This window comes from Cydia amplana, chromosome 7 (assembly GCF_948474715.1).
Source record: "Cydia amplana chromosome 7, ilCydAmpl1.1, whole genome shotgun sequence".
NCBI classification, from domain to species: domain Eukaryota; kingdom Metazoa; phylum Arthropoda; class Insecta; order Lepidoptera; family Tortricidae; genus Cydia; species Cydia amplana.
Genome location: NC_086075.1, coordinates 15157600 through 16087168, shown reverse-complemented (window position 1 = coordinate 16087168; position 929569 = coordinate 15157600). Strand labels below are relative to the sequence as shown.

Below are 929569 nucleotides of genomic sequence, written 5' to 3'. Positions count from 1 at the left end.
AACTTTTCACTTTGCGTGTGAGCATTTAAAAAGTTGAATTGTATTGGCATTTGCCAGACCCGCTCCTTTTAACGAGTTCAAAATAGAAGCGTCATGCAAGGGTGTCCTGTCGGCTTACCGCCATTGACAAAGCGTCACGCCAACACGTCGCACGCGTCGTGATAAGCGTGATTGATCGCATCACTATTAACACAGAAATTAGCAGTACGCAACGCTTGCATGCTATCCCTATCTACCGTTATCCCTATCAACGATCTTGAGAATTGGAAACTTAAACTTTACAAAATTATATTAAAACTATACTTGAACTTAGTAAAACTTTACGCCAATAAGCAGCTGCTTCTTCCTACAATTCACTCCCTTTCGCGTTGGCAAGTATGCCATCTTATGGCTTGGCAAATTGGAATCTTATACTTGACATTTGTACTTCTCGCTAATAATATCAATTAATCAGAATACGCCTCCTTATGCATATACTTCTGAACGACTTTCTGGTAATTTTGAAGACTTAAGTAGATTACTGAGCTAACTGTGGGATTCATATTCAGAATAGAAGAAAATAATTTCAAGTTTGTGGGCGTAGTACTAACTTTTTATGAGGATAGGTTTCTATATTTTCATGGTTACTTCCCTATATAAAAACACTCTAATTTAATAAAGCCATTCTTCATTAATTTACTTACACCTGTAAATAAAAGTATCGTAAGTATCGCATCTTGTAAATATGTTTGCCCGATGTTAAATTAACTAAATATTCATTTGACCAAACGCGTTTATTTTCGAAAATTGTTATATTTTCTAAACTTTAAAAAAACTTCTTGACTTTTCTAAAAATTCAACGTTTTTCTATAAACTCCGCTAATGAAACATCGGACAAGTAATGTTTCGAAGTTGCGATTGGTCCCTAGCCAAATAAAAGTCTTCAATGAGGGAATATTCATGCTGGATAAATTTGACTTTCTATGTACTGTGGCGGCCGCAGTAGGGGCCGGAATGCAGGCATTAGCCTACTTGTTGATCCCCGTTTACCTAATAGCGACAGCTTAAGGGCCTCTAAATCTACGAAATAGTGTTTATGACCTTTTTGGGCCAAGTAAGTAGGTCAGTGTATCTATTGCCCTGTGACGTGTTGCTTTCGACCTACATTGACATTTTAGTACCTTGTACTCGTAGCTTGATGTTATTTATAAAATATTTTGTGTCCGTTTTTATTTTCAAAGAAAACAAGCTGACACAATTTCACGCGAAGTGATAGACAAATGCGTTTTGTATGAAAACAGAACATTTTTCCCAAGCTGAAAAGGAAACGATTTGCTCGCTCCTTCGATCAACACGGAAGGGATGCGGCATTCGCACTATTTCCCCTCTGCCTAGGTACAAGATCAAATGATTTAGCGCGGGTAATAAAACTAGTTGCGCTCGGATTTTTAACTAGACCGAGTCCAGACGCGCGAGTGAACACAGCAGCAGAAAAAATGCCTAATTGCTCGGTTTTTTGTTGTAAAAAGAGGTCGGGGACATCAAATTTACAAAAAGAAGGTGTTACATTTCAGACGTAATATTTTTTTTACATGTCATATGTTTAATTATATTTAAACACAATTATTATATTTTAGTCTCAAGTCATAATTGATTTATTGCACAATAAGTGTTATAAAATGAATATAAAACTAGAATTAAGTACAACTAATACTAAAGCTAAAAAATTAAAAATACCTATCAAAATTTTGCGCTGCGGAACACTAAAAATGAGAAACTCAATATATTGTCGAACAACGTACTCATACCCCAAGTGGAACAGGTAAAATACCTTGGATTTTGTATTGACACAGGTCTCACGTGGTCGCCCCATATAGATGCCATCTGCGGCAAGCTAAGCTCAGCTTCTTATGCGCTGTCGAGGCTAGCTCCTACCTTATCCGCTGATAACATTAAAAAGGCGTACTACGGCTACTTCCACTCCATCCTGATATATGGCGTCGACCTGTGGGCAACAGCGGCTGATCGTGAAAAGGTGTTCAAAATCCAAAAGCGCGCCGTTCGAATAATTGCTAACAAACCGCACGATCATCCCGCTCGGGGCCTATTCAAAGAGCTCAAAATACTCACCCTACCTAGCGTATTCATTCTCGAAGCCTGCCTGCACGTCCGGTACAACCTCGGGTCGTACCCGACTCGCGCGCAGCACCATGCCCCCGGCAGGAGCACGCGCGGCCAGCACCTTCTAGTCGTGCCGTCGCGGAGGCTAGCTAAGGTTCGAGGAACACTCGGTGTACTGGGGCCTAAAATGTACAACTGTCTTCCAGCTGACATACTAAACGCGCCCAGCGATGCAGTTTTTAAAAACAAGGTTAAGAATCTGTTACTAGATAAGGCTTGTTACACAATTGACGAATACTTTGAAATGATATCACTGGCCCACTCATAAATATTGTAATACTTAGTCAATGTTAAACTCGCAATCACTGTGCAAATATCTTAAAATTAAACTTAAACTAATAACTAACTGTGTGTTAAAAAAGATATATGAATTAAAAATGTGACATATCTAGTTATAATATATTTTTATGCCTGACATGTAAAATTCTGTTATACTTTTACCAATAAAATTCTGATTCTGATTCTGATTCTGATTGCTATGGCCAATCTTTGCGCGAGAAAGCTGCCTGCGCGAGGGTCACCTGTGGCCTGCCTTAGGCGTTTGCTGAGCGCCTTGTGGAGCCCCCGAGCCCCCCTTCCCCACGGACCTAGTGTCTCGACGCCAAAGGCTACAAATTCGTAGTGTGCGCCGAGACAACTATATTTATTCGCCTTGAAGCGTTCTCGGGCGTCAGCCGCCGCCCCGGCCTGTTTGCTGGTGGCTGAAATGTAGGACGCCGCCAGCGTATCTGCGCAGGTGGCGTCCCACACCAGCGCGCGGCCCATCCGTTGTCCCAGGCCCTTTGCATCTCGGGTCTAGGTGGAACATCTGGCAGTTTAGTTAGCCAGGCATTCTTGGCCTCATCCAAGCACGCGATCTCGCAGTTTGTTGTTTTAAGGATTTTACCTGCGAGATCAGACGTGCTATGGATTGAGGACAAGAATGCCGGCAGAGCAACACTCGATATTGTACGTGTTCCTAAACCGCCAAACCTAATGGGCAAAGAAGCTTGGGTCCAGGCCGGTTCGTTAAAACGGACATTTAAAATCGATTCTAGTTGTGATTTAAGGAGACTATCGATAGGTTGGACTAAACTAGCGACTTTCCAGATAGGGCAGCAACGGAGCAAGTACGTGAATTTGGGAACCAACAAACAAAATTTTAAAATAAATAAGGCCGAATGACTACTAATTTTGATTAAGCGATCTGAATTAACACGAAATTTAGAAATAGATTTGGCCAAAACAGACGGAATAGCTTCATCGAAAATGGGGGAGCCGAGAAGGTGGAGATTATCCTTTGCTAAGATTTTAATGTTTGGGGCTAAACTCGAAAAACTTTGAAGTACCTGGGGTGCTAAAGAAGGTTCTAAGTTTTCGGAAATGTACAATTCACATTTGTCGAAGTTAAGTTTCAGGCCGATCTCGCTAAATTTCTGTATAACTAGGGATAAGTCTGCCAGGACCGTTTGCGAGTCTCCGCCGATGGTGCCGTCGTCCAGGTACCAAACGTTCAGTTTGGACGTGAGACTATGAATAGCTGAATTAATGGCCAGACTGAATATGGCGGGGCCCAGAGGATCGCCCTGCTGGCAACCCACGGCGGAGAGAATTTCGTTGTTACCCTTGTGAACTAATTTGGACGGACTATGATAACATTGGAGTAAGAAGTTATAAATTTCTGGCACATGAATTTTGATTACACTAAGTAGGGTATCTCTGTTTACAGAGTTGAAGGCGTTTTTGACGTCTATTTTTAAGAGAACCTCACATGAGTCTGTTTGGACAAAGGTGCGTACGGCATGGACTGCGGCCTCACAGCCCCCGCGAGTGCCGAAACCAACCTGCACTGGCTCGAAGAGTTTTTGTAGCTTAGCTCGAGTATGACGCACGCACACTTTGGCTGCTAACCGCCGGAATGTGGAACCAACAGCAATTGGGCGCACGCCACCGTCCTTCTTTGAAAGGGCTATGAGGTTGGCTCCATAAATAACGGCAGTCACGTCTTGGCAGACATCCCCTAGAAGCATAAGATTTATCAGTCTGGTAATACTATCAGTTAGCAACTCGCCAGCTACTCCAGTGCAGTGGCTAGTGAGGTCTAGTAGATGTTGGGCGGATATACCATCTAAGCCTGACGCCGACCCTTTTGTGAAGGATGCGAGAGCCGACGTTACATCTTCCAGTGAGGCGTGCAGACAAGCTGAAGGATCTGAGGGAGTGTCGGCAAAGATAGGGGTGGAAGGTCCTACAGGGTGCTTAGCTTGCAGCGCAGCTAACGATTCTGGGGTGTCTGGTGCGAGTGTGTCATTTGAGAAAAGGAGCCGCGCCGCTCCTTTAAGGTCGCCGTCATGAACTTTGTCCTCGACTTTTTTGCATATATCATAATTATTGTTAGTTCGATCACGGGATGACCGTGTGGTTGGAGGCAGGTTAGGCGCCAGAATATTATTTTTAATTTTCTGAGTGAGACTAATTTTGTTTTTATTGTCAGAAACATATAAAATTTTGAACGAAAAGGTTAAAAGGTCACGCCAGGAATCTAAGTTATTGTCTTTCAAACAGTTGTTTATTGTGGTGGTTAGTGCTTCAGCCACTGCGGCCCTAGCACCACGCGGAATGCGCTTTATTAAAGGCGTTGACAGTTTTAGTCTCATGTAATTGCTGGATTTATCGATTTTTCTCGCCCAGTACAAATTGCGGATCGGTCGAGCAACAAATCCGACTTCTCATCTCTTGACGAAAATGTGTTAGTGTGCGTGTTGTGACACTTGTGACTCGTCCGTACACAAAAACAGATCGAGGTGTGCAAGATTTGTCTGTGTAGGGTGTCATTTTCTATGTATTTGTGTCGTCATTACAGATTGGATTTAGTATGCAAGTGTGTGAGAAGTGCGACTGTGTGCACGTTCCCCCCCGCGAAAAATGGTAGAATGATTTGAATGTCAAGATATCGCTTGGGCCTATCCCTTCCGACCTGTCGGAAGCCCGTGTTGATCGAAGGCTCGCTCGGTTAATGAAAATATCATAATCATATTTTATATTGGTCGGTTTGTATCCCTTTGTGTCGTGTTAGTTTTATCGTCTGTAATACCTTCGTTTTTATCATGAAAGACATGACACTGAAGAATTTTTTATACATTACATCATTTCTGTAAATAGATCTCGGAATAAGCGGATTGCGGTGAACTACTAGAACTGTAAATCCTATTGCCACAGACCTGAAGTCAAAGTTTAATAAGTTTAAGAGCAATTAAGTATACCATCGGCACCTGGGAAATAACGGTACAGAGCTATACATTACCACACAAGTAGCCCCAGTTAGCCTCAAATGTAATACGAACTAAACGGCACGGTTGCAAGTTTTAATTGAGATCAGCTATTAAAGGTGTGCTCGGATGATCCTAGGCTAATTTGGTTTACTAATTTGAATAACAAACTTGTATTAAGTAGCTAACTAGGCACTGGCTCGTTACAAGTGTTACAACTGCTAAAAACTACCTTTGCGTATCTCGAAGTTACAGGTATTATGTTGGTCTTTTACAATGAGTTTGCATGGTATGGGTTTTCTTTATCTTTGTTAATTACGTTTCAGGTTAGATTACGTTAATTAGGTTTTTACTTTGCAACTACAAATGCGCTTAGGTACTCGTAGAATTTGTTTTTACACTGCTGGACTGTAATTAAGGTTTAAAGGAATATTTGACTAGCGACAAGTGGGAACGAAACATTAGACTTATTTATTTACGAAACCTGAAACACAATATTTTTATTAATTTAAGAGTGTTTATGTCGAATTTTATTTTTGTCACATACAAGTTTCCATTCGTGATAATTTTATTACATTTTCATTTTTTCCATAGACATCAATCTTCCAAAAACAAAGACAAGGATAGTCAGACGGGTTTCCATAGGTTAAAAAACGAGATTCATGGGCTCAGAGCACAATCAGTTATAAAAGAAAAATAGATTTCCCATTTTTGATTGACTTTCATATCAGTAAAGGCAACGGCCTTAGCGGTCGAGCACCTTTATAAAGGGCTAAATTGATTGAGTTGGGCCTTAAGGGACCTGACGAAACCTTTATGAAAACTGGACGTCATTAGTCACGTGAACGCCTGCGTGGTTAGTTCGGGCCCCCTGTGTATCGTGATCTCGAGATCCGTAGCACCTAAACATATTCAAAGAGCGATTTTAGACTCGCCCGCAAGAAACACCTCGCGCTTGCTCGGCATGCGAATGCAATGTTGGTCATCATAATTTGAGTCATCCATCAATGAGCCTTCAGCGTTTCTTATGTAGCTAAGATCGAAACCCTTATTTAAGTATAAACTCTATTCAAGACTTTATGAAAAATAATAATGATGCTATCTATTGTTGAATAAAACAGCATCATATGTGCTTATTAGCATATGATTAGCATATATAGCATATTATTACAATTACACTGTTGTTATACGAATAACGTACTGTAACGGAAATAGTAATGGAAATTATAATACCTATAGGTAAGTAGGTAAGTGATCGAGTCGAAGAGTATTCGATTTGGGTTATTAAATGCGTTTTGTCGACCCTTTAGCAATTAAAGCTGTGTGTTTCCAAATATTCATAGAAACCTATATTAAGCAGGTTGCACTTAGCCGTTACGAAAGTTCAGGTTCAGTAATTTTGTTTCACTAGCAATTTTGAACTATTACGTACAAAAATGATGTTAAGAGTGCATTCAAACTGATACTTTTTCCGTCTAAGTCACGAACTACTAAACGTTGAAGTAACTAATATAAGCGCTCGTATTCTCATACTAAATTAGTATGGAAGCGTCCATGTGGTCGTGTTGCGTTTCAGTAATAGGGAAGTAAGTTACCTCTGTATGTGTGACAAGACCATAAACAATATCACAAGTGGCAGGCTACCTTATAATATGGGAGAAGTTCTGAAGGACGTATTACCACCGATCAGGCGACAGCTAGATCACTAATGTTACAATAAATATTTATAGAGATGTTTTTGGTGAGATGTGTGAAAATAACTCAGGTCAATATTAAAATGTTATCATTATTTTGGTGTTCTTATTGATCTCAATTTGTCCATTTTTTTATTTTTGCGCTCGATCACCGAAGTAATCAATGTGTCATTCGTTTATCTTTAGTATGTGTTTGATAGCAAGTTAGATACATTAAATTTTCTAAACTGTTATATTAATTTAAAAGTAAAATTTACAAGCATTATACGATTAGAAAATCAAATGGATTAAAACCATCTGTCACCTGCAACTAGCTTTAAAATACCTATAAGATTTAATACCATTCTGTCAAGTAAGTTCGTTAAAAACAGGCTGTGGGTACCTACTTAAGCTTACATTAGTCCCGGCCCTAAACATACCTGTAAAACATTTTTGCTCTTATTTCACTGAAATTCTATTAGTAAAATCTTTGCCCCTGGCTGGATGGTAATAAATCCTATTGATTACGGAGGTGTCAAGTCGTTCCTAATTATTACAACCCAATAAACTTGCATACAAGATTGAACAATAAGCTGGTTATATATTCTCAAAGCTTACCGACCACAGGTGATTTTTTGCTTTAAGATACTCAGTATACATGTAATGTAACACGTCTTCGATTAACCAAAGCTGTTTTAATAGTGGAAGACAAAGTAAATTAAATAAAAACATAGCTAACAATATTGTTACAAATTCAATTTAAAATTTAGAGATGTAAAATTCTTAGCATATCTCACACTAATATGTACGAGTGATATTACACTAACGTACTTATAATAATAAAACAGGATCAAATTCTAAGTTAGATCGCCTCCTAGTTCTTGAGACCTGGCCAAATGTTCGCCGGTCGACAAGCGATGGAAGTGTTCATACTCCAACGAATATACCTGTGGAATCCATTTACTTTCAAAATTTTACGTTCCACGCCACTCGTAAATTACCACAGCCACAACGAAAAATTTTCGCCAGGAAATTTAACGTTCTTTTAAATATTTTTCCTTTTGAAAAATGAGCGCCATAAAATTCTAAGGCTTCGTCACACACGGCTAATTAAAATCCGAGTATGTTCATCTAGTAATCGGGCACTAATTAGGCAGTTCGCTACTAATGCAGGCTGGTTTTATGCAACTCCGAATTAGAAAATGAGAACCGAGATTATTAAATAAAAATATATACCTATATATTTAGTTTATGTTCATAATGTAAAAAAAATACTTAACTATAATAATTGTTTACTTAATTAAAATGGGGACTTTTCAACGGTCGTATTATTTTTGGCATTTTCATTTGTGTTTTTGATTTGATTAAATTATTATTTTATTAAAATCTGCTATGAAATAATAAAAAAACAACTAATTGCTTTCTAGAGATTTTGTAAAACCTTTATTTATGCTATCGTGTAATTAATCCATTTACATCGTCTGATCATTAATCAATTTAAGAAAAATACTGTATTGTTTTCCCATGTCAATAATGTTCAGCAACGATAAATTTAATATAGCTTTCACATTTTAACATTTCAATTTATTTTTGCTACCGCATGTCTCTCAGATTTTTTGAATTTTATATAAGTAGATACTTATTAAGTATCCACGTAAAGTAATAATTATAGATTTGATTGAAAATATTCAATGACACTCATTGAAGCGTAACCTTTCAAGTAGCGTTAGTATGAAAATATTAAATACGTAATGCATTTATTTGAAGAAAAAAACGTTATATTTTATCGTATTTTAAAAGGCACGTAATAATGACAGATACAAATGAAATGTCTTATATGAATAAAAAGGTATATTTCGATCTACATACCCAGACCTGTTTCCGTTTACGGTACCTATTAAAAAACGTATTCAGACGCTTGAACACCAACACAAGGAAAATACTAAAATCAAAATAAGGGCGCGTGTACACGGTGCCGCCTTCGCGCCCCCGCCGCGCCACCGCCGCACTTTCGCGCTATGTATACGAGACGCGTAAAGCCCGCCGCCGCGCCACCGCCGCGGGTTTTACGCGTCTCGTGTACATAGCGCGAAGGTGCGGCGGCGGCGGGCTTTACGCGTACACGCGCCCTAAATCAATTCAAAAATGAAGGTTATTAAATATTGATCATTCAAAATCATCATTTAAAAATCAATTTTACCAGTCAACAAAACAAAACAACTCAAAATTTGCATGTGATTACTTTGCCCCACACGTTGACAAAATGCAATTTTCTCATCAGTTTCTGAACAATCAAGAGAGTTTTTACCAGCTGGTGCGGTGAAAAATTATTTCCTAACCAGTGTGTGTAACATTGCCAGACGAAAGTGAATAAGCATTTACCAAGAATGTATTTTGAACACTTTAATTATGGCGACGCTTCCAAACCCCATTGTTTTAATGACAAAGCGACATGTATCGGTGCCTTAAACTTCTGTGTTAATAAATAGTATAAAATTTAATTAACTTAATTGTACTATCAAAATGATATTCATACCCATTTACAAGTTTGTTAAGTAGGTTAGATTATGAAATTATAATTCCAGGATTTAAAATTTGGAGTAATAACCCGCCGTACACTCCTTTTTCCCCTTGAGGATACGAGTATAATTATTATCCATTAAGAAATCATGTATTACAATTAAGTAATCATGTATCCATTAAGAAAACAAACATTGATTGCGTATACGAACAGTTATTCGTAATAATTAGTTAACATATTATCGTAGTCATCCCTCTCTATCACTCTTCCATACTAGTGCGACAATGACAGTTGCGTTTCGTTCGCTACGGAGCGTTAACGATTGCACGTTGGCTATACGCACCCAGAGCAGTGAAGATCATTAAGGATGACTCACGTTAGACCGGGCCGTGTCCGGGCTGGAGCTCCCAGCGCATACCTTTCTATGACAGATGACGGTGATCACGTGATGCTTTCCATAGAAAACGAAGCTCTAGAAGCTTGGCCCGGACGCGGCCCGGTCTAATATGAGTCATCCTTAAAGGACAGACAGACAGACGGTAGACAATCCACATAAATAAATAAATAAATAAATAAATATTATAGGACATTCTTACACAGATTGACTAAGTCCCACAGTAAGCTCAAGAAGGCTTGTGTTGTGGGTACTCAGACAACGATATATGTAATATACAAATACATAAATACATAGAAAACACCCAAGACTCAGGAACAAATATCTGTGTTAATCACACAAATAAATGCCCTTACTAGGATTCGAACCCAGGACCGCGGCTTAACAGGCAGGGTCACTACCCACTAGGCCAGACCAGTAGTCGTCAAAACGCGTAACATAATAAGCGTAAGCATATTGAAGCTCATTAGAGCAAGTCGTGCATTATAATTCCAGGCGCGTGGGCGACTCAGGTTCGCAGATAAACCGATGTAAAGTGACCTCGGGATGCGTGACAACTATGATGATGCTAAATGCCAATTATTAATGGTAATACTCCAAATAAAATCTGTCTTTTACGACTAATTACATTAAAACAATACAAAAATCTGAACTGAGAGTCACGCTGCCGTATTCGAACTTCAAGATATTCACAAGAGACGACACGTACTAGATCCATTCTAGATACGTTATAGTTTAGATTTCATCTAGTTCTCTTTTGCAGCGCAATTCGGGCAACCAATGTCACTTTTACGTTAGATAGACTTAGATATCTATTAGATGTGAATTGGATCTCTAAGCCATATCTTGCGGAAATCGTTCGAGAGTATCTCCAGAATCGCGCAAATGTCAAATTTAGATTAGATCTTAAAGCAAAGGTTAGATCTTAAACATATCGTTATCGTATCTTGGCGATGTCTAAAAGATATCTAACAGATGTCTATTTCAAAATCCGAATCGGGCCCACAGTCTCTCAACTGCAGTCGGACCTCAAAACGCTTCTTAATAGATGATACCTACGCGTGACGTCACGCGTTGGTAAAAGTTTGTGATATGTTACGTTTAGGTATACACCACAAATTTAGAAATATTTGATGATCCATTTGTTCATTTCTTTTTCAAGTAAAAAAACTTTAAACTTTGAGATCTTGTATTGCTTAACCATTCCTATATTTCTTTTTACTTTGGTACAATGTATTGAAACATTCATTTCCCCATACATAAATCGGATATATAATAAAAGTCAACATTGTCAACGTCCGTATTATTAAAGCGTACTTATACTGGTTTTCTAGCGCTCTGCTACTCGCTCGGCTACTCGTACTCTGTAACCAAAGCTAAGCCCCGGCTGCCTCAGGAGACTCTTTAGTATCTCCGTAAAGGAATCTCCGAGATTAGCATTTCGTGTAAGCTTAACCGGCTATGCCCCGATTGACCAAACCGTAGTCAGGATTTAAAAATCCTTTAATATTCCTTACCTTGGAATAAACTTTTAGATTTATATGTGGAAATTATACTTTAAAGTGAATCTGAGACTGTTACATACCTATGAGATACATGATCAAATAAGTTTATTGTAAATTAAATGATATAGCGTCAATTTTACCGTCAGCGAAAGCGATTAATTATCTATTTAGCAACTCCAAAATTCATACAAAGTTTTGCCATCTTAGATGGTAAAAAATCTGTGATACATTATTCTAACTAAATGACGTAAAAAAAAACTATTTATAATACGGCTGACCTACGACATGACCTTTTATGTAGCATCCTCCATATTCCGCCGGTTATTACCCTCCCTAAACAAACTTCTAAAGTTTACTTTCGGAAAACGTCTGAAGAAAAAGCTCTGCAAAGCTCTTTTAAGCTGTTCAAAATTTCTTTGTGTTTAAATAGCATAAAAAATGAATTTATTTTAGTAAATCAACGATAAACAAAGGCTGTTTTGGGAATATACTATATTTTCTACCAGAGAAAAAGTTAAAAATGTATCAGACAAGTACCTAAGTAGGTATATATAAAGTTATTGTCAATGAGGTTGAGGTGAGTTACCACCTCGCTGATGAAAATCAAGACTGTTGAAGATTTATTTGAGTTATGCTTATGGTTAAAATGTGTAAACTTACCCTTGTGACCCATTTTCTCGATCAGTATAGATTTTTAATGATTGTAGCAAAATCACGTAAGTGGAAACCTCATATTCGGAGTAAGCCAAGGTTTGTCCCATGTTATTGACATTTATTTGACGGCAGGCCGGTCGGGTTAATTCATTGCTAGTCTTTGATCCGTGGACCGTTAAATTGACACATGTTGCGCGGCAGTGTGCACTTACTTTATATTGTTATATTGTTACAATAACACGAGGCTAATTCGACGCGCTAACATCGTTTTATGGCTTTGCATATTGGTACTTTTAAATGTTATGTTAGATGGCCCTTGTAGAAATGCGTGTGATTTAGTTTGTTTTGAGTAAGTATTTGGCTTTATAAATTGTTAGTATTTTAGTAGATTGTTAACCTTCACTCTGTGTCGAGGTAGTTTAGCGCTCGAACGCAGTGAGAGCGCCAATAGTCCGAGACTGACATGGTGCCTTTCACAGTCAGTCTTGAAGTACGGAAAACAAGAAAATTACTATTTATTATAATTAATTATATAATTAAATTAGCAGTAAATTGCTCTAGAGGAGTCCCTCAAGAATCATATGCATATTCCGATTAAAGTAAGTCACCTTCAAAGCTGCTAGCACCTTGAGATGCTAAATGATCTTGATACCTGAGCGCCCTCGCTTGATTACTTACCTTACTTGGTTGCACATATAAAGGCGGTTAACAGGTGACTAGCCGTTAGGATCTAAGGTACCACATGTTAGATTGTGTCTGAATATTTAGTGGTATAGCGTATAGCTGAACTATACAACTTAATGGCAGTGAAAATGTTGCCTTTTTGTGCCGAATGAAAAATTAACATTAGTTAATAGCAAAAATATATTAGGTAGGTACCTACTCGGTTAAATATAATATCTAATGCCAATATTAATATTAAGCTATTTGCAAAGTTTTATTTTATATATTAATGAAAACGTGTCAGCATTAGGTATCTACAGTCAAAATCACTAAGCATAAAGTCATACACTTGAATGTCTATAATTAGCAATAATACATTATTAGGATACTCATACCCAATGCACAGATTTATGGAGGTGGAAATTGTTATATAGAACATTGCACACGAATTAATAAAGCATTAAGTGTCTCTAAACATATTTTGACTGGTTGAAATAATAATGTTAATATATGTATATGTGTGTGTTAATAGTAAGCAAAAATGTAACAGGTATATAAATTAGTTTTAGTGCATAAACTCAGCGACCTTATGCTAGAAAATCACCGCACAACTTCTATGCCTATCGCCTGAGATAACTGGTAGACCTATAACCTCGTGCCGCCCAATGTACATTAGAATGTACACTCAGTTTCGATTGAATGTCAACCAAAAGTAAAAACAAAATAGGTAGCATATAATTTGTCTCGTAAAATTTTCGAACAAATGAAGTTCAACCTAATTGAAAATACAACAAGATTCAAACTTCCTTGGCCATAATTTTGTAAGCTCGGCGACACGAGGCTAATTACCGATGGTTAATACTTCTTCAATGTTTGCCAACAATATTCTAAAATTAGATTTCATTTCAAGTTAACCTTTTATATGACTTTTCCAAGTTATTAAGAGTTGTGTTGTTTGATAAAGGGTTGATTAAAAAGCTTGCAAACACCTGGGTGGGTCGTTTGTCTTCCTTGACACCGGCCGGACAAACTTTCTGTTAGTTTACTTGGTAGCGATCACTTTTACGAGTAAGTATACACCCATCAACCATCGTGACACGTTGACCGGCAAAATAATTTGAAATTGGAATGTTGACTGGATGTAAAGAAATCACGCTGTTTCGTGCATTTTACGAATTGCGTCTGAATTTCGGTGCCCTAAGTTGAATGTGTAAACTGCAGATCGAGTTCTATGCAGGTTTCTCAGCTATGTTGTGGCTATGTAGACTGTAGAGTACACAAGTGGAATGCTTTGACTTATGTGCTTAACCCTCAACGTGCACTGTGTCAAGCGTCATGTGACGTTGCATCTTTGCGAGGCGACATGGTAGATGGCACGACTTAACTCATCCCTAATACCAAATTACACGCAATGTAACACTACCTTAGTTATACTGTGCTAAAATAGGTATAATTTGATTTCAAGCTAACATGGTACAACCCCGTATTCATTTGTTTTTATTACTTCTCGATATTTCGGCACAGTTGCACATGCCATCTTAATCTTAATGGAGTAGGTAACTGATGTGCAAATATAGGTAAGTACATGATACATAGGTATCCCGTTTTAAATAGTATTTATAAGGTATACTGTGACTTCGTAAGAACTATTAAGTAGGTACTGACCAAGTAAGTTAGCTTACTATATTTTGTGAGTCATTAATCTATTTTTAATTCTTGTGCATTCTCACAAATATGCCCGAGAGCGATCTCGTTTTGGTCAAACATTACCCTCTCGGTCGCAGCGCAGCCGACAACCAGCCCCAGCTTTGATAGAACAATAGGTTTTGCTACTGCACCCGACCGCAATCTTACTTCAATAGCATTTCGAGTTTGTAGGACGAATGTCGGGTACTTGTATTCGAATAAATCAATCTGCTAAGTTGAAATTTCAAATCTTTTGCAGTGAAGTAGGTAAAAGTTTTTTGATTTCGGAACTGTCTTATTTCTATTTAAATAACCTATTTCAGCGCAGAATTTGCGATGGACGCTGCAAAAAAATCGTTTTTCGTTGATTTCAGCTATATTTTAAAATTAAAGGTGTTTATTATTCAATCAATCTCGACAACCTTAAGTGTCGCTTTAGTGATTTTCCCTGTCAACCGTCCTCCATATGTGCTTTATCTTCTTCCGCCGGGAAATATCTACGTAAATTCACCTTATTCTCCATTGTATACTTACGTAAGCTTAACAAATAGGGTAAAGGCACCAGTAGTCAGCCTTATAACGACTTTTTTAAGTTTGAACGTTCGGCATTTCTACAGGATTAGTCGGATAATTAAACAAATGACATGGTTAGATCAATTGTTTATCATAGTTTTAAAACAAAATATTAAAAAAAATAACAATCCTCTTTATAATATCTCTAATTAAGTTTAAACAAAAAGTGGCACTTTTCTCCAGTAGTCAGCATCCAAAATCCAGTAAGCAGCCTCAGTGTACCCTGTACTCAGCCTATATAAACTATTCATAATAATTAGATCAAAATCACTAATATTTATATCAAAATCAACGATATTATAATATATATTTTTTATAATTTTTGTTATCGTTATTGTAGTTAGTTGTAGTTTTTAATTTTAGTTTAATATGATTTTTTTGCATATATGTATTACTTACCTACTTGTTTACTTATTTAATAAAAAAAAAATCTTATAGGTACATACAATTCTTATGACACGAAATTTGTTGGCCATAGGTACTTAATTAACTAACACTATTCATGCAAACTAAGAATCGCAATATTTATTTTCTAATAATTAATCCGTCAAAAATTAACGAGGTAAATCAGGTAGTATATAATTATGTTCCTAGTAGGTATTCGGTAAGAAATAATTAATCGATTCTATGCAGAACTAATTATCATTAATAAACAAAGTCATATACCGACCAGGAACAAGCAAAATGATAGTTATGTATAGTTAAAGTCAAAAATATGTATACACTTTTGAACCTTATTTCAATGAGATAGGGTTTAAAAATGTGGACATATTTTTGGCGGCGACGTACCAAGCAAGGTCAATGGCTGAGTACTGGATCCGCGAAACCCAGTGCTCAGCCGCATTAAAACGTTATTTCAAATGCGGCTGACTACTGGGTTTTACTTTAAATTGACTAGGGCATGCCTAACTAAATTTGAAAATGTAAATTTAACGGTCCTAACGGTCGCATTGGCTCGAAAATAATAAAATAAACGAATAACCCAAAGGTCAGCCGTGGGGGGCTGGGCACTGGATTCTTTGGAAAAAAGTGTTATCCAGTAGCCAGCCCCCTCAATTTATAAGTGAAATATTGATATTTTCATTCAAATATAATGCAATTTAATAGATAAACTAATAAATAAACCAATCATTAACAAAAACAATAACTTTTAACATTAAAACATAGTTTTTCTTGCCTGTTAAGAGAACACCACGTGCAGTAAAAAATATGGCGGTCATGACACTATTGCACTCGTCGACAAACAGCACCTGTATGAACGAGTATATTTCTTCCCCCCGTTCCCTCACCGCACATGTCGTGTGACGTATTAACCAATAAGGAATCAAAGCTCCTATTTGAGTACTCGCGATTCGTTTAAACGAATATACCAGATATTTATGACCAATAAACGACTCAAAAGGCTGACTACTGGTACCTGGCTGGCCACTGGTGCCGTTACCCTACTAGACAGGCTGTACTCATGTACTGAGTTCCCAGTAATATTATTGTATCACGCCTTAATTTTTGTAAAACAAATGTAGCAGTAGTAAGTAGGTACGTACCGCATAAAACTGAGTCTAATTTAGTTACCCTCCCAATGAAAACCTAAGGGCTCATTTAGGGCTGATTTAGACGGCGCGCGAATTCGCATGCGATTTTAGTTACATTGCGGACTGTTGGATACGTCCAGTTTAACTGACCGATCAAAACCCCCAATTTAATGAAACTCGCATCATGCGAGTCGCATGCGAGTTCTCGTATCGTCTAAATGAGTCCTAATACTACGTACAATAATACATACGTCTAGACAACTGTCGTTGTCGGACACCCCTTCTGTAACAAAACCTCAGACCACAACCTCATGCCGTCGGGGCTCTAGGCCGTTGTGAGGCGCACTGAGTTTAGTTTAATTACTCCTAAACTGCCTGATTTACATTTTACACCAATGGCAAGGTTTAGCATCCACCCAAGCGCATGCAAATAATCCACCTCGAGAAATATAGTAGGTAAAAACAAAAAACGAATGAAATCACATACTCGCTTGTAAATGTTAACTTGATTCAGATAATAAGTAGATCTTTTTTTTATTTGTTTTTTATGCATTTTAAAACACCCGGGGCCCGTTTCTCAAAAGCTTGTAACTTGTAATACAAGCGGATGTCACTTTTTAACAGTTTATGTTAGAAAGGGACTTCCACTTGTATTAACAAGTTACAAGCTTTTGAGAAACGGGCCCGTTATAAATATGCGTACGCCTTAAAATCTTCTTATACCTACTAATAACGACGTTAAACTACGTTCGTGAAATTAGTGGTATTTTACACAAAAAGTACCTACTCAAATCCTCAAATCCAGAGAATTACCCATACGAAAGCAGGTAAAACACAAATATGTTGACGGAAAACAGACGTAATGAACCTCTTTCACGAAGGAAGTGAAAACGTGAAAAAGTACGGCTCACCCATCGCCAACCGGCCGGGCCACAGTACAGGGACAGTGACCGTCCCCTATGTTTCACTGGTCGTTCATAAATAAGCCAAATCCATCTTCCGTATCATTTAGAACAGAAGACTATGTAACAATTAAAACCAATTGTTTTAAATCTCAAACTAACAATTTTACCAAACTAATTCTTACAGACCGCATACTAAAGTTTTAACACAAAATGACATATCACTATTATAACCTAGTAATAAGAGGCCTCTGTACGTGAAGGTGTATGTATACTAATATTTGCCACCTTTAGGCATAGTTATAGGTAATTTTTGCTAATTTATTAATCGCTTTATTTTTCTTGTCCTGCTCGTACATTTTCCTCGTAGTGTTTATCAACCTTTTTTTGCGCAGTCTGCGCATGTAGATACATTCTTAGATGTACTACTTTAATTAAGTCTACTCTGGCCGAGCGGTCACCGTGAAAAAAGGAATACGGATGGGTGACGCAAAACAGCGCACCGGCTTCACACTGAGTAAACATGTCCTTTCATGACATTTCAATTCAAAAGAGAATGTAATTGGTTTTGTTTAAAATATAGCGAAATCGCACACACTCAATCAATTTCCACCAAAAAAGGTATTTAAATCTTCCTGGGTCAGCCAAGTTTCCTGCAATGCCAGAAAATCTGCATCAGTTCGACACAACTCTCTAATGCACGTAACTGATCGTTTCACTGACTTGCACTTACGAGAATATTCATTGTCATTTAAATTTGTCCTCTCCATATTATAATATATCTTGTAATAGGATCTATATCTGAATCCCTAAAGTCTTTTCTCCTATCTTTGCATTCCCTAATATTGTTTGTCATAATGATCAGTTGTCCTAACACTAAAAACCCTAATTTTGGTTTCCCTAATTATTGATTACTTATCCTAATGTTATTAAGCATATTTTCTTTTTTGCGGGGGTTGCAGTTCTAACCTTAACCTAACCCACTTTTGTGGCAGCAAGTTCCAAAACCTAACCATTTTTCAGAACCTTACATTATGGAAAGTAATCGTTATGACAATTGATCGTTAGGGCATGTGCCCATTAGGATAAACCAGTTAGGGCAAGTGACATTAGGACAAACGTTAGGGATTCAGAATGTATTATGTAATACGAGGGGCGTTCAAAATATTCTCGGTATTGATATCTTACGACCTCTTCTAAAATTTCTTTCGTTACTGGCCGCTAAGGTTTATTCATTGACATTAAAAAAAAGTATAATTCGAACCGAGATAGTCTTTTGTTTTTCTGCAATTGCTGAACAAACATGAACATCCTGTGCGAATTGACAATGTTAACTAAATTAGAACATCGATGCGTGATAAAATTCTTGACAAAACAGGGTAAAAATCAAAAAACCATAAAAGAGGAAATGGATTGTGTTTACCGTGAGTCTGCTCCTTCTTTATCTACTACCATTCAAAAGTGGTCAAGCGAGTTTAAACGCGGAAGGGAGAGTATTGAAGATGACCCTAGACCTGGCCGGCCTGTAGTAGCTACTTCACAAGAAAATATTGATAAAGTGGAAAAACTTATATTGGAAGATGGTCGAGTGAAGGTAAAATCTATAGCACAAGTAACCAATCTCTCTATTGGTACCGTACATGATATTATACATGACCATCTTAATATGTCAAAAGTAAGTGCAAGATGGGTTCCGCGAATGCTGACTCGGCTTCAAAAAGACATGCGTGTAGCTTGTTGTTCCGATTTTATTGACCTGTGCGGTGAAAATCCTGATGAGGTGCTGCAAAGAATAGTTACTGGAGATGAAACCTGGGTTCATCATTATGACCCAGAGAGTAAACAAGAGTCCATGCAGTGGCACATTAAGGGTTCAGCTCATCCCAAGAAGTTGAAGGTCATCCCTTCAGCTGGCAAGGTCATGGCCACGATATTTTGGGATTGTGAAGGAGTATTACTAATCGATTATAAAGAAAAAGGTGTAAATATCACAGGACAGTACTACGCTAACATTCTACGTCAATTAAAGGATGTAATTAAAGAAAAGAGGCGAGGAAAGTTAACCAAAGGTATTCTGCTTCTGCATGACAACGCCCCCGTCCATACTGCTCATATTGCCAAGGCAGCTATTGTTGAACGTGGGTTTAAAACTGTTACTCACCCACCGTATAGTCCGGACTTAGCCCCCAGCGACTTCTTTTTGCTCCCCAATCTTAAAAAGGATCTGCGTGGAAATAAATTTTCTGACGATGAAGCATTGAAGGCGGCAGTGGAGGAGCATTTTTACACGAAAGATAAAAAATATTTTTACGAGGGATTAAAAAAAATAATTGATCGATCTTTTAAGTGTATGAACATAGGGGGGGAGTATATTGAAAAATAAAAATATCAAACTTTTCGTACTTGTTTGTTTTCATTCTCATACCGAGAATATTTTGAATACCCCTCGTATATTCAGAATTGTAATAGTATCGATAAAGGGTAAGTAAGGCTAAGGGTGCCTTAGATCGAAATTGTATCAAAGTAAGGAAAGCTCTTTCTTAGGTATTGGGCGATGAAGTATAATGTATTTAACTAGTATCAAGGTAGGTGCGCCCGACTATAACCATAGATTCCGATTTAGAGGTATTATACATATAGATATTATACACATCATAATAAACCAAGTGTCATACTTATACGATATGAATTTGTTATTCGTGTCTCAATTGTTTAATTTAGTTCCAAATCAAAAACGGAAAATCGGACCTGTGATAATATTACCTACTCGTAATATCATCTACAGTATAATTATTAATTATATACAATGTTTAATCTTTGATAAAGTTGTTATTCTTGGGTTGCTCATCACGTAAAAATAATATTAATATCATAGTCACATATATATATGTATACTGTTAATAAATTTGATTTCATTAGTTTTAATTCAAATATAAAGATAACTGGGCTTTATTCTTAGAAAATAAAAACAAAGGACGCATAAATCCCACACTAGCCCCTTGTTCAAAGATTATAAAAAAGCGACCAAATGCGAGTCGGACTCGCCCATGAAGGGTTCCGTAATTTATGATGTATTAAAAAAACTACTTACTAGATCTCGTTCAAACCAATTTTCGATGGAAGTTTGCATGGTAATGTACATCATATATTTTTTTTAGTTTTATCATTCTCTTATTTTAAAAGTTACAGGGGGGGGGACACATTTTACCAATTTGGAAGTGTCTCTCGCGCAAACTATTCACTTTACAAAAAAATTATATTAGAAACCTCAATATCATTTTTGAAGACCTATCCATAGATATCCCACACGTGGGTTTGATGAAAAAAAAATTCGAGTTTCAGTTCTAAGTATGCCGCCCCCAAATATTATTGTTTTTTTTCTATTTTTGTGTGAAAATCTTAATGCGGTTCACAGAATACAACTTACCAACTTTCAACAGTATAGTTCTTATAGTTTCGGAAAAAAGTGGCTGTGACATACGGACGGACAGACAGACAGACAGACATGACGAATCCATAAGGGTTCCGTTTTTTGCCATTTGGCTACGGAACCCTAAAAATGAGTTGGAAATAGCCCTGCTATCTAGTGATTTTACCGAGAAAAGCACAAAGGTTTCCATAATTCTTTTGACAGGTAAGCACTTTGCCGTGCATCCTACGCTGGTCTCTACCGGGAAATCAACTTTCAATCAAAATAAGTAGTTTTAAATTGGTGGCAATGCAAAAAGTACTCATAAAATAAAGGTTTCCTGATTAGAAGGAAGAAATAATTTATTTTATCCGGTTCGAGGAAATAATTATTTCTCGTATCGATAGCAATTTTTTTTACATGTTTATATCATTCCCACGGTAGAAAAATGGATGCTAGCTCGCGCTAAATTGGCTAGTCAAAGTTTGATAAAGCGGATCAGACTAAGCGTCAAAAGTATCTATTCGCGATAACATAAAAAAACATGTGCTCTCTATATGTAAGTAGAACAATTAGACTGTTACAGATACTTTTGAACGCATACTGTAGAGATATATCTCTTTTTGGAATAGTATTCCAGGGTGGTAGATACTTTTGGTGCGTTGTTTCATCTGCTACTACGTATTGATACTGACTGACAGAATTAAAATCGTTTTTATTTTCATATTTTTGTAATTAAGCAAGTAATATACTCGCAATTCCTTGTATTTAGATTTAATTTAATAACTTTAGAGCGACTCGACCTTATCTTGTTTCTAGATCCCGTAACCTCATACCAAACCAGATTGTTGTTTAATTGTTTCAGGCATGGCTCGAGTATTTGCTAAACTTCCAAATGAACGATAAATGAAGAAATATGTTAACTCCTTTATCTGATCATAAATTTTGCGAGACCTTCATCAATCAACGGTTAACTTAAACTTTTTCTTAAGTAACACGTTAATTAAGTTTTAACACTGAAACAGCAATCGCCCTTTATCAAATCACCGTTAGTCATATTTGTCGTTTCAACTCCGTGTATAATTTCGTAGCGTGTGAATTTATTACAAACCCTGAGGTTTAAATTAATGTACCTACTGATGAATGGCAACGCTGAGTCCGCCTAAGCTTTATTCGGAAGCTAAAATTCAATACTAACATAATACCAATTCAATATGCATACAGTGCGTCTTTCTCACTCAAATGTAGCTGCGTTTTAGAGCAAAAGAGCAAACGTAACCAATGCTTTATGTATTAAATATTAAATGCATATTCGAAAATAAAGTCGAGAAGAGTAAAATGTATCAAAATATTTCTCGCTACCAAATTGAAATATGATTTAATAGATTTATTCTGAGCAATTTTGTTATAAATTTCATGCTAATTTCTTCAGGCAGGGGCTTAATGTATGTGATATAGAGTGTACAGGCACGATCAAAACCGACTGCCGTATTCGAATTTCAAGATACAAGAGACGACACGTACTAGATCCATTCTAGATACGTTATAGTTTAGATTTCAACTAGTTCTCTTTTGCAGCGCAATTCGGGCAACCAATTTCACTTTTACGATAGATCGTGTTAGATATCTATTAGATGTGAATTAGATCTCTAAGTAATATCTTGTGGAAATCGTTCAAGAGTATCTCCAGAATCGCGCAAATGTCAAATTTGACAGGTTAGATCTTAAACATATCGTTATCGTATCTTGGCGATGTCTAAAAGATATCTAATAGATGTCTATTACAAAATCCGAATCGGGCCCCGAGAATATACTGCACTTTAATTTCGTCACCTATCTAAATTGGAACGTTTGATATTTTCCCAGTACCTTTTCTATGATGAAAAACTTTGAGGAATCTAATTTGATTCAAAGTGAACTTTTGTGACGGTCAGATGACGCTTGCTTGCGAATTATCATCGCGGAATAGTGCGTTTTCTCACCACATGCTAAAAATGTGTACAGGGTCGTACTGCCCTTCGATTTTTTCTTTCTTATTTTTGAAGTGAAAACTTCTTTAGCGGCGCTGGGCACTTTTTGAGGTGGGGAAAAAATTATAAACTCGAGACAGCGTAATGCGATCACGTGACCGTAAGGGGCGTAAGGTTTAGATGGCCACTCATAATTTAGATGGCATTTAAATCAATAAAGAAAAACTCAATGTTATTTGACATTTATGTTGCGGACTCCTTTTCAAGACTCTTTACCTATGTTCAAATAATTTGACGTTGTCATGGCAGTATGTAAATAAACATGTCAATGAAAAAGTGTGATCTTATTTGAGAATGATAATTATATATAATAAATAAATAGAATACTTCCGCTAAACGTATGTATCGTGTTACCGGGCGTCGGTAACATAGTGAGGTGAGTTTTCACTCCTATCGGCACTCCCGGAGTGCAACCGTTGTTGCTTGTTTTTTTCATATTCTGTGTCGTAGGTACAATACATTTATGAATATGGTTAAACTCTGCTACGTTGACTACCTAGTCTACTGGTGTCCCCTTACATGTTTGTTTATAACCGTAACTGTACGCCATGGCTCTGCATCCTTGTACCACAATTCTGCGGTGCGTGGATTAAATTTTCGTAACAAAATTAGAACAACACGCCCGTTTGTTGTGTGCATGTGAGAATAATGAGGACATACCCTATGTACATTAATAACGACGCCCTTCCCGCAGTTAGGCCGACATTTATTATTTAATTCAAACGTCGGGTGTTATCCGCGCCTAATTATACAATTCTTTGTATTTGTTTGCTGAAGTAATAATGAGTTGACAATAGCTCTTCTCCAATTTTACATTATTCAATAAACGCCTTTACTATTGTTTCACTTCTATAGTGCGTATGTGACTTGCTTCAATGCGACGTTGCAAGAAGTAAATTGCTCAAAAACCTTTCGTAATTTAAATTATTAGAACACCGGAATACGTAGACAATAAACTTACCCCTTATTCATAAACGTCTACTAAAGTTGACAAGCCGATAATAATCGTTTGTCCCTTTTCGACGTATTGGCATGATGGAAAGGGACAAACGATTATTATCGGCTCGTCAACTTTAGTAGACGTTTATGAATAAAGGGGATAGTGTTTGTTAAACGCCTCGCCTTACCTCGTGAGGTATGTATGTAGGTAACGACTTTAACTATAAGGTCAATCCCGAAATTGTAAGAGTAAAATAGAAAACTTGGAATGGTCCTCGCAAAATAGCAGTGCTTCTCCCAAATGGCGAAAAGGTGAAGTGTAATACTGAGCCCTTTTGATTTACTGCGACGACTCACAAATATTAGCTACCGTAAAACGGGGTGAGTAGGTTTCGCGGGGAGAGGTGGGTTATGAATGAGGAGAGAAGGTTTGAGAGGGGGGTGAGAAGGGATTTTAAGGCTACTGCTACAAAAATAATGTATTCCAATTTAAAATGGAGCTATAGTAATACGCATAATAAAAAAAAATCGATACAACAATCTTCAAAAATCACCTTTGTATGAAACACCCTCTCACCCCAAATACGAGGCACTACGGGGTGAGGTAGGTTTTTCTCTTTATCGTCAAAGTTATGAAATGGAACTACCCAAAATAAAATAAAACTAAAATACAAACGTCCGGAACACTTATTATAATATACACCATTCAGTTTTCATATGCAAAAATAAAATGTTATCGAGGTTTGAATTTCAGTTTTGATCCTACTCACCCCATTTTACGGTACTACAACAATCAGCCGGAATGAAACCGCCGCGGTTTCTTTACTTACAAATATTAGAGTAATTGGCAACTAGTCTTATCCAGTTAACACCGACGTTGGTGTCTTACATAGAACAGTTTCTAGAGGTGATTTAGGGCAGTGATTCAAACAGAATGAGGGTTGTGTTAATGTAATTTTCAGTCTCGTTCAGGACGAATTTATGTAATGACCGGAGGTCGAGAGTCAAGGCTTTGTGACTTGACGTAAGCGGATTCACGCAGTCACGAAAACGAGTAGTCGGATGGTATTATTGTTTATATATTTACTTCCTTTTGATATATTAATAACATAACTTTGCTCTTGTAGCTGTTGAGTAGAAGGATAATTTGTAACTCGACTAACAAATAGCAAAAGCTGCAGATGTTGAATGATTGAATAGGCAATTAAAGGTATTTGTGAGTAAGTACCAACCTGTTACTTGATAATTCATTAATACTCAAAGTAAGTACTTTTCTTCTGGGAAATGTTCTTAAGGTGGTTCGATTTTCATACAAAATTCAATCGACTTTCATTAAGTAGCTACACGCAACTTACTAGATAAATATTTCCGCATTTATCTTCTTTCGAATATTCATTTTCGCTAAATGAATAGGAAAACAATGTTTCATACAGAAATCATGCAAAAATCGTAGTTAACTTTTCATCAATTTTACGTATGTGTGCGTCACAAATGTCGTGTACGGATACATTTGCGACGTTGCCATACCATTTCCGACGTTGCCGGGCTGACCACGGCGTGAATTTGAAGTGCCGTCATGTTTAGTGCAATTTTGTTGACCTACCCGATTTTGTTGAATAAGTACCCGAAGTTCGTCCGCTTAGCTAAGAACTATCATGGCGCGTTTTGTAAACAGTCGCTTTTTTGCTTACAAACGGAAGGTTCCCGGTTCAATCCCCAGTCATTGTATGCTGGGACATAACTTTTTGTATTTTTTTTACACCTAAATTTCGTGTTGTTTTTTTTATTTTTATTTAATTTTTCTTATTTTCAAAAATCGATAGATTAAGTATGGGCTAAGCGTATTCGTTTAATTTTTACAAAAATAATTAGAAATTATACTCTACCTAATCTCTTTGATTTTTACAATCAGGACATCCTCACAGCAATAAAAAAGAAATGTATAAAATTTCCTGTGGTTGAAAATAATGGAATTTTGTCTATGAATGAAAAACACCATTATTACTAGTTACTACCAGGTATGTAAATTATAACTTTATTAGAATCCATATGGTTGCATCATCTTTCTTCCTATTACATTAGATATTTTTTTCTATCATGATTCATGATATTATATTTCTTTCAGGTATAGGGACTACTACGGATAACAAATATAAAAAAATGTACTGTATGTAGGTACTTGAATAAAAAAAAATCCTTTTATTTTATTTTACAATTACCTACTACTTTATTAGAGGCTGGGCAGTAAAGGATTGCTTTACTTGTAGAACAAACTATTAGCGCTTTAAAAAAACTGATACCTGACACTTACAAACTGGACTTCCTTGGGCTTATTCTACTAAGAATCGTCAGTAGGTATTCTTCATCCTAGCATAAAAAGATATCCTAAAATGTCGGTCATCACGTCAGGTTTTAGTAACAAAAATGTTTTCACCTCAGCAGCTCGAACAAGGGTACTTTGCTACTTAAAAACAGTGAGCAAAATCGCATTTTGCTCACTGAGTGAGACAAAATGAGCAAAATGCGATTTTGCTCACTCAGTGAGCAAAATGCGATTTTGCTCACTGTTTTTAAGTAGCAAAGTACCCTTGTTCGAGCTGCTGAGGTGAAAACTTAATTGTTGGTATATCTTAAGAAAACATGAGTGAATAGAGGTAAGTGATGAAGAAGGAATACATTTTTCGGGTTCTCTAATATGTTCTCACTGCTGAGGTGAAAAGTTTTGTGAACTACACGAGATCAAAGTTATTTACATCTCGTGCGCTTTTGAGTCCCTTACTACGCTCAAGATTCTAAATTAGATTCACTCGCTACGCTCGTGAATCTATTATAGAATCTTTCGCTTGCACGGGACTCAAAATAAGCACTCGAAGAAATATCAAACTTTGATCTCTTGTTGTACAAATAACTATTCCCAGCCTGCGTGAAGTAGCGGAAAGTAAAACTTCTATTCAAATATTTGGGACATAGTTTTTATACTAGCAAAAAGCAGAGCTTTGTAAGGGCTCGCGGAGTTACCTAAACGTACCGGACCGCGACTTTGATCCAATCCAAAGCTTGTTTCATGTTCGATCGAGTGGTTACCTACGTAATAAGTCCGTTAAGAACGCAGCTATAAGTGAGAACAAGAAAGAAATATACTAACCGGACCCCGGTTGCTGTCCGGTACGCCTGTCTGTTACAGCTTTTACTTTGTCCATTAAAAATGTGTCCAAACGACAAAATCATCCACACGTAATTATACAATTTCATAAGCGCTTATTACGTCCTACACGGTCGCCCAGTACTTAATTTTTGTAAAGAAGCCAACTGGCTTTCCTACATAATGTTGGGTCAGCCAGGCAATGTCCTTGAATTTATTTTTGCGTCCACACCCTCTCCACACCACACAATTGACCGAAAAACTATCCCGTCTGGACATCTACTGGCGGTAATCACGCTGCTCCGCACATAAACACACACACACAGTTCCACTAGGTACAGCCAGGGTTCAGCATCAGCTCTATCTTGGGTACTGCTCTTCTAAGTGTTCATTAAGACGTGTCAGATGACCAAAACAGCGTGTGCTATGTTGCACCAAACCTGAGTTCCACTAGGTACAGCCAGGGTTCAGCATCAGCTCTATCTTGGGTACTGCTAACCCAAGTACTCATCATGACGAGTCGGATGTCCAAAACAGCGTGTGTCTATGTTGCATCAAACCTGAGTTCCACTAGGTACAGCCAAGGTTCAGCATTAGCTCTATCTTCTGTACTGCTCTTCCAAGTGCTCACGTATCGATTGACTAAAACAGCGTGTGCCTGTGTTGCACCAAACCTGAGTTCCACTAGGTACAGCTAAGGTTCAGCATCAGCTCTATCTTGGGTACTATTTTCCTAAGAGTACTCATCAAAACGAGTTGCATGACCAAAACAGCGTGTGCCTATGTTGTATAAAATCCGAGCTCCACTAGGTACAGCCAAGGTTCAGCATCAGCTCTATCTTGGGTACTACTTTCCTAAGAGTACTCATCAAAACAAGTTGCATGACGAAAACAACGTGTGCCTATGTTGTATAAAACCCGAGCTCCACTAGGTACTGTCAGGGTTCAGCATCAGCTATCTTGGGTACTGGTATACCCAGTGATCACGCATGACGAGTCGGATATCCAAAACAGCGTGTGTCTATATATGTTGCACCAAACCCGAGCTCCCCTAGGTACTGTCAGGTTTCAGCATCAGCTCTATCTTGGGTACCTACTACTCTTCTAAGTGCTCATCAAGATGAGTCGGATGACTAAAACATAATGTGCCTTTGTTGCACCAAACCTGAGTTGTTCCACTAGGAACTGCCAGGGTTCTGGGTCATTTTGTTGAACTGCACGCCGACGTTGCAATTGGCGTGCAGTCGGCGTGCAGTTTCCATACAAGTTGCAGTCGTGTATCGGCCCTAAGTCACTGAACTATAACTATGTTCAGTGACTTAGGGCCGATACATGACTTAACGACTAACTTTGTATTAATATGCTTATCTTTATTTATAATTTTAGCAGTTCCAAGCAATAGTAACACTAAAGGCGCCATTCATTAATTACGTAAGACAATTTTTGCCAGTTTTTGACCCCCTCCCTTTCCTATGTAAGAAATAATAAGAATAGGCTGACCCCCTCCCCCTCCGACCCCCTATATTAATCTAAATGAAAAAATGAGTTCACGTTTAGTTTGTTTTAGTGTTTATTTTTCAAAAATATATTTTTATGAATGTTTATTTGTACCTATACAAAGTTACTTGAGCTCATTTACACTAACTCTGCACCGTGTTTGATAGCATAGAGTGTGGAAGTATTATTATTATTTTAAACGTTATAACTTCATAGAAATTAAAAAAATCGCATTTTTGTGATCTTACGTAAGAACTATAAAAACCCCCTCCCGCCCCCTTGTAAGAAAAAATAAGACATTGTTCGATCCCCCTCCACCCCAAAATCGTCTTACGTAATAAATGAATGGCGCCAAAACTGTTTCTCGAACTGAAAATACCTGATTTAAGTATGCTAACACAACATGACTGATCAGTTCATCAGCGTCACAAAACATACGAGTAAATTGACCTCCGCAGTGAATATACAGCAAGATTGATTGTTCTAGTAGGTATTCACAGAAACTTAATTGCTAAATTGGGAATCAAACCAAGCGAAGCGATTTTAACCCACTTTTGTATTTCATCGATGTTAATGGCGTAAGCGCCATCGACATTATTGAAATTGAAAACACCACATAGGTATCGTTGTCTGAGTACCCACAACACAAGCCTTCTTGAGCTTACTGTGGGGCTTAGTCAATTTGTATAAGAATGTTTAATATTTATTTATTTATTTACTACTAACGCCATCTGTTAGAGAAATAAATAATTAACATTAGCGCCAATGTTAATTCATTATTTTGCCAACAGATGGCGCTAGTTGTAATACAAAGTGTTATTACTTTAATTTATTTTTTTACGCTTATAAAATGATATTTTTATGTTTGATAACACATCTAGACATCAATTTAAATTACTATGTTAAATCTCAAACCTAACAGTGCAGTAGTTTTTCCGTAAAGTGTACCACAAGAATGCATAGTTTGTCGAATAGTGATAGGGCTCGCTTCGCTCGCCCTAATTAGCTTCAGGATTCAACAAGAATATGCTAGTGATTCTGAGTTGGAAGAACCCAAAAAGATCATAATCTGTGAAAATCAGGTAGTGAATATTTTTTTGAAAAGGTTGATAATGTAATGTATTGATAATAGCGACCCGCCCCGGCTTCGCACGGGTTAACAAATTATACATAAACCTTCCTCTTGAATCACTCTATCTATAAAAAAAACCGCATCAAAATCCGTTGCGTAGTTTTAAAGATCTAAGCATACAGACAGACAGACAGAAAAGCGACTTTGTTTTATACTATGTAGTGATAGTGAAGTGATGATGATGATACTGAATATCTGGGGGAAGCGCTGGTGGCGGAAAGAGCGTGCGACTTGCAATCCGGAGGTCGCGGGTTCTAACCCCGGCTCGTACCGTCGTACCAATGATTTTTCGGAACTTTTGTACGAAATATAATTTGATACCTATTTACCGGAACCTATTTATATACCAATACCTATTTTTCGGTGAAAGAAACCAATGTGAGGAAACCGGACTAATCCCAATAAGTTTACTCTCTGGGTTGGAAGGTCAGGGCAGTCGCTTTCGTAAAAACTAGTGCCCATGCCAATTCTGGGATTAGTTGCCAAGCGGACCCCACGCGAGGAAGAAGAGATTGAATATCTGGGAGACCGACCAAAGCTCAGAAAACATACAACATACAACCTAGCTAAGAGATCAAACCCCTTATAGCAAATTTCATCGAAATCGTTAGAGCCGTTTCTGATATCATCCAAATATATAAATAAATATATATATAATAATTGCTCTTTAAGATAACACAAAAAGGACAACAATAAACAAAAAGAAATTACCTACTCGCACCAGTCTTGAACCCCAATTCTCTTGCACGTATTTCCACGAACATACCGTAACGCTATTGCAGTATACTTACGTTGTGTGAAATTGTCTACTATAAGAATCACGGAAACACTGTTTGTATGTGTGAGTTATAGTAGGAAAAAGCATGACAGCAACACTCCGTCGACTTTAAAGGGTGGTTTTTGCACAATGAAGTATTCAATGTTTATTTTAATAGTTCAATATTTACTTAAAGAGTTCGCTAAACATACTTTTAAGTATACAAATACCAAGACCATTCCATAAAAAAATAAAACATGAAATTTTGCGAAAGTGGCGCCATCTAGCGAGGGTTAAGCTTTGAGTAACGTAGTCGAACCACCTTAAATAGAATCATAAAGAGGGTAAGATTTTTAAATAAGTAAGTATCTTTAATCTTTGTAATTAATCCTTTCTTTTGAGCCTTCCAAATAAAATTGCGTTTTATTTGCGCAAAAACAAGTTTTATATTTAATGGTAATTTGAGATCTCCATAGTAAACTTCGGAAAGTGCTTTGGAGTTATCATATACCAACAACTCATCTATGAATATAATAAAATTCAAATTTTTAAAAAGCTTTATCTATTTTTCTTTTTTCTGTAGGTCCATAATTTTCTTTTTTCTCATCCCGAACATTTCACTTAATAATTATGATCTCTTAATTTGAAATCTCGCCTTAGCAGTTTTTCTTCAAAATCAATTTCCTATAACTACACAAATAAATAAACTTTTGTAAGACCGATATCATGCTCATCCTCAATGACAATAAGACGCAACAGAAATATAATAACAACAAAAATCATTGAATTATACAAAATTCTAACGAAAACAATACATTTTCGTCCAAAATCTTTACATCACGTAGGTGGAACCTAATTATGTCACTCACATTTACGAGGAGAGTAAAAGAAACAATATGATCAAAAGTAATAAAGCGCACGTGGTCATAAAATCCGGAGGTGACGGCAATTTGCGTCGGCTAATCAAAGAGCTCTCAAGTCTCACGCAGAGACCGTGACGACACGGGCTAAATACTCAGGGCGTGTTTACAATACATCTAAGGCTTTCATCGGGCAACTCAGTAGCTAGGTTAAAATATTAACTTGAAGATATAAACTAACTACTGCATATACATTTTTACTGTTATAAAAGGAAAAGGAAACCGGAAGAACGGCTGAATCGGGAGCCATAGAGAACCAGGGGAGAGGCCTTTGACCAGCAGTGGGAGACATAAATAGGCTAAGAAAAAAAAAAGGAAAAGCGAGGGCTTGGATCCATCGTCAAAGTGTTCAGTGGCGGCAAGAGTGCGGCAAAAATTCGTGCGTATCTTCCAGTAAAGATTTTAGCCAAAAAAACTATTTAAAACATGCAGATCCACTACCACGCTTGCAACAACAATGATAGCCTCTGCCACTGGTCCGTTAAGGCTAACAAGGCCTGTTTTTTTTTTAAATCGGCAATCACCGGTGAAATGAAAGATTTTGCTGTAAAATGATAAAGTTATTAAAGGTGAGACAATAAAAAAAAAGAAATAGAATAGGTACCCAAGCTCGGTACTTGTGGACAACACCTAGAACATTTTCGAACAAGGCAGGTATGTTTTTTACTCTTTAACTTAAAAATGTCTAAGGCATATTTGGCGTATTAATACTTAGTCGCTGAACAAAGCTAGGTCCATTACAAAATAATTGAAAATTAAGAAGAGTGTTCAATTTGGGTATTTTCGTTTTTAACAAATCGATTAATCGGCAAATGTGAGACAATATATTTAGTTATAAGTACTTAAAGTGTCATTCAATAGAACTTGCTAACTATGTAAACAAAAGTTACTAGTCATTTGACATTCAGTGTCAATTTTAGTATGGCGGTTTGTTTACATAGCTAGCAAGTTCTATTGAATGACACTTTACAGAAAACCTATTACATAATAGGTAAATACAATATTTCAATATCCTATTATGCTTATCTCCAAGGTTTTAAAATGCCAATAAGAAGATGTATTAAGTCGGTGCATTATTTGGCCTGATTCCCAGGGCGCTTCAACAACATGCTAGGATTCGTAGAAATCGAATTTAAAGTGTTTGCTTGAAGAATTCGTGCATTTTGAAGCACATTATTTGGGTAGCTTTCGATTTCTGGTAGATACCTACTAGATAAATTTACAATCCTGTAAATGAAATTTCAATAAAAACAGAACAAGAAAGTTGTAAAATTGTACCTGCCCTACTATATTGCATGTACCGTCGTTGCGTTGTAAAAAAAAATTAAACAGTTTATTACATTTATAAAAAAAGTCTTATATGCAAGTATCTTTCACTTAATTTTAAGATTTGCGATCTTAAATATATCATTTGCTTTCTTAGTTTTCCCTACACAACACTTGGGTATTAAACAAAACAACTCGTGCAGTACGTAAAAAAAATACAGACTAAATAAGTAATCAAGTACGTATCAAGAGTTTTGGGATGCAATGCGTACGTGGAGCTTCCTTAGTTTTGGTTTTGTAAAAAAGTGTTGTTTTCGCAACAAGTATTTGTTTCACAAACACCTCTCAATCTCAACGCTTTAATCGTCCACGTGTGTTTCAATAACATTTCTTAAATACTTAATCATTCTGACTTGACAATTTGTATTCCAGAGTAGAGCTAAGTAAATAATCCCGAATAACGACAGCTCATGAATGACATTGAGTACTTGGGACACAATGGCGCAGAAAGAGTGAAGAGGAGTAAAGTACTCGCTATTAACGACTTGCTTGCTCAAGGTACCTACGTTACGGATTGTAAATGAATCCTACTTATGCGCTCATCTAAGAGCTTACACAAAAAGGTCGGTAAGTGTCTTACAATATGTTTAAGTAGTAGCTACTTAAACATATTGTGCTATATATGCTATTTAAATAATTTGGGTTAACACATATTTCCAATTTTATCGTAATTTTATGTGGCTTACATTACGGTTGGAACATGATATTTTGACGCAAAATGTATTGAAATGATAGGCGCTAAAAATATTATTAAGTGTAATTTAAGTTCTCATAATAAGTGCATGGTAATTTCTTGATAAGAAAGATGATGATATTTTTTAAATGATATTTGAACCCAAAATTTACTTCTAAACAGACAGCAACTATTTTTATATTAAGTTACTAACTATACTTTTGAGACAGTGAGAAAATATCTAGGCCATAAATCATTGCTATTTAACTTTAGGTAATTTATTTAATTTTCAACTTAAATTTTCATATCACAGCGCAGGCTTCGTCATCATTCAATTCAATTTCAAATTTATTCAAATTCATTTAATTTTCATATTATTAATCTCGTGACTACATTAAAAATGATGTAGTACACAAAGTGCCCCAACATAAGTATTTAGGTACCCACGCCGCGAGACTGCCTGTATAAAAAATGGATATTTAAAATTAGGGAACTGACTTGACTGTACAAGTGTACATATACATACACTGATACGGTCTGTTGTAATACATACATCACTTGACTTCACACACACACTACTTCACTTTCACTTTCTAACATAGAATAAAGAACTGGATACCCAATCAGCCGTAAAAAAATGGCCCCACAAAAGTGATGTTAAAACACATGACGCATTACTTTTTCGTTTAGTCTTGTTTGAAACGCTCAAATGTGAAGTTGTCAACAATTACGAAATGTGCCGTCGAAATATGTAAAAATAACAATGATAAAACAAGGAAAAAGGATGGAATGTATTTATTTCGGTTAGTTCTTGGGATAGCATTACATAATTTATGTAATCTGGTGGTAATTTTATGGTTTTGAATAAATTAATTTGTTAGTACCAAAGAAGACATCCAAGGAACAAACATCTAATGAGTCGATGTGAGGTCAATATTTTTTTATATTTTTATATGGAATTCATAAGGAATAATATTATGTTTAAATTCAAGATTTCCAAGAAAACCTATGCGACGTGCAAAGTGGACTGCTATTTAATTATAGCAAGAGATAGGGGTGATGCAGTTTTAAACAAGGCAAAACGGCACTTGTGTGTTCGGCCCATTTCCCTGTTTCCGACATATACACCACCAATAAGGGCTTATATCGACTAACTGTAAATGCTAAACCTGTCTGAACACAGTGACAACCACAGGATTTTTTTTATAAAGTATGGACTTTATAAAAAAATTCCAATCAGTACCTATAAATGTCCCCGTGCACCCGTGCGATGAGTAAATGTAAGTAGATCTAAAATACACAGTTATTTTATTTAATAAGTTGAATTTATTTCAAGGAATTTGGTATTTAAAGACGTATACTTATTAAAAATTAAATTTGTTTGAATTTGAACCACGATTTAATTTTATTTGAGCTCCCGATTAAATTAAATTTGTTTTATTTATTACTTCAATTGGTTTTTCTGTACAGTAATACCTAATAAAGTGTACCAAAGTGACTCCATTCGTTCATTATTCTCGTTTGACTTTGTTTGACGTAAATACGTTACGTTTAGTGCCATCGGACTAAATTTTTTAACAGTGTTAGCAGCTCTGTTTGCAAATTTGACACTTAATGCTTACGACATTAAGCTCTTTTATGTACGAAACATTTATCTTGACTCAAAATTTACGTAAGCGTTTTTATCATCAATGCAAATGGTGCGAAACGTCATTGGGATCCACATTTGTTGACGTTTTTGTTCTGCTTTGTGTGTCTATTTCTTTTATATTAAGTCAGTGCTTTCTAAGCTTAATAGCATCGGTCGCAGACGTGTCTGCTTGTTAAAAATTAAATACATCACTTAAGAAACAAAAATTTGTTTTATTTTAATTTCACGAAATCTTTACCGTTATATCCTAATATCCTTAGCCTCCTTTATATTTAAAACCCTTAGATAAGCAACTTTATTTAGGTATTTGGAGTGATGTCCAGAGAGCAAACGAACAGTAATTCGATCATACAGTTACCTACTTATCAATATTTATTATGATTTCCTACTTGTTGCTACTCAACAACCACAATACAATTCTCTTTATATCACGTACTTCTATTTGCCTGTTGAACTATTTACAAATGTATTTTTTTGGGAAAGGATCTCGCAATATTGTTTAGGGTTAACCAAACAATAAACATACTAGAATATTTTGTCCCCAGAGCATTGAATCGTTATTGACAGTAAACAACCATAATAAATGTCGGCGTTATTTTACGTATAGTTTACAAATTATAAAAGCAATACCTTTTTAAGCATGCAATCTTGATTTAGTTGATTTTTTTTTATTGAAAATACGTATGTGATATTCTTTACCTATCTATTATTTACTACCGGTTATAAACAAGCAACATGTTTAACATGCATGTTCCTAGAAAATGACAGTTTATTTATATTAAAACATGTCTGATTTAGGTTAGTTACTGGTGGACTGAGACAGCTTTCAGTGCTACCAATCTCAATGAAAATATATCGAATGTTGGCAAAAGAGAGGTTTCCATTTCCTTCGCTAAATCGAACTGGAGCATTTCGTATTTTTCATCTTTTATGCAGTTTTTAATAATATTATGTGCAGCAAACTCTGACGTCACTCAGCGTCGATCGAGCGGCATTGTCCTAAGATATACTTTTCACCTCAGCAGCTCGAACAAGGGTACTTTGCTACTTAAAAACAGTGAGCAAAATCGCATTTTGCTCACTGAGTGAGACAAAATGAGCAAAATGCGATTTTGCTCACTCACTGTTTTTAAGTAGCAAAGTACCCTTGTTCGAGCTGCTGAGGTGAAAACTTAATTGTTGGTATATCTTAAGAAAACATGAGTGAATAGAGGTAAGTGATGAAGAAGTAATACATTTTTCGGGTTCTCTAATATGTTCTCACTGCTGAAGTGAAAAGTTTTGTGAACTACACGAGATCAAAGTTATTTACATCTCGTGCGCTTTTGAGTCCTTAATAAGGGAGCGTAGTAACGCTCAAGATTCTAAATTAGATTCACTCACTAGTATAGAATCTTTCGCTTGCACGGGACTCAAAATAAGCACTCGAAGAAATATCAAACTATTGTACAAATAACTATTGTACAAATAACTATTGTAATTGTACAAATAACTATTGATTAATTATAAAAACTCTCTCTTTCTCTTTATATTTTTTTATACTTTTCTCATACAGTTGTACAGTTCTCATAGACTTACCTGACAGAGAAGGATGCGGGAGGAGATCTGAAATTAAACAAACACAATTTAGTAATTCAAATTCACTACATATTCACTTAGTACTCATTGTTTGATTTCACTAGTCACTATATGTAGGGAAAACATACATAGATAAGAAAGTATTTTGCTCTCTAATGGACACAAGGAACTGTATCTGTATACCTAACAAATATTACATGTCATTAGAAATATTGAAATATACAAAAGTATCTCAGTTTATGTAAAACATCTTAGATCGTACAAAACTTTCTACGCAAATTCAAACAATCACGCAAAAAATTCTTCAACCGCAAAATTTGACATTTCAATACAAATTTGTAAACTCTGCGTCAAACAGAAAGGCTCGATCTTGAGGTGAAAGTTTCGGGGAAGAATACGTTACCTTCCTTTTGTTGAGAATGAAATTATGGAATTCTATTATCAATTTTGATAATAAACCTAAAATCCTTGCAACTTGGATGAAGTTTGGAGCTGACCTTTGTAATGCCTACTCCACTTGCGATTGACAGGTTATTTTTGGATTCCATCCAATCAACGAATAATTTTGTAAATGTAAACAAATTTTGCTTGGCAACGAATCCCAATAATTACATTTTTACCGCCATGTAGTTGCAGTCTACAAAATTTAGAGCGAAAGTGAGACACTCTAGAGGCAGGATATGCAAATAACGAAAACATAGTTGTAATAGTAATTATACGTTATAAAAAAACTGCTTTGTAGAAGTGTGAAAGTAATAAAAATTACTTCATGTTTCTAACTTAGTATCGTAAATAGTTCACATTTCACCTAATTTGAATTATCTGAAGCCAAGACTTCATGAACGGTATACTGACTGACTGAAAGTTATATTATGAAAGCTAATTGATTGAATATGCAAAACGGAAAATAATCTCGGTGAAAGATGCGCAGCCTCGCCTGGCCTCTGGAACTTGGCGAATAAAGGCACAGACAGAAGTCTAGCTTAGACACATTACTTTAGAAAAAGATACGTCCTCGAATGAGTACTACTAAATTACGAACATGAACATTTTGGGAATCTTCTCATATTTTTATATGAGGATCAAAATTTTCTGTTTCCAAAATATAAGTGTATGTTTTCCTATACACTTTAGTGCCTTTTTTTTAATTTTCTGCTATTTTCCATATCTGTATAAAATATTTAAAGAGTGAAGGTCATCATCAAACATCGCATAATTAAAGTGTTCAAAACAATTTCTATAGAGATAATCTAATTAAGGTTATATTAAAGTTATTGACTCCAATTAATCATATCAGCTGGAATCGAGTATATTAGGTACTAGATTCCTTTAACGCAACATTGATGCAGTCCTATTTTTGTCGGTAAATATGTTTGCCAAACAAAACCTAGTTAAGTTTGGTTAAGTCGACCGCAATCATAACTATGTTTTAAGTTATGTAAATCTTATTGGTTACATTTAGTAACGATCTTTAATGTTTTTTATAAAAAAAATTGTTTGTATCAAACCAACAAACTAAACATTTAATTTTTAGGTCATATTTAATAATTTACAGAGTAAAGGGGCCCACTGATTACCAGTCCGCCGGACGATATCGGCCTGTCAGTTAGAACAAAAAGTTGACAGCTCCGAACAACTGACAGACAAGCATTAAAATCCTAAGTACATCGTTATTGGTTGTCTTTTCTAAAATACTTTAAAAAGTTACACAAAAAAGTAGAAGCTAGTTCATAAAGCTACATCAAAATGTACACACTTGTTCTTAAGTTCACCATCCATAATGTATGAGCCGTTCATACTTGCACTTGCACGCGCTACAAACCTCGTCGCAGCTGCTACGCCGTAGTATAAGGCTCCGTCAAAATGAGGACTTATTGCGAACAAAAAGTTTAATTTATACTCTAAATTGTCTAAAGAACATTGCACCATTTTATACATCATACAGTTTGAAGCCTCTATGTTAACCCTTTAACGGTCACGATGGAAGCCTCATCGCATTCTTAAAGTCTAAAAAATTCTGCATAAAAAATACTAAAAGATCATGTTATGGGGTGGTCAAATTTGCCATATAAAAACTAAATGTGGATTCATTGATGTTGTGAAGAAGTTAGTATATCTTTTTCACTTTTGTAATAATCGAATGATAGAAATAATAATTTTAAGAGGTACAGACAATTTATATAGACATTCTAAATAACACTAAAGTCATAATCAAAAGTTGAACATCGACGTATGGAAAAATTAGAATATTGCGACAGCACAAATCCATCTAGATGTAATTCAAGTGTTATTCCTGATGTTCGGTTTATAAATAGGTACGTATTATAATGTTCTAATAATAAATAATGTCTCAGTCTTTTTTATTATAAATATACATATATGGGCTCTGAGCTAACAATTCTAATGGGAAACGATTTAACGTAGGCTTACATAACACATTAAATTAAATACCGCAATTGAGCTATCAAAGTTGCTCAAACACGGGAACATGTCAGCGATTATGCGAGCTCACACTCGTAAACGAACACGTCCAAATTGGGATTAAGTTGGGATTCATGACGCTTCGCTACGGGAGTACATCTGTGGTCGGTAGCGTATGGTACAATTTGTGACAACACAATTGGTTTATATTGGACAGAGAGATATGTATAAATGATCTCCCGTGAGACACGGACATAATCACTATAAAGTATAAAACAAAGTCGCTTCCCGCTCTCTGTCCCTATGTATGCTAAGATCTTTAAAACTACGCAACGGATTTTGATGCGGTTTTTTTAATAGATGGAGTGACGGAGTGATTCAAGAGGAAGGTTTATGTATAATTTGTTAGCCCGTGCGAAGCCGGGGCGGTACGCTAGAAACATAAATAAATAAAAGCTTCTTAATTTTGCATTTTTACCAGGTTTAATTTAATTTTAAATTTTTAAATTTTTATCATATGTACAACCAGGTTACATTAATATATTTAGTGGGAGCACTGTGCACTGCCGTACATATAGATTATAATATTTATTAGTGACGAACTGACAGATGTTACGAATTATACATGTTTTCCCGAATCTAAGAAAACATTAATTGGTAAATATTCTAAGTACTTATATTATTATTTTCATATATATAAATTTTAACGACCGGTCTGGCCTAGTGGGTAGTGCCCTGCCTGTGAAGCCGATGATCCTGGGTTCGAATCCCGGTAAGGGCATTTATTTGTGTTATCAGCACAGATATTTGTTCCTGTATTTACCTGTTCCTGTATAAGCTTATACGGTGTCCCACTGCTGGGCAAAGGGTTAATATTTCAAAAATTAATACTGTAATAATACTGCTATCAGTCCTTTAATTAACACATTTGTAGTGCTGAAATGCTTTTTTTTTATTTTGTTAGTCGCCTAACATTTGTACAATTCGATTAAAACTCTCGTATACCTCCGGGGATAGGTATTTTTATAATTTTGAAACTGGATTATTACATTTCAATGTATTCCCACGGGAGACAGCCAGGTAATGAGGTGTCAAAACTAAGGCAATTTCAAGTCACCTTTAAGAAACCACTGCCTTTGGAAATTAGACTTGTCAATGGCACTTCAAGCTAGGTATATTAAACTTCTTCAACATTTGAAGTAAATACTCAGTGTTATTTTTCTAAGACTCCATCTTTTTCTCTGTATCAATATTTTTTTAATTAATTGAGAATAAATGGAGTGACTACTTGAACGAACTTGAAATAGTAATATAAACGACCTTGGATGCTTGGAGGCTAGTTCGCTTAAAGCTTTATTAGAAAAAACACTCTTCTACAACTGGAAGAAAAATTATAATAATCTAATAACTAGTATCTTGATCTTATAGACAACTAATATATTTATTGAAGTTTATGGAAATATGTAGAGTCAGTCAGTAGTTAAGTTGCTAAGCGGATCGCAAAATAACGGAGCACAGTTTTATTGTAATGAAAAACAATTGCTGGGTAGATCATTTTGACCCCCTTGCTCACTAACCCACTGTTTCTAATGAAATAATCTTTTTCGCGGTTTATTATACTTAATTAAAACTCGCTTCACTGCCAGACAGACCATGAATTGGTCATTTTTATGACCTGGCCTTACTTATAGATACACTCCCCACTGCACTAGATACAAACTAAGCTAAGCCTAAAGTTTTTGCGGCCAGTGACCACTAAAACCTTTGCTCAAACCCTAAAGCCCAAATCTACAGCTTGAATATTCATAAGTGTTAAACGAATTCGGTACCCGAAGGCTTACCCAGTAATTTGGGTACAAATCAGACGTGACTAATTTAATTTGGTCGCTCAATTAGTTAAATTTAATTTAATTGTTTGCGGATTGACAATATTAAAGTGACTGATTATTAAATTGTGTATGAATATACAAACATTTACGGTACATATGGTGCTAATTTACCGCCCTAGTGCGGTAACGTGCGTATGGGCCCGATTCGGATTTTGTAATAGACATCTATTAGATATCTTTTAGACATCGCCAAGATACGATAACGATATGTTTAAGATCTAACCTGTCAAATTTGACATTTCCGCGATTCTGGATCTCTTGAACGATTTCCACAAGATATTACTTAGAGATCTAAGTCACATCTAATAGATATCTAACACGATCTATCGTAAAAGTGACATTGGTTGCCCGAATTGCGCTGCAAAAGAGAACTAGTTGAAATCTAAACTATAACGTATCTAGAATGGATCTAGTACGTGTCGTCTCTTGTGAATATCATGAAGTTCGAATACGGCAGTATTTCGAAAATTTAAAGGGCCATATATGTACTCTAAAACTTTGTACTCCCTTCGGTCGTGTTTTCATTTATCGCCACTCATTGCGAATTTCCTACTTGTCGCACTTGTATCGTAATATACTATAACGCTAATGTAGGTATCGGGCATTGAGACTGTTAAAAGTTATTTCAGTTCAATTATTATTGTCAAAAAATGCAAGTTTGATATAATTATCGTCCATAACAATTTAATTTAGTTGTCTACATGGTTACAGTTCACTTAAATTGCATTATAAAATATTATTTATGAAACTGTTACAAGGGCAAACTAGTAATTGACTTGTTAACTGGGACCGGAAAATTTCATAAAAATCTAGCAGCAAACTTTTAACGAAGTCATAGTGTCGTGCTACGCGATGAATATTCTGCAAAGATTTTTTCGTAAGTGCCAATGCTTCAACTATTTTAATATTATAAACATACTGTACAGTAAATACGAAAAATAGTTTAAATTATAAAGTTGATGTACAAAATTCAGTGCATCGTAATTTTTATAAGGTACTTTTTGAAACTTTATTTTTGAAGTGAAGTCCTATTTTAAAGGGCGTAACTTTACTATAAAATACAAGAGGAGTGTAAAGGTACCTATACAGATTCTCTTATGGTATCCTTAGCAATTAGTGTAAGGAAATAGAATTACCTTTCACACATTTTATGCCATACTCACTTACCCATAATCTATTTGATAGTGCGTTGCACATTGTGATTTAGGTACTTCAGTGACAAATCTACGTGTGAGTATAAAATACGAGTGAGCATATATGCTCATCATAATTACTGTGGGATCCTGTCCGCTGGCGAAATGTTACATTTCCTTTTGTGTATTTGTAGCATTATTCATGAGAATAACAGGCCGGAAATCGAACCGGAAACCCGGTCCTGATCAGTCCGACTCCAAATAATACTTAGGTGTGAAATTTTATCCACGGAATATTTATTTAAGGCTCTCCTATACAGGTAATTTGGACGCGGTTCAAATTAATAATGCATTTGTTGTCCTCAAACAAAAAGGTCAAATTTGAGTAATTACGTATGTATCAGGAAAATCTACGTGATATGTGAACTGGGATTTAATGAAACCTTCTGTATTCGGGATAATCCTATAATTTACGTTTAATTTCGGGAACGTGTCCGGCATATATTTTTAGAGCATTTCAAAAATTGAGAGCTCTGAGCTGGTTACGTCATGCCAATCATCTGTTGGTTAGAGAGGAGTTTTGGGTTATCCGGTTATTGGAATATCTTCCGGCCATGGATTTGTAGTGCTGTTGCAAATACAATTATTTTTCACGGATTGGATGATACCTAGATGCTGTTATAAAATAATTCTATGAAATGCGAGCGCGCATAAGAAAGATAGACACTTATTTCATTAGTTGCAGTAAATAAACAAATTTATTTCTTGAGTCTCGCTTGACTGCTTCTTATTTATCCATTGTGAAATCGTGTAGTCTTCTTTTGTTCCCCACCTAAATCCGTGCAGGTGATATCGCGGGTAGCCGCTAATAAAATACTTAAAAAAAATAGCAGCAAAGACTTTTAAAAATTGTATGCATCAAGGAAACTACGTAATAAGTCGTAACGTGTATTCCCGTGGCGTCCATTATTCACGCCAACTAATGAGCGCCGTGCGCCATCTCGAGGACTCATCATTCTCGTTCTGTTGTGACTCTTTTCTTGTCTATTGACCTTTACTCTTGACAATAATCTTGACATTATATTTTTTAAAGCACCTGTATGTGGGAGAAGAATACAGATACCCAGGTGGCTGTTATACGTCTGATCTACCTACGTCTCTCATTTGTCTTGATCTCGAAAAATGCCCAAAAGCATACCTTAAAATACAATTAGGCTACTATTGGCTCTGTTAGCTGTGTCTCGCGAGTCTGTCTTTGCATAGACAAAATGCAAAATTGACTCTTGAAAAAACAGACTTACTAATATAATTATCGAACTTACTAATATTAGGTACCTACCTACATTTCACAAGAGTCGTATAAAAATGCGATCTGAAATCTCCAAGCTGAAACAGAATCTCTTTGCTGTCGTTTCGCACTCGCTCGCTTAATTATTGTCTACCATAGAATTCGTCCTGGCTAAATTGATAACAGGCATGACTGCGTGCACGGGCTACTACCTAAACATACTCATTCACGCTCACCGCATTCGGGCGAACAAAACGTGTACCTACCGTTCAAATGGATGGATCCAAACGACACGCACCCGTTATTTGATTATTCAACCGTTCTATTTAATATTTCTATAGTAAAGATAGTATTACAGTAATTGCTGGTTCATTTACATGGCAAAATTACAATATTAGTTACAAAACAATCAGGCATCTCAAATATTTGCTGTGACATGTTTGTTTCGTGAACTCGATCTCAGCATTCCTATTTATTAAATATTCCTAAAGGGGTCAAGGGGAGGTAAGATTTGTACAAAAGGTTTTAAGCAAATAACAAAAGACGCTATGCTCTTAAGGCCTGTAAATTATTGCGAGGGCACGTCGCTAAGGCTAGAGTTTCGAATAACTTAATTGATCTATATCATCAGTTTTGTGTCGGCTTTGAATGTTGACGATGTTTTAAAATAAATTAAATTGTGAGATTCATGAAGCAAGAAACTGCATCTGTGTCAGAATAGGTATATGTCAAATAAAATAATTTAAAGTGTTGACTTTTAAGTTGTGCATTATTAATAAGAACATGTCCGAACAACTACCAATTAGTTGACAGGGTTGTTATAAATAACAGGTTGTTGTTTTATCTAAAGATAATACGCATTTAGCGTCACCTCAGTCAATCTAGGAGGATCATTCGAACTTTTTCTCTCTGGTTCGATCTTTATTTTATTTTTTCTACTCGTCGACTGCAATGCTTGAATTAAGACTTCGTATACCAAAGTGAAATCGCATACTTTTTTCACTATGGGACCCCAACTCAACTATAATATTCATTTCGATACAGTTTAGTCAACTATAATATTCATTTTGATACGGTTTAGTCAACTATAATATTCATTTCGATACAGTTTAGTCAACTATAATGAAATTGACCAATCAAAAGCTGTCTAAAAATTGAATTTAGTGCGGAGCAAGTACCAGGGCCTCATGAGTTACGAGAAGGTGTCGTTGACCAACCGGCCGGGGGGCGCGGGGCGCGGGGGCAGGGTCTAGGGCTTGCAATATCCGCCCATTTTTCGTATCCGGATATTTCGAATATTTATTATTTTACTATCCGGATATCCGGATAAAACGGATAATTCGAATACTTACTTTTTATTTAATAAAACTCACACGAACTTAATAAAAAGTGTAATATAATACAATTTTACGTACACAAGGCTGCGTAGCAGCAAGTATTAAGTATTTTTTTGGCGTTCTACCATTTTATCGATGCTTTTTAACCTTTTCGATGCCGTGTCAAACACAAAAGCTGTCACGCTGACGCCACGTCACTGAAATGTCAAAATTGAAATTGAACTTTATGCATATGCACGTAGGTCTATGTTGCTCTGTGGTCTGTGACCGATTAATCGATCTTTGGCGTTGAACCTACTTACGGTGCGGATATATCGGTCATTAGCGTCCAAAAGGTTAAGTTGATGTGCAAGTGCAACTATATATAGCTGGTGTAACTGTGAGGTTACGTTAGTTCAGTTAATACCTACGCATGACTGTGTTGAGATGCCACGTGACGTGATAATGGCAAAATGAAATTATACTCACCAAAAACTAAAAAAATATAGTTTTGGCAAAGATTTCTTATACAACCTTTGAGTTTAATTACTTGATTAGATTAGATATGGTTTTTCGAACAGGTGACACAAACTATATCTATACATATGAAGAGGGTCGAAAGTCTGTACATGGAAGATATTCGAAAAAAAGTTGGTTGGGGATACTTAGAATCGATAACAGAACACGTTCCAACAGTTTTTAGAATTTTTGTCTGTTTGTCTGTTTGTCTGTTTATCTGTTTATCTGTTTATCTGTTTATTTGACCGCGCATCACGTGAAAACGGCTGAACGGATTTTGATGCAAACTTTACTAATCTGTCAAGAAACTCCCTGGCCCTATTTTAGGCTAGAAAAATTCAACCCCTAAAAGGGGGGTGGCCACTACACTCAATTAAGTTATGTTTGCACCTGAATCTTATGGCGCTAACTTAATAAAGTGGTGTAAACTTTTTTTTTGTGTAGGTATGTACTTTGTAAAAAAACAACATTTTTCTTAGTCAATGTCAAACGTCTTTGCAAATACATATTAAATCACATTTATAGACGGGTCTATCGCGGGTTTATTGACAATAATTAACATTATGTGAAGTGGGTGGTTTAAAATATGATGTCTACCCCAAACTTTTTCATACACTTTTCGTCGGGTAGTTGCACAAATCTCTGTTTTGACATTTTGTTGGGACATCAGTTAGCCGCGACCATGACCAGTGAAACCTGTGTCGAAACGTCGGTAAATAAAGGTAATAAAATAAATTTCGAGATAGGCCCGTCTATAAATGTGAGTTAATATGTGTTCGAAACGCGAAAGTTTTTAAATTTTAAATAGGTATTAAGTCTTTGTAAATGTCAAACAATTTGGGACTTGCATTTTAAACGCGTTACCATACCTTTCCGAAAAAAAACGAATTTTTCGCGAAATTCTCGCAACGTATTGAGGTTACAAGGTAGCACGGTCTCAGGAATCTGAGGAAGAATCGGAGACGTTCACGCAGTGCGAAGAGCGGTTGACCGCTCAGCGGATTCGCACGACAGACGCGCTCGACGGTAAGTACTGTGGTGCATCAGCGGATACTGGAGAGCCCAGCACACACATTAACCTACATTAATACTATTGTTCTGTGTTTAAGCACTGACAGCCTGGACGCTTCGGCCTTCCGCCCTACGCGGAGCTCGGCCTTCGGCCTTCGCACTTAGACACTTATACTATTGTTCTGTGATTAAGCACTGACATCCAGGACGCTTCGGGCCTTCGGCCCTACGAGGAGCTCGGCCTTCGGCTTTCGCATTAGATATCCACACCAAAATTCAACCATTGCGGCGGTGTCCCTGACATAGCCTCTCTCAATTTTTTCTATCAAAAAAATTCGCGCTCGCTACGCTCGCGTTTTTAACTTTTAAAGTTAAGCCTACTTTGATAAAGGTGGCATTCTGGGCACCCTACCGAGCGACTACTACTACGACGGACGCTTCGGGCCTTCGGCCCTAAGCGGAGCTCGGCCTTCGGCTTTCGCATTTAGACACTGATACCATTGTTCTGTGATTAAGCACTGACATCCTGGACGCTTCGGGCCTTCGGCCCTACATGGAGCTCGGCCTTCGGCTTTCGCATTAGATATCCACACCAAAATTTCACGTAAACCACTGCGGCTATGTCCATGACATAGCCTCTCTAATTTTTTTTTGTATAAAAAAAAAATTCGCGCTCGCTACGCTCGCGTTTTTAATACGATTTTAAGGGTTAAGCCCACTTTGATAAAGGTGGCATTCTGGGCACCCTACCGAGCGACTACTACTACGACTTAAGCATTGACATTCTGGACGCTTCGGGCCTTCGACCCTACATGAAGCTCGGCCTTCAGCTTTCGCATTAGATATCCACACCAAAATTTCACGTAAACCACTGCGGCTATGTCCCTGACATAGCATCTCTAATTTTTTTTCTATCAAAAAAAATTCGCGCTCGCTACGCTCGCGTTTTTAATACGATTTTAAAGGTTAAGTCTAATTTGATAAAGGTGGCATTCTGGGCACCCTACCGAGCGACTACTACTACGACTTAAGCACTGACATCCTGGACGCTTCGGGCCTTTGGCCCTACGCGGAGTTCGGCCTTCGGCCTTCGCATTTAGACACTGATACTATTGTTCTGTGCTTAAGCACTGACAGCCTGGAAGCTTCGGGCCTTCGGCCCTACATGGAGCTCGGCCTTCGGCTTTCGCGTTAGATATCCACACCAACGTTTCACGTAAACCATTGCGGCTGTGTCCCTGACAACATTTCTCTCATCTCTCAATTTTTTTTTTATCAAAAAAAAATTCGCGCTCACTACGCTCGCGTTTTTAACTTTTAAAGTTAAGCCTACTTTGATAAAGGTGGCATTCTGGGCACCCTACCAAGCGACTACAACTTAGGCCAATTTATAATTAAACATTTTTTTACACTCTTAAAAGTAATCCCCGGTACATACATATATGTAGATATTTAGTTATGCATACATAAACAACTGTAAATAAAGTGTAAATACTCGGCCTCAAGTTTTTGATATCTATAATATTCTCCTTTCCTCTAATCTTACTTCTAACTAATATAATATTAGACCTAAATTCGAAAGTTTGTTAGGAAGTATGGATTTCTATGTGTATAATTCTTAATTTTTCATGCTCAGAATGATTTGACTGGAGGACAGAATTGGATGATATTTGCCATGGACATGATTTGGATAGGTACAGTCAAGAACGTAAAAATACAAAAGTAGTACTGTATTGTCCGTTATACACCTACTATAACTCTGTGTCGTTTAAATCACGTCTAATATTGGAATAAGGGCGAAAAAAAACTATTGGTTTTGAAGTGTAGTTTTGTTTAGTGGTAAGTACCTACCTATTAATTGTAAAATATTTTATCTGGACTTCAGTCCCCTAATCGTATCCATCTGTCAACTTTACTTCAAGTTCCGCCTCCAGGGGAAAGAGAAATTAGGGATGAATTAGCTTACTGACACAGACCGAATTCCACGCGGGCGGAGCCGCGGGCACAGCTAGTATACAAATATGTACAACTAACTAAAATTAACGAATCTCCTATGGCCGAGCAGCGTCCAAGAAGTACAGCTGTCGTGCGCAAGGGGAACCGGGAAAACTCCTAACTAGACATGGGTAACTCCGGAGTGATAGATAAAAAAGATATATATCTTTCTCGTTTCATGAATCACTCTTCTTGTCTTTACGAATCCGAATGTATCAGTATATCCGTACGTCTCACTCCCTCTGCGACGATTTATGAAAGCGATAAGCGAAGTCTCGGTCGCGCATCGACCGATGTAACACGAACGAGCGACAGCGGTCGTTCGGACGGATTCGGACGCGTCATTATAATTAACTACTCTCTCATGACTCAAAGTCAGCAAGTGCCGATGTTGCGAGCGGGACGACTGTTACACACGGATATAAAGATATAAAAGAGTGATACATATCCAGAGATGTACAAAATGGTTTAAAAAAGCATTTAAATACAAAATGCAAAATACTTTTCAGATTTACTATTTCAAATGCAAAATACCAAATAGTTTTGCGTTTTGTATTTTAAATGCTAAATGAAAAATAGGTATTTTCAAAATACTTTTTTAAAATAAAATACCTTTTGACCAAATCTCAGTTATTTTTATTTATTTTAGGTATTTATCATGAGAATAGCCATAGAATAGATAATGTTCGTCATTTTCGTTTCACATCGACACTAGTCAGACATAATAGCCAGTTTAGACTCTCGTGGCTCGCAAGCTCGTCGAGCTAATATAATTTATACACTAACGGCACGGCATAAGGTTTATAACCGAATGACAAGCCGAATGCGAGTGTGTCGAGGCGAGCCACGAGACGCGCCGCGAGCCGAGCCGCGAGTCTAAACGGCTATAAGGCGCGCACTCTGACCAAAGAAAAAACCGGCCAAGTACGAAACGGACTCGCGCACGGAGGGTTCCGCACCATCAACAAAAAATAGAGCAAAACAAGCAAAAAAACGGTCACCCATCCAAGTACTGACCCCGCCCGACGTTGCTTAACTTCGGTCAAAAATCACGTTTGTTGTATGGGAGCCCCACTTAAATCTTGATTTTATTCTGTTTTTAGTATTTGTTGTTGTTATAGCGGCAACAGAAATACATCATCTGTGAAAATTTCAACTGTCTAGCTATCACGGTTCGTGAGATACAGCCTGGTGACAGACGGACGGACGGACGGACGGTCGGACGGACGGACGGACGGACAGCGGAGTCTTAGTAATAGGGTCCCGTTTTTACCCTTTGGGTACGGAACCCTAAAAAAAGGGCGCGCATGGCTAGCAGACGCCTCTATCGGTCAAATTCGGCAATACAAGCGTCATTCGTTCATTTCATTTTGTTTGACTGGTAATGTTGGCTAAACTTAATCACAAAGTATTTTGCATTTTGAAATGAATATTAAAAATGCAAAATACATCTCGAAAAGTATTTCAAATAAAATACAAAATGTTTTTTACTAAAAGGCATTTAAATACAAAATACAAAATAGGTATTTTGCATTTTGTATTTGCATTTTAAATAGAAGTATTTCAAATAAATCGCATCTCTGTACATATCCCAATGATAAAAAGATATATATCAATCTTTTCCCTCTACTGACACATTTCGCCCATGTCTACTCCTAACAATCGATTAGATAGTCCGTCAAGGTCCCAGGGGGTACACAGAACGTACAAATCTATCGCCTAGCTAATTCTCAACAATTACAAAATTAGGTGCATCGGGTCCTTATTCTAGGAAAAATCTTAACACCGCCATGTAGGATGGCTATGCGCACTGTACAGTGACATCTAGTGAGTGATTTGGCAACCAGTTAAGTTGTACAAACATGCGCATTGTTTTTATATGTTAAACTATTTGGATACATTCGCTATATTTTTAGGAACATGTTACATGATGTTCTGTTTTTTTACAGGTTTCAGAAACGAAATATCATAGGCCTACTAACACCATCTCTGTGTGTATAGGTGAACTATATATGTATGAGTTGCCAAGATTACATTAATCTGTATTTATTACAGTAATCTATACATTTGATACGTTTTAGTAAAAATACAAGAGTTACGAAATGCTTGAAGTCATAATTTTAAAACTCCAGGAACACTAGGATTAAGATCAAACATTGGGTATAAGTAACGCCATCTTTTGAAGACACAGTGAACTATGGTTTACATAGGAACTGAAGGCTAACTAATTTACAGTAATCTTAGTTTGCACATTCGTTATGTGTACTCAAAAAATCTAGGCAACACTTAACACAGGTTACGCAAGGTTTTGGATTTTTAAAACTACGGGAAAGATCAAATATCGCTAATGTTTAGGTCGAAATCGAGGACTACTAGCGCCATCTAGTAAGAGATCATACGAACTAAACATAGCGTATTAATGTATTTGGGAAAGTTCGCGTTACAGTTTTCTTTAAAATTTTAGTATTCGAATTATTCGTTTTATCCGGATATCTACTTCATCTAAATCCGGATAGTAAATAGGACGGACATCCGGATAAAACGGATATCCGGATATCCGGATTGCAAGCTCTAGCAGGGTCGCGTACGAGTATGAAGGTATCGCAGCTGCTCGCCCATCTTAGCTGTATACTTTTGTTTTTTTTACCTACATATATGATTCTTCTACTAGTTTTAAGTATGTTTTTTGTTGACTCGTAGAAAAAGTATTGTATACAATAGTGATATAATCAAGCTTTTCAATCTCGTACCTTACTTAGGCAACTCAGCAAGCTTCGTTGCCTAAACGCGGTACTCGACTGAAAAGCTCTCCATTATATCACGATTGTATAAAATACTATTATTTGACCTTACTTGGATCACATTATTTAGAGCGAGATACACTGCGAGTGATATTAAACTCAGAGCAATACCTAAGTATCTGATATTTTTATTTGTGCATGGCTGCCAACCGATCTTGGAAAGTAGTTTGTGAAGTGGGCTGAAGCTCTTTTATGGAAATGAGCTCCGAAAAACTCGGCCCAAGCCCTCCTATAACTATACATACAACACATCTTGACAGCTCTACTGTGTTTTGTGCTGCAGACTTTCAAAACCAAATTTGGATTTGCAAGTCACGCTCGCGCCCATGCGGGTAATTGTTTATAAACCCTTTAAAAATAATAATACTAATATAATAATAGTATTATACACCGTTGCATACAATACTTTTTCTACGACCAAGCACTTACTTTGAAATAAAATTGTAAATTTAACAAATATTTTTAATTCAAGAAGTAGCAAAAATGGAGTACGGGCGGGAAAAGAATGAATGAATGAATGAAATTAAAAAAAACATGTCTATGGTTTACTTATTTGTCAGAGATGACATTTAAAATAAGGTTGGCAACGCTGTATTTCATTCAATATTTTTTAAGTGGTCATTACACGAAGTATTTTAAAATCGCCAAAAAGATACTGCGTGTATGCACAATTCTTTTAAAGACTTGTCTTGACAACTATAAGGTAGGGATTTAAAGACGTGTGCACGACCCTTTAAATGACAAAAAAAAGTACGGGAGTAGAAAAAAGTAGTACGCTTGTCGGGATGGCGCCGTCGACGGATACGTCTGGGAGGACATCATCATCATCATTATTGAAATGAAGTCTTATCAGTTTACACACTTAATATTCTATTATCAGTTACATAAATAAGTTTGTGCGATCTGGCGCACCTCTCTGTGTATTTTTATCCGACAGCTGGCGCCCACGCACCTGCTGGAATTGACGTGTAAAATATTAGACGTTTACACTATTTTAACCCGTTCTATTTATTCGTCACGCAATATTCGTACGAAAACTAAGAAAAATCTATAAATAAAGGAGAAGATAGAAAGAGGAATGCATAAAAGAAAGGAAGGAAGTTCTATAAAAATTAAATTGATTACCTAATAGTCCTAATACATCATATTAGAATTGTTGCAGAACATTGTAAATCATAAAAGGTAAATTTGAGATACTAGTCATATTTAGGGGGCCCAGCGTTTAGTGTTGTTTATGCTGTCTACCTAGTACTTAATGTTATAATTAGGTATTCTGAAAATGTTATACGTTGGATATACCTTAGAAAAGATAAATTACTCGTAGCTGAATATCTTATTCACTTTTTCAGATAACATCGTAAGCAAAATTGCTATTTGTTATTATACTCCCCACTTATCGCAAATTGCGTTAAGGAACTTCTACATCGATTATCTACTTCCGATGTCGTCGACTCGTCGATCATTCCAGAAGAGTTGTTGACCAAAACCGAAACGCGAACTTGTGAAAAAGTTTCGCACGCCACCGTGACATAACTTGCGGTTTTAGTTTACTCTTGATATTTCAATGAATATTAATCCGACGTTGAAAAATAAAGATATATCATTATCAATAAGTTTTCAATATCTGAAATAATTGTTGTAGGGTTGTGAATAAACAGCTGATGTAGATGACGCTATACGGCTCCGTACATTATCCTGTAACTCTGTTTGTCAAAATTTGACAATTCAGTTCCCACACCACAACACCGCAGAATAAGTAATACAACACATGCACATGCACATGCACATGCACAGGCACATAGTGCCCGAATGGCAACGCCTTCAATTCAAATGTCAAACTCCGGGCACGATTTTATCGAAGACTACACTTCACCTTAGACATCAATTAAACAGCTCTTTGATATTTCGTCGGTTTAACGATGAAAATCCAAACAACTATTTTCTTAATTCTGTTCTTTTTTCTGTTTTGGCCATGTTAGTACATATTGTTCGTACCTAACTGCAAAATTTTGTGCAATGTATGATGATTATGGTAATATATAATTCTCGCATAATAATGAATCAAATATAAATAGATTTATACTAGCACGCCTTTATTGCATTTAAAAGTTTCCCACCAGAGCAATCAGACGTAGAGTGCATCAAACTTTGCTATGATTATGATTATGATTGATTGTGGTGACCCGCACCACATATATCGTCAAATTACCTTCACTCTCAAAGCATTGCTGCATCTTGTGAAACTATTTCGTCTAACTAAACACTCTCCGAGATCACGCGGACAACGCCGTCCGTCGGAGGTAAATATAAAACTTAATTTTACGCCATTAAGTCCCGTCGTTGTAAATAATAATTTAGTAAAAATAGTGAAAGTTAAAATCAGTGTTTAATTAAACACTATTAATGTGTCTACCAGAATTGGTCTGAAAGATAGTTCTTCATGGACACACCTAATAGGTACAGACATATCCAAAATTTCTTCATTTTTCTGATTCGCACAAAAAGGTACTTTTTTATTAATCAGTGTGATAAATCATCAGTAAGTTTGTTTTAAAATCTGTGTATGAGCCACATATTTATTTACCTACATTAATAGCTACGTAAGGATTTTAGATTTGGCTGTGTACAAACACTAATACGTTATACGCCTATGTCAGATCACGGGACAATCCGTTGAAGCCGCAAATCGATCTCCTCGGGCCACACAATGACCGATGGATAACACCACGATACACACAAGCTGGAATGGGCAAATCTTACTTAGCGGTATTTTACTGATTTTATAAAATTAAAAGTTGCGTGAAATGCGGCGACAGTGTGAGCTGACCAAGCAACAAGCACTTATTAAATCTTCATCTCAGATGTTATATATATATACATATTTGACCCTGTTTAGGTTAGATACGTTCAGAATGCGACTACAGCAGCATGGCTTTCTACCTACTGTTGCAGTGTTGCAGCAGAGAGAAACGGGAAATAAATTAGTATAAGAAGTGTTTGGTAATACCTGATAAAAAAAACTAATTTGTGAAATAATAATGCCAAATGCAAGTGTTATTACATCCTTCGTTTGTATCAACCGCTATTTTGAAATTCACTTGACGAGGATGTACACTTGAATAAAGTAACCTTTGACATAAAGTATTGGTTTCTAGTGGATTAGGAGAGGTAGAGACTGTGTGCATCGATTTTCCAGTCACTAACTGTCAAATTAAAACGATACAAATTTACTGTTCAGTTAAAATGTATATGTTTCTGTTGATACAGTTTAAACGACATTTAAAATGCAATGGGGTTATGTTTACTAATCGATTGTAATTCAAACAAAAAATGGTTATCAGTTTACATTATTTTCATTTTCTTGTTGTTTATGTGATCCTCTTTCCAGATTGGTCCTATTTTTTTGAATAAGTCCTGAATGCCTATTCATTTCCGGTGCTTAACACGTTTACGCTAGTGTACTTATACCTAAGTACATACTTGTACTACTACTACTATACTATGTACATACTGGGTTTCTGTATTTAGACTACATAGTATAAATACAGAAACCCACACTGAGCATAACCCGACCATGCTCTTGGTCGATTCGGTCAATTTCGGTCAGTCAATAAAGTATAAAATACAAAAAATTCGCAAATCATATAATAATAATATTATAATAATTCAGCCTATATACGTCTCACCTGCTGTGCACAGGCCTCCTCTCATAGCCCAAGCCCAAATCATAATACTAGTAAAATAGTCAATACTACTCAATACTGACAAAAAGGCGGTCACTTCCATCAGCTTTACGGAATGCTTGTTTAAACACAAACCATGTCTCGGTTAGGAGGCACACGTTCATTATCGTCCTGGCAATAGGTCACTCCCTAGATTAGAAGATAAGATTGGATTGAAACAATTGAATGATGTCGAATCTAAAGTAGTTAGTACTGGTGATGGGTTTATGACTTGTCTTTAAGTGGAATTCAGATTATGAAGAAATGTTATCGAATAAGTACATTCACTTTAAAATTACTTTTCTTCTTTTTATGTAGGGTTGATATGCTTTCAGTTTTCTAGGATAGTTAGTTAAGCGTGACCAAATAGGTTAATTAGAATATACGCCATCCACAATAAATGGCGCCCAACGTGGGGCTTAACTATGAAGGTGTACAAAAAAAAAGCGGCCAAGTGCGAGTCGGACTCGCCCATGAAGGGTTCCGTATTTAGGCGATTTATGACGTATTAAAAAAAACTACTTACTAGATCTCGTTCAAACCAATTTTCGGTGGAAGTTTACATGGTAATGTACATCATATATTTTTTTTAGTTTTATCATTCTGTTATTTTAGAAGTTACAGGAGGGGGGACACACATTTTACAACTTTGGAAGTGTCTCTCGCGCAAACTATTCAGTTTAGAAAAAAATGATATTAGAAACCTCAATATCATTTTTGAAGACCTATCCATAGATACCCCACACGTATGGGTTTGATGAAAAAAAAAATTTGAGTTTCAGTTCTAAGTATGGGGAACCCCAAAAATTTATTGTTTTTTTTCTATTTTTGTGTGAAAATCTTAATGCGGTTCACAGAATACATCTACTTACCAAGTTTCAACAGTATAGTTCTCATAGTATCGGAGAAAAGTGACTGTGACATACGGACGGACAGACGGACAGACAGACAGACAGACAGACAGACAGACATGACGAATCTATAAGGGTTCCGTTTTTTGCCATTTGGCTACGGAACCCTAAAAATTGTACCTATCTATAACACAAACCGAGCTAGAAATAAAACTGCACTGTAACAAGGTATTATCAACAATCTCCAATTAAAATATTTACGCAACAAACAGACAAGAAAATAAACAATTACCCCAAACGACACCTGATTAATTAAGGCACCAGTTTAATTATATCAACGTAACGGGGCAACTTTTAAAGGATAAATTAAAGAAACGAATTACAAACAAGGAATTAAACTTTGAGAAAAATGTACGCCAAAGTAATTTCGTTTAGGAACTTTTAAGAATTATGATCCAGACGCGCCTTTGGTATTTCTACTTTTACCGACCTGCGGTAGGTATCTCGTTCCGTCCATTTGAAATACCTATACAAATAAAACGTAAAATATTATCGGGCGCTTGTTCGCTTGTTCTTGAAGTATCAGTTAAGTACCATAAAATGGGGTGAGTAGGGATTACGAGGGCAGTTGGGTTATGAATGGGGAGAGAAGGGATGACAGAGGGGTGAGATGGTTTTTACATGCTACTGCTACGTAAATTATATATTCTAATAACAAATCAAGCTGTTATAATGTTCATAATCCCAAAGTGTTGATCCAACAAATTTCAAAACTTGCCTTAGTAGGAAATCCCTCCTCACCCCAACTACGGGTGAGCTGGGATTATTATGGGCCTACTATTTCGTGTTTATCTTTAAAGTTATGAAATGGAACTACACAAAATCATAAAAAAACTGAAATACAAACGACCGGAACTTTAATTATGTATAAAAATCAGTTTGCCACATGTAAAAATAAAGTTTTATCGAGGTTTGGATGTCAGTTTTGTCCCTACTCACCCCATTTTACGGTACATGTATTGTGTGCAATCGAAACACACTTTTGGCACCAGAATTTTTGTTTCCGAATAAGGCTGGGTGCTTACCGCGAGGCTTACACTGCTCGGTTTGCTGGGCAACAAGTGGCTTCCTACTCCCTTGGTAATTCTATTATCTTAAGAAAAAAATATTTCTAACACAGACAGTTAAGTGACACATTATTTACCCATTTTAGTGACTTATTTATATATATATTCATTTATATTTATATCTCGGAATAGTTTTTTCATCAGAAAAAGTGTTATTTGAGAAAAAGGTTTTGAAATGCAACGCATTTGTAGTGACCCTCGGGACGAAACAGTAAAACAAGTTATTGCTGCAGCGGCATAATTTCCTCGTAAAACCGCTTTTAGTATCAGTAAGAAGATACAACTCTTCACCGCTTAGCGAACTCTTAGATTACTACATATAAAAGGCAGCAATGTTTGTTAGAAAGACAATTTTTTCTATAGGACGCATTTCGAGTGGATACACACACGACGGATTGTGGTCATGATCGGAAAGCGTGAAAAGGGTTAAAGAGATTTGAAACATGTTACACGTCGAGTGAGCAAGACAAGTAAACATATCAGCTTTTACTCAACTTCTAACGATTATAAATTGAAATTTCATTAAAATGATTAACGTGGACTCTAAATAAAGCTATGGAAAAGAAAATAGAAGCATTTGAAATGTGGCTATATAGGCGTATGCTTAAAATCTCCTGGACCGATAGAGTTACGAATGTGGAAGTACTTGTGGAAGAAGAGATTTGAAACATGTTACACGTCGAGTGAGCAAGACAAGTAAACATATCAGCTTTTACTCAACTTCTAACGATTATAAATTGAAATTTCATTAAAATGATTAACGTGGACTCTAAATAAAGCTATGGAAAAGAAAATAGAAGCATTTGAAATGTGGCTATATAGGCGTATGCTTAAAATCTCCTGGACCGATAGAGTTACGAATGTGGAAGTACTTAAAATAATGAAGAAAAAGTTAGAGGTTTTGATCACGGTAAAAAGAAGAATAGTTATTTGTACAACAAGAGATCAAAGTTTGATATTTCTTCGAGTGCTTATTTTGAGTCCCGTGCAAGCGAAAGATTCTATAATAGATTCACGAGCGTAGCGAGTGAATCTAATTTAGAATCTTGAGCGTAGTAAGGGACTCAAAAGCGTACGAGATGTAAATAACTTTGATCTCGTGTAGTACACAACATTTTTCACCTCAGCAGTGAGAACATATTAGAGAACCCGAAAAATGTATTCCTTCTTCATCACTTACCTCTATTCACTCATGTTTTCTTAAGATATACCAACAATTAAATTTTCACCTCAGCAGCTCGAACAAGGGTACTTTGCTACTTAAAAACAGTGAGCAAAATCGCATTTTGCTCACTGAGTGAGCAAAATCGCATTTTGCTCATTTTGTCTCACTCAGTGAGCAAAATGCGATTTTGCTCACTGTTTTTAAGTAGCAAAGTACCCTTGTTCGAGCTGCTGAGGTGAAAAAATATTTATTATACTTTGGACACATATACAGAAATATAATATACTACAACTAATATTGGAAGGAAAAATTGATAGTAAAAGGGGAAGGGGAAGAAGGAGGGTCACCTGGCTTGACAACATTAAAAAATGGACGAACGTGGATAACGCAGCCATACTGGCAAGAATGGCTAAGAGCAGGAGAGAGATGGCAAAGGTGGTCGCCGACGTCCGTTAGGGCATGGCAAATAAAGAAGAAGAAAATGATTAACACCCACGAATAAACTCTCAAACGCAATGCTATATAGAACTTCAAACGTTACGTTACTCGGTATTAAACTAAATAAAATTGATACCCTTAAAGATTTCAGACAAAATGCTATCAAAGTTCAGTTATCTGATTCCCGGCATTCCTTAAGTGTATAAAAGAATGGTTGGTATTTTGAATTTCAATAAACGCAATCGTAAAATTAGAATAGTCTTATCAAATTCGCATCGGTGGGGAGATCGGGGCCAAATGACCCAATTACCTTCTAATTAAATTTGTTCACAGAAATTTCATTTCAAGCGTTACCTTCTCTGAAGTATTTCATAAGAATGCTATTAGATTGGATCTTGGGATAATTGACACCAATGATTTTCTAGTAAGAGGACGGATGATACCTATCATAAAGTTTTTGCAGGAATGAAAAGGTTCTATTGAGAGGAAAATTCACCCAAGAAATATTTCCGTTTTTAGCCACATAAGTATACAAGACCAATTCGAGAAATAAACTAAACATTATCTTGTTTCTTTGGTATCAAAACTACTTTCTAATATTTTTTGAACCATGTACCACGCCGTCGTGACCACGGTGCTATTGCCCTAGAGTAATAAAAGTTACAATTGCAAAAACTCCTAATATACTTATGATCTTTTTCTCCTGATTATATCTTCGCCGCGTAGCGGCGTAGACGTAGACGTCATTCGATGAGCAAACGGAGCTCAACTGTTTCGCAAACAAAAGATTCATTTTTTAAATGATAGCTCTGGGTAAAGAAAGAGCACCGAGTAGGCGAAGATGAAGCTATTCTTTTTTTTATTTAACTAGCAATGTTTGTACATATCTACAATTCTACATGTTATCTGTATTAATATTTATGTCAAATATAAGCACCTTCATTCTATTATTATATAAGGCGCCGTGAATATTCACTAATTAACTTAGTATATGTATGTGTGTTTTATTCCACTCGTAGAGCTAGGTTCCTCCGTAACTAGGTGAATTAATAATACCAAAACAATAGTAGAGCATGCAGGGACTGACATGTCTTACATCCGTGCATACTCAGTTAGAACTCGAAACTACCTGAATATCGCGTGTACCCTAAATTTTGTCCCTATAAATCAACATAAACCAGGCCACACATGTTCCGGGATCTATATTCCAATCGCGGATAGAGTGCGGGCGAGTCATACGCTCAGGTCAACCAGTATAAGTGCTCTAAATGATCACCCACAGTTGATAGGGATCTTGAGGCTACGCCATGCTGATTCCCCCATGAAATCAACTCACCACCGTAGATGCAACAAATAGGAATAGATCAGCACGGATTACTAATCAGCGCACTTGTAATCTGATTACGCGCCGACCACACGGCGCCTTCGCACGCCCTGACAGCTAGCCCAAATGAAGAGGATTGTTTCCGTCGAGGTACCGTTCGGGTACACCAGCACTACTGCTGCCGTATTGCAGCGCGATATTGCGGCGACTGCGGTACTGTCGCAAATGTCAAAAATCCCGATGTAGGGTACAAAACTTACCTTGGTTGTCAATATCCGAGCGATCTTATTAAGATATATTAACGTCTTTAATAATTACTTATCTTATAAAATTAATAAAAATTGTGATGGTCAGTAGCTGTTGATTTTTTTCTTTGCTCTCAATTTCTATTTGTCGTGGTCTTGGGAAAAGCATCTTTTCCTACATAATTATGTTAAATACCGTAATTTTCTAGTTTGTACATATTTTAGCACTGGAGGCGTTCGGAAGTTAATAGCGCTCGGACGTGCATTGTCTAAAAATAATGAATAAATGTACCTATTACCTAAGCTACAATTTAGGTACATAATGCGCGATAAGTCTGATATTATAACATTTGCTGCAACTACAACCGCATTTTGATTGAAACAGCATTGCCTTTAGGTAGCTACCCTCCACCTACACATTTTCACCGGTTTATTGAAAACCAGCAAAACCGATCAAATAATCAGCTCAAATCCTTCGAGCGTCGGCTTGCCTGTGCGCTGCGGTTTTCGTTGACCTAATTATAGAGTAATGAGCCATGCTCGTGTGATTATTGGGCACTCTAATACCCAGGTAGGCCAATAATCACACGAGGCCTAGAAGCGGGAACCTGTCTAAAATAGGCACTGGGTCAAAAACGTTGGAGAAAACGGGCGAATTATAGACCGTGATAGCTAGACAGTTGAAATTTTCACAGATGATGTATTTCTGTTGCCGCTATAACAACAAATACTAAAAACAGAATAAAATAAAGATTTAAGTGGGGCTCCCATACAACAAACGTGATTATTGACCGAAGTTAAGCAACGTCGGGCGGGGTCAGTACTTGGATGGGTGACCGTTTTTTTGCTTGTTTTTTTTTTGCTTGTATTGCTCTATTTTTTGTTGATGGTGCGGAACCCTCCGTGCGCGAGTCCGACTCGCACTTGGCCGGTTTTTATTTAATTTACGATGTACCAGTGTCTTTTAGAAATTGGTTGAATTTAATGTAACCCAAGAACTGCATTGTAATTTTAACGGAATTAATTACAAACAATATAGGTAGGTATGCCTAATTAAGACTCGTTTGGTTACTCGTAAGGTCAATTGAGGTAAATGCAACTATGGGATTATTGCGTCTCTCCGTTCTTTCTCGAATACGATTGGTCGAAACGTCCTCCCGTCGTCTAGTAATAAAGCCTGAGCTACTTGGAAATGAAACGTTGCATAGCAGAGGGCGTTTCGACCAATTGTATTCGAGAAAGAACGGAGAGACGCAATAACCCCATAGTTGCATTTACCTCACTTGAACTTACCCAATATGTAATTTCAGATTAAAATCAGATAAAATGTTACATGAAAGAAAATCATTCAACAATTTATTCATGCGGTCATAACAATTCCGAGTAGGCATATTGGTTTACCTATTCTTCGCGCCATGTAAACAAATTGAATGCAGACCCATCAAAGACTCTTGTTTTATTATTAATGCTTTATAATCAGCTATAGCAAATTTACATCCGCGAGCAAAAAACAATGCCGCGTGGGTTTATTTTCAACGGAATACGTTATTTGTTTAACAAGTATCATTCGGAATTATTCAACTGAAGTTAAAACCTGCAGCAATGTTGATTTTGTTTTGTTTTATTATTACTAGGAATTTTATTTATATTCAATCTTTCTACTTATAAAAATACAAGTCAATAAAATTGTCCGTTTTGCCTGTAATCTCGTCCCGCTGTCGACTTGATTTACTCCCGAACCTACCCTAGATTCCGGAGTAAATGGACACCCTTATTTAAATAACTTTAGTTCTACATAGTAATGCTTTGGATGCCGTGAATATTCTATGAATATTTTTGTAAGTAAACAAATCACTATCAACTCAAATTATTTGCAATAAAGTTTTGATACCAAGTAACTTAGTTGCCAATTTTTTTGTTGAAAATCAGTTACCTACCTATTAATTATGAAATTTGCATATCAATTATAGTCTATCGCACTTAGCATTACATGAAATAACTACATTTGTATTGAACACATAAATATATAACTGTGTCCCTTATTCTCAGTTCATTAGGTAAAAAATAGAATGGGCTTTAAAATAAAGCTCAGCAGCTAGCTCAGACTATCATAAACTAAAATGCCTCTGTGTCTGCTCGGGAGCTGCAATTCATTATCAAAGCAAACATTTATTAAGTGAATTCATTCGTATCCTCTAGTATGCAATGCGCTTTAAGTTTACAGAGAAGGAAAAAGTAAAGACCCGAAATTTATAGACTTGGACGGTGACACAATAATAAGCCCGAATTATGCGCATTTATAAAATTAAAATTAGCCGTAGACTATCTGAATTTAATCAACAGATCATTTGATTAAATCTAAGTATCTAAAAACGGTACATCTAATTATAGTCAATCACCTGGTTACTTAGCTTCTGTTGCTTTACATACAATTACGCTGATAATCATTCAAAACCATTTAAAGGACACTTTACTCAACATCTTGACTTTAACGACGAAATTGCTTAAACGCAAATGAGTATCTCAGTCAGTTTTCCAACATACACATAAGATATATCTTACTTGTAAAGCTTATGTCACCGTACTGGGCTATAAATTATTGTACCTATACTCTATAGCAGCGGTCGGCAACCCGCGGCCCGCGGGCCGCTTGCGGCCCGTGAACCTGTCACTTGCGGCCCGCGAGCCTCCCTGGCTATTTTGTATGTAATATTGACAAACGACAATGACTAGTCTAGTCATAAATATTAATAAAGTGCGGCTCGCGCCAACTTCGTTACCTACTATGTGGCCCTTGGCTGCTAAAAGGTTGCCGACCGCTGCTCTATAGACTTAGTGAAGTCTCGCAGTGGCGCTCTACACCTGTCCATCAACCCACACCTGTCAATTCGCGTTCTCGTTTCATTTCCACTGTCTCTCGACCGTTCAGTCGTCAGTTAGTCTCCGTGTTTACTCGTATAGGCACGACACACGGCCACTTTTGTGTTCAAAGTACTCTTATGGGACGGTATGGGCATCGAGCTTTGCTTGTCATCAAACTAAGTACCTATGCTTACTATTTATAATCGATACTATTGAGAATGGTTAATGTTTTAGATGACATTAAATATGCTTTTATATTTTAATTTGTACTTTTGTGCATATGACAGCAGCGGCCAGAAAAGTTAGATTTTACGTTTAGATGTCAATAAATTGGAAGGTGATAGATTTTATACGTATAAAGCTAAAATGGAAAAACAGTTAATAGGCACGTGAGAAATGCGATATTCTATGGATGTTGTTCGTCTGGAATATTTAATAGTCTCTGATTTTACACAAAATTTAAAAACTTTTTTGGTATTCTTTCTAAAATCAAGAAACTCGGATTTTCCAATAATAGAACGGAACTAATTAGTAATTATTTTTTGCCTTTCTAAGCTCCTTTTGTAGGTACTGTACCTACATACAGGAGTAATCTGCTTGTGGGAAGTAGGAACCTAATTAACTATTTTATTTTATGTATTTTCGGTTGTAATAATATTTACAACTTGTAATATCTTGATGTCATGGATCGAGCTAAAAGGAGTCTCCGCTTCAGTTTGGGCAGAAATGCTTTTGTATTTATAATGCGTTCTTCTCTACAGGTCCCATTTCTCAACCGTTTTTCGTAAAATTTTCTTTAAGAATAAGATGAGTTCATATTCTTATTCTTAAAGAAAATTTAAAAGAAAGTTTTATTTGCTATAAAAATAATGTCAATTTTATTGCCAATTCAGTTTCTGGATTTTATTCAAAATGGCGCAGCCATGGGTGTTCGCGAGGTCAACAGCTTACAGAGCCACTAGTAAGTAAAATAATGTGAATATCCACATCTAGACAAAGGCTGCCACAATATGATCTCGTTTTTAGGGTTCCGTACCCAAAGGGTAAAAAACGGGACCCTATTACTAAGACTTCGCTGTCCGTCCGCCCGTCTGTCACCAGGCTCTATCTCATGAGCCGCGATAGCTAGACAGTTAAAATTTTCACAAATTATGTATCTCTGTTGCCGCTATAACAAAAAATAGGTACTAAAAATAAAATAAAATAAATATTTAAGGGGGGCTCCCATACAACAAACACGATGTTTTGCTCTATTTTTTGTTGATGGTGCGGAACCCTCCGTGCGCGAGTCCGACTCGCACTTAGCCGGTTTTTTTTATGTCCGGCTGATAGCCACTCGGGCAGAAAGATTCTCGAGTTGTGGCTACGTATCGAAAGACGAGCAAGAAAAAACTACAAAGAAAGAAATGTTGCATAAACATTTTGTTACTACTTACATAGATACATCTCTGTTTGTTAATTTATTAGAAAAATAATAGATACAATTGACGCGTAGTCTGATACGCTACTTTGAATGGTGACTGATGTATAGTCAAAGAATTGAATTTCCGTACCATTTCGTTCCTTGTCACAGTGACAATCAATATGAAAGTCGCTAGGGACCTTATACTATTGTCACTGTGACAAGGTACTACGAAATAGTACTTACTGAAATTAAATTCCTTGACCGTACCTTTATTATACGGGCTCAGGTGCAGCTTACGTAACTTAAATCTGTGTCCATCTCATTATGCATGTCTATAAGAAGGGAGCAATAACTTTCGGGGTGAAATATGGCAGGTAATTGAATTACGTGATTTATTCGTATTCAAAAGCGCGTAACGCACCGAACGGAAACCTTTTTTAAGGTTTTGAAGAATGAAGAAAAGAGAGTTGGGTATAATAAATTGTAGAAATATACGGTTGTGTTACAAGGATATTTATTTCCGTTGGCAAAAACATTATTATGCATAAACTCGCTATATTTAATATCCATCCATCTCGCCATATTGGAAATATAGCATTTGTCGCTTTACACTCAATTTTATCATTTGATCTCAGGCATCGCTCAATTGTATCGAATACAAACTTTAAATCATATAAATCATTCAAACTTAACACATTTATCATACATTTCGTTGTAAATTAATAGTCAACGCATCCCAACTTAAGCTATAGTGCGTGTGGCTGATTCTAATTAACTATTACTTTACGATAATTGATTGTTTTGGCCTATCAACATTACGGACGTCCACATACGCGAATTGGTTCCATTTCATTATTCGAAAAGGTCACCCGCGCTTGTCGCTCGAGACTCGTCCAGTTCAGCTTTGTTAATGTTTAAATAACAATCGATGTTTTTTTTTTCAGATTTCCAATTAAAAAGCAATATGTAATTAATTACATCCGCATGTATTTGTACTCTTAACGTGCGAAATGTGCTAGCGGTCAATACTGCCGTAAAATTCGAAATTGTTTAACTTTTCAATCTTTTTCACGCTTACAGAAATGAAAAATAAATAAACATTGTCTGATTATTGTCCTTGAATAAACACACCCATCCCTTAAGTATTGTTATATTTGCGTTTTAAATGGGGACAAATTTCCATGGAAACCCTTCCCGATCTTGCAAAAATACCCACCCTCTCGTGGGTGTTGAGACAATTATTACTGTGAAGCAGGTAAACGCCTTACCCTGCAAAAAGACTGAATAATCCTCTTCATATTTCAAAGTCAGAAAAGCCACAGCAGCCAGTCAGCTGTCAGTGTATCTGTAGGCAGAAAAGTGGTGAGTCTACTGAAAAATGACCTTTAAAGCGTGTTATTAAGCAAGTGGTTTTGTCGTAAGAAACACTTCACTATAATCTATACATATAATAAAGCTGAAGAGGGTCGAAAGTCTGTACATGGAAGATATTCGAAAAAAAGTTGGTTGGGGATACTTAGAATCGATAACAGAACACGTTCCAACAGTTTTTAGAATTTTTGTCTGTTTGTCTGTTTATCTGTTTATCTGTTTGTCTGTTTATCTGTTTATTTGACCGCGCATCACGTGAAAACGGCTGAATGGATTTTGATGCAAACTTTACTAATCTGTCAAGAAAATCCCTGGCCCTATTTTAGGCTAGAAAAATTCAACCCCTAAAAGGGGGGGGTGGCCACTACACTCAATTAAGTTATGTTTGCACCTGAATCTTATGGCGCTAACTTAAGAAAGTGGTGCAAACTTTTTTTTTGTGTATGTACTTTGTAAAAAAAACAAAAATTTTCTTAGTTAATGTCAAACGTCTTTTCAAATACATATTAAATCACATTTATAGACGGGTCTATCGCAGGTCCATTGACAATAATTAACATTATGTGAAGTGGGTGGTTTGAAAATATGATGTCTACCCCAAACTTTTTCATACACTTTTCGTCGGGTAGTTGCACAAATCTCTGTTTTGACATTTTGTTGGGACATCAGTTAGCCGCGACCACGACCAGTGAAACCTGTGTCGAAACGTCGGTAAATAACGGTAATAAAATACATTTCGAGATAGGCCCGTCTATATATAAATGTGAGTTAATATGTGTTCAAAACGCGAAAGTTTTTAAATTTTAAATAGGTATTATGTCTTTGTAAGTGTCAAACAATTTGGGACTTGCATTTTAAACGCGTCACCATACCTTTCCGAAAAAAAACAATTTTCTCGCGAAATTCTCGCAACGTATTGAGGTTACAAGGTAGCACGGTCTCAGGAATCTGAGGAAGAATCGGAGACGTTCACGCAGTGCGAAGAACGGTTGACCGCTCAGCGGATTCGCACGACAGACGTGCTCGACGGTAAGTACTGTGGTGTATCAGCGGGTACTGGAGAGAGTCGTACGTCTATACTTACCTACACATGCGCGGATATTGGCAGAAATCAAAAGTGAACAGGCAGTATATACCTAAATCCATTAACACTGTCTTGGATGAAGGCAACGCCACAACAGACCCTCTGGAGTTCCTAAACTCATTGAGTGCTTCAGGACTCCCAGCACACACATTAACCTACATTAATACTATTGTTCTGTGTTTAAGCACTGACAACCTGGACGCTTCGGGCCTTCCGCCCTACGCGGAGCTCGGCCTTCGGCCTTCGCACTTAGACACTTATACTATTGTTCTGTAATTAAGCACTGACATCCAGGACGCTTCGGGCCTTCGGCCCTACGCGGAGCTCGGCCTTCGGCTTTCGCATTAGATATCCACACCAAAATTCAACCATTGCGGCTGTGTCCCTGACATAATAGCCTCTCTCAATTTTTTCTAACAAAAAAATTCGCGCTCGCTACGCTCGCGTTTTTAACTTTTAAGGTTAAGCCTACTTTGATAAAGGTGGCATTCTGGGCACCCTACCGAGTGACTACTACTACGACTTAAGCATTGACATTCTGGACGCTTCGGGCCTTCGACTCTACATGAAGCTCGGCCTTCGGCCTTCGAATTTAGACACATACTATTGTTCTGTGTTTAAGCACTGACATCCTGGACGCTTCGGGCCTACGGCTTTCGCATTTAGACACTGATGCCATTGTTCTGTGATTAAGCACTGACATCCTGGACGCTTCGGGCCTTCGGCCCTACATGGAACTCGGCCTTCCAGATATCCACACCAAAATTTCACGTAAACCACTGCGGCTATATCCCTGACATAGCCTCTCTTCTTTCAAATCCTATTCTATCAAAAAAAATTCGCGCTCGCTTCGCTCGCGTTTTTAATACGATTTTAAAGGTTAAGCCTCATTTGATAAAGGTGGCATTCTGATGGGCACCCTACTGAGCGACTACTACTACGACTTAAGCATTGACATCCTGGACGCTTCGAGCCTTCGGCCCTACGCGGAGCTCGGCCTTCGGCCTTCGCATTTAGACACTGATACCATTGTTCTGTGATTAAGCACTGACATCCTGGACGCTTCGGGCCTTCGACCCTACACGAAGCTCGGCCTTCGGCCTTCGTATTTAGACACTTATACTATTGTTCTGTGCTTAAGCACTGACAGCCTGGACGCTTCGGGCCTTCGGCCCTACATGGAGCTCGGCCTTCGGCTTTTGCATTATTTAGATATCCACACCAACGTTTCACGTAAACCATTGCGGCTGTGTCCCTGACATAGCATCTCTCAATTTTTTTTCTATCAAAAAAATTTCGCGCTCGCTACGCTCGCGTTTTTAATACGATTTTAAGGGTTACGCCGTACTTTAATAAAGATGGCATTCTGGGCACCCTACCAAGCGACTACGACTTAGGCCAATTTTTTTTAATTTAAGTGTTATTTAATAAATAACACTTAAATTAAAAAGTTATAATTCAACATTTTTTTACACTGTTAAAAGTAATCCCCGGTACATTCATATATGTAGATATTTGATATCTATAATATTCTCCTTTCCTCTAATCTTACTTCTAACTAATATAATATTAGACCTAAATTCGAAAGTTTGTTAGGAAGTATGGATTTCTATGTGTATAATTCTTAATTTATCATGCTCAGAATGATTTGACTGGAGGACAGAATTGGATGATATTTGCCATGGACATGATTTGGATAGGTACAGTCAAGGACGTAAAAATACAAAAGTAGTACTGTATTGTCCGTTATACACCTACTACTCTGTGTCATTTAAATCACGTCTAATATTGGAATAAGGGCGAAAAAAACTATTGGTTTTGGAGTGTAGTTTTGTTTAGTGGTACCTACCTAATTGTAAAATATTTTATCTGGACTTCAGTCCGCTAATCGTATCCATCTGTCAACTTTACTTCAAGTTCCGCCTCCAGGGGAGAGAAAGAGAAATTAGAGATCAATTAGCTTACTGACACAGACCGAATTCCACGCGGGCGGAGCCGCGGGCACAGCTAGTAAATATTAAAATTATACAAAATTAAAAGCCCGTTTTTATATTTTACGCTTAATAATATTTTAGCTGTACCTTCCGCCTTAAACAGTATTAAACCATTATTTTTCTGTCAGACTGTCTAGAAGTAGGTACTTAACTTTTCAAAGAATGTAGGATTTATGCAATTAATCAAATTAACTCTAGAATAACTACTACCTATGAAACTCTCATAAGAATTGGTAGTGAGTGTAAGCAAAATTCATCTCTTTATTTTTTTTATACTAGCATACGGCCCTGACGGTAAGCGGTCACCCTAGCCTATGGACGCCTGAAACTCCAGACATGTGCGTTGCCGACCTTAACACCCCGCATCCTCCTTGAGCTCTGGCAACTTTACTCACAGACAGTCTAGTGTTATTTTATTTGGCTGCGGTTTTCTGTAAGGTGGAGGTACTTTCCCAGTTGGGCTCTGCTCGAGATCTGGAATGACATCGGCTGTGATGTGCGAGTTTGTTAGTACCAATTTACCTTCATAAAAACCTCGATCCAATAACTCTTTTTTTGTGTAAGTAGTGTTTTTACTTGCAAAGTCTACGAAATATTTTACCCACCTTATTTAAGTTTAAAAAAAATTGAATTTTAGAAGTGTGCAAAACTGTTTTTTTTCTAATGCTGCAAATTCTCGCGGAATAAATGTAATTTAAATTTACGTATCGTTCGGAAAACCGTCCGTTTTTACTTATTGTAGGTACGAAGTGGAATGGTAAAACACTTGAAAAATATGATACCATATTTCTCCCGGCGTGGTACGGAATACGGAATGTATCATACGTTTTTAATTGATCTGAAAACAGAATGTAGTAGGTATACATAATACCTTCAACTTCATATTGATCTGTAAACGATGTGATGCTGTGTCTATTAATAAACACGTTTTATATAAAGTTGGGAAGTCCAATTGATCCTAGGAACATCCCAGTTACAAAAGTATAATTTCAAACAACTCTTACTTATGGTATGATGGAACAAGGTCTGAAAAAAAAACGATATTCATTAAGATCATGTGCTATAAAATAAATCACCCTAAAACATTTCATATAGAGTTATAGCTCTCGTACAGTCGAATGTTACTTTAATTATTTAATACAATTTTGTGAATATAATTAAAATCTTGGCAACTTACAATTAGTCGCATTTTGTAAAACTTGTTATGATTGCCCTCGTTATTGAAAGGGTTGACAACAGCGCCCGGCGACGTAACGTACGTTCTTGTTAGCTAACATTTTTCAAAGGAAAGTGTACAAGTGTTGCCACTTTATTTCAGACTAGGCTTAGGCCTCGCTCCCACAGGACGTTTTCCTTGAAACCTCGGGAATTTTATCCTTTTCTAAGCTTTACCGAAGCGACCAACAACGTCTATATAAATTTATTTTTACAATGTGATTACGAAATCCATTTTGTGGTAAACTAAAAGTGCTAAAAGTAACTTTTTCTTAGAGATTGTCAGGAAGAGAAAAGGCTATGTTTACAAAACTTTCGCGTATTAGTTATATTCAGATACTATTACTTTATTTCGGCATCGGTATAGAAATAATTGATTACAAATAAGTTTTTCCGAATTTAAACGTTCAGCCTTAGATGAAAATCCTTATAGTTGAATCAAATGAGACCGACCCAGATTTTCAAAAACAAAGTATACTATGGAAAGTAGGTACTTAGACTAAGCCTGGAGCGAAACGGAGGAATGTGATAACAATATGATAAAAGAGTTTAAAACTACATTAAACGCGTATTTCAATACCATCCCTTCGCCCCTGACACATTTTATCTGTTTCCACATGACATTGGCCTTCTCAAGGGACTCCTATCATCCCCGTGTTTTGATGTTTTATGGCATTTGCCTTTCACGAGAATACGGATACGGGATACGGATGCACTTTTTATTTATATACCGGTCAAGGTCGGATTCAGTTCGCTTTCAATTCAATTCGCTTAGTCTTTGATAAAAAGTAAAATAAATACCTAACTGGACACATTATAATAAAATGGCTAAAATAAGAATTTTGTTTATTTATTCACGATACGCAATAACCAAACCAAATACCTAAACTCTTATTTTGTCCCTTCACTGCGTACAGGTTTGATCAAAATTATTGAGAACAGATATTTTCTGGGATATCAGTACTAATATCAACAAAAAAAATACCGACTTTGAGTAGGTATCTTAAAAAAACGAGACATTTTATTCAGCGTCCGCTCGATATAGGTACTCCTTACATTTCATTAAATTGCGAAATTGGTTTTGGCTCCGCGCACGCCTCTCGAATGTCCGAAACACAATTTTTCCGTTTACTGAAAGATTCCCACAATCAAAATATATTAGTTAATAAATATGATCCGTCCCTTCGCTCCTTGGCTACTCTCCACTGCTCTGGACAGCAATATGATATCTAAGAAAATAACGACCCACTGTTTACTTACTTAGCCGACATTTTCGGCCGGACAAAGGCGGGTGATAATGGCATTTAATGACGACAATCCTAACAGGTAGGTAAATATACTGTATTCTACGACAAGTTAAAGACGTTTTAATAATAAAACTTTGAAATCCCTGGTATTTTCAAGTTATTTTATTTAAATTGAATAATGTAAAATTATAATTAAAGGTATTTAACAATCTAACCGTGAATACTTGAAGATCGTCTAAAGTAACTTCCTTTTTTTTATCTACTTATTTAAAAGAAGCCTTTATCAAAAAGACATGTCGGCTCCGTTGGGCCTCTATAAGAAAGAAAATATAAATTCCTTCTAAAGAGTTATAAATTATTTGCCGCATCGTCGCTAAGTGATAAAACTCTTGTCGGACAAAAAAATAATTGTAAGGATATATACCGAAATATTGATACCTCCAAAGATCAAAACACAAAGAAAACTGAAATGCCGTCAGCTGGCGGAAAAGACCTGGGACTGACACAGTAGCCTGCTGGCTTCCCGTGTCAATGTCTTAATCCCTAAATCTAATGTATGTTTATCCGTGTTAGCCTTGTATCTGACAGGTTTTGCACCTTGTTTACTGAAACAAGAACATACATAGAAACTTATTGTTGTAGTAATCCTTTTTAACGTGTAATTTTTATTACAGTTAACTGTTTATTAAAATAATTTTATAAAAATTCTATTGTTTATATAATCACCTGTTACGTTGCAAAATTTGATGCAAATGATATGAAAAATAGGTTAAAATCATATAATCGTCTTTTACATGATTTAAAATTCATGAATTTTTACTGAACTGTACAGAATAAATTTGTTGCCGTCACAAAAGCCTTAAGTTATTAGAAATCGAATAGGCAAGGCAATATTGGGGGATACAATGAAGCAGCGTCTCAAACACGTGGACGACAACGTATTCAAAAAGATGTGATACTTAAAATGATTATTAAATCGTCATGTGACAAGCAAAACTCACTAATTTCCTAAAAAATATTTAAACAAAAATCAACCTTCTTTTAGTACAAATATGGTTCACTATGGATATGAACTTGTCGTGGTAATGATTGAGTTTTGCTTTTCACCTGACGAAATACACACACATATTTATGAGTTTGATTTAACTTTGTTTAATATTGATATCTACGAGATCTGTACTTGAAATAAAATTTTGTGGAACAAATATTTATTGTACTAAATATTTTGATTTGATTTTTATAGTAGCAACACAAAATATGTAAATTATAAACTAAAATAAATTTACGAGAGAAAAGTGACCAATGCCTCCAGTTCCCAGGGCTGGGATCAAACAAGCGTTTTCTGCATTCGCGGCAGACTTATAATTACTGCTCTTTTGTATCTTCGAAAAGATATTATTTCCTAAACTGACATTAACATAGAAAAAAGGGTTTTATATTTATAAATTTTTATACCAAAAACGAGTAATTAGAGGCGGTAGGGTTCTTGGCAAAACATAGGAGCTCCAACGTACAAAGCTTACCACGTCGTTAGAGGCCAACCAGTTACTTAACTGGTTGGCCTCTGACTTCAGAGGACTGATTACGTTTTACAAATTTAGTGACGTCACTTCACCATTTATCATCGTCATAGGATGGTCTGTCTGGCCGCAAAAAATAGTAACAAATAGAAAGCATGGGCAATGTACCTATAATCTCGTGAGATCCAGAGCAATTTTTGTGTTTTTGAATTTTGAACTGTCTTTTATTTCTATAAGAATTCAAAACTCGATTTGAATTTATACTTCAACAAGTACGCGGGGAATTGTACTTTATTCTGGCGGTCTAGCATGAGTTGCGTTCTCGCGCGCGACTCCATACATCTTGCGCGACTTCAAGTATGGAGTCGCGCGCGAGAACGCAACTCATGCTAGACCGCCTGTTCGCGATAGATACTTTAGCTACCAATGACTTCATGTGTTTTTCATCAATATGTCTTTTGGCAACACTTATAAATGTGAACGGCTTAATCGTAACTTCGTAACGTAAGTTTGTGCCTATTTATTTATAAACTTATTTTCACGTGTCACTAGTTTGCACATTAAGTAAGTAGGTAGCTCTTTAAAAGTTATGGTAAACTCATTCAGTAGGTCTTTATGGCCTTCAACTTATTTTATAGATGGCGTGTATTAAAATTCTAAAGGCACCAGTCATGCGTGTCTGGACTATTTTGGTCAAATATGACAACTAAATTGAGTCATACTCCAAATTACCGAGACATTATTTTAAAAGATGAATAATTAGCACCGAAATTTAATTTACTAAACTAATTTTATTATCTTATGTTTCACAAAATTAGTAAGTATTAGACTAATAAACTTTTTTGGTTTGGTTTGTAATAAGTGGTTACGATTTTATTTTACTATAAATCACTCTTCTTATGCACATGTATTTTTCATCCCATTGATTAGTATTTCATGTTTATTACAGCAATCATCTCGAAACTGAAAGTAGGTTTCATTAATCAACGAATAGGTTGTGCGTCAATTATGTGGGTGAAATGCGAATGTGCTAGTTACGACCCCAGTATTAGGCTGCATCTGACTTGGGAATAGTACTAAACATGTTTTACTATGTAATCAAGTTTTAGTACTGTAGGGCCCTCAACCTCGAGGGACGACTGGTCTATATAGGCACTATAAAAGAACAAATTGAGAACGACTCACGCAACACTACCAACTTCACGAGTCATATAACTTGACTAGACGCAATTTTAGCACATAGGTGCACAACTTAATTTTTACATGTTTTTATAGATAACTTGCTTTGCAACTGCTCATAAGTAGGTGTTATTAGTGAATCCGAAAGAGATTGGATCGCTATAGTATGTCAACAGACCATAATTAAAACCCGTGGCACGTCTATGGAGTAGCCGACACTCCGTGATATAGAAGTTGCATCTGTACCAAATAATACGGAGAAGTCACAAAAACATATAATATTATAAATGGTAAAAACCTTATTATTAATTGATGTAATTGTGTAAATGAATGGTCATGGCCATGGTCCGGTTGAAATCAAAGAAATCTTAAATATCATCGCATCTGAGACATATTTACTAACATTAAAATATTTAATTTTACGGTTTACCTATGCTCTCCACACATGTCGCGCGAGTGACTAAGATACTAAACCTTTTTTTTAAGTAAAACTTCTTTAGCGACGCTAGGCACTTTTTGAGGTGGGGAAAAAATGATAAACTCGAGACAGCGTAAGGCGATCACGTGACCCTAAGGGGCGTAAGGCGATCACGTGACCGTAAGCCCCGTAAGGTGGCTCATAATTTAAATGGCATTTAAATCAATAAAGAAAAACTCAATGTTATTTGACATTTATGTTGCGGACTCCTTTTCAAGACTCTTTACCTATGTTTAAATAATTTGACGTTGTCATGGCAGTATGTAAATAAACATGTCAATGAAAAAGTGTGATCTTATTTGAGAATGATAATAATATATAATAAATAAATAGAATACCTCCGCTAAACGTATGTACCTATCGTGTGACCGGGCGTCGGTAACATAGTGAGGTGAGTTTTCACTTATATCGGCACTCCCGGAGTGCAACCGTTGTTGCTTGTATATCATAAATATATTATTTGTTTCATATTTATGGGCATCCTTTTTTATTATGATACTAGATTCAGTCACTAAACTTGCACTATTTGCAATTTTGCCGTGCAAAGATATAATAAATGTATTTCATGTATGACGGGTGTTTCAGGTTGTCCCTGGAAGTAATTTGTTATATTGAACAGGAAAGTAGCAGCGGAATGCTGTTACCTGCTACATACATTTGCAATTTCGTGTGACCCTTTCAAGCTCATGGAAATACCTACGAAATTTTAGTTTATTTGCATTTCAACTATGTCAATAAAAATACAGTTTGAGAATAAAATATCACATGATCAGAAAAAAGGATCCGAAAACTTCGGGGAGACAAATTTATTTTCAAAACTTCGTAGAGACAATTTAATTATTTTTGTTTATATTTGTATCATTCAGTTGGCTGAAAACTGAAAAAAGTTAAATTAAATAACTACCTATTAATACATTTATTTTTAGTTACACTTGTCAAAAACGACCGTAAAATGTGTAGAGTAAACAAGCAAATAAATTTAAAACACACTAAAAAACCGACATTACGTCGAAACAACTCTTATAATTCTTAATTTACGTTATCGTCCGTTCACTTGCTTTTTTTTCGTTCAGCTTAAAAACATTTCTACAAAAAATCTTATTATATGCATACTTTTTGCCTCTCTACGTGATTTCGCTTTTTTTTCTTGACATTTCCTGTACATTAAGATTTTCTGGGTAGGTATTTAACAGCTACATCGCTACTCTCGTAAACAACAAGATGACAATGCCATTGAGGTTAGCTAATTTAGAGGCAGCCGCGTAAAGGAGACGAATGAAAATTTATTGTTTATCGGCAAATAGAGAGCAATATTGAATATTGTGGCAAACAAGACGCCCGCTTTATTGTGTTGATTGTCTCGCTAAAATGAAAATAGCCGTTTTATTCGGTTTCAACTGCAGCTGGGCGTTTTCTAAAATAAATACCGAAAATCTGATTCTTTCAAATCTGGACATTCTTGGGCTCGAGAATCGACAGCATTCTCCACCCTTCCATTAAAAAAAGATGTCCCAAAATGTATATTCCATTACGTCACGTTTTATTATGAGAAAATTTTTCACTTGTATGGACGTGACGTAGTGGAATGTACAATTTTCGTACAATTTTTTGGGACTTTTTTTATCATCAGGATTGAATATGCTAGTGATTCTGAGTTGAAAGAACCCAAAAACACCAGGATCTGTGAGAATCGGGTTTTCAACATTTATTTTAGAAAACGCCCACCTATGAAAATATGAAGCAATAAAATTACTGAAAAATCATTTTAATTTTGTGGGAAATGTCAATCTGATCTAACAATGTTTAACGTAGTGTTTATAAAAGATATTTCTTTTAAAATGGACTCTTATTCACCAAACAAATTTATTTTAAAGTAACACTATACAATGTAACTAGCCACTTCACCTTTTCATACCTATAAGAATTAACTATTGTGTAGTTAGCTATTGTTTTAATGATTGATTGGTATTGGTATTAATAATAATTTTAATAACTTACTGTCCTCCAGCATATTGATGTATTTATAACGGAAATAAAAAGAGTTGATCAGGTTGGTTTTCTATTGGCACATCAAATGAAGTATACGAGGGGCGTTCAAAATATTCTCGGTATTGATATCTTACGACCTCTTCTAAAATTTCTTTCGTTACTGGCCGCTAAGGTTTATTCATTGACATTAAAAAAAAGTATAATTCGAACCGAGATAGTCTTTTGTTTTTCTGCAATTGCTGAACAAACATGAACATCATGTGCGAATTGACAATGTTAACTAAATTAGAACATCGATGCGTGATAAAATTCTTGACAAAACAGGGTAAAAATCAAAAAACCATAAAAGAGGAAATGGATTGTGTTTACCGTGAATCTGCTCCTTCTTTATCTACCATTCAAAAGTGGTCAAGCGAGTTTAAACGCGGAAGGGAGAGTATTGAAGATGACCCTAGACCTGGCCGGCCTGTAGTAGCTACTTCACAAGAAAATATTGATAGTGGAAAAACTTATATTGGAAGATGGTCGAGTGAAGGTAAAATCTATAGCACAAGTAACCAATCTCTCTATTGGTACCGTACATGATATTATACATGACCATCTTAATATGTCAAAAGTAAGTGCAAGATGGGTTCCGCGAATGCTGACTCGGCTTCAAAAAGACATGCGTGTAGCTTGTTGTTCCGATTTTATTGACCTGTGCGGTGAAAATCCTGATGAGGTGCTGCAAAGAATAGTTACTGGAGATGAAACCTGGGTTCATCATTATGACCCAGAGAGTAAACAAGAGTCCATGCAGTGGCACATTAAGGGTTCAGCTCATCCCAAGAAGTTCAAGGTCATCCCTTCAGCTGGCAAGGTCATGGCCACGATATTTTGGGATTGTGAAGGAGTATTACTAATCGATTATAAAGAAAAAGGTGTAAATATCACAGGACAGTACTACGCTAACATTCTACGTCAATTAAAGGATGTAATTAAAGAAAAGAGGCGAGGAAAGTTAACCAAAGGTATTCTGCTTCTGCATGACAACGCCCCCGTCCATACTGCTCATATTGCCAAGGCAGCTATTGTTGAATGTGGGTTTAAAACTGTTACTCACCCACCGTATAGTCCGGACTTAGCCCCCAGCGACTTCTTTTTGCTCCCCAATCTTAAAAAGGATCTGCGTGGAAATAAATTTTCTGACGATGAAGCATTGAAGGCGGCAGTGGAGGAGCATTTTTACACGAAAGATAAAAAATATTTTTACGAGGGATTAAAAAAAATAATTGATCGATCTTTTAAGTGTATGAACATAGGGGGGGAGTATATTGAAAAATAAAAATATCAAACTTTTCGTACTTGTTTGTTTTCATTCTCATACCGAGAATATTTTGAACACCCCTCGTAACTAGCAATATGCTTGAACAAAACTCTCTACAGCAATTAGAGGGTTTAGTCTGTTTTCAGAACTTTGGGACAATTTCTCCCAATAGGTTGAGATTGGGCGGAAAAATACGTGTCTATTATTTTAGATTACTCTCTAACATAACTATATCAAACTAAATCAAATGGGAGCCGGACAGTTGGGTACCTTTCCTTGCAAGTTAAAAGGTTTTCCTTCTTACAAATTACCTACATAGGTACTCGTTATACAACCATGTCCATTCAATATATTTTTTTTACTTTAGAATATTAACGCACTCTAGTTTCGAGGACGACTTATAAGCCAAATTTGCAGACTTTAATCCCTGTCCTGATTATCCTTACATTCATACATAAAACAATTAATACCACCATCACAATATAAAGTTAAAAATAAACGATACCACCCGTCAACTCGCACGTTTAATTTAACCCGTCACGTGACCGTGTCACACATTTCCATGAATATTTTTCCGGCCGAAGTTTTACGCTATCAAACTTACCTGATAGCCGAGAGGAGCGCGGGAAAACACTGAGCGGCTCCTGTCCCGATATGATCGCGCGCATCGGTTCTAATAACTTAGTTTTGAAGCATGCAAGCCTTATATAGGCGCGGAGTAAACCCGCCCACCACCGCCCCTGGGGGCGGCGCTCGCAGCATCCGTGTGAACTCTCCGGAACTTGAGAAACTTCATCCAACTGATTAGTTATGATCCAAGCACACGGACTGTACCTGTAATTGCCAAATATCTGTAAAATGTCGTGTCTTCATAAAAAAACTGGCGTCTTTTTTTAATACGTAGCGAAACTAATTTCTTGGTCTATTCGAAGAAGTAAATTAATGCTTCTTAACACAAGGCATTTGTAATATCTTATGATCTTGATCTTGGTCCTGGCAGAATACCAGTGCTTTTCTCGATTCCAATGGGTGAAGCGTAATACTGAGCCAGAACCCTTTTGTTTTGCTGCGATGCACACAGCATTTATTTGTATGAAAAGTGTTTTTATGTATGTTTTCTTTCTTTTTCTATTTTGTAAAAATCTGTGTGACTATCTGTCTTTGTAATTTTCCGTTTTTCTCTGGATTGTTTTTTGTATGTCGTTGTTGTAATTTTGAATATCTTGTGTGTATTGTGGCAAACAAATATATGGACTATCTATCTATCTATCTATCTATCTTATTACTAAAAAAATAAATGAATATTATTGGACAATCTTACATAAACCAACCTACTCCCACTAAAAGCTCAATAAGGATTGTGTTGTGTGTACCTACTAGATGACAACGTTATAAATAATATAATACAATACATGTACTTACAGATACGCAATATCAATTACTCGGGAACAAATATCCGAACTCTCCACATAAATGTACATCCTTACTAGGTTTCAAACCCAGGACCTCCAGCATCTTAGATATAATTACCACTGAATAGGCTGAGGAGGCCGTCAAAAACGTAGCATACTTAAACATATATGCATACGTATATGTAGACATCAGTCCAAAGTGATTCATTATGATTAGTGACTAATTGTAGTCAGTGGCATAGCTTTAAAAAAACTGCCGTACTATGCATTACAGCCGTTACAACCAATGAGACTCATTCAATTGTGTACCATATTGTCGCGCAACAAGTTGCAAACTCAAACTAGCTGTTACGGATGATATGCGTGGTGGGACAGAAAAGGGGACATGCAGTTAGAGAGAATACGAGTTGTCATTTTAAAAAGTCCAATATAGGTTTTTATAAGTACACATCCTACCGACTGCGCCATAGTAAGATACCTGAAATGCATTTTGCTGTTTTTTTTGATAGCCTTTTAGTGTGTCCCACTGCTTGGCAAAGGCCTCCGCTCTTACTGTCTTATATCTTCAAAAAATATTTGATTTCATTTCAACTTTAGTAGCTGTCAATAGAGTTGAGTATTATAACTACCGGCATCGTCTGCACTAAGCGTTTAAGTTTTTTTTTAATCAGAACTCCTCGTAGGAAATATGTATTGACAGCTTTGCACAGAAGAATCCAAGTCAAATCCCATAAGGCCTTGCTTTAATTTTCTTTCCTTTAATAAAGGTACTCGTTTAGTCAGATAATAATTTTTAGCTGTCATGCATTTTTTAATTTCGTGCAGATCATTTACTTCAGTTATACAAGCAGCATTATATTAGCAGATTGTCACTTACCTACAAAAAATCATCAGACATCCTAAAGGACACCTAGTTTTTTATTGGCGTCTTGGAGCGACTCATTCAAATACGATTTATTTGATATTTACATTCCATTAACGTGAACTTTCAACAATGATAAAATAACAAAACAAGTTTTTTTGGGTTCTGTGTTTTTAAAAGTAGGTATTTAGGTGATATACGTGCATTTTGCGAAGGGAAACTGTTTCGTATTATAAAATGCTAAGCCTATTCCACCTTATAAAAACAAACCAGATAAACTAGACATAATTAAAATGATTTAAATCATAATATTGCTAGCAGATTTTTTATACAGTGTAATATTTTTACCCAGATTCAAGTTTATTTACTAACCATTAAAACTTATTTTACTGCTTACTCTTCATCTATTTTTGAACTAAATTTCATTATATTTTTGTTTGCAATCAATTTATTCGAGATACCATAATATTTTTATCAAAACCATTTTAAGGTATCAGAAAAAAGGAGATATTGAGTTTCCTTTCCAATAAAACATCCTATTTCCCAACGGAGGTGTCGACTTACCTAATCGTAATTGTATTATTTACCTGTTTAGATACTATAATATGTATAACTATATTATGGCAGTAGTAAAAAAAGGAAAATAATAAATGTAACTCAAATTTCACGATCAGTTTCGTCGCTCCTTTCAGTTTGTTTGTATTAACATTTATTGCAATACATACTTATTTTACTAATCTAAGTACATATGTTTAGAACACTAATAATAAGAAACATAAGAATAAGTTTAATATCGTTCCAATAACCGATAAAAAAATACCAATGCTAAAAATTAAGCAATCTCGATTCTTCATTTGTATAATGTACATTCAAGGAATTTAATTTCAGTACCATTTGTACCCTGCCGCTTTTGCCGCTCCCGTATTGGCTTACATAGCCACGAAAAACGTTGTCGCCCTACCTGACACTGTTTCAATAGTCTGTAATAGACTTTAAGGCCAATGATGAATGACAGTGACAATAGTATGGGAGTCCCTAGCGACTTTCATATTGATTGTCACTTTATATGAAATGGAACTGAAATTAAATTATTTGATTGTATGTATATTGTTAGTGGGTAGGTACGTAATAATGATAATCGAACACAAATCAAGTCGAAAAAAAAACCGGCCAAGTGCGAGTCGGACTCGCGTTCCAAGGGATCCGTACATTAAGTCCGCCTCACGCTTTACTGCACATTTCTAATAGGTTTTCCTGTCATCTATAGGTAAAGAACTATTTTGTGTATTTTTTCAAAATTTTAGACCCAGTAGTTTCGGAGATAAGGGGGGAATGATCATTTTTTGCCTATTTTCTTCTTGATTTTAAACTATTAATCCTAAAATTATTTAAAAAAAAATATTTTAAATCCTTACAATGAGCTCTTTCATTAGTTAAGTATGTAACATGATATACATACGTAGTTAGAAAAACTTTATTTTTTAATTTTTTCATTTATCCTCCAAAAATGGCCTCCATATAAAAAAATCATTTATTTACGTTACACGTTCATCTTTAGGTGCCAAATTTCAACTTAATTTGGTCCAGTAGTTTCGGAGAAAATAGGCTGTGACAGACGGACGGACAGACAGACGCACCTGTGATCCTATTAGAGTTCCGTTTTTTCCATTTGAGGTACGGAACCCTAAAAAAGGATAAGCCACAGAATAAATAGTATTTGAATGAAGCCCTAGTTCCCTATAAACCTCATGAAATATACAGGGTGTTATAATTTGAGTGCGACGCCGACGTGTCCGAGCCACTGAACAACCCCGAGTGTTGGCACCCGGGGGACGAATTATCTGAACTGTCGGCCTTAAGGACACCCGTTAACCGTTGGCAAAACGAATAGTTATCTTACTTATAAGCTTCCTACTCAGATACATGTACGAAAGGCAAAAATGTTAAGCTTTCCACATTAATGCATTATTGTTTGTCATCATTCGTCTCCTTCACAAGTTTAATTCAATTTACTGATCAGTCAGCTAGGTTAGTCACCATTAGAAAATAAATAAAGTATCTATCTAATTTTCTGTTCTGTGGTCTGCTCAAAATAAAAAAAAACCACAAAACTTTTAAATTTAAATGAGACAGATGCTTACATTTTTTTCCGAACATGTCTCAATCTCAAGAGCCGTAATATAAAGTACCTTTACATGATCATGGTTTTTAGATACTTAAATACTTAGATTAAATGAGCAATTTCAAGAGATTTGTTGAAATTTATAATAGGAACAAATGGTAAATATTAAAGTGTTTATTTCAGTACTCTTCCATCCTAATGTAATTGAAACCTGATCGAATTACAGCGATAATCAATCACTTGTATCGGCGCACTTCAGACCGATTAGACAAATGTTTACGCAAAAAGTAATTAAAAGGCGATTTATACCCAGAGTTAATTTCCCGCGCGACATGGGACCTGTTTGCGGGGAATCAAATGAACCATTTTTATGCAACATTGTAAATTTCATTATTATGAAGTATGTTATGGCCAGCAGAAAAAAATCCAAAACGGACACATCACGTGCTTCATTTCAGATTTAACCACTTCTTCGCCTACGCTGATTGGTGCATGCTCCATTGAGTAAAATAAGTGCGTAAGTGCGTGGGATGCGCGTCAATCACCAAGACGATCGTCAAGGCTCTATCAATACTAATTCAAAACCAGTACATTCGGTTAAGTTGTGTTCTAATGTATGGGGAAGATAAACAAATTATAGCCAGCCTTTTATGAATGTAGTACCTTTGGGTATGGTGCTTTACGCACACTAGCGTCTCCGCTGTCCGTCCGTCCGTCCGTCCGTCCGTCCGTCTGTCACCAGACTGTATCTCACGAACCGTGATAGCTAGACAGTTGAAATTTTCACAGATGATGTATTTCTGTTGCCGCTATAACAACAAATACTAAAACAGAATAAAATAAAGATTTAAGTGGGGCTCCCATACAACAAACGTGATTTTTGACCGAAGTTAAGCAACGTCGGGCGGGGTCAGTACTTGGATGGGTGACCGTTTTTTTGCTTGTTTTTTGTTGATGGTGCGGAACCCTCCGTGCGCGAGTCCGACTCGCACTTGGCCGGTTTTTTATTTCTTAACTCTAATACTTTTCTCAAAAATTAAAAAAAAAACCGTCAGCCGGGACATATTTCATACTAAAAGGGGGGTTGCGGCAGGGGTAGGGGTTGGGAGGCTAGTGTGCTTAAAGCACCATACCCAAAGGTATCATACTACATTCATAAAAGGCTGGCTATAATTTGTTTTTCAAAAAACACAATTTAACCGTGAATCGTGATGGCCGTTTTCGTCTACGTGACAGCGTGATAAAACGGTGTCCGTCAGTTTCTATCCCGTGGAGTTAATACATTTCGTTTTCTATGGAAAGCACCACGTGATCACCTGTCATTGTCATAGAAAAGTAAGCGCCGGAAGCTCCGGCCCGTACACGGCCCGGTCTGTGAGTCATCCTGAAGACTCCCTTAGAAAAAAAGCAAAAATTCAGTGCGATGTAGGCTATTGGCTGGTTAATTAGTAATCCGAGCTCTACACGCACTTATTCTGGTAGTTTAGGCGCACATTTTACGCCTGGCTGGAGGCGGGAGGCGTTTTATCACACGTCGTTACAAGAGATAGGAACAACAAGTTTATGGATGTCACGGTCTACCACACAACCGGACAGGAACAACCAATAGTTATTTTCGATACAAGTGCGAAAAAGAGGAAATTCGAAACGAGTGGCGATAAATTAAAACACGACCGAAGGGAGTGTTTTAAATCGACACGAGTTGCGAATTACCTATTCGCACGTGTATCGAACAACGTTTTGCAGTACATATGGCACTTTAAAATTTCGACATACGCACGAAAAGTGCTATTTTACGCACTAGTGCGGAAAAGTAGCCCCATATGTACTGTAAAATTATATTTGTCTAATGTTTGTAAATATTAGTTTGTGTTTATAACCTCAAAAATAAAAAAAACCTTACAAGATTAATCTTTATTCGTCAGTTTGGGAGTTCGCGTTAAAATATAAATAATGAATATAAAATATGAAATTCTGTTGGCCTAGAAACATAAAATATTTCAAGAATTAATTCCTTAATTATAATACATATACCTATAGTTTTACGATTACATAACCAACTTACCTAATATTTTCAATGAATGGCAAAGTTAATTGCTACCTCAAACTAATTTATATTTTTATTTTCATAGTTTATACATATTACTCAGTTAAACCCTCGGTGCGCGAGTCCAACTCGCACTTGCTCATTTTTAAATGTCAACTACCCAACCCACCACTTTGAAAATCAATGACGAAAGATGGCGTAGCTATGTTACGACAAAGGTGTAGGTTTCGCCTTGTCAAGTTTAAGCCCCTATCTACCGCCCTAGTCTGTCTGTATAACCATAATGAATATTATAGTGTAAAATAAAAATGTATTATATGCTAGTTTTATTAATGTATTTATACCTACAACCTGATAGTTATTGTGTCTGTGTTTTATTTGTAATATAATTGTTCGAGTATGTTCATCACAGAACATTATTAAAGAGGTTAGAATGGCTATCGCGCGCAGTTAGTATCGGAACTGAAGTGGTGTCGCCGCTCGTTCCTCTCCACATTTACTAACACTCGCGCAACGGTAGTAAAAACTTGTGTGCCTGGTTAATAGATACGCCTCCTTTAGACAGATTTGATGTCTGGCTTCTTAATCTGAAGGTTATTGTGGCGCAAAAAGGCATGTTTACCTACTTCGTTATTGGTCAGCGCGGGCGAGTAGCATGCGAGCGTTTGCTCAAAACCGGCGGCGACCGTACCCTGCTCGCATCGCCATTCTAACTTGTTCTGTGATGTACATAATGCTACACAAATATGATACAATATTACTGAGACCGTATCATTTAATTCTTACGTAAACATACCCACAAATTATGATTGAAATGAAAGTCGCACCTGAACCTCTTGGCTCCAACGCGTCTTCATCTCTTCTCAAGTAATAAATGCGTAAACAAACTAAACGCGCCGCCGCACCACCTATAAACTACCTTCTGTTAAACATTTCTCTTTCACTATTGCAAATTTATTGAAATCTAGTCCGCTCTCTTGCGCTTTAGCGCAACGCGTGCAAAGTTCCAATGGAGATAAGTACAAAAATATGGACTGGTACAGTTGGGATTTTCTACCCGTTCGGTGACGTAGAATCCAGGTAAAACACCGCGTAAACGTTTTATTGTTACTTGACTTTCGTTATTCCTTCTCAGATTAATTTTTCTAGAAAAGAGAGTTCACTAAACGGCGACCTTAGTGCTTAGCCGAGACCAGTCGTTCAGATACAACAATTTCGAGAAATATCAAAAGCGATTGTCTCTGTTAGTTACGTGTCTTGGTTGTGAGCAACAATTCGCTGCATATATTTCTGCCCATATGAATGACCACATGAATGAGCGCCATGCAGAAAAGAGTATACTTATTATAAAAATCATGTCCATATCTGCAACAATGTGTTTTATACTTTTGTGATGCTTTTGTATATTGTACATAAAAGCCAAGACGCTATGATGACAGCTGTATAATTATACAAATTTGATACTTTTTAACCGTACAGTGCTTTCCAGTTGTTTTCTTTAAACAAATGTTTTGAGAAAATTCATAATCCGCAATAATCTAATTTTGAAGGCGAAACGACAAGCTTACTCTTTTAACCCTTTTTATCATTAAGTACGACAAAGGAAATTTAAATTATTACCCTAGCTAGCGGTATTTGTCTTCACAAGTACGGCTCGCTCTTTTAACTAGTCAAGTATTCTCAGTACAAAATAAATAGACCTCTCAGTTCTTGACTTTGTCGGCTATAATATAAATTAGATTAATATGTGTACATAGGTGTACGAGTACTTACAGGGGCCATTTCGACTGAGTTATTAACAAGAATTAATGGCTACCAACGAACCCCCTGCTAGTATTTGTTGACGTATTTCATGATTTTATGTCCGAACTAGCTTTTGCCTGCTACTTCGTCGCGTACCACAATTCCATTTAGATCAAACATCAAACATTTGTTCCGTGTTGTTACGAGATGGAATAACAAACGGAAAGCGTACAATTTATTAATTTGTTAGAGTTGTGTGCATTTATTTCTATATTTGTGGAGACTGGTCTATTTAAGCTAACACGAGCTATTATATTTAGTTACTCTATTTTTGAGGATAATTACATGGACACAGACACACATCATTCGGTTCTCGTATGCTATTTTATTTTTATTGTCATTTTCTTACTTAATGAATGTTTTAATTAGGTATACAGGATTTTGACTCTTGGAGACCCTATACATCTCTAAGGATAATTTGATTAACTACTATATATTTGTAATCTTTTAGTTATGATGACACTTAGAGACATTTACATCTCTAAATAATTTTAGATTATAGTTTTGTATCTTTGTGTTCTTTTTTTTCAATACTATTGTTATAGCGTTTTTTTTTGTAATTCGACATTTAGAGACTTTATACATCTCTATGTAATACTTTAGTTTGATTTTATATTTGCGGCTTAGAAAGTTGTATTTTATAATTGTAGATGTGTTTTTTTTTGCTGTATGTAAATTCCATGTTGACGTGTAAAAGTGCCCTTGTGGCCTATTTGCTGAATAAATGTTGATGTTTTATGTTTGATGTTTGGCATACGTGTTTACAAATAATTACATTTAATCATTTTATGAGGTACCTACCCATTAATCGATTATTATGGATTAGCTTACTGGTAAATGTATTGTATTTTAGACGTTATTACATGCACACATACTGTACATTAAACTGAGCCCCCTATCCCTGCTCAACTTACAGGTTATTTTATGGTGTTTATCTTCACGGCGTTTCTTTATTTTATTTCATATTCTATCATGGTGACCGCAGATTCCATGATTTCTTTGTCTGAATGCTCAACGTGTTTCGATCTACTTTAGTGTCGTGCGACACGACTACACTACACTACCAAGCCGGCCACATCATATCAATCACTTGTTGCGCCAACAGTTTTCCGCCTGTAATGTGACGCACACGCCACTCGCGCAAATATGGAATCTGAAGGGTAACAGTATATCCCACATAAACAACACCTTCAAACACAAAATAATAATGTCACCTTACGATTATCAACATTCCAACAGTATCAACTATCGCTTACGTAGTAGCGTACGTACTTTTAGCTTAAAAGCCTCTCTCCTCCTGAAACAAGCTTGACTAAGTAACAACAGTTCCTCGCAATGGAGTCCCCCGAAATCATCGCGATAACTGGCTGGCTGGGTAAATTTATAGGCGACCTAAATATTATACATCGACTGGCAAATCCCGTAACGACGTAACTTACGTAAGAATTTTCTACAATTACGACATTCAAAGGTACCATCATCGGGCCGAATCAACGTAAGTACGTTAGGAATTTGCCTGCCGGGTCGTAATCGAGTCACTGTCAGTCACTAGCTTTAATTTAAAATTCATACAACGAGAACAAAATACGATACGAGTACGCCATTTTTGTAGCTGATCTGTAATTCTTTTTTATCATCGCTGGCAGTTAGCAATCGCCCGACACGCTTGCCGCGCCAAGCTACTTAAGGTGATATTCGGATGTCAACTGCAGCTTAATTACGACTTTACTGCGGCGTCGTTGATTCTGCCACACTGTAGGTATTTGTCAGCTTTCTTGATAAAATGAGTTGTGATAATTACTGCCATGAGTGCCAAGTCTTTGCAAACTACGCGTGGTTGTTGTCAAACTTTTCAAATAAAACCAGCCTTGCCTTGAGTAATATTGCAACCTAGCAAAATTGCGCAAGAGTATAGTTCCGTGCCTGACATTTGACACGTACCCATTCTCATATTGCCCATAAACGACACGTAGGCGTACATCGAGCCAGATGTCACGGTAATTCCCAGCAGTTCCGAGATCTAATACCATGATAATACGCAACACTTTTCACTCATCCATCATTTCGTCCCTTCATATTCATAGAAGCTACAGAAACGCTGATTTAGCAAACAAGTCGGGTCCTTTTTTGGACGGTATACGCCTACGGTATTTTATATAATTTGTATTTTCACTTTGACCCATTAGGGAAGTTGGCGTCTTGTTTTATTTTGCGAGTTTTTATCGTATTTGATAACTTCGTTAAAAGGGTAAATGCAGAATTGAAAGGAAGTTGTTTTTTCGTTTCCCTTAAACACCTCCACCACCATTTTTGTTGATAAAATATTTCTTTGTTGTCGATGTTGATTTGATAACAACGACAGATAAAAAAATACGCATTTTTACTACTCCGTACAGTTAGCAAGAGCGCGGTTCTTTCCTCTCGAAGGAAGTTTGACTGTACGAAATTATGTTACTAGTATTATTTTTTATTTTTGCTACCACCATACAACGTGTGGTGAACTTCTCTGGAATCACTCTAGTTAAGTGCAAATGCCCAAGCCTGATAAAAGCCAAAGTTCACCTGATAATTATTAGCTTCTCTATAGGTACCCACACGATACACAGTACACATTAGTCTACATATTTTTAGTACCTAACTGCGTTGTGTTTCGTAGTAAAGGGACCACAATAGGTAATATTAGAGGAAATACTCATATTCATATTTGTATTTTGTTCAATGTAACTGAAATTGGCTAACCAATTCCATTAACTCCACTACTCTTCAATGAAAACCATATATGTACTAACAATGTCTGGTTATAAGTTACATTTACCCTGTTATGTAAAAACAGTTTTACTTTTAAGTAACCTAGTCTTTACAAATATTCTGAAGTAATTCATAAATATACCTTAGAATATTGATAAAATATACACGAACATTGCGGTAAAAAATATTATTTGAGGTAACCCAGTAATGAATAAGGAAATAATGAGGTAAACAAGGAAGATAATGAAAAACTCACGGCGTCGGTTATCAATAAGTTATCATAAGATTCATCAATGAAAGATATAGGTGTACATCATTTTGGGCAGACGGACGGGGCCCGGGGTCAATATGATTATGTCGCCTGCCTATTAATAGGCGGTGTGCAGCGGCGCGAGTCATCGATCCTCGACACACCTCCGGCCACGGTGTTTAAAACGTGCATCTGGTATCATAGGAACTCGTGTAGAAGGGCTTTATACATGCTCTGTCAGATTAGGAGACGAATTTCCTATTATACAGACACTTACAATTATACCTTATTCAAAGATGAGCGCATAAATGTATGACACGCAGATATGTCAGTACAAAAAGTTTGTAAGTCTCAAATATTTTTGCGCACTCGTCTGAAATGCAAGATTTTATTGAATAAATTTAGACGAACGGCCCAGATACGGAGGAGTCTGCTTAGCTATTCAATTTCAAGATGTGTCTTAGCTTATGTGGACCTATTTTTTATCTTTTTCGAACTCCCATAATGTTGGTTTGCACAGAAAACGAGCCACTGATAATGAAAATTGCTTTTAATTTAGAAAAATCATAAAATAAATATTTTTGCTCAAATATGTATTTCCTAAGGTCTGTACGGATATGATGGTCGTTCTTGTCTACGTGACAGCGTGATAAAACGGTGTCCGTCACTTTCTTTCCCACGGTGTTAAACAGTGACAGTTATTTTATCACGTGGATAAAAATGGATAAAGCTATCCATAATAGGCTGGCTGCTTCATATTGTAATAAATTGGCACCATGTTGCAATAAACTTATCATTCACATTTAAACATGTACGTGCCTACCACCTGTTGTTCCCCGAGCTCGTGGTCGATTCTCCAACGAATGGAGCTCGCGTCGCGCGCGATATTACATGACACGTCTAGGGCGGCGAGAGGGCATTGTATTTACAAATACCAATACAAATGCATTTATTTCATTACTTTTTACATCAGTTCTTAGGTATAATATAAGGGTTAGGTATTAGGTAATTAGTCCATCTTAGGTACATGAAGTAAGGAGGTAAGTATTTATCTAAACATTGTGCAACAAATTGTGTAAGTAATGAAAAAGGTGCGGGTACAGCTTGCTGAATTTAAACCCGCCCTTGGTCAGCTAATTGGAATGGTATTAAGATTAAATATTTTTTAAATTATGAAATTCACAATAAAAACCAAAACTTTAGTATGTAACAATAGTTTCCTTACGGGGTACTTAATACAGGAACAGTATAGCATATGTTTCGTGTGGTTAGTATTTACCTAAAAGTTAACTTTATGAACGCATCCCTCACGGGGCTGGTCACGTGTATATTCTCAAACTCTTTTTGATAATTCATGTACAACTTTTTAAGTCTAGATTTGAACTGTTGGATACTCTTTGCCTCACGCACAGGAGAGGGGATTAGTGTCCGACCGAAGGTTCGGTTTCGGTTTCGGTTTCGGCCAGTTTCGGCCAAAAAATCATGTTTCGGCCGTAGTTTCGGTTTCGGCCAAAAAACGGCCGAACCTTTCGGCCGGGCCGAAACATACGCAATGGTACTTCTTTCTATGAAACTAAACTATGTGACAAAGACCAAAAGTTGTGGAACAAGTAGGACAACAATATTAATACATGTACTAATTTATGTATACAGAAATTAATCGGTTTATTATTAAACACAATTCCACTAATGATGGGGCCACTGAACGGTCGACGCAGTCTTAAGAGGCTGTCAATACCTAAAACGCGCACACTGGCTAATTGTATCGTAGTAAATGAGATAGCACTGTCGCACGTTACTGGGCCTGGGCAAGGGAATAATAAGAAAACTCATCATCTTCCTCGCGTTATCCCAGCATTTTGGCCACGGCTCATGGGAGTATGGGGTCCACTTGACAACTAATCCCAAGAATTAGCGTCGCACTAGTTTTTACGAAAGCGACTGCCATGCCATCAGACTGACCTTCCAATCCAGAGGGTAAACTAGGCTTTATCGGGCTAGTCCGGCTTCCTCAATGGTAAATATCAAATGATATTTCGTACATAAGTTCCGAAAAACTCATTGGTACGAGCCGGGGTTTGTAGTGTTTGTACCTGCGACCTTTGGATTGAAAGTCGCACGCTCTTACTCACCGCTAGGCCACCAGCGCTCAAGAGAATAATAAGAAAACTATTGAAATAAAAATAATTGTGGATTATTTGTGTAATATTACTCGTTAGCGGTTTAGGTAAGTATAAGTAAATGTTTTGACAAATTGATTTTAATTTCAGACAATTAAGTCAAGAAATAAAGACATTAGAAACGTTTAATGGTGATTTTAAGACCAAAATTTGCAATTATTTTCTATCGAGCCGATGTCGTTCAATCATGTATCGAGTGCGGCCCCGGTCTTAAAATATATAAATATTAACATAGGTATTAAATATATTTTTTGCTTCACTAAATCAATTAGTTTTTCTTAAAAGGGACTACCTGCGGTTTTCATCGATTTTTGACAAGTTTTGAATCGTATCTCCTACTTTTGCACTACAGATAGATTTTTATAAGACAAACGGCTATCGGTTCTTCAATCTTTATCTCCATTATTGTCTACCGGATTTTGAAAGAAATTGATACTATTTTATGATTTTTTTAAACATTGTCTAAAAGAACACTTTTTTGTATCTAGATTGCTGTGAAGGATATTACTTATACGAAATCTACATATTTGGGTTCGTCTTTGACGTGTCGTAAAACGTGTCTAGGGTTTTAATTTTTAACGAATTAACACAAAAGTTATAGCCAGAAAACCAGTTTTTTGGCCTTAAATTGTTCAACTTTGATGCCAAATATCTCGAAGACAATGAACTTTGAAGTAAATATGGAATACTATATTGCTTAAAGCCGTTGCTGTTAATATGATAAGCTACAAAAAACATAAGAAAACTAAGGGTTTCAGATCGAAGGTCATTGGCGTGGCGGAGCCCCTTAAGTAACATCAATTTCAAGGGCATTGGGTGTTGACAGCCCCGTAATATGAGTTTAAAAGCGGTTTTATGACATTTTTTGAACGATTTTAACATGTCTTCAAAAGTTTCGGTTTCGGTTTCGGTTTCGGCCGAAACTAGAGCCAAAGCCGAACATTCGGTTTCGGTTTCGGTTTCGGCAAAAAAACATGTTTCGGTCGGACACTAGAGGGGATATCGTTCCAACGTTTGGTGGCAGCGTAGCGAAATGACCCCCTGAACGCGGCGGATTTAATGCATTATACACTTTTTTTTTTTTTTTATACCACATAGGTGGCAAACAAGCATACGGGCCGCCTGATGGTAAGCAGTCACCGTAGCCTATGGACGCCTGCAACTCCAGAGGTGTTACATGCGCGTTGCCGACCTTTTTTTAAAAACCTGTACACTCCTTTTTTGAAGAACCCCATATCGTAGACCCTCGGGAAAACCTCGGAAGGGAGCTCATTCCACAGCCGGAGCGTCCGCGGGAGGAAATTCCTCTTAAACCGCACAGTACGCGACCATTTAGGTTCTAGGGTGCACTATCGACTAACCGCATTATTCATAAACCTCTGCTTAGTTAATCAGCTAATGATCGTCGTTTGTCCCTATCTATGGCATAACGACAGATAGTGACAAACGACGACCATCAACTGATTAAGTAAGCAGCCGTTTATGAATAACGCCATAAGTATATTTAGGTACTCACACCATTCAGTGACATATTATCTCACCTAAGTGTTTGGTTATTCGCGATATAATTTTGTTATGCCCACAACGACGTCCACGGCGTTCGATGGGGACCCCAGGAATCCTGCCGCGAAAAACGAAATTTCTTTATCTGCCTCTCTGTCGCTCGAATATGCAAGAGCGTTAGAAAGGCAGACAAAGAAATTTCGATTTTGATTTCAAATCCGGGACAACGCTAGGCAGATGATCACGTAGCGCATAGAAACAAAAAAGAAACGAAAACTTTTCTACAGCTAAGCCTAATGAAGTACCTAGTAATTAAAAGTATCTACTGTAGTGGAATTTAAGTTAAGAAAATAACGTTTGTAAAATAAACTTTCATAATGGTTAAGATAACTGCTTTGATTAATTAATATTACTGAGTAACTCAACACTCAGAAAAAAGGTCTTATTTATATTTCAAAGTTAGGTACCTCTTCTGAAATACAAAGAGGCATCTTATTTATTGCTAAAATTAATGTTAGTTACGTGCTTGACTATTAAATGTTTTGGTCAAGATAAATCCATTAACATTTTCGTGACGTCGTAAACATAAATGGACTGATATTTATGACTTTAAGTGAGGATTTACGATGTAAGTACAATACGAGTAGAAACAAAAAGTAATAACTAACACTTTGCCATTCAATAATAACTTACCTAGATTAGTACTACATATATAGTACCTAGTAGGTAGAAGTTTGCCACGTGAATGCATCATTTTAAAAATCTTAATACCGGATTACAAAACTTTTACTACACAAACAAGCGTGCGGTTCGAAAATTAAAGGCCTGTGCACACCGGATGCGTGTGCGTTGACGTGCACATTGTAATATACAGATCCTTATGAGAGACGGCACACCGCTTGCGTGACATGTGTGTGCACGGCTCCAATATTTCAGCGCACGTGCACGTGCATATTTACGAACACGCAGTCGTTGGCTCTGGCCTTTAATAAATATTGACTGACAAAACAACACCCCTATTTACCTTAACTTAACTAGACAATCTATCAAAAATACGTAATTCTAAATGAACTGGTGTACCGCTAGCTGATTTGTAGTCCTAATTGAATGTAAATCTTACACGTGATTGATAAGATGGGCAAAGTCTTTTTTAAACTAGGTAGGTACAGTTATTCTCTTACAAAAATACTATGCAGAATTTTAAATTGCGACTGATATAAATACCCAACCTCGCCCATCTCTAGCCGCTGTAATATAAAGTGAACGCTGACATCTTGAAGAATTGATTCGCGTGAGCATTCTACTAAGCAGGCCCTTCTCGCCCAACTCGTAGCGATCCATCTTCACGTACTAACCCACTATTTGTAGCTTGAATTTTTAGATTAGGGTATTCATGATTCTTAACGATACGCAACAATATATTAAAATTTATGGACTTTTTTTATAGTAGTCGAATATTTAAAATATTTAGGTAAGTGTAGATATACCTAAACTTCGTGCTCGAAAATCATGGACTTGGGGTGTGAGAAAGCGCATTTATCCCTACCTGGATGTGTCGCTGCGGCCAACGCGGAGTCTCGCTTTCGTAGGCTGATTTCGCTTCCTCGAAATTCGTGCGTGAACAGTATATTACATTAAATTCCTACATGATGTGCCTACCTACCTCGTCTATAGGTTCTCAGACATGGTTTTCGAACGGGAACAGGTAGAATTAAGTATCGTTAAGACCCTTTGCGCGTGGCAGTCTGAAAGGGGTTTAATTTATATTGTGTAAGGAGGTACTTTTTAATATAACCCTGGAGAAGGGTCTTAGTAAAAAAACGCCCACCACTTTTGATAATTTCGAGTTAAAACGAAAGTATAACAATGAATATTAATAAGATTAAACAAACGAAGCTTAGTTTCAAAGATAAAATATCAACTCACCCGAAATTATTAAGATTACCTACTCATAATGAAATGTTTACCTGCTGATTTGCTTATCAATTATTTAAAATTCTTAACAAGGATTAATCCATCTCGAACAATTCTGTTGAGAATGCCCGCTATAAAATATGAATCCTTTAAAATATTTCCGATTCTTTAGGTAGATACTCAGGCCACTCAACGAGGTAAGAATTAATTACGCAATCGTTTTAATTAGATAAGTTAATTTCTTCGCAAACAGTGGGACTAACGAGAATCATCTTTATTGACTGAGGGCATACCGGTATACAGGGTGTCTCATTTAAATCGGTCAGTATGGGAAAGTCTGAAACTATAAGACATACGAAGATCTGTTCTTAGGAACCATGTCATCGATTTTAATAAGAAGAAAAACTGCATTCATACATTTAAAAAAAACCTGTATACTCAGCTCGGGAATCGAACCCGGTTGTTTTGAAAAAAATAAACTTACACTATTTCTATTTAGATATCGATTGTGTAGAATGTGTAGGTCTTAAGCAGTAAATGGCTCTATGAAACATGATGTCTAAAATGAATAAAATGCATTATTTTCATATTCTTTAATTTATTTTAGCAAGTGTTCGAAATTCCTTTTTATTATTTTGAGTACAGGTTTTTTTTTTAATGTGTGAATGCAGTTTTTTTTCTTATTAAAATCGATGACATGGTTCCTAAGAACAGATCTTCGTATGTCTTATAGTTTCAGACTTTCCCATACTGACCGATTTAAATGAGACACCCTGTATACCCGGTTATGCACGCCTGCACGGGGTTATCCTTACAAACTGAATCGAAAAAGAAACCTAGTGTACCTACTTTACTCGTGAATCCAATTAATGCGATGAATGGAATACATTTTTTTACAACTAAGAAAGTGGTAAAATACTTTAACTGTAAGAATATTGTACGATGTTATAAGATCTAGGGTTTGATTACACAAGTTTATAAAAACTTACCAACATTGGTCACACGTTATACCTAACCGTATATATATATATATACCTATACGTGTGGATTATTTACCACGAGTTTCATTTTAGGGCCGAACTTCGGTAATCATAATCAATGTCATTAGTGATCTGTTTAATGTTTGCATAATACCTACATACTTTCTTCAATGCTGTATGCAGAGTCATCTAATGAATACTATGAAAACCCACTATACACTCACGGAAGGTCACATACGTGGGTGTAATGAAGGTCACATACATTTCCGTAATGTCACACTTGACATTTCAGTGTCGCCTTTTACATAAGATCTCCAAAAAATATGTTTACGTCATGTAACGTTATAATCCACTTAGGAGGATTTGATTAGCTTTAGGTTTCAGGCAAAGGCATAAAAAGAAAACAGAATAGGTAGATGGATTATTAGGAATGTGTCCCTAAAACAAATCAGATAGTGTAATGTCCTGACGATTATAATTCGCTATTCTGACACTCACATGTGGGTGTGTGGGTACAGTTTTATCACTAAGTACCTACCTTTTATTTTACTATAGGTAATGACGTACCTACCTACTACTACCTACGCACATTGTTGCCATATGTTGCTATTAAGCGGCTTGTAGCGACACTGTCTCAGGTCCAAATAGAATCTTGTCAGGCTTACATTGTATTTTTAAGTGTACTTATAATTGATATAAAATTTAGGGCATTTGGAAATGACATTGTATTAGGAATTTTGAAGTTATTTCTGTAAACTCATAAGTTTAGGGATATCATCAACATCAAGACATCAAGCGTTGAAGCAAGACTATTCAGAATCCTAAATTAAACTTGCAAACCTACATTAACTTCTAGGCAGAGTAGATATATACAGAGTAATCCATCTGGAGATGGATTACGAATGTCATTCGCATGCCCTGCGTAAAAAACGTTTTGGACGCGTTAAAAAGACACCCCTAGCCTAGCCTATCGTCGTCAGTTGATGCGTTCAAGATATAAACGTCCAGCGTGATGCCACAAGAATTCGCGGCTGGAGATAGTTCACTGCCATTTCCCTTATACTGTGTTCTAGGAACCCTCCGTGTGTTCTGGACAGGCGGGTTTCTTAGGGCAAATTGTGGCGTCAGCGGCGTGTCGCTGCCACGCGCCAATTTACCTCACTTAACTGTCTTGGAATGGTCATTTCACTTTGCAGACTATTAATAGGGATTATCGAGGAAATCAGTTTCACAGCAAAACTAGGCGAACTGGGAATTACATGCCTATAGGTACTTAATTGTACACAGACATCTAACCGCTGTAAAGGGTTTGAATCATCAGAATGTATTGTAAATTCCAGATACACGGTAAAATTCGTAAAATGGTTTTATTTAATTACCTAGGTAATGAAATATTTAAAAAAAAACATCATTTTGGATTAATCTTTTTTGGTACCAGAGATGTGCTAAGTTGTGAAATCCATTAATTTCACTTAACTTTTTTAATTTTCATTGCTTTTTTGGGTTGACTGGCGGATGTAGCTTAAAATTGGCTTATCTTGAAATACAATAATAATTATCTTAATAATGGTGGTATTAACCTCAGTTAATCAATTTAATCCTATTATAAAAAAGTGTAGTTTTTAAAATCTAACTCAAATGAATATTACTCGCAGTGCATCTAAATAATTTCAAACCGAGATGAGATTTCGTCCGTTTCCTTAGAGATGAAAGTACGAATATCCTGTAGGGGTTATTAGGTATATCGTATATTATCCTTTCGCCGGATATGAGCAACAGGAAAACAAACAATACCTTTCTCTGTTCTTCTTAGCAGAAAATGGCCTGATAAAAAGAATAGATTAATATCGCCTTAAAACGAAGCTTTAAAGTGGTGAGGTTGCGTCAGCGCGAGCGAGGGACGCGACAACTACTTAGCCACGCGCCTCTTACCGCCACAACCAAGGTACAGGGCATCGGGCCTTTGTGTTAGCAGTCAGTGGTCTATGATATATTTTTCGCTCATGTATACTTATCTCAATTTCCCTTCAAAGTGTCGCTTTCCAGGTGGAAAGCGACAGCGGTGGAAAGGTTTCCACCGTCGATATGTAAGTAATTTAGACAAACTTTGGTTTTAACACAACTCTATTCAAACGAGAGAAACCATTACATTGTTTCCTTATTATAATGTGCGCGACATTGCTTATTTGTTGCGAGGCTTTCTACTCAATAAATTACTTTATGTCGGTATTTACACTGCCGATTGTCTACGAGTAGGTTGGTTCCCTAAACAAACTTACTAGAGAACTTAAAAGAATAAGTCATTTATTAATAGCTAATCACAATTAATAAATTGTCGCCATGCTGTCGATGGGTTTCCGCGCTATTGGGGAAAGTTGCTATAAAAATATCTTCATTTGTAAAAACTCTTCGACTCCATACCTACATATGAATAAGAATTTATTTCAACAACCTTATTTATGGTTATTCGTAAAGTTATTTTAACATTAACATAAGAACCGCAGTTGGTAAGTAGTTTCCGATATAGTACTCGGATTTAACAACAACGAGCAGCATTTGCAAATGGAAATGGTTAGCGCATTTCCTCGAAACATATTTCCATGACTTTACGAGTATGAAGTAGGTAAAGTGGTATTTTCTGTACGTAGGTAGCCACTCATATATTTTCTACAATCGGAAAACAATGTTTTATAAACACCTTTTTAGGGTCCTGTAGTCAAATAGGAACCCTTATAGTTTCGCCATATCCGTCTGTCCGTCCGCGGCTCCGTGATCGTTAGTGCTAGAAAATTTTAGGGTACCCCCCTACACATAATGGGGGGTTTAAAACACAATTTTTGATTTGAAAAGCCCTTTTTTTTACACCTTATTAAGTGCTTAAATAATTAAACCAATTAATTATTCGTCTAAAGGTGTAATAATTTGTTATAAATACCTACATTGTTTAACCCGCGCACCAATAAGCGAGAGCAAACGTGTCATACCATTATAAAGACCATTATAGATTAAACATTCCGAACACCGCTCGATCGCCACAACTACACCCCCATCGCCATCACATCCACCCTACATCATCGCCATCGCCATCGCCATCGCCATCACACCATCATCATCATAATCATCGTCATCATCGCGTTGTGACTTCGCCGCTTTTCACAATATGGCCGCAATGTTACAAGCCGTCGTTAAAATCGTCGAATGCTCCAGTTATAGTTGGGCGCCATTATACAGTAGCAGCTGGCGCGGAAACTGCCCACTCGTTACTGGCGCCGGCTTTTCATCGATTCACATTTAAAATTACCTACCAGTTACATATGGATATTTTGTTATGAAAATTATTTTATTTTATGAACTAGATTTTTTTTAGAGACTAGCCGAGGCGAAGACGTGGCCTACGATGGAGCGAGCTCGCCCAGAAGGTGCCCTGTTCACCCTTGATTTGAAGGTTGCCGGGTTATATGAGCTCACAAATATAGACGTCGAGATGGTACTAAATTCTTATTATTCTGCAATAAGTAGGTAAAATAGGTATAATATATATTAATTTATAAAATTTAGTCTGCGAGCATCGCGCGTTAATTTCGCATCGGGGATAATTTTATCTTAAGCATAATCCGTTCATGTAGGGCTAATTTCGGCGAGTCTAGGGGTTGCAGCTATGCGATGGAACATCGCAAAAACGCCCTCTAAAATATAATACTGCCCGCATTATTACACCTCTATGTAGATCAGGCTTTAGAATTCACCGTGAGCACCGTGTCAGGTTCGAAATACTAACCGAAAACTTTCTAACATGATATCAACGCTACACGCACGTTACAACCGCTTTATTATTAACAGCTTTGATTCAAACAGGAATATTAAAGTAAATGGGGCTTTCCTAAATTTTAACACCCCTAAAGCGGGGGATGTCATTACTCAGACGTGAGCCATCATTGAGAATATCCGTTTTATTGTTTGTAAGTGTTGTAAAACACTTTATAACTGCGCACGTAACATTTTAATGCGTACTTTCAATTTAGAGAGGATTTCAGACAGCGTGTGATTTATATGAATTTTTTTGTAATATTAAGGCTTTATAGATTACCTAAGTGGGTTTATTTTATAAGTATACGGTCATCAAAGACCTTAAATTCAAATGGATTTTCCGCCGGCCATTCCGCTGAGGCGCTGTAATTCCTCTCCGCATTTCATTCTGCAGGTAATTATACTAATTATCTTGAAAGTAATAAAATAAACTTTATTATTTCATAGATTTATTACAAAATAATCGTACACAAGCTTGACAAAATAAAGTAAAAATAACAAATTGTGCATTAAGTAGATAGCAAAACATACACAGGCAACATTAAAAAATACGCACGTAAATGCTTTAAAAAGTAAAAATCCTAAAAAGTAATAGGTAATTTAACTTCTGCCGAATCAAGGCTAACTTCGTTTTAAAAATCGTGGTGAAAAGGTGGTATATATTTAATCCAACAAGAAGACTGGATACCTAGCTACAGGTAGGTATATCATTTGTTACAAAAAAACAGAAGTGGAAATAGCATTGGTTCAAAATAACACAATTATTTAATGACTTCATAAATAGGTACTAGGACTAGCACCTAGTAGATAAACGCATTTTTTCTGAATAACGCTATTTTTAACAAAACGGTTTCCATCGACAATAATATCTCTAAACACTGATATTAAGGCACTGCTATTTGGAACGCCTTAGTAATCAACATTTAAAATATAATTATGTACACTGCTACAGTTTGATAACGTATTTAATTCATTGAAAACATCTCGTGTATTCGAGTTTAGTTAGTACTATTAGGCCTCGATAAAGAACATGTGTCATAATACCAAGTAAATACATTCGGTAACGGTTGTACAATTTAAACTTAATTATTTAATCTTTCAAACAACATAATATCAACAGATTCAAATCAAAAATATCACTGTATACAACTTTGATGGTTACTGCATTAATCGATGGAAATAACAACAATCCCATAAAATTTTATGTATTAACAAAACAATATTCACAGCTCAAACACAGTTCCTGACTTCTTCTACTTTACACAGCTTTTAAACAGCTAATATAATTTTGTTCATCTTAAATATTTCAGTTTGTCGGAAGACGGCACAATTTAAACATTGCTTAAATGCAAATATATTCTGTATGGTAAAATGTCCAAAATCAGCAGAGTAGTATATAATAAATGTTAGTGCAGTAAGCACATAATAATAAGCAAAATCATACAATTCAAAACTGAGTTAAGTAGACAAATGAGATTAAATACTTGAAGCGATAATATTATGTTGTGTAGCGATATTAACGATTTACTTCAGCTTCTAGCTGTTGGCTACACTTATTGGTAATAAGTTTTCAGGATTTCAATCACTTTCAATACACATCTTATACACGTCATCGTAAGAAAAATATATCAAAATACACAAATACACTCACAAGCTTCGCATAGTGGAGATGAAAATATACACGATACGAAATAAGAGTTCAGTTAAGCACAGCGATAGTTAGCGGAAGCCTCTCGGGGTAAGATGGTGCAGGTTAAAGTGGTAGGCGACTGCAAGCATCGCGGTGCGGAAATCAAAGACAAGTAGAAAGAACTCTCCCAGCCACTCGGTCGGGGTCATCCTTTCTACTACTTCATGTCAACGGGAGCTCATGAGCCTCTCACACTGTGCCAGCAAGTATTTCTTCTGTTGTTCGTCGACTAAAAATATCACTTTACCGGATCCGGAGCTCGGGAACATGCCCAACACCTTTTTCTTCGCAGTCGGTATGTACACCCCCTTCGCGACGGCGGTCGGTACTTCGGGTAGCTCCGACCAGAGGTAGGTCCACAGGATCTGTGAAGAGATAAAACTATGAGCAGCTTTCTAAAAATAACTCAGGGTGAGCTGCTTAGTAATGACCTTGAACTAGTCTAAAAAGGTTGTACGAGTAGGTTCGCGCGGAGCTTGAATCAGTTCGCTAGTTTCGAGCAATTTTGCGGGCCAACGGTCGATCGGACACCCTCCTATTTAACGATAACTCACTGGCTTTATTCAAAAATATTCTGTAGGTGGGATACATCCCATTCAGCGAGAATCGCTTTACTTGACGTTGTATATCGTAAAGTTGTACCTAGTAAAAATTTCCCACGTCCGTATCGTATTTCTCGTCTTTGGCAGGTAGAAAGGATCTGTTCATTACTACGAGGCTTTTGCTTTTTGAAACTACAAACTATTGTTTACTGTGAAGTTTGTATAATAAAACTTCTTTCTTCTTTACTGGTTTTTGATATAGTTCGTTTTTTTTAGCATTAGAAAGAACTTGAAAGAAGGTAAGCGATTTTGACATGTCTTTTAATTGAAAAACACTTTTTAAAAATCAATAACTATTACTTATGAAAGCAGAAGACTATAAAAGATCGTATTAGATTCATAATTGTTACATTATTTACCGTAACTTATTTTTAAAATGTGTTTTTCAATTAAAAGACACACCAAGATTGTTTACCTTATTTCTAATGCAAAAAAAAACGAAGTATAGTTATAAATAATGGAAATAAATGTAATTTTATTTTCAACAGCCAACAATATAGATATTCAATTTAATAACTCTCTGTATGATACACAAAAAGAAAATAAACCCTTCCGGGAACCCTCTTCGCCATCTTTCACCTTAGATGGCCGGTTAGTACAAAAGTTACAATAATAACAATGTCGATAAAGTAGGTCAGCTTGTGAAAGTTCACTGGTTATCGGAGGCGACATTGATGCAATGGATATATAATGCTTACGTAGGGTGGAAGAGATCTCTGCTAATAAATTTAGATGACGGAATTGTATTTTCCGGAAGTCTGAACCCATAATACTCTTCTAACTGATATTTTCTTCTTTCAGGCGGTTTTCCAAAAATGTTTCTATAGTGTAATTATTGCGTTATTTCGAGCCGATTTAATTTTATTAAATAGTCTTTAACTAGACTTAAAATGAAATAAAGAAAATTAATGTTGCTTAAAAATTAAAAATGCTTCATGTTGTGCCAAAAGAACATATGTATTCATAATAGGGGTTATTACTGCAATGTTCTGCCGCCAAAACACAAACACCCAACGTAAACCATAGAGTAACTTATATCATACCGTGCCTTTAAAAACTGTTTTTGACAAGTTTTCACAGACAATAAAATTATGACAACCAGTACAAAGTTTGCAAGTGAAGTACCTAAAAGCACGTGGCCGCCTACATCTTCTGACTGACGATGACCCAACCAATTAAGTTGCAAGAACTGATTAAGTATTTTTCTTTTTCAAGTTAGTTAAATAAGATCTTTTTCCTAGTAAAAATATACTGTTGAGCAATAGTTTAAAAAACATTGCTGCCTGCCTATAGGTAAACCAGAACTTTGGGAGTATTGTCAAGAGGGCGCTCGTTTTGAATTTTATATAGCAACAATTTGTATAGTGGGGACAATGGAAATTGGCAGATGATTTTTGTTTTATTCCGACAACTTTAATAAGTGCGAAGTTTGATGATTGGATATTTCTTCGGTTTTTACGCTTTAATGGCTGACTCGATTTAGATAAAATGAATAGCGTAAAGTCAATAAGTAACGCAAGAGTTATAAGTAAGAATTTATATAGATAATTTTACAAATAAAATTATTTAACGTACCAAATATGTTCTATTCAGCATAGTTGAAATCGGGATCTAAATATTCTTCAGTCATCAAGGAATTTGACTCGTTCTCAACATTATACTCAAAATCGGAATCTAAATATTCTTCAGTCATTAAGACATCAACCAAATCGTGACGACCTGACTATAGTGACATTTGTCTATAAGTTTGAAACTTACCCGTCAATTCAGATGCTAATTTCGTTATGTTTTTAATGGAAGTAATTTCTCTCCCGCACGTTTTTTTCCAATAAATAACTATACTTATACACTATTTACAACTTTTTTCTCTGTAAAATCTAAAACTTTCGGCATGATTATTGCAGTCTAATAATAATTCACACGAAACTAGACAAAGCAATGTTTACATTGTCAATATTGACAACTATCATAGAGGGTAGATGTTGTCTATTATTAAAATTGTTGCCATTGCTAGAAATTAGTACCAACAAATTTCCGTAATATGGCGCACCCTCAATAGATCCTGGTTCACCTATACACTTTTTGATTTCTGTTCAATCACTACATAGTATAAAACAAAGTCGCTCCCCGCTGTCTGTCTCTACGTATCTTTAAAACTACGCAACGGATTTTGATGCGGTTTTTTTAAATAGATAGAGTGATTCAAGAGGAAGGTTTATGTATAATTTGTTAACTCGTGCGAAGCCGGGGCGGGTCGCTAGTAGAGACAGATAACGCGATTCGCTCTCAACAGTTATAGTTGATTCCTATGTGTAATCTTATATCAACCTGCATGTACTATCTTACGCAAATAAATTATGAATTACGAACAACAATTTTGTTAGACAGTGAGAATTCTTTACGTAGTGCTATTTATACTGCTTACCATCAGGCGGCCCGTATGCTTGTTTGCCACCTATATGGTATAAAAAAGTATATATATATGTTCTGTGAGCCAACTTTCTGTACGTACCTGCCAGCCGCCGAAGACCACGTTCCTCTCAAGATACAGCAGCCGCTTGTCCGTGCACATCACCACCTCCTTGGCGGGGATCACCCACACGTGCGCCTCATACGAGTCCGTGCTCACGAACTTACCCTGATGAAATGAAAATCAATCAGTTCAGCTAATCAAGACGTTCATACCTGGAAATCATATATATATTTATTGGAGATAATATATCCGAAATAAATTAAAAGTGAAAAAAACTAACTGGCGTTTAAGTGTAATGGTCTTACGGTAGATGTAGCTAGGGTAAGGCCCATATGGTGGAAATATGCTGCTGGGTGAGGTCTTGGTAGCTCAGATGGCAGGGCACTGGGCTAGCGATCCAGTGGTCATGAGTTCAAAGACAGTAACTTTTTTCACTTTTAATTTAATTATAAGCTTAATAGCATTGTACGCAGACGTTTCTGTTTGATACAGTTAATATGATATATCTTTACAATTTGGATTTTCAGCACATAAAGTATATTTCACAACGTTTTGTCCTCCAGTGTAAAAATTCTACGTAAAACGAAAGTTTTACGTGAAGGATAGTCATTATAATATTGAAGACTTTCGCGTTTTGAACACATATTTAGACGGTTCTATCGCGAAATATATTGTATTACCTTTATTTACCGACGTTTCGACACAGGTTTCACTGGTCGTGCTCGCGGCTAACAAAAAAAACAACGGGTTGCACTCCGGGAGTGCCGGCAGAAGTGAAAACTCAATGACATTGTAACAGTTTTTCGATCAGGTCACGTGTCCGTCTTACGAATCTTACGGTCACGTGACCTGTCGCGAGTTTAACATTTTTTCCCCAGCACAAAAAGTGCACAGCGCCGCTAAAGAAGTTTTCACTTCAAAAAATCGCGATAGACCCGTCTATAAATGTGAGTTAATAAGTATAGTCATTGCCAAGATTGCCAAGTCGCTAGGAACTTAGCGTGGCTAGACTATACGGAGTAAAGATTTTCTCTTAGCGACCTCAGCCCGCCACACTCTACATGGTACCTTCTCCAGTTCGGACAGCATCTTATAGCCCTCGGCGTGGCTGCGCGAGTACGGCCTCACGCCGGTGTCGGCCGGCAAGTACCGCGCGGCGCGTCGTTTCGTCGTCTCTTCTGACAAGTCAGCCGCCCTAAAGACACATCACATTTAATACGTATTGCTGGGTATATTTTTAGAGTAGTGTATGAAACTGTAATTGTTTACCCGAGACTAGAGTCAGACCGAGAAAAGTCTGCAGCGATAGCCCAAGCAGTGCAAGTGTCATATTAAACGTCAAACTTATATGAATTTATGACGTGTAACACTTGCACTGCGTGGGCTAACAAAATCGCTGCAGACTTTTCTTGGTCTAACTCTAAGTTATTTATCATTTCATAGTAACATTAAGTTACACACTATATCTTGAAGCTATGACCCAAAAGGTTACAAAGGTAAGTTTTGGCCTACAAACTATGTATATCTAGTGTTTACAACTAAATCAACCGAAGCTAAAGCAATTTATGAATAAGTGGGCCATGCTACACAATTTTATTAGCTACACTACAAAAGGTAAATGTTGTTAAGTACGATAATTATTACGGTTCACTCAGTATTAAAAAATATTCTATTTTTATTAGGTACATACATAATAGTTATATTTTGATGAAAACTTCTTTTTAGAATCATGAAGACGTAATATTGTCGTAGGTATATTCTTTCGCTTGTTCACAGACCATCCATAAAATACGTACTTAATCAAAAGGGTAGGAGGAGGGTTGAGATGTGAATGACGTGTAGTAGAAAAACACATAATGTTAACTTACACACAGCTAATTCATTCTTTATTCACGGAGAATGAAATTTCAAAATAGAATTCGCCGAAACAAAACTGCGCAAAACGTCTTAAATATTTGCTAATAATTTGCGTATTTTAAGGATGGCCCTAACGCTACTCGAACAAAGCCATAATAAAAAATTCGCGCGCCGAAATAAGTGATCCGTAAAGACATTTGTAGCTACGTCTCGTTATTTCAAACTACCCAACTTCGAGTCCCCAATAACCTTACTATTAACTACCTAACCCTAGTGAGATAACTAAGTCGCAACGGAATCAAGATGTAAAGGACTGACACTTCGGCCACAAAACGCACTATCCGACCACCATACATTGGTTATGTATACCATACGTTGCTCAAAACAAATGTATGGCCATCGGCGTCGAGCGTGCATTCCGTGTCCCTCGGACTATATGACGCAGGCGGGCAGCCCTGTGATCAAAATGAACGAATGTCGCATGAACTAAATCGTAATACAGTATATTACTGGGACCATAGACTAGGAATCCTCTAGACGGAGTTTAGAGCTAAAATTATTTCATGAAACCGATGCTGCCAAAAATACTGGGGTGCGGGGGACGAGGTGAGCGAGTCCCGTGCCGTGATTGGTCCGTTCAAAGACACGGACGTCACACAAAGACACTGACTCGATAATGGAGTAAAAATACCGTATATTTGTGGCCAGGGCTCGGAACCGGTTTTTTTGTAAAACCCAAAATAGCCCAATATTTTTAATTATTTTATGCTTTTTACGTAGGACTGAATCATGTATTTATGTAACAACTTCGTATTATTAGATTGTCCCATTATAAATTTAATAATAAACCAAAGAACGAAAAAGAACGTAATAATACCGGTATTTTTTGTATGAAGAAAAAACCGGTTCCGAGCCTTGTTTGTGGCAGAGGTAGCGCTACTATGCTCAGTCTAGAGGATGTCGTCTGTGACTGGGACCTTCTGACAGTAGTGCAGAGTCCAGTAATGAAGTCGACGATACCGCCGACGGGGCGCGTCAGGAGCCCCGCGGTGCCGATCCCCACGCCCTTGAAGAAACCGCTTGCGCCTCCGCTCTGCGCGCCGCGCACCGGCATCACGATCACGCCGCACAACCCTTCCGCTATGCCCTATAACCACTAGGCCGTTCAACTACTAAAATCTCATCTTAGCGTTTCCCTGATAGGTGCCCTGGGTCCGCTTTGGCAATCTAATATGCGACTGTCATCTGACCTTACAATCCAGAGGAGTAACTAGGCCTCCGGTTATTTTTGACGTTTTCATTCACCGAAAAGCGATTAATTCCACAAATCTATTTCTCTCTAAATTTCCTCCTTCTAGCACGAGGCCCTAATAATGACGGGCAGCTCCCAGAAATCCCAGATTTCTCAGAATTCGTATAGGCATTTCGCACGGGGGGCCATCCATGAAATACGCTTACATGATAATCGAAAAGTATCCGAACATGGCTCAACGCGACGATAAGTAAATTACAATTTCATTATAACCTCGCCTTAATTAAACCGTCCTGTCCTGAATTATAGAAAAATATTAAAACAAAAAAAATATGCAATAAAAATCATAAAATGTTATAAAAAAAGACTAAAAGGGGAAAAGAAGTATTTTATGGATGCTCCCGTATGTACCTTAGCTAATCCTTGGGAGTCTACAGATTCAAATCCAGTTAGAATTGTACGGAAATGTTATTTGTATATAGAATAACTACATAAGACCACACATTTTGTAACAGAGCGCAAAGGGCCATAAAAAGGCTAGTGTAATGTATAAAACTGTTATTTCAAAATTATTAAAAGCTTGAAACACAATATTAACCCTATGAACGCCATATTTCATGTACAAAACCGTCAGTGACGTCACTCACATGCCAAAGTTATGGGCGCAAGCAAGCAAATATAAACCTTAATCGAAAGCGTGAAGGTTAAATTTACAGCGTACATTTATAAGCGGTCTTGGTGCTCTGGGAACGACTACTTTCGTCAACTTTTATAACGATTACTCGATAAGATAACGACTATATGGCAGCAAGTCATTACTTTATTGATTCGCTCTTTCAAATTTTAAGTACGTACGTACAGGCAGACAAAATGTTTAGTTTTTGACATTTATTCTAAAGGTTCCTGTGACATAAGAATACTAGTAAATTGTTAGAATATTGACTAGACATTTTCTCGTCCAAAGCATTTCATGCATCTTGCAACCACTTACCCACTTAATTCGAAAGAAATAACATGATAAACGTGTAGATTAAAATATGTGTGTTTTATTCTGGCACGACAGCCTAACAAGTCGCTATTAGAGTCTGGAATAGTGGTGATACAAAGAGAACGTTGAAATACTGGCCCTTTCCACTAAAAGGAATCAATATCATTTAGCAACGTAGCGGGGATCTCAAGGGAACTTGGTGGGCTATAAAATGTCAAAGTGCAAGTAAGTAATACATAATAGAAATAAAATGTTTCAAGCATTAAAATAATCCATGGACTCTGCGCAACAACGCTTAGAAACCCCTCCACTCCTTGAGAGCGCGTCCTTAATCATGAAACTTAGAATAGAATATAATAGTTTTTTATTCGTAAACACAAAGACAATAGACATACATAGAAATATCATAGTGAAAAATAAAGTGTCACGAAATGGCCCCATCACAGCATGTTGCTGGCGACTTCCAGCGCTGATCTTCCGATGAAACCATCAAGTGAGAAATAATCACGGAAACATAAAGGAAAGACACATAAAATAAGCCGAAAAATAAAATTACACACAGTAATACTTAGGGCTCTAATTCACTTCTTAACAGCGTCGAAGTCTCGTTACGTCGCGACCGAGGCCCTTAAAGGGCCCCTCGACTCCCTCAGGGCGCGCTTTCTCTATCGGCTTCGTGAATAACAGTGTACATGTACATGTGTAGTGGATAGGCCTAGAGTCATAATTCACCTCTTAACAGCGTCGAAGGATCCCGAGGCGAAGTCAACCACGCCTGCCGTAGGCCTCGCGACGAGACCAACGGCGCCGCGACCGAGGCCCTTGAAGAATCCCTCGACGCCCTCGGAGCGCGCGCCCTCTATCGGCTTCGTGAATAACAGTGTACATGTACATGTGTAGTGGACAGGCCTAGAGTCATAATTCACCTCTTAACAGCGTCGAAGGATCCCGAGGCGAAGTCAACCACGCCTGCCGTAGGCCTCGCGACGAGACCAACGGCGCCGCGACCGAGGCCCTTGAAGAATCCCTCGACGCCCTCGGAGCGCGCGCCCTCTATCGGCTTCGTGAATAACAGTGTACATGTACATGTGTAGTGGACAGGCCTAGAGTCATAATTCACCTCTTAACAGCGTCGAAGGATCCCGAGGCGAAGTCAACCACGCCTGCCGTAGGCCTCGCGACGAGACCAACGGCGCCGCGACCGAGGCCCTTGAAGAATCCCTCGACGCCCTCGGAGCGCGCGCCCTCTATCGGCTTCGTGAACACGCCCGTCACGCCGTCGAACACGCCCTGGGTGATGGTGTAAAGGTCAATACGTGGTAACCACACATAAACAAGAAAAAAAGAACAACGGGTTGCACTCCGGGAGTGCCGGCAGAAGTGAAAACTCAATGACTAGTGCAAAATGTCTGCAGCACTATGTATAATTGAGGTTAACGCCATCTAGCGTTATTTCGACGCATTACTTGAAACCCCTAAGCGCATCACTGTTAGTACTTGAGTTATATTAATACCAGTTAGAGGGAAACTCACTAGATGACATTTAAATCAATAAAGAAAAACTCAATGACATTGTAACAGTTTTTCGATCAGGTCACGTGTCCGTTTTACGGTCACGTGATCTGTCGCCAGATTAACATTTTTTTTCCCCACATCAAAAAGTGCACAGCGCCGCTAAAGCGCGTTTCACTTCAGCAAATTATGTAATAACCAAAGAAAGTGGATAAACACGTCACAAACGCGCAACTTAACTTATGGATATACCTTGCACTGGATTGAGCAATTTATTAGCGAAAATTGAACCAAATTGCTGTACAAGATAGGTACATTTTTTGCAACGGAGAATGGAGAAAGCGGTTAAAGCGAGAGTCACCAAGCCAAGGATAGCGTCTCACTCGCACAAGCTGCCATTGTTTAATGATCCCATAATTATAACGAAATTCTCTAATTTGGGTTTTCAATCTGTCATACTCATTTATTAATATACTCGACCCAGTTTTGGTAAATAGTTCATGAATCCTATATTTATTAAGTACAACTTATTATCGAGTGACACGGTTTAAAAACTGTAAGTTACCATGCATTGATCCTTGTGTAGTATGTGAGTAGTACTTAATGTAATAAAGAGGTAGTAATTTATGGTCATGTTATGTAATCATGTGGCTGTAAAGTATTGATATGTACAAAGTCTTACATAATTACCAAACTAAAATTATTTCTGCACATCCGCTTCATTTAAAACTCTGATTTAACAAGGCTTATTATTTATTGGGCATCTAAAACATGAAACAGTTACATTTATTAGGCATGTAATAATATAATTTGGCTGTCAATTCATATTTTAGCGCCAATTAATTTAAATAAGCACCAAACAGTAGCCATTATACTATTAATAAACTGAAGCTAAATTAAGCTTATAGTACGGCTCTTCTGAGGTGAACTTTTCGCTTCAAACCGTAATCTTTCAAACAAAGGCCATTGTCTCTATTATCGCAAAAGCGCTTGCTCCCGACTTGGCACGTGCCAGTAGAACATTCATATTGAAAAACAACCGGTATCGTCATAGTATTAAGGTTCAAATTTAATGTCACTGATATTCTAGATATTACGTTTTGGTAGTGTAGGACGATAAACCGCCCCGAAGCGATACGGCGCTCATATTATTTTGATACTTAGTGTGGTGTTAAAAATGAAACGCGGTTATTTATTATATTGTTTTATTTAAATTATTAGCTTGCGGTAGTAAATGTAATAATTTACAAAGGTGCAGCTGCAAGCATTGTTATTTTTTCTTATCTTTAAAATAACGATACTGTGAAATTAGCACCTCTGATGTGATGCCGACGCATAGTAACAATAAAAACAATGATAAGGCAAACATGGAGCTTTGAAGCGTACAGCTTTTCTAACAAAACGTCACGTGTCAACGGTCAGAAGAAAGGTCGGTTATGATATAAGAAAGAAATTGATTATATCTGATTTTTTATGACACGATTTTATCTAGTAGTACGTATAACTGTTTATATACCTACACGGAAAAATTTTGATTATACCTATGTTAAACTTATTAATCTTAAATTCAGATTTTGTTATATAACAAATATACAACGCTTTATCATAAATAACCGTGTTTCATTTTTAAGACCACACTAAGTATCAAAATAATATGAGTGCCGTATCGCTTCGGGGCGGTCTATCGTCCTACACTACCAAAACGTAATATATAGAATATCAGTAACATTAAATTTGAACCTTAATACTATGACGATACCGGTTGTTTTTCAATATGAATGTTGTACTGGCACGTGCCAAGTCAACGCTTTTGCGATAATAGAGACAATGGCCTTTGTTTGAAAGATTACGGTTTGAAGCGAAAAGTTCACCTCAGAAGTGCCGTACTATACCAAAAAATAAACGGTTACCAAAACGGGGCCATCTAATATTGTAAACAGAAGCGTTGGTGGCCTAGTCCTAGCGGTAACGAAACTTTCAAACCGCAAGTCACGGATTCAAACTCCGATTAGTGTCAAAATGTTTCTTGGATATTATGTACCAGACATCATTTGATATTCATGTACACATGTACCGATAGGATTATCGCAACTTCAAAAAATGTTTTAGGTACTTCTTTTGCCAAATTTTCATTTCACCGAACGCGTTTTATTAACCCCTTGGACGCCATGTCCATCGTGTGCGGCGTGTCATCGTGATCCATGTCGGAATGCACGGAGGTTGACGTGGGCTAAGGCCGCGCGAGTTAGCTGACGTTCTTGGCGGCCAAAGGGTTAAAAAAAACCGGTAATTATGGCTGGCATGTTGTAGAAGCCATAAGGTTAGGTTAGATTTGATACCCTTCTGAAAAACCGACAGTTATTAAAAAACGCGTTAAGTCTAATAAAACATCGGGCAAAAAATGATTCAAGGTTGCGATAAAGATAATAGTACATTATTGTCGAGGTTCGGAAGTAGCTACTTGCTGGCTGAGGATTCGTTTTAAACGGACGACCTTGGGAGTCCGTTTAATTGAATCCGAAGCCAGCAAGTAGCCTTCCAGCCGAGTCATATATAGTGCTCTTCTCAAAAATGGTGCAAGAAATAGAAATATTTTACGAAAGCAACGTGCTAATTTTCACATAAAAAAGTAAAACCATTAAAAAGATATGCTTGCCGCCTTAAAAAAAAAAAGAAGTATTTTTCTGCTGAAAATACACCAACCTATTTGAGACACCTAAATAGTCGCGGTACCAACATTAAGCCTGTAACAGACTATCGCACCGCACCGCGACCTTGGAGCGTCGCACCCATAAGTGAGAGCGAGAAAGAGATATCTGTTTCTCGCTCTCACTTAGGAGTGCGACGCTCCAAGGTCGCGGTGCGGTGCGATAGTCTGTTACACGCTTTATATAATAATAAATGCTGATCATCTGTTTGGCTGTTTAAGGGACCTATGCCTTCATTTGATATGGCCATTTAAAGTTTTACAAAGTTTGGAACTCGTTATATAATGGAATTTGTATGCAACATTGCAGTCCCGAAATCGAGACTGCAATGTTTTTAACTTTTTAATTTTTTGAATGACCATAAACTACGCACTTCGCGACCTACTTTTTAACCGGCAACGTCGACTTTGCCGTCCATTTTTGAGAAAAAGATAGTTTATTCAAGTAGGCATATTACAATGCGCTTATGAACGTCAAATAAAGCTACACCGGCTCCTACACCTCTGCCTCGAGAAGATTTAAATAAATAATTAAATAAATTCATTTATTTAAGGACCATCAGGGATCATTTTTTGTTAGTACTTACGACTATGCCTACTAAATAGGTATAGGTAGCCGGGCTCTGGGATGTAAGGTCAGATGGCGTCTGTTTTTGTAAAAACTGAGCCTATTTTTCGAATTCGGGTTCCAAGGCGGACCTCGGGCACATTTAAGATGAATCCGGGAAAACGCTAAGATGAGAAGAAGAATCCTATGTTGTAAATATGTTTGCTATCAAAATATTTTAAAGAGTTTAATTAAAAAATACAATGGCAAAGTGTTCACTACATCTGTAATGTAAGGGTCATATAAAAAGCGGCCAAGTGCGAGTCGGACTCGCCCATGAAGGGTTCCGTATTTAGGCGATTTATGACGTATAAAAAAAAAACTACTTACTACATATATCTCGTTCAAACCAATTTTCGGTGGAAGTTTACATGGTAATGTACATCATATATTTTTTTTAGTTTTATCATTCTCTTATTTTAGAAGTTACGGGGGGGGGGACACACATTTTACCACTTTGGAAGTGTCTCTCGCGCAAACTATTCAGTTTAGAAAAAAATGATATTAGAAACCTCCATATCATTTTTGAAGACCTATCCATAGATACCCCACACGTATGGGTTTGATGAAAAAAAAATTTTTGAGTTTCAGTTCGAAGTACGGGGAACCCCAAAAATTTATTGTTTTTCTTCTATTTTTGTGTGAAAATCTTAATGCGGTTCACAGAATACATCTACTTACCAAGTTTCAACAGTATAGTTCTTATAGTTTCGGAGAAAAGTGGCTGTGACATACGGACGGACAGACAGACGGACAGACGGACAGACAGACAGACAGACATGACGAATCTATAAGGGTTCCGTTTTTTGCCATTTGGCTACGGAACCCTAAAAATCGACGAAATCTAATTTGAAATGGAACAGGACACAAACTAGTAAATATGGGAAAGATTTCTTTAATTTATAGGTGTAAGTAGAGTAGGAAAAAAAATAACCTCTCAAGTCCTATACCTAACTGTTAACGGATGTTGATGTTGTGGTGTTAACTGGAAGAGATCCCATACAGGGATTAGTCCACCTTTGTTGTATTTAATTTACTCTGTAACTGTGTTTTTCATGTTTGTTTTCTATGTACTATGTAAGGAACGTACATACATATTATTTTGCGCCCGACTACGGTTATTTTTTAAATGACCTCCAATAAAGCTTTGGTTTCCTCCGAAAGCGGTGCCGTCATATAGCGGCCGTCTCCATACAAATACTACGACATCCATATTCCGTATTATTTAGTATAGAGAAGGCCGCTATATGACGGCACCGCTATCCTAGGAAAACCGATCTTAAGAAGGAAGTTATAGGCGGAAAATAAACCGTATTGGGGTTAACTTGTTTCTGCTTCGACTATTGTTAAGATTAGTTGCGGATTAATTAAAAACTGGATTAAAAGTAAAATGAACAACCGTGAAATTGATAAACTACATACCATGACTAGACCTTTTCCACTCCTCGCGAGTCCCTCCTGTAGATTCGCTGGAGGCTTGTTTATGTTGTCGCGTCGACGGCGTTGGTAGTCCTGGATATAACAACTAATATTAATAAAAGTTCAACAAAAAGGTCTGGCTTAGGTAAATAGACATTTCACAATAACATCCATCCGAAAGTTCGAAAACTTCTTGCTTTAGATTAAGGGCTCATTTAGACGGTGCGAGAACTCGCATGAGAGTTTCATTACATTGCGTCATTTGATCGGTCGGCTGAATTGATGTAACCTCAATGGTCCGCAATGTAACTAAATCGTATACGAGTTCGCGCGCCGTCTAAATGAGCCCTAAAGCAAAAAATAATTGCTCATATTCAGTAAATAGCAGGACTTAACTCGTTAGCAAACACTAATCGTTGATACTGAGTGGGGGCCGCACATAAATATGAAAGACATAGGCAAGCGTCGAAAGTTTCAGGGTAAATTTTAGTCAATGAGTGGCTTGGTGGAGCAGTACCAATACCATAAAAGACCTTGACTCACATAGCGAGTAGACTTATTATAATATAATACCTAAAGTGTCATTCAATAGAACTTGCTAACTATGTAAACAAAAGTTACTAGTAAATTGACATTCAGTGTCAATTATAGTATGGCTGTTTGTTTACATAGATAGCAAGTTCTATTGCATGACACTTTATGTATTAGTATTCTAGTTCTAACTATCTCTGGCTTACCAATGAGAGCCCAGGATCAGACTGCTTCTTTTTAGGGTTCCGTAGTCAACTAGGAACCCTTATAGTTTCGCCATGTCCGTCTGTCTGTCTGTCCGTCTGTCTGTCTGTCAGTCCGAGGCTTTTCTCCGCGATCGTTAGTGCTAGAAAGCTGCAATTTGGCATGGATATGTAAATCAATAAATCCGACAAAGTAGTTTTACGGTACTCCCCTACACGTAATTTTTGTCTATGATATAGGATGCAAACGAGCAGACGAATAGCCTGATGATAAGCGATGATCGTCGCCCATGGACGGCCACAATACCAGCGACTTGTTGGCACTGACCTTGTCGAGCGAGAGCGCAGCCAGCCCGTGGCCCATGGCGCCGGTGATGCGCGACATGGCGCCCGCCGCGCCGCCCACCGTGTGCCCCACCAGCGAGCGCACGCCCAGGAACAGGCCCTCGGCGAACTCGCCCGGCCCTTGTTGGCACTGACCTTGTCGAGCGAGAGCGCAGCCAGCCCGTGGCCCATGGCGCCGGTGATGCGCGACATGGCGCCCGCCGCGCCGCCCACCGTGTGCCCCACCAGCGAGCGCACGCCCAGGAACAGGCCCTCGGCGAACTCGCCCGGCCCTTGTTGGCACTGACCTTGTCGAGCGAGAGCGCAGCCAGCCCGTGGCCCATGGCGCCGGTGATGCGCGACATGGCGCCCGCCGCGCCGCCCACCGTGTGCCCCACCAGCGAGCGCACGCCCAGGAACAGGCCCTCGGCGAACTCGCCCGGCCCTTGTTGGCACTGACCTTGTCGAGCGAGAGCGCAGCCAGCCCGTGGCCCATGGCGCCGGTGATGCGCGACATGGCGCCCGCCGCGCCGCCCACCGTGTGCCCCACCAGCGAGCGCACGCCCAGGAACAGGCCCTCGGCGAACTCGCCCGGCCCTTGGATGGCGCCCTGCCAAAACAATTGGACCCTTGAATAGGTTGCATTCCAGAATATGTTTCTCCGACGTAGTTACTACTAAATTAAGTACGACATAGTTTCTACGACGTACTTTATAATGGTTAATTTATTAGCTTTGGGAATTTGATCTCTAACTAATCGACATAAGGTCGAGTTTTCAATGGCTTAAGTATATCTATATCGCTAGTCGAATGCCATGGCATAATTCAGCAGCTCTCTTAATGACTCGCTGGACCAGCGGTACGACGATGAGACTTTAGTGCAAGAGGTCGAGCGTTCGATCCCCGGCTCGTGTAGTATCTTTTTCTATTTATTTATTTTTAAGTTTGTATTCCATACTGCAGTTTAGATTCATGACTTTAAAATAACAACCGTCTCGGGTCGTAGGCCATTCCCGCTCATCTCTTAGATGTGTTCACACCGATGTAGAAACGGCGATGTTATGTGTTAAGTTTACCCTCCAAAATGGAGATGAAATTGCAATGGTATAAATGACATGCAAATTCGAGCATAATTGAAATGTAAAACCTGTGTTTTACCTGTGTAATTAATAGACATTTTTTGCAATTTGTTTGTGTTTTATACGGCGAAGGGGTAAGTGCTATTATTAAGCTAAAAACAGAATCTGTAATTAAGCACTATAGGCATTACAATAGAATTAAATGAGTGCAATTGTTTTAGCCTCTGGACATGCCCTTCAAGTTCCGGGTTACAATTTGATGTCATATAACGATTGGACCGAGGACTATTCAGAATTCATTTTACGTCGCTAGCCGGTGGCAACTGGATAGGCAGGGTTCCAGATGTTGCAGAAAATCCCTCCTGGCGCCTAACAAAACTTAGATTAAGATAATTAGACTTAAGGATCTCATCCGCTAATTTGTATCTTACTTAGTATAACACTAGTTTTTAATTAAATTTATATAAACGTGATAGTTGGTTGTGTTTCTTACCTCAAGAACCCGTAATAAATAGCGCCCAACGTAAAAACAAGATACGGGTTGAGGTTACGTTAGTGTTAGACATTGTGTTCGTATCATAGTGCTTAAAAGGTTAATTATTATTGTTTTTTTTTTGATATTTTGTTTTGGTTGCAAATAACATATATGAATAAGTTTAACATGAAAATAGCTTTGTAAGTAATTGAACGTTTATATACCATTATAATTAATGATATCATAGTGCGTAGTGTTGTAAAACTCGTAGTGCGTTACCGCTTATAATTTTATTTCTTTTCTTTCTTTCTCATGATTTTTTAACGGTTTTTTTTTCCCCTTATGTTCCTGATTAGGCAGTAAGGACGAGTTGTAGTTTGTGGAAATAAATAATTTTAAGATAATTAGTGAATATGGATCCGAACTTTTTACTAAAAGATGAGCTGGAATTTGAACTTGCGTGCCGTGGGGTTACCATTAAAAGTTCTGTACCGGTATTGAAGAAGCTTCTCAGAGAACTCATGTTAGGTGATACGTCGGGGGCCTCCGGGACAGGTAATAAGACGGTGTTAGGGGTCAGTGACAAAGTAACCGCCGAATTACAAACATGTGCATCGAAGTTAACAGTTTTGAGCAATTATATAACAGAAGTCGTAGGGAAGCCTGACCGAAATTTATTTAAAAGGTTGGTGTCCAGATTATATCATGTTATTAACAGGTTAAGTCTCGTATCGTCTGGTTCAGAAGCTGAAAATGAGTGGCAGGCAGAATTAACACAAAAAGCATACTCCCTCTTAGGTAAGTTGGAGGAACAAGATGATTTGACAGAAAATGAAGACTTAACAGAAGAGGACAAGAAAGTGCTGCAGGAGACATTAGGAGACGTAGGGCAGCAGATTATAGTAAAGTTAGACAGCGAAAGAGAAGGCACATCTAAGCCAAAGGAGGTAGGCCTAACCAAGCAGGTGGAAGAGGAGGCACGGGTTAATAAAGGTATAGACATTAGAGAAGGTCAGTTGGGGAAGGCGGGGAGTAGCAGAGATAAACTCATACGAACATCTACCCTCGATGAAGACTTTTCCACACGTAAGCTTGTGCCAATCGCAAAATGGGGAATAAAGTTTTCAGGGAGCAATACCTCGAGTGTAAACGCCTTTATTGAGCGGGTCAGTGAACTTAAGGAAGCAAGAAATGCGTCTGATGACGATCTATGGAGGTGTGCGATAGATTTCTTTGAGGGTGACGCGTTGATATGGTATAGGGCTAACAAGGAGTATGCCACTTGTTGGGAAGAGTTAGTGATCCTTCTCAAACGCACATTTCAGCCACCGTTTTATCAAGAGGAGTTGCTGACGGAAATTAAAGCGAGAACTCAGGGCAGAGATGAATCGGTGGTGATTTACATTTCAATTATGCAAAATATGTTTAACAGACTACCTACAAAGATCACGGAAAAAGAAAAAATCATGATAATACTACGTAACATTCAACCCTACTACCAGCGAGCAGTTTGTAGAGATGATTTTTCTTCACTTATGGATTTATTTAATGTATTGCGGGTGGTAGAGCGAACCAAGATACATTGCGACAATTTTAAGGAACCTCAGGTACCTAAAAACTTGCTTGAACCAGACTTAGCTTATAAACTACCACAGGTCGCTTCTGGGGTTACGGAGGTCAGTGAGCTGGTTCATATGTCAAAAACAAAGGTGGAACCGCCGGTGGCTCAAAGGAGGTGCTGGAACTGCCGTGAGGCTGGACATTTGTTCAGAGATTGCACTATACCAAGACAACGCTTGTTTTGTTATCGTTGCGGACGTTTTGGTATTTCTTCAAAGGATTGTAAATGCACAAAGGGAAACGCTCCGGGGGAAGTTTCAAAACCTGCCCAGTAAACTTACCCCATGATAAAAATACAGAGTGGCAGGAATGGTTGTTGGTAATAAGAAATTTTTTTTCGCAGGGAGATAGGGAAATGTGTCCGGTGTTAGTCAATAAGGAAAATGATAACAGGACATATGTATACGTAGATATTATGCAGGTGCAGTTGATTGGCATGCTAGATGGCGGGGCAAGTCGGACAGTAGTTAACGAGACATATGCAGAAATTTTAAGTTCCCTAGGATTGAGGCCTGTTAAAGTTAACAATGTGCAGGCATCCACAGCGGGAGGAGAAAATCACGATATCACTCAGATATTCCATGTTCCATGCAAGTTTGATAACCAGTACAAAGTCATCCCGATTTTAGTTATGCCAACTTTGAAACAAAATCTGATATTAGGTAGAGATTTTTTTATTCAATTTGGAATTGTAATAAAGTTTAGAAGCGAACTTATGTTAGATCAAACTGCAGTAGAGTCTTTGACACTAAGGGATAGTGCGGTGATTTCCAGAGAATGCTTAGAAACACATCAGCAAGCACAGTTGGCGGATATTATAGACGAGATGAAACGAACAATTGGGACAGGTAATCTTGGAAGAACGGATATGTTAGATCATACAATAGATACAGGGGAGGTAAAGCCAATCCACCAAAAGCAGTACAATTTTTCTCCGGTGATAAAAAAAGAAATCGAGAGGGAATTGGATGACATGCTTTCTAAAGATGTAGTTGAGCCCTCGGTTAGTGCATGGTGCTCGCCTGTACTCATAGTTAAAAAACCCAACGGGGAGAACAGGTTGTGCTTAGATAGCAGGCAATTAAATAAGGTAACAAAGAGGGACACATATCCACTGCCACGAGTGACTAATATCCTAGATAGCCTTCGAAATGCAAAATATCTAAGCACTATTGATTTGAAGTCAGCTTTCTGGCAAATACCCCTGTCAGAAGGAAGTAAAGAGAAAACTGCATTTGCGATAGCAGGCAGAGGCCTGTTTCAATTCAAAGTCATGCCATTTGGCCTGGTGAATGCTTCTCAAACCCAGCAACGACTAATGGATATTCTTTTTTGCTCTAATGAAGATAAGGTGTGGTCTTACTTGGACGACATAGTGATATGCTCAGCAGATTTTGAGGAACATTTGATCCTGTTGAGGAAGGTAATGAACACTTTGCAAAGGGCCAAGTTAACAATTAATGTTGAAAAATGTCAATTTGCTCGGTCTAGTTTACGATTTCTTGGCTATGTCATAGACAAGGATGGGTTAAGGACAGACCCTGAGAAGGTATCGGCAATATTGAACTTCCAAAGACCTAAGACCTTTAGAGAACTAAAGCGTTTTATTGGGCTAGCGAGTTGGTACAGGCGCTTTGTACAAGATTTTTCAACAATAGCAGCGCCACTTCACGACTTAACAAAAGGCAATAAGAAAAAGCTCCTAGACTGGAATAAAGAGGCCGAAGCAGCATTTATCAGGTTGAAAACCTTACTTACAACAACGCCAGTAATGACATGCCCAGACTATTCTAAGCCATTTATTATACAGTGTGACGCCTCAAACACGGGCGTAGGAGCTGTATTGTGTCAAAAGGAGGGCGATGTAGAGCAACCAGTGGCGTATTTGAGCAGGAAACTTACGGATCAAGAATGTCGGTATTCTACGTCTGAAAGGGAGTTGCTGAGTGTGGTGTATGCGGTCGACAAATTTAGGCCATATATCGACGGTACACATTTTACGGTCATAACAGATCATAGTGCATTGCAGTGGTTGCACAAAATGAAGGACCCTCACGGTAGACTGGCCAGATGGGCGATGAAGCTTCAACAGTTTAGTTTCGACATCATTCACAAACCAGGTAAAAGTCACACAGTCCCAGACGCGTTATCAAGATCCAAAGTAATTTCTGAAATAAATAATATAGAAATACTAGATCATCATAAAGATCAATGGTATAGAGATAAGGTGAAACAGGTTAGTGACAGTACGGAAGCATCAGATTGGAAGGTGTCTGGGGGGCAATTATTTAAGAAGATGAGTTTGAAGTTGTACCCAAAGTCAAGTGCTTGGAAATTAGTGGTACCAGAAGTCTTACGGAAAGAAGTATTTAACGAATGTCACGACAAGCCCACAGCAGGTCATCTGGGGGTTCGTAAAACATATTTTAAAATTAAACAGAAATATTTCTGGCCAAATATGTTACAAGAGGTTAAAACATATGTAAGTAACTGTGAGACTTGCGCAAAATATAAAGTGTCTCAACAGGCACCCTATGGTCTAATGGGCCAGCACAGAGACGCTACAGGACCTTGGCAAGTACTGTCATTAGATCTGATGGGACCATTTCCAAAAAGTAAGAAATGTAACACGATGCTACTGGTTATTACGTGCTGGTTCAGTAAATTTACACTACTCTTCCCATTGAGAACCGGAAAGGTTGAAAAAATATGTGAAATCCTGGAGGAACAGTTTCTGTTATTTGGAGCACCCCAAGCCATAATCTGTGATAATGGTAAGCAATTTGTTTCACATTTATTTAAGGATCTGGCGGTTAGATATAATTCGAAGATATGGTACACCCCGAATTACCATCCCCAAGCAAATCCCACAGAACGCGTGAATAGGGTCATAGGGACTATGATAGCATCATATACTACGGCAAAAAAACACAACGAGTGGGATGTACATTTGCAGGAATTTGGCAATGCCATTAGGACAGCTAGGCATGAAACTACGACATATACACCCTCTTACCTATTTTATGGCCGCGAAACGGCAGTTCCTAACCCACACACGGTCAACTTTGGAGATGAATCAGATGCACAAAATATGCCGCCACATCCAGATGTAACGAATTACATAAATGAACTAGAACACAGGCGCAAGGTATTCGCCGTGGTGCGGGAACGCTTAAAAAAGGCACACGAAAGCAGTACAGGGTATTACAACAAAACTAGAAGGCGTTGTGAGTTTCAGGTGGGAGATGTGGTATTACGTAGAACAAAATATTTGTCGAACGCTCAAAAAAAGTTCAAGGCGAAGTTAGCTCCTAAATTTGAAAAGGCCGTTATTACAGCAAAATTATCAGAGAACGTTTATCGTCTTAATAATGCATATGGCAAAGATATTGGAGTGTGGCATGCAAAAGATTTGAAGATGTAAAAAAAAAAAAAGAAGGATTTTTTTTTTCAAGAGGGAGAGGGCATATATAATGGTTAATTTATTAGCTTTGGGAATTTGATCTCTAACTAATCGACATAAGGTCGAGTTTTCAATGGCTTAAGTATATCTATATCGCTAGTCGAATGCCATGGCATAATTCAGCAGCTCTCTTAATGACTCGCTGGACCAGCGGTACGACGATGAGACTTTAGTGCAAGAGGTCGAGCGTTCGATCCCCGGCTCGTGTAGTATCTTTTTCTATTTATTTATTTTTAAGTTTGTATTCCATACTGCAGTTTAGATTCATGACTTTAAAATAACAACCGTCTCGGGTCGTAGGCCATTCCCGCTCATCTCTTAGATGTGTTCACACCGATGTAGAAACGGCGATGTTATGTGTTAAGTTTACCCTCCAAAATGGAGATGAAATTGCAATGGTATAAATGACATGCAAATTCGAGCATAATTGAAATGTAAAACCTGTGTTTTACCTGTGTAATTAATAGACATTTTTTGCAATTTGTTTGTGTTTTATACGGCGAAGGGGTAAGTGCTATTATTAAGCTAAAAACAGAATCTGTAATTAAGCACTATAGGCATTACAATAGAATTAAATGAGTGCAATTGTTTTAGCCTCTGGACATGCCCTTCAAGTTCCGGGTTACAATTTGATGTCATATAACGATTGGACCGAGGACTATTCAGAATTCATTTTACGTCGCTAGCCGGTGGCAACTGGATAGGCAGGGTTCCAGATGTTGTAGAAAATCCCTCCTGGCGCCTAACAAAACTTAGATTAAGATAATTAGACTTAAGGATCTCATCCGCTAATTTGTATCTTACTTAGTATAACACTAGTTTTTAATTAAATTTATATAAACGTGATAGTTGGTTGTGTTTCTTACCTCAAGAACCCGTAACTTTATTTTTCTGGATGATTTTTTTGCAAACCCTTTTTTCTAAACTGTTGATAAAAGCGTCGTGCCCAAGCCGTAATTAAGCTACCCTTCAAATATATGACGCGTTTTAAAAACAAAACGCTTTAGGGACAAATAAAATTTGGCTAATGAAACATCGGACAAATATACTTTGGAAATATTATGATTATTTATGATATATACGCAAAAAATACATACTTATTTATAGTTGGTCAAACCAAATTTGCCAGTAAATAAGAACAAAAAAACTGTACTCATCCTTTTCTATTGTGTGCTAGTACTAGTGTAAGACAAAAATAGTATGATTCTCTCTGTCTATGGTTGACAAACTTTGACAAACTATATTTAGTTAAATTTTTAGTTGCAAATCGTCGCCCCTATAAATTTTTATAAGTGCCTCCTCTTCGCAAGGTCGATATACATTGCATAATCCTGGCGGTAGTTAATACTCTATTAATTATACTGAACTTGTACAATAATTAATTGATAAATCAAAGCAAAATCATACCTGGAAAGGCTCATAGAACAAGTCCTCGACACCCTTCTTGAGACCAACGACCAGCCCGTACGGGTTTCCGATCACATCCAGACCCAGAACTAGCACGTACAGCTGTTTGATGGCCTGTCCTTGGTAGTGGCTCGACACTTGCGATATCAGCTCCTTTTGAATTGTTAAGAGAAAGGTATAAACCTACCTGGAAGGGTTCATAGAACAAGTCCTCGACACCCTTCTTGAGACCAACGACAAGCCCGTACGGGTTCCCGATCACATCCAGGCCCAGAACTAGCACGTACAGCTGTTTGATGGCCTGTCCTTGGTAGTGGCTCGACACTTGCGATATCAGCTCCTTTTGAATTGTTAAGAGAAAGGTATAAACGTACCTGGAAGGGTTCATAGAACAAGTCCTCGACACCCTTCTTGAGACCAACGACAAGCCCGTACGGGTTCCCGATCACATCCAGGCCCAGAACTAGCACGTACAGCTGTTTGATGGCCTGTCCTTGGTAGTGGCTCGACACTTGCGATATCAGCTCCTTTTGAATTGTTAAGAGAAAGGTATAAACGTACCTGGAAGGGTTCATAGAACAAGTCCTCGACACCCTTCTTGAGACCAACGACCAGCCCGTATGGGTTTCCGATCACATCCAGACCCAGAACTAGCACGTACAGCTGCTTGATCGCCTGTCCTTGGTAGTGGCTCGACACTTGCGATATCAACTCCTTTTGCGAGAGGAACTCGAAGTTGCGCTCGTAGTACGATAGCCTGGAAAATGGCATAGATAAGACAAATGTCACGCAAAAGAAAAGAATGTAGGACATTTTCTAGTTTTCTACGTTTAAATAGAGAAATTATACTCTCTAGTTTCTACAGCACCGAGCAAATAAAGTTCAAACAGAGACAGGAAGAGACGCGCACTTTAGCGGAGACAGATGCAGATTGTCACGGGGGTTCTAAAGGGTAACTGGCTTTTTCCAATGGTCTGTGCGAGTGACCAATTTTGAAAAATATTTGCCATTTGCGAGCAAGGAATCGATACATTTAAATCCAAGAATAGTTTAATGAAACGTCCGTATTCATAATACCCCATATTCCCTTTCGTCTAATCAGACATTGCCTAATATAGCTGGTCAACCAAATCTTGTCAGTAAAAAAAGGCGCGAAATTCAAATTTTCTATGGGACGATATCCCTTCGCGCCTACATTTTTCAAATTTGCCGCCGTTTTCTACTGTCAAGATCTAGTTGACCAAGTATAGTAGGTAGTGAGACCGGCTGTCTGGTATTTTACAACTCATTTTGTGTTTCATACTTACTTGAAGACAACATCGTTCATGTCAGTGAGCGTGACGCCTATACTCTGCAGCACCGTGCCGATAAAGGACGGCAGCTGCGTGGCGCCGCCGAGAGAGAAAGAGACGTGCACTTTCAGCGGAGACAGATGGAGATTGTCGTAGAAGTTCTTCATGTCGGATGCGGCGCCGATCGCCGCTAGCGCTTCTAGGGGCTGTCTAGCGTTTTCGAGGTCCGTTTGGAAAGCTTCCAGCTAGGGAAAGAGTAAAAATTATTAAGTGTTTATATTCATAAACATTTTTGATGAAAAGTATCTTAATTTTATTGTACTTCAATCATTCCAGAATCTAAAAGCATTGATAAAGAAAATTAAACATTATGGGTTATGTTTAAAGTTCCAATTTAAATACTAGCCATGCGTTGCTCTGAGAAAAATAGTGTGAGGGTGCTTGTATTTTACTCCAACCAATAGGGATTCCACATCGTTGATACTATGCAATAATTGCATTTATTGAGCTATACCACCAGACGAGTAAGCATGCACTAGGTGAGGGTGGGGAGGGTCGATCCCTAGGGGACACTACTTCATTTTTAATCAAACCAAACGAGATACAATTTTTTGCGCTGGTAACACTCATTCATTCGTTCCTAACTTCACGTTCTGTCATGGCACTGTATCGGAAAAGTCAGTGGTTCAAAAATGGCGGACGGTGAAAGATTTTCTGCGTACTATATTCAATTTTCAGTGAGCTTTAACTGGATTTATTTTATAATATGAGATGGAAATGATGTTAGTGAGTGTGCTTAATTTATTTGTTGTTTATTGAAGTGATGATTAACTTGGATTACATTGATATACGCGAACACATGTTTCGAGTACGGCACGTGTTATAATCTTACTATGTATGGGGAGACTTTGTCTTTTTCTTCAGGGGAGATATGATTCCGGGATCATGTCACCCCCAAAGCGATCAAGTATACATTGTAATAAATTTACTTACAAAATTATTCATAGAGCTATCATAAATATTTTCTTTTCTTTAGTAAATCATGCCGCGAAAGTACGACCAGAGAAACACTGATTTAAACTTTCAAGGTTTTTGACTCATTATTGTTTACTAAAACGGAATTTAATGGCGTATAATTCAGTTTTTAATTATACAACCGACTCCGAAAACGGAATTATCCCCGTGGCCTTTGAAAAAACTGACTAAAGTTGACATCAACATTTTACGAACTACCCGTACTTGGTCTTTTTTATCAAGTTAAACGTTTTACACACAGGGGATGTTACTCGGTCGACAAAAAACACTTATAATAACGATATTTGGTTTTCAACCGGCGATACTTGTTTTTATGGATGAAATGCTATTTCAATGGCTTTCCGACCTTATGTACTATAGAACCTACGGTCCATAGAAAGGATTTTAGGATTATGCAGCTCAAACACCGTCCTCGAAACGTGAGCAGTAAATTTCTAAACTTATTCATTATAGTAAACAATAACGACCAGTGATGGGTAAAAAAATTAAAATTGCTGTAGGTATCTGACGCTAAAAATACCTTCATTAAGAACTTTAAAAAAATTAGCTTGTTACAAGAAATTTTATGTTAATAACTTAGATTTTTGTTTTTTTTTTTTACTTTTTTTTTGGTACAAAAATTGATTCCCTATTTTATGTTGTTTTATGGATAATACGATTACATTGTTTTTTTAAAGTATAAGATTATGGATTAATATGTGTTTGATATCTTCATATATTAATTTTCTGTAGATAAAGTGAATAAATTAATGTAGATACTACCCTCGAAATATGACATTGCCACTTAAAATCTTTTTACCAAGTGTCCCCAAATCTGGAAGACTTGATCCCTTCGGCTTAGACATCTGATTACCGGAAATACAAATTCAAAGTATGGAAGATGCAATATATATATGTTTGCTGTGTATTTTACAAATTATAGATGCATTACTAATAGCGATCCGAGTTATATAATCAATGAGAATCTGGTATGGGGAGACATGGTAAAAATATGTTTACCATGTGTCCCAAGAACCAGGGTCACTTGATCCCCCTAGGATCAAGGCTCCCGACCAGGGGTAAACAAGTCTCCCTTACATAGGGGACACATGGTAAAAGTCAACAGTATGGGTTTTCATTAAATAATGATCTAATTTATTGCACAAATCTGTTCTAATTCAAACTATTAATGAAGAGATAAATTCTGAGTCGTATGGTCTATAAAGTTTTTCAATACTACAAATAGTTAAGAAAATGTATGCTAAAAACAAAAGGGGTGATCAACCCTCCCCAGTTTCCCCTACATATCATAGCATAGCATAGTGTAGCATGGTCTAGTATGCAAGATGACTATAAATACTAGTTGAGGGACACTGCTTACGGTTTTTTTTGTATTCTGTTATTCGTCAAGTATCACATGGTGTTGTTTACTTATATTCTAATCCCCATAACCAACACAAATATCAAAATCATCAATAGGGACAAACAACTTTAACATCTTGTTAAATTTGACAAAGGTTTAAGCTTGATTTAACAGACGTATAACTCCATATACCTCCAACAAAAGTAGCGTATTTGGGGCAGTAATCCAATGTGACTCACCCACTGACAATCCAACCTCTAGACTGAGCTTAGGCCAATTCTTTCATGAAACCGATGCTGCCAAAAATACGGGGGTGCGGGGGGACGAGGTGAGCGAATCCCGTGCCGCGATTGGTCCGTTCTAAGACACGGACCAATCACTGCACGGGATTGACTCGAAGATGGAGTAAAGCTTTGGATTCCTCCGAAAACGGTGCCGTCATATTACGGCCGCTATATAGCGTTGACTGACGTCACTAGAACGTTGTCTATGTAAACAAGATGGCGCGGTTTCCTAGACGGAGTTACGTTACGTTGATTGTCAACGTAACGTAAGATGACGGCCGTCATGACCTTGTCGATAGTTTCGTGAACGTTTTATTAGATAGCGGTGACGCCATTTTGAATAAATGACACGAGATTTGAATAAATGATTCCGTACTACGATTATTTTCCTCTTCTGATGATATTTCATCCTCCAAGTAAATTATAGATGATCAAGCAAATCTTGTCAGTAGGAAAAGGCGCGAAATTAAAATTTTCTATGGGACGTTATCCCATCGCGCCTACATTTTTCAAATTTGCCGCTTTGACCTTGGTGGATGACGGTGTGTTATGACGCCGTGGTACTTTCCACATGTCGCCACCGTAAAGACGGCCGTCTTTTGCTGCCGCTATATGACGGCCGTCATATGACGGCACCGTTTTCGGAGGAATCCAAAGCTTAACGCTACCGTATGTGTGGCAGAGGGGGTAGCGCGACTATGCTATGTCTAGAGGTTGGATTGTCTGTGGACTCACCGCCTCCTGTTCGGTGAGCAGCCGCTGCGGGAACATGCCGAGCAGCGCGTTGATCAAGCCCATGTCCACCTTCACGTGGAACTCCTGGATCAGCACCTTGTAGTACTTGTACTGCCGGACCTTGCTGTGCTCCATTATACGCTCCACTATCGACACTTCGATGAACGGCTTTATGCCTAACAGGAGACAGTAACAATAGTAGTTTTCACACCTATTCGGAAAAGAGCTTTTTCTTCCCTGCTAGGAGGGATCAAAGTGGCACTTTTCTTCCCTGCTACAAACTACTATTGTGTTACAAGGGATCAAAATGATATATTTCCGTCAAGGGCGTACATTGAATCCTGAATGAAGCGATGGAATTCTACAATAGAATCCCGAACGTAGTGAGGGATTCCAAAATAGAATCCTGAGCGTAATGAGGGATTCAAGTGTTAACGCCCAAGACGAAATAATTTTGATACCGTGTGACACATACTGCTTTTCACATCAACTATGAGGAAAATAAAAAAATCTTAGTGTTGACACAATCTGATGCTTAAACAGATTATTTAAGCTAAAAAAATAATGTGCAAAAAAATGTAAAAATAGTGTACTAGAACAGAAGTGTTACTTTGATCCCTCCTAGCAGGGAGGAAAAGTGGCACTTTGATCCCTCCTAGCAGGTAAGAAAAAGCTCTTTTCCGAATAGGTGGTGTGAAAACGGATTTTACTTTTTAACGTCCACGTCTTTCTACTATACACTTCACAAAGGCGTTGGCCGGTCGAAGTATTCAGCAGATGGCGCCATCATAGATTGCCCTTTCAATCTCCTCAAATTTTTGTTTTTTTAATGCCCTGGATACCAGCCATTTAAGCCGTCTCATAGAAAAAGGGGCAAGCTATGATGGCGCTATCCATGCAAACCTTTGACAGTTGCCAACCCCATTTACATGCGTCATTAAAATATAGGGACCGTGCGCGTTGGAGGGTCTGCCACCTTGTGGCCTGAATCGGAAACATATGTGCACATGTACATTGCCAAAGCAAGTGCTACCATCTACCGTTCTCGTCGGTATGTTTCCTTGTGCATAGTAGATTCTGCCATCTTGTGGGCTACATCGGAAGCATAAACGTCACATTTACGTCTCGCGCCAAAAATCTGACAGCTCCTGTGCTGCCGCCTATGCACGGGGCCTATATGCCTTTTGGGATAAATTATAGTGACACTTCAATGACAATTTGTGTTGTGAATAGTTTATGCGTAACTACGTTTATTGTTTGAGAACATGTAATTTTCAGACTCCGCAAAGTAGAAGGAACTGTGCATTAAATGTAGGGGAAACGCCTCCTTATTTGCTGTAAAGTTAAAGTTGTCAATGTAAAAGCTTGTAACTTGTAATACAAGTGGAAGTCCTTTTCTGACAAAAGCTGTCAAAAAGTGACATCCGCTTATATTGAGTTACAAGCTTTTGAGAAACGGGCCCCAGCCATCTCTTTTCACACGATCTGTTTTGAGTCCCAATTATACCCTTTGTCCCCATTTAGTCTACCAAGTTTTGGGCGTCTAAGGGCCACTTGCACCATCTCATTAACCCGGGGTTAATGGGTTAAACCTGGAGTTACCGTGGATACTAGTACAATTTGACACTGGGTTAACGGTTTAACCGGTTAACCCCGGGTTAGTGGGATGGTGCAAGTGGCGCTAAGGCAAGTACTTAGTAATAGAGTTATCCACTCACCCATGTGGTCCTGGGTAGCGACGGAGGGTGGAGGCGGCACAGGCGCTAGTGTCACGGGGAAAGTGGGCAGCGGCAGTTGCTGGTCGATCTGTAATTAAGGCATTCGTTGATGTGTTTCAACAATTTCTTAAGCTTTTGCCCAATACATATTTTTATAGACACATGTCCCGCCGCGGCGCGCCGCTAAAAGGTGCCAGCTAGATTCTTATGAATCTTAAGGCCAAATACCTAATGATAATACCTAATACATGATTCGGTCAAACGTTTCATAGAGCAAACGCTCTCTTTATATTTATGAAATGTGCATGTTTGTTCATAAGCACAAAGATATATTTAAAAAAGCCTGTGATAGCCATCCACGCTCTTGCCGCAATCCGGATAGACTACTTCCTGATGAACATCCGAGATTAGCTAAACATAAAAAAAGCTGCACGATAATGTGTCTTAATATGTATAATACATTACCTAATGATATGAAGACATTAAATATTATAGCATTCAAGCGAAAATTGCATCAATGGCTAAACAACTACAATTTCTATAGCACAAATGCATTCTTGGACATGAAATTTAATTAATTAGACTTGACTTGTATAATATTAATAATTAATATATTATAAATAGAGACATTATTTGTATATGTTTTGCATGATAGTTTATAAGTTTTGTACATATTTTGCATACCATTTATGGTTAAACATGAAACCTACCACCTATCGCATGAACACCGATGTACCTGGTAATGTTTATCGCAAATAAAAGATTCTTATTCTTATTCTTAAAGATAGTACAACATCGTTTGTCCAAACATGACAAGTGACAGGTGATATGATTACCTGTAAACGGTGAAGGCGCGCGTGCAGTCTCCTCGAGTGCGCCGTCATCCCTACGGAAGCCCACAGGCCAGGCTCCGCCGTGCGCCGCAGCAGACGCGGGGACGGCTTAACGACGCGCATCTCTTCGAAGTTCACCTGCATTACATTGATAATAGTTATTTGTACAACAAGAGATCAAAGTTTGATATTTCTTCGAGTGCTTATTTTGAGTCCCGTGCAAGCGAAAGATTCTATAATAGATTCTAATCTCTCTAATCTATCTAATTTAGAATCTTGAGCGTAGTAAGGGACTCAAAAGCGCACGAGATGTAAATAACTTTGATCTCGTGTAGTACACAACATTTTTCACCTCAGCAGTGAGAACATATTAGAGAACCCGAAAAATGTATTCCTTCTTCATCACTTACCTCTATTCACTCATGTTTTCTTAAGATATACTAACAATTAAATTTTCACCTCAGCAGCTCGAACAAGGGTACTTTGCTACTTAAAAACAGTGAGCAAAATCGCATTTTGCTCACTGAGTGAGCAAAATCGCATTTTGCTCATTTTGTCTCACTCAGTGAGCAAAATGCGATTTTGCTCACTGTTTTTAAGTAGCAAAGTACCCTTGTTCGAGCTGCTGAGGTGAAAAATGTATTGTAATGTCATCGGAAGTATATTTGGATTATTCAGTGTAGAAATCAAAATTATGTTACGTTATGTTTTAAGGTAATTTTAAGTATTTAGTTTTTAAGATTATCATGCTATACCCTATTCAGGGTCCATGCTGTTACAATTTAAATGATTATAACACCTATATGTACCATGGATTGCAGTAAATAAATGAAATGAAATGAAAATTAGAAAACAGATTTTATACAATATGAAAGGTCGAGACACAAACTTCATAGCTTCATAGCCCAAATGAGAATTCTTACAATTTTCTCAATTTAAAACATGGGTATAATTACACATCGGTAACTCGTGGCACTTAGGTAGCACTTGACAGTTTCTAACAGACTAGCGATGTGACAATGTTCTTCCCATACGAGTCGAGAAAAAGAAACCACAAAAAAAAGGAATTAATTAAACTAATATTTTAAGTGCTACCCAAATGCCACGAGTTACCGATGTGTAGGTACGAGTATAATATACTCAATTAGAAAAGAAATACACTTTTGAATAGATACACATTTGCCACAGCCTCGCGTTTGCATCGTGCCTTCAATCTTCTAGCACCGTCGTGCGCCCATTTTAAGCTCGATTTAACATTGCTAATTCTACTCGAACCGATTCAATGCTAAGTACCTCTATTTTGTCATCCACATAGCACACAGCTAACGTTGGTTCAGAGGCCGCCTTGTTGAGCAGATACTTCTGATACGCCTCCTCGTACTGTCTGAGTTTCGTGCCATTGAACTTCGACCGACGCGCCCACATATGAAGCTTGATTTTACTCTGCAAACTAAACGATTCACCAACACTAAAGTACCTCTATTTTGTCATCCACATAGCACACAGCTAACGTTGGTTCAGAGGCCGCCTTGTTGAGCAGATACTTCTGATACGCCTCCTCGTACTGTCTGAGTTTCGTGCCCTCGATTTTCTTGTACCGGCGCGCGCCCAGTTTGCATTGCTCCCATATAATTCCCGAGCTGTGGAAGTATGAAAAGTGAAAATAAAAAACGGCATAGTAAAAATAAACCAGTGATTAACGAGATTGAGTTACAATTATATACACAACTAGCGACCCGCCCCGGCTTCGCACGGGTTAACAAATTATACACAAACCTTCCTCTTGAATCACTGTATTTATTTAAAAAAAGCGCATCAAAATCCGTTGCGTAGTTTTAAAGATCTAAGCATACATACAGACAGACAGCGAGAAGCGACTTTGTTTTATACTATGTAGTGATTACAACAATTGAGTGATATAACATATTATGTTCGAGTGTGCTCGGCACCAGACTGCTCCGTGCTGAAATTAAGACACGATCTAGCAAGCAAGAAAAAAAAGTACCTACATTTAGGTTTTGTTACATTGAGATATACGTAGTACTATTATCTCAACTGTGATCTAAATCTTCGAATAATTAATGAACATCAGTCGTACTCCATGTATAGATATGCATGGCGTCGTCTGTGCCGAGAAGTATGCGCTGTAGACCATCGGGGAAGGATCTAGCACTAATGTCAACTGATAATTAAGACATACATAAAATCTTACTTGGAAATGGTCATGTAAATGAGCTCCAGATGCTCCGGGTCGTTAACAAGCGACAGGCCCACTCCGTGGATCGCGAAGATGATCTCCATGTCAACTATTTCGGCCTCGCCGACTGTGTGGGCGTCGCTCGCGAGCATCGCGTCCTCCGTGAAGAGAAGTATGCGTTTTAGGCCGTCCAGGAAGGATCTAGCACTAATGTCAACTGACAATTAAGACATACATAAAATCTTACTTGGAAATTGTCATGTAAATGAGCTCCAGATGCTCCGGGTCGTTAACAAGAGACAGGCCCACTCCGTGGATCGCGAAGATGATCTCCATGCCAACTATTTCGGCCTCGCCGACTGTGTGGGCGCCGCTCGCGAGCATCGCGTCCTCCGTGAAGAGAAGTATGCGTTTTAGGCCGTCCAGGAAGGATCTAGCACTAATGTCAACTGATAATTAAGACATACATAAAATCTTACTTGGAAATTGTCATGTAAATGAGCTCCAGATGCTCCGGGTCGTTAACAAGCGACAGGCCCACTCCGTGGATCGCGAAGATGATCTCCATGTCAACTATTTCGGCCTCGCCGACTGTGTGGGCGCCGCTCGCGAGCATCGCGTCCTCCGTGAAGAGAAGTATGCGTTGCAGGCCGTCTAGGAAGGAGACCCACCACACGCTGTGCTGGCTGTCGATCCTGTCAAGATAATTGTAAATATTAAGTGGGGATCGGAGTGGAAAAATAAATCAGTCAAATACGCTCTTCCAACTTCCAAACGTCAATACAATCCGTCAGTATGGCAACTCACTATGACGTGAATAAGATGTCCAGTGACTTTTTATGTACAAAATGTTAATGGACGAATCCTCCGTAACTTTTAAACGGCGGGATTTTGAACAAAATATAAGTCAAATATAAATGTAAATAAACTTAGTAATGGTGGAAAGGAGATCGGTCGTTAAATTTCTATAAAAAATGCCTTGCAATCAAGGCTCGGAACCGGTTTCTTCTTCATACAAAAAATACCGGTATTATTACGTTCTTTGGCTTATTATTTAATTTTTAATGGGACAATCTTATAATACGAAGTTATTACCTATGATAATACCTAATACATGATTCAGTCCTACGTAAAGAGCAGAAAATAATTAAAAATATTGGGCTATTTTGGGTTTTACAAAAAACCGGTTCCGAGCCCTGCTTGCAATAAGATTAAGTTTGGACACAAATCGTCTCGAACATAACTCTACTTAGGTTTTTTTAAATTCCAGTTACATAGGTACTAGTAAAAATAACACTCACTGCTTATTTTTAGCATTTCCCTATAGTGTTGTGCCGCTACTTACAGCCAAGTAGTAACAAAACGCTACGATAGAACACACGGCTCAAATATATTCACACAAGACATTATAAGCCTTCCCGTAGTCAAAATAGAGTTTAAAGTTAGTAACATACATAAACTCGCCAATGCCGTCCTGCCTCAGGTCGTTTTCAATCTCTTTCTTGTTGTGTCCCTCGAAGATCAGCACCCGAGGTCCCGCCGGGTTGTCCCACGTGTACAACATCTTCTGCATGGAAGCGATTTTCCTTGAAACAAACACAAATAACTTCGTCGTTCATTTTGTTCAAATCGGAGCTGACATTAGCGTTTCTACAAGATTCAAATATTAATGGCGGTATTCAAATAAACGTCCGTCAAAGTTAACCCTTTGACAGACGCAGAGGTCAAGTGACTCGCGCGGCTACTGCTACTGATAGACGCACCGCGCACGATAGGCGTGGAATTCAAAGGATTACTTTGATAATCCAGCCCGTGACGATCTTTATCCGTCAATTAGACATTCGTATTTGTAAGAAAAAGAAAAAAAATGCAGAGGTTTTCTAGGATTTATTAATAAGGGGTAAGTCAACGACTCGTCAGCACATGTACTTTGAACTGTAATACAATAAGGTTTAGAGTGTCTTTCCTAATAAATCATTTGCTGTTGACGTTTTCCTTCTCATACACAGTAACTAAGTAGGGGCAGTAGTAACTGGGCAACGCAGGTTCCACAAGACTGAACTCTAATACAATGAGGTTAGAGTCGTTTATAAGTCGGTTTTATAATAGGACACTCACCTGCTATCATAGAGAAAAAAATACATAGAGTGCTCACTCCATACATCAGTTTTAGTACCAAAAAGACTATAAGCATCTAGTATCGAGTAGCGGAACTATCAGTACTGCTAGTTCCGCTACTCGATGCTAGATGTAGACACTGAAATTAATAGTCTGAACTGATGTATGGAGTGAGCACTCTTGTCTTACTATATTTCTCTATGCTGCTATTGACGTTTTCCTTCTCATAAACAGTGACGGTGTAGGGGCAGTAGTTACTGGGCAACGCAGGAGCGTGCCCACGCTACTTTGAACTCTAATACAATAAGGTTAAGTCAGTTTGATACTAGAACACTCACTTGCTATTAACGTTTTCCTTCTCATACACAGTGACGGTGTAGGGGCAGTAGTTGATGAGTAAAGCGGGAGCGTGTCCGTCGCGGTACTGACGGACCGTGATGTACGTGCCGCCTTCGCTGAGCTGCACTTCCACGTGTAGTCCACCGTACTAGAAGATAATTAAACATTAGGTTCTACTATGAAATAGAGTCGTTATGAGCCTACATACTTTTGGCCACTGTAGTTGCCAGCTGTCACCCTTATTTTATTATATGTAAGGTCACTGAAAAATATCAATAAGCTTCCTCTCGTTTCACAAGAAGGTTTCTTGGAATCATCAGTAACCCCGTTTAGACGGTTCAAGAACTATGCATGCAATTTTCGTTACATTGCGGTATGTGGTCGATCGACTGAATGCATTGTAGTCTGTACCTAGCAAGTCCTTGAACCGTCTAAATGGGACTTAACAATAATGCGTTAATAATGAGAAATAAATTATTTTTAAACTATGCATCTCTCCACACATACTACGGCACCTACGCTCATATGTAATCTCACTCAACACACAGACACATCAAAAGTTACATTACAGCTAGAGAGAAAGGCGCAGTTTAAAAATAATTTATCAATCCTGTACTTAGTGCATTTTGTACTAAGCAAGTAAGCAGGTCTACATTTTGTAAAATCATTATCTTTGTTTAAATGAATGTATGACCATCAGACGTGATACTGATAATTAATAACGACTGTACGGATATGTATACAAAATATGTCGTTTACATACCTCATTATTAAGTTTCAGACAGGAGCCGTGTTGCTCGGTGTACAGGAATGGTGCGGTGATGTCCTTGGAGCCGGCGACGCGCAGTATAAGAAGCTTCTCATCTTTTTCAACAACGGGCCACAAGGGGGCGCTCGAGTTCTTCTCCACCTATAACAACATCAGGTATTATCATAGAGAAATATAGTAAGACAAAAGTGCTCACTCCATACATCAGTTTTGCTACCAAAAAGACTATTATTTTCATAGTCGACATCTAGCATCGAGTAGCGGAATTATCAGTACTGCTACTTGACAATAGATGTAGCACCGACCGGAAAGTCTTATGTTGTTGAGCATTAGATTTTCCGGTCGGTGCTACATCGATTGTAAAGTAGCAGTACTGATAATTCCGCTACTCGATGCTAGATGTCGACTATGAAAATAATAGTCTTTTTGGTAGCAAAACTGATGTATGGAGTGAGCAATCTATGTATTTTTTCTGTATGGTATTACCATTCTTAAATATTAAACTTATGAAAGCCTAAAGGTGGATGGCCATGTAGTGTACAACTCATGTTACAACAGGAAACATAAATTATTAAATAAAAATTATAATTGCACCTTTTCAGCCAATATATAAGGATTCGAATTCTCTCACCTCTCGTGAATTTGTGATCACCACAATCCACAACTTCACCTAATATTTAAATCGCATATTTTTTTTCCTGAATTAAAATACGAAAGGTAGGATTATAAAAACAATACAAGACGATTTGTTCTAGCGAAAGGCTAACTCGTTAGCTCATGTTGTGTTTTACCTTACCTACCTACCTTTACCTTTTGTATGTACCTTTTGGACGCCAATGACCGATATATCCGCACCGCAGGTTCAACGCCAAAGAGTGATTAATCGGTTACAGACCACAGAGCAACATAGACCTACGTGCACATGCATAAAGTTCAATTTCAGTTTTGACACTTCGGTGACGTGGCGTCCGGGTGACTGCTTTTGTGTTTGACACGGCGTCGAAAAGGTTAATGAACATGTGACACGTGAAATGGCTCTATTGTGTTTAAAATTTGTGGTTGTTAAATAGAGATAAAACCTTTTTAACCAATGGAGGGACGCAACTTTATAAATAGGAAGTATGGGTCGGTTGTACCAAACCGCCTGTCACTATAAAAAATTGGGTAAATTTTATTGTATGGGAAGTTCCATAATTTTCTTCTAATGTTGATAAGTCTGTTTATCGTGTTTGGTTATTTCTTAGTTTAGTGGTTTACCTCTTTCCACGGGTCAGCAGAGCGGTGCATCTCCTGATACTCGATGCCGAAAGCCGCCTCGTTGATGATAAGGAAGTATGGCGTGAAGATCACCATCTTGGTCAGACTATTGAACGACAACTGATTCGTCACGGCCACCTAAAAGGAAAGGTTAAATTAGATTTATTGTAACCAAAATTCCTTATGAATAAAAGTCATTACAAAACATCACCCTGATGGCCAGATCCAACATTACCCGTGACATTACAATAGTTTTAGTAGAATTGTATCCCTGGTAAGACCTCCCAGAGATAACTTCTTGGAACCCTCGCCGTAAAAAAAAATCTACGTGTTTGGGTGGCAACTGCTCCTCAACCAACGGAGCGACAGCTGACATTCACGAGGCGTCACGATACATCCCCAGGCCCACTTTACAAGTTATCGCTCGGAAGGAAATTACTGACGTAATTATATAAATAGACGCAGTCTTCTAACCTCTCACGGGCCGTCTAAGTATTTGGTAGTATTGTGTACCTGGTAAGACCTGCCCTCATAGCATAGCTTATATTTTACTATGCAATAGGCCCCTGATGGCGGCCTTCTTGACTAAAAATGTTTCTATTCTCTACTTGTAGATTTACTGCTCCTCAATCAAACAGAGCAGCAGCTGACGTCTACGAAGCTTCATGATACGTCTCCATGCGTACGTTACGAGTTATCGCACGGAAGGAAAATTTGTACTATTGATAGATTTGTACTAGTATTGTATATAGTTTGTAGCTTTCTAATAGACCCCGAAGGCTAATCCTATTGTCTATTGTTACTCGTGCCACGTGCCACAACCACCTGCATAAAAAATCGGTACTTCGGTTACTGAGTGCCGGCGAGTCGAACGCTACAGAACCAGTCTAAAATGTGTCATCGAGACGCGTAACAAAGGCGCGTTATCGGAGAGCGCACCTACACTGGTTTTTTCAGCGTTGGATTAGCCCGCGCTCAGGTGCCAAATAGAATAATAAGGACCCTTTTTTGCAGGTAAGTAGCACGTGCGGTTTTACTGAACAATAGACAATAGGATAAGCCTTCGGGCTCTACTAGAAAGCTACAAACTATACCTGGTAAGACCTGCCCTCAAGTCGGCAAGTAATAACTCCAGAGCTGCCGGGCACATCCAGAGAGAACTTCTCGGACCACTCGCCGAAGTCTATCCTGATGGCCGCCTTTTTCTTGCCGAAGAAGTTTTTAGCTCGGAACGAGAATAGAATCGGTTCCTTGTATTCCTTAGGGTGGAATATTACGTTGCCCGTCTCGTCGTGGTTCTGAAAATAATTGCTATGTTACTTGAGTTGTATTGAGATTTAAGTGAAGCGCCAAGGGTTTTCTAAAGCAAAGCTGATGCTCCGGAAACTGTGAAATAAATGGTTAAATAGACGAAATGCCGCGCAGGGAATATATCAATGGGGTTGGCCGGTTGAAGTATTTAGCAGATGGCGCCATCATAGCTTGCCTTGTCAATCCCTAGAATTGTGTCAAATATTAGTTTTTAAAGGCCCTGGATGCCAGCCATTTAAGCCAAATATCATAGAAAAGGGGGCAAGCTATGATGGCGCCATCTATGCAAATCTTTGACAGTTGCCAACCCCATTATGTTGTTGTATCTTTATATTTGGTAGCAGCACAAATTATTTTTATAATGAATCGCCACACTAATATTACACTGATTTTAAACAGATATTACAATACATGCATACATTTGAATACTTAAATATTTTGAGAAAGAAAGCCATCTCTGATATTCGAGGAATTATGTGTAATAATGTTATTTCCATTATTTTTTCTAGACTATCTAGTTGTTTTTTTTTTTGTTTTTATGATGAAGCTGATTATTGGTAGAATATGCCAATATATTTTCAGTTTCATATTTATGTCACCTTAAAACTCTAAACACTCGTCAAGTTACAAGTTCGCTAGCTAAAACTAAAGCTAGGAAGATAAGAAACTACTAAAGGTAAGAAACTAACCTAATCTACGTTAGATTGTACCTAAGCTAACGGGTGCACACTCTTACGGCGTCATGTAAAATAAGCAATACTTACTGTCTTACTAATACACTTTAAATACATTCATAAATCCATGCAAAACATGCAGTTAAAATATAAATTCTAACCATTTACCTTCAGTTAACAAGTGCATTATGTGATCAAATTAAATAAAATGTGCTACAGTAGGGTCATAATAAATTAATAATAATATCCAATAATCCAATAATTAAACAGTTAACGCCAAAACCCAACTAAACCCTAATAATGTTATCACAATCTTGTCTAACTTTAAGAAGTTACAAGAATTTACAATTTCTTACTCTTACGACGATAACCGATTCTGGAAAAGTCTGCAGAATTTCGACAATTTTAATATATCATAATCCGAGATGTTAATAGCACAATTAGTCAGTTTTTCACTAGCGTAATAAGGTTTTAAGGATTGAAGTAGAAATTCATATAAACAGTCGGTGGTCAAATTTACTAATCTTAGATAGCATGAGACTTTCCCCTTTGCTTCGTAGAACGACAAATACTACTATTAAACATTAATAAACCAAACTTGCAGTGATATGACGTCCGTAACGATAGCTCGATGAGTAAGTCTACATTAAACATGTCTATGAGAATACGATTTCTATGTAACTCCAAGAGCTATTGTAGAAAAGGGGTAAAAGGAAAATTCGTGCCTCCGTATTTGACTGTCGGGTTATAGAGATGGCATAGGCACTATTACCAGAGTCACCGCATAATTTGCGCGGTCGTAAAGCGACTCCTACTTTAGCTACCAAATTAGATGCATGATTTTTATAACTGTTTGATGCAAATTCAAGTTCTGTGACTTTTATAATTTATAACTAACACGGGACTTAATCGCGTAAAACTTACGTTTAAATGACGTTACGTTCGTGGTCACAGAGTGGTGGTGAGTTACCTGTGACCACGAACGTGACGCCACGTTCGAAACGTCAGGCCATAAATAAACGTAAGTTTTACACGATTAAGTCCCTTGTTAGTTATAAAAGTATGAATATAAATCGTGTTAGTTTAAATCAATATTTTGTAACTTACTTATAGACATGATCAATATGGGTATACTCGTAACGAAGCCCATTTTACCCACCCAAACCGACAAACACAAAACCCGATCCCATAAAAAGCCCAAAATAACCAAGTAAACAGTGCCGCGAGTGATTGGTATTTACATTCTGAAGCACCACTCACCGGCATGCAGCCGTGGCGGCTAAGAAACTTACTGCAACATGACAGTTTCATCTGTAATCAGATTATGTGGATTATCTATATATTATTAAAGAGTTCCCTTACTTAGATAATGATGGACAACTTATAGCGTATACCGTTGAAGATAGGGTCTTGTAATTTGAAATATATATCCTTAAAATGGTACGAAATACGTAGGAATTGCGACTTTTTAATACTATTATTTTTAAATCCTTAACTGAGGCTAGTAACGATACGAAATATTTAACATTGCCTCCCATTTCCCTTGTAATGAATCAAGATCTTTTAGACTCTTAACCTAGAGAAAAGTTCTTACATTACATTGTTTTTTGTTACACTTGAGAACTCTTTTTGCCTTCTATTGCTGTAGTCGATTCAATATAAAAATATGTAGGAACTACTAATACACAAACAAATTGACCTTGAATTATCTTATGACCCTACTGAGCATGAGCATGCTAACACAAATAACTATACCGAATACGACTTACAATACAAGATGCTTAAAAAACTAGATAGGTACATATAAAATAGTATTCATGCACAGCGTAACTTCACCAAAGATGATGACTGAAAAATGAATCAATCCTAATTTTATATAAAATCATCTAGAAACAAAACGAATTCTAGACTTTCTCAAATGTTAGTACAGAAATACCAAAATGCTACGCTGAATTTCAAATGCTAAGTGAAGCAAATAATAATAACACTGTTCAAGCTTGTTGTTAGGTTGGATACCTTATTGGGTGTGCTGGACTCTTTTTCTGCTTTCTTTGATTTCTGCAATGAATATGTGCCAATGGTTTTGGTGTCAATAGCAAACTATTCAATCGTACTTATCACTTTTCGAAGGTTAAATAGACACCGAAATACAATACAGTTGAAGGAGAATTCTATTTAAGTGCCAGGGACAAAATTACTATAGTGTTTATAACATGATACAGAGTGAAATTAAATATATTAAAAACGGGTCACTCACGTACTTTAATGAAAATGAAAATGAAAAATTGTTTATTTGCATAAATATTACAATGCTTACAACATACTTACAGGAATAACGTAAATAATAAAATCATTAATATCATTATGCTTGAAATGATTCATGGCATTAACGTATGTACATATTTGTTGTAAAAAAAAGTATGTTTTTTTTTTATTATTTTAAAACAAATATTATTTACTAATTTAATAGGTCTGAAATGGCCGTGTAGAAGAGTGATAGAAGTGCGCAGTGTTATTTTTGGGAAGTAATTAAATGATCAGCAGTAGTCGAAAACGCTCGACATGTTTCGATTTAAAATACTTGAGTGGCCCCTTTTTAATATATTAAATTATGTCTGTGTCTCAGGGTGAAATTGTAACCACCAGCCATACTCTGCGTAGTAATTTAAAAAATCATACTGAACAACTTTTATTATGAGAACAATGCCGAAATCGCGAAAAAAAATATTGCTGTCCCTGTCCCATAGAAATCAATCAAAACGCCATTTTTTTTTTCGCTATTTCGGCATTGGTCCCATTATAAAAGTTGTTCAGTATGACCTATAAATCACTACGGAGAGTATCGCTGGTGGTTAAAATTTTACCCTCTGTATTTCACCTCAATAAAAGAAATTGAAAAGGGTGATAAGTCAGTATTTAGCCTACAAAACACCCACGTTTAGCACTGAAAACCCAAACACTATGCTGCCCCTTAAATTTTAACACAACATATACAATAAGACGTACACAAAACCCAACCAAAATTTGTTAATTTCTGTAAAAATTTCTCAATGCCAACAATTTTCTTTGTTTCAACTATGTATGTGTCTTTAATGTTTGTTTTATATTTAAAAGCATTATTTTAAAAATTATTTAATAAAATAGGTTCCTTCTCATTTTTTAAACACCAATTTCAAAATAGTAAAAAGATATTAAATTCCTGTTAAAAAATAATTTATTGCAAAGTTGAAAGATTTCTAGCATGCTACATTGGATGTGAATAAAAGATCTTATTTAAAGACAAGAGCCAATACATAGCATAACAAATTCTCATGACCATAAATATAGTAATTCCATAGTCGACCATTGAACTAACACACGTGCGAAATCAAACAAGAATCAAGACTGCGCTCAAACACGCATGCGATTTTAGTTACATTGTTCAATAGGATTAAATACTGCAATGTAATGAAACTCGCATACGAGTTTTCGTACCGTCTAAATTAGCCCTTAGGGCTCATTTAGACGGCGCGCGAACTCGTATACGATTTTAGTTACATTGCATACCATTGAGGTTCAATCAATTCAGCCCAACGATTAAATATCGCAATGTAATGAAACTCGCGTGCGAGTTCTCGTACTGTCTAAATTAGCCCTTACACTCGATTTCGCACGTCTAGTATAGTAGTTTTTTAGCATTAGAAAGAAGGTAAACAATATTGACGTGTATTATTGAACACTTGAAAAATAAGTCACGGCAAATATGTAACAATTATGAATCATATTCGATTATTTACATTCTTTTGCTTTCATAAGTAATAGTTACTGATTTTTTAAAAGCGTTTTTCAATAGGTACTTTTACGCGAAAGTCTGCGTAGGGGACGCCACTCCCACAATAAGTCACAATCTAAGGGTCTACCGCAAACGATAGAGCCGAAATGTTGTTATCTAACCTCTCTATCACTCTTGCGTATTCGGGCGATAAAGAAACAGATAGCGGAGTTTCGATTTCGCGTGTCCATTTGTAAACAAACCGCCTTGATGTATCAATGTCATATTTTATTGTCTGTGAAAACTTGTCAAAAACAGTTTAAAGTACAGTGTGTATAAGTTACTCTATGCCATAGAGTCTATGGTATACTTAAGTCGCTACTGCTGCACTCTGGCGTAAAAACATTGCAGTAATACTCCCGTATCTAAGTTTAAGATTTACCTCCGACGTTTCGAGGACGGCGTTGTCCCCGTGGTCTCGGAGAAGACTGGCTTAAGTTGACATGAGCATCTTCTAACCGCGCGAGTTTTTCGAACTACCCGCACTTGGTCTTGTTTATCCGCTTGAACGTTTTGCGCACTAGGGATGTCACTCTGTCGACACACTACACTAACGATATTCCATTTATCGACTGTCGATATTCGTTTACGCTTACATTTACTAATGACTGGATTCCATGTGGATGAGATCTTGAAACCCTCGTCCCGATTGAAATTACTATGTTTTTTGATTTCAATAAAAGCGGATAAACAAGACCAAGTGCGGGTAGTTCGAAAAACTCGCGCGGTTAGAAGATGCTCATGTCAACTTAAGCCAGTCTTCTCCGAGACCACGGGGACAACGCCGTCCTCGAAACGTCGGAGGTAAATCTTAAACTTAGATACGCGATTAAGTCCCGTTGTACAATTTAATAATGTGTAAAAATCGTGAAAGTTTAAATCAGAGTAATACTCCCTATTAAAAGACATGTCAAGATCGCGTAGTCTTTTTCTAATGCTAATAATAAAACCCAGCTACACTTCCCAACACTCACCCTATAGCACAGCGTCAGCCCCGTCTTGTTGAGCATCCAGAACGGGCAGTAGAGCGACAGCACCTGCGTGCCGTCCGAGTCGACGCTGTGCATGCCGAGGTCGAGCGTCATCACCGCCGGGCTGTCGTGGGACTCGAACACTCACCCTATAGCACAGCGTCAGCCCCGTCTTGTTGAGCATCCAGAACGGGCAGTAGAGCGACAGCACCTGCGTGCCGTCCGAGTCGACGCTGTGCATGCCGAGGTCGAGCGTCATCACCGCCGGGCTGTCGTGGGACTCGAACACTCACCCTATAGCACAGCGTCAGCCCCGTCTTGTTGAGCATCCAGAACGGGCAGTAGAGCGACAGCACCTGCGTGCCGTCCGAGTCGACGCTGTGCATGCCGAGGTCGAGCGTCATCACCGCCGGGCTGTCGTGGGACTCGAACACTCACCCTATAGCACAGCGTCAGCCCCGTCTTGTTGAGCATCCAGAACGGGCAGTAGAGCGACAGCACCTGCGTGCCGTCCGAGTCGACGCTGTGCATGCCGAGGTCGAGCGTCATCACCGCCGGGCTGTCGTGGGACTCGAACACTCACCCTATAGCACAGCGTCAGCCCCGTCTTGTTGAGCATCCAGAACGGGCAGTAGAGCGACAGCACCTGCGTGCCGTCCGAGTCGACGCTGTGCATGCCGAGGTCGAGCGTCATCACCGCCGGGCTGTCGTGGGACTCGAACGACCACACGGACAGCTCGGTCTCGTTGTCGGGAAGGTTTTTGGTGCACACCCAGCATTTGTCTAGGTAGTTTTGTATCTGGAATTATTGGGGTAGTTAAGTAAATTTTTACCACGTTTTCATAACAAATGTTGCCTACTTTCCAGCTAATCTTATACATATTAACGCATACCCTTGTTAAAAATTTGCTACCGAATCAATAACCTTAAAATTGTAAATTACAGTCCAAATTGACCTACGTAAAGTCAGCAGCAGAAGTTGCTAAAGCTTTGGATTCCTCCGAAAACGGTGCCGTCATATTACGGCCGCTATATAGCGTTGACTGACGTCACTAGAACGTTGTCTATGTAAACAAGATGGCGCGGTTTCCTAGACGACGTTACGTTACGTTGATTGTCAACGTAACGTAAGATGACGGCCGTCATGACGGTGTCGATAGTTTCGTGAACGTTTTATTACGAGGGGTATTCAAAATATTCTCGGTATGAGAATGAAAACAAACAAGTACGAAAAGTTTGATATTTTTATTTTTCAATATACTCCCCCCCTATGTTCATACACTTAAAAGATCGATCAATTATTTTTTTTAATCCCTCGTAAAAATATTTTTTATCTTTCGTGTAAAAATGCTCCTCCACTGCCGCCTTCAATGCTTCATCGTCAGAAAATTTATTTCCACGCAGATCCTTTTTAAGATTGGGGAGCAAAAAGAAGTCGCTGGGGGCTAAGTCCGGACTATACGGTGGGTGAGTAACAGTTTTAAACCCACATTCAACAATAGCTGCCTTGGCAATATGAGCAGTATGGACGGGGGCGTTGTCATGCAGAAGCAGAATACCTTTGGTTAACTTTCCTCGCCTCTTTTCTTTAATTACATCCTTTAATTGACGTAGAATGTTAGCGTAGTACTGTCCTGTGATATTTACACCTTTTTCTTTATAATCGATTAGTAATACTCCTTCACAATCCCAAAATATCGTGGCCATGACCTTGCCAGCTGAAGGGATGACCTTGAACTTCTTGGGATGAGCTGAACCCTTAATGTGCCACTGCATGGACTCTTGTTTACTCTCTGGGTCATAATGATGAACCGAGGTTTCATCTCCAGTAACTATTCTTTGCAGCACCTCATCAGGATTTTCACCGCACAGGTCAATAAAATCGGAACAACAAGCTACACGCATGTCTTTTTGAAGCCGAGTCAGCATTCGCGGAACCCATCTTGCACTTACTTTTGACATATTAAGATGGTCATGTATAATATCATGTACGGTACCAATAGAGAGATTGGTTACTTGTGCTATAGATTTTACCTTCACTCGACCATCTTCCAATATAAGTTTTTCCACTTTATCAATGTTTTCTTGTGAAGTAGCTACTACAGGCCGGCCAGGTCTAGGGTCATCTTCAATACTCTCCCTTCCGCGTTTAAACTCGCTTGACCACTTTTGAATGGTAGATAAAAAAGGAGCAGACTCACGGTAAACACAATCCATTTCCTCTTTTATGGTTTTTTGATTTTTACCCTGTTTTGTCAAGAATTTTATCACGCATCGATGTTCTAATTTAGTTAACATTGTCAATTCGCACAGGATGTTCATGTTTGTTCAGCAATTGCAGAAAAACAAAAGACTATCTCGGTTCGAATTATACTTTTTTTTAATGTCAATGAATAAACCTTAGCGGCCAGTAACGAAATAAATTTTAGAAGAGGTCGTAAGATATCAATACCGAGAATATTTTGAACGCCCCTCGTAGATAGCGGTGACGCCATTTTGAATAAATGACACGAGATTTGAATAAATGATTCCGTACTACGATTATTTTCCTCTTCTGATGATATTTCATCCTCCAAGTAAATTATAGATGATCAAGCAAATCTTGTCAGTAGGAAAAGGCGCGAAATTCAAATTTTCTATGGGACGTTATCCTATCGCGCCTACATTTTTCAAATTTGCCGCTTTGACCTTGGTGGATGACGGTGTGTTATGACGCCGTGGTACTTTCCACATGTCGCCACCGTAAAGACGGCCGTCTTTTGCGGCCGCTATATGACGGCCGTCATATTACGGCACCGTTTTCGGAGGAATCCAAAGCTTAAGCGGGCCAGGTGTTCAAAATGATCTTGACGCGACTTTATTGTTAAGAGAATAAGATGGTGTCAAGGTAATTTTGAACACCTCGCCCGCTTATCAACTTCTGCTGCTGACTGTATACGGGACACGCATACAAAAGGTTAAAGGTAGTGACAGTAGCGGAAGAATATCACTGAATATCTTAAGCAATTCACAATTAAATCTTCAACAAAATGTCAAAATGTCCTACTGAACCGATTTAGAAGATGCAATTTTATTAGCCACGAGTAACGGCAGCGGTCACGTTTAGTTAGTCCCTGATCAAAGGTATGTACAATATGGATTTAGGTATACACCTAACATATGCATTACAAAAGGTAGCGTTTACGTAGGACGACCCCAAAAGACTTCATATAGTGATGCGTGATGTCAAGACACTTGCAAAAACATTGCCAAATTTTTATGACACACGACGACAATATCTATAACTGATGTTACCTTGTTTCATACAATAAAGTGTTGATTACTTACTTACTATGATATCTTACCATAACAACGATGGAAGCCTTGTTAGGCGATAGATGGGACAGATGGAACATCTCTCCCGGCTTGAACGTTTGCGTGCGATGCAGTCCTAACTGGGATACTACGATGTCCACTGGCAGGCAGTTTTGCATCTTGACGGCGGGCTTTAGGACTATGTCGTAGCAAGAGGACGCGAATGTGTGCCGGTTGGTGTTCTCGAAGAATACTTGTTCCATCGTGCCGATAGCCTGAAAATAATGAATGAATCAATGAATGAATGAATGAATGAATGAATGAATGAATGAATGAATGAATGAATGAATGAATGATAATTTATTCGAAACACACATACACAACAACACTAAAATAGGCTTAAATCTAGGTAAATTAGTAGGTAAGTAACAGTGCTGCGAGGGGTTCCAGAAAAGGATAACACTCAGCATGTGTCGTAGCACATGAGTTGTGTTACGACGCTGATTTTCAGTGTACCCATTGACACTTAAAACAAACACAAAACAACACAGAACATAAAAACAAAACCGAAGCAGAATACAACAGAATGTGCAGTTGACACTGTAATTTATTTATAAAACCGGGACATGTTTATTTATAAATATTTGGACAATACATAAATAGATACATAATAACGTTAGTGTGATCATTGTGACCCAAACATCTAATGGCAAATAAAGATTGGTTCACTAAGGGCTCATTTAGACGGCGCGTGAACTCGCATGCGATTTTAGTTACATTGCGGACCATTGAGGTTACAACAATTCAGCCAACCGATCAAATAACGCAATGTAATGAAACTTGCATGCGAATTCTCGCACCATCTAAAAGTGTTTAAACTAATGAGACCATTTAAACATGTAACACATCGAAATGATAATTTACGTTACGAAGTCTGCCTAAATATGTTCACGTTCGACATAATAATATCAAACAATTTGTGGACAATAACACCCGGACCGCAGGCTCCCATGAGACGTGGCAAAAAAAACGGGATAACGCGAGAGAGATGATGATGATGAAAACCCTTCTACATTAATCGCCTGATGTTATATGTACAGGTGCGTCCAGATATGGCGAACGCGTTTGCGAAACGCTCGTCAAGCCAACCAATCGCGTACATTACGATGTACAGCGTGTCTGTAGTGCGCGAGCGATTTGCGAATAGCGTACTACAGGTACATTCGACAGATCTATACTCCGAGTCGTAATTAGATTCCAAAAAAAGTAAGAGAATGTTGCCACTGCAATAATTTGATTGTAAAATAGTAAATTCCTTTTTATAAATAAACACGCTAAGATAATTTATTTATTGGTAATTTTACTCCTACGATTTAAAAAAGTACTTTTGTTTACTTATTTTTACATAAATACAAGACGCTCTAGTAAAAAGTGGCAACATTGTCTTACTTTTTTTGGAATCTAATTACGACTCGGAGTTTAGAAGACTAAGAAATAATAGGCGAGTAGTATCAGTGAATGTTAGAACAAGCCTGCGCTATATGCTGATAACACTCCAAATACGTCTTTACTAAATTTAAAAACATAGCAGATGTATTTAAGCGTATGGCGTAACATTGTAGGCAATATATGCTAACAGTATAACTTACTATAAGTCGACATCGAGGCTACGCAGCCAACCGATCGCGTCAGTTGTCAGATTGGTATAGACTATAGAGGTATCTTTGAGCATCGCTCAACGTGCTGGGTAGTTAGATAGCAGGTAAGTAACATAGCAGACTCACATTGAGATAGAACTTTTCACCGCTACTCTTGACCTTGGAGTCGCATTGCAGCAGTTTCGCTATTCTAACTTCCTGTTGCAGCTCTCGCCATATGAACGGCGAGATGGACACGGTGAAACCTGCAATCAAGTCACAACTATGAAGAATACACGTAAACAAGTACAGTCGCCATCAGATATATCGGAGCGGCCAAGGTGTTCACAATACCTGAACACGCGCTCTAACGCCCTGACAATAGAGGCGTGTTCAGATATTTGTGAGACCCTTAGCCGCTCCGATGTATCTGATGGCGACTCTACAACAATGACATTGAATAATTTTACGGTTTACACTCACTTGTTTATAGTCACTCGCGCGACAAGTGAGTCTTAAACTGTATCCGTAAAATTATTTAAAGTTAGTATGTCTCGCAACAGGTTAAATTCGATTACAAAAATGACGCAGTGAAAAGCGCAACATACAATGATGAGCGGCCTAACTAAAGGCACAGATAGACAGTGCAATACGTTACACAATACATAAATTGGCGATTTTTGAGGGACAATCAATTTAACAGATCGATCAGATAACGCAACGTATAAAAACTCGCATGCGAGTTCTCGCACCGTCTAAATGGAATGTAAATAAATATATTTTTTACACCTCCTATTCAGAAAAGAGCTTTTTCTTCCCTGCTAGGAGGGATCAAAGTGGTACTTTTCCTTCCTGCTAGGAGGGATCAAAGTAACACTTTTCTGTTCTAGCACACTATTTTTACATTTTTTTTGCACATTATTTTTTTAGCTAAAATAATCTGTTTAAGCATCAGATTGTGTCAACACTAATCATAATCATAATCATAAATTTTTATTTGCAAGAACACGGTTACAATAGGTCTTAAAAGTACAACAGTTCCACGCATTCAACCTGCGTGCAGGTGTGCAAATTAAACATGCAAAGCATCACTTATACCTACATAAAATCTAGAATTCTATAGCTATTTACAAATATCATTTTTATCCCTAATTATATTATTTCGGTCAAATACTCCTTAATACTATAAAAACATTTTTCTTGAAGCCATTGTGTCAACTTAATTTTAAATGCATTTTTGTTTTCTAATTTAATTTCATCAGGTAATTTATTATACAAAGTTATACACATATTGTAACAATTCTTTTTATAAATGTAGGAGTGGCAAGGAGGTTGGTCCAACAAATTTTTATATTGTGCCCTTGTGTGCCTTGTACTCGTCTCACTACGAGATTAATTACAAAATGTCATCGCTTTCGTCTTGTTTATATTAATTTGCAACTTATTTCTCTTGAACCAAGTAATAGCTTCTGATAAGGTGTTATTAACATTGGCCTCAAAAGTGTTTTTGTCGTCTCCTGTTATTACCAGGGTAGTGTCATCGGCAAATATAATACAGTCTTGGCTTATACAATTGGGGAAATCGTTAATAGCAATCAAAAACAGTAAGGGGCCAAGGATACTACCTTGAGGGACTCCAGTATCTTTAACCAAAAATGTAGACCTAAATGTTTCCTTGTATTGGCTCTTATTATCTCTTCTAATGATTTTATCAATCTCTGTACACTGCGTTCTGTTTTCTAGATAGCTTTTGATCCATTTGTTAGCATTCCCTCTTATACCGTACAGCTCTAATTTTTTCAAGAGAATGGAATGATCGATGTAATCGAAAGCTTTGCTTAAATCAATAAAAATAGTCATTATAGGACGCTTGTGGTTTAAGCTCTCTGAAACACTTTTCACTAGATTGAAGCAGGCAAGTGTGGTGGATTTTCCCTTGAGAAATCCAAATTGTTTGGGCGTCAGAATATTGTACTTGTTTAAAAATTCATTAACTCTCACGTGAAGTGCTTTCTCTAATACTTTGGATAAGACCGGTATTAAAGTTATCGGTCTGTAATTATTCGGGTCCGATTTATCACCCTTTTTAAATAGAGGTTTTACAATCGACAGTTTTAACTCCTCAGGAAAGATTCCTTCAGTAAAGGATTCCTTCCCTAAGATTTTTTTATTTTCCTCATAGTTGATGTGAAAAGCAGTATGTGTCACACGGTATAAAAACTATTTCGTCTTGGGCGTTAATACTTGAATCCCTCATTACGCTCAGGATTCTACTTTATTGTAGAATCCATCGCTTCATTCAGGATTCAATGTACGCCCTTGACGGAAATATATCATTTTGATCCCTTGTAACACAAACTACTATTTTTCGACTCAAAAGCTTGTTTAACGAATAGATGCAGAGCAACATAATGTTCTATTGGTTACGCATGCATTTCAAAAGCCCTCCAATGGGGCGCAATTAAACAAAAATATTTCCAAAACAGAAATTAAATTAGATAATCAGCATTATTTTATGTGAAAAAAAAAAATGGCCAAGTTATAGCTTCAGAGCTACTGAGGTATCATGAGTGGCTTAAAATAACCATAACATAGATATGTCTGCCCCATGATAGTTACCATGCATTTCACCATCAGGATTTACGCGGGCTACACAAAAATATTTTATTTCAGTTTTTAAAGTATCAAAATGCGTAATCCCGTCAAGCCCAATGTCATAAACTTAACTTTTGTCGGCGACATGAGCTTCAATTAACTTCAAAAGTCAAAAACTCCTGGGGTTTTGACTTTTAATACATTTTGTATGATATTCCTTGTAGCTTGATAGCCCTGACAGCCGCTAAGCTTAAATGGGACTGGGCCGGACACATCTGCCGTATGCCAAACGACTTGTGGGCCAAGAAAACTACTGAGTGGACACCAAACATAGTGCGGCGTAACGTCAGACCTCGAAGGAGATGGCGGCACGATCTTGACGTCTTTCGGGAAGATTAGCCTAATTTTGCCCTAGAACGAGACGCATGGAAGAAAGAGAGGGAGGCCTTTGCCCAGCAGTGGGACACAACAGGTTAACAAATAAAATAAATAAATAATAAATAAATTCCTCGTGCGACATCGCGTCCGTGTGACTCAAGATGTGTCGACGTGCAAACAGCAACACTCCTAAATGTACATCTATGGAGTGGACCTTATTACAAAAGGCATAAGGTCGACCAATGTACAGTTAACAACTTAACAGTGTGGACGATGGTCACAGACAAGACATCCTCCAGACTGAGCATAGTAGCGCTACCCCCTCTGCCACAAATATACGGTAGTTTTACTCCATTTTAGAGTCAAAGTGTCTTTGTGTGACGTCCTTGTCTTTGAACGGACCAATCACGGCACGGGACTCGCTCACCTCGTCCCCCGCACCCCAGTATTTTTGGCAGCATCGGTTTCATGAAATAATTGCTCTAAACTCCGTCTAGAGGATTCCTAGTCTATGGCGATGGTACAACAGACTGGAAAACAGGTTGTCCGTACCTTCGACAGAGAAGAATATCTCAGCACTGGGAGTGTGCACAGCTTGTAGGGGCAGCCGCAAGGTGGCGCCCGGATTCACTTCGCCCAGTAAGCGGACTTCGTTGCCACTCAGCGTCATGTAGTATACTGACACGTTGACTGATAGGTTGTTCGTCACCTGTGGAAGATTTTCAATGTGTCTAGTGAACACTGCTATACTAGTGGCTCTGTGAGCTGTAGACCTCGCGAGCATAGCTTATTGGGACCGTGCACGATGACAGCGCCACACAGCGGTTTGATCGATCAACAATACAAAGATTTTTATTTAAATACGAAGTTTAAGTGAAAAAAAAAATACAAAAAGTTATGTCTTACTGGGGATCGAACCGATTAAAAAGCAATTGTTTACAAAATACGCCATGATAGTTCTTAGCTAAGCTGACGCAATTCGGCTACTCATTCTCGAGTACAAACTAAATATCTAAATACCGTCTAAACCAGCAATACAATTTTTCTGCATTTTTTGCCATTTACTATGTAAATATGTCTCAAAATGAAAGTACTCTTATGATATCGATACGACTATTTGTTTAAGCGCGAGGTATCACAACTCCTCCATTTTTGAAAATTTCCAAAAACGGGATCGACAAAAAAAAATATTTACTCATAGAATCTGGTCACAAAATTTCACAAGAATCGGTTGAGAATTGTGACCTGTAGAGGAGAACATCCGGACATACAAAAGCAAAATGCCCGAGTCAAAACGTAGACCTTCGCTACGCTTCGGTCAATAAATACATACATGCCTATTTCCCGGAGGAGTAGGCAGAGATAGGGTTGCCAGATCGAAAGGCGCTAATATCGGGAAAAAATATATATTTTTCGAGATTTTGGGCCTTAAGTCGGGAAAATGAACCATTCAAATTAAATTAATTGTATTAAAAACAACGATATTTTACATTATTGGCATTACGTCAGCTGCTCTGCCCAATCTCGCCACGCGCGCCCGCGCTGACGGGATCGACGCGGATCGCTGGTTCACTTGACGACAGTTCAGAACTTGAAATTATTGTTTTATAACGTGATGCTGTTTTTCGGGACAATTTTCACTTTGTCGGGAATCGGGAACACATGCTAAAAATCGGGAGAATCCCGCCGAATCACGAATCCCGACCATCTGGCAACCCTAGGCAGAGACCACTTTCCACTTGCTACGATCCTGACATACCTCTATCGCTTCCTTTTCACTTTCATAACATTCCTCATACACGCTCGCCGGTTTAGGGTGCTCTTGACCTGAATTCTTCAGGATTTGCACGCTTTGATCAGAGAAATTCCGCCCAGGTCTACCCCTTATAAATTAATAATCTAAAATTGGTACTATAAAGGTATTTATCTACCCAAATATCATAAACCCTCCATGATGCGTCCAAGTCCACCATAAAAATGTACTGTTAGAACAAATTTCTTATCTGTAACAATGTTATTATTGCTAAATAATAACATCGATTTCGATAATATTATGCATTCAAATTTCGAACATCTTTGAAAAACAAAGAAATTTGATTTGACCTCTATTCTAATATCAGTCGAGATGACGTTTAGTTCGGAATGAACTGTTAATTTTCAAACAAATTTGACAAATGGCGCACGTAAGTAAGATATCGAACGATATGATAGTTGGGGCCGACTCTAGTTTGTCTCTGAATTAAAAAAAAACTATGACAGCTGCCAGAAAACTTTTCAATACTGCCATTACAGGTTAAAATTTGTTTTGTTGCATAAAATTGTTCAATTTGTTGAATTTAAACCATAAAATGAGCGATCAAGATGATATAAATATTTCGGCGACGCCTCCTGTACGGATATGATGGTCGTTCTTGTCTACGTGACAGCGTGATAAAACGGTGTCCGTCACTTTCTTTCCCACGGTGTTAAACAGTGACAGTTTTTTTATCACGTGGATAAAGATGGATAAAGCTATCCATAATAGGCTGGCTGATATCCGTGACAAAGCAACTAACGTTATAAATGACTTATTACCAGCTAACTCAAGGAAACAATACAAAGGAACATACTTCTGTCCGAGCTGGGCAAGTGAATTATAATAATTGCACCATCCAAACTGTAGGTAAGTAAATAATTATTATTGTTCTAAATCAATTTCTTCATTTTCGCATTTGTTTTCTGTTTTATTTTACTAATAATTATTGTTAGTGGCCCTGAACAACACCGCGATGCCGGTCATAATATGCGGCTCCTGAATGCATCATGAAGGCTTATGATATGTGGGTAGATAAAGTAGTGTATGTAACTGTACATAATTAGGCATTAAAACACTCGTGTGATCCTTTTAAGAAACTCACTTCGTTCGTTTCTTAAACTCACACTCGTGTTTAATGCCCTTCATTATGTACAGTCACATAAACTACTATAAACGTTTTCTTCGTAAACGAACATGTACGAACTTTACTTAAAATATTATTCCTAAATGTATACAGATGTTATTGAGCAATTTCTCTATTCAAAGCTAAGAAATAAAAAAATATACGCATTATGAACAGAATTCCTCATTTTCAAATTTAAATGGGGGGACGGCGCGTACGCAGTCCCCACTACCAAAAATTACGCATCCGAGTTATCCACATTAGGGATAATCGCAAGGGTCAACCCAACCGCAGTGCAATGGAAGAGTCTCGCCCTGGGGGAACCGCCTTCTTGATCACGGTATCCCCTATGCCAGGTAAGTATGAGTTCACTACAGTACGCGGCGAGGGTCATCATTCGTGGAAAAATCTTAACACCGCGATGTACGATTCCGACGCGGGGAGAACAGCGACATCTAGCGGCAAATGTTGGAACTAACTTCTTAGCGCCGCCCGTGACCGTCGCAAACAAATCGCCTCATTTGTCATTCTGTTATGCTTTGGATTCCTCCGAAAACGGTGCCGTCATATTACGGCCGCTATATAGCGTTGACTGACGTCACTAGAACGTTGTCTATGTAAACAAGATGGCGCGGTTTCCTAGACGGCGTTAAGCTTTGGATTCCTCCGAAAACGGTGCCGTCATATGACGGCCGTCATATAGCGGCAGCAAAAGACGGCCGTCTTTACGGTGGCGACATGTGGAAAGTACCACGGCGTCAAAACACACCGTCATCCACCAAGGTCAAAGCGGCAAATTTGAAAAATGTAGGGCGATGGGATAACGTCCCATAGAAAATTTGAATTTCGCGCCTTTTCCTACTGACAAGATTTGCTTGATCATCTATAATTTACTTGGAGGATGAAATATCATCAGAAGAGGAAAATAATCGTAGTACGGAATCATTTATTCAAATCTCGTGTCATTTATTCAAAATGGCGTCACCGCTATCTAATAAAACGTTCACGAAACTATCGACAAGGTCATGACGGCCGTCATCTTACGTTACGTTGACAATCAACGTAACGTAACGCCGTCTAGGAAACCGCGCCATCTTGTTTACATAGACAACGTTCTAGTGACGTCAGTCAACGCTATATAGCGGCCGTAATATGACGGCACCGTTTTCGGAGGAATCCAAAGCTTTACGTTACGTTGATTATCAACGTAACGTAAGATGACGGCCGTCATGACCTTGTCGATAGTTTCGTTAACGTTTTATTAGATAGCGGTGACGCCATTTTGAATAAATGACACGAGATTTGAATAAATGATTCCGTACTACGATTATTTTCCTCTTCTGATGATATTTCATCCTCCAAGTAAACTATAGATGATCAAGCAAATCTTGTCAGTAGGAAAAGGCGCGAAATTCAAATTTTCTATGGGACGTTATCCCATCGCGCCTACATTTTTCAAATTTGCCGCTTTGACCTTGGTGGATGACGGTGTGTTATGACGCCGTGGTACTTGCCACATGTCGCCACCGTAAAGACGGCCGTCTTTTGCTGCCGCTATATGACGGCCGTCATATGACGGCACCGTTTTCGGAGGAATCCAAAGCTTTACTTCGATCAACACGGGCTTCCGACACGTCGGAAGGGATAGGCCCAAGCGATATCTTGACATTCAAATCATTCTGCCATTTTTCGCGGGGGGGAACGTGCACACAGTCGCACTTCTCACACTTACATACAAAATCCAATCTGTAATGACGACACAAATACATAGAAAATGACACACGTCAAAGACAAATCTTGCAAACCTCGATCTCTTTTTGTGTACGGACGAGTCACAAGTGTGACAACACGCACACTAACACATTTACGTCGAAGAATTTTATTGTATTCTGAGAGATGAGAAGTCGGATTTGTCGCTCGACCGATCCGCAATTTGTACTGGGCGAGCAAAATCGATAAATCCAGCAATTACATGAGACTAAAATATAATAATTGTGTTTAAATGTAATTAAACGTATGACATGTAAAAAAAATATTACATGTGAAATGTAACACCTTTTTGTAAATTTGATGTCCCCGACCTCTTTTTATTACAACAAAAAACCGAGCAATTAGGCATTTTTTCTGCTGCTGTGTTCACTCGCGCGTCTGGACTCTGTCTAGTTAAAAATCCGAGCGCAACTAGTTTTATTACTCGCGCTAGATCAGTTGATCTTGTACCTAGGCAGAGGGGAAATAGTGCGAATGCCGCATCCCTTCCGTGTTGATCGAAGTTCTGTTATTACTTTGTTTATGAACCTATCAACATCACTACATGTAACAGACATATATCCGACCTGGAGGACGCTCCGCAGGTAGATGTGCAGCGCGGCCTCCTGCATGACGACGTCGGAGATGAGGCCGCGCGACTCGTGCAGGAACACGTGCGGCGCGCTGCGCTCCGCCGCGCCGGGCTGCTGCCGCCCGAGCGGGAAGTAGCGCTTGTCCGCTCGCTCCACCGGCACCTGCACCTGCTCTTCTAGCTCTACTATCTGAAATAAACGTTTTCTCAAAAATGGACTGCAAAGTCGACGTTGCCGGTTAAAAAATAGGTCGCGAAATGCGTAGTTTATGGTCATACAAAAAATTAAAAAGTTAAAAACATTGCAGTCTCGATTTCGGGACTGCAATGTCGCATACAAATTCCATTATTTAACGAGTTCCAAAAGTTTTTAAAACTTTAAATGGCCATATCAAATGAAGACATAGGTCCCTTAAACAGCCAAACAGATGATCAGCACTTATTATTATAAAGCCTGTAACAGACTATCGCACCGCACCGCGACCTTGGAGCGTCGCACTCATAAGTGAGAGCGAGAAACAGATATCTCTTTCTCGCTCTCACTTATGGGTGCGACACTCTAAGGTCGCGGTGCGGTGCGATAGTCTATTACAGGCTTCATGTTGGTACCGCGACTATTTAGGTGTCTCAAATAGGTTGGCGTATTTTCAGCAGAAAAATACACTTTTTTTTTTCAAAGGCGGCAAGCAAATCTTTTTAATGGTTTTACCTTTTTCTGTGAAAATTTGAACGTTGCTTCTGTAAAATATTTCTATTTCTTGCACCATTTTTGAGAAAAACACTATATATGACTCGGCTGGAAGGCTACTTGCTGGCTTCGGATTCAATTAAACGGACTCCCAAGGTCGTCCGTTTAAAACGAATCCTCAGCCTGCAAGTAGCTACTTCCGATCCTCGACAATAATGTACTATTGATCTTCATACGAACTATAGAAAACATTGTACTACATGCTATCGGATACAAATTGGGAGTTACAAATGGTTGAATAGATAATTTTTTGCTATTATTCTGTTGCTTGTTTTAAAGCCCTTCGTCTGTGTTGGTATAGGATCCTGTCTTTACCGCTGTCTGTGGCGCGAAGCGAAATTTAAAGACCGTCTGTGGTTGTTTAGGATCCTGTTTTTACCATCGTATGCGTATGATGAGGATCCGTATCATTACTACCTCTGCCTATTTTTTTGCGATTTAATACCTTATGTCTAAAATTGGAGGGTCTATTATACTATTGAACTAAAATTGGATTAAAGTACTTTTTTAACACATTTCCACTAAGGTGGTGTTCACATTGCAATTATTGCGGATGCGAATTAGAACGCCGCTCCGGTATGCAAGCGAGACATTGCTATATTTGCTACACGTACGGCCGAAAGTATTAATCTATGACCCATTTCATACCTTGTCACGGTGACAATCAATATGAAAGTCGCTAGAGACCTCATAACTATTGTCACTGTGACAAGGTACAAAATGGGTCATAAATTAAAACTTTCGACTGTACATAGAGCTGTCTCGCTCAGACACCCCAGCGGCATGCGCGTCCGCATCAGTTCGATAACCGCGTAACGTGATTATTAGATGGCCCGTTATAAATGGAGCCCAAAAGAAAAGCATTTTTGATTAAATTAAATGCCATAAGTTCTGGGTATGAAGAGTGACTCAGGATAACGTAACCAAATAGTAGTTTGTGTTACAAGGGATCAAAATGATATATTTCCGTCAATGGCGTACATTGAATCCTGAATGAAGCGATGGATTCTACAATAGAGATTCTATTGTAGAATCCTGAGGGTAATGAAGGATTTAAGTGTTAACGCCCAAGACGAAATAATTTTGATACCTTGTGACACATACTGCTTTTCACATCAACTATGAGGAAAATAAAAAATTATAGTGTTGACACAATCTGATATCATAAATAAACAGATTATTTAAGCTAAAAAACTTATGTGCAAAAAAATTTAAAAATAGTGTGCTAGAACAGAAAAGTGCCACTTTGATCCCTCCTAGCAGGGAGGAAAAGTGCCACTTTGATCCCTCCTAGCAGGGAAGAAAAAGCTCTTTTCTGAATAGGAGGGGTGAAAAATATATTTATCCATATAATAGACAGTTAACCCTGAGTTCTTACCCTAACGCTAAGCGAGAGCGGGGGCGGCGCCTCATTCAGCTTCATGATATTCAGTCCGCCTCGCTTCAGCTTCAACGGGACGCAAGCGCCCGTTTCAAACACCACCTCCCTGAAAACATGCATAAGTATTAAATAATTCAAATTATACAGGGTGCTTCCTGTAACAGGAGCAATAAATTAAACTAAAGGCTGTACTCCTCAAACTGACCAACATTTGCTCAGCAACTTTTAAAAATTATGAATCCTTGAGACTTCCTCTTTTTCATACTAAATAAATATTGCCGTCAATGTACGCTGACATCAGTGTATTTGACATTGCTTGTCACGCTTTAAACATAACTAAATTTGCAATAAATTGCGTCTTAGAATAAACTTTAAAGTGTAATAAAAATCAAAACGTGAGTTATTTTCAAAAGTTGCTGAACAAATGTTGGTCAGTTTGAGGAGTACAGCCTACAGTTTAATTATTGCTCCTGTTACAGGAAGCACCCTGTATAAGTATCGATGAAACGAATTAAACACGTGACGAGAGAACAGACAGATGTTATTACAATTTAACAATAAAGTGTTATACACATTTTACTAAATAGCAGTAAAAAGGGATGGAAATCACACTTCAGAATCGCACGCGCTGCAGTGAGGAGATTTAAAATAAAGTAACAGGTGAGATTTCAGAGTCCTAAAATTCAGCTTTAAAGTCCGACTTTCATAGAACGGGTTACGGAAAAACCAGCGTAATGTATGAGGGAGCACGGATGTATAATGAATTACCTAATACTGTTAAAGATGTGTGATGTGTGAGTCTCTTAGGGCATTTAAAGTCAAATTAAAAATACACATACATAATAATGTAATATAAACCTTGAATAATTTTACGGTTTAGACTCACTTGTTTCTAGTCACTCACGCGCTTCGATCAACACGGAAGGGATGCGGCATTCGCACTATTTCCCCTCTGCCTAGGTACGAGATCAACTGATCCAGCGCGGGTAATAAAACTAGTTGCGCTCGGATTTTTAACTAGACCGAGTCCAGACGCGCGAGTGAACACAGCAGCAGAAAAAATGCCTAATTGCTAGGTTTTTTGTTGTAAAAAGAGGTCGGGGACATCAAATTTACAAAAAGAAGGTGTTACATTTCACATGTAATATTTTTTTTACATGTCATACGTTTAATTACATTTAAACACAATGATTATATTTTAGTCTCATGTAATTGCTGGATTTATCGATTTTGCTCGCCCAGTACAAATTGCGGATCGGTCGAGCGACAAATCCGACTTCTCATCTCTCAGAAAACAATAAAATTCTTTGACGAAAATGTGTTAGTGTGCGTGTTGTGACACTTGTGATTCGTCCGTACACAAACACAGATCGAGGTGTGCAAGATTTGTCTGTGTAGGGTGTTATTTTCTATGTATTTGTGTCATCATTACAGATTGGATTTTGTATGTAAGTGTGTGAGAAGTGCGACTGTGTGAACGTTCCCCCCCCCCCCCCGCGAAAAATGGCAGAATGATTTGAATGTCAAGATATCGCTTGGGCCTATCCCTTCCGACGTGTCGGAAGCCCGTGTTGATCGAAGCTCACGCGACATGTTTCGGAGAGCCTAGGTCTCCTTTCTCAAACACTAACAGTGCGAGCAGCGTTCACGACGGCCGTGTATCGCGTACCCGATAAAACTATTCAATGTTAGTATGTCTCACAACAGTTTAAATTCGATTAATATAAACCTCTAGCGATTATGCTATTTATGTTAATTTTAAGAAAATCAAATATTTAACCTCCTAAGGCCCAAGGTCCTACCCATAGTACTTATTAACTTTCTTATTCAGACCCAGCTCCTACAACAATTGTGTAGTCATAGCGTACCACGGTCCTACCAGTAGGACTTAATAGAAAACCCATTTCAAATTTTGCGCTTATCGAAATTGGCGTGTACGAACTTCTAAAGGACTGTTTTGTTTTGTCTGTGAGCCCTTTAACAAGTTCGTAAAAAAAAAATCAAAGTGCTGTACAAGGTGCTGTATAAGTACAATAACATTAAAAAAAGTATTTTAAGTAATTGGGTCTGAATGAGTATAAAACAATAGTACTACTGGTAGGACTACGGGCCGTACTGACTACATACTCAATTTTTCGTTGGGCCTTAGGAGGTTAAGTTCATTTTTAGTGAACTGTATTGTTTTTATAAGTAATAAAGAATCTCTAAAACCTCATCTAATCAATATTGTAAGACTGAATTAATTGTATCCTACCTGTAGTCGGACTCTTTCTTGCCGTCAGCAAGGAACACAGTGAAGTCGTGGTTGTCTTCTAGAAGCAGTTTAGCCGTGAGCCCCGTGCAGTTGTGCAGCACGTACGGCGCGCCGTAATACTCCGATTTGGTAGTCTAGAATGATAGATAAATAAATGGACGCTCATTCATTCATTCATTCATTCATTGGATTCATTTCATTCATTTGACGACCGGTCTGGCCTAGTGGGTAGTGACCCTGCCTGTGAAGCCGCGGTCCTGGGTTCGAATCCCAGTAAGGGCATTTATTTGTGTGATGAGCACAGATATTTGTTCCTGAGTCATGGTTGTTTTCTATGTATTTAAGTATTTGTATATTATATCTATCGTTGTCTGAGTACCCACAACACAAGCCTTCTTGAGCTTACCGTGGGGCTTAGCCAATTTGTGTAAAAAATGTCCATTAATATTTATTTATTTATTTATTTATTTATTTATTTATTTATTCATTAAAATTAAATGGATGGTATAGCTTTAGCGGGGTTTCACATTAAATATTTTGCAAGAATATATGTTGAAAACATAGGGTAAACCGAAAAAATAGCTGTAATTCTATTTTGGAAGGCTAAACAATGATGCGATCATGCGATAAATCTAATACCTTTAAACGAGCAATTCTTGTTTATTTATTTATATATATATTTCGGGGATCTCGGAAACGGCTCTAACGATTTCGATGAAATTTGCTATATGGGGGTTTTCGGGGGCGAAAAATCGATCTAGCTAGGTCTTATCTCTGGGAAAACGCGCATTTTCGAGTTTTTGTATGTTTTCCGTGCGAAGCTCGGTCACCCAGATATTATATCATTATAACCAACATAATCTTTACATATAACAAGTGATTGAAGACATAAACAACTATTATACTGTATATGAGAAAAACTTGTGATAAAAAAAGAGTATGCCAATATTGTATGTAAAGCCTAGGCCTAAAGTAACAAAATATGATACTTTTTCTCCCAATTAGCTGCTAATGTTATTTATTCTACATATAATGCTTTAGTTTAGTATTTTTGTTGTCAAGTATGATCATAGATGGCGTTAGCTGTACGCGTGGACGTGGAATGGATTATGTAATAACAAGTTTTAAACTGACAAAGTCGCGAGAAAAAGTAAATATAGGAGTTGAAGAGCTACTTACCTTGTCTTCATTTAGTTTCGACAAAACGCTTCCACTTTGGTCGGCGGTGTCTGCGATAGCAGCCGAGAATGAGTTTCCAAGGAGAGTCAGCACCTGAAAATAAACATATTACAATAACCGTATAGCTCACCTGTATAAAGACAATTGTATGAATATGAATATGACCAAAAACTCATACACTCAGTATGCGAAGTCTAAAAAATCATGTTTCGAGTATGATAGATAAATAAAACGGCACTTTATGCATTTTAATTATTTGCAACTGACATTGTCGGTTAAATCTCAAATTTGTCTTTTAAAATCCTCGCGATTCTTATCGTGGTAACAAGGTGTAAAATCTAAAACAATGTTTTTTTTACTTCTTCTTCCTCGCGTTATCGCGGCATTTTTTGCCACGGCTCATGGGAGCCTGGACACACTACATATAATAAATTATATTAGTTCACAAAATCCCAACTAGATGGCGCTAGTAAAACCTGAACACAACAGGTTCTGCACCTAGTGATTGATGGTAATCGGAGAGACTCGAAAAGGTAACAATGTTGTGAATGTTGTTTGGCAATTGGATATTTAGACCCACTATACTAAATTATATTAGTTCACAAAATCCCAACTAGATGGCGCTAGTAATACGCTTACTTAAGCTTAAAATAGACGTTCGTTGTTCGTATCTTACCTCCATGCCGCTCCTAGTGACAGTGATTTCAAGCGTCTCTTGGCTAGAAATGGTGACAGTCTTGTTGGCTTGCCGGTGAGCTATGAGCGCCACGTTGGCTGCCTCGTCTGTGAGGTCGATGACACTTTGTTCCACTGCCGGACGCATCACTACCTATAAGCAGAGAATACATAATATTAGTACAAAATTATCACTGTCTAATAAAACCGATGTTTGATAGAAAATGACGGAAACTTATTTTCGCTCATTAGAGTGTGCCATAATGATAACTCGGAGCAGTTGTAAAACGATAAACATAAAAAAGCGGCCAAGTGCGAGTCGGACTCGCCCATGAAGGGTTCCGTATGTAGGCGATTTATGACGTACAAAAAAAAAACTACTTACTAGATCTCGTTCAAACCAATTTTCGGTGGAAGTTTACATGGTAATGTACATCATATATTTTTTTTAGTTTTATCATTCTCTTATTTTAGAAGTTACAGGGGGGGGGACACACATTTTACCACTTTGGAAGTGTCTCTCGCGCAAACTATTCAGTTTAGAAAAAAATGATATTAGAAACCTCAATATCATTTTTGAAGACCTATCCATAGATACCCCACACGTATGGGTTTGATGAAAAAAAAATTTTTGAGTTTCAGTTCGAAGTATGGGGAACCCCAAAAGTTTATTGTTTTTTTTCTATTTTTGTGTGAAAATCTTAATGCGGTTCACAGAATACATCTACTTACCAAGTTTCAACAGTATAGTTCTTATAGTTTCGGAGAAAAGTGGCTGTGACATACGGACGGACAGACAGACGGACAGACAGACAGACAGACATGACGAATCTATAAGGGTTCCGTTTTTTGCCATTTGGCTACGGAACCCTAAAAAATGCGTAAAATGATTTAATATAAGTTATAAAGTTCACTTATTCCTTAAATTCCCATAGCAAATTTGTAAATAAATTGATTTTATGGCGTGTAATGAATATAAAATAAATATGAAACTTACGAACCCTTAACCAGCACCCGTGACTGAGATGTAATTGTTGTATTTCATTTATCGGAAATGAAAAGAAACTTCACGCGAATTTTCGCAACGTCTATTGGGGCCTTAAAGCTAAAAACTATACTCGGTCAACCAGATCTTGACAGTAGAAAAAGGCGGCAAATTTGAAAAATGTAGGCGCGAAGGGATATCGTTCCATAGAAAATTTGAATTTCGCGCCTTTTTTTACTGACAAGATTTGGTTGACCAGCTATAACCCCCTTATTCATAAACGCGCTACAACCCTCAATTGGCTAATAATCGTTTGTCCTTATCTGTCATCTTTCTTATGTATTTGTAAGAAAGGGATAAAAAATAATTCAACTAAATCAGAACCGTAAAGTTTTATGAATAAGGTAGTGTCTCGCAAACGTACCTCCATCTTCAGTTCCCACGGAACATGTTTGTACGAGTAGTCCTTAAGTACTTCCACGGGTTCTATCAGCGGCTCCCATACGGCACGCCCAAGGTTGTAGTACGACACTTGCATCGCCCACGTCGACTCCAGGTAGAACTGCAATGTTCAATAATTCACAATCATTTTCTTACTTTCTGTATCAATAAGGGCCGCTTGCGCGTTCAAGGGTTAGCCAATTAACTCGGAGTTAACCGTTTATACATGGTTAAACGGTACTATGTAAACTGTTAATTCCGAGTTAGTTGGCTAACCCATTCTCATGAAACAAAATGAGAGACGCAAGTACACATTGGACCAAGAAATTGGACAGATGGAATACCTAAGCGCTACTTGCAGCATTCCACTAACTCGGAGTTATCCAGTTAAACCGTTAACCCAGTGTCAAATTGTACTGGTAAACATTAACAGCAGGTTTAACCGGTCAACCTCGGGTTAGTGATTGGTACAAGCGGCCCTAAGGATGATTTCAAAAGTTAATAACTATTGCAATCTATTTGGTATTCGACTCAATTTTTTTCATCACACTTGCTCGAAAATGATCTTATTTCATACAAGTGTACCGAAGGACAAAGGCCTATATTCTTCCCAAGGGAGTTATGGTTTGTGAAAAAATTGTAACTCCCTAGGGAGTTATATAGTTCTTTCTGCGGCTGTCGGGATTTAAAGACCTCGTCTACAAAATCTCGCTTAAGCTTCAGTTCCTCCGAAAGCGGTGCCGTCATATAGCAGCCGTCTCCATACAAATACTACGACATATTTAGCCGTATTATTTAGTATGGAGACGGCTGCTATATGACGGCACCGCTATCCTATGATTCTCATTTTAATAATGGTAATTGGCCCCCTATAAGGTAAAGGGGCCTATCAAAAATTGCGCTCGGACTCCCTGACGGCAGCCGGGCGCGGGTAAGTATGTGTGGGTGTCAGCATCAGTGCTCTCACTTTACGATCACTGCGCACTATGCTCCCCGAGACAAGGAAGTTGCAGAGCGGCGGCCGCGCCGGTGTCATGCAGCTGCGCCGACACAACGATAGCGCGAGCTAACTAACGCGCAGCGACATCTAGCGAGAGATCTTGGCAAGTGGTTAAATAAAAAACTTTTGAATATGTTTCTGCTCTTTTTTAGTCGTGGTGATTTTAAGAAAATGTAAACATTTATAAACAAAAATCTTAAATTATAAAAAGCCAAAGTGTACACTTATGAGCTATTTGAAGAGGGTGTTTGTAATGAATGTCTAAACACGTTTTTTTGATACCAACTCGGTGGCTAACAAGCATACGGGCCGCCTGACGGTAAGCTGCCACTGTAATATATGGACCCTGTAACTCCAAAGGTGTCGACTGTCGATACAATGTATATTGTATAATAATGTATGCATGTCATGCAAATGCGAAAATCTAGTTTTTAAGTATAAAGGGGGGACGGCGCGTACGCAGTCCCCACTACCAAAAATTACGCATCCGAGTTATCCACATTAGGGATAATCGCAAGGGTCAACCCAACCGCAGTGCAATGGGAGAGTCTCGCCCTGGGGGAACCGCCTTCTTGATCACGGTATCCCCTATGCCAGGTAAGTATGAGTTTACTACAGTACGCAGCGAGGGTCGTCATTCGTGGAAAAATCTTAACACCGCGATGTACGATTCCGACGCGGAGAGAGCAGCGACATCTACCATCAAATGTTGGAACTAATTTCCATTGCCTCTCTTTGCTGCCGCCATTACGTTAACCACCAGAGTTGCCAGTTAGTTATTTTTTTGGTAACACTTATTATTCTACTTACATCAGAACTCCAGTCCTTGACTTGCCCAGTAAGCGACGCCTGCATGACCAGCACCGGGATCGTCTCAGTGCCGATCTGCATTTCCAGCGAGAGCACGATGGACGGACTGGACAGCATGCATATCTCGTCGGTCGGGGGCTTTTCTTTTGCCACCAGTTCTTGCGGTTCCTCCTCTAGGTCCATCGCTTCTTCCGCCAGCTCTGTAAGATTAGACTTGATTTAAATAAAAACGAACGAAAATTATTGAATTATTTAGTGTCGATTGCGCAAATTTTGTGTAAAGCTTTGGATTCCTCCGAAAACGGTGCCGTCATATTACGGCCGCTATATAGCGTTGACTGACGTCACTAGAACGTTGTCTATGTAAACAAGATGGCGCGGTTTCCTAGACGGCGTTACGTTACGTTGATTGTCAACGTAACGTAAGATGACGGCCGTCATGACCTTGTCGATAGTTTCGTGAACGTTTTATTAGATAGCGGTGACGCCATTTTGGAATAAATGACACGAGATTTGAATAAATGATTCCGTACTACGATTATTTTCCTTGTCTGATGATATTTCATCCTCCAAGTGAATTATAGATGATCAAGCAAATCTTGTCAGTAGGAAAAGGCGCGAAATTCAAATTTTCTATGGGACGTTATCCCATCGCGCCTACATTTTTCAAATTTGCCGCTTTGATCTTGGTGGATGACGGTGTGTTATGACGCCGTGGTACTTTCCACATGTCGCCACCGTAAAGACGGCCGTCTTTTGCTGCCGCTATATGACGGCCGTCATATGACGGCACCGTTTTCGGAGGAATCCAAAGCTTAAACCGATTTGTGATTCGGTATAAAACCAAATATGACCCTACAAAATTTTCAAAATTAGCCTACTTTCGAAGTTACAACAATATGCCTTAGGGTGATATTAAACCTGTCCAATATTTGATCAAAATTTCTATTTGCGTCTTCATTAATGAGAGTGAGACGCAATGCACATTTGATCAAATATTGGACAGGTGGAATGCCACCCTTACGCAAAAATAAGAGGCCGCGTGAAAACACCACAACCGTATGCATTGTGCGAGCAATGGTATGGATTTAAATTGAAGGGATGTTTACAAAAACAACATAACTGCTTAGAGCGGTTACACTTTTTTAAGAACATTGTCGTTTCAGGTGTCAACCAGTGTAGTCAGTTATGTTGTTTTTGTAAACATCCCTTCAATTATATTTTTGGTAAAACATAAGTTGTTATTATTACGCACAGACAAGATATACTCCAGACTGAGCATAGTAGCGCTACCCCCTCTGCCACAAATATACGGTAGTTTTACTCCATTTTCGAGTCAGTGTCTTTGTGTGACGTCCGTGTCTTTGAACGGACCAATCACGGCACGGGACTTGCTCACCTCGTCCCCCGCAGCATCGGTTTCATGAAATAATTGCTCTAAACTCCGTCTAGAGGATTCCTAGTCTATGTTGTTACGTATGCTATGTAAACGTAGAATGTTAAATAAGCAATAACTTACCAGTTTTCAAGAACCAATATGTATTAGGTTTGAAGGGCGCAATGTCCCACAGCTGAGAGTACATAATGATCCGATCAGCTTGCTGCGTGGTGTCTTCCTCTGAGCTGGTCATGGTTGCCATCACGCGGTTTAATAGTGCTATGATATCTGTAAATATATATTAAAATTGCTGTGAAATACATAAGAGAGTGCGCTAATGACTAAATAATGTATTAAAATAAATTATTTTACACCATGCATGAAATAAAGCACCAGAAGATTAATAGAGAAACATAGACAGCAGTTATTATTAGACTCAATTTCAATTTTAAAATCCCTATAAAACTATAAAGAGTGGGTTATTTGATTGTGATGTCATATGCTAGTGTTTCATATAAATTCCATAGTTGCATAGTCGTGTTGACAGTTCGAAAAAAGAAACTGATTTGACTAGTGGTCAAATGCCCTATTTTAAATGAGTACATGAAGACAACAACAGTAAGATGTCTAACAAGTCTAAAGACAACATATTCACTTACCGGGCGACACGGTAATCTTAAAGGTGATCATCAACATGCATACTGCATTTCGGCAGCCGAGACAATAGGGATGTTGACAATTTTTTGGAACTGGTTTCATTTTGTAGATAGACACGTAATAATTACAGAAAAAAATATTAAAAAAATATATTCATTAATTTTGAATAAAAAAACATGTATAATAAGTTTCGTGTTTCAATTTCGCGCCTAAACGCTCCAAACTGTCACGTGACCTTGATGACGTAACGGCGTTTTAAACAAACTGCTGTCAGTCATTTTTTTAAATTCTTTATATGGCAATTGACAATTTTTTTTAAAGCCTTAACACACTACCGCATCGGACAGCGACCTTCTTTCTCGCTCTAACTTATAGCTGCGTCCTTAACGCACCACCTTACACACTATCGATTCGTGCGCCGCACCGCACCAAGATCGCGTTTCGGTACGATAATCTGTAGACACTTAGGCAGGTTTTATAACTTGTCTTTGGTGATTCCACTGTGATTACGTCACGCGCTCCGATTGGCGTTTGCAGTCACGTGATACTGGGCATTATTTTAAATACATTTCATTATTTTTAAATTAATTTATTACGCATATTTACACATGCAAAATATGATTTTCCGCGTTCTAATACTCCCTGCTATGGTAAAAACATAACATGTTATATATTCGCGATTCATGTCAACATCCCTATTACAACTATAAATATGCGATTTCGAAAAGGTAACGCTAATTCTTCTATACAACCCGAACAGAGCCTATTTTAAGTGTAACAAGTAGAGATGCAACGGATAGTTGTTTGGCCGGATACCGGATATCCGGCCTGGACACTGGCCGAATATCCGGTATCCGGCCGCCGGATATTCGGCCGGCGGAACTATACCTATATTTTGAGTTTTGCAGGTGCGCGTCGTGCAGGTTTCGACCTGTTTCGTAATGAACGTCCGCGCGGACACATTTCTAGGAGCGTAAAGCTTTGGATTCCTCCGAAAACGGTGCCGTCATAAGACGGCCGTCTTTACGGTGGCGACATGTGGAAAGTATCACGGCGTCATAACACACCGTCATCCACCAAGGTCAAAGCGGCAAATTTGAAAAATGTAGGCGCGATGGGATAACGTCCCATAGAAAATTTGAATTTCGCGCCTTTTCCTACTGACAAGATTTGCTTGATCATCTATAATTTACTTGGGGGATGAAATATCATCAGAAGAGGAAAATAATCGTAGTACGGAATCATTTATTCAAATCTCGTGTCATTTATTCAAAATGGCGTCACCGCTATCTAATAAAACGTTCACGAAACTATCGACAAGGTCATGATGGCCGTCATCTTACGTTACGTTGACAATCAACGTAACGTAACGCCGTCTAGGAAACCGCGCCATCTTGTTTACATAGACAACGTTCTAGTGACGTCAGTCAACGCTATATAGCGGCCGTAATATGACGGCACCGTTTTCGGAGGAATCCAAAGCTTTACGAGTTTTATCATGTCATTACGTAGTAACATAGTTACAAGTGCGCGCGCGTATTTTTGTGTAAACAAATAAGTGTATTGTGTGACATTGGTTACGTATACATTTCTATCTACTGTGTCGTTAGCATTATGACCGTGACTGTTTTTTAGATTCCATTTTTTACCCCAAAATGTGTTAATTTCACTATCCGGTATCCGGACGGATAGTAGGTCAATATCCGGTATCCGGCCGGATACTAAAATAACGGCCGGATAGGCCGGATACCGGATAGTAACCGGATATCCGGTGCATCTCTAGTAACAAGTATACATTCACTTACCGGGCGACACGGTGATCTTAATATTTGATATGGCGACGTCAACATGCATGCCGCAGCTCGGCGGCTGTGACAACGCAAAAGACATATTGGCCGGTTCGAGCAAATAACGGTGGCTTTTCTCTGCTTTGCCGAGAGTGCGGATGACCATTTGCAGGCCGGAGATGCCACCATCGGCGACCATACGCTCTTCGTTCTTGCGTAGCTTAAAACGAGCTTCCATCTGGAAATGTTGACATGCTCATTAAATATCTTGAATAAGTAGCGAACACTGTTGTGTGCGAATAGTTTTATTAATAAATACATATAATCACGCCTATTTCCCGGAGGGGTAGGCAGAGACCACGGATTTCCACTTGCTACGATCCTGACATACCTCCTTCGCTTCCGTTACTTTCATAACATTCCTCACACACATTTTATAAATTTATTAATACAGTGTGTAAATCCAATACGGGCGAATATTTAAACGGTGGTTAGCATAGGACCTAAAAAAAGTATATTGAGATAGATTTTACTTAGAAATGCATTGAAAATTTTAACCATACAAACGCTTCAACGCTTGTTGGCAGTTACTATGAAAAGCTCGTATCTCGTAATGTCATTATCATCTTCTGTATCTTAATGTTTACAGTACATTGCTGCTCGGTACATGTGGAAAAAATTAATCACGGGGTCATAATTAAGTGTAACTTAAAAAAACATCTTAATTAATGATAAGACGGGTAAATTCTATATCTGGTTTAATTTATTGCCCGTATTTGACTTACACACTGTATACTATATATATGTCACCGTAAAATTGTAAACACTCGTCATATTATAATCTCGCTGGTTACATTATAAACTGACGGTAGGGAGATTATAATCTAACCTAACCTAACCTACGTTAGATTATAAACTAACGGGTTCACAATCTTACGGTGTCATATATAGTTTTGACTGTATACACTTCGGTAAAATGATATGTATTCTCGGATTCCAATTTTAAAGGTTCCGTAGCAGAAATTACCAAAACGGAACCCTCAGTTTCATATCCGTCTGTCCATATGACACAGGCATTTCATTACAGAAACAAGAAAGTGCCACGAAATGGCGTGATCATGATGCTGGCGACTTCCAGCGTTGGTTTCCGATGAGATCTCCAGGTTAAAAATGTCACGGGAGGAAACAAAGAATATTAAAAGCAACATAACACAATAATGATTTTGTTACGTAGGTATGTACTAACAATAAGCATCAAGGCATCGTATGTTTTCTATTCGAGTGACTCCACAAGGATAATGTCTAGCTGCTCGATTTTTATGCTGACGGTCATAATGGACAGGCCTTTTTCTTTTACATTTATACTTAGCAGACTAATAGTAAACCTTATATCGTTGCAAGAAGGCTTACGAACGGTAAAGTAAGTGTTAAAGATACTCACATTAAGCACCAAGGCATCGCATGTTCTCTGCTCGAGCGACTCAACCAAGATGATATCGGGTTGCTCGATCTTTATGTTGACTGTCATCATGGACAACTTTTGCGGTTGCGGCTCCGCTGGTTGCGTCACGGTTGAGGTTCGCTTCTTTTTCACCGCTACTACCTGTAAGGACAAAAGACGAAGTGATGACATAGGAGTACGGCTGCATAATGACAAAAGGATCATCGTCACCTATTAAAAATAATTCTAATTGAACATAGATTGAGCATTACACATATTTACGAGTACGGTACGAGTAAAGCATTATGTGCGATTGCCAAGTCATTATATGTATTACAAATTAAAGATATCTTATTGATACGGTTTTAACACCCCCTGGCACTGATTAAAATAACCGACTCGGTTTCACATTACATCTCAAAACTTTTTTGTAGTAAAAGCGTTGCGAGACTTGCACCTTTTTACATGTAATGTTTTTGATGGGATCTCATCTCTTTTTGTAGGCAGTCCTTCTTTTCGGGTACTCATACCCATACTATGTATACACATATCATAACTAAACATATCTTCATTCATACTCACATCGTACATCGTAGTGTACCTTTACTTTACCTAATATTTGTGGGAACTGCAACTGTAACTTTGTAATATCATATATTTATATGGGATTACAAACTTACTTATGCAGTTCTTAGATCTTTAAAACGTGACTGATACTGCAATATTTTTAGGTTTTCCCTTTATGTGGCCATTAAACCCTAACTCTGTACCAAATTTCAGCTCTCTGAGTTTATGGGAAGTACTATTCTGATGATCATGAGTGAGTGAGTGTGTGTCATAAATGCGAAAGTTTGCTTTCGCTTAACTTCAGAACTAAATGACCTACAGACTTGAAATTTTGGATTTTAAGTATGTGAAAGCTAGATGACGAAAGATTTCTGCGTTCTGGTCTTATCCAGAGGTTCTCAAATAGGGGCCTGAAAATGCGGCGAAATGGTTCCAGTAAAGGATGGTACGGCAGTATTCGCTTCGCGCTCGACTTGGCGGGGGCACTGCCGTGTCCCCAGATTTTCTTTTTATGTTTACAGGGGGGGACGGCGCGTACGCAGTCCCCACTACCAAAAATTACGCATCCGAGTTATCCACATTAGGGATAATCGCAAGGGTCAACCCAACCGCAGTGCAATGGAAGAGTCTCGCCCTGGGGGAACCGCCTTCTTGATCACGGTATCCCCTATGCCAGGTAAGTATGAGTTCACTACAGTACGCAGCGAGGGTCCTCATTCGTGGAAAAATCTTAACACCGCGATGTACGATTCCGACGCGTTAACCACAGCGACATCTAGCGGCAAATGTGACCATTATAACTCCGTAATAAAAAAAAATGCAACCTTGTGTTTGACTTTGTTAGAATTGTCACGATAAGTATTCATTACTTGTTGAAAGAAAAGTATAGTTAGCGATAAAAGCTTATATGAATTTTTGAAAAAAAAAACTTATTTTAGGTGCTACTGTACTAACCTGAGGAACCTCTGATGGTTTTTCAAGCTTGTTCACAACGTGCGGGGACTTGTTTTCGGGGGCTTCCTCCAAGGGATCTTCAGAAGCCTCCTCCTCTAGTCCTGTTTTCATGAAATCCGCTATTTTGTTCAGGAAGTCCATGGCCAGGATGAGATTGAAACTAAACACCCTTATGTCGACTGAAAGAAGAAACAAATTATAGTCGAGTATGTCGATAAAAAAGCTCATAATATCAGTATTTGAAACGAAGGACCACTTTAAGATAAACAAAAAAACTTAAGTAAATCTTAAACATAGTTGTGTACAGTTTAAAAAAATTACTATTAAATGATTTTTTTTTTCAATACCTAATACATATCATTTTGGAAAACAGCTGATACTCTTTCAAACTGCAGGTTCGATTTTTAACAAACATAGCTTAGGACCACCACGAGATATCTTTTTACCACCACCAAATTTCTCCAAACCACATCGAAATCGGTCCATCTGTTTGAGAGCTACGATGCCACAGACAGACAGACATTCTCTCCCTCTTTTTGCGTCGGGGGTTAAAAACGCAATATATTACGTTTTTAGGACAACGACAATTATCTCTGTTTATTCTTTACGAAAATTAAATTGTAAGTCGACATATTTCTGAGTCTGCACCCCCTTACGTTATATAACAAATATAAAAAATATTTCCGAACACTTCAAAGCAAAAGCATAGTTTTCGCTTATATAAAAAATGTAACTTACTGTATGTGTCTTGATTCTTCATAGTGTATGTGATGTCGATCATACTTCGTATCTTGTCTGGGGCTGCCATCAAGGGTTCCTTGGCAACATCAGGCATCATATCTCCAGACTCTCGGCGACGCTCTAAGTACCTGAAGGCACGATAAATAGAAATGATTCTAAAAACCAAGAACATTTATACTAAATATATGTAGTTGGCATTTTATGCTTAAATACGGCATTGTTAGCTATCATATAAAAACCGGCCAAGTGCGAGTCGGACTCGCGCACGGAGGGTTCCGCACCATCAACTAAAAATAGAGCAAAACAAGCAAAAAAACGGTCACCCATCCAAGTACTGACCCCGCCCGACGTTGCTTAATTTCGGTCAAAAATCACGTTTGTTGTATGGGAGCCCCACTTAAATCTTTATTTCATTCTGTTTTTAGTATTTGTTGTTATAGCGGCAACAGAAATACATCATCTGTGAAAATTTCAACTGTCTAGCTATCACGGTTCATGAGATACAGCCTGGTGACAGACGGACGGACGGACGGACAGCGGAGTCTTAGTAATAGGGTCCCGTTTTTACCCTTTGGGTACGGAACCCTAAAAACGGACATTAACGAACTAGAGATGTATGTAAAATCATTGAGATAGACTTTTACGACCTCGTTGAGTTTCAATCAAATGTTGACATTATATACCTGGTTAACTTCGCGCCACGATCGGGCCTGGTATCGTCTAAAGTGCAGTCCACTAGAAGTAGCGACGTATTGATAGAGTTATCAGAGAACATGCGGCCTTTTACGGAGAAGAGTGCTAGGCAGAAGCGCGCCAGTTCGATGTCGCTTTCGGTTCCTGGTGCGAGATTCTGAAAGTTATACGACCAACGTATAAGCCATTCGTTTTAAAAGTGAGGTTATTAAGAAATTATAATTATTCACTATTGTACTAAAATCCGCTAAAGCTTTGGTTTCCTCCGAAAGCGGTGCCGTCATACAGCGGCCGTCTCCATACAAATACTACGACATCCATATTTAGCCGTATTATTTAGTATGGAGACGGCCGCTATATGACGGCACCGCTATCCTAGGAAAACCGATCTTAACTGATGCGCCATAACAAAATGAACGGAACGTGATGTGAACGTTATTCAAGTGGAACACACTACAATCTACATTCCTTCAGTTATTCAAATCGGTTAGATCTCTAAAGTCCAAACATCATTGTCTTCAACAAGCACTTTACTTCCATGATGTTAAATAGCGATGGGCGAGTCGAGTTATCTGATTCGAATCAGCCTACAGATGAGTTGATTCGAATCAAGACTATTGGCAATTCGAATCAACTCGACCACTAGCTAACTCGGCGAATGAATCGCCAATTCGCCAACTCGCCGAGCCGAGTCAACGCTATCACACTGCTACTAAGGCCATTCAAAAATAAACCTTAATACCGTAGCCTGAAGGCTCTTTTTACAACAACTGCCGCTCGATTCGCCGGCTCAACTCGAGTTGGTACTATGACCATTCAAAAATAAACCTTAATTCCGTAACCCGAAGGTTCTTTTTACAACAACTGCCGCTTGATTCGCCATCCCAAGTATCCCAACTCGAGTTCACTGCTAGTATGGCCATTCAAAAATAAACCTTAATTCCGTGCCCTGAAGGTACTTTTTACAACAACTGCCGCGTAACTGGCCGTCTCAACTCGCTCCGCGCCTGTGACCTTGTCTCGAACCACGCGAATCGTCGAGTCGAGTCAACTCGATTTTGAATTCGAATCAGCGGCCGAATCAATTCGAATGATTCGAATTGAAAAAAAGTGGACTCGTCACATCGCTAATGTTAAATTCAGAATTTTTAAGTAAATATGGGGGGGACGGCGCGTACGCAGTCCCCACTACCAAAAATTACGCATCCGAGTTATCCACATTAGGGATAATCGCAAGGGTCAACCCAACCGCAGTGCAATGGAAGAGTCTCGCCCTGGGGGAACCGCCTTCTTGATCACGGTATCCCCTATGCCAGGTAAGTATGAGTTCACTACAGTACGCAGCGAGGGTCCTCATTCGTGGAAAAATCTTAACACCGCGATGTACGATCCCGACGCGGAGCGCACAGCGACATCTAGCGGCAAATATTAGAACTAACTTTTGTACAACGCAGTGATATGTTATGATATGAGCAATGTACATTATATACTTACAGAGGTAGTGTTCACCAAGTCAATGACAAAACTATCCATGGTAAAAGCAAACTTGATGGTTGTCCTCGGTTTCCTGACATCCACATCTTTCACCGCTTCAATGGAAGCTGTCGTGGTTTTCCGCGCGTCTTGCTTGCTCGTACTTCTTACGGCCGCTTTAGACGTGGCCTTTGGGACGCTGGCATGAGATTTCACCTCCGTCTTCTGCCCCTCTTGAAGGTTCTGATTGAGAATTTTCATGATACTTCTGTAGTCGCTGTGGCCAACTCTGATCTGGAAAATTAATGTTCTGATTTACCATCAACTCATCAAGTATATTGAAAACTTGAAAAACTTAATTTCATGGTTGCCATCTCTATGATAACTTACACGTTTCACAAATTATCAGACACTAATGTGATTGGAGCGAATCACGGATTTGAATAGCTAATTACCTCAATTATTACGTAAGGACTGGTAAGGGTGGTATTCCATCTGTCCAATATGTTTGTCCAATTTAATGGCGTCTCACTCTCTCTCTCAAGCAAAATGTGAGACAAAACACACATTGGACAAAGAAATAGACAGGTGGAATACCACCCTAAGATATCCGTAATCCCAGAAATAATCTTATAAGGGAGTAGAAAGGGAAATGGAAAATGCATGATCCGTGATACCACAAGAGTAACACGGGGGTAAAAATCGGTTCTCTTTGGTTTAATAAACTTACCGAAATAGTCTTAAGTCTCCCTGATAAGTCCAAGTCTGGCAGAGGCTCGTACCAGGTCGAGAGGCTTCTCTTCACAAACAACTTCAAGCTCGTAGGTTTCAGAAGCTTCCTTTCGTCTTTCACCGCCGTCATATCGTCCACTAAACTCACGCAGGAAAGACGGATGTCTTCTAACTCGAGGGTTAGTTCGTCTACCGTCACTTTGTTGCTGACGTTCTGGAATCAAAAGAAATTCCAAAAGTTTGGGTCAGTCCCAATTTTATGTTATGACTTTTATGAGCCATGAATTTTCAGAATATTCAGGGCCAGCGCGAGCTACGCGCTACGAGCGTAGCCGATAACACGGGAAAAACCGTATGTAGCGAAAAGCGCCTACGAACAGTGAACTCCCCTAGCGAGTCGCTGGCAGTAAATGTGTTAAAACGCCATAAAATAATTAAGGAAACGTTTTTTTTTTAGCTAAAATCCTTATCCATATCTATGTACGATATATCATTTGATATTTACCAGTAGCTTTTCGGTGAAGAAAAACATCGCGAGGAAACCGGATTAATCCCAATAAGGTCTAGTTTCCACTCTGGGTTGGATGGCAGTCGCTTTCGTAAAATCTAGTGGCTAATTACTGGGATTAGTTGCCAAGCGGACCCCATGTTTACATAGCCGTGGCGAAAAGCCGGGACGTTTGTCGACGAAGATTATGAAGTATAAAGATCTACATGACCATCTTACCTGAACTTCCAAATCAACGAACTTATTTTGTAGCGTCATCCGGCCCAAATCAACCAGCAACGCCTTTTTACTCTTCGAGTTCTCAGGCACCACTATAATGGGTGCCGCCAGACGAACTTTCAACGCTAGTTTGGTGGAGTTCTGGTACGCATTTTGTACGTTGGCGCGGGCCGACTCGCATCGCGAGGAAACCGGATTAATCCCAATGCCAGATGGCAGTCGCTTTCGTAAAATCTAGTGGCTATGCCAATTCCTGGGATTAGTTGCCAAGCGGACCTCAAGCTTCCATAAGCCGTGGCGAAAAACCGGGACGTTTGTCGAGGATGATGAAGTATAAAGATCTACATGACCTATCTTACCTGAACTTCCAAATCAACGAACTTATTTTGTAGCGTCATCCGGCCCAAATCAACCAGCAACGCCTTTTTACTCTTCGAGTTCTCAGGCACCACTATAATGGGTGCCGCCAGACGAACTTTCAACGCTAGTTTGGTGGAGTTTTCGTACGCGTTTTGTACGTTGGCGCGGGCGGACTCGACCGCTTGTGAGGACGCCTCTATGATAGCTTGTTGGGCTGTTTGGAAATTATTTAGGAATTCCTGAAAAAAAGAAATTTGTTATTTACGATACAAGTGCGGAAAAGAGAAAATTCGAAACGAGTGGCGATAAATTAAAACACGACCGAAGGGAGTGTTTTAAATCGACACGAGTTGCGAATTACCTATTCGCACGTGTATCGAACAACGTTTTACAGTACATATGGCACTTTAAAGTTTCGACATACGCACGAAAAGTGCTATTTTACGCACTAGTGCGGAAAAGTAGCCCCATATGTACTGTAAAAATAATTTTCGTAATGTTCATTATGAATAAACGCTTAGTGTTAAATTGCTATTAGATTGACATGGCTGTTCGCAACTTGAATACAGATATGTATAGGAGAGGTACCTAATACCTATCAGGTGAACCTTAGGCTGGTGTAGTGATACTATTTGCTCGAAAAGTCGATTTTCTCTCTCTCTCTCTCTGATTTTTAAAGGGACATCAACGCTAACAAATAATTATACTCTAGAATTATATTTTGCTCCTTTTAAGATAAATAAAAAAATAAGTACTTGAGCAAGTAAGCACGACTACTACTAGCGCCATCTGTTTTAGTTTAGGTAAACTAAACTCTGAGCAAATCGCAATTTCATTATTTAATTACGTATTTACTAGAAATAAATACAGAAAGCTATTATAAATCGTTCTCTTCAGTATTTATTTATAACAGCATTGCCCATGTTAAACATGAATAAAAACATGAATATTATTCAAATAAGTAAGCATTTAAAAGAACTACTAGCGACATCTAGTAGCAGATGTGTAGACTAAATCGTGTGTTTAGTTTGAAAAAATCATTTTAACTCTTCAAAATGTTAATTTTAAGAGTTAGAATGTGACAGGTGAACAGGCGGAGGATATTGATATTATAACCAGCCTAAGATGCTACGGCCTAAGAATGACCATGAATAAATGATAATCTTTACAGTCAACCTACCAGCATAGAATTGACGAGCCAGTTGAGGAACACTATCCTGAGGCAGTTGATCTGCGCGTCATCGGATATTTTGACGTCACTGATGTTGTTTTTACTCATCCTATACAACAATAAATGCATATTTCCTGTCTACATGTATAATATTGATATTATAACCAGCCTAAGATGCTAAGAATGACCATGAATAAATGATAATCTTTACAATCAACCTACCGGCATAGAATTGACGAGCCAGTTGAGGAACACTATCCTGAGGCAGTTGATCTGCGCGTCATCGGATATTTTGACGTCACTGATGTTGTTTTTACTCATCCTATACAACAATAAATGCATATTTCCTGTCTACATGTATAATATTGATATTATAACCAGCCTAAGATGCTAAGAATGACCATGAATAAATGATAATCTTTACAATCAACCTACCGGCATAGAATTGACGAACCAGTTGAGGAACACTATCCTGAGGCAGTTGATCTGCGCGTCATCGGATATTTTGACGTCACTGATGTTGTTTTTACTCATCCTATGCAACAATAAATGCATCTTTCCTGTCTACATGTATGATATTGATATTATAACCATCCTAAGATGCTAAGAATGACCATGAATAAATGATGATCTTTACAGTCAACCTACCAGCATAGAACTGACGAACCAGTTGAGGAACACTATCCTGAGGCAGTTGATCTGCGCGTCCACGCTCATGTTGACGTCGCTGATGTTATTGCCCTGTTCAAGGTTGTACATCACCACTTGGACGTTCATCACGTCTCCGCCTAGGACTTTTAATATCTGCAAAATAAAATATTACACACTTTACAATATGAAACTTTATTTTATGATACATTGACATCTCAGTGACCATTCGCGTAAAAATCGCTAAACTGGTTATCTATTTACTCTTGTACCTAATTACAAAACCCCTTAACACCCACTTAACACTTTCAGCCAAGAAACCCATTTTCAATAAAAAATTAACCCACCTTGCGGATTTTTGGCAGCGAATGTGTTAAAGGATAAATTTCGTGGTTATTATAAAGATAGTTAAGTGTGCATCAAATGCATCAATATCAAAATCCGTTCAGCGTTTTTATGTGCAAAGGAATAAACATCCGAATATAACATCCGCTATAAAGTATACAGATCAGCTATTTAATTTGTATCTAAGTGTTCATGTTCAGCGTGTGCCAAATGAAACAGCAAAAATCATCCAAATTACAGTGGTCAAACCAAATTTGTCAGTAAATAAGAACAAAAAAAAACTATACTCATCCTTTTCTATTGGGTGCTAGTACTTGTGTAACACAAAGATTCTCTCTGTCTATGTTTGAAATGAGACAGTCCTTTGACAAACTATATATACCTTTTTATAGTTTTTTTCTGTTCTTTACGATACTTCCGGCGGCTAAACCCTTCTATTAGACAAAATAGCTTATAAACAAAAGAAAAACCCATACATACGTCTTTATGTATCGTAGCTGGATTCAAATCCTGCACATTGATATCAGCTATAGCGCAATCCACCTGCGTGTACGAGCTCTTCAATATCAGACCAGCAGCGGCCTTCTGCAGCTGAACCAAGCTCAGGCGACGTCGATCCGTCGCGAATTCTATCTCTACTGCGCCTATCTTAACGTTCACTTTCAGTTGTATCGTCTCCACCTGCTTTTTGCGTGTCTGCTTTGAGATACTGGCTGGAAAAGTTTAAGAGTTATTTATGAAAATATCATTTGGCATTTTCGGTTAAAAGTGTACCACTTACATTTTTTCGAAAAACCACCAGCATTTGGGTTAGTTATCACGAGGACTCACGAGGCCCGAAAAAAAATGTCATGTGTCTACAAATTTTGGGCGTCATTTTTGTGACGCTCCATACAAAGTGTGTGTGAAAATGCGTCACAAAAAGGACTCCCAAAATGTGTACGAAAAACTGGGGACACTTTTTTTCTTTGTTTCCACTAATCCTAGTAGTTCTGAGTAGAAATAACCCAAAAGTTGCTAGTTTTCCGAAAAAATAAAATTATAAACTTTTTTCTAAAAACCCCCTTATAAAGGTTCTTCCTAACTTTTTCTGTAAAGTATGTGCAGTTTAGACGGACTCTAATGAGAGCTAACCTTTCGATTTTACTGCAGACAGAAGTTCCTCGTCTTCGACAATAGTCTCCAATGGACCGGCGTTAGCGACCCGATCAACGGTGCTTTGAAGATTTTGCAACCGCGTCTACAAACAAATGTTAATTAAATATAAACTCATTTACCAACGGCATAGAGCACAAATTACAACAATTACCAACAGTTTTTCTAAGATGCCCGAATAGCGGGTGAGTTAGTATGTCTTGGATGGTCAATTCGAAAAAGACCTTCAGGTCTAAGCTTTTAGGTTCAATTAAAATTGTAACAACGTGCCATTAGAAGCGGCCGGACGGAGCTCACCCAGGTAAAGAATGCTAGCTACCGTTCCCATATCGCATACCAAATTGTTTACCTAGGTCATGTCACTATCTCTCGCACTCTTGTTATGTTACCACCACACCAGAGTAAATGAGAAGTTTTACGGCCCCAATCGTGAGCTTAGTTTGTGGATAGTGTAATGAAAAGTTATTACAACTTAACTTGTATAACTGTACTATACCTGATATTCGTTTACGATGATAAGTATCTCTTGTAGGCCTTCGAGATGAAGTAGGACTCTCAAAGTGGCGAAATCCAACTCGATTAGTTGCTCAACTGATCCGTAATGGCTTCTGAATTCTGGGCATTTTTTGTCGATCTGCAATATTTATTTGTATTCCGTGTATATTTTATAATATAATAAATAGTGAACCACTAGACTGTTGTGATGTCTTTACATTAGCCAAGCCACCCACTATCGCTAAATAAATAAACTGTTTAATTAAAATAAAGTAGTAATTGCTACGACGTATGGAAAATTACAATTTTTAGTTTCCCACCGATTTTCGAGTGACGAAATCGAGCGATCGAAATTCAAAAATCGCCCCCCCTGTATGCGGTAACTATGTATGCAACAAGTACAATAACCGTTAAACGCCATCGCCATCTAGATTAGGTATCTGCAGCCTAAATGTTTTTTACTATATTACAAGTCACAGTATATCTTCATCTATGTTTTAAACTATCGTAGATAACCGACTTATGTTGGCTTTGTAATTTCTTTTTACTTATAACAAATCAATTTTAGGCTATTTTTGTATTTTTATTCTAAAAGCATTTTTGAATTTGCGTTATTCTTTAATTTGCCAAGAAAAGCAAATTTAAAAAATGTGCAGGATCAATATTGCTCTAACAAAAAAAAAGAAGGGTGAAAATTACAAATATGTATCTTGTAATGTAAAATACAATGCCAAGAAAAGTTATAAATACTTACGTTGCTATACGTGACCGCGAACAAAGAATGGCCAGCCGTTCCTTCGCCAGTACTCTCCTCGTTTTTCTGAGTGACTTCAGGCGTGTCAATCATCTGTATCATGTTTCTCCCTTGCCTGTGATGTTGCATGCCGACCGCGCCTAGTCTCACAGTCGCCTCCAACATGAACGTTTTCTGGGTGGCGGTCAGTTCCAACATGTAGAGGGAGAACACTAAGAATTTGTCGTAGGATTGGCCGCTGATCGCTTTCTTGCGATTCACGCTTAGGACAAGTTCTGAGGAAGAAAGATAGAAAAATGTAATATTCCGTCCTTTTTATACCTTGTGCACTCGTATTTGCATTATTTGACACATGACGCTGACAACAGCAATAGAACGTAAAATATCTTGCACATCGAAATTACAAAGGAAGACAATTGCATTGCGAACGTTTACGTTCTACGTCTTTTTTTTTTAAATTTAGGGTTGGCCGGACAGTACCGTTATAAATCGGCAGTCGTCTAAATAAATCGATATAAATTTTTGATTTTAATCTCAAATAAAAATTCATTAAACGTCACAATTCGATACCTCAGTCTAGGTGCCATCCAATCGTAATCGCTTGCTGTGACAATCGATTTGGGTTAGTTACATCTCTAGTCATAATGTGTCAAATAATGCAAATAAGAATAATTCCACTATAGATAGTTTTGGTGTTATGTCCGTAACTCCTTATCATAAAAGTCAGGTAAATTCAGGTATATCAAACTAAGAATAAAATCTAACCGGTTCACTCATACCAGGCCGTCCCATAATGACCTGGCCTGACCCACTTCTGCGTAACATGTCATGAGTGCTACAAGTGACTACTTTTTATTCCCAAACCTGAAGCGAGACTTGCGAGGAAAAAAATTGTTCAATGACGAAGACCTGGAGGCGGCCGTTTTAGGCCATTTTGAAGACAAGATTTCAGGGTACTTTTATAAAGGAATATGCTTATTCAAAGATGTCAAAAGTGCGTTGACATTAAAGGCGACTATATTGAAAAGTAATAGTTTTATTTCGCTAGCATAATATTTGGTTCAGGCCAGGTCATTATGGGACCTACCACGTATGTTATAGTTTTATGGGGGGACGGCGCGTACGCAGTCCCCACTACCAAAAATTACGCATCCGAGTTATCCACATTAGGGATAATCGCAAGGGTCAACCCAACCGCAGTGCAATGGAAGAGTCTCGCCCTGGGGGAACCGCCTTCTTGATCACGGTATCCCCTATGCCAGGTAAGTATGAGTTCACTACAGTACGCAGCGAGGGTCATCAATCGTGGAAAAATCTTAACACCGCGATGTACGATTCCGACGCGGGGAGCACAGCGACATCTAGCGGCAAATGTTGGAACTAACTGCTGCACAAGTTCGCAACAACAAAAACATGTTTTGGTTAAGTTCTGGTTTCCTCCGAAAGCTAAAGCGGTGCCGTCATATAGCGGTCGCTATATAGCGGTGAATGACGTCACTACAACGTTGTCTATGTAAACAAGATGGCGCGGTTTCCTAGACGGCGTTGATTGTCAACGTAACCATAGAGAAAAAAATACATAGAGTGCTCACTCCATACATCAGTTTTAGTACCAAAAAGACTATTAGCATCTAGCATCGAGTAGCGGAACTATCAGTACTGCTACTTGACAATAGATGTCGCCACCGACCGGAAAGTCTTATGCTGTTGAGATAAGACTTTCCGGTCGGTGCTACATCTATTGTCAAGTAGCAATACTGATAGTTCCGCTACTCGATGCTAGATGTTGACACTGAAATTAATAGTCTGAAGTGATGTATGGAGTGAGCACTCTATGTATTTTTTTCTCTATGACGTAACGTAAAAAAGCGGTTGTATGACGGCCGTCATGACGGTGTCGATAGTTTCGTGAACGCTTTATTAGATAGCGGTGAAGCCATTTTGAATAAATTACACGAGATTTGAATAAATGATCTTCCGTACTACGATTATTTTCCTCTTCTGATGATGGTCAAGGAAATCTTGTCAGTAGAAAAAGGCGCAAAATTCAAATTTTCTATGCGGCCGCTATATGACGGCACCGCTTTCGGAGGAATCCGAAGCTTTAGTTCCGGCCCCACATTACAATCGGTCAAAATAATGATTAGATTTCGATATAATGACGTTACGAGTTAAGTAGATACTTGGTTTAGGAGCTTATGTAAAAATACGATTTCGAATCATTTTTTGATGAAATATGCATGTTGCTTTTGCATTGTGACTGTTAATCTAATTTTGCATGCATGAGTATGAGCACAATTTAGCCCAATAGCGAGCGCTCATAATACATGTAGATTAAAACTTACCATTCATTATAAATATGGCTTCAACTTCAGTTAACTGCACCGATTGCTCGTCAGATTTCCGTTTGGCTCGCGCTGTGTCACGTTTCTGTTTCTCTACCGGGTCAAGATATTTCGTCAATAGAGATAAACTGGAACCTTTCGATTCGGATGCCTGAAAACGAAAATAGAATTCAATGATTGGTTTTTATCCATTAATTTTAGTCAATCGCCGTACTAAATTAATCATGAAAATAAATACAATTGAAATATTACGAAGGTAATGGAAATAAATACCTCTAGTTACGCTAAGTTACTCTCTTACATATGTTAATACATACTTCTAATTGAACTAAGAAACACGTCAAACTAGAGTCCTTTTCATTTTGAAGTTTGAGTATCTAATAGCAGCCGAGCCTCGGAGCAACTTTTTTTTATCTCTAGTTGCCAAAAACTTCGTTACTGCTCGCTTTTTTTGTAAGGTTTTAAAACCACAATTGTATGGGATTTAAACTACCAAACATTTTATACACGAATAAAACTTTGAAAGTAGTATTTTGTGAGTCAAAGGACTGATTGAAGTTTGACATGCCTATCTAAGATTTCTAAGTGAATATTATCCACCACTAGAAAGATCATTGTCGATTTACCAACTCATTATAACCTAAATCTTTGAAAAGCACTGCAGCTTCGTAGGCGCGGCCCGAGATGATATATCTTAATCGCCAGAAAATCAGCTTAAGAATGAAAAAGAAAATAATTAAAATTAAATTTGATAAAACAATAAATGAAGTAAAGTAGGTGAACATACCTTAAGTTGTGTAGATTCCTCTGCCTTAGGCAGAGGCATGCCTATTAATATTTCACAAAGCGTTAATAACCTGAAAGAAATGATCATAATGATATGTATTATGACAATTTGTATTATATTTTCAATAGGCATCTAATTGACATTGTATTTATTAACTATATGGATAATAATAGTGATGGAAATCTATATTTTGTCATCTACAATTCTCATGAACTATGTACCTGATATTCATTAATTGTCATAGCTGTAAGTAGGATTAGATTATTACTCGTACTCGGTGAGCATGATAGTTTAGTTGCTAGTATTAAGTTCAATGTTTTTGTACGCCGTTTGGTAAAATAAAATATAGTGAAACTGTACGTATTATAAACTGACCACTGTAATTTTACCTATATTTACAAATAAAACGCTTACTTACTAATTAATAATTACCAAATTTTTCAGAGTAATAAAAGCGCGACACTTTCTTTTCATACAAGGGCAAAAGTTCATTTAATTTCATAAGACATTCGATGTCAGGACTATTGCGAAAACGTTAGTATTTTCAATGGTATCCCTGACATTAGCAGGACCTAAAGCCTTGGATTCCTCCAAAAGCGGTGCCGTCATATAGCGGCCGCAAAAGACGGCCGTCTTTACGGTGACGACATGTGGAAAGTACCACGGCGTCATAACACACCGTCAGCCACCAAGGTCAAAGCGGCAAATTTGAAAAATGTCGGCGCGAAGGGATATCGTCCCATAGAAAATTTGAATTTCGCGCCTTTTTCTACTGACAAGATTTGCTTGACCATCTATAATTTACTTGGAGGATGAAATATCATCAGAAGAGGAAAATAATCGTAGTACGGAAGATCATTTATTCAAATCTCGTGTCATTTATTCAAAATGGCTTCACCGCTATCTAATAAAACGTTCACGAAACTATCTAGCTTAAAGCTTTGGATTCCTCCGAAAGCGGTGCCGTCATATAGCGGCCGCTATATAGCGGTGAATGACGTCACTAGAACGTTGTCTATGTAAACAAGATGCCGCGGTTTCCTAGACGGCGTTGATTGTCAACGTAACGTAAAAAAGCGGTGCCGTCATTTGCATGACGGCCGTCATGACGGTGTCGATAGTTTCGTGAACGTAAAAGAAAAATTATAGGTAAAAGATACAAAAGTTGCGTTACGAAACTTAAGAATCATACCTATCCTCAGAAGCACTAATGGCTATTTTCTGCAATTCGCCCCTGATCCTAATCTTGGGCAGTCTCGGGTCGTCTGTGATCAGGCACTTGTGTATTTGTATGACTAGGTTGGTGGGTTGCAGGAGATGCAAGGGTGTAGCCTCGTGGCTGCCTATAGCTGACTGCCAGTCCTCGTTCCGTAACGCTATCACGATCTGCAATTAAATAACCTTTATGAAAGAACCGACTTCAGACAACAGTCTAAAATGCCATCACCACGTGGTCTTTGTCAGCAGTTCCACTTCACCAAAATTAAATGACAATTTCCAAGAAATAATACACAAATAATTTACAAAAAAAAAGACTGACTAAATATTTCAAGGGCAGCCTCGATTTCTCAACGATCCCATTATCAAATATTGGGCTGATCACCAAATATCAAAATAAAGGGACCGATTTTCAACCAAAAAATAAAAATCCAAATCGGGCCAGCCGTCTTTGAAAAATTCGTACATATACAGAATCTCAGCTGAAGCGAAAAACTACCTCTCCTGGCTAAATTCGTATGCTAAGGTGCTAAGCTAATAGTATTGCTGACTGTACATAAAAAGGTAGGCATAGTACGATTTATCGACCACTAAAGATCGGTTTTCCTAGGATAGCAGTGCCGTCATATAGCGGCCGTCTCCAAACAAATACTACGACATCCATATTTAGCCGTATTATTTAGTATGGAGACGGCCGCTATATGACGGCACCGCTATCCTAGGAAAACCGATCTTAAGCGCCAATGACATTTCAACTTTAGCATTACGTTTAAGGGTTCTATTTAGGATTCACTTCCTGGAAATATAACTTGACTGTCTTTAAATTAATTATCAAGGCTGGATTATCTGGAATATGTTTGGATTTTATGGGAAATTCTTGTAGATGCGGCCTGGAAAAGGATTAAAAACAATAGTTGGAATCACTACATAGTATAAAACAAAGTCGCTTTCCTGTCTCTCTGTCTGTTTGTATGCTTAGATCTTTAAAACTACGCAACGATTTTGATGCGGTTTTTTTAAATAGATAGAGTGATTCAAGAGGAAGGTTTATGTATAATTTGTTAACCCGTGCGAAGCCGGGGCGGGTCGCTAGTGTTCTTATAAATTTTAACATGCCTGCATTTCAGTGAGCTGAAGGTCCAATTTGTCATAGCTGTGGCGAGCAATTTCCTGTATAATCTGGTCGTCCGCCAAACCCTCCTTGTACAGTCTGTGCACGTCCAGCGTCTCATCCCGCGGCTCGGATTTTATGTGAATTGCACCAAGTTTCACTACTATGCAGGGTTCCTCACTGAAAAAAATCAATTTGTATAGTCTGTATGTGTATTTTTTTTTTTATTTACACATTACAAAAACGTAATACAAAGAACTTAGAACTAAGATGCGCCACAGAAACGTATGAAAGTTTATGCGTGGTGCAAATGCATCACTACGCTCAAACTGCATGTTGAGTGTTTATATGGTAAGTACTTATATACTAGACACAAAAGGAACAAATAAGGTAGGTAAACAGTTATCAGGTAACACCTGTCATCACACATTCCCATCCGTTATGTAATATTTCTTGAACGCGTTTTTACATTTATTATTATTTTCGAGGCTATTTTTATATATTTCTTCAGGTATATTATTTAGTATGCTAGGTAGCATATATTCCCACGTCCTCCTGCCATACACGTTTACGTACTTTGGTAGAATATGTGTTCCTGTGAGCTATTGTATAGTCTGTATGTGATATATGTGTTCCTGTGAGCTATTGTATAGTCTGTATGTGATATATGTGTTCCTGTTAGCTTTTTTATAGAAGTAAGGTGATACACACATTGACACACCGTTCACTTGTTGACACGTTCCGACTGTTCAGAATGTGATGAACTGCATTTTTTGTTAACGAATGATAGTATTGGTGGTATTTGCATACAATCAAACATGGTTTAACAGCGGCTTATCTGACAAAGGTCATGTCTACGACGCTAGTTATCCCGGATTATAATTTAATATCTGGGCGACCGAGCTTTGCTTGGTAAACATACAAAAACTCAAAAATGCGCGTTTTCCCAGAGATAAGACCTAGCTAGATCGATTTTTCGCCCCCCAAAACCCCCATATAGCAAATTTCATCAAAATCGTTAGAGCCGTTTCCGAGATCCCCGAAATATATATACATACAAATAAATAAATAAATAAACAAGAATTGCTCGTTTAAAGGTATAAGATTTGTGTGGTTTTACAAGGATAAGTCCCCATTTTCCACGCCACAATCGCATCTATTTGCCTAAAGAGAGGCCCCAGCAAATAGATGTATAATGTCTGTAAATAGATAATAAAGATATTTTTCATTTTTCATTTTCATTTTTTCATTTTCACAAGCCTAACTGTGAGGACTAAGCCGATTTTTGTAAGCGCACCCCCAAACATTGTTTAATTAACTTACGGTTTAAATTTCCCAGTCTGCGACACAACAATGTACGAAGCCGCGATATCGATATCGAGGTCGATGAAACTGTGTTGGTGCACGGCGTACTGCATACCCAGCGCAGATTTCTCCTTGAGGTCTGCCATTTTGTTTTCGGCGACCGCTTGTAAACTGAAACAGAGTTGTAGCATAATAAATAGTACTGATTAGTGAAAATAGTTACTATTTCGCATACCTCCTTGATGTATGGGATGACATTTGATTCTGTATAAAATGCAATTGATATACATACTTATTAATATTTAGCAGCACTTGTTGAACTAAAACTGCTTTATTCTGAAGATCTATCTGTAGTTTGTATTTCGTCTACGTGATGAAGATCTCTCGCGATGTAGCAATAAGAAAAAAGAAAGATGACTGATAAAAATTAACTGGTTGGGTTTCACTTAAATAAATGTATTTTCTTTCTTTTCTTTAAAAATAAACCCAGAAACTTACGTAGTCAAAGCCGAGGACTCTGTTTCTGGTTTGAAAACATTGACTATCTCGATGACAGTTTGCGCGTCGTAAATGATTTGCAGCGGCCGCGCTGACACTCGCACCCTCTGGTCGCATTTGCCATCTGAAACACATCATTCATATACTTGGTCAACCAGATCTTGACAGTAGAAAAATGCGGCAAATTGGAAAAATGTAGGCGCGAAGGGATATCGTTTCATAGAAAATTTGCATTTCGCGCCTTTTTTTACTGACAAGATTTGGTTGACCAGCTATATAACTCGTATCGGTTATCTTTTCTGAGCGTATGTATTATGTTTATATTTTATTCTAAATTGTAATTTTGAAAATGTACTTTTTTACTGTTTTTTTTTTACTTTTTACACGTTTGTATCTTTTTTTACATTTTATACTTATTTTTTTGTACATCACTTTGTTTGTTTTATATGGGTGCTTGCCTGAAATCAAATGAATTATATGTTCCCTTAGTGTAGCCTACAACTTACACAATATGGGATATAACGCGAAACTCTGCGTAGGGGGCGCCACTACCGCAATCCATCACAATCTAAGGGTCTACCGCGAAACAAACCTAACCTCTCTATCACTCTTGCATATTCGAGCGATAAAGAGGCAGATAACTAAACCATTTGCAAACAAACCCCCTTAATGCATCAATGTCATATTTCTTAAACTTGACAAAAACAGTTTAAGGCACAGTATGTATAAGTTACTCTATGGTTTACGATAGGCACTAGTGCTGACTCTGGCGTCAGAACATTGCAGTAATATCCCCTATTGGACGGTTTGCAATGTATGAGGTGTCATTAGGTGCGTGGCAGTTGTTGTAGTGATATTAGGGTATATTAAAAATGTCTGTGAGTCTGTCTGTCTTTTAGTTTCCTTAATTCCATCTATTATTTGTACCGAAGACTTTGTTTTTATGACTTTTTAGAGAAGCAATATACTATAGTCATGTGAAACTTCTGCCTTAATAGAGTTCACTTAACCGGTGGAAGTAGCGTTAAAATGTGAGTAGAAAAGTGTGTAGGTGCAGGGACCCGTTTCTCAAAAGCTTGTAACTTGTAATACAAGTGGAAGTCCCTTTCTAACAAAAGCTGTCAAAAAGTGAAAACCGCTTGTATTACAAGTTACATGCTTTTGAGAAACGGGCCACCAAATGTTAACGCGATACTGTCGTTAACTATATTCTTGTCTTTGTTGTAGAATTATTGAAACTAGTTTTATGATGATAAATTAGCAATATTTATTGTAGTTTTTACATTAAGATGTTGACATTAAGTCTTAGAACTTTGAAGAAAATTTTAAATATTTTAAATAATTTACTGGACTATCTATCTAAAGCGACTGGACTATTTGTATTTTAACGAAAATTGTTGTAAATCTGAATAAAATTGCATTTTGTAGACATTCACATAAAATGTTGTTGTCTTACCCAAGGGTTTGGTCTCAAATGTGACATTCAGCAGGTTGACGTCGCTGGTGACCTCCTTTGACGTAACGAGTTGTGGTGTGTACTCTCCTTGCTGCACGCCCGTCACCGTGAATGCTTGCATTTGCACGTCCACCCTAAAATGAAAGGGTTATCTTATAAGCTAAATCAACTTAACTTTATCAAATTCAGTTTGTCATTTTAAAATTGCAATTAAGTTACAGACAATTTATTCAAAAGTTATGAAGGGTTTCTAGATAATTGAAGCATGGAGTATGATGGAAAGTGAAAAAACACATTAATTATAATATTGTCCCCAAGATATAGTAATACTAGCGCCATCTAGCAAGAGGTAAGTAAACTAATTGGTGACGAAACGGCAATTGTGTCTTTTTAGGGTTCCGTACCCAAAGGGTAAAAACGGGACCCTATTACTAAGACTCCGCTGTCCGTCCTACCGTTCGTCCGTCCTACCGTCCGTCCGTCCTACCGTCCGTCCGTCCGTCCGTCCGTCCGTCTATCACCAGGCTGTATCTCACGACCCGTGATAGCTAGACAGTTGAAATTTTCACAGATGATGTATTTCTGTTGCCGCTATAACAACAAGTACTAAAAACAGAATAAAATAAAGATTTAAGTGGGGCTCCCATACAACAAACGTGATTTTTGACCGAAGTTAAGCAACGTCGGGCGGGGTCAGTACTTGGATGGGTGACCGTTTTTTTGCTTGTTTTGCTCTATTTGTTGTTGATGGTGCGGAACCCTCCGTGCGTGAGTCCGACTCGCACTTGGCCGTCTTTTTTATAATAATGGACATACTTCAGCCAAAACCATAGAAAAATAAGTAAGCATAGAGTGCTGAGTCCATACAAACATAAAAACCAATTTATGTTTTGCGAAAACTTATTTATAGATTTAAGCTTGATAAGTATTCAGCTTCAAACTTATTAGAAATACATTCTATTATATCTCCTACAGAATTTAATATTATTAATTTACTACGTAAAAAAATTCATGTATGGAGTGAGCACTCTATGCTTACTTATTTATCTAAAACCAATCCGATAAAATTCAATCTCTTGAAGTTTCAATTTATTATATAGATACCTATTGCATAGATTATTTATTTTTGTCTATAATTGAACAAAAGACAAGTAGATACTACTAGCGACATCTAGTGAAACATTATAAATAAAACTTACAATGTGATCCAGACGAAAGCGTATTTAGTACAAAACATACCTGATCGCATTGGCGCTCGGTCTCTGGCCCATTTCAACCACAACGTTGTCCACGCAAGCCTTCAGCACTTCCTTATCGTCGTCCACAGCCACCTGACATCTGTCGAGACGGAAGCACATCTCAACGGCCACGTATTCGGTGGGCAGGTGCAGTGGTGCGCTATTCTCTTGGTAGTCTATGGCACGGAATAGCTTCGCCTTCTCCTCGGGAGTCATTGCGTTTTGGAACTGTTTCACTGAAATTTGTAAAATGGTCTATTGTTATACAAGTGCGATTGCCGGCCTAAAATGACATTAAATGTACATTAGTACTCAAATTAGAAATACGAATTGTCATAGACTTTATTTTACATATCTAATTCGATCATTTAATTTTTGTTATTAGTTACATATCTATTTAGGAAGATAAACTCACTACATCTACTTAAAAACTCATTTCAATTTGTCAATAATAAAAGAATGAGATTAATAAAAAAACTGGGACTCCGTTTTACAAAGATCCGTTAGATGTCATGTCGCTAAGTAATGAAAAAATACTCATTTTATGTATATCACTAAAGTTATCATATCATCAAATAACAATATTTTAATTCCTAATTCAAAGACTACTAGCGCCATCTATGAACTCGTAAGAAAAAAGCCCAACTGCCCAACATCACGAATCTTTATAAACCTAAGCCTAATAAAAACCTTTATTGGAATTAAGCTTTTTTGAGGAATTGTTGGAAAAATAGTTAATTAGTTATGATATTAATATTTGGGTGAAGGGTAACTTCATTCGTTACAACGTTGACATGCCGTTTGAAAACATCCTTACTATGATTATTCCATTCGGAGTTGCTTTTCGGTTCTCTCTTAGTACCTACATCAAAACTGTGTTAAGTAATTTGATAAGCATAAACAAAATGAGAGATCTCAAGTACACAAACTATAAGCCAAGCCCTATAATGGTTTCTGGTTGACTACGGAACTGTAAAAAAATCAAGGTTCAAATTTTGTCTGATCCTGTCACTCAATGACCCAAACCCAAACTAAAGGTACTCGACTCGTATTCTTTATAAAAACCGGCCAAGTGCGAGTCAGACTCACGCACGGAGGGTTCCGTACTATCAACAAAAAATAGAGCAAAACAATCGTATTTGTTGTATGGGAGCCCCCCTTAAATATTTATTTTATTTTATTTTTAGTATTTGTTGTTATAGCGGCAACAGAGATACATCATTTGTAAAAATTTCAACTGTCTAGCTATCGCGGTTCATGAGATACAGCCTGGTGACAGACGGACGGACGGACGGACAGACAGCGAAGTCTTAGTAATAGGGTCCCGTTTTTTACCCTTTGGGTACGGAACCCTAAAAACTAATCGTAACTATCGTAAGGAATATTTGTGAAATTGTTACGAACAATATACTCATTTTAAGTAATTACGGGGGGACGGCGCGTACGCAGTCCCCACTACCAAAAATTACGCATCCGAGTTATCCACATTAGGGATAATCGCAAGGGTCAACCCAACCGCAGTGCAATGGAAGAGTCTCGCCCTGGGGGAACCGCCTTCTTGATCACGGTATCCCCTATGCCAGGTAAGTATGAGTTCACTACAGTACGCAGCGAGGGTCGTCATTCGTGGAAAAATCTTAACACCGCGATGTACGATCCCGACGCGGAGCGCACAGTGACATCTAGCGGCAAATGTTGGAACTAAATTATACAAGGGGAGATAGTCAAACAGCCTCATTTGCTTTTATGTATGGACATTATTTGTTGAATAATTATAGATCAAATCAATGTGATATTTCTGCCTATATTTTTATATAGGCTGTTTAGTTTATGTCTTTTTAGGGTTCCGTAGCCAAATGGCAAAAAACGGAACCCTTATAGATTCGTCATGTCTGTCTGTCTGTCCGTCTGTCCGTCTGTCTGTCCGTCCGTATGTCACAGCCACTTTTCTCCGAAACTATAAGAACTATACTGTTGAAACTTGGTAAGTAGATGTATTCTGTGAACCGAATTAAGATTTTCACACAAAAATAGAAAAAAAAACAATAAATTTTTGGGGTTCCCCATACTTCGAACTGAAACTGAAAAAATTTTTTTTCATCAAACCCATACGTGTGGGGTATCTATGGATAGGTCTTCAAAAATGATATTGAGGTTTCTAATATCATTTTTTTCTAAACTGAATAGTTTACGCGAGAGACACTTCCAAAGTGGTAAAATGTGTGTCCCCCCCCCCTGTAACTTCTAAAATAAGAGAATGTAAAACTAAAAAAAAAATATGATGTACATTACCATGTAAACTTCCACCGAAAATTGGTTTGAACGAGATCTAGTAAGTAGTTTTTTTTTATACGTCATAAATCGCCTAAATACGGAACCCTTCATGGGCGAGTCCGACTCGCACTTGGCCGCTTTTTTTTTAAGGCTCCGTTAACGATTTTAGAGCCAAAATGTAAAATTGATAGATTTAGTCATTGAAATTGTACTCCTTTTGTTACGTAATATCTAAATAACAAGTATTGGTTTCTATTCACTGACTTAATATAAAAGAAATAGACACACAAAGCAGAACAAAAACGTCAACAAATGTGGATCCCAATGACGTTTCGCACCATTTGCATTGATGATAAAAACGCTTACGTAAATTTTGAGTCTTGATAAATGTTTCGTACATAAAAGAGCTTAATGTCGTAAGCATTAAGTGTCAAATTTGCAAACAGAGGTACCAACACTGTTAAAAAATTGAGTCCGATGGCACTAAACGTAACGTATTTACGTCAAACAAAGTCAAACGAGAATAATGAACGAATGGAGTCACTTTGGTACACTTTATTAGGTATTACTGTACAGAAAAACCAATTGAAGTAATAAATAAAACAAATTTAATTTAATCGGGAGCTCAAATAAAATTAAATCGTGGTTCAAATTCAAACAAATTTAATTTTTAATAAGTAAGTATACGTCTTTAACCTTTTAACCGCCAGCAATTTTTGATCGAGCGTGCTCGTGTCGCCACCGACAGTAATTGTACCACGCAGAGTAAGGTTGGCATAGTTCCGGGAGTTATAAATGTGCTGTAAAAACCTAATCAGATAACTTATTAAGTATAAAAACAACTTATTAAATAAAATTACTGTGTATTTTAGATCTACATTTACTCATCGCACGGGTGCACGGGGACATTTATTGGTACTGATTGGATTTTTGAGAGGTGGGTAATTTTTGAAGTGGCCACTCATAATTTAGATGGCATTTAAATCAATAAAGAAAAAAGTGTTGCGGACTCCTTTTCAAGACTCTTTACCTATGTTCAAATAATTTGATGTTGTCATGGCAGTATGTAAATAAACATGTCAATGAAAAAGTGTGATCTTATTTGAGAATTATAATAATACATAATTAATAAATAGAATACCGCCGCTAAACGTATGTATCGTGTTACCGGGCGTCGGTAACATAGTGAGGTGAGTTTTCACTTCTATCGGCACTCCTGGAGTGCAACCGTTGTTGCTTGTTTTTATAAAGTCCATACTTTATAAAAAAAATCCTGTGGTTGTCACTGTGTTCAGACAGGTTTAGCATTTACAGTTAGTCGATATAAGCCCTTATTGGTGGTGTATATGTAGAAAACAGGGAAATGGGCCGAACACACAAGTGCCGTTTTGCCTTGTTTAAAACTGCATCACCCCTATCTCTTGCTATAATTAAATAGCAGTCCACTTTGCACGTGTCATAGGTTTTCTTGGAAATCTTGAATTTGAACATAATGTTATTCGTTAGGAATGCCATATAAAAATATAAAAAAAATATTGACCTCACATCGACTCATTAGATTTTTGTTCCTTGACATCCCTTCTTTGGTACTAACAAATTAATTTATTCAAAACCATAAAATTACCACCAGATTACATAAATTATGTAATGCTATCCCAAGAACTAACCGTAAGAAATACATTCCATCCTTTTTCTTTGTTTTATCATTGTTATTTTTACATATTTCGACGGCACATTTCGTAATTGTTGACAACTTCACATTTGAGCGTTTCAAACAAGACTAAATGAAAAAGTAATGCGTGATCTGTTTTAACATCACTTTTGTGGGGCCATTTTTTGCGGCTGATTGGGTATCCAGTTCTTTATTCTATATCAATGTTTCTATTAACACGTCTTCTCATCTTGCCTTTTAATAATAAGGTCCCGAGCGTGCGTCACCGGCAATATATGACGAGAAGGGGCAGTTTTTAAAAAATCATCAAAAAATTATAGTTATAAATTATAAAAAATGATGTATAAGAACAGTTTCAGGAAATGTTGTAAATTGTTTGAGTGTCAAAATTACGTTTGTTGTGTTAAATTTGAACCCTATGCATGCATTTTCAATTACATTCCTGCCTTCTCTTTCTATGTATATCTATCCTTTAGTCGCCTAATAAACCCGTACAAGATCACACGTCTTTCTGATTTATTTAAATCCAAAAATCCAAAATAGTTAAAAGTGAACCTTATTACAACCATCATATGGTCGCAATCGAACCGGATCAATTAGTGCATCGGACACCGGCCGCCCGGCGGCGAGAACAATAGCGAGCCGCATTCCAGAGATAAGGAGCCGGCAGATGCTAACGAATTGCACCTCAAACTAATGAGTTTATTTGATTATTAACAAGTTTTATTGCTAAAAGTTATAACGGCGTTTTAATAGACTTGTACGTGAAATTGCAGTGTTTTATCGTTAACAATGACTGAAAAACAAAAACAATTACTCGCTGTGCTTGAGGATAGTGCTACAGTGCTTCGGAAAACACAAGTTAACCTAAAGAAATGCCCTAAGGAGAGATTAACCAAGGGTTACATCGAGTCTCGGCTTAAAATGATTGACGAATACTGGGCTACGTTTAACCACAGTCACCAAGAGTTGGTCAAGGCTACACCTACGGAACAAAGGGGTGTTTTACCATACTTTTTAAACGAAGAATTCTTTGTTTACGAAGATTTGTACAACGTACTCAGAGGAGATTTGATGGACCGAATTGCAAGTTTAATGCATGAAACTTTGATGGAAACTTCTGTTGCTAACTCCAGCTATGCTATAGCAGGAACACAAAACAACTTCGTACGTTTGCCGCGGATCGAGTTACCTACTTTTAGTGGAAGCTACGAAGAGTGGCCCGCGTTCAAGGATTTATTCATATCACTCGTGCATAACAACAAGATGTTAAGTGACGTACAAAGGCTACATTATTTGAAGACAAGTGTTACTGCTGAAGCGTCGTCATTACTGAGGCACATTCAAATTACGTCTGATAATTATTCACAAGCATGGCTCATCCTGAAAACAAGGTATGGCAACAAACGATTAATTTTGAACAATAATTTGAAGAAATTGGTTAACCAGCGTAAAATGAACACACAATCAGCTGCTCAACTGAAAATACTCCTAGATACAACGTCAGAGTGCTTACACAACATTCAAAACCTGAATGTTTCTGTTGACTCTTGGGATCCACTTGTGATATTTTTGCTCGTTCAGAAATTGGACCCAGAGACGCATAAAGACTGGGAAGAGCATGCGTATAAGAGTGACTCTGAACCCTTACCGAAGTGGAACGATTTTAAGGAGTTTCTAGAGGCCAAGTTTCGTACACTGGAACTACTTACGAATAATACAAAAGAAGTGAAGTCAAACAAGGAGCGAAGTACATGCCATGTTGCCACACCTACCTTCGAGAACAGGAGTTGTGTAATGTGTAAAGAAAGTCATACATTATGTCACTGCAAGGAGTTTACCAAGATGGAACCTACGGAGAGAAGCGAATATGTCAAGAATAACAACTTATGTTACAACTGTCTAGTACCAGGGCATTCAGCATCAAAATGTCGAGTACCTGTGTCCTGTAGAATATGTCACCGACGTCATCACTCCCTTCTACATCAACTAAAGCAGACTGAGCCTGTGGCCCCTACGAGTCCCTCACAACCACTGGCTTCATCATTACATGTTGTAGAAGACATAGAAGAAGTGCAAGCAAACACAGTGATCGCGTTACATCTCAATACTAGACAGAATTCAGCACTACTAGCGACTGCTGTGGTGGAAGCAAGAAGCAATCAAGGTCACATCATTCCACTGCGCGCGCTAATAGACCAGGGTTCCGAAGAATCATTTATAAGCGAGAAAGCGGCTCAACTACTAAAGCTTGACCGACAACATGTAAGGGGAAGCATCACGGGCTTGGGTTCCATGAGAGCAGAAATCAACCACGTCTGTGAGCTACAAATAAAATCACAGTGGGATAAAACATTTGTCCTACCGGTTAAGGCTTATGTAATGTCGAAACAGCTGACCAGGAAGTTACCTAAGAAGCATATTGTTCAACAACCATGGCCTCATCTACAAGGATTACAGCTAGCGGATCCTAATTACAACAACTCGGGACCCATAGATCTCTTGCTAGGGGTCCGAGTATACGCTAGAATACTGCAAGCAGAAGTAGTCAAAGGTCCACCAGGTACACCATGCGCACAAAAGACTGACCTGGGCTGGATTCTTTTTGGAGAGAGTGATAGCACATCACAAGAAGATTCTTACCTCGTCATGCACCATCAGGTCGATATAGAAGACACACTGAAGTCTCTATGGGAAATAGAAACAGACACCAAGAGAAAATATACCAAGGAAGAACAGCTATGTGAAGAAATCTATGAAAAAACAGTCACTCGAAACCAAGAAGGAAGATACATTGTGAAACTGCCATTTAAGACTGAGAATCCAAAAGTACTTGATGGTAATACAAAAGAGATAGCTACAAAGAGGTTCATGCAACTAGAAAGAAGATTTAAGCGTTCGCCGGACCTGAAAACAGAATACATAAAGGGTATTAATGATTACCTTGAAGAAGGACATCTAGAAGAAGTACCTGAAAAGGAAAAAGAAGATAAATCGGTATACCTACCACACCACGCTGTAATTCGCGACGATAAAGAAACCACGCGCACACGTATTGTATTTGACGGCTCCTGCAAAGGATCAAACAACGTCTCATTAAATGATGAACTGATGATAGGCCCACAACTACAAGATGACTTAAGAAATCTTTTAATGAGATGGAGACTGAAACGAGTTTGCTTCGTGGCAGATGTCCAGAAGATGTACCGCCAAATATTGGTAACAAAAGAGGACGCAAATTACCAACGCATTCTTTGGCGACAAGACGAGTCTGAAGAGTTAAAAGAGTACCGTATGCTTCGAGTCACTTTCGGTACCGCTCCAGCTCCATACTTAGCGGTCAAAACACTTAAGAAGATTGCTACTGATGAAGAAGAGAAACAACTTGGTAAACAAACAAACAAGCACAGCGAAGTGGCAATCAAAACAATAAAAGAAGACTTTTATATGGACGACATGCTGTCAGGGGCAGCAACCGCTGAGGAAGCGATCGTAATAGCTAAAGAAGTAACACGCATCCTGAAACAAGGCGGATTTCAACTCATGAAATGGTCCTCTAATAACATTGAATTTATGAAATCTATCGATGAAGATAAAAGATCAGCGAATGCACAGATAGAACTGAACCTTGATGGAACTATAAAGGCACTTGGAATTGCATGGAACCTTGGTGCAGATCAGTTTCAATACAACTTGTCACTATCACCAATGCCAAAGACGATAACTAAACGTGGGATACTATCAGATGTACAAAAGCTATTTGATCCACTAGGCTGGATCGCACCAAGCACTGTTATGGCGAAGATGCTGATGCAAAGGTTATGGCTTGAAAAAGTGTCTTGGGACGAATGTGTCAGTCCTGAGCTCGAAGAAGAATGGAAACAGATAAGAGATGATTTTGAAAATGTCAAAGATATAAAGATGGATAGATGGCTTGGCACAACAGACTCGGAAGAAGAAAAGATACAGATACACGGATTTAGCGACGCATCTATGCGAGCATACGCTGCCGTCGTATATATAAGAGTTGAAAGCGAGAACAAAATAACAACCAAAATCATCGCTGCACGAACGAGAATAGCACCTTTGAAAACTATCTCCCTCCCGCGCTTAGAATTATGTGGCGCGTTACTCCTGTCTAAACTCATGAAACAAATTGGACAAGCGATGAGAATACCAACAACAAACATGTTCGCATGGACCGACTCTTCGATAGTAATCGCTTGGCTTTGTGGAGAACCCAATAGATGGAAACCGTTTGTAGCCAACCGCGTTGTAGAAATCGTTGAGAACCTAAACAACAAACACTGGTACCATGTGCAATCTAAAGATAATCCTGCAGATATCGCTTCAAGAGGGATGAAGCTGACCACACTTAAGAACTGTGATCTGTGGTGGCACGGCCCGAGCTGGTTATCTGAAAAAGAAATAAATATTAGTAAACAAGAAGATTTTACAACAGATGAAGAAATAAAGGTACAGAAAATTCAAACTTACCTGAATATTGAAGACCTGGAAAGACAAGAAAAGGCACTGAGTACACAATTTGGAGATTTTGATAACCTAACTGAACTACTTAAAGGTATTGTCTATTGCCTAAGATTCTTAAACTGCAAGAAAAATCCAGATGGCATTGATAAGGATATTACTACAATGGAATTACAAAACGCCATGAATATTTGCATAAAAAAGGTACAGCAAGAAGAGTATCAAGAAGAAATAGAAAGATTGACATCAGATAAACAAGTGAAAGGAAAGAGCTCCCTAAGATCCCTCGCCCCATACGTAGATGAAAACAAGGTCCTCAGGGTGGGCGGTCGCCTCAGATATGCAAATATAGACGAAGACAGAAAGCATCCTATCATTCTGGGAAACAGGAACGCTTTAGTGCCACTAATAATTGCTGATGCACATACAAGAACGCTTCATGGCACTTTGCCTGAAATGCTATGCTACTTACGTTCTAAGTACTGGATATTGCGAGCTAAGTCCTTAGTCAAGAAACATATTCAAAAATGCCTTACTTGTGCAAAACAAAATGCTACGTCGAAGCCGCAAATCATGGGAGATTTACCGGAGCCGAGGGTCACTCCTTCGAGACCATTCCTACACAGTGGAGTAGATTTTGCAGGGCCATACCAGATATTGACGTCTAAAGGCCGAGGAGGAAAAACTGTGAAGGCCTACATAGCTATTTTTATTTGCATGGCCGTCAAGGCAATTCATATTGAACTGGTTGGAGACCTTACCTCAGAAGCATTCATAGCAGCATTCAAACGTTTTGTCGCTAGAAGAGGAAAATGTACTCACCTGTGGAGCGACCAGGGTAGAAACTTCGTAGGTGCTAACAAAGAACTTGTTGAAGCCTGGAATGAAGCTAAATTGAAATTTACCGGACCAATAGCAGAGACACTTGCAATCGAAGGCACACAGTGGCACTTCATTCCAGCTTACAGCCCTAACTTCGGTGGCCTTTGGGAGGCCGGCGTCAAGTCCATAAAATACCATTTAAAGAGAGTTCTGACAACAAACCTGACGTTTGAAGAATTTACGACGGTACTTTACGAGACTGAAGCCTGTTTGAATTCCCGGCCCCTATGCCCACTCGATAACTCAGATCCTGAAAACGCTGAAATACTCACCCCAGGACATTTCTTAATAGGCGAAGCCCCTATCGTTGTTCCAGCAGCAGATTATAAAGAATGTAAAATACATACCTTGTCACGCTGGCAACTCACGCAGAAACTGTTGGCAGATTTTTGGCGTCGATGGCAAGATGAGTACCTATCCAGACTGCAACAAAGACCTAAATGGCTGAAAAAAGAGAAAGAGTTTAAAATAGGAGATATAGTGCTTATCAAAACTGATAACTTACCTCCAGGCAAATGGTCACTGGGCCGCATCATGGACAAACATCCTGCTGAAGACGGTTTTACTAGAGTGTACAGTGTCAAATCCGGTAGTGCTATAGTGAAACGATCTATATCTAAATTATGTGCGTTGCCCGTTGATACTGAAACTTTATAATGTCAATTTGATTCAATTTAAATTGTACTATTGTAAGGTTATGAAAAGGACGTAAGTGTCCTTTTGGTGGGCGGTATGTTGTGTTAAATTTGAACCCTATGCATGCATTTTCAATTACATTCCTGCCTTCTCTTTCTATGTATATCTATCCTTTAGTCGCCTAATAAACCCGTACAAGATCACACGTCTTTCTGATTTATTTAAATCCAAAAATCCAAAATAGTTAAAAGTGAACCTTATTACAACCATCACGTTAAAATTAAGTCGATTTTCACGAAAAATGATCACTTGTTTTGAAGTAATTTCTGGTGAAAATTGATTTCGTCTAACTTTCATTTACTCTTGTTCAATATCATATAACAAAAATGTAGTCTATGCAAGTTGGAGTACAGGATATGTGTAATACAAAATTACCATTTTTAGCAGTCCAAACTTTACGAAATTTACAAATAAGATCGACTACATCAGTGCTTTACGCGCGTTTACCCAAACGTCCATCAGAAAAAAATCATTACTAATTTAGTGAGTCAGTTTTCAAAAAAATGATCTGTACAAATGCAAGATAAGAAGACGTGCTAATAGATACCAGTACTTGTTATTTCTATTACGTAACAAAAGGTGCACAATTTCATCGACTAAATCTATCAATTTTACATTTTTGCGATTAAAATCGATACCGGCCTCTTAACAAGCTTTTATTAGCTCGTCCTGTATGTAACTATGTAATGGAATCTAAGGTAACTAATTTAACCATCTTCCAAGGATCGTAGCGTCATCAAAATTGACAGCTGTATGTAGTTTTGATGACAATACAATAATATGGTACCGTCGAACTGATCTGTTGATGGAGACAGGAGGTGGCCATAGGAACTATGTGATGAAACAATGCAACCTAATTGTGTTAGGGGTTTTTAGAATTGTCTCGATGAGTATTAGATTGTCTGTCGTAAAAAAAGTACAGACAGCGATAAAAGCTTGTACCAAAAATGAAATGTTTGCCAAAATCTTATTACATAATATATCAGGTTTCATTTGGGATTTTTGTGACTTGTGAGCGGCTGACGGCGACTGTACAAGTATACAGTGGTGCACTCACTGATGGCGGTGCCCTCGGCGAGCCCGTCGTCCCGCGCGGCGCCCCACCAGCCGCTGAACCAGCCGCGGCTCTTGCGCGCCTCCTCCTGCATCTTGTGAGCGGCTGACGGCGACTGTACAAGTATACAGTGGTGCACTCACTGATGGCGGTGCCCTCGGCGAGCCCGTCGTCCCGCGCGGCGCCCCACCAGCCGCTGAACCAGCCGCGGCTCTTGCGCGCCTCCTCCTGCATCTTGTGAGCGGCTGACGGCGACTGTACAAGTATACAGTGGTGCACTCACTGATGGCGGTGCCCTCGGCGAGCCCGTCGTCCCGCGCGGCGCCCCACCAGCCGCTGAACCAGCCGCGGCTCTTGCGCGCCTCCTCCTGCATCTTGTGAGCGGCTGACGGCGACTGTACAAGTATACAGTGGTGCACTCACTGATGGCGGTGCCCTCGGCGAGCCCGTCGTCCCGCGCGGCGCCCCACCAGCCGCTGAACCAGCCGCGGCTCTTGCGCGCCTCCTCCTGCATCTTGTGAGCGGCTGACGGCGACTGTACAAGTATACAGTGGTGCACTCACTGATGGCGGTGCCCTCGGCGAGCCCGTCGTCCCGCGCGGCGCCCCACCAGCCGCTGAACCAGCCGCGGCTCTTGCGCGCCTCCTCCTGCATCTTGTGAGCGGCTGACGGCGACTGTACAAGTATACAGTGGTGCACTCACTGATGGCGGTGCCCTCGGCGAGCCCGTCGTCCCGCGCGGCGCCCCACCAGCCGCTGAACCAGCCGCGGCTCTTGCGCGCCTCCTCCTGCATCTTGTGAGCGGCTGACGGCGACTGTACAAGTATACAGTGGTGCACTCACTGATGGCGGTGCCCTCGGCGAGCCCGTCGTCCCGCGCGGCGCCCCACCAGCCGCTGAACCAGCCGCGGCTCTTGCGCGCCTCCTCCTGCATCTTGTGAGCGGCTGACGGCGACTGTACAAGTATACAGTGGTGCACTCACTGATGGCGGTGCCCTCGGCGAGCCCGTCGTCCCGCGCGGCGCCCCACCAGCCGCTGAACCAGCCGCGGCTCTTGCGCGCCTCCTCCTGCATCTTGTGAGCGGCTGACGGCGACTGTACAAGTATACAGTGGTGCACTCACTGATGGCGGTGCCCTCGGCGAGCCCGTCGTCCCGCGCGGCGCCCCACCAGCCGCTGAACCAGCCGCGGCTCTTGCGCGCCTCCTCCTGCATCTTGTGAGCGGCTGACGGCGACTGTACAAGTATACAGTGGTGCACTCACTGATGGCGGTGCCCTCGGCGAGCCCGTCGTCCCGCGCGGCGCCCCACCAGCCGCTGAACCAGCCGCGGCTCTTGCGCGCCTCCTCCTGCATCTTGTGAGCGGCTGACGGCGACTGTACAAGTATACAGTGGTGCACTCACTGATGGCGGTGCCCTCGGCGAGCCCGTCGTCCCGCGCGGCGCCCCACCAGCCGCTGAACCAGCCGCGGCTCTTGCGCGCCTCCTCCTGCATCTTGTGAGCGGCTGACGGCGACTGTACAAGTATACAGTGGTGCACTCACTGATGGCGGTGCCCTCGGCGAGCCCGTCGTCCCGCGCGGCGCCCCACCAGCCGCTGAACCAGCCGCGGCTCTTGCGCGCCTCCTCCTGCATCTTGTGAGCGGCTGACGGCGACTGTACAAGTATACAGTGGTGCACTCACTGATGGCGGTGCCCTCGGCGAGCCCGTCGTCCCGCGCGGCGCCCCACCAGCCGCTGAACCAGCCGCGGCTCTTGCGCGCCTCCTCCTCCATCTTGCCGAGCCGCTCCACCTGCGACAACCATACGGATCTTTAAGTCTAAAGCTTTGGATTCCTCCGAAAACGGTGCCGTCATATGACGGCCGTCATATAGCGGCAGCAAAAGACGGCCGTCTTTACGGTGGCGACATGTGGAAAGTACCACGGCGTCATAACACACCGTCATCCACCAAGGTCAAAGCGGCAAATTTGAAAAATGTAGGCGCGATGGGATAACGTCCCATAGAAAATTTGAATTTCGCGCCTTTTCCTACTGACAAGATTTGCTTGATCATCTATAATTTACTTGGAGGATGAAATATCATCAGAAGAGGAAAATAATCGTAGTACGGAATCATTTATTCAAATCTCGTGTCATTTATTCAAAATGGCGTCACCGCTATCTAATAAAACGTTCACGAAACTATCGACAAGGTCATGACGGCCATCATCTTACGTTACGTTGACAATCAACGTAACGTAACGCCGTCTAGGAAACCGCGCCATCTTGTTTACATAGACAACGTTCTAGTGACGTCAGTCAACGCTATATAGCGGCCGTAATATGACGGCACCGTTTTCGGAGGAATCCAAAGCTTAAGGCCTGAGTGGACGCTCCGAGCGGAGCGTTCGGCGGGGCGTGCAGCGTAGCGTCGGGCTTCCAAGTGATTTGAGCAGCGTGCACTAAGGCCGCTCCTATACGCTTGCATTTGTTTAACATGCACGCCGCACGCCCCGCCCCGCTGCACGCCCAACTCGAGCGTCCACTCAGGCCTTACACTAAGACGGTCTTCACATTGAATACGGGTCCGTCCGTGTGAGTTTCTGCTTTAGGCCATCCACTGACTTCGTGAACTGCAGGGCACCGGCGTCGATGTCAAATTACTTTCGATATGTAGTATGTCAAAGGACTGTCTCATTTCAAACATAGTCACAAGTGTAACTGTGTCACTCTCTCATTAAGCAAACTGTGAGACGCAAATACCCATTCGAATAGAATAGAATATAATAGAATTTCTTTATTTGCCAGAATACGTATGGTACAAGATGACAACAGAAAAGGTTTTACATGAAAGTATCAGTATTCAGTCGAAGACACGACATGCAAATAATTGACAATTTAATAATTTTAAAATAAAATAAAAGCACAATATTGAAAAAACTTAGAAAGAAAAATAAAAACAGTGGGTAAATTCGACCAAGACATTGGACAGATGGAATACCATCCTAAGTTAGAATAGTGCGTTGGAGGGTTTGTCGAGGCTCCTCGATGTACAGTCGCCATCAGATATATCGGAGCGTCCAAGGCGCTCCCAAATATCTCAACACGCCTCTATTGTCAAGGCGATAGAGTGCGCGTTCAGATATTGTAAACCGCTATGGCCGCTCAGATATAGCTGATGGCGACTATAGTTCGTTTTTTTAGCATTAGAAATAAGGTAAACAATCTTGACGTATCTTTTTATTGAAAAACACGTTTTAAAAATAAATAATGGCAAATATGTAACAATTATGAATCTAATACGATCATTTATATTCTTCTGCTTTCATAAGTAATAGTTACTGATTTTTAAAAAGCGTTTTTCAATTAAAAGACATGTTAAGATCGCTTACCTTCTTTCTAATGCTAAAAAAACTAACTATATACTATTTAATAAGTACTAAAAACGTTTTACTAGAACCTACTTCCATCTCAATCCTTTGCCGGATAACGACCAAGTTGAGCAAGTCTAGTTTCTTCTCGGCCTCGTCTAGAAGACACTGTTGCTCTTGGGTCGCCTTGCCTGTAACAGACATAATGCTTTTCAATAAAACTAATACACATTGTGTATAGTTAGGTTTAAAGAACTTTATTTCTCAAAGAAATTTACATTTCGCTTAATGAGAAAAATTACATAAAATACAAGTATTTATCTTAAATTACAAGAGCATCAAAAGAGCAGTTTACATTAGTAGGTACTCACTATTTTATCTATAAAATAAAAACTAATATTAAATACATATTATAACTATGTATTAACTATTAACTAATAGTAACTAAGGTAATCATTCCTATAATGATGTTTAAGTGGGTATTTTGCAAAACGTAAAAGTTAACTTAAAATATTTAGATGACCACTGTTGCTAATCACGTTGGTGTAAATGTTATGGTGTGTTAATTTCAACCTTATAAACTAAGCGTTAAAATTTACAATCCTAAAAAAAATGCAGTTGACTGCATGAGCTTATCGCCCATTCCTTGTTGTCAAGTCGCAAACTCCCAGGGCCGGACTTAGATATTAGAAATTACGTGTTGATGCAATTTCCGTTTGTATAAACTAAAGCTTTTGCATTCTTTAATACATTTTGGCAGTTTGTTATAGAGTTGTGCCCCTTCGAAACTTATATTCTTTTTACCGCTTTTAGTTCGTGCTGATTTAATACAGAGATCGTTAGCATTACGTAACGGCCTGTTTCCTTGTTCAGATTTAGTTTTAAATGTTATTTCAGAGTGAATATTTTTATCTATTATTTTCCTTATTAGTATGCACGTATTATTATAGTAAAGCTGGTTTATATTCATTATCTTAGTTTCCGAATAGATTATGGAACTAGAAGTCAAACGATCATAGTTAAAGAGTGTTTTTATTAGTTTATTTTGTGTTATTTGCAATTGTTTAAGAGCCGTTTTGCTTGCACTTCCCCATATTTCTATCAGGTAGTTCAAATGAGATTTAACCAGCGAGTTATATATGTTAGGGCGAATTTGCTTAGGGAGGCATTTCATTATATTATATAGGCAACCGCGCAGTGATGAAAGTTTTGATTTTATCTTATTTATGTGTGGTGTCCATGTAAGACCACTATCTAAAACAAGTCCTAAGTATTTCTCTTCCGTTGATTTTTTTATTGGTGTATTATCGATAACGAGCTGTAAGTCCTCATTAATTTTTTTATTTTTTGCTTTAAAAAGTATGTAGCTTGTTTTTTGTATGTTTATCGTAAGTAGATTATCTTGAAACCAGGCATGGAGGGTATTAAGATCTTCTTGTGCCCTTTTTTCAATATCGTCGACCGATGATCCGAAATAAAATATACAAGTATCGTCCGCATACAAACTGATTTCTCCATGTAATTTCAACTCACAGATACTATTAATATATATTAAAAAAAGAAGTGGCCCGACAATCGATCCTTGTGGGACGCCACATTTGATTTGTTGAGGAGAACTAATATGGTTGTTAATTTTGACAACTTGGGTCCTGTTGTTTAAATATGACTCAAACATTTTGTATGCAGTATTAGTAACACCTACATTTGTAAGTTTCTCCAAAAGTATTGAATGGCTAACTGTATCGAACGCTTTCTTTAGGTCGATAAATATGCCTAGTGATATCTTTTTTGTATCAATATTTTCTTTTAATTTCGTTACGAGATCAATTGTTGCAGATAGCGTGCTGGACTTCGTCCGGAAACCATACTGTCTTTTGAATAAAAAATTTATTTGTGTTAAATGAGAGTTTAGACGGCTATAAATAATCTTTTCAAAAATTTTTGAGATAATAGGAAGCACGGAGACAGGTCGGTAGTTTCCAGGATCCATTTTATTTCCAGACTTGAAAATAGGCGTCACTCTAGCTACTTTTAAAGTATCGGGGAAAATGCCATTTTCTAGACAGAAATTAATGCATTGAGTTAATTTGGGAACAAGATATTGTTTTATGCATTTAACTGACTTTGTTGATATTTGATCTATTCCTGAACTGCAGCATTGATCAAGCGTGTCTATTATTTTCATGACTTCCTTTTCAGTGCACTTTTTTAAATCTGATAATACTACGGTATTGTAACGGCTATTAACATCTACAGCATTTTTTTGGTTGGTCTGATTTTTTTTAGTTATTTCATTAGCTAATTTTGGACCGATGGTTGCGAAGAAAATGTTGAAATATTCACATATATCTGTCCCTTCTGTAATTACTCCTGCATCATCTGTTGTAAGTTTTGAAGGAGCACAATCAGTTTTGTTTTTATTATTTGCAAATGAGTTAATCAAACTCCACATTTGTTTGGGGTCGTGCTTACATCTGTCGAAGGAATCATAGTAAAATTTATTTTTTGTTTTATTAATCAAAATAGTAGTCGCGTTCCTTTCTTTCTTGAACTGCAAAAGTAACTCTTCATTCTGAGGAGTTTTCTTGAGTTCTTGCCAGATCTCGTTTCTTATGTTAATTTGTTTTATTATGTCTCTATTAATCCAGTCTTTTTTTGGTGGGTTGTCGATTTTCCATTTTATATTAGTATTGTTTTTTACTAATGTCCTTGTGAACTCGTGTAGTATATTAAAGTCTTCAGCCCTGATATGATTAAAAGCATTCTGTTCTGCTGATATCCTTAGTTCTTCGTAGTTTATCGCCTCATATTGTATTTTATTGCGGGTCGGCACACTGTGTTGTTTTAATCTTACTATTATTTGCTTGTGGTCCGATAATGAAGAGTCTGCTATAGCGGTATGGATACATTTATCTTTCATGTTTGTAATTATGTGATCTAGAATACTTTTAGTAGTGGCTGTTGTTCGAGTTGAGTGCGGTTCGCTTATATGATTTATCACATTGTACCCATTTTCTTCAAGCATATTAATATATTTTTTAGATATACTATCGTTTACTAATAAGTTTATGTTGAAGTCTCCTAGTAGTAACGTTGACTTCCCTTGAGGTATTTGTTTTTCAAGATCTTCAAGAAATGTGTCCACGTGAGTGTCTCCTGGTTTATAGATAAGTCCAATGTTAAGGTTAAATTTGTGTATGTGTAGCCAAAGGTAATTATTGCCATTTATGTATTTTGAATTAATTAAGTTGTGTTTTATATTTTTGTGTATATATATAGACACACCTCCGCCGCGTTTGTCCGTTCTATAGTTGTAATAATGTCGATAGTTGGGGATTTCTAAGTATTTTGCTTCTTCTTCCGTTTTAATCCATGTTTCTGTGAGAAGTATGATGTGTATCTGGCTATTTATAAGTTTTAGAATACAGTTGAGCTCATCCAGTTTTCCATGCTTAACAATGCTTCTAATGTTTGTATAAAACAAGTTTAAAGAACCTTTGATGGGGTGTAGATCATCGAAAGTTTTGAGTATTTGGTACGATAATACATTTTCCTTTTCAGCACTTGTTGTTACAGGTTCGTTTGAATGTTGTCGTTTTTTGGAATTGATACAATTTTAGGCTGTCCCTTGATATATTTTATTGTTATTCCAGTTTCTCCGTTGTTTTGTCTGGAGGCGAGCTGCTCACGTAATTTTTTTATGTACGATTGTTGAGCCGGAGTCTGATCAGCGTAAAGTTTAATTGCATCATTTGGGACGTCCTGCCTTTTTTTCAAAATTTCTTTAGCAGTATTGACTGTGTTGAAGCAGATTTTAAGGGGGCGATTCACTCCTAGTCTAGGTTTTCCGACTCGCATTATCTTCCACGGCTGTGGTGGGGTGTCAGTATTTAGTACCGATTTGAGAATTTCAGTTATTTCAGTCTTGTCTCTGTTCTTACGATCTTCAAAGGTGCCTTCTTCAGTTTCTGGTATCCCAGTAACAACAATGTTTTTCTGTCTTTCTGTCCGTTCTGCTATTTCTTGAATTAGCTCTTCTGAAATTGATTGAGATTTGTCTTGTGTAGTATCTTTTTTCAGGGTATCCATGCTATTTTCTAAAAGTTTTATTTTTTCTTCAGTTGCGTTACTTTTATCCTTAAGATCGGATAACTCCATTACGACTTTAGTATGCTCTGACATTAAATAGTTGGTTGTTTTTTGAACCTCGTCAATCTTTGACTTTATTTGCGTCATGTCATCACGGATAGAAGAGTAATATTCCTTTTGAGATTTTGAAAATTCTTCAAACATTTTTCTCATAGATTTTTCTAAATTTAATATTTCGTTTTTACACACACAGTCCGTATCTGGTTGTTTACGCTTACGCATCTTCAACTGTTCGTCTAGTTGTGTCAAGTCCGGTTGCGAGCCGGTACCTGTCGGTGTCGTTACGCTCATGTTTAGCGATTGTAGGCAATATTACTCGGCAATAAGGATCACTTACGGGTAGTAGCTGGATCGTCTATTCCGTATGTGTGAGCGAGTTGTCGTTGTCCGCGTACTCACTGAGCTTATTTTAAAACGATGCAAGTGGATGGCGCGCGTTAATGGTAATTATGCTTTATGTCGATGCACTTAGTTATATTATTGAGTTTGATTTATTTTAAGAAAATAATTAATATTTTGTGACACGACTGCTCTCGACGCTCTCGCATCGGGTTCTAGTTGAGGTATTATCTAGTGAAGGTTTCGGCTTGGGGGCTTGTGACGTGAAAATTGCAGTGGCCACGGAAACTTAGCCCGAGAGGGGCCCCAATTAGACCAATGAGCTATGAACATTCGATGAATATGCCACGGGCATAGTAGCGACATGGAAAAAAATAATTTCTTAAAATCCTTTAATAGTAGGATAACTACAAAGTTTGTAGAATATACGTTTAAAATTTTTAAGTCCTATCTTCAAGTCTGACAGTATACCTACCTATATATGTATAGTGTGACGAGTCACAAAACATGACGAAACCGTAAGTTTCGTTTTTCCCTTCCATCTTGGCTACGGAATCCTAAAAACTATATTTAATTTTAAAAACTATATAAAATTATTTAAAGGCCATAATTTAAAAAAAAGTTACACCCGGCAATGAAATTACTACTTATAGAAATAAACGATACCCTAAAACTCATAGCTTACTTGATAGACAAAATTGTTGCCATATGGATATTTAAAAAAACCGGCCAAGTGCGAGTCGCACCATCAACAAAAAATAGAGCAAAACAAGCAAAAAAACGGTCACCCATCCAAGTACTGACCCCGCCCGACGTTGCTTAACTTCGGTCAAAAATCACGTTTGTTGTATGGGAGTCCCACTTAAATCTTTATTTTATTCTGTTTTTAGTATTTGTTGTTATAGCGGCAACAGAAATACATGATCTGTGAAAATTTCAACTGTCTAGCTATCACGGTTTGTGAGACACAGCCTGGTGACAGACGGACAGACGGACGGACGGACGGACGAACGGACGGACAGCGGAGTCTTAGTAATAGGGTCCCGTTTTTACCCTTTGGGTACGGAACCCTAAAAAGATGCCGGTGACAACCCGCTGGTCAAGCTTTAACCCTTTCAAAGCCACGTCTATCGTATGCGGCGTGTCATGATATGAACATGAACCTTTTTAAAATGCACGAAGGTTGAACGCTCGCTAGTTGACGACTTTGGCGTTTTAGCCTAGCGGTTAGCCTTTGGCATCCAAAGGGTTAATGGACTGTTTATTAAAAAAAAAAAACAAATGAAACCAACCTTTGTTACTCAGCTTACACTGGTAAGCCTTCGCATAGTCCTTGCACAGATTCCTATGTGTCAACATGTGCGTCCAGTCCCAGTTATTCCTTCTGCGGCGCACTTCGTCCTCCAAGATACACGTGTACGCGAAATGCCACCACTCTTTGTAGTGGCCGCGGTATGAGCGGAGGTTTGGACGGTATTTTCTGAAATTGTTTAATGTATTTTGTTATATCACGGAAATATTACTTGAACTGTTTAGACGACAACGGTTTCACGGTTTAAATAGTTTATAATATGTCTCAAGAAAGTTTAATCTCGAAAAATTACTTCGATGTCTTTAACCCTTAAATACATGATTTTTTCGTTTTGCCCGAAATTAATATATATATCACATAATTGTTTGCAGGAAAAATAGTAAAAAAAAATATATCATCGATTTTCACTGGGAAATCAGTGTTAAAAGTTGCATAGTCTAAATCATATTTTTGGAAATATATAGCTATTAGTAAGGGGTATAGGAAAAATCTTAACTGCCAACAGAAAGGTACACTATTTGTGATGTTCCTATGATAAAATTTGTAAATATAAAATAATTACAAACCCCGAAAAATCTGCCCAAAATCACATACTAAAAATCATCAACTTCCAGGTTTTTCCAAGTTTTCCGACATTTCGTCTATAAACAAATGTAACTTTTATAAATTAAAATACTGCGTAAATTTATGTAATAATTCGGAAAATTTATTAGTTTTACTATTGAAATAATATACAAGAACAAATAGAATTTGTTTAATAATGCATAACATTTGATGTTTATGTTGTGTGTATAAATGCATCACTATGCATTTAAGGGTTAATAAAGCCCTGTTTAGGTAACCGCCATCCGTAGGTTACGGTGGTCGCTTAACATCAGGCGGGATGCACGCTTGTCGCGCGTCGCCATCGTGGTATAAAAATGCATTAAAAATAGCAAACCACTGTTAAGATATTTTAGAAATTCTAATTTTCATTTACAAAAACAAAACAAGTTCATATAAGTACAGACGTTTTTGACCACGTAACTTTGTGTAACAACTTCTTTTGCTGTTGGTACATACATATTGACAAAACAATATCCATTGTTTGTTTGGTATCTAGTTACTTAGGCAGTTGTCCCACCAAGAGCGAGTAAGCGATTAGCTATCGGCGATTTTCTCGCCCAAGAAACGAACAAAAGATAGGGATCCTGTGTTAGTAAAAGAGATACATATATTCATAGTTCATCGCTGGCTGTTCACACTGCCGGCAAGAACACTCGCTCTACTAGTTTGTCGCCGAGATAAGAGCGATGAGATAAAACTACCTCAGCGGTACTCGCTCGGCGATGCTCGCTTGGTAGTTGAACTCAAGCTGCGAGACCAATAGCCCGTCGCACTCAAACACTCGCCTATAGCCGAGCGACAAAAATATTGAAGCTAACACTCGCTTCTCGCCGCTCGCCCACTCGTTTCTAGTTTATCGTTCTACTCGCTTATAGCTCATCGCGTGCAGTGGGACAACTGCCTTAACAAAGACGAGGAGTTACTTAAGATTTAAAACATGTATAAACTAATAATTACGCTAACATGCTAAAATGAACTTTACACCGTAGAAATGAAGTATATTTTAAAAGGCTAAACAATACATTAACGCATAATTCTTGACCTATGCAAAGCTGGCATCTTAAGTCAAATATTTTATATCCTAATGGCTAGTCAGTCAATATGTAGCAATGAGAATAAACTTGCGAAGAATTCTTAAGCGCTTAAGGAACTTGTTTTTCGAGTTTAAAAACTAACTAATAAAGTATGATGTTCAATCTTTTTATGCAAGCTATTTATGCTATTTTTAATTGGGCACGCACGATTTCCGCAAAGTTTTTTACAAGTTTTTTTTTTTAAGGATCCCACTAATGATCTGTCTGCCGGACGATATCGGCTTGTCCATTGTTCGGAACTGTCACCTTTTGCGTTTAACTGACAGGCCGATATCGTCCCGCGGACTGATCATCAGTGGGCCCCTTTAAAGTTTACTGACAGTAGCTGCAAGTGTATCGTTAATATAACTTTGGGTAAACTAAACTTGGGCGTGTCGGCCTCTGGCTTTGGATTTAGTTTTAGTTTTCCTGTAGCAATGTCCGAAACTTAAGCCTACCTGTACGGAGCTCCTTCATTCATCCTATCCATATAATCAGCTAGCAGCATCATTTATTGGTACCGCTTTCTGTTCAAGTTTACTGACAATTGTTCCATGTGTAGCGTTAATATGACTTTGGGTAAACTAAACCTGGACGTGTCGGCCTCTGGCTTTGGATTTAGTTTTAGTTTTACTGTAGCTGTATTCTAAACTAAAACCTACCTGTATGGAGCTCCTTTATTCACCCTATCCATAGAATCAGCCAGCAGCATCATCTCTTAGTACTGCTTTTTATTCAAGTTGACTGACAGTTGCTCCATGTGCAACGTTAATAACTTTTGGGTAAACTAAACTTGGGCGTGTCGGCCTCTGGCTTTGACTTTAGTTGTAAACTAAACTAAAACCTACCTGTATGGAGCTCCTTTATTCATCCAATCCATAGAATCAGTCAGCAGCATCATGTCTTGGTACTGCTTTTTGTTCAAGTTGACGGATAGTTGCTCCATATGCAGCGTTAATATAACTTTGGGTAAACTAAACTTGGGCGTGCCGGCCTCTGGCTTTGGATTTAGTTTTTATTTTACTGGTGTCGTATTCTAAACTAAAGCCTACCTGTACGTAGCTCCTTTATTCACCCTATCCATAGAATCAGTCAGCAGCATCATGTCTTGGTACTGCTTTTTGTTCAAGTTGACGGATAGTTGCTCCATATGCAGCGTTAATATAACTTTGGGTAAACTAAACCTGGACGTGTCGGCCTCTGGCTTTGGATTTAGTTTTAGTTTTACTGTAGCTGTATTCTAAACTAAAACCTACCTGTATGGAGCTCCTTTATTCATCCTATCCATAGAATCAGCTAGCAGCATCATGTCTTGGTACTGCTTTTTGTTCAAGTTTACTGACAATTGTTCCATGTGTAGCGTTAATATGACTTTTGGTAAACTAAACTTGGGCGTGTCGGCCTCTGGCTTTGGATTTAGTTTTAGTTTTGCTGTGGCATTGATTGGACCAAGCGCTGAAAAAAAACAGTGTGGATTCAAATAATAAATTGCGTACATTGGGTATATATCTGATAGCGACGGTTCAAAGGTAGAACCTAAATTTGGATACTGATATTGGCTTGTAGTATTTTCTTGTAATATTTTAAAATCAACTTCACTAAATTGTTTAAAATGTGATTAAAATAAACCATCAGGCACATGACAAATAGGGCTAGGATACAGTGTTAAATTAGCTCCAATATGGAGTTCCGTTAATAATTTTAGGTCTTCAGCAGTCACAATTAAATCATTTTCTAACCAGAGCTTTCCAAACGCAAATGCACGAATTGCTATTTAAAATCCCAAATATTTAAAAACCTGCTCCTTTCCAAAGTCGATTAAATATCAGAAACAATAATTATGAAGAATAGGGTATTTGACTGTATTTAAAATAAAATATTTTACACTGTGCATGAAATAAAGCACCAGAAGATAAATAGAGAAATGTAGACAGCCGTTATTTTTAGACACTATTTCTATTTTAAAACCCGTATAAAACTATGAAGAGTAGGTAATTTGATTGTGACGTCTCATGCTAGTGTTTCATATAAATTTCATAATAGCAAAACCGTTTTGACAGTTCGAAAAAAGAAACTGATTTGACTAGTAGTCAAATACCTTATTATAAATATTATAATCCTCTTACCATATCTATAATACGTAGGTTGTGAAGACTTGGTCGCGATCTCTTTCTGCAGCCTATCCCTGATGGATTCTTCTGCGTGTTTCGCGTACAGCTCTGTCGCCGGGTTCCAGTATATTGCCAGCCCATCTAAATTTAATATCTGTAAACAATAAGTTTATTAAATTCAACTGATATTAAGAGCGCAATTTTCTCACTGCCTCGGAGACTAAGTAATTGGGATAAGTGATGTATCTTTTGAGAAAAGGCCAAGGCGATAAGCCTTCTTTAGGTTGCATTATGTTATGTACTTACTCGAGAAATTCAGACCAGGGATGTTGCGGATGCCGATTTTTTGACATCCGCGGATGCGGATGCGGATGCGGATGTCAAGATAGTACCATAAAAAACGTCAAATATTACATTTTAGTAATTTTTATTTCTTAAAACCGGCCAAGTGCGAGTCGGACTCGCGTTCCAAGGGTTCAGTACATTAAGTCCCACTCACGCTTGACTGCTCATTTCTAATAAGTTTTTTTGGTTAATGACTAAATTACCTAGCAGTCTAGCACTTACGCCGATGCTAAGACGTTCCTGTACCGACCTGTTCCACATCCTCATCCGCATTAAATCCGCATCGATTTTATGCGGATGCGGATGCGGATGTTGAAAATAATGCGGAAGTTCCGCGGTTGCGGATGCGGATATTCGCAACATCCCTGATTCAGACAATGGCTCATGGGCCCCATGGCTCACGAGGCTGGGTGGAGTGTTCTAGCGTCAGCAGTGAAAATTAAAGACGATATTCAAATACAGACTCGGCCAGAGCTACCTTATAAGATCAGGATAGTTTTTAAACAAGAAGGTGGTCCAACAACTTTTTGATCGCACGCAAGTAACTGTTGATTAGAGCAGCTGCAGTACAGCACGACCGGTAATTACATCCAATGATGAAACTTAACCCTTAAATACATGATTTTTTCGTTTTGCCCGAAATTAATATATATATCACATAATTGTTTGCCGTTTCTAGGAAAAATAGTAAAAAAAATTATATCATCGATTTTCACTGGGAAATCAGTGTTAAAAGTTGCATAGTCTAAATCATATTTTTGTAAATATATAGCTATTAGTAAGGGGTATAGGAAAAATCTTAACTGCCAACAGAAAGCTGCTATTTGTGATGTTCCTATGATAAAATTTGTAAATATAAAATAATTACAAACCCCGAAAAATCTGCCCAAAATCACATACTAAAAATCATCAACTTCCAGGTTTTTCCAAGTTTTCCGACATTTCGTCTATAAACAAATGTAACTTTTATAAATTAAAATACTGCGTAAATTTATGTAATAATTCGGAAAATTTATTAGTTTTACTATTGAAATAATATACAAGAACAAATAGAATTTGTTTAATAATGCATAACATTTGATGTTTATGTTGTGTGTATAAATGCATCACTATGCATTTAAGGGTTAAGGTTTAAAATGACCCATACCTTAAAAATCTTAGTGACAGCGTCCTGTATAACCGTCTGTTTCCAGTTTTCATCAGTAGTATGTACTGAGAGGTTATGTAGTGTGATGCCGAAGGAAAAGGGAGCTTTAGGGTTCGTTATGCTGTCCTCGTAGCGGATGTGGATGTCCTTTATGTTCAGCTGGACGTTCTTTATGATCTGTGTTACTAGCTTCTCGACGAACGTCTCGTCAAGTTTGTTTTGATCTGAAATTGCATTTTGCTACAATTAGAATAAGTTTATTACACCATGATTCGTAAGGAGCGCGTGTTAACTACTATAGTAAACACAGGAGTCCCCTTTTAATTGGCGCGAAGTGCGAGACTACAAGATTGCAGAATGCAGACGATACAACGCGCAAGAGCGCGTGATGAACTGTAGACGGCAGCACTAGTTTATTGGCGTAAATTGTCAATTCTATCTATCTATGGGAACTGTAGGCGTTGGGGTGAAGTATATATGCAACCATCTACGACGAATATCCGTATAATCCTAATGATATGTAGGAACCTCCCAGTCGTGATTAACCCGTTTCTGAAATGAAATATCCATTGTATAAATATCAATTGTTACCTTTCTCAGCTTCTTTCTTCTTAGCCTCCGCAACCCTCACCAGCTCGGCCTGTTTCGCTGCGCTAGCTATCTCCTCTTTCTCAGGGTCATACACCACCTCAGCCGAAGGGACGGTCAGGACAAGACGCTCACCTGACATCTCTTTCTGACACCACACTTTAAGAGACGAACGACCTATATACAAACAAGCCATACCTTTCTCAGCTTCTTTCTTCTTAGCCTCCTCAACCCTCACCAGCTCGGCCTGTTTCGCCGCCAGCGCTAGCTTCTCCTCTTTCTCAGGGTCATACACCACCTCAGCCGAAGGGTTCACGATCAGGAAGAGCCGTTCGATGGACGCCTCCACCGACGCGCCGTATAGGTTCTTCCATGGTATTTTGAGGACGAGTTTTCCTGTAATGTAAATAATATTTACTTATCCTACAGTCCACACGGTCAATTTATCTTATACCTTTAAAAGAGCAATTCTTGTATAAGTATTTATTCATTTATATTATGTATATATATATATATTTCGGGGATCTTGGAAACGGCTAACGATTTCGATGAAATTTGTTATATGGGGGTTTTCGGGAGCGAAAAATCGATCTAGCTTCGTCTTATCTGTAGGAAAACGCACATTTTCGAGTTTTTATATGTTTTGCGAGCTTTGCTCGGTCTCCCAGATATTAGTATTAATTACTTCAATTAAATTTCAACTATTTTCAATTGCAGCCTCCAATTATTTTTTACTGGTTACCTAATAGGCCTTAAGAGATTATCACACCAATGTGTAAGCGTGACGGCGATATGCAAGTACCTATGACCCGCTTGCACATAGGAGCGTCGTGCGGGTCCGCATACAATGTGATAAGCCAAGGCTATTGGCTATGTGCATAGTGTGTGGAACGAAAAGCGATAATCGCGGAGGTATAAAACCCTAGCCGATTCTAAAGATTTCCTATATTAAACGGGTTTGTGATTATTAATTATCTTAATAACATTGGCAAAGTTTAATCTTTAACAAAATCTGATAAAGAAAGGTGTTTGTTTAGTAAACAGTAGGTAAGAAGTAAACATTTTTATCTGAGAGTGATAGTGAAATGAATCAGAATCAAAACAATGTATAGAAGGCTAATAGAAGCCATTACACTTTAGTATGCCTCAGACTGCTATAACGGTAATGTAGGTACATAATAGATTAATCCGTCAGGGCACATAAAGCAATACCTAACATTTATTTTTGAAATTGATATTTTAAGTATGGCAGCTCAGTAGGTATAAATTGCGGTTGCAGGTGCTCTAAGAACGTACAATACAAATACATACAATAGAATTAATAATATGGGACAAATATCTCTTGATAATTTGCGTTAAAACAAAGCGATTGTAAGTATTATAATAGGCATAGGAATGTCAAATATCAAAGTTACTAAGAAAAAATATAAAGGGCAATCTAAATCTCCGTAAATGATAAGTATTTTGCAAATTTTAAGTACATTACCTACATTATCTACTGTATATATATTTGTCAAATATCATATGAACTTCCGGCGTCAATTTGCTGTCCGCATTTATATTAAAAAAAATTATACCATTGAAATAAAAATTAAAAAACTTGTTTGACGATTCTCTTACAACATTCTCACAACCGGCTAAAATAAATGATAAGAACTAATTAATGGAATAAAAATTCCTGTTGTATTGGTTAACATGAATATTATCACCACCCAGTAATGTCAGTGATTGGCCTTGAGTTTTCATTAGTGTGAGTCACTCACACTAATAAATCGTCTGATTTGAGGGCGTGATGTCATAGTCTGCCACAGGAATGTTATTCTAACCGTGTATCGAGTCGAACGCTCAAAAAAACAAATATAACTGTACTCTACTACAGTCACCATCAGATATTTCAGAGAATAAATATCTGAACATGCGTTTTAACGACTTGATAATAAAGGCTTTGTTCAATGCAATGTTCAAAATGTTAGTGAACACCTTGGCCGCACCGATATATCTGATGGTAACTGTACCATTTCACGTAATTGTTCGGGCACGGGCCCACGACTGCACAAGCAAAGTGTAGCACCGTCTGCTGTTTCTAAAATTGCCGCCCGAATAAGACAACCTCAAGCAGTTTTAGCGTGAGCAGGAAGGCTTATATAAAATATCTCTGCTCCCTGTCACAGAATAAATAATAGTACTAAGTACAGAAGACTCACTCTCTAACAAAACGCATCTGTTACGATCAGCACAGATACGGCCGCTAGGTGGCGACAGCGCCACGCGCGGCTTATGGCTTTCCCCAAAATTGGGGCCGAACGGATGTACTTTTAGCTACCTGTAGCAAAGCTACGAAATCGCGGAGTGAGACACGCCTGTCCCTGTCTTTCTCACTGTCCGGGCCCCAGCGGGAAAGTGTTACCTAGATCAGAAATCAAATTCCTTGGCCATATTTCGATGTCAGGGAGCTCAATGTTACACTGGTGCACCTGAGTGTTTGACTCATACGCTCTGTGAGCAATGGGAACGCATCGCCAGTTCATGGTTCAAATATAGGTGAGTTTGTGTGGAGAGAATGCTAAGTGGCCTAACCTTATTAACATTGATGCTCTATTTGATGAACAGTGGCCGCTTGAACTTTTCATATTTGATAGTAATTTAATTTCAGGCCTCAATATTGTAAATCAATATGATAAATCGGTACTTTGTCGTTCGTACATTGTCAGTAGACATTAGACGATCAATACAAAAGCCGCTAGGAATCTCATTTGTCATTGTCGCGTGGTTACAAAGTGGCACAGATATCAGATTCATAGTCTCAGTGCCAGTTGCACCATCCGCACTTCACAGACTGATCAACATCACCCGGCGCGCCGCGGCGGTTTACTAGGAAACTTTCTATACAATAAAAATTAGCAAACTTTTTAATGATGATTGATGACAAACAGTTTGGTGCAACCGACCCTTAAGGGCCCCATAACCAGTCCGCCGGACGATATCGGCCTGTCAGTTGTTCGGAACTGTCCATTTTTTGTTCTAACTACAGGCCGATATCGTCCAGCGGACTGTTAATCAGTGGGCCCCTTTAAACCCACACTGGTAACTCCTAAGTATTTGTCTCTCGCGTCGTGTGTAGGTACTCTGTGAGCAATGGGAATGCCAACTAGTTTATAGTTCAAATATAGGTGTGTTCGTGCAAAGAGAATGCTAAGTGGCCTAACCTTATTAATACCTATTTAATGTATTTTAAATGCTTTTTTTTTCATTATTGTTGATCCTTGTTGTGTTGTTAGATTGGAAAGTGACAGGTTAAGTAACAGGATAAGTAAATATTAATTAGTACACTCTATTACAATTTACATTTATATCACAGTCATAGAGCGGTAAAGTTGTCGGGTTAGCTTAGATGTTAGAAAACACATTTTAAGTAGTTAAGTATCAAATTGTTTTAATATTTACCAGAATATTTCCAGTAGGTACTTGACCCAAATCTGAATATCTGATATATTGACCTTGTGAACTGTCCACAAAGTATTATTTTGATCTTATATAAAACTGTAGTAAATAGTGTACAAAAATCCACAAAAACTTTATTGCATAGATGCGATTGCCGTGACCAATGCATCAAAACAAATCATCACATCACTACATAGTATAAAACAAAGTCGCTTCCCGCTGTCTATCCGTCCCTATATGTATGCTAAGATCTTTAAAACTACACAAAGGATTTTGATGCGGTTTTTTTAAATAGATAGTGATTTAAGAGGAAGGTTTATGTATCATTTGTTAACCCACGCGAAGCCGGGGCGGGTCGCTAGTTTAAGATAAAGAGATAATGGAATAACAATACAAGTAGGTATGTAAACTATGTTGCAAGTACTCACCCAAATGTCCATAGACAGTCTGAACCGGGATGTTTAGCTCCTCCAAAGCATTCTGCTTCAACTTCAAATTTTCAAGCACCACATCGCCTAAAATAACATTTTATACCTTAATTAACCGCATATTATTGGTTAGGCATGACATCATACCAACATGCGTAAAATCACTTACCACCCCATATTCCCAGTTTCAACTGGGACCGATTCAAGTTTTCCACATAATCCCCAAGGAACCGGTTCAGGACGTCCACCACAATGGATTCGAACACCATCCTGAATCAGATTCAAAACAATAATATGATTTACGACTGATTATTTAAAACGCTCATGGCAATGTCTAGCGACCACACATCGCCGACCCAAAAGAAAGTCACTCCAATTTACTTTGTTTAATTATTTTTATTATCGAAAATGAACATGTTGTTGAAATAATTGTGAATAAATTCAGAATAGTTTCCTGAATTATCACACGCACAAAATAGCATTGACGATTGTTCAATGTTGCAAGGTATTGAAAAAATATTATCGAGAATATTATTATGCTGTCGATGAGGATTAACACTCAGATGGCGCTGCAATCGTTTAAAAAAATCTTTATGAGTTAAGAACTGCTCAATGGCAATAAAATAAAAATCCCTCAAAATCAAACATAGGCATAGGGAATCATACTGTATTTGTCTTGCGCTAGTAACAATAGAAAGGGATAAGTATTTTCTCACCACACCAAACACACCAGCTGGTAAAGGCTCTTTTGATTGTTAAAAAACTGATAAGAAAGTTGTATTTTATTCATACGTGAGGCAAAGTAAACAAATGCAAATTTTGGGTTGTATTCTTATGTTTACTGGTATAAATGACTTTGTCGAGGCCGTGAGTTCAAGGAAGTCTCACCCAAGACAGTAATTTTTCCACTTTTAACTTTATTCTAAGCTTAAATAACTATTTTTTGTTCGTATTTCCTGACAAATTTGGTTTGCCACACTACATACCTACTTGTTAAACTTTGTGTCAATGTTGCAAAAATGTATCTGTTTTGCGAATTCATCTTAAAATAAAAAATAAAAAACTAGCGCAACAAGTACAAATAAATCAATATGTTAAATAAGTGATATATGTGTGTATGTATACATATATGTAAGATAAGCGATAAATGGAAGCATTATTTCACTCTTTCTACTTGTTTTAACATGATTTAAATGCACGCTTAATTCTATCAGTTAAGCTTGCATTGTGTGTTATCATTAAGAAAAACTCATTTTTGTATATTTGGTACGCTACTCCGAAGTAGTTTTGCTTTTTAACATACAAGGGATATGCCTAGTGGCGCATAACAATAGACAGTATGTTATATTGCAAACCTGCTCTGAACGTGTATACCTATTACTTTGCACGAAAATAAGATATTATTTTACCGGATGTCCAGTTATTCTTCACTTAAGACTTAAGAGGTTAAATAAAATTATCAACAGAAAAGTACATTATATATTAATTTCCTGCATACATTTTGTAGAAATGTCTGAATATCATTGTTTGTTGGCAACATTTTTCATGTGTCAAATCTGACAGTAGATTTTGTAATCTAACCTTACTCTTTGATCTAACCTTTAACCTTCTAAGTCATTGAGGCGGTAAGGCAAAGGCAAAATAATACAGCCAGCTCATAAAAACGCAGTCAGCCCCAGAAATGCCCAGAAAGATTGCAGGGTGCTCTTATAGAGTCTGTGCGGAAAGAGAAGAGTCGTGAAATGTATGAGGCCCAATACATTCCACGACTCTTCTCTTTCCGCACAGACTATAGGGTGTTTAATTAAAAAAAAAAACCGGCCAAGTGCGAGTCGGACTCGCGCACGGAGGGTTCCGCAAAATCAACAAAAAATAGAGCAAAACAAGCAAAAAAACGGTCACCCATCCAAGTACTGACCCCGCCCGACGTTGCTTAACTTTGGTCATAAATCACGTTTGTTGTATGGGAGCCCCACTTAAATCTTTATTTTATTTTGTTTTTAGTATTTGTTGTTATAGCGGCAACAGAAATACATCATCTGTGAAAATTTCAACTGTCTAGCTATCACGGTTCGTGAGATACAGCCTGCTGACGGACGGACGGACGGACAGCGGAGTCTTAGTAATAGGGTCCCGTTTTTACCCTTTGGGTACGGAACCCTTATAAAATATGACATAGGAACGGAAAATATAAAACTATAAGATTTTTAGAAAAAATAAAAACTGTATTTCACGGTGTTTTAATCACTTATCAGGGTGCATAGGCGAAACAAAGATCAGTCGTTCCGAGATGAACGATACGGTAGCCTCTACGGAGCGTAAACGATTGGCATGTTGGCTACGCACCCTGGCCTACTGATATGCCTAAGGAAACTTTCCAAAATTGCGAAATGTTTCTGAAATTTAACGTAGGAAAAATTCGGAAAATTTCTTACATTTTTGTATGAGAATTGAAACTTTCCAATTTTAAATTTCAATTTCCTAGTGAAAATTTCCGAGAATTTATAGAATTTTATGGAAACTTTCCGCAACTTGCACATCTGTACCCTGGCCACATGTCACAAGAAACGGCCCCTTATTTTTCTTAGTCAGGGATTCCCAAACTGTGCGCCGCGGCGCCGTAGACACCAGAGAACCTAGAGGGGCACCGTGAGGCAATCCTCATCATGTTACCTATTCGCTAGGTGCACGACTGGTGCTGCCCTCATTTTGGCAGACTTTCTACGTTATATCTTATGGAGTAAAATTAGTTCAAGCGGCTGCCGCTAGTACTAATGGCGGCCATTCCATAAGATTACCTGTGTTTGTGACGATCAGCGCCACTTCCCCCTCCACCGACTTCGCACCTTGCCAATTTCGAATATCCTAACTAGGTTAGGGCATAGAGAAATATAGTAAGACAAGAGTGCTCACTCCATACATCAGTTAGACTAGACTATTAATTTCAGTAGCTACATCTAGCATCGAGTAGCGGAACTATCAGTACTGCTACTTGACAATAGATGTAGCACCTACCGGAAAGTCTTATCTCAACAGCATAAGACTTTCCGGTCGGTGCTACATCTATTGTCAAGTAGCAGTACTGATAGTTCCGCTACTCGATGCTAGATGCTAATAGTCTTTTTGATACTAAAACTGATGTATGGAGTGAGCAATCTATGTATTTTTTTCTCTATGGTTAGGGCGACGCCGCGGACTGAAAAAGATTGGGAACCGGTTCCACCCTAGTATATAGATATTAAAAATAATAGAACATACTTTGCACAGCAACATGTTATTTATTCGCATGAAACATTAAGTAATATTACATGTATTCGAATAGTAAACACTCATGGAATGCTCGTGTACCCATTCTCTTAGGAAGATTTTGTGATAATGTGTGTGCTTTACGTATAGTCCGACAAGAAATTGTAGAACATTATTGAGGGCGCCACTTCCTACGTACTGTCACATTTTTGACGTAGAATGCACATGGCAACCATTTTGTATGTTTTTTTTTTGCTTCAGTTTATTTAATTTCTACTATTTTATGTCGCACTATATGTTTACATAGTAAAGGAATTGGGGCTAATTTTGATTGAATCTTATACACTTTTTGTTTTTGAGACCATCAGGCTAACTTACTTAGCTATGTATGCTCAAATATTTGCCTGCATTACTTTGCTACAAAAAAAGATGCAGAACTTCATTTGCACAAATACAACCAAGTAATTCATTTTCAAAGCTGCAAAATACCAGTCAACCTAAACTGTATTTTTTTTGTACTGGATTCTATTTCACATTAAATCACTAACATTTATATTTATAACATTTTAATTAACATCAAGCACTGTCAATATTTAATAAATGATTTACATCATTTTGTTAATTGAAGGTTTATACTCGTATTATATAGCAACCTTCATTAAAAACCATATACAAAATATGTTTATTCTGTCACTAGAACATTCCAAACAGTGCTAAAATCTATATATTTTTAGAAATATATTTATATCCATCTTCAATTGCGCATTACAACAGCCATGTAATCACAAACATTTACAATTTTAACATTATAATCACAAATAACAATCACAACTTAGGGTGATATTCCCACCTGTCCAATTTCTTTGTCCAGTGTACATTGCGTCTCACTCTCTCATTAAGCAAAATGTGAGATGCAAATACACATTGGACCAAGGTATTGGACAGATGGAATACCACCCTTAAACAAAACTAATAGTCATTCAAATTTACATACACTCTACTTTTTAACTATAAGTTACTGATATATTTAAATTAATATTCAATAGGGATGATGACTGATGTTGAATTTTATAACAAAATCTAGTAAAATAGATAGCAAACGCGCAATTTATCAGAATAATGTGGATATTAAAATAAAATATTGAAAAATTACAAAATTACAGGACCTGAAAGTTCCAAAATTTAAGTTTTTTTTAACTTCCAAAAACGATAAAAGTAAGGGTACCATTCGATTCCTTACATTTCATCCAAAAAAATATTGTATAGCAACTATACAGGGTGGATTTTCTTTTTGGGTCAGTGAGGGCAGCTACCAGATCCCGTTCTGCTACGAGAAAACGGTCTAAGAAGACCTTCCCTCGATTTCAAATTAATGAAGATTGGCTTTTACAGATTTTGGAAAAAACATACAGGGTGCGAGAAAAAGGTCATTTTTGACAAACTTTTTTTTTTAATGCCAATCGATCCCATTCCTATTAAGGATCAAAAGCTTGTATGGAACCAAAAAAAAAATTCCGGCTAGAAAAGCCACTAATCGAGGAAAACTTTTCCCATACAATTTGTATGAAAATGAAAACTTTTATTTTTCACATGCTGTTTTTGTATGCCAATCGATTCCATTCCTATCCAGTATCAATAGTTTCCTAGGGGTCAACTTACGGTAATGTACTAAAAATGAATGGAAAAAGTTTTTATTAATTTGTGGCTTTTTAGTACATTACCGTAAGTTGACCCCTAGGAAACTAATATGATCCTTATGATTGATCCTTAATATGAATAGGATCGATTGGCATCAAAAAAAAAGTTTGTCAAAAATTACCTTTTTCTCGCACCCTGTATGTTTTTTCCAAAATCTGTAAAAGCCAATCTTCATTAATTTGAAATCGAGGGAAGGCCTTCTTAGACCGTTTTCTCGTAGCAGCACGGGATCTGGTAGCTGCCCTCACTGACCCAAAAAGAAAATCCACCCTGTATACATAAACGCAATATTTCACCGACAAAAACGCAATTTTCTTGTTTTGTCCATACTAAAAGAAGGGCGATGACGTCACGGCCTCTGGCCGTTTTGTATAGGGCGTTTCGCGAGTGAAGTGAGACTGTCGGACTTTGACTATAATTTCTGACTTTTGTGTTACTTTAATGCAATGGGTCCCATATAGACATTTGATCCTAATAAAAACAAACCCTATCGATTGATACCATAAAAAAAAATCAGTCATGTAGCCTATTCATACGGCTTTCAAGGAATATAATACATGAATACAAAATCGCATTGTTATAAATTGAAAGACAAATCTCCATCCAGTAATTTATGGTTAATAAAATAGAGTATAATAATAATAAGAAGCACTAACAAGGTTGATGACACGAGATGGCAGTTATTTTTAATCAATTAGGTACATATTTATGTATTTGGGTAAAAAAAACACATGACAATGATTCATATGTTAGTACCTATTTTGAAACACAAATGCCAAATGAACAACAAGTGTACATTGTTTGTGGTTTTCATTGCTTAATTCATTTAGATTAATCTGTCTATGAGTTAGATGTCAATATTTTCAATGTTATAAAAGTGTTGTGGAAAAGATTTGAAGGTGCGCCCAGATTTTGCGACGATTCCGCTTCGTTCGCTGTTCGCTACGGCTCGACCGCGACTTGCGGTGGCTATAGAAGGGTGGACTTTTGTTCCCACCTATGGCCGCCGTTCACCGATGTTGCCGCCGCGCGAAATCGTGGCGGGGCCGTAATAGGGTATTATACTGCATTTAAAATAAATTATTTCACACCATGTATGAAATAAAGCACCAGATAATTATTAGAAAAACATAGATAGCAGTTATTTTTAAACACAAGTTCTGTTTAATAAATCGGATGGAAATATAAAAAGTAGGTGAGTTGACCGTCACGTCACGAATGTCACGATGTTATGTTGCATAATATAAATTCCATTATACCTATTAGCAAATCGTTTTGACAGTTCTAAAAAGAAACTGATTTGACTAGTAGGTAAATACCCTATTAGTTAGCTCGTCTTTCGCAAAATCTGGATGCGCTATACCTATGCATGCTTTTATATCAACTGTTACAAACTTCAGCTCAATTCAGCTAGCGTATTATAAGGATAATGTAAAAATTAGTTTCTAAAAAAAATATTCTTAAGCTTAAATTATGGCTTACGTGCTACACGTATTCATGCATAATAGAAAATAAAGAAATCGAAATAAATGCTTGATGAACGGAAATTATTATGATATGCATAACATATTATTTCGAAAAGATTATTTATAGTTTAAGTTTAAGGGGCTACCCGAGGTTTTCACGGACTATTGACAAGTTTTGAATCTTATCTCCTACTTTTGCACTACTGATAGAATTATAAGACAAACGGCTATCGGTTCTTCAATCTTTTATCTCCATTTTTGTCTACCGGATTTTGACAGAAATAAACACTTATTTTTTAAACACTTTTTTCGTATCTCGATTGCTGACATATACGAAATTTACATATTTGGGTTCGTCTTTGACGGGTCGGAGGTTTTAATTTTAAACTAATTAACACAAAAGTTATGGACAGGAAAGCAGTTTTTTGGCCTCAACGTATTCAAATCTGATGCCAAATATCTCGAAGAACTTTGAAGTAAAAATGGGATACTATATTGCTTAAAGCCGTTGCTGTTAATATGATTAGCCACAAAAAACATAAAACGAAGGGATTCAGATCGACTGTCATTGGGACATGGGATCCCCTTAATTTTGGCGAATGTCAAATACTATACAACATAATATATAAAAATATATCGCTTCAGTACAAAACATTAGTAATAAGATATATTGTAGGTGCCTGTTTCAGCTTAAGTAGTGTTATAAACTAAAAATCCATATTATGCTGTATAATATCGACTAGAAAACTTGAACATAAATGTAACTGCTCCAAATTTAAGCTTATACTAAGTTCATGAGTCATGAACGGTTATAAAAGTGATTGATTATTTGTGAAACAAAAATAACTACTTAAACATAAGTAAATTAACTTATAAACTTATTTAGCTACTCCATTAACCTGTTTAGGTTTCCCGTTTTCAATAGTTGTTTTTTCTTCTGTTAGGCTAAGGGATGAGAGGGATATGTCATCTTCTTCATCTGTAAACATAAATAACACTTATAAGAAACATTTATTTATTGTTTAAATTTAAATATTCAGTGTTAAAAATATTGATAATTAAACTTAACCAACGGCAGTAGCGTGGTCGTGTTTTGATAGTATGTCACCATGCCTGTCACGTTCTAACAAGTAATTTAAGAGCGAAAGTGCCGCATGATACGAGAAACGATAAAAATCCGTCCATGCTACCACCGCAAAAATGTATAAAATATAATCCATAAACGAACATCATATACATTTGCACGTAAAGGTACTTGTAGGTAATTTAATACATTAAATACATAACATCATTTAATATGTAATAGTACTAGCACAGGTTTTAATATTTATCTACTCAAATTGGTCAACCACTCAGGCGGCATTAGGTAGTCTGTTATTGGTCTGGTTATTGGAATACTACTCACACTAAGTATGTGTTGAACTTTCAAGTTTGTACAGTTTTACTTTCCACATGTTTCTATAGTTTTACATACAACACTCACCAGAACTGACGTCAGACAGGTTTCTGGGACTCAGGCGGCATCCTTTAGACATGTAGTTCTTAAGTTTACCCAGCGACGCGAGTATTAGGCTGGAAAAATACAAATTCTTGAAGTTAAACGAAGAAATTTATCATGCAAAACTTAGTTTCACTAATAGTATGTTTGTAATTGTATATTCCTTTTTTAAAATCATGTATCTTCATTCTGAATTAAATGTAATTAGTAACTATAAATTAGAATTTTAGCCAGTAAATTAAAGTTAATTAGCTTAGTATAAGTTATGTCACCTAAAGGAAGAGCGGCGCCACCCAACACAGTTATTTTTGCTTACTGGGTGGCTCTATTACTTTATATTATAAACAAAGTTGTGTCTTACGTAATAAGGATTTTTTTATTGTTTTTTATTTTTGATATGCTTTAAGCCGCTCGATGTACTGGAGTCTAAGGTTCACTTCGTACCGGTACCTCGTCTGTATGTACGTGTGTGTGTACTCACCCAAGGAACGGTGGGCTAGGCGACAGCGGCCGCGACAGATACTCCGGATGAAACTGCACCGACACATAGTACGGGTGGTTCTCGACCATGGCGACCTCCATACGGGTCTTGGACTCGTCCTTGCCGACGAATCTGAGTCCGCCGGCCTCGAGCCGTTCTATGTACTCGGGGTTGACTTCGTACCGGTGCCTCGTGTGTATGTACGTGTGTGTGTACTCACCCAAGGAATGGTGGGCTAGGCGACAGCGGCCGCGACAGATACTCCGGATGAAACTGCACCGACACATAGTACGGGTGGTTCTCGACCATGGCGACCTCCATACGGGTCTTGGACTCGTCCTTGCCGACGAATCTGAGTCCGCCGGCCTCGAGCCGTTCTATGTACTCGGGGTTGACTTCGTACCGGTGCCTCGTGTGTATGTACGTGTGTGTGTACTCACCCAAGGAATGGTGGGCTAGGCGACAGCGGCCGCGACAGATACTCCGGATGAAACTGCACCGACACATAGTACGGGTGGTTCTCGACCATGGCGACCTCCATACGGGTCTTGGACTCGTCCTTGCCGACGAATCTGAGTCCGCCGGCCTCGAGCCGTTCTATGTACTCGGGGTTGACTTCGTACCGGTGCCTCGTGTGTATGTACGTGTGTGTGTACTCACCCAAGGAATGGTGGGCTAGGCGACAGCGGCCGCGACAGATACTCCGGATGAAACTGCACCGACACATAGTACGGGTGGTTCTCGACCATGGCGACCTCCATACGGGTCTTGGACTCGTCCTTGCCGACGAATCTGAGTCCGCCGGCCTCGAGCCGTTCTATGTACTCGGGGTTCACTTCGTACCGGTGCCGGTGGCGCTCCTCGATTACGTCACGTTTGTATAATTGAGCTAGAAATAAATGTTAAATAGGTTATTGGTTGTGTGAATTCATACACTAGCCCTTAGGAATTGGCTTAAGCCTATGATGCATGTTACCTCATAAGTTAGTGTTAAGTATATACTTAACACCCTACAGGCTGCTATACCCTTACAGGGTTCATGTGGAACTGTACTAAGTAGTTTTTAAGAAGTACTAATATGAATGCAATAACCAATTCTCATTCTGATTCTGAAGCAACTGTGAAAAATGTGTAAAATTTCGTAGGCTCTAAGTGCTGCTCTGCTGAGTGAGCAGTCTGTCGATTGTGGTTGGTGCAAGTGGCCCTAATTTAAATCAATTAATTTAAAGTTTAATATGGCGACGGCTAAGCCATAGCAGTGGGCGCCATTTTCGCACAGACAACCAGTAAGTCTCGAAATACACTGAATAAATAACTTACTTATTAGACTAGGCTCCAAATAAGTCTTCCTCTTCCCCAGCCTCATAGTGCCCCCCATATTCCCCGGATGGTGTTCCGGCATGTCTATAACTAGCTTATCTTCGCACTGTGGATTCACTTCTGTACTATTAGCCCCCTTCAGCCCGAGGACGTTTCTGGCGAACTCAATGACGGACGCTTGGAGACCGAGACATATGCCTAGGAAGGGTTTTTGTGTTTCGCGGCACCATTGGCAGGCCTCGATTTTGCCTTCCATGCCTCTTTGTCCGAATCCACCGGGGACTATGACGCCACTGTGAAGAAATATGTTAATTAGAAGGTAAAAAAAATAATGTTAAAGTAATTTTAACTTAAGTTTTAGATGACATTAGTACGGCTACCATCAGTTTGGCACCGACATAAACGCCGTCGAGAACGTAATTTACTTTCTATACATCTCGCTCGTACTCGCATATTTGTGCAAACGAGATGTATAGAAAGTAAATTACGTACTCGATAGCGTAAATGTCAGTTTTGACACTGTCAGTGACTCATGGTACGGGCTCTGGATCAGGCATGTTGCGGATGTAGATTTTTTGACATCCGCGGATGCGGATGCGGATATTTAAAGGCTCACATCCGCGGATGCGGATGTCAAGATTAGGTACTTAGAAAACGTCAAATATTAAATTTGTAGTATTTTTTTATTTAAAAAAAACGAAACGTTTAGTATTTGAGCAAGAATATAGGTGCGTTATATTTAATAAACAGTAACTTGGCCGACTTTTCTGGATCTAGACGATTTCGTTATAGGTAATGACGAAATTACCCAGCACTTACGCCGCCGCTAAGACGTTCCTGTACCAACTTGTTCGACATCCGCATCCGCATAAGCTCTGCATCGATTTTATGCGGATGCGGATGCAGATGCGGATGTCGAAAATAATGCGGAAGTTCCGCGGTTGCGGATGCGGATGTTCGCAACATCCCTGCTCTGGATATGAAGTTTTCTGTGTCACAGACGTAAATTAGGAACTTTCCAAATATATATGTTATTATGTTTTTGGTGTGACCAGCAGTTTTCATATGCACAAAACTAAAATAGTAATTAGCGCTATCTACAACAATGATGAGGCAAATGGCGTTATATGTATTATGTAGGTTCTTTGTTAGTCTTCTATATTTACTAGTCTCTGTTAACGCCCTTGATTTCTTTGGTACTTCCTAATTTCTGCTCTGCATAAAAGAAACTTGTAACATGTTTTACTTACTCGCTTTTGCAAAGATCCTGCCACGCCTTGTGATAGCTAACCGGGTCGTCAATTTTCGTCTGCCGCTCCAAAGACACCGCTTCAATATAAGTCAGATTTAGTTTGCTACTAGCAGCGATACAGGCATGTTGTAAAGCTTTAGTTACACTTGCGTAGCTGTCTTCTAGCTTAGTGTATTTGCCGACTAAAGCGATGTTGACTTCCTTCCGTAAGTTGTCTACGCGTTTCGCTAGATTGCGCCACTTTTGCATGAATCTGGAAAATAAAAGTAGTTTAGAAACTAGGTAACGTGAGAACCGTTAAGCTATTGTTAAAATGTAGGTTAATGATATGCATGAATTGGTTGCCTGCTTTTAAATCGTTAACGACAAGACGGATTAAAAATATTAATATTATGAATGCTAAACATACTCTGTCTGTCTTTATCTTTCATAACTATCCCGATTATGGTGTACCTATTTAGGCATGTGAAAATTTAAATAGATTGATGGGCATACATTTCTTTATACGTCGCAAACTACCACCTGGGGACCATAAATGAAAACTTTTAAAGTACTTTTAAACTTTGACTTGAAAGTTTTAAAAAAGTAGGAAAAAATCTCGGAAACTCCAGGAAAATTTCCTGGAATCTTTCTTTTTGAAAATGGAAAATGTTGATTGGAAATTTCGCAAATTTGGAAACTATCCGACGGCACATCAGTAGGTACTATTAAATTCACGCGAATGAAGCAAGTGAGCTAAATGTATGTAGCCCTAAATGTGATTTTCTTAAAAATTGCGAAAATTTTAATTCAATTACGGAAATATACTTAGGTTCTTCTTTTTTTATCTCCTTAACACATTAATTACCACCCAGCCAAACAAGACATCCGCGCCAGGCCACAAAAATTTCGTCATATGAAGGTGTAGTGTAGTACCACGATCCCGAGTATCGGGTCGTCCGGCCTGGGAACGAAATCCTAAAACACCCGATAGTCGGGTTTTCGGTACTGAATGTGTTAAATTAAATACTCGATCAATGCAATACTATAGCTGGTCAAGCAAATCTTGTCAGTAAATTTCTATAGGACGATATCCCTTCGCGCCTACATTTTTCTGCCGCCTTTTTCTACTGACAAGATCTGATTGACCAAGTATATGTTAACTAACCTGCCTGGCCTGGGCATGGAGATATTGAGCTGTAGCCGCTCGTTCAAGTACGTCACGACGCCTTGCGCTTCCATCAGCAGGGGCACGTGGTACACTGAAGTCAAGTCGTGGATGCAGATTACCTACACAATTTAAATACAACACTTTGAACTCTCGCGTTTTGTAGACGTAATTAATGTCATTAACGGGTCTAACGCGATTTAATTTGAAATAGATTTTAAATACTAGAATCCCGTGCTAGGGGTAATTAGATTAGGAGACATTATATTAACAAAAAAAAAATACTTCGCCATTAAAATAACGGACTAAAAAAATATATATTATCGAACCTGTTCACAAAATTTCACGAGATTTGGTTGAAAAATGCAAGCTGTATAAGGAAAAAGTCAGCGTACGAAAGAAACCTGAAGTGGAGACGCTTTGTTTACATTTTGAGCTCACTCCGTTTTTTTGATATTATAAGCATACTTGTATAATTTTACAACGTACTGAGATGAGATGTTGTTTAAAACAAAAAAAACGGACTTGGGACTCATTTAGAGTAATTTAGACGGTGCGAGAATTCGCATGCGAGTTTCATTACATTGCGTTATTTGATTGGTCGGCTGCATCCGCTGAATTGTTGTAACCTCTATAGTCCGCAATGTAACTAAAACGGTATACGAGTTCGCGCGCCGTCTAAATGAGCCCTAAAAGAACTAAAAGAAGGTATGTATTAATGTATCTCACCTGATCCGGGGCCACGTGGCAGAAATTAGATATCTTCTCCTTGACGGTGTGATTGATCGGCTTCTCGGAGCGACACAGTATCAGGTCTGGCGACAGTCCCAGACCGCGCAGCTCTCGCACTGAAGACTGTGTTGGCTTCGTCTTAGGCTCTCCTGTTGATTTTGGCTAGAAAAAAGAAATACTTACTATGCATCAAAGATCTATCAGATACTCTTTATGACTTATGACTCAAGAGGCATAATGATCATGAGCTTTTATTATTATTATTAAAGGATTAAATATGAGAACAAGATCATTTTGGACGTAAACTAAAGTTATTATTATTTATTTAATTAATAAAATACAGAGGTATTCTTAAAATATAGTCATAGCCCCACAAAACTCAACAATGTGATTGACTGTGAAATTGTTATGGATCAGCCTAATCGTATTTTGCGCTTACATAGTGTTATGGTCTTACATTTTGCTGCAACAAGCAACAAACTCTAAACTCTTTTAATTTAATCCTTTGTAAAAAGTAAGCATATGTTGCATGTCTTATGTACAAATAATCTAAACATATACTGTTCTTTTCTTCTCTATTCTCTTTATGAAATGAGACCTTTTTTTTTAATTAGTACACAGTGTGGAATTAGTACCCGTTTGGATGAAATGAGACCATAATCATATTCAACGTGACTGAGAGGAAAAGCAAAGGATTATTTATTTAAGGCAACTCACAAAACCAACAATGTCATATTTAAATAAGATGAATTGTTTAGCTAAGTGAAGTTTATGAGACATATGTATTGTTATTTTTTTTTACTATGACTACTTTTAGGCTCTGCTCTGACATTAAATAAAAAAAATAACATGTAGAAACATTTACCTACAGATAAAAAATAGAATTCTTGATTTTTTTATATTTATGTGCTCATGTTTATTGAAACTATTAATAAAAAGATTTAACGAATAATATAAGTATGTAATGTATACTATGTAGTCTATGTATAATATTAATATTTATGCCAAATAATACACACCACACCTATATATATAATACTCGTACTAATCAACACCAAACTACATGTACTTGGCACCAATTAGTAAATTCTAATATACTTATCTAACATGTGTGCAATATGCAAAATCCAAATACAGAATAAGTGCAAGAGCATGCCAATGCCAACATTAAACTTTACTTGATGTCCAAAAGCAGCAAATGGCCGTGTCTGGGAAAAATACAATTTAAACATAGACCATTAGCTGTGTAATGTGTTTTAAGGAATTAATTACAATGTAATATTCATTAAAACTATTCCTGTGTTGTTCAAGTGGAAAATGAACAATAAATTTTATTCAAGCTTGATGCAGTTGTTAGGAAGTGTCACTCTATGGCCCAATTTATTTGGGAATTATAAATACAATTTTTTCCAGAATTTCCATGGAATATACTCCATGGAGAATTATTTGCTATTGCTGGCTTTGAAAAATTAAATAAATATAATGTTGCTTGTCTAAATTAGTTTAATAAATAATTCGTTTACATTAGATTCAATGTTCCGACGACTGATAAAGGTGATATAAAGGCTTCGTCACACAGGCGCGCTTTCCGGGCGCGGCGTGAGCATTTTATATGTAAAAGCGGCGCGCCACGCTCACACCCCGCCCGAAAAACGCGCCTGTGTGACGAAGGCTTTAAAGTTATGTCAGAATTTGCATTTAATTTAAAAAAAAACATGTAAAAGCCACTAACGAGGTAATGATGACTTGAGAAGAATGGATAGTCCTTCAGTGCCTATCCTCCTAAGGCCCAAGGTCCTACCCATAGTACTTATTAACTTTCTTATTCAGACCCAGCTCCTACAACAATTGTGTAGTCATAGCGTACCACGGTCCTACCAGTAGGACTTAATAGAAAACCCATTTCAAATTTTGCGCTTATCGAAATTGGCGTGTACGAACTTCTAAAGGACTGTTTTGTTTTGTTTGTGAGCCCTTTAACAAGTTCGTAAAAAAAAATCTAAGTGCTGTACAAAGTGCTGTATAAGTACAATAACATTATAAAAAGTCTTTTAAGTACTTGGGTCTGAATGAGTATAAAACAATAGTACTACTGGTAGGACTACGGGCCGTACTGACTACATACTCAATTTTTCGTTGGGCCTTAGGAGGCTATTTAATGTGATTAGTGGAATTCTATGACAATTACAACAACAGTGTTAATCAGATTCTATTGTAATTGTTAGCAAACATATTTCATAGGAGTTGATTATGTTTCTAGTACCAGTAGCAAAAAAATAATTTAATTAATCTTTACAAATTACATGCAAGAATGTTTAGTCTGAGAAAAGAGATATCAGAAAACTTGCTGCAAGGTGGAAAACACCTTATTAATAGATGCACTGAGGTCTCTTTTCCAATAAACACCAAAAATATTTTATAACTTACCATTGGTATTAGAGATACATGAGCACAGCAGAAGTTTTCTTTCTTCACTCGGAATTGAAACTGTCTAAAGGCCTCCACAAATGACATGCCCTCGATGTCACCAATAGTTCCACCGAGTTCCACAATGCAAACTCGAGGAGGAGTGTTCTCTGCGGTGACGGGGATGTGGGCTACACGTTGCACCCATTCTTGTATGGCGTCAGTTATATGGGGAATAACTAAAAGGAACAATATAATAAATTGTTAAGATGTTTTAGAAAATTTCTTTTGAATATTTTTTTGTTAATGAAGCTTCTTGTTTTTTTTTCATAATTCATAATTTAATTTATAATTCATAATAATCATGTGGTACAAGACAGATATTACATTAGGGTAAGTTCACACATGAACTCTGTTAGGGCACAGCAAATGTTTCTTAAAACTAAACTATAACTAGGAGGTGCAGAGCAGGCACATCTGTAGGTACATCATTTAAAATAAACGCATTTTGATACTTATGTTTAAGGCATAAGATTAAAAGCTAATATTTATTATTTTATACTCATGTTATTACATTAATTTCTTATCTGGGTATGATTTTTGATAGGTACCATTGATTTATTATTATTAATTTGTTTTTAAATACACTCCCATAGTATCATTAATAAATTAGCATTAAGAATATTTAATTCAATTCATGGAATATAATAACAACAACTATTGTTGTTGCAACCATAATTCACCACCTTATGATGTAATTTTAAGCGGTTTTGTCTGTAGTTTCCTCTAAAGATGTGTTGATAATTAGACCTTCTAAAATGAATCATTTTATTTTAACCTATACTATCTAATCCAATAAGCATATTTTTAGTCTCAGAATGTATGATGCGTACCCTGAACTGTTTTGCCGAGATAGTCACCGCGGCGTTCGCGCTCGATCACCTGCTGATATATCTTCCCTGTTGTTATGTTATTGTCACGATGCAAGGTGATGTCCAAGAAGCGCTCGTAGTTGCCAAGATCAAGGTCCACTTCCCCACCGTCGTCCAATACGTAAACTTCACCTACAAAACAAAAATAGAATGCATCCGCTGCAACGCAGTATATTTCGGAAGCTTTCTGCGACGCTCCAATAGGTTAAAGGACCCACTTACCATGCTCGTAAGGAGAGAAAGTGCCTGCGTCGATGTTAATATACGGATCGATCTTAATAGAAGTCACGTCGATGCCGCAGCTTTTTAAAATAGTACCGAAAGAACTTGCGATGACACCTTTTCCTACACCACTTATCACTCCTCCGGTAACTAAAATGTATTTCATATCCGACATTGTGATGTTCACACTAAATCATTTGATAACGCGGAAAAGAGATTTACGACAACCGTGCTCCCGTTATATTAATTTCAATATTGCTAGAAAAAAACCAATCAAATCAATCGAGCACACCAGTCACACGTGCAGACAAACTTCATTTGCGGTGCCACATTTGAATTACTACTTATAGCGCTAATGAGCAGTCAGTGCAATTTCAATCAGACGGTTTTCCGTTTGACTTAAACAGCTCAAGATCCTAATTGTACTTATGAATAATATCACAAAGTGTTTTTTATACTTTAACAATATAACACTAAACACACAATAAAAACTATTACTTCTTCTTTTATTCATTCAAATCAGCTTACCTATGACTATATTAATTCTTCAAGAATACTAGTATAGGTGAACCAGGATCTATTGAGGGTGCGCCATGTTGCGGAATTTCACTGGAACTAATTTTTTCATACTACACGGAATTGTCACCCTATACATGAGAATAACAGCGCCCTCTTGACAATTATCATATATTACTGGTCAGGCTATAAATTAAATTAATTTTAATGACAGCGTTTTACACAAAAATAAAACGCTAATTAAATAACTTACCATATTCGGAACCTAAAGTAATATATTGAGAGTGGCAACACTGTAGTTAGTCGTATTGTCCTTTTCTAGCATATACGTCCATCTCTCTCCCACACCCCCACCACTTCAGGCAGTTGCGTTTGACAATTTTGACAGATAGAAACAAACGCAAATTACCTCATTGTCTCAAAATTATACATATTTACACCAGGCAGGATTAAAACTTTAGGTTCCGAATATGGTAATTTATTTAATTAGCGTTTTATTTTTGTGTAAAACGCTGTCATTAAACAACTGTACCGATATTCGGAACCTAAAGTAATATATTGAGACGTGTTTGTTATCGCCTGGTGGTGGGAAGACGCCAAGCCAATGTGATTATACATGTACTTACATATTATGTATATGTAATATTATTATATTAGGAGTGTTTAATTAATTAATTAATTATGTAGTACACCCTTTATTTTAATACATGTGAGGAGAGAGGTATTTAGTAAAGCATACAATTTTATATACCATTATATTATGATACTAACTTTCCATTTTATATACGTATTTAATGTAGGTACTTATAAATTTTCAACGAAAATAAGTGAGTCACCACAAGGGTGCTATAGTACTTAATTATATGTATGTGAGACTATGTAAAAGAAGATAAGTCAGTCTACTCTTCAGGGAGCATACAACATCTGTGATATGGAGTGATGTAATTAAAATATGAAAAGATAAAAATCATAAAGTACTCGAGTAGTTTTTATTTATAACTCCCAATTATTGACAAATTTGATAATAATTATCTAGTAAGGTAAGCAGTTGCAGGATATAACAAGGACAAGACCTTTCTTATTTCCAGAATCCCTCAGGATTAAGTAGACGAATATTTTAAATATTCGTTATATCACTATCACTACCCACAAAGTTAATATTGGGTAGGTACTTAATAAAATGTCATAGGGAATACTTTTAATGATTTTACTGAATTCTTTTAATGACTGTGAGCCAGTGTGAGCTATTTATTTGGTTATAGCTATAAAATGCATTTAATCGTTTGTACGCTTTACTAACGCGAACGCGAGCTAATGGACCTAAACAAACCTTACTTAAAATTGTGAAGGTTACTTTGAGAGCTTAAGCCATATCATAATACTCATGTGGGCACTAGTTACGACGCTTTTTGGTGCTCTTGGCGTTCAAATGGTAAATGTAGAATTGCCACAGAGCTTTATCAATGATATTTGTATAGGTGCAGCTCATTCTGCTTATGTTCATGTTTAGCTATCATCAAGTGACCTTAATTGTACTCATTATTGTCTATATATGCAGTATGAGTAGTTTACCTTATCTGGTGCCTACTAGTAGACATAAACTTGATTGTTTCTGAACGCTAAAGTGGCTTAATTTATGTAAACCATTCATAGACATAGCTTAATTCTGAATATTCAGTCTTCTCTTTCCAGATTAAGAATAAGGTACTTAATTCGAAACCTTAGCTCATCGCATATGTGTTTTTAACCAAAATGAAAATTTGTGTTTATTTTGTGATTTTACATTATTTGCAATAACTGTGCGGAACCATGGGGTCCCCGACCTTTTGCCGGGCACCCATGGGCCCAAAGCCAACAGCGCAGATGCCGTTTAAGAGGAACCTCTATTTTATCCAATGCTAGGGTCAACACTTTGTCGAATATATTTGATATTTATGTATATTTATCCTCCTTATGACCTAAGGGTAGGTAATTGTAACTTTTTGATATCAAATATACGCAGAATAGTCAATTATTTTGTATTCTGAAGTGCATATAATATTACTGGATTTGGGCCAGTGTGCTTTTGTATACTATATCTCTGGCCTACTATATAGGCTAGTCTATTAACATCCCGCCTCCTGGAAAGCAGTATACAGACTTCTTAGATATATTCACGGTAGTGCTAAGAGTGTGGACCTGGTTTTCCGACACTTGACTGCATGAGATTATTTTTTCAGGTCTCGAGCAAGAAGGGTGCCTAGATAGGTTGAGGTCCTCAACTTGTGGATTTGGTAGGAGCAAGACACAGACGGGGTGTAAATTAGTTAATCCACCATGTTTCAAGAGATTCATGTGCATTCATGCCTTCAGGTTACACTGTAGAGACAGACTAACACTTTGGCAGAGTTTTGCTAACATATAATAAATGATTGCATTTGTTTGGGTGTACAATTACATGTTCCACACCAAAAACATAATTATTTATATATTTCAATCTATTTTTGAAAGGTTTGCGTTTCAAAATAGCTTCGCCTTTTCGCAAGGCGTGCTCCTGTTCCCCTATTTTATTGTGCAAAGCGAACAGTATCACAATGCTATAATTTTGTATAAATTGAGAACTAGAGGGTCATGCCCTAGACGTGACCGCCCAGAAACTGTGCTAGAACCGTTCGTACAAACCATTCAGTCACTATTTTTAAAAACCTTTTGTAGTGGGTACATTCCACGGTCTTAAATTTATTAAACGTGTAGTATCAAACTATGACAAGTCATGATAAATGAAATAAGTGACAACAGTATCTGGTCCGTGCATAGAAGCACTTGCCCTTGAGGTTAGGGCATGGGTAGTTTATTATAAACTTAATCCGTGCATAGGAGCACTTACGATACAGGTGGTTTAAAACTTCCAGGGTCACAATACAGACACAAGGGTGTAAAATACATAATTCATAAACGCCCGTTAGGCCAGTTTTGTATATTTTATTTCAAACATGCTTGTGCAGCACCGCCAGCACATGATAATTTTCCTAATATACCATGGCAGTCAGGGATATAATAATTATGTAAAAAGGTAGGTAACCTTGGTCATGTCGTGTACATAGGTAGGTACTCGTAAACATGTTAACTGAAAGACAAGTGCTCTCCAGCCAAATATAATTTATGCAACTGTGAGCTGCTCTTACATTGGGATCATATGTATTTATTTCTAGTCTGTCATATTGTAGCAGGCCTAGACTTCAAAGGTTTGTAGATGTTTATAGGGCCGTTAAACGGACCCTTTGTACACCTTGAGCAGGCTGTTTGTTTCACACCATGGGTAATATATATTGTAAACATAGCTTATTTCAGAATGGAATCGTAAGCTCTGTCGTGTCGTGAGCTTACCGAGCCTGATTTAATTAGAGTCCACAGATTGTATGGACCTTGGAGGATTGACCACTCCTTATTCTAATTATCAATATTCTGCCTGGGCTTATAGTCGAAATTAGGTGACTAAATCTCTTAGTATTATCTATGCCACCCAAGTTATGAGGCTTAGCGTCTCCAGACCACAATTTTATATTAGGGTGCAAAGATTTTTTTCCATCTTTAAAATAAAAATGAGTCGAGATAGGCCTGGAATCTTAGGTTTTTATTTTACCTATTATAATTTTAGAAATGTTATGTAAATGGAAAGCAGTTTTCACTTTTACCACAGTTAATTAGCCCAATTTCGGGTTTAGCCAATAGGGTGTTCGGGACCCTTGAAATAGATTGGTAAACAAAAATGAAAACTCTAATAACGAAGCCTTGCCTATTTCGACTGATTTTTACCCAAAACATTATTTTAAACCATTTTTACATTCTCTAAAAAGAGATATTTACAACTTAATCTTTGTAATATTTTTGTGATTGTGGTCTACTCGCACGCCTGTGTTATGACCATATCATTTATATTTCTGTGAATATGTCTGACGTGCCTTGCGCAGGCTTACATAGGTTATAATATCATCATCAATAACTTGACGTCAGTTTGTGAACGAATCAAAGATTCTTTTGGCACACCTTACGCAGGTGTAAACATGGCAGCCTTGCGCAGGTTTAGATAGGTACATAATATATTGGTTTCATCACAAATAACTTGACGTTAGTTTGTGAACGAATCAAAGATTCTTTTGGCACACCTTACGCAGGTGTAAACATGGCAGCCTTGCGCAGGTTTAGATAGGTACATAATATATTGGTTTCATCACAAATAACTTGACGTTAGTTTGTGAACGAATAAAAGATTCTCTTAGGCGCACCTTAGCAGGTGGAACCATAACAAACGTAAGTTTAAGAATAAGTATCATTCAAATCAAATACCCTGAGTTTATGGGTAATATTCCCTAAGTTGCGGGTTCCTTGCTCGACAAGGTGAAAGGCTTTACGCCGGCTTTAACAGGCACTTTTAGAAAGTGTCATTCACGGTGACGCGCAGATTTGCCAAAACTAAACTTTAACTCTACAGTTAACTAATATAATTTGACAATATGAACCAAACCATGCGTCTTCGTCAATGAATCAATCTAAAGATTCCCGTATCGTTAATGCCCTTCCATGTCACAGGCTTCCGATTTTATTTGAAACGTTTAATTTAAGTGTACTATTTATGTAGGTAGGTAAGTAGGCTTAAGAATTGACCCTCTTGTATGTAGTTACGTATAGAATTAATAATCAAGTTATTCAAATTCAAAATAACACAAGCACATATAGCACCTACATGCAAGAGTTCTTTTCCTTAACCTTTAAAGCTGTAAGTACCTGCTAAGTTATATATTTCAGTAGGTACCTACCTACATAAATCAAAGATCTAGTTGGAGAGATATAAGTTGATAGATACAGAGTGAAATACTTCACGAATTCGCATGTCATTCTTGCGCAGAGCCATGCTAATCTCTCTCTATGTCTAGTCAGATTTAAGTTTATGTACTGCCGAAGTACTCACTTTCCACAAAAATAAATGCAATGTTTGCGATGTAGGTTTGTTCGTTACCTTGTGTCCCTTAGAGCGGAAATATCGTCGACTCCTATTCGGGTACACGTTATTTATCAGCAAGTTTATTACCAAAAAATTAATTTTGCAATATTATATTAACCCGGAACGGGATAAAAAGATAAATTGCTGATAGATACTTGGACAGATAAAAAACCTACACGTCTATAAGCTTCTACCTTAATACGTAGGTTCTACGTAACACGTATTAACTATCCGATCCATTCGTATTCGAAAACACAAATCACTTGAAAGGGTATACCTCCACACATCACCATTTAAGTATTATATAATTTCAACCGTTATTATACACACACAAAGATTTAAACTAACAAGACTCGGAAGAGACTTAATAAAATTAAATTATAATGGTGACACGTGCACGCTTTACCAGCTCGATGTGTTTTCTACCATGTGTTTTAGTATTTTCATTGGCATAGCCACGGTGCGCGCAGGCAGCCTTTGAAAACACTTGCACATCACTATTCCGGATCATTTTTATTTGCTAGATAGTTTAACGGACAACTAAATTTAAATATTTATTTCGAACGGCAAAAGCCGTTAGAAACTGTTTTTCAATATAGTCAGCTAAACTGGGGTACAAATTCAAAAACTCACCAGCAGTTTAGCTTCACGACCTTCCAGATGGAAAAACAGCAAGCCAATGAGGTAATTTGCGTTTGTTTCTATCTGTCAAAATTGTCAAACGCAACTGCCTGAAGTGGTGGGGGTGTGGGAGAGAGATGGACGTATATGCTAGAAAAGGACAATACGACTAACTACAGTGTTGCCACTCTCAATATATTACTTTAGGTTCCGAATATCGGTACAGTTGTTTAATTCTAATTTATTTTCGTCTAATTCGGACATTACGAAATGTAAAATAAACATGGCAACACCAAAATCGATCTGTCAATTCAACTGACATTTGATTCGTGTTTGCAATGCAAGCGTTCTTTCGTGGAGTGCGATTTTAGGTTGCATTTCGATTGATAACTACAGTGTACTTAGAAACTTCTAGTGTAATACAAGATGCCAAAGTATTACTGCGATTATTGTGACACATATTTAACTCACGATTCACCTAGTGTGAGGAAAACGCATTGTACCGGCCGAAAGCATAAGGATAACGTGAAATTTTACTACCAAAAATGGATGGAAGAGCAAGCTCAACATCTCATTGACGCTACAACCGCTGCATTTAAAGCTGGAAAGATTGCACAGAATCCGTTTGGCGGTAAAGGTGCTGCTATTCCCCCGCCATGGGATCCCTCAGTAATGGGCCCGGGAGGACCGCGACCGCCCGTGCCTACACCCGGAGGCCCGCCTGGCATGTTGCCGCCGCCTACTATGGGTCCCGGAGGACCGATGGCGCCACACATGATGATGGGACCGCACGGCCCAATGCCGCCTATGATGGGAATGCGACCGCCAATGATGATGGGTATGGGCCCTATGGGCCCAATGGGTCCCATGGGTCAGATGCGACCTCCGTTAATGAACGGTCCGCCTATGAACAAATAGCAGAAGTTTAAAGTGAGTGAAAGACGATAATTTAATACATACAACCATAACTCATTAGAAACATTGTCCTGGATTTACTGATAGTTTCTTTAACAAAGTTTTTATGTTTTACGTTCATAAATATTATGGTAGTATTTGTGAGCACCTTGCATTCTTCAATGTATCTGAAAATAACTGTAATTTTTATTGACAGCCCAGAAATTATTCAAAGTATTTTGTGACTAAATGATTTGATTTGTTCTTTTTCACCAATGTCTAGTAGATTTTACTAGAATTAAGGATAGGGGTTGACAATCTTTAAGGAAATGATGTAATTATATTTTGTAAGTCCCATGCAGCTCCCAAGCCATGGATTGCTGGCTATACAAGATCTAGGATATCATTGAATTATATTTGTAAAGTAAGTAAACTGTTTTTTTTTACAACTGTTCTATCATGTAAGTAAGGCCCTTGTCCCTTGTGGTTAAAATAATAAATAAATTGTATATACACATGTCAATCACAATGAAAAAATCAACAAAAAAGGAAAAATATTAACATTTAATGCAGTGTAACACAATCCCTATTAATATTATAAATGTGAAAGTACCAAACTCTGTCTTTTACCTATTCATGCTTAAACCGCTAAACTAATTTAGATGACATTTAGTATGGATATAGTTTAAAAACTGTGGACTGACATAGCATAGTTTTTATCAGTTATAATCATCCCACACAGATGAAGTTGCGGGCAGAAGCTAGTACAATAATAATAAGACTACATTTTCACTGCTAACAAAAGAAACTACGAGTATGTTGAAAAGTTCCATGATGGTAATATTAAATTTTACTTCGATCTTCTTCCTAGAAAAAAGTGATCAGAACCTCCAGTGCTCAAGACATTCAAAATGGCATGCTCATGCTCAATTTCTTGAATATATGCAATCTTGAAAAACTTGGTGCTTAGGGCACTGGAGACTTCAGGCACTTTTTCTTTATAGTTCGTTTTTTTTAGCATTAGAAATAAGGTAAACAATCTTGATGTGTCTTTTAATTGAAAAACACATTTTAAAAATAAGTTACGGCAAATATGTAACAATAATGAATCTAATACGATCATTTATTCTTCTGCTTTCATAAGTAATAGTTTTTGATTTTTAATAAAAAGCGTTTTCAATTAAAAGACATGTCAAGATCGCTTACCTTCTTGCAAGTTCTTTCTAATGCTAAAAAAAACGAACTACAGTGTGAGAACTTTCTGGATTGTGTGGATGTTTCAGAATGATGTGGTTCTTAGTTAGGACTCAAAGAACTGCATGATACTAATCTGCTAAGATTAAAATTTGAATTCTTTACTAGTTAGCAAGTATCAAGTATAGAGTGAAATACTTCACTATATATTACTTCAATAATTATTTATTGCTCAGCTCAATCAAATAAAGAAATATTAGTACAGATGCAGTGAATAATCAGATCTGTTCCCATCGTATTTTATTTTAATTAATTTAAATTATTATTTTTTTAATTTTAATTAATTTTATAAGTATTATGTAAATTATTTATTAAAAAAATACCAAGGGTACATACTAACAATGTTATATGAAATTTAGAATGTTCTGAAATAAAGATTATTTTTTGTCAGAAACAGAAGTACGGTAACCGAGGTCAACCTCAGAACTTTTTGTACTGCAAATACGGAAGTTTTCGACAAAATAAGATGGGAAGAGATCATTAAAGTTTCAACATAGATTCACATTAACTTAACCAGCACAATCTTGTAAAAGGTTTCTTAAAGTCCTACGGATAGTTTGTTTTCTAGGGCTACGTATGTCTGAATCCTGTTCGGAATTACGTGCCGCCCCAAACTCAGTATAGATGTCCATTACGATCATAATAAATTCAATAACAAAGAGCATAATCATTACAAATGGTATCAATATAGTTACGACTATTCGTGCACTTTGCGAATTTTCCGATCGTAATTTACCTATATTAGATGATTCCTTGGAGTATTCCTTTAAAATCATAACAGCAAGGGAAATTTGAAGACTTGTACAAACGATCACCACGTAGCACTGGAAAAACCTGGATGGCTTATGGTTAAATATTTCGCCGATGAGTGCCGTTCCCATAAAAACGTACACTGATGTAATAGCCACTGGGGTCAATAAAGAATGTTCTATACAATTCCGATTGCGGTTACCCATTTCAGTGAAAATATATATGGTGTTAAGAAATAATATAGCTAATTTGATCCACATGCTTTTAGTTGCAGAAGATCGTTTTTCCGGAAAAGGTTCTTTCGTGGTTCTTTCAGTAGGTACTTTGAAAGAGCCTATCATAATATATGTCCACTTGACAGATATATTATACTTTGATTATTTTTGGAAAAGTTTCTGCCAAAGAGTAGTATAACTTCTTTATAAGTAATATATAGCTTTCTGCCCAACGCCTGTATATTACACACGCAGTTGGGCTTCAGCTTCAGGCAAGGCCCAAAGGGCCCACCGCGATCATCAAAAATCCAAATTTCGTTGCCTCTCTATCGCTGTTGCGTAAGTATACCTATTCCATTCGAGTAATACGGAGAAAAATGGATGAACGAACTTGAAAGTCGTTCTCAGCATGTTCTTGGTAGGCCTTCATCGGGTCATCACTACATAGTATAAAACAAAGTCGCTTCCTGCTGTCTGTCTGTATGCTGAGATCTTTAAAACTACGCAACGGATTTTGATGCGGTTTTTTTTATAGATAGTGATTCAAGAGGAAGGTTTATGTATAATTTGTTAACCCGTGCGAAGCCGGGGTGGGTCGCTAGTTGAAAATAATCGAGAGATTCATATATAGCTGGTCAACCAAATCTTGTCAGTAAAAAAAGGCGCGAAATTCAAATTTTCTATGGGACGATATCCCTTCGCGCCTACATTTTTCAAATTTGCCGCCTTTTTCTACTGTCAAGATCTAGTTGACCAAGTATACTTACTCACAACGTATCCCTCGTAACCGCTGGTAACCCGACATGCGCCATGTGCAAGCACCAGGGATGTTGCGAATATTCGCATCCGCATCCGCGGAACATCCGCATTATTTTCAACATCCGCATCCGCATAAAAACGATGCGGAGCTCATGCGGATGCGGATGTCGACCAAGTCGGTAACAGGAACTTCTTAGCGGCGGCGTAAGGTTAGGTAATTTCATCATTATATAATAACGAAATCGTCTAGATCCCGAAAAGTCGACCAAGTTACTGTTTATTAAATAAAACGCACCTATATTCTTGCTCAAATACTAAACGTTTAGTTTTTTTAAATAAAAAATACTAAACATGAAATATTTCACGTTTTTTTAGTATTAAATCTTGACATCCGCATCCGCGGATGTGAGGCTTAAAATATCCGCATCCGCGGATGTCAAAAAATCTGCATCCGCAACATCCCTGGCAAGCACCATAAATTAACAAATTTAATACCACCTCCGTTGCGTATCGTATATAAATGATGACACTGATCAATCAGGCAAACAAATATCAGCCATCTATGAGTTAGGGAAAGAATGGATGTGATGTGATTGAATATTTTTTAATAAAAGCCTTGTGTCCATTTGCTGGGAAAAGGCCTCCCTTTCGATTTCATTCGTCTCGGTTTTAGGCGATCTTCGGCCAGTCGTTGAGGTCATCATCTCGCTATCTCCGCCTGGGCTGCTAGTCGACAAAGTGAGAGTGTATGGAAGCTAGTATAGTAAGTGCCTTATTGCTCCCATTAAAATTAACCCTTATTTATGATTATGACTTGGATAAAGATAAACGAGAGCGAGTAGGTACATTGCTGCTAACAGATTAGCATCTAAGCTTGAAAAGTCATGCACTTCAGTTTATTTCAATCAAACGTACCTATTAACATTGGAGTTTGAGTTTTCTTTAACAACTACCTATCTCTAGTCGAAAACGAAAGAGAAAAAATCGGCCAAGTGCGAGTCGGACTCGCGCACGGAGGGTTCCGCACCATCAACAAAAAATAGAGCAAAACAAGCAAAAAAACGGTCACCCATCAAGTACTGACCCCGCCCGACGTTGCTTAACTTCGGTCAAAAATCACGTTTGTTGTATGGGAGCCCCACTTAAATCTTTGTTTTATTCTGTTTTTAGTATTTGTTGTTATTGCGGCAACAGAAATACATCATCTGTGAAAATTTCAACTGTCACTAGCTATCACGGTTCGTGAGATACAGCCTGGTGACAGATGGACGGACGGACAGCGGAGTCTTAGTAATAGGGTCCCGTTTTTACCCTTTGGGTACGGAACCCTAAAAAATAAAGCATCAGTTATTTAACACGTTTTATTAAAATTGTATCCTAATAACTTCAAAAAGTTTAAACACTACTTGAACAGTACTGGTTAAGGTACTCAATAAATAGTTACAAACTAGTTTAAAACTAAGTAGTTGTAAAGTTGAACTATTTACAATACGGTTCATAAAACATTGGCCCCTCAAGACCATATTAACATATCTTTTGAGCTTAAATAACTTATCATTGATGATAAGTCACTGGTAGGCGATACAGTGGTGCCGGCACAAATGGCACTCTAAGCAAACAGACTAGAATAAAGCTTCTATCAATTTTATTGTTGTGTAGTAAAAAAACTAAGCACCGCTTAAGTTTACAATGCTTTAGTAGAAATATCATAATGCTGTTTCTAGGGTGGTGGGTGAAGTCTTTCCTCGTTCCGGAGATGATTTGCTACGAGTAGAGGTAGCCCCTGCTGTAGGACTCTTGAATGATGTAAATTTAGGTGGAGATGAATCGGGTGGGCTGCTGAAGAATTCTGCTCGCTTGGCTTGCAGCAATTCTGTTCGAGATAACCCATGTAATTTACCGAGATCAGAATCAATCGGGAACACTCCGTGGTCGGCTGGCTCGAGGAAATCGTTGTCGGCTTCTAAAGTATTCTCATTTATGGGGATCAGGTTTCGCCTTGCCCCGAAATGCTGATTAGTGACTATGGGCACTGTTTTACACGGTACGTTGGTTGGGGAACTATCGTGCTTTTCAGCAGAACTGTTTGAGTTGTCATCTTCGTTGTTCGCTTCTGGTATTGGCGTAGAGAGAACGTCAGATCTGGGGCTAGAAAATCGCCATTGTGACTTCGGAGAGAGCAGTATTTTGGGTGAATTCTTGTGTTCTTTGATTAAGGCATTCGTTCTACCAGGTGAGGCTGGCTGAGGTTGGGGTTTTATTATTTTTCTCTGCGTGTATGTCTTAGGAGATCCGCTTAGATCGAGAATATTAATTTTGCTTCTATTGGTGGGGGGAGGTTGCAGTTCAGTTTTTTCTTTGGAGAGCTTCAGCTGTTCCACTGCAGACAGTTTGTTAGATTTACTTTGAGGACTAAGAGTATTTAGTTTGACACTGTGCTGTAAGAGTAGCTTCTTGAAATCAAGTCTCGATGTTTGAGGTACGGGGCCGTATCTGTCTGCGCATGTGGTATCCTGTTTTTGCACCACATAGCCGCGACTGGGCGCCGCCATAACGTGTTGCCTCTCCGCCGGTGACCAACTGTTTCTGTTTCTCGGGTCTCCCAGATAGCCTGTCTCTGGATGACGCTGATTACCTTTAAGGTATAATGAGGTTTCGGAATTGACTGGCGATAAACTAGTAGTAGACAACGCAGGTGATTCTGATCTTTCAGCGCCATCTCTTATATTCAGTTTCTTTTTGCTTTTATGTATAACCGCATAGAGTTCTTCGTTCGTCATTGTAGATTTAACCGGGGAGAGTAGTTTAGAGGAGAGATCGACTACGTTCTCTTTGCTGGACGGGGTAGAAGATTTGAAGGAACCTGTTGTCCGTGGATCTATGGGTGAAATTCTAATCGACTCGTCATTGGGTTGGATGGGTTGAGAATTTCCTGGCTTTTCAGTTAAACGTGAAGAGGCAGTAGCAACGTTGGGAGGATAGTTGAAGATAGTGCGTGCGTCGGTGATGGGTCGTCGAGCGCTCGGCTCTAGGGTGCTTCTCTTGGGAAGTGTCCAGAACACTGGCTCTTCTCTCACTGGTTGGTTTGCTGGATTCTCGTAATTGACTACTCCGTGTTTGCCTCGCAAGTGGGCGGTTTGGTATTTGTACGTGGTGGGATTGATCGTGTTGAACTCTACTCTTTGACCCTTTTGGACTAGAGTTAGCGGCGGATTCGAGTAGGGCTTGTCAGCACTGGAATGTCGACAGTCTGGAATATAAAGAACAGGTAATGAGTTGGGAGATCGTTTTTATTTACTAATGTTTTAAGTACCAAAAATATTTGATTATTTATGCTAATATTTTTTAACAGGCATTAACGTAGGTACATTTTAGTCTATGCTTTTCTATATTTTTCTATGTATAATCATACGTATCATAACAGTGGATGCGATTGAAAACTTTAACGTAATATACTAATATATAAATCTACTACATATTTATGGCACCAATCCATACCATTCCCATAAGCCTAGAGCTAGGTAATTTCTATCATAATTATTAACAGTGAAAGGCTACAACAGTGAACAACCATTACTTATGATACAGATTATGTCTTGCGTTAAGATTAACGTATCTAGCATGTATCGGGTCTATATGTTCGTGAATACAATGATAAATTAGTAACGTGAATTTACAGAAGTGCATGGTATTTTATTCTTTCTTACAATTTCATATATGAGGTTATAATATGTATACATTATAATGTTAATGATATGGTTAATACAGATTACCGCATTTCTCCGTGTTAGGTTGTGAAAGGTGTATCTGCTAGTAGTGCTAGTCGATCTCTTCATGCAGTGTAAAAATCAAAAGTCATGCCAAAAAAGCAACACAAAACTTTACCTTTGAAGAACTTCGTGTTAAATGTCACAAAGTGGAAGCTATCGCCGTCTGTGCAAGCCATGTGGGATGAGTGCAATTAGAGAGGAACTGAGCATCGGTTCACAACCACCGAATCCGGAGACTAGGTGAATCCGGTTGCATACAGAACGCGACGAGTCGAACGCTAAAGGTAAACTAATATACTTTGACCTCGAGATACTACATGATTTTTATTAATCGCAGGTCGCAGGTATACTGGTTTGCCTCAGGCGCGCGACCGAAGTCGGTCGGTAAGTGTGCAATAACACCCTCAATTGGTGTTAAAATACAGCTTTTCGTGAGTTTTTACAGTTTTATAACGCACTTCGTTATGAAAACGGGAATTATACAAATTAGTTGTGTTACGTCTATTGCGACGGAGTCCAATCACGAATGACCTAGTTTGTTAATTAATTAGTTCCTTTTTTAATTGTTAAGTGTCCCATATACTTGATTAACAAAATCCAGTGACTCGTATTTACAAATCAGTGCGAAAATAATGAGGTATTGGAAGACGGTTAATTGCGAAAAATCCTGTTTTAATACTTTTTTTATTTATTATCGTAAATGTTGTCAAAACAGAACTTTTGTTTCTTAAATTTAGAGCTCAGTGCTGTGCTAGTGAGTGAGGTGAGGAGCGGAGGTGAAGACAAATGAAATCAAAGTGCGTTAATTCACAATGACTCTATAATAAAATTAATTACAAAACACAGAAGACACAGAATAACACACCATGCACTTACTAACGAAAAATCGTGAACTAATCGTAAGCGGGGCTGGTGCGAAAAACCACCATGCATTCTTTTTGTGTCAACATTTAATAAAATATAAATACAATGCTCCTTAAAAATATAAATATGATAAAAAGTATCTAAAAACGAATTTAGTCATCAAAAATAAAAATTCATATCACAGTATTAACAAGGCAAAAATTTTAGGAAGACGACATTTTCAAAGGACGGAATTAATTAGGAATATAATAATCATTGTTTTTCACTTAACTATCTACTCTATATGGATCTACAAATTGATCTAATTGGCCACAATGTCTAAGTCTTATCTAAAAGCGTTTTATTTCCACAAGTACCAACAAATCAGGTAACAAATTTATAAAATTCAATTATATATTGTTAAAAGTAAAACTACCTACATATCTACAACTACCAGATTTCAGTACCATAATCTGATTCAGAAAGTGATAAAATGCGAGCTCGATGCATTGAACTATCTACAGGTACGGTGACTTTAGTAGGAGAGAGCGGACATGATGGCGGTGAATGCAGAATACAGACATCATCCGGGTCCGAGTCCAAAATAGCAGTCAAAATATCTAAAGAATGATCTCTATTGTCAGGTACAAACGCGACAGAATGCCGTTTCGGCATTGGAGTTGTAAAAGGACTCAAAGCTAATGCTGATAACTGAGATTCAAAACTATCGTTAACATATGAACTGCTGTTATTAGAACATTCACAATTTTCCGAATCATTTGAGAAACTTCTATGGCTAAGTTTGGGGGATACGGAAGCTGGGTAGTTTATTTGTTCGCGTAGTAAGTCAGCATTGATTTCGGCTTGAATCATTTCTAAGGAATCAACTTTCTTTGAGTTACTGTTAAAAGTTTCAAGTTTCAGAAGCCTTTTAATGGGCATTAGAGGTGAATTGGCAAGTTTGTAACTATCACTACGTTTAACTTTATTAGTTATTGATTTATCACCGTTTGGAGTACTGACGTGATTATTTCCAGCTTCTCCATTGTTATTAATGTTATTTCTATGTGTAAACATTTTCAACACTTCTGCTACTTTACTACCAGATTTGCTAAGTTCGTGTCTACACTTGCTATTTTGTAAAATAATTGGCGTTTGGAAATTGGGCACAAATGGAATGATATCGTCATTAATTTCGGGCGACGTCCCTAATAATTGATCAGAATTATTATTAACAATAGAACTAATTGAATCTTTTTTCATTTTATTCTTACCTGCTAAATCATCTTTCGTCGGCGACAAGCTGACGCCCTCCGCATCGTGTATATTAACATACGCCCCGGGCCTAGGAATTACTTCTACTACTCGCGGTATATCTTGAGGGTTTTTAAAAATAGCCTTGGGTGGATGTTGTGTCGTCGGAGTCGTAGGTGTTTCAGTGACAGGTGTGGCGGTGATAATCGTGCTCGGTTTAGGAGCCGGTAAAGTTACAAATTCTGTTGTTACAGGTCCATCAGGAAGTGTTGGAGCTTTAATAATAACTTTTCCTAGTTGCGGTGACGTGGGTTTGCTCGCTGGTGGAGGAGGTTCATAAGGGAAGTCAGTCTCATCATTTATTTGAACAACATCTGCCATTTCTCTCTGAACAACAGCGGTGGTGGCGTTAACTTCCTGAACGAATGGTCCCGGTTCAAAAGTAGTATGCGCTCCTTTTCTGCGCTTAAGCGTGTCGGATGAGTAAATAACTTGACCTTGAGAGTCCAAAGTTACTTTAGCACCTTTCTTTTGCAATTCTTCTAAAGCAGGCGTTGGTATTTCGTGTAATCCATGTTCTAAGAAGTCTTTACTTTCACTTAAACAATTAGGCAATTCATTCAAAGAGACATACTCAGTGTCAGGTAGTTTTCCTGATAAAACTGTTTGTAAGTTCTTCCTGACCATATCAGTGCTTCCATAAATACCTTTGTTAAGGCAAACTTTTTGGTTGTTATTTTTAACATCAGCTATTGTCACATAGTCCCCAGAATCGTAGATATGATCCGAAAAATTACTTTCTTTTGGCACAGGTGACTTTTTGTTTGACAGTTTAGCAGGAAGCACTCCTTTGAGCTTACACATTAAATTATTGAAGGGCTTTAAATTAATTTGTGTATGAGGTTTGCTAGATTTATTCAGGTCGGTAATGTGTTTTGGTTCTTTCGGTTTTTCTTCTACAGGTAGATCTAGTTTAGGTCTACTGTTTGATTTATTAAATGTACCTTCTTTCTCTGCATCTTGCTTTTTACAAACATCAACCTCTTTGTTGCTTGTTTCGCTTTCGTCATCAGAATTAGTTGGAGTAATGACACAGAGTGAAGGAATCCTGGAACTATTGATTGTAGTTTTATATCTTATTCTTTCTATTCTGTCTGTTCCTTCTAAATCTGAGGATTCGGAATAATCTTGTTCAGAGAGACTATTCTTTCCATGAGCGCTAGATACAGAGTCTTCGATTGGCGAACTAGACGTATTATGACCGGAATCAGGAGAACTGGTGCCTGTGCTTTTCTTGGCACTTTCAAGTTCAGTTTCTGTATGAATTTCAGCTACGGCTGTCATTTCTCTATTATTTCCGATGTTTCTAGTTATAGTGATTGTAGAAGTTGGCACTTGGTTGATTTCAGGCGACGAATGATTATACATTGCTTTTTCCGTATAAGAACGGCTAGGATTGTATCTAAGGCTGCTATATGGAGATTTAGAGAATGAAGAGTTCATACTTCTGTCTAAACTAGCATTTGCGCTGTGAATGTTGTTGCTTCTGCTGCGGTTTAATTTTGTTAGTGAACTCTTTCTTTCTGGCACTTTGGGCCCAATTACAAGAGATCTATCACTTCCAGCAGCCATTAGCGTTGTGCAAACGGTTCCAGCGGAACTTGTAGTAGTGCTAGTCGACCCTTTACCAAATAATTCATATTCGTTCTCAGCAGTTTGACTGCCTGTCGAGTTGGAGAGGGCGTTGCTGGTATGCATTGGCGTGCTAGGCGATAATTCTTCTTCTTTTAATGTCTTTAGCCCGGAATCCATATGGAATGAGGTGTAGTACCCTTCTGTATCACAGGAAAATTCGGAGGATGTTTCTAAATCCTCGTGTAAATCATGTATAATATCAGGAGTGAGAGTTCCTTCGCTAGTAACGCTGCCTGATCCAGAAGTGTTAAGGAATCTTCTTCTACTAATTATAGAGCTTGGTGGACCGTGGTGGAAATTTAGTGAGTTATTAGATGTCGCAGCCGAAGTTGAACTTCGGGGTGGCACTGTGGTGGATGTTATTTCTGATCCTATACTGGTTCGACCTGACTCTGAGCTGGCCGACCAGTTACCGCTAGACGAATGCGGCTCATCTTTGCCTATTGCTGATCGCCTTTGTCTTCTTTGAGCTGACGTTCCCCGTAATTTGACCCCGACGTTAATGGTTGCGGTTGTTTGTGCCGCAGGCAATCCTATGCTCTTTTCAGAAGAGGAATATGAGGCACATCTTTGATGTCTGTCTTCATCTCCCTGGCGTTTTTTCCGCATAGTTACAGTTTCTTGTACTTCTTTATCTTCTTGTCTAGTGGGCGACTTTGTATCTTTCTTGTCAACTTTCATGGAGTCCCTAAAGCTATCTCTGCTCGCACTCGGAGATCTGCCGATCATTTTCAGTCGACTTCTACCCCATTCTTTGAGAGTATTGAAGTGTCCTTTCTTAGTTACGGGGTCAATAGGACTCTTCTTAAGAAGATCGCTAGAGCGCGACCTGATGACAGTGCTATCTTCAATCTCTTCAGAAGCCGCGGCATTTGATGTATCGCTACGATAAAACAAACCAAGCAAAGCATTAGTCACACGCATAAGGCAACCTATAGTTGTAATACACAAAGAACGCTTCTTAGTCTCGTAACATCGGCGCTCTTCAAAGATTTCATTAATCGTGAAGCTTATGAACAATTAGTGTTCAAGTGCACAATTAATTGGTTGTCCTCGTTTAGTTAGGAAACAATGACAACCAATGTTACAGTATACACAGAAGCACAAAATATTATCAAAGATTTGTTAAAAGTGCCGTAAATTTAACAAGAACGTCATTGAAGCCGACACAGTACTGTGCTCAGCGGTTGTTAATGGACGCTTTAATAGATTACATTATCGAGGATGTAAAGGGGTGATTATTACAATGGATTTATGTGATGGATAATGTAATTTATTAGTCGGTGTATGTGCAGTCTAGAAGCTTACCCAGCTATAGCCTCTCTAAGCTCTTTCTGATCAGTGCCGGATATGGTGTTGCGTCTTTTACCGCGGGGTTTCCTCGTGCGCGTGCGGCGCTTCACCGTGTCCGTCTCGCCGGGCGCCGACTCCAGGTGCAGCGACTTACGCGAGCTGCACATTCGGTCGAAGAACTTGCCCGACGTGTCGATCGCGACCATTTCCGGGGGGAATCTGTCAAAGTATAAGTCACTAATTATGTACACTCAACAAAACCGTAGCTTTTTACATATTGGTAACCTAATAACTGTGCTGACTGCACCCTACATTAAAAGCTGAATTTCAATAGGCTAAAGTGTTTTTAAACAAACAATTGGTATGTCTTTAAGGTCAGTAATTACCCTCATTTACATAGAACCAATCTTCTATAAATACTAGAATGGTGTGCAGTTACAAAGCCAATGAACCTTATTGGTGTTTTTATTCGTTAGTATTATCAGTAAACGATAATATTAACCTCAATAACGTCTAATAAAAATAGCGGAATTAAAACTTCTGAATGCCGCCATGATTGACATGAGATGAGATCTTTTGTCTGTCTTGCCTGGTTTTCTAATCTATGTAATACTCACTTGGAAGCGATGACCCTCAGCTGTTCCTCAGGGCTGGGCAACCTGTGGTCGATGGGCTCGTCGTCTCCCGAGCCGCATTCGGATAGCTCATCAGGAGTTAATGTCACGGAGCTCTGAATGCGCATGGAAGCGTCCGGCAGCGCTGTCACATCGCCGACAGCCTCTTTTGATGTCCATTTCCGAAGGTGCTCTACCACTGACGGCTGAAATGTTTTTGTTGAGGTGTTTAAGTGTTTGCGTATTTAATAATGCTGCTGATTTATTCACTTAAATTGCATTGTTAGTGAATACATGTTTTTTTCTGAAATAAGCCAAAAAATTAAACAGAATTTAAAAATTCAATCCGCTAGCGACGTTCCATGCAGACAGTAGTACATGTAGCATCAGTTCTTATCTGGCTTATCATATTTAATTAAGTACCTAGATGATAACGGGAAAGTGTCCAAAATGAGTTAGAGCTAATGGAAGCACTAAAACTGAAACCTATACTAAAGCTGAATTTACAGTTGTCGTCTAAAACTAGTTTCGACGTAATTTTCGCCGTACTGAAATCGTTAGCATTTATTTTACTAATGTTCACAAACTTTAAGGAACAGAAACGAAAAACTAGAACCTAAATCTGTAAATGATCCAAATGTGAAAAAATGTATAACTAAACTTTATTTCCCGCACTTTCACTTAGTTAATAATTTCTGAGAAATACTTACAACATGCGTCTCAATCTCCACATCGACTTTCTGATAAATCCTCCGTCTCTTCGAGCTAAGCACGGGCGTGCAGAGCAGGTAGGGGGAATGTTGGGAGTCCTTCCTCAGCTGGTCGAGGATGGAGGCTGACAGTCGGTCCGTTGTCGCCTTCTCGTACAGGTTACGCAAGCAGATGGGCCTGAAATGTGAGAGCGTGGAGGTTTGTACGGTTGACGGGTTACGATTGGGAAATGGATATGTGAATACAGTCAGCAAAACAATTGCTAGAGGTACCTATAAATAAGTGTAAAACATTAACAACCCTATTCATAATTACCTAAAGAAAGCTGAAATATTTAACCGTTCTAAAAATGCCTATAAGTCATGTTACTTTTAAAATAAAAGTTCTTTAATAACACAGTTATTATATTGGCCGTATATAAGATAGGTACTGTACTGTACATATATCTGCTCCTTACTGTCACGGTCATTTCACTCTCAAAATATGATACGCTCTGGTCATAATATAGTCATAAACTAGAATGGTACGGAAAAATTGCGATTCATCAAAAATGCAGTCAAACGAGACTCGCTGCGGTCTTGCCACATCCCTTGACGGATTTCCCAAAAATATGCGGTGCGGGTAAAAAATGGTATCTTTTCTCATACTTACTTAATAATGCAAATTTTACCTTGTATCAGGTGTGAACAATTCCTTTTTGAGGGGGTGGCTCGCCGTGTAGTGAACTTTGCGCAGCGCAAAGTTTGACAGGCTTCCCTCCGCTGTAACAACGAAAAAATATAAATAAGCAACTGACGAAACGATATTTCTTGCGAACTGAGTTTCTTTTGAACACAACGCTTGTAACCCAAATAAAGTTTGCTTTCAAATAAATAACATAAGTACAATATTGTTCCCAAGTTTTACTTAACCTACTTAAACGGGTTATCTTTTGAAAAATGTAGTCTAATCTAAAGGGCAGAATTATCTTCGTAAGAAATATGGTTTTAATATAAATCTTTAACTAAGATATAGTCGTTTATAATCAGACATTGTTCGAAGATAAAGGAAATAGGGATTATTAGTCACAAGTTTAAATGGCAGGGTGTAATAAAGGTGAAATTGACTAATCACCTACCATTATTTAGCCCACAGGTTATCGGGATTTATGTTTCCTACTGCGGTAGATGATTTCACATCCTCTGCCTCGGTAACTGTTAAATACTTTCTCCACTTGCATAAAATTCGTTTTTAATAAGTGGTTGGAACCAATTAATACGTCCAATGAAATTTATAAAATGATCTGTATGCTACTTTTAGACGATCACCAACGGAGTATTATCGCGAAGTATTTTATTAAGACTTTCTATATTTCTATACTTAAGAAATAAGGTACTATCATATCATATCACAATACGCTTCTAATTATTACGTTAAAATATATAAGTAATTAGCGCCATTTAACACAGACTGTTAACCAACAATGGGACTAGGGTTTGCAAGATCCGTCAATTTTTCGGATCCGGATATTTCGGATATTAAAATTTGACGGATCCGGATATCCGGATAATTCGGATAATACGGATCTGTATCAAGAAAGGTGACGAAATTTACAACTTACATACAACGAACAGCTAGTAAAATGTAAAATGTTCATATTTTAGTTAATTTTTACAATTATTAATAATAATTATTATTATCTCAAAACGATATAAATAAGTATAATAAGATATTTAGTGTAGTCTTAATTAGGTAGGCATTTTTTTTAGGAGGCCGTAGTCGATTTGTAACCGAAAACGCCAAAAATGAAGTATAATAAAGCAAATTTATTTGTATATATCTGCTCAGAAGAATTAATTCTAAAGGTGCCTAAAAACACCGCTTTAACTTCGGCGTTTTTTCTTAAATTTGCCATTATAAACTCACAAAATAGAAAATGGAGAAAAAGTTACATTTATGTACTTTTATTATTTTATACTGGTGTGGTGTGATATAATTTATACTATTAAAAAACGTACTTCCTTTACCTTGGTAAAATAGCTATACCTTCAGTCGTTAGATTGAGAAAAATGGCTTAGAAAAAGTTTCTAACTCATTTATTCAGTCCCCATTACAACAATCTTCCATTATAGGTATATATAAATCCAGTTAATTACTGCAAAATAATGTGAAATTACTACAAAAATTTAGGGAAATTAAGAAATTTGGGCTACAGCTTCTTAATAACGAGAAAAAAATATCAATATTAGTTACTCAGTTAGCAGCACATCAAGCACATGTTATTTATGTTAACAGAAGACTGGGAACGGACACGATAACACAAAAAAGTCACGGATAACAACACGCACAAGCACTAATGAAGTTCCAGGTAGACGACCCAAAGGCGACTGAGCGAAAACCTGATAACAATTACTTTAAAACATACAAATATTTACCCTTATTCCAGTCAGGAGGCATGCAGGTAGCTCGTTTTAAGACTTACTGTTACTACTGTTTAGTTTAAGCAATATTTGTACTTATTTTATGACGTTATCGCGTACCAATAACGCGACCAATGCAATATTTAACGGATCCGTGAGATCCGAAATATCCGGATCCTATGAGACGTTGGATCCGGATCTTAGATTTGACGGATATCCGGATATTTCGGATATCCGGATCTCAAACCCTAAATGGGACTCTATAACACTTCGTAAGGAACTGTGAGGTGATCAATCAAGTTTTCATTCAACTTCGAAATAGTTCCTACGTGCGTTGTATGTGTGATGCTGATGTGTGATGTAATAGCATATTACACTAATACGTTAATACAAATGGGAACAGGTTTAGATCTAAGTCACAGATATATTATGAAGTAAGAAATCACTACTACTACTGCTAGACTAGGAGACAACTTAAAATAAAAGTTACGAAATGGCTCTTACGCTTTAAACTATAACAGTTAAAATAAACAATAAAAATAAAGACTTTGGTATTACGACCCGTGGACGCTTGCAAATTATACTCTTGCATGGTATTAAAGCTTCTACTTAAATCTCAAAGAAAAAACACATTTTCAAGGCTGTGGGTTATAATCGGCTCAAGATATAATAATAATTAGTCGTAGTAATAATTTTTATGAAAACGTAAATGCAGGTAAAATTATCCATAACGTTAGTTAGGTTTTATAATCTAATTAACTGCACATTCATTTAATGAAGACCTTCATTTTACGACATGCTATTTAAGAAATTAAATATCACAAGGTTGAAACGTTGCATATATGTGATACACGGTAGAAATATAACATACACGGTAGGAATGTGACGAAGGCGGTGTAAGCCTGCTGATAAGCGAAGTAAAACGTGCTTAGAGTCATAGCAATAAAAGATTTTACAGCAGAGTTGTAAATCAAGCCCAGTGAGCTGTTATAGTCATTTAAGTGTAGGATTAGGAAGCTTCTGCAGCTTACTAGTATAAAAACACTCATAAGCCGTGTTGAAATGGATGCAATTTAATAACTATTGAAATTATTCATATGTTTTTACAACCCAGCAAGAAAGAGACTAATTAACCTCAATATTAAGTACGTAATAATCTAGTGACTTAGATCAATATAATATTGAACTTAATAGCTATGAGATGAGAAATACCTAAGTAAGTTCTTGTTAATGACTATTTGTTCGTTCCGTTCGAAAAACAATAAGGGCATACCTAACATGTTTTCTGTGGGCATAACGTGCCACCAAGGTGCGCCTATCTAAATGCAATCAACCCATGGAACGATCTTGATGATCTTTACAAATGAACTTATATAAATGTTAAGTGTTAAACATTAGGAAATCTTGCATATTCGCTTTCGCTTTATACAATTCATAACCAAATGCCAGTTGTGAAATAAATGTGTTTTGTATTCTAAATATATTCAATCAGCGTAATTGGAATCTCGAAATTCACCGATAAAATTTAGTCAATCCAAACGTTGGAATCCGAAATCCGAGCCTCTCGAGCCCTTTTGTTCTAATTGAATAGAAATCCCAGACATCGTCTATTTTCGACATATACAGCTGTATTGGTATACTGGCATCGCATACGGCCAGTGCAATAATGCGCATTCCGCACTTGGCATAAATTTCCGTTGGCGTTGATATAAGCTGGTCGTTGGACCGTAAATACCATAGCGGGATGCTGGATGCACTTAAAGCATAATTTAGGCACAGGGCAGCATACAAGTTTTTCAATACAGCACCACATCGTAAAATACCGGATAGCAAAATTCCTATTTTCAATAAGTTAGAAGGTCGGATAGCAGTAGCTTTCGTATACCTCCGGGAAGCATCAAGTTCTTATTCAAAATACTAACACATTCGAGAAGATGCGGTCTGTTTTAAGATACAGTATTCCTTTCTTTTCGAAGGAGATTTCCTTTTTTCCGAAGAACTTTTAATTTTAATTCCTGCGTGCATCACAGGCAAACAATGCAATGGATAAAGAGTACCTATAAAGACTTTTAAATCTTCACAGGTCCACAGTCAATTGAATTTCGCCCTATAATGGTTGCAAATGGAATTCCTCTGTGAATGGCGCGCTAAAGGGTACTGCCCTCAGGAAACTAGTTCCAAATAAAACAGATAGCAATACGAGTATTGAATAGAGCTCGGAGCCGCACAAGTGCAGCCATTGTGGGTCGGCCTTGGCTCCTGGGACCGCAGGAGCTACGTGGGTGGCGACGCTGACCCTTACCATGGATGATAGTAACCAGTAACTGACTTCGTAGCAAGTTTGCATAAGGTACTTCTTATACTATGTCGGTCACCAATGTAAATTAATATACCTAATCTTTGCAATCCAATTGTTGAGAGGTCAGATAGTTGTCGATCCTGTAAAAATATTCTGTATAGGTACTTACCAACTCTTTAGATTTATACACTTTGCTGAGAATCTTGGCCTTCTTAAAGGGTTGGTCTCGGACTGTCTAGAACACAAAATGACTAGTGTAATATTTTGCCTATATCCCTTTTAGTCTACATCGCAAATGGTCTAGAACACAAAATGACTACAATTATTTAGACCTTTATTTACCTACATTTCGTCGGTTTATCTTTACGTTAGCGATGTCGACGGAGCCCCGCTGCCGCGGGGCTCCTATTTCTGTGCGGTTTGGCCTTCGGCCATTTGAAGATACCTAACGAACCTAACCTACCTATATGTGGTCATTTTGTGTTCTAGACCGTTTGCGATGTAGACTAAAAGAGATATAGGCAAAATATTACACTAGTCATTTTGTGTTCTAGACAGTCCGAGATCAAAGCGAAGAATATATGTAATTAGTTGTAAGCAAGATTTCTGAATAAACGTTTTTTTTAATACGTACTGGCATGCATTGTAGGTTATATAATCTTGCAATTAATTATAACATTGAAAACTGACTGAAGATTCTTTATTTTGCCATCAGTTGGTATATTAACATAGCTCAAAATATAAATACGAGCAAGAACGTGAACATTATTAATGTTGTATTGGATTGCAATCAAAACACTCTAGGTGTGATACAAATGCATTCACGTTCTCACCCACGCATTGAACCTGACATAAAAGGCTAATCGCATAAATTCACCTCCATTAAATGAAATCACTCCATATTTTGAATTTTGAAATGTTATGAGTATTGTCGAGCTAGAAATTGTATTATTTCTGTGTTCAGAATTTGAACTCATAGTTGGTCGAGATTTTTGTTCCATAAGCGTTGTTCGGGTAATCCATTGCCTACGGGAGGCAGGCCTATGGGTCACGACTTTGAAAAGGCCTCGCAAGGCCGCTGCATGGTATGTACGCATGCAATTGTGTGCAATTTGTACTGGAACAAGTTCTTGCTTGGCTTATCCCTTTAGGATATACAAATTACGATTCTTCTTATTTCTCCAAGTAGTTATATGGAACAGAAAATTATTGCAGTTTTATGGTATTTGCGGGAACTTAAAACACAGTTAATTAAATAAGGTCTTCAGTTTGCAGAAAACCTAAAGTGAATAAAATACTTATTCTTCTTCAATAAGAGATAAAGAGTCGGCGAACTCTGAGAAGTAATTCGCACGCAATCGACCGTAACAATTTATGGCTTGGGAACTTGCGAAAAGATTCCTAGCCCACCAAACGAGGTTACTTGATCCACTGCTGCGTAGAAGGAAGGGATTTATAGATCGAACTCAGCGTTTGCTTTCTATTATGATTCATTGAGGATAAATCCGATGGTTTCTTTTTCTTATTTAGATTATGTTAGTCATGATAATATGGGACATAAGCAAGTAAATCGAAGATAAGGAAAATAGTATCTCATTAGTGGTGAATAAATCTTCATCCCAATCTTACTGGATTATGTGCTTGCCTAACTAAAGATCATCATCATCATCATCATCATCATAACTTAAGAGCTTTGCTCTTGTCGGTGGAGTAATCGCCAATCATTCCTTTCTTGTGCTAGTCTTTTAATTTCCTCATACGATGTATCATTTTTTATTTGGCTAAGATAAGTTATTCTAGGTTTCCCTTCTTCTCTTGTCTTTTCAATCCTGCCTTCCAAGATGTTCAGATGTAACTAAAGATGGCTTACCGTTATTTACATCGTTATCATTGATTAGTTAATTAGTGTAGCCTTTAGTATACCTACTTGGAAAATTCACATTTAAGATTCTTAAGAAAGTTAATGTAATTGATGAATTGTATGTGTATTTAGCAGTTACTGTTACTAAAATTTGTCTGCAGATTGATGACAGAGTTAGCATGTCAAATGTCGCTCATACAATTATTGTACCTAAAGACTAATATAGATGTTCGTTATTTTTTTAACATGAAATCAACTTGTGGGACTTTTTTTTAAAGTGACATATTTTATCCATTATGGTACACCTTAAGTAAATCTTGAACGACTTTCGCGACCGGGCCTTAATGCTTACTTTGAAGGCGAATTTAAGTGCTAACTTTTTAAAACCACAGTGGTGTATGCGATATCGGATTAAGTCTTAATCTGGCAGGCTTCTTGAGGGGCATTAAATTTTCATGGTTCTAAGGATAGCTTTTTCTTACATTACCATGAAGCCTGTCTGTACGGGATCCAATTACTTGGCTTAGTGAATTGAAGTATGTAGCCGAGCTGGGTATGTATTAGCATTTTGATGAACACTGTGGGAGCGGAGCGTTGGACTAAGTTTATATCACTATTGTTATTAGGATTTCCATAACACTAACAGAGCGTATTAAACTTTAGATAATATTGAATATTGCATGCGTGCTCTCTTTGACAGTCGTATCGAGACCGACGAAGCACGTTTATGTTAAGTAATGGAAATTTAGAAGTATTATGTAAATTGAATTAAATCCGCGACTATACAACACAACCTCAGTGCAATGTTATGAGAACGCCACCAGCTTGTGGGTATACTTAAAAGCACTAATCAAGGGGACATGATGGCAATAATATGTAATTATGTAGGTATGTATGAATATGTATAAGTATACATATGTATATGACTGCTGTGAACTGGCACTTAAATAGATACCTACCGACCCGGTGTGTTGAAGTGAAAAAGAAAAAGATGATTCTGATAAAAATAAGCAATCGCGAATTTATCGACTATTACAGAACCAAGTATTTTCATTTCAAGGTTTTTCTTGTAGACTTTATACTATTTACAACACCGAAGGACCGACTGATTTACCTTTACAACCTTTATACCCATTCATGGTATTAAATTCTGGCACCAGAAAATGTAATGAATGTGAATGTACACATGAGTCATTTAATGTAACTCCATCTATTTCGGGATCGTCTGGGAATCACAACAAATGCCGGCAGCCTCGGCTCATTTGTCGCTGCGTAAATCTTTGCCTTTCAATCAGTTACTGACGTCTCGAAGGTATTTGCTGAAAATGTCCTGCTGGGAATGCAGACAGCAGGTGCAGCCAGTTAAAAGCGATCCAACATGGCATTGTTACAAAGCCTTTCGAACAATGTAATTTGTTATGTTAAAGAATTTCGTTCGACCTTACTTTGGCGTGCTATATTGACCATTGATGCTGTTTTCACAAATTTTAAAAGCTTTTATTCCACTGCAACGTTTGTAGCTTTGGCGCCTCTGTGGGGATTATCCGTCACTATTTTCAAGGTACTTTTCAGACACTTGCAGGAGAGGAATGGGCGTTTTTTTTTAAGTTGTCCCCTACACTTTTTTTGTCAAATTTGGGATTTTTTATGTTATTTCTACTCAGAATCACGAGCTCTTTCTATCCTAATAGGAGAAAAAAAGTGTCCCAAAATATCCATACATTTTTCGATCTTTCCATTTCGCGACTGCCATAAAAAGTCTATGAAAAATGGTGACGGAATGGAAATAAAAACCTTAGGACACTTTTTTTCTCCTATTAGGATAGAAAGAGCTCGTGATTCTGAGTAGAAATAACATAAAAAATCCCAAATTTGAAAAAAATAGTGTAGAGGACAATTTAAAAAAAAACGCCCGAATGATATGACAATGACAATACAGTGTTATGATTAAATGAAGAGCTATCACCATGTTGGAATTGCAGCTCTGGGCTTAAATTTTCTGTTATTTTTGATAGACATTGTAATTGTGCTATTATTTAAACACAATCAGGCAATGAGCTACCCCGATGAGGTAACTGAAAAAAACCGACGACTTTATAAGTTCTTGAGTTCAGTCCCGCGCTAAGAAAAGCTGTATCGCTGACGTAAACAGATGCTTTGCATGATGCAGTAACAATCCCTCATAAATATTGTTTTCGCTCGTCGTCGATTCAGCGACAAATAATAAGGCACCCACTTGTTTTGCAAGGAAAGGCTTCATGAATTGCTGATATCGGCTCTATTCTAAGTACTTCCTTTGAAGTAAGGAGATTGTATACAGGTTCAGTAAGTACACAATTTGTGTAGGTACTTTCTTTACTGTCCCTTAATGGTTTGTCCAGAAGTTTGGGACAAGTGTCCGCTTTAGATCAATTTTGTTGTCTTACAATTAATACTGAATAGGTGTGTCTTTTGACCCAAGAGTTTGACTTAATTTTGGCCGTTGATCTATGTTAAGTATGTGTATTAGTTAACTACCGTGTTTTGAACATATCTGGGACTTCGGTATTCGTGTTAATTCAAAATCAACCACATAAATCTCTCATATCGTACTCGTAATATTCTGGATGAAAAACAGCATGCACGTGAGTAATTATGCTGCCAAAATTATTAAATTAAGCCAATTACACACCGGAGGGTACAATGATTTATTTCCGAAGTTGCCCGTAAATGGCGTATTAAATTGTTTACCATAAATGTTTATTTCGTGTACCTAATAGACCTATTTTGACAAAGACGTATCCTTGTTTGGCAAACAAAATGTAAATTAAGGCAAAAAATTATGCGAATGTCTCCGACTATGGTGGGGACGGCGATATTTCTTACAATGGACGTAAACCTAAAAGTTGAAGGCATGTAGCGGCCTATTATTATTATGACCGAAGGCGAAGGGTCGAGGGTTGAGTGGATGAATATGGCTGGTCACATGTGACTGTCATACGGCAAGCATCGGCCGACAATGTGGACCTTTTAGTTAAGTATCGCAGCTCCCATTTCGCTCAGTAGGGGCTCTGTTATTGGGAAAATGGCCGCTAAATTTTCAATAGAAACGTATTTATGTGACTAATTAAAACTTTTGTCATAACTTTTGAGGGCAGCAGTCGTTTGGAATAATTAATACATTATCGTTTCCAAAACTTGTAAATGACACCATGGTTTACAATAAGTGGAAGCTATTTATCTTCGGTGGTGCGCCTAATGTTTTATATCGTAGCATCTTCATCAGATAAAAATAATGCATTAAGTAGGTCAAATTTTCGGTCTACTAGAGACGCCAAAACAACAGCATTTTACAACTTGTAACCTGAGTTGTAGCAGCACAGCGTTACCATAACAAATGTCACGAAGTGTCGAAAATAAATAATCCCGGCAGTGTTTGTTAAATAAGTAGGAATTACTAGCAGGCAATAAAGCAGACACTTTTATTGTCGGGAAGATTTACATCAGGACACTATCGACACGTATGGGACGTTAAATCAGGACACAAGTGTTCTTTCAGAATGGCCTCTTACAAGCTAATGCGAATCGCGGAATGGGAGTTCTTAAGGTGACAAATCTTTGAGATATTTTCAGTAGAATATTTTAAATAAGTAGATAGATTATGATAATAATTATGATCTGGCTTCAAACGTTACAGATTTATATTATACAAACCCCTAGGTTTTACATAATTATATAGTTTTACAATTACGAAAACAATTTAAAATTTCAGGATATACTTCGATCAATTCTAACAAAACACTCAAAACTATGTCAGATGCAATACCTACGCCAAATACATACTAAAGGATAAACCGTGTCGTGCAGCGTGTAAACTATTCATTAAGTACTTGGTTAAAGTTAGCAAAAGACATTCAAGACTGTGGCCAGTCTGAACACGTACGGCTATAAGCGTTGTTCATGTAATTTATTATTTAACGTTAGGGGACCCACTTGAGTTCCAAAATAGTGAATACGTAGTAACTGTAACACATGAATGTTTATTTACAAAGCACGTAGTCTGGCGTGAGCCCAAGTCAGCCCGCAATTTAAAAAAAGTTTCAACAGCCTTAGAGTGTTGTCGGTTGATCGTGCTTTTTAGAATTGCACACCAGAAATGGATATTGGTGGAGTATAGGTACGCTCCCTCTATACTTTTCGTGATACCCGAGGGTAATGACTCTGAAAATTTTCGGATTACGTTTTTACTAGCTGTTGCCCGCGACTTCGTACGCGTGGATTTGTATATTGGTGGTTATATATTCTACATTAGCTTAGAACATTATGCAGCAAAAGATTGCAGTAGGACGGTTGCATGATCATTTGTTAATTATTAATATTATACAACGCATGAGACTTGTCTTTCACAACCTACGAAGTTTTAAGCCCCTAACTGAATAAAATTGTTCTCAATATAATCCCTCTCAACCCCCTTAGAAGATTTTCATGTCCTCTATTTAATAAAACCTACTACCTAACTACCTATTTACGAAGTTTGAAGTTCCTAGCTTTAATTCAAATTTCCCGCGCTCGAAAACATGTTTGATATTCATACAAACTTTCAACCCCTTTTTCACCACCTTAAGGGATGAATTTTCAAAAACGCTGAAATCAGTTTCCTTGTATTTTAATTTAAGATCTTTTTGCAAAGTTTCAAGTTCCTAGCTTAAAATACAATTTGCACCCCAAGACGAACTTTCATCCCCTTTTTAACCCCCTTAGGGATTGAATATCCAAAAACGTTGCACTTACTTTTTTTTGTAATTGGCTATTATGCCTTTCTAAGACGTTTCAAAGCATTTGTAATGGATTCAAATTTTCAACCCCTTTTTAACCCTGTTAGGGGATGAATTTTACAAAACGCTGAAATTACTTTTCCTGTCTATTAATAATATCTCCAAATAAAAAGATTCAAGTCCCGCGTACGAAAAAATGTTTGATATCCATACAAACTTTCAACCCCTTTTTCACCACAGTAGGGGATGAATTTTCAAAAACGCTGAAATTAGTTTTTTTGTATTTTAATAATATATCTTTTTACGAAGTTTCAAATTTCTAGCTTAAAATAAAACTTGAACCCCATACAAACTTTCATCCCCTTTTTAACCCCCTTAGGGGTTGAATTTCACTAAATCGCTTCTTATCTCTTGTACACTTTATAAATGTAACCTGGTGTGCAAATTTCAACTTTCTATCTTTTGTAGTTTCGGCTCTGCGTTGATGAATCAGTCAGTCAGTCAGTCAGTTAGGACACTTGCATTTATATATATAGATTAGACATGTTTGGTGGAGGTGTATGAGTTGTGGAACTTAACGATTGACCCGGGGCGACCTTTCATTTTATTTGGCAGTAAAAATGAGGGGACGGAATCAAATTCCATGGTAGACTAAATAAGTTTGGCTGTTCAAACTTAAATACAGTTTGAGGAAGATGCAGGGCTGCAGGCATGGATTTCCTTTATGGGCTTTTGGATGAAATTATTATTAATTATTCAAAAAGTAATTATGATAACATATTAAATGGTTATACATTTCATTTACTATCGACTTGTTTTTTGAACGTGAACCACTTATATATCGGTAAGATTTTATATTATACATTCTAGTTTAAGTTAATTACCGAGTACGAAGTGTGAGCTATAAACCTCGGGGGCTGCGCTTGCGGTGACGGCAAAGGGATTAATTATGCAAGGTTGTCATTTCAATCGCTAGCCGAGCACGAGAAAATCTAGAGTACTGGCGAACTAATCTAAATGTGCTTTTCGAATACGCGTACGTACATACTTGTTACACGGAGAGAATTTTTTTGTAGAATCAAGTAAAAAATATTAATCATTAGTAAAATTTTAGTGAATCCCATGACAAGTAGATTATACTAACGGTTATGAACCAGTTTTACTAATTGTATTTACTAACACCAAAAAAATTGTCCTTTTTGGAACAACAATACTGTTTACTAAAAACAAGTAAACTTTACTAGAAATTACAAAAAAAAGTAATGGAATTTATAAAGCTGAGAAGTTTTATCTAGTATTTTGTTTCTTGGTTGTACTAATCCCGTGACTAAAATTCACAATAGTTTGCTTGGAAACAATAAAGCAGCACTCTTATTTTCAGTAATATTTTTACTAGAAATTATAAATCTATAGAATAATTCATGGGATTCAGTAAGCTGCGATTTGATTTCAAGTAACCATAATTGCAATGTACAGATGCGCCCGCACCTGAGCCTGATCCAAGCGATCCAAACGCTATCGAAACGTACCAGACATATTTAGATTCCGTAAGGAACGATCACTTCTTACGTGATCTAAATTTGCGTGGCACGCTCCAATCGCGCTTGAATGGATTGGATCAGGATCAGGTACGGGTGCATCTGTAAATTGCAATTATGGTTACTTACAAGTCGCTGGCCCAATTTTACAGGTTTCTTTGTTATATGTTCAATGTAGTTAAAACTAGACTTAGTCATAGTTCCATTCAACGACACACCACATGCACCAAACATAATTTCTCCGATGAGCTCCTTTCGCCGATGAGGTTACAAGCAAAATGGACGAGTCAAAGATGGATACGGAGTACGCGTGCGGGGGGAGGGGTGGCTAGTGCGTTTAGGAATCTTGTTATTAGTACACTTTACTAATATCTATAAAGCTATTTACTATTTACGGAAATAAGAATAAAACTCATAAGAATAAGAAAGGGACTTGTTATTACAAGATTACCAAGTATAGAAATCAGAATTGACTTATAATTATTAATACTCATTTGTAGCCACCGATATTAATAAATCCCATTTGTATTATCTAGTAATCTTTACGTACTGTAACTAGTACACCATTTATAAACTCAAGGAAAGTTTTATAGAATTTATACAAATCTGTTATTCCGAGTAAAGAATATTAATTTCACGATTAAGTAAAACCGTTTTGTATTTCCTATACTATGAAATTAATAAAACTTACTTGAAATTATATTATTTTCTATGGCCTAGAAAAAAAATGTAAAAATTAATAAAGTTTGATAATCCCGTCTTTTAGAAATCAGGTTTTTAATTCGAACAATATTTTTTCTCTCCGTGTAAGAATGTCGGGGTCTCAATACACTGGTTATAAATGTCGTGTGCGCTTTATTACACAGACAATATGCAGAAGTATAAGCCTGGGAGCGGCCTTCAGGGCTGCGCTGTATACTGACCACATTTTATACTGATCTATTATGATTGGTTCATAGAACATCATGTGAGTTAAGCGACTTTGAACTAAATTAGACACTTGCTTTATATTTGCTATTCTGGTCTATAGATTTAGTTCGAGGGTGTTATATGTTATGTATATTGTTATGTAGTTTCAAAGAAAAAACTAAAAGTCACTTGTGTTAATGTGGTTTAGTCACAGACTTAAATATACATAGATGACGCAAATGCATCTACTTCGCGTGTCCGAACCCCGACGAATCGTCGAGGTTGACCGTCGCTACTGACAGTCCACGCGCGTCAGTTGTTGCAGCCGGTAGTTCGTAAAAAAATAAAAAATGCCTCGTTGCGTGATAAGTAACTGCAACAGCCCAAAAATTGCAAGCACCCAAGGGCAAGGACATATTTCCTACCACAGGCAAGTAATTTTAAAATGATATTATGCGTAAATTCATTTTTAAACAATTTTTTAAGTATTCCAAGTTGTGTTTCCAATAATATACCTAAGTAACTATAGATTAACGTTACAAAACTATATTTACATTACATTGCGCGTTTGATCTGACGTTGTGTGTTAAAGAGTCGATGAATATCGGAACTAGCGATACTGTAGCGACTAGTGTTGTTCGTTTTACAATATCAATAATCGATTCTAATCGATTACTCGATTTCGAACAGACGAATGATATTATCTAGTATTAAAAAAAACAATTTAATCGTTATTATTAAAAAACGAGGGTAATTTGAACATATACGAATATATGTTTATACGTTTAGTATGTTTATAAATTACTACCGTGTTTCAAAAAAACTTTCATTATTTTTGTTTTCCACATGATCCAGTCATAGATTTTGAAAATACCAGTTTCATTGAAGGCAAAAGTTGGGAAGAAGATCATTCGTCTGTCAGAAAATCGATGTCATTCATGACAATCGATTTGTGATTTTTGGCGTGGTTCGCGTGGGAGCGGGGAGTGAGCGAGCGAGACCGCAGATATAAAATCTATGAGTATGAGCAAGACAGTTGAATCGTAGCGGGGCAGAGAGGCATCGGCGTCTTTGAATCGGTTAGGGTTTCCCATCACTAAATTGCGGCTGTGACGTCACAGTAGGTGGTAAAAAGTCGGCATGCTTGGTTTCAATACAAATCGTGATATTTGCTTTATCTATGGTATATTTAAGTCTGTGGGTTTAGTCATTAAACAAGATCGTATTGTGTATTCAAAGTGCCTGCTCTTCCTTACCTGCCCTAATAAAACATACAAACAAACATACAATGTAACTTGGAGCGTAAGTTTACGCGTTTTCATAGAGGCTTTAGTGTCGTAAGACGTTACGTTACGCTGAAAGCGTCGTATGAAACTGAACATAAACCAGGCTTTTAACCTTACACACCTACAATTTACGGTACCTGGGAAAATATGAATATAAGTTAAATTCCAGGTAATGGTAATGGGAACTTTGCGACTTGTTTGTAGTTATTATGAAGTGTTTACAAGTTAAAAAAGCGGCCAAGTGCGAGTCGGACTCGCCCATGAAGGGTTCCGTATTTAGGCGATTTATGACGTATAAAAAAAAACTACTTACTAGATCTCGTTCAAACCAATTTTCGGTGGAAGTTTACATGGTAATGTACATCATATATTTTTTTTAGTATTATCATTCTCTTATTTTAGAAGTGGGGAGTCTCGTTTGACACGCCGTGGAAGACGGACGCATCTGTGCGGGTCGATTTATCCCTTAAAATTGTAAAACCCCGGGATGAAACAATAGATCCCTTGATCGCGCAGATGTGCAACTGACCGAGTTGACCGACTCCCGCCGACGCGACGGTCTATGTTCCTTGACGCGACCTAGCCGCTTTATAACTACTCATTTTCGCGATATTTATCAATCTTGACGAGTGTGTACTTGTGCAGTGTGTTTACATATATATAGGTATTTTTCCACGTGTGTGTGCAGTGTGTATCTATCATCAGTGCGTGCGACACAGGCTGACATTTACAACAACATGTGCCGTAACTTGGCGGGTGGCCCCGGTGAGATTGTTCCAATTTGCTTATAACCTACTATAATTATGCATGAATATTGCGTAAGGGTTAAGGCAGCAGTGCCCTTTACTTGAGTTTTACAGTAAAGATCGCCGCACTCGCGTTCTACATACTTCCCCACCGAATCACCCTTGGAGTCTGATGCGAGATGATTTGCGCATACGCACCGTGTTCCGTAAGGATTGCCTAATAATTGCGTCATTTGCGCCTAGTCACACATACATACTAGGTACATATTTAAGGGCCAATAACTTGGAATTTGTGACGATGCTGGCAGCAAATAACAGGGATCATTAGATTAGACAAATGTTTCAAACTACTGGCACCTATAATGTGAATATATGTATCGGCATTACCCGGGCAGCACCAAAAGTGGTCACGGGTGAACCCAAGTTTCTCCAGCGATGTATCAAATAGGCATCTCTTAAATGCAGTACGCACCGTACTAAGGTAAACGTACTTAATAGTTAATTTACTATACATTATGAGTGTTCAGAGTGTTATTTTCGTAAGTTTCTTTTTATCTACGATCCTGGGAATATCAAGTCAATAAAACCAGGAGAAAGCAGCCTATAGCTTTGGCCATCTGGTGCTCAGACATCGCTCGGGGGCTTTGAATTACGGGAAACAATTTAAAACTATGGTGCAATAGGTACTCAGTTTTAAAATAAAGGCCGAGTTTAGAAAAAAACAACTACGCTTCCCTTAAACGCATCTGCTGACCATATAACCATAAAAAGTAGGTACAGGCCGCTAAATTGCACAGATGAGATGAGCCAAAAGATTTTTTTGTTAGCATTCCCGGACAAAAGCAACCAAGCCTAATGTTTGTTTAAATCTGTACAATCTTTGAACCGATAATATCTCTTACACTTTTAAATTAGTGATTTGTTTATTAAAGTGACAGTGTCTTTGTGTTTTTATTTGTGCTAAAAGTGTCTGTGCCTAGTGTGGTCAAACATAAACAATCATCGAAGTGTTATTTCGGAATTGCCCAAATTATTTCTACTGCTACATGAAAAACTGGATTAGCACAAGAACAGAAATAAATGATCACTTTTCTAAGCGGGACCTGAGCCTGATGACACCTTACAAATCCCAGTCGTATCTAAGTACTAAGTTTTGGCGCACCCATAAGTCGGCTATTTATGAACAATACGGATATTTATGAACATGAACGGAACAAAAGAGGACATACCTACCATTGACAGTGTTTAGTGCATAATAAGTATGAATAATATTTGGTGGTGATTCCATTTTGTGTGATTGTATTTTGTGTTTAACCTAGAGTCAAGTGTTCGAGTGTTGCCTATTGTTTTGTCACTTTCTTGCAGTGTTGATTGATAAGCGTGATTATTTCTTAGTGTTGTAGTATGTAGTTGTAGACACTATAGGTACATCGGCATTGCGCCACTCCAAAAAATCTTAGCAACCCCTAGACGTCAAATAACAACGGCAAGACACGGGTATCTGAAGAAAAGAACCTTGAGACAATTATTTCAGGACAAGCGAGCCACTGAACGTCGTCCGTTAGGAACAACCCATAATACATGAAAGCGGAATTAAACACAACGATCGCGCCTGAAATGGCAAAAATGGCTGGGTATAGTTAAAATTTCGTAATTTCGCTATTTACAGCGCGCTATTACGGCGTATATCCAGTATATTAAGGAACAAGCATCGACACACTGAGATAAATGTTACTGATTGAAACCAAACCGGATGATCACAAGCTCACGAAACGCTAAGGGCAATCTCCGTGCAAACTCGAATATTTACATAGCGCGGCGTCGCCATTGCTGCCATCATCCCGCTGTCATACAAAACCCCTACTTTACAGAAGAAACATATTGTATGGAGACTAGCAAGGCCACGGTAGAAAATACCTTCTGCATCCTCAAAGTTTTGGTTCTCGCAAGTGGCAACGGACAGTGGCGGGTAAAAAAAAAACTAAGAAAATACGAAAGCCATATATGAGAAAAAGTCCTTGAAGAAAGTCAATCACGAACTCGCGAAAACTGTTAATACCGAAGTCCTAGCCTGACGAGAACGACGGACCAGTGATTGAACAACCCACGTGAAAATTACAATCGGCTTCACCAAAAACCTAAGAGCAATGAACGCAAATTAATCGCAGTCACCATCCCTTCTTACCTATATATTTACACTAGTATTTATCTATATCCCTTACACTGGGCACGATGCTGGTATTCGGTCTGGTTCTTCTACTCCCGTCAACTCCTATCCTCGACTGCACCAGCCCCACACTCCCCACCTGTATTATTGGCTCGCCGGTGTCTCGGGCAGGAAGGTCAGTTGAGCATGCCGGGGCGGCAGATGATGGGAGGAATACACGAGTAGGCCCGAATACACGCCCTGGCTCGGAACAGGTTTGTCTGGACGGTGGTTGTTAGCATACCGTAGCATACGCCTCTGACCGACGGCCTGGATCGTGCCAGCGCGTGCATTTGAGCAAGCTCGATGAGCCTCTCCGTCCCTCCCTCTCTTGTGTGACCAACGCTTCTGCGTCCTTGCAGCAGAACTGCTGGCTGGCGCAGTCACTTAACGGTAACGGTAACGGTAACGGTATCATTCTCTTATTTTAGAAGTTACAGGGGGGGGGGGACACACATTTTACCACTTTGGAAGTGTCTCTCGCGCAAACTATTCAGTTTAGAAAAAAATGATATTAGAAACCTCAATATCATTTTTGAAGACCTATCCATAGATACCCCACACGTATGGGTTTGATGAAAAAAAAATTTTGAGTTTCAGTTCGAAGTATGGGGAACCCCAAAATTTTTTTTTTTTTCTATTTTTGTGTGAAAATCTTAATGCGGTTTACAGAATACATCTACTTACCAAGTTTCAACAGTATAGTTCTTATAGTTTCGGAGAAAAGTGGCTGTGACATACGGACGGACAGACAGACAGACAGACAGACAGACAGACATGACGAATCTATAAGGGTTCCGTTTTTTGCCATTTGGCTACGGAACCCTAAAAAGCAAAGTTTGTCAATACTCGCCATATATTTCTGCTTAAGGAAAATGGATGTAGAATTAAAATATGATACCCTACTTTCTAACTTATAGATAATTCATCTGAAAAAATATGCGAGTGTGCAATAATATTTTCATTCCCATCAATACTTAGATGTATTAACTAGGTACCTATAGAAATACATGTAAGCAGAAATCAATATTCAATCGATCATCAATAAACATCTCACGCACCTACATTAACATCGTTAAATTTTATTTCTAAATCTATGAAAGGCTGTTACAAGTGTTAGTTACATATATCATAAACATTTAGAATGTTAGGTTAGGTTTCAGACCAAACACGACTTACGACGACGCAAGTTATGAATTTATAGATGACGTTAGAGTCACTAGACGGGCAATTCCCATAAATTTTAGGGAATAACTTTCTAAAGATAATATTTCAGTGGCATGAACCTCAATAAATCAATATCTTGATAGCCGCAGACACCTTGACCAAACATTAATACGAGTAGTTGTCACTATGTACTAAAATATCAGTTTTATGTCCAAAAAATGTAAAAAATCTATAATTGAATGATATACGAGTAATTTATATTTGTTTCGCAATATCGGGACGGGAGAATAAATAAAAAATAGAGACAAAGTTTAACAGGTTTATAAGAGGTTGTTTCGTTTTATGAAGGGTTAGTCTATCGTCGTCAGTCGCGTATAAAAGACAAAGCCCAACTATAAAATTCTTGAACAACGATACTCTGCAGCACTTGCATTGGATTGTTACGGAAAACTGATCAATAAAACTAGGGTATCAAATTGTCGCAAAGAAATATGAGACGAAGCCGTAAAGGGTAAAGGAAAAGTCCCAACCCAAACACGGTGCTTGTTTCCGTTCAAACAAATATTTATCCCAATGTTGAGATTGGGCTGATACAACAAAAATTGGAACTAAAGGATGTTTTTATAACGGAAACTTTCCTGTAAGAAGGAGATCACATCTACCAGTGGCATCGATTTCCATCTGTTTGCCCTTTTTAAATTAGCTCACCACATCTTTATTTAAGAAAAACAGAGTGGGCGACTGTGTGAAATTTTTATCAAGTGGGCCAATAAGTTAAAAAGTAATCTAAAAAATCCTTCGTTTGTGTTTTGATACTAAATATATTCAAATTGCAGGTCGAATGGGACTTTAATGTGAAATACTAGAAATAAAGAAAACATATTTTCAACAAATTATAAAACTAAAGTACAAATAACTAATAAGGTAACAAGTAAATAAAATGTATCTAGGCAGTATAAAGCACTAAGTAATAGGTACCTAATGTATATCACCGTAAGATCATTAAGCTGTTTGAACGCTTTAATAAAAATAAACGGTTATGGCAGTATAAGCCTCGTTTTCAATCGCGATCAATTCGGAGTCGGTGGGGCGTGAAACGCAGACAATTAAGAATGGTGTTAAATTCATCGGCCTGTGCGATAATCCGACCACTGATGAAATAATTAGTGAATGCAATGCGATGATACTAAGTAAGAAACAATTTGTTCCCTGAATTGATGTATAAGGCGAACCTTTGTAAAGCACCCCTAATTGGTTGAAATAATTCTTAGCTACATTTCATTTAACTGCGGATTAATACTTTTTTATAGAGAGGAAATTGAAAAAAGTTTATAACACGAATGAGAAGGCTCTCGGTTCCGCCTCCGCACCTGCCCTAATATAAACGTAGGGGTCTCTATTGGTTCACATACATTTTTTGTTCCGATTTTATCAGTCCATAACGTTTTCCATCATAATTTTTATTAGTCATATTGTAAATAGTCATAAAATTTAACAATAAAAATTGGAGTTCCGATTTTTGCAGGTCATCATTATTGTTAGTCATAAAATTTGTTACTCATAATATTCAAAGTCCAGATGGTATACCATTACATAATGTTGAAGGCAATAAACTTAATTATAATAATTGTTGTAAGGTCTTTTACCGCAGGTTATAATGATAAGTAGGAGGTCTCTGTTGCTATTCATAAATATTATGTTCCTATTTTTTTTAGTCCATAACGTTTTCCATCATAATTATTATTAGTCATATTATCATTAGTTATAGAATTAAACATTACAAATTGCATTTCCGATTTTTGTAGGTCATCTTTATTGTTAGCCATAAAATTTGTTACTCATTATATACAAAGTCTAGATGTTACCATACCATTACATAATGTTGAAGGCAAATAAACTTGCTTTATAATAATTGTTATAAGGACTTTTTTCGCAGGTTAAGGGCTTTTATCTTAGGTAGTCACGTGATTAGTTAGCTATAACATTATTATGCCTACTTGTTTACATACACGCGTTTGTTTGGCCTACTGATTTCCCCGCCAATTCTTATTTTTCATGTAGCTTATTAAGCCATTCCGTCCAGCCAACGAGTCGACGGAACCCCGCTACGCGGGGCTCCTATTTCTGCTCTAAGGGACACAAGGTAACTAATGAACCTACCTGAGAAAACAAGTTTTTTTGTTTGGCTTACTGATTTCCCCGCCAATTCTTATTTTTCATGTAGCTTATTAAGCCATTCCGTCCCGCCAACGAGTCGACGGAGCCCCGTTTCTGCTCTAAGGGACACAAGGTAACTAACGAACCTACCTGAGAAAACAAGTTTTTTTGTTTGGCTTACTGATTTCCCCGCCAATTCTTATTTTTCATGTAGCTTATTAAGCCATTTCGTCCCGCCAACGAGTCGACGGAGCCCCGCTGCGCGGGGCTCCTATTTCCGCTCTGAGGGACACAAGGCAACTAACGAACCTACCTGAGGAAACAGGTTTTTTTTTTGTTTGGGTTACTGATTTCCCCGCCAATTCTTATTTTTCATCTAGCTTATTAAGCCATTTCGTCCCGCCAACGAGTCGACGGAGCCCCGTTTCTGCTCTAAGGGACACAAGGTAACTAACGAACCTACCTGAGAAAACAAGTTTTTTTGTTTGGCTTACTGATTTCTCCGCCAATTCTTATTTTTCATGTACACTCGGGTGCAAAGAAATCGGACCACCCCAGCATTTTTATCATTTTTTCAATTTCTGTAAAAACTGTATGTGCTACTGTGACATATTATATACCTAATGAAAGGTTGGCTTTTCCTCTATAAATTGATGTGCTTTTCACAGGTTTACTTCCAATATTTTCAGGCTTTCAGGGCTAAGAACTTTGTCACCCTAAAAATGCATACTGGAGTGAAACTTATGCATAATGGGAAAACTGCGATTCTAAAGATATCAAGTAAAAATTAAAACAATTTTCAGCATTTTAATACCGTATATTGCCTCCTCTAGCCCTACGACATGCAGTCATTCAGTTTTTCATTGATCTTATGAATTTTTTTACAGTGTCTTGAGGGATGCCCGCCCATTCTTCTTCGATCGCAGTCTTTAGCTCCAGTAAGGATTCAGGGGCGGGATTTCTGGCCCGGATTCTTCTTTTCAGCTCGTCCCAAATGTGCTCGATCGGGTTTAGGTCAGGACTGCGGGCTGGCCACTCCATGACTCTGATGCCGACCTCCTCCAAGTACTCCTTAGTGATCCGGGCTGTATGCGGCCGAGCGTTATCTTGCATGAGGATGAACTCATCGCCGATATAACCCGCAAATGGGACCACATGATCAGCCAGGATTTCCTCCACGTACCGACGTGCAGTCAAACCGCCTGAATTCGGTCTGGTACCTGGCCCTGTGATGAACACAATGTCCGTCTTCGCTTCCAAAGAAATACCAGCCCAGACCATGATTGACCCCCCACCATAAGCAACACGTTCCTCGATGCAGCATTGAGAGAACCGCTCCCCAGGTCTTCGGTAGACTCGTACCCGTCCGTCATTGCCAGACAAAGTTATCCTGCACTCGTCGGAAAAAAGTACGGAACTCCATTGCTGAAGGGTCCATTCTTCATGTTCGCGAGCGAAGACGCGTCGTTGTCCACGATGTATTGGGGTGAGTTTTGGGCCATTTGCAGCTCTGTGAGCTGTCAATTCCTTCTCCTTCAGTCGTCTTCTAACTGTCCATCGGCTGATAGACACATTCCTGGTCTCTAGGAGCTTCTGCTGAAGCTGAACGGCATTCAGTCGACGATTTCGTAGCGAGGTAAGAACGATGAAACGGTCATCTCTCTCAGAAGTGATGCGAGTTCTGCCAGTTCCGGGTCTTCTGGATAACGTCTGATCTACGCGGAATCTCTGGAAGACACGTTGAACCGATGACTTCGATAGGTTGAGTTGTCGAGCCACTGCACGTTGACTAAGCCCTCCCTGCAATAGGGCAACTGCTTGGCCGGCTTCAGTCGAGGTAGTATCCGTTTTTCTCCAGTTTTTCCAGGTTCAGGCGATGAGAGTAGTGTTCAGGAAGACGTACCAATCACGAATGATGCATAAACAATGATAATGACTGTTTTTATACCTAATGATAAGTGGTCAATTAGTGCATGCGCTAATGAGGCAGTTGGAGGGGGGTGATTTCCAGGCCCATATTTTGCACAATATCCATCCCCACTCCTGAATATTGATGTCATTTGATAGGGCAGAAAATTATCTACCACGTGGTATTTAAATTATCATGATCGAGGTTACAGTTTTTACACAAATTGAAAAAATGTTGAAAATGCTGGGGTGGTCCGATTTCTTTGCACCCGAGTGTAGCTTATTAAGCCATGTCGTCCCGCCAACGAGTCGACGGAGCCCCGCTGCGCGGGGCTCCTATTTCCGCTCTGAGGGACACAAGGCAACTAACGAACCTACCTGAGGAAACAGGTTTTTTTTTTGTTTGGGTTACTGATTTCCCCGCCAATTCTTATTTTTCATGTAGCTTATTAAGCCATTTCGTCCCGCCAACGAGTCGACGGAGCCCCGCTACGCGGGGCTCCTATTTCCGCTCTGAGGGACACAAGGTAACTAACGAACCTACCTGAGGAAACAGGTTTTTTTTGTTTGGCTTACTGATTTCCCCGCCAATTCTTATTTTTCATGTAGCTTATTAAGCCATTTCGTCCCGCCAATGAGTCGACGGAGCCCCGCTACGCGGGGCTCCTATTTCCGCTCTGAGGGACACAAGGTAACTAACGAACCTACCTGAGGAAACAGGTTTTTTTTGTTTGGCTTACTGATTTTCCCGCCAATTCTTATTTTTCATGTAGCTTATTAAGCCATTTCGTCCTGCCAACGAGTCGACGGAGCCCCGCTACGCGGGGCTCCTATTTCCGCTCTGAGGGACACAAGGTAACTAACGAACCTACCTGAGGAAACAGGTTTTTTTTGTTTGGCTTACTGATTTCCCCGCCAATTCTTATTTTTCATGTAGCTTATTAAGCCATTTCGTCCCGCCAACGAGTCGACGGAGCCCCGCTGCGCGGGGCTCCTATTTCCGCTCTGAGGGACACAAGGCAACTAACGAACCTACCTGAGGAAACAGGTATTTTTTTGTTTGGATTACTGATTTCCCCGCCAATTCTTATTTTTCATGTAGCTTATTAAGCCATTTCGTCCCGCCAACGAGTCGACGGAGCCCTGCTACGCGGGGCTCCTATTTCCGCTCTGAGGGACACAAGGTAACTAACGAACCTACCTGAGGAAACAGATTTTTTTTGTTTGGCTTACTGATTTCCCCGCCAATTCTTATTTTTCATGTAGCTTATTAAGCCATTTCATCCCGCCAATGAGTCGACGGAGCCCCGCTACGCGGGGCTCCTATTTCCGCTCTGAGGGACACAAGGTAACTAACGAACCTACCTGAGGAAACAGGTTTTTTTTGTTTGGCTTACTGATTTCCCGCCATTTCTTATTTTTCATGTAGTTTATTAAGCCAATTCGTCTTGCCAACGAGTCGACGGAGCCCCGCGCACGCGGGGCTCCTATTTCTGCTCTGAGGGACACAAGGTAACTAACGAACCTACCTGGGGAAATAAGTTGCTGTTGTTCTAATTCGTTTCTATACTGATCGCTTAAGACGTAATTTACATTAGGTAAAATCGGGAGTCTTTTATCATTTCATAACGTTTTTCATCATAACTTTAATAAGACATATTATCGAAAATCATAATGAAATGAACTTTCAAATATCTAATAGTAGAGAGAGTAGAGTAATAATGACATATTTAATATGAAGGATGTTATTGATTTGGTTTCTTAGACGTAATTCACTTTAGTCACTAAAACAATAATGGTTAACGACCTATTAGTCCGTTAAAATATATGCCTGAAAGCATTTCTGAATAATTATTGATAGGTACACCTTTGAATGTTATAGGTACTCATCAATTTTATAATCTTTGTGATTATGAATATTGATGTTTATGTCCATAAATCATAAGGATATTATTTTCTGACAATCGAAATTCGAAACAGTAAGTTTATGGGAAACAAAGGGATGACATTAAAAAGATATGATTAACGACCATTAGTACGATGAAATATATGCCTTAAAATATTTCTGAATAATTATTGATAGATCTTTGAATGTTATACTCATTAGTTTTATAACTTTTGTGATTATAGTGTTTAATATTATAGATCATTAATATTCGAACTATGAAACGTTGTACCATGGACTAACCTATAGGACCCGCAATCGCCATTTTGAGTAGCGTGACTTTATATTTAGTTCCCAAAAGTATAGCAGATGTCTCTAGTAGTGTCAAATGTTGCAATAAGTGTGATTCTGTATCAATGCCATGTGACGGGTTGGAATGACAACTATCGTCATGCTCTCGTCTTGCCTCAATGTTGATAATATATTTCGTGAGATGGCGCTTCGACCATACCCCGTACTGAATTCGTTTCATTTGACGCATTTTTTTTGGATGTTTGATATTAAAAAAATATAAATATATTCATTCATATAAAATATAAATATAATAGCATTAGCGATGTCTTACTAATTTTAATAACTCGTAATACATTTTTCTGTCACATAATATTAATGTTACCGACGCGCGGTAACACGATACATTACATTTATAGTACATTATTGCAGAGGCCGGGAAAGAGCAATTCGTGGATGAGTTTCGATTTTGTCGGACGACGCGAAGCTGCTATTCCTGCCGAGAAAGATGCTATTCCTGCCGAGGCATATATAGTGCTTTTCTCCAAACATGCGAGGAAATAAGCTCAAATAATAATTATTTAAGCATCAAGCATCACTCAAATCGAACCTTCACATCAAGAATGTCAAAAACAATTCCCCTCTAATTAATTTTTAAAAGTTAAAGGCACAAACTTATTCGGCCATTCAGTACCATTCAATATTCGTTCATTCAATATAGTTGGTCAAACCAATTTGTCAGTTAGTAAGAACCAGGAAAACTATACCCATCCTATTCTTTTGGGTGCTAGTACTAGAGTAAGACAAAGATAGTATGATTCTCTCTGTCTATGTTTGAAATGAGATAGTCCTTTGACAAACTATAAAAGCTTTAATATTAACACGGATTTAGATCCTTAAAAAATATATAAAAATAATCTTTGATTTTATTAAGCAGTATTCGCACGATCAGACACGAGCACAACGGTCTTGTAAGAACGAGACATGAAAGGCTTACTATCTCACTCTATCCTATAGCTTGAAATGATAGCTGATCGGGTCGTGTAGACGCGGCTCGCGGCTATAATAATTGGCTGTTTACGTTTTTTATTTTTAAAAAGTAAAAAACACTACAGTAATAAGTTATTACTGTAGTGTTTTTTTACTTCCCGTCCGCTAGAAAAGGACAGCGATAGTTTGATTTTTTTAAATTAGAGTTTGACAATAACGAAGATCTTCCCGTACTATTTTTGCTACAATAAGGTGAACATTTCCGAGCATATTGGAGAAAAGTATTTTTACCTATTTGTAATATATTTGATAAAGTTCTATTTTTTTATTGACATATTTATTTACACTGGGTACCATGACAACCTCAAATATTATACTCAACATATGTAACAAGTGCGAGTTGGACTCGCGCACGGAGGGTTCCGCACCATCAACGCGGCCAAGTGCGAGTCGGACTCGCCCATGAAGGGTTCCGTATTTAGGCGATTTATGACGTATTAAAAAAAAAACTACTTGCTAGATCTCGTTCAAACCAATTTTCGGTGGAAGTTTACATGGTAATGTACATCATATATTTTTTTTAGTTTTATCATTCTCTTATTTTAGAAGTTAGGGGGGGGGGGGGGACACACATTTTACCACTTTGGAAGTGTCTCTCGCGCAAACTATTCAGTTTAGAAAAAAATGATATTAGGAACCTCAATATCATTTTTGAAGACCTATCCATAGATACCCCATACGTATGGGTTTGATGAAAAAAAAATTTTTGAGTTTCAGTTCGAAGTATGGGGAACCCCAAAAATTAATTGTTTTTTTTTCTATTTTTGTGTGAAAATCTTAATGCGGTTCACAGAATACATCTACTTACCAAGTTTCAACAGTATAGTTCTTATAGTTTCGGAGAAAAGTGGCTGTGACATACGGACGGACAGACAGACGGACAGACAGACAGACATGACGAATCTATAAGGGTTCCGTTTTTTGCCATTTGGCTACGGAACCCTAAAAATAGAGCAAAACAAGCAAAAAACGGTCACCCATCCAAGTACTGACCCCGCCCGACGTTGCTTAACTTCGGTCAAAAATCACGTTTGTTGTATGGGAGCCCCACTTAAATCTTTATTTTATTCTGTTTTTAGTATTTGTTGTTATAGCGGCAACAGAAATACATCATCTGTGAAAATTTCAACTGTCTAGCTATCACGGTTCGTGAGATACAGCCTGGTGACAGACGGACGGACGGACAGCGGAGTCTTAGTAATAGGGTCCCGTTTTTACCCTTTGGGTACGGAACCCTAAAAAGGTAAGTAATGCATAAAGGCGTATCCAGACTAGTCAATTTTTCGCCACTCTGATAAAATTCTCCGATCGAATCAGGCCGAGCGGACGCAAATACCAATTTGATTCCCCGATCAAATAAGCAGGTGCGGACACAAAAATGCCAATTTTCATAGTAATTATCTATGGAATGCAAATTGGTGATTTAATTTGGGTACCTACGTGTGGATGCTAAATGAGATTGGCCAATTAGTGGGTATCCAGACGGGACTGATCAAATCAGTCGATTTGTTCAGGAAAATATTTGGCCAATCTTATCTTGCCTAGCGTCCACACGTACAGAAATTAAATCACCAATTTGCATTCTACTATGAAATTTGTCATTTTTGTGTCCGCACCTGCTGATGTGATCGGGGAATCAAATTGGTATTTGCGTCCGCACGGCCTGATTCGACACGAGAATTTGATCAGATTGTAAAAAGTACGTACAGATCCTAGCATTCCATAGATACTAGCTTCGAAAATTGGCATTTTTGTGTCCGCACCTCCTGATTTGATCGGGCAATCGAATCAGTGAGCCAAATTGCCGTTTGCGTCCGCACCTCCTGATTCGATTCCCTTCCCTTCCAGATTGGTGAAAAATTGACTAATCTGGATACGCCTTTACGTATTTGACGTATCAAAGATATCTTTGAAAAATCGAATATAGGTATAGATCAGTAAATAGGAACAAAAAAAACTATACTCATCCTTTTCTTTTGGGTGATAGTACTAGTGTAAGACAAAGATAGTATGACTCTCTGTCCTAGCGAGCGCAACTTTGAGATATTCTGTCAGAAAACTTTCAAACGTGAAGTAAGTAAACATCGTAATAATTTCAATGAAATCTAATGATATTACAGTATAATTATTCGACATATTTGGACGACGGCTGTATTGACAATTACATTAGCATTGTGGTTTTCAGTTAAAATGAACGTGCTTCTGACGGGAACAGGGTTTTTCGTGCCATAACCCATGAAATTTGGTCGTTACCGGCACGTACTGGAGGTGCAAGACATCTGGCAAGGCGACAGGAGCTACATAATCAAAGCCCGAGTGGTTCGTCAAGCCTCTGTGACGGCGACAGCGTATAAGACAGCCTTAATTCGTAATATCAATCGTCATGTTACTAGAGTAACATGCGATTGTTTATAACAAAAGTGGCAAATTCAAGCAGCATTGCAGCACTAATTTACTACATCAATCATGAAGAGAGTTCCACCTAAACCAGCCAGGAACAAAAATGGGGCAAGCCAAGTGTTCGACAATTTACGAACGAAAAGTATTCCAAAGGGAGATACTTCCACGAAATGTATCCTACATCAAAGAAACACAAGTGTGAACCTTTTCAGTTCGATGTCACAGATTTAAAGGAAGATTGTGCCTTGAAACGTGTACTGGAAGTTGCTGAAATAAATTGTACAGAAGATATTGAAATTTCCGTTAGCAAGGTTGTCGGAAAATTTAGTAGAACAGACTGATATTAATATTCAAAAAGAAGAATGTGTTACCTGTCTTGAAAACTTTAGTATTTTTAGAAAAGAGTTTGATGTGTACAAAAGTGAAGCTAGACTAAAAAGTCATAGAAAAATTTTTTTTAGTCATAGAAAAAACATTAGAAAAACTTTTATGAAGCAAATGTTGCGTTGGCAGATAAAGACATTTTTAAATTCTGTAGTGACACAATAGAACAATCAATGTCTGAAGAGTGGTACTCGGCGAGGAGACTAAGAATTTCTTGTGTCGGAGTGATTGTTAGCAAAGATCAGCCTTGGTTGTGCACTAGTGTAGATGGTGTTGTTATATGCGATGAATGTGTCAGTGTTAGTAGAAGTTAAATGTCCTGTATGTTGTAAAAACCACCTATTGCAGATTTTGATAAACAAAAATGTAATGTCATAATGTGCAATATTCGCAGTTTGTGAATGATCAACCAGAATTAAAAAGAAGCAAACCATATTAAATTATACCCAAATCCAAGTGCAAATGTATGTCACTGGTATGACTATGTATGATCTCTTTATATATTCACCAAAAGGTAGTTGTATAGTAAGAGTAGACAGAGACAAAGACTTTATTAAAGCAGCAATTTTAATAAGTGAATAATTTTACTTCGCTCATTATCTACGGCTCTTGTATTCTACAAGAACAAACCAAACTTTGAGTGAGAAAAACCAGCCAAAGCGTAGTTTTACAGAAAAAATATAATCAATACAATGTTAGGTAATTAACTTTTCAAATAGTAGTATGTAGTAGTAGTATTAAGTAAAATAATATGTTTAAATGTTGTTAACTCAAAATGTTTATTACTGTTTTTTTATATGTATAGTAAAGCTGAATATTGCAGTATCACGCTTTGTGAAAATTTGCAATACGCATACCTAGCTGGAAGGCCTGTAAGTAAGGAACTCAACATTTTTATATCTTAGAATCCTAGCATACCTAAATATTAACCTGACCTTATTTGATTGTTTTTGTTTTGTTTTAATAATCTTTAGCTTTAGACTATGTTTGATTCTGATGTATGTATTGTCCCTACCACATAAGCGTTTTGGCATCCTTAGCTGTAAGTTTATGCATGTGACTGAAATAAAGGAATATGACTAATGGTATGTACAGTAGAGTTCATAAATATGTATGCATTTCTTAACCTTAATCCATTGTACTTGACTTGACTGTACATTAGACTTATAAAAATGTTGATCAGTCCAGTGCTTGGACATATTAAACCCTAACCTGACTGACACATTTTCATAGGTCCACGGGCCCATGTTATAAATATGTGGTGGTCAATGCCTGTGGTTCCTTATGCTCCATGTGCATAAGGGTCCTTCAGGCATGAAAAGTCACATAATATTTACAGGTTTTATGTGTGAAATAAAAACAAATTTAAATAAAAATGCAATGTTTTAATAGCTTTTTAAATAATGTAAATATTGTAAAAATAACTGTTGTTTTATTTGTTTGAAAATATAGGTGGTTGCAGGTTTACTAGTACCCAACAATTAACCTTTTAACCGTCAGCAATTTTTGATCGAGCGTGCTCGTGTCACCACCGACAGTAATTGTACCACGCAGAGTAAGGTTGGCATAGTTACGGGAGTTATAAATGTGCTGTAAAAACCAAATCAGATCTTTATCTTATTCATCAGACTGTGGCGAGATGAGCTGGATATGTAATGTCTTATATATCAGACTCTGGCGGTTAAAGGGTTTAACATGTAATATATCATCAATATGATAAAATAACATACTAGAACAAATTAAATTATTTTTAGAAAATATTTTAATTTGTTATTATTTTGAGTAGTCACACTACTATATAAATTATAAACTGAAATAAATGTCATATACTCAGAAAAAGTGACCCTAGCCTCTAGTGCCCCAGGCTGGAATCGAACCAGCGTCCTCTGCTATCGCGGCAGGTGCCTGTTACCTCTCGATCTCGGTCGGTGGTCTCTGTTTTTTTCTGAGTATATGACATTTATTTCAGTTTATGATAAAATACATTTACAGGAATTTTATGTAGTATCTGATAAATTATTAAGTGCTGCATTATTCTTTCGACATGAATTCTGACTCGAGCTATTTTATAAGTTGCATCGGTCACTTCCCTTGTAAATTCACCTTTATTCTGGAGAAAAGGTGGCATAATAATAGTCTATAGGTAAATTAAACAAAAGTCGTCTCCTTCACGATTTTCGTCGACATCTCTTCTAAATACCTAAAACTGGTATGGATGTGTTCCTCGTGGTCTGTAGAATACGAATTGACCGGTTTTAGTTTATGGAGGGGGGGACGTGTCGAAAAAAAGGGGGGATAGTGGGCGGCCGACCAGCATTGATATGTTCACATCTTGAGTCCTAGGGAGCGTTCAAGTATTACGTAACGAATTTGGGGGTGGGGGGGTTCTTGTAAAACGTTACGATGCGTTACAAAGGCGGGAGGGGGGGTTTAAACTACGCGTTACGTAACATTGTTTTTTAACCCTTCAGAACTTTTCGCCACTTTACGGTACTTTACGCAACATAATTGTGGCCTTTAGGGGGGTTACAGAAAAACGTTACGGCGCGTTACATGGGGGGGAGGGGGGGTCAAAAATGTCCAAAAATTGCGTTACGTAATACTTGAACGCTCTCCTATGGGACCGATCGGTTCGTGTGAGATGTCGTTTGAAAGAGTATTAAACGTGGTATTATTGTTTCATAATAACCGTAGTCATAACTGTAGTCGTTTACAAAATATTGTAAAATATATGATTTTTTACCGTGCATGGATGGCATAAGTACTGACAAAACATGCGTCTAACTCAATAAATTATAACTTTACCGCAATTTTTTTTACATGTTTCGGTGGCTGCCATTCCTCAACCCACCAACGGAGCGGCAGCTGACGTCCACGAGGATTCATCATACGTAGCCGTTAATTGGTCATGGAAACCTGTTCGTGGCTCGCGGTCTATAAGTTTTAATGGTGTATGATATTATATAACCAAGTCATAACGTAGCGGCAGCTGACGTCCACGAGGGCTCATCATATATGGCCGTTAACCAGTATACGAGTTTTCACCCGGGAGGCGATGACTGACGAAATTTGCGCCTGGCTCGGGGTCTATTATGTTTTTGGTAAGCTAATGAAATGTCTCGTATATTTTGTAATAAAATAATTGCGGTATAGTTGTAATTTATTGAGTTAGACGCATAGTTAATCATTTCATTACTTATGCCATCCATGCACGGTAAAAACTCAAATATTTAAAATATTTTGTAATTGACTACAGTTATTATGAAACAATAATAGCACATTTAATACTCTTTCAAACGACACCTCACACGAACCGATCGGTCGCATAGGACTCAAGATGTGAACAAATGTGCTATTATCTATGAAAAGGGACTTTATTGCCGATGGCGCTTACGACACTGACATCGATAAGCAAAAAACGTAGTAGTTTAAAATTGGGGATTCTGGCACATGTTTAGTTGTTTTGATTCCCAATTTAGCAATTAAGTTTCTTTGAATACTGGAACATTCAATGTTGCTGTCTATCCAATGCGGAGGTAAATTTATGTTATGTGACGCTGATGAACTGATGAAGTCATGTTGTGTTAGAAAACTTAAATTGGATTTAAAGGTCCCTTTGTAGTTTTTTATAATTAACTCTTAAACGGTGGCCTGTAGCAAAAATGTTCTGATACATAAGTAATCTTCATAAAATTTTCTACATTAAATATTCTATACGCTTTTTCGCTAGGATCAATATTTAAAAAAATATTTAAGGGAGAAAGTTAATTATAATCAATTGTTAATATTTTTTGTAAATAACTCGTAAACGGTGGCCTGTAGCGAAAAATGTTCTGATACATAAGTAATCTACATAAAATTTTCTACATTAAATATTCTGTACACTTTTTCGCTGGGATCAATATTTAAAAAAATATAAAAGGGAGAAAGTTAATTATAATCAATTGTTAATATTTTTTGTTAATAACTCGTAAACGGTGGCCTGTAGTAAAAAATGTTTTGAAACATAAGTAATCTACATCCAATTTTCTACATTAAATATTCTATAAAAAATTCGGTAGGTTCAATATTTAAAAAAATATTTAAGGGAGAAAGTTAATGGGGAAGTTAGTGCACTGAGTTGTCCCTTTTGTCCCAGGCGATGCCGCTTGACACAATTGTTCCTTGGATCATACTTAATTGATCTGAAGTCTTAACCTGGATATTAACTTTTGGCTTCCCCCCAAAAAGGGAGAGGAGAAAAGTGGTTCCGGCTGTACACTGCGCTCTGTTTGATATAAAACCGCAATCCGATGATTGATTGACATAATTGTTCTCCCAGAAGCAGGTTCGTGGGGTATTTGTCTTTGGTACGGTCGTATAGAGGGCGGCTGGGTCACCTCCATAAAATTCCGACTTTTGGTCTACCGCTTCCGGTCAGAAAAATGTTTGACGGCCCGGCCAAACGGTCGGATTTAGGTGGGAGGTGCTCGACCAAATGTCATATTTTACCCTGGCAGATTTTGACGCCGCCATTTTTTTTTTCAAAATGGCCGACTTTATTTTTTTATTTTTTCAAGTTTGTCCTAGCGCGCCGAAATTTTGGTCACGAAAAGTCGGGGTCCCCTAGATTCCTATGAAAAATTTTTTTTTGTAAAATGTTTATTTGCGGAAAAACTGGGCACTTTTATTTTGTATGGTAACTTTTAAACGATGGATGATAGGTGGGGGGTGCTCGACCAAATGACATAGAGGGCCTCGAGGGAAATAAAACTGCATTGAAAAAAAAATCAAACTGGCCGACTTTTTTTTTTTTAAATTTCAAGTTGCTCCGAGCGCACCGAGATTTGGCATGGCAGGAGGCCTACGGCCTTCGGCCCGCCGTTTCGCTTGTCTAAGCCACTTTTACTATTGGGTCGTGTTTAAGCTCCAACTTCCCCCTCTCGTGTAACGCTTCGGGTCTTCGGCCCTACGCGGAGCTCGGCCTTCGGCCTTCGCGAACCTCGACGCTTCGCCAACGCTCGCTTATCAAGACAGTTGACTTGGTAGAACGCTTGGAAGCGCTGCATTCACGCAGCTCGGTTTTCGGCCTCGCTTTAAATTACTGGGGGTTGTACGCTTGGGAGTCGGTGTGAAGGCTCCGGGCCTTTGGCCCTCCGCCGGGGTCGGCCTTCGGCCTCCCAGCCTGAAGCTCGCCCTTCGGGCTCGCTTAACACAGTTTTTGTATAGGATTTTGCTTGGTTCGTCATTCCCGCAGCTTGGCCTTCGGCCTCGCCTAAAATTACTGGGGGTAGGCCATGCTTGGACACTCGGGGTGAAGCTCCAGGCCTAACGGCCCTCCGCGGGGTCGGCCTTCGGCCTCCCAGCCTGAAGCTCGCCCTACGGGCTCGCTTAACCTACTTGGAAATTTGACTTTTGCCCGTGTCCGCCGCCATGTTGGACTTTTCCAAATAAATTTTTCACATAGTATTCTTGGGCCCCCAGGCTTGTCGCATCCAAATCTCAGCGCGCTCGGACTAACTTAAAAAAAAAAGGCCATTTTGAAAAATTTTAAATGCAGTTCCATTTTTCTCGAGGCCCTCTATGACATTTGGTCGAGCACCCCCCACCCATCTCGCACCGTTTAAAAGCTGCCATACAAAATAAAAATTACCATTTTTTCCGTCATCTTGGGTTTTATAAAAAAAAAAAAAATTATAGGAATCTAGAGGCCTCTATCTCCTGCCATGCCAAATCTCGGAGCGCTCGGACCAACTTGAAAAAATTAAAAAAAAGTCGGCCATTTTGAATTTTTTTCAATGCAGTTTTATTTCCCTCGAGGCCCTCTATGACATTTGGTCGAGCACCCCCCACCTATCACGCACCGTTTAAAAGTTACCATACAAAATAAAAGTGCCCAGTTTTTCCGCAATTAAAACATTTTACAAATAATCTAGGGGACCCCAAGTTTCCGTGACCAAAATTTCAGCGCGCTAGGACAAACTTGAAAAAATAAAAAATAAAAGTCTGCCATTTTGACAAAAAAATGGCGGCGTCAAAAACTGCCAGGGTACCTCTATGACATTTGGTCGAGCACCCCCCCCCACCTAGGTCCGACCGTTTGGCCGGGCCGTCAAACATTTTTCTGACCGGAAGCGGTAGACCAAAAGTCGGAATTTTCTGGAGGTCACCCAGCCGCTCTCTATACGACCGTACCAAAGACAAATACCCCACGAACCTCCTGGGAGAACAATTATGTCAATCAATCATCGGATTGCGGCTTTATATCAAACAGAGCGCAGTGTACAGCCGGAACCACTTTTCTCCTCTCCCTTTTTGGGGGTAAGCCAAAAGTTAATATCCAGGTTAAGGCTTCACATCAATTAAGTATGATCAAAGGAACAATTGTGTCAAGCGGCATCGCCTGGGACAAAAGGGACAACTCAGTGCACTAACTTCCCCATTAACTTTCTCCCTTAAATATTTTTTTTAAACATTGAACCTACCGAATTTTTTTATAGAATATTTAATGTAGAAAATTGGATGTAGATTACTTATGTTTCGGAACATTTTTTGCTACAGGCCACCGTTTACGAGTTATTAACAAAAAATATTAACAATTGATTATAATTAACTTTCTCACTTAAATATTTTTTTAAATACTGATCCCACCGAAAAAGTGTACAGAATATTTAATGTAGAAAATTTTATGTAGATTACTTATGTATCAGAACAGTTTTTGCTACAGGCCACCGTTTACGAGTTATTTACAAAAAATATTAACAATTGATTATAATTAACTTTCTCCCTTAAATATTTTTTTAAATATTGATCCCAGCGAAAAAGTGTACAGAATATTTAATGTAGAAAATTTTATGTAGATTACTTATGTATCAGAACATTTTTTGCTACAGGCCATCGTTTACGAGTTATTTACAAAAAATATTAACAATTGATTATAATTAACTTTCTCCCATAAATATTTTTTTAAATATTGATCCCAGCGAAAAAGTGTACAGAATATTTAATGTAGAAAATTTTATGTAGATTACTTATGTATCAGAACATGTTTTGCTACAGGCCACCGTTTACGAGTTATTTACAAAATTATTAACAATTGATTATAATTGACTTTCTCCCATAAATATTTTTTTAAATATTGAACCTACCGAATTTTTTTATAGAATATTTAATGTAGAAAATTGGATGTAGATTACTTATGTTTCAAACCATTTTTTGCTACAGGCCACCGTTTACGAGTTATTAACAAAAAATTGATTGATTAATTGTTTGATTATAATTAAGTTTCTCCCTTTTATATTTTTTTAAATATTGATCCCAGCGAAAAAGTGTACAGAATATTTAATGTAGAAAATTTTATGTAGATTACTTATGTATCAGAACATTTTTTGCTACAGGCCACCGTTTACAAAAAATATTAACAATTGATTATAATTAACTTTTTCCCTTAAATATTTTTTTAAATATTGATCCTAGCGAAAAAGCGTATAGAATATTTAATGTAGAAAATTTTATGAAGATTACTTATGTATCAGATCATTTTTGCTACAGGTCACCGTTTAAGCGTGCAACTTCATGTGATGTTGAATAAAACTTTTCTATGTCTATGTCTAAGAGTTATTTATAAAAAACTACAAAGGGACCTTTAAATCCGATTTAAGTTTTCTAACACAACATGACTGATCAGTCCATCAGCGTCACATAACATAAATTGACCTCCGCATTGGATAGACAGCAACATTGAATGTTCCAGTATTCAAAGAAACTTAATTGCTAAATTGGGAATCAAAACAACTAAACATGTGCCAGAATCCCCAATTTTAAACTACTACGTTTTTTGCTTATCGATGTCAGTGTCGTAAGCGCCGTCGGCAATAAGCTCCCTTTTCATAGATAATAGCACAAATATCAATGATGGTCGGCCGACATCTTTGCCCCCCCCCTTTTTTCGACCCGTCCCCCCCTCCATAAACCAAAACCGGTCAATTCGTATTCTAGAGATCACGAGGAACACATCCATACCAGTTTTAGGTATTTAGAAGAGATGTCGACGACTTTTCTCAAAACAGGCCGGTTTCCTCCAGTCTAAAAAAACAATTTCTTTTCCACTTTCATCAATTACATTCTTTATTGCCGGAAATCCCTTATCAGCCAAGACAATATCCCAATTTTTTAAGTAGTCTACTAATCCTGACTCGTTATTTGGGAGACACTTTTTCTTCCACCACATTCTTTTGACTTGAACGATATGAAGCCTCCCTGGAGTAATACCAATAAGCACTTTTGAGGTAAAACCCTTTTTATAGTGTGAGTAGCAATACACACGATTAGCAAAACTTGATGGTACTTCTATACTTGCTCTGTAGGTACTATAGGCAACTCTGTACTCTAGTGTTACTATACTCCGGACGGAAGCATTCTAGCCAAAAAACCAAATTTGATGTAACAGCTGCTACTTCTTCAACATACGGGCAGAATATTCTTGACACTGTTGTTCTATGAATACCGAACAAAACACTGAGTGCTGAAAATGTGACACCAAGTTTTATTTTCATCAAGAAAAGTAGAAGTCTATCTTTTTCGCTCACCATATAATTTATTTGTGTAGTTTTTAATAAAAAGTTGAAGTTGTTAAGAGTAACACCTGCAAGATCTACAAGCTGCGGCCGATTGCATAACAAATTACAACTTGCTACAACTAATATTACAAGCGGAACTCCTTTTCTAATTTAACTTATTAAATAAGGAGTTCCGGTTGTATTATTAGTTGTAGTTTGTTATGCAATCGGCCCCTGTTCGTTGGTTTTAATAAATTAAAATCCAGCAAAATATTTACTGTCAGTTATGGTGGCTAGATCCAGAGAAATACTTTTAGCAGTATTACAGACTTCGAGTTTTGTTATTTTAAAATGCTTAATAATCTTCGTACACTGGTACTGATATCTACATATTTCTGTTTGAACTTCGGCATCACGTTTTTTTACCATAAAATATGTACCTGTTGCACGTAAACGTCTTTCCTGGATTTTGTACACCTGTATACAGGTCCACTTGACATTCACTATCAATATTTTGAAGTCACACTAACACTATTTTCCAGCAATTCAAAGTCACTTGTATTAGTTGTATTAATAGCACTAACAGCTTCTATTTTTTTCGCGTTTCTTCGTTCCATATAACGTTGGAACCTCGATATTGCCGCATTTTCGTCAATCCGTCTTGATTTGTCTCGATTCTTGGAACATAGCTGGGACTGGCTTGTTCATCACTTTCATCAGCCTTTCTACCAACAATAAAGTAAGCACTGCAAATTCTGTCGTCCGGTTTTGAGTGCCATCGGGACTATAACAAAATAATTCACCGTTAAAACTTGATACGTTTACAACATAAATCAAATTTTTGCGTATTTAAGGAAGGTATGATTTTAGAGGTTAGGTTAGGTGACTTACTTTTTTTCTCCTTACGGCAATTATCCATTTATTGCGCTGTTCTTGTTTCCACACTACTTTTGGAAATCTATAAAATTTGCAGTCACTATTTCTGCTAGTGTTTACACAATTAACGACAACACATCTTGCTGTGAAGACCATTTTTATCTAAAACATATACATTTGATTGCTATCTGTGACAAAAAACGAAAGTCAGCCCTAATTATAATAATAACAACTAACTCACACAATGACACGTGTACAGATGCGCTGTTCACACATAGAAACGCAAATGATGCGGTAGTATACTCGGTCAACCAGATCTTGACAGTAGAAAAAGGCGGCAAATTTGAAAAATGTAGTCCCATAGAAAATTTGAATTTCGCGCCTTTTTTTACTGACAAGATTTGGTTGACCAGCTACCTAATATTAAAATTATTGCGCCATCTATCCATTCGTTTAAGAAAAACTAAGAACTACACCTAACAACTACAACGTCTACAACTCTTCTAGTGGCAGCGCCCTCTTGCGGAATGGGCTACACAACCTACAGCCCGCTGAATGACCGACGCCATCTAAGTCTAATACAAAAAAAATGTTTTCTTCCGGGGTACGCTACTCAAAATGGCGATTGCGAGTCCTAATAGGTTAGTCCATGGTTGTACTTATCAAAAATTATGACTATTGATGATTATATCCATAAATCATATGGTGATCAATTTCTGAGTATCGAAATTCGAAGCAATAAATATGTGGGAAACAAAGGGATCCCATAAACGTAGGGCCCACTGAGTTCTCGCGAGCACTCTAAATTTTCAATTACGTCCCAATTACTGTGTAATGGCTGTAAGTATAGCAAAGAGTTTTTACGCGCCCCGAGAACGCTGGGAGTAGATTTCACGGACGCTTCGAGAATAAATCACAGGACCAGCTGACGCGCCTTCTGAATTCTGGATGAGCGGCCCAGGGTTGCTACCGTCAAACGACTCGATAATTCAACGTAACAACCTGCATTTTATCAATTTACTCTATGCTTTACCTTTTTGAATACTTAAAGGAGGAAAATGCTTTTATTCTGTAAAATAAAGCGTGGAAAACGGCAAGGTGTAATACCCGTCGGAACGTGAGAGACGGGTTTAATATATTTGCGTTGCAGGAAGGCAGAAAGCAAGATCAACCGTGCCCCTGTGCTCGAGATGTTTCATAAAAGTTGAGTCAGTGCCAAAATCTGAATCTTAAACAGGCTATGAGGGAAATCTACTATAAAATGCATATTTTTCAAGGTAGAAGGAAGAATTATGAGCCTGTTTGGAATTGTGAGTTGGTTACATTTTGATGACGTTTTTTTTTATTAAAATTGTTCTGTCTACGTAGATATTTCCATCAGACCATCTCGCTATACCGCACTTAACATTGTAAAACGTTTTATTGCAAAAACCTTATAGCAGGATATCAAGGATGAGAACCCTATGCAATAAACATTAGTTGTCCCGTTGAATGTGTTCGCGACAAAAAGTTGTATGGAGAAAATTACACGCATCAATTGATGTATGGGGCCATTTAAGGACAACACCAGGAAGCGCCAGTGACTGGTTCGACGGCGTGTCTCACAGGAAAAATGGACGGGAAAAAATAATCGCCTCCTTATTAACTTGACAGAATAGATGCGGTTGCCCATTAGGAAATATATGGAAGAGCACGTTTTTTATGAAGTTATGTGCCTCTGTACCGTTAGTTCTCTTGGTTTATACATGGCCCTCATGTCTGAGGTAACGCCGTGGAGTAGGCATGGAGCATTAGTAATAGCAATAAACCGAGTGGAAAGGTGCGGATGTGGGTATTACAATATTTGTAAAGTAGGAATCCACACGCTGCAAATCGTGTCATCAATTCATTCAACGACCTTGCAGTCTGGAGAAACACAATTTTGCAGGATTCCAAATGTTAATCCGGTCAACGAGAACGGTTTCGAACTTGGCAAATTTGCTCAAGCAATGAAATCGTCGGTCTGCTTTAACAAATGTTATCGTGGGCCTGTCCTCGTTGATACAGCGAATAAGATAAGCTTTACAATAGCAACTAGGAAAGCAATTTTTTTATATAAAGGGAAATGTCAGTGACCGCATGTAATGCGATTCGTTGCGGTATTCGCGGGCGTGGATAAAATTGATTTCTGTATGCGTGCTTTGCACGCACACATGTAGATATGCATGTTCGGGGTATGCACGACCCACCCAGGCCGTTTCGAATGACAGACGATCGCAGTTTGCGAGACTCCCGGTCTCGAGGCTTTACGTAGGATGTCGCCCGGCGACGCGTGTAATGTATTCGATTTACTTATGCACTTACTGTGTTATGCAGTACGAGGTTAATCGTGCGTAAGTTTCTTAACTCATTGGATTAATGAATCGGTAGGTATTTATTTAAATTACGGCAGTTCTCTACGATTCAACGCTAAGAAAGCTTGACGTGTGAGCTTTTTTGATGAAGCTTATAATTTTCAAATTAAAAATAAAAACCTTTGTTGGGAATATTCTCCAGTACGACGTCTTATCATAGTTTATAATACGAGACAATGCAGTACAGTAGAAGTTCCTTTATTAATATTAATATTCGATATAAAGCTCGTTGCAAAAAGGTACAATGAATTATAATTAAGGGCGGCTCGCCTCCCTCGCTTTAATGATTATGGCACAACATTAGCTGTTCCAACACAAATTACGAAGAAATGCGTAAACACGTATAATAAAGGATAGCCGAGTTTAACCTAAATTAGGGAAGAGTAATGCGCTTTTTCTTTTGTTACATTTTTATTCAGCAACCTGACTATTGTTGCTTTAAATTTCTGTGTAAAATCTAACGGCGTTATTCATAAACGTCTGCTAAGTTAATCATCTGATGATCGTCGTTTGTCCCTCTCTATGGCATAACCACAGATAGGGACAAACGACGATCATCAACTGATTAAGTTAGCAGCCGTTTATGAATAACGCCATAAATTATTAGGGTGTGAAAGGACCTTTTGTGCTCAAGTTAAATAGTACTTTAAGATTTAGAGCTTCACAAGAATCCTTTCTTTTCACAAAAATGAAACAATTTATATAATGTTTACTTGAAAATAAGCCCTTTGAGCGGCAAGAATGTCTGGAATCAGTTCGGTGTCTTGTTAAGAGAAAACTTAAGGGTTCGATTGCTATACACAGTTTTTAAACAATGTTTCAAAAGCCATAGCGAATCTTGTTATTAGTGTTTAAGTCGCTTAACGTGTCGAATATTATACGTGGCTTGTATTTAGCATCAATTAGGGGATCACTTTCAATGCCTATTATTAAGTGTCAAAATAAAACAGACTTTAACAGACGTAATGATTTTCCGAAAACGTCTAAAAAACCGGACAACTGGGAGTCGGACTCGCCCGCCGAGGGTTCCGTAATTTTTGGTATTTGTTGTTATAGCGGCAACAGAAATACATCATGTGAAAATTTCAACTGATAGCTAGCTATCACGGTTCATGAGATACAGCCTGGTTACAGGTACAGACGGACGGAGGAGTCTTAGTAATAGGGTCCCGTTTTTACCCTTTGGGTACGGAACCCTAAAAACGGTCTAGGAGATAAATCTTCGTATAATAGAATGAAGAATTGCAATAGAAGCCGTCGGTTCATTCAGAAAGCTATAGCGCGGTAGCAAGATAAAGATACAATCTGCGGCTCGTTAGCGCTCAACTTATAAATTTGAAACCTAACAAAGGCTCGAATAAACCACCGGCTGGGTGTGCCAAAAGCAATGCGAAACGGTGCAATGGTGTGAAATGCGAACATTTCAACAACTCCAATATAATGTAAATTGTACTCAATGGTTCGACTTCTATAATTGCCGAGAAATGTGAAACTTTGACGAAGGTAAAACAATGGTCACAGAAAACTCCAGTTTATACTTTATAGCATTGAATTTGTTAGAAAAAGATTTTGCGAATTTTCCGAGGTGCGAACAGTTAATTATCGCTGACAGACAGGTTCAATTAAAAATATTATATTTTAGCGAGTCAGCACAACTTGTGATCGAACAATATATTATGTATATGTATATTTTGGCTCTTTATATATACCTAGAGACTGCGTTTATTCATTCTAAAAGTACGCGAATTATAATGGTTGTTTAGTTTAAGGTGCATGGACAGAAATAAAATTTACAGTCTCATAGGACGAAAGACGTATATAAACAATAAGTAAAAAATTGTTCTTTGATCTTCCATTATTCGTTCTTACACATAAACAAAATTGTCACGAACCAAGCAACTATAGGAGAAACAAGATTACCCGTATGCAAAGAAACTTCAGAAACAGGAGCATCTTTGTGTAGAGCACAACTTCGTTCCGTCATTGCTAGGAAAAGTTTCCACAATACAATTCTCCGCCTACTCATGGGTATGACGTGTCCCTATTTTCAGGGCTGCTATGCACATAGCCTATCGAGCAAGGGTCTGAGAAGAACCAGTATAACTGTGACCTGAGAAGTGTAAGTAGTCAGAGTTTACGCTTATGCTAGTTAGACAGAGACGAGTGCTAAGTAAGCATCAAGAATAGACCTTAGTTGCATTCACGACGTAATGTATGTTACAATGGATCCTTGGTGTACGAAGATATGGATGACAGTAACGTGAATTGATTGGTAACTGGTAGCACTACGGTGAATGCATTTATGTATTGTAAAGCTGAGCTGTACATTTTAAGTATACTAGAAGTTTGACGAATGTTGGTACGATTTAGATATTAGAAGATCTTGGTGAATACACGAACCAAACGGAATTCTATACAGCGTAAGAAGTATGTCAGGATTAGCAAACAGAAATTTGTGCTCTCGATAGTGATACGTGATAGGACCGATGCAAGAAAATGTTTTCACGATACAAATCGAAGCCGGTGGCGATTATTATTATTTAATTCAGCAGTTAGTCGTAATGCACAGAAGCACGATTACATAATATTATACTTAGTGATATGATAATTTTCTTGCCCGGAATAGGTCTCCTTTTACTATGGTACCTATGGGATGGAATCTAAATATTTTCCGTTAAGTTTCTATTCCTTCAAAGTACCTATTCTAAACTGGATGATATGCCTCTTGCAAACGTATAAAAGAAGTAGATATACTCGTATTTATCCTACTAGGCCTACATTTCAGAATCTAGTACGTACGACACATCTGGGAAAAGTTTCATCCGTGCAACGTACAGGATTTTTTCAGGTAGGTTTACGGATATTCATGAATTGGATTGGCAACTGAAGGGTTGAGTGACACATGACTAGAGTTTTCAGTAATAGGTACGAGTAGTTACTTGCTAAAGCAACACTCACTCACATACTTAGTATTATTTAGAGGTACATATTTGGTTAGCGTTATATTTCCATACAGTTGTATGCACTAATTTATGTCTTCCGCCGTTTCACGAACCATTTGCCGTGTCGGTCTGCGAACGAAGGGTCGGCAGGGTCAATTTCCGCTATTATTTTTGTGCCAAAATAATGAAGATACCTACGGCTCATTTTTTCATGTGCAAAATGATAAAATCTAATATTAAAATAATATTCTGCAAGTTAGGCACCGGAGTGCTTTTAGATGTCAAGTTAGATTACATTAGTTACTTTTTGTGTTTATACCTACTCGTAAATAAAAGCTCTAGTATTATTAAATTAAATGTAAATATATAAACCGACACCGAGTAAGGCGCTTTACGTGTCACGCCTACATTACTCCGCCGTGTCCGAAGAGGTGGTGGAGTACGTCCGCCGGAAGATTGGCTACACGCTGAGGGTGCACCAGCTACAGTCGCGTCACTATGTGCACTTCAGTTCATTTGTGGTGCGCGTGCCGCGGCTGCTGCAGGACACCATCGCAAGCGCGGACTTCTGGCCGAAGGGTGTGGTGTTTCGAGGGTTCCGGGGCAACCTGCCGAACCCCATGCCGAGTCAGACGACGCTACGGAGCCACGCTGTTACGTCGTCGCCCAAATCTAATATTTAGTTAATTTAATTTTTATGTATATTGTTTTTCCTTGTATCTTTTCTTTTATACTTGTAGTTTCACAGTGCCTTGGTTTTATACTGTAATGCTGTGTTACTTATTTGATCAATAAATAAATAATAAATAAATAGGTCGAAAAGAAATCGAATCAGGCTTGGTTAATGTTTTAAACTATAATAAATGCATCGTACTTATGTAAGTACGAATAATATAACCCAAACGCTCGCGACACTTCTCATAAACATACTAACTTAATAGATACCTATGTAAGTTATACAACTTTAAGATTATACCAACTTTCTTTTCTTGCATTTACTGGAAAGTTTAGGTATTTCCTAGCTCGTTGGGCATCCGGGAACTATGGTAGGCTGGCATCCCACAAGGTGCGCCCGCGCCGGTCAATGACCGCGCGCTTAGGAAGCCTATACGTCAAATTAATAGCGATCGTCTAGCTGCAGATAAGTGGTCATTTACTTTATGGGGGTTTATTAGGAATTTATAGTTTTAGGTACACTTATACAGTAAGTAACTATACTGGCTGGATGTTAAATTTTGGCGAATTTTGTCGTGAGTGATAATAAATCGAGGAGTTTGGGTTGTGAAAAAGTCTAACTTTTTCTTTTGAGGCTCAGTTGAGCTCTAAAGCTATTATTACACTGATAGAGACAGAAGGATACTGAGCCAAATTCCGAGCAACAAGAGTTCTAGCTTCATGCGATACTAATACTATTTACCTAGGTTAATATAGTTAGGTTTATTAACTAATAACTACTAAATTAATGTTGGGTGTTATCAAAAACATGTACCAACCTACCTGTCAACTAACAACTTCAGCTAGATAACTAGATCCATAAATCAATTTGTAGAAGCTACGTTTATTCAAGTTTCTTCTAACTCACATGACATGATGGCAATTTAACGACATAAACAAATCAAAAAGTTATAACTTAAATAGCTACAGATTATTGAACGTTTCATAGCCGTCGTAAAACGTCCAATTGTGACACACGAGTCATATAACGGTATCAAACTCAAACACCCTCTATATCCTTAGGGCTTTGCCACGAACTTGTGAGGGCCAATAAAGTTGAGAAGTGCCTACATAAATCATGGACGTTGGTTAACTTTAATCGGAAATCTAAGTGGGCGAAAAGGGCTTAATGTTTAGGGCTAAATAAGATAATCATAGCCGAATACCAAATACGACTAGACGATATGAAATAAATAAATTCTCTTAAGTTTATGTGTCCTTTATTTTATACCGCCGATGGATAACAGAAAAGCCCAAGTAACACAAGGCAGCTGAATATTGTTTGAATAATAGAGCATGCCGTACTGTAAGCTGAATAAGGTAGCTGCATAATGTCTGCAACAGCGCTGTTACAGACGTTATACAGAAGATTTGGGCACAAATTAAACCGCTTACAACTGAATAACAGCAATGTAATAGCTGTATAATGTGTGCATAGTGGTGAATCAGCTGAATAACACTTGTATAGAGGCTGTAGAAAGCTTCTATTCCGCTTTTAAACCAAAGTTATCCAGCTTTGTACACAATGAATCAGTTATTCACACGTTATTCAACTTTTGGTTCAAAAGTGCATTTTTACAGAAAATATATTCAGATATAAGCACTAAAATACAGAAAATGTGTGTTTAATTAATGATTTGTCTTCCATTTTAATTTGTGAACTCGTGTCAAAGTGTAGTTTCTGAAGTGAATACAAAATAAAGAGGACATATTGATATTGATTTGATGTTTACATAACTTCAATTTCATTGCGCATGCGACTTTACTGTAAATATATATATACATTTTATTTAAAAATTTAAAGCGCCGCGTAAATGATGCACTGTTTAAAAAGTAAATATAGAAATTTTACTAGTCCACTTTTAAATTTGTAATTTTTTTGCGGTGTGTAGATGTTTTAGTGATAGAAAATGTACTTTAACAAGTTATGCTACGATAAAACTAGTTTTATAAATGAATATAAATGGGTTTTTCAGTTCATTTTGAATTCCTATTTAATTGTAGAGGTTAGAATATGAGCAACCGTAATGGCGTCCGACTGTGCTGAATATAAGCTGCTGCCACAGCTATTATTGTACTAAATTTCTGAATAAGCATTCACATTAGTCGCGTTACTAAGCTACATTTTAGATAATAATGGTTTTAGAACAACAAGTTTTGAATAACATCAGTATAATAGTAATTGTTTTCTCAATCTTAAAGCCTATTAGGGTTCTATACACAAATAGTAAAAACCACATCGATCCTCACTAGTTTGATGAGAAACATTGGTCAGTTAACAGTTTTTACTATGGTAGCTAGCAATTATTCTACGTCACTAAAACGATCTTGTATCTTGTGTAAAATTACTAATCGAAGAGAACTGTTAAGAAAATAAAACCTCGATTTTTTTAAATAATTATCGGATTAAAGAATAAATACGCAAGATGCGTTCAAAATTAAAAAAAAAACAAGCTCAAGCTCAAGGCAATCAGGCTCAAGTAGCACCGTGTATAAAGCTACGGAACCCTCTCCACCGCGCACTTGTTGATACTAAGCAGTAGTTTGAATAGCGCTTCTCATTGCATTCATTTTGCAGCTTTTAGCGAGAAAAGATAGTACATGTGTACTAAAATCGCTATAACTTAAGTATAAGTGTTGTTCTAGTATTTATTATTCAGACGTTATGTCTATAAGTGCCACATTTAAACCATATATGCAGCTACTGAATAACAAATAAGAAGTGGATTTCATTACAGCTTCCAGTAATAGCGTCAACCTTTATTCAAAAACTAGCTTTAAAACAGAAACTACAACCGCTTTTATACAGTTAAAAGTCTCCACCGACGCTTCTTTTCAGCATTTAGTAGCCACTATCACATTTTTCTTAATATTGTCTGCTTAATATATCACAACACAGAATATACACAGCTTATTGCTGCTAATGCTGCTATTATGCAGCTTTTAGTAACCACAAATGCTTTAAGCTGAATAATGTCTGACTAACCGTGTAAGAAATAAGTATTATTCAGCTTTAATACGCAAAACCGGTACTATACAAAATTTATTCAGCATAAATTGGTATATAGGCCCACATATTTTTTTATTCCGAATTTAGTAATTTCCACCGCTTATACACAAAATGTATGCAATCATAATTTGAATAAGATGATAATTTTACTCTATTATCCTGCTTGTGTGTTACTTGGGAGGGGTTTGTTTACCAAAGTAAACACATATTTTTACTCCGATATTGTCAAGCAGCAAGCCCTTGACTTGAGACGGAGTTCACTAAAACGAATCTTTTATAAACAACTTCACGTTCTCGTATTGAGAATATTCTCAACACACATTTTATCACACTCTTCTGCAATCTCCGTACCGCTAAAAGCTTTTAGGAATATTTCGTCCAAGGGTGTTATTTAATCGCTTGCCGGGCACGGATGACTCAAAGGGCTTGTTAGGTAGCCAGTATAAATACGCTACGCATTCAAGCACTGTCTCTCTGATATGGAGGTCTTGCTACGTTGGTTTGGTTGCGAATTTGACTCGCTCGCGTTCGTGCAATCTACGGGTGTACACGGCCAGATTTACAGAGCACCATTGATAGGCATGAAATGGGGGCATAGGTTGTGGTCGAAGCTAAGAGCAGATACGAACGCACGCGCATAAAAGGGAGTCGTGAAGATAACCGCAGCATCGGCAATAAAAATGGATGAGGGTTTCGCCAGCTGCAGAATATGTAACAGAACAGAACACATAAAAAACAAAACACATTTCTTAGAAACCAGGGAACGCGATATGTTCTAAATCCTCCTATTTGTAACTAAATATATATGGGTCATGAAATATATTTTATCGTTCATCGTGTTCTTCAAAAATACATAGAATTTCAAGATGAGTTTTTTGTACTCGGACTAAAATTTCATGTTAAGATTAGTCCTGATTTATAAAACAATTAAGCCAAAGGAAATATGACAAACTGACTTTGTCGGTTGGTTAAGACGCAGCGTCAATTAGTCCACTTAGCTACAAACAAACAAACAAACAAACAATAATTTATTTGCAAAAAAGGGTAACGTTTACAGGTCTTAATGTAAGTAAACAGTAGGTTAATTGTTTCACCTTTTCGGCTGTGTACAACAGCATGCAAATCCATGAAGGCATCTTAAAAATAATTACATTTGAAAACTTAATGACTATAAACAACTTTAACATTTTATTAAAATTATCATATATTATATAATTACAGCCATTTATATCGTGATAACCATAAACCAAAGCCATTATAGACATTTATATAGAAATTTATACAGACTATTACTCTACGTTATTAAAAAAATCTTGAGTACTATAGAAGCACCGATCAAGAAGCCAATTTCTTAAAGTTTGCTTAAATATATTGCCTTCTAGGGCTTTTATTTGAACAGGCAACTTATTATAAATCACAATACTCATATTAAAAGCATTTTTTTTATAAATGCTAGTCATACATCGTGGCTGATTGAGGAGATTTTTATATTGCGGTCTTGGATTAGCACAAAATAAGTCTGAACGCATTACGAAATAATTTGGAAATCGCTTAACAAAAGAACAAATTTTTAATATATATAAGCATGCTAAAGGCAAGATGTTGAACTGTTTGAACAAAGGTCGACAACTGGTACCTACAGGAGCATTTGCAATTACACGTATACATCTCTTTTGAATCTTGAATGCCCTTTCAACATCCACGGAGTTACCTCATAGGATGAGGCCATAGTTGAGAACGGAAGCTACATGTCCATGATAAGCTACAAGCACAGCTTCAGGAGATACAGAATCGCGTAACTTTCTTAAGGCATATACAAAACGATCGAGCCTTGAACTTATTGATGTTATATGTTCTTTCCAGTTTAGATAGAAGTCGATATATAAACCCAAAAATTTTATTGTCTCAGTTTTCTGAAGAGCTACACTGTCAATGTTGATATTAAGATGAGGAGGGGTTGCCCCATATGAATGGAATTGCATATATTGAGTTTTGGATAAATTTATGAGAAGGTTGTTATTGATTATCCAATTATTAATGTCCGTCAAGGCTTTGTTAACATCTGCCTCATAAGTACACGGATCTTGGCTCCTTACTATAATAGTTGTGTCGTCCGCAAAAAGTATTGATTTGGGCTGTGTGGCTTTAGGAAGATCGTTTATAAATATTAAAAATAACAGTGGACCTAAGTTAATACGTTTTAACAGCGGTCGATAAGAACTCTGTTTAAACTCCCGACTGTCACAAGCAATGCCGGCAGCTGCGCTGGTGACAAAAGGTAAATTAATAGAACAGTAACTCGGAAAACTATCAGTACAAATAGAAGTGAAATGTCTCGGGGAGTGGAGTTGCATCCTTGGTGGCAACAAAACATAGACAATAAGACATTGTACTTGTAAGTTGTGTAATCTTTCAGCTATTTATTTGCTAGAGAAACAAAGAAGAGAAAACAATAAAAGTACAGTGTCTAGAGAAGCGACGACTTGTTTTCAGAGACAAAGTTTTGCAAAAGCATCACGTGTTTGCAAATTTAATTTGCACCCACTGCAGCCAACTACGTCCGGAGTGACGGCGGTGCGATCCTGCATTAGCAGTGTCAGTTGTTAAAGTACAGAACAAACACGGCTTTGAAGAGCGGACGATGTTTGACTTCCTCGCCGCTCGTCCCTCAAACAATGCCTCGACACCTCCGCCTTTTCTCATCTCACAGTGTGTCCGTTCACAGCTTGGATTGGAATGCACGATGTACTTGTGAAGTTTATGAATAAGTTTTTAAACGTCTGTAGCCGCACTTGCTGCATAGCGGACATTAAGCGTACAATCATCTAAACTCGAGGTCTTTCATTCCAGTTTATGACCCAATATCATCGTTAAGAGTAACGATTCAAATGCCCAATAAAATCGTATCTAATTTATCTTTCAAACCCCAGTCGTAAATAAAGAAACCACGACCAAGAGAAGTCTACATCAAAACCGCGCACAGGAACTCTTAAAATAAACCACATGAAAAAATGTTTGTAATATCGACACCGATTGACCTAATCACGTCGGGTTGGTTTACGTTGTGTGATAATTAAAATGGCTCAAAATAGAGAATGCACTCGTGTATGTAACAGTAGACAGACTGCTAAATATATTGTAACAAAGCACGCCATGTTTGCTTATCAAATCATCAACGGTAGGTAACGCACGTAATTTGTAAATGGTGTTAGGAAAGCGTAAACAATTGTACTACTGTTTAAAACTTTGCAACAGGTTATGTCTGAGCCAGAAACGGCCAACCGTTATCTTATTTTAACATGTAGCCCTATTAAATGCTCCAAATGCAGCACAATGCTGATCAAGTATTTAACTAAACTTGTAGAGATATACAGGTTGTTAACCCATTTCCGTTACGGTCTGATACCGGCTGTTTAATTTTATGCCGGTACCCGTACCTACGGATAATATACAATCAATTTGTATAAAACGAAAAGCCTCTCAACCTTCTAATTCGATGTTACGAGTGTTTATATTAAAATGATTAAACTGAGTACGGATAGATTACTTCCGACTCATTTGTACCAGTCATAGACGGAGTTGCGTCCGTTAATCTTAAACCTGTACAGGTTCTGCCTTATAAAGCTGGGATCAGAGCACAGGCCTCCCGCATAGTAGATTGCAGTTTGAAATGCATTTTTAAAGGAGTCGATCGTATTGTTTTTGTTCAGCTCAGCATACGGCACGCTGCATTCCCGGTTTTGTGTTGGCAGAATATGCGGAGCCAAACGGTGCTTTTTATTCATATTCATATGACCCGTAGTTCCGAGTACAATGTTAAATAAATCAGCAAGTAACGAGACGGTTACGGAAGCCGTTTCGCCAAATCGGGCTCTGGAATGAGGAGCGATTTATTCTCTTGGAGCCGGGTATCGTTGTGAGTGGTTTGCGGAATTCGCGGCTCGAGTAAAACGATACGCAATGATTTTTGTTGAGCATCGCATATTTTGTTTGCGTGTAATTTAAATTTTAGCCCGTATACATAAATAAGGTATGAATTACATATTATACTTAACATTTACTTGCTACTTGCTTATATGCAGAATAACTCATAGACACATTTGTAATGTTTGTATATTGATTCGATTATTACAGCATTGCTCTTGTTATTAGCAGATGTGGATAGAGGTTAAGCAATTTATTTTGAAAAAATAGTAATAAATTGGTTAACTTTTTCTATACATTTTAGGCTATTGTAGAAAAATGAAGTTCAATAATTTATGCTCTAACTAGGAACTTTAGCAAATAGCAAAATATGTATTTTGATTTAATTTATTTTAAGTAGACAAACTAATACACAGTACATATATAATTAATTAATTACAAACCTAAATTACTGAACTGAGCACTGGAGGCCTTAAATAGTCACTTTTTCTTTCGTATATGGCATCCATTTTTAGCTTAAGTTCTAGTTTCTATAAACTTTCGCTTAGAGCGATTCTTAAGCACAATTCTCATTCTTCAATACTCATTCCGCACTGGAACACAGCTCTAGACATTGACGTATAATATCTAAGGACGGGCTAATGGGGCACTAAAAGTGGTACTAGTTCAGCGGTGTTACTCACGAATTCCAGCCAATCGTGCAGTCTAGTTGAGACCAATAGCGCGCGTAATGCGAACTCGTCAACCAATCGCGCGCGTGATGCGAACTCTTCAACCAATCGCGTTGTAGCGATTTCACACCGCTGTACTGGTCCCTGTCATGCCTCATTATTATTGCCCGTAAAGCCAGTCCCTAGATATCTATGTCAATGGCTCTAGACGAGGAAGCATGGAGGTGCAATAATCGCCAGTAATTTTAACAATTGCCAACCTGCAAGTGTGATGAGCGTTTCTGTTATTAGCCACTGCTACGGAACGAATCAATTATTATTCCATTCATTAATTTTAATCGCATTATGTTCTCATTAAGGCCGTGCATCGAAAAATAACAGGATCTTAGAAAGGTGGCAGTGGCTAGCCCCGGAAACAAACAGTAGTGATTTTCGGATATATGTTTCTTGACTATATCTATATAGACATTTCGTAGTAGTCGAAACACGAATGCTTAAAATTTTCTCGATAGAAAATAAATCCAAACTTACGTGTTCATTTTTCGGTTTTAGCTTCGTGCAACTAGAAAACACATCCATATCCAGCACAATCCACCTTACAGCAAAGGTTTTCATCTCGTCTTAACTTTCAAAGAACTAAATATTAACTTATTATCCTTTACCGATGGATTTATTATCGATTTTTGATTTTATGAATTCAACAGCAAACGCCCATTTTACGCAGTTCGGTTTCTCTTTCTGTCATGCGTCAAAGTCATAAATGCATTCTTTATGCCAGTAACGTTAGATGGCCGTCGTGCCTCAAAGAGGTAAGACCTATGTCACTTCGCGCAGCGCTCCGAATTACGTAAAATTTTAATATCCAATAAACGTTGAGTCGTAACTCCATTGAGTAGTAACGGAATCGGAGGTAAACCTATGATGGTGCCTTCTTACAGGCCTATACGTTACGCATGTGTGCGTGTTTGCTTAGCTACGTCATGCTACGTCGAAATCTATATTCTTTGTCAGTTACAACGGGTTAGGAAATTTCGACAGATATTGAAATGTATCGGTAGCTGTTTGGTATTTAGCCATCAGAATCTAACCGTAACTTTTTGCTTTATTTTTGTTTGAAAATAAAATATCTATAAGAATATATTTTTTGCTTTTTTTCTATTGTAATGATAAAAATAAATCAATAAGCTTCAATTGTATTTCCTAAACCAAATTAATTGCTAACAGACTTCATTGTTCAACAAGTTTCATTGTTCAACCAATGTTGAATTATATTTAAATGGCGATCCGTCATTGTACTAAAAATGAAAAGAGAAAGTATAACTTGGCTAACTCATTTATTTTAAGACAGAACATAATCTAGATAAGACAGGCAGAAAGTTAAAAAGTTTTAAACGTTAAAGATTTCTAGATACTTTCCATTAACAAGAAACAAGCTACATTTCAATTGACATTAAAATGTTATGAGCGTTAATAAGTTATCCTCTATTTTTCAGTAACTGTTCTTGTTAATTGTTATTATTTATTTATTTAAACTTTATTGCACAAAATATATACAACAATGTATAAATGGCGGACTTAATGCCAAATGGCATTTTCTACCAGTCAACCATAGGGCCAAACAGAGACCTTCAATTGGTGCAGAGAGAGAAAATATATTGAGTGAGTTAAAAAAAAGCAAACTGTACACTATTATATCCACGTTAACTACTTTCGGTCCGCTTAGCATAACTCTGCATTACGTTTAAAACAACCCAAGCCAGTTTGAATCTATTACCGGCTATAAAGGGCATGGCCGTGTTTCCCTCATTAAATTTTCACTACAACACCATGATCTAAGGTTTGCGTTAATTATTTGCGGCAAGTGTAATACGAGACTTGCCCAAGTATTTGCTTCTCAAATTACGATCCTTATGACGCCGCCTTGTTAAATAAATTGTATAATAATGACGTTTTAACAACAGCTCGCTACATTTTATGGACCGCGGTGCATAATTTTAAACGACAGGTATATGTCGGTTTAATTCAGTATGACAATAACGACCCGGTTGATTAAATTGTCTAGAATTGATTATGCTTGGTTCTAATTTAATTATCATAAAAAGGAGATGTTTTCTAGATCAAAAACTTTACTAAGAGCTAATATGGTAAAGTGATTAAGGACAAGATGCTTGCTTGCCACATGCCAATCAGTGTTTTCATAACGAGTTAAGTGGTATATGAAAAAGTAGATCGTTAATGAATGGGACGCCATATTCGGTTGCAATTGTGTCAATGTACCAGTCCTGGCCGGATGCCCAGCCTTTATTCTTGTAAAACTTGATAGTACAAGTGAATAATGTCAACATGCAACTCGTGATGAAATCGTATTTTTATAACTCGCCCAAATACGGACAAGTTAAAAAGCAATAAAAGGCAGACTGATTACATAAATATTATGGACTAATGTGTCTCTCAAGTCTTCGTCAAGCCAAGCGCCAGTTGCAACAACCACAATTGACAGACTAATCAACGGCAATCAGAAGTGTAGGTATAGGTACTTATGATTCGTTGCTATACTAGAAAATTTATCGAACGATTTTGCGGTGACAGAAGGTTTGGTCTAAGTTGGACATAAATCTGAAAAAACTTTGCATAAATAACGACTCTAATAAATTCAGCTGACCCCTCTCAACCCCCCAAATTTCCCCCTAAAATAAGAAATAAGTGGTTTGTAATATTATTGGTGGTAATTGCTACAACTGTTCCAAATTTTAAGTATCTAATATCTACGCTACGTCAAACGGTCTCTGACAAAAACGCATTCAACTGATTTGCAAGACCGAAGTGTTCCGTGAACAAAGTTTAGTACGGAACACTTAAAATTATACCACAAAGTTCTATCATTATTTTCAATAATCACAAACACTTGGAAAACTTAAACCTATGAACGCCTCAGTGTAACTACAGGTTGTTTAATTTTGACAGCATTTCAAAAAGTCGGGGTTGAGGACGCTTGACTCGCGGTATTTCACAGAGATGTGGCCTCTAGCGTGAGCTGTCAATCACGTGGGCACGACCGTCGACCACGCGCGACCGGCTTCCGGCATTCGCTGTACTTGCTACACTGTAAAATGTCCACACTGGACACAAGTCAGTAAGCTTGAATGTGCTTTTGTTTTGATATATTACTCACACAGTGTATTGAGATTTAGCGCCTACCATGTGAGATCGGGTGTCATTCTGAATCCCTAACAACGTTTGTCCTAAAGTCACTTGCCCTAACTGGTTTGTCCTAATGGGCACATGCCCTAACGATCAATTGTCATAACGATTATTTTCCATAATGTAAGGTTCTGAAAAATGGTTAGGTTTTAGAACTTGCTGCCACAAAGGTACCCTTACCTAACCCGTTAGGGTTAGAACTGCGACCCTCGCAAAAAAGAAAATATGCTTAATAACATTAGGATAAGCAATCAATAATTAGGGAAACCAAAATTAGGGTTTTTAGTGTTAGAACAACTAATCATTATGACAAACAATATTAGGGAATGCAAAGATAGGAGAAAAGACTTTAGGGATTCAGATATAGATCCGTGAGATCATCATTTATTGATTCAGATTGAATTACGGTCGAATACGGGAATCACGTAACTCACGTAAGTCTCAAACATTTTGGATGGAAGGTAAGATACGGATAATTCTTTGCTACATGTTATTTTTACTACCATTTATTTTATTTCGATACCTTACGTTTATTAAAATAAAATATCAACTAAACCGATCATTTCAATTTGATCATAGATTCAATTAACAAATTGTCAAAGTTAAATTTTTATTAACAACCTGTCATCATCAATATTTAAGAGCTATGCTCTTGTCGGTGGAGTAATCGCCACTCTTCTCTTTTCTGGGCCAGCCTTTTAACAACCTGTATCAATCTCAAAATTTAGCACCACTGCAATCGAACCATGCGAATTGAGCGACTTAGGTTCGGATATAAACAAAAGAAATGATTTTATAGCTTCATACCGCGATTGGTTCGTAGTGGGAAAGTCTTTATTATTGCCGGGCGGTCGGAGGACTTATGGCTCACGAGTGGCTTCAGGCAGCGGGCGTTGTGTGGTCCGCCACCATGGCTATTTCTACCAGATAATGGTTAATTGCGACCATGTTACTTTAAAATTAAGATGCAGGAAAATGAGTTACGAAACTAGTTAAGAGTCCGTCTAAGCTCTAAGCTAACTTTGCACCGATTTAAATAAAACAAAGTGAGGGAATGTCATTATAAACGTCTTAATATCATAGAAATTTCAGAAATTTGACATGAATAATGACATTGACACACGTTGTCACTGAAAATGCCATGCAGAGTTAGCTTGAACTGAAAACAGATTGTTTACAATCGACAGTAGAGTCGATTACTATAATACGACGAGTTATGAAGAAATGACGTCACAATATCACTGTGAAAAAACCAGCTCTTAAAAAAAAACTGAACACGTTTTTCAGTAGTCCAATATCACAAGTTGTAGAAGACAGCTCAATAGATATAAGGAGATAGCAAACTCGGCCGCAAGCGAATTTTCCAAGTGGTTGACGCATGACCGAGATCAACTCTTATTTTTCAATCTCGAACACGCGATCTGAACTTACGAAGTTTCCTTTCCGATATCGAGATTCGTGAAAATATGGGCCAAATATATTGTCCCAAACAACTCTATCGCATAGCTTCAAAACTATTTTATATAGATTGAATTTTCGCGCTTTTCCTCTTAGCCGGAGATTGCAATTTGTCAGCCGCCTGAAGGTTACAAAATATCGCGTAATTTTACAAGCGGAGGCTCCGTACGCCACCCGGGTCGCGAAATATCCTATAGGGGAAGATGTATTCATTTACTACAGAGACTTTAATAATCTTGTGTCGTAAGACCTTGCATGGAGGCATTTAATTTTAGATTGGTACATAACAGCTATCGTATATTTGTTCCTGGGTCGAGGGTGCTTTCTCAGGCATATTTAGCTACAGTATGTAAATCCTACATTCATTTGAGATTAGGTTGGATTATCACCCAGCATTTTTTTACATATTAATGTCTCTAGATAACTTTTAATTTTTAAGCTTAGTAATCGTTAGCGAGGATGTCTGTTGTGACTTAATATTTAAGAACAGAATGCTTCCATTTACTCAAAGTACATATTTAGAATCCAGATAACCTAGATGCTGCGTCAACAAAATTATTACTTTTCTGTAGATAGTTAATTTATCCTTCGATATCCATACGGAAGTGGCGTGACATGCATATTTATACAACAGCATTATCAATATATGCCCTGGGTATTGCTATTCTCTAGGGCTACTGTAATCGCAATGGATGGAATGCTTTTACGAACAAAGTGTTCATGCAGGGCACTACAGAGTAGGACAGATTTATGCAGCTATTCATTTGAAGCCTTTTTGAAAGGTGTTAAGATTGGAAATGGTTTGATTTTTAGCGCCAGGATGTCTTTTTCTAGTCCTGTATTGCCATCGCCTGACAAGCGCAGGCGGGCATTCAAGATAAAATACTCCAGTATAACTTCAACCTCAAAACGCGTAGCAAATAAAGCGTTATGGCGACCATTTATGGTACTTCGGTAGAGTCGGATACTCGCCTGTTCTCGATACACGATAGGAATGTAGAACTGTATTGTGAATGGCAAAAAAGCCTTTCCATGTCAAGGGCCGTCGATAGGCAAGTCTTTGTTCCTGATATGACGCCCCGTAGAATTGGCATAGGAGGACTTTACTTTGGTAAAGGCGCTTTGAGACTTTATTCAAAGATTTTAATTATATTTGCTTTTGAGCACCTTTATTATATTCGTATTATTTGCTAGAAAATGTAACGAAATATAAATTAACATAAATAGTTAATTTAATAAGTTAGAGGGGCGCATCAGAATAAGTAGAGCGAAATGGAAAAGGCGTGCATTTCTAAATGTGGTATGTAACTAATGGCCAATTTCCATAGCGGGTAGCGCCGCGTTACGTGGGATTTCTTCATTCATAGCATTAGACCCTTTCGAACAATCGTACCCTTTGCGTACTTTTGTCTCTTCCATTCCCTTTTACTAACTAAAATACTAAAAAACTATGACCATACACGGTTTTCCCAGATATGTTTTCTATTAATAATGATTGCTTGTACCTACCTACTTCAGTATCGTATTGACTCACATTACTTTCCAAAAAATAAGTCCCAAATTTCAGGTTAAATCACGACATCACAATCAATTCCCGTGCCCCGTTGATTTACGCTTGAACATGATCGATTTAATGATGTCGGTTCGGACTAAGAATGAGCTGGCATGATTTCAGCATTCCTTGCCTCCAAGCACCTGAGCCATTGTGTCCTAGAGCCGTCACTCCTCGTTAGACAGCATACTCAGCCGTCTGAAACTGCTTATATACCTTTTACAGCCAAAACAAACCAAATCCTACCTTAACAACTATGCACAAGAATTATAATTGTACAAAAGCTAACTTGCGAGCTTACTGGGTGCAGCTTGACGTATGCGTGATATTTTCAAATGGACAGGCGCAAGCGATGCCATAGTCCGACGGCCCTGCTGTGATATAAATCGCACACGAGATATTCAGGTTGATGTTTAAAATCTATTCAAGTGAGAATCATAACCGGTTTGCATTCTATGTTTTATTTACGACACAGGTTTTTATTCGTTGTAAAGCAGGCTTTTGTTTATGCAATGACGAGGAAGCGCTATCTACAATCGGGTTTCATACATCTCCCTAAAAGGCACTCAGGACTTCTGTCAAGTGTCGTTACGTCAAACCGGATTGAAACTCTCGATTCATTCCCATTCGCCATTCAGTTTGAAATTATTAATTCGGAGCCCGTTGTTTGCGATCCATTACCCGCTGCGGGATTGCTCTGATACAATGTCGTGACGACGTTAATCTGTAAGAGATAAGTATGCAACGCTCTCTAGATAAGCGAAATTAAATTATTGTTAACTTCCGTATAGAGGATAAAATATCTAAGAATGAACAAACGCTATGACTTTTGACGGCGCAAGATAATGAGTTCGGAATTCTAAGATCGGTATGGACTGTCCGGTGCTGGGACTACATGTACAGCTCTTGTTAGAAGGTTACGAGTAGGCGACACCTCTTGGAAGTGCTTACCATTAACCTACCTATGCGGTTGTTAGCCTTAGACGTGATGTAAAAATTATGTATGAAACATCCGACATATTTTCCCTTAGCGATGGGCGAGTCGAGTTATCTGATTCGAATAATTCGAATCAGCCTTCAGATGAGTTAATTCGAATCAAGACTATTGGCAATTCGAATCAACTCGACCACTAGCTAACTCGGCGAATGATTCGCCAATTCGCCAACTCGCCGAGCCGAGTCTACGCTATCACACTGCTACTAAGGCCATTCAAAAATAAACCTTAATACCGTAGCCCGAAGGCTCTTTTTACAACAACTGCCGCTCGATTCGCCGTCTCAACTCGAGTTGGTACTATGACCATTCAAAAATAAACCTTAATTCCGTGATCCGAAGGTTCTTTTTACAACAACTGCCGGCACTGCCGCTTGATTCGCCATCCCAAGTATCCCAACTCGAGTTCACTGCTAGTATGGCCATTCAAAAATAAACCTTAATTCCGTGCCCTGAAGGTTATTTTTACAACAACTGCCGCGTAACTCGCCGTCTCAACACGCTCCGCGCCTGTGCCTGTGACCTTGTCGCGAACCACGCGAATCGTCGAGTCGAGTCAACTCGATTTTGAATTCGAATCAGCGGCCGAATCAATTCGAATGATTCGAATTGAAAAAAAGTGGACTCGTCACATCGCTATTTTCCCTGAAGCACATTTTTTCCGTGATGTATCTGGCACGTCTGCCACAAGCATTCATTACCATGCCCGCCCGTCAGTATAAAGGCATCAGGCGATAGCATCTTACGGTCTTTGAAATGAGCTCTGCCAAGCGCAGCTTCGTTAATTCAATCACGACTACAAATTAACTGCCCCAACCTACGTTCAAGCTATTATACAATGCCTTGGAAGCCTTTGGTCGAATGTGCTATATATAAGTTTAACTAGTGATTACGGCTAACTCAATGCAATTTATAAAGTGGTTTAGTGAGGTAATTGATGTTTGAAATATTGGTTTATTTCAACTGAAGATTAATAGCCATTTTTTACGATTTAAAACTTAAGTGACTAAGATTATTTTGGACCAAAAATCATATCATACCAAATTCATTCAGGCCGAGTTTTAGTTATTCGATCTGTTTCCAATATGATACTGATCCGTCAGTGTCAAAAATGACATAAACGTCAATTTTGATACTTACAGATCAGTATTATATCGGAAACAGATTGAAAAACTAAAACTCGAATTGGTATAAGTTACTCTGGTCTATTTGAAACTAGCTGTTGCCCGCGACTTCGTACGCGTGGATTTGTATATTGGTGGTTATATATTCTACATTAGCTTAGAACATTATGCAGCAAAATATTGCAGTAGGACGGTTAATCATTTGTTAATTATTATACAACGCATGAGACTTGTCTTTCACAACCTACGAAGTTTCTAGCCCCTAACTAAATAAAATTGTTCTCGACATAATCCCTCTCAACCCCCTTAGAAGATTTTCATGTCCTCTATTTAGTAAAACCTACTACCGAACTACCTATTTACGAAGTTTGAAGTAAATAAAATTTGAACCCTATATAAACTTTCAACCCCTTTTTAACCATGATGACTTTTCTTGTATTCTAATAATATGCCTCTGTACAAAGATTCAAGCTCCGTTCTCACAAAAATGTTTGAACTTCATACAAACCACCACCTGAGATATACATTTTCAAAAACGCTGAAATTTTTTTTTCCGTTTTAAAATAATACCTTTTTATGAATTTTCAAGTTCCTAGCTTAAAATAAAATTTGAACCCCGTACAAACTTTCAACCCCTTTTTAAACCTGTTAGGGGATGAATTTTACAAAACGCTGAAATTACTTGTATTGTCTTCTAATAATATCCCCAAATACAAAGATTCATGTCCCGCGCTTGAAAAAATGTTTGATATCCATACAAACTTTCAACCCTTTTTTCACCACCTTAGGGGATGAATTTTCAAAAACGCTGAAATTAGTTTTCTTGTATTTAAATTTAATATCTATTTGCAAAGTTTCAAGTTCCTAGCTTAAAATGAACTTTGCACCCCAAGACGAACTTTCATGCCCTTTTTAACCCCCTTAGGGGTTGAATTACCAAAAAACGTCGCAATTACTTTATTTTGTGATCGGCTATTATGCCTTTCTAAGAAGTTTCAAAGCATTTGTAATGGATTCAAACTTTCAACCCCTTTTTAACCCTGTTAGGGGATGCATTTTACAAAACGCTGAAATTACTTTTCCTGTCTTTTAATAATATCCCCAAATACAAAGATTCAAGTCCCGCGCTCGAAAAAATGTTTGATATCCATACAAACTTTCAGGCCTTTTTTCACCACCTTACGGAATGAATTTTCAAAAACGCTGAAATTAGTTTTCTTGTGTTTTAATAATATATCTTCTTCCGAAGTTTCAAGTACCTAGCTTAAAATAAAATTTGAACCCCGTACAAACTTTCAACCCCGTTTTAAACCTGTTAGGGAATGAATTTTACAAAACGCTGAAATTACTTGTATTGTCTTCTAATAATATCCCCAAATACAAAGATTCAAGTCCCGCGCTCGAAAAAATGTTTGATATCCATACAAACTTTCAACCCTTTTTTGACCACCTTAGGGGATGAATTTTCAAAAACGCTGAAATTAGTTTTCTTGTATTTAAATTTAATATCTATTTGCAAAGTTTCAAGTTCCTAGCTTAAAATGAACTTTGCACCCCAAGACGAATTTTCATGGCCTTTTTAACCCCCTTAGGGGTTGAATTTCCAAAAAAACGTCGCAATTACTTTATTTTGTGATCGGCTATTATGCCTTTCTAAGAAGTTTCAAAGCATTTGTAATGGATTCAAACTTTCAACCCCTTTTTAACCCTGTTAGGGGATGCATTTTACAAAACGCTGAAATTACTTTTCCTGTCTTTTAATAATATCCCCAAATACAAAGATTCAAGTCCCGCGCTCGAAAAAATGTTTGATATCCATACAAACTTTCAACCCCTTTTTCACCACCTTACGGGATGAATTTTCAAAAACACTGAAATTAGTTTTCTTGTGTTTTAATAATATATCTTCTTCCGAAGTTTCAAGTACCTAGCTTAAAATAAAATTTGAACCACATACAAACTTTCAACCCCTTTTTAACCCTGTTAGGGGATGAATTTTACAAAACGCTGAAATTACTTTTCCTGTCTTTTAATAATATCCCCAAATACAAAGATTCAAGTCCCGCGCTCGAAAAAATGTTTGATATCCATACAAACTTTCAACCCTTTTTTCACCACCTTAGGGGATGAAATTTCAAAAACGCTGAAATTAGTTTTCTTGTATTTAAATTTAATATCTATTTGCAAAGTTTCAAGTTCCTAGCTTAAAATGAAATTTGCACCCCAAGACGAACTTTCATCCCCTTTTTAACCCCCTTAGGGATTGAATTTCCAAAAACGTCGCAATTACTTTATTTTGTAATCGGCTACTATGCCTTTCTAAGAAGTTTCAAAGCATTTGTAATGGATTCAAACTTTCAACCCCTTTTTAACCCTGTTAGGGGATGAATTTTCAAAAACGCTGAAATTACTTTTCCTGTCATATAATAATATCCCCATATACAAAGTTTCAAGTCCCACACTCACAAAAATATTTGATCTCCATACAATCTTTCAACCCCTTTTTCACCACCTTGGGGGATGAATTTTCAAAAACGCTGAAATTAGTTTTCTTGTTTTTTAATGTAATACATCTTTACAAAGTTTCAAATCCCTAGCTTAAAATAAAACTTGTATCCCATACAACCTTTCATCCCCTTTTTAACCCCCTTAGGGGTTGAATTTTTCAAAATCGCTTCTTATCTCTTGTACACTTTATAAATGCAACCTAGTGTGCAAATTTCAACTTTCTAGCTTTTGTAGTTTCGGCTCTGCGTTGATGAATCAGTCAGTCAGTCAGTCAGTCAGGACACTTGCATTTATATATATAGATTAATCTACATCAAATAAATTAATTTTTAGCCAAAGTCGAAATGTATTTAAGTTCAATTTATAAAGTGTTAAAGTCTACCGTTTAAACCGACTTGAGGAAGATTACTAATTAAAATTTGTTTATTTAGGTACGGTAATCCCAAACATTCATAAATCAGAACTTACGAAATCTTCGTAACATTTTACTTCACCCTGGAGATTCAAATTAAGGCGGGAATTACCGATAGCTAAGCCGATACCGAATTTATTTGCACAAAGAGATATATATTGTAAAGTTACTTAGTTCTATTGACTTTATAATGTATATGGGCGATAATCGTGACTTGAGAAAATTATAGTTCTCACAGGCAATTAAGGTTGTGGGTGATCATTAGTGTGTTCCGAATAAGTACAACTGCAAATATAATTTACAAAGGCGAAGAACATTGATTGGTTCTAGTTGAATACATTTTATCTCGCAATGTCTTTTAACTATGTGTTTAGTTTTGAGTTCTCTGCCATCTTAGTCGCATCACGGTTTTCAGATATTATATAGGTACCTAAGCAACACATTGAACGTAGATAACTTTTATTTTCTCCCAAAGCTTTAAAGAACTTATGTACATGCACCATGCACTGCCATAATCCTATTTTAGTAAGCTCATAAGAAGTATTGAAACCTCTACAGTACAGTTTAAGAAATTAAGTTATGGGAATAAAAGCCTTATTGCATTATTTTCACTGTCTCTAAGAATCCTCTAAAACGCCTCATACAAAAATTCGTCAACTATAGTCAGTTGTCAAATACATAAAAACATAATACCTAGTACACCTATCCTCCCCCTTTATTAGTAGAGTCAAAAATAAGGAAGTTGCATAACAATATACTGTGCATAAAGAAAGCGTTCAGATGTCACGAGGATAATTGCTATGGCAGGATATTAGAGGCATTTAGTAAGTGGGGCAATCCGCTGAGGCATCAGTTTAATCTCTCATCGCGAGGCGACTCATTGTCGAGGCTGCTGTGTTCAGAAACTGAGAATGTGGTACGAGCGGAGAAGATAAAGTAGACTATTATGAAATTGGTGGCTTTGTAAGACTGCGACGGTGAGGCGAGGCTGGGATAGCTTTTTAAAAGACTGCTATTTTACTTAGTATATGCTTGTTTATTTAAACCTCAGTGGAGAGTAGACAGTTTACCCACTTGTTTTAATGACAATGCAACTATCGAGTACATTCTACGAGAAGCTTTCATATACAATTAGTGACCTGTTTAACGAAATTCAAAATAAATGTTTGTGGACAATGGAAATATTTGTATGTACATAAACTGACCTACTTTAAGAAAAGCAATGCTGTAGTGTACACTATCAACACTGTAAGGTTTGTAGGTTCTTTTCACGGTGAAAAAATAGCCAAAATTATGGAAACTACTTATAGTTTTAAGAGGGCGGTACATCAACAAAATACTAGCGTTAAGGGACGTGCGGAGAGTGCAACAGCTTATATCGACTGGTTTAATTTGGCTCTAGTGAGGTAAACTATCAGGGCCGCTCCCGCGCACCCCGCCTTCCCCGTGCGTCCCCTAGCTTTGACAACGTAACGTAAAACTGGTATTTAAAAACTTAAATCTAATTGCGTCGCGCACAAACACAATACTACACCATTTGACATACATATAAGGGGCAAATAGCAAAAATACGTGCAATCGTACATCCTACACCAGTGGTTCCTAACCTTTTCAGTCCGGTCACTCCTATGACTAACTAGGGAACCTGATTTTCCCCTCCTCCCAATGGTAATAAAAAAATAAAAGCGGCCAAGTGCGAGTCGGACTCGCCCATGAAGGGTTCCGTATTTAGGCGATTTATGACGTATAAAAAAAAACTATTTTACAGTACATATGGGGCTACTTTTCCGCACTAGTGCGTAAAATAGCACTTTTCGTGCGTATGTCGAAACTTTAAAGTGCCATATGTACTGTAAAACGTTGTTCGATACACGTGCGAATAGGTAATTCGCAACTCGTGTCGATTTAAAACACTCCGGTCGTGTTTTAATTTATCGCCACTCGTTTCGAATTTCCTCTTTTTCGCACTTGTATCGAAAATAACTATACTAGATCTCGTTCAAACCAATTTTCGGTGGAAGTTTACATGGTAATGTACATCATATATTTTTTTTAGTTTTATCATTCTCTTATTTTAGAAGTTACAGGGGGGGGGGGGGGGGACACACATTTTACCACTTTGGAAGTGTCTCTCGCGCAAACTATTCAGTTTAGAAAAAAATGATATTAGAAACCTCAATATCATTTTTGAAGACCTATCCATAGATACCCCACACGTATGGGTTTGATGAAAAAAAATTTTTTGAGTTTCAGTTCGAAGTATGGGGAACCCCAAAAATTTATTGTTTTTTTTCTATTTTTGTGTGAAAATCTTAATACGGTTCACAGAATACATCTACTTACCAAGTTTCAACAGTATAGTTCTTATAGTTTCGAAGAAAAGTGGCTGTGACATACGGACGGACAGACAGACGGACAGACGGACAGACAGACAGACATGACGAATCTATAAGGGTTCCGTTTTTTGCCATTTGGCTACGGAACCCTAAAAACGTGTACGTTTGTTGCAGGGATGTTGCGGATGCCGATTTTTTGACATCCGCGGATGCGGATGCGGATATTTAAAGGCTCACATCCGCGGATGCGGATGCGGATGTCAAGATTAGGTACTTAGAAAACGTCAAATATCACATTTTTAGTATTTTTTCATTAAAAAAAACGAAACGTTTAGTATTTGAGCAAGAATATAGGTGCGTTATCTTATATTCTATCTATTATATATATAAATGCAAGTGTCCTGACTGACTGACTGATTCATCAACGCAGAGCCGAAACTACAAAAGCTAGAAAGTTGAAATTTGCACACTAGGTTGCATTTATAAAGTGTACAAGAGATAAGAAGCGAATTTGAAAAATTCAACCCCTAAGGGGGTTAAAAAGGGGATGAAAGGTTGTATGGGGAACACGTTTTATTTTAAGCTAGGAATTTGAAACTTCGTAAAAAGGTATATTATTAAAAAATAAGAAAAGTAATTTCCGCGTTTTTGAAAATTCATCCCCCAAGGTGGTGAAAAAGGGGTTGAAAGTTTGTATGCAGATCGAAAAAAAATTTGAGTGCGGGACTTTAAACTTTGTGTATGGGCATATTATTAAAATACAAGAAAAGTAATTTCAGCGTTCTTAAAAATTCATCCCCTAACAGGGTTAAAAAGGGGTTGAAAGATTGAATCCATTACAAATGCTTTGAAACTTCTTAGAAAGGCATAATAGACGATTACAAAAAAAAGTAATTGCGACGTTTTAGGCAATTCAACCCCTAAGGGGGTTAAAAAGGGGATGAAGTTTGTCTTGGGGTTCAAATTTTATTGTAAGCTAGGAACTTGAAACTTCGTAAAAAGGTATTATAATAAAAGAGAAGAAAACTGATTTCAGCGTTTTTGAAAATTCATCCCCCAAGGTGGTGAAAAAGGGGTTGAAAGTTTGTATGCACATCAAATATTTTTTTGAGTGCGGGGCTTGAATCTTTGTATATGGGCATATTATAAGATGACAAGAAAAGTAATTTCAGCGTTTTTGAAAATTCATCCCCCAAGGTGGTGAAAATGGGGTTGAAAGTTTGTATGCACATCAATTATTTTTTTGAGTGCGGGACTTGAATCTTTGTACAAGGGCATATTATAAGAATACAAGAAAAGTAATTTCAGTGTTTTTGAAAATTCATCCCCCAAGGTGGTGAAAAAGGGGTTGAAAGTTAGTATGCACATCAAATATTTTTTTGAGTGCGGGACTTGAATCTTTGTATAAAGGCATATTATTAGAATACAAGAAAAGTAATTTCAGCGTTTTTGAAAATTCATCCCCCAAGGTGGGAAATAGGGGTTGAAAATTTGTATTCACATCAAATATTTTTTTGAGTGCGGGGCTTGAATCTTTGTATAAGGGCATATTATAAGAAAAAAGTAAAAAATAAAATAAAATAAATAAAAAATAATAAAAAGCTTAAAAATAAACAAAAAGAAAACCAAAACAAAATAATTTAATATAAATTCTTTTTTTAAAAAAGGGAACCGCCTTCAAAAAACCAACCCACTGAAAAGCATAAAATAATTGTGATATGGCACCCCTATACATGTCCAGTCCCTATATCCCGTCGTAAAGCAAATTTCTGCCAAAAAGTAATTAATACCTAATAATAAGAAAATTAATAATCATCCGGGTAATTACTTCGTTTTTGAAGTCGGTGCCAAACCAAAATTTTAGAGAACCGATATTTTAGACAACGAAGAACGCTGCACGTACTTGCATTATAAATACATACTTAGTTTTTCTTGTAGATACTACATACTCGTATTTTTTTTTCTGATTGGTAGCAAAGAATGTTTTTGTTGGTTTGGCACCGCCTTCAAAAACGAAGTAATTACCCGGATGATTATTAATTTTCTTATTATTAGGTATTAATTACTTTTTGGCAGAAATTTGCTTTACGACGGGATATAGGGACTGGACATGTATAGGGGTGCCATATAACAATTATTTTATGTTTTTCAGTGGGTTGGTTTTTTGAAGGCGGTTCCCTTTTTTAAAAAAAGAATTTATATTAAATAATTTTGTTTTGGTTTTCTTTTTGTTTATTTTTAAGTTTTTTATTATTTTTTATTTATTTTATTTTATTTTTTACTTTTTAGTGATAGGTCAATCATTTATTTTAGGTTTTGGGCTAAAATACTAGTTTGTTAGGCTTAGTTTTAGTGTAATTTAGTATTAAGTTATTTTGTTTTGGTTTTCTTTTTGTTTATTTTTAATTTGTTTATTCTTTTTTATTTATTTAATTTTATTTTTAATTTTTAGTGATAGGTACTTCATTTATTTTAGGTTTTGGGCTAAAATACTTGTTTGTTAGGATCTCCATTTAGTTTTGGGCTAGTAAGTAACTACCTACCTACTAATGTTGCTGAACTGATGGCCTAACTCGATGATAATCGCGACAAAACATAAGATGACGTTTCGGTGCTAAACGATTTGTATTAATATTGCTCCACTCCCACTGCCACTCCCACTTCCAGTCCCAGTCCCAGTCCCACTCCCATTCACAGTCCCAGTCCAACTCCCACTGCCACTATTTTATCTAAATCGGATTCAGCAACTTAAATTTGATGGTAGGTATACCGATAGCATCGCCACCTACCGGATCCAATTGGTTTTTCTAACCATCCATGTACTGTACACTAAAACTTTCTCCAGAATGTAACAAACACTTTTCCGAAAATGGCATCAAAATCGGTTCAGTCAAACACGAGATAATCACGAAGAAACATACATACAAACATACGGGTCAAACGGAGAACTTCCTTTTTTTAAAGGCGGTTAGAAAATAGTTGATCGACCCACCTAGTGGAACTCTGCAACATAGGCACATGACGATAAGTCGGCTAACCAAAACAAAGTGTGCCTATGTTGCACCAAATCTGAGTTCCACTAGGTACAGCCAGGGTTCACCATCAGTTCTATCTAGGGTACTGCTCTCCCAAGTGCTCATCAAGATGTGACGGATGACCAAAATAGCGTGGGCCTATGTTGCACCAAACCTGAGTTCCACTAGGTACATCCAGGGTTCAGCATCAGCTCTATCTTGGGTACTGCTCTCCCAAGTGCTCATCAAGGCGTGTCGGATGACCAAAACAGCGTGGGACTATATTGCACCAAACCTGAGTTCCACTAGGTACAGCCAGGGTTCAGCATCAGCTCTATCTTGGGTACTGCTCTTCCAAGTGCTTATCAAGACGCGTCGGATGACCAAAACAGCGTGGGCCTATGTTGCACCAAACCTGAGTTCCACTAGGTACATCCAGGCTTTAGCATCAGCTCTATCTTGGGTACTGCTCTCCCAAGTGCTCATCAAGACGCGTCGGATGACCAAAACAGCGTGGGCCTATGTTGCACTAAACCTGAGTTCCACTAGGTACTTACATCCTGAGTTCCACTAGATACATCCAGAGTTCAGCATCAGCTCCATCTTGGGTACTACTCTCCCAAGTGCTCATCAAGATGTGACAGATGACCAAAATAGCGTGGGCCTATGTTGCACCAAACCTGAGTTCCACTAGGTACAGCCAGGGTTCAGCATCAACTCTATCTTGGGTACTGCTCTTCCAAGTGCTCATCAAGACGCGTCGGATGACCAAAACAGCGTGGGCCTATGTTGCACCAAACCTGAGTTCCACTAGGTACATCCAGGGTTCAGCATCAGCTCTATCTTGGGTACTGCTCTCCCAAGTGCTCATCAATGCGTGTCGGATGACCAAAACAGCGTGGGCCTATATTGCACCAAACCTGAGTTCCACTAGGTACAACCAGGGTTCAGCATCAGCTCTATCTTGGGTACTGCTCTTCCAAGTGCTCATCAAGACGCGTCGGATGACCAAAACAGCGTGGACCTATGTTGCACCAAACCTGAGTTCCACTAGGTACTTCCAGGGTTCAGCATCAGCTCTATCTTGGGTACTGCTCTCCCAATTGCTCATCAAGGCGTGTCGGATGACCAAAACAGCGTGGGCCTATGTTGCACCAAACCTGAGTTCCACTAGGTACAGCCAGGGTTCAGCATCAGCTCAGATCTATGTATACTAAAACATTCTCCAGAATGTAACAAACACTTTTCTGAAAACCGCATCAAAATCGGTTCAGCCAAACGCGAGATAATCGCGAACAAATATACATACATACATACATACATACATACATACATACATACGGGTCAAACTGAGAACCTCCTTTTTTTTTTGAAGGCAGTTAATAAAAGAAAAGTAATTTCAGCGTTTTTGAAAATTCATCCCCCAAGGTGGTGAAAAAGGGGTTGAAAGTTTGTATGCACATCAAATATTTTTTCGAGTGCGGGACTTGAATCTACGTATAAGGGCATATTATAAGAATACAAGAAAAGTAATTTCAGCGTTTTTGAAAATTGATCCCCCAAGGTGGTGAAAAGGGGGTTGAAAGTTTGTATGCACATCATATATTTTTTTGAGTGCGGGACTTGAATCTTTGTATAAGGGCATATTATATGAATACAAGAAAAGTAATTTCAGCGTTTTTGAAAATTCATCCCCCAAGGTGGGAAATAGGGGTTGAAAATTTGTATGGAAATCAAACATTCTTTTCAGTGCGGGACTTGAATCTTTGCATAAAGGCATATTATTAGAATACACGAAAAGTGATTTCAGCGTTTTTGAAAATTCATCCCCCAAGGTGGTGAAAAAGGGGTTGAAAGTTTGTATCCACATCAAATATTTTTTTGAGTGCGGGATTTGATTCTTTGTATAAGGCCATATTATAATAATAAACAAGAAAAGTGATTTCAGCGTTTTTAAAAATTCATTACTTAAAAGGATTAAATAGGGGTTGAAAGTTTGTATTGAGATCAAACATTTTTTTGTGTGCGGGACTTGAATCTTTGTATAAAGGCATATTATTAGAATACAAGAAAAGTAATTTCGGCATTTTTGAAAATTCATCCCTCAAGTTGGTAAAAAAGGGGTTGAAAATTTGTATGGAGGTCAAACATTTATTTGAGTGCGGGACTTGAATCGTTGTATAAAGGCATATTATTAGAATACATGAAAAGTAATTTCAGCTTCTTTAAAAATTCATCCCCTAAAAGGTTTAAGAAGGGGTTGAAAGTTGATAGAGAGTTCAAATTGTATTTAAAGCTAGGACCTTCAAACTTCGTAAATAGGTAGTTAGGTAGTAGGTTTTACTAAATAGTGGACTTGAAAATATGCTGGGGGTTGAGAGGGATTATATCGAGAACAATTTTATTCAGTTAGGGGCTTGAAACTTCGTAACCGTTGTGTATAATAATTAACAAATGATTAACAGTCCCTACTGCTATATTTTGCTGCATAATGTTCTAAGCTAATGTAGAATAAATATATAACCACCAATATACAAATCCACGCGTACGAAGTCGCGGGCAACAGCTAGTATTTAATAAACAGTAACTTGGCCGACTTTTCTGGATCTAGACGATTTCGTTATAGGTAATGACGTAATTTCCTAGCACTTACGCCGCCGCTAAGACATTCCTGTACCGACTTGTTCGACATCCGCATCCGCATTGAAAATAATGCGGAAGTTCCGCGGTTGCGGATGCGGATGCGGATGTTCGCAACATCCCTGGTTTGTTGTATTGTTATATTAGGTTAGCTTATTACCCCCGTGAAATACCAGTTTTACCCTCACGGGGGTAATTATCCACAGGTTAGGAACCACTGTCCTATACGGTAAGATTAAAATAAATATTCGTGCTCATAATACAAATATTAGCTCTTACCGGAATTTGAAAGCTAATATTTAGCTTCTCTAGGAATAATTACTATTAAAAACTCAAGAGCAAACGGGTCTGAAGAAAATTTATATCAGTTTGAGCCGAAAGACAAAATCTCAGACCTCAGACCAAGTAGTAAACAATATGGTTATATTTAAAAAAATTGTTTACAGCCTGTTGAGCACGAACGGTCAAACAAAAGTAAACAAATTCTAGCGTTTCGTCCCATTGCCAGCATCCACCTTAATTAAGCACCAAACGTAATTTAATTCCGGGGATGCTGGTACATAAACAACAAATGGTTTGAAATGCTCGTTCGCTGTATTGCTGAGTAGACAAAATTCAACTGGACTGTATGCAGTTCCAATTGGACTATATCGGAAATTCGTCGTTCGCTTGGTTGATTCTGCCAATCAGTACTAGTGACTGAGCGCTTCAAATGAACATAGACAAGTGAAAATAAAGACTCACCAGACTCAGAAGACTCACAGAAAATAATCACCATACAAAATAGCTTTCGCATACACAGGTTGATCAAAGATTACCTACTTTACCCGCGTGCTGTCTACTTAACACGGCAAATCTATGTATTTTGTTAAGCGCTGTGATATGTAGAAGATAATCAGATGGCCATATTTAGGTGGTGTCTAGCAAGAGTTTGGTCGCTCTCATATGTTGCCATGTACAACAATGATGAGGAACGCAAATTTGTATGGAGAAATCTGTATGTTTAATTATCCCGGTACAAAATATGTCATTAAAACTTTATGTGGAACTATTTGACAGCACTTAAAGGCAATTACCTACCAGCAATTCACCATGACGTAATCAGTGAAAACCACCATCATCGCGCGGAAGTAATAAGTGTAATAACCACAGGGAAGTGTTCATCGTATATTTATATGCTTGGTAAATAGCAACCGAACTGAACATTAGTCTTTGTGAAATATACTTAGCTCGTAAAGTCTAGAACGGGAGGGGAGGAACTTAAGCGAGGAAGTGGCAAATCACTAAAATAATATATATCTTTGTTGCAGACTACACTACACATAAAATTGAGGTAAATTATGTACGGAAATAGACATCAAAATCAGAGAAAATATTTTGCAAGTCAAGGACTCTTTCACAAGTCAATACAACAATTACTGTGACATGAAAAACATCAGCCAGTAAGTACCTGAGTAAACATTACATTTTAATAATTTAAAAATAAATAACTACCTACCTACTAAGGTATAATATTTATTTCACATAACATTATGTATAGCTTCGAAGATGTAAGGTAACACTCCAGTGCAGAGTCAGGCTTATTATTTGTCCCGGCCTCCATCTCCCGAATTTGTGTTATCATTGTAAACATGTAAACTGTTGTAAACCCATACGTTGGTACATTTACTTATACAGCAAGAAAGTAGTTCAGAACATGCTCTAACTGCAGCAACGCTGTGTTTGCTTTCAGAGCGTGCAATATATAAAAAAATATTAGGGGACATCTAATATTTTTTTATATATTGCACGCTCTGAAAGCAAACACAGCGTTGCTGCAGTTAGAGCATGTTCTGAATATCACTGTAAACAGCAGAGTATACATTTCCAATACATCAAAAACACATTCGAGATCTACAGAGCTTAATGTCGATCCCACGATTGTTGCGTACTTAGGAAATCATTAGTCGAGCGTTGTTTGTTTGCTTGTCTGTGCGCCGTCTGCGCGTGAGTCACGCGCGTGGGACGCAAATAGTAAGATCAGCCGCAACTAATCGTATGTCAAGTTCTGTGTAATTTGTATTAACAAAGTTCTAAATTTAATATGCATTATGCATCGTTTAGTCTTGTACTCTTGTATTGTGAGTAGCCTTGCTGCTGATGATAGTCCTGGGTTTGAATCCGGGACGTATTATATCGTATGTACGTCTCCTATATAGTTATTCGTAGTGGTATTACTTACTTTCGTCGATCTGTGTAATAAGTGTACCGCGTCACTAATGTCACTATAGTACCTAAGCCTAATCTCAAGTCTCAACTAGTAGTACTTAGTAACTATTGGAACTTGGCATAGGTACATAGGTATGCCAAGTTCCGCGTAATTTTTATTACATATTTCATAAAAAAAGGCTTTAAAGTTCAGTATACGATTTAACATTTAATGCGCTTACGTCGCGAAAGATCACACGTTATAGTTTAACGACCGTGCTTAAGGGCTTCGATGTAACCTAATTGGTTTTACTTTAGCAGCGGTTTATAGTTCTACTGAGGCGGTTGGTTGCTAAGAAGTTATTATGATTATAAGCTACGGACTGATCGAAGACTTAACTGCATGAAGCTTACATATGTGTATTCTAAGTAAAAATATAATAAACTGGATTTATTCCCAAAGCTCAAATACCTTCTATTAGAAAAATCCCACGTAATTTCTTTTCCAACCGCCTGATGAAATTAGTGGAAGACCCATGATACTCCTTAAATCATTGAAGAAAAAGCGTTTACACATAGATCTTATTCTCAGTAAACTTTTATGCCCGTTCAGTTAATGTCAGCTTAAAGCCGATAAAATATTTAAATAAGATTATGTCCGCAGTTTATAGTGAGAATGTTCTTATCTAACCCATTTTAACCCCGTAAGCACCCAGTTACAGATTATTATACGCTAGGGGAGTGGATAGCGGAGATTCGAGACAATGTTTGCATTTTGCGCTTTTATGGGCACTATCGTGCAAGAGTTTTCTAGAAAATCCCGAAAAAGAATTTTCTAAAATACAAGAAAATTGTCGTCCTAGAAAATATTGCTGGTGTGTACCTCTCGATATTTACCACCAGAATTTCGGCGAAGGAAAACTTAGTGAGGAAAACGGCTTAATCCTAGCAACATTTATAGTTATTACTTGGGATTAGGTAGCGGAGAAGATCCCGTTATCTTACAGGGTGAAACCGAGGAAATCACAATTATGATCAGGAGAGTTTTTGTCAAGTGCTTAGTGCCTGCATTCGGTAAGTGTATGTACAAAAGGAATCCGACTAAAACTTGCAGACGAACGCTTCTAAGTTCTAACTTTAGAAGAACTTAACATCGCTTAACGCTTGTTAATAAATCTAACACGCGTTCGAGCGTAATTAGTGAAACAAATGAATCCTAAAACGGACTCGTAGACGACTGAGACCATTAAACAACATAAAAAACAACTAATAGTGCCAATAACGGGCTTCCGTCTTGAAATGGTACATTCTCAAGACTGAAAACTGTAAAACAAATACACACGAAAGACGACTTTGATGTTGGTTAAGCAAGATGCATAATCGGATGAGGGGAAGTCGTGACAAGAGGCAGTATTGATTGCGGTCCCATAACTGCACTTCTGTGGAACAAGTTCGGTTATTATTTGCATAACACGTTAACTTGCCAAGTGCAATATATTACGGCAATTTCAATATGCGGGTGCGGGTAAAATGGATATTTAGTACCTAGACTGCAGACTGAGCTGGAACCGTGGTGGGCCACCATGGAACCACGTCAAATTGACCAACAAAAACCAAAAGTAACTATGTCCTTCCTTTCTTGGTAATTATTGGTCCATTCCAAAATTCATTTAATCCATTCAACTGTTTAATTAAGAAGAGGTAACAGACAGGACAAGGATATATACCGTGTATAGTGTAGAACTTTGGGGACGGCCATGGTATTATGGACGGGAGATCCAGTGGACATCCTTTGGCTTACCCATATAATGCTGATAACAAATTTTTTGAAATCGTTAAAATTGGACAATTACCTATTTCTAAACACTAACAACGTATGTGGAACACAATTTGGTCAAGGCCATAACTAATGACTCTGCTCAAGACTAATAACCTTAATGGCCTACTAGCCTGTACCAACATTTACTAACTACTTTGCCGTAATATTTTGACATAATTTTCTTTATTAATTCGTAATATAGTACATAATATATACAGTATAACGTAATATTGTACGTAATACTGACGATAAATAATGTAGCTATTACTAATAAAAAACATGAGAAATACCTTGGTCTCCGAATGGATAGCTGTCTTACGTGGAATACTCAAATTGAACATATAAGGTCAAAATTATCATCAATCACTGGTTCTTTACGACGCATATCACGCTGTATTCCACATAAGCTACGCTATACTATATATAATTCTCTAATCAAACCGCATTTACTCTACTTGATTGAGCTGTGGGGCAGCGCAGCCAAAACCAAACTAACTTCCCTACAAATACTCCAAAATAAGATAATCAAAATTCTTTTTAACTATCACCGTCTAACACCTACCACATGTATATATGCAGAAACTGGCCTAATGAATATTAAACAATTGTATATGTATAGTACCAACATTCTAGTCAGAAAAATATTAAACAGTGCACTCCATACTAACTTAGCCTTTATGACGAAGAAGCAAATATCCAAACGAACTACTCGTCGTGCGAGTTTCATTGTATTACCAAAGATAAGAACACAATTAGGTAAAAAAATGTTTACGTATGAAGGTGCACAGCTTTATAATAAATTACCGTCTGATCTGAGAGGGGCAGGCTCATTCAATGAGTTTAAAGCTAAATTATCGCACTACATTTTAAACCACTACCCACCTTAAAAAAAAAATAGTTGCGTGAGCGTGTACCTCTCGTCTCGAGCGACTTTGTATGCTACCGTAGATATAATTACTTTTACTTTATAACTCTGTTCTCGTGTAAGTGACTTGTATGTCTTTTATGAGAATAAATATCTTTAAACCTAAACCTAATATTATGTTCTGGCCAGTTTTATCCATGATGCGATTTACGCATTATGATTAACTAATGATGGTTCATGATTGAATCCTAGTCTTAAATTGTAAGAATGTCGCCGATACTAGATATATTTTGTCTAGATATGTTTTTAATTTAATGTGCCAATGTTTCAAAAATGCTCCGTCACGATTAGAGCAGTATGTATGAAGTTGCAAAGTCTACTAATGCAATATCTGTTTATAAATTATTTTAAACGTGTTACTGGCTTCGTTTCCTTTTTACTACAGCGTGTAAGTTAAGGCCAAATCCCATTCAACAGGCTAATAACCAACCAATGAGCTCAAAGAGCTACGTACGGATTAGAGCCCGTGCTCGTAATGTGAGTGGCGTGACTAAAATCATCGGTCAGAAACACAAGGCCGCATTTGCTACATTTGGCGGAACGTTTTGAAGGCCGGCCACATTGGTATCTACATCGCTACAAAGGACAGTGTACACTTGTAGAGTAGCTTACGTTTGGAGCGAACTAACGTCTGCGGGCCTTTATTAATTGGAGTTTCTGACCAGAGCTTAAGGACCGACAATGATTAGTAGTGTTTATCCTCCTGGGTCCCAGAGGCCTTATTCCAAAACTTAATGTTAACTTTGATTAAATATGTCAAGGTTCCAAATTCAAAAACAAAACTATCGACTCTGGGTCTTAGGAGGTTCAAGCAAGTTCAAAGATTTCTGGTCTGGATAGGATTTGCTGTAAATAAGATCACAAAAGCGTCACTATAACCATCGTTAAAAATGATGGTTAGAGAGGGCCTTACTAGCAAATGTATTTAGTAAGTTTTTCCACATAATTCATTTGTCAAGTTCGAAGAAACTTTAGCAAAGTAACCTAATTTTCTTTACTAAAGTTTGTTCTAGTATGTCAAACTAGAAAATTTACGGAACAAGTGAGCATGGTCCTTAAGAGCGGCTCGAGTATCTCTGATAGGCTTGATGCTTTTTTTAGTTCTACTGCTTTTTTAGTTCATTCGTTATTGTGATAGATATTATATAATTTCCTGTACCAGCAAAAAGTTTCGGTAAGAAGTATAAATACTCATAATGTACCTACTAACACATTTACGATATAATTTTAACAAATAGCAAATTACAAAATGAGGCCCCAGAGGAATCTTGTTTCCGACGTCCTTTATTCGCATGTCACTTGAGTTTTTATTAGATTTCAAAGCTCGGTCTTTATGGAGCTGTCTGCGAGGAATGGCCCAAAAGATTAATTTGCAAATTATCTAAAGAGGAAGTAATAAACTCGGCTTGTTTGTTAAATGAAGCGGTTAGCTCCGACTTTGTGCACTTGAATCGTAAATTGTAATGACAAGAAATAAAACTAGCTATACTACATCTAACTGAAAACCGTTAACACTTTTGAGTCGTACGGAGAAGGGAAACTATGCCTTTACCTATTTATTGTATCTTGTAAACCGGAATTATTATAAGATTTATAAATGCTCATCTGATGCTCAAATGAAATTATATCATTTCATTATAAGTATATTTATTATGTAATTAGTTTTAATTTCATATGGAAATATGTTCTGGAAGAAGTTATTTTCATTCATTCATCAATTCTGCGAAGTACTTTAATATGAAAGTCGACGATGTAGTATCAGATAGATATCAAGTTCCTGGAAGCGACTGTCGCTAAGCTAGGCCCATATTTTAGGACAAAGCTAGCTATAAATCAACATCATATAGGCATAACAGGTTGCATACCACTCTCTTTGGACGACGAATCTATATGACATCATATATATTGCAGAAATGTGGTTAGGATATATAGGGATATTCTTTGAAATGGTGATTCATTGAGTATTTTATGGGAGATATTTGTGACTTGTGCTATTCTTTATTGTAAGTACGTACTTACGCCAAATAGAATATATAGTCTTCGGTGATATTTACAAAGTTCCTACGCACCACATTGTATTATACAAATTCTTCAGACGTGACTCTCGTGGCGGTAAAATTATAGAAGATGAATTTCTAGTCACGTTTCTAGGCTAATTATTAAGTTTGTTTATAAACCTGCCGAAGTAGTGTTAGGAGTACAATTACCTATATTGTATAATAAGAGGTACAAAATGCAAGGATTTCGTCTATTGACAATGTGGTACTGATTGCCACATTGGCCACAAACAGGAGTCAATGCAAGCAAGTTCTGTCCTACTATCTAAAAAGAGATAACGATCCTCAGACATGAAGGAACGACTACCTATAGAGTTTTAAAAAGCCGTAAAAAACTTCTAAGTATCCGTGCTTGAATTGAAAAACTATTCCAAGAGGTATTTTTCACTTTAGCGCAGATAGAAGCGGGACGTAAATAACAACAGGACGTTACCCATGTCAACGCTAGCTTTTCGCTCAGCTAAGTTATGGACCCATTGTTTGAGCTGGCTGCAAGCTTTGGACGCCTTGTTCAAAACTGTTTCGCTAAGTTCGCGAATCACTGTCACCAGAATCGATAAATACTTGCGAAATTTCCGGTATCTTCGTCAAACAATAAACATTCCTCTGCAATATTCAAGACGATGTAAGATTTTCTAAAGATGCCATGGAACCGGAGCTACTTCCCCCTGTCCTATGAATATTGACAAAACAATAGAAGATTTATGGTTTGCTCGCTACAACTCTATTTGCGTCCGTGTCTCCGAAGGATACTTTAGTCCTCTAGCCGGGGCTAAATCGAATTCCTTAGAATCAAACGGCAGAGGATGGCTTATGTAATAAAACCGAGCGTTCGCAATTATTGTAGCAAATAAAGACGTCCTTTCACAATTTTACTGAGAAAATGACAGAATGAGATAAGAGCTAGAGCACAAAATTCATATTCGGGGGAAATATTTATCTTAATGACGGTTCTTATAACGTTGGAATGACGGAGGAGAGGTGTTTTATCAATGTTCAGGCCGCACATTAATTCAATGAGAATCCCTAATTGGAAAATCCTTTTCAATGAGTTCTGCTGGAGGCATAATTGCACCCTCGATGGAAGATAATCAGAAGTGGGATTAGGCAGTCGATTCAAGGGTCTGGCCGGTCGGTTAGCGCCGATAACACTCTCTACTGCTCGAATTACATACGAACAAAAGGAGACCCTTGTCTTTCCAAGTATAATCCATAAGGCAACCACCAATACTAATAACCCTTTCGCTGTAAAATCTGTGGGCATAACATAATTCAGTTGCTTCATGTCGCATCTCGTGGGATGATTTAACTCGCAGGCTGTGTGCAGACCCTTGCAAAGGTAATGTGGCAATAACAATAAAAATACGATTAAATGACAAGATCTCAATGACTACGCCAAATAAGCTTTGCGCGCTTCGTGTCGCAAAATATTGTTGCAGTTGCTTATGTTTTTCTAATATACCTACATTTATATCTACGGAGTGAAATAAACAAATGTTTTCACAGAGTCCCTAAATTAGCGAACGCTAGTAGTAGGCAATTCCCCGGTTTCTTGTCATAATTTGAAAGCGGAAGTTGCAAGTGTAGTCGGCGATTCAAGTTTTCCGGCGCGGCGTCCCGGGCAGAGGGCACTTCGCTACCCGGAAGTGTCGCCATGTTGTACAAAGACTGGAGGAAGTTAGATAATCGACGTTACGTCATCTTCTTGTTTGCCGGATATCAAGTAACAGACTCAATTTAATCACTTTTGAAATAGGTAAAATCGAAAAACGCTGTATCGTTTAAAATTCAATCCAGACAGACTTTTTGCCATACGATGAATCATAAAATGTGAAAGGAATATTCCTCTGGAATTTCCGTTGGATTTATTTTGATATTGTCGCCTCGTATGAGCGAGTTGTTTCTAATTTAAAAGTTATATTTGTCTTACATAATTACAAAGCGATGACTGAGCAAATGAGCGTTGGAAACCGACATCCATTAATTAAGTTCCGTCAAACACAATGTCCGCGCGGCAACGCGATTTTTAAATGACTGACATAATAATTATCCTAATTAACCTGACGTACGCAGTACAACAAAACGAAAATTAATAAAGGACGAAATGATTTAAATTAGGAGCCCAATTCAAATTTTAATTTCTTGTTATGAAACGGGGTGGGTGGGGGTGAACGTGAAATGCCTTTCCGATAAAAAAATAGGCACGAATATACTTTTTGCGGAAAGCGGGGCAAAAAAAGCTGAATACTCCATGTAAATAAAGTTAACGACACTAGTTAAACATAATAACCTACAAGTTGATAGCCGATAAAAATCACTAGCCTGATGCGAGCTAGGCGTTTTTAAAGTGTGTAGTAAAATTACAGAAATAAGTGGGCACGTTTTATAACCCATAAGCATAACACCAATAAGTCGACGAGCGATGTCCATTACAGAAGCGAATAAAGTGGGCCTGTAATGAGCTCATAAGATAAGTTCTGGCGAAGTTGCGTCTTCACTACTCACGTAGAAGTAACAACAAATCTCCAAATACTGTGTTTACAAAACTGAGCTTTGGACTAAGAGGGCTCTGTGGGGATTTATACTATATCTTGTTAATCTTTAGAAATGGCAGCCGAAGTGTTTGGTTCGTTCTTGTTAGATATCAACGCATTCGTTTTACACATCCTTTTCAACCTGTAAACTACAGCGCTTGATGCTTTTATCTGTACTGTTTGTTTTTCTACAGGTTTACATTTTGTTAAAATTAAGGAGCAAATTATGTACAAGCCGTGTGATTGAGCAAGGTGTAATTAATTTGAGATGTAACATTTTACTATTCAGCGCCGGTAGCCTGTTCGATAGGTCTTTAATTAAAGCCGACAAATTCGCCTATCAGGGCGCCCCGCGCGGGACGAATTTAAAAGAGAACACTCAAAGCAGGGGTCGAAATGAGCAAAGGCCGAAAAGGTTATTAAGTTCCGTTCTTCTCCCAAGCTGCTTATACATTATTTCTTGATAGAGAAAGATTATTTCTTGAAAGAGAAACATTAAATTATTTCTTCAGAGAATTTTAAGGAGTTTCGCAAATGTGTAAGCATTGTTGTCATTGTACAAGTCTCTGATGTTCATTCTCGCAAACAATTGTATGAAGTAGTGGAGTGCTCTTCAGGTTGTCAGACTGCGAGTGGCGATGTTTACTCTGCACTTTTGTCCACACAAACAGATAAACAGATCCGACGCTCGCCCTTTCATACCACCGCCATTCGTGACTAACACTGATGGAGTTTTAAGATAACCGTTTTATTTACTCGGGGAATCGTTATTCTACGCTCAAGTTTATGATAAAAATAAAAGCCAACTTGTCAGATTCTTCTTTCATGGTAAGTCGTGTTTTATACACGATTACGATTCTTGCGAGCATTATTATAAGCGGGCTTTATTTATCTACGGCCCGTAATATTAATTGCGTGACATACCGACAGATAAAAGACCTTTGAAATATGTAGAAGACGATCTCGGATAAAATTACCCGGCAATGTAAATGCGGAGGATAAGGATGGCCTCGGAGAAACATAGCTGCGTAAATAATCATTTCGGAAAGCTCTCTTGGTAAGTACTTAGCAAGCAAGGAGCGGCTGAGAGCAATTTGCTTCGCAATAAGGTCGTCGGGACCCATCTGTACAAATGAAGGGTCAGTGGATAGACAGACCTTAATTAAGCCGACATAAGAGAATGAATTGAGAAATTTGCTTCAAGAAACGTAAACGTGGATGAGGAAAACTGGAACCCGGCTTAGATATAAATCGTGAAACTTTCCGCGTCAAACGCAACCAATCTACTTATCTGTCCAGTGAAAACTTGATACGTCGGCGGTACTTACCTGAAATATAAAAAGATTCGATTAAAGTTTGATATAAGTTGAAATTACAAAAGTTAATTGGAACGAGCAGTTGAAATGGGATACAATGTACTTGTACACGTCATCAAAAAGGTACAGAAAAAGATTTTATGAGCGTTTTATTGTTTTAGCGGTTGCACAAGTTGCTTTAGAATGCAGGCGCGGCAACAATCGAATTATTCAAGTAGGTCGACCCCCTTACATCGAACAGGGCTGCGGGATCGATTTTGGTTAAAGAAATTAACATTATGAAGTACCGTACGTGTATTGTATAAGAGTCATTTTAGTGTACTTTGTTAATATGATCCCCGGGTACAAATTGTTTATGACAACGAAAAGACCAATAAGTTCGGCCATTGTGGTCAACGACGGATAATTGAAAAATGGTTACAAATTCGATTGTGTAGCCATGCGAGAATTTTGTATGATTTACGAGTGGTTGAGGTTAAAATACCGTGTTACTTACACCCGTAACAAAAGTTATATATTGCCCTTTGCGCTTATGGAATTAATTCGCTTCCATGGACGGGAAATAAATAAAGTACCTTCTCGACTTTCACGTTATTACTTATTACTATTACGTTTGGCCGTTGTTGCTACATAAAAGAAATATAACTCATCAAAAAAGGCCAATTACATTAGTGGTAAGCTTTGGTGGTAAAATAAAATAAATCTTCATTTACTGACCCTATCCTCTGACGAAAGAGCTATTCAAATGTGTTAAGTAAAAGTTCGACTGCACGTGCAGTGGAACAAAATTTAACTCTAATCGTCGATCAATGAAGCATTGTTACCACGAGCAGCGCGGGCGCAGGCGAGCGTGAAAATGTATACCGATCGAAATAGGAATGCGGCGATAAGTGAATAGGTCCTAATTAAACTTGAGGGCCGCTGATAGATAAATAATAGCCTCAATGGGTCACGAAGCTAAGGGCATCATTACACAACAGATGTTTGCTGGGGACAGATGCTGGCCAATTTGCAAGCCGTTGAATATTCTGTGTCTTCTGTGATTGAGGCGCAGTAAAAAAAGTTTTCGTCTTAATTATCAATAAATACTCATAACTATTATATTATAGCGATTGCTAGATTTGAAATAATCTGCATGAAGTGTCTTATTTAAATTAGGATACCTTTAAGCGAAGAAAATTATTGGAAACTAGGCGTCATACCAAAAATATACGTAAAGATAACTTAAAATCTCAATTTTCTTAAAGATAAGACTAAAGTGATTTCGCGTATAAAGGAAATGCAAATATATATATTTTTTATGTATAAGCGAATACGTTTTAAAAAATGTAAATAGAATCCTTTAAATGTACTAAATCCTTTAAATAATGGGAGTTTGTTTTTTAGGGTTCCGTACCCAAAGGGTAAAAACGGGAAAGGGTAATTACTAAGACTCCGCTGTCCGTCCGTCCGTCCGTCCGTCTGTCACCAGGCTGTATCTCAAGAACCGTGATTTCTGTTGCCGCTATAACAACAAATACTAATAAAAACAGAATAAAATAAAGATTTAAGTGGGGCTCCCATACAACAAACGTAATTTTTGACCGAAGTTAAGCAACGTCGGGCGGGGTCAGTACTTGGATGGGTGACCGTTTTTTTTGCTTGTTTTGCTCTATTTTTTGTTGATGGTGCGGAACCCTCCGTGCGCGAGTCCGACTCGCACTTGGCCGGTTTTATAAAATTCAGTGAAGGATCAAAAGGATGCGCCTCGGGCGATAAATATACTGAATTTTAATACGGCCATTACGGATATATATCCTGCGAAATTAAATTGTGAAAAGTGGATCAGAGTTAGGTAGGTTAGAACGCTTCAAGCGTGACGTTTTGGAGGGGAGACGAAATACCATCTGGCGAGTATCAAAAAGCTATTTCCAAGTGATAAGCGTGATAATAATGATGCGGCCCACTAATGCAGTGCATTAAATTACATTATTCTGTATAATAATACAGAAATCACAAAAGCCCTCCCATATTCCAAACGGAATTTGCACTGAATAACAATAAACGGACAAAACACGTGCTTTTAAGTCAAATAAAAAATATAATAACGAGTTTATAATTGCAATCGCGACCATAACATTTTCCCTGAGGATATTAACATTGATAACTTTCGCGAGGGCGACTTTTACGGGCAATAATGTGCCAAGAGAAGAAAAAGTGGCCGTTCGCTGACGATACGAAGCTCATTAACGAATTGTGGTGGCACTGGCCACGAACATCGTGAAGTCACTGATCATTTGGACCCCCAGTCTAGTAAACTAAAGACCGTGAACATGACAACAGTAGAATACATTAAGTTCCACTTAGAAGCACTTGAAGCGCATCCGTCCCTAAATTTAAACAACTACTTAATGACATTCGTAATAATATTAGTAAATTAAGTGGTTTAGTAATTATTAACTTCAAAGTTTACATGTTATGATTAAATTAATTTAGTTAGTTAATACGTTGATTATTATGCATACTTCTAATCGGGGCACGTGCTGGGGCAGATGTTGTGGGGTAAAAAAGCGGCGGCTTATAAAATGTTATTGTGTCGCTGATATGTGCATTATCCGTCATACAATAAAACTACTATCACCTATCATCTGTTTCTCTGTTGCAGCGAACACAATGACCTCACCGCGCCACATGGCCTTTTGTAAAGATGCAATGCAACTGTCACAATCAATAACCAGATTTCTCGTGGTAGTATAAAGTAACCGTTATACGAATAATGCTTTTTACTAGAGATGCCCCGAATAGTGGTTTTGGCTGAATACCGAATATTCGGCTACTCTTTCGGCCGAATACCGAATATTCGGCATGAGATGCGAACATTGTGAGTTACAATTATTATGAAAACTGTTCGCCAACAAAGCACAACGTTTGCTAAGATATATTTTTTGTAAAACATAACTAAAATAGTAAGTAAGTAAGTTATATTTATTAGCACAAGAAATTAACAAATTAGCATAAAAATTAACAAAATATAATAACAGAAATTCATTAGGACGAACAGAAATATAAAAGAACATTGTGCTAAAAGGACCCCACTCAGCTTGATGTCACGAAGTGCGTCCGACAAACAACGTGACGCTGATTTTCAGTGGGGCCTGATAAAACTAAAAACTAAAACTAGAACAAACTATATTGCTTAAATTGCTTTTTTATGGCATGAAATGAATGTAGTTATCTTCAGAGTCAATCAAATCAGACCCATGATAAAAATAAAATATTTCATAATCAACATATGCTTAAAAAGCGGCCAAGTGCGAGTCGGACTCGCCCATGAAGGGTTCCGTATTTAGGCGATTTATGACGTATAAAAAAAAACTACTTACTAGATCTCGTTCAAACCAATTTTCGGTGGAAGTTTACATGGTAATGTACATCATATATTTTTTTTAGTTTTATCATTCTCTTATTTTAGAAGTTACAGGGGGGGGGACACACATTTTACCACTTTGGAAGTGTCTCTCGCGCAAACTATTCAGTTTAGAAAAAAATGATATTAGAAACCTCAATATCATTTTTGAAGACCTATCCATAGATACCCCACACGTATGGGTATGATGAAAAAAAAATTTTTGAGTTTCAGTTCGAAGTATGGGGAACCCCAAAAATTTATTGTTTTTTTTCTATTTTTGTGTGAAAATCTTAATGCGGTTCACAGAATACATCTACTTACCAAGTTTCAACAGTATAGTTCTTATAGTTTCGGAGAAAAGTGGCTGTGACATACGGACGGACAGACGGACAGACGGACAGACAGACAGACATGACGAATCTATAAGGGTTCCGTTTTTTGCCATTTGGCTACGGAACCCTAAAAAGGGTCTTCCTATTTAACAACTTCCCAATAATACATTTTAATTATGAAATATACCTAATTTTTGGTATTTTTTTGTGTAATTTTTCTTTTTAGGTAGGGGCAACAGATATTCTATATTCGGCCGAATACCGAATATACGGCAAAGTGGCCGAATAGGCCGAATACCGAATAGTTGCCGAATATTCGTGGCATCTCTACTTTTTACGCTATGTTTTTATTCCATCGAATTTATATTCTATGTTTATTCATTGAAATCCTATTTTGTAATTATAAAGTAGGAACTCAGTGTGTGGCTCACATAAGGAACTATTCTAGTTTTATAATACGGTCAAGGAATTTCTATGATAAGTTATCAGCACTTATCCTTGCATCATAGTTATTTTTAGGGCAACTAGGTCTAATCAGAAGATATTAGTAGCCCGCTCTCTAACTTAATAATGATCCTTTGTGATAATTGCGGCTTTGAATAGACTATGGAATAGAAAGGTCAAAGTGCAGGAGGGTGGCCTAACCGTGTAATTACTAACCATATGTACAATAACAGTACTTTTAAAGCTTTGTTATAATTTGGCATTTGGTAAAGTGTTCTTTTTGGCGGTAATAAAAACTTTTTTATGACAACACCGCCCATCTGTTGTTGGTGTTATGTGGCGCACATATCAAACGGTGCAATGATATGGCAATATCATTGCATCAAAATGATAATTGTAGGGGATATTTGTTACATACGTGGCTTCGGATCTGACAAATCGCTTCTTTTTGTTTATTGAGAGATTATTTGTGGGACTGTGGGTATTTTATCGCAAAATAAATAAGGGCCAGACATTTTTAATTTTTTAGCAACTTGTGTAGTAAAATTTATATTTTCTACAATATTGATTGTATACATATCACTGCTTACAAGCAAGACCAAGTTAAATAACTTTATTATATATTAAATGAATTAGAAACTTAAACTTGTCCATCAATTATTAACGGATTTTAATATTTACCGCGTATTTATAGCAAGGGCCAGTGGCAAATTTTCTTAAAAGTACCTTACTGGCAGTTAATAAACCGTAAACAAGAATAGATGTTTGAAAGTTTTCCAATCATAACTTGGATTGAATATATACCTCGGGACATCCCAGCCTGGATCCCAGGCCTGTAGTTGGTACGCCTTTCGAATAGGAAGTCGTGTTTATTTTCCGGCTGGTTACTCTTGCCAGTCAACATATGTGTACAGCCGACATTGGTCACAAACGAAAAGTTTTTATTTTATTTTGAACTAGAGTAACAGTTCTAAGAAGCTAGCTTGTTATTATACTATTCAATCTTAGTCAATAATATTACTATGAAGTTTAGGTAAAGCAATTTTGACAACCAAATTGTATTTATAGCCTAAGCAAATTAGAAAAATCTGCGGAAATGGAAATAATTCGTGTAGTTTTGAAAATTGGAACAGATATACCTTGTGGTGTCCAGATAAACATACTAAAAGTCCTCGAGGGTAGGGGGTGTGCTGAGGGTGTAGGAGGGGGTTGAAGGTACCTTTTTTCATAGTTTTGCTCATATCTCGAATATCTGTACGAATAGCATTATAATTACTTCGGACAAAAGTTTTAACATAAAATTTCCTACAAATTTTTACTCTACGATCAATACTTTAGGAGCTACAGGCTGTTAAAATTAAATAAGAGATAAAAAATAGACGATTTAAGAAAATGACGATTTTTCGTAATTGTTCATAATAAATAAATAAAATATTTTAGAGTAAGCAAGCTAAGGGACCTGCTGATCAAATATAAAAAAACCGGCCAAGAGCATGTCGGGCCATGCTCAGTGTAGGGTTCCGTAGTTACCCGTCTGTCAAAATAGACTATTTGCAAAAACTCAAAAACAGCTATACAGATTAGGTTCGCTATATTTTTCCTTGAAAGTCATTTTCACGATTTTATTCATATTTTTTGGACCCATGGTTCAAAAGTTAGGGGAAATAAAGGGGAAAACTCAACTTTTTTTCTTTCAGATCGATTATTCCCAAAAATATTAAGTTGATCAAAAAATGGTTCTTGAAGACCCTTATTCGTTTTAAAAGACCTATCCAACGACACCCCACACTATAGGGTGGAAGCGAAAAAAAATTTCATCCCCACTTTAATGTCTCTATCTAAATAAATCTAATAGATCTTTTAAAATGAATAAGGGTCTTTAAACACCATTTTTTGATAAACTTAATATTTTAGGAAATAATCGATCTGAAAGAAAAAAAGTTGTGTTTTCCACTTTAGTTCCCCTAACATTTGAACCATGGGTCCAAAAAATATGAAAAAAAAACGTGAAAGTAAAACTTAGTAAATACTTTCAACGAAAAATATAGCGAACCTAATCGGTTTAGCAGTTTTTGAGTTTTAGCAAATAGTCTATTTTGACGGACGGGTAACTACGGAACCCTACACCGAGCATGGCCCGACATGCTCTTGGCCGGTTTTTTTATATTATATCAACAGGACGCTTAGGGTCTCCCCAAACTTATCGACGCGGAATCGGCAATGCCAATAGAAATGAAACATTATGTCCACGCAATAAGAGCGAAAAAGACGCCGACGCGTCGGCCGTCGACGGCCGAACGGAGCCGAACCGAACTTTACCTGTTTATGCTGTTTACTATCGGCTTTCGCCGAATCCGCGTCGATAAGTATGGGGAGACCCTTACTTTGCTTATTCTAAACTATTTTTTTTATTTATGATGAACAATTACGAAAAAACTACGTTTTCTTAAACCGTCTATTTTTATCTCTTATTAAAGTTTAACAGCCTGTAGCTCCTAAAGTATATTAATCGCAGAGTAAAAATAAATAAAACTAAATTAGTAGGAAATTTTATGTTAAAACTTTTGTCCGAAGTAATTACAATGCTATTCGTACAGATATTCGAGATATGAGCCAAAATATGAAAAAAAGTACCATCAACCCCCTCCTACACCCTCAGCACACCCCCTACCCCCGAGGACTTTTAGTATGTTTATCTGGACATCATAAGGTATACCTGTACCAATTTTTAAAACTACACGAATTATTTCCGCAGATTGGCCAAATTTGGCTTAATTTGACGTGGCTATTAATATTTATAGGTTATAGGAAGCAAGCCACTTCAGATACAAATTTCAATTTACATGTAGGTAGGTTTTGACATAAATATTTATACCTACCTGTCCGTCACGTATAAACACTATACAAACTTTGCAAAATCTCTAACGGTCAAAAGTAATTGTTTGTGATGTTAAAAAATAACAGTAAGTAAGATTAAGAATACATTATCGTCAGTGACATGTGATTTGTAAACTCTTATCCCACATGTCAAGGTGTCGCTTGCTTCAAATAGATTGCGATGCTTATCTAGAAATGCTAAGAAGCCATGCTCGTTTCAGATTTGATCCGTAGGAATGATAAATACCAGTACCTATTACGAGTATTATCCTCAAACATGCAACCTTGTAGCAAATGCTAGATTTAGAAGCTACGGACTGGTGAACACTAAATTCGTACCACGCCTTATTTTAAAATTATTTGGCATTGCTAATACCTAGTAGTTGAAGAATGATAAGAGGAATTAGATCTTAATGGGCTACGAAACACTTCGTTAAACTAGATGTAGGTAAGTAGCATGAATCAATAAAAAATATTAGGGAACTATTAAAGGACCGATTCTATCCTAAGTATCGTATCGAAAGGCTCATTGAGCCATTATACTCGCCAAACGAAGCATAAAACGCATCATTTTCCCAGGAAAAAACAAATAAATTAACTTAAACAGCCACTTCAAGTACAATGTATCCAAAGTTGCTCTCTTCATTCATTATGAGTCATAATTTATGACTAGCAAAGTTACCAAACAAAAGAAGTGTTAAATTATGAAGTTGAATATGTGTTTTGTTTCATAGAGATTTCCCAGCGCTTGTTATAACGGAGGGCTTAACTTTAGCCGCCTTATTATTTTAACCGTCTTTACCGTCCCCGGATAAGCGGAACTCATACTTTGTCTTTGTTGTTAAGTAATGTAGACTAATGTTTTCACTGTCACTCTGTAAGCCTGTAACTTGTATGAACGGGATTACGCGGCGGCAAACGCCCTTTATTTAATATCATAAATGCCTCAGGGCACGATTTAGACGCGCTGCACATTATTTGTAAGCTCGGGAAATGATCTGGTAGTCGTTTCACGCACCAAGCCATGCAGGATAGTTCATATTAATAAAGTAAATTGAGCGCTTTAAGCCACCCACAGTTATTACTCTTCTAAACGAACCCAATGGAAAATTTGTCAAAGGAAGTTTAATTAGAAGTCTTAGGAACTCTAAATAGAAACGAGAAGATATTTATGTCATCTCTTTCAAGAAACAATTAAACTGGTACCTACGTAATGCGGCAGCTACTAAACGCTTCGCCATAAAACCTTTAACGATTCTTTAGAGCGACATACTTTTATAATACGTTTGAAGATATATCCAATGACACGAGGTCCGTGAGAACATGTGTGTTAGACTATTAATAAGGCATAGAGATCGAAAGTGTCTATGTTTGATTGTCCGGCCGACAGGACACGGCATTAAGCAATTGCCGGCCTTATACGGTTAAGTGATCAATTGGGTTCAAGTTCGTTTAAACACGAGGCGGTGTTTGTTTTGTTGTGACGTGAGCGCCGCAGGCGCCGGCGGACGGGATCCTATAAAACAAACCATCGAACTAAACTGAACTAGGAATGCAACTTTACATTGTACTTTAGTTTCTGTATTGTTAAAGTGGTTGATGGTGTAGTCTGTTAGTGTAAAGATGCTGGGTTTTTTGTGATACATTCCGAAATACAAACGCCAACTCACAGAGCAATGTTCAAGTCAACCAGGCGTAAACATCAACATTTTAAATCGAATTGTTCCATGCAAGTCACGCCTACGCTGCCCTTCCAGCCGCTTTAGGTCGATGCTTCGGGAACCTCAATAGAGCGCCGCGGTATCTGGTTTCTATATCCGAAACATTCAAGAGGCACTGGAATAAAAATTCGACGGTTAACCCTGCACGAAGCTTGCCGGTACCGGTTTTCTTTAATGTAGGCGTACTCCAATAAATCGAAGTTTGAGTCGGCATTGTCTGGGCCTGATTGAATGTTTGAGATTGTTTGTAATCGAATTTGTGTTACCTCACTTGTTAGGTTTCTATATCCGAAACATTCAAGAGGCACTGGAATAAAAATTCGACGGTTAACCCTGCACGAAGCTTGCCGGTACCGGTTTTCTTTAATGTAGGCGTACTCCAATAAATCGAAGTTTGAGTCGGCATTGTCTGGGCCTGATTGAATGTTTGAGATTGTAATCGAATTTGTGTTACCTCACTTGTTATTACGAGGGTCTTGTTTAAAACATAATCGACTTTGTAGCTTTCGCAGCAGGCGGTGAAAATTGAGAAAATATCTGAACATCAAAAATACTCTTAAGGATTGCTATTAAAGGCTCAAGTTTAAGTAATGATCGTCTTAATTGGTAAAGAATAAATTATAGGCATAATCTTCAAAACAATAAAATATAAAGTATGTATTACTAAAAGGCATCCTTACATGTATTACCTTACAGAAATAGAAACCTTGTAGAGCAATTTACAAACAAAGTCCAGACACTTCAGTTCAACAATAATAACTTGGCGTCTGCTACAGACCCGTCATTACAAAAGCCGTATTTATTATGTTCACGGTTTAGGCTAAAAATAAAATAATGAAGGGCGGAATACGTGTTTTACTTCGGTTCACACCTTGCACGTGTAATGTCATGTAGTTTGATTACCTTTAGCCGCACGGAGCTATTTTGGACGGTGGGGTGACTTCCCACAAGCCTAACTTTTCCCTTACTTTCTTCGCAGAAATTAACTTTGAGCGCATGGGAAGTCATTGCTCGTAAAACTGGAATATGTGTCCCTTTGTTGGTTTTGGAAGTTATAAGTTATAAGTTAACGTGCTACATTTCTTATCGAATTTGTATTATGTTACTAATTAGCAATACGTTCATATGGTTTAGTCTAATAACGTAACGTAACGCAACGAAGCGGGAGTCATTTTGATGACGTCATTCCGCTGAAGTAGATGGCCGGCGCCGCTGTCTCCCGACAGTTTTGGAGACCCAATACCATGCCCAACAACATACTAAAAGTTGGTAGCGGTTTCCGGATTTGAACTATCTCTTCGAGCGTTTCCCATAAGGCATAGTACTACTTTATTATAAAACGTATTAAGGGACTAAACATCTCAACCAGATTGATTTAGAGCCAGAAAAACCAGATATTTGTTGTTGTGAATACACGGAAATATGCCCATATAAGCCTTCTTGAGCTTACTGTGGGGCTTAGTCAATTTGTGTAAAAATGTCCTATAATATTTATTTATTTTATATTTATTTTTATTTATATTGGGATCAAACACAGGACCGCTAACTAACTGCGTGGGAAGACAAAGGATCACTACCATTACCAGCCTGGATAGTTATTAAGTATTTCAAAAGATGGTCCATAATTATTCACAACTTGCAAGTAATACTTTGTAATGTGTTGTTTATAGGCATGTGAACTTTTATGTAAATAAGTTACATAATATTACTACATGAAGACATAAACTCGTTACAATATAGAATGCGTAGGAGTTTCTCAAGAGGTCTGTCGTCGAGTGCGCCTCGACCCCACAGGTCGCCTACGCGTCTAACTGTACGGCATACTATCGGAATAATAAGCCAAATGAATGTCCGGTCGATTTTTCCTCAATTTTACAGCTCTCGACCAGCTAGTTAATTACTTTATACCTAAAAGACGTTCGGGATGAGAAAATTGAATACAGTTTAATATCACCCTCCAGTTGACGTCTAATCCGAAAACTCATTATATGTCCAAGCGATTCAATCTTCTTAAACTTGTTAAGGTTATCTACACCATATTAAATTAAGTCATCGAAGCCAACGTTGTGCTTAAAGATAATACATTTAAAAAGAGAAGTTTAACGTAACGATCGACGCTTTCCGAGATGACTGAAGTAGCGATTAAATGCAGTTAGTCGTAATGACGAAAAGCATTTTTGAGATCTATAGCACCGCCACCGGTCTGGAACCAACTTGAAATGACGGCGCCTTATATGGCGCTGCGAGTCACGTAATTCGTGAAAGCATTTCCCTTATAAACATCGCATTTCCTATCGAAAGGCCGTATGATTGTATTAAATTTGCACATCATTGTAGCCTTTCTGTTGGTTGGACCAGCAGATGTTATATTTTTAACGCCATGTTTGTGTGTAATAGCATAGACTTTATAGATAACATTGCATTATCGAATGTATGTGTACTAACGCGCCACACTTTTACGATAAGATAAGATAGTCTTATAATCGTTTCACCTAAATGTAATGAATAAATATTGAATTAAACTTGTAGTACGTGCCTACAGTATGATTGCGTTTCTCACGAGAACCCGAACTTTATATGAAAAGGTCAATTTGTCAATCAGAGCGATCTGCATACATACAGTTAGCAGAAGAGGTTGCTGCGCAACATATCTTTCTCAATGGTCTGAAAAAGCCTTATTGTCTATACCATAGGGTCGTGTACAAATCATAATGAGTATTTTTGGATAACTTTTTCTGCTGCTGACTGTACGGGGTGGTTGAACTTGGCCGTGACATGAATTATGAACTCGATTATTATCGGTGCACCGCTGGACTCGTTCAAAATGGGAAAAATATATGACAGAGTAAATTGCAGCAATCTTCGTGTGTTGCCATTCGCTCGGGGGTCTCAGTTATTTCACCGAATGTAATTGGGATATCCAAAACAGCCTTGGTATTTTATTTTTTAAAGTTAATGTGTTATTTAATCAACAATTTCGGATGACCATAAATAACCTAGTTATGTACGTATGATGTCACCACATAGAGTGACCACTTAGAATTAGGAATAGGTGCCCTTTGCTTCCTAATATGCATAGACGCTAAAACTTTCATAGTCATAGGAGTCATCAAGAATAATTACAGGATAAATACAACCTGACATAATTCTAAATTGCTTATTTTATATGTTCTGATAAAAAAAAACTCCGCCCGTTTTCAAATTCATGCATATTAATTTGGTACGCATTTTTGAGGCCCTCGATTCCCTTTTGTGACAGGCGCAGACGGGTATGACGGGCTAGCCAGCTCAGTAATGAAGGGCAAGGTGTCAAGTATCACTCCCGAGATGCATTATGTGAACCGCTGACTGAATGTTTGCTTTCTCTGTCCATTTGAATGTCGGCAACCTTACACCCGTCAGCGAAACGTGAACTAGCCTAATTATCACGCAACGTTGACTAGTAATAATTCGAGAGCAACTGTTATCCCTCTGCACTTTAGTATGCAATCGTGCAACGATGTCGTACTTGGCATACATTCACGAGACAAAATGGCATTCGAATACACTCTTAATTAATGCATTCCTTAAGCACTTGGTGGGGCAAGAAATTCAAATTCTGAAATTTAAGTCTGTAAAGTAGGTCGCGCGGGGTCTTTAACAGGCTGATTTGAACGGCGCATCGAAAACAGATATTAAATGGGTTTGGCGGACTGTTTTAAAGCGCTTGATACCCCTGGCCGCACTTGGACAGAAAGTAATGCAACATTTTGGTACAATATTCCAACCCGCGTACTGGAAAACTTCTCCAGAACGCACCCAAAAAATACCAGTGTTACTTCTAGGAGCATCATGAGACACAAAATGTTGTTTTGGGAGCTCTCGTAAGCTACCGACGCATCATTGACTATACCAGAATCACGCGTGTGGTAATGGTAAGACAGGGTGGTACTACATGTATATACGAGGAAAGGGCCGTCCTGCCCACTCCCTTCCCACGCGCCATTGTACGTGATCAAACCTTATTTACATCACAATAACTCGGCTTTGGCTGGCGCCATGGCATGCACTATTCCTTTTCCATATTTTCCGGATTCCCTGTCAAAGTCAACAGCTTCGCATTCAGAATTGAATACGGACGTATTCAATCTCATTGTGGTCTCACAAACTTTGGTCAGATAGTAGTTTATGCAACAGTGATATAATAAGGGTTCTTAAAATTCAAGGGTCGAAGTTACAAAACGAGACGTAGTCGAGTTTTGTAAAAAAAGACCCGAGAATTTTAAGAACCAATTATGAGCTGTTGCATACATTACTTTTTCTATGACAGCTGCAGCAAAAAAAAAAAAAGAGTTATTATTAAAAAAAAAGTTATTATTTAAAAAAAATTGAGTTATTATTTAAAAAAAAAAGAGTTATTATTAAAAAAAAAGAGTTATTATTGTAAATGAAAACATACCTCTTTCAATCAAGATGATCGGAACTTGTATCTTTAAAAAAAATAAAGCAGTTGTATTATACTCATAAGATGACTGCTAGCAGTCATCTTATGAGCCTATAGACAAAGCATTCAAATGACATTGCTTTAGATATCACTGTCAGTCATTTAATTGACACATTTAAGTGCTGGAGTAGAAAAAATCTTTTTGAGTCTTTGCAATAAGCTTTCGATGGATTTAAGTTACACCAAATGAAATATAAGTTTACCATCTTGATCAAATAACTCGCTTATTACAATTTAACGGGTGTGTAATGCTTAATATAATTATAAAAAAAAAACTATCATACGTTTGTTATAACGCCATTTGATATATTATTATATGTTATAATGTAATTTTTATTATACATTTCCTTTGTTATATTGTGATTTCATCTAAACTGCAATTGATATAATGTCTATTGTAATATAATTTTTAAATAATATATACACATGTGCTATAATGACATTTGTTATATTATATTTTTGTATAACGTAATACTTTATACAATCTTATCAAGTATAAATAGATATATGTATAGTATAACATTTTTTGTCATATTTCATTTAATAATACCTAACATCAAAATTTACATATTCAGTTCAGTTTATTCAGTTTATTTATTGCATCCATGGTAGTTACATTTGGTGTTACATAGTAAAAGTAAGTTTCACATGGGCCCTGGTAGGGCACAGCAATAGTCTTAAATCTAAAATAATTATGCTAGGTACTAGACAGTGTTAATTAAATAGTTATATAATTTAGGTCCTATAACAATGGTTAGGAGATTGTCATTTAAAATTTAATAGCACAAATTTATTAATGTCTAGTAGATATTATTAATAATTGAAAATTGAAATTAACATTGAAATTGTAGGGTAGGTATATAATATTAATTTATTTAATAGTTATGTCAAGATTTAGAAATATTATGTCACACAATGTTTAATAATCATATGTAAAAGATAAATGAAATAAAAATAATAAAAATGAGTAATAATTAAAGCTAATAACATTCGTGATCATCTTTATCTTCCAAGAAATCATCCAATTTATAGTAGCACTTGTTAACTAATAAGTTCTTCAACAATTTATTGAATTGTTTATCTGATGTCTGAAGTTTAATGTCGTCGCTGAGTTTATTGTATATTTTAATGGCCATCATTTTTGGACTTGTTTTGTGTAGCTGTAGTTCTGAACGTTCGGGTGGCGCTAGGTTATGCTTGTACCTACTTTCATATCGTCGAGGACGGTCGGCAAATTTTGGAAAGAAATGAGGATATTTTCTGACGAACTTACAAATTTCAAATATGTAGATTGATGTTAATGTCAGGATTTTATATTTGATAAAATAGGGTCTACAACTGTCTGGTACTGTGATATTAGCTAGTGTGCGTATGCATTTTTTTTGCAATATGAATATTTCCTCTATATCTGTACTATTTCCCCAAAGGATTATCCCGTAATTAAGCCACGAAAAGGCGTATGCATAGTAAGCCGCTAGAGCGCATTCGAAGTTCGTTGATCGTTTTAATTCTCTTAGAGCATATAAAAATGTCGAAAGTTTACTGGCTAATTTCTGGATATGTGATTTCCAATTGATGTGTATATCAATATATGTGTATATTTCTCATATCTAGTAATAATAAAAGTCTTTTAATTATTGTTTTGTGCATGCTGTATTATTTTTTAATAAAATATTGAATTTCTAGTTACGTCTTTTATGCTATCCTACTTCTTTTGCTACATATTTTATTCTAGGGGGGGTCGCAGTTCTAACCTAACCTAACCAATTTTTTCATGTTTTTCGATTCTGCGGGGGCCGCAGTGCAAACCTAACCTAAACCACTTTTTTATTTTTTTTTTTTTTTTTTTTTTTTTATTTTTTTTTTTGCTAGGTATTTCACTCTACGGAGGGTCAAAGTTCTAACCTAACCCTCCTTTTGCTAGGTAGTTATTCGTTTGTGTGGAGTCGCAGTTCCAACCTAACCTAACCCATTTATGTCATGCAACTATTATGCCACACAAATAATTATGCGATATCACTTGTTATAACAAATAATATGCTTTAGAGTATGTAATTATTATGGCATTGTATATTAGACGAAGTGTAAATATACCTTATGACCATTATACCAATAATAACATTATGTGTACCGTTAATTAGGTATTACGGTACCGTAAAATGGGGTGAGTAGGTTTCGCGGGGAGAGGTGGGTTATGAATGGGGAGAGAAGGTTTGAGAGGGGGGTGAGAAGGGATTTTAAGGCTACTGCTACAAAAATAATGTATTCCAATTTAAAATGGAGCTATAGTAATACGCATAATAAAAAAAAATCGATCCAACATTTTTCCACAATCACCTTTGTATGAAAAGCCCTCTCACCCCAAATACGAGGCACTACGGGGTGAGGTGGGTTTTCCTCTTTATCGTCAAAGTTATGAAATGGAACTACCCAAAATAAGATAAAAACTAAAATACAAACGTCCGGAACACTTATTATATACACCATTCAGTTTGCATATGTAAAAATAAAATGTTATCGAGGTTTGAATGTCAGTTTTGCGCCTACTCACCCCATTTTACGGTAGTATGCCATTCATTACGTTATTCGAAATAACAATATATCAAACTATAATATAAAAAAAGTAATTATAAAAAATGTAATGCACCCCAATTTAACTACTTATATTTTGTCATAAGTATTTTCATCTCACAGCATCTTTTTCAAGAAAGTAGCGAATATTGCGTATGTCGCCTCGCATACGACATATATTTATGTTCACGAAGGAAACATAATAGACATCATTTCTTTTCGTCAAGTTTTACAATAATATTTTACGCGCCATGTAACATGTTCAAGCTTGAAGCTCGGTAACATTTTTACGTGAGTTTTTGGGGCCAAAAAACTAATTCTACAAATGCAAACGTACAATTTACATATTTTTCATGCCCCAAATGGCCCTTTCTCGTATGTCCCAACGCCAGATTTTTAATTTTCACACCAGCGTAACTGAGGGCCTACCGCGAACCACGTTCGACGTGTTACCTCCCTGTCACACTTACGTACGAATTTACAAGTGCGACAGAGAGGCAACACGTCGAACGTGGTTCGCGGTAAGCCCTCTGAGCCGACGCCACTGCTGTGACATTTCAATTCCCTCAAGCAGAGTCCTTGTGCACTTGTTTGTCCGCTTTTCCCAAGTGTACTAAGTTGAATATGAAACGTGGAGGGCATTATGCATTAATATTATTCGCGTTTGGAATCAAATTTAGATATAGCTGTCACCATTCTCGGGACTGGGTCGAATGCAATGAGAACCTGAGACTTACCTTCAAGGCTGCGTCCATACTATCGAACTGCATCGGACCGCATTATTGTAATAATTTACAGATGTGTTTACGTTCACTGATGTTGTTGGTTTACACCAAGAGAGCGCTTACAATTATTCATTATTATCAGTATTCAATAACTTAAAAATAAGCACCGTAATTGTGATGTTGACGTGTGAGACGTTGCGGCAAAAGTATGCTCGAACTCGAACTATTAGGTACGGTGTGCGATGTCCTCGGTGGCTATTGTCACAGTTTTGGTTTAGAGGTTGTCACAAAGTGAGCGCACTATTCTTTGGATTGCACCTACATAATATTAGATATGTCCGAATGTCACAAATGTGTACGCACCTCAAGAAATCACCAAGCAAACAGTCGTGGCCGGTGGCTAGTGTCACAGTGTTGGGTTTCTATGTCGTAATGCGATCGGTCCTCACGAATCGATATATGCTTATCTCGTTGTCGGTTCGACTGGCGATTAATGATTGCAGCGGTGCATCGCATTAATGTTTAATTATGGCTATAAAGGTTGCTTCATAACAGGTATAACACTTTTACGGCGTGCGATTACGTGTCGAAGTTGTCGAACTCTTGTCACTGCAGATGTATAACTTTATTGACCCATTGATCTTGTGTGAAGGACGAGAAATACGTAATTGAATTAATAATTAGCAACTGATAATTCAAAGGAAGTCGCTTCAGTAAGGAAAAAGGTATTATTTTTTGAAGTGAAAACTTCTTTAGCGGCGCTGGGCACTTTTTGAGGTGGGGAAAAAATGATAAACTCGAGACAGCGTAAGGCGATCACGTGACCGTAAGGGGCGTAAGGTTTAGATGGCCACTCATAATTTAGATGGCATTTAAATCAATAAAGAAAAACTCAATGTTATTTGACATTTATGTTGCGGACTCCTTTTCAAGACTCTTTACCTATGTTCAAATAATTTGACGTTGTCATGGCAGTATGTAAATAAACATGTCAATGAAAAAGTGTGATCTTATTTGAGAATGATAATAATATATAATAAATAAATAGAATACCTCCGCTCAACGTATGTATCGTGTTACCGGGGTCGGTATCGGTAACATAGTGAGGTGAGTTTTCACTTCCATCGGCACTCCCGGAGTGCAACCGTTGTTGCTTGTTTATCATAATATCATAATGGATGTTTTTAGGAGTCCGGAGCGTAATCTGGAAAATTGGCGCACGCACTACTTCGAACGCTATTTAGCCAGTGAACGCATATAAACCATGGAAGTATTCTATCCGCTCAATTATGACCCAACGTAAAGTATTCGATTGTAGGCGGTGCTTACAGACTGTTCGATTGGCAACTTCAGTGCGGCCGAGATGTCAGTCAGTGACGGATGGCTAAATTGGTTTATAAAAACTACGTTTTTTTGTAATTAAAAATGTCTTCATGTGTCGTGAAGTGGTGCAGAAGTTGTTTTAGTTCATATCAAGGACAGTGGAATCACTTTTCACTTGTAGTAAACAGATAACTTCAGTAAAATTTGGAATAAACATGACGACATTTTTTCAATACTGCCGTGCTAAGCTAAAACGTAACAACTGCATACGACTTTCATATCAACATACGACTTTTTAAATTGCGAGGATAATAGGGATGGTTTTATGCCAAATGAAATAGACTATTTTATTAACTTATGATTGGTTTAGGTTTTTCTATATACAGTAGAATCCGCTTATAATGACATTGAAGGGAAGTAACAAACATGTCATACTAAGCGGATGTCATATAAAGCATAGTTGATAAACTTTTTATTTTATTTTTTCCAAATTAATTTAAAACTATTTTGTGAGAGATGAGTTTTATTAACAGTTATGGTCCCATACAAAATTGTAATTATGCGCCTTTTTCTCTGACAAACTTGCTTGACCGGCTATATACATATAAAATATTTCCATTGGAACTGAAAGTGGGGATTTATTGTAACTCCGCCTGTTAAAATGTTTTTGACCCGATTCGTGTTCCTACCCATGTAAATTTTGCAGGCTGTATAGCCTGTCCGATCTCTAAGATCAAGTTCGCCATACATTTACTATGGCGTACTTGATCTTAGAAAAACGGACAGACTATACCAGTACGGCTACCATCAGTTTGGCACTGACAAACGCCGTCGAGAACGTAATTTACTTTCTATACATCTCGCTCGTACTCGCATATTAGTGCAAACGAGATGTATAGAAAGTAAATTACGTTCTCGATAGCGTAAATGTCAGTTTTGACACTGTCAGTGACTCATGGTACGGGCTCTGAACGTGACTTCGCACTGCCATACAGATTGATAATAAAATATACAAAATACTTATTATAGCGGAATACATTTATACCTACAACAATGAATATTTAATTATGTTGAGTTAGTCTGTCATTTAATTTTATAACAACATTTTAACTAGTTATCTTTTAATTTGCATTAAATTATTATACGTGACTTATTTGACTGGTTCTTCAATGTATGGCATAAACCTATCCCTGTCCAAGTCATATTCTAATCAAATATGAACCGCGAACTCTCAGCGGCCAGTACGTACAGCAAGAAGGTTATTAGCGGATTAATGTCGCTGATTGGTAGTTATTGACATTATATGCATTTCATCTACACTTAAGCTGTGTACGTTAGTGTAATAGAGACAGGCTCTGTAAACGTATCGTCTTATTTAAATGTAGGCGTAATTGTGTATGTGTGTGCTAATTTGGCCCGAGAATTTGAACGGTAATGTTCCCAAAGGCGGTTTCCAGTTATATGCTTTCACTGTATTTAGCTTTAACTTCATCTATGCCTAATACCAAAAAAACGGCCAAGTGCGAGTCGGACTCATCCATGAAGGGTTCCGTATTTAGGGGATTTATGACGTATTAAAAAAAACTACTTACTAGATCTCGTTCAAACCAATTTTCGGTGGAAGTTTGCATGGTAATGTACATCATATATTTTTTTTAGTTTTATCATCCTCTTATTTTAGAAGTTACAGGGGGGGGGACACATTTTACCACTTTGGAAGTGTCTCTCGCGCAAACTATTCAGTTTAGAGAAAAACGATATTAGATACCTCAATATCATTTTTGAAGACCTATCCATAGATACACCACACGTATGGGTTTGATGGAAAATTTTTTTTTGAGTTTCAGTTTTTTTTTCTATTTTTGTGTGAAAATCTTAATGCGGTTCACAGAATACATCTATTTACCAAGTTTCAATAGTATATATAGTTCTTATAGTTTCGGAAAAAGTGTCTGTGACATACGGACGGACAGACAGACGGACAGACAGACAGACATGACGAATCCATAAGGGTTCCGTTTTTTGCCATTTGGCTACGGAACCCTAAAAACCACTTCCGTATTTGTACTCTCTAACCCAATGGTTCGGAACGGATGATTCATAGGAGTTGGGAGTTCATCTACGTTCATCCGATTTGCTTGGGACCCTTTGTAAACACTACCATCACAACACATGATATAAGTACACGTGCCTGAACACACGTCGCTCGCGGTTCAGTGGGCAAGCGTCTGGCGTACTGGCGTGGTAGTAGTGCATTAAGTACGTAGAAGGTTAATATGAAGTTAGTGCCTTTTTCTATGGCACGTGAAGCAGGTGGGCAAGTAACGGTCGCGCTTTGCCCGGTTGCAGGACATGTACCTACATTCCCGAATGAATGTATACTAAGTTAGATGAACCAATGTAACCTTGACCTCGAGATCCATAACGGCTATGCCTAATGGGAGAGAATGCTTACACTGGATTGCCAAAGCGTTGGATTCACTCGGACTTGGTTTTTAGCGACTATAACCTATGTTCTATGTGACGCCGTTCAGTAAGTTCAGTTCTCGTCCGACAGGGTGGTTGGCGTGGCGCTATACCATAATTAATGCATATGTCTATACTGTTTACTTACGCAGTCTTACGTGAAAATGTGAAAGAGAATGTGTTAAGTAAGGTCCTGAGAATGTCGCAACGAATGTGTTTTAAAATAAAATATTTTTTGGGGACCTGTCAAGGTATATAAGCTGTCAAACTTGAAAGAATTTCCACGATTATGTATGCAACCGAATTGCAACGCAACGACTTAAGAATTTATAGCCGTTCAAATGCATGTCACAAATGATCAGTTGTCCCAATATTTACTGATCAAACAATGACCCAAGAAATTGTAAGTATTCACAATTTTTAATCTCTCGTTTATGCTCGCCTATAATCGTATATCAATCTTACAGTAATAAAACCGCATGAGGTAAAAATGCTAAGCCAAATGAAATTAAAAACTAATTAAGAAAGCAGCATTATGATATAAAAAGCGTTAACGACCTTAATTATGTTTGTTCGCTTTGCTTTGTGGAGAGAAAATTGCAGTGGTTTTGATAATTTCTACCTATGTTAAATAACGGTAATGTACAGGTGTATCGTAGCTTTAAATCGATAGGGAAGGGAAGGGACACTCCGAAATAATAAAACGCTCAAGCGATTTTTAGACACGTAAGTAGGGGTAGTCACCCTTCTATCAGGACTCGTTTTATGGCTTTTAATAATTTGGGTAAGCTGCACTGATTCGTGATGGCAGCTGCTCGCGCTAACGGGGATTATATAGTATTTTATTGTTTACTAACAGTTTGTATGGCAGTTTGGACGTGTTTATCACTTAAGGCGTATCACTAATCGCTTCCGGACGTATCCTGTCCTGTGGTATCGATGATTTGTTGATATCATGTTAGTTTGATTTTCATAGATTAGAAGAGATATTCCGGTTGTTTACTCATTAAATAAACTGATATAATGACTGAGAAGAAGTTTTAATATGATGATTAGTAACTAAAACTCAATATGCGTTTATATCATGTAAACTAAGTAGTTTTCTTAAAAATAGCGTCCAAAGTCTGCCGTGAGCGTGCATAGTGATTCATTTAATGCATACGAGGTACATTCTCGTAATAAATATAGCTGATTCTTACACGAAGCGCGAACATTCATGTAAAATCACGCCTGTTATCAAAGATACAATGCCGGGCCGTTATCTTTCTTGAAATCGTTACTTAAGTCTAGTCGCTTGATATCAAATATAATACATTTTAGTCACGATAGCAATGAAGCACAAATGAAAACGACAAAAAAAAATGAATGTATTCCACAATAAAAAGCCAATTGGATCAGTGGCCCCATTTTCTATCCCATTGAGTTGAGATGCATCCCGTGTGATCCCGAATAGACACTCTCTTGGGTGAGAGTTTTGTTTCTTATAATAGAAAATGAGGACCCAACTGGCAAATTTATATGAGGTATAGCAAACTAGTTGTTTTGTATAGTCTTAAACACGGCGCTTACTTATACTTGGCCTCCAATATAGCTCGCGTGTATCTCACTGCAGTAGATAAAAAGAAACGGATGTTATTCATTGTGTCTAGTAACGCCGGCAGCTGTTTCCTCGACGAGGTGCAGATTGGGGCAGGTGAGATAGGGTTATTATCTCAGTCATTCATTTCTCAGCGTTTCTTGTTATGCTAAGAAGCGCCACTATAACTATATTACGAGTAAGTAACATTCTCAGGCACGGCACGGTACCATTGTCATTTAACTTGTTTAGTAAGAACGCCTTATTGATCACCGATAACGAAACATTTGCCTGAAAATAAAGCATTATCACAACTTCCTTATTATTTGTTTGAGCCGTATTGTTGCAATTAGGTATTGCGGCGAAGCATTATGTTGTTTTCTAACCAAGGCACCTAAGTTGATACCACCTTCAACCAGTTATCATGATTATCAAGGCTGGGCTACATTTAGCGAGACTTTTATTAATTGTCAGGACCGAATTAGATATACAAAGTTTCAAAATGAAGATAGATAATTTAATAATTCAATTATTCAGGTGCTAAAATCCGTCTCTACCGTTAGTTAAAGGGAAACCTTGACGATGAATACGTTCCCAATTAAGACGCCCAAAAGGGCCCGTGAACGGTGCGTGTGACACCCTGACACCCGACCGCTTTCTAAACCGACTTCACCAAAACGATAAAGTTGAAATACCTTGATGAGGGACATAAGGGCCGCAAACATTAAAGGTACCTAACTTTCGTATTCATACTGCACAAGCGTTACTGCAGCAGCATTGAGTACAGCATTGCTACAGACTATATTGACAATTGTCGCGTTGCAATACCTTCAGTATTTCAAAAAGTAATGTCCAATTTATCGCTGGTGTAGCCTGAATTCAAACGTTACCGTGAAGGTAAACTTCTAAACTTTTGAACAGTCGTGATTGTAATTAACTACATCAAGAGAAGTAGGTACAAAGTAAACTATGTATTAGTTGGATTTAGTGAATGAAACTCGGTTGGTATACGGCATACTCTCGAAACCTCCGAAACCTGTAGCGCAACGTGACAGAGTTCGTTCACACTGACACCGCGCTACCTCCGCCTCCGTCTAGACAACACGTGGACCTCGATCTGTGTTCTATTGGGGTGTCTATTTAAACCAACAAATAGCCTGGAGGCCTTGACATTAACAGGAAAACTGTGAGGAATCTAATAATATTGTTTTCTTAAGGATTTTCTATGCAGAACTTAAAACGTAGGTATTTTGAATTATTGGTTATACATATGTACGTTATACACCAATCGAGCATGTGTGGATACTGTGGATGTAGGTTATCCAATCCGGTGAGAAATCGGGAGCACAACCGCTGGCATACTGGGTAAAATCCTACAGAAAACCGGTCAAAATGACATGTGCGGTAAACAAATCAAATCGAGTATGAGAAATTCGGTGTCTCTCACAACGTAAGTTTAAGTGAAACAACATATGCTTTTAATGTTGTTATTCTTTTCAAATCGTTGAAGATTTATCGGTGGCGTACAAAATATGTTTTAAGTAACACCCAAGTTAAGCGTAAAAAGTAGAAATGATGTTTGATGCCTACAGTTAACACAAACTGTGAATCTTTCGTTACGGAAGGCCTACAAAGTAATTTTATGAGACGTTTATTGCAATTACAGGCTACGGGGCCCCGAAGGGCTAATAAAATAGGAAACTTCATCAACGAACAAATTTACTGTCGGAAACTTGTGAAATTTTTCATCAGTTCTCTTATAGGCTAGTTTGATTCCAAACCATAAACAACCAAAATTAAAAAGGGTGTCGTTCCTGTATAAGACTATAGAAACTAGTTTTGTTTTTACAAAAGCTCCTCGTAAAATAGAAGCAACAAGAATGCCAGTAAATGGCTGCGAGACCACTAGAATTTCCGCGCGTACCGCGCCGGGATGGCGGGAATTTGCTGAGCTTGCAATTTACCCCGCCCGGGCAGGTGATAAAATGATGAATTTAGATATATGCATTAGTACCGAGCAATTTCTGAGAATCGTCGAGTTTCTCGAGTAGAAGAATAGTAGTAAAAAATAATTATTTTAAACAAGTTAAAGAAAGCACATTTGGATTCCGATTTCATGATTGTAGCATATTTTTAGTTTATAAAAGATATTTTAGTGACGCTAAATATAAAATCCTACCTAAATTATGCTTACAGAAATCAAATGTAAAGTTTATTTGTTGTGTAACAAGTGCTATTGGCAGTCGTAACATATACATATATGTGCAGTATTTTGCGATAGAGTCAATTCTCATAACAGCAATCAAAGAGATCTATCCTCGCTGTTATGAAAATATCCAGTTGGTGTCGCATATATCATCAGGCGGCATGTTTACTGCCATTATGGCGCGTTCGTGCATCCTTATCTAAACCATACGTTGTGCCATCAGCCATTTTACCTTCATTCTGTACTGTCACTCGTGAAACAATATCCATGATTCATATGGATGCAATGCGATAAAATACGATAGCGCAAATGTGTGTTGAATTTTTTATGGTGTCGTGCGAAGCGAAATTCCGCTTCCCCCTTTTTGAAATTACCAGCCTAATAGCTAAATACCAACAAATACCAATCTAAAACCACGTGGCCGTACTTAAATTTTACATTTGAATAACGATTGCAATCTGTCCAATTCAAAGTCGATAGCAAAGCTTTCGTGGACGTTTGTGGAATACTAACGAAGGCGCTTACGTTAAAATGTCCGCAGTGGATCAAAAAATACATGGCCGAGGCTCGTCCTAAACAGACAAATCATGCTGTATAATAAAGCAGCGCTTGGAATGAATAATTTGGTAATTCGAGGAGCGTCAATTTTGAATGACGTGGCTTCTTAGTATCAAATTGTATTCATCAGCTATTTTGTTGCACAACGCTAGGTGATAGTCCATGATATGCATGACCTGCACATTCAATGCACTAAGCTCGGCCACGAGCAGCTAAATACATAATCATAGGCAATTACTGGACTAGTGTTTGGTTATTTCTTATGGGCCAACCTATTGTAAATATTACATTATTTGAGAATGACGGAAAAAAATTTAACGCAAGGGAAGCATGTGAAGTATTTAAAGTTAATTCGCAGGAAGATTTAATTAAAAGATGATTATGAGACCATTATGAGACGTTTTCACGTACTCTTAGTTGGGTGAACGAAACTCGCAAATTTAAAGCATCGGCTTCGATCCGAAGTGGCCCGCGTCAACATCCGCCTGCAATATAAATGAACCGATCGGACGGGAGCCTGCAATATGGATGAAGGCGGTCTTGCCATACATGACCGGTCCCTTGCCTCGTGCGGGACGCGGACGTGTGAACATACGGCGCTAATGACTGCAACGGTGTACGCAAACTTGATTTATTTCGAAGAAGCTCTAGGCTAAGGCGAGCTACTTTACTCGTGCCTATAAGTACGTGCTTGATATACATACTGGACCTTACTTTCTCAAACAAGACAGACAAGTCCGGTTCATATTCGAACCAAAAAGTATCTATCCTACTTATAAATGGAACTACTGGGAAGTTGCAAGATATTATCAAACACAAGTCAAGTAGTAGGTAGGTACCGATGGGACGACGAAAGATATTACCAGGGACCGGAACCCAAGCCGTATTTTATTTAGCGAACCGAACAGCTGAAGTCGGCCAAAAAGCAACTATGCCTGACTACCGCAATCAAATAGGGCGACCTTGCCAATTAACGGCCGTGCATGTTCATTTTAAAATACACTTTAATTTATACGGTAAATCAACTTTACGCAGACAGAAATCCCTGCATAGAAATGGAATGGAATATCAGAGATGAGATAAGAAATGTTATTATACAGTAACCCAGTGATTTAATGCGAAAGCTTCTTTTAAAAGCCAGCCAAGATAAACCCGCGCTGGAATCGTGATCCTGTCATACGATAACTTATCAAACGAACATTTTTTACACTTCTCGCTCCAAAAAGTTTGAAAAACCAAGCCTTTACAGGGTGATCACTGATCATGTAATAAATTTCTCTCTTTAATGACGAGCAGGATCGCAGGATGTTATGTTATGATACAGGATATCGTAGCTATACCCGCTGGGATTTACGTCATGCGATCGTAATGGACCATTAACAGAAATAATTATAAGTTATATCAGATTGAATGCACATGCTAGAATTGTTATACACGTGTTATGTCATGTTGCTGGTATATTAAGTTCCTCCAACATGCGACTGTTATCTTGATGTCTTGTAGGCGGCGTTCATAACATTCATAACTGGTCGGGACGCTATTAGCGGTCGGTGCATTAATGCGTTATTTCAATCCTTCCTTATAACTTGGTGGTTGGAGCAATAAACGCTATTTGCAGAAGCCACAGAAGTCTCGGCTGAGAGCCGCCCCGCCACGTGGCTCGCCACAATCCGTGGCAGCTATTAAAGCAATTATTGTTTATGCACGTTACGTTGCACCGACCGGCCATGTTGTCCCTTGATTAAGCTAAACAAGCTTAATAAGTTTTATGCTTGTGACGTGTTCAAGAATAATTTATTTATGGGGAAGTGAGTTAGTAATTTGATCCTAAACAAAAACAAGATTTTTTATCTAATGTCAGGCCTATGGAACTCTCCGCGCGAGCTCGGTTTTATACCTACGAATCCGTTCCCGTTCACGGTAGCAAAGCAAGTCAGTTGGTTGCCACGCGCGCTCACGCACGCACGTCGCGTCGCCGCGCGCTCGAATATGCTAAAATGTATGCGAAAGAAATGTCTTGAACCAATGAACAAATAACACTACTTGTAGTGTGGATGAATGCAGAAAGAACAAAACTAATAAAAAATACCGTTTTTGCTCTTCCGATAGATAGGAAAAGTAGGTAGACATTCTCAATACAAGTACTTTTGGTTTTATTTTTACGATAGTTTCAATTGTGGTTGCAAGCTACAAGCTACTTAGGTGGTATTGAATTATTGATTCATTGCACGGTTTATAAAATGGCGTAAACACTGCGTTTACTGCAGGGAGATATGTCCTTTTAAAATGTCTCGCAGTCACTCGTTGGAATGAAACGCATAAACGGAATATTGTAATTACTTATTGCAACTTATCTTGCTCATGGTTATTTTACGCTATGCTTTTATATGACCAGTTCTAATGTTAGTTTGACAATTAAAACTTATATTTGTACCTACCTAAGTAGGTAGGTATCTTATATTAGTAAATCATTTCTAAGCGTCGGCAACCCTAGCGTTGCGCCGGTGCGCGGCGGCGCGTTGAAGGTCATTCCATTGTATTTTAGTGTAGGTATTAAAACGGTAGGTATTTGCGTTTTCTTTGAGAGATAAGTATCTGTTCGTAAGAACTATTATATAATCTGTGCTAATGTCAGATATAAATCTAGTTTTTGTATCCACTCCAGCTAACGTAATGTATTATAGGCAATTGTTATAATAGACAATATGTGGTAGAGACAAGATCAATAAATCGAATTGTTGCCGATCCATTCTTGAACTGGAATAAGTAGGTGGTGCAAGACGAAAACTATCGACCTAATATTCTATATATTAGGGACCCTCAGCAAGGAGCGGCAGGAAGTAGGCAATAAAGTTTGAAAGGCGGATCTCATAGGTGTAGTACTCTTTTATCTTTAAACTTTACGCGACAAAAGCCAAAATTTTGAATAACCACCTCTGCCGGCCTAGCCAAGCTGACAATCGCTATCGCTTCGACAACGAAACGCTTTGTGTCTCTCTATCACTCTTCCATATAAGTGCGACAGTGACAGTTGCGTTTCGATCGCTACGGAGCGTTAGCGATTGGCACGTTGGCTACGCGGCCTGGATCGCGAACAATCGATCTCGACGCGGATCACACGCTGCGCGCGCGCCATAGCCGCCATTGTCCAAAATATTCTGAATAATGGAACTTTCCAGCATTGTGCGGATAAAAAACGCGGATATTTCGTAAAGGGACAATGGTGCGTAGCATAAAAATCGTGATCGCGCTGAAAATAAAAATGCTGATATTCCGTTGCGAACCTAGAACGCGATGTTTGCTTGTAAAGTCAAAATACGAGTTGCGGAGTCTGATCAATATAGGTAAGATTCCCGCTTTCTTCCTTCCTCGACAATAATGCGGTGTAGAGGCGAACAAAGGGCAGGCAGGACTTCCGATCAGCTGCCGCGCTCCCCTGTTTTTTACGGGGCTTCATCAAATATGTTACCACAGATCATATAATACTAGTACAGATACCCAATCCCATAGTAAAAACGCGCACCGTCCTAAGTAGCAAATACTTGTAGGCAATTTTTTAGTTCACAGTAACAAACTAGATGGCGCACGGAGCCCCACGGAGCTAATAAAACTCTTACGACAAACATGCGTTGAAATGGCGTCAAAACACCTCTCGCGCGACATCTGTTGTAGCTTTCACGCACTAAACCTACACATCACATTCATTTTTAAGGTCAATCATTACTAGATGGCGTTTCAGCCATCGGCGACAAAATTGAAATTTATTTATTTAAATTTGACTTTTTAATTTTTTTGTTTATTTTTTTGTATTGTAAATAGAAGTTTGAATAGGTACCTACTTAGTATAGGCGAAGGTGTCAAAGTTTCGTTACAAATCACAGGTCGTATTCTTATCGCTTACCTTGCTTCGGCAAATGGGCACGACAAGCGTTCGGATAAACCAGCATAACTGTGACTTTGAGATACACAATAATAATGCATAATCAAAGAGGACTCTTATGCTGGTTTGAAGGTATCTAGTAGGTACCTATGCTTCACATTAGGGCAGAAAGAACACGGCATTGCGGTATGATCTGTTTTAATAAAATAATTCTTGGAGCTAAGCGATGCATTGCCGCGTGCCGTCCACATGGCCTTGAGAGGCCCAAAGCCCAAGGTCGCGCCGACGAAACAATCTATTTTTAACGTCCGTTAAATAAAATCGAAAGTAAAACGTTGAAAAAATATGCGCATATTAAAATCTAAATTTATATATTATCAGTACCTAGAGATATAGATATAATACTACGCGGTATTTTCTTAGATTTATTATGAAATAAAAAAGACCATGTATATAGGAAAGGAAGGAGTAGGTATTTTGTAAGGATCACAGATCATATGTGTATGTGACGTTATCTATGAAAAGGACCTTATTGTCGATGTCGCCTACACCGTTATCAACGATGCTCCAGTATAAATACAATGCCGCGCGACGCCGTGCGTCGTAAGCGCCATCGACAATAAGGTCCCTTTTCATAGATAATGCCCCATAAAATACTAGTACATACATAGTACATGCAGATACCTAATCCGCCAATCCCATACTAAAAAAGCGCACCGTCCTAAGTAGCATATGTGACGTTATCTATGAAAAGGGACCTTATTGTCGATGGCGCTTACGCCGTTATTAACGATGCTCTGATATAAATACAATGCCGCGCGACGCTGTGCGGCGTAAGCGCCATCGACAATAAGGTCCCTTTTCATAGATAATGCCCCATATACGTTGCTTTGCGTGTTTTACATTCTATTTCGTAATATTGCAATAAAAAATGTGTGTAACGTTTTTTTTGCCATGCTTTTAAATTAATAAATTAATTAATTGTATTTCCGATTTATTCATTTTTTTATTTAGCTACTAAAAGTTTTGTAGCTTATTTGCTACGGCTATCATGAGTTGGCATTTGACGTTTAGGTACGCTAGCGAGTGCATGAAGTCGATCGCAGTCTATCTCGCTCGTACTCGCATTGATGTATTGGTGCGATCGAGTTCACGCAGTCGGTGGCGTAAAAGTCAAATGTCAATTAATGGTAGCCGTACTTGTCCTATCATGTACAGTCAGCAGCAATAGTTGCTAAGCGGGCGAGGTGTTCAAAATAATCTTGACGCGACTTTATTGTTAAGAGAATAAGAGCGCGTCAAGGTAATTATGAACGCCTCGCCCGCTTAGCAACTTCTGCTGCTGACTGTACCTAAGAAAACATTTTTTGATGGATTTTTTAAATATGATATATACAAAACGGATTAGTTACTAGTGGCTCTGTGAGCTGTAGACCTCGCGAGCAGAGCTTAAAACTGAATAAATGTATGGCAAAAATATTTATTAAAATATAGGTATAGTACATGTAATATAAACAAAAAATTAAAAACTACATAAAGCTACAAACAAAAATTAAACGAATACGCTTAACCCGCGCTTGATAAATAAAAAATACGACATTTTTAATTTTTTCAAAATAAAAAAAATAAAATAAATAACAATTATACGAAATTTAAGTATAAAAAAAATACTAAAAGTTATGTAGTTGTATACGATTACTGGGAATGGAACCAGGGACCTGCCGATGCAAACAAAAAAAGCGAACGTTTGCAAAATACGCCATTATAGTTCTTACTAAAGCTGACGAAATTTAGCTACTCATTCTCAAGTAAAAACTAAATACATATCTAAATACCGCCAAAACCAGTGATACAAATTTTCTGAATTTTTGGCCATTTAATCTATAAACATATCTCAAAAAGAAAAAACTCTTATGATACCGATCCGACTATTCGTTTAGGCGGGAGCTATCACAACTCCGCCATTTTGAAAAATTTCCAAAAACCGGATCGACAAAAAAATTTTAGTTAGTCATAGAATTCGGTCACAAAATTTCACGAAAATCGGTTAAGAATTGCGACCTGTATAGGAGAACATCCGGACATACAAAAGCAAAATGTCCGAGTCAAAACGTAGACCTTCGCTACGCTTCGGTTAATTAAAAATGTTACTCGAGCGCGCCAGCTTGCAGCTATTGATAGTGTCAGTCGCGCACCAAGTCTCGGTAATAAATAAGAGGAGGGAAAATAATAAGGGTATGCCGGTTTCCATGGTCAGGGTGTTTAACCCGTAAGTAGCAGGGCCACAAAGTTACAAAAAAAGTGACCTTGAATTACCTACTCGATCGATATTTTTATATTGAAAATAAAGTGTAATTTATTTGTATAATGAGACAGATATTTGTTCCTGAGTCATGAATATTTTCTATGAATTTAAGTATTAATTCTATATTAGACATTTGTATCGTTAGTCAATTTGTGTAAGAATGTCCCTATAATATTTATTTATTTATTAAACATTTATTTCATGTTAAAAATTTACATTCTCGTACAAACGGCAGTAACACGATTTATTTTGTAGTATTTTAAAATACAAAAAGGAAATATTTGCACTAAAAACAAATATTTACAGCCGGGCTAGCCCATGATAGGCACGACAGTATCTGCCCGTCCCTCTTTTATTAACATGGTTAGAACTGTTAGAAGTTTCAAACCGTGCATGCTGTCCCTGTCGCTCCTATTAGAAAGAAGAAGAGGACGGCACGAATTACTGTGGCGTTCACGCCTATGTACCTAGTTGTATGGTAGTTTTCGTAAGCACACAGACGCACCTTACAATTAGTATTTAATCCGAGTGTGCGTGTGCACGTCGCTGTGCGGCCTTGAGACGCTGGAGCGATTGAGGACATAAGTATTTGTATTAAATTAAAAATAAATATGTACAAACCTATAGATATAACACACCGTATTGTCAATTCAAGTTTGCAAACGCGCACTGCGCGCAGTTTAGAAGCGAAACATCAACTTTTGACCAGTCATGGCGGTCATGACCTTGCATTGGAAATACGAACACCTAGTTGGCATTTTTTTCAAGGCTAACTCGCATGTCACTCCATGGCCAGTCCATGACCAAATCATGACCACCCCCATACTCCCCGTCGTAGTCATGAATGCAGTCATTGTCGGAGTCTGTCCGTCAACAAAAATTCGACTAGGCAAGCTCCGCGACCCGCGAACACCGAATATTGCAAATTTTGGGCTCTTTTACTCACATTAAGTTGTAATTCGAGTGACAGAGATAGTTGCATGAGTCATACGAAGCATATTTTTTTAGTGTTATTTTAAACATCAAACTTCTATTAGTTTATGTAATTAAAAAAACACTTGCATAGTCTGTGCTATCAAAATCGCTGTCAATTTAGTTTGTTCTACCTCATGAAGTTTACAAACTTCGATTTTCGCGGTTTAAGCTGATCGTCGTTTACAACAAGGAAATTAATAAACTGTAGACCTCGCGAGCATAGCTTAAAACTAGAGATGCCACGAATATTCGGCAACTATTCGGTATTCGGCCTATTCGGCCACTTTGCCGAATATTCGGTATTCGGCCGAATGTTGCCTACTATTCGGCCGAATACCGAGATATTCGTTGCACCTACTTAAAAAGAAAAATTGCATCATAAAAATAACCAAAAACTATGTCGGTAAGTATATTTAGAATGTGTTCTTGGAAAGTTGTTAAATACGAAGACCCTTTTTTGACCATTTATTGATTAAAAAACATATTATTTTTATCATGAGTCTGTTTTGTTTGACTCTACTCATTAATGCTGTTCAACAAAAATATAACTTATCATCATCATCTAACGTTGAGCTTTGTTAGCGATCAGTTTTCATAATAATTGTGGGTCAAAATGTTCGCATGTCATGTCGGTATTCGGCCGGGAGAGGGGCAGAATATTCGGTATTCGGCCAATACCACTATTCGGGGCATTTCTACTTAAAACTGAATAAAAAATATATGGGTACGCTGTTTAGAATTATTTAGAAAAACTAAATTAACAAAAAGTTAAATAAAAGATTGGAAAAATGAAACGAATACGTTTAACCCGTGCTTTGCACAAATAATAATACATAATACAATAATATAAGTGTAAAAATTTACAAAAAGTTAGCAGCGCACTTTACTGGGGTTCGAACTTCGAACCTCCATGCATCAAAGCAACTGTTTGCAAACTGCGCCATGATAGCACTTAGCCAATTTGACGAAATTTGGCTACTTATTCTCGAGTAAAAACCTTTACAACATTTCTACATTTTTGCCAAGCACTGTAAATATATCTCAATAAGAAAAGAAATGCTCTTATAATATTGATACGACTACATATTTGTTTCCGCAATTTTGAAATAATCGGATTGAAAAAAAAAACTATTTTATCCTAGAATCTGGTCACAAAATTTGATGAGAATCGGTTGAGAATTAAACCGAGGAGAACGTTCTCCTCAAACGAAATTTGGCCCGAGTTAAAACGGAGACCTTCGCAAACGCGTCGGTCAATAAAGGAGTAAAATGTGCGTTTGACTTGGACATCAAGCGAAATAAAAACTTGCATTGTGTTTAAAAACAAAGCATTCATTTCTTTTGAAAGACATCGCCCTACGAGTTTTTTTAATTTATATTTTAACGTCAGGCCTACTTTAATAAAAAATAGGTACTCATTTAGAGTAGGCATGTTTATTGACCGACCGATTTTAACATTTTGTACTAAATTTCGTAATTCATAACTCAAATGTAATTATTCTAAATCAAACTCCACATATTAGAACCGTGGTGGCTCCATCTAGTGACAATATTCAATATTACTTCGACAGCTCCACATAACTGTCCTGCGCTGTTGTTCATAACGTAGTCAGTCGCGATATAATTGTGATTTCAAATCTTGAAAATTAATGCATTGAATTCGTGTTGTTATTAATGTTTGTATTTCATTTATAATGTTTTTAATTTACGACACTTTAAATGTCTCTTAATACATCTTAATCTGTAAGATAAAAATTTCGTTATCGCCGATTGTGACATATAGCGCCATCTATGATATCGATTTAAAAAGAATTATACGGCCTTCGGGATGGGAGGGCATGATGTTACTAACGTGTCAGACGCTTTCTTATATTTATTACACTTCCAGCGACTCGGCTTTTAATGCCGGGTTTGATTCTTGGCCGAGCGCAAGATTATACAAATGTTAATATATATATACCTAAATGGAAAAGAATTCCCAATTGTAATGATTTGCGAATTTTTCAAATTACATTTAATTAAGGCGCGGCAGTGGCCTCCAATTTTACGGTTTGCCACGCGGGTAAAATGCTTTCACAAATTATAATATAATATGTAGGTACTCGTAATATTGCGTGATAAAAAATATGCTAAATAACCTGACCTTTACAAGCCCAAAGGAATACATCGATTATGTAGTACCTTCCCTCGTCAATAGTAAAGCTACGAAGGGGAAGCCTCACGCAAATTTGTTACTGTGGTTACAGGACAGGGGAAAGGAACTGAATGTGGAGCTCCCGTTAATTTATATTACTTGTCTCCCCAAGGCGCTGTGTCATTTTACTCCTACTGGTCAAAATCGGCCAGAGTTCCTCATAATATATTTTTATTGTTATTACGGATAAAACATTTTCAGGAACAAATACAAATGGAATCGCGACGATTCAACATGAAGTCGTTAAATCCTGACTCATAATTTGGGCTTAACTTTATGCCGTTCGGCAGGAAATTATATCCGATAAGTATATTAGCAACGCACCGTATGTCGGTAACAGGAGGGGTGAGCTGAATTTATTACCAGTCTTCCGAAGTACGTTATGAGCTTATGAGCATCGTCGATCTCTAATTCGATCATTTTGTTTACCGCTCTCGAAGAAAATTTTTGAGGGAAATATTCATGCGAATTTAATTTGCCACAAATCGGCTCTGATTCTCTCCTCATAGCTCAACCGTTGACAGGAGAGCCCTAAAGGGAGGTCGGCCTTTGTAATAAAATTAAACATTTTTTTAACAATTGTGTTGGGTTTGGACGTTCTCGGCCATATAGTGCGGCCAGATTGTTTATGTGAGGTCTGACTTGTGAGATTGGGAACTTGGGGCTATATGTCAAACATTGGTGTGCCTGCGACACAGGTGCTTAACTTATCCTGACGTACGATTTACGCAACAAAACGGGATACAAAGGGAACGCGCATAAGTCATGTCATAGCATATTCGCTGCGTCAAGTTCGGATATCCTTAAAAGTGTAAAACATTAAATCCCGCTAGATGTAGTACGTTCCGCTCTACATTCTATCCATAGCAAGTCGGGTACCTATCCCGTAGAACACGGTGTATAATTAGCGTGGGCTGTGAAAGGTCATTGTCGCAGCTGCAGCAGGAACTAGAATTAAAATAGGCCCATTGTTCTACGCATGTATTAAATTAACCGGATAATCATGCTTTAAATAAATTCGTCTGCGAAATGCAGACGGCGGTTCAATGCGTTCTCAGAATGCGCATTGTATACTAAATGCGATATGGCAATTGGATAATGCTGTCTGTTACATGCTAACTTGCAATTTGATGGGTGTGGGAATATTATTTTGTGTATGAAATAATATTCTGACCGCAAAAATAAAATATTCTTATTGTATTTCGTTAGAATATTTTGTAAATATACTCAGTCCCTATGTTTAAAAAGTTTGCTTACATCGAGAGTTATCAATACGAGTATAATACTGGTTCCTCCGTCAAAAAGAAATTTAGTAAGTATGGTTTTGTATTTTTCTACGACGTTTGAATCACTGATGTTTGTTTAAATACACGTGTCGCGTCGATTATTACCTAGACTACATGTATCATATCAATATTTTTATAGATTCGCCAGCTCTTTGGAATCGTGTTAATGTAAAGATGCCCAAATTAGTCCAAATCAAGCAAAAACCAGGAGAATATCCTATAGACCGAGACTTTTCATATTAATATTCGAATTAAACTTGTTCGTTGAGCGTATTTTATACATCATAACTGTAACTAATAGCCTGCGTAGGTATTAACACCTAGTTGGATCGTTAACTACAAATTACATTTCCTATTATAACTAAGAAACGGCGCGCGGCGCTTTGAAATGTATCTCAAAACAATCAATCAAAGCACTAATAACTCCAATAATTTATACACGTATTTGCATCGATAAAGCAACATCAAAACAGCAATTAATTAAAACAATTTGTTCGGTATCATTGCTTAATTTATGGCGCAAGTAATTGCATTTGTAAACAATGTAGCAGTTCAAAAACAAAGCTAATTATCATCGCAGAATTCTTCGGTCGAGCCCCGCCATTTGCATTTTTTATCATTATCTATACATATAATAAAGCTGAAGAGGGTCGAAAGTCTGTACATGGAAGATATTCGAAAAAAAGTTGGTTGGGGATACTTAGAATCGATAACAGAACACGTTCCAACAGTTTTTAGAATTTTTGTCTGTTTGTCTGTTTATCTGTTTGTCTGTTTATCTGTTTATTTGACCGCGCATCACGTGAAAACGGCTGAACGGATTTTGATGCAAACTTTACTAATCTGTCAAGAAAATCCCTGGCCCTATTTTAGGCTAGAAAAATTCAACCCCTAAAAGGGGGGGTGGCCACTACACTCAATTAAGTTATGTTTGCACCTGAATCTTATGGCGCTAACTTAAGAAAGTGGTGCAAACTTTTTTTTTGTGTATGTACTTTGTAAAAAAAACAAAAATTTTCTTAGTTAATGTCAAACGTCTTTTCAAATACATATTAAATCACATTTATAGACGGGTCTATCGCAGGTCCATTGACAATAATTAACATTATGTGAAGTGGGTGGTTTGAAAATATGATGTCTACCCCAAACTTTTTCATACACTTTTCGTCGGGTAGTTGCACAAATCTCTGTTTTGACATTTTGTTGGGACATCAGTTAGCCGCGACCACGACCAGTGAAACCTGTGTCGAAAGTGTCGAAACGTCGGTAAATAACGGTAATAAAATACATTTCGAGATACCCGTCTATATATAAATGTGAGTTAATATGTGTTCAAAACGCGAAAGTTTTTAAATTTTAAATAGGTATTATGTCTTTGTAAGTGTCAAACAATTTGGGACTTGCATTTTAAACGCGTCACCATACCTTTCCGAAAAAAAACAATTTTCTCGCGAAATTCTCGCAACGTATTGAGGTTACAAGGTAGCACGGTCTCAGGAATCTGAGGAAGAATCGGAGACGTTCACGCAGTGCGAAGAACGGTTGACCGCTCAGCGGATTCGCACGACAGACGTGCTCGACGGTAAGTACTGTGGTGTATCAGCGGGTACTGGAGAGGGTCGTACGTCTATACTTACCTACACATGCGCGGATATTGGCAGAAATCAAAAGTGAACAGGCAGTATATACCTAAATCCATTAACACTGTCTTGGATGAAGGCAACGCCACAACAGACCCTCTGGAGTTCCTAAACTCATTGAGTGCTTCAGGACTCCCAGCACACACATTAACCTACATTAATACTATTGTTCTGTGTTTAAGCACTGACAACCTGGACGCTTCGGGCCTTCCGCCCTACGCGGAGCTCGGCCTTCGGCCTTCGCACTTAGACACTTATACTATTGTTCTGTAATTAAGCACTGACATCCAGGACGCTTCGGGCCTTCGGCCCTACGCGGAGCTCGGCCTTCGGCTTTCGCATTAGATATCCACACCAAAATTCAACCATTGCGGCTGTGTCCCTGACATAATAGCCTCTCTCAATTTTTTCTATCAAAAAAATTCGCGCTCGCTACGCTCGCGTTTTTAACTTTTAAGGTTAAGCCTACTTTGATAAAGGTGGCATTCTGGGCACCCTACCGAGTGACTACTACTACGACTTAAGCATTGACATTCTGGACGCTTCGGGCCTTCGACTCTACATGAAGCTCGGCCTTCGAATTTAGACACATACTATTGTTCTGTGTTTAAGCACTGACATCCTGGACGCTTCGGGCCTACGGCTTTCGCATTTAGACACTGATGCCATTGTTCTGTGATTAAGCACTGACATCCTGGACGCTTCGGGCCTTCGGCCCTACATGGAACTCGGCCTTCCAGATATCCACACCAAAATTTCACGTAAACCACTGCGGCTATATCCCTGACATAGCCTCTCTTCTTTCAAATCCTATTCTATCAAAAAAAAAATTCGCGCTCGCTTCGCTCGCGTTTTTAATACGATTTTAAAGGTTAAGCCTCATTTGATAAAGGTGGCATTCTGATGGGCACCCTACTGAGCGACTACTACTACGACTTAAGCATTGACATCCTGGACGCTTCGAGCCTTCGGCCCTACGCGGAGCTCGGCCTTCGGCCTTCGCATTTAGACACTGATACCATTGTTCTGTGATTAAGCACTGACATCCTGGACGCTTCGGGCCTTCGACCCTACACGAAGCTCGGCCTTCGGCCTTCGTATTTAGACACTTATACTATTGTTCTGTGCTTAAGCACTGACAGCCTGGACGCTTCGGGCCTTCGGCCCTACATGGAGCTCGGCCTTCAGCTTTTGCATTATTTAGATATCCACACCAACGTTTCACGTAAACCATTGCGGCTGTGTCCCTGACATAGCATCTCTCAATTTTTTTTCTATCAAAAAAATTTCGCGCTCGCTACGCTCGCGTTTTTAATACGATTTTAAGGGTTAAGCCGTACTTTAATAAAGATGGCATTCTGGGCACCCTACCAAGCGACTACGACTTAGGCCAATTTTTTTTAATTTAAGTGTTATGTAATAAATAACACTTAAATTAAAAAGTTATAATTCAACATTTTTTTACACTGTTAAAAGTAATCCCCGGTACATTCATATATGTAGATATTTGATATCTATAATATTCTCCTTTCCTCTAATCTTACTTCTAACTAATATAATATTAGACCTAAATTCGAAAGTTTGTTAGGAAGTATGGATTTCTATGTGTATAATTCTTAATTTATCATGCTCAGAATGATTTGACTGGAGGACAGAATTGGATGATATTTGCCATGGACATGATTTGGATAGGTACAGTCAAGAACGTAAAAATACAAAAGTAGTACTGTATTGTCCGTTATACACCTACTACTCTGTGTCATTTAAATCACGTCTAATATTGGAATAAGGGCGAAAAAAACTATTGGTTTTGGAGTGTAGTTTTGTTTAGTGGTACCTACCTAATTGTAAAATATTTTATCTGGACTTCAGTCCGCTAATCGTATCCATCTGTCAACTTTACTTCAAGTTCCGCCTCCAGGGGAGAGAAAGAGAAATTAGAGATCAATTAGCTTACTGACACAGACCGAATTCCACGCGGGCGGAGCCGCGGGCACAGCTAGTCATACATAAAGGTTCGAATTAGTACCGACCTACCTGGATGTCTGTAAGTTTCTAAGAATAGGATAACAAAAAATGCTTCCCTGTTTGTTTAGAGTTCCCACAATGAGTGAGAGGGGTGAGCTTCTTAAGTGTGGTTTTTGTCGTCTCCTATTTGTGGAGTGAGATAATAAAACCCTAACGCAACTAGAGTCTAAGTGCTTAAGAGTACTTTGAATACGTTCATTATATTTAACCGCAAATCATAAAGTGGCTTCTTTCGCAATATTCCGGTCGCAATATTCGTCAGGTCGACTTACCGTATTGGCTTACATTTGTATTGGCTAAGGCTTTGTGAGGTATTATTTTTCGTAATTTATTCAGGCATAACGCATTAGGTTTGAAGCCGTTAGTTTTAAGCTGCCGATCAGATTACGGGCTAAGCCTTGCTTAAGTTTCCGTTATGCTACCCTTTTACCACCACTCACTGAAATATTATAACTTGAACTAAATTGCGTGAGCGCAATATGATTTAATATTTTTAATTTAGATTTTAGATGAAAAGCATCGTCTTTGATGTCAGAGAAAAGGGGTCTACCGGATTCTTAACACGTACTGAGAACATTGAATAGTCTACGCGAGGACCGCTATACAAGGAAATGCTGATCGGGGACGAAAGGCGACACCGATGCCTGTGGCATTAGACTTGTAGGTGACTAGGTACGGTTTAGAAACACTATTATTTTGCAAGCGCGCGCTTATACCTTATGCGGAAAACGAGATGCATAACATATACTGGATGTAAGTAGAGGTAATTTACTCTTTTATCCTTCATGACAACCCTCTACTTTTCTTTTTCATTAAAACAGCTTCTCTTATTTATAGCTAGAACAGTATCTCCAAGTTCAGTAAAAATAACTTCCAATATGATAGCAACGGCAGCACGTGTGAAAATAGCAAGTCTTTTAATATCACAAGGGGCAAAAATAAATCAAATTCACGGTCTCGGCCGAGTCGGTCGGCGGTCTATAAGACAATTTGTCAACAAGGGTAACCAGCTAAGTGCAATTTCGAAAATCCACTTGAGACTACTTTAGCGATAAGTCCCATTTGGCGTGTCCGCCTATGAAACCTCGTTAAACACGCAAGACCCGTATGTCGAGATCCTTATTATGATAGACAGAACGTTGCCTGACGAGCGATAACGTTTTATCCGATGCGAAATTAATATTTATTGGACGACAGCTATTTCAAGACTGTAATGGACAGGAGTAATTGGAAACGTCTGATACATTTGATCTCATATCCTCAAGTTGAGTTGGTACGGGACTCGTTACACTGGTAGTATCTAAAGGATATCCTTTAGATACTACCAGTGTCTTTTCGGTTAGTCTTTCTTTAACTTTTTTTAATAACAACTAAAATACACAGTCTAAGTTTTAAACCTTTAATTAGTACGAGTAATTAAGTTCAAAACCATTGCTATTTTTTAATTATGTCTTGTCTTTGGACTTTCAGGGGAGGTTGGAACCTCCAAGACTCATATCTTAAACAAGAAAAAACTTTATTTAAATGGCTAGAGGCGCTAGAGTTTAACAAACTCAGTTCAGTGTTTTTTGTAAGGACATTCGTTGTGAATTTTTAGTTGCAACTTAGTTGAAGTTTACATATTTACAATTTCAAAGAGGGGAAGTGGCTTGTTGATCAGATTGTGATTAAGTATTAGTCTACGTTATCTCAGCGCCAGATTAACCACTTAGAATCTAGTGTATGAATCAAATGGTCCAGCTAATAACTCTCTTATCACAGAATGAATCTCGTCCGGTATAGAGAGCCATAAAAACACAAATGAATATTTTAGTTAATTGGGTTTATGTATGTTTTTATGGTCTTCTCTTTAATTGCTAGTTTAAAGTGTTACATGAATTTTAATTTTAGGAAATGAAAAATGAATACATTAAATTTGTATGTTCACGTTTTGCCGTTTGGCAATCTAAGAATTCTAAAGGGGCCCACTGATTAACAGTCCGCCGGTCGATATCGGCCTGTCAGTTAGAACAAAAAGTTGACAGTTCCGAACAACTGACAGGCCGATATCGTCCGGCGGACTGGTAATCAGTGGGCCCCTTAAGACAAGGCAAAACCTCTTTTCGGAGTATGTCCGTGTTCCAATACCGAGGTAAACATCCTAATGTAAACCTAATTCCAATAGTTGACAGCAAGGTGCCCAAGATGTTCCACTGCTTTACGTTTTCAGTTTTTCGAAAATGTAATCGAGATGTTGCACTCGTGGAAAAAAGTAACACATACCTCTTCAGGATATGGTAGGTAATTTAATAAAATTTGTCAAGAGTAAATAGTTGTTTATGAGAAATAATTGCGTTTTGTATCGCGAACGACTGTACGCCCAGTATTATCCAGTTTAATATAATTTCTCCTTATACCCGCGATGCGGGCACGGAAACACTCTCTATAATTTCCTCCCATATAATATTTAAGGAGCAGAGATTTATGGTGACACTATCGTACGTTCTATCGTTATTTGAGTGTTAAGGTCGAAAGAGACGCGGTTTTGTTCATAATTCGATTTTATGAAGCTCCTTAATATCAGATACTGGCCATAAACCACTTAAGTACAGGAATTAATGTCAGATTTGGAATTGGAACAGGGACCACCTCCGGAGAAGTCGTTATAGTGGGCACGGTATACTAAAGAATTTACGGTCCTTAGGCCCACTTGCACCATTTCACTAAACCGGGTTAACCGGTTAAACCTGGAGTTACCATAGTTACCAGTACAATTTGACACTGGGTTAATGGTTTAACAGCGTAACCCCGGGTTAGTGGGATGGTGCAAGTGGGCCTTAGTGTTTAATTTAGGCCTTCGTGTTTTGTATATTTTGATGAAAGTTAAGCATGCTGAGGTCCTGCGTTTCGAACAATGAGAATAATCATGTACTTAAAAGCTCATGTGACCTTGACCTATTGCGTGAGATAAATTGCGTCCAATGTGTTATAGACCGCGCGTGTTATAGAAAAGTCAGTGAAAGCTAAAAGAACAGTCGATTGAGCAAGTATTTCTTAAGGTTTGAAGTGCCTTTTAGATTCAGAGGGGGACTTCGTATAGTGACGGTGGTATACCGACGCTTCAGAGTTTTTCTCACGAGATAGGTATATCAGGCATGGGAAACCTGTCGCATATTGTTCTGTGTGCACGGCTGACATTTGATCGCTTGTACAGTCATTTATGCAAAGATCCACCTGGAGCCGAATAAATCACGAAACACAAGGCAAATGGAAGAAACGTTTTCTATTTTGAAATATACCGGTTACACTACTATACTATGGACGCCTACAACTCCAGGGATTTTTGAAGTAACGTCATATTGTGGTTTCTTGAGAAATACTGGCCAAGGAGTAGATGGATGTTCAATTTATTTTAACCTGTCTTATCTTGGCATGGGTTTTTTGTTCAAGCGTGTTTAATTAATTTATTCGTACTCGTTTGCTAGTCTCGAAGAAAGCTGATAAGGAGTTTATCGGCCAACGAACCAATAACATATTGCGCAAACGTGGCGAAGGCGATGTTGTGGCAACACGAGCGTACATTGTTTATCTAATTTTAATTGATTCGACCATGGTGCTGTGTCGTAATGTAGGGTGTTTTCCTTTTGTTTTATAGAACTGTGAAATACCAATGAATAGTCTATATTCGGAGAAAATATGTATTACGGCACTTGTAGTGATACTAGCATGTCTAGCACATCTAGACGCAACTCGTCCGACTTGACATTCATTACGAAGTTGCGGTAAGGCGTGCTAGTTTTGAAATTTATTATGTTTATGCATACAGTGTGCGCTCTGTTTAGATTGGACAAAAATATACTACACTAATTAAGTAAACAGGTGCCGAAAATTCGTAGTTAAGTCCCAATTCAAATTGGCAAAGAAAAAACACTGATTATTAGAAAAAAAGGGAGGGGGGGGGGGATCATTGTTAAAACACTGTTACATTTGGGCTTGCAAATACTATACCCGTAACGAGATACATATGTAGCGGCATAAGTAGCGGCCTTCGCACTTTAAATATCTCATAATATTCAAGTCTTATTTATAAGTTTTATAACCTACTCGTACTTGAATTGCAGTGCAGCGCATGTAACTCGTAGTTAACAATATAAAAGCGAAGGATGTCAAAATGAGATAAAATTGGCATTCATTTGTAACTTCGAATCGGGTTCGCGGTTAAAGGTTTTGAGTGATAAACAGGAAAGGTCAAGCGAAACGACAGTCGCTAAAACAAAGTTTAGCTGTTATCGCCAGGTGAAAGGTAGGTACTTTACTACTTTAGTCAGAATCGTGGTGTTTACGCTCGAACCGAAAAACGATGTCAGGTCATCTAGGCGAGTTTGTTTACTCGGAACGCTCGAATCGAACTGTACTTCGCACAGATCTCCTAGTAGACGGAGCATACATAAGATGCATATACCTATACAACTGCACATACATCAATTGGATTACAATCAATGCTATTTATTGGTTGATGTCCTCACGTCTCCTCTCATCTCCACCTCTCTGTATTAAGTGTGAAAGTGCGACGGCGATAGCGTATTTCGGTTACGCGGTTAAAAGTTTGAAACCCGTGCAGTTAATTTGAAATATTCACAAATAATGAGTTACAGACATAAATACAGGCTATTTTTATTTTGTAAAATAGTGACGACGCAACGTACAACGTATGCAACGAACAATGCGTTATTCAGCTTCTTTACAGGCAAAGTTATTAAATTGTAGAAAAGCCAAACTAGGTGTCTCAGCTGTCAATGTCAAGGCACGAACTTTTCCTAGACTTTATACCTATTCTGTGTATAAGTGTGTTCTTTAATGTGTAGTGACCGACTATTGAGCGTAATATAACTTCATTCCCTAATGTACTGTCTGTGGGAGGCAGTCAACGGTACTTTGTTATTCCTTTAGAAATGCATTTGGACTGACAAATAGTCGGCGACAAAAGCACCGTGAATGTTTATCTTGTTTAAGTTACCTTTCCGGGTGTGGAATGTAACTTTTTGAGTGCACTCACGTTACTCACGTATGTTTGTAAACCTCTAGCCATTGCATTTGTAAACCACTAACCATCACACTCGGCATGTAGCTAATGTCAAATTTACAAGTTGAGATCTCTTTGCGAGTTAGGCACTCAGTAAGAATGGTATTCATTGTTATGTTCCGTTGCCATTAGTGTAAGGCCTGAGTGGACGCTCGAAGCGGAGCGTTCGGCGGGGCGTGCAGCGTGGCGTCGGGCTCACAAGTAATTTGAGCAGCGTACACTAAGGCCGCTACTATACGTTTGCATTTGTTTAACATGCACGCCGCACGCCCCGCCCCGCTGCAAGCCCGACTCGAGCGTCCACTCAGGCCTTACACTTAGAGATATCGGAGCGGCCAAGCCTACTCAAAAATATCGCTTTGCTTACATATTTGTAAACACCTTGTCCGCTCCGATGTATCTGATGGCGACTGTTTATATCATATCATTAATGTTAATAAGGATTATATTTGCCTCACTACACCTACTTACCTATCCACAAGGAATTTTTATTTGAGTTGTATGCAAAGGTCGCAACGTGATCAAAAGGATTCTCATACAGGCGTATTTAAGTATAATACAAATCGCCCAAAGGCTAAATTTATATTTAAGTAACTCTATAATATTTAGCATCTTATAAAATGACGGAGCTCGTTGCAAATTACCTCATTCTTTTTCGTACATACATTATTTATAAGATAAATTGCCGTAACTGGTATCGTTGAAAATAACGAATCAAGTTATCAAAGTTTATTAGAACGTTGAAAGATTTAAGTCTCCCTTGGATTCCAATCACCGTATGTATCGATGGTGTCCAGATTTACGATTACTTTATGTAAATTGTGAAGAAACTTCTGAGACTTGTGATATTACGAAACTTTCAATTAAACTCTGTAGCTCGGCAGTTGGTGCTAAAAAAACCGGCCAAGTGCGAGTCGGACTCGCGCACGGAGGGTTCCGCACCATCAACAAAAAATAGAGCAAAACAAGCAAAAAAAAAAACAAGCAAAAAAACGGTCACCCATCCAAGTACTGACTGACCACGCCCGACGTTGCTTAACTTCGGTCAAAAATCACGTTTGTTTTATGGGAGCCCCACTTAAATCTTTATTTTATTCTGTTTTTAGTATTTGTTGTTATAGCGGCAACAGAACTACATCATCTGTGAAAATTTCAACTTTCTAGCTATCACGGTTCGTGAGATACAGCCTGGTGACAGACGGACGGACGGACGGACGGACGGACGGACGGACGGACAGCGGAGTCTTAGTAATAGGGTCCCGTTTTTACCCTTTGGGTACGGAACCCTAAAAAGGGTTGGAATTAATTGACTTGCATTATTGTCATTATAATAATATTACATATTAATATTAGCTGAAAGACATATTCTTCTCTGACAATTGAAGCCATTGGTGGTCCAGAAGTATGTACATATTAGGTTTAAGGCGTGATAATCCGTACGGCGCCATTAAGGGTTACAACACTTCTGGAGGTTCTTTAAATAAGCATAAAAAAGATCATCTTAATCTTTTGAGTAAGTACGTAGGTACTTACAGCCAATATTAATTTTAGGAGACAATACAATTGTAAAACGGGTCAAGCGAGAAAAGTGGTAATTTCTAGAAATAGTTAGGGGCGTATCACGTGTAAAGCAATGCAATTGGCACAATTTTGTTGAGTTTTATTTTTACGCCGATGCTTTAGTTTCTATTTATTTTTCGTTTCACAAGTGTCCAATATGTCCATGAAATGAATCAAACTAACTTTCAATCAACTCAAGTACTTTAACAACAGCCAGTGAAAAAAAATCAATTAAAACAACATCTCACCTGTCGTAGCTTGCTCGAGGCACAATTCGACACTGTTGTTTACATGTTCGGACATCGGTACTTTTGTGCAATAAGGGTGGTATCATGACATTCCTTACTAAGCTGTCACAACTTTTTCAGAAGTAGCCTTATAATCGTCATGTCACGAATAGTCATTAAGCAAGTTGAATAGCGTCTCTACTTGCTAAATACTCCAGCGGTCAAACGTAGCGCGCATCCTGTGGCATTGGAAGGGAAATTATCTTCAAGTTTTTGTGCTCCGCGTCGGAATCTGGGAGTTTTTTTTTCCACACAGCGGGCCCGAATGCCCAAACAGGTTTTTAGATAGCGTCCAGCAATGCATCATCCCGGTACAGTTGAGAACGTTTACTGTGAGTATTGGTCGATCGAATCGATCTTTCGCCGTTTAAAACAAGCGCGTCGAATCTGAGCTATGATAGGTATTCGTCCACGAACGCACCATTGGAATACGCTCGAGTCTCGACTCTCGAGTCTTGAGAATGGTACTGGGTTAAAAATACGTGAGAAATTGTTTGCTAGATAGGTACCAATTTTATTATCATATCAACAACAAATCTATTCAGGTAAGTACATATTTTAGCGCTACAATCATAACATTGAAGCTGAAACAATGTTACAGTAGTCTGATAAAACACTTTCTTTTTTGAAAAGTGGAATGCGATCGATTTTAAAAAACTCGTCCGAATATTTCAGACTTAGAGAATCTGCGCCAAAGAGAATTAAATCACTATCTGCGCTCTAAGTTTGTAAAGAAACACGATACTTACGAAACAGTAGGAAGGTAGATTTAACGTTCGTAAAGCTTAATTTTTTACGTTCATAAATATATATTACGTTTTTTTTGGTCGAAACGTGGTGGAAACGTGTCCTGATCTAGTATGATTCTAAAGTTAAACTCGTTTTAATTTTAATATAAATGTTTTAACTAAATGCACTTGACTGTACGACGTACTTACGTATTAGTGGCGGCGCCTTCAAGAGTACAAGATAATGAGTCTGTGGTCCTTTATTCGTCGGATTAATTTACAAATGGTCCCGCGGCCATGTTGTCTATGGCTGCGAGTTTTGATGGCTGTGGTGGTCTGAGGGTAATGGTGCATCATGTTAATAAAATATCTTGAAAGGGAACGTTTAGGGTCACTTTCCTTATCCTTAATATGATGTTCCTCCATTTTAAAAGATATTAAATTATTATTTAACGCTGCTAGCGTGATGGGGACCTTTGGACCCGGCATGGCTCAGAACGGGTTTTAGTTCTTAAGTTTTGTACGTATTTTTATTACTGAAATTTAGATATTATAAAAAACACTTTCAAACACGTAGAGATACTAAAATCAGGTACCTAGGTTGTAGGCACGAAATAAACCGATGATTAACTAGGCTGGGGTTTATCTCTTTTAATTTAAGTAGGTACCTAATATTGCATAAATTAAATTACTTATCTCTATGTATCAAGAAAACAGGTTTATTGACTGATTAATAAATTTTAGGTCATTCCATTCAGCCGTCTAGCTCATTATTATTTGATTAGACTTGGAAGGTTATCTGTAGGTTGACCACCCTGTCTTTAGGACCTAATTTTATCCAAAAGTACTTGACTTGACGGAGCTCTGGAATTTTCTATTGATTTAGTTTACTGATGACTTAAAAGTACAGGAGCAATACACAATAAATTATGAATTTTATGGTCAAATATATAAACGAAGAGTCAACATCTGCTGCAAACTAGTTATGAATATTATTTATAATAAATATCACGGAAAGGGAGCTGTACGGACTACTATGGACCGTTTGAACTAGGTAGGTACCTATCTATTGTCAAGGGCTATTATTAACTTTAAAAAAACTTCCTACTGCTCGAAGCGGTATAAAATAGGTACCTAGAATCCCAAACCTATCTTTGTTGTAGTCAAAGCACAGAAGCTTGTTGTCGAGGACTTAAGGATTATTTTTTTATCACATCGTCTATTTAGAGAATTTACGTTACCGTCATAGTAGGTATAAGAATAATGGTAACAAAATGGAATACTAAACTTTGGACACTTTATTCTCCCATAGGATCAAACGAGCGCATGATTCTGACAAGAAAAAAGGTAAATGGTACCTAGATGAAATAGGTACCTACACCAGTTGCCTACACTTGCCTACACGTAGTAAGTAGGGCCGTCCAAACATAATAAATACATATTACAAACTTTTTGGGAAAGCATACGTGAGTAGTAAAATAATCATAGGCTACAAGCTATAATTAATAAGTAGTAAATAAGTAAAATGTCACCTGTTAGGTTACTTACAGCGTGCTCAAGGACATACAACCTATTGAAAAGCAAAATAACACTTATAAATAGCTATTTATGAATACTTGAGCAATAAATGCTTTACAGTGGCGTAATGGGCGTACCTAGGTTCCCGCGCCTTTTTATAGTAATTTGTACGGAGGAATCTAGGAGGTCACGACTTTAGTAACGATGAGGTGAATGACCTAATCTGACGATTCAGAGAGGCAGGTAGGTAGCTACAGATATGTTTATTTTTAATATATCTCAGTATGTGACTACTATAAAGGTATACCCATATAGGTACCTATTTCGCTTTCTTTAAACAATAAGGTTTCCGTCGACGTTATTCGCGGCTAAACGATTATTATTATTTTATTAAAATTCGCGTTTTATACCTATACCATAAAATTATGCAGCTTTATTCAATTTAAGTGTATTAAAAGAGTTTAAGAGCCAAAGGTCTGCCAATTACGCATTTAAAAGGCACCTTGATGACTCGCTACTCTACTGCAAAAAAAGCGCGCAATGCTGGTGGCTTCTTTGATTACAAAATACTCAACTTATAAGAGAAATAATGATACGAATAAATTAAATAATACTCACGGACTGGTACTTTCTTGGGATCATATTTTTCGACGACCCCGTTTATGGTTTCAATCTTCACTTGCGCGACCTTCGACCGCTCGGTTATTCCCTGAAGCTGAGCCGTCAGCTCGCTGAAGATATCCTCAGCAAGGAGCACGAGGGACGCCAGTTGCCTCAACGCGTTGCTCAGGGTACAGTTAGTGACCGCCTGCAACTCTTCGTCGGTGACCCTAGGCCTCCCATCCTCGTCACGTAAACTAGTCCGCGACAGAAACTTCGGTTCTACCACACGCTGCACGAAAGGCATCGCGACAGTCTTAAAACACCTTGAACCACTTACTCACCCATCCCCGTGCAAAATAATCTTAATTCCGTCATCCATTCAACACACAGCACAAAAAACGTCAGGTAACCGCCACTTTGAATTAACCAACATCCTGACCGGTGAACTTTCACTGATATACCTTAATTTGATTAGTACTATGCAGTTGTTGCTTTATTGTAGTTAATAGTTTAACATTTAATGGAAGTTGTTTTAAGTTAAAAAGTTTAGGAAAACTTTTGTTTCACGAGATCCCGCCATAACGGTGTGCGACATGCCACAGCCTCTACGCGCCCCTGCTGCCGGCCGATTGAAATTGAAATGAATGAACGCGACTCCAGTGTTGCCATATACATGGCGAAAATTACCTTTTTACAATACATATTTAATTTTTATGGCTACTATACCTTTAAACGAGCAATTCTTGTTTATTTATTTATTTATTTATTTATTTATTTATTTATTTATATATATATATATATATATATATATATATATATATATATATATATATATATATATATTTTTTTTTCGGGGATCTCGGAAACGGCTCTAACGATTTCGATGAAATTTGCTATATGGGGGTTTTTGGGGGCGAAAAATCGATCTAGCTAGGTCTTATCTCTGGGAAAACGCGCATTTTCGAGTTTTTTTTATGTTTTCCGAGCGAAGCTCGGTCACCCAGATATTTTATGTTATTCTAGATAATGTAGAATCTATTCGGAAAGAGAAGAGCCGTGGAATGTATTGGGCCCTATACAATCCACGACTCTTCTCTTTCCGCACAGACTCTATGTGTTTTTTTTTTAATTTTGTTCATACAGTTTGTCAAAGGACTGTCTCATTTCAAACATAGACAGAGAGAATAATACTATCTTTGTCTTACACCAGTACTAGCACCCAAAAGAAAAGGATGAGTATATGTAGTTTTCTATGTTCTTATTTACTGACAATTTGGTTTGACCAACTATATTTGTTTTTAAACCAAACTGCTGGGAGCATTTATAATCTGTGGGTTTTAACCGCATTTGTACAAATAGGATGTATTTGTACGTACATTTGATGCAAAATAAAGATCTCTATCTCTAAATATGCGTTTTATTTGTTATTAATAAAAAATTAAATTGTAGGTTATTTTCGGATCTTTTAAATTTATAGTTTACTAGCGACCCGCCCCGGCTTCGCACGGGTAGTTCAATTAATTTACACAAAACCTTTACAAATTATACACCTAAACCTTCCTTAAGAATCACTCTATTGATAGATCAAAACCGCATGAAAATCCGTTCAGTAGTTTTTGAGTTTATCGCGAACATACAGACAGACAGACGCAGCAGAGGACTTTGTTTTATAATCTGTATTGATGATATTCTGATATGTATTGTACATACGCTGTACATAATAAATTCGCCATACCTATGGATAGGCTATAAATGGTTATTTTTTATTTAAATTAATAAAGGATAAAACAAACATTTTGCAACATAAAATCAATATTATCTTTAAAAAAATACATTTAGCGATAAATAATAAATAGTTAGATTAAATATAGTTTGTCAAAGGACTGTCTATTCCAAACATAGAAAGAGAGAATCATACTATCTTTGTCTTACACTTGTACTAGCACCCAAAAGAAAAGCATGAGTATAGTTTTTTTTTGTTCCTATTTACTGACAAAGGTTGACCAACTATACATTAATTTTTTTAAAGAAAATAACTCTATTACTAAAATTACCTTCCTTAGCCACGTATTTTTTTGTCCTGGTCACCCTAAAAATAAAATTTATTGTTTAGTGCCATCTTGTGACGCAAACATAAACTACGTGGTATAGCGTTTTACTTAGAGCGCCTCTGTCCGAAAAAGAGTGGGAACTGGACGCTAGAGTGCGGTGCGCTGTAACCACCAGAATGAAATGTTGTTAGTTCTTCAAAACTCCGACAGATGGCGTTGGTAGTCTCATTATAGTCATCATAGAAGTTTGCCGAAGGTGGCAAACTCCTAATCAAATGGGATGCTATCCACCCTAATTAAATTACAAACTCCTAATCAAATGGGATGCTATCCACCCTGATTAAATTATTATGCATCTATTCCAACGTTATTTTGGATGAGAACTAGTCTCTAGGTTCTAATATCTTGAATACAATCAGACTACCTACTGATGTGCCTAAGGAAACTTTCCAAAATTGCGAAATGTTTCGGAAATTTAACGTAGGAAAAATTCGGAAAATTTCTTACCTTTTTGTATGAGAATTGAAACTTTCCAATTTTACATTTAAATTTCCCATATTTCCTAGTGAAAGTTTCATGAAACTTCCGAGAATTTATAGAATTTTATGGAAACTTTCCGCAACTTGCACATCTGTAAATCAGACTACCTATTTCAACCCTCAACAGGAAAGTTTTTGGAGTTATCATTAATACGACGACATTTTTTGCACAAAAAATATTGTATTACATTTTATATAACAAAGCATTTAATTAGACGAGTATCCGCGACATCATGCCATATCGATATCTACACATGTAAAACATAATAAGTAGTTATAGGATATAATGAATGATTAGTACATAGGTACCTACATAAACAAGCATCCTCATCACTATTGTATATGGCGCTCTTATCGAGGTTTCAAACCCATATATTTAGTACAGTTGCCATCAGATATGTCTGAGCGGCCGACGTGCTCAAAAATATCTGAAAACGCTTTAAAGCCTTGACAAGTGACAACAGACGCGTGTCTAGATATTCGTGAGCGCCTTGCCGGTCCGATATCACAGAATAAGTAATAGTATTCCGATATATCTGATGGCAGCCTACCATAAAAATGAGGACCGTCAGATTTTTGTAGTTTATTAGTCATTATTATTCAGTTGTTTCTCATGATTGAATCATGATATCTATTTAATAGTATATACCTACTTATATTTGGAATTAGACTAGGTACAGAGTTGCTAAAACAACAGGGAAGCACACGTAAAGCGGCTATATTAGAATATTAGGTAGACGTGGACGATAATATTACTTAGTTATATAAATTATCTCATAAAATAATGAAATATTTATTGGTTCAAAAGTTATGGTTAGACCACAAGTCAGTTTTACTGACGAGCAAATTAGAAAAAAAAGTTTATTGTGCTAATTTTAGGCTTTTTGCCGTGGCTATTCCAATGGAAACCCAAATTAGGAAATTGAAAAGAAAAAGCTGACAAAAAAGTAGGTAACATGGAGATAAGATGAATGCCAACGTCAACTCAAGCCGCGGACCAAATCCATAATCCCAGGCCATAAGATATGTGTAATGTTCATATTTTAATACTTATCAGCTATAAATAAACAATGATTCTATAACTACACCATATCCGTACTAACTCAATGGCAGTATTCCATATTAATTTCTAAGTGGAATCTAATCTTAATTTTTTTTTTTATATTTACCATTTATGCGTTTTACGTTTATATGGAATCAAATTCAAATTATGTAACATCAACTTGTGTCAACATCGAAATTTCCTTACATTTATGCCTCGCTGTTGCATATTGAAGCGATAGAGAGGCAGATAATGAAATTTCGATTTTAGTTTTTCGCGGTAAGTATCTCTGATTTGTTACTTTTACTTCTACACATAGAGCTGTATTAGAGTATTCACTATTATCACGATATAGTTATATATTGTGGAATATTAAGATAATAGTGACTGTAATATGAGCCGTAGACCAGGGGCCCATTTCTCGAACGGTAATAGTCTAATATTATTAGTGTGTTGCCATGGTAACCCTTACGATTTGACAGTTCGAGGGTTAAAAATATTAGTTTAATAACGTTCGAGAAATAGGCCCCAGGGGCCCATTTCTCGAACGGTATTAGACTAATATTATTAGTCAACGAACTGTCAAATCGTATGGGTTGTCATGACAACACACTCATAATATTAGACTAATATCGTTCGAGAAATGGGCCCCAGTCCATGATCCTAATGGGACATTAAGAGGTAGTGGCAATGGTAGTTGGTGATCGCTCCTCTACAAACGAAGTGTCCATGATTTTAAATCAACGCCGTATTCAATTTTTTTTAAGAATAGACTCAACAGTTTCTCAATATAGCTAGCTACTATGTAATGCAGCTATCTACTATGTAAGACTATTAATAAGCATACCTTTGACCACCATCTTTCGAACAATATTCTAATTTGATAACAAGTAGTTGTTAGTTATTTACCTGAATATTTAACTGAAAACATACTTAATATGTGGAATATTTTCGAAAATGGAAGATACCTAATTGTTTCCGCACTTGGCAGTAGAAAGTGTTTGACGCGCAAGACGCACATATTAAAATGAAATAAGTCGATTTTATTATGCTCATCTAACTCCTTATCCATATAAATCTGTGATCTGTGAGAAAAAAATTGTTTAATTTTATGATAATTAGATAATTTCACGCCAGTGGATTTTCTTCTAGTTTATTCTTTGGTAAATCGATGGATTTAGCTTGCAGATCATATTGTTAGAGTACACTAGAGTTAATTTAACATTATCTATAGGTATTTATACGATCACGCGATGACGGCCAAAGGAGTAGTCAACTAATTGCGCTACTATTTGTATAACAAAAACATTATTAACAAATAAAAGTTTAGTTATTCCTACATAACAAGCATACCTACTAAGAAAAGCTGTAAATATTAGTATTGAAGACTATGTAATTGAAGACTATTCTATTTAATTTTAAGTATCTGTAACTAATTGTGACTGACCAAGAAGTTAAAATGCTACTATTTATTAAATATCTTGAACAGAACAGAAATTGTGGATGGTTTTTAAAAACGTACCATTTGAGTAACTTTACGCCATGCTATATGGTAGGGTAGTAAATATTTTTATTAGATATTCGGTTCGATTTGATAGGAGTCTCTTTTATTTAAGTAGGTACTATATGCAAGGTGAATCTGGTAAAATATGTTAAATATTTTACCGAGGAAAATTGTGTACCTACCTAGGTACAAAATTTTATGACAGATAATAAAATTTTGCTCCCCCTCTTATCGTAAACGCTAATCGACATGTGAAAAAAATATATCAGACAAATATCAGACTGACAAATAAGAACGTTAAGTCAGGTCATTGTTGTTTAATTTTATTTACTTAAACATTAACGATTATCAATCATTGGGTTTGGGTTGGAGCAGTGGTGTAGGGTTAGAGCCGGAGTAGCTGTATTTGACGTTCATAAGCGCATTGTAATATATTATAAAGATTAGTGAGTCGATATATTTTTTTGTTGATAACAGCAATTTTCCAAAGTAATTTGTTTTAACATAAATTCACCAGGTGGCTAGTTATCAGTAATGATTTAGGTACAACGTTTCGCATTATCTTATATCTACAGATTCGGCCTCACTATTCGCTTTCATGTTTAACATTTATTTTAATACCTACATTATAACGTTATACTGAGCTTAATGCCTTACACGAATTATATTAAGAGCAACATTATAATTTGGCAATTTATTACTTTAAATTATTAAGATAAAAGACAAAGACTAATTTCATTGTAGTTGCAATTTGGACGAAAATTGAAAAGAGAAGTAACATTAAACATTCAAAATCTTTCAATAAAGTCATCAGTAATACTTTCCGATGATTTCCTATAGAACAGATTATTTATTTCATCTCTTATCAATATTCGATTTTAGGACAACACACAAACAAACAGATCAAAGAAAATAGTCTTTGGTATATTCATGAACTTACGCAGTTCAAGCTATCTAATCAAAATTTAATCACAGTTTACAAATTATTAAAATCATTAACACTCCTAACGATAATCTTATTGATCTTAAATACGAAATATTCTCCAAATCCATAAACGCACTGCATTTTTAAACAATTCAATATAGCAGAATCGAGGTCTTCTACAGAAAAGACAAACTAGAAAGTATATTGTATCAATTTGTATCTGTAGAAATACTCGATTTGTCATTATTTTTATACTTACTAATTAAGTAACTAGGATACCGCAAGTAAATACATTTGTACCAAAATTATTCAAATTCAGCTTGCGTTCATTCATGACATGATTACTTCATACTACAGCCGTCTATTGAATGTTGAACTAAATGTTACAGTATGTCACATTAAAAGATACAAAACTAAATTAGTATTATTATCATTTGACGATAAGACAATACATTTGAAGGGTCCACGGAAAGAACATGTCTAGTCACATTTTTCGGAAAATGAGATTTTTATCTCAAAATGAAGAGCTCTTAATGAACTATTAGTTATATCTGTTGCCTACCACTGTATAATAAATGTAACACAACTTTATTTTTAGTTAAATAATACCTGGTCACGGAATTACCATACGTTTAGACATTGTTCCAAATTTTAAAACCGCGATTACTCAAAATGTCACTAGTGTGACTAGACATGTTCTTTCCGTGGACCCTTCATTTACTAACTGCCAAAGGGACATCAAGTACCAAATGAAACCAAACAGAATATATTTAAATACATTGGGTATTTTATATTTTATCTATTTTAATGATGAACACATACAATGGCATTTTATTCTTGCACGCACATACCACTATAATAGTTCTAATATTCCTTACAATTACAAGTAGTTGATAATTTGTGATTATGAAGATTTGATAAATAGTAAAGATTCTTAGAATGTAATAGATTGATTGAATATTTGTATAGAATATGATATGTCGAGTAAATATGCATATTGCGTAGGTAGTGATTATGTAGAGTTACATTTGGAAAGCTCGCAAAGGCTATTATACTCTGCATTAGGTATATAATAGCAATAAAATAGACAGACACGAATTATACCTACTCTACAAAGCCCCAATGCCCCCAATTAACATGTTTTCTATCTAATTGTGTTGACTCATGATCTTTTTTATATCAAAGTACGCAGTTACATTAGGATTAAGTAGCTATTTTGTCTACATCATCTCGAAGTATTTGCTTAACTAAAACATTGCTGATAAATGATAATACAAAAAAATATAAGTAGTTTATTTAAAATATCGCACTAACATACAATTCATAACTAATAATAATATTCCAAGTGTACAACTATTTGAAAACAGTTCAATTGCGTCTATTTGTAAAACAACAATATTACCTATTTTATATCTCTGTTAAAATCGTCAACTATCAACAAATGCAACTAGTAAGAGGAATATGAATAAGCAGATATATATATCGGAAGATCTACAATAGTCAGACATAGGTAATCAGAGTAGTAAATAACGGAACAGGAAAATCATTTACAAGATAATTTTGGAAAGAAGAAGAAACTTCACAGGCTCTTGAAGGACGAGTACACTAATCCGAATCTAAGCTTACACTAAACAAAGTCCAATAACAAATAATCGCAAATAAACGAGTACTCGCCGCACTACCCGCCGCTAGCATGTCACCAGTGTCACCACAGAGCACCGCCCGTCACGAAAATGTAACGACTTGTTGCCGATGCCCCTCCGACAACTTAGGGGGGATTTACCCCCATATTCCTCCTGATCTTGACCCTCGCCTGCTAGCGACGACTCGACCGCGCGCGGTCGGTGAAAGAGCGCCTCATTTATTTGCGAACCCCGCGCTATGGGTCGACCTCGTGGCACACCTCCATGTAGTCAGGGTCGTGCATGATGTCCTTTATCATGTCTTTGAGCATCGTGTACCGCGGGAACATCGGATACACTTTGGTGCTTACATACTCCGACTGGAAAAATAAATGGTAAATTAATTTAAATATAATTGGTCATCATTGCATCGTCTACGAATAATACTGCAGTATTTACAGACTAATATGATGAGATAATTATCATTATTAAGTTTATTTTTACTTGACTTTTTGTTGTACTAATAGACTCATTAAAGAATATAAAAAATACTCTGAAATGTGCTCAATCTAAACAACCTCCGACAAAAACTGGACCTTATCTGCCGAAAAAATGCTGTGCAAAATAGCGCGGTACAAGCGGGTGACACAGAAAAGGCAGGCAACGGGCGAACAAAGCTGCCGCACACAAAGGACGCTTATCGCGGGAAGACGCGATTTGTATCGACCGTCAATGAGACGTCTCTCAAGCTTAACTTGCATTGTTTTAACTGAAGCCACTGTGATGAAATATCGCTCAACTAAGCTGGTAGTGTTTGTTCAGTTTATTGGGAAAGTATTCTATTGATCGCTCGTACATAAATACTTTAATCTGTTGGTCATCCCCCATAAAATTATGTTGTTCTATATAACAAGCGAAAGTTTTAAATGTCACGCTAAATCTCGACAAATGTTTAGTGTTAAAGTCAAATATTTGCCTTCGGCCCGAAACTGGTTATCCGGAAATATTTATCAGCTTGTTGACTTGTCTTCACGAGACTAAAACTTTTCTCATTACGGTTTAAATACATACGATACGTTAGTCTTAAATTGGCTTACCTTTAATTCTCTTATAAGATTTCTTAACCCGGTGTACTTTTTCAGGAGGCGGTACAAGTCGTTTGTCATCTGCGTATTCTCGGCTTCTATTTGGGATGTTGTCATATCTGAAAATGGCGTCAGCAAAACATTATTATTCTATATGATATGACTATACATATACCTATTTTTATTGGATTCTACTAATTTTTCAGAGCTTTTTTAACAGGCAAAGGGACAAGCAGTTTTTTTGCAAAGGTACGTTTAAAGATAAGACTGTTTGCCATTTGAGGTAGCGGTCCTTTGCAAACAACTGTTTCGGGTTCGCCAATTTGATTGTTTACCTCCCCAAACTCATCCAATTTTAATTCAATTAGTTTTCCACTTTACTTGTAACTTTTTGCTCTTGCAATCAACAATCTAACGCGAGGCCCGGGTGTCGGAATGTAATTAGGCTTTGCTATTGGACCCGCGACGATCCCCTTTCTCGACAAATGTTAGAAAGCTAAATGTTGGCTGCGGGCCAGCCTTGTTATCAGAGGCGGTTTAGGCAAATTTAATGTCCATACGGCAACACTTTATTTTGCAAGAGTGCCGCTGCAGGCGCCGGCCAAATGTAAAGCTCGGGGCTCGGGAGTAGTGGCACTCGCATTTTTGAACCATTATTAGATGGGGGCTTAGTACCTTGAGAAAACATTTTAAACGCAAACATTTGTACATTGCCCAATTTATTCGTTCTATGAAATTGCGAAGACTTTTGGAGGCGAATGATGCTTTTTCGTAATTTTCGCAAAGAAAGGGTTACACGGCAGTTATACTAATTATCCTCTGATCCTTAGTAACTTAATATTCTCGGTTTCAAATAAAATACCTATGTGTAAAAATAAATAGCGTTAGTAAAGTCCCCCCGCAAATGAGATTTTAGGGAGGAAGGAAATTGGAATACAAGAAAATATTTGGAAATTTTATTGGTTGCTCCGTAGCGCAATTCATCCGATCTCCATTGCGGATTTTACTTTCTTAGTGGGAATTTAAATTTTACCAGTCGCTTTTCGGTGAAGGAAAACATCGTGAGGAAACCGGACTAATTCCAATAAGGGCCTAGTTTATCCTCTGGGTGGGAAGGTCAGATGGCAGTAGCTTTCGTAAAAAGCCCACGCCAATTCCTGGCATTAGTTACCAAGTGGACCCCAGGCTCCCATGAGCCGTGGCAAAATGCCGGGACCACGCGAGGACGATGATGAGTGGGAATTTATAACGTAAGTAAATATACTACTACATTTCACGATGTTATTTCATGATAAAAGTAAAGACAAAACTAATAGGAATTTGTTTAGGTGATATCGAGGGAATGAATGTTATTCCCTGAGGATTCAGAGAAGATCGCTCGACTTACTCTGAAGCCGGGATAAGCTCCCTGACAACTATTTCTCAGTGCGGTATGCCGCTGTATTTGACTTCATTTCAATTGTTGAATACTATTACGTGAATGTGGACTTAAAAGATTGCCGAACAAAATGAACTGTTCCATTTTAGCTGATGGGTGTGTAGAAAAATCTAGGACTTGGATTCTTAAGTTATGCAATATTTCATCCAAAATGTTGATTTAGTCGTATACCCAGCCTACATTACAAATAGGGTTTGCACGACGGATCCGAAATGTATGGGAATATCCGCGGATTCGGATCCAGATCCGGATAATTTCATACATTTCGGATGCGGATTGCAAACCCTAATTACAAACCAGAAGAGGATTTGATTTCAGATTTGTTGCCCTAGTGCTACCTATAAGCTGACCGAAGATGTTCTGAGAGACCTACAACAGCTTAATAAGCGTTTTTTTTTTCCAAATAGGTAAATTTTGAAATACCTACCGCTCAGCCTTTCTATCCTGTCCCTCCGATCAGCGGCCTCCTCGGCCAGCTTAGACGAGGTCTTGACTCCTTCTCCAGACTTCTGCGTCTTCTCCATGATGGCGCACGCGCGCAGCACGAAGGCCGGCACCGTCTCCGCCTTCTCCTGACGAGGGATCTCCACCAACGACCAGTACTGAGTCTCCAGACGGATGACGTCCTGGAAGGAAAAAGTACCGCTTAGAAAATTAATAAGGTAGTCTAGGTAAGGTAGTCTGCTGCTGACTGTATTAAGATACAGTCAGCAGCAGAAGATGTTAAATGGGTCAGGTGTTCAAAATAATCTTGACGCGAATTTATTGTTAAGAGAATGACGCGACTTTATTGTCAAGGTAATTTCTGCTGCTGTCTGTACATCGGTAAGAGTAATACCATATAGGGATTGCTCCCGGTACTGAGTTTGTATGGCGAGACCCGGGAATTCCCGGGAATTCCCGGTTCTCGCCATACAAACTCAGTACCGGGAGCAATCCCTAATACCATAGCAATAACATGTCAGCTTAGTTGATCAAATATATTGGTATAGTTAGGTTCAGTTGAATAATATAGTCCTTGTGAAGACCTTGATAAGATACTTACTATAAGTATAATTATAGTACCAACGAGTTTTGACTAAAATCCTAACTGGGGTGGCGCAATGCATCCAAATGGGCACTAATACAAGAGCAGGTCATTTTGCTCGGCCCTTCTCGGTCTATCGCCGATTTAGGTACTCAAGCTCCAAATTTGCTCAGATAAAGCAGATTAAGATCAAGATCACACAGAAGAGACATATTTTGTACAGTAAAATCTTTATTAGTAACACATTTAAAAATTCCTACAAGTAAGTTTATCAGTGTAATGGTACAAGTGTACCTACTATGTGCTTTGGAAGTGTTTGTAAAAATACAAAATTTCCCATCCAAGAATATATTGTTGCCTGCATAATTTTCGGTCATTGTCTTCATGGGTATGTAAGAAGCCTAATAATAATGCATAGCTTGCCAGCAATGAAAATAAGTAGAGTTTAATATTTATGACGGCAAAGTGACGGGAACAGATCTCGAGCATCAATCACTCGCGATGGCGTTAGATTGTATTGCTGTAAGGCTCGTTACATCAAGCTGTTGCAAACTACTTTAGTGGGAGTTTTCATATTATTATCATAAGGTAATTTGTCTTTGTATTGGCAGACTCTTAATTCCGGTCAAAAAATTATTACGATAAATCGACATTAAACTCCAATTTCTTAAACCCTTATGGGCATGTTCAATCTTTCCACATCTTGAGAGCTTTTTTGTCGGTCATTGTAGTCTGAAATTTTTACATGTTCATCCAACATGAAGTTATTACAGGAAATGATATAAATATTTGTTATATTTTCCGACCCATTTATTACTTCAAAAAGAATCAAAACTAATAAACTATTACATTCCCAGCATCATTAAATTTGAAAATGGAATGATTAAAACTAATTCAAAATGGAATTAAAACTAAGTAGGATTCAGCAATCGGCTTTAAACTTCTGTTGAATGGAGTGCTTGCCAACTAAAACGTTGTAACATGGAAAAAAGAAATTTCAGTTAGCGCTAGCAACTTGTGCCGTAACTGGCTTGCGGCTTGCGGCGGAACTGCAACTCCGTTGTTATTGGTTGTTTACCCGGGTCTGTATTGTAGGTATACATAGTAAATATTGGTATTTTCACCTGATTAAACTGGTATAGTAAATACCTATTGGTATTTCCACCTGATTAAACTGCCCAACAAGCAAAATACAGTTTTATAATTATCCCAAGACCATCCTTTTATCAGAACTATAAGGGAATTATAAGCGGTTACAAGTCCGGAAAAGGGCCCACTTTATAAGTCTATTCGCACTTATAAGATATTTGTAATGGCCCGTTGAAGTACCAATTACGCCAGTAGTACTCCTAAAATAGAATTACGTTAATCCAAATAGTCCTGTAAAATCTACTTTAAGTTTTTTATAGTAGAAAGTGAGATTAATACGTTCTCAACAATGCTTTTATAATTCCAAGTATATTTGGCACTTATAAGATATTTATAATGGCCCGTTGAAATTCCAATTACGCCAATAGTACTCCTATAATAGAACTACCTTAATCTAAATACTCCTGTAAAACCTACTCTAAGTATTTTATAGCAAAAAGTGAGATTAATACGCTCTCAACAATGTTTTTATAATTCCATATCTGAATAGTCGTGGAACGGAATCGCTTGTTGCCAAACACTTGTTTACATATTGTGTTTTTTTTTTGTAATTCAAGCAAATTGTAAGGTAAGTAATGAATGTGAATTCTATTAATGTCTTGGTAAATTACTATTTTTAGCGTACTACATACGTAGGGGAACATGGATTTTCTGTGAAATCTATCACGTTTATGGTTAAAATTTTAACGCGCCTCTTGTATTTGGAATATTTACACATTAATATTTATCAATTTGTTTAGAAAATTGTACAGGTAGCTGCCATTTTCGCAGTAGGCATTTTGAATTGCGTTATAGTACTACAATAGGTGCACATGGTTTTATAACGGCATGTGGCAAGACCAAAGAACTCGCCATGTTCTTACCAAAGTAGGGTTAAGCAATGTAAAATTAAAATAAAAAACCCTCGACACAAAAACCTAACTATAAAAAGTAATAAAACGTATAGCAGTAGCAGTTGTACGTCAGGGTTATCACTACTATGCATAAACTAAAGTACAAAAAATATTTTTTCTTTGTTTTCAAACACACCAATATTTTCAAGCAATGAAAATTCCATGTTAATATTTGAAATAAATGCGAAAAAAAAACCTGATTTTATAAACAAAATAACAGATACATTGAAACGCATCTAATATTGACATTGACCTGTTAATTTATTATTATATATTTGACAGTAAATTAAACCGGGTTATATCGGAAGAGGGTCAACAAGGTTCTCGATCAATTTTATTAATCTTACATACAATAAAGTTAAAGCAAAATGGTTCATCATAATCGCCAACCCTGACACAGAACTGTCATATGCTACGGTTTTGCTAGCTCCGTTGCGGGGTATGCTTATAAGCGCTTATAAGTCTAAGTAACCGGAGTGATTACTCCTCAGTATATATACTCTTGATATTGGCTCTTACAGGAGTCATAAGATTATAACAGCCTGCAGATGTTCTCTTATAAGCGCTTATAAGTCTGAGTAACCGGAGTGATTACTCCTCAGTATATATACTCTTGATATTGGCTCTTACAGGAGTCATAAGATTATAACAGCCCGCATATGTTCTCTTATAAGCGCTTATAAGTCTAAGTAACCGGAGTGATTACTCCTCAGTATATATACTCTTGATATTGGCTCTTACAGGAGTCATAAGATTATAACGGCCCGCAGTTGTTCTCTTATAAGCGCTTATAAGTCTAAGTAACCGGAGTGATTACTCCTCAGTACGTATACTCTTGATATTGGCTCTTACAGGAGTCATAAGATTATAACGGCCCGCAGATGTTCTCTTATAAGCGCTTATAAGTCTAAGTAACCGGAGTGATTACTCCTCAGTACGTATACTCTTGATATTGGCTCTTACAGGAGTCATAAGATTATAACGGCCCGCAGATGTTCTCTTATAAGCGCTTATAAGTCTAACTAACCGGAGTGATTACTCCTCAGTATATATACTCTTGATATTGGCTCTTACAAGAGTCATAAGATTATAACGGCCCGCAGATGTTCTCTTATAAGCGCTTATAAGTCTAAGTAACCGGAGTGATTACTCCTAAGTGTAATCACTCTTGGTGTATGCTTTTATAAGATAAATTATGCCTATAATGGCCAGGAAATCTGTTCTTGTAAACGGTTACAAGGTGAAGTTATAGTAGTAAATGTGCTCAAGTTAATACGGCATTTAATTATGCTCTAAAAAGCGCACTAGCCAATTTTGATGCTATAATTGGAGTTTTATAAATCCAAATAGCCTTATAAAGTATGCGTTCTGGGATAATTTTGCTTGTTGGGTGGAGCCCTGGGGGCCTTTCTTGCGATGTTTGTTGGATAGTATTAAATTCCGTTTCTAATTGTTATTAGTAATAAATAATAAAGTGCGTGTCTGACCAGAGGATTCCATACCTTTATATAAAACGGGAAAAGATATAAACAAAACACCGTACAAGTACCTAATAAGGAACCGTCACTTACGGCGCTACCACTTTTACTAAGAAGAAATGTAAAAACACTAAAATGGTTCGATCATGTGACATTTCCCGCGTCCATATAGGCTATGGTAACTGCCGCTGTACAGTCAGCAGCAATAGTTGCTAAGCGGGCGAGGTGTTCAAAATGATCTTGACGCGACTTTATTGTTAAGAGAATAAGAGCGCGTCAAGGTAATTTTGAACACCTCGCCCGCTTAGCAACTTCTGCTGCTGAGTGTACATATAGTGTATATAAAATATTATAGGTATTAGGTACAGTACAATAAATAATTTAATTGAAGTGTAAACAAGCTTTAAATTATACTCCAGTGCAGTTAGGGTTTGCACGACGGATCCGTAATGTATGGGAAGATCCGCGAATCCGGATCCAGATCCGGATAATTTCATACATTTCGGATCCGGATTGCAAACCCTAAGTGCAGTGTAAACGAAACGTCGTCGGAAAATTGGACACATTTGTTGCCAAATATAAATTAAGTCCCCTCGGAGCAGAAAAAGTTTAGTCGCAAATGTACTTTCACTGGCTCGTATCAAAACATGCATGATTTTCAAAATTCAACGATATGACATCATTGACACATGTAAAAGTGCTTCTAAAACCCTAGGGTTTATTATTAGGATGAGTTCTCAATTTAGAAATGTGAGAATAGCGGTAATATTGTACAACGCATACGTCCGTAGTAAACTCGAGTTCGGTGCGATAGCGTGGGATCCCTGCGAGTGCAAGTACATTGTCATGATCGAAAAGCTACAAAAAAAGTTCGCAAGATATCTGTACAGCAGGTCCTATGGCTATTACCCCTATCTATACCCCTCTCGTTTTGTCTCAGGGATGGTAGGTCTCCACTCTCTAGAACTGAGACGAAAACTACTTTTGTTGGTACATTACCATGGAGTTGTACACAACAGAGTGAACAATTCTTCCGTGCTGGCACGAATGGGCCTGCATGTGCCAGTACAGCGGACGGTGTCGGACGCCGTGAACGCGCTGCCGCCTCGGCGCCGCTACCGCCTGTTCGCGTGGCTGCGCGCGCGCACCCGCCAGGCTGATAACGTGCCTACGCCCCGGGCACTGGCCCTTTTTAATGTGATGGCTATTGAGGGTCATGATGTTGATGTTTTCGCTGATCATGTTGGTGAATTTTGCAGAAAATATCTCCAAAGCTTAAATAGTATTTTATCTGATTAATTTATTTTATTTTTTATTGTCTTATTGTAATTCGATTGGTCTAATTTAATTTAAGTGTCTCAAGTTTGATTATTTAATGGCAATGACCTGACATTTTTTTATTGTTGTAATTATTTTATTTTAATCTCTAATTTTAATCTATAATGATTATTCATTTTATCATTTAGCTGACATTGTTTCTTTATTTAATTTTCTTTCTTAGATATAGGTATAACTCATAATGTAACCTTATAGTCGTAAGTCTCATGTAAACGTTTTGGTGCTACACTGTAAGTTTATATTGAAATAAATAAATGAAATGAAATGACCTTGTAACTAAAACCGATTTTACATTAACGATTTATGAGACATCTGCCTATGTAAAAATTATTGTTTTTGTTGGTAAACTGCCTTGTTATGAACTCAATCGGAAAGTATTTCTCTTTGCCGCCGTTAACTACGGCAGCTGGTCGCCCATTGTGTAACTTCCACCGAGGACTTTTAAAAGTACGTGATTCTGTTTATAACTTCCATCAATATTACGGAGTTTAGATCTACTTACTTAAAGTCCTTTGACGAAGTTTTTTTAGGTATAAATGCGAGCGACTTCTGTAGGTAAATGACATTACTTTGAATAAAAGTAATTTCATTCGGTCCCTTTTCGTTTTACTGTTAAGTACGTGAAGAAGTTACGAGTACATTACATAGGTATCGTAGGTACATTTATTTATTTCTGTTGCAAAGGTGTCTTGTGCAATTACTTGTACATACTGTGAACGCGTCAAAATAAAAACAATTAACACTAATAAGTATCAGAATTTTATGTCATGTTTAAGTTTATTATCAGAATAAAATAGGTACTGAGGTTTTGTACGAGTTTGTTGTTGTAATTACGAGTATTTGTGTCTTAAAATATAACCTACTACATAACAGCAGCAACAAATGCCTGTTGGAAAACTATTTCAATGGGGAAAGCAACTGTCACTTTCCTTTAGGTAGGTATTATACGTTTACTTCCCGACTATTTACCGTATTTTCGATTTTCTATAAATGTTACGACTGGTGTCCGTCGTGGGGTATAATTAAGCTCTTACCACTCTTTCCAAATTTCTTATATCATAAGTTATAACATCCCAAAAAAAAAAACTTAATGCACAGTTAGCCCTAGTTGATATAAAATCTTCGCTTTGCTATATCTAAGAGCAGAAAGTCGAGTAGCAAAGTTTCTCAAACTGAAAAACCGCGAAAGCAATATTTTCCTAACCTAATCCAAGCTATACTCCGTGCAATCATGTCTCAAGTGGCTAAGTTTCCTGGCCCCATGCCAGTGGCGACAAAAACCAGGCTTGTCTTTAAATCTCCTTCGCAAACTGAGGGCATTACAACCTGATAGTCTTCCAGTGAGTTGGCTCAAATGGTCTTGTTACATTGTAAAAATGTTTTCACAGTGTCTGAACTTAATAAGTCTGACTATATAGGAACTTGAGTTAGATATTTAAGCACTGAACACTTATGATATGAGGTAGGTACTTACCTCTGTTTCTTACACGTCAATTTTTTTGGTTGTGGCGGAAAATTGCTATGCTCGTGCTCGTCAAGACGATTAAGATGATGAGATAGGATTTTAAACGCGTGCTTTGCTTTTCAAATGTTACTATGTACCTACTTATGTATTTGTATAAGAGTCAAATGTTTAACCCTATTTACTTATTCATTACTTACTGTAGTACCACTTTTTTTATATTTTGAAAATACTGTAACAACGATCAAAATCTCGTACCTATTACAAGTAGGTATACGTAGCTCCATATTTTGTGAAAGGTTGTTAATCTTCGGTTTCAGGTCCGGATGCTTCTAGTTTTATATAATAAAACAGGTTAAATAAATTAACAAATGAGCAACATATTGTAAAAAGTTTGCTCCATTTGTAGCCATGACCTTATCAGCGAGTTCATATAGTTCGTTAAAAAATCACTAGAAAATATACGAAACAATAATACCGGAACTAAAGTGTATTTTCCGAGAGAAAATCAATTGCCTGGCAAAGGAAATTAAAGTCTAGCGGCGGAAAATTTATTGCTCGTCGGTAATTTTTGTCGGCAGACAATCTCCCATGTGTTTTGAAAAGTTACTGTCCGGGAAATGAAGCGAGAATGGAAAGATCAATTGTGTCGATTCGTAAAAAAGAAACCCTACCGGTGCTCCTATACAAAATACGACACTTTGAGATGTTATTAGATTATTATTATTACGCTTCAATGAGCAGTTTTACTTCACCAACTACTTAGTGCTTTACGAGAGGAACTGTACGAGTTAAAAAAACCTATCCTCAATCCCCCACTTGATTACAATGGGACCAAATATAAAGTATCAAAAAAAAAAAAATTACAAAATTGCCGATGAATTGAGAATCCTGCTGTTTAAAATCGACTATTTAAATAATGTTGTCTTCGGTTTATAAAATAGTTATACATAAAAGTTTTATTTCGTCGGTTGTTGGTACCTAAATGTTATTTTTCATCATTTTTATCACAATACTGCACAGCTGGTAAAAAATAAGCAATCCCGAAATGAACATTTTCCCAGCCGCAATTCGTTTCTACACTTTATACCATTGTTGTTTTTCGCCTTGTAAAAAGGACTGTAATGAAGACCGTTAGACCCTAATAAGCTGGTATTTTAAGAGCAAAGGTTTAGTGCAATTTTATTACAGTAGTGTTGAGGGAATCTCGGCCGCTTGATGATCTAGATATATTATATGCTGTATTTACTCTTGCTTTTATAAATGAATCTTTAGCTCTTTCTTTTCTTGAATACATTTTATAAAAGCACACAGTTATGCGCACTTTATACCGTCGATCACGCTAGCTACGATTTATCTCGTAATAAGTCATTTGACACAATAAAATACTATTGAATATAAGGTAGGTATTTAGCGTGTGTATTTGTATTAAGTTCCCGATTTTTCAACACATCTGACGTGGTCTATATACTTAATTAGGGATTGTTTATTATGCACGGTTATGATAATACGATTACTTATTCTGTGGCACGGTGTCGCTGCTCTTATTAGCAAAATCAAAACAGGGCAAAGGTTGAAGTCTGTAATAAAATTTAATACCCCTTTCCCGCGTTTCAAACTATCTCCATACCAAAGGGTCTACTCGCAATCCTATAGTGAAATTGCCCCTGGCTGAAGTGTATACCTTTCTTAGGTGCGTTTATTTTTCTTATTATATCTTTTTACCAAATTTCAAGGCTAGAATCCCCTTGGTTTGGCTAAAAAAAATCTTTTTATTAAATCGTTTTTATTTTTTCGTAGCTAAACTAGTGGTTCGATTGTTTTTAAATTTGGATGTTAATTGCATCTAATATTAGTATATTTTCAAAAAAAAAAAAGGTTGTAACTCGTTTATAAAGGCTTAAAAAATATTTTTAATTTTTTAAACTTTTTTTTTAATACTTGTGAGATAGCGACAACCTCAATTTTTTGTTATTAATGCAGAATATACTATTGCATAAAATATATTTTTTGTAAAAAAATCCATTTGGAGCAGAAAGGTAAAAATGTCTTACTAATGCATACAGGCCGTCCTTCTTACGTACTTTAGGGTGGTTCACGTTTGTATGGGAATAATTCAAACTCTAGCTAGAAGAAGCGGCACCCCCTTATTTGGTTACCCTTATTATGCTGATAATGTACACCAAGTTTTGTAACTTTATCTCAACTACAAGGGGGTGCTTAACCACTTTGAAAATTTTCAATGTTGTATGAAATCCAAAAATAAATACATATTAATTTTTTTTTAAATTTATATATAAGTAGTTGTTTTTACATTATTTGTAAATGTGATTTATAAGTTATTAAATAAAAACGTCTAATTTTTTAAGAAAACTTGAAAAATTATGAAAAATATAAATATGTCGGCGAAGGATGATCCTAATGGCGGTGGGCGCGTGGGGGTAGTACCTAGATGTATTACTTCACAGCCAAAATAATGCCTACGTTCACTCAAGATACCCCTCTTGACGTTCCAAAGTAGAAGGCTTTGGAATCATGGCCTGTCATTTTAGTTCAACAATACGCCATTATTTCGTTACAAGCAAATAATACGTAGCCAAACATTGCTAATCGACTTTATACAGGCGTTTAAAGCTATGAACTGTAACACTGCAATACGTCCTTCTGGTGTCTCGCTCCGACAAATAAATATATTTTTTTATTTAATAACTTATATATCACATTTACAAATAATGTGAAAACAACTACTTATATAAAAATCTATAAAAATATAATTTATTTATTTTTGGATTTCATACAACGTTGAAAATTTTCAACGTGGTTGAGCACCCCCTTATAGTTGAGATAAAGTTACAAAACTTGGTGTACATTATCAGCATAATAAGTGTAACCAAATAAGGGGGTGCCGCTTTTTCTAGATAGAGTTTGAATTTTTCCCATACAAACGTGAACCACCCTAAAGTACGTAAGAAGGACGGCCTGTATGCATTAGTAAGACATTTTTACCTTGCTGCTCCAAAATTTTTTTTACAAAAAATGTATTTTATGCAATAGTATATTCTGCATTAAATAACAAAAAATTGAGGTTGTCGCTATCTAACAAGTATTAAAAAAAAAGTTAAAAAAATTAAAAATAATTTTTTAATCCTTTATAAACAAGTTACAACCTTAATTTTTTTTTGAAAATATACTACTATTAGATGCAATTAACATCCAAACTTAATAACAATCGAACCACTAGTTTAGCTACAAAAAAATAAAAACGATTTAAAAAGATTTTTTTTAGCCAAACCAAGGGGATTCTAGCCTTGAAATTTGGTAAAACGATATCTTAAGACAAATAAACGCACCTAAGAAAGGTATACACTTCAGCCAGGGGCAGTTTCACTATAGGATTGCGGCTAGACCCTTTATTCTAAGTAGGGATATTATCTAAATTAATTAAAATTTCCTATGAAAATGTTTTGTGTAGTTTGTCATGACCATGACTTTTAATTAAGTTTGTAACCTAGAATATCGTTAATAATATCACGGTTTGAATAAACTTAAAAGAGAAACTTAAACACAGAAAATATCGTCTTCCTAAGTATTCCTTTACTAATTGCTATTTTCAGAAACTAGCAGGAGTTATGTTGACACAATACAGCATCAGCAGTCCTGTCTCACACAATACACGTCTCAAGTTACTAGAAGCTTGGAACAATATAAGACAGAATATACCTACCTCCTAAGTACAGAAAAGGAAACAGTAAGTAAGTATTTATAAATTCTTACTACTTCTCGTACGTATAACAAGACCAATATTTGATAGGCAAGGGTCCTAGCGCCAAACAATATGTTGCGACATCCGCGCTCCTAAGCAAGTCGATAAGTATGTTTACTAAAATATATATAACAAGAATAGTGTAACTGCTGTCAAAAGCCGACGAATTGGCAGAATTAGCAGAATATTACCGTTGGATGCGCGAGTGATGGCCTAGGGCCCGTTTCTCAAAAGCTTGTAACTTGTAATACTAATACAAGCGGATGTCACTTTTTGACAGCTTTTGTTAGAAAGTCCACTTGTATTACAAGTTACAAGCTTTTGAGAAACAGGCCCCTAATGGTTAACTAAGTTCCGGGAAAACTACAAGCGGTGTTCTAATTTTTCCCCATTCCCGCCTATTGGTCCTATCCAATGCACGCTCTCGCCACTTTTCACAAAATGTAGGTATCTAATCTATCTAGATCGTCCCGCCATCTCTGTTTTAATTTCAGTGGTGTTGAAACTTAAAAAAAAACTTATAACTGTGGAAATACGATTGTGTGCTTCTTTAGCATAGGATAGGTTGAATTCTGTGAATTGACTCTAGTTTATGCAGGTTAAGTAAAGTCTAGTATGTAGACTTACACCCTACAACAACTTACACCCTTCGGTCGTTAGCCAAGGAATAACAAGGCTGAGCTCGCATATTAGGTTCTATTCATAGAGAATTTCATTACGTAATAAATAGTGGGCTTGAGGCAAAAATCCTTCTACGTAACATTGCAGAATGAGTTTGATATTGTACCTAACATATCAACCTCATACCTAAATTGAAGAAGCGTGATCTATGAATAATAACATTTTCACGTTCACGAATTATAATAAGTACTTATATCGTCTTTTTTATACAGATTTTGAGTGTGTGATGTGCCTACTTTCAGGTGGCGAGGTACGAACAACTACAATAATAAATAAAATTAACTTCCCTCTTAGACATTATTAATTTAATTATCCACCTCTTAACCATCCTTATAAAAATGCACAAGGAAATTTCTACTATACTACAGAAGCAGTGTCTAATTGATTTATTATTTTCATTGATATTTCGACAAGAAACTTATATTTTGTAAGTAAATAGTAACCCTTGCTACACGGTCGCCGACAAGCCCCTCAGACCGCGTGGCCTTGGTCTGGACGGATCGTGTAGACAGTTGTTTCCAACAAAATTTGACCAAAACTGACCAAGGTCAGACCAAGGACAGACGGTTAGAAGGCTTGTCGGCGACCGTGTAGCAAGGGCTTTATTTTTCACATCTGCTCTCAGGCACTTTGTCAATACCTACTTGTCTTTTAGGTGGGTTAACTTAGATTAATTCCTGCAAGAAGGGAGACAGTATATTATATTATATTATAGGGAGACATGGTATTTAGGTAAATAACTGTAATTTCATTTCGTTCTTGGACGCTGGATATTGCAGTGATATTACAGGCCTTCCGTTATGAAACATTTGCTGTAAGTATTCGCCACCTAGTGTACCTAGGTAGGCCAACACTACGTAGAGTGAACACCCAAAGGATCTCCTTTCGCTGTTTTACACCGCCATCGCCATATTTTAATCTCCCGGACATTAACGACTTTACTCCGGGAGCCACAAAAAGTAATTCTTCATGTGATCACATAACACGTATCATGAAAACAGTTCGAAAAGGTCGATCTCACGCGCTGATAAATTATTTATGAGGGAATTTCGTTCCGTGCCGCCATATTTACATGAGTCGGGAGATTGTTGGGCTTACACTGTTTATGCAAATGCATATTCCTTTATGAATGCACACGGTGTTTGTGGCCCGATTAAATTAAGCCCAGGGGAGTGCTTAGTAAGTGATTGCTGCAGTCTTAGTAATTAGGATATTGGAGAGCAAACAAACGGGCTAGAAGCGTATACTGTTGCAGTTACAAATTAAACAAGCAAGATGCATTGTTTTATTTAAATTGCAGTTGGTTTTTCGTCGTCTTCTAGCATCTTTTATAAAGAATGGTTGAATTATAATGATATTGATAACCCCTCGTGCGGCAAGATGCTTCGAAATGGACGCTCTCCGACACGCGCACGCGGCGGCGGCCGCCATTTTTAATATTGAAAATGTTACGGGTAATGTTAGAAGGTTAATTAAAGTCAAGTTTACCCTGGTATAAGTAACTAGTATTACCCAAGCCTTTTGGGTCATCATCTTCCTCGCGTTGTCCCGGCATTTTGCCACGGTTCATGGGAGCCTGGGGTCCGCTTGGCAACTAATCCCAGTAATTGGCGTGGGCACTAGTTTTACGAAAGCGACTGCCATCTGACCTTCCAACCCAGAGGGTAAACTAGGCCCGTATCGGGATTAGTCCGGTTTCCTCACGATGTTTTCCTTCACCGAAAAGCGACTGGTAAATATCAAATGATATTTCGTACATAAGTTCAGAAAAACTCATTGGTACGAGCCGGGGTTCGAACCCGCGACCTCCGGATTGCAAGTCGCACGCTCTTACCGCTCTTAGGCCACCAGCGCTTTTTTCAAGTTCCATAGAATAACACTTTAGATATATACGGGTAAGCGCCGAATACAAATGAAAGTTGATTTAATTTTCAGACTTTACCCAAAAGGTTTAACTTAACGCTTAACTTAAATTTTTACTACATACATATACCTAGTAAGGGAATGAACAAGAGAACATTGAATTACATCAGGAATGATTGTGTTAAATAATATTTTTTCGGAGCAACGTTTGTGCTAAATTATTCCAGGAAGAGTAACGAAATAACCACAACATAAAAACTCACAACAGTCTCTTATAAGCCTTTACACATGTTACGGCTTTTCGCAAAAGATTGTTATGTGGTTTTTCAGGGAAGAAAAACATTAAATTAATATCAGCACCCTGGCGCACGCCGGGCGGGTCACCTAGCCTTTTATTATTTCTTCTTCCCTTGATTTACGAGCCCTCTGTCACATGCTGAGATAATTTCATTGCATTGCCAATAAAAAGGTGTTCATTTTCATGGAGTAATCGTGTAGAAACTAGAATTATGGTCAGCCATGTCATCTAGAAATATTCCATCTTTGTTTTAAGCTATAGAAGTATTGTTTCCTCACAATGTCTTTTGAATTTATAAGTCACGAGAAAGTAAATATTCTCCATTGCGCCACAAATGAAAACAAATGAAAGAAGACATTTAAAATGCAAACAAAGGTAAAGGCCTAAATAAATGACTGGTGGAAGAAGCAATTCTATAATATAGACAAAGTGATACACTTTGTATGATTTGTATATTAATCTAGTATTGTATGTAATCAGTGTCCTAAAAAATAAAAATGCATAATTCCAAGTAGATTTATTAATTGTCTTAAAACCTAATCTTAAACAAAAATTACGACGACGATCGCCAAGTCAAACAGCCAAATAATGTAACAATAATAACCAGCGATACTGAGTTCAAAGAAAAGCATTCGATTAACTTTGGAAGATATCACCCAGTCAAACAGCCAAATAATGTAACAATAATAATCAGCGATACTGAGTTCAAAGAAAAGCATTCGATTAACTTAGGAAGATATAGCCAAGTCAAACAGCCAAATAATGTAACAATAATAACCAGCGATACTGAGTTCAAAGAAAAGCATTCGATTAACTTTGGAAGATATCGCCAAGTCAAACAGCCAAATAATGTAACAATAATAACCAGCGATACTGAGTTCAAAGAAAAGCATTCGATTAACTTTGGAAGATTAACAATTCATTTTTTAATGAATAGAAACAAAACGTTCTTCAAGCACTACAGTTTGGAATTACATTTAGCGCAAGGATGTAACACAATCTTGTGAAAATAGACTTTATCGATAATACACAGTTCGTCAACGTAGATAAGCGTCTACGTCCATCCACATCCATTTAATTTAACCGGCGGGAATAGATTGAAGCGTGTGATCTCTCGTTCGTGATTTTATCGCAACCTTTAAGTACCTATAGAGTCATAAGGCCATTACGAAAGAAGCTGGAATAGAAGAGGAATTTGCGCCTGACTGAATAAAGAAGTATACGAATTGGTTTCATGACAATCTATTTCATAATGATTACCAAAGTTACGATAAATTGGGACCTACATATTTTCTAGCCTTGTATCGTAAATGGATAATTCAAACACTTGATGTATTCTGGCTTCGAAAAACCTAGCGTTCCGGGAAAAATAGCAGAGAAAGTAATAATACTTAATATGTATAATATAATTAAGTGATTTTATTATCTGCATATTGTATTCAAGAGCTCAAGAAAGTAAAATTTATAATAAGTATGAAATGAAAAAGAAAACTATAAAAGTAAACGATTTTACCAAAACCCTTTTCAACACATGTGTGGGAAATAATCAGTTTCCCTACTACACAACCCTATGATGGAACGATTATTTATTTTGCTTCGGAAACAAATAATATTTGAATTCAGGAGGTAGATGTAAGTGGTAAAGGATCCTACGTGACCTGCGTGCTATAGCGGCCGCTTCACACTCCTATAGGACTATAGTCACTAGTTCTGTCTGTTTTTAACTGACTTAAAAAAGAAGGAGGAGGGGGGGGGGGGGGAGTGTCCGGTTGTTTTTGGTTGGGCAATAGTAAGTGATGACCGTAGCCTAGCCGGTAGGTCACTACCTACGAATCCCCTGGTCCTGGGTTCAAATTTCAGCAAGTGCATTGATTTGTGTGATCAGCACTAATATATTTTATTTCTGAGTCATGGATGTTTTCCATGCAAACAAGTATTAAATATTAAATATATCGATGCCTTATTTACTAAAACCAAAGAAATTGCTTTTAGCATTACCTAAGCGTATGAAACTCTCACTTAACTGCTATTTATAACTTCGAAACTTACTTTCCTGACCGCCGTGCCGTAACGGACTCAAACGTACAATGAAATAATAAATGCGCATAGACGGCGAAGTTAATAGACTAAAAATAAAATAAAATAAATTCAACCCTTTTATTGCAGAGTGTAAACGCGCCCCTACACCGCTTCTGAGCACGTCCCTGTTCCTCCGTAACTCACTTACATTTCTACCCAATTACAGATGTCCGAAAGAAGGCGGAAGAACGTATAAAGCGGCAATATCTAACTTTGGGGTGAAGTAAGTGAATTATATTAGTATTCTTGGATGTGTTTCATAATAACTGCAAGATTGCTTTGAGAACAAAATTGAAAGAATTTTTTTAACAATATTTTTATTTTGGAGATAATACTTATTGAATATCAATTTGATCAAGGGTATTTATTGTTGTAAGGTCACATAAGTCAGGTCAGTTTCTGAGCGATTATTTTATGAGCAGTGTGCTAACTCGAATAATGCTAAGCACGAATGTTATAGTGATATTTATTATTAAAAAAATATGAATCTATATTTATGCATTTGCCCGATGGAAATCGTCTATTAGGTACTGTAAACCAGGTTCAATATCATGACGTAAGGTTTAACTAAACAAGTTCAATTTCAGTTTTAAAAATCTGTCCGTTTTCACGTTTACTTAAATATTCATAAGAATACATTTCGTTTCGTCAAGGTAACAAAACTAAGTACTTATTCGCCCCAATATACAATAATACGAACAAGCGTAATTCAATTAACACTTAAGTAAAATAAATAGCCCGTATTGAAAATAAAATACTACGAGAACATCACAAAGGCAGTCAGTTGCGCTGGCTCGGGGCTTGCCTGTCTATGTCCGCGTTATTTAATTGTATCAAGGAATTAGCCGCTATGCACAGCAAATTAAATTCTGTATGCAACTACACATAAGACCTATTACAACGAAACCGTTTGTATGGAAATTTTGTACAAAGTGGCCTGAGGGTCGATTTTCTATGGCAGCGATGGTAATAATAATACTCTATGGCAGCTAGAGGTCTCCAAATTGTTGATCCGCAGGCAACGGAAAGGCATTTGGCTATTTGGCGAGATTAGCAGCTACGGGCTGTAGCTTGGAAACCTCTATGGTAGTTCTCTTACCTTGATCATGACTTTCAGCATCGCGTATCTAGTGAACAGGTTCCTCTGCGCCTTGGACTCGTTGTAGCGCGTCATGAGCGTCACCAGCGCCTTCTTAGCGGTGTCATAGTTCTCGTCCAACCGTATCCGCACCATGCGCAGCCGCTCGTTCGTCTCTATTACCTCCTCCTTTGTCTGCCCGCCTGGTACAAACAAAAGAATATTCATCATCATCATTAGCCTCATCATAATTAGACCAATACGGGTTTACGATTTCTTATTCTTATGAATTTCTTTGAAGATGTATGAATGAATGTTTCATGACAATGTTTCCATCACACACGAGCAAATGCTAAAAAAGTCTCATTACATTTTTAAGCTTTTTGAGAAGTTACGTAGGAAGGTTAGTAGTAGATATGAATATTTTTATGGTTAAAAATCTTAAACATAAAATGGAACGTAACACTAGTTTTGAACGTCCTCGTGAAATATATCCAAAAAATTAAGAATCTTCCCAGCATTCGTTTTTGAATTCAGAGCAGGTTAATTGATTAAAATCTGCGTATAAATTAGGTCGTTAAGTAATGAGCGAGCACCACTTAATCACGTTAGTAATTGTCTGTTCATGATCGTTCTTTATGCGGTAGGTCAGCCAAAATTATTTTATACTCGTAGTTTTATATAATTGTGGACCAAATTCAGGTCGCATTCCTCGCGGTTTACTAATAAATTTAATGTTACGTTAAAATAATGTCCTAATGTCTCACTCAGTGCTATTTAGAAGAATAAGTGCCTCTGCCTACCTAACTAATATTATAACAAAGTAGTAAATAGTCGTACCTATAATAAAATAAAATAGTAGTACTTTGGAAACCTGTAGCTTTTGTACCTATTGTTACGAGCCTTCTACGGCACAATAAGTAGATCTGTTTTAAACGCGTGAGATGGTCGTTAATCATAATTTGTCTACTGCAGCCATTCTCAAAGTGTGTTCCGCGGAACCCTAGGGTTCCGCGACACCCCTGCAGGGGTTCCGCAAGAATTTAGAATAATAAAATAAGCATAATTATTATGCTTATTAATAAAAAAATACACTTCTAAAAACTATTGTTTTATTGTAGGGTTCCATCAAGTATTTCGCTTTCCAAAAGGGTTCCGTCAAAAAAAAAGATTGAGAACCGCTGGTCTACTGAAACCATCACTAATTTAATTTTACAAGCAGAAACATCTGCGACCGATGCTATAAAGCTTAGTAGAATAAATTTAAAAGTGGAAAAATTACTGTCTTGGGTGAGACTTGTATCCAGAGGCCGTGAGTTCAAGTCTCACCTAAGACAGTAATTTTTCCACTTTTAAATTTATTGAAACCATCACTGTCTTTCAGGTTTTCTGCAGTCCAGCCGGTTACTTTTCACGAAGACCTTGCCTCTCGTCGTGTCCCTAAAAATCTCGGTTCCCGAATTTGAACAAAGTCATTGATCAAAACGTTTCACGTCACTCTGCTGAAACATTGGACATTAATCACTGATACGATCATTGAATAACGAACAAATAAATCCAATTCTGTTCGTAGTGCCGCGGGCTTTGCAGTTGCCCCTGTTGCCAGTTCCGTGCCACAATGCTTAATAAAATGTGTGTTGTACTGGTTGTACAATGGCTTATACTTTAAGGATTTGTATGGGAATATCCGCGGATCCAGATCCAGATAATTTCATACATTTCGGATCCGGATTGCAAATAGACATGGGTAGTTCGCGAATGAAAGATTCAATTGAAGTACTTCACTTGATGTCACTCGTTCATTCACTAGTTAGTTCAGTTCGGATTCATTTAGTTCTTTACTTCAGCAGTTCAGTTTAAAAACCTTTTCATTTACTTGCTCATTTGCTTAGAGAGTGACAAGGACGCCATGTTAAACCTAAGATTCATAAATTAATTTTTTTGAGTGATTCATATTGAAATAAATTATCTATCAAATTCTTCACTCAACTCAATATATCCGCAAATGAGAGAAATAAAACCAGTACTGTTGATATACTCGTATCTATATCTGTTGAGCTACTGCACTAAACTGAACTAGTGAACTAAAGGAGTGAAGTACCTACTTCAGAGCGTATGAAAGATGCATATCAATCTTTTCTTTTTAGTGGCACATTTTGCGCATTGTGATGCCCACGGACGCTTTCTGTCACAGCACCGCTGGCTGTCGGCATCGGCAGTGCGTTCACTCTCACACCCTGGAACCTAAATGTTCCCGAATTGTATCTAAATGACCCGGATAAAAATCTTTGCTGAGCAATAATGACTAAGATACCTACTTAGTCATTATTGCTCATCAAAAATAACTGAAGTACCTAGTTTTTAGGGTTCCGTAGCCAAATGGCAAAAAACGGAACCCTTATAGATTCGTCATGTCTGTCTGTCTGTCCGTCTGTCCGTCTGTCTGTCCGTCCGTATGTCACAGCCACTTTTCTCCGAAACTATAACAACTATACTGTTGAAACTTGGTAAGTAGATGTATTCTGTGAACCGCATTAAGATTTTCACACAAAAATAGAAAAAAAACAATAAATTTATGGGGTTCCCCATACTTCGAACTGAAACTCAAAATTTTTTTTTCATCAAACCCATACGTGTGGGGTATCTATTATGGATAGGTCTTCAAAAATGATATTGAGGTTTCTAATATCATTTTTTTCTAAACTGAATAGTTTGCGCGAGAGACACTTCCAAAGTGGTAAAATGTGTGTCCCCCCCCTGTAACTTCTAAAATAAGAGAATGATAAAACTAAAAAAAATATATGATGTACAATTACCATGTAAACTTCCACCGAAAATTGGTTTGAACAAGATCTAGTAAGTAGTTTTTTTTTATACGTCATAAATCGCCTAAATACGGAACCCTTCATGGGCGAGTCCGACTCGCACTTGGCCGCTTTTTTTAACACAAAGTCCTTAGAGGTTTTGTTGTTATAGCGGCAACAGAAATACATCTGTGAAAATTTCAACTGTCTAGCTATCACGGTTCATGAGCCTGGTGACGGACAGACAGACAGACGGACAGCGGAGTCTTAGTAATAGGGTGCGTTTTTACCCTTTGGGTACGGAACCCTAAAAAAAGTACGAATTTAAGTTGCTTAAAAATCTATATTTCCAATAACAGCCTATCAACTTAAATACCTTTTTATTCTCAGCAACATCTCCAACAGTGGCGTGCACTTCATAAAGGCAAAAAGGCACTGCCTACCCTACTATAATTCCGATATCTATCCTTTTAAACTACTTTAATTTATACTTGATCGTATCTGTAATCTATAAAACATTCTAAAAAATTAATAAGCGCTCCATCTACCGGTGTCCGTTGTCGTCATCTATAATTCTACGCAACGAAGTTTACACCACGCGGGCCACGCGGCACTAGCGCCGCTGCGCGCCTGCCGCCTTGCACGGCAAAGACAGAAAACATTTCGGCCTAAACCTTTCTATGTGTGCATGTCCGTGAGTCGTAGTTACGCGGTAACAGTGTAGTGGGCCTTCCTATAAATACGAGCACACAATGATACAAGTAATTCACACATTTAGGCGCTGATAGGCAGCGCCTATCGTTCGAATCCTTAACGATGAAGGCTGAAGGTTTCCGAATAGTTCCGATGCGATGCATGATTACGTGACTATTTTAAAAAGTAGCATTTGTTATGGTAACTTAGTATAAAGACGAGACTACTTTTTTATTCGTTTAGTTTACTTATTTATTTACATTTTTTTTATTTTGTTTTGGTGAGATAACGATAACAGTTATAGCCTGACCAGTAATATATGATAATTGTCAAGAGGGCGCTGTTATTCTCATGTATAGGGTGACAATTCAGTGTAGTATGAAAAAATTAGTTCCAGTGAAATTCCGCAACATGGCGCACCCTCAATAGATCCTGGTTCACCTATACCGGCAATTAGAATAATTGTGATTAGTGAAAATATAGATATTTTAAATTGTGAACGTTGTACGGTGTGTGTGTGTGTGTGTGTATACCGACTAGGGCTCGCGGTCGTGTCCGGGTTTCGTGTACACGTGTTCGGTACCCGTTTCCGTACTACACGTACACGGTTTTCTGACCCGTTCTACACGTGTATACGGGTACACGTGTAATTAAGATCCGTGTATCCGTGTACCCGTGTACCCGTGTACACGGCGAAACGGATCTTAAATACACGCGGGTCTAACCCGTTCTTGACGTGTAGCGGAGATTAAAGTTATGTATAGCTTTAAATACCAGTTTTATCGGATTTTCAAATTCGGACTTGCAAGTTATATTTGACCCACTTCCGATGAAGCTGAAAATTTCCATACGTGTGTAAGTCGGGTGACAATGCAATATTAATGGAGCTGAACTGATGAATACTGATGATGGAGACAGGAGGAGGCCATATGAACTCTGTGATATAACAACCGAATTGTATTTGGGGTTTTTAGAATATACTCGTGGAAAGAAAAGTTCAGTCAGCGATAAAATCTTGTACCAAAAATGAAAGTTTTGCCAAAAACTTATTTATTCTTTATTTAAATACTCCAGGACCCGCTTATTTTAATCGCTTAATATCGCTTTCAAATAATTGCTAAAAACGACACCGTTATTGGTAGAGTGAACAGAAATGAAAATATTTATTTTTGTGTACTAGTTAAAATATCAAATTGTATTATAAAAAGAAACATAAATGCTATTATTATTATTCGACACAGGCTGTGAAATGCTTTACAACGGTTCTCATTTTTAACACGCTTTTATTAGGTCGACCTGTATGTAACTAAATTGTAATGGAATCTTGCAAGTTAAATTTGATTCACTTCCCGGTTTCCGATTGAGCTGAAATTTTGCATACATATGTAAGTCGGGTGACAATGCAATATTATGGTACAATAGAGCTGATCTGATGATGAAGACAGGAGGTGGCCATAGGAACTCTGTGATGAAACAACGGAACCTAATTGTGTTAGGGGTTTTTAGAATTGACTCGATGAGTATTAGTTGTCTGTCGTAAGAAAAGTACAGTCAGCGATAAAAGCGTGTAACAAAAATGAAATTTTTGCCAAAAACTTATTTTAAATTAAACAGTAATTTTCAAAGATATAAAAAATTGTTTTTCTACAAATTGTCACAAATGGTAAAATGCTTGTTTCCATATAGAAAAGATTTATAATTATTTGTAATATGTAGTGACTGTTTATGGTGCATAATATTTTCTGAATTGATTACTTTAAACTTAAAGTATCTACAAGTAAAATGTGAAGATTTCATTAGTTGATTTATTGATTGATTGATAAAAACTTCATTATATATCATATACCACACAATAATAAGAACGGTAGTTTTAAATCCCATCCTCATTCCCATTCTGACCCTTAATGTTTCAATACCTTAATTACAAATATACTACAGAACTGTTTATTTAAATATACTATACATTCTAATAAATTATAACTGTTATAAATGTAAAAAAAATCGCATTCATTTTAACGCAGTTTTTGGTTTCACCATACGAAGTAGGAAGAAATGTAGTTACTCAGGGGTCGTCATGGTGGGTGGTTTTTGATGTATTGATAACAAATGTCTTTCTATGGCTCCTGTTGAACCACCATGGCACGAAAACTCGTTATTTGCCCGGTCATTGCACAAAGAGCAATAGGCTTTGTCACCGGATCTGGCAAAGTTCCACACCCAACTTCTTCTCATTTTTTTTTTAACAAAAATTAACAGTAAACAACAAAACAAAAACTATTAATAAAACAACAAAACGGTACGATTAACGTAGATAGACTTTAGTATCCAACTGACCAATAGGCGAACAGGAGTAGTTAGACTCTATGAGTTCTATGAGATACTTTTTAAATCTTAGGCATAGATATTATTCATTGTTTGCTGTCTCTGTCACTAGTAAAATGCTTTTAAGAGCCGCGCGGCAACAAAACAATAGAATAATCCTACCTGAAAGATTAGTTGTTGTATTTTTTTGCAGATGTGTCTAGCTTATCACAAAGAGATAAGACCAAAAGCACCAACGCACGTTGTAAAAACAACACGTTCTATTGAATGAAACTTCTGCACTTTGTTTATTATCTATGTCATGTATTTTGTTTTTCACACGATATGGCAATTTAAAATACTTAATCTCATTTTGTTAGTACCCCGTTCGTGGTAGTTTCAGTTATGCTTACTATCTACTTTTGTCTTAGTTAGATAATCATTTAGGTCGTTAAATATTAAATTATAAATATAGATTTCATTGCTATACGTATAAAATGCATGTACCTACCTAGACTTAACAAATATGGAGTGCCCTAACAGGGTGTCATATGTGTACCTACCATCCTCAAATTATAACAGCTGATGTATAATGAGCATGACTATAGATGACAATACAACAAAGAATAGGTTTACTTTCATTATCAAAAAACTACATCAATGAGAAAAATTATATAAATGAACTCAACGGTACCTAAGTTATTGTTAATTTTAATTTAATTAGAGTAAAACAAAACATATGAATTATTGAAACAAAGTCTACTTTATTATTGACATTACCAATCAATAACACGTTAAACTGCAAAGTAATCGAACTTTCCTAATCTCTCTTATATTCCACCGTATCTCTTCATAGCACGAATCTCTGCTACACGAAAATGAACGGTTGAACCCGCGGGTAAATAAGGTCCGTTCTTTCGTGTACCCGTGTACACGGGTACACGGGTACCCGTGTAAACGTTTCTGGATCCGGGCGGGTTCGTGTAGTTCGGGTTCTTAGTACCGCCGGGCTTAAGAACACGGGTACCCGTGTCAGCGTGTAACACGTGTATCGGGAGCTCTAATACCGACTATTAAAAATTATGCATACTCAAAGCTTTCTTTTAGCAAAAAAAAGTGATTGAAAAGGGCCGGTGAACATCGGAATTGCAGTTAACACAAACAAGTGGTCAAGTAAAATCAATCAGTTTTCGTATATTTGCCGTGGTTAATTACATACTTAATTACGTACGTCATTATTAACCGACTTGACAAGGATGTGAAACCATCACGGATTTTTGTTGGTAAGCTAGTAAGACTGTTGTCTGTTAGTAGCTCTTATTTTAAGAGTTCCGTACCCAAAGGGTAAAAACGGGACCCTATTACTAAGACTCCGCTGTCCGTCCGTCCATCTGTCTGTCACCAGGCTTTATCTCATTAACCGTGATAGCTAGGCAGTTGAAATTTTCACAGATGATGTATTTCTGTTGCCGCTATAACAACAAATACTAAAAACAGAATATAATAAATATTTAAGTGGTGTTCACATACAACAAACGTGATTTTTTTGCAGTTTTTTACGTAATGGTACGGAACGCTTCGTGCGCGAGTCCAACTCGCACTTGGCCGGTTTTTTTTGCCTACCCAGTCTCAAATCTCTGTGCACGCCACTGATCTCCAGTCCCTTGTCAGTAAACCTGTCAAGGTGTAAAAGGTCCGGAGACGGGGCTAATGAATCGGTGGACTCACGCAGGCCTCGTCTCTGGCTAGTAATCAATGGGCGCGGCGTTAGCATTCTGGTCAGGGCGGACCGCAACCGACTGAGGACAGACTTGGTATATATTTTTAGCGTATATAGTCTGCAGCTGCTAGTGTTGGTTAAAACTTGAGTCCTTTGAGTCCTCTGCTTTAAGACTGGACTGGACTCGAGTTCTTTTCAACTCAATAGAGACCCGAGTCTTTTGTAATAACTATATCTGTTGCACGTCGAACGTGTACTGTATAACATAACACCAGAAAATTATGTAAGTAGTAAGATTAGAACCTTATATACTCTTCGACTGGTTAAAAAAAGATGTACAAAATTAAGTTACAGTGATATAGATATATAAATTTCCTATTTCGTTTTTTTTAATTAGCCTATTAGTGTCCCACTGCTGGGCTAAGACCTCCCCTCTTTCCCGCCACTTGACTACCTGACTCTGTCCAATGCACACTCCCGCCACTCCGCACAGAATGTATTAACGTTGTCCCGCCATCTCCGTTTGGGTCTTCCTTTGCCCCGAGATCCATCCTGTGGGATCCAGTCCGTGGCTAATTTGGCCCAGCGTTCTGGGTGCATTCGGCAGATGTGCCCTGCCCAGTCCCATTTCAGCTTAGCGGCCTTCGTGCATGTGGGCATGCCAGTTTTGGAACGCAGTTCGGTATTTCTAATACGGTCGGTTCTACGAACACCCAGTATTTTTGTATTCCTATTTCGTTACCAAATGTTTTTAATTGAGATGAACGAGTACCTATGTTAATCATAATCATTTATAAATTGTAAGAAAATAGTAAAGTCGAATCTGTATTTTAATAACGACATTAATTTTCAACAAACTTTTTTAATTTTACACATGTCGGCCATACATGAGTAAAAATCGCTCATTTGTTCAGTGGTTTAGCTGTCTGCCCGGCTACGGTGTGGTCTAATCTCGCCCATACTGAATTCTTAATAACGGTTTACACGGCTGTTCTTCTAACTGAATTCGGTGTAAGCTGATGGAGCGCTTTGAGAGGATAAAACTAACACGGTTCTAGTCTAACAACTATTACTGGCTTCTGTCCGTGACTTTTAGTAATCTTTCGTAACTGGTTCGCGTACGATAATAATGCAGCAATATTGCCATGAGATGGTCATGAGAATTTTGCGGTTAGGTAAATTGTGGCCCAGCAGCCCAGCACCCAGCACGGTAGTTACTAATATACGAGGTCCTCATAGACGAACAAAGGGTTAATGGGTAATTAATTTTATTTGAATTTTTGGATCAGAAATACTATTAGCTAATCACTTTTGCATACAAGTGATACAGATGTCTATGCAGGGGTGGTGCCTTTTCTCTGCAGCTGACTGTATATAGGAAGGATATCTACTCGCAGTCGTATATTAAGTATAATGTCGGTAAATACAATGAAATAGTTAATAGAACTCACTGGAAGCCCCCTCGTCCTTGACGTCCTGTACTATGCGGCGGACGCTCTGCGTGAACTTTCCCACTAGGTTGGTGCTTGCTGCAACAAAGAAAACAACATATTAGATACATTTTGCAGCCGCTCGTTGTTGCTCCCTGTCTATTTCATTTTAAATTATTTCTCCCTAGAGTATATAGTATTAGCACACGGCGTTGATGTGCAGAGTGCGACTTGGCATTTAAAACCAAGTTCGACCTTGCAAGTAAACATGTCAATCAGAGAAAAGTAATCTTCAATATGGTCGATATTAAACTTTCGTGAGACATATTTTAAACTGTTTAGAAGACAACGGTTTCACTCACTTGAATTTTTAGTCGCTATTGGCGACATGTAATACAATAATAATGCAATAGCGACTAAAAATTCAAGTGAATGGTGTTTATTTTTCAGTACGGCGCAATCATCTATTTTTTTCTAACAGTCCTAATAACTTTCCATAACACATAAACGTATACTCAAATCACCTTTCTAAGATTTTATCAGATTACCAAGTCAAAGGAAGGAACGATATCAACGACATTTCTCCACTAGTGGCCGTAGGATAACCATATTATTCTGTCATATGTACGTGAGGGAGTAGGCAAAATGAATCGGAACTCAGATAAATGCACCTACAAAATGCTGTGAAGAGCAGATAAGTATTTACTTCATTGAGCCATAGCAAATTGTGGTACTGAGCAAAAGAACATACATTTATATGGGCGAACCACATCCCGAGTTTGTACACGATTGTGCACTCAAAGTAACTTGAGCTGGAAGAGAACCGATAGAAGCCGAAAGCTGGATTAATGAACCGAAAATAAAAGTCCCATAATGCGAAATGAGTGAAAAACTTTCGGAGGATATTTAAGTCAAATAAAAGATTGAATGCTACAGACATTGAACATTGCGCGTTAGATTTATCAACCTATTTATTACCAATTTTTTGGTACAAGTAGACTTTTTCTGTTATCGTTATTTATCTTCGATATTTATTTATTCTATTATGATAAAATTCGTTCGAGGCTCGTAATAAATTAACTCTCTGTTAGATACCTACAAAATATATTGAAGTTGGTTGTTTGTAATATAAAATTAACAAAAAACATTTTTCTTCGAGTAATTTTACACACTTTTAGATACCTACTTTTTTCACAGAATTGGTCCAGAAATGCGATTAAACTTCAATTTATGAAATGGTCGTTAAATTTAGGTCATAATTCATTTCATGATATTGGAATTTTTGTTAAATTTTTCCCCGACCGCAAGCGTTTCCATCAACATTATATAAATTTTTGGTCGAATAAACCTCAAAAATGAGTGCCCGGGTGAACCGAACGTATGACAGTAAATTTTGCGTGATGCCATTACATGATTTCTTGTTCCAATTGCCATCGCCATTTGCCCGTTTTGATTAACTTGAAAAATTACGACATTAATAACAGTAATGGACTGAAAAACTTCGACATATTCCTTTCCTTTTCCTTCCTTTCTACATTAAAAATACTTATTCCAAATACAATAAAGCTGTCAAAAAAACTTGCCAAAGTTTTGATAGCTTGCAAGGTAGTTATTCCAGTATTAAAATGTTCTCACGAAGACTTCAATTCAAAAGTAAACTAAAAATCACATAACTATAAAAATACCCCCAATATCTACGAAATAGACATCTAGTTCTCGCTCACGATCGTTATTAGAAGAAATAAGCAGTCAATATTTACGATATTGAACGATAAACCCTAGAGCGAGCAAAGCGATAATGGAGTTTATGGCGCGCTAAGTGTATCGGATGATATCGCAAGCGAGTTCTTTCCTATCTAGGCATAAACTTCCAGGCATTTTTATGTGCAAAGGTTGCCATTAGGTGTTTAGTATCAGGAGCACCTGGTTATCGAAAACTATTTTTGGTAATCGCGTAAGTAAAGTTGTACTTTTTATATTAGGTAAGATGGTTGCCAACAAATGGCCTGCCTGCAAGTAAGCAGATATCGTAAACGCTTAAAATATGATTTAGATTATTTATTTAAAAAAAAATTACAAAATACGCCGTCTCCCGCTTCAAAAATGGAAAAATAAAGGAAATTGAAAAATATTGCATTGACATTTCTGCTTTCTATACCTAATTAGAAACTTCAGGTCAAAGGCCTTGAGGTTGACATAACGGTGTCGGAAAATAAGGTTGTCGTTTACCGTCTTCATAAAGCACGTGAACTGTACGCAGTTTAACGGACGACATCACTACGACGAACTTTTAGCTTGTGTTATGTTATACAATTTATTACCTATTCATTAGCATTCTGCTTTCAACAGCGTGATAATTCGATATGACGCTCATTTGCGAGAAACGTCAAATAACTAAGAATTTCATCTTGTTAGATACAAGATGAAATTCTTTTAGTTACAAAAAATATCCTGGCATAATTTTATTCCTGCGTTCCACATATTGTTTAAGTAATTATTTAAAAGATCAAAAACGTTGTGTGTTACGATAAGCTAAATTGAATTGTACCTAATTATAGTTCTGTGATGTTGAAAATTGAGTCCTTTGTCATTTATTTTTCAAAAGAGATTTTAATTCACGGTTGAAGTGATTCATTTAGCTCATTAAGCTTACTATATTTTCCGAGCTCAGAAAATACTGCAAACTATTGACGTTTCACAGATAACGTGTATTTGAGAAAATAAGTCTAGATCGCCGGGGAATACGCTTTTATAAAACTTTAACGATTGTGCGTCGGGCAGCCATTTGCTATTCTGTTTCAGCTTGGTTCAACTAGCGCGAGCAAATTGGAAAAGTTTGACAGGCGATCTGACGCGCGCTTAATCTGTATCCTTGTCGCGCCGTGCCGATGCCGATAAAATATGTGCGTCAATACACTTTAATTATTAATTAGGCATCGATGTACGGCGTATGCAGACATTTTAAAAGGCGTAAATAAATGAGTAATTTGATTTTCGGCAGGGAGATTTGACTCACCAGTGTGCATTTTACCGTCCTAGGGAAGTTAAACATCCTAATCTGTTGTCTTTTTGCATTAGATCCGGACTTTATTCTACTATTTCATAACGTTTTATGAATCGAAAGCTTTTGAAAAGTAGAAGCATACCTAAAAAAACCAAAATGCCTAAGAAGTGCCCTAATCTGTTTCGCTGTGGCAATGTTGATTTGATATGGATTTTAAGCCTAAACTCAATTTATGAACACGCAACTTTTTTTCACGCAAAAGTATTTGAGCAGTTCCTATTAGAGCAAAAGGCTTAGAAAACAACTGTATTACCGTTGTTTGGAGTTCGTGCCTTTTTAATTCATTAACGTCGAGAATAATGGGCGAACTCTGCCCCGCCGGCACATGCACTCATCGCGGAACACACGACTCCTTGTAGCACCGCGCGATGCGGTAAGTACCGTCGCATCCATGGGCCAAAAGGTTACAATAGAATTGCGACTGACGCTGTCAATTATTAGGTATCTCATACTGAAAATCATCGCTACGGAATGCCGCGGCATTATGCTGAGTGGGTATCTTATTTTAGTGTATTTTATGTCTGCAATATCTGCATGTCTTCTTTTCCATTTTGTACTATGTTGTGGCATTAAATAAATAAATGTATTTTTTTTTCTAATTACTTGATAGATTGAATGCTCTAATCGCGATAACAAAGTGGCAACTACATAGGTAATACAGTGATTCCCATACCAGAACTGAAATAATGCAGTGTACCCGGCTGTGCCTAGTGTGATCACTGTATTATTCTACTTGTGTTATGTTCTTTTCGTGAAATAAATATATTTTGAATAATTATTTTGACAGTAACCAATTTTAATCAAAGAAATTGACAGTCAGATCGCCCTTTACATGCTGTCCTAAAGTTGTACGTTGTACCTTAGTGTAAGGCCTGAGTGGACGCTCGGAGCGGAGCGTTCGGCGGGGCGTGCAGCGTGGCGTCGGGCTCACAAGTGATTTGAGCAGCGTGCATTAAGGCCGCTCCTATACGTTTGCATTTGTTTAACATGCACGCCGCACGCCCCGCCCCGCTGCACGCCCAACTCGAGCGTCCACTCAGGCCTTAGTCTGAATCGGAACGTCACCTTCACGATGAACTTTGCGCATTTATCTTCATTATATACGTAGGCTCGGCGTCCTACCGTCCCGAGTGTTGCGACTAATGTGGGCAAATAATTTGTTTCAAGCTCCATGCTTCCGGGCGATTATCTCGCTAAGCCTGCACTTTGTAAATAATTCATGCAGTTAGAATAATTATTCAACGTGATTAGATACAAGAGCTAATGGAAAATTCTTGGATAATGAGGAAATGACGAGTTTGTCGTGCATACAAAAATGTGCAGGCGGACGAACGAGACATATTTTTGAAATATACATTAATGACCTTGTCCATAGGTACATTTAAACTTCGTTTTGTAACATTAGAAGAACCCCACACAATTAAGCACGAATACTCTTATTGTTCACTTTTGAAAGGAAAGGTCTTTTGAATGGAAAGGAATGAAAATTAATGTAAGCAAGACGAAAGTAATGGTATTTGAAAAGGAAGAAAATATGACTAACTGTGAGATTTTGATTGGTCAAGAAAGAGTGCAACAAGTGAAAGAGTTTGTGTATCTGGGAACCTTGTTCACTAGGGACGGTAAGCATGATAAAGACATTGAAAGGACAGTGAATGCTAAAAAACGCGTGAATGGGGCACTTAACGCTTTTATGAGCAGCCAAAAGGTGTCGCAAAAAGTACGGTTGGCTGTGCATAGAGGGGTGTTGGTGCCTACACTCATGTATGGTAGCGAAAGTTGGGTATGGCAGAAGAGGCATCAGAGCCAAGTGAATGCAGTGGAAATGAGAGCGTTGAGAAGTGTGTGTGTGGTGTGAGATTACAAGATAGAATTAGGAACAGTGTGATAAGGGAAAAGTGTGGACTGAACGAAGATGTAGTGACAAAAATTGAGAAAGGTATGTTGAGATGGTTTGGACATGTGGAAAGAATGAGTGAAAGAAGGCTGACAAGTAGAAGAGGGAGTTGGAAGGGGCAGACCTCGGCGGACTTTCTTCGATCAGATCGAGGGAATCCTGAAGAAAGGCCAGGTCAAGAGCACCCTAAACCGGCGAGCGTGTATGAGGAATGTTATGGAAGTAACGGAAGCGAAAGAGGTATGTCAGGATCGTAGCAAGTGGAAATCCGTGGTCTCTGCCTACCCCTCCGGGAAATAGGCGTGGTTATATGTATGTATGTATGTATTATAAAATGTTTATTCATTTATGTACATACGGTATATTAATGAAATTGAAGATTATATTACTCATTATTTACTTAATTTAAACATATCCTACCACAATTTCTTCCTGGATAAAACTGTATGCTCACTTCTGCAGATTTCTTTTAAAACTATAGCACACGCATAAATCTATATTTTAAAATGATACACCAAAATAGTCTTTATTTCGCAATTTTTTGAATGCTTTAACAAGACTTAATGCTTTCAAACACGAACGTTTCACGGCTGTTCATTTAATGCAGTAATTTCGAAAACGACTGGTCAGCGTGTGTTTGCACCCCATTAAGAGTTTTCAGAGTAGGTAAGTACGTGAGCCGAATGAGATCTGCTCTCCGAACTAAAATAATACCGTGCTGATTTTGCACTTAACTGTACTCTATCAGGATTTAATAGCTGTAGGTATGCGGAATCAAACATTTTTAATGATATTTTAATCATTCCCATTAAATGCGCTCGCCAAATGCATGAAATTTAAGTTTCAGGTCGTAAATATTCACATAATACCTATTTATAGGATCGCAAAATTGCTTCAATAAAAACAAACAAAAACATTAACATTAATTGCATGAAAATTTCGCGTATTAGCAAGGTATGGCTAATACGCGAAATTTGAGTAAGTACGTAAAAATAAAGTTTTTACGACAGTCCTTTCGGGATTGTATCTCCTTATTCTCCTTACAAATATATCTGGTTTTCCTTATGTATATATGTTGCCTGATACTTCTCCATAACAAACGAAGGCCTATTAACTTTGTTAACAACAGCTGGCGCGTGTCACTAGCTAAAGAAAACTATAAAGAAAATCAATTATAAATTGTATTTGTGTTCAAGAAACTTAAATGCTAAAGTTAGTAACAAGTGAACAATCTGTTGCATTGTGTAGCGAGTAAAGGAATATGCTCAGGAGAATGTCTCCGAGAACTTGAAATGCTGGAAAGTTAGTGCTTACTTACACTAAGTTGGTTTAAATGGGCACTGTTTGAGTTTTTGATGACGTTGCAGGTTGCTAGTCCCACCAGGGAACCAATTATGTAGTCTTAGTAAGACTAGACTAATAATACTAATATAGTATCTCCATATCACCTAGGTTAACGTATTGTTTTATGTCTTCTGTTGGGTATGGGTTACTATCGCTTTTGAACAATAATGACAGTAGTAATAAAATTTAAATAGTCCGTAAAATCGAGGCACGTGACTGAAATTGTAAGTACCTCTTTTAAGTATTTTATAAATAATTAGGTACGAGTATTAATGCTACTTTGATACAGTATTCAATCTGGTAACATCATAGCGGGTATCGTCGGACTTAACATCATAAAACATTCATTTTTAACGCATGATGTCCGAAAATAGTTTCATACATAGCCCAATGTGCTTCGATAGTCGAATGGAAAATTTTTGTTTTGTTTAAAAAAAATAGGAATTCTATGCGAGTAAATAACGATATTTTTTAGGTTAAATAAAGTGGATTGTTTCGTTCCAGGATTTTTACCTTCCGCAATTTTCGTTTATGCACACATAAAGTTTTATGCGTTTTTTATGCCAACGATTGTGGGCTCTTTTCCCAATCGGTTTTATTAAAGCCTTTGGCGGATTTTAGTAGATTACAAAAAATGTTCCCCTGGGAGAGAAATTAGACTGATATATCAAGGCATAGTACGAGTATGTCAGAATAGTTTTAACTGATGTTAAAAAGCAACAACCACATATTTGTTAGACGAGTATACCTTAGATACAAGTCAACCCCTAACTCCAGATGGAGACGCATGACGCAAGGCATAAAAATATGTACCTATACTCAATCCTTATATTATATACCTTTATTTAATTTATCGCCTGTTATTCAGGTACTTCTTAATAAACTAACTATTTTATAACTATTAACTTTACGCATTCCAAGGAATCCTGCATAAATATCTCAGGCCAGTAAATCTAATCAAAGTCAAATGTCCCCGCAGTGCTTTGCTTTAAATCCTCAAACAGCCTCTGTGCCAATGCCGGTCGATAGCGAGTCACCAGAACCCAGAACTATTTGCACAGACAACTGAGGAAATGGGATTTCTTACCGCGACTCCGAACTCAGCTATGGATAAGTATGTATTGGATGCAGGATCGTAAGGCGTATTGCATTCGTAGTTTGTTTAAAGTCAATAGGAGTTATAAATGTTAATAATAAGCAAATAAGATAGGTTTTAAGATTCGGTGCAATGGTTATAACTCTAACTAAACTTTGAGTTAGTGGTTATAAATGAAGTTTATGGCGACGGCATTAAAAGCTTTGCATATGGATTTCAGCTCTTACTTAAGTAATGTAGTAGTTTTTCAAACTATATTAATAAAAAAAAGTTACCTACAGGGTTTGTTTGCAGTCAATGCACAAACGTAGTCAAGCGGTGTATTGTATCAAGTAGAAAATGGGGGCCGAATATAAGTCGAAATTACCAACGGAATATTAATTTATTAAGCTTATCATAGCATTAAACTTATCATGATTAACAACAAATTAATCATGATTAAAACTGTTCAAAACTTAATTTTGTAACTATTTATTAACAAAATTTTATTCAAAGACGCCAGTTTAAACAAAGAAGTAACTATCTACTTCAAATACCACAGAGTTTGCACAACTATTCAGCGCAGACAAACTTCGTAAAATCCTTTCCGTAACTTTTTGACTTATAAGTAACCTACAACAAAATACAAACAATGTCTAAAAATTACTTGCTTCAAATTGCAAGAAGACGTGAACAATCAATCCAGTGTTTCAATGTTTTTGGTACCCGAATAGATACCTAAGGTTCTAAGTCTATTGTACCTGGGGCCATGACACCCAATGACCTATGATTGCTATGATTAAATATTTACAGAACTTCGTGATCTCGATAGTATTTGGAGAGCAATGTTTCGAACTTAGCCTCTCGTGTAACATTTCGTTCCACCAGGAGACGTATTCAGAACTTGGTTTATTCTTCGTCTCATAAGCTAATGCTTGAAAGATTTTAAAGTTAAAAGTAAACGTTATTGCAATTTCCAAGCAACTCTCACTCCTTACATTCATTTATCTAATTTATAGCTGAATGTTTTTTTAATTCATTTGTATTTCAAAATATATTGGGGTGTAGCGCTCGTTATAGGAAGTTTAGGTCGTGTCACGTTGATATTGATATCAATTTGGAATGATACTCAATGTTTCTAAATAACTTCCAGAATGTTTTCAGTTCTCATACCTATACAATAGTTATTTGTACAACAAGAAATCAAAGTTTGATATTTCTTCGAGTGCTTATTTTGAGTCCCGTGCAAGCGAAAGATTCTATACTATTTAGAATCTTGAGCGTAGTAAGGGACTCAAAAGCGCACGAGATGTAAATAACTTTGATCTCGTGTAGTTCACAAAACTCACCTCAGCAGTGAGAACATATTAGAGAACCCGAAAAATGTATTCCTTCTTCATCACTTACCTCTATTCACTCATGTTTTCTTAAGATATACCAACAATTAAGTTTTCACCTATACAGCTCGAACAAGGGTACCTTGCTACTTAAAAACTGAGCAAAATCGCATTTTGCTCATTTTGTCTCACTCAGTGAGTAAAATGCGATTTTGCTCACTGTTTTTAAGCAGCAAAGTACCCTTGTTCGAGCTGCTGAGGTGAAAAAGTTATTACGGTCTGCCTTTACATTTATTACAAATATTGTAACAAGCTCTTTAAATTCCAAATGTACCTACTATCTAATTTCTGCTTAGTAAATAATTGTAAAGGATTTATCATAAAAATGAAAATAGGTAAAATCGGCTTACTCATGGCCACAGACTAGCCGAGGCGAAGACGTGGCCTACGATGGAGCGAGTCTGCCCAGAAGGTGCCTGTTCACCCTTGATCCTTGTTCCTTTTAGCTAAAGAAATGCAATATCACAAGTAATTTACAATATAATTATGTATGATAAATGATTTACGAATCAAACACTACTCGATTCAGTTTGTTTTCGGCATTCATAAACCTAGAACAGAACATAAAACCGGTGGCTTCAAATCCGTAGTTATAATTACCGAGTCGTGTTGTGCTATTTCCATACTTATGTCGTGGTCAAATCATAGAATTTGATCATTTTCATGAAATGCCATTTTAGAATTGATCACTTCATTATATGGTTAGGTTAGGTTTGACTTTTTCATGATCGTTATTTCATGAAATGGTTGCCACATCATGCCATTATCAAAACGCAGATCTGGACACTTACATTATTTAGTTTTTTTACTGGAGTTAACGATTGTCATCTTGCCTTCACCCTAATATCAAGTCTCCAGAATCTGACCCTTTATTTAATGTAAGGCCCTACTTTATAAATTTAATCAAGTCACGTCCCACAAGACACCAACGCCATAAATTTTAGAATGTGCTAAAAAGTCCTTTTTCGGTGATTAAGTTCAATTTTCGTTTCGAATGCTTATTTTACCATAGTAAAAGAAACGTAAGGTGTATATGTATATTCAAAAACTAAATTTCAAACATTTGAAAGATAGAAAAGCACTTACTCGTAATTAATAAATACATAATCCAGTTATCACCCGTTGACCACGAACGCTGTAAAGGGTTCGAAACGTCGAGATGTATTATAAATTCAATATACGCGATATAATCCGTTTTAATAGTTTTATTTCATGAGTAACTATCGCGGTAACTGAAGACAATATTATACTTCTACTCTGACCAAACCGCGAGCGGAGGCTAGTTAAGTATATTAAAAACTTGCACTCGAAACAAGTGAAACTTCAATTTGTCCGGCGCCGCTGTAGGTCTGAGCTATAACCGCGAAAATCGAAGTTCGCAAATTGCGGGAATTTTTCTCTTTCACTCTAATTACGCCTTCATTGGAGTAAAAGAGAAAGATCCCCGCAATTTGCGAATTTCGGTTTTCGCGGTAGACCCTCTGATAGCGGCGCTTAGCGCACTATCGGCATGTTTATTAGCACCCCATACTCGCACGTTATTTGTACGTTAGTTTTTATTCTTCTTAACGATAATAATGCGGTAGAAGTGGTGAGCGGAGTCAAGTGAAGTATTAATACTCGTATATAAAACTTAGCGCACTCGAAAAGGGGTTACTAAAGTGGGACCTCAATTTGTTCGGCGCCGCTGTTGGTCTGATAGCGGCGCTCATTTCGCGCGCTAAGCGCACTATCGGCGGACCACGCCGTCTCGGCTATTTATCTACACCCCACACTCGCGCCGATGTCCTGTAGTAGTAGTACAGTCAGCACCAGAAGTTGCTAAGCGGGCCAGGTGTTCAAAATGATCTTGACGCGACTTTATTGTTGAGAGAATAAGAGTGTGTCAAGTTAATTTTGAACACCACGCCCGCTTAGCAACTTCTGCTGCTGACTGTACGTTAGATTTAATCTTTTTTTAAGAAATGGGACACACGCTACGCTACTGCATTCATTTTTGTTTGGTATTAATACTAGTAATTTTATTATATAATAGGCCTACCATTACTAAGGCTATTGGTATTATTTAGTTATTAACAGGGGTCGGACAAAAAGTGCGGATGACGTCAAACCACTTATAGGATGATTTCAAATAGTATTTTTGATTTTCATAAACAATTATCACTTATCATTTATCAACCTCTTTATTAAACGATATCGCCACTTGAAATGAGTAAGTACGTTTTTGACTGACACATTGTCAATCAGATGAACAATAAATTGACTTCGTTATTGTTTAGCTATTGTATCTTCACGATTATATTTAGCTAAAATGTATATTTACTAATGTATAAGAAAACGCTCTAAAATGTCATCTGTACTCGAATATTGTGGCAATTTTCCGTTTTTGGAGGTACGTGACAAACACGTATACTGCTCTTGCTGTAATCAAGATATACCAACGAAGAAATTTATTTTATTCACTACATCACCCTACCACCTGTATTATTAATTCCATGGATTTATTTACGATTATTTTGTTACTTCATTAATACTACTTTGTTACTACATGTCACACGGAAGTTTAAATACAAACTCAAACATCATCCTGTGTGCAAGATTACGTCATTTTTACGTCATCGGCACTTTTTGTCCGACCCCTGGTTATTAATTATTATAGTGAATTATACAGTTGTATGTGTACTTACAATAAAAGTATTCGCACTGTGTTATACTTAACATGATCAGGTCTTTAAAGTTAAAATGCCGCTCCTGGCTTCCAGATTCAAACTAAAATAACTTCGTTGACCATAGTTATCTTCGTTAAATTTGATTTGACGTGCAACACAGTTAGGTAATATTCAAATCGAACTATAACTGACGCAAACTTTAATTATAACTACTAATTAAAGTTGTTAATTTGAACCCACTAAGTCCTCGACCAATTCAGTTACGTAATTGGGTCGCCTGATCCCTGTTTATCCGACTGGTGTCGGAACGGAAAGAGGGTGATGTTTTATATTTTTCATTACTGGAGGGCGACGAAGGTTTACGAGCAAAGTTTAATGCCGCGATACGACCAAAGTAAATACAGAGACGTACGTCATCTATATATACAGGGTGTCCCAAGAAGTAGTGATATACTGAAGCTGGGAGGTAGAGGACCTAGAGGGCTATCTGAATCACCCCCATGTATGTTCCGCGATTTTTCGTATTTTCGGAGTTATGATTTTTTTTAATTTTTCACCTATCGCCGAGTACGATGAGATTTTTATTTATGGTGACGTGAATTATTGTGGTAGATGCTTGATTTTTTTTGTGTGCTAAGCTGATAGATAGGCCAATTCAGTATGGTAACATTTACTATCGTTAGATCTCTGAACGGAATTAAAAAAAAATTTAATGCCAAGAAAGATAAAATTACCCAGTATGTTTTATTTTTCTAAGCGCCCTTGAAGTTGTGAACATACTGGGTAATTTTATCTTTCTTGGCATTTTTTTTTTTTTAATTCCATTCAAAGATCTAACGATAGTAAATGTTACCATACTGAATTGGCCTATCTATCAGCGTAGCACACAAAAAAAATCAAGCATCTACCGCAATAATTCACGTCACCATAAATAAAAATCTCATCGTACTCGGCGATAAGTGAAAAATTAAAAAAAATCATAAGTCCGAAAATACGAAAAATCGCGGAACATACATGGGGGTAATTCAGATAGCCCTCTAGGTCCTCTACCTCCCAGCTTCAGTATATCACTACTTCTTGGGACACCCTGTATAAACGTGAAAGACCTGACTGATTGACTTAAATCAACGCACAGCCCAAACCGCTGGGCCAAATTTGGCAAGTAGGCTCCTTATAAGGTCTAGGGGTCCACTAAGAAAAGATTGTTCAAAATTCATAAAAAAAAAAACAAAATTAAAAAAACTCTCCTGCGCGTGCGAAGCTGCGGGCAAAAGCTACAGCTACTAAAGTATACTTATAAACGTAAGTATTTCGCGCTTTGTTAAATCTGTTCGACACATACATTTTTTTTAAAGCGCTGGTGGGTAGCGTTAAGAGCGTGCGAACTTTAATCCGGAGATCGCGGCTTCAAACCCCGGCTTGTACCTTGTACCAATGAGTTTTTCGGAACTTACGTGCGAAATATCATTTGATATTTAGCAGTTGATTTTCTGTGGAGGAAAACATCGTGAGGATACGGGACTAATCCCAATAAGGCCTAGTTTACCCTCTGGATTGGAAGGTCAGATGGCAGTCGCTTTCGTAAAAACTAGTGCCTACACCGATTCTTGGGATTAGTTGCCAAGCGGATCCCACAGGCTTCCATGAGCCGTGGCAAAATGACATACATTTTTTTAACAAATTACAAAAAAATGTGAATACATTTTACGAGTTGTATGAGTAAACATTTTTATTTAAAGGAGTGTAGAGCTTAGATTTATATAGTATCCTGTATAGAGTTTATAGCGTTCATAGCGCTCGTCGAAAGGCAACATGTTAAGCCATTGATCCCGGTTGATGCCTATTACGAGTACAGCTATCATAAACTAGAATTGGATGTTAAATGACTGAAAGACCTGCGTAGTTTACAGAGTTAGGTTAGGTCATATGTGTACCAAGTCTTCGAAAATTCTAACAAGTGAATATAATACCAGAAAAGAGTTTAAAAAATTTAGCATAAGGAAATGTCGATGAAGACCCGAGCTTTCATTACCAAGTACGAGTAGATGCCTACTTACCTACTTAAAACGTCGAGAGAGTTATATGGAGCCTGGGGTTGTGAGTGTTACTTAAAGTTTGAAACAGTTTATACAAAATTATAGTTTATCACGACATTTTAAATTAGGTACCTCTGTTTAAGCTTTTTGTAAACCTTGACATTGTATAGGTGACATCGCCCGCCACATTTCCCAAAACTACCATGGGATATTATAGTTCAGAAAGGGGGGATATTTTAGTTGTCATTATACAAATTTACTAAATCATAACCATATAGTTCCAGTAACTACAATGTAAGAACTTATCATTACTAGAAACGATGATAATCTCCTCAATTCGTACTTCGTACCCACGCCCAACTGATTCATGCAACATTTCGCACATCCATTGAAAACTCCTGACTAATGCCACGACTTCACTAGTCATGCAGGTCTAATGCATGTCAATGACTAATCAGGTTGAACATGTGTACCCCTGTCACTCTGCACAAATGGATTCTTTGAAGTATCAGCAGATCTTGAAGAGATAAAGAAACTCTATTAGCATACAATGATCAGAAGCTTGATGATGTCATGACATTGACAAAGCTTGATTGATTTTAAGTTCCATTAGCGACCAAACTCAAAATATATGTAATATTTTCTATATAGTATAAAAACCAATTTTATGAATAACAACATACATATTAAGTAAAAAACCGGCCAAGTGCGAGTCGGACCCGCGCACGGAGGGTTCCGCACCATCAACAAAAAATAGAGCAAAACAAGCAAAAAACCGGTCACCCATCCAAGTACTGTCCCCGCCCGATGTTGCTTTTAACTTCGGTCAAAAATCACGTTTGTTGTATGGGAGCCCCACTTAAATCTTTATTTTATTCTGTTTTTAGTATTTGTTGTTATAGCGGCAACAGAAATACATCATCTGTGAAAATTTTAACTGTCTAGCTATCACGGTTCGTGAGATACAGCCTGGTGACAGACGGACGGACGGACGGACGGACGGACGGACGGACGGACGGACGGACAGCGGAGTCTTAGTAATAGGGTCCCGTTTTTACCCTTTGGGTACGGAACCCTAAAAATGATGTATGTAATACCAACATTAAAGGTGACATTCGGATGACGACTCCAGCAGCATTCCTGTTGCAGCATTGACGTGGGAAAGGTCACTGTCAAAAATAAATGACGGTCTAAAAGTTCTAATCTCTGCAGTAATGCCAAAACTTCATTTTCCAGCAGTGACATCGCCCGCATCAATACTGCATCACATCAGTAACGTTGTAACAGTGATGCTGCAATAATCGTTATCCGAATATCATCTTAACATCAAACATTTAGCCATAATACGTATCGTCATATCGGAGACATTGGTCAGAAATTGGCTATGAATAGCAAGAAGGTTTTTATAAGGAGTATAATACTGTCTGCCAGAAAACTCTTCATCGCATTATTCTGAAAATATAAATTACACATTAATGAGGTCATGTGTATTTCCCGTTGATGCAAGATTTACAACCCCAGTGTCTACTGTAACCTCACCTGAGTTATCCAAATATGACCTAGGCACAATGAAATAGGGTCAGCAATTGAATGGACATTTTAAAATGCATTTAACAGATATCCTCGGAGAGTCGGAGAGGTCTCACGGTCTTGCGTGATCAAATGACACGAAGCGCTCTTATTAACTGAACCGTCTAGGAATTTACATGGCTGAGAAGATTCTTATTATTGGCTAGATTTAGAATTTGCAGTTACGAAATGTATTAAGTTCAACCAAGGCGCGTATTGCAAAAAATCAGTTTCATAGTTGTCATTTTTTAAAACCTAGAAATTCGAGAAACACATAAATTCTTAGGTTTGCCCTATATATGTAAACCTATTTAATACAAATAAAGATGGGTACTGAGTACCGAAGTATTAATAGACATAAGTGAAATAAGTATTAATAATAAAATGTGTATTAAAGTAAAATTTTGAAAACAGCAGACAGACAGTTTTCTAGTAGGCTAATTTGCCAAAAATTGGCATTGCATTTTGATATTTACCTAGTTATAAGTTTGTAAATTTCTGTACCTAAAAGTGTTTCAGAATAAATTTCTCTATTGCAAAATAAGTCTGACTGAAACTTGTAAATAAAAAAATATCTAACAAGAAAGATAATAAAAAAAAAAAATCAGCCATCAATCAAAAGAGCCACCGTGAAGCAATAGGTATTTAAAACTTGTCTGTTTTGCAAAGTGGGTGGCAAGAAAGTTTACAAGTGTCGCCAGCCGCTTAAATTATTATCCCAATTTGGCCGAAGCCGCTGTAGGAAACTGTATTAATCCAGTTGACAACTTCATAATGTTTTTACACACTTTTATTTAGCTTTACTGCGTATATTTGTATTTTTGTGTGTGTTTCAAAATTTGCCACAAAATTTTAAAAACGTCCTATAAAAACCTACCTATCTGATTCAGTTGAAGTTTGGATTAAGTACTTCTGATAATCTGATAACAATGAAATAATATGCAAACATGGAGCGGATCTGATGATGCAGTCGGAAGGTAACGAAAAGAACTCATCGAGGGAAAAACACAAACATGTCGAGTTTAGGCTCATTAGAAAGGTTCGAGAAGTAGATAGACTACTGAATAATATATGAAGTAGTCATACAGTCAACAATAAAAGTCTGTTACAAATTACTTTACTTGTGATGTGTACAATAAAGTGATTACTACTACTACCAACTACTTTCTAAACCTATTATAGGCCTTAAAAGCATCTATTTCATTTATTATATGAAAATACAGGGTTGAAATTAGCCAATAATTACACGGGGCGTCGGTAGCACAAGTTAATTTGATAACGCGCGTTCTGCCCTGCCACCCGCCAGCCTGAGCGCCTACCGCGAACCACGTTCGACGTGTTGCCTCTCTGTCGCATTTGTAAATTCGTACGTAAGTGTGACAGGGAGATAACACGTCGAACGTGGTTCGCGGTAGGCCCTCTGTTTGGCTGTTTGCTAGAAAACGGCTGCTACATTACAAATTTAACACAAATAGTGCACAGTCTAAACTATAATTTAGTGGTGTGCCGATTCCGAGAACATTTCTCGGGAAAAACTTTTCAAAATCGGAAAGCTTGTGTAAAATTGTATGGCGAACAGTTTTCCTGTGCCCAACGCTGCGAGTATTTTTATAAATTCAATTTACGCCAAATTGCAGCTTCAATTTGTGATATTGATAAATATTTTGACATGACTTCATAAAGTCGGCACGACAAAAAAATTCAAACAAATCGGTTTAAGTGTGGATTACTTACTTACTCAATGGCGCAGCGACCCAAAATGAATCTTGGCCTCCGACACGAGTACACGTCAGTTGTTTCGATCCTGTGCCATCTCCCGCCAGTTATCGGCATGGAGGTCGCGCAAGTCCGCTTCAACCGCATCGCCCCAGCCCAGCGATACCTGGGACATTCGATCGGCCTCCGCTCTACCGAGCGTCCCAGGTATAATGTCCTTTTAGCGCCACGATCCTCCTCCATTCTCAAAACGTGGATTAATGTGTCATATTTTTGGGACCAGGAAAATATTCCCAGTGCAGCACATCACTAATTGCACTACAGTCTAACCGGCCATTGGCCTGGAAAACTTGTTGCAGTGTGAATATTCCGACACTGCAAATGTTTTTTTTATAAATTGGACTGCACACCGATATCGCATCTAAACCGAGCAAGTCTAGCTCTCTACCTGTGACACACCACTTGCGCTGATTGGAGTACACAGAGCTGGTATCAGTTGGAGTTTTGACTTATACTTAATTTGACAAGTGCGCAATACAGATGTGAAAGTTATGAAAAGTCGTCCATAAGTCGGACCAGTTTTTGACAATTTCCGAAAAAAAAACACATGAAATAGAAAGCTTCCATTTTGGAAATGGAAAATATACATCCCCATACAAAAATATGAGAAACCTCCGATATTTTTCCATGTGGAAAATTTGCAAATTTATAAATTCTCCGACGGAAATGTATACCTAATCACTAAGTAACTAAATTGTTCTTTTCGCCTTTTTTGTAGATATACCAAACCAGCCAATTATGGAAGCAAAGAAAAATAAGACACGCTAAATTGATTAAACATAGACTTCAAAGTTTTGCTAATTTATGGGTTTTGCTTATAGATGGCTAAATTGTTTAGCTTAAAAGTTAAGTCCACGAGTAAATTACTTGGAAACAATTTCAGAACTTTTTCTATTTAATTAAAGCATTAGCAGTCTTGGAAGTCTCGATAAGAAGAAATGTAAACATAACTACTTATAGGTATAAAACAGCAAAACCAAATGCAAGGGCCTCATAAATTACTGTTAGGTACGACAAGTTGTTTATTAAGGGCTAGGTATTATAAGTATTGTATGGGTGCCTAAGAAAATCATTTGAATAAATAGCCTGCAAATTATAACAACTGGGCCGTCGGAGTGCACGTACATTACTAGAATAATATTTATTTCTCTAAGAATTTTGCTATAAGTAAGCAAGTAGATGCAACTGTACCTACAGGTATGCCATATAGCTATAGGATTCCCGTTCCGCGTTTCATTTTCATTTCAATGGCAATATTAATTGGTATACAGAGGAGTCTGTAGCATAGAAACAGAAGGCTTACCACTCATAAGCTTCGTCTAAACTCTAAATCAAACAAACAACAGGTTGTCCTTCATTTTTTTTCAAATCGTCTTCATTAGTATTCAAATAAAAGACAATAGACGCTAATCATTGAACAAATCAAACAGCCGTCTCGAACTTACCATGACCATGGCCTCCGGCTTCATTTACCAATTTCTACATTAAAATGAAGCAAATTCAATTCATTTGCGTTCAATTTTAAACCTAATGCACTCGGAATAAAGCAGAGAAGCTATTTTATTAAACAAATAGAGTCGGTCGTTTTCATTCGTTTAAAGCTTCTGTTTTTGTTTCGCGTTCATTGTCCCGACTTCCTACAAGCTATGATGTCACATAGTTGTGCCAAGTTATATGTTCCGGCCAACGAGTATTGAACTAATGTGACTGCGCTCTGCGCTTCACAAAAGCCATTTTAGAGGCTCTCGACGGTAAAAATAAGATTGCTGAACCGTATTTTATTGAGAAGATCATTGCTCAGTTGAGTATATTTCAAGTACTAGTATGTTCTCATGATCGGCAGCTGAGACATCGTAACACCAAAGCATAGAGAAAAAAATACACTTACTATATTTCTCTATGACCAAAGTTAGAGGGTACATAAAGAAATTTTCAACAAAAGGCATTCAAATATGTAATGACTTAAACTACTTATAGGAAGGAAAAAAGTATGTTGTCATGATCGACAGCTGAGACATCGTAACATCAAAGTTAGTATATATGACACCATAAAGAAAATTTCAACAAGTCAAAAGGCATTCAAATATGTAATGACTTAAACTACTTATAGGAAGGAAAAAAATACTTTATAATGTAACATTACTTTTGTTGTCTTTTTCTTTATTTTATCACATCATAAAATATCCTGTAAAGTGGGCTCGAAGTTGCATTTTGTTACTCAACTTATAATTAGGTACATAATACATAAAATTAGATAAAAATATACTTTCGTACATAAAAGGATGAAAAGCGATTCATTGCTCGTAAAACGTACTGCGGATGCTTGCTTACTCGTAGGTCTTAGATTCCCGGGCCATAAACCTTTATGGGTCACTTCTCTACTTTGTGGTCATGCTGCGCTTTTCAGAGCATTTTGATACTTGGCGCCATAAAAACGATGCAATGAGAATATACCTCAGAATATAATATTCATATATCTATGGAATACTCTTAGGTATACAGACACAGATTAACTTTTGTATTTTAATATTATTAAAAATGCTACTTGCTAACTAATGTTAGTTAGGTTAATAGGTAGGTACCTATTTACAGTATTAAGGATAGGTACTAACTAAATACTCGTACAAATGCTTATATGTGTGCCTTTATTATAAAAGAGTGCTTTGATGTCTCCTTAATTAAATGATTATATCCTGATTTGATTAAAATGGCAATTTTATTTCAAAATACAAAAGTAGTTTTCCAAATCTACGAGAATCTTGAGAACACACATATTAGAAATAGAAATAAAGATTCCAATGAATTGAGAACCTACTTTTTGAAGTGAGTTACAGATGAAGCATAACCATAACTATAACTCTCCTTTAAAACAACGCAACCTCATAGAAATTTTTTGTAGTCATCTCAAGAGCAGTTGTTTATTATGGAATAAGTCCACACGGCAATAGAATCTTGTACCTCTTTGGTATTCGGTTAAACCCCAATCATTGTAGGTATAAAAACTGGGTCTCTATTGTTTCCCAAATAGTTTTAAGTCATAATGCCCGCATTTTCGTTAGTCATAATTGATTTGGTTCAGAAACGCGTCACTTTTCAGGACTGCCATAAAACAAACCTAACCTAACCTAACCCATCTATAGGATAACCTGACGAAAATCCTGAAAAGTTAACAGTTTCAGTTTTATGACTAACAATCAGTGATCGGTTTTTTTGGATTCGACATGGGGTGAACGACCTCAATCATTATGTTAGTATGGATATGCCCCGGGAATCCGGGCTTTATGTTGTTAGAAAAGGCAAAAAAATACAATGTGTTTATTTTATTACACTTTAAAACATCTAAGTAGCTGATAGACGAGTTCTTTTGTCTAAATCGAACAAATGAGCACAAGTGTTTACACTGACAGCTCATTTGCTGCCTCCAAAGCGGCACATTTTGTACCGTTTGGATAAAAGTTCGGCGAGTAAGTACGCGTGTCTAAAATGTGAAAATCCTGAAAAGTTAACGGTTTCAGTTTTATGACTAACAATACATTATGAATTTATGACTTAAAACTTTATGGGAAACAAAGGGACCCCATAAAAACTATGCAGCCAACAGTATCTGCTCATAAACGAGCCATCCCTTTTCCCATCCTTTTATTTAATATTTTTCACGAGATTTTGAGAGAAATTCGGCACATGTTACGTCAACGATGAAATTTCATCCTTTATGTCGTAACTCGCGTTATATCCTCGTGGCGTGTGTACGTAGTTAAAAGTTTATGGTCTACGTGACCTGGGGATATTGACGTTTACATGAGTATAGTTGGCTCAGTTGACAATATCTATCAATTTTCAGCCCGACCGAAAAGGTAAGTACTTACCTATGCGTTTTTATGACTTTCCGTATAGGTATTACAGTGGTTTTTAAGTATAACAAACGTACAATGATATTGAAAAACGGGCAGCTGTTCACAGGAGCCTACGAGCCTAGTTCTCGTCAACTCAGCATCTTCTGGTTAATATTTAATTTATACTGGGTCAAGCAAATCTCGTCAGTAAATAGGAACAAAAAAACTATACTCATCCTTTTCTTTTGGGTGCTAGTACTAGTGTAAGACTATGTTTGAAATCAAACAGACCCTTGACACACTATATAGGTAATTTGTAAAAAAAATGGAGTTTTAATTTAGCACTATGTACTAAACTTGACGTCGTTAGGACTTAATCAGCCATTTAAGCCATAAGTCGAATACGATATACCTACATAAAAGTATTGATATAGTAATAACTAAGCATATAGATTTCTGCGAGGAATTATATCTAGGTACCTATACAGTTAGAAGTGAGCAACGAACGGTATCACTACATAGTATAAAACAAAGTCGCTTCCCGCTGTCTGTCTGTCTGTATGCTTAGATCTTTAAAACTACGCAACGGATTATGCTGCCGTTTTTTTTAATAGATAGAGTGATTCAAGAGGATTATGTATAATTTGTTAACCCGTGCGAAGTCGGGGCGGGTCCCTAGTAAGGAATAATTACGTTCCACTCCTTCGAAACAATTCAATCAGGAAACAAAAGAATGCTTTCTCAATTAAAAGGTATGTTCAAAAAGTAAGTATTAATAATAAATCAATCCCGGCGGTTTGCGGCTGACAGGGAACGTCAATAGCGCGCCAGTCGTCTCGGCGAAACCAATTACGAAACTCAACAGGGATGCCACGACGCCAAAACGTCATTTTTGTGGACGGCACAAATAAAAGGAGATTACTTTATTCCTTTTTAGGGTTCCGTAGCCAAATGGAAAAAAACGGAACCCTTATGGATTCGTCATGTCTGTCTGTCTGTCTGTCCGTCCGTATGTCACAGCCACTTTTTTCTGAAACTATAAGAATTATACTGTTGAAACTTCGTAAGTAGATGTATTCTGTGAACCGCATTAAGATTTTCACACAAAAATAGAAAACAAAAACAATAAATTTTGGGGGTTCCCAAAACTTAGAACTGAAACTCAAAATTTTTTTTTCATCAAACCCATACGTGTGGAGTACTATCATAATAATAGTTGCAAATATAGTGTTAAAATATATAGTAAAATAAATAAGTGAATCGGTTATATAGTGTAAGAAATTGCGCCAAAAAATATTATTGGCGACATTTGTATGGCGACATTTGTACGGCTATTTTGACCGTACAGATGTCGACCGTGGCATACAAATGTCGACATAGTGCCATACAAATGTCGAAAAGGCGTCATACAAATGTCGCCAGGGTCTTACAAATGCCACATAATTAATAAACAGTGTGGTGTGACAAAACAACAGTCACATAAAAATTTTGATACTGCCATACAATGTAGAAAAAATCGGCCAAGTGCGAGTCGGACTCGCGTTCCAAGGGTTCCGTACATTACACAATCTTTAACAATGTATTTTTTATGTGAAACGTGAGTTAAATGTCTATTAAAAACCAATAGGGGTCGGATCAAAAACTATTAAGTAATTAAGTCCGACTCACGCTTGACTGCACATTGCTAATAGGTTTTCCTGTCATCTATACGTTAATAACTATTTTGTGTATTTTTTTCTAAATTTTAGACCCTATAGTTTTGGACATAAAGGGGGGAATGGTCATATTTTGCCTAAATTCTGGAATAACTGCTAAACTATTTATCTTAAAATTATAAAAAAATATATCTGAGATTCTAACAATGAGCTCTTTCATTTGATATGTAACACGATATTAGTTAGAAAACCTTTATTTTTTAATTTGCTCATTTACCCCTCAAAAGTGGCCTTCATATTTAAATTAAATAATAAATTAAATTAAATTGTATTGTTTATGTGAAACGTGAGTTAAATGTCTATTTAAAACCCGTAGGGGTCGGATCAAATACTAAGTAATTAAGTCCGACTCACGCTTGACTGCACATTGATAATAGGTTTTCCTGTCAGCTATAGGTAAAGAACTATTTTGTGTATTTTTTTCTAAATTTTAGACCCTATAGTTTTGGAGATAAAAGGGGGGGGGGGAATGGTAATTTTTTGCCTATTTTCTTGAATAATTGCTAAACTATTTATCTTAAAATTAGTTACATTAACTTAAAAGCTATATTAGTTACCTACACTACGAGGGGCGTTCAAAATATTCTCGGTATTGATATCTTACGACCTCTTCTAAAATTTCTTTCGTTACTGGCCGCTAAGGTTTATTCATTGACATTAAAAAAAAGTATAATTCGAACCGAGATAGTCTTTTGTTTTTCTGCAATTGCTGAACAAACATGAACATCCTGTGCGAATTGACAATGTTAACTAAATTAGAACATCGATGCGTGATAAAATTCTTGACAAAACAGGGTAAAAATCAAAAAACCATAAAAGAGGAAATGGATTGTGTTTACCGTGAGTCTGCTCCTTCTTTATCTACCATTCAAAAGTGGTCAAGCGAGTTTAAACGCGGAAGGGAGAGTATTGAAGATGACCCTAGACCTGGCCGGCCTGTAGTAGCTACTTCACAAGAAAATATTGATAAAGTGGAAAAACTTATATTGGAAGATGGTCGAGTGAAGGTAAAATCTATAGCACAAGTAACCAATCTCTCTATTGGTACCGTACATGATATTATACATGACCATCTTAATATGTCAAAAGTAAGTGCAAGATGGGTTCCGCGAATGCTGACTCGGCTTCAAAAAGACATGCGTGTAGCTTGTTGTTCCGATTTTATTGACCTGTGCGGTGAAAATCCTGATGAGGTGCTGCAAAGAATAGTTACTGGAGATGAAACCTGGGTTCATCATTATGACCCAGAGAGTAAACAAGAGTCCATGCAGTGGCACATTAAGGGTTCAGCTCATCCCAAGAAGTTGAAGGTCATCCCTTCAGCTGGCAAGGTCATGGCCACGATATTTTGGGATTGTGAAGGAGTATTACTAATCGATTATAAAGAAAAAGGTGTAAATATCACAGGACAGTACTACGCTAACATTCTACGTCAATTAAAGGATGTAATTAAAGAAAAGAGGCGAGGAAAGTTAACCAAAGGTATTCTGCTTCTGCATGACAACGCCCCCGTCCATACTGCTCATATTGCCAAGGCAGCTATTGTTGAACGTGGGTTTAAAACTGTTACTCACCCACCGTATAGTCCGGACTTAGCCCCCAGCGACTTCTTTTTGCTCCCCAATCTTAAAAAGGATCTGCGTGGAAATTAATTTTCTGACGATGAAGCATTGAAGGCGGCAGTGGAGGAGCATTTTTACACGAAAGATAAAAATTTTTTTTACGAGGGATTAAAAAAAATAATTGATCGATCTTTTAAGTGTATGAACATAGGGGGGGAGTATATTGAAAAATAAAAATATCAAACTTTTCGTACTTGTTTGTTTTCATTCTCATACCGAGAATATTTTGAATACCCCTCGTATATTAAATAATTGTTTACAATACTAGGCCCAGTAGGTACTGGGCCTAGTATTGTAAAAAATTATTTAAATACTAGGCCCAGTAGGTACTGGGCCTAGTATTGTAAACAATTATTTAATATAGTGTAGGTAACTAATATAGCTTTTAAGTTCTTAGTTTTAAGCGGGTCCGGTCTACTTTGACCTATGCCAAGTAGGTACTTGGCATAGGTCAAAGTAGACCGGACCCGCTCCATCTAATGCCACATTATGGGGTAGCTAAATCTGTCCGCAATCACCTTCAGAATGCTGTTTCGACTTTCCCTTACGCGACCCATTAGCGATATGTAACACGGTATTAGTTAGAAAAACTTTATTTTTTAATTTACTCATTTACCCCCAAAAGGGGCCTCCATATTTAAATTAAATAAAAAATTAAATTAAATTGTATTTTTCATGTGAAACGTGAGTTAGATGTGCATTAAAAACCCGTAAGGGTCAGATCAAAAACTAAGTAATTAAGTCCGACTCACGCTTGACTGCATATTTCTAATAGGTTTTCCTGTCATCTATAGGTAAAGAACTATTTCGTGTATTTTTTTCAAAATTTTAGACCCAGTAGTTTCGGAGAAAATAGGCTGTGACAGACGGACAGACAGACGCACGAGTGATCCTATAAGGGTTCCGTTTTTTTCCTTTTGAGGTACCGAACCCTAAAAATGCCATATACATGTCAAAAGCGCCTTAAAAATTGGTAAGTAGTGCCATACAAATGTTGATCTTTAGACGTCCATATCTAACTATAAAAAGTAGAGTGGTGCCTCGTACTATTTTTTGTTGTTAATAATCCTTCCTAAATCGATGATTATAAATCTAATTTTACAAAAATAAAAAAATGCCATACAAATGTCGAAATAACACCGTCTTCAAAAGTTGACCCTTAAATTATTGGAATTGGAAACTGATGCTTACAGGTGTTTACGGTGCGAAATTCAACTAAATGCTATTAAAGCTGTGTGTCTAATGGAGTTTTGTAAAATTATTATAGATTTGCTAATCAAATCATAATTGATGCTTAAAATATTTACGAGTATAAGGTGTAAGAAAAATATAGTGGGGATCCGTTTAAGAGCATATTCGGTATCAATGAAAATGTTTTTGACGCGAAACACTTTATTAGGCCTTTGTATGAAGAGTTGGACTATTTGAGCGACCAGCCGGGCTAGCACATGATTGGCGCGACAATATATCGCGGCGAGATAGACTAACTGTAGCCGCCGTGCAGGTCAGGAGCTCGACGACTCAAATAAAAAGCTTCAATTCTTATAGTGAACTGATATAATTCTCCAAGGTACTGGTTTACAAGGGTTCTTGCCAAAACGGTTAAATGTAGAAGTGGTGTAGTTATTGTATGAAGGCTGATGAGAGAGTGATTTGCACAATTTCAATAGTACAAAAGGTGGTTTAAATTAAGGTGCCTCTAATTGGCCGCGATACAAAGTATGTGGAGCGCTCCTATTGGTGCTTAAGAAAAAGCTTCCGAATACTAGCCGAGCCCGGCGACGAGCGTTTAGCTACTGCATTAGGAATGTATTAAGAGTTTATACAAATAAAAGGTTGCGTTCGCAACACTAACCGTCCCTCTTTATTTACATAAGTAGTTAGAAAAAGACAGGTAGTCTATCACGCCGCGAGATACTGTCGCGCCAATCATGTGCTCGGCCAAATGCCCCATATAAAAAAAAAATTGCGTAAGAAAATATTCTTCTTTTATAAGAACCAGATACCGAATATGCTTTTAAACGGTTCCCCATATTTTTTTTACCCCTTGTATGAATCCGCCGAAATGCTTTGATGAAATCACGGAAATGAAAGGAATTCTCTCATTGGAAATTATGCGTAGGTACTCCACAAAAATATAACAAAATATAATGACCTGTAATATGATATTACCAATAAATATGATTATGATTAATATTAAGGAATATGTTTTGTTAGGCGATGACACTTGTCCGTTAAACACTAGTATTATAGATTAGTAGAAACCATTCAATCCCTAACCTGCCCTTTCTACGGTCACAAAACGATTTAACATTATTCGTAGGTCGACCCAGGCTTATCGGCTGTAAGCTAATAACAGATTACCCATTTTCTAGATGGAGTGGAGCACAATTAAGAGAAAATTCACGGTCATTCATGGCGAATTGACACTCATACTGCTATAGTACGGGTCATTTCAGTTGCGTCCATATTTATAACCTGTGCGAGCGTTTATTAAAAACATTAACAAGTTATTGAGCTCTTGAGGGCTAACCCCAGAGCTCAGGTCTAATACCGGGAGGGGACTTTTCCATTTTAAAATTAGGGTTCTGGTATTGATATGATAAGATATACTTATTGTTGCGCATCAGATGCGTTACGAGTTGAGTCAAGGTCGTATCATAACTATGTCAAAACTTTAATAAATTTAACCTTTTCGACGCCGTGTCAAACACAAAAGCTGTCACTCAGACGCCACGTCATTGAAATGTCAAAAATGAAATTGAACTTTATGCATATGCACGTAGGTCTATGTTGCTCTGTGGTCTGTGACCGATTAATCGGTCTTTGGCATTAAACCTACGGTGCGGATATATCGGTCATTGGCGTCCAAAAGGTTAAAAATCAGAATATCGCTCATGGGATGTTTTAGAGGTAGGTAGTAGTGCAGTGAAGTAGGTGAATGCGAGTCTTCTTTACAATGCGAAGTCTATGGAAGGTAGTCTATAAAGCCAATTCAATTAGGGTTCCGCAAAATTAAGGAAATCGAGTGATTTGTTCCAATCAACGCGACGGGCCTTTGCTCCCCTTTATTTGTATTTACCTTGTTCGTTGTTTGTCGTGTGCTTCAAAGTTTCAAGGAGTCGTGTGCCTGATGGCTTTATTTGGGAACTAGAACTAGGAGAAATGTTCTATTTTATGGGCCCGATTCGGATTATGAACTAGACATCTATTAGACATCTATTAGACATCAGTGACATCACCAAGATACGACAAAAATATGTTTAAGATCTTGCCTGTCAAATTTGACATTTGTGCGATTCTGGAGATACTCTTGAACGACTTCCACAAGATATTACGATATTTTAACGTAAAAATGACATTTATTGCCCGAATTGAGCTGCAAAAGAGAAATACATAGTTGAAATCTAAACTACAACGTATCTAGTAGGTACATATCGTATCGTTCTCTAGTCTAGAACGGATCATGTTTTCCGAATACCGCGGTATTTCTGCGTCAGTGATTAAGTATATTATATTACATATTGCTTGATAAATTTATTATTCAATACCTTGAATGATTCCTTAAATCGAACCGCCTTCTAGACGCCGAGGAATATACTTAAAAAAACAAAAAGGGAAGTAGGTAATTGAATGGTCTGCCAAAAAATATTTTGGTCAGCAGAAAAATCTGATGATCAGCGAGGGTTAGGTTAGGCTACTTTAGCTAACCAGTTAAATAACTAACTATTTTAACTAACTAGTCTTTACTAGTTCTACCGAGAACATAAAAGTTTGGAGGATGTTCTCAATTCTGCCCTCCTAAGGTAAAAGGCCGTATTTTCATATAGTGTTCTTTGAAAATACGGCCTTTTACCTTAGGAGGGCAGAATTTGTCCGGATTTTTGTTTGATTATGATTTAACATAAAGTCTTAAACAGAAAATACCCAATTAATACAGACATAAACAAAGCACCTGTCAATACGATATATCTTAATGTTTTTAACGTTAGTTAAATATCGGCTGTTGGACGAGACGAGACGTCGAATTCGTGACAAAGGGGATCCGGCTCGTCTAACCCAACACGTTTGTAAGCATGATTAACCTTAAACTTATCTCATATACCAATGATTATGAGGTACACTTGAAAGGGATTAAAAACATCACTTTTTTAATTTCATGCTCTGGACGAGAAACGTTGGCACTCTGTTTAAATCGCGGACATTAAGGGGCCATCAGTCCGCCGGACGATATCCAATCTGAGATACCACGACATCGATATCGGCCTGTCAGTTGTTCGGAGCCAGTGCCGGCCTAAGCCCTTGATCAGGGTAGAGCGAAATCGGGTTTTGGCGCCCTTCGTTGAAGTTTTCAAGCGTATTTACCACCCTCGCCACACTCGGGTCTTTTAAAACTTTTTTTTTCTCATTTGCCATTTTGGCGCCCCCCTTGCCATCCGGCGTCTAGAGCGGCCGCTCCACTCGCTCTACCCTAGATCCAGCCCTGTTCGGAGCTGTCACCTTTTGCGTTTAACTGACAGGCCGATATCGTCTGGCGGATGATAATCAGTGGGCCCCTTTATACTGATAGAGAAATCGTGTATGTGTGTAAGGTAAATGTAACTCAAATTGTATGAAAACCAAGGTAGCTCATCTCTCACCAGTAGTATTCAGTAGTACCTATAGTGCGTTTATTCCCTTACTCTGTAACCTAAATATTGTACTTCCGTAAAACACTGTACGCTTTTAGAAAAAATCTGCAAAAACAGACTCCACGCATAAGAACCGTATATTACATTAGATTTTGTTTAAATTGTATACTTTATGCGCGGATAAGAAAGTAAACGTTCGAACTAGTTTTATAGTGTAACATACGGTTGTTTTACCTGGATGTTCAGAAAAGTTGATAGTGGTATTAGCCAGGCGCGCTGTACCTGCGCTTTTGTACGCGATGTAAGGAAAATAAACAATTCCTTGAGTATTTTTAAAGATTATATTTTCACAGTCAAATGAAAGAAAAACAATCATGTGGCCAAGGTAAGTTTTTTTTTAAATAAATATATTTGAAAATAATTACAATACCAAATGCTTTCATGTGATCTTTCGAACATTACATCTGACGTTACAAAGATTTTATGGCTTTATAGAAGCAACTGGATATTTTAGACTTAAATAACTTTTATCCGATATCCGATATCCCAGATCGAGGCAGTCACAAATGTCACAATAAATTCTGGCTAACTCTGGACTTCTACTGCGTTTCGGGATTTAGAGAACAATATAGACAAATTAGAAAATATAATATAGGTACACATTTGAACCATCTGTGGTGGATTTAATTCCGAGCATGAGTGAAAACTTGCAATTTATGGATTCATTTCTTGTAATTATTAAAATAGGGAAGGTAAAACGCACTTGAAATAATGTCTGGGCTAATCTTAAGGATTACCTAGGATTAACCAAAAGTGGTCCCCGTATCTCTGTTTCTGCTCCTTTGGGATGCAACCAGGAAAGAGCTTAGATGAAAAAGAATACCTAAAAAGAAGTAAAAAGTAAGGAGTAGGAGTAGGTTGCAAACCTTTTTATAAAACACGCATTAGAATATAATATTTTTTATTACTCTACAATATTTTATTACTTATCTCAATTTATTTCGCATTAGCACCCAGTCTGAGCTTCGTCTGAATGATAATAAAAACTAAGCGAATAAATCGCCGAGAACCTCAATTACGAGGATAGCTTATTTAGATTTCTATCTAAATAACAGGCTAAGTTGAAAATTTATATTCCTTTGTTCTAAAGAGCTCAATTAATACGTCTGTCCGTCCATCACGATCCAATTCGTTCGTTTTGTAACCACGGATTGCAATCGATCTACCATTGTACTATTGTTTGATAATAGTATGCAACTAGAAAAAACTACTACTACAATAAATTATCAGTGGGCTAAGTTGTGATGAGAATTTGAACGCGGCTTTCTTAGGTTTACTTTCTTTGTTATTTCTTTTTCTGTATACTTCTGTGTCCATAGAAAATACGTTGTTAACAAAAATGGATGCTGTATCACAGAAGAATACTGTACAACTAGTCAAATTAAGAATCATCACTGACTGGGAACTATAATTTTCTTACATTTATTTATTTACTTGCACACATTGCATAACTTCCTTTGTATAATTATTAAATTCTATGGAATTTGAGAATTTACCACGTAAGAAACGACCATCTTGAATTTTTAATGCCTACATAATGTCATTTTAAATACTTTAATAAAATAATGTAATGGCACGAGAGAGTAGGTTGGAAATTGAACAGTGCTGCCCTACTGCGTTTATTTCTTTTGTGATTGTATTTTGATTTTCGCTATCTCTAATGTAAAGCGACCTTGCAAAAACGACGTATTTTTATATTTTAAGAATAGACTTGATTTCGATCTTCCAGGGCAAAAGGAAGTCTGATTTGTATCTTCTCTTCCGAACTGAAGTAATCAGCGGATACGCATCTTTAGTTTTTTTTTTATAACAAAAAACTTATGACCGCCATCGTTCCCAATTCACAACAGCTACATGACACGAAAGCAGTTTAAAATGTACCTATTTACCAATAAGGTTTACGAGTATTCTTTTTAAGTACATATTAAAAAGAAGCCTATATCAATGAGACATGTCGGCTCCGTTGGGCAACATTACAGAGTTACATAAGTGTTACTATTTAGATATCAAAAAAACTGTACACGAATTTCGTAGTTTTAGACAGTGCTTCCGCCAATATCGAGTGAAAAACCCCAATATAGGTTTACGAGTTATATAAAATAGACTAGGCCAAATGTCAGCAAGAATATTGGCGCGGGAGCACTAAATGGAGTGGCTTGTTGGCTAAAGGGCCCTCCATATAATATGATACGCCGCTCTCGAGTGCCCGATCACTAGTCCTGCTGTTGGTTCAAGGGCTTTACAAAATACATTTTTTAGTTTAATGGTTTTAGTTTAATTAAAAATGATTTATTTTCAAGCACAGATGCTAATACTGCATGCACGCATGCATACTTTAGAGATTAAAATACATATAAATGCAATGAACAAAACTCGTAGCTTAACTTCTTGGTCGGATGCCTAATGACAATGTGTGTAGTCTGAAAGAGCCTTTCCGTAAAGGTTTAAGTACCTATATTGTGAGTTAAGTATATAAAATATCATCTTGTGGTCAGGTCTAAATTAGTTGTGTATTAAGTAGAAAACGTCTGCTAACGAAACAACAATGCTTCTAAATAAAAGAAAAGTGGAAAACTCATTGTCTCGGGCAAGATTCGAACTTGCAACTTGGCACTAGCCTATCGCTCTTTTTTCCTCGCTTTTTCTTTTATTTCTATGCATTAATTAATAAGTACCTTTTCAAAGCTTTTGTTTTGTTCTATCTGTCTTGATGTCGAATGAATACTTACTAAAACCTTATATTATATGTAACAAAAATTATAATAAAGAAACAAATAATATCTTTTCATTTCCTAGTGCCAAATAAAAAATAATATTGTATCAAAGTCGATATTTTGTTTACTATTTGTACAACCTAGTTTCTCGTTTCGAACTCAGCAAACTGTAGAAATGAATACGATATTAATTCGCCGCTCCAGAAGTTAATTAAACCGATGCAATCACTTATAAACACTATCTAGGTTATTACACTGCCGAGTGAACTCTCCTGCAGCATAGGGAAATATAGTAAGACAAGAGTGCTCACTCCATACATCAGTTCAGACTATTAATTTCAATGTCTACATCTAGCATCGAGTAGCGGAACTATCAGTACTGCTACTTGACAATAGATGTAGCACCGACCGGAAAGTCTTATCTCAACAGTATAAGACTTTCCGGTCGGTGCTACATCTATTGTCAAGTAGCAGTACTGATAGTCGCTCCTAGTGAAGACGCAGCCCTATGGGCCAAGACATTGGATATAGTTCTTTAATTATTTATTACTTTCTAATACTTTAAGCGACTCGAATCTTGCCATACGATTAAATAAAAATACTGATAGTTCCGCTACTCGATGCTAGATGCTAATAGTCTTTTTGGTACTAAAACTGATGTATGGAGTGAGCACTCTATGTATTTTTTTCTCTATGCCTGCAGTCAATCCAATTATGAGTTTTCAATTAAATTTCGATATTTGATTTTCCGTATTCAGTTTATAAACTGATTATATGATGATAAATATGTCAATTGAAGACAAACTACATAAGCTCTCTCTGGGAAAAATCTTGGCAAAACATTCGAACTTCATTTGATTTTACTTTGCCACAACTCGCAACCCAACTCGCTTGCCTCAATGTGGTACCCACTATAATTAATTATTATTACGCTGCACAAACTTCTTCAATGATAATTTTAACTTGTAGTACGTGCTTTATCATGTAGCCTGTTCCATGAATGTTACAGAGAGGCAAAGCCAAAATTAAAAATATGTATCTGATTTATGAACATAACTCCTACGTTGAACGATTCCCGCGCTGTCAACTGTCAATGTCATTGTGTTTATTCATGTTAGCCTAGACCATTAGGGCTTAATAAAATATAACTTTTTTAACAGGAAATAATAGTAAATATATAATAAATATGTGAAAAAATAAAATATTAGTGTACGACAGTCCGACCAATTACAAAATTGGAAGAAAATACAAGAAGACTGAAGAAGAAAATGCTACTTTCGCGACCAAGGTCAAAGGCGGCGTCGTTTCGTGGATAGCATGACTATCCACCCGGACATGTTGCATATCAAAATAAGAATCTAGCAGGGCATGGACGTAGGTACCTACTTTTTATTTTAGGTCTGCATCATCATCTCCATCTCCGCCAGCGGCGTAGAGAAAAAAGCGATTTTCGCGTGGCGTATAAAAAGCAATCTGTGCCCTCCTCGCTCGCCAGCGACCGAATGTTTAATACGTATCTAAAATTCCGAAAGGGAAATAAACGCAAAGTAGGAAATACAGTGGACCCAGTATCAAGTGCTTATTTGTTCATGATTTTCGACGTTTGTGCTACTTGTGCATTCTGGATTTTTTGGAACACTATTCTAGCTAGGTGTATATCTGTCCGCTAACTGCACATGGTGACTGAGCTGTGCACTGCATTCTGGAGCACTATTCTAGGTGCGTCTGTCTGCTAACTGCACACGGTGGTTGTGCTGTGCACTGTGCATTCTGGAGCACTATTCTAGGTGCATCTGTCTGCTAACCGCACACGGTGGTTGCGCTGTGCACTGTGCATTCTGGAGCACTATTCTAGGTGCCTCTGTCTGCTAACTGCACACGGTGGTTGTGCTGTGCACTGTGCATTCTGGGCCACTATTATAGGTGTGTCTGTCTGCTAACTGCACATGGTGACTGAGCTATGCACTGCAATCTGGAGCACTATTCTAGGTGCATCTGTTTGTAAAATGGCTATACTAAGCTTTTTGGAGTACTAACCTAGGTATCTCTGATGATATTTGAACTTGGCAATCTTTCACATACTAATACTAGGTGTGTTCAATGCCAGTATATTTGGGACATTGTGGTGTTGTCACTTATTCCTTACTAACAGCACTGAGATATGGCTCATATCCTACCTGCCAATGGCAGTGGACTTAAGGCCACAAGTCTTGCTAGAACTGGGTTTTGTGGCCCCATGAGTTAATCAATGTGGTATGCCAAATTAGGCCGTCTCTTGATATGTACTCATCTTCAAGTAGGTGAATTAAAATATTTATTCTTATTTCAGCAAGCAAGGAATTAAGCGAGTAAATCTTGACATCGTGAGACGGAGGCACCAGAAATCTGGATATGGAAAAATCCTAATAAGACAACCTCGTTGTTTGTTTTTTCAGATGTATAATTAAGAACATTACAAAACCAGTATGACCCAAACAAGATTATGCAAAAATAATCTGCGCTGTAAAATTTTATTGGCAGCGACTTGAACTGCGGCTGGTGAGATGCTTGTCAGTAATGAATAAGGCTAAGTATTTGTTTGCTAACTGTGATGATTTAGCTCTCAATCAATTTTGTGCTGCAACCGGCTGTCGCTTTTAAGTGACTGACTTTCATTTGTGTGACTGTCATCGCTGAGAATCTTCGCTAAGGCAGCGGTCCTTTAAATACTATTAAAGCACAATAAATGGCATTAGAGATTTCTTTAAAACATGCTGTCGACAAGTGATATTATAAGAAAATCTAACAGAAAAACTAATAGCTTACGGCCCGGTACTTCAACTTCAAGGGCTCGATTATCAATCATATTTTCCAATGTATGTTTTGCTGTTACTATTTGTTTCATATAATAAAGTGTTCATTTAACATTACAACATACAAAAAACCCTGGTCAAAAGCAGCGATAAGGAAGCGGAGCAACACTTTCCTCTCTGCAGTCACAATGTGGTCGCACTCAAGTGACATTACAACAGCCTGTGTTCATTTAGAACAAATTCTCAAAAGCTGTGGTTTATTTAAATACACTTCTTTAATTGCAGTGACATCATATTTACAAGGATTCTGTCATACAAAATTAAATTTTGTCTGTGCTAATACCTAGAGGTATTCCGAAATATGATCAATTCTGTAAAATTGATAGTCAAATACTAGAAAACTATGTGACTGTGATATATACTGTGTGTATATGCCTATGATGTCCTTATAAAATAATGTACACTTTATACAGTTTAATATTGACTTCAATATTTTCTCTACCAAATCCTAAGAGAAATAAATACAGATACCTATAGAAGAAGTAAATTTATTGCAACTAAGCAGTTTAAGTCAACAGGGAATTGGAACTGTTATGAAACTAATGAAGTAATGACATAAGTCCTTTTATTAGACTATTAGACTAGGTGTCGATATGTGTCAGACCTTTCATGAAGTGTCTAAGATCTAGAGGTCACATAATGAGCAATTGTTTAGATTATATATCTATTGTTGAAGCTTATTATTATAAATGTTATTTATACCATGTAGGTGCATACATATACAAGATACACTTAATTAGTCTTGATACCATTACCTATATGGAGCTATAATCAAATGAAATTAGCTCCTTAGTACTTACCTCAGAAAGCTGGGTAATACTATAATTATTTCTTTAGCCGATAAGGATAAATACAAACTTAAACAACAGATAAAGTCCTTTATATATTGGTCACATTGTAATTAGTTTTAATGAACTTTGCTCATATAAATGGGTTGTTGTACCTATAACTACAAGTTATAGGTACCTATAACTACAAGTTATAGATATTTAAGTTTGGCTAATGAATATGGTTATGTGTGTATTTAAAGAGCTGAATAGATAAAAGTACCTATACTGAATTTCGTATATTTTAAAGAAATACAATGCCAATATATCACCTAGTGTGACATAATTTGGTGGCTAATTAAAATAAAGGGTTATAAATATATATTTTTTCCAGATATTTAATTACTTACGGTAATACTTACACCCGTGTGGAAATTATTAAATAAGCCTAATAGAATGAATTAGGTACATTAATTTTGTTCAGGTTATGGTGGTCTTGTTTATGTTTAAAGACCCTCTTTTCCGGTTTACCACACTGAGATACATCTGAGAGAAGACAACACAGCTATCGCAATTATTTATAAACCGGTGAAATGAAATACAGTATTTTTTATGTCTAGGAACATTAGCAGTGGTGTGAAAAGAGAAATTACAATATTCTACTTAAATGCTATATGTGCTTTAAGTGTCATAAGCTGATTGAGAGAAAATAATGTAAGATTTCAGATTTAACGCAAATTAAATTTGAAATTCTTACAACATTTTGGAAATCCATATACCTCACGAGTTATTGGTTATTATATAAATATCCTGGTGAAGTAACCCAGATGTTTTTTCTACATAAGTAGATGCTTTTGCAAAAAATATTTTATCTATGTTTTCCTTCCAACTGAAACGAAATCTAAGGTATTAAAATTTAGGAAAAGTAGAAGGCATCAAGGCACGGTCATTGTAACTACTCAGTTTACAAAATATTTACACGCATATGTACATATAATTGTATAAGATTTGCGCCCCAACTCTCATTTATAAAAACATATTTTATTAACTGGTTTCAAGTTTCAACAGCGGTTACCCCATTATCCATTATCCTGGTTACCCCAGTGTTATCCAGGAAGTGCCATCAGCCATCACTGAAGGAGAAGAGGAAGAGGAGAAAGGAGTACAGTACGGTGTAATCCCTTGCGCCCAACACCGTCAAGCACACACACACACACAGTACACACTTGAAATACTGGTGTATGTTATGTAAAAATAATTACATTAATTATTTTATGGCATCTGTTTCAGAAGTGCTTGCCGTTTTTAATAGCATTATGTAATGAGGGTATAGATGTGTAAATAATTGTAAATCTGCTCTTGTGCTTTTATTGGGGAATAGGCTCTCCTCAAATGATAGAATTGAACACTTTGTGAAGAACGTTTTTTCGATTGCACCAAACTCAACCTTAAAGTGTGACCTAGTACCCTTAATCGGTCTTAAATTATTTATTAACAATGTCACCAACTAATGAAAATCATTCATTACAGGATTAAGAAAAAGTAAAAAATTACTTTATCACTTTTATTAGCTGTTGTGATTGTACCTATACAACGTGCAAACCCTGTCCTTGAAAAAATATCAAACTTTACTGTTATTCTGATTGATAAATTTCAGCAACCCTTGCTATCCATAGCATTAATTTTTTCAGGGAAAACACTAATTTCAAATTGAATGAGGTGTAAAACATTGATTACCTGTATATATAAATAACGAACAATAATATTCGTGATGGTAGTTAACTTGTTAGTGATTATTTATTGCCCTCAGAATCATGAAAAAATCACTTCCCAAACGATTTGTAGAGGGATTACATAAGTCAACTCTTAAAGATTTGTATTGATATATTTTTATTTTCATCACCTATTTATCCTGTTATGTGTTGTGTCAACCGTAAATCGTTTAGGAGTTGGTGGAAGAAAAACATCAAGGTGGAGTGATTCTTGTAATGATTTTTCTCAATTTCATAATCATGGTTCCATCCAATAATTTTGGTAAATCCTTACTATGATAAATGAGAAAATAAGTGTTACTTAAAGGTGTAACCAACAATAACACACTGCCAAGAGTTGCTTATAGTTGTTGTATTCGCCAACAGATGCATCTCATGCTATCCTTTGATTTCTTTCCTATAATAATTAAGTTGTATGTGGTATTTGGTGGTATAAATGAAAATACTTACCTATTAATAAATAAGGATCAAATTATTTTTGTTTCAACTATCTATACTATACGATAGACAGTTTGATGAAATGATATCACTAGATCTCTAAATAATGTTGTAAACTAAATATACATACCTATATTTTGAAAATAGTTAATGATAACTAAAAAGGTACCTAATTTAAAATGAAATAATAAATCATTGTTAATCAATGATTTCATTGTTGTAATACAAAGCCAAAACAAACTTTGAATACTTATCTCTAAACATCTACAAGTTAAAATTATCATTGAAGAAGTTTGTGCAGCGTAATAATAATTGGAAATTAAACGAACTTACCTGTAAGTGAAGTTCATTTCAATTATATTAGCTGCACAAACTTCGAAATGATAACCCATCCCGCCCAGTACCCACGTTGTCCTGAGACAGCCAGGGATTCGTGTACCTATAATCCCTGTCAAAGTTATGGCAATATTGGCTTTGCTGAATTGGGGGCCAAGTTGTTCCATCTATTGGCGTATTCACTGCCAGCGTGAGCTGAAAGCATAGCGGATACCATATGTTTTTTCCGCTTTGTAGCGATAAGTACCTAAGAATAGAGAATCCTAGCGGGCTACTGGCAGTGAAAGTGTTATGTCTTGGCTTGTTACTCTAAACTAAATGACATTGACAGTTGACAGCGCGGGAATCGTTCAACGTAGGAGTTATGTTCATAAATCAGATACATATTTTTAATTTTGGCTTTGCCTCTCTGTAACATTCATGGAACAGGCTACATGATAAAGCACGTACTACAAGTTAAAATTATCATTTCGAAGTTTGTGCAGCTAATATAATTGAAATGAACTTCACTTACAGGTAAGTTCGTTTAATTTCCAATTATGTACGAGATTAATTGGGACTGGGATTGATATCAAGATGAGATTTAAATAGTTTCCCCGGTTGGTATTAATTTGAGGTTTCAGCTGATTTTATTTTAATTAAAGCAGGAATTTGTCACAAGACATTGCCGAACAGGACAGGCTGGACAGCAAACGTCCATTAAGCGATCTCGTTAGGCCAGCTAAGCCGAAATGTGCTATGTTCACACGTTCCCAGCTAGAACGGACACGGTGATGGTATATTTAAGAGGCTAAAGTGTAATTTTATGAAACTTGCTAACTATGTAAACAAACCGCCATATTGAAACTGTCAAAAAATGTGAATTTATTCGTGACTTTTGTTTACATAGTTAGCAAGTTCCATAGAATTACACTTTATGTAAGGCTGTAGACTAAAATCATTCTTAAAATGCTTGCGGTTTGAGTAAAATGCAACTCATCTCATTGCAGATTTTATTAGTAATGCTTCTCTGTTTCACACCATAGCATATTTCTTTAAAATTCACACCTATTAAACATTTGTCTAGAGAAAATAATCATAAATTGTTATTCTATCATTCATTTAGCCAAAATTTACCCACATAACTGCTAACATGCCGCCAGTCGTTGTGCTATTTCAAAAGGTAGTTAGCGGGGATGTAGGCAATCTCAATACAGTTCAGAACAGATATCTCACTTTCAAACAAAAACTGCCACGGGTATCGTTCTACTAAAAGTTTTAAGTAGCAAACTCCCGTCGTAAAACTCGGACATAATAATTAATAACATTTACAAACGGAGGGCCTCGCGAAACACATTCGAATTGTTGCCTCTCTGTCGCGCTTGTAAATTCGTACAGTGTGACATAGGCAACACGTCGAAAGTGGTTCTTGGTAGGCCCTCCGACTCTCACGAATTATAGTCGGATCTATATCTGAATCCCTAAAGTCTTTTCTCCTATCTTTGCTTTCCCTAATATTGTTTGTCATAATGATCAGTTGTCCCAACACTAAAAACCCTAATTTTGGTTTACCTAATTATTGATTACTTATCCTAATGTTATTAAGCATATTTTATTTTTTGCGAGGGTCTCAGTTCTAACCCTAACCTAACCCACTTTTGTGGCAGCAAGTTCTAAAACCTAACAATTTTTCAGTACCTTACATTATGGAAAATAATCGTTATGACAATTGTCATACCCCTAACGATCAATTGATCGTTAGGGCATGTGCCCATTAGGACAAACCAGTTAGGGCAAGTGACTTTAGGACAAACGTTGTTAGGAATTCAGAATGACACCCATTATAGTCGATACTTAACACGATATTAAAACTGCTGCTTCTCCTATTAGCTAAATTAATTTGTAGCCAAGTATGTGCAGTTGGTTGCGCCATCGACATTGTACGCGAGGTTAATGTCCATTGTTCCAGTCAACCCCATTCACCGGCCCATCCGAAACAAGGCTTTGTGAACAGATGTAGATATGCCTTTAATTAAGTGCCTCATTGTCTAAATTAGATGATGTGTATAGTGTAGTTTGAGAACGAATTGTGAGTTATTATTAATTGTTTCTTATTGTTTTTGATGTAGAGTCGAAACACGTTTCATTTATGGCTCCTCTACACGATGGGCCAACGCCGGCCACTCCAAGGGACGCATTTATGCGTTAGAGGGAGCAAGTGATATTGCTATCTCATTCTACCGCATGGCTGCGTCCCTTGGAGTGGCCGGCGTTGGCCCATCGTGTAGAGGAGCCATTAGATAGCTTGTGATATATCGCAACTCAAAAACATTAGTACGTTGTGTTAAGAGATGTTGGAGCAAAATGATTTGTGTTCGTAAATCACAAACATATATACATATCTTATAAAACAAGAGATACTGTAGCATAACATAAGAGAACATGCACGTTTTGTGTCTTTGATATCTTTGATGGAGTGTACAAAGCTTGCTTTTGTTCAGTAGGTACAAATTTGTAACCTTCTGTACGAGTTAGTGGAGAAAGTACCTAATTCTGTAGATTACATCGAGAGAATTGAATATTTTTTTTTAAATACTACGAAATAAAATCAATATTATAAAAAATGGGTTGGTTGTATTTACATTTCTGCTTCGACTACCTGCTTCGAAAACTAAAGATGTAAGTGAAAAAGTCCGCGACCTACCTTCCTAAGTAAATAAATAATAAGTACCTAAACATAAGGAATTATTTATCTTTGACATGTTACTTAATTATATTCCTTATATGCAATATTAAATACGAGTAAATAATCAAACTCTGATTAACATGGCACTCTGTATCAAAGCCCAAATGGGGCATTATCTATGAAAAGGGACCTATTGTCGATGGCGCTTACGCCGCACAGCGTCGCGCGGCATTGTATTTATATCGAAACATCGTTAATAATGGCGTAAGCGCCATCGACAATAAGGTCCCTTTTCATAGATAACGTCACAAATAATCGTGTTCAGATTCCCTCCACCGCGCACCGTCACCTCTCTCGTAAGCGGCATTCTTTATAGGACAATATTATGGAATTCCCGGTTCGTTCGAGGGAACTTTTTCCTCAAGGCGACATCCAATTTTTCTCCCGCGTCTACTTTCCAGCAATATTTTATTTATTGATTTACATAATCCTTTCGGGAATCATGAAATATTCTTCAATGAATGTCGTTGAGATTTTTGCTGGAGGTATTTTTGGTTTTGATGGGAACACGCAGGTTGTGTGTAATAAAAACTTTGTATGCGTGTCGTAATTGTGAAAATAAATTAAGATTGCATGGCATTTAAAACGAGGCAGAGAAATGTTTTCAATAGCAAAAACCACCGGCAAATAACTCTTTTTTCTCTTGATATTGTCCAACCCTTAAATCGACAGAAAACATGGAAGGTCGTGAGTTCAAACCTCCTCGACGCTCAATAGTAAGTAACTGGCCAGGAAAAAATGTAAAAAGAGGGTCAAAGGTATGTCCTGTACTTTGGACGGTACTTATTAAGGGTAAAAATGAACATGCATGCTTTAATTAATGGACATCTAATCTCCGTGCTGGCTAGTCATCCACCTAGGTGGCTAGGTAGTCACCTATCACGGACAAGAAAGATAATCACGACAGGGTCTGATCAGATCCTTCAAATGTTTTCGTCTTTTTCCTTGAAATTTCCAGTTTGGTTAATCAGCTAAACGATAATCAGCTATAGGCTGTTACAAAAAGGTTTACCCTAAAGTTATGCACAACACAACTACCGGTCAGTGCTACTCACGTCTTACATGGAGAGATGGTAACATAGGATTGCATCATAAATATTATTCGGCTTAAAGACATTGTTAAGTAATTTGAGACGGAACTAAAAACGACGGGAGAGTGATAAATTTAAACGAACGTATTCTGAGAACGAGAAAACCAAACGCTCGAAAGTAATAAATTAATAAAACAAAGAAACATAAAAACAATACAATTTATGTTTCTAGCTAGGGTCTAAGGAAGTAAAAGAAATGCAATATAGACAAGTGTGCGACAGGACAGTTCAAGGAAAAGAATAAAGAAATGTATTAACTCTTAAGGTTGAATGCAACCTAATATGAAGTCTATCGCTGACATATACGAGTGATTATACAATGCAGGCACTACTCTGGTTCTTTCAAATCCTTACAGAATAAGTCAACACGTGCAACCCTGCGGGCCGTCTCAATCGAGAGCGACAGCGGCGCTTCCCACGCGATTCTGGCGCCTTCAGAGGAGCGAGCGCGACAGCGCAAGGCCCAGTTCGAAGGAACGAGACGGAGCATTTGCTGGGAGGGGCTGCAAAGACGCTGGACCAGAGACGAGCGAAAATCATCCCTGTTACATTGTATTTAGGTTAAGATAATATGTAAATAATAAAGTTGTAGTAATTAAGTTTGGCTAAGTTAGTAGAGAGAAGTTGAGGACACTTATTTGAAAGACGCGGAAGAGATAGGTCGTCTGACTTAATTCACCAACTTCACGATCAACAAGTATCTCAATACTGTTCCAAATAGAGAGTTGTAGAGTCAGTGTAGAGTGGCAGACGGGCAGCTAATTCAAAGCTAAGTACTCGGTTAATGTGAGGTGACAAATCGGATATACATACTAATCAATTTATTTCATCATATTTTCATAGCGTTGTAGGGCAAGGCCGTAAGGCTTTGTCGATTTAGTGCCATAATAAAATTATCCGATTAGTCACTGAAAATTGACCCCATCGTGTGTATTTGATTGTGTTGAGCTGAGGTATTGGTTGAGAAGAAATAAAATATTAATTATATTTTTCTCCTTAAACCGCGGGTGATTTCGTTATCACTTCACATCATTCCCTTGTTATTTCCTGAAACTTATCAACCAATACTAGGCTATTATATTCTGATTGTGTATTTGTCTTGTAAATTTCGCTACTCTCGTTCAACCTTTAATAAAGATAGCGTAACTAGGCCAGTTTGGGAATATATAGATAATTTGTCTCCATGGTTATAATATTATAATAAAGGGTCTATATTTTAGTATGCGTAAGCTAGTGATTAGGTTAGTTATATTGGTAGTAGATCAGATTTGGTTTGTTGTAAGCAACATGTTAACTTTTATTTGAAAAGGGACCAAAAGAATAATCTGAAGGGGTTTCTTCAGCGATTCTTCCTCTTTGCAGTGTCCACCTTTCCGAATCGCGGGTAATAAACACCTATAAATTGATCTGCTTTTAATTTAGTGTTTCCTCTCATACTATTTCCATACTTGCTCTAGGCCCTAAGCCTTTATAGTTGCCTTACAGCTAGTTTGGACAGACAAGAGGGTATTTTGTTAGATACCGAGTTAATATCCACTTATACCTTACATACCTGGCTTTAATAAACGACTAGAACCGATTTCAGGTAAAGCTCTGATGTGTATTGGTAGTTTTGACGCGGCTAGAGGAATTACACGACGACGCCACCCGGCCTGACTGTGGACGGCCCTAGCACGCCTTTTGGGTTCATTGTAAATTACAGATATCTAATTTCAGCCACTTGTTTGATTAAGGGTTCATTGCTATTATATTACGGGGGGAATAAGCCGTTATCATTGCAACTGCGGGTCTAGGGACTAGATTAATTGCTAGTACACATCACGGTTATATGATTTGCGTAGAACAACCTGTGTCTACCTATACGAGGCGCCGAGGGTTAGCTTATAGTGGCCACTCACAAGTAATAATAAAGGTATACCAGTTAACATCAATTACTATTACAATCCAACATCATATAGTGCACTTGTGCACCTGCTAACCCTCCATACGATAACGCTAGCTAGCTTACACACTTATTAGACACAGGCTCTACGTGGGTAGCTGACGAAACAGTTCTAGAAGTTTTGGTACCTCAGAAGCTGCCTTGTTCAGTACAGTTCACTTACGCTTAGGAAAAACTGTTCCGCGCCTCTCCGGCGTTGGACGCAACACCGGTCGAGAATTAATTACTTTCGTCCCAGACGAACACGAATTATAGTGGTTCAGGCTCTTTCTGTGAGGAAGTGGTTCTGAGGTGTGTGGCCAAGGTTATTGTTTGTCCAAGCTTCAGTCTATAGGGCCAGAATACCACTACAATTTCCTTGCATTTTCGCAGAGAATATCTATAGATTTATATTTTGATTAAAACTCGATTCGATTACATGCAAAATGCATACTCTTGTTTGCCGATGTTGGTTTATCCGAGTTAATGATAGGATCTCGCGTTAATTGCCGAGGCACATGTAGGTACATTACAGCAGGTATGAATATGATGCTAGGATGTACGGAGGCAGGAATGCAATTCCGCAAGGTGTTCTAATTTGAGTTAGGAACGCGCGTTAGCTGCTAAGTAGGAAATCGTTGCCGGCTTCTAGATTTCAGATAATATTAGATTGCGAATTAAGCTAATCCAACTTAACAAGTGATACGAATATGAATCTGGCTTTCCAACCAGGCTAGGAAAATCTGGCTGAAATATCAGATCAATATTCTACCAGATTAAAAAAAAGAATTTCAAATTGCACACACTATAATAAGAGTAAACGGCATAGCAGGAATAGGTAAATTTCAACATTCCGATAAATATATTTCACATATTTCCTTGTGACGTAGAATACCTAAAGCTAACATATTGATTTATTGCAAGTAAAGAGTACCCAACACCGTTGCAACGGTGTTGGGTACTCTTTACTTGTTGGTGCTAGACCGAAACCGACCCTTACAAACGTACGTATCTAATTTTAACAGATTTTTTTCAATTCCAGAAAACACAATATCGATGAAACCAAAGCGGATGTAAAACAATCTTTGTGACGATAATATTTTATGTTGAAAGTTTTGGAATGTAATCATTGATTCTAAATGTTCTCCACATTGAGGTAAAAGTGACATAAACTACTACCAGAACAATGTTTGTGGTTATTAACGCCTAAACAAGTAGAGAGACGTAATTACCATGGATATTAATTCCACATTCCTTACCCAAGTCCCAGCGAGTTGATAGATCAGGCACCAATGTAATTCCCTTCCCCCATTTCATATAGTTGCTATGGGCCTTCAGGTCTCAATATACCGGTTTAGCTGAGCTTTTGTCTCATCTGAGCTCATTAATAGGAATATACAAGGGTACCTGCACATTAATAAAGGTGGAAGGGTTTCGGGGTGACATTTTATGCCCTTTATTTGCCGTTGGCTGACACTTAAATATCGTCCATGTTTTACTTTAATGGTCTTAGGTGGAGGGCCTACCTATCTCATTACTAACGGTATTCTAATCTACAAATATTATGGATTCGAAACTTAAAGATGATTTTACAGTACATTATGGTGCTACTTTACCGCCCTAGTGCGGTAACTACTACCACAATACGTGCCTATGTTAAAAATTTAAAGGGCCATATGTACTGCATGTAAAACGTTGTACAATACACGCGCGAAAAGGCAACTTGTGTCATTTAAAATACTCATTTAATATTCGGTCGTGTTTCAATTTATCACCACTCGTTGCGAATCTCCTACCTTTCGCACTTGTATCGTAATGTTCTATTTTATCATGGACGTGCATAATAGTAAGTACAAAATTCCCGAACGAAAAAGTATTTTCCAAAGAAATTTTAGGTTTTTTTACTACTTGACTTTTACTAGCCAGTTATAATCGGTTGACATCCATTGAAATTATTGTAAAACGTTTTTACAAACAAATACTTTACTGACGTCATAAGTAGGAAAACTTTCACTCGTTAAAAGTTCATGTACTTTTCCTTTTCAACACGAATCGTACATTGCCTCATAAAGGAGAATCCATAATCTATTCCGCCTTTTCCCAGCACAGTCGAATTAGACTCATGAATCTTTCATAGCAGGTTGACCATCATTTACATATTGTGAAGGCCTCGAATGCGGGGGAAACTTTTACCGAAAATTGTACAAAGAAAATAAAATTCGAGTTCGAAACAATATGTCAATAGGATATTGGCGTCACCATAAGCGTTCTGGCTCAAATTTGAGCCCTTGGGAGCTGACAGGTTAATAGGTTTTTTTTTAATAGGACATTATTACACAAGTGTATTACTTTGAGAGTGAAATTCTTTCATGCAACGTTCAGGTGGCAGTCAAGCATACAGCCAGGTGGTGAGCAGTTACGTAGCCTATAGATGCCTGCAAATACATTACTACTACTTAATTATACCTATGTGTAACAAATGAATTAAATTTCCTGCAGTTTATTAGGATTGACTATGAAACAAACATGCATATTCACGAAACCTCACGTTGTTGCGGACTCGTAGCACATGGAGCTGGGACCAATTAGTCCCACTCGTTATTAGTTAGTGCAGCTGTTTACGTAATGCAGGTAAGGCTGCGCCTTGCTACGTGCGTAGCGGGTATTTAAGGGTTGCTATAAACGCAATGCGATTTCTCATACCTGATTCAAACCCAGATACGGTGCATACTTAAAGTTATTTTAAAACTGAGAACACACTGAGGGCTTTATCCTCGTGTCGTCCAATGTGCATTACAATGTTCAATGAAATTTGAAACATTCCTAAAACATATCTATAGAGTAGCATTACTATAGACTTTTTTCGAACAAATTCAATTCAAACTAACAATATAGCTAAATTCAATGTTCCTACTTAGCAAAAAAATTGTATGATGATTGTTGTTCAAGATATTTATTTGGTTGGGGCTAGAAGCCCTGATCAATCAATCAATCAATAATCATTTATTTCAAATAACAAAGATTCATAATACATGGTTAGTAACATAATAAATATCTAACTTATTGTCTACGTTAGTATTCTTATATCTAAGGTATTTGTACATTAATAACTAAATACATACTCCATTGCAACAGTGCGCACATCACTCGACTACTTGAGCATAGTTAGTGATGTGCAAACTGCAGCAATGCCGTATAAAAGGACAATCAATCCTATCCGCTATCATGGCCAGGATGCTGTTGCGGCTATCCCGCACTCTCCGCACCAGGGACGCGCACTTCTTTCTAATTGTTGCATAAAAGCAGTCAACTCTCGCCTCCGCAAACATCCCTGATGCGCTGCAGAAGCGGGGCAGCCGCATCAGCACCCTGAACGCATTATTATATTGTACGCGTAGGGCTGAGTACGTTTTTCGAGTGTAGTTTACCCACAGGCTGCTCGTGTAAAAAGATGTGCAATAAGCTTTAAAAAGCGTTTTTTTAACTTCGTTGGAGCAACGAGCAAACCTGCGGGCTAACATATTGGCTCTCACTGACAGCGCCCTACGCTCCCTTTCTAGATCACTATCGTCTTTAAGACTCGGAGTAAGTATATGCCCCAAGTATTTAAATTGCTGCACTCTTTTTAGTGGAGAACCATATAATTTAACCTCCGGCACACTACTAGGCACTTGATTCCCCTTGCCAAAAACCATGTATTCGGATTTATTTGCATTATATATCAACCCATGATCTGAGGCATACTTTTCACAGGTACTCAGCAATTTCCTTAACCCACACACCGAGGCGCTCAGCAGGACCATGTCGTCCGCGTAACTTATATTGTTGACGGCTACGTCGTCCACATGGCAGCCAACATGTTGACCGCTAAGCTCCTCGATGAGTGAGTTAATATACACATTAAAAAGCGAGGGTGACGTCAGCCCCCCCTGCCTAACACCGCACTCCAGCCTATACCAGTCAGAGTATGTACCTGCCCATCTAACAGCGTTGACCTGATTTCCATACCAGTGTTTGAAAATTTGTATTAACTCCCACGGAACATTAATTTCCTTGAGTTTTTTCCACAAGATATCGTATGAAACCAGGTCAAACGCCTTCGACAGGTCAAGGAAACAGGCATAGATAGGAGTTTCTCGATCTGTGTAGTATCTGACGACATGCTTTAAACACAAGATGGCACTTTCGGTGGAAAGTCCGGGCCGAAACCCAAATTGGTTGTCATGCAGCTGCAGGTGTTGTTGCAATCGTGCGTTCAGCATGCCGTCAAAGACTTTAGCTATGATAGTGGCCAGGGATATCGGCCTGTAGTTACTAGTATTGGACAGATCTCCCGTCTTATTTTTCACAATAGGCACCACTACCGTGCGTATGAGCTCAGGCGGTAAATATGAGTGGCTTACACAGAGGGTATAGAGCATAGCAAGTGTTCTTGCGAGGTGGGGACCCGCGAACTGGAGGTGCTCGACGCTGAGACCATCATGACCCGGAGATTTTCCTTTTGATATAGATTTTATCACTTGTCTGACTTCAGACGCAGTAAAACTTAAAACTGATGATATTTCCAACCAACATCTATTTTTTTAAACATTTGTTGGGTAACAGGTAACGAAACCTTTTGAATGCCAAATTATCCTGTTCTTTATTAATGCAGCCTTACGAGCTTGTCATTCGCCGTTTGGTATTGTCGTCGAGTTTGTGTGCGAATATTATTTTGCGAATTCCCTTATCCAATCAAATCTGCGTTTTAACTTGGCTGGTGCAAAATAACGTTAACGTTTTTTATGAGTTTTATTAACAATAAACCTCATACTGACTCACAATCCAATAATTATAATATATGTAATTATTTTGTAGGAAAACATCCCTACTTTTTCTTATTTTCAATATTTCCATGGCTATGAAGTACCTCCTTCTAGAGACCTTTTTAGTAAATAAGCGACACGAAAATTGAAAGTTGTTGAAATTAAATAGTATACCTACAGTATTTGTAGCTGATCATACCATTCGGACATCTTAAAAAAATACTAACTATATATAAAATAATAACTATATAGCATAACGACTGTAGGCTAAGCTTCAAATTATTTTCACTCTTGAATTTGTGCACGGCTCCGCCCGCTTGGTAGATGAAATAATCCTACTTAAATTATTAAAAACATAATTTGATTACCTAGAACATAACAAACTTAAGTGGCCGTGATCTTTACTTTTTACATATATCGCTTACGAAATAAGAAACTACAAAACTTTTGTATACGTGTATAATTTAAATGTCAGCATCCATCATACTAAGATTAGTCGCGTCAATTACTGATACTTATTGGCTTTAATGCACTGGACAGTGGACACTTGAGGACACAAATATCATCCTAAAACCCGGCTGATATATAAAGGAACAGTTTCACGTGTAGACTTTATTTTTTTAACTGCATTAAGAGTCAAGTATCCTTATTTTTTGCGCTGGCAACAATCTTATCAAATCACTTGTCATTTTCAGCACTTGTTAAAGGTCACAAAGATTAGCCTTTATAAATCTAAATAGATTAACGCGATCGCCGACGCTTCTGCCCGACTGCACTTAGGTACATCACTCTTAATCTTTCCTGTTAGCAAAAGTCACGACATTCACCTTTTGGATAAGTAGATTAAAATAAATATTCTATCTATATATATTATTTATAACTGGGCCTGCGGCTGCACAGGCGTGGGATTTCGATTGTTCAGTATGATGAGTTTGTGCAACTAGGTATCTCTTATTGTCATCGTATCGTGTATCGACAAGGAGCCTGATTCAGATTTAACGAACAAACTAGGGAACAAATAAAAATTATCAAATATATTTTTTTATTTGTGTTTTGAAGTAGTCACACTACTTTAAATAAATTATAAAAGCTAAAGACGCACGCTGGAGACGCGGGTTCGATTCCCGCCTCGGCCACCGGTGGACTTGGTCACTTTTTCTTTAGTGTATGTTATCTATTTCAGTTTATAAATGTGTAACTAGATAATTCCTACGAAAATGGGAAACGACTGGTACAACACGCGTTAAACGTGAAACACTTCGATGCGCTTGCAGAGTATCCACTTACAGTTTAAGTGTTTACAAGTTTGCACGCGCCCCACTTCACTTTGTAAGAAAATTAGAATTAATAATAAAAGGATGTTGTTCATGGCAGCGCACCCATGACATGACATACTCGTATCTTGAAGAGAATAAAAATAAAGTTATATACTCGCATGTTATAAGTACGAGGGCCACACTGGAAGTTTTGCAGGTTGCTCTTAACCAATTGAGCTACGGAAGCCTTTTTTCCTTTAATATAAAAACAGTTTCTTTCTTGTGTAAAATATACAAACCGAAGACGAATTTTGTAAGAGATATTGATAAGAAATAAACGTTTTTAAAACATTGATGGTTTATTTAAGCTTGAAGCTTCTCTAACCGCCCACGAATCAAAACTTGCCAAGACAATAGTAGTTTGTGTTACAAGGGATCAAAATGATATATTTCCGTCAAGGGCGTACATTGAATCCTGAAAGAAGCGATGGATTCTACAATAGAATCCCGAACATAGTGAGGGATTCTAAAGTAGAATCCTGAGCGTAATGAGGGATTCAAGTGTTAACGCTCAAGACGAAGTAATTTTGATACCGTGTGACACATACTGCTTTTCACATCAACTATGAGGAAAATAAAAAAAAATCTTAATCTTGACACAATCTGATGCTTAAACAGATTATTTACTCAAGCTAAGAAAATAATGTGCAAAAAAATCCCTCCTAGCAGGGAGGAAAAGTGCCACTTTGATCCCTCCTAGCAGGGAAGAAATAGTTATTTGTACAACAAGAGATCAAAGTTTGATATTTCTTCGAGTGCTTATTTTGAGTCCCGTGCAAGCGAAAGATTCTATACTCGAGTGAATCTAATTTAGAATCTTGAGCGTAGTAAGGACTCAAAAGCGCACGAGATGTAAATAACTTTTATCTCGTGTAGTTCATAAAACTTTTCATCTCAGCAGTGAGAACATATTAGAGAACCCGAAAAATGTATTCCTTCTTCATCACTTGCCTATTCACTCATGTTTTCTTAAGATATACCAACAATTAAGTTTTCACCTCAGCAGCTCGAACAAGGGTACTTTGCTACTTAAAAACAGTGAGCAAAATCGCATTTTGCTCATTTTGTCTCACTCAGTGAGCAAAATGCGATTTTGCTCAATGTTTTTAAGTAGCAAAGTACCCTTGTTCGAGCTGCTGAGGTGAAAAAGCTCTTTTCCGAATAGGAGGTGTGAAAATGCAATTTTTCTTTTTCAAAATAGATTCTAAATACAATACAGTGGGGGGTCTTTTTTTAGGTCTCCAGGCGGCTAGAGGAGGGAAATTATTATATTTTGCTATATAAATTAATTTTTCTGCATCAAATAAATGATCTGCCTAAACGTTAATGCCGAAAAATTCTAACTAGCACAAAGTCTACTGTAATTCTGTTAGTAAAGTAGAAGCCTCTGAACTATTTGCTCGTACAAATAACTAAGCATGAGCTCGCGCGGTCTCGGTGGAAATTGTTTTCGCACAATCTCGTGTGTTGATCTTGCTGGAGTAGTTTACGATACAAATTGTAACTACACATTCTCTGTGTTAATTCATTTAATATACTCAAACTGACTAGCGATATTGTCTGCGTAGTAATATCGGCGACACAAACTATGCTATGCCCGGGACCCAAAAGCTATCTCAATATCTTATTTCATCTGTACTTAAGTTCAGCGGTTTAAGCGTGAAGAGGTAACAGACACGACCAGGCAAAGTTGTCTTTGCATTCATAATATAAGTAGAGATGAGATACCTTGAAATAAAAACTGATCACATCTTTGTGTTACAATTTCCATACGGAGTGAACCCACCCAGCCCTTGCTATGAATTATTGCTATTGCAAATGCTTGCTATGGCAAATCGCTGCCAACCGAAAAGTTTGATTAGCTATGTTTATTATTCACTTGAGTTTCATTTAAATCTGCCATTTTACATTATTTAATAATAGCAAGAATAGCAAGCTACAATCGTTTTCTATGTTTTTTATATATCTGCTTTAATTAAAAAACTAGACGGTGTTTCAACTAGTTTCGAAGTGGGTAAGTGAATATCGTAAGGAAGTCCCACATACCTAAATGAATATTCCGTTTCGAATCTCCATTAAGTATATGCAAAGCAGAGATACGATCCTGCACCGGCACGGAAATGTACGGATTCGTCTTGAGAATGGTCCCTGAAGTAATAAATCTGTAGTTCGTTTACTAGAGCCCGATTCAGATTAAGCAACTTGTTACGGTTTTGATCTAATTTTGAGCGTGAGCTTCAACGCTGAGAAGAGGTCGTATCAAAGCCACCCATGTTTAAACCCGTAACAAACTTTTACATTACAATCGATCTCAAAAGTTGCCAAACATTTATTGATTGTATAAAATGTGTGAAGTCAAAGAAAAATTGCGAATTTGACAGCTGAAGAAGATCGAAGAATCGGTCGTCAGATCTTGACCTGATGTATCAGTTCCATGTCATCATATCCTGAATTATACCTTTTCAATAATAATAAAAAAAACATGTTCCACATCAGCGCAGGCGTCTTTGAGAAATCGGAGTTACATTGGTTTGGTTTTCAATTCGTTAGAATTTTTAAAAGTAAAATAAAAAATAAAACCTCAAAAATTTTTAATCGGTAAAAATGCCAGTATTGCACTGTATACGGGTCCTTATTCAAACCCCGATGCCGCCAGTGAATCAAACAGAGCATGGCATGCAAATCGCGTCACAGTTGCATTTCTACACTCAATACCATTCATGATACCGACCGATGCGTCGGATATTGCACTATTTGTGCCAATATCGACTTAAAACGTCGAATTTGCCACATAAGTACCTAGTGAATTGCCGTGGGAATATTGCCATTTCCATCGAGCTTAGTCCCGGCATTTATTCCAGGCGTTTTTTTACAAACACGGAAAATTAAATAAGATATGAACGTAACATCAAATAATATTGTAAGTATTCTCAATTTTGATAAAACAACGTAACCTAATTTTATAATTATATCGACGAGTATTAGTTGCCTCAGTTGCCTGTGGAAAGAAAAGTACAGTCAGCGATAAAAGCTTGTATCGAAAATGAAATCTTTGCCAATAACTAATATCAGTTTAGGTATGTTTGAAGAATATTCCCGTGAACATGTAACACGTATTCCCAGGCACGCCAGAATAAAATATCTGGAATGGTTACATCACTAAGCCCCTCGGCTACATTAATGCTAATACGGGTTTAATGTCGGTGATAATGATGACTTAGTTGACCCATATCGCCCGGGCTCAATAATTTAGACCGCAGTAACGCTTTAATATTTTAGGTATTATCTTTATCGTCACAGAACATATTAAAGAAGTTAGAATGGCTATCGCGCACAGTTAGTATCGGAACCGGTGTCGCCGCTCGTTCCTCTCCACATTTACTAACACTCGCGCAATGGTAGTAAAAACTTGTGTGCGTGGTCTTAATTTGAACGTTATTGTGGTGCAAAAAGGCATGTTTACTTAATTTTCGGTCAGCGCGGGCGAGTAGCATGCGAGCGTTTGCTCAAAACTCCGCGGCGACACGTACCCTGCTCGCATCGCCATTCTAGTTGTTCTGTGATTATCGTTCATTGCACATAGTTATCGTAGCTCCATAATCGAAATGACTGTACGGAAGTAATTTAGCACACGCATCACGAATTACACATACATTTTCCCTTCAATCCTTTTTGATCATTGCTTTATGAAAATTATTTTGAACGAAAATTGTTATAGGAAGGTGGATATGGAGATTTAAAATTACTGTGTAAACTGTATGTAACATGTACCTACAGCAGATTCAGATTGTAAAATACTGTTAGATGCCTGCAAACATATAGTATAGTATCTATGTAGGTTTATTTGTATTAAGTATATGTGTAAGTTTATCAATATAGTTTATATTCATAATGATGTAGTCTTGTTTTTCAAATTAATTTACTCAGTTTTGACCCATTGGTTGACTGGTAGAGAATGCCTTAGGGCATTAAGTCCGCCATTTGTACCTTCATGTATTGTGCAATAAAGATTAAATAAATAAACAAAATGTACAAAACAAGCAAGTTGTGTTTTATAATAATTTACCTATATCAAATAGGTTACCGTAAAAAACAAGCAGTAAAACCGGAGTGCCTTGTGGAATTCCATAAAATACAACAAATGGATAAGAAAGAACGTCGCAGTGCCAGGAGCAATAAAAGTTAAAGTCTCGCACTCGTGAATATGGCTCCTTGATAATACATAATAGGTATGTGGAGCTTCTGCCACACTTCCGGCTCGCGAGGGCTGTTTGGTGTGAAATTTATTAAATAGTATGTAAGGTAATGTACCTTTTGCGTTCGCGAAACAAGCTCGGTATGGCTTCCTATTCCTACATCCGGAACCATATTAAGACTAAATTTGATATTTATTTTATATCTACATTGTACGTCCCACGTGCGCTTTTTGATTTGAGATAGTAGCATCTTTATAAAATCGGCGTGAAAGTGGGCCGGATAGTGCAGATTCAGATAGATGCCAACCATTTTGTAACTGAACCTCACAAAGGTACTTACAGTTTTCCGCTCAATTATCTCAATTATTTCAAAGATTAGATATTGTAACTTGCGTATTAGAAGTGGTTACATATAATGCATGCAGAAAAGGATATACTAATAACTCCAGATATTAATATGGTCCTATTCGGATGCCATGGACGTGATCCCATCATGTCACAAAGTATCCTTCCATAATTACTTGTACACATACATGAATTGGTTCGGTGTCCGTAATAGACTGAACTCTGGTTGGTAACTACTAAAACCATCTAAACGAAAAAGCGTATAAAATAAAGGAGTAAAAGGGAATTTCCTGAAGTGCAATTCTCTCTGCTGCAGAAAAAGCTGGGATGCGAGTGATGCCATGTTTGATTGCATTTCTGTGTTAGTTTGTTCTATTCTATTGGTCTTTTTAAGAAAAATGTACTAACGTTTTCTGTCTTCACGTCTCAGTTCTTTATGTAAGTTCCTCATTACAAAGAAAATATAACATCATAGAAAAAATATCAGTTTATTGGTTTAGCGTAGTTTTAAAGTCATAATCAACGCTCGGAAAAACGCCCGTCATTTTGAAAACATTACCCTTTTCCGTACAACAGTCAACACCAACGCCAACGATTAAATATGCCCCAATGACATCCGTAGACCGTAAACGAACATTTTCGACTCGTAAATGGATCCTAACTTATGATTTGTTTTCAAAATAACGGGCGTTTTTCCGCGCCTTAAAATGCATGTGAAATAGTGTTTATGTATTGAGTATTCACTATAATAGCTTCTGCCCGCGACTTCGTCTGATGACGATGAATGATGATGATGATTGATAAAAACTATCGTATGGGTAGCACCCAGGGGCTTAAAAAATATCCATACTAAATTTCATCTAAATTGGTTCAGCCGTTTAAGCGTGAAGAAGATAGATAGACAGAAATACAGAGTTACAATCGCAAAGGTAAGTAACATTAATAGGGATCGCCTATACAAAGAACGCTTACAGACTAGATACTAATAGTGATTCTCTGCATAAAACAAATTTTCATGTGCACGTGTCGTAATTTGTACTTAAGAGCTTCTATGTGCTTATATCTAAGCTTACCTTTTGGAAACAGCAAAGTTAATTAAAACTTTGTAAGACATGTCTTTACGCGAAAAGTTGTCAGCTTTAACTGATATATCATTGGTAGGGTGTGATCTCCTTGCGATATGACAGCATTAAGGATGCCTGAGTAATTAAATACGCACAGCACGCTTTTATTTCATGTGTTCCGCACGCGTCGATTCAGAATTTGCACTGTTGTTGATAATACACCTTGGACCTTATGTCATTGTAATAAGGCGGGTAATGTGGGGATCTGTATCATTGGATTAATTGCAGAAAATTAACATGTATGCCAGAGACATCCGCATTGTGCCTAAGAGCGCCTCCTTAATTATTTCCTAAAGTACAACATTTAGGTTTAACATAAGCATAATCACATGAGTTTTGTTTGCACAGGGTTTGCATTTCAAAACACGTTCCTATACAAAAGCCGCCGTTGATTGTGTGGTCTGTGTGTGATTACTATAGAGATGTTTTTTTTTTTTGTGTGTTGTTTTGTTGTGTGTTGGAGGTTCTTCAATGTTAACTCAGTATGTTGGCGACTGGCTGGCGTGCGACCTCTTTTATATCTTTAATTTTTATTGTGTTTTATTCTTGTTTCCATGTCAGTCGGTCTGCCTGTCACCACATTACTAATACCTATATCTTGTGCTGTATTTCAATAAATTAATTTACAATATCTACGTGTTTGCATCATCTCATTATACATTCCGCTTATTAGCTATCACAGTCGTCAATATTATATTTATCACAACGAAATAGATACGAGTCTATAGATATTCTGCTGAGAATTGAGTTAAAAAGATTGAATACGGACCAGACATTATCGGTAAGCAAGTCCCTGAGCTCTTAGAATGACATTCTGGTTGTAGAAATATACTTCTGATATCAACGTTACGACCCGTACGGAAACATACAAACTTTTTAACTTTCCGTAAAAAAGTAAGTAAAGAATAACAAACAATGTCAAATAAACCCTAACTTAAAGTATACTTATACAGTGTGTGGCCTGTAACACGGGCGAATAATTAAAACGTAGATTCTACTCCGTTTACTGCGTTTAGTGTTTGTTATGAATGCAGTAAATGTTACTAGTCAATTGAAAGCTAATGCGATTCCGACATTGGAGCCATAACCAGCCTAGTTTATTTGCTTTACATACTTACTTCAATCCGACTTTGTACGCGTAAAACTTATAATTGCACTATCATACGGGCTTCATTGATCTTAGCTTCGTGGGTGATGATTTCTAAGACAAATCAATAGGTAGGTATAAGGATTAAAAATGATTGTTACAAAAATATTAAGCTCTATTTACATACTAAACCTAAAATTATATATGGGTATATTAAGAGGTACTATTTAAAGACCTTATTATCAACTATTAATGGATTTTTGTCGGTTTAGGTACTACACGGTAGGAATGACATCTGAGGGGCATTTACATATGACTTTGTACTCTGCTCGTAATAGATTTATATATATATATACGTATATATATATATGTGCTTTTTAAGTGTCGATGCCTTGTCATAGGAATGAACAATAAGCTTGCATGTCACAATCGACTCAACGACCTCAACGAATCAAGCGATATGTCTTTGATCGCATGTTGAATGCAGCTCAGATGTCCTTTATAAATTTTAATAGGCATTTCAGTTATTCGATTTTAATGAGTATAGTGATATCACTTCTTAAAGAGTATTGCTGGCGTGATGTCATCGGGAACGTGCATTTGAGCCGCGAGTCGTGACCCTAAGGTTGTTGCGGTTCAGGTTCTAGTACTCAAGTGTTTTTAAAGTACAAGACAGTGACTCACATGTTTGACGTTGATATGAAATAAGGAACAATTCCAACCCGGATTCAATCAACGCAAATCTTATTAATTGTTTTACCTGCTGAATTCATGGTGCTTGGTGCGTTTAGCCTTTCGGTCCTATTCACGTAAGTACCTATTTTCTTTTATTTAGTTATAGATGTTTTTAGAAAATATACTTAATTTTGGCAGCCCGGGATGGTTTTTAGTAGTTTGTATTTATATTTAAGTTTCTACAATAAATATTTTTATTTTTATGCTTACGGTCTTGTGTATTTATATTTTAAGTTGAGTTGTTTAATGCCTAAATTAACTCAACATACCTCCTGAAGCCTAACAGATATAATACATAAAAGAGCTTGCTTGCTTTTTAGCGATAAGATTACCCATAGTCCTTCTCTACTTTTAATCTATGCATGTTTTTTTGAACTAAGGAGTACAATTAATACAATTTGTAATGGTATATGAAAAACAAAAAACAGAGAGCAATGAAATATACTCTGGTACATTACCTATTCTAATTAGTAATTAAGTAAGCAGTGCGCGACCTCGGCCGTATCTCAGTTATGCTATTTGAGCATTCCGGCACCTGCATCGAGAATTATACAATCAGGTATACCGTTATGCAGATTATGTGTAAATGGCGCAAATGCCCCAGTTGTACAGTTGTAGGCCATCAGCACTTATCTTATTAACCAGGAGACGCTGAATTCGGTATGAAGGGAGGAAGAACGGAACTGGTACAATAAGTAAGCAGTAATAATAATTCGCGATTTTGTTTTTCATGTTAGATATACTCTATTGTATAACAAACAATACACAAAATATGAGAACCTAATTTATTCTGTTATTAGTCCCATTATGAAGTAGCATATGTACCTATAACATTTAACATTCAAATCTTTCAATTACTGTAAATAATAAATAAAATGATATTTTAGTCCCTTTGTAATCGCTCAAACGTTATGTGTGTAATTGTAAAAAATATTTAACACTTTTCATGGAAATATATAATTAACACTTATCCAGCGCAATAGATATGCAGATAAAAGTAATGGGTACCGGCAGTAATAACAGTATAGCATAAAATAAAAGAAAATAAGACTCCAAGTGAATTAAAAGCAAAGAAATGTTGCTGTTTTGTTCCCCCGGCGAGATCACAGAGCATAACTTTTGTTTACTTTATTTTGCTTGTTGGAATGTGGCTTTCAGAAGCAAGCCGTCGCTTCTACGATTTATCAGCATTAAATGTACATATAATGCAGGTTTTTTTGTTTTGAACAAACTGACCCGAAACTTAGATCTGCCCTAGTAGCACGGTCGCATTTTTATCATTTATCACCATGCCTGTCACGTTCAAACAAGTATGTAAGTGTGAAAGTGACGGGCATAGTGATAGTGGATAAAAATGGAACCGTGCTGAGCCCGCTGGTGGGAATATGAGACATGTTTTACCTGATAAAAATCAATCCCGTCGGACGCCAATTTTCATTTTGGATCACAGCTCCATTAAGTTAGTAACATATTTGAAAAAAAAAATATATGTTAGATTGTATTACATGTATCTATAGGAGAGCCTAGAGCGTGTACCATGTGTAACAAACATAACGGTCTGGTGTGTACAAAGCTTTAATGCAAGTCGAATAATTTGGACATTCCAGGCGGTTACAAGGTCAGCTTCAAAGGAGGGATAGGTGGAATTCCCGGCAAATTGTTTAGTAATTTGACAATTACGCTCTAGACTCTAGAGGTCTGCTTACAAAGGCAGGACAGCTGATATGCTGACTCTATGTATTTGTTTATACAAATATGTAGCTCTTTAACTACACTAAAACTCCTAAACAGGGAATAATGATACACAGCGGGTGATTTACCTAATGTAGATTCTAAAACCGAATATATTTTTGTGATTTCTGTTGTAGTAACATATTGGTAAGTATGATTTATTAAGTACATTATAATTATGGTGAAACACTTGAAACAAATAATTAAGTAATAACAAACATCACCTACGTTATCAGAATATGATAGTTATTGTTATGCAGCAACCTTAATATTCTCGTGTTAAATAGAATTTTATTTTTGTTTACTGCGTAACTATAATAATTTATTTATTTGTTTAACTCGACATACTCGTACCTACTACGCTTATCAAATATGTACTTTTGATTTTCGTTTTATTGCGATTTCATAAAGTTTTATTTAAAAAAAATCACAAAATTCAATTAAGTATTAAAATTGTTATTAAAATTCAGTTCTATGTTCTATTTACACTATTTTTTACAAAAAAAAATATTAAGACTGAAAAATGCAACACATTTTTCTTTAAAAGCTATGCTATAGGTACCTACTTATGCAAGCCTACGAGTGTTAAGTTCCTACTGTGCAATTAAACAGTTAAATGGAAATCTCCTGCGAGACTATAAGTATGACTAACACTTGCCCTATCGTGTTGCTTATCACTTTTAATGCCAATAATGTTGTACCTATGTACACTGAGATGACTCATCTTTAGTGATAGGACCGCGAAATACCCGTCATCGCAGTGACAATGCCGTGGCCTGTATATCTGAATCACTGACAATCCAACCTCTAGACTGAGCTTAGGCCTATTCTTTCATGAAACCGATGCTGCCAAAAATACGAGGGTGCGGGGGGACGAGGTGAGCGAATCCCGTGCCGTGATTAGTCCGTTCAAAGACACGGACCAATCACGGCCCGGGATTGACTCGAAGATGGAGTAACGCTACCGTATGTGTGGCAGAGGAGGTAGCGCGACTATGCTATGTCTAGAGGTTGGATTGTCTGTGATCTGAATACACTCTGAATGGGTGATAAGGACTTCAGACTTTGTCCAATAATGCCTATTAGTACCTATCTAGAAATGTTTTGTAGCAAGTCGCAACTCATTTAAGTTACATTATATGTATAATCTATATACTTCTAACATACTATGCATGTCAAATAGTAAGTAAGCAAAATATTTACGTTTAGAAAAAAGTTAATTCATAAATGAAAAGTTGTAACAACTATAATGTGCGATATTTTCAGTCACCTACACGGTGAAACAGAAATACATTTTATACTTCAGTATTTGTTGTTATAGTTATCATGATAGCGAACGACTTGTTTTTTTTTCTCAGTATGAGATAACTAGCCTTTGGCTTCGTCCACGGAGGAGTCTTTAAACTGTCCCCATCTTTTGTACTCTCGTAGAGTTAGACCAACAAAAGTCTGCAACGATTTTTATAGCACACGCAGTGCAAGTGTTATTTTAAACGTCAAACTTCTATGAAATTATGACGTATAAAGTATAAATAACATTTGCACTGCGTGTGCTATCAAAATCGTTGCAGACTGATCTTGGTCTAACTCTACTACATTGTGTGGCCATTGCATCTCCCTAGAGGATGAATTTCGGAATAGAAAATATCACTGGTCTGTTACAAATACAAAAAATAACGAATTCACCTTTATACCTATTAATTCGCTGCTGCGTGAGATTAAATAGGTACATAGGCACCGCAAAACATTCCACTGAGCTGTAAACATGTTCTCCAACTTTACAAACGGCGGCATCTGGTATCCATCTATCCAACACTTCATGCTGAGGTTATGATTAGAGATGCCACGAATATTCGGCAACTATTCGTTATTCGGCCTATTCGGCCACTTTGCCGAATATTCGGTATTCGTCCTAATGTTGCCTATTTTTCGGCCTAATACCGAATATCGGTTGCACCTACTTAAAAAGAAGAATTACACAATAAATATAACTAAAAACTAATAGGTTACATTTAATATTTAAAATGTATTCTTGGGAAAAAAAACGAAGACCTTTTTTTGAGCATTAGCTGATTACAAAATATTTTATCTTATCATGGGTGGGTTTGATTTGATTGACTCTAACAATATTCATTAATTCTGTTCAACAGTACGAGTATATCTTAGCAAACGTTATGCTTTGTTGCCGAACAGTTTTATATGTAATTGTGACTCAAAATGTTCGCATGTCATGCCGAATATTCGGCGACCGAATATTCGGTATTCGGCCGAGAGAGGGGCTGAATATTCGGTATTCGGCCAAAACCACTATTCGGGACATCTCTAGTTATGATAATCCAGATAAACTTGGGCTATTTACGAGGGCCGGCGCGCGAGTTGCGTACCTACTTACCGAGCATCGTCAGTATTGAGTGCGGTTTAATTGTCATTTGACAGGGAGTTTGGGGAAAGGCGGTTTATTTTCCTTGCTGTACCCCGATGATAAAGCCTTATTTAATTACTAGCTTCTGCCAGCGACTTCGTCTGCATGGAATGATGATCATGATAAATAAAAACTATTTATTTTTCAAAAGTCAAAAGTGACACTGAGATAATTAAAATTTGAATTTGGTATGGAGATAGTTTCAAGCCCGGGAAAGGACATACAGGCAATGTCCTTTCCCGGGCTTGAAACTATCTCCATACCAAATTTCATCTAAATCGGTTCAGCGGTTTAAGTGTATAGAGATACTTTTGCAGAGGAAGTTACTTTTGCAATTATAATATTAAAAATCAAAATCAAAATATATTTATTTTTAAACATAGGTTGAATATATACAGATCTTATATAATGACTAATGTTTCACTATGTTTTGCCTTTTGGCATACAAATATAAAATTAAGTACAACAATGAGCCGCGCCATGTGATAGTGACTTCACGTTTCACAATTTGCACACTCTTTTCCCTGTCCTCGCCTCGAGCCATGGTACTTACTACAAACTACGATGATGGAATGGAGGAGGAGGTACTATGTGTTTTTCAACCTATGCACTTATAAATAAATAAATACCAGGGGACATCTTACACAGATCAACCTAGCCCCAAACTAAGCAAAGCTTGTACTATGGGTGCTAGGCGACGATATACATACTTATGTATACTTATGTACTTTTATTGCTTTCAAATAGCTGTCTACTGGTCTTCTAGGACTATAGTCAAGTCCAGTGGGTGAATGAACTTTTTCTTGATACGCTCTCGAAACCCTTGTTCTATAATATTTAAAATAACCAAACATACATTTTTATGACAGCAATAATCCCGTTCCATAATGGGTCATTTACATAGCATGATAATAATAACATTTCTTCTAAATAAACTATGCTACTCATGAAAACCAGCAACTTTTGATAAAACATCAAAGGCTTCCACGAAAGCTACTGTAAATTTAGTAAGAATCGGTTCACCTTTTTTATACGCACTATTCTACGGTATAAGAATGTTAAAATTTTAAGTACATTCAAGTGCAGTCTGGACTCTAGGTTATTTTCATGAAATTAAACTTCCAGTGTCCAAACCAAACCGAAGCTGATGTTTCTTGTTAATACCTTAAATATTATTTCACAACGACAATTGTAAATTTTTCGCTTTAAATCATATGCGCATGATAAATAAAGCAATGAACTGAACCATACTGAACAATAATTTCTCCTAACGAGTTTATGAGACGTAAACGTACTGAAGCCGCTTAATTGCCACGTCTGCGCCAATTTAACTAATGGCAACAAACTAAAATTAATAGTCGGTTATAAAACATGGTAAAGTGTCCTTGAGGAGGTTTTTGTGTAAGTTATTAGGAACATTCGTGTTTACTTAGTAATTGCTAGCTGTTATTTGCGCTCTGGATCATGTACTATGACTAGAGACATTTGACTAGACTATATTTATTTTGTTCTAATAGTTTAATCAAATACCTCTACTACATATTTTACCTAATAGACCTAGTAATGGGTGAACAATAAAGACTATAAAAAATATCGATAATTTTTTAAGGTTTTTACAAGAAAAATGAAAATGCTAAGCGCTCGGTCTAGCCGCTTCTCTGTCATTTACAAATTGAGTGATTGTACAGCCAAGTGTAAAAATATGTGTGCATACAACTTACTCAAAAATAAGTCCCATAGTTCTTAATTCGCTGACATAAGAGCTATGGGACATATTTTTGAGTATGATGAGTGCACCCATATTTTTACACTCGACTGTACTTGTACGCAACTCTCATTACGCGAACGAACTCCCACTTAAAATAATATTTACGTCACTAAAATCCCACTTCCTGGCCAAGGCAAGACGTAAAACTTTAAACAAACCACGGGCGGTAATTCGTTAAGCCCCAGATCGCATATTTACAAACACCTGCGATCTGGCGCGTTCACGAATTCACCTCCACTACACCTCCTAACAGGTATGTAATATACCATAGACTAGGAATCCTCTAGACTGAGTTTAGAGCAATTATTTCATGAAACCGATGCTGCCAAAAATACGGGGGTGCGGGGGGACGAGGTGAGCGAATTCCGTGCCGTGATTGACTCGAAGATGGAGTAAAACTACCGTATAAGTGGCAGAGGGGGTAGCGTTACTATGCTCAGTCTAGAGGATGTCTTGTCTGTGTAATATAATATACTATTGGATCCTGGCTTCTTATAAATTGGATTGTTTTGACAGCCCTCTTTACGATATGCCATGATGTCACCATTCATTTGTAATCATCGCACGCCAAACAATTTCACGCTACTTGGTCGCTTTAAACTGTAACGAGAATATTTTGACACTCAAAAATAACTCTTCACTCATTCCCATAATGTCTTTTTTATGACGCATGTAGTTTTAACGACCATAGCTGAATAAATGGAACAAATGGGACATAGTAAAGCATAATTGTCGTAAAGTATTAAACCGCATACAAGGAAAACGTTTAACTACCTGACACTGTTTATTTTCTAAAACATCGTGTGAAGAGCCATGGGGTATTAGTAGTACATAAATGGCGGTTCATTGTATTTTTAGGGTTTAGTAGGTACCGAGGGGTAAAAACGGGACCCTAAAGAGGGCCTGAAAGAAAACATTATGAGTAGATAATTTTATTATAAGTGTTGCTTATGTTATTATACCAATCTGATAAGTAATGACGGTTTGAACTTGACAAATTACTATACCTATCAAGCAAAAACACCTCGTGTAATCATTATCGATGTCCCCCATTACCCGAAATAATATAAAATTCTTCAAAGACTGTGAAAGTTACTGATCCAAAATAGGTTTCTCAGAATATCCCGCTGTGTGGTGTTAATATTATTAATTAGTGTGTGGTTACAATACAACTGTAATAATATATAAAAACAAGACCGAAGTGACCCCATAAGTGTTCCTTGAACAAAGTTTTGTACGGAACACTAAAAATAGACGAAAGGTTACTGAAAAGACACACACACGATTTACTGAAAAGATATCGTAAATATTATTTTAGGGTTATGAAGAATTGGTTTGGTTACGGTCAAACACGTTGTTAAAAAAAAAGATTTATAGAAGCATTAAATCTCATACCTTTAAACGATCAATTCTTGTATATTTATTTATATATATCGGAGAAGGATGGTCCTAATGGCGGTGGGCGCGTGGGGGTAGTACCTAGATGTATTACTTCACAGCCAAAATAGTAGGTATGCTACCAACGCATGAAATAAACATTCGGATTCGTTAACCATACTAGTGCTGTAATCAAAATAACTAAACGATCTTACGATGGAATCGGAATCAATTAAAATAAAAAGATCACATGAAATCGTTCAAGTCTTTATTTAAGTCAAACTACACCGGCTCCAATCCTACACCTCTGACCCGAGAAGATTTAACCCGGCAACAAACTCGGCGGGACATATCTTTTCAAAACAACACAGTTTCTTTATTTTTACAAAAGTAAGCTTCTAATGGCACATAAGAAATCAAAATAACACTTGGAATAAAACACTTAGCTACACTGTTAAAGAACGTGAGAATCTATAAGCTTTCAGAATAATCCTTCAGGTATAAGCCTTCAGGAACGTAGCGAATTAGGCACGAGCTTGGCTAACGTCCGATCTCTAGCGCGGTCCGATCAAGAAGCAGGAAGAAAGTTCCCGCGGCGGAGCCAACTGCTCCCGCCTCCAAATCAAGTTGGCAAACCTGCCTGACCAGTCTACCAACATAACGACAAAAATGCTAGTTCGTGCCTACGTTCACTCAAGATACAACTCTTGACGTTCCAAAGCCTTCTACCTGTCATCTTAGTTCAATAATACGCCAATAGATGGTGGCGTTACTCACTACGCAGCTTCATTATTTCGTTACAAGCAAATAATACGTAGCCAAACATTGCTAATCGACTTTATACGGGCGTCTAACTATGAACTGTAATGCTGCAATACGTCCTTCTGGTGTCTCGCTCCGACATATATATATTTCGGGGATCTCGGAAACGGCTCTAACGTTTTCGATGAAATTTGCTATATTTTGGGTATTGAGGGGCGAAAAATCGATCTAGCTAGGTATTATCACTGGGAAAACGTGTTCTTATATGTTTTCCGAGCGAAGCTCGGTCTCGTAGATATTGTAGTAGTATAAAATAAGAGTATTTAATTAATTTGCCAAAGGGGAAATAACGACTTTTTCGAATGTTAATTGTACCTACAATAGCAGTTCAGCGGGGGAATGCTGCAGGCATTATGGGGACCTTTGAGCCAGGTACGATGCAGGGGGGGTTATTTTAGGTTAAGTGTAGAATTTTTTTTAAGATGTGTTTTTTGTAATTAACTTTAAGTTGAAAAATAAGTCTAGATTTATGTTTTTTGTAACATGACCTACAATAGTAAATATTATTTTATCAGGTCAAGTATGCAATAAATTATATTGATAGGTACTACTTATGGCGATCAAATTGTAGTTTCGTAGCGTTATTAGTATTGTAATTAATTTGTTTCATTACCAATACATTCCTACGTTTATCATCCGAAACAAATTTATAATTCTACCTATATGGACATTAATTTAATTGAAAAAGAGTACCTACTGACTTATATCACAATTAGTATCGGCCGGCACAACGGTGCCCTCAGCATATTACTTCAAAGCGTCATTTATCTAAATACATTTTTATAAAATATATTTAGAGTAACATTTGCGAAAGCCTACCCGCGGTAAATAAGAGCTAATCGCGTAAATAAAAAATTTTATCTGCTTAACACGGGTTAAATTGAACCTTCAGAAGGAAATTATATTAGAACCACGAGGTAGAATTGTCTTGATGAGTTTTGTTAATTGTCTAGATTAGTTGCCTAGGGAAATAAGAGTACAGTCAGCGATAAAAGCTTGTACCAAAAATTATTGAACACCTCCATGCCAATCAATTTGATGTGCTGATGCTAAAAAATTCATAAGAAAGTTAGGTCAACGCCTACGAGAGAAAAGCGGCGACCCCAGGTCCGGCGCATTTTTAATCCAGCGTATTTCGCTAGCGGTGCAAAGAGGGAACGCCAGCAGCGTACTAGGTACATTTAGCCGGGTACCTATGGCCTAAATGCATACAATACCCTTAATTTTTATATTTACCTAAGTATATTAAGTTTGTAAAATTCTGTACCTAATAAATGAAGTTTATCAAGAACCATAATAAAAATGAAACCAGGAATGATGAGCGCTATGTTAATTAGGGTCAATTGGTATTTAGATAGTTTGGACTTCGGAGTACGATATGAAAACTGACGCAATTTTTAAATTCGAATTGATAATTTGTCAGACGTATTTTCCCAGTAAGTGTTGTGTCTTGCATTTTAGCTCTAAGTAGTCACTAACAGGAAACGGGTTGTGTGTCTGCATCACACCTGATGTTGTCACCTTCCCTTGTTTCTAATATACACTAGAACATTCTATAAGCCATTAGAGAAACTTCGAAAACGGGTGTAATTTTGAAAATGGCAATTAAATATCTACTAAACTAGACTCACTTTCTACTGTATATACAGGAAGCACTATGCCTTGATAAGCGTTGCAGAGCGTAACTTTTGCTAAAGTATGTAGTGCCTCTGGTAATATATATAATTCCCATTTTCAAAATTACCTCGCTTTCGAAGTTAACCAAATGCACCTTATTATTAGGTAAGTATCTTTGGTTTAGGAATAGTTAATGATGCTAACAGAGAAATTTATTATTTGTGTTTATCTACTTAAAGTTCATATTTAATAATTTAAATTCTCATCAGCTTCATCACATAATTAATTTTATAGATAATGCAGTGCATTTAATCTCTCTGTTGAGTCTCATACTCATGGTTGACTGGAGCGTTATTTAATTAATCCATCCATTTTCACTGACTGTATTGTGGGCAATAATACAGTTATTCCGAGTCCCGTCCATAAGTATATACATATATATTCCATCCCGTATTGTATGTATATTTTTAATTTATGATATGAATTTATAATTTGAAATATTTCAGGAAGTAGTATTTGAAATGTTCTTTAAAATATTGCAATTTGCAACTAACTGGGCAACGAATACCTAACTGGGTACCTAATATATCAATCAGCATTAACCGTTTTTTTTTCATCAAACCCATACGTGTGGGGTATCTATGGATAGGTCTTCAAAAATGATATTGAGGTTACTAATATAATTTTTTTCTAAACTGAATAGTTTGCGCGAGAGACACTTCCAAAGTGGTAAAATGTGTGTCCCCCCCCCCTGTAACTTCTAAAATAACAGAATGATAAAACTAAAAAAAATATATGATGTACATTACCATGTAAACTTCCACCGAAAATTGGTTTGAACGAGATCTAGTAAGTAGTTTTTTTTTAATACGTCATAAATCGCCTAAATACGGAACCCTTCATGGGCGAGTCAGACTCGCACTTGGCCGCTTTTTTGATCTGCATACAATACTATTTTTTTCTATTTTATTTTACTTTAAACAATTATTCGCATAAATTTTGTATACATATAGCCGGTCAAACAACTTCGTCAGTTGAGTAATAAAAGGCGCCAAATTGTAATTTTCTGTGGGATGATTACAATTTTTAAATTTTCCGTTTTTTTTACGAATATACTTAAATCCTAATTAAGATCGAAATGCAGTCTACCTACTCTTTGAGCTCTTGTTTATGCTCTAGGCATATATTACCTTACAGTCAATATTTATTTTTTAGTCAGGATAATAAATTAAATGCGTCCACCAAAGTCTAGGCTTTACAGAATGTAAACACTAGTAAATCCTTCGCAGGATTATCATACAACTTACGAGATTACTCATACAATATAAACTGACGTAAAACGATTTGTTTACCTATTGTTTGTTACGTCAAGTGAACTTTGCTTTGGCCGGGACACGGGTGAGATAAGTTCTTCGTAAGCTGATAGGTTTATTGTCGAACGTTATTTTGACATTAGAGGTGGTGCGGGGTGGCTCAAAAATGCCTAAAAATATTTTGCCGTATATTTTGGCCAACCTGTATTTACCTATTACATTGTCACCATCATAATCAGCCTATATACATCTCTCTAATGACGAGTCGGGAGACGAGATTAAATAGTCAGCTGCTCTGGCTTAATGCATATTTGTTTTCTGATGCATACAGGTTTCCTCAGAGATATGGTAAATATCAAAGGATGTCCGAATGTACTTACGACCTCCAGATCGAAAAATACCACGTCTTACGAGTATTGGGTCGAAGCTCTTCAAATATTTGTAGTAAATGCCAACGGTCTAGTGTACATAGCTGATGGTAGGCGGAGATGATCGACTTAATACAGCGTCTGATATTGATCTAGCTCTGTTACTACAGCCTACAGTATATCGCATAACATAGTTGGCTATATGTCCGGCACGAGAAGCTCTCCAAGTTAGCTGGCAGCTTTATTGAGGACCGCACTCATGTACTCGACACTCGTAGGAGATCTCTCGACTAGTCGCCAAATGTAATATTAAGCTTCACGCAGTGTTCTATATATAAATAGCTTTTGTCCGCAAATTCTTCCGCGTTTAACTAGAAATGGTTAATAAAAATTTCCACTCCCTGATTCGCCCTTAGAGGGGATGTTTAAACAATTTTTAAATTAAAAGAAAATGGAATAATTCACCGCTTCGGGCAACATTCTAATTGACTGGACCGGATTGAACCGGTTGTTCCAAAATGTCGCAAGTTCAATCAGACAAACCTAATACAAAAATAATTATTTTTTAAAATAATATTCATTTTCTCTTCGGTTACAGCGATAAATACTCGTGAAATTAAACTATTATGCGCGATTTTATTCGTTAAATTAGTTCTTTTTATTCTTATTAAAATCTCATTTATTAATTGAATTTAACGGCATTTAAAATTAACCTTTTATTTTATCCTAATCAAGAGCATGTCCAATAATTAATTATTGTATTAATGTGTCATCATAGGTAAACTAATCATGTAATTTAAAAGCTATAAAAGAAGTATATATATTAACGCCAATCACAAACTACCTACCTACTTAAAATATTTTATTATCGTTACTTTATACGTTTTAATTGATATTTCTGGCCTTGCCTAGTGAAGTTAAGTATTTATAAAAGTAGGAAATAAATCGTCAAGAAAAAATGACATTGATATTCGTTTATTTAATATTATTGTATTGAATGTGAGGCGTATTATGTTTTGTTTGCTCATTGGAAAGCTCATTCCATTACTTGCCGTATTATACGTGCTCTAAGTACAAATTCAAACTTGGTTTCCGATGTTATGGCCGTTACGTCCATTTGATTATGCTTGGTAGGGCAGTGTTAAGAAACTAATATCTATCAAATTTGCGCGCAACTGTACCTACAGCGCAATTAGGTAACTATGTGTGTATCCACCTAAGAATAAAATGATTCGGATTGTAATTTATACTGCTTCTGATCCTGATTCTGCGAGTACCTTTGAAATATATTGGTGTTTCCAATGTGCAATATTGATTGACAAAGACATATACTATCCCAAAATAAGAGGCGTGTATTTCGACCCCGGTTAAGAATGTACGAAATATGGTTCAATGTACGAAAGTATTTATAAAAAAAAATCATTGTGAAGAAACAGCGCTCAAAATAATCCCCTTCAACTTTTCTTTTGGGATAGAAGAAAGTTGACATGGATCATGAATGAATCGTGTTATGAATAATGACACGTATGTTCTCCAGATTAGCTTGCCAATGATGACCCCAGACTCCATCGGATGCATACAGGAAAAACCGTACACGAGGAGGAGACAATAATAATATGTCCTACGTCTGTTATAACACACGAACACAAAAAAAACCGGCCAAGTGCGAGTCGGACTCGCGCACGGAGGGTTCCGCACCATCATCAAAAAATAGAGCAAAACAAGCAAAAAAAACGGTCACCCATCCAAGTACTGACCCCGCCCGACGTTGCTTAACTTCGGTCAAAAATCACGATTGTTGTATGGGAGCCCCACTTAAATCTTTATTTTATTCTGTTTATAGTATTTGTTGTAATAGCGGCAACAGAAATACATCATCTGTGAAAATTTCAACTCTCTAGCTATCACGGTTCGTGAGATACAGCCTGGTGACAGACGGACGGACGGACGGACGGACGGACGGACAGCGGAGTCTTAGTAATAGGGTCCCGTTTTTACCCTTTGGGTACGATAACCTTTGGGTTGGGTGGGATAACTTATCGTAATTAGCGACGCATTTGTCAAAACCATGTAAATTTTTAACTTATTTTTCCGTCCACGTTATCTAATGAGGATTTGGCGAACCGTAGACGTTTGTGTAAAGAGGCCGAGTGTTTGGGCCGAAGGACGCATGGGTAATGAGGTAAACAATGACGAATTTAGGCGTTGCCCAAATGCGAGCAAACTAACTCAATATACAGACAAGCCAGAAAATATTTTGTGTTGAGTTATTTTCGAAAACATTCAATTTGAACTAGTAGTTTAAGAATTATTGTACGTCAAAGTTCCTTATTTTCGACACTGACACACTCACTCACTCACTCACCTACGATCATCACAATTATAAGGTACTTCTAGTATACCCACAAGCTTCAAATTTTGAACATAAGTAGTTTTCAGCTTATCAAGCCATAGAAAACCTAAAAATATTGCAATATCAGTCACGTTTTAAAGATCTAAGAACTGCATAAGTAAGTTTGTAATCCCATATAAATATATGCTATTACAAAGTTACTGTTGCAGTTCCTACAAATAGTAGGTAAAGTAAAGGTACACTACGATGTACGATGTGAGTATTAATGAAGATGTGTTTCTTTATGATATGTGTACACATAGTATGGGTATGAGTACCCGAAAAGAAGGACTGCCTACAAAAAGAGATGAGATCCCATCAAAAACATTACATGTAAAAAGGTGCAAGTCTCGCAACGCTTCTACTACAAAAATGTTTTGAGATGTAATGTGAAACCAAGTCGGTTATTTTAATCAGTGCCAGGGGTGTTAAAACTATATCAAATATATATATTTAATTTGTAATACATATAATGACTTGGCAATCGCACATAATGCTTTACTCGTACCGTACTCGTAAATATGTGTAATGCTCGAACTGCAATTAGCGCTAGCGTTATGTTCAATTAGAAATATTTTTAATAGGTGACGATGATCCTTATGTCATTATGCAGCCGTGCGATGGCCAAGTCATTATACATATTACAAATTAAAGATATATATTTGATACAGTTTTAACACCCCCTGGCACTGATTAAAATAACCGACTTGGTTTCACATTACATCTTAAAACTTTTTTGTAGTAGAAGCGTTGCGAGACTTGCACCTTTTTACATGTAATGTTTTTGATGGGATTGATATTTCTGGCCTTGCCTAGTGAAGTTAAGTATTTATAAAAATAGGAAATAAATCGCGAAGAAAAAATGACATTAATATTCGTTTATTTAACATTATTGTATTGAATGTGGGGCGTATTCTGTTTTGTTTTCTCATTGGAAAGCTATTCCATTAGGTACTTGCCGTATTATTCGCGCTGTAAGTTACAAATTGAAACTTGGTTTCAAATGTTATGGCCGTTACGTCCGTTTGATTATGCGTGGTAGGGCAGTGTTAAGAAACTAATATCGATCAAATTTGCGCGCAACTGGACCTACACCGCAATTATTAAACAAAGAATAAAATGATTTGGATTCTAATTTATACTCTTTATGATCCTGATTCTGCGAGTACCTTTGAAATAAATTGGTGTTTCCAATGTGCAATCTTGATTGACAAAGACATATATCCCAAAATCGGAGGCGTGTATTTCGACCCCGGTTAAGAATGTACGAAATATGGTTCAATGTACGAAAGTATTTATAAAAAAATCATTGTGAAGAAACAGCGCTCAAAATAATCCCTTTCAATTTTTCTCTGGGATAGAAGAAAGTTGACATGAATCATGAATGAATCATGTATGACGGGGTCCCGTTGTTTCCCATAAAGTTTTAAGTCATAATGTACTGTTTGTCATATTATCATTAGTCATAAAACTGAAACCGTTAATATTTCAGGATTTTCGTTAGGTTATCCTATAGATAGGTTAGGTTAGGTTAGGTTTGTTTTATGACAATCCTGAATAGTGACGCGTTTCTGAACCAAATGAATTATGACTAACGAAAATGCGGGCAAACAATACATTATGGCTTAAAACTATTTGTGAAACAATAGAGACCCATGTATGACACGTATGTTCTCTAGATTAGCTTGCCAAAAATGACCCCAGACTCCATCGGATGCATACAAAAAAACCCGTACACGAGGAGGAGACAATGATAATATGTCCTACGTCTGTTATAACAAACAATATTGGAACACATCAGAGATAAAACATACGGGGTCGGATTGTTATTAGACATGTCTAAAGCTTATGATAGAGTTTCACATCCCATACTACTTCAGAAATTATACAATATAGGAATCCGTGGCCCAGTTCATGCTTGGCTAAAATCATATTTACAGGACAGAAAACAATATGTACAAATAGATCATTACAATAACCAACTTCATCAGATGCAGACATTTAAATCTACTCTCCGAACCATAAACAATTCCATTCCCCAAGGTAGCGTACTCGGTTGCGTACTTTTTTTAATTTATATAAATGACCTACCAAAAATAACAGAACACACATGCATTATGTTCGCTGACGATGTATCCCTCCTGTTTAAATGCCCTACAAGCGAAGACGCTAATACTCTCATCACCGAAACATATAGAACAATAGGCGATTGGTTGCAAGACCACAATCTGGAAATTAATAATAAGAAAACGAAAGCCATCCAATTCAGACCCCATCAAAAACAGCCCATAGATATAAGTTCAACATCCGGAAAACTAAATGTAGAAGAAGTATCAGACTTTACATTATTAGGCTTCACAATTGATACTCATTTGGATTGGAAACGACATGTTGCGCGAATTAAGAACAGATTATCTTCCTTTGTGTTTGCCTTATATAATCTAAAAGTAAATACCGATGAGCAATGTGCTCTGTCAGCCTATTACGCGTATGCTCACTCATTATTAAGTTATGGCGTTCTACTTTGGGGACACAGCGTTGATGCACATGACGCATTTATTATGCAAAAAAAGTGTATACGCATCATAGTTAACATCAAAATACCCTCTAGCTGTAAACCACATTTCATTCGACTCCGTGTATTAACCTTCCCTTCATTATATATATTAGAAACAGCCAAATTTGTACGTAAAAATATTAACCTCTATGAATCCAATACAAATCCTCGCCGAAATCATGATTTAGCCTTACCGGAACCCAAAATAGAGATGTTTAAAAAAAGTCCATACTACAGGTCTATCCACATATATAATAGCATTCCCAGACAAATTAAATCAGAAGAAAATTATAATACATTTGTTAATAAATTAAAACAACTACTTATAAATAAAGCCTACTATTCAATAGCCGAATTTTTGGAGGAATAACAATCTTATGTCCATACTTTCACAATTTACATGGTCTATTTTTCATAATCTTGCAAATATATCTAAGACCTAATTAGAGTAATTGTTGGTTTATGTAATGCAATTTTTTTTTTTTTATATAAACTACGACCATTTATTGTAATAAGACTTTAGTATAAGATTAAAACTAATTGCTATACCCTGTCCGGGTTCATGTTCACATATGTGTACCTTGTATACTTATAATGTTGTACATGATTGCAATGATTAAATGATTAAATGTGATATTTTCCGCCCACGTTATCTAATGAGGATTTGGCGAACCGTAGACGTTTGTGTGAAGAGGCAGAGTGTTTGGGCCGAAGGACGCATGGGTAATGAGGTAAACAATGACGAATTTAGACGTTGCCCAAATAGCGAGCAAACTAACTCAATATACAGACAAGCCAGGAGATAGTACCTAGTATTAAGACTTGACATGTAAAAATGTTTTTTATCAATAAAATGATCGTATCGTATCGTAATATGTGTTGTGTTATTTTCGAAAAAAAATTTTTTTTAGAGGCTGTGCGGAAATTTATAGTATTTTTACAGTGAAATGTCTTTTGTAAACGACAATTAATTCAGCGAAAATCGTACCATGAGCCTTAACCACAACGCTTTGGACCAAATTATTCTGAGAGATACCAGGGTCGTTCTTTTCTTTTTAGCCGTAATGACCTGTCCCTCACCTTAATATTGCTCACTAGTGGCACATAGTTAATTAACCTTTTTTGCGTCTAATGTACATACATCTATACGTACTTTTGTTCATTGCTTTACCTACAATGCATGTAGGTCTTTGTAGCCTATTTTTATGCAACAAAATGAAACCGATACGTTGATAAGAAAATAACGCTGTCGCAGTGTTTTCTGAGAACCATTAAATCGGAAAAAATCGATTAATTGGTAGTAAGTTCATTTCTCAAAGTAACTTCCTAATAGCGGCACATAATTTTATTATCGCCTCATCTCGATCTCATTAAAACCCGATTCTGGTCTGCCGATTGGAACTTAACAATTGATGAGATTTAGATTTATTTTTGACATTATTCGCGCGCTGTGAGCATGTTAGTAAACCTAAATAATTATAAAAACTCATTGGGACTCCAGATGTAAGTCATCACTGGTGTTAGTAAAAAAAATGGACCGCTTAGTTCTAATATTTTCGTATAACTTGGTAGGTAACTATTAAAACCATGAAGCAAAATAAAATATGATCATAATTAAATTTAGCAAAATATGTACTTATGGTTTTGAACCATTACTTGTTCCTCTGAACTCTTACTCGAAGGTAAGCAATTTTTCACTTTGTTAGAATGTCGTAAGGTTCAAAAGGAAAAAGCTTTTTCTGCAAGCCGTCCTACCGGACAATAAGTAATCAAGCGGCGCTTACATAAATCATGACGTAACCTAACCAGTCACGGTCACGGTCGTTTTTTTCGAATCAAAAATATGTAGGCTTGTGCTTCAAAGATATAGTAAGGTACCTTATGTTTAACATGAACTTGCAATTTTTAGTCTATGGTACTAGCGAGCAAGAACACAAAATTTTAATCCATTCAACCTTAGGTAAGTACTTATATAAACGAATGAAATTTTGAAAGTAGGCAAGCTTAAGAACCGAGTCCCTTACCTTACCTTGTTAAAAATTAAAGGCACGTATTTAACCAGTCAACTAATTAATCGAATTTGGGTAGTTTAAAAAAATAGAAATGGCTACTAAAATTAATAGTTTGGCAACAAAAACAGTGCCTTAAAATATATCAATATGAGTTGTATTTTAATGCCGTTACAGCTTTTGATTATTTTTAGGCAGGTACCAAGTATTTATTTGGCGACTGAATTAATATATAGGAGACCATTTATGAAGCACATTTTAAAAAGGACACGGCTATCTATTAATTAAAAAATGAAGTTCTTTTAAAATATTTTGTTTGGTCATTACACGGTCAACCTAACACGCTCCTCCTCGCTTCGCTCGTCGTCGCACGTATCTGTTGACTCTAGCAGAACACAGTGGTAACTATTGAAATTAGTACTTAATTAAAATTTTAAAGATCTAATGGTATAATGGCCATTAGGCGTTTCATGATTAGAAATTTCGACTATAAGTATATTGACCATTGCGTATTGGTAAATTAATTTGAGGTGTTTTGTGTAAAAAGTGATCAATATTCATTAAATTTAACGGCTTTCGTGTTAAAATACTACCTAGCTGGAACGATATGCTCAGTTATGATTAGTTGATTACTTAGGTAAGAACAACTAGATGACAACTAAATTTTATGATCGCTTTACAATATTAGTTGCCAATTTATTATTTTAGACGCCAACCTATCACTTTAAGTTCCCTATAATTTTTTTAGGTGGCTTGATTTTGCTGCCTGTTTTTTTAATAATATGAGGCTTATATTTGAGGCTATAATTTTTTTTTTGGCGCTAAAATATTAACGCACAGCCAAATTATATTATTATATGCCCAATGAAAGTTCCTGTTTAATATTTTAGGTGCCCGGTTAATAATAAGCCAAAATTAAATACCTACAAGCTATGCATTAAACATTAAGTATGAGCACATATAATCATATACCTATCATATGGATGGTCCAATTGGTCTATATACGAGGGGTATTCAAAATATTCTCGGTATGAGAATGAAAACAAACAAGTACGAAAAGTTTGATATTTTTATTTTTCAATATACTCCCCCCCTATGTTCATACACTTAAAAGATCGATCAATTATTTTTTTTAATCCCTCGTAAAAATATTTTTTATATTTCGTGTAAAAATGCTCCTCCACTGCCGCCTTCAATGCTTCATCGTCAGAAAATTTATTTCCACGCAGATCCTTTTTAAGATTGGGGAGCAAAAAGAAGTCGCTGAGGGCTAAGTCCGGACTATACGGTGGGTGAGTAACAGTTTTAAACCCACATTCAACAATAGCTGCCTTGGCAATATGAGCAGTATGGACGGGGGCGTTGTCATGCAGAAGCAGAATACCTTTGGTTAACTTTCCTCGCCTCTTTTCTTTAATTACATCCTTTAATTGACGTAGAATGTTAGCGTAGTACTGTCCTGTGATATTTACACCTTTTTCTTTATAATCGATTAGTAATACTCCTTCACAATCCCAAAATATCGTGGCCATGACCTTGCCAGCTGAAGGGATGACCTTGAACTTCTTGGGATGAGCTGAACCCTTAATGTGCCACTGCATGGACTCTTGTTTACTCTCTGGGTCATAATGATGAACCCAGGTTTCATCTCCAGTAACTATTCTTTGCAGCACCTCATCAGGATTTTCACCGCACAGGTCAATAAAATCGGAACAACAAGCTACACGCATGTCTTTTTGAAGCCGAGTCAGCATTCGCGGAACCCATCTTGCACTTACTTTTGACATATTAAGATGGTCATGTCATGTACGGTACCAATAGAGAGATTGGTTACTTGTGCTATAGATTTTACCTTCACTCGACCATCTTCCAATATAAGTTTTTCCACTTTATCAATATTTTCTTGTGAAGTAGCTACTACAGGCCGGCCAGGTCTAGGGTCATCTTCAATACTCTCCCTTCCGCGTTTAAACTCGCTTGACCACTTTTGAATGGTAGATAAAGAAGGAGCAGACTCACGGTAAACACAATCCATTTCCTCTTTTATGGTTTTTTGATTTTTACCCTGTTTTGTCAAGAATTTTATCACGCATCGATGTTCTAATTTAGTTAACATTGTCAATTCGCACATGATGTTCATGTTTGTTCAGCAATTGCAGAAAAACAAAAGACCATCTCGGTTCGAATTATACTTTTTTTTAATGTCAATGAATAAACCTTAGCGGCCAGTAACGAAAGAAATTTTAGAAGAGGTCGTAAGATATCAATACCGAGAATATTTTGAACGCCCCTCGTATAATTATGTATGTACCTATACCGGGTGGTCCAAACATTGAAGCCCAAAATTTTTCTTTAGATTCCTCACATCGTGGGCTATCAGAATATACCCCCAAGTATGTTAGCCGATTTTTCGTAGTTTTCGAGTTATGAATTTTTGAACTTTTTACTATTCTTAAGAAATTCCGGGGCGTACCAATTAATTTATTTCAAAAAAACTATTGAACTTTTTTGAATGGTTCTTTTTGTAACATAATCCTTTACAAACGGCGCAGTTGCTAAAAAAAATCATCATCCTCACTTGTCTGCGAGTTGGAAAAAAAAAGACAAAAGTGAAAGTTTTACGTTCAAGCATGACAAATTATGACTATTAAAGTCACTTTTTTGACCTTTTAAAAAACTTAGGGTCTAGCAGGTTCTAAAATAACCAAAAATCCTTTGAATCGCTTGTTATATTTTTTTATTTAGGTAACAGCAAAATCTAAACTTGACATGCTTGAACATAAAAATTTTACTTTTGTTTTTTTTTTTCCAACTCGCAGTCAAGTGAGGATGCTGTTTTTTTTAACAACTGCGCCGTTTGTAAAGGATTATGTTACAAAATGAACCATTAAAAAAGTTCAATCGTTTTTTTTTTATAAATTAATTGGTTCATCCCGAAATATCTTAACAAATTTAAAAGTTCAAAAATTAATAACTCGAAAACTACGAAAAATCGGCTAATATACATGGGGTATATTCTGATAGCCCACGATGTGAGGAATCAAAAAAAAAATTTGTACGTCTATGTTTGGCCATTCTGTATGTAGGTACATGCCTTTACTTAACTGGGAGATCACTTTAAGAATTTGATGTTAAGATTTAAGTACCAGGTATATCAGGTATATCAGGTATACCAGGTATACCAGGAGGCAAAGAGTATCCAACAGTTCAAATCTAGACTTAAAAAGTTGTACATGAATTATCAAAAAGAGTTTGAGAATATACACGTGACCAGCCCCGTGAGGGATGCGTTCATAAAGTTAACTTTTAGGTAAATACTAACCACACGAAACATATGCTATACTGTTCCTGTATTAAGTACCCCGTAATAAGGAAACTATTGTTACATACTAAAGTTTTGGTTTTTATTGTGAATTTCATAATTTAAAAAATATTTAATCTTAATACCATTCCAATTACCTGACCAAGGGCGGGTTTAAATTCAGCAAGCTGTACCCGCACCTTTTTCATTACTTACACAATTTGTTGCACAATGTTTAGATAAATACTGTACTTACTTCATGTACCTAAGATGGACTAATTACCTACCTAACCCTTATATTATACCTAAGAACTGATGTAAAAAGTAATGAAATAAATGCATTTGTATTTGTATTTGTATTTGTATTTGTATTTGTAAGTACTATAAAAAAATTAACAACGCGCCTGTCAAAAAAAACATTATTTAACTTCCCTTTTACCGCCTTAAAATACATTAAATGCTTTGGGGTATACCACATTGAGTCACCATAAATGCGTAGGACTCGTATATGGAAACGTAGCTATAGTATGAAGTATATAAATACCGAGTGCGTCTGGGCCATTAATGGCACGGTCGCTTGCGCATGCATGAGCCAGTGTGTATCGGCGCGCCAGACAGAGCACACGCGGTGTAATTGATAACCAACATTTGGTCTACCTGTTCAGTGACGTCACGACCTTCGAATTCGTATATTTGTTTACGCCGGCTGAATTTTAAAAGGTTGGTACTATTTTAAACTACAACCGGGAATGAACGAAGCTTGTGAAAGTGAATTGGAACGCAACATTAAGCAGAGTTATTAACTAATGATGTTAATAATAAGGAAAATAACAAGCTGTCGTGCTATCAAGTTTTAGATGAAGTTGTTTTTCTATTAAGTGATGCTGTTTTTCCAGTTTCTAAAGAAACAACGCTAACGATAACATTTGTTTATTTTTTATAAACAACTCGACCTTTGAAAAACTCAATACTGTAACTGCAGAAAATATTTATTGTTAGGTAGGTCATGTCTGTGTTAGGAAATATTTGTATAAACAAATACCGCTTCTTTTCAGATGAAGACATTAACAGCACTATTTATCGTCGCACTGTACCTAGCGGTCATCGACCTCGGCTCCGCGGAGCAGAGCGAGCACGAACACCACAAACAGATCCGCCACAGACCAAAGAGACAGTACCTAGGCGACTATGGCTACCACCCGGCGTGGTACCGCCCGCACTACCCGGAAGACCGAAGAGACGACAGGAGTCAACAGGACTTGCTGCCGCATATCTATAGGTTACTAGAAGAAATTTCTGACTTAGTCCGCCGTCCTCCACCTCCTCCGCCACCGCCTCAACCGATCTACATACCCTACCCCGTCCAGTACCCGTGCCAACGATGCAATTGTCCTACGCTGCAAAAGCCGAACGTTACAAGCAGGTTCCCGGAGATGGAAGACTCGAACCAGAACTGGGGGTACGATGACAGCAATGAACCGGAGGACGACTTCAACAACAACAGGCCGATCAACTTTGACCCCATCGCGGCGCCCGGGGCCACCTCGCGCCCGCCGCCCGCCGTCGAGCATGGCAGCAGCCAGGCTTCGGTGAGTCTCACAATCTAATCTAAACAACCTTGTTAGAAGAGGTGTACCTAATTTTTTTAATCTACGCTGCTCCTGAAGACAGGACCCGACAGAACACTTAGTGAAATACCCTTTTTAACTACTAGTAAGTAGTTTCGTAACACACTAATAGTCAAGGGGCGAAGCAAATACGAGGACTACCTGACTTTGTCCCTTATACTAACAAAGAATATAACGAATCCTAAAACCTTAAATGGTTGTAAGAATTGTAAGCGTGGGTGTACCACTGATAATCATGGAATTGTTTAATAAGTTTTCCCTGACCGTCACCATCATTATCAGTCTGACAAATGTTTTCTAACATCATGGTTTAAAAATAAGTGTTCTCAGGAATGTGTGTCAGTTTTATACAATTTGCCAGATATGAAATAAGTAGTAGTTCACAGAGATCAACTAACTATAAATAGAAATATCAAGCAAATTAGAATGAATGCTATTAAATAATTCACATTCAACATTTTTATCAACCATGTGTTGATGAAAGTTAATTATTGTGAAGATCAAATGGCAAGATATCCAATTTTGCCACTTGACAAATATATTTTTAAATTCTTTCCGCTTTCTGATTTCTTCATGCCTTGGGTACGAGTAATCGTCAATCACTATCGACCATTTATCAAAAAATCATTCCACTAGAACACGTTACAGACACTAATGTTATAGGTAACATAATACTGTGCACCAATTTATCACATATCTAATAATTGGTATCAATTACGTAGAAACTTCTAGATAGTCGTTAGGAATTTTTCACGTATTGGAATATAATATAGGCAATCAATGTACCTATTTTATACTATTCAAATAAAGCGTTTTTGTTCTTTGATAATAAGAATGACAAATTTATTTTCAATAATCAGTACGATAGTCGTAGCTGGGCTTTTTCTAAAATAAATATCGAAAACCCGATTCTATAAAATCTGGACATTCTTTGGCTCATTCTACTCAGAATCGACAGCACTCTCCATCCTACCATTAAAAAAAGATGTCCCAAAATGTCCATTCCATTACGTCACGTTTTTAGTATGAGAAAATTTTTCACTTGTATGTAACGTGACGTAGTGGAATGTACAATTTTCATACAAAATTTTGGGACAATTTTTTTTATCACCACCACCAGGATCTGGGAGAATCGGGTTTTCAATATCTATTTTAGAAAACGCCCAGCTACGAGAATTTCCTTATATTTGTTTACAATACTTATCTCAGTCCAATCAAGAATATATCTAACTAGCTGTTGCCCGCGACTTCGTACGCGTGGATTTGTATATTGGTGGTTATATATTCTACATTAGCTTAGAACATTGTGCAGCAAGAGATTGCGGTAGGACGGTTAATCATTTGTTAATTATTAATATTATACAACGCATGAGACTTTGTCTTTCACAAACTACGAAGTTTCAAGCCCCTAACTGAATAAAATTGTCCTCGTTATAATCCCTCTAAACCCCCTTAGAAGATTTTCATGTCCTCTATTTAATAAAACCTACTACCTAACTACCTATTTACGAAGTTTGAAGTTCCTAGCTTTAAATAAAATTTGAACCCTATACAAACTTTCAACCCCTTTTTAATCATTTTAGGGGATAATTTTTTAAAAGCTGAAATTATTTTTCTTGTATTCTAATAATATGCCTTTATACAACGATTCAAGTCCCGCACTCAAAAAAATGTTTGGCCTCCAAACAAATTTTCAACCCCTTTTTCACCACCTCGGGGGATGAATTATCAAAATCTCTGAAATTAGTTTTCTTCTCTTTTGACAAAATACATTTTTACGAAGTTTCAAGTTTGTAGCTTTAAATAAAATTTGAACCCTATACAAACTTTCACCCTGTTTTAACCCTGTTAGGGGATGAATTTTCAAAAACGCTGAAATTACTTTTCCCGTCTTATAATAATATCCCCATAAACAAAGTTTCAAGTCCAACACTCACAAAAATATTTGATCTCCATACAAACTTTCAACCCCTTATTCACCACCTTGGGGGATGAATTTTCGAAAACTCAGAAATTAGTTTTCTTGTTTTTTAATTTAATACCTTTTTACGAAGTTTCAAGGTCCTAGCTTAAAAGAAAATTTGCACCCCAGGACAAAGTTTCATCCCCTTTTTACCCCCTTAGGGGTTTTATTACCTAAACGTCGCAATTCCTTTTTTTGTCATCGGCTATTATGTCTTTCTAAGAAGTTTCAAAGCATTTGTAATGGATTCAAACTTTCAACCCCTTTTTAACCCTGTTAGGGGATGAATTTTCAAAAACGCTGAAATTACTTTTCCCGTCTTATAATAATATCCCCATATACAAAGTTTCAAGTCCAACACTCACAAAAATATTTGATCTCCATACAAACTTATAACCCCTTTTTCACCACCTTGGGGGATAAATTTTCAAAAACGCTGAAATAACTTTTCCCGTCTTATAATAATATCCCCATATACAAAGTTTCAAGTCCAACACTCACAAAAATATTTGATCTCCATACAAACTTTCAACCCCTTTTTCACCACCTTGGGGGATGAATTTTCGGACACGCAGAAATTAGTTTTCTTGTTTTTTAATTTAATACCTTTTTACGAAGTTTCAAGGTCCTAGCTTAAAATAAAATTTGCACCCGAGGACAAAGTTTCATCCCCTTTTTTACCCCCTTAGGGGTTGAATTACCTAAAACGTCGCAATTCCTTTTTTTTGTCATCGGCTATTATGTCTTTCTAAGAAGTTTCAAAGCATTTGTAATGGATTCAAACTTTCAACCCCTTTTTAACCCTGTTAGGGATGAATTTTCAAAAACGCTGAAATTACTTTTCCCGTCTTATAATAATATCCCCATATACAAAGTTTCAAGTCCAACACTCACAAAAATATTTGATCTCCATACAAACTTTCAACCCCTTTTTCACCACCTTGGGGGATGAATTTTCAAAAACGCTGAAATTACTTTTCCCGTCTTATAATAATATCCCCATATACAAAGTTTCAAGTCCAACACTTACAAAAATATTTGATCTCCATACAAACTTTCAACCCCTTATTCACCACCTTGTGGGATGAATTTTCGAAAACGCAGAAATTAGTTTTCTTGTTTTTTAATTTAATACCTTTTTACGAAGTTTCAAGGTCCTAGCTTAAAATAAAATTTGCATCCCAGGACAAAGTTTCATCCCCTTTTTACCCCCTTAGGGGTTTTATTACCTAAACGTCGCAATTCCTTTTTTTGTCATCGGCTATTATGTCTTTCTAAGAAGTTTCAAATCATTTGTAATGGATTCAAACTTTCAACCCCTTTTTAACCCTGTTAGGGGATGAATTTTCAAAAACGCTGAAATTACTTTTCCCGTCTTATAATAATATCCCCATATACAAAGTTTCAAGTCCAACACTCACAAAAATATTTGATCTCCATACAAACTTTCAACCCCTTTTTCACCACCTTGGGGGATAAATTTTCAAAAACGCTGAAATAACTTTTCCCGTCTTATAATAATATCCCCATATACAAAGTTTCAAGTCCAACACTCACAAAAATATTTGATCTCCATACAAACTTTCAACCCCTTTTTCACCACCTTGGGGGATGAATTTTCGAACACGCAGAAATTAGTTTTCTTGTTTTTTAATTTAATACCTTTTTACGAAGTTTCAAGGTCCTAGCTCAAAATAAAATTTGCACCCGAGGACAAAGTTTCATCCCCTTTTTTACCCCCTTAGGGGTTGAATTACCTAAAACGTCGCAATTCCTTTTTTTTGTCATCGGCTATTATGTCTTTCTAAGAAGTTTCAAAGCATTTGTAATGGATTCAAACTTTCAACCCCTTTTTAACCCTGTTAGGGATGAATTTTCAAAAACGCTGAAATTACTTTTCCCGTCTTATAATAATATCCCCATATACAAAGTTTCAAGTCCAACACTCACAAAAATATTTGATCTCCATACAAACTTTCAACCCCTTTTTCACCACCTTGGGGGATGAATTTTCAAAAACGCTGAAATTACTTTTCCCGTCTTATAATAATATCCCCATATACAAAGTTTCAAGTCCAACACTTACAAAAATATTTGATCTCCATACAAACTTTCAACCCCTTATTCACCACCTTGTGGGATGAATTTTCGAAAACGCAGAAATTAGTTTTCTTGTTTTTTAATTTAATACCTTTTTACGAAGTTTCAAGGTCCTAGCTTAAAATAAAATTTGCATCCCAGGACAAAGTTTCATCCCCTTTTTACCCCCTTAGGGGTTTAATTACCTAAAACGTCGCAATTCCTTTTTTTTTGTCATCGGCTATTATGTCTTTCTAAGAAGTTTCAAAGCATTTGTAATGGATTCAAACTTTCAACCCCTTTTTAACCCTGTTAGGGGATGAATTTTCAAAAACGCTGAAATTACTTTTCCCGTCTTATAATAATATCCCCATATACAAAGTTTCAAGTCCAACACTCACAAAAATATTTGATCTCCATACAAACTTTCAACCCCTTTTTCACCACCTTGGGGGATGAATTTTCAAAAACGCTGAAATAACTTTTCCCGTCTTATAATAATATCCCCATATACAAAGTTTCAAGTCCAACACTCACAAAAATATTTGATCTCCATACAAACTTTCAACCCCTTTTTCACCACCTTGGGGGATGAATTTTCGAAAACGCAGAAATTAGTTTTCTTGTTTTTTAATTTAGTACCTTTTTACGAAGTTTCAAGGTCCTAGCTTAAAATAAAATTTTCACCCCAGGACAAAGTTTCATCCCCTTTTTTACCCCCTTAGGGGTTGAATTACCTAAAACGTCGCAATTCCTTTTTTTTGTCATCGGCTATTATGTCTTTCTAAGAAGTTTCAAAGCATTTGTAATGGATTCAAACTTTCAACCCCTTTTTAACCCTGTTAGGGGATGAATTTTCAAAAACGCTGAAATTACTTTTCCCGTCTTATAATAATATCCCCATATACAAAGTTTCAAGTCCAACACTCACAAAAATATTTGATCTCCATACAAACTTTCAACCCCTTTTTCACCACCTTGGGGGATGTATTTTCGAAAACGCAGAAATCAGTTTTCTTGTTTTTTAATATAGTACATTTTTACAAAGTTTCAAATTCCTATCTTAAAATAAAACTTGCACCCCATACAACCTTTCATCCCCTTTTTAACCCCCTTAGGGGTTGAATTTTTCAAAATCGCTTCTTATCTCTTGTACACTTTATAAATTCAACCTAGTGTGCAAATTTCAACTTTCTAGCTTTTGTAGTTTCGGCTCTGCGTTGATGAATCAGTCAGTCAGTCAGTCAGTCAGTCAGTCAGTCAGTCAGGACACTTGCATTTATATATATAGATTGCGGAAATGATGCACATGTACAATATCATTTTGTGATATACATTTTTTACGACGTCATTTTCTATTTATGGTATGTAAATAGTAAATACCTAAGTAACTCTCCTAAGCATACGAGCGCATTTAAGCTAACTGTGGACCGAGATTTAAATTGCAAATGTGTTCCTAATCGCGTTTAAGATGCGGGCGCTTCTGATAGCAGACTACATACAATTTCTACAATGGCTGTCTTTTCCAGGTAAACTCACAACAAGGCAAGGTAAGTTCCAATACCCGCCGCCCGAAGCGCTGCGACGCCATGGTGCTCTCCTGCTGTGACCCCTCCCAGGCCAGGCAGCAGCAACGCGCCTGCTTTGTCTCAGGCAACTGCGCGTCCTACTTCGACAAACGCGATGTGTGCTCCAAGCAGTTCGTTCAGGAAGTTCTAGACACGTTCGCGTCAGCGTATGCTCCGACGCAGTGAGGACTGTACATCGGGAAACGATTTAGTCGTGATCAGTATTTATTTGATGTTAAATGTTGTTGGTGCTGTACCGTATTCAAATTGATTGCTGCTCGTATGGTCTGGGTTATCGCTGTCATTGATTGGCAAGCTTTAGAACAAACTCTGTCACTTAAGTATAAGTGATACAAATTCGATTTACGTAGCAAATATATTTATTTCTTTCTATGATTACACGAAAAAGTGCTCGCATTTCAAACTTAGTTATCAATTGGATCGAATCGTGATAAAACGAACTTGAGTTATATTTGTTTCAATGCACGGCGAACGCGACATCTGTAAAAATAGAAATAGAGTCACTAGATGTTAATGTACTTGGTTATTGTTTCGAGTTTCTTTTTTGATGAAGCTTAAGTGTTTTTCGATGGTTTTAAGCATCATCCTTCTTGGCATAAAATCCTAATCTACAATCAATATATTCTGATGACATAATATGTAGTTATTTTCGATACAAGTGCGAAAAAGAGGAAATTCGAAACGAGTGGCGATAAATTAAAACACGACCGAAGGTAGTGTTTTAAATCGACACGAGTTGCGAATTACCTATTCGCACGTGTATCGAACAACGTTTTACAGTATATATGGCGCTATTTTACGCACTAGTGCGAAAAAGTAGCCCCATATGTACTGTAAAAATTGTTTTTAGTCTATTCTATAGTCTATACGCTTAAGTGACATGCGAGCTTTAATGAATAATTTATTATTCTGTGTATGCTTGTGAAGGTCGTGCTTAAAACGTTGAAGGTGTTCTTTAGGGTGTCCGGTTTTTGAGTTTCCTGACGGAAACCCGTCTTACCTTAAATGTACCCCTAATGGATACATCTTCAGTTTCGATGCCATAATTACACTAGTTCCTTGTAGTTAGTTATGTTAAAACAATGCATTTTTATGCTTTAAGTATATGACATTATAGTTAACTCGATTATTGTAAAATATTCGGAGTGCAGCCGCGATTCTTCTTTAACACATTTTAGACATCATTTAGCAAAAATATTTTGAAGGTGAATCTATAGTCTATACCTTTACCACGAGTCACTGATAGTGTCAACGCTAGCGTCTATGTAATTTTATTTCTACGCATCTCGCTGGCACTAATATGTCAGTACGAGCGAGATGCATAGAAAGTAAGTTACGTAGACGTTAGCGTATGTCATTGTTGATACTGTCAGTGACTCGTGGTAAGGATACTGTTGCTGCATTTCTTTGTTGTTAAGTTAATATGTGGTAAACAAAACTGCTAATAACTGGCCACTTAAGAAAATATCATACTGTAACTGTAAACATGTAATGTAATTTGCTTAAAACGAAATTCACATAGGTACATAGTTGCGTTAATTTAATGACAAAGATGTATTAGATGATAATATATTTTGTAGATATTTTGGTAAATTGGCCAGTTATTATGTTGGCTATAGTTAAATATTACTACCCCACATCTAAAATTGGCAACTATCTGTTATATAGATAATTATGACGAATGTATGTGAGTGTTTCGATGGTTTGTAAGTTGATGCTCTTGTAAAAACTGTTAACAATGCAACTGTTTATTAAGTTTAATATACGTATAAATAACTAATATGGATGTGTTTTATATTTTTTATCTATTTTATTTCTATAACTAAAAAAATACTAATTTATTTTGTGTAATCGATACGGATTGAAGATGTCTAAAGAATGTGACCCATAAAAATGTAATCATTAAATTGTAGACCAAATAATGATATGTAAGTAGGTACATAACATATATGTCGGCGGCCGATCGTAAGATCAGGCAGATCGTAATGTTCCTGTGTAATGTTTTGACGATAGTGACATTAAACCAATATATAGGTAGGATAGGTCCGTTAGGTTGCTTTAGATGCCCGAAGGGCAAACTGCCCAAAAAATAGGAGCCCCGCGAAGATTTTCACGTTTCACGATATGCCTAAGAATTTCACGATATGCCTGATCTTACGATCTGCCGCCGACATATATATATCTACCCTCGCCAGCGTTTTTACGGCGAAAATGCGGTATCTGAGGTCAAAACTCATCTAAACCATCACTGGCAATGACCAGCAACTCTCGATAACATTAAGAAGAGTGCAAAAAACCAATTGTACAGCGTATGGCGGTCACGGTCCCGCAATTTGAATTACCGGTCACCCCATCCTGGATAGTAGAAAAAAGACGCAACAGACACAGATATTCGCACTACGTAACCCCTTTTTACACTGAATTGATGACTATATGGAGCGGAAGTCGTTAAAAATGTATAAACATACCTCTATACATCTGTTCAGTCCCCAAATTTAACGGTTCCCTATGGCTGGAAGTGGAATCAGATAAACTACTAAATATGGAAGTACGTCACGCAAAATAGGCGCAGGACGTCGAGTTGCGGAAAATCGCCCGTACTACAATACAATACAATGGAAGTACGTAAGTCAACCTAGGACATTTTATTTCATTACTCAATTCAATGTACTACCTCCTCCTTAGACGCCTTCATTACTAACTGGCCGGAAATAGCACAACAACGGGAGTTGTGGAGATCAAGGGGAGGGCAAAGGCCCAGCAGTGGGACACTAAACCGGCCTATTAAAAAAAAATTAGTACCTACCTACCTATACTTAGTTCATTTGACATAGCTCAGAGAACTCTCTGGCAACTGCCAGGCATTAAGTGGCTGTGGGCGCGGCACATTGCTGGTAGAAATGATGGCCTAAGTGGCAGTGGGCGCTGCTCGCAGAAATGATGGCCACTGGGGCAGAAAATGTCTTGAGGGACGTCTGTAGACCCGAGGAAGCAAGAGAAGGCCAGGCAGCAGAGAGCCTTTGGACGAGGGCAGTGTACGACCGGTCGTTGTGGAGATTTAAGTGTAGCGGTCGTCCTCCGGCTGATATGATGATGATAATGTTGTTATATTGTTCTTTTATGGTTAACTGGTTATGCATAGTTCCTTCAATGTATCATTAACCAAAAAAAAATCAAATAAAACGTTTAAAACGACTATCACACGACAAGTATTATTCTCTTGGCAAAAAGCGTCGTTTCAAAATCATTTTAGGTAATTATCTTCTCACTTTCATTTAATAATTTTAACTGTTGCCTTCTTATAGACTTATATTATGATACACCGCTGCCCCGTGTCACCCCTGTGTCGCTAACATCCATAGGCTGTGCCGTCCGCTTACCCTCAAGCTGGCTGTATGCTACAATGTTAAAATGTAACCATCGTGTCGTAAAATATACGCGTTTCCTAGGAATCCTCCTCGCCTATGGCTGAATATAGTGTTTATGTTAGATTGTTAGAGGTACCTACTTATAAACTAAGTACTTAGTGTAAGACATAGTATGTAAACATCTGCAATAAACATGAATAAACTAGAACAACTAGCCCATTCTGTGACACCTTTATCACGTCAGGGAACTACGTGCTTCATTTGCTCTAAATAGATAACACTTTAGTACTGTACTTGGCTTTGTTGGCCGCAATGTCGAGTCAAGGTAACTGTTGGATATTGACTCACTGTTTGTTTAGGTGCGATAGATAAGTACCTTGCGTCTGGATAAATATTTTGCAAGAATGACAGTCTGTGAGAAAGGCCAGCAGGCGTGTTATGCTCGCTTATCACGTAACTTATGGTATGATATATTAGCATAATTATGTTATGTCATGCGCGATAAGAAAAGGTATACACGGCAACGATAATACGCGTCTGCAGTGCAAGGTCTGTGTAAATCTGCCGCAAGGCCGAAAAATTTGATCAGCATCTGAGACTCTCACAATCTCTTCAGAACTAATTTTAGTCGGTGCGAGAGGGGGAGGAGTTAGCAGATGCCCCCTCTGCCCTAGTAGCACGGTCGCATTTTTATCGTTTATCACCATGCCTGTCACGTTCTAACAAGTATGTAAGTGCAAAAGTGACGGGCATAGTGATAGTCGATAAAAATGGAACCATGCTGAGCCCGCTGGATAACAAATATATATATAACATATAATGTATCCCCTTCGGTTAGGCCTTCGGCGACATGAACTGTCCATAATTTTATAGACTGTCTTCAAAACATGTTTGCGATACGTTTATCATTATTTTGGAGATTGCACCACATAAGCAAGAACTTTCATATAAGTTCTTGTGAGGTCATCATGTAAATAGAAAACCTCATTTATTTTTATCCTCTGAAATACCTTGCCAGATTTAACTTAGTTCTGAACTCAGTCCTGAAGTTAATAATATAAATGCTCACCGTCTACGAATGTAATCTAATGTTACTGTCTCGCACTATTTGTATTATTATGACAAAGACAAATATTATGTGCCGGACTCTCTCTGAATTGGCTAAGTTTAAATTGGATAGGAAATGCAACCGGAGACATTGTGGGACAGTGCAACATTTTGCTAGCTTCTGTGAAAATGGCTACAAAGAACAAAATTTGTACAGTCAAGTGTAAAAATATGGGTGCACACATCATACTCTAAAATATGTCCCATAGCTCTTATGTCAGCGAATGAACTATGGGACATATTTTTGAGAAGTTATATGCACCCATATTTCTACAATTGACTGTACACGCACAGCGCCAAACTCGTTTTATGGCCGTACCATAAACTTCGCACATGATACCAACAAAAACCTCTTTAAAGGCTTCCATTTTGTTGTTAATCAGTTAGAAATAAGGCTATTGTTCATAGATGACTCATCCACTTAATGCCTTCCCAGCTTTATAAAATAAATTGAATACTGTACAAAAGGGCAGTTACGTTACAAAAAGTTCACGTCATTGCATCACGTACAAGTCATGGTGTACGCAATTAAAGCCCTTGCTACACGGTCGCCGACAAGCCTTCTAACCGTCTGACCTTGGTCAGTTTTGGTCAAATTTTGTTGGAAACAACTGTCTACACGGTCCGGGACGGACCAAGGCCACGCGGTCTGAAGGCTTGTCGGCGACCATGTAGCAAGGGCTTAAGACTTTTCCACGGTCTAATAACGACTAACGCAGAACACGTGTCCTACCACGCTTGATTGACCTAATATGGTAGGATTGGTAGGCCTTATGTCGTTACATGTGAGGTTTGCGAATGGGCATTAATTGTATCCACTAATATGGTATTACTGAAGCCCTCGCTACACGGTCGCCGACAAGCCTTCTAACCGTCTGACCTTGGTCAGTTTTGGTCAAATTTTGTTGGAAACAACTGTCTACATGGTCCGGGACGGACCAAGGCCACGCGGTCTGAAGGCTTGTCGGCGACCGTGTAGCAAGGGCTTTAGGGTTACGCTTGCGCCGTCGAGTTCTTACGACGAGTGTAACGTAAACTTGAGGTCCGTAATAATAATAATGAGTAACCCCCGAGCCCCGCGAGTGCAATTTTATTATATCTAGTAGGTATAGATAATTAGACAAGTCTTCAACTCCCTACTACTTAGTAAGCGAATGGAATTACAGCCCAAGCCGCGTCGAAGTATATGGTAATAACTTCGTTTGAAAAATTATTCAATTCCGTACCATATCGTATGATAGTAAGGCATACAATTGAATGTGTACTTACCATGTATATTTTCTAAACAGTAGACTGAGCGAACAGTAGGTAAATGGGGCTAATAATCATAATTATTGTTAGTAGCAGTAATATCGTTATTGATATAGGTGTTTTTCCGGTTAATCATCAGGAAATGACTAAAACTTAGACTATGAAATAATTCATTTATAAGTAAAAGCACGTATTTAAAAGTAAGTACTTAGGTACCTATACAGTTGTATCAATACATGATTCACTGAAGTTATTTTCAAAATAAAATGAAAGAAAAAAATAGTCAAACCGGCACAATTCGTGAAATACATATTGATTACAGTATCTATTTCCATGAAATTGGGTGTATAGTGTAGTCATATTCAAGTTATGAAGATAAAACTTGTCACCTTTATCAGCGAACAATTTTATTGAACGTTAAAAATGTGTCACATGTGTATTATCATTATCAAAGTCACCTGTTTCCGGCATTTCAAGAGGATTTGGGCTATGTTCGGTTATGAATCAGCTATGTCATTTTTTCTTGTTAAAAACAATAAAATACGAAATGTGGATTGTGGTCCGACCCATAATCTACAGCAAAATGTATAACTCATTAGAGACATTAGTGAATCACTTAGGTAATTAAAAAAAATATCAGGTAAACTATAAAGCGCAATATGTATTGGAATTGGTTTATTAAAGACAACATATTTACCATGAGCCCAAGTATTTTGACCTTCGTGGATTTTATTGCCGCCAGAGGCTATGTAACGAAATGAGTTTTGCAGTCTTAGATAAAATTTGGCAGACATCGATGTAAATGGCAAATATTTCTAAACAATATGTTTTTGAATTAATTAATTAATTACTGAAATATAAGTACAAAATAATCATCTTTATATTAAGTTAGTCCCTATTGTATTTTAAAGAACGTAGAAGACTAATTCAAACGTTAGGTAGTAAATTAAAATATGCTAAAATTCAATTATGTAGGTATACGAGAATATTATAGATGGCATATGAATATGATAATTATGTCATAATCATAACAGTTGACATAGTGTGTGAACTTAAATGGAAACAATGATAAAGATATGCCAGCTTCTTGTCACTACAACGTTGTCAATTTTATTGTTTAAGTTATAATGGCTACCGATTAAGTTGATTAAGTTAATCACATCGATCATCCGTTAATTAGTCCGTTGTCACTGTCTGACCACGCACGAGATTAAATTTTAGGGTTCCGTACTAGAAGGTAGGACAATCAGAACCCTATTACTAAGCTTATGTTGTCTGTCTTTGTGTCTGTTAACAGGCTTCATGACCCATAGTTTAAAAGACAGGTGAAATATACACTGTGTACCTATTCCTACTGCCGCTACAACAACAAATTATGAACGGAAAAATTAAGGGGATACAAGAAAAGGTTTTAGACGTGATAACGTCTTATAAATTGATGAACACCGGTAGCATGCAGCACGAAAAAGTGTCACGTTGTGGACATATCTCCATGGTAACGTTGTGGATAGATCTCTATGGTAACGTTTATACGTTACCATAGAGATCTGAGATGAAAAATTGCATACTTTTATAAGTATGCAATTTTTCATCAATGTTTTCTTATGACGTCATCACGCAAAATTATCGTCCGTAAACCGACTTTACTGACAACCATATTATTTGTTAGTCTATTTATAACGGATAAACATACAAACCTCCAACTCGCAACGATACCTAATAAAAACAAATATTACTTACAAGACATAATGAAAAGTGGCCAAGCGTGGGTCGGTCAGAAAACATGTGCGATTACACTGAACACTCTGGGCGCAAGTCAGACTCGCTCTTGGCTGGTTTTTTATTTAGAGAAACATACCAATTGAATAAATCATTATCTAGTCCAAAGGGACGTAACTGCACTTCGAGAATGAGTGGGAAAAAGAGCCTTATAAATCGACTTCAAGGTCGCTTGTTCGCATCTCGTGAAATTTTCCCCAGATAACTACAGATTAATTGGCATTGTGTGTTAATGGCGACCTCTATCAATAGTTGTTAAGATTTTTGGTTTGCGTTTCATTGAGTTAATCGCGGTCATTAAGATGAATAGGTACGTCATTCCTTTCGTAGGAAACTCTAAATGCGTCGCCAAACTGTCTATCTAACTACGTAATTTACTAGAAACCAATACGATCACAAAATAAATAGGTAATAGGTAGGTATTAAAAGACAATATAGAATATATTTAAAGCTGCACTATCCTATCATTATCGCGTGATAAATGCCGCCTTTAGTACATCTTGTACGAGCTTGAGCGTACAGTGTACGATAAATAGACAATTTGTCAATGTCACTTGTCCGTGCTCCAGTCTGCTGAATCAATACATTTACACTTTCACGAGCAGTTTCAACCAACATGCAAGTCATCTAACGGATTATATAAACAATTAAAAATCTCTGAACTTTCGTCACCTCTCAGTTGGAAATCCCGAACCAACTCATTCTTGGAGCTGCGGTCCCTCGCTTACGTTACTACTATCAAATACTACGTAACCATCACGCCCTCACGATCAATGGGAATAGTAAACAGTAGTTTCCTCGTGTCAATTAATAAAAACTCTGTTTTAAAAGGAATTTCCTTCCGACGTCTTTTCCTTATATGAATGATGCAGATTTTATAATGACGTTGGTACACATGTGTGTTCATTATTAAAATAGAAAAGAAGCACATTATATTAGTGATGCCACACACTTAAGTATATTTTCCCTATCATATTTGTTTTATGTATAGTGTACCTCATCATCATCATTGGCCTTCGAGTCGATTACAGACTATACAAGCAGTGTCAGGCAGGGCGACAACGTTTTTCGTGGCTGTGTAAGCCAATACGGGAGCAGCAAACACGACCACAGGCCTGGCAGGTGTGCCCATTACATTATACTAAGTATTAAACTCAATAATTGCTACTCTCATTAACACTAATGCACATTAGAGGCAAAATCTAAATAAGCAAAGGCTTGACGTTTAATATAAACTTGCGACTACTCACTTCTACTACTATTCTTTGCTGCGTCGTCAAAATACAAAATTCCTATGTTTTTGATTTAGGTTACACAGGCCAGGGTGCGTAGCCAACGTGCCGAACGTTAACTCTTCGTTGCGTTTCGTACCTAGTCACCTCTCTATCACACGTCCATATTAGTGCGACATTGACAGTTGCGTTTCGTTTGCTACGTAGCGTTAACGATTGGCACTTTAGCTTAAGCTTAAGACGGCATTATTATGACAGCGAAAACTTTAATAAAACAATAATACCTACAATTTTGGTAAAAAATATCAGAATTATAAAGTTACTAATGGCATCTATCCATTACCTGTACCGCATCTTCTACCACCGACATGTCCGACATATAGCGGTACTTACCTGAAAGAAAACAACAATTAATTCGTGATTTGCAAAGATGCAGCGTGACTTTGTCATTGAAGGATAACACTAACACATTATTAATTGAGTAAATGAGAATGACAAAGCTACGAGATTTTCGCAACGGGAGAGGCCAACCGCAACGCGTTCTTTATTCTAAATCCATTTATAGTTAAATACTATGTTGCTTTGTTTGGGTGACCAGACATCAAAAATTTGGCTAGGCTGAAACGAAATACTTTAAAGTTCGTGGAAGTTATTAAGTACTAATGAATTATTCGGACAATTTCATAAATGGTACTTACATAATAATTTATGTTATTTTTCTCAAACAAATGCGTGTATATATAACTTAAAAATAAGAACCGGGTCCACTAAACTCGTGACGTTACGACGTAAAAAACCCCTCGTTTCAAGTTGTATAGATCCTAATGATCATGACTAGGCGACGTTTAAAATGTTCTTGCTTTTTATGTGAATGCCAAAATTGCTTAAGATCTACATTGTGTGTTGTAACACTCTCCCACCTCTCTACTCAACTAACCCTACTTTACCCTACCTAGATAGATCTAGACTTGCCTAAAATACTAAAAATTCCAATAAGAAAATCTAAAATTCTAAAACCCTTTTAAAATTCCGCAATCCGTAAATACCTTTATTAATAAATATAAAAGTAATGTAAATAACCTAAAAAACTAATTAAATAAGTTAATATCTTGAATTGGATCAGTAAATTGGCCAAATGATCGTCTAGTGTTTATGTAAAACCCTTCGTCGTAACCGCTAATAGTAACCGAAATCCTTTTCGCATATAAGGAAAGAGTTATGAGTCCTAAAAATGTCAAATAATTACTAAACCGTAAATTATGTCAGAATATATTATGTCCGAGTTGTAAGAAAGATTATTGCAAATTTAGTAATGTTAGACTTAGTTTAAGTCTGTAATATGATGTAACAAAAGTCAATAGTAAAATGTCATAATTAAGTATGTCCGAGAAATGTCATAATAAAATTGTCAGTAAAGTATGTCAAAGTAAGTAAAGTCTGTCAAATGTAATAGTCAGTTGGTCAATGTCAGAATGAATTCTAATAAATGTCACAATTACAAACATTTTTGTTTTTGGGGTATAGATGTCGCTCCGCCTCCGCGACACCCGTGATCATCATCCAGTTGCAGGTCAGAATCCCCGCCCCAGTTCGGAAGGAACTATTTTGTAGTCCAGAAGGGACATCTTTTATAATGACTGGCCTACTTCACCATTTGACCAAGTCATTATTTTGTGACATTTTTCGTCAACATTGAGAGGACATCAAAGGGACAATTTAACATAACAAAATACTGGTAGTAGAGCAGCTGTATTTGATCCACTCTAAATCCCCAGAATACTGTAATTTTGTAGTAAACATATTTTAGTATACAATGAAATGATATTATCCAGACCGTTGTTGTAGTCATTCTGAATCACACTTTCGGACCAAAATAAACTACGGTCTTGCATCTGCCTCGACCTAGCCCAGACAAACCACTCATTGATATATTTCAATAATAATATGACCTTGTATTTTTAAGGCCAAGTGTGAAAATTACAGATCTGTAGAAAACAGAATGAAATCGTCATACAGACTGCCAAGGGACAGGCAAAATAAATATTTCTTTCATAAGCAAAGTGACTCTACAATACTACAGTATATTGTGGTTATTAACTTTAGTTTTTCCCACAATATATTTCTACCAGTAGCGTTGCAAAGGACCAAAATATATTTAAAGTCATAAGTAGATATGTCAAGTTTGTCAATAAGTCATAAATAAGTATATGTAATAAAATCCTAATAATCCCTAACCCCACACTACATCCTAGCTATAGCTATTTTGAAATTAACCCATAAACCCATAGTTATAATCGTAATATACAATAAAAATAGCCATATCAAATGTATCGAAGGGGAACCTAGCTATCTACTGTGAATATCTAATGGCTTTGTTAAATTAAAATTATAAACCTAGATTAGTCCTACATTTCCTAAGCCAAACAAATATAAAACCTAGCCCTAACAGCTAAACTAACCAACTAATCTACCGATATATTTGCAAACTAGTATCCCGGGATACACATTTAATTTACTCGCGTAATTACTCGATGTGCAATGAGTAATCTCTAGTCTACAGCTAACTAAGACGAGTGAGGAAGCTCGATTTAGTCTAGATCCTATTCCTCGTGTGCTGGCCAATATATCCACACAGGGGGTTGGGACAGCGGACATATAGCCGGAAAAGGGTAATATAAAAGTGAATATATAAGTATATAGATACGGGATATTAGGACTAGAACCTGGCTTTTTTAAGAAGTCTAGTTGACAACCCAAATCGTCCAGATTCCAGGGGTAAAAACCTGTCTTAATAAACGCAGGAACTGCCAGGTCCCACCTGGTATTTATCAAAAATCCGCAATTAGTGAACTAGGGCTGTAGTTGACACCGTTTGGTTACCCGCCCTATCTCTCTAACCACCCAGCACTGTGCTGAATTGGAACTTGTTCTGTCTACCCCATAATTTATATAAGAAAGCTATGAAATATATCACAAAACTACTTTAAATTAATATATAAAGTCCTCCAACCAAGATCATTTCAGTGTTAAATATCACTAAAATAATCCAATTCAAAACACTGAATATATTAAACACAATTAAATCACAAATTAATAAATTACACTGAAAACTAAACATGACTTTAAAACCTTTAGTAATCTATTGATTTGTAACCTAAACTTCACCAATATTATTCACATACATTAGCGCTTGTCTGAGCACAAATCAATAAACAAATAATATAATTTAAATTCAATATGAATGGCACTATGAACAACACAAACTTTATAATCTTATTAAGTCTATTGATCAATAGTTTAGACTTCACTTAGTACAATTTTAAATACTAGCGCTTGTCTAATCTACAAACCAATAAACAATAAAACCCTCAAAATTAACACAAATTAAATGAACTTTTCTAAAACTATCAAATAAAACCCCACAACAAGTTACGTTATATTATGCTCCAACCCAAACTCTACCAGCATCATAAGATTCTAGCAAAGTTCAGGCCAGGTCACAACATAGGTAACCTAGATTAACCTAACCACCTACACTATTGAACCAGTTCCAACGGACTGCTGAAGGCCCAGAAAAAGCTTGTGCAATTCCTTATAAACATCCCTACCATGCCATGACGCTTCCCCGCTATTCCCAGTTCCTTTGCCCTCATTGGTATACCTCAAACCAATGCTGAACTTCATAATCGCATACAAATTTAACCCTATTTACTAATTAAAATAAGGTCCAACTTGACCTGCTTAATGGGTGTGGTTTAAAATAATATTTTGACGGCTGTGGGCTTGACATCTCAGTTTCTTTTAGGGTTCGCATCTCAAAAGGCAAAAACGGAAACCCCATAGGACCACCCGTGCGTCCCTCTATCCATCTGTCACAGTCTACTTTCTCCGAAACTACTGGATTATTTAAATTCAAATTTAGCACTTGTGACTCAAAGTCAAACATGTATTGTAAACAAATGAATTTTAAATATAGATGCAGTTCTTGAGGAATAAATGAGAAAATCTAAAAATAAAGTTCTTCAAACTATATCGCGTTGCATATCAAACAAAAGAGTTTATCGCAAGAATCTTAAATATATTCTTTTTTTTATAATTTTAGGATAAACAGTTCACTCACGTTTAACATAAAAATAGATTGCCAAAATCCGTGCAACTTACTGAACCCCCCGGAACGCGAACCCGACCCGCACATGGCCATTCTATTCTAATCGTCTTTGTTTTTCTATATGAGCCATTTATTGTAGAGCTCCGCCCTTTCTTAATTCTTTATAATATGGTTCAGTTTTGCATAGAATATTTTAACCAAAACAAACATATCTCATTCATTTTTATGATGACGTGCGAAGTGTTAGTCGAAATTTGAAACTAGTACTTGAGCTAAGAGAACCAATCTAATTTTTGGGCAATGTTTTATAATGCAAAAGCTTTATAACATTGAAATAAAGTTCAAATTATTTTATAAACAAGTATCTTAATAAATTGGTTTACTATAAATCACCAGGCCCTTCAAAACTTTATCTAGAATTTCAGTCACTTCGGCTTATTTAAGATGTGAGACGAAAAATAGCTGTTCCAATTACCGTGTGAAACAAGAATTAAATTTAGCCGATTTAAAAATAGAATAATACTATGTTTACATATAATGATAACATGGTAGATAGATTCTGGCATGTTACAATCGCCTCCCAAAATTTGCTGTAGCTTAAATATATTAATAATATATTTGCGAAAGTAAATTTTCGAATGAAAACAAAATAAGAAAATTAATCGTAACGAAAATAATGCAGTTAAACTCTAATAAGAAACCTTTTTAACATTCTTCCCTTCTGTGTGTGCCTTTTTTTTTTTTTTGTTGCGGCTGTGTGTAGTGTGTGTTTAAACCAAACAGAGGAATGAACACTTCTGAGAGTATAAGTTAACAAGTCCAGTCATGTTAAAAATAAACAATTAAAAGCGCAACCAGTTAATCCTGCCTCAACAAGAGAATAGAAGTTGTGCTTGCAGAACATTTGTCCTGACCTTCTATCGATCCGAATGATACATACGCACGTTTCCGACTTAAGTCTGCATTTTGACGACCAAGAAAGGAACTGAACGTATCCCTTCGTAAGACAAGATTGAACCTTCTGCCAAGCAGCATATAATGCCACTCGACGAGTCGCTTCCCTCTTCTGCCAAGCAACATATGGAGATGTCACTCGACGGGTTTTTCTTTTTTAAAAGATTTAATTCCAACACCGTAACTCATGACTTATATCCCCAAAAAGCCTTTCCTAGTCTGGAGCATGTACATCATTAACGGGACGTTAAAATAAAAGATTAAGCTCTGCTTAACCCTTAGCTTCTACAATGAAGTGCCAAAATGTATTAATTATAAACATTATTTTGTATATAATAAAACATTTAAATAGTACTAACCAATAAAAAAGCACAACTAATCATTAACCTGATTCGAAATGAGCTAAATAATACACTTCATCTTTAAACATTTTTTAAGCTCATCTCGCATTATGCTTTTCCATATGAAGAAAGCACTATGACGTCACATTAACGATGGGTATGTGGGTTTCTATTCTGATGTTGTGTGTAGTGTAGAAATAACACGGCGGCAGTTTATAAATCTGCAAATATGCTCTTTTTTTTTTTAGCGAGCCTAACCTAACACCAAACTACCGTGTTACCTCCCTTGTATAGTGTAATGTTCCAGTCAGAATGTCAAAAAAGCGTTTTGATTATAGTCTTGCTATCTTCCCAGGGTCCTGCATATATTTTTTTTTTGTTCATCAAACATTCGTCATAGTTATGCACCTCCTTGCTCACTTTCACACACCCCTGAAAATCTAATAAAACTTCCGCTAATAAAATAATTGAAATCAAAGAAGTTTTAATGATCTGTAATCGTTTTATGAAAATCTACTGTTAGCAAACATACGATCAATACATCTATTATAAAAAACTACTATTGTTTTTATGACTCTATTACCCATTTGAAAATACCAAAAATGCAATATACTACAAAGTCAAAATTCAAAATACTATACCAACTTGTGATAGAAAAAACTACAATACTAATTCTTTTACTTGACATAAAATATAACTATGGAGAGCCCAGCAAAATATAATAAACATGTTAAACTTTGAAAATATCTAAAAATTACCAAATAAAATTAAAACGTTTTTGACATAAAAAGAAGCAATTTAATGTGACGATCAATTATATTATCAACTATAAAATTAAATCTGTTAATTGAATTGGATATTACTAGAAATTCAAACGTAAATAAATTGTTTGTAATTTGAAATTTACTATTTTTTTTTTTAAACCTAACGTACTAATTATTTATTGAAATTATAAATACATATTTTATTTAAGCTCAACTCTTTTAAGTTCCCACGCAATTAGACTTAAACACCAACATAGGTTAGCTAAGCCAATCTTGTCTCTCACTGCAAAAACGCCCTTATTGTATATGACACAAGTTACAACAAATTACCTAATCATTTGAAAGTCATGGATCTGAAATTATTTAATTCAAACGCAAAAATGTGGCTTATAGAAAATGTTTTACTGTATTACTGATTATTTAAATAACTCATAAATATTCCTAGCATTTATGTAAATATGTAAATATAAATGTGACAAATGTATCTATAACTGAAAAAATAAAATCTGAAAGTAACTGAACGTGTAATTGTATAATTATTCATCCTACAATGTAACCTGATTCGTATATACCGTAAAACGTTAAACTTCAATATTGACATATTTTTAATTATTCAATACATATTTCAATTCTGGCTCGGAAATTGTAATATTCTTAACAACCATTGTTTACACATACGAACATTAAAACCAAAAACTATAAACCGCTTCAATAACCACTAAGTAAAATAAAACAATAGCTTAATTGCAACTTAGTAACTTACGCATTCCTATACCTACTCAAAGAATTCAAAAAAATAAAGATAGACCCTTTCATATGACACCGAGCTAACACGCGCACCAACGTAAATACCGATTGTATGAAATTATCCACAAGTCAACGTACCTACGGGCTTGTAAAAAAATTTTGTTGAATAACGCAGTGTTAAAAATATTGAGTATAAAAGACCTACAATATTTATGAAATAAGTAATTTGATGTTAATATTCAATCATGTAAATACCTAAATAATTACTAATATACCTTGATGAATTAAACAATTTTTTTTTCCTTACTATCTTTACTTACTATTTTTAATATTTTTAAATTTTAGTGATTCTAGTAAAATAATGTTATCCACAGCTGAGCACTAAGCATAACTTCAGCACAAAAACGTAAGTAATCTTAATATTTATTTGACTAAAACACATTCACACTTTAACCTCGAGCGTTAACGAAAACAACACACATATTGCAGTCAAGTGGTTGGCGCGACGGTTTTTTTTAAACTTCTACGAATGACTTTAACTCTAAACAATAATAGACTCAACTTCAGTTAAAGTGGCCGTCGCGACTTGTTTTTTGTAACTAGTCTAACTAATCTCGATAACTTTTAAGTATGCCACTAGTTTCTAATTTCCAAATTCTACAACGACTGGAATATTCATATCAGAATCTAATAACAACAAAACTGCATTTTTAGACTATTTTAAGAATTACTATGTACGCCTCCCCATGTATACAACTTTAATAATCTTAGCAATCAACTATCAAATTACATTTAGAAAATTACTATATAAGTATATACATGTACGCCTCCCCATATATACAACTTTAATTATTTTAGCCAACTAAGATTTTTTTTTTAAGTTCTAATATTTAATCGCGTAAAAGTATGTAAAAGCTACGACTATCTTGGCAATTAATACATACGCCTAAAATGTATTTTCAGAATGATCATAAAAAACGTTTTCTAATTAACATAAAAACTCAGTGCCATAATATGCTATCCGTTTTCACGACAACAATTGTGTTGCTATAATCGACCGTTTTCACAAATCAACTATAACAACAACTTTGATCCAAAACAAGACATGTAATTCAAAATCAAAATGAAACTAATAACGTTGAACAAATAATAGAATCAAATTAAATAAACTTAATCTCAATATAAATTATACAATACAAAACAGTCACGGTATAATTTTATAAATGAACGAATTATTATAAAATATAAGCTATAAAAAATATGTTTAAGTTATCCGCGGTCACGGAACCAATTATACAAATTAATAAAATCAAATGATATAAACTTTATCCTGGTCTCTGGCACCAATTGTAACACTCTCCCACCTCTCTACTCAACTAACCCTACTTTACCCTACCTAGATAGATCTAGACTTGCCTAAAATACTAAAAATTCCAATAAGAAAATCTAAAATTCTAAAACCCTTTTAAAATTCCGCAATCCGTAAATACCTTTATTAATAAATATAAAAGTAATGTAAATAACCTAAAAAACTAATTAAATAAGTTAATATCTTGAATTGGATCAGTAAATTGGCCAAATGATCGTCTAGTGTTTATGTAAAACCCTTCGTCGTAACCGCTAATAGTAACCGAAATCCTTTTCGCATATAAGGAAAGAGTTATGAGTCCTAAAAATGTCAAATAATTACTAAACCGTAAATTATGTCAGAATATATTATGTCCGAGTTGTAAGAAAGATTATTGCAAATTTAGTAATGTTAGACTTAGTTTAAGTCTGTAATATGATGTAACAAAAGTCAATAGTAAAATGTCATAATTAAGTATGTCCGAGAAATGTCATAATAAAATTGTCAGTAAAGTATGTCAAAGTAAGTAAAGTTTGTCAAATGTAATAGTCAGTTGGTCAATGTCAGAATGAATTCTAATAAATGTCACAATTACAAACATTTTTGTTTTTGGGGTATAGATGTCGCTCCGCCTCCGCGACACCCGTGATCATCATCCAGTTGCAGGTCAGAATCCCCGCCCCAGTTCGGAAGGAACTATTTTGTAGTCCAGAAGGGACATCTTTTATAATGACTGGCCTACTTCACCATTTGACCAAGTCATTATTTTGTGACATTTTTCGTCAACATTGAGAGGACATCAAAGGGACAATTTAACATAACAAAATACTGGTAGTAGAGCAGCTGTATTTGATCCACTCTAAATCCCCAGAATACTGTAATTTTGTAGTAAACATATTTTAGTATACAATGAAATGATATTATCCAGACCGTTGTTGTAGTCATTCTGAATCACACTTTCGGACCAAAATAAACTACGGTCTTGCATCTGCCTCGACCTAGCCCAGACAAACCACTCATTGATATATTTCAATAATAATATGACCTTGTATTTTTAAGGCCAAGTGTGAAAATTACAGATCTGTAGAAAACAGAATGAAATCGTCATACAGACTGCCAAGGGACAGGCAAAATAAATATTTCTTTCATAAGCAAAGTGACTCTACAATACTACAGTATATTGTGGTTATTAACTTTAGTTTTTCCCACAATATATTTCTACCAGTAGCGTTGCAAAGGACCAAAATATATTTAAAGTCATAAGTAGATATGTCAAGTTTGTCAATAAGTCATAAATAAGTATATGTAATAAAATCCTAATAATCCCTAACCCCACACTACATCCTAGCTATAGCTATTTTGAAATTAACCCATAAACCCATAGTTATAATCGTAATATACAATAAAAATAGCCATATCAAATGTATCGAAGGGGAACCTAGCTATCTACTGTGAATATCTAATGGCTTTGTTAAATTAAAATTATAAACCTAGATTAGTCCTACATTTCCTAAGCCAAACAAATATAAAACCTAGCCCTAACAGCTAAACTAACCAACTAATCTACCGATATATTTGCAAACTAGTATCCCGGGATACACATTTAATTTACTCGCGTAATTACTCGATGTGCAATGAGTAATCTCTAGTCTACAGCTAACTAAGACGAGTGAGGAAGCTCGATTTAGTCTAGATCCTATTCCTCGTGTGCTGGCCAATATATCCACACAGGGGGTTGGGACAGCGGACATATAGCCGGAAAAGGGTAATATAAAAGTGAATATATAAGTATATAGATACGGGATATTAGGACTAGAACCTGGCTTTTTTAAGAAGTCTAGTTGACAACCCAAATCGTCCAGATTCCAGGGGTAAAAACCTGTCTTAATAAACGCAGGAACTGCCAGGTCCCACCTGGTATTTATCAAAAATCCGCAATTAGTGAACTAGGGCTGTAGTTGACACCGTTTGGTTACCCGCCCTATCTCTCTAACCACCCAGCACTGTGCTGAATTGGAACTTGTTCTGTCTACCCCATAATTTATATAAGAAAGCTATGAAATATATCACAAAACTACTTTAAATTAATATATAAAGTCCTCCAACCAAGATCATTTCAGTGTTAAATATCACTAAAATAATCCAATTCAAAACACTGAATATATTAAACACAATTAAATCACAAATTAATAAATTACACTGAAAACTAAACATGACTTTAAAACCTTTAGTAATCTATTGATTTGTAACCTAAACTTCACCAATATTATTCACATACATTAGCGCTTGTCTGAGCACAAATCAATAAACAAATAATATAATTTAAATTCAATATGAATGGCACTATGAACAACACAAACTTTATAATCTTATTAAGTCTATTGATCAATAGTTTAGACTTCACTTAGTACAATTTTAAATACTAGCGCTTGTCTAATCTACAAACCAATAAACAATAAAACCCTCAAAATTAACACAAATTAAATGAACTTTTCTAAAACTATCAAATAAAACCCCACAACAAGTTACGTTATATTATGCTCCAACCCAAACTCTACCAGCATCATAAGATTCTAGCAAAGTTCAGGCCAGGTCACAACATAGGTAACCTAGATTAACCTAACCACCTACACTATTGAACCAGTTCCAACGGACTGCTGAAGGCCCAGAAAAAGCTTGTGCAATTCCTTATAAACATCCCTACCATGCCATGACGCTTCCCCGCTATTCCCAGTTCCTTTGCCCTCATTGGTATACCTCAAACCAATGCTGAACTTCATAATCGCATACAAATTTAACCCTATTTACTAATTAAAATAAGGTCCAACTTGACCTGCTTAATGGGTGTGGTTTAAAATAATATTTTGACGGCTGTGGGCTTGACATCTCAGTTTCTTTTAGGGTTCGCATCTCAAAAGGCAAAAACGGAAACCCCATAGGACCACCCGTGCGTCCCTCTATCCATCTGTCACAGTCTACTTTCTCCGAAACTACTGGATTATTTAAATTCAAATTTAGCACTTGTGACTCAAAGTCAAACATGTATTGTAAACAAATGAATTTTAAATATAGATGCAGTTCTTGAGGAATAAATGAGAAAATCTAAAAATAAAGTTCTTCAAACTATATCGCGTTGCATATCAAACAAAAGAGTTTATCGCAAGAATCTTAAATATATTCTTTTTTTTATAATTTTAGGATAAACAGTTCACTCACGTTTAACATAAAAATAGATTGCCAAAATCCGTGCAACTTACTGAACCCCCCGGAACGCGAACCCGACCCGCACATGGCCATTCTATTCTAATCGTCTTTGTTTTTCTATATGAGCCATTTATTGTAGAGCTCCGCCCTTTCTTAATTCTTTATAATATGGTTCAGTTTTGCATAGAATATTTTAACCAAAACAAACATATCTCATTCATTTTTATGATGACGTGCGAAGTGTTAGTCGAAATTTGAAACTAGTACTTGAGCTAAGAGAACCAATCTAATTTTTGGGCAATGTTTTATAATGCAAAAGCTTTATAACATTGAAATAAAGTTCAAATTATTTTATAAACAAGTATCTTAATAAATTGGTTTACTATAAATCACCAGGCCCTTCAAAACTTTATCTAGAATTTCAGTCACTTCGGCTTATTTAAGATGTGAGACGAAAAATAGCTGTTCCAATTACCGTGTGAAACAAGAATTAAATTTAGCCGATTTAAAAATAGAATAATACTATGTTTACATATAATGATAACATGGTAGATAGATTCTGGCATGTTACAGTGTGCATAATGCATTTATTATTATGGCGCTTGTAAATAGGAATATCATGAGCAATTACCGTTTGAGTTTGTAATTAGCAAAACAAAAGCACATGATTACAAGATGGAAAAAATAAAATAGTGAGTGAATTAAATATTTTTTTAAATACCTACGCTTCTAAGCTGCATCATCATCTTCTTCGCGTTGCCCCGGCATTTTGCCACGGCTCATGGGAGCCTGGGGTCCGCTTGGCAACTAATCCCAGTAATTGGCGTGGGCACTAGTTTTTACGAAAGCGACTGCCATCTGACCTTCCAACCCAGAGGGTAAACTAGGCCCGTATTGGGATTAGTCCGGTTTCCTCACGATGTTTTCCTTCACCGAAAAGCGACTGGTAATTATCAAATGATATTTCGTACATAAGTTCCGAAAAACTCATTGGTACGAGCCGGGGTTCGAACCCGCGACCTCCGGATTGCAATTTGCAAGTCGCACGCTGTTACCGCTAGGTCACCAGCGCTTTTTTTGCGCTTGTAAGCTGCAATATACATAAATAAATTCGCAAATATTCCCCTTTAACACATAATAAGAGCCGTCTATGTAAAGTGATGTAGATAATTCTAGTTTCGTTATTCTTTCAACATTTGATAATCTTAACGATGTATTGTTGTCTGTCTATACATATTCAGGTAGATTTCAAAATAACGTTCGAATACGCAAAATTGTAGTACAAAACTACTTATGTATTATTTGGTAAATTTTAAAATACAGGCCAAAAGAATAACTGGTGAGATTAGAGGTGTATAAAGAAGGCAATGTGAGCAATAGGGGCAAAGAGCAGGTATATACCTGCTATCCCAAAGATTTGGCCGCATTTAATGTTATCAGTATACCTACCTACTTTGCTTGTACTTACTTACGGAAACGTTGCCAGTTCTCTATGATCACCTCAACTTCACCTCAGCAGTATGCTTTCGTCGAGATCCATGGTGTTTGACAAGCATCCACGAAGTATGTTAATGAAAACTTTTACTTACCTACTTATTTGTGTTGTGTTTCGATCTCTCACAGTGAACTTGTCGTGGCAAAAAAGTCCTTTTGGAATTAGATGTCGCTTCAGTAGGTGTCTCGAGCTTAGACCGAAGTACATAGTCTGCGAAGTTTGTCAACCGCAGGCGAGGCGAGTTTCGCCGGCCTGTGATGGTCAACAATGAAACAAAGTGGTTGGAAACTTATTTATTTATCTGGCGACTTTGCCGCATTCATATTGCTGCAGAGTCAATTTTAATATTTACTTTGATACAATGTAGGATTTTTTATTGATGAAAGTAGTTATTACGCAAAATTATTATATTTCATAAATTCTATCTTAAAACAAGGAATCATAATTGTCAACTGTATATATTATGTGAATTTGTGGGAAATCAATAAACATTGACATGTATATTGTATAAGTATTGTATAATTTGTATACTAATAATTGTTCTCGTTAAAATGATCATGATCAGTGTTAACTAGTAACAGAATCCTGAACTACTTACCGGACTTCGTTACCTACATCATGCGGCTTTTAAATAAGTAATTATTAAGCCCTTGCTACACGGTCGCCGACAAGCCTTCTAACCGTCTGTCCTTGGTCTGACCTTGGTCAATTTTGGTCAAATTTTGTTGGAAACAACTGTCTACACGGTCCGTCCAGACCAAGGCCACGCGGTCTGAGGGGCTTGTCGGCGACCGTGTAGCAAGGGCTTTATTTTTCTACTCCCGGACTTTTATTTGTCATTTAAAGGGTCGTGCACACATCTTTAAAACCCTACCTTATAGTTGTCAAGACAAGTCTTTAGTCTATTTCCCAAAAAAAGCATTTGTGTATATACACGCAGTATCTTTTTGGCACTTTTTAGGGTTCCGTACCCAAAGGGTAAAAACGGGACCCTATTAGTAAGACTCCGCTGTCCGTCCGTCCGTCCGTCCGTCCGTCCGTCCGTCCGTCCGTCCGTCCGTCCGTCCGTCCGTCCGTCCGTCCGTCCGTCTGTCACCAGGCTGTATCTCACGAACCGTGATAGCTAGACAGTTGAAATTTTCACAGATGATGTATTTCTGTTGCCGCTATAACAAAAAATACTAAAAACAGAATAAAATAAAGATTTAAGTGGGGCTCCCATACAACAAACGTCATTTTTAGGGTTCCGTACCCAAAGGGTAAAAACGGGACCCTATTACTAAGACTACGCTGTCCGTCCGTCCGTCCGTCCGTCCGTCTGTCACCAGGCTGTATCTCACGAACCGTGATAGCTAGACAGTTGAAATTTTCACAGATGATGTATTTCTGTTGCCGCTATAACAACAAAAACTAAAAACAGAATAAAATAAAGATTTAAGAGGGGCTCCCATACAACAAACGTGATTTTTGACCGAAGTTAAGCAACGTCGGGCGGGGTCAGTACTTGGATGGGTGACCGTTTTTTTTGCTTGGTTTGCTCTATTTTTTGTTGATGGTGCGGAACCCTCCGTGCGCGAGTCCGACTCGCACTTGGCCGGTTTTTTCGATACTTCGTGTAATGACCACTTAAAAAATATTTTATGAAATACATTGTTGCCAAATAATTGAACCATAGACATTTTTTTTTAATTTCATTCATTCTATTAGATAGATACCGTAGGTCACTAGATGACATGAAAAATATTTGTTAAATTTACAATTTTATTTCAAAGTAAGTGCTTGGTCGTAGAAAAAGTATTGTATGCAACGTTGTTTATTAACTGAGTCAAAAAGTACTCGTCGCGTCTTTATTAACAATTTTCGGCTTCGCCTCGAATTGTTACTCACCCCACTCGCCTTTTTTGACCTCTCTTAAACAACGGTTGCATAAAATACTATTAATTATAGTTATCGGAACTCCATTCGCAGAATGTTTTATTTCACAGAATATTAAAATAATCGCTGGTGTGTAAAAGTTTAAAAAGAACTTGACAAATATCTGCGCCTTATAATAATTGCGGCAATATTTTCTTGTGTTTAAAGCCATATTATTCACACTCTAGGCGTTTTCACATATGGAACGTTTACAGAATATCCATTGTGTAAATGGATATTCTATAAACGATCTTTTCAACCACAATGCGCAAAACTATGTCACCACATGCCATAAGGAATGCGAATGCGTGAGGTCCACCACCGTTCCTTTCAAAAGTCGAACTACATCTTTCTCTAAAGAAAGTACTGCGTGAAAGCGAGACAAAACTGGCTTCAGACGCAAGGAGGCACCGTTGTACTCTTTCTTTTGTTACCAGACCCTTTGTTTGTACTAATGGACCAAGTTTCTTTGCCATTCAAAGATATTAGTAAAAGTATCCGTTATTCGTCATAGTACCTCGAATGTTAGATATCTCTACGTTAGCTAAGTACAGTTTTTTTTTTTTTTCAACTTTTCATCATTTTATCAGTTATCACGTTATACGTTTAATTTACACTTCAAAAATATAGGTAGTTAACTGATTAAACATACAAATTATAAACTAAAATAAACCTAAGAATGAGTAAAAGTAACTTAACAAATAAAATATCACCCCTCACTCTGATTGTCTCCCGGATCAAATGTGCCAAAAATACTGGCCGCATTACCCCGCTGAATGGCCAGTGATATATGTTGGACAAGGAAAGAACCAGAGCGAGGGTCACAGCCCCTATCCGTTAAACGTCGCCCTATATCCTTAATAAAGGCTTTGGCCTCGGCACACCAAGGCCCCGCCGTCTCGACGGCAACCGGGACGAAGTCGTACACTTGTTCAAGGTTCGCGTACTTGCTGTGCTTCAACCTAGCAGCACTTTCAGCCGCTGCACCTGCCTTGTTCACCGTGCGCGCGAGATGAGTGGGTGCAAAAGTACTCACACACGTGGCATCCCAAAGCAAGCTGCGGCCCTTCGCCCAAGGAACAAGTGTAAGACCATCCGGTCTCTTACCGTCCAAACGACTTAGGCCCTGGGGCTCCATGATACATGGGACGTTCGCCGACACCAAAGCTCGCCTTATTAACTCATTGATGGCACAGTGCCTAGGTATCCTACCCACACACCGTAAGCAGCTTAGCCCGTGGTGTCCATCCGTCTCCACCATTACCCCGCACTTACACTGATGTGGCTCGCACACCTTGCCCCCGATTCTCAGTGCTACCGCCATCCGTAACGTGTCATTATCAAGTAAGGTTCCCAAGTGTGGTGTCGGCAAGGCATGCAACCATGCCCCGGACTCAGGTTCCCTAACAGCCTTTAGCCTGGCAACGTCCTTCCCCACAGCACTCTCCAACAGGCCCTTATGCCACTCACGGCACAAAATATCATCCCAAAGTCTTTGTGAAGAGGGGTTTTCTGGTCGTTCAACTCCTGCAAAGCGGCACGACCACTCGGAAAGAGCCTCCTGAAGAAATGTAATACAGATATTGCCACCATTGAAGGAAAGAATTCTAGTGGCAAGACCTGATGCCGCATGAGATGATGCTAGGAAAGCCACCAAACCGACGTCACGCATGCAACGTACCCCCAGACCCCCATACCGAACAGGAAGTGATGCCTGGCGCCACTGTGGTTCATCGAAGCTGACATTCAAAACACCCTCTAAGCCCTGACGAAGTACACGATCAAACACCTGTACATCTTGATCAAACCTCCATATCGGTGCAGTTCTCAAGATATACGTCACACGAGGCATTGCAAAGCAGTTTCGTAGAAGAATGAGTGAAACATGCGCCGACAAGTGTTTGAAATGTACAAAAGCAGACTCCAGCGCCTGAGTCTTGGCCTGAACCGCCGAGCTCACCCCCTCTGGAAAAATGGGTGCTCCTAATAAGGAAAATGAAGTTTTGTTCAGCAGCCGGAGACCTGGAAAAACCGACTGGAAGTTAGGCACGGAATCTAATGCTGAGGTACCACATGGATACAGCTGACATTTTGTGGAATTTACCTCCAGCCCAATTGATTGCAAAGCCGGTAAGAGCCTACTCACATCATCCAGAACTACATTAGGGCTTCCTCCAATAGTGCCATCATCCAAGTACCACACATTCAATGGTGACTGCAAAGTCGTTATACAATTCTGTATCGCAAGACAAAATACCAGAGGACCCAACGGATCTCCTTGTTGAGCACCAACCTGTGAAGAGATCGTGCTGTCACCAAAGAACAGGTTACTCGGAGAGGAATAACATTGGAAAAGAAAGGGATACAAAGTTGGAACACATGTCTTTACCTGTTCCAAAATTATATCCCTTTCTACCGAATTAAATGCGTTCTTGACGTCAAGCTTCAATATAACGGTATCGCTGTTCTCACGGGACTCAGCAAAATGCCTAGTCGCATGGATTGCCGCCTCGCAACCTAAAGGAGTGCCAAAACCTATTTGACGTGGCTGAAAATATGCTGCCATCTCATCCTTTACTGAACGGCAACCCAATTTAGCAACGAGTCGCCGTAAGGTTGTACCTATTGCAATGGGCCTTACACCTCCATCTTTTTTCTCTAACGCGCATAAACTCGCACCATATAAATAAGGGCAGACTTGGGGGTTAAGCATGCCACGTAAAAGAAAATTACACAATTTAGTAAGCGATTCGAGAAGTTTGTATCCATTGTCACCCACATTTAGCGAGGTGAGTTCCTTCAAATGTTGTGGGCGAAGGCCATCTATGCCGGCAGCAGAGCCATTGTAAAAAGAACCAATTGCGTTAGTAACGTCGGATACTGATATGGTAAGAAAAGGACTCGTTAGGTCAGGCTCAGGCGGAAAATCAAGTGGTCTAGAAGGTGCAGGGTGCTTAGCCCTCAGAGCCTCCAGAGTGTCGGCACTAGACGGAGCAAGAGAAGAATCGGACAAAAGAAGACGAACCGCCCCTCTCAAATCTCCATCATGAACCTTGCCTTCTATTGCCCGGTACAAGGATGGCGGTTTGTGGCCGGCTGTATCAGGAAAATACAAACTTGAACTGTCAATATTTTCCTTAACCTTTGAGGTCAAAGATCTGGCCGTCCCGCCCTCAGGCACCCTCAGCGCGGTAAAGGGAAATGACAGAAAAGCGAACCAATCGTTAACCTCATTAGTCCGGAGACACGCATCGACCAATTTTGCCAATTTGCCTGCAGCAAGGTTCCTCGCACCTTTGGGAATGTGCTTCAACACCCGGACATTCCTTTTCAATGCAGGCAAACTATGAAGACCTGCATTAATCGTGGATTCTCCTTGCGCGGGTACTGTACTGGGGTCGGAGCTAGAGGGCCCGGCACTTTCTTTGTGAACCTTACCGATATGCACATTAAGGCCCCTTGATCCTGCATACAACTTAGAAGAACCAGGGCAGTGTGGGCACGCTACTTTAGTGGGACAGCTCATATTAAAAATAGACTAAAACTAACAGTATGCTTAAAAATGTAAAGGATACAAAATATATATATATATATAAGTTGATTGATGACGTCCTGTCGCAAGCCCTGGATGGAAGGATGCTGAAGGGCCTTGGCCCTGCGCCGTTTCCTGCAGCTGGCTTTCTTGTGGCAGAAGGTACGTCTTCTGGACTCCTATCGATCCCTTGGCGACGTGTGTAATTTCTTATGAGGTACACGAAAACAGCATCGCTTGCACAAAATACGCTTCAGTGGTAAGATTTACAAGTACAATTATATGTAAACACTATTTTTCAATGGATATGTTTTGTTATTTTGGCTTGATTTCGTTGATTGACGGCGACTGTCACGTCCGTGTAGGGCCCCAAGAAACGCGTTCGGGCTTCTGCTAAGTCTCGCTTGCTATTTTTTGTATTTTCAGTACAGTTTTAACCTAATAAGCTCTTTTAAAACGAGTACTTTGACTTGAATGGAAAGGAGACCTGCAATTTGGACATCCATAAACATAAAGCTGTCAGTGAACTGTAACGGAGCCTTCACTGTTTTACGATCGCTTTGTAAAAGCAAACAATAGAATATATTGACAGTTTAATGATTTGATGAGAAACGATTACATACAATGATCAGTCAATGACGTCACTGTTGGATCTAGGGCACTATGGCCAATTACGACTAAAATACTATAATTTTATGGCCTATAGAACCTAAGGGTCAATACAGCAAACGCACAGAATCGAGTACATGTTATGTTAGACTTACACGAGTTTAGCATTTGTATGCCGAGTATGGCTGACGAAATTTTATATAATTTGCACTGATATCTCGAACAAATTGTACCTATGTCCAATTGGTGCAAATTAAATTTCGTCAGCTATACTTCTATGCCATCGCAGAGCTTGTTTTACCACGCTCAGGGAAACTCAAAAACCAACGCGACCAGCCTGATGGTAAGCGTAGATTACAGCCTATGAACGTTTGCAACTGCAGTCGTATCTAATCGCGTTCTCGATTGTTTATAAGTATATAAGGGAAACACATTACAATACAATACAATGAAAGTGACTTTTACCAATCGTTAGTCACTAAGCTCGTGTAAACCCAGCATAACGTTCAAGTGCATAAAGGAACTGGTTGGCAAGGTAACGGTCCGCATGCTGGATGGCAGTGGTGGTGCAAAGCAGACGAGTCGCCTCTAAAAGCTGGTCAGAGGCGCGCGCGCCGCCAGTTGCCAACCTCGCCGTGCGCCGACCGTTGTGCTGCTTCCGTAAACAGCAACTCCATGTGGTGATGACAAATGTAAACATTTACGACACGTTTACAGTGTACCAGTGAAAGTGATACGTTCAAGTTTTATGGAATAGTCAAAAAAGTTAGAATGGTAAGTTGGATTGTGTACAGTGAGGGAGAACTCTGAGTTCGTGGTTAGGTCATATTTACACGAGAGGAGTCAATTAGCACTTACGTGATCAGGACAATCAATGTAGGTAAGATAAACACCTAACGGATGTCTAGATAAAAATGTGAAAAAAAGAGGCCCTATTCAAAAACAATTCGTGCCGATATTTCTACGATACTTATTGACAAAACTAGAAACATAACATAAAACAAGTTTTTGTGACTTATTAAACTGGTTTAACCGATAAAATTATTAGAAGAAACATAAGAATTTTAATAACTACGAGTGTACTTGTAAATATTTGGTAATATATTTTATACGTCTTAATAATAGTAAAACATACTCAGAGTATTCATGGATATAAAATCACAGTCACGCTCAAATCAGTTTATAATGAAATTGAAGTCGGTTAAAAAGCCATAACGTTACAAAAGATTTTGCATGTCCCAATAATTGCATGATAAACGCGATTATTCCTTTTGACCTATTGTATAAACATATTTATAAAAAATGCCAAGCTCACGAGTAACCGGCTAATTGTGTAACGAAACTGACAGATGATCACGGAGTTGTTTTGAAATAATATATGACAGATAGCCATACAAAAACGAACGTTTAACATTAAATTTTATCTTAAAGTGTAGTAAATGCTATGCGGAAGTTTTTAAACCTTTAATTGCAAGTACGTAAAGTACCTAGGGTAATTGTGTCAGATACCGTCCAATTATAGGAGATGTCTACTTTGAAATGCTAAAAAAAAATATTTAAGTAGTCTTACTTAAATGTGCTATATTTGTTTGTATTGCTCATATTGTCTATTTTAGGTTAATATTACGTGACCTTAAATAATATTTACGGTTTATTTCATAAAAAATATATTATGAAAAAGTAGGGTTATTTCAGTTTCCGTCCGCCTGTGAGCTACTTTTCGTCCACGTATGAGTCAGTTTTCGTCCACTGTATGAAAAAGTACTGTAGGGTGCATTATTGCATTGAAAATCAATTATACCTATCTTTATTTTTTGTTTTTATGTTATATAGATAATTCTTAGTTAGTTACTAGCTTCTGCCCGTGACTTCGACCGCGTAGAATGGTTATTTTCGTGATAAATATTTATATATATTTCCTTCCTCAGGACTCAGACCGACAAACAGTGTTACATTCGCATTTATAATATATAATATCAATATAATAAGGAATCATTTATTTTTAAGCTATGTACGTTACTAGTACCGACTTAGTTTTGTTGTATATAGGGTCGTTGCGTTAGTTTTCATCAACTTATCGGAGCTGCCAGAGTAGCGGACAGTAAAATTTATCATGAAATACCCACTTAAATATATGATAGTTATTTGTTTTCTTGTGTTAATTTATGTATAGGAAAAACGAACGGTCCGGCGCACGTTCGATCGTGTGTAAGGTGATCCGCCGTATGTACGTCCATTAAAGCCGTGTAACAGACAACCGCACCCATGAGTGAGAGCGAGAAAGAGATGGCTTTTAAGGACGCAGTTTTATAAAGCCCCACATTCACACTCCTACCGTGTAGGCCGCCTCGTAGTCCGCCTCGTTGGGTAGGATTGTGTATGGGGGTTGTGGACTACGAGCCGTCCTACAAACGGCTAAACGGTAGGACGGCTCGTAGTCTACAACCCCCATACACAATCCTACCCAACGAGGCGGACTACGAGGCGGCCTACAAGGTAGGAGTGTGAATGCGGGGCTTAAGTGAGAGCGAAAAACAGATACTTATTAAACCAGCATCCACACGGCCTGGTACAGCTATCAGTTCATGCTGTAGGATATAGAGCGAGATAGGGAGACAATTATATGTCTCATTCTTGCAGGACTATTTTGTAACATCGTGTAAATACTGCTTAATAATCATAGACATTTCAATTATTTTAAAGCCCGCTTCACACTCGTGCGCGAGATATTAAGGAGGGAAAATCGTAAGATTTGACATTTTTTATATTAAGATTCGAGTAATGCTTGATGCTTAAATAATTAATTGCCTATTTTAACTTATTTCCTCGCATATTTGGGGCAAACCACTATGCTCCGGTGGGAATAGCAATTCGTGGAATCGTCTCATTGTCGGACTCAGTTCAATTCTTTCATTTCGTCGAACAAAATCGAAACTCATCCACGAATTGCTATTTTCGCCCTCAGTAATCATGTAATAATAAATCTCGTCTACACCACTCATAGTACATGGACGGAAACTGAAACAATATTTAAAGCTATTTTTAGTTTTCGACCACGTATTTTAAACATGATTTTAATCAAGCAACACTGACAAAATCGTGGACGAAAACTAAAATGTATAATCTTATAAGCAAGAAACATCATTTTAAGAGAAAATATATAGTAGTTTATAAGTCTTTTGAAGTAAAACGATCATAACAAATACTCACCTAGCTGTTCCAGTTACCGTCCGTGTGGTCGGAAACTAAATATTTTTCAAAATTAGTATGTCAGTACTCGTCCACTAAATTTATCAAAGATTATTATGAAAAAACTATAAAAAACACTTAAAATTGCGTTTACTATACTTTTAAGTTGCAGTATGTGCCAATAACGTAACTTAAACTAGTTAAATTAATTAATAAACTTACCGTGAACATTTGCCGCCAACACTTTTTTTTTCTTGCAAAATGACGTTTTCAAGCTCTGGATGCAATGCCGCCACTTACATAATTTTTTTTAAAGCCGCTATTTGTCAAATAACACTTTTATTTTGGTAAAAATATTGCTTAGACATTATGGATTGCAACAAATCCAAACATGTGTGAGAAGGCTTGTTTATATTCAAATTTTCCGCAATTCTTTGTAGCAACTCCGCCAAGTGGACGGAAACAGGCACTGGACGGCAAACAGACACAATTACCCTACTTAATCTTCTAATGGTTTACGAAATATGCAAATTAATTTAGATTCGCTAATGTTTCCGCTATCTGAAGCAAGGCCAGCTACTAAATTCTCATTTATCCGTCTCATTTATCTCAACATCAGGTTCAAGGGTGCAACCCTGAAGCACAATCCGAACCCCAAATACTTGGGAGTTACACTAGACAGAAGCTTAACATACAAAGCTCACCTACAGAAAGCTGCAAGCAAACTCAAGACCAGGAACAACATTATCCAAAAACTCACGGGAACCACTTGGGGAGCCACTCACTGCACCCTGCCTTCGAACTACGGCTCTGGCTCTGGTTTACTCAACGGCTGAGTACTGCGCCCCAGTTTGGATGAACAGTGCACATACTTCAGCCGTCGACGCGCAACTAAACCAGACACTCCGACTAATTACTGGATGCTTAAAGCCTACGCCGTCCCACTGGCTCCCCATTCTGGGTAAAATAGCTCCCGCACACCTTCGTAGGAACAAAAGCCTTCACCGAGAAGCCACAAAAACGCACAGGTGCTCTAACCTTCCCATCCACCGAGACCTCAACGAGATGAGTAATAAAAGGTTAAAGTCCAGAAACCCCCCTGCTCTACAGATGCCCAATCAACAAACCACTTGGAGCCTGGTGGAGGCGTGGCAAGCAGAATGGTAGCACCAAGTGGACCAAATAAACCCCCTCATCCATCTCACACCTCGAACACCCCCCACTGGCTTCAAAGCGCCTCGTCGCGTATGGTCCGCCCTTAACCGCTTTAGAACTGGAATTGGTAACTGTGCACACCACTGGCACAAATGGGGTTGAAGTGCCTCTCCTGCATGCGAGTGTGGACACCCAGACCAGACCATTGAACACATAGTGCTGGAATGTCCTCTCACAAGATATACGGGCCACGTGAATGACTTCAATACCCTGGCTGGAGAAGCGGCTGCTTACCTGAGTAGGGCGAAATTTTAATTTTAAGTTAGTTAAGTTCTGTATCCAGTGACATGTAACCAAGCCATACGATAAATAAAATAAATTTATCCGTAATATCTCAGTATATAAGTACATTTAAATTAAGCCTTAGATAACGTAATAATGTACAATGAGGTCAATACACCAGGAATCTACTTAAAATATGTACCTAAGTAATCATTATTTGTTAATTTAGTTTGAAATTAGGTCCCGATAACGCCAGATGCGCTTTAGCAGATTCAGAAGGTACTCAAATACTTCAAGATAGCTCTAACTTTACTTAAAAAAACTTAAGTTTTGATTAAAAAACTGTGAAAAACTTGATTACTATAATCAAAAGTCGCGTTACCTAAAATTTAATGTAAAAACAATTTCTACTTATACGAACTAAATAGTTCCTCCTAGTGTTAAAAATGAAATAGAGTCCCGACCCGACGCATAGGAAGTATTCTAAAATGGAAACTTTGAACCTTACCACTCATGATGTCAACATTTTACTTTCTACATAAAATTACCCTCCTACAGTATGTGTACACAAGACTTCCTTGTATGCAGTAAAAACAGTAGGTAGATGATATCTTTCTCCAAATTCCTTAACCGATTCACTTTCACTTTCTTAACCATAAAGTCAGACAGGATTCGGATACAGGTTAATTAATATGTAGTTACAATGAACAAGTGAATGTTATTTATGGAAAATTTCAGAAAAGTATTTCAGTTTATTAAATTGTAAAACGGGGCTTAACGACGCCGTCGGAGGTAAATGTTAAAACTTAAAGTCCCGTTGTATAATTTAATAATGTGTAAAAGTTTTTGGAAAAAATTTCCTTTTTGGTGCAAGCTTTTATCGCTGACTGTATTTTTCTTACGACAGACAACTAATACTCATCGAGACAATTTTAAAAACCCCTAACACAATTAGGTTGCGTTGTTTCATCACAGAGTTCCTATGGCCACCTCCTGTCTCTATCATCAGATCAGCTCGATGGTACCATAATATTGCATTGTCACCAGACTTACATGTATGTGCAAAGTTTCAGCTCAATCGGAAACCGGGAAGTGGATCAAATTTAACTTGCAAGATTCCATTACATAGTTAAAAAGTGACCTAATAAAAGCGAGTTAAAAATCGTGAAAGTTTACTTAAATCAGTATTTTACTTCACTATTCTAAATAACACCTAGTTAGGACTACACTATTCCTAACTCAGAAATCACAAGTCCATTTAGAATCTACGTTCAAACACCGTTCGTGGACACTTCATTTCTTTTGTCAATCGAATTGTACAATTCAATAAACAATTAGCATATTGATAAGTGTGGTAACAGTTGCGCTTTTACATGTTGTGGCAAAATATGCGCATCCGATGTGGCAACATCAGTCTGGCCGGCTCCGCCAATAGCTGTGATAACTTACAGAATATAGGGTCAAGTACACGAAATATTCTAATCCAGCACCGTAATAAGCCCACTACTGTAATCCAAGATCGGCAAGCTTCGCAATTTTATCACTTATGAGTGCCGCTGAGTCCACTGTTAAGGTGGACTAGTATAAATATGACTTTGAAATTCATAATTAATGTGCATAGTTGGAGAGCGCACTTATACTGGTTACCCGAAGCATTTGGCTAAACTGCACTTGAAATAACCCCCATGTTTATAGTTGCCGCTGTCGATTTTAATTAGCATCAATTGTGCCAAAATATACATAGAAAAAGAAACCATAAGAAGAATGCCGTAAAGTTCAAAATCATGTATGACGCATAGCTTGATAGCAACTTTAACCATCCCACGAAATTCGTCCGAGGTTGCTTGAATCTTGACTAACGCCGAATAGTTAAGTACCTATAGCGTTTTGAAATTTCCCGCAGCTTAGGAAAACGGAGTTAGCGGTGGCTTACGTGAAGTTTAGGCTTAAGTTGTCTGAGTGAAATTTTAGAATTCAGCATACCTATATACGTCCCACTGCTGGTCACAGGCCTCCCTTCCTGCGCGAGAACTGAATAAATAACAACGACAAAGTTTTGAAACATTTTAGGGAAATGCCTAGAAATATGCACTTTAGCCAAATAATTAGCTTCATTTAGAAAATGATACTTGTCAACTTATGTTGTTACTTGTGTTGTTGTGTTTTTATGTAATCTGTATCCTGCTTGCCGGAAACCGTCACCATAAAAGTATTAAGGTAACCAGGAACATGCCTTTTCTGATTGTAACCTGTTTTTTATACAGGGTGCCATTTGAGTCGTGATCAGTAATATGTTTTTCTAACTCCATAAACAACGAGCAATTTAATGCCCCTACTCTTACTAAAATCAGACAATTTTTTTTGTTTTTTTGTTTATTTTTTGTCATTTATTTTACTTTTACAAGTGGCAGTGTGGTATTTAAACAGCTTTGTAAGATATTTCAAATGAAAAATTAAGTACATTTTATTTCTAACTGGGACAATTGACAAAATTGATGTCAATGACACTTCCGATTCAAAGAGGCGATTCAATTTACTAATTTAAATATCTTAATAAGCCATTGTAATATCCTAAATCCACTTATAAAAGTAAAATAATTGACAAAAAACAAAAAATAAAAAATAAATCTTGTCTGATTTTAGTAAGAGTAGGGGCATTAAATTGCTCGTTGTTTATGGAGTTAGAATAACATATTACGGATCACGACTCAAATGGCACCCTGTATATTCAGGATGCTTACTGCCTAATACATACATACATAGGTTAATAGACTTATCTACTAGATGCAAATGACAAGCTTAATTACAACTGGTATACAAAATATTAATTCTTGTAGCTTAGGTTCTAAAACTAATCGGCTGTCACGGATAACATATAAGCGAAAACGCTCGTTTAACACTTTATGTACAGCAATTTGCTAGGTGATAAAATATTATAATGATACGGTTTTTATTGCTATTGAATTCCTTGAAGCTCCTACTGCAATACAAGTAATATAAATTCTCATGTTTCCTGCGAGACAATATTGGTACCTACCAGAGGGCCTAATAAAAACGAAATTTCGTTACCTATTTGTCTCTCTTCTTATCTACTGAATTATTTCCTTTCGTTATCAATCTCTTCACTTTTGCATATTCGAGAGATAGAGAAACAGAAAACGACATTTCCATTTACTCGGTAAGCCTTCTGATTTTTCTTGAATGAGTGGTTAGAAATTCATGTTAATTATTTATTACAAATTTTGGCACGGCATGTTTAATGTATAGTTAACGTTCATCAACGTTCAGATTTTGTGGTTGTGGTGTGGGTAAATAACCTAGTTCATTCAAAAGTTCATAATTGTTAGCATTTATGTTGATGTCTAGTGCTTCCATTGTATAGGTCAAGATCGTCTAACTCACGATCTTTTTCGTGACTGCACCTTCAAATCCTAATACATAGTTACCTAAATTATGTCACGATATTATTGTAGGTTTAAAATTTGCATGCAAAACATAAATCAAAAAGTCAGTGGATTCCGAAATCTCAAGTGGCAACAGTTAAAAGGTAACTGCTGGTGTTCTACAGATAAAATAAAAATATAAAATAATAATATACATTTTTACTATTTAGTACCCTCACAAAGAATTGATGTAGGTACAGCGAGCTGCAAGAGTGCATAACCACTTTATGAATGAATTTCATTCAATAAGTGGGAATGCACTTTTGCAGCGGTGTGTAGGTACTTAACTACTTACCTAAGTTGATAAAAATCAAGCTCACTTATTAAAATACTAGCTTTTGCCCGCGACTTCGTCTGCGTGGAGTTAGTAATTTGGGTAGCTTATTTTTACCCAATCTGCTTTTTAACGATTTCCCATACAAACTTCCACCCCCCTTTTCACCCCCTTTAAGGGAGATCTTTGGGATAAAAAGTATAAAAACTACCCTATGCCCTTCCCCGGGACTCAAACTATCTCCACACCAAATTTCAACTAAATAGGTTCAGCGGTTATTGATTGCCCATACAAATTTCCACCCCCTTAAGGGGTGAGTTCTGAGATAAAAAGTATCCTATGTCCTTCCCCGGGACTCAAACTATCTTCATACCAAATTTCAAATAAATCGGTTCAGCGGTTTAAGCGTGAAGAGGTAACAGACAGACAGACAGACACACTTTCGCATTTATAATATTAGTATGGATATGGATTCTCCCCGTTTATACTTATATTTGAGGATCATTGATATAAAAAAGTTTTGAATTATGAATGATAAAACATAAAGAAATCGTAATTAGGTAAGTACATAATATTTATAAAAAAACGTATCATACCATATCTTTGTAGAATTAACTAACCACACAAAAACTGCAATCAAGTGTATTATATCCATTGTAGCCGTGTATTTATTTAGCAACAATTGACTCGCGTAATGCGAAACTGATAATAATTATCAGTATTATAATAGTAGTAGTATTATAGATTATTATCTTTATTCATTTTTCGTCTTAAGTTAGGTTTTATTACAATATGGATATAAAATTAAAATATAAAAACACTTACAAAAATATTATACACATATTATAAAAAGCGGCCAAGTGCGAGTCGGACTCGCCCATGAAGGGTTCCGTATTTAGGCGATTTATGACGTATTAAAAAAAAACTACTTACTAGATCTCGTTCAAACCAATTTTCGGTGGAAGTTTACATGGTAATGTACATCATACATTTTTTTTAGTTTTATCATTCTCTTATTTTAGAAGTTACAGGGGGGGGGGACACACATTTTACCACTTTGGAAGTGTCTCTCGCGCAAACTATTCAGTTTAGAAAAAAATGATATTAGAAACCTCAATATCATTTTTGAAGACCTATCCATAGATACCCCACACGTATGGGTTTGATGAAAAAAAAATTTTTGAGTTTCAGTTCGAAGTTCGAAGTATGGGGAACCCCAAAAATTTATTGTTTTTTTTTCTATTTTTGTGTGAGAATCTTAATGCGGTTCACAGAATACATCTACTTACCAAGTTTCAACAGTATAGTTCTTATAGTTTCGGAGAAAAGTGGCTGTGACATACGGACGGACAGACAGACGGACAGACGGACAGACGGACAGACGGACAGACGGACAGACAGACAGACATGACGAATCTATAAGGGTTCCGTTTTTTGCCATTTGGCTACGGAACCCTAAAAACCTAACCTAGGGTGCCGCCAGCAGCGGGGCAAGGCCCAAGCTGCCGGTGGTCAGGGCCGCAGAGAGAGGTACCGGCGGACTATCCGCGCCGTGTCCAAGATCACCGCCTTCTGCAGATTATAATTATTATAATCTTATTCTCGTATTGAGAAACGAGAAGATATACGCTGTTTCTGGCAGATTGGCTGTTGTAGATGAATGAACCACTTATTGGGTAACTGTTCTTAATTTTTTTACTCCCTAAGTCCCGATCCTTAATATAAGTAAAAATATTTACCATTTTAGATAATTTCAAATGCAAATCACTTTCAATGCGTTGGGTTAGTCTTATTATTTATTTTATAATTATTCAAAATTTCAAATCGATAGCAAAATAGTTTCCGAAAAAGTTAACAGTCGCTTTATAAGGGTTCTCTTTTACCTTCTAAGTACGGTACCCTAAAAACGAATATTAATAGTTATGTAATCCCTAATAATATTTAAAATGCTAAAGTAGCTCTGTGTGTGTCTGTTTCTCTTACTGTCACCTCTTCACGCTTAAACTGCTGAACCGTTTTAAATTAAATTTGGTATTGCGAATTTGAAAGGACTTATCAATCGTTTTTATCAATCATTATCATCTCACGTAGACGAAATCGCGGGCAGAATTTAGTACTAAAGTACATCATGCATTTTGTTAATGAGACATTAGTCCCACTTCCCACTGGCTCCCATCTCACCAAGCCCGTTAGCACTAGCGACAGCTAGCTGTAGTACCGGTTGCCGAGTTAATTAGATCTAGGTGTTAGTGGTACCTACTTATCTATATATATAAACGTGAAAGACCTGACTGACTGACTTAAATCAACGCACAGCCAAACCGCGGGGACTAGAAAGTCCAAATTTGGCAAGTAGGTTCCTTATAATGTCTAGGGGTCCACTAAGAAAGGATTTTTCAAAATTCATCCCCTATAGTTTGTATGGGGAAAATTATACTAATCCACGAGTACGAAGTCGCGGGCAACAGCTATCATGTTATATTATCCTATAGGGCTACCATCAGGCTACCATCAGTTTGGCATTGACATAAACGCTATCGAGAACGTAATTTACTTTCTATACATCTCGCTCGTACTCGCATATTAGTGCGAACGAGATGTATAGAAAGTAAATTACGTTCTCGATAGCGTATATGTCAGTTTTGACACTGTCAGTGACTCATGGTACGGGTTCAGGTCTATACAGCGTGCACTTCAAGCGTTTACCAGACGTAGCCGACGTAGGCTTAAGTTTTATTACCTGTTGTTAGTGCGTAATCAATTTCGTTTTTTATATTGGGCTGGGCAAGCTTTATTCATCACTTGTAATATTTAAAGTCTATTTTTTAATTCGGTAGACTGAAATGACAGTTCTTAGTATGAACATAAAATGTCATTTCATACAAAGAACTGTCATTTCAGTCTACCGAATTAAAAAATAGACTTTAGTTATGAGATAAGGTTATACGTCTTTCCTGTAAAAAGGCGCCAGTTTTGTCGCAATTTTAAGACCCCTTGGGTCAGTAATATACATGTTGAATATGAATCTTAGTCTTACTGAAACTTGGATATCTATAGTTTTGAAACAGCAAACGCAAGTAGACGCAAAAGTTGACCGGCCTTGATATTGATCTGTTTGCAACCACAATATGGTAATGATTTGTAAACACAAGTCACTGACACTACTTCAGACAGTGCAGTGGGCGTGATTTGATTAGTCACTTACTTACTAATTGACACTGTCTACATTCAGCGCAGAAAATAATGTACAATTAAATAGCTGGTCTATCTATATTAGCAAAACTTTTTTTTTAATACGTGATGCTCGCATAAGCAGCTTTCTTACGGAAATAATTGCTATTTTCATTAAACGCGCACGGGCACAGTATTATTGTAGGACACCACATTTAATTATTAAGTGTTGTAGTAACTATAGTTTATGTTTTTTTTTTCACTTATTAGTAACTTGATGATGATGATTGATAATCAAGACCCATGATAAATAGCCACCACTATGACTTTGCACTATAGCTTTTGACTACTTTTTACAATTTTGGTGATGTCATTGAAGGCACATGATAGCAAATGAAAAGGTTTTTTCTTTGATCTATGCAAGATGATGAAAAAAAAAATAGTATTCATGGAAGTCAGTTATCAATTATTTTACAGTCATTAGGATAAGTAATTGGCAGAGAAATAGTGACCCCGTTTAAAATCGCGTAAAGACAATACACACGACGTCTGTGGAGGTACACCTGCCTACTAGTAGGTACAGTAGGTATTATAATGTGGTTTTGAATTAACTACGTATATTCACTTAGAGCTTCAAGCCACGTAGTCGGCGGAAGACTGAGAGATAACTATTGATAACTTTCGAGATTGACTGGATGCAAATCTCGAAAGTTACCTATCATTAGTTGTCTTGTCTCTCAGACTACCCCTAGAATGTACAAGCAAATAGATATCTACAAATACATACATACATAAACACATACATACATACATATAGTTACGCTTAATTTCTGGAGGGGTAGGCAGAGACCACGGATTTTTACTAGCCACGATCCTGTGACATTCCTGACATACCTCTTTCGCTTCCTTCACTTTTATACATTCCTCATACACGCTCGCCGCTTTAGGGTGCTCTTGACCTGGCCTTTCTTTAGGATTTTCCCGCAGTCTACAAATATATATATTTTGGTTATGACATAATTAAAAGAGGCCACTTTAGGATTATATCTTAGTCATGTCAAAAATCCCTAATTAATATTTAAAATGCGAAACTAACACTGTCTGTAGGGACTGTAGCTTAAACCGCTGAGCTGATTTACATGGAATTTGGTATGGAGATACTTTGAAGTCTGAAGAAGGACATCTGATAGTTTTTATTGATTACCATCATCCCATGCAGACGATGTCGTGGACATATGCTAGTAAAATTATAAATATACACTTAAATATATGCCTATTTGAAAAATGAAGTTCGCGTAAATGACGCCAACACGGTACGGAGTCATACGTTTTGAGATATATAGATTGTCCAACGTTAGCGCTAAGTTAGTTTGCTACATACCCCTTAACTCCTCGATTCCCAGAACCTCTCAAATCCATATAATTCCGACTCATATTTGAGCCACTGGGATATGAGAGGTTTTAATTCTTAGTAGGTATTTCTTTAAATTTGGTACCTGTTAAGTATAATATATGTCCTCATGGTTATTGTCAAAGCATTGTCACAAAAATGTGGTCACGATTTTCCTAAACAATACGTTCCTACGTGCCGAATCACTGTAATGAGCATATAATGCTTTTTGTGTCCACGTTTGTACCGTGAAAAAATGACTCATTGAGTACCATAGGTACGTGGATACATCAGTCATATGTGTGTAGAACCTTATGCGTCATAATTTTGCTTCGCAAGGGTTTATTTAGTTTGAGACCAAATAACATTCTCAAATAACTGAAATATTTTCATTTAAATGAAAATTTAAATCATTGTTTGTTCATGTTTGTGGAAGTTTTTGTTGGCCAAGTGTTAATGAAAAGGCACACATTTATAAACTCTTTGGTACTCAGTCGTTAATCGTTTTTACATTAAGATGCACTTAATGTATGTAGGAAATATACCTACTATGAGCCAAGAGAATTGAATATCGTTGGGTAGAGTAAAAGTCTGATGCTAATGCTTAAAGGTTATTGTATCACTATGGATTTAATTTTAATAGGCAATCGGGTACACACACACAATCTGATGATGGATGAACCTATTCCGATTAATTCTTGATTCTTTTCTATTCTTACGCTGAATTACAATGCTTACAATAGAACTTAAAATAAAATCATACAAAAAGCATTGCATATTTATGCCATTGAAAAGCTATACAAAGTTTTGGTCTTACTGATATTTGAGTTTTACGCGACACTTTAGCTGTAATCTTCTAATCTTTGTAAAACCATAGAGAAAAAAATACATAGATTGCTCACTCCATACATCAGTTTTGTTACCAAAAAGACTATTAATTTCAGTGTCTACATCTAGCATCGAGTAGCGGAACTATCAGTACTGCTACATCTATTGTCAAGTAGGAGTACTGATAATTCCGCTACTCGATGCTAGATGTAGACACTGACATTAATAGTCTTTTTGTACCAAAACTGATGTATGGAGTGAGCACTCTTGTCTTACTATATTTCTCTATGGTAAAACTAAAATGATACAATAACAGACTGGCCGTGTTTTCAAAGGACCATCTTTAAGAAACGCGTCAACGCGCAATGGGCGCGGGAACGATGCTCAATTGTCTTGTAGACAATGAGAAGAAACTTCGACCCGACCGTTTTGTAATAACAGCAACGCTCTTAAATGACCTATGGTGGACCTTATGCCTTTGTAATAGGGTCTACGAATTTTCAGTTAACAATAAAGACGATGGTAGGAAGCATTATGCGAACGAGAACGGTTCGATGGTTGTTGTCGGAGTTTAACAGCAAATGGGTGAAGCGAATATAAAAGAAGTGTTCTTAAATAGTAGTTTATGCAACAGTGATATAATAAGGGTTCTTAAAATTCAAGGGTCGAAGTTACAAAACGAGACGTAGTCGAGTTTTGTAAAAAAAGACCCGAGAATTTTAAGAACCAATTATGAGCTGTTGCATACATTACTTTTTCTATGACAGCTTCAGCAAAAAAAAAAAAAAAAAAGAAAAAAAAAAAAAGTTATTATTAAAAAAGAGTTATTATTAAAAAAAAGAGTTATTATTAAAAAAAAAGAGTTATTATTTAAAAAAAATTGAGTTATTATTTAAAAAAAAAAGAGTTATTATTTAAAAAAAAAAGAGTTATTATTGTAAATGAAAACATACCTCTTTCAATCAAGATGATCGGAACTTGTATCTTTAAAAAAAATAAAGCAGTTGTATTATACTCATAAGATGACTGCTTGCAGTCATCTTATGAGCCTATAGACAAAGCATTCAAATGACATTGCTTTAGATATCACTGTCAGTCATTTAATTGACACATTTAAGTGCTGGAGTAGAAAAAAGTTTTAATGTACCAACAGTATATGCCTCAAATGGACTGTCACTTTGTCTGAATACTCTGAATGGCCATAATATAGTCTGTCAAGCCGGATATGTCAGTAGCAATGTAAAGCAAACTAAAGTATGGTATCCCTAGGAAACGAACAAAATGCAGCAATGTACATCGAACATCGATGAAATGTAAACAAAACAGTTCCACAGATAAGATATAAATGACACGCGATTTTCGAATAATTCAAACGTAGTGTTCCTAACCCGCGATTTTTCAAATCTGCCGCCTTTTTCTACTGACAAGATTTGCTTGAACGAGTATATATATTAAAATTAAAATAATGTTAAAAGATATGTAGGACGAAGTTATCCACAACATTTTATGAAAATAATAATATATAATAGCAGAATTTTCGGAAACCGAAAAGTTTTAGTATCAACGGCATTTAATTTATATCCTCCCTTAACTGCCTCACCAATTATCAAATAGGACAAGCGATCCCTTCTTTGTCATTTCTAAAGACAAATAATGAATACAGTTTGGCAGTTGGGTCCTTACAAAGTTGGGTTGTTAACGTGCATCGACGTCCACGTCACATTAGATAGGTCTCAGCTCTATATATTTTTGTAAGATGCTATGACATAAGGACACTGTCACACACACCATATTTACTCGGAAGCATTGTAAGCAGGCATTATAGGCAAGTGACAAAAAAAAAACGACTGTTGCCAGGTTCAGCGAATAGTAAACGCAAAAGTTGCAATCTCTTACAACTTTAAGAGCAATTCAAATTATTTTATTACATATTATATCCGGCCTACGCCACTGGAGGGCTTTTTCCCTTTCATCTATTTTAGTTTGCCATATCTTAGTAATCTTACTCATCTGTAATGATCATGATGATGATGCTAGACAAAAGTCCATGTCTTTAATTGCCTCTGTCATTCATTACGCCATGCGCGCCAGACCAAACACGTCTCTCGCATGCTATATTGCGTCTTCTGTATTTGCTACCCTTCACATGTCAGAATAAATTGCTTTGCCGAAAGGTTTTACGTAATGATGCATTAATATCGACGTGACTCTAAAATGAAGTAAAGCATCTCATTTAACAAATTCATATGATAATAACTCAATTAACTTACCAGACAGCTAGTTTTTTTTACAAATTTCCCAGTAATTCATGTTGCGTCTAAAATATTAAATAATTGTGTGCAGTGACCTAAAACGCGAATAAAATATAGCGATGAAAGATTTTAAGATTTCACTCATTTTATAAAGGAATGCCGAGAAAATAGGTCCTCTCTAATGCTTAATCGCAGAGAAATAAAACGTACCTAGTTTGAAGCTGCCAAGGGTAACCAGACTTTTCCTGAAAAGTCAGGAATTTTGTGTATTTTCCGGGAATGCGGTAGAAACACGACAAGATTTTCACTTAAGCGGAAGGTCGGACGGTCTAGATCGAGTGAGAAAGAACTGAAAACTTTAGCATATATTAAATAAAATATTGTTTGTAGTAATTTCTAAGATAAACATTCTGGGACTATTGAGTACTAGTAATAAATAAGTACTTAGCTATATGTTATTAAAAGTCACACGTAATGTTAGCAGAGATGTCAGCGTTTTAATATTAAAGTCGGATATTTTCACAGAAAGTACTTGGTAACCCTATGCCCGGCCCGGCTTTCTTTTTACAAGCCAGACGTTGGGTTAATAGAAATTTTTACATACAGTTTTCTCACATGGAAACTGTAATATTACTTTTTGCGATTCAATATGCAATAGCGAGTTTATATTGGGTTAAATTACAAATTGAGATATGAACTCATGATCACAAGAATTAAGCACCTGGATAAATATAAAAAGTTAGTAATTTCGATTAAATTTGCCTAGATTTGTCATGACATAGGGTAACGGCACCAGTGGCCAGCCGGGTACCAGTGGTCAGCCTTTTGAGCCGTTTATTGGTCATAAATATCTGGTATATTCGTTTAAACAAATCGCGAGTACTCAAATAGGAGCTTTGATTCCTTATTGGTTAATACGTCACACGACAGGTGCGGTGAGGGAACGGTGTGAAGAAATATACTCGTTCATACAGGTGCTGTTTGTCGACGAGTGCAATAGTGTCATGTCCGCCATATTTTTTACTGCACGTGGTGTTCTCTTAACAGGCAAGAAAAACTATGTTTTAATGTTAAAAGTTAATGTTTTTGTTAATGATTGGTTTATTTATTAGTTTATCTATTAAATTGCATTATATTTGAATGAAAATATCAATTTTTCACTTATAAATTGAGGGGGATGGCCACTGGATAACACTTTTTTCCAAAGAATCCAGTGCCCAGCCCCCCACGGCTGACCTTTGGGTTATTCGTTTATTTTATTATTTTCGAGCCAATGCGACCGTTAGGACCGTTAAATTTACATTTTCAAATTTAGTTAGGCATGCCCTAGTCAATTTAAAGTAAAACCCAGTAGTCAGCCGCATTTGAAATAACGTTTTAATGCGGCTGAGCACTGGGTTTCGCGGATCCAGTACTCAGCCATTGACCTTGCTTGGTACGTCGCCGCCAAAAATATGTCCACATTTTTAAACCCTATCTCATTGAAATAAGGTTCAAAAGTGTATACATATTATTGACGTTAACTATACATTACTATCATTTTGCTTTTTCCTGGTCGGTATATGACTGTTTATTAATGATAATTAGATCTGCATAGACTCGATTAATTATTTTTTACCTACTAGGAACATAATTATATTACCTGATTTACCTCATTAATTTTTGACGGATTAATTATTAGAAAATAAATATTGCAATTCTTAGTTTGCAAGAATAATTAAGTTCCTATGGCCAACAAATTTAGTGTCATAAGAATTGTATGTACCTATAAGATTTTTTATTTATTAAATAAGTAAACAAGTAGGTAAGTAATACATATGTATATGCAAAAAAATTATAAACTAAAATTAAAAACTACAACTAACTACAATAACAATAACTAAAATAGTAATAAAAAATAGATATTTGTATAACATCGTTGATTTTGATATATGCAAAAAATTATAAACTAAAATTAAAAACTACAACTAACTACAATAACGATAACAAAAATTATAAAGAAAAAATAAATATTATAATATCGTTGATTTTGATATAAATATTAGTGATTTTGATCTAATTATTATGAATAGTTTATATAGGCTGAGTACTGGGTACACAGAGGCTGCTTACTGGATTTTGGAGGCTGACTACTGGAGAAAAGTGCCACTTTTTGTTTAAACTTAATTAGAGATATTATAAAGAGGATTGTTATTTTTTAAAATATTTTGTTTTAAAACTATGATAAACAATTGATCTAACCATGTCATTTGTTTAATTATCCGACTAATCCTGTAGAAATGCCGAACGTTCAAACTTAAAAAAGTCGTTATAAGGCTGACTACTGGTGCCTTTACCCTAGACATAACTTAAATATACCTCAATTCTCTTTTGATATTAGTAAATTTATGAAACTAAAGGAGATTTTTTGGAATTACAGATGGCAAGAATACAACACGTGCTGCTCGCCGTGATAGCGATCCAAGTCTACGTCAACGCTGCACCGAGTGACGTCAGCAAGCTTGAAGACATAGCTGAAGTCGAGACAGCGAGTGTTGATGCCTCGCCAACCCCACTAGAAGAAAGCACCCTTGAAAACACAGATACCACAGGCCAGCGACAAAAGCGCTGGTACGATTTCGGAGGATTTGGCATTCCACCACTAGTCAACCCTGCATATCCTACTTTTGTGAAAAGAGACGAATCACAAAGCACCGGCGTTTACGGTTTAGTAGACGATCCGCTGTCACAAGTATACAGGCGGTTGCAAGACATCGCATCCGTAGCTAGACAACCAACCTTCCCGCCTTCTTTCCCACCATCATTCCCTATTTATCTACCAGTTCTTTATATACCTCAACCCTGCAACTGTAACCAGCAACCTCAGCCGACCAACAACCAAAACGGAAGCCAGCCAGATAGCATAACCAACCGCTTCCCTGAAATGGAGGATACGAGACAGAACTGGGGATATGTCGTCAACGACGACGAAGACAACGACGATGGACGGGATATTAGAAGGCCGATTAATTTTGACGTTATTCGACCGAACAACACTCTAACGAGGAGGCCTCCTCCAGTTGAGCACGGGACCGTTCAAGGAGACGGCACTTTGAATAGTATTCCTCCTGGAGCTCCGCCGACTACTTTTCGCCCGTCGATTATGAAAAGGCCGCCTCAGAACGCGCCAAAAGAGGTTTCAACAAACCAACTCCCGACTAACTGCGATGCCGCGGTCCTTAGTTGTTGCCACCGGCCTGAGATAACCTTCGAGTGCTTCACAACGCAAGGCTGCCCAGACGTCGGTTCCATCGGGAACCCCTGCGAACCTAACGATATTCTCCGAGTAATTGAAAGGTTCCAGAGGTTCTATGAGCAGAGGACTGGGTCCACGTGATCGGTAATAACTGGTGTTATTTATGTACAGTGCAATCTTTTAATGCAAATAGGTAATGATACGAAAAAAATATGAGAGAAAGTACAATAATATCACATTACATTTGCCTGCACATGCCTGCAATACATTTTTCAAATAAAATGGCTATGTAGAAATGATAACATCCGTTGTTTTTTGTTGGATGAGGAATAATGAGGATGTAAAGGAAGTATTTAATTTCTTCCGTAGGTACTTAAAGAAAAAAACGCTAGTGCGACAAAAGATGTTATTGGTGATAATTAAATATAAACGCGTTGGATTGAAACTTAATCGTTTTAGTCTCAATCCGACTACATCCTCTTTTTTTACACTATACAATTTTGCAATTAATGTCCTAACATGACGACTCAATCTCAATATTTATTAGTAGGTACTTAAGTTATTATATACTTCGCAACAATATTTAAAACATTAATTTGTGCATATATCATTGCATAGTTTCAAACGAATGATATCGAGTGTTTAAATAGTTTTCAGGTAAGTATATTTATTCTGCTTATGTGAGACTAGAGCGATAAACTAGCAATAATTATTATCTACGAGCCCCGATGCAAATTAGTTCGTCTAGTTCCACACAACAATTTTGTTATTGTAATAAATTTTACACATGAACATAAAATTACCCAGTAAAGCTTTGGTTTCCTCCGAAAGCGGTGCCGTCATATAGCGGCCGTCTCCATACAAATACTACGACATCCATATTTAGCCGTATAATTTAGTATGGAGACGGCCGCTATATGACGGCACCGCTATCCTAGGAAAACCGATCTTAATGGGAACCATAATAGTAATGTATAATCTAGTTTATTATGATCTTATAATAAACTTGCATGAGACTTTTATTGCTGAAAAAGTTTACTTTTCAAAAACATTGTCCAAATTATATTGTCCTCTCCTACAGTACTGCTGCATGCATGGGCTCGAAACAAAATTGTCAGTACATTGGCAGAGTCGTGTTGCTATCCCTAGTAATAACCCTTTTCACATCTGTTATATTCCTACCCTTTAAATAAAAAATAAAAAAATCGTTTTTTTTTTCCTTTCAGTACAAACGGTATTTCTTGTATTTGGATTAAGTTATTGTAGAATATTACCATATAAAATTAAACTACATTAGTATAACCATAAATACTAGTGATTTTTAAACTAAAACATTATTTTTGTACAAACGCGAAAACCTCAAAAAATGGTCTGACTAGATGAAAACATGTGCATCGGGGCTCGTATAGTCTGAGCGGCCAACCGTGGCAGTGGCAATGACGAGAAAAAAAATAGTTTATGACAGAATGCCTATCTTTGAAGCCTGGCAGTGCTAGCACGAATGGTTTATATTTTTATTTTCCCGTCTATTATTGGTTCGTTTTAAACTGTCACTGTTATCACGCGATACTAACATTTTCAATCTAAATCGCGTTAATATTAATGTGTATAAACCAACATATAAACAAGTTGTAAATTACGATAATCTTGTTTTGTATTCTTCTCTTTTGTATCTGTTTTATACAAAATAAATTCAGAACAATAAAATTGCACAGAAAATACACCACAAACCAAAACGAACTTCCAGCTAAAACAGTATAAATATAACTGGTAATATACATTTAGTACGAGTATAATACGGGACGTTTTCACCGATACAGCGAGCTAGCTTCGTAGGTTTAACCTACTTTATTTTTAATAACAGCCGTAGTTCCTAGAACTGCCTTTTTTCACAAATATGTCAAATTTGTACAATAAAAGAAAACAATTTTAGAATTATTTCAGTTGTTTTATTTTGGCGTAAAACCTCAACACCACTTAATACCTCGAGAGTAAAAAAACAGACAACTTACATAAGGCGTAATTTTTTGTGGGATAGGCCCGTGCTGTGTGTTTTGAAGTACTTTAACACGTGTAATTATATTTTACAATATTTAACAACTACTTTCAGTACTTTCATTAGAATTAGCATTTATTCGACCTGGCCATCTGGCAAGAACAGCTCCACAAACTTATTACATGACGACCTCGCTAAACCTCGGCCGTCTAAAAAAGCTCCGTCAAACTACTCTACACCGTGTTTTTATTGAATTCCGTTATCTTCGGGGTATGGTTAAGTACGTTTAAGAGAACTAAATGGCATAGATATTTTAAAAAAAAAAATTTTTTTTGCTTTTTTTACAAAAAAAAATGTTTAAAAACTAATTAAATGTAGCATATAGCGTTGTTGTAACACGGGCATTACATTTAAGTCAACCAAGCAATTGAAATCTGTGACATATCAATGTCATTTCGAACATCGATCGACCGAGATTGTACTTAAGTTTAATAGAAAATGTATGAACTCATTCTAAACACTAATCAATATGTAAACCGGCCCTAAGGCAAGTGTACACGCTTGTAGAGGCCTTATAGCAAAAAAATAAAGATAAGATAAGATAAAGATAAGATAAAATATAGTTTATTCAAGTAGGCATAATTACAATGCGCTTATGAACGTCAAATAAAGCTAGGTAGACCGGCTCCAACCCTACACCTCTGCCACGAGAAGATTTAAATCCCCCCTCAATTGGAGGAGGGTATCCCATTATGGGACCGGCAACAAACTCGGCGGGACACATCTTTTCAAAAATAATTATATCTTATAATTAACATGCATTACGAGAAAATAAGGAAAAAAAAATACAATTTAAATCACTATAGAATTCATGCAATTATACACATAAGGTGTAATAGAAATTTGATTTAGAAAATATACATATGTACATGGAATCATACAAATTCGTAGCTCTTTCAGAAAACATATCAAATTCTTACAAAAGGAAAAGAAAATAAAGTAATTAAAAGAAATGGGAAAACATATTATATAAATCTGATTGATTATTATGAATTACCAACATATAATATTTGATGTGTTTTCCTGCTTACCTGAGCTGTGTCACCTATAACTCTATACAAAATACAATGTTTTTAATTGCTACTACTTTTTATTAGTTTCTGGTTTGGACCATGCATGTTTGTCTGTCAAGTAGTCCTCGACTCTGTAATAAGCTTTTAACAAATTATTGATTAGCTCCGAAATGGAGTTAATTAGAATATCGGTGTCTTTGAGAAAGTTACTTGATTTAAGCTCAGGAATGCACCCTTGAAATTAACGGAAATAAAAAAAAAGCGGCCAAGTGCGAGTCGGACTCGCCCATGAAGGGTTCCGTATTTAGGCGATTTAAGACGTATAAAAAAAAAACTACTTACTAGATCTCGTTCAAACCAATTTTCGGTGGAAGTTTACATGGTAATGTACATCATATATTTTTTTTAGTTTTATCATTCTCTTATTTTAGAAGTTACAGGGGGGGGGGACACACATTTTACCACTTTGGAAGTGTCTCTCGCGCAAACTATTCAGTTTAGAAAAAAATGATATTAGAAACCTCAATACCATTTTTGAAGACCTATCCATAGATACCCCACACGTATGGGTTTGATGAAAAAAAATTTTTTGAGTTTCAGTTCGAAGTATGGGGAACCCCAAAAATTTATTGTTTTTTTTCTATTTTTGTGTGAAAATCTTAATGCGGTTCACAGAATACATCTACTTACCAAGTTTCAACAGTATAGTTCTTATAGTTTCGGAGAAAAGTGGCTGTGACATACGGACGGACAGACAGACGGACAGACGGACAGACGGACAGACGGACAGACAGACAGACAGACAGACATGACGAATCTATAAGGGTTCCGTTTTTTGCCATTTGGCTACCACCAACCAGGTGTATATGTCACGGTTTATGTTATAACAGTTTATTTTAATCGTAAATATGTATGAATTAATTAAAACATAAAAATTTAAACCATTAAAACTTTGAAAACTATGAACATTTTATAGGGGGATTTGGGGTGGTGGGGCGAACGGCGAACGGCACCACTTTTCAGCCCGGCAACATCAGGTTTCTTGAAGCCTGGGAGACCTACTACAAGGATCAGAAGTCAAACTGCGGTCTAACTTTTATGCATACGACACTCTTCTAGAGATCCTGGTCTACTAGGTATTTTTATTATTTTCTGTTAGTATTATTAACATCTTAACCATGTAAAAGAGGGTTACAGTATTTCCTATAGCCCGCACAGTGTCCACGTAATTTCTTGTCTTCTTGGGATTCCCACTATCATTTCGCAACACCTGGTTTGTGTGTATTCAGAATGCAGCTTGCACCAATGCATATATTGCACATGGTACAACAGAATTAAAATGTCCCAATAGAGGTATATTATTAGGCTATCGAGAACATAGGCAAGAGGTAAGGTGTACATTATTATATAATATATGTACAAGAGTGGCCAATAAAATCTCTAAAAAAAGTCCGCAAAAAGTAACCATAGCCATGATCTGATTCTCTATACATAAAAGCTACGGTCATCTTAAAATTGATCAAGAACAAAAAAGCTTATCAATTTTACGACGATATCCGTTCATCCCATATATCCCACAATTCGCAAAACTGTGCGCACGACGCCGCGAATCTAATCGTCATGGGGTTTAGAAAAATACCTAATTTCATTCACGGCGCAAGCGGAACTCCGTAGCAGAACGTATATAGCGATACGGGCAGAAGAGAGGGCACACGCCTGCCGGACGCATGCGCTGACAGTTCACTGCGCTGCGGAAAGGAAATTCTCGTCAAAAACAATAACAAGTAAGTGTTTTTATATTTGTTACTTTCTTAATACACTAGGAAATATATTTTATAGAAGTAATGACTTGTCAATTAAGTGTTGTCATTAGTATTGTGAACTAATAAATGAATTACGAGTATATATTTAGGTACTCAATGAACTGAGGTTATCAATGAAGTTGATGCAAGTATGAATGAGTGTAAAACGTGATATTTTATTACCCCTTTTATATCAATTTAACATATTTTACGTAAAGCTGTGTTTAATAATTAGCTAGAGTAGAGTAATTTGAGGTTCGAAGATAAGTATGAAATAAAACCAATTAACTAACTTACAGCTAATTTATATTATTAAAAAAAATTATGAAATGTTTTCTTTAAATAATAAGTCAATTTTATCATTTAGTCCTAAGTCACGTTATTTCAATGTACTGAGGTAAAATTGAAAATATTTAGGACATGGATTATACTCGTACCAAAATATGAAGTGACACAATTTTCGGTTACCTATTTATTTAGCCGTATGGCACAGGTACATAATAATTGAAGGGATGTTTACAAAAACAACATAACTGACCATACTGCTTGACACCTGAAACGATTAACAATGTTCTTAAAAAAGTGTCAACCGCTTTAAGCAGTTGTTTTTGTAAACATCCCTTCAATTATAACCACAACAAAATAACCTTGTGTATGCTGAAGTACTTTTATATACCTAGGCTTTATTGTACAAGCGAGTAAATTGGGTTCTTTACAAGTCGGCAAAACGTTATGCTCGGCAAAGCGTGTAATTATTTTGCACAATCATTTCTATTTAATGAAGTATATATTATTAAAAACCATTCAACATAATCTACATATAATTTTTAGTATATAATAGGCAAGTTACCGTAGATTGTGCCTACTTTGTTGCACAATTGCTACAAACCGGACGGATACGAAAGAAAAGAGCCCATCTTAAATGCCGTCAATGCACTTACCACCCCTCTAGTGCTGCAGGTGTCCATGGGCGGCGGTAATCGCTTTCCATCAGTCGATTCGTGTGCTCGTTTGCCTCCTATATCATAAAAAGATAATTCGAAATATAATTTAAATTTTAAAATTACTATACCTACCGTGGTAGGTATGTTTATATATACTGACGCCGATTTAAAGTAAACTATCACTACTATCATATTGTAACACTTAATAAAGTTTCTATATATAAATACTGTTGGGACACAATCACCCAGTGGGTAGCAAAGCAGGCATATTTTACGATAGGTACCTACTGAAACTGATTTTCAGGAATAATCTTAAATTACATAATTTTCTAACTAAGTACCATATTCCAGTATTCATTACCAAACATTTAAACAACAAGCTCCCGATTTCCAAAGGATTCCATGTAAACATAGACACAAACATAATAAATCATAGATGACAATGATCTACGAGTGTACGACTACATGCGTAAGCATGACATCAAGTACCGAACTATTCGAATATTCGAAGTAGGCGAATCAGTCGCGCCACGATGCAATTAATCTTGTATCAAATTGCGACCGGGTCAATGCCGGTTGGCGGCCTTGGAAGGATAAAGTTTAGATAATGATAATGATAAAGTTAGTCTGAGCTAAATAAGCAGCGAATTTGAATAAAGTGTGGCAGTGTCATAATTATTTACATAGAAATATAAGATTTATGAAAAGCATTCCGCACTTTGTCACTGCTGATGCCATGCAGAGTTAACTTGGTCCGAATCAAATATTTTTTATTACTTTAAAAACCTTAGATAATGACAATGGCAATAAACTAGAGATAATGCATGTATGTATGACAGGTCTTATTGTTAGATCTTCAAAGATAACTGCCAGTAGGTAAGTTAGATGCAATTATAGAAACATTGAAATTTAGTTGTCAAATTTAGAAACAGACAGATCTAGAAAAAGAAAGAGAGAATGTAAATGAACAATTTTATAAAGTCTCGTCTTTATCAAGGCAAAAATGGCAGATGTTCGCATAGCGGCCTAATTCAATTGAAAATGTTGAACCCGGAAATTCCGCATTTGTTTCTAAATCGAGACAACATAATTAGACGATTAAAAACACATTTAGTCGCGTGACATTTACACCTACAACTTTGTTTACTTTAAGATTAACGACGAGTAAATTGAATAAGTTCTTAAACAAATTGTCATTTTTAAACAAAGTTATTCCTAATGAAATTACTCTTCAGCGATCAATTAAAACACGCAGCAAAAGAACAAGGGCAATCGGTTAATGATAATGGTCGAGGCACAAAGTTCGTTATCCTTGATATGACTTGGGAAACCCAACCGCGAGCCGCGTAAGCAGTGCGTAATCGGCGACAATTTAATACCTGCTACAAACTTAAGAGCCCATCAACGTGCACACTAGCGCCACTGCTGAATAATCGTGATTATTTAATTATTTAAATTTAACGAAATATATTTAAAAAAGGTGGCGCTACGTACTGTATCTAATACCTTTAAACGAGCAATTCTTGTCTTATATTAAAGTACCTTTTAAACTGTTCTATATTTAAATTACATATACATTTAATTATCAACATTACAATCAAAAAACATTAAAGTAGGCACACACGATAAATAGACACAATCACCAAAAATACTTAAAACTAAGAAATATACTAGAAATAACCTTAACTATAAATACAACTAAACCTCAAACCTTTTAAATACATCAAACTATAGTTTTTATGTTGTATTCTGGATATAGTTTGTATGCTGGATTCGTCAATCTATGCGTCCAAAGTTAAAATGGCCGTTTTTGTTTTGAGTTTATAGATTGACGAATCCAATAACATAGAAACTAAATTGATGTATTCAAAAGGTAGTTTAATACAAGGTACAGCACGTAGCGGCCCTTTTTTAAAAATCTTTCATTAAATTGAAATAATCACGTTTATTTAGCAGTGGCGCTAGTGTGCACGTTGATGGGCTCTTAAGTGCTCAGATCCTTATTAACGAACAAAAAACTAACACCAATATAATACCAATTAAAAATAAATATCAGCATGTCTTGCTCGCATACATGTGAGTTCCGAGAAGAATGAGCCAGTGCACGACACTAACATAATGTCGATATCAATTTGATGCGTTAAATGCGAGTTTGAGAATAAAGCCTTGATTCAAGATACGCGCATGATTAAGCACATGTCGTATCACGTGCTTCTGCGCTGGGTATTGCTGTTAACGTATGACTGCTTAGGTTTTAATGTAGTTTCTTGTTGTGGTGTTTTGATTGATGAGTAGGTACCTAGGTATATTAAAATGCACTAGAATGTCGGAGGAATTCATGTATTTATCAACACTTATCCAGTTACAATTATCCTGGTTGATCTTAGATTTACTTTTGCATTAATAATATTCATACTACATACAATGTAGCAACTCTATCGGATCGTTGTAAAAATGTTGTATACGTATACAGGATCGTTTTGAATCCATCCCACGGAAATCATTATTAATTTAGTTATTAACTATATAGCCAGTTTCACGAAGTAAACGATATTGATTATATTAAGTAGGTATGCCTCTACAATTCTCAATCATATTCATTCACGACTTTTTAAACGGTGTTCACTAGTCGAAGTCAAATGACCACGCACTATTACGCCAATCATCGCACTATTACAACAAAGTTTACCTCAATACTAATGTTATACAATATTTCCAGCCATGAACACATCAACAGCGATGACCTCAATGCTAATCTCAATGATGTTGCTCCAAGCGCTCGGCGCCCCACAGAACAAATCAGTCAAGAAAGTAGACAGCAAAAACCCTGCAGACTTGTCCTACGAAGAACTTAAATTTATAGATCTCAAGAGAAGAGGAGGGTTTCCTACACCACCAAAAAGATTATCACCTTGCGCTAAAGCTATCTTAGGGTGTTGTGAGGAAAAGGTTATAGACCCTGAGTGTTCGGAGGCGTTGTACTGCGGTGCACATTTCTTTGATGACAACCCATGTGATGACAAGTTTATTATCGATGCTCTGAAAGCTGCTAGACAATACTACAATGACCAGTTTAACAAGATTAATACGTAATCTGATGATGTAATAACTAACTACTTTGGCTCGTGATCCAAAGTGAATCTTGGCCTCCGAAACGAGAGCGTGCCACCTGTCCCGATCCTGTGCAACTTCCTGCCAGATACTGACGCGAAGCTGAAGATGATGATATAATGATTGATGATATTTAAATACATATGACTGCCTAAGAGGCTGAAGCTGAAATAATTAGATATGAATTTCAATAAAATATTGTGTTCAATGGTTGAAGTAGATAGCTACAAATTCAGTCAGCAAAGTGTATTTAAATAGAGTATTTATTTAATAATTTAATTTGTTTTTCTGGACATTATCAGTAATATGGTCAATACTTTTAAGTAATGACATTAATATGGACAGTGTAGTAGTTAATTGAAATGAAATAATATGAGAATTGGAATGTAGTGAAGAAATAATATTTTGAATGAAATTCTTACTAAAACCCTAGTGGTATTTTTAAATCAATCGAAGAAGATAAAATCTCCCGATGGGTTATTTATTGCATAAAGTAATACATTTCTGTAAATATTTGACCTAAATTGGATAGTAAAAAAAAGATTTCACTTGCTCTGAAACTACTGTATTGTGTAAGAATTAATAAAACTGTGATAACATAGTTGTTAAACATAATTACAACATATTTTAAGCTCAATGCGTTAAGTGAACTTAAGTAAGTATTTACAGTATTAAGTTAAAATTTTAATATAATGTATATTTATTGTTAGTATTAACTAGTTTAAATTATTCAATGTTAATATGTCTCACAACAGTTTAAATTCGATTATTAACTAGTTATTTTAAGAATACCTAAATGTGTTTTGTACGTGAGTATATCTATGACATTTATTTTATAATAATAGATTTAAATTTTTATGTTTATATTCTCCGTATAATTGATATTTTGTTTAAAAACATACACTCTTTATACCTTATCCGCTTTAAATAAAATTGAGAAAATTATTATAGTTGGATTTTTGTCATCTTTAAACCTGTTGTTTGGCATCATCTAGGATCTGATTTTTTCTGTGACATCATTGTACCTATAGATCCGACTCGACGATATCACCGACATAGCAAAGTACAAAACTATTAATTATCTATGATAAGTCTCATAACATCACTTATTTAATTTTAAACTTAGATGCCCACTACATACAACTTTACTGGTTGCCTTTTATTACTAGGAGCTTTATTTACCTATTAAAAGTGTATTCTATTCTGTATCACTGATAATTTTATTAGCACATTATAATTATCTTTTTATACATAGATATAAAATATTATTTCACATTCTGTGATACTGAATAAGAAAAGATAAGAAGTTTTTTAAGGTTATGCTCACCTACTATAAAGTTTACGTTTATAACAGTATCCAACAAGGAAAATATATAATTTTTAACATATCAAAAGGTATGTAGATACAGGTACGTACGTGACCAAACTCACTTGAAAGCGTCCTACAAATATAATATATGCCCGGCTACATTACGATACACTCATAAAAACATCCCCCCTCCCCCCGCGCATTAAAAAAAAACTTTTTCTTACACACCAACACAGAAAATGATGTTGCTTCTTTTAAACAGTATCATCAACTAATAAAAAAAAGAAAGGTGGAAGAAAATGGTATTTTTGTAAGGAAAACCCCTAGTGCAGAAGGCAGTTTCTCGCGCAAGCAGTAAGTAAATATAAGCAGGTAATTACAACTTTCTCTGCGGCTGGTGCAACGGTGGTAATCCTCGATAATCGACCAATTGTACCGTCCAAGGGTAACATTCCATTTCTAACCGCAGCTGCACTACTGGTACTGAACGCGTCGCTGTTACTGTCAATTTCCATAGTAAAATGAACAGTAGTGCAGCTGCAGTTGGAAATGGACTGTCACCTTAAGATAGTTCACCAGCGCTATATTTATTTTCAAGTCTGGGCCATTTACTTCTTACTCTACATTTTGGCTACTTTAGGTATGAAGCTTGGAAAGATATTAAAGGTTGATTCTTAGATAAATCTACAGGTATTAATGCCGAATAATAAAAAACTCACAAATGATAAATATAGTTCACGTCTCAATTTTACTTTAGAAGTTACTTACTAAAAATATTTAAAAGAGGTTCACGTTTAGAAATGTAGCATTTGTTTAATGGTCGACACTTATGATGTTAACGAATCCGGAACAGTTAGGTAATCATATAAAATTATAAATTATATAATAGATTGATAATAATAATCAATCAATCAATAAGTGTCGTTGATACTACAATATAAGCGAACAGCAATGTCAATGACAGTAATCCCAAAACAGAATTACACAAATTTTCGAATCAATGTAATTCGTGATGGATGACACGTGTCTTGTTGTAAGCCACGCCATCGGTTGAACTGATTACACGGGTACATGGTTGTGGCCAAGTAATTATACATGGCGATATGTGGTGTCCGACGTCACATTAATTATCGAGTGGGATTTGTTTGTATAATTTGGATTTATTATGAGGCTGAACTCCAATCACAGAGATAACACTTACCTAAGTGAATTTTCCACAGGCTAATTTAGCAAAAAAGATATTTAAATCTTATACCTAATTCGTCTTTGGTATTAAAATGCTGAGGAAATTTGCGAACTAGATATTTTTCCTTCTACTACGTTCAATTGACCAGTTGAAATGATAAACATCAAGGAAAACTAAAATTAAGATTATATCGTAACAACAGTTGTTACAGACGCAAATAAAACGTTCTCAAGGGTCGTAAGAGAATTGCCGTAACTGCCCTTTTATTGTGCCACTCTCGAAAGCTACGTTACTGTACTCTCGACGGTACTCTTGTATTTTATGATGAAGCGCTCTTGGGTTCATTATTATGTTCTTCTAAATTAATAAATGTAGGTTATTGTTTACCATATTTGTCTAAGGGACTACTTCAGCCAAACAATTGTTGGATGTTTTAGGGAATTAATTATAAATAATAATATATATTATGTTTTGGCAAAAGTTTCATTTAAATATATTACAAGCTTTTATGTACACAGTCAACTAAAACTCATCGGGACAATTGTAAAACCCCGAAACACAATTATTTTGCGTCGTTTTATCACAGAGTTCCTATGGTCACCTCCTGTCTCCGTCTTCAGATCTGTTCGAAGGTACTATAATATTGCATTGTCACCCGACTTAAGTACATAATTATGTATGCAAATTTGTATACTTTGTTAACACCTTCACTGAGGTATGGGATCGAAAGGCCCCATACAAAGTATACTTAAATAAGAGTCGCCGCAGGGAAGGTGTTAAGAAGGTTGCATGGTCATAGAAGGAACAACATGTCAGAGTACGATAGGAGTTATGGTCGGACATAAGTATTTACGATTCATTGGAGTAGCAATGTTAAAACTGTACCGAATACATTACTTATGTAATAAAATAAGACCCAGGCCGAGGCTGGGGTTTTTATTAGGCCACAAATGACCTGGAGCAAATGAAATTGAGCGTGAGTGTCTGTCCACTAACGTTTAGTGAAGCTAGTTACAAGTTTATTAGGTCAAGGATGGTGAATACCGCAAGATTTATGAAGGCGTTTAAGTAAATAGGTGTATTTAAGCAGTAAAGCCAATATTACGCTGTCAGATCTCAACTGTGAAATATTATATATGTAAATCCTTCATGAATAATTCGATGAATCTATAGGTTTCTAAGTGTATGTACCTATTATATCAGCTGAAAGATGTCTACTGTTAGACAAAGGACTCCACAGCGACTGGTAATACGCCACACCCATTACAAGATTTTCTGCGATCTAGCACTAGTATCTAGGACCCTTTCGGTGCGTTAGTTAGACATGCCACCAATTAGTGTGTTAACAATAAATAAACTTTTAGCGCAATGAGCTTCACCGGAATGATTGCGATTAACCTTATCGTAATTTAGTCAAGCTATAAAGCTAGACAACGAACACCTGGAGGTTTACGGCTCTATAAAATATGTTTTGTTCGCCGCTCGTTACAACCCTTTTATTGGACGAAATAAAACTGAACATCCTGCGAGTACCTATATAAAGTTGTTTCACTTTAACATAGCACAACCCTGGGTGGAAATAAGGTCGCTGTATGTGTAAACTTGTACAGCGACCTTAGTTCCACCCAGGGTTGTGCTGTATGTATGTAGGGTAAAGGCACCAGTAGTCAGCCTTATAACGACTTTTTTAAGTTTGAACGTTCGGCATTTCTACAGGATTAGTCGGATAATTAAACAAATGACATGGTTAGATCAATTGTTTATCAGAGTTTTAAAACAAAATATTTAAAAAAATAACAATCCTCTTTATAATATCTCTAATTAAGTTTAAACAAAAAGTGGCACTTTTCTCCAGTAGTCAGCCTCTAAAACCCAGTAAGCAGCCTCTGTGTACCCAGTACTCAGCCTATATAAACTATTCATAATAATTAGATCAAAATCACTAATATTTATATCAAAATCAACGATATTATAATATTTATTTTTCTTTATAATTTTTGTTATCGTTATTGTAGTTAGTTGTAGTTTTTAATTTTAGTTTACAATTTTTTGCATATTATATCAAAATCAACGATGTTATACAAATATCTATTTTTATTACTATTTTAGTTATTGTTATTGTAGTTAGTTGTAGTTTTTAATTTTAGTTTATAATTTTTTTGCATATACATATGAACATATGTATTACTTACCTACTTCTTTACTTATTTAATAAATAAAAAATCTTATAGGTACATACAATTCTTATGACACGAAATTTGTTGGCCATAGGTACTTAATTAACTAAGATTATTCTTGCAAACTAAGAATCGCAATATTTATTTTCTAATAATTAATCCGTCAAAAATTAATGAGGTATTTCAGGTAATATATAATTATGTTCCTAGTAGGTATTCGGTAAAAAATAATTAATCGAGTCTATGCAGATCTAATTATCATTAATAAACAAAGTCATATACCGACCAGGAAAAAGCAAAATGATAGTTATGTATAGTTAACGTCAAAAATATGTATACACTTTTGAACCTTATTTCAATGAGATAGGGTTTAAAAATGTGGACATATTTTTGGCGGCGACGTATCAAGCAAGGTCAATGGCTGAGTACTGGATCCGCGAAACCCAGTGCTCAGCCGCATTAAAACGTTATTTCAAATGCGGCTGACTACTGGGTTTTACTTTAAATTGACTAGGGCATGCCTAACTAAATTTGAAAATGTAAATTTAACGGTCCTAACGGTCGCATTGGCTCGAAAATAATAAAATAAACGAATAACCCAAAGGTCAGCCGTGGGGGGCTGGGCACTGGATTCTTTGGAAAAAAGTGTTATCCAGTGGCCAGCCCCCTCAATTTATAAGTGAAATATTGATATTTTCATTCAAATATAATACAATTTAATAGATAAACTAATAAATAAACCAATCATTAACAAAAACAATTACTTTTAACATTAAAACATAGTTTTTCTTGCCTGTTAAGAGAACACCACGTGCAGTAAAAAATATGGCGGACATGACACTATTGCACTCGTCGACAAACAGCACCTGTATGAACGAGTATATTTCTTCCCCCCGTTCCCTCACCGCACCTGTCGTGTGACGTATTGACCAATAAGGAATCAAAGCTCCTATTTGACTACTCGCGATTTGTTTAAATGAATATACCAGATATTTATGACCAATAAACGGCTCAAAAGGCTGACCACTGGTACCCGGCTGGCCACTGGTGCCGTTACCCTATACAGCGACCTTATTTCCACCCAGGGTTTACGCATCGTGAGTTTTAACCTCTTGTGTGTGTTATGATCAGGATCCTGACCTTTTCAGCACAACCGAGGATTGACGACCACGATACACACGAAATACCATACCATCGCCCACACTGTTAAAAACTGTCCATCGCTAAACCTTATTACAAAAGGCATAAGGTCCACCGATGGATAGTTAAAGAGTGTTGCTGTTTATACACCATGGCGTGCGCGATATAATGTACCTAGGCAGGGTGGTGCAAAGTAAAATGCGCTTTCGCGTTGGATACTTAATCGACGCACGAAGCCACGAACACTTGGCAACGAAACGCAACAGTCTCGGATAGAAACATCACGTTTTATAGATATACTTCGTCCTTTACCAGGGTAAGAGGCTAAGTTATGTATTTAAAATAGACTGATGTAATATTAAACTCTTCTAAAGTTAGGTACGCCTTAATTTATTGGGTCAGAAAAATAATGAACGTATCTGTTGAAATTCTTTAAAGAATCACGATAAAGAGAAGCGTTTTTAGGGTTTCTTGTCAACAAATAAAAATATTGTATTTATTCGTATAATGTAATATCAATTTATCATACTCCTTTTTTAAGCTATCAATATTATTAAATATACACCTTACAACGTTAACCTGCCTTTCGTTCATCGACTGCAAAATATTTAAGTACCGTTCGAAAACAACTTTAAAATTTCTTATAAGCTTTACCTAGTATTCCATTTGATATAAGTAAGCGCACAAAGTTAGCTGTGCTAATAACCCCACGTTTTCGGTCATAGTGTATTTCCCTAGTTTAGAGAAGCTACATAAAGTAATAAAATGTGTAAAATGCTCATTTCACGTTTGACCGTACGGCGTGAAACATTGTTTGTTCTACAAAAATTCTATCTACTTACATAATAATAATGCTTTATAACCGAGAAGGACAAGTCCAGTAAGTACCTAGACTTGGCTCACGAGATAACCGCCATGTGGGATGTTGATTCGACGATCATTGTCCCGATAGTTGTTTCAGCGAACGGTCTAATAGCGAAGAGTCTCGACCAACATCTTGAGAGACTCTCGCTAGGTGGTTGGATCAAGGGCCAGATGCAGAAGGCGGTGATCTTGGACACGGCGCGGATAGTCCGCCGGTTCCTCTCTCTGCGGCCCTGACCACCGGCAGCTTGGGCCTTGCCCCGCTGCTGGCGGCACCCTAGGTTAGGTTTTTTATAATGTGTTTATATGTATTTTTTATTGTTTTGTAAGTGTTTTTATATTTTACTTTTATATTCATATTATAAATCACCTAGCCTAGAGAGTTCAAGTAAATAAAGAGAATAATAATGCTTTATAATATAAACCATACCTACCAACACTACAAACCATAACTAGGCCCTTGGTTTCAATTCTAATTCGAGGACGTATGTGATTTAAATGTTATATGTATGAACCAAAGTGTAGTTTTAAAAAAAAGTTAGCGTATGGATTCCAATTATAAATACGGATACATTTCTAAAATAAATATTGATTTCAGTGCGTTATGCCTGCAGACCAGAAATTACATCTAGTTTGCATTTGCCACCACGAAAAAATTTGGCATGTAATGGCGTTTTCATGAACGTAAGTCACATGTCGAATAAGCTGTTGGTAATCAGTTGAAACGATACCGCACTTGTGTTGATATGTATTCAACGGAATTAAAACAATAAAACGATGTTCAACACTTCACCATTATATTGACAATAAAGTATTCTTTACAATCAACCGTTAGGATTCCAAACCGTCATACGACTGAACTCGTTTCAATCCGATGCCCGTCAATTCTCCAATCCACCCTCAAAAACGAATAATCAACTGTCAACTTATTAGGTCCGTCTACCTACAACTAAAATGTTAGTGGGTGGTTACCTTCATTATAAATTAATGTTACAGTCGGCCATCCGATTTTAAAACGAGTCCCTTCGTTTTAGAGACAACTCATTGAAACAGAAATCACTCAATTATACATAATTTAGAAACTTCACATACAACTGTATATATTTTTTCATGAGATAATATTTGAGCAAATACAGATCATATTATTTTTTTATTTACGATATTACATTAAATCTAGGTACATGATTTTAATCTAAGTTAAATATCAAAAGGAAACATTTAACATTCATAATATAAATCAGCCTTAAAGCTAAGATGTCAAAGATCCGTCTTTAACATTCAGACATAACTCATTATGAGCCATGTTCAGTCATGATAACCTTAATCATGCTCCAAACGATTACGGGTATTGATTCAACATCTCATCCTAAAGGTAATAAACCTTAAATCTGTTTAACGTATGGAATCTACTCTTCCGAAGAACTATCATCAGTAGAAGATTTGCTAGTAGGATCATTATCATAACTCATCCACGGGAATATCTTATCAAGCGAGACTATACCTTCATAACGTCTACCTTTCTTCGTAAGGGGTGTGTCTTCAATTACAAAGCGGTCATGGGGCAAGACTTTTTTTATTCTATAGGGGCCTTGACACTTGGACTCAAGTTTCTTCGACTGACCTGTTCCTCCAACTATAGCTCTAACTACCCTAACTAGATCTCCTTCTTTATACTGTGTACCCTTCTTCCTACTCCTATCAAATCTTTCCTTATTCTTTTCTTGGTTTTTCTCTATTGAATCTCTTGCCTGTTCTCTAATTTCTTCTAAGTTTGGTTCTACTACATCTCTATCTATTTCCTCTATCACATCGTTTAAAATTCCCTGAGAAGCGTTGGTCGCTTTCATGCCAAAAAGTAACTCATTCGGTGCCTTTTTCGTTACCTCATGCACCGTAGAATTAATTCCAATTTGAACGTCTTGGACATATTCATCCCATTTATCAGGGCTTTGGCCGTGAGACATTGTGCTAAGGGCAGACAAGATGGTGCGATTATAGCGCTCCACCTGGCCATTTGCACGTGGCGTAGCTACTGCGTTTAATATATGCTTGATTCCTAACTTTTGGGTAAACGTTTTGAACTTTTTACTCGTAAAACTTGTACCCCGGTCAGTCACTAATCGCGTAGGGGGTTTGAAATAGCTAAAGTAATTTTTGAAGACCTTTATACTTTCCTTCGACTTAGTGCTACGGACAGCAGTTAGATTGACGTATTTGGTAAACGCGTCCACAATCACAAGTAGGTACGAATTTTTGCGCTTACTTCGTACGAACGGTCCTAAATGATCGGCATGCACCGTGTGAAATGGCACCTCGACTTTTGGAATCGGGTGAAGTTCTCCTTCCTTGGCCCCAGCCGGAATTTTGTGGTGGGCGCATTCTAAACAAGCCGACACATACTTTTTGGTAAACCGACGCATTTTGGGGAACCAATAGTGTGATTTTAGCCGCTGCAAGGTTTTTTCGAAGCCAAAATGACCCACGTCATCGTGGTTGGCTTTCAATATTTGCCAACGGACGCCTCTAGGAACCACCCAACGCATCGTGTTCTCGTCAATGATACGATATACTCGACCATTTTTCAATTTATATTCTTTATGTATATTTACAATTTTTGTAGTTAAAGGGTCTTGTAAAATATCTTTGATATGTTTTATTTCCGAATCACTAGATTGGACAGTCGTGATCCAGTCTTCAAGGTTCACTGAAAGGACATCGAGTACGTGTGGTGGTTCCTCATTTTCGTTGATGGGACTACGGCTAAGCGCATCAACGTGCGCCATTTTCTCTCCTGCTCGATATTCAACTTCACAATCGTACTCTAAAAACTGTATCCACCATCTTGAGATACGAGGAACAAGGTCCCTCTTTGTGAATGTTGACCGTAGGGCATTACAGTCGGTGACGATTGTGAACTTGACCCCGAGCAGGTATACCCTAAATTTCATAAGTGAGCTTACGACAGCTAATGTTTCAAGCTCAAAGGAATGTAGCTTTTGTTCGTCGATAGTCGTTTGTCGACTATAGTATGCTACGGGGCGCCAAGGGTCGGAACCTGAACGCTGCAGCAAGATGCCAGCTAAGCCCATTTTGCTTGCGTCTGTATGGAGCTGCGTTTCAGCAGTATGATCATACAAAGCAAGTACAGGCCTTTCGATGAGACGTTTTTGTAGGCTCTCAAATGCATTAGCCTCATCTGAAGTCCATCTCCAAGGGGTGTCCTTCTTCAAAAGACTCGTCAACGGCCTAGCTATTAATGCAAAATCCTTGACGAATCTTCTAAAGAAGCTTGCCAAACCCAGAAACCTTCGAACGTCATGCTGGTTTGTCGGGACAGAGAATTTTGAAACAGCTTGCACCTTTTGCAACCCAGGCTTGACACCCTCTTTACTTATTTCAAATCCCAAAAATTCAATACTCTGTTGGAAGAAGTTACATTTTTGCTTCTTAAGAGTAAGACCACTTTGTTGCAGTACACTAAGTACTTCTTCCAGCCGAGTCAACCCCTCCTCAAATGAGGCCGCTGGGATCAAAATATCGTCCATGTAGATAACGACGTATTTGATCTTGGCCAGGACCTTATGCATTACCCTCTGAAATACTGCTGGTGCGTTTGCTAGGCCGAATGGCATCCGGGTATACTCGTACTGCCCATCCGGCGTGACAAACGCAGTCTTCTCTATGGATTCTTCTGCAATGGGTATTTGGTGGTACCCTGACGCGAGATCGAGCGTTGTGAACACCGTCTGTCCGGACAACTGGTCCAGCAAATCTTCAATCCGAGGCAGGGGGTAGTGGTCGCGTTTAGTTTTATTGTTGAGTGCGCGATAGTCGACGCAGAGTCTCTTTTCACCAGATTTCTTGTGTACCAAAACAATTGGACTGGCATAGGGTGATTTAGACTCCCGAACTATCCCGCACTCAACCATGTCATCTACCATACCCTGTACAAGTCGCCGCTCTGAATGTGACATCCTATATGGTCTGTAAACAACAGGGTCTGAGTCTTTAAGCTGGATAACCATTTCAGCTTCGGTTGTGAACCCTAAATCACGTAAACCACTTGAGAAACAGGTTTCATATTTATCTAGTAATCCATTCAGTTTATGCTTTACATCGGAAGGCAAATTGTCCCCACATCTAATCGATTCATCTGAAATGTCCTTCTGTTCAGCTGTAACTGACACATTCTGTACATGCTTTACCGCATTCAAATATCTGGCGCGAGTAACGAGTGAACCCTTAAGAATGGTTAAAGGCTTTGCACCTAAATTCTGTACGAGTAGCAAACAAGTCCCTAAATTGATTTCATACTCACCCGGCAAAAGGTAGTATTCACTACCAACACCCCCTCTAACCGAGCCACTAACGTAGACAATTCCGCTGAATTGTTTATCCGCAATGACACGAACTGCACTCATTGAGCCTTCGGCGATTGTTATGTCTTTTTCCGCTTTAAGTAACAGTTTCGTGTCATTGTCTTCATCTACTCTCACAAATCTCAATTCCGATGATGTTTTTATAATGCAAACATTTGGTCTTTCTGTATAGGAGTGTCCTAAAAGCAATGAACAGTTAATAAGATGGTCGTCAACTATATAAATCTCTACTTCCTTTTCAGTGACGCCCTGAACATCAATGATGGCTTGGGTATGCCCCAAAGGAACGTATGGTATTAACCCTAGCCCCTTCAAAACAGTACCATTAACTGTTGTCCACTCTAGTCCTAACGTTTCCGCATCTGACTTACGGATAAGAGTAGTCTCAGAACCCAAATCTACAAGACTGGCTATCGGTTTGCCATTAATTTCAATTACCATCTTGTATTTACTACTGGTATTGTCATTTGATGAGTCATGCAGATTCTTGTCATCTTTGTTCACATGGATAACTCTCATAACGCTTTTATCCTTTACTTCCGGTTTATTCGCCTTTTTGGGACAGTCACTAATAGCATGACCTATAAAATGGCAATACGAGCACTTAACAATGGGTTTTGGGCATTTAGAACACGGGTGTCCCTTCTCTTTGCAATTAAAACACACCACACTATCTGAACTTTGTCGTTGTTTAAGAGGGGTTGTGTCGCTACTGCTAGTTCTGTAACTTGGTTTACTAAACGTGTTATTATTATTAGAAACTTTTCTATCTTTCTTCAAGTCTGTGCTATTATCTTTATTCTGAACTTTAATGGTTTTAAAGAATTGCAAAACTTGTTCTGTTTTCTCAAAATGTGCCGCTTGAGCGCCTACCCTAACCCCTCTGTCGTCTACACCATGGATAATGCAATCTATAGCTTCCCTACCGAAAATTTTGCAGCGATTTAATAAATTTATTTTCGAGAAATAGTACAATTCTAAGGATTCGCCGAAACGAACCCTCTTAGCTAGCATCTCTGTTAATAAATCTGCATAATTCTCGGTTGCGGGGAATGATTCCGCTAGAAGAACTTTCCATTCGGGCCAAGTTCGTTTCAGGGATGGTAACCCCTGGTACCATAACTTAGCATGACCAGTAAGCTTAGGCAAAGCATAGTGGATAGTTTGCCTGTCGTTCCATTTATACATTTCGGCACATTCATCCACTTTGCTTAGCCAAACAGTAATTGGTTGCTCCCTACTCAATGGGTCAAAGTCCGGAATAACATTGTTTAAGACCGGAAAACTGTTATTTTGCTCATTATTCTGTTTCTTCATAACCTTTAAAAACTCTTCAAAGAAACGAGATGTTGAATCATACCTGACCTCGTCGTCCCTTCCAGGGCTCAGTCTTCGATCACGAAGCTCCAAGTACCTCCCGGTAGTCTCATTGTCCCTTGCAGGGCTCCGTCTCCGATTTCGGAGCTCCATGGACCTCCCGGTCTCCACGCTGTCCCTGCCCGGAGTTCGTCTCCGAATAGCAAGCTCTGTGAACCTCCTGGTCCTCTCACCTTCTTCAGGGCTCCGTCTAGAACTGCGTAGCTCCGAATCTCTATGACGTGCGCGTTCCTGAAGTTCCTGTCGATCACGCTCGTTCCTCAATTGACTTTCTAAAACACGTAAGCGCTGTCTTTCGAGATCCAGCTCCTCCCGTAGCCTCTCGTTGCGCAGAGAACTACGACTACGAGTACGACTTCGAGTGCGATCATGTCTCCCATTGTGATCGTAATTTTGTTCGTCGTTAATCAAACGACTTCGACTCCGACTGTGCCTTCTAACGATTGAGCCAACACTAGGGTTTCTAGTACGACTGCGACTCCTAGCCGTTCGAACACTACCAGTACGGCTACGGTGACGACTCTGCCTAGGAGTGGATAAGATTCTCTCTTCACGGTGACCAGCAGTCTCGTTCGGCGGACGGTGTGCGGCAATAGTAGTCCTTGGTCTTTGTAGCACAGGGCTGCTTGGAGCTGGCTGGCCATTGTCATCATCATCCTCCATTATTTGCTTTTGTCTGAAACTTGCAATAACCACACTTGTATAATATGTTATCATAGCCCTATTAAAACTAACAAAACTAGAATAGTTTAGAAAAATAAGTAATAATTTAATGCCTCAATGTTCATAGATTCATAAAAGTACAATGCATAATCTTTACTATTACTGGACGGTCAAACATGTAAATGTTCGCTTAACCTGGGATTATTCAACATTATAACCAGCACAACTCGAACAACTTTTTTTTTTGTCAATCATTTTAATGCAATCATGTACGTGTCTCGTCAACTGAAGGGTCAATTGTAGCATATTTGCTAAAAGCGCTTGTGAACCATTTACTTACTAAAGCTTGAAGCCATGCATTTTTCGTGGTTAAAATGCCATAGATGTAAGATTGAAGCAGTGACCTAGAAACATGTAACTGAAAATTCTAAGTAATGACTGTGTTTAGTTTTAACACAGTATACCTATAGATAAAGATCAACCATTTAAAATTATTTCTTAGATCATGCCATGTCAATGCCTTCATCTTTGTTACAGTAAGAACAGAACGCTGGTGGCACCATGGAATATAACATTTTATTAAGAAACTATAAACTATTGTAATAAGTAGCATAATACTACTGCGTTTCAATGAGAATTAGGCAAAATAAAGTGTCAAATCTTATGTAGGTACTCCAACAATAATATATGAGTGTTTTTTTTTTATAATTTGGTATACTTCGGTTGCAATGCAAGTATACGTCTTCAAAAATAAGGTAGGAAGTGACATGTACCCTTACTGATAAACTACGATGGCATAATTCGGTATTTTTACGATTTGGCTGTGCATTAAGTTGACATTCTATTCTAGACACAACAGATAGACCATACTTTATAAGTCTCTACAACAATTCCTTACAAGCAACTCTAAGTTTAACGAATCCAACCTCCCAGTGAAGTTGTTTTTGTATAGTAGTTATAAATTACGAAATTCATTTCATTTGAACGAACAAAGGTACCTATCAATTATTGTCAAATCATCTTTATGGACTAATATTTTCATATTTATTGTCGTGAAACCAATAAATACCTTTGATTATGACCATTCGTTATCCAAGCGAAAAAGAAAAAAAAATCTAACCGAATTAACGGTAATTTACCTTTTCGTGGGCCTGCGTTTTTATCCCGTCTTCTGAAGTTGAAACGATACCGCACTTGTGTTGATATGTATTCAACGGAATTAAAACAATAAAACGATGTTCAACACTTCACCATTATATTGACAATAAAGTATTCTTTACAATCAACCGTTAGGATTCCAAACCGTCATACGACTGAACTCGTTTCAATCCGATGCCCGTCAATTCTCCAATCCACCCTCAAAAACGAATAATCAACTGTCAACTTATTAGGTCCGTCTACCTACAACTAAAATGTTAGTGGGTGGTTACCTTCATTATAAATTAATGTTACACATTTATCCCTGTCCGCCATTTTGACATTTGTGTTTGTTGGAAAAAGACAAAATTTACCTGCTAAGTTTATGAATATGGGGGTAAGTATACATATATCGTCGGGTGACAAGTAAAAGTCACTAAGTACTATCAAAAAATTAAAGTAACAATGCACTTTATTACACTTGTAACACGGTTTATTGTCCAATAATTTCAATGATGTTTGTTAGTGACTTACTTGTCACCCGACGATATATGTTACAGGCGTTACAGCAGTCCGTTCTAGAGGGTGCCTCTGCCTCGCCCAAGTTAGGCAAGCAATCCCAACAGGGCCTGTGTATTCGTTAACTGACTCAGTTAACTCCCTTACCAAGTAGCACGGTTGTCACAGGATTTACATCTAAATTAATGCGCAATATACTTATTTGGAGTCCCGAATTGTGTTACAGCTTCGACGTCAGCAAAGTAAACGAACTTACTTTGATTAAAGTCAAGTAGGGTATTTCGACTGTATATGTCATGTATGTGTAGGTATATGCTACATTGAAATTTCGAAATTTTAAGTGGGTACGTTTGATCATTTCATCAACTGCGGAACCCTATTGGTTTTACCATTATTTAATAAGTACGTATTGTTAAACATTTTATTCAGCAGATAACTTAAAATATATCTAAAATAAAACTACAAAGCTAAATAAAATTATTTAATACGTAAAATACAAATATGTTACACCAAGCTGCTCGGCAAACAAAAAATGCTCGTATAAAATAACAGGCGCTTAATGATATCTGAATAAAACCTGCAAATGCATATATTTTCCCGTGAATGAAACCTAGACGAATATTTATTTTCTTACATTTACTTATTTTCGATAAAAACCTGCACGAGCTTTCAAAGAACTAACATCTATTTGTTTTATACTAGAAAAATAAATAAAACTAAAAAAAAAAACCTAGCTGCGTAGCCTGAATGACATGTGTCGAGTTTATTACGCGAACGTAACTGGCATAATATTTCGTTGGTATTTTTTATCTTCTCGACAATAAAAGATCACAGTTGTACACGGGACTTTTCAGAGTAAGGCCCGAGATACACTTGTAAGTTTTACTTACGTAAGTAGGAACACAGCTATACTACAGAATGAGAGATGGATATCGTTATCTCATTCTAACAAATATTAGCTTTGTCCCTACTTACGTAAACTAAAATTACAAGTGTATCTTGGGCCTAAAGAATACCATTTACTTGTTTGCTCCTGGGTCTACCTAAAAAAAGTATCTCAACTGTAAGAGCGGTTTCGCACTACGTCCGATCCGAATCCGATCCGAATCCGTGAAAATATGGTTCGAAGTAGCCGTAGAACTATTTCTATGGTAATTTACACACTTAACACTTAAGTAACTTACAACAATTAGACGGATCTAGTGCGTAAATGACCACAGAAATAGTTCTACGGCTACTTCGAACCATATTTTCACGGATTCGGATCGGATTCGGATCGAATGTAGTGCGAAACCGTTCTAAGGGTCCAGTGCAAAAATTTGCTTTTGATTCTCGTAGCTTTGCGATGTCTACAGGATAAACGCAAAGTAAATTAAACAAAAAGCATACTATAAAATGTATATGACCCTTATACCTACTTGATATTAGCTTGTGTTATCGCATCGAATTAAAACATAGGAAAACACTAGGTATATAAATTTGTAGCATTAGTAGTAATACAGTTAACAAATAAATTTGTACGTTTTTAGCCACATAGGATGTAAGTACCACTAGACTTAAATCGATCGGATAAGAACCATAAAAAAGGTAATCACGGTTCATATCCCGGTCGACATAAGTCTAGTGAAACTAACCGTGAATAATTCAAAACTGTCACATAGGATGTATTAGAGTATAGTTACTCTAACATCATATAAAAAATTGGTAACATAGAATTCATAGTTATGAATCACCCCCGAACGTTAGGTAGGTAATCAGTGTAATCACGACCATCACATCTGAGGCAGTTTTTGGAATTAAGTAACTACCGGTACCTACTTGAAAGTAACTTAGCATTACCCGAATAGACGTTACCAATAAAATTTGATGTACCAATAAAATAAAATAAAAAACTTTTCATTTTTAAAGCCAGACCAATCACGAAAGAAAAGACAATGCGATTTAAGAAGTAATCAAGAGTTGACAAGACGTTTCCCCTCAATGGTCGCTATGAGAAAAATATTGGACGAACCAATACCAGCTGCGGTCGGGCCAATCAAAGACAATTGCCTCTAGTTGATTGCACGGAGTTCTATAACTCCTAGAATAACTGTGACTATAAGAATTGGCAGATTTAATTTGAAATGTACGAGCAGTCTGGCTAGAACCTTCTGTACGAGTTCAGTAACTCTAATAACGGGACAATTGGTCTGTATACTCTGTATTAATTCTAGTTGTCTCTTTTTCGCTGCTTTACCCAATTTTATAAAGAAAAATCTGTATTTTACGCATGACGCCATAGACTGTAAAGTTTTTTTACAGAAGTTAAGTAGTAGGTACAATCATTACAGAACTAGGACGTGGTTTAAAATTGAAATTCAAACCTTATCACTGGTAACTCAATACTTATTTAACTAATTATGTATTTTCCGCGCTAGAGTTTGAAAATTAGTCGCGAAACGCTTGAGAGCGAAGCTTAATAGATATTAGAGGGGTCTTCAGCTAGAAATTTGGGAGCTTTTTGAATTGTTACCTACTCGTATTATGTTTAATAGTGAGATATAATGAGTTCTCCAAACTTTTGGCATTTAACCGGTATACGTAGAAGTCATGACTACTCCCCGTGACTACGATTGCTGCTGGTAAAGGGTTTGAAACATCGGTATGTAATTAAAATTAATTATACATATACGGTATATTCGGTTTAAGACAATGTTAGTTGACCGGTAATTAAAGACAACATTAACTAAAATTATATTCCTAAGCTATTTCGCTAGTAACTAACATTTTGAGTTTCAATGAAAATCGCACTGCGCGGTAAAACTTCCTTAAAATCCATATTTTACAAAAAAGCACGGCACCAAATACCTAAAACCATTGTTCGGTGACTGCGCCATTTTATGCGCCAATTTATTTTATCCCGATAGCGAAAAAATATCTATCAATCAAGGAAGGATTAATCTGGCCGCCATTTTGAATTTTAACGGCATATAATTGGATCCTCGGGTTATTGGCGTTCACCAAGTTGCCTAAAGCTTATTTTTGTGATTAATTAAATAATTTTTTAGGCAGGCATTTGGTGTAAACTCGTGGCAAAAATTTAGGATCACGAATATGTTTTTTCATATCTTGATAATTCGCAATATGTTTCTCAAATACGCTTGGAGAAACAAGTAGGAAATGTATGTTCGGTATAATTTATTTACGATAATTGCTTGTGTAAAAGATTAAATGAAAACGAATTTTCTTTGGCCCCTAGAGACATTGTAATTTTCAAGTTTTATGCTTATATCGATAACTATAGGTACTATTTAAGAATTCAATTTCAACAGAAACAGCATTGGGGCTTTTAAAGTCTGATCCTTTTTTGATATTAACCGCAGCTTATCTCACTCGTTTATTATATTAGTGTGTCGATGCAATGCCAGAGCATTATCAAATCAAGATCACACTGTTCCAGTTCAAATACCGCTCCAGCCTAAAAACAGCAGCACCGGGACCGGGACCTGGCGCGGGACAAATTGCTTCGTTACGTCCCGAATAGTGGCTATCGTTCGTCCATCGGGAGAGTGAGCTAAAGCCTCAATATCTCTATTCTAACCACTAAGCGCGTGTATTACGAGGGGTTAGATGTCACATGGTCGGCTTTGAAGGCCAATGCTGCATTGAAAACTCATCCAGAAGCGGAAATAAAGCAGCTTGTAATTAAATCAGTAATCAATTATTTTATTAATGGTAAACTTAAAAAAAAGTATAAATAGGACAACTTGTGATCTTATAGATTTACGCGAGGAGAAAATCTCACTTCCTGGCCAAGGCAAGACGTAAAACTTTAGAAAAACCACGGACGGTAATTCGTAAAACCCCAGATCGCATATTTATACCTTCGGTTCGGGCCACAAACACTTCATTCCTTGAATGGAAAACAAGCATATTGGCTGACTGATGGTAAGCGGTCTTACAAGTAATATAACTATCCAGACATAAACAAGGACAGGGCTGTCACAAGCGTGTTGCTTCATTCCCAACACAGTGCATCTTTGGAACCATACTATCCATGACATATATTCTTCTTCTTAATCAATCATTAAATAAATTCATTGTTATTCAACTGCTGAGCAATGTAATAGTAGAATTTTCCTTATTGTCTAGACGAGATCGATTATGCGGGGTACCTGTTGAGCCGACCCTCTGAATTATTGAACCTCTGCCAAACGTCGCAAGAACACTTGTATGATGTTTCAAACTGAATCTGCCGAAATAACCCCTACTCTTACACGAAAAATCGTGAGAAATAACGATGTGAGAACGATAAACGATATTTGGCAAGAGGTTTTTATCGATTATTGCTTGACCAAAGATGAATAAGAGCGAGAAGTGAGTTACATTAATTGTTCATGCTTAACTTTGTTATGTTTGCTACCGGCATAGCACATGATTGGCGCGACAGTATCTCGCCCGCGAGATAGACTACCCGTATTTTTTTTACTGTATTAATTAAAGAGGGACTGAAAAAGACGGGTAGTCTATCTTGCGGGTGAGATACTGTCGCGCCAATCATGTACTAGGCCGCCTAGGCCTACTGTTCTACTAAATAATAACGTGAAATAGAAGTGCTGAAGAGTAATTTGGTGCAATTTTCGAGTTATTTCATGGAATATGAAGCGATGATCTAGAATGATAAATATTGGATACATATTTATAATCCTTCTTGCTTGTTCAGCTCTCAATATTATAGCACTGTTTTAACCCTCCGTAGTGTAATCTTATTTTTCACGTTTTTCGCCGAATATATATTCGTAGAGTGAACATCCTGTGTCACACAAACTCGCCTAGGCACGCTTTTAGTGTTGCAGGATTTGCGTACGAAAAGTAGATACACGCGGAGCAAAGTGCAGTCTTTCGGCTCCGATCTGTGTTGCTTTATGTTATGCGATATACCTCGCAAATTCGGTGCCTCAGCACGGTTGTCAACAAGGACGATTTTGAATTGAATCTTTTATATCTTCTGCTTGATAATGATCAATTACGGACTATAGATTCAACAGAATATTTATAAAATTAACCAACTCACCTGAAATTAGCTGACATTCAATATCAAATCAATGTTTGATAACTGCATACCTCGCAACCGAGCTAGCAAATCTGTAGCAGTTGTACAACTACGCATAAACTAAAGTACAAAAAATATTTTTTCTTTGTTTTCAAACACACCACCAATATTTTCAAGCAATGAAAATTCCATTTTAATATTTGAAATATATGCGAAAAAAAAACCTGATTTTATAAACAAAATAACAGATACATTGAAACGCATCTAATATTGACATTGACCTGTTAATTTATATTATTTGACAGTAAATTAAACCGGGTTATATCGGAAGAGGATCAACAAGGTTCTCGATCAATTTTATTAATCTTACATACAATAAAGTTAAAGCAAAATGGTTCATCATAATCGCCAACCCTGACACAAAACTGTCATATGCTACGGTTTTGCTAGCTCCGTTGCGGGGTATGTTGATAAGATAATGGATTTTCTAAACTATCTTCCATCTTCTAGTCTAACCCAGTAATAGGCTACAATTTCCGTTTTCCAAATTTAAATAAAATGATTTTATTTAGTAGCCTTAACCTTAACGGTTACTGTTAAGGTTACTCAAAAAAAACCCGACCCGAACTTAATCAAGATTGGTGTCTCTTAAAGACTTAAGGGCCAAGGTGAATGGAGTCGTTAATTTATATAGCCCAAGTCGATACTAAACTTTACAGTTCCGCTTCCAAATTAAGGCAAACTTCTAAATTGACAGGCTTGTACCGGGGCCTAGATTTCCAGGGAAGTCAATCCAATTGCTTAGCGGGCTTAAAACGTTCGAATGCGAATAAGGAATAATAATACTTTACATAAATATACGCAGCCGATGAATACATACATATAATTTGAATAATTATTAATTCATCGAATAATTTATTCGTGAATGGGTTTTCGTCGGCCACAGAATAAGCTGTCATGAATATTTTTTTATCGCTGTTTAAAATAGTTGATTGATATTTACCTATTTTTCAATTAATCGCAAATAATCGGGACGTTTTATTCCCGATACAGTCCCGTTGTAGTGAAATATGCCATCTGGGGTGGCTTAATGGGTAATTTCTCAATTTTACTGGAATTAACTATCAAAGAAGTCATTCGTCATTAAGTAATGCGCAGAAATAATTTAATTACTTATCGCTTAATTTTTTTTATCACGATTATCACGAAAGATAGTACAATAATTATTTTCATAATCATTCTTTGAAGCACGGCACAGTTTTATGAAAATTTGTGTGAAAATTATGAAAGTCTCACTCATGCACGCGTACCCAACGGGAATACCGGATCTAGACCGGACTAGATTCGGAGAGGCGTCCCAGTAATTTGACGGGCAATTGAAGGTTGACATTGAAATGAATCTATCATTGCAACCGTATGTACATTTGCCGTGCCTGCCAATTTCAATGAGTAAATCTGACACACTACGAGTGAGCCTGATTCAGATTTAACAAGTTGTTATCGGTTTGATCTTATTTTGATACGACCTTGAAGATGTCTCATGCTGATTGGTGCATGAGAAATGAAGTGAGAGTCGTGCATGAGATGCGCGCCAATCATCTAAAAGATCATCAAAGTAGTATCAAAACCAGTCCAAAACTAGATTAGCAGGTCATTTTATCAAATACTAGCGACCCGCCCCGGCTTCGCACGGGTTAACAAATTATACATAAACCTTCCTCTTGAATCACTCTATCTATTTAAAATACTCCGCATCAAAATCCATTGCGTAGTTTAAAAGATATAAGGATAAAAAAAAGACTAAAGCTGGTGAAAAGGAAAAGCAAAACGCGCAGGGCGCCTCGTAAGACTCTGTGTGGCACTGCGGAGCCGGTTAATTCTGGCCTACGAGTTGCAACACCGAGTAAGGCGCTTTATGTGTCACGCCTACATTACTCCGCCGTGTCCGAAGAGGTGGTGGAGTACGTCCGCCGGAAGACTGGCTACACGCTGAGGGTGCACCAGCTACAGTCGCGTCACTATGTGCACTTCAGTTCATTTGTGGTGCGCGTGCCGCGGCCGCTGCAGGACACCATCGCAAGCGCGGACTTCTGGCCGAAGGGTCTGGTATTTCGGCGGTTCCGGGGCAACCTGCCGAACCCTACGCCAAGTCAGACGACGCTACGGAGCCACTCTGTTACGTCGTCGCCCAAATGTAATATTTAGTTAATTTCATTTTTATGTATATTGTTTTTCTTTGTGTCTTTTCTTTTATATTTTGTAGTTTCACAGTGCCTTGGTTTTATACTGTAATGCTGTGTTACTTATTTGATCAATAAATAAATAACTAAATAAACATATAGGGACAAACAGACAGCGGGAAACGACTTTGTTTTATACTATGTAGTGATTTTAAACGCTGAAGACTCTTGGTTCGAATCTAGCTTTGGGCACTGGAGGTCCTCGTTTTTATTTTTTTAGGTTAAGTTATGACATCTATTATAAGAGGCAAGTAAAGGATCGTGACAGTAAAAAAATGGTATCTTTTAAAATCAAGAACAGGGAGCAAGAATTCCGTTTAACGAAAGAATATTTAGGGAACCATTGAAATTCATCACATGAATATGCAATCTGTTTAGGTGTTTGTTTTTAAATGAACCAACCCCTAAACGCCGCTGAAACAGCTCGAGCTATGGCTTTAATGAAAGCGAGGTCTACGTTTCCTTTGCTTAACAAGAACGCAGCTGTAGGTGACCTGTATAGTTGTATACGTATGGTCTTAAAATTCGTAATGGTTTATTGGCTATGCGCAAAAATCACCCTCAAGTCCGAACCACATTAGATTAGATGGGTATGCGGCACAGGTTCGATGCCCAGCGTAGACGTGCATAATTTTTTTTTATAGAACATAAGGGTACCGCGAAAACCGAAATTCGCAAATTACGGGGATCTTTCTCTTTAACTCCAATGAAGGCGTAATTAGAATGACAGAAAAAACCGGCCAAGTGCGAGTAGGACTCGCGTTCCAAGGGCTCCGTACATAAAGTCCGACTCACGCTTGACTGCACATTTCTAACAGGTTTTCCTGTCATCTATAGGTAAAGAACTATTTTGTTAATTTTTTTCAAAATTTTAGACCCATTCGTTTCGGAGATAAACAGGGGGGGGGGTCGAACAGACATACAGACGCACGAGTGGTCATATAAGGGTTCCGGTTTTTCCTTTTGAGGTACGGAACCCTAAAAATGTACACTACTCGATACATTAAATGGCGCAGCCGGTAGGATACAAACCTACATTTTCAAGTTACAGTGGTTCATCTAATCACCCTCGCTCGTACAACTGAGGAGAATACAAAGTAGAGGCCGGCTCATTAATGCGGGGGCAGCCCTGAGCCCTTTTGCTAGATATTTCTAATGTACGCAGAATTTTAAGCAGTTGCATGTAGATGTAGACCTTATTTGAAAATTTGAAAATTAGGATAAAGGCAAGGAGAGAAGAAGCATGTAGATGTAGACCTTACTCAGCACTTTGGGTTAAATCAGTACACTACGGATGATTAAAAAAATATAATTAAACTGCTTATTAAAAGCGTACCTACGCATTGTTGTGAGTCGAATAACATGTATTCTTAAGAGCAAGTTGTTTACTCGTATTGGAATCGTTGGAATTAAAATGGAACATCAAAAACGAACACTAATGCGTTATAGTTTCGTTATGTGAATTTTGTACAGTCGCCATCAGATATGTCGGAGCAGCCAAGGTGTTCACAATATCTGAACAAGCACTCTAATGCCTTGACAATAGAGGCGTGCTCAGATATTTGTGAGCACCTTGGCCGCTCCGATATATCTGATGGCGACTGTACTAACTGTACACCCAGTTGCAATAGAGCATAGCTAATTTATAAAAAAAAAATCGTTTATTCAGATGAAATAAACCCTAACATACATATTTTTTTCTTCTGCCAAACTGCAGGACAGTTTGTTGGCAGAGGGAACTCCCTTAAAACATAGATGGGTAAACTTAGCTAATTGCCTAATTAATTGTTAACAGTACGTACATCTTATTGCTTATGGTGGTAACTTTAATTTAATTTTGTCTAATAGAAACATTTTCATTTTAAATTTAAACATCCTAAATGATTTACATTCCCTTATATCATACGGTATTTCGTTATACAATTTTGGGATCAAGTACTACCTACATCTTTTTCCATAATAATATGAATTAATCCCATGCAGCTCGCTGGACATTTCTTGTAATAATATACAATTTTCATTATATGGCGAAAACAAAACATTCATGAGCAAAAGAAGGTAACGGACCGGTTAGAAAAAGTCTGAAATTCGTTTATATGTACGTGTATGTGCTGCGTGGTCAGGGGTCCGTGAAATTGACAAACAAGATTGAGTCGCTGGTGTGCCTGCGTTCTGTTGAATACATTTCGGGGAATGTGCACAGAAATTGCACAATTTCGTTTCACCCGTCAATCAAGGCTATTGAAAACACTTTCGAATTTCGAATCCAATGGGTACCTATTTCGTTTGGAGACAGCTCTGCTAAATACAAAATCACAAAAAGTAAAGTTAGTTAGATTAAGGTATGTACTAAATTTGAAAATTAGTGCCTAATTTCGCCGTTAAACATAAAGTTTGGCGAACTTAATATAATATAATAAGCTTCAAATGTACCACACTTTTTTGGAAATTAAATTCTGATTCTGATGAGTTCTTAAAAACCAAGCGGCTGCAGGCGACAGCTGCAATTTGTTATTTTGCTCTGTTTAACTTTGTCAAAGAAAATATGTGCAAAGTGATATAAAGAGTGGGCATTATTAACAAATATATCGACGGTGAAAATACTGAACTTAGAACGTCGCCTCGCAAAAAGTCACCGAAAACTTGATCAGGCTCCATTGATGACAGAAAAACGATCCTACACCGGTCCGTAATGAAGCCATTTATCTGTCTCGCATCGCCGGGATCCGGCGGCGAACTCAACACTTATCGCCATTTTTATGAGACTTGTCAAGGTACCTACAAGTTTTCAGACTGTTTTAGATTTTTATTTGATCTTGGAGAATTTTCTAACGTGTTTAGTGAGATGGGCGTGAAGTGGAACTTAGGCTACGCGGAGGTAGCGAGGCTTCACAAATAAGGAGTTGTGGCAATCAAGGAGACTCTAGAGTAAACCTTTACTCGGAAGTAGAACACTGTGTGTTGCTTTGCGCTAGTACAGTCGCCATCGGGCATATCAGAGCGGCCATAGTGCTCAAAAATATGATTGACAATAGAGCTAGAGGCGTGTTCAGATCTGTGAGCACCTTGGCCGCTCTGATATATCTGATAGTGACTGAACATATAAATGTACCTATGTGAGCAGGGACCCGTTTCTCAATAGCTTGTAACTTGTAATACAAGCTGTCAAAAAGTGACATCCGCTAGTATAACAAGTAACAATTTAAAATTCTAACAGTGCCCTGTTTATTCATTGTTGAGGTAGCGAAATATATGTATAAGCACAAGGGTGATTTTGTTATGCGGCAACCTGATCAAAGGCAAACTGATCGTGACATTAAATCTGTCTTTGTCAGGCTCGTAAAATCGTCCAACTCGTTGGGGGTAGTTGGTGTTAAAATTTATAACAGCGTGAGCCGTGACATAAAAGAGGCGTCTTCATACGAGCTATTTGTTAAAATGTTAAAGGATTTTTTGATTGATCAGGGGCCGATTGCATAACAACTTGTAACTAATAATATTAGCGGAAGTCTCTTTTCCATTCCTTTGATTAAAAAGAGACTTCCGCTAATATTATTAGTTACAAGTTGTTATGCAATCGGCGTTTTATACGGTGAAAGAATTTTATAGTTAATTTATTATAAAATGATTTCCTTTATATTCTAGACATTTGTATTTTTTTTATGGCTTTAATTGACATTTGTATATATTATAATTATATTACACTGACTTAATATAAAAGAAATAGACACACAAAGCAGAACAAAAACGTCAAGAAATGTGGATCCCAAATGACGTTTCGCACCATTTGCATTGATGATAAAAACGCTTACGTAAATTTTGAGTCGAGATAAATGTTTCGTACAGAAAAGAGCTTAATGTCGTAAGCATTAAGTGTCAAATTTGCAAACATAAGTACCAACACTGTTAAAAAATTTAGTCCGATGGCACTAAACGTAACGTATTTACGTCAAACAACGTCAAACGAGAATAATGAACGAATGGAGTCACTTTGGTACACTTTAATATGTATTACTGTACAGGAAAACCAATTGAAGTAATAAATAAAACAAATTTAATTTAATCGGGAGCTCAAATAAAATTAATTCGTGGTTCAAATTCAAACAAATTAAATTTTTAATTCGTAAGTATACGTCTTTAAATACTAATTTCCTTGAAATAAATTCTACTTATTAAATAACTGTGTATTTAAGATCTACATTTACTCATAGCGCAGGTGCACGGGGACATTTAGATACTGATTGGATTTTTTTTATAAAGTCTACCTATACTTTATAAAAAAAATCCTGTGGTTGTCACTGTGTTCCGACATGTTTAGCATTTACAGTTAGTCGATATAAGCCCTTATTGGTGGTGTATATGTCGGAAACAGGGAAATGGGCCGAACACACAAGTGCCGTTTTGCCTTGTTTAAAACTGCATCACCCCTATCTCTTGCTATAATTAAATAGCAGTCCACTTTGCACGTCGCATAGGTTTTCTTGGAAATCTTGAATTTAAACATAATAATATTTCTTATGAATTCCATATAAAAATATAAAAAAATATTGACCTCACATCGACTCATTAGATTTTTGTTCCTTAACATCCCTTCTTTGGTACTAACAAATTAATTTATTCAAAACCATAAAATTACCACCAGATTACATAAATTATGTAATGCTATCCAAAGAACTAACCGAAAGAAATACATTCCATCCTTTTTCCTTGTTTTATCATTGTTATTTTTACATATTTTAACGGCACATTTCGTAATTGTTGACAACTTCACATTTGAGCGTTTCAAACAAGACTAAACGAAAAAGTAATGCATGATCTGTTTTGACATCACTTTTGTGGGGCCATTTTTGGCGGCTGATTGGGTATCCAGTTCTTTATACTATATCAATGTTATATTAGGTACTGTTTTGACATTTTGTATATATTACTTTTTAAGTTAGTGTAAGTTATGTATTTTTTAATCTTATTTTTATTTTGTATTGTATATTCTGACATATATTTTTTACATTAAAGATATTGAATTTAATTTAATTGAACAAGCTTTTGAGAAACGAGCCCCAGGATGTACTAATCAATGCATCTATAATATTATAGACAAATAGTAGTAGTAGTAGTAGTAGTAAAATACTTTATTGTACAAAAAGAAACATAAAACATGAAAGAACACACATCATTAGTACAAAGGCGAACTTATCCCTTTCAGGGATCTCTTCCAGTTAACCCTTGAGCAATTGAGGGAGAATTGGAGAACGGTAGACATAAAAGCTGTACTTAATCGGCATAAAGATAAAAGATTTAATATCCTACAAGCTAGGTCAAACCTATATCCTACTATAAGTATATACAAAGTATGGGATTTGGAAATTGCTATAAAAATATCGTTGTTATTATTATACTATCCTTGTCATTAGACAAGCCTTTATCCGAAATATTCATCGTCATGTTATCATCTGAATACCCTTCCAAGCGAGTAATATACTATTACTGGTTTGCGCCCTAAAGTGCTTTAAACGATATTTGCATTAATTTTTTCTTTTATAGCGTAGTCAAAGACGATAATATTTGATTGTCTACAGACTATATGGCAATAACGCGATATTGTTAAAGCGAAAATCGATAGAACGTTACTCTAGCGGCAATAACAGTTTTACGAGGAATGAAAACAGATTATGCTGGAGATAGCATTTCTTTGTATTTTGATCGTAATGTTATTTGAAACGATAATTCAAGTAGAATTTGAAAATAAGCTGAATATGACTGTAATAACTAATAATCATTTAATATCTGGGAGACCGTGCTTTGCTCGGAAAACATAAAAACTTAAAAATGCGCGTTTTCCCAGAAATAAGAGTAGCTAGATCGATTTTTGCCCCCAAAAATCCACATAAAGCAAAATTCTTTGAAATCGTTAGAGCCGTTTCCGAGATCTTTGTAATATATAGGTATACATATATAAACAATTGCTTGTTTAAAGGAATAAGATGAATTAAATACTTTGATAATTTTGACGCATATTTTTTGTGGAAAAGGGACTTATCATACTCGTAAACGTTTTCCATTTGACAATCTCATTTAATAGCAACAGAGGTGACCATTAATTTCTAAAACGTCAACGTTAACGTTACGAGTATTTATTAACCATAAAGTAAACAAACTTGTGTAATCATACGTATTTATTTGTTAGCCCTATTGCAATGTAGAAAACTCACATGTTATTAAGGAATAGGAATGTAACGTGAAAACCAGGGCCCCTATTCGACATGTGCAACTGTCAGATTTCGCGTCATTTGAAATTCAACTGCTGAAGTTCATTTGAAGTTCATCAAGTGCTGAAGTTCATTTGGTACAAACAATAATTTAACAAAAAACAACTTTGTTTTATTATTACTTTAAGGTTTATAATGGTTTGGTTTGGTTGTCACCTAACTGTGGATTGCTAATGTCAAATTTTGACAAGTAATGATTCCAAAGGTAGACTTGGTTCTCTATGACCTTCGGCACCATCTTGGAGTTTTTGACGTGCGAAAGGGTAATTTATAGCAAAGAGTAAAACTTTTTTTTTTCAGTACGTAAGTTTACATGAATTAATGACATCTTGTGAGCGATAGACCAACGAATGCGCTGTAGGCGATGCGGCGGCGAGTAGTGGAACTTACGTGACAATTTCCATCAATCAAAAAGGGACTACATTGCTGATGGTCGATAAAGGCTATTAATAATTGAATTTTAACAGCAAGAATGCCTTATTGACAAGCGATCTTTTTGTTGACCCCACACCTACACGTCAAATAATGCTTGCTCCACACATTCTCCTATAAACGCTCAAAATTGTAAAAAAATGAAACAATTTACTCATCACCTCTCTCAACTCAAGCTGCCTATTTCTAAACCACGTTAATAAACCACAAGTTGTACCTTAAGAGCCTCCTGTTGGAGCTGAGATTTAAATATTTTAGGTAAATATACCCGTCTCGCTAACGGAAGCGGCACCTAAAACTAATGCGATAAGGACAAGGTGAAAAATCCTGCGTAAAAATCTCAAATATCGAGGTCGAGTACGAAACCTCCTGTTTCCTGTTTACTTTTAACTGTTTCCTCCTCCAAAACTTAACCAATCGTAACCAAATTTGGAAATCTAAATGATTATGAAATTATCTGTGTCGGACCGTTTTGCTTTTTTGGCTAATTGATATCAGTTTTGAATACCACGCCTCTCATTGCGGCATAGTCAATTAGGCCATTTTGGCCATTTTTGAAGGGCTCTAGCGCCTTAAAAAACAAAAATATCAAAAAAAGCAAAACGGTCCGACACCGTTATTGACAATATTAATCTGTGTTAAAAAAATCATTGCTCTAGCTTCAAAACCCACGGAGGAAACAGTCGAGTACGTTTGTATGGAGAAATGACCACTCCTGTTGGCTCTTAACACATTTCGTAAACCACATATTCAGAAAAGTCCGTATTTTATTACTAAGTGGAACATGAATAGCTTGTATTACTTTTTTGGCATAAAAGTAATCTAAATTAGTCAAAATATTTTGACTAAATATTGCGCTACTGCTACCTACTATATAGGTACCTACTACCTTAGTAACTTGGTAACTTTGTCAGTCACCAACTATTTTGATGCTACCTACAAAGAGCATCAAAATAGTTGGTGACTGACAGGTCAGGCTTCGGTCTTGGTAAGTAATATAGTCAAATACAGTAGGTCATAAGACCTAACATTACTACCAAGACCTAAAAGTACCTATTGTTTAATATGTATCTACTCAGAGATGATTTTTAATTAAAGGAGATTAAATACATATATGTTATTCAACTACAAATAAAAAAATTAGATCTATTTCAGTTTACACATTTTTTTTCGTTTTGTTTAATAAAACATTAAAGTTTTTAAGCATTTAACTTTATTTAATTTTCTTCACTTTATTATTTTCTGATATTTAAGTAGGTATGGTGTTTCAGGTTGGTAACAGGAAATAAGAAAACCACACCTCTCCAAAAACTCTGCTGGTGATTCACATCTGTAAGTTTAAATATGAAACATGATAAAAACACTTAAATTAAAAACTTAATGTCTGGGAGACCGAGTTTTGCTCGGGAAACATATAATAACCCAAAAATGCGTTTTCCCAGAGATAAAACCTAGCTAGATCGATTTTGCGCCCCCGTAAACCTCCATATAGCAAATTTCATCTAAATCCGTTTAGAGCCGTTCCCGAGATCCCCGAAATATATATACATATAAATAAATAAATAAATTTACAAGAATTGCTCGTTTAAAGGTATTAAAAACTTATAAATAAATTATTAGCCCTAAATCCTGGTAGTGAGTGTAGTGACCTACCAAGTGCGGTAGGGTGCCCTTCTGCAGGCTGCCCGCTTGCCCCGCTGGATAAGAATGCTGATCCGCATCATCAAAAGCATACAGATATAAAGCGCTTTGACAGCTCCTCTTAGAGGCAACGCGCGCTAGGCCGCACGCCATAAATCTAAGCTAAAGTCTTAAATTCGAGATCATGAACATGAAATATTGTTCGCTATAATATTAAAATCATAGGTATTAGACCTATGATTTTACTATTATAGCGAAAAGTTAGCAGGAGACGGCCGTGCCGTGGTCGTGATAGGTACAGCATGCGTGGACCAGACAAGCAAACCCTGAATTATGTCCCTACCTATTTGACTATACCTTTGTTCACCATTATGTTCACCTATGTATATTTACTCTTCTTTCCAAGATAATCATCTTTTTCAAGATGTAACCCGTATAATCGGGCTGTATAATTGCCTCAATTTTTTTTACACAAAGTTGTATGTAATCTTAATTCGATAATTAATGATGTTTTACATATTTATCATATACTATTTTGCAAATTTTTCTTGGATATTTGTACGTTGTTTATTTCGATTGACGATTACTATGACAGCGTTTTTTTTTTCTTTTTTGGCATTTACTACAGTAGCCAGTGTCATGTCGATATAAAAACACTTTAAAAATGGAAAGGTTGAGTCCTCAATACAGTGACATTATAACTCAAACAAGAACCATCCAAAGGGGGGTGGGGGGAAATTTCGTTATCTGCCTCTCTATCACTCTTGCATATACGAGCGAAATTTAATGGTGGCAGATAACGAAATTGGTATCGCGGCAGGCCCTCTTTAAACAAACCGCCTTGATTCATCAATGTTATATTTATTAGGAACAAACGTTGACTGCCGACTGTTCTATATATTATACTACTCTTTGCTGCCCACTTCTAGCGCTGGCGGTACACCGCGAAAATCAGTAAAATGCTGCAAATGGTGTTAAAGGTCTGAAAATCGGTACGATTGATCTTTAGGACATTTGAAACAATTTGACCCGAAGCGCCAACAAATAAAAAAAACGAGAGGAGTTATGACGTCATGTTTTTTTGTATGAAATAAAAAAAAATGTTTAGAAACCTATCGTGTATGGTATTAAACGAAAGGGCTTTCTGAGCCAATGCTAAAAATATATCACATAGTTACATTTCAGTCATTTTGTTTAAATTATAATAAAAATAGTTTTCAAAACATACCAAGTTTGGGCTTCTCCAGATACAATACCATAATTTTTTTTTGTAAAATATACCTCAAATTATCCCTAATATCCTCATATCTAACCCTAATAAAGCAATTTTGAAATTATTTACATTTAGGTTTTTTTTTTAATTTTTCAATTTTACAAAGTGTAATAATAGCCCTGCCGAATTACTCAATACGAGTAATAATGTCATTCGGGTAAAATAAGAGTATTGAAACTTGCTTTTTCTACTCCCGTACTTTTATTTGTCATTTAAAGGGTCGTGCACACACCTTTAAACCCCTAACTTATAGTTATCAACACAAGTCTTTAGTCTATTCCCCAAAAAAATATTTGTGCATACACGCAGTATCTTTTTGGCACTTTTACGATACTTCGTGTAATCACCATTTAAAAAATATTGTATGGAATACATTGTTTCCAACCTAATTTTAATTGTCATTTCTGACAGATGAGTAAACCATAGACATGTTTTGGTTAATGGTACGATTATTTTCATCTTTATAGGGCTGTATCTCCTAAACCGTGCGTCGTAGCACAAAAATAATCAAATTTTCGTTCCCCTTTGAAACTCCTAAGTAATATTTAGAAAACACGAAAAACAAAAAAAAAAAGAATTTTTTTTTATAGGGTTGTATCTCCTAAACCGTGCGTCGTAGCGCAAAAATATTAAAATTTTCATTCCTCTGTAAGAAACCCTAATTAATATTTAAAAAAAAAAACACAAAAAAGAGATTAAAAAAAAACAAAAAAAACTTTATAATGCTGTATCTCCTAAACCGTGCGTCGTAGCGCAAAAATAATCAAATTTTCGTTCCCCTTTAAGGAACCCCTAAGTAAGATTTAAAAAACACAAAAAAAGAAAAAAAAAAGAAAAAAAAAGAAAAAGAGGAAGAAAAATATTTATAGGGCTGTATCTCCTAAACCGTGCGTCGTAGCGCAAAAATAATAAAATTTTCGTTCCCCTTAAGAATCCCACGCACTGAACAACCTATCACATTAGGACATGAAACAATCATCATCATCCATTTTTATTATTATTTCATTGCATTTCAAAGTAAGTGCTTGGTCGTAGAAAAAGTATTGTATGCAACGTTGTTTAACTGAGTCAAAAAATACTAGTGGCGTCTTTATTAACAATTTTCGGTTGTTGTTTGTTGTTATTGTTACTCACGCCACTCGCCTTTTTTGACCTCTCTTAAACAACAGTTGCATAAAATACTATTACATGTTCCTTTGGTAATATCTAAGCTTTAAGTAAGAAAAAGTTCTGATGAGTGGGGGGCGGAGAACTCGGGAAAGGGGGGACGTTAAAGGTGAGTTTTTTCGGTTAATTCTTTCTTAATTATTACATAGACAATTTTTACTACGACTTATAGATTCCGAGATATAAGCGACTTTCTGAAAAAAACCGTTTTATATTAATTTTATGCTTTCTTTTTAAATATTTAATTGAGAGATTCATAGATCACACTATGTAAAATTGAAAAATAAAAAAAAAACCTAAATGTATATAATTTCAAAATTGCTTTATTAGGGTTAGATATGAGGATATTAGGTATAAGATTAGAGGTATATTTTACAAAAAAAAATTTGCCGTATTGTATCTGGAGAAACCCAAACTTAATTGGTATGTTTTGAAAATTATTTATATTATAATAAAAAAAAAATACTGAAATGTAATGATGTGATATATGTTTGGAATCGGCTCCTAAAGCCCTTTCGTTTAATACCAAACACGATAGGTTTTTAAACAATATTTTTTTATTCCTTACAAAAAAAGATGACGTCATAACTCCTCTCGTTTTCTTTTTATTTGTTGGTGCTTCGGGTCAAATTCTTTCAAATGTTCTACAGATCAATCGTACCGATTTTCATACCTTTAACATCATTTGCAGCATTTTACTGAATTTCTCGGTGTACCGCCAGCGCTATATAGGTATACTTGGTCAACCAGATCTTGACAGTAGACAAAGGCGGCAATTTTGAAAAATGTAGGCGCGAAGGGATATCGTCCCATGGAAGATTTGAATTTCGTGCCTTTTTTTACTGACAAGATTTGGTTGACCAGCTATATACATATTATACTACTCTTTGCCTACGCCTTTGTTTTAAACTTTTTTTTAACAAGTTTTCACAGACAATTAAAAATTTGACATAGACACATCAAGGCGGTTTGTTTACAAAGGGGCCTATCGGGAAGTGCGAAAATCGAAACTCAGCTATTTGCCTCTTTATCGCTCGAATATGCAAGAGTGATAGAGAGGTTAGATAACAAAATTTCTAATTTCTGACTGTATTTTTCTTTAAATATTTTCAAATATAATTAAGTTGCGTTGTTTTATCACAAAGTTAAAAAGACTTAAAAGACCACTGTTTGTATCATCACCATCAGATCAGCTCGATGGTAACCATAAAAATATTGTATTGTCACCCATATTACATATTATGTACTTATGTAAATTTTCAGCTTCATGAACACCCGAGAAGTGGGTCAAATCTAGACACGCGGTAGCGTGTCCAGCCAAGTTCAAAGAAAAAGGAACTGGCGACGCAGCAACCGTGTGTAATATTACACGAACCATTTCGAGCTACTTTTGACCCCTTCACAACTTGAAACCTACTTAACCTACACACATGAAATTTGGCACATGTATTCAAGTCCCTTAGCTAGTTCAAAATACACTATTTCATAAACATAGCTCAAACAGTTATTGATAAATTAACCTTTAAAAACCGGCATTTTTGTGACTGACTGACATATAGATCAAAAACCTAACCCACTTCCAGGTGACCTAGAAACTTGAAATTTGGCATCAAGGTAGACTATTAGGTGTATATAGAAGGAAAAATGTGAAAATTGGAAATGATTGATATTTTGATGGAAAAAAAAATAATTAATACTTATAGACCAAAAACCTAACCCACTTCTAGATCACTTAGAAACTTGATATTTGGCATCAAAGTCGACTATTAGGTGCATATAGAAGGAAAAATGTGAAAACTGGAAATTATTGATATTTCGATGGAAAAAAAATAATTAATACTTATAGACCAAAAACCTAACCCACTTCTAGATGACTTAGAAACTTGATATTTGGCATCAAGGTAGACTATTAGGTGCATATAGAGGGAAAAATCTGAAAACTGGAAATTATTGATATATCGATGGAAAAAAAAAATACTTATAGACCAAAAACCTAACCCACTTCTAAATTACTTAGAAACTTGATATTTGGAATGAAAGTAGACTATAAGGCGTATACAAAAGAAAAAATGTGAAACTGAAACTTTTTGACAATTAACCGCGCGTTAGCGAGGGTCTCCTTTTCAGCTTAGGCAAACTGCTTTCATGATGAATACTATAGTAATTTCTGTACAAAAAGTAATGATATCCCAACAAAAACATAAATGTGAAATGAGAGCCAAGTTCAATATTGAGAATATGTGTCGTTGTTAACTCGCCGACAAAAGAATTGATATCTATATGGGTGCCAAGTTCTGTGCTGTGTAGAAAATCCTGAGATTATAAAGGATTTGTCTTGGCTAGTTTTTACGTATAGGCATATAGTGTAACGATGCACGTTACTATAGGCATCTAAATCAAAAGTATTATTTAAAATAATGTGAAATTAAGAAATTAACATAACATTTCTGTGCGCGACTGTACTTTCCGCCGAACGGCGATGTCAGCAGTTTTACCCTTCTTATACCACCGGCCATCACTCCGCGCCCCACTCTTCGTTCGATCGTCTCTAAGGACGGACGCTGCCGGCCGCGTTCACGAGCCGTGAGCCGTGTCCTCTCACGCGCCGGCGCAAATTAAAATAATATTTTTTAAATCGGCAATGGCCAAGTGTAGCTAAATCTTTAAAATTTTCTATAAGCAAATGATTTTAAGTACTAGTTAGTTCTACCCGTCCTGCACCCCGTTTGGGTAAGTGTTGAACGTTACTTAGTTTTAAGAATCTAGTGTGCTAAATTCTATTGTGCTAAAACGCTTATAATTGTGCCTTGCCGGTATCATGTATTTTAAAATAATTCCTATCTAGTAAGTGTTGTTAGCCGCCGCGTCGCGGCGTAACGGTAAAAGTACCGTTATAACATGGCGTCTCATACATTTTGCCCAGCGTGTTATTTAACTTCAGATTATTAATAGCCTTAGCTCACAAGCTTAGTTTATTGCATTTTTATCATTTTAGTTGATCCCCATTATTGTAATTTAATTTCATAATCTTGCACTCTGCTTTTGGTACCTACTTGCCATATCACTTAACCGCTGTAACTCCGTTCTGGTTATGAACACCCACCATCTAATTTTTGCTACTCCCTTGCTTGCTTAGCGTCATCGTTGGGGTTCATACCGAGCGGCCAATTAATACGTGGACATAAAGCTGGACGATGTACATTCCAGGGTGCAATTAGACGGCTTAAAAACTACGGCGGCAGGGGGGACCTGCTGATCCGACCGCAGAGTAGGAGGCCCTCCAGAGGCTTCCCGGCTTCACGCACCAGCTGACCTCGGCGCTTCCCGAGACGTCCCGGCGTCCGAACACAGGGCTCGCACGACCACCTTGCCACGTCAGGGGAGTACCCACCTACGTCAGTGAAATCAGACAGGCTAATTTAAAATTTAACGGACCACTACCACGACCACCGCTTGGGTTATTTTTTTAATAAATTTATTTGTTATAAAGCGTTTGGGACTTTAATTTAAACCTCCCAACCTTAATAATATTTTCCACCGTAATATATATGTTTTTTTCAACCGTAATATATATTTTTCTGTTAGTTTTTCAAAAACTTGGTTTGTTGTTAAAAACTAGCCAAGACAAATCCTTTATAATTTCAGGATTTTCTACACAGCACAGAACTTGGCACCCATATAGATCTCAATTCTTTTGTCGGCGAGTCAACAACGACACGTATTCTCAATATTGAACTTGGCTCTCATTTCACATTTATGTTTTTGTTGGGATTTAATTTGCATGATTTGATTGGAACCACATTGGAACAGACAGACAACCAACGGGACAGATGAAACTAAGTAAAAGCTTGAAAAAATGTGGCTTTTTCAATTTCTATTGCAACTTCAGATGAAAACGGGGTTTCTATTGTTTCCCAGATAGTTTTAAGCCATAATGTATTGTTTGCTCGAATTTTCGTTAGTCATAATTCATTTGGTTCAGAAACGCGTCACTTTTCAGGATTGCCATAAAACAAATCTAACCTAACCTAACCTATCTATAGGATAACCTAACTAAAATCTTGAAATGTTAACGGTTTCAGTTTTATGAGTAATGATAATATGACAAACAATACATTATGACTTAAAACTTTATGGGAAACAACGGGACCCCATGAAAACGTCCTTATTGAAGCATAAGGACCCTTAATTTATGGAAAGCCACATATAACAACCAATTCGAGGCTACTAGGTGGCAAAATACGACTCAATACGAGTAGGTAGGTCAAATACACGAGAGTAAGGATTTATATTTGGCCAAATATTCTTGTGACAAAGTTATTCTTCCTCGCGTTATCTCGATTTTGCCACGGATCATTGTTCCTATGAGAACCTATTGTTCGCTTGACAATTAATCTCAAGGATTGGCGTAGGCACTAGTTTTTCCGAAAGCAACTGCCATCTGACCTTCCAACCCAGAGGGTAAACTAGGCCTTATTGGGATCTGTTAGGCTGTTAAAGTTTAAAGTTACCTACTCGTAAGTCTCGTAACACAACATATAAGTTTCACATAACAAAATTACTTACATATATATATATATATATATATATATATATATTATGTACCTAAACATATTACTTTTCTAAAAAAAGGACTGAAATCTAGTGCTGCGAAGAAACGGTATTTTTGTTCGGCTGTTAAAGTTTAAAGTTACCTACTCGTAAGTCTCGTAACACAACATATAAGTTTCACATAACAAAATTACTTACATATATATATATATATATATATATATATATTATGTACCTAAACATATTACTTTTCTAAAAAAAGGACTGAAATCTAGTGCTGCGAAGAAACGGTATTTTTGTTCGGCTTTTTTGTTGCTATTTTGGCATATGGATACATGGTAGAAGAAGTAAGTATGGAATCCTCCTCCGTTTTGCGTGGTCCGACGCACCTGGCCGGGTTTTCGCGATTTTCCGTCAATGTCTGTCAATACCTTATTTCTTACGAACACCTAAAATAATAAGTTTAAAATTAATCTCAATGTCTCCAGTTTGCTGTTCATTCAAACTGACAAAATCCAAATTTCTGAGGCAATATACGACCGCTGTCTTATATAAGCCATTAAAATTCATCATGAATAATCACGTTGCGTTGTTATAAATTTAATTAAATAAATAATTATTGTATTTAATTTATAACAACTAATTAGGCATAGCGTCCAATTTAGAATATGACACAGGCACTAGTTCTTACGAATTTTACCTTAATTTATTAATCAAAGGACCTGAGGTAAAAGTGAGAAGAGGTTAATAAGCAGATGCACCAGCTAGTCGCCGACGCTCCGCTTCCCCCGGGATTAGCCCTTAAGCCTGCACCTAACAGACTGGCTCATAGGGGGCTATGAGCTTGCTGTTGCGTCAATTTTCATTTTTAGAAAAAAAAACTAGTCTACTAACTACTAACAACACAATAAATGCTTATTTTGCCGCATTCTTCACTATCTCTCCCTATTTCACTGCCATCTAACCCAGAGGACAAAAATATAGCTTATTGTGGCTACTGGCTACTCCGTCTTCCTCATGACTCATGATATTTTACTTCACCATAAAGTAATTGGTGTAATATCAAATGATATTTTTCACACAAGTTACAAGAAGTTCATTGCTAAGAGCCGGGGTTAGGACCCACGACGATTGGTTTAAAATTTAAACTTTATATATAATTTGTTACCTAGTAATTATACTAAATCTGTTTTCTTTTTGACATTTAGTGGTATATGTATTGCTGTATGTTTATTGTCAAGTTTTTTTTAATTCTGGACAATTGTCATATATTCGTTTTCATGATAGATCTACACCAACGCAACTGCATGTCATGTTCTTGCGGTTTATTTTTATAACGCCAAGATCGAAATTTGACTGTTAACTCCATCTTGCGTCGAGTAGGGGAATCAAAAAACTATAGAAAATAGAAATGCAGTTTACTCTATGCCATAGAATCCCCTTTTAAATGTCATAAATCCAAACATGGCGGCCATACCAATAGACAACCAAGTCTAGCGATGAAATGATTTGTTTACATGAGATTCACTGACAGGTGACACACTTTACCTATTCGACAACCCATGATTGTTCAGATTCAAATGAACTTCAACATGCGACGTCAAAAGTGGCATGTCGAATAAGGCCCCAGGCGCAGTTGGATTTTAAAACTTCTTTTTTTCTGTTTTGCTCTGGAAACTTTTATCCTGACACGTACGTTAAACTCCGTTCTAAAATCACTGTTTTATTCAACCTCAGCAAATAGGTGGAAAGAATATCTGTATACACCGTGGGCCACGAAAAATTAATACAAACAATTTTCTGTATCAACGTATTAGCAATTTGGTCATAGTTTTTTTTTTGTAAATAGAATGTCTGTTGTGCTCCGCTAATAAAAGTATTTGCCATAAATTTAGCTATCTCTTAAAGTGTGCGTCTAAATAATGCATTCTTATAAAGATCATTTTGGATTGACTGACTTGGCATCTATTCTGACTATTCTAGTACTACGCACTGATATTAAAACCTCGCATGATTTAACCCATTTATAACATTTATGTTTATGGTGGACTAACGGTTTTATTTCAATTACGCTTTGGAATTTCTGTCCATCGGGTTTTTCAGACCCACTGTGTATAAAGCGTTATTTACGATAACACAGTTTGTATAATTAACTAAGTTTGTAACAGCTTTTTCACGCAGTGCCCGTTAAATTAAATTATATGTTAGGACAGACAAATAAATCACACTAAATTGTTATTTATACGTACGCATTTCACCGCACTGAGGGATTTTATTTTTTCGAATAGCGTAGCTCTCAGTTTGGGGTGTTGGGAATAAATAACAATTTGTCGAAAGATACTTTTACCCATATGAGCTATGTAAATCTGCTGAATAATTTAGTACATTTTAAATTAAGTAGAATACGCAAATTAACATACAAACATATTATTCTGTACTTATGGACAATTTATTACCTATATAAGTATTGTAAGCTTGTCAATGAAAAGTAAGCAAACTTTCAAACGTAACCTTTTTTAGAAGTTATTACTTGAAAAACAAAAAGCGTGGATACCATACGGCTTTTTGGTTGCGGATTTCAGAATCTAATAGGTACTTCGGAGGATTTCTAGGAGAAACTACAAAAAACCTTAATACTTTTATATTATTATTTTTTTATAATTTTTTATGGTCTCTTTTTATTTCTCGTTAAGTCGTTACGTACTATTTCATATTTTTTATATTTTTTAGTGACATTTATCACTCTCAACATCTGCATTTTAACTATTTTTTTCTACTCCCGTACTTTTATTTGTCATTTAAAGGGTCGTGCACACACCTTTAAAACCTTACCTTATAGTTGTCAAGACAAGTCTTTAGTCTATTCCCCAAAAAAGAATTTGTTCTTACACGCAATATCTTTTTGGCGATTTTACGATACTTCGTGTAATGACCACTTAAAAAATATTGAATGAAATACAGTGTTGCCAACCTTATTTTAAATGTCATCTCTGACAAATAAGTGAACCATAGACATGTTTTTTTTTAATTTCATTCATTCATTCATTCTTTTCCCGCCCGTACCCTCCATTTTTGCTACTTCTTGAATTAAAAATATTTGTTAAATTTACAATTTTATTTCAAAGTGCTAGGTCGTAGAAAAAGTATTGTATGCAACGTTGTTTAACTGAGTCAAAAAATACTCGTGGCGTCTTTATTAATTACTCACGCCACTCGCCTTTTTTGACCTCTCTTAAACAACGGTTGCATAAAATACTATAAACTATCACTTCATCCACACTTTTACATCACACTCACCACGTGATCTGGGTTCCGGCAGAATATCAGTGCCTTGCTCGAAAGAGTGAAGCGTATAGCTGAGTCGGCACCCTTTTGATGTTGCTGCAATGCACACAGCGTAACTGTCGTTGTTATATGTATATATGTCTCTAATATTTGTAAGATTTTGTATTTTGTCTTAATCGAATGTATTATATATTTTGTTAATTGTGTAATCTTCTGTCTGCCTATATATTTTCTTAATTGTGTGTGTTTGCAGCAATCAAATAAACGCTTTATCTATCTAACAATCTCCGGACTCTTTTTTATAGGACAAAGATCAGTCAATATTATTATGGTTTCACATCAATAACAAATCAATTTGCGCCTTAAAAATCTGAATGTCGTTCCAAGGCTCACTCTAAAGTAGGTCTGTTACGTCAGTAACGTAGGTATCATGTGTAGCTACGTGCCGCGTCGAGCGTGATCGATGGGCGGCTATGGGCGGCGATGGCGCCTGCCATAGCCGCCTGATCTAACACTTGACACCGAGGGTCATGCGGAAACTCTCACAAAAACTAACTCTCCTTAAATACAGCAGTTTTTGGGTTCTGTATAGAAAACGACAAAGAGTAAACTTAAAGTTTCGCTATGTTTGTGTGGCCTGTCTGTCTTACGGGCGTATGTAGTAGGCATTTTACTCAGAAATTATTAAGTTTGTAGGTATTAACTTCGAAATTATTCGGTATTAATTTGTTGGGTATCACGAAACTTGGTGGCATCTTTAAAAATCACATAACAACAGACATTACAATATGGCTGCGCAACGTTGATTTTTATTCCACCACCCATTAACGGTAGAAAACGTAAGTAAATTAATCAAAATAATCAAGCACTGCACGACTTAAGTTTCAATGATGCTGCAATGTGATAAAAACATAAAAGTAAAATATTATTCCGCCATTACCGCGAGTTAGGCCGTAATCTGCAGCCTTATCTACAGGACGCACCCTCTCGCCTAATTCGAGCGGCAAACTGGCGTTTTCCACACCGAGCAGAAAGTTACGACTTTACCCATTGTAAGCTGTTTGGAATTTCTATAATCCTATGTTTAAATCTGAATAGTGTGAAATCGGCTTTGCCTTTGGTATTAGTGTTAAATCGGCTTTTAAAAGGGTAAATATGCAAACATGTGTAGAAAATACGTTGGTTGGTTGAGGTTAAGCTAATGTAAAGTTATGAATTGTCTTAGGAAGCTGCATTATTTGGAAATGTAGGTTCTAGGAATATTATTCAGCGAGCACTGTAGTAAACTATATGAAAACAAGTTGAGAAATATTAAAATTTTTATCGCCTAAACATATCTAAAGATTAATAAAGAGCATACAACAACAAAGCAATAAAAAATACGATAAAAATCAATCGTTTAACTCTAGCAATAGCCTTATGTTAAAAAAAAAAACAATCTTTGATCATATTTAACTTTATCAATATAATTCCAAAATAAATGAAATGCATCAATCTCTGCGTCTGTTAGTTCCTCTAGCTCTGATAAACTATTTATAAGGTACCTAGCTTAAACTAGAGATCTCAGAGTGAAGCTTACTTAAGGCTGATCTAGTCCATTATTCTCAAACAGATTGTGACTTGACTGAATATTCTATGCGATCATTATTTTTGTTAGAATTCCTCTGCGATGTATTCTTTAGATTCTTTTTCACCTCGAAACTTCAATAATTGCAACTATTTATTTACTAAAGCGCGCAACTAGAAGATGTTCATGTCAACTTTTGCCAGACATACAGAGACCACGGTGTCAATGCCCTCCTCGAAATGTAAACTTTAAAAACTTAATCATACGCGATAATTCCAGATTTCGTAAATAATAAATGGTAGAAAATCTTTAAAAATATAATTCCAGATTTCGTAAAATGATAGAATGGTATAAAATCTAATATAAATAAAAGACCACAAACCCGAATGTGCATAGTTATACCCATTGTGTTTTGCTAGGGCCTTAACATTTTTTATTACAGTTACAATGGACAAAAAATGTTAACTCTCTCCACGAGAAAGAAAAACGATTGACCTTATCGGAATAATATCTATGACTGATTGTCTGTTTGTACGATCCACTCAATCATTTACTACTTGCCGGAGTACAGTGAGCTCTGAGCTCCTTATGTAGGTCGGACGGACGCTGAAGTATAGTGATAAATGGAGAAATCAAGTCTTATGTGAGACATCCGGGTTATATGGAGGTATTTTTGCTTACTATAGAAAGTGGTAATTCAATCTCATTTTAAAATGAGAAGGCAGCCAGTGGGTGACGTTTCGCGGGCCAGCTAGAATTAATAACCGACTATATGGCTCGCACGATTGCAACCCTGCGATCAGGGTTGGGCAGTATTTCAATTACATGTATTTGAAATACGTATTTGAAATACAAATTAGTATTTTGTATTTGTATTTCAAATACTACCTCAAAAGTATTTTGTATTTGGTATTTCAAATACTGCACTCACATGTATTTAGTATTTTGTATTTCAAATACTTCAAGCTTCAAAATACATTTCTATAAATACATTTTATTAAATTCTATAATCCTAAAATGTCTAATCTCTCGCACAAGCTGTGAGCCGACCGCGAACCTCCGATCCAGCCGAGATACAATTTTCATTGGCTGGATACTGGATCTATATTAGGTCAACTTCTGCGTGGAACTTTTCGTTTAAATCTAGGGGATAGGGTCATTGCAGTAGTTTCCGTCCATGCACTAGTTTTCGACGACTTGACGGATTATCAAATATATATTTCATTTTTAATTTACTACTTTTTGCGAAATCTTCATCTTCCTCGCGTTGTCCCGGCATTTTGCCACGGCTCATGGGAGCCTGGGGTCCGCTTGGAAACTAATCCCAGTAATTGGCGTTGGCACTAGTTTTTACGATAGCGACTGCCATCTGACCTTCCAACCCAGAGGGTAAACTAGGGCCGTAATTGGAATTAGTCCGGTTTCCTCACGATGTTTTCCTTCACCGAAAAGCGACTGGTAAATATCAAATGATATTTCGTACATAGTTCCGAAAAACTCATTGGTTCGAGCCGGGGTTCGAACTCGCGACCTTCGGATTGCAAGTCGCACGCTCTTACCGCTAGGCCACCAGCGCTTCCTTTTTGCGAAATATCATTGTTATATGTAGACAGATATATTGCTTAGACGCCTTAGACAGGATTGAAATCAGTCCAAATTTGTGCAGGAATGTAGGTATATATTCAAATTTCGTCAAGTGGACGTAAACTAGAGCTGGACGAAAACTAGCGCAATGACCCTATAAGTTTATATGAAAGGATATTCGTTAACGTTAAAACTAAATGCTAAACAAAAAAATAAATAAAGGTATATTTTGTAATTGAAATACATTATTTTAAACACTGTAATTTGTATTTTGTATTTCAAATACCCGTCACCAAAGTAGTTTGTATTTTGTATTTCAAATACTTTTAAAAATGTATTTTGTAATTTGTATTTCAAATACGTGGAAGCCAGTATTTTGCCCAACCCTGCCTGCGATCGATGTCGCAGATAGACATAGCACTGAATTGTCAGTGTCAGATGAGCATCGTGCGGCTTGCCCGCGTCGTCGTAGAATTTTCCCAAGCTGAGTTAGGTACCTATATATTTTTTCCGTGTTTCAAATTGTGTGTGTATGGTGTTCCTTTCTATTAGTGTAAGGCCTGAGTGGACGCTCGAGTTGGGCGGGGCGTGCGGCGTGCATGTTAAACAAATGCAAACGTATAGGAGCGGCCTTAGTGCACGCTGCTTAAATTACTCCTGATCCACCTGAATTAGGCCTGAGCGTCCACTCAGGCCTTACACTATTAAGGCCTGAGTAGACGCTCGAAGCGGAGTGTTCGGCGGGGCGTGCAGCGTGGCGTCCTATACGCTTGCATTTGCTTAACATGCACGCCGCACGCCCCGCCCCGCTGCACGCCCAACTCGAGCGTCCACTCAGGCCTTACACTTACAGTACAGTACTTACATTTCTGCGAGTCGGTCTTGCCCGGCGGCTTCTTGTCGCGCACCATGGCTGACGGCCGGTGGGAGACGCTGCGCGGGCGGCCGCCGTCGTACTATCGGCCGCGGCCGGCGCCGCCCCCCATCAGTACAGTACTTACATTTCTGCGAGTCGGTCTTGCCCGGCGGTTTCTTGTCGCGCACCATGGCTGACGGCCGGTGGGAGACGCTGCGCGGGCGGCCGCCGTCGTACTATCGGCCGCGGCCGGCGCCGCCCCCCATCAGTACAGTACTTACATTTCTGCGAGTCGGTCTTGCCCGGCGGTTTCTTGTCGCGCACCATGGCTGACGGCCGGTGGGAGACGCTGCGCGGGCGGCCGCCGTCGTACTATCGGCCGCGGCCGGCGCCGCCCCCCATCAGTACAGTACTTACATTTCTGTGAGTCGGTCTTGCCCGGCGGTTTCTTGTCGCGCACCATGGCTAACGGCCGGTGGGAGACGCTGCGCGGGCGGCCGCCGTCGTACTATCGGCCGCGGCCGGCGCCGCCCCCCATCAGTACAGTACTTACATTTCTGCGAGTCGGTCTTGCCCGGCGGCTTCTTGTCGCGCACCATGGCTGACGGCCGGTGGGAGACGCTGCGCGGGCGGCCGCCGTCGTACTATCGGCCGCGGCCGGCGCCGCCCCCCATCAGTACAGTACTTACATTTCTGCGAGTCGGTCTTGCCCGGCGGCTTCTTGTCGCGCACCATGGCTGACGGCCGGTAGGAGACGCTGCGCGGGCGGCCGCCGTCGTACTATCGGCCGCGGCCGGCGCCGCCCCCCATCAGTACAGTACTTACATTTCTGCGAGTCGGTCTTGCCCGGCGGCTTCTTGTCGCGCACCATGGCTGACGGCCGGTGGGAGACGCTGCGCGGGCGGCCGCCGTCGTACTATCGGCCGCGGCCGGCGCCGCCCCCCATCAGCGCCACCGTGTTCTCGTGGTTGTGCCAGATACCTGAAACAAACATAGGATACAATTTGGGGACCATCTTACCTTAAAATGTTAAATTTGTGTTAGAAATACTATTACTATTAACAACCCCTCGCAAAATTCTCCGTACGCGGCATTGTATGACTTGATGACAATAGTTGATAGAAAACGTTCATGGTACCTTAAATAATGTACGAGAGTAGTCACGTGACTTTTCGTTGCATCTGTCATTCCAACACAATTTCCAATAAGTGGACTCTCTCATAACAGTCTAAAGTGTTACAGTGTTGACGTTTGAAAATTGCTTAACAAAGTTACTTTAGATAGTAATGTTGGTGTCTTTCAACATTACCACTACTAGTTCTAATCCTAGACCTTAGTTACGTGAACGCACGGCACGACACTCCTGGTCTCGCCAAACAATGGGAATAGCCAAGAGTCTTAATGTTCCGTCCCTCATTTCCATTTGCATGCTTTTCAATAAATTTCCATCATACTGAGCTAGCTAGTCTTAAGGCTATTTTGGAATATAAATGTTTCATTTAGACACGCGCACGCGCTACTGGAAGCTTCTATTTTGATACAGAGCAACAATAGGGATGTTGACATGAATCGCGAATATATAACATGTTATGTTTTTACCATAGCAGGGAATATTAAAACGCGGAAAATCATATTTTGCAAGTGTAAATATGCGTAGTAAATTAATTAACAATAATCAAAAGTATTTAAAATAATGCCCAGTATCACGTGACTGCAAACGCCAATCGGAGCGCGTGACGTAATCACAGTGGAATCACCAAAGACAAGTTATAAAACCTGCCTAAGTGTCTACAGATTATCGTACCGAAACGCGATCTTGGTGCGGTGCGGCGCACGAATCGATAGTGTGTAAGGTGGTGCGTTAAGGACACAGCTATAAGATAGAGCGAGAAAGAAGGTCGCTGTCCGATGCGGTAGTGTGTTAAATCTTTAAAAAAAAATTGTCAGTTGCCATATAAAATTAAAAAAAATGACTGACAGCAGTTTGTTTAAAACGCCGTTACGTCATCAAGGTCACGTGATAGTTTGGAGCGTTTAGGCGCGAAATTTAAACACGAAACTTATTATACATGTTTTTTTATTCAAAATTAATGTATATATTTTTTTAATATTTTTTTCTGTAATTATTACGAGTCTATCTACAAAATGAAACCAGTTCCAAAAAATTGTCAACATCCCTATTATGTAATGTTTTTTCAGGACAACCAATTTAAACATACAAATATTTGAATATTTTTAATAAAATTTTCGTTTCGTTTTGTAACTTCGGCCCTTGGATTTTAAGAACCCTTATTATGTACATCTGTTGCGCAAAATACTAATTTAAGCCCATATATTATAACGGTGTGACTGAGCTACTAATTACTATTCGATACATAATTTAATAAAAAAATAAAAAATGATACATCGTATGAGGAAATTAAAAGACTGGCACCATCTGCCGTTCGTCTGGCGTTGCGAGACTTGCACCTTTTTACACGTAAGTAATGTTTTTGATGGTATTGGCGATTACTCCACCGACAAGAGCAAAGCTCTTAAGTTATGATGATGATGATGATACATAATTTAATCTATCAACTTAATGCTTGTGGCAAATAAAACATAGATAATGGGTTACCAAGCTGAATGACGTTCTTCTATCATCGCAACGCACGGTTCGCTGCGCTTCCACTCACTCCGCGTAATTTTACTTATGATTCAGTACGAATAGGGCTACATAGCAGGCAACTGTATGTCTTGGTCGTCACAAGGGCACGACTAGCCACCCGCGCCGTTCAATCCGCGTAATAGATTCTAAATTGCTTTGATCGTTCTTCCGGAAGGCTAATGAATCCTCTCGCTCCAATAAGCCCAGCTCGGCGAGCCACTGTAACTAATAAGACCTCAATTAAAATTGTGCCCATTTAATGTTTGGAGCTGTTCAGACTTAGGAATATTAAGGGTCGACCGCGCCGGGTTACCGCTGCGTACCTATACCTACTTAGAGGTCCTTTCCTGACTTGGCAGTACGAAACATGTAAAAGTCCTCATTATTTTTTCCTGAATAGCGCGTGCGTTCTTATATTTGTATGTTTTTAGTACATGTTAAAAATAGGTATTAGAAAATCTAAATTTTTACGATTCCATGCACTTGCATAGAACTTGAAAATCAAATGTCATCTTTGTGGGAGTTAGTTTTAGTCCTCCCCTGTATATGTCGATGTGGTGGAATATGTTCGCAAGAAGATCCGGTACGAGCTGAAAGTGTTCCAGCTGCGATCGCGCCATTACGTGCACTTAACCTCGTTCGTGGTGCGCGTGCCGCGGCCGCTGCTGGAAACCATCGCGAGCGCGGAATTCTGGCCGAAGGGTGTGGTGTTTCGGCGGTTCCCCGGGAATCTGCCAAATCCTACACCGCGGAACAGGCGACGCAACAGAAAACCATCGTGTCGCCGAAATAAAATATTTTTTAGCTTGTAAGATTTTTATTATTGTATGTATGTTAGTTTGTAAGGTATGTATCTATGGGCCTTAGTTGCCTGATAATAAATGATATCTGTTTTTTTTTATATACAGGGGCGCGTTCAGTGTGGATCAAACCATTCATTTTCGCATACAGAGGGGTCAAATCGGTAGATTTTAAGGTCCTCTATTATTGATCTTCGTTGGATCTGTCTACACTAAAAGCGATACGGCGGTGTAGATTCGTATTTCTACTGTACTATTTAGCTTTGCCGTTTGTTTATTTTTCACTGCCTTTTTAGAAAAATCTTCTCAACGGCTTCTCAAGCAGCTTCACTGAATCGGAATTAAAGTCTAAACCCCAAGTTAGTCCAATAATTTATCAATACTGGTAAAGTTTGCAGACATGACGAAGTTTGATTTCCTGCGTTTTACCCGATAGCCAACTTAATTGAATTCGACAAACTTCGGTTGAGCGGTTCAGCTCTTTGCCACTCAACATTTTGTAATGGCTTTTAATATTTGATCCTATTACCCTAATTTCGAGTGAGCTTTCTTTTGGAATGTAATAATACGATTTTTTTAGGTCCCAAAATCTGAACACAAATAAAGGTGACTGAGATTGACGGGTATTTTAATCACCAAGAACCGCTGAAAACGGTAGGCTTTTTAACGCAATGATTTATAACTCAAGATAGGTTATAGGCGTTCCAAAATTGAAGCGCTTACCTTGTGGCAAATTGGACAAGTTGCCTTTAGTCGCGGCTGGACAAGCGAGAAATGTGCACGTGCTAACGCGCTCCCGCACACCGAAAGGGAAAGAGACGACCTTATGTTTAACAACCAGTGTGACAAAGACGGATGGAATGAAAAAATTAATCAAAAATAACAGATTTCTTCGTAGGCACAGAAATAAATATGGAAGTATTTTTTGTGCTCCTCAAGTATGAGTATAACATATCTGTGGTTATATAATATCATTGTTTTAACGCGTGTTAACACATGTAGGTAGGTACCTACCTATCCAGCAGTGCATTACAAAAACGTATAGGTACTTACTATTGGCGATTGCGCTATATACTTATTAGAAAAGTAGGTACTTATTCAATGAACCAAATTCATTATTTTTAGTTGTTTTATTTTATTTTAAGATTTTGTAGACTATTTTTGACGTATTTTTGAGCAATTCTTAAATACTTACTTGACAGATCTGACAAGACTTTCCATAGATATAAAAATGAACAATAAAGGCCGTATATCATTTGACAAATGTTTTGTTATAAGGTTAGAAAGGGCAGACTATACCTATACTTTCCATACACTGACTTAATATAAAAGAAATAGACACACAAAGCAGAACAAAAACGTCAAGAAATGTGGATCCCAAATGACGTTTCGCACCATTTGCATTGATGATAAAAACGCTTACGTAAATTTTGAGTCGAGATAAATGTTTCGTACAGAAAAGAGCTTAATGTCGTAAGCATTAAGTGTCAAATTTGCAAACATAAGTACCAACACTGTTAAAAAATTTAGTCCGATGGCACTAAACGTAACGTATTTACGTCAAACAACGTCAAACGAGAATAATGAACGAATGGAGTCACTTTGGTACACTTTAATATGTATTACTGTACAGGAAAACCAATTGAAGTAATAAATAAAACAAATTTAATTTAATCGGGAGCTCAAATAAAATTAATTCGTGGTTCAAATTCAAACAAATTAAATTTTTAATTCGTAAGTATACGTCTTTAAATACTAATTTCCTTGAAATAAATTCTACTTATTAAATAACTGTGTATTTAAGATCTACATTTACTCATAGCGCAGGTGCACGGGGACATTTAGATACTGATTGGATTTTTTTTATAAAGTCTACCTATACTTTATAAAAAAAATCCTGTGGTTGTCACTGTGTTCCGACATGTTTAGCATTTACAGTTAGTCGATATAAGCCCTTATTGGTGGTGTATATGTCGGAAACAGGGAAATGGGCCGAACACACAAGTGCCGTTTTGCCTTGTTTAAAACTGCATCACCCCTATCTCTTGCTATAATTAAATAGCAGTCCACTTTGCACGTCGCATAGGTTTTCTTGGAAATCTTGAATTTAAACATAATATTATTTCTTATGAATTCCATATAAAAATATAAAAAAATATTGACCTCACATCGACTCATTAGATTTTTGTTCCTTAACATCCCTTCTTTGGTACTAACAAATTAATTTATTCAAAACCATAAAATTACCACCAGATTACATAAATTATGTAATGCTATCCAAAGAACTAACCGAAAGAAATACATTCCATCCTTTTTCCTTGTTTTATCATTGTTATTTTTACATATTTTAACGGCACATTTCGTAATTGTTGACAACTTCACATTTGAGCGTTTCAAACAAGACTAAACGAAAAAGTAATGCATGATCTGTTTTGACATCACTTTTGTGGGGCCATTTTTGGCGGCTGATTGGGTATCCAGTTCTTTATACTATATCAATGTTTCCATATAATTGTAAATTTACATACATTTAATATAACAAGGAGGTGTTGTTCATAATGTTCATGTTACACTCTATGATAATATCTACATACACCTACATTGTTCAATTAAAGGAAACCTCATTTAGCCTAACCTAACAGCGCGGGTTACATACACTAATATAATATAATCCACATTCAGGCATATATCCTCAGCAACCGGATCTCAGACCGAATCGACATGCATGATAAATCACTTCTGAGGCTTCGGACATCTTACACCCTACGACACGAACACGACACGAACACGATTGATGATCAAGATACAGTCTGCTGAAATGGAGTAGACTCTGACCACGGTAACTTAGCACAAACTTGGCAGTAAGAATGCATACGTGTCCGTATAAGCTCCATACTTGACGTAGGTAGGTACTTAAGTCGATCAGAGCAATGTTTAAGGATAGATATTAGTGATTTCATAACCATTTATGTATATGTATTTGAAAGCTCGAGCAACGCATCTCAGTTTAAGCTCGAGTTTTTTTTTTTTATATCCGGCTAGTCAGGTTATATTTCTGCCCACTTTTGATTATTATATTAGGTATGGATTTATTGTCGATTCAGTTTTTGAAACGGAGGTTCGGGAGGTCTACAACTCACAGATCCAGTAATAGAAGGAACTGATACACATCAAAATGTTTTTTTTTATTTTTTTATGTATTTATTTATTTAGTACGTGCCGTGGTTTTAATCCACAACCCCGATTTAAAAACGGATGCCATAATACTCGACTACTTTTTAAATTACCTACTCCTTTAAAGTATCAGTATCATGGAAAATCGTGTCGTGTAAATGTTTTTCCAAGAACACTCTATTTGACGCCAGAAGCAATATTGATTAACCAGCAAACCTGAACTTGGATGCAATTAATTTACCTTACTAGCAGGTTACATCTTAGGTACAGAGATGTACGTCATACATACATGTGTAAATAATATAGGACGTATTCTAATAAAAAGCGCTGGTGGCCTAGCGGTAAGAGCATGCGACTTGCAATCCGGAGGTCGCGGGTTCAAACCCCGGCTCGTACCAATGAGTTTTTCGGAACTTACGTACGAAATATCATTTGATATTTACCAGTCGCTTTTCGGTGAAGGAAAACATCGTGAGGAAACCGGACCAATAAGGCCTAGTTTACCCTCTGGGTTGAAAGGTCAGATGGCAGTCGCTTTCGAAAAAACTAGTGCCTATGCCAATTCCTGGGATTAGGTGCCAAGCGGACCCCAGGCTCCCATGAGCCGTCGCAAAAATGCCGGGACAACGCGAGGAAGATGATGATGATCACTGTATTCTACAATTTCCCCAAATAGAGATCACAAATGAGGCGAATTAATTCACCTTTTTTACTCGTAAACCTCTTAGCAGTAAAAGAGGTTTATAAATACGTATATATTATTGTTGTATATATATTTATTATAAAGTCCGTCAACCAAATCTTGTCAGTAGTAAAAGGCGGCAAATTTGAAAAATCGCGGGTTAGCAACACTGTGTTCGAATAATTCCAAAATGCGTGTCATCTGTGTTTTATCTGTGGAATGTGGATCGTGAACGACAGCCGTCACCTTATTTGTTTTCATTTGGTTTTCATTCTGAATCGTTTCTGTTTCAAGAGATATTTCTGCTGTCACCATTAAATATCAATACATTAATTAAGAATAAGCAAAGCTAAGGGGCCTACAATGTACAATCATGCTCGTTGATGGTAAACATTACTAAAAATTGAGGTTATGACAAGTACATACTGGAAGAACTCTTTCGAACTTTTAAGATTATGTTCAGTTTTTTTGTTTTAGGGTTAAAAGGCATAAATAAAATTAAAACGTATGCCTAAATCTATCCAACAAGACCATAAATTGTGTTCTGGAAACCGTCCATAGGCCCACATGTCTAATATTTTCAGCAATCAGTTGTGACTATTTACAAAGATGCAATAGAACTACAGAGTATTATGCTTGGTTGAAGTGACCCGGTAACATTGGTAACTTCATTATATTTTTTCAATTAATGACCTGAATTATAGTGTAAGCTAAAGTGACCCTTATCTTATTTACCTTTAAATTAAATAAACACCCAAATATCAGTTGTTTTATTTTTAATATGTAATCCTATTTTACAATATATACCAATCAAAAAAATTACACAGGTATGTCATATTCATCCAGAAGAGTACACTAATTTACATTAACAAGTGGCATATTATATTGTAAATAACAAATATATGCACTATCTAATTATCTGCATTTTGATATGATTTTATTTTAGTAAACTTAGAAGACATAGATAGGGAACAAAGAGAATAATTATAAGCACTACGATAGGGAGTTGTTTTTGATATCTTCAAATTTGTTCATCATTTTGATTAACATTGTTTTAACATCGCTTTTAAATTGTCCGTCCGTTTCAAATTTTTTCAATAAACCGCGAGTGACAATTTGATTTGACGTACGCAGGGCGCGCTCTGCGGAAAAAAAATCTTTTGGTTCGATGTACATTGCTGCTTTTCATAGCGCAATACTGCTCTTTGAGTGTTGCCCTACTTTAGTTTGCTTTACATTGCTACTGACAAGATTTGGTTGACGGACTATATCTTCACATTACATTTATATTTGTGCCTATTAATTTTAAGCATCAAGTTTTAGTGTTCTTTACATACCCCGCACCAACTATGTTTCTCTGTTTGGCCTAAAGGTTGACTGGTAGAGAATGCCGTGTAGCATTAAGTCCGCCTTTTGTCACTGTATATTTTTACTGTGCAATAAAGTTTAAATAATAAAAAAAAAACAACATACTAGACAATCGATGTCGACATATACCTAAATGTCATTAGGTATAAATTCCATAGATGTATTATTTTATTCAGTATTTATTTATTGTGTTTATTGTATATTTATGTATTTATTATATGGTAAAATTAAGTATTGTGTTCTTACGACAAAATATTTACCAACCAAAAGTAGCCTTTAAAATAATATTGTGTGATATAAAAACAGTGTATTAGGACTTAGGACGCGGAATGTATAAATATAGATGTGAGAAGTCCAGGCTTTCTTCAAGGGAAATGGATTCAGCGTTTGGAAGAGTAAGTTAAAAATTTCGATAATAGGGATTATACTTATGACTACTTAGTAGTTAGTCGCTGGTGCGAAAAGACTGACCTTTTCTTTGCTTCTTTCCTATCCATAATTTATGTATCTGAAGCAGTATTCCATATCCATACTTCCATACTAATATTATAAATGCGAAAGTATGGCTGTCTCTCTGTCTTTCTGTCTGTCTGTTACCTCTTCACGCTTATACCATAGAACGGATTTAGTAAAATTGGCATAGAGATAGTTTGAGTCCCGGGGAAGGACATACGATACCTAGTTTTTATGTTGGAAGTCATCCCTAAACAGGGTGAAAAGGGGGGTGGAAATGAGAAAATTAATGAATTACCTGTAAATTAATGTAAGCAATGCTCAAATTGAATGATTGCTTTTACATTTTATCCGGGCGCTATACTTACTCTAGCTAATATTACTGATTCTACGCTGACGAAGTCGCGATGCTACGAGTATAATTGTCTGAAATGCTAATGTATTTTTGACATTATAAATAAATTATATAAATAATCTCACAATGTATCAATGACTATATCTTGTTCGTGGCATTAAATTTAATATAAAACTAGTACTTACTATAAATACCTACAAATAATTATGTAAGTTATACAAATCAACCTAGTCCTAGTCAAAGTAACCTCAATAAAGCTTGTGTGGGTACTATTCGGGTTAAAGCTACATTTCACTATGGTTTATATAGTTCCGGCCTTAAAGTAGGCTTTATGGTTCAAGTGAAATGACCTTCAGTACTTTAAAACGAGCTTCGTAAAGTTATACTACAAATAAAGGCTGAACAGAAGCCTGCTCCCGGCCATTAGAGCCTGTCGGAGTTCCGCCCCATTACGACGGAATTAAACTTCTTGATTGCCGTTGTATATTGAACTGTCAACACAGTTACATCATTACTTTGTACAGTCAGCATCAATAGCGGAAAAACTACGCGTAAAAAGTATTTACACCCTCTAATAGTACGTACTAGAGTACCACAGATCAAGCCATGACTAATTTATTTACGTATTTGAATAAATACCGTCCCATAACCAACTAACGGAGCGGCAGCTGACGTTCACAGGGATTAATTATACAACTTAGCTTCCTTAACTACTTTGGTGATAAAATAAGAACCTGGTGCATTTCATTAAATGATACATGCTCCCTGCAGAGCGTTACGGCCTTCAGGGCATCAGCTGGTGGTACTTCCACGGTAAAATCGGCTAAAGCAGTACGAGTAGCATATAAGCGATCATATATTATGACAAAGTTTCAATCGGCATGCGATTACTAAAATTTTATTACGTGTTTGGATGGCTGCAGTTCACATACCCACCAACGGGGCGGCAGCTGACGTTCACGAAGTTTCATAATACCGGCGTATCCGTATAGAAACGAGATCCTTTAACTACCTACTTTACGAGTTATCGCCCGACATGCGAGGGCCGACGAAAGCACCTGGCCCCCGAAATAAGTAGGTACTTAGTACACATACTTACCCAGAGAAAATTTAAAAACCAGTACGTTTATGCTAGGGGCTCAGAATATGGACATTATAATTTACCTACTCATTGTCATGTACACCACCGCGAAAACCAGACTTTTCTCTCAAATTATATGGACACTTGTCATAATTATGCTACACCCCTTTTACCCACAATAAAAGTAAGATAACAATCTAGTACCTTAACTGACTCAAGTGCATACGACACGTTCAACAACGTTGAAGTGTAACACGACAAAGAAATGACAACTAGCCGTATAGATTCATTCGATAAAACATTAAAAGTTATGAATTTGATTAACTACATAATTATTATTCTTGTCTCTTTCCACCACTATGCAATTAGCGTTACGAATATATTTCTAGGTTTATAACTAAATTAAACACAAGTAGATCAAACCACCTTGAAATTACCTGACCTGAGTAAAAAAATACACAGTCAATGTACTGTGTTAATCCTACTGGAAGGTATCCCATGGACGCTGCTCACATTTTTCACCCTCATATGAAATAAGGTCTGTCCAATTAAATTGAAATGTACGACTGACCTATTTAGTACCTTACTTTGTGGTAACAAAGATTGTTTCAGCTTGACTTGTTGTACTGTACCCCGATTCCCTTGGTCAAACGAGTATTATTTAGCAGTATAAGCTGGACCGTATTTAATGCATACTTTGGGACTCCATTTTATAAAGGTTATAAGATAGAAGTTAAAGGCGTTCAAAATGGACTAGATATTTGTCTACCCATATTTGTCTCCGTTCTTTTCTGCCAAATGTAAATAAGTTGCATAAACCGTACTAGATATAATGATAAGGTCAAACACTTTTTTTAAATAACTTATAAGGTTATGCGACATTCCTGTGGACACCATAATATAAACGGACTTTAACGCCTAATTATCGTACTTTATCCTTTCGGTATGTTAAAACCTTTTACTTCTTTAAATTTGTACTTATGATGAGTCATAGAAAAATGTATCAAAATTGTTAACTTATTTACTTAATGTCCACATAAAAGATGCCGGTTGTCCCAAAATGTTTTTGACCCATATTATTTGGTAAAAAATTTTTTGATATCAAAACCTACAGATTACTTATCTCCCAGATACTCGTAAAGCATAATCAAGGCCAAAACACATTACCTAATACTAAAAGAAAAGTGCGCAGTGGTTATATTGGTGTTACTATTGTAGTATGAATCCTACTCGGAAACCGAAAGGCTTCTCACTGCCGAGGAAATACTGGTGCCGCCTCAACAGAATCCGTACAGGTCATGGCATGTGCAATTACATGCGACACAAATGGGGATGGAACGAGAGTCCTTTGCGTGACTGCGGCCTTGAAGAACAAACCACCCAGCACATTGTTGAACGATGCCCAAAGAGACGTTTCCAAGGCGACCCGGAGGACCTCTACACCAATCTGACACCTGACACGATCAGTTGGCTGCGTGGCCTGGATGTCGACTTATAATAAGTTATTTTAGTTGTAATTGCCTATAATATTACGCCATACGCTTAAATAAATATGAAAGCATAACCACAACAAGAAGATAAGCATCTTCTGTTTCCTCTTGAGTCCACGGCACTTGTACAAGTAGGACACATCAACGAAACTTGTTGCGTTCTTTTGCAAGTTATAAAACAGTGTATCCGAGACAGTGTATCACTCTTAGGCCCACTTGCCCCATTCCATTCACCCGGGGGTTAAACCGTTAACCCAGCGTCATATTGTACTGGTAACCGCGGTAACTCCAGGTTTAACGGTTAACCTCGGATTAGTGGAATGGTGCAAGTGGGCATTAGTATTTTAGGTTTTGTAAAAGCTTCAAATCGCAGAATCTGTGGGAAGGATAATCTGTACCCGTCTCACCGACGCGCGACGTCACAAAGTGGTGTTAATATCGCAATGTGCAAAAGCCGCTTACATGGATAGAATTTTAATCACATTGTAATTAAATTCAAGAAGTTTCTGCGGTATTCACATACCCGTCGCGGCTATAATTTGTATGATACTCTTAGGAGATTGGAACGTTACGAATGCTTACTTTGGTGGCTAGAATAGAATTTAAATGTAACACAGTGAAATAGGATTTTCGAAAATATTGTACAGTAAGGTAAACGTACTGGTGGTCGACGCGGTCCAGTACCTACATGTCATCTTGAAACTTAAGTCATTAATTGTCAATAGAGGTGACAGCAGGGTGTCATCTATTGGCCATTAGCATGTCGAGCACTACGTTTCCCTTATACAATAAGTGTAAAAAACAACTTTAGGAGTCAAATATATGAGGTATTAAAAATACGTACTTAGTTTGACAACATTCAAAGCGAAGATATATATGTCGGCGGCCGATCGTAAGATCAGGCAGATCGTAATGTTCCTGTGTAATGTTTTGACGATAGTGACATTAAACCAATATATAGGTAGGATAGGTTCGTTAGGTTGCTTTAGATGCCCGAAGGGCAAACCGCCCAGAAATAGGAGCCCCGCGAAGCGGGGCTCCGTCGACTCAGGGAATGGCTCAAAGATTTACACGTTTCACGATATGCTTAGGAATTTCACGATATGCCTGATCTTACGATCGGCCGCTGACATATACATCGTATAGGTACACTCGTGGACAAATTTAGAGGAACGCAAAAAAAAAAGTTTATTTAACAATTTTGAAATTAATTACTTTAAGTGTTGCTGTAATCCAATAATTAAACCTTTTATTTATTGCGTTCCTCTTTTGTCCATGAGTATTTATTATGTATAAATCAATCGATTCATCGACTGAAGTACTAATTTAAAAGTTATTTATTTCTTAGGACCCAAGATACGTTGCTAGTTTGGTCAACACAATATCAAATCAAAAGCGGATTTTTAAAATGAAAATGCGCCTGTGGGACCGTCACAGTTCGCTCTCGTATCTAGGCAGAGATTGTCCGGTTTAGTGCCAATAGTTTCTAGGTCTGACAGCCGGCACGTAAAAGACCTAAGGGATAAAACTGGAACTTTACGACTTCAGGGTTTTTGTTATTCCGCAGTAAAATTCTGTAGAATTTTGTGTTTGTATTTGTAGATGGAAAACTAAATTCTGTTTTGACTAAATAATATTTATCTCTAATGCATATTAGATAACCTAGGTACCTAGGTTACCTACATAATTTACCTATACGCACTTTTAGTATTTGGTAATTTAGATGTAATAAAAATATATTTGAAACTACCTTGAACGTTTCAGGGGTGACAATGCAACCGTGGTTCCTGACATCCCTGATAAAGAATGGCTAAAATAAGATTAAAGTTGAAATCGCCATTTACTAGCTGCATGAGTTTTGTCAAAGTACATGTAAGTAACTACTTATACTAAGTAATGTAACGTGTCATTCATTTGTGCAGGGAAAACATTCACAACGGTTTTCTAACCGGTAACATTCGTTGACGCTTACGGCTTACACGACACTTGACTAGTTAGGTAGTTACGTTGAAATTGTAATGCCTAATTCTAAACCTAGTCAAATCTATTCTGAAACGCGATTGAATGCCATTTTAGTGGAACATGATTTTGTGAAAATAACTAACCTAACCTAAACTCGAGTTTTTTTCGACTTGTTACAGACCCGAGTCTCTTGTAGAGACTCGAGTCCTTTTCAGACAACTCTTGTTTTTTTTTACAAGCAATTTCGAAATGGATTGTCTTTATGTAAAATTTGTGGATTAGGTACAAAAATCATACAATTACGACTAATTTCTTAACTGTTATTTAGGAAAAAACCTATAAAATTGATGACGCGGAGTCTTTATTCGGAGGCTCGAGTCCTTTTGAGTTGCTCTTAAAAAAGATGCAAAGGACTCGACTCGGGACTTAAAAGACTTACAAGACTGTAAAAAAATCAGACTCAAAGGCCCCGAATTCCTACCAACACTAGCTACGCACGATATTCCTATTAAATTCTGTTGTTCTTTCACTAACCAGAGTGCAAGCATATTGGAGGTGCCCAAATAAACAGTGTGCAAACCACAATACCTGCGCTCGGATTGCGGTAGCTTACCTGCATAGCAGGCGAGTCTGATATTGTGGCCAAGCAGCGTAAATAGTAGTTTTCACACCACCTATTCGGAAAAAAGCTTTTTCTTCCCTGCTAGGAGGGATCAAAGTGGCACTTTTACGGTGCTAGGAGGGATCAAAGTAACACTTTTCTGTTCTAGCACACTATTATTACATTTTTTTGCACATTATTTTGCAAACTAGTTTGTGTTACAAGGGATCAAAATGATATATTTCCGTCAAGGGCGTACATTGAATCCTGAGCGTAATGAGGGATTCAAGTGTTAACGCCCAAGACGAAATAATTTTGATACCGTGTGACACATACTGTTTTTAACATCAACTATGAGGAAAATAAAAAAATCTTAGTGTTGACACAATCTGATGCTTAAACAGATTATTTAAGCTAAAACATTGAACAGAAAAGTGTTACTTTGATCCCTCCTAGCAGGGAGGAAAAGTGCCACTTTGATCCCTCCTAGCAGGGAAGAAAAAGCTATTTTCCGAATAGGAGGTGTGAAAAAAGTATTTCCCTTAAATATATGTTTTTAATTTTATTTAGTTACCGTAAAATTCGCCATGATATATATCCGAACCGTGGCGCTGTTTTGCTTTTCAAGCACTTTTACGAATTCATACCTATCGGCTATCACTGCCTTACCTACTCACGACTGTCGAAACCGATCTTCCCGGTTGTAAATTGTATGGCTTCCTAGAGATCATTTATCGGGAGTATATACATATACAAGTATGAGACGTATGCAAATATTCACAGGAAATTCTCTGATACCTACCATTAATCTACACTCAACCTGCAGGATGCCAAATTGATTGCGCTGAAGTTTCTTTATCATTTGCTTTTGTTTGATCCGTAACATATTCATACTAAACGGAACACCATCATGTTTACTTGTTTTCGATGTTACGGGTTGTTTGTTACGGGTTGCTTTACCTAAGCGTTAAACTCGCCTGTACTAGGGAAGCGATTGAAACAACTGTGATGAATCAAAGTCCTTGGTACAATCATTTACTTTTCATTTACTCCGACTAGTTACTTCTACGTACACTCTTAAACAATCTTAAGTTCACAAGCAGTAACCTTCGTGCTAAATTTAGTGTTACTCGTTCCAGCGCCGAGCGAGAATGAGCCTTCCACCCCATGGTACATTATATTTATACTCTTTTATCATTACAATCTGCGGGTAGGAGAGAAGGGTCATTTTCGCGACGACCGACAGATTAATTAACAAATATTCGGGTATACACAGATCATATTTTTAATCACTACCTACTGAATACCATTATTTTAACCTAACTCACACTAAATAATTATAATTTATTCTCGAAATCTTATGAAATATCACACAACTCTTCTGTACGGATATGATGGTCGTTCTTGTCTACGTGACAGCGTGATAAAACGGTGTCCGTCACTTTCTTTCCCACGGTGTTAAACAGTGACAGTTATTTTATCACGTGGATAAAGATGGATAAAGCTATCCATAATAGGCTGGCTGGTCTGGCACGGTGTGATGCTACCTCGCTTTGTACGGAGTTCCTTCTGCTGCAACATGTATCGCTAGGGTTGCTAATATTATTATATCTGATGCGACAAAGGTTGGTTTTACTTTTAAATGATTACATTTATTTCTGTGCTTACACGTTTATTACTACAATGTATGTCTTGCCGAAAAGAATATTTTTCTGTTATTATACGAAAGATAATACAAAAAAAAAATACGGTCGAATTGATAACCTCCTCCTTTTTTGAAGTCGGTTAAAATTTTACTATTAGGTACCTATTTTGTTAGATTTTATGTTATTTTATGTTACTCTTGGATGAACTTAGTTTACTTTGCTTGGTCTTAGTGATAACATTAATAACCATTTTACTTGAGAAACAAAATATAGTTTTTGGACAAAATAGATAAAGATGCCCATAGGGACCGTTTGCTAGTCTGTTAGTCTAATTGTGGCATTCTGGTTTCAACTAACTAACATTGCTTTAGTTTATGAAATCGAACCCAGAGATCACGTTGAACCTTAAATTATGCGTTGGATGAATACCTTCTCCATTATAAAACAAGCGAATAGTATCAGTTTTAATATTTGAGGCGGAACATGTTCGCTTCGGATCCATATTAAATGGCATGAATAATTAAGGTATGTTAGGCAAAATGTTATACGCTTAATATTTAGTTTGAGAAAACCAACATTTTTTTAGCAAAATGCTACAGAGAATTTGTTTTTTTTTAAAGGCTTTAAAATAATTCTTTACCTATAACAGATGACAGGAAAACCTATTACAAATGTGCAGCCAAACGTGAGTCGGACTTAATGTACGGAACCCTTGGAACGCGAGTCCGACTCGCATTTGGCTGTTTTTTAATTCATAGGTAAAAAAAGTTTGGTTCTGATCTTTGAATCTGATAGATTCATTTGTTTCAAAAACATGCAGTTGGGTAAAATTTACCGTCATCTGTTAATATTTAGGTTTATTATATTTGGAAAGTCACAGGCAGCCCTGGCAGTAACGTGGCCACCCGTGTGCCGAGCATCTCTTTGAGAGAAGTTTGTATCACGCCCCACGACCAACTTGGTGGGGCCTGAAACGTTTATTTTTAGACGGGATGATTTTTATATCCTGTTAATATTATTTTTAAACGAGGTGTATGAGTATTTATACATAGTCCCTGGCGCACACGACAAAAAAGTGCGATTTACGGCAAATGATGATGATGGAATTTCCTTTTGCAGTGTTGCTCCTTTTGACTCACAGATTGATTTAGGAAGGGGAGCCAATCGAATTTTTGATGCAAAATTTTGACTTCAAGGGGGGTGCCCCCCGAAATTTGTAAAAAATAAAGTTTTGCTATTTGGTCAAGTTTGGTATCATTTTCGTGTGACTCAAAGATGCTAAATTCATTTGTGATATTTAATTTATATGGTTTCATATAAATAATTTGAAATAAAAATAAAAATTTGCTATTTTATTTTTTTCCGAGTAAATGCCAAAAATTTTCTTATTTTAATATATACACAAAAAAAAAATTCATGAAATAGCCCTACTATTCCTCGTTATAAAAACTATACACATAGCAAATTTTTTTTTAATGTGAAGAAAAAAAATATGTAGACCTACTTTCGACCACAAGCTCACCGAATAGTATACAACGATGTGTGTTACAGCTATTAGAATTACGGCGCTTGATGATGATGAGATAACTTTTAGCATAATGAGTCCTTAGAACCCTTAGATAATTTTATGAAGGAGAGCCACCTTGATTTTTGGTATGGTATGGATAAAAGGGTGGGGTGTGATTTGTCCCATACAATCATAAAGTTATGAAAGCACCTGTTTAAAGGTTTCTGCATTAAGTTTGGTGTCATTATCGAGAAAATGAAAAGAAAAAAAAGGGAAATGGACTAATAATTACATTATTTGGTATGCTAAAGATTTTACTACCTATATATTTTTATTTTATTTAAGGGACGTAGCTATACGGAGGAAAATAATGTAAATATTAGTGAATATTTACATTATTTTGTATTTTGAAGATTTAATCACCGAAATGATTTCTTTCTTTTGATTTACTCAGGAATGTCACCCAACTTATTGCAGAAGCCTAAACAGGTGCTTGCGTAAATTTATGATTGTATGGAACAAATCACCCAAACCTTTTCATTCCGACCGTACCAAAAATCAAGGTGGCTCTCCTTCCTAAAATGATCTAAGGCTTCTAAGGACTCATTATGCTAAAAGGTATCTCATCATCATCAAACGCCGTAATTATAATAGCTGTAACATACATCGTTGTATACTATTCGGTGAGCTTGTGGTCGAAAGTAGGTCTACATTTTATTTTTTTTCTTCACATTTTTTAGAAATAAATATTCCATGTGTATACTTTTATAACGAGAAATAGTAGGGCTATTTCATGAAATTTTTATTTTTTGTGTTTATATTTAGATAAGGAAAGTTTTGGCATTTATTCCGAAAAAAATAAAACAGAAAATTTTTATTTTTCATTTTTTTTTTTCAAATTATTTATATGAAACCATATCAATTAAATATCAGAAATGAATTGAGCATCCTTGAGTTACACGAAAATGATACCAAAACTTGACCAAATAGCAAAACTTTATTTTTTACAAATTTCGGGGGGCACCCCCCATGAAGTCAAAATTTTGCATCAAAAATTCGATTAGCTCCCCTTCCTAAATCAATCTGTGAGTCAAAAGGAGCAACTCTGCAAAAGGAAATTCGATCATCATCATTTGCCGTATAATTAAGTCTGCACCAGGGACTAACAGGTAAGTAATTAATGTTGTGAAGTCACCAGTACCTCATCCTATAAAAGTACCTACATGTTACAATTTTACAAGTGTTAACAGGCAACATTGACGAGATTGATTCTCGCTTGTCCAATGATGAAACTCCTAAAATTTACTTAAATTATTTTGAAAATAGATAAATGAAAGATGTCAGCAGATAAACTCTAAAAAATACAATTTTTGCATATTATGCATTGCATACGCTTGCCTATATTATAAGAACAACTCAACATCGGTGTTTATAATTTTAAATTTGAACTTAACGGCAGGGTCGATATCAAACAGTGTGAACTCGGCGCTCTTCTAAATACAAACACCATAACCTCTAGCCGCCCAGAGACCTATAAAAAGGTCTCCTGTTCCATTCTAATTTGAACTTTGTGTTGACAAAATAAAATTTCATTTTGCTTGGCAAGGTTTGACGTATGGGGCCCGGCTAGAGGTTAAAGAATGCTTAAAAAGATTGGAATCAAATAATTATCGTCGGTAGATAAATATAAATTTTTTAACAAGCAGATACGTGAGATACGTCTGCGAGCGATATTCCAAATTATATATTAAAGAAAAAAAAGGAAAAAAGTGACGTTAAAAGATGTAATCGTTTTTCGGTAGATGTCGCTATACGCCACCCCAAAGGCGTGTATGCATAAAGGAAGGAATGGAAATTAAGATTTGCGATGTCCTGGTAGGCTTCCGTAGCTCCATTGGTTAAGAGCAACACACGGATTGTGGAGGATGGGGGTCAAGTCCTGCCGGAAGCGCAACTTTTTCTATTTTTTCCTTTAATATAAAATGATATGTATTGACGCTGTACCTGCATGCTTCAGTAATAAACCAGTCATTGGTCCGAACGGTTGTTTTACTAGATACCTCACTGGCGACGACGCGAGAGTACCCACGTATTTAAAACAAAATGGCGCAGTCTTATCTCGGTTCTTTGCCTAATTTCGATTACAAATCCGGAGAGTGGTCTATTTTTAAGGGGAAATTAACTCAGTTTTTTAAAGTAAACGCTACTAGTATTACAGCCGATAAAAAATGTGCAGTGTTAATAACGCATCTTTCGGACGATTCGTATCGCTTGGCACGTAATCTCGTGTACCCTAGTGATTTAGAAGCGAAAACGTATGACGAACTTATTGCTGTTTTAGATAAACATTTTAAAATTAAAAAGTGTTCATTTGCTAATAAGGCGAAGTTCTACAGTGCGACGAAAAAGCCAGACGAGTCTTTAGGAGACTGGGCGGCGCGGCTACGCGGGTTAGCAAGTTTTTGCGACCTGGGCACCGCTCTGGAGACGGTGCTGACGGACCGTTTCGTTCTCGGTCTGGGTTCCGGTCCCGAGCGCGACAAGCTGTTTGAACAAGACGCGGCGACCCTTACGTTCTCCAAGGCGTTGGAGGTCGCAGAGCAAGCGGCTAGTGCTAGGCAAGCCCAGGCGATGGTAGGCGAAACTGGCAGTATCGGCAACGTGCCGATAAAGGAGGAGCCGGTGTTCCGTGCGGCGAGCGCGGCGAGCCCTGGGCGCGGCGGCGCCCGTGGCCGCGCCAGCCGCGGTGGCGGAGCTGGCGCCGGTCGTGCTACGGATGTCGCATCGGGTTCCAAATGGCATCAACGCGATGACTTCAATAGGTGTAATATTTGCGGCATGAAAAACCACAGTGCGGAAACGTGTCGTTACAAAGGTTATAAGTGCGGCAAGTGTGGTGTTAAGGGACACCTAAAGAAAGTATGCAAACTAAGATTTCACAATATCCAAGCACAGGGAGGAGAATCGGAAACTTCTTGCGAGGACTGTGAGGAGTGCGCGCTATACAATTTAAGGTATGAACATTACGATCCCATTATTTTAACTGTATTAATCAACGGTGACAAATTTTATATGGAACTAGACTCAGGGTCTGGAATAAGTGTGATTTCCGATAAATGTTATAAACAATATTTTTCTCATATTCAGTTACACGAGTGCAACATTAAATTATGTGTTTATAACGGGCATAAAATGACGCCAATGGGTGTATTGTTAGTAAATGCTGAGTACAATTCAATTAAAGACGTTCTTAAGATATATGTGATACCTAAAGGAGGTCCGCCCTTAATTGGCCGTGATTTTATGGCTAAATTCGGCATTAAATTTACTACTGAGGAATATTATAATAATAATAGTATAGCCATTGACCATTACGCCGGGGAGGTTCGACAGTTATTAAATTCTTATGCCGATTTGTTTAGCGAGGGGTTGGGGAAATTTAATAAATTTAAAATATCACTTCGCCTTAAGGAAAATGTTGTACCAGGTTTTTTTAAACCCCGACCAGTCCCTTTTGCCCTTAAGCATAAAGTTGATGAGGAACTCGAACGTCTTGTTGGTTTAGGTATACTGGTACCAGTGAACTTTTCGAAGTACGCGACTCCAATTGTTCCGGTTTTGAAGGAGAACGGGAAAATTAAAATTGCAGGCGATTATTCGGTAACACTAAACAGAGATTTGATTATTGACAAATATCCTATGCCGCGCATAGAAGAAGTATTTGCGAAATTGGGGGGCGGCGAACGTTATACAAAGCTGGATTTGAGCAATGCGTATAACCAATTCGTATTGAGTGACGAGTCCCGGGAGCTCACTACCATCAGCACCACGCGGGGGTTATTTCAATATACCAGGCTCGTATATGGTCTGGCCAATGCGCCGGCTATATTTCAGAGAACAATGGAGACCCTGCTGGTAGGAATAGACGGAGTGAGCATCTGGCTGGATGATGTGTGTATCACAGGGCCGGATAAGGCGACTCATTTGGAAAGGTTGCGGGAAGTTCTGTTTCGAATTAAGGATGCCGGTTTAAAATTACAAAAAGATAAGTGCGAGTTCTTTAAATCGAGCGTCACATATTTAGGTTACGTTATTGACAAAAACGGCCTTCGAACATGCCCGAGAAAGATTGATGCAATAGTTAATGCCCCGCGTCCGAATAATGTTTTAGATGTAAAGCGGTTTTTAGGGTTTATAAATTATTATCGGAAGTTTATACCGCGCGCCTCAAGTGTACTTAATCCCTTGCACGAATTACTTAAGGTCGATGCTGTATGGAGATGGGGCCCCGAGCAGGAGGAGGCATTCACCGCTATTAAACGGGAAATGGCTTCAGGGCGAGTCCTTATTCATTTTGACCCGGAAGCGCGACTCGTTTTGAGTGTTGACGCTGGACCCGCCGGTCTGGGTGCCGTGATATCGCTTGGGCCGGAAGGTCACGAGCGACCCCTGGCTTTCGCCTCCCGGGCACTTACGCCCAGCGAGAAAAATTACAGCCAGGTCCACAAAGAAGCCGCAGCCATCGTATACGGAGTGAAACATTTCCACCAGTACCTATACGGGCGAAGTGAACCATTTGTACTCAAAACTGACCATCGACCCCTACTTGCCATATTTGGCAAGAAAAATGGCATATCTGTTATGGCTGCCTCGCGTTTGCAACGGTACGCTATTTACCTATCAGCCTACAACTACGTCATTAGTTGGGTCGATCAACTTTTTTATGTCATATCGTGTCCCAACGAAATAAAAATTCAAATCTTACAAATCGTAATAGTTTTTAAATTTATCTGGTATATTATAGTAAATTAACCAAATAATCATTCAAACTAGAACTTAAAAACTGAAAGAATTCTTTTTAAATATAGTTTTTTTTTGGTGACCTAGGAGATAATTTTCGACTCCCATACAAAAAAAGTATGTCCCAATCGCATGTCGGCTTCGGTTTTTACTTAACAGTGTAAAAAAAGTACTCCACCATATACACTATTAACGCTTAATTAAAAAGGTATTAACATCTAATTTAAAATTTCGATGCTAAAATTTCGCTAGAATTCGTAGATTTATTTAAAAAAAAAAGTTCTTTTAACGTCCCGAAACAATGATTAATTTTTAAGTCCCCTAACTTACCAAACATTACAAACGCAACGAAGGCTCAAGGTTATGACACTGTATCGCCCAGCCAATAGGCAGCCGATCTAAGTATCACGTGACAAGGTCCACCATTACGGTTACTTTCTTATTCGCCGGCCATTTCGTCCGTGGTTCGAAGTGAGACAAGATGTGTTAATTGTCGGTCCGCTGACTTACTGTGATATTTCGTAAGTAATTTTGTCTTTTTATATTATTTTGAAGCTTAATAGATCCTACTTAGGTCTAAAATGGTCTAACAATATACTTTTTTGAAATATTTGTGTGAATAATAACTAAAATTATTGATTTGACTTTAATTGTCTTCTGGGTCACCGTTCCCCCGGGTCACTTTTCTGGTGACCCAAGAGACTGTGATGGTGACTCAGGAGACTTTATCAATACGTTTTGATAAATTTGCTTCTTTTCATGGATATATTAACTTTTTAATCGAAATTAGTAATAAATTATTACTATGTCTCTTTGCTTATGAGCGGAAGTGGATTAAAAACTTAATTTATTTTTTTCCGTCTTCCCGTTTTGCGATACTTCCTTGATATGCTGAAGTGCACTTCTAAAGTTAAATCGTAACATTTAAAAATGCTTTAAGGTTTTATCATCATGAGGTTTATTTTTAAAGTAAAGGACTCGGTTCAGAGAAAATAGTCAATAAAGAATTTTTGTTAAAATGTAAGACTTTTTATGAATACGACTTTTCGCTAATAATAAATACGTATAGTTTTAATTCCTTTCTCTGAACTGTTTCCAATTGTTTTACTTTATAATCAATATAAACCACGTAAATTACAAAATGTAAAATTTAACAGTTGTGGTTAAACTTATATTGTGGTGTGTTTTATTAGCGTTTAGTATGTAATAACTTTACTTGCATGTATATCAGCTTGCTTATTTTCTATTAACAGCTACAATGGCACCATTAACTGCGGCGGAAAAACAGACTATAGACAATTTAAAAGAATCTGAGATGGTTTTAGTCGCCGATTTCAGTGAAAATTATAATTGTAAGTTTCACCAAGAAATACAGGCGCACCATTTCGGTGGATCCCGACAACAAGTGTCCTTACATACGGTTGTTGTTTATATGTTTGATAACGAGCCAAAACATAAAGTTAAGTCCTACTGCACAATATCCTCTTCTCAATGTCACCAGCCTGCAGCGATCTGGACTCATCTCCACCCAATATTAAAGGACATTCGTCAGAAACATCCACAGATTGAAACAATCCACTTTTTCTCTGACGGACCATTTAGTCAATATAGACAGAAACAAAATTTTTACTTAAGTTCAACGAAAACTTTTGATTACGGTTTTACGAAAATGACGTGGTCCTTTTTTGAAGCTGGACATGGCAAAGGTCCCGCGGATGGTGTAGGAGGCTGCTTGAAACGGACTGCGGACAATATTGTTGCTGCCGGAAAAGATATTAGTGACGCAGAGCAATTATAATATGCATTGAAGGACAAAAGCAAAATTAAATTATATTTGATTTCACCGAATGATATTGATAATTTGACTCAACAGCTGTCGCCAAATATAACTACCCTCAAAGGCACATTGCACGTCCATCAAATTTTTACATCAGTCCGGGGTCAGCTACAATACCGTAATCTCAGTTGTTTCTGCAAAAGAGGCTTTTGTCAATGTTTCAGTCCTAAAACCTATTACCCAATCGCGAACAAGAATGCAAATGTTAGAGATTCTAACTGCTCTATTGATCATGTCAGAGAAGGGGATAGGCCTGAATCCGAATCTGATGATGATTTGCCATTAAGCCTGATAATAAACAGCACAGCATCAACATTAGAAGATATAAATATAACCGATTTATGCGGACCTCGTAGCTCTACGTTCTATGATGCCATTTATGACGATGAAGAGCAACCGTCAACTTCAACAAGGGGGCAACAAAATAAAGAAGACCGACCAGTACGCCGTGGAGATTTTTTACTTGTAAATGTGCATGCCACCAAAGGAAAATTTTACAGGTATGTCTGCAAGGTTGATGATTTGGGTGATGATGGGGACATCAGTGTTACATTTTTAAGAAATGTAAAAAAGTGCCAGATATTTCGATTGGATCCAAAAGATGTGTCTTGCATTGATTATACCGACATTTTGAAAATTCTTCCGGAACCGACTGTAAAAATAAAACCGCGCCAACAATATTTTGAATTTAATGCTCCTATTGATATTTTAGAAAAATGATGTAGTGATGATTATTACCAGGGGTCGGACAAAAAGTGCCGATGACGTAAAAATGACGTAATCTTGCACACAGGATGATGTTTGAGTTTGTATTTAAACTTCCGTGTGACATGTAGTAACAAAGTAGTATTAATGAAGTAACAAAATAATCGTAAATAAATCCATGGAATTAATAATACAGGTGGTAGGGTGATGTAGTGAATAAAATAAATTTCTTCGTTGGTATATCTTGATTACAGCAAGAGCAGTATACGTGTTTGTCACGTACCTCCAAAAACGGAAAATTGCCACAATATTCGAGTACAGATGACATTTTAGAGCGTTTTCTTATACATTAGTAAATATACATTTTAGCTAAATATAATCGTGAAGATACAATAGCTAAACAATAACGAAGTCAATTTATTGTTCATCTGATTGACAATGTGTCAGTCAAAAACGTACTTACTCATTTCAAGTGGCGATATCGTTTAATAAAGAGGTTGATAAATGATAAGTGATAATTGTTTATGAAAATCAAAAATACTATTTGAAATCATCCTATAAGTGGTTTGACGTCATCCGCACTTTTTGTCCGACCCCTGATTATTACCTACTTCTTGATCTCTTTCGATTGATTAAAGTATAATTAGTTATTTAAGACTGTTTGTATTAAGAGATTCAGACTGATTAGACTTAAAAATACATCTAACAAATGATACTGAATTTGTTGCTCGAAAAACGACACGTAGTTGAAATATTATACTTGTTGAGACAATTGAGTCTTTATGTTATTGTTTATTCCTTTTAAAAACTGTGTATTTGAAATAATTTGGATGAGGCGAGCTTTTCTTTAGCCACTTTGGCTGTCACTATATTTTTGATGTTGATTGTACCGATAGCTGAGAATCATTTACTTTGATTTTTGTTTAATTGTTTTGATTTCTGCGTGTTTTTAGACTGATTAGACTTACTGATAAGTTAAAATGTGAAAACAGAATGACAGAATGTCTCTTGAGTCACTGAATCTGTCTCTGGAGGAACCAAAAATGTCTCTTGGATAACTAAATTTGTCTCTGGGAAAACTACGATGTCCCAAAAAATTTTAGGCATGTTTTGCATTTTTCTGGAGGAGAGTGATTAATAGATGTTTTTAATTATAATTTTTTGATTATTTCGTAACATTAACATTATTATTCAGATAGGTAGAATATGCATGGTTGCGGTATTTGAGTAATATAAAAACTTTTCGTACATTTTACGACATAAGTGACTCAGGAGACACTATTAGTTGATTTTAAGGAAAACCAAAAAGGATCTCTTTATTTTTAAGTTAACAGAAGCAAAGAGTTTATGTTCTTTTATATAATAGACGAATAAATATTTCGATTAAATGAAGTTTTATTTAATAAATCCCGGGTAACCCAGGGGACACGTTTTGAGTCAGCACAACATATTTAACACCAAAAGTTGTCAAAATAATAAATTTTGTGCGCGGCCCGTAATCGCATACAAAACTTTTATTGTTCTTGTACGCGAAATGTTTAAAAAATAAAGATATTTAAAAGGATTATTTTTTTGAAAAAAATCTTTCTCCATGACATGAAAAAGTTGATCGACCCAGTTACATTACTAGTGAAAAAAATGTTGTGGCTGACTATTTCTCTAGGGCACCGCCGAAAGTAGTGAATCCGTCTGAGTTAAACATTGACGAGGGTAGTTCATACTTAAACTTTTTAGACGAGAATACCTTGCCAATATCGTTTGAAGATATTAGGGAGGCGACGGCCTTAGACAAGACAATGAAAATTGTTATGAAGTACATTAAAAACGGGTGGCCGCGTAAAATTAAATGCAAGAATATTCAACCATATTTCAGATGTAAAACCGATTTAGAAGTCGAAAAGGGTTGTATTTTACGCGGTCATCGAATAGTTGTCCCTCCGGCTCATAGGGCACGCATGTTAGAGGAATTGCATAGGGGGCACTTAGGAATCGTAAAAACTAAGAGTATTGCGCGCGGTAAGCTTTGGTGGCCAGGTTTGGACTCCGATATAGAACGCATTGTGCAGAATTGCACCGTATGCAGTAAACTGCGGACCGCCCCACCCCGCTCGCCCCTCCCGTGGCCTCGCGCGCGCGCATGCTGGGAACGTCTTCATATTGACTACGTGCAAGTTGGGCAAAGGATGTACTTGGTCGTGGTAGATGCATTCAGCAAATGGCTGGAGTGTTTACATATGAGTAAAGATGTCTCGTCAAGATCCCTAATTGTAAAATTAAAATACCTATTTTCAACATTCGGCTTGCCCAAAACCATAGTGTCAGATAATGACCCAAAAATAAATAGTGACTTATTTAGAAATTTTTGTGCAGTTAATGGGATAAAATATTTAAACTCACCGATTTACCACCCCTGCAGTAATGGCCAGGCCGAAATTTGTGCTAAGATTTCTAAGAAAATGATAAAATGTATTCAAAGTTGCGATAATAAAATGTCAACCGAGGCTATTAATGAGCGATTGTTGAGTTTTTTATTTGAATATCGCAACAGTGTCCATTGTAGCACTAACGAAACACCTGCAAAACTCATGTTCGGTAGGGATTTACGCAGTAAACTCGATTTAATTTTACCTAGCAAAGAACCCGATAGTAACAACGAGCAGGTTGGTTTAGCAGGTGCTCGTAAATTTGACGTAGGCCAAGTTGTTTTAGTTCGATGTTTTGTTGCCCAAAAGCCTGTATGGCGAGTGGGAACAATAATAAATAAAGTCGGAAATAGGATGTTTACTGTAGACGTTAGAGAGATCGGTAAATGTATACGTCACGTCGATCAGCTGTTGCGATATTCATGTGGGTTAGTTGCTGATAAGACAGATAGCGCTGTGCAAGCAAACCAGTCGCCGCCGCCGCCCGCGCCCGCTTCCGCGCCTTCCCCGCGCCCTTTGACCTTTTCGCCCGCTCCGGCTCCGGCGCCGACGGCACAGGCGTTGCGACCTTCATCCCCGTACTTACCTATGTCATTGTCGAGGCCGGACGCAATTGAAGATATTGATCAAGATATAAACGAGCCATTAGACATTGCATCCGACAACGACTTTTATGAGTGTGATGATAATAATGTAGAGGGAGAGGAAACGGATCGACCGGTACTAGAATCTGAAACGCTAAGCTCTGTGCCCCCGGGCCCCGCGCCCGCGTCGGCTCCCGCGAGCCCTGTACCGCCCGCGTCCCCCGCGGACTCGCATCGGCTGCGCCCGCGAGCGCAGCAGCAGCAGCTGGCTCAGAACGAGCAGACTGAAAACCAGTCGGATCCGGTTCCCCGCCGATGTAATTTAAGGCCTAGAACTAAAAGGGTTAACTATAAATGATTATTAGTATAATAAGTTTATTGTATTACTTATACCTAAAATATTGTCTGTTTTGTTGTCAGGTTCCCAGAATAATGTGGGAGGAGTGATATGTATTGACGCTGTACCTGCATGCTTCAGTAATAAACCAGTCATTGGTCCGAACGGTTGTTTTACTAGATACCTCATTTGGTAGATAAATATGTACGTATAATATACTCTGTTGTAGTCGTACTGCAACTTAACGTTTACCTTAACAATCTTACAGTTAGACCTGTTGTTCAAAGCCTTTGTCACTGAGTTTGCCAATTACGACTATCCTGAGGCCAGTAAGTGTGAATGACGCGCCTCGCCTGTGTTCTGCTTTACTAGTTGCAAGATTGGTATTGTTTGAACACAGTGCAGTAACTTGATTAGTTGATTATTGAGTAGTTATTACTTTGTTTTAGTATCGAAACAATGATGTCAGCGATAAGCTAACATGCAAAATGCGCTGGATACGTAAGCTATTTAAAAGCACATGAGAGAGTAAGTACAGCAGCGATGCTGTAATACTCCAAGAATATTTAATGTTCTTTACAAATCAGTCCACTATAAGCAGCCGCTGTGGCTGAAATCGGCCAGAATAATAATAAAATTAAAATTGAATCTGCTATTTGCTAGGTTGGAACCGTGATTAAGCCATACTATTCCTTGATGAGATGAGAGACGCTTCGGTATAATGGTTATGGGTCGAAATACATTTTTTAACTCTTTTCATCTAAAAAGGCTTTGTTGATTCTGCCAAGCCAAAATATCCCATTTCTTGTCTTATTTTTTAAAGTTTTTTCTTATTGTTTATTAGATATCACAAACTACTTCCAACTATAACTACAAGTTGTTACTACATTATCTGTATCAAAACGCACCGTGTCAGCAATAGTCATTATAGTGAAGCTCCTTTGTCCGACGCTGTGTAACGATTATCGTTACCGGATAACGCTATCGTGCGCACGTCCGTAGCGTATCGAGTTCATCGCTGGGGCAAAGTTAGTTTACGTGTAGTAGGTGTGTCGGCAGAGTGATAGAGTAAGATAGTTTTGAGTCCATTTAAAAATTTTTATATTACATCAAGAGTATACAAAATATCCTGGTCACGGCACCAATTTAAATGACAAAAAAATTGGTAATCTCCTGAAAGTAGGATATTAATACCAATCATATGTTATCCACATTAGAACTACCTATTCAGAAGGATCGGGAACTTTTTAAATATCTTATTGTTTAACTTTTACAAACGTGTACTTTTAGTAAGTTTCTATGCTTGTTTTCTGTTCAAATTTATTATGTATATAGTTGATGGTTTTGCAAAAAACACAAATTCAAAAAAATCTCGTCACAAATCTAAAATGTTTTCGGCCGTTTATAGAGCCAATGTTCCCCTTTGTAAATAAGTACGAGACCGTAATCTTGGGTTTTCGTAGGACAAATCCTTCATCTCTGTTAAAACGGTTCAAACGTAGTTCTAGATTCATTGTAGAATTCTACGACTTTATAAAATCTGTTTACGCCCAAGACTAGGGTTACCAGATGGTCGGGAATAATGACTATAAATAAAATAGAGAATAGAGCCTGATCAAATTTAAAAATCTTTCTGCGAAATATATCTTCAAATCATTTATTGTAAAGTCTAAACACACGGTTCATTTTGTTACTCCAAAGTCCAAAATGCTGTATCCAGATATTTCTTCGTTATAATTTACCAACCCTATTCAACACTGAAGGTTCCGTGCCAAATGAAATTTCTCGCCTCTCAGAATTAACACCTCGGCTGCCGGTATTAGCTATTCGGGTGAGAGGTATTGTGCAAAATTGGGTTATTGTAAGGAGCTTTGTAATAAATTTATTATGTCGGGGCTCGCGAAAAATTAAACGGTTATTGATTGAACGGTTTTATGTAACGTAATAGGCTGGTAAACAGATTGCGTGTATTTTAAACTTCTAATAGATTCTAAAGACGTCTTAAATATAATATATAGTATTCTTATAGATGTGACAAGACAAAAGAGTGAAAATGATAATACGAAAATTATAACTAGGAAACAAGGGAAGTTTTTATTGCTTAAAAACGATGTATTCAAAATAACCATTCGTGATAGCCTTATGTACTTAAACTTGGTTAAAGTGGTCAGGACAGGATAAAACAACAGAATTCACCACATCTCAACATTCTCAACAAAAGATCAAAGTCAAATTTTATCAATGTTATGTCATGAGTTACACTGTTTTATCTGGTCTAAAACGTGTGCCTTAGGAGTTCTGTTTACCCAAATTAAGCAATCGACAGGTGAATGTAGTCATCCCTACACCTACTTCTTTAAATGCTCAAGTTCACAGAAGGCAAATTGAAGCAGTATTTACCCGGTTAGCATGTAAAATAAATGGCTGCACCAACAGCACGCGAGTGCATTACACGGCTGGGTGGATTGGCCCATGAGGGTAGCTAATGTCGCTCGTGGACCGGCCGCGTGGTTTATCACCGGCGTGAAATAGAGACCTGGCTGGAGTATTGTGTCACTGATGTATACAATGCCGAGCTAAAAAAATAGAGAGTTAGTAAGCAGCAGGTTCTTGATTGTAATAAATATGATGAGTATCATAAGTTAATTAATTAAAAAGGTAATACATAACCTCTATGTTGTCACCGTAACCATTAAAATAAATTAATTGATACTCATGCATCAAAACTGGTTCAATGATATTTTATATATACGAGTAGGTATACGTATCCATTGGCCATCACAATTCTAGACGTCTTACTAGGCACGACTCTTTCATTTTTCATGAAATAGTAGGCCAAACTATCTTATACAATACACAAGAGGGCCCCATACTAGTCTAATGCGGATTTAGATTTTCACACCTTTTCACACTTCATAGTTTTGAATACCCGGACCCCAAAATCATAATCCTTCCTTTTTGCTTTGCCACGTATCTCGGAAAACTCGTAAGCAAAGTAAAGTTATATGTATAGTATACAGTATAATAACAAACAATTATAAAATGAATGGCTCCACCAACAAGGGTTCGCGTCGCGGGAATAACCCCCAAGGATAACAAATGTCACGCCGGTCGACTGCTCGTTTTACTGCCATAAAATGGGACCAGCAGGCTCAGCACGGTTCCATTTTTATCGAATGTCACTATGCCCGTCACTTTTGCACTTACATACTTGTTAGAACGTGACAGGCATGGTGATAAACGATAAAAATGCGACCGTGCTACTAGGGCTGGTGTTGCCAGTGCTATGCCGACGCCGTCAAAGTAGCAATCCCGTGCAAATTCTTACAAAAGACAATAGGTACCCCCATTCATAAACGCGCTACAAGCCTCGCTTAGCTAATGATGCTTTAATAATCTGTTAATTTGACTAATGTAGTATTAAACATAAATTAATTCATTAAGGTTTGTAGCGTTTATAAATATGGGCGTAATATTATTCACAGATTCAGTTATTAGCATTACAAAATAAGGAACCTTTTGATTAACGCCGTTTAATTATAACTCCAATACCACGTAATCGTTTAATTGGTGCAAAATAAAAATAACGCCAGTGAAACTTCTTGTCGGCATCTAACATTTTATTCATAATAATATAGACTCACAAACCAATGCTGCCCTTTAAAAAATATTAGTAGGAGGCAGATCTGAATGTTATAAAGCCATTGCTACTTTATTTTAAGTTCGAAGCTTATACATATAGGCAGACCAAAACACTTTACGAAAGTCCATTGGAATCGTTCTACCATGAACCCATATAGCTAGGAAAATGATAGCTCCTATTAGGTAGTCCCTATAGCAGCGCGCAAGACGCAGTAAACGCCTGTGATAAAATGACCCCCGAGGATAACTAATGTTCCAACCGACCAACCGTCTTATCACCGTCCACCGCATCGTGTGAAATAGGAGCCTGCTAGGGCATTGTGTTTAGTGATACATGCTACGCCATGAGAGTAGCAATCAATATTATTAATATTAAAAAAAGTAAAGCAATATTAGAAAAAGTGTACCTCTAACAAAAAACAGGACAGTAAACGTCTGTGTTAAAATGATCCCCGAGGATAACTAATGTTTTAGCCAACCAACCGTCTTATCAGTATCACCGTCCACCGCACCGCGTGAAATAGGAGCCTGCCGGGCATTATGTTCAGTGATGCACATTACGCCATCGAAGTAGCAATAAGCTATTATTAATATCAAATATAAGGAAGATCAGAAAAAATGTAGCTCCAATAATAACAGCGCAGTAAATACCCGTGATGAAATGACCCTCGAGAATAAGTAATGTCGCCCAAGCCGGCCACACATCTTATCATCGTGCACCGGCGTGATAAATTTAGGAGCCTGTGGGGCACTGTTCACTGATATACACTACGCCATCGGAATAATAAATAATAAACTTTTATACACTGAAATATGTAGATGTCATATCATATCACATACAAAAGAAAAAGTGAGCAAACCCTCCGGTGGCCGAGGCCGGAATCGAACCGGCGTCTTCAGCTTATGCGGGTAACGTCTTGACCACTAGACTACCCGGCCACACCAGTCGACAACATCAGCACTATCAATTTCAGTTTATAATTTATATATAGCAGTGTGACTACTCAAAACAAACACGGTTCCGATCCTTGTAGACCTTGAAAAATGTTTTGCCACTGCATACTTATTAGGAGCAGCACTCTAACTTTTGATTTTGAAAAGGAGATCAACCTTCAAACCGATGGTCGAATGCTAGCTTATTTGCAAGCATGGTGGAAAACCCCTTAAATGCTAACAAGGCTCTAGGTTGTACATTAATATTCAGATGGGATTTATGTACTTTGTTTCAAGCGATATTTATTGCCACGTCCTTATTTTCACATAAAATAGAAATAAGTTTGTTGTTTTTGCGCGCAACTTGAATTTTGACAGTGACATGTGTATTGTGTATTTCGGTTCTCCCCTAATACGACACGACCACTTCTTTAAAACTGTCCTATGGGATAGGACGCAAGCGGGGTAGAGGAAAACCCAGACGCAGCTTTTAAGAACAAGTAAAAGAAAAAGTAGGGATCATGTCGTATCAAAAAGTCAAAGAGCTGGCGCAAGATACGAAAAGCTGGAAAATACTCTGCCGACAAGAGAATAACTCTTAAGAGTTATTCTCTTGTTAACTTAAGTTAATGATGATGATGTAGCGATAAGCTTGATACCCCTTGCGCGTCGGCCTAGGCGTTATGTAACGCCCATCGTATCTGGCTGATGCACCGACTACCCGAAACGCCCGTATCGTGCACTCACCCACTGCGCCCATTATCCGGGTTACGGCGCCGTGCATGTAGCTCACTCCGTAACTGATGACTGATGATTACATCGAGATTTAACTGCGATTTAGTAGCGATAATCAGTCACGGAGTAGTTTCACATGTCTTTTTTTTTCGCCATGATGATACGATTTTATGGCTTGTTTACGCTGAGAGCGTCGCTGGTGCGCTCTCAAGTGACTGACATAGCCAATCTTTGCAGCAAATGTGCGGCCACACTCGCTGCAGGTCAGCACCCCTCCGACGTAATTATATGTGATGGCCACCACAGGTGGTCTAGCCTTTAGCTCGTCACGCTTAGTGTCGAGCTCTGAGCGTCGCCTTGCTTTTAACTCACGCATGTACGTTTGCACAGTAGGTATGCCTATTAATTAGTCGAATAAAAAGTTAATAGATTAATGCCCATTTCTGATAGCAAGTCATAGTAACAATGAAAATTCAATAAAGCAATTTAAATTCTCTACTACTTTGCCATTTCCATATGCAATAAAAGTAACAGGCTTACCCCACACAACTTACAAGGCAATCATAAAGGGAAGGGTATAGTAATCCAGGTTTCATTGGATACTCGTCCCTCGCAAGTTAGTGGCTTAAGATAAAGGGATAGGTTATCCCTGGAATCAAAGGATACGTTCTGAGCGCTCTTTTCGTGAACAACATCTGTAATGTTGTACCTTCGGTGTACATTTTATTATATAAGAAACAAGAAAATATTATCTGTCATTAGGGTTTCGTACCCAAAGGATGACAAATGGAAACCTTAAATTAATTTTGGCTGTCCATCGAAAAAATTGTAAGTAATAAAGAGACTGATGAAATTTAAACCTCGTGAGTCTATTGCCGCACAGCATCCAATACCTAATAAAAATAAATTAAATACAAAAATGATTAGCCAGTATAATTAATATTATTCTTGACACCTCTATGCGTCGCATATTTTTCTCAAAATCAGATTATGAGTTTGAAAGTAAGTCAATATCCTTTATCCACGCTTTCAGTACCTGATGGATGATAGGTTACCTACATGATGGGTATACGTCACGGAAATTGGGTTTTACGTGACCTCATTTGGATAGCTTTATTACACATTTAAAAAATATCGTTCAATTTATCGAATGTCAATAATCGTTACGATCAAGAACTTTCTTCAATAATTGAGAAAGAAAATGATTGTATATACATATTTTGTACAAAATCGGTAAAAAAAAGTAAACTACTCTCAAATGTCCCGAACACTATTCTATACTATTTCGTATACGGGAAATACATATTATAAATAATAGCAACGCACGATATACTTAGTTGAAACATGAGAATTAGAAATATATCACGAAGCATATCGCTGGAACTCCACCGCGGGCTGACGCTCACCGTTGGGATGTTTCGTCTCTAATCATAAAAATTCTCTTCAAAAGGACCGTAATGAGATTTTCTTGTCGGCGAAATATTCGGTGGCTTACCCGATATTGAATGTCAGAAGGCGGTGCCACACAGAGCTCTTTAGGCAGCGTACTACGTAGGCGAACAACACGCGAACGCGAAGCGAAGCGATGCGGCGCGGGGGGAATCAATCGTTTTATAAGTACCTATAGAAGTGTCCTACTTGGGTGATCTCGTTGCGAACGCGAACGTCGCGCGCCGTGGGCCTGCCGCGCCGCGCCGCGCCGCTTCGCTTCGCGTTCACAAGTTGTTCACTTACGTTCGTAAGCAAACAAGGTGAAGTCCCGTCTAGTGATGTGCCGTTCCCGGTAATAAGTACAATCCAAATGGGAATATTTTTGAAACATTCCAAGGAATATTCATGACAGAATATTAAGGAATTTTCATTTGCATTATTTAAATTTTCAAAAGTTTTATTTAAATATCAGAAACATAATAAATAAAATAACATTTAAAATAAAACCAAATAAGAAAATTGGCCTAAGTCGTAGTTGCTCGGTGGGGTACCCAGAAGGCTGGCCGCATTGCCCCGCTGGATGGCAATGCTGATCCGCTGGGTAAAATATTGGCCAGCCCTCTAGTCACCAGAAGCCTCTATAAGGCGCTTTGACAGCTCCTCATAGAGGCTACGCGCGCTAGGTCCCCACGGCCCCAGGGTTTACACCCCAAACGCCGCAAATATGTACCTACTACCTAGTGTCGCATATTTGCGACGTTTGAGGCTTTCGGCTGAGGACGCGGCCGCACCAGCCACTCTACTAATTGTAAATTTGTAATTACCTACGTCTAAACTAAAAATGTAAATACACATTTATACATATATATATATATCTCTTTATAAGTCGATTCATGTCGAGTTCAATTGTCCATTTACTTTTACACGGCACAGCCCTAGTCCCACTGCCTTTCATATCCTTGATATATTTATGGGTATTCCAATAAGAGGGCCATACGTATACAGTGCAATACTTTGTTTTAGATGTGTTACGCGGATGTAAAGTATGTTGTTTATTTCCTCGGTGTATTATATTTTTACTATGTTTTATTGATATTGAGAAGCGAACCTCATAGGTGTGCGTAGGTCTCGTAGGTCGTAGGTACTTCGACAAACGCCAAACGAAAATAACAAAATTATTTTGTTTTATTTCCATGAAATATTATTTTTAACAAGCTTTTATTAGGTCGACCTGTATGTAACTAACATGTAATGGAATCTTGCAAGTTAAATTTGATCCACTTCCCGGTTTCCTATTGAGCTGAAATTTTGCATACACATGTAAGTCGGGTGACAATGCAATATTATAGTACCTTCGAGCTGATCTGATGATGGAGACAGGAGGTGGCCATAGGAACTCTGTGATGAAACAACGCGACCTAATTGTTAGGGGTTTTTAGAATTGTCTCGATTAGTTGTATGTCGTAAGAAAAGTACAGTCAGCGATAAAAGCTTGTACCAAAAATGAAATTTTTGACAAAAACTTATTTGCTGATGGGTTAAATAAAATGTTAAGCCCATATAAGTTTAAACATTATACATGATTTATATTATCTTTTAGTTTACGGTGAAGAAAATAGATAGTGCTGTAAAAATGTTCTTTTAAACTCATAAAAAAGGGAATGAAGTCATAAAAAAGTAATAAAACCGTAAGGTTCGTCCTTCTTATATATAGATAGGTACCTAACGAGACCACCGCAAAGAATTGAAATAAAAATTTGACTTGTTTCTTTTGTCAACTTTATAGCTACGGAACAATTTCTTGATTGTTGAAAACCTTATTTCGAAGATGAAGCTTAGTCCGTTTTTAACCGACTTCCAAATCTAAAAGGAGGAGGTTATCAATTCGGTTGAATGTTTTTTATTTTTTATTTTTTTTTATGTTTGTTACTCCATATCTCCGTCATTACTGGACCGATTTTGAAAATTCTTTTTTTGATTGTACGTATATGCATACAGATTGGTTCCGTTTTTGTCAAAACCCAGTTCTGATGATGGGATCCATGAGGAATCGAGGGAACTCCTCAAATCTTAAAGGCATGCGTATAGAGATTTTTGTATTTTCATCAGAAAATCGAGCATTTTCATTCAAAACTGTCGCATTTGTTGAAGTGGAACTGCTGATGATGATCATAACGGAACTCTTCAACGACGCATAGTACACGTTTTGTGATTTTGAATTTCGAATTTGACTTGGACTGGGCCCCGGACTCCTGACTCGGACCCGTACTCGGACTCGGACCCGGGCTCGGATCCGGACCCGGACATTGACCCGGAAAACTACTATGATACCTGAACTAAATAAACCACTATGATTACCATAAAATGTATACATATTAGTCACTAGCTGTGCCCGCGGCTCCGCCCGCGTGGAATTCGGTCTGTGTCAGTAAGCTAATTGATCTCTAATTTCTCTTTCTCTCCCCTGGAGGCGGAACTTGAAGTAAAGTTGACAGATGGATACGATTAGCGGACTGAAGTCCAGATAAAATATTTTACAATTAGGTAGGTACCACTAAACAAAACTACACTCCAAAACCAATAGTTTTTTTCGCCCTTATTCCAATATTAGACGTGATTTAAATGACACAGAGTAGTAGGTGTATAACGGACAATACAGTACTACTTTTGTATTTTTACGTTCTTGACTGTACCTATCCAAATCATGTCCATGGCAAATATCATCCAATTCTGTCCTCCAGTCAAATCATTCTGAGCATGATAAATTAAGAATTATACACATAGAAATCCATACTTCCTAACAAACTTTCGAATTTAGGTCTAATATTATATTAGTTAGAAGTAAGATTAGAGGAAAGGAGAATATTATAGATATCAAATATCTACATATATGAATGTACCGGGGATTACTTTTAACAGTGTAAAAAAATGTTGAATTATAACTTTTTAATTTAAGTGTTATTTATTAAATAACACTTAAATTAAAAAAAATTGGCCTAAGTCGTAGTCGCTTGGTAGGGTGCCCAGAATGCCATCTTTATTAAAGTACGGCTTAACCCTTAAAATCGTATTAAAAACGCGAGCGTAGCGAGCGCGAAATTTTTTTGATAGAAAAAAAATTGAGAGATGCTATGTCAGGGACACAGCCGCAATGGTTTACGTGAAACGTTGGTGTAGATATCTAAATAATGCAAAAGCCGAAGGCCGAGCTCCATGTAGGGCCGAAGGCCCGAAGCGTCCAGGCTGTCAGTGCTTAAGCACAGAACAATAGTATAAGTGTCTAAATACGAAGGCCGAAGGCCGAGCTTCGTGTAGGGTCGAAGGCCCGAAGCGTCCAGGATGTCAGTGCTTAATCACAGAACAATGGTATCAGTGTCTAAATGCGAAGGCCGAAGGCCGAGCTCCGCGTAGGGCCGAAGGCTCGAAGCGTCCAGGATGTCAATGCTTAAGTCGTAGTAGTAGTCGCTCAGTAGGGTGCCCATCAGAATGCCACCTTTATCAAATGAGGCTTAACCTTTAAAATCGTATTAAAAACGCGAGCGAAGCGAGCGCGAATTTTTTTTTGATAGAATAGGATTTGAAAGAAGAGAGGCTATGACAGGGATATAGCCGCAGTGGTTTACGTGAAATTTTGGTGTGGATATCTGGAAGGCCGAGTTCCATGTAGGGCCGAAGGCCCGAAGCGTCCAGGATGTCAGTGCTTAATCACAGAACAATGGCATCAGTGTCTAAATGCGAAAGCTGTAGGCCCGAAGCGTCCAGGATGTCAGTGCTTAAACACAGAACAATAGTATAAGTGTCTAAATTCGAAGGCCGAAGGCCGAGCTTCATGTAGAGTCGAAGGCCCGAAGCGTCCAGAATGTCAATGCTTAAGTCGTAGTAGTAGTCACTCGGTAGGGTGCCCAGAATGCCACCTTTATCAAAGTAGGCTTAACCTTAAAAGTTAAAAACGCGAGCGTAGCGAGCGCGAATTTTTTTGATAGAAAAAATTGAGAGAGGCTATTATGTCAGGGACACAGCCGCAATGGTTGAATTTTGGTGTGGATATCTAATGCGAAAGCCGAAGGCCGAGCTCCGCGTAGGGCCGAAGGCCCGAAGCGTCCTGGATGTCAGTGCTTAATTACAGAACAATAGTATAAGTGTCTAAGTGCGAAGGCCGAAGGCCGAGCTCCGCGTAGGGCGGAAGGCCCGAAGCGTCCAGGTTGTCAGTGCTTAAACACAGAACAATAGTATTAATGTAGGTTAATGTGTGTGCTGGGAGTCCTGAAGCACTCAATGAGTTTAGGAACTCCAGAGGGTCTGTTGTGGCGTTGCCTTCATCCAAGACAGTGTTAATGGATTTAGGTATATACTGCCTGTTCACTTTTGATTTCTGCCAATATCCGCGCATGTGTAGGTAAGTATAGACGTACGACTCTCTCCAGTACCCGCTGATACACCACAGTACTTACCGTCGAGCACGTCTGTCGTGCGAATCCGCTGAGCGGTCAACCGTTCTTCGCACTGCGTGAACGTCTCCGATTCTTCCTCAGATTCCTGAGACCGTGCTACCTTGTAACCTCAATACGTTGCGAGAATTTCGCGAGAAAATTGTTTTTTTTCGGAAAGGTATGGTGACGCGTTTAAAATGCAAGTCCCAAATTGTTTGACACTTACAAAGACATAATACCTATTTAAAATTTAAAAACTTTCGCGTTTTGAACACATATTAACTCACATTTATATATAGACAGGCCTATCTCGAAATGTATTTTATTACCGTTATTTACCGACGTTTCGACACAGGTTTCACTGGTCGTGGTCGCGGCTAACTGATGTCCCAACAAAATGTCAAAACAGAGATTTGTGCAACTACCCGACGAAAAGTGTATGAAAAAGTTTGGGGTAGACATCATATTTTCAAACCACCCACTTCACATAATGTTAATTATTGTCAATGGACCTGCGATAGACCCGTCTATAAATGTGATTTAATATGTATTTGAAAAGACGTTTGACATTAACTAAGAAAATTTTTGTTTTTTTTACAAAGTACATACACAAAAAAAAAGTTTGCACCACTTTCTTAAGTTAGCGCCATAAGATTCAGGTGCAAACATAACTTAATTGAGTGTAGTGGCCACCCCCCCTTTTAGGGGTTGAATTTTTCTAGCCTAAAATAGGGTCAGGGATTTTCTTGACAGATTAGTAAAGTTTGCATCAAAATCCGTTCAGCCGTTTTCACGTGATGCGCGGTCAAATAAACAGACAAACAGATAAACAGACAAACAGACAAAAATTCTAAAAACTGTTGGAACGTGTTCTGTTATCGATTCTAAGTATCCCCAACCAACTTTTTTTCGAATATCTTCCATGTACAGACTTTCGACCCTCTTCAGCTTTATTATATGTATAGATATTACCAAATAAAGTATAAGCGCCGTTAAGTGGGTTAGGCTAGAAGTTAGAGAAGTCGGTCTTTTTTTCTATTAAAGATTATTAATATAAGCGCCACTTGCACCATCGCACTAACCCAGGGTTAACCGGTTGGCGTATTTTAACATCGCATATAATTTCTATTCCTGACAATGAATCTAATAAAGGCCCACCGATGTTTAAGACTGTTGAGAGCGTTCTACATGATACTTTGGCTTCATGAAGCTTTGAGTTATTCGAATGAGGGTGTATTCCCTGATGTAAATGATTTATATGGAAAACCCCTTTTCGTGTCTGTGCCCGGTGGGGACAAATGGGAATACGCCCGAATGAGTGATAAATTCAAACGCAAACAAAATCGCCATACCTTACCATCACTTACGTTGCTCACATTTGGTTACGGATAGAAAAACGTGGGGTACATTAACATTAAGTAACTAAGACTATCAGACCTAATAAAACCGACGCTTGATGAAGCATTTACAGGTAAGTACATTCACACCGTAGTTATCATTTGTGGAGAAAATGTGGAGCAACACTGTGCAACACGGTAACATTAGGTAAGTTACATAATGTTACCGTGTTTCACAGTGTTGCTCCGCAAAAGTTAACTGCGGTGTGGATGCACTTTAAAAGAACAAAGATACGTTGTCACACTATCACCTAGACATTAGTGCTATACACTATACAATGAGAAGACAACGTTCTGTCTTAGTCGTAAGATATTATTTGACGACCGGTCTGGCCTAGTGGGTAGTGACCCTGCCTATGAAGCCGATGGTCCCGGGTTCGAATCCTGGTAAGGGCATTTATTTGTATGATGATACAGATATTTGTTCCTGAGTCATGGTTGTTTTCTATGTATTTAAGTATTTATATATATTATATATATCGTTGTCTGAGTACCCACAACACAAGCCTTCTTGAGCTTACCGTGGGGCTTAGTCAATTTGTGTAAGAATGTCCCTATAATATTTATTTATTATTTATTATTTATTTATTTATCTATTTGTAACATTGTAGGTATTAGGTAACTCGTTAGCAAGTAAAACTACGAATGAATGTAATTTACCGGAAAAAAATCTCACCTTAGTCATATTATTTTCATTTGATCAATGAAATGTATAATTTTTAACCAATTTCAATCAGAAGGTTCGGTAAAACTTATTTATGAATACATCATTAATTACCCTTTGTTCAAAAACATTACATATAATAATAATAATTCTGTCTAATCTCATTGACTAACTAAGCGTTTCCTTACATTGGCGAAGCGCTTTGCTTCCTCGTTTCTTATGCGCACTGCCAAGGAATGGTATTCCTTGCCGGCGTCTAGTCTATATTTCCGAGCTCATATAACCCGGCAACCTTCAAATCTAGGGTGAACAGGCACCTTCTGGGCAGGCTCGCTCCATCGTAGGCCACGTCTTCGCCTCAGCTAGTCTGTGGCCATGAGTAAGCCCATTTATAATATAAAAAAACCACAATTTTCGCAATCTTATTCCAAATAGGTAGGTACTAGACTTACATATCTTCGTAACACCAAGCACCGTACTTCGCATCACATCAATTCATGAAACTTGAAAAAGATGGCCTGCAATATATAATGAGACTACCTAAATCACAAAATTCACGGATGTTTGGATGTCTCATAACTCGCAAAGACAAGCAACAGTTTGGTCTTGGATTATTTCTTTGTCCATGAAAGGAAAACATATCTTACATATTTTTATCAGTATCCCATAATACACTTTATATTACTTTGCCGAAAATAAATGCGCGTGTAAAACGCACCATATGTTTTACTTACCGATCATTCTATCTCGCGAACGACTTCAAAAATTCCCTCTGATTAATATGAAATAGTTTCAAAGTTTCTCTCACAACACAAGTAACAAAATCACCTTAAAAAATTCAACCAAACATAAAAGACATATTTATCTCGTATAATATTTATAAGAAAATGTGTCCTTTATAATTTCAAATAATACTGCTACATGGATTTTTTCCGGTTTAAATTGGAGGGTAGTTCGCGCTCCGAGTGTCTCGAACCGACTGAACCGTATCCGGGGTGGCTTTTCCCGATTTCTACAAACCTGCGAGAGGTTTAATAGACATACTATAGTGTTATGTGACGTAGGTCGGGGATATAGCACCATCTATTCGCGCGATGGGAAAACGTACTTGGCTCCGCATCTTCAGCGACATCTATTGACATTTTCCAGAACTACCTGGTTTGAAGCGTTGTAACATTGTTGCTAAAGTATGTAGGGTTAGAATATTTTAACAGAGGTCGCTAGTATGACAATTATTTCAAGTTCATAATGTTGTGCGACTGATTGGCTATCCAAGTGTGTTCCCACAATGTGTAACTATGTACATTGTACATTAGGTACAATCTGCGTGAGATTTGGTGTGTAATTTACAAGTGGTTTTTTTAAATATTTAAATGAAAAAAATAACTACATAAATATTAAAAACATGTATTAATTACTTAAATAAAAACTTACAAAACTAAATTCATGATTAAGTTAATTTCGAAAATTGTGTAGTTACTGAGTAAAGTGCGACGGATAAAACATATCATGACTTCCTCGTTTGCTATCTTGGCAATTAGTAAAATAATTCATAATATAGGTATATTTATGTATGACACGTAAGCTTTTGCCAAATACGAGCAGATGGCGTCATGTGCCTGTTGTATAGAACAAACTGTTCGTTTTATTCAAATGACTGATGTAGTATTCAAAATTTTAGTAAATTAATATTTTGATGTCCTGCAGAAGTTTGCCTTGTTGATTTGTTTATTTACAAATTACTTTCCGCCAGCGACTTCGTCTGCGACGTCTGCGTGGGATGATGATGATGATTGATAAAAACTATCCTATCTCCTCGGGCCTCAAACTTTCTCCATACCAAATTTCATCGAAATCAATTCAGCGGTTTAAGCGTGAAGGGGTAACAGATGGACATACAGACAGAGTTACTTACACTTATAACATGCATTTATAACATTAATATGTGACGTTCCACGGAAAAAGGTACCTTATGGCACTTGGCGCTTACGTCGCATAGCGCCGCAATAATAATAGCGCGCGGCGGCGGAGCAGCGTTAATAATAGCGTAAGCGCTAAAGGCCATAAGGTACCTTTACCCGTGGGACGTCACATATTATTATGTAACTGAGATTTTACATCATAAAGGACGTGCTACGACTTACGAGTCTTATTTCATCTTTAGGAAACTCCACGGGAAGTTTGAGTCTTATGACTCCTCTACACGATGGGCCAGCGCCGGCCACTCCAAGGGACGCAGCCGTGCGGTAGAATGAGTAAGCAATATCACTTGCTCCCTCTATCGCATGGCTGCGTCCCTTGGAGTGGCCGGCGCTGGCCCATCGTGTAGAGCAGCCATTAGAGGGAGCAAGTGATATTGCTATCTCATTCTACCGCATGGCTGCGTCCCTTGGAGTGGCCGGCGCTGGCCCATCGTGTAGAGGAGCCATTAACCCTTTCACTGTCATCCAACAGCTACTGGTGCTACGCCGTAGGCCGTAGTAGGAGTCTATTTCCCAACCCGAAGGTCGCATAATAATTGGGGCATTATCTATGAAAAGGGACCTTATTGTCGATGGCGCTTACGCCGCAAAGTGTCGCGCGGCATTGTATTTACATCGGAGCATCGTTCGTATTAGATGTGAATAATGGCGTAAGCATGTGTTTAATTTAATAACCTCTCTACTCCTCTCGTCACCTCACGACAATAAGGTCCCTTTTCATAGATAACGTCACAATTGATTGTCCTAATGTAATGATACGCATACAACTCATTTCGCATAATTCTTATTGCGCTGAAACTATTAACATTTCTGAAAAATTATAAAAGAAACCTAACCTAACCTACCCTGTTCTACACATCCTATGCAGAATATTATCGAAAATACTTTCTGTTTCAGCTGGTTTTTGCGTTTTATGCGTAACATTACATTAGGACAATCAATTATTATGCGACGAGATACGACCCCGCGTAGTAGCGTTTTAACTCTATGTCTGATTCGTAATACCAATTTTCTTTATTACAAAGGAACACACACACACACACACACACACACACACACACTGCCATATTCGAACTTCAAGATATTTACAAGAGACGACACGTACTAGATCCATTCTAGATACGTTATAGTTTAGATTTCAACTAGTTCTCTTTTGCAGCGCAATTCGGGCAACCAATGTCACTTTTACGATAGATCGTGTTAGATATCTATTAGATCTCTAAGTAATATCTTGTGGAAATCGTTCAAGAGTATCTCCCGAATCGCGGAAATGTTAAATTTGACAGGTTAGATCTTAAACATATCGTTATCGTATTTTGGCGATGTCTAAAAGGTATCTAATAGATGTCTATTACAAAACCCGAATCGGGCCCAAACTCACTCTTAATGGAGAGAAGTTCAAAAATATAATAGGGTCCTTTTTTTCCTTTTGAGCTACGGAACCCTAAAAAAAAGCGGCCAAGTGCGAGTCGGACTCGCCCATGAAGGGTTCCGTATTTAGGCGATTTATGACGTATAAAAAAAACTACTTACTAGATCTCGTTCAAACCAATTTTCGGTGGAAGTTTACATGGTAATGTACATCATATATTTTTTTTAGTTTTATCATTCTCTTATTTTAGAAGTTACAGGGGGGGGAGGCACACATTTTACCACTTTGGAAGTGTCTCTCGCGCAAACTATTCAGTTTAGAAAAAAATGATATTAGAAACCTCAATATCATTTTTGAAGACCTATCCATAGATACCCCACACGTATGGGTTTGATGAAAAAAAAAATTTTGAGTTTCAGTTCGAACCCCAAAAATTTATTGTTTTTTTCTATTTTTGTGTGAAAATCTTAATGCGGTTCATAGAATACATCTACTTACCAAGTTTCAACACTATAGTTCTTATAGTTTCGGAGAAAAGTGGCTGTGACATACGGACGGACAGACAGACGGACAGACGGACAGACGGACAGACAGACAGACAGACAGACATGACGAATCTATATCTATATCTAGTTTGTATTGTTTTTTGATTATCATTGTTGACATTTTATAATTATACGTTTGCATGCTACATTATTGACGACCATAATGTAAATTCATATAGATTAGCGTAAGAATAATTTATACTGTAATTTATCATTATGAAATAAATAAACTAAACTAAACTAAACTATAAGGGTTCCGTTTTTTGCCACTTGGCTACGGAACCCTAAAAAGTATGATATATTATGAATATGAGCTTAGGTCATCTCGCCCGCTTACCTACATCTGCAGCTAACTGTATACCACAACAAAGATAATCTAATACCTTTAAATGAGCAATTCTTGTTTATTTATTTATTTATATATATATATATATATATTTCGGGGATCTCGGGGTCACCCAGATATTAGATAGTAAAGAGGGTTACTGTCATATAACATATTTAATTTTGTAGTCACAGTAAATTTAGTGCCATCTATCGACACATAAATTCCCCTATAGAATAAAAGCACTCTTTCAGCAGCAGTGTTTTTAATTTATTTTTAAAGATAACAAGGCTATCGATGTTCCTCCACTCACTGGGAAGCTTGTTGTAGAGCTGCACACTGAAATTCTGCGCAATGAGTACTAGATTAGAGATTAGAGACTATATTAAGTTTAGGCTGCAGTTTACAGTGTAGGTATTTCCTTCTAGTACTTACACGTGTCTCCCTCTCTTCATTGGTCTCGTACTCCTTTAGACTTTTGACCAGGTCCAGATGTACAGACACGGGACAGTTAGTATTTTAAGATTTATGAAATATTCCTTGCAGGACTCAGTTTGTGGAATACGCACTATAGTCCTCATGACTCGCTTTTGGATAACAAAGGCTTTATTCATGTTATACTCATAGCTATTCCCCCAGCACTTGACACTATAACGAAGTTTTGATTCCACCAATTCATAGTATATCATCTTGAGGTATCTTTGCTCCACTATGTTCCGTAAGCTTCGCAAAATATAACAAGCCGAGCTAATGGAGTTTACTATGCTTACGAGTTCGTTTTTCCACGTGAGTAAATTGTCTATGTGAGTACCGAGAAACTTTACACTGCTTACGTTTTCTATTTTATCGCCACAGAACGACAGATTCAAATGGTCTCTTTGCCTGACTGTAGACCTCAAGAGCATGGCGCAAGTTTTACTTGGGTTCACCTTCAGGTAGTTACAGCTGAACCACCAGTCAAATAATTCTAGCACTCGATTAGCCTTTCTGTTCAGAGCCTCAAGTGAACTAGGGCTTACAATTGCATTGGTATCATCTAAAATCAGCCAAAAATCATGCTTCGAATGACCCCGTTTCCTCCTATGTCTTGCTACTATCATCCGATGTCTAGACCCCCCCCCTAATTTTATTTGAAATGACGTAATTTATGAATAGCCCCTATGGATAAATGTTATTTTTTTTTTAATTTTTATATGATTTTGACCATGTTCTTTCTGTCAACGCCATCTAGCCGAGCATAGGCCAAAGGTGTGACGCCATCTATTCGAGAATGACTTTTTCTTGATTTCCGAGGCACGTTTTGGTGGAGGTTCGGGCCGCGACAGAGACAAGCGACTGAGACAGAAGACCGCGACCGTCACTTGAGCAAAGGGAACATATAAGCGACAGTTCGCGGCGAGACAGAGACAGGAGACAGAAAGACGCGTTTCTGTCTCCTGTCTCTGTCTCCACCTTTAGACTTTATTCATCTTATACGGAGTTACATATGTTACATATGTCTTTGACCATAAGGACCCGCAGCTGCAGCCGGTAAATCTCCGCGGACGTCTGCGGAACCTATTTAATTACGTCCACTCCCCTGAACCCTTAAAGGTACAATTTATTTAGTCCACTATTTATTATCGTTGGTTTAGTTCGCGTTACCTAACAATTAAAGCGCTATGTTACGGGTTCCGTACCTCAAAAGGTAAAAACGGTAACTTATCGAATGAGTTGGAAGCATATGAGTTGGAATTTGGCACACATAATACAAAAAGGCAACCAAAAGGCGGATGTGTAGAGGAAATAAATGTTTACAACTTTACACTTTACTAGTCTTATGGGTAAATTTGAAAAATGTGACCAAGTGTGACAAGGAGGGGGAGGGGTAAAAAACCTAGAAATTCGTGTGACGTAATTAATGGATGATCCCTAATAGGTATGCTTAATGTGACAATTATTTGGACGCATTTTCTTATATCATATATACCCGTTGCAACTCTTTAAAAAGCGGCCAAGTGCGAGTCGGACTGATGAAGGGTTCCGTATTTAGGGGATCAATGACGTATAAAAAAAACTACTTACTAGATCTCGTTCAAACCAATTTTCGGTGGAAGTTTGCATGGTAATCATATATTTTTTTTAGTTTTATCATTCTCTTATTTTAGAAGTTACAGGGGGGGGGGACACACATTTTACCACTTTGGAAGTGTCTCTCGCGCAAACTATTCAGTTTAGAAAAAAATGATATTAGAAACCTCAATATCATTTTTGAAGACCTATCCATAGATACCCCACACGTATAGGTTTGATGAAAAAAAAATTTTTGAGTTTCAGTTCTAAGTATAGGGAACCCCAAAAATGTATTGTTTTTTTTCTATTTTTGTGTGAAAATCTTAATGCGGTTCACAGAATACATCTACTTACCAAGTTTCAACAGTATAGTTCTTATAGTTTCGGAGAAAAGTGACTGTGACATACACGGACAGACGGACAGACAGACAGACAGACAGACAGACAGACATGACGAATCTATAAGGGTTCCGTTTTTTGCCATTTGGCTACGGAACCCTAAAAAAGCCGCGACTGGGGGCTTATTCCCCAACCGGAGCATTTTCGGTTTATTATATACGTAGGTAGGTATGTACCACCAGTTGACAGTGTCATCTCATCTCAAGATATATTTTGGTTAATCTCCAATACAGCCCACTCTTAAAATAACTAGGTTTTTTTTTTCAAATGTGTAGCATTGAATTGCGCTGTAAATTTTCTAAGAGCTTCGATTCTAAAGACTGCTACGACTCGTAGCGTAGGCGTCTACGAAGTTTATGAATATTTTCAAATTAGAAAAAAATAGTGCTACTGCTAGCGAAGTAAAATTAGAGCCCTTATTTGGCATTTGCACCATTATTTAGTAGTTGATTAGATAATAATATTATTTAAGTTTTTGACTTACTGTTTTTTTTTTGTTAATAATTTATTATAGTTATGTATAATCCACTTTAATGCTTATATTCTTGTGTCATGTTTGGTGTATACTGTAAGTGACATTATAATAGATAAATAAAATAAATAAATAAATTTGTACAAAAGGCATCGACATGTTACATTGAATAAAAAGCATAATTTTTTATATGTTGAACAATTTATATTGCGTATTGTACCTGTGTACCTATAGATAAAGGTAGGTATAATACCTAAACAGAACACGAATAAGCAACCATTCATTACAATAATTATATACTTAAAGTTTCGTTACATTCAGTTTCATGCATGTGTTATGTATAACGTGGACTTCCTCAATCGGGCATAAAATTTACACGAATTGCATATGCCCTTAAAGCATGCCGTAACTTGATTGCGGAAATGCTGCCGACTTGCAACTCTCGTAATGTGATAGGTCGCACTTTAAAAAGTTTGTAAACAAAGTGTGACGTCGGTGCTCGCACGCCGCGCCGCCTGCACTGTACTCCGATAACTGTGGAAAGAATTCGGACTATAAATTAATGAGCGAAGGCGAGCCGAGTGGCGGCGAGCGCGGCCGAGCGCGATCATACGACGCCACTTCTAGATCCCCCGTCCCGCGTCGCGAGCGGAATTCGCACGAGCGCCGCGCCTCCGCGCCCGGCTCCGCCGAGACGAGCGCCGTCAGCCGTCAGACGGTTCAGTGTACGTGCGACCGCCCGCGGCCGAGGACGACCGTCGCGCTACGCGCTATACTCCGCTTATTACGCAGTAGCGACCATCGCCGACCGCGTGGACACTTCCGAACAACTTTTGGTGCAAGTTTATGAAAACCCACAACTGTGCAAAGTGCTAATCGAACACTCAGTGAACTCTTGACAGTGCGAAAAAGTTATAAAGTGCTCGAACTCGGAAGGACGCCTGAATTTGCGCAGCGGCCAAATATTGGGACCGGTGACGATCGTAGGCGACACGAAACGCGGTGTTACGGGCCACGTTACAAGGTTATCGCGCCTCTAGCCCGCCAGTGATGAATTGGAAAATCGGCGTATAGCTGCTCACGTGGTTTGCGCCCCGCCCCCGCCGCGCTCCGCGCTTATATTTAGCGAAAATCACCTCTCGGGAACGGCCCGACGGCCGACGCTCTGCGTACGGCGCTGTTTATGAACGTTACCGAGATACCACATGTTATTGGCTTCGAATAACGAGAGCCGATAACGAGAAGACAGATAACCTCCCGGTGGAGCTGGGGTCCGACGACGTTCTGGAAATAGAAAAAAATCAGAAACGAGAGCGCACTGTGATGCTAACGGCCAAAGTCGGCACGCACCGCTGAGCGTGCGGATCGTCACAGCTACCGAAAAATTCCACTGAGCCGCTGTGTAGAGAGGCGGAGATGTCTCTTCAGGCGGGCGGGAGCTACACCAACCTGTGGTCGTCCCAGACGGCGCTGCAGGAGCTGGAGGGAGGCATGGCGGAGTTGGAGCCGCTGGGGGAGCTGGCCGAGGTGGGCTTCGAGCCCCAGCCGCGCGCGCGCTCCAACACGTGGCCGCTGCCGCGCCCCGACAACTTTGTCGACCCCGAGGACGCCGGGTCCAAGAAGAACTCCAACACCAACCTTTCCGGTAAAATTCCCGCCCTAAAACCTCGCTATTTAGGTCCGCCACGCACGTTCGCATGGCTCCAATAACAAAACAAACATGCAAGGAGCCACTTATTATTAGCAGCTTATACAATGTAAGTGTAGCGTAACTGATAAAAGAAATAATAAAATGATCACAACACAACATGTTTACAAGTTAGCAGTCATGATAAAAATGGTCGCAAAAAGTTTATCGAAGACAACTACGTGGCACAGAGTCAGTTGCTGAGTTGACCATAACACTGTAGGCATAGGAATACCTACCTAATACAAGGATACAAAGCAAAAAGTAGTTGGTTACCTAATCAATGCAATTATGAGCAAAAAGCAAACTTACCTATTCAGAACCATCCCCTTAATCTCAAATAACTTCACTTTACTTTGAAGAGGTTTCTTGAATTCTGATCAATTAACTCCTAATTGGTCTAGAAAATTGCAAGGAATCCACGGGTAGCTGCGCGACGCGTAATAACGTTTTCTAATAAAGCGATCGAGAAGTCCGTAGGCCTCCTGTGGATTTCCTGATAAGGGACCTGGGGTTACGTTGGAGCCAATCAACGATACTTTCTCCGAACTAGTCAATTTACTTTTTCTAAACGTGGACGCACACAATCATGAAGCACATATTTTATTTATTTATCTAGTACATACCTATAGCTGATACAACTTTCCTGTCTTTAAAAATGTAACCCCAAATGTGCACCGTATGCTCATTCCTTTCCTATAGCATTGCAAATTTAAAAAAAAGCGGCCAAGTGCGAGTCGGACTCGCCCATGAAGGGTTCCGTATTTAGGCGATTTATGACGTATAAAAAAAAACTACTTACTAGATCTCGTTCAAACCAATTTTCGGTGGAAGTTTACATGGTAATGTACATCATATATTTTTTTTAGTTTTATCATTCTCTTATTTTAGAAGTTACAGGGGGGGGGACACACATTTTACCACTTTGGAAGTGTCTCTCGCGCAAACTATTCAGTTTAGAAAAAAATGATATTAGAAACCTCAATATCATTTTTGAAGACCTATCCATAGATACCCCACACGTATGGGGTTGATGAAAAAAAAATTTTGAGTTTCAGTTCGAAGTATGGGGAACCCCAAAAATTTCTTGTTTTTTTTCTATTTTTGTGTGAAAATCTTAATGCGGTTCACAGAATACATCTACTTACCAAGTTTCAACAGTATAGTTCTTATAGTTTCGGAGAAAAGTGGCTGTGACATACGGACGGACAGACGGACAGACAGACAGACATGACGAATCTATAAGGGTTCCGTTTTTTGCCATTTGGCTACGGAACCCTAAAAAAGACATGGTCCACGTTTTTGATTTTTCCCAAAAGAATCATCATCAATTTAAGCAGGTTTCTGTCTACTATTGGACAATTGCCTTTCCTATTCCATTCTTTTTGGATTCCATTTCTCTTTTTTTTTTCAAATATTGCTACAATATCATTGGAATCGGACTACCGAGCTTTAAGTCTATCAAATATATTTCCTTTCCTAAAAATTAAATAGATCCAACAAGACCAATATTTCGATTGGGATCTTGAAAGCTTGTGCAAAATTAACGTCTAGTTGAGTAACTGGGCGACAAAAAGTTTGAGAAGCCAGAAAAAAAAATTCGTGTATATATATATCAGTACCTACCTAGCAACAGACCTAGAAAACAACTACTCAGCAACAATTACAAACTCTGCATTGGCGCTCATATAAAAAGTTTTTATCGGCTAAGCAAACTATTCAGCAGGAAGGATTGATCATCAAAGTTCACTTATATTTAGTTGCAACATCCAGGCATCTCGCCCAGTATAGAATAAAACAAATATGTCGCCATTATTGTCATTCTTTGACGTAAATCTTTACAAGACCGCCCAGAATCTTTATAAAATCCACCTCATTCAAACAATCAGTACAAATTCAGTCAGTAGCCGTATTATCAAAATTGTATAGATGCCTACCTACTGTTTTATGATTGAGGCTCTTGTCCACGTGCATCATATCAATTCATCATCACTGTTACTGTTTATCTCTACTGATACGTCGAAAGCTTATCTAAGGGATACTTATAAAGAGCATAAGGTAATTGCTTTTTTCGAACTATTGATCTACCATAATTGGCTTGACGTCCCATGCTTTTACTTAAAACTGTACCACAAAGTAGCGGTGGATAAATCTTTGATTCCATGCCAACTTTCGCATCAAAGGTACGACCATCTGATATAGATCGTAGAAGGAAAGCAAATGTACTTTTTGTAAAAGAAGTCTATACATTATTTGATTTTTATTGGAATCTAATTGGAGTATTTTAAGGATTCGCAAATTCGCACCTAAAAGTATTCCTTAACTTTAGCATTTTTTTCGATTTAAATAATGTACTTAAATTTAACCATCCAACTGATCCAACCATCAACCAGTCAACCATCAACCAGTCCACCAACCAACCAATCAACCATCGATTACCAACTTGATAACTGTACAATATAGAATATAAAGAAATACAAATTAAATCCCATATTTTGTATAAATGGCAAAGATCTAATCTATAAATTCATCACGTGAGTTTTTCTATGGCGTAATCGATCTAAAAAGAAATCGAAAAAATGAAGGAGAAAAAATTATAAATGAATAAATGGGATAGATTTATACATCCTATTGTTTGAGGTATCGAATACGCCCACGCTGCATGTGAACGCATTTAGTCCACTGTTGCTATAAATAAAAAAGTATTTACTGTCGATAAATACTTACAGTAGTTAATAATTCTATCATAGAAAATACATAAGCGTTTATCCACAACATCATAATCAGATAAGAGAATATATGAGGCCGATTAGTCAAAACGTGGCTTACAGGGAAAAATACTGCAATCAATTTCGACTTACGAGTAGCTGCACTTACGAGAATATTAGAGGCAAATCGTTTTGTGCAGTACATCCTAGCATGACCAACGTTTTTCACATGTTGGGATAACTAGCAACAGTTTTATTTAAGTTTGTGGACACCTAATGTAACTAAGCTTATTAAGCTATTGCTAGCTCACTCGAGTATTAAATTGTCAGAATATACAAGATAGAAGCTTCTTATTGCAAAGCCTTCACAGATCAGATGGTCAAAATAATTCGCAACGACCTAATCAGAATTAAACAGCACATTTAATACTCTAGCTATCGTCTTCGCAAGTCCCTTTCTTCAAGTCCCTTTATTGAAGTAGTTCCTCCTTTTCCTTTACCTCCTTATGTTTTTTATGCTCGACTTAGTAGAATATTGCACTTAGAAGTTTGCTGTGGATGCTCTTGCAGTTGCGCTCTTTGGTCTAAAACTGACTTGTAAATTTACCTCATGGATTATTTCTGGAATCTTTTACTCTGCTGTATTCTAAATGTCGGTTGTTTCTCCATAGGTGCCCCTCCCCTCCCCACAGCGGTGGGGAAGAAGAACTCGTCCCGACGCAATGCCTGGGGCAACCTCTCTTACGCTGATCTCATCACCCAGGCCATCACCTCGGCGCAGGACAACCGACTCACGTTGTCGCAGATCTACGAGTGGATGGTCCAGAACGTGCCATATTTTAAGGATAAGGGCGATAGCAATTCCTCAGCTGGATGGAAGGTAAGGGATACATTTATACAGTTCAGGGGCCGTTGTCGATATGAAAATCGTTTATCGACGAAAAGAAAGGTTATAAAAATTTATCGGGAAACGAAAAGGTATGTTTAACTTCCATACATTATGTAAGTTTTGATCGATGTTTTCCATAAACGATTGCCTCTTCCTGGCTAGATCCCCGGGTTAGTTAATATGAATTAGCTGACGGTTCTTATTAGGGAGTAACGATCCTTAGCAATGACAATAAGGGAGCAATTAAGGAGCCGTTCTTGCAAAATACGTGCAAAGCAAACTACGGCCAATTATATTTTCTAACCATCAATCTAACCTGTACCAGAGCTTGTTGTTTCTTTAGAGTTTAGATAGTAGTTGAGAAGACTCGTATTTAGTCCTAAATATATTATATTAATTTGTTTCACACTAAACTAAATGCTAACACTACCTACTTAATTTATTTAACATTACCTAATTTTAGTTATGAATAATCTGAAAAGTTATAGAATGTATTTTTCGGTTGGTCATTTTGTTGATCAATTTATCTGGTCCGATACACGATCAAAAGTCTTGTTTTTTGCCAAATTATCACTTTTTCCTAATCTATTTCGAGTAGGCATTTATTTAACACTGAGCCCTCTACAAATTTTCCTAGCCATATGACTGCTGTATTGATAAGGCATTATCGTCATGTACTTATCACTGTTGCGTTTGACCTTTTAATAAGCCGATAAAGTTATAGCTCGGGACATATCCTTTTGATTTGCACTTATGACATTAATTTAAAATTAGTAATTTTATAATAGACAGTACTCTTTTTGTTGAGGTTGCGTGTTTGCGTGTACGATATAGGTATACCTATGCGGGGAATGGAGGGAAGGACGGCAAGGCATTGTGTAGGTGTTAGTACTTGCGACTATTTAAAACATCATAATATACCTATAAGTCGGACAGTGGTCGTCTTTTGCCTAGCTTTATATAAGTATGCAAAAGTATTTTTGTCTGTATGTCCATCTGTCTGCTCATTTGAGTCCCGGGGAGAACATAGGAGAACATAGATTTTATTACCTAAATCTTCATTCTACGTAGATGAAGTTAAAGTCTATTTTTTTATTCGGTAGAATGAAATGACAGTTCATAGTATGAACATAAAACGTCATTTCATACTATGAAATGTCATTTTAGTCTACCGAATAAAAAAGTAGACTTTAGGGGCAGTATATGATTAGCCAAAAATCATCATTGATGATGATTATGTATGATTATAACTTCAAAGTTGTACAAAAGTCACAAAACACAATTAAATTTAATCAAATGATCTATTTGCAGTGCTGTAGGATGTATAAAAAACCCCTAAAGCCGAAACACGTGTCTGCTACTGCGCCACAAAACAACTTGTCAAACATTCCACAACACAACGTAGATACTAAAAGCTACTGGGCATAAATATTACAAATATTACACCTAGCTATTCATTCTAAGAAGCGCCATGCGTCTGTGGTGTTATTACTACCACTAACATTAGTCAAATTCTCTCACATAACCAACATAAGCGCGCTCTCAGGCGCATACTTCTGCTATTGATCTCACAATAAAGTTACACTGGATCATCTAGGCGCCCGATTCGCCGTTAGTCAAGAATACGCAGTCTGGTCAAACTGCGCAGTGTCACCACGAGTTATCTATAAAACAACCGATATAAAAAGATAAAAAACGATGGTCTTCTCCAAAACGCCGTCCATTGCGTTTCGCAATGGCGTCGCTTCGGTCGAGTCCTATTAAAGCAGCGATGGAATGTGGATTAAGAGGATTGGTTGTTGATAAACAGTGATCACATAACACGACACGCCCTCGTTTCTGCCAGGTATTGTAGAATCAGACTGATGATTTGGAATTTAAAATAATCAGCTACTTTATAAATTGTCTTGTCTAGTGTATGTATAATCATTTAATTATGCATTATCAATGCATTGCTGAGACCGAAAATTAATGTCACGATGAGTTGTTAATGATATTTTATAGATTTTAATGAATAAATGGATTTATTAATTCATTGTGTTACGTTAATAAATTGTTTATCTAATCAGAAATAAAATTTGTTCAATTAGGAGCATAGAGCAATCATTTTCAGTTTTTTGGTCGTACTAGCTAGCTTGAAATTTATAAAACCCACTTTATAAGGTAACATTATGCTTAAAAACGTTGAGCGCCTTATTAATTCAATAAAGTAAGCGCAAGAAATAATATTCCCAATAAGTCCCAACGTTCATTGGAAGAAGTTTCTGTAATAGTTTTGTATTTTATGAAAAATACTGTCAAAAAAGTTGCATATCAGCATATACTGACATCCCTCAGTGCATGGTCCTGTGACAGTAAAAAATCTTAAATTATTATAGGTGTCTGAAGTAAATCTCATTAATTTCATACAAAACCTCTGATGAGGACCCAAAATCACCATACTAAAAGGGCTTTGGGAACATGAGCCATATGCGTTTCAGAATGATCCTATCCTAATTAAATTATTACGCGTCATCAGAAAGAGTTGAGCACGGATTTAAATAAAGAGTTACTGCCTATTTACTACAGTTTTCTTTTTTCTATATTCTAAAAGTTTTCAGTTTGCCCCACGTATTTAAGTAGGTAATTCACAAAATAAAATAGTTATTGATTAGATAATAACTATAATAAGTATCCATTGCGTCAATAGTAGCATGTTTTACAATCATAAAATGCATAAGTACCTAATAATAATTACCCGTCTAGACTAAGAACTAAAAAAATTACGTAATACCTTGAACTATTCGCGGAGTAGAAACGTGTAAATCTGAAAAGTAGGTACTGTACGGTAAGACATACTGCATGCTTCAAACCCTGAGGTCGTGGGTTCAAACCCTGACTCGTAGCAATGCCGACGACTTTCTTGGAACTTAGGTATGAAATGTAATTTAAGTAGCAGCTGCTGCTGAGAAGCTTCTCAGTGAAGAAAAAAATACACCATGAGGAATAATAAGGCACTTAATTCCTTTTGGGTTCTATGGTCAAATATAAGTTCTTTCATAAAAACTAGAGCGTGAGACGATTTTCAAATTAGGCTAAGAACGGCGACGGGCTTCTTTAGAATGCAGCCGGGAAACTGCTAGTGCTAAAATGATGATGATGAACGAAGAAGGCAAAAGAAGAAGGCATCGTACCTACGTGTTGCGCGAATTATAGATTACTTATAGTACCGCTTTCCTTAGGTCCAATACAGAATATATATTTTTTTTCATCGAATATTAACCTACTTTAGACGAACCCTAATTTTCAATTTTATTAGTCTAAACAAACGGGACTAGCCTACAGAAACCTATATCTACTGGCGAATAAAAAAAATCATCAAAATCTGCTAATTCTGTAAGAGCGTAATGCGTGGTACGTTTTCAGCGCGTGGCTAAGCCCTCATTGTATCTACTAATTCGTTTTCCAAAGATTTCCTTAACCCAAAATACAAAAAGTGCTTATCACAAGATTCGCGCAGGGTCAATATTCTAATCGCACACCCAACGTAGACAGATCAAACGCTCAGGCTATTCAGTATAAGTCAACGTTCCTATCATGTATCATTATTCATACGATCTACGGATGCAGTTACATTAGTAAGCTCGAGCGTTTGACGAATACAGCGATGGGAATACACAACCACCGTGACCTTCAAAGGCCTACCCGTGTCAGCGATTAATGTTTACGCATACAATGCCCCTTTAAACGGAGATTTCACGCTATTCTCAACCTTACTACTTCATAATACAGACTACGCTGAACTAGCTACAGTCATTGTGAGTTTACTTAATTAGCAACGTTGGAATCGTCTGTTTCTTTCGTCTGCTTAAACGCGGTACTAGTGCGAAGGAGATACAGAATCACGTGGGAGCTTGTACAAATGTACATCTTACTGAATTACGATATGCGGAAGTTAATTGAGTATTTAAATGCAGTTTAAGATTTTAAAAAGGAGTGGTTTCGAGTTTACAAGAACTTTACTAGTAGTAAGAAAGCAATAGAAGGATCTAGATCATCTAGATGATCTGATTAATGGTTGGAAATGGTTTTCGTTCATTAGTTTTTCCTTAAGTGACGAATGGTTTCCTATGGGTTTTTTTTCAGATTACATTTTAAGTGGATAGAAAGAATATAGTTGTATATGAAAACACCATTAAACGATACTTCTGAATTTAACAGCCACTGACTACCCAACCTAAGGTATAGTGATTGTATAAAATGAATCCTGAAATCATCCTACCTGGTTAGAAATAACATCAGAAGTAACAGAACCACCATAAATACAAGAAAATTCTAGGTGTCACTAGACTCACTAGAACGTCCGCTCTGCATATATCGTGGCTACTTCGCAACATCGCGATTTCAAAGTCGAATTTCTGGCCAGTGAAATCCTTACAGCCATATCGATGTCGCTTGAATGAATAGTAAATGCTACCGTTAGCAGACGGATTCCAAACGCCGAACACTCAGACCAGTGTTATTGTAACCTTAAGGTCTTTGCTTTTATATGAGTAGTCGATGAGTGTTATACTAGTTCACCTGAACGAATGTCTCGGTGAGTGGTTGTGATGACACCCTGGACCGTTAGTACGCTCTTCTCAGATCTTTGTATTCCTTATACATGTACACGTGTGAGAGTTTGAATCTTGTAAGCATAATGTGTTTTATGATACTTTGGTCAATATGACGGTTCATTAAATTTTGAAATTGAGATGTTTGAGCCTGATCGTTTCTTTTTTGTCTGTATATCTCGATCATATATCAACCCAAAAAGCTGGAGCACCGCATATAGCGCCTATATGCGGTGCTTCAGCTTTTACTTGTAAAATACTTAGCCACACCTTTCACCATTTCATACTGAATTAATTTAACTCGATCTCAACCTTTGTCAACATTTATAAATCATTTGGGTACCTATTGATCGTAAACGTGGACGCAGGTCTTCCCTAAGTAATACATAACGATCCAGCATGTTGGGGGTCTCCCAATACTGTCCCAGGTCCATCAGGTCTTGTGCCACGCCTCCTGCCACTTGATTCTGGCAACCATTGTGCCGAAATTAACAATGGAAACGAATGAATCGTCCCAGAACGAATGCCGTATGTAATGCTATCGCGAGCTGTGCAAATACATTTGTTATCGCAACAAGATGGCGCTCGTTAAATCAATGTAACCTCAATAATTACTTATTAAGAAAGGTCTCGGCTGGAATTTTCCAACGATTATAATACGGAGGGACCCTTTGTGATATTGTTTATTGGAATTTGAACTGAAACAACAATGCCCAATAAGAAATAAAGACTTACAGGTGTTTTAAGTGAGGCTATCTCAGAATTTTGAGAGCAACGATAAACAAGTTCAAGTTCATTCAGCGGCAAACGAATATGCTAGATTGTTACTAAATTGGCAATCATTAATTCAATCGTTAGTTTTATTTAAAATTCCAATCGTAATTAGTTTAAAATATACAATTGTAATAAAAAATTATAACAGATGTAGCAAGTTGTGACGTCACCACCTAGTCGCCATTGTAATCATCATCAAGTTTGGCGTATGATGGTCGCATTTTTCGCACATTGATAATATTAGACGATACATCGATACATCATGTAAGAAGAAGAAATCATTAACTTTCTGACACCGCATTAGTAAGAGACGAGCGCTAGATCATGTCTTGTCATCCGCGAACCAATGACAGCGCGACGATAATACGCCTGGGGGCAAAGAGTAAAGTAAGTATATTAGGAGCCTGGCCGCGTAGCCAACATGCCAATCGCTTACGCTTCGTAGCGATCGAAACGCGACTGTCACTATCGCACTAATATGGAAGAGTGACAGAGAGACACAAAGCGTTTCGTTGTCGTAGCGATAGCGATTGTCACGTTGGCTAGGCCGACTGGGGGCCTAGCCAATCGTTGATAGAAAACGCCAGTCGAAACTTAGATAATGTATGGAAATAGTCACTAGACTTTTCGTAGTATCTGTCATCCTGATACATTTTTTCTGTTCTTTTGGTGTTTATCGATGTACGATTGTCATCTTGGCTAGGCTTGTTATACGCTAGTTCGTTTAAAATACCAGACAATTAAACAATATGTACTTCTTAATGACTCGCTAGAAAGCATATTTTCAACTTGCAAAAGTACAGACCACCGCGTCTTAATTCCAGACTTAAATGTCACGTTGAATACGATTTATCGAGAAATAAATACTTGTAAAATACGTTTAATTGGAGCACTTAACTAACCAATCGTTAAAGCTGGCCATTAGTGCAGTAATCTGATGTAATCAGTTAGTCTTCGAGTAACGAGGCCCTTGAATGTAGGTGCAAGTGCATTCGTTGTTGTTGTGCATGTGCAAGTGGGATAAGGGAATAATAAAGACTGACAATGTTCCTAAAATTAGACTGACATTTTCAAAAGGACTTGGTTATTTAAATTAGAAAATTCGTACGTTATCCCTTGCGTTAACTGATAGTCTAATAATTGAACTAGTATATGTATAGAATATATTCATATAGAAAATATTATAATTATATAGGTATATTCATACCTATATAATTATAATATTTTCTATATTTGGCAATAGGAATATAATTAATATTTTTGCTTCAAATGTATAGAAAAAAGGCGAATTTGACACTCTATATTTTTATTTTAAAATATCGAGATATGCATTTGTTTCACTTCGGACTGTGACATCCTGTAGTGAATGTAGTGGTTTTTTGGATGCTATGCTTCATGGAGGTTGCAAAACATGGAAATGAAAATGAAACACCACAGTACGACGACTGCACCGTAGTAAGTACGACAACTATCAGTCTTTAAGAGTTACTTGTCTTTGAGGAGGGCAGGATGGTGTTTATTGGTGCATTTACGTTAGTTATGCATGCCTGCACCCACGTGCTGGCCGCCTTTCTGATAAGTGATAAGTGATAACCTGATAAGTAAGTGTAAGTTAAATCGGTTTTATAACTTATCGCTGAAATATGCTAGGTACTTATAAAAATGTTTTCAATTTAAGAAGGTACCTAGTTGGATTAAAATTGTTGCTTTCCATCAAAGGTTAAATGTCTACCTACCTTCTTTCATATAGAAAAATACTACAAACATTAAAGATAAACCACCATAACTTAGGTAGGTACTTTAAAAACGACGACTTTTATAAGCGGATAGAATCAACATCGCAAGATATCTGATAACGAATTTAATAAAGTGAAATTGGAAGCAAGTTTAAATACTTGAATTTATTCCACTGTTCTACCTATAGGTATCTTATCGTAAATGTGGGAGTGACTGACAACAGGCGAGTAATACCGTGATTTATCACTAGATTACCTCATTGTACAATATCCATTTCTGCATAAATACGAGTGGGTAACCTGATTCGTGTAACATAAGCAGCAATGTACGTCGCTGTAAAGGAAAACGACGGGAGTCGAATTTGAAGTGATGTTACTGGATTGATATGGCTGGCCTTGATATGGTGTATATTTAAATTTAAACGCTATCGGTATAATGTTTAGCCAAATAAGTCGGGACTCTGGTTATCTACTAAACTAAATGGTGTTAAATTGGTTAGAGCGCTCGATAATGTTATTCCTGTATTAGTTCCAGAACATGAACCTAATAATTTTCTAATTTACCGGTAGGTACCTTACTGTATACAAGTAATCAAAACTTTTTGGATCCGGGCAATTCCTGAAACTAATACGTCCAAAAGAGAGGTATGGGAACTGTGAATGTCATCTCGCTTTGTGTGGTAGGGCTAGGGGACAGTACAGCGGATGTCATTCCAGATCTAGAGTAGAGCCATACTGAGGAAGTACCTCCATCTTACAAAAAATAACAGCCAAATAACACTAGACCCTACGCATAGTGCTGTGTTCCTGCCGGTGACTAAGGCTGCCAGAGCTCAGCGAGGGTGCGGAGTGTTAGGGACGGCAAAGCGCATGTAACACCTCTGGAGTTGCAGGCGTCTATAGGCTACGGAGTCTGCAGCAGACTCCGTTCTGCTTACCATCAGGCGGGCCGTATGCTTGTTTGCCATCGACGTAGTATTAAAAACAACTGACAACGGAACGGAACTGTCTGGAATTTTCTGTACAAACTTTGAAAAGTGATCCCTTTTCGATCATGCACATATAGAGTAGGTCTCTCGTGTTTATAAAGATTTATCCACACAAATATTTTGCCTTCTTCTGATATCTCGGTTATCTGTTATGCTAGTTCCGGTTATCGTAGAAAATTCTACACACTTCAATCTAAACCTGGTTCATTGCACCTAATTAAGGAAGCAAAATATTACTAAGAATTTTATCTTCATCACTAAAACTTCGCAGCATACTCGTAAGTGATTTAAAATGTGTGTTGACAAATTAGCACCTTCTCTCTTTGCCATAAGGCGTATAATGTATACATATAATTGACGTAGACACACTTTGGATAGTTGGGATGTAGGTAAACATTTAATATAATTAAATGGAATGAAAGTTATCTAGTGCGGGCTTAGCAGTCATTTAATGGGCATTACTTACTGCGAAGTACTATCAGCACACTTGAGTCGTGATTCGGGGAATAGGCAATTAGGCATTTATTTATTTTATTTATTTGTTATTATTAATACATGAAATAAACTTATAATCTAATACAGTTCCCTGCAAAACTGTTTGCACAGTTTGACTGCAGGCGCGAGTCTCTGTTGTAAGTACTTACATAATCAACGTAACATATTAATAAAAAACCGGCCAAGTGCAAGTCGGACTCGCGCACGGAGGGTTCAGCACCATGAACAAAAAATAGAGAAAAACAAGCAAAAAAACGGTCACCCATCCAAGTACTGACCCCGTCCGACGTTGCTTAACTTAGGTCAATAATCACGTTTGTTGTATGGGAGCCCCACTTAAATCTTTATTTTATTCTGTTTTTAGTATTTGTTCTTATAGCGGCAACAGAAATACATCATCTGTGAAAATTTCAACTGTCTAGCTATCACGGTTCGTGAGATACAGCCTGGTGACAGACGGACGGACGGACGGACGGACAGCGGAGTCTTAGTAATAGGGTCCCGTTTTTACCCTTTGGGTACGGAACCCTAAAAATTAAAACTAACATCGTAGCTATAACTAACTTCATTTGAGTGACATTTGCAGGCACAGGCATACAATTGTCACCCAAGTGTTTTCAGTAAGTGCAGCATTAGTGCTTTTTTAGATTTAATTTTATTGGGCTCGAGCCTGATATTTTCAGGTAGACTATTTAAAAAATACGGCAGCCTTTTTCTTAATGTTCTGTCTCCATAATAGTTAATAACGCGGGGTATTTCATATTTTTGCACAGCCACTGATCTTGTATTATGTTTATGTTCTAATCGTGTCGAGATATGCACCCTATTGCTGTGGTTGTTAACTGCTAAGAGATATTTGTGTTTTAAACTGACCGGGAGTATTTTACAAATTTTAAATAGTTTATTATAATTACCTTTACAGCTGTTTCTAGTCTTTTTATTGACAAGTAACTTTAAGAATCTAATTTGTAGCGCTTCTACTTTATCCATGTACGATTAAAAGTGAGATAACAGCAAGGTATGCCTTCCACACTATTTTTTAGGATTATTGAAATCGCAATGGCTACATGGGCGCTGCTACTGGTATCATAAAATTCGTAATATAATATTTACAACTTATTATAGCGTAAATATTAAGTGATCTATTTCTCTATTTCAAAATACAAAAGCATTACAGTTTGCCAGTGAGAGCGCAATTTTTATTACAAATCGAATCTTATATTGACTCTTGTATTCTAGTCTAGAGGATAATGCTTCACTTTTAAGCGACATCACTCTTGGTTCTAGATAAAATTGATAATGAATACTGAATAGATAATAAAGGTTCTAAGATATAATTATCATTGTTCTGTCAATCATCAATTTTCACAAAGAAATAATGGATATTTAATTTCTTTATTCTCTCGGTATATAAAGCACATAATAGTTTGCATATACCTACATGTATATAAATGATGATTATTGAGAGTGGGTATATAAGTATAATAAAGAAAATCAAAAACATTCACTTAACGAAAACATACGAAGAGCCTCTGTTTCCTCCTTCTAAAATTAAAAGTCGTCGTTCGTGTTACCTACTCATTAAAATCTTTCAGTATTGTAGTAAATTCTACATTTATTTATTCGCTGTCGGAACGTCGAGGTTACTCACAAGTTTGAGTGAAAATTAAAACGCGGTACATCCAATTCTGAAAGGAAAAGTTGTACAGGTGGTATGGAAACCGCTATCAAAATGCCTACAAAAAAATGCCACAAATCAAAAACGCCACTTATAAATAAAGTTCCGCTTCAGCTGAAGGCATAACGAGTTTAGTTTAACCTTGGCTATAAATTTACCGATACACCGCTCCACTTTTGATATGAAACCGAATCCTAGGAGGGGTTGCAATAGAGGCTGCACGCCACCTTGCCTTGATTGATTTATACCTCTTGTTTGTCACGACTCGATTTATTTGAATTCCTGCCAGGCCCGGGGCAGCCAACGGATTAATATCGCCAGGCCTCCTCTATATATCCCCGACTTTCGGCAATAATTCAATATTTCATCCTTCGAGGCGGGACCTACGCTGTGAATTAACATACAAATGTCAATCGTTTCATGAATAAAAATGTATTGGATTTAGTGGAGTGACTCGCGCGAACGGCGAACGTTTAGAGGGTTGCGATCCTAACTGCTTATAGCGTAAATCGTAAACATCGGATCGTTTTGATTCCGTTTTGTAAAGTATTGAGGATTTACTGTACATCATCAACATCGGAATTGTTAGAGTTATCGTCGGAGGTCGCTAGCAAAAATCAAACATACACGACTGACGCTACACGAAAGTAACCCAAGTTGCATTTTAGCCCGGCACGGCAACTCATTTCAATGCTCATATAAATACCTATTGCATTTATTTCTACAGATCAGAAAATATAAAAAATGCTGAACCATATTTACATAATTACGACAAAGTGATAACACGCATAACGCAGGTATCCTCAAAAAATATGATGCACGATTTTCTTTACATTGCATCTCTCATTAAAAACTTATAGTCACTAGTTTGGTGGAAGGAAAGAGAGGACGCAGTCCAACGCGATGGTCCGACCAAGTCAGCAAATCGCTATCCTTCCAGGTGCTCGATGGCGTAGAAGTCGCAAGAGATCGAAAGACCTGGAAATCTGCCATCATGAATCACGTGATCCGTGGAGGAGATCACAACCCTCAGCTCTGAAAATAACGAACCAGGAATGGGACCTCTCATGAGTCTGCATACTATGTCTATGTCTAATAACAGTAATAACCATATTATTAAATTGTACAACGGGACTTAATCGCGTATCTAAGTTTTTAAGTTTACTAATTACTGGAAATGTAAGCGTAAACGAATATCGACAGTCGATAAATCGAATATCGTTAGTGTTGTGTGTCGACAGAGTGACATCCCTAGTGCGCAAAACGTTCAAGCGGATAAACAAGACCAAGTGCGGGTAGTTCGAAAAACTCGCGCGGTTAGAAGATGCTGATGTCAACTTAAGCCAGTCTTCTCCGAGACCACGGGGACAACGCCGTTCTCGAAACGTCGGAGGTAAATCTTAAAAACTTAGATACGCGATTAAGTCCCGTTGTACAATTTAATAATGTGTAAAAATCGTGAAAGTTTAAGTCAGTGTTAATAACCATATTATCTTAAAACCTAAAAACCTCAACAATCAAAGACCGTGACCGTACCAAGGCAACGCTACACTATTCATGTCATTTAGATAGTTATTAAGAGCCAACAGGAGCTGAGATTTAAATATTTTAGGTAAATATACCCGTCTCGCTAACGGAAGCGGCTCCTAAAACTAGTGCGATAAGGACAAGGCGAAAAATTCTGCGTAAAAATCTCAAATATCGAGGTTTCGTACTCGACTGTTTCCTCCTCCAAAACTTAACCAATCGTAACCAAATTTGGAAATCTAAATGATTATGAAATTATCTGTGTCGGACCGTTTTGCTTTTTTGGCTAATTGATATCCGTTTTGAATACCACGCCTCTCATTGCGGCATAGTCAATTAGGCCATTTTGGCCATTTTTGAAGGGCTCTAGCGCCTTAAAAAACAAAAATATAAAAAAAAAAACAAAACGGTCCGACACAGATATTGACAATATTAATCTGTGTTAAAAAAATCATTGCTCTAGCTTCAAAACCTACGGAGGAAACAGTCGAGTACGTTTGTATGGAGAAATGACCACTCCTGTTGGCTCTTAATAGATGTAGCAAAGGCGTGTAGGTGTGTGCTTTTTCAATTGACGTCTTTACTGCTACGCGGAAGTGTTCTTTAGGGTTCCATATTGAAAGAACCAATGGGACCCTAGTATACAAACGTCTTATCTTTTTCTGCAAATTTTGACATAATCTATGGAGCTGTATCTGTGCACATTGTTAAGAGCCCATTAACTTGCACACTAGCGCCACTGCTAAATAATCGTGATTATTTAAATTTTTATATATTTAAAAAAGGGAGCTGCTAAGTACTGTATCTTGTATTAAAGTTACTTTTTGAATACATCAAACTAGTTTCTATATTGCTGGATTCGTCAATCTATGCGTCCAAAGTTATAATGGCCGTTTTTGTTTTGAGTTCATCGTTGATGGGCTCTTAAGTAAATGTATGATAACTTGATAAGTAAAGTCCGATAAGTATCGGCGATAAAATGGAATAAAATAAATTGCAAAGACAAATATAAAAATATACAAAATAATTAATAAATTTTTATAAAATGATTTGTGAATTTGTTGTCCTGCTTCTTCAAAAAAAACTATGAAACTGCTTACACTATAAGCATGTCATGTTAAACCAAACATCATAAAAGTAGACTAATAGTAAAGTAATAGTTAATAAAAAAACCTATTTATTTTTGTCGTTTTTCGGATGTTTTGTGTAGGATAATAATTACAGTAAATCCTCAAATACAATAATGCGACTCGCACTTGTCTTGCTTTAAACGGTTCTAAGCCTGAATTCGTTCACCAGGCCTCTTAAAAATTCCACTACGTCTATGTCTTCCAGTATCTTAAACTAGTGGGACCGGTTTATTATTTCAAGCTTCATAGTTTAGGTATAATATTCTCGCATACTTATGTAATGACGCTCACTCACATTCCGAGGCGGATTTAAGTGAAATTCAGCGAATGAAATGGTATGTGTACATGTCCAGCGGGCGCAGCATGGTTCCATTTTTATCGCCTCTGTCACTATGCCCGTCACTTTCGCACTTACATACTTGTTAGAACATGACAGGCATGGTGACAAGCGATAAAAATGCGACCGTGCTGCCGCCGCAGGTCTTGTATGAATTATTATTCTATGGATTGTATTTATATTCCGGCCAGATTTTGACGGGTATACTTTTACCATTATGATCGCATTAAAAAAAATCTCAATGTTCATGAACCTACACATAATTAATTAGGAGCATGGTGTCGATTAACAATTTGTGTGTCACCCCGTATTCTTATAGAACCCACTTGGTTATCTGTGACACTACAATTTTTAGGAACAATTTCAAACCATTTTGAAACTTAAAAAGTCGGTCAGGATCTTGTCAGGATATCGGCAGCTAACGGTCATTCATTGACACAGTTACACTGTCTTTTGTACGTATAGTAAAAAAATATTTAAATAGTATTTCGTATGGAAGCCGCTACGGATCGCAAATTAATGTCACTGTGATCATTTCGTTCTTTGAAATGGTACAGAAATCAAATTCCTTGACCGTACAGCAGTCCATCAGGCGGCTCAGGCCACGACCTCAACTAATTAGTTAGGAACTGGACGAGACCATAATTGCGCTAATCACGAAATCGTAGAAGATGGCCGATTTCCGAGCGGACTGGCACTCGCCGACCTTTGCTGCTGACGTACGGACTGTCGCCGACACAACGTTACTTATTGTATTTTTTTTAATACATGATTTGTATTAGGGAATTCGCTATCACATAACACAGTTCCTAGAATAAAAGTACATATATAAAATATATAAGTATATATTATCTCGCAACTCGCAAAACGAGTGTAATATTTTCATGGTTCATTTAATATTTAGTTATTTTCTTTTTAAAGTAACCGACTTCATACATTTCAGTACAATATAAGATGATATTTTATTTTATGCTTTTTAAAGTCGGTTTCTTTATTTGTAAAAAGTTTATAAAATTTTTAACATTATTAATACACTCGTGTGCACGTAACTGTACAGCTTGCGATCTAAGATTATCATAACCGGTCGCTCGCAGCGATTATGCTAATAAGTTAATTACAATCCGGTATAAAGAGCGCATTGTAAGTAAAATTGCTAATTTATTGAGATATCTCGCTCGTTACACCTACGTCTTAGGTCTCGTCCATGAGGCTTCTCAAGACAAGAACAGTCACATTTCACGTTAGAATCTTAGACTCCTATATTGTAACAAACAATGTAAACATTCATGGTTTCTAACCTCCATCCCTTCAAATTGTACAAACTTTAATTTATGTAGGTAATATAAACATACCTGAACATACTTGTCATATTATATATGTCATCATTGGCAGAAGTCTCCGTAATAAAGCTGCAAAGAGTGGAAGCCATTTATTCCATTTAAAACAAGTAATATAATATTTTAAAAACTGTAACTCGACTACGGATTTTTTGTACACAGAAAACCTACTGAAAATCGTCTACCTATAGGTCGAAGATGTCCGGCTTCGTTTATCTTAACCTTCTGAGACCCAGAAGCATTAGTTTCGTTTTTGAATTTGGAACTCAATGAAAGTACAAAATATTTTTTGTACGCAGGGTCTTAGGAGGTTAACATTTAGTTTGTGTTTCGTTATAAAAGCGAGTCAGCATCTTGTCTCCTTCTGAAGGACTCGCACCGGTGGGCGGTAAACGTATCGAGAAACTTGTTGTGTGATGACACCCATGGCGGCCGGTTTGCGCCGTTAGTCCGCTTATTAGTACGACGCAGCCTGGCTTTATGATGATCGTACAACACTGTATAACTATGTCTTGGATGTATAATAAAACAGGAGACAATTTATGCCAATCAAAAGACAACCTTAACTTAATCGTTTTCTCATCTGTGGATCGGCGCACTAATTTTTTTCCTTTATCACTTTGGCTCACATATTTATTTGACATCACATGCACTTGACATCAATCCAAAGACAACCTTACTCTTCTTCTTGATCGTTTTCTCGCGGATCGCATCCTCTTGATTTTGTTGCTACATCGCACTTAATTTTTTACTTTTTAAGTATCACTTTAAAGCCAGATTTAGACAGTTCAAGAACTTGCTTGCATTTGCGAGCTACAGAGTACAATTAATTCAGTCGATCGACCAAATACCGCATTGTATCGAAAATCGCATGCAAGTTCTTGAACCAAACAACTATATTGTTCTCATGCATGATGTTCTGAAAGAAATAAAGTCATCCAACTAAATTTCCGCACATAATTTGCTAATGAATGCAGAGTTCCTTGTGAATCCAGTAGGTTCCTAATCTAATAATATATATCTTTAGCCTCAGATCTTTGAATACAAGTTTGAATAATCCGTCGATATTTTACTCAAATCAAAGTTTTAGTGTAAGATATAAAATTCCTCATATATAAAGTATAAGTACAATTATGTTATTCGCATCATTAGTAACTACAGACGCATACCCTTCTGTGTTCCCAAGCGGCAGGTTGCTGAAGGTACAGAAGTCGTAATAAGTTGTGATAGTGACACATTTGTCATTACAATAAACCACAAGGCCACCCGCTAATCTCCTTCGAGCGACGAGTTCAATCCGTATTTACATACCGTCACCTTCAGGGCAGGATGATGAATTTATACATTAATTATACTCAGGATCTGTATTTAAAGATTTCGAATCTCGGAATTTTGTCTAAACACCGGTAGCCGACCGGTATGTTTACGCGTGCATCTTTTAAACCGGCAGTTAATTTCGTAAGAATCTGAATTTTAGAGGAAAACGAGGCTTATCTAAAAGATTGACCTGATTGACACAAACAATCTTTTAATAAAATTGTTGGTGGTCTAAATGCCTGAAGCACACGTACCTACTATAAAATGTTAAATCGTTAAACATATTAGGTGTGTTATAATATAACTGTTATAAGGTAGTACGGGAAAGGAAAATTCCAGGTGATTTGCTGAACCCTTTTCAAAAGTTTGTGTAACTTATACAAAAAATTGACCCTGATACTGCTTTAAGTTTGGAGCTACTTGTTTCAATAGGAATTAGCCATACAAATTCCGAATTTCAAAGCTCTTGTTTCCTTGATTTGGAGTTTGGAAGTTCCAATCGAAGTTCCCTTTCGTCACGCACGTGTTTTGCCTCTTAAGGGCCTACAAACTAGACTTGAGGGTCATTTTGGAGGCCGTTCGTTCGAAAGTTCCGAATATTGTGAGTTTGTACCTTTCATTTTCAAAATTACCACTTGCGAGCCTTGCGACTTGCACCATCCAAATTCCAATACTTACTTAACTGTTATTTTATTTCAAACATTTTGAAAAACCATGCAGAAAACACGATCCTATTGTAGATGATTTTTAAGACCAAGTATGTGTCTCCAATCAAAAAGGATGCACTGTTGGCGTGGTTAATACCTTATTGCAATTTGCAAATAATTGAACATCAAGATGCCTAACTTTGGGTATCCAATCTGATATTAATATTATGGACAATTCATGCGTCTTAATAAAATAAATATAACTTTAAAATTGCGTGTGCCTAAAGAAGCTATTAAAATGTATCTCGACAAAAAACGTTTTTATAAAACAGCTAATACGAGTATGATTGGCTGAAGTTTTGAGGCCATACAATCCCAGAAGCCGGGTTGTTACCGAGTGAAAGTTGATTGATGCGATCACAGATCTGCGATCAAACTTGTTCCTAGCTGGGGTAATGTGAATTTATGAACACGTTTCCATTATGAAGTCATTTGTCTATAATAAATTCAACAGCTTCTTATGCCTTTTAAAGCTATAATAATCTTAATGTACTCAGTGTAACTGTCTTCATAAGGACTAAGAAGTGCATAAGTAACACAAGCTGGTACTACGTCCATGTCACTATGCCGCTAGTTAAATTTCGTTGAATATACTCGCCTTCGTAAAATTCAAGAACTATAAATAAATTCCAAATATGTAGGTATGACGTGTACGGGCCGCGGAACAGTGTTTATTCGTTTTTGTAGTTTTCCAACCTCCTGATACACAAACATATTAAAAGATGTTAATAACTTGACTGTGATCTTACAAAATCGGCAATTTTTATGCTCGTTAAAAAGTTATAGGTATGTCATAATGATTTTCGTATAGATATTCAGATAAATTCCCAGTTCCTACAGAACTTTCCAGAATATTTCATCCCACCAAAAACATTTTCATATAAAATGTTGCCAAGACGAAACCATAAGGCTCGCACTGACAAAAAGTTATCAGATCTCTTGTAGAGCCAAGCTTCTAACTCTACAAGCCCTAACTTCACATACTCTACACCTTAGTCAAAATATGTGGCTTGACCGTTTCGCTACTGTCACATGGACGTAAGGTGAAAAGTGTATTTTTTAATACAATAGTTCTTGGAGTAACGAAACGGCCAAGCCACATATTTTGACTAAGGTGTAGAGTATGTGAAGTTAGGGCTTGTAGAGTTAGAAGCTTGGCTCTACAAGAGATCTGATAACTTTTTGTCAGTGCGAGCCTTATGGTTTCGTCTTGGCAACATTTTACATGAAAATGTTTTTGGTGGGATTTCACGTCTTTTTGTAAGTTGCTTCCATCCCCTAATTTAAAGGGTTGCGCGTGTGATTTAAGGTACTATTTAAAATCCTGTAATACGTACCTCGGGGCATCTTTTATCTTTTATACAATCTGCTTTTTACTGATTCCCCATACAAACTTCAACCCTCTTTTTCCCCTAACGCCCTTATTCACCCCCTTTTCACCCTTACGGGGTGATTTTGGGGTTGAAAACTATTCTATGCCATTCCCCATTATAAAAACTATCTACATACCAAATTTCAACTAAATCGGTTCAGCGGTTATTGATTTCCCATACAAAATTCCACCCCCCCTTCCCCCCTCCCCCTTAGGGGCAAAAAATTTCAAGTTTTTGAATTATTTAGTTGTTTGTGTACTAATACTATCTTACATACCAAATTTCAGCTTCCTAGGACTTCAGGAAGTACCCTAGAGGTTTTGATGATCAACAGTGAGTGAGTGAGTCAGTGACGAAATTGGGGTTTTTTAGATATGAATAAAATCTTAAGTATAAGAGCTATGCAATTGAAATTTTTTATGTTTAATAAGTCCCCTATTGACATCATATCCCGAGAATTTTGTTTATCTGGTATAATCCAAACCCAAGTTATGAGGGTTCAAAAAAACGACGAAGCGCTTCGAGAAAAGGTAGGTAGTGCCCTTGCGCTTCGCTTTGCTCGTCTTGGCGGGGGCACTACCGTGCCCCCAGATGCCACGCCATGAACCAATAAAAAGACACCATTTTTCAAAAGCATTAAAATGTATGACCAGAACGGTAAGTACACGCAAAACACGTGACTGCGTATAGGCGGCGTCTAGTTTTATAACTTTTTACTACTCCAGTACTTTTATTTGTCATTTAAAGGGTCGTGCGCACACCTTTAAAACCCTACCTTATATGTAGTTGTCAAGACAAGTCTTTAGTCTATTCCCCAAAAAAGAATTTGTGCTTACACGCAGTATCTTTTTGGCGATTTTACGATACTTCGTGTAATGACCACTTAAAAAATATTGAATGAAATACAGTGTTGCCAACCTTATTTTAAATGTCATCTCTGACAAATAAGTGAACCACGGACATGATTTTTAGGGTTCCGTAGCCAAATGGCAAAAAACGGAACCCTTATAGATTCGTCATGTCTGTCTGTCCGTCTGTCCGTCTGTCCGTCTGTCTGTCCGTCCGTATGTCACAGCCACTTTTCTCCGAAACTATAAGAACTATACTGTTGAAACTTGGTAAGTAGATGTATTCTGTGAACCGCATTAAGATTTTCACACAAAAATAGAAAAAAAACAATAAATTTTTGGGGTTCCCCATACTTCGAACTGAAACTCAAAAAAATTTTTTTCATCAAACCCATACGTGTGGGGTATCTATGGATAGGTCTTCAAAAATGATATTGAGGTTTCTAATATCATTTTTTTCTAAACTGAATAGTTTGCGCGAGAGACACTTCCAAAGTGGTAAAATGTGTGTCCCCCCCCCCCCTGTAACTTCTAAAATAAGAGAATGATAAAACTAAAAAAAATTATGATGTACATTACCATGTAAACTTCCACCGAAAATTGGTTTGAACGAGATCTAGTAAGTAGTTTTTTTTTTTATACGTCATCGCCTAAATACGGAACCCTTCATGGGCGAGTCCGACTCGCACTTGGCCGCTTTTTTTTTTAATTTCATTCATTCATTCATTCTTTTCCCGCCAGTACCCTCCATTTTTGCTACTTCTTGAATTAAAAATATTTGTTAAATTTACAATTTTATTTCAAAGTAAGTGCTAGGTCGTAGAAAAAGTATTGTATGCAACGTTGTTTAACTGAGTCGAAAAATACTCGTGGCGTCTATATTAACAATTTTCGGCTTCGCCTCAAATTGTTACTCACGCCACTCGCCTTTTTTGACCTCTCTTAAACAACGGTTGCATAAAATACTATTACGATGGTTTATCCAATAAAATTATCAAACCCACAACGACTATCGCGAATCGGTCATCCGTTTCCGCGAACTCGTCTAAGCAGCGTGGTGTTTACGCACGTTCGTGTTTACTAACAGTAATATTGTTTACATGCCCGCCTGACATAGCTGGGTGCAGGCCCGCCATTTTCATCGCTAACATTGTCAGCCTATCCAGTTTAACTATGAACCAGAGATCCGAAAGAACATTTATGAGCGGAGGTTACGCTTACAATGGTTTTGAGTCGAACGCTTGGTATAATACCGCTCCTACCACCACGTCATACGCGTCGGTATTCGTCACCAACCTACCGCCCAATCCCGAGCAATTGCGCATTTCCACAACAGATCGTATCGCAATTGATAACCACAAACGTTTAATATAGCTCGCCTTCACATTTGCCTTCATTCGTGAACATTAGACCTTGAGAATCGTTAAGAAAACTAAGTTTAATGTTTTGCAAGTGACGTCACATATTTAGGTGCGTGTTGCGCTTCAATGCGAATGTTTTGAAGTAGACGTTAACGACTTGTTTGTCGTCATGCTGGGAGGCGTGTCAATAAGTCAATTTCTATATTGTTTTTCAAATTCCATTGCAGGGCGAAGTTCATGGCATTTGTGTTTTTCCGTTTATCTGTAGATGTTTGTGATTTTACTACAATAAATGAACATCGTTCGTGACGAAAAGATATTAATAAACGGCGAACCGAACGTCATTTGTTTAACCTATCATATTGACAAGGTGACCTATGATTTTATCTATAGGTACACTGGGTAAACTCTGACTCATGATATATAAATTTGCATTATTTCAAGAGAGCAATTAACCTACGTAGGATATGTGCGGCATGTTATTATTATTATTAACACGATTATTTAAGTAACATATATGCTTTTTATACCAGATGGTAGTCTTTAGTGTTAGATATATTACATACAGAGTGCTTCATGTAACAGGAGCAATAAATTAAACTGTAGGCTGTACTGCTCAAACTGACCAACATTTGTTCAGCAACTTTTGAAAATAACTAAGATTTTGATTTTTATTACACTTTAAAGTTTATTCTAAGACGCAATGTATTGCAAATTTTGTTATGTTTAAAGCGTGACAAGCAACGTCAAACACACTGATGTCAGCGTACATTGAAGGCAATATTTATTTTGTATGAAAAAGAGGAAGTCTAAAGGATTCATAATTTTTAAAAGTTGCTGAACAAATGTTGGTCAGTTTGAGGAGTACAGCCTACAGTTTAATTTATTGCTCCTGTTACAAGAAGCACCCTGTATATGTATGTTAAGCACATTTTAAGGCGCAGTAGGCTCAGAAAACGGAGTTTTTGAAAAGTCGTTGCGCTCTTTTTAGATCACAAATAACAATATGGTTGCCAAAAATGTAATTAGCAATTTTAAGGCCTTTCTGTAGGGACTAATTATGCTTCAGGGAACTTAGGCGGTCCCGAGCACGCAACATCCATCTCGCTCACGCTTACGCTCAGTGAGAGTGAGAGAAGAACACGAACCTACTGGGCTCGACCAAACAGTAGCAAGGATTAAATCTGAGATTTAAAGTCAGCTAATATGTAATACTTATTCCAGTTATTAGCGGTAGGTATATAGAATGAAGTCTTAAATTTTCATGTAAATGCCTAGCAATGTGTTGTGTTCCAGGCAATGTGTTGAAGTTAGTCATTATTGTTTACTCACCAAAAATATAACGATATTCGCACGAATAGATGTATGTGAATTTATTTAGCACAGTAGTGCTATTGCCGTAATAGAAGTTCTTTCGACTAATAAACATATTCTAGAGAACAACTTCTGATAAGTAGCTAATGCTTGTGAAATTAAACAATTAAAATTATTGCAATTTTCTACTTAGAATAAAAGTAAGTTTCAGAAAAACGTAACGATGGTCCAAATCCAGCAGTCCTCTAAATTGCTTATATCCAGACCTGTTACAATCATTTATAATGGCCATTATAAAAAATCATTCTAAATGTGAACTTTACTGTTCTCAGAATGGAATTCAATTTATGTTAAAAAGTCTTAACGACTAACAATCGACTCGCTCTTAGCTACTCTTGCTCTCTTTACTTTTCACCGTATAACCTCGATATAAAATAGGATACATACCATCGCCTTTATTACTTAACATGTCAAGGTGAGATGGGCTCAGGCCGATTTGAAATGAACTAGTAACATTGCTATTCATATAATGTACTTATATGAGTTATATGGTTACATGACAACGTAAACCACGCGCTAATTTATGAAAATCACTAACAAATTATAGAATCTCGAAAAGCGGAGCTAATGTTTTAACTCACTAGAGGAAAACGCCATCCGACAGATTCAAAAAGCCGCATATTTTATTAAAATATAACTATATTAACTACACTTACGCCCTTTTTAATTTGTGTGATTTAACGGTGACCGACTCGCATTCCGACCTCCAAGCTATATATATATGTAGGTATAGGTATATTGTTATATGTTATTATACCTAGCGAGTCGAAAGGCGGCCGGCCTTGGGACTTGAATATTCGCGAGGCAAGTGAAATATTGAGTGCGTAATTTATAAATTGATAGTAATTATAATATTTTAAAGATTCAATTTCCCGAGGCGTGATATAAACTGTTTAAAGCTTGTATTCATATACCAGTCGGAAAGTCGTCATATTATATAAGCCGAAAGACGTTCTATAACGATCTACGAGCTACGATCTTGATCAGTTCATAGCTTCACCTTCTTGGAAGTCTGTTTCCCTGGCTGGAACATGTCAAAATAGAATAGTTAATCCTTTCGATCGAAATGTACACAATAATCTTCCTTTAGGGAAATAAATGACAATAATCTACTTTTAGGGAAGTAGATCTAACGAACTTACGAAGAACGAATGAACAATTGAAGTTAAGTTGGTAATTACGTAAACTTAAAGGAGTTTTTTTTTTTTTTTACTTCATTTCTAATTGGGCAATCTTATAATACGAAGTCGTTGTCGTTACCTAAACACACAACTGAGTCCTACATTTCGAGTAAGTATAAAATAATTCGAAAAATATGGTTATTTCGAAGTTTTTGCAAAAAACCGGTTCCGATCCCTGCTCCAAAATACGGACCGAAAGTATTATAATAGGTTTTTATTATGTATATCTCTGAATACGATTGCTTGTATGGGTTCTGTCTTTTTTACTTTTACATAATTAATTTTAGACATGCTTGAGTTTTTTGGACAATGTTGGGAGGTTTCACGGAACTACTTATTATAGGCTCGGTGGAGCAATGTCCTTTACGTCACTACGCTACGCGAGGAGAACATCTCACTTCCTGGCCAAGGCAAGACGTAAAACTTTAGACAAACCACGGGCGGTAATTCGTAAAGCCCCAGATCGCATATTTATGGCCCTTACCTTCGGTTCGGGCCACAAACACCTGCGATCTGGAGCATTCACGAATTCACCTCCCTAGGTACGTAATGTACTTATTACACGTGTCTAGTGCGAGAAAGACATTGAGACATTGACCTCTCTGTCGCTCGACAGGTGTAATGTATAAGCATTTTTATATTCTGTGATACTTTTATATTATATAGTATTATTCCAAGCTTATCAACGTAACGGTTTAATAAAACAATATGGCCATACAGTGAACCAACATAAGGTGCTTGTAATATTAGTTCTAATGACAGTTATTGAAAGCCCGCCAAATCTATACTTTGAGCGATATATGTTATCTGTGACACTGAGCTTTTGCCTGTCAACTTGTAGAGAATTACCGCAAGATGAGAAACCAGCTTTGTACAACGAATATTAATTATAAACCTGTCAAGAAGAACATCGTCTTTACATTTTTAAGCAGTATACGAATCCCCAGAGCGAGGCCCACAGGGTGAGCTAACAATTCAGAAGCAGGGATAAGCTGCTGCAGCTTGCTTTAAAACCGACGCCCGCCAGTTGGAAAAGACGCTAAATCTATAAATTGGGAGCCAATGGTCAGAGAATTCCAGTGATTTTCATCTGTTTTAGCAGTCAGAAGAGTGATTGATTAGGTACTAACTCCCAGATTGAGTTGGAGAAAGTGATATCCGAATAAGGAAAACTAACCTATTTGAACAAACTTTACACTAAGATAACATTGCGAGATTTGTTTTGTGTCGTGAATTAACACCAATAGCTGTTATACTCAAGTGATTAATAATATGTTTTTGGCTTTTCGTGAGCATATTGATTGTTAATGGTATAATAATTTTCAAGGAAAATCTGGTTCATAATTGTTACCTATGAATTTCACACTGAATTACTATATGTGTAGGTACTTGATTTGTTTTTATATTGTCAATTTTAACAGTAAAAGTGAAGTATGGAAAGATTCCATGGTTGTAGTATGTACAAGGTGTGATAGAAGAAATAATAAAAGTGAATTGCTAGTACCTACTGGTACACCATAAAGACAAGTGAGTAAGTAGGTCTCTTGATAAGGCGCACACATAAAAATAAGTGGAGGGATTGTTGTAACATTCATCTCATTCACATAGATGGTACCAAGTACCAACGCCAGCCATCAGTTATTTTCACATGGCCGGAATGAAAAATAAATAAATGATTGCGGCAATGAATAAATGATTGCGACGAATAAATGATTATTATGATTATGAATATTATGGAGAACTTTTGACGAACATGTTGAAGCTGGGATAAGACAGCTCTTAGAATATTATTATTATGATAAAATGGCATTAGGTAATAAGTGTGAGATATCCAGTAATAAAGCTGTTTCAGGTAACAGGTAGGAAAAAAAATAGATACCTAACCATTTTGAGCCAGTTTATATCACCAGAGTACAATACTAGGCTTAGGCACAGGTTGATTTTGGTAGCCTGAGCATCTGAGCACAATAAGAGAAACTGATGTTTGAAATTTATACATGGAGCCGGTTAGGGTCCTATGGAAGTAAAGTATATGCTACAAATTATTAAAACACTGACCGTTGTCTAGTACTTTAGAATGATTTGAGAATATACATATAAACTTTGCTTGACAAAAACTTTGCTTTAAAGTAGTAACTGGTTGTATTATTACCATATGCAACATAGTTATCAAACATGACTTCATACCTAGAGATGTGCAGTGACATAAGCTTACATTCGGTACTAGCTAATGTAGAATTTAGAGAGGGTACTAAGATATTCCTATTACTCAACAAGTTGTTAAGACGTGCAAGAAAACTTGTGTGTGAGAGATGTATACTAGTATGCATACATAGTGATTCAGAGTGAAAGCAAAGGGTAAACATGATAATGATGATATATGTGAAAAGTAGGATTGAGTCAGTTATTTCCTAAAGGAACTAAAAGACCGAACTAGTTCTTTTGACCGATTGACAGAGTGGAGCACTCTCTGTAGTGAACGAGCAGGCACAAGCCTAGTGAAATGTTGTGATCAATTTGAGGTTTATTAATCATAATTATAAAATGGTATTCATACCTGTTGTAAAATTGAAATGCTAAGCAAGTTAATATTAGTGATAATAATTTGAAATACAAGAGAGTCAAGAGAATGAAAAACTTAAATATTGCATGTTACTGTTTAAGATGATAAAGATGTTGTTTTATCTTTCTGTTGAAATTGTGATGAGGTCACTACAAGAGTAACAGTATGAGTAATATGAATATATTGAAATTCTGAAAGATATATTCAATACAACTTGTTATAGAGGGAAACTAATATTATTAAAGAGATAATTACCTGACCTGTGTAAGATGTTCACTAATATTTATTTATTTTAATGATGGGTACTTATCCATAATCATTTTCTAAAAGTGAGTCAGAGAATTTTGTGATCTTAAAGAGAAAAGGTATTGTATAATAATTTGTAGCACAGGAGTAAATATAAGAGTGAATTTATAAAGAATAATAAATTTTGTGAGCTTAAAGAGAAAAAGGTATTGTATAATAATTTGTAGCACAGGAGTAATTATAACAGCGAATTTATAAAGAATAATAAATTTGGTGAGCTTAAAGAGGAAAAGGTATTGTATAATAATTTATAACACAAGAGTTATAAGAGCGAATTTACAAAGAATAATATAGCAATTTGGTAATATGTCAAACAATAAAGAGTGATTCAGTATAAAAGACATGCAATTATTAAAATTGAGTGAGCTATGGCTATGGTACATACATTAACAGTGAGGCATTGCAGATGAAGAGCTGCAATGATGTAATAAATAAATAACAGTGAGTCAATAATATGTAAATCCATGTATTTTTGTATTAAAAGTGAGCAACAGCGAGTCAATGACATGTTAGTCCATGTATTGATGTAACAAGTAATAGTGAGACAATGATATAAAACTTTCACAATTTAATTATGATATATGTGAAGCTATGTATTTTTGTATTAAGTGAGCAACAGTGAGTCAATGACATGTTAGTCCATGTATTGATGTAACAAGTAATAGTGAGTCAATGAAATATGTGAAGCCATGTATTTTTGTACTAAATGAGTAACAGTGAGTAACTGACATGAGTCCATGTATTGATATAGTAAATGAGTACCAGTGAACCAATGACATGTAAGTCCATGTATTGATGTATTGAGTCAATGACATGTAAGTCCATGTATTGATGTATTAAGTGAATAACAGTGGTCCATGTATTGATGTATTAAATGAGTAACAGTGAGTCGATGTAATGATGTATTAAGTGATTAACAGTGAGCCAATGGCATCTGAATCCATGTATTGATGTATTAAGTGAGTCAATGACGTGAATCCATGTATTGATGTATTAAGTGAGTATCAGTGAGTCAATGATGTAAATCCATGTATAAAATGAGTAACAGTGAGTCCATGTAATGATGTATTAAGTGATTAACAGTGAGTCAATGACATGTGAATCCATTTATTGATGAATTAAGATAGTATTAGTGAGTCAATGACATGTGAATCCATGTATTTATGTATTAAGAGAATATCAGTGAGTCAATAACATGTGAATGCGTTATTGATGTAACAGTGAGTCAATAACATGTGAAAGCGTGTATTGATGTAACAGTGAGTCAATAACATGTGAATGCGTTATTGATGTAACAGTGAGTCAATAACATGTGAAAGCGTTATTGATGTAACAGTGAGTCAATGACATGTAAATGCATGCATTGATGTAGTGTGTAAGAAACAGTGAGTCAATAACATGTGAAGGCATGTATTGATGTAGTTTATAAGAGTGAGTTGTTGCAGGCATTGGAGGAATGCCTGTAATGATGCAGTTCATAAGTTGAGTAATATTGATTCTTTTGTCTATTGTTCTGTGGTGCATTATGTGTAATGTGGATTATTTATGTTTAACTCTTTAAAACGCAGAGACGCGTTGTACCCAGGATTGGCCGAATATAAGCATTTTTATATTCTGTGATACTTTTATATTATATAGTATTATTCCAAGCTTATCAACGTAACGGTTTAATAAAACAATATGGCCATACAGTGAACCAACATAAGGTGCTTGTAATATTAGTTCTAATGACAGTTATTGAAAGCCCGCCAAATCTATACTTTGAGCGATATATGTTATCTGTGACACTGAGCTTTTGCCTGTCAACTTGTAGAGAATTACCGCAAGATGAGAAACCAGCTTTGTACAACGAATATTAATTATAAACCTGTCAAGAAGAACATCGTCTTTACATTTTTAAGCAGTATACGAATCCCCAGAGCGAGGCCCACAGGGTGAGCTAACAAATGTAATCAAGTAATTATCATTGCAGGCTAGTATACTGTCATATTGTTTTCTTTTTTTGCCAATATGCTAAGTGCTATGTCTTAACATTATCCTTCTTCCTCGGATAAAAAAGGCAGTCTTTTAACCGGACGGTAATAATAGTTATTGGTCTGTATAAAAAAACATAGCACTGTTAAGGTAACCCATGACACATGAATTAAAATTGCGCACGTACAGTGGGCCAAGAAAGTCTACCAGTCTACCAGTTTTGACAAAAGTTTCTGCGAGATCTAACGATCGCTAAGGTTGACAATTGTCACTGACATAATATTAAATCGACCTTGTTGTCTCATGCATGACGTTCAAACGAACCTCAACCGTAGGGTAGACCACAGTTTTGGCCGACTGTACCTAAGTAAGTCATAGTACATATTTAGCTTGTCTCCAAACCAAACACATAATATATAATAACTAAAAGCAAGTAGGTAAGTTTAAAACTAGGGCACAATGTATGTTTTAGGTAGTCGCACTACTATATAAATTATAAACTGAAATGGACATCACATATGAAAGAAAAAGTGACCATCAAAACCCAACCCAGGGCAGGGAATACTAGGTTTGACCCACACATATTTACCGTTATTTATTATTAATAATCACAATAATTATTTAACCGCTTGGCGAGACGGTCGCGATCGATTAGTCATTAGAGCGACCAAAATTTTCCGCCTAAATGGGAACTAGTAGAAAGCTGCGCCTGCTACGCTAAGCGTATCCACCGTATGTGCATTAGAAATCTCATTCAATTGTATACCTTGTCGTTAAGTAATAAAGCACACATTTGAACTAGTTTTTAAATGCACAGGCGAAATGTTAAGCCCTGCAGCGGGCTTTCGCTCATCCACACCGTTTGATGTCCGATGAAAAGGTCTTTGAAATGTATGATGTCCGTACGGTGTTTCGGCCTTTTATTTTCTGTGCGGTCAAATATATAGGTAGGATGGTATACAATTATGAATCTTATTTTACAGAACACACATCTTATTTTACAGAGCGACATTGTGGCAGTAGCGCATGGCGTTCAATCTTTGTTTAAAGAACGCATCTTTGATAATAACATCACTAGAGTAGTGAAGTGACGTAGATCCTTTTGCCTACGTCACTATAGTCACAACATACGCCATTGGGGTCAAGCTGGGTTAGAAAACTTTGATGATGAAGTCTTCAAGCCTCAGCTTGAGATACATATTTAAAAAGGCTTAAGATTAGAAGACTATAGTCAGTAAGTACAGTCCAAGTAAAGTCATACAATCGTTCGCGTGATTCCAAAATTGTACAATAAACTACAATGTAATGTACAATATGTATGGGTCACAACGTGCTTGGTGACAAAATGGAGCACTAGCGGTTCTATCTCTTTTCTGTGTGTTATAAACTCTGACTAGTGATACTAGTTACTACACTAATTCGACTCATAAAAAAGCGGCCAAGTGCGAGTCGGACTCGCCCATGAAGGGTTCCGTATTTAGGCGATTTATGACGTATTAAAAAAAAACTAGTTTTATCATTCTGTTATTTTAGAAGTTACGGGGGGGGGGGACACATTTTACCACTTTGGAAGTGTCTCTCGCGCAAACTATTCAGTTTAGAAAAAAATTATATTAGAAACCTCAATATCATTTTTGAAGACCTATCCATAGATACCCCACACGTACGGGTTTGATGAAAAAAAAAATTTTGAGTTTCAGTTCTAAGTATGGGGAACCCCAAAAATTTATTGTTTTTTTTGCTATTTTTGTGTGAAAATCTTAATGCGGTTCACAGAATACATCTACTTACCAAGTTTCAACAGTATAGTTCTTATAGTTTCGGAGAAAAGTGACTGTGACATACGGACGGACAGATGGACAGACAGACAGACAGACAGACAGACAGACATGACGAATCTATAAGGGTTCCGTTTTTTGCCATTTGGCTACGGAACCCTAAAAAGGTGATAGAGAAGAAGGGAGAGAAAACCGTGCTTATAATCGGGTCCGAAACGTTTGGAGCCCGTCAAAATTACATTGAAAAAAAAAATAGACTGAAGGAATTCAAAATCCATTGAAAGGACATTTTCCTAATTCAGATTTTTAATAATGAAATAACCAAAAAAACAAATTCTCTCAAAAAAGGGAAGACTGAAAACTGCGGTAAAAAAGCAGTCTCACCAGCGTTTTATGCTAGGTATCCCTATTAAAGATATAAATGGTACCTATATAAACTTAAAGAGCATAAAAAAATACATATTACCCTGCTTAGTTTAGCACAGATCACACGTACAGACAGACACTCAAAAGTATACTACGAGTACGACACCATGAATTAAAGACATAATATATGACAATCAAGTATTGATAACTGTCACGGTGTCTATATTAATACTAAAACGAGAACCATACCATCAACACTAGTGCGAAAAAGACAGATGTATAATTCGTAACTCCAGCTGTAACTGGCGACGTTGCCAATGCGACCGCAATTATTTGTTTGGAATTGAAACTTCCACGTGTCTTGGAGAAAAAGTCTCACACGAGGCTCGGCTTGGCTAATAATAATAAATATCTCGAAACAGGCTATTACATCATCATTTTAGACAGTTAACAAACTTTATGAGACATTATGTTCCATATTTTGTATCTTAATGTGGAAATACCACAATCTCCGCATTCATGGCAGTTGAAATATAATTACAAAATTAAGTTCGTCTGCACTAACAAAAATATTCCAGACTATAATACTATGTCAAAAACAGTGTAAGAAAAATCGTAAGAATGTTTTCCTTGCAAGTCAATGGGATAGTTTCATATTACATGGTTCCATAGTGGCCTCATTTGGTTGAGTGTGTAAAATATTTGCAACGCGCTCCCAACCAATGATGTGCGTTGTAGACGTTGTAGTATCCGTAGAATTTTATTGTAGAATGGTCCGACACAAGGTCAATGACGAACACGCAACATACAATATGTATGAGTTACATAATGAGTGCTCGGTCGCTATAAATACTATAATAAATACGCGACAGCTAACTTCTGAAGAGCGAAATCATCGAGACGAGATAATTTCCTCGTTTGCTTCCTGCTGGTTGATTCTGGCAATTTACGACACTTGTTCAATTGGCTTATATCGAAATGGTGTCATGAAGTTAATTAAACGTAACTCAAGGCTACATGACCCGCAAAAGGCAGGGGAAAAGGTTTCATACTTACCTATTCGTTCGACGCTGATGCTGGCAATGTCAACTGTACAAACCATCTATGTATGTATAGTATGATGAACGTGATGATGGACGATGATGATGATGGATGGACGTGGCACCATACAGTACCATAAATCCCGTAAAACAAGTATTTATCATCAGTTTTTAAACACTGATTTTACCATAAACGAGAGTCTAGGAGCTGCTGAAGTTTGACGTTTCATTAATATTTATTTTGTTTTAAAATAAATGGCGCCATACTGCCCATAACGGGAGAAGAAACATAGTTTTAATTTGTTAATTAATATATATTTCATTAAACACGGAGACATAAAGGAGGCATAGGACATTTAACTTTTAACGCGCACAGCGGTAGAAATTTTACAGATATCAGTGAAATATCAACAATACCTACTTCAAAATTTTTCTTAATTATCTCATGATTGGTGCTGTTACTATAGGTATATTCGTATGGTTGTCGATGTAGATGCTGCCAGCGAAAGCGTCCAGCAAATTAACTAGTTCAATTCAATGTTTTGATGGCCTTTGGGTAACGGCTTTCAAAGACATGAACCCCCCTTATTATCGGACCTAAGTGTTCATTGAGCTTATACCTAATTGGTAAAGTGGACAGATAAAAGTGATGCAATTGAACCTGGTTTTTGCATCATTTCGAAAGGTCTTTGGTATTCGAGTGAAATGCGACAATTTACGAGTTCAAGTTTAATAAAAGTCATAATTATTGTGATAATTTATTGTTATTATTTGGGTTGATGGCGCAAGAGATATTGTACCTATTGTAGGTATGTAAAGGGGCGTCATTTCAATCAGTTTACTTAGCACGGACGGGTTTAAAGCTCGCATGGACCGGTATAAGTGTGCTTTTAGATATCGCATATCTGTGTCGCATCTTGAGGTCACGCTATACTGGAAGACCAGAAAATTCGACATGTCGTCGCACGCGCATCCAATGGAAACACTGCAGTTTGCGCGCGCACTTACCTATATTATCTACGTGTTTCACGTCATCGCCTTAACGTCCTTTACGCTATTTAACTACGGGTTGTGTCAACGAATGTTCGACACGTTTTATTATGATTCCGCTTTCAGGTTTTGCAGGCATAAATATTCAAAGGAAATTTTATTACAAAGTACCACCTCTCCTATACCTGTTTTCCATATCGGTATTGCGCATTATAGAATTACTGTTGTATAAACTAGGCTTTAGAGCTAAGCTGTGTCCACAGTGCTGGATAAACATTGCATACATGGCGAAATGGTCTCATAAAAAGCAGTCGAGCCTCTTCTGCCTACTCGTTTTTACCATCTTCGTTATTTTATCTTGGGTTGAGTATCATAGTCTCTGTACAATGTCTGTACTAAATAGCTTACATTATTATACGTAAATACGTAATCCTGAATCATGCCATTTCATTATAATATAAAGAATTTTAGGTGTCGCATAATGTGCAGTTAGTCGTTGTAGCCAAAAAATCTGAAACATAATATTCTTAATACTTATCTTATATTTCTCACAGCGACATAAAACATTTAAACTTAAAACGAAGTCATAGAAATTAGTTGGATATTGTTAGATTAACTAAATTTTATTGGTTTTAAAATGTTGGTTACAATTAGCATGGTGGTAAAAGCACCATGCTAATTGTAACCAACATTTTAATAAAAAAATCTCACATATTAGGTATATTTGCATGCAATACGTACTCAACGGCCTCAATGTTATAGAGAAGAGTTTATAATTAGATTTCAATTACCTAATGGACAGACAAAACCATTAACTTATAACGCCAGAAATAAAGCAGACAGAAGACTAATCATAGATTGCCTCGCACTGTCCGTGAACCCCACGCAAGAGTAATCGTAAACTACAACAGTAATGACATTGCTCTATTGCGCGCGTCTGACATTTTGCTGCACCAACCTTGTGGATTGTGCCTTGTACAGCAACCTCGTAGACCTTATCTCATTGCAATACGGTTCACAAACAGTCAATTAACTCTGCCATTAAAGGTATTCATGCTGCGCGCATTGGAGTAAACCAGAACGGCTGATCTCTGGATACCCTCTAGGTTCTAATGGATGTCGAAGATACTCATAGTGGTTCAGCGAATGCTCGCTTGCACTTTTAATGATTAGAATAGCAGTCATGGCCTTACCGGGGTTACCTGCTCTATAAAGTTTTCGTTTTATTACCTCTAAACGCAATATTTAGATCTTGGGCCTTCATACGCGCATCGTTTGAATATCAAAAATCTTATTCGTTGACTCGATGTGCGAGCGCAAAGCACTAATTTTGCTATTATTGGTATTTAATTTTCGTTTTAAAATAGGTAGGTACCTCTTCGTTCGTTCTTTCCACGATGTTTCTTATCAAGGTTGTAGTGAACTTGCCTCGCTTTAATGAGATAGTCTCAGGCGTAACTAATCATATGTTTTACTATGTAATTAAAATGCAGTTTAAGTATACATCGAGAGAAAAGATGTTACCTAGGTTATTACTGAACAAATTGACATGACGAGTGACGTTAACATCTAAATAGTAGTACATAGTGATTGTGTGTGTGATTATAGGAAACCGTTGTTCAAGAGCCTTGCAGATCTTAGGGGTTGGCTTATTTAGGAAAGAGAATAATCCGTGTAATATAGGTTGGTACTTATTTATATTAAACTTACAACTATTTAGAGTAAGGATCGGTCGCACCAAATCGTCTGTCACCGTTAAAACTTTTGCTTAATATTATAAGGGTATTTTTAACAGTTACCTGCTGATTCAGTTCATCAACTGTGGTTGGTGCAACTGGCTCTTAATTTTTTATACCACGCCCTTAATTTCTTTAACAATTCCGCCACCCCGAAGAATGCACATGACTGCCATTACATTACGATTCGACCTTAGTAGTATTCGATGTATTTATAGTTCGTTCACCGGCTCTTGGAGACAGATGCGATTATCGCTGTGACGTCTGATAAATAAACTCGTTACTTTCTTATTGAGCGCATTCAGAGTATTTGATAGACCCAGCGAATGAACTCGTGTACTTCATATTACTTCTAATATAGGTACTTACCTAGAAGCGCTGATGGCCTAGCGGTAAGAGCGTGCGACTTGCAATCCGGAGGTCGCGGGTTCAAACCCCGGCTCGTACCAATGAGTTTTTCGGAACTTATGTACGAAATATCATTTGATATTTACCAGTTGCTTTTCGGTGAAGGAAAACATCGTGAGGAAACCGGACTAATCCCGATACGGGCCTAGTTTACCCTCTGGGTTGGAAGGTCAGATGGCAGTCGCTTTCGTAAAACTAGTGCCCACGCCAATTACTGGGATTAGTTGCCAAGCGGACCCCAGGCTCCCATGAGCCGTGGCAAAATGCCGGGACAACGCGAGGAAGAAGAGAGATAGGTACTTACCTATGAGCAGTTTTCCGTCGAAAACTTGATATTAGCTGTATTGTAGGTACATGCACCTGACTATTCGTAACAACAAATACAGATATTTTGAGGACTTCATGCTGAAGGTTTTACATGTTCTGCTACGTTCTTGAGAGGCTTTCATTCGGTTTTCTCTTCCGTTGTAACATAGTAGAACAGCAGGGTCAGATAAACCCATGAGATCATTAATTTAAACTAAATCAACGAACTGGCATTCTGCAACAAATGTTTTCCCCAGTAAAACTAAGTTTTAGTGATTTTCGAGACCTATATCCTAGCCTAGTTCAAATTCTAGGCCCTAATTCAGTTTTTCTTCACTATAGAAAATCAGTGAAACTACATCGAGTGATAATCTTTTAAAAGGCATATTGTGATCGGTTTAGACAGGTATTGCGATTTTCACTTTTCAGATATAAAGTGTGAATATCATCAATAAATTTTGGCGTTCTTAGAGACACGATACAGATAACACCAAACTCCTAGTGTCACATTCAACAGACCATGATCGTTTTATCGCGTTTATTTTCTCGCATTGCTCTTTACGGAGTGACGCAGTCGCACAGAGGGGTCGTTGACCCGGCGCGGGCGCACGGACGAATGCAACCTTGCGCGGCCGGTGATGCGAGACGACTTTTTCTAACCTATTCCTGAACTTGGAAATGACGTTTGCAAGTGCGTGCCCTAATTATAGCAGCCATTGAAACGCTTGAAGGTAATCGAATTAAAACTACCGTCAAAACGTGGGAATTTAGAGGACATTTTAGACAAAAAAAAATTAGTATGATATATTATATTTGTACACTTAGAAGAATAACTCTAAGACCTTGAATTCAAGAAGTAAATAATAACAAACGTAACGTATACGGTACACAGTACGGGAAACGGTGTTGTCAATAGTATTGCTTGAATTGTGCAGTAATCTACATTTTATGATCTCTACATATACTATGTTTTTTTTGTTACAGGTAATTACTGTTATAAATTCATACTGGTACATACAGTATCATTTGGCGTCAATGGTAAGATTTTTAGCTGTTTTATCACTAGCTTTACGATGAAAAAAACTGAAACCTCACCTAGTTATAATCAGATAATTTTCCTTTACTCCCTAGATGTAAAGATTGTTAGGTATAATCTGTAACAATAGTTGTTAAGCGACTGTCGCTTAACAACTATTATTACGACAAACCTAGCAATAGAGTTGAGCCGAGCATCAGTAATGAAACAGATGAAATATAGCTAACCGGTTGAACGAAGGTATTTAATCAATACAACCCTTTTGAGATAATACAACGTTGAACATTATTTCACTACGACACGATATTTAGACATACGCATCCGTAATAATGAATCCGCTCTTTTGACCAAAACAAACAAGAGTATCGTAGTCAGGTGATGGTCGTGGCCCGTTTCCCACAACGGGTGCCCTCACTTCTACCTTCATCATTAAAAAAGGGCATATCTATCACTGATTCCTTGGCAACTTAAGCTCTTGTAAAACAACGCCCTCTCTGTACAGTCCTCGTCAAAGATATGTAAACATGTTTCGCCTTATTACGATACAGTAAGGTTCAAAAGCGTGAAAATGTTTTTGACTTCGGTTTACCACCCTCCGAGCCACGTGGATGCAACAAGTGTAAGCCACGGCGCAAGCGCGAAGGCCCGAGCCCTTTCGTACTTTTCCACTAAGTGAAATTTTATGTTCGTCAATTGTCCGACGATCCGGGTTTTCAAAATCGAGGTAACCTTTGGAATCATTATTACTGGCCTTTACCTGATTGTAACTTTTATAAAATTAGGTTTAGGAGGACAAATTACTTCAACATACCTAGACATAAAAGTGCATTAATAACCAGTTACTATTTCACACCTCCTATTCAGAAAAGAGCTTTTTCTTCCCTGCTAGGAGGGATCAAAGTGGCACTTTTCCTCCCTGCTAGGAGGGATCAAAGTGGCACTTTTCTGTTAACGCACACTATTTTTTCATTTTTTTGCACATTATTTTTTTAGCTTAAATAATCTGTTTAAGCATCAGATTGTATCAACACTAAGATTTTTTTATTTTCCTCATAGTTGATGTGAAAAGCAGTATGTGTCACACGGTATCAAAATTATTTCGTCTTGGGCGTTGACACTTGAATCCCTCATTACGCTCAGGATTCTACTTTAGAATTCCTCACTACGTTCGGGATTCTATTGTAGAATCCATCGCTTCATTCAGGATTCAATGTACGCCCTTGACGGAAATATATCATTTTGATCCCTTGTAACACAAACTACTATTTACCTTACATCAATGTGTTTACTGCACTTTATTCAATATTTATTAACAAATCGTCTAACCTACGTCATTGGCCCTGAAAAGTCCAATGAAAAGTCTTTATCTCGTGAAACCCGCGTCACTACACAGCTGCGCTTAACACCTTTTACCTATAACAGTTGGATAGCAGTAGCACATAAACATACCTACAGCCACAGAATAAATAATAGTACTAAGTACAGAAGACTCACTCTCTAACAAAACGCGTCTGTTACGATCAGCACAGATATGGCCGCTAGGTGGCAACAGCGCCACGCGCGGCTTATGGCTTTCCCCAAAATTGGGGCCGAACGGACATCCGTTCGAGATACTTTTAGCTACCTGTAGCAAAGCGACGAAATCGCGGAGTGAGACACGCCTGCTACAGCCCGCCATGGGTTTCAAAATGCGCGTCGCCGATCTTTTTAACCTTTTCCACGCCGTGTCAAACACAAAAGCTGTCACTCAGACGCCAAATCATTGAAATGTCAAAACTGAAGTTGAACTTTATGTATATGCACGTAGGTCGATGTTGCTCTGTGGTCTGTGACCGATTAATCGGTATTTGGCGTTGAACCTACGGTGCGGATATATCGGTCATTGGCGTCCAAAAGGTTAAAACGCGTACACGCCTATTTTAGAGTCTACACAGTGCACAGTAGAGTACATTTCACGAGCCCAAAAGCTACATAGAACTATTCCTAATTTGAAAAGAGCACATATAGATTATTCCTTGTAAAGTGCTGGTGGTGAACATGGCGTAAAGAAAATTTAAACTTTCGTGAGCTAAACTCTTCGTAAATATTTTTTGAGGTATCCATTTTTAAATCTGACGTGGGACACGTGCGGCACCTTTATCGGGCCCGTGCCCGGCCAATACTGATTCGTCCGAGCCTAAGCCTACGCCACGCCTCACATCACATATTCTCGAGATGTGATTAAAATATCACCCATGACAGTGTGTTTGTCTTACATACTTATAGGTACCTATATAATCGTGGAAAAAAGATATATAACACGTCACCGTGCAAATACGGCCTCTATGTCAATACAATTAGAGCTCAACATGTATGCCTCATTAATGGCTTACTAAATAACATCACACAAAAACAGGATTAGCCGATGTTTTCAAATATTCCTCATATATAGGGCAACCTTGAAACCATTTGTTACGTAAAGATATTATACTTAATGTATTTTGATAATATTCGCGATTAGGTATCTTATTTTTGGCGTTAGATATCTTATTGACGTATTTTCCAACTGCGTAGTTTAAGTACCTATTGTTTTATGAATTGTTTTTGTATGGCAAAACTATAACCTCTGCTGACAAGTTGACGGAAGTTGAATGATCACTTGTAAAGGCAGTACAAAAACCGTTTTTCCCTCGTAGTAAAAAGTCACGAATAGATCGCTTTTTCTATTTTTTCAACCTGTGGGTCTTGCGACTCGTGCAGGCTTGCAAAGCCTTAGTAAACAAGAGAAACAAACAAAAGTCAAAAAATAGTCTGAACAAGGTTTATTTTAGAGTTACTTGACTCCTAGTCTCAATAGCACACTGAAAGTCTAAAAGAAAATGTTTAAGCTGCCAATGTATTTTACATTCTTACAATTAACACGTAAAATTAATATACAATACATACATAACTAGACTACGTATTAAACCACTGGTCGGCTTCAATCCAGACATCGCAACTATCATATGGTGAGATTTTCCAGACCGTAATCGTAGTTTTAATATCGCACATTCCAATAACTACTGCGTAATTACCAACGAATAATCAAAATAGGGTAAAAGCCTCGTAAAGGCTCGTTTTAATTGAGATCAAAGCGTCGAAAGCTGCGAATGTCGCGGACCGAGCCGCAATTACGCTACGATTACGCAACGGAGCGTAAACTCGGCGTAATTAAGATCCTGGCTTGCGTAAGAATTACCCCCCACGCGTAACATAAGGACTTCATTTGTTTTTCTTAACGCTTCATTTCGTGACGCGCTGAAAATCGAGTGGCTATTAGGCGGTGGTTGAGCGGTTTAGCTAAATAATTTATAGTTTAATTTAAATTTTGAGTGAAATCAGGTTATTCCGCAATGATCACAATTGTTTGTGTTACTCATTCTACAGGTTGTTATTTCTGTCTTATATTTATGGTACAGTTAAAATCATAAGAACCCTTTATTGTTATAATTTTCATATGTTTAACACCTTGTCTGTGTATGATTAAGGATCTTGACCAAATTCTTAGTCATCTTTTTGTATATCTTTCGAGAGCGATTTTATCTGCTCTATATACAGCACAACCGAGGATTGAAATTTTTGACCAACACATACATATGAAAGTTTAATCACAGTCAAATAAGAATAAAATAATGCAATGGTAACTTAAATTTTATTTTTATAGATACATTGTGAGTACCTAGTACCTACCTATACCCATACAGAAAGATTAAAATTCCCTTTACCTAATTGTTAAATACATTTAAGTTAGGTTACCTCCGACTACTAGATTGACAACTTCATATTTTATAACACGTTTTATTTAGGTATTCTAGTGCCATTAAACGGTCATTAGAGTACAGATTAGTTTCGCAGATAGTCTGTTTTATTAATTCAGTATTATTAATCGGCCACAGCTGCATGTTCATTTTAGCACCGGCGTAGTAGAATTATGTTGTTAATAAAACTACTATTCTGCTATAAGTTAGCTGCTATTTCTGATACGGACAGAGTGAGGATACTTTGCCGGTTTAAATATAAGTCTGTGTTGAATAATGTCTATCATGATGGTAACGCCTTAATAATTAAACCAAAAACAAGCTTAAATGTCCATATTAAAACGGGTCACTCACATATTTTTATGTTGAAGATTGCTTGATACGATTCGCTCCATAACGAGGAGCTTCAACGAGAGCACGTGTTGGCGGACGGATGCAGACTCACAACCAACGCGTGCTCTTGGTGAAATTCCGCGGAAGACCCGTCCGATGCGTCCGATTCGCACAAATGAGATCCGGAATATAGTTTAGGCATTCAATCGTTTTCTTTTAACCTTTTGGACGCCAATGACCGATATATCCGCAACGCCAAAGACCGATTAATCGGTCACATATCACAGAGCAACATACACCTACGTGCATATGCCTAAAGTTCAATTTCAGTTTTGACACTTCGGTGACGTGGCGTCAGCGTGACAGCTTTTGTGTTTGACACGGCGTCGAAAAGGTTAATTATATTATCTTTACTATAGTTACTTTATTAGGTACGTATGTATATCTTATCTGGTTGCCCATTCCGATCACATTCATGGCGAAATAAGGTAATGGGTAATGGACCGACTGAAAAAATTCCACTCCTTGCCTTGACCTAATTGAAGTGAATCGGCGCTGACCCTTCGTTTCATACCCAATTAGAATAAGAAGTGATATGTTAAACGACGATTTGACACTCATTCATAGATATATGTTAAAAAAACTTGCTAGTCCACATTTTGTATAACTACATAATTATATCTAGTGATACCTAAAGTATTAATATTTAAAATTTTCTAATCTGGTAAGGGGGTAAGGTTTGCAGATTAATTAATTCAGTAATTATATACTTTGTTCAGATGTTTGATTATTCCCTTCAAATGTAATACAGATGTAGTTTATAATTATTTTCCATCGTATTTTCACGGAAACGTACGGTCGTGTCTTGCTATTTCAGTCAGTCTCGGTATAAAAAGTACTGAGGTTGACCTAAGTAGCATAACAAATACGAACGTCTCCGAGAAAATACGATGTAAAACAATTATGCACTACATCTGTATTTATTTTTCACAAACAATACACAGGAATAGTTGTCACTGTCAAAGCAATTTATTTAATGCGTTTATATAAACTGTATAAAAGTACGTGCAAGAGGAGTTTTAGCTAAGTTCTTTACCTGCACGACTTTTTATTCTAATATTTTTATAGCGCGGCTACGTTTTAAACTACCTACAATTGTAAGTTTTCCCACATGATTTAACATGTTTTACATACTCATTTTATATTAACATATTGTCTGTGTTAGATAAGGATCCTGACTGTATTTTTATTGAGTCATATTGTTGCATTTTGTCGAGAACGATTTTTTCTGCTGTATACACAACCGAGGTTTGAGTTTGAAGCCGCGATCTTTGACCTACACATACATAAAGGTTTAAGTGTGAGGTCGTACAATCTCATCACCAAGAGTGACAAGTTACTGCCAACTTAGCGTGGTCGGAGTGTATGTAGACTAAGAAGTACTTTCTTGTTATACACAAGTTCCTAATTACTTATCTAATACCGCAGAAAATATAACATGAATTCTACAATACACGTGTCCCTAACCACACGCGTAAAAGTATGATAATATATCGTATTTTCCTCCTATTTATTACATATTAAAGATTTCATTTGAGATTTCTTTGGAGTTTTGATCTCTTTCAAGGCGTGGGCGTAAGTAAGTGCTTTCCGCGTTGCCATGGTAACGGAATACTTCCAAAATCACAGGGAGACGCTATGAGTGAGAAAAAAGGTAAAGAGGAGATCACGTGTTAGACTTGTTTGAGGGTTCCATACAATACAAATATTATACGTGTAAATACAGAAGTAGTGTCCGTGGGACGCCGTAATTTTGGGTATCCTAAGTGTTACTAGTCTAGTAACACTTGGTCTAAGACCAATATTTTAGTAATTATAATAATTGGCACCAATACATTTAAAGGGTAGCCACTGGAAAATATACAATTAAAGTAAGTTTGCTGCGGGGAAAAACTTGTAGTTTTACACAATAATTAACACCTAGTAATTGGTAACGTAATATCTAGTCTATGGTCAACATGAAGTCTATGGTCAAAATAGTAAATCATAAAGAATCATAATTGTAATTAAATTTAAATACTTATCCGCTTTATACGGGCGCGGCGTCTGTAACAATAGGTGACAAAAATTTCAAAGAAACAAGAGCCTTAGGTATTTATTGTACAAATCTCTAAACAATTACTTGTTCCACAAAGTCCTTAACAAATCGTATATTTCTATAAAATTATGTCGTTATTAATCAGATTTATTTCGATATAAACTAAGATACAAGCGATATAGAGTTCCAATTTAAAAATTTCGGTCACGTGAGATACGAGCTTGCGAGAGCGAGCCAGCGATATATTGTTGTATTATTTTGGTACGCGACCGTGAATATTTGGCGAACACCAGACGAACGTTGTTTACAAACAGTGACTATATTTGCCTAGTTAGGTTAGGGGTGAGTCTACAGATGTGCAAGTTGCGGAAAGTTTCCATAAAATTCTATAAATTCTCGGAAATTTCATAAAACTTTCACTAGGAAATATGGGAAATTTAAATTTAAAATTGGAAAGTTTCAATTCTCATACAAAAATGTAAGAAATTTTCCGAATTTTTCCTACGTTAAATTTCCGAAACGTTTCGCAATTTTGGAAAGTTTCCTTAGGCACATCAGTAGGTGAGTCAGACTGGATCGTTTTAACTGGGACTTTTTTAGTGTCAAATGTGTTGACGGAAATAAAAATGTTGCTATCATAAGTCACGTGTTGCTAGAAGACAATTAGTAGATTTTATTATCCTTTTTGTGATAATTAATGTTATAACGTAACGCTAATGGTGTTTCGTGAACCTTTAATGTTCATACGCAAATATCAAACATTAGAAAAAGTTGTAGATAAAAATAGGTGATACCGTTTTTTATTTTATTTTAAAACTAGTTAACATAGAAATAAAGTTAATAAATTATAATTATTGATCTTTTAACGTACCCATGCAGTACCTATTGACTTTATAGCTAAGTAAATTATTACAAAAACGCAAGTAACTCTGTTTGTCTGTTACCTCTTGACGCTTAAATCGCTGAACCGATTTAGATGTAATTTGGTAAGGAAATAGTTTGAAGTCCGGGGAAGGGCATAGGGTAGGTTTATCAATCATCATTTCACGCAGACGTCTTCGCCAACAGAAGCTAGAAACAAATACATAATTATATTACTTAGTCGTTAACATCCGCAAGTTTCTCTAAATTAAATTGACGTTTTTATTCGCTAAATGAAAAAGGAACTCTAAAAGGTTCTCATTTTTATTCAAACGTATAAAACAGTAATCGGCCATTACCAGAGTCCTGGCCCTCAATTAGCTTTCATCGAGTGATGTTGTGTTCGCGTGATCGAGAGCGATCAACACCAAATTATTGATACATATCGGTACCTTAAATTGTCCCATTGAATGCTAGTGATTGGAGGTTAATACTGACAACAATATTACTACGAATTATTCTGTTCTTAACCTTAATTGTCGACAATTTGTTTGCATTTATTATTCAGCAGTTGAAAGTGTTAAATTGTCGTTGAATGGTAGACTGGGCTTTGGGTAAACTTTCTTTTGATATTAAATGCAAATTAGATTTGAGTACTGACGGTTTGGATTCTTCGAAAGCTCCACGGTTGCGTTTTAATAGAGATATGTTTAAAGTACCTACTTTAGTCTTCCTAAAAATCATATTTGTGCTAGAAACTACGAGTAGTACTGAGAAACACAGACAGAGATTAGGTATAGGTTCCAAGCCTAAAGGCATTACCTAAAGGTAATGCGGCACAGAAATGTTAGTAATTATGAAAATCATAAATCTAAGCCGAATATGACATTCTTAACATAAGCTCAAAACAAAACATATACTTAAAGGTAATTGACTACCTTAATTCAAAATATTTCGAGGTTCTAAATTAGAACCTTCTAATAGATCCACGAAACATAATAGTAAGAAATAAGCCTAAAAGAACTGTGACTTTGTGTGTATATAATTCATTAATATAAGCTTTTTATGTGCTATTTTCTCACCCTTGAGCTTTTAAAACCTCAAAGCATCAGCCAAAAGGAAAACGTCAATTTAATTTCATTCCATCGATTAAATTCCTTTTTTTACCCATCAGAACGGCTCCTAACATCTAATCGTGTGTTCCGACTGCTTACGGAACCCGGGCGAGTGATATGCTCAGGACAGTCAGTATAAAATTACCTTAAGACCTGTAACAACAATAATTATTTCGTAAGACGAGTAGGGTTTGCATTGTCTGAAAAAATATCCTAATTTGGATCCGAATGCGTCAAATTTTCCGTACAACTAGGATCCTGTTTGAAAACTCTAAACTTCAGCCACCACTTTCTTAATCCGGATCCGTAATATTTGGATACAAAACCCTTAACCTAAGCCTACATGCGCTCGCTCGTGCTCGGCAAGCAACTCAAATGTCACCCTGAGCCTTCCCGCAAATTGTATCGGTATACACGCTGTCACCTGTCACTTCGCGGACGCAACGGGTGCTAATGGGTGACAATGACAACAACGCGATAGTTTCTGCGAGGAATGGGAGAAGGTAACGAGGCGTAAAAGCTATGGCGTAGCTACACGTGAATTTATTGAAGTGCCTCAATCATAGGTATTTCTACTTAGTTTTTCGTAGCTAGTTTTTTTTTTTATAAAAGACGCTGTTACCAGTCACTTCGCGAACGCAACGGATGACAACAAGACGATTGTTTCTGCGAGGCGTAAAAGCTATGGTGTAAACGTGAATTTATAGACTTACTTACCTCAGTCATAGGTATTAATACTTAATTCTTCCGTTCCAACCCTGGCTTGAGTCTCGATTTTAATCTGGCTGACTTTTGCGGCATCTATTTTCAGTACCTAGCCTATAATTTTCATATCGAACAAACGGGAAATCGTATATCCGCAATCACCTTTTGACTATCTTATTAGAAATTAAAACTGTATTCATTGGATAAACAAATACTATATCTTTCGTGAATAATTTCTAGGGGTTTTGATACCTAATCATTTTCAAATGTGGCATCAGGCAAATATATTGAAATCACAAATGTGGTGACATGGCCCTCTCAAATAGTAAAAACTTTATCAGATTATCGTTGGCAATTGGCATTATTGCATTTCGCAAAAGCTGGCCATTTGTGTCCATGTTGACAGTTCCCAAGTAACAAGTCGAATAGTACCCCTCACTGTTGACATTGAACTATACTTGTAGTCACGATATGTCCACGCCATGAATTGTTTACTAACATTCCCTTATCCACCTCTGTAATCTTAAAATTATGTGAAAAATAAACTACATTACGCCTGTTTTACACGACTGATCTAGAAAATAGCGTTTATTTATGTAATACAAGAGTTATGTTGTAGGTATGTAAGGTATGTACAGTCGAGTTCATAAATATGTACCTATACATTTTTACACCTTATTGCAATGTATAAGGGTGAAGAAATGTATACATATATACTTTATGTATTTTATATAATTTTCTTATATAAAAAGTTCGTCGATCGTCATCATTTGTTTGCCTATATGCCTCATTTACAAATTGTGTACTCATTTCCTTGTATAATTATTTATATTACCTACATATCAGTATGTATACCAGGACATTTTATAGGGTGTTTTAATGTAACTCACATTTGTAAAGCCACGTGTATGAGATTTCCTTCCGCACAATGAAAATTACGTTTTGATTGTTCTGTAAATGGTGCAATCAATGTAATAAAAACTTTACAGTAATCACCACAGACAAACAAAGAAATATTTATCTATCTGAACACGGTCATCTAGCCTAAGCTATAGGTAATAATAATGACACATGACATTATATACCTAATCTATATTTCAAGGTTTCGTCATCAAATAAATCGCATTCCATAATTTTCATTTCGAAACCGAGTGCCGATTGATAGAAGTAGAACTGAAGTCCAAATACATTCGGAACCTTGCACGGAGTGGCAACGGCGCGCCGAGAGGACCGATGCGCGCAGAGGGCAGGAGGAAGGAGGAACTAGAGGGGGGCAGATAGCAACAGGCGCCGCGGCCACGTGCTTCGCGGCCTTGCCGTGGAAGCTTCGCGCCTTTTTTTTTAGATAACAACTTCTAATGACTTACACTAAACCGCCCGCCACGTAACAATCAATAGATTGAATAACGCGTTATCGGTGCGCAGCTTTGATTGCTGTCTGCACGTGCCTGGCCGACTGATGGGAACGAAGTCTCGGGCATGATATTGGACAGGCCTATTCAACTGAGTATGCTTCAGTTTATCGTTGCCAGTCGACGTTGGCATATGCTAGAACAAATTACGCACTAAAAGAAGACACCAGAATCATCTGGTTCTAGGACAGTCTAGCGACGAAACTGTAGAAATGAGAATGACTTGAATAATAGGCAGGTAGATATTTATTTTGACATGGAAAAAATCCTACGGAGCTCCTACAAAAATCATGGAGTCGTTGTTGATTCTCATGTAATTATTGCTCACTGTGGCATTAAATTAGTCTAGAATAGTAATAAAAAAACACTTATAAGTAGGTACATATTATATGTCCTCATTATACTTAATACTGTATGGAATTGAAGTAGTAACTTACATATCTTATACCGTCTGCTGGCTATAAAAATAACAACATTGTTATATTGATGTCTGTAGTTAATAAACAGATAAATAATTACAGATCATCTACCTACCAATTATAATAAAACAAAATAGTTTCACTGATTCAAACGTATGAGTACTAGTACAGACAGTTATCTGTCTCACTACAATACGTTCAATAATTAGGGTAGAATATAAATAGGTAAGTAAGTAATAAAATTAACTGATGATTAGGGCCGTGACATCATCGGGGAAGTAGGTCGCCAGTCCTCCCACAGTGAAGGTCGGATATTATAAATGGTTTCCGTGTGTGAATCCGATACGATATTTAATAGGTCTGTGGTGTAGAAACTAGGGTTTTAGAAAAGGGTTATTGATGGTAGAAAAGGTGTGTAAGTCAATGATAAAATCATGCCTCTGTGTTTGACAACTGAGCTACATGGTATTAAATAATTAAAGTGCCATTCTATGGAACTTGCTAACTATGTAAACAAACCGCCATATTAAAACTGTCAAAAAATATGAATTGACTAGTGACTTTTGTTTACATAGTTAGCAAGTTCTATAGAATGACACTTTAGGGCCGATTTATATTTTGTTGTCGAGTTTTTTTTCCCTCAAATTTTGATAAAGTTTGATAAGTTTCTGGGCGGAATAAACACGATTTGGGACAAAAAAATGTATGTCATTTTCCGTTGAGCTACGAAAAATCCATACGTTTTCATTTAAATCCACCTAAAAGAGCTGGAAACAAAATTAAAACAATAAACAGTAGATCAGCTCAAATAATCGGTCCGGTATAACCCGATTGCAAACCAAAATTATCCGATAAATACCTGATAAACGATACGAATAGACCCGTACCGATATGAAAGTGATTGCATAGCCAGATAATGATAGCTTTCTCTAAAAACCTACTGAGCAATGTATCATAACACTTTCGTGAAGATTGAAGGAGAGGTTATATAATCGGATGAATAGATTTGAAATGTCTGGTAAAGATAATTCATTAATAAGTGTGATGGCAGATATTCATTCAAGCACACTGAGTTAAATATCAAGAATTATAGCCAGAACTATTATGCCATAACTAATCTAGGAACTTCATTTGTTTGGTGTTGTATTTATGGCACTTGTATTTAGTGGACCTATAGAGGAATAAATAGCTTTTGCCTGGGAATTAATTAACTAATTGAGGCTTATTGCGTTTATGAATAAGGGGGCGAGTAATTGTTTCCAATATTTGCAAACACCGTAACACTTAAGTACAAGCAAAGAACGTTATACGCGTTCAAGGGATTATGCGCACGACCACTCAACTTCTTGGCAGCCAAGGGGTTAAAAATGTTAAAATCTTTTTCTAAGGGGCGTTTTCTCATTTAGGTAGGTACTAAAGAACTCTAGGAAAAATGGTAAATTTCAGCAACAAGAATAATATAATCGTTACCAGGAAATAAACTCAAACTCATAATGAAACGTTTGCCTACTTAGCAGCATTCCTTATAAATTACACGTATATCATTCTCTGGAAAGTACATACACAAAACGCTTTTTCGCACATTGAATTTAAACTAAGTACCAAGTTAGCAGACGTTGGCGTGGTTTCAACTGGTCTCCACTTTGAATCTATAAAATACACATTGCACCAATAAATTTCAGACTCGAATAAAAAAGGTCCTGACGCCGTTTTATTCATCAAACGATGGTAAGTTTCATGCATAGATTACCACCCAATAGACCGCGCTATACGAAGCTTTAAGCTGGGCTACAAAACAGTAATGGCTGAGATACATACAGTCGAGTTCACAAACATCTTTACAAGCCAACGTTCCAAAAAAGGTATTTATACGCCTTTTTGACTGACAATAAGCTCGTGTAAATGTAAATACATTTTTGGAACGTCATCGTCAGCTTATGTCTGCTCCGGTCGCAGTGAAAACTAGGTCTACGTTTAGTCACATGTTATAGTACTACTATAGTTCCTTTTCTCTTTGAACTAAATTTTTGTTGATACATATTTGTAATTTATATTAGCAGTGGTAAATAAATATAGTAGACCCATCAAGAACGATACTCTTTACTTGAGAGAAGAAGCATCAATGCACCGTGACCGCCTATGAAAAATGGGGCATTATCTATGAAAAGGGACCTTATTGTCGATGGCGCTTACGCCTACTGATGTGCCTATGGAAACTTTCCAAAATTGCGAAATGTTTCGGAAATTGAACGTAGGAAAAATTCGGAAAAATTCTTACATTTTTGTATGAGAATTGAAACTTTCCAATTTTAAATTTAAATTTCCCATATTTCCTAGTGAAAGTTTCATGAAATTTCCGAGAATTTATAGAATTTTATGGACACTTTCCGCAACTTGCACATCTGTACTTACGCCGCACAGCGTCGCGCGGCAATGTATTTATATCGGAGCATCGTTAATAATGGCGTAAGCGCCATCGAAAATAAGGTCCCTTTTCATAGATAACGTCACAAATAGCATGTGCAACACTAATTGGCGCCGACACGTGCGACGGATTTTATCCGCGATGACCACCAGCGGCCGTGCGCAATACAGCGGAGGCACTAAGTCGTCATAATAATACATGCTCTATCTAGTAGTAGATGGTCTGTGGTTTCGTGTATAACTTGGGAACGTCTGCCTGTAACTTGGCCGGTGGCCAGAGGTATCCCTGATTGAAAGTTGACCATTGTGTGGATTTTGCATTTTTGGGTACAGGCTCCATTTTGTGACAAACGATACTTTCTCGATACTAAGGCGGTAAAAGGAGGCAAGCATTTTTTGTACCTACCTCCATATACCTATTATTCTTATTTTAATCCAATCAGGTGGCCTGATGTGCCGTTTTCAAGCAATAAAAGCTAGGTACCTTTCCTAGCTTATTTTCAGTTGTCAACAATAAGAATAAATAAATAATAATAAATAAATAAATAAATAAATACTATAGGACATTATTACACAAATTGACTAAGCCCCACGGTAAGCTCAAGAAAGCTTGTGTTGTGGGTACTCAGCAACGATATATATAATGTACAAATACGAGTACTTAAATACATAGAAAACAACCATGACTCGGGAACAAATATCTGTGCTCATCACACAAATAAATGCCCTTACTGGGATTCGAACCCAGGACCGCGGCTTCACAGACAGGGTCACTACCCACTAGGCCAGACCGGTCGTCAATAAGTACAACTAGAAATCATATTTATCGATCACTATCATTACCATTCGTTTTCGAGAAATATATTAACGTATCTAGTATATATTAAAAAATCTTTTATTTTTGTTGCAGGTACTTAATTATTATTTGCAATTTATGGTGGCTCTTTTATGGCTCCTCTACACGATGGGCCAGCGCCGGCCACTCCAAGGGACGCAGCCATGCGGTAGAATGAGATGGCAATATTACTTGCTCCCTCTAACGCATGGCTGCGTCCCTTGGAGTGGCCGGCGCTGGCCCATAGTGTAGAGGAGCCATTAAGTTCGGGATCGACGATTGGAACACACCAAACAGTTCACAGACAGACAGAGCGTACAAGGTAGGACCATGAAATTTAAAACATAATGTGACGTTATCAATGAAAAGGGACCTTATTGACGATGGCGCTTACGATATTATTAACGAAGCTCCGATATAAATACAACGCCGCGCGACGCTGTGCGGCGTAAGCGCCATCGACAATTAGGTCCCTTTTCATGGATAATGCCCCATATTCTCCTAACTCTTGAAGCTTCACAGTACTGCAATACTGCTGCAGTAATGCGGGTGTAGTCTCAACCCGAACGGTTCCTATAAGGATGACTCACGCTAGACCGGGCCGTGCCCGGGCCCCGGGCCGAGGCATCCGACATGTCATTTTCTATGAGGGCTGATCGGTGATCACGTGGTTCCATAGAAAATAAAGCGCTGGAAGCTCCGTCCCGGCTCGGTCTAGCGTGAGTGTGCTGTGTAAGGCCTGAGTGGACGCTCGGAGCGGAGCGTTCGGCGGGGCGTGCAGCGTGGCGTCGGGCTCCCAAGTGATTTGAGCAGCGTGCAAGGCCGCTCCTATACATTTGAATTTGTTCAACATGCACGCCGCACGCCCCGCCCCGCTGCACGCCCAACTCGAGCGTCCACTCAGGCCTTACACTGGTCATCCTTTATTCAGTTGGAAGCTACCGTGTGTCGTGAGAGCGAACAGCTGTCCACAGATGAAACAAATTGATAGAAAGTACAGTCCTTATCAGATAGTGTAGTTATTGCTCGGCTGCAATAACGTTCGCTTTATTACAGAAACAGAAGGGCAGGTAGTGATAAAATTTATTTATTTATTTATTTATGTTAAGGAGAACCAACAGCTACAAACTTTAAATAGATAGTAAGATTAAAAACAGGAAGCCAATTACAGGAACTCACAGGTAGTTACAAAGTATTAAATTTAAAACTAATGCTAGCACCTACGCACACACACATGCGTACAAAAAGAGAAGGAAAAAAAGAGAAAAAAAACATAATTGAAAATGGCAATAGAAGCCTTACAATAGATCCTAAGTTTAATAAGTTTAATACCTACTTAGTACATTAGCGCCTGGAATGTCAGAGGTCTCAAAATTCGAGCGATGAAAACAAAATAAAGTAAAATTATCATAACGGTATACAGTTAAATAATACATAATTATGTAATGTCGCTATCAAGGCGCCAATACACTTAGTTGAATAAATTAATTTTAATGCATTTTGCTCGCCTAATTAGAAAAAAAAACAAAAAGTATACAATTTCAATGTTGTTTATGACATAGGACGAAGTAATTTTTGTTAAACTGCGTATTGCGCGTATTAAATTTGTTAAACTGTGTATTGTAATAAAATTATTTCTATTCTGTTCTATTCTATTCTATTATATTCTATTCTATTGATTAACTTTACATAGTTATCGTACTACTAAGAAGGATTACGCAGTAACAAAATGATTATGGACAGATCAATTTTTAAGCAACGGCCCGATTCGAACTTTAAGATACGTAAAAAATGACGTCTAGATACGATATGGATTAGATATTATGTCAGTGTCAGAAGTGGCGTTCTAAGGGAGCGTTCAAGTATTACGTAACGCATTTGGGGGAAGGGTGGGGGGGGAGTCTTGTAAAACGTTACGATGCGTTACAGGGGCGGAAGGGGGGGGGGTTTGAACTACGCGTTACGTAACATTGATTTTAACCCTTCAGCCGGCCTAACCAAAGTGACAATCGCTATCGCTCCGTAGCGATCGAAACGCAACTGTGAGGGAGCGTTCAAGTATTACGTAACGCAATTTTTGGACATTTTTGACCCCCCCCTCCCCCCCATGTAACGCGCCGTAACGTTTTTCTATACCCCCCCTCCCCCTAGTAAAACGTTACGTAACCACCAAGTGACCATTTTTTTACCTAAAGGCCACAATTATGTGGCGTAAAGTACCTGCCGGCCTAGCCAAGGTGACAATCGCTTCGACAACTTGCGTTACGTAATACTTGAACGCTCCCTAATTGAAGAGACGTCACTTTTGACACAGACGTATCTAATCCATATCGTATCTAGAGTATCTAGACGCAATATTTGACGTATCTTAAAGTTCGAATCGGGCCGTAAGTCTGTCTGTGTACTTCAGGTTACCGTCACCTCTTCAAATTTAAACCGCTTAACTGATTTAGATGAAATTTTGAAGGACAAAAGTTTTTTCACGATGATCTTCATTCTAGAGAAGCTATAGGTACTTACATTAGGTACTCATGATCTTCATATTCCTCGCGTTATCCCGGCACTTTGCCACGGCTTAGGGGAGCCTGGAGCCCGCTTGGCGACAAAATAAATAAATTGTGGTCGCATTGTTCATGTAAAATCGTTATTAACCAATTTATCCACATATTTCAATACCCGCTCTTAAAGGGGCCCACTGATTAACAGTCCGCCGGATGATATCATTAATTTTAAATCACAGATTAGATTGTTTACTTATAATTTGAACACAAAAGTAAAATATAAAAACACAAAACAATACAAAATATATCCTCTAGCCGCCCAGAGACCTATAAAAAGGTCTCCTGTTCCATTCTAATTTGAATCTTTGTTTTGCCAAATCAAAATTGCATTTTTGACGTCTGAGGATATAATAAACACGAAAAACTACGAACCTAACCTAGGGTGCTGTAAGCCCAAGCTGCCGGTGGTCAGGGCCGCAAAGGGAGGAACCGGCGGACTATCCGCGCCGTGTCCAAAACCAACGCCTTCTGCATCTGACCCTTGATCCAGCCACATAGCGAGAGTCTCTCAAGGTGTTAGTCGAGACTCTTCGCTATCAAACCGTTTGCTGAAACGACTATCGAGAAAATGATCGTCAAATCAACATCCCACATGGCGGTTATCTCATGAGCCAAGTCTAGGTACTTACTATCAGTCCATATTATTAATAAATCTCTAATAGAACCTTGGTAAGTTTCCATCTAAAAGTGCCGGCATTGAGTTTATTGGACCAACAGGGCTATTCTAACGAAGATAAAATCGATAATTAAGCCGAGCTTGACCGCTATCTGAAATAGAAGAGACGCAAGGACACTCTTTCGTCTATTTTATGAGACAGTGACTGATCTGTCTAGAGTTGTTTCACTTTAGTCACGGGTAATAAGTAATAAAATTAATGAAAACGAAATGCCCTGCGTACGAAAATACCAACGGCAGGGTTGAGTGTAGAAAAGGGGAGAGCGGAGGCCTTAGCTTAACCCAACAGTGAGACACCAAGTTAGGCTGACAAAAAAAAAGAAAACGAAACGTGATTTGATTTTGTCCTACCAATTTGATGTTTCGCTTCGCCGAATTTTATTTCACCCAAAATTGTATATCGTATTGCTTGTTTCAAAAAACAAGAATTCAAAATCATAATTAAAAAACTGGAAAAACGGCCAAGCGCGAGTCGGACTCGCGCACTAAAGGTTCCGTACGTACATTACGCAAAAAGCGGCAAAAAATCACGTTTGTTGTATGCCTAATGTATGGGAGCCACTTCAATATTTATTTTATTTTGTTTTTAGTATTTGTTGTTATAACGGCAACAGAAATACATCATATGTGAAAATTTTAACTGTTTAGCTATCACGGTTCATGAGTACAGCCTGGTGACAGACAGACGGACACTGGACGGACAGACAGACTTAGTAATCGGGTCACGTTTTTAGGGTTCCGTAGCCAAATGGCAAAAAACGGAACCCTTATAGATTCGTCATGTCTGTCTGTCTGTCTGTCCGTCTGTCCGTCTGTCTGTCCGTCCGTATGTCACAGCCACTTTTCTCCGAAACTATAAGAACTATACTGTTGAAACTTGGTAAGTAGATGTATTCTGTGAACCGCATTAAGATTTTCACACAAAAATAGAAAACAAACAATACATTTTTGGGGTTCCCCATACTTCGAACTGAAACTCAAAAATTTTTTTTTTCATCAAACCCATACGTGTGGGGTATCTATGGATAGGTCTTCAAAAATGATATTGAGGTTTCTAATATCATTTTTTTCTAAACTGGATAGTTTGCGCGAGAGACACTTCCAAAGTGGTAAAATGTGTGTCGCCCCCCCTGTAACTTCTAAAATAAGAGAATGATAAAACTAAAAAAAATATATGATGTACATTACCATGTAAACTTCCACCGAAAATTGGTTTGAACGAGATCTAGTAAGTAGTTTTTTTTTATACGTCATAAATCGCCTAAATACGGAACCCTTCATGGGCGAGTCCGACTCGCACTTGGCCGCTTTTACCCCTTGGGTACGGAAACCTAAAAAGGAAAAAATATATAAAATATGGTTAAACCTAATTACTGCTGCTAATCTGATGATTGGAGCAACCGCTCCTTCGCCACTTACCCAAGATATTCACCCAGCGCTAATTTCCTTGAGATTTTTCGATGCTCCTCATCCGAACATGACTTATTAACGATTCACTTTAAAAGGAAGCATTTAATCCGATTTACTCACCCCCTATTATTCTCCGGACTGAATTCCCGGAAAAACGGATATAATTTTTACCGAGCAACTACCTTTTTTCTCCGTACAACGGCGAAGGCAAATTGAATTTTTTACTATGCCTCAGTGGACTAATTCGACTAATGCATTTAGTACAACGCATGGCCCACGTTAGGGATAACCGAAGTCCGGGGCTTCATTTCTGGACTATTTTTTTGTTAATCGTTTTATTTTTAAAAGACTTTTCTTTTCATTATGACAAAAAATTACCTTTGGCTAAATTTCCAAGAAGCGTATTTAATCAATTATTCGCGTCCGTATAGTAACTGTATACAAAAACGTTTGTAAAATCTCACGCTAGATGTCGCTGACCCGACAGTATAACTAGCTAACGATATTCTCATCGGGTTTGCATATTATTTTTGATTTCGAAAAATACGTTGGATTTATCTGTCTGTTAATTGTCGTTTCATTCTTTCTGAATTGAGCGCCCCGCCACAGATTATATAATAGTTCTGCCCCGCCCCGGTTTCGCACGGGTAGTTCAACGAATTTACACAAAACCTTTACAAATTATACACCAAAACCGTCCTCAAGAATCACTCTATTAATAGGTGAAAACCGTATGAAAATCCGGAGTAGTTTTTGAGTTTATCGCGAACATATAGACAGACAGACGCGGCAGGGGACTTTGTATTATATTCATAATTATGATGGAAACTTTGTGTACAATTATCACAACATTCATCTTAAAATGTACTACGAGTATAATTATATACTTAGGTTTATCATTTTTAAATTGATAATTCACAAATATTATTTTAACAATTGTAAACCCGCCTTCAATGTACCGGACAAATGAATGAAATAAATATGAAATAAAATTCATATTTAACCGAATTCAATTTCATAGTAGGCAGTTGGTGTTTTTTTTTTTTTTAACTTTTTTTTTCTAATTATAATGGAATAAAGGATACTGAGTTTAGTTGTAGCCCAGTCTATTATTTCTACCTACTAACTAACCCAGCGGTTCTCAATCTTTTTTTTTGACGGAACCCTTTTGGAAAGCGAAATACTTGATGGAACCCTACAATAAAATAATAGTTTTTAGAAGTGTATTTTTTTATTAATAAGCATAATAATTATGCTTATTTTATTATTCTAAATTCTTGCGGAACCCCTGCAGGGGTGTCGCGGAACCCTAGGGTTCCGCGGAACACACTTTGAGAATGGCTGAACTAACCAAACCTAAGTTAGGTTTATTACTTTATTACCTTGGACGAAATTTAAATAGAGAGACGAAATTTAAATATCTACATATTTAAAATTTGCATAGCGACTGCGACTCTGACGTAATTCCTTTTACCTAATCAATCAATTGAACGTCTGCGTTTAAAATTCTGGTTAAAAAGGTCAAGTAAAAATTGACCAAAATGTCGAACTATTCGTAATGCAATCATTTGCCATATATTTCAATATCCTCTTTTGGGATACATTCACTACGGGTTCGATTCGGATTTTAAACTAGATATCTATTAGATATCACAAAGATATGTCAGTGTCAAAGTGACAAAAGTGACGTTTTTGTTTGAAGAAACGCCACTTCGGACACTTGTTTGACACTGACATATCCAATTCATATCGTTTCGATATCTAATATTTGACGTATCTTAAAGTTCGAATACGGCTGTATGACTTTAGTTATGTTTATGTTAATTTATCGTTAAGAAAAATCCTGGTAATTAAGTTGTCAATTTTTAAATAACTTATTTAACCCTATGGATTTTATCGTGACAGCTATATTTGAATGAATAATTCATTGTATGTTTGCATACAATTCAACCTACCTATTAAATTTGCGTATTTGCGTATTGCAACATTTTCATTCAAATTAGTATTTTCAGTAGTTAGTTCTTCAGGTATGTCAAATTTTTTTTCACTAATATTTACGGGTTATTTATTATAATACTATATTTGATTATAATACTATGTATTATAATAGTATTAGGAATATTAGGATACGATTTATACTGTTCTAGGTATATCATATAAAATGTACAATGTTTTTTGGTAGCAGTATTACCTTCTCGTAACAACGAATTCTGGAAGCAGCACCAAGCGTTCAACGGAATAAAAAAGCCTTAATGCTGAATACAACTACCAAAAAGTAAGATACGGAAAGTGCGAAAAGTAGGAAATTCACAAAAATGAAATTCGAGTGGCGATAAAACTAAACACGACCTAAGGGAGTGTTTTAAATCGACACGAGTTGCGAATTACCTATTCGCACGTGTATCGAACAACGTTTTACAGTACATATGGCACTTTAAAGTTTCGACATACGCACGAAAAGTGCTATTTTACGCACTAGTGCGGAAAAGTAGCCCCATAATATGTACTGTAAAATATATTTAGGTTTATGACTAAAATTATACAAACCAGACATTATAACATAACCGGTAAATTGATCTTTTGGTACAAAACCATAGCCCATCAAATATGCACAAGGCCATGGCCATGGTCATGGTCTGATGTAATATAACATAATTAAAATCCACATATCAACTCAAACTACTAAAAAACTAAGTCTATAAACGAAACACGTATATAATATAGACTGTCAATCTGGCGTAGAACATCTCACTATTTCTATTGTTTTAGTTTAGTTAGATGATGCCACAAGAGCCCGTACCATGAGTCACTGACAGTGTCAAAACTGACATTTACGCTTTTGAGAACGTAATTTACTTTCTATACCTACATCTCGTTTGCACTAATATGCGAGTACGAGCGAGATGTACCTAATAGAAAGTAAATTACGTTTTCGACAGCGTTTATGTCAGTGCCAAACTGATGGTAGCCGTATAGGTGTATTTTTATTGTGGTTTTACACTCATGCATTTTATGGAGCGACATATAACAATGTCTAACTGGTAGTATTAAGAAAAGTTAAAAATAGATGGCGTTGTAGTTATACCTAATTACAACTGAAAAGTCTCTTACAAACATATTGAACCGAGGCCTGACTAATTTCCCAATAAAAAAGTGGAATGCAACGCAAACCTCAAATGTAATTGTGTGAATTATGTTTCAAGGTATAAAACATAACTATCACTGATTTTGTGGTGTCCATCTTCGGACATAGATCCAACGCCTTCCATGACTGTCTGTCCCATGACACTATCATCCACTTGAAGCTTCATTCTTTATAATTTATCTGTCCGGTCCACACGTATGCAAAGTACACACGGAAGGCAACAGTAAGAGCGGTTTCGCACTACGTCCGATCCGAATCGGATTCGAATCCGTGAAAATATGGGTCTAGAAAACTCGGACCGAATTCGGATATTCGCTTACGCATTAGTCCTATCCGAACCCGTGAAAATAAGGGTCTAACTCGGACCGAATTCGGATATTCGCTTACGCACTATTCCTATCCGAACCCGTGAAAATATGTCTAACTCGGACCGAATTCGTATATTGGCTTACGCACTAGTCCTATCCGAATACCCCGCCCGCCCCGCTGCCTCTCTGCTCGTACGCAGCTCAGCTTTAACTCGGACACAGTGCGCGAGCGTTCATACAAATAATACTAAGACTACTTCGGTCCGTCAAACATATTCTCCGGAATGGAGATTCTAGAATTACGGAAAGAAATCGGACGACGGAGATCGGATGTAGTGCGTAACTTACCATAGAAATAGTTCTACGGCTATAACGGACCATATTTTCACGGGTTCGGATCTTATTCGGATCGAACGTAGTGCGAAACCGCCCTAAGAGTAGGACAAAAAGCTTCCGAAGGCCGAGTCTGAATAAAGGGCCTTCCGCGCTCTTTGGACAGAATATATTAACAACTGGTTTTGACACATAACGCAAAATTATTAGGAATAAGGAAGACTATAGTTTTTGTTTCGCCTTGTAATTGATCGCTAAAGATCATCATTCTTCATTATAATGGCTCTTCCGCGTTACGGACGTTTTTTTTGGCATATTTTCAAATATAAATTAGCGGTTTCATATTAGACACATTTAGTTTCATCCTGCATGGACCTGTCATAATTTTTCCTATAGATTAAATCACCTCTAAGCGGCTAGTTTTACTACTAGTATAATTTCAACGAATTATTCTCAAAAGACCATGGATCCAAAAATAGTTTTCAACTAGACCTTTGAGGAATAAGCCCCTTTTGAAAATATATCGTATATTATTAAGCGTTTCAAACATAATAAACATTAGGTACTTCGTACTTCAGAGGTTATACCTAAGTACATAAATGAACTTGAAGTAAAACATATCGAGGCAAAATATTATGGTAATATTAACATAATTAAGAAGGTCAGTGGTTAAATTATACGTCCAGCGATAACATTATCAGAAGGACGGGATTTTCGCCATAACTCGACGCCATGCCTGCCTCGCTTAAGGGGCCCACAGATTAACAGTCCGCCGGACGATATCGGCCTGTCAGTTATAACAAAAAAAGTTGACAGTTCCGAACAACTGACAGGCCAATATTTCCGGCGGACTGTTAATCTGAGGGCCCCTTTAGTGTAGGTGGGCCCCTGTGCAGCAAATAAATATCTACCCATTTAATTTTATCCAGTTTTCCTTTACTTTAAGGTTCCATATTGAATATGTTTTTAAATGGACATTAATGCTTAACGTGGCAGATAATTTTGACCTTCGTACGAATCATAATCGACATTTGCGTAATTACGTACCTGCCTACATTTTGTATTATTTTGTAGGTATAGTCGTAGTAGTTAAGAGTTGAAGTTGAACACTGACATCGCTGAACAGAATAGGGTATTTTACTGTAAAATAAATTATTTCACACCATGTATGAAATAAAGCACCAGTAATTATTAGAAAAACATAGATAGCAGTTATTTTTAAGCACTAAGTCCTATTAAATAAATCGGATAGAAATATAAAAAGTAGGTGAGTTGACCGTGACGTCACTCTGTAATGTTTCAGATAAGTTCCATATTAGCAAATCGTTTTGACAGTTCTAAAAAAGAAACTGATTTGACTGTGTAGTAGGAAAATACCCTATTGACCAACTAAGCATACAATAACAATAAAAATATTTGAGGTTGGTCTTTAGGAAATTCGCTAATAGAGATATCTATAGGTACTTATTTTTACGATATTTGTATGTACCTATATCCTTCTGCCTACATTTGTCCTACCCATATAGGACATAAAGCAGATTGTAAAAAGTTCAACTTAAAAAAATACGTGTAGGTTGTAGGTAGGATAAATCATATACCTACTTGTTCGCATAACTACAGTTGAGATTTTTATACATGTTCAATCGCGAAAGCGGAAGTATTACCCTGACATTATGCGGTTGGAGCCATAAAAGCGAATCCTTCGCCGTCCTCAGGATTTAAACGTCGCGCTCTGATCTCCCAGCACGCTGTTTATCACTCAAATGCGTTTATGTCACGTTACACTATAACCCTTCAATTTATGCTGATTTTCCTTTATCTTCCCGCTTATCCGTTGTAATGTTTATGTCAGGTTATAACAAAAAGAGACGTAAAACGACTGTAAACGGCTTAATTCAATATCGTAAGAGAATTTACGGAAAAACGGAATCATTGATCAGCGCCATTTTATTAGTCTATTTGCACGTTTAATCTATCTAAACAACTAAAATGTTAAAACGAAGAGTATAACAAATCCTATATATGTAGGTTTTTCATCGTAAAACTCCAATTATCCCAAAGTATTGGAATAATATCTCACATAGCAAACCCCGCAAAAATATATAACTAAATGCTGGCTCTGTAATTAAGTGCATGCACGACACTCTTTTGGATTATTGTATGATTTGTATATATTGTATGTGTGTACTTTTATTTAAAAAAATGGTTTGGCATGGAGCTACCGTATTACTGTACTATATCATAGAGAAAAAAATACATAGAGTGCTCACTCCATACATCAGTTTTAGTACCAAAAAGACTATTAGCATCTACCATCGAGTAGCGGAACTATCAGTACTGCTACTTGACAATAGATGTAGCACCGACCGGAAAGTATGCTGTTGAGATAAGACTTTCCGGTCGGTGCTACATCTATTGTCAAGTAGCAGTACTGATAGTTCCGCTACTCGATGATAGATGTAGACACTGAAATTAATAGTCTGAACTGATGTATGGAGTGGGCACTCTTGTCTTACTTATTTCTCTATGACTATATTATTCTTGTATGTACTGGAGCAATACCTACTAGCGTTAAATTGCACCCACGGGCCACGTGCGTCGTTTATTGTGTGCTCGGAGCGTCGCGTCGCCTGCGCCTGCGCATCGCCGGTACAATGTCACCCCAACCTTGCGTTAGTATAATCTTTAGGTTATTGACCAATGTAATTGATGGATCAATAAAAATATCAAACACCTTAATTACGTTGGATTTCAATCGATTATTGCAGCGAATTGTTAATATTTTATTAGGATTAATGACAGGATGCCGGCGGTCAAGGTTTTGGAGCAGTTGAATCAAGTGCTGTAATATGTCAATTACCTACTTGTATCCGGCTCGAAGGACCACAGGTAGTTTTTCCCTAGGATATAAGACAAACTTAAGTAAAGCAATATTTATTTATAAGGGATTAATATTCCATCTTGACACAACACAGAAATAATGACATTCATGGGACATTGTGGTTTTTTTGAATTTGTGATTCCAAACAAATTATAAAATAAAAAGATTTTTTTATCAAACGATTATTTTTTTATTAATTTTAGAGTTTAAAACAGTTATAACAGTAGCTTGTTTAGCTATAGTACACTAATAGGTAATGGGAACCTCCTTACTTTTACTGATTTGAGATATTTATTTTAATATATGTCGCTCGTTCTGATTACATTACTTACCTAACATTAAGGTTGACTTAAAGGTTTCAATTTAGTGCCAGTGAATATACTGATGATGTAAATATTAAAATTATTGAGGTAAACGGAAAAATAAACTAAATGTTCTTAATATAAACATTTAATTGGAGCTGAAGTTGTCTACTTATTTGTGGTTTATTCAAAACTAGCGACCCGCCCCGGCTTCGCACGGGTAAAAAACTTAAAACTTAACAAATTATACACCTAAACCTTCCTCAAGAATAACTCAATTGACAGGTGAAAACCGGGTGAAAATCCGTTCAGTAGTTTTCCGCGAACATACAAACAGACAAACGCGGCGGAGGACTTTATTTTATAAGGTGTAAATTCACATATGGAATTTTTTATATATATTGAGTACGTAGTTACGTACACTGATTTACCTAATGTTCTATTCATTTCTTCTACGACACTTAAAGCGATTCAACTTTTTTAGACTCCCGTATATGAGCTGACCAACATATTATTTCTTATAGTTTTCCATTCAAGCGCTTTAAACACGTACGCTTAAGATTGAAAATAGATTGATTTCTTATTTTCGGGACGTACTTCATACGTTGGCGATGGGTTTAGGAATGTTGCGATGCTTTCCGCGCGCGCGCAGTCAAGGTCGTTTGTACGGTTCGCGTCGGCTAGTTCGGCTGTACTCGGCGCCATGCTATAGATAGATATAGATACTACTCGGCCATATTCGAACTTTAAGATACGTCAAATACTAGAGATTGAAACGATATGGAATGGATATGTCAGTGTCAAACAAGTGTCAAAAGTGACGTTTCTTCAAACAAACGCGTCACTTTTGACACTTGTTTGACACTGACATATCCATTCCATGTCGTTTAAATTCGTATTTGACGTATCTTAAAGTTCGAATATGGCTCTGTTTAATTTTTATCTGGTCATAGCGAATACCGGTTAAAGGCTCATTTCCATAATTTGCGTTTTAAAATTAACTGTTTGTTGTAGATGGCGTAAATTAAGGACGGATTAAAATTAAACCCCTTCCTACTATGTATGGCATTTCAATCTTTGTTTTATACATCTTTGTATATTATAGCGGCATGTGTTGAAACTCTGTTCGATAGCTTGTATAAAATATTGGACGAATGAATGAAACTTTCTGGGATAATTGTTAGGTTAAAAAAAAAGGAAAAAGGTTCAAAGGTGTGTCGAAAGCTCTAAATCCGTTTTGCGCCAGCGTGGGGTCTATTAACCCAATCTCTCACTTGCGTGAAAGGTGAGAACGACTGACTTATTGTTATTAATTATCAGTTTTACTATACACATAGGTTTACTGTCTTTATTACTTACTTGTCTCTGTCTATAATTATTACCTTTATCGAAAAGTAATGTTAAAAATGTTATCTGGTAGATTGGTACCTAGTTAACATTATATCGTTTATATACTTTAAATACATTTTCGTGATTCCCTTTTGATAATCAATCAGGATTACATTTATGATTGTCAATTTGAATGCAAGTTGTATCGTGACCAATTAATTAATTATGACAATATAATTTTATTTATTGCACACCGCATCTTCTACCAGACGTTTAAAAAAACTGGCCAAGTGCGAGTCGGATTCACATTCCAAGGGTTCCGACATTAAGTCCGACTCACGCTTGACTGCACGTTTCTAATAGGTTTTCCTGTCATCTATAGGTAAAGAACTATTTTGTGTATTTTTTTTCAAAATTTTAGACCCAGTAGTTTCGGAGATAAGGGGGTAATTTTTTGCCTATTTTCTGAATAACTGCTAAACTATTAATGTATATACAATGAGCTCTTTCATTTGATATGTAACACGATATAGTTTGGACAACTTTATTTTTTAATTTTCTCATTTACCCTCCAAAAATGGCCTCCATATTTAAAATTCATTTATTTACGCTACACGCCCATCTTTGGGTCACAAACTTACATATGTGTCCCAAATTTAAACTTAATTGGTTCAGTAGTTTCGGAGAAAATAGGCTGTGACAGACGGACGGACAGACAGACAGACGCACGAGTGATCCTATTAGGGTTCCGTTTTTTTCTTTTGAGGTACGGAACCCTAAAAACATAAAAATTCAAGCCTCTAATTCGTGTGCAGTTGCAGTCACATTTACCTAAGTATGTACTTTCTGTACAAGTGTACAACCACGAACGTCAAATTCTTTATGTTCTCGTTAAGTTTATATGTAATCATTAAGGCTGCGTTACTTAATTATAAATGGCCATGGCACCTAGCAACAGTCAATTCTCGTAGTTCATTGACCCCCATTGTTGCCAATCAGTACCAAACCTGATCTTTTCTTCGAGGTCTTTGGACTACGGAGGCTGCCTAGTACCTACTCCCATTGAATACGAAAACCTTGTTGCATCTCTTAATTTAATAACCAGATCCTCTTTATCACTTCAGTTTAGTCTCTAACAGCCTTATAGAAACAAGTGTCAAAAGTGACGTTTTTGTTTGAAGAATCTTCACTTTTGACACTTTTTTGACACTGACATATCCGATCGATATCGTTTCTATATGGTTGTTAGTTTAATTTATTTTAGTGACTTAAGGTATATCTAGGCCTATTAAAGTACAAAAGTTATATTATATCCAATTTAAGTTTCTTTATAGCCACAGACCAACCTACCACCAAGACGATTTTCATTGTATAGAGCGAACCAAATGGTGTAACATTTAGCAATCACTGCTTAAAGGTCCGAACGGAAAGTCCGCATAAAAGTAAACGTCTTAGTAACGCTTCTGGTACCCGTGGCCGTTAAGTTTTATTTTGCCATCTACTTTGAATACAAATACAGTTTTGTGTTAGCTTTTAACTAGGTGACAAGAATGACTTCCGTGCATTAGTGAATTGGGGATATGTGGTACGTGGTTTAACGTTGGGGCTATTCATAAATTACGTCATTTCAAATTAGGGGGGGGGGGTCTGGACATCGGATGATGGTAGCATGACGTAGGAGGAAAAGGGGTCATTCGAGGCATGATTTTTGGATGATTTTAGGGAGAGGGGGTCAAAAATCGTCAAAAATAGAGATGACGTAATTTATGAACAGCCCCTTTGTAAACTTAGAGCATTTAATAACCGGAGTCGCCTTTAAGAGCTTACCCCTCTGTAGTGATGGGTAGGACATCAATTTAAAATGAGTTTGTATGAGTACCTCATTTTCTAAAATGAGGTGTTACAATGTCTTACTTCAAATGAGGTGAGGTACTAGCATATTTTCAGTGTCGACTATTCCATTCATTCCAACGGCGACAAAAATATTCAATGTATATACATATTTATGTATTCATCACTTCCTTTATAAATAAATAAATACATAGTAACATATATTTAATTGGAGTGCAATTCTGGAGGTTAAGAATAGAACTTTTAGGAGAAAGATAATTTTAGAATCAAGTAAAATGAATAGAGGAGTGAAGTAAGACATTTTTGCGGTACGAAGTACTGCGACAAATTAACAAAATGAGTGGTACAAATGAGGTGCCTCACGAGTGAGCGACTCAACACTACCCCTCTGCCGAAAACCTTGCACAATTTGTGCAAACTTTTGTATGGATTGACGTTTATCTTACACGACTATTTGACGTGCCCCTCTCCCGCAAAAATCGGCAGACTATTTTGTACAGAAAATGACAGATAAGGCGTCTCCAGTTACTAAATGCTCTAAGTTTGTAAATCCTAAGTAACTCTACTAAAGTTAGTTAAGTTTTCTAGAAAACTGGTGTAAGAACTATTATAGCTACATAAAATATATAGCGTGGCCGAAAAAGACGTTGACAAAATGCTTTAAATAGTTTATATTTTTATTAACTACACTTAACACTGAAACCAAAAATCGTTGCGATATATAGAACAAAATGTGACCAATGTAGAACAAGCGTAAGTAATATAAAATAATAATAATATATAGGCATGAGTTTAATGGTATGTAGATTTAAAATATCACAGTCACAACCCATGACACAATCATGAAGACAAGAAAAAAAAACACAGAAGATTTATTAAACAGAATGTTTTGTGTCTTTTAATTAAAATAAGTTTTTGGCAAAAATTTAATTTTTGGTACAAGCTTTTATCGCTGACTGTACTTTTCTTACGACAGACAACGAATACTCATCAAGACAATTCTAAAAACCTCTAACACAATTAGGTTGCGTTGTTTCATCACAGAGTTCCTATGGCCACCTCCTGTCTCCATCATCAGATCAGTTCGACAGTACCATATTATTATATTGTCATCAGAACTACATACAGCTGCCAATTTTCATGACGCTACGATCCTTGGAAGATGGTTAAACTAGTTACTACCTTAGATTTCATTACATAGTTACATTACATACAGGTCGACCTAATAAAAGCTTGTTAAAAAAAACCGGCCAAGTGCGAGTCGGACTCGCGCACGGAGGGTTCCGCACCATCAACAAAAAATAGAGCAAAACAAGCAAAAAAACGGTCACCCATCCAAGTACTGACCTCGCCCGACGTTGCTTAACTTCGGTCAAAAATCACGTTTGTTGTATGGGAGCCCCACTTAATTCTTTATTTTATTCTGTTTTTAGTATTTGTTGTTATAGCGGCAACAGAAATACATCATCTGTGAAAATTTCAACTGTCTAGCTATCACGGTTCGTGAGATACAGCCTGGTGACAGACGGACGGACGGACGGACGGACGGACGGACAGCGGAGTCTTAGTAATAGGGTCCCGTTTTTACCCTTTGGGTACGGAACCCTAAAAAGATAAAACTAAAGCAATAGTGTGCGATATAGACGCCATCAAGCGGCTACAAATAAAATAATCACAACAATTTTATGTTTTATTTATTTAGTTTGCTAATTTTAGTGTAACCTTAAAGAATTGTGTAAATAACTTGGCTATTATTTATTCTGTGCTTGGGGGATAATATGTTAATTGGTAAAAATTCTTATTGACATTTTACTCACAAATAAAATATACGATTTGTTTAATCTGGTAGTCCGGCAGTTCTTCCAATATCATAGTCGTACTTAAAGACAATGATATCTTGTCCCGAGAGTCTAGATTCAATTTAATCTCATACAGGTAGATTAAAGGTAGGTTTTTATGAAACCTATCGGCTAATAAGTTGCGAACGAGTATAGGTATTAAACAAAGCATTAAAATCAATCATCATGTCATCAATCACTCTTAGATAATGACTTCCTAGTTATTTAGCCATGGTATTGGTTAGGTATAGGTATACCATGTACAAGACGGTGGCGCCGTTCGGCGCCTTTCGGGACCCATTAATTATTTGACAGTTGACATGGGACAAATCAGTCAATGTCGTAATGATAATCAATAATATAAAAAAATGTGTTTAGATAAAGATAAAAGATTCTTATTCGTGACGATCACAAAACATGTACGAACATGTACAGACAACAACAGCAAGAAAAGAAGAAATCAATAAGCGTGTTACATACTGACAAACGATCCCAACGTCCTGTATTAACCTTTTGGACGCCAACATAGACCTACGTGCTCGTGCATATGCATAAAGTTCAATTTCAGTTTTGACACTTCGGTGACGTGGCGTCAGCGTGACAGCTTTTGTGTTTGACACGGCGTCGAGAAGGTTAATATAACCATGGGTCCCTATTTTGGCAACTACACCAATCATGTAAATCTCACCGCAAATTTTCATCTTTTTGCCACTTTTTAACCGCCTTCAAAAAAAAGGAGGTTCTCAGTTTGACCCGTATGTATGTATGTATGTATGTATGTATATATGTATGTATGTATGTATGTATGTATATTTGTTCGCGATTATCTCGCGTTTGGCTGAACCGATTTTGATGCGGTTTTCAGAAAACTGTTTCTTACATTCTGGAGAAGGTTTTAGTATACATAGATCTGAGCTGATGCTGAACCCTGGTTGTACCTAGTGGAACTCAGGTATGGTGCAACATAGGCTCACGCTGTTTTGGTCATCCGACACGCCTTGATGAGCACTTGGGAGAGCAGTAACCAAGATAGAGCTGATGCTGAACCCTGGATGTACCTAGTGGAACTCGGGATGTACCTAATGGAACTCAGGTTTGGTGCAACATAGGCCCACGCTATTTTGGTCATCCATCACATCATGATCAGCACTTGGGAGAGCAGTACCCAAGATAGAGCTGATGCTGAACCCTTGCTGTACCTAGTGGAACTCAGGTTTGGTGCAACGTAGGCCAACGCTATTTTGGTCATCCGTCACATCTTGATGAGCACTTGGGAGAGCAGTACCCAAGATAGAGCTGATGCTGAACCCTTGCTGTACCTAGTGGAACTCAGGTTTGGTGCAACATAGGCCAACGCTATTTTCGTCATCCGTCACATCTTGATGAGCACTTGGGAGAGCAGTACCCAAGATAGAGCTGATGCTGAACCCTTGCTGTACCTAGTGGAACTCAGGTTTGGTGCAACATAGGCCAACGCTATTTTGGTCATCCGTCACATCTTGATGAGCACTTGGGAGAGCAGTACCCAAGATAGAGCTGATGCTGAACCCTTGCTGTACCTAGTGGAACTCAGGTTTGGTGCAACATCGGCACACTTTGTTTTGGTTAACCGACTTGTCGTCGTGTGCCTATGTTGCAGAGTTCCACTAGGTGGGTCGATGAACTTTTTTCTAACTGCCTTTAAAAAAAGGACGTTCTCAGTTTGACCCGTATGTATGTGTGTATGTTTGTTCGTGATTATCTCGCGTTTGGCTGAACCGATTTTGATTCGGTTTTCAGAAAAGTGTTTGTTACATTCTGGAGAAGGTTTTAGTATACAGTAGGTACATGGATGGTTTGAAAAACCAATTGGACCCGGTAGGTGGCCATGCTATAATTTATGTTGCTGAATCCGATTTAGATAAAATAGTGGAAATGGGAGTCGGACTCGGACTGGGACCGGGAATGGGAGTGGGAGTGGGAGCAATATACTTACAAATCGTTTAGCACCAAAACGTCATATTATGTTGTGTCGCGATTATCATCGAGTTAGGCCATCACCAACATTGGTAGGTAGTTACTAGCCCAAAACTAAATGGAGAGCCTAACAAACTAGTATTTTAGCCTAAAACCTAAAATAAATGAAGTACCTACCTATCACTAAAAAGTAAAAAATAAAATAAAATAAATAAAAAATAATTAAAAAATTAAAGATAAACAAAAATAAAACCAAAATAAAATAACTTAATATAATATCTTTTTTAAAAAAAGGGAACCGCCTTCAAAAAAGCAACCCACTGAAAAGTACAAAATAATTTTTATATGGCACCCCTTTTCGTGTCCAGTCCCTATCCCGTCGTAAAGCAAATTTTTGCCAAAAAGTAATTAATACCTAATAATAAGAAAATTAATAACCATTCGGGTAATTACTTAGTTTTTGAAGGCGGTGCCAAACCAACAAAAACAGTATTTACTACCAATCAGAAAAAAAATACGAGTACGTAGTACCTACAAGAACAAAATTAATGAGTAAACTAAGTATGTCTTTATAATGCAAGTAAGTGCAGCGTTCTTTGTTGTCTAAAATATCGGTTCTCAAAAATTTTGGTTTGGCACCGACTTCAAAAACTAAGTAATTACCCGAATGGTTATTAATTTTCTTATTATTAGGTATTAATTACTTTTTGGCAAAAATTTCCTTTACGACGGGATAGGGACTGGACACGAAAAGGGGTGCCATATAAAAATTATTTTGTACTTTTCAGTGGGTTGCTTTTTTGAAGGCGGTTCCCTTTTTTTAAAAAAGATATTATATTAAGTTATTTTATTTTGGTTTTATTTTTGTTTATCTTTAATTTTTTAATTATTTTTTATTTACCGACCATCATACCCTAATTTCTCCGATATTAGGAAACAGTTAGCGTCTTAAATAATTCATCAGGGTCTAAAGTTCTTTTTAAACCGGCATAATCTGAGTCCGAACACTTTACCAATGCATGCTCATTGCTCATACAAAATGCAGCGCCAGCTATTTGCATTTAGCTCGTTGTGATAATGCAGTACCGAATGGATAAGGTATTGGCTAGGCGGACTTAGGGTTAATATTAATATTGTACCTACTGTAGAAAATTGTAATAGCCTAATTTATTTATCATTTAGTGTAAAACCTGGGATTTTGGGAGTTCAATAAATTTAAATATGTAACGGACGGCGAGAAGCGACATACGAGTACATAATTATTATCTTTCGGGGGAGAGTTTGATAAAAAAGAGGACATTTCTCACGTACACCAAGCTGTGAATTCATTCATAATGTATCCATGTAAAGTGTCATTCTATGGAACTTGCTAACTATGTGAACAAACCGCCATACTGAATGATGAATTTACGAGTGACTTTTGTTTACATAGTTAGCAAGTTCCATATACCTAATGACACTTTATGCAATTCTGCAGCTCGCTGTACATCTTAAAAGTAGAAAAATTACGCGGGAAAATCCTAATGTCAACTTTAGTCGCTCTCACGCCGTATCAAGACTGTCAAATTAAATGTTTAGACATTTTGATCAAAGTAATGTTAAAATTAAGCACGATATGATTTATTTTACGATGGCCTTTGACGATTTATTTTATTAATCTACCTGAGAGTAAGATACCTTAACAAGCATACACCAAAGTTGCGTGTGTACGCAGTATTTTTATTGCTTTCTTTCTCGGAAATATGGAAATGTATGTAAGTGGGGCTCTCTTAATGAATTAACTTATTGATTTTTATCTACCGTGTAACATGTACTATTTAACACTATATAATTAAATGCTCATACTATATATTTGAAATGAAATGAAATGAAATTTGACAGTAATTTGGATTTGTAGTATGCAATGAGTGCGTTAGGCAAAAAAATTAAACACGGTGCGTATTTTTCCTGGATGTTAAAAGACATCCAGGCAAAAACCATGAAAAAGTATTTGCTAAGACATAAAGTCTGGGTGCATGTTTGAAGACGGACGAATTAATGCCTGAAATGAGAGCAAAAAAATTTAACACGATACGTATTTTGCCTGGATGTTAAAAGACATCCAAGCAAAAACTAGGAATAAGTAATTGCTAAGACATGAAGTCTGGCTGAATGTTTGAAGACGGACGAATTAATGCCTGAAATTATGGTGATAATAATTACCAGCCTGAGTGTTACGTCAAAATAATCCTCAAGATCTCGAAAGACCTGTACAGCCAAAACTTGAAATATTAGAAACGATGCCGCCTCCGTACATTCCACACGTTACGGTGAACTAAAGAACAACGAGTGATCGCGCGTTGTAATGTATGCAAATGCCTTGGTGACACGGAAATCTTTAAGTGCCCCCGTCATTAGTGAATCGGATTGGTGGTCTTAGGCTAATTTATATTGGGGCTCAATTATTAGTACGGTCAAGGAATTTAATTTCAGTACCAATTCGTACCTTGTCACAGGGACAATGAGTATGAGATCCCTAGCGACTTTCATATTGTATGTCACTGTGACAAGGTGGTACCTACTGCTGCTTCTGCTACACGACGAAATGCACTGAAATTAAATTATTAGACTGCACAGAATCTCGAATTGCTTTTGATTAGTGTAAAATGACATATGTATAACACTTGTAGCTACCATAAATACTGCACGTTAAGGGATGGTACTAAAATGGTATTAAGAATTAAAGTAGAATACCGCGTTTTATAAATACGACTTTTATATTATTTGTTATTCGTATTGTTTGGCAGAGATACCCTAATCACAAAATGTTTTCCAAATTAATGTCAACTTATGTAGTACTCTATGCAATATGAAGCCTAGTGGATATTTATTTATTTATTTTATTTATTATAATTAAATGTAAAACTTACAATTCAACAAAACTCCACAAAACTATATTTATTTTGACTTGTACAGTTTATTTTGTAATACCTACACTTAAAAGTTAAATCCAATTCGGAAAACTGAAAGGAATACGCACAAATTCGTATAACCAATGGTTTTCGTTTCCAATTTAAGGGTTAACGCCGTCCATGCCAAAATAAAATCCGCGTAAAATTCGCGTGTTTAAAGTTGTCTTGTGACAATCACAATTGAAAAATGTTGGAAAACTAACATAAAATTTTACACGGAGCGAGAATAAAGCGCACGCATTTATCGGGGACGCGCTACTGAAATAAAAAGAGATGCCATATTTCGCTAAGTTTCAAATTGTTATGATCAACATTCAGCAGGTAGAACGCGATCGGAACGAAAACTGTGATTGTGCAAACTTTGAAATCGGACTGCTGTAACGAGGAATTCGCGTCAATGGAGCCCTGACAAACATACAAGTTGCGAAAGCGTTTTAAAGCTCCAATCACACTTTTGGACGGAATTAGTATTTTGTATGGTATTTAGTATCTTTCTAATCGAAATTTGATTAGTTTACAAAGATTGGTTTGGCTTAATTTAACGGAGCTACGAGTAGGTATATCGTCAGTTCAATTTTTGTAAGCTTTGTAAGAGGCACCCACTCCTACTACGGTGTGCTCCTGATAGTCGCCGTTTGCGATGAGCGATGACTTGTACACATTTAATAATACGATATCGACAATTTAATATTTTTGATAGTAATCTTAAGAACTGATATCACTGGTATTAAATAGTTCTGCTGCTTCATATACCTACGCTAAAAACTTGACGTCACTTTGTTTGTACACATGCGTCAAATTCCAACGGTTTGCATTAGTTTACCTTTCAGACCCCCCAATCATCCAAATAACGATCATCGGTGTAATAAACTCCCAGGTCGAGTCCACTCGAATCTGTCCTAATCCCAGCTTTACGGAATCGTCGCTAAGTACGGTTCGCATTTAGCGTTCTCTTTTTAAACTTCACCGAGTTTGTTCATTCTTTTTGCAGTTTTTCGAAAGTTTCCTCCCCTGTAACATTTTACCGTGGAGCAGTTTCCACGGGGCGATCACATCGAGTTAATAAGTTCCAGTTTCGATGGCTTCTGCGTTTTAAACTTTTAGGACGTGAGATAAGCTAAGAAAGGGAGACACCCATTTGGCTAAGTCTACTTTAAAGGTTTTCCTTTGCGGAGAGGGGAAGTTTTAATACGGAAATGTCTAATTTTACAAGTTGTTTGATGAGTATCCGGTTCATCTATCGGTGCAGTGGACTAAGTTTTTATTTTCAGGCAAAATTTTTAATGAACTCAATTTTCTTACAACTTTCCATACCTTGTCCTACCTCCCTACCTAAAGGCTGTGTCTTTTTCAATACTTACGATAAGACTCAATTATTCAAAGTTGAAAATAGCCATGTCGGTGTGAATAATCAATTCTATTGACACCTCTTCTCTGCTATCTCTATAAATATCTTCAAATTATTCCATCGTATTGCATTATTTTTATTGATTAGCAATACACCCTGCCTATAAAATATTTCCTTGAATTATCCTGTATTAAAACTAGGTATTAACCTTTTAAAAAATCTAGTATCCTATCCGCTACTGGTTTATTGCGTTATACATTGAAATAAATGTTCCAAACCTTTAAAGTCTCAGCGATAAATCTCAGCCTCTTAAGCATTCAAGGAGACAGTCGCGGACACGATGTTCCCCGGAAAATTCCATGGAAATCCATTCAGCAGTCCGTCGTCGCCGGCGTCCACCGAGAAAATGAACTGGACATTGGACAACCTCAGAGAGAAATGGAACAAACATCTCCCATTATCACTTGACCTTCCCAACTCCATAAATAAACCTAACTCGGAGATCAAAGAAAACTAGACCCCGTATGAAGACCTCTAGTCTTTTAAGATCACGATGAATTGGTAGTGATTACGTAAAGAGCTAGGTGGTGCTGATATGCGACTTAAATCTGTCAGGTACCTGAGGTACCATTACATTGATAAAAGTGAAGTGTGATAAGATAATTAGATAACTTATCTCGCAAATCATAAAACGACAACGTTATCATGGCGTGGCGTTAGCTTAGTAATGTCATTACATTTCCAGGTTTAATTTAAGGTCAATCGATGTTTTTTTTTTCTGAACAAGGAAACCAGGTACCTATTTGTTATAAAGTTCGAGTACATATATATTGACCTTCTATACGCCGTAAGAACACTAAACAACTACTATTAAACCTTACACTAGACACTTTCCATGTCCAATTATTTAATTATAAATATAAATAAATGTATTTTTATAATAAATAACAAATATCAGAAATATGTAGAGTGAATACTAGTCGGTTATTTCACTAAAATGTAATTAATATCCCTTTGAGAAGCAGAATATTGCATGCGGAAATAAAGATTTCTTTTCGCGATAGTTGGTATCACCCTCTCGCTTTTCTATTATACTTCTGACAGCAACATTTTAAGGATTCATTTACATGGTAAAGTACTTACTTGCTTCAGTTGCTTCCAAAAATGAGAATAACCAAACGTGTACAATTTAGTGAACTAATTGAAAAAAACCGGCCAAGTGCGTACGGAACCCTTAAAACTAGATCGACACACCTTTAAATAAAAATATTGACAATTTCGATACCACAGGAAATTATCCAATTAGAAATACTAAATTTTTATACAGCAACAAGATTTACAATGAACTTTGTAAGTTATTTCCTTACTCTAAACTCGAGTACATTACATATTTCAGTATCACTTAAGCAAATGTTTAAAGAGGAAAATATATTAGGTATAGGTACTTAAAGTATATTTATCTCATTAATATTAACCACAAGTCCGTATAACCTTTGTTCAGGATAGGTACTAAGTTGAAGTTGAAACTAATTGGAAAATATAAGTTCCTTGTAAACGTAAAATATATCGTAAAATGTAGAGGAAGTTGTGCGTGCCATAATTAATTTAATAAATTGATATTGTTAATTTATTACAATTATTTATTACCTTAATCTTACTTCGTTTTTGTTAGTCGACGGTGTAACTTCGTTAGTCTTTTATTATTGCATATCGTTCGCATTTTGCTAAACGCAACAAATCTGCTACAAATCAATGTCATATCAAGATAATGTTATAATTTATTATTAGAATACGTCTGCAGGACACTAATGTGTCTGTAATTGGCGGTTCCTATTCCTAACCTAAAGGAGCCCACTGATTACCAGTCCGCCGGACGGTATCGGCCTGTCAGTTGTTCGGAACTGTCTACTTTTTGTTCTAACTGACAGGCCGATATCGTCCGGCGGACTGTTAATCAATGGGCCCCTTAAAACAATTGAACGTTGAAAAGACCTCGCCAAGGCTGGCACCGGCCGCTTCATATTTTTTCGGCCTATCCCCTAAATTACTCGGACCTAATAGTTTTCACCTATTACCGTGAGCGGGCCAAAATTTATTGCTTTCCACTGTTGATTTATCTGCGAACCAACCGGATTAACTACCGCTAACTTGCGATAGTTAAGACTGCTATCTCTGGTGTTTCAGGGCGAAAGCTCTTTCCTTTTATCTAAATTGGTCCGCTACCAATAAAGATTCCCCGACGACTGTCGTAAAGCATTCGCCCCATACGCTTCATTATGGGGCAAAGTTTTAGATATGATGGAACCACATTTTATTGTCCACCGATGTCGCGAGACTATCGGTAATGGGATCTGTGCGTATCGGACGCTGGGAAGATTTAAAATGGCTGAGCACTCGAGAGCCAGTCTGCAAGATTGTCCAAGAACAATTGGGATTGGACAAATCTTTAAAAGTTACAATTGACGTCTTCTTTTGGCATTGGCTGTCCTAATATCCTGCCATTTCGCAGGAAAAATTCAGAAGAACATCTCATATTGCTAAAATTTGTTTCATCTCTCAAATGGAAAGAACAAAAGATACATATTTTTTTAATTAGCTATTACTTAAAAAGTAATGTAAAGAAACGAACATTTTGATGAAGCGATATTCTGTGAATTAAACATTCTATAAATCAAATGGTCCAAAAAACCTTTCGTCCATTTTTAATTAGGTTACAGCTATATTTATTTAAAACACTTTAACCTAAAATATGCAAATGTAAATTTAATGGAAACATAAACTTGTCCCGCGAAAGTTTCCGTATAATGTTAATTTAATTGGAGCACCGACTGTCATCAGAAAAATCGTGGCAACGCAACCCGTAAATTAGTAGCTTTTACTGCCCAATAAAATATTCACAACCCCACTAACACTGGGCATTATAAATTACTGAGCACGGATGACGCTAATGTCACTTTAGTAAGTCGACAAATGCATTGATAAATCACTACCAAAACTTAGCTATCAAAGGCTTAGCTCGCGCTCCATTACTGTCTCCCTCGCTCCAAGGAGAGATACTTACATAGTTTACCGTGGGACAGGGACACATAAATCTCGCGTAATTGAATTAGTCATAAAAATTGAAAGTTTCCTCGCTACCAGGGGCGTAGTTTCCAAAGCATACCGAGCTCAAAGCTTAAGTGAGCCAAATTAAGTGCTCAGCTATTACCCGTGTTTGTTACTGATCTCGAAGTCACAGATTACACTGGTTTGAGTGAAATGTCGGTTCGCCTGCGCTCGGTAAGCTTCAGGAATACACGGCCAGGGCCGCACTTCTCCGACTAGTTTTAATCCATTCTCCTTTTGAAGGGAAGTTCTAATTTATCGAGAGTGCCAAGTTCGGGACTACGACTCCGCTACAGCGCAACTTTACCTTTGTAATCTTATTATCAGCCATTAAAGAGATTTTGTTTTTGAACTGCTGTAATTTTAGTACAGATTACTATTTCTTAGCCGAATTAAGAATGGATACTCAAACACTTTTAATTAAAATTATCTTCTGTAGAAACCAGGCACGGGACGTCTTTCTGTGCCAAGTTGAATACAAAGCAACTGAAGTAAATTCTCAATTCTCAGTAGGTAAGTAAAAACATTCTTAAATGTAAATCGATTAAAAAAACATACATCGGAACCTTCTCCGTTTGAAATCTTAAAGTCAGTTAAAACATTACAAGGTGCTTAAATGCGACTCTGAAGCCAACAGTGTGTTTCTCAATCTTATTGCCAGTTTGAGCACTATTAAAAAGCAACAAAATGAAATATTCTTCGTAATCTAACAGGTCATAATCCTATAAAGCCAAGCATTAATGGCCAGATAAAAATAAAAATCACTAATAAAGAGGACCTTCTAAAAATTCGGAATAAGGACAAACAGCCCTAAAATTTTACGGCCCTTGATTCAGTAATTTCAACATAGACTAGTCAACGACAGTTCGGAGTTGATAATAGAAATATTTCATCCTTCCTGGGGTTGTAAAAATAATAGATTGTTGGCATTTATTAGGTTGACAGCTCTGATGTGAATATACTTTACGCTGTTAAGGAAAATTGCACGAAGAATTTAGTGTAGATATTCTTACATTGTAAATAGGTATTCCTACATTTAAGTTATTGTACATTTAAGATAATTAGCGAAACTGGAACTTAATAACAATAATAAGAACAATAAGTACAAAGCCTATTTCGAAGGATATTTAGGAAATTATCCTCAATAAGAAATTATCAGTGCTCGTTTTAAGTTGAACAAATCCGAGGTATCGATTAAATAAGTTAATCGATACCTTAGATACCTACCTGGTTTTAAGATAATAATGAGAAAGTAATTAAAACACATAATGTAAGGTATGGCACATATGCAACTTTTTAATGAGTTTCGAACGTGCACGTACGAAAGTTGAAATTTTAAGGTTAGGTACTTTTGAAATCGTCAGTCCTAAATGATTATCGATGTTCATTGCGTAAAGCCCATTCAGTTTTGTGTCAAATAGGTCAAGAATTACTCCCTTCACAAATTCTCGAAAAAACTAAATTTAAAGTAAAAATCTTAAAGTAAAAGTGATTTACATTGTAGTCTGTAAAATATATTTTTACTGTTGAAAACTACGTACGTACAATCGTACATGACTAAATTACTTTTGAACTTTTGTAGGTAGCTAAAATACATAGATACAGTTAAACTAAAGGAATCATACCTATACTAAACTAACAATGTAACTTGTGAATGTAGCAAAACTTCAGTGGTCGGATTGACTTGAAATTTGATAAGGGCTACTTTTAAAAGTTAATGGCGAACTTTAATTAACTACAGTAAATTCTCAGACGAAAGTTTTTATTGATTTGGAGTTCCATTTGGATTACATTAGAAAGACTTTGTAGTTTAGACAAAACTTAGTTCTACACAATGCAGACTTCGAAATTATATTTAGAATGGATGAAATAACATTATAGGTATCGCTGTCGTGGAAAATTTAACTTACCTAATAACTGTCAAATTTTATCACTTTTGTGATAACGTCACGTGGAGCGTCACGTTTCAATTAAATATTATTGTGGTTTCTTTCTTTGGACCTCGGCTACTTATCTATCTCATTTCTTTACGTTATTAATCTTCTCGTTTAATACAGTCAAGGTTACAAATATTTATGAGATATTATCGTAAGTAACTACTTTAACTTTTCATAATATCTTAATATGTAGTTGTACATAATGTACCTATAATATTTAAGTATAAAACCATCTCGAGATACATCATCGGTATCACATGCCGCGTAAGACATTTTTAGATTTAATAATCTTATACATAATTATGTATTTTATAACTTCTTTTATTTGTAAATTGCAATAATATGACTGATTTAAAAGCATAAATAAGAACCTATTCACAATATAATTATTTTATATTTTAACACGGGTCTGTCATAACAAAAATAATACATGGGTCGAAAACTTTTTTAGTAGGTATGAGTTAAGGTTATGCGTCTTTCCTGTGGACATAATAAGAAACGGACTAAAAGCCTAATTTACTTAATTAAAAAAATTACCCAAATTATTAACTTTTGTAATGTCTACAGAAAATACTCCAGTTTTCACGAAACTAATGTTTATTTGGTTTGGATTGATTTTACAAAATATAAGAGGACTTAGCTCGTCCCTGCCCAGTATAAGTTAAACCCTAGCTCTATAACAATTGCGTAATCGGAGACCACTTTCATATTGGTTGCTCTGAGGGGGAGTAGTAAAAGTTAGTGAATAGTCTAATCCACGTGCAAGTATCTAGTTACCGTAGCGTAGGAGTAGTCAAGTCTGTTCATTAATAAGTTGACGCCGTGTTAATCCAACCGCTTACATTGGGCAGACAAGCTGAACGCGCAAATTATTCTTCGTGTTCTAGGAATAGAGAATATTACGCGAAACTCTGCGTAGGGGACGCCACTACTACAATCCGTCACAATCTAAGGGTCTACCTCAAACGAGAGACTCGAATTTTGTTATCTAACCTCTCTATCACTTGCAAATTCCAGCGATAAAAAGGCCGATAGCCGAGTTTCGATTTTCGCGTTTCCCGGTAGGCCCTTTGTAAACAAACCGCCTTGATGTATCAATGTCATATTTTATTGTCTTTGAAAACTTGTCAAACAGTTTAAGGCACAGTATGTATAAGATACTCTAAAGTGTCATTCAATTGAACTTCCTAAATCCTAACTATTATGTAAACAAACCGCCATATTAAAATTGTCTCTGAATGTCAATAATTTACTAGTGACTCTTGTTTACACTTTACATAGTTAGCAAGTTCTATAGAATGACACTTTATGGTTTACGATGGGTGTTAGTGTTGCACTCTGGCGGCAGAACATCGCAGTAATACGCTCTATTCGCGTAGTTGATATGGACTTCCGGACTGTAGTAATCCTTAACCGCCTTGCGGATAAGACGGCCCACGCGGCCGGAGGGGCAGTTTTGTCTGAATCGCTAATTAATTCGAGAATCTGCAATCGTACTTACTCGCAAACGCGCAAAATATCGTTGGTTATAGTTAAATTATGTCTCATAATGATTTTTAGTTTATATGTAGTGATAAAAATTGTCGAATGAGCGTTTTCCAAAAAAAAGTGTACATTTCATTCATGTCTTCAAAATATTGACTTCTTGGGCTCATTTTACTCAGAATCATTTGTACATTCACGCCTCATACATAAAAAAATGTGTCCAAAAAATTCCTTTCCAGATCGTCACATTCTTGTATGATTTTTTTATTTATTTGTATGAACGTGACGCACTGGAAAAAATACAAAATTTTGGGACACATTTTTTCATGTATGAGGCGTGAATGTACAAATGATTCTGAGTAAAATGAGCCCAAGAAGTCAATATTTTGAAGACATGAATGAAATGTACACTTTTTTTGGAAAACGCTCGAATACAGTCTCTGAAAATTCCTTTAAAGATCAAATTCAAGCGTAATAGTACAAGTAGGTACTCGAATTTTACAAAAAAATTGGTCACCCACAAATGAATTATGATAAAGCAGAAAAATGTTCAAACCGTACAAAATGGCCTTTGATTTGACTAATTTTGTATTCAGATTCAATTAAGTCTGAATTGAGAAACGTATCCATTTATTATCGTACAACTACTAAGCACTAACTATTACGAAACTCAAAGTAACAAATGCTCAAGGAAGATTCGTTCGTAAAATATTTAAGGTGGCTTAGCCATAAAAAGTTTCGCAATCCCACCGGTTTTACGTATTTTGTCCCAATTACTTCTTGAAAGAGTGCCAGGCCCAATAAATCAGGGGAGATATGTATAATAATATATACGTATATTCGTTCCTGACATTGTAACTTTGGTTCAGTTTTATACGACAGAACTATGTCAATGTAACTTTTAAGATTATCACTTCCACGTCTGCCTATTGGGTGCCTTACCTGCCCCGCTAGGGTTGCTAACTCGGGAAATTTATTTTTAACTTCCCAGGTTTTATTACGCAGACATAAAACTACACTAATTGAAGCATGTTTATGTCTGCGAAGAAATCTATCTAAAGAGATGTTTGTTTATACTTTTAGTTATGAATAATGTATATTCTGAACCGTTTTTTCGTCTTTGCTCTAGTTTGTTATCATTTGAAAATGATCGTCAAATGCTAGGATGAGCTAAACAGCTTCAGTCTAGCGGTCATGCATTTTTGCAACATTTACGACTCAATTGTGCTGTAGACTACTTAATCTTGTAAATGTTTCTTTAGTTCAATTAAAAGTTAGTCACAGAAAATTATTTATACATTTTTGGATTGTCGTCGAAGGTTTCACTGTCTTAGAGATTGTCAGTTAAACATATATGCACAAAAATAAATGCGACAAAATAAGTAGGAGGCAAACTTAATGTTACAGACGTACAGTCTTCAGCAACGCTTGCCGTACGTATTAGACAAATTGTGTTAGTACACTTTCACACTGTATGTCTCGACTCGACAGACGTTTACGATAATACCCCCGTTTCTCCCGAGCCACTGAGTCAGTGCACGCGGTAAGCGCCGACAGCCCTACAGTTGAGTGGCGTCACCGTGGCGGGTTCCCCCGCTGCCGAAAAAAGTTGCAAGTCGCTGGGCGGCGCCGGGGAACATTCAAATTTATCGATTGTCCCGCTCGCCTCATTACTACATCCCTCAAAACTTACCAACTTAGCCCTTCCCTCACTAGAAACATTACTTTTTATCTCATCTCCCGTATCTCTTTTTTCATCGCCAGTTATTATTGTCCGTTAAACTTTAAGTGCTCGGCTGGTAACTTTCGATGTCTCGGTGATTTACGAGGAGCCGTTTCGAAGTGTTTTATCGAGCATAAATGTTCGCGACTTGTTGAGATTGAAGGTCGGAGGTTATGAGTATTTCACTGGGTCAGCCTTATCGCTATTATCTTTAACCATGTGCCAATTTAGATAATGTGTCTTATTGTAAATATATAGCTCTGAAAATTGCGCTATTCAAACAGATAGCAAAATGAAACATCATGGAAACAACCAGATTGCCAATGTAAATTTTCTTGGCGGTTCGTTTTCCTAATAAGCCATTTACATCATTTTTCAAACTTTAAACGTCTAGTACACATTATACGCGTAACTATTTACAAAGTTTTATTTAAATTACTAGGTAGGTACTAATGAGGGAACTGAAGACACCAAAATGTAAATTCGACCTAGTAGAGAAAGGCAAACGGTGTTAAGTGGGAAAACGAAGGCCGTATATCTCTACGCGGAAGGAGCATGTCGTCGAACAGTAGTTCCACATCTGCGTTCCGTTGAACTAAAGAAGGTTTAGAGCACGTGAATTTGGGAGAGACTTACGCCTTTATAGTAGGGGTGGGAGGGGGGCAATGATCCATTAATCCGAAGCCCATTTGGCGCCGCGGACGTACCTGCGACGCGACAGGAGGACGCCTACCTAACGACACAGATACTAAATTTTCAACATGTGCAAGTACGATATCAAGTGCGGATCGATATTGTAGTTTAGAGGCGTTTAGAAGTCCATTATTATGTTTCATGAAAGAGTAATACACGCGCTCATGATTTAGAAAGGAAGTGGGCCGTAGTCATCGTAAATCAAATAATGATATTTATTTTTTCATGAGTATGATGCGAACCTAATTTAATCAAAATCATTGTTTCATATTACGCCGAAATTAAATTACAACGGATGTAAAGCTATAAAAGTAGGTAAACATTTAAGTAGGTGCCTTTATTGTTCATCTAATGTATTCTTACATCAAAATAAAGTGTATACAAATGTTGTATCACCCCTCACGTAACGGTGGACCCACTCCTCTGTCCCAAACAGAATACGGAAATAATTCTAGCAGAGGATTTCCGCGTATTTATCGACCATGTGTAATAGAGACCGCCTTTGAATACACCCATCGACCCCAATATCGGGTTAATGAAAGAAATTTTCTCCCCAAAAGAAATCACTACTTCTAGTATTCACCCATTGTACGATGTTCTAAATATCCGTACTTTATATTCTGATAGATATATTTGTATTCTATAGAAGGATTATTCTTATTCGGAATATCATTGAGATTTTCCCACGGAAAACTTACTCATGCAGCCTGTTAAATATTATTTCATTCCTAAGCCGTAAAATCTGTCTCCTGTCTTCCTTTAAAGCCACTTTTCCGTAATCCATCCGAAGCGGTGAAACGGTATGATAATTGTACCCATTCACGGGGAGCAATTCGCTAAGTGGAATACCTTACTTATCCTCTGGGCGTTCCGCAAGGCACGACTACCTATAAGCTTTTTATATCGAAATACATCATTCACATTGATTACTCTTGGAACACAGTTGATATTATTTATGGGCGCCAAATCGATTTGCCTTCATAATGACATTTGTGTTTCCCTGCATAAAAAATATTATGACAATGAATGTTTTGCATTTTTCGGTGTGTTGGGTTTTTAGTACAGTGCATACCTATGTGTTGAAATGGTTGCAAACGCGTTAGAAGTTGAGCTTGACTTTTCAGGAATGCAGTATACACACATAAATAATATCAGGATGTTTGGTAAAATGCATAATATGCAATACTGAAGACATGAATAATTTGTTTAATGGTAGGCTGGTAGCTTAGGATTGTTTAGGGTTAATAGAGGATCTAAACTTATAATTTTTAATACATGTCATACATGATCACTTTTATTTTTTGGAGTGTCTGGTGATGTTAAACAGTATCTAAGTGTGTATAGCCGCTTACAGTATTTAGTAGCAAAAATATCGGTACCTATTATATTAAAGAACCAGAATTAGCTTTTGTCGGACTTCAGATTTGTATCTGTTAACACACGCGGCGCCCCGCCGCTCCGCCAACGCACCGCGCGCCACGGAAGCGTCTCATCCGACATTGCAACTCCGATGCCATATTTCACTTCTAGAATTGACACATTGCGCAGGCGAGCCATAAACTTTCGTGCGAAAACTTTAACCTGGCATATTTACTTAAGATATTCTTCTCGAAACAGATAGCGAGCGCCTTGACGAGTGGAAAGTTTTATTGCTATAGATAGGTCATGCTCCTGAAGAAGTTTTCACATAAATTGGCGGTCATTCGACGCGAATATGCTGACTGAGGCAGTAACAAATATGCCAACTTGGGTTGTTATAACAGCGATATGTAAGTTCGGTGATAGGTACTTCGCCATTAAGTTTATGGAAACGAGCCGAGATTACATCACACTTTCTGAAAGCTTTGTGTAATTCTTCTTTCTTTCGTTATCTGCGAGGGTATTAGAGATTTTTCGGAATTTCCGGTCCGAACATCATTAATTTGACTAACGGATTTTATGGCAGATGTAAAAATTCGTCACGTAAAAATCTGCAAGTGAAAAATTAGATCGCGATCTGTCAAACGGTCCCCTAATTTTTATTTAATTAGCGAGAATTTTCACGCGTGGGAGAGAGCGCGCGCGCGACAATGACGCGTTAAAAATGATTAATTTTGTGGAAGCGCCGATACCGGCCGCGGGCGCGTCTCCCGGACGATTAATCTTGCTCTTTGCAAACACCACTCGCACCATTGTACCTTCCCGGTATTTTTTCTGTCTTATACAATTCCATTAAGAAACTGGCACCGCTAGTTGGTGCTCCAGGGTTCCCACCGTCTCATCGTCTGCCCATTCATGGATTACCCCCTTTAGCGCTGAAAAGGTGTTTTCGTTCTCTGCCGCAAAATATATCTCCCCTCGTTTTTTAACATTTTCGGGATCACTTAGGCTTCGATAGTTATTATCTGTCGAGAATAGAACGTTTTAATTTTCCATCGTCATTCGCGTACAATCGGGTATAAAATTTAAACAGTCATTCTTATTCTATTAACCAATGGATGCAAAAAATCCTTGCATTAGATAAATGGGTGCAGTAATCGTATCTTCTCAATTTACAGTCTGAATACATCACTGGATTTTATGAGTTTTATGACGAAGTATGTGAAGAAATTGCGGTTTCCATCCAACGTTTTCTTCGTTTATTTAGTCACTCTTACCACGGAACAACTTAGGTGTGGTCAAGAGCAATCATTGTCGAATTTAGATCTGGGCAAATGCCAACTTCAGGCCACACACCGGCGCGGAGTGCATAAAATTCACTTTTTATTATAATTATGACGATGCAACAAATCGCTTTTTTAAATGTTGCTCATCTTTGGCATGGTGAAGTATTTTTGACGGTTTAATGCGATTACGGTAGATCCAGAGATTTTTAATAGATATGCTAGTGCATAAGACATTTCTTTAAACTTTCTCTTTTTTATTGCTAAAATAGTAAATAATAATCGAATTACATTGTTCATGTACGCAGCTCGATGACACGAATGCTAATGTCGATGAAAAAATCTTGTAGAAATAAAAGAAATTTTGATGATATTCATTGATTTATAATGGATTTGTTTTTTTATATAAGATATCTTTCTGTATTTGTAGGGCATTGTTGTATCTAAATATAGTGCGATATCGACACGAGGTCGATGATAAGGGAGCCTTCGTCACTATCACGAGTAGGTATCGGCCCACGCGGCTCGTTCCCCAGAGTTTGTTTGGAAACAAATGTGTACATGTAAATTTTCCTGCTCTCGTGTAGCTCAGACTAAATACTAACAGACTGCCTGCCAAAATGGATATTGTTTTTACTTTTCCTGCCGACTGATTCACAGATGACTCATGACCATACACTTTTCATATGAATTTATAGTTAAGGAAAACGCTACGAATTTCAGCGATTTCTTGAATTTGAACATATTTTTTTCTACCAGCATAATTTATATCAAAAGCAATGAAGAATTTCTTTGCTCTAGAATTGTTGAACAGTTCCGGAATAAACCCTGGTTAGATCCTTGACGTAAGGTTATCTAAAATCACTAGTAGAACTATCGATTAGCGTAATTAGTTACACCACAAAGCTAATTGCTCCTATTAGTCCTACTAGATGATAGTCAGATTTCCTTACATTATGTTGTCTCTCTCTCTCCTCAGCATTATTATTCCCATCTGATTGTGGGGTCTGCTTTTCTGGTCTTTTCTCTCCACTTCGCGCGATCGGACGTGTCGTCTACTGAAACGTCGCAGCCCCTCATGTCTTTTGCTATGGTGTCTGCCCATCTCATCTTCGGTTTTCCTCTTCCTCTGGACCCAACAATGTTCAGATCCATAGCAACATTCCCGATGTAATCAGGAGGTCTTCTTTTTACGTGCCCAAACCATCTCAGTCGGCTCTCTTGTAGCTTATCGGCGATATCACGTACTCCGAGGCAACATTACGAGTATGTTGTATATAAAAGGTTATTGTTACCCGCCGCTTCGAAGTCAATTTTGAGATCTGTAATTAATTTCAATAAAGTTTGTGATTCAACGTTTTTGACATTAATTATATGACATATATATGACACATTACATTGAATTGAGGTTTTAAAAAATTCTAAACGACACAGCAATGACAAGTTTTTTACAAAAGATTACAGATACAAGATAAAAGATACAGTGTGTGGCCTAGAACACGGGCGAAAAATTAAAACGTAGATTCTACTCCTCAAACTAGACAATGTTTGTTCAGCGACTTTTAAAAATAACTTGTGGTTTGTATTTTAAAACACTTTAAAATTTATTCGAACACGCAATGTATTACGAAATTGATTATGCCTGTACGGTGACAAGACTGACGGGCAATGTCAATTAGACGGAATTTAAAGTACATTGAAAATATTATTTAGTTTGTTTGAAAAAGGGACAATTTTAAGACTACATAATTTCAAAAAGTTGTTGAACAAAAGTTTTATTGTTTGAGGAGTAGAATCTACGTTTTAATTATTCGCCCGTGTTGTAGGCCACACACTGTATAACCATAGGAACTTACTTCAACACCATATTTAGACCGTTCTCGAAAGTTAGAAAGCAATAAAACCATAGAGCTCTTACGGGTTCTTCTGTTTTGCCTACACCTATCTCAGCAGAACATTAGCCGGACCATTAACGTGATTTATATGGAACCCAGATATAAATCCACGGATCCGTAGTTTGGAGCACGCTTGCGTATTTATTTGCTGTTGCCTACGAGTAAGATCGGGAGGTTGCGATTTTTTTCTAAGGTTGAATATATAGGTATTTGAACTAGGGTTTCTTACATCAAGGCTTTGTGGTAAATGATTTTTTGTATAAAATATTACGTTCCATTTTTTATCTTGATTCAAATACACTTGACTCAAACACTGAATTTAAATATGAACCCTATGCTGTTGAGATTTTTAACGCTGTTAAATTTATTACTTGAGTTTTATTCAATTACATTGGTAATGCTTTTACCATTTATTAAATAAACTTACTAGTTTTTTAAATATATTTTTCTAAATCTAGCTACACCTGTAGCACAGAATAAGTAATAGTCCTGTAGTTAAGATGTAAAAAAAAATTAAGGCAGATATTTTTTGCATAGTAAAAAAGCCTGCAATAATTCTATAGGTACCTACGTAGGCAAATTGATTTATTAAATTACGCCTGTCAAACTGTTATAATTTTATTCTCAACCGTGTGCGTTGAGAATAAAATTATAACAGTTTGTTTGGAGTGAAAGTTGAACAAGTCACCTGAATTAGTACCTTGTCGTTCTAACTTCTGAGCCTCGAAACAATCGTAATAATTTCTTCAAGAGTCAAAACTCGATAAATTACTTATATTAAATTCCCTCTCATCTCATGGAATTGTGAGGTTAATTCACACAATTACCCGTTTATATGCCCGAGGAAAGTTGGCACGTAATATTAAGAGATTTATTTAACTGAATTTATCTTTAGGTACTTTTCTAGGAATCCATCCAGCTTTGGTGTAACAAGTCACTCACTTACCTACAACATTGTTAAGGTTTTAGTGGGATTAGGTAGATTAATTTGATTCCTTTAATTACTTAAGCTTTAGGGCCCCATTTCTATAATTTAACACATTTTTAGATAATTTTTGTGACATTTTAAGGCGTTCAAAGTCTACGGTACCACTTATCATCAAGGGGGCTGCAAGTTTCTTCCCTGTGATGTAGAGGACCAAAAAGGAGAGTTTTATAGATTAAACCTCTAACAATAGTTATTCGACTATTATCTGCAACTTCTGCAAGTTATTAAAAATAATAAATTTGAATGTTCCTGCTAAAATGCTTCTGAAATTTTCAATGCATTAATTCCAGATGAAATTCCTGACACAGAAAAATAATGTTCCCCGTGAAAATGTAATTATTACACGGCACTGGCATTACCTTGGTGGTTATGCGACTTCAAACGTGAAAATGATTCGAAATGACATTCAAATCAGGCCAACTCCGAAATCCAACCTCCGCACAATCGAATTACTAAAATTTCAATGTTTTATCAAGTTAAACTTTGCTTCGGCAGCTGTAAGTGAATTTATTTGTACTTAGTTATCGGCGCCGGGAAAAGTCATCTTGCTAACGTTTCGTTAAGTTGAATAATTAAATTTGTCACTGGCGGTTGACACGTCAGGATTTTCTTCCGAATTTCCCACTTCCCAGTGCCGTCACGTTTGCGGCCTCGGCCTCCCCCCTCCTGCCCTCCTATTGTGTAATCGTGATTTCCTAATTTGAATTATTTATTATTTGATTTAACACCTCGAGGATTTTCGGAATGGCTCCAATTTCTATTCCGATTTGGTTTTATTGATAGAATTGACACTTGATGGGAATTTGATAGACGGGGCGATTGAATATCTGTTAATTCGTTTTGGTCTAGAAAACTTTAAGATTTCAATGTTTTTTGGCTACTGGACTACTACTAGAATTACTACATACTAAATACTATGAAAAATTTACAAGACCCTAATACCTATTATCTAGAATTTACAAGAATGAGTTGTATGCTTTTTGTTCATGTAAAATTTTCCATAATACCTCAATTCAGTCTGAGAACGCACAGTTTACGCGACGCCATTTCATTCATGGCACATTGGCACCTATCAATCGTACTGACATGTATTGTGATGCATTTTCTGTTTAACACAGGACGGATCAAAAAACTAACGGTAGTTGTTATATTTTAGAGGTAGTAAACTTTGTAAGAAAATTAAAAGATTTGAGTAAGTATTTGTAATAAATAATCAACAATAATATTCACAGATGCTTTTAAAGCCATTTTTTACTAAACACATTTATTAATACCTCTAATTATATTGTTTGACCATTATCAGCAAACTTTAAACGTCTCACTCCTGGGCATATTCCATCTCTCATTATATATAAGAATTTAATATTTATTATCAGTAAAAACCACCTTTAAAGATATGTCCAAACAGAATCCCTACTACTAGGTATTTTTGTTTCATTGTATTTTATTATTCTTTGCGCTTAAATCGCCAAACTGATTTAGATGAAATTTGCTATGGAGATAGTTTGATGCCCGAGAAAGGACATACTCGTAGGATAGTTTTATCATCATCATTACCCCAGCACGCAGGCGAAGCTAGTTGTAATATATTAACCAACTTCACAGTTTCATAGAGAAAAAAATACATAAAGTGCTGCTCACTCCATACATCAGTTTTGGTACCAAAAAGACTACATTTCGTAGTCGACATCTAGCATCGAATAGCGGAATAATCAGTACCGCTACTTGATACTACCGCTACTTGTTTCGCGACTCACGAAAATTGCATTGAACTCCAATTTACAACTAATATTAAAGCAGAAACAGTTGAAAATAGAGTTCCGGCTAATCCGGTTATATTATTAGCTGAAAATTTTTGAGCATTAGACTTTTGGGTCAGTGTAACATCTATTGTCAAGTAGCAGTACTGATAATTCCGCTACTCGATGCTAGATGTCGACTATGAAAATAATAGTCATTTTGGTACCAAAACTTATGTATGGAATGAGCAGTTTCTAAATATCTTAGCTAAAATAAATAAGTAAAATTAAAGTAACTTAAGTGTATAACTCAATACTGACTGCGACACCCTGACTCACTCGTGAATAATTCAGAATCCTTCGGTTACGCGACCGCTCTGCGTTTCAGGCGCTCCCAAGGCGATTCATGTCTTAACTGTATTGAATTGTCTTTTGCTATATTTGGTATATTATGTTTTAAATTCAAATAACTTACCACGTACCTACACAAAAATAAAATAGCATACCTCCTAATTTATTTTCTGAAAGATATAATTACCTATGGTGTTTTGCTTTTCATACGCACGACATTATTAAATGTTTCAATGCGTTTACCTTTAGTATGTGACAGTTGTACTTATATTCATACGGCAGGTAAAATTAAATACACTGACAATATAATCATAAAGTAAAGATTACAAGCAACGTCGATTAGCCGCTTGGAATCGTCAATCGCGTTGCCTCTGAAGCCGTGAGGCCATAAAATGCCAAAAACATAATTTTAGTCGCTGAGTATGGCGTAACATGATATTGTAAAACAGTGCATGATGTATACAGTGCGTTGGCTTTGGAATAACGGTTTTTATTTTTATTTTTGAAATTGCTCTAATTTAAATTTAGTTACTGTAGCCAACCCGACAAGGAGCACAGCTATACATATTTTTATTTGCATACTTACGGTATGGTATCACTTTGGTACCCAAGAAGTGGTCTTAAAATAACGATTTTTAATACATATTTATCAAGACAAGTACTACGAGAAAATGCGTTCTTACTTATTGCTGAAGAGGAGTGTTGTAAGATAAAGTCACTGACACTTTGTTTTACTTGCATCTTACACATTGTACTAACAAAAGACGATCTGCAATCATGATAATTAATCCCTCGTTACACTCCGTCATCATAAGGTAATCTTATTTTATATTTTATTACTTACTGAATAGTAATCAAAGGTAGAGAACAAATGAAATATTATTAGCACCTAATTTTACTTTGTGCCTACCACTATACTAAATACATAATATTTTGCAAACTATTACTAGGTCTATACTTCTTTTACTACAGTAAGTAGGTAATATAGGTATAATAAACCACCATCTTTTAAAGCTCCTTCGTAGCGAAAATCTTAAAAACTGTACTTAACCAACTCCATAAAACACAGCAGCGACACTTCACACCAAAACTAGCCTACTACATCTCGCCCTACTTTGCAAAGAGTAGAAATTCGACAAAATTTAAGTCGACGGGGCATTTAAGGGGAGCCGAGGAGACGGTTAATTCACCCTGTAAGGGTCTGGCTGGCGCCGCGAATCCTGCCGTAGACAAAACGCGGGCGAACCGATATGATAGACGGTTAACCTTGTTAACATTCTTTGGCATAGTTTAGGATTCATTAGTAGGCACTGTTAATAGGAGTCGTGATTGCAAAGGATTGCTAGGATATTTCAACCGTAATTTGGATTCAATAGTGATGAAGACTTGTTGATTTCAACAGGTTTTAATTTATTCCTACAAATATTAATTTCATTATGACGTTCATGCCGATAAGTCAAAAGTATTCGTTTTTTTTTGTATGCGTGCAGTAAATTATTTTTAGGAGGATTTATTTTTTCTAAGGGTTGTCTTTCTTCATTATTATTTAATTATTCTTTGATTCTTTATTAAATAAAGTAAAAAATGCCTAAGCAAATATTTCCAATTGTATTGACCCTGTATTCTCCAACCGGCAGACATTGTCAGCTTCGTCACGTCTTAAGCCATGACATGAAACTCATGACTTCTTGATTCCTTCGCATAAAACACGGCATTCAGCCCGCTCAATCTCCACCAGACCATGCTGAAATACGGCCGAAACCGTAATGTATACCGCCCCGAAAAAAAAGAAAACAGGTAAATTACGAGCTTACGTATTACGTACGTGATGCCGCGGAGGCAGAAAAATCGATTAACGTTAGTGCGAGTCAGCAATATTGTGAGAATATATAGTAACTATGTACCTATCTTAATTGGGAAAATTCACATACTAACTATAAAGCCTCATAACCTACGCAAAAAAGAAAACAAATTATATGAAATAAAAAACAGAGACAACCAAAAATAAGACTTAAGACAAAACAAAAATAAGATTTTAGACTTTGTATAGGTACATAGTTGTTATTAAAAGTTTTTAGGGGAGTCAATGTTGCTGCAGAAATGTTATATAAGTAGCAGTTTAATATTAATTTGCCATTTGATTACAGCTGTAAACTTTATCTAATATTGTACAAATTGATTAGCTATTTGTACCTGTTTCATGTTTTTATAAAAATCAAAACGATTGACGTAATTGTGACGTCAAACCCCACGAGAGAGCTTCTTCAGTTTCCTGATTTTTATCCAGTTACAGTACTTAATGAGCGCTATTCTTAGCCTTTTGCTTATTTAATTAATTGCAACTAATCTAAGTCCATCAGAGATTGGGGTGTTAAAAAACTGGTGTGATGAAATCAACCAATTACTTTAGATACATACATTTTCGTAGTGCGTGGGCCGATAGCCATTTTTCCCGAACGCTACTACGAGTCTTCATAATCTATCGGAGACAATAAATAATTCGGATATTCGGTGTAACCCGGTGAATGCTGAAACTGCATTAAACAAAAGGTCCTAATAGAGATATTTATTGCTTTTTATCCCTTATTTTCAACAGATTTTCAACTAAGGAAAATTTTGTCCTTTTTAACTATATTTAAAATATTAGCTACGCTTAAGTTCGTCTAGCTAGTCCATTTGTGGTTGTGATAGTAGTTTGTATACATTGGAGATTATTTTATTGACAACAATACAACTTTTATCATTGGCAGATACGTACCTCAACATATTTTTTAGTATTGTTTGCTCAGTAAAATTGTAGTTATACTCAGACAGATACATTTCCCAGTGATAATTTAATAGGTACCGAGTAAGTCAAGTTGTCAAGCAACATGTCGGCGACATGACTTGCGGACGTATCGCGTTAAACGCCTGGTAGGGTCTCCTGGCGACATATCCATCAGCCCGTCGACAGGCCATTTGTTGCGTGTGTTTTCACACTTGATAAATCGCTGGACTTGTCTACATTTTGCTGGATTTATACACGTCCAATTGTTGCTCATACATTAACCCGCCAGATGATGTTTCATTTTGTAATTGTAATTCAGTTTTGAGCCCTTCGTATGCGATAAACTAACTGCGTAGGTTCATTTTAATATCACGCTGTAATGCCATGATGTTAAAATTATAATATGGTAACGCAGGACTCCTTATGTTACTCGGAACAAACGGTTTAAAAAGTCGATAACATTTGTTTTAATTATTTCTTGAGTGAGTTAAAAAACACCTACTTATAGCTAACTTGAAATAGTCTTAGTACTCGTAAATTGAGGCTACTTGTATTAAAATGGTATACCAGAACACCATCACATTTATGCGACATCGTTTGAAATTCCGATCGGTCGGGGATAAAAAATATTTAAAATGGGGACACCGTATAATCTACGACGTCATAGAACGGTAGCGACATGGGCACCACATTTTACGGAGTTAATGTCTTAAACACAAACTGGAAAAATTGTATTATAGCATCAGAAAATCTGAACATATACCCTTAAAGATATTAGATCCATAACAGTCTCTTACTGCGGTAAAAATGAATCGGCGCCCCGCGTATTTCATATTTTTGCATAACGCTCCTCAAACTGAACATTTCCATGGCACACTACGAGAAAATCAAAGTGATTTACATAAGCTATATAGTGGTAACCAGAATGTATGCATCGCGGATGCGGACTTGGGTATGTCGTCACTGCTAAATAACGCGTGAACGATGGAAGGAAAGATATTTACAAGATATCACATTGACTATTTTGTTATCTTTGTATAGCATTTAATTTCGCAATATGTTTATTACCTACGTAAAATTGATAAATCATAAAAATACTATAGTTAGGTGCAGAAAAAATGGTTATAGAAATTTAAATATTTATTACGAGACAGAAGGACTCGAATGTCCTATGATTTAGAAGAAAAACTTCACATATTTACATAAGACGAAACGATACCGGTAAGTGGCAGTTCTCACAGGGCACGCAGTAAATTATTTATGGACTCCTTTATTGCTAAACTTCATTCGTTGCTGCGGTCGCTTTTATTCCTTCGACGGGAAAAAGTTGTGAGATTTTATTGCCGGTGTGAGATAGGACACGTTATTGCACTAACTTTTAACGGTAGCGAGAATTAAAATAGAATTTTTGTGGTTGGCAAAAGTGGTCGCCCGGATATGTCCGACCTGCCGATTCGCTCGCTTTATGGCCGGCTATTTATAGCCTCCTTTACCTCAGCGAGCTATTTGACTACACTGGCACTACAACATAGTAATGCGCAGATACTTCGCCACATTAATATGCGTAGAGCTTCACGTTTTTTGTACCTACTAGTGTAGTAAGGATTCAATTCTTATTGTGTAACTGCGCATAAGACTTCTCGAATTTTTTTAGTCACGAACACTATTAATTTTAGAGTCTTCGTAGAGAAACTTGAAAAGATTATAAAGACTCCATCAACACTTTTAAAGTTTTATATACCTTAATATAAAAAGGTACCTAAGTGTTGTACAGAGGCAACGCGAGTCTATAACAAGAACGTAAGCTACCTATTAAATGACTAGAGTGTATAAAACAGAGTTGACTTAAATGTAAGACAGTTTTTCCCAACACTATTTATTGAATGCGCCTATAAAGTGATTCGAATATAAATGACCATTTTTACATAAACGCATGTCTATTGCAGAATTCGATCCGGCATAACCTGTCGCTGCACAACCGGTTCATGCGGGTGCAGAACGAGGGCACGGGCAAGTCGTCCTGGTGGATGATCAACCCTGACGCCAAGCCCGGCAAGTCTGTGCGGAGACGGGCGGCGTCCATGGAGACATCGAAGTTTGAGAAGCGAAGAGGGAGGGTGAAGAAGAAGGTACGTACTAGCAGCGACTGCCGACGCGCACACGAGATGTTCGTCGACCTTTAAGAACCTTTAGAACACCTGAAGGTATTTATTAGCTCTAATTCCGAGGTTGACTCCCATTTTTCGGCATTTTTCTAACAAAAATCTCTTCAATTCTAACAAGCTATTGATAATGATTTGTCCCTATCTCTCATTGACATTTGGGTTTGTTAGAAAAATACAAAATTTAACTGATGCTTGGCATGAATGGGTATGGTTTTGCAAAAAAAAATACGAATCGTCAGTTAACCGTGACGTGAGGTCGATGGTACAGTTGAAAAGCCGTACTCATCATTCCAAAACTGTTGCTTGTAACTTTATAACTACCCTACCGGTTTATGGAATTAAGATTAGAAATACCGAAGTCCTAAACACTAAAGAACTAATGATCCAATGTACAATAAGTCATACTATCATAGACAGTTTCCTTACTTTGTGGTTAACCAATGACGCTATAAGTATTTAATCCATGTTAACCTACTAATTTATCAGTTTTACATTACCTACGTCTTCTTTAACACTAGTAAGGACATGAAGCACGTATCGTACACTTAAAGCAATTAAATAATTAAGTATTTAAAATTAATTAGCACTACTGTTACATACCATACTTTAAAATTTTGCCACCTGACTTTTTCATGTAAAGCTCACGCGTTGTTACTGCCCGTGAGGGCCGTGAGGGCCGTGAGGGTTATTTTTAATGCTAGTGGATAAAAGATATTATAATAAAGGTTAATGTTTGTAATAAAACAATACATTCCTTTTTCAACAGTGGTGAAAAATGTAGGATATTTTAGTGTTTATTAATGAAATGTGTTCTTCTTACAGGCGGAGGCGTTAAGAAATGGCGCCACAGCCGACGCGACTCCCAGCCCCAGCAGTTCCATCTCCGAAAGTCTCGACATGTTCCCAGAATCACCCATGCACAGGTACGTACCTAAGCCTCAAACATATTTTCCCGCTTATTTAGAAGTATTATTATAGATGTTATCATTGGAACGTAGGTAGCAGCTATTAGACTTAGTTACGAGATTTCAAAATCAGATAACAGTCATAGATATGACGGGAACTGGAACAGTCGTGGCTTGGAGCCAATAAAAGAGCACGATGCATTCTAACAACATAGTTGTGATACTAATTTGACAGAAAAGCATAACAATTTACCTACACGGGCAAAGCTTTCCAAACCCTGCCAAAATCTCGACGCGACTCCATATTTTATTAAACGGCATCCAGTTCGAAATATTGAAATTTTATTACTGCTAGATACAAACTGTGAGGCACGCACGAAACATACACTTTATAATAAAACGATCGGCATAAAGCGTTGACCAAGCCAATAAAACTGAGTTATAGCAACTCCGCTGCTTTATGATAAAAGGTTTTAAATCATGCACAACCATTAGATGATGAGTTATGTGGACGTTGGATCTCGTCATTTCGCCAATATTTAACCTTTTTATTGCCGAATATCGGATAGTGAGGATAATCTAGAGTTATTTTGGTTGGTCTTCGTTCGTGGGCTTTCAGCTAGAGTTGGTAAAAACTCGAGTCTCACGAGTCTAAATTTAAATAATTTGACTCATTTTCACGAAACTGCGCGTAGGACGCTTTGCGACAATGGGTTTGGGTCCCAAATCGAGCCAAAGTCAACATTCTTTATAATTCGTTCTCCATTAAGTCTAAATAGGAGAAAGAAAATTGTCCACCACATTGTATGAATCTCACCTACGAATTGTTACGACACAACTCGTCTTAAAAATTGTATTAAAAAATTCTGAGGTAGAAACAAAAGACACAAGTTAATGATTTTTTTGGCTTGATTCCAAGTCGAGTCTAAAAGGACTTCAGAAACTCGACTGTTTACCAACACTGTGCTCAGCAACGGCCGAAGCACATTTCTTACAACGTTATATTGTCATCAGAGATAGCAATAATCATATCTCCGCGCTGACCATTGAATCCTTTTATAGTGATCGCTTCATTTACCGTTACGATTTTTATTTATATGTTAGAGGGCGATTTAGGCATTAGATTTGCATGTTTTCTCTTCCCCTAGATATTGTTTAGTTATACAGTTGACTTAGCGTTAAGGTTTTTTTCTGCTGAATATTTTGATTATTTGCACAAAATTTTGGATAATGACGCCAGTATAAAAAGACAAGCACCAAATAAAACTTCACTTCTGAAAAACCCAATTGATTACGAGAATATTAAAGTCCACATGATTAGATCCATCAAGCCGTTTTAGCCATTACCCAAACATAACGCAATACCCAAACATACTCGTAACATTTCATACAAAATATGGGTACAAATGGTACAATAGATACAAGAACTGACTTGTCTCCTCTAGTACTGGCAATGACACTATCCAAAGTTTTCCTTCAAACCATTTATTTGATGCTTGTTCGCTTGCGTAGCAGCAATTTCCAGCTGTCGCCAGCGAACGCGGAGACGTTCCGACAACGCGCGTCGTCCAACGCGTCGTCTGTCGGCCGCCTGTCGCCGATCCCGTCGCTCGTCGCCCAGGAGCCGGACTGGGTGGACTACGCGGCGAATACCGACTACGGGACGGACTACGCGAACACGGATTTCCAAGAGTACGCTCCGGCGGCCGAGCTGGCGGGGTCGCTGGCTGACTCGATGAAGTTGCAGGGAGCCGATCCATTCCTAAACACGTAAGCATAAGACGGAGCAATCTCAGGGAAATACACTGAACCTACAAAAAAAATACCCAAATTTTCATCATAGTGCAATTTCTGTAAAAATTGGTTCTGAATTATTTCAAATCAAACTACATATGGGGCATTATCTATGAAAAGGGACCTTATTGTCGATGGCGCTTACGCCGCACAGCGTCGCGCGGCATTGTATTTATATCGGAGCATCGTTAATAAAGGCGTAAGCGCCATCGACAATAAGGTCCCTTTTCATAGATAACGTCACATATATTTAACCGAATTCATTACGAATTACGATAATATCAAAAAAGGTCTTAAAATTTATAATATTTTTCAGTCAACGATATACCCTACTTTTAAAAAGGAACATTAAATTTTGAGATAGAAATAAAAATACTTAATTTCCATTGTTCTATTTAGGAATCTTAGCTTCGCGTGTTTGTTTGATGTCTGTGAACTCTATTCAAGTTTAATATGTAACAGGCTATTTGTGGCATCTATTACGTCTTGATTTTGACCTAAACAGTCCTATAGTAAGAACAAATAGTGCGTCACACTGATAAATAGTTCGGTTATAAAGTTGAGCTCATATCAGGTAAACTTTTTTGCGCCAACCCGTAAAGTGCACCTGATAAAGTCTACCTACTATTCAACGTAAACCAAGTTAATAATGATCTACCAAAAATAATATGTATGGTTAACATTAACATAATAAATGTGTGACGCACTATTTTTACATCTTCACAGGTTTCTGCAATTGAGTAAATCATTTCAACTCAGAATCGTAAACACTTGTATCTTTTTGTACCTGAGAATGTTTCGACTTTAAAATGCCCTAGGATTAAGATAGATTTAGTACGCTTCAGCGAGAACAGATTTTGTTTTGTAGTTTTTATGTTGCTTGCCTGTTAAAATGAGTTGAAATCTGTTCTTTGTAGAAGCGGTTCTTATAGTTTAAACTAAACTTAGAGGTCGTTATTAGCACCAAGTAGAATTTAGTTAGTGACAAGTTCGTGTTTTAGATTTTTTTCACAGGAGCGTTTCAACTTTTAGGTCAATCAGTTCTGAAAATAATCTAAAAATATTGTTAGTAAAAAATATTAGAAAGCTTTTCATATTAACAAGCGTGATATTTATAAAACCATACAGGCCCGGGTCTGCCAGAAAAAACAAAACATGAAAATCGTCTTCCACCATCTTTATCGATTTTAAATAATTGGAGTAACAGAAATTGAAATACACGAATTTCTATTTTCAAATTTCGCTATTAACAACCAGCTCTTGTAAATCAAACTAATACCAAGACTATTATAATCACGCTAATATCAGGTAAACTATTTTCCCTCCACCAGCCCAAGTCGAAAAGTTTACCTGATATTAGCTCCAAGACAACTGACCCTCAACCCCGCAGGTACGTGCCAACAACGTCATCGTCATCGACCGGCTACCGCTACTCGTACTCGTGCCCGCAGCACCTGCACGGCGGCTGCGCGTGCGCGTCGATGTTCAGCCACCCCGCACATCCCGCGCATCCCACGCATCCACACGCGCTGGACCACTTCGTCAGGCCGCCGCCACCGGCTGATCCCGCTGATATTATGCATACAGGTAGATTTTTAAGGAAGAGATCGGGAGACTTGGTTGTTCGGGGTTCTACCCCGAATCCGATCCGAATCTTCGCTAGATTATTCCATCGCATACCTAGAAAATCTAGATGATTTTCTAGGTATGCGATGGAATAATCTAGCGAAGATTCAACCTCATCCGGTTGCAGAGCCAGTGTGATATCCCAGAATCAAACAGGATTCATCCCGTTGGCGGATTCACTATAAAAATAAACTAAAGGACGAGTTTAAACGACCGCACCGCACAAGTGGTGGAAACTCGCACGTCTTCTAAAATCCAGATCTTGCTCGAAGTGATGTTTGTTCTGTTTTTTTATTTGTTCCGAACACGCTAAATCTTCCTAAATTGCCAATTCGGTGCAACTTAGCGTGGTCGAACTAATGTTGACTTTACAATGTTGTATTTAATTACGCTACTTGTTGACTCTAAGCTTATAAATCATGCATTTTTTCTCCACAGAAAACAGCCAATCGCAAATGGTAACAACGTCGGACGCGGCGTTAATGAACGGCGGTATGATGGTGCAGACGGCCATGCCTACCACCGTCATGGGGCAGATAATGGGCGCGCTCAACACGGGGCTGGTGGAGGACCTCAACCTCAACATTGAGTCGCTGGAGCACAGCTTTGACTGTGATGTTAATGAGGTATGTCTATGTCTCCTATCCAATGTCTCTACGGAAACTTTGATTCGTTCGATTTCAATCAAAACAAGTTTAAATCTCTTTTCTATTAGATACTTAACTTTCCTTTCCTAAATCTCGCTGCCTAATTGTGAAGTCAAAAAATAGTGATTTTAGACGAATATTACTCATACCTAGCCTCAGCTCGATAGTGTAATAAAACGGTAGCTGAATTCCTAGTAAAAAAGACCTCGGCTAAACAACCATATACCATACGATCGCCATACTTGACATTGCACTTGGCATGAGAAGTTATCGTAGTCGGATCACCATCAGTACCATCACCAATCACCATTTTCTCCCATAGGTGATAAAACACGAGCTCAGCATGGACGGCTCGTTGGACTTCAACTTCCCGCAGCAGCAGCAAGCCATGGCCGCGGAGGCCGACAGCCAGTTCGCGGCGCCCGCGCCGCCCGTGCCCACCACGCTCTCCGGCGGCGGCGCGCCCCGCACGCCCTACTCCGCGACCCCCTCCTGGGTCCACTGAAAACCCCAAAAACGACTACACGGACAGTTACCTACTTATTGACTACCAGAGGTTGTTATCTGAGTTAATTTTCCTATTAAGTTCAGTTTTTGTTACTTCGGCATTAAAGTCAAGATTTTTTGTTCTATTGTCATGTTAACTAATGTTAGAATTTTATTGTTTAGTGTAATAAGTGGACCGTTACCGCTCGTTGTTGAAGTGTCAATTGTATTAGTGGTAGTAGGCTTTAGTGTTAAGCTAGGTGGAAGCTTGTGATATAGATAGGATATTGTAATCCGGGTAGTCGCTTGGACCAGGAGGGGGCGCAGGTTCGATCCTGTATCGTGGACACCGAAACCAAACCGAGGTAACTAACTATTATTTTTGTTTAACACACAAAAATAGATCTTAAATAGTTGTACCCTATTAATATTTATCCAACTAGTGAGTACGAACAAGGAGTAGTAAGAACAAGGTATTTCTCATTGCATCGGAAAATGAGAACAAAGTATTTGGAACAAGAAAATATTACTAAGCATTTAACAATAGCTGGCAATAAATTTCCCGGAATATCAGCGATAATCTACAGAAGTTCTTCGGTTGAGAGTCCAATAACTTGCTCGTCGGTATCGCTTCTCGCAACTTGCTTTACAGTTAGCTCACGTTGCTACATTTAGAGATAATAATACGTAAAGAACATACACAGAAGTTTTTCGCTATAAACAGAGTTTACAGAAAGTAGTCGCGGAGAGCAACTGCGATAAAGATGAATTTAATACAAGAATGAGTGAATGCATAAGGATCCCCCTGTTAAACCTCTGCCCTGTCAATCCGTTATTAAAAGGACGTTTGCGCGTTTTTTAAATTTATTTAAAAGTACAAGCGATTCTATTACCGTTCAAACGCTTACATTAGCTCTACATATTGTATTGTTTCATCAAATCGGCATAAACTCGACCTCATTCCTCTATTTAGGGACGCCAAGGCTTACATTATTTTGAATTTTCTGCGAAATCATTAGCGCTAAACTAGTATTTTATACAATCGTGATATAATGGAGAGCTTTTCAGTCGAGTACCGTGTTTAGGCAACGAAGCTTGTGCTGAGTTGCCTAAGTAAGGTACGAGATTGAAAAGCTTGATTAATCACTATTGTATACAATACTTTTTCTACGAGTCAACAAAAAAATACTTAAAACTAGTAGAAGAATCATATATGTAGGTAAAAAAACCAAAAGTATACAGCTAAGATGCGCGAGTAGCCGCGATACCTTCATACTCGTACGCGACCCGGCCCCCGCGCCCCGCGCCCCCGTCCGGTTGGTCAACGACACCTTCTCGTAACTCATGAGGCCCTGGTACTTGCTCCGCGCTTTCGATTGGTCAATTTCATTATAGTTGACTAAACTGTATCGAAATGAATATTATAGTTGACTAAACTGTATCGAAATGAATATTATAGTTGAGTTGGGGTGCCATAATGAAAAAAGTATGCGATTTCACTTTGGTATACGAAGTCTTAATTCAAGCATTGCAGTCGACGAGTAGAAAAAAATATTTTTCTCAAAAATGGACGGCAAAGTCGACGTTGCCGGTTAAAAAATAGGTCGCGAAGTGCGTAGTTTATGGTCAGTCAAAAAATTAAAAAGTTAAAAACATTGCAGTCTCGATTTCAGGACTGCAATGTTGCATACAAATTCCATTATTTGTCGAGTTCCAAACTTTTTAAATTTTGAAATGGCCATATCAAATGAAGGCTTAGGTCCATCAGCCAAACAGATGATTAGTACTTATTATTATAATGTTGGTACCGCGACTATTTAGGTATCTCAAATAGGTTGGCGTATTTTCAGCAGAAAAATACACCTCTATTTTTTTTTAAAGGCGGCAAAGCAAATCTTTTTAATGGTTTTACTTTTTTCAGTGAATATTAGAACGTTGCTTCCGTAAAATATTTCGATTTCTTGCACCATTTTTGAGAAAAGTACTATATATGACTCGGCTGGAAGGCTACTTGCTGGCTTCGGATTCAATTAAACGGACTCCCAAGGTCGTCCGTTTAAAACGAATCCTCAGCCAGCAAGTAGCTACTTCCGAACCTCGACAATAATGTACTATTAAACATTAATTAGACAACAAGCGTTACGGAACAGGTACAATCAAAGAATTTAATTTCCGACCCATTTTGTACCTTGTCCCAGTGACAATAGTACATAGGAGGCTTACTTTACTCTTTGGTATGAGATCTCTAGCGACTTTCATATTGATTGTCACTGTGACAAGGTACGAAATGGGTTGGAAATTAAATTATTTAACTACACCATAGGCAAAGTAAATTCTTAATTTAATACACATAATTTCTATCACCTAATTCTCCTAGCGGTAATTCCTAATAGCATAAATATAAAACTCAAGTTAAAATGAATTTTGTTTACCGAGTATCAAATACCAGTTCCATTCGATTATACCAGTCTCATAAAATCAATAAAAATTTCAATGCGAATAATATGATTAATATGTCCCTGTACTTTTGGCAAAGTGACCTCCGTATTGTCATCAGCAGATGCTAAACTAAAATTCCCACTAAATGCCAGTTCCCAAATTAATTCCAAGCAGCACTTTGCATGCCATATCTGACAGATAAGGCTCTTAGAGAAGATCAAGGAAACGCGTAAAACCAAATATCTCCGCCACGACGAATATTTTATTTTCAGGAATTCTTTTGAAGCCAATGAGCCGAGAAAATTCGCTGCCAGAATTGGCAGGACCTTAAAATCTGATGGCGAGATCTCCTCATTCCGGTTTACGACTTTAGGTATTACAAAAGATAAGTACGTCACTCACATTCGCGTTTCTTTGTACGCGGATTATGAGACGTGATATGTGCTTTATTTATGAAAAGATATAGTGGGAAAAAATTTACGCACGGCGTCGCCGGTTACTGGCGTGTGATATTGTCTCGTGAATAATTTCGCAACCAGTCTCTTTAGTAAAGCAGTGGTAAAGCAAATGTAAATAGTGATGTAATTAGAATATTTTATTCTACCTATTACTTATGCTAATAAAGATGTGGAAAAGAAATCTAGAATTTAGGTTGGAATTTCAAGTTTTGTCTAGATATCTTTAAATAATCTTATTTCAATACAATACAAAAATATTTCTGAAATGTGATTCAATAGGTATGTACCTACGTAGTCATAATGAAAATGAATTATATATTTTTAGTGTTCTACATTTATTTTGGTAACAGAAATCAACAAATCTATTTTAGTTATCATATAAAAAACACGTATTCACTACCTATACAAAAACCATTCATTCAATAAACAAAAACAAAACGGTACAAAACTGGCGCGCAAAACTTTAAAATAAAATCCCCGTTCATTCTTCAATTCACATTATTTATAATTAGATTGTGATTGAACGTGGTCCGCGAGCTCGTGATTCAATTTCACCAATGAACGGACCTATTTGCGCGCTAATGAGGGGGCCCCGGTAATTAATCATATCATTCCCATTCACTCGTTCACTCATTCATTCATTTTTAGCTCGGGCGGTTCGAGACCGATCGAGAAATAATGGAATCTCACGAAAAAATGCGAAAGCACAACGCTAGATTACTCCCTCCAGTAATGACTTGTTTTTTTAGGGTTAAAAAGAATGTCTTTAGCAGACGGTGGGTGCGGTGCTATTTTCTTGTTAATTTTTACAAATTTTGGACAGCGCCGTGAAGTTAATGGTGGGGATAATTTGCTTGTTCTATTTAAACGAAACGTGATTTTTCCTTCTATTAACAGGCTATTTAACTTCAACATAAAAAAAAAAAACAAATAAAATAATATCTAGATCGATTCCAAATACTAGGATTTCAGTGGGTCTGTTCTCTTATGCACCGCACCTCCTATTGCCAACGCGCAACGCTCTCACTATGAAACACGAATTAACAAATTTTATAAAGCTTATATAATCTGTTGTCGCTTAAGTTCTTGCCGACAGCCAACATAATTTGTATAATTAAATAAAAACAAATGTTTTCAGTAAGGATTTTCGCCACTCGTCCTACAATTAAAGATACACCATTTTAAAATCAAGTCATCGGTCTCAGCAAGATTTTATTAGCAGCTTCATTTTCATAAAGCACCCCTCAAACTTCCATCGTTTACCAACTCATCCTCTATTCCGCCCTTCGTAATTACTGGTCGCACCTTAACACACGATTTCTCAGCACTTGTTAAAAGTTTTCAATTGCATTAAGGGCCTGCTTACGCGGAATTTATTCATTATTCTCCACTCCGCCTTTATTCTTTCATTTCTTTCCTAATAAAAAGCGCCTTTGCTCTCTTCTCAGCGCGCGAGGGGGCACCGAATAAGTATTTTAAATATTTGCCGCATGGCCTCTCTGATGAGTAATGAATTAAACATTTATTACTGAATTTTTATAGCGGTGTTGAGTTTTTTTTTCATGTCAAAGTTGATGGGCGTTTACTTGTTATCTTATTAAATTATGGTGTTCCCTTTCGGTTTTTTTGGACTAATCTTAAATCTTAAGCTATTTAATTAGGTTCGACAGATTTTACCTTTAAATAAATGAATTAGGTACCTACCTTCTTAGTTCCTCACATTGCCTTTTGTGTTTTTTGCCTTTCGAGCAAACAAGAAAATGGAATAACTTGGAATGCAGTAAGTTTTTGTTTGTCCGAGTTCTACCTACCTAATTTTTACATTATTAATTAAATTACACTTATTATTTGTCGTGTCCGAACCCAAGCCTTATTTTATATCGCTGTGCCATTAAGTAAGTAGGTAAGTATTATTTGTCTGTCTTTCCCGTACACGTGAAAGTAACAATGGTGCTCCGAACATTTGCGAGGCGCGCTCAAAGCCGAAGCCACCAAAATCACGCTTATTATTATTACAAATATTCAAAGCAATCCCAACTTCAGTTTAAGCACGAGGTCTTTGAATTACAAAAAAATCTCATTAAAACACATCGTGTGAAGCTCATTTTGCGAGGGAAAATGTAACGCTGTCAATTTAAAAAGTTGCTCGATTTTTGCCTCCAATATAAGGCGGCCGATGAGCGCGGCATAACCAATAAGTCTTTACTTTATTGTTTGAGGAGTTCGCGTCAGTTTGATCACTTATTTAAATGAGCCCCGACATGGTTATGGCTGTCGTGTCGCCTTTATATTATTTCGTATTACGTGCCTTGGTTGTTAGTTGTACAGATTTCTCAAGTGGATTGGAAATTGCTTGTTTCAATACTAGTCTTTAGGTTTTCTCGTATGTGTACTTAATTTAATTAAAATTAGATTAGTAACTTTCAGTACCCAATAGGTTTTTTGGCAAAAATTTAATTTTTGGTACAAGCTTTTATCGCTGACTGTACTTTTCTTACTACAGACAACTAATACTCATCGAGACAATTCTAAAAACCCCTAACACAATTAGGTTGCGTTGTTTCATCACAGAGTTCCTATGACCACCTCCTGTCTCCATCCTCAGATCAGTTCGACAGTACCATATTATTGTATTGTCATCAGAACTACATAGTACAGCTGCCAATTTTCATGACGCTACGATCCTTGGAAGATGGTTAAATTAGTTACCTTAGATTCCATTACATGTTAGTTACATACAGGTCGTGAGTTCCTATGGCCACCTCCTGTCTCCATCATCAGATCAGTTCGACAGTACCATAATATTGTATTGTCATCAGAACTACATACAGCTGCCAATTTTCATGACGCTACGATCCTTGGAAGATGGTTAAATTAGTTACCTTAGATTCCATTACATAGTTACATACAGGTCGACCTAATAAAAGCTTGTTAATTAGAAATACAAGCGGAGCTGCCATTTGAGTAAAGTTGCTTATTTACTACGAATTTCCTTGTAATTAACTAATTAGCAAGATCATGCCCGGTATCGCAAAATACAGGGTGTCCCAAGAATACGTATTTTAAATATTTGCCGCATGGCCTCTCTGATGAGTAATGAATTAAACATTTATTACTGAATTTTTATAGCGGTGTTGAGTTTTTTTTTCATGTCAAAGTTGATGGGCGTTTACTTGTTATCTTATTAAATTATGGTGTTCCCTTTCGGTTTTTTTGGACTAATCTTAAATCTTAAGCTATTTAATTAGGTTCGACAGATTTTACCTTTAAATAAATGAATTAGGTACCTACCTTCTTAGTTCCTCACATTGCCTTTTGTGTTTTTTGCCTTTCGAGCAAACAAGAAAATGGAATAACTTGGAATGCAGTAAGTTTTTGTTTGTCCGAGTTCTACCTACCTAATTTTTACATTATTAATTAAATTACACTTATTATTTGTCGTGTCCGAACCCAAGCCTTATTTTATATCGCTGTGCCATTAAGTAAGTAGGTAAGTATTATTTGTCTGTCTTTCCCGTACACGTGAAAGTAACAATGGTGCTCCGAACATTTGCGAGGCGCGCTCAAAGCCGAAGCCACCAAAATCACGCTTATTATTATTACAAATATTCAAAGCAATCCCAACTTCAGTTTAAGCACGAGGTCTTTGAATTACAAAAAAATCTCATTAAAACACATCGTGTGAAGCTCATTTTGCGAGGGAAAATGTAACGCTGTCAATTTAAAAAGTTGCTCGATTTTTGCCTCCAATATAAGGCGGCCGATGAGCGCGGCATAACCAATAAGTCTTTACTTTATTGTTTGAGGAGTTCGCGTCAGTTTGATCACTTATTTAAATGAGCCCCGACATGGTTATGGCTGTCGTGTCGCCTTTATATTATTTCGTATTACGTGCCTTGGTTGTTAGTTGTACAGATTTCTCAAGTGGATTGGAAATTGCTTGTTTCAATACTAGTCTTTAGGTTTTCTCGTATGTGTACTTAATTTAATTAAAATTAGATTAGTAACTTTCAGTACCCAATAGGTTTTTTGGCAAAAATTTAATTTTTGGTACAAGCTTTTATCGCTGACTGTACTTTTCTTACTACAGACAACTAATACTCATCGAGACAATTCTAAAAACCCCTAACACAATTAGGTTGCGTTGTTTCATCACAGAGTTCCTATGACCACCTCCTGTCTCCATCCTCAGATCAGTTCGACAGTACCATATTATTGTATTGTCATCAGAACTACATAGTACAGCTGCCAATTTTCATGACGCTACGATCCTTGGAAGATGGTTAAATTAGTTACCTTAGATTCCATTACATGTTAGTTACATACAGGTCGTGAGTTCCTATGGCCACCTCCTGTCTCCATCATCAGATCAGTTCGACAGTACCATAATATTGTATTGTCATCAGAACTACATACAGCTGCCAATTTTCATGACGCTACGATCCTTGGAAGATGGTTAAATTAGTTACCTTAGATTCCATTACATAGTTACATACAGGTCGACCTAATAAAAGCTTGTTAATTAGAAATACAAGCGGAGCTGCCATTTGAGTAAAGTTGCTTATTTACTACGAATTTCCTTGTAATTAACTAATTAGCAAGATCATGCCCGGTATCGCAAAATACAGGGTGTCCCAAGAAGTAGTGATATACTGAAGCTGGGAGGTAGAGGACCTAGAGGGCTATCTGAATCACCCCCATGTATGTTCCGCGATTTTTCGTATTTTCGGAGTTATGATTTTTTTTAATTTTTCACCTATCGCCGAGTACGATGAGATTTTTATTTATGGTGACGTGAATTATTGCGGTAGATGCTTGATTTTTTTTGTGTGCTAAGCTGATAGATAGGCCAATTCAGTATGGTAACATTTACTATCGTTAGATCTCTGAATGGAATTTAAAAAAAATTTAATGCCAAGAAAGATAAAATTACCCAGTATGTTTTATTTTTCTAAGCGCCCTTGAAGTTATGAACATACTGGGTAATTTTATCTTTCTTGGAATTAACCATTTTTAGACGCACTTCAATTTACGATAATTTTACAACTGACATTATCCGAAACAAAAGTTGTTACCGTCCCTATTTTAACGAAATGCGAATTTCCCATCTTCCCCCTAACCCTTAAACTATCAAAATTTATTCGACGTCTCATTCTTTCCGCAACATGAAACCGAAATTTCTCCCTTAAAAAATGTCCAACTTTTAAGGGGTGTATATAATTATGTAGTCGCTTAGCATTCTTGGGCCGCGATCCACAAATTGGATTATGTACGTGGCCGGGGTCTTTTTATGATTTTACTACGGGATTCAGAACACCCGCTTATAAAAGGCATTATGTTAGATTAGTTTGGAGTTTGGCGCTCAGTTTTAGGTGGTAAAAGTCACAAATTGGCACTAAGCTTAAACTACAGCGAAGTACTTGGATAGCAACAGTATGTATATCTATTTTTTATTTGTAAGTCCCTCCACAAACAAAAAGGGTTTCGTTTAGCGTATCGTAATCGATTTTTTTTATTTAAGTTTTTTTTTTGTTTTTGTAACATTGAGTGATCAAGAGTCCTATTTAGGTAGGTACTTACCATTTAATCAAAATCTTGATTTAATCACTTACACAGCTCTCATATTAGATGTAGAAGACTGTACATTTTTAGGGTTCCGTAGCCAAATGGCAAAAAACGGAACCCTTATAGATTCGTCATGTCTGTCTGTCTGTCTGTCCGTCTGTCCGTCTGTCTGTCCGTCCGTATGTCACAGCCACTTTTCTCCGAAACTATAAGAACTATACTGTTGAAACTTGGTAAGTAGTAAGGTAAGTAAGGTAAGTTCCCCATACTAAAACTCAATTTTTTTTTTTTCATCAAACCCATACGTGTGGGGTATCTATGGATAGGTCTTCAAAAATGATATTGAGGTTTCTAATATCATTTTTTTCTAAACTGAATAGTTTGCGCGAGAGACACTTCCAAAGTGGTAAAATGTGTGCCCCCCCCCCCCCCCCCCCTGTAACTTCTAAAATAAGAGAATGATAAAACTAAAAAAAATATACGATGTACATTACCATGTAAACTTCCACCGAAAATTGGTTTGAACGAGATCAAGTAAGAAGTTTTTTTTTAATACGTCATAAATCGCCTAAATACGGAACCCTTCATGGGCGAGTCCGACTCGCACTTGGCCGCTTTTTTTGGAACATGATTATAAATTGTTTCAAACATAAATAGGCGGATTATTGTAAGGGACTAATATGAAATGACAACAATTTTCTACAAAGTAATGTAACATATGATTGTATGGAAATTAGAATTACATCAGACATCCAGAAGGATCTTTTATACGAGTTGTCTTGTTAAAAAAACCAAAAGCCCCCTCAAAATTACGCAGGCTTACGTCCTAGTTTCATGAAAATTAGATCTCGCGAAAGTTCTAGTATACGCGGGGCGCGGGCGGCAGTTACATAATTAAGTAAATAGTACATTCACAATACATGTTAAGCTTAGTGATTATTCCTGAAAATTAGGTCGCTTGAAAGTTCCTAGGCCCCACGAGGCGGGGCGTTGGGCGTGCCCGCGCCCCGCCCCCGGCAACAGGTGGCATCTATGTACGAGACTCGAGACAAAGGCAAAGGTTTGTGGCCAAAGAGTTGTGTGGAAAATTTGGGCAGCCGAGTGAGATGTCGATTTGGTGTGTAAGTTACGGAAATCCATGTTACGGATAAGGTTTTTTTTTTATTCCCTAATTTTTGTAAATGTTTTTTTTTATTCATGAATTTTAGCTGTTTGCAATAGGTACGAACTGGATAGTTTAATGTTGGTATTATTACCTGATATACTTACATTAAAAACTTTTTAATAAGTAAATTGATAAATACTTTCAGTATTCCAAAATTCACAACTCTTGACCAGTGTTGAAATAAATTATTATTGAATACTTACTTAAATAATTTGGACAACGTTTAGAAATCCTATTTATTAGGGACCTACTTACGTTAACCGTGACACCTGATTTTGAAACTTAACCAGAAAAACCGTAAATAAAACCAAATAGGTATTCCTATAGCCATAGCCCATAATATTCCCATTAAAACCAAATGACACATTTGTTTAATTCAGTTTACAATCAATTTCCTAAAAATGTTTTGTAGATAAAATAAACGCTGAACTAAAATATATACCGACTAGAAACAAACAACAAAATATTTCTATTAGAAGTGTTAGAACCAATTAAATAATTTTCTTAGTATATGACATATTTATTTCAGTTTAAAATATTTCTAAGCTATTTTGTGCGGAACCAATTAAATAGTCTGCAACTTGAAGAAAAATGCGCAGCTGCCATTCGAATGGCATTTGATGAGGACACGTAGAGAAACTATGCGATAAATCTGACGGGGCATCTCGATCTTTCATCCCAGGAATGCAAATGGTTTTGTCACCCACAAATATGTTAGCGCCATGGAAATTTTGCCGTTATGAAAAGGTTAACGCAGATTTGTCCATTTATGTTTAGAAAATTTATATCATATATTTCTTTTGTTTCCTGTTAAATATAATTAAGTTTAAAAATGTAGCGGTCATTTCAATTTAAAAAGAACGTCTTACAAATCATACTTACTGTCTTCTATTCTGTTATATCAGATAATTGAGAATTAATAAAACTGCCTTCACCACTGGAGAACTTCGTCACTTTTTCTTTAATATATTCAGTTTATAATTATTAAAATTGTTCTGTAAAAAACTACTCTTAATGCGAACCTACCTACACAGAAGCGACACCTTTTTTTCTTAATATGCAAACGACATCTCAATTCGGAGACACCGAGTCGCGAATAGGCCCGATCACTCTGAAGGAAGTGTGCCCTAAATAACTCGTAGTTAGGAGGTCAGCCGTCCCCAGCCTGAATATATTCACGCTCTCACCGCCTACTCTCGATACTCAACGACGCCTATGTTTTATAACCCGTGACATCCGAAACTCGATTTATTATCGCGCCGCGAAAAAATCGGAAATGTTTTTGTGGAAATTTCGAGGACGTTTACAATTGCGGGGATGCTAATAGGCGGTCGTAAGTTAGCGGCTGTCGGTGGCTTAAAACTGTGCCAAGTCACTGGGATCCGCAGGGCGTATTTCAACGCCTGGACAGCTAAGTATAGGGACGCCGTTACACGAATGTAACGCTATGTGTTTGGGGCAAGGAATAAATAGAAAAAATACTTATTTAGGAGGAACTTACTTGTTGGGTACAAGTAAGTTCCTCCTAAATAAGTATTTTTCGATAATCGAAATCGATACAAACTAAAATCAATTTAAGGGCTGATACCTATAGACGGCGCGCGAATTCGTATGCGATTTTAGTTACATTGCGGATTGTTGGTTACGTCCAATTCAACCGGCCGATCAAAACCCGCAATGTAATAAAACTCGCATGCGAGTTCCCGCATCGTATAAATGAGCCCTAAATTTGACACTCGCAGTGCCTATTCTATCCGACAACACTCCCAATCATCTACGCCACACACTAAATAATAAAAATATAAGTCACAAGAAGCGTCACTGTTGTGTATCTTAGCTAAAATATAGTAACGGCCAAGGTGGTCAAAATAGAATATAGTTATACTATACCATATGATATTAAATGCATATCATATTATGATCGTGCATTTAATATCATGATAATCGAGGCTCTGTTCAGATATTTGTGAACACCTCTGCCGCTCTTATATATCTGATGGCGACTGGAGAATCGATAGTTATTTAATATTATAAAAGACAAGGACGCACTTGACACAATGACATAGACGTGCGTTCACTAGACAGCAATAAAGCTCGCAATTGGGTCGGGACTAGCACGATTAAGATAACCTCGCAATAAAGCAGATAAATATACAAACTGGTCGTTTCAGACAATAAAACACTCAATGAATAAAGGAAAGGAATCGAGTGAAATAGCTTTGGTTTTCGATTATTGTGCCAACAATAGTAGAGTAACTGTATTTTGGTAATCCTTTTAGAAGCCTACGAAGTGGAAACTGTTCAATGATAATAATGATATAGTATTCCTATTAACCGATTTTATATTTTGCTCTAAATTTTAATACGGCAGGCTGGTGCTCTCGTCAGAACAAGTGCCTGTGCCTATTCTTGAGGTACCTACAGCCGTATTCGAACAATAAGATACGTCAAATATTAGATATTGAAACGATATGGATGGAATATGTCAGTGTCAAACAAGTTTCAAAAGCGACGTTTCTGTTTGAAGAAACGTCACTTTTCAATATCTATTAATATTTGACGTGTTCAAATACGTCTGCTAGATATTTCTACCAATGCACCTGTGCATTTTGTTGGGTGCCAAATTACGGACACCTCTGTTAAAACTAACTTAATTCATACATCATCATTAAGCAACTTTGTTGCTTTATCAAGAATCCTGAACCGCGCAAAGTCTGTCTAGTTCCCCTTATTAATGCCAGCGTTATTTCTGGCCTCTCATGCCAATTATCTGCACCACATATAGGAATCGCCTCAAGAACGCTTATTCTGACCAATGACTCACCGAGAAAGTCAGTTACAATGAAACAAAGTTATTTATTCTAGCGAAAAAACCGGTGCGGGACAAACTTTGTACGCGACGAAGTTGGTTTCGGTGTTGGCCGGCGGAAAACGATAAGTTTGTGGCACTATACGTCGCTGAATATGCGACAGATTTATCGTGGATTCTTGTAGGGCTGCGGGAGGAGAGTGTGTCGATAGGGGTGGCGCGATTGCTGCAATTTCAGAGCGTGTAGCTAAATGTTAGAGAATGTTTAGTTGTTTGTGACAACCGGACCTAGTTTTTATTAAAAATAAGTTAGCTGACGTGCGGACCCGGACTCAAATCCCGAGAATAGTATGTAATTATGTAGGTAACGAAACGATCACAAGTTTTAATAACAAAACTCCCAGGAGATTCAGACATATTAAACGTGTTATAACAGGAGATTACATGAGTAGCCGATTTTAATACATTTAACGAATACAAGTGTTTTAAACCCCTGTTAAAATCATAAATACCTATAAGGATCCAAATAAATATGAATTCAATCAATAAATACATCAAAATTTGTCGACTGAGCCACTCCATTAATTAAAAAAAAAACTAGTTGCCGCCAAGCAAACCATTTCCTTAATTAAATTCTTTTATAGCATACAAATCTAATAAGTCATGCAAACGATAAGGATCCTGACAAAACCCTATAAATACCTGATTCCATTTTACAAAGTGCGGAAACTACTTTACGATCCACTAAAAACTTGCTCTAAGCAAATTCAATAATTCCCAAGTTCGGGAAATCTTGTGAAAATATCGAATAGGGCAGCACTGGCGGTCGTCACCTGCGGGCGCGGGGCGGGCGCGGCGGCGGCGGCGACGCCCAGGCGGGCAGGTTACGATTTACACTCCACAAACTCAGCAGAAACTCTGCCCGAACGAGAAATGCTGATAATCCCAAAATTCCATTCCAGAAAGACTTATCCGCAACTCTTTTCGTACAACTTACGCTTTTCATAGACGGATGTAGCCCGAGTGAGAATTACATCGAGATTACTACGATACTGGAGCGTGACGTTTTTATTGGCTATTCGGATTTAATTAGAATGTAAATTGCTGCTCGGAAAATACACTATGAATATCATAGGCGCTATATAGTGAAATTTTAGTTTCCCCTAAAACTTTAGTCAAATGTACGTTAGTCTAGCAAGATCCCTTGTCGATAGTTTTCATTTCAAAGTTTATTCTTTGTTTATTTATATGAGATTGTTCTTTGTTTCAGGTAGTTGCAACGCTTTTAGGATTGGAAAACTTCTGTAGCGGTCAATTAAAGTGACGAGCTTTGTGTCAGCATTTCCAAATTCAATGTTCATCACAAATTAACTGCGCATCAAGAGACCTACTCTAGAGACTGAAACCAGTGTTCTTAAACAAAACCTGTTAGTGACAAAAACAATCTGAAGGTGCGACATAATGTTAAATTTCGAGTGATATTTTGGACGAAGTTAGTTAAGTTTTTTCGACCTCGCGTAGCGTGTAGTGGACAATCAGGCCAATTCGAACATGCAGTGGCATCAAACCGATATTAGAATGATATTGGAAAATTGGAACCATGGGGCGATTTTTGAATTTCGATCGCTCGATTTCGACACTCGAAAATCGGTGGAAAACGGCGAAATGCTGATTTTTGAAATACGAGCGATAGAAATTTGGAATCTAGTGGTATTGACCACTCGATTTCAATTCTATTAGTAGAATTTAAATCCCTAGCAGTGGAGATATTATTGAACGAAATACACGAAATCCAACGGTCGAAATTCAAAAATCGGCCCCCATATCAGTTACCTGTCATTCGCGCGAGAGTCTCGCTCGCACTAATACTTATGCGGACAAGTTTGAATGAAATGAGCGAATGACGGCTAACCGATATGATTCCAATACAAATATAATTCTAATATCAGTTTGAAGTCAGTGCACGTTGGAATCAGCCTGTATATGCCGAGTTGATTTCTCATCGTTTTAGTAACGACGCCGCACTGTCCCCTCCGAACACCTAAATTATGGTCTATTGATATATTCAAGTACCTCTGAAGAACGGGTAAGTGTGTCTGAATTTATTTCGGATGTAGAAAATGTCTCGTTTTGCGACAATGCCGTTTACATAGTACTTATGTCGCGATGTCTGTCCGTAACCATAGCTGTAACTCAGTCTTATAAATAGGATTATTGGTTTAAAATTGTATGCCTGTAAATTTTGGTTGCATGTTGAATAAAATATTGCCTCAAAATTAAGATGCTGATACTTTAGCATCTGTGATGATTTATTTTGTGGGCCAAAATTTGTAGATGTAGGTATAGAACCAATATTTAAGATATATATTACTGATTGATTCCAAAGTGAAATCTGCATGATTATTTGTAATAAATTCTCCTTTACAATATTGTAACATAGGTACAACTAGTAAATTCTAGTGTAAAGCGTACCAATGTATATTGTGTATACATAAATGTTTTCTGCAAGAACTGGCACCAATTAGATTGTAATTATTTGTAATACGCCATATTATTTGTGTTATTTATTATTTACTAAGAACCTGTACCTCTGAGCCATAACGTACCTACCAAAAATATAAATTTACAAATATTGCTCAACCTACTTGACGCCAAATATAGACCGAAATCTATTATTACGATTACAATAAATTGTTTTTTCAGTGAGTTTCCGCAGGCATTATTAAATCACATAAGTACTTCGTACTTCTATTGCATTTTTATATAGACATGCACAAATTTTATTGGTACGGTGGTAAGAGATAATTTTTGCTCCGATAATTGTGCCTATTGACATAAAATGTTAAGGATTTAACAAAGTTTAAATAGCATCGCGTTTAAGAAAAAAAAAAACCATAAAACAAAGTGCTCGCAGAAAAGTTGACGCACAAACCAAACCCGTTTTAGTCAGATCTCTAGTCCCAGATATTAATTTCGTCATCTAAGTACAGGATTTACTCATTATTTTAGCTATATCGAGTGTTAGCTTATAATCTCTACGAAAACAAAAAAAGTTCATTCTGCGAATTACCTCAATGGACTATTTGTGATAGATGTAGCCAATAAGTGTTCAATTTAGTATGTGTATCGAGTAAGGTCAATTCTTGTACTTTTGGCGTCCATTTTTATGTATGTTTTAAAACACGTTCGTTTCGCTTCGCCCATTTATCAATTCGGTTACGCTGTTATTTTAATTTTACATTATGATTATATTCACTGCTTCTATACTTAACTACGTATATTTGCAGCTGATATTGGTGCTATAGATACCTTGTTCGTTTGTGACTAAAATAAAATTTCGTTATATTCGGGTTACGTTTAGAAATATAATGTACAAAATGAGCTCGCATTTGAATCACCAAGGTGAACAATTCTATATTATTTCTATCTTGTAGTTATGGATTAGTTATATTAATTGTGACTAAAAGTCAATCAGTTACTATGAGTGGTTTGCGGATGTTCGACATCGATTTTAACTTAGGTGTTGGGAATTAGTAATCTGCCAAATATAAAATACGTAATCTTGAGCCATTTAGAAAAATCCTAATGTGTATAGATGACGTACCTAAATTTTAGGCATTATTGATAATTCGCGATTACACTACTGCCGAGTGAATACGAGTTTTGATTACAAAAAAACTCGCTGACATTTTGCTCGGCTGGAGTGTACAGCAGTGTTAGACGAATGATGACTCTTCGGAGGTCTCTCATGATTTAGTTAAGGATGTTAGTTAATATATCTCCTGGTTGTTGAAGCATATGATGTATGAATTACAAACCGCAACGAGACGGGGTATGTCAATCCAGATGGTCAATTATTTAAGACCGAAATAAAAGTCTGTTCCGTTAAGGCATAGCGTTAATGTGAAATTATGAACTCCATTTAGGTTAAACTGATGTATTTTTAGTCAGAGTTTTGTATAAAATATAGTGCATTTGCATTATTTTTACAATTACTTGAGTGTGCATAAACTTTGACTAAAGACATTGATGTAATGTTAGTAAGATCATTTTTGTTCAGATTGTACCTATCAACTGTGCGTGCATGTTCTAAATACATACAAAAGAAGTTATCGAATCGAAATATACTTACTAAAAAGGCAAATTTACTAAATGTGGTGTTACATAGGTGTACATTTGATACAATATTCTGTAAATATAAAAATCAACAGATGAAAATTGTAATGCATCGAAAATATTTTGCTAAAGGTACTTGACTGTCGACTTGTGTAAAGGGTTTGACAACTTTAACTTAGATTAGTGAACTTGCTAGGATAATGCACATTTTTATATGAAACAGTGTTTTACTGTATAAGAAACGTATGTTTGTCTTGTTGGCTGTTGGAAAATCAAATAAATCGTAGTGGAAATGTCGACACCATGCAGAGACAGGGTCTACGGGTTTACGGAACTGTTCAAGAGAAAAAATATCGAAACTGCTTTCAACTTTTTTCGTGCCTATCGCAGAAAATATGTCTGTGACTAATTACCACCACATGCATGGAGTCTCTATAATAAAACTGCGGACATATTTTCTTTTAGCACGGCTTTTTATAGTAAATTTGCCATTACTGTGACGAATTTCTTAAAAGGCAGTAATAGCAGATTTATGGCTTCTTCAAAGATCAAACACATTCAGGTGACTTTGGCTGGTTGTTTCAAACATTAAAAAAAACACAGTTTACCAGCAAATCAATTGGTCGTTAGTAAAAATGTATTTTCGAATGGGAAACCATCGCCTTTAAGGCAAATACACACTAGGTGCGTACGCAGCGCGTGTCTGAATTTCTATTTACTGGCGTGCACACGTTGAATTATACGCATCTGGTGTGATTTGACATTTGGTGTATAATTTGAAAATTAATAGCATTCGGCGGCTCCCGCTTATTTAAAATGTCGTTAATTTTAACATATCCGTTTGCCATAATTAACATTTATTAACATAATTAATATTTCGTTAAAAGCATAGACAAAGAAATGCTAATAGACGCGTAAAGTAGTGCAAAATAAGGTAGCTGCAAACTGTTTGACCAAACGTGCGCCACGCAGCACCATCTACTTCAGCTACAATTTGCGGCCACAATATAATTCAATAGTTCCGTGCCTTAAGTTGCATACACACCCACACCGCAGTTAACTTTTGAGGAGCAACACTATGTAACACGGTAACATTAAAGTCTATTTTTTTATTCGGTAGACTAAAATGACATTTCATAGTATGAAATGACACATGATGTTCATACTATGAAATGACACATGATGTTCATACTATGAAATGTCATTTTAGTCTACCGAATAAAAAATAGACTTTAAGTAAGTAGAAAACACTTGGAAATCTTGGTGTACAAAATGTAACTACGGTGTGGATGCAACTTTAGTACATTTCCCTTGTTTGTGGTTAATGATTCGAACGGAGATTACTAACAGTATTTACTTTTAACTAAAATAGCTCACAACTAAGGACAAATGGTAATTATGGCAAACAGTAATATGATGGCATATTGTATGCAACACAATAGACAACCCGTCCGCTCGATATGCATCGAAATTTAATAATTTTAGAAATGAAAATGATTATGTAAGAGCGAGTAGTTAGTTGCAATAGCCCATTTGTCAACCACAAGGGGTACTTAGCAAGTAATAGATAATATATTTTAATATTAGACCACGGCAATGCATTGTTAGTGTAGGGACTGCTGGATACTATTATATTTTAGTACCAACATGCCCCAAAGTTATGTATAAATTATTTTGTACATGTTTAATTTTTTGTTCGCATAATTATGTTTATGTCGTAAAATCTACATTATTTTTGTTATACTTTTCAGTTGCTTATTATATTATTATTAATTTTACGACAGAAATGTGAAAAACGTAGTTTAATGATTAGGAAAATATGTGTTTCAGTGTAAATATGATAGATGAAAACATGTATGTAGAAGTACATAAATCCTATTTATGTATTAAATTTGATATTGTTTTCAAAATTGCATCCGATGTTTCATTTAGCGATACCTAAGACCATTAAATAACAACCACCACCTACCACCACAACGAACGCGTCACTTTTTGAGGTTGACTTCGGGCCCGATTCGGATTTTGTAATAGACATCTGTTAGATATCTTTTAGACATCGCCAAGATACGATAACGATATGTTTAAGATCTAAACTGTCAAATTTGTCATTTCCGCGATTCTGGATATACTCTTGAACGAGTTCCACAAGATATTACTTAGAGATCTAATTCACATCTAATAGATATCTAACACGATCTATCGTACAAGTGACATTGGTTGCCCGAATTGCGCTGCAAAAGAGAACTAGTTGAAATCTAAACTAATAACGTATCTAGAATGGATCTAGTACGTGTCGTCTCTTGTGAATATCCTGAAGTTCGAATACGGCAGTTTTACTTACTTAATATCATATTTTTTTATTGATTGGTGTCTTTCTCCAAATTTGACAGTTATATCAGATGGCCTTATACATATTGTGGTACATAGCTCTAGAGTCTAGTTGTCAAAAATTGGCGTTCGATTCAGCTGAAGTTACTGAATTAGTCTAGTAGTTACTGAATTAACTAGTTACCACGAAAGGCCATCTTCTTCAGCTGTCAAACTCGGGAACACGATTTTTCTTAGAGTACACATCTTGTAAGTAATATCAATGAATGTTCGACATAACTTTGAGACCTCTTTAATAATGAGACACTGCAGTATACATTGATAGTCTTTAATATTAATTAATCTCTGATATATGTATAGCCTAGACCAGTGGTTCCTAACCTGGGGGTAATTACCCCCGTGGGGGTAAAACGGGTATTTTACGGGGGTAATAAGCTAACCTAATATAACAATACATAACAAACGTACACGTTTTATTTTTTTATTACCATTGGGAGGGGTAAAATCAGTTTCCCTAGTTATTCATAGGGGTGACCGGACTGAAAAGGTTAGGAACCACTGGCCTAGACATTTGTCTAGTTTTAAGATACCTGCTAATGATACCTACGGATTGAGTAAGTAGGTATATGCCTATTTTATGACGATTGTGATATAGCAAACGATCTTTAGTTACTATATTATGAATTATTTATTATGTAAAGCTAAGGACAAGTTCTCCTTCTTGCATTAGGTTGCTCAAGCAAGACTCGGGAGTTTTTATCGTAAAAGTTTCCGAATATCAACGCTATGGTATGACAGAGATCTTATATCACAATTGCGTAAAGTTTTTATTGCAATGAACATTAACAAAACCTTTTTTTTATTCCGAAGATTTTATATCACTTTTCGTAACTCTGTTACGGGACTGAGATTTTTATATTTTCTATGAATAATAGATTAAGTACTTGAGCGTTTGTTCTATTATCGTATTCTAAATTTCTGACTGAATCGCGGGAACAATTAATATTTATTTTTCGTTTTGGTTTATATTATCAGAACGGCACCTAATGACTATAAGTTAGGTAAACTATGAAGACCGAAGACAATAAGACAATATAATTAAGTGTCTATAGTTCATTTTTTTTAGCATTAGAAAGAACTTGAAAGAAGGTAAGCGATTTTGACATGTCTTTTAATTGAAAAATAACTATTACTTATGAAAGCAGAAGACTATAAAAGATCGTATTAGATTCATAATTGATACATATTTACCGTAACTTATTTTAAAAATGTGTTTTTCAATTAAAAGACACATCAAGATTGTTTACTTTATTTCTAATGCTAAAAAAAATGAACTATAGTTGGCATATAGTTGTTGTATAATATATCATATAATATATGTTTAGTTGGTGTCTAGTCGGAAAAAAATCTAAAACATATTTTTTTAGGTACGGAGGTTTTACTTATCGACTATATATCGAATTTCAAGATAACTGGCACATAACAACAATTCCTCGTTTACGAGAGAATGACTGACACAATGTCATTGTTTTTTAAATCGTGTTGGAGCGTTGGTGCCTAGCGACGTGCGAATATGCTCAGATCGAGGATCTTGGGTCTTCGAAGGGTCGTAACTGCGGTTCCACAAGTTACTATTCCACGTTTGACTCCCGCTAGGACTTACAAAGTGCACCGTAAGTAGTTACTAAAGAATATTGCATTTAAAGTGCCTTATAAGTTATAACTTTACGTCGAAGAAATTACTGCTCAAACGGGTTAATTGGTTTGGTAAGGGGTGGTCCAAAAAATTACGGGATTATTTTGATTATGCTTATTTAATATGCGTAAAAACCATAATAAATATATAGTTGGTCAAACCAATTTGTCAGTAAATAGGAACAAACAAAACTATACTCATCCTTTTCTTTTGGGTGCCAGTACTAGTGTAAGACAAAGATAGTATGATTCTGTCTATGTTTGAAGAGAGACAGTCATTTGACACACTATAGCTTAAAATATGCTTATGCTTTCAAATATAAATTTAGAGGAATTTAGACTTCAGAGACACTAGTATAGTGCGACATAAAATAGTGGATAGAAATTAAATAAAATGGAATTAAATAACTGATTTGCAAGACCGAAGTGATCCCATAAGTGTTCCGTGAACAAAGTTTTGTACGGAACACTAAAAATTCCATAGGTACTAAATTGTTGCATTTATCGTCAAGTGTGGTAGTTACGTAGAAAGTGGCGCCCTCATTTATTTTCTACAATTTCTTGTCAAACTATATATACAACCGATTACCGTTGTTATTGAATCCAACCGCTCGTCCGCCCAACTTATTCGCAGCAGTGTCCGACCAAAGATTAGGTTGCGGCAGCACTCAGCAGGTTTCGTTCAGCAAAAATGTCATGATTCGGCTGACGGTTCGGTTTGGGCCACAAAACTGCCGAACCTTTCAGCCGCACCGAAACTGTATTTTCGAGTGTCCTACCGAAGTTTCGATCTCGGCATGAAGATCCGGTTTCGGTCGGACACTACTTGGCAGAGACTGGACTCGAATTAAAATGCATTATACAAAATCCGGTTACAAGTAATAATTGTGTAAGTATACCGTAAAACGTGCCTACTTTGCTCCTTGGTGAGTATAGAACTATGCTCCAATTAAAAAAAATGACTTATCGTTTATTATATCCAACCATATTTCTATATTATTATTTATATACTCAGACAAACGAAATTGTATATAATTTTTGAATTGCTACTTTAGTCATAAAATTAATCTATTTTCTTGGTGGGGTCTATTAATTTGATAATTTGGCGCACAATGGGGTGACTTTGCACCTCTAAGTGAACTATAGGTAGGAGCAAAAATACCCCCAACAATGAGTATGTTGTGCCCCGTATTCAGAGCCTCGTTTTATATAAAACAACATTTCTTAAAGTTGATTTACCGATGAAATATGTCACATTAGATGTTCTTCATATTCAATTTGTCTGAATATTTAAATGAGGAACAGTTTAAAAAATATTCAAGATTTCATTAAAGTGGTGCCAATTTTGGAGCAAAGTAGGCACGTTTTACGGTAGGTACCTATTTTGTCTCGCAGAGGTATGCGATGCGCACATGAACGAGCTGCCGATCCCGTGCGGGCCGTGGAAGCCCTGGTATGACGCCAAGCAAAACTTCTACAACAAAATCTTCGTAGGCGGAGTCCTGTGGTAAGTAATCTGCACCCAATTTAAGTTTGTATAATGGGGTTGGCAACTGTCAAAGGGTGGCATAGATGGCGCCATCATAGCTTGTCCCTTTTTCTATGAGAATTGGGTTAAAGGGCTGGCATCCAGGGCATTAAAGAATTGTTTCTTTACTCGTAACAGGGCTAGCTATGATGGCGCCATCTGCTAAATACTTCGACCGGCCAACCCCATTGGATTTTTGGTTATTCCTCAACTAGTTGTATGCGTTCAAGGAAATATTGTCGGGTGACAGAGGCGCAGGCCATCTACGTACTTCAATGGCATCTACTACTTAAAAAGCAGATCATAAATCGTCCAATAGATGGCAGTCGCAGTCGGTGGGAGAAGTGGCGCTGATTGTCACGGTCACAAACACGTCGTTATGGACTGTCAAACATTAATGCCAGCTGTTGCCGCTTTTTAGGGTTCCGTAGCCAAATGGCAAAAAACGGAACCCTTATAGATTCGTCATGTCTGTCTGTCTGTCCGTCTGTCCGTCTGTCCGTCTGTCCGTCTGTCCGTCTGTCTGTCCGTCCGTATGTCACAGCCACTTTTCTCCGAAACTATAAGAACTATACTGTTGAAACTTGGTAAGTAGATGTATTCTGTGAACCGCATTAAGATTTTCACACAAAAATAGAAAAAAAACAATAAATTTTTGGGGTTCCCCATACTTCGAACTGAAACTCAAAAAAATTTTTTTCATCAAACCCATACGTGTGGGGTATCTATGGATAGGTCTTCAAAAATGATATTGAGGTTTCTAATATCATTTTTTTCTAAACTCAATAGTTTGCGCGAGAGACACTTCCAAAGTGGTAAAATGTGTGTCCCCCCCCCTGTAACTTCTAAAATAAGAGAATGATAAAACTAAAAAAAATATATGATGTACATTACCATGCAAAAATCCACCGAAAATTGGTTTGAACGAGATCTATTAAGTAGTTTTTTTTTTATACGTCATAAATCGCCTAAATACGGAACCCTTCATGGGCGAGTCCGACTCGCACTTGGCCGCTTTTTTTACTCCGCAGAAAGGCCGACAAAATGAGGGCAGCACCAGTCGTGCACCTGGCGAATAGACGCTGTCTTTTTGTTTTAATTCGTTCATTCATGATATTACCCACAGAACATATTAAAGAGGTTAGAATGGCTATCGCGCACAGTTAGTATCGGAACCGGTGTCGCCGCTCGTTCCTCTCCACATTTACTAACACTCGCGCAACGGTAGCAAAAAATTGTGTGCCTGGTGAATGGATACGCCTCCTTTAGATAGATTTGATGGCTGGCTTCTTAATCTGAACGTTATTGTGGCGAAAAAGGCATGTTTACTTCATTTTCGGTCAGCGCGGGCGAGTAGCATGCGAGCGTTTGCTCAAAACCCCGCGGCGACACGTACCCTGCTCGCATCGCCATTCTACTTGTTCTGTGATATTACCCGACGGGACGAGCCCAACGGATTGACAACTCCTGCAATAAAGTTTCGAATATTTCCAGGTTTCTGTTCTCGTTCGCCGTGATGATTCTGACTGACAGCATTTGGTTGAACTTTTCCCCGCCCGCTTACCCCGGCCCGCCCAGCGACAAGGTCGAGGACTGCGAAGATGAAGTCTAAATTATACTTTGTGATTTTGACAATAAAGTTTAATTCTCTTTGGTGATGAAGGTTTTTCATTGCTTGTGCATTTTAGGTAAAATCTTAATAGCGATTCGTGAAATTCGTAAACTAATCAGTTATTGTATGTGCCCGGGGTCATTATAACTAATCAAATCTTAAACGCGTGATCCAGGATTTCCAGTACCTACACTGCATGGCGCCACCTAGCACGCCATCAATTTTTAAACAAAAAATTATAATGAGCCCTGGCCCTGGGGTCTTTATAGCGCGATTTAGGATTTTCAGGACCCGGTACAGTGTAATCTAGCGTGCGATTCGCAAACTAAACATATGTTATACTAGCTGTTGCCCGCGACTTCGTACGCGTGGTTTTGTATATTGGTGGTTATAAATTCTACATTAGCTTAGACCATTATGCAGCAAAAGATAGCAGTAGGGACGGTTAATCATTTGTTAATTATCATACAACGCATGAGATTTGTCTTTCACAACCTGGCTACGAAGTTTCAAGCCCCTAAGAGCCCTAACTGAATAAAATTGTTCTCGATAATCTCGATATAATCTCTCTCAACCCCCAGAAGATTTTCAAGTCCACTATTTAATAAAACCTACTACCTAACTACCTATTTACGAAGTTTGAAGTTCCTAGCTTTAAATAAAATTTTAACCCTCTACCAACTCTCAACCCCTGTTTAAACTTTTAGGGGATGAATTTTTAAAAACGCTGAAATTACTTTTCTTGTATTGTAATAATATGCCTTTATACAACGATTCAAGTCCCGCACTCCGATAAATATTTGGGTTCCATACAAATTTCGACCCCCTTCACCTCCTTGGGGGATGAATTATCAAAAACTCTGAAATTAGTTTTCTTTTCTCTTAATAATACCTTTTTACGAAGCTTCAAGTTCCTAGCTTTAAATAAAATTATAACCTATACAATCTTTCAACCCCTTTTTAACCCTGTTATGGGATGAATTTTCAAAAAACGCTGAAATAAGTTTTCTTGTGTTCTAATACTATGGCTTTATACAAAGATTTAAGTCTCGCACTCTCAAAACTATTTGATCTCCATACAAACTTTCAACCCCTTTTTCACCTCCTCGGGGGATGAATTTTTAAAAACGCTGAATAGGTTTTTTGTTTTTTAATAAAATACCTTTTTACGAAGTTTCAAGTTCCTAGCTTTAAATAAAATTTGAACCCTATACAAACTTTCAACCCCTTTTGGACCCTTATAGGGTATGAATTTTAAAAAACGCTGAAATTGCTTTTCTCGTATTCTAATAATATGTCATTATACAAAGATTCAAGTCCCGTACTTACAAAAAATATTGACCTCCATACAAATTTTCAACCCCTTTTTCACCACCTTAAATGTTGAATGTTGAAAAACGCTAACAATAGTTTTCTTCTCTTTTAATGAAATAACTTTTTAGGAAGTTACAAATTCGTAGGTTAAAATAAAATATAAACCCTATACAATCTTTCAACCCCTTTTTAACCCTTTTAAGGGATGAATTGTTGAAAACGCTGAAATTATTTTTCTTGAGAATTAATAATATGGCTTTATACAAAGATTCAAGTCCCGCAATCTAAAAAATATTTGATCTCCGTACAAACTTTCAACCCCTTTTTCACCAACTCGGGGGATGAATTTTTAAAAACACTGAAATTTGTTTTGTTGTTTTTTTTAATTTAATACCTTTTTGCGAAGTTTCAAGGTCTTAGCTTAAAATAAAATTTGCACCCCAAGACAAAGTTTCATCCCTTTTTTTACCTTCTTAGGGGTTGAATTTCCTAAAACGTCGCAATTCCTTTTTTTTTGCAATCGGCTATTATGCCTTTCTAAAAAGTTTCAAAGCATTTGTAATGGATTCAAACTTTCAACCCCTTTTTAACCCTGTTAGGGGATGAATTTTCAAAAAAGCTGAAATTACTTTTCCTGTCTTATAATAATATACCCATATACAAAGTTTAAAGTCACATACTCACAAAAATATTTGATCTCCATACAAACTTTCAACCCCTTTTTCACCACCTTGGGGGATGAATTTTCGAAAACGCTGAAATTAGTTTTCTTATTTTATTATATAATACATTTTTACAGAGTTTCAAATTCCTAGCTTATAATAAATCTTGAACCCCATACAACCTTTCGTCCCCTTTTTAACCCTTTTAAGGGAAGAATTTTTAAAAACGCTGAAATTACTTTTCTTGAGTTTTAATAATATGGCTTTATACAAAGACTCAAGTCCCGCACTCTCAATAATATTTGATCTCCGTACAAACTTTCAACCCCTTTTTCACCACCTCGGGGGATGAATTTTTAAAAACGCTGAAATTAGTTTTCTTGTTTTTTAATTTAATACCTTTTTGCAAAGTTTCAAGGTCCTAGCTAAAAATAAAATTTGCACCCGAAGACAAAGTTTCTTCCCCTTTTTTACCCCCTTAGGGGTTGAATTTCCTAAAACGTCGCAATTACTTTTTTTTGTAATCGGCTATTATGCCTTTCTAAGAAGTTTCAAAGCATTTGTAATGGATTCAAACTTTCAACCCCTTTTTAACCCTGTTAGGGGATGAATTTTCAAAAACGCTGAAATTACTTTTCTTGCCTAATAATAATATACCCATATATAAAGTTTAAAGTCACACACTCACAAAAATATTTGATCTCCATACAAACTTTCAACCCCTTTTTCACCACCTTGGGGGATGAATTTTCGAAAACGCTGAAATTAGTTTTCTTGTTTTTTAATATAATACATTTTCACAAAGTTTCAAATTTCTAGCTTAAACTAAAACTTAAACCCTATACAACCTTTCATCCCCTTTTTAACCCCCTTAGGGGTTGAATTTTTCAAAATCGCTTCTTATCTCTTGTACACTTTACAAATGCAACCTAGTGTGCAAATTTCAACCTTCTAGCTTTTGTAGTTTCGGCTCTGCGTTGATGAATCAATCAGTCAGTCAGTCAGTCAGTCAGTCAGGACACTTGCATTTATATATATAGATAAGCACGTACGGGGTCAATTTATCAAGAAAAATCTTGATAGCGCGATTCAGGATTTTCAGGACACGGTACAGTGGCATCTAGCGTGCGATTTGGAAACTAAACCTATATTGTACGAGCCAGGGGTCATTTTATCAAGAAAAATCTTGATAGCGCGATTCAGGATTTTCAGGACACGGTACAGTGGCATCTAGCGTGTGTCCGTGTGATTTGGAAACTAAACCTATATTGTACGAGCCAGGGGTCATATTATATAGAAAAATCTTGATAGCGCGATTTAGAATTTTCAGGACACGGTACAGTGGCATCTAGCGTGCAATTTGGAAACTAAACCTTATATCTACGAGCCCGGTGCCATTTTATCAAGAAAAATCTTGATAGCGTGATTCAGGATTTTCAGTACACGGTACAGTGGCATCTAGCGTGCGATTTGGAAACTAAACCTATATTGTACGAGCCAGGGGTCATTTTATCAAGAAAAATCTTGATAGCGCGATTCAGGATTTTCAGGACACGGTACAGTGGCATCTAGCGTGTGTCCGTGTGATTTGGAAACTAAAGCTATATTGTACGAGCCAGGGGTCATTTTATATAGAAAAATCTTAATAGCGCGATTCAGGATTTTCAGGACACGGTACAGTGGCATCTAGCGTGCAATTTGGAAACTAAACCTTATATCTACGAGCCCGGTACCATTTTATCAAGAAAAATCTTGATAGCGTGATTCAGGATTTTCAGTACACAGTACAGTGACATCTAGTGTGCGATTTGGAAACTAAACCTATTGTACGAGCCGAGCCCGGGGTCATTTTATCAAGAAAAATCTTGTTAGCGCGATTCGAGATTTTCAGGACACGGTACAGTGGCATCTAGCGTGTGTCCGTGTGATTTGGAAACTAAACCTATATCATGGTATAATAATATACTCCGCCTGGTACTCTCTTCCGAGATTCGCGAATGACCTAACTGTCACTTGCCTACGTCATCATGCTGTTTACAGGTTCTCAAACTTTAAAATGTGGGAGAATTTTAACCAACGGTGAAAATTATTTTAACGCCATTCATTTTAAGTTATTCATGTAGAAACAGTAAAATAAAACAAATCTATACTGCCCTTTTCATTCCTACTCTTACAGTTCCGAATAGAACAGCCAACCATTTTCGTAACAAAACATTAATTACCAAACTTACGACGTGAAAAGTTTGGAAGATACTGCGAGTGCTGACACTGAGCGAGAAGGAAATAACAATTAACACGCGTTCGACAAGGATGACGGTCAGGGACAAAATGGCGGATTGTCATATGTGACAGCGCTATCCTGTGTTGCCAGTAGTGTAAACAGAATTACCCGAACGTCTGAAATTTCTTTCGTGAATCGGAAGATATTGCTAACGAATAATTAAAAATGACGTGTTATTGTAAAATTTAAGATAAAATACATATAAATGAAAATTATAAAATTATAAAGCAATATTTTAACTTATTAACCATAGATATAATGTACCCATGTAACATGTTATGTTGAAATAAAGTGGCAATGTTATTGTGACGTAGGCAAGTGACACTCTGGGAAGAGAAGACCATGTTTTATTAGACCATGACCTATATTGTACGAGCCAGGGGTCATTTTATCTAGAAAAATCTTGATAGCGCGATTCAGGATTTTCAGGACACGGTACAGTGGCATCTAGCGTGCAATTTGGAAACTAAACCTTATATCTACGAGCCCGGTGCCATTTTATCAAGAAAAATCTTGATAGCGCGATTCAGGATTTTCAGGGCTGGGTACAGTGCCATCTAGCACGCGATTCGCAAACTAAACAAAACGTTGTATAAGGATAATTATTTCATGAAATGTCTTGATACGGATTCAAGATCTTTAAAAGTACCTACCTAGTCAAAACAACGCCTGGCCGACAGAAAAAGTTCTGAAAAATTACAATCTAGGAATAAAACGCATATTTCAATCAGAATGTATATACAGGAATTTGATACAGGAATTTGAACTACACTTCACGTAAACTGAAATGATCCCAAAGCGGGCAACTGTATATTCTTTACGTTTTGGTTAACAATAGTTAAGAGCCCTTTCACACTGCGTGTTTCTTAAAACATGGTGGCTATGACGCTCAAATGGCACCCATTGAGAAATAACATCGTAAATTAAAATTAGCAGTATTAGCACCACGGCAGGTTTCGGCCATGGCGGCTTCGGCTAAAACTAGAGCAAACCGAAACCGAAGTTTCGGTTCCGGAAAAAAATCCGGTAACCGTCGGACATTAATATACGATTTTAAGTACATATTCAAAAAAAAACGCAGTGTAAAACGGCTTTAATATAAACAGTGTTTACAGTAGGTACATACAATGTATTGCTTTGATTCAGAAGGCGATAGTGTCTTAGGTCTATTACTATTGTGGATATTTCAATGCTAGAAATATGTATAACATCTATAGATTGTTGTACTCTTAGTGTTGAACACATATTGAGCGGTTATAAAATGACTCAGTTATATATGGCAATTAATTCATATTTCCAATTAATTAGATGCAATACACAACATTTTAAGCAAAATGTACCTACAAGGACACATTGGGTCATTTTAAATGAGGAAGGTTCCTAATTGAAACTATGCCAGTAAGTCTTATTGAAGATTAAGATACCTTTTATCTGAGAACATCACATATCGATCACATAACACGTACTTGAACAACTGCACTGTAATATTATCGACATTTGCTTTATGTTATTCATTGTAATTTACTTTTCTTTATGTAAACAAATTGAAAGTAAATTTTTACTCACTTCTGTAAATTGGGGTAACTTCGAAATCGGGCTAATTTCGAAAGCCTCGAATATGTACTTGAAGCACCGCTTACTACAGCAACTCTTTGGTAAGCGTTGCACAGTAATTTGTAATTTTTGACATTGCCTTGTTTCCAAAATTTCCCCAATCGTCTGCTGCAGAGATAAGTGACCGGGGGGGGTCAGTTATCTGCATAGTAGTTTGTAATATAAGTACAAAAAAGTTGCTTTATTTCTCAATGTTAAAGGATGTTATATGATCACTACATAGTATAAAATAAAACAAAGTCGTTTCCCGCTGTCTGTCCCTATGTATGCTTAGACTTTTAAACTACGCAACGGATTTTGATGCGTTTTTTTAATAGAGTGATTCAAGAGGAAGGTTACGTATAATTTGTTAACCCGTGCGAGGCCGGGGCGGGTCGCTAGTAATTACTAAATGATCATTCAGATATTTCGCCATAGTTAACCTAAAGTTACGTTCAGAAACGTATTCAGCTGGAAGCCAAAAGTGTATTCGTGATACGTGTTTTGTAGCAAATTCACAAATGTATCGCCCTTTTACTTATTTGTTTCGACAACATAAACAAACCAAACAATATTAAGTTAAGCCTCTTTCGAATACACATATATTATTATGTTGGACTCATCATAATATAATGATTGTATTTTATTAGTTATTACTTATGGCATGTTTTGAATGCTCTGGTGTCTTTATTTCTAGTAAAATTACCTGCAAGACAAGATTATTACATTTGCATGTATATTGTAATGTATAATCAACAGGGGTCGGACAAAAAGTGCGGATGACGTCAAACCACTTATAGGATGATTTCAAATAGTATTTTTGATTTTCATAAACAATTATCACTTATCATTTATCAACCTCTTTACGATATCGCCACTTGAAATGAGTAAGTACGTTTTTGACTGACACATTGTCAATCAGATGAACAATAAATTGACTTCGTTATTGTTTAGCTATTGTATCTTCACGATTATATTTAGCTAAAATTTATATTTACTAATGTATAAGAAAACGCTCTAAAATGTCATCTTTACTCGAATATTGTAGCAAGTTTCGTGTAATTTATTTTATTCACTACATCACCCTACCACCTGTATTATTAATTCCATGGATTTATTTACGATTATTTTGTTACGTCATTAATACTACTTTGTTACTACATGTCACACGGAAGTTTAAATACAAACTCAAACATCATCCTATGTGCAAGATTACGTCATTTTTACGTCATCTGCACTATTTGTCCGACCCCTGATAATCAATAATAATACATGCCGCTGACTATTAACCCTTAAATGCATGGTGTACGATGCACACAACATAAACATCAAATTTTATGCATAATTAGACAAATTCTATTTGTTCCTGTATATTATTCCAATAGTTAATCTAATAAATTTTCTGAATTTTTACTTAAATTTACGCATATTTTAATTTATAAAAATTACATTTGTTTTAAGACGAAATGTGGGAAAACTTGGAAAACCGGAAGTTGATGATTTTTAGTGTGTGATTTAGGGCCGATTTTTCGGGGTTTGTAATTATTTTATATTTAAAAACTTTATCATAGGAATATCACAAATAGTGTACCTTTCTGATGGCAGTAAGATTTTTCCTATATATCTTACTAATAATTATATATTTACATAAATATGATTTAGCCTATGCAACTTCTAACACTGATTTCGCAACGAAAATCGATGTTATATTTTTTTTACTATTTTTCCTAGAACCAGCAAAGAATTATATGATACATATATTAATTTCGGGCAAAAAGATAAAATCATGCATTTAAGGGTTAAATGAGAAAGATCAATTTCTATTGCATTGTATCACTTTAATTAAATTCAAAAGTAGCTTTTGACATACTAAATTAAATCGACATTTTTACATTAACAATATGGTCGTGCAAAGCTTATATGATAGCTTATATGATAGCTTAGCTCATATGAGCTTAATAGTGGTGTCATATAATGTTGGCAGTGAAAATTTCCAAGGCCCGAATTCTTGGGGTAAGGTAGCCGAGCAGACACCATGTGCGTTTAGTTTACACCTGTGAAAAGTACTACGGTAAAGTAAGAAGAGAAGTTTGTAATTTTTTACAGTAAAATTTTAAACCTATTGGTTAAACTCTAGTTGCCTTTGAACCCATCTTACTTTTACATTTTAACCATAGTCGGATTTTTAATAATAACTACTTAATTCTTTACATTATAATATTTCTAATGTAAACGAATGTTGTTAATAGCGGCGTTCTGACAGCGCATATAGGTTGTAGGTTGAAAACCTCGAAATCTTGTAAGCGCTTCAAATAAACGTATGTATTTTCTTCTTCGTAATGTAAATTCAGGCTCAAAATACTCGAGTTTTGGGTCAAAAATCCTTTTTTTCTCATTTTCTTGTTTCTGACCCACGTTGTTTGAAACCCACGGCCAGACTTTAAATTTGAACCATTATTAAATGGAACAAAGTTGCATTGTTTTGTATCGTTCGATTTTATAACGAAACAAATTGAATACCATTGGTTCAAATTTGCCTGCCATTTTTTCTTGCATGGTGGGCCACTAGGCCACATGTTTTGGGGCAGACCACAAGACAACGAAAACATTCTTGACTCTCACCAGTGTGGCTACCACATGTTTGGCACTGACATAAACGCTATCGAGAACGTAACTTACTTGTTAGTGGACTCGCATATTAGTGCAAGCGAGATGTATATAATTACGTAGACGTTGGTGTGTATGTCAGTTGTGACACTGTCTCATATGGGTACAGACTAGAGATGCCACGAATATTCGGCAACTATTCGGTATTCGGCCTGTTCGGTCACTTTGCCGAATATTCGGTATTCGGCCGAATGTTGCCTACTATTCGGCCGAATACCTAATATCTGTTACACCTACTTAAAAAGCAAAATTGCACAATAAAAATAACCAAAAACTATGTAGGTATATTTAGAATGTGGTCTTGGAAAGTTATTAAATACGAAGATCCTTTCTTGAGCGTTTATTGATTAATAAACATTTTGTTTTTATCATGAGTCTGTTTTGTTTGACTCTATTCATTAATGCTGTTCAATAAAAATATATCTTAGCTAACGTCATCTAACGTTGAGCTTTGTTAGCGATCAGTTTTCATAATAATTGTGACTCAAAATATTCGCAGGTCATTCGGTATTCGGCCGAGAGAGGGGCCGAATATTCGGTATTCGGTATTCGGCCAAAACCACTATTCGGGGCATCTACAGACAGTACAGACCAGGGATGTTGCGGATGCAGATTTTTTGACATCCGCGGATGCGGATGCGGATATTTAAAGGCTCACATCCGCGGATGCGGATGCGGATGCGGATGTCAAGATTAGGTACTTAGAAAACGTCAAATATTACATTTTTAGTATTTTTTTATTAAAAAAAAACGTAACATTTAGTATTTGAACAAGAATATAGGTGCGTCATATTTAATAAACAGTAACTTGGCCGACTTTTCTGGATCTAGACGATTTCGTTATAGGTAATGACGAAATTACCTAGCACTTACGCCAGTTACGCCGCCGCTATGACGTTCCTGGGCCGACTTGTTCGACATCCGCATCCGCATAAGCTCCGCATCGATTTCATGCGGATGCGGATGTTGAAAATAATGCGGAAGTTCCGCGGTTGCGGATGCGGATGCGGATGTTCGCAACATCCCTGGTACAGACCTCCAATCAAACCTCGCACGACCACTACAACTAGAGTAAAACTAAGGCTTAGCACGCACTGCGGTTTTTAAAAAGCGGTTCCGCTACCGCAAAAAATGTAACGTACGGCATTCTTAAATCGCAAGTGCGTGCGCTTATAAAGAAATGCCGTACGTTACATTTTTTGCGGCAGCGGAACCGCTTTTTAAAAACCGCAGTGCGTGCTAAGCCTTACGTATTATAGGGCTGGAAGTTATCTGCTCTCCGGCTTGGGCTTGGGCGGCTTGAAGGTCATCATGTTTTTCTTTTTTTTTTTTTTTTCGCCGCCGCTGCCGGACTGGAAGGTCTTCCAGCTGTCCACGCGGTTTTGTCGAGATTCCTGCAACATGACACGAGTCAATATAGTCCACACACACAGAACGAGCCGCTGTACAAAAAAGCGGCCAAGTGCGAGTCGGACTCGCCCATGAAGGGTTCCGTATTTAGGCGATTTATGACGTATAAAAAAAAACTACTTACTAGATCTCGTTCAAACCAATTTTCGGTGGAAGTTTACATGGTAATGTACATCGTATATTTTTTTTAGTTTTATCATTCTCTTATTTTAGAAGTTACAGGGGGGGGGGACACACATTTTACCACTTTGGAAGTGTCTCTCGCGCAAACTATTCAGTTTAGAAAAAAATGATATTAGAAACCTCAATATCATTTTTGAAGACCTATCCATAGATACCCCACACGTATGGGTTTGATGAAAAAAAAAAATTTTGAGTTTCAGTTCGAAGTATGGGGAACCCCAAAAATTTATTGTTTTTTTTTTCTATTTTTGTGTGAAAATCTTGATGCGGTTTACAGAATACATCTACTTACCAAGTTTCAACAGTATAGTTCTTATAGTTTCGGAGAAAAGTGGCTGTGACATACGGACGGACAGACAGACAGACAGACATGACGAATCTATAAGGGTTCCGTTTTTTGCCATTTGGCTACGGAACCCTAAAAAGCGAAAGAACACACACCACAAATGACTTGTGTGTGTTATTATTTCACTTGACAGGCATGAAACTTATGTAAGTTATGTCTTATCGACAATAATTTATTGTATTAGTATTGTTTTTGAACTTGGGTTTATCAAAATCAAAATTGTTTGTTGCACTCATGTACATACATATAATCACGCGCCTAATTATTAGATAGGCAGAGACCACGGATTTCCACTTGCTACGATCCTGACATACCGTAAAACGGGGTGAGTAGGTTTCGCGGGGAGAGGTGGGTTATGAATGGGGAGAGAAGGTTTGAGAGGGGGGTGAGAAGGGATTTTAAGGCTACTGCTACAAAAATAATGTTTTCCAATTTTAAATGGAGCTATAGTAATACGCATAATAATAAAAAATCGATCCAACAATCTTCCAAAATCAACTTTGTATGAAAGCCCCTCTCACCCCAAATACGAGGCACTACGGGGTGAGGTGGGTTTTCCTCTTTATCGTCAAAGTTATGAAATGGAACTACCAAAAATAAAATAAAAACTAAAATACAAACGTCCGGAACACTTATTATATACACCATTCAGTTTTCATATGTAAAAATAAAATGTTATTGAGGTTTGAATTTCAGTTTTGATTCTACTCACCCCATTTTACGGTACCTCTTTCGTTTCCGTTACTTTCATAACATTCATTCTTAATACACGCTCGCCGGTTTAGGGTACTCATGTACAGTTTTTAAAAATTACTTATTACAGTTCCACGTGAACCTTGCAAGGGCGTAGCAATGATTATTATTAAGTTATGAGATAATATGCAACACGGCATAAGCCAATTCGAAAGAGCTAATTGTGATTTATACAGGACACTCCCTATAGGGCTTTAGTTTCTTTATCCGTTTTCGAGTAATTTCGAGAAGAGAGTAATAAATTTATAGAGATGCAACGGATAGTTGTTTGGCCGGATACCGGATACCGGATATCCGGCCTGGACACTGGCCGGATATCCGGTATCCGGCTGCCGGATATTCGGCCGGCGGAACTATACCTATATTTTGAGTTTTGCAGGTGCGCATCGTGCAGGTTTTGACGTTTCGTAGTGAACGTTCGCGCGGACACATTTCTAGGATCGTAACGAGTTTTATCATGTCATTACGTAGTAAGTTCGTTTATAGTTACAAGTGCGCGCGCGTATTTTTGTGTAAACAAATAAATGTATTGTGTGACATTGGTTACGTATTCATTTCTTTCTACTGTGTCGTTAGCATTATGACCATGACTGTTTTTTAGATTCCATTTTTTATCCCAAAATGTGTTAATTTTACTATCCGGTATCCGGCCGAATAGTAGGTCACTATCCGGTATCCGGCCGGATACTAAAATAACGGCCGGATAGGCCGGATACCGGATAGTAACCGGATATCCGGTGCATCTCTATAAATTTATGTGAATAATAAAATGAGGTACCTCAAAATTCTTAGCCCACTCCTTTTCCATGGTGAGTTGTTCCTCCTGTTCTATTTCCGCTTCCCGCTTCCGTTTCCGCTCCTCCTGGTCGCGGGTCTCTAGGTGCTGCCGCTTGCGCTCCATGTCCGCAAACAACTGGAAAATGGAATGTCCAAACTATACTTGGTCAACCAGATCTTGACAGTAGAAAAAGGCGGCAAATTTGAAAAATGTAGGCGCAAAGGGATATCGACCCATAGAAAATTTTAATTTCGAGCCTTTTTTAGGGTTCCGTAGCCAAATGGCAAAAAACGGAACCCTTATAGATTCGTCATGTCTGTCTGTCTGTCTGTCCGTCTGTCCGTCTGTCTGTCCGTCCGTATGTCACAGCCACTTTTCTCCGAAACTATAAGAACTATACTGTTGAAACTTGGTAAGTAGATGTATTCTGTGAACCGCATTAAGATTTTCACACAAAAATAGAAAAAAACAATAAATTTTTGGGGTTCCCCATACTTCGAACTGAAACTCAAAATTTTTTTTTCATCAAACCCATACGTGCGGGGTATCTATGGATAGGTCTTCAAAAATGATATTGAGGTTTCTAATATCATTTTTTTCTAAACTGAATAGTTTGCGCGAGAGACACTTCCAAAGTGGTAAAATGTGTGTCCCCCCCCCCCTGTAACTTCTAAAATAAGAGAATGATAAAACTAAAAAAAATATATGATGTACATTCATGTAAACTTCCACCGAAAATTGGTTTGAACGAGATCTAGTAAGTAGTTTTTTTTTTATACGTCATAAATCGCCTAAATACGGAACCCTTCATGGGCGAGTCCGACTCGCACTTGGCCGCTTTTTTTTTTTAACCGCCTTCAAAAAAAAAGGAGGTTCTCAGTTTGACCCGTATGTATGTATGTATGTATGTATGTATGTATGTATGTATATTTGTTCGCGATTATCTCGCGTTTGGCTGAACCGATTTTGATGCGGTTTTCAGAAAAGTGTTTCTTACATTCTGGAGAAGGTTTTAGTATACATAGATCTGAGCTGATGCTGAACCCTGGCTGTACCTAGTGGAACTCAGGTTTGGTGCAACATAGGCTCACGCTGTTTTGGTCATCCGACACGCCTTGATGAGCACTTGGGAGAGCAAGTACCCAAGATAGAGCTGATGCTGAACCCTGGCTGTACCTAGTGGAACTCGGGATGTACCTAGTGGAACTCAGGTTTGGTGCAACATAGGCCCACGCTGTTTTGGTCATCCGTCTCATCTTGATGAGCACTTGGGAGAGCAGTACCCAAGATAGAGCTGATGCTGAACCCTGGCTGTACCTAGTGGAACTCAGGTTTGGTGCAACATATGCCAACGCTATTTTCGCCATCTGTCACATCTTGATGAGCACTTGGGAGAGCAGTACCCAAGATAGAGCTGATGCACCAAACCACCCTGGCTGGCAGGGTTCACCCTGGCTGTACCTAGTGGAACTCAAGTTTGGTGCAACATAGGCCCACGCTATTCTGGTCATCCGTCACATCTTGAGGAGCACTTGGGAGAGCAGTATCCAAGACAGAGCTGATGCTGAACCCTGGCTGTACTTAGTGGAACTCAGGTTTGGTGCAACATAGGCCCACGCTGTTTTGGCCATCCGACACGCCTTGATGAGCACTTGGGAGAGCAGTACCCAAGATAGAGCTGATGCTGAACCCTGGCTGTACCTAGTGGAACTCGGGATGTACCTAGTGGAACTCAGGTTTGGTGCAACATAGGCCCACGCTGTTTTGGTCATCCGTCTCATCTTGATGAGCACTTGGGAGAGCAGTACCCAAGATAGAGCTGATGCTAAACCCTGGCTGTACCTAGTGGAACTCAGGTTTGGTGCAACATAGGCCAACGCTATTTTGGCCATCCGTCACATCTTGATGAGCACTTGGGAGAGCAGTACCCAAGATAGAGCTGATGCACCAAACCACCCTGGTTGGCAGGGTTCACCCTGGCTGTACCTAGTGGAACTTAAGTTTGGTGCAACATAGGCCCACGCTAGTTTGGTCATCCGTCACATCTTGATGAGCACTTGGGAGAGCAGTATCCAAGACAGAGCTGATGCTGAACCCTGGCTGTACTTAGTGGAACTCAGGTTTGGTGCAACATAGGCCCACGCTATTTTGGTCATCCATCAGATCATGATCAGCACTTGGGAGAGCAGTACCCAAGATTGAGCTGATGCTGAACCCTGGCTGTACCTAGTGGAACTCAGGTTTGGTGCAACATAGGCCAACGCTATTTTGGCCATCCGTCACATCTTGATGAGCACTTGGGAGAGCAGTACCCAAGATAGAGCTGATGCTGAACCCTGGCTGTACCTAGTGGAACTCAGGTTTGGTGCAACATAGGCCCACGCTATTTTGGTCATCCGTCACATCTTGATGAGCACTTGGGAGAGCAGTACCCAAAATAGAGCTGATGCTGAACCCTTGCTGTACCTAGTGGAACTCAGGTTTGGTGCAACATAGGCCCACGCTATTTTGGTAATCTGTCACATCTTGATGAGCACTTGGGAGAGCAGTACCCAAGATAGAGCTGATGCTGAACCCTTGCTGTACCTAGTGGAACTTAGGTTTGGTGCAACATAGGCACACTTTGTTTTGGTTAACCGACTTGTCGTCGTGTGCCTATGTTGCGGAGTTCCACTAGGTGGGTCGATGAACTTTTTTCTAACTGCCTTTAAAAAAAGGACGTTCTCAGTTTGACCCGTATGTATGTACGTATGTATGTGTGTATGTTTGTTCGTGATTATCTCGCGTTTGGCTGAACCGATTTTGATGCGGTTTTCAGAAAAGTGTTTGTTACATTCTGGAGAAGGTTTTAGTGTACAGTACATGGTAGGTGGCCATGCTATCGGTATACCTACCAACAAATTTATGTTGCTAAAACCGATTTAGATAAAATAGTGGGAGTGGGAGTCGGACTCGGACTGGGACTGGGAATGGGAGTGGGAGTGGGAGGAATATACATACAAATCGTTTAGCACCAAAACGTCATATTATGTTGTGTCGCGATTATCATCGAGTTAGGCCATCACCAACATTAGTAGACTAAATGTAGAGCCTAACAAACTAGTATTTTAGCCCAAAACCTAAAATAAATGAAGTATATATCTACCTATCACTAAAAAGTAAAAAATAAAATAAAATAAACAAAAAATAATTAAAAAATTAAAAATAAACAAAAATAAAACCAAAATAAAATAACTTAATATAATATCTTTTTTAAATAAAAAAAGGGAACCGCCTTCAAAAAACCAACCCACTGAAAAGTACAAAATAATTTTTATATGGCACCCCTTTACGTGTCCAGTCCCTATCCCACGGCGTACAGTAATTTTTTGCCAAAAAGTAATTAATACCTAATAATAAGAAAATTAATAATCATCCGGGTAATTACTTAGTTTTTGAAGGCGGTGCCAAACCAACAAAAACAGTCTTTACTATCAATCACAAAAACAATACGAGTACGTAGTACCTACAAGAACTAACTTAATGAGTAAACTAAGTATATCTTTATAATGCAAGTAAGTACAGCGTTCTTCGTTGTCTAAAATATCGGTTCTCAAAAATTTTGGTTTGGCACCGACTTCAAAAACTAAGTAATTACCCGGATGATTATTAATTTTCTTATTATTAGGTATTAATTACTTTTTGGCAAAAAATTACTTTACGCCGTGGGATAGGGACTGGACACGTAAAGGGGTGCCATATAAAAATTATTTTGTACTTTTCAGTGGGTTGGTTTTTTGAAGGCGGTTCCCTTTTTTTATTTAAAAAAGATATTATATTAAGTTATTTTATTTTGGTTTTATTTTTGTTTATTTTTAATTTTTTAATTATTTTTTTACTGACAAGATTTGGTTGACTAGCTATAGTTTGGTTATGCTGTATAGAGCGGTGTTGTTGCAGATCCCATATTGGGATACCCTCCTCCAATTGAGTGGGGATTTCAATCGTTTCGAGGCAGTGGTGTCAGGTGTGGCTCACTTAGGGCTTTCGTCGCGTCGCAACAAGTACCTAAAAGTACTGTCTCACACCAATTTTGGTGGCTAGCCATAAGCTGCGCGTGGCGCTTGCGCCACCTAGAGGTAATATCTGTCCTATATCGTGACAGACGCGTTTTGTTAGAGAGTGAATCTTCTGTACCTAGTACTATATTTATTCTGTGGTGGCGTAGGGTTGGAGCCGGTGCAGCTTTATTTGACGTTCATAAGCTCATTGTAATATGCCTACGTGAATAATAAAAAAAAAAAAAAACAAAAAATCGTTCTCAAGAAAAATGCAAAAAGATGACTAAAAATTCGGTTAGGATCCTTATCATACACAGGGAGGTTAATGTTTATGTTTACATTCAATTTTCATTGAGATATTTCTAATTGGTATAGCAGGGCAGCATAGTAATCATATATCTATATGTATACCTTCATAGTCATAACATAAACAGCATGTTTGAACTTGACAGGATCATCTTCGGGTATGCCCTCGGCTTGCCGAGACTCCTTTCGCTGTTTTTTCTTTTTCTGCTCTATCTGAAAATGTGGAAAGAACAATGGTTAATGTTTTATTAATTTAATTTTTAAACCATATTATAGCCTTCATTCTTTATTACTCTTAATAATAAAAAACATTGACGTTCAAATTCATGAATAGCCGGATAAATACGCGCGAGGCAATTTACTAGCGCACAAAGCGGCCAGTGTGGACGTGCCTCGCGCGCGCCGCCTCGGCCGAGACGCGTATACTCGCGCTGTGTGGACCCGGCTAATATAGCTGGTCAACCAAATCTTGTCAGTAAAAAAGGCGCGAAATTCAAATTTTCTATGGGACGATATCCCTTCGCGCCTACATTTTTCAAATTTGCCGCCTTTTTCTACTGTCAAGATCTGGTTGACCAAGTATAGTTTTGAAATCTTAACATAATATACTTGGTCAAGCAGATCTTGTCAGTAGAAAAAGCCGGCAGATTTGAAAAATGTAGGCGCGAAGGGATATCGTCCCATAGAAAATTTGAATTTCGCGCCTTATTTTACTGACTAGATTTGCTTAACCGGCTATATGTAGGTATTATACTAAATGGGCCACTTCACTCTCTAAGCCTTAGAGAGCCCTTAGAGTCTAAGGGCTCACTTAGACGGCGCGCGAACTCGTACACGATTTCAGTTACATTGCGGACCATTGAGGTTACATCAATTCAGCCGACCGATCAAACGACGCAATGTAATCAAACTCACATACGAATTCTCGCACCGTCTAAATGAGCCCTAAGTTTAGGTCGAATTGACTCGACAGGAGTATTTCCTGCAAATATTGACACATTATAAAGCGAAATTCAAATTTTCTATGGGACGATATCCCTTCGTGCCTACATTTTTCAAATTTGCCGCCTTTTTATACTGACAAGATCTACTTGACCAGCTATAATTATATTTTTTATCTCATGCGTCTGAGTCTCGTAAGCATTTACAGTTGAATTCTCACCATATGTTCAGTGCGTTCCTTAGCCTCCTGATAGATGTCCAAACACTTCTTCCTGGTGTCATCGTTCTCTAGGGTTTTCCACGCTCTGTTTACTATCTCAAATGCCTGTTGTGCCCGTTCCGAATCATCCTGCAATGAGACACAATACTCTAGATAATTCATATTCCATTTTATGCATATTTTGGTATGACTAGTAAATGACATGAGAAACTAGGCCTCATTGATGCCTACTTTCTCTCATGTTAATTATTTAGTCCAGTTTCCTTACGTAGGTAATACTAGTTTTTTTTTATCTATTTTGTTTTAAAGGATGGCGTTCATCGCATAGTGACAATGTCACCTATGACTATAATAGTAAATGTTAATGTAAATGTTCTGTACATAAGTTTGATTGAACATAAAACCCTTTTTAAAATAATTACCTAGTTTTGTTGACTAAAAAGGTTTCACAGTTAGGCTTATCCCTTCAAGAGGCATACCTATATCATTTGTTGTTGAAATGATAACTTTTTGGCAATTAATTACATATATTAAAATTTAATTGAATTAATCAACAGTCTGTTCCCGCCATCTTGCCACACCAAGGGTTATGTATCCTTAAAAACTCTGCAGAATTTTCCTAACACTTCACTCGCTCTGGCATCAGTCCCATTTTTTCAATCCTTACCTAAATTCTGGAGCTTCGGGTCGTCACCAATTGTTATCCAATCCATCTGTGGATAAAAACGAAATGTTGACGGCTGTAACCGCCTAAACTGAGCAAATCCAATCCCGTGCAATGAGTTTTACACTAAACACAGTACATTTACAAATCAGCCATTCACAAGATGATAAAAATAGAAAAAAAATCTAGTCCTCTACTTAATCCTGTTATTATGCTAATGTGTTTCATTGTAATTGCTTTTTCAACTTTGTTTATATCTATAAATAGTCTGCTGAAACCTATTGAAACAAATGACAACCTGGCTGCATAAATGGTCTTCTCAAACCTAGATTTAAAAGTAAAAACAGATAACTAACCATGTTTTTGTCCGGATGGACGAGGATGGACAGCCTGCGGTACTTCTTCTTGATCTCATCGAGCGATGTGTCGGGTTCGAGCTGCAACACTTCAAAAGGGTTCAGATTGAAATATGTGGAGCCAGGGCGAAGTAGCCTGTCGATCTGTTGTTTTGGTGTCAACACCGAGTCTCGCTTTTCTATCTCCTTCACCTGAAAGAAAAGGTAATTAATTATTTAAAAAATATAAAGATGTAGTCCCGGCTGACAATCTCAACCAGTTCCATAATAATTTAGACAAGCACATAAACATGCCTTCTACTAATCAAAATGACATAATCTTGAAGATTGCTGGATAATTACTGGCAACGTGAATAATTGTTATAACAGCCTGCCTGCTTAATAATAATAACAAAGGTATAAATAGTTAATAGGTATAAAAGTTGCCCGTTGTACAATCAGTCTAATAATACCTACCTACCTAGGTACCTACTGCATAAACTAACGATCAAAGCAAAATTAAGTTACGCGGTAGGCACTCACTGTAAATATATATCAAAGAATAACTGGATAATAAACTGATACGTAACGAAGTAACTGACTTCGATTTGTGATCCTAAAGTATAATAAAACAAATAGATAACAGAACTAACCTCGCAATAAAATTCATCAAACGACTCCACAGGGCCCGTGTGAGCTGACATCTTGACTTATTAGAATGCACTTATCACTACGAAAATAGCTAAACTTTGTCAACTGCGTATTTCATTCACACATTGTGTAACATTTAAATGAGAAATATGATTGTTAGATCACTGGCTTGATTATTACTTATTACAAGATTTTTGTCGCGTCAGTTTTTCACGCACGGACAATGAAAATGTTGTGCTTGTGACATGATAGAATTGATAGAGAACATATGCGTTGTATTCCTAATTATTAAGGCCCCTGTACACAATGTGCCAGCGTGGGCCATTCTGGGGGGACGCTTATGCGTTAGAGGGAACAAGTGATATTGCTATCTCATTCTACCGCATGTCTGCGTTCCTTGGACTGGCCGGCGATGGCCCATTGTGTACAGGGGCCTTTAGGATTCCTGATCAGGTAACCGCACGTCTGTGGCAAGCCTTACAGTCGCTGGACACACAAACTGCTTACAGACGGGCGTACCTAACCGCGACCTTGGTTCGCTCAAAATATATCTTTCTCGCACTCACCGAAGCGGTTATTACACCCACACTTACGAACGGATCCGACGTATCGACGTTACGACGAACTATTTTTTACATTTTAAATATTGTTAAAGATATCCTAAATATCCTAATATTTCGTAATTTTACAAATTTCGTAAAATGGAGAACTACCCTTGTCCAGGCCCGACTTCAGATCCGTAAAAATGGATGGATTTAATAAGCCCTTACCCCTCGTATGGCGCCTGTCAAATATGATCATTGAAAAAAAGACGACATTTAGAACAATATAATTATGTTATGTAAAAAACCGGCCAAGTGCGAGTCGGACTCGCGCACGGAGGGTTCCGCACCATCAACAAAAAATAGAGCAAAACAAGCAAAAAAACGGTCACCCATCCAAGTACACCCCGCCCGACGTTGCTTAACTTCGGTGTAAAATCACGTTTGTTGTATGGGAGCCTCACTTAAATCTTTATTTTATTCTGTTTTTAGTATTTGTTGTTATAGCGGCAACAGAAATACATCATCTGTGAAAATTTCAACTGTCTAGATATCACGGTTCGTGAGATACAGCCTGGTGACAGACGGACGGACATCGGAGTCTTAGTAATAGGGTCCCGTTTTTACCCTTTGGGTACGGAACCCTAAAAAGTCTCATTCTACGAGTATGGAACTTCAAAAGTCACTAGCAAATTCATATTTTATGACAGTTTCAATATGACGGTTTGTTTACATAGTTAGCAAGTTCTATGGCATCATTATAGAATGACAGTTTATTTGAAATTCGTACGCACGGATCCGTCTCTAAAGGCCCCAGTACACAATGGGCCATCGCCGGCCACTCCAAAGGACGCAGCCATGCGGTAGAATGAGATAGCAATATCACTCGCTCCCTCTAACGCATAAATGCGTCCCTTGGAGTGGCCGGCGATGGCCCATTGTGTAGTGGGGGCTTAAGTATACGAGGGGTTAAGGCGTGTCCAGACAAGGACGATTTTCCGCCAATCTGATGAAATTGATCGATCATATCAGGACGTGCGGACGCAAACGCCAATTTGGCTGGCTGATTTCAATCGCCGATTATGACCAATATTACCGATAAAATGGAGGTGCGGACGCCAGAATACCAATTTGTGCCTCCAGTCTTCGCCGATGGGGGCACTTTTTTAATTTATAACGCTCCAATATCGCCATAAAACTGAATTTGGTGATTAAATTGGAGATCGATGACAATTTCTTTTCTGATAAAATCGGTTGATTTGATCATCCCGTCTGGACTCCGCTTTATGCTGGAGGAAAATATGGATCATGAACAGTTATTACTCCTATAAAAAAACTTGTGCTTTGTTTATTTAAATTGTGGTATACTGTAGCAAAGAGTAAAGTAAGTATATCTTTTACTTGTCAAGTGTCAAGGTAATGTCAAATAAGTATATGTAAAGTATAAAATACTTCGAAAATAGTTTGAATTTCATAGGTACTCTTAAAATCTGATTGATCAGTGGATCACTGTTAGAATAATCCGATTTTACTGAACGTGAACATATTGATATAACTGCTGAAGCGGGTGAGTTACCATTATTTACATACAATGCGTTACTTCCTAACACAAATTCATAAAAACTTCTTACTCATACTCGTTTCTCACAACATAGAACATAGTCAATTACTCAACACAATGTTCTAGAAATTATTCATAGCAAGATAATCATTTCGTATTTATTTCTTACACACCCACATCTTGTTATTGGAAACTATATAAGTGTTAGTAGGTAGGTAGGCTTTTAGTTGTCTTGGTTTTATAGGTATGTGTACCTCATGTGTACCTACACAATTACAAGTAAATTATGTAAAATCTCAGACACAATTTTATTAAGGCACTGTTTACGTTCTTATTTTGTTAGCACACCTTTCAGTACAATTAAGTAAATTAAAATAAAAGTAGGTACCTAAGTACCTATGTAAATGGATCACAACATGGAATGAATTTAAATTACATCCCGAAAATTAATGATATAATATTACCTAATCAGTTTATAACCAATTAGAATAGAAATTATTATTTATTTTTGTAATAAACTAGGAAATTATTAAAAGTTTAAAGAATATTTTAAGTCTTTTACTTGTCAATAATTAAAAAATCTTTTTGTTAGCTTATACCAGTTGTATTATAATATGGTTCATAAAAGCTAATTACTACTTACAGCATTAAACAACCAATTTAGCTTGAACCCTAATTAGCTCAAAATTTAAGTCAGTGACGGTACATACATTGGCCTGGCCTGGACCCACCTTTAAGTACGTAGATCCGCCTGGCAATAGTCCACATGAATAAAAGATTTTCTACCTTTTACAAAGATGATTAAAAATTACCTGAACTACAATAATGATATTAAGTCCATAGATTAGACCTTAGTTAAAGTTTTTGGACTGTATTTTAAATAGTGTTTTTATGCTTTTCATCCCAAAAACTCGTAACCTGGCCAATAATCTTCCACTGCCGTTGCATACCATTCTTGAAATTTACATAAATTTGCAATATTAGCATTCTTTTACAACTGACGTAAATTCTAGATCTGTCTTATGAGTACCTAAATACGGATCCTTTTTTTTACTAGGCAAAATGTTCACCGATAAAGTTGTCCTTATCACTGGCGCCAGTTCTGGGATCGGCGCCGAAACTGCTTTGGAGTTTGCCAAATTAAATGCATCTCTAGTAATAACTGGAAGGAACCATGAGAATCTGTCTAAAATTGCCAAACAATGCGAAGCCAATTCACCAGTTAAACAACAACCTCTCATAGTTGTAGCTGACATGAACAACGAGAATGATATCAAAACAATTATAGACGAATCTATCAAAAAGTTCCAGAAACTAGATGTTCTTGTGAATAATGCTGGTATGTTAGAATCGGGGACAATAGAGACAACTTCGTTGGCACAATATGACAGAGTCATGAACACGAACGTCCGCTCACCTTATCATCTTACGACATTAGCCGTGCCATATCTTTTGCAAACTAAAGGGAACATCGTGAACGTATCGAGCGTGACGGGTTTACGATCTTTCCCTAACGTGCTAGCCTACTGCATGTCGAAATCTGCTTTGGACCAGTTCACAAGATGTGTAGCTCTCGAGCTAGCTCCAAAAGGAGTCAGAGTTAATGCTGTTAACCCTGGAGTGATAACAACTGGCTTGCATAAGAAAGGAGAGGGCAGCATGAATGATGAGCAATATGAAGCGTTTATAAAGAAGTGCGCTGAAACGCACGCTTTGGGACGACCTGGAGATGCAAAGGAAGTAGCGTCAGTTATAATATTCTTGGCTAGCGAGGGTGCTAGCAACATTACTGGAGCCACTCTACCCGTTGATGGAGGACGCCATGCTATGTGTCCTCGTTAATGATAACAGGTAAAGTTGTCATATCAACTTTCAAGTTCAATGTGATACGAGATTGATAGAGCTTATGGAAACATCATTAGTCAGTATTTTAAGTATCATACAAGCTATTTTAAATAGTATAATGTATTTTTTTCCGAACGTTGTTTAAGTTTAAGGTGTTGGTTTTCCAATAAATTATACTTTAGATATTTTTAAAGATTTTCAATAAAACACTGAAATGTGCAATCCCAATAGTAGGTATTTAATGTTAAATAACGCTTACATACACATTTTCTGATGCTTCCAATTAGGTACTTATAGGAGAAGATTAAAATAATTCAAAATTCAAAGTGAACTTCACCATTCAACAATTTTAGGTACCTATACTTAAATGGTTTAAACAAAAGATTTTTCTTTTTCACTCTTAACGCAGTTGACGATGTTTATTACTTCTTCTGTAATCGCCTCTGAGGCTTCAATGATCCCGTCTGCTGCACAATTCACGATGGTCTCCAAAGCGTCTTCTACTACGTCTCTGCTAACTGATCTCTGAAAATGAAACAACTACTGATTCATTACTGTTTTTACACTAGTGAAAAGAAATTCATGTTTCAATTGAAAAGCATTCAAATTCATATGAAATTCTCTGTGCTCTGGTCTCGAATCATTCTTTTCTCTAATTTTATTACTTACAATATTCATAATGTCAGTCTCTTTTTGTTCCATGTCATCATAAATTTCTCCTCTAGCTTTATTCAGGCATTCATCAGCATTGTCAACTTCTTGAACGCATTTATTCATTTTATCTTCAGCCTCTTTAATGAATTCAGTGTCATCAAGTATCAGTTTTGACTGATGGCTATCTAAAACTGATGCATTTTTAACACTGTCAGCAATACACGATCTCACACTTTGTGCTATTTGCTTTAGTAATTCTTGGATAACGTCCTTGTCGTCCTGTAATAAAAATAATCGTCGATTGAATAATTACTTACTTATTAACAGGTAGTTGAAAGACGTACTTCTTGTGTTACTTACTTGGATACATTGTTTAACTTCTCCTACTTTTTTCTCCAATGCCTGTATAAATTTGTTAAATCTGTCTTTTAGGACTTCTAGCTTGGCCTCAAAATCTTTGATCGCTTCTTCTGCTTGTTTCTTTATATTTTGAAGCCACACGATGATTTTCTCTCTGGTTTTATCAGCTATATCTTTAACGGCGTCCCATGCGTCAATAATACTATTTTTAATTTTATCCCATAAGTCACTAATACTCAGCAACCTGTTTACATCGATATTGGAGAGTTCTTTTGATTTTATCGCATAAATTGCATTGATTTGATTTTGAGTCAGATGTGCCAAGTAACTTTTTGAGAGAACAATTTCTTTTCCTTCTGCATTCTGTAATTGGAAAATTTAGAAGCGTGCTTGTGGAGTAAATATACTGTTTATAATTCATATTAAATTATAACTTACCTGTATCCTCAAAATACAATATATGAAGAACAAAATTAGTACTTTCATCTTTGCTGGCCAGTGCAGAAGTAAATTGGCGTTAACGCTTGTATTTATTTATAGTATCCACATTGTCTTTTAAGTGGCTGTCGGTAATAATTCCCGGTAATAACCCTTGCTGCAGCTTTAATTTGTTAGCTATTCACTTAAATATAGGTCCTACTCAGTAATTTGAAGTGTCTTATCGTGTTTTGTTGTTTATTCAGCCCAGAGAGCCTAAGATGGTTACCACTTTTAGCTTCAGTCATCGCCATCGTATCCGTCACCTAACAAAGCCCAACAAGTGTTTAAGTGCGAGATAGACGCATGCCACTATAAGTATACGATGAAAGGGCAACCGTCATATTCGTACTGAAGTTAATGAATTCGTAATTGTGAACCCTTTCAATGTGTTTAAAACTGTCAAATTCTTTTATATAGCCTGCAATGAAGTAGTAATGGCTTGGAGGCAGGCTTTGGGAGTTTTCATTAATAAATAGTATGAGTATATGACTTAAAGTTTAATGTTAACATCGAATCCATCATAGCTCTACGTTTTACCGTGCTATGAAAATTCCGAGACCTGTAATGTATGATTGAATTGAAATGTATTGAATACCTGAACAAGCGAAAGATTCCAAAATTTAATTACAAGCGTAGCGTGTGGGTCGAAAAGTGGAATCTCGAGTGTTGCTGGGATTTCATGGCAACTTTATAAAAGCCTTCTGTATGCCATAAGAGCCTTTTAGGTATATATACCAACTGATGTATAGCATATTCTTAATTAGTAATTATTTTGGTATAACAAATTACACTAGGAATTTTGGAAAGAAATCTTTTATTTCACAAAAAAAACATAATTCGCATTTGGTATGTACCTACATCAATTAAACCCTTAACCTGTCAGCTCCCAAGGGCTCAAATTTGAGCCAGAACGCTTATGGTGACGTCACACACGTGGGAACTCACGGGTTAATTAATCTTATTATCGATTTCGATCTGAGTATCAACATCATTAACAGGATCGTTTCCAAGTGAAATGCCAACAATTGCAGTTGGAGCATCAGGAAGGGTGGGGTTGGAGTTGGACCCTGTGAGGGCGGTGAATGTGTTGGCGACTTTGCACTTCTGCAGTTCCATGATGACCTTGGCTGTGCCCATGCCGGCTTCGAGGAGGCGTTGGCCGGCGCACAGTTCTAGGGCGACGGGCAACTTGGCTATGGCTATGTCGACGCGTGCGACCTGCGAATGTTAAAACTGATGTTAAGGTGTCATTCGAATGCAGCGCAGAGTTGCTGGTGCAGAGATACGGCTGCGTTAGAGACATCTCCCATTTCCCGTTGTCGCAACGTTGTAGCAGTACATATCTAACAGTGCTGTAGTTGCCATTTGATTGTAACCTTTACACGCGGCTTCGTTTATGTTCTGACTCTTCTGACATAACTAGGTAAGTCCCTATTGCTACACTAAAGAGCGAAAACATTTGAGAAACGGCAGCGAATTTGTATGCTCATATACGAAATTGCTTCCATCCCAGACGACACATAGAAAATCACGTTGCGTATTTGTGACCCTTGACAAATGAAAGGTAGGTAAGTATAGATAGATATAATATCCAGTTGTTTCAATTGAGACACGGAACACCAAGTAATATACAGTCCGGAATTAATTAAACTTTAAAAACTAATTGAATGACAGAATTTACATGAAGATTTGAAAGCGATAAATTTATCACCGAGTATACCAAAATAAATATATTTTCGGAAGTAATAAGCTCTCTTATCGTTCCTTATTCGTAATTGTAACATTCATAACTGCTTCACGTTTTAAACGTTCACTAAAATGGAATTACACTTTCATTATGTACTTACGTTTATTCCGCTTTGCGTCATGAAAACGGCTGCCTTCATTTCAGTTTTCAAGGCAAGCATACCAAGACACGCTCCTTTAATAAAAATGTGGTTGTCGTTGTCTGTACAATTCTGCATTCCCTCCGTCGCCCTGTTGGCGAATTCGAGCCCCCCCTGGGATATTTCGACCTGTCTTGCGATCAGATCGCTGATTTCTTGGACTTTTTCGTCGGCACACGTCATGGTTCTGTATACAGCGTCGTTGAGGAGTTGATCGGCTTGCTTCTTATGAGACTGAAACATTATATAACTCGTAAGGTACTTAACATAATTATGTATATTCGTTCATTTTACCTTTTGTTTAACATTTTGTAATCACTACCTGTACCTTTTTTCTGGTGAGTACTCAAATATTTTTACATCTTACATAGTTTCAATAATATATTTGTCTATTTTTGACTGAGAATATTGAGACACTTATTGTAGCAATTTACCATTGTAGCAATTTACCTAAACTAACTGTGACTTTTATTGTTCAGTATCATATCATGTAGGTAAGCTAAATCTGGATCTATTTCTGTTGTCTGATTCATGTAATTAATTAAGCTGTACCCATAGTTATTAAAATTTAAAACACACTCAGTTACTCTTAAAATCGTCATTTAACTCACCTCGACACACTCTTTGATCGCTCCACCGGCGTTAGAAATCCTATCCGCAACATTAGAGATAGCTTGCGATACTCTCGCCTTCAGCTTCTCGATTTCAGCTTGCAACTTCTCCGTCATTATTCCAACTTGGTCCTTCAAGCCGGACGCGAAGCCGTTCATAGCGTCTGCAGCTTGCTGTGCCGATTGGCAGAGGTTCGCTACCAGATCTTCGATTAGTTTCTTGGTGTTGGCGAAGATATCGGGGCTCTCGGGTGGTGCCAAGGTCTGGGACTGGATGGTCACAGCTTGGCCGAGGGCACAGACCTGGTTAATAAAAAAAATACATTAATATGACTGCCAATTTGTTTCACAGTTTCACCAGCGAAAAAGTAAAAAAAAATTCAAGATTTTTTTTTTAAATAATATATCCGTTTCTAGATCCCTTTTGAATTTGGCTAACTAAATAAAGCTTTTTCCTAAGATAAAAAATAGGTAGCCTTACCACGAGCAGAAACGCGCCAACTGCGATGAACCTCATGTTTGCGAGCTTCTACGATTCCCAGCTGAAATCTGATATTTTCACCGTAAACCCCATGGTTTATATACTGCTCTATGCAAATGCAGTTACCCAAAGTTCCCCGAAGACAAACAGATATATCTTATCTATGGTGTTTCATGGTAAATATTGAATTAATGCTTAGTGATAAAATCAGTTTCTAATGCGTTTGATAATAGCCTCTGGCCGCCCAGAGACCTATAAAAAGGTCTCCTGTTCCATTCTAATTTGAACTTTGTGTTGACAAAATAAAATTTCATTTTGCTTGGCAAGGTTTGACGTATGGGCGGCTAGAGGATAGGTGAAATAGGTTGAGATACATAGGTATTACGCTTGCAGAATAAGGTTTTTCCAGATATCCGTAGCCAAACGGGAAACACTTCACCTGTAGATAAAGCAACGAGTAAAGGATGACTCGGAAGAGGCGTCCGACATGTCATTTTCTATGGCTGATCGGTGATCACGTGCTGCTTTCCATAGATAACGAAGCGCCGAAAGCTCCGGACCGGCCCTGGCCCGGTCTAGCGTGGTCGAGTCATCCTCAACATGTTAATTTAGGTACTTAAAGAGTAAAACGGCGTTAGACACACGCTTGACCATTTGACGAAAATGGCGAGACCGTTTTGGTTAGTATTGCCGTCTTAGACTTTAGACTTGGAAAATTGTAACTTGTAGGTAGCTATAAAATGCATTCTTTCTATACGTCTCTCTGTCTGCAACTCTGTACTCTCTGTAGGTATTGTTTGGCTTATCTATTACCCCTGCTAATAGTATCTTATGTATTGGTTAGGGTTCCGTTGTGCCGTTGTCAACAAGAAATTTTTAGCTTGGTAATATTTTGCATGGTTATAAATAAGTATTAGGTAATATGACGCCAATAAAAGTCATCTGATCATCATATCTGCTAAAGATGTCCACTATTAAATTGTATAGGAATTTGGACCTCGTCATGGGATCTTCACAACGACCCGTCGTGGTTCTCTCATTCAACGGTTTTCTGAGATTTGCGGTATAATCATTACCTACATTATACATACAAAGCTTCCCGCTGTCTGTCCGTCCCTATGTATGCTTATAGATCTTTAAAACTATGCAACGGATTTTGATGCGGTTTTTTTTAAAGATAGAGTGATTCAAAAGGAAGGTATATAGGTATTGTATAATTTGTTAACGTGAAAATACGCTTGAAAACTTCAACGAAGGGCGCCAAAACCCGACTTCGCTCTACCCTGATCACGGGCTCGGGCCGGCACTGGCCATAGGTACTTACTTTATGCGCAGTTTAATATTTATTTTACCTATACATTCAACTGTAAGAAACCACCTACCTACATCAACATTAAATTCAAATAAGTTGGCGTCACCGCAAAAAATCTTTTCACTCGTAGTGTAGCAATAGTTTGCAGTATTTATTTATGTTCTAATTGTGAATTATTCACATCTTGCAACACTTTTAGGGTTTGTCTGGTAAACAAGAATTATTATACCATGTAAACAAGACTTCAAGGCCCTGCAACTAGAACAAATGCCAAAAGCAAATAACATTATCGCACATAATAAAAGATCGCAATACTTATCAAGTGGTCTACGTTGTTAGAAGAGGTCGTTGAACTAACTACTTACCTTGCAGGATTTGCAGGCCAATTTAGAACTTAACCCTACCACGAATAAAAATGGCATTGACAAATAGTTCATAGGTAGGTAAGTATTTTATAGCGTGAAAATATGGTAATGAGCTCTTATATCACTATATATGGCCTTCGTCGATTATGAGAAGGCATTTGACAGTGTCGAGCATTGGGCCGTGTTTGACGCTCTTCATCGCTGTTCCATAGATGCGCGCTATTTTGATTTGCTTCGGGAGCTGTACGCCTCGGCAACCATGCAGGTTCGTCTACACAAGACAAGTAACCCGATTTCCATCAAAAGGGGCGTTCGACAAGGAGATACCATTTCACCCAAGCTTTTTACGGCGGTACTAGAAGACGTCATAAAAACGCTTGCATGGGACAAGACCGGTATTAACATCCATAGTGTCTTCTTGTCGCACTTGAGATTCGCCGACGATATTGTTTTGTTTGCCGAGTCCCTGGATGATCTTCAAAGCATGATCCAAGGACTATACCATGCTTCTTTAAATGTAGGTCTTAAGATGAATAGAATATGTCCAAGACCAAAGTTATGACGAACATCACTGGCAATTCGAATCTCACCGTAAAGGTGGGAGCCGAAGAGCTGGAGGTGGTCGAGCAATACGTGTATCTTGGGCATATTCTATCTTTTGACAAAAAACATCAGGAAAAGGAGATCTCCAGGAGAATCCAGCTGGGTTGGGCAGCATTCAACAAACTTGCGGACATCCTTAAGTCTGAAAACTTTCCACAATGCCTGAAATGTCGCCTCTTTAATCAATGTGTCCTGCCCACCATGACTTACGGTGCCGAGACATGGACGCTCACTAAGCAGGCTGTGCATAAAATACGAGTAGCACAAAGAGCCATGGAGCGCACCATGCTCGGCATTAAACTGCAAGACCGAGTGAGGAATGGCGAGATCCGACGCCGCACCAAGGTGCGGGACGTAGGTGACGTCATTGCCAAGCTTAAGTGGAGTTGGGCGGGACATGTTGCTAGGCAGAGTGATGGCAGGTGGACCAAAATGTTGACGGATTGGTGGCCGCTTACGGATGAAAGAAGCGCCTGGCGTCCGTTGGCTCGTTGGGTGGATGACGTTCGAAGTATCGCGGGGCACTTTTGGATGAAACTAGCACAGGACCGGGACAAGTGGCGTACAAGAAGAGAGGCCTATGCTCAGCAGTGGGCGACCGAAGGCTAAAATGATGATGATGATGATATCACTACGGTTGTTATACGTGGTGGTATGGTATAATTAGGGTGGGAAAAATTGTTAAGTATTTACCTTTAATCAACCATGTAAGTCTGAAATTTTAAATGGGTATGTAATTGTTTCATATAATAAGTTCGATAGGAGCAGTCCAAGTCCCACATTCCCGATAAATGTGAAAAACTGTAGAATGTAGATTAGGGGCTGTTCATAAGTTCATTTTCCCCCCAAATCATCCAAAAATCATGCTGCGAATGACCCCGTTTCTTCCTACGTCATGCTACCATCATCCGATGTCCAAACCCCAAAAAAAAATGTGGTCAGGTCAAACCAGAGGATCATAACAAATATATAAGTTAATACTTACGTAGGTATAGTAAGAGTAAGGATGTCAATTTATGACATTACCGTACCTAATAGTGCCAGTATGACACTGTGGTCAAACTAGAGAGTTTGACCCTCTCTATCGGACCGTTATCTCTAGTCTCCTATGATATTTTACAATAAAGTGACCACATCCGTAGTAACCATGGATGATTTCCAAAACGAGACGCCTACTTATACACTGAGGGAGTGCAACATGGTGTTAATGGTTTTGCTTTCAACGTTTTGTCAGGCGCAAGTCCGGTTAAGTTACACCAGAGATACCTAGATATTATATACTTACATGTTTCCGTTGTTAAAAGATACACGTAATTGGCAAAGGTGTACATAAATATTGTACAAAAATTCTTGAGTGGAAATAAGACATTCGACAAGCAACATACATTGTCAGGGTCATGTTTTGTTACCTACATACATATGTAGAACATTCGAGGCTTGAGATATTTTCTAGCGTGGCTAAAATGGTTTTGTTCATTGAAATGACGGCAATTGTTTCTTAAAATTTTAAGTTCAGCCATAAGGAAGAGGAATTATAACAACGGTAAGTAGGTACGGGTAAATACTTGGATATTGTTGCAGAACGCAAACCAAAATCTGCGTAGAAGGTACATTTTGAAGACATGCTCTTGACAAAATTTCATATTACTCAATTATGATTACGGTATAATTTAAGTTATTTGGACAGATGTCTCAACGGCGAACTAACCATTCTACATTGACGCCTGAAAAACTGCGAGACGCTCAGTAGACGTAGGTACGTTTCACATAGGTAGGTAGGTATCTACTTCTTGTCTTTATGCATACAGACTTACAAATTATAAAGGAAGCCATTATAATCAGTAAGAACATAGGTACTTAGCTAATATTTTCGATTAAGTAAAAAAGATTGTCAAAATTCTGCATCGAATTAAATTATGACATTATGACTTAAGTATCTCTATCTCAAAATAACTAAGTAAGGGCAAAAGACAAATCCTTGTCTAGGTAACTGTGAGGTCTTGTTGTAGGTAACTGTGAGGTTGCTACATTTACAAGACTAACCCCTTATACCTATTGAACATCGAAATTGTATATACATACAAAGGCTCTACTTTTACTGGCTTTAATAAATCATTACCTTGTCTCACAGTCAATACCATGACCAATATTAGTAATAAATGTAAGAATATTAATTAGCAATTAGTATCGCTCGTGAAAATGTGGCATTGACCGACTTGACATATTTGTACGAATGCAGGTGTTAAGCACATTTGCGTCAGAGTTACGTATTAGGCACTTAACAGTTAACATTCTATTACAATGTAACTAGGTGAAAACTTCATATACCTTCTCACCGTACTGGTTTTATGACTAATTCTTTCGCCGTCCAGGCTAGCCGTCTTTGGAATTCACTCCCTCTAAATATTAGTCAAGCTACTAGTAAGTTTTCTTTTAAGCGGATGTTACGTAAGCATTTGCTAAAGCAAGAGTTCGAATAATATCCGTCATTATTATATTTATAGTATGTATTTTATAAATATGTGGTAGATTATATATATTTTATTTATTTATGTAATTTATAAGTATAGTTTGCTTTTTTTTAACTCAATATATTTTCTCTCTCTGCACCAATTGAAGGTATTTATCTCTGTTTGGCCCTATGGTTGACTGGTAGAGAATGACATTTGGCATTAACCGCCACCCACCATATCCGCCATTTTTACATTGTTGTATATATTTTATGCAATAAAGTTTAAAGAAATAAATATGTATATTAGGATATAATTGATGTTGAACCTCGTCGATTTTGAACCTCTTATACGAACCGAGTTTGCTAAATGTAAATAGGTACTTAGTTACAGTTATCCAACTCTGTTATATTTAGGAATGGAAAGACAGAAAATTTACGGAGCTAATAATTCACTGATGTTTAAATGGCATATTCGCGTCAATCGAGTTAATTTGAAGAAGAATACTTGCATTATAATTCTCAGACGTTTTTCTACCTGACATTCCGATCCTCGATCCGAACTTACGAGGGGCGTTCAAAATATTCTCGGTATTGATATCTTACAACCTCTTCTAAAATTTCTTTCGTTACTGGCCGCTAAGGTTTATTCATTGACATTAAAAAAAAGTATAATTCGAACCGAGATGTTCTTTTGTTTTTCTGCAATTGCTGAACAAACATGAACATCATGTGGGAATTGACAATGTTAACTAAATTAGAACATCGATGCGTGATAAAATTCTTGACAAAACAGGGTAAAAATCAAAAAACCATAAAAGAGGAAATGGATTGTGTTTACCGTGAGTCTGCTCCTTCTTTATCTACCATTCAAAAGTGGTCAAGCGAGTTTAAACGTGGAAGGGAGAGTGTTGAAGACGACCCTAGACCTGGCCGGCCTGTAGTAGCTACTTCACAAGAAAATATTGATAAAGTGGAAAAACTTATATTGGAAGATGGTCGAGTGAAGGTAAAATCTATAGCACAAGTAACCAATCTCTCTATTGGTACCGTACATGATATTATCCATGACCATCTTAATATGTCAAAAGTAAGTGCAAGATGGGTTCCGCGAATGCTGACTCGGCTTCAAAAAGACATGCGTGTAGCTTGTTGTTCCGATTTTATTGACCTGTGCGGTGAAAATCCTGATGAGGTGCTGCAAAGAATAGTTACTGGAGATGAAACCTGGGTTCATCATTATGACCCAGAGAGTAAACAAGAGTCCATGCAGTGGCACATTAAGGGTTCAGCTCATCCCAAGAAGTTCAAGGTCATCCCTTCAGCTGGCAAGGTCATGGCCACGATATTTTGGGATTGTGAAGGAGTATTACTGATCGATTATAAAGAAAAAGGTGTAAATATCACAGGACAGTACTACGCTAACATTCTACGTCAATTAAAGGATGCAATCAAAGAAAAGAGGCGAGGAAAGTTAACCAAAGGTGTTATGCTTCTGCATGACAACGCCCCCGTCCATACTGCTCATATTGCCAAGGCAGCTATTGTTGAATGTGGGTTTGAAACTGTTACTCACCCACCGTATAGTCCGGACTTAGCCCCCAGCGACTTCTTTTTGTTCCCCAATCTTAAAAAGGATCTGCGTGGAAATAAATTATCCGATGATGAAGCATTGAAGGCGGCAGTGGAGGAGCATTTTTACACCAAAGATAAAAAATATTTTTATGCAGTATTAAAAAAAAAAATTGATCGATCTTTTAAGTGTATGAACATAGGGGGGGAGTATATTGAAAAATAAAAATATCAAACTTTTCGTACTTGTTTGTTTTCATTCTCATACCGAGAATATTTTGAATACCCCTCGTATTAGAAAATGCCGATCGGAAACCTAACGCCTACTGCATTGATATCAAATCAATAACGTTGCAGAAAGTTGAAGCTGGGATAAAACGCCTAAAGGCCAATAGCTCCGTTGGACCTGATAACTTACCGGCGTATATTGTAAAGGGTTGTGTGGAGTTCCTAAAGATTCCGATACAATATATTTTTAACCTGGCGCTCTCTTCTGGGTCATACCCTCGAATCTGGAAGGTGTCTAGAGTGAGGCCGATCCCGAAGGCGAGTGACACTTCCGTCGTTGAGAATTACAGACCCATAGCCGTCCTTCCCACCCTTGGCAAGCTGTTTGAGTCCATCATTCACCGGATTCTATCCTCACAGGTTCGGCCCTTTTTGTGTGACGCGCAGCATGGCTTTCGGCCTAGTCGTTCGGTAAACACGAATCTGTTGATACTAACTGACAACCTTGCTCAGCATCTTGACGTGGGTACTCAAGTAGATGTCATCTATTTCGATTTCTCGAAGGCTTTCGATCGCGTGGATAACGATGTGCTGCTTAGGAAACTTGATGAAATTGGTTTCTCTCCCAAGTTACTAATCTTTTTTGCCAACTATCTGCGCGATCGGCAGCAATTCGTCCGACATGGTTGTTTTGTCTCGACTCCTTACCACACCCGGTCTGGCGTCAGTCAAGGCTCCATCTTGGGGCCCTTGCTTTTCGGCATTATGATTAACGATCTCAAATCGGTTCTTCGGGCGGCTCAATGTCTCTTGTATGCTGATGATCTGAAGCTGGTATACAGGATAGAGCAAAGAACTGACTGTGAGACGTTACAAGAGGACATCGACTTGGTGTTTCGGTGGAGTATTCAGAACAAACTTCATTTTAACCCAGTCAAATGTTGTGTGTGTACTTTTGGTCGCTCTCGTTCCCCTATATATGAGCATTATATACTGGGATCAGAGCCGATAAATCGTGTCTTTTCTGTCAAGGACCTTGGCGTAGTGTTCGATGCGCGGCTAACTATCCACGAACATATTTTTTCTCTTGCCAAGAGTTCCTTTCAAAGGCTGGGCTTTGTTATCCGAAACCTTCGCGATTTTCATGACCCGGGGGCCATAAAAATGGTTTACAATGGCTTAGTAAGGAGTAAGCTGGAAACTTCGTCGATTATATGGAACCCCTACGAATCGACGTACGCTTTACTACTTGAGAAGGTTCAGAAAGCGTTTTTAAGGTTCCTTTATAAAAAAATATTCGGATTCTATCCTTATCTGTACCCGACAAAGTATCTTCTCGGATCCCTCGGGTACAATTCCTTGGAGGTCAGGCGGAATTACCAACTCCTAGTCACGGCATGCCGAGCCTTGCGTGGTGAGTCGGACTGTCCCGAAGTTGTCTCTGGTCTCGTGCGTCTGTTTGTTCCGGATGTCCCGAGAATGACCCTCAGACCGCGACAACGCGACCTATTGCCCGTGCCGCCGGCGCGCACCGTATCGCGCAGAAACTCGCCGCTTCCCCGTGCCCTTTCACTGCTCAATGCGCTCCTGGCACTGACACCTGAGTGCGACCTATTTGCGTGGAGATGGACGGAAGTGTATACTGAATGCTTGAGATTCTGTGAGGCGATGGATGCTAGGTGCTCAACTGTTCCAATGTAATTTGTCTACACTAGTGTAATGAGCTATTATTGTTGTTATAATTGTTGTTATAAGTATTATTGCTGTTAGTCTAAGTTTCGTGACGCATTGGTTTAGCTGTAAAGTCATGTAAACATGTTTATCAATAAAATAAAATAAAAATAAATAAAAAATAATTGTAAGCGTGCCATTCTGCGTGATAATTATAAGTTAACAAAACGAACCCTAAGAGTTGCGTTATCCGGGTACATTTTTTATATCAAGACAAGGTAACCAATTGGATCATCCGCTGAACCATTAAATGTATATATGTATGTTCAGCGAACCGCATCCTTTGTAACTTAAATACGAACGGCTCCTGAGCCTTTTTTGATATCTCTTTTTTGTGGGGAATCTCCTAGAGTTTCAACATTTTCATTCAATACAATCCAATTTCAATATCCAATATCGTTGTTTATTCCAATAGCTCTCAACTGAAGCATGCACGAGAAACACACTAAGTATTTACCTACAATAATTTTCAAAAGTAACTTTCTGAAACATCCTAAAAACTCTAATTAAGTGCTTAGAACTGTTTATTCTATGTAGTTTCATTTAAATAATAAAATATCTCAAGAAAATGTTGGCGACATAATCCTTAACAAGATAAAGTCTTCATGACCCAGGGCTGCCATATACATAATTTTTTATTATACGATCCAGTGCCTGCAATTATACGAAATTCGATTGCATTATACGAAAACAATAAAAAAAAACGATTAATATTAAATCGATATTTTAAAAACTGGGGTCTTATTACCGCAAAGACCGAAATTCGCAAATTGCGGGGGTCTTTATCTTTTACTCATATGAAGGCGTAATAAGAGTGACAGAGAGGGACGCCCGCAATTTGCGATCATCGATTTTCGCCATTTTTTGCCCCGACGTTGACGTACAGTTCCATTAAATTGTATAACAGTATCATTGACACACTGTTTTTTGAAGTTATTGTCAGTAGTTTAACATCGGTGTTTTTTTTCGTATCCAATTATACCGATTGACCACCTATACCGATACGTAATGGATACGAAAAAAATTCCATTATACAAATTTCGTATCCAATTCTACGATCTGGCAGCCCTGTCATGACCAGGAATAGCAGGATCCAAGGGCGTTCGGGTCATAGATAACAACACAGCCGTTCTTACGCAACCGGGTTATACTTAGGTACACAAATAGCTCTGTCAAACCGGCCAGTCATGTGACTTGATAACGACTCGTGATCTGCATGACCTCACCCCTCCTCTTGTTAAAGGATGCGCGAATTGTTATACGATTAGACATCCTTGCTAGGTCGTTATAGCAAGTCATATTTAAGTGCCCGATTTTGATGTCTAGAGACATTGTCTCAGGTACGTCTCAACTGTTATTTCTTGTTTCAGAACTACCTACTTTATTTTCAATACTTGCACAAGTATGTCTCAATAGGTTTGCATACATGCAATGCCTGCAGTTATCTTCATATAAATAAGACTTGTTTTATGATTATAATCTAAGTTAAGAGCACCGAGGCCGCTCATTGTTGGATCACTCCGGCCTGTAGGTCAGGATTAAGCTAAGATAATTAATGTCACTTAGCTGGGATTACTGCCAGTTCGGTCACGCAAGCAGTCGTCATTAGCCAGCAAATTATAACAAAACACGAACGTTGTTTATGCCACGGTGCGAGAGATAGCTGGTGGTATGACGGTCTCATAAAGATGCGGAAGCTGTATATGCCGAGTTGATTTCTCATCGTTTTAGTAACGACGCCGCACTGTCCCCTCCGAACACCTAAATTATGGTCTATTGATATATTCAAGTACCTCTGAAGAACGGGTAAGTGTGTCTGAATTTATTTCGGATGTAGAAAATGTCTCGTTTTGCGACAATGCCGTTTACATAGTACTTATGTCGCGATGTCTGTCCGTAACCATAGCTGTAACTCAGTCTTATAAATAGGATTATTGGTTTAATTGTATGCCTGTAAATTTTGGTTGCATGTTGAATAAAATATTGCCTCAAAATTAAGATGCTGATACTTTAGCATCTGTGATGATTTATTTTGTGGGCCAAAATTTGTAGATGTAGGTATAGAACCAATATTTAAGATATATATTACTGATTGATTCCAAAGTGAAATCTGCATGATTATTTGTAATAAATTCTCCTTTACAATATTGTAACATAGGTACAACTAGTAAATTCTAGTGTAAAGCGTACCAATGTATATTGTGTATACATAAATGTTTTCTGCAAGAACTGGCACCAATTAGATTGTAATTATTTGTAATACGCCATATTATTTGTGTTATTTATTATTTACTAAGAACCTGTACCTCTGAGCCATAACGTACCTACCAAAAATATAAATTTACAAATATTGCTCAACCTACTTGACGCCAAATATAGACCGAAATCTATTATTACGATTACAATAAATTGTTTTTTCAGTGAGTTTCCGCAGGCATTATTAAATCACATAAGTACTTCGTACTTCTATTGCATTTTTATATAGACATGCACAAATTTTATTGGTACGGTGGTAAGAGATAATTATTGCTCCGATAATTGTGCCTATTGACATAAAATGTTAAGGATTTAACAAAGTTTAAATAGCATCGCGTTTAAGAAAAAAAAAAACCATAAAACAAAGTGCTCGCAGAAAAGTTGACGCACAAACCAAACCCGTTTTAGTCAGATCTCTAGTCCCAGATATTAATTTCGTCATCTAAGTACAGGATTTACTCATTATTTTAGCTATATCGAGTGTTAGCTTATAATCTCTACGAAAACAAAAAAAGTTCATTCTGCGAATTACCTCAATGGACTATTTGTGATAGATGTAGCCAATAAGTGTTCAATTTAGTATGTGTATCGAGTAAGGTCAATTCTTGTACTTTTGGCGTCCATTTTTATGTATGTTTTAAAACACGTTCGTTTCGCTTCGCCCATTTATCAATTCGGTTACGCTGTTATTTTAATTTTACATTATGATTATATTCACTGCTTCTATACTTAACTACGTATATTTGCAGCTGATATTGGTGCTATAGATACCTTGTTCGTTTGTGACTAAAATAAAATTTCGTTATATTCGGGTTACGTTTAGAAATATAATGTACAAAATGAGCTCGCATTTGAATCACCAATGTGAACAATTCTATATTATTTCTATCTTGTAGTTATGGATTAGTTATATTAATTGTGACTAAAAGTCAATCAGTTACTATGAGTGGTTTGCGGATGTTCGACATCGATTTTAACTTAGGTGTTGGGAATTAGTAATCTGCCAAATATAAAATACGTAATCTTGAGCCATTTAGAAAAATCCTAATGTGTATAGATGACGTACCTAAATTTTAGGCATTATTGATAATTCGCGATTACACTACTGCCGAGTGAATACGAGTTTTGATTACAAAAAAACTCGCTGACATTTTGCTCGGCTGGAGTGTACAGCAGTGTTAGACGAATGATGACTCTTCGGAGGTCTCTCATGATTTAGTTAAGGATGTTAGTTAATATATCTCCTGGTTGTTGAAGCATATGATGTATGAATTACACACCGCAACGAGACGGGGTATGTCAATCCAGATGGTCAATTATTTAAGACCGAAATAAAAGTCTGTTCCGTTAAGGCATAGCGTTAATGTGAAATTATGAACTCCATTTAGGTTAAACTGATGTATTTTTAGTCAGAGTTTTGTATAAAATATAGTGCATTTGCATTATTTTTACAATTACTTGAGTGTGCATAAACTTTGACTAAAGACATTGATGTAATGTTAGTAAGATCATTTTTGTTCAGATTGTACCTATCAACTGTGCGTGCATGTTCTAAATACATACAAAAGAAGTTATCGAATCGAAATATACTTACTAAAAAGGCAAATTTACTAAATGTGGTGTTACATAGGTGTACATTTGATACAATATTCTGTAAATATAAAAATCAACAGATGAAAATTGTAATGCATCGAAAATATTTTGCTAAAGGTACTTGACTGTCGACTTGTGTAAAGGGTTTGACAACTTTAACTTAGATTAGTGAACTTGCTAGGATAATGCACATTTTTATATGAAACAGTGTTTTACTGTATAAGAAACGTATGTTTGTCTTGTTGGCTGTTGGAAAATCAAATAAATCGTAGTGGAAATGTCGACACCATGCAGAGACAGGGTCTACGGGTTTACGGAACTGTTCAAGAGAAAAAATATCGAAACTGCTTTCAACTTTTTTCGTGCCTATCGCAGAAAATATGTCTGTGACTAATTACCACCACATGCATGGAGTCTCTATAATAAAACTGCGGACATATTTTCTTTTAGCACGGCTTTTTATAGTAAATTTGCCATTACTGTGACGAATTTCTTAAAAGGCAGTAATAGCAGATTTATGGCTTCTTCAAAGATCAAACACATTCAGGTGACTTTGGCTGGTTGTTTCAAACATTAAAAAAAACACAGTTTACCAGCAAATCAATTGGTCGTTAGTAAAAATGTATTTTCGAATGGGAAACCATCGCCTTTAAGGCAAATACACACTAGGTGCGTACGCAGCGCGTGTCTGAATTTCTATTTACTGGCGTGCACACGTTGAATTATACGCATCTGGTGTGATTTGACATTTGGTGTATAATTTGAAAATTAATAGCATTCGGCGGCTCCCGCTTATTTAAAATGTCGTTAATTTTAACATATCCGTTTGCCATAATTAACATTTATTAACATAATTAATATTTCGTTAAAAGCATAGACAAAGAAATGCTAATAGACGCGTAAAGTAGTGCAAAATAAGGTAGCTGCAAACTGTTTGACCAAACGTGCGCCACGCAGCACCATCTACTTCAGCTACAATTTGCGGCCACAATATAATTCAATAGTTCCGTGCCTTAAGTTGCATACACACCCACACCGCAGTTAACTTTTGAGGAGCAACACTATGTAACACGGTAACATTAAAGTCTATTTTTTTATTCGGTAGACTAAAATGACATTTCATAGTATGAAATGACACATGATGTTCATACTATGAAATGACACATGATGTTCATACTATGAAATGTCATTTTAGTCTACCGAATAAAAAATAGACTTTAAGTAAGTAGAAAACACTTGGAAATCTTGGTGTACAAAATGTAACTACGGTGTGGATGCAACTTTAGTACATTTCCCTTGTTTGTGGTTAATGATTCGAACGGAGATTACTAACAGTATTTACTTTTAACTAAAATAGCTCACAACTAAGGACAAATGGTAATTATGGCAAACAGTAATATGATGGCATATTGTATGCAACACAATAGACAACCCGTCCGCTCGATATGCATCGAAATTTAATAATTTTAGAAATGAAAATGATTATGTAAGAGCGAGTAGTTAGTTGCAATAGCCCATTTGTCAACCACAAGGGGTACTTAGCAAGTAATAGATAATATATTTTAATATTAGACCACGGCAATGCATTGTTAGTGTAGGGACTGCTGGATACTATTATATTTTAGTACCAACATGCCCCAAAGTTATGTATAAATTATTTTGTACATGTTTAATTTTTTGTTCGCATAATTATGTTTATGTCGTAAAATCTACATTATTTTTGTTATACTTTTCAGTTGCTTATTATATTATTATTAATTTTACGACAGAAATGTGAAAAACGTAGTTTAATGATTAGGAAAATATGTGTTTCAGTGTAAATATGATAGATGAAAACATGTATGTAGAAGTACATAAATCCTATTTATGTATTAAATTTGATATTGTTTTCAAAATTGCATCCGATGTTTCATTTAGCGATACCTAAGACCATTAAATAACAACCACCACCTACCACCACAACGAACGCGTCACTTTTTGAGGTTGACTTCGGGCCCGATTCGGATTTTGTAATAGACATCTGTTAGATATCTTTTAGACATCGCCAAGATACGATAACGATATGTTTAAGATCTAAACTGTCAAATTTGTCATTTCCGCGATTCTGGATATACTCTTGAACGAGTTCCACAAGATATTACTTAGAGATCTAATTCACATCTAATAGATATCTAACACGATCTATCGTACAAGTGACATTGGTTGCCCGAATTGCGCTGCAAAAGAGAACTAGTTGAAATCTAAACTAATAACGTATCTAGAATGGATCTAGTACGTGTCGTCTCTTGTGAATATCCTGAAGTTCGAATACGGCAGTTTTACTTACTTAATATCATATTTTTTTATTGATTGGTGTCTTTCTCCAAATTTGACAGTTATATCAGATGGCCTTATACATATTGTGGTACATAGCTCTAGAGTCTAGTTGTCAAAAATTGGCGTTCGATTCAGCTGAAGTTACTGAATTAGTCTAGTAGTTACTGAATTAACTAGTTACCACGAAAGGCCATCTTCTTCAGCTGTCAAACTCGGGAGCACGATTTTTCTTAGAGTACACATCTTGTTGAATGTTCGACATAACTTTGAGACCTCTTTAATAATGAGACACTGCAGTATACATTGATAGTCTTTAATATTAATTAATCTCTGATATATGTATAGCCTAGACCAGTGGTTCCTAACCTGGGGGTAATTACCCCCGTGGGGGTAAAACGGGTATTTTACGGGGGTAATAAGCTAACCTAATATAACAATACATAACAAACGTACACGTTTTATTTTTTTATTACCATTGGGAGGGGTAAAATCAGTTTCCCTAGTTATTCATAGGGGTGACCGGACTGAAAAGGTTAGGAACCACTGGCCTAGACATTTGTCTAGTTTTAAGATACCTGCTAATGATACCTACGGATTGAGTAAGTAGGTATATGCCTATTTTATGACGATTGTGATATAGCAAACGATCTTTAGTTACTATATTATGAATTATTTATTATGTAAAGCTAAGGACAAGTTCTCCTTCTTGCATTAGGTTGCTCAAGCAAGACTCGGGAGTTTTTATCGTAAAAGTTTCCGAATATCAACGCTATGGTATGACAGAGATCTTATATCACAATTGCGTAAAGTTTTTATTGCAATGAACATTAACAAAACCTTTTTTTTATTCCGAAGATTTTATATCACTTTTCGTAACTCTGTTACGGGACTGAGATTTTTATATTTTCTATGAATAATAGATTAAGTACTTGAGCGTTTGTTCTATTATCGTATTCTAAATTTCTGACTGAATCGCGGGAACAATTAATATTTATTTTTCGTTTTGGTTTATATTATCAGAACGGCACCTAATGACTATAAGTTAGGTAAACTATGAAGACCGAAGACAATAAGACAATATAATTAAGTGTCTATAGTTCATTTTTTTTAGCATTAGAAAGAACTTGAAAGAAGGTAAGCGATTTTGACATGTCTTTTAATTGAAAAATAACTATTACTTATGAAAGCAGAAGACTATAAAAGATCGTATTAGATTCATAATTGATACATATTTACCGTAACTTATTTTAAAAATGTGTTTTTCAATTAAAAGACACATCAAGATTGTTTACTTTATTTCTAATGCTAAAAAAAATGAACTATAGTTGGCATATAGTTGTTGTATAATATATCATATAATATATGTTTAGTTGGTGTCTAGTCGGAAAAAAATCTAAAACATATTTTTTTAGGTACGGAGGTTTTACTTATCGACTATATATCGAATTTCAAGATAACTGGCACATAACAACAATTCCTCGTTTACGAGAGAATGACTGACACAATGTCATTGTTTTTTAAATCGTGTTGGAGCGTTGGTGCCTAGCGACGTGCGAATATGCTCAGATCGAGGATCTTGGGTCTTCGAAGGGTCGTAACTGCGGTTCCACAAGTTACTATTCCACGTTTGACTCCCGCTAGGACTTACAAAGTGCACCGTAAGTAGTTACTAAAGAATATTGCATTTAAAGTGCCTTATAAGTTATAACTTTACGTCGAAGAAATTACTGCTCAAACGGGTTAATTGGTTTGGTAAGGGGTGGTCCAAAAAATTACGGGATTATTTTGATTATGCTTATTTAATATGCGTAAAAACCATAATAAATATATAGTTGGTCAAACCAATTTGTCAGTAAATAGGAACAAACAAAACTATACTCATCCTTTTCTTTTGGGTGCCAGTACTAGTGTAAGACAAAGATAGTATGATTCTGTCTATGTTTGAAGAGAGACAGTCATTTGACACACTATAGCTTAAAATATGCTTATGCTTTCAAATATAAATTTAGAGGAATTTAGACTTCAGAGACACTAGTATAGTGCGACATAAAATAGTGGATAGAAATTAAATAAAATGGAATTAAATAACTGATTTGCAAGACCGAAGTGATCCCATAAGTGTTCCGTGAACAAAGTTTTGTACGGAACACTAAAAATTCCATAGGTACTAAATTGTTGCATTTATCGTCAAGTGTGGTAGTTACGTAGAAAGTGGCGCCCTCATTTATTTTCTACAATTTCTTGTCAAACTATATATACAACCGATTACCGTTGTTATTGAATCCAACCGCTCGTCCGCCCAACTTATTCGCAGCAGTGTCCGACCAAAGATTAGGTTGCGGCAGCACTCAGCAGGTTTCGTTCAGCAAAAATGTCATGATTCGGCTGACGGTTCGGTTTGGGCCACAAAACTGCCGAACCTTTCAGCCGCACCGAAACTGTATTTTCGAGTGTCCTACCGAAGTTTCGATCTCGGCATGAAGATCCGGTTTCGGTCGGACACTACTTGGCAGAGACTGGACTCGAATTAAAATGCATTATACAAAATCCGGTTACAAGTAATAATTGTGTAAGTATACCGTAAAACGTGCCTACTTTGCTCCTTGGTGAGTATAGAACTATGCTCCAATTAAAAAAAATGACTTATCGTTTATTATATCCAACCATATTTCTATATTATTATTTATATACTCAGACAAACGAAATTGTATATAATTTTTGAATTGCTACTTTAGTCATAAAATTAATCTATTTTCTTGGTGGGGTCTATTAATTTGATAATTTGGCGCACAATGGGGTGACTTTGCACCTCTAAGTGAACTATAGGTAGGAGCAAAAATACCCCCAACAATGAGTATGTTGTGCCCCGTATTCAGAGCCTCGTTTTATATAAAACAACATTTCTTAAAGTTGATTTACCGATGAAATATGTCACATTAGATGTTCTTCATATTCAATTTGTCTGAATATTTAAATGAGGAACAGTTTAAAAAATATTCAAGATTTCATTAAAGTGGTGCCAATTTTGGAGCAAAGTAGGCACGTTTTACGGTAGGTACCTATTTTGTCTCGCAGAGGTATGCGATGCGCACATGAACGAGTTGCCGATCCCGTGCGGGCCGTGGAAGCCCTGGTATGACGCCAAGCAAAACTTCTACAACAAAATCTTCGTAGGCGGAGTCCTGTGGTAAGTAATCTGCACCCAATTTAAGTTTGTATAATGGGGTTGGCAACTGTCAAAGGGTGGCATAGATGGCGCCATCATAGCTTGTCCCTTTTTCTATGAGAATAGGGTTAAAGGGCTGGCATCCAGGGCATTAAAGAATTGTTTCTTTACTCGTAACAGGGCTAGCTATGATGGCGCCATCTGCTAAATACTTCGACCGGCCAACCCCATTGGATTTTTGGTTATTCCTCAACTAGTTGTATGCGTTCAAGGAAATATTGTCGGGTGACAGAGGCGCAGGCCATCTACGTACTTCAATGGCATCTACTACTTAAAAAGCAGATCATAAATCGTCCAATAGATGGCAGTCGCAGTCGGTGGGAGAAGTGGCGCTGATTGTCACGGTCACAAACACGTCGTTATGGACTGTCAAACATTAATGCCAGCTGTTGCCGCTTTTTAGGGTTCCGTAGCCAAATGGCAAAAAACGGAACCCTTATAGATTCGTCATGTCTGTCTGTCTGTCCGTCTGTCCGTCTGTCCGTCTGTCCGTCTGTCTGTCCGTCCGTATGTCACAGCCACTTTTCTCCGAAACTATAAGAACTATACTGTTGAAACTTGGTAAGTAGATGTATTCTGTGAACCGCATTAAGATTTTCACACAAAAATAGAAAAAAAACAATAAATTTTTGGGGTTCCCCATACTTCGAACTGAAACTCAAAAAAATTTTTTTCATCAAACCCATACGTGTGGGGTATCTATGGATAGGTCTTCAAAAATGATATTGAGGTTTCTAATATCATTTTTTTCTAAACTCAATAGTTTGCGCGAGAGACACTTCCAAAGTGGTAAAATGTGTGTCCCCCCCCCTGTAACTTCTAAAATAAGAGAATGATAAAACTAAAAAAAATATATGATGTACATTACCATGCAAAAATCCACCGAAAATTGGTTTGAACGAGATCTATTAAGTAGTTTTTTTTTTATACGTCATAAATCGCCTAAATACGGAACCCTTCATGGGCGAGTCCGACTCGCACTTGGCCGCTTTTTTTACTCCGCAGAAAGGCCGACAAAATGAGGGCAGCACCAGTCGTGCACCTGGCGAATAGACGCTGTCTTTTTGTTTTAATTCGTTCATTCATGATATTACCCACAGAACATATTAAAGAGGTTAGAATGGCTATCGCGCACAGTTAGTATCGGAACCGGTGTCGCCGCTCGTTCCTCTCCACATTTACTAACACTCGCGCAACGGTAGCAAAAAATTGTGTGCCTGGTGAATGGATACGCCTCCTTTAGATAGATTTGATGGCTGGCTTCTTAATCTGAACGTTATTGTGGCGCAAAAAGGCATGTTTACTTCATTTTCGGTCAGCGCGGGCGAGTAGCATGCGAGCGTTTGCTCAAAACCCCGCGGCGACACGTACCCTGCTCGCATCGCCATTCTACTTGTTCTGTGATATTACCCGACGGGACGAGCCCAACGGATTGACAACTCCTGCAATAAAGTTTCGAATATTTCCAGGTTTCTGTTCTCGTTCGCCGTGATGATTCTGACTGACAGCATTTGGTTGAACTTTTCCCCGCCCGCTTACCCCGGCCCGCCCAGCGACAAGGTCGAGGACTGCGAAGATGAAGTCTAAATTATACTTTGTGATTTTGACAATAAAGTTTCATTCTCTTTGGTGATGAAGGTTTTTCATTGCTTGTGCATTTTAGGTAAAATCAATAGCGATTCGTGAAAATCGTAAAGTGAACAATTATTGTATGTGCCCGGGGTCATTTTAACCATAGAGAAAAAAATACATAAAGTGCTCACTCCATACATCAGTTCAGACTATTAATTTCAGTGACTACATCTAGCATCGAGTAGCGGAACTATCAGTACTGCTACTTGACAATAGATGTAGCGCCGACCGGATTTATGTTAAGGAGAACCAACAGCTACAAACTTTAAATAGATAGTAAGATTAAAAACAGGAAGCCAATTACAGGAACTCACAGGTAGTTACAAAGTATTAAATTTAAAACTAATGCTAGCACCTACGCACACACACATGCGTACAAAAAGAGAAGGAAAAAAAGAGAAAAAAAACATAATTGAAAATGGCAATAGAAGCCTTACAATAGATCCTAAGTTTAATAAGTTTAATACCTACTTAGTACATTAGCGCCTGGAATGTCAGAGGTCTCAAAATTCGAGCGATGAAAACAAAATAAAGTAAAATTATCATAACGGTATACAGTTAAATAATACATAATTATGTAATGTCGCTATCAAGGCGCCAATACACTTAGTTGAATAAATTAATTTTAATGCATTTTGCTCGCCTAATTAGAAAAAAAAACAAAAAGTATACATGAATTAAATACATTGGTAGGAAGGTCGCTCACATAAAACACCGCTCAACCAAACTATGCCTTACATTGGGAACTTTACAATTGAATATATCGATATCAAGTTCCTTCGACAGCTCATTGAGCCTTCGACTCGCACGAACTAGGAAGCTATTCTGTCTATACTTGGAGGATGCAGTCTTAACAGATAATGGGGGATTATCTCAACACCATAAGACTTTCCGGTCGGTGGCGAGTTGGCGACATCTATTGTCAAGTAGCAGTACTGATAGTTCCGCTACTCGATGCTAATAGTCTTTTTGGTACTAAAACTGAGGTATGGAGTGAGCACTCTATGTTATAACAAATAAAATCTTGACCGCGCGATCCAGGATTTCCAGTACACTGCATGGCGCCACCTAGCATGCTATCAATTGTAAACAAAAAATAATAATGAGCCTGGGCCCTGGGGTCTTTATAGCGCGATTCAGGTTTTTCAGGACCCGGTAGTGTCATCTAGCGTGCGATTCGCAAACTAAACATATGTTATATAAGCACGTACGGGGTCAATTTATCAAGAAAAATCTTGATAGCGCGATTCAGGATTTTCAGGACACGGTACAGTGGCATCTAGCGTGCGATTTGGAAACTAAACCTATATTGTACGAGCCAGGGGTCATTTCATATAGAAAAATCTTGATAGCGCGATTCAGGATTTTCAGGACACGGTACAGTGGCATCTAGCGTGCAATTTGGAAACTAAACCTTATATCTTCGAGCCCGGTGCCATTTTATCAAGAAAAATCTTGATAGCGTGATTCAGGATTTTCAGTACACAGTACAGTGACATCTAGCGTGCGATTTGGAAACTAAACCTATTGTACGAGCCCGGGGTCATTTTATCAAGAAAAATCTTGTTAGCGCGATTCAGGATTTTCATGACACGGTACAGTGGCATCTAGCGTGTGTCCGTGTGATTTGGAAACTAAACCTATATTGTACGAGCCAGGGGTCATTTTATATAGAAAAATCTTGATAGCGCGATTCAGAATTTTCAGGACACGGTACAGTGGCATCTAGCGTGCAATTTGGAAACTAAACCTTATATCTACGAGCCCGGTGCCATTTTATCAAGGAAAATTTTGATAGCGCGATTCAGGATTTTCAGGACACGGTACAGTGGCATCTAGCGTGCGATTTGGAAACTAAACCTTATATTCTACGAGCCCGGTGCCATTTTACCAAGAATAATCTTGATAGCGCGATTCAGGATTTTCAGGGCTCGGTAAGTGACATCTAGCACGCGATTCGCAAACTAAACAAAACGTTGTATAAGGATAATTATTTCATGAAATATCTTGATAGCGCGATTAGTACCTACTTACCTAGTCGAAACAACGCCTGGCCGACAGAAAAACTAACTTCTAAACAATTACATTCTACGAATAAAACGCATATTTCAATCAGAATGTATATACAGGAATTTGAACTACACTTCACATAAACTGAAATGATCCCAAAGGGGGAACTGTATATTCTTTACGTTTTGGTTAACAATAATTAAGAGCCCTTTCACACTGCGTTTTTCTTAAAACAATGTGACTATGACGCTCAAATGGCACCCACTGAGAAATAACACCGTAAATTAAAATTAGCACCACGGCAGGTTTCGGCCATGGTTCGTCTTCGGTAAAAATAGAGCAAACCGGAAAAAAATCCGGTAACCGTCGGACATTAATAAACGATTTTAAGCATTCAAAAAAAAACGCAGTGTAAAATGGCTTTAATATAAACAGTGTTTACAGTAGGTACATACAATGTATTGCTTTGATTCAGAAGGCGATAGTGTCTTAGGTCTATTACTATTGTGGATATTTCAATGCTAAAAATATGTATAACATCTATAGATTGTTGTACTCTTAGTGTTCACATATTGAGCGGTTATAAAATGACTCAGTTATATATGGCAATTAATTCATATTTCCAATTAATTAGATGCAATACACAACATTTTAAGCAAAATGTACCTACAAGGACACATTGGGTCATTTTAAATGAGGAAGGTTCCTAATTGAAACTATGCCAGTAAGTCTTATTGAAGATTAAGATACCTTTTATCTGAGAACATCACATATCGATCACATAACTCGTACTTGAACAACTGCACTGTAATATTATCGACATTTGCTTTATGTTATTCATTGTAATTTACTTTTCTTTATGTAAACAAATTGAAAGTAAATTTTTACTCACTTCTGTAAATTGGGGTAACTTCGAAATCGGGCTAATTTCGAAAGCCTCAAATATGTATTTGAAGCACCGCTTACTACAGCAACTCTTTGGTAAGCGTTGCACAGTAATTTGTAATTTTTGACATTATCTTGTTTCCAAAATTTCCCCAATCGTCTGCTGCAGAGATAAGTGACCGGGGGGGTCAGTTATCTAGACCCCGGATTCTTGTCGCGATCACGTGACAAAAGGGTGATTTGGGGAGTAAATGGAACAGTACCTATTAATTAATACGGATTTATTAAGATAAGATAATACAAAAAAAAAAGATTAAAATGTCGACGTCGCTCTATTGTTAACGGACTCTCCGTAACAGATCAACAGTTGTTCTAAATGACTTGCGGTTAGGCTACGTCTTCTAGCAGAATATATCCACTTCAAAAAAGAAAAGCTTCTTTCCACTGGGACAGATGTTAACGGAGCATATTTGAAAAGTTTATTAGTTATCTTATAATTTAAGTATTATCTTGTTCTACCATTCCATTTACTCCCCAAATCACCCTTTTGTCACGTGATCGCGACAAGAATCCGGGGTCTAGGCCTTATCTGCATAGTAGTTTGTAATACAAGTACAAAGAAGTTGCTTTATTTCTCAATGTTAAAGGATATTATATGATCACTACATAGTATAAAACAGTCGTTTCCCGCTGTCTGTCCCTATGTATGCTTAGACTTTTAAACTACGCAACGGATTTTGATGCGTTTTTTTAATAGATAGAGTGATTCAAGAGGAAGGTTATATATAATTTGTTAACCCGTGCGAAGCCGGGGCGGGTCGCTAGTAATTACTTAATGATCATTCAGATATTTCCCCATAGTTAACCTAAAGTTACGTTCAGAAACGTATTCAGCTGGAAACCAAAAGTGTATTCGTGTTTTGTAGCAAATTCACAAATGTATCGCCCTTTTACTTATTTGTTTCGACAACATAAACAAACCAAACAATATTAAGTTAAGCCTCTTTCGAATACACATATATTATTATGTTGGACTCATCATAATATAATGATTGTATTTTATTAGTTATTACTTATGGCATGTTTTGAATGCTCTGGTGTCTTTATTTCTAGTAAAATTGCCTGCAAGACAAGATTATTACATTTGCATGTATATTGTAATGTATAATAATACATGCCGCTGACTATTAACCCTTAAATGCATGGTGTACGATACAACATAAACATCAAATTTTATGCATAATTAGACAAATTCTATTTGTTCCTGTATATTATTCCAATAGTTAATCTAATAAATTTTCTGAATTTTTACTTAAATTTACGCATATTTTAATTTATAAAAATTACATTTGTTTTAAGACGAAATGTGGGAAAACTTGGAAAAACCGGAAGTTGATGATTTTTAGTGTGTGATTTAGGGCCGATTTTTCGGGGTTTGTAATTATTATATATTTAAAAACTTTATCATAGGAATATCACAAATAGTGTACCTTTCTGATGGCAGTAAGATTTTTCCTATATATCTTACTAATAATTATATATTTACATAAATATGATTTAGCCTATGCAACTTCTAACACTGATTTCGCAACGAAAATCGATGTTATATTTTTTTTACTATTTTTCCTAGAACCAGCAAAGAATTATATGATACATATATTAATTTCGGGCAAAAAGAAAAAATCATGCATTTAAGGGTTAAATGAGAAAGATCAATTTCTATTGCATTGTATCACTTTAATTAAATTCAAAAGTAGCTTTTGACATACTAAATTAAATCGACATTTTTACATTAACAATATGGTCGTGCAAAGCTTATATGATAGCTTATATGATAGCTTAGCTTATATGAGCTTAATAGTGGTGTCATATAATGTTGGCAGTGAAAATTTCCAAGGCCCGAATTCTTGGGGTAAGGTAGCCGAGCAGACACCATGTGCGTTTAGTTTACACCTGTGAAAAGTACTACGGTAAAGTAAGAAGAGAAGTTTGTAATTTTTTACAGTAAAATTTTAAACCTATTGGTTAGACTCTAGTTACCTTTGAACCCATCTTACTTTTACATTTTAACCATAGTCGGATTTTTAATAATAACTACTTAATTCTTTACATTATAATATTTCTAATGTAAACGAATGTTGTTAATAGCGGCGTTCTGACAGCGCATATAGGTTGTAGGTTGAAAACCTCGAAATCTTGTAAGCGCTTCAAATAAACGTATGTATTTTCTTCTTCGTAATGTAAATTCAGGCTCAAAATACTCGAGTTTTGGGTCAAAAATCCTTTTTTTCTCATTTTCTTGTTTCTGACCCACGTTGTTTGAAACCCACGGCCAGACTTTAAATTTGAACCATTATTAAATGGAACAAAGTTGCATTGTTTTGTATCGTTCGATTTTATAACGAAACAAATTGAATACCATTGGTTCAAATTTGCCTGCCATTTTTTCTTGCATGGTGGGCCACTAGGCCACATGTTTTGGGGCAGACCACAAGACAACGAAAACATTCTTGACTCTCACCAGTGTGGCTACCACATGTTTGGCACTGACATAAACGCTATCGAGAACGTAACTTACTTGTTAGTGGACTCGCATATTAGTGCAAGCGAGATGTATATAATTACGTAGACGTTGGTGTGTATGTCAGTTGTGACACTGTCTCATATGGGTACAGACTAGAGATGCCACGAATATTCGGCAACTATTCGGTATTCGGCCTGTTCGGTCACTTTGCCGAATATTCGGTATTCGGCCGAATGAATACCTAATATCTGTTGCACCTACTTAAAAAGAAAAATTGCACAATAAAAATAACCAAAAACTATGTAGGTATATTTAGAATGTGTTCTTGGAAAGTTGTTAAATACAAAGATCCTTTCTTGAGCGTTTATTGATTAAAAAACATTTTGTTTTTATCATGAGTCTGTTTTGTTTGACTCTATTCATTAATGCTGTTCAATAAAAATATATCTTAGCTAACGTCATCTAACGTTGAGCTTTGTTAGCGATCAGTTTTCATAATAATTGTGACTCAAAATATTCGCAGGTCATTCGGTATTCGGCCGAGAGAGGGGCCGAATATTCGGTATTCGGTATTCGGCCAAAACCACTATTCGGGGCATCTACAGACAGTACAGACCAGGGATGTTGCGGATGCAGATTTTTTGACATCCGCGGATGCGGATGCGGATATTTAAAGGCTCATATCCGCGGATGCGGATGCGGATGCGGATGTCAAGATTAGGTACTTAGAAAACGTCAAATATTACATTTTTAGTATTTTTTTATTAAAAAAAACGTAACATTTAGTATTTGAACAAGAATATAGGTGCGTCATATTTAATAAACAGTAACTTGGCCGACTTTTCTGGATCTAGACGATTTCGTTATAGGTAATGACGAAATTACCTAGCACTTACGCCAGTTACGCCGCCGCTATGACGTTCCTGGGCCGACTTGTTCGACATCCGCATCCGCATAAGCTCCGCATCGATTTCATGCGGATGCGGATGTTGAAAATAATGCGGAAGTTCCGCGGTTGCGGATGCGGATGCGGATGTTCGCAACATCCCTGGTACAGACCTCCAATCAAACCTCGCACGACCACTACAACTAGAGTAAAACTAAGGCTTAGCACGCACTGCGGTTTTTAAAAAGCGGTTCCGCTACCGCAAAAAATGTAACGTACGGCATTCTTAAATCGCAAGTGCGTGCGCTTATAAAGAAATGCCGTACGTTACATTTTTTGCGGCAGCGGAACCGCTTTTTAAAAACCGCAGTGCGTGCTAAGCCTTACGTATTATAGGGCTGGAAGTTATCTGCTCTCCGGCTTGGGCTTGGGCGGCTTGAAGTTCATCATGTTTTTCTTTTTTTTTTTTTTTTCGCCGCCGCTGCCGGACTGGAAGGTCTTCCAGCTGTCCACGCGGTTTTGTCGAGATTCCTGCAACATGACACGAGTCAATATAGTCCACACACACAGGAGCCAGTGTACATACAGCAACACTAACTGTACATGGGTGGACCTTATAACAAAGGGGTCATCCATTAATTACATCACACGTTTAGGAGGGGAGGGGGTAAAGAAAATGTGACACGCTGTGACAAGGGGGAGGACAAAAAAATATTTAAATTATTTTATTTTTTATCATTGATAAATACGGTATAAAACAAGTTTTTGGAACGATAATTGTTTTTATTCGTTTAAATTTCTATCCCAATCAGTTTTGGGTTGTCAAATTACTAATATTTCTTTTGTGAAAAATATTTTGATAAAATATTACATAAATATTTGACGATTTCGTTGAAAAAATGTGACGTCACACCAGGGGGGAGGGGTCTGCCAAATGTGACCAAGTGTGACACGGAGGGGGAGAGGGGTCAACAAACCTAGAAATTCGTGTGATGTAATTAATGGATGACCCCAAAAGGCATAAGGTCCAGCATGTACAGTTAACAGTGTGGGCGATTGTACAAATAAGCGAAAGAACACACAACAACAGTCATGTGCCGTCACTATCAAGGCGCCAAAAGTATCTGCTTAAAAATTTGACACGATTTTTGAACAAAAGCTGTTAACATGAAAATTGCTTCTAAAAATGCGTACTTTTACTTCTAATCGAACTAATTGGGTATTTGACATTGACTACCAGTCAAATCAGTTTCTTTTTTCGAACTGTCAAAACGATTTTGCTAGGGACTATCAATGAAATTTATATGAAACACTAGCCTAGCATGTGACGTCACGATCAAATGATCTACTCTTTATAGTATAACACGGGGTTTAAAATAGAAATTGTGTCTAAAAATGACTGCTTTCTAGGTTTCTCTATTAATCTTCTGGTGCTTTATTTCATGCATGGCGTAAAGGAACTAATTTTAAATACAGTCAAATACCCTATTTATCACTTTTTTAGTAATAACTAAAAGTAACAATTCAAAAACAATGATATCCGCGATCCCGGGCACGCACGGCCGTCCGCTCAGTGCTCAGCGAGCTGCGTTCGGAGGATCTGAATTCACGGCGCCTTCATATAATCTTGTCGACGTACATATGTATGTCGGAGCGTGACTCCAGAAGGACGTATTGCAGCCTTACAGTTCATAGTTTTAGACGCCTGTATACAATCTATTAGCAATGTTTGGCTACGTTTTATTGAAGTTGTAACGAAATTCATAACGTAGATAGTAAGGCCGTCTATTGGCGTATTGTTGAACTATGATGACAGGTAGAAGGCTTTGGAATGTCAAGTTGTTTAACTTGGGTGAAGTTTGGTACAAGGTGGCAGTTTTGTCGTTATGTTGGTAGACCGGTCGAGCAGGTTTGCCAACTTGACTTCGAAGCGGGAGCGATGAGGCTCCGCCGGCAGACTTGATCGGACCGCGCTAGAGATCGGACGTTAGCTATACCTAGTGCCTACCACGTTCCTGAAGGCTTATACCTGAAGGATTATTCTGAAAGCTTATAGAATCCAACGTTCTTTATCCATTTAGCTAAGTGTTTTATTCCAAGTGTTATTTTGATTTCTTATGTGTCATTAGAAGCTTACTTTTGTGAAATAAAGAAAGAATGTGTTGTTTTGAAAAGATGTGTCCCGCTGAGTTTGTTGCCGGTCCCATATTGGGCTAAATCTTCTCAGGTCAGAGGTGTAGGGTTGGAGCTGGCCTAGCTTAACTTGAATAAAGATTTGAACGTTTCATGTGATCTTTGATTTTACAACAAATCTGTTTGCATTCGAATAGCAATTAGTTCTTTTTATCATTTAGTACTGAAATATAGTAGGCGCACATAGGGGTATTTCACTAGAAAAGCTGGCCAAAATAATTTATGTACATTTGTATCAGGAGTTCTATTGTGTGAATCGAAATATGCTATTTTAATTTATTTTATACAACTTTTATACATTTGCCGGTTGGTGTAGTGTTGTATCGTTTATATACCGGTCAATAATAGCAGAATAAAACATTCTTCAAATTTTAATTATTTGATAAACAGCTACTATCTGATCAATCAGACGACCCTTCATCACTTTCACCTGTTGAATCTGATGATAAGTCATCTGACATCGCGTTTGCGTCTGTTTGGGCCAAGCATCATGTCCCTAGCAGCAAGGCTAAATGGTTTCGCTGATTTTAGAGGCTTAGGCCTAATGCTGCTCAAAAACGGATCTGACGTAAGTAGCAGCCGATTTAAGACGTCCAAATTGCACTGCTCTCTCGAGAACTTCCTTGAAAAGCTCTTCCTAAATTCTCGGAAGTGCTTATTTCTGTGGGGCTTAGTTGAGACTTTAAAGTAGACTTGTCACTTTTTTTAATAGCCTCTTCATACTTTTGTGCTCTACTTGGTGGTGTCATTATATTTTTTACAACTTTTGCACCATCACAATTTCCAGACTCTCGAAGTCTCATTTGACTGGCATACAAAAGTTCTGCGGTGTCATGAGTTTGTCGCAGGTGCTCCGTTTTGCGACGCTTACTACGTTCCGACAAATTTTCAATTTTTTTTTCTGGACGACCAGCAACAGTGTTACGAGCGACCATTCTTTATTCTTCATTAAGAATCTATTTTCTTCCCTTTTAGACCTTTGCCACCTAGTCTTAAACTCCCACTTCACATTCGCAAACTTGAGGAGAAACTTATCTTTCTGGTCTTGTGGGAATGTGGCAGAACTAGTAATTTTATTCATGACTGCATCAAGTTTTTGTAGAAATTGGGGTTCGTTACAGTTTTTCATCATACGAAAAATGTATTCTCTGGTCACTACTCTCACGCCAGAAGGACCTGCCATGATAAATCAGAAAATTATTTTTCCCGACCGCAAAAAGAAACTTTGTTTGGTAATATCCCTCAGTGTAAAAATTCTCGTAATTCGTTAATGGGCACTTCTGGGCACCCTAATTTTAAATAAAATTGCTAGAGAATTAAATGTCCTGTCGAATAGAACTACAAATTTAGCCCAATATAGCCCAATAGAACAACTTTCGGCCTTTTGAGTTCAAGTCAAATTCGTAAATTCATAGTGCAAGAGAGTACTTACTGAAATTTGATATTAAATGTATATAACCCTTAGTAAGAAAATAATAATAAACAAATTAAATTAAGCATACCTGGTGAATCCATTTCCCTGAACAGACATTTTAAAATATCACCTTATTTGTTGTCTAAACAACGCATAACAATTGTAATATTCATTATCGAATTTCCGCTTTCGTAGATGTGTTTTAGTAAGAGCGGTTAAATGACACCGATTTGACAAATACCCACCACACGCAGCGAAAAATAAATATTGTTCTAGTATCTATGAATTATATGACTAAGGAGTTCGGCTACCCTTTTCCCGGGATTCTACGTTTTGATACATTCTACTAATGGCCAGCTTTTTTAGTGAAATACCCCTATGTGAGGCGCTAGTATGGTTAAAGAGTCCGAATGCTTATTTCATGTACTGGTAGCATACTAATTTAGCTGTGAAGTAATACATTGAGGTATTACGCCCATCGCCGTCGCCCGTGCCTCCGTCATGTATATGCTTTCAGCTACGATTTTTATTTATATGTATAATAAAATACCTCAAAGTTCTTGGCCCACTCCTTTTCCATGGTGAGTTGTTCCTCCTGTTCTATTTCCGCTTCCCGCTTCCGTTTCCGCTCCTCCTGGTCGCGGGTTTCTAGGTGCTGCCGCTTGCGCTCCATGTCCGCAAACAACTGGAAAATGGAATGTCCAATGGGATGTTGCGGATGCCGATTTTTTGACATCCGCGGATGCGGATGCGGATTTTTAAAGGCTAACATCCGCGGATGGGGATGTCAAGATAGTATGTACCATAAAAACGTCTAATATTACATTTTAGAAATTTTTATTTAAAAAAACCGGCCAAGTGCGAGTCGGACTCGCGTTCCAAGGGTTCCGTACATTAAGTCCCACTCACGCTGGACTGCTCATTTCTAATAGGTTTTTTTGGTTAATAACTAAATTACCTAGCAGTCTAGCACTAATACCGATGCTAAGACGTTCCTGTACCGACCTGTTCCACATCCGCATCCGCATTCATGGTATAATAATATACTCCGCCTGGTACTCTCTTCCGAGATTCGCGAATGACCTAACTGGCACTTGCCTACGTCATCATGCTGTTTACAGGTTCTCAAACTTTAAAATGTGGGAGAATTTTAACCAACAGTGAAAATTATTTTAACGGCATTAATTTTAAGTTATTCATGTAGAAACATTGTAAAATAAAACAAATCTATACTGCACTTTTCACTCCTACTCTTACAGTTCCGAATAGAGCAGCCAACCATTTTCGTAACAAAACATTAATTACGAAGCTTACGACGTGAAAAGTTTGGAAAACACTGCGACTGCTGACACAGAGCGAGAAGGAAATAACAATTAACACGCGTTCGACAAGGACGGTCGGTCAGGGACAAAATGGCGGATTGTCAAATGTGACAGCGCTATCCTGTGTTGCCAGTAGTGTAAACAGAATTACCCGAACGTCTGAAATTTCTTTCGTGAATCGGAAGATATTGCTAACGAATAATTAAAAATGACGTGTTATTGTAAAATTTAAGATAAAATACATATAAATGAAAATTATTAAATTATAAAGAAATAAATTAACTTATTAACCATAGATATAATGTACCCATGTAACATGTTATGTTGAAATAAAGTGGCAATGTTATTGTGACGTAGGCAAGTGACACTCTGGGAAGAGAAGACCATGTTTTATTAGACCATGTCCGCATTAAATCCGCATCGATTCCATGCGGAGGCGGATGTTGAAAATAATGCGGAAGTTCCGCGGTTGCGGATGCGGATGCGGATATTCGCAACATCCCTGGTCCAAACTATACTTGGTCAACCAGATCTTGACAGTAGAAAAAGGCGGCAAATTTGAAAAATGTAGGCGCAAAGGGATATCGTCCCATAGAAAATTTGAATTTCGCGCCTTTTTTTACTGACAAGATTTGGTTGACTAGCTATAGTTTGGTTATGCTGTATAGAGCGGTGTTGTTGCAGATCCCATATTGGGATACCCTCCTCCAATTGAGTGGGGATTTCAATCGTTTCGAGGCAGTGGTGTCAGGTGTGGCTCACTTAGGGCTTTCGTCGCGTCGCAACAAGTACCTAAAAGTACTGTCTCACACCAATTTTGGTGGCTAGCCATAAGCCGCGCGTGGCGCTTGCGCCACCTATCGCTAATATCTGTCCTAATCGTAACAGACACGTTTTGTTAGAGAGTGAATCTTCTGTACCTAGTTCTATTTATTCTGTGGTGGTGTAGGGTTGGCGTTTATTTAACGTTCATAAGCGCATCGTTATATGCCTACTTGAATAATAAACTAATAAAAAAACGGAAAAAATCGTTCTCGAGAAAAATGCAAAAAGATGACTAAAAATTCGGTCAGGATCCTTACTTATTATACACAGGCAGATTATTTTTTATGTTTACATTCAATTTTCATTGAGATATCTCTAAATGGTCTAGCAGCATCTTACATAGTAATCAATGATTACTGATTACTATTAATCATAATATCTATACCTTATCCTACTACCTACCTACCTACCCTACCTACTTATCCTACTACTACTATACCTACTTATCTATACCTTATATATCTAATATATCTATGTGTACCTTCATAGTCATAACATAAACAGCATGTTTGAACTTGACAGGATCATCTTCGGGTATGCCCTCAGCTTGCCGAGATTCCTTTCGCTGTTTTTTCTTTTTCTGCTCTATCTGAAAATGTAGAAAGAACAATGGTTAATGTTTTATTAATTTAATTTTTAAACCATATTATAGCCTTCATTCGTTATTACTGTTAATAATAAAAAAACACTGACGTTCAAATTCATGAATAGCCGGATAAATACGCGCGAGGCAATTTACTAACGCACAAAGCGGCCAGTGTGGACGTGCCTCGCGCGCGCCGCCTCGGCCGAGACGCGTATACTCGCGCTGTGTGGACCCGGCTAATATAGCTGGTCAACCAAATCTTGTCAGTAAAAAAGGCGCGAAATTCAAATTTTCTATGGGACGATATCCCTTCGCGCCTATATTTTTCAAATTTGCCGCCTTTTTCTACTGTCAAGATCTGGTTGACCAAGTATAGTTTTGAAATCTTAACATAATATACTTGGTCAAGCAGATCTTGTCAGTAGAAAAAGCCGGCAGATTTGAAAAATGTAGGCGCGAAGGGATATCGTCCCATAGAAAATTTGAATTTCGCGCCTTATTTTACTGACTAGATTTGCTTAACCGGCTATATGTAGGTATTATACTAAATGGGCCACTTCACTCTCTAAGCCTTAGAGAGCCCTTAGAGTCTAAGGGCTCACTTAGACGGCGCGCGAACTCGTACACGATTTCAGTTACATTGCGGACCATTGAGGTTACATCAATTCAGCCGACCGATCAAACGACGCAATGTAATCAAACTCACATACGAATTCTCGCACCGTCTAAATGAGCCCTAAGTTTAGGTCGAATTGACTCGACAGGAGTATTTCCTGCAAATATTGACACATTATAAAGCGAAATTCAAATTTTCTATGGGACGATATCCCTTCGTGCCTACATTTTTCAAATTTGCCGCCTTTTTATACTGACAAGATCTACTTGACCAGCTATAATTATATTTTTTATCTCATGCGTCTGAGTCTCGTAAGCATTTACAGTTGAATTCTCACCATATGTTCAGTGCGTTCCTTAGCCTCCTGATAGATGTCCAAACACTTCTTCCTGGTATCATCGTTCTCTAGGGTTTTCCACGCTCTGTTTACTATCTCAAATGCCTGTTGTGCCCGTTCCGAATCATCCTGCAATGAGACACAATACTCTAGATAATTTGTATTCCATTTTATGCATATTTTGGTATGACTAGTAACTGACATGAGAAACTAGGCCTCATTGATGCCTACTTTCTCTCATGTTAATTATTTAGTCCAGTTTCCTTACGTAGGTAATACTAGTTTTTTAGGGTTCCGTACCCAAAGGGTAAAAAACGGGACCCTATTACTAAGACTTCACTGTCCGTCCGTCCGTCTGTCACCAGGCTGTATCTCATGAACCGCGATAGCTAGACAGTTGAAATTTTCACAAATGATGTATCTCTGTTGCTATAACAACCCATACAACAAACACGATTTTTTTGCTCTATTTTTTGTTGATGGTGCGGAACCCTCCGTGCGCGAGTCCGACTCGCACTTAGCCGGTTTTTTTTATCTATTTTGTTTTAAAGGATGGCGTTCATCACATAATGACAATGTCACCCATGACTATATAATAATAGTAAATGTTAATGTAAATGTTACGTAACTAAGTTTGAAAATAAACCCCTTTTTAAAATAGTTACCAAGTTTTGTTGACGAAAAAGGTTAGGCTTATCAAGAGGCATACCTACATCATTTGTTGTTGAAATGATAACTTTTTGGCAATTAATTATATTTAAAATTTAATTGAATTAATCAACAGTCTCTTCCCGCCACACGAAGGGTTATGTATCCTTAAAAAACCCTGCAGAATTTTCCTAACACTTCACTCGCTCTGGCATCAGTCCCATTTTTTCAATCCTTACCTAAATTCTGGAGCTTCGGGTCGTCACCAATTGTTATCCAATCCATCTGTGGATAAAAACGAAATGTTGACGGCTGTAACCGCCTAAACTGAGCAAATCCAATCCCGTGCAATGAGTTTTACACTAAACACAGTACATTTACAAATCAGCCATTCACAAGATGATAAAAATAGAAAAAAAATCTAGTCCTCTACTTAATCCTGTTATTATGCTAATGTGTTTCACTGTAATTGCTTTTTCAACTTTGTTTATATCTATAAATAGTCTGCTGAAACCTATTGAAACAAATGACAACCTGACTGCATAAATGTTCTTCTCAAACCTAGATTTAAAAGTAAAAACAGATAACTAACCATGTTTTTGTCCGGATGGACGAGGATGGACAGCCTGCGGTACTTCTTCTTGATCTCATCGAGCGATGTGTCGGGTTCGAGCTGCAACACTTCAAAAGGGTTCAGATTGAAATATGTGGAGCCAGGGCGAAGTAGCCTGTCGATCTGTTGTTTTGGTGTCAACACCGAGTCTCGCTTTTCTATCTCCTTCACCTGAAAGAAAAGGTAATTATTTAAAAAATATAAAGATGTAGTCTCGGCTGACAATCTCAACCAGTTCCATAATAATTTAGACAAGCACATAAACATGCCTTCTACTAATCAAAATGACATAATCTTGAAGATTGCTGGATAATTACTGGCAACGTGAATAATTGTTATAACAGCCTGCCTGCTTAATAATAATAACAAAGGTATAAATAGTTAATAGGTATAAAAGTTGCCCGTTGTACAATGAGTCTAATAATACCTACCTACCTAGGTACCTACTGCATAAACTAACGATCAAAGCAAAATTAAGTTACGCGGTAGGCACTCACTGTAAATATATATCAAAGAATAACTGGATAATAAACTGATACGTAACGAAGTAACTGACTTCGATTTGTGATCCTAAAGTATAATAAAACAAATAGATAACAGAACTAACCTCGCAATAAAATTCATCAAACGACTCCACAGGGCCCGTGTGAGCTGACATCTTGACTTATTAGAATGCACTTATCACTACGAAAATAGCTAAACTTTGTCAACTGCGTATTTCATTCACACATTGTGTAACATTTAAATGAGAAATATGATTGTTAGATCACTGGCTTGATTATTACTTATTACAAGATTTTTGTCGCTTCAGTTTTTGAGTCCGGTTAATGCTCAACCCAGGAATGTACAGCCCAATAATTGGCGTCCACTTTTATGGACGCGAATTATTGGGTTGTACATTATTGCCCTGTCCAAACAGTGGCTTCATATTATTGGCACGGACCAAGCTTGTACACCCTGATAACGCTCAACCCAATAATACACGACCCAATAATACGAATCCATTTAGTGAACGCCGAATATTGGTCGCATATTATTGGCCCGTACCGATAATGCTCGACCTGGGATTGCTCAACCCAGGAATGTACAGCCCAATAATTGGCGTCCACTTTTCGCTGCAAACCACAGACTATAAATATTTGACACATAGAGTGATATTCTAGGGCTGGGACGACGATTTTTAAGTTTACGATTCAATAATGTTGTCATGCGCAAAAAATAAAGCAAATACTGTACTGGTATTATGATGTATTATAGCTTGTCAACCAAATCTTGTCAGTAAAAAAAGGCGCGAAATTCAAATTTTCTATGGGACGTTATCCCTTCGCGCCTACATTTTTCAAATTTGCCGCCTTTTTCTACTGTCAAGATCTGGTTGACCAAGTATATAAATTATAGTTTGTCAAAGGACTGTCTCATTTCAAACATAGAGAGAATCATACTGTCTTTGTCTTACACTAGTACTAGCACCCAAAAGAAAAGGATGAGTATAGTTTATAGGATGAGAATTTATTTGTGGTAACACACTATCGCACCGCCCCCGACCTTGGTGCGTGGCACCCATAAGTGAGAGCGAGAAAGAGATATCTGTCTCTCGCTCTTATTTATGGGTGCGACGCACCAACGTCGCGTTGCGGTGCGGTGCGATAGTGTGTTATCACTTTTATATACTTACAATTTGGTTTGACCAACTATATATGTATTTCTTTGTCATAAGCCCCCTCCACACTCATGCGCGAATCGAGGCGCGAAGCCGTGAACGCGAGTGCGGAGTCGATTTCGCAGTGTGTAGGGGGCCTAAGGTGGAAGTTGGTGGAAGGATATTATGGTCTTGTTACGGAGCTCCTGGATGTGGTGGTGCAATTTAGGAGGATGTCGTCGGCGTATTGCATGATTGTGGTTGCCATTTTGGTTGTTTTAAGCCCCCTCCAGACAATGTGCGTGAATCGCGGCGAGAAAACGCGAACGGGAGTGTGGAGGGGGCTTTAGAGGCGGTCCAGATTTTAAGGCCCCAGTACACAATGGGCCATCGCCGGCCACTCCAAGGGACGCAGCCATGCGGTAGAATGAGATAGCAATATCACTTGCTCCCTCTAACGCATAAATGCGTCCCTTGGAGTGGCCGGCGATGGCCCATTGTGTACTGGGGCCATAGCAGGTAGCATCCTAAAGAAGTGGTCTACGTGTGCCTCCGTGAGGGACAAAACATACGCAATGCGACGCTATGATTGGTCGAATTTATTCGTTGCTTACCATAATCCAAACTAAATTATGGTGGGGAATAAGAAAAATGTGAGACTGTGACAAGGACAAACAATAATAGCGCTTTCGCTGCTACTCCTACTGAAAGTTACATAAGACTATCCCGTTCTGTCAGTTATCCCTACCACTCTTGCCCAATCTTGTTTAATACTAGATTCATGACTGGGGCCTTTACATTATTGGTCCCAGCACTGAGCCCAAGTCGTAACACACTACCGCACCGCACCGATTTTTGCGCGCCCATAAGTGAGACCGAGAAACATATATCTCTTTCTCGCTCTCACATATTGTTGCGGCGCAACGTGGCCTTGGTGCGGTGCGGTAGTGTGTTATGGCTATTATGTTTTCCGGCAAAGATTTCAAGGATATGATAGCCTGGCCGCACAAGCACGGAATTTTCATTCGGTTTCCGTACGGAATATCAGGTGGGAACGGGACGTCCCTCTACAAATGCATAGCGCTGTCTCGCTTGCACATGTAAATTCCGTGGGTGTGCGGCCAATCTATAGCCCCCTCCAGACTCCAGAGTATGGAGGTGGCTTAGCAAAAGAAGTAAGCCCCTATTCGCACGGCAGCTTTTTCAACGCGCGTTAAAAAGCGTTTGAATGACACAAATGGATACATGTGTATTTATTGACATGACAGCGGTGGCGCTTTTTATTTTTTAGCGTTATTGGATTTTAAACTTTATGCCTTGGTTGTTAAATCGAATTTAGAGTGCGGACAGATTCAAGCGCTTTTTTAACGCGCGTTGAAAAAGCTGCCGTGCGAATGGGGGCTAAGGCCCCATACTCATGAGCGCTTTTGCAACGCGCGTTAAAAAAGCGTTTTAATGACACAAATGGATACATGTCTATGAAGGATATGGTCTTGTTTCGGAGCTCCTGGATGTGGTGGTGCAATTTAGGAGGATGTCGTCGGCGTATGCGTGAATGTGGTTCCCATTTTGGTTGTTTTAAGCCCCATCTAGACTATGTGCGTGAATCGCGATGCGAAGCCACGAACGCGAGTGTCGAGGGGGCTTTAGAGGCGTGCAGCTAGGGTTGCCAGATCGAAAGGCGCTATTATCGGGAAAAAATATAAATTTTTCGGGATTTTGAGACTTAAGCCGGGAAAAAGAAAACATTCAAATTAAAGTACCTAATTGTATTAAAAACAACGATATTTTACATTATTGGCACTACGTAAACTGCTCTGCCCATAGACGTTTTTATAACGCTGACGCGCTCGACGACAGTTCGGAACTTGAAATTATTGTTTTATAACGTGCAGCTATTTTTCGAGACATTAATTTCCACTTTGTCGGGAATCGGGAACACATGCTAAAAATCGGGAGAATCCCGCCAAATCCCGACCATCGGGCAACCCTAGTGTGAAGAAACCTGCATACATCTGCGAAGAAATTCAAAGGTGTACGAGGGGTATTCAAAATATTCTCGGTATGAGAATGAAAACAAACAAGTACGAAAAGTTTGATATTTTTATTTTTCAATATACTCCCCCGCTATATATGGACGGGGGCGTTGTCATGCAGAAGCATAACACCTTTGGTTAACTTTCCTCGCCTCTTTTCTTTGATTACATCCTTTAATTGACGTAGAATGTTAGCGTAGTACTGTCCTGTGATATTTACACCTTTTTCTTTATAATCGATCAGTAATACTCCTTCACAATCCCAAAATATCGTGGCCATGACCTTGCCAGCTGAAGGGATGACCTTGAACTTCTTGGGATGAGCTGAACCCTTAATGTGCCACTGCATGGACTCTTGTTTACTCTCTGGGTCATAATGATGAACCCAGGTTTCATCTCCAGTAACTATTCTTTGCAGCACCTCATCAGGATTTTCACCGCACAGGTCAATAAAATCGGAACAACAAGCTACACGCATGTCTTTTTGAAGCCGAGTCAGCATTCGCGGAACCCATCTTGCACTTACTTTTGACATATTAAGATGGTCATGGATAATATCATGTACGGTACCAATAGAGAGATTGGTTACTTGTGCTATAGATTTTACCTTCACTCGACCATCTTCCAATATAAGTTTTTCCACTTTATCAATATTTTCTTGTGAAGTAGCTACTACAGGCCGGCCAGGTCTAGGGTCGTCTTCAACACTCTCCCTTCCACGTTTAAACTCGCTTGACCACTTTTGAATGGTAGATAAAGAAGGAGCAGACTCACGGTAAACACAATCCATTTCCTCTTTTATGGTTTTTTGATTTTTACCCTGTTTTGTCAAGAATTTTATCACGCATCGATGTTCTAATTTAGTTAACATTGTCAATTCCCACATGATGTTCATGTTTGTTCAGCAATTGCAGAAAAACAAAAGAACATCTCGGTTCGAATTATACTTTTTTTTAATGTCAATGAATAAACCTTAGCGGCCAGTAACGAAAGAAATTTTAGAAGAGGTTGTAAGATATCAATACCGAGAATATTTTGAACGCCCCTCGTATGTGAAGTCCCCAATCCGCATGGGGCTAGCGTGGGGCCTACAGCCCATGCCCTCTCACGTATGAGAGGAGGCCTGTGCCCAGCAGTGGGACGTTTATAGGCTGAAATTATTATTATTATTATTTTAATATACACCGCCCGCTGATGTCTTATATGCTATTAAAAATTCAACATTAATAACAACTCAGTAGGCAGGCATAGCGGCCAATTTAGCGTATGGCACAGGCACTAGTTCTTACGATATTACCGTAATTTATTATTTGTGACGTTCCACGGCAAAAGGTACCTTATGGCACCTGGCGCTTACGTCGCATAGCGCCGCAATAATAATAGCGCGCGGCGGCGGAGCGGCGTTAATAATAGCGTAAGCGCCAACGGCCATAAGGTACCTTTACCCGTGGGACGTCACATTTTTATTAATCAAAGGACCTGAGCTGGTGAACAGAGTGCATGTGGCAGAAATGCTTGATAAAGTGCCTAATGTCTACATCTGCGGAAGCTATAAGATCAGGCCAATACAAGACAGTCACAGAATCGCGCCTGCGCTGGTACGGCATGTCATGAGAAGACCTATCGGGCCTCATATCGGGACCAAATCCACGTGGCAGACTCCTTACTAATACATGGATGTCATGCAGTTATTAAAAAGGATCTCTCCAATAACAATTTTGATCCAGTGACGACCCAGAAACGATATCTCTGGAGAAGGAGGATTAGGAGAGCCGACCCCAATTAGAAATGGGACAAGGCCGGAAGAAGAAGAGAATCAAAGGACCTGAGGTAAAAGTGAGAATAGGTTGAAAAGCAGATGCAACCTAGTCGCCTGCGCTCAGCTTCCCCCTGGATTAGCCCTTAAACCTGCACCTAACAGATTTGCTCATAGGGGGCTATGAGCTTGCTGTTAGTAGTCTATTAATAACTACTAACTATAAATGTTTATTTTGCCGCATTCTTCACTATCGCTCCCTGTTTCACTGGCATCTAACCCAGAGGAGAAAAAAATTGCTCTCCGTCTTCCTCATGGCTGATATTTTACTTCACCGAAAAGCAATTGGTAGTATCAAATTATAATTTTGCACACAAGTTACAAGAAGTAAGTACGACCATTGGTTTAAAAATCAAACTTTATATATATAATTTCTTTGTATAATATTATAATAATCTGTTTTCTTTTTGACGTTTTGTAGTATAGCTGGTCAAGCAAACCTTGACAGTAAAAAAAAAGCGCGAAATTCAAATTTTCTATGGGACGATATCCCTTCGCGCCTACATTTTTCAAATTGTCGCCTTTTTCTACTGACAAGATCTGCTTGACCAGCTATATATGTATTGCTGTATGTTTATTTTCAAGTTTTTTTTTATTCTGGACAATTGCCATATACACTCGTACTGACGGTAAACGGCCTGATGGCCTGACTTTGGTACCATGGGAAAGGGGGCGGTGTTTGGTATGGGACGCTACGTGCGTCAGTAGTGTCAGTACCTTCGCCGCCTCCCATGTCAGCCGTACCTCACGCGTGGCCGGAGCGGCAGCGGAAACACAAGCGCATGTGAAGCGTCGAAAATATGATCCTCTCTCCCCTGCCTACATAATCGTCCCTTTCGCAGTTGAAACGGCGGGTAGCTGGGGGAGCCGATGCGGAGCGCTTCACACGCGACTTCGGACATCGACTCAGACGGAAAGGGGAAGGCCCCGAGTCGTTCTCGTTCCTCGTGCAAAGGTCCGTGGTAGGGTTGCCAGATGGTCGGGATTTGGCGGGATTCTCCCGATTTTTAGCCTGTGTTCCCGATTCCCGACAAAGTGGAAATTAATGTCCCGAAAAACAGCTGCACGTTATAAAACAATAATTTCAAATTCCGAACTGTCGCCGAGCGAGCGAGCGACCCGTGTCGAGCGCATCAGCGTTATAAAAACGTCTATGGGCAGAGCAGTTTACGTAGTGCCAATAATGTAAAATATCGTTGTTTTTAATACAATTAGGTACTTTAATTTGAATGTTTTCTTTTTCCCGACTTTAGTCTCAAAATTCAGATTTTTTTTAATTTTTTCCCGATAATAGCGCCTTTCGATCTGGTAACCCTAGTCCGTGGTGATCCATCCAGCGTGGTAATGCTGCGAGCATCATGGGCACCTTTGCACCAGGAACGACTTGAAGCGTTTTGTCTTTTTTTTAATTTATAATTTTTATTTTTATTTGTAATTTTAGATCTTGTAACTAAAATTTGAACAACTTCCCAGTATCTGATTCAGTTGAAATTTGGAGTACTATTGTAATTCCGGTGCCAATGCAATAATATGCTAGCAGGGTGGTGATCTGATGATGCTGTCCGTAGCAGGGATGTTGCGAACATCCGCATCCGCATCCGCAACCGCGGAACTTCCGCATTATTTTCGACATCCGCATCTGCATCCGCATCCGCATAAAATCGATGCGGAGCTTATGCGGATGCGGATGTCGAACAAGTTGGTACAGGAACGTCTTAGCGGCGGCGTAAGTGCTGGGTAATTTCGTCATTACCTATAACGAAATCGTCTAGAGCCAGAAAAGTCGGCCAAGTTACTGTTTATTAAATATAACGCACCTATATTCTTGCTCAAATACTAAACGTTTCGTTTTTTTTTTAAATAAAAAAATAATAAAAATTTAATATTTGACGTTTTCTAAGTACCTAATCTTGACATTCGCATCCGCATCCGCGGATGTGAGCCTTTAAATATCCGCATCCGCATCCGCGGATGTCAAAAAATCTACATCCGCAACATGCCTGGCCCGTAGGCAGCCAAAGGAACTCCTCGATGGAAAAACACAAACACAACGAGTTAGGCTCATTAGAAAGGTCTCAAGCAAGAAGTACTCGCTAGATAGACATGCAAATAAGAATAAGTACAGTCAGAAATAAAAGTGTGTCACAATTTTTGAAGTGAAAACTTCTTTAGCGGCGCTGGGCACTTTTTGAGGTGTGGAAAAAATGATAAACTCGAGACAGCGTAAGGCGATCACGTGACCGTAAGATTTAGATGGCCACATTTAGATGGCATTTAAATCAATAAAGAAAAACTCAATGACATTACATGGAAAAGGTTCTAATCTTGTACGGGCTGAAATACGAGTATCTCACAGTTACATTCTAACTTTAGGTATATCACTCAAATATGTCGCAGAATGGCCTGGATCATCAGATTATTGTCTATTTGTGGACATCCTAATGACTAATTAGTCCTAGGGTTCCTCGAGATAGTAAAACAGTCTAGATTCAACTGAGACACACTATAAATTGCACGAAAGTCAATAAACAACATACAACATCCTTGTATTGCCAAATCTCTAATCAGAATCACTAATTAGGTAATCACAATTAATAATCGGAGATCAATGCGTCTACACGTGTCAAGGGTCGATAGGAACTGTCCCGTGGCACCGCCCGCGCGCCGGCGGTGGCGCAGCACTTGAGATTAGGTGACGTCATCAGGCTTGACCCGTGGTTTGTGCACTGGGTTCCCGACATCAATAAAGCTAGGTACATCTCGATGAAATCGCTAATAAAATGAACTCTAGTACTGGTGAATAAAACTCAAAATATCATGACCAAATATATTTAGATGCGAAGTCTGCAAGGTAACTTTACAATTTCTATTCGAATTTTAAACAATTAACGCTACAAATTTGTATTTCGAATTTTAAACAAGCTCACTGACCAGCAATTTCGGAACTAAAGTTTTTCAATAGAAAGGAGGATGCAGGATGGGTCAATTATACATAGTGCTGCAGACATTTTGGACTAGTCATTGAGTTTTCACTTCTGTCGGCACTCCCGGAGTGCAACCCGTTGTTGGTTTTTTTTTGGCATAATTGTGTTAAAATCCGAAATAATTTTTCGCCAGTATCTGATCCCATTTGATGATTCCTTCTACATCGAGCGGTTTGGAAATCCAAGGAAAAATTGAACTTCCAAGGTCCACAAAATTTATGCACACCTCCTGGAATTGAGCAAACTCTGATTACACGCATTTATTTTAGGACCAAATGAAGGTATTAAAACGATTTCCAGCTTGTTGAGAATTAATTCCTCAAAATGCTGTTTTAGGTAGGAACACAAATAAACCGTATACCTACTCAGGTATAAATCTATTTGTATTAAATATTATTTTAGTTTTTTTTTTCACTTGCGGAAGCGCCCCCCTGGGCAGCATGAACGCCCCCCAATCGCTTCCGCGGCCCTTACCGCCCCCCTGAAACTCTTCAGCGTCCACTGGGGGGCGGTATTGACCACTTTGGGAAACTATGGTCTAAGTCAATATTGAGGTAATCAATTTAACTTTCAGGCCTCCATTTTGATGATATATTATTTTGTGAACGAATACAATACAATTACCTACAAACAAACAAATCATCAAAAACATTACATGTAAAAAGGTGCAAGTCTCGCAACGCTTCTACTACAAAAAAGTTTAAGATGTAATGTGAAACCAAGTCGGTTATTTTAATCAGTGCCAGGGGGTGCTTTTTTTTTTTTTTTTTTTTTTTATTTATTTATTTCAAAAAAATACTTATGTCTAGGTATACAAAAGTTTCGCCAAACTGTAGACAGTTTGTTGGCGAATAGTGCGCTCTCGATTATGTTTATAAGTATGTACTTTATGCGTTATACCTACAGAGTACAGAGCAAACTGTATATATATTCTTAGGTTAAGTTAAATCTAAAGTTACCATGCATAATATATAATAATTGAACAAGACCGGTTTGTAACACTGTACGGTCAGCATGCGTAGGTACCTACTTCACCTCACGACAACATCACCCTGATCCTTATTATTATGATTTTATGTTTTATTATTGTACTAGGCTTCTCTCGTGAGGTGAAATATTCACCCAAGGTTAATGCAATATTGCAATAATACAAACGAACACTAGTAAAACTATACATTCATACTATGGATTTATATTATCTAGAAATAGTGATTTTAATCTTTTTTTAAACATCTGTTTACTTTTACATTGGCCTATTGAACTATTTAGTTGGTTAAGAATCTTAGGTATTAAGTATTTACGAGTTCTTTGGCCGTAATAATTATTAGTATTATATTGTACATATTTTCGTTTTGTGCTTACCCTAAAATTACGTAATGGTTTTCTACATGTTTTAAAGCTGTCAAGGCCATAGTTTTCTATACATAATAAGTATTTAACTTTTTCATGAACTGGTAAAATTTTTAACTTTTTATACAATAACGTGTAGTTTTGTTTGCAATTAAGTTTAGTGTTTTTATCAACTAATATATTTTTAATTATTCTAATTTGGATGTTACATATTTTATCTAGGTAAGTTTTAAAAGTTCGCCCATATGCATTTAAACCATAACAAATTATTGACTCGGCTAACGAATGATATAAAGTGTGCAATATTTTCCTGTTTACAATATTTTTTAAACTATATAATTTTGTCATAATTGCTCGAAGTTTATTGCATACTATATCTATGTGGATGCCCCAATTGAACTTGGTATCAATAGTCAAACCTAGGTACTTATACTTATCTACAAATTCAATACTGGAACATTTACAATTTATTTGGTTCTTATGTAAACATTCATAGGTATGCCCTATTATGTTAATAATAATATCGCTCGGGGCCTGCAAATAAGGTGACTTAATTAACATACATTTAGTTTTTTCTAAGTTTAGTATGATTCCATTGTCATGAGACCACTTTATTATGTTTATAAAATCATTCTGGATACATTTTTCAACATTTTTTATGTCCTTGTCTGCGTACATTATGCATGTGTCGTCTGCACCGTATCAATAAGATATCTTTAATTTGTAATCGTCGTTAAAACCGTATCAATAAGATATCTTTAATTTGTAATACGTATAATGACTTGGCCATCGCACGGCTGCATAATGACATAAGGATCATCGTCGCCTATTAAAAATAATTCTAATTGAACATAACGCTAGCGCTAATTGCAGTTTGAGCATTACACATATTTAGTGTACGGTACGGTGAGTATACGGTACGAGTAAAGCATTATGTGCGATTGCCAAGTCATTCTATGTATTACAAATTAAAGATATCTTATTGATACGGTTTTAACACCCCCTGGCACTGATTAAAATAACCGACTTGGTTTCACATTTTACATCTTAAACTTTTTTGTAGTATAGAAGCGTTGCGAGACTTGCACCTTTTTACATGTAATGTTTTTAATGAGATCTCATCTCTTTTTGTAGGCAGTCCTTATTTTCGGGTACTCATACCCATACTATGTATACACATATCATAACTAAACACATCTTCATTCATACTCACATCGTACATCGTAGTGTACCTTTACTTTACCTACTATTTGTAGGAACTGAAACAGTAATTTTGTAATAGCATATATTTATATGGGATTACAAACTTACTTATGCAGCTCTTAGATCTTTAAAACGTGACTGATATGGCAATATTTTTAGGTTTTCTATGGCTTGATAAGCTGAAAACTACTTATGTTTAAAATGTGAAGCTTGTGGGTATGCTAGAAGTACCTTAGAATTATGATGATCGTGAGTGAGTGAATCAGTGTCGAAATTAAGGGACACATACAATAATTCTTAAACTACAAATTCAAATTGAATGTTTTTGAGAATATATCTTAAGCATGTTAAGCCCTATAGATTACTGAAAATTCAGGGTTCTAGCTTCAGCCATTCAGCCAGCACAAAATTACAGGACGTCGAAAATGGCCTGAAATCCTGAATCGCTTCGAGAAGGATGGTACGGCCGTGCCTCTTTGTTTTGCTCGACTTGGCGGGGGCACTGCCGTGCCCGTGCCCCCAGATAACATTTAATTTGGAGAAAATTATTTTTTGTTAATATAAAATATTTTTTCACCTTTTCCAACTGTTAAACAGTATGCAATAGTTATAGTAGAAACTTTTTATCGCTGGAATCCAATCTTGGATCTATATCTAAATCCCTAAAGTCTTTTCTCCTATCGATGCATTCCCTAATATTGTTTGTCATAATGATCAGTTGTCCTAACACTATAAACCCTAATTTTGGTTATCCTAATATTGATTACTTATCTTAATGTTATTATGCATATTTTCTTTTTTGCGAGGGTCGCAGTTGAACCCTAACCTAACCCACTTTTGTGGCAGCAAGTTCTAAGACCTAAGCATTTTTCAGAACCTTACATTATAGAAAATAATCGTTATGACGATTGATCGTTATGGCATGTGCCCATTAGGACAAACCAGTTAGGGCAAGTGACTTTAGGACAAACGTTGTTAGGGATTCAGAATGACACCCCCAATCTTTACAGTATTTAAAAAAAGGGTTAAATTATTCGCAACGAATTCTCAAGAAAAGGTATAGAGGGAAATGCTTGGAACACTATTTTTGACTTCGTAACTTTGTTTGAACTAGTTAGGAGGTGAACATAATTATTATTATCAAAAGTCCCCGGCCGTAGCCCTTGAGCCGGGGGAAGAGGGAGGTTTGAAGGTCCTATTTTTCGGTTTTTCGCTTATAACTCGGAAACTATGCGTTCTAACGACTGATCATTGTACAAAATGAAAGCTGATTAAATTTGCTACAAGTTTTATTTAGTACAGTTTTTCGATATCTTGAGGGCCCTCCACAGTTGTGCGCGAATCGCGGCGCGAAGCCGCGAACGCGAGTGTGGCGTCGATTTCACAGATTGTTCACGCCTTCGCGCCTTGTTCCCCGTTTTTTGTCGGTTTTTCGGCCAGCGTCAAAGGAGGCGCGAAGCGCGAACTTGCAAGACTCCACAATACACACTATTTTGGCTCATCAGTTGCAAGATAAATATTAATTCTATTATATATAGCGGCTATATTTTACGGTTTTACAACAAAACAAAATGGAAAAATAGCTACAGCAAGTATGATGCCTTAGATAAATGACAGTTAAACTCGATCAGCTGATGCTTTTCAGCCATCTTGGCCCGAACTAAACTGCGAAATCACCGAGAAGTTTGCGAGTGTGCAGTCATACGTCAACGTTGCGATATGTTCGCTCGGCGAAGTCGCGCCGCGATTCACGCACAATAGTCTGGTCTGGAGGGGGGCTTGTATAGGGCCCTCCACACTCGTGCGCGAATCGCGGCGGGAAGCCGCGAACGCGAGTGTGGAGTCGATTTCGCAGATCTGCTACACTGTTAAAATCTTTCGGGTTCCTTTCCTCGTGAGCACCGTGAATATTATTGATGGAAATTTAATGCAAAATTATAGACATTCAAGAGCGGCTATCTCAAAAACTAAACAAGATACCTATCGAAAAACTCGACTGTATAAAACTTGTAGCAAATTTAATCAGCTTTCATTTTGTATAATGATCATGTCACAACGACGCATAGTATCTAAGATATTATAAGCGAAAAACCGAAAAATGGAACCTTCAAATCAAACCCCCCTACCCCCGCTCAAGGGCTACGGCCGGGGACTTTTGATATTTTCACCTCCTAACGAGAGTAACGAGTCCAAACAAAGTTACTAAGTTAAAAATGTGTCCCAAGCATTTCCCTCTGTACCTTTTCTTTGCCTGACCTAAATGTAGTCAATATGATGGGTGCTGATGCTGAAGGGGCGGCTACAGGGTCTGAGCCTAGGGCGGCAAAGACTGCAAATCCGCCACTGCGAGGGTAGATGTGAAAACATAAGTGGCAAGTTGGCTACAGGTATGTTTAAAGTCCAGTGACACCTCTCTAGTTCTCTACCCTCAGCCCTCGCACCGGTGTTGCGCTTGAGTCAACTTAGATGTAGCTTAATGTGGGGGCTCACCTTGTACGTGGGGGCAAGTCACCATCTGCCCGAAATAAAATTGTATTACCTATACCATTTTATTAGGCAGGCGTCTGGTTTACAATGCCATAGCATAGCGGTAGCCCAGTAGGCCCAGTAAGTCCATGGCTTTGACCCAATAGCCTAGCCTAGTCCATTTTAGATTCCATCAACTCTCAATAGTCTTTATTAGAGATGCCCCGAATAATGGTTTTGGCCGAATACCGAATATTCGGCCACTCGCTCGGCCGAATACCGAATATTCGGCGACCGAATATTCGGCATGAGATGCGAACATTGTGAGTCACAATATTATGAAAACTGTTCGCCAACAAAGCACAACGTTTCGTTCTAAGATATATTTTTTGTAAAACAGGACTAATGAATGTAGGGTTAGAGTCAATGAAATCAGACCCATGATAAAAATAAAATATTTCATAATCAACAAATACTTAAATAAAGGGTCTTCCTATTTAACAACTTTCCAATAATACTTTTTAAATATTAAATACTTATACCTAAATTTGGTATTTTTTTGTGTAATTTTTCTTTTTAGTTAGAGGCAAGAGATATTCGGTCGAATAGTAGACAACATTTGGCCGAATACCGAATATTCGGCAAAAAGGCCGAATAGGCCGTATACCGAATAGTTGCCGAATATTCGTGGCATCTCAGTCTTTATACACCTTGGCGGGTGCTGCTTCCACGTGCGTCCCATGACGGGCAAGGGCAGCATCCACTCGGTGTAGCCCCTACAGGCATTAAAATGTCAAAAGGCAATATATTGTCTTCGGCTCGGCAAACGCCTCCCACAGGTCCGGAACATCATTGTTTCGTGATAGGAAAGACATATTAATATTAATACTAGAGATGCCCTGAATAGTGGTTTTGGCCGAATACCGAATATTCGGCATGACACAAATATTTTTTAATCAACAAATGCTCAAAAAAGGGTCTTCGTATTTAACAACTTTCCAAGAACACATTCTAAATATACCTTACCTACATAGTTTTTGATTATTTTTATTGTGCAATTTTTCTTTTTAAGTAGGTGCAACAGATATTCGGTATTCGGGCGAATAGTAGGCAACATTCGGTCGAATACCGAATATTCGGCAAAGTGGCCGAATAGGCCGAATGCCGAATAGTTGCCGAATATTCGTGGCATCAAACTTGCCACTTACCCATTTAACAACACAATGCAGTAAATAACTAAGCTAACATAAGCTTTAAAGTTTAAAGAATAGTGGCATACGACCACGGCTATCCTCTGAATATCTATAATTTAAAGATAATAAATATAAAATATTTTCTAAATGCGATTTCGAGATGAATTTTTTTCTTGTTTCATACTTTTAAGAGCGGAATTTTTCAGTAGTCGGGTTTTAGTTTTTGAACTTATTTTTGAAGTGAAAACTTCTTTAGCGGCGCTGGGCACTTTTTGAGGTGGGGAAAAAAATGATAAACTCGAGACAGCGTAAGGCGATTACGTGACCGTAAGGGGCGTAAGGCGATCACGTGACCGTAAGCCCCGTAATTTATGGTGGCCACTCATAATTTAAATGGCTTTTAAATCAATAAAGAAAAACTCAATGTTATTTGACATTGTAAGTCGGGTGACAATGCAATATTATGGTACCATCGAGCTGATCTGATGATGGAGACAGGAGGTGGCCATAGGAACTCTGTGATGAAACAACGCAACCTAATTGTGTTAGGGGTTATTAGAATTGTCTCGATGAGTATTATATAGTTGTCTGTCGTAAGAAAAGTACAGTCAGCTATAAAAGCTTGTACCAAAAATGAAATTTTTGCCAAAAACTTATTTATTTTAGTATGAGGGCACCTTCGGTGCGCGGCATTGCAGTGCGACACGTACGTCGGGCTATGCCCGACGCATTTAGTATGAGGTGCCTGGTATTGTCGTTCGCCACCTACGTCGAACTATGCCCGACGCATTTAGTATGAAGGGCACAGGGCACCTTCGGTGCCCGGCATTGTTGTAGTGCGCCACGAACGTCGAGCTACGCCCGCAGCATTTATAGAATCCTGAGCGCTAGCGGATCCGAAATTCGTTTTACCATCGGGTAGGTAGCTCCGCTCTAGGCGCCGGATGGCAAGGGGGGCGCAAAAATGGCAAATGAGAAAAAAGTTTTAAAAGACGCGAGCGTGGCGAGGGGGGGGGGGTGGAAAATAAGCTTGAAAACTTCAACGAAGGGCTGCAAGCAAAACCGGGGGCAAAAGCTTATAATATGTACATATTTGAAATGTGCTAATTACGCTCTTTCAAATGATATATGACACGGCATCATAACCTTAAGGAATACTATCTTTCCCTACCTTAGTTTTTATTTTTATAATAATTGACACTGTTGTTTCTTTATTTAATAGGTATATATTGTAGTTTTTATGTATGTATGTATGTCTAGATGTATGTTTATGGTTGTATGTAGGTATTTAAGTATGTTTATCTTTATTAATGTTTTGTTTGTGTTGTTTGGTTATATTCAATTCGACTTTTCATATTTTTTATTTGCGCCACCTACCGTATATTCTAATTATTTTGTCTCCGATATCCAAAGGTTGTCTGGAAGAGATCGCTCTTAAGCGATAAGACCGCCTGTTGTTACCTCTATTGTCTTTGTTTATGTTATTGTACATTTATTGTAAACTACGTGTATGTGAGGTGTGCAATAAAGAGTATTGTATTGTACTTCATTTAATTTTTTTGTTCCTGACTTTATGACCTCTAGAGGGCGCCATGATCAATTTAATGTGACGTTATAAGCCTATAACCAGCGGACAATTCGAATGACACATCATTTGTCAAGTTATAATGCGTACTTTTGAAGTTATGAGGGAACAGATGAACATACATACATACATACCCACATACATAATGGTCAAAATCATAATCCTCCTTTTGCTTTGCCGTAGTCGGGTAATAACATCATGAAAAAAAAAACATGTATTCATAGCATAATTTTTATTTATAAGTGATAATAATAACTAATAATTCAGCCTTTATACGTCCCACTGTTGGGCACAGGCCTCCTCTCATGCGCGAGAGGGCTCGGGCTATAGTCCCCACGCTAGCCCAAAGCGGATTGGGGACTTCACATACACCTTTGAATTTCTTCGCAGATGTATTGCATGTTTTCCTTCACCGAAAAGCTAGTGGTAAATTGATATTTCGTACATAAGTTCCGAAAAACTCATTGGTGCCAGGATTTGAACCCGCGACCTCCGGATTGAAATTCGGGCGTCATATCCACTCGGCCACCACCGTTTATAAGTGAATAACAAGTAAATTAATAAGTGCATAACCTAATATGTAAAAAGTAAATTAATAAGTGCATAGCCTAAAAACAAATAAATTAATAAGTACATAGGCTAATAACAAGTAAATCCTAATAACAAGTATATTCTACAATATCGAGATACAATTCTATTGGCTATATTCTACAACATCATACGAATAAATTCTATTGGCTATAATATTCGATCTATGCCCATGTTTCCTGGGACAGCACATAGTTGAATATGGGGTAGCCATAGTGATAATTATAATACATTTCATTAATGCTAGTCTTACTAAAATCTACATACGTTTCTAAAAATGTATTACACTTATCGCCAATTGGCAAACACGACATTAAGTTTAGCTTATTAACTATCGGTGTATCCTTAATTTTTTCTAAATTTACTTCTAATCCTAATTTTGATTAGTTGTTAAGTGAGTAGTCGGTGATGTCAAGTCTGGTGAATAATCATGGACTATGGCTCTTAATTCTGATAACCACTGTTCTTTAGCATACTGTTCTAATAACTCACGATCATTGTCTTTGTTTTTCACTTCACTTTTTGTTATAATGTTTTTCAAGTGGTCTTCCCACATATCATGATTGTTGTCTTTAGTAATGCAGAATCTCTGTGTGTAATGTTTTCTCATTGCTAACTCCACCCTGGCCAATTCTGCGACGTCATCTGCTGGTGCTGGTTGGGTGATCTGCATGTAGTGTAAGCGTTCTTCTATTTGTGCCTTCAAATCCTGCAGGTCTGCGATGTACTTGGGCTCTAATTGTGTCTCTTCTAACTTGCATGTGATTGATGCGTCTTGAAGTTTTCTGAGTCTTTCTTCGTAGACACGGCGTATCAAGACTGCTCGGTCGTAGAAGTGATACTGCCGACACGACAACTTGAGCAACTTGTAATGTTCTTCACAATATTTGAATTTCATTGACACATATTTTTTACATGGTTTGTCCCAAGTATAGGCTGAACATAGCAGTCCCACAAAATTCCCAAAGTTACCATCTTTTCAAATGCCAAAAACTACCTGCAAGTCGTATCAGGTAACAGTCGTATCAGGTAACAAGTCACTGTGGGATTGATTGATGTTATCGAGGATGCCGACACGTGGCCTAAGGCCTAAGCAGGCCACACTTATGGATCAGAGACTCAGAACAGGGTTCTTGCATCTGTACTGATATGATTGAAGCTTGCCGTGGGTTATGTGATTCTTCCAGTCCAGACGCCATTGGTTATTCTGATTTCGCTCAGCAAGTAAATGGGCCACGTCTACACTTAGCCGTCTTCGTTCGAGTCACGTCCGTACTTCTGTATTCCTCGCAAAAATACATGAAACATAAAAATTGATACAGAAATTGTAAAGCAACTTAAGCAACAAGTGTCAATACTGTCAATGTCACTGATAGATGTCACTGGAAAAACCGATTATTTTTGAGCTGTCAAGAGCTCATGTCAGTACGTCACTACTAATTTTGACAGCTCCCTTAAAAAAAAGAATGTCTCTGGTTTTTGGCTTCCAATTATTGGGTCGTACATTATTGGGTCGGGCTTTCTCGACCTGTACCAATAATGTTCAGCCCAATAATTGAAAGCCAAGGGACTCAAATTAGTGGACGCGAATTATGGGGTCGTACATTATTGCCCTGTGAAAATAGTGGCTTCGTATTATCGCCCCGGACCAAACTTGCGCGGACCGAGAATGCTCAACCCAGGAATGTACAGCCCAATAATCCGCGTCCATCATGGACGCCAATTATTGGGCTGTACATTCTTGGGTTGAGCATTATTTGGTTGTGTATTAGTGGCTCCCCAGTTTTTCACGCACGGACAATGAAAATGTTGTGCTTGTGACATGATACAGGATACATATGCGTTCAGAAGCGAGACCTACATTAGATGTCTCTTTCGTTTGCAAATAACAAGAAAGAGATCAAAGATTGACAGACCCACGTTCATTTAAGTAGGGTATCTAGCTTTATTTGATCCATAGACAACTATTGGATGATACTTCATGCCACAGACTGACAAAATATTTTGTCAAATGAGCCTATTCACGATCCAAAATGTTTATTTGTCACAAGAACGCCAATGAAGGCGTAATTTTATTAGAGAGACAGAGAAAAAGGCCCGCAATTTGCGTAATTCGGTTTTTGCGGTAGCCCCTCTGGCCGCACACGCACGGAATTTTCCGTGCGGAATGACATGTGCAAGCGAAACAGTGCTATGCATTTGTAGAGCGACGTCCCGTTCCCGTTCCACATTCCTTAGGGAAACCCTCAAAGGGGAAACCGAATGAAAACTCCGTGCGTATGCGGCCACAGTGACTCGCCGCTGTTTCGCTTGCACCTGTTATTCGGTACGGAAATCGAACGAAAATTCCGTATGTTTGCGCTAAAGTGGTATCCAGACAAGACAATTTTTCGCCAATCTGATGAAATTCTCCGATCGAATCAGCAGGTGCGGACACATAAATGCCAATTTTCATAGTACGAGGGGCGTTCAATATATAATGAGAATGAGATGCAAACTCTTTAAATATTAGGAAAGTAAATACTGGCCGGTAAAGCTAATCTAAAGTCCGTCAACCAAATCTTGTCAGTAGTAAAAGGCGGCAAATTTGAAAAATCGCGGGTTAGCAACACTGTGTTCGAATAATTCCAAAATGCGTGTCATCTGTGTTTTATCTGTGGAATGTGGATCGTGAAATTCGTGAACGACAGCCGTCACCTTATTTGTTTTCATTTGGTTTTCATTCTGAATCGTTTCTGTTTCAAGAGATATTTCTGCTGTCACCATTAAATACCAATACATTAAATGAGAATAAGCAAAGCTAAGGGGCCTACAATGTACAATCATGCTCGTTGATGGTAAACATTACTAAAAATTGAGGTTATGATAAGTACATGGAAGAACTCTTTCGAACTTTTAAGATTATGTTCAGTTCTTTTGTTTTAGGGTTAAAAGGCATAAATAAAATTAAAACGTATGCCTAAATCTATCCAACAAGACCATAAATTGTGTCCTGGAAACCGTCCATAGGCCCACATGTCTAATATTTTCAGCAATCAGCTGTGACTATTTACAAAGATGCAATAGAATACTACAGAGTATTATGCTTGGTTGAAGTGACCCGGTAACATTGGTAACTTCATTATATTTTTTCAAATAATGACCTGAATTATAGTGTAAGCTAAAGTGACCCTTATCTTATTTACCTTTAAATTAAATAAACACCCAAATATCAGTTGTTTTATTTTCAATATGTAATCCTATTTTACAATATATACCAATCAAAAAAATTACACAGGTATGTCATATTCATCCAGAAGAGTACACTAATTTACATTAACAAGTGGCATATTATATTGTAAATAACAAATATATGCACTATCTAATTATCTGCATTTTGATATGATTTTATTTTAGTAAACTTAGAAGACATAGATAGGGAACAAAGAGAATATAAGCACTACGATAGGGAGTTGTTTTTGATATCTTCAAATTTGTTCATAATTTTGATTAACATTGTTTTAACATCGCTTTTAAATTGTCCGTCCGTTTCAAATTTTTTCAATAAACCGCGAGTGACAATTTGAATTGACGTACGCAGGGCGCGCTCAGCGGAAAAAAAAATTCTTTTGGTTCGACGTACATTGCTGCTTTTCTTAGCGCAATACTGCTCTTTCAGTGTTGCCCTACTTTAGTTTGCTTTACATTGCTACTGACAAGATTTGGTTGACGGACTTTACCTAGCTGATTGCCATGAAAAAAAAAACTAACTGTTTTTTGTTTAAAAATAAAATACGGCGATTTCTTTGCGATGCTATTGAGTACGTTAGCGAAAATGGAGAAAATTGAACTGCGCGCCGTTATCAAATACTTGTGTTTGAAAAATTTTTCTACGGACCAAGTCAATTTAGATTTACGGGACACTTTAAGGTCTAATGCTCCTCCGTATTCGACAGTCGCACGTTGGTGCGCCGAATTTAGACGTGGAAGAACATCGACCATGGATGACCCCCGCTCCGGACGCCATTCTACAGCAGTAACTGAAGAAATTGTGAAAAAAGTCGAAAACTTAGATTTGGCGGATCGTCGTGTCACGGTTCGTTTTATTGCTGAAAATGTAAAGATTTCAACGGGGAGCGTGCATAATATTTTACATGAACGCTTGGGTATGAAAAAGGTATCAGCGCGTTGGGTACCCAGAATGCTTACTGACACACAAAAACAAACTAGAGTCGAGATTTGTCAAGAAGCTTTGGACCTGATACAGCAAGACCGGGAACTTTTTTGGCGCGATTTATAACAATGGACGAAACATGGCTCCATCATTACGACCCTGAAACGAAACTGCAGTCTATGACATGGAAAAGGCCATCATCTCCAACTCCGAAGAAATTCAAGGTGGGCCCATCTGCCGGTAAGGTCATGGGCTCTGTTTTTTGGGATGGTAAAGGGGTCGTAATGATTGAGTATCTCGAGCATGGAGCCACTATTACGGGCTCTTTATATGCCAAACAAATAGCAACATTGCGCAATGAGATCCGTGAAAAACGGCGAGGTAAACTCTCGAAAATTATGTTGTTCCATCAGGACAATGCACCGGCACACAAGTCCGCCGTTGCAATGGCTGCAATACGTGATGCTGGGTTCGATATCCTTAAGCATCCTCCGTATTCACCAGACCTCGCCCCTAGTGATTTCTACCTATTTCCGAGATTGAAGGAATACCTAAGAGGCAAGAAATTTGAAGACGACGACGCGGTAGTCGCTGCAGTACAAGATTTTTTAAGTACTCAAGATGAAACCTTTTTTAGAAATGGAATTTTAAGTTTAGAAAAAAGATATACTAAGTGTATTATGCTAAAAGGTGACTATGTCGAAAAATAAAATTACATTTAATAAAAGTTGTATATAACATACTCATTCTCACTTTTTATTGAACGCCCCTCGTAATTATCTATGGAATGCAAATTTCCTGATCAAATCGACTGATTTATGAATTAATGTTAAAATCCTAACGCAATAGTCGAATGTGTGCGCTATGCGTACGGGATTTTCGAATCTGTATTCCTAATTATTAAGGCCCCTGTACACAATGGGCCAGCGTGGGCCATTCTGGGGGACGCTTATGCGTTAGAGGGAACAAGTGATATTGCTATCTCATTCTACCGCATGTCTGCGTTCCTTGGACTGGCCGGCGATGGCCCATTCTGTACAGGGGCCTTTAGGATACCTGATCAGGTAACCGCACGTCTGTGGCATGCCTTACAGTCGCTGGACACACAAACTGCTTACAGACGGGCGTACCTAACCGCGACCTTGGTTCGCTCAAAATATATCTTTCTCGCACTCACCGAAGCGGTTATTACACCCACACTTACGAACGGATCCGACGTATCGACGTTACGACGAACTATTTTTTACATTTTAAATATTGTTAAAGATATCCTAATATTTCATAATTTTACAAATTTCGTAAAATGGAGAACTACCCTTGTCCAGGCCCGACTTCAGATCGGTAAAAATGGATGGATTTAATAAGCCCTTACCCCTCGTATGGCGCCTGTCAAATATGATCATTGAAAAAAAGACGACATTTAGAACAATATAATTATGTTATGTAAAAAGTCTCATTCTACGAGTATGGAACTTCAAAAGTCACTAGCAAATTCATATTTTATGACAGTTTCAATATGACGGTTTGTTTACATATTTAGCAAGTTCTATGGAATCATTATAGAATGACAGTTTATTTGAAATTCGTACGCACAGATCCGTCTCTAAAGAATGAGATAGCAATATCACTCGCTCCCTCTAACGCATAAATGCGTCCCTTGGAGTGGCCGGCGATGGCCCATTGTGTACTGGGGCCTTAAGTATACGAGGGGTTAAGGCGTGTCCAAACGAGGACGATTTTCCGCCAATCTGATGAAATTGATCGATCATATCAGGACGTGCGGACGCAAACGCCAATTTGGCTGGCTGATTTCAATCGCCGATTATGACCAATATTACCGATAAAATGGAGGTGCGGACGCCAGAATACCAATTTGTGCCTCCAGTCTTCGCCGATGGGGGCACTTTTTTAATTTATAACGCTCCAATATCGCCATAAAACTGAAATTGGTGATTAAATTGGAGATCGACGACAATTTCTTTTCTGATAAAATCGGTCGATTTGATCATCCCGTCTGGACCCCGCTTTATGCTGGAGGAAAATATGGATCATGAACAGTTATTACTCCTAAAAAAAAACTTGTGCTTTGTTTATTTTAAATTGTGGTATACTGTAGCAAAGAGTAAAGTAAGTATATCTTTTATTTGTCAAGTGTCAAGGTAATGTCAAATTAAGTATATGTAAAGTATAAAATACTTCGAAAATAGTTTGAATTTCTTACTCTTAAAATCTGATTGATCAGTGGATCACTGTTAGAATAATCCGATTTTACTGAACGTGAACATATTGATATAACTGCTGAAGCGGGTGAGTTACCATTATTTACATACAATGCGTTACTTCCTAACACAAATTCATAAGAACTTCTTACTCATACTCGTTTCTCACAACATAGAACATATTCAATTACTCAACACAATGTTCTAGAAATTATTCATAGCAAGGTAATCATTTTGTATTTATTTCTTACACACCCACATCTTGTTATTGGAAACTATATAAGTGTTAGTAGGTAGGTAGGCTTTTAGTTGGCTTGGTTTTATAGGTATGTGTACCTCATGTGTACCTACACAATTACAAGTAAATAATCTAAAATCTCAGACACAATTTTATTAAGGCACTGTTTACGTTCTTATTTTGTTAGCAAACCTTTCAGTACAATTAAGTAAATTAAAATAAAAGTAGGTACCTAAGTACCTATGTAAATGGATCACAACATGGAATGAATTTAAATTACATCCCGAAAATTAATGATATAATATTACCTAATCAGTTTATAACCAATTAGAATAGAAATTATTATTTATTTTTGTAATAAACTAGGAAATTATTAAAAGTTTAAAGAATATTTTAAGTCTTTTACTTGTCAATAATTAAAAAATCTTTTTGTTAGCTTATACCAGTTGTATTATAATACGGTTCATAAAAGCTAATTACTACTTACGGCATTAAACAACCAATTTGGCTTGAACCCTAATTAGCTCAAAATTTAAGTCAGTGACGGTACATACATTGGCCTGGCCTGGACCCACCTTTAAGTACGTAGATGCGCCTGGGAATAGTCCACATGAATAACAGATTTTCTACCTTTTACAAAGATGATTAAAAATTACCTGAACTACAATAATGATATTAAGTCAATAGATTAGACCTTAGTTAAAGCTTTTGGACTGTATTTTAATTAGTGTTTTTATGCTTTTCATCCCAAAAACTGGTAACCTGGCCAAAACGTGACGTGCCGATAATCTACCACCGCCGTCGCATACCACTCTTGAAATTTACATAAATTAGCAATATTAGCATTAATTTACAACTGACGTAAATTCTAGATCTGTCTTATGAGTACCTAAATACGGATCCTTTTTTTTTACTAGGCAAAATGTTCACCGATAAAGTTGTCCTTATCACTGGCGCCAGTTCTGGGATCGGCGCCGAAACTGCTTTGGAGTTTGCCAAATTAAATGCATCTCTAGTAATAACTGGAAGGAACCATGAGAATCTGTCTAAAATTGCGAAACAATGCGAAGCCAATTCACCAGCTAAACAACAACCTCTCATAGTTGTAGCTGACATGAACAATGAGAATGATGTAAAGACAATTATAGACGAAACTATCAAAAAGTTTCAGAAACTAGATGTTCTTGTGAATAATGCTGGTGTGTTAGAATCGGGGACAATAGAGACAACTTCGTTGGCACAATATGACAGAGTCATGAACACGAACGTCCGCTCACCTTATCATCTTACGACGTTAGCCGTGCCATATCTTTTGCAAACTAAAGGGAACATCGTGAACGTATCGAGCGTGACGGGTTTACGATCTTTCCCTAACGTGCTAGCCTACTGCATGTCGAAATCTGCTTTGGACCAGTTCACAAGATGTGTAGCTCTCGAGCTAGCTCCAAAAGGAGTCAGAGTTAATGCAGTTAACCCTGGAGTGATAACAACTGGCTTGCATAAGAAAGGTGAGGGCAGCATGAATGATGAGCAATATGAAGCGTTTATAAAGAAGAGCGCTGAAACGCACGCTTTGGGACGACCTGGAGATGCGAAGGAAGTAGCGTCAGTTATAATATTCTTGGCTAGCGAGGGTGCTAGCAACATTACTGGAGCCACTCTACCCGTTGATGGAGGACGCCATGCTATGTGTCCTCGTTAATGATAACAGGTAAAGTTGTCATATCAACTTTCAAGTTCAATGTGATACGAGATTGATAGAGCTTATGGAAACATCATTAGTCAGTATTTTAAGTATCATACAAGCTATTTTAAATAGTATAATGTATTTTTTCCGAACGTTGTTTAAGTTTAAGGTGTTGGTTTTCCAATAAATTATAGTTTAGATATTTTTAAAGATTTTCAATAAAACACTGAAATGTGCAATCCCAATAGTATTTAATGTTAAACAACGCTTACATACACATTTTCTGATGCTTCCAATTAGGTATACGAGAAGATTAAAATAATTCAAAATTCTAAGTGAATTTCACCATTCAACAATTTTAGGTACCTATAAATGGTTTAAGTAAACAAAAGATTTTTCTTTTTCACTCTTAACGCAGTTGACGATATTTATTACTTCTTCTGTAATCGCCTCTGAGGCTTCAATGATCCCGTCTGCTGCACAATTTACGATGGTCTCCAAAGTGTCTTCTACTACGTCTCTGCTAACTGATCTCTGAAAATGCAACAACTACTGATTCATTATTGTTTATACACTAGTGAAAAGAAATTCATGTTTCAATTAAAAAGCATTCACTTTGATATGTAATTCTCTGTGTTTATTTCTTACAGTATTCATAATGTAAGTCTCTTTTTGTTCCATGTCATCATAAATCTCTCCTCTAGCTTTATTCAGGCATTCATCAGCATTGTCAACTTCTTGAACGCATTTATTCATTTTATCTTCAGCCTCTTTAATGAATTCAGTGTCATCAAGTATCAGTTTTGACTGATGGCTATCTAAAACTGATGCATTTTTAACACTGTCAGCAATACACGATCTCACACTTTGTGCTATTTGCTTTAGTAATTCTTGGATAACGTCCTTGTCGTCCTGTAATAAAAATAATCGTCGATTGAATAATTACTTACTTATTAACAGGTAGTTGAAAGACGTACTTCTTGTGTTACTTACTTGGATACATTGTTTAACTTCTCCTACTTTTTTCTCCAATGCCTGTATAAATTTGTTAAATCTGTCTTTTAGGACTTCTAGCTTGGCCTCAAAATCTTTGATCGCTTCTTCTGCTTGTTTCTTTATATTTTGAAGCCACACGATGATTTTCTCTCTGGTTTTATCAGCTATATCTTTAACGGCGTCCCATGCGTCAATAATACTATTTTTAATTTTATCCCATAAGTCACTAATACTCAGCAACCTGTTTACATCGATATTGGAGAGTTCTTTTGATTTTATCGCATAAATTGCATTGATTTGATTTTGAGTCAGATGTGCCAAGTAACTTTTTGAGAGAACAATTTCTTTTCCTTCTGCATTCTGTAATTGGAAAATTTAGAAGCGTGCTTGTGGAGTAAATATACTGTTTATAATTCATATTAAATTATAACTTACCTGTATCCTCAAAATACAATATATGAAGAACAAAATTAGTACTTTCATCTTTGCTGGCCAGTGCAGAAGTAAATTGGCGTTAACGCTTGTATTTATTTATAGTATCCACATTGTCTTTTAAGTGGCTGTCGGTAATAATTCCCGGTAATAACCCTTGCTGCAGCTTTAATTTGTTAGCTATTCACTTAAATATAGGTCCTACTCAGTAATTTGAAGTGTCTTATCGTGTTTTGTTGTTTATTCAGCCCAGAGAGCCTAAGATGGTTACCACTTTTAGCTTCAGTCATCGCCATCGTATCCGTCACCTAACAAAGCCCAACAAGTGTTTAAGTGCGAGATAGACGCATGCCACTATAAGTATACGATGAAAGGGCAACCGTCATATTCGTACTGAAGTTAATGAATTCGTAATTGTGAACCCTTTCAATGTGTTTAAAACTGTCAAATTCTTTTATATAGCCTGCAATGAAGTAGTAATGGCTTGGAGGCAGGCTTTGGGAGTTTTCATTAATAAATAGTATGAGTATATGACTTAAAGTTTAATGTTAACATCGAATCCATCATAGCTCTACGTTTTACCGTGCTATGAAAATTCCGAGACCTGTAATGTATGATTGAATTGAAATGTATTGAATACCTGAACAAGCGAAAGATTCCAAAATTTAATTACAAGCGTAGCGTGTGGGTCGAAAAGTGGAATCTCGAGTGTTGCTGGGATTTCATGGCAACTTTATAAAAGCCTTCTGTATGCCATAAGAGCCTTTTAGGTATATATACCAACTGATGTATAGCATATTCTTAATTAGTAATTATTTTGGTATAACAAATTACACTAGGAATTTTGGAAAGAAATCTTTTATTTCACAAAAAAAACATAATTCGCATTTGGTATGTACCTACATCAATTAAACCCTTAACCTGTCAGCTCCCAAGGGCTCAAATTTGAGCCAGAACGCTTATGGTGACGTCACACACGTGGGAACTCACGGGTTAATTAATCTTATTATCGATTTCGATCTGAGTATCAACATCATTAACAGGATCGTTTCCAAGTGAAATGCCAACAATTGCAGTTGGAGCATCAGGAAGGGTGGGGTTGGAGTTGGACCCTGTGAGGGCGGTGAATGTGTTGGCGACTTTGCACTTCTGCAGTTCCATGATGACCTTGGCTGTGCCCATGCCGGCTTCGAGGAGGCGTTGGCCGGCGCACAGTTCTAGGGCGACGGGCAACTTGGCTATGGCTATGTCGACGCGTGCGACCTGCGAATGTTAAAACTGATGTTAAGGTGTCATTCGAATGCAGCGCAGAGTTGCTGGTGCAGAGATACGGCTGCGTTAGAGACATCTCCCATTTCCCGTTGTCGCAACGTTGTAGCAGTACATTTCTAACAGTGCTGTAGTTGCCATTTGATTGTAACCTTTACACGCGGCTTCGTTTATGTTCTGACTCTTCTGACATAACTAGGTAAGTCCCTATTGCTACACTAAAGAGCGAAAACATTTGAGAAACGGCAGCGAATTTGTATGCTCATATACGAAATTGCTTCCATCCCAGACGACACATAGAAAATCACGTTGCGTATTTGTGACCCTTGACAAATGAAAGGTAGGTAAGTATAGATAGATATAATATCCAGTTGTTTCAATTGAGACATGGAACACCAAGTAATATACAGTCCGGAATTAATTAAACTTTAAAAACTAATTGAATGACAGAATTTACATGAAGATTTGAAAGCGATAAATTTATCACCGAGTATACCAAAATAAATATATTTTCGGAAGTAATAAGCTCTCTTATCGTTCCTTATTCGTAATTGTAACATTCATAACTGCTTCACGTTTTAAACGTTCACTAAAATGGAATTACACTTTCATTATGTACTTACGTTTATTCCGCTTTGCGTCATGAAAACGGCTGCCTTCATTTCAGTTTTCAAGGCAAGCATACCAAGACACGCTCCTTTAATAAAAATGTGGTTGTCGTTGTCTGTACAATTCTGCATTCCCTCCGTCGCCCTGTTGGCGAATTCGAGCCCCCCCTGGGATATTTCGACCTGTCTTGCGATCAGATCGCTGATTTCTTGGACTTTTTCGTCGGCACACGTCATGGTTCTGTATACAGCGTCGTTGAGGAGTTGATCGGCTTGCTTCTTATGAGACTGAAACATTATATAACTCGTAAGGTACTTAACATAATTATGTATATTCGTTCATTTTACCTTTTGTTTAACATTTTGTAATCACTACCTGTACCTTTTTTCTGGTGAGTACTCAAATATTTTTACATCTTACATAGTTTCAATAATATATTTGTCTATTTTTGACTGAGAATATTGAGACACTTATTGTAGCAATTTACCATTGTAGCAATTTACCTAAACTAACTGTGACTTTTATTGTTCAGTATCATATCATGTAGGTAAGCTAAATCTGGATCTATTTCTGTTGTCTGATTCATGTAATTAATTAAGCTGTACCCATAGTTATTAAAATTTAAAACACACTCAGTTACTCTTAAAATCGTCATTTAACTCACCTCGACACACTCTTTGATCGCTCCACCGGCGTTAGAAATCCTATCCGCAACATTAGAGATAGCTTGCGATACTCTCGCCTTCAGCTTCTCGATTTCAGCTTGCAACTTCTCCTTCATTATTCCAACTTGGTCCTTCAAGCCGGACGCGAAGCCGTTCATAGCGTCTGCAGCTTGCTGTGCCGATTGGCAGAGGTTCGCTACCAGATCTTCGATTAGTTTCTTGGTGTTGGCGAAGATATCGGGGCTCTCGGGTGGTGCCAAGGTCTGGGACTGGATGGTCACAGCTTGGCCGAGGGCACAGACCTGGTTAATAAAAAAAATACATTAATATGACTGCCAATTTGTTTCACAGTTTCACCAGCGAAAAAGTAAAAAAAAATTCAAGATTTTTTTTTTAAATAATATATCCGTTTCTAGATCCCTTTTGAATTTGGCTAACTAAATAAAGCTTTTTCCTAAGATAAAAAATAGGTAGCCTTACCACGAGCAGAAACGCGCCAACTGCGATGAACCTCATGTTTGCGAGCTTCTACGATTCCCAGCTGAAATCTGATATTTTCACCGTAAACCCCATGGTTTATATACTGCTCTATGCAAATGCAGTTACCCAAAGTTCCCCGAAGACAAACAGATATATCTTATCTATGGTGTTTCATGGTAAATATTGAATTAATGCTTAGTGATAAAATCAGTTTCTAATGCGTTTGATAATAGCCTCTGGCCGCCCAGAGACCTATAAAAAGGTCTCCTGTTCCATTCTAATTTGAACTTTGTGTTGACAAAATAAAATTTCATTTTGCTTGGCAAGGTTTGACGTATGGGCGGCTAGAGGATAGGTGAAATAGGTTGAGATACATAGGTATTACGCTTGCAGAATAAGGTTTTTCCAGATATCCGTAGCCAAACGGGAAACACTTCACCTGTAGATAAAGCAACGAGTAAAGGATGACTCGGAAGAGGCGTCCGACATGTCATTTTCTATGGCTGATCGGTGATCACGTGCTGCTTTCCATAGATAACGAAGCGCCGAAAGCTCCGGACCGGCCCTGGCCCGGTCTAGCGTGGTCGAGTCATCCTCAACATGTTAATTTAGGTACTTAAAGAGTAAAACGGCGTTAGACACACGCTTGACCATTTGACGAAAATGGCGAGACCGTTTTGGTTAGTATTGCCGTCTTAGACTTTAGACTTGGAAAATTGTAACTTGTAGGTAGCTATAAAATGCATTCTTTCTATACGTCTCTCTGTCTGCAACTCTGTACTCTCTGTAGGTATTGTTTGGCTTATCTATTACCCCTGCTAATAGTATCTTATGTATTGGTTAGGGTTCCGTTGTGCCGTTGTCAACAAGAAATTTTTAGCTTGGTAATATTTTGCATGGTTATAAATAAGTATTAGGTAATATGACGCCAATAAAAGTCATCTGATCATCATATCTGCTAAAGATGTCCACTATTAAATTGTATAGGAATTTGGACCTCGTCATGGGATCTTCACAACGACCCGTCGTGGTTCTCTCATTCAACGGTTTTCTGAGATTTGCGGTATAATCATTACCTACATTATACATACAAAGCTTCCCGCTGTCTGTCCGTCCCTATGTATGCTTATAGATCTTTAAAACTATGCAACGGATTTTGATGCGGTTTTTTTTAAAGATAGAGTGATTCAAGAGGAAGGTATATAGGTACTGTATAATTTGTCAACGTGAAAATACGCTTGAAAACTTCAACGAAGGGCGCCAAAACCCGACTTCGCTCTACCCTGATCACGGGCTCGGGCCGGCACTGGCCATAGGTACTTACTTTATGCGCAGTTTAATATTTATTTTACCTATACATTCAACTGTAAGAAACCACCTACCTACATCAACATTAAATTCAAATAAGTTGGCGTCACCGCAAAAAATCTTTTCACTCGTAGTGTAGCAATAGTTTGCAGTATTTATTTATGTTCTAATTGTGAATTATTCACATCTTGCAACACTTTTAGGGTTTGTCTGGTAAACAAGAATTATTATACCATGTAAACAAGACTTCAAGGCCCTGCAACTAGAACAAATGCCAAAAGCAAATAACATTATCGCACATAATAAAAGATCGCAATACTTATCAAGTGGTCTACGTTGTTAGAAGAGGTCGTTGAACTAACTACTTACCTTGCAGGATTTGCAGGCCAATTTAGAACTTAACCCTACCACGAATAAAAATGGCATTGACAAATAGTTCATAGGTAGGTAAGTATTTTATAGCGTGAAAATATGGTAATGAGCTCTTATATCACTATATATGGCCTTCGTCGATTATGAGAAGGCATTTGACAGTGTCGAGCATTGGGCCGTGTTTGACGCTCTTCATCGCTGTTCCATAGATGCGCGCTATTTTGATTTGCTTCGGGAGCTGTACGCCTCGGCAACCATGCAGGTTCGTCTACACAAGACAAGTAACCCGATTTCCATCAAAAGGGGCGTTCGACAAGGAGATACCATTTCACCCAAGCTTTTTACGGCGGTACTAGAAGACGTCATAAAAACGCTTGCATGGGACAAGACCGGTATTAACATCCATAGTGTCTTCTTGTCGCACTTGAGATTCGCCGACGATATTGTTTTGTTTGCCGAGTCCCTGGATGATCTTCAAAGCATGATCCAAGGACTATACCATGCTTCTTTAAATGTAGGTCTTAAGATGAATAGAATATGTCCAAGACCAAAGTTATGACGAACATCACTGGCAATTCGAATCTCACCGTAAAGGTGGGAGCCGAAGAGCTGGAGGTGGTCGAGCAATACGTGTATCTTGGGCATATTCTATCTTTTGACAAAAAACATCAGGAAAAGGAGATCTCCAGGAGAATCCAGCTGGGTTGGGCAGCATTCAACAAACTTGCGGACATCCTTAAGTCTGAAAACTTTCCACAATGCCTGAAATGTCGCCTCTTTAATCAATGTGTCCTGCCCACCATGACTTACGGTGCCGAGACATGGACGCTCACTAAGCAGGCTGTGCATAAAATACGAGTAGCACAAAGAGCCATGGAGCGCACCATGCTCGGCATTAAACTGCAAGACCGAGTGAGGAATGGCGAGATCCGACGCCGCACCAAGGTGCGGGACGTAGGTGACGTCATTGCCAAGCTTAAGTGGAGTTGGGCGGGACATGTTGCTAGGCAGAGTGATGGCAGGTGGACCAAAATGTTGACGGATTGGTGGCCGCTTACGGATGAAAGAAGCGCCTGGCGTCCGTTGGCTCGTTGGGTGGATGACGTTCGAAGTATCGCGGGGCACTTTTGGATGAAACTAGCACAGGACCGGGACAAGTGGCGTACAAGAAGAGAGGCCTATGCTCAGCAGTGGGCGACCGAAGGCTAAAATGATGATGATGATGATATCACTACGGTTGTTATACGTGGTGGTATGGTATAATTAGGGTGGGAAAAATTGTTAAGTATTTACCTTTAATCAACCATGTAAGTCTGAAATTTTAAATGGGTATGTAATTGTTTCATATAATAAGTTCGATAGGAGCAGTCCAAGTCCCACATTCCCGATAAATGTGAAAAACTGTAGAATGTAGATTAGGGGCTGTTCATAAGTTCATTTTCCCCCCAAATCATCCAAAAATCATGCTGCGAATGACCCCGTTTCTTCCTACGTCATGCTACCATCATCCGATGTCCAAACCCCAAAAAAAAATGTGGTCAGGTCAAACCAGAGGATCATAACAAATATATAAGTTAATACTTACGTAGGTATAGTAAGAGTAAGGATGTCAATTTATGACATTACCGTACCTAATAGTGCCAGTATGACACTGTGGTCAAACTAGAGAGTTTGACCCTCTCTATCGGACCGTTATCTCTAGTCTCCTATGATATTTTACAATAAAGTGACCACATCCGTAGTAACCATGGATGATTTCCAAAACGAGACGCCTACTTATACACTGAGGGAGTGCAACATGGTGTTAATGGTTTTGCTTTCAACGTTTTGTCAGGCGCAAGTCCGGTTAAGTTACACCAGAGATACCTAGATATTATATACTTACATGTTTCCGTTGTTAAAAGATACACGTAATTGGCAAAGGTGTACATAAATATTGTACAAAAATTCTTGAGTGGAAATAAGACATTCGACAAGCAACATACATTGTCAGGGTCATGTTTTGTTACCTACATACATATGTAGAACATTCGAGGCTTGAGATATTTTCTAGCGTGGCTAAAATGGTTTTGTTCATTGAAATGACGGCAATTGTTTCTTAAAATTTTAAGTTCAGCCATAAGGAAGAGGAATTATAACAACGGTAAGTAGGTACGGGTAAATACTTGGATATTGTTGCAGAACGCAAACCAAAATCTGCGTAGAAGGTACATTTTGAAGACATGCTCTTGACAAAATTTCATATTACTCAATTATGATTACGGTATAATTTAAGTTATTTGGACAGATGTCTCAACGGCGAACTAACCATTCTACATTGACGCCTGAAAAACTGCGAGACGCTCAGTAGACGTAGGTACGTTTCACATAGGTAGGTAGGTATCTACTTCTTGTCTTTATGCATACAGACTTACAAATTATAAAGGAAGCCATTATAATCAGTAAGAACATAGGTACTTAGCTAATATTTTCGATTAAGTAAAAAAGATTGTCAAAATTCTGCATCGAATTAAATTATGACATTATGACTTAAGTATCTCTATCTCAAAATAACTAAGTAAGGGCAAAAGACAAATCCTTGTCTAGGTAACTGTGAGGTCTTGTTGTAGGTAACTGTGAGGTTGCTACATTTACAAGACTAACCCCTTATACCTATTGAACATCGAAATTGTATATACATACAAAGGCTCTACTTTTACTGGCTTTAATAAATCATTACCTTGTCTCACAGTCAATACCATGACCAATATTAGTAATAAATGTAAGAATATTAATTAGCAATTAGTATCGCTCGTGAAAATGTGGCATTGACCGACTTGACATATTTGTACGAATGCAGGTGTTAAGCACATTTGCGTCAGAGTTACGTATTAGGCACTTAACAGTTAACATTCTATTACAATGTAACTAGGTGAAAACTTCATATACCTTCTCACCGTACTGGTTTTATGACTAATTCTTTCGCCGTCCAGGCTAGCCGTCTTTGGAATTCACTCCCTCTAAATATTAGTCAAGCTACTAGTAAGTTTTCTTTTAAGCGGATGTTACGTAAGCATTTGCTAAAGCAAGAGTTCGAATAATATCCGTCATTATTATATTTATAGTATGTATTTTATAAATATGTGGTAGATTATATATATTTTATTTATTTATGTAATTTATAAGTATAGTTTGCTTTTTTTTAACTCAATATATTTTCTCTCTCTGCACCAATTGAAGGTATTTATCTCTGTTTGGCCCTATGGTTGACTGGTAGAGAATGACATTTGGCATTAACCGCCACCCACCATATCCGCCATTTTTACATTGTTGTATATATTTTATGCAATAAAGTTTAAAGAAATAAATATGTATATTAGGATATAATTGATGTTGAACCTCGTCGATTTTGAACCTCTTATACGAACCGAGTTTGCTAAATGTAAATAGGTACTTAGTTACAGTTATCCAACTCTGTTATATTTAGGAATGGAAAGACAGAAAATTTACGGAGCTAATAATTCACTGATGTTTAAATGGCATATTCGCGTCAATCGAGTTAATTTGAAGAAGAATACTTGCATTATAATTCTCAGACGTTTTTCTACCTGACATTCCGATCCTCGATCCGAACTTACGAGGGGCGTTCAAAATATTCTCGGTATTGATATCTTACAACCTCTTCTAAAATTTCTTTCGTTACTGGCCGCTAAGGTTTATTCATTGACATTAAAAAAAAGTATAATTCGAACCGAGATGTTCTTTTGTTTTTCTGCAATTGCTGAACAAACATGAACATCATGTGGGAATTGACAATGTTAACTAAATTAGAACATCGATGCGTGATAAAATTCTTGACAAAACAGGGTAAAAATCAAAAAACCATAAAAGAGGAAATGGATTGTGTTTACCGTGAGTCTGCTCCTTCTTTATCTACCATTCAAAAGTGGTCAAGCGAGTTTAAACGTGGAAGGGAGAGTGTTGAAGACGACCCTAGACCTGGCCGGCCTGTAGTAGCTACTTCACAAGAAAATATTGATAAAGTGGAAAAACTTATATTGGAAGATGGTCGAGTGAAGGTAAAATCTATAGCACAAGTAACCAATCTCTCTATTGGTACCGTACATGATATTATCCATGACCATCTTAATATGTCAAAAGTAAGTGCAAGATGGGTTCCGCGAATGCTGACTCGGCTTCAAAAAGACATGCGTGTAGCTTGTTGTTCCGATTTTATTGACCTGTGCGGTGAAAATCCTGATGAGGTGCTGCAAAGAATAGTTACTGGAGATGAAACCTGGGTTCATCATTATGACCCAGAGAGTAAACAAGAGTCCATGCAGTGGCACATTAAGGGTTCAGCTCATCCCAAGAAGTTCAAGGTCATCCCTTCAGCTGGCAAGGTCATGGCCACGATATTTTGGGATTGTGAAGGAGTATTACTGATCGATTATAAAGAAAAAGGTGTAAATATCACAGGACAGTACTACGCTAACATTCTACGTCAATTAAAGGATGCAATCAAAGAAAAGAGGCGAGGAAAGTTAACCAAAGGTGTTATGCTTCTGCATGACAACGCCCCCGTCCATACTGCTCATATTGCCAAGGCAGCTATTGTTGAATGTGGGTTTGAAACTGTTACTCACCCACCGTATAGTCCGGACTTAGCCCCCAGCGACTTCTTTTTGTTCCCCAATCTTAAAAAGGATCTGCGTGGAAATAAATTATCCGATGATGAAGCATTGAAGGCGGCAGTGGAGGAGCATTTTTACACCAAAGATAAAAAATATTTTTATGCAGTATTAAAAAAAATAATTGATCGATCTTTTAAGTGTATGAACATAGGGGGGGAGTATATTGAAAAATAAAAATATCAAACTTTTCGTACTTGTTTGTTTTCATTCTCATACCGAGAATATTTTGAATACCCCTCGTATTAGAAAATGCCGATCGGAAACCTAACGCCTACTGCATTGATATCAAATCAATAACGTTGCAGAAAGTTGAAGCTGGGATAAAACGCCTAAAGGCCAATAGCTCCGTTGGACCTGATAACTTACCGGCGTATATTGTAAAGGGTTGTGTGGAGTTCCTAAAGATTCCGATACAATATATTTTTAACCTGGCGCTCTCTTCTGGGTCATACCCTCGAATCTGGAAGGTGTCTAGAGTGAGGCCGATCCCGAAGGCGAGTGACACTTCCGTCGTTGAGAATTACAGACCCATAGCCGTCCTTCCCACCCTTGGCAAGCTGTTTGAGTCCATCATTCACCGGATTCTATCCTCACAGGTTCGGCCCTTTTTGTGTGACGCGCAGCATGGCTTTCGGCCTAGTCGTTCGGTAAACACGAATCTGTTGATACTAACTGACAACCTTGCTCAGCATCTTGACGTGGGTACTCAAGTAGATGTCATCTATTTCGATTTCTCGAAGGCTTTCGATCGCGTGGATAACGATGTGCTGCTTAGGAAACTTGATGAAATTGGTTTCTCTCCCAAGTTACTAATCTTTTTTGCCAACTATCTGCGCGATCGGCAGCAATTCGTCCGACATGGTTGTTTTGTCTCGACTCCTTACCACACCCGGTCTGGCGTCAGTCAAGGCTCCATCTTGGGGCCCTTGCTTTTCGGCATTATGATTAACGATCTCAAATCGGTTCTTCGGGCGGCTCAATGTCTCTTGTATGCTGATGATCTGAAGCTGGTATACAGGATAGAGCAAAGAACTGACTGTGAGACGTTACAAGAGGACATCGACTTGGTGTTTCGGTGGAGTATTCAGAACAAACTTCATTTTAACCCAGTCAAATGTTGTGTGTGTACTTTTGGTCGCTCTCGTTCCCCTATATATGAGCATTATATACTGGGATCAGAGCCGATAAATCGTGTCTTTTCTGTCAAGGACCTTGGCGTAGTGTTCGATGCGCGGCTAACTATCCACGAACATATTTTTTCTCTTGCCAAGAGTTCCTTTCAAAGGCTGGGCTTTGTTATCCGAAACCTTCGCGATTTTCATGACCCGGGGGCCATAAAAATGGTTTACAATGGCTTAGTAAGGAGTAAGCTGGAAACTTCGTCGATTATATGGAACCCCTACGAATCGACGTACGCTTTACTACTTGAGAAGGTTCAGAAAGCGTTTTTAAGGTTCCTTTATAAAAAAATATTCGGATTCTATCCTTATCTGTACCCGACAAAGTATCTTCTCGGATCCCTCGGGTACAATTCCTTGGAGGTCAGGCGGAATTACCAACTCCTAGTCACGGCATGCCGAGCCTTGCGTGGTGAGTCGGACTGTCCCGAAGTTGTCTCTGGTCTCGTGCGTCTGTTTGTTCCGGATGTCCCGAGAATGACCCTCAGACCGCGACAACGCGACCTATTGCCCGTGCCGCCGGCGCGCACCGTATCGCGCAGAAACTCGCCGCTTCCCCGTGCCCTTTCACTGCTCAATGCGCTCCTGGCACTGACACCTGAGTGCGACCTATTTGCGTGGAGATGGACGGAAGTGTATACTGAATGCTTGAGATTCTGTGAGGCGATGGATGCTAGGTGCTCAACTGTTCCAATGTAATTTGTCTACACTAGTGTAATGAGCTATTATTGTTGTTATAATTGTTGTTATAAGTATTATTGCTGTTAGTCTAAGTTTCGTGACGCATTGGTTTAGCTGTAAAGTCATGTAAACATGTTTATCAATAAAATAAAATAAAAATAAATAAAAAATAATTGTAAGCGTGCCATTCTGCGTGATAATTATAAGTTAACAAAACGAACCCTAAGAGTTGCGTTATCCGGGTACATTTTTTATATCAAGACAAGGTAACCAATTGGATCATCCGCTGAACCATTAAATGTATATATGTATGTTCAGCGAACCGCATCCTTTGTAACTTAAATACGAACGGCTCCTGAGCCTTTTTTGATATCTCTTTTTTGTGGGGAATCTCCTAGAGTTTCAACATTTTCATTCAATACAATCCAATTTCAATATCCAATATCGTTGTTTATTCCAATAGCTCTCAACTGAAGCATGCACGAGAAACACACTAAGTATTTACCTACAATAATTTTCAAAAGTAACTTTCTGAAACATCCTAAAAACTCTAATTAAGTGCTTAGAACTGTTTATTCTATGTAGTTTCATTTAAATAATAAAATATCTCAAGAAAATGTTGGCGACATAATCCTTAACAAGATAAAGTCTTCATGACCCAGGGCTGCCATATACATAATTTTTTATTATACGATCCAGTGCCTGCAATTATACGAAATTCGATTGCATTATACGAAAACAATAAAAAAAAACGATTAATATTAAATCGATATTTTAAAAACTGGGGTCTTATTACCGCAAAGACCGAAATTCGCAAATTGCGGGGGTCTTTATCTTTTACTCATATGAAGGCGTAATAAGAGTGACAGAGAGGGACGCCCGCAATTTGCGATCATCGATTTTCGCCATTTTTTGCCCCGACGTTGACGTACAGTTCCATTAAATTGTATAACAGTATCATTGACACACTGTTTTTTGAAGTTATTGTCAGTAGTTTAACATCGGTGTTTTTTTTCGTATCCAATTATACCGATTGACCACCTATACCGATACGTAATGGATACGAAAAAAATTCCATTATACAAATTTCGTATCCAATTCTACGATCTGGCAGCCCTGTCATGACCAGGAATAGCAGGATCCAAGGGCGTTCGGGTCATAGATAACAACACAGCCGTTCTTACGCAACCGGGTTATACTTAGGTACACAAATAGCTCTGTCAAACCGGCCAGTCATGTGACTTGATAACGACTCGTGATCTGCATGACCTCACCCCTCCTCTTGTTAAAGGATGCGCGAATTGTTATACGATTAGACATCCTTGCTAGGTCGTTATAGCAAGTCATATTTAAGTGCCCGATTTTGATGTCTAGAGACATTGTCTCAGGTACGTCTCAACTGTTATTTCTTGTTTCAGAACTACCTACTTTATTTTCAATACTTGCACAAGTATGTCTCAATAGGTTTGCATACATGCAATGCCTGCAGTTATCTTCATATAAATAAGACTTGTTTTATGATTATAATCTAAGTTAAGAGCACCGAGGCCGCTCATTGTTGGATCACTCCGGCCTGTAGGTCAGGATTAAGCTAAGATAATTAATGTCACTTAGCTGGGATTACTGCCAGTTCGGTCACGCAAGCAGTCGTCATTAGCCAGCAAATTATAACAAAACACGAACGTTGTTTATGCCACGGTGCGAGAGATAGCTGGTGGTATGACGGTCTCATAAAGATGCGGAAGATTACAATCAAGGCCTTTGTTTAATTGGGCTGAATTAATGCAGCGATCGATAGCCCGCCTGTTTCCGGCCCGGCGTCCCTGCACTACATCTACATCTTTGTTTAATAGAACTTAAACTTACGCGCCGAAGTGGAACGTTCCAATGTAATTCTTACTCAGGAGCTATGCTCAGAAGGTACCTACCTAGTTAGTAAAACTGAAAAGTTGTGAAAATAAAAGTGTGGAATATTCAAAAAACCTCTCTGTTGTTGTCCAGTAGTCAATGATCAACAATTGAGTCGATCCCAATCATATGACGGGTCTTGTGACCACAATTTGCATCACAAGACATGATGGTTTCCTGAAATGTTTTTGGAATGGAAAGCTTCCATTAGCAATTTTGTAAGTAATCGCCTTTTCCATAGTTTTAGGAGTTAGGTACACCTAAAATTTCAAAAACTAGATGTCCGATGTTTGCTTTGTAGGTACCGATTTATGACTAACGTTTACAAAAATTGCTCGTAGGTATAAAAATTACAGGCGTTAAGTGTTATCAGTGAAAAACTCAAATAAAATCTTGCCATACATATGATTATTGCTATACTTAGATAAATGTAGATATCAAGTGTTTTCGATATCGACTGACAGTAAAACGAATTTCCCTATAGTAGTTTATATGGCCAGGTATTACATACTGAAACGGACGCAAGATTTATCTTACCTAATCTTTTAGAAATACTTATGCCTACTCATATCCGTGAGCATAAGTAAGTACCTATGTTTAATTACGTTATTGAACGTAAAGCCAATAACGTTCTACAAACAAGATCAAAGTAAAATACTTAAAAAAAACTAAATTACTTACTTACTTAACGAAAACAGAAATGATTTCAGACGCGAGAGGAAAATAATTAACATTCCCATACAAAAACTAAGCGCTTGAATTGAGTAGGTAAGTATAATCATTTGCCATCGTCAATCGTAAAGAAACTCTTACCTCTAAGCAATAAAGTCCAAATTTGAGTACACATTTGTTATAAATGAATTCCTATGGTTAGCTAATGTGATTTGTAGTCATAGCACGTAAAGTTCATTGGTTATGTCGTCTACAAACACGGTCATTGCTGAAATGATGCCACTGCCAGTAAGAATGATTGTATGGCCTTAAAGATAATGTTTCACGAGGATAGTATCAAATTTGGTTGATATGGGTACAAGGTTCTAAGACCCCACAGTATCGTGTTTTGAGCGTTAAGCATAGCGCGATAAGTATATCTAATCAGGATGGCTGTCGCATTATAATTATGTCAAGGGGTCATTCTCTCATTTCGTGCAAATCGGTGAGATTCTCTCGATTTGTAATTTTTCTTTTAAATAGTAAACTTTTGAGTTTCGTCAATTTGTGGATTCATTTATTAACATTTTTCTGCTAAAGGCACCTTTGTAACGTTATTACTTTTCATTTAATAAGGCTACTGGTAATGAACTACGCGCTGGTAATGAATTCGGCCGAGATGGTAATTTTATCAGTGGACGGTAATGAAACAAACTTATGAAATCGAACATAAAAAAACTGTATTTCAAGAAAATTAACACCAATTAAAATCAACAATATTAAAAACATGTGTCTTAAGCACTGCGGAGATGATCAAACCGACTTGACATACACTTGGAGTTGACAATCTCAACTTATAATGTTCAAGCTAGATGGTACATTTACCATTTACTTATCATCATTATAAGTCGAGATTGTTAACCCCAAGTGTTTGTTAAGTCGGTTTGATCATCTGCGCACCATATCACATAAAATATAGTTTTCAAATTTTCAAAAATTAGCATAGAGAAAATATATTTAAATCATTCGCGTTTTGTACCTATGTAATTTTTTTTTATCGTTTTAACCCTATAGTGTGGGATGTCGTTGGATAGGTCTTTAAAAATAAATAGTTTTTGTTTGCAAGTTTGCAAGAGTTTGCAAACAACATTTTTTGATAAAGTGAATCATTTCGGAAATAATAATTTAGAAAGAATAAAAAACGGTTATTCCTTTTAACTTTTGAAAAATCGATCCAAAAAATATGAAAAAAATCATAAAAATAGTGCTTAATAAACTCATTCAAACAAAATTAAAGCAAACTTGATAAGTTAAGCCGTTTATGAGTTATCGCTAAAAGTCTTCCCTTCTTATTTTATTTAAAAGCCTGGCGACCCTTATTTGTGACCGGATTTTCGCAAGCAACCCTATAACCACATAATAGTGACCGAAAAAAGATAGGCAACCTAGTTGATTTATATTGTACAAGTTGTATACTTTCCATTGGAACTTATTTCGTTTGTCAGACAGATCGGTGAAATTTGAAGAAAAAAATTTTTTTTTTCAAAAAATAATTAAAAATAGTCTTGACCATATTTCTTTAAGCAACCCTATTTATTTATGTTCAGGAACATATTTTCTTTCATAATATGTAAATTTCATCCGTCAGACATATCGGTGAAGGTCGACCATCTTAGACTACAAAGGCTCCCCGGTTGGGCTCCCCTATTATCATATACAGTTTTAAATGTTTATAACAACGTAATATTTATAATAACTAAGCCTCTTTCCATTAAATGCACTGCCTCGAATATATTATCATTACCTTCTTAAGTCATTCATTACCTTCCCTAGTAAAATTGGAAGGAAAAGAAGTGAATGAAACCGATATGAATGAAGTTTTGGAAGTTTTTGTCGCCTACATCAGTTGGCATCAGACCTTAATTTTGCAGAATAAACCATCTGAAAGGCGACACTAAAACACTTCATTACGTATAATTATAATAATGTACACTTGCTACTTACTGTATAAATCACGCGATGGCGATGAAGACTAACGAGAACCACACTCCTTCCCGACCCGAGAGATCGTATATATTTTCGCTAACAGCGGCACACGGGCGTCCGCTACTAGATCACGCGGCCAACTGACTGACGAACAATGTGTTGCATCGGCGGTAGGCGCTATATACCCTCGCTATATAGCAAAATATAGCTAATCTATTTCTCGCGTCGGTAATGAAGAAATTACTTGAACCATACACTTATAAGGCTGTATAGTTTTTATTATTTATTTCTAGCTTCTAATATTATACAATTTAAAACATAACTAAATAAGTCATTTATTGAACAAACAACGAATTTTCTATTTGTAGTATCTTAAGGTTAAAATGTAGGTCAAAGTTATATCTTCACGCGTTACATGTAGAGATGAATGAAAAAATTGGGTGTTAATTGTACATATAAAGAAAATACATACCTTTTTAGAATTGTTCATTGGAGAGACATATACTTTAGGCCCTATGTTACAACCTTGCATTAACAGATATTTGACAACGCCACCACATTTTTGGTAAATTTCCGAAAACACCGATTTGCACGAAATGCGAGAACGACCCCAAGATCCATTATTTTGTCCATCATCACCCTTGATCTAGACAATCCATTGGCCTTTGCGTCTATTGCAGACGATTTATGGTGCAAATCGGAGAGACAATGACCTCTCCAGACTTAACACCGCCTGGGACGGAACTAAGGAAACGCAGGGATGCCCAGCACCTGCATTACTCTCTCGGCTTTACTGTCTTAACCCACGGGAAAGGCGAGCCAATACGTGTGGAGGCAGGTCGGCTGCAGGAATCTGCCGCTTATTTCAGGTTGGACTCGCGCCTTACGGTAACTCCATTCCGGGATTTAATTTTGGAGTATCCTTCTCCTAGATGGATTGCAACTATTGCAAGCCAATGCTAAGAGGTCCATCTCCCCTGTGACAAAACAGCTTTTTGCTTCGTTTGTGGACTGAGTCGCCTCGTACGACACCCTTATCCCATGTGAGGGTTGGCGCTATTCTAAGCCCGGCCACCACACGTCAATCTAGACAATAGAGCTCAAAGAAAAATATCAAACTAGTAAGGTACAGTAAACTTCCTCAATATTGGCATTTTTTTTTCAACGAGGCAATGTTGGGGAATTTTACGGTGCTAATTTTAGATCATAATTTGTTTATTTGTTAGCCTATTGTGTCCCACTGCTGGGCAAAGGCCTCCTTTTTCTTCCACGCGTTTCGGTCTATGGGAATATTTCCGAAAGACGTCAAGGCCAATCTTTCCGAAAGACTTCAAAGTTGTGCCGCCCAGGATCTCCTCCGAAGTCTATCGTGACGCTGACGTGTTATGTTTGGTGTCCACTTGGTAGTTTTCTTAGCCCAAAAGTCATCTAGCTTACGGCATACTCCTCTCAAACATGTACCCACCTATGTACTATTATGTAGGTTAAATAAATCCACACATTAATAAATATTAATTACATAGGATAGCTATTTTCACACAGCGCAGTAGGTAATCAACTGCTTGCTTGCGCTGTTGCACAGTAGGTATAATTAAAATAACAGTTTCTTAACCCATAGAGCCCTTTAACTATTGTTACCTATTTGTTTAGTTACCTAATTACGCCATACATGCCCTAGAAACTGTTATATAGGTTTCCCAATAACTTGAAACTTTTACCAATACACCACTGACTTTTACCAATGCGATTACGTGCGATGAATGTTTTTGAGTACCCGACCCATAATAATTACTACAGTCGACTAAACTCGTTAACAAAAAACTCACTAATTGCTAATTCAAAAATATTAAACTAGAATCAACCTTCTTTTATACGGTTTATTAATGGCTTTAACTTGTAACTTATGGTAGTGATTAGTGAGTTTTGTACTTGTGGTAGTGCCTAATTAGTGAGTTTTGGCCGACACCTGATGATTATTATGTATGTAATGAACCGAATCACTTACGTATTCCTTTAATGACGGCAGTAATTATCTAAGACCACAATGACACCTTAGTTCCTTGGATGTAACGCTTTCATAACGATTACAGCATATTAACGAATAATGGCACTACCCGCTGTTATGCAGATGATGCATCTACCATGCGATAGTATTTGCGTATGTACTTAATTGTGTATTACCTACCTACTTAATATGAGTATGAGTATATTTTGCGAATATTTCATAGCACTAGTCTTCCGCCTCACTCTTGATTGATTAATTGTAATTAACTTGCAGATTTTCACGATTCATAATACAGTACTACAGATTTTTTTAAAGATTATCATTTGCTTTCTTAGATGTTTATTTATCAAGTAACCAATAACCTTTAAAATATAAAATGGATCATATTCCGAGTAATCATTGCATTGAAAATACATTGTAAAGATAAGCGAACCGATTGACGCAAGTTAGTACTTACGTAATAGGTCTTACGAGTAGGACCTAGTTTTTAACCTAACAAGTAAGTGTCAAGGAGGCTTCGGAAAAACAAGGAAGCAATATCTGGGTTAGGTACATCCGTTTGAATAAAACAGTGTAAGAGAGGACGACAGGTTAAAAATTATAATTTAGTAGGTATCCCAGTTTGGAATCGTAGTGCAGAGGTAGATACATACTTAATGAAAAATCGAATATAAATCTCGTTTTTTGTTCCTTTATAATCTGCTTCTCAATAAGCAAATCTATGTAATCTTATGTGTATTGCAAAATCATGGTTGCCTACTTCTACCGCCGATAATAGCATTGCAAACATCCGTGAGAACATTGTGCCAAATGACTTATACCAGTAGGTACCTAATTTATCTTACCCGTACCAACGTAATGAAAAACATCTACATACCTACTATACAATACTGCGTCTTAAGATTAGGTACTGTACTACCAAGTCAATAGCAGTGTGCAATGAAATGTTCGTAAAAAAAATAGACGCGGATCATTTATTGATATGATTTTGTTATCAGACAACTTGCACTTTCGTTCTCATAGAAAGTCGTGTTTGGCTCGCTTTACTCGTTCACTTCAAGAATCCGCGTTCGTGGTAGAATAAAGTCGCAAGTCTGTATAACACCTAAGCGTATAGGTCGTTGTCGTCTTCCAAAGATCCGTTAATTCGTACATAATTAACATTTGCTTTCATGAAATCTGCGCGTGCGGTCGAAATCAGATCTTTGGCTAAGTTAATAAAGAAATCAATATGCGTTGTCGATGCCGCTATGCCGTGATTATTTTTAATGTGTGAATAAGTGCAAGTTTTATCATTATCACTGCGATTACGCGCATTGTATTACATACGAGAATCGTATTTTCAAAATGAAAGTTTGCGAGACAGTGAAAGTTGCATTTGAACGCTGAAATGCGTGCAGTGGAGATGAAACGTTGACGTAGGGCCGTTGATGCATTGAAAACAATTTATTAAAATAATGATTTGGTCATAAAACGTACCTATATAGTTACGTGTGGCATTTTTAGGGTTCCGTACCCAAAGGGTAAAAACGGGACCCTATTACTAAGACTCCGCTGTCCGTCCGTCCGTCTGTCACCAGGCTGTATCTCATGATGTATTTCTGTTGCCGCTATAACAAAAAATACTAAAAACAGAATAAAATAAAGATTTAAGTGGGGCTCCCATACAACAAACGTGATTTTTGACCGAAGTTAAGCAACGTCGGGCGGGGTCAGTATATTTGGATGGGTGACCGTTTTTTTGCTTGTTTTGCTCTATTTTTTGTTGATGGTGCGGAACCCTCCGTGCGCGAGTCCGACTCGCACTTGGCCGGTTTTTTAGTACCTATTGTCCAGCTATGATGATGAAGCATTCAATCAATCAATCAAACAAACTTTTATTGATAAAATAGAAGTATTTTACATGTCAATACATTATTTCCATTACAACAAATTCAAATTAAGCATCAAGCAAATTATAATCTATTTTTAATTATTAATGTCTATCTAATTAAAAAAAAATATATATATTTTAATTATCAAGAAGATTAACAGTAATTAGGTATAACTTATTTCTATTACATGTAGTCAAAATTATATCTAAATTTAAATTTAAATCTAAAATAAATAAATAAAAATATTACATTAACAACTTTAAATCTAAAATAAATAAATAACAATCTTACATTAACAACTTATAATTAAATTATTTGGTGGTATATTCTCACTATACTTTATATTAATATTGGGCTTTGGCAAGTAATCAGGTGGTTCCAGATGGCTGAAAGAAATCATTTACAGCGTATAGTGCATCCGTAATTAACTTTGCCTTTAGTTTATTTTCAAACGATCTACTACTATTTGCGTTTCTAATATCATCCGGTATTGCGTTATATACTTTTTCTACTCCAGCACTTAAATGTGTCAATTAAATGACTGACAGTGATATCTAAAGCAATGTCATTTGAATGATCTGTCTATAGGCTCATAAGATGACTGCTAGCAGTCATCTTATGAGTATAATACAACTGCTTTATTTTTTTTAAAGATACAAGTTCCGATCATCTTGATTGAAAGAGGTATGTTTTCATTTACAATAATAACTCCAGTTTTTTTAAATAATCTCTTTTTTTTTTTTTTTTTTTTTTTTTTTTTTTTTTTTTTTTTTTTTTTTGCTGCAGCTGTCATAGAAAAAGTAATGTATGCAACAGCTCATAATTGGTTCTTAAAATTCTCGGGTCTTTTTTTACAAAACTCGACTACGTCTCGTTTTGTAACTTCGACCCTTGAATTTTAAGAACCCTTATTATATCACTGTTGCATAAACTACTATTTGGACCAATTGAGTGTAGCAGCTTTTTAGACTTTGCCAGTCTAGTCGGGGGTGGTCGCAATTTATGTCGCTGCCTTGTGTTACAATTGTGAACGTCGCCGTATGTTGCAAATTGGTTCAAATGCGTTCTTACGTATTTTGCAATTTCCAGGATATACAAACTTGGTAGCGTTAGTATCTTGTACTCCTGGAACAGATTTCTTACGTCGCTATCCCACGGAACTCCCGCCACGACTCGCATCGCTCGTCTTTGTAACCTGAACGCTCTTTCTCGCTCTGCAGCATTACCCCAGAGGTCGACGCCATAAGCCAGAAGTGAATGAAAGTAGCCGTAGTAGGCTTTTTTCACATTGTCGGTGTTAAGGCTAGGACGCAATCTACTTAGTGCGAAACATGCAGAAGAGAGCCGGCTGCACAGTGTGTCGATGTGAGAACTCCATGTGAGACCGGAATCTATTATCAGACCGAGATATTTCACCTCATCCACCTGTGGAACCGGCTGCCCATTACAGACAATGTTTAGATTGTGATCCTGCCTGCCACGGAGCCCAAATCGCATGATGTTGGTTTTTTCGACATTTAATGTCATTCCATTGGCCGTGAACCATGACGCAACCTGATCCATGACCATACTGGTTTTTGCCACGAGCTGCGCATGGGTGTCGGCGGCTACGATTACGCACCCGTCATCCGCGAATAAGACGAACTCGGCCTGGTCACTTGCGGTTGTGAAATCGTTCATGAGTATCAAGAACAGGTTATTACCCATACTTGAGCCCTGTGGTACGGAACGCTCACCCAGATCCAGCAGATCCGACCTGGCACCACATACGGATGTCAGCTGCTGCCTGTTGCGGAGGAATGACGCAATTATGTCGTAGAAGCTACCCGTAACGCCATAGTGGTCAAGCTTGGCTAGCAACAGGGAATGACTCACCAACTCGAAGGCGCGTGACAGGTCGCAGAATACAGCTGCGACCTGCCTCCGCCCCTCCAGGTGTCTCATCACCCTCTCCACGACGTCTCTCGCTGCATCTATCGTCGAGCGGCCCTGTTGGTACGCATATTGTTGCTTATTTAATAACCCGTTTCTTCTAAAAAATGACATTAGTCTTTCACTTAATAGCCCTTCACAAATTTTTGAAAATATAGGTATTAGCGAAATAGGTCTGAAGTTCTTTAGGGATTGCATCTCACCTTTACCCTTATATATGGGTTGAACTTTGACCCTTTTTAGATTGGATGGATATTTGCCGGCATTAACACACTTGTTAAACAAGTTACACAGTATTTCAATGATAAAACTTGGTAATAAGTCGAATAGGCGAGTGGACATGTCATTGATGTCTTTTGAATCCTTTCGTTTTATTTTTTTTACCATTTTTACTACGTCATTTAACGAAAAGGGAGTCTGAATTGTATGACTTAAGTGTTTATTTATGTATCGTGTTAAAAAATCAAGCGCAGCCTGCTTGTTGACACTTGCATTTGCGTATTTAATTCCGAGAAAGTTACCCCTAGTCCCCAGCGCCGACACAGCGACACACTCACTCTTAGATTTAATTCGTCGAATGGTCCATAATGTCTTAGACAGTTCACTATTCCAGCTAACGCACAGGCATTAGGATTATTAGGAAGCCCTTTATTCACCAGGAAAATCTTTACAGACGCATACGGAAGGTTTTTAACCGGAATTCAAAAGTGAGCGCGAGTCAAGCTGCCAAACGTTTCCGAGTGAGCCAAAGGTACGTGTGGGGTCTGCTTAATGTTCGGCTTGCATCTATACCACTTTCAACCGGTGCAGGATCTCGTGTTAGCAAATTACGCAAAAAGGATACAATTTTGACCGGCTTTCCAATAACAAACATTGGTGGAACGAACAAAACTCCACATGTGCGAAATAATGCGTATCAGGTGACGTTCAATGTGTTTCTTAGGCACTATCCTTAATGACACTGTTATTGGGCTTCACTTCATTGAAGGTCGTCAGAATGGGCTAAACTATATCCAGTTCCTACGACATGTTCTTCCAGAATATTGAAAATATAATTGAGTTGCTTAACTTCAAACTCGGATAAATCCACTCTGCATTATTAATAGATTATCCATTCTTAAAATCTCAAAATTAGATTGATCCGGTTTTGAAGTTAAGCGACTCAATTTTGATTGAATACGCCTCTGGGCGACTAGAGGATAAGTAGGTATAATTTATTATACTTACGTTATATATTATGACTAGCATGGCAACAGTGTTTTTCCAAGAAGTGCCTCTGTTCTTGCACAAACTAGTCCATTTCGTAAGCAATGCATGATGCACTGTCGCCGCTTGGTTGATAGGTGAGGACATACAGTGCAATTTTTGTTTGCAACTTGGTTTTCCCGAGAATTACTTCGACGAATTCCGATAGTAAATATGAGTATTAAATTTAATATTGAACTGGACTAACATAGAGATATATTTAATATTGAACTGGACTAACATATATATATAAGTATACCTTAAGCGGGCCACTCACACACCTGCCGCAGGGGCAATATTGGAATTGGACCCTTAATTGCCTCCTTAATTGTGATGTGTGTAGAGAAGCAGGGGCAATTTTTTGATTGGGCCTGCAGCAGGGCGGCAGGGGCGGAAGACCTTCCTAGCTCCCTAGATTGTATCTACCGCCTTGCTAGGTTGTTACATGTGTAGTACGATTGGGGCAATTCCAGTCAGTTCATTGGCGACTACCGACTACTTTGATAACACAGGAGCCATTCTCGTCGACGTGCGTTCAGCGGGACTATCACTTACACACTGAGTGGCAGACTAGTGTGTAGAAAACAGCCTAAAATTGCTCCGACCGCCGTGCGACCGGTATTGCCCCTGCGGCAGGTTTGTGAGTGGCCCGCTTTAAATCGGCAATATCGGCATCGAAGCCGGTTTTTTTTGTTGGTTTGATGCATCCGATAATTGCAGTCTGATACCAACATCGAAAAGGAAGAACTTTGAAGCATAGAATAGACAATTTTCAAAATTTTACCCCCCTGGGGTTTTCCTAATGCAAAGCCTGTCGGATGCCTTTCTTAGCTCTTTATTTTTTCCAAGAAACAAAGAAGGTAAAACCCAGTCATGTGCACATATCGATACACCTAGGCTAGGCCATCTAGTTTCCAATCAACGAGCCTATTAAGTTTGCTTGTAACTTACTTATTATGCTCCAGTTGTTTTCAAGATGCAATGTTGATCACGATATCACGTTCATATGTCAAGGGTGCGAGCTAGGGATGTTATTGAATTGGATAAGGATCAAGTATAAGGTCTAAGGTAAGGTGTAAAAGTCTAAGGTCGCCAGACAGAGAATGAAGGACTTTGGAGCAGGCTATCTGGAACCGAAGGAATTCAAAGATAAATCATCCGTCACATTGATATGGCCAAAAAAGCTCTTGAGGGCGAGTACACAAAAAATCCTCCCTCCAGGCCTTCAAAACAATAAGATAAGGTCTAAAGTGCCAAGTCCGAGGGAGAACTAGGAAGGTCGAAAGAAAGGTTGCTTTTGCCTATTTTGTTATAAAGCTTGTCGGCGATTCCGTGGAAATCTGCTGAATCCTACACCGGTAACAGAGCAGAAAACTGTTGTGTCGCCAAAATTATTTTTAGTTGTTAAGATTAATATTATTGTTTTATTTATTTACGGTCGTTTAGGTATGTACCAATGGGCCTTACTTAGTTGCCTGAAAAGGTATATTTATTGCCTGAATTTTATTATTTAGGCGCTCTAGAATCCCCCTGGATTCTAGAGCGCCTGAGCGGCTGTTTCCCTAAACAGTAGTTACGACTGTAAATTATGAAGATACCTACTGTATAATCAACTTTGGGTGGACGCACATCACTATTTATTTATTTAGCACAAAGCTCATTACTAGCCGATACCAGTGTTATTTTCTTTAAATTACTCTTGAACGACAACTCTATTCGCCAGGTGCGCAATTCAGAGCAAGGTTAATTACACAGAACGAGCATAGTCCAATCCCATGGTCCATGGTCCTAAATTCGTTAGCCATTAAGGCTGTTTTTGATTGACATCAAATAGTGCTCATATGTAAGCCCAGAATTAGGTAACCTAACTCTTATTGCGTTTAATTTAGAGATTACATTTGAATGGCAGCGAGCCTGATACATCCATATGTGTTGGTTACACCGAGTCACGAGTTCAAATGCAATTAAAATGCAAAAATCACTTTAATAACCAATATTAATTTACTTTTTATTGCTTGATGTTCGATGTGGCAGAACTGAGGGCTGCAAACAGCGAAGTTCGCAAATTGCGGGCATCTTTCTCTTTTACTTCAATTAAGGCGTAATTAGATGGACAGAGAAAGATGCCTGCAATTTGCGAACTTCGGTGTTTGGCTTGGGGTAGGCCCCTGATGGCCCTGATCACTTGATTAGAGACAGTTTTAGGTCGAAGCTAATATTTAATGATGTTTATTGACAATTTGAAATCTAACTTTAATTAATAAAAAGCGGTATATTAGCAATCCCATTTTAATTTGCTAAGACTGTTGAATAATCTCATAAGTACATCCGACGACACAAGAAGTTGTTTTCAAACTAATCGAATGAAGTACACGTTCATGTTTGTAAACATCATAATCATAATATGTTTGTCAATTATAAGTGTCTATTATGCAGCTATGTAAACTGTTATCTGGAAGTTACAACTGTTTTCTTGATTAAACGAGTCGAAATTCACTGTGCGGGTTGCCTCGTCTTTATTTGAGAATAGACTATTAAGTTAATAAAAAAATTATAATTTTTCTAACGCGTTCAATTAATTTTAACACCTAGTATTTTTACGACAAGTGAGGTGTTCATGTCCGGCAAAAAACTTTTTTGTTCTACATTACTAATCACAAATTAACTTTATATAATTTTAGCGTTAAGATATCTCTCGGTAAAGCCCATCACATCTATAAAACGTCCTAAACACAACTGAAAAACTTTCTATAAGTGTAAGGCCTGAGTGGACGCTCGGAGCGGAGCGTTCGGCGGGGCGTGCAGCGCGGCGTCGGGCTCGCAAGTGATTTGAGCAGCGTGCACTAAGGCCGCTCCTATACGTTTGCATTTGTTTAACATGCACGTCGCACGCCCCGCCCCGCTGCACGCCCAACATGAGCGTCCACTCAGGCCTTCCACTTTAGCAAAGATCCTAAGCCGTGTGTTAACATTTAGCTATAGTTGTAGAAAAATTCACGATGTGTGTTTTACAATTGATATTAGGTAGACGCCTACATAAGAAGTTAGTTGTCTAAACTAAACTTAACATGCTATACAAAGTTGGTTGCACATATTTTCAAGCTGGATTTTCCACGCTTCCGATGCCAATATGTTTTTGGTTTTGCCTTAGGAAAGTTAGTTAAAAAAAAGTTAGTTTACAGGAATTTATGATGATTCTCAGGAAACAAGGGAAATTACGAAACTAATCAAAGTTGTGACTTTGAACCATTCTAACATAGGTTAGGAAAGAAAACAGAAGCGTGCATTGGTGACGCGATCTGTTCTCTCTGACACCTGCGCGTGACGTGAAGTGCATTTTTGCGACACACATTTAGGATTCAAGTCTGACTTTTACGCGCAATTTTTGTACACAAGGTAGTTACTAAGCGGCGTGGTCTGGTATTGTAGACGCGTGACTTTTAAACCTGAGGGCGAACTTTGATTTTACATACTTATTACTTTAATACATTACATAGGTACATATACACACATAAGGTAAACGTACTAGTGCTCGACATGCTAATGCCCAATAGATGGCACCCTGCTGTCACCTCTATTCAATATTTTTATATTTTGTGATTTTAACACATTTAACGTTAGCACGGTAACAAAGTCACCTACTCAACAAACAAACCTACTCAACATTTGTGAATTTAACAACTTTAATATTAATACGGTAACAAAGTCAACTAGTTAACAAAGCGCATTTGTATCTGCATTAAATGGTTTTATTGTTAGATTGACAATGTAGAAAATTGCTTAAATGCAATAACAAAACGCACGAAATGGAGGGGCGGCGGAGAACGGAAGTGTGTTGTGAATTTATCCAAATATGCTCGTCAATTTGCAAATGGACGCCGCCAGTGATGCACGGGCCACGGGTAGTGTGAATTAAATATTGTTATGTTAATGTGCTGTGTAAGTGCGAAATGTGCGTTGATGGACGTGTTTCTGCTAGATGTTGGTCTTGGACACCTAATCCCTAGCATGCTTGGTAAGTAACTTCTCATTGTATTTTTATTACTTAGGTAGTTATTGTATTTCAATTCGGTTTTACAAGACGCTTGCGCAGGACTTCCTGGTAAAAGCCTAATCCAAGGTTGTTGTTCTACTACAGGTACAGTCTTTTAGCACCTGAGGTGACGTCAGATTAAGTAAGGTAAATCTTGACCTTCGCCAAAAAGGAGTTTTGGCCGAACAGTGTCAAGTTCCGGCGGTACCGCGGCCGGCTCCCGGACACGCGAACGACCGCGGTGTTGCGAACTGCATTACAGCCATAATTGTGTGTTTTTAGTCTTAAGATATATTTTATAATAATATGTATGCTAGATTTAAGGTATTTATCTATGAGCCAATAGTTGCTTGAAAATAAAGTTTTTCATTCATTCATTCAAAATTTAGCCTTTAAATTATATTTAAGAGCCATTTAACGTGTCCATTATGCACTATTAAAAAATGGGGCCACTATGTACCTTATTTTGTATTTAAGGAACCTTTGAATACATCGAAATGGTTTTTAAGTTGCTGGATTCGTCAATCTAGCGGTCCAAAGTTAAAACGGCAGTTTTATTTTTGAGCTCATCGATTGACAAGCAACGTTAAAACTATTTTGATGTATTCAAAGGGTACTTAAATACAAAATACAGTACACAGTGGCCCCTTTTTTATTTTCGTTATCTATCGTTAAATTTAAATAATCATAATTTATTTAAGAGTGGGCGTTAGTGGACACATTAAAGGGCTCTTAATAGAAGTTTTAGAATTTTATACCATTTGCAACGTTCTACAAAATTGTGATAATTAACACATTCAGTGCCAGCGACTCGCTAGGGGAGTTCACTGTTCGTAGGCGTTTTTCGCTACATACCGTTTTTCCCGTGTTATCGGCTACGCACGCGCTGGCACTGAATATGTTAACTACAATAAAATAATTTAGGATAAACATTTATTTCATTAAAATTAATTTAATACAAAATAACACAGTTTGTAATAATTTGAAACATTCGATATTCGTTATAAAATAAACGAAAATGTATTACTTTTTTGTTTTATTCTTTCACTGACACTTAGGTACTGAAGTAAACACAAAGACAGCTGGATATAGACTGCTTTATTATTTTTAAAAACCTACCCACACCAATACATATTTGTGAATATACTACATCTCCCTCTTAATGAATTGATTAAGCTATCTAATTATTAACAAGTTTTAACAACTTAGAATACAGTGAGCATTACACAATATAATTATAGCTAGTACATTTCACGAAGAGACTTGATTTTCAATTTTATTATTATGTTATCAAGATCTAATTTCACTAGCCACCTTATCTTCGTGAGATGCAGTATCTATAATCTTAATCTTACCTAGTGGCCGTACAGTTATATCACCCACAACTTATATATTTTTTAAATGTGTATCTATCCTATCCTTATATATATATGTATATATATTTATATTTATATAACTATGCCTAACTTAATAATAACACACTTGCGTTATAATTGAAACTGATATACAAACAAAACAAAAGCTACAGAATAGTAATGTTATGTTGTTAAGTAAAACACTGGCCCTTAATAGGTTTTAACTGTTGGTTTTGATACTTTCACAAGGTCCAACATAATATTAAAATTATTTATTTAGGTAAGTAGGTACATACCTCAACTATCACATGCAATGCTTAATCGTTCTTATATGGACGTTTTTTATTCTCCTATACACAAGGTTTATTTTGGAATTGCCTATGTGTTGTATTTACGGTTTTATTTTTGCTAACATGAGAACTGCAATAAAATTACGATATACTTACCTACATGATTGCTACAGGTAAATATGTAATATACCTACCGGCATTTAACATTGGTTTTTATTGCTTTAACTTTTTCTTAGCCTCGATTGCAGCAGCCCGCGGTAAGCGCTGATTGCTGTTTTCATTAGGCCCTGAAAGAACAGGCTGACCGGTCTGCGAACGCGTGTCCTGCACCGCGGTGTCGGGGGCCGTATCGAGTGACTCTCCTACGTCGTCGTAAACACTGTCATCACTAGAACACCCTGCATCATCACCGTCCAATATCTCGTGATGAGATGATGTGGGAGACGCATCTTCGGGTTGCAGCTTAATCAGATGTCGCCTATTTCTTCGGTAACGCTTGCCTGAGGCATCCGTTACGAAGTACGATCGCGGCTGTGCTGCCCGGCCCGTCACCCGCGCCGCGCGCCGCCGACCGCCGCGGCCGTCCAGTGCGATGACGTCATCACCTGGCTGCAGCTCCGGCAGTGCTCGCGCCCGCTCGTCGTGCCATTGTTTACTCCGCGCCTGATTACGCACTATATTATCATAATCAACCGTGTTGTCCCTATCCGGTACTAATTTAGTCTCGTGAACTGGTAATCGCGTATTTAATCTCCTACCCATTAGGAGTTGTGCGGGACTTGCGATTCCATCCCGCGGCGTGGCTCTAAAATTCAATAAGCCTAAATAGAAGTCTGAACCCGAGTCCAATGATTTTTTTAAGGTCATTTTAATCGTCCTTACCGCTCGTTCGCTGCGACCGTTTGACTGAGCGTAGTTAGGTGACGACGTGGAGTGCCGGAAGTCCCAGACTTCGGCAAATTTCTTGAATTCCTTCGACGAATAGGCTGGGCCGTTATCTGAGATGAGCTCCACTGGAATTCCGTGTCGGGCAAATTGATCCTTTAGTGCTAGCACTACGGCGGTTGAATTTATAGACTTTAAGGGACATACCTCGACAAAGTTTGAAAAGTAGTCGACTAAGAGCAAGTAGTTTTTACTCTTGTACTCAAAAATGTCCGAACCAACCTTGGCCCATGGTAAGCCCGGTATGAGGTGCGGCACCATCGGCTCCCGCTGCGGCGCGGGCGCGTGCTGCGCGCAGGTGCGGCAGCGGCGCACGGCGCGCTCGACGTCACGCGACATGCCCGGCCACCACATCACCTCCCTGGCGCGCCGCTTGCACCGGTCTATGCCGAGGTGGCCCTCGTGCACCCGGGATACCATCTCTGATCGGAGACCGGTCGGAATGTACACCAGATTGTTTTTGAATAACACGCCGTCTGTGTATTCAAAACATTCCCTGCCGTCCCATAATGCTCGCACAGATTCATCAGACTCATGTTTTGAGTTTGGCCACCCCTTTTTGATGTAATTTATTAAAACTTGGCATACCTTGTCATTGCGAGTGAATTGTCTTATTGTATCCATCTTATTATCACTTATGCGCACCGACCGTAACAGGAAACAGGTTTGATCGTCAACTTCCTGTGAGACCTTATCGCTCATTAAGTCTGGAAGGGCCGCACGTGACAAAGTATCCGCGATGAACATGTACTTTCCGGGTTTGTAAACAACAGAAAAATCATACCTCTGAACCCGCAACATCATACGCTGCAGCCGAGCCGGTACAGCGTCAAGGGACTTCTTAAACAGCGCTTCCAAGGGTTTGTGGTCCGTTTCAACTACCACGTCTGATTTCCCGTATACATATTGGTGGAACCTTTCGAGTGCGAATACAATCGCCAGCATCTCTTTCTCGATCTGCGCGTAGCGTTGCTGCGTGTCGGTGAGTGTGGCGGAAGCAAACTCAACCGGACGCTCCTGCTGCAGGATAACAGCCCCTAGAGCCTGGCTACTCGCATCTACGGAAAGCACGCAGGGACGATCCGGCGCGAACAGCGCCAGCACCGGCGCCTCACACAGCGCCTGCTTCAGCGCGCGCACCACGCGCTCCGAGCACTCACCCCAGCACCACTCGTTGTCTTTTTTAAGGAGGTTTCTAAGTGGAGCTACTTGTTCCGAGTAACATGGAATGAATTTGGCAACATAATTGATCATACCTAAAAACCTTTCTAAAGATTGCCTGTCACTGGGGCTGGGCATTTCTTTTATAGCTTTTAATTTTTTGTCATCGATTTTAACCCCCTCCGAATTAAAAGTATGACCTAAATATGTTACCTCACTCACACAAAATTCACATTTTTCTTTATTAAATTTTATACCTACTTGTCTCGCTCTTTCGAGCAAAATTCGTAACCGGCCGTCATGCTCTTCCTCCGTAGCTCCCCATACGATAACGTCGTCGACGAACGAATCGACACCTTCGAGGTCCTCCAGCAGCTGCCTTATTTTGCTGTGAAACACTTCAGAAGCCGAATTAATTCCATATGGTAAACGTAAAAATTGATACCTACCATATGGCGTACCAAATGTGCACAGATCAGCACTGTCGTCGTCTAACTGGATCATCCAGAACCCGGACCTGGCATCTAACTTACTGAAATAACGCGCCCCCTTTAACTTTGACGCTATCTCCGTTACTGTGGGCAACGGATAGTGCTGACGACGTATAACGCGGTTCAAAGGTCGTGGATCGAGGCACACTCGAAAACTCCCATCTTTCTTTGCAACCATAACTATAGCATTTACCCACGATGTGGGGTGCGTAACCTTACGTATGACACCTAAATTCTCCATGCGAGTCAACTCGGTCAACAGCTGATCCCTGACACCTAACGGTATTTTGCGTACAGGGCAAATGCATGGACACGCGTCGCTTTCAATAGGTATCTTATATTGACCCGGAAGTTTACCTAGGCCACTGAACAAATCAGCAAAGTCGTCGACGTTTAGCGAATAGACACGCTTTATTAGGCCTAATTCTCTCAGAGCGTATTTTCCAAGAATACTTTGATTATCATTATCAGCTATAACAAATTTCAACATAAATTCCTGCTGTTTGTATATGCATTTAATAATACACGAGCCTATAAAGGGAATATAATGGCGAGAATACGATTGCGCTTTTACATTGTCGGCGCTTAAATCCGAAAGACAGAAGCCTAATTTCAGAAAATTAGATTTAGATATGACATTAAGATCTGCGCCAGTATCCAACTTAAATTTATGTCTTACTAATTTATCCGAACAAAGTAACGGTAATGATTCATACCACTCAGAGTCCTCGATGTGATCGACATTATCGATAGTGTCCAAATAATACAGCTCGTCATTGTCCTCCTGTAGTTGATACACTTTGTTTGATTTACGCCCCGGACACACTTTTTTAAAATGACCTCTGTTTCCGCACAAAAAACACTTTACACTTTTAGCCGCGCAACGGGCCCCGCCGTCGCAATAACTTTCAGCACACGATGCACACAATCGCTCCCTAGCGCTCCCGGCCGCTCCCGCGCCGCCGGATGCCGCGCCGGCGCCGCCGACGCCGCCGCCAGGCGCGCGCGCGCCGCCTCCGCGGCCTCCGCGCCAGCCACGACGCGCCGACCCACGCCCATAGCCCGAGCGATTTCTTAACGCATCTACCGCCATGCTGTTCACCGACTCCTTCTTCACGCCTTCGATCTCCCGGTTCTCCTCACTTGTTATTTCACCCGACTGACATATTCGTATAGCTTTTTCTAATGTCAACCCGTCTGTGCGCAAGAGTCTATCCCGTACTACGCTATCCTTAATCCCGCACACGATGCGATCGCGTAGCAAGCCATCTTCGAGTTTATCAAACTCACACTGTTGACTAATGATCCGCAAAGCGGTTACATATTCATCGATACCTTCGCCCGGCTCTTGAGTACGTGTGAAAAACTTAAATCGCAGCATAATAACATTTGTTTTCGTGCCAAAATGTTGATCAAACTTTCCGATCAACTTGGTTATGTCGTCGCGATCCTCCTCCTTATCAAACTTGAACGTAGTGTACACATCGTATCCCTCGGACCCGATTAGATTTAATAATAAACTCGCTTGTACATCCGAAGTTTCCTTGTTTACACCAGATGCCTTTAAAAACACTTTAAACTGCTTTAACCATTTGCGCCATGAATCAGCACGATTCGCCGGGCCGCCTTCTAAGGTTAATTCCGTAGGAGGACGCGCGTGCTCCATTGTTAAAAACACTTATTTAGTAACAGTGCACTTTTATTAAAGCTGAAAGTTCACTACACGACACTTAATACTGTAATTTATTCGATATTTCCGAGCACCGCTGCCACCATGAAGTAAACACAAAGACAGCTGGATATAGACTGCTTTATTATTTTTAAAAACCTACCCACACCAATACATATTTGTGAATATACTACAGGTACATACTCCCAAAATTTTTCAGGTCACTGTTTTTCTAACGTTAAACGCTGTTGCTTGGTGCAATATTCGCAACTGAAAAATGTTTTATTTCTGCATCATTTTTATTGTCTTAATGGTTCGCACTTGCTCGCTTTGTTTGGTCATGGTTGGCACTGTTTTCTCTTTTTCTGTTTCAACATAACATTAACATAATGTTATTCATACAAGATTAGTTCCACCTTTCAGAATGTCAACGGCCTTGAACCACGTTTTTTCGATAATTTATTTGGTATCTCGCGAATGAAAAATGCAATTTACAGAAATTTTACTTTTGCATAATTTTCTAAGTGCGAGATATAAATTAAAATGTCTAAAATCGAAGTTGAAGGTCGTTATTGGTAAAAGATTGATCCAATGACGTATGAATAACAATAAATGGTAATAGATAGGGTAAATCGCCAGTTACTGGCCACCCTTCAATAACTGGCCACGTTATACTAAAATGAATTCTGTTTGTAGGTAAACAGAGTTTATTTTTAGTATGAGGTGGCCAGTTATTGGACAGTGGCCAGTAACTGGCGATTTACCCTATATTGAAACAGAAAAACCAAATGGTTAGCACAACAAAGTGATTTAGCCATTCCGACTATAAAGAATTGATGCCGAAACAAAGCACATAGCTATTATAACAACGTTAGATTTGGTTAGATTAACAACGTTAGCAGAATAGTAACCAGAAAGAATTGATACCATAACAAAGCACATAGCTATTACAACAACGTTGATTTGGTTAGGTTAACAACAATTATTACAAGAACAAAATGTAAACAAATGCAATTACAAAGTTGCTTTTTCATTGGTACAAAGCAACTTTGTCTAGGTAGCAACATAAACCAGAACGTGCTAGGTTAAACGCTGTCATTAGCACAAAATAAATATTGTTGTAACGACAAAATATAAAGCATTGTAATAATTACAGAGTGAAAATGTTATTTATAAAACGTTGTTCTTACAACAATAAGAGTTTGACAACAAAAAAGATGTACTTCTAACAAAGCCCCATTGACGGTTCCATAGCGTTTAAGTTTTATTGTTACGCCCAACAACATTTTTCTCTCAGTGTAGGGTTGTCAAAATTCAAGTCATTATCTTATCTGTGGTCGTGCACGCAAAGGGAGGTCAAGTTGTGTCAACCCTAATAATTGCTCGGAGCAATGCTGAGCTGAACGGAGCCGAGTTTTCCCGAAGTCAGGAGTGTCTCTCCACAGTGCCCATAGGTATAAAACTGTCAAACTCCTTCTTACCCACACATTTCATAGGTATATCTATACATTTTAGCGAACGACGATTGAACCTTAGTATCAAATTGTGGGGGTGTATGATAGACGTGCGTTAACGCATTATTAGTGATTTACATTAATTAATTACGCATCAACATAATTAACACTCAACTGACTATTGTTAGCCCTTATTTCTTTGAAATAACGTTTACTAATGATAAGTATTACAAGCATTGTTATTAACATTATAGGAAATTGATTGTGTAAGCACATTAATCATTTCAACGTGGTTTCCTATTGGAATCTTCCGGATTCTATGATATTTTTTATATCACGTCGGCGGCAAACAGGCATTTAGCCCGCCTGATGGTAAGCACTAAGCAGTCACCATAGCCTATAGACCCCAGCAAATCCAGAGGTGTTACATGCGCGTTGCCTACCCTTTACATGCCATACGCCATACTGTAGTCCTTTGAGTAAACATCGGCAGGGAGCTCGTCATTCCACAGTCGGAGTGTCCGCGGGTGGGAATTGAATGAATGAATGATGCTTTTATGTATTCGAAACACACATACTCACACAACAACATTGAAATAGGCTTAAATCTAGGTAAATTAGAAGTAGCAGTGCTTCGAGTGGTTCTAAAAAAAGGATAGCACTCAGCATTTGTCGCAACACATGAATTGTGTTACGACGCTGATTTTCAGTTTTTTTTTCTTATAGCTACTATTATAGTTGTAGGTCCTCGCTTTCAATACGGGCGGCCTATAACTATTATTACTTCGTTTCATTAGTTTCATGAATGTATTATTATGCAATTTATTTAGGTACTTATATAAAATATTATAAATATTTATATGTACAACTGACTAATATATATATATATACATATATTAGTCAGTTTATTTAGGTACGGACGGTACGGTGCATTGGGGTAAATCCGAAGACAGGGCAACCCTGAAAATGGCAAACATCCACCATTGATTGATTTTCAGTGTACCCATTGACACTTAAAACAAACACAAAACAACACGGAACATAAAAACAAAACTGAAGCAGAATACAACAGAATGTGCAGTTGACACGGTAATTTCTCTTAAACTGCACAGTACGCGACCATTTAGGTTCTAGGGTTTATATGTATGTACATGACAGTGGCTATGACAGTAAGTGGCTATTATACTACTTCAACAGTCAAGACTTCAATCAATCACCTAATCTTTGCTAGTAGGTCTAGGTCGGTATCGGGTATTAAAGGCACAACTTCCAATTTCTCCACACAATCGTGAATAGTCCACGAAAAAAAATACTTTTCCCAAATTTTCTTAGGACAACTCATTGAAGTTGTAAAACACTAAGTCGCTATTTAGGATTCATTCATTAATTAAGTATCTTTGGTGCATCTATAGAATATTCATCTATGAATATATCTATGAATCATTTCATAATCATTTATTTAATAACATATATACCTACTTTGTGCGTGCAGCACCATAATCTTAAATATTATCATTATTTAAAGCGAGATTATTGGTCGTTAAATAATGAAGTCGTGCATTCGCACTGAGATCATTAATTGTCATTATGTTTATAAACTGTTTTATTGTCACGTTTATTGAACTGGTTTTTATTCAGTTACTTTGATCGTACAAGAGATGAGAAATAAATAAAGACAACCGGTCTTATAGAATTGCGCAACGAAGTAAAGATAGAGAAATAGATAGCGTAGCGTCACTTTAGCTACACCACGCAACGTTGTCCTCACTATCAGTTGGTTCGGGTTAAGAATGCAGTAAAATCATCTTAACGCGAATAATCAACACTTTTTTCTTTTTTTTAAATACGTCAATAAAATGTTTTTTAATTATAAAAACACGATATAAATTACTTATAATAAAATTAAAAACGAAACTAATCTAAATTAAAATACATCTAAATACGGCCCCCGCGGCATTGTGCCAAAGATGCTGGCAGCATTCCCTCGCTGAATGGCAATACTTATGCGCTGCGAGTGAAAGCTGCCAGTTTTTTTAAAGAAACTTAAAATTAGCATTTATGAGGCTAATTTATATTTGTTTACAGTGAAACTTAGCCAACGAGCCGAAAATATACAGAAAGCTCGAGACTCCGAACGTAACAAAGATTAGTAGTGTTTATTATTCACTCGTCTGTGTTACTAATATCCCTCTTATTTCCGTAATCTCGAATTCCATACCTTACCTGTATTAAATTACTTGTACTTTGTTTAAATTTTAACTTGTGCGGCTATAAGACCATTTAAGTCAATATCAGACTTACATTTACATAGTAGGAAACCACGAAGTGGCTAAGGTTTTTTCCAATTAGCTTTTAATTGAATTGTGTAGGTAAATACCTGTCGTGATTTATACAAAATTGTCGGTAGGTAGGTAAGTACAAGTGTAATTTAATTCTGCAGCCTGGTTTTTCCTACCTTATCTAATCTATACCTATATTAATGACAATCAAAACTCATGACATACTACCGTTAGCCATATTGAACCGTACGGTAGTACCAAAACAAAATTGTTTTTTGTTAAATTTTTTTTTGTAATATGAGTTTTGATTGTCACCTGACGATATATATCAAGTGAGCGGGTAGGTTTTACTTATATGTACCTAATTGCATTTGTATGGCAACAGCGCGTTATGACAGCCGACAGACTTACTTATATTATTATATTATACCAATCCTTTTGATTGCAATCGGCGCAAATTTGTGATCGACGCTATAAATTAAATTACCTACGCTTGACTGGAAACTTTGCAGGCTAAAGGTGACATTCGGATAACGATTACAGCACCGTTACGGATTGAACGTTCTAATAATCGCAGCAATATAAAGGTGACAGTCCATTTCCAACCGCAGCTGCACTACTGTTCATTTTACTATGGAAATTGACAGTAACATAGCGACGCGTTCAGTACCAGTAGTGCAGCTGCGGTCAGAAATGGAATGTTACCCTAATGCGATAACGTACTTCACTTATTTTATTAAGGATATTGAAAATTACATGGCCCGGGTCAACGATGCTGCTGTTAGTGTGCTGTAACTTTGCAACAGGAATTAAGACGAAAGTGGACGACCGCCCCGAAACCGCCTTTCATACAATCGTAGACCCCATTTTCCTCTCTGGACATTAATGTCATTGAAAATATTGTGACACAATAGTCGTCCCCTTCTGCAAGGTGCTGCAGTCATCATGCGAATCCGAATGGCAGAAATATTGCTATATACAGTGAAACCTGGTTAATTGACACCTGGATAAATGCAAAACCTCAATAATTGCAACCAAAGGTCCGGTCCCGGTCCCTTGAGACCAAAAGGCCTCTATAATTGAAATTTTTGAACCTCTATAATTGAAATTTAGATTTTAGTGCTTTTCGTAATTTTACCTCTGTAATTGACCACATCGCAACTAAGACCTCTATAATTGACACTGTGCAAAAAAAACCGTTATTTTAGCTCTTCTTATTACCTCTATAATTGAAACGAGTCTATACGTAAGACCTCTGTTATTGAAATAATGTAGACTTGTAGAGAGCAGAAACAATATTTTAATAGCAATGATAATTTTATTTTAAATCTTCACCCAGAATTCAATTTATTAATTGGGTATCTATCACAGATTGTAGTAGGTGAAATAGTTTTGTTTAAATCAAAAACATAATATGCTTTTTACATTCCAATAAAACATTCTTCTACAATTCAAGGGATTATTTAAAAACACCAAATGATTATAAGCAGTAACTAATGTAGTTAAGTGTAAAAGTGCAAGGTATATAATATACAGACCAGAAACCCAGAATCTACTTTCAATGGTTATTTGACCCTCCATAAAAGCAATTTCTCAGAACGCAACCTCTATTAATGAGAACCTCTATAATTGACATAACAATTTTTTGAACCTCGTTAATTGGCACGACCTGCTTAAATGAAAAACCTGGTTAATTGAAAAAAAATTGCCGGTCCCTTGAGATTGCAATTATCCAGGTTTCACTGTAAATTGTTTTTTTTTATCAAGTTTGATCTTTGTTTTAGTTATATAGGTACTTAGCTATAATTGATATCCTGATTCCTTAACCTTTTGGACGCCAATGACCGATATATACGCACCGTAGGTTCAACGCCAAAGACCGATTAATTGGTCACAGACCACAGAGCAACATCGACCTACGTGCATATACATAAAGTTCAACTTCAGTTTTGACACATCAATGATGTGGCGTCTGAGTGACAGCTTTTGTGTATGACACGGCGTGGAAAAGGTTAACGGCTTATTCTTGGAAGTCGTCCAAAGGCTCGTCAAAATCACAAGGGATCAAATGAAGTATAAATACGCCCCGAGGCAGGGAATTGGGCGCGCATCGAGTAACGATTATGATGCCGCGTGCATCGCGATACCAGACGATGAAGAGTTAGAAATAAAAGAAATGGCACAAGGTAATTGTATCCGAACGTATGTACCTATCAGTATAGAACGTTTCCGAACGCATCTTTAAAAAAAGAATATGTAATGTTAAATATATATATATATACGTAATTAATAAATTCTAAAGGTTCCTCCAAACTTGAGTCCACCAAATACTACACAATCGTGTCGCACATCATTTATATGATTTTTACAGCCAGTACTTTTTTAACGTTAGTAGCAGTTGATTTAGATCTATTTATTCCATAATAGTACTACATTATATTTTTAAGCTATATCAATTTAGATGAATAGAAAAAAATTACCATCTAAAATAAATAATTAACAAACATCAAATAAAAAATAATAAGATGAATCATTACGTTGCAAAAAACTTGTAGATTTTTGTAATTTCTACACCAGGTTCTTCGCTACACACAACATTCATTGCTTACCTACTCAAAATAAGTCGCTCACTCGCTGTCGAAATTTACTGCACACGATTTATATTTCCGTCGTCATCATCATCATAATGTCATTCTTTTATCGCCCACTAATGAGCACAGGCCTCTCTTCAAGGAAGCCTCTTGTCCCAGTCCATATAAATTATATATTTCCAATCCCGTAAAACACACGAAATTCGAATGCACTCTCATTCCGACCAGGATGAAAATTACTAGATAAAAAAAAGGAATTAATTAAAGAGTGAATGAGGAAGTTTGAAGGAGCAAAAGTCAATATTGGTGCGGTAGTTTGTGCCCAGTTACCGGGGCGTGTCTGCCTGGAGCCTTGGGAAAACATACGGACTATAGACAATAATATCAAGATACCATGTTGTAGCCATGGTGTATGCAGCATGGAGCGTCACATTTTATAAAAATCTATTTTTTCCATAAAATGTGAATGTGACGCTGTTGTACTGCGTCAACCGAAACCGATTAGCTGACAAAATGAATTAAGCATACCATAATTGGACGATTTACCGGTGATATAATTACTTTCGTACAAAATTCGATTCGTTCTTGTTCTTTCTAAACCTCCTATATTTTTCCTGATTATGAATCTTGTGAAGGAAATTAAATAATAGAAAATATGTTCTTAATAGTATCTTACTTGAATACACCAAAAATATAAAAAACAACAGGTTGCACTCCGGGAGTGCCGGCAGAAGTGTAACAGTTTTTCGATCAGGTCACGTGTCCGTCTTAAGAATTTTCAATCTGTCGAATCTGTCGGTCACGTGACCTGTCGCGAGTTTTAACATTTTTTCCGCACCTCAAAAAGTGCACAGCGCCGCTAAAGAAGTTTTCACTTCAAAAGAAAATATCTGGGTGACCGAGCTTCGCTCGGAAAACATATAAAAACTCGAAAATGCGCGTTTTCCCAGAGATAAGACCTAGCTAGATCGATTTTTCGCCCCCGAAAACCCCCGTATAGCAAATTTCATCGAAATCGTTAGAGCCGTTTCCGAGATCCCCGAAATATATATATATATATATATATAAATAAATAAATAAACAAGAATTGCTCGTTTAAAGGTATTATATATATTATATATAATATCTGGGTGACCGAGCTTCGCTCGGAAAACATATAAAAACTCGAAAATGCGCGTTTTCCCAGAGATAAGACCTAGCCAGATCGATTTTTCGCCCCCGAAAACCCCCGTATAGCAAATTTCATCGAAATCGTTAGAGCCGTTTCCGAGATCCCCGAAATATATATATACAGGGTGGAAAGATAAGTCGGGCCCTGGAGGGAAACTACCTTAAATCCTTAAGCTGGCTCATTTTACTTAAAGAAGACATTCCTTTATTTTTAAAAAGAAACAAAACTGCATTCAAAGATTTTCTATAACTCGCTTGCCTCGCCCGGGACTCGAACCGACTAAAAATTCCAAAAAATAAAAACTCGCAATTTTATTCTACTAGTCGATACAGTTAATGTTAATGATAACATTTCTCCAAGAAACAATAGGTCTTACACTCGTCTGTCGTACAAAATATCCATAAAATCTAATATTTAGTACTCAAGATTTTTTTAGACAAGCCAAATTGAAGAAAAAAAGAAAAATACTTTGAATGCAGTTTTGTTTCTTTTTAAAAATAAAGGAATGTCTCCTTTAAGTAAAATATGCCAGCTTAAGGATTTAAGGTAGTTTCCCTCCAAGGCCCGACTTATCTTTCCACCCTGTATATAAATAAATAAATAAACAAGAATTGCTCGTTTAAAGGTATTAGATTAGATAGATTAGATACTAGGTAACTAGTTAACCTATTCACAAAAAAGTTTACGTAGGTATCCAGAACCTTTAGGTTTATAATATCAAGTGTAACGACTGACGCTCATTGGTCAAAGTCGATTTAGTTGAAACGCCGTAAAAGGACGCACCTGCCAGCAACCACAATCACCACCAATTAACTCATCTTCCATCCCCTTCTCGCTTTACACATTAGAAAAGGACACACGTGTGTAATCCGAGATGAGTTTTTGCTGCGTGCTTCTTATTGGATGCGCAGGCACATTTCTACTATAATTTGAACGTACAGATTACATGTCCAAGATGGAACAACCCTTAGCCATCATTTGAGGTGAATATACAGTTATATTGAACGATTTTTACTGCGATTACTAATCCAGAAATGGCAGTTCGATTCATTTTGCTCAATTAGGTCTCCAATTATACTATGGGAAACCAATTTATTTGCAATTTAGGCGTTGGGCCCTTTAGTAGAAGACATACGAGTCACAAAGACAGGGGTTGAAAACACATCGTTTATCTGTATAAGACGAGGTAAGTACACGCGAATTAAATAGTGAAATACAAATTTTATTATTACTATTTGCATTGGGTGTACCTAATTAAAACATCAATAAAAGTAAAACTGATTAGCAGAACTACTGAGTCTATTTAGAGGTAGTCTATGTTTAAACGCCTAGGTATTCGTATGGTGATTGAGTCTGCAACTCTACGTCGGTTTTTCTACGTAATTACAGTTTTCCAATGCGACCTACATAAGTCCAGCATGTAGGTACTAATTCCTCTAATGAATACTGAAGGTAGTACTAGTCTGTTTTCCTAAATTCTTTCAAAAGTACTAAGTATAAGTTATTTTCTTTAGCATTGTGATTCAGTGGAAGCTATAATTGAAATACGTGCTGCATGTTAACCGAAGAATATTTATTGTGTGACAGAATGACACGGCAGCAATTCATATCAAAAACATATTTGGAACATCACATTTCCTTATTTAAATAAACACTATAGATGGCGCTGCTGGATATCATAAACTATAATTACTAATATGGATGCGCCCTATAGGTACATTACCGTGCCTGAACTATTGGAACATAATTGTGCAGAATAAATATCGTAGCATATAATATAAGAAGTCAAATTGAACCTATTTGTATTGTGTGGTGACCTCCTGCTCTTGACAAACGATTCATAAATGCGGCGGGTGTCTGTGTGCGGCCCAATTCGAACAATCCTTATAAGATGACACACCGATACGATACAGATCTGTCAGTGTCAAAAGTGACATTCCTTCAACCAAAAATGTAATTTTTAACACTGATAGATCGGTATCGCATCGGTGTGACATAATAAACATTGTGGGGTTATTCGTCGACCGCCATTTTGGTAACATCGCCTCGTGATTCATTTCTTTGTTTTTGCTTATTAATGTTGTTTAAAGTGTAATATTGATAGCGTATTATGCAGTAAACTAATGTGGAAGTGTGCAGATAATGAAAAATTAAGCTATGCGCGTTTTTGCCATGCGTCAGTTTTTTGCCTACCAAACCGTGCCTAGCCAGTTATTAAATATTTGCTGATACTTAACTACTTATGCAGCCGACAAAACCATTATAGATTAGCATTTACATGATTTATTGAACCGTTCGTGTTCGTTGCAAAATGTAGTGAAAATATCAGTGATACATGCTTGGGTAGAAAAACTGCTGCTCTCTATAGTTACGCGTTCTGCATGAAAAAAAAATGACCTACAAGCTTCAACTCCATATCCATTTGGTATACCTAAACACTATGAAATTTTAAAATTCACCAGTGACAATACTGTTTTTCACAAACGTGGTGATAATGTGTTCAAATATAGAAAGTTCTGTCTTAACTAGCACCTAGTGTAAGGCCTGAGTGGACGCTCGAGATGGGCGTGCAGCGGGGCGGGGCGTGCGGCGTGCATCTCCACCAAGCGCACGCGCCCGCGAGGCAGCCTCGCGAGCCAAATGCTCGGTCTATGTGGACGTGCCTCGAGGCCGTTCGGGCGCACGTTGGCTCGGCCGAGCGTGCCTCGGGGTCGAGCCGTCCGCTGTCGGTAAATGTGACATGCTCAAAGGTGCCTCAGTGTGCGCTGTTCGTTCGGTGTGGACTGGTGGTGGTTTTGGCTCGCGAGCGCAAATAGTTTTAAATAATCGGTGCTTGAAACATAACATGTTTTCCATCCATTGCTGATTGGAGCAACATGGGGTATATTCCATTTATTCTCAAATTCTTCCGATATAGCTAGCCATTCTTCTTCTGTAGACGGAATGTAAAAAAATACTAGGTATTATTTATTGCATTCATGTTTTTGCTTTGTCATAACCCAACACATACCTATGTTACGAAACGCGCGTTTTTGTGTATAAAATGTAGTAAAAATTTGATTTTACTACATTGTTCACTTCACTAGAAATGGGTCCTCAACCAATTCCTTATCATTAAACTAGAAAACGATGACATTATCAAATAAAGGGACACTGTTTGCTAGTTTCAACTATTCACGCGTGAGATATTAACGAACAAAAGAAAAACCGTGGCAGAATAAAACAAAAGCACAAATAAATAACCAGGAAGGAACAACAAAACAATTTGCACAAGCCAGGTCAGTTAACCGGCTAGTAACAACAGATGCACGTGCCCCGTGCCCCCATTGTTTCTCAGACAGACCCAATCAACCAGAAACGGCTGAGCGACAAAATAGTAATTTTCTCTATAATTTGTGTCGCACTTTTTAACTTTCTCAGACAATAATGAGCACAAATTTTCAAAATCTTCCAGGGACATACGTGTAAAATTATGTACGGTTATGAAATAATTTATTCCCATGTTTATTGCGACGGCATAAAGTTTCTTTATCCATCAGCGTCTTGGTCTTTTCTTGAAACATGAATTTTTCCTCTTTTTTAAACAATAAGCCACTAGAAAAATAGCACCAGCAGAAATAACACAACTATCCATCGTGAATTGCCTCGGACTTCTGATGGCTCGGTCTGCCTCGCGAGGCTCACCTCAGTGTCTCCGAGCGAAACCGCGAGGCTGCCTCACGAGGCCAGGCTCGCGAGCCACACATCCGAGGCTGCCTCGCGAGCGCGTGCGCTTGGTGGAGACCCGGCTTTAAACAAATGCAAACGTATAGGAGCGGCCTTAGTGCACGCTGCTCAAATCACGTGTGAGCCCGACGCCACGCTGCACGCCCCGCCGAACGCTCCGCTTCGAGCGTCCACTCAGGCCTTACACTTAATCTGCACATGTGGGTATTATGGTATGTATCTATTTTCATTTCAATAGAATAAGATAAACCATAAGTCTATATAAAAAACTTATAACAGATGTACTCAGACATAGTAACAATATGTTATTACATATTGTTACTATGTCTACTACTAGATATTTCTAGTGAAATGAAGCAAAATGCAAAATGTACTATTTAATGTATTACTATGTATTACTTCATATAACTTATGTAACGTAATGCTGCATGCGCTGTTAACTATTAAGCGTTAAATATTTAATTAAATATTTAAGGTGAACCTTGTCAATACCTCTGGAGCTTAAGGCTCTGGGAGGCATTGGTAGCAGCGGAGCGTTCGGCGGGGCGTGCAGCGTGGCGTCGGGCTCACAAGGGATTTGAGCAGCGTGCACTAAGGCCGCTCCTATACGTTTGCATTTGTTTGACATGCACGCCGCACGTCCCGCCCAGCTGCACGCTCAACATGAGCGTCCACTCAGGCCTTACACTAAAGCAAACAGATTTTATCAGATCAATTAAGTTAAGTCATTCTAACGTAAGCACCTGGCATGATGGTTTAATTTTATCCTGTTGTCAAGTCGCAACAGCGCAGCGGCGGTAGCACGCGCACGGTCGCAGTTTTATGGCCTGTCACGTTCTAACACGTATGTAAGTGCGAAAGTGACGGGCATAGTGACAGCCGAAATAAAATGGAACCATGCCGTAATAGCGCTGATTTCATTTAACCTCCAAACGCTGGGAACCTCACAGAGGTAATGATTGCGTGTTATTATTCAAATATTCATTCATGATCGTGATCATGAGTACCTTATATACCGGAAATGTGCGCGAATCAATATAGCAAATGTTACATAATAAGATAACCGTTAGCTTGTTTATGAGATCTCCATGAGGAAACTGCTGTTACACTTTGAGACAGAAAACGGCCTAACCTGGCTTTAACACCAAACATCGCTTTATATACCTATACCTAAATAAGTGACTCCGTATAAGTAATAAACATCTCTTTGTGCCTATAAAAAATAACTGCAGTTATTTCTAAAGTCATGACTTTTCAGTCTATTCAAGCCGATGAACCTGGCAAAAACTATGACAAGAACAACAATAGTCTCAATTAAGGTGACGGTAGAGGTGGGTAAATTTTCAGATTCTGTCAATTTACCCCATTTCACACACAAGCGCACTTCACGCACACTACCTCACTTTACTGGGACAGGTCACTGACCCATCAAGTTTTTTTTTAAGATAGCGTTTTGAGTTTAGTGGCCTCCTTTTAGGAAAAGCGTTCCATTGAAAGAAGAAAGAGAAACAATACATTTAATCTTGCTTTCCTTGTCTGTTCATGTCACACGTGACGTATTTAAATTCTAATAATTCATTTGGTTGTTGACAATTTTCTACATTATGGCTTTGTCGAGATACGCGTTTTCTAAAGTTAAACCGAATAAAACCAGATGTCATTAAGTCAGATGTAAAATTTTATTTACTACTCTATACGACTTTTCATAAGGCTCAAAATCAATTAAATGAGAATTTAAATAAATAAAGTTCCGGCAGGGTGCAAAATTTAATTAAGGCGGACAAAATAAAATTTGAAAATATATGGAAACAGTGTTGGCTAATGTACCCCTAATATCTTACATTACTTACTATTAAATTAATACAATTAAAATAAAAAATATTATACCGGTATTCCACCGGTATTATTTCAGTGCTGAAGCGATTATCTTCGATCGTAGCCTTGATAATGTAGGTGTTGATAGTTACTTACGGCGGTAGGAGCGGCAATGAACCCCGTGCAGAGTAGAACGTGAGGTGCGTTGGGATAAGTGCATATATCTACTTATAATTCTTTGGCTGGTTGGTAACCCTCTATATTTTATTTTTTGTTTTACTGTTATTAGGTTAAGGGAGTTTTAGGGAGTGAAAAAAAATGATTTTCGTTTTATGCGCTCGCGTGATTGCCGATGGATTATAATTAGACAAAAGAACTTGTTTTCCACGCATCGAATGTAGATCCCTATGACACTTCCTCCAAGTCTTCTCCAATAATGTTTATACCGTATTTTAATTACCTACCTTAAATGTCTTTTTTTTTGTGCTATACATACTTCAAAAAAATCGCTGGAGGCCTAGCGGTAAGAGCGTGCGAATTGCAATTCCGGCTCGTACCAATGAGTTTTTCGGAACTTATGTACGAAATATCATTTGATATTTACCAGTCGCTTTTCGGTGAAGGAAAACATCGTGAGAAAACCGGACTAATCCCAATAAGAGCCTAGTTTACCCCCTATGGGTTGGAAGGTCAGATGGCAGTCGCTTTCATAAAAATTAGTGCCCACGCCAATTTATGGGATTAATTACCAAGCGGACCCCAGGCTCCCATGAGCCGTGTCAAAATGCCGGGACAACGCGAGGAAGATGATGATGATGTGACACATACTTCCAAAAAAATCTACAAATATTTTACGTGACAACTGCTTATAAGTAAATATTATGTAGGTACACTTATAAAGTATAAAGTAGAAAATATCTTATAGGTACATAATATAAAAACCGATCATGTACGAGTAGGATTCACTATGGGTTCCACAGTTACACATTTTTATTGCATATTTTTTGTTTAAGACCAACTCACCTATTATAGGACATAGGTCTTCCATTAATCTTTTGGCGTTGAACTATTTTTTAACCGACTTCCAAATCTAAAAGGAGGAGGTTATCAATTCGGTTGTATGTTTTTTTTTATTATTATTATTTTTTTTTTTTTTTTTTTTTTTTTATGTTTGTTACTCCATATCTCCGTCATTACTGGACCGATTTTGAAAATTTTTTTTTAATTGTATGTATATGCATACAGATTGGTCCCGTTTTTGTCAAAACCCGGTTCTGATGATGGGATCCATGAGGAATCGAGGGAACTCCTCAAATTTTAAAGGCATATGTATAGAATTTTATATATTTTCATCAGAAAATCAAGCATTTACATTAAAAACTGTGGGATTTGATGAAGTGGAACTGCTGATGATGATCAGAACAGAACTCTTCAACGACGCATAGTACCTACACGTTTAGTGATTTTGAATTTCGATTTTGACTTGGACTGGGCCCCGGACTTCGGACTCGGACCCGTACTCGGACTCGGAGCCGGACTCGGATCCGGACCCGGACCCGGATCTTGATCCGGAAAACCACTATGATACTTAAACTAAAAAAACACTATGATTACCATAAAATGTATAGGTACATATTACCAAATAAAGTATAAGCGCCGTTAAGTGGGTTAGGCTAGTAGTTAGAGAAGTCGGTTTTTTTCTATTAAAGATTATTGTATATGTATTTATGTGATACAATTCTGAGTTAGGTTATGGTACATTTTTGCTCACCTACTTATAATTATGTATTATATCTGATATGTCACATGATACCAAAAATCGCCGCAAAGTTAAAAGTTCATTTATTTACGTTACTCATCTTCGGATCACCGACTTACTACTTCCTTACTTGACATATGTGTACTAAATTTCAATTGAACTAGTCCAGTAGTTACGGTGAAAATTGGCTTTAACAAAATGGCAGACACACGAGTGATCTTATAAGGGAGATTATTTTCCTTGAGTGAATGGTATGCATTTACCCCAATGCACCTCACGTTCCACGCGGCGCGGCGTAATCTGGCCCCTATTTCACCACGGTGACAGGTACGACAAAAACATCACTGTTATTGACGCCATAGGCATCCATGGACTACAGTTACCGCTAACACTGATTTAAACTTTCACGATTTTTACACATTATTAAATTGTACAACGGAACCGCAAAACGTTCAAGCGGATAAACAAGACCAAGTGCGGGTAGTTCGAAAAACTCGCGCGGTTAGAAGATGCTGATGTCAACTTAAGCCAGTCTTCTCCGAGACCACGGGGACAACGCCGTCCTCGAAACGTCGGAGGTAAATCTTAAAACTTAGATACGCGATTAAGTCCCGTTGTACAATTTAATAATACAGTTACCGCTTACCATCGGGCGGGCCGTATTCGTGTTTGCCACCGTCATTGTACCTATTATTAAAAAAAAAACTTTATTATATCGGATAAAACAGACATTTCTCTCGCGAAAAAATCTTGTGACAATTGTCACAAGATTTTTCAAAGAATTTTCGGTAAGTCTTGACAGGAAATGAGTTCTGTGTCGCAATTTCGATACAGTTGCCGTGTTTCTTGTGACAATTGTCATTAGCTTCGCAAAATAAGAATTTTTTAGTGGCAATATAATGGAGTTTATTTATTTATTAAAATGTTGGTGGCAAACAAGCACATCGCCCGTCCGATGGTAAGCGGTTACCGTAGCCTATGGAGGCCTGTGACGTCAGCAACAGTGATGTCGACAACTGTCGCACCTGTCACCGTGGTCGTGGTGAAATAGGGGCCAGTAAGTACCTAATAATCGCAGTGGTCTTAAGTGTCACAGACCCTACTGGCGCGTAAGTCCTTTATGACAATTTCTGCCTATTTTAAATTCTTCAAAAAAAAAGAAACCGAATAATTATATCGGACTACCGAATTTTCACGAGAATCAGTTGAGAAATGTGATATGCAAAGGAGAAGAATTCGGACATACGAAAGCATTTTTGCCCAAGTTGAAACGGAGACCTTCGCCAACGCTCGGTCAATGATGGTTTAGGTACAGCTAGCTGCAGAGAAAAGGTACCACCCCTGCATACAATTATCTATCTGGTCGTACCTTTTCTCTGCAGCTGACTGTACACCTATAAAAATGGTTGTCCCTGCTGTAATTTTATACCGGTACCGTACTTTGTATTTCAACCGGTATAGTTTTACCTTCAAAACGAACCGGTATTGATAAATAATAACGGTACCATACCGCTTATACCGTAAAGAAAGCATGATGCAGTCTCTGCTTTGCACAATTATTGTGTGGACAAAATTCTTATAATCACCGAAACATACATACCTACGCACATAATGTCATTGAAATAAAACATTGTTATTTTATAGTAAATTTATATAATACTCGATATATACACATAACAATAACCAGACCGCAGCGGTATTAGCCTGTAAGCTTCATCTCTTGTCTCCAAATCCGCAAAAACTAGTTAGTACTAAATGCTGGTCTTGCTGTTATTTTATTCTTGAAGATTATGGCTTGTTTCTTGATTATTGAGAACAGCACGTAATCGCACACATATAGACGGAACGAACGGCAACAAAGTAGGTGTAGACACTAAGACTTTCAGGTATTAAACGAATTACGCTTCGTATTAATAGGTAAGTAATATTTAAATGAATATATAATATTCTCTAACGTAAATACAAGATTACAATTGACATCAAATGTCATTGACGTACAGAAGTCATATACTTTTTTTTAATGACGCAAAATTGATACCAGCATAATGAAAATCAATCCCAATCAGTAAAACGAGTCTTTAAACTTTTTTCATTTTAAGCGGGTTTTGAAGGAACAAGTTACTTAAATTCAATTGTAATCGTATTGTTTTAGGATAGTTTACTGCTGTTTTCGATCGTTACGACCTGTAAATAACAACAAATCAAATTTTAAATAAATTTATTTACCCTATTTTTTGAAATACAATTTATCTACTGGTATACATTTTCGTATGCGTATATGATGAAATGTCTAAATAATGTCAAAAACGAGCTACGACGATGTACACGTCTGCTTCGATCCAAGGCCAGCGGCCATCTGACTCGAAGAAGAATTTTGAGTGATGTCGTCAATGTATGGAAATTGTACGAAAGTTTACATTTGGGATTGAATTTCTGTGTTGTATTTGTGAGTAAAAATATAAGTAGATAATAATTTGCTAGTTTAGTTATCTAGCTTTCAAAATCACACAACAACTCAATTACTGTTAAAGGCAAAACTGTAATGCGTGTTGCTCAAACGGAACTCCATATTTTGATTTTTGGATACTTTTAGTGTCGATTTGTAGAGAATTACAGCAAATAAAAAATATTATGCCGTGAAGAGCCGGTACACGGCTTCTTCGTGAACAAATTTACGTATAATTTAATGCAGTTATTAAACATTTCTTGAACAAATTGATTGCACAAAGTGAGCTCTAAATCGAAAACGTCATATACCGTCCCCTTAAATGAAGTATTCTGTTTTGATGAGTTCCGTGACTTGACCTTATTGGTAAATTGGTATCAATGAGTTTTTCGGAACTTATCATATGATCGACGGATATGATCAGTCGCTTTTCGGTGAAGGAAAACATCGTGAAGAAACCGGACTAATCCGATAAGGGCTTAGTTTACCCTCTGGGTTGGAAGGTGAGATGGCAGTCGCTTTCGTAAAAACGAGTGCCTGACACCAAGAGTGCCTATCCTTTTGGGGGGGGGGGGGGGGGGGGACTCGCTCCTCCCGTAACTACCCACTAACACCCCCTGTTGTGAAGAGAATACCCACTAACATCCACAGGGTCGCAGACCATTCCTCCGTGTCCCCACGTTCGTCTACCCTGCTCACAATAATGCCCTACTGGTTCTGTTTATACCTATGCTATTGCTCTCAAGCTACATTGATGCTACATCTCAGCATAGGAGCCATTTTAATAACGTTTTTATTTACATTATGCATTCATGCATCAGTAAACAATAAGAAATACTGCAATTAATACTGCCGTACACGATATTAATCCTTGAATAGCTAAACGATAAAAATAGATCGACGCAGGACGCATGTAATTGCCCGAATTAACATTAAACCACTGTATAAAGGTATTTCATGACGTCAAAAAATAGAAATATTTCCCGACGATTTCATAAATACGGATGGAACTTAGAACCTATAAATTCGTTACGCGAGTGCGCCTTGCACCTTATCTATAATACACGTACCGTACCTACACCTAATAACATTTAATTTATTTAACAATAAATTGGAAATACCTACCTGTACGGATATTATGGTCGTTCTTGTAATGTTAACGTGACAAAATTGTGTCCGTGATAAAATTTGTCCGTCACTTTCAATCCCGCAGTGTTAAAATGTGACGGTTATTTATCACGTGTATAAAATCCGCCGTAATACGCCTACTGGAAAAGACCTACGATTTTATCGACTATTTCACATCCACATAAGAAAAATGTGGCGCTGTCGCATGTCGCGTCGTGTTGTCGCTTGTACCTACTTGTTCTTCAGTTACAGTCGGACTAAGCTTGCT

At 37.4% G+C, this 929569-nt stretch overlaps 21 protein-coding genes and 9 non-coding genes across 31 annotated transcripts; 11 read left to right on the top strand and 19 right to left on the bottom strand.

Annotated features, from left to right (window-relative positions):
* Positions 1-100448: 100448 nt before the first annotated feature.
* Positions 100449-223115, bottom strand: LOC134649648 (intermembrane lipid transfer protein Vps13). The gene is made up of 62 exons (XM_063504486.1): positions 222782-223115; positions 222613-222699; positions 218942-219139; positions 218156-218379; positions 216679-216817; positions 215809-216007; positions 212854-213041; positions 207167-207264; positions 205405-205513; positions 192657-192891; positions 191418-191551; positions 189962-190085; positions 189482-189634; positions 188164-188338; positions 187022-187215; positions 185830-185899; positions 185043-185193; positions 182698-182972; positions 181945-182082; positions 181428-181533; positions 180774-181006; positions 179949-180104; positions 178129-178368; positions 177041-177256; positions 176332-176604; positions 174828-174994; positions 174142-174272; positions 173404-173582; positions 171883-172044; positions 170460-170679; positions 168139-168285; positions 166620-166819; positions 164793-164930; positions 163385-163537; positions 162709-162801; positions 161530-161663; positions 159273-159381; positions 157142-157336; positions 152440-152596; positions 149062-149180; positions 147328-147552; positions 144567-144782; positions 141218-141259; positions 140462-140512; positions 138311-138514; positions 137217-137354; positions 135954-136100; positions 135190-135338; positions 134188-134319; positions 133213-133428; positions 132014-132176; positions 130540-130674; positions 129704-129791; positions 127986-128161; positions 124605-124834; positions 123859-124054; positions 115714-115863; positions 114199-114288; positions 109071-109240; positions 104922-105048; positions 103893-104018; positions 100449-101143 (listed from the first exon to the last, which is right to left on the bottom strand). Exons 1-62 carry the CDS (start codon positions 222879-222881, stop codon positions 100946-100948), a joined length of 9888 nt encoding a protein of 3295 aa, XP_063360556.1. The 5' UTR covers positions 222882-223115; the 3' UTR covers positions 100449-100945.
* Positions 117157-121634, top strand: LOC134649617 (uncharacterized). Its single transcript, XM_063504446.1, has 2 exons — positions 117157-118091; positions 120296-121634. Coding segments are annotated over exons 1-2 (873 nt in total). The 5' UTR covers positions 117157-117220; the 3' UTR covers positions 120298-121634.
* On the bottom strand, positions 155008-155169 carry LOC134649906 (U1 spliceosomal RNA). Its single transcript, XR_010097001.1, has one exon. It is a non-coding gene; the product is annotated as a U1 spliceosomal RNA (small nuclear RNA).
* LOC134649917 (U4atac minor spliceosomal RNA) lies at positions 165695-165818 on the bottom strand. The gene has a single exon (XR_010097012.1). It is a non-coding gene; the product is annotated as a U4atac minor spliceosomal RNA (small nuclear RNA).
* LOC134649907 (U1 spliceosomal RNA) lies at positions 166253-166414 on the bottom strand. Its single transcript, XR_010097002.1, has one exon. It is a non-coding gene; the product is annotated as a U1 spliceosomal RNA (small nuclear RNA).
* Positions 172972-173133, bottom strand: LOC134649918 (U1 spliceosomal RNA). Its single transcript, XR_010097013.1, has one exon. It is a non-coding gene; the product is annotated as a U1 spliceosomal RNA (small nuclear RNA).
* On the bottom strand, positions 176000-176161 carry LOC134649905 (U1 spliceosomal RNA). Its single transcript, XR_010097000.1, has one exon. It is a non-coding gene; the product is annotated as a U1 spliceosomal RNA (small nuclear RNA).
* LOC134649921 (U1 spliceosomal RNA) lies at positions 183806-183967 on the bottom strand. Its single transcript, XR_010097015.1, has one exon. It is a non-coding gene; the product is annotated as a U1 spliceosomal RNA (small nuclear RNA).
* On the bottom strand, positions 194085-194246 carry LOC134649920 (U1 spliceosomal RNA). The gene has a single exon (XR_010097014.1). It is a non-coding gene; the product is annotated as a U1 spliceosomal RNA (small nuclear RNA).
* A 6558-nt stretch (positions 223116-229673) lies between the features above and the next one.
* On the bottom strand, positions 229674-239333 carry LOC134649498 (CTP synthase). Its single transcript, XM_063504254.1, has 10 exons — positions 239013-239333; positions 238752-238922; positions 237880-238097; positions 235450-235614; positions 234721-234842; positions 233572-233826; positions 232322-232614; positions 231662-231890; positions 230506-230594; positions 229674-230001 (listed from the first exon to the last, which is right to left on the bottom strand). Exons 1-10 carry the CDS (start codon positions 239185-239187, stop codon positions 229901-229903), a joined length of 1818 nt encoding a protein of 605 aa, XP_063360324.1. The 5' UTR covers positions 239188-239333; the 3' UTR covers positions 229674-229900.
* A 5035-nt stretch (positions 239334-244368) lies between these two features.
* Positions 244369-244472, bottom strand: LOC134649913 (U6 spliceosomal RNA). The gene has a single exon (XR_010097008.1). It is a non-coding gene; the product is annotated as a U6 spliceosomal RNA (small nuclear RNA).
* A 989-nt stretch (positions 244473-245461) lies between these two features.
* LOC134649497 (U1 small nuclear ribonucleoprotein C) lies at positions 245462-246142 on the top strand. Its single transcript, XM_063504252.1, has one exon. The coding sequence runs from the start codon at positions 245557-245559 to the stop codon at positions 246046-246048; it is 492 nt and encodes a 163-aa protein (XP_063360322.1). The 5' UTR covers positions 245462-245556; the 3' UTR covers positions 246049-246142.
* A 4207-nt stretch (positions 246143-250349) lies between these two features.
* LOC134649526 (uncharacterized) lies at positions 250350-390916 on the bottom strand. The gene is made up of 7 exons (XM_063504291.1): positions 390318-390916; positions 259853-259943; positions 259182-259359; positions 258475-258677; positions 257873-258076; positions 254890-257447; positions 250350-252252 (listed from the first exon to the last, which is right to left on the bottom strand). The coding sequence occupies exons 1-7, from the start codon at positions 390604-390606 to the stop codon at positions 250709-250711; spliced, it is 5067 nt and encodes a 1688-aa protein (XP_063360361.1). The 5' UTR covers positions 390607-390916; the 3' UTR covers positions 250350-250708.
* Positions 390917-397914: 6998 nt separating this feature from the next.
* LOC134649624 (uncharacterized) lies at positions 397915-613089 on the bottom strand. The gene is made up of 6 exons (XM_063504457.1): positions 612966-613089; positions 426587-426664; positions 417639-417820; positions 400936-401134; positions 399083-399189; positions 397915-398365 (listed from the first exon to the last, which is right to left on the bottom strand). The coding sequence occupies exons 1-6, from the start codon at positions 613009-613011 to the stop codon at positions 398243-398245; spliced, it is 735 nt and encodes a 244-aa protein (XP_063360527.1). The 5' UTR covers positions 613012-613089; the 3' UTR covers positions 397915-398242.
* On the top strand, positions 505714-512637 carry LOC134649496 (uncharacterized). Its single transcript, XM_063504251.1, has 3 exons — positions 505714-505874; positions 506210-506743; positions 512354-512637. The coding sequence occupies exons 2-3, from the start codon at positions 506210-506212 to the stop codon at positions 512576-512578; spliced, it is 759 nt and encodes a 252-aa protein (XP_063360321.1). The 5' UTR covers positions 505714-505874; the 3' UTR covers positions 512579-512637.
* Positions 540736-559542, top strand: LOC134649608 (uncharacterized). The gene is made up of 2 exons (XM_063504436.1): positions 540736-540940; positions 558570-559542. Exons 1-2 carry the CDS (start codon positions 540938-540940, stop codon positions 559524-559526), a joined length of 960 nt encoding a protein of 319 aa, XP_063360506.1. The 5' UTR covers positions 540736-540937; the 3' UTR covers positions 559527-559542.
* Positions 564170-568301, top strand: LOC134649879 (uncharacterized). The gene is made up of 2 exons (XM_063504712.1): positions 564170-564238; positions 567920-568301. The coding sequence occupies exon 2, from the start codon at positions 567922-567924 to the stop codon at positions 568291-568293; it is 372 nt and encodes a 123-aa protein (XP_063360782.1). The 5' UTR covers positions 564170-564238; positions 567920-567921; the 3' UTR covers positions 568294-568301.
* A 19631-nt stretch (positions 613090-632720) lies between the features above and the next one.
* Positions 632721-633918, top strand: LOC134649706 (uncharacterized). Its single transcript, XM_063504534.1, has 2 exons — positions 632721-633736; positions 633870-633918. The coding sequence occupies exons 1-2, from the start codon at positions 632826-632828 to the stop codon at positions 633916-633918; spliced, it is 960 nt and encodes a 319-aa protein (XP_063360604.1). The 5' UTR covers positions 632721-632825.
* An 11999-nt stretch (positions 633919-645917) lies between these two features.
* On the bottom strand, positions 645918-645989 carry Trnam-cau (transfer RNA methionine (anticodon CAU)). The gene has a single exon. It is a non-coding gene; the product is annotated as a tRNA-Met (tRNA).
* Positions 645990-662513: 16524 nt separating this feature from the next.
* Positions 662514-766368, top strand: LOC134649567 (forkhead box protein O). Of its 2 annotated transcripts, none has more exons than XM_063504365.1 (8): positions 662514-663432; positions 666854-667062; positions 760469-760651; positions 761510-761610; positions 763108-763362; positions 764777-764973; positions 765451-765638; positions 765982-766368. In XM_063504365.1, the coding sequence occupies exons 1-8, from the start codon at positions 663204-663206 to the stop codon at positions 766162-766164; spliced, it is 1545 nt and encodes a 514-aa protein (XP_063360435.1). In that variant the 5' UTR covers positions 662514-663203; the 3' UTR covers positions 766165-766368. The 2 variants fall into 2 exon arrangements, with proteins under 2 accessions (XP_063360435.1, XP_063360434.1); XM_063504364.1 differs by having other exon boundaries at positions 763105-763362.
* A 20185-nt stretch (positions 766369-786553) lies between these two features.
* LOC134649878 (uncharacterized) lies at positions 786554-789873 on the top strand. Its single transcript, XM_063504710.1, has 3 exons — positions 786554-786698; positions 788116-788227; positions 789743-789873. The coding sequence occupies exons 1-3, from the start codon at positions 786599-786601 to the stop codon at positions 789858-789860; spliced, it is 330 nt and encodes a 109-aa protein (XP_063360780.1). The 5' UTR covers positions 786554-786598; the 3' UTR covers positions 789861-789873.
* A 9750-nt stretch (positions 789874-799623) lies between these two features.
* On the bottom strand, positions 799624-809236 carry LOC134649623 (dnaJ homolog subfamily C member 8-like). The gene is made up of 6 exons (XM_063504456.1): positions 809008-809236; positions 808376-808567; positions 807356-807484; positions 806299-806406; positions 801848-801982; positions 799624-799771 (listed from the first exon to the last, which is right to left on the bottom strand). The coding sequence occupies exons 1-6, from the start codon at positions 809056-809058 to the stop codon at positions 799646-799648; spliced, it is 741 nt and encodes a 246-aa protein (XP_063360526.1). The 5' UTR covers positions 809059-809236; the 3' UTR covers positions 799624-799645.
* A 1815-nt stretch (positions 809237-811051) lies between these two features.
* LOC134649877 (3-oxoacyl-[acyl-carrier-protein] reductase FabG-like) lies at positions 811052-813160 on the top strand. Its single transcript, XM_063504709.1, has 2 exons — positions 811052-811114; positions 812166-813160. Exon 2 carries the CDS (start codon positions 812171-812173, stop codon positions 812948-812950), a length of 780 nt encoding a protein of 259 aa, XP_063360779.1. The 5' UTR covers positions 811052-811114; positions 812166-812170; the 3' UTR covers positions 812951-813160.
* Positions 813161-813319: 159 nt separating this feature from the next.
* Positions 813320-817517, bottom strand: LOC134649705 (uncharacterized). The gene is made up of 7 exons (XM_063504533.1): positions 817426-817517; positions 816945-817247; positions 816295-816567; positions 815471-815665; positions 813968-814330; positions 813623-813886; positions 813320-813478 (listed from the first exon to the last, which is right to left on the bottom strand). Exons 1-7 carry the CDS (start codon positions 817459-817461, stop codon positions 813326-813328), a joined length of 1587 nt encoding a protein of 528 aa, XP_063360603.1. The 5' UTR covers positions 817462-817517; the 3' UTR covers positions 813320-813325.
* A 15840-nt stretch (positions 817518-833357) lies between these two features.
* Positions 833358-836716, top strand: LOC134649876 (uncharacterized). The gene is made up of 3 exons (XM_063504708.1): positions 833358-833508; positions 834926-835037; positions 836546-836716. The coding sequence occupies exons 1-3, from the start codon at positions 833409-833411 to the stop codon at positions 836661-836663; spliced, it is 330 nt and encodes a 109-aa protein (XP_063360778.1). The 5' UTR covers positions 833358-833408; the 3' UTR covers positions 836664-836716.
* A 6680-nt stretch (positions 836717-843396) lies between these two features.
* On the bottom strand, positions 843397-852346 carry LOC134649874 (dnaJ homolog subfamily C member 8-like). The gene is made up of 6 exons (XM_063504707.1): positions 852175-852346; positions 851547-851738; positions 850307-850435; positions 849249-849356; positions 847171-847305; positions 843397-843544 (listed from the first exon to the last, which is right to left on the bottom strand). Exons 1-6 carry the CDS (start codon positions 852223-852225, stop codon positions 843419-843421), a joined length of 741 nt encoding a protein of 246 aa, XP_063360777.1. The 5' UTR covers positions 852226-852346; the 3' UTR covers positions 843397-843418.
* A 22478-nt stretch (positions 852347-874824) lies between these two features.
* On the top strand, positions 874825-876868 carry LOC134649495 (3-oxoacyl-[acyl-carrier-protein] reductase FabG-like). Its single transcript, XM_063504250.1, has 2 exons — positions 874825-874887; positions 875955-876868. The coding sequence occupies exon 2, from the start codon at positions 875960-875962 to the stop codon at positions 876737-876739; it is 780 nt and encodes a 259-aa protein (XP_063360320.1). The 5' UTR covers positions 874825-874887; positions 875955-875959; the 3' UTR covers positions 876740-876868.
* A 222-nt stretch (positions 876869-877090) lies between these two features.
* On the bottom strand, positions 877091-878278 carry LOC134649704 (uncharacterized). Its single transcript, XM_063504532.1, has 4 exons — positions 878156-878278; positions 877718-878080; positions 877373-877636; positions 877091-877258 (listed from the first exon to the last, which is right to left on the bottom strand). The coding sequence occupies exons 1-4, from the start codon at positions 878201-878203 to the stop codon at positions 877091-877093; spliced, it is 843 nt and encodes a 280-aa protein (XP_063360602.1). The 5' UTR covers positions 878204-878278.
* Positions 878279-879145: 867 nt separating this feature from the next.
* On the bottom strand, positions 879146-881294 carry LOC134649703 (uncharacterized). The gene is made up of 4 exons (XM_063504530.1): positions 881176-881294; positions 880695-880997; positions 880045-880317; positions 879146-879415 (listed from the first exon to the last, which is right to left on the bottom strand). The coding sequence occupies exons 1-4, from the start codon at positions 881209-881211 to the stop codon at positions 879146-879148; spliced, it is 882 nt and encodes a 293-aa protein (XP_063360600.1). The 5' UTR covers positions 881212-881294.
* A 25585-nt stretch (positions 881295-906879) lies between these two features.
* On the bottom strand, positions 906880-910929 carry LOC134649702 (uncharacterized protein K02A2.6-like). The gene has a single exon (XM_063504529.1). It carries the CDS (start codon positions 910927-910929, stop codon positions 906880-906882), a length of 4050 nt encoding a protein of 1349 aa, XP_063360599.1.
* Between the last annotated feature and the right edge of the window lie 18640 nt (positions 910930-929569).

Coding starts and splice junctions, on each gene's coding strand:
- LOC134649617 (XM_063504446.1), top strand. CDS start 117,221: ATGGATCCGAACTTTTTACTAAAAGATGAGCTGGAATTTGAACTTGCG.
- LOC134649648 (XM_063504486.1), bottom strand. CDS start 222,881: ATGGTGTTCGAATCCATTGTGGTGGACGTCCTGAACCGGTTCCTTGGG. Junction 188,339..189,481: donor CAGACTGGGAAATTTAAACC/GTAAGTTAATTA, acceptor GATTTTTTTCAG/TGAGGAACCCTGCATAGTAG. Junction 172,045..173,403: donor AACCATCAGAGGTTCCTCAG/GTTAGTACAGTA, acceptor TTGTCCTTACAG/GTAGTAGCGGTGAAAAAGAA.
- LOC134649498 (XM_063504254.1), bottom strand. CDS start 239,187: ATGTCGGATATGAAATACATTTTAGTTACCGGAGGAGTGATAAGTGGT. Junction 235,615..237,879: donor ATGTATCTCTAATACCAATG/GTAAGTTATAAA, acceptor TCTTTTTTCTAG/CCAAAATCAACAGGAGAGCC. Junction 233,827..234,720: donor TCCATGCCCAGGCCAGGCAG/GTTAGTTAACAT, acceptor TTTATTTTCCAG/ATTCATGCAAAAGTGGCGCA.
- LOC134649497 (XM_063504252.1), top strand. CDS start 245,557: ATGCCAAAGTATTACTGCGATTATTGTGACACATATTTAACTCACGAT.
- LOC134649526 (XM_063504291.1), bottom strand. CDS start 390,606: ATGCCTTTCGTGCAGCGTGTGGTAGAACCGAAGTTTCTGTCGCGGACT. Junction 259,360..259,852: donor TTGTTCACACCTGATACAAG/GTAAAATTTGCA, acceptor CTCACATTTCAG/GCCCATCTGCTTGCGTAACC. Junction 252,253..254,889: donor GACGAAAGATGATTTAGCAG/GTAAGAATAAAA, acceptor TTTATATTCCAG/ACTGTCGACATTCCAGTGCT.
- LOC134649496 (XM_063504251.1), top strand. CDS start 506,210: ATGAAGACATTAACAGCACTATTTATCGTCGCACTGTACCTAGCGGTC. Junction 506,744..512,353: donor ATGGCAGCAGCCAGGCTTCG/GTGAGTCTCACA, acceptor TGTCTTTTCCAG/GTAAACTCACAACAAGGCAA.
- LOC134649879 (XM_063504712.1), top strand. CDS start 567,922: ATGAACACATCAACAGCGATGACCTCAATGCTAATCTCAATGATGTTG.
- LOC134649624 (XM_063504457.1), bottom strand. CDS start 613,011: ATGGTGCGCGACAAGAAGCCGCCGGGCAAGACCGACTCGCAGAAAT. Junction 426,665..612,965: donor CAAGACCGACTCGCAGAAAT/GTAAGTACTGTA, acceptor TCTTTGTTGCAG/CAAGCACCAACCTAGTGGGA. Junction 401,135..417,638: donor TGCTGAAAGTCATGATCAAG/GTAAGAGAACTA, acceptor TTTTCCTTCCAG/GACGTCATCCGTCTGGAGAC.
- LOC134649706 (XM_063504534.1), top strand. CDS start 632,826: ATGGCGCAGTCTTATCTCGGTTCTTTGCCTAATTTCGATTACAAATCC. Junction 633,737..633,869: donor TGCGCGCTATACAATTTAAG/GTATGAACATTA, acceptor TCTCATATTCAG/TTACACGAGTGCAACATTAA.
- LOC134649567 (XM_063504364.1), top strand. CDS start 663,204: ATGTCTCTTCAGGCGGGCGGGAGCTACACCAACCTGTGGTCGTCCCAG. Junction 667,063..760,468: donor ATTCCTCAGCTGGATGGAAG/GTAAGGGATACA, acceptor TGTCTATTGCAG/AATTCGATCCGGCATAACCT. Junction 765,639..765,981: donor TTGACTGTGATGTTAATGAG/GTATGTCTATGT, acceptor TTTCTCCCATAG/GTGATAAAACACGAGCTCAG.
- LOC134649878 (XM_063504710.1), top strand. CDS start 786,599: ATGCTCAGATCGAGGATCTTGGGTCTTCGAAGGGTCGTAACTGCGGTT. Junction 786,699..788,115: donor TAGGACTTACAAAGTGCACC/GTAAGTAGTTAC, acceptor TTTGTCTCGCAG/AGGTATGCGATGCGCACATG. Junction 788,228..789,742: donor TTCGTAGGCGGAGTCCTGTG/GTAAGTAATCTG, acceptor GAATATTTCCAG/GTTTCTGTTCTCGTTCGCCG.
- LOC134649623 (XM_063504456.1), bottom strand. CDS start 809,058: ATGTCAGCTCACACGGGCCCTGTGGAGTCGTTTGATGAATTTTATTGC. Junction 808,568..809,007: donor TTGATGAATTTTATTGCGAG/GTTAGTTCTGTT, acceptor CTTTTCTTTCAG/GTGAAGGAGATAGAAAAGCG. Junction 801,983..806,298: donor TTTATGTTATGACTATGAAG/GTATACATATAG, acceptor TCCATTTTCCAG/TTGTTTGCGGACATGGAGCG.
- LOC134649877 (XM_063504709.1), top strand. CDS start 812,171: ATGTTCACCGATAAAGTTGTCCTTATCACTGGCGCCAGTTCTGGGATC.
- LOC134649705 (XM_063504533.1), bottom strand. CDS start 817,461: ATGAGGTTCATCGCAGTTGGCGCGTTTCTGCTCGTG. Junction 813,887..813,967: donor AAGTTAAACAATGTATCCAA/GTAAGTAACACA, acceptor TTTTTATTACAG/GACGACAAGGACGTTATCCA. Junction 813,479..813,622: donor AGACTGACATTATGAATATT/GTAAGTAATAAA, acceptor TTTCATTTTCAG/AGATCAGTTAGCAGAGACGT.
- LOC134649876 (XM_063504708.1), top strand. CDS start 833,409: ATGCTCAGATCGAGGATCTTGGGTCTTCGAAGGGTCGTAACTGCGGTT. Junction 833,509..834,925: donor TAGGACTTACAAAGTGCACC/GTAAGTAGTTAC, acceptor TTTGTCTCGCAG/AGGTATGCGATGCGCACATG. Junction 835,038..836,545: donor TTCGTAGGCGGAGTCCTGTG/GTAAGTAATCTG, acceptor GAATATTTCCAG/GTTTCTGTTCTCGTTCGCCG.
- LOC134649874 (XM_063504707.1), bottom strand. CDS start 852,225: ATGTCAGCTCACACGGGCCCTGTGGAGTCGTTTGATGAATTTTATTGC. Junction 849,357..850,306: donor AGGAACGCACTGAACATATG/GTGAGAATTCAA, acceptor CTACATTTTCAG/ATAGAGCAGAAAAAGAAAAA. Junction 847,306..849,248: donor TTTATGTTATGACTATGAAG/GTACACATAGAT, acceptor TCCATTTTCCAG/TTGTTTGCGGACATGGAGCG.
- LOC134649495 (XM_063504250.1), top strand. CDS start 875,960: ATGTTCACCGATAAAGTTGTCCTTATCACTGGCGCCAGTTCTGGGATC.
- LOC134649704 (XM_063504532.1), bottom strand. CDS start 878,203: ATGAAAGTACTAATTTTGTTCTTCATATATTGTATTTTGAGGATACAG. Junction 878,081..878,155: donor ATTGTATTTTGAGGATACAG/GTAAGTTATAAT, acceptor TTCCAATTACAG/AATGCAGAAGGAAAAGAAAT. Junction 877,637..877,717: donor AAGTTAAACAATGTATCCAA/GTAAGTAACACA, acceptor TTTTTATTACAG/GACGACAAGGACGTTATCCA.
- LOC134649703 (XM_063504530.1), bottom strand. CDS start 881,211: ATGAGGTTCATCGCAGTTGGCGCGTTTCTGCTCGTG. Junction 880,998..881,175: donor TTGGCGCGTTTCTGCTCGTG/GTAAGGCTACCT, acceptor TTTATTAACCAG/GTCTGTGCCCTCGGCCAAGC. Junction 879,416..880,044: donor TGACGCAAAGCGGAATAAAC/GTAAGTACATAA, acceptor TAACATTCGCAG/GTCGCACGCGTCGACATAGC.
- LOC134649702 (XM_063504529.1), bottom strand. CDS start 910,929: ATGGAGCACGCGCGTCCTCCTACGGAATTAACCTTAGAAGGCGGCCCG.